A 1,153,433-nucleotide genomic window follows, 5' to 3' on the forward strand; every position below is an offset into this window, starting at 1 on the left:
CGTGCCTGAAGTCCAATCCCACGAGAAGGTTTTGTCCTGGATGTACATCGGCACCTTCAGTCTGAACTGCAGATCTTGGGCTTCACCAGCTCCACTGAGAGCATTAGCTTCACCTGCTGTGGACCGTCTCCTATAGGATTTCCAGAACCACAAAGCACCGAAGCTTCACAGGACCCAGTGTCTGTGCGCTACCGTCCAGGTGACCGTCACAACAGGGCCGTGCAGCTGCCCATCAGAACCCATTTCCCTTTTTCCTGTTCACAGCTACCCTGCACCTCCCAGCCTTCCCACCCCTTCCAGCTGGGGCGCAGTTTCTCGCGTTACCAAGGGGAAGGGGTGGAGGTGGTGAGGGCCTTGGCCAGCCTGCATCCTAGGACGGAGGGCATGATGCCCACCTGGTCACCCCACCCTGCTGGTTGGAGCCCTCACCTGGAAGCAGGGAGGAGAAACCAGGGGGACAGAGCCTGGGACCTGACACCCACCTGCCCTGGAATCTCACAAGAAGGGGACAGAGACATCTTGAACTTCAGCCCAGTTCTGGGAAACACTTTGTTCCAGCAACAAACTTTTGCCTTAAAAGCCAAGGTGCTTTACAGACCCCTCCCCAGCTGTCACAGAAAGTCAGGCTTCATCTCATCACACTTTTCTCAAACCCCAGCTCACGCTGACACCACCTCTCGGGTGATGGTGCAGCCTCTTTAAAAGATCCCTGGAGTTCAGCTCTCCCAGCCCTGCCTTCAGTTTAAGGGAGAAATTTCCTTGGCAAACCTTCTCAGTTTCCTTGACAACCAAGCTTCACAATCTCCCAAACTCTTCTCCTTCAAACATTCCTATTCTAGGCTGGATGAGCTTAAAGAGACAGTGCTGTCATCACGTGCCAGAAACCGATTCCCCCAAGCCCGTAGTTACTGGTTACATGATGCTATTGATGATGAAATCCCAGAAGAGCCAGCTTTGCATTATAACCATTTCTGGACTCGGCACTGGGTCCCTTTCAACGGACCGAGTGGAGTGGCTGTTTCCACGTGCCCCGTGTTGGAAGAGCTCACCTAATGCAGCCAGGACTTCATCCTTTCCAGGTGATTCCAGGGTCCTCACTCTGCCCAGACCCCACCCACATGGCTGCTGTCTGTGCCAGTCTATACGGGACCTTGGTAATCTCCTAAAATGAGGGTTATTTTATACACAGGTAATGGGTTGAATGCTGGCCCCAAAAGATGTGCCCCCCCAGAACACATGAACAGCCTATCCTGGAGGCTTTGGAGAGACTTCTGTCCTGCAACACCTTGACCTCAGATGTCTGGTCTCCAGGACTGGGGGAGGATGAATTCCTGTTGTTTTAAACCACCCAGCTTGTGGTCATTTTTTACAGAAGCCACAGAACGGTCACACAGACCCTACTCTGTAGGATCCTGGAGTGTGGGTCTCATTAAACGCCGACAGAGGCTGGATTGCAGAACCCTTAGAGTCAGCATTGGGCCCCAGAAATCATAAAGCAGAGGCTGGACACCAGAATGATGAGGGGTCAGTCGGAAGCCCATCCCTAAGGGTGCTGGCTGCACATGGCCTCCCCAGGTTTTTACACCTGTACATGTTGGGGATAAGTATTTCCATCCTGATTCAGGACCTCTGATGTCACCGTTCACATTGCTAATTAAGAACCCACTAGTTACACAGATGAAAACCCTATCAGAACACTTGCTCCAGTGGTAAACAATTCTGAAGTTGGTCAGAGGTGGGGAATCGTCTCCCATTCAGCCAGCAGCCCCCACGCAACAAGCGTCCTCTTTGCAAAGCTGGGGGACCGTGCCGAGGCGTCTCTGAGTAAACGTGAGCTGAGCCCCAGGCCAGCTGCTGCTGAACTGTTCCCACCCTTCCCAGGTAAAACACCTGAACGTGTGCAAGGACTTGAAAGCCTACAGGAAGGGCCGTGGAGCCACCCCACCACAGCACGCCGGCCGACTTGGTGTCTGCAGGCCAGCCAGGATGCTCCTGGCCCTGGGCGCTCTTCTGGAAGCTTTCCATTTCCCTGCCTGAGATACCCGTCCTGTCCCCGCCCCCACTGCTTTTTTCCTTCCTCACCTCTGCCCTGAGAGAAATTCCAGTGGCAGTTACGGGTGACACATCCTCATCTTTAGCAGGTGGCAGCCCGGCAACTCCTGAGGAAAGTCCAGCAGAGCCCCACTCACACGGAGCCACCCACAGAGCCGTGGGCCCTACTCCCTCCCACCATCCCAGCAGCAAAACTGCTGACAGGGCAGAGACTATGGCGTCAGGCACAGCTGCAGGGGCTCTTGCAGCCTGGAGCGGTGTTTATATTGACCTCAACCCAGGCACACCTGGAGAGGGCTGGCTGGCCGGGTCAGGCTGCCCAGGTCAGCCAATCCTCGCCCTTCAGGGGCTCAGAGTTGTAGAAAATGGGCCTTGCTGCACCGGCCAGGTCCAAGGAACAGGTGTTGCGTCCTGAGGGTCAGGATACACACGGGGCTGCAGCTCTGCTTGTTTTCTAATCATTTATTCTGGTCCATGAGTGGGAGAGAACTTCAAGACCCTCTCCTAATGAGAGGAACCCAGGAGTCAGGGAGAGGAGGGGTGGTGGGTGAAAACAGAGGCCTGCTGCCCCAGCTGCAGTGGAAGCCTCTGGAAGACCCGGTGGAAGGAGGCCGCACAGAGTGAAGCCCAGGGTCACAGACCTGTCGGAGCTGCTGTTTGTTAGTTCAGGTCCTGCTCTGAGGTGCTCAGGGTCAGCTCTGACCGACAGGTGGGCTTGGGGTGCTCTGCAATGAGGGCTACGTGTACGGTTCCTGTGTGCCCAGCCTTGCTGGGTGCCTGCCCAGGTGAGCTCCATATCCAGGGAGGGGCCTGACCACGAGAGCCCCGTGGGCTGCTGGGTACCTACCCAGGTGAGCTCCATATCCTGGGAGGGGCCTGACCACGAGAGCCCCGTGGGCTGCTGGGTGTCTGCCCAGGTGAGCTCCATATCCTGGGAGGGGCCTGACCACGAGAGCCCCGTGGGCTGCTGGGTGCCTGCCCAGGTGAGCTCCATACCCTGGGAGGGGCCTGACCACGAGAGCCCCGTGGGCTGCTGGGTGCCTGCCCAGGTGAGCTCCATACCCTGCGAGGGGCCTGACCACGAGAGCCCCGTGTTCTGGGAGGGGGAGGTGTGTATGGGCGTCCTCTCTGTACAGCCGGCACAGAGTTGCTTGGCTACTTTCCTGTGGGCAGTGCTGGGATGAGATGAGAACCAGGACATGCTGCGGGCTCCCTGAACCCCCATCCATCCAGGGTAATGAGGTCAGTAGGTGGGTGCTGGCCACTGTGCTGCGTGAGGGAGGCCCCACGGGTACCTCTTGTTTCTTCCACCTGACACCACGGAGGCCTGCCCAGGACAGAGCAGACAGCCTGCCTGGGGCAGGTGGGAGCTCCTGGTGACCCTGCAGGGGACATGAGAGGGACGGACCAGGCAGGAGGGGGTGGGATCCCAGACAGAGCCATAGGGCTGGGGGCTGAGGGGGCCTTTTTGGGTCTGAGCTGAGAGTGGACGTGCAGGTGGTGCGTGTGATCCAGGAAAGCTGCCCTGGTGACGTGAGGCTGATCCTGCTTCAGAGTGACAAGCCTTCCGGATGATCCCAAAACAGGATAGTGAGACGGATCCTTTTAGAAGAAGGTAAGTGAATCCCCCCAAGAGGAGGCTCTGAGAACTCGTCCTGGGAGGTGGGTGAAGGGAACAGGTGTGGAAGCTGCGGGGAGTGGGCAGTCCCCCTGGGCGGGCGGCGGGTGCAGACCCCACTCCGTGGCCTCACATCTGTGCTTCTGGCTGGATTACCTGGCTTCTCGGAGCCTCAGCGTCCCAGTCTGCTCGTGGGGTGATGGTAGCATAGATTGACTAGTAATTTGCTCAGAACAGGGTAGAAAGGGGTCTAGTGGAAATTCCACAGAACACTGTCAGTATGGGGATCCAAGCCCTGTCAGTATGGGGATCCCCAGTCTTCAGATCAGTCCGAGCAGACTTGCAGCAGAGCCTGGGGATGGGCTCCGTTTGGTGGGTCCCCCCATTTCCTGAATCTCGGAAGGGGCAGCTCCACTGTGCAGTGGCAGGTTCATCCCACACCTGGAAGCATCCAGGCCTCAAGGTTCATTAGTCCCCGAGCCCTGTGTCTGGGCCCCCAGGAGGCAGAGGGGACAGGCCAGCGTCCTCTTCGACCCTCTTCCTGCCCAGAACATTCGAGGACCAGGCCGTCATTAGGGAGAAGCAGCGATTCTGGCGTCTCTGAACTTGAAAACTTCTGCTCTGGATACTAACCCCCAGCTCTCAAGTAGATGGGGAAATAACACCCCTGTCTCCGGTTATCCATGGCTGCAACCATTCCCTAAGCACGGCTTGCTGAATTCATAGCCCACTTCGGGTTACCGTTTATTTTTAAGGCTGGTCCTTGCCTGACAAAGCACACCACGTACGAGCTTTATTTGAAAACCCCCGCGCGGGTTTTTCAGCAGCTCCCTGACCAGGAGGCTACGGCGGCGCTGCGGCCACTCCAGCGCGTGCTCTGCCGGACCCCGGCCCAGTTACAGGCAGGCCGAGCAGCGAAGGACAACCCGGATCTACGACTGGTGCCGGCGCCCGGTTCTCAGCGGCCGCAGTGTAGATCAGTGCCAGGAAGCGTGGGTAGCAGGGAAACCACGCCCCCGCGCGAGTGTCCGCCAATCGCAGAGTGCAGTGAGGCGCGGCGCGCTGGGAGGGCGGTGCGTCCGGAGAATCCCCGCCCCCAGCCCGAGCGTCCGCCAATCGCAGAACGTGGTGTGTCGCGGCGCGCCGAGTTGGTCCGGGGACGCGCGGCCTTCCGGCGGCCTGAGGGGGTGGCACGCGCGGAGATGCCCCGCGGAGATCAGTCTCGTGGCTTGAAGGTAGGCTGTGGGTCTCTGGGCGCCGTCTCCTCGGTCCCCCCACGTCGGCTTCGCCCGCGGGGCGCGTGTGGCTGGCCCCGGGCTGGTGGCCGGCCGGGGCGTCTGTGGCGTGGACGCAGCCCGCGTTGGAGGCGGGGCGGGAGGGGCCGCCTCCCTGGAGGGCGAGGGTCGCGGCTGCGGGGCGGCCGGAGCGGGTGAGCCCGGCCGTGCGGCCCGAGTCCACCTGGTGCTCGCGGGTCTCTGCTGGGCCGCAGGGCGACAGCGGCGTCCTGGGGTCCGGGAGGGCCTGCGTAGCCGCCGCGTCTGCGCCGCGCTGCCTCCCCTGCCACTTCCGACGCCGGAGCGGGAGCGTCTCGGCCGAGTCGGGCGCGGGGTCCGCCTGGTGACCACGCTGAGAGCGGCGCAGCTGCGTTCTGAGTGCAGTACGTTTGTCCTGCGTGTGCCCTTTACCTTTTGAAAGCGATTTCTGAGCTCCATGCTTACCGACATGCTTGTCTCGTCGTACTGAAAACTGAATGAAAGCAGACATTGACTCCTTTCTTGACTCCTCTTTTCTTACCAAAAAAATTCCTGAAAAAATAGTCCGCGCACGCTGGTTCAGCCGCCGTCTCACTGCTGTGTCTCCTTGCCCCTGGAATATCATTGGTTGTCACACACGCTGTCAGTTTTGTGACTACCCATTTAGGAAGTCCAGGAAGCCCATGACAAGCATACCTAACCCTGATTTCAAAAATACTAAAATGTGAAGAAAGAAAAAACCAAGGAATCAAGGAAGTATGTTAAATTGTTGAAGCCCATGTAACTTGTGAACTTGGTCACTGTAGCATTTGACACATTTGCCACTTGATTCTTTTCCTGTATTGCAACTGCTCATTTATTTCTCCTTTGCTGCCTTCCTGCCAGGTTCTGACTTCTGACTTTGCGCCTTTTTCCTCACTTTCCAAGTTTGTTCTGGGAAGTCTCACACATTGATGTTAGCTGTCCCTCTGTATGGACGATTTTCAGATGTGTATTTGACCTTTCCCTTGAGCGCGGTTTAAACGCAGTGCACCATGAAGTTGTCATTTTCTCGCCCTTAGTCCCCTGGGTGCCAGCACTTCCTCCTGTGTTGTGCTGCTCTCAGCCTGTTGACACTGATGCTCTCTAATTGCGATTGCAGGGTGCACTTCAGCAGAAACCGTCAGGAGACTTGGAGGAGCAAGGTTCATTCCTCACAGGTCCTGGAGGGTGCATGGTACACCCAAGGACCTCACGGTGAGGTTGGGGGGCGAGACACAGGGAGAGAGGGACGGCACACCTGGGGTCTGCCTTTATGAGGGTCTGGGGGTTAGGTGTCTAGAATTTCGGGGATTCATTCTTCGTTGGCTAATTTAAAGCAATAGCAGGGAGGGGGAAGCACGGTCACTCAAATGGTCAGTTATTTAGGTTACCAGGACTTGTTGAAAGAGGAACCTTCATGGGTGAGGGCAGCCTAGTTCCTTACCTGGTTGTTTTGCAAGTAGCTCTGGCATACAGCTGTAGATGCTTTTATTCAAGGTGGATTTCTTCTAAAGTGGATGCCACCTGGCAATCAGATGCTTAATGTCAGGCACTTACACTACATCCTCACTTAGAAATCTTCATGTTTTTGACTTGATACTCACTTTTCCCTTCGTCATTCTGTCAGTTTTCAAGACCTTATCATAGCACCTGTCATAATCCCTTGAACATATTAGATACTTAATAGATATCTGATGAATGAATGAAAGGAGAACTAGTATAGAAGGTTTGCAGGTATTGTAGGTATGAAGAAACATGGAGAAATACCCTGGTCAGAAGACTTGGGTACCAGTCTCAGCTCTACAGCTAACTAATTTTATAATTCTGGGCAAGCCATGTAGATCTTTCTGGACTCTTAAAATGGAAGTTGATATGTGCCTGAACTAACATCGTAGAATTGGGAATAGTATTGGGAAAGGACTGAGTTGATAGATAATAAAAGGAAGATGAGACTTAAGTACCTGAAATTGAAAGATGAAGAGGGAAGAGTCAGTGGTGACGCAAAACTTGAACCTGTGAAAAATGGGAAGCTTGGGGAGAGTTAGTTGCTTCTTACCTGATGTTAGGGAACTTAAGGCCCAGGGAGAGATTAGGCTCCAAGTTGCTCCACGGCTGGGTGTATTTTATTTCTTTCTTCCCTCCTGCCTTTGCCCCCTCACTGTCCTTTCAAGTGCTATGATTCTTATTCCCTTTAAGCTTTGTCTTCTCCCTTTGCTAAATAGCCAGGAACGACCACAGGTACTCCCTTTACCTATCAGTTGCTTACCTTCTGAGATTTCCTGGTCCTCCCCTCACTCTCACAGTTCCTTCTGCCTCCTCAGACTGAATTATAGCTCTCCCCCTTCTCTTTCTCACTGAAAGGAAAACTATCTTGGTAAGGTCATAAAAGAAATAAAGGAACATCATATCTTTCTGATGACACCCTCCTTCTCTACTCCTTTGGGTCCTCATCAGAAAACCTTATTTTATTTCTGGTGCTTCTTTCATAATAACAAGGACATAGTAATTTTTAATTAAATGCAGTGTACGTGTCATTTCAAAGAAGTTGTTTATTTTTCAAGAAAGGGAAACATTGCTTCTTTGAAGCAGGATGGGGAGGAGCCAAGGATAGAATGAGGACCTGGCTTGTGTTACAGAAAGGGGCTAGTATTAGGTAATAGGAGTATTTTTCCTCTGAGACTATAGGGAAGAAGGAGAGCGCAGTAGATGGGAGGTCTGCTGAGTTTTATAGTGGCTTATTTTAACCTTAGGGAAGATGTGACGGCTTGCGCTATGATGGTGACAAGGAGAGGTAAAGGCAAGCACGGGTGTGGAACTTGTGTATGTAAGTGTGTGTGTGAGAGTAGAGGGGTAGGGAATGGTAAGAGTGTTTACCAGCATTGACCAAGGACAAGTAATAAGAAAATATGAAGAGGGCCACTCTCATTTGTGGGTCTTTTTATCCTAGCCTTGTGGGTTGGTGATTGGTAAAGTGAACTGGTAGAAGGGTAGGAGTCTTAATGCTTGAAAGGAAACACTGACGTACTTGGCCGTAAGCGTGCAGAATGGCAGGTGAGACATCATGATTAGGAGGAGGCTAGTGGCTGATACCGTGACTGGGCTTGAGACTTAGAAGTTCCAGTGATATTCCCAGGTTCTCAACCCGGTCGGAAAGCTCAGCTGCTGTTATGTGCCTTTGAGTTGAAGGTGCACGTGACAGTTATCGCTAGACACTTTTGTTAAAGTGAGATAATGCAGAATCAGTGGCTAGAATCTTTATTTCTGGAATTAGACATACTTGGGAGAAAATCCTGACATGTTGCTTACTAGCTCTCTGACCAGCACAATATACACAGCATTTCTAAGTTGTAGCTGCTTTGTCTATCAAATGGGGATAAGATAATACCCATCTTGCAAGGTTGGTATGAGGGTTAAATGATGAGAACTGCATGAAATGATGTACTGAGCGTATAGGCACTCGATTAATGTTAGTGATAATGAAAGCAATTAATAATAAAACACCATGATAATGAAAGAAATTTCTAGATGAGGACAGAGCTATTGTTCATCCTCTACTGTTTTGCCTTTAGATTTCTCCAGAATTGCTTCACTCAATTTGTTGAACAAGGAATAGGAAGAGGGCTTAGTTTTACAGTTGTTCAGTGGTGGAGAGAGATTCTCTCATAGTTACCTTGGTAGGAGTACATTATGGTTCCAGTTTTAGCCCTTGGTAATCCCATTGGATGATTTACAGTGGCTCTGCTTCTCAGAGTTGGACTCCTTAGCACTGATATCTTAGTCTAGACGTTGTCTTATCCTTAAAATGGAAGGAAAGGAGAACTAACATTTATTGAAGACTTTTCGTATGTCAGGTACTTCACATATATATTTCCTGTAAGGGGAAAAATATTTTCTTTTAAATCAAAATAATATGTGCTCATAGATAAAAATAGTAGTATGAAAAAATTTCTCATGAAAACCAGCAATTGTTGCCCTGCTCCTTCATGTTCCTGAAGGCAATCCCTGTTTAAAATTGAGGTAATCGTAGAATCACATAACAGTTGTAAGGAATTACAGACATCTCACGTATTCTTTATCTAGTTGGCCACAATGGTAACATTCTGCAAAACTGTAGTACGATATCACCAACAATGTATTGACATTAATACAATACAACTGTCTTATTCAAATCTCCCCAGGTGTGCATCTGTGTGTGTGTGTGTTTAATTCTGTATAGTTGTATCACGTGTAGGTTCATGTATCTACTACCACAGTCAAGATACTGAACAGTTTCATCAGCATAGGATCCTTTTTATAATCACACCGACTCCCATTAACTCCCACCCCTAACTCCTGGCAATCATTCATCTATTCATTATTTAAAAGTTTTTGTCATTTCAAAAATGTTATTGGGGGCTTCCCTGGTGGCGCAGTGGTTGAGAGTCCGCCTGCCGATGCAGGGAACACGGGTTCGTGCCCCAGTCCGGGAAGATCCCACATGCCGCGGAGCAACTAGGCCCGTGAGCCATGGCCACTGAGCCTGCGCGTCCGGAGCCTGTGCTCCGCAACGGGAGATGACACGACAGGGAGAGGCCCACGTATCGCAAACCAAACCAAACCAAACAAAACAAAAATATTATTGGGATAGGATCATACAGTTTATAACCTTTTGACATTGTTTTCCTTATTTTTCTTCCCACTCAGCTTGTCTAGGTTGTGTATATCAGTAGCTTCTTCACTTTTATTGCTGAGTCGTAGTCCATGGAATGGACTACCACAGAATGGATGTACCACAGTTTCACTTAGCATTTTACCTGTTGAAGTACATCTGGGCTGTTTCCAGTTTCTGGCTATTAGAATAAAGCTGCTGTGAACACTTGTGTACAGGTGTTTTGGGGAACATATGTTTTTATTTCTCTAAGGTAAATGCCCAAGAGTGTAATTGCTGGGTCATATCGTAATTTGATGTTTAGTTTTATAAGAAACTAACAAACTTTTCTAGAGTGGCTGTACAATATTACACTGGCAATGTATGAGTGATTCAATTTCATAGATAATAAATTCATGCTTTTAAAGTACAGAATTCAGTGGTTTTTAGTATATTCACAAAGTTGTACAAATATTTCTTATTAGAGAATATTCTCATCACACTGAAAAGGAACTCCATGGCTGTTAGCAGTCATTCCACATTCTCTCCTTCCCCATCTCCCTGGCAACCACTAAGCTACTTTCCATCTGTATAGATTTGCCTATTCTGGACATTGCATATAAATGGAATAACATGGTCTTTTGAGACTGGCTTATTTCACTTAGCCTAACATTTTCAAGGTTCATCCATTGTTGTAGCATGTATCAGTACTTCATTCCCCTTTATGGTTGAATAATTTTTCATTGTATGGTATACGACATTAAAAAAATTCCATTCATCAGTTGATGGATATTTGGATTATTTACACTTTTTGGTTGTTATGAATGATGCTGCTATGATCGTTTGTGTACCAATTTTTGTGAAGATGAAAGTTTTCATTTACCTTGGATATAAACCTACCAGTGGAATTGATGAGTCATATGGTAATTGTATGTTTAAATTTTGAGGAACTGCCAAACTGTTTTCCAAGTGGTTACATTTTTTAGTCTTACCAGCAAGGAATGAGGATTCTAATTTCTCGGCATGCTTGTCAATACTTGTTATTGCGTTCTTTTGACTTTAGCCATCTTAATGGGTAGAAAGTGGTATTTTATTGTTTTGGTTTTGATTTGCGTTTCCCTAATGACTAATTATGTTGAGTATCTTTTCACGTGCTTATTGGTCATTTGTGTATCTTCTTTGAAGAAATGTGTATTCAAATTACTTGCCCATGTTTTTTTTTTAAATTTGGCCGTGTTGGATCTTCGTTGCTGCATGTGGGCTTTCTCAAGTTGTGGCAAGCAGGGGCTACTCTTCGTTGCGGTGTGCGGGCTTCTCATTGTGGCGGCTTCTCTTGCTGGGGAGCACAGGCTGTAGGTGCACGGGCTCTAGAGCGCAGGCTCAGTAGTTGTGGCGCACGGGCTTAGTTGCTCCGCGGCATGTGGGATCTTCCCGGACCAGGGCTCGAACCTGTGTCCCCTGCATTGGCAGGCGGATTCTTAACCACTGCGCCACCAAGGAAGCCCTTGCCCATGTTTTAGTTGGATTTGTCTTTTTATTGTTGAATTGTAAGGGTTCTTTATAAATTCTCTATACAGTTTCCTTATCAGATATGTGGTTTGCAAATATTTTCTCCCACTCTGTGGGCTTGCTTTTCATTTCCTTAATGAGGTCATTTGAAGCACAAATGTTTAAAAGTTTTGATGAAGTCCAGTCTTTTTACTTTCGTTGCTTATGCTTTTGGTGCATATCTAAGACATCACTTAGGTCATAAGTCATAAAGGTTTATTTGTATGTTTTTTTCTAAGAGTTTCTAGTTTTAGCTCTTACATTTAGGTCTGTGGTTCATTTGGAGTTAATTTTTGTATGTGGTGTAAGGAAAGGGTCTACCTTCATTCTTTTTTTTTTTTTTTTGCGGTACACGGGCCTCTCACTGTTGTGGCCTCTCCCGTTGCGGAGCACAGGCTCCGGACGCTCAGGCTCAGCGGCCATGGCTCACGGGCCTAGCCGCTCCGCGGCATGTGGGATCTTCCCGGACCGGGGCACGAACCCGTGTCCCCTGCATCGGCAGGCGGACTCTCAACCACTGCGCCACCAGGGAAGCCCTACCTTCATTCTTTTGCATGTGGATATTCAGTTGTGCCAGTACCATTTGTTGAAAAGATTATTCTTTCTCCATTGAATTGTTTTTGCATTTGCTTTTTAAAATCAATTGACCACAAATGTAAGGATTTATTTCTTAAGTATGAATTCTGTTCCATTCATTTAGGTATTACCCTTATGCCGCTACCATACTTTCTTAATTACTGTAGCTTGGTAGTAAGTTTTGAAGTTAGGAAATCTCTAGCTTGAGTTCTGTTTCAAGATTGTTTAAATTATTCTGGGTTCCTAGCATTTTCATGTGAATAGTAACATCAGTCAATTTCTGCAAACAGCCATGTGGGATTTTTATTAGGTAACTCTGTAGGGAAATTGGAGAGTATTGCTGTCTTAACAGTATTAAGCTTTCCAAGCCACGAACGTGGGGTGTCTTTCCATTTTATTTAGCTCTTTCATTTCTTTTAACTATGTTTTGTAGTTTTCACTGTAGAAGTCTTGCACTTCCTTGATTAAACTTATTTCTAAGCATTTTATTCTTTTTGTTGCTATTAATGGAATTTTTAAAAAATTCGTTTTTTGTGTTGGTCATTGCTAGTGTATATAATTACATTTGATTTTTTTAATATTCAGATTGTGTCTTGCAACTTTGCTGAAGTCATTTGTTCTAATTGTGTGTGTGTTTCTTAGGATTGTTTATATATAAGACCATATCATCTCTAAGTATTCAGAGATAGTTTTACCTCTTCCTTTCCAGTTTGGATGTCTTATTTCTTCTCCTTGCCTAATTGCCATGGCTAGAACCTCTAGTACAATCTTGAATATAAGTGGTGAGAGCTCACATCCTTTTCTTGATCCTTATCTTAGGGAGAAAACATTCAGTAATTTATTATGTATGATGTTAGCTGTGAGTTCTATTTAGATATTCTTTATCGGATTGAGGAACTACTGTTCCATTGCAGGTATGTTGAGAATTACTATGGAAGGGTGTTGGCTTTTGTAAGTTTTTTTTTCTGTTGATCCAATTTTTTCCTTTGTCCTTTATTAATATGGTATATTTATTGAGTTTTGGATGTTACATCAATCTTGCATTGCTGGAGGGAAAATTCCTATTGGCCGTGGTGTATAACCCTTTGCATATATTGCTGGATTCAGTATGCTAATATTTTGTTGAGGATTTTTGCAACTGTATTCATAAGTAATAATGGTCTAGTTTTTTTTTTTTGATGTCTTTGGTTTTGTTATAAGGATGTTTGGTTTCATAGTATGAGTTAGGAGTTTGTGAAGCATGGATATTAATGCATTTTTACGTTTGGCATAAGTTATTAGTGTAGTCGTCTGAGTCTTGCTTTTTCTTTGTGATAAGTTTCCAAATTACTGATTCAATCCATTTGTTATGTCTATTAAGTTTTTTTAAAAATTAATTAATTTATTTTGGCTGCGTTGGGTCTTCGTTGCTGAGTGCTGACTTTCTCCAGTTGCGGCGAGCGGGGGCTACTCTTCGTTGTGATGTGTGGGCTTCTCATTGTGGTGGCTTCTCATTGTGGTGGCTTCTCATTGCAGAGCACAGGCTCTAGGTGTGCGGGCTTCACTAGTTGTGATACGCAGGCTCAGTAATTGTGTCTCACGGGCTCTAGAACACAGGCTCAGTAGTTGTGGCGCACAGGCTTAGTTGCTCTGCGGCATGTGGGATCTTCCCAGACCAGGGCTCGAACCCGTGTCCCCTACATTGGCAGGTGGATTCTTAACCACTGTGCCACCAGGGAAGCCCTATTCAGTTTTTTAATTTCTACTTGAGTCAGTTTTGCTAGTTTGTGTCTTTCTTGGAGTGTGTGTATTGTATGGTAGTTACCTAATTTGTTGGCGTACAGTTTTTCATATTATTCCCTTATAGGGTTTCCTATAATCCTTTAGTGCTTTTTCTCTTTCATTTCTTGTTTTTGCAATTTGAATCTTCTCTCTTTCCCTCTTTTTTTTTCTTTTTGTGAGTTTAGCTAAAGGTTTGTCCGTTTTGGTCTTTTCAAGGAACCAACTTTTGGTTATATTTATATTCTTCGTTATTTTGTTTTCTATTTTATTTCTGTCCTCATTTCCTTCCTTCTGCTTGCTTTGGGTTAGTTGCTCTTATCTTTCTAGTTTTCTAAGATTAGCGGTTAAGCTATTAATTTGAGGCCTTTTTAAAAATAGATATTTACAGCTATAAGTTTTTTTGTAAGCATTGCTTTTTTCTGCATCTGCAAGTTTAATATATCTTATTTTTTTCATTTTTCTCATAATATCTTCTAATTTTTCTTGTTATTCTGTCTTTGATCCACTGGATATTTAGGAGTGTGTTGTTTAATTTCCATATTTTTGTGATTTTTGCAGTTGTATTTTTGTTGTTAGTTTCATTGTATTGTTGTCTAAGAATAGTAATATGCTCTCACTCCTTTACAATGTATTGAGGCTTGTTCTGTCTACAAGAAGGTTTCATATGTATGTAAGGAGAATGTGTATTCTGCTCTTGTTTGTTTGAGGGGGTCTTCATGATTTCTTGTGGGTAGTCAGCTATTTTATTGGGGATCCTTTTACATGATGAGTCTTTTTTCTCTTGCTGCTTTTATGATTTCTCTTTGTCTTTTAGTAGACATGATGTGTTCAGGGTTGGTCTCTGAGTTTATCCTCAGAGTTTTTTGAGTTTCTTGGGTGTATAATCAACATTTCATCAAATTTGGGAAGTTTTTGGCCTGTATTTTTTCAGATACTCTTTCTACATCTTCCTTTTTTTCTGGGACTCATGCATATATTTGTATACCTGATGGTGTCCCACAGGTCTCTGAGGTTCTGTTCATTCTTTTTTTTTCTGCTCTTCATCTTGGATACTCTCAATTGTCCTGTTGTAAAGTTTGCTGACTTTTTCTTCTGCTAGCTCAAATCTGCTATAGAGCCTCTCTAGAGAACTTTTCATTTCAGTTATTGTACTATTCAGTTCTTGAATTTCTATTTGAGTGTAGTGGTTTCTTGCTTTCTTTCTAAAAAATAATTATGTCTTTATATTCTCTATTTGCTGGGCTATTTTATTTTAACTTTTTTAGACAATTTCCTTTTTTTCTTTGAGCATATTTACAGAAGCTGATTTAAAGTCTTTGGTGAATCCAGCTTCTGGCCTCCCTCAGGTACAGTTTTTCTTGACTGCATTTTTCTTGTTATACCTTTCTGTTTCTTTGTGTCTTACGATTTTTGGTTGAAACCAGACATTTAAAATATAATGCAACAACTCTGGACATTAAGTTCCCATCCCCTCCCCAGAGGTTTTTTAATTTGTTTGTTTTGCTATTTGTTTGTTTAATGACTTTCCTAAAGTTTCTTAAAGTTTGTAAAGTTCCTGTTTTCTGTAGGAAAAGGGGCATCTCCAACTTTTCCTGCTACCTCTAGGAGATGGGTCCATTAAGGGGCAAGGGGTGGATTGCCATCAAAGAGCTGGAAGTAAAGGAGCCTTGCTGTCCCAGCCCATGCCCTGCCCTGTGAACCCGGACCCATAAACTGCATAAAATGGAGTGTTGGTGGCTATTTGAGGCTTACAGTAAATGCCAAAAATTTGAGGAAAAAAATATTTCCTGTTTGTAGCTTCTGAACACACTACAGTGTTTGTTTACTTGTCTGTGAATTATTGGACAGATATTCTTTAGATGCTTTGAGCCAATAAGTCTTTCATTCTTTACTGAAGAGCTCTGTGTGTGTTGAGGCGTGCCTGCTATAGTCTGGCAGTTTATAACTGACTTAACTTTCTCCTTGTGCAGGGCCTGGACATTATCCAGAGCTGAGATATTGGGGCCTTCTCAGGTTTTTCCTGGGCATACACACAGCCCTGCAGATCAGGTAGCATTCCAGATCCCCTGGAACATGTCAGATCTTTTCAGTGCTGCCTGTGGACATCTTATTCTAAAGATATTCCTTCGTTAGCACTTTTGACTCTTTGGTCCCTGAAACGACTATTGCTGCCGCAGGCAGCTATAATATGAATTGCTGTCAATTGTTTTAGACAAATGCCCTGGTGATAGGGCTTTCCCATTGAGTGAGCTGTGAGTCAGGTCGAACTAAGTTCTGTGAATAAGTTTTTTTTCTCAGGAGCTGCCAGGCAGTTCAGATAGTGATAATACTCTGTGGATAGGGCCTTTTGAGGACCTACAAACCCAGTTTGCTCTCTCCTCTGACTGCTGGGCTGCCAGTTTACACAGCTTATCCTGGTTATGAGGCTGCTGTTTTTCAAGGCTACTATGGAGCTAGAGAGGGGGCATGAGATGAGGGCAAATTAAAACACCAAAAAGTTCACTGTTCTTGTCGATATTAAGCTCCTTTTCTTGAGTGAATGCTGTTCGGATTATGAGCCTATGGTTAATTTCCAAAGTTTTGAAAAATTAAACTTTGACTATTTTTTCCCGCTGTTATTATTTCTTTTATGAAGGAGCAAGTTATTAGAGGTTCTTATTCTCTTATTCTGGAAGTTTGCTCATCAGGTTTTTTATTTTAGCCATTATGATAGGTGTGTGCTGATAACTCATTGTGGTTTTAATTTGTATTTCCATGATGGCTAATGATGTTGAACATGTTTTTATGAGATTATTTGCTATCTGTCTATCTTCTTTGGCAAAATACCTGTTCGTTTCTTTTACCCATTTTTAAATTGGATTTTTTGGGGTTATTGCTGAATTTTGAGAGCTTAAAAAATATTCTAGGTACTAGTCCCTTGTTGGACATGTTGTTGCCAAATATCTTCTGGCAGCAACATTTTAAAATTTTTACCATGTTCATTTGATAGTTGGTGCATTTGCTATCAAATCTGTAACAACTCTTTGCCTAGCTCTGGAACTCAAAAATTTTCTGTTTTTTTCTAACAGCTTTATAGTTTAATGTTTTACATTTAAGTTTATGACATATTTTGAGTTAATTTTCATATAAGGTGTGAGGTTTAGGTTGAGGTTTTTTTTTTTCTTTTTTTGGTCTATGGACTTTCAGTTGTCCACTACCATTTATTGAAAGTCTGTTCCTTCTGCCATTGAATTGCTTTTGCATGTTTGTCATAAACCAATTGTGCAAATATGTGTGGGTTTATTTCTGGGTTTCTGAAGTGGTCCAGTCATCTATGTGTCTATCTCTTTGCCTACTAAGCCTTAACATTGGATAGAGTGACTTTCCACTTTATTCTTCTTCAAAACAGTTTTAGCTCTTCTAGGGCCTGTGGCTTTACCTGTAAGTTTTAAAATAGTTTGGCTATGTCTACAAAATACTTTCTGGAATTTTGATAGGAAATGAATTAAAGTTATCTGTCAATCTGGGGCAGATAGACATCTGTGAGTCTCCTAGTCCATGTCTCTCCATTTGTTAATCTTTGGGTTCTTTCATCAGCATTTTGAAATTTGTAGCATGCAGGTGCCATACATGTTTTGGTAACTTTATACTTAAGTATTTCATTTATTTTGGTGTGATTGTAAATTGTATTGTGCTTTTAATTCTAGTTTCTACATGTTTATTGTTAGTATTTAGAAATGGATTGGTTTTCGTGCATTCATGTTATATTCTGTAGCCTTGCTGAACTCAGCAAGGCTGGCTAGTACTTATTAGTACTAGCCATTTTTTTTGGTTAGATTTCTTGGGATTTTCTGTGTAGACTATCATGTCTTTGTAGTTTTGTTTTATCTTTTTCAAGCTGTATATTCTCAAATCCACTGTTGTCCACTGCCGCCCCCCCACCCCTGTCCCATCTCCCTGCCTTATTGTAGCAGCTAGAACTTCCAGTACCATGTTGGATAAGAGTTATGAGAGTGGACATCCTTACTTGTTACTGATCTTAGGGGGAAAGCATTCATTCTTTCCTGGTTCAGTATGATGTGAGCTGAGGGTTTTTGGTAGTTGGTCTTAAGTTGAGAAAGTTTACTTTTATTTGTAGTTAGATTACAGTTTTATAATGAATTGGTATTGGATTTTATTATATGCATTTTTTGTGTGCCAGATGCTGCAGTTTTTCTTTTCAGCTTGTTGATATATGGTAGATTACATTGGGTGATTTTAAAAAAAATTGATCCATATATATTTTTTAATTAGTTAATTTATTCTTTTTGGCTGTGTTGGGTCTTTGTTGCTGCGTGCGGGCTTTTTCTAGTTGCAGCGAGCGGGAGCTACTCTTCGTTGAGGTGCTTGGGCTTCTCATTGCGGTGACTTCTCTTGTTCTGGAGCATGGGCTGTAGGTGCACAGGCTTCAGTAGTTGTGGCACATGGGCTCAGCAGTTGTGGCTTGTGGGCTCTAGAGCACAGGCTCAGTAGTTGTGGTATGGGCTTAGTTGCAGGCTCACTAGTTGTGGTGCATGGGCTTAGTTGCGCCGCGGTGTGTGGGATCTTCCCGGAGCAGGGATCGAACCTGTGTCCCCTGCATTGGCAGGCGGATTCTCATACATTGGTTGATTTTTGAATGTTGAATCAGCCGTGCACACCTGAAATAAACCCCACTTGGCCTTGGTGTACATTTCTTTGTAAATGTTATTAGATTCCTTTTGCTGATATTCTGTTGAGGTTTTTTTTGCATTTAAATTCATAAGAGACATTTGGTCTGTAGTTTTCTTTTTTATATTGTCTTTGCCTTACTCTTATCAGGGTAATGTTAGTTTCCTAAAATGAGTTTGGAAGTGTTCTTTCTTGTTTTATTTTCTGGAAGTTATTATAAAAAGTCGATGTTAATTCTTTGTTGAAGGTTTGTTAGAATTGTGTAATGAAATCACTTGGGCCTAGTGGTTTGTTTTCTGGGACTTTTAAACTTCAAATTCAATTTATTTGATGATTATAAGGTCTGTTTACATTATCTATTCTTGGTTGAGTTTTGGAAGTTGTGGTTTTTGAGGAATTGGTTGACTTATAAATTATTGAGTTTATGAGTGCAAAGTTTGTAGTGTTCCTTTATCTTTTTAATGGCTGTAGGATTTGTAGGGATATATTTTTTCAATGGCTGTAGGATTTGTAGTGATATCCCCTATTTCAAACTCATATTTGTCATTTGTGTCTTCTCTGTTTCTGTTTTTTGTCAGTCCTCATAGATGTGTATTAATTGTAATAATCTCTTGAAGGACTAGCTCTTGGTTTTATTGCTTTAAAAAATAGTTGTTTTCCTATTTTGAATTGAATTGATTCCTACTATTCTCTTCCTTTTGCTTGCTTTAGTTATTTTTTGTTCTTCTAGTTTCTTGAGGTTGGAATTTAGGTTATTGATTTGAGTTTTTTTCATTTCCAATGAAAATAAGTTGACCCTTGAACAGTGAGGAGTTTAGGAGGCTGATACCCTGTGCAGTTGAAAGTCCATGTATAACTTCACAGTTAGCCCTCTGTATCTGTGGTTCCACATCCATGGATTCCACCACTTGTGGATCATGTGGTACTGGAGTAGGTATTTACTGAAAAAAATCCATGTGTAAGTGGACCCATGCAGTTCAAACCTCTGTTGTTCAAGGGTCAACTGTATTTAATGTTATGAATTTCCCTCTCAGATCTGTTTTAGCTGCATCCCATATATTTTGATTGCTGTTTCTTTTTTCATTTAATTTTGTATGTTTAAAAAAATCTGTTGAAGACTGTTTTACTCATGAATCAGAAACTTGTTATTTATTCATGTTTTTATCATTTATCTGTTTTGTTTTCATTATTGGTTTCTAATTTAATTCATTTATGATTAAGCCACACATTCTGTATGATTTCATTAAATTTATTCTCTGAATATGCTACATTTGGGTGAGTGTTCCTTTGTGTTTGGAAAAATAATATGTATTTTGTTTTTGTTGGGTGGTGTGCTCTCTTTGTGTCAGTTAGGTATTGTTAGGGTTTTTTTGTTTGTTTTGTTTTTTTGGTGAGATCTTGTATGACTTATATTGTTTTCTACCTAGAAGTTCTGTCAGTTGCTGAGCATGGTGGGCAGGTGTCGAAATCCCCAACTGTAGTGGTGGATTTGTGTATTTATTCTTTCGGCTCTATCAGTTTTGTTTTATGCATTTTGAGGCTCTGTTGTTTGGTGTTTATAAAATTAGTAGTGTTGTATCTTTCTGTTGAATTTATTCTTTTATTGTTACATAATTTCTTTGTTTCTAGAAATTTCTTTTTGACCTGAGGTCTACTTTACTAGATACTAATATAGCCACTTTTGTTGTCAGTGTTTACTTGGCATATGTTTCTATTCATTTACTTTCAACCTCCCTATAGTGTTGAACTTGAAATTAGTTTCTTCCAAATAGCATGTGGTTGGTTCATGTTTTTTAATCTATGCTGCGAGGCTCTGTCTTTTGATGGATGTATTTAAGTCATTTACATGTAAGAGAAAATTATTGATATGTTAGTGTTCAAGTTTGCCATTTTGTTGTTTTCTTCCTGTTCTTTCCTTTCTCTTTTCTTGCGTTTTTGGAGTTACTTAAAAAATTTTAGGTTTCCATTTTGATTTATATATAGTTTTTCTTAGCTTTTTTGGTTGTATCATTTTCTCAATGGTTTTTCTAGATATACAGTAATATATGTGTAGCGTATCACAGTTTACATATGCAGCATTTTATCACTTCTAGTAAAATGTGGAAGCTTCACTTTCCATTTAGGCACCTTTAATGTAACCTAGTATTGTGGCTTTTGTTTCATATTTCATATTCATTGACTATGATTTATACAGCTCTTGAGAAGGATTGTCTTTTGTATTTATCCATACTCCTGCAGTTTCTGTTTTTCCTTTTTCCACACTGCTCACAAGGTTTAAAAAAAATCATTTTCTACTGTTTGAGTACTTTCTTTCACCAATCTTTAAGTGTGTAACTGCTGGTTTCCAAATTCTTAAGTGGTTTTTCTTGGGGGGGGCGGGTCTAAAATATCTTTATTTGATTGTTGAGCAGTTTACTGGATATCAGATTCTGGGTTGCTGTTATTTTCTTTAAGAACTGAAAAATAATTGCCCCACTTCATTCTGGCTCTAAGATTTCAGATGAGAATTCTGTCACTAGAATTGATGTCCCTGTATAGGCAGTATGTTATCATGGTTCTTTTCCAAACTTTTCTTTATCTTTAGAAGTTTAATTTTGATGTCTTGCTGTTGGTTTCTTTGGGTTTATCCTGTTTGGGGTTCTTTCAGCTTACTGTAGAAATATTATATCTTTTACCCAATGTAGGAAATTTTGAGCTGATATGTTTTAAAATACTTTGTCAGTTTAATTTCTTTTTCTTTACCTCTTGGAACAGTGATATGAATGAAGAATCCTTCGTTATTGTCTCACAGGTCCCTGAGGCTCTATTCATTTTTCTTCACTATATTTTGTCTGAATCTGTTGTTCAGATTAGTTGAATTGTATTGATTGGCCTACAAATTATTGATTCTATCTTCTGTAGTTATGATTTTACTGTTGAGTCTACCCAGTAGGTTTTTTATTTTGGTAATTGTATTTTTCAGTTCTATAATTTCCATTTGGTCCTTTTTTATAATTTTTTCTTTTTTTTTCTAGTTTTTCATTGTTTCAAGAGAACTTGCAGTTGATTATTGAAGTATTTTTATGACAGGTATTAAAAAATTCTTGTTACATAGTTCCAGCACCAGATTGATTTGCTTGTTGGCATCAGTTGATTGTTTCTTTTTATTTGTTTTTTGATAGTATTGGTTCTTAGTATGAAGAACAATATTCAATTGTATTCTGGACATTTAGTCTATCTTAGGAGATGCTGGGTTCTACTTAAGTGTTTTATTGTTGCAGTATGCTGCTAAGATCAAGCACACAGGTCCTGACCTACTTTTGTGGATTGTGGTTCTAATGATAGTTTAATTTTTAGAGCCTTTGTGATGTTGTTTTGGTCTGCTCGGCATATCTAGTGCCAGTAACCTTAGGGAACAGAAGGGGGTTCCCCAGGCTGACCTGCTAGGGTCTCTTGGTGAAGGAGCAGAGAATCTCAGGCACACAGTGACCAAGAAGCTTCCCTTGTCAGGTTACTGCTATGTTGGGATCCCCCATGCCTCTGAGAGACAGAGAGTGATTCTTGGGTAATGTGTGAGTTGTCAAGAGATCTATCCTACTGACACCTAATCTCTCCACCTCTCTCCACTCTCTTCCTTGTCCTGGAATCTCTAATGGAAGGAGATCTGGGTCCATTGGGATTCCCTTGATCGTTTATTATTGGCAGTGTTCCCAATTGCTCTCTCCCTTTGGTGGTGCTGGGCTTAGTTGATACTGTCAGAGAGATTCCTGTTTGATCAAGAGGAGGAATGAGCTAGGTTGGGGATGGGGAAACATGGGGTCTGGGTTACCTTCTATTGGGTGCTCGGACATAAGTCACCTTGTTACTCTGTTATTCCTTCAGTCTTGGGCTCCCAAACCAGCTTGCTATTTCTAGAATTCTTACCAGTCTCTATGTTATTTTCAGGGATTATAGTTGTTTTTAGTGGGGAGAAGCTGGGAGAAACAGATCTGTATCATCTTGTTTAGATCACAAGTTTGGAAATAACTAATTTTTAGCTGTTTTTCTCTGGCGTTTATTTTCTTATTTTAAAAAACACATTAATTATCGGGTTGGCCAGAAGTTCCTTCAGTTTTTAAGTAAAAATAAAAGACACCTTTTTTATTTCACCAAGTACTTTACTGAACAACGTGTTCACCATTTTGTTCCACTACTTTCTGCCATTTTTCAGCCAACTTCATAATTCCTTCTTCCCACAACTTTCCATCTTTTTGAGCAGAGGTCTGCTCCAGGTGCCTTTTTTTTTTTAAACCCCACATTTGTTTTTGTTTTTTTTGTTTTTTTTGCGGTACACAGGCCTCTCACTGTTGTGGCCTCTCCCGTTGCGGAGCACAGGCTCCGGACGCGCAGGCTCAGCGGCCATGGCTCATGGGCCCAGCCCCTCCGCGGCATGTGGGATCTTCCCGGACCGGGGCACGAACCCATGTCCCCTGCATCGGCAGGCGGACTCGCAACCACTGCGCCACCAGGGAAGCCCCCCACATTTGTTTATTTATTTTTGGCTGTGTTGAGTCTTTGTTTCTGTGTGTGGGCTTTCTCTAGTTGTGGCAAGCGGGGGCCACTCTTCATCGCGGTGCGTGGGCCTCTCACTATTGCGGCCTCTCTTGTTGCAGAGCACAGGCTCCAGACACGCAGGCTCAGTAGTTATGGCTCACGGGCCTAGTTGCTCCGCGGCATGTGTGATCTTCCCAGACCAGGGCTCGAACCTGTGTCCCCTGCATTAGCAGGCAGATTCTCAACGACTGCCTCATCAGGGAAGCCCTCCAGGTGCCTTTTACAGTCTTCCAGGGAATTGAAATTTTTTCTGTTAAGAGAATTTTGTGAAGACTAAAATAATTGGAAAGCCAAAGGTGCAATGTCTAGTAAACACAGTGGGTGTATTAGAACTTCCCAGCCAAACTTTAACAGTTTTTGCCTGTCATTAAAGAAACGTGGTCTTGCGTTATCTTGAAGATTATGCTTTTTCTGTAGACTAATTCCAGACACTTTTCGTAGAGTGCTGCTTTCAGTTGGTCTCATGGGGAGCAGTACTTGTTGGAATTAATTGTTTGGTTTTCCAGAAGGAGGTTGTAGTAGAGGACTCCCTTCCAGTCCCACTATATACACCATCTCATCTTCTTTGGATGAAGACCAGCCTTTGGTGTGGTTGGTGGAGGTTCATTTCAGTTGCCCTACTATCTCTTCTGTTCCACATCACTGTACAGTATCCATTTTGCATCACCCGTCACAATTTGTTTTAAAAATGGAACTTTTTTTTACGTTTCAGTAGAAAATCGAATGTGGGAATATAGTTAAGAAAGTTTTTTTTTTACTTAGTGGAATCCAAACATCAAAGCAACTAACATAACCAAGCTGGTACAAATGCTTTTAACACTTGAATTGGATATTTTGAGTATGTCGGCTATCTCCCGCATGGTATAATGTTGATCTCAATTAATGTCTCGATTTCATCGCTGTCAACTGCAGCTGGTCTACCCATCTGTGGAGCGTCGTCCAGTGAGAAATCTCCAGCATGAAACTTCGCAAACCACTTTTGACACGTTCAATGAGTCACAGCACCTCTTCCATACACTACACAAATCTGTTCTTGCATTTCAGTTGAGTTTTTACCTTTATTGAAATAAAGCATAATATGCTAAAAATGTTGCTTTTTTCTTCTGTCTTCAATATTAAGATGGCTACACAAAAATTCACCAACTTTGGAAAGCTTTTTTTTTAATGCATGCTGATAGGACAACTGTTACAATACAGTCTAACAAAATTGTTTCAGATGAAGTTAAAGACAACTAAGTGCTACTACAGCCATTTTATGGAAGAAAACAAATGCACTTGGGCCCAACCCAATATTTAATCTGTTGATTACCTAGTATGGCAGATGAGGACTTAGCTGTCTTATGTGAGCATTCCATATCTCTGTTATCCTTTGTTATTGTTACAGGTTTTTGCTAAACCAGAAATAAATATTACTACTATGATCACATAAATGTGGCCCATTGAAGACTGAAGTAGTGTACTTTGTTTCCTTCTTGTGCAACCATTATTTTAATGTAGTAAATCATTGCTACATGTTTTTCTTTACATCATTTTTTACTTAATTATAGGTAATTAAATTTTTTTTTTTTTTTTTTTTTTTTGCGGTAGGCGGGCCTCTCACTGTTGTGGCCTCTCCCGCTACGGAGCACAGGCTCAGGACGCGCAGGCTCAATGGCCATGGCTCACAGGCCCAGCCACTCGGCGGCATGTGGGATCCTCCCAGACCAGGGCACGAACCCGTGTCCCCTGCATCGGCAGGCGGACTCTCAACCCCTGCACCACCAGGGAAGCCTGTAATTAAAAATTTTTTATGCCTGTCCTTAGTCAGGCAATATGGCTTATTTCCTCCTTTTGCATGATATATTCTCCAGTATCTTCCTAATAAAGAGTGTGTTAAGAGTTTTTTTGAGTTCTGCATGTCTGAAAATTTCTTTATTTTGTTCCCATAGTTGATTAATAATTTGGCTGAGTAGAGAAATCTAGATTGAAAATCAGTTTTCCTCTGAATTTTTAAGGCATTGTTCCAGTGTCTTCTTATGTCCATTTCATCTTAAATGACTCAATTTAATTAAAATATAAGTGCAGATGGAGTTGGAGCTAGATATATTCAAGGCCCACATACGTATTTAGGAAAAGCAAGTTAAAACTTGATTCAGTACTCTTAATGCTTGCTTCATAATTTGGGTTTTGATCAGGAAAGCTAATGGGTTGGGATGTAGGGAGAAAAGTTTGGAAGTGTGGAAGACATTCGGTGAAAGAGGTAGCTAAAGAAACTTAGGGAAGAAAAAGTATGAAGTGAGTAGTTAGGTTGTTTTCTTATGTCTTGTTAACTTGCTCTGAAGTTCATAGTCCAAGTATCATTGTATTTTTTTTCTTTTTAAAATTTATTTATTTATTTTAATATCTTTATTGGGGTATAATTGCTTTACAGTGTTGCGTTACTTTCTGATGTATAACAAAGTGAAAGAGCTATATGTATACATATATCCCCATATCCCCTCCCTCTTGCGTCTGCCTCCCACCCTCCCTATCCACCCCCCAGGTGGTCACAAAGCACGGAGCTGATGTCCCTGTGCTCTGCGGCTGCTTCCCACTAGCTAGTTATTTTGCATTTGGTAGTATATATATGTCCATGCCACTCTCTCACTTCATCCCATCTTACCCTTCCCCTTCCCCATGTCCTCAAGTCCATTATCTACGTCTGCATCTTTATTCCTGTCTTGCCCCTAGGTTCTTCAGAACCATTTTTCTTTTTTCTTAGCTTCCATATATGTGTGTTAGCATCCGGTGTTTGATTTTTTCTTTCTGTCTTACTTCACTCTGTATAACAGACTCTAGGTCCATCTGTCTCACTAGAAATAACTCAGTTTCGTTTTTTTTTTTTTCTGACTTACTTCACTCTGTACGTATGACAGACTCTAGGTCCATCCACCTAACTACAAATAACAATTTCATTTCTTTCTATGGCTGAGTAATATTCCATTGTATATATGTGCCACATCTTCTTTATTCATCTGTTGATGAACACTTAGGTTGCTTCCATGTCCTGGTTATTGTAAATAGTGCTGCAGTGAACACTGTGGTACATGACTCTTTTTGAATTATGGTTTTCTCAGGGTATATGCCCAGGAGTGGGATTGCTGGGTCATATGGTAGTTCTGTTTTTAGTTTTTTAAGGAACCTCCATACTATTCTCCATAGTGGCTGTATCAATTTACATTCCCACCAACAGTGCAAGAGGGTTCCCTTTTCTCCACACCCTCTCCAGCATTTATTGTTTGTAGATTTTCTGATGATGGCCCTTCTGACCGGTGTGAGGTGATTCCTCATTGTAGTTTTGATTTGCATTTCTCTGATGGTTAGTGATGTTGAGCATTCTTCATGTGTTTGTTGGCAATCTGTATATCTTCTTTGGAGAAATGTCTATTTAGGTCTTCTGCCCATTTTTGGATTGGGTTGTGTTTTTGATATTGAGCTGCATGAGGTGCTTGTATATTTTGGAGATTAATCCTTTGTCAGTTGCTTTGTTTGCAGATATTTTCTCATGCTTTGATTTAAAATCTTCATTAGCTTCTAGACGCTGCTCTTAGTTTGGGGGAACTATTTAAATAACCAGCAGGGGGAGTACTCAGTTCCTTTTGCAACAGGGACTCAAGCTGGAAAGATAGTTGGGATTTTAATATGTGCAGTTTAGAACAACAGTTTAAATTTTTTTTTGTTTTTTCTGATATTAAAAATAATATGCACCTATTGTAGAATAGCTATAAAAGAAAGAATACAATATAAAATAACACATGTAAATCTACAATCAGGTGATATAGGCACTTTCATGTATTTCCTGTTAAACTTTTTTCTCTCAATGCTTTTTTTTTAAGTTATTTTATAGATTTATTTATTTTTGGCTGCTTTGGGTCTTCATTTTTGTGCGCGGGCTTTCTCTAGTTGTGGCGAGTGGGGGCTATGCTCACTGCGGGCTTCTCATTGCAGTGGCTTCTCTTGTTTTGCAGCACGGGCTTTCGTAGTTGTGACATGCGGGCTCGAGAGCACAGAACTCAGTAGATGTGGCGCACGAGCTTAGTTGCTCCTTGGCATGTGGGATCTTTTTGGACCAGGGCTCAAACCCATGTCCCCTGCTTGGCAGGCGGATTCTTAACCACTGTACCACCAGGGAAGTCCTGTCAATGCTTATATCTACTGCAAAATTGATGTTAGTTTTAAAACTTAGGGTCGTTAGTATTACCTAGATACTCTTTTGAAAATCAATCTGAATATTCTTTTGCATCCTGGTAAGGTCAGAAACAGAACATTTATTCTTGTGTATAAATAAGATTTCTATTGGTTTCTCATAAAGTTGTAGATTTTAATTTCTGTTCTTTTAAGGAGCAGAACCTCTAGAGCATCAGAAAATTCCTATTAAGCAAAGAAAGGCAGCAGAATACAATGTTGTCTATCTTAAGGATACAACTAAAACATATATAATCAGAAGATGCAAATAGGGCAGCAGTATATTAAAACAGTTGTGTCAGGTTGCTGGCTTGGTGCCTGGTACATAATTTAGTACTCAGTTTTTGGAATGGACAAATACTGGAATAGGGTGATGCTTTTAAAAAATTTATTGTAATGTTAAGACAAATAAAAATGGAGTACTTTTGTAAAGATTGAAACACACATGAACAATTTCTTAAAAAGTTATGTGTAAGAAAGGTTGTCCAGTTGGTGTAGCTCTAGATTATCTCCTCTTAAAAGCTATGACCGAGAAAAACAGTACGTATTATCTACCCAATCTAATTTATTTATAGAAAGAAGAGAAACATACTTAGTGCCTGAGTTCTGGCCACAATTTTACTAAGATCTCAAAAATATTTATCTTTGAACATTCTGTATAAGTCTCTCCTTATTTTGAACCAGTTTTCTTGAATTCTGCATTCAGTTCTTGTCACTTACGCATTAAAATAACAGGTAACAAATGTACACTTATGAGTGGAGAAATCCATTAATCAAAGGGAAAACAGTTTTGAGGAGAGGTTAATGAAGAAATCAGATTGCAGTAGTTGAAGAAGAAAATCTTTGTGTTGACAAATCTCTATGTAAGTGTGCTGGGGAAGAGAAGGAGCAAGGGATAGCATGATGGGGTGAGAGAGAGTTCAAAAAAAAAGTTAATGAGAAACCTGTGCGTGGTTGAATGATGGCCTAAGGGGTGGAACAGATTAAGATAGGAAACTTTGGAATCCTGAATGCAGTGTCTCATGACTGGCATCCTGTTCTTCATGTTGAGGATTTTCTTTTTATAGCCTCAAGCCACTGGGATGTAAAGCTTTCTGTTTCTTCCTCAGCCTTTTAAAAAATTCAATAGAGACTATGGCATTTTTACTTTTTTACCCAACATTGTGTATTTTACTGCAGCAGAATATTCCAGGCATGTGCAGAGAAGTTTGTTCTGTGTTTAGTTTACCTGTATGGTAAAGCCATACAGGTTGGATTTTTTTTTTGGCTGCATTGGGTCTTCGTTGCTGTGCGTGGGCTTTCTCTAGTTGCGGTTAGCGGGGGCTTCTCTTGTTGCATAGCGTGGGTTCTAGGCGTTCAGGCTTCAGTAGTTGCGGCGCCTGGGCTCAGTAGTTGTGGCTCGTAGGCTCTAGACCGCAGGCTTAGTAGTTGTGGTGCACGGGCTTAGTTGCTCCATGGCATGTGGGATCTTCCCAGACCAGAGCTCGAACCTGTGTCCGCTGCATTGGCAGGTGGATTCTTAACCACTGCACCACCAGGGAAGTCCCTAGAGGTTGGATTTTAATCCATTGTTCTTGGTGGTGGTTCTCAAACTTTAATAGTGCCTAACTCACCGGGGTGGTTGGTGGGCCTCTCATCACTTAAGATTCTAATTTGAGGTTTGAGTAACTACTATCTCTAAAAGCATACGTGGTGATTCTGATGTGCATTGCCCTTGATTGCATTTTAAAAATTGTGGTCAAATAGAATGAAATTAACTTTTTTAACAATTTTTAAGTCTATGGTCTGTGACATTAAGTACTTTCATGTTGTTCCGAAACTATCACCACCATCCATCTCCAGAACTTTCATCATCCCAAACTGAAATTATACCCATTAAACAACAACTCCTCATTTTCCCCTCCCCGCAGCCCCTGGGAACCACCATTCTACTTTATGTCTCTGAGTTTGATGACTTCAGGGACCTAATATAAGTGGAATCATAATTTTTGTCCTTTTGTGTCTGGCTTATTTCATTTAGCTTAATGTCTTGAAGGTTCTTCCATGTTGTATTGTGTGTCAGAATTTTTTTCTTTCTTCTGTTTTTTTTTTTTTTTTTTTTTTGCGGTACACGGGCCTCTCACTGCTATGGCCTCTCCCGCTGCAGAGCACAGGGTCCGGACGCGCAGGCTCAGCGGCCATGGCTCATGGGCCCAGACGCTCTGTGGCATGTGGGATCCTCCCGGACCGGGGCACGAGCCCGCGTCCCCTGCATCGGCAGGCGGACTCTCAACCACTGCGCCACCAGGGAAGCCCCGAATTTTTTTCTTTCTTTAAGGCTGAATGTAGTCCATTGTATGTATATACCACATTTTGTTTATCATTCATCCATTGATGGACGTTTGGGTTGTTTCAGCCTTTTGGCTCTTGTGAATATGGCACTCTGAACATTGTTGGGGAAATATCTGTTTGAGTCTCTGCTTTCAATTCTTTTGGGTATATGCTGGATCATATGGTAATTATATTTTTAACTTTTGAGTAGCCACCATACTTTTATCCACAGTGACTGCATCGTTTTGCATTTCTGTCAGAATGTACCAGGGTTTCAGTTTTTCCATGTCCTTGCTAGGACTTCCTATTTTCTGTTTTTTTTAAAAAATTTTTTAAATTTTAACTTTTTTTAATAGTAGTCATTCCTAATGGGTGTGAAGTGGTATCTCATTGTGGTTTTGATTCACAATTCTCTCATGAATAATGATGTTGGGCACCTTTTCATGTGCTTATTAGCCATTTGTATATCTACTTTGGAGAAATGTCTCTTTCAGGTCCTTTGCCCACTTAAAAATTGAGTTGTTGGTCTTTTTGTTAATGAGTTGTTAGGCGTTCTTTATGTATTTTGGATATTAGTTCCTCATCAGATCTTGGATTGCATCTTAAGAAATGCTGGCTTGGGGTAAGGAGTTTGAATTGTGGAGTCAAACCAGCCTGTGTATGAATCTTGGCTTGTGTATAAGTTCCCTTGCATATTAAAACTGCCAGCTACCAATCTGGAGTGATCTACCTCTTTCTTTGGTCTCTCCTTGTCCTCTATGCATGGGCACCAGTTTCAGACTTCACTTGGGGACTCCTGAGGTCGCAAACCTACAATGTGTCAGGATTTCATTGCTTTTTAAGGCTGTGAATAGTTTTTATTTACATGTACATGCTTATTTTGTTTATCCATTCATCCATTGGTGGACATTTGGGTTGTTTCCAGTTTTTAGTTATTGTGAATAATGTTATTTTGAACTTTGACATTTAAACATACATTTGAGGGACTTCCTTGGTGGTCCAGGGGGTACGACTGCACGCTCCCAACCCAGGGGGCCTGGGTTCGATCCCTGGTCAGGGAACTAGATCCTGCATGCATGCCGCGACAAAGGGTTCGCATGCGGCAACTAAGAAGTCTGTGTGCTGCAACTAAGGAGTCTGCATGTCACAGAGAAGATCCCGTGTGCTGCAGCTAAGACCTGGCACAGCCAAAATAAATAAGTAAATATTTAATTAAAAAAACCCAAACATCCATTTGAGTCCCTGCTTTCAGTTCTTTTGGGAAATCGAATTGCTCAGAAGTAGAATTGGTAGATCCTATGGTAATTCTATGTTTAATTTTTTGGAGGATCCACTGTACCATTTTCTATAGCAACTGTATCATATTGTACTTCTACCAGCAATGCACAGGGGTTCCAGTTTTTTCCATATCCTTGCCAATACTTATTACTTATTTATTTTTTGACAGTAACTATTATAATGGGTGGGAGTTGGTATCTCACATTGTGGTTTTGATTTGTGTTTCCCTAATGACTAATGATATCAAGCATCTTTTTATGTGACTGTTGGTCATTTGTATGCCCTCTTTGGAGAAATGTCTATCAGACTTTTACCGAGTTTTAAACTGAGTTGTTGAGTTGTGGGAGTTCTTCATATATTTTGGGTACTGGATTCTTAGTTGGATATGTGATTTGCAAATATTTTCTCCCATTATATGAATTGTCCTTCTGCTTTCTGAAAATATCTTTTGAAATTCATAAGTTTTAAATATTGATGAAGTTTAGTTTATTCATTTTTTGTTAACTTGTCCTTTTGTGTCATGTCTGAAACCGCTGCTTAGTAACTTCTGTTATTTTTTGTCAGACCCTTGACAGAAATCGTTTGACCACAGATGTATGGGTTTTTCTGGACTATGAATTCTGTTCCATTGACTGGGTCTGTTGTTATGCCTGTACCACACTGATTTGATTACTGTTATTTTGTCGTAAGTTTTGAAATTGGGATATGAGTTCCAGTCATGGAACTTTTGTGGTTTTCTCATAGAGTCAGGATGAGTTACATGTTTGGTATCAATGTGTGACTGTATAGGTGGGTTATTGTCAAGGAGGGAACCTCACCTGAGCCTTGGTGTCCAGAGTTTTTACTGGGGCTTTGCTATGGACTGCATATTTGTGTTCTCTATTCCCAGCCGCCATTCATATGTTGAAACCTAATCCTCAATGTGGTAGTATTTGGAGGTGGAGTCTTTGAAAAGTAAATAGGTCATGAGGGTGGAGCTCTCATGAATGGGATTAGTGCCCTTATAAAAGAGGTTCCAGAGAGATCCCTCCTCTCTTTAGCATCAGTGAGGAAGTGAGCCTTTGCCAGATTTCACCACTAACACTGAATCTGCTGACACCTTGATCTTGGACTTCCCAGCTCCTAGAACTTGAGAAGTGTTTGTTGTTTATAGGCTACCTACTTTATGGCATTTTGTTATAGTAGCCCGAACAGACTAAGGCTCCATTACGTAGACATAAATGGCTGATCTCAGTCTCCAGTTCTTCTGTGTGTGACTTAAAGCCTCCACTCTAAATCATACTGTCTTTCTGGTGTCACCAGCCCCCATGCTAACAGTATGGGGTGTGATTAGCCACCACCCTAAGTCACATTATTGGACTGTCTGGTGTAACTGAAGCTCTCAGGCAAAGAAAGACACTTCTGTCAGCCATGGTATTCCAAGGGCATAGACATTACTTTCCAGAAGCCAAGGACAAAGGCTAAACTTGTTTGTTTGTTTGTTTTTTGGCCGCTCCCTGCAGCTTACAGGATCTTAGTTCTCTGAGTATAGATCAAACTCAGGCCCCAGCAGTGGAAGCACTGAGTCCTAATCACTGGACCACCAGGGAATTAATTCCCTAGCCTTCCTTTTAGGTGAGATTAGATTCTTTACTCCATGTTTACTTTTTCAGTCTTTCCCTAATAGGTCTTTTACCCATGGTTGTCTTTCTTTTCACACCTTAAGAGCCCATGTTTATGACAAACACAAATCCTCTTCTCAGTCTGCAAATGTCTCTCCCTAATTCACATTCATGTGCCCTCATTTTGAAGTGAATTTGTGATTGCTGCCTTAACTCACAGAGTTACTATAAGGCTTCAGTGAGGGAAAGAAATTAAAAAGTGGTTTTTAGAATTAATTTCTGCAATCTTCGTACTGCCTCTGCATGTTTATACTAACTTCTGTTATTTTACTTCTCTGTATTGTGTTTTGTGACAGGTCTAATGATCATATTGATTTCTTGAGGACAGGGTTCATGATATTTCTCTGTGTTTTCTGTGCTTAAGTGATGACAAGCACTGGTTTGTTGAATTTAGTTTTCAATAATGCTAAAAATATATTGAAATTCCATTTGTTTTTAACCACCAGAGTGGCTGCATTTGGTTGTGCAGGTTGAAAACCGCAGTGCCCGCAGAGGCCCTGTTCATAGTCATGTCCTGCAAAATTTGTATATTTATTATGCTACTCTTTCAGTAGATGGCAATAAAGCACCTTTTCTAATAAAATCAGTACGTTATGACAATTTCCAAATATATGGAAGTATAGTGACTTGATAAGGGAGTGTCTTTTTCTCCTTTGCAGAAAAATGTAGCCCTATTAAGAATATGGTCCTTGGGTTTAAACTAGCTTGAATTTTGATCCTGGCTTTACTATTTACAGATACATGGTCTTGAAAAATGTCTTCAACAGTTAGTTTCTTTGTCTGTGAAATGGAATTAATACTACTCATTTCAGCATAAAATATCACCTAGGATCTATATGAGGTAATAGACATGAAACATTTGCAGTGATGTCTGGCAGCTACTGAATTATCTTAGTCTGTTCAGGCTGCTGTAACAAAAATGCCATAGGCTAATGGTTTATAAACAACACAAATGTGTCACAGTTCTGGAGGCTGGGAAGTTCAAATTTAAGGTGCCAGTACATTCAGTGTTTGTTGAGGGCCCACTTCATGGTTCATAGCCATCTTCTTTTTGTCCACACATAGTGGATCTCTCTAGTACCTCTTATATAAGGGCACTAATCCCATTCGTGAGGGTTCCATCCTTGTGAACTAAGCACCTCCCGAAGTCCTCACCTCCAAATACCATCACATTGGGGATTAGGTTTCAACATATGAATTATAGGGGGGACACAGACATTCCATCTGCAGCATAAATATTCAGTTTGTGATAGCTAAACGATTGTGCTTCTTTTCATTGGAGCTGGTTTTACTTTAGTAGTGTGTGATTACAGAGTTATATCTGAGGTGGTTTACAATTAGGTAAAAGTAATTTATTTACTTATTCGGTTGCATGAGGTCTTAGTTGTGGCAGGCGGGCTCCTTAGTTGCAGCTTGAGGGCTCCTTAGTTGTGGCTTGCCAGCTCCTTAGCTGTGGCATGCGAACTCTTAGTTGTGGCATGCATGTGGGGTCTAGTCCCCGGACCAGGGATCGAACCTGGGCCCCCTGCATTGGGAGCGCAGAGTCTTAATCACTGCACCACCAGGGAAGTCCCATAATTAGGTAAAATCTTAATTCGGGGGGGCGGGCTTGTGCGTGGGAGTCCATGTGGGCGCCTGCGTGGCAGGGAGCAGTGCAGGGTCGCCGTGGCGGAGCTGCAGCAGCTCTGGGTGCAGGAGGCGGTGGACTCTATGGTGATAAGTCTGGAGAGAGAACATCCGGAAGATGCAGGGCCTCATGTTCCGGTACAGCGCCGCCTGCTGTGAGGACAACCAGGCATCCATGCAGCAAGCGCACCAGTGCACTGAGCGCTGCCATGCACCTCTGTCTCAAGCCCAGGCCCTGGTGACCAGCGAGTTGGGGAAGTTCCAGGAGCGCCTGGCCCGGTGCACAATGTATTGCAACAACAAAACCAAAGATTCAATGGATGTGGGGAGTAAATAGGTTCAGGTGAAGGGGCAGCTGGAGAGTTGCATGACCACGTGTGTGAATGGCCACGTGAACCTCATTCCAACCATGACCAAGAAGGTGAAGGAGTCTCTCTCATCCATTGGGAAATAGATGTCTGCTATTGGCCATCGGGGCTGAAGGCAGCAATCTATTTAAAAAGAGGAATGGGGATTTGGGTTTTCTAAGGAAAGTTTATGAATGAGGAAATTAAGGATGGCAGCAAGTTTAAGGCCTATATCACTTGCCTTTGGTCACTGGTTCCTTTGTGTTTGAAACCTAGAAAGTGAAGAAAACTGGTGCTAAAATTGGGGTCAGAGATAGCAAGGGAGAGTTTTTGTGAGGCTGAATTTCACGTGGCAAGTGCTTATCCTGGCAGCGGGGCGTCTCCCTTGTACCAAATCAGAGCCCTCCAAGGTACCAGATTCTCATAGTACACAGATACCAACAGGCTGGCACGTTTATCTGACCGGATTATGATCCAGTAGAGTGTGAGGAGAGGTGTTTCTATTTGTTGCCAATCTCCTGTTTACCGGAAGGATCACTACCACATTTTACACAAACTGGAAATAAAACAAAATCCACGAGGTCACTAATTTAGAATGGGAAAGGGGGCTTCTGGGGCTTTGTTTTGCGTGGTTTTGTCTTATATACAAGGGCATGAAGTTACTTTAAGATGTAGAGTTGGTAGAGGTAGTTTGGATAAAAGCTTTGAAAGGGTGCTTGTGGATGTTCATTTCTGGCCGTCAGGACGTGGATGCGCATTTCTTAAAATTCTCACACGTGACATCTTTCAGCCTGGAGACGCTGCTAAATTATAAGAAGCGCTGTCACACTGGTAGGGGAAGCGTGTTGCTGCAAATGGCATTATTTTATACTTTTTTAATGACTGAGTAGTATTTCATTGTAATTATATACCACATCTTCTTTATCTGTCAGTGGACATTTAGGTTGCTTCCATGTCTTGGCTGTTGTAAATAGTGCTGCTATGAACACTGGGGTGCATGTATCTTTTTGAATTAGAATTTTCTCTGGATATATGTCCAGGAGTGGGATTGTTGGATCATATGGTAACTCTATTTTTAGTTTTTTAAGGCACCTCCATACTGTTTTCCATAGTGGCTGTACCAATTTACATTCCCACCAACAATGTAAGAGGGTTCCCTTTTCTCCACACCCCTCCAGCATTTATTATTTGTAGACTTTTTAATGGGATGGCCATTCTGACCAGAGTGAGGTGATACCTTATTGTAGTTTTGATTTGCATTTCTCTGATAATTAGCAACGTTGAGCATCTTTTCATGTGCCTATCGGTCATCTGTATATCTTCTTAGGAGAAATGTCTATTTAGGTCTTCTGCCTGTTTTTTTTGATTGGGTTGTTTGGTTTTTTTGTTACTGAGTTATATGAGCCAATTGTATATTTTGGAAATTAAGCCCTTGTTGGTTGCATCGTTTGCAAATATTTTCTCCCTGCCCATAGTTTGTCTTTTCGTTTTGTTTATGGTTTCCTTTGCTGTGCAAAAGCTCATAAGTTTGATTAGGTCCCATTTGTTGATTTTTGTTTTTATTTGTATTGCCTTGGGAGACTGACCTAAGAAAACATTGCTACAGTTTATGTTAGAGAATGTTTTGCGTGTGTTCTCTTGTAGGAGTTTTGTGGTGTCCTATCTTAAGTATTTAAGACATTTTGAGTTCATTTTTGTGTATTGTGTGAGAGAGTGCTCTCACTTATTGGTTTACATGCGGCTGTCCAGCTTAACCAACGCCATTTGCCAAAGAGACTGTCTTTTTTCTGTTGTATATTCTTGCTTCCTTTGTCAAAGATTAAATGACCGTAGGTGTGTGGGTTTAGTTCTGGGCTCTCCGTTCTGTTCCACTGATCCATATGTCTGTTTTTGTGGCAGTACCACGCTGTTTGATGACTGTAGTTTTGTGGTATTGTTTGAAGCCCGGGAGGGTTATGCCTCCAGCTTTGTTCTTTTTCCTCAGGATTGCTTTGGCAGTTCTGGGTCTTTCATGGTTCCATATAAATTTTAGGATTATTTATTTTAGTTCTGTGAAGAATGTCACAGGTAATTTGATGGTAATCGCATTAAATCTGTAGATTGCTTTGGGTAGTATGGCCATTTTAACGATATTAATTCTTCCAATCCAAGAGCGTGGTGTATCTTTCAATTATCTTTAGCTTTCTTTATCAGTGTTTTATAGTTCTCAGTGTATAAGTCTTTCACTTCCTTGGTCAGTTTTATTCTAAGTATTTTATTATTTTTAATGAGATTTTAAAAGGGATTTTTTTTTTTTACTTTCCCTTTTTGATATTTCATTGTTAGTATAAAGAAATACAGTCAATTCCTGAATGTTAATTTTGTATCCTGCTACCTTGCTGAATTTATCATTTCTAGTGGTTTTTTTGTGGAGTCTTTAGGGTTTTCTACATATAGTATCATGTCATTTGCATAAAATGACAGTTTTATCTCTTCTCTTCCAGTTTGGTTACCTTTTGTTTCTTTTTCTTGTCTGATTGTTGTGGCTAGGACTTCCAATACTATGTTGAATAGAAGTGGTGAGAGTGGCCATTCTTGTCTTATTCCAGGAATCAGCAAAAAGGCTTTCAACTTTTCACCATTGAGTATTATGTTGGCTCTAGGTTTGTCACAAATAGCTTTTATTAAGCACCTTTTTAACTAATTGCTTTTAAGTTAAAGTCTATTATAATTTTATTCAGACTTCCATCTTCTGAAGAGTAGGCGGGTTAGGGTTGAACTGTAAGTGGAGATTTGGTTAGAGGGCTGTGAGGGAAGGAGGGACAAAGACTTGAATCTGTAGCCTTTGAAGGGGTCTTGCTGATAATCCTGCCTTTGCATGAGAATAAATTTATCACAATTGGAGTTTATAGGTTGCTGTGCTTCAACTTCTCAACAGTGAGGAAGCAGGAATGGGAAAGAACCAACGCAAACTCATTGTTTGCTTTTGAGTGGGGAGCGATCAGTAAAATAAAATTGGACCCAGAGTGTGATATATTAGCAGCTGTCATTGTTTTATGTCTTTTAAGTCCTTAGATTAAGAGTAACGTCAGTGGAGCCATGTCAGTGGAGCCAAGAGTGGTTTTAGGCAGCCTGGCATGGGAACTTGGTTTCCAGCAGAGGAATTTTCCATTTCAGAAAAAAATAAGTTTCAGACTAATGGTATTCTGAGCTGGTGTACAGGGCTAGTGGAAAATAATTCTGCTTTTCTTTTCAAGTGTTGAAAATTAAATATATCACCATATTTCCAACATTGTTACGTTAAGGAGTTCCGGATTGTTGAGAAGAATGAGAAAAAGCGGGCTAGATTGCTAGAGATTAGGATTCTAGCATCAGAGTCTTATTAGAATAGCTGTAGTAAATTAGTCTGGTTTGTTTGAACAGTTTAGGTGTTTGATGACACCCAAACTAGGTGATTATTGTACTGTAAGTTTAAGCATAATTGTACATTCCAGACGTTTACTACTTAGCCAAAGTACTCTTAAGTTTGAAAGTATATGAAAATTATACAAAATGTGGCAACCGTTTCCTTTATTTTCTCTGATGACAGAAGAAGAAATGAATTTAAACTGCTACATGATTTAATGCCTTTCTGACCGAAAACTTTAAAACACTGGAATGGCTATGGATTCTTTCCTGAAAAAACTCTTCCATGAATGGAAAAGATAGTATAGATATGAACTTCCTTAAATGAAGCAATGATTTAGGTGACTCCTAAACTTATTTAGCATATGCTGAAATTATTTAGCAGACAAGGGATAAACCAGTAAGTTCTGGAAGCTAGCACTTTTAGAGTTTGCCACTTGTAGAGCGTAAGTTATAAGTGAATCCTGGTTTTGGGGTCATAGAAGACATAAACACATGAAAATAGCATTCTCTATTGTGGCAGTGGAGGTGCTATTGGAAGTGCTGATTTCCAAACGAGTGGTTCAAGGAGGATGACTGAGGGCTATAACAGTACAGGAGGATTCGTGAAGAAGGTAGTCCTTAGGCCAAATCCTGAGGGGTCCAGCAGGTCAGACTGAAAGAGAGTTGGAAAGACAGCCTGGCAGGAAACAAAGGAAAGGGCGAAGTTGTCTTGAACCTTATAGGCAGTTTTCAAAAATTTTGTTATGCTTTGTGAAAATTTATTTTACTTACATGTTTTTTCTCGGACTTGTTCTAATACCCTTTATTTTCTTATTTATTAACGTCTGTTGTCCCCACATCAGGAGGGTCGGTCTTTCTTAATCGGCATTGCCTGACTGTGAGAAAGATAAGAAGGCTAGAGCACTGGTTATGGGGGCAGCTCATGGAATAGTGACTTTGACTCTGCAATAAACTGACCTTTTCCAATGAGTCATTTAATTCCCTTCTTCTTTATTTTTAAAGTTTTTTTGAAATATTTATTTGGTTGCGCCGGATCTAAGTTGAGGCAGGCGGGCTCCTTAGTTGTGGCCTGTGAACTCTTAGTCGTGGCGTGCATGTGGGATCTACTTCCCTGACCAGGGATAGAACCCGGGCCCCCTGCATTGGGAGCATAGAATCTTATCCACTGCGCCACCAGGAAAGTCGCTTAATTCCCTTCTGCTCCTTAAACTGTCTGAGAGGCTGTAGAGTTCTAATCAGTAAGCTGCTTTTTCTTATTTTTCGAGGTTTGAAATATTATAGTTGGTCATTAGATTAAGACAGTATTTTATGAATCATAGTGTATGAAAATATAAGCATCTTTATAAAAAATGTCTAAAGTACCTTCTCATATTAACTCTGCTGAATGTTAATCAGCTCTTCTTCTACCTTCCGTTATGGTGGTCTGTGGTACTATTATTTCACAGTATTGTCATTAGTGTCAGTTTTATCTTGGTAGTCATCTTGAGGTAAGTATATTTATTATTCTCATTTTACTGATACAGAAACTGGATCTTGGGAAGTGTCAGTGTAGCCAACCAGTAGCTCAGCGGTGACTCAGGCCAGGTCAGTCTGACGGCACAGCTTGAAGATGGGAGCTGAAAGGATTTGTGTGGTGCTTGTGGAATTTCCTGGATGTTTCTAAGCTTGAGGAGGGTAATAACTCAGGACATTTGGAATTAGGACTAGCCTGGGAAATTGAGGATCTATGGGTAGCCATCACCAAAGTACATTTCTTCCTTTGTTCAAGTCCAAGACAGCTTTCTCCAGGAAACATCCTCTCAATCTATTTTTGAGCTCATTAGCCCAATTTAGGTCTGTTTCTTCCTCCACTCCAATTATATCCTTAGAACCCACGGTCTTTGAAGATGGAAACTGTCTTTAGCTGTATACCTTCAGAGGGCTCAGTGAATCGTTTCAGCTCAGTACGAATATTTACTGAGTATTGTGGTCCAGCTCTTTCAGTAGCTGGTGATTGAAGGCCAACTTCAGCTGGACAGAGGCACAGAAGATTGATGGGTTGGCTTGCAGTTGACAGCATCTGGGCACCTGGGCAGCTCAGGGACCTGACTTACAGCCTGGAGCATGATTTGTGCCTCTTTCTTTCTCAGGTTTCTTCATATTATAGGTTACAAGGTGGCTCACTGCTTTGGGGTCACACCCTTGGCCAAGTTGGGAAGAAGAGACTCTTCTCCAGTAGCCCCAGTTAGAAAAGTCCTGGAGAGGGCCTCTGACTGCCTCAACTTGGGTCCCATGGCATCCCTGGACCAGTTACTATGGCCAGGCTGATGTCCTATGATTATCCTTGGCCAGGTTGGGCGCCCAAAACTGTGGTGCTGGGAGTGTGTTTTGTCACTAGAAATGTGGATGGATGAGAAGGCTGAGTAGTGAAGTCGCCCTGTAAGCACCTGCTCTGTGGCTGAGTAAACACTGTGGAGAGAGAAATACACATGTTCTAGAGAGCTGTGGCAGAGGTATTGTTTATAAGGATAAGTAGATGAAATGGAAATGAGTTTAACACAGCTTAAGGGCTGTGTTTACGCTTAGGTTTATACTTGCTGACTTACTTACTTTAGATATTTTAGATTTTGTGACAGGTGTGGTAATAGTCAAGAAATTTGCATATTCATTCAAGAGTCATTTAGTGAGTACCTCAGTGGGGAGTGCTGTGCACTGGGGATAAGATGAAGAGGCATGAGACTCCTGCCCTCAGGAGCTCTTATTCTAGGGAAAGGAGTAGATGGGGCAGGAAACAGGCTGTTGTCCCAGAGGGAGGGATTAAGTGGAGGCATTGAGGGATAGTTCATGGAAAAGATGAGCCGGGATCCATGGCAGAGTTGGAGAGGCTAAAGGAAGAGGAGAGGTGATTTCTGGCAAAGAGTTCCATGGATGCAGGTGTGGTGTTGGAAATGCTCCACTTGGCAGCAGCAAGGGGAGTAGAACAGATTGGCTGGGGAAGCAGAAGGGGAGGCTGAAGAGTGCTGTTGAAGGCCAGGATAGTAGGTATCAGAACTTGGGCTCAGGACCTCGTGTCAGTGAATTTGTGGGAGGGTCTCTGTTGCCACTGCCTGAGCTGCTGGAGGGCAGAGTCTTTCTTGTTCGTCTTATATCCCTGGGGCCTGGCGGAGTGTCTGCCTGCAGTGGGCACTCAGTACATGTTTACTGACAGACTGAAGATGAGGACATTAGAATTCTGTCTTTTATGTTAAGTTAGAGGGTTCTAGTCCCTAAAGAATCTGAGTATGGATGAAATCCAGAGAAGCAAAGGATAAGTCAGATGCAACCAAAGCAGTGACAGGCCTGAGAAACGTTCTGTTGCCAGAGAGAAGGAGAAAACAAATGTGCAATTAACTTGATAGGACAGGCTCTGAGCATCACAGTGCCTACCGACTAGCTGATGTGGTTAAAACTTTACATCTGTTACTCATATTTGACAGGAACAGATTTGAGAGCCACGGAGTCATTGTCTCTGCTTAATGTAGTTCAATTTCTGGGTGAAAAAGGGTTGACATCCTTCAAGTATGTGGCTAGAGCCATTGGGATACATTGGGATACATATATTATTCAGATACCCAAGGAAACGTCCTTTTTGGATTGTTAGATATCAGATTTGTTCCCCAAATTTATTACATGATATCCAAAACAATATTTAGAAATTTTCACTTCTTTCCAAGGGGAGTATCCCACAAATGTATAGTGGAATGCATTTGGTTTTATAGGGAGTAAAGTTTCAAAATGAGTAAATAAAATACATAAGCATGGTGTACTTGAGAAATGAAAAATTGAGCGGAGCACCAATAAGAAGGAAAAGTGGTCTCTGAGGGGCTGATGTGGATAGTAAAGCAGTGAAGCAGAGTTTAACCATTTTGTGTTTTAATTGGTTGCTTTTTTCTGAAGTATGGTCTATTCAAAGTACAGTCAATCCTCATTTTTCAAAGATTCTGCATTTATGAAATCGCCTACTTGCTCAAATTTATTTGTAATCCCCAAATCAGTGCTCTTGGTGCTTTTATAGTCATTTGCAGGCATATGTAGAGCAGGGAAAATTTTGAGTCACCTGACACCCGTGTTTCCAACCGAGGTCCAAGGCCCCACTCTGTCTACTTGTTCTAGCTCTCACACTCTAAACGAGGGCCCTTTTCTTGGTCTTTTTAGTGCCACGTTTTTCACATTTTTGTGCTTCGTGTTGGTGATGTCACTGTTTAAAATGGCCCCCAAACATAGTGCTGTCTAGTGTTCCTAAGCGCAGGACATCTGTGATGTGCATTATGGAGAAAGTATGTGTGTTAGATAAGCTTTGTTCAGGCATGAGTTATAGTGCTGTTAGCCGTGAGTTCAATGTTAATGAATAAGCTATATATATTAAATAAGGTGTCTTTAAACAGAAACACACAAAAAGTAAAGTTTCATATTGACAGGAACTATGCTGTATTCCCCGAGGAGCAGTGGTTCAGGATCTGCCAATTCGTTGTTTTTGGCAACTTTATAGAACATTAACTACTTTGAATAATGAGAATTGACTGTATTTGTTTCCTGTTCTTCTTCCTGGCCTCAACCTGGGCTTATATAGTTATTTTGTGTGTGTGTGTGTGTGTGTGTGTGTGTGTGTGTGTGTGTGGAGGGTCGGGATAACTTTTTATTTTGACAAAATTTCAAACTTACAGGAAACTTGCAAGAATAACATAATGAGGTTCTTTCTAGTGGAACTATAAGTGGGTTAATAGTGTCCCCTGCAAAATTCATGTCCAGCCGGAACTTCAGAATATGACCTTATTTGGAGATGGGTGTTGGAAGATGTAATTAGTTACTATGAAGTCATACTGCATTAGGGTGGGCCCTAAATCCAGTGACTGGTGTCCTTATAAGAAGAGGAGAGGACACACAGAGATACACACAGGAGAGAATACCATGTGATGATGGAGGTGGAGATTGGCGTGATGCAGCTACAAGCCAAGGAACGCCAAGGATTGCTTAGAGCCACCAGAAACTAGAAGGAGGCAAGGAAAGATTCTTCCCTAGAGCCCCCAGAGGGACTAACACGTTCATTTTTGGACTTGAAGCCTCTAGAATTGTGAGAATAAATTTGTTGTCTCAAGCCACTGAGTTTGTGGTAACTGGTTATGTCAAACCCTAGGAAACTAGTACAGTAACCCTTTATTCTGATTCACCAATTTGTTATTATTGGTCTCTCTGTCTGTTTCCCTTTCTCTACATGTGTATATCTAATTTTTTTCTGTACTATTTCAGAGGAATTGAGAGACATAGTGAACCTGTACCCCAGAATGTTTATTTCCTAGGTTAAGGACAGCTCTTACATAAGCATAGTATAATTACAAAACTAGGAAATTAAAAATTGATGAAATACTGTTATCTGATCAGTCGTATATGCTCAAATTTTATCAGTTGCCTAATAATGATCTGTTTTCCCTGGTCCAAGATCCAGTCCATGATCATATGTTCATTTTCTTTTCATGCCTCTTTAGTCCTGCATTAATCTGGGATAGTTCCTCAGACTTCCTTTGTGTTTCTTGACCTTGCCATTGTTGAGGTGTATAGGCCAGTTATTGTGGGCTTGTTTGATATTTTCTCTGTTTAGATTTAGGGTATGCATTTTTGGTAGTAATACAGTGGAGGTTGTCCTGTATTCTGGTTGTTGCCTCATATTAAGAAGCATTTGATGCTGGTTTACATCAACATTCATGACTTGATTAAGATGGTGTCTGACAGGTTTCTCCACTGTAAAGTTACTGTTTTTCCCTTTGGAATTAATAAGTAATTTGAGGGGAATCATTTTGTGATCATGTATATATCCTCTTCATCCTCAAACTTTTACCCACTAGTTTTAGCATTCATTGATAATTTTGTAAATCCGTCATTTATTTATTTGTTTATATCAATGTAGACTTACAGTCTTGTTTTATTCAGTAGGTTATAATCCTTTACTGTCATTATTTATTTGATGCTGGAATGTCCCACATTTGGCCAGTGAGAGCCCCTTCATTCAGGCTCATGTGTCCTTTTTACATGTTCTCATTATTCCTTGGGCATGGGCACTTTCTCACTCTCTGGCTCAAGATATTTCAGGCTCATTTTGTCCTTCCCTGTCCCATCCCTGGTATCACCCACTTGGTTAAAGAGCTGACCTGGGCTGATTTAATGTATTAAAGAGGTATTCTGGAGTTAAAAGTGTGTGTGTGTGTGTGTGTGTGTGTGTGTGTGTGTGTGTGTGTGGACTCTGAGTAGGCCAAATGATATTTTCCAGTTTCTTTACTGTCCTAGATAACTAAGTGAGCTTTCTCAGAGCTGTCAGGTAACTGAATCCTGACAGGTGTCTGTGGAGGGTAGCACCTTCTTGAGGATAGATACCTCTTCCTCTTGCAGTCCTGCCCCACCATAGGAATTTCTGCATGAGAAGGAACATGCTTAGACCTGTTAAGTATTAAAATACCATCTATGTTATGGCTGAATTTATTTTTATGAATTTGTTCCCTTCTTCCTAGTTAAGAAAGTTTTAATGGTATATTTTAATCTTAATTTATTTTTTTAAACTACAATGGCACTGGATGAGGGATTTTATTTCTGATTCGGTGGTCAGCTCATAGTAGTTGACCTTAATTTGATTCCCAATGCAAATATAAAATTTTCCTTAAAATGCAAATTTAAAAACTTACAAAGTGAGTATTTGTCTGTCATAGACATTTAAAAAAACAAAATGGCTTGAGGAAAGAAGTCAGTGTTGTCACTGTTCCTGGATATAAACTCCTTGGCTCCTTTGGGTCTTCTAGGGTGGATCCCTTGCCCTTTCTATTTCTGGTGCATTCTCAGGCTGCCTGCTCCCCTTCCTGGTGAACACCAGATGTCTGTGCTCAGTCCTCCTTTGCTCCCTTGCTTCTCTCAGCTTCTTTCCTCTCAGATATGATACCATGCAGAACTTTGGAGTGTTCATTGTTTGTCCTCACACGCTTGTATTTTGGAGTTCGTTGTCTAGTTGTGTTGTCCACGTGCTTGTGGTTTTGCTATCTCGTGACTCTTTCTTTCTGTGGCGGTTCAGAGACATTTAAAAACTCTGCCAGTCCTCTCTTGCCTTCTCACTTCCAGGATGACCAAGAAAAGAAGGAACAATGGTCATGCCTAAAAGGGCCACAGACATGTGCAGCCTGTTCGCTGCACAACTGTTCGCGACGTGTGCCCAAGGACAAGGCTGTTAAGAAATTCGTCATTTGGAACATAGTAGAGGCCGAAGCTTTCAGGGACATTTCTGAAGCCAGTGTTTTCGATGCGTGTGCACTTCCCAGACTGTATGTGAAAGTACATAACTGCACGAGTTGTGCCATTCACTGCAAGGTAGTCAGAAATCATTCTCAGAAAGTCTGGAAGGACTAAACATCGTCACCTTGTTTTAGATATGGGGGTGCTGCCCCACAGCCTCCACCAAAGCCCATGTAAGGAGCTAAGTCCTTAAAGACTGAAGAAATACTGTTCTTTGAAAAGACAATAAAATGGAAATTATACTTAAAATAAAATAAAAGCTATGCTGCCACCGATGCCATTTCTGGGCTTCCACAGTGTTACTGTATATTTAGTGAAGTTGATTTCACTGGGTTTTTTTTTCTTTGAAAACCATTTCTACAGAGAAAAAGAAATTGGGATGTAGAATACCCATCCTTTCCAGGAGAGAGTCCACTGCAGTGCAGACGAGCAGGTCTCAGGACCGTGGGGGCAGAAGCTTCCCTCTCTGAAGCATGGCTCAGGTGTGGAGAAGGATTTCAGGAGACTCCTGAGACTCTGGTAAAGTCATAATATTTTTTTCCCTGAAATGCTGAAGGGCAAATCTGAGATTCCTGAGAGTTCAGGCCACTGTAATTATATTTCTTCAGAATTCCCTTCCTTATTTTCTTTCAGAACACTGTAATTGGTGTGTTACTTTTTTCTCCTCATCCTTGAATTCCTTAAAAATTGTGGCATAGCAGTATTCACCTCTTTCTGTCATGCAGAACCTTTGTACTTCTTTGTAAGTGAAGGATACATACTGAAAATGTTCTCAGAAGATGAAACTGTTGAGCATCCTTCTCTTTAAAAGAAGTATTTATGAAATGCTTACATATTTAGAATCTAATGGCAGCGAGATATTCTGGTTAATTTTGGTGTATGTGGTAACTTTGAAGTACTCAGCATAAGAAGGAGTACTCACCACTAAAGGTTAGACAGCTCAAGGTTAGATAGCTCTCTGTTTAGATTCTGGAAGAATACAAAAATGCACTGTAAGTATTTGCTTTGGGACTACTTGTTGGTAAATAAAGGAAAACAGAGGAATATGTTAAAGGGGTGTAGTGTAAGTTCTTGAATATTTTATGTAATATTGTTGGTTTTTAGCCCTTGTCACATAAACTGCTACATCATCACTAATTATCATTATTGTTGTCATTATCTGCCTGCAGTCATTAACAGCTGAAAAGAAGACTACTACAGAAAAACACCTTGAATTATCCTCTGGACCCAAGACAGGTAATATTTTGTTGATTTCTTGGCAGAAAAGGTATAAGGCTAATGTATCCTCCTTTGATTTATTTGCTTTCTTTTAAAAAGATGTTTACATAGTTTGGGTAGGCTATATATTCATGGTTAAGAAAACACCCAAACAATGTAAAAAGGTATTGTTTTGAAAAAATCTCTCATCTTTGTCACCATCCACCCCATTTTTTCTGTGTCATGTAGGTAATTATTAAAATTTTTTGTCTCTTTCCTGGGTTCACTGTTATCAACAGAGCCCAGTAGGCAAGCTCAGGTTCATAGCTCCAGGGTTTTAAAAAGAATCTGATTTGGGAAATAAAGTTATGATCTATGATATAAGGACTATACTACTTAGTCAATGAAATTTTTACTTGACAAATTAGTTAGGGAAGGCTTTCAGTTACAGATAGTAGGAAGTTGTATTGGAGTGTTTGAAGAGATGGGTTGAATTTATCCCCTGCAACAAGAAGGACAGGGGGCCAGACTCATTTTGAGTTCTGCTGCCTTAGTGTAGGGTTTGTTTTTGCAGTCGTGAGGTAGAGGCTGAATTCTCCAGGCTCAATTCTCAGGAAAAGTATAGGCTTGGAGGATTTTCTCCAAATGAACTTTTCCTCTGAGAAGGAGTACTCTCCCTAGGACCTCTGCCTTGGCCAGAGCCTTTTACATAGGGTCACCTCCACTAAAGGGACATCAGTGAAATTAAGGATTTTTAAACATGTATGTTGCTGCTCAAAGAACATTGGGATTTTGTTAGGAAGAAGAGGGAGTGGCTATCAGGGAGGCCACTGGTTCTGCTGCTACACTCAGTGACCCTCTGGGCAGGAAGGATGAGGGCTTGAGACTTCAGGGATCTCATCTGACCCTGAAGTGGCCTGACTGTATCTTGAGTGTGGGGTCTTGAGATAGCAAGCCAAACATGCTGAGCCTCAGTTTCTGCGTCTGGAAAATAGGCCTAAGAATTGTGTATCTCATTGCGTTATTGTGAGTTTAAAAAATAATAATAATCAAAACGCCTAGTTCAAAGGTTTACACTTAGCCGGTGCTTAATGGCAGCAATTGCTGTTGTGTTTGATGGCAGAGTGGGAGAGCCGCTCAGAGTCCTGCGGGGTGGGGAAGCTTTCTGTGAGTAAGAGACTCAACACTTTAAGCTGTATTATTACTTCACTAACATTTAAGGGGGTTCTTTTTATGCAATTGAAGAATAAAATTCCCCTAATCTTTTTGATTCATAAAATGCTGTATTATAAAATACCATAGTCTTCTGATGGCGCTACAGAATTTAATTTTTAATATTATTAGTGCTGAATGTTGTGATTTTCAAAGATCAATTTAATTCTGATTTCTAAACTGTCATAATGTATGGAGAGAATAGTATAGTTGATCCTTGAATGACTGACATGGGGGGCTGGGGCGCTGACCCTCCACACAGTCAGAAATACGCCTGTAACTAACTTTACAGTCAGCTTTCCTTGTCCGCAGTTCTGCATCAGCGGATTCAACCTACTGCGGGTCATGCCGTACCGTAGTGCATATTTATCGAAAAAAATCTGTGTGTAAGTGGATCTGCGCAGGTCAAACCTGTGTTGTTCAAGGGTCAACTAACTATTTTCTTTTACAGATGTGGCTTCTATCTTTTTTTGGAGACTTAAAATTGGTGTAGTCAAATTTAACTTGGAGAGAGAGAAATATTAAATAAGCTGCTACCTTGTATTTAATTTCAAAAGGATCTTTTGAGATGATTTCCCATGCCAATATATTCAACCTAAAACCTACTCTGCTGTGCTCTCGATTCTGTGGAATGATCAGTAGATTCTCATGGGCTGAAAGAGCTTGTATCCATGTATAATTAATTTATTTACAGCATAAGCAGGTGGTTAAGAACAGAAAGTATTGTTAATAACTTAACAGAAGCTTACAAATAGAAATTGATAGAAAAGGGGACTCAAGGCATTTCCTAGAACTGGTTCATTTTAAAAACAGTAACTTCTAACATATTAGTTTAAGACAGGCTATTAACAAAACTTCTAGGATGTGGAAGTAATATTTTTATGAGAGCTGGGAAGCAGAAGTGGGGGAACATACTTTTGCAAAGTGTGCAAAAAAGGGGGAGACTCCATTTCCTTGTTTCCGCATCTCTATTTCCTTACCTGTAAGGCACTGAGAACCAGAGAAGGAAAGGGGAGGAAATGGAGGAGAAGAGAAGGGGTGAGAGAAGTGAGCAAATGAATGTTGGCAAAGGATCTCGCCAGAAGGTTTGAGGGACGTGGAAGAAGATAAAAACTTGAAATGAAAGAGGCTGGAACCTTTGTAGTTAGTGATTTTCTTTAAAAGGCAAAACTTTAAAAAAGTGTATTTACCAAGCAAAATGAAACTATGTAATAAAAAGAAGATAGTGTTTATTTTTTTTCTTGAAATACCCTGCAAAATATGTTCTCAAAATATTTATTTGTTATGGAGTCAGAAATCTCCTTGAGAAGCATTAGTAAATTTTTATGTATGTATTTGTTATTATTATTTAAAAAAAATGTCTAGTCAGGTCTTCTGCCCATTTTTTAAAAAAATTCTTTTTTTTTTATTATTATATCCTTTTTTGGCTGCATCAGGTCTTAGTTGTGGCACGTGGGCTTCTCTGCAGTGTGGCGTGTGGGCTCTGTAGTTTGCGGCACGCAGGCTCTCTCATTGAGGTCCGCGAGCTCAGTGGTTGTGGCACGTGGGTTTAGTTGGCCCACGGCATGTGGGAATCTTAGTTCCCCAGCCAGGGATCAAACCTGCATCCCCTGCATTGGAAGGCAGGTTCTTTACCACTGAACCACCAGGGAAGTCCCGCATTAGTAAATTTTTAAATTATTATTTCTTGATGTGCTTTTCTCCCTGTTGGACCATAGATTTTTTCAGGGCAGACCCTCCTCTATTGCTCATCTTTATATCCTAGGTGGCTAGGGCTAGGATATGGCTAGGGCTGCCATAATAAAATGCTACAAACTGGGTGTGTTTGTTTGTTTGTTGGGTTTTTTTTTTTGCAGTACGCGGGCCTCTCACTGTTGTGGCGTCTCCCGTTGCGGAGCACAGGCTCCGGATGCACAGGCTCAGCGGCCATGGCTCACGGGCCCAGCCGCTCCGCGGCATGTGGGATCTTTCCGGACTGGGGAACAAACCCGTGTCCCCTGCATCGGCAGGCGGACTCTCAACCACTGCACCACCAGGGAAGCCCCAAACTGGGTGTTTTTAACAACAAAAACTTCTTATCTTGCAGTTGTGGAGGCTAGAAGTCTAAAGTGAAGGTATTGGCAGGGTTGCTTCCTTCTAGGATGTGCTCCAGGCTTCTTTCCTTGACTTGTAGGTGGCTGTCTTCTCCAACTGTCTCTTTACTGTGTTTTCGCTCTCTGCATGTATGGTTCTGTGTTCAAATTTCTCCTTTTTGCAAGGACAGGTGTCATATTAGATTAGGGCCCACACTAATAATATCGCTTTAGACCCTATCTTCAAATAAGTTCACATTCTTAGATGCTGGGGGTTAGACTTTTAACATATGAATGAGTTTTGGGGGGACACAATTCAGCCTATAACACCAAGTCCTAGCATAGTGCCTAGCACACGTTGGTCACCCAGAAATATTTATAAATACATGGTAACTATTCTCATAGTCTGGCTGATGTTGTTCCTGGAATTTCGTTGGAATGAGCCTTGATTTCAAGGGCAACCCCTTTTTAGCAAGTAAAATGAATTACTGAGTAATAAATTCCTGGTAGAGGTTAACTATAAATTATACAGTTAGGTGCCTATAATTTATAGGTTTATGAATTTGTTATATAATCTGAAAATAGTGATAACTTCCCGTCTCCATTCAGGCTCTTATTGTATATAAGAAAAATACTGTAGACTGGGTGGCTTATAAACAAAAGAAATTTATTTCTCACAGTTCTGGGGGCGGAAAGTCAGGACATTGATTTAGTGTCTGGCGAGGACTCGCTTCCTGGTTCATAGCACCTCCCTGCTGCATCCTCATAGGGTAGAAGAGGCTGGGGATCTCTCTGGGGCTTCTTTTGTAGGGCACTAATTCCATTCATGAGGGCTCCACCCTCATGATCTAATTACCCCCTAAAGGCCACACCTCTTAATACCATAACACTGGGATTTGGCTTCAATATGTGAGTTTTAGGGGAACACAAACATTCAGTCTGTAGCATTCTACTTTTTCTTTTTTGATTTACTTGTCCAGATGCATAATAATGAAAAAGATTGATAATGTCTTTGGCAAGTAAGTACACAGCTTAGTTTTATTAGCTCTTTAAATCAATATGAGTTCTTAGGTTATTGTGAATAGTTTATATTTAATTTTTTATTTTGAAGGATAGACAACTTTAGTAATTCTAGATGTTCATGGAACAAAGTAAGTGTTCAGTAAGTGTTTACTATTATTTCATGTTTTTGTGCCTTTGTAAATGTTGATTTTCCAGACATCGTTTTGTCAGTGAATCTTCCTTTCCTGATCAACATAAAGTGGAGCATCCACCTTTTTGGCGCCATCATCATTATACTGTGACATATCTCTAATACAGTATTTAATTTTTCTTTTCATGATCAACTAGTGTTGCCTTTCAGATCATGCATTCCTTGAGGGCAGGAGTTTTCTTTCTTTTTTTTTTTTTTGTTTCCTCAAGGTTTACTATATCAGAGGTGTTATATAAATAGGTATTTAATGAAGTCATTTAACTTTTGAGCCTGTTTCCTCTTCTGTAAAACTCGAGTTATAATATCTAATCTCTAAACTTTATACTGTATTGAAATGTGACTAAGAGAGTTTTTTTTTTTTTGGTTTTAGCATTATAACTCACCTATCTACTCAATAGGAATAGAAAATTTGATTTTTATTAGATACCTATTCCTTTTCTGATCAAAATCAGTAAAATTTTCTGTTGGACTTCTGGTTCCATCGAGATAGAGTCGCCCTGTTCCTTCTAGGTTTCCTGTCTATCAGAATGGCTAAAATAAAATATAGTGACCACACCAAGTGCTGCTGCTGATGTGAAAAACTGGATCAGTCACACATTGCTGGTGGGACTATAAAATGGCACAGCCGCCCTGGAAAACATTTTGGCAGTTCATTAACAAGACTAAACGCACAATTACCATACAGCCCAACAATTGCACCCTTAGACATTTATTCTGGAGAATGAAAGTTACAGTCACATAAAATGCTGTACACAGTGTTCATAGTGGCTTCATTTGTCATAGCCCCAAACTGGAAACAACCCAGATGTCCTTCAAGGGTAACTGATTAAACAAGCTGTGGTTCATCCACACCACAGAACACTGCTCAGTAATAAAAAGAAAGTGACTGGTGATACACACAACAGCCTGGTGAATGTCCAGGGAATAATGCTGAGCACAAAAAGCCAGTCCTAAAAGGTAACACAGGTGATTCCATTTATATATTATTCTTGAAATGACAAAATTATAGAAGTGCAAAACTGCCTTGTGGTTGCTAGGGATTGGGAATTGAGGTGGGGAGGGGAGTTATCCTCACAGGGATGGCTGTGTAAGATATCCTCACAGGGATGGAGTTCTCTATCTTGACTATCAGTGTCGACATTCTGTGTTGTACTGTGGTGTTCATGATGTTACCATTGGAGGGGTTGGGTGAAGCATACACGGGCCCTCTCTGTTATTTCTGACAGCTGTATGTGAACCAACTATTACCTCAAAATAAGTTTAATTAATTAAAATAGTTTGCTGTTAAGTATTTTAAGCAAACTGCTGTTACCAGGGCTCCTAGTATGGCAAAGGAAGCACACAGAAGCATTCCGATTACAGATAATTATTGGTGTGGTTTGTTTTGTGGTTTTTTTTTTTTTTTTTTTTTTTTTTGCGGTATGTGGGCCTCTCACTGTTGTGACCTCTCCCGTTGCGGAGCACAGGCTCCGGACGCGCAGGCTCAGCGGCCATGGCTCACGGGCCCAGCCGCTCCGCGGCATGTGGGATCTTCCTGGACCAGGGCACGAACCCACGTCCCCTGCATCGGCAGGTGGACTCTCAACCACCGTGCCACTAGGGAAGCCCTGTTTTGTGTTTCCTTATGGCTTGATGAAATATTCTACGAAGTTTTATAGTTTTGTAATTATTCGAAGGTTATTTTTGAGTTTTCATTTGTGCTCCAGTCATTTTCCTTGTCTTTTATGACTTTTCTCAATCATTTTGACTTCTTTTTCTTCTTGTAATTTGGCTTTAATTCAAAGAATCTTAGCCAGGTTGTACATAGACCTTCAGTTCGGAAGATTTGAAATAAGACATTGCTTTCACTATCAGCAGAATATTGTATATTTGTGACTTCAGCAAAGTAACATGTATAAAACTTCATTTTGATCAATAACTGTATCAATTGGCCATTTTTATATTTTCCCTTTTTCTTTTGCAGAACCTACCACATCTAAGAGTACCAGTGGGCTTACAGCTATAACATGGAGTTCCAGTGGAAGTGATCTGTCAGATGAAGATAAAACAATTTTGAAATCACAGAGAGAGAATGGACATGGTTCTAGAATAGGCAGGTTTTATAGCAGGAATATTTTCTCTCCAGAAGATGGGGCCAGTGAAGGTAAATTGATAATTTTGTAAGAAATTTAGTTTCTGTTATAGATTAGATTTTAATAATGGAAGAAACTTACACTCATTTTCTAATATTGATACTTAGCATTTTTAAAAATAATACTGAGTCGCAGCCTCCCAGCCTTTTAGAAACATTTTCTCATAATATTTATCACAATAACTCTAAGAGATAAGTATTACCAGTATTATTTTTACAGTTAACAACTTAAGCTTGAACATGTTAGAACTGGTTGGATTCCACTTTGGGTCTCTTTGACCAAGCCAGTTCTCTGAAGTACAGGTACATGTTAGAGATATTGCAGGTTTGGTTCCCGACCACCGCAATAAAGTGAAAGTTGCAGCAAACCGAGTCACATGAATGTTTGGGTTCGCAGTGCACATACAAGTTATGTTTACGTACTACTGTAGTCTATTAAGTGTGCAGCAGCATTATATCTAAAAAGAAATGCACGTACCCTAATTAAAAGGTACTTTATTGCAGAAAAAATGCTAACCATCATCGGAGCCTTCATTCAGCAAGTCGTGTATTTTTGCTGGTGGAGGATCTCGCTTCAGTGTTGATGGCTACTCACTGAAGGCTGGGGTTGGTGTGGCAGTTTCTTGAAATGAGGCAACAATGAAGTTTGCTGCATCGATCGACTCTTTCTTTCATAAACGATTTCTCTGGAGCTTGCTATGCTGCTCGATAGCATTTTAGCCACAGGAGAACTTCTTTGAAAATTGAAGTCAGTCCTCTCAAACCTTGCTGCTGGCTTTATCAACTAAGTTTTTGTAATGTTCTAAATCCTTTGTTGCCATTTCAACAGTCTTCACAGCCTCTTCACCAGGAGTAGATTCCATCTCAAGAAATCACTTTCTTTGCAGATCCATAAGCAGCAGCTCCTCACCTGTTAAGAGTTTTATCCTGAGCTTGCAGCAATTCAGTCACATCTTCAGGCTCCACTTCTAGTTCTACTTCTCTTGTTATTTTCACCACATCTGCAGTCCTTCCTCCACTGAAGTCTTGAACCCCTCAAAGTCATCCATGAGGGTCAGAATCCACTTCTTCCAAACTCCTGTTACTGTGGACATTTTGACCTCTTCCCACTGAATGAATCACAGGTGGTGTTTTTTTTGTTTTTTTTGTTTTTTGTTTTGCGGTACGCAGGCCTCTCACTGTTGTGGCCTCTCCTGTTGCGGAGCACAGGCTCTGGATGCGCAGGCTCAGCGGCCATGGCTCACGGGCCTAGCTGCTCCGCGGTATGTGGGATCTTCCCCGACCGGGGCACAAATCTGTGTCCCCTGCATCGGCAGGCGGACTTTCAACCACTGCGCCACCGGGGAAGCCCCACAGATGTTCTTAATGGCATCTAGAATGGAGAATCCTTTTCAGAAGGTTTTCAGGTGACTTTGCCCAGATCCATCAGAGGAATCACTGTCAATAGCAGCTATAGCCTTGCAAAATGAACTTCTTAAATAATAAGACTAGAAAGTTAAAATTATTCCTTGATCCATGGGCTGCAGAGTGGATGATGTGTTAGCAGGCATGAAAACAACATTCATTCCATTGTACACCATCTTCATCAGAGCTCTTGGGTGACCAGGTGCATTGTCGATGAATATTAATATTTTGAGAGGAATCATTTTTTCTGAGGAGTAGGTCTCAACAGTGGACTTAAAATATTCAGTAAACTATGTTGTAAACAGATGTGCTGTCATCCAGACTTTGTTCTGTTTATAGAGCACAGGCAGAGTAGATTTAGCATAATCCTGAAGCGCCTTAGGATTTTCAGAATGGTCGATGCGCATTGGCTTAACTTCAAGTCACCAGCTGTTTTAGCCCGTAACAAGACAGTCAGCCTGTCCTTTGTAGCTTTGAAGCCAGGCACTGATTTCTCCTCTTCAGCTGTGAATGTCCTAGATGGCATCTTCTTCTAGTAGAAGGCTGTTTCATCTGCATTAAAAATCTGTTATTTAGTGTAACCACCGTCATGAATTATCTTTGCTAGATCATCTGGATGACCTGGTGCAGCCTCTACATCAACAGTCACTGCTTGACCTTGCACTTTTATGTCATGGAGATGACTTCTCTCCTTAAGCCTCATGAACCAACCTCTGCTAGCTTTAAACTTTTCTTCTGCACCTTCCTCACCTGTATCAGCCTTCATAGAATTGAGGAGAGTTAGGACCTTGCTCTGGATTAGGCTTTGGCTTAAGGGAATGTTGTTTCTGGTTTGATCTTCTATCCAGACCATTAAAACTTTCTCCATATCAACAATAATGCTGGAGAAACTCTAGAAGAATACAAAAACAACTAACAGAAGTAGTTACCTGAGAATTGGGGTAGGGGTAAGAGTTGGGAGAAATGGGATGTTTATAGATAAGAGTAGGAGTATACTTTCTGCTGTCTTTTAATATATTTTAAAACTGTTGAACAACATGGATCTTTTACAGCTATAGAGGAAGAATAGATTTCAAACACATTAAAGATATTTAAAATTAAAATTGTATTTTTTAGATGATCTCCAGGTTATTGACTGGGAGATTGACAGTGACAGGGAAGATACATGTGATGAATTTGAAGACCGTGAGAGTGTGGTGGAAATATCTGACCGTGCTTCTTGTACAAGCAGTCGTTCTTTGACACCTCCAGAGATGCTGCTTGAACTTCCTAAGGTAAGAACGAATTGTTTCCAACTTTCCATTCTGTCTATGGCATTTGTTAGTCACAGCCTTTGGTGTTTTGTTTGAAACTCCTTCCTCAGGGACTACCACTTTTGACTCTGTGGATTATTTTGTTCTTTACCTCCTTTTCTCTAAATAACATGCTTGTAATGTGCTTTTTAAAAAATATATGTATTTATTTTACTTTTGGCTGCCTTGGGTCTTAGTTGCGGCCTGTGAGATCTTTTGTTGTGGTGCACCGGCTTCTCTCTAGTTGTGGCACATGGGCTCCAGAGTGCATGGGCTCTGTAGTTGTGGTGCGCAGGCTCACTAGTTGCGGCTCGTGGACTTTAGTTGCCCCGCGGCATATGGGATCTTAGTTCCCTGACCAGGGATCAAACCCGTGTCCCCTGCATTGGAAGGCAGATTGCTAACCATTGGACCACCAGGGAAGACCCTGTAATGAGCTTTTAAACGTGGATAAATACTGAGTACTTTTCTCCTCACCCACTCTCGCCTCTGCTACACATGGGACTTTCCCATCCCTCTGTTCCCCCAGGACAGATGTCTCATGGTCTGGTTACATTAGATTCAGCATTATGCAATTCTGAATAATAATATTCATAACAAGACAACTATTAATTGTGATTTTCCTTCCCAACTTTTCGTTTTTGTTGGAGTTAATCATTTGGGTTTTTGTTTGCCTAATTTTACTTATCATGAATAAAACTCTTAATTTTACTTATCATGAATAAAACTCTGATTTTTCACCATTGTTCAGTTCTCCCATTAAGATTTTCACACATAGCAGGCATTCTACTAGTTCTTTAAAAAAAAGTTTAAAAAATATTTTATTGAAGTATAGTTGATTTACAGTGTTGTGTTAATTTCTGCTGTATAGTAAAGTGATTCAGTTATATGTATTCTTTTTCATGTTCTTTTCCATTATGGTTTATCACAAGATACTGAATAGAGTTCCCTGTGCTCTACAGTAGGACCTTGTTGTTTATCCATCCTATATGTAATAGTTTGCACCTGCTAATCCCAAACTCCCAATCCTTCCCTCCCCCACCCCTCCCCCTTGGCAACCACAGGTCTGTCCTCTATGTTTGTGAGTCTGTTTCTGTTTTGTAGATATGTTGATTTGTGTCATAGTTCGGATTCCACCTATAAGTGATATCATATGGTATTTGTCTTTGTCTGACTTACTTCACTTAGCATGATAATCTCTAGGTCCATCCATGTAGCTGCAAATGGCATTATTTCATTCTTTCTTATGGCTGAGTAGTATTCCATTGTAATTATATACCACATCTTCTTTATCCTTTCAGCATTCTATTCGTTTTGTTTTTATGGAGAACTGTTTCCCACAACCTCCTAGCCGCTCGAATTTCAACTCAGAGTCCTCTGTGCTTTGTGAATGTAGCCACCCTTGAGTCACCCTTCACCGTCTTTTGGGGGAATTCCCTTCACCTCGCTCCTGCATGGAGCAACTTTATCCTGGACTCCTCTTTCTTGGTTGTTACTCTCATTTTGATTGAGCACATCTTCCACTAGCTTCCAAGAAAGGATTTATGGAAGATAATTTTTTGAGACTTGTCATGTCAGAAGATGCATTCATCACACTTTAATGTGTGATTGAAAATTTATATAGAATTTTAGGTTGGAAATTATTTTTCTTTAGAATTTTGAAGGCATTGCTTCATTGTCTTCTAGTTCCAGAGTTGCTATCAAGAAACCTGAAGCTCTTCTCACTCTTGATCTTTTAAGTTTTTCTTATTCCTTGTTTTAAACTGTTTGATTGTGATATGCCTATAGGTGTGGTTTTCTGCTTGGAGTTCGTCAAGCTTCTTGGATCTGTGGTTTGTCTGGGATCCCCAAGCTCACTTCTGGGTTCAGTGATTTGCTAGGAAGACACTCAGAACTTAGCATACAGTCATACTCACAGCTATGATTTATTACAGTGAAAAGATACAAAAGTAAAATCATCACTCTTCCAAGAGTCTTTTTCCAGTGGCGTCATACAGGGGATGCTTAACTGCTCCAGCAGAGAGTTTTGACAGTATATGTGCAGTGTTGTCTGCCGGGGGTGCTCATTGGTGACTCAGTGCCAACGGTTTTTATCAGGGGAGCTCTCTGCCTAACATGCGCCAGAATTTCAGTTTTCAGGATGGAAAACAGGTATTCAACATAAGCCATATTGTTTGCACAGGTTAGGCACAGGGAGATACTCTTATCATTGGGGAATGGTGGGAATCATCCTGAAATCTAAGTTCCCAGAGGTAGGCAAGGACCAACATTGTAAGCGGGGCTTTCTAGGGATACCTGTCTCGGGTCTGCTAAGTTAACTCTCCTCTTCACATGGGTTCAAAGGTTTCATCACATTTGGAGAGTTTTTTGCCTTTATTCAACACTTTTTTTTCTGACTCCCTTTTCCTTTCCTTCTGTGACTCAAATTATACGTATGTTATTTAGGCTCCTTGATATCGCGTCATGTATTATCGACACTGTGCTCATTTTTTCCCCTCTCTGTTTGATTTTGAGTGGTTTCTATTGCTATACCTTCAAGTTTGATAATCTTTTCTTCCTGTAGTGTCTAATCTGCTGTTAATACTATCCAGTGTATTTGTCAGGTCTAAAAGTTTGATATGTCATTTTATCTTGTCCATGTCTCTCCTTAACACGATCATACATTTGTCTGTGTTTTGAACATAAAGAGTATAATAGTTGTTTTAACGGCTTTTTCGGTAAATCTGTCATCTGTGTAATTTCTGTGTCTGTTTCTATTGATTGGTATTTCTTTTCATTATGGGTTGTATTTTTCTGCTTCTTTATTTACATGCCCGGAAATTTTTCAGTAGATACCAAATATTTTGAATTCTATGTTGTTGGGTGCCGGATTTTTAAAAAAAAATATTTTAATTTTGGCTTTGTTCTGTGGTGCAGTTACCTGGAAACAGTTTCATCCTTTTAGGTGTTGCTTTATGATTTATTAGGTGGGTCTGGGGAAGTACACAGTCTTATATCCCACTACTGAAGCAAGACCTTCCTGAGGTCTGTGTAATTCTCTGAATTATGGGTTTTTTCCAGTCAGGTTAACGGTTACGGTTTCCTGACCCTGTGTGAATAGTGGGCACTGTTCTTCTAATACTTCCAAATGGTTCTTTCGCTGGTCTAGTGTTGTTTCTTTATATGCACATGCTGATCAGTACTCTTCTGTACACTTGAGGGGGATGATTGGGGTTCTCTGTGCAACTCTGGCTTTTCTGGTACTCTGTGCTATGAACTCTAGCTGCTTTTGTCTCCATGGACTCTCAGCTCTGTCTCTTCAACTCAGGGAGCTCACCAGGTTCCACCTCAGTTCTCCCTCCCTACTGTGTGGTTTGGAAATTCTCTCAAGAAAGTAAGCTGGGGCAATTATAGAGCTCAGTTCGTTGTTTCCCAGCTTTCAGGGGTTAGTGTTCTTCTTGCCTGATGTCCCATGTCTTGAAAACCATTGTTTCAAGTATTTTGTCTCTTCTTTTCTTTTCTTTTTGATTGTTTCAGGCAGGAGGATAAATCCATTCCCTGTTATTCCATCATGGCCATCAACCTGATCTTTCCAGGCAGTCGAGCACATGAAAAGGTGCTCATCATCATTAGTCATTAGGGACATGCAAATCAAAACCATAATGAGATCTTACTATGTACCCATTAGTATGGCTGTTACCCATAAATGGGAAAAAAAGTGTTGAGGATGTGGAGAAATTGGAACCCTTGTGCACTACTGGTGGGAATGTAAAGTGATGCAGCCACTGTGGAAAACAGTTCGGTGGTTTCTCAAAAGTTAAAAATAGAATTACCATATGACCTAGTAATTTTGCTTCTGGACATATACCCAAAAGAATTGAAAGCAGGGACTCAGACACTTGTACATTGATGTTCATAGCAGCATTATTCACAATGGCCAAATGGTGGAAACAACCCAGATATCCATCAACAGATGAACGAATAAACAAAATGTGTGTGTATGTATATTGTCTACTAAAGAAATATTCACAGCATAAAAGTTGAGAGTTATGTTTTATTCGGCACGAATTTTTAGGACTTCAAGCCCGGGAGGCAGCATCTCAGGTAACCCTGAGAGAACTGCTCCGAGGAGGCGAGGGGGGGAGCCTGGTTATATTGGAGTTTTGCAACCAAGGGCAGGTGGTTAGAACGTCAAAAGATTATTTTTAATTAAAGTAAACTAGGCATCTCATGTAAAGGAATTTAACACTTTTCTATGTATGGGAAGATGAAAGAGTCTGGGCACACTGAAATCGTTCCTTTGATATATACCTCAGCTGTCTGGGGCCCGTATCCTGTGTTTTCATATCCTGAGTTCCCTCAGGGCTCACCACCTCACCGTAGGCTGGTGGCTGCAATCACTGATGACTGTGACATCCTTTGTTTACTGATATGCAGTCAGTATTCCATTTCTCAACATGTATGTATATTTTTGTATATATATCTACATATATGTATATGTATGTATATATGTATGTTACTGAACCAAACTTGGGTCCACTTGCCCGCGTGTACTAAAGCCAATCTATTGACACTGGCTTGTGGTGAGGGAAAGTACAGTGTTTATTGCATGGCGCCCCAACATGGGGCTGAGCAAGGAGAACAGGTGGCTCATGTTCAAAAGACCCAGAGTCCCCAAAGGCTTTCGGGGAAAAGTTTTTAAAGACAGGGTGAGTGAGAGGGTTGCAGGGTGCCTGATCAGCTTGTGGACATTTTTCTGATTGGTTGGTGGTGAAGTAATCAGGAGTCACCATCATCAACCTTCTGGTTCCGTCCAGTCTGGGGCCTTTGTGCTTGTGGTCAGCATGCAGCTCACTTATTCCACCTGGTGGGGGTTTCAGTGTCAGCAGAACAGGTCAAGGACATGGCTCAGCATGTTATCTATAGCTGATGCGGAAGAACTAAAGGCCCTTCACTTTGTTTAATGGCTAAACTATTATTATTTTATCTTGCCTGACTGTTTTGCTTTGTTTCTTCGTTATCTCACATCTCGAATTAAATTTGTTCTTTGGAACTTGGGGAAGTCCTAGGAGGCTGAAGCTTTCCTACAAACAAGAGGCCGGGTACTCAGCAGTGTCCTGCTCTGTTTCGCCTACAGCAGGCTATTATTCAGCATTCAAAAGGAATGAAATTCTGATACATGGTACAATGCGGATGAAACTTGAAAACATTAAGCTATGTAATTTTTTTTTTTTTTTTGCGGTACACGGGCCTCTCACCTTTGCAGCCTCTCCCGTTGCGGAGCACTGGCTCCGGACGCGCGGGCCCAGCGGCCATGGCTCACGGGCCCAGCCACTCCGCGGCATGTGGGATCGTCCCGGACCGGGGCACGAACCCGTGTCCCCTGCATCGGTAGGCGGACTCCCAACCGCTGCGCCACCAGGGAAGCCCTATGTAGATTTTTTTCTTGGCTTGTTTTTAGGGGAAATATTCTGTCACTTAAGGATATACTTATCCTTTGAAAGCTGCTGTAAATAACCACTTCTGAAGGACTGTAATGCTACATGGTAGAGATGCCGGGTACTAGACTGAGTTTACTAACTCAGCAAACTCTTGCATACAGGTTTTGTAGTGCTTGCAATTCAAGTTTATACCTTGTTAAAATTACAAATTACAGTATGACACAGACTTTTCAGGGTTGCTCTTGAATAATAGAGTTGAGTTATAAGAAGTGAGTGGCAAGCCTCCATAGTTCTCCAAAAGTGTGTCTCTGGGTGGTAGGATTATTGGAGAAGTTTATTTTCTTTTTTGCTATATTTATTTCATAAATAAAAAAACAAAAGCACAAGTCATTGGTTTTTCCCTCAAGGAAGACAGAGAATCAAATCACGTATAGTGAACATATACTGGGCCTTACATTGTACTAATTGCTTTATATAAGTGTATTAGTCCCTTTGAGCTGCTGTAGCAAAAATACTACAGACTGGGTGGCTTAAGCAACAGAAATTTATTTCTGACAGTTTTGGAGGCTGGGAAGTTCCGCCATCTAGGAGCCAGCAGATACGGTTTCTGTTGAGGATCCATAGCTGTCTTCTCACTGTGTCCTCAAATGATGGAGTGGGCGAGGGGTCTCCCTGGGTCCTTTTAATAAGGGCATTAATCCCATTCAGGAGGGCTACACCTAAAGGCTTCACTTTCAAATACCATCACATTGGGGATTAGGTTTCAACATGCAGTTTATAGCAGTACATTTTCCATTTGAGCCTTAAAACAATCTTGTGAAGTCAATGCTGTTATGCCCAATTTTCAGACAGGAAACTGTTAGAAAATTATGTGACTGTGACCAAGTTATGTAGTAAACAAGGCAGCTGTGAAACCTTGCAACAAAAATATTCAGGTGTTGTTTGAATGCCTCAGAATCTACATAGATTGCTTTCTTATGTTGGAAGAAGCTTGCGCATGGGCAGAACTTTGAAAGATATGGTCATAGAAAAGAGAAGACCTTGGCTTACTTCGTATTTAAAAATTCAAGACTTCTCTATGTAGTTTCTCATCAAGTACATTTCTCTTTATTAATAGTCATGTATGTTAAAAATATAACATACTACGTTGTCATTGAAAACTGACTCAAAAAATGGATTTCTCCAAGCAGGCATTGGGAGGCATTCCTATAATGTGGGAATTGTGGTTTGCCTAATCATAGCAGTGTTCTCTAGACCTTAACTCCTGCCTCCTTTTCTTCCTTTCTTTCCTCATACAGGAACACAGATTCAATTATTTTCCTTATTTTCTTCAAGCTGCTCTTAAATCTTTTTCTAATGCTCTTGCTGTCCTGAATTCCATGGGGGTTTCCAGCTGCCTGATGACATCTTTGTGTGGATGTCCTAAAGTTACTGCAAGTCTAAGAGTCCGAAGTCCTGTCCCTCTTCCTTTTAACCCAGGCTCATCCTCTTCATGCGTTTTTGGGCCTAGTTCATCGTTTTTCTTTTTCACTGCCCAAATCTATTCATTATCAGGTCATGCAGATTTGGCCTCAAAACCACAGCATCCCCACCACTTCTGCCCTAAATTGGGCCCTTTCATCTGTTGTCCGTTTTGTTTCAGTTGCTTCATAACTGATTTCTTAGCTTACATCTTTTTGTTAGATTCATCTTAATAAACATTATGACCTTATCATTCACTTATTGAAACACTTTTCAATGGTACCCCATTGCCTGAAAGTCAAGGTCCATGTAACTTGACCTTTACAGTTTAGCCTCAGGCCCTTAAAATGAATGAGGTGGAGTATATACTATATGATTGTCTTTATATAAAATTCTAAAAAGTGCAGATGATTCTATAGTGAGAAAGCAGGTCAGTGGTTTATTGGGAATGAGGGTGGAGGAGACGGATGGATTACAATGGGACATGAGGAAAGTTCTGGGGCTGATGGAAATGTTTATCTTGATAATGGTAGTATTTTCACAGGAGTGTACATATGTCAAAACATTGAATAAATATGTGTAGTTTAGTGTGCTTAAGTTTTATACTTCATTAAAATTGATAAAACATTTTGTAAAGTATAAGAAAGATGTAGGTCTATGTGCTTATGAAATAATATTCAAAATACTTTGTTAAATGACAAAAACAGGATATAGAATACTTGTGTAGAAAAATGGAAAGAATGTATGTTTATATGGACTGTCTCTGGATTGAGGAAACTTTTTTCTTGTATGTTGTTTTGAATTTTGAACCATGTACATATATTGCTTGCATTAAAAAAAATTTTAAAGGACAGTTTACACTTCTATCCAGAATATAGTGAGAACTTCTACAGAACAGTAAAGAAAAGATAAATAGCCCAGTTGAAAATCAGGTGAAGGATAGGAAAGGGAAACCTGAATGACTAATGAGCATGTGAAAAGATGCTCAGTGTCACTAGTTGTATGAGAAGTGCAAATTAAAAATGAGATACTACATTTTCATCAGATTGCCAAAAAAAAAAGTCTGACAGTGCCTAATGTCAGGAGTGTGGCTCAATAGGAATAGTTGCTATTGGAATGTAAATTGGTACAGCCATTAGTAAAGCTGAAGATGTTCATATTTTATCACCCCACAATTTTGTCTTAGATAAATATCCTTGATTTTTTCCAAAATGGCTTATGACCCATCAGTGGATGCTGTAATTGATTCAATGACTTAAAAATAGAATGGAATAAAATAGACTACATTAGAATGTATGACAGTAAGAGTATTTTTTGTGAAACTCTAGGTTCAGATTTATTAGTATACATGTGTTGGATCACAATATGAATGTATGTTTTACTGTGGTTCTTGACCAAAAAGTTTGAAAGCCACTGTTCAGAGAAATTTTCACATATGCCCAAAGAAGATATGTACAAGAATATATGTTCAAGGACATTTATTTTAGTATTGTTTATAAGAGAAAGAAATGTAGGAAAGTAACCTAATTTTCTGTGAACACATGCAAATTGTGGTACATTTGTATAGTGGAGAGCTGTAGCTACCATCATGGTTAATGCTGAGGAAGTTAGCCAGCTTGCTGAAGGCTATGTGTAGTTTGATGCTACGTTACTTGAAGTTTACAAACATGCAGAACTGTAGTTCATACTGATAACGGGACAACCTTGGAGAAGAGGGAGGTTTTCGCTAGACCCATTTTTCAATCCTAAGGTAAGGTCACTTTGCACCATCATTCCCTACAGTGCAGCTATGGAAATGGGCTTGTACTGTACTTGTGTCTGTACTGGGACCATGCTTCCCATGGGCTGGTCCCAGCCATTGACTGAATATACCAGGGTTGTGACAACAGTCACACAGAACCGCTCGAGGGATGACTTTGAATTGAAGACAGCATCAGCTAAGCTAAAATCTCCTAGAGCTGTGCTGCAGTCAGAGACTCTTCTACCCTGTCCTCTTTCCTTCTCCTCCTCCTTTCATAGTTGTCAGACCTGCATTGTGGTCTTAAAGTTCTCCTTGACTCCTGCTTTCTCCCCTTTGTCCTTCACAGGTGTTTCCTCCAATAAATCTCTTCTGTAGCTGTTGCTGTCTTGGCATCTACCTTTCAAGAGACTTTAACTCATATATCTGCATACCCTCTGCCCAGTATCTTGCAGTCACATCAGCAGTTATTTCCTAATACTTCCCTATACTGATACCTAAAGCCATTCTCTTCTGTTCATTGAATATTTCAAGGAGGTCGAAAGAAGTAAAATGTGATGTGCAGTTTTTGTAGACTTGCGTCTACTTAACGTTTGTTTGTCTTTGAATTTCTGTAGCAGCATGCCCTGAGAACATCTGGTGGTGAAGTGGGCCAGTGAGCCTGGGAAGGGATGGCAGCCAATCAAGGCATCAATATCAACAAGTTACCATTGTGGGTAACTTAGTACTGCTGGAAACCTCTGGAAACATCAGAATTATCCCACCAGAGGGGCAGGGAAGCTGGGGTATTTATGTACAGATGCCTTCATTCCTTGGCTGAGGGCTGCTCCGTGGTGGAGTTGGGGGATAGGAGTTTTTCCTGATTTTTACAGACTACTGAACAGGTGGAAAAAATGGGTTCCAGCAGCCAGATGAAGCCCTGATGCAAAGAAATGGGGGTGTTGGAAGTTGGAAATAGGCCCAGCATCACTGAAGACATAGGGGAGGAGTTGGGCGTTGACAAGGTCAGCTACAGTGTTAAAATGAGCCCTGCACATTGATTAACACGGAGGGGGAAGACTTATACCATAATTAGGAATTTTATAACTATTACTTAGCTCTTCAGAAACAAAACCTCCCTTATATAACTCATGAGGCTATTACTTTTGCCTCTCATGCATGCTTGTAGAAATGGAATGTATGGGGGGTGGGAGGATACTTACTCTACAGAAGAACTGTATTTTAACTGAGTGGGAAGCCTTGATTGTAATTCAGGTCTATCTTGAATTCCTTTCCCTGGGCGGAGTGAGGGATGTTTTTGAACTAGGAAACATATGCCTGTAAGCTTGATTCCACCAGTTCTCTGGAATAGAGTTCTACTAGTCCTATGTAAAGGTGACTGAACTCATAACAACAGCAGCAGCTAATATTGAGAGTGCTTCTGATGTGGGGCTCTCCTCTAAGTGCTTTGCTATATACATTAGCTTATTTAAACCTCACCATAACTCCGTGAGCTGGGAGCTATTATCATTCCTGTTTTCCAGATGAGGATTCTAAAGCACGGAGAGATTAAGTAATTTTCCTGTGGCTATAAGTGACTGAACCTAGATTCTAACTCAGGCACTCTGGCTTCAGAGCTCTGGTCCTGACGTTGTTACAGTGTCAATTATAGTAGTAGCAATGATAACATTAATAACAATACAGTAACCCTGAGTTATTACTATATGCGAGGCCCTTTGGTAAGTGCTGATCATGTTGTGTAGATGTAGTTATTAGCCCCATTTTACAGATGAGGGAATCGAGACATAGCCAGTAAATAGCAGAATGAGGTTCCAACTAATGTAGTCTGATCCCAAATTCTCTTAATGACTTATGTTGTTTTTCTTGCAATATAGCGTACTTACATAACTTGGAAGAAAAGCATGATGAAAATCAAAGACCATAACTTCTGTTTCTAATGTTGCCCTTTAGGACATTTGACAAATGTGGTTGATTACTGGTGTTGCTTCCTATTGTTCAGTATTGCTGTCTGGGTTTTCAATTTATGTGTCTTCCAAGAACCACTCCTATAGAGGGCAGCAGAGATGCAGCAGTGGGTTTTCTATGTAATGCACATTTTTCTGGAAGTGTGAAGAAAATTGGATTTAGGTGAGCTTTGTTATGTAATTCTCTTGTACTTTATGTAGTGAGTCCTATGCAAATACAGGCTTGCAGACTTCATAAATATCAGATAACCTGAGTGAGGTTTGGGTTTTTGTTGAAGATGCGCAATAGAAGCTGAGTGGCTCAAACAAGATCTGAAAGCTGTAGTTTTAAGAGAAAGCAAATTTGTTTTTCAAATTTGAAATATGGATTCATTGTTATAAAACAGATGTTTTCTTTGTACTCTTAACAATAGGGGCAGAACAGATGATTCAGTATCTCACAGAATATGGAATATGGAAAAGTTTTAACAAAATTAGAATAAGCAAAATTTTATATTCTTACATGGGAGGATATTGAGAAAGTGATCTGGCAAACTTCAAATATATTTGTAAATTGAATGAGCATATTTGTAATTCTTTGTATTTGTATGAAAGTTTGAAAGTAATACATTTAATTTCACTTTTAATCATTTTTAATGATGAATTAGAATAAAATGATGACTAAATATGTACTAATTGTTAATGTCTGAGAACTGTCCAATGTATACAACATGTATAGAGTTGAAATAATTAATCAAGATCAAAAGCACACATTTTAGAAACCCTCTCTAAAATATTATTATGTTTGTATAAAAATGACAATTTAGTGCTTGTAAAGGGAAATGTATGGAGTTTTTAGTCTTGATGTTGTTTGATTATATTTTAAAGATTTCATTGTAGAAACATTACACTTAAGAAACAAATTCATACTGCAGTGTGTTCTTGTGGTAAAAAAAGGAGGACCCTTAGGAGTTGTATTGAGGAGCAGGTATCTTTTTTTGTTGTTACTTAATATTACAATTTTATGTGCATATATCTGTGATCTATCTGTTCATGATCTGAAAACATTATAGCATATTTTGGCTTTTATTCTCTTTAAGAAAGTGAGTATGTGCCAATATCATTTGTAGCATCTGTTTCAGAACTTAACATCCTTATTTTTCCACATCTCCCTTCTTAATTGGCTAAACTTGAGCTTATGACATAGCAGGACAGGGACTTCGTCATTTTTTTTTTTTTTTTACTATAAATCTTCCTCCTATTTCGCTGTCACCCTGTCATCCCATTTCCCTTCATTTTCCTTTCATTGCCCAAATTCATTTGTTTTCTGGTATAAGAAGGAGCAGAATAGAAAAAGGACTGCTGTAGGAATTAATATTACACCTGTATAAATTTAAAAATAGTGAGTCATCATAGCGTGACTTTTATAGTCCTCTAGTTTTCTAATTAAAAAAAAAATCCTTAGGAGTTCCACTTTCAGTAATGACAGAGCAGCATGTGTCAGATTACTTTTCTTGCAAATAACAGTGACAAATTCTGGACATACAACGTGTATTAAATGTATTTTTGAAATAGAGTTTATAAAAATATAAAAAGAATATAAAAATATTTAAAGACACAGTAGAAGGGGAAGACAGCTTGCAGAAACTGGAGGGGTTGACACTTTGAAGATGAGAATGGCACAAACCAGGAGAGTTTTTCATTTTTCACTGCTTTTCACCCAGGGGCAGGCCCCCGTCAGTGTTGTTCAGGGTGGCTAAACTTGGATAGAAATCACAACACAGAGTTTGGGGTGGCTGCAGGAGCTTAAAAGGTAGAGAGTGTAAAGTAGAACCTCCCAGCGAGAACTACAAATGCATATAAATCTTACAGGATACAAGAACTGCACAGATTTCAGTCGCTTTCCACCACATGGGAGAAAGCAGTGTGCAGAGTGAGTACAGCCGAGTTAACTGACATTTTAGCAAAAAAGTAAATACTCTTCAGAAGAGCATAATAGAATCCAGAGTCTAAAATAGCCACTAATAATGACCAGGATACACTCCACATTTATTAGACAAACACAGATACATACACGTGTAAACCAAGAAACATGTGACTTATACTTAAGTGAAAAGGCAATTAATTGAGACAGACCCTGATATGACTCATATATTAGAATTAGCAAGTCTTGTAATTCTGTTCTGGGACATAAAGAAAAATATGCACATGATGAATGCACAGACCAAAAAACTTGGCAGAAAAATAGGAATTGGAAAAAAGGAACCAAATGAAAATTCTATAATTAAATGTACAATACCTGAAATAAAACTTCCATTAGATGAGATTACAGAAGATTGGGAAAAAATAAAAGTCAGTGATCTTGATAGATCAGTGGAAATTATTCAATCTGAAAAAGTGGAAAAGGAGATTTTAGAAAATGAAGCTAGTCTCAGTGACTGGTAGGACAATGTAAAAAGGTCCAACAACACATGTTTAATGGAGTCCTTAAAGTGGCAGAGAGGAAAAATTGGAGCAAAAATTTTTGGAAAAATGATGGCTGATAATTTCCCCAAATTGGGGAAAGGCATATATTTACATATTCAAGATGCTCAGTGAATTTCAAACAAGATAAATACAAGAAAATACATTTAGTCACTTCATAGTCAAGATGTTGAAAATGATAGAGGAAATATCTTGAAAGCATCCTGAGAAATGGTACAGTGATAACAAATGGTCTCTACTACTTATCAGAAACAGTGCAGGCCAGCAGGCTACAGAACACGTTTAACGTGCTGGAAAAACAAAAGTCAACCCAAAATTCTATAATCAGTGAAAATAATCATTCAAGAATGAAGGCAGAGACCTTCAAGATGGAGGAGTAAGACGTGGAGATCACCTTCCTCCCCACAAATACATCAGAAATACATCTACATGTGGAACAACTCCTACAAAACACCTACTGAACGGTGGCAGAAGACCTCAGACTTCCCAAAAGGCAAGAAACTCCCCACATACCTGGGGAGGGCAAAAGAAAAAAGATAAAACAGAGACAAAAGAATAGGGGGGACGGAACCTGCACTTTGGAGAGGGAGCTGTGAAGGAGGAAAAGTTTCCACACACTAGGAAGCCCCTTCACTGGCAGAGATGGGGATGGGGCGGGGGGAAGCTTTGGAGCCATGAAGGAGAGCGCAGCAACAAGGGTGCAGAGGACAAAGCGGAGAGATTCCCACACACAGGATCGGTGCCGACCGGCACTCACCAGCCAGAGAGGCTTGTCTGCTCACCAGCCAGGACGGGTGGGGGCTGGGAGCTGAGGCTCGGGCTTTGGAGGTCAGATCCTAAAGAGAGGACTGGGATTGGATGCGTGAACACAGCCTGAAGGGGGCGAGTGCACCATAGCTAGCCGGGAGGGTGTCTGGGAAAGAGCCTGGACCTGCCAAAGAGGCAACAGACCATTGTTTTGGGGTGAGCGAGGAGAGGGGATTGAGAGCACCACCTAAATGAGCGGGAGCCGTGGCTATCAGCACGGACACCGGAGACAGGCATGAAACGCTAATGCTGCTGCTGCCGCCACAAAGAAGCCTGTGTGTGAGCACAGGTCACATCCACACCTCCCTTCGGGGGACCCTGTGCAGCCCGCCACTGCCAGGGTCCCAGGATCCAGGGACAACTTGCCTGGGAGAACACACGGCACGCCTCAGGCTGTTGCACCGTTACGTCAGCCTCTGCTGCAGCAGGCTCACCCCACATTCCGTACCCCTCCCTCCCCCCAGCCTGAGTGAGCCAGAGCCCTTGAATCAGCCACTCCTTTAACCCCCTTCTGTCTGGGTGAAGAACAAATGCCCTCAGGCGACCTACACGCAGAGGCGGGGCCAAATCCAAAGCTGAGCCCCGGGAGCTGTGTGAACAAAGAAGAGAAAGGGAAATCTCTCCCAGCAGCCTCAGGAGCAGCGGATTAAATCTCCACAGTCAACTTGATGTACCCTGCATCTGTGGAATGCCTGAATAGACAACGAATCATCCTAAAAATGAGGCGGTGGACTTTGGGAGCAACTACAGACTTGGGGTTTGTCTTCTGCATCTAATACGTTTCTAGTTTTATGTTTACCTTAGTTTAATACTTAGAGCGTATTATCATTGGTAGATTTGTTTACTGATTTGGGTGCTCTCAATTTTATATATATATATTTTTCCTTTTTCTCTTTTTGTGTGTATGTGTATGCTTCTTTATGTGATTTTGTCTGTATAGGTTTGCTTTTATCATTTGTCCTAGGGTTCTGTCTGTCGTTTTTTTTGGGGGGGGATAGTTTTTAGTGCTTGTTATCATTGGTGGATTTGTTTTTTGGTTTGGTTGCTCTCTTCTTTCTTTCATTTTTGTATTACTTTTTTATTTTTAACACTATTTTTTAATTTTTCATTTTAGGAACTTTATTTTATTTTTATTTATTTATTCATTTTTCTTTCTTTCTTTCTTTTTTCCCTCCCTTTTCTACTGAGCTGTGTGGCTGACAGGGTCTTGGTGCCCTGGCTGGGTGTCACGCTTGAGCCTCTGAGGTGCGAGAGCCGAGTTCAGGACATTGGACCACCAGAGACCTCCCGGGCCCATGTAATATCAATCGGCCACAGCTCTCCCAGAGATCACCATCCCAATGCTAAGACCCAGCTCCACTCAATGACAAGCAACTTACAGTGCTGCACACCCTATACCAAACAACTAACAGCCCCACACATTAGCAGAGGCTGCCTAAAATCATAGTAAGTTCACAGACACCCCAAAACACATCACCGGACATGGTCCTGCCCACCAGAAAGACAAGATCCAGCCTCATCCACCAGAACACAGGTACCAGTCCCCTCCACCAGAAAGCCTACCCAACCCACTAAACCAACCTTACCCACTGCGGGCAGACACCAAAAACAGTGGGAACTATGAACCTGAAACCTACAAAAAGAAGACCCCAAACACAGTAAGTTGGGCAAAATGAGAGGACAGAGAAATACACACCAGATGAAGGAGCAAGGTAAAAACCCACCAGACCAAACAAATGAAGAGGAAATAGGCAGTCTACCTGAAAAAGAGTTCAGAATAATGATAGTAAAGATGATGCAAAATCTTGGAAATAGAATGGATAAAATATAAGAAACGTTTAACAAGGACCTAGAAGAACTAAAGAGCAAACAAACAATGATGAACAACACAATAAATGAAATTAAAAATTCTCTAGTAGAAACCAGTAGCAGAGTAACTGAGGCAGAAGAATAGATAAGTGACCTGGAAGATAAAATAGTGGAAATAAGTACTACAGAGCAGAATAAAGAAAAAATAATGAAAAGAATTGACAGTCTCAGAGACCTCTGGGACAACATTAAACACAACAACATTTGAATTATAGGGGTCCCAGAAGAAGAAGAGAAAAAGAAAGGGACTGAGAAAACATTTGAAGAGATTATAGTTGAAAACTTCCCTAATATAGTTGAAAACTTCCCTAATAAAGTTGGAAAAGAAATAGTCAAGTCCAGGAAGTGCAGAGTCCCATACATGATAAATCCAAGGAGAAACACACCAAGACGCATATTAATCAAACTATCAAAGATTAAATACAAAGTATTAAAAGCAGCAAGAGAAAAGCAACAAATAACATACAAGGGAATCCCCATAAGGTTAACAGCTGATCTTTCAGCAGAAAGTCTGCAAGCCAGAAGGGAGTGGCAGGACATATTTAAAGTGATGAAAGGGAAAAACCTACAACCAAGATTACTCTACCCAGCAAGGATGTCATTCAGATTCGATGGAGAAATTAAAACCTTTACAGGAAAGCAAAGCTAAGACAATTCAGCACCACCAAAGCAGCTTTACAGCAAATGCTAAAGGAACTTCTCTAGGCAGGAAATACAAGAGAAGGAAAAGGCCTACAATAACAAACCCAAAACAGTTAAGAAGATAGTAATAGAAACATACATATCGATAACCACCCTAAATGTAAATGGATTAAATGCTCCAACCAAAAGACATAGACTGGCTGAATGGTTACAAAAACAAGACCCATATATATGTTGTCTACAAGAGACCCACTTCTGACCTAGGGACACATACAGACTGAAAGTGAGGGGATGGAAAAATATATTCCATGCAAATAGAAATCAAAAAAAGGCTGGAGTAGCAATTCCCATATCAGACAAAATAGACTTTAAAGACTATTACAAGAGACAGAGAAGGACAGTACATAATGATCAAGGGATCAATCCAAGAAGAAGATATAACAATTGTAAATATTTATGCACCCAACATAGGAACACCTCAGTACATAAGGCAAATGCTAACAGCCATAAAAGGGGAAATCGACAGTAACACAATCATAGTAGGGGACTTTAACACCCCACTTTCACCAATGGACATACCATCCCAAAGGAAAGTAAATAAGGAAACACAAGCTTTAAATTATACATTAAACAAGATGGACTTAATTGATATTTGTAGGACATTCCATCCAAAAACAACAGAAATAAACTTTCTTCTAAAGTGCTCATGGAACATTCTCCAGGATAGACCATATCTTGCGTCACAAATTAAGCCTTGGTAAATTTAAGAAAATGGAAGTATCTTTTCCTACCACAACACTATAAGACTAGATATCAATTACAGGAAAGAAACTGTAAAAAATACAAGCACATGGAGGCTAAACAATACACTACTAAATAACCAAGAGATCACTGAAGAAATCAAAGAGGAAATTAAAAAATACCTTGAAACAAATAACAATGAAAACACAATAACCCAAAACCTATGGGATGCAGCAAAAGCAGTTCTAAGAAGGAAGTTTATAGTAATGCCATCCTACTTCAGGAAACAAGAAACATCTCAAGTAAACAATCTAACCTTACACCTAAAGCAGTTAGAGAAAGAAGAAAGAAAAAACCCCCAATGTTAGCAGAAGGAAAGCAATACTCAGTCCAGAAATAAATGAAACAGAAATGAAGGAAATAGCAAAGAGCAATAAAACTAAAAGCTGGTTCTTTGAGAAGATAAACAAAATTGATAAACCATTAATCAGACTCATCAAGAAAAAAAGAAGACTCAAAGCAACAGAATTAGAAATGAAAAAGGAGAAGTTACAACTGACAGTGACTAAATACAAAAGATCATGAGAGACTACTACAAGTAGCTGTACGCCAATGAAATGGACAACCTGGAAGAAATGGACAAATTCTTAGAAAAGCACAAGCTTCTGAGACTGAACCAGGAAGAAATAGAAAATATAATTAGTTTGTTAGGGATTGCATTGAATCTGTGGATTGCTTTGGGTAATGTAGTCATTTTCACAATGTTGATTCTTCCAATCCAAGAACATGGTATCTCTCTCCATCTGTTCGTATCATTAATTTCTTTCATCAGTGTTTTAGAGTTTTCTGCATACAGGTCTTTTGTCTCCTTAGATAGGTTTATCCCTAGGTATTTTATTCTTTTTGTTGCAGTGGTAAATGGGAGTGTTTCCTTAATTTCTGTTTCAGATTTTTCATCATTAGTGTGTAGGAATGCAAGAGATTCCTGTGCATTAATTTTGTATCCTGCAACTTTACCAAGTACATTGATTAGCTCTAGTAGTTTTCCGGTGGCATCTTTAGGATTCTCTATGTATAGTATCATGTCATCTGCTAATAGTAACAGTTTTACTTCTTCTTTTCCAATTTGTATTCCCTTTATTTCTTTTTCTTCTCTGACTGCTGTGGCTAGGACTTCCAAAGCTATGTTGAATAAGAGTGGTGAGAGTGGACATCCTTGTCTTGTTCCTGGTCTTAGTGGAAATGCTTTCAGTTTTCCACCATTGAGTATGATGCTTGCTGTGGGTTTGTCATATATGGCCTTTATTATGTTGAGGTAGGTTCCCTCTGTGCCCATTTTCTGGAGAGTTTTTATCATAAATCAGTGTTCAGTTCTGTCAAAAGCTTTTTCTGCATCTATTGAAATGACCATATGGTTTTTACTCCTTAATTTGTTAATGTGGTGTATCACATTGATTAATTTGTGTATATTGAAGAATCCTTGCATCCCTGGGATAAATCCCACTTGATCATGGTGTATGATCCTTGTAATGGGCTGTTGGATTTTGTTTGCTAGTATTTTCTTCAGGATTTTTCCATCTGTGTTCATCAGTGTTAGTGGTCTATAGTTTTCATTTTTTGTGATATCTTTTTCTGGTTTTGGTATCAGGGTGATGGTGGCTTTGTAGAATGAATTTGGGAGTGTTTCTCCCTCTGCAATTTTTTGGAAGAGTTTGAGAAGGATTGGTGTTAGCTGTTTTCTAAATGTTTGATAGAAGTAGCCTCTGAAGCCATCTGGTCCTAGACTTCTGTTTTTTGGAAGATTTTAAATTATGGTTTCAATTTCATTACTTGTGATAGGTCTGTTTATATTTTCTAACTTCCTGGATCAGTCTTGGAAAATTTTACCTTTCCAAGAATTTGTCCATTTCTTTGTGGTTGTCCATTTTATTGGCATATAGCTGTTTGTAGTAGTCTCTTATAATCCTTTGTATTTCTGCAGTGTCAGTTGTGATTTCTCCTTTTTCATTTCTAATTTTATTGATTTGCATCATCTCCCTTGTTTTCTTGATGAGTCAGGCTAAGGGTTTATCAATTTGGTTTATCTTCTCAAAGAACCAGCTTTTAGTTTTATTGATCTTTGGTATTGTTTTCTTCATTTCTATTTCATTTATTTCTGCTCTGATCTTTATGATTTCTTTCCTTCTACTGACTTTGGGTTTTCTTTGTTCTTCTTTCTCTAGTTTTTAAGTGTATGGTTAGATTGTTTATTTGAGATTTTTCTTGTTTCTTGAGGTGAGCTTGAATTGCTATAAACTTCTCTCTTAGAACTGCTTTTGCTGTGTCCCATTGGTTTTGGGTCGTCCTGTTTTCGTTGTCATTTGTTTCTATGTTCTTTTTAAATTCTTCTTTGATTTCTTCAGTGATCTCTTGCTTATTTAGTAGTGCACTGTTTATTAGCTCCATGTATTTGTGTTTTTTACAGTTTTTTTTCCTGTAATTGATATCTAGTCTTATAGCATTGTGGTCAGAAAAGATGCTTGATGCTATTTCAATTTTCTTAAATTTTCCGAAGCTTGATTTGTGACCCAAGATGTGATCTATCCTGGAGAACGTTCCATGTGCACTTGAGAAGAAAGAGTATTCTGCCACTTTTGGGTGGAATGTCCTATAAATATCAATTAATTCCATATTGTTTAATGTGTCACTTAAAGCTTATGTTTCCTTATTTATTTTCTGTTTGGTCTGTCCATTGGTGTAAGTGGGGTGTTAAAGTCCCCTACTGTTACTGTGTTACTGTCGATTTCCCCTTTTATGGCTGTTAGCATTTGCCTTATGTATTGAGGTGCTCCTGTGTTGGGCTCATAAACATTTATAATTGTTATATCTTCTTCTTGGATTGATCCTTTGATCATTATGTAATGTCCTTTTTTTTTATCTCTGATAACAATCTTTAAAGTCTATTTTATCTGATATAAGTATTGCTACTCCAGCTTTCTTTTGATTTCCATTTGCATGGAATATCTTTTTCCATCCCTTCACTTTCAGTCTGTATGTGTCCCTAGGTCTGAAGTGGGTCCCTTGTAGACAGCATATATATGGGTCTTGCTTTTGTATCCATTCAGCCAGTCTGTGTCTTTTGGTTGGGGCATTTAATCCATTTACATTCAGGGTGATTATCCATATGTATGTTCCTATTACCGTTTACTTAATTGTTTTGGGTTGTCTTTGTAGGTCTTTTCTTTCTCCTGTATTTCCTGCCTAGAGAAGTTCATTTAGCATTTGTTGTAAAGCTTGTTTGGTGGTGCTGAATTCTCTTAACTTTTGTTTGTCTGAAAAGTTTTTGATTTCTCCATCAAATCTGAATGAGATCCTTCCTGGGTAGAGTAATGTTGGTTGTAGGTTTTTCTCTTTCATCACTTAGGCATATCCTGCCACTCCCTTCTCGCCTGCAGAGTTTCTGCTGAAAAATCAGCTGATAACCTCATGGGGATTCCTTTGTATGTTATTTTTTGGTTTTCCTTTGCTGCTTTTAATATTTTTTTCTTTGAATTTAATTTTTGTTAGTTTGATTAATATGTGTCTTGGTGTGTTTTTCCAAGAGTTTATCCTCTGTGTGACTCTCTCTACTTCCTGGACTTGGGTGACTATTTCCTTTCCCATAATAGGGAAGTTTGTTTTTTTTGTGTTTTTTTTTTTTTTTTCAGTATACGGGCCTCTCCCATTGCCGAGCACAGGCTCCGGATGTGCAGGCCCAGCAGCCATGGCTCACGGGTCCAGCTGCTCCGCGGCATGTGGGATCTTCCCGGACCGGGGCACGAACCCGTGTCCCCTGCATCGGCAGGCGGACTCTCAACCACTGCACCACCAGGGAAGCCCCTAGGGAAGTTTTTGGCTATAATCTCTTTAAATATTTTCTCAGACTGTTTCTTTTTCTCTTCTTCTTCTGGGACCCCTATAGTTTGAATGTTGGTGTGTTTAGTGTTGTCCCTGAGGTCTCTGAGATTGTCTTCAGTTCTTTTCATTCTTTTTTCTTTATTCTGCTCCTTGGCAGTTATTTCCACCATTTTGTCTTCCAGCTCACTTATTCGTTCCTCTGCCTCAGTTATTCTGTTATTGACTCCTTCTAGTGTATTTTTCGTTTCACTTATTGTGTTGTTCATCTCTGTTTGTTTGTTCTTTAGTTCTTTTAGTTCTTTGTTAAACATTTCTTGTATTTTCTCAATCCATTCCTCCATTCTACTTTTGAGATTCTGGATCATCTTTACTATCATTACTCTGAATTCTTTTTCAGGTAGATTTCCTTTTTCCTCTTCATTTATTTGGTCTTGCAGGTTTTTACCTTGCTCCTTCATCTGTGACATATTTTTTTACCGTTTCATTTTTCTTTGTTTTTTTTTTTTTTTTTTTTTTGTGAGTGGGATTGTGTTCCTGTCGTACTGTTTGTTTGGCTTGAGGCTTCCAACACTGGATTTTGTAGGCTATTGGGTAGAGCTCGGTCTTGGTGCTGAGATGAGGAACTCCATAAGACCTCACTTCAGTGAATATTCCCTGGGGTCTGAGGTTTTCTGTTAGTCCAGTGGTTTGGACTCGGAGCTCCCACTGCAGGAGCTCAGGCCAGCCCTGGGCTTATGAACCAAGATCCGTCAAGCCATGTGGGGCAGCAAAAAAAAAATAAAATTACACTAGGAAACTAACAGTTATGTTAGAAAGGATATAAAAATAATAATGTAGACGAATCGACAACTGGAAAGTACATCAGTACCACAATAGTAAAACAGGAGGAGGGAGAAGAAAAAACAAGCGGGGAAGGGGGAAAGGCCTTCGCTCTAGAGGTTGGGGCCTAAGCAAGGGTGAGGTCTGGGCAGTGGGCAGGGCCTATGCTTAGGACCCACAGGGCTGGAAAAGACCCTGGGGGCTGTGGGCGGTGGGGCTTAGGCTCAAGGAAAAGAAGGGGCCCAGGTATGCCCCCCACCCCTGGTCTCAGAGGGCAGGGGACCTCACCTGCGAGCCCAGCTTGCTTCCTGGGCTCGAGTGCTTGGGGCAGATACCCTCCTCTCCTCTCCTGCTCCTCTGGTCTGGGAGGATCCCTCTCACCTGCCTCTCCTGATCTCCCTCCTATGCCCCAAGGACCAGTGCAGTGGTGGGGTGGGGGGGGGCTTGGAGGGCAGGGGACCTGCCTGGGAGCTCAGCAGGCTCCCCGGCCTGAGTGGGCGGGCCTATGCCCCTCTGCTCCTCTCCCGCTCCTCCTGGATGGCCCCTCCCGCCTGCCTGTCCTGATCTCCCTGACCTCCCTCCTATGCGCCCAAGGACCCATGCGGCCTCGAGGGGGCTTTGGAGGGCAGGGTATCTGCCTGGGAGCTCAGCAGGCTCCCTGTGCCTGAGTGGGCAGGGCAATCGCCCTCTGCTCCTCTCCCATTCCTCCCAGAGGGCCCCTCCTGCCTGCGTCTCGTAATCTTCCCGGCCTCCCTCCTTTGCCCCCGGGACCCACGTGGCCTGGATGGGGCTTTGGGGGGATGGGTTACTGGCTTGGGAGCTCAGCATGCTCCCTGGCCCGAGTGGGTCAGGCAATTGCCCTCTGCTCCTCTCCCACTCTTCCCGGAGAGTCCCTCCCACCTGCTTCTGCTGATCTCCCTGGCCTCAGGGGCGCAGATCCTGTGTGGCCTCCACTTCTCCTCCCCGTCAGTCCCCGTACGTACTACCAGTTCACTTTGGGGTTCTTCCCATCTCCTTGGGCGTCAGAGTCCCCACCCAGTGGCCAGCAGGTGCCCTAGTTTTGGGGAGAAGCTAACTCCTTATTCTTTTTATAGCTGAGTAGTATTCCATTGTGTGTGTGTGTACCACATCTTCTTTATCCATTCATCTGTTGATGGACACTTTGGTTGTTTACATGTCTTGGCAATTGTAAATAATGCTGCTATGAACATTGGGGTACATTATCTTTTTGCATTGGTGTTTTTGTTTTTGTTTTTTTCCGGATATATACCCAGGAGTGGAATTACTGGTCACACGGTAATTCTATTTTTAGTTTTTCTGAAACCTCCATACTGTTTTCCACAGTGGCTGTACCAATTTACATTCCTACGAACAGTGTACAAGGGTTCCCTTTTCTCTACATCCTCGGCAACATTTGTTATTTGTAGACTTATTGATGACAGCTATTCTGATAGGCGTGAGGTGATGTTTCATTGTGGTTTTGATTTGCATTTCCCTGATGATTAAGTGATGTTGAGCATCTTTTCATGTGCCTGTTGGCCATCTTCATCACCTTGTGACGAGGACTTTTTAAAAGATCTAGTCAACTTTCAGGTATGCAATACAGTATTTTTAACTACAGTCACCATGCTCTACATTATATCCCCATGACTTAATTATTTTATTACTGGAAGTTTGTACCTTTGAACTCTGTTTATCCATTTCTCCCTCCCTCTGCTCCCCCTCCTTCAGCCCCTGCCTCTGATAACCACCAGTGTATTCTCTGTATCTGCAGCTTGGATTTTTTTTGTTCTTGTTGATGCTTTTAAACTCCACATGTAAGTTAGATCCATAGTATTTGTCTTCCTCTAAGTTATTTAACTTAACTTACTGCCCTCAAGGTCCATGCATCTTGTTGCAGATGGCCACATTTCATTCTTTTTTAATGGAAGAATAATATTCTGTTGTATATGTGTGTGTATGTGTGTGTGTATAAACATATCACATCTTTTTAATGTATTCATGCATTGATGGATGCTTAGGTAGTTTCAGTATCTTGACTATTGTAAATAATGCTGCAGTGAATGGGGCGGGGGGTGTATGTGTGCATATATCTTCTCAAATTAGTGTTTTTGTTTTCTTTGGATAGATGCCCAGACGTGGGATTGCTGTAACTTTTAATTCCTTTCATGACTTTTTTACTATGTATTTTTTAGCTTCTCAGAGATTGCTCTAAAGCTTAACATGTACATCTTAATTTAGCTGACTCTTTCTCAGGTTATACCAATTTTATTCCAATGAGATATGGAAACATTACTTCTATGTAATTATTCTCTTTTACTCTTCTTGTGCTATTATTGTCATACATATTATATCTGTATATGTTATAAATCCATTAATAAATTGGTATAATTATTCATATAATTTATGTCTTTTATAGAAGTGGAGAGAAGAAAGGAGAGTGTATATTTATAGAGTGTTATGTGATCTTTCTTAGTTATCGTTTTTTGTCCTTTTCATTTGTTCTCATGGAATCACATTACCATCTAGTAACATTTCCTTGGTCATTGCAGCTTAGTTCCCACCTGCCTCCTTTGTATTATTGACAGGTATATTACATTTCTATATGTTATAGGTGCGATACAATTATATACGTACTATTTTATGCAGTTGGTTTTTATATCAGCTAAGAGAAAGAATACACATTATACTTTGAAAAAAATAAGTAATTACTTTCGTTGACACTGTTTTTTTCATGTGGATTTGTGTGGATTCTGAGGTCACTTGCTTTCAGCCTTAAAACCTTCCGTTAGTATATTTTATAAGGTGAGTCTGATACTGTTCATCAGTTTTTGTTTTCTGGGAATATTTTATTTTGCTTACATTTTTTTTTTAGCAGATATTCATTTTAAATTATTTATTTATTTATTTATGGCTCTGTTGGGTCCTCGTCTCTGTGCGAGGGCTTTCTCCAGTTGCGGCAAGCTGGGGCCACTCTTCATTGTGGTGCGCGGGCCTCTCACTACCGTGGCCTCTCCCGTTGAGGAGCACAGGCTCCAGACGCGCAGGCTCAGCAGTTGTGGCTCACTGGCCCAGTTGCTTCACGGCACGTGGGATCCTCCCAGACCAGGGCTTGAACCCATGTCCCCTGCATCGGCAGGCAGACTGTCAACCACTGCGCCACCAGGGAAGCCCCTCACTTACATTTTTGATAGTTATACTGTAGATAAAAATTTTGGTTGACAGTTGTTTTTTGTTTTTTTGTTTTTAACTCAACACTTTGAATATGTCATCTCTCAAAAGTCAGCTGTTAATCTTATGAAATTTCCCTTGTACATGACAAGTCATTTTCCTTTTGCTACTTTTAGGATTTTTTTTTTTTTTTCTTTCAGCATTTTTATTACGATGTGTCTGGATGTGGATCCCTTTGTGTTTATCCTACTTGGAGTGTTGAGCTTCTTACATGTGTAGGTTTATGTTTTTAGTTAAATTTGAGAGATTAATGGCCATCACTTCTTGGAATTTTTTTCTGCTTCTCCCTCTTTTCTCTCTTCGTATTCCCATTACATGTATTTTGGTACATTTAATGGTATCCCACATTTCTCAGAGAGTTTGTTCATTTTTATTTTTTATCTCTGTTCTTCATATTGCATAATCTCTATTCATCAGTTTCTTCTTCTTCCAGTTTATATTTGCTATTAAGCTATTCTGGTGAATTTTTCATTTTAGCTATTGAACTTTTCAACCTCAAGATTTCTGTTTGGTTCTTTTTTCATCATACCTATCTTTACACTTAAAAACATGAGATATAACTGAAAGGCCCCAAATTTACCCATTGAAAATGTACAATTCAGTGATGTTTAGTTATATTAACAAGGTTGTGCAATTATCACCACTTTTTTCGTTTGTTTTTTGTTTTTTTTTTTTTGCGGTAGGCAGGCCTCTCACTGTTGTGGCCTCTCCCGCTGCGGAGCACAGGCCCTGGACGTGCAGGCTCAGCAGCCATGGCTCACGGGCCCAGCCGCTGCGCGGCATGTGGGATCTTCCCGGACCGGGGCACGAACCCGTGTCCCCTGCATCGGCAGGCAGACTCTCAACCACTGCGCCACCAGGGAAGCCCTTATCACCACTTTTTAATTCCAGAACATTTTTATTGTCTCAGAAAGAAAGTCTGCATTGATTAGCAGTCAGTCCCATTCCACCCCCCTCACATCCCCTAGAACTTTCTAATCTACATTCAGTCTCCAAGGATTTTCCTATTCTAAACTTTTTGTATAAATGGAGTCATAAATATTTGACCTTTTGTGTCTGGGTTTTTTCACTAAGTACAATGTTTTCAAGGTTCACTCATGTTGTAGCATTGTCAGTATTTCATTATTTTTTATGGCTGAATAATATTCCATTGCACTGATATACCACATCAGTTGATAGACATTTGGATTTTTTCCACCTTTTGGCTGTTTATGAATACTGCTTGTCTATAATTAAAGTACAGGTTTTTCTGTGATCATGTTTTTGGTTCTCTTATGTATATACCTAGAAGTAGAATTGCTTGATCACATGGTCACTCTGGTTTGACTTTTGGGGGAACTGTCAGACTGCTTCCATAGTGGCTGCACATTTTACATTCCCATCAGCAATTTATGGACACTCCAGTTCTCCATATCCTTGCCAACACAGCCATGTCCCTGAATTTTTTTCTTTTTTTTAATTTCTTTTAATAGCCACCCAGATGGGTGTGAAGTGGTGTCTCATTTTGGTTTTTATTTGCACTTCTCTAATGGCTAATGGTTTTGAGCATCGTTTCATGTGCTTATTGGCTATTTGTATATCTTTTTAATAATTTCTGTATTCAATTTCTTTATTCCCTATTTCACTATTCTTTGGCATTTCTATTCAGATCCTTTATGCATTTTTCACTTGGCTTATTTGGGGTTTTTTTACTCTTGAGCTATGAGTTCTATATATATTGTATATGTAAGTGTTATCAGATACATGATTGGAAATATTTTCTCCCATATGTGAGTTATCTTTTCACTTCCTTGATACTGTCCTTGGTTGCATAAAGGTTTTTATTTTGAGGAAGTTCAGTTTATTATTTTTTTTTGATTCCTTGTGCTTTTTGTATCATATATAAAAAATGGTGTAATATAGTCATGAAGATTTGCACCTATGTTTTCTTCTTAGAATTTCTATAGTTTTACCTTTTAAATATTGATGTATGATCCTTTTTGAGTAAATTGTTCAGTTGGTGTTAGGTAGGGACAGATTTGTTCTTCTTCATGTGCATGTGCAATTGTCCCAGCAACATGTGTTGAAATACTATTCTTTCTCCATTTAAAGGTCATGGTATCCCTATCAAAAATCAGTTGAGGGCTTCCCTGGTGGCACAGTGGTTGAGAGTCCGCCTGCCAATGCAGGGAACGCGGGATCGTGCCCCGGTCCGGGAAGTTCCCACATGCCGCGGAGCGGCTGGGCCCGTGAGCCATGGCCGCTGAGCCTGTGCGTCTGGAGCCTGTGCTCCGCAACGGGAGAGGCCACAACAGTGAGAGGCCCATGTACTGCCAAAAAGAAAAAAGAAAAAACAGTTGACTATATATGTGTGGGTTTTATTCTGGATCTTAAATCCTTTTCTATTGGTCTGTATGTCCATCCTTATGACAGTTCCATCCTCTCTTGATTAGTGTAGTTTTGTAGTAGATTTTGAAATTGAGAAGTTGGAGTTCCTTAACTCTTTTCCTTTTTCAAGATTGTCCTGGCTATTCTGGGTCTGTTGCATCTCCATAGGTATTTTAAAGTGAGCTTTTCTATTTCTGTACTCTTCTGCCCCACTGCTCCCTGGGCAGGAGGGCCTGTTTCCCCATTCCGGTACTGATGTATGAGAGCAGAGGAGTGTTCCACATTGAAAGAGGTTACATCCTAGTAATGATTCACTAGTGATCAGGACCTGAAGATTTCAGGAGAGGGCATAGTTGGAAGATGTGTTGTTCTGCTCTTACGCCATGAAATTCCTAACAGTAAATTTCATGTGACCACAAAGTAGATTATCCATACATTCTCTTACAATGGTTATGACTTGAGGTCTTCAAACAAACAAACAAAATCTAACAACCTTTGAGAGAGTCATTGGAAGTTAGTGTTCACAAGCATTATAATGGAAGAAAAGTGTCATTAGTAGTGATATAACCGACATTAAACGGCATCAAGGAACCACAGCAGATGTATATTTTCTCAATACAATGTCCTAAGACCGTTGTGAGTAATAGCAGTATTGTTACCTTTCTCTTGGGTGGGCGTTATGAAATTAGTTATGCACGTATGACAGTAAAAACCACAGATATGATGTCTATGTTACACCGTGAAGAATGTTTATGTGCATGATTAGACAATCAATAAACACTAATTATCTGTTTTCTACCCCATTTTCGAAAACTTCGTGAATAAATGACTATAGCTCTCATGGGCCCAAGAATTTTGTAAAATCAATTATTTATTCAGACAGATGCCTTACAAAAATTATATGCTGAGGACCTTCACATATCCTAGTAGTGGCTCTGCTCAAGGATACATTCGTAGGTGGAATCCCAGTTGTTGGTGGGATATCAGCCTTGGCATTCTTTTATTATGATCGATAGCTTACGTGAGAATAGGGAATGTTTTCATGAGTAAAGGACAGACAGTAATATCAGTTGAGCTTGCATTGTTTTACTTTAAATAACAATATTATTTATAGTGTATCTTCATGGGCACTGTGAGGAGTATGAGTGAAAATTTTCCTTAACTAGATCCGTGAACCTTGTCTCAGTATGACTGCCTATGAAGGGCCTGGACTGGGTAGAGAAGAGGAACTAGTGTTATGACGTTAATAATTACAACCTTGAATAGATAGGACTTATAGATTTAACACAAATAAACAGTAAAGTAGTTTAAAATGTAGTATTTGCTTTTCATTTCTGTTTTAAATATTATTTGTAAGAAATGATTCACCACTCATAATTAATACTGGAGACAAATCATGGGATTACAGTTTTGGAACCTTAGAGATTTCGTTGGTGCCTTTCTTTTTTTTAAATAAAAAACAAAAGGGACTTCCCTGGTGGTGCAGTGGTTAAGAATCCACCTGCCAATGCAGGGGACAAGGGTTCGAGCCCTGGTCTCGGAAGATCCCACATGCTGCAAAGCAACTAAGCCCATGAGCCACAACTACTGAGCCTGCGAGCCACAGGTATTGAGCCCACGTGCCACAATTACTGAAGCCAGTGTGCCTAGAGCCCATGCTCTGCAACAGTAGAAGCCACCTCAATGAGAAGCTCGTGCACCGCAATGAAGAGTAGCCCCCACCCGCTGCAACTAGAGAAAGCCCGTTCACAGCAACGAAGACCCAACACAACGAAAACTAAATAAATAAAATAAAATAATTTTAAAAAAAACCCAAAAATATTTGAGATTGGGCTTTGATAAAATTACTCCTTGTGTCTAATTTACCATGGTCCTATTTAGAATTCACCTACCATATTCCTATCAACTAATGTCTCATGCTCTTATTGAGAACTAATCTACCATGTGCCTATCAAGAACTAATTTACCGTTTCAATTTCAGTGCTTGTGATTGGTTTGTTCATATTTTCTATTTCTTGCTGGTTCAGTCTCGGAAGGTTGTTGAAACTGTGATTAAAAATCTTCCAACAAACAAAAGCCCAGGACCAGATGGCTTCATAGGCGAATTCTGTCAAACATTTAGAGAAGAGTTAACACCTGTCCTTCTCAAACTCTTCCAAAATGTAGCAGAGGGAGGAACACTCCCAAACTCATTCTACGAGGCCACCATCACTCTGATACCAAAACCAGACAAAGATGTCACAAAGAAAGAAAACTATAGGCCAATATCACTGATGAACATAGATGCAAAAATCCTCAACAAAATACTAGCAAACAGAATCCAACAGAACATTAAAAGGATCATACACTATGATCAAGTGGGGTTTATCCCAGGAATGCAAGGATTCTTCAATATACACAAATCGAACACGATACACCACATTAACAAATTGAAGGATAAAAACCATAAGATCATCTCAATAGATGCAGAGAAAACTTTTGACAAAATTCAACACCGATTTATTATAAAAAGCCCTCCGTAAAGTAGGCATAGAGGGAACTTTCCTCAACATAATAAAGGCCGTATATGACAAACCCACAGCCAACATCGTCCTCAGTGGTGAAAAACAGAAAGCATTCCACTAAGATCAGGAACAAGACAAGGTTGCCCATTCTCACCACTGTTATTCAACATAGTTTTGGAAGCTTTAGCCACAGCAATCAGAGAAGAAAAAGAAATAAAAGGAATCCAAATCAGAAAAGAAGAAGTAAAGCTGTCACTGTTTGCAGATGACATGATACTATACATAGAGAATCCTAAAGATGCTACCAGAAAACTACTAGAGCTAATCAATGAATTTGGTAAAGTAGCAGGATACAAAGTTAATGCACAGAAATCTCTTGCATTCCTATACACTAATGATGAAAAATCTGAAAGTGAAATTAAGAAAACACTCCCACTTACCATTGCAACAAAAAGAATAAAATATCTAGGAATAAACCTACCTAAGGAGACAAAAGACCTGTATGCAGAAAATTGTAAGACACTGGCGAATGAAATTAAAGATGATACAAACAGATGGAGAGATATACCATGTTCTTGGATTGGAAGAATCAGCATTGTGAAAATGACTCCACTACCCAAAGCAATCTACAGATTCAATGCAAGCCCTATCAAACTACCACTGGCATTTTTCACAAAACTAGAACAAAAAAATTCACAATTTGTGTGGAAACACAAAATACCCCAAATAGCCAAAGCAATCTTGAGAAAGAAAAACAGAGCTGGGAATCAGGCTCCCTGACTTCAGACTATACTACAAAGCTACAGTAATCAAGACAGTATGGTACTGACACAAAAACAGAAATATAGATCAATGGAATAGGATAGAAAGCCCAGAGATAAACCCACACACATATGGTCACCTTATCTTTGATAAAGCAAGCAAGAATATACAGTGGAGAAAAGACAGCCTATTCAGTAAGTGGTGCTGGGAAAACTGGACAGCTACATGTAAAAGAATGAAATTAGAACACTCCCGAACACCATACACAAAAATGAACTCAAAATGGATTAAAGACCTAAATGTAAGGCCAGACACCATCAAACTCTTAGAGGATAACATAGGCAGAACCCTCTGTGACATAAATTGCAGCAAGATCCTTTTTGACCCACCTCCTAGAGAAATGGAAATAAAAACAAAAATAAACAAATGAGACCTAATGAAACTTAAAGGCTTTTGCACAGCAAAGGAAACCATAAGCAAGACCAAAAGACAACCCTCAGAATGGGAGAAAATATTTGCAAATGAAGCAACTGACAAAGGATTAATCTCCAAAACATACAAGCAACTCATGCAGCTCAATATCAAAAAAAAACCCATTCCAGAAATGGGCAGAAGACCTAAATAGACGTTTCTCCAAAGAAGATATACAGATTGCCAACAAACACATGAAAGAATGGTCAGCATCATTAATCATTAGAAAAATGCAAATCAAAACTGCAGTGAGATATCATCTCACACTGGTCAGAATGGCCATCATCAAAAAATCTACAAACAAATGCTGGAGAGGGTGTGGAGAAAAGGGAACCCTCTTGCCCTGTTGGTGGGAATGTAAATTGATACAGCCACTATGGAGAACAGTATGGAGGTTCCTTAAAAAGCTAAAAATAGAACTATCATACGACCCAGCAATCCCACTACTGGGCATATACCCTGAGAAAACCATAATTTAAAAAGAGTCATGTACCAGAATGTTCATTGCAGCTCTATTTACAATAGCCAGGACATGGAAGCAACCTAAGTGTCCATCGACAGATGAATGGATAAAGAAGATGTGGCACATATATACAATGGAATATTACTCAGCCATAAAAAGGAACGAAACTGAGTTATTTACAGTGAGGTGGATGGACTTAGAGTCTGTCATACAGAGTGAAGTAAGTCAGAAAGAGAAAAACAAATACCGTATGCTAACACATATATATGGAATCTAAAAAAGGAAAAAGTGGTCAGAAGAACCTAGGGGCAAGACAGGAATAATGATGCAGACCTAGTAGAGAATGGACTTGAGGATACGGGGAGGGGGAAGGGTAAGCTGGGACAAAGTGATAGAGTGGCACGGACATAATATACACTACCAAACAAAAACAGATAGCTAGTGGGAAGCAGCCGCATAGCACAGGGAGATCAGCTCCGGTGCTTTGTGACCACCTAGAGTGGTGGGATAGGGAGGGTGAGAGGGAGGGAGATGCAAGAGGGAAGAGATATGGGGACATATGTATATGTATAGCTGATTCACTTTGTTATAAAGCAGAAACTAACACACCATTGTGAAGCAGTTATACTCCAATAAAGATGTTAAAAAAAAACAAAAAAACAAAAAAACTAATTTACCATGTTTCTATGAAGGTAGCCCAAGAAAAACAAATATTTGAAGGTGAAAAATTATCCACCATACTTTATATAAAGTTAAGCTATATTTTTCTTAATAATTTCCACACATTTCTCATTTGTCTGCAGCAGATCAGTAGGTCTAGTACGGGGGGGCCTGTGAAAATGGATATTTATTTAAACAACCTACAAAATATAGTCTTTGCCATTTTTTGGACTTACTTAGAGAGATGAAATAAACAATCCATTGTTTTTATTTAAAACGGAACCAAAAAAAAGCTTAAGTTCTATAATTCTTGATGATAACATAACTATTCACATTCTTCTATTGCTGTTTTAATTATTATCCATGGATAAATATAGTTTTTGCATAGTTATAATCTAGTTGTGGTATCATTTTATGGTTTTTTTCCCAGTTTTTCATGTTTATCATTTTTAGTGATAGTTTTATATTACACCTTCTTTCTTTGCTTTCCAGCTGGATAAACAGTTTCTAACAAAGGGGGCTTGATCAGTGAATGCATATGTTTGTGGCATTGTCCTATATGGCTGGAAGTTCTGAAGGGAAGATAAAACCATGTGTCTCAAAGAAGTTCAGTTTTTGACTTCTTAAAAACGTGTATTATACATTAATAAAGCAATATTTAACCATTGTTTTCTTATTATAATTAGGAAATTATTATAAAATGTCTGTTTTTCCATGTAGAATGGAAGTTTCATAACTGGGGAAATTTGTCCTTTTTCATTCAGTACCTTGTTCCCAACCCCAAGTACAGATACTTGATAAATACTTGCTAAATTATTATTTGTTGGATTGAATTAGCCACTTTTTTGCTGTTATTAAAAGTGCCTGCATGTAGATGTGCATGTGTGTATATATACTATATATGCATATATGTGTACATACGAAATACATGCTTATCTTTTTTCTTTTTAATTATTTCCTTAACGGTAAAACCAATGAGAATAGAGACAGGACTGTGAATGAACTTATGCCTTAAAATATTGAACACATTATAAGTGTTTTCTGTAACCTCTCCTTGTTTTTTTTTTTTTCCTGTCATCCATTTGTGTTTTTCACACATCTCATTTGGCATCTTGACTTTGCTAATAAGTGTTGTCAGAGATGAATGATACACAGACTGTTGTTAGGGAGCTTATGTCAAGTGAGAGATGTAGAAAAATTGACCCAAGCAAGCACTTAGGAGGAATATTTCATTTAGATTGAGAGTGGATTCCAGAGAAGGGGACTTCAGATCCAAGGCAAAGATAAACAGGTAGTAACCAATTGCACATCTTTGACAAAGAATGTGCTGTGTGTTTGCCAGAAGGCAGTGGCCCTCTTACTTTTGATCAACCAAATATTACAGAAGTCTAACTATTCGTATTGAAATCTTGCTCATGAGAAGGGTGATTTTGTATAGTTAGGGAGAGATTTCTGCGTTCTTATTTTTATGTAGAATAATCTGAATCTTAAAAAAGTTAAAGGGGTGGGGGCTTCCCTGGTGGCGCAGTGGTTGAGAATCTGCCTGCTAATGCAGGGGACACGGTTTCGAGCGCTGGTCTGGGAAGATCCCACATGCTGCGGAGCAGCTAAGCCCGTGCACCACAACTACTGAGCCTGGGCATCTGGAGCCTGTGCTCTGCAACAAGAGAGGCCGCGATAGTGAGAGGCCCATGCACCGCAATAGTGAGAGGCCCGCGCACCGCGATGAAGAGTGGCCCCCGCTTGCCACAACTAGAGGAAGCTCTCGCACAGAAACAAAGACCCAACCAACACAGCCAAAAATAAATTAGTTAATTTTTTTAAAAAAGCGTTAAAAAAAAAAGTTAAAGGGGCCCACTAATGTATGCTAGTCCCACTTAGGTTAAATGTTAATCATTCCATACGTTCAGCAAAGGAAATCTCTGGTGGTAAGAGGGCAAGACCAGGAAGCATCATGGATCAGCCCTATTCCTGAAGATTGGAAGTGGCAGCGTGAATAATTTTCTTTCTTTACATTTTACAGAATGGAGCAATAGTTGTTTTGATAAGTATTTAAAATTTTTAGTGAACTTGAATTTCTTGTTTACTTTTTGATTTCTTTTGCTTATATTTCTATATACTCATTTGGGGATATATAACATGGAGGAGTTTGCCAGACATTTATGGAGATACTTAAAAAATTATAAGTGCTTTTATAAAAGTATGCACACTGGGGACACGAAAAGTTGTTTTTCTGTGGGAGTTCTTTTATACTTTTTATATTAGTCAAAGTAATTGTTGTTGAGATAAACATTCTATTCTGTTTTTTTAGAAAATAGAACATTTAAAATCCTTTACTATAGATACGTTACAATTTTTCCAAAGACAGCAACTTTGACTTAGAGAATAAAAGATTAGCTCCGGTTACATAGCTAATTAGTGGTAGAACCTGATTTGAATCCTGGACTGACTTAAAGCTTCTGCTCATTCGGCTGTGCCTGGCATCTTTTTGCTTATCCCACTTAATTCTCACTATAGTTGCACAAGGTATCTAGTAGTATTGTTGTTCTACAGAGAACTAAGCTGAAGACTTGAAAAACAATTTATCTAAGGATTTGGAGCTAGTAGGTGGAAGAGGTAGGTTTTAAATTCAGGTCTGTCTGTGTTCAGTATAATAAAAAATGTATCTGGTCCTTGTCCCCAGTTCCTGCTACAAAGCTTTAAAAAGCCTTGGAATTTTGAATGATAGGAGGATCTTTTTTATAGTAATGAGGTAGGCCTCTACATAGCTTTAGGTGGGAGACTGTTCACCAGAAGGACCACCATGCCTGGAGAGGATTGAGACTTTCAGCTGCCTGACCTTTAGTGGGACCAGTGATTTAACCAGTCATTCCTAAGTAATGAAATTCCAAAAAGCTTCTGGACACTGAAGCTAAGAGGCTCTTCCTGGTTAGTGAACACATCAATATGCTGGGAGGATGTCAGGCCCTGATCCCTCAGGGGCAGAGCATGGAAACTGCATCTGGTACCCTCCCAGGCTTCTCCTGATGTGTATCCTTTATAATAAAACTATAGTTGTTAAGTGTCATACTTTCCCTGAGTTCTGTAAGTTGTTGTAATGAATTATCGCATGTGAGGGGGTTGCAGGAATCCCTGAATTTGTAGTGAGCCAGCTCGATGATACCTGGAACTAGCAGCTCGTGTCAGGAGTACAGTCTTGTGGAGGACTAGCCTTCAAGGTGCGGGGTCTGGGCTGTCTTGGGTAGTTAGTATCAGAACTGAATTGCAGTGCACCATGTTGGAATAGTGGAGTTGAAACTGTGCTGATACACAGCTTTGCCCTGACATGTTTGCAAACATAATTGCATTGCAAGGCTGTGAAGTAGTGCAGTGTTCTCTTTCCAACTGTAAGTTTTATGTTCTTAAAGATCTCTCACAGGAGAAGAGTTTTTGTTTAAGTAACTTAAAACCTATAGGAAAAACAATACTGGCATGACTTCGGTTGCAGTTTAGGGCTTTTGGGGTATGTAGACATACCTGTTTTTTTGTTTATTTTAAAAAACCTTGAAGCAAAATAAAATATTTCACACATTTAAATTAGTATAATAATATGTTTTGTAATGCTAAGTTCTGTTTTCTTTTCCATTTTCAAAACTTTCTCAGTTAAAAAATGTTTTACTTTATTACAGGTAATTTTTATGCAAAGCAGAATTTTATTTTTCTACACGTGAACCTTCATCCCTGGTTTGTTTTTTGTCTAAGTTTTAAATTACTGTTACCAGCAAACTGTTTCCAGAGTCTCCAGTAACTTTTGTCTCTCATATTGCCAACTTAAGGGAATACTGTTATGTGCATCCAGGGAGTTTTTCCAAATTCCTTTTCTAAAGTGACATTGCCACCCATGATAACTTCCTGTCACAGCATATAGAAAGTATCAGTATTGTCTCACATGGCTTTATCAGCAGTTCCTATATGAATCTCTTATTCTCCAGTCCCTCCCCACCCCCCTTCTCTATCCTGCCTGCTACCATGGCAAAAAGGACATAAGAAAATCCTTCTTAGAGCTAGGTATACTTTGCTGTACCTTCCTCTGTCATTTCCAGATGGTGTTACCAATACGTTTTTTGCACTCTGCCTTCTATTTCATCCTCCCCCGCCACCCCATTTCTCACCCTCCATTCCTATTTCTAATGATCCTGAAAAGGATATTTTATATGAAATTTTGTATTTAGAGAAATTGTTATAGAAGTCTAACTATTTGTACTAAAATTTAGCATAAGGGGCTTTTGCTTAGCTTTGGAGATGTTTCTGTATGTTTATTTTCATACAGAATCACGAATCTTAGAGAAGTGAAAGCGCATGGATCCATGGTTGATAAGTGGAGGAGTTGTCTGGACAGAGAGAAGATGTACGGTTAGAAACAGCAGCCAGCTGCCAGCTCAGGGCTATTTCTTTGGCCTCACTACTTTCCTCTCTGTAGAATTTCTGCCGTATGTTATCTAATTATGATGGTAACGTAAGTTAGATTTTCTTCCTCATATTTCTGATTTGTCCTCTGTTGTGCTTTGAAGTAAGTCTGGATTTTGTATTTTTGAAGATAGTTTTTGGTATGCATTGTAAACTCTCTTTCTTACTATTACCTATCTTATGCCCACTGGTATTTCATCATTTACTTATCTTTAGTGCAGGTATCTATCTCGGCTGCCTTTCCTTTTCCTCCAGTAGGCTGTACTATACTAACATACTTACTGTGGGCATGATCCCTGCATGTGCTTGAAATCTGGTCACATTTTGAAAGAAACATTTCAGAATATATAGGTAATTTGTAAAAACCATATTTCTCAGTTTCATCTAAAGTTCAGTTGGATTGGAAATTGTTAAGACATACACACTTCAAGATCATTATCTAGCTGTCCTAACTTTATTGTACTAGTAAATTGATATTAGGAATAATTAAGTGGATGCTATGTTACATGTTGACTTTACACCTAGGAAAAATTTTGAATTGTAGTCTTGTTTTGTTCATTGTTCAGTATGTCTTTTTCTTTTTCCTTTAAAAAAATTACCTAATGCAAATACTAGTATTTGAGGAGATAGAGCTCAGCTTTCCTCAGCTGGTTTCCCTAAAAAATTTATTTCCAATATAAAGATGATGGTACTAAAGTTAAGAAACAAATAGGAAAATCAAAGGTTTCCTTATTATTTCTAGTATTTTTGGCTCCAGGTATCTGAGAGTTGGATTTTCTCATATTCAAGAAGAGACTGAGAATGCCTTCATTAGTCTGAGATTTGGTTTATCATTCTTGATACCTAGCTCAGAGATTGGCATGTGATAAGTCTTCACCAAATGTTGACTGAATCAGAGAATTAATGAAGTTAGAACCAAGTATGTTACAAATCTCTCATGATGGAAACAAATCAGTGGTTGACCAGATTGGGGTAAGGGATTGACTACAAAGGAGAAACGTGAGTTTTCAAGGTGAGGGAGCTGTCCTTCCTGTACTGTGGCAATGCATACACAACTCGGCATTTGTTACAACCTATAGAACTGTGAACCCCAAAACGAATTTTACTCTGCACATTTAAATAAATCAAATAAATCAGGTTGTCAGGGGAACCCAAGACAGAATGCAGACTGTGGTGAATTATGTAACTTCACTCAAGGGTTTGAGGAAGAGTGTACTGATCTAAGTAACTTTGGCTGAATACCCTAAGGCTAAAAACAAAAAGAACTGGATACATACATTGTACTCTAGTCTATGTTTGTTTCTCACAGCTATGACTTAGCAGTTTTGAAAATACCTTGCATGTGTACTGTTGTTGAGCACATAAGTAAATATAACTCAAATTGTAGATACTGAGAGCTGGGGGAGAATGAAGTTACAAATAAGCAGTGGGAAATGCTGACATGAACTCCATGGCTCCGTATTGGAGTTGAGTGTATCAGTTTGAACTTATGTGCTTTCTTTTAAAAAAAAAAGTATAGATAGGTAGATAGATGCAAGAAAGAAGTATAGAAGTGTGTGTGTGTGTGTGTGTGTGTAATTTCCTGTCTCTTCCACTGAGTATAGATAGGTAGATAGATGCAAGAAAGAAGTATAGAAGTGTGTGTGTGTGTGTGTGTGTGTGTGTGTGTGTGTGTGTGTGTGTGTGTGTGATTTCCTGTCTCTTCCACTGAGGGGGCCCAGAAGCAGTGAGCAACAAGTAAACGTAGCGGCCCAGGTCATGGTTTTCAATACCGCACTCCAATAAAAGGAATCAGGACTCTTTAGAAAAAGTGGCTGAATCTGTGGCCAGGGCAAAGAAAACATAAGGTGAGCCTGGGGCATCTTTGGTTGTCAGAAAATAAGAAAGTATTCAAAAAAGAGTGTTGGAAGGAATGTCCAAAGGACATATTCACTCTGTAGTTAAAGCTGGAACAATTGGAGCAGTGAGGTAAGGAATGATAATATTGAATTATAACCCAAAGAATAAAATAAATATCCATGAGTCCATACTGGTACAGACACATGATCGAGTAAATAAATAAATAAATAAATAAATAGAGAAAGAACAACTTAGAAAAGAATTTCAACAAATGTAGAAGGAATGAGGGAAATAGGAAGTCATCTTTAGACCAGAACAATAATAATTGCTGAGGGCAAGATCCATCAGGGAGTGTTAAAATCAGTGGGCAAGCTTTATGAGAAACAGGATAAATTTGTATGACTTTAAAATATTTCCCCCAAATATTTCTTAATTACACAGGGGAAAATAGTACTTTACATGTTGAACCCTGGCAGGCACCCCCTTAACCAAGTGATCAGTGTTACTGACATTGATATTATGTACCCTCTGATGTGATGAACTGAGGGCACACCACCACAAAGTTCCTGACTTCTGTCTAATCATGAGAAAATATTATGCAAATCCAAGTTGATTGACATTCTACAAAATAGCTGAACAATACTTCTCTAAGGTGCCAAGTTTGAAAGACAAGGAGAGAAGAACCATCACAGATGGGAGGAGAATTGGGAGACATGACAGTTAAATGCTGTGTGCGATCCTGGATTGGATCCTGAAACAGAAAGACTGGAGGAATCTGATTAAAGCCTGTAGTTTAATTAATAGGATGGTACCAATGTTAATTATTATTTTCCTAATTGTAGCATGGTTATATAAGATGTTAACCTTAGGGGAAGCTGGGTGAAGACTACATAGAAACTCTGTGTTATCTTTGTAACTCTCCTGTATGTCTAAAGTTTTATCAAAGCAGGAAGTTTAAAAAAAAATCCTTCCATTTAAAACGTTCTTCTTTTAATTGAGGTTGTCATCATCTTTTTATATTCATGTATATTTTCTAAGCACTGCCCTCATAGATAGGTATAGATGTAGACACGTGCGTGTGTGCACGCGTGCGTGCACACACACAAGCAGGGAGGTTCATTTCTCTATCATTCTGTGTAGATGGAATAGTTTCTGAAGGATTATCAGAAGGTCTTTGCATAGAAATTTTATAATTTTTATGCCAAGGCTGTCTAAATTGTTGAAGTGCTTCTGTATAACATGGTGGAATGCCATAAGAGAGTATACATCCTTATAGCAAATGTATAATATAAATGGTGATTTTATATAAAGTTAACTAATGTGTTTTAATTTGTTGGTTAGATGGTCATATCATAGAAATATAGAGTAGAACTGACTTTTTAATTATAGCAAAATTTTAAGCCTAGGCCTACTTCTAGATGCATTTTTGGTCCATGTATACTTAGTTATCAGTTAGTATCAAGATATTTAGATTAGTTTTAATATTCATCTGAGTCAGTCATATTTGGTTGAAAAAAGAAGCGTTTATTTGAAGGTAAACCATGCATATTTAAATTCTTTTTCTTTGACTTCCTGGGTTAGTATTAACTACAACTTACTTTAAACATAATTTGAAATAATTATGAACAAATAATTATGTTATAATTTTGAAAAAGTAAGGTTTAAAATACATTATAATTTTAAGACAATAAGTGTTCAATATTCTTTAACGTTTTACTATGTTGAGAAAAATCATTTGACTATGTAATTCTGTTTTTATCTGGAGTCTAGGCCATAAAAATATCAGCATCAGAGCTAAAGACTTTATATGCTTGTTTGCTTTGACTTAGACATGGGATATGTGCTGCTGTAAGATGAGAGATCTATAAAAGTAGTAAATAATTAAGACTAAAAGCTAAAGGTTTAAGGGTGAATAAACATCTGTCATTTCATTGTTGACTTCTGCCAGTGTAGACTGCTGAATGTTTGTGGTTTGAATCTTGTTCACTCTGAGCATTCTAGGACTTGTGTGGGTTTCCCCCATATTAGGAGGTGATTGTGAACTGCTGTAGTTCACGGTGAGATTGACCTATCCTAATGTTAGACCAAGGATGGCCTTTTTGGAGTAGGAGAAAAGGAGGATGGCAAAAACTAAAGGAAGACTAGTGTTTTTTTCTGAAAGAAAGTATATAGACTCGCTGCCACATTGTGTGTTCCTTGCCTTCTCATTTGCATCTTACCTTTGTGGATGAGTTAACGTAACCTGTATGGGAATGACATAACTTTAGTACCTCTTACCCGTTCTGACAGCATCGCGTAAGACGACTGAACCGTGGCCCACATTTTTCTCCAGGGCTTTCTGCGGAAGTGAGTCAATGCATTGTTTCTGGCTTTACTTGCTGTCCCTCCTACCATTGCCAGTGCAGGGTGCATTGGAATTTTCCAGGTAAATCATTAGAGGAGGAGGCACAGAGGAGGGCCAGAGTGGGGATTCACAGTGTTCTGGGAGGGGCCCAGAGGAAGTGTTGTGAAAGTGAACCAAATGGAGTAGGGGTTAAAAATTATCTGAATTTAAAATGTACCAAACACTGAAAAGCCCTCATCATATTTATCTTTTATCATCATATTTAAAAACCGATTAAAATGTGAGCTGAGATTATTTTTAGCGTGGATTTCAACACCTTTCTTTGTGCTTGTGCCAAGAACACAGTGTTCTGTTAAGTCTTCAGTGACGAAGGTTACTGGCTTGCTGCCAGCCAGGGTCAAGTTCATTCAGATAAGTTTCAGTGTAGATTCTAAACTGAGTGAGGAACACTCCTCTGTCTTGGCATGTTAGGTGGGTCTGGAGAATTAGTTGTTTTAAAACAAGATTATTAATATTTTTGTCTTTCAGAGATGTGGTTTTTATGGCTTCATATACAAACAATGCTTTTGACACCGACATCACGTTCTTGTCTGTTTATTGACTCTCCGTGTCTGAATTGGTGAACTATCACTGCTCTCTTAACCATACCAGACACGTATCTAGTAGGTGCCACATGAACTCTACTGTGTCATGGAAGGTGTTGCGTTATGCCACTGAAGAAAGCACACAGTATTCAGAAAGTGCTTTTCTCAGTCACATATGCAAATTAAAGCTGGAAGAGGTGGATTAGAAGCAAGAAAAATACTATCAAATATCCACCTTTAAGGATTTTATTCATCCTTTCACTCATTGGAATGAATGGTTCTTGCTTAGTTTCTTGGGTTTTTTCTCACTTACCAACTTTGTTTTCCACTGTCAGAAATGCCCTGAACCTTTTGTATTAAAAATGCAGTAAGTATACAGAAAGCTAATGATTAGAGCAGTTTTGTCTGAAAATTATACGTTTAAACAATTTTTTTCCAAAACTAATTTGCGTATGTGTAAGTGAGTGAGCAAACGTATCTTGCCTTATACTAGCTCACTAGATCCTCGGAAGTTTACTTTTTTTCTTTTTCATTCTAGTACTTAACCAAGGATACGAAGTTTCTGTTGATACTGATAAAGGTTTTAAGGAAGTCTTGCATTACTGTCGGAATATGTGATTTTGGGGGGTGATGTCTGCTAATATTTCTTTTTTTGTGATTGATCACTGCCCTATTCATTAATGCCTTTCTGGAATCTGGCAGGTTGCCTTGTCCTCAGCTGCTCACCATGTACTAACAGCTTGGCCAGTTAATGGATGACAGTCACATCACACATCAGACTTATGATGATGGGGCATTTAGGTATGGGAACATATTTTATATCAAAAAATAATCAAACAAAGCAAATAAATCATAAACATATGCTTTTAAGGCTTATATTAAGTATTTAAAACCAAACATGTTAGCAAAAGCTATAATATAAACATTTCTTTCAGGCATTTTTCTGCATGGGTTACTTTCGCTGGGCTTCCAGTAAAGCTTGAACAGAAGAAACTTTTTTCCCCCATCAAATCTTCCTTTGGCAAAAATACTAATTTATTGCTCTTCCAAGGACCTTTGAACAGTATTAAATACTGTTAATGCAGATTGAATACACATAAATTTCTCAGAAAGCCTTAGAATGTTGGATGCTGGAAGGAGTATACTGCTTCCTTCCCCTCCTTCCTCAGGAGACACGTCGTAGCGCTAGTCGAAAGCTAGGGTTTGGGTATCACGTCACCACAGTGCCCTTCTTGCTCCCAGTGTGTCCTTTGTCATAGCTCCCAGTAAGCACTGCCTTACGCGCCTTTCTCCCCAACTGGACTGAAGTTTCCTGAGGGCCTGGATCATCGTGAATGAGTGAGTAGAGGTAAGACAGGCAGATGGGTAGTGGCAGGGATTTTTTGAAAACACTGCTGGCAAGACTCATATACTCATGAGTTAAATACCTGTATCTGTGGTGAAAGCAGAACTAAATATAACTGTTTAAACATTCAATTCTCATGAAAATAGAATCGGTGATATTATATTTTTTATTCTGTATTTATTCCCTTAAATTTCTCTACTTTTATCAGACAGTTTTACGCCTATAATGAGGGTGACAGGATGAAGTTGAGGGATCAGAGCATGATTTCTCACTCTGAGTATCTGTCAGTACTGAAACTTTCATATCGTAGTGGAGGATGCTTAACAAAATATGTGTCCTGATACCATCGGAATTTTCATCTGTGAGAAAAACTAAGTGAAGAAAGATTCTGTACTTAATTAAGGAAAAGAGTTAAAGAAATGACTGTGTAATAAGCATGCATGATCACATGGCTTGGCCATTTGAAAATGTATTACCAAAATTTCATATGATAATTGAATTCCAAGTAGAGAGCTCATTAACAAAGCTAATGCGTCCCATAGGTTGAACGTGTGGTAATGATCTGTATAACATATATTTCCAGGAGAAGTTGTAATGAAAAATATTCCTGAGTAGACAGCACATTTGAGGTAGGTGGGGGCAGGGAAGGGTTGCATCTGATACCTAAAATAAGACCAGTATATACATAAAGCCCTAGAAAATTTGGATGTTGAACTTCAGTTTTTAAAACTTGTACAGTGAGGACATCTGCTGTTATGTGGGTTTCTAACTGATATGCAGAGTCCTAGAGGATCTTGCTTATGTATATTTTTGTCATACATTTCAGTTTCCACAGTGGCCCTGTTGAGGTGGGCATTACTGTCTCTATTGTGCCTGTGGGAAAATTTGGCTGAGTCTCAAATTAAAACCTTGCCCAGCATTACTCTGCTGGTAAAGGGCAGATGAGGACAACAATGGAATCTTTGATTTAGATCCTAAGAGAAGAAGAATCTCCTTGTATTCTCATCAGTTTAAGTTGAGTGCTCATGTAAAAGGTTTTGATTCTTAAATAAGTAGGAAATTAAGGAATGGGGGAAATGTGAATTGATCAACGGGGATTGTAAGGGAACACATTAAACTTTCTATACTAACATGTTTCTTGTTCATCTTTTACTTAGAGTCTTCCATCCAAATTTCTGGGCCTTGACACACCTTGCTATTTGGATCTAAGGGAGGGAAAATCATTCCACTGTGTTTCCACGTCCCAACACCCACTCCCTAGCCACCAGTCAGAACTTGTGCTTATCTTGCCTGTGTTGGAGACGTCAGTGCACTGCTCTGCTCAGTGTGTATCTTATAGTTCTTAAAGATATCCCACTAGGTTCTAGGATGTCTACGTGAAAAAAGCACTGAGTGTGGAGGGGTTTAGGAAGGCCAAGAGAAGGAGGGCATTTGCTTAAGTCAAACTTCTTTCCTTGATCTTATTTTTACTGCATCATTTCACTTTGGTATGGGTTGCATTCTTTCTGTGGTATGATGGAGCAAGATAGCATTTATTTTCCTCACCATATGATTTCTGCTTCTTTTACTGAGCTGAGCTTCTAAGAAGGAAGGCTCAAAGAGCCTCAAACTCATTTCCATAAATATGTGCCTTTGTTTTTTTACTTATAAGAAAGAGATTTGAAATCTGGAATTTGGAGTTCTGAAAAAAATTTGGGGAGGAAATGAGAAAGAAAGGAAAGGAGATTTCTTATGTGTTGAGGATGTAGTGTTTTAAAGCTGCATTAAGGTTAGTAAATGATATTAGAGGACATTAAATACGCGTATCTGTGATTCAGTGGATTTGTGTTTACTCACTAAAATGTTCGTGGCTTACACGTATTTTATGCTGGCAGTCTTTGCTCTCCACCCTGGTAAGAATCGCCATCCTTATTTATCAGATCTGTTAACAAGTAAACTGGGCTTTGGGCAGACCATTTCATTTTATTTTTTAATTTTAAAGAAATAAATATTGAGTGATTATCTTATTTTTTCCCCAAATAACTGTATGTCCAAAATGATAGGTTTACAGGTACGTTCACTCCTGAGTTTGGCCCATTTTCCTGTGGTGGCAGGAGACAGGACCTAACACAGATTTTCTTAATTTAAGATGAAGGTTTAAGGCTAAGATCTCGTTATATCTGCCTCACAGCAATCTTGTGAAGAGAAGATGATTAAATACATTCACACCTGTGCTCTCTGTAGTTGTCTGTAAATATGGAATGTCATTGGCTTAGATTGTCTCATAAGAATTTCTCAGTTCTAGAGCACTTTCTCACCTTTATATCAGTAGGAAAATTTTAAAGATTTTGTTGTCATGTAATATATTTCTTTCTTTTTTATGGGTTTTTGTCCTGCCCATAGTTATTTACGTTTAAGAAGTTAGGATGTAGGATACACACACACCTCTTTTTTTTGAGTTTTCTCTGCATTATTAACTGATAATCACAACTTTTCTATAGTCTCTCTAGCTGGAGGTAATGAGAATTAACATTTTTGTACAACTTATTTTCATCTTAAGACATTAACTCAGTGTGAGTGGGGTTTCCTGGGCATCTGGTAATGAGAATGAGGCATTTTACTTCTATAGATTTTTAGTAGAGTTCTGTTTTTATATTATTTGTGGCACATTAGATGAAGTATTCATATCACCTCTGTTATCATTGTGTTGGAACACTGTTAGTCCCAAACGTTGACAGCATCTCTCCTTTGGAAAGTACCACAGTCAAGGCGTCTGCTTGTTGGGAGCCCCAGGTCCCAGTTCTGTACGTCAGAGCGTGTGAAGGAGTCTGAGATGGCCTTCCTTTTTGGCTGTACGCACAGGGGCAAAATGGAAAAGAGACTTAATGAATACAGTATAGTGATTTTATGTCTTGCCTTTTCTTCAAGGATGAAGGTGGGGTATGAATTTAGTTCTTTCTGTTTTCCTCGAAAATCAACTTAACCACTGCAGATAAACTTGAGATTAAATCTCAACTTTATGCCTTATAGAGTTTGTAAGTGTCCTACAGTTTAGGGTAGAGAGCATCCCACCTCTGAAGAAAGTACAGTAATTGTGGGTATGTGTGTTTCATGTGTTTTTTTGTGTCTCAAGAATATATCATAAATGGTAGTTCTCATTTTGGAATGTACCACTAGCTTTCTCCTCCCAGGTATTCTTCCTTCTTCGAAATAACAAACCATAACAGTGTGATCAGGATTGGCTTTCATACTGAATCATATGGATGTATGTATATGTGTAAAACTGTTTGAAAGAGCCTGGAACACCTTTTTACAGAAATGGAGAGTGGCTTTCCCGGAAAACAGGCAACAAGAATCATTGCTGTGTGGCTGGTTATTTCTCATTAGTCCTTAAGCAGCCAAAGGATGTCACTGTCAAGTTGTGAATCAGTTTACTCTGCTCGTTCTGCTCACCTTGGAGCCTGGAGTCATTGATTCATCTGTATAGGAACAAGTCCCAGGGTGGGAGGCCTGTGGATGCTTGTGGACCAGGCAAGTGATACACAAACCATTAGGCCCAGAGGGCCTGGCTGAGCACAAGAACTGTTAGTAAAGCTCTGGCCAGCTGTTGCCTTGCAGGAGTGTGACTGCAGCATTGCCAGATCCTCTCAGTTTCAAGAGAAGCTATCAGTCAGATCTGCCTGTGAAATCTCCCAATTTCTACATGTAGGCAACTAGTTCAAAGAAAAATAAAAACGAAAAATGAAAAACTCTGTAGGGCAAAAAGCAAAAATGAAAACTTCCCTGCTGGCTGCCGGTTTGCCTCCTGTGCTTTAAAGTATCTTTACAAGTTTGGCTTGTTTAGATTCCACATATAAGTGTGATAGCATGCAGTACTTGTCTTTGTCTGCCTGACTTATTTCACTTAGTGTAATGGCCTCAAGCTCCATCCATGTTGTCGCAAATGGCAAGATTGCATGGTCTTTATTGAGGCGTGGGCAGCCTCCTGTGTGCAGTTGCCACTTGTCTGCCCTCGTTGCAGGCCTGTGGCTGTTCTACTGGATGTGTCTTTGCTGTGTACAGCGCAGCGCTTCTGGCAAAAGAAGGAGTCCACAAATGTTTGGGCATGTTACCTCTAAAACTTTTCTTCTGCCAGAGAAGATCAGGTAAACACATATGGGTATTTCTGGAAGCATGAAGCTTCTTCTGGAGCATAGAGCTTTACAACAAGCTGTGGATGAATCTGCTCCATTCCGGCAATTACAGAGGTGGCTCTGCCTGGCCTCTTTCAGTACCAGGTTCACACAGTCCACATACCACAGGCAAGGACGGAAGCCTCCTCAATCCCAGAGTTCCCTTCCCCCAATCAGCAAACACTACTATTAAATTCTTCCAGAGATGTAAGTAAATGTATATGAAGATATGTCCCCTGACCTCTGTAAACAAATGACAGCATACTTGACACATAGCTCTGCACACGAAGTAACACATTCAGTGTGCCCAGACCCTTCCATAGTAGCTCAGGAAGCCTCCTTTTTACCGCTGTGGCACAGTGTCCGCACGTGGTGATACCGTCATCTATTTAGCTATTCCCCTGTGGGTGGACTTTCAGATTGTCTCCCATCTTTTACTTACGAAACAAAGCAACCCTTGTGCACATGCAATTTTGCACATGAAAATGCACATTTTTCCAAGTTCTATTTCTCTCCCTACTTCAAAACCTCTTTTACTATGTGTCCTCGATGTCTAGAAGAAGTAGTTTATTTTCCTAGAGTCGTTTTTCCATTTACTCCTATTTTAAGAGTCTTAAATATTATTCAGTGTAAACATTAAATAAATTGACTTGTCTGCCACTCTGGATTGTTAATTATGCTCTTACCTCATTCCTACAGAGACCAGAATGGATGGCCTGCTGTATTAACCTCTGTGTTAAAGATGTTCTTCCAGGCAAGGAACTGGAGATGTAGATTGGATCGTGGGGAAAATTGACTCAATTCTCTAGCTTCTTGTATGTGCTGCATAAGATGCTGAGGGAACGAACACACACACACACACAACACACACACACACACACAACACACACACACACACACACACACCCCCCTTGATAAAGTGGGAGAGGTACAGTGCCCCTGTAAAAAACTTGATAGGAGCCAGAGCAAGATAAGGCTAATGCCAGGCGGTATGGATGCAGAGGTCCTTGAGGCAGGTGGTAGCATGAGAGTGATCAGAAAAGCCTTTGTGCAGCTGGCGCCACAAGGCTAAGGCACGTCTGCATGAGAGAGCAGTACACAGAGCCTGAGGTGGGACTAGACGGTGAGGAGTGCAGGCAGCTGACTCTCTGGTGTGGAGCTGGATTACGGGGTTTGAAGTATGAGTTCAGGGCCCAGGGAATGCTAAGTATTGGCCGTGAGCACTGGCACCAGGAGCTCCTGTATCCGGGACTGGGACAAGCGGCTGCTCTGGTTCCCGAGTGGGAGTTCCTGAGTCGGCCGAGTGGGGTGTTGGGGACTTCACTGGCATGTGCAGAGTGGGGCCAGTGTGTGCGTGGACAGAAGGGGAAGAAAAGAAAGCTCCAGGGAGGGGAGGTCAGGTTGGGAGACCAGTGTTTCTAATGACCCTGTTCTAGACAGAGTGTGCTTGGGAATGGAGAGAGGGAGGAGTATTAAGATTTATTGATGAATTAGTTTCAGTTTGGCTTGATGTCAAAGAGAACACAGAGTAAAAGATAAAATCATCATGCTGAGGCTGATACCCTGGAACACTGGCTGCCTGCCGGTGTAATGGAAATCTCAGAACGGGGTAACTCTGAAGGGGAAGGCTGTTAGTTCAGTCTTATCATGTGAGGTTGAGTGAGATATTCAAATATAAATGTCTCAGGCATTTGTAAAGATGAGTGAATTAGGGATAAAAAAGCAGGAGGCATAGATTTGGGAGTTGTCTATAATTTTTTGGTTCTTGGAATCTCAGGATTGAAAACTAAAATCTTTATATAGAGAGAACCCAAGTACCCAGTTTCTGATCAGTGCCATAAAATTCTTCCTTGATGACAAGTATCTTAATGCCAAGTTTTTGTGTTTTCTTTATAAATTGTGGTAGGTAGAATTCTAAAATGACCTCTGACATCCCCATTCCCGGCAGTACCCTGCATCATCCCTGCGACTGTGACTAGGATGGTATTTACTCCCATGATTAGGTTTTGTTATGTAGCACAGTGGACTTGAAGACAAGAGTTGATCCTCAGTGGGCCTGACCTGATCCCATGAGCCCTTTAAATCTGGGTCTAGATGTCAGAGACTGAGGAAGTCAGAATTGGAAGCAGGAAAGGGATTTATGTAATATTGCTGGTTCACAGTTGGACGAGGCCACAGGGCAAGGTATGTGGCAGCATCTAGGAGCTCAGAGTGGGCCCCGGCCAACAGCCAGCAAGGAAATAGAGACCTCAGTCATAAAGCCGAAAGGACCTGAATTCTGCCAACAAGAAAATGAGCTTAGAATTGGGTTTTTCTCCAGAGTCTCCAGGGGAGAAGTAAGCCCAGGCATACCTTGATTTCAGCTTTGTGAGCAGAGGACTCAGTTAAAGCAAGCAAGGGACTTCCCTGGCAGTCCAGTAGTTAGGACTCTGTGCTTCCACCGCAGGGGGCATGGGTTCGATCCCTGGTCGGGGAACTAAGATCCCACATGCCATGCGGTGCAGCCACAAGAAAACAAACCAAAAAAACCAAGCAAGACTTCTGGCCTGCAGAACTACTAGCTGATAAGCCTGTGTGACTACAGTCTCCTCAGTTTGTGGAAACTTGTTACACACGATAGAAAACTAATCTAAACCTCGTGGACAGCATTCACAGGGCACAGGTAGTGTATGTTGTTACGTAAACCCACACGTTTAAGTGAGTGGGAGTATGTCAACATAAAGAAGTTAAATAGCTGGCAGAAACTCTGCTGCCGGCATCCCAGCACAGCGAAGGGTCATCTTCACTCTCCCTCCCTCCGGGAGCCCTCGCTGGCCCCCACCCCTGGGTCTGGTTTCGTGCCCTTCTTACATACCTTATAGCACTTTGTCCTTCCTCCTTCCATGGCATGTAGCACACTCTGTTGTAACAGATGATTCCCTGTCCATAACTAGCCCACGTCTGTCTTCGTGTTTGTGCCGCAGCGTCGAGCAGAGCACTTGTTGTTCATCAGTGTTTGTTAAGTGAATGAAGGTGAGAAAGGCAGGTGGCGATTGTAAGAACACAGTGATTCCAAAGCCAAATTAGAAATTCTAGGATGGTGATATCAGTGGTTATTAACAGAGTCAAAAGGAGTTGAGACGTCGGAAAGGTGATTTTGTGAGGGAGATCTCACTCTTGAGTGCAGGTCATTTAGAGTGAAATAGTACCAAACAAGATTTCGGAAATTAGGGTAAAAAGCAGGTCCTTGGTGCCTCACATCGTCTTGCAGAGGTGAACATGCTGTGGGTCTTGATAGAAAATCGACGTGGTCACACACTCTAGATACAGGAAAAGTCACATGTGGTCTTTTATGAAAAACTTAATACTCTCCTTCTTGTTAATACCACTATTAAATATTTTTAAAGCCTATTATTGACTAAAAACATATATGCAATACTGTTTCTTGCTTAATGGTGGAAAAGGTCTGTTGTGCGAATATTTCTAAGCATCAGGAAAAGAATTCTGGACATGGTAAAAAAAAAAATTAAAAAGAGAGATGGGGGTGGGATATGAAGTTTCCATTGAGTTTCTGTTGTTTACAGATGGAGGAGATAGGATGATAATTTGTGTTAATTCATTTAATGCCAAGGAACTGACTAGTAGTGTGGTCTTTGTGACTTGGGTACATTTTACGGGCAAGTGGAAATAAACTCTAGAAGTTGCCATTTATTACAGAGACTAGACGCTTATTGTGTGAGGGTTTGTGTGTGAAGAGGGCAATGCAGAGCATTGTAAAATGAAGAGGAATCTGACCAGGACTCTTAACTGTGTAGGGGCAGATGAGTGAGAGTGGTCTTCCTCTGTCCCTTCAGTCAATATCATCACCATACATTTTTCCAGAAGAGCTTTCTGCAAGGAATAGAGGAGAACAGCAGCCCCTAACAGACATGATTTGACTTCTATGGGTGAGCTTTACCCTAAACTGCATTGGCAAAGTTTCAAATTTATAACTAATGATAACCTGAATATACTATGTAAGGCTTTAAATAGATGTGAGACCACAAGTAGTTTCTTCAGTATTTTCTCAAGTTCTTAAGACACTTAATTCTCCCTCTTGACTTCCTCTTCATCTTAGAAACTGCAATTTCCTTTGTAGGAACAACTTCTTGCTGGGCACCACTGTCTTTGGCCACTTCTATCTTGGATGCCCTGTGTTTTCACCCAAAGTCATAACTGCATTGCAACACCAGGCCATTTCATCATCCTGTGAGTTGAGAAAGTCTAGCAGGAAATCACCAGTTGACTGTCCCCAGCACAAGCTTTTGTGTTTCTTGGTTGCTGTGTCATGATAGGCAGTTATGAAGGGGATGCTTTGTAGAAAGAACTTCTTTTCTAGGGTATATTTAAGAGTCTCATCATCTGAGGAACAAAATACATGTGGAAAGAAAATATTTTCACCATAGTCTGAAAAAGATCCCGTTCAGGGCTGTTTTCCTGTGGTCATATTAAATTCACTCATATTTAACAGTGACTCTTTTGGTTTGTCTATCTGTTTTTATGTTTTAAGGTATGTTACGTACACCCCCTGCCCCCTGCCATTATATGAGTGTCTTTTCCTTTAATAGAATGGAAGGTAGTCTCTATTTGTTTTATCTCCCGTTCTCTTCTGTTTTCTACACTTCAAGTCTGCTGCGTTCTGTTAATCTCATCTTCTTTGCACAGGAGCTGATTTCACGATTATCTCCTGAAAAGGTGGTTTCCTAGATGTAACAATGGGTCAGAACAGAAGTGGTTAGCCTATCCTATGAGTAGTATCTAAAAATTTGGTTGCGGTCTCCTGGAGGGTCTTTTTGTGTGTGTGACATCTAATTTAGAAAGAAATCTGCTGTCCCCCCAAAGCAGAAGGAACCTCTTTAGTTTCCTTCTCTATTAACTGCAGAAGTGGTGCAAAGTTTATTTCCCCTTTGTTGCTGTTCAGATGGAACAGTTGCACCTAGGGCTCCCAACACTTCAGGGAAAGGTATATAGTGAAAAAAAATTGATTTCTGCTGTTGTTATTTAGAGGTCAAATAAAGAGAAGTTTTCAGTGAGTGAAGTGGTCAGAACTTACTTATTTCATATTCTCTCGCAGGAAATTTCTTTATGCCAGTCTGTACTCTTGGAGCCATGCATACAAAAACCAGGTTAGGCTTTCAAGCTCACAGTCTCAAAGAAGGACAGACATGTATACAAATAGTACATAGAAATAGAACTGGGTACAATATGTGGTGGCAAAATGAAAAGCCCTTTGTGGGTTAGGAGAACTCCATTGTAGGCACAAGCTAAAGCAATGTGGGAACCGTTACTGGTGGGCTCGCCGTGGTGGGTGTGTGGGTGCTCACTCATGATAGACGGTTGGGGTGGGGAGAAGGGTTTCATGGATGATGGATGCTGTAACAAAGTCTTCAGCATTGAATGAGAGTTTGCCAGGTAGAAAAGAAGGAGCAGGGGCATTCCAGGTAAAATAAATAGTATATTAAAGGAAGAAAGAAAAGAAAAGAATTCGGTAATTTGGTGTAGCTGAGTTAGGCTTTTTTATGAAAGAGCAATAGGAAATGAGCTTAGAGAATTAGGATCATGAGGGTATTGAATGCCAAATTATTTATTTGCCTTTTACTTATGTTTGCAAAAGACAGAGTTCTTCATCAAAACAAAACAAAACTCTCACCTTTCTTGACTATACTTCCCCTGCAGCCTCTGCCTCAACTCCTGTGTAAAGCAGAACTCCTTGAGACGTGTCTTTATGTTTCTGTCTCTAATGCCTCTTCTGTGCCTCTGGTCCAGCTTCTGCCCCTGGGCGTGGTGCTCTTCCCCAGGGCCGCAAAGGTTCAGTCCAAAGGCAGACTTCACTCTCAGCCCACATGACTTAGCAGCGGCACTGGCACTGCTGACCACTTGCTCCTCCTTAAAAGCTACAACCAGAGATTTTCTTAAAAGGGACGAGAAAGGAAACCATTACAAGAGTATATATGTTGCTTCGTAAAATAGTTGTTTCAGTTGTAGACATACATGTCTTGCCAATTGAAATTTATGTTGTAGTCAAAAGTTTGAAATCATTTGCAAAATTAGACAGAGCATGAGAGTTAAGAACGTGGTGGACAGCATGGTTTCAGATGGGCCAGGCTGGGGTCCCAGTTGTCATTGTTCTACCTAGAAGCAACTTAACCTCTTTGGGCCTTCTCTGGAAAAGAATAGGAATAACTATCTCATAGGCATATAGCAAGGATCAAAAGAGATCATGAAGATAAAGCCTCTGGGTTTTCTTCCAAAACAAGCCAAAAGAGATCGGGAGAGCTGCTAAATAGATGGCGGTTAGAAATGCTCTGCCTAGAGCTTTCTGGGATGAGGTGGTCATATTTTTATCCCCGCTGCTTGTATCGTTGGCCCTCTGGCTCTGCTGTGCTGACCACAGGACAACTCCCCACAGATGGAGGGCTCCTTATTCCATCATATTTCTGCCTCCTGCTGTTGTCTTTGCTTAGAATTCACTCTTCTTTCCCACCTCCATCCCTGCCTGTGAAGTATCTACTCAATTTCAAGTCACCTTTTCTGGGAAGACTTTCCCATCAACTTTCCTTGCCCATAAACTTGAGCCGTCGCTCCCTGTGAATCCTCCCATGACCCACATCTACTTTAACGCCTGTCACTCTTTATGTTACTAATGTTTGTCTTTCTGTTCCTTCTTCTATATTGCAGGTTTCTTGAGGCCAAGAAAAATGTTTTATTTATCCTTTGTCCCCAGCCCAGAACAATGCCTGGTACATGTTATTAATGTTTGTTGAGTGAGTAGGGATAGGAAGGCTTGTAATTTGCTAAGGCAGTGCTGGCCATTGGGATAAGTAAGATAATATACTATTTCTGTTCCTAAGAATCTTTTTTTTTTAAAAGGAGTTCTCATTAGCTGCACTCTTTATTTTTTATTTTTATTTTTGGCTGTGTTGGGTCTTCGTTGCTGTGCACGGGCTTTCTCTAGTTGCAGCAAGCGGGGGCTACTCTTCGTTGCGGTGTGTGGGCTTCTCATTGCGGTGGCTTCTCTTTGTTGCGGAGCACAGGCTCTAGGCGTGAGGGCTTCAGTAGTTGTAGCACGCGGGCTCAGTAGTTGTGGCTCGCGGGCTCTAGAGCGCAGAGTCAGTAGTTGTGGTGCATGGGCCTAGTTGCTCTGCGGCATGTGAGATCTTCCCAGACCAGGGCTCGAACCCGTGTCCCCTGCATTGGCAGGCGGATTCTTAACCACTGCGCCACCAGGGAAGCCCTATTCCTAAGAATCTTATAGTGCTTTTTATATTTCTTCATTTAATTCTCAAGGTAACATTGTGAAGTAGGTATTATTATTCCTCTTTTATAGTTTGAGATATCGAGGCTCAGAATGGTTAAAAAACTTGTCTAGGTTATACCACTAGTAGATACCGAAGCTAGAATTTACAACCGGGTCTCTCTGATTCAAGTGCCAGTTTTTTGTCTGCTGCATCAATATAAAGATGTCTTGTTCACATTTGTATTTCCTATATTGCCTAGAGCATTTCTTTGTATGTATGTGACAGTGAATTAAAATTTTTAAACTGAGTTTAGTGTCAAAAGTGAGCCATTTTGTGCCAGGAACAATAATTTTCCAAATCATATGTGATTTGAAAGAATTAACACAATGTCTAAAATTATTAGCTGGTGCTAGGTACTATGCTATGCACAAAGGAGATGAAAAGGAAGAGATACAATGGCTAGAATTGGAATAAGGGTCTTCGAGAACTTATTCATTAATTATCAAGCTCTAGTGACCTAACTATGGAAAATGGAGGTAAACATGACAGTATTCAGATCACTGCTATGGAATGTATTCCTGAAATGGTATCATAAAACTTGATTAAAAATCTGCAGCTCATCAGAAAAAGAGTATTTCAAGTAGTGTTTCAGATAGTGCTGCTTGTTTCAAAGATAAATGAAGAAGATCACAACCTTCTCATAATCAGAAGGCTTAATTAAAAAAATCACGTTTGTTAAAAATTCCATAGACTGAAGGGTTTGGCCAAGATGGCGGAGTAGGAAGATCCTGAGCTCACCTCCTCCCACAGGCACTCCAACATTACAACTGTTTACGGAGCAGCTGTCGATGAGGACCATCTAAAGACTAGTGGAAAAGACTTTTCACAGCTAAAGGTAATAGAGAGAGAACCACACAAGGCTGGTAGGAGGGGTGGAGTCACGGTATAGTCCAGGCCCACAGCCCTGGGAGGGCAGCCACAGTCAGGAGGATAATCACAGTTGCAGCGGTTCTCCTCAAGGAGCTCCCCAGCTGGGGGTCTTGCACCAAGAAGGCAAGTCCCCAGAGGGCCTCTCTTTGAGGGACAGTGGAGCTTACTTTTGGGAGAGCCAGAGGGCTGTAGGAAACAGAGACTCTGCTCTTTAAGGGCACACACAAAATCTCATGTGCTGTGAGACCCAGTGCAGGGGCGGTAATTTGAAAGGAGCCTGGGTCAGACCCACTTGCTGATACTGGAGAGCCTCCTGTAGAGGCAGGAGGCAACTGGGATTCCTCCTGGGAACACGGATGCTGGTGGAAGCCCTTTTTGGGAGTGCATTCTCCCATGAGGACACTTGGTGCTGGCAGGGGCCATTTTGGAATCTTCCCTTTAGCTCATCAGTGCCAGAGGCTTACCTACCCATGAACCTGTCAGCACAAGCCCTGGGACCAAGCAGCAAGCTGCATGAGGACCCAGTCCTGTCCACCAGCAAGCCCAGGACTTGGCCTCACCCACTAGTGGGCTAGCAGCAGGCCCAGGGCTCCTGGGGCCTGCAGTCAGCCACCTGGGACCCAACCCCACCCACCAGGGAGCTGGCAGCAGCCCCAGGAACCCCCAGGCCATGCAGCCAGTAATTCCAGCACCCAGCCCCAGCTACCAGGATGCTGGCAGCCACTGCCAGTGCAGGACCTAGCAGCCAGCTGGGCCAGGGACCAGCTCCACCTACCAGTGTGCCCACAGTATTCACCTGCCATAACAGAAGGGCCCACACAGCTCACATAGGGGCCACCTCTAGAGCATATAGCTCTGGTGACCGGAGGAGGTGTGCTTCAGGGCCCCCCCACAGGACATGTTCAACCTAAGGCCACTCATCCAAGATTAGGAAGCCTAACCAGCCTTTCTACTTAATACAAAGAAATAAAGAGAATTAGGCAAAATGAGAAGACAAAGAAAAATGTTCCAAACGAAGGAACCTCGGAAGAACTTAATGAAGTGGAGATAAGCAATCTACCCACTTAAGAGTTCAAGGTAATGATTATAAAGATGCTTACAGAACTGAGGAGAAGAATGGATGGACACAGGGAGTTTAACAAAGAGTTAGAAAATTTAAGGGAGAACCAAGCAGAGTTGAAGAATGTAATAGCTGAAATAAAAAATAGGCTAGAAGGAATCAACAGTAGATTATAGGATGCAGAGGAATGGATCAGTGAACTGGAAGACAGAGTGGTGGAAATCACTCAAGCTGAACAGAAAAAACAAAATTTAAATGAGGATAGTTTAAGAGACCTCTGGAACAACATCACGTGTACTAACATTATACACATTTGCATTATACACATTTGCATTTTAGGGATTCTAGAAGAAGAGAGAGAACTTATTTGAAGAAGTAGTAGCTGAAAACCCTCCTAACCTGGGAAAGGAGAGAGACATCTAGGTCCTGGAAGCAGAGTCCCAAACAAGATGAAGCCAAAGAGGTCCACACTATAACCTGTAGCAATTAAAATGACAAAAAAATAGAGAATATTAAAATCAGCAAGTGAAAAGTAACTAGTATGTACAAAGGAACTCCCATAAGATTATAAGTTGAGTTTCAGCATAAATTTGCAGGCCAGCGGAGAATGGCACATACATTCAAGTGATCAAAGGAAGAAACCTGACAACCAAGAGTACTCTACCCGGCAAGGTTTTCATTGAGATTTGAAGGAAAGGCAAAGAGTTTTACAGACAAGCAAAAGCTAATAGAATTCAGCACCACGAAAACAGTTTTACAAGAAATATTAAAGGTACTTCTCTAAGCAAAAAAAGGCCACAACTAAAAATATGAAAATTATGAAAGGAAGAAATAAAAAAAGATATAAATTGGCCCACTTTGAATATATTTCCGAATTGTTTAGATTTAATTATTTTGCCTTGTTTGTGCAGTTTTGAAGTCTAAGTGTCTAAGTTCTCTTTTGTTTTCCTTCTTTTTATGTCTGTCCAGCAAAAAGAGGATGTTTTCCTGTTTGTCTCCACCTTGGGCCTCTTTGTGATAGTTTACTTTTAGATGCTGTCCTCATTTTTAGCTGAGATTTAATCTTCTGATTTGTTCTGGACAACTCAGCTTTCCATTGTACCTAATTTAATCAAGGAGACAAGAAAGGCCATTTAAACAATAGACAACGCCTAATTTTAATAGATATGGTCAGGCGGATTTGTAGCTAAAACTGGTAGAAAATTCGCAAGGTGTGTAATTCTCTTTATTTTGCTTTGTCTAGTTTAGAAGTTGTATATTTTTCTTTCTTTTTTGCTTTGGTAAAATAGATCAAGACTTAATAGCTATTAAGAAAACAAACAAAAAACTTTTTTAGGGGCCTTTAAGAAAATAGCTGTAATTGTTTTATGTTTTCAAGCTGTTATAAATTTCTTGTTTTGCTTAGTTTCTTTTAGGATAGTTGTCATTAAATCAGTAAGTTGTGGATGATGAAGAAAGGAATTTATATAGATTTGGGGCACTTACAAGTATGGTTAAGAACTTCACACGATAGAAAAGCTTTTTTATTTGACCTCATTCGAGGTCATGTATTACCTGAATGGTTAAGGTTCATGTTAATGCTGGTCCAGTGTCTCAGAAATTTGGATTAAATGTTTTTAATGTAGGACCCTTTCTATAAAAAAGCTCATTTCAAAACCTCTCAGTGATTTTTAGGGGCTTTAATTTTGTTAGGCATACTTTGAGATATTCATTGAGCAATACTGAATCCAGTTATTGGCTAAATTAAATGTTCTAAACTCTGATTGTAAGAACCAGTTGCAGGAAGTTATATGAGGATTCCACAGGAAAAAGATTATCTGTTGCTGGCTCTGAAGATGGGGGAGGCCATGTGGAAAGTCATGTAGGCTGGCAGTAGCCCCCAGCTGACTGCCAGCAAAAATTCAGGGACCTCAGTCCAAAAACTGCAAGGAACTGAATCTTCCACAACCATGCAAGCTGGGAAGAGGGCCCTGAGCTCCATATGAGAAGCAGCCAGCCAGCATCTTGATTTACCCTTGGGGAACTCTTGAGTAGAGAACTCAGCCTGCCATTCCTGGACTCTCTAAGTTGGTAGTGATTTGTTACGACGCAGTAGAAAACCCAGTGTAGGGGTATGTCAGCCAGTCTAGGGATGCCCAGTGCCAGTGAGCCAGCTTACCCTTGGATTTTCTCTTCATAACTTTTGGTATTATACTGAGGTCAGAGTGGGTATCAGCAAATACTAATTGAGTTTTAAAATCTATTTCTACTTCTAATTTAGGTGATTTGAGTTTTACTTTTATTATAGCATATTAAGGTACATTGAGTGATGAGGAAAGAGTTTTGGTATTCTCCTTGGTTTACTTTTTGTTTTATTATTTTTTAAATCCGTGGTTGTCTTTACCTAGAAAAGAAATTGAGAAAAACTATTTTTATTGAAGCTCAGTTGTTCTGGAATGGGATTGGCAGACTGCAGCTTGCAGGCGACGTCAAGCCCCTTGCCTGTCTTTGCAAATGAAGATTGATTGGAATGCAGCCGCCCTCACTGGCTTATGTGTTGTCTGTGGTGGTTCTCTAAGTCTTGAATATACATTATTAAAAGAAATATATCCAGGGGACTTCCTGGCGGTCCAGTAGTTAAGACTCCACCCTTCCAATGCAGAGGACGCATGTTTGATCCCTCGTCGGGGAACTAAGATCCCACATGCCACACAGTACAGCCAAAAAAAAAAAAACAAGAAAATCCAGCCACATCTGATTACCAGGATTGTGTAGACTAGTTTGTACCTCTTACTCTACTCAAATAATGGAAAGTGTATTAAAATTAATAAAATTCTATAAACTGTGTGTCTGGAGTCCCTAAGACCATCCCCAGATTTAGTGATTTGTTGGGAGGAATCATTGGGCTTGGAAGTTGTTATACTTGAGGCTAAGGTTTATTACAGCAAATGATCCCAAGCACAGTCCACAGGGGAAAGGTGTGTCAGGAGCATTTGGGGGAACCAGCTATGAGCTTCCAAGAGTGCTCACCCAGAGGCTGCACAGGACACGCTTAGTCCTCAAGCAGTGACTGTAGCAGCGCGTGCAGAGTGTAGTAAGCTCACTGGTTCCTGGTGGGGTTTGGTCATGCTGGTAACCATGCTTGGTGACTGACTGTAGTGACCAAACCCAGTCGCTCAGAAGGAAGGCAGTGCTCACCATAAATTACATGGTTTGCAGAGACTGTCTATACACAGAATAGTACAGTGTGGCCAAGGTACTGAGTGTGCAGAATACTTCTACCAATTTGAATATTCCAAGAGATCAGTTCTCAGGTGCCAGTGAAGGGCCAGTGAGGAAAGCAGCCCTTCTGAGTGCACGTGGTTGGTTCAGCTCGACCGCTGACTTAATACTCCTGCACACTCCATAGTAAGTGTTCAGAAACATCCACAAAACTTTTGCTGGTTGTCAGTGTTCTGCTATACAGTGTTTTATATATATAGTTTCATGTATATATAAAATATTCTGCTAGTTCAACTATATTTCAGATATGTTCTTTTAGTGAATTGATTATTTTGTCAGCATTATCTTTATTTTTCAAGTAAGAAAACCTACATGACTTCATGAATCAAGCCCAGCATAACTTTATAGTATCATGGGTCTTTAAAACTTCACCAAGATAAACATTGTTTTGTTTGAATTTACAGTTTAAACCAAGTATCTTCTTAAGAGTGGACTACTTTGTTGTTTCTAGCTTTTAGAGACTGAAACAACCTGGTACTTCTTTTCATAGTTCATGTTCTTGCATGAATGTTAAAGAGTAATCATTTTCAGAGCTGACTTATCTCCATAATATTGTTTTAGCTCATTGTGGTCAATAAAATTCCCAACAGTATGTTAAACATCATCTTTTAGTTATTGAAATAATGATGAAATGAGCATTATAAAACATTACACCTTTTAAAATCCTTGATATTAATATAAAGTGCTTGCTGTATCACCTTTATTGACCCTCATGTTATGGAAAAATACACAGGGCAAATTTCTTCTTTAGAGAGAATTCATTTTGCCTTTCTTCACTTCAGTAGCTGTTGAAATTAAATATGTGGACATATATATGTATGTGTGTCTGTGTGTGTGTATATATGTTTTCCTCTACTCTTTTGGCTGGCATTATTTTCTAGACAGAGCCTGGTGTAGTGTGTTTAGAATCCTGTGTGGATAGTGGGGATTCCTGAGATTATTCACTTAACTTGTTGTGTGACTCTGGACGACTACATATAAATCGTTTTATCTTCCTCTGTTTCAGTTTACCTAGTTTGCCCTCTTTCATCATGTTATATAAGATGTGGTCAGATGCTACCTGCCTGAAGTCTGATTGGGACCTTTTCAGCTAACCTCTGAAATAATTACTTTTAATTAATTAATTAATTTTTGGCTGCATTGGGTCTTCATTGCTGCGCGCAGGCTTTCTCTAGTTGTGGCGAGTTGGGGCTACTCTTTGCTGCGGTGCGCGGGCCTCTCATTGTGGTGGCTTCTCTTGTTGTGGAGCACGGGCTCTAGGCTCATGGGCTTCAGTAGTTGCAGCATGTGGGCTCAGTAGTTGTGGCTTGCAGGCTCTAGAGTGCAGGCTCAGTAGTTGTGGTGCATGGGCCTAGTTGCTCTGCAGCATGTGGGATCTTCCTGGACCAGGGCTCGAACCTGTGTCCCCTGCATTGGTAGGCGGATTCTTAACCACTGTGCCACCGGGGAAGTCCCTAAAATAATTGCTTTTAGATTTTCTTTACAGTGAGTGTTTTTGGCTTCACTGAATTGTGAACAAGTAGCTAGGTACAAATGTCTAAAGAGCAGAATCTATATTTTATTAATCTTTATAGTCCTCCTGTTGTCCAACACTGAGCCTTGCTGTTTCCTGGTTTAAACCCAAAGCAAACAAGGAGTGTGTGACTTTGATAGTCAATCAGAAATGCAGCTAGGAGCAGACTTGGGCATCACAGGTTTGAGACCAGCCAGCAGCCTTGTAAGTGGTGGGAAAGGAAGCCCATCTGGCACATGCAGAACTGCATACGTCCAAGTCCAAAATAATGGTTATCCACGAGAATAATTGTGAGCTGTCAAGAAAATATTAAACTCTCTTCAGCATATGATATTTTAGAAGATAGAAGTAGAAGAAATTATGGAAAACTACAGCCTCCTCCTAGAGATCACAGTATGGAAGGATGTATTAAAGGCCCCTGAGAAATCTCAGCACTTAATTTTATTCAACCATGTTTATTCAAATGGATTTGACTATGGAGCTCCCTTTTCTCTGAATGCCTGTTAACACCTCCTGGAACCCATGTTTGGAAGGTACACCTTAGGCCCTGTGAGGCTGTGTAGTTGCTTTTCAGTGTTCTTGCTTTTGTTTATTCCCTTGTTCCTTAGGGCACATACCTGGCTTATTTCCTTTGAAGCCTTCTACCTTCTCTAGGATCCTCCCTGCATTTCTTACAACCCATCTCCCCCCCCCCACCCCCCATTCTGCATTGTGTAGGATTTTATTTTGTTTTAGTTTAGTTTAGTTTTTTTAAATTGAAGTGTGGTTGCTGTACAATATTATATAAGTTACAGGTATACGATGTAGTGATTCACAGTTTTTAAACGGTATACTCCATTTATAGTTATCATAACATATTGGCTATATTCCCCGTGCTGTACAGTATATCCTTATAGCTTATTTTAAACCTAATAGTCTGTGTAGGATTTTAATTCTTTGCCTTGAATAAAAGCAAAGCCTGACTCATAACCAGCAACAACCTGTGTCTTGCCTCTGGTTCTGTTTGCACAAATGAACAGATTAATCTTTTTGAGTATGCTGTCCTTTTTGCTTCCCTGTTAATTTTGAAGCCCCAGTTTTGAGTGTAGGTTTGAGTTGGATGCCCCTTAGCCTCCAGCTGACCAGGGATATGTGTGCCACCCCTGCCTGGGTCTGCCAGAAGGCCGTGTTGCAGAAAGACGTGGGCTGTGTCTTTCTCTGAACATATTTGAAACAGAGAGAATGGTCAGACAGGTTGTGTCACAGACTGCATCCATATTCCAGTCATATACTGTCTTCCTTGGAGGAAGGGTGCTTTTCTTTCTTCTCCTGTACTCACCCGCTGGGCCATGTGGTCCTGGTTCTGGGCGGATCTTTGCTGCGGGGCCCTCCTGGACCTGGGCCTGCAGGCAGGCGCTTCTCCACGCTCAGCTGCTACTCAGTGAACTTTGACTGACCCAGCAGCTTCCTTCTTGAGTGCTGCAGTTTCTCTTTCTTGCTCTTTGTCTTAGGATGAGCCTTTGCCCTGCTGTTTCTCATTTCCTCCTTGGGCTCCTCAGAGCAGGCACTTTGGACGTTAAGATGAGGTGGAATGGTGCTTTTGTGAACCCGTAAGATGAGGTGGAATGGTGCTTCTGTGAACCCATGTCGGTGTTCTGTCGTTCTCATTGGGCTGGAATTGGAGGTTGGAAACATTTGGTTTGGGGAAGGCAAGCCAAGTGGTTTACGGAGGTGTAACCATGGGTGTAGCTTGTTAAACCTGTTTACCTCAGAAAATATTTTTTTCTTGAATGTGTGGGAAAATCTGTAGCTTTTGTTTCCCTCTTACTAGCTGGCAGTGCTTTTCATGGATAAAGTTTCAGTCACAAAAAGCTCACCGAGTAAACAGTGAAAGTGTATCCCCTATCAGTACTTTAAGACTCTGTTGTCTAGAATTTTGTTGCTTTTATTGAGTTTTAATCCCAGAAGAAAATAAAATACTGTTAGGAGCTGGGATTCTGATACACTCCTTCCATTCTTGGTGGTTTTGCTGCCCTTTTTCACACAACCAGTGTAGTTCTTGATAAATAGCCGGTGAACAGCCCACTGTTGATTACGGAGTGTGTGTGTGTGAGTGTGTGTGTGTGCGTGTTACGATTCTGCGGGAATTTAAAGACCACACAGATAAGGATTCTGCTGTCCCAGCCCCTCCCCCAGTACATCCACTGCACCCAGAATGATTTCTGATATTGACACGCAGCAGCATTCAACTACTTTGTTAAACGAATGAATTCCATTTTATAAGTATGAGTGGAAATGAGAGCATTTGCTAACTAAATTTGTTGGCTTATCAGCTACCAGTACTCTTCATTCCCCGTAATTTTTAAGAGCACTCTTGGTTTTGGCGCTGTTACTTGTCACGGCTGCCATGGCGTACCTTCTTCAGCATATTTGCTGTTGCCCCCACCTTTTTTTTTTTTTTTTGCAGTACGCGGGCCTCTCACTGTTGTGGCCTCTCCCGCTGCGGAGCACAGGCTCCGGACGCGCAGGCTCAGCGGCCATGGCTCACGGGCCCAGCCGCTCCGCGGCATGTGGGATCTTCCCGGACCGGGGCACGAACCTGTGTCCCCTGCATCGGCAGGTGAACTCTCAACCACTGCGCCACCAGGGCAGCCCCTGCCCCCACCGTTTAACCTTCTTAAAAACCTGGTGGTTGTTAGATTTAAAAGCTTCTCAGCAGGCAGGACCTTATACTTCTCTTGTTCTTTCCTTAAAATTCCCCTGGCTGTTCTCATTTGTACTGAGTTGAAGAAAGGGAGGCCGAACCAGGATAAACATGGTGAACTGGTCATAGCCTGGCCCTCGCTGATCCTCCCAGGGCAGGTCTGGGCTGGCCAGTAATTGGGTGGGAAGCCTCGGAGAGCAGAGGCAGTGCTGTCGGGTGTGATTCTGCCACTTTGCAGGGCTAGCAGGCGCACAAGGTGCTTCCCTGGCCCCACTGGGGATGCCTTCTTGCCTGGGCTGAGACCAGGGCTCGAGGCTTGTGTTTTTGTTTGAGCTGTTTTCTGTCCTGTAATTGGTTATCTCAAGGAATGATTTTAGTTTAGTTACCATCTTCCTTTTGTTTTACTAGCTGGGTGAGTATTTAGCTACAGAGGCGTCGTCTCAAAATGAAGAGGTTATCATTTATTATTGATATTCCACTGTTGCTCTTGGTGTGACCTTTCTATAAAGTTTAGAATTAAAAGCTTTAATTTCTGAAAGTTAGAGTGGTGTTTCATCTGGCTGATTGGTTTCATTTGCTTTACGCCAGAGGGTCCACTTAATCTTGCAGTTAACTTCTTAACTTTGTTAGTGGATGCAATTTTTATCCAGGAGGACCCTACACATGTAGACGTTTATACATGGATTTAGATAAAGATTTGATGTATAGGAATTAGGACGCTTCAATTCAGGGGTAGCTCTTTACTTACGAAACCCTTTCCTGACCATTTCATGAAGAAAATTTGTAGATGGGATTATAGGTAGTAACTTCAGCTTAAAGAGTATCAGATGAATTGCATAGAATATGATGCTAATTAATTTTTTAAATTAAAAATTTATGATACTTATTTAAAATCTATTTTTTAAAGAAAAAGACAGTGATATTGTTGAATATCCACCTATTTAGAAAATTGTAGAATTTTTTTATTCCTGGTTTTCCAGCTGATTACAGCTCACATTTTATCCTTGTGAGCTGTGTGCTTCCCATTTTATCCTTGCTCTCCGCATCGCTCAGATGTTGTATGCACTGCCAGATAACTGGCAGATTTTTAGGGAGAGACAGTGGGGTCTTTTTATCATCTTGGCTGCACGGTATTATAGATTATTAAAATAAAGAATCCCTAAAAGTAATGGAAGTCGTGGAGCCATTGTGATTCCTACCATACAGTCTGTGGGAGGTTGTCTACGATGAGGTGGAAGTCATAAATGCACCTTAACTGGGTTCAAGGAGCCCAGAAATTAGAGTGCTGGCGGCCAGCTTGTCCTCACGCGTGTCCTCCACGAGGGCATCTTACAGGTCAATACCTTGGATTGTTTCTTCTCCAGTGGCCTCTTTGCCAAGCAGCTGAATTTCCAGCCTCCTGCTAGGTGGCTCTCTGTGTCTGTGCTAGTCCTGTGATCGTTTAAAACTCCGTGTATTCCAAAGAATTACCTTCTTTCTGCTGTTCTTTGCTCTTGAATGTGTCTTCTATTTCAATTGGTAGCACCACTACCTTGACTGTCATGAAATTTGGCCTTTCCTAGTGCGTTACTTTAACCAACTGATTCTTAATCTGAAGTATTTTCAGTAGTGCTGTTTGGTTACCAAACAGTTTTAGAATAATAATTATTAAAGTAGTAGGCTGGGAATGAATTAACACTTGCCAGTGTGCTGAATTACTTTCAGCACATTAAAACGCTATAGTAACTTAATTTGCTAGAGCACTTCATCAGTGGGGCTGGGAATGGAAACAGGTCTGAAGGCATGGACTTCATCATTGACTCAGAGCAGTCACTGGTACCAAGAAGCCACATTGGAAGGATGTGAGTGAATTTGCCCCAGTTCATCATTATTCCGAGAAATAAATTTAGAACCTATTTCCCATTGATGATGGGTCATCTGATTTATCTTTTTGTAAGAGAACGTATGTGCTCTCTCTACACACACACCCAATCTGTAGGGTTATGTTGCTATTGTCTCTTGCCTCCCAACATGAACTCTAAACTTCCATTTGTCTAGACTTGTCTGTGTATCTTGAATATCTATGGTACTTTGCTGCCTTATGTGCTTTCTTTTCTCTTTTCTCATCTTTATCTGTTAAGAATTTTTAAGAAATATCTCTTTATTTGATTTCAGGGTCTTTATGGAACTCTGTCTCATTAAACTTTCTCTCTTGCATAACACCTTACATGTAGTGTGTAGTTAATACATATTTGTTTAATGGAACATTTTCTGTACTTGGAGATATTTAGCAGATAGTTAATTTTCTTAGATGCAAGTAACAGAAAACAAACGAAGCTAGTTTAAGAGGAAAAGTAAATTTTTTGAAATTATGCTAGTATATCCTGTGGAATCTAAGGTAAAGCTGAAGGGTCTGAGCCGCAGGGAGATCGGGGAACCTCACTAGCAGGAACTCACGGATCTTTCCTTTAGAGATTTGTCAGTAGTGTGTCTCAGCTTCTACCTGTCAGACTCTGTATTTCTCAATTCAAGATCTGCAGAATCTGCTTGCCTCAGATCTGATCAGTTGCCTACCTAAGGCCAGTCATAGTAGACACATGACTGTTCAGACATGGGAGGCCATCCCTGTGGCTGCTTGGAGGTGGATGGCTGTCCCCCGGTAGAAAGGCAGTTGTTCTCTGAAAGGAGGGGTCAGAAATAAATTGTAACGGATGTCTCCTACAATGGTATTTCTGACTTGTGGAAACTGAGCCAGTATGGGTTTGGTAGCTTGCAGGTGACTTCAGCTGTGGTCAGGTTAGGGTGTTGTCCTTGCCTTTGCTGACTGATTTCATAGGAACTACTTGCTCATGTCTTAATCTTGTCACTTGTGATACTTAATCACTAATTCAGGAGACTCCTAGTTCTGAAGTTCATTGGGTCAGAGGAGAGAAAAAGTCATAATACTAATAATTTTGTTACGTTTTAAACATTAGCAAATTATGATCATAGCTACATAGTCACTCTTTGGTTCTGTGAATTTGACCACTGCAGTATTTTTTCTACTGCAAAGGATCCTAATTTTCTCTTCTGTATTATTTCTGTAAATGGGCTGTAAACCTGAAGGAAGTAATTGTGTATGAAAATTTTCAGAGGGCACCAGTTGGTTATCTTTCCAAAGAAAGCAGGAGAAAATCAGCCTCTCCGTCTGTCTCTCTGTGTCTTTCTCTCTCTCTCTCTCTCTCTCTCTCTCTCTCTCTCGTATTTTGCTATGGCAGCCTGAGCAGACCAATACAGAGGGTGGTGCTGAGAAGTGTGGTGCTGCTGTAACAAATATCTTAAAATGGGGAAGTGGCTTTGGAACTGGCTGTGGGTAGAGGCTGGGAGAGTTTTGAGGTGCACAGAAGCAAAAACCGGGATTGCTGTGAAGGGACTGCTAAAGATGATTCTGGTGACAACTGAGAAAGGAGAAATGATTATAGTTTTGATACATTTGGTTAAATAATATATTAATTTCATCTGTTTCTTTTTATTTTCTTAATATGGCTACTAGAAATTTTAAAACTACATAACTTTCTTTCATTGGGCAACACTGAAATAGAGCTAACATGTATGAACATGGATAAATATAAAAAAAAGATAATATTGATAGAAAAGTAGGTCATTCAGAGCTGTGTTCACAGGATACTGTTTAAAAATTTTATATGAAGTTTTGGGCTTCCCTGGTGGCGCGGTGGTTGAGAGTCCGCCTGCCGATGCAGGGGACGCGGGTTCGTGCCCCGGTCCGGGAAGATCCCACATGCTGCGGAGCGGCTGGGCCCATGAGCCATGGCCGCTGAGCCTGCGCGTCTGGAGCCTGTGCTCCGCAACGGGAGAGGCCACAACAGTGAGAGGCCCGTGTACCACAAAAAAAAAAAAAAAAAAAAAAAAAAATTATATAAAGTTTAAAAGCTTGCAAAATAATACTATACAGTATTTATGTGTGTGTGTGGTAGAAAAAGGATAAAAACAGGATGTTAATGAAATGCCAAATTCAGGAGAGAGTTACCTCTAGGAAGGAGGAAAACTAGAACAGGAAGAGAGATATAGGAAATTACAACCGCATCATTAAAAAAACTGAAGAAAAATTTGTATTGTGTTAATATTTGGTGAAGGGTGATTGGGTAATGAAAACATGTATTTTTTATTATACTTTTCCATGTACTTAAATTATTTCATAATAAATAGTAAGTATCTCTAATTCTTGAAATATTTCTAGTAGAATTTTTCCATTTAACTAAGCGATGGGAGAGCCAGTGAAGTAACTTGTGCAACTGCAAAACAATAAAATAGCTGCACTGTGATTGAGAACCAAGTCTTTCTTGGTCCAAAACTCATAGCCCTCCTTTCTCATTAATCAGATTCTACAGTATAAAGATAAAATGTAAACTGAAGCTTCTGAACCTGCAGGCTCCTCTGACCTGTCTTTGATTCTTCCCTTCTCCTCTCATCCCAGGTACATGCACCTCCGCATCCCTGCACACAGACACACCATGCACGAGCATTCATGCACACATGTGCACATGTGCACACCATCTTTGTGAAAGAATGTGAGTTCCTTACTGTCAGGCTGGGGCTAAGACAGCTAGTGTCTGGTGAGCTGTAGTTCCTCTCTGTGTCCATGTGAGGAAAGTTCCTCCACGTTCATCAGGATTTCAGGCTTGGGGGAGCAGTTCTAAAATAAAATATGCTGAAGTGTTGCCTCTTGCTCTCTTTTGCTAAAGATATTTGTTATGGCCTTTTGCTTCCTGTTAGAAATTAGAAATGCCTATGTGAAGAATACATGGTTTCCTTTGCTGGCTAAGGCATTAGTTGTCTTTTTGATTGGCTGCTGAAGACATTATTTGTTGTCTTCCTCATTGTCCTTTACATAAAGATCCTCTTAGGAATCAAGAAAAAAAACTTTCCAGAAAATAAATACAAAATTTAAAAATACAAAATTTGAAACATTTACCAGATGCTTAATGTGTTAGATGTGATTATTTCTCCAAATTGAAGATGAGGAAACAGGCATGGGAAAGTTAAATAAATTGCTTAAGATAACGTGCTGTTGAGGGCAGGGCTGAGCTTGAGATGATGTTGGGGTCATGTCTGTGCAATCTCTTTTTTCTCAAATCCAATCCACTTTTCTGTCTCTTCCCACCTGAATACAGGTTTAACGTTGGTGATATTCGTAAGGTTCCAACCTGAACCTTGTCTTCTTACTTTTACATAATTTCCACGGACAGTCTTTTCTAACTCTCATACCTTCATGCACTGGTTCTGTTCTTATGATTCCTGAACTTGTATTTCCGTGTCATATCCCTTTCTTAAAGCTCCAGACCCATAGAGCCGCTGCCTCTTGGTCAGTTTTACCTCAACTATTTCATAGGCATTGCAATATTAACATATCAAAGCCATATTTAGTATTAGCAACTATCCCTCTGCAGATATATTGGACATATAATATTTCCTGAATTCCCGTTCTTGATAAATGTACCTCTCTTGTTGCTCAAACCAGGTGCTTGGGGTCTCCTTTGACTCTTTTTTCACTTTCATTTCTAACATCTGGGAGTCCTTAAGTATTGTTATATCTCCTTCCTTATGTTCTTCCTAGTCCACTTCTCTCTACTCCCACTTCCCTCACATCTTCTTTATCTCTTGCTTTAATTATGGAAGAGCCTTCTAGCTAGCTGCTTTCCCTACTTGCCCATAGTAGAGTCAGTTCTTCAGATTGTTGTTTGGATGATCATTCCATATCAACATGTGACTTGGTTAGCCCCTGTTAAAACTGCCCATGGCTCCCCCAGTGCCTCAGAATGAAGCTGCATGCCCTGCTCTGGTCTGCAAGGTGTTCAACAGCCCTCTCTCTTCTGCTGCTTGTAGATGTTCCTGCATGTGCTCTGTTCTCTCTGGCCTCATATTTGTGGTCTTCCTGTTCCTAGCCCCGAATGTACTTCCTTCTCTCTCTGCCTAATAACCTACACTTAGCATTCAGCTTTAGGTGGCAGATCCTGATTCAGGTGGTAGTTCTTTCCTTCTTCCCTTCTCCCTGTGCCCCACCTGGCTTTGTTTTCCTCTTGTTCCCGTAGAGCCTGAACAACACTTCAATTGCAGTACTTCCACCACATTGTTTTATGACTATTTCATTTTGACCTCCCCATCGCCACAAAGCCCTGTGTCCCCTTTGCTTCTGCATGTGAGTCCCCAGAACAGGCCACGTGTAGCTGGTTATTTGTTGACATTTTTCTAGGACAGTGGTTCTCAACTGGGGATGATTTTGCCCCCCCGAGGACATTTGGCAATGCCTGGAGACATTTTTGATAGTCATGATTGGTGGGGCAGTGCTAATACATCCAGTGGGTAGTGGCCAGGGATGCTGCTAAACACCCTACAATGCACAGGACAGGACCCCACGTTATCTGATGTGAAACGGCAACAGTGCTGAGGTTGAGAAGCCCTGCTCTAGCAGGAAGCGCAAAACTTGAGAGTACTAAAATAAAAGACATTCCATAACAAAAAGATGAAATTAAATTTGGAGTTCTCAAGTAATATATAAAACTTTTCAGTGTTGAGGAACTTAATTTTCAATGTAAACGACCCTGGTTCTTTTTGTGGCCTATTGTTAATATTTATTCGGAAGCTGTGTTTGGGGGGAAACGTGACCCTTGAGCTTATTAATGGGTTAGCAGTATTTAGTAATTAAGCACTTTAGTAATGCAGTAATGTAGGCATGCAACTGAGATTGTGAAAAGGATAGTGGAACTAAGCTCTTCTTTTGAGAATTTTTTTCATTTACTTTTTCGTATTCTAAATGCGCCTGGTAACAGGTGACTACCCAAGCTGGTTTTTGGAGGAGATGTGGGGATGGGTGATGTCCTTTTTAAGCTCTTAAAAAGGTTTTAACTATAAAATCCTCAAAAAAAGGCCCAATGTGGTAAACCTTTTGCCTTGTGTGTAGATTAGGAAATGATGAAAACCATAGTGCTAACCAACCTCCACACACGCACACACCCACACCCATGCACACACCCACACCCATGCACACACATATCCCCACAAATGATAACCCTCACCCACTTGTATCCTCTTCACTTGTTCTAGCCAAGTGCCTGCTATAATGCCAGTGACACAGTCCATGCTGACCATCAGTAGAAAGGGCACCTCATGAGGGTCCCCATAGCTACACCATGAATTGACCGGGTAGAGAATCCATTCAACTAACTGTACAATTTACATTTAGTAAATTTAAAATTTAGTGTAGGTATTAAATTAGGAGGGGCTACTGATATACTGGAAAATTAGAATGTTGAAGGGTAAATTGTTGCTGACATTAGAACAATACGGGACTGACTTGCAAAACCAAATAATGGGAAAATAAAATACCTACCACACTTGAAAGTTTTAGCATGTGTCTGGGCAAAGACAGCAAACATTACAGAAGAATGTTTTCATTCTTTCCTCCAGGATTGGCTGTTGATATGACTTCTGTTTTATAATCTGGTTTTCAAAAAAAATTCTTATTTGGTAGTTCAGAAATTTGAGTAAAAGAAAGAATAGGAAATGTTAGGAAGACGACTCAGTGATTCATTCTTTAAGTAGTTCCTGTTGATATTAGCAATTTCAAATTAGCCTCTTGAAAATATAATATTGTATTGGAATTGTGTGGGAAAAGTCCATTTTTCATCTTTATCGTTGGAGACTTCTTTGTTAAATTAAGTGGTTTTCACCTGAAGAGGCAATTTTCTTTATAGTTGACTTTTAACAAATAGTGAATATTATTTACCCCACATTAAAATCAAAACAATACTTTTTTTCCAATAGGTGTTAGATTACAATGGCTAATGGCTATTCAGGTTGGTGTTAGGAGTTCAGTTTTTGAGACTGACATATGTGCGGCACATTTCTTTTAGTTTGTTGAAGGAAGATTGAGATATTTGTACTGAATTTGGTGGATTCTGTGAGATAGTGCCTGGCTTACAATTGATTTAATCTCTTGTCTTTGGGTATATGGCTTACTTAGTTTGGATTTTGTGTCAAAATAGAAGTTTAAGCTACAGATACTATATCTGCAAAGTTATTTCAATGAATATAGTCATAAGGGAATAGAATAATAGGCATGTATAAATGTGAATTTTAATAAAGAGGTCTCCAAATTTAATTGCATTTCTCTTAATTTTTTTTTTTTCAGACAAATCCTACAGAAATTTTAGAGTATTCATCAGATAGTGAAAAAGATGATGAGTCGGAGAATGTCTTGTTCATTGATTCAGAATCCTCTCACAAATACCACATGGATTTCGGATCAGATGGAAGACAGGTTATGGAGAGACCGATAAACCCTAGGGTAAAATCTACAGAGGCCATTTTGCATACACCTCAGAAAGAGACAAAGCTTCCCAAGACTCCAGAAAATTCAGCAAAGAAGAAGAAGCTTTTAAGGTTATATTACACCTTTTTAAATACTTTTTTTTAAAAAGTTTTTCTCTTTCTTAAAAAGCCCAAATACCTACAATGTTAATTTAAAAATACTTATTTACTTGGGAAGGAAGATTGACAGAATAGAATTATAATTCTGATAAGCAGTTATGAGTCCTAATTTCTGGAGATTGTTTATGGAATTGTTCATCCAAGTTGAGCATTCACTGTTTCAGTCATAACCAGCTTATGTGACTGCTTTCCTTAATGGAGATTGGTTGTTTGGGTTTATCAGATTTTATTGAGCACCCGTGTTGCAAGTGCTATCTTAGACAATTAAGACAAGTAAATGACTGTTCCTGTTTTTGAGTAAATTATATCTAAAAGAGGGAAATAGAAATATAGACTATTGAGATCACTTTTGTGATTGTGGTTGGCCAGGGAAACACTTAGAAATGCAAAGACTTACGGGCAAAGATTCATGGGCAAGAAACTGGCTGGTGTGTGTGTGAAGAACCATAGGGGCCAGGTCATGGAGGGCCCAGCAAGACGTGTGAAGGGGCCTGGGGTGTGCCATGTAGGGGGACGTGTCCCAACCCTGCGTTGTACATCATCTCTTTGTGTTTTAAATTAGAACAAAACAGTGAAAACAAAACCCCAGTGAAAGTGAGAAGGAGAACTTGTGGGAAACAGTGCCACAAAAGCAGACTCAGTGGACAGTTTCAAGGAAAAAGGAGTGTAGTAGAAAGTGTAAACATGGCGATGAAGAACACGGTTTTAGATCTGTTTAGGGTATGTCTGCGTCAAGGAGGGCAAGTACGATGCACACCAAGGAGAGCCCAATGACAGTGTCGGACAGTGTTGGTGGACTGGTCAGGGAGGAGGCGAGGGGCTCGAGTTGTGGAGATGGTGCTGTGACCCCTCTGCTAGAAGCTGGGATTCAAGGCAGGAGAGGGGTGGGGAGCTTAGGTTGCAAGTTTGATCAGGCTTGATTGGGATCCATTGTCTAAAGAGATCTCAGAGAAAAGGTGAGATGGATTTAGAGAATAATAGGGAAGACCCAGTGGAGGCAGAGAGGTTAGGAATAATTACTCTCAGTGTCCAGGAAAGGAAGTGGGAGAGGGAGGCCTGTCTTGAATAAAGGAGTGGAGAGGAGAGTAAAAGGATGTGATCAAGTCTAGTGGGATGGACATAGCATGGTGAGTCAATTGATGCCTGTTCACTGTTTTGTTTTTTTTTCTTAACATAAAACAAGACAGAAGGCCTTATGCCCGAAGTGAAGAAGTTACAGCCTCAAATGAATATGGTGATGGTTTGTAATAGCCTCTGGAGAAAACAGGAAAGGAAGCAAATAAAAGGGATTCGAATGTCTTTGTTGAAGTTGATCCTTTGCAATTAGAGAAGGTCATGTTCCCAACCCTGTTGGGGGCCTGCTGTGTGCCAAGCACTGTTTCATGTCCTGGAGGCACAGCAGTGAACAAAGGCAGTGAAAGCTCTACCTGTCCTGAGGGGAAGGCATGATGTAAAGTAGACATCATGTCAAAAGGAAATAAACTGTATGGAGAAAAAGCAGAAAAAGAGGGACAGATGGCCAGGAGGAAGGGGAGGACGTTTCTATTTTAAACAGGGGATCAGGGAAGCCTCTGAGAATGTGACTTATTGAGCAGCTGGAGGAACAGAGCTGACATTTCCTGAGTTGAGGTAGGAGGCGGGTGAGGGGATCATATGGTTTGGTTTGGTTTTCCTTGGTGGGAATATCATGAGGCTTTTTTTAGGGAGATGAGGTTATTCGTCTTTTGCTTTCTCTGTACATTGACTGTACAAGTTCTTTTCACAGTTACTTGGAGTTTGAGTTTTTCATACTTCCAAACAAAAATTGGAGTTTCCCCACCATCTTTGCTGTTTGGCCTCAAATGCTTTTATACTTGTATGTATACATTTTGGGGGAGTGTATAAAAGTTTATATTTGTGTGGTCAATTCTGTAGGTCGGTCTTATTGTGTCAAGTTGCCTCCCAATTACTTTTTAAACATAGGAAGTTCTGTATCCTTAGTAATAGTAATCTCCTTTTATACATATTGTGTTATCTTCTTTCAGTTTTATTGAGATTTAATTGACATAGAGCACTGCGTAAGTTCAAGTTCAAGCATAATGACTTGTATACATTGTGAACAGTCATTTACTTGTCTTACTTAATTGTGCGGAAGCTTTTTAGTTTGATGTTGTTCCACTTGTTTATTTTTTATTATTATTTTTTTGCGGTACGCAGGCCTCTCACTGTTGTGGCCTCTCCCGTTGCGGACCACAGGCTCTGGACGCGCAGGCCCAGCGGCCATGGCTCACGGGCCCAGCCGCTCCGCGGCATGTGGGATCTTCCCGGACCGGGGCATGAACCCGTGTCCCCTGAATCGGCAGGCGGACTCTCAACCGCTGCGCCACCAGGGAAGAAGCCCCCTGCTTGTTTATTTTTGATTTTGTTGCTTGTGCTTTAGGTGTCATATCCAAAAAATCATTGCCAAGACCTATGTCATGGAGCTGTTTTCCTTGATTTTCTTCTAGGAGTTTTATGATTTCAGGTCTTACATTTAAGTCTTTAATCCATTTTGAGTTAATTTTTGTGAATGGTGTAAGATAGGGTCTAGTTTCATTCTTTTGTATGTGAATATCCAGTTCTCCCGGCACCATTTATTGAAGAGACTGTCTTTTCTCAATTGGGTGTTCTTGGCTCCCTTGTCAGATATTAATCGACTGAGTATGCATCGATTTATTTCTGGGCTCTCTTTTCTGTTCCATTGGTCTATGTGTCTGTTTTTATGCTGGTACCATACTTTTTTGATTACTGTAGCTTTATCTTATAGCTTATCTTGAAATTAGGAAGTGTGATGCTTCCCACTTTGTTCTTAATCAGGATTTCTTTGGCTGTTTGGGGTCTTTTGTGGTTCCATACAAATTTTTGGATTTTCTTTCTACTTCTATTAAAAATTCCACTGGACTCTTCCAAGGAATTGCATTGAATCTATAGACGGCTTTGTATATTATGGACATTTTAACAGTATTAATTCTTCCAGTCCATGAACATGGGATATCTTTCCACTTATTTGTTTTGTCTTCTGTTTCTTTTATCATGACTTTATATATTGAAAATCCGAAAGATTCCACCAAAAAACTGTTAGATCTAATCAACAAATTCAGTAAAGTTGCAGGATACAAAATTAACATACACAAATCAGTAGTGTATCTATAGAGACACTAATAATCCCATTTACAATAGGATCAAAAACCATAAAATACTTAGGAATAAAGTCAGCCGAGGAGGTGAAGAAGCTCTACAGTGAAAACTACAAGACATTGATGAAAGAAATCATGAGGTTTTCGACTATGTTCAGTTAGCCATTATATATCTGAGTAGGAGTACGAGTCTGGACTTCACATGACAAGGTTGGTGCTGGATGTGAATTTGTAATCTTTAGTGTCCAGATGGTTTTTAGGGCATGAGCTGGGTCATTTCCTAGATCAAATGCACACTGAAAGGAGAATCTGTCACAGAATCTGTGTCTTAGGCACTCTGCAGTGGTTGAGTCACAGAGGAAGAGGCTACTGAGGGAGGAATTAAATCTAAGAGAGCATGATGTCCTGGAAAGCAGCCAGCTATGACAGATGCTGCTGGGTTTGTGCTGTGGAGGACAGGGAATATAGAGCCTTCTCAGTGGAATGGTCAGGCAAAGTCAAATTGCTGTGGATTTAGAGAGAATGGAAGGAGAGAAACTGAAGACAGCATGCATAGAAAATTCATTGTGTGTTTTGCTTTAAGGGATGTAGAGAACTGTTTGCTAATTCAAAGGAATTTGGAGATTGAGACTTCTTTTTTATGAGTGGGAATGAGAGCAGATTTTTTATATATTGATGGGAAAGGTCCTCAGCAGGGGAAAGAGACGATAACTGTTGGAGTTGTGTCTGACTTGGTGGAAGGGGTTTACAGATGGAGGGGTGTCCTGGGTTAGGAGCACAGTTAGTCCATCCACGGACAGGTGAGAGGGCAGAGTCTCTTCAGGTGCAGGTAGATATATGTGGCAGTGGGAACTCAGGCAAGTTCTTGCTGATCGCGTCTACTTTCTCGGTGAAATGGGAAGTGTCTTCATCAGCTGAGAGTAAGGAAAAGGAGATGATATTGGAGGAATGAGGAGAGAGAGTAGATGACATGGTCATGTAGTGGGGGAGTGAATGAACTAGGGAATTGCAGTAGGATTGTTTGGCAGGAGTGGTCATCATGAATTGAGTTTGAGACTGACTAGTCAGCATGGATTGAACCGTGGGGCTGCAGATGTGGAACAGAGTGTGGGATTGTCCACTGAGTATGATGAACCCCGTCAATAAAAGTCCTGAGAGTGATTGTGATATTGGACCATGAAATCTCGACTGGGTAAGGTCAGAATGAGAGCATGCAGGGTGTAGAGCACGAAGAGATGGGGTTGTACCACCTGATTGTGAACTGGGGAGAGGTTGGTCAAACACTTCTGAAGTCATGACGCTAGAGGTCATGAGCTGAACAGGTAAGAATGACTGGTGCTCAGAAGTGAATTAATGGAGGGAGGCGGTTTGTAACCTTGAGGTTTAGAGGATGACCATGGGCGATGAGTGGCTGAGGTGAGGTGGAGGACACGCAGTCTTGGAGGAGAGGACTTCAAGGAATGAGGAGGTTGAGGTATCAGACGCCTGGCAGGGAACTGATATCGACAAGAATGGTGGCCTGCAGCCAGAAGATAAGGCCTCCAAAGAGTTGCTGGCACAGCTGTGGAGGTGCCTTCCCTGGGGTGAAGATGGTCTCTGTCCTGTCCTCCCCGCCTCCTGGAATGTAAGGGGGGTGCAAGATGGCCTGGAATCCTCAGCGAGGAGCAGGCCTGCCCCTTCCAGGCCCTTCATGCCTGTCAGGTGGAGGGGAGGGAGAAAAGACAGCTGCTTTTTAAGGTCCCTGTCTCAGGGGAGGAGCAGGAAGGTAAAGAGAACATGCGGAGAGGTTGAGGACACGGGTTTTGCTGGCGACTGAAGCAGCTCCAGCAATATGCACCTGATTGTTTTCTTCTTGTGATTTCTAAGCGATAACTAAGAGGTGTCTATTTTGTGGTTATTCTTTTAAAGTTACTGTGTTGAAGTACTAAAAGAGAGGTTGGTGTGATTTGGGTTGGCTGTCTCAGGCATCAAACTGGAAGACTTTCTGTTGACAGTAGGAGGAGCTTTACTGAACTGACCAAAAGGCCCATGATTGCCACAGGATCGCTGTTTGATGACCTGCTTCAGAAGCAGGGGAAAGGGTTACATGTTTTGGCTCATATGTGTTTAGAGCATCATGTTTTAGAGAGTTAAGAAAATCTCTTAGCTTGTTGTCTAGTAATGATTGAAGAAAGAGTTTCACATTAAGTGTTTGATTTGTTGACGTGAAGTCTTATGAAAGTGCTGAGCATACAGACGTCTTGATAATCCTCCCAGGGAAAGATCACCAACTTTTGTCATAGAAGTTCAACAGGGGGCCTGAGGAAAATAACACTGCTACTAAGGAAAAAAGCAGGTGTAGGTTATAGATTTTCATTATGTAGCATGAATATAGCAGTGATTAAAAGATTTTTTTTTTTTAACCTGATAAGGACTGGCTAGCAAGGATCAAGTTAAGTAGTTGGCATTTCAAGGCTGGAGAACACTCGTCCTCTCTCCCTGTGGTTTGCCCCACAGGGAAATATTAATTCAGTCTCTTTGGGCTTTCTTCCTTGTTTATTTTTATTTTTGATTCATGGCACTGTTTGAGGCATAACTAATGAAAGTCAGTGCAACATTGTTTTGATATTTGAGTTATGTTGTCAGTAATAAAGCCATATTACCACAGTCGTACGATCAAGTTTTTTTTTCACAGTGTCTATTATATCTGACAGAGAGCAAAACTTGAAAATATTGTATACTATATTTATTTAAGTTATTTTTTCTTCACCTAGTTTCTTTACCTATTATAACTTATTAAAAATATTATAATGATTTTTTTTCTGGAACTTAGAATGTTTTTGAATCTTCATTCTTTTTCACTTCATACATTGTAGAAATGTTTAGCCTTGTTGAATTGATGCCAGTAATCTTTTCAGATACAGTACCAATCTGTTTATTTTATATAAAAGATAGACTATCTTAATTTGGTTAGTGAATTTATCTTTTTTTTTTCCCCACTCCACTGGTGTTTTGGATTTTATCTGTGACTAACTTAGCAGACTATATTGAAAAGAGTTAATTTGGAGGTTCCAGTCCAAGATGGCGGCATAGGAAGCTCCTAAACTCACTTTCTCCCATAGACATATTGAATCTACAGCTATACTCAAGGCAGTTCCCTCTAAAAGAAATCCAGAAATGGAGAGATTGTTATACATTGGGCAAATGAGAAAGTACGCCCGTTGAAATGGGTAGGAAAGGCTAAGACATGAGACACCCTCTCACCATAAACCCCACCCCAGTGACATACAATCAGTAGGGAACTTGTAACTCCTAGCTTCTCCGTGAGGAGCAAAGAGTTTGGATCCAATATCTAGCACCCCAGCTTTTAAGACTTTCACTGGAGGCACTAGCCCCCATAACACCCAGCTCTGAAAGCCAAAGGGGCTTGTGTCCATGAGACCCACGAGACTATAGCAAACATAGAAACAGTTCTTAATGGGCTTGCTAGGACTCCCCGTGGCTATTCCTCCAGGGCTCAGCACACAGAGCTGACAGAAACACTCATCTCCCAGTCTTTGCCCAGAAGAGGCCTATTTGCATATGTTAAAAGCTGCTGCCTGAGGATCAGGTTCTCATTTAGCACACATCTAGGGTGCTGACTGCCAGTCTCCTCAGAGGCGAGGGAGGCAGCGGGTACCATCTTCTTGCTGTCCCTTTACATCACGGTGGGTTGATGGTGTCTCCTAGAAGAGGCTTTTTCACATGTCTGGCATTCTGGTAGCAGCTTTTGCTGCTACCACCCAGGAGAAACACTTCTTGATTGCCTGTCTCTGATGGCTAGCAGGGCTGGCATTTGTGGATCCCACAGGAAAGTAGCAAACAAAGAAGCAGTTCTTTTCTGGCTATTCCCAAAGGGCTCAGCTTAGAGGGAGTAGGCAGAAATGCCCAGCTCCCAGTATTTTCTTTAAATAGGTTTCCCTGCCTACTTTAAAAGCTGCTGACTGAGATTCTACCCTTTGGGACACTGATAGGTTTTGGTATACTCTCAACTTCTGGGAACCACTGAGAACAAAGAAGGCAGCTTGGATGTTCACAAACGTTTCAGAGAACCAAGAACTCAGGCCAAGCTGAAGAATAAGGTTGTTCTCCTAAACACATAGAGTCAAGGAAAATGAAGAATAAGAGGAATATGTTCCAAAAAAAAAAAAAAAACAAGGAAAAACTCCAGAAACAGAGCTAATGAAAGAGAGATAAGTGATTTACCTGAAAAGAGTTCAAAATAATAGTCATAAAGATGCTCACTGAGGTTGGCAGAGTAATGCATCAACAAAGTGAGAATTGTAAGAGATAGAAGATAAAGTACCAAACAGAAATCACAAACCTGAAGAATGCAGTAACTGCACTGAAAAATTCAGTAGAGGTGTTCAACAGTAGACTAGATTAAGTGGAAGAATGGATTAGTGAACTCAAAGACAGGGCAGCAGAATTCATCCAAACAGAGGACCAAAAAGAGAAGGGAATGAAAAAGACTGAAGATACCTTCAGGGACTTAAAAGACACCATCAAGTGGACCAATATTTGCATTATAGGGGTCTCAGAAGGAGGAGAGAGAGAGAAACAGGCAGAAAGTTTATTCAAAGAAATAATGGCTGAAAACTTCCCTATTACAGGGAAAGAAACAGACACCTAGATCCAGGAAGTCCAGAAAGTTTTTAGTATGTTGAATCCAACAGACCCACACCAAGACACATAAGTAAATTATTAAAAGTTAAAGAAGATCATCTTAAAAGCAGCAAGAGAAAATGAACATGTTACGTACCAGGGAACCCCAGTAACACCATCAGTGGATTTTTAGCACAATGTTGGCAGACAAGAAGGGTGTGGCATGATATATCCAATGTGCTAAAAGGGGGAAAAAATGCCAACCGAGAATACTTTACCCAGCAAAGTTGTCCTTCAGAGTTGAAGGAGAGATGAAGAGTTTTACAGATATGTAAAAGCTGAAGGAGTTCATCAACACTAATCTAGCCTTATAAGAAATGCTAAGGGACTTCTTCAAGCTGAAAAGAAGAGATGCTAAAGGTAACAGGAAACATGACAGAATAAATCTCACTGGTAAATGTAAATATATAGTTACATTCAGAATATTCTAATGATGTTATGGTGGAGGGTAAATCACTTCTAAATATAGTATGAAGATTAAAAGACAAAAATATTTAAAATAACTATAACTACAATAATTTGTTAATGGACAAATAAGGTAAAAGATGTAAATTGTGACATCAAAAACAAAATGTCAGAGTGGGGGAGAGTAAATATATAGAATTCTAGTATGCATTTGAACTTAAGTTGTTTTCAGCTTTAAGTAGACTGTTATAAATATAAGGTATATTATATAGCCTTGTGGTAACCACAGAGTAAAAACCTATAATAGGTAACAAAAAAGTTAAAGAGAAAGGAATCAAAACACACCAGTATAGAAAATCAACAAATTAAAATGGAAGAGACAAAGAGAAGAAGAAAGGAACAAAGGTGTTACAGAAAGCCAAAAAGCAATTAACAAAATGGCAACAGTAAATCCATATTTATCAGTAATTATTTTAGATATAAATGGACTAAATTCTCCAATCAAAAGACAAAGGGTGGCTGAATGGACTTTTTTAAAAAGAGGCCCAACTAAGTGCTGATTATAAGAGACTCACTTCACCCTTAAGGCCAGAAACAGACTGAAAATGAAGGGATGGAAAAACATATTCCATGAAAATGGAAACCTTAAAGAAAGCAGGGGTAGCTATGTGTATATCAGAGTGTATAGGCTTTGAGCCAAAAACTGTAACAAGAGGCAAGAAAAGTCATTTCGTAATGATAAAGTCATCATAATGATAAAGTCATCAATTCCTCAAGAGGATATAATAATTGTAAATACTTATGCACCAAGCATAGATATATAATGCAAATTTAACATACCTGAAGGGAGTTAGAAATACAATAATAGTAGGGGACATCAGTACCCCACTTTCAACAATGGATGGATCATCCAGAGAATCAATAAGGAAACATTGGACTTGGACATACTACATCACATGCATTTAACGTACATTTACAGGACATTCCATCCAAAAACAGCAGAATATACATACTTCTTAAAGCACATGAAACATTTCCAGGATAGATCATATGTTATGCTATAAAACAAGTTTTATTAGGTTTAAGAAGATTGAAATCATGTCAACCATGTTTTCCGACCACAGTGGTTTGAAACAAAACAATTACAGGAAGGAAGGAAACTGGAAAATTCACAAATAGATGGAGATTAAAAAAACATGCTCCTGAACAACCAGCGGATCAAAAAAGATATCAAAAGAGAAATAAAAAATACCTTGAGACAAATAAAAATGGAAAACCACATACCAGAACTAATATGAAGCAGCAAAAGCAGTTCTAAGAGGGAAGTTCATAGTGTTAAATGCCTACATTAAGGAAAAAGAAAGAAAGATACCAAATGAACAACCTAACTTTACACCTCCTCAAAGAATCATGTAAAGAAGAACAAATTAAGCCCAAAGTTAGTAGAAGAAAGGAAATAATAAAAATCAGTTGGGAAATATATGATACAGATTGAAAAGACAATAGAAAAGATTAGTGGAAATGATTAATGATCAATGGTTTTTTGAAAAGCTAAACAAAATAGACAAACCTTTACCTAGATATAACAAAAAAGATAAAAGTCTCAAATAAAATTAGAAATAAGAAGGGAGTCATTACAACTGATATCACATAAATACAAAGGATCATGATAGACTACTATGAACAATTATACACCAACAAATTGGACCACCTAGAAGAAATGGGTAAGTCCTAGAAACATTCAACCTACCAAGAGTGAATCAAGATGAAATAAAAAATCTGAACAGACAAACTACTAGTAAGGAGATTGAATCAGTAATCAAAAACCTCACAGCAAAGAAAAGTCTCGGAACAGACGGTTTCACTATTTAATTCTGTTTCATTTTCAGTGATGAATTAATGCCAGTATTTCTCAAACTCTTTCAAAAAATAGAAGAGGAGAGAACACCTCCAAACTCAACAGCTCCAAACTCATTTTACATGTCCAGTATTACCCTGATACCAAAACCAGATGAGGACACTTCAAGAAAAGAAAATTACAGACCAATATCCTTAAAGAACATGGGCACAAAAATCCTCAATAAAGTGTTGGCAAACCAAGTTCAACAATATATTAAAAGGATTATATACCATGATCAATTGGGATTGATTCTAGGGATGCAAGGATTGTTCACCTTCCACAAATCAGTCAACACGATACATCATATTAACAAAATGGAGAAAAAAAATCATATGGTCATTTCAATAGATGCAGAAAATGCTTTGACAAATATCCGCATCCACTCATGAAAAAAATTTCAACTGGGTGTTAAGGGAATGTACCACAACATAATAAAGGCCACAGAGCGCAAGCCCACAGCTGATACCTTACTCAAGAGTGAAAAGGTCAACACTTTTCCTGTAATATCAGGAACAACAAGGATGCCACTCGCGTCACTTTTATTTAACATAGTACTGAAAATCCAAGCCAGAGTAATTAGGCGAGAAAGAGAAATAAAAGGCATCCGGATATCAGAGTTAAAACTTGTTCACAGATGACATGACGTTATACAGGAAAACCTAAAGACTCACCAAAAACCGTTAGAAGTAATAAATGAATTCAGCAAAGGATACAAAAATCAGTATAGGCATACTTCATTTTATTATGCTTTGCTTCATTGCACTTTGCAAATATTGTGCATTTTTGTTTGTTTGTTTTACAAATTGAAGTTTTGTGGCAACCCTGTGTTTCTATGCCATTTTTCTAATAGCATTATTTTAAAATTAAGGTATGTACATTTTTTAAGACATAGTTGTACACTTAGTAGAGTGTACAGGGAAACCAAAAAGCTCGTGTGATTTGCTTTATTGTGATATTAAATTTATTGTGGTGGTCTGGAACTGAATCCCCAATATCTCTGTATACAAAAATCAGATGCATTTCTATATGCTAACCACAAACCTATCCAAAGTAGAAATTAAGAAAACAATCCTGTTTACAGTTGCATCAAAAAGTACTAAAATACCTGGGAATAAAGGTAAAAAATATCTCTACACTTAAAATTATAAGACATTGCTGAAAAAAATTGAGGAAGACAAAAGTAAATGGAAAGATATTCTGTGCTTATGGATTGAAAGAATTAATATGGTTAAAATGTCCATATTACCCAAAGCCATCTACAGATTGAATGCAACCCCTATCAAAATTCCAGTGGCATTTTTCACAGATATAGAACAAACAATCCTGAAATATATGTGGATCCACAAAGACCCCGAATAGCCAAAGCAATCTTGAGAAAGAAGAACAAAGCTAGAGGCACCACACTTCCTAATTTCAAACTATATTACAAAGCAGTAGTAATCGAAAGAGTATGGTATTGGTATAAAACACACATATTTCAATGGAACATAATAGAGAGTCCAGAAATAAACCTGTGCGTATATAGTCAATTAACTTACAACAGTGGAGGCGCAAATATACTATGGGTAGATGATAGTCTCTTCGATAAATAGTGTTGGGAAAATTGTACAGCCACATGCAAAAGAATGAAACTGGACCCCTATCTTACACCACACACAAAAACAACTCAAAATATATTAGACTTTAATGGACGACCTGAAAACATAAAAATCTTAGATGAAAACATGGGTGGTAATCTCCTTCACCTTGGTCCTGGTGATGAATTTTGGGGATTTAACACCAAAAGCAAAGGCAACAAAAGCAAAAATAAACAAATGGAACTACATCAAACTAAAAGGCTTCTGCACAGCAAAGGAAACCGTCACCAAAATGAAAAAGGCAGCCTATAGAATGGAAGAAACTATCTGCAAATCATATCTGATGAGGTTAATATCCAAAATACATAATGAACTCACACAACTCAATAGCAAAAATATCAAAGTCTGATTTTAAAAATGAGCAGAAGAACTGAATAGACATTTTTCCGAAGAAGACATCCAAGTGACCAAGTGACAGGTATGTGAAAAGGTGTTCAACATCAGTAATAATCAGGGAAATGCAAGTCAAAACTCATTGAGATACCACCTCACGTCTGTCAGAATGGGTATCATTAAAAAGACAAGAGATGACAAGTGTTGACCAGGATGTAGAGAAAAGGGAACCCTCGTGTGCTGTTGGTGGGAGTGTAAAATGCTGCAGCTACTATGGAAAGCAGTACAGAGGTCCTAAGAAAATTAAAAATAGATCTGCCATACTATCCAGCAATCCCACTTCTGGGAATATTTTCATACAAAAGGGGTGCAAACTTGTAGTCATAGAGTGAATAAGTTAGGAGGGTCTAATGTACACATGCGGTGATGTTTATTCAGAACACTACCTGTGCAACTGAAATTTGCTGAGAGTAGAATTTAAATGTTTACATGAAAAATAAAAAGATAAATATGTGAGGAGGTGGATCTGTCAATTGAGTAAATGGGGGGGGGTCCTTTAACATGCACGCATGTATCCAGTGTCCACAGTGTACGCTGTAAATGCTTACAGATTTATTTGTCAAATATATCTCAATAAAATTGAAAAGAAAAAGAAAACAAAAAAAGAGTTAATTTGTATGTATTGTAGCAGAGCCTTCTTGAACCTTTTTTTTTTTTTTTAATGTACGAGAGGTTTTTTACTAGAATTATGATTGTTGACTAGAGGTCATGGTGTTTCCATTCCTAAGTCTGGTGCACCAGCTCAGAATTCCCTGCAGGTTCTTGGAGCAGAGGTATCCTGTGACCCTATGACTAAAACCAAGGTGGAAATGCAGATTCTCTATTGCGGTTTCAGATGCTCCCGCCTGTGGAGAACTCTTCTGCCTTCATTTTTACTCTTGCTCTCTATCTTTCATCCTGTAATTCCTGCAGTTTACTTGTGAGATTCTAGGGCTTGGCATTAACTATATACTTCTTTCAGATTGTATTTTGTCCTTTTTTTTTCTTCTCTCTAAAGTAATCTCATAAGATTGAAAACCAACATTTGGCAAATAATTATCTAAACCATAGTTCAAAGAACACAGTGTGTTGCTTTTTTTCTTGTGTTTATTATAACGGGTTGGCCAAAAAGTTCGTTCAGGGTTAGGACTAGTTCTTTAAGTAGTAAGTATTCTCTTTTTTTTGCAAACAAACTTTCATTATTCTAGTTCAGTCTTTCACAAACATACTATACAGAGTCTTATATGGTATAAAACAAAGGGAAACATCTCTGTCTATTCAATTTAACACAACACCAAAATAAAGCAATTAAGACTTTGGGGAATTAAGTAGTAAGTATTCTTGAAGAGGCAGTAGGTACATCATGAGTCTAAGCTTGTGATCTCTGGGGCCAGACTGCGTGGCATGCATCCAGCTGTGCCCTCAGCAGATGTCTCACCTGCAGTGCTGCGCACTCAGTGTCTCTGTTCATCATCTGTAAAATAAAGATGACAGTAGTACCTCCTTTTGTGGTGTTGTTTAGAGGGGGTGTATAAATGAGTTACTTCATGTAAACAGAATGATAAGAAGGGCTTGCATATATATAAAGTAGAGATTCTTTGGCGTTTATGTGATTACGATAATTTTTTAAAAATTGCTGTTATATATACTGCTTGCACACACACGTATTCAGAAATAATTACTGCCTGTAGAAAAACAGCTACCTATAGGAAAACAAAGTAGTTGGTAGTGACAATATATATAATATGTTTTAAAGTAAGATCCTTCCATCATTGTGGAAAGAGCATAGGGTGCAAGTAAAAATCTAACAGAATCAGTAACACCAGTGACGAACATTTTTTGAAGATTTACTAAATGCCATACACTGTGCTCAGTTCTTTCTGTTTTCAAGAATGTTTCCTCATCTGGCTAGTTATACGATATTGGAGAATTTTCTTAACCTCTCTCTAAGCTCTGATTTTATAATGTATGAGGTGGGTATTGATGTCTGTTCTTTCTACCTCAAAGGGATATTATTAGAATAAAACGAGATAATGTAGTGAAATGATCAGTGAACATAATTTTATGAGATAATACATTGATAAATTATATAACATGTAGTCATAATGGTGATTAACAGCTGATCTTGATTTCTCTTAAGATCACAGATGTGTTAGGAGCTGCTGACTTCTGAGTATAGGTAGTTTACGAATTTAAAAAAATGTGTGTTTATATGAATTTATAATTTATCTACCTACCTATCTATCTATCTGTCTAGTCATTGATAGGTCGGGGCTCTTGTGAAGTGCCTGTATGTCCATTGTTATGAATTGTCTTCCTGTCATGCATGGAAGTTTTCTTCTTTGTATAATGTTGGTATCCTTGCTGTATGTTTATGATTAATACTCAATTATCTCTGTAGGCCAAGTAATGAGCCCATACCCAAATCCTTATTTGAGTGTTCTACCTATCAACAGTGTACAGGTTTTATTCTTGACTACAACTCTGAACCCATTTTACAATTATCTGTTTGCCCGTCTGCTGATCAGATTGTAAGGCCCACCGTGACATGGCTTATTGCCTTCTTTGTACCCTTGGCACCTGGTGCTTGGCTAGGTAGAGTAGGAAACACGTAATCAGGACATATATATGGAATAAGTAAACTAAGAAAGGATAGTCCGGAAGTCATACTGATCTCAGAGGAGCCCGTATTTCTAAGAATCAGAAAACTGATCTTCCGAGAAATCTTTAAAAAGGAGATTACTAACCTAGAAGGATTTGGCCTCTAGGAAGAGAATGTATTGCCAAACAAGTTAAAATTTGAATGCTTTATTTGTGCCTGATTGGAGGGTATAAAATATAAATGTACCAACTATTCTGAAGCTTTTCTTTTAACTAAGCTTAATACATTATAATTTGTTGAACAGAGGCGGGCTAGCAGAAAGACTAAATGGACTGCAGAATCGAGAGAGATCTGCCGTTTCTTTGTGGAGACATCAGTATCTTTCTTACCAAAGGACACTTTCAGGTAAGGCTTGCACTGGCATCTGTGAGTAAAGAAAATGCCAGTTAAAAGTATTTTTACATTAAAATATATGAAGTTGATCATCACTATTTTTACACCTTTTTCTCTAGGTGTCCAAAGATCTGAGTGGGAGGGTTCTGTACTATACCTTTTTCTTGCTCTGTCCCAGTAGCTTTCAGACTTTTGTGGCTGTGACCCACAGTAAACAGTACATCTTACAGCATCTCCCAATACACACACGACATTCACACATATCACTCACACACACACACACACACCCCTGAAACAAACATTTAATAAACAACACCAAGCTCAGTGATGTACCAAAGTCCTAGGCTCACTAAATTGGTGCAGAACCCTTCTAATGAGTTGCAACATTACAGTGAATGAACCAAATTGTCAAGCACAGAGCTGAGAGAGTGTCTTCTGGAGGCTGGACTAGAAAAATACCAAGACAAACTAGTGTGCCTGGGTGCCTGGACCGAGGGGAAAAGATGACCTTTTGTTTGGCTCATTGGCACCAAATAGCTTATTTGGAATGTTCCTTATGTTTTCTCTTCTTTAATTTGGGTATAGAGGGTATTCGTGATATTTAATTATACCATGAATAAAAGACAAAAACAAAATAAAACAAAAAACCAGAGCCAAAAATTAATCCGTGAATTTGAAAATATGAATGTGACCATCTCTAATAGATTTTTCTGTTAGAAGTCTCTATATTTAGGAACTTGGATTTTGTTTGTCTCTTAGATGAATTTATTTTTCAGATCTGTGAATCCTCCCCTTGATGTCTTGTAATAAGTTGTGTCTTTTTCTTTACTTTTGATATAACTCATTATAAACATATATTAGGAGGAACATTTCACTATTTGATGTTTTGTTTCCTGTGTGGCCTGGCAGAAGAAGTTTCTTCTTTTAACATAAGAAAAGTTTTTTCTCATTTCTGTATGTGTATAGCAACTGAATAAATGAGAGAAAAACTCGAAAATATTAAGTAGAGGTAACTCCCTGTCTCCCCAATCCCAAGAACTAAAATTTAGTAAACAGCTGAAATTCAGCGATGGATTTGTTAAAATATCTCTGTAATTAAACTCTCTAATCCTCTTAATTTCCCTGTCAAAAACGCGTATAACTGTAGACCCTTGCCTTATGAACTGTGCTAATAATAAATCAAACTGCATGGGAAGGATGTGCAGCTCTAGGATGGCCCTGGGACTTGATAGACTGTGGAAACACAGAAGCACTGTCATTCTGAGGTTGGTTTCACTGCCGCCAGATCTGGAAGTTCAGAAGCAACCGAGAGCAGCAGCTTCTCCTCCCCCTTAGGGTGTGGGTGTACCTTTGGGTTTGCACAGTACCGCAGTCAGAATCCCGTCTTCTTCTCTTCAGACTCAAGAGCGTTATTGAGCTTTGGTTAATTTTGAATGACCAGGGCACTGTGTCGGGCTTGATTTTTCCTTCTTCTGATGGGTTTGAGAAGTCTAGGAGTTAGTAGTAATTTATGAACCACATCTTGGTTTTTGTTCTGAATATTAAGTATAGTATATCTCACTGAGTCTACCTTTATATCCCTCAGATATGAGAAATTATGGTTTACAAAATTAATCTGTAATTGTAATAATTTAGCCTGAGGCCTTTCTTCCCAAGTTTCTTATATTTGAGGAGCATTATCTAATTATTCCACAGTTGAGAGGGACGTGGAGCCTGCTTACTAACTTGAAATATTTGAGTAGATGTCTTCAACACATCTTTCTGCCTTTTTTTTTTTTTTTATTGCGGTACGCGGGCCTCCCACTGCCGCGGCCTCCCCCGTAGCGGAGCACAGGCTCCGGGACGCACAGGCTCAGCGGCCATGGCTCACGGGTCCAGCCGTTCTGCGGCATGTGGGATCTTCCCGGACCGGGGCACGAACCCACGTCCCCCACATCGACAGGCGGACTCCCAACCACTGCGCCACCAGGGAAGCCCTTTCTGCCTTTTAAAAAAAAACTTTTCATTTGGAGATAATTGTAGATTCACATTAAACTAATGCCATTCTAAGAAATAACACAGTGGCTTCTTGTGCCCCTCACCTCGTTCCACCAAGGCTGACGTTTTTCCTATGTCTAGTACGCTGGCACAACCAGGAATTGATCCAGATACAATTCACCAACCTTATTCAGGTTTTACCAGCTTATATGCACTCGTGTGTGTCTGTTTTGTTTATGTAATTTTATCACCTGGGTAGATTCATGTGCCCATTACCACAGTCAAGATACAGGACACTCATCATCAGGATCCCGCGGACTCCCTTTTAGCCACCTCTTCCCACCTAAAGCCCCGCAACCACCAGTGTGTTCACCATTGTCATCTCAGAAATGTTCCATAAATGAAATAATATGGTATGTAACCTTTGGGGAATTGACTTCTTCTCACTCAACACCATTCCCTTGAGATTTATCCAAGTTCGTGTGTATATCAGCAGTTAGTTCCTCTTACTCTGTGATATGGATGTACCACACTTTGTGCACCTGTGGAGGGACATTTAGACCTTACAAATAAAGGTGCTGTGAACAAGATTTTGAGTGAACATAGGTGTTTAATTTTCTGGTATAAATGATCAAGGGTGCAGTTGCTGGGTGTTATAGTAAGTGCTTGTCTAGTTTTGTAAGACGTTGCATATTAATATCAAATATTTCAGTGAGTATCTCTAGCACATGTTTCTGGCTTTAAGAAAAAAATTTTTTTAACACCTTTAGTTTGTGGATTTCAACTCTTCTTTTCTTCCCTCATGGATAGCTTACTTTTCTGGGCTGTTTTATAACTCTTACCATTTAATAATCAGTTTTGTTTACCTTGTTAGTACCTTCTAGTACATTTCAATATAAAAGACATACATCTCAAGGTTCTTAAAAGTTGAGTAAATTTTTATGTGTGCCTATTTTCTTGGTTTTTGTTGTAGTTGTTTTTTGATACACTCAGGAGAGATTGAGCTTTGCTGTTGAAAGAACAGAGAGAAGCATGTGCACTGCACATGAAGGCCAATATAGATGGGTGTGTTGGATGAAACACAGAAGAGAAGGCAGAGGGTAGACCACTCAGGGCTTGGAGGCCACTCTTGGATTTTATTGCAATGTGATGCCTTGCAAATATGCAATTTAAAATATGGCTGTAGAATAGAGAATTGTGATTATAGAAACAAGAGAAAAATATTTCCTAGATTTCTTTTCAGGAACCATTTTATTTCTCTTCTTCCTATTTGAGGGGAAACAGTTTTCCAACACTAGTTTGCCATTTACCTGGATGGCAATGGTCAGTTTCTGTTAAGTGATATTCAGAGTATTTCACATGTTTATCATCTCATTTAATCCTCACAGCCGACCTTTCAGTTAGGTTCTCTGATCCTATTTTAGAGACAGAGAGAATCTGGACAGGCAGGGTCCTGTGTCCTGGCTAGCAGGTGGCAGAGTCAGATTTATATCAAACAGTCTCCCTTGCTGGCCCGTGATCGTGGCCCATCTTGTTCTGGGTAGATTGCTGGGAAGGCAGATCCAGGCCCTGAGGACATGAGCCCATATTGTGCCCGACTTCTGTAGATGTGAGTGTAATGATTCCTTTGTCTGACCTCTGTTTAGTAACAGTGCAACAAATATTTTCACAATATGTTTGATATCTATGTTTTTAAGACTAATAATAGTTACAGATATTCATGGATGAAAAAGAAACTGAACTTCTTATACTGTTCAGGAAGAGTGTAAAGAGAAAAAAAAGAAGAAAGAAGAAGTGCAACAAAAAAAATGATGGGTTTGAGATAAATTATTTTTCACAAGATTTTTGTTCGTAGAAGTTCGCTCTAAACTTCAGAAGGAAGAAGGGGGTGGATAAGAAAGGAGGGAAATCAGTGAAGTGCAGTACCAGTTACTGTCGTCCAAAGCAGAATTCCCTCTGGATTTCCTTGTTCGTCACCTTGCTGCCATTGAACGTGTTGGCAGTGCTCGCTGAGGGCGTGTGTGTGAGCACTGGCCTGTGAGGACAGATGTACTTTAGGTTTCTGTGCACGTGTATGTGTTTCAAAAGCAGTAAATGTGTCACCTCGAATTTAGATTGGTGGTATCAGAGCAAAGCATGAACCTAGTTATTCACATTGACATTAGCATTTAATAGCTTTTGGATTAAAAGGATTTTAATTTTTTTTTTTTTTACCGTTTTGCCACTGAGTTGTGGTCAGCTGAAACTTTGTAAAGTGTAGGCCACAAAATACTGTAAATACCTCTGTCCGTGCCTTTTGCCAGCATTGCTCACCAGCATCCTGATACAACCACATGTGAAATCTTGCGTCCACATACAGTGCTAACCAGCCCTTGGGTGTCCCATATAGTTGGCAAACAGCCCCTGTGGGCTCACCTAGATGAAATACTGAGTTTCCTTAAAATATCAGTAAATTCACACAAGGCTGCCTGTCTGCCAGAGAATAATTATTTCCTTATTTTTCCCACCGTGATTTTTTCAAAATTACATTCACTACCTTACTGTTTTCCAGTGCCACATTTTATTACACACTCCACTGCCAGAGCTTTTGTTGTTGTTTTGTGGGGTGTTTGCTTTTTATTTGTTGTTGTTTCCTCCTCCAGAGAACCATCTCTAAATTCAGGGGAGGGGAGAATTTGCTGTTCATAATTTCTCCTTGGATTTCTGGATGCCAGACTTGAAAGTTTTTCAGAGATGATGCAAGTAGGTGAGACACTGGAGTTTAGACTGATGTAGATAATACAAGTGATGGCTCCCACTGAATGCGCCTCCTGCCAGGCCCTGAGTGAGGAGTGCACACAGCTCTCAGAGCAACGCTGTGGAGCTGCACTATGCCTTCCAAATCCTAAAAGTATCCAGACATTTTATTTTTCTAGTCCCTAGAGTCAGAGATTATTTGTTAAGTGAAGAAAGCTGATTTGGAGGCAGGAGACAGGGCCTTACTCTTTAAATGTTAAGTTTTTCACTGCCTATTCTTGATAAAGGCTTTTTGGGGGGGGGGGGTTGTTTAAGGTCACTTCAATTAGCTAATTAAAAAACACTGATTCTGCTCTAAATTGTATTGTAGAAGGTAAGCAACCAAGCAGTTTCAGTGTCTTTTTCTGTGAAATTGTCACGTACATCACTTGTGCAGAGGGACATTTTTTATGTGCCCATATTTCCATGCTAATTTTAGTTATATGAAATAAATGTTATTCTCCCTCACTGCTAATTTTCTGGCGCTTAGAATCTGGTGGTGGAGATGGGATGGTAGCAAGAGACAGGCACAGGCAAGGAACTGGACACTTCATCTTTCATTTATTCCTTCCACAGGTGTTTATTGAGAGCCTGCTGTGTCCCAGACAATATACACCATTGTCACTACACTCGTGGAACTTTCATTGTGTTGAGTGAGATAGATGATAAGCAAAGGAAAAATATAGGTACAGGTTGGCACAGTGCAGGATCTGTGAGGCATTGTGGAGGGGCGCTGTGCTGGACAGGCCGCGGAGGAGAGCTTCACATTTACAGTGGATGCCTCCAGTCTCTGTCTAGTTTCCAGGCCAGAATATCAAAGAAATGTGGCTAAAGAGTTATGGAATAGTGGTTTTGTTACTTATTAATTTTTGCAAGAAAAATCATAATTTAACTGAGATTTTGAATAGCCCATATTTTTCTTGTTTCTATCTTTTTTCAGTTTTATCGAGATACAATTTTTTTCAGTTTTATTGAGAGATATTTTTCAGTTTTATTGAGATATAATCACTATAAGTGCAAGGTATAAAGCGTAATGATTTGATATACATATATGTATCATCACAAGTTTAATTAATATCCATCATCTCATATGCATACAAAAGAAAAGAGAAAGAAAAAATACACTTTTTCCCTCGTGATGAGAACTCTCAGGATCTATTAACAACTTCCCTACGTACCACACAGCAGCATTAACTTAGTCACCGTGCTGTACATCACATCCCTAGTACGTACTTATCTTAGAACTGGAAGTTTGTGCCTTTTGACCACCTTCCTCCAATTGCCCCTTCCTCCAACCCTGCTTCTAGTGACCGCAAATCTGATCTCTTTTTCTATCAGTTTGGTTTGTTGGTTTTTTTGTTTTTGTATGTGTGTTTTTTTAGATTAAAGTGAGATCTAAGTGAGATCATACTGTATTTGTCTTTCTCTGACTTAGCATGATGACTTCAGGGTCAATCCCTATTGTTGGAAATGGCAGAACTTCTCTTTTATGCCTGAATAATAACATTCCTCTGTGTGTGTGTGTGTGTGTGTGTGTGTGTGTGTGTGATGTATACACACTGGGATATTTTATATATATGTAGTATATAAATATATATGTATATCTCTCTCACACTTTCTTTATCCATTCATCCATTGATAGATACTTTGGTTATTTCCACATCTTGGCTATTGTCAACAATGCTGCAGTGAACATGAGGGTGCAGCTATCTCTTTGACATCGTGTTTTCATTTCTTTCTGATGTGTTCCCAGAACTAGAATTGCTGGATCATATGGTAGTTCTAATTTTTTGAGGATCCTCCATACTGTTTTCCACAGTGGCTGCACCAGTTTACATTCCCACCAACAGTGCACAAGGGTTCCTTTTTCTCCACATCCTAACCAGCATTTATCTGTCTTCTTGATGATAGCCATTCTGACATGTATGGAGTGATAGCCCATTGTGGTTTTGATTTGCATTTCTGTAATGATTTTAATGATGTCGAGTATCTTTCCATGTACTCATTGACCTGAATAGCCCATATTTTTTTTGTTTTTGTTTTTGTTTTGTTTTGTTTTGTTTTGCGGTACGCAGGCCTCTCACTGCTGTGGCCTCTCCCGCCGTGGAGCACAGGCTCCAGATGCTGAATAGCCCATATTTTAAATATTTTTCCACTTGCACACAATCATTATAATTGAAAGGTTTTTTTTAAAGGTTATTATTGAAATTCAGTAGGGAGCAGTTTATTTGGTATACATTTTATTCAAGCAGAGAAATATAAAAGTACAATTTAAAGCTTTGGAAAATCTGGGATGCAACAGATTTTTTATTTTGAAGAACCTTTACCTTGTGAATATTTGCTTTTCTTAAATTATTATTTTGTGTTGAAATATATCACAAAGAAGATAATATAGAAAACGTAGATATGTACCTTAACAAGTACTTGTAAAGCAAGTATCCCTATAACCATCGCTACTCAATAGAAATAGAGGTTTTCTGTTAATTTCAGGGTTTTTAGTTACTAGCGAAATACAGTGTATTGGTGCCTCATCTCTTTGTTTTATCATGACAGGTGGCCTTAATATTTTAACTTGTGTGTATTTGTTTTACTTTGTCTCTTATTTCTTTCATTCAAACTTTTATTAAGCAGCAAATGTGGGTTCATCACGGACAGATCTGACTCTGTCATAATCTTATAATTAATTTTTTCTTGCTTCCTTATTTAAAATTACTATTAAAGATTTATTCTTTAGAAGGAAACAAAACAGTATTTTACACTTGAAGATGTTTTAATAATGTCTATAAAATTTTACTTATTGAAGCACATTTTGGAAAATCAGACAAAAGAAACAAAGCCAAAGGGAATAAGGGTTACTCCGTCAAGCTCTAAAGGAGGGTAACTGCAGTGAGTACTCCTGAAGAATGTTGTATTTATACAGTTTCAAGAAAAATTAAAAGATATCATGTACCATTCCTTATTCTGATGATTATAATAAAATCTTCAGGATAGTGCTCCTGGGTACTTCTAATGCTTTTAGATTTTCTTCACATTATATAATAGTTTGGAAGTCTTAGTAAATACTATAAAATAAGTTGTACAAAAATGTTAACAAAGGTTATCATTGGAAAAGGTGTTGGGACAGGGTTTTAAAAAAATGTTCCTCTTATAAAAGAAGAAATTTGTTAAAATCAAATGTATTATTTTCACAATTAGAGAAGGGAGGAGAATGTGAAGTAGAGAGTTCCACCCTGACTCTTCCTCAAGAAGTAGTAAAATTTATACTTTTGTGTCAGGATGTGAAAAGTTCAATAACGAGGCTGATTTTTCCAGTGAGACAGTTTTCACAAGGCAGAGTGTTAGTTGGCCCTTGCCCTCTAGCATAGTTAGCTCTGAGCACTCAGAGGCTTCCGTCTCCAAGGCCACAGCGGGTCCCTAGGCACTGTTCCTTCTCTCCCTGCATGAACCTTACGTGGGCATCGCTGTGCCCCTGACACACAGGAAGCTTCTAACCTCCAGTGTAGTGGCGCCCGTGGAGCGGGGCTCACTCGGACTTGCTGGGAATTCGAAGCCAGAAATCTGGCCCCTTGCCTCTTCCTCACTGCTTTGCAGGGGCTCCTCTGAGGCCACGGAGCCCCCTGAAATGGGGTCATGTTCCAGACTCCCCACTTGAGTGGTCAGGAGAGAAAGCAGGAACAGCAGGGCAGCCTTTCCTGTACAGCGACAGCAGTGGAGCAGGAAGAGCCAGGACTTCGTGGAGACGCGCGTGTCTCCTTCCCAGTCACCTAGTTTCTTAATCGCTTTGATGCGGTACTTTCTCATAATGGAAGAGTGTCTTGGGTTAGGAAACGTTAGGCTGATTCTTTCTACCAAAGCAAGTTAGTTGGTAAACTAAGATCCCTCAGTTACTTGAAAAATAATTGTTAAAAAGATATATGATTTAGTCTAAGTCTTCTAATGTTCAGTGTTTAAAGCTAGGACATGAAGCATGTGGTTATCTGTTCATTTAATTTGGCTGACTTTTGTCAATATTTTATGCCTTTTAAATCTTTAGTTTCTGTGGGGACATGGGATTTTTTTTTGACATCTTTATTGGAGTATAATTGCTCCACAATAGTGTGTTAGTTGCTGCTTTAAAACAAAGTGAATCAGCTATACATATACATATGTTCCCATATCTCTTCCCTCTTGCGTCTCCCTCCCTCCCACCCTCCCTATCCCACCCCTCTAGGTGGTCACAAAGCACCGAGCTGATCTCCCTGTGCTATGTGGCTGCTTCCCACTAGCTACCTGTTTTACGTTTGGTAGTGTATGTAAACGACATGGGATTTTTGACACAATATGACAAGTTTAAAAACAATGCATGTCTGTTTAGATTTATGAAATGAGAATGACAGGCAGCGGGTTGTATTTTTTAGTTCAGAGTCTTAGAAAACTCATTTAAAATGTTTTCTTAAACTCCTTGATCTACCTTACTTAACCACCCTTTGCTTCAAGTGAAGGGACACTGCTTGTGACCTACTCAGTGTGGGTCAGCCCCAGGTTGCTGGAGAGGTTTCACGCAGTTCCTTTTCTTAACTTCCCCTTTCCTCTGGGTCAAGGGAGCTGCCTCTGGATTGTCTCCAGCTCCCCTCTGACCAATAAAACCAGAAAGCCAATTAGGGTCTAAGCTTTATTTTCCCCCCTTTTTTTATATCCAGACCCACATTTCGGTACAGCAGTGGTATTTAATATTGTTCTTTGTAGTCATGGGCAGGAGGAATTCACGTTAATACTCTTGAGTTATTTAAGTCAGGAAACAAAGTATGATACTAGTTTGCCCACTGTTAGAGATGTGATTTCATGTCCCAAATGACTATAATTTCCAGTGATCATTTTAAGTATAAGTTAACAGAAGAATAAAGAATTCATATGTGAATGAATTTCATAATACCAAGTTATTTCATAATTATGTTAAAAATAATGATGGGACCTGAGGAACAGAGGAAGGGATACTAATACCAAACTCAACTCTCCAGCTAACGTATCTGTCACCCCTTGGCTGCTTCTGCCACATCCATTTTTAATTCTTACGAGTTTTTCTACCTAAAAGTATATAAAATGAGGTTTGGTGATACAGCAGAATTAAATGATGCTTTCAGGTTCCCTCTAAATTTATTTAATCTGTGCTTTCTCCATTTCTTTTTACATGAAAAGAAAAATAGTAATTCTACAGATCGTTTTCTGATAGATCTGAGCTTTAAAAGAATCTTCATTTCTGTTTTCTGTTGTAAATGATCCAAAAATAAGACTGCACAGTTAGCCCATTCTAAATGAATGATACAGTGGGTAAAACGTGGCTCCCCTTGAATTCCACATGTGGTTCAGTGAATCAGAATTCATTCATAGAGTTAAATTGGGACCTCATTAATGACAGAAGTTATCTATATGTTCAAAATTCTGGTTTAACCTTTAGAAAAGTGTTGATATTGGCAAGGCAGGCTTTTCTCTGGCTCGCTCAACCAGTTGTCGTTTTTATCCTCCAGCCTAGTTCAGTATCGCACTGGCCTTTGTCCATGCTGTGAAATCTTGTGTGTGTCATCTTAACCTTTTCACCAGTCTAGTTTTCCACACTCCTTCAGCTCATTTTTACTTTCAAAGGGGTTATAATTTCCACTTGGGACGCTGGTGCCTGAAGGATGGCTGGCGTCAACAGGTGTTCCTCAGACTTCTGTCTTGGCCCTCTTCTCGTCCTGTGTCCCCTTCCTGGGTAATCTGGGGTCTCCATGCCACCTCCGCCAGGACTGCTAGGCGGTCTGGTAAGTCTGTCCTGTGGCCTTTCCTGGCCCAGCCTCAGCACCGCCTGCACCTAAGCGTCCTGCAGACCCAGCAGACTCAACGTGCCCCAGCACCTGCCTGCCCGGGCGCATGAACTGCGCAGCCTTACATTGGGCTTTCTTGTACATTTTTTCAATCCATCCAGTCCCTAGATGCTAGTGATTCTACCTTAGAACTGCCTCTCAAGTCAGTCTCTCCATTGATCCCATCAACCACTAGTTCAGGCCCCTGTTCCCTTGGGCCTGGATTACTGTGTCAGTCTCCATCTGGTCTCCCTGCCACTGCCCTTTCCTCATTTTCAGACTATCAGAGTCATCTTCCTAAGAGGCAAATCTGATATCACTTGTCTGCTTTAAAAAACTTCCATTGACTGCCTCTTCTCTCAGAGTAAATATCCATCACCGTTAAAGTCTCTGGTGAGCATTCTTGGTCAGGGTCCCAGCCTACCTGACTGGTTATCTCTCACAACCCAACCCCTTGCTGTGCCACCTTGCACCCGTCACAGCGCTACATACCTCCTTCCTGTACCACCTGTGTCTTTCATGACATACACTTGACCACTAGGCCTAGTATACTTTTCTTTGTTTGTAGTTATACTTCTGGTATCCTATTGTATTGTAATTATATAAAGTGTAGGTAAATCCTAACTCTGCAAAGTGCTACAAGGAAGTGTAGGGCTGACCTAGCAACCTGAGCCATGCCTGGTGACTCAGGATGTGTTTATGTAGTAAATAAATGGTGTCAGTGGTAAATTTTAAAATTCCATGTGACACCAGAGTGCAGAAATGGTCCCAACTCTGCCGGAAGTGAAGGCCCATGCAGGTCACTTGATCTGTGCCTGTTTCTTTACTGAGAAAATTTGACTTTGTCAACCCTTAGGTGATTTCTACTTTGGGATTCTGTGTTGCTCTTTTACCTGTCCCTGTCCAGTGTTCCTGTGTAAAGTCATTCTCAGAGTGCTTCCCCCTCCGGGTCCCTGAGTGTTTCACTTGTGATTGCACTCTCTGGTCTCTCCCTGCACGCCCTTTGAGAGATGATAACTTTTATGATATCATCTCATTTTCATCCGTGAGTTAATCTCTCTTCTTTTCCCTCTCCTCCCTGTTAGTGTTTGTTACAGTGTCCTTGGGAGGAGATAGCACCCAAGACCAAAATACCTGCTTTTGTTTAGTAGTTGTGAATTCACTGTACTCCTCCTGGGACGTGTACTGCTCTGCCTAATTGTAGATTTTGCCTATTTTGACCTAATTTAAATGGACTTAACTGATGAATTAGAAGTTCTTCACTGGAATACCCTTTATTAATAGTTCTTAGAGAGTGAGAGGGGGTTGAGGGTTGATAGTGGAGGAAGTATCAAGAATAACACGGCAGGACTCCCCTGGAGGTGCAGTGGTTAAGAATCCGCCTGGTAACTCAGGGGTCACGGGTTCAAGCCCCGGTCTAGGAAGATCCCACATGCCACAAAGCAACTAAGCCCGTGCGCCACAACTACTGAGCCCGCGTGCCACAGCTGCTGAAGCCTGCACGCCTAGAGCCTGTGCTCCACAGCAAGAGAAGCCACCACAATGAGAAGCCCGTGCATCTCGCAACAAAGAGTAGCCCCTGTTTGCCGCAACTAGAGAAAGCCCGTGCGCAGCAACTAAGACCCAACACAGCCAAAATATAAATAAATAGATAGGTAGATAGATAAATAAATAAATAAAAAAGAATAACATGGCAGTAGGGACACCCTGGATTCTATCAGCACATCAGTAAGTGTATCTACAAGATTTACAGTGTGTTGCCCTGGCAGTGGGTATGCTCTTCTCTACAGATGCACATGCAATTCTGTCCTTCTTCAGGATTGCTTAGAAGAGGGTGGGTATGAGTTCCAAATTCTAGAGGGCTCTACTAACAACCCCCAATTAGTGATTTGCTATTTTGTAATTGGGTTCTTAAAATTTTTCTCATCGCATTTATTTACTTTTCAGCTGATGTTAAATTTATAGAGATATTTAACAGCCATATGACCTTTTTTAAGGTACTTTGGGGTTTTTTTGGGGCTGCGTTGGGTCCTCGTCGCTGCGTGTGGGCTTTCTCTAGTTGCAGTGAGTGGGGGCTACTCTTCATTGTGGTGCACAGGCTTCTCATTGCGGTGGCTTCTTTCGTTGCAGAGCACGGGCTCTAGGCGCAGAGGCGTCAGTAGTTGCGGCACATGGGCTCAGTAGTTGCAGTATGCAGGTTCTAGGGAACGTGGGCTTCAGTAGTTGCGGTTCACAAGCTCTAGAGCGCCGGTTCAGTAGTTGTGGCACACGGGCTTAGTTTCTCCGTGGCATGTGGGATCATCCCGGACCAGGGATCGAACTCGTGTCCCCTGCATTGGCAGGCAGATTCTTAACCACTGCGCCACCAGGGAAGTCCCATGTGACCTTTTAAAAGTTGTTTTCAGTGTGATTTTTGGACACCATTTTAATCCTGTTTTCTGAGCCAAAAATATTACCTGCAGTACTATGAAATAAGGTTTTTAAATATGGAAGAGAAGACCTTTCTTTGTACTCAGAGTGGAAGGGGTCAGTTTGCACACTCGGTGGTCCCATACACACCACACCTTGGAAAAAAAATTTTTTTTTCTTTCTCTGTATAGCACAGGAAACTTTATTTATTTGCATCTTTATTGGGGTATAATTGCTTTACAATGGTGTGTTAGTTTCTGCTGTATAGCAAAGTGAATCAGTTATACGTATACATATATCACCATATCCCCTCTCTCTTGCGTCTCCCTCCCACCCTCCCTATCCCATCCCTCTAGGTGGTCACAAAGCACCGATCTGATCTCCCTGTGCTATGCGGCTGCTTCCCACTAGCTATCTATTTTACATTTACACCTTGGGAAGTTTAACGTGTTATAAGCCCCTGTCTCAGCTTGGGCAGCCATAACAAAGTACCACAGACTGGGTGGCTTAAACAGCAGACATTATTGCTTACAGGTCTAGACGCTGGAATTCTGAGATCAGGGTGCCTGCATGATCTGGTTCTGGTGAGGGCTCTCTTTCTGGCTTGTAGGCAGCTGCCATCTGGCTGTGCGCTCATGCAGAGAGAGAGAGAGAGAGAGAGAGGAAGAGAGAGAAATCCAGCTCTCTGGTTTCTCTTCTCATAGGGACACTAATTCTATCGAATCAGTGCCCCTGTCCTTACGAGCTCATTTAACTTTAGTTTCTTCCTTAGAGGCCCCTTCTCTAACTATAGGTACACTGGGGGGTTGCGGGGGGGGCTTCAGCATACGAATTTTGAGGGCCGAAAACATTCAGTCTATAACATTGTGCCCTTGGCCTTCCATAATTCATGTCCTCTCACATTCAAAATACGTTCATTCTACCCCAGCAGCCCCCAAAGTCTTACTCATTCCAGCATCAACTGTACAGTCCAAAGTTTCGTCTAAATATCATCTAAATCAGATATGGGTGAGACTCAGGTCTGATTCATCCTGAGGCAAAATTCCACAACAACTGTGAGCCTGTGAAACCCAAGTTATGTGCTTCCAAATACAATGCTGGGTCAGGTACAGAGTAGACAATCCCGTTCCAAAAAGAAGAAATAGGAAGGAAGAAAGGGGTGATATGTCCCAAGCAAGTCCAAAAACTACCAAGGGAAGTTCTAGTAGATTTTAAGGCTCAAAGACAATGCTCTTTGGTTCCGTGCTCTGGCCTCCAGGTCCACTGGAGGGCAGTGTCGCCCCAGCTCTCTTGGGCCTCACCCAGGGCTCTCTGCAGAGGCGCCACCCCAGGCAGGGAGGGGCGGCCTCGCCCGCCCAAACCCTAGAGGCAGCCCTACCCTTTGAAACCCAGGAGAACATATCAGCCCTGCCCTGGGCCTGTGGCGAGAGTGCCAGCCCTTACGATCTCTGGATTGCCTTTAGGGTCATCCTTCCCTTTTTTGAAGGATGATGCACATTAGCAGAATGGTTCTTTTGCCCTGTTGGAAGTGTAACAGCCTTTCTTCATTTCCTCTGGGTTCTGTCTCCTTCAGTTCAAACTGGCAGTGTTTCTGCTCCTCTAATCACATCATCTCTTCATTGAGTGACAGTTTAGCTACACCTTCGGCATCCTTTTCCAAACATGCTCTTTCATTTTTTTGCAATATGGACAGGCTTAGAATTTTACAAATCTTCCTTTTTGCAGAACAATTCCTTCTTCAGTCCATCTGTTTTCTCTTGCATTTTATCGTAAGAGGTCAGGAGGACTCAGGCCGTACCTTTAACATTTGCTTAGAAATCTCTTATAACTATCTAATCTCACGACTCACATGTTTCATCATCCATACGACACTAAAAAAAATTCAGTCAAGCTCTTTGCCATTTTATAATAAAAATTGCTGTCTTAGTTTGGGCTGCTGTAATAAAAATACCATAGACTGGGTGACTTAAACAACAGACATTTATTTCTAATAGCTCTGGGGGCTGGGAAGTCCAAATCCAAGGTACCAGCTGATTTGGTTCCTGGTGAGAGCCTCTTCCTAATTTGTAGATGGCTGCCTTCTGCTGTGTCCTCACGTGCTAAGAGAGAGATCCTCTCTCTTGTGTCTCTTCTTATAAGGGCACTAACCCCATTCATGAGGGCACCACCTTCTTGGCCTAATTATCTCCAAACGGCCCCACCTCCAAACACAGTCAAATTAGGGATTAGGGTCTCAATATATAGATTTGGGGGGGACATAAACATTCAGTCCATAGCAATCACCTTTCCTCCAGTATCCAATAACTTGTTCCTCATTTCCGTTTGATACCTCACCAGAATCACCTTTAACATCCATATTTCTAGCAAGCACCCCAGACTCCTCCAGCCTCTGCCCATTACCCAGTTACAAAGCTCTTTCCACATTTTCAGGTATTTATTACAGCAGCATCCCACTTCATGGTACCAAAATCTGTCTTATTCGGCTTGGGCTGCCATAACAAATTACCATAGATGCGGGGCTTAAACAACAGACATTTATTTTCTCACAGTTCGAGAGGCTGGAAGTTCAAGATTGAGGTGCCACCATGGTCAGTTTCTAGTGAGAGCCCTCTTCCTGGCTTTTAGGTAGCAGCCATCTGGATGTGTGCTCACATGGCCTTTCTTCTGTGCTCAGCAGAGAGATATAGGGAATCTCTTGGTGTCTCTTCTTCTAAGGATACTCGCTAATCCTGTCAGGCCAGGGCCCCACCCTGGTGACCTCATTCAGCCTTAATTGCTTTCTTGGAGGCTCCATCTCCAAATACAGCCGCACTGTGGTGATAGGGGTCCAACACATGGATTTAGTGGGGACACAGACATTCGGTCCAGAGCACTCCCTCTTCTCTGGTTTTGTACGAACTTTGCTTAGGGACCTATTGCCTTCCTGGAGCCTTTGTATGCTTTTTCCTTACTTGGATTTCTTAAAAAATGGGACCTTCTATTGCCCATTCACCCTCTACAGAACAATACAGGCTACCCCTGTAGAGCAGGTCATGGTGACGTGCCTGGTGATAGCACTGTGACACTGTGATCCCAGGTGGCTGGTGTGCTCTGCTAAATTCTGTTTGTTCTCCTTGCTAGGGACTCTGATGAACATTACAGTCTCCTGGTTAGTATTATCTAGTCTTTTTTTTTTTAAGAGTTGGGTTTCGGATTTCTGTTTCATGCTTAGAATTATTGTGGCTTTTGGCAGAGAATATTTTAAACTGGGTGAAAAGGCCAAAAGAAAAAAATGTAGAATCAAGAAGTGAAAGCACAATTGTTTACAGTTCAGTAAGCAGTTGTGGTTAAGAAATGTGTCTGTTCATCATTGCCAGATGACTTAAAATTTTATGGGGGAGCATAAATTTTAAACAGAAAAGTGCTTTTACAGGGTAAAGGTGTAAATTTCTTCAGAATTTAGTTTTTAGGTATTATAATCTAGACCTCCTGCTTAAAGCTTTATGAATTTTATTGTGAAATTATCTGTGAAATGAATCTCCTGGCAGCTTACAACATTTACTCAGAAACTAAAATTTTGATGTACCAAGCATTAATAATAATATAATAATGCAGTTAATTAGAGAGTCACTAACTGAATACTCACAGGCACATAATATTGCTGGGTGTTTGGGATCATTGGTAAAATTAAGCATAGTTGTAACCTTTCAAAAGAAAAGATAGTCTAATTGTGTACAAATAAGTACAATTCAACTTTCAGTGCATAGTAATGAAAAAAAGCAGTGGTACAATACAGTGAATAGAAAAACCATCATTTGGATTTGATTTTGGACTGTATTGTTTATTTTTCTTTTTGGAGCATCACTTGAATTACAGTTTAATTTGCATCCTTTGGGTAAATATCAAAACCAGTTGAGGTGAGGGAGGTAGGTCAAAACCATCTTGGTTGGCAGTGAAATCAAGAACAGAAAAATAGTCCCCCAAATTCCTTTACATCAGTTTGTATTATTCGAGTTCATTCAGCTCTTACATATTTTATTGGTATTTATCCAAGTACAGCACAGAGTTCATGATTTAATAGACTAAATTATTCATTTCATGTGTTAAAATCTTGGTACAGTGGTACAGTGATGACATAAAGGAGAATGATCAACCCTGCTGAATGGAAAAGCAGAACTGTGGTTAGAGAATTCACCTGGGAGGTGGTGGTGAAATGCTTTCTTAAAGTATGGGTATAGAAACAACGTAAAGATACTTGAGTAGAGTTGTGGAATTTGAGGGTAGAGCAGTGAGAAGTAACTGGTAACAAAGGTGTCTCTAAACAGTGGACGGTTGTCTGGATTACTCAGTGGTTGGCGCCTGAAGGATTCAAGAACAGAGGTGGCTGTCGTTAAATTTACATGTACCAGAGGGCCACTCTGGAGGGCCTTGTGTTAGGGCAGAGTAGTCAGGTACCAGACTGCGGAGGTCAGTTAGGGCCAGGCTGTAATAACTAAGAGGTATCTCAGCCTTAATAAATCCAACACTGATATCATGACACCACTGTTACCCCTGTCCCTTGCCCCTAACACACACACACACACACACACACACACACACACACACACACACACACACACACACACACACACACACACACACACACACACAGAGAGAGAGAGAGAGAGAGAGAGAGAGAGAAACCTGCTCCTCTGTCTGCACAGGAAGCAGGTGTACTTTAAACTCCCCTGATCTCCATCCCTGACCCTTGCTGTGCTGTCTTGCCCTCCTACCCCAATCTGTGTGTGTGTATGTGTGCGCGTACATGATGGGTGAGGACTGAGGAAAAAAGTAATGGTGGGCACCTGTTGATGATTTGGCCTGAAGAAGAGAAAAAGTACCAGTTTCAGAGAATAGTAGGACATATATTTTAAATCACGACGCTTTATGGATTAGCCTGTTAGAATATTTATGAAGATAAAGAGAGTAATCATACAGGGAGGATCCCAAATTACTCTGCAGTCATCGTGTGGATAATGAAGTGGAACAGCTTAAAGTTAGTGCAACAATTATATTATGAAAAGTATTTCATGATAAAAAATTACCGATGTTTCTCTGTCTCTATAGGAGGATGATTTCAGTATTTCTCCCCCCGTACTAACTTGCTTCACCTGGTACTTTCTTTTATAGTTTTTGTTAATTTCTTGTATAGTATTTTTTGTATAAGTATTCGTGAATGTTTTCCTCACAATATATATTAATTCATCAGCATAACCTACTGAGGAGGATTGGAATTAACATGCATATAAATGGACCCTAGCCACCTGTGTATTTCAAATAAGTCATTTAAGCCAGGAATCAAAAATATATTTTATTCTTATATTACTTGCTCACTTCTTTTGTGGCCTCTTGCTCATTTAAAATCAAAGACTTTTTTTTTAGAGAAGTTTCCTGATAAAATAAATCACTTACTCACTCATTCATGCATTCATTCATCAAATGTTAGCCTTTAAGTTAACTATTTGCCATTTTAACTACAGAGTGTTTCATCTGCTCGGCATATGTATGGATAGAAATTACTAGATCCTGTGGTGTATTTCCTCTGTGAATCGTCTGTTCCTGTGTCTTAACCACTTTCGTGCTGTGTTGATATCTGTGCTTTCCATTTGGTCTTCGGGGCACTTCTTCCTCAGCGTTTGGTTTCTGTCAAATTATACTCTTCCTTTTCAGTGTTGAAATCCTGACTGTGCCCAACCAGCGAGAAGCCTCACTTGAGTCCATTTCTCAACCTGGTGTGCTTTTTCTTTTTCTTTTTTTTTTAAACATTTAAACAAGTCCGACGTTTGAGCATAATAAAATAGAGAAAAAAAGCATCCTCAGTTTCCTGTCTTTAACTGCCATTTACCCTTGAGACACTTCAAGTATAGGACTTGTGAGAATACTCAGTTTTGAGCATAAAATCTGCCAGTAATCCTCTCTAACCTTAAGAAAGTCATATGAGCAACTAACTTGTTCAGTTTTATTTGTCAAAAAGGGAGATTAATATCTTCCTTACCTATCGCATAGGGTTATTGTGGATCAAGTACCGTAATAGATTTGAAAATGCCTTGAAAAGTTGATATTGTGACAGTGACTGATGACAGTGGCAGCCATTATTGTATGGGTGACAGACCAGGCCCTGCACTGTAGGCTTTCTGTTCTCTCTCTCTCAATGTTTGCAGTGTTCTAGACTATAGCTGATACTATCTCCATTTAAAAAGGAGGGTACTTGTAAGTGTAGATAAGGTATTTGAGGATTTCAGAGGGAAGGAATAGTTGGCTCTGGCTGAGATTCGGGAGACACTTCCTTGACAACATGAAACTTTGGCTGAGTCTCACAGCATTTATGGAAAACTTGCCCCACTGTCACAGAATGGCTGTTTTTTTTTTTGTTTTTTTTTTTTTGCGGTACGCAGGCCTCTCACTGTTGTGGCCTCTCCCGTTGCGGAGCACAGGCTCCGGACGCGCAGGCTCAGCGGCCATGGCTCACGGGCCCAGCCGCTCCGCGGCATGTGGGATCTTACCGGACCGGGGCACGAACCCGTGTCCCCTGCATCGGCAGGTGAACTCTCAACCACTGCGCCACCAGGGAAGCCCCAGAATGGCCTTTTATGTTTCCTCCATCTAACTGCAGAACAGTCTTCTTCGCTTGTAAAACCAGCATCTCTTGTGCTCAGATTGAAAGCTTGCATCGAATGCATAACTTGTCTTGGGTTGTCTCCCTCAGAGGAAGAGGACATTACGCTGCTTACTTTGTGCAGGGAAGGCAGACCACTGGCTTCTCCTCAGGCCTGTGTGGGAGCACATCCTGTGGGAGGGACTTCACGGTGCTTGGTGGAGAAGTGCTGTTCGCAGCCCTGTGTGCATCCAAGATAGCACTCCCAAACCTGTTTAGTCACCAAGCATGCTGTGGTGATGGTCAAATCGGGGTTCATAGTTATTAGATGTTGTCAGGAGTTCTCATAAAAATCTTCAAAGAAACTGCAGTCAGTAGCAGTGTGACTCATCATAAATATATAGGTATTTCTGCTGTAATACTATTTATGTGTTTCTGTAGTGTCTTGCCTTTTGTAAAGTCTGTCAGGGTCTATGTGGACTGTAGGGTTGGGGGCAGACCGCTGAAAACCTATATCGCTTTTTAATCAGCCGCACATGCCAGTGATTGGTTACCCAAAGGGAGAACGGTGCTGCCCGGGCACCACTGGCCGCTTGAACTCCAGCAGGACAGTGGGTGCTGGAGAGCACGGGCCACGGGGCTCTGGACAGCGGCCGCTGCTGGTGGCCGAGGATAGTGTTGGGGGTAACCCCTGAGCACAGGTAAAAGTTTTAAAAACTCCTAAAGTATGTCCAGAAATTTGCCTGTGGCTAGTGCAGTCCCTACCACTAGGGCTTTTCCCTTTGCTGCCAGTGAGCTGAACTCTACCCACTGCATTGCTGCCCTGCCCAGGAAAAACGGTGTGCTCACCGCAGTGACCCCCACATATCCTGACTTCTTTTCCTGTTCACCAGCTGAGGTGAGCTGCTTTTTATTAAAAAGACACCTGTCGCGGCAGAGCAGGCTGAGTCTTCACTTCCTAGGCAGCACCGTTCTTTCCAGTGTGTTTTACTCTCCATAGTGACCAGCCCAGCTGAGCCAGCACAGCTTAGGATGTGCTTGGTCACATCCTTCCCCCTTCTGTTTCCTTCTTACCTTGAGAAACAGTCTCACGATAGACACATACTTAGAAATCATAGTTCCGGATAGTGCTCTGGGGAGATGCCATGACCTTGCTTCATACATGAACGCTTGCTGAAGGCACTCAGAGAGAGCAGGGCGTGGAAAACTTGGGGTCCAGGGGAAGATGACTAGAGAAAAGTGAAAGGGAGAAAGAAATGAAAACGAAATTAAACTATATAACTAAGGCGCTGGTACTGTTTAAATGTTAATTTTTATACTCACTGTTAACCAGTTAGCTAAAGTGGTAATGAAAGTCATATTGGTGTCTGTTATTAGCAAGGCACTGTACCGGACACTTCGGTTTTATCTCATTTAATTCATTTATTTTTTTTAACTAAAAAGCAGAGAGTAATAAAAAAAGCGTATTTACTACCTAGAATTAATAACACATATTAATCTTTTATAACAAACAATACGGCAGATAAGTTTGAAATCCCCTGGGTTCCCTTCCTGAGTCACACTCCTCTTTCTCGCATGATTCAACAGTTACAACGAGTTTTCTGTGTGTCCTGCTAGTCCATATTTATGTACCTGTATGACATATGTACCTGTAACAATATTTTATTAGTCTTTGTGTTCAAGAAAAATAACATTATGGGTGTTAGGCTGTACATATCTGTTTACCCCTCTTGTATTTGAGATCTCTCCGAGCTGATATGTACAGATCAGGTCCATTCACATAAGCTTCTGTAGAGTGTCTCTTCCATGAACCCACCACAGTTTACCCATTGGCTATGGACTGATGCTGGGTTTCCTCCTCTTACAAACAACACTGAGATGTGCAGCCTTGTCTAGATCTCCTGGTGCATGTGACAGAGTTCCTGGGTACGTCGCTGGGATTTCCAGGTTATAGGCTATGCACACTGTCAACTTTATCTATCTTACTTAATTCTTAAAAATGTTAATCGAGGCAGGTGGCATGATCCCCAGTTTACACATGAGAAAAATGAGGTGTTTAAATGCTGTGTAACTTGGCCAACTTAATTAATAAGAGACCCAGTGATTGAATCCAGATCGAATTCCACCCATTTAAATTTAGAGCCCTAACTCCCATCAGTCCACAGAAATCCTCAACTTTGAACGTCCACGATCGTTAGAATACTTGCAGCCGGCCAGTCATACTGTGTCATTTCAAAGTAGACAATCAGAGCAGGTAATGAGGTGGAGAGGACCCGGTCATACTCCTTTTGTTGTGATTTTTGAAAGGGTTCAAGTTTTGGAGTGAAAACATGCTTTGTGAAGTGATGGATCTGAGTTTCCCGTATGTGCAAGACTGTTTCTTTATGATAGAAAACTGTTTCTTATGTTGCTTAAAATGTACATATTAAATGCAACATGCAGGATATATTGATTTAAAAAAAAGATGTTACCATGAGCATGTTAGAGTCTGTATTTTACTTTTCAAAGTATCAATATATAGACCATTTTCTCCAGGTGAAGAAGGCTATCTGAAAGTGATTCTCTTTTTCATGATAATTTTATTCACACTTGGACCATATGTCTTTTAGACTTCATTTTTGCTTTTGTTCTTTTCTTCACCTTCTAGGTATAAAATCTGGTATATTAACTGTGAGAATTCTAGAGCTTCATGAGGAATGCACGATCCAAGTTGCAATGTGTGAGCAGTTATCGGGGCTGCAGGCTGACAGCTCTTCTCAGGGTGGGGCCCCTGGGACTGGCCTGAGGGTTCTCTTCGCCAAGGAGACTGCACGCTGCCTCCGGGGACTTCCACAAGACATCATCCGCATCTACCCTCCCTGGTGAGTGCAGAGAACTGATCCCCACAGTCCTCAACTGTGAGTTTGTCTCAAAAGACCTTTTTATCACGAACATTTTTGTCACTTTATTATACAGTAATGCCAGGGGATGGAGCCAGGATTCGACATAGATTTTATGTAACAGAAGCTCTGAACTGTCTCTGATGGCTCGTTTGTATTTCTGGTAGCAAATTTTTGATAATTTGGCGGGGGTGGTGAGGTGGTGAGGGAGAAACAAGCACATCAAGATTCCTGCTTAAGTGGTGTGTTGTTATGAAATCTGGCTGTTTTTGTTTTTATCTTTCTTAGAAATATAATTTTTGTAAGAGTGATTATGTGACAATAGAATAATACACATTAATTTAATACTTCTTTGCTAATTACTTTAGGGGGATAAAAATCACGAATTAAGACATAATAGGGTTTGATCTTCAGGGGCATAAGTGGTCATTAGTGGATCAGAAATTATTTTTGAGGATACCATGTTTGTTTTCTTCTGCATAGGGTATTAATTTTTACCACCAAAAGAAGAGGGAAGGTTTGAGCAGACTTGTTTTAAGGGCTGTTAATTTTATTGACAGTTTTTAAGTTTCATTCATCTGTTAAATTCTTAGGTTTGAATTCAACTTAAAGATCTTTAAGTTAAACTTCTTCCCCAGAGGAGGGATCTTTTCATTGTGTCCATAGTGAGTGATCATCAGTCTCTAATTAAATTCTTCCACAGACAGGCTGAGGATATCAGAGGGTAACTTGCATTACTTTATTTTATTTAAATTTCTAATACATTTTTAAATTGAACAATATAATATACAATATAGAATCGTACACAGATTATAAGTATACATTTCATCAAGTAATCACAAAGTGAATACATTTCTGTCCAGTCCAAGAAATAGAATGCAGTCCATACCTGAGACTGCAACACTCTCCCCTTTCCTTCCTCTTCCTCCTGCTCCGGGTGACCATGATCCTGACTTCTGATGCAGTAGACACCTTTGAATGTGGGTTTTGTGCTTCTCAATATATTGTTACCATAATAACTTGTAAAGCTTATAGCTGTTTCCACTGCTGACAGTTTCTCAGCAGTCACGTCAATACCACCGTCAACATTTTCATGACTGCACATTATGATTTCTTTACTCTTTCCATATTCTCAGCATATAGTATATACCCATTCTTTTGCTAACATAAATAACTCTTTAATAGATATTCATATATATGTATTTACATATTTCGGGTTATTTCTCAGAGTAGATTTTAGGAACTGTTTTAATGGATTAAAGGATATACCTTTTTTTTTTTGCTTTTAATTAATTTTTGTTGGAGTATAGTTGCTTTACAATGTTGTGTTAGTTTCTACTGCACAGCAAAATGAATCAGCTATACATATACATATATCCCCTCTTTTTTGGATTTCCTTCCCATTTAGGTCACCACAGTGCAGTAAGTAGAGTTCCCTGTGCTATATAGTATATTCTCATTAGTTGTCTATTTTATACATAGCATCAGTAGTGTATATGGGTCAATCCCAAAAGGGTATACATTTTGTTGTTGCTGTTACTGCTGTGATTTCTTGATACAGTTAAGTAAACTGTAAACCTCATAGTAGAGTCCCTGCTGCTGAATACTCAAACTGAATACTTTCTCTTATATTTATTTACTGTTGACAGCTTCTCTTTTGCAAATTGTTTTTCTTAACTTTTACTCATATATTCATTGGGGCCCGGGGGATATTCTTATCAATTCATATGTCTGTTTTGTATAGTAAAACTTTTCTATTTATACAATTATGTTACTTATGATAACAATTTTGATTTTTCCTTCCTAATACTTATGCTTCTTTACGTGTTTCATGTCTTATTGCATTGGCTAGAACTTCCAAATCAAAACTTTTTCACTACTGTATTCCTAGTGACTAGAATAATGCTTGGCCTATGGTAGACATTCAATAACTATATGATTAATGTTGAGTATTAGATAATCATCAAGATGTTGTCAGTCTTGTTATGTTCCCTGTTTGAATGAGAGGGTGTATCAATGTATTTCATTGATTTGTACATTCGCTAAGAAGCATTTTTTGATGTTTACTTACTGTATAATAAGTCTTATGCTAAATAATGGGTAAAACAGTATTCAAAATGAATGACAAATCGTCTCTGCCCTTAAGGGACTCACTTTATGGTGGAAGAGAAAGGTCAAATAAACATGTGATAAAGACTCTAGGAAGTATAGTAATAGAGGTCTGTACAAAGGATGTGAGAGCGGTGAAGAGGTAAGCATGACTGATAGGTCGGTAGCGGGGAGAGAGAGAGAGAGAGAGAGAGAGAGAGAGAGAGTGTGTGTGTGTGTGTGTGTGTGTGTGTGTGTGTGTGTGTGTATGGAAAGAACCAAAGAAGGGGCTGTGAGGGCATTTGCAGTAGAGGAGGCTGAATTAGCAAAGAACAAGAGGCCAGAGTGGCATGGTGTATGCAGGAATATACATAGTTCATATGGATGAAGGGGAATTCTGCAGCAGGAGTGGCAGCAAGTGAGGATGGAGAACATGTGCACAATGTTAAAGAGCTGGTGTGTTAAATCCTTCCTGCTGTCTAGGAAAGGAAGGATGTGGTCTTACTCACAGTTTGAAATTTGTGCAGGATAACTTAGAAGGAGGCCAGAGTAAAGGCATCCAGGAGACTTTGGGAGTAGCTCAAGTGTGCGGGAAGATGATGACTTGGACTAGGATGGTAAACAGTAGATTCAGTACGTATCTCAGAGTTGGCAGCACCAGGATGTGCTGATGGATTTGATGTGGTTTGTGAAGGAGAGACAAGAAACAAGATTCCTCTGAGTTTCTGGCTTGAGGAAACAAGTGAGTTAGGGCACCATGTAGTAAAATGGGGAGACTTGGGGCAGATTTTGATGGCACAGTCAGCAGTACCTTCTTGACACCAGCAATACCTAAAGCCCTGAGTAAACACAAGAGAGACTGTGGTGCCCAAAGAGAAACTGTCAGCTGGTCTGGTTTTCAGTGTAAGCCATGTGTGGTAACTGCCGAGGTAGAGCCCTCAGGCTTGTTCACAGCTGCTTTTGTTCCTGCTCCATCTTTGCCACCTGGGATTCTGTGAGATGAAGAAATTGCTAGGAGTAAAGCAATGCTGAAGGTGGAAAGTTTGTTTATAGGGTGAGATTATCTTCCTGTTATGACAGCCAGTCTTTTCCCACCAAAATTACAGAGTGTCTTCAGAGGAAATAAATAGAAAATAAATAAATAAATAATAATAAATAAATAAAATAAAAAAATAAATAAATAATAAAATAAAAATAAATAAAAAATAAAAAAAATAAATAATAAAAAGAAATAAATAGAAAACTACTGCAGTGTGAAAATGAAAAAATGAGCACCATGACAGTAATCTGGATAATCTGAAAAACTAGAGGGAGGAAGAGAAGGAAATCTGTCACTCATGCTTACATGAGAAAGAAGGAGAAGCAGGTGTCAGCTCTTGCTCCATGGGGCACTTTTCCATAGGGTCTTCATAGGAATATGACCAGAAGGCCTTGTGCTTAAATAACTTTGGGAAAGGCTGGTTAAATGCGTACTAGTTACTGTATTATAGGAGTGCTCAGAGTATCTAATATGAAAATGTGCATTTTGATTCACAGCAGAGGGAAGCAGAAGAAGAGGGGAGCATACAAACAAGTGACCACTGTCTTCCTAGTCTAAGAAGGTGGATCAGGAGGGCAACTAAGGAGAGTGGTGTCTCAGAACATAGAGCAGGGAGTTCCAGGAACCCACACCTCCACCTAAACAGCTGCTGCACGGGCAGGAACCATGTGAAGTATGACTTTAGAATTCTATAGAGTTGAACATTTGTGGTCGAGGGAAGATTTTGGTAAAGAATACAGGGAGGGGGAAGGGTAAGCTGGGACGAAGTGAGAGAGTGGCATGGACATATACACACTACCAAATGTAAAATAGATAGCTAGTGGGAAGCAGCTGCATAGCACAGGGAGATCAGCTCGGTGCTTTGTGACCACCTAAAGGGGTGGGATAGGGAGGGTGGGAGGGAGGGAGACGCAAGAGGGAGGGGATATGGGGACATATGTGTACATATAGCTGATTCACTTTGTTATAAAGCAGAAACTAACACACCATTGTAAAGCAATTATACTCCAATAAAGATGTTAAAAAAAAATGGGGAATTTCAGCTGCTGGTAGCAGCTACTGTCCCACATCACCCATCTCCACAATCCTGGTGCAGAATGCTAGAGCCAGGGTGGGCAGTATATCAGGGTTTGTACTGATTGCTGAATGAAGCTTTGATCACTGAGGCACTGGCGCAGAGGCTAGTGGACATTTTTCCAGCCCCTTCACAGGCTGAAGTGGTTTCCAGGAGAGTTGAAGAGACAGTACATGTCTACCTCCCTGCTGTTTGGAACCAAACATTTAAGTGAATCTTTGTCAGGTCTAGCTGATGACAGAGACAATGAAACAAAAATACCACTTTGCTACACAAGACAAGGAGCACACAACTTACAAAATAGTATGGAAAATTCATAAATGGATGAATCCAGCTCTCAGTAAGTTAAGCTTCAGCAGCCCCTGTGGAATGGAAGAATTAAATTCCCCGAGTTATGCCAAAATAATACTGAAATGTCCAGTTTTCAACAAAAATTACAAAATATACAAAGAAACAGGGAAGAATTGGTGCATTCACAGGAAAAAAAATTGACATCGCTGAGGAAGCCCAGACATTGGAATTATTAGTCAGGTATGTGAAATCAACTGTCTTAAATATTTCCAGTGAGTTAAAGGTTTACTATATATTAAAAACTAAAGGAAATCAGGAAAATAATATGTGAGCAAAATGAAAATATAAGTAAAGATAGAAAAATTATAAAAAGCAAAGAGAAATTCTGGAGCTGAAGAGTATTGGGTTGGCCAAAAAGTTTGTTCAGTTTTTTCCATAGGATGGCTCTAGTAGCGCTTAGTTGTCTTTTAACTTCATTCGAAACAATTTTGTTAGACTGTATGGTGATAGCTGTCATATCAGTGCATTTAAAAGAAACCTTACCAAAACTGGTGAGTTTTTGTGTAGCCATTTTAATATTGAAGATGGAGAAAAAAAGCAACATTTTTGGCATATTATGCTTTATCATTTCAAGAAAGGTAAAAACGCAAAAAAAGATTTGTGCAGTGTATGGAGAAGGTGCTGTGACTGATTGAACATGTCAAAGGTGGTTTGCGAAGTTTTGTGTTGGAGATTTCTCTCTGGATGATGCTCCATGGTTGAGTAGACCAGTTGAAGTTGACAGTGATCAAATCAAGAACACATTGTTAAATAAAGTTCTTGGTGAAAATGAAAAAATGTATCTTTTATTTTTACTTAAAAATCAAAGGAACTTTTTGGCCAACCCAAATACAATAACTTAAATTTTAAAACTCACTAGAGAGGTTCTACAACAGATTTAAACAAGTGAAACAAAAGATAAGTGAACTTGAAGATAAGACAATTGAACTTATATAGTCTGAGGAACAAAAAGAAAAATGAAGATACCCTGAGAGACCTGTGGGATATGTCTTATCAAATAGAGAAACATGTGCATTATAGGAGTACTAGAAGAAGAGAGGAAACATCAGAAAAAGTATTTGAAGAAATAATGGGTGAACCACCCCGCCCCGACCCACATCTGATGAAAGACATAAATATACATATCCAGGGAGGTAAGTGATCTCCAAACACAATAAAATCAAAGAGATCGACACCAAGACATATTGTAGTGAAATTGTCAAAATCTAAAGACAAAAACTTTTGAAAGCAGAAATATAAAAGGAACTTGTCATGTACAAGGGATCCTCAATAATATTAAGAGCTGATATCTCATTGAAAACTGTGGGGTCATGGATGCGACTAGAGATTATCATACTAAGTAAGGTTAAGTCAGAGAAAGACATACCATATGATATCACTTACATGTGGAATCTAGAATACGGCACAAATGAACCTATTTACAAAACAAGCAAACTCACAGACATAGAGAACAGACTTGTGGTTACCAAGGGGGAGGCAGGGTGGGGGAGGGATGGACTGGGAGTTTGGGGTTAGTAGGTGCAAACTGTTACATACAGAATGGATAAACAGGGTCGTACTTTTTAGCACAGGGAACTGTATTCAATATCCTGTGATAAACCATAATGGAAAAGAACATAAAAAAGAATGTATATATGCGTATAACTGAGTCACTTTGTTGTACAGCAGAAATTAACACAGCATTGTAAGTCAACTAGATTTCAATAAAAAAGTAAGTAAAAAGTCTCATTTTAAATGGCATTTTGTTGATGACTACTAATGCTGAGCCTATGCATACTGTGTTTTTGTATATCATCTTTGAGAATTCCTGGAACAATGCCCACTTATAGGTAATGTATATCATTTTTATGTATTGTTGGAATTAATCTCCTAATATCTAGTTTAGAATTTTTGCATCGTATGCATGAGAGAAATTGGCCTACACTGTCCTTTCTTGTAATGTCCCTATTGGTTTCAAAATTATTAGGGCCTTATAAAATAAATTGGGACATGTTTAAAACAAACAAAAAAAACCCTGTGGGGTCAGAAAGCAGTTGATGACATATTTAAAACCAGAAAGGAAAAAAAAAAAAACCAAACCTGTCAACCAAGAATTATCTCTCTGGTAAAACTACCCTTCAAGAATGAAAGAGAAATTAAGACATTTCCAGATATCAATAGCTGAACGGCATTTATTACCAGTAGACCTACCTTAGGAGAAATACTAAAGGGAGTCCTTCAGGCTGAAACGAAAGGATACTAAACAGCAACTTGAGGACTTCCCTGGTGGTCCAGTGGTTAAGACTTCACCTTCCAATGCAGGGGGTGCGAGTTTGATCCTTGGTCGGAGAGCTACGATCCCACATGCCTCGCAGCCAAAAACCAAAACATAAAACAGAAGCAATATTGTAACAAATTCAGTAAAGACTTAAAAAAATTAAATGGTCCACATCAAAAAAATTCTAAAAAAAAAAAAGAGGCAACTTGAACCCAAGAAAAAATGAAGAACATTGGGAAAAGTAACTACAAAGGTAAATATAAAAGGCAATGTTATTGTAATTTTGGTATTGTTTGTAATGTTCTCTTTCTCCTGTATGATTTAAGAGAAATATTCATATACTTTATAAATCTGTGTTAATGAGAATACAAAGTATACAGATGTTCATCTTGGTATTTTCCAAAATAGGTTGTTACACTTAGTAATTGTAATTCAAAGGTAAAAGTTAAGAAAATAACTCAAAAATGTAGACAAAGGGAAGAAATAATTAAAATAGCACAATACCAAAAAAAAAACCCACCTAAGTTAAAAAAAGAAAAGCAGTTATGAAGAAACTGAAGAACAAAAAGTAAAACATATAAGGCATACAGAAAACAATAGCTAAATGGTAGAAATAAAACCTTCCTTATCAGTAATCACATTAAATGTAAAACGATGAAACCGAACTATTAAAAGTTAGAGCCTAGCAGATTGCATTTACAAAAACAAAACCACAACAACAAAAAAACAGGTTTTATCTATGTGCTGTCTACAAGAAACTCGATTTGGATATAGGTCACAAAGTGGTTGAAAGTAAAACAAACAAATATATATCTCATACAAATAGTAACTAAAAGAGAACCTGGGCGGATGTATTATTGTCAGGAAAAATAGATTTTAAATTTAAAAAAAAGGTTATGAGAAATGAAGGATATTATATATTGGTAAAAGATTCAATATAACAATTCTAAACATACATGTACCTAACAAAGGAGCCCCAAAAATATATGAAGCAAAAATTGAAAGAATTGAAAATAGTCAAATCTACAGTAAATAGTTGGAGACTTCAGTATCCCACTTTCAATGATGAACAGAACGAACAGAAGGTCAATAAGGAAACAGAAGACTTGAATGACACAGTAAACCAGTTAGACCTAACAAGTATGTAGAGAGCACTCTTATCTCAAAACAGCAAAATATATATTCTTCTTAACTGTGCATAGAAGGTTCTCCAACTAAACCCAGATGTTAGGCCACAAAAGTTGTTACAGACTGAATTGTGTTCCCTTTAAATTCATATACTGAAGTTCTAACCCCCACTATACCTCACATTGTGACTATACAGCAAGTCCCCTACATATGACACGTTCGTAAGTCCAGTTTGCTCGTAAGTCCAACAAAGTTCGCCTAGGTATCCAAGTAACACAATCTGCTATATAGTACTGTACTTTAATAGGTTTATAATAGTTTTCACACAAATAACACATTAAAAAACGCAGAAAAACACCTTTTTAATCTTACAGTACAGTACCTTAAAAAGTACAGTAGTACAGTACAACAGCTGGCATCCAGGGGCTGGCATCGAGTGAACAGGCAAGAAGAGTTACTGACTGGAGGAGGGAGAGGTGGTGAGAGATGGTAGAGCTGAAGGATCGTCAGCAATAGCAGACGGAGGGCGACCTGCCATTTCATTCACGCCTGACACTGATGGCACAGGTTCTGGTTCCTTGCTGGATTCAATTCTGTCTACCCCATTGAAAAAGCGGTCCAGTGATGTCTGGGGAGTAGCTCTTTTTTTCTCGTCATAGATGATATGGTAGCACTGGATTGCATTCTGAATGGCTGCTGTGATCTTTGTGTACCGTTCTACGTTCGGGTCCTGTGCCTCAAAAACTAACAGTGCCTCCTCAAATAAAGAATCCCCTTGCCGTTTCCCGCGTTGCAGATCTCTTCTTAGCACTACCAGCTAAGCAGCATCACCGCTGCTTTTACTCTTGCTTCCGGACATCCTGGGCTTGAAATAAAGATAGTATACCCTATATAGTACTGTACAGTAAGGTATGCAAAACCACAACCACTTGTAGAGGATGCACCCATATGACAGTGTACACCAGACATGTGAACTAACTTACGTGATTGGACGGACATGCAAATGCACGTTCACATCTTTGAAAGTTCGCAAACTTGAAGGTTCATATGTAGGGCACTTACTGTACTAATTCCTTGCCCCTTTAGCTCTGTGATGTAGGCTAATTGTAAGTCCAGCCTTCAGGCAGCAACTGGAAAAGTCAGGATATTAGATATGCAGGGGCAAGCTCTTTGATTGCCATGATCCTCCTTTTCCACAGGTGTGACAGAGCATTAATAGCTATCTCATTGGCTTATTCAAGGAGATTGTGAAAGTGTCATGTGTAAGCACCCAGAAGGCTGCCAGTAAGTAGTAGCAGCTCAAGAAATGGTATCTGAGGTTGAACTGTAATGATTAAGTTGGAAACACCAGTCACTGGCATCTGAGTTCCCCACTCGTTGCCTTCTTTCTCCTCTCTGTTAGGCACCTCACCCCTCACTTATCTTAACTGCCCATCCCTGGACAGTCGCCTCTACCCCAGTACTTCTGATTCTTCACGTACCTAAGTCAGCAGTTCACATTTATTTGTTTATGTATTCTGTCTTGTCCAAAATGGATTTTAAGTGGCCTTAAAAGTATAAGGTTTCAATGAATATGGAAATCTACATGCAAGAGAATCAAGCAAGCAGTGGTAAAGGAGGAGACTCACTCAACACTGAGGCTCAAGGCTCTGCATGCAGACTGACCCAGTACACATAAAAAGTACTGCCACGTCTGGCAGTGATCCCTTAGAAAAGTGTTCTTAAAAGGAAAAGGACACAGCTGTAATATAGAAATAAAACTAGAAATTATAGCAAATATAATAACCAGTTGAGTGGGGATTCTTTCTCTTAACATCTGTTTGTGCAAGCTGCCAGCGTAAGAGCTCAGTGCTATTCAGTGAGATTGTGGATTGTATAGTGTTTATCGGCTCTCTTATCTTGGGAATGTTTTGAGCATCTGTGAGCATAGTACCTAAATGAGTGAAATGGAGATAAAGATACCTCAAGGGGTATGTTAAACTTAATGAAACAGTGTGTCTGTTACTAGTGTCAGTAGGGTAGCCGCTCAGTGAATTTTAGCTATTTATTCACATTAATTGCTAGAGCTTTCTACAACACAGATGATTTTTTAAAAATCTGTTAGTGATATACTTAATGCAGGAGTACTTTTTAGGATATCTAGAGGAAAGCATAAAAGAGGAATAATTTTAAGCTAATCCTTGTTTGGCTGTCTCTTGATAAGTATTAGGTCGCAATGAGTTTAAAGTTATGCTGCTGACATATTTTCATTCTTTGTTTCACTCAGCAGATATTTTTAGAGTGGCCAGTGCTGGGGGTACAATCATGTCAGTACCGTAATGGAGTTGCCACTGCAGTAGCGATGACAGTCCTGTAAGCAGCCAGCCACAGCGTGGTGGGTGGGAGAATGTGCAGAGTCACAATCAGGAGCTCAGGAAGGCAGAGGGAGCCCTGAGACAGGCAGCCTCAGGACGGTAGAGCTGCGCAGAGGTCTGAAGCGTGAGCAGGAGGGTCCATCTAACTAGGATTGGGGGCAGTAACTCGCTCGAGGAGCCTGTGGAGGAGGCTGATTGTAGAGAGGAAGGGGTGTGGCGGTGGATGAAGCTAGCAGCATCTGGGCCCTGAAGGGCTTGTACTGCGTGCCAGGTACAGACTTAGTCTGGAAATTAAAGGAGGTAGCAGAGCACTTAATTAGGTCTGCATTTAGAAAATTCACCGGAAATACTGTGAAGAATTAGTTGGAGCAGGGGTGGGGCACTGTGCCTACTGACATGCACACTTCTGAGGAGGTTCTTGCAGTGAGAAGGTGAAGGGCAGTGAAAGGGCTAGCCAGTCCAGACAGCAGCCGAGAGGAGAAGCAACTGGGCCCTGAGAGTACCAGGAGGATGAGTGGAGGGGAGACAACTCTCTTAGCCTGAAAATTTGGGTTTTCTAATCTCACAGACGGTAGCACCTGCACAAAGATAGAGAACAGGTGGGACAGACTCAGGATCGTCTCCGTTTCTGGTTAACAGAAATCAGCCAACTGCGTTAAGGTCAGCTGAGCTGAGGTTGATGCAAGTGGGGAGCCTAAGAGAGATGTGCGCCTGAACCGAGTGCCCACTCAGCTCTTCCCCTGCTGCTATAACAAGTTACCGTAGACCGGGTGGCTAATGAACAACAGAAATACCTATTTCAAGAGTTCTGGGGGCTGGAAGTCCAGGTCAGGGCCTGGCAGATTCAGTGTCTGGTTAGGACTGTTCCCTGGTTCATCGATGGCCATCTTCTCCCTGTATCCTCACACGGCAGAAGGGGCTGGGGAGCTCTCTGGGGTCTCTTTAACAGGGCACTAATCTTATTTATGAGGGGTCCACTCTCATGACCTAATCACCTTTCAAAGATCTCACCTCCATCACTTTGGGCATTAGGAGGCAATGTGAAAATTTGGGAAGGATACAAACATTCAGCCTACAGCGGCACCACAGGCATACCGGCAGCAGAACCACGACTGCCCCAGAAAAGACATTCTGGGTGTACTCTCAACACACAGTCACTGTGGATGAAGTCCTTGAGGTTCTACCTGATAAAGTAGTAACATTTCTGAGTGTTACCAAGCATGTAATCCTCCATTAAAAAAGTGATCACAAAAAATACTCATAAAGTGGGATTGCAGTGTGGCATCAGATGGACCCACCAAGATAAACTCTCTATAAAATGTACAGCTGAATGATTTACCTAAGGTTATCAGCTGTAAACCTGTCGAGTATAGGGAAATATTTACCAAATAAGACAACTTTGGTTTTTCAATAATTGATCTGAAGCCATTTTTAATTAGCAGAGACAGTAGCTCATCAAGGTCATTCCTAGCCTATGGTAATAAAATAATATGTAATTTGCTTTTGAATAGTTATTTCTATTTATTTTCGTTAGTGCAACATCCATCTCATCCCAAAGTGATACAAAGTCAGTGAGATAAAATCTTTAAAAGGATGTGGAACACAGTTTTGTTTTACGTTGCTAGAATGATCTGATCTGTTAGGAGACTGGTTTCTCCTGGCTTTGATGGCCACGTGGGTACAGCTTCTGTCACTGTGTCATAGACAGGTGTCTTTAATGAGTTCTGCAGCACATACCACAACTGACTGAGAGGAGGAAAAGCAATGAGAGCTGCAGTTGATGCTCTTGCTGAGATTTCTCCTCCAGGTGGTACAATTCCTGTGCTGAACAGTGACTAGGAAACAGCCTGAAACTGCCTTGCTCTTCCAGAGCAGGAATGTGAGGGGTCTGGGGCAGTTTGTCAGGAAGGAATTTGGTACAAATTGTAGCCGGAATTTTTAATAAGCTAATAGAATGTAACGTAGGGGAAGTAAGGTTTACCAATTTAAAAAATTGCGCTCAAGAACTGAGCAGCACGTTTATTCCTAGGTATTTTATTCTTTTTGTTGCAATGGTAAATGGGAGTGTTTCCTTAATTTCACTTTCAGATTTTTCATCATTAGTTTGTAGGAATGCAAGAGATTTCTGTGCATTAATTTTATATCCTGCAACTTTACCAAATTCATTGATTAACTCTAGTAGTTTTCTGGTGGCATCTTTAGGATTCTCTATGTATAGTATCATGTCATCTGCAAACAGTGACAGTTTTACTTCTTTTCCAATTTGTATTCCTTTTATTTCTTTTTCTTCTCTGATTGCCGTGGCTAGGACTTCCAAAACGATGTTGAATAATAGTGGTGAGAGTGGACATCCTTTTCTTGTTCCTGATCTTAGAGGAAATGCTTTCAGTTTTTCACCATTGAGAATGATGTTTGCTGTGGGTTTGTCGTACATGGCCTTTATTATGTTGAGGTAGGTTCCCTCTATGCCCACTTTCTGGAGAGTTTTTTTTATCGTAAATGGGTGTTGAATTTTGTCAAAAGCTTTTTCTGCATCTATTGAGATGATCATATGGTTTTTCTTCTGCAATTTGTTAATATGGTGTATCACGTTGATTGATTTGCCTATATTGAAGAATCCTTGCATCCCTGGGATAAATCCCACTTGATCATGGTGTATGGTCCTTTTAATGTGTTGTTGGATTCTGTTTGCTAGTATTTTGTTGAGGATTTTTGCATCCATATTCATCAGTGATATTGGTCTGTAATTTTCTTTTTTTGTAGTATCTTTGTCTGGTTTGGGTATCAGGGTGATGGTGGCCTCATAAAATGAGTTTGGGAGTGTTCCTTCCTCTGCACTTTTTTGGAAGAGTTTGAGAAGGATGGGTGTTAGCTCTTCTCTAAATGTTTGATAGAATTCACCCGTGAAGCCATCTGGTCCTGAGCTTTTGTTTGTTGGAAGATTTTTAATCACAGTTTCAGTTTCATTACTTGTGATTGGTCTGTTCATATTTTCTATTTCCTCCTGGTTCAGTCTTGGAAGGTTATACCTTTCTAAGAATTTGTCCATTTCTTCCAGATTGTCCATTTATTGGCATGGAGTTGCTTGTAGTAGTCTCTTAGGATGCTTTGTATTTCTGTGGTGTCTGTTGTCATTTCTCCTTTTTCATTTCTAATTTTATTGATTTGAGTCCTCTCTTTTTCTTGATGAGTCTGGCTAATGGTTTATCAATTTTGTTTATCTTCTCAAAGAACCAGCTTTTAGTTTTATTGATCTTTGCTATTGTTTTCTTTGTTTCTATTTCATTTATTTCTGCTCTGATCTTTATGATTTCTTTCCTTCTGCTAACTTTGGGTTTTGTTTGTTCTTCTTTCTCTTGTTCCTTTAGATGTAAGGTTAGATTGTTTATTTGAGATTTTTCTTGTTTCTTGAGGTAGGCTTGTATAGCTATAAACTTCCCTCTTAGAGCTGCTTTTCTGCATCCCATAGGTTTTGGATCATCGTGTTTTCATTGTCATTTGTCTCTAGGTATTTTTTGATTTCCTCTTTGATTTCTTCAGTGATCTCTTGGTTATTTAGTAACGTATTGTTTAGCCTCCATGTGTTTGTGTTTTTTATGTTTTTTCCCCTGTAATTCATTTCTGATCTCATAGCGTTGTGGTCAGAAAAGATGTCTGATAATGATTTCAATTTTTTTAAACTTACTGATGAAAGAAATTAAAGATGATACCAATAGATGGAGAGATATACCATGTTCTTGGATTGGAAGAATCAATATTGTGAAAATGACTATACTACCCAAAGCAATCTACAGATTCAGTGCAATCCTTATCAAATTACCAATGGCATTTTTTGTGGAACTAGAACAAAAAAAATCTTAAAATTTGTATGGAGACACAAAAGACCCCGTATAGCCAAAGCAGTCAAGGGAAAAAAACAGAGCTGGAGGAATCAGACTCCCTGACTTCAGACTATACCACAAAGCTACAATATTCAAGACAGTATGGTACTGGCACGAAAACAGAAACATAGATCAATGGAACAAGATAGAAAGCCCAGAGATAAACCCACACACCTGTGGTCAACTAATCTGTGACAAAGGAGGCAAGGATATACAATGGAGAAAAGACAGTCTCTTCAACAAGTGGTGCTGGGAAAACTGGACAGCTACATGTAAAAGAATGAAATTAGAACACTCCCTAACACCATACACAAAAATAAACTCAAAATGGATTAGAGACCTAAATGTAAGACCAGACACCATAAAACCCTTAGAGGAAAGCATATGAAGAACACTCTTTGACATAAATCACAGCAAGATCTTTTTTGACACACCTCCTAGAGTAATGGAAATAAAAACAAAAATGAACAAATGGGACCTAATGAAACTTCAAATCTTTTGCACAGCAAAGGAAACCATAAACAAGACAAAAAGACAACCCTCAGAATGGAAGAAAATATTTGCAAACGAATCAACGGACAAAGGATTATTCTCCAAAACATATACACAGCTCATGCAGCTCAATATTAAAAAAACAAAAAACCCAATCCAAAAATGGGCAGAAGACCTAAATAGACATATCTCCAAAGAAGACATATGGATGGTCAAGAAGTACATGAAAAGCTGCTCAGCATCACTAATTATGAGAGAAATGCAAATCAAAACTACAATGAGGTATCACCTCATACCAGTTAGAATGGGCATCATCAGAAAATCTACAAACAGCAAATGCTGGAGAGGGTGTGGAGAAACGGGGAACCCTCTTGCACTGTTGGTGGGAATGTAAATTGATACAGTCACCATGAAGAGCAGTATGGAGTTTCCTTAAAAAACTAAATATAGAATTACCATATGATCCAGCAATCCCACTACTGGGCATATACCCAGAGAAAACCATAATTCAAAAAGACACATGCACCCCAATGTTCATTGCAGCACTGTTTACAATAGCCAGGTCATGGAAGCAACCTAAATGCCCATCGACAGACGAATGGATAAAGAAGATGTACATATATACAATGGAATATTACTCAGCCATAAAAAGGAATGAAATTGGGTCATTTGTAGAGATGTGGATGGATCTAGAGACTGTCAATACAGAGTGAAGTAAGTCAGAAAGAGAAAAACAAATATGGTATATTAACGCATATATGTGGAACCTAGAAAAATGGTACAGGTGAACCGGTTTACAGGGCAGAAATTGAGACACAGATATAGAGAACAAACCTATGGACCCCAATGGGGGAAAGCAGCGGGGGGCTGGGGGTAGTGTGATGAATTGGGCGATTGAGATTGACATGTATACACTGATGTGTATAAAATTGATGACTAATAAGAATCTGCTGTATAAAAATTAAATTAAAAAAATTCAAAACTTCAAAAAAAATTAAATTAAAAAAAGAAACAACCGAGCAGCATTTGGGAAAATGGGTGAAGTCTGTCTAGAGCCCTCTGAGAACTGTGTTAGTTTCTTTAGTGTTTGCCATCTAGTTTCTCTTAGTTTGGTTTTTGTTTTGTTTTGTTTTTAATGATGTGTGTTGGTCACCTGGCTTTATTCCAAGGCAGAAAGCTTAGGGTATTTCAAATTCCAAAGCATTGTGTCCCACTATGCTTTGAACTTTAAAACGAATCAGAGTAAAAAGAGAATGTGGCCATCAGCTTAAACAGGTGAATTCATTTTCATTTGAGGCTCAGGATGGAAGAAGAAGTAAAATAGTATCTTGGAGAATTTCTCCCCTTGTTTTACCAGTATTTGCGTTTTGAAGCTACCTAATGGATTAAAATACATCCATTCACTCTTAATGGGAGCTGCTTGGTGCCAGATATTGTGCTAGGCAGTGAGGATTCAGAGGTCGAACATAAAGAAAGAGAAGTTGGATTTAGTATACAAAGTAGAAGATTAGGAAGAAAGTGATTTAAGCAGTTATTTTCTTTAAAATGTTATCAAACAGTGTTCATAGAATTGCTTAAATTCTATATCTAGATACAAACATGATTGTCTCTTAGTGTGAAAGTTAAATATTTGATTAGATGAGTACGTCCTAATTTAATAATTCAGGGGGGAAATGTCTAACATCCCTAGATGTAATAGCATGTGTCATTTTATTAACATGTAAGACTTGTACTTGAAACTCTCCAGTTCTTACAAAGAGGAAATTCTAAGCATTCTGTGCAGTAGTGTTAGTTGTGAGCTGGTGGATGATGTCAAATGTTAAATGGTCAACAGCTTCGTTCACATACTCCTTATTCTTCATTCTTTTTTTTTAATTGAAATATATTTGATGTATAACATTGTATAAACTTAAGATATACAACATGTTGATTTGATACACTTATATATTGCAGTATGATTGCCATTGTAGCAATAGTTAGCACCTCTGTCACTTCACATAATTATTCTTTCTTTTTAGTGGTAGGAATAATTAAGTTCAAGTCTCTTAGAAAGTTTGATGATTATAATACCATATGGTTGTCTGTAATCACTGTACTGTGCATTACATCTCTAGGATTTATTTACTACTCATTGTAAGTTTGTACCCTTAAACAGCATCTATCCCACCTACCCATTGTCCCCTGGTAACCACCATTTTACTGTCTGTTTTATGAGTTTGGCTTATTAGATTCCACATATAACTGATGTCATACAGTATTTGTCTTTGTTTGACTTATTTCACTTAGCATAATGCCTTCAAGTTTCGTCCCCGTTGTCACAAATGGCAGGATGTTCTTCTTTCTCACAGCTGAATAATATTCCATTGTGTGTGTGTATGTGTATATATGTGTATGTACCCACCACATCTTCCTTATCCATTCATCTGTTGATGGGCACCTGGGTTGTTTCCACGTATTGGCTTTTGTAAATAAAGCTGCAGTAAATATGGGCGTGCTATATTTCTTCAATATCATGTTTTAATTTCTTTGGGGTATATACCCAGAAGTGAAATTGCTGGATCATATGGTAGTTCTGTCTTTAAGTTTTTGAGGAACCTCCATACTGTTCTCCATAGTGCCTGCACTAATTTACATTCCCACAAACAGTGCAGGAGGGTTCGCTTTTCTCCACACCTTCTCCAGCATTTGTTATTTGTAGACTTTTTTTTTTTTTTTTTTTTTTTTGCGATACGCGGGCCTCTCACTGTTGTGGCCTCTCCCGTTGCAGAGCACAGGCTCTGGACGTGCAGGCTCAGTGGCCATGGCTCACGGGCCCTGCCGCTCCGTGGCATGTGGGATATTCCCAGACCGGGGCATGAACCCGTGTCCCCTGTATCGGCAGGCGGACTCTCAACCACTGCGCCACCAGGGAAGCCCTATTTGTAGACTTTTTAATGATGGCCATTCTGACTGGTGTGACGTGGTACCTTATTGTAGTTTTGATTTGCATTTCTCTAATAATTATCATTGATGAGCATCTTTTCAGGTGCCTATTGGCCCATCTGTATGTCTTCTTTGGAGAAATCTCTATTTAGGCCTTCTGCCCATTTTTTGATTAAGTTTGTTTTTTTGATATTGAGTTGTATGAGCTGTTGTATATTTTGGAAATCATGGGCTTGTCTGATTTTATTTTTTAAGATGTTGGGGGTAGGAGTTTATTAATTTATTTATTTTTGCTGTGTTGGGTCTTCGTTTCTGTGCGAGGGCTTTCTCTAGTTGTGGCAAGCGGGGGCCACTCTTCATTGTGGTGCACGGGCCTCTCTTGTTGTGGAGCGCAGGCTCCAGATGCGCAGGCTCAGTAGTTGTGGCTCACGGGCCTAGCTGCTCCGCGGCATGTGGGATCCTCCCAGACCAGGGCTCGAACCCGTGTCCCCTGCATTAGCAGGCAGATTCTCAAGCACTGCACCACCAGGGAAGCCCCAGGCTTGTCTGATTTTTGAACCGATTTTTTAATTATGTCTTTAGATCTTTGGTCAGTTATTTCCTTTAAAGTAGGCCTTATTATGTGTTGTTTTGTTTTACCTGTTAGAAATTCTTATATCATCTAGCATATATTAACTTTACCCCTTTTACCTCCTACTGTTCAACAGATTTAACAGAAAATGGCAGCATAAGAGATAACCTGTGAAGCCAGTCCACACCCCAGACAGGGCAGGGTAATTGCTTCTCCTGATTCACTAAGACCTGAGGAATACTCCCTGTAGTACCAAGTAGTTCCCCTCTGCCGGCCCTCAGCTCCCTGTAGCTGCCATCCTGAAAGCAATCAGCCTAGAGGAAGAGATAGACCATTTAGGATAAGTGGTCACACAAATCATTCCCCAAGGAGGTGAGCAAGAAGCTGAACTCTAAAGACAAGGCAAGGGAGTTGATAGACAATATACCATTGTTTTGTCTCTACAGAAGAAATTACGTGAGATGTATGTGTGTGTTCCTTTTTCTAAGGAGAGGATCCCTTTACATCCAGTTGTCATGATGGTCTGTGACCCAAAATAAAATCAACAATTGCTGCTGTAAGGCCATTGAGGCATGTTATAATCGTGACCTAAAACCCTTGCTCTGCTTCCGATCAGTCCAATGGCTCATGTACATTCTTAGAAGAAGTTAGGAGGCTGGTGGGGTAGAGTTGGAGTTTTACCTAGAAAAAGCTGTCAAACCTTGACCCCCCCCCCGAATTTGAACCTGGTAAATTACCAAATAGAGCCTCCCACTAAAAATGTTGTTGCTTCTTTACCAAGTTATCGAACTATTTCTGTGATTGTCATTTCCAGAATAATTTGATTCAACTGGTTTTCAAGAATGAATTTATGTGGTTGGAAGTACAGGAGTTTGCCACAAAGGGAAGACAGACTGCATGCCTGGCACATGACCTGACACAAAGAAATCATTAGATAAAAGCGTGGAGAAGAAGTTCCACTTTCTTTTCACCAAAGTCAGGAGCTGGATAGAAACAGTCGTAGTAGTGATAACAGTAACTTTTGGTGAGAGCTTACTTGTCTTGTAAGTTCTTCATATACATTAACACTTTGAGGGAAAAGGATACGTTCCCCCTGCAGCACTCAGTCTGTGGGGTGGGGGGATGGATGTTTGCTTACTGCTCTCTGGAGCTGCTGTGATTGGTTGGTAAGGTTTAAACAAGGTGGCCCATGTCACCTACGGTGAGCTCAGCTGCTCTTGTGTGTTGTGCCCCCATCACTGGCGCTGCCTCCACCCAGAGCAGAACACGGTAGGAGGGGCCATGACCCTGGCCCCTTTGTCCTCCTGTGCCTCCTGCTGTTGAGTCACTCAGGGCTTGATTGCCTCAGACTGGTGTGGCTGGGAGAGAGAGTCTTACAGTTCTAGACATATAGACGCCAAGGAGTCAAAACTAGGGGTCAGAAAACTGGTACTAGACACAGTTGTGATCCTTTATTAGGAAAGATTTGCTCTACTGGACAACGGTAGAAATTTGAATATGGACAACATTTTAGATTATAGTATTGTAGCAATGTCTAATTTCCTTAATATATTCATTGTTCTGTGGTTTTCCAAAGGAATGGCCTTGTTCTTAGGAATGAATACATCCAGTGGTATTTGAAATTAAATGACCATTCAACAAGCTGATTTGACAGTTTATGTAGAGAGGCAAAAGACCCAGAATAGCCAACACAGTATTGAAGGAGGAGAACAAGGTTGGAGGACTGACGCTGCCTGACATCAAGACTTACTTGAAGAACAAAACCTACAGTAATCAAGACAGTGTGGTATTGCTGAAAGAGTAGACAGATACATCAATGGAATGGAATAAAGAGCCCGGAAATAGACCCACAGATATATAGTCTAGTGATCTTTGACAGAGGAGAAAAGACAATACAGTGGAGCAAAGATAATCTCATCAACAAATGGTACTGGAACAACTGGAGATACATATGCAAAAAAAAATAAATGTAGACACATGGTTTACATCCTTCATGAACGTTAACTAAAAATGAAATATAGACTTAGGTAAAATGTACACACCTCCTAGAAGATGACATAGGAGAAAACGTTGATGACCTTGATGTGGCAGTGACTTTTTAGATGCAACATCAGAGGTACGATCCATGAAAGAAAAAATGGATAAACTGGACATAATTAAAATTAAAAACTTTTGCTCTGCGAGAAACAATATCAAGAGAATGAGAAGATAGGCCACAGATTGGGAGAGAATATTTGCAAGTGACACATCTGATAAAGGACTGTTATCTAAAATTCCAAAGAACTCTTAAAACTCAACAATAAAAAAAAAAAAAACAACCTAACTTAAAAATGGGCCAAAGAACTTAAAAGACACCTCACCAGAGAAAATATATACACAGCTGGCAAATAAATACATGAAAAGATGCTCTACATCATGTCGTCAGGGAAATGCAGATTCAAACAGCAGTGAGACACCACGACACACCTGTTAGACTGGCCAAAGCCCACACACTGACAGCACCAGACGCTGGTGGGGATGCAGAACGGTGCAGAGCCCCTGTGGCCAGTTTGGCAGTTTCTTACAAAATTAAACATAGCTTGGGCTTCCCTGTTGGCGCAGTGGTTAAGAATCTGCCTGCCAGTGCAGGGGACACGGGTTCGAGCCCTGGTCCGGGAAGATGCCACATGCCATGGAGCAACTAACCCCTGTGCCACGACTACTGAGCCTGTGCACCACAACTACTGAAGCCCGCGAGCCACAACTGCTGAAGCCCATGCGCCTAGAGCCCATGCTCTGCAACAAGAGAAGCCACTGCAGTGAGAAGCCTGTGCACCGCAACGAAGAGTAGCCCCTGCTCGCCGCAACTAGAGAAAGCCCGCGTGCAGCAACGAAGACCCAACACAGCCATAAATAAATAAATAAACAAACAAACAAACAAATAAATACACCAATAAATAAATAAAATCTATTTTTTAAAAAAAACTTCTTTAAAAAAAAATTAAACACAGTCTTACCATACAGTCCAGCAGTCATGCTCCATAGTATTGATATTTGCCCAAAAGAGTTGAAAACTTATGTCCACATGAACACCTGCACACGGATGTTCATAGCAGCTTTATTCATAATTACCAAAACTTGGAAACAACCAAGACTTCCTTCAGTAGGTGAATGGATACATAAACTCTGGCTCATCGAGAAAATAGAATATTACTTGACACTAAAAGAATATGAACTATCAAGCCATGAACCTTATTGAGGAAGAACCTTAAATGCATATTACTAAGTGAAAGAAGCCAACTTAAAAAGGCTACAGACTGTATAATTCCAATTCTATGACATTCTGGAAAAGGCAGAAACTGTGGAGGCAGTAAAAAACTCATTGGTTGCCAGGTGTTATGGGAGAATAGGAGGAGCACGGAAAATTTTTAGGGCAGTAAAAATACACTATGTGGTGCTGTAATGATGGGTACAGGTCATTCTTTATACCTTTGTCTGAATCCATAGGATATGCAACACCAAGAGTGAACCATACTGTAAGGATGATTATGATGTGTCAGTGTAGGCTGTAGCAAATGTACCACTTTTGCTGTAGCGAAAGTACCACTCTGTTGTAGCAGACGTACCACTCTGTTGGGGGCATGCTGATAATGGGGAAGCTGTGCATGTGTAGGGCCAGTGGGTATATGGAACGTCTCCGAGCTTTCCCTTCAGTTTTGCTATGACCTAAAAGTGATCTAAAAAAATTAAGTCTTAATAAAAAAAATTTTAACGACCATTATGTCTGTAGTTTACTCTCTGTGGTCGAGCAAAATAATTGTAATAGTAACTAACAACTGCAATGGTAGTAATGTGTATGTGTACATGTATTTGGAAAGGGTGACAAAGCAGCTCTGGTGAAAGAAAGGTTCACTGTCCACAAATCTAGGTCAGGAGTGCAAGGGTGTCTTGCATATTTTCTGTAAGTCTGAAAATATTTCAAAGGAAAATATTGAGGCAGAGAGGCTATCATAGAAAGCCACAAAACCTAGTTCCAGAGAGGAAAGAACGTAACTTAAATGGAAGTATGGGAGACTGGGGGTAGCTGCTCAGAGCAGTTTTCTTTGCTGTTTGTCTTGGTGTTCCAGAAGGGCACAGGGCATGGGCTTACAGAGATTTAAAGTAATTTCATATCAAGGTCTCTGAGCATGCAACCACCTGCAGAGACATGGAAAGAAACTAGGCCACAGAAGGCCAGGCAGTATGGGAGGGGGCAAGGCCTCTCTACCTTTAACCACTGTGACGCCACTCCTGGTTAGTTCCAAGGATTCTTCAAGCCCAGAAGCCCTTGCTCCCTAACCTGGAACACAAGTAACTACACCCCTGTGCATCAGAGTTGTCCCCTCCCCATGCCACACGTGCAGAAACAGGACATGATGTGTTACAAGTGGCCCATGCTGCCCACACTGCTACTTGTATTCCTCCCAAGCTATAAAATCAACATCTTGCAAAACAGATGGGCTTCTCACCAAGGCTCTTTCCTCTATAGAGGGGTTGGGTTTGAAAATCTCAGCTCTTTCATCTCTGAGAAACGGGTCAGCCACAGTGCATTTTAGCCCTAATGAATTCACCTCTTGCACCTGATGATTGGGGGGGCAGTGGTTAGTATGGAGCCCCAAATCATAAGTGACAGGTGCCCGAGTCCTCACAGACTGTCTCTGCAGGATGGCTCTGTGATTCCCTTTCTTTTCAACCTTCACTTATTTTTTTACTCCCTGCCTGAGTTGTACAGAGACTTCCAGCTGGTTACCTGTTCACTTTTGGGTCCTTCTTCCTTCAAGCCATTTGTGTCCCACTGCTAGCGTTGCCACAGCCCTGAGATAAATTCTGGAAGCATAGCTTTGGCCATGCTGCCCATCTGCCCAGAAATCTCAGGTAGCTCCTTGAGGTGCACAGCAGTAGAGCCTGCCTCTCAGTGTACAGGTTGTGATTCCCTCATTCACCTTTTCCAAGTGCATTTTCTGTTGCTCTGCTGCTTGTTCTGTGGCCCATTTAATGAACCAATTCAATATTCCTGGTATTTCCCCCCCTCACTCTGCCTGGAGTGTCTTAACTCTTCATTGAAGACATGCTCATGAAGTTTGTTCTGAATCCTTCCAGCTGAATGGGCTCTTTCCAGTGATGAACCCTTGTGGTTTGTTCGTTTTTCAAAACTAGTGCCTTTCATACAAGATTCGTCACATTCTCCTTAATTTAAGAGCTGTTATATAGGTTGGTCCTGTCCTGCTACTTTACGGATTGCTAGTGCTTTCAGAGTGGGAATGTGGATATGGCACAGTGCTATGCAGAAAACAGATCTTCATTTATAGAATTGGCTAGAATTTGGAATGACATTGTAGAAAGACTCATTCCATTTAGGTTTACAGTTGTTTGTTACTTTTAAATCTATAACCAATAAGAAAATCAGAGTTTATGCCACACATACCACTATTAGCTGTTTTAAGATAGTATTTAAACAGATTTTTTAAATATATTTCCTGGAAAACATTTAAAAAAGAAAATTAATGCTATGGGACTCCAAAATCAGGTTGTTCTTTTAAGTATTGTACTTTGTAAACACTTCAGGATCAAACAGGAAAATATTAAATGTGGCCATTTCTTAATAGTAATTTTAAGAAACCTTGCCTTTCTCTCCCTGACGTTTTTAAGGCCTATTTATTTTTCAGTATTACTGTAAAATAAAAGGTGAAAACTATGGTACTGGTCCTAGGAGCAGAGGCCAGGAGCCTGGTGAGAGGTCAGCAGGCCCAGTGGTCTGCCCAGTCAGTGTAGGAGTGACGAGGGTCCACTTACTATGCTGAAGATGGCAAAGAAATCCTATTGTTTTTTTCCTCATTGGATTTAAAAATGGTCCATCTAATGACAATTCTTTAAGAATACCTTTTCATCCAGGAGTTGATATTTTAAGATTTTGGTCTTTTTTTATATTATTTTTGTGGTAAGATTTTCTTCCTTTAGTAGATAGATATTTACTATCTGGAGTTAAAAGCGAAAATCTTTTTTTTTTTCCAAGTTAACATAAAGCTTCATTCACTATTAAATAGAACATCGCTTTAAAACAATTTAATGTTCCCTTCAAGAAGCAGACTGGGGAGGAGTAAATTACAGAAGCATTCTTTAAAACGTCATCTTGGAAACAAATACATAAAATGGAAAATTGTTGTGTATGGTAATATATTGATACATGTGTGTCTTGTAGTCAGCTTTTAGGGTAATTCTTACTTATCAGCATCTGCAACTTGGAGAATGATTTTTTCCAGGTTCTGTTAGGCTGGCTGTAACTTTGCTCTCTGCCTGGCTATTTCCCGCCTGCTCTGCGATTCCCCACTGAGGGAGGGCCCTCTGGGCCAAGCCTCATCCCTGCGCTGGAACCATGTCCCTCTCGTGGTCCCTCCTGGATGCCTCAGTGGTGGTGCTCTCCTTTGCCATTTTGCCACTTGTATGTAGTACCAGGTAGATTAGAAGATTCAGGACATGTGTGTCATGGCATCTCTGAGACCAACTGCTTGGGCTCTGTGGTTCATTTTTAGGTGGTATTTGCTGGTTGCATTGGCCATTCATTCATTTTCAGTCGTTCTCAGATGGCTCTGACTTCAGACATGACTTTTTTGCTACGTCTCTGTAGTTTCATTTTTTAGTGAAAAACACTCTCCAAAAGGCTCCTGTGGGGGCGGAGAGAGGGGGGACGAATAATAAGGGATGAAGTATTTCTTTGCAGTTTTCCTAATTTTAGAGGGGGTTTTTTTAGTAAGAATTAAAATTTTCTTTTTAAAGATGTCTTTTAGAATCAGTTGTTTAGTGAGAAGTCCATTTTTAAAAAACACACTTTATTTTTTAGAACAGTTTAGGGTCTATAGCAGAATTAAGCAGGAGATGCAGGGACTTCCCATTCACCACCTCCCCACACGCCCAGCCTCCCTCATGTCTGTTTTCCCCATCAGAGGGGTGCATTTCTTACAGCTGACAAACCTAGACGGACACACTATCGTCTCTCAACATCCACAGTTCATACTTGGGTTCGCTCTGGGTGTTGTACATTCTATAGATTTGAACAAACTTGGAAACTAACAAAATTTTGCAAATTTATATATATCCATATTTTTAGTGTAGTGTTTTCCAGAGATATAATAGACTCTAACCTGTTGTCAGAGTTATCATAAAGTGTCTTGTTTTGATGTTTGGACTATTGGTGAAGGACTTATGACCTGACCTAACTTCTTGTTAGGTTTATATTCCATGCAAATATATATATATATTTTTTTTTGCGGTACGCGGGCCCTCTCACTGTTGTGGTCTCTCCCGTTGCGGAGCACAGGCTCCAGACACGCAGGCTCAGCGGCCATGGCTCACTGGCCCAGCCGCTCCGCGGCATGTGGGATCTTCCCGGACCGGGGCACGAACCCGTGTCCCCTGCATCGGCAGGCGGACTCTCAACCACTGTGCCACCAGGGAAGCCCTGGATGGGTTTTTGATGAGATTGTGTTGAATCTTTAGATCAATTTGGAGAGCATTGCTATCTTAACAATATTGTCTTCCAATTTATGAATATGAACTGTCTTTCCATTTACTTAAAAATTATTTAGTTTCTCTCAACAGTCTTTTATAATTTCCCAGGTATAAATTTTGCACTTTCTTTAATTTATCCCTAAATATTTTAATTTTTAATGCTATTGTAAAGGAAACTTTTGTTTTTCATTTCATTTTCACATTGTACATTAGTATTGTGCAGAAGTATAATTTTTTTTGTTGACCTTGTATCCTGTAAGCTTGCTGAACTCATTTATTACTCTTAATAGTTTTGTAGAGGAGTCCTTAGAAAATACAATATTATGTCATCTTCAAATAGAGAGTTTTACTTCTTTCTTTCCAATCAGGATGTATTTCTTTTTTTTTTTTCCTTCCCCACTTTCCTTGACTAGAGCCTCTACTATAGAGTTGAATAGAAGTGGCAAGAGCAGACATCTTTGTCCTTTTCTGGCTCTTAGGGTGAAACTCTTCACCATTCTATATGATGTAAGTCATAGGGTTTTTATAGACTCTGTTTATCAGATTGAGGAAGTTTTCCTCTTCCGAGTTTAATGAGTGTTTTTATTGTGAAAATGTGTTGGATTTTGTCAAATGCCTTTTCTCTGTCTTTTGAGATGATTGTATGGTTTTTGTCTTCTATTATTTTGATATGGTTGTTGTACATTAATTGATTTTCAGATGTTAAGCCAACCTAGCACTCCTGAGGTTAAGCCTGCTTACTGTGGTATCTAATTCTTTCTTTTACTGTATTGCTACCAACCTAGCTCTCCTGAGGTTAAGCCTGCTTACTATGGTATCTAATTCTTTCTTTTACTGTATTGCTACCGACCTAGCACTCTGAGGTTAAGCCTGCTTACCTATGGTATATAATTCAACTCTTTTACTGTATTGCTGGGTTCACTTTGCTCATATTTTGCTGAGCAGCTTTGCATCTATATCCATAGGTGATATTGGTCTCTAGTTTTCTCTTATTGAAATGTGTTTAATTTTGGTAGGAGGTTACCATGGCCCTCATGGCTTAGGAAACCCCCATGCCAGGCCCCCAGGCTCTGGGGGTAGAGGGAAGCAGATACCACCCCAGCCACCACCTGGAATGCCTCATCCTAGACCTCCGGTGGTCATGTTCCTCCCCTCCCAGGGCCTCCATTTGGTTCTCCCTTGGGTTACCCACATCCGTTGCCTCCACATAGTATTCGTAGATCTCTGCCACTGATGCCCCCTCATAGATACTCTGGTCTTCCACGACCCCCACCCTATAGCTACCAGCGGCGGCCCTCCCTGTACCCAGACCCACTCCCTAGCCTCCACTTCCCCCGCATGGCCCTCTTCCAGGTCCTCTCCCTAAATAATGTCTCATTCTGTTTCCCCCTGTTATATCCTCCCGATATTTTTTTCAATTCTGTGGACCAATCAATGAATAAGCATTTAAATGACACTAGAGAAAATAATTTATGTTGTTGATTTATTGCTGCTATTCTTACAAAAGTGGAAGGATTGTAATCTAGCCTTTAGAGACAAAGAATAGCCTTAAATTTCCAAAAAGTGGAACATGAAAGTGGAAAAATATCATGAGAATCATTCATCTATAAAATTAAACATTTGGGATAAATTAGGCCATCATTCAGATACAGGTTGAGGAAAATCAATGGAAATCGTAATGATTTCTTTTTACCTGGAATAAATGTGAACTCAAAAAAAAAAGAAGTTTTAATAAATATGGAGTGCCTACTGATTATCAAATTCACTTTTCACATAACTTGTGTAAATATAGGTATGTAGTTTCACACCATTTGAATCCAAAATGACAAACAAATTTGACACAGAACAAATCAGAAAGTGAAAATATAGAAGTCATAGTCTGGGAAGCCTCACGCTAAATAAAATTATAAAATGTTGGTTATTAAGAACTAAGGTAATATTTCAGAATTTACTATATGCTGGGCAGTATTCTAAGTTCCTTTAAGGCGTTTCATTTATTCAAGAATTTTATGACGTAAGTATATAAATTTAACTATTTTACAGGAGAGTAAATGTGGCAAGTAGATTTTAAATTTCTAATCTTAGTTCATTCAAGGAAAGATGAAATTTTGAAGCAACATAGTGGATTAGGTTTTCTCACGTTTAGGGAGGTGGTTTTTGCTCTGACGAATGGCAAGTCTAGATTTCTGTAAGGTCACATTTAGGTGGCAGGCATCTACTGGCCTTATAGATTCAGTTGTAAAGTATTCCCTAATCACTTACTTTCTGGCAGCATTTGTAAAGGGTTGGTATTAACATTTGGTAGAATTTACCAGTGAATCCATCTGGGCCTGGGCTTTTGTTTGTAGGAAGTTTTAAAATTACTGACTCAATCTCCTTATTTGTTATAGCTATTCAAATTTTCTGTTTCTACCTGTAAGTTTTGGTAGTTTGTGACTTTCTGGGAATTTGTTCATATTATTTCATTTGTCTAGTTTATTGTTATAATTGTTCATACTATTCCCTTAGTGCATTCTGTATAATCCCTTTGCTTTCTGTAAAGTTGGTAGTGATTTCCCTGTTTCATTCCTGATTTTTGCCGTTTGAGTCTTCTCTCGTTTTTTCATGGTCAGTCTAGCTAATGATTTGTCAATTTGGTCAGTCTTTCCAAGGAACCATCTTTGGGTTTTGCCAGTTTAGTTTATTGTTTTTACATTCCCCATTTCACTTATTTGTGCCTAATCCTTGCCATTTTCTTCCTTCTGATTGCTTTGGGTTTAGTTTGCTTTTATTTGTGTTTTTTTAAATGTGGAAGGTGGGGTTGATTTGTATTCTTTTTAATATAGTTATTCCAAGTATAACTATTCCTCTGAACACTGCTTTATTTACATTTCGTAAGTTTTGCTGTGTTGTGCTTTCCATTTCATACCTTTCAAAATATTTTCAAATTTCCCTTGTGATTTCTTCATTGAACTGTTGGTTATTTAGGATTGTGTTGTGGAAAATTCACAAATATGTGGAAATTAAACATGTCTTTGTGCTGTTGATTTCTAATTTTATTTCATTGTGGTCAAAGAAGTTAGTTTGTATGATTTTGATCTTTTTAAGTTTACTGACCACATAGTTTGTCCTGGAGAATGTCTGTGTACACTTGTAAAGAATACATATTCTGTTGTGAAAGCTTTTATAATTTTTTCATTTAGCATAATTAGAGATTTTAATGGCTTAATCTTTTGGTAAGGCTTACTAGGATCATTAGTTCTGCAAGCGTAAAGGCTGTAGTGTAAATAGACACTGTATGTAAATACAGTGTTTCATGGGGTATTGGAGTATCTTTCTTACAGTCAGTCTGGTCAACAGACACCTGTTGTTCAGGCATCATTCTGTGTCCTAGCTATTGTAAATAGTGCTGCAATGAACCAGGCTAGTAAAGAAACTGCGTAAGGCATAGTCTTCATTTGAAGAGCCTGTTCATTATGTTAACTTAACAAAGCGAACTGTGGTAATTACATACAGCACTTCCTTGCTGAAAAAAGGCATACATTTGTACAGCACAATGATTTAGAGGTACCCAAAGGAGAGTGAGTAAGCAAGGTGGGTACTGTTTTCTTTTCTGAATTGACTGTAATGTCAAGAATTAACTGTGACTTTCAGGGTTGAAAGAATAAGGACAGATGTTATGTGTTTACTCATCAAGGCTTGAGGAAGGATTGCTTGCTCTCTCTGACAGTTACAGGCCAAAGGGAGGCATATTGTTGGCCAGCTGATCTAACAGCTCTTCTGTATCATTCCACTAGTGAGGAACAAGCATAGTCATTGTCATACGTTCCATCTTGAATAGCTGGGGTCAGCAGTTTCTTTATCAAAGCAACCTGGATTAAATGCACTCATCTATGATTAACACATCGTAATATTCATATTGTAATTTATAAAGGCAAACCAGAACATTATTGAAAGCTAGCTTTTTTTAAAAAACAGCAATAATTCAAAACACTGCTTCAGCTGTGGGTTGCAGTAAATACTTCCAGTGTTTATAAACCTTTCCATACAGTGTCTAGGAAAATTCCCCATGTTCTGACTAAAACAATAAGACCAGATTCCTTGACTATCACTGGAGGCGTATCCTAAACATTCTGTGCTGTATTCTGGGCTCTTCCTCTGCTGCCTAAGGGAGAAAGTGTTATGTCGACCAGTGGAGGCGCGTCTGCCTCACCGATTTCACCTGTGTCGTGAGTGCTCATAGCGTGTGACCTACTCCATTATCTTTGCTGTGAGAGGGACATAATGAGAAGCATATCTTTTAAAAAAATATTTATTTATTTATTTTGGCTGCGTCAGGTCTTAGGTTGCAGCACGTGGCATCTTTCGCTGTGGTGTGTGGGCTCTCCAGTTGTGACACGCGGGCTTAGTTGCCCCGCGGCACGTGGGATCTTAGTTCCCCGACCTCGAACCGGCGTCCCCTGCATTGCAAGACGGATTCTTAACCACTGGACCACCAGGGAAGTCCCGAGAAGAATATCTTGTGTAGCTGTACTCGTATAATTGCCGTGCCCTTACTTAGCTGGTTCATTCAAGTCCCAAATTCAGTGTCTCTTTATTTAGCATTTTGATAGATTCCAGAATAAATAATTTCTCAGCGTGAACCTCATTTAGTGTATTAAAGAAAACACTTGTATTGACCAGTAGTAGATTTTTAGTTATCATTTAGAAGAGAAGACTTCCATTTTCCTTTAGTAACTTCCAGTATCAGAAATTCCAGCTATTTTATAAGACAAACAACCAAAAAAGCATTTATATGGAGCAGTGAGCACCTTGAAGCTGTCTATCCAGGAGGTAATCAATAAATGCCTGTTGTCTGATGGAAAAGCATTTTCATAAGACTAAATGCAGGAGATTTGCAGAGCACACGACACATCGTTTGTCTGATGCAGGTATTCGTTGACCCACAACAGGGATATGTAACTAAGGGCGGGAGCTCTTAAAACGTTTTTGACTATTATATTTCTGGAAAATGCATTTATATCATCCATACGATAAGGTATATGTTTGCTTTAGAGCTGACTGAGAAAATGTCTTATAGTTTTAGGATTGCCTGTGAAACACTGTGCCACGCTGGGCCTGTTCTCACTCCTGGGGAGGAGGCTCCAAAGCCTGTGGAGGCTCTAGAACCTCTTCAGCTTCCTTGCCGGCCGTCTGAACATACTTGGAGAGCAAACAAGCCACTGTTGGCTTCCCCACCACTGCGACTAGAAGAAACATCCACGTTACCCCAGAGGTGTATTTAGGTGGCTCTCATCACCAGTTCATTCCAGCCTGTCAGTGGCTGATTTGACAGAGCTTGGGGAGAAAATAGCACTGATTAGCCAAGAAAACATACAGTGTTCTGTGACAGTAGACATTGCCCCAACGTTGGCCAACTGTGTGTGGTGCTTACCCAGGAGACTGAGAAAATGTAGCTGGGTCAATGAAAAATTAAAACTTTTTTGGAAAAAGGAATTAAACCATTTACACTAGTAGTGGAGAATTCAGAGAACATTATATAACACTGTTTCAAAAGCATGGACCTGCCATGACCTAAGTGAAAAAGAAGGTCTAGTGACAGAACTAGAATTATGGCCCGGGTTTCCCAGCTGAGAATATTAGCATTTATTCTCTCTGAACCTGCAGCTCTTGGTGAATTCCTTTTTTTTTTTTTGGCCATACCGTGCAGCATGCGGGGTCTTACTTCCCCAACCAGGGATTGAACCTGTGCCCCCTGCAGTGGAAGTGCAGTGGAATCTATAATTCTGTAACTTGGAGTGAATTGCATGGCTGATAGGCTAATATCACCAACACACCCTATTTAAAATACAGGAAAGGCAGAAGGAATATGATTTAACATGCATAAATATATAATGACACCCTGAGGAAAGAAGTATGTATAGGTATTAAGAGTTCTCACTTCCACAGTGGTTATGACGCACTCCATGGTCCATTTGCCCTGACAGCCAAAGTCTGGTACCTGGTGTGTTGAATATACTGCAGAGGTGCTGGCACAGCATGGCAGATGAGGAGGGCAAAACCAGTGCTGAGTGAATGCATTGTTACGCTTTCCTGACAGAAAGGGTTCCGTGGAATCACCCTGCTGCCCTGTGGCAGGTGATTCCTCAGGGTTGTTGTGGGACCTGGCAAGCGGGACTCTGACAGGGCAGTAGTGGTGTTGTAGCCTTTGCCACCACGATCCTGCTTGTGACCCCCCGAACAAGCTCTGGATCAGGCTCTGTAAAGAATCAGACAAGCATTTTTTTTTTATAAGTCTTTATTGAATTTGTTACAATATTGCTTCTGTTTTATGTTTTCGGTTTTCTGGCTGCAAGGCATGTGGGATCTCAGCTCCCCGACCAGGATTGAACCACACCTCCTGCCTTGGAAAGCGAAGTCTTAAGCACTAGACCACCAGGGAAGTCCCCAGACAAGTATTTATAGGTGATTTATCATGTTCTCCTGGTTTTTGAGAGTCTCCTCTTTTCCAGGAAGCATTCAGCTGGGACACAGATATTCTCTGTCATTCTTTGTCCCCCGACCGTCTCTCTCTTGTTTTTTTTTTTTTAATAAAATGTACAAATCTCTGTTATTTTAATTTTAATTTAATTTAATTTTTTTATTATTTTTGACTGTATTGGGTTTTCATTGCTGTGCGTGGGCTTTCTCTAGTTGTGGCGAGTGGAGGCTACTCTTTGTTGCGGTATGCAGGCTTCTTATTGCGGTGGCTTTTCTTGTTACGGAGCACAGGCTCTAGGCGCGTGGGCTTCAGTAACTGCGACACGTGGGCCCTAGAGTGCGTGGGCTTCAGTAGTTGTGGCGCGTGGGCCAGTAGTTGTGGCTCGTGGGCTCAGTAGTTGTGGCTCACGGGCTCCAGAACACAGGCTCAGTAGTTGTGGCACATGGGCTTAGTTGCTCCACAACATGTGGGACTTTCCCAGACTAGAGATCGAACCTGTGTCCCCTGCATTGGCAGGCGCATTCTCAACCACTGTACCACCAGGGAAGTCCCCCAACGGTCTCTGTCAGCTCTTCCATCATCTCCCTTTCCCCTTTGTGATCATCCGTCTAATCTTTGGTTCTTCATCAAGCAGTTTGGCTTACACTATTACCTGTCTTTGCTCCTGGGTCAAATGGACGTTGAGATGTGCCCTCGAGGACTAGTCCCAACTACCCAGCTAAGCAGTCATGGCCACCCACGAGTCAGTGTGAGCCATACCTCATGCCATCTCTGGGCACATTGGACCCAAGATGCACATGAAGCTCTGCTCATCTGTCAGGCCTTTTCTGAGGGGAGCTGCAAAGCTATAACACACGTATTTCCAGCTGCTACCCCATGTCATATCAGCCCATCTGAAAACTAGGCTTGACTTTTTTCCCTCCAGATTACTTGTCATGCAGACTTTCCCATGAGGCCATAAGTGTGGGTTGAGGGAAGGATGACAGGTATGGCAGGAGCAGGTAAAGTAAGCATGTGTTGCTTCCAGAATCCAACGGGCGATACTAAGATTTGTGCCCCTGTTTTGGTGGTAGTAGATGAAAAGTGCAACATTTTTTCACTTTGAAGGAAATACCTTAAAATGCCCCAGATCCTAGCACCACTGGAAATTTTACTCAGGAAGCAGCTCCTGAATTTTTCTAGTATTTTTCTTGTATCCACTGGTACACACTTGTATTACCAGCATGTCCTGGGGCCCCTTTTACTTCCTGCTCACAGATCCTATCAGTATGGTGCCGTCTCACTGTGGGGCAGTGAGATGATGATGTTCCTGCAGACTGAGCTATGGTGCAGCGCCAGCGTTGGCATAGCACTAGGACAACAAGGTGGGAAGCACCCTGCTGCCTGCCAGGTGAAAGCAAGTAGCTTTCTGTTTTCTCTGCTGGTTGGAATAGGAAGACGCACATGCACATTCACATTTTTCTCTCAGATCGGTAGCTGGAAATCAGGTCAGGGAATGGGTTGATTTGCTCAAGTATTGATAGAATCCACAACTGGATCTGCAACAGCAGTGGGAATTGCTCCCTGATTAAGCTTGTGATAATCCGCTGTCGTTCTCAAAGCTTGTCTGTCTTCTGCGGAGGCCCAGGCCCGATGCTCACAACAGGAGGTGTGATAGGAATCACCAACCTGTATCTTTCAAGCCTCCAAGGGTGGTATTAATCTTTGTGATTCCTCAGAAGATGCAGTATTTCTTTCATTGTTATTTTGCAGGGAAGAGTTTTGGATTTCTTTCCAGCTCTTCTGATCACAGCAGTTCTCATTACATGAATCAAGGTGCAAAGGTGGAAGTTCTGCCGATTTCTGAGTATATGTTTCATCTACAAACTCAGAATCTGGGCAGATAATCATAAGAAAAACTCCATTTGTGTTTGTCACTCATAAAACCTTCAATTTAACCTGTAGAGCACAGAGGTATTAAGTCCTCAAGGATAAACATTAGATCAGGGACAGTGTCCAATAAATCCTGAAAGGTCTAGATTTCCCTTTCTACAATGCACAGTTGTCCCCAAAAGTTACACTTCAGGGAAGAGTAGTAAGAAGAGTTAAATGACATGATTATGGTATCAGTGAAGGGTTCTTTCCTAAAGGACCCAGCCACTCTTTGAGTTAGGGGCTCTAGGACAGCTCCTGACTCAGGCTGTGACCCAGAAGAGAGGCTCTGGACATTGTCATGCTTGATCAGACAGGACCTCTGTCACTTACCCTACAGATCAGATGGGAGTTTCTTAGGATTCTCAGCTCTTCTGGTCCTAGATATCTCTCATTAACTGTCTTCCACCAAATATCCCTATAGCTCAAATCATAACTTGGGTCCTTTTGGTTCTTACGTGTGCTCTGCCTCTGGATACTTAGCTCCGCTGCCTCAGCTTTTCCTTACCTCATTGAAATCAGGGAGCCTGTTTCAAGGGCAGCCTCTGCAGTACTGACCTTCTTCCCCAAGGCTCCCTGAGGGTAGAGTTAAGAGGTGGGTGAGCAGGACTCATGACAGATCTCCTCAGTCTTCCTCTTTCTGCCCCTGAGACATTTCTGGCAACTAGATATTCTGATTTCTATTCTGGGCTATTGTTATGCCATGCAGAAGGCAGGAAGTTTGAGTTCCTTTGATTTAGGGCTTTTACGGGACAGTTCCCCTTACAGACAGACACTTGGGCAACTGTAATGAATTCCCAGTTTCATCCTTGGGTTGCATTTATTAGTGACATATTACAGCACCTAATAGAAGCTAATCAAGTAACTTCCCTGAGTACCTTCTTGTCTGTTTTCTTATTTCCTCTTCAGATAACCTTCGTGGTATAAGTAGGACTAGATTCTTACAGATGAGGAAACAGATTCAGAAAAGGTAATTAACTTTTCTGGAGGCAGAACTAGGACTAGAACTTACATCCCTTTACTTCTTACCTTGTGCTCTTTCTTTGCAACATGCACCTTAATGGGAGGTGGGTAAGTTCACACATATAATATGGCACACAGGCACACATGCGCCTCTATCCAGGAACTACAGTTTACAGTCATGCTAGATGTTGGTTGCTCCTAATAACAGCATGTATTATTAAGAATATATTTGCAAATACGATAACAAATACACTTGACAAAAATCTAGGAAGTTACAAATGAAAATTGTAAGAAGATTATATGTATGTTTGTTTTTTCTCTGTAATATTTACACCTTTCAGTTTCTATCTGTATACAATAATTCTCTCTAGAGAAAATGCATCTACTAATTTCTAAAGCATCCTTGAATGGGACTTTCATCTCTTTTTCCTGTGAGAGGGTTTGGAGACAGGTTGTGGGGTTGTTTAATTGAGGAAGGTCTGCTGGTTGAAGCCCAAACTATTTTGTCGTTCATCTTATCCCATCTGCATACTAATGCCTAAGGTGATCGGTCTGCTGGTGATTGTTGTTAAATCACTTTTTCCTTGTTTCTTTCTCCCAAGAAACAAACAAACAAAAATTTTGAACATTAGTGGTAAATATACTTCATAAAGCCAGCTCAGTGCCCCCAGTTCATCTTAACTGTCCATCTTTAAAGCATAACGTGGTGTTCTCAGTGTGATTTAGTGCAGGCCTCAGCTGTTATCTCATTTGAGGGGTTTTGCTGGAGGCTGGAGTTTCCCGACAGCCCTGACCGCAGAGAGGTGGAATGTGGGGCTGACGTCACAGCCGGTCCTGGGAATGTTTTGCATTCCTCTTCCTGGCAGTGGTCAGGTGGCTTCCAGCAAGAATGAAGGATAACAGCTTCCAAAGGAGAAAAAGAAGAGAGGAGGAAAAGAACAGTTTATAATCAGACTGTTGTGGGGGAGGCACTTTTATTCTGAGCCAAAACTGAAATTAGAAGCAGATGTCTTACATTCTGATGCTGCACGAATGTTAAATGCATTTTATTAATGACTGTAATAGCTGAGGTATTTGGCTTTTTATTGAACTAAAGTTTTGAAACTCTCTTTAAGAATTGTGGAAAAACAACTTCTCGTAGCTGACATTTTTAACTGCGAAAGCAGCTTTCTGACCGTAAAGGGGGAAAATGGCACACACAGACACGGGCGCTGTAGTTAATGGACAGGCTGTTTTAAAGTCTGTTAATCTAAAAAATAACTTCTGAAACATAAAATCTCTGTAACCTGTTAATGTATTTTGTGCTAATCAAATAATTTCGATCCACTAATTAGGGGAGAGAGATATTCTATTAAAATACCTGCCAGAAGTTTTTTTCCCCAAAATATTTACACTTCCACTGTTATTTCTGTGTATTATGTTACTGGCCAAGTCAGATATTCAAAACAAAACTCAGCAGACCCTTAATATAATAAACACAGGTTTTCCAAAGTCGTGCAACTCTGCAGTAGTGTGTGCCACAGAAAATTGGACAGTAACTGAGTTGAGTTTTAAATTTAATTTGTGTTTTCCTGTCTTCTAGGTACTGAAGTGTCTTTGTTCAGATTGGTTGTACTGGATTAGCAAATCACGATTTGTCTGTGTGTTTTAAAATAAAATACTTCATTCTTTTTTTTTTTTTTAACAATGCCTTTCAGTAGATTCTCACTTATTTTGAGGTAACAGCAGTTACGTTAAAACAGTTCTCCAGTTTAGGTGAAATGTGTTTGAATACTTCCTGTTGTACATTGAAATGGAAAGTTGGCTTCCTGGGTAGGTCATGTTGCTGGTGAGGAATTTCCAGAAATGTGGAGAAGTGCTGACTCATAGTGTACAATGGTGATCCCACTGCAGTCAGGCTTGAGGGAGTTTTCTGAGCTCCTGGTTGAAGCAAGCAAAATATGCCTGTGTTAATGTGCTACTTTATTTTTAGATGTAGCAGTGGGGGTGGAGGAGAGGCTGTTGGTTGGGGTATGATCCTTGCTAATAGCTTCAAAATGACTAAAAGTTCTAGGGTTAGGTGTGTGCCTAAATGCGTTTTTCTGCAGTCTATTATTAGAGTTTGGAAAACAGGTTGTTTTTGTTACAGTTACCTTCCACTGTGCTCTGGGTGGGGGGGCGTCTTGCCCCACACTTGAACCCCATGCCCTCAGGCTGGGATGGTGACTGGCTGTGGGCTCTATAAAATGTTATGATGGTGGTGCCTGCATTGGGGGGATTGGTCCAGAAAAAGGTCTGTGGTATTGTGACCTTTATGTCCATGATCAGGAGTTCCTGAATCTAATGGTAACAGTTTCTTTAAAACTTTAAATATTAGCTGGCAGGAGTTAAGAGAAGAACTGGGATTTCTTGCGTTTAATGTGCCTGGCTCTGCCCTGGTGGTTCTACATTTGTTAAATTGTCTACATCTGAAGTTACTGGCTGAGATTTATTTTTCATTCGTTTGGTATGGAGATGTCTGCTAGATTTGGGGGAGGGGGCTTTCTATAACAAAAATTCACTTCTAAACACAAATCTAATCTTATAAAGTTAATATATCCCAAATGTATTCGTCCATCAATTCCACAGACACTCGCTGAATAACTGCTCTGTGCCAGGCTGGTTCTGCTGGGCGCTGGGTGCTGAGTGCTGGGTGCTATGGAAAATGTGCCCCTTGTTCCCTTTTGGAGGGAAGGGGGGTGCTGCAGGCCCAGAGCAGGGAACACATGTTCATGATTGTGTGCAGCATCCCTTTCTGGCTGTTACGGTAGAATTCTGCAGGTATGGTGAGGCGCACAAGGAAGGGGGATACTCAGATCTGTGCCAAATTCTGTGGGGTTGGTTTCTTTTGATACGGTTCTGAGGATGTCAGAGTTGATGGTTGAAAGTAATTTGAGTAGGCAGTGCGGAGAAAACAATCTGATAAGGGAGGCGAGGGAAATACTAATGTATGTGTGACAGGTACTAAGACTGCTTAAAAGGAAATTTAATAAACATGAATGATATCCTGCAGATCATTTCCTTCGTATACATACATACAGCCCACAGAACAGCATGACTGCCCTTTCTGTCTGAGGTCTGCCTTGCTCACACATTCCTAAAGAGTTTGAATGGCTGTTTGTTAACAAGTAATCATGGAATCATAGAACATGTCTTAAAACTGTTTCCTGTGATTTTGAGGTTGACAAAAGGAAGAACACGTGTTCTTCTTGTGAGCAGAGTCCCTGCCTTCAGGGAGGCACATGCGGCCCGCAGGCTCTGCCCGCAGGTAAGCCCCACTGAGCAGTTGTTCTGGGTAGCTCTCCTTGTCTCACCTGAACACCACCCAGTATCACCTTCTGCTAAACAATGCGAAAGGAGTCATTGACCTGTTTTGAGGGGTACTTATGAGGAATTACGAACAGAATGAAATTCATATTTCAAAATGCAGGTATAGTCCTCTACCTTTCTAAGTGTGTGTTCTCTGATCACACGGCAGAGAAGACCCTTGCCAACCTCTGCTGGTGGTTGTGTGTGAGAACGGAGCGAGCACCGGCAGGTGCAGCCATCAGCTCTGATGCTGGAAGTGACGCAGGGGCACCTGGGGCCTGTCACACCATCCACACAGGATCCTCGGGTAATCTACAAAGCCCGGGGCCGGAATAATCACATATATAGGACTTCACATGTAATATGCTTTGTGTCCATTGTTCCCAATTACTCCCTGCAAGTCTAGGTACTAAATTGTGTAAACTACTTTTCTATGCATATCTCATAAGTGTGTAGAAATTTAATGTTTGTTGACTGAATAAATGAAGTTGCTCTACTTTAAGGCAAAAGTACATTTTTTACTCTGTAAACTCTCATGTATATACACACATAATCCATGATATGCTTTTTTTTAAAACTGTGGTAAAATATATGTAACATAAAATTTACCATTTTAATATTTTTAGGTATATTCACCGGTATTAAGTACATTCATAATGTGGTGCAAGCATCTCCAATATATGGAACTTTTTCATCATCTCAAACGGAAACTCAGTACCCATTAAACAATAATTCCACATTCTGTCTCCCCCGCCAACACCTCTCCCCACCCAGCTCCCGGTAACCTCTGTTATACCTTCTGTCTCTGTAAATTTGCCTATTCTAGGTGACTCATATAAGTGGAGTCATACCCTGTTTGTCCCTGTGTGCCTGGCTTGTCTCACTTAGCATAATATATTCAGAGTTCATCCATGTTGTAGCATGTCAACATTTCATTCCTTTCTAAGGTTGAATAATATGCCATTGTATGGATGGACCACGTTTTGTTTATTCGTTCACCTGCTGGTGGACATTGGAGTTCTTTCCACCTTTCAGTTAGTGTGAATAATGCTGCTGTGAACATTGATGTACAACTGTGTTTCAGTCCCTGCTTTCAAGTCTTTTGAGTATATATCTAGGAGTGAAAATGGTAGACCATATGGTAATTCTATGTTTAATTTTTTGAGGAGCTGTCATAGTTTTGCACAGCAGCTATACCATGTTGCATTCCCACCAGCAATGCACACGGGTTCCAGTTTCTTGACATCCTCACCAGTATTTGATATTTTCCTTTTTTTTTAAATAGCCATCCCAACAGGTGTGAGGTGGTGTTTCATCCTGGTTTTGATTCGCCTTTCCTTAATGACTAGTGATGTTGAGCACATTATCCACTTTTAAATTCTGAAATAGCCCCAGTAAACAATTAAAAGTCTGCAGCAAAGATGAAGAGTTCCTTATCAGACGTTCTTTACTGCAATTGCAGCCTTCCCAGCCCACAAACACAGTTTCTTGATGTAATTTGCATCTATGACTGAAGGCTGGGGCCACTGCTCTCAGGGCTTAGAAAAATAGAAAAGGTTCTTTTCCAGTCAGGTAACTGTTGGACAACATGTTCTTTTGCTGCATTTGTATCAAATTCATTAGGTATCCAAAATGATTATGTTCACTTTACACTGACTAGTTTTCTTAGAAAAACCAAGCCTTTAATTTAAAGCTATATGTAGGCATTAAATAATTGGGAAAAAAAGGTGTGTGTAGTGAGGACATACTAAAATCATGAAATCAATGAAATGTTTACTTATTTCTCTAGTAATTTTATGGTTTCATTATTTATATTTAATGCTTTATACATTTATATTTAATACTTTAATGTATTTTGGTGTGTAGTATGAGGTAAAGATCAATTTTAATATTTTCCAAATAATTTTATCAGCTTCACTTCCTGAATAGTTTTCCTCTGCTGACTCTAAATGCTTCTCTTATCACCCGTTATATTCCTGTGTATCCTAGGACTTATTTCTCTGCTCTGTATTCTGTTGTGTTGTGTTGTGTTGCGTTGAGAGCCTGAAAACCTTGCCATAAGTCAGTGCCTTGCTTCTGTGTGTGTGAATAATTTATAAATAGATATGCTTGATTGGGGGACAGAATGTTTTAAAATTTAAAAACAAGGTACACATCGATTTCAGAGACAACAGCCAAGCTAGTCCATGAACACAGCATCTGGCAGGTTTTGAATTTCACTCCTGCCCTTGCACTCGACTCTTGTACTTTCGGCAGCACAGATTTCATCCCACCCTGCAGGAGGGCTAGTTACTGAAGGACAACCTGACTTCACTGCAGATACGCAGCCTCGTGCGTGGACTTCACTGTGGACGATCTACTGCTTGACACTCACTTTTCTTTGTTTCTCAGTTTTCTTGAGAAACTGTAAAAAGGAATTGTAGAGCAATATGCTTCTTGTAACATACAGGGAGGCCTTTTTCTTTTTTTTTAAAGTACTGTAGTGATCAACTAGGTCTTTAAGGATCCGCTGGCTTGCTGATGATCAGTTTAACATGTGTAAGCGCCAAGGAAGGCAGGGCCCTGTTCAGGTCATCTTTTTACTTCGTATTGAAACCGGCACACGTTCTTTTAGTGGAGTATAGTTGATTTACAACGTTGTGTTAGTTTTTGCTGTACAGCAAAATGAGTCAGTTATACATATATACTTATTTAGGTCGTTACAGAGTATTGCGAAGAGTTCCCTGTGCTATATACACTACTATATATACTACTACATATGGTGTGTATGTGTCAGTCCCAGTCTCCCAATTTACCCCTCCCCCATTCCCCCTGGTAACCATACGTTTGAAATTGGCACACATTCTAAGGGTTTGTTTGATATGAATGAAACAAAACTTAAATTGTTGAATTTTGTGCTTCTGTCAAGCAAGCTGAAGAGCGGTTTGTTCATTTTAGAATGTATCTTGAGAATCTTTGCTCCCTGAGTTTTTAGTCTCAGGACTTGGTGCTGGTTCCCGCCTCTCCCAGTCTAGCCTGTGGCAGCCCAGGACAGCATGCAGCAGATGGCATGAAAATTCTTGTTCCTTTGAAGAGAAGCTAATCATATGTAATGCTTCATGTGGGTTATTTCCTTTAATCCCTAATAGAAGTGCCAGGGAGACATGACTATCTTAAATTTGCAGATGGGGAAGCTGAAGGCAGGGAGATGAGATCATTTGCTCAATGCCCAGCGCTAGTGAGGCTTGCAGAGCTGTGTGACAGGGCAGGTCGGAGTCCAGAGTGGAATTCTGGTTACCTGGCTTCAGAAAGGAGCCCCATCTTTGTCTTAGATTTGCTTTAGTGTTGAGCACAAAAAGAGCCTAGAATGTCAAGTTTTCTTGAGCTTTTTGTAGTCTGTTGATGAGAAGGGAAAATGTTAATGACCTTGAGAAAATTTAAACAAACTGGATGAGGCTCAGAGTTTTCTAGGGATGTGGCTGCAGCTTTACCTTTTCCTGACAGGCTGTGCAATTTCCATATTAATGTGGACGTGGCCTTTTCAAGGCTTTGCTTTTTTAGGGGGAAAATGCATGGGTGGCATTTTGAGAATGACTCTTGGATCCAGGTCGTCTCCCAGCAGAGAGGCTCCTCAGAGTGGGTGTCAAATCAGAGGCAGAGCGGGTAGGATCCAGTAGAGGGCTGGCTCCAGGGACACATTGAGGGTGACCTCATTCAGTTCTGCTGTGGACATTTGATTAAGTTGCTTTGATGAATAGATAGTAGTAACTATCTTCCTTGCCTTACTGCTTTCTCCTTAAGAGCAGATAATTAAAACCAGATATTTCTGTCTTGGGTGCTGTGCAACGTGCATTGTTGTAAGTGAAGGAAATACAGAATCTGCGAGGAGGATTTTAGAAAAAAATACCCAGACGTTTCTGTTGTTCTAACAGAGGGGAGATCCATTTTGTATTTGGAAGCATTCCAGTTAGCTTTTGTGGATAGAAATCTAATCGGCAAGATAGGGTAGCATTTTGTGTTAATGAAGGATGCGCCTAGATCTCAGAAATGTATGAGCAGGAGAAGACTTCTAGCCCTAAGAGGGTCGTGCTGTCCCCGCCCGCTCCTCGCTTAGATAAGCACACGCTTTGACTGGTCTGTGTGGCACTGTAACACGTGACTGTATGTACCTACGTGTGTTTACTTGCATGGTCTCTGTCCCCAGATTTGTGAGGAAAATAATAATTTAAAAATTCATTTGTTTTCCACATCTGGTTGTCAGCAGCAGGAAGAGCCGCTGAAGGCTTGGTCAGAGCCAGCGTGGAAACGCGAGGGCCTGTGAGCTTTGGAGGGGGTGGGGGCGGGAGCTGTGCCCGGCTGCCAGAGTGGCCTTAGGCCGACCAGTCTCCCCTCCACTGTTTGCAGGACTGGCTGGGCTGCAGATGTGTTCATGTCAAAAATCACAAAACACCGCTGTGTTGTATGCACCATATTCTGTTGTTTTCTTTTTTTAAAAAAAGACAAAACTAGAAAGTATTTATTGAATTTTTAAAACATGATTTAAAAATCCATCTTTATATTATTATTTTTAATCCTAAAAAGTGTTTTATTTACTGGATGTCCTTGTTTTGGGATAGTTTTTTTTTTTCTTCCCTCCAGGTAGTAATGTTCTGTTTCTGACAAAGCTCTTTATTACATCTTATTTGTGAAATCTACAGTAACCTAATGATGTTTCTGCCACATTGTTTTAAAAGCAAGATTTAAAATATAGAATCTTTTAAAGTTTTTTTGTTTTTGGTTTTTTTAATTAATTAATTAATTAATTTATTTATTTATTTATGGCTGCCTTGGGTCTTTGTTGCTGTGCACGGGCTTTCTCTAGTTGTGGCAAGCGGGGGCTGCTCTTAGTTGCGGTGCGGGGGCTTCTCACTGCGGTGGCTTCTCTTGCTGCAGAGCACGGGCTCTAGGCATGCGGGCTTCCATAGTTGTGGCTCATGGGCCCTAGAGCGCAGGCTCAGTACTTGTGGCACACGGGCTTAGCTGCTCCACGGCATGTGGGATCTTCCCGGACCAGGGCTCGAACCCCTGTCCCCTGCATTCGCAGGGGGATTCTTAACCACTGCGCCACCAGGGAAGTCCCTCTTTTAAGGTTATAAGGCAATTTTTTCTTTCACAATTTGAACCTTGGTACTAGTTTAGTGTATTTTCACCTAAATTCCATTTTATGAGCTTCCTGGTATTTTATTGAAAACCTGTTTCATTTTATTTGACCCTAACCAGATCAGTAAGATGGAGGCATTGCACACCGCTGGTGTTTGGTAGGATTGTGGCCACAAATGTCAGTTGTGTGACCTGAGAATCTGGCTTGGGAGTATGGAGGTTTGAAGACTGGGCTTAGGGGAAAAGACCTAGTGAACACAGAGACTTGGGAGCTGTGGCTTTAACACTTGAGCTGTTTCGACCCCCTTGGTTCAGCCGCCAGCCTCTGCTGGGGTTGCCAGTCCAGGGGCTGTTGTCCCTGGGCTTCCACTAACTCATGAACATGTTGGTTGGTGCTGCAGATTACTTTGATCCCTGGTGTGAATCAAATTGCAACCAGGTTCGCCACTGTTCTCTCTTTATTACGCCATGCTGTGTAGCCTAAAGATGCCTCTCAGTTTTTCTTGTAATAGTAATAACACCATAAGTCGACTCAATAAGTTCTGACTTCCTCAGGAATACAGAAGTGCAGTGTGTGGACACCATCCATAACCTAGTTTCCTGGGGGTTACGGTTTTACTCTTTGACACTATTATGAAGCCTTTGCCAGAATTGTGGGCTCTCTTGTTTTCCTGTAGTTGAGTAAAGAGATGGCATCTTGTCCCATGAGACAGCACAGTGAAGACTGGTGTTGGTCTGATTCACAGTCCTGAATCCCAGCAATGAAAGTCATTTTAGGGATCAGTTCACTGGAATTGACGTCTGAGCAGGGTTACCAAATTAGAGAGTACCCAGGTAAGTGTGAATTTCAGGTAAACTACAGGGCATATTCACACTAAAAAATTACTCATCATTTCTCTGAAGTTCACATTTAACTAGCCGTCCTATATTTTATTTGGTAAATCTGGCAACTGTTCACCTGAGGCTGAATTATATAAAATATTAAGAATTCATGCAAAATAATGTCCTTGTGGGGATGAGAAACATTGCCCCCTTCTTAGTCCTCACTTACACCTTGAAGGTAGGGAAGCCTTTACTTCGTGTTATCCCTTCTACACCCCCCTCCTATGCACTCAAGTTAAAATGTTTGTGAGGGGCCCTTGGCCCACTGTTTCACACGCCTGGCTTCTGTAGTCAACAGTGTCATGTAGGTAAGGCCCAGCCTTGGGCAGCAGGCTGAGGTCCTGCCCTCTCCTGACCCCTCCTGGAACCGCAGACTCAGCCCTTGGGTTTGTCCCTGCTCAGGGGCTATCCCTGGCCAGCCAGAGGCACAAGAGACAGGCATGTAAACCTCCTGGCACATTTCAGGGGGTGCCTGGACCAAAGTAAGTGGGTGTCTTCCTTCCCTCAGGATCTGAGGGCCCGTATTAAGTTATTCTAGTGACGCAGAGAACGAGAGGGGGCTGATAAGATGTCAGAGGTGGGTCACAGGTTGGAAGGAGGTTGGCGGAAGTAAGTAATTATTATTACTACCTTCTAAGACTTTGATAATCGTTATCCAAAGGGGGAAGAGAGAGCCCCCAGTCCCTACCGGGGGTGCTGTCTGTGGGAATGCAGATGTTCCGCACAGGGTTTCTAGTATCATGTGAGTAAAGTTTAGTCTTTTATATGGACCTTTTACAGAAGGAAACTTTTATTTCCAAAGGCTGTCATTAGAGGTGCAAAGGCCACACTGTGAGTTAAGGTGACGCGCCCTGTTTTGAATTGGATTTCCTGCTACTTCTGATCGCAGGCATTCTTCCCGGACTAGAGTGAATTCAGGTCCAGTGTGTGCTTGTAAAACTGAATCCAGTCATTGTGTTTGTAGTTTGGCTTTGTGCCTGCTATTAAAGTACAGAGCAAACTTCAGCTAGTTACTCCCTATGGCTCTGTGTTCTCCGCAAAGAGCAGGGAAAGGAAAGGGGAAAACCCAGAGGGTGACTGAGTTCATTTACATACAGAGCCAGAGGGCAGCCGTGTGCTGCCTCGTCATCACATGACTGTGGAGGATCCTGATATTCCGTTTACTGGAAGAGGAGACAGCCTGAAAAAACCCAGAACACAAAAACTGGTCTCTCTCTTTATGGTTCTCGGGTTAGCATTAGCAGCTGAGTAACGCACTTCTACTGTGTAACAAATATAGGTGAAAAAAATAGAAGGTTTTGTATTTCTCCATCTTTTCCAAGTTTCGTGTATAAAGAAAGAACTGTAAGGGAGAGGTCACAAGGCAGGACGGTGGCACTGCTGGTTGGTCCAACCTGACTCTGCCCACTGAGCTGTCCTGGAGGGGCCCCAGGTCAGCAGGCTACCATCTGGATTTGTGGGTAAGATCTGCAGGGCTCACCCCTTCTACCTGGAGTGACAGAAAATATGATTCAGTCCTTTCAATGTAACTCCAAACAACCCATGATGACACTTGACAAAACTTGGCTGAGTGTGCATTAGAAAGGATTTTTCTTCATTAAATGTGAGGGGATCCAGAAGGACACAACGGCACCAGCCACCCTGGGTCCCCATAGGAATAAAGTATTGAGAGTCATTCCCCTGAGTTAAACTAAGAACCTCCTAATTTGGGGAAAGGACAGAAAGGGAGGATGATGGGCTGTTCAGCTGCTGCTCCAGATCTGCTCCCTCACTGAGGTGGTACCACATGGAGCTGAAATGAGGGCCGTGGTGACACCATGCTGCCCTGGTGACATTGCAGCCTCTGTATCTCTTGCTGCCCTGATTTTATTTAATTCTGGTCTGGTCCATCGGGCTAGAGCCAGATTACCTTTTCCTTAGACTTACTTTTCTATAAATGGAAGAGATTTGAGTGTTTAATTGAATAAATACCAGTAAATTTTGAGTTTTTTATTAGCGAAGAGCAAAGAGCCCTGCTACGTTTCTGCTACTTTGCTAGGTGCTAAGAGAAAATCAGAACGTCAGAGACACAGATTTTGGCCACTGGGAGCCTATGGTCTTCTTTTGGATAGAAACCCTAAAACACAGCAAACTGTCAGCTAGCAGCAGAATGTGGACAAAAAGCAAAAAACTCAGCTTCCTGCTTGGATGTTTTATGGAGATGGTACATTAAACCAGATGTGCAGAAATGAAGAAAATGGTTGACAAATTTCCCAAAGCTACCGTGGAGTGCTGTAGGGATGGTGCATCTGGATGCCCAGGAAGGATAACAAGATGAGTTTAAAAGGCCAAAATGAAGCAATCAAAAACAGGAATTCTGACTTCGTTTCTGGTCGGACATACAAGGAACTTGGAAGTCATCACTCCCATTTTCACAACAAGAAAAAAGCTGAAGAAACAAAACAACTCTTAGATCCAACAGAGAATTGAAGTCATAGGGCATATACCACTGCCCCCCAAATCAGAGAGACAGACAGGAAGGTGTAGAGACTCGCAGAAGCCCAGGAGCAAAAACATCCACTGGAACCAGAGCTGGGGTAACTGTAGTAGACAGACAGACTGCTGTGGGGACTCAGTGCTTGCGAGTTAAAGACTCCAGGGCCCCTGCCGTGGGTGCAGTTTTGTGAGGTTACCTCCCAGAGTCCTGCCGGGTGCTCACAGTGAAGATCAGAGAAAATTCCCCTCAGGCCCCTGGCATGGAGGGGGAAAGAAACCATTTTGAAAGGTGCCGGGGCACTCTGTACTTCTTAACAATTCCTGCCCTCCGGAAACTATTTAACCAGAGCCTCGCCTGCTGGGGTCTTATCAGAGCCCAGCAGACCTGGCGGGGAAGGGAGATACCCAACTCCAGGTTCCTCCAGTCTTCCTGTCTCACCTGAGGGGGGCAGGGAAGCTGAGAAGCCGTTGTGAAGGTCACAGTCCAGAGGCTCAGGCTTACTAACAGGCTGAGCCCTAATCATAGGCTCTAGAACATTTTCCCTAACCCCACACCTCACTACTTACTACATCAGGGCTCCTGTACAATGTCAGAGGAATAAAACTGAAAGAGCCACACATCTCAGACCTCATTTAAGAAGAAGCCTCCGGACCGCCCTGGTGGTCCAATGGTTGAGAATCTGCCTTCCAGTGCAGGGGGATGCAGGTTTGATCCCTGGTCGGGGAGCTAAGATCCCAACATGCCACGGGGCAACTAAGCCCACGTGCCACAACTGGAGAGCCCACGTGCTGCAACTACAGAGCCCACATGCTGTGGCACCCACACGCCGCAACTACGGAACCTGTGTGCTCTGGAGCCTGTGCACTGCAACTAGATGGAAGCCCGCACACCACAAGAAAGAGCCCACGGGCTGCAACAAAAGGTCCTGCCTGCCACAACTGAAACCCGACACAGCCATGATTGAATGAAGAATGAGTGAATGAATGAATGTGTGTGTGTGTGTGTGTGTGTGTGTGTGTGTGTATTAAAAAGAAGAAGAAGCCTCTAGGGAAATGCAAAGACAACAAGGCAGACAAAAACAGCACCAGAGAAGGTTTTTGCTTACGACGACTACAGCTACAGCAAGCAGTAAAGATAATGTAGCTCCTTATCAGGTAAGCATAAAGTCTCACGCTGAAGGCCTGCAAACCTCAGTTCCTTTGACCCAGGACATCATATCTGGCTTTCAACAAAAAATTGCAGGGCATTCTAAAAGGCAAAAATCATAGTTTGAAGAAAAACAGAGCAAGCATTAGGACCAGACATAGATGTGGCAGAAATGTTGGAATTAATCAGACTAGGAATGTAAAACAGCAGTGATTAGTATGCTGGGGGGCTGTAAAGGAGAAAGTGGACAACATGCAAGAACAGATGGGTAGTGCAAGCCGAGAGATGGAAACTCGAAGAAAGAATCAAAAAGGAGATGCTAGAAATCAGAAGCACTGTAACAGAATGAAGCGTGCCTTTGGTGGGCTCATCAGCCAGCTGAAGGTGGCCAAGGAAGCAGTCCATGAGCTGGAAGCAGCGTCAATAGAACTTCCAAAACTGAAATGCAAAGAGAAAAAAGGAATGATAAAAAGGGAATATAATATTCAAGAACTGTGGGACAATGACAAAAGGTGTTTAGGTACAGGTGATGAGAACACCAGAGAAGAAAGAAAGGAAAGAAATATTTGAACCGATGTAATGACTGAGAGTTTTCCAAAATTAGGATAGGCAACCAACTACGGATCCAGGAAGCTCAGAGAACATCAAGCAGGATAAATAAAACGAAATCTATACCTAGGCATATCATATTCAAATGCAGAAAATCAAAGAAAAAAATCTTGAAAGAGTCCAAAGGGGTAAAAACACTTTACCTATAGAGAAGTAAGGATAAGAATTGCATCAGACTCCTTAGAAATTATGCAAGCAGGAAGAGGGTATAGTGAATTGTTTAAAGTATTGAAAGGAAGAAACACCAGTTCCAAACTCTAATCTAACAAAAGTATCCTTCAAAAATAAGAAAGAAATAAACACTAACTCAGACAAGCAAAATCTTAGGGAATTTGTTTACATTAGAGCTGCCTTGCCAGAAATGTTAGAAGAAATTCTTCAGAAAGAAGGAAAATGATATAGGTCAAATACTAGGATCTACATAAAGAAAGTAAGAGCATTAAACGTTCAATAAAATATATTTCTTAATTCATCTAACCATTAACAGTTTGTTCAAAACAATAACAGAAAACACATATTCCGTGATTTTAGCTTATACGTAGTGAAATGAATGACAGCAATGCTATAAAGGACAGGAGGGTGGAACTGGAAATACTTTGTTATAAGGTATGTGCACCACCCATAAACCAATACTGTGTTATTTGAAAGTAGGTTGAATGAGTTGGAAATGTATATTGCAGACTCCAGGGTAACCACTGAAGTTTAAAAAGGAAGTATAATTAATATGCTAAAAGAAGAGAAAAATGAAATACCCAATTAAAACCACAGAAGGCAGAAAGAGTGCAGACAGTAATAGGAACAAAGGACAAGAGCAGCAAATAGAAAACATAACAACTGTGGTAGATATTGATCCTATACAGTAGTCACTTCAAACATCAATGGGACTGCCCTGGCGGTCCAGTGGTTAAGACTTCGCCTTCCAATGCAGCGGGTGCGGGTTCGATCTCTGGTCGGGGAGCTAAGATCCCACATGCCTCACAGCCAAAAAACCAAAAGGTAAAACAAAAGCAGTGTTGTAACAAATTCAATAAAGACTTTAAAAAAAAAGGTCCACATTAAAAAAAAAACAATCTAAAACAACAAATCAGTGGTCTGAATTCATCAGTTAAAAGCCAGAGACTGACAGAGTGGGAAAAAAATAAGATATAAGTATATGTTGTCTATAAGAAACCCAGTTTAAATATAAAGACAGATTTAAAGTAAAAGGATGGCACTGTTGGTGGGAATGTAAATTGGTACAGCCACTATGGAAGCAGCATGGAGGCGCCTCAAAAAATTAAAGATAGAAATACCATGCAATCCAGCAGTCGTACTTCTGAAGAAAACAAAAACATTAATTTGAAAAGGTATGTGCACCCCAGTGTTCACTGTAGCATTATTTACAAAAGCTAAGACATGGAAGCAACATAAGTCACCATCAGTGGATGAATGGATAAAGAAGACGGGTTTGTGTGGGAGTGTGTGTGTGTGTGTGTGTGTGTGTTCCACACAAAATGGAATACTATTCAGCCATAAGAAAAAGAGGAGATCCTGCCATTTGTGAATACATGGGTGGACCTTTCAGATACTATGCTAAATCTGGTCAGACAAAGCAAGATAAATACCATATGATTTCACTTATATGTGGAATTTAAAAAGAACAACAAAACAAGCTCATAGAGAGAACAGATTGGTGGTTACCAGAGGCAGGAGGTGGGAATGGGAGAAAAAGATGGGGAGGGTTAAAATGTCCAGACTTCCAGTTATAAAGTACATGAGTCCTGGAGGTGCAATGTCCTGGCGTGGTGGCTACAGCTGAGAACACTCTGCACCTTTGAAAATTGCTACAAGAGTAGATCATAAAGTTCTTGCCACAAGAACAAAAATTCTGTGACTATGTATGGTGACCAGTGTTAACTAGACTGATTGTGGTGATGATTCTGCAGTGTATATAAATATCTAATCATGTCACACACCTGAAACTAACCTAATGTTATATGTCAGTTATACCTCAATTTTCAAAAAAGTAAATGGATACAAAGAGCTAACACTTTTGAGTAGCTATGTTAATTTCAGACAAAACAGATTTCAAATTGAGGAAAATGATCAGAGATAAAGAGGAGCATCACTGTAATTATAAAGAGATCAATTCTGCAAGAAGACATAACACTTCTTAAAAATCAAAATATGTAAGGCAAAAACTGGCGGAACTGCAAGGGGAAAGAGAGGAATTCATTGTTACAGAGTTGCTGCAACTTAAATACCTGAGTGATACTCAAGAGAAAGCTCCAGGACCTTTGATGGGAGGGAGCACGGGCCAGTGACGGAGTGAGAAGGCCTGTGTTACCAATGGGCAGTTCTGAAAGCAGCTTGAGGGATGAGCTAGAGGTGGGCAGAGACCATTGGGAAGGCTGTTGTGTGGGATGCCTTGGGGCTGGTATTTAAAGTTGGCAGTACTCCATCAGGGTTGTTTGGATGAGGAAGAGGAAGGGGTCTAAGACAGTTCCCAGATTCTGCATGGACAGCTGCGTGTTGGTGGGACTGTTAAGCAAGATAGGTGATGCTGAGGCCAGAGGAGACTTCTCATTCCATTTTGACAGGTTCATTTGAAATCCACGTGGTCTAGTCAGTTGTTAGAGTCCAATGCACATGAAGTATCCACACTGGAGATGCAAATCAGCAGGTCGGGCCGGAGCTGAGGGGCACGTGGCAGTTATGTGGAGTGAGGCTTATGGGGAAACGTGCAGAGAGGGGAGAGGAAGGAATGAAGGACCTTCAGAGGTGCCAGAGCAGGCGATGGCCGTCCAGTAGCCACGGGAGAGAAAATGGTCAACAGAGAGAGGAAATAAGCAAGTGCCCCTTTAGTCAGGGGTCATTGTGACTGGAGGTGTTTCAGTGGATGCCTTGGGGGAAACTGTACTATTGAAGGTTGAGGCAAACAATTATTCTTTCAGGGAGCTTGGCAAAGAAGAGACCTAAGAAGTGGCTGGTGGCTAGCAGGAATCACAGTAAAAAAGGCTTTTTTCTTTCCTTTAACTGGGAGAACTGTGGACGTTTTTCCCCTGGAGGCAAGAAAACTTTGGATAGGAAGGGATTGAAGATAGAGAAGAGGCAGAGTTACGAGAGAAGGTTGGAGACAGAGCCGCATTGAGGTGTTTAGTCTTGGACAAGTGTACCGTCCCTTTTCCAAGTCAGGAGGATGGGGGATAGGAGGCATGTACTTTCTGAGAACAGATGCCATATTTTACTGATCTTTGTATCTCCATCAGCTATGACAGTGCTTGGAACACGATTGGCGTAAAAGTAGTATTTGCTTAATGAATGGGTGGATTGGTTGGGTCTGGAGTTTGTAAGTGTTGGAATTTAGAAACCACACTTCATCCCCCTGAGATTGTGTGCAGTGCTTTTGCTAAGAGAAGGGGCTTGAGGGAAACGGTAAAGCCCAATAGAGCCTGTGGGGGATTTGCAAAGGGAGCTGAGGAGACATAAAAGGAGGTAATTTTGCTACATTGTCTCACTGTGTGACTTTTCTCTAGCACAGTCCAGATGTAAGGACAGAAACGGTAACAAAGTTGAGGGCTGGGTGGGGACTTTGCAGGGAGGAGCAGGGGCTGAGGACACCCAGCAGAAGCGACTGCGGACTGCCGGAGTCCAGGCAAAGCGAGGAGAGGGAGGCACCGGAAGCAGGCGCCCTCGGGCGAGCCGCCTCGAGGGCTGGGGTGGGGGGCGGGGGCTGCAGAGGCGGGGCGGTAGCGCTGCGGCTGCGGCGTGGGCGCTTTGACAGCAGGCTTTTAGATGGTCATGCGCCTGGCAGTACTTGAGAATGAAAGACTGGATCAGGTGTAAGAACAAAGGTGGGAATCCTGGGCATATACCCTGAGAAAACCATCGTTCAAAACGAGTCATGTACCACGGTGTTCACTGCAGCTCTGTTTACAATCGCCAGGACGTGGGAGCAACCCAGGTGTCCATCGACAGACGAATGGATAAAGAAGATGTGGCACATACATACAATGGAATATTACCCAGCCATAGAAAGGAACGAAACTGAGTTATTTGTAGTGAGGTGGATGGACCTAGAGTCCATCAGACAGAGTGAAGTAAGTCAGAAAGAGAAAAACAAATACCATATGCTAACACACATATATGGAATCTAGGAAAAAAAAAAAAAGGTTATGCAGAACCTAGGGGCAGGACAGGAATAAAGACGCAGATGTAGAGAGTGGACTTGAGGACACCGGGAGGGAGAAGGGTAAGCTGGGACGAAGTGAGAGTGGCAGGGACATATATACACTACCAAACGTAAAATAGATAGCTAGTGGGAAGCAGCCGCATAGCACAGGGAGATCAGCTCGGTGCTTTGTGACCACCTAGAGGGGTGGGATAGGGAGGGTGGGAGGGAGGGAGACGCAAGAGGGAGGGGATATGGGGATATACATATGCATATAGCTGATTCACTTTGTTAGTCAGCAGAAACATACCACTGTAAAGCAATTGTACTCCAATAAAGATGTTAAAAAAAAAGAATAAAGAATAAAGGTGGGAAAGTGATTGCAAGGCTGGAAAGAGATCTGACCCCAGAGAAGATTGTGAAGTCCTTCCTCACCTCCCTCCGCCTTGCTGTATGATATCTCACCCCACTTCACCCCTGTCACAGGACAAAGGGTCCGATAGTTGTTGAACTTGTCGATTGACTGAAGAAACTATGTACACTGAGGCATTACCTCCACTGTATAGTCACCTTTTATAACCGGAAATTATGAAATGACTAATTATGAAATGCAAGAGCTGTGTTCTGGCTGAACTCCCTGCTTTTTAAAAAATGGATTTCTACAAGTCTTAAGGGTCAAAGTGCGAGGAGTTCATGGCAGCTCTTTGGAGATCATTCCGATTCCTGCCCTGCAGTCCAGTGAAGTGGGGTTTGGTATTTTAACAGGCTAAGGGCCTTCGCTTTCCTCCTAAAGAATCCCTTTTTCCCAAGGGAAGCTGTCTGTTGGTGGTTTGATTGTTTATTCTCAGACCTTGAGCCCAGTTAGGACTGTCTGCCAGCAGCTGCATTTTCCCTCCAGGGTGGGGACCCTTCTCCTGCTAGTGCCCTAGACCAGCTTCCTCCTTCTCCTAATCCAGCTTCTAAAGGAAGCAGTTAAAAATTCTGTAGGCCTAAGACAGAGACTAAGAGGGAGAAGAGCACCCATGTTTTAGGGACGAGATAAGAAGAGAGTCAGAGGAATTGTGCAGAACGTAGCGCTCCAAACTGACTGCTTCATTCCCCCGGGTTAACGCTTGATAGCAGGTAAATAAACCCCGGAACTTGTTTGGCTCACTGAATGAGGGACTGTGCTGTGCTGAGATAAGGTTTGAATTTTAAACACTTTTATGGATAATATCATAAAAAGGTCATAAGGATAGCTTACGACCACAATTTTCTAATGAAACAGAGCCAGTAAAATTGTTCTCTAGGTTTCTCCTTTAAGAAAGCCAGCCTTCAGCAGAGGGGAAAATGAATGTTGGCATTACCCAAAAACCGTTGTGCTGACTTTTTGTAGTCAAATAGGGAAAGAAAACAGAGGAGTTATTTAAATTTATTTTTAAGTTTTACTTTAAAAAAGTATTCTTAGGGCTTCCCTGGTGGCGCAGTGGTTGAGAGTCCGCCTGCTGATGCAGGGGACACGGGTTCGTGCCCTGGGTCTGGGCGGATCCCACATGCCGCGGAGCGGCTGGGCCCGTGAGCCATGGCCGCTGAGCCTGCGCATCCGGAGCCTGTGCTCCACACCGGGAGAGGCCACAACAGTGAGAGCCCTGCGTACCGCAAAAAATAAAAAAATAAAAAAGTATTCTTAATTAGTATTTCTGTTACTACAGGATGATTTTTTTGAAAGCTCGCATTCCCAGAAAATGTCTTCAAACAGTGTCACAATCGTGAAGCTACAGGGAAGTCTTCTGAGCTCTGTTAGGCCCCAGCTCTCCCTGCCCCTGCAGCCGGGCGAGCGTCTGCCGCTTCCCACGGCTGAGGCCTGCCGCTGCCGCCGCCTCCGCATCAGGGCCTTCAGAACCAGAGCACCACTCCCAAGACACACCTCTCACCTGCACGGCTTACAGCCGCACCTGGACCACTTGCCATAGTCTATGGCAAGTCTCTGGCCTGTCTCTCCCCTCAGGGTCCCTAGAAAGTAGGTACCTTCAAGTCAGGAACCATCTTAGGAAACTCTGTGTCTGGGGAACAGTAGGTATTCATGAAGTAGTTATTAGGTGAATTAACGGGTAATGGGAATGAATTCTGATGAAATTAAATTGACACTTAACATTTAAATTAATGCTTTTGAAAGAAAATACTACAAACCTATCTTTGTACTGAATTGCATGAATGATCTCATTTAATCTTCACAGTAACCCTATGAGTTAGAAACGGGCATTACCCCTTTCTAGTAAGAGAGGAGCTTGCTCAAGCTGGTGCTGCCAATAGGAGGCGACCTGGGCTTCTGTCACAGTACTGTTTTTGAAGCAGTTTTAAAGTAGAATGAGCAGGAGAATTTTTTATAATACTGTACTTAAAGTGATTTTCTTTATGTGAATGTAAGCGACATTCAGAACTAGATGTTTGGCAGTTCTTGAACACTTCAGTAAAAGCTCTGAAATGCAGCAATTTTATCTTATTTTTTCACAGTAATTAAAATTATTAGAAGAAAATGTGTTTGTGTATATATGTACAGATGCACAGGCATCACATGCGTACATCTGATCTTAACTGATAGGGGCCCGTGCATATTGTAGAAACCCCTCTCAAATCAGTTACACTCACGTGTTACATTGGTACAAAGAGCCCTCTTATCAAATGCAGGGGGTTAGAAAGATCTCAACAAGAAACTGAAGCAAAGTTTTCTTAATTTCTTTAGGAAGAAAATTTCTGTAAGCTTATCATGACTGTCATTTTCTAATGATCAAGGCTATTACAGAGGAATTGAGGGGTGGAGTGGGTGGGGTCTCAGTTGAGAGTGCGGGTGAGTGCAGACAAGGGGAGGCTCAGGAGACCTCCTGTGAGTTAGAGGAGGGCCGAGTGGTTGGAGGTGAGCAGGGTCCGCGGTTGGGGAAGGCTCACCTTTCCCTTGGAATGCGCAGGGCTCTTCTCATTTCCACACAGTGGCCAGCGACATTTTTTGAAATGTAAATCAGATCATGTCTCTCCCCTGCTTAAAAACCTGGAGGCCTGGAGCTGATGAGAGAAGCACAGGGCAGAGATTTTCAAAGTTGCCTGTGTAAACATAGTAGCTGAAGACTTGCCAGGGGAAGGAGATTGGGAGAGAAAAATTGGGTTTTGTGGAGACAGCACTTCTGCCTTATCAGCAGTGACTTTTGTATGAGAACCTGGATTGCTATCCTTTGGTTTATTCTTATATTTTTTGTACCTTCTTTTAAAAATTTACTTTTAATTAAACCTTCTGTATTTTGCAATCGTTGTAGATTCAGAAGCCGTCGTAAGAAGTAATAGAGAGAAATTCAGTTTCCCCTAAGGGTAACATCTTGCCAAACTACAGTACAGTATAAACCAAGGCTATTGTTATTGATGCAGTCAAGATGCGGGACAGCTCCAGGACCCTCCCGTTTCTTTTACCCCAGTCCTCTCCTTAACCACTGGCAATTGCTAATCTGCTTTCCATTCTTACTATTTCTCATTTCAACAACATTATATAAATTGAATCATATTTCACTCACATGATTCTCTAGAGGTGCGTCCAAGTTGTTGCCTGTGTCGATATTTCCTTCCTTTTTACTTCTGAGGGGTCTTCCCTTGTGAGGGTGCACCAGAGTTGTTTATCCACCTGTTGAGGGTATCTGGCTCTTGTGAATGAAGCTGTTGTGAACATTGGTATACCAGTTTTTGTGTAAACATATGCATTCATCTCTCTGGGGTGAATATCAGAGTGTAATTATGGGATCTTATAAGTACTTATATGTTTAGTTTTTTTAATAAACTGAAAACTTTTTCAGACTGGCTGTGCCATTGTACATTCCCACCAGAAATGCATGAGTGGTCCAGTTTCTCCACATCCTGTCCAGTGTATCATGTTATCACTGTTTTTATTTTAGCCATGTGCATAGTGATAGCTAATGTGGTTTAAATGTGCATTTCACTAATGACACTGAACATCTTTTGATGTGCTTGTTTTTGCCTCTTGGTGAAATGTATTCGTATCTTTTGCCTGTGTTCCAATTGGAATGTTTTCTAGTTACTGTTAAGATTTGAAGCTTCATCATATAGTCTAGGACTGCAAATCCTTAATCTCAGTTTCTAGTTTATCTTTTCAGCCTCTTAACACGGTCTTTCACAGAACAAAAATTTTTTATCTTAATGAAGTCCAGATTACCAGATTTTCCCTTTTCTGAATTGTGCTTTTCATGTCAAGTTTAACAAGTTTTTGCCTAGCCCTAGATTCCAAATATTTTCTCCTATGTTGTTTTATATTTAATTCAATGATATATTTGGAGTTATTTTTTATATAAGGTATGACACTTATAGTGGAGGTTCTTTTTTTGCCTATGGATGTCTAATTACTTCAGAACCAGTTGTTGAAAAGCTATCGTTTCTCCGTTGAATTATTTTTGCACCATTGTCAAAAATAACTTGAACATCTGTGTGTGGATCTATTCCTGGGTTCTCTGTTCTGTTCACTGAGCTGTGTGTATGTCCCTCTGCCAGTACCATACAATCTTGACTATAGAAGCTCCATAATGTCTTGAAATCAGGGAGATCAGTTGTTAGCACTGCATTTTCCTTTTCCAAAACTACTTCAGCTGTTCTAGATAAACATTGCCTTTCCGCATAACTTTTAGAATAATTTTTGTCTGTATCTTTGAAAAACCTTGCCAGGATTTCAATAGGGTTTATGTTAAACACGTATATCAATTTGGGAAGAGTTGACATCATTACTCTATGAAGTCTTTTAATCAGTGAACATAGTATGTCTCTGCATTTGTTTAATACTTCTTTGATTTCTTTCATCAGCATTTTGTAGCTTCAGCATGTAAGTCTTATACATGCTTTGTTAGATTTACACTGAAATATTTCTCTTTTTTTAGCAATTGTAAATAGTATTATATTTTATAATTTTAGTGTTATTACTAGTACATAGAAATACAATTAATGTGTGTATGTTGGTTTTGTGTCCTACAGTATTGCTAAGCTCATTTATTAGTCCTAGAATTTTTTTGTAAAATCCTTGGGAATTTATACATAGGCGGTCATGTCATCTGCAAGTAGGAACAGTTTGTCTTCCTTTATGATCTGTATGCCTTTTTTTCCTTTCCTTCCCTTATTGCAGCGGCTACAACCACTAGTGCTATGTTGCAAAAGAGCAGTAAGAGCATACATCCTTGCTTGTTCCTAATCTTAAGGGAAAACTTTTAGTTTTTCCCCGTTAAGTATAATGTTACCTATAGGTTTTTTGTTGATGCTCTTTATCAAGTTGAGGAAATTTCCCTTTATTTCTACTTTTCTGAGACTTTTTATCCTGAATGAGTGTTGAATCTTACCAGGTGGGTTTTCTGTATTGATTTATATGATCATGTGATTTTTCTTCTTTAGCATTTAATGTAGTAAATTATACTGATTGATTTTCAAGTGTTGAACCAGCTTTGCATCCCTGGAATAACCTCTGCTTGGTCATGGGGTGTATGTATTTGTGTGTGTGTGGTGTGTGTGTTTGTGTCTGTGTGTGTATAAATTTTTTGTTACATATTGCTGAATTCTATTTGCTATTAATTTGTTAAGAATTTTTACAGCTGTATTTATAAAGCATATTGGTCGGTAGTTTTCTTTTTTGTGTGTGTGCTGTGTTTGTTTTGTTCGTAGTGTCAGGGTGATTCTACCTTCATGAAATGATTGAGAAGTGTTTCCCTCTACTCTTTTCTGAAAGAGCGTGTAGAATAGGTGTTAATTTGTCTTCATATATTTGGTAGAATTCTCCAGTGAAACTGTCCAGATTTAGAGAGGTATTTTGGGGAGTTTTAAAATTACATTTTCAATTTTCTTACTCGTTATAAGTCTATTCAAATAATTATTTCATACTGTCTGAGTTGTAGTAGTTTGTGTTTTCTCAAGGAATTGGTTCATCTCATTGAATCTGTCACATTTATGTGTGTAGAGTTGTGTGTAGTGTTCCCTTCCTCTCCTTTTGATGTCTGCTGAGTTATGTGCAGTCCCCTACTTCATTTCTGATACTGGTTAAGTTGTGTCTCCTCTGTTTGTCAGTTTTGCCTAAGGGTTTATTAACTTCATTGATTTTGTCCATGAACCAGTTCTTTGTTTTATTGATTTTCTCTTATTAAAAAATTTCAACGTCATTGATTTCTATTCTTATCTTGATTATTTCCTTTCCTCTGCTTGCTTGGGTTTATTTCGCTCTTCTTTTTGTAAGTCATTGAGGAGGGAGTTTTGATTATTGATTTGAAACTTTACTCATGTACGCATTTAATGCTATAAAATTCCCTCTCGGCACTGCTTTAGGTGCATCTCACCAGTTTTGTTGTGTAGTATTTTCATTTTTGTTCAGTAGAGCGTATTTTTCAGTCTCCCTTGAGACTTCCTGTTTAACTCATGGATTTCCTGGAAGTATGTTTGGTTTCCAAATGTTTGGAGATTTCCCTGTTATTTTTCTATTATTAATTAGAAGACGGAAGAAGTAGCTTTTGCTTTTGCCTTAAATTAAAATCCACTAATCAATATGATAAAGGACAGCTGCATGACACATGAAGTATACAGATTAAGTAAAATTGATAATTAGGTATATCTTGCTTAGATCTGCTGTGCACATTAACACAAAGAGGGGAAGAATGTAGCTTAAAACATCAACTTTTTACATTATTCTGTTTAACAAAAATGATAAAAAGACTGATTAAAATTATTTTAAGAAACCCACGCCATCCTGTGTGTTGAAATATCCTAACTGTACTTTGTGTTTAAATATACATTGCCCAGGTTAAATTTCAAATGCATGCATCCCATAATTTTGATCATTCAGAAATACGAGGCTCCTATCTTCCAGCCCTTGGTTTAGAAACGTTAGATGGTCATGATCTAATCTAGGGAACTTATTACTTCCCTTTTTATTATCTTTTCTCTCCGCTTTGCTTTGACGTTCTCCCACTCTGTCCTTGGGATCATTATTTTATTGTCCTGAAGCACAGATTTCAGAAGACATTGTGTATACACTCTTAAGGAACAAAACTAGAAAATGAATCCAGCCATAGCACTCCATTACGTAAAATAACCATTCCAGGATAAGAAAGACTTGCTGAAGGAATTGAGAAAAATTCATTCCAGCATGCATCCGTTGGTGCGTACTATGTGCCTGGCACTTAGTGCGTTCCAAATGAGGTGAAAGAAATCGAAGGCGCCATTCCAGCCCCTCGCATCACTGAAATCTCATTGGGGAGCACCCTACAGAAGGAGCTGGGGAGATGGGTGCTTGCCTGTAGTGATGTGGTCTAGTAATTGGTCCCTGAACAGTTTAGTAGCATGATAAGAATGTTTTTTTAATTTTGTACCCCTGGTAGCTAGAGTATAATAGGGCTCAGATCCTGTCCCATACACACTGCATTTGCATGGAGGTGACTGGCTGGGATTGGGGGTCAGTGCACGTGCACTCTTTGGACTGTGTGTGGTCCCATGAAGGGAGACCCTTGGTTTGCTATGTATAGCCTGTCTCCTCTCAGTGGACAGTGAGGCATTCTTGAGGCGTTGGGCGTCAGGGCGCTCTGTGTATGTGCATGTTTACTACATTTGGTGAAGGTAACAGTAGTATGGAGAGAACATGACCCCGTCACTTAGAGCAAAGCAGTCAGGCACAGTTCTCATCTGTCAAGTAAGAACATAACAGCACCCTCTCCACCTTGATAGGGTTGTTAGGAGAACTAATAGAGGAATAGAAGCAAAAATCTTAGACAAGCAGAGATGGCTCAGCATGTTCATGAGTTTCACGTGACCACATCCTAAAGCTCCCTGAAGACCCCACCCGCTCCTGCTGCATTGTCTGTTGTCAGCCAGGGACAGCTTTTGTCTCTGCTAAGCCAGAGGGGACAGCTAATGAAAACAAACCCCTAGGCCTAGTGACCTCAACTGTGATCTGGGGGCAAGCGGAGATCAGATGGGTTCCGAGGGAGCTGCGTGCGTGCGTGTGTGTGTGTGTGTGTGTGTGTGTGTGTGTGTGTGTGTGTGTGTGTGTGAGAGTCTGGTTCATTCTGCATGATGCTTGTCCCATGTGGGTTCCCAGCCTGCCTCCACCACTCTGCCCCCACTGGCCTTTGTCCTGGGGAGATACTGGGTATAATCTCGTGCTCTAACTGCAGGATGAGCAGCCTCCCAAGCCAGAACTGTCATCTGGGACCTAGATATTTGGGCTGAAAAATCCTGGCTTTTGTTTTCTGGAGCACATGCGTGTTACATAACATATCTGGCCTTCGCATTACTTGAAGCATGAAGTCCTCTGGTTAGACATAAACAAATAATGTCCACACTACATGTTGTAATTTAAACCTGTAGGTGAGAGTTTGGGACTAGAAATCACAGGTGGTAGGAATAAAGCTTATTAATTTTAAATTAGAGTTTTTGAATGTCCCTGACTTTGCTCTCTCAACCCAAAGTATGCACCCTAAAGTATGAATGGGTTGTTTCCCAAAAGTTCCTGTCTTAGAACTTGGAATGCATTTGCCCAAAGAACAGTAATAGAAATCATGGCTCCATTCCCAGGCCAGCTCCCAAAAGTCTGTTTCACCCTAATGCATTCTAACATTTTACTGATGATGGAACTTGAGCTCCCCTTACCCACATTTATAACATTATTTCTCTGAGAAAAAGAACTTTGAATCCAAGTTCAGACACTATGGACATAAGTCCATGGGAGTGGGGAGAAAAAGAGGGGAAGGAGAGAATCTGGTATCTGAAGGCTGGCATGTCTTAATAAATTGGAGAAACATTTCTGAACACTGAGAGACAGGTCTTTATGCCTTTTCTGAGGGGATACCTGTCCAGACCAGCACTGCTTCTCTGTTCTGAGCTGGTAACAAAAGGGCAGTCTCAGGGCGATGGCAAATGGGAAGTGGTGAGGAATAATATCTAAATATTGTCTAAATAGTGGCAGATCTGTACATTTGTTTGGTTATTTCCTAAATTGGAGGCAGCTGAGAAACTGGTTGTACAATCTTTGATGTATGTGTTTCTCATTTTTAAAGCATGTTGACTGCATCATTGTCACCATATTAATTTGTAAATAATGGAAGGCGGAACAAACATTGGCTTATTAACACTTCCATGTAGCCTGGACGCCACACTACATGACTGTCTTTCAGATTCGTAATTTAGCTTGCTGACCAGCATTGTGTATAGGTTCACTTGTTTGAAGATATGAACCTTTGGTGTATTCCTAGAGACACCTAAGGTCTCTTTAGGTATGTACCAAACTTTTGAATTCTTTAATTGGTTTAAAGAAGCCAGCTTTATACTTTACTTTGATGCTTCTGTTACTGTGTTGGTACATTTCTGATATTCTTAAAAACAGAGATCTTTAACTTTGACACAAATATTCATATCATGCAAATGTAAAAGTTAGATTTTGAGCCTTTACGTAGCTCCAGTTGAACACGAAATATTCTTCCCCCGAAGAGGAAAAGTTCCACAGTGTCTTAATTCTGGTAAGATACTAGTAAATAATGAGCAAGTTAGGGCTACACTCAGCACTTGTCTTTACAAACCCAGTTCTGGATAAGTACAAGCTCTGCTGTTTTTAAACCTAAAGAAGGGTTTGAATTCCACATTAACCTTGTAACAAGCCAGTGAGATATGCACCGGTGTGTCTTTGTGCAGTATCTGACCCGTATCTGTAGATTCTAATATCCTTTGTGGTTGCTGGTGACGTGGTTTGTTTTAGGCTTTGAGGAATGTTTGCTCTTGTTTATTTCTCTAGTCTGGCACTAGTTTACTCTGGAGTGTCCCTTTAAACAATTAGCTGTATAACGTAAAAGGAAAATAAAAGCAATTTGGGCATAAAGAGGTGAAAAAAGTCACCTGTATGAATAGTGGACATTTTAAAATTATACAGTTTTTGGAATAATAACAATTCAGTACTGGAAAATGTGTTGCATTCAACTACCTATACCTATATCCTAGTGTGCCATCTGACTAAAACTGCATAGTATTTTTTTAAATCAATTTTACTCTACCTGGATGTGACTGTCTAACTTAACTTGGCTGTATGCATGCCATTGGAAACAGTTGCTTTGCACAGCCCAGTTGACCTGAGCCCATTCTTCCTGAGCTTTGGGACCCCATGAGCCATCATCTGATCGTCCGGCGCCTCTGCTTCCCCATCTATAAAATGTCTGTAGTGGCATAAAGAAACAATTATGTGTTCTTCTAAGGCAGGGTGATCTGACAACTGGGGAGATTTTCTGTCTTCTATGCAGTGGTAGTTGAGAAGACAGGGGTCACAGTACGGGTTGACGCAGAAGCATCCCCTGTGCTTGTTTGGAGGGAGTTTAAAGATGAAGCTGGGCGGCAGCAGTATATAGTGTTGCATTGTGAAGAAATAAAGTGAAGTAAAATACAAAAGAAGTCTTCATAGCAAAAGCTATATGGTAGCATCTTGTATCTTCCATCTGGGACCCAAATCCAAGTTTTCTCTTTCAGATCAGGTTGACTTTACCAAACACAGAAACTGTGGTTCTTGATTTTATGTAGCCAACTTCTGAAGAATAACATTTAATATAATGTTATTTGTTTAAAAGGGAAATGCTTATTCCCTTTGGGGAAAATAGACACAGATATAACTCTCAAAGTGGCAAAATTTCCTTGCTTATGTTGATAGGCCACACCTGATAAAATTGCAGACGGTCTTATCAAAAGTGGTCATTCTTGTTGAGTGCACTAAAGAGCACTTCATAATTTCTCCTGGTATTGACACTCTTTCTTGGACTCTGACATGCATATGTCAATGTGAAACGACATTTGTTCAACTCTCCTGGTAGGAACTGTTGCTCTTTTGCCTTGTTGGGTATTGTTACAATCGTGACTGTCGTTTCCAAATCTATCTTTTCACACTTAGTACTGGTGAGCCAAGGGGAAGACCTCTCCACTGGTTGTGCAGATTCTTGGGGCCCAGCGTCTTTTCTAGAAGCCTTCAAGTTAGCCACTCAGAGTTCCATTTCTGTGTCTTTAGGGGCCAGGCAACCACGCTTATTCTTTTTTTTCTCATCCAACTTGCAGCTCTTCTTGCATTTAGCAGTTTGCTTGGGATTCTCTCTTCCCTGAAAAGCCTTCCAGTTTCAGCCGAGGAGTTCAGACTATATAGGCGTTTTGCCAAAAATCTGGGTTTGCTCTGGGACACATGTTCAAGAAGCCCAGTGTAATTGCTTTTACATATTCCACGAGAATTACAGAATTACACAGCATATTCATATGCCTGTCTGCCTATTAATGATTTTTGTCTTCTTTCTACTTTTCTGGTTTTCCCAAGTTATCTATACGGACCATTTATGATTTTCGTAATCAGACAAAATGACTTTTTTCTTCCTGCTCTCCTGTCCTCCCTTTGTGTGTCTTGGGGTAGTCTATCCATTCTTAAGTCTACGGCAGCTCCACATTTTACCACTTGAAGAGTTAATATCTGCGTGTGTTTTCTTTTGTTTTTTTTTTTAAATTAATTTATTTATTTTTGGCTGCGTTGGGTCTCTGTTGCTGCACACGGGATTTCTCTAGTTGCAGCGAGCGGGGGCTACTCTTCGTGCGGTGCGCGGGCTTCTCATTGCGGTGGCTTCTCCTGTTGCCTAGCACAGGCTCTAGGCGCACCGGCTTCAGTAGTTGTGGCGCGTGGGCTCTAGAGTGTAGGCTCAGTAGTTGCGGCACACGGGCTTAGTTGCTCCGCAGCATGTGGGATCCTCCCAGAGCAGGGCTCAAACCCATGTCCCCTGCATTGGCAGGCGGATCCTCAACCACTGCGCCACGGGAAGCCCTCTGCGTGTGTTTTCTTCTAAAGAAATAGGCATTTCACTTTAAATAGTCACTCTGGACTCTGCTGTAAAATGAAACAGCCAATTCTTTTGTGTCCGGAGGGTGTCCTTTCTAGGTCTTGTGTTAGATCCACTTAAGGCAGAATTAGTTCAAACCTAGTTTCTATTCCTGGCTTTGTAATCTTGGTATATTAACCTCTTTCCACCTCCGTTTCTTCACCTTTAAATTTGTGACACTAACAGCACCTCCTTTATAGGATGGGCTTAACAGCTCATCGAGGTGAAGCATGCAGAGTGCCTGGCGCAGTGCCTGGCTGAGGGCAAGTGCTTCATAAAACCTTCGCACTTGGCGGCTTGAACAGTTCATGCATTCAGATCCCACTTGAGGTGACCCCAGGCTGCCCCAGGCTGCACGATTAGGGCCTATGAAGTGTTGATATGCGTGGCTGCATATCAAATATAAGTGTTTCTCAGTTCGAGTGTTGTGTTTGTTTTGTAGTTTCCACTTGGAGCATCCAAGCAGAATTACTGTCTCACATCTCGACTTGAGTCCCTACTTTTATCTTTTAACTTTTATACTAGCTTTAAAAGTGATTATTCTAAAAAAATAAAAAATAAAAAAAAAAATTAAAAAAGTGATTATTCTACCACTTTGTTTAATTTGGTATCTTAGATATGATATAGAAAAATGATTTTCATAACTTTAAATATTGAAAAAGATACCTAATTATCCCACTATTATATTTAAACTACATAGATTTATTTTATTTTCACCTAGTCTTTACTCATTTGTATCTTTTTTACTGCTGCAATTAAATTAACCATGGCATATTACATTTTTTACTTAATATTTCATTAAACATTTATTGTATGATTCTATAGTCTTTATATACAGTTTTAATACTTGTATTCCTTCATGTTTCTATCCCACAGATTATTGTTTAACCTCCTGTTAATATATTAAGGTTTTAGTATTAAATGTTACTAAGAGGAGAATAAAATTTCAAATAGGAAATTCTTTTTTCCATTTGGCTGAAAATTATATAAGCAGTATATACCAGAATGGTATTGATAAGGATCTGATATTTGTACTCGGATTTATTTTTTTCTATCTTGAAACTTTTTTCCCCTTCTAATATTAAATGATTTCCTTCTCTGAGTTTTCACATCCATGCACAGGTACAAATCTGTTTTCTTTTCCTCCTTTCCTCCTTGCTGGCTAATATGCATAGTTTTAAGTGGGTAGTCATAGAATTGTAGGACTAGAAGGGACTTGTGGAGTCCAGCTTCTTGCCTCCAGACTGGGTGACGGTTGCTTGAGGCAGATGAATATCTTTTTTGTATCTTGAAAATCTCCTGGGAAAGAGATGTCAGAGCTCTCTGGAGCCATCGTTACATATTTTAAGTCATTTTTCTGCTTTTTTACATTTATCTTAGATCATATTCACTACAGTTTAAGCCACTATCACTTAGTAATAAATTGAGCACCTGCTACATGCAAGAGCCAAATATTATGTGCTGAGAAATATATAAATTAAAGTTGCAGCCCTGAAAGGCTATGCAAGCCGCTTTTGGAAATTGAATGGGCTCAAATACCCCAGTAAGGACAGTGGACTTTATTCTGTGTGTTGGAACCATCAAGGATATATTAGTGTAGATGTGACACTATGGAAGTTGTATTTTAATCTGTGGTTCTGGGCAGACAGTTTTCATTTATCACTCACTCAGCAAATATTTGTAAGAGACCTGATTTTATTTATACATACATGGATACTATATAAAGGGAAGACAGAATTTCTTTTCTCCTTCAAAGATTTTAAACACATGACTACGTAAATAATTGAAGTGTAAGGCACTGAGTTCCATGCAGGTAATATAGACGGAACAGAGACTGCATTTACTGGTTACGATTAACTCTTGATGGCAGGCTTCCTAGAGAAGGTGGGGATTAAGCTGGTTTGGGAGGATAGGCAGTATGTCTAAAGAATGTGAATTCTGGACTCTGCCATTGCTTCCCACCTAGGAAAAGATTTTCATGCAGATTCCAAATGCCTAGGTGCTCAGAGAAATGGGCTGGAAATTGGTAAGCTAAGTTACAGTCATCACTTTGCCGTTAGTAGACTCTTTGTGTGACTTTTGGACAGTTCGCTAACTTCCTTGAAGTTTTGTTTTCTTATTTACGGAATGACTAGCTCAAACCTGATGATTTTTAAGTCAGTTTCTAGCTCTACTGAAGTTCTGTATGCAAAGTATAGTGGTTAAGAGAACAAATTTGACGCTAAACTGCCTCGTGTCCCAGATCAACCATTTCCCATGTCCTTGATTAGGCTCATTACTCTGCCTCTGTTTCCTCATCTGTAAAATGGGGATCCTCCTAATACACTCTCACAGAGGGTTGGTATGAAGATGGAGAGTGCTTAGAGTAGTACTTGGCACAGACTAAGTGCTTAGTAAGTATCAGCTAGTTTTGGAGTGCAGTCAGGGAAGATGGCAGAGCAGGAAGCTCCAGGAATGTGTACCTCCACCAAAACAACAACTGAACTTTCAAAAATGTCTGAGGCAACTACTTTGGAACTTCGGGTCTAATAGAACACTTGCAGCATCCAGGGGAGAACTTGATGAAGACGCTTGTAAATTTCAGTAAGTTTTGGTTGAATTCAGCTTTCACACTGTAGCGGCTACCGTCCCCTACCCGCAGTCCCATGACAGTCAGCTGTCGGGTGAGAAGCATTCCTCATACAGCGTGCTGGTGCCACGGCAGGCAGTGAGGACTTTGTCCTCCAAAAATGAGCGTTGTGAGTTTTGATTGTTGATTGCCGCTTTTGATCACTGAGGGCATGACAGAGAGGTCAGCCGTTGTTTCATCCCACTGTGGGCTGAGGTGGCTGTCCAGATACGGGAGGATTTAAGAGACAGCACCTTTTTTCTTTTCCCTTTTTTCCCTCCACTCTTGGGAATCAGACATTTAAAGAATCCTTTGGTTAGGTCAGTGGCTGTCTGCAGAGATAAATGAAGAGAAACTCTATAGTTTCTCATACACGGCAAGAATACACAATTTGCAAAACTAGTTTGGAAGAGTCACAAAAAGATAGCTCGAGCCCTCAACAAACAAAAGTCATTCCTGAGGAGTGGGAAAATTAGATTTCTAGAGTTACAATAGCATAATACTCACAATATCCAGTTCTAAAGAAAAAACATACAAAGAAACAGGAAAGTATGACTCCTTCACAGGAAATAAGAATTTGACAGAAACCATCCCTGAGGAAGCACACACACTGGAGTTATAAATCAGACTCTTTAAATCAACTGTCTTAAATATGTTCATTGAGCTACAATAGACCATGAACAAAGAATTAAATGGAAAACTATGTCTGAACAAAATGAAAATATCGATAAAGAGGTAGAAATTATATAAAAGAACCAAGCAGAAATTATGGAGCTGGAAAATACAAAACTGAAATGACAGACTCACCAGAGGAATTAAAGAGCACTTTGGACAAAAGATTAGCAAATTGAAAGGTAAGAAGGTTGGACTTACACAGTCTGAGGAACAGAGAGAAAAAAGAATGAAGAAAAATGAACAGAGCCTAAGAGACCTGTGAGACACCATCAGGTATAGCACCATACACATTATAGGACTATTGAAAGGAAAAGAGAGAAAGAAAGGGGCAGAGAAACATATTGGAAGGGATAATGACCCAAAACTTTGTAAATCTGAGGAAAGACGTGAATACACGTGTTCAAGAGCTCAGTGAACTCCAAGCAGGATATACACAGAGAGAGCCACACTGAAACACATTATAGTCAAATTGTCAAAACCCCAAAATAAAGAATTTTTAAAGCATCAAGAGAGAAGTGACTTATGTACAAGGGATCCTCAATAAGATTGAGAGCTGATTTCTCATCAGAAATAATGGTGCCAGGGGCAGTGAGATGACATTTTTAAAGTCCTGGAAGAAAAAAACTGTCTTTCAGGTATATCCTGAAAGATAGTATATACAACAAAATTATCTTTTAAGAATGAAGGCGAAATTGAGACATTTCCAAATAAACAAAAGCTGAGGGTGTTCATTACCAGTAGACTTGCTCTATAACGAATGCTAAAGTGGCTCCTTCAGGCTGATGTAAAAGGATACTTAACAGCATCTTGAAACCATAAGAAGAGATGAACACTGGTAAAGGTAACTACATAGGTAAATATAAAAGCCAGTATTACTGTATTATTGAAACTAATTTAAGATTATTCAAACCAGGTTGTTACATGTTTAAGATGCTAATTGTAATTTCCAAAGTAACTACTAAGAAGATGAAAAAGCACGGAACAGGAAAGAAGAGAATTAAAATGATACACTCCAAAAAAATCAACTGAACGTTTAAAAAGCAGTAATGGAGGAAATAAAGAATTAAAAAAATATACATAAAAAGAATAAAAAATCATACACATACAAAGAAGAATAAAAAAACATTAGGAAAACAATTGATAAATGCCAGAAGCAAATCCATCTTTATCAGCAATCACATTAAATGTAAATAAATGAAACTCAACTATTAAAAGGTAGAGATTGGCGGTCTGAATGTTTTTTAAAAAAGGATCCATCTATATACTGTCTACCAGAGGCTCAACTTAGGTATTAAAACACAACGGAATTGAAAGTAAAAGGGTGGAATAAGATATTCCATGCAAATAGTAATCAGATGAGAGTGTGGGTGGCTATATTACTGTGAGACAATGTTGACTTTAAATCAGACAGGTTACAAGAGATAAGGAGAGACAGTATATGTTGATAAAAGTTTCAGTACATCAAGAAGAGATAACAGTTATAAACATGTGCACCTAAAAAAATGTTCATGGATTGCACAACTGATAATATTATTAAGATGTCAGTACCACCCATAGCTATCCATAGATTCAGTACAATCCTTATCAAAATCCCACTGGTATTTATTTTTTTATAGAAATAGAAAAAAAATCTTAAAATTCATATGGGCCCTGAATAGCCAAAATAATCCTGAAAAAACTAAGAGGACTCACACTTCTTGATTTCAGAATTACTGCAAAGCTATAATAATCAAAACAGTGTGACAGTGGCATAAAGGTAGACATAGACCATGAGTAGAATAGAATATAAAACCCAAGGTAAACCCTTAAATATACGGTCAGTTGAATTTTGACAAAGGTGCCAAAACCATTCATGTGGAAATGATAGTCTTTTCAACAAACGATGCTGGGAAAACTGGATATCCATATGCAAAAGAATGAAGTTAAAATAGTCAAAGAATATGAATAAACGTTTTTTCAAAGAAGACGTGCAAGTGCCAGTAAGAGTAATGGGAATCAGACTACCTCTACTCAAATCTTGGTCCACCACTTATTAGCTGTGTATTCTTAGGCAATTACTGCACTTCTCTGTGTCTCAGGGGGTCTTCTTTGAGGTTAAAGGAGTTAATGAGTTGGAAAGTGAAATGTTGCCTGTGGTTGGTGCTCTCAGTTGCCATCATAAGCTTGGTCACATCAAGGTGCCAGGGTAGGAGTCTGAGCCTTGGTTCCAGTCCTGCCTTTTCACTCATCTGCTATGCAAATCACAGTCTTCACCTCTAAAATGGAGATCCTTCTGTGTATCCTACTTTTCTCCCAGGGTAGTTATAAGAATCAAATGAGATAATTTAAGGAAAAGTAATTTCTAAAATATTTGTTTAATTAATGTATAAAACATAAACATTATAATAATAAACATTATTATAATTATTAAGCACTACTATAATTAACATAACAACAGTACATGTTATTATTATGGTTTCCCTCTCCTAATAGACTAAGCTTTTTATTGAGTTAATCCTATTCTTATTTGTATCATTTGGTTTACTAATTTCTTGCATAAAATAAGTGCTCAGTAAATGTACTGGAGAAGAATTCAATTGAAATAATATAAAATTTGAAATTATATAAAATACTTGAATGTTATTTTGTTTTCCTGAGGTGATGCTGCAGCCTATTTGGAATTAATGTCAATAACCTATTTGGTCTGTTTTGATAAAGATGACTTAGATAATCTTTACCATTGTATTTATAGCTCATCAGAATGATAGTTTACAACCATAACGTGCAAATATCTTTAACTGTAAATTTTAGGGACTAAGAATTCAGTTGATCGATATTATCAATAATAAACTTGTAAAAGAAGATACAAACACTTGTACAATTGATTCCTATATTGTTTCCTTTGAAGATCCACTTTGCAAATGATAACTGTTTTAGAGACAAAAATGAGATAGGATAAAGGCTTCCATTCAGCCGAGTCTGTTCCCTCTTGCACTCTCATATACACGGACTCAGCGTCTCTCCTGGAGCTGGAGCTCTGCCCTCCCGGCCCCCCATAACCCACTCAACAGAGTCCAGAAGGAGCGGAGCGTTAAGCAGTACCCTGTGGACAGAAGGAAATGACCCCATCATTGATGAAAACAAATCCTATGTGCTTGTCTTTGTATTAACAAACAAGAACGGTTTAAGTTTGTTAAGTAGAAGATCATTTATATTAATTTTTCAGGTAACAAGTTTAACACAGGTTAGCCTGAAATATAAATGACTTGAGGTTCTATTTAAAATATGTCTAAATTGCAAAGTGGAGCTTCTGCACGGTGAACTTACTTACTGCTTGTCTTGATCATCCCTCTAGGGCTCACAGAGTGCTGGGTAAGCTTGAGGAGACTTGGGAGTGTGGGTGGGTGTTTGTAGCTAAAAGGTATGTTTCAGGCTGTGTTACTAACCTTTCAGAATGAAGAGTGGGTAGGGTAATGGCACAGTGACTGCTCTGTGGCCGTATACTCACCTTCAGGTCAGGCATGCTCAGGAGTCCTCTGTGCTGACCTGGGAGCAGCCCTCTGACCCTGCCAAACACTCCCCTGCTCTGCAGGCACGTTTGTGGCACCTGAGACCAGGGCCAGGCAGCTCTCAGGAGGACACATTGTCGGATGGACCAAGTCTGGAGGAAGGTAACAGGAGCAAGTCAGAGGAGAAACAAAGGCCAGGAGGTTTTATCCCCTCCCCTGGGTTAATCCTCACCAAGACGATAGCTTTCAGATAGTTGTAGAGTCTCAAGGGAAGTTTTCCTTTTCCTTTTCACAGTCTTACTTTCTAAGGGCCAGAAATTGTATTTTTTTTTGTTTCTGGCTCGAGTTACTTCAGTATTTCTCACGGTTGGGTGAAGCTCACGTTGGGATACTGTTTTGACTTTAGCAGATGACACACCCTGCTCTGGTTTTGCTGTGCCCTGTTTGCTATGTGACATTTTGAGGTTTCTGCCATTCTTGTTTGTCCTAATTTCTTTTCCATGAAGATAAGTTGTGCCATTCAAGAGAAGTTGTGCTGCTGCTTCTTCTAAGAATGTTTTGATCCCAGAACATTCTTATTCCTTTTATGATTTAAAGCATGTCCTTTAACCAGTCTTGCACATTTATCTAGTTCACCTGAGGGCGCTTCTGTTTGAAGCTAGACTAAGTCCTGTTTGTGGTAATAATTAAATCTAGGCTTTGTGATTTTTGAGGACAGTCTTAATTTATTGATTCACTTATTTTAGTAGAGTGTCAGCTTCAGCTCTTCTGTGATCATTGTCTTCCCAAATCTCTTTGTCATTTAGTGTGAATCCTTTTGGTCTGAATTTAATAAATTTTCTACTGAAATTTTAGTTTGGGACATTTTGTGGATTTTATTTTATTTTTTAATTAAAAAATATGTGTTTATTATTTTTTATCATGTGTCTGTGCTTTAATCACATGCTATACATTAATTTAATGACTTGCCTATTTCCAAAGATTGAATGCTTACTTTAATTCTGTATTTGTCAATAATAGATTCCTATCCAATAGAAATTAATCAGTTATAGAGGAAGATGATGTGTTTCCTGGTTGCTTGTGCCACTTTTATATATTTCTAATACGTAAGGTGTTATCACAATATGCAAATCCCCAACAACAGCTAGGAAAGGTTTTTTTTAAATTTAATTTATTTTTTTATACAGCAGGTTCTTATTAGTCATCAATTTTATACACATCAGTGTATACATGTCAATCCCAACCTCCCAGTTCATCCCACCACCCCCCGCCCCACCGCTTTCCCCCCTTGGTGTCCATACGTTTGTTCTCTACATCTGTGTCTCAAAACTTCTGCCCTGCAAACCGGTTCATCTGTACCATTTTTCAAGGTTCCACATATATGCGTTAATATGCGATATTTGTTTTTCTCTTTCTGACTTACTTCACTCTGTATGACAGTCTCTAGGTCCATCCACATCTCTACAAATGACCCAATTTCATTCCTTTTATGGCTGAGTAATATTCCATTGTATACATGTACCACATCTTCTTTATCCATTCGTCTGTCGACGGGCATTTAGGTTGCTTCCATGACCTGGCTGTTGTAAATAGTGCTGCAGTGAACATTGGGGTGCCTGTGTCTTTTTGAATTATGGTTTTTTCTCTGGGTAAGTGCCCAGTAGTGGGATTGCTGGGTCATATGGTAATTCTATTTTTAGTGTTTTAAGGAACCTCCATACTGTTCTCCATAGTGGCTGTATCAATTTACATTCCCACCAACAGTGCAAGAGGGTTCCCTTTTCTCCACACCCTCTCCAGCATTGGTTGTTTGTAGATTTTCTGATGATGCCCATTCTAACTGGTGTGAGGTGATACCTCATTGTAGTTTTGATTTACATTTCTGTAATGATTAGTGATGTTGAGCAGCTTTTCATGTGCTTCTTGGCCATCTGTATGTCTTCTGTAGAAAAATGTCTGTTTAGGTCTTCTGCCCATTTTTGGATTGGGTTGTTCGTTTTTTTAATATTGAGCTGCATGAGCTGTTTATATTTATTTATTTATTTACTTATTTATGTAGGCTGCGCCAGGTCTTCGTTGTGGCACTCGGGGATCTTCGCTGTGGCATGCAGGATCTTTTAGTTGCGGCACGCATGCAGGACCCGGGCCCCTTACATTGGGAGCTCGGAGTCTTACCCACTGGACCACCAGGGAAGTCCCCATTTTGTGGATTTTACAAAAACATTTTTCAGTTCATTTGGTTTGTTTTTCTCCCTTTCTTTTCTAGGTATACTCAAATACTGTAATCTGTTCCTCATATTTTGTGCCATCTCAATTTTTATTTCTCTTTGTGAAATCAGAAGATTGAACCATTAAAATTTTTTTTACGTATGAACACTGTCAGCTTTTGTTGGGATGACCTATATTATGTATGTATGGTGACCATTATTAGAATTCCTTTTAAAGAATGCTATTACCTTTCTGCCTTTGTTGGTTTTTAGTGATCTGAATCTAGTTGCAGATTATTAAGTTATTTGTATGAATAGGTACTATGATCATTCTTGATAAGATGGGGTTTTTTAATCAACTTTTTATCTCAGTTGGAATAAAAAACCTAGACAACAAGACAAGCTTAGCTGTTTTGACTGCTGTGGTTCTTCAGCCTATCCTGAGCCAGGTTTTCCTTCAGAGCTTTAGTGAAGGTGACCGTAAGGAAAAACCCATTCATTCGTCTGACTCCTGGCTTGTCTTGTGTATTGTGGCTTCATCTTTTTGTTTCTAAGTTTCCGTTTTCTTTGAAAGTGGTCTGCACAGTGAGGTTTGTGGTTATAAACATCGTAGAATTGAAGTAGGCTTTGTTACCTGTGCATTTGGAAAGTCATATATTTCTGATTAAAAATCATACACCAAAGATTTCTCAATTTTGATAGTAAAAAAGGCATCAATTTTTTCTTTAAATAACATTAAGTTGCATTTAAATTATAGTTTTAAATGGTCTGTTACTGGAAAGATACTATTTAAAAGTTTTCTAGAATGGACTAATTTTTATAAATCCAAGATCTTTGAAGAATAAATAATAAACACCGTTAATATAAAGCATTTTAATGTACCAAATACTTTCATATCCATTATTGTCTTAAAATGGTCAAACATAAATGTCATTATCCCTCTCTACAAGACAAAAAGGATTCTGTTTAGGTGACGCGATCAAGATCATTTGGCTTTAAGTGACAAAATGGGACTTGAACACAAATCTATAGACTTCACGTTCTTGTTCTACCCGCTGTACCAAACTGCTGCTCTGAATAGACAGTTTTTACCTAGAAAGAAGCGGGGAATGGTGTGTTGCGAATTTCTGAAAAAGTGCATGTTACTTGCTGACTTGTGACACTGCAGATGAGATGTGAGGGAGGCTCTGTTAACTCAGTCAGGTGAAGAAAAATGTTTGTCAAATCGTGATTTTCTCTGCAGCAGTTGAGCTGTGGGCCCAGAGACATTAGGTATCATTTTTGTCTTTTTTTTCTGCTGCATGGAGTGAGATCTTTATTGTTAATACGAAGGCGAGAAAGCCCAGCCCTACGTGTCAACAAGTTAAAGCATTGAAATGCCACAGCTCACCAGATGTAATGGAGCTCGAACGAGGAAGTGCTGCTTTCCTACCAGTTCTGGCAAAGCCGGAAGGCTCCACCGAGGAGCTGCCTGCCTCTGTGCCAAGTCCTGACAGTGGAGCAGGTGTTCTGTAGGCAGAAAGAGCACGGTGAAGCCTGCCAGGCACTTGAGTAAAGATAAGAAGGTGTAATGGTCATGTGTGTTTTTCTAGGAGTAGTAATCCTCAAAGTATCGTGGTGGGACCAGCAGCATCACCTTGGAACCTGTTAAAAATGCCAATTAGGTGGCCCCATCCCAGACTTACTAAATCAGAAACTCCGGGTGTGGGGCCAGCAGTCTGCTTAACGAGCCTGTGATTCTGATTCATGCTGAAGTTTAAAATGTTCTGTTCTGGAGTCACACGAGGAGATAAAGACTGTAAGATAAAGGTTTAAAACTGGCCTAGGAAAAGTAGTGCTGGCAACATATGACTACATTTAGTTTTATATTCAGGAGATACCTTATAACTCAGTGCGGAATGATCCTTAAAGATAGAGACCAGTCATAACTGATACTAAGGCATCTGGTTTCTGTCTGCACTATGCACTTCACTTGTTAATGCATATATTTAGATCTTGTTATAAAGATTTCTATTTCTGATTTTCAAGAAACAGAACTGAGTAGACCAGGTAGAATCCTTTACCCAGAAGCCGTACCTGTAGGAAGCCCAGCCGTAGCATTGTGCTATGTTACCTAGTGGACTTTAATGAAGCAAAGTAGCTGAAAGATGATAGTCTCCCTTCTGAATACTAGACTCACAGCCAACTCTGTAGAGATGATACTGTCATGGCACAAATCTAAACTCAGAGATAGGTAGACAGACGATAGAATTGGGATGCTGAGGAAGAGATGTGATGAGGGCATGTTGACTCTCAGCTAGTTGGGTTGGATGGATGGATAGATGGATGGAAGGAAAGATGGATGGATAGATAACAGAGGGAGGGAGAGAAGGAAGGAAGGAAAGGAAAGGAGGGAGGGAGATGACAGAAATGAGATGCTGAGGAGGGATGAGGAACATGTCAACTTGTATTAGTTGGGTCAGTTTGGGCATATTTGAGAGTACTCACAGGGAAGTGGTCATCGCTTAGTTTCTTCAAGTAATGAGGCAGTTTATTGTTAAAGAAGAGATTGATTTAAGTGCTTATTTGTATCTATTAAAGAATACATTTTTATTGTGGAAAAAAAGACACAATAATAGAAGAAAATTAAAACTTAGCTGTATATATATAATCCTTTCATTTAAGGATAAATTGCTTAATATTCTGGTACAGTTCATTCCAGCACTTTCTCCTTATAAGAATATTATATTAATAATATATATGGTCCTACCATCTTGGAATCTCATAAGTCATATAGGCCTGAGTTTGTTTCTCTAATTCAACAATATAACAGGAGCTCCACCCACAGTGTCATTAAATACATTTTTTTGAATTAGGATTTTTAATGCTATCATTTGTATAGCGTTTTCTTGATTTATTTTTCTACTTTTTGTTAGAAAGTTAGATTCTTTGCTATATTTTGCTATAATAAATGAGTATGATTAATATTTTAGTGTGTAAGTGTTTTTCTCCACATCTCTTGATTATTTCATTGGTATAGATGAAATAACATCTATACCAATAACAGTGACTTTGTCGAGTAAAAATGTATGAACATTTTTAAGGCCTTTAATTACCCAGTTGTGTATAGAAGTGAATATACTACCATGAACCCAGAGAAAACTGAATTTTTCTAAGATATCCGATCTTCTACTGGGAAAATTGTTAACCTCTAGAGATTTTAAAAATAGTTAATGTATTAGGTACTATTTTATTTTATTTTAAAATTAAATTTCTTTTTTAAATATTTTATTTTATTTTATTTATTTATTTGGTTGTTCCGGGTCTTAGTTGTGGCCGGTGGGCTCCTTAGTTGCAGCTCACCAGCTCAGTTGCAGCACGTGTGCTCCTTAGATGCAGCAAGTGAACTCTTAGCTGCAGCATGCGAACTCTTAGTTGCGGCATACATGTTGGAACTAGTTCTCTGACCAGGGATTGAACCCGCGCCCCCTGTGTTGGGAGCATGGAGTCTTAACCACTGTGCCACCAGAGAAGTCCCTTAGGTACTACTTTAAATAGTAGCTAGTGTGTATGCCAAGCAGTGTATGTACTTGTCTCTTTGTGTGGCTTGTATATTGGAACATATGTGTACCTAATCTCGCAGTAACAACATTAGGTAGGCATGATACCCATTTTAGCTATGAAAAAGTTAAAGTTCAGAAATTCAAAGTAATTTGGTGGAGATAAAATAGGCAATAGGTAGCAGAGCTAGAATTTAAACCCAGGTCAGTGTGACATCAGACTGTGCTTCTCCTGCCTTGTTCTCCTTCTTTGCATTTTCTGTTACATTTTGGCAGAAGTTTTGTTACTGAATAAAAGTATGGGATTTGTGCCTTGAAAATAAACTTTACAGATTTTTCCCCTTTAAGTCAGTTAGGGCGGCTGGGAAGAGACTAGCAAAAACTATGAAAGAAAAGCCTTAGTGCGAAGGGATCTGCAACCTCACCCCCAACTCCTACCACAACTCTACTCCCACCCCAGGGGGAAAGCACCTCTGACTTCCTCCCATAGAGAGTCCAAACGGTGCTAAGAGACACCCAGAAGGTGGTGGTGACAAGAAGCAGAGAACTGGGGTAAGGACATGAGAAACTCACCAACCGAAGCAACGCAAATCAGTCTTTGAAGGTCATCAAACAGTCCTAAGAGTTGGAGGCAGTGCTGGATGAAAACAGGCAAATGTCTTTCAGGGGGACCTTCAAGATGGCAGAGGAGTAAGATATGGAGATCACCTTCCTCCCCACAGATGTATCAGAAATACTTCTACACGTGGAACAACGCCTACAGAACACTCACTGAATGCTGGCAGAAGACCTCAGACTTCCCAAAAGGCAAGAAACTCCCCACGTACCTGACTGTGTGGCTGACCGGCTCTTAGTGCTCCAGCCGGGTGTCAGGCCTGAGCCTCTGAGGTGGGAGAGCCAAGTTCAGGACATCGGACCACCGGAGACCTCGCGGCCCCATGTAATATCCATCGGTGAGAGCCCTCCCAGAGATCTCCGTCTCAACACTAAGACCCAGCTCCACCCAACAGCCAGCAAGCTCCAGTGCTGGAGAGCCCATGCCAAACAACTAGCAAGGCAGGAACACAACCCCACCCATTAGCAGAGAGGCTGCCTAAAATCATACTAAGTTCAGAGACTCCCCAAACCCGCCACCAGATGCGGCCCTGCCCACCAGAAAGACAAGATGCAGCCCCACCCACCAGAACACAGGCACTAGTCCCCTCCACCAGGAAGCCTACACAACCCACTGAACCAGCCTTAGCCACTGGGGGCAGACACCAAAAACAACGGGAACTGCAAACCTGCAGCCTGCGAAAAGAAGACCCCAAACACAGTAAGTTAAGCAAAATGGGAAGACAGAGAAATATGCAGTAGATGAAGGAGCAAGGTGAAAACCCAGCAGACCTAACAAATGAAGAGGAAGTAGGCAGTCTACCTGAAAAAGAATTCAGAGTAATGATAGTAAAGATGATCCAAAGTCTTGGAAATAGAATGGAGAAAATACAAGAAACGTTTAACAAGGACCTAGAAGAACTAAAGAGCAGACAAACATTGATGAACAACACAATAAATGAAATTAAAAGTTCTCTGGAAGGAAACAACAGCAGAATAACTGAGGCAGAAGAACGGATAAGTGACCTGGAAGATAAAATAGTGGAAATAACTACTGCAGAGCAGAATAAAGAAAAAAGAATGAAAAGAATTGAGGACAGTCTCAGAGACCTCTGGGACGACATTAAACGTACCAACATTTGGATTATAGGGATCCCAGAAGAAGAAGAGAAATAGAAAGGGACTGAGAACACACTTGAAGAGATTATAGTTGAAAACTTCACTAACATGGGAAAGGAAATCGTCAAGTCCAGGAAGTGTACAGAGTCCCATACAGGATAAATCCAAGGAGAAACATGCCAAGACATATTAATCAAACTATCAGAAGTTAAATGCAAAGAAAAAATATTAAAAGCAGCAAGGGAAAAGCAACAAATAACATACAAGGGAATCCCCATAAGGTTAACAGCTGATCTTTCAGCAGAAAGTCTGCAAGCCAGAAGGGAGCGGCAGGACATATTTAAAGTGATGAAAGGGAAAAACCTACAACCAAGATTACTCTACCTAACAAGGATCTCATTCAGATTTGACAGGGAAATTGAAACCTTTACAGACAAGCAAAAGTTATGAGAATTCAGCACCACCAAAGCAGCTTTACAGCAAATGCTAAAGGAACTTCTCTAGGCAGGAAACACAAGAGAAGGAAAAGACCTACAAAAACAAACCCATAACAATTAAGAAAATGGTAATAGGAGCATACATATCGATAATTACCTTAAATGTAAATGGATTAAATGCTCCAACCAAAAGACATAGACTGGCTGAATGGATACAAAAACAACACCTGTATATATTCTGTCTACAAGAGACCCACTTCAGACTTAGGGACACATACAGACTGAAGGTGAGGGGATGGAAAAAGATATTCCATGCAACTGGAAATCAGAAGAAAGCTGGAATAGCAATTCTCATATCAGACAAAATAGACTTTAAAATAAAGAATGTTACAAGAGACACGGAAGAACACTCCATAATGATCAAGGGATCAGTCCAAGAAGAAAATGTAACAATTGAAAATATTTATGCACCCAACACAGGAGCCCCTCAATACATAAGGCAGATGCTAACAGCCATAAATGGGGAAATGGACAGTAACACAATCATAGTAGGGGACTTTAACACCCCACTTTCACCAATGGACAGTTCATCCAAAATGAAAATAAATAAGGAAATGCAAGCTATAAATGGCACATTAAATAAGATGGACTTAATTGATATTTATAGGTCATTCCATCCAAGAACAACAGAATACACATTCTCCTCAAGCTCTCATGGAACATTATCCAGGATAGATCATATCTTGGGTTACAAATCAAGCCTTGGTAAATTTAAGAAAATTGAAATCGTATCAAGTATCTTTTCCGACCACAACACTGTAAGACTGCATATCAGTTACAGGAAGAAAACTGTAAAAAATACAAGCACATGGAGGCTAAACAATACACTACTAAATAACCAAGAGATCATTGAAGAAATCAAAGAGGAAATCAAAAAATACCTAGAAACAAATGACAGTGAAAACACGACAACCCAAAACCTATGGGATGCAGCAAAAGCAGTTCTAAGAGGGAAGTTTATATCAATACAGTCCTACCTCAGGAAGCAAGAAAAATTTCAAATAAACAACCTAACCTTAAACCTAAAGCAATTATAGAAAGAAGAAGAAGAAAAAAAAAAAACCCAACATTAGCAGAAGGAAAGAAATCATAAAGATTAGATCAGAAATAAATGAAAAAGAAATGAAGGAAACAGTAGCAAAGATCAGTAAAACTAAAAGCTGGTTCTTTGAGAAGATAAAATTGATAAACCATTAGCCAGACTCATCAAGACAAAAAGGGAGAAGACTCAAATCAATAGAATTAGAAATGAAAAAGGAGAAGTAACAGCTGACACTGCAGAAGTACAAAGGATCATGAGAGATTACTACAAGCAACTATATATGCCAATAAAATGGACAACTTGGAAGAAATGGACGAATTCTTACAAGAGCACAACCTTCCGAGACTGAACCAGGAAGAAATAGAAAATATGAACAGACCAATCACAAACACTGAAATTGAAACTGTGATTAAAAATCTTCCAACAAACAAAAGCCCAGAACCAGATGGCTTCACAGGCAAATTCTATCAAACATTTAGAGAAGAGCTAACACCTATCCTTCTCAAACTCTTCCAAAATATAGCAGAGGGAGGAACACTCCCAAACTCATTCTATGAGGCCACCATCACCCTGATACCAAAACCAGACAAAGAGGTCACAAAAAAGAAAACTACAGGCCAATATCACTGATAAGCACAGATGCAAAAATGCTCAGCAAAATACTAGCAAACAGAATCCAACAGCACATTAAAAGGATCATACACCATGATCAAGTGGGGTTTATCCCAAGAAGTCAAGGATTCTTCCAATATACGCAAATCAGTCAGTGTGATACACCATATTAACAAATTGAAGGAGAAAAACCATATGATAATATCAGTAGATGCAGAAAAAGCTTTCGACAAAATTCAACACCCATTTATGATAAAAACTCTCCAGAAAGTAGGCATAGAGGGAACCTACCTCAACATAATAAAGGCCATATATGGCAGACCCACAGCCAACATTGTTCTCAATGGTGAAAGACTGAAACCATTTCCTCTAAGATCAGAAAGAAGAAAAGGTTGCCCACTCTCACCACTGTTATTCAACATAGTTTTGGAAGTTTTAGCCACAGCAGTCAGAGAAGAAAAAGAAATAATAGGAATCCAAATTGGAAAAGAAGAAGTAAAATTGTCACGGTTTGCAGGTGACATGATACTATACATGGAGAATCCTAAAGATGCTAGTAGAAAACTACTAGAGCTAATCAGTGAATTTGGTAAAGTAGAAGGATGCAAAATTAATGCACAGAAACCTCTTGCATTTCTGCACACTAACAACGAAAAATCTGAAAGAGAAATTAAGGAAGCACCCCCTATATGCCACTGCAACAAAAAGAATAAAATACCTAGGAATAAACCTACCTATGGAGACAAAAAACCTGTATGCATAAAACTGTAAGACACTGGTGAAAGAAATTAAAGATGATACAAACAGATGGAGAGATCTACCATGTTCTGGAATTGGAAGAATCAACATTGTGAAAATGACTCCACTACCCAAAGCAATCTACAGATTCAATGCAGTCCCTATCAAACTACCAACGGCTTTGTTCACAGTAGAACAAAAAATTTCACAATTTGTATGGAAACACAAAAGACCCCGAATAGCCAAAGATTGCTTTCTCAAAGCAATCTTGAGAAAGAAAAACGGAGCTGTAGGAATCAGACACCCTGACTTCAGACTCTACTACAAAGCTACAGGAATCAAGACAGTATGGTACTGGCACAGAAACAGAAATATAGATCAATGGACAGGATAGAAAGCCCAGAGATAAGCCCAAGCACATATGGTCACCTATCTGTGCTAAAGGAGGCAAGAATATACAATGGAGAAAAGACAGCCTTTTCAATAAGTGGTGCTGGGAAAGCTGGACAGCTACATATAAAAGAATGAAATCAGAACAATTCCTAACACCATACACAAAAATAAACTCAAAATGGATTAAAGACCTAAATGTAAGGCCAGACGCTATAAAACTCTTAGAGGAAAACATAGGCAGAACCCTCTGTGACATAAATCACAGCAAGATCCTTTTTTTGACCCACCTCCTAGAGAAATGGAAATAAAAACAAAAGTAAACAAATGGGACCTAATGAAACTTAAAAGCTTTTGCACGGCAAAGGAAACTATAAACAAGACGAAAAGAGAACCGTCAGAATGGGAGAAAATCTTTGCAAACGAAGCAACTGACAAAGGATTAATCTCCAAAATTTACAAGCAGCTCATGCAGCTCAATATCAAAAAAACAAGCAACCCAATCCAAAAATGGGCAGAAGACCTAAATAGACTTTTCTCCAAAGAAGATATACAGTTTGCCAACAAACACATGAAAGGATGTTCAACATCACTAATCATTAGAGAAATGCAAATCGAAACTACAATGAGGGCTTCCCTGGTGGCGCAGTGGTTGAGAGTCCGCCTGCCGATGCAGGGGACACGGGTTTGTGCCCCGGTCCGGGAAGATCCCACATGCCGCGGAGTGTCTAGGCCTGTGAGCCATGGCCGCTGAGCCTGCGCGTCCGGAGCCTGTGCTCCGCAACGGGAGAGGCCACAGCAGTGAGAGGCCTGCGTACTCCAAAAAACAAACAAACAAACAAAAAAACTACAATGAGATATCGTCTCACACTGGTCAGAATGGCCATCATCAAAAATCTACAAACAATAAATGCTGGAGAGGGTGTGGAGAAAAGGGAACCGTCCTGCACTGTTGAGGGGAATGTAAATTGATACAGCCATTATGGAGAACAGTATGGAGGTTCCTTAAGAAACTAAAAGCAGAACTACCATACGACCCAGCAATCCCACTACTGGGCATATTCCCTGAGAAAACCATAATTCAAAAAGAGTCATTTGGGCTTCCCTGGTGGCGCAGTGGTTGAGAGCCTGCCTGCCGATGCAGGGGACGTGGGTTCATGCCCCGGTCTGGAAAGATCCCTCATGCCGTGGAGCGGCAGGGCCCGTGAGCCATGGCCGCTGAGCCTGCGCGTCCGGAACCTGTGCTCTGCAATGGGAGGGGCTGCAAGAGTAAGAGGCACGCGTACCTCAAAAAAAAAAAAAAGAGTTATGTTCCACAATGTTCGTTGCAGCTCTATTCACAATAGCCAGGACGTGGAAGCAACCTACATGTCCATCAACAGATGAATGGATAAAGAAAATGTGGCACATATATACAATGGAATATTACTCAGCCATAAAAAGAAATGAAATTGAGTTATTTGTAGTGGGGTGGATGGACCTAGAGTCTATCTTACAGAGTGAAGTAAGTCAGAAAGAGAAAAACAAATACCATATGCTAACATGTATATATGGAATCCAAAAAAAAAAGTACTGAAAAACCTAGGGGCAGGACAGGAATAAAGATGCAGACATAGAGAATGGACTTGAGGACACAGGGAGGTGTAAGGGGAAGCTGGGACGAAGTGAGAGAGTGGCATGGACATATATACACTACCAGCTGTAAAACAGATAGCTAGTGGGAAGCAGCCGCATGGCACAGGGAGATCAGTTCGGTGCTTTGTGACCACCTAGAGGGGTGGGATAGGGAGGGTGGGAGGGAGATGCAAGAGGGAGGAGATATGGGAATATATGTATATGTACAGGTGATTAACTTTGTTATACATCAGAAACTAAACATTGTTAAGCAACTATACTCCAGTAAAGATGTTAAAAAAAAAAAAGAAAGTAAAGTTTACAACCACTCCCAGATATGTGATGGTTCTTCCTTTAAATTGCAATTTCCAGTGACCTGTGCCTGAGAAAGGAAATGGTCAAGTCAGAGACTTTTGTTAATCTAGAGAATTAGACTCCTGGTTTATAGAGGAAGTCTATTTCACATTTTATATTCTTCAGTGAATTCATCTTCAGTGTAGTTTACTGTTCACTTTTGAACGGAAATAAAGTGTTCCTCAACAATGTGTTTATTTGGATAAAAAGGGAATTAGACAGAATCTACTCTGGGAATTTAAAATAACACACACAGTTATAAATGTCAGTGTTTTTATCAATTTTTTTAGATAAGGTGGGTATTTTTTGGGTAGGAAGCTACAAGAAACAAAGTTGAACCTGGGAGATAAATCTTGGCAAATAAGAAGTTGAAAATAAAGGAAGTATAAACCTTGAACTTCTTATTTCTGAAATTGGCTTAATTCTTCATTTTAGAGATATTTTTTAGGACTTACGGTTTTAAATTTTTCTTAGAATAAATCTGACTTTTGGTGAGAGGAGGAGTGCCTGTTCACTCTGTAAGTAATTGAGAATGTGGGCAGGATAGTTGGTATTTTTAAAAATTCACGACAAACACTGTTAACATTGTCTTGTCACTGACTTGAGTTTCATGCAGGGGTTCAGATGCCAGTGTCTGGAGGAGGGAACTCAGATGGTTCAAAGCTTGTGCAGTTGCCTCAGAAGTCACTGGGGCATAATAGCCTTTTTCAAATCCTACGAGTTGATCAATCAGAAAGGGTTTACGAAGTAACTAGAATGTGGTTTACTGTCTGCCCTGAGAATCAAAATTCTCAGATAGCTGCATGGAACTTTCTGCAGTGATGGAAGCGTTCTCTGTGCTGCCCACTGTGGTACTGACCACATCAAATACTAGAAATGTGGCTTCTACAACTCAGGAAGTGCATTTTAAGTTTTATTTTACTTCTTTTTATTTAAAATCAGTTAGCTACAAGGGCTACCTTAAAAGCACAGGTGTAGAAGGTGGCTCTGATGTTCTGTTTTCACCAGGGAACTTTTGGATTAAATTTAACGTCCCTCCATTGCAGCTTGTCACACCGGCCTCCCACATCTCACGCTGTCCTGGTAGTTTCATCTGATCCTGTGGGCCAGCGACCGCCTGGCAGTTGTGTCACTCCCTTTCCCACGCACTGGTCCCTCCAGGAAGGATGCAGGACCTTTCCTGCTGTATCCAAGTGGTGGGTCCCATCCTCCTTCCAGGGAAGAGAACAGACTGGCTTCATTTTTTATTTTTTAATTCTTTACACCGTTTTTTTTCTATAAATTAATTTTATTTATTTATTTATTTATTCACGTATGTATGGCTGCATTGGTTCTACTGCAGCACCAATGATGTTTTACTGCACTTAGTTGTTTCCTTCGTGTGTGTCCCTGTATGGACTGTAAGCCCTCTCAACTAGCCCCACACAATGGCTTGGCCTCCCGTGTCCGGAAGATGTGTGTACTAGACAGCTTTGTCCTCAGGCCAGTGGGGCTTCGAGTTGAGACTAAATTGTAAACAAAATTGATTGGTTTATCCCAAGTATGTCTTCAGTGGAAAGAAGAATTAAGTCTAGGTTACGTTTTTTTGACAACTACAGTTCTTAGTCTGACGTCTTTAGCTGGCTAGCCATTAAAGGAGGGAAGGAAAGGAAGGAAAGAAAATACCTTCTATTTGTCTTGGTTTAGGTCACTGCATTTAATCCCTTAGTCATCCTTGCCACCTGCCAAATTTGGACACGTTCTTCCTAGACAGTAAACAAGCAAACTGATCTGATTTGTGATGTGAAATAAATATTGTTTGTTTTATGAGCTGATAATGGGGTATTTAACACTTTGGCAGTGTTGACAAGTGATAGCAAATGAAAAGATATTTCACTTGGTTTTCCTCTCTGCCCTTGGTGACATTAAAAAAAACAGTCTTGTTTCTTGTTTTACCTGAGTTCTGTATATAACACTCTCAGTAAAGAGCAGTGGAAATGGTTCTTCATGAAAGCAAACATTTGGACAAATTGTCATTTGTATTGAACATACAGGATTCTCTTTTTTTTCTTTTTTTTTCAAGTTTCCAAGAGAAACCATAGTGCTTGGACTCCACGGAAGACTGTTACTGTCTAGTTTTTTGTGTATTTTACCATGTGTGTGACTGTCCCACGTTGCAGCCCATCCTATTGCCATGGCTGCTGACTTGTCAAGGATGCTCTGAGAGTTTACTAGAAAGTAAACACACACTCTTCAACTTCCTTAACAGAAGAATCACTGTGAGTCCAGCATCATGATGATGTTCACTGGTGGTGTTGGTTGTGATGTGATTTATCAAGTGAGGTTTAACATCTTAAGTTTGTCTTATTTATTTGTTTGTGTTTGTTTATTTATGGCTTGTTGTGTCTTCTTTGCTGAGCGTGGGCTTTTCCTAGTTGCGGCGAGTGGGGGCTACTCTGTTGAGGTGCGCGGGCTTCTCATTGCGTTGGCTTCTCTTGTTGCGGAGCACGGGCTCTGGGTGCATGGGCTTCAGTAGTTGTGGCACACGGGCTCAGTAGTTGTGGCTCGTGGCCTCTAGAGCGCAGACTCAGTAGTTGTGGCCCACGGGCTTAGTTGCTCTGCAGCATGTGGGATCTTCCCAGACCAGGGCTCAAACCCATGTCCCCTGCATTGGCAGGCGGATTCTTACCTCCGCGCCACCAGGTAAGCCCCTTAGGTTTGTCTTTATTTTTAGTTAGATCTTCAGAAAAACTGGTTAAACTTGTTATAATATTAATCTGAATACATGCTCTGTAAACTTGCTTTTTGGTCATCACATAACATTTGTGGCAATAAGATAAGTAGAGAGGTGATAGTAGAGTCCACAGCAGTTAACACTGGCCTGCAGCATAAAAAGAAATAAAGAGGTCACACTCCCTAGGAGCATGACGCTGGTGCCATGTATATGGATGTTGAAAGGCTGTGACGTCCTTGGCCTCCTAACGAAGGAAACAGCATCTGTGTTTCTTCTGCAGAAGCTCAGTGAGGTAGTACTGAGAACTCTGCTTGTCACATGGAATTTGAGTTGTGGTCATTGCCACCAGGCAGCCCCGCAGGTGCCCCACCATCCCCTTCCCTGTGCCTTCACACACCCTCACCCAGGCAGCCCTCACCTGGTTACCTCTCCTGGGAAACCTTCCCTGTCTCCAGAGGGTCCTCCCTCGGGGTATCATATAACACCCTTTTCCTTTGCAGTAAACCTGTCCTCTCAGCCTTCTTGTCTCAGACTGGATTCCCAGTCCCCTGCCCCTTGCCTGGAATGTCATAGGTGTTGAGTAAAAACAGCAAAATGAACCAAATGGACCTAGATATGGGTTTTAAGGTCTATCCCAAATCCACTAGCCTTGCACATCTATTTGGTATAGGTATGTTTTTAATTTGGTTTAACCTTAATAGCCTCAAACAGGACTTTGAATTTGGCAGAACAGAGTTCTAATGTTAATATGTCTCTCTGTAAACTGTAAGGTTCTAAATACACACAGAAATCTTGTGCTATGTTCTTAACTTAGCAGTTAAAATAATATTACTTGATCGGGCTTCCCTGGTGGCACAGTGGTTGAGAGCCTGCCTGCCGATGCAGGGGACGCGGGTTCATGCCCCGGTCCGGGAAGATCCCACATGCCGCGGAGCAGCTGGGCCCGTGAGCCATGGCCGCTGAGCCTGCGCGTCCAGAGCCTGTGCTCCGCAACGGGAGGGGCCGCGGCGGTGAGAGGCCCGCGTACCGCAAAAAAAAAAGAATATTACTTGATCATATTTTTCAAATTAACTTGAAAGAAAAGGCTGGGCACGTATGACATCTTTCATCCATCCTGCTGTATCAGGACCTTCACAGTTGAGCCCAGTGGTACCCGATGCTGTGCCCCACCCCTGCCCTCTTGCTTTCTTGAACCTCTTCTTGCTGACTGTCACTCTGTGTCTGGCTTGCCTCTGTCTCTCCATGTCTCCTAATTGTTATTTCTAAGTTACCATACGTGTAGTCTATCGGCTTAAAATATTACCATTGCAAATTTGTCTTCTTGGTGGATTGTCCCTTTTAATCATTGTGTGATGTCCCTCTCTATCCCTGATAATTTTCTTTGCTCTAAAGCCTGCTTCATCTGATAGTAATTTCAACCATATTTATGTTAATGTTACATGATGGTTTTTCCCCCAGCCTTTTACTTTCATCCTACCTGTATCTTTATATTTGAAGTGAATTTCTTGTAGACAGCATAAAGATGGACCGTATTTTTTAATACACTCTGCTAATCTGTCTTTTAATTGCTTTTTTAGACCATATACACTTAATGTAATTATTGATATATTAAGACTTAAGTCTCCCTTTTTATTTCTCGTTTTCTCTGTGTTGTTCTCTGTTTTTCATTTCTCTGGGTTTTTCTTTTTCTCCTGGCATTATGTGGGTTGCTTGAACATTTTTTAGAATTTCATTTTAATTTATTTATAATGTTTTTGTGTTGTTATAGCTATGTTATTGGTTGCTCTAGGCATTACATTTTATATGCATAACTTATCAGTTTATGGCGTCAACATTTTGCCAGTTTGTGTGAAGTGTAGGAACCTTGCCTCTTATGTCCCTTTACTGTCCTCATTTACATGACTGTCTTAAATATTTCCTTTGCATACATTTAGAACCATATCAGACAGTGTTATAATTCTTGCTTCAACTCCAAATATAATTTCAAAAACTCAACAGGAGCAGGAAAGCCTATTTTATTTACCTGTATCTTTCCATTTTTATTTCTTCTTCCTCACACCTCTTGAGGTTCTGTTCATTGGTTTTTTTTGGTCTCTTTTTTCTTTGTTGTTTATATTTGGTAATTTATATTATTTTATCTTCACGTTCACTGATCCTTTTCTCTGCTCCCTTCATTCTGCTGTTGAACCCATCCAGTGAGTTTTATTTTCATTATTTTATTTCCTAGTTATAAAATTTCCGTTTAAGAAAATCTGTATCTTTGCTAAGACTTCCTGTTTCTTTGCTGAGACTTTCTGTTCTTTCATTTGTCTCATGTGCATTTGTAACTGTCACTGAAGCATGTTTGTAATGGCTGCTTTTGAATCTTTGTCAGGTAATTCTGACATCTGCGTCATCTTAATAACATTGTCATCTAGTCACTGTGTTTTTTCATTCAAGTGAGAATTTTCCTGGTTCTTAGTGTAACGGGTGGTTCTAGATGGTAACCTATACATGTTAGGTATTATGATACAAGATCCTGGATCTTATTTAAACCAGTTTTAGGTGGCTTTGTCTGGCACTGCTCTGAGAAGAGACGTTGGGAGGGTGGGGGGCTTCTTACTACCAGGTGGAGGGAGGCGTCAGGATTTCCTTCGTTACCGCTTCCCACGAGGCTGCCACTCTCTGCAGTGGAGGAAGTGGGAGGGCCGGGTAGTGGTGAAAGTACTGACTCTGCTGGGCCACTGGACTCTGCTCCGAGGGGCGGGGAGTGAGACTCGGTTACGGGAGTGATGAGGGTGTGAGGCTGAGTGCCTCGTCTCACACCAGCCCAGCCGGCCTGCACAGACTCTTCATCACAGCCTGTCGAGGGGCACGTCCGGCCCCCACTTGCGCTTTGCCTGCTGTGTGTGGCAGTAGGTCACAGTTTTCCTGTGATATTTGCCAAGAGCAGAGCAGTGATTTCCTAGGACTTTTGTCTCGCTGGGCTGCCCCTTCCCTGTCCTTCCTTTCGAGGGTGCCTTTGTCGGCACCCATTGCTGTTTCTAGGCTGCAGAGAGGAAGCTCAGGAACTTGCTGCTCCGTCTGTCCTTGGGTCCCAGCTGGACAGCCCCCTCCTCCCCCCTTTCAGCTTCTTCTGCTCTTTCGTTTCTGTGCAGCAGCAGGCATTTCCTCGTGTCTAACGGGAGAAATAGGGGAAAGTGTGTCTCCTCCGTCTTCCTGTTAACCTTCCCGTTAAGCAGCGCTGCCTGTGTGAGGAGTGAGCATTAGCTAGTCTGAGAGGAACCAGTAGCACATTGTCCTACTTCCACTTGAATGTGGGCCATTTCAGTGACTGTGGTCCGTTTGGTAGTGAAGGTGGAGCTCCTTTGGTGTCTGGTGTCATGTTTTCTGAAAGGTGAGAGCTGTGAAGTGTCCGAAGGTCTTTCTTGTAACATTCACTTCAGTGTCGGGCAGCTGTGTGCCCCCCACCCCCCCGGCCAAGTACTTTCCCCGAGGGGCCCTGAGGCCACTGTCCAGCAGCCTGGGAGGCCCCGGGGGACCTCCAGCTCGAGCACTGCCGCCCCTTCCACCCCCACTCCTGACACAAGACTTGCTCAGAAGAGCAGAACCAGATGCACTGGCAGCTGCTCTAGGGCCTGTGTCCTTAGCCAGCAAGTCGTTGTCCTTTGTGATTTAGCAAGAAGGTGAGGGGAATCCAGCATTGCAGATAAACTTGTATTTGTATTTCTTTCCCTTTCCAGGCAAAAGCTTATTATCCCAAATGGAAGTTGCCCTGTTATTCTGAATACTTATTTTTGTCAGAAAGTTGTTGCCAAAGAAGATTCAAAAACAACACATGAAGTGCACAGTTGGGACACACCCCTTCCAAGAAGAAGCATCATTTTGGCCCAGATGTTTAGATTTAAGAGCCTAACAAATAACTCACCTGAAAACCAGGTAAACTATCACTGACTTAGAGGTTTTTTGCTTTGTAGTAATACTGCGTTTAAAGGCTTTGGAATTTATAGAGGTGATTACCTTTGGTCCTTTCCAAATATTTAGCAACTATATATGTAATCTTTAATTTATTAAAATATGAGTTTTCTTTTTTTTTCTCTTCTCATAATTGCCTAAGAATTTTATTTAAGCCTCTTTTATTTATTAAAAAAATCATGTTTTTCTTTTTCATAACATCTGTATCCCTTGGGATAAAAAGAGCTGCATAAACTTGAGGTTATACACTGGAGATTGCTTTTGGGAATTTTAGTGGCCCTGAGCCATGGTCATCCACCAAGATGAACTTGGGGAACCACTAAACTTCACTTGCGGCGGGCACAAAGGACACCCCCGGGACCACTCGGGCTCCAAGTGTCTGACTTCAGTGCGCCTGCCTCAGGGTCGCCTAGTTATCCCAGTCAGCGCAGAGCGGAATACTGAAGCTGACAGTGTGAAGGGACATCGGAAAGGAAAGGAAACGGACTTTGAACCTACTTGGTAGGTGTGGAGTTGAGCGGGAGCTCCCTTTGACTGTCAGAGCGTGTGTCTGGAGAGGATTATGTGAAAAGGAGGGCTGTCTAATCAATTTAATTGAACAGATGTAAAATACAGCTCAAAGTGCATTACTGCTTTAATGTACAGTTTTAGACAGCTATGTGATGTTAAATTCATGAGGTGAGTGTCTTCGTCTCACGTCAGTGCTAGCGGAGCGGCAGTAGGCTTAGTGGTTAAGCGTGTGGACTTTGGAACTAGGTGCCTAGTTCGGGTCCTGCCTCAGCCACTTGCTGTTGGGTGACCTTGGGTAAGACGCTGAACTCCTGTCTCAACATTCTCATCTGGCAAACAGTGGTAACTATGCAGCCTGCCTCCTTGGGTTGTGAGGTTAAATGTGTTTGTTACACAGCACCGTATGTAAAGAAAAGTGCTGCGATGTAGGAAGCATGGAGCACTCTAGAGGACGTTTATTTACTAGGATGTTTACTGGGATCATAAAGGTGCCGCGTGTTGCTCACAGGGGTGTGCAAAGTGCTAGCGCTTCATAATAACCCGAGTCATTCTTTTATTTTGTTTTGTAGTTTGTGCTGTTGAGAGCGTTACCTCATAAAAGAAAATTTTTTAAATCACCACAAGGTGTTTTAATAGCAGTACTTTCTCCATGTTTTCAAATCCCCGAGGTGGTCTGTCCTCCTGCCGCTCCCCTGTTCCTCGACTCACCAGGCCTCCTCGGTCACGTTGGTGGCCCGCGGATGGGAGCCCCGCGCCATGGGCGTGCATCTGTCCTTGTCATTCCTTGAGTGTCCTGCAGTCACACCCGATGCTTAGGGTTCCCCAAGCACGTCGGGATTTGGTATGTAGTGTGCCCTCGTGGGTCAGACTGGAATTGTTTCCTTTGCGTGTCTTGCCAGGTTATGTGTGGTGGTCACACCACCGTGGGCACAGACTGGACCCTCAGACACGAACAAGCAGAGCTGGGCTTCCCCGCCCGAGCTCCCCTGAGGGATTCTCTGCTGGATGCAGTCGAAAGCCAAGGAGTTGCCACCTGGTCGGGAGCCGGGGTCCGGGTGGTGGTGCAGAGAGTTTACTCTCTTCGCTGCAGGTGTCAGCAGGCAGATGGCACAGACCCTCCTGGAGTTCGGTGAGTGACGAAACACAGGTGCAGGCGCCCAGACTCACCTGGAGAAAGTGGAGGCTCTTCTCAGAGCAATTTCTTCACTGTATTCACCATGTACATGGGTTGTATTTGTTTGGTTGGTTTTTATTTACATCAGAATTTGGGACACATGGTATGACAGAGGATTTTGTCTATTTGTAAAAAAAAGTCCTTACTGAAAAAGTTAGTCGCATTTACTTTTACCTTTAATAGTTCATGTTACTGAAAGTAATACAAGCACAAATGGTATTGTTATAAGAAAGCCAAGGCATGGTTACGTACTTAAAAAGACCACTGCAATAGCTATCAAGTTTTATGTCTTAAACACCTGAATAAGTAAGTGGCAGCTGGTAAATCTGTGGCTCCCAGATGGTGCTGTCGCGTCTGCATCAGAGCTCTTGGCAGAACTTCTGCTGTGATGCAGACATTTTTTTACTGCCCTAACCAGTGAGGTGACCACTGACCACCACGTAGGAAATATGGCTAGTGGGACCGAGGAACTACATTTTAAATTTTATTTAAGTTTAGTTAACTTTATTTTAAAGTTTATGTGGATAGTGGCTGCCTTGGTACACAGGATGGCTAGGTAGCTACGAAAGCGAGGGCAAACCTGTGATTCAGAGTACTTTGCTCCAACAGATTGTGGGAATGGCATCTTTTCTACTGAGACTTAGGCTCCTCCTGGTTTTATTTGTTTTCAAATAGCTAGAGACACATCGCTGACTGGGAGTTTATTTATTTATGTCAGACTCTTCTGAGGTTATCTTTCTGTGTTAAATTGCCCTCAAAGCAGTAGGACAGATATATAACAGAAGAGAAATGACAAGCTTAGACGCCAGTTCATCAAACAGTCATTTCGTCTCTCTACTATTAGGAGAACACTACTGAAGAAATAGTAATTCACAGTCATCCTATCCTTACAGTGCCTTCTGATACTTTTCAGAAAGAGCAAGCAGGAAGCACTGCCCTGTTAACCGTGAGTCCTCTTCCAGTGGACAGCAACTTATTTTAAAGTACCATGAATTTGAAAAAAGTCCCTCCAGGTGTAGAGTTAGAGAATGTTTCTTTTGGAATTATAGAAAAAATTTATTTTTATTTTGTTTGGAATATGCGTGTGTGTGAAACCATTATATCCATCTTTAGGTCTCAACGTGACCTGTAGCTGTCGAACAGTTTTGTGCTAGACTTAAACTTGTGTAGCTCTAAATAGGATCACCTGAGACAGTTACAGGTTAGACAGAGGGTTAGTCTTGCTTAGCTTTTTTCGCGGTCGGTAGCCGTGCTAGGCTCTAAGGCGGGAGTACCAAGTGAGCAGGGCGCGGGGCACCGCTGCAGGGGGGCGGGCACAGCCGGAGCTGAGGCGGCAGAGCTGGCATTGAGCATCGCGCTCCTCGGAGGCCATCCTCCAGCTCTGCGGCGGCACCTGTTTTACTTGTTGAGCAAAGAGAAGAAATTGGAAGGTAAGCTGCTGCCAGTGGTCGGCGTGTGAGTGCTTTGGGTTTGTGCCTTGTAATACACCTGGGACATATCGAATGAGACTGTGCTCATGGTGGATTGAAGGCAGGGCAGGCATACCTCAAAAATAAGAAAACAGCATTGAGTTATTCAGATGGAATGCGCCTGCATCGTGGTGGGGGGCTTCTCGTTGCACACGTGAGGCTGTAAACAGAGGCTGGAGGACCTTAGCGCCATTTCACAGGTGAGGAAACGGGACCTCAGAGAGGTTCTTACTGCTGATAGTCATACAGGTGGATGAAAGAAAAACATCACGAGGTATAGAATCCCCAAATGACAGTATTGTAGAGAATACGGGAGCTAAAAGAAAGGGAAGAATATTGAGTTAGAACCAAGCTGTGTTTAGAATACAGCTGACCCAGGGCTTAAGTCATCCTGGAAAGCCACTGCGGGAGCTGTGCATGAAAAGGAACCTTTGGACAGAGGCCATAGCGTTTGGCCTTGGGTTTGAGACAAGGCTTCTGAGATGTCTTTGGGGTACAAAAAGGTCTTATTGTATAACTGATCATTAGTTTTTTCTAGATTCATTTGCTATAATAATGATCAGGGTCTCCAGTTTACAAATCACATTAAGATAGAAGTAACATTACACTTAGCACCCTAGTGATTCTTTGCTGGTGTGTATAAGGCATCTCCTTGGGGAGTCCCTCAGCAGCATGTGTCCTGGTGTGGACCTTTACACCTGCATGTGCAACACGATACAAGAGGAGACACCATCAGAAGACTTAGGCGTATCGCCTAGGTCACCCTTTTCTACTTGAGTTCTGCCTGTAACTTCCTGCCCGTCGGTAACTTGGGGCAGCTGTGCAGTGCACAGAGTCAGTCTTGTCCAGAGGCCCGAGCACAGCCAGCGCAGGAGGGAGGTTGAACAGTGAGGGCCGCTGACCTGCCGTCCCCTGCGTTACCTCACCTGCTTTACCTCAGAGACCTCTCTAGCCAGCAGTGAGCTGAAGACTACTCTGATCACTGTGTGTTTTCTACAGTCAGAAATGGCCGTGTCAGAATACATTAAGGCCTGTGCAAAGAGAGACGGCGCTGTCTTATGAGACTCTGCGGCCACGGTGATTCTCCCTTCCTGCCCAGAGCAGGCCAGGTGCCTCCCGAGGAAGCTGTGGTGACTTTTCGGTCTAACTTGGCACCTTGATCGTATCAAGCTAGTGCTCTAGCCGTGTCACTTTTATGAGATCAGTAAGAGCTTGTCTTCTGGCAGATAGCCCAATTTTTGTTAGCTTTGAAATCAAAAGAAATCTGAAGCCTGCCAGTCCTGAAGGGGGTCAGATAGATTCTGTCAAAAGGTTCATATTCTCTGAGCTGTGAAACAGTATCAGAAATACACTTCAGGTTTCAGAAATATAATAAGTAGGAGTCTCCGGTCCGTTGTTCTTCAGGATGACGTCCTTTAACTCAAGCTATTACAGAAAACATTTCTACTTGGTTTCTCAAGGTGTTATAGGTCAGCGTAACCAACACGAACTGAAGTTTTATAAACCCCTAAATCAAAGGTAACAAAAAACCAGTCCAGAGAACACTCCCTAAACAGTAAGCAAGGCAGTCTGTTCAGAGGCAAAACACACCTTTATCTAGATCCACTGCATATTGAATGAATATTATATAAACGCATGACTAATAAGACCATAGGCTTTTTAGCCCAAAGGGAGCACTGGTTTATACTGATGGAAACTGGGGCCAAGAAAAAGTACGTGGACTCCCTAGTGACCCCCTCCCTCCTGGCAGAGTGGAATCTAGACCGAACGGCCTTGCTCCAGGTCCATGGGGATCGCCGTTAAACATTGCCTTTTTTCCTCCTTTCTGTGAAACCTTCACTTCCTTTGTCCTTGAGATATTTAACTTATTTTATCCCTCAGAGACGCACATTCTTTCTAGCCTGTCATTGCAGAAATACTTATTATGGGAGAGTTAGTCTTTTGTGAGGGCGTTGAATTCATAAAAATGGTCATGCATTTGGACAAACGCCTGGAGGGGACAGAACCTTCTTATTTAACTATTTTCTAGTTATCTTGCACTTCAGTTTTATGGAAATTCATTGAGCTGAACTCAGGAAAAATAGGCACATTTTCCTTCCTCTATACCTTGATGTTATTCTCTTTTCATCTTTTGACCCTTCCTTTAGTCTGTTGTCTTAATATTTCTTCTTCTTTTCACTAAGGAAAAAAAAAATCCACCGTTACCCTGGGCCAGATTCTGGGTCTGCATGGTTGACAAAAACAGGCATCATGCTGTGCTCAAGGGGCATAGTCTGGTGAGGGTGTCCCACACAAAACAATTGAAAACAAATACATTTATGGTTTTAAGTTGTGGTCAGTGCTCTGGTGAGGAAAAAGTGGGATACTATGAGAGACAAGTGGAGAAGGGAAAGAGTTTACTTTGTGGATTCAAGCGCAGGTGTTCTAAGGCAGTACTATTTAAGTGACACTTGAAAGCTAAGTGGATGTTAGGTGAAAAGCAGCTGAAATAGAGGGAGTGCCTTTGAGAGCTCCAAACAGGAGGGAGATGGTGGAGTGGCCAGCGTGCGTGGGCCATGGGCAGGAGCCAGCCCCAAACAAGGTGTACCCATCTGACAGACACTTCAGCTGTGGGATGGAAAGTGGTTTGGGGAAGAGGGGTTGTGGAGCAGGGCCCCAGTGGAAGCAGAGAGGCCGGGAAGAGGCGACTGCTGCATCCAGCACAGTCCAGGCTCCAAGTGTCACGCGGCACCACGGCAAAATGGAGGAACGTTTCTGATGCGTGTGGTGACTTGAGTGGAGGTAGGGGATTGAGTGGGGGCAGGGGGGATCGAGTGGGGGCAGGGGGGATCGAGTGGGGGTAGGGGGGATCGAGTGGGGGCAGGGGGGATCGAGTGGGGGCAGGGGGGATCGAGTGGGGGTAGGGGGGATCGAGTGGGGGTAGGGGGGATTGAGTGGGGGTGGGGGGGAAGGAAATATTAAGACCGATCCTCAGTTTGAGTGCTTGGTTGAGTGATGGGCCATTTACTGAGGTGAGAAAACTGGTTTGGAGGAAAGCTTGAGAATTCAGTTTGGGGCCTGTTTAGTTTGAGATTCCTATGAGACATGCAAGAAAGGATGTCAGATGAAAAGTCTGGATCTACAGATCTCACATTCAGAGAAGATTTTAGGTTGGAAATAAATATTGGGGGGTTTTCAGCCTACAGCTGGTCGGTCTGTATATTTGTATGTGCATTCGTTTTGTTGGCTAATTTGAAGAGGTTACGGTTGTCCATGGTGCTAAGTTCCAAAGGCCCTGGAGGGCCTGTAGTGAGAGGCAGATGCCCCAGCCCTCCTCCCTTTACCCCCTTCACAGCTGTTCTGTCCCAGCTGGAAACTGTCTGAAGCCAGGGCAGTGGATGAGAGCACATTAGGGAAATAGTAGACACAAAAGAAGGAAGAGGTGTGGCGTCAAGATCTAAGGTCCTGTAGCATTAGAGAATGGGTAGAAGAGGGACCACAGAGGAGCCTGGAGAGGAAGGGCTAGTCGTGGCAGGCACTCAGCATGGTGGAGTGCCACGTGTGGTAGAGGGCAGCTGACGGGGTGCCTCAGAGAAGCCTAATAAGGTGACGGATGAAGCCGTGTGAAGTTCCTGGATGACTTTATGCACAGGAGTTGCTGGGGTTGGAGGTGGATGCTAGCTCCCTGGGCACGCAGGAGTGGGTGGGAAGTGGGGAGCGTGGACAGGTTTTGACAGCAAAGTTTTGTTGACGCAGAAGGGAGTGAGAATGCCCAGCATTCAACAGCACAGCAGAACCACAGTGCAGGCATTCTGTCTCTTGCTTCCAATGTTGGGACCAGTTTTCTTTCTTCTTTTTTTTTTTTAATTGAAGTATAGTTGATTTACAATGGTGTTAGTTTCAGGTATACAGCACAGTGATTCAGTTTTGTGTATATATATTCTTTTCCATATTCTTTTCCATTATGGTTTATTACAAGATACTGAATATAGTTCCCTGTGCTCTACAGTAGGTCCTTGTTGTTTATCTATTTTCTCTAGTGGTATGTATCTGTTAATTCCAAATTCCTAATGTTTCCCTCCCCCGCTTTCCCCTTTGGTAACCATGAATTTGTTTTGTATGTCTGTCTGTTTCTGTTTTGTAAATAAGTTCATTTGTATCATTTTTTTTAGATTTCAGTAGAACCAGTGTTCATAGTGGCACTATTTACAATAATCAAGACTTGGAAGCAACCTAAATGTCTGTCAACAGATGAATGGATAAAGAAGGTGTGGTATATGTATACACAATGGAATACTACTCAGCCATAAAATAGAGTGAAATATTGCTATTTGCAGCAACATGGATGGACCTAGAGAATATCATACTAAGTGAAGTAAGTCAGACAGAGAAAGGCAAATACCATTTGTCTTTTGAAAATGCGTTGAGGTAGAGGCAGGTCGTCAGTGGAAGGAGCAGAAGGTCTAGATTCAGACTAGTCTTGGTTCAAATGCTGACTCCCCCACTTAGCAGGGAGACTGGGAGCAAATTGTGTTTCCTTATTTCTGAAATTGGAATTATAATACTGTCCATAATACAGGTTCATGATGAGGATTAAATGAGATCACATATGTAAAGCATTTACCACGATGCTTCCCATATACTAATAGCGCTCAGAGGGTGGCTCACTAGCTCTTGAAAAGCAAGCGTGAATACTTTAAAATTGTAAAATACTGATAAACAACATTGTACAGTAATAGAAACCTAACATAAGCAAAGAAAAGACATCTAGTTACGAATCAGCATTTGTGTTACTTTTGTGTCTGTTGTCTAGCTGCAGGGGAAGCTTGATTAAAGTGGTTTTACTTCCATGCTTTTGGCCACCCTCACCCTACTCATCAGCAAGGAGTTGAAGCTCATTTACTTTAGAAAACAAACATTTATGTGTATTCATATGTGAACTGTGACCCCTGCCTCTCAGTGATGGAAGTATAGAAGTTCCTCTGTAATAAACACATTTCCAGCAATTGCCCGAGTGCCGCGTCCCGTGTTGGATGGTGCTGTTAACTACAGCTGGTCTAGTTTTGTCTTTTATCTAGAGCAACTAAAGACATCCCAGACTGCTGATGGTGGAAATGCAGAATGAGGAACTAGCAGGTAGTGGGTGGGATGATTCGAGCCCTTTGTTTGTGTTTGGACAGTAGAGAACGATTCTTGTCTCCAGCTTGCCAGGGCTCTGTTGAAAAGAAAGTCATCAGCTGTGTGCTCACCAGCTAGGTCTCCAGCTCTTATGAACTTTCACTTTCTTCCTGTTACCTGGTTGGATGATATGCTGGATTCATGTCTCTTGTGTGTGTGTATCAAGATGGAATGGCGTGGTGTTCTTCCTCCAGAACAGCAGTTATACATGTCAGCGGTGGAAGAGCCCAAAGGGAGGACGACAGTTCCTGCTCATCAGAGGCACACAGGCCACCCCACCTGCCCTCCTTTTGTGCCTGCCACACGCACCAGACTGTGCAGTGATTGCATTGATTGACCCGCTCAGCATCACATTTCTAAGGTTGTGATTTTACTTGTACTTTATTTCTTCATATTGTAGAAAAATTGGAATCACTCCTCTTCAATGATTTGAGTATTTTTATCGTGATGCAAAGGTATTTTAAGAGGAGAGCATCATTTTTTTAACGTGTCCTCATAAATGATGTCGTAGCCCATTCCTCAGGTTTTTCTTAAGGTTTTTCTTGTTAGTCATTAACTCTGTGTTCATGAGTCTTAAATAAACCCTTTAATCTCAGCTTCCCAGCTCTTAACTTTTGCTTATTTCCTCTCTAAAATACCTCTTTTGTGATATCCCAAGGTCATTCAGCCCCATTTTCTTCTCAGTCCTCTCTTATCGCTGGTAATTCTGCTAATTGACATCCAGATCTTTTATATTCTTTGCCGTTCCTCCTGTCCACATTCTGAATTACTGTGAGGGGTAAAAATAGCATCAAGTCCATGGAATTACAGTTCTAGTCCTAGCTGTTCTTTAGTGCGTACACAAACAGCTGTCAAAATTGGAAGTTGAAAAGAAGCTGAAAGAATCTGTCTCACTTCTACCTCTTTTTTAAAGAGCTTTATCAATACATAATTCACATGCTGTAAAAATTCACCCTTTTAAAGTGTACAGGTCAACAGTTTTTATTATATTTACAGAGTTGTTCAATCATGACCATATTCTAATGTTAGAACATTTTTGTGACCTCAAAAAGAAACTCCATACCAATTGGCTGCTGACTCCCCTTCTCCACGGCAACCACTACTCTGCTTTCTGTCTCTGGATTTATCTGTTTTGGAATAGTGCTGCTATGAACATTTGTGTCCAAGTTTTTTCTGTGGATGTAATTTTTCAGTTTTCTTGAGTATATATCTAGGAGTGGAATTGCTGGGTCATATGGTAACTCCTTTCTTTTTTAATTCTTTGAGGAATTAAAGTGTTTTCCAAAGAAACTGCACCATTTTACATTCCCACCAGCAATGTATGAGGGCTCCAATTTCTCCACGTCCTCTCAACACTTGTGATTGTCTTTTTTATTCTAGCCATCCTAGTGGATATGAAGTAGTATCTCATTGTGGCTGTGATTTACATTTCCCTAAGGATTAATGATGTTGAGCATCTTCTCATATGCTTCTTGGCCATTTGCATACTTCTTTGGAGAAATGCCTGTTTTAAGTCCTTTGCCCATTTTCTTAACTGGGTTATTTGTCCTTTTTTGTTGAATTATAAGAGTTCTTTAGTCTCATATATATGAGGTATGAGTCTCATATATGATTTGCACATATAAGTCTCATGTCATATATATGATTTGCAAATATTAATTCTGTAGTGGGTTTTTTTTCACTTTTTTTTATAGTGTTCTTTGAAGCACAAAGGTTTATAATTTTGGCGATGTCCAATTTATCTTTTTGTTCATTTGGTTGCTTGTGTCATATCTAAGCAACTGGTGTCATATCTAAGAAACTGTTTGGTGTCATATCTAAGAAATTGCCTAATCCAAGGTTATGAAGGTTTACTCCTGTATTTTCTTCAGTTTTATAGTTTTTACGCTTACATTTAGGTCTGTAGTCCATTTGAGAAATTTTTGTGTATGATGTAAGGCGGGGGTCCAGCCTCATTTTATTATTATTATTTTTTTATGCAGTACGCGGGCCTCTCACTGTTGTGGCCTGTCCCGTTGCGGAGCACAGGCTCTGGACGCGCAGTCTCAGCGGCCATGGCTCACAGGCCCAGCTGCTCCACGGCATGTGGGATCTTCCCGGACCGGGGCACGAACCCGTGTCCCCTGCATCGGCAGGCAGACTCTCAACCACTGTGCCGCCAGGGAGGCCCTCCAGCCTCATTTTTACATGTGTGTATCCAGTTGTCCTAGCACTGTTTGCTAAAATGACTACTCTTTCTCCATGGAATTTTCTTGGCACCCTTGTCAAAAATCAATTGACCATACCTAGAAGTGTTTTGACTCTCAGTTCTCCTCTATTGCTCTATCTGCATGTCTTTATGCCAGCACCACAATGATCTTAATTATCAATGCTATACCTTTATAGTATGTTTGGAAATCAGGGAGTGTGAGTCCTCTAACTTTATTTTTTCCAAGATTATGTTTGGAATTGTGAGCCTTTTATATTAACACATGAATTTTAGAATCAGCTTGTTAATTTTTATTTATTTTGCAGTAAACAAACTGGGTTTTTGATAGAGATTGTGTTGAATGTGTATGTCAATTTGAAGAGAATTGCTGTCTTATCAATACTTAGTCTTTGGATCCATAAACAAGGGATGTCTTCTCATTTAATTAGATCTTTAATTTCTTTCGTCAGTGCTTTGTAGCTTTCAGCCTGCAAATCTTGCATTTCTTTTGTTAAATTTATACCTATTCTCTTTTTTTATGCTATTGTAAATGCAGTTGCTTCCTTAATTTCACTTGATTGTTTATTGCTAATGTGTAGATGCGCAGGTGATTTTTATATATTGGCCTGTGTTCTAAAGTCTTGTTGAATTTGCTGTATTCGCTCGCATAGTCTTTTAGTGGATTCCTTAGGATTTTTCACACATAAAATCATGCAGTCTTCAGATAAAGATAGTTTTACTTCAAGATAGTTTTACTTCTTCATTTCCAATGTGGTTGTATCTTATTTCTTTTTCTTTCTTAATTGTCCTGGAAGCGCTTTTAATTGTCTTGAGGCAGAAAAATAGAAACGGCTATTTGAAGCTGTGGTGTTTTCACAGTAGCTCATCTTCCTATCCATTATCCTCAGTCTCTTGAGGTCCTGTGCGGACTTCACTACCATCTTACACCACTTGCCTTGTGAAGTCTCTCTTGATTTCCCCCGTAGAAATAGCCTCTTCTTCAATGTGGTAGGATGAAAAAAAACCAAATTTTGGAAGCAGACAAACTTGGGTTTGAATCTGAACTCTGCCACCTGCTAGCTCTATGTTCTTGGTTAGAGATCGGTAGGCAGGTAGATAGGTAGGCAGATAGATAGGTAGGTAGATAGGTAATCTTAACTCTCTTCATTTTCGTAACAGCCCCATGCAGTTAGCACCGTCACTGTCAGCCTTGCATGGTTGTTTTGAAGATTCAGTGAGATAACATTTATAAAATGCTTGATGCCAAGTAGACACTCTTAACACTATTTGCTTTATGATTATTATGATCATTTGTATTGTGGTTAGTTATAGAGGTGTCAGTCTTTAAGGTTGTCAGCTCCTTGCAGGTAGGGGTTACGTGTAGGAGTATTTATTATTGCATCTTGTGCAAATATTGTGCCTATTATATATCCCTAAATATAGTTCAGTTTGATGTATTTCTTTTTGGTATTTATGGTAGTTTGTCTTTGTGTATCATTTCTCCCCTTCTAGATGAAACAAAATGGATCCATTTTCCTACGCTTTATCTCTTTTTTAAGCTTTTATCATTTTATTGGTCTGGTATCAGGTTACAGCTAGCTGATTGAAATTTGAAAGGTTTCAGAGTAAAATCAGAGCTGTGGATGATCTGAAAGCAGTATGTTCATGTTCTTTAAACACTGTGTAATACCAACCCCTATCATTGATCCAATTCATATTTGCTTATGAGATTATTTAATGCATATTTAATGAGCTTATTGATAGTATGAAATGGCAATGAAAGTTCCCTTGTTCTTTTTTTATGTATTAAACCAGTGATACACTTGAAAAAATCAAAGGGAATGGCAACAGCCTAGTGATGTGAGTACAGAAAATTATGAAAATAAAATTTTCATAACAGTATGAAGATAGCAAGAGTAATTTTCCAGATTCACAGCCAGATGACTATGCTGTGTGTATCCATAGTTCTGAGTTTGCATCTTAATCTGGCCTTGGTGATTTTCCAGCACCTGTTATCCATCAAGATCAAGAATGGTTTCAAGGTGGCCCTATATAAAAGGCATGGAATTTTCTGCCTGTTTCTGACCTCCTTTCCCTGGAAACTTTTGTTCCTAAAAGCGTCTGGAGACCTCTAATGGTCTGCACCGCCACCCTCCCGTGCCTGGAGCTGTGACCTGGAGCAGTACTGTGGTCACACTAGAACTTTCCTATGAGTCAGGTTGCGGATCTAATGTGTGCTCTGAGACGACAGCACAGAGCAGAGCCACGGGAGACAGTGACAGCCTGCAGCTTGTGGGGGGGGGGCGGCGGTGGTAGGCAGCCAAATGCAAGCACTGAGCACCACGTGCCTCGGCAGCCAAAGATGCGCAGACGGGTGAGGTCAAGAGTGAGAGCCAGCTGGGCTGCCGCAGTTCGCTGCCCCTTTCTCCCTGTTCGCGTCTGTCACGTGGACCTGTCTGCCCTGCCTCCCGGCTGCTGCTGGACCCAGAGCTGCTTGGGGCAGCCAGCTGGCAGTCTTGGCAGGCTTACCCTCGTTGTGCTCATTGCTTGGCCCTGAAGTTCTGATTAGCTTGAGCCTCATCAGCCCCATGTGCCACAGAAAATTGCAGCAAACATATCCTCCAAAACCATTCTTTGGAGGAGAGACTGTGATACATGAACAGGGACCCTTGTTTCTTCCAGACCATTGGCCTGGCAGCGATATCAGTGTTCTGAACCTTCACCCAGAAAGAGAGGGACAGATGCAAGGGCATCTAGACAGGTGCTTGTCGTATAGTGAGGATGATGGCCAGGTGTTGTGCGTTCTCTAGTACTTGTCAGTGCTTTCAGAAGCAGCCCATACATACAGTTTTTGAATGTCGCTTCTCTCGTTTAACCATCTGAGGTCAAGGACTGTGACTCATCTGGTTTTGGTACAGGACCACGAAGGTAGTGGACACACAGCAGCACGTGTGGATGGGGAAATGGAGTGGCGGGTGGGGACCTGAGGACATAGTGTGTGGTTGTGTCCCCTTCCTTACTCAGGACTCACCAGGCTGTGGGGAGGTACCACATGTGCTGTCATTCCTCTAAGGAGACCGACAGGGAGGCTGGTGAGGTCAGAATCGCCAGGAACTCTGTGCTTTAAGAAAGATGGAAGGTGAGACGCTTGGACTCCGGGCCCCTGCAGGGTGGTCAGCGAGTGTAAAGGAGCAGGCGGAGGGCAAAGCAGAAGGGCCCTCAGGGAGGAGGCAAGGCGGGAATAAGAGCTGCGCTGGGGCGAGAATGTCCATAAAGAGAGAAAGAGTCCAGTTGAGAACGACTGAAAGGTTTCACAGCATTTGTTACAATTCCTGCAGCGCTAAGGGAAATCAAAAAGAAATCAGGCAGCCACAGGTAGAAGATGAAAGGATGAAAACAGTATTTAACTAAATGAAACTTAATTAGCTGAGGAGGAAGGGACCCATGATATGAATTAAAGAAAGAAGAAGGTCTGCATTGTGCAGGGAAAGCTGGCAGGGTAAGGTGTCCCTGGTCTGGAGTAGCTCTGATTGTCTCACAGATGCTCTGTGGGGTCCTCGGCTGTGTCCTGGCCTGTCCCTCCTCTCTCTGCTGTGGAATCTGAATGCAGGTGTCAGAAGTTCCTGCAGGAGGGGACGAGCAGAGAGGACCAGGCTGGTTAAATGTTGGGGAGTGGAAAGAGAAGAGCGAAATAAGCTCCAGATTTCCCGATGTCTCACCACTTACACAGCCTTTTGGAAAACTAAGAGGCGGCTTAGGCAGCTTTGCCCACGAATAAGTGACAGTGGAACGCTGGCTGTGCAGGAGAACCACAGGCGTTCTTGGAAGGCCTGTCTTTCTGTGAGCTGTAGAGAAGTGGAAAACTGCAGTGACCGCAGAGACACCAGAAAAAGTTCCCTTTAAATCTTTTGCAAGCAAGTAATTCCAATTTTTATTCTGCTCATTAAGGCATCATCTTCTCTTCAGAAAAGATGAGAACGAGAGATTTCGTACGATGATGTACTTCGCACACCAGGGTTACTACATTTTGGGTAGCAAGTGCATTCATCGTGGTAGACCATCTGCCAATGTTCGTTTATGTTTAAATTTTGAATTTCTTCCAGGTGCTTCCTAAAGAAGAGTATCTGGTCTGTTTTGGAGGGTGGGTGGGAAGTAGGAGAGAGACTGACCCAAGGATTGAGGTGCAGCAATGACGCCCCATCCCAGGGGGCTGTCTGCCTTTTTTCCTGGCCATGTGACATCTGCAACTCTCCTGTCCCTTCTGGTTGGAGAGAGCATGCTCAGTTAACATTTAGTAAAAACAACACAAAGAGTGCATATTTGCATAGGGACATGCATAAATGCCCCCGTAATAAACAGACTACCTGGAAGTTTACATGAGGAGAGGCTGTTTCCATCACTGCCTGGGGAGGAATTTGACATTGTGGGACCGGTACCCTGAATGCCTGTTAGAACAGGTGGATTTTGTGTGTGCACATCACCTTTTCTTTGAAAAGTTTTTTTGATTAAGGCGAAATTCACATAACATAAAATTAACCATTTTAAAGTGTACAACTCAGTGATATTTAGTACATTCACAGTGTTGTGCAGCCACTGTTTCTATTTAGTTCCAACACATTTTTTTTTTAACGCAGATGGAAACCCTGCACCCATTAGCGGTCCCTCCCCGTAAACCTCCCCAACCCGGCCAGCCCCTGGCAACTGCAGGTCTGCTTTCTGTCTCTCCATCTCTACCTGTTCTGGACATTTCATGTAAATGGAGTCATACAGTGTGTGGATTTTTGTGTCTGGTGTCTTTCACTCAGCATCATGTTTTCAAAGTTTGTCCATGATGGAGCCTTTGTCAGGGCTTCTTTCCTTTTTATGGCTGAATAATATTCCATTGTATAGATATATCAAATTTCATTTATCCATTCATCAGCTGATGGGCATTTGGGTTGTTTCCACTTTGGGCTATTATGAATGATGCTGCTGTGAACATCTTTCTAGAAGTCTTTCTGTGAACACGTTTTCATTTTTCTTGGGTATATCCCTAGGAGTTGAATTGCTGGGTTATATGGTAATTCTATGTTTAACTTTTTGAGGAACCACCAGAATATTCTCTGCAGCAGATGCACCATTTCATATTCCCTCCAGCTACGTATCGGGGCTGCAATTTCTCCACATCCTCCCTGACACTTGTTATTTTCTTTCTTTTAATAACAACTGTTTTAACTAGTGTGAAGAGATATTTTTACTTCTTCCTTTGCAATGTATTTGTCATTTGTTTCTCGTTCTTACCTAATTGCTCTGGGTAGAATTTCCAGTACAGCCTTAAACGCAGACAGCAGGAGAAGGTATCTTCATCGTGTTCCTGATCTTAGGGGAACTTCATCTTGCGCCACCAAGTCTGATGTTGTTTGTGGATTTTTCACGTATGTCCCGTGTCAGGTTGAGGAAGTTCCCTTCTGTTCCTAGTTTGTTGAGTGCTTTTATCATAAAAGAGTGTCGGATTTTGTCAAATGCTTTTTCTGCACAGCCTAATCCAACTTTTTTGGGATTACACATCATACGGTTAGGGATCAGAGAAGTTTACTAACATGGTGATTCTTAGTAGAGAAGGTGTTGTAACCAAATTATTAAAATAATTGCTTTGAGTCACCAGGTTATGGGACTACTTCTATTCCACTTGATCCTTCTTGGCAATAATCTTCTCTGTAATAGGAGTTTACAAACATGCACTTATCGTTGCTTTTTTAAAAATTGATTTTAATATACTTTTTATTTTAGAATAGGTTTAGATTTACAAAGATAATACAGAGAGTTCCACATACCCCATACCCAGTTTCCCCTATTTTTTTATTCAAGTATAGTTGATTGATAATATTGTATAAGTTTCAGGTGTGATTTCCCCTATCTTTAACATCATATATTATTATGATACAGTATCACATTTATTGAATCAATATTGATACTATTATTATCAACTGAAACTTATACTTTATTCACATTTCTTCAGATTTTCCCTAATGTCCTTTTTCTGTTCTAGGGTCCCATCCGCAGACCATACTACATTTAGTCGTCATGTCTTCTTAGGCTACTTTGGACTGTCAGTTTCATAGATCTGCTTTCTTTTGGTGACCTTGCCAGTTGTGAGGATTACTGGCTAGGTATTTTGTAGAATGTCCCTTAATTTGTGTTTTTCTGATATTTAGGGTGGTATGAGTTTGGGAGAGGAAGATCACAGGTGAAGAGCCATTTTCGCCACATCATGCCAAGGGCACGTCCCGTCAGCACGACTTATCTCTGCTCTTGCTGACTTCATTACTGGTTAAGGTAGTGTTTATCAGGTCTCTACACTGTAACATTACTTTTTAAAAAATTAACTTACGTTTTAACTCCTGTTCGATAATGTCCTGGGGACAGAGCTAGAGCATTCACTGTACGTCCCTTGGTATCTAAGGGAGTCTGAAGCAAGAGCATTTGTGACTTTGACAGGCTCAGGGCAGAGTGATGTACGAGCAAGATTCCCGAGTTGTCTTTGAAGTCATTTATTATTCGTGTTCACTTCTGCATCGAAGGTACAGAGTTGGGATTCTTCGCCCACAAACATAGTTGTATGGTGAGAAGAGCATTACTCTGGCCGTCAGAAGACCCGTTATCTCCCTTTAGAAGGTCAGGTGGGAACAGTGGGCCCGTGTTGCCAGGGTGCTGTTCAGTTAGGCAACCTTTATCAAGCCTCGTGTGGTACATCACCCTGCAGCGCAAAAAACGGCATTAACAGGAAAGAAACTAGAGCCCCGTCCTAAAATAACTACATGAACAAAAGTCACCTCCGTGCCCAGACTTGCCCTGGATGATCCTCAATGCATGTGGGGTAGGAAACTCTAAGGAGATGAGTGTCACGCCTGTGTCAGGGCATCTGCGCGCACACTCTCGGTGCCAGGAGCCTGCGTGGTTGAAGTATGCAGAGCCACACGTGGTCCTCGGGGCAACTGTAGCATCTTCAGGGTGCGTGACAATCCTCAGAGGTTTCCTTTAGGCCACAGTGGACCTTAATGTCACAAGGAAGCTGTAAAAGTTGAGAGTGTGTGATGAAGGCAGGAGTTGGAGGAAGGAGATCATGCAGAGTTCGGGCTTTTATGTTTGAGATTTGTGTTTGAATCAGAATTCCTCCCATGTGTCATTTCTAGTTGATTTGTCCAGCTGGGCTTGGGTTTTTTCTAGTTAATAAAATATCTTCCTTTTCTTTATCTTCTGTAGCAGAGGTTTATGTATCAGTGACATCTTTTCTTGTCATCCAATTCAACCAAAATAATTTAGTTGTTTTTATTTAGTCTTGAAGGAAAACTAAACTGAATTTATTCAAAATCTGAGTCACTTGAATTAAAGGTTTTTTTTCCTTCAGGTGCATACATTAACCCAAACTGTAATAAAATACGGCCAAGGATGATAGGCTGGGCAGTGAACATTTTCTAAATTTTAACAGGAGTTAATTTTTCTTTATATATCTATATTTTTTCATAGTTTAATTTTGTAAACATGTTAGTACTTTTGCAAAAGAATATAAATAAATGTGTTGCTTTTCGATAATTACCTGGGAAGCAATTTATTACTCTACACAAAGTGTTATTTTTTAAAACCCATATGTATTGTATAAGAATTTTTATTTAGTTTAGGTGCTGTTTATTTTGTTGTTTAGTTGTTTTTTAAGAACAACTAAGTAAGTGACTTCAAAAGTAATGGTAATTATTTGATTCCGTTGGTCTTCAGCTTCATTCATGAGGACTTACAAGTTAGTTTGGGAGCCATCTCAGTGTCAAGAGTGGAATACTGTGCTGTCATTTAAAAATAAGGAATGTGAAAGCTCTTTTGTATTAATATGGAATCATCTTCAGCATGCACTATTAAAACAAATGAACGAAGTCCAAAACAATATACAAAATGTACTACCATTTGGTTAAAACAAGTTTGGCGGGGGGTGCAGTATGCACCTAAATGTTTTATATGGATAAACTATTTCCGGAAGGATCCTCAAGAAGGGAGTAACTTTAGTTGTCCCAGGAGGAGAACTAGGTGGTCGGGGAAGGAAGGAGAGGTTTGAATTTGAATCATGTGAATGTATTACCTGATGTAAAATAAAACTCTTTTGATAAATTATCTAAGACAGAAGTTAGGGCCAGCTTTAGGTTTTGTTAATGGTTGAACCTCACTTTCATTTCTTCTAAGTAATGGAGTCAGTTTCATGTGGCTCTAAGACAAACTCGTACAGATGGGTCTTTGAATATTTCTTTCCAGGTGGTAGGAGTATTCAGCTTTGGTTTGGTTAATTTGTGTTTTCTGGTTTACATGTATTTAAATAAAAATGTTATAGAATCATGGAGTCTTAAGAGTTGGATTGGCCCTTAGATACCAGTTGTAGATCATTGACTTGATGTTTTAGCCTTAGCTGTAGAGCGTTTGAGCTCTCATGGGGCAGACACATTGCTCTGCCTCAGCCATTCATGCATGTGAAGTTCTGTTCCAAGAAAGTTCTCTCCTATCTTGAGCCTAAATTTGTCCTCCTGCATCTTCTAACCCTTGGAACTGATGCGTCCTCTCAGGGTCCTGTAAAATTGATCTGTTTGCTTTTATGCACGACAGCCCCAAATGTGAAAATTACACACAAAAAACGTGCTTCTCATCATAATCATAGTTGTTTTCCTACATTAAAGCCTGGGAAGTTGTTGATGAGCTTCTCTGTCCTTGCTTTTTTTTAAAAAAATTTATTTCTGGCTGCGTTGGGTCTTTGTTGCTGCGCGCGGGCTTTCTCTAATTGTGGCGAGTGGGGGCTACTTTTCGGTGCGGTGTGCGGGCTTCTCCTTGTGGCGGCTTCTCTTGTTGCGGAGCACGGGCTCTAGGCGCGTGGGCTTCAGTAGTTGTGGCGCACGGGCTTAGTTGCTCCGCATCATGTGGGATCTTCCAGGACCACGGCTTGAACCCATGTCCCCTGCATTGGGAGGCGGGTTCTTAACCGTTGCGCCACCAGGGAAGTCCTATGTCCTTGCTTTTGAAGTTGATTTTTTTTGGACCCAAATGCAACACCTTGTATTTATCTCTGTTAAGTTTCACTTTGGCAGATTCAGCCCATGAACCAATTCATTGTTTTAATCCTGATTCTGTCAACTAAAAATTATGTTATTTCTCCCCACTTTCTCTTTTAAGACTGATTTTTTTAGATCAGTTTTGGTTTTACAGCAAAATTGAGAGGAGAGTGCAGAGATTTCCTTTATACCTCTTTCCTCACATACATGTAGCCTCCTCCATATCAACATCATTCACCAGATGGTGCGTTTTTATCAAGGATGAACCTGCATTGACATGTCATAATCACCCAGAGTCCAGACTTTACATTCAGGTTCACTCTTGGTGATGTACATTCATGGGTTCAAACAAAAGTATCATGACCTATATCCGTCATTATAATACACAGAATATTTTCACTGCTCTGAATATCCTCTGTGCTCTACCTGTTCATCTCCTCTGCCACACCCCTGACAACCACCAATCTTTTTATTGTCTCCATAGTTTTGTCTTTTCCAGAATGTCACATACAGTCTGCCCTTCTGTATCTGTAGGATGTAGAACCCGTGGATACAGAGGATCAGCTCTACTGTGTCATTTTATTTAAGGGACTTAAGCACCTGCAGATTTTGGTATCCATGGGGGTCCTGGAACCAATCCCCTCTTGATACCAAGGGGCAAATGTAGTTGGAATCATACATTATATACCCTTTTCAGATCAGGTGCTTAAACTTAGTAATATGCATTTAAGTTTCCTCTGTGTCTTTTCATGAATTGATAGTTCATTTCCTTTTAGCACTGAATAATATTCCATTGTCTGGATATACCACAGTTTATCCATTCACCTACTGAAGGGTGTCTTGGTTGTTCCCAAGTTTTAGGAATTATGAATAAAGCTGCTATAAACATCCGTGTGCAGGTTTTTTTGGGGGGGGCAATAAATTTTCAGCTTTTTAAGGTAAATACCGAGGAGTATAATTGTTGGATCACGTCATGAAAGTAGGTTTCGTTTTGTAAGAAACTGCCGAACTGCCTCCCAAAGTGGCTGCACTGTCTTCTATTCCCACCAGCGGTGACTGACGACAGTTCCTTTGAGTCCACACACTCACCAGCATACAGTGTCAGTGCTCTGGGTTTTGGCCATTCTAAGAGGTATGTAGTAGTATCTCATTGCTGTCTTAATTTGCATTTCCCTGATGACATATGATGAGGAGCATCTTTCCATATGCTTGTGTGCCATCTGCATGTATATCTTCTCTGGTGAGCTGTTTTGTGTTCTTATTGTCAAGTTTTAATAGTTCTTTGTATATTTTGGATTACAGTCCTTTATCAGATGTGTCTTTTGCAGATATTTTCTCCCAGTCTGTGGCTGTCTTTTCATTCTCTGCATATTGTTTTTCTCAGAGCAGAAATTTTTAATTTTAATCAAGTCCAGCTCATCAGTTATTTCTTTCATGGATCATGTCTATGGTGGTGTATCTGAAAAGGTTATCACCATACCCAAGGACATCTAGATTTTCTCCTATGTTATCTTCTAGGAGTTTTATAGTTTTGCATTTCACATTTAGGCCTATGATCCATTTTGAGTTAATTTTTGTAAAGGGTATAAATTCTTCGTCGAGATTCATTCTTTTGCATGTGGATGTCCAGTTGTTTCAGTACCATTTGTTAAAAAGACTGTCTTTGCTCCATTGTATTACCTTTGTTCCTTTGTCAAAGATCAGTTGACTCTATTTATAGGGATCTATCTCTTAGTTCTCTGTTCTGTTCCATTGATCTATTTGTCCGTTCTTTCACCAGTACCACACTTTCACTAGTACTTAAGGGGGAAACTTAGATCATTTATTTTAGATTATTCTTCGTTTCTGAAATAATATGAAGCTAATACTGTAGCTTTATAGTAAGTCTTAAAGTTGAGTAGTGTCAGTCCTTCAACTTTGTTGTTCTTCAATATTGCGTTGGCTCTTCTAGGTCTTTTGCAGCTATATATAAACTTTAAAATCAGTTTGTCAGTATCCGCAAAATAACTTGCCAGGATTTCAATTGTGATTGCACTGAATCTATAGATCCAGTTGGGAAAAACTGACATCTTGACAATACTGGGTCTTCCTATCTGTGAACTTGGAATATCTCTCCGTTTATTTCTTTGATTTCATTCATCAGATATTGGTAGTTTTCTTCATGTAAATCTTGTAATAAATTATTATACCTCAGTGTACCTATATATACCTAAGTATTTCATTTTGGGGGGTGCTAATGTAAATGGTAGTGTGGTTTTTTTGTTTGTTTGTTTTTTGCGGTACGCGGGCCTCTCACTGCTGTGGCCTCTCCCGTTGCGGAGCACAGGCTCCGGACGCGCAGGCTCAGCGGCCATGGCTCACGGGCCCAGCCGCTCCGCGGCACGTGGGATCTTCCCGGACCGGGGCACGAACCCGCGTCCCCTGCATCGGCAGGCGGACTCCCAACCACTGCGCCACCAGGGAAGCCCTCCAGGAGTTTTTGATTGATGCTTTCAGATTTTTTACGTAGACGACGGTCAAGTCTGCAAACAAAGACAGTTTTATATCTTCCTTCCCAATCTGTATGCCTTTTATTTCCTTTTCCTGTGTTATGCATTAGCAAGTACTTCCAGCATAATGTTGAAAAGGGAATGGTGAGAGGGGACGTCATTGCCTTTTACCTGTTCTTAGTGGGAAAGCTTCTAGTTTCTCACCATTGAGTATGATGTTAGCTGTAGGTTTTTTGAATAATCATCAAGTTGAGAACGTTCCCCTCTATTCCTAGTTTACTAAGAGTTTTTATCATCAGGAAATACCAGGTTTTGTCAAATGTTTATTCTGCATCTATTGATATGATCATGCAATTTTTCTTTTTTAGTCTGTTGATGTGATGGTTTGCATAAATTGACCTTCAAATGTTGAATCAGCCTTGCAAAACTGGGATAAATCCTGCTTGGTCATGGTACATAATTCCTTTTATACACTGTTGAATTTAATTTGCTAATATTTTGTTGAGGATTTTTGCATCTATGTGTTGAAGAGACATATTGGTTGGTAGTTTTCCTTTCTTGTAATACCTTTGTCTGGTTTTGGTATTAGGGTAATGCTGGCCTCATCGAATAAGCTAGGAAGTGTTCCTTCTGCTTTTATCCTCTGAAAAAGATTGCAGAGAATTGATATAATTTTTTTCTTAAATGTTTGGTCAAATTCACCAGTGAACCCATCTGAGCCTAGTGCTTTCTGTTTTGGAAGATTATTAATTATTAGTTCAATGTTTTTAATAGATATAGGCTTGTTCAAATTATCTACTTCTTGTGTGAGTTTTGGCAGACTGTGTCTTTCAAGAAATTGGTCCATTTCATCTAGGTTATTAGATTTGTGGGCATAGAGTTAATTATAGTATTCCTTTAGTATCCTTTTAATTTTTTGTTTTAAATGGCCCTGTCTTTTTTTTTTTTTTTTTACGTTGCGTTGGGTCTTTGTTGCTGTGCGTGGGCTTTCCCTATTTGCAGCGAGCGGGAGCTACTCTAACTTGCAGTGCGTGGGCTTCTCATTGCGGTGGCTTCTCTTGTTGTGGAGCATGGGCTGTAGGTGCACGGGCTTCAGTAGTTGTGGCACACAGGCTCAGTAGTTGTGGCTCGTGGACTCTAGAGTGCAGGCTCAGTAGTTGTGGCACGCGGGCTTAGTTGCTCCGCGGCATGTGGGATCTTTCCGAACCAGGGCTCGAACCCATGTCCTCTGCATTGGCAAGAAGGTTCTTAACCACTTGTGCCACCAGGGAAACCCTCCTTTTAATTTCCATGGAATATGTAGTGATGTCCCCTCTTTCATTTTGTTTTTTTTAAGTCTCTATTGAATTTGTTACAGTATTGCTTCTGTTTTACATTTTGGTTTTTTGGCTGTGAGGCCTGTGGGGTCTTAGCTCGGCGACCAGGGATCGAACCCACACCCCCTGCGTTGGAAGGCAAAGTCTTAACCACTGGACTGCCAGGGAAGTCCCCCCTCTTTCACTTGTGATATTTAGTCATTTGTGTTCTCTCTTCTTATTAGCCTGGCTAAAGGTTTATAGATTTTTTTTGGCCGTACGCGGGCCTCTCACTGTTGTGGCCTCTCCTGTTGCGGAGCACAGGCTCCGGATGTGCAGGCTCAGCGGCCATGGCTCACGGGCCTAGCCGCTCCACGGGATCCTCCCGGACCTGGGCACGAACCTGTGTCCCCTGCATCAGCAGGCGGACTCTGAACCACTGCGCCACCAGGGAAGCCCGAGGCTTATAGATTTTATTGATCTTTTCAAAGGATCAGCTTTGGTTTCATTGATTTTCTCTATTGATTTCCTTTCAGTTTCATTGATTTCTACTCTAATCTTTATTCTTTCTTTTATTTATTTATTATTTTTTCCCCCTGCTTACTTTGGATTTAGTTTGGTCTTTTTTTCTAGTTTCCTAAGGTGGAAACTTAGATTATTGATTTTAGATGATTTTTCTTTTCTAATATATGCGTTCAGTAGTATAAATTTGCCTCTAAGCACTGTTTTTGCTGTATCCTACACATTTTGATAAGTTGTGTTTCCATTTTCATTTATTAAAAATTTTAAAATTTCTCTTGAGATTTCTTCTATGACTCGTGTTATTTAAAAGTTTGTCTTAACCTATGGAATGGGAGAAAATATTTGCACATTATGCAGCTGACAAGGGATTAATTTCCGAAACATACATGCAGCTCAATATCAAAAAACAACCCAATCCAAAAACGGACAGAAGACCTAAATAGACATTTCTCCAAGGAAGACATACAGATAGCCAGCAGGCACATGAATTATTAGAGAAATGCAAATCGGAACTACAATTAAGTATCAGCTCACAACAGTCAGAATGCCCGTCATCAAAAAATCTACAGACAATAAATGCTGGAGAGGGTGTGGAGAAAAGGGAACCCTCTTGCACTATTGGTGGGAATGTAAATGTCACTCTGGAGAACAGTATGGAGGTTCCTTAAAAAACTAAAAACAGAGCTACCATATGATCCAGCCATCCCACTGCTGGGCATATATCCAGAAAAGACGAAAACTCTCTTTCGAAGAAATACATGCACCCCAGTGTTCAGAGCAGCACTGTTTACAGCAGCCAAGACACGGAAGCAGCAGATGAATGGATACAGAAGATGTGGTGCACATTACACAATGGGATATTACTTGGCCATAAAAAGATTGAAATAGTGCCATTTGCAGCAACATGGATGGACCTAGAGATTATCATACTAAGTGAAGTAAGTCAGACAAAGACAAATATCATATGATATCACATATATGGAATCTAATAAAAAACTGATACAAATGAACTTATTTATACAAATACACAATACAAAACAGAAATAGACTCACAGACATAGAAAAACAAACATATGGTTACCAGAGGGGGAAGATGGGGGGAGGGGTTTATATATATATATATATATATATATATATATATATATATATAAAAAAAATAGATGAACAACAAGGACCTACTGTATAGCTCCGGGAACTGTCTTCAGTATTTTATAATAACCTATAATAGAAAAAGAATCTGAAAGAGTTATATATTCAGTTATATATAACCCAATCACTTTGCTATACACCTGAAACGTTGTAAATTACTATACTTCAATTTTAAAAAAAAGTTTGTCTTTCATCTCCATGTATTTTGAGATTTTTCGGTTATCTCTTCGCTATTGAATTCTAGTGTAATTCCACTGAGAGCGTACATTGTATAGTTTCTGTTTCTTTATGCATGTTAAGATGTGTTCTGTGGCCCAGACTGTGGTTTGTCTTGGTGAATGTTCCATGTGGGCTTGAAAAGAATGTGTCCTCTGCAGTTGTGAGATGAAGTAGTCTATAGATACCACTTACGTCCAGTTGATTAACAGTGTTGTTGAGTTCAGCTGTGACCTTGCTGATTTTCTACGAGCTGGATCTGTCCATTTCTGAGAGAGAGGTGGTAAAGGGTCCAGCCGTGATAGTGGATTCATCTGTTTCTCTTTGCAGTTCTGTTTTATCCCATGGAGTTTGATGCTCTGTTGTTAGGCACATACACATTAAGGATTGTTGCGTCCTCTTGGAGAATTGACCCCTTTATCGTTGTGAAATGTTCTTTGTCTGTGATAACTTTCCTCTGAAGTCTGCTCCGTCCGGAATTAAAGTCGTTTTTCCCGCTCTCTTTATACACGTATTAGGGTGTTGTTTTCAGTATTGTGGTAGCATGTTACTATTACTGTGTTATTATGTCAGCATGGAATATTTTTCTTCATCCATTTACTTTTAATCCACTTTATATTTAAAGTGGGTTCTTTTTCTGTCTTTTGTGGCTTAATTGAGCATTTTATATGATAACATTTTCTCTCCTGTTTTTAGCACGTCGGTTATGCTTATATTTTTACTTTTTTTAGTGGTTGCCCTAGAGTTTGCAGTACACATTTACAGCAAATCCAAGTCCACTTTTAAATAACACGGATCACTTCTGGGTAGTGTGAGTACCTTATAAGAACAAGACAATCCTGATTCCATCCCCCACCCCATCCCTTGTATTGTTGCTGTCATTCATTTCACTTATGTGTAAACACACATAGGCATGTGTGTGTATGCGTAAGAAATATACATAAGCATACATAATTGAATACATTGTTGCTATTATTATTTCAAACAAACTGTTATCTATTAGATCAATTAAGAATTAATATAAAAGTCTTTATTTTTACCTTCACTTATTCCTTCTTCAGTCCTCTTCCTTCATGTAGATCCGAGTTTCTGATCTATATCGTTCTCCTTCTCTCTAAAGAACTTGTATCATTTCTTGCAAGGCAGGTCTACTGGCAACAGATTGCCCCAATTTTTGTTTGAGAAAGTCTTTATTTCTCCTTCACTTTTTAAGGATAATTTCACAGGGTGCAGATTTCTGGGTTGGTGGGGCTTTTTTCTCTCAACACTTTCAATCTTTCACTCCACTCCCTTCTTGTTTGCATGGTTTCTTAGAAGTCGGGTATAATTCTCACCTTTTTTCCTCTATAGAGAAGGTGGTTTTTTCCTCTAGCTTCTTTTGGGTTTTTTGTTTATTGTTCAGTTTTTGGCATTTATTCCTGCTTGGTGTTCTCTGAACTTCCTGGATCTGTGATTTGGTGCCTGACGTTAATTTGAGTGAGTACGTCAACTGAACGTGGAAATGGAGGTGATGACGGGAGACCCTGGAGGGGTGTCACACAGGCAGATGGAGTGTGGGACTGGGGTTTGGGAGGGGTGGTGATGACATAACGACTCAGAGTCTGTACTGCAGGTTAACATCTCAGGCCCCTAGTGTCAGCCCTGCATGTCCAGGGCAAAAAACCCTTTCATCCAGCAGAATCGTGCATTGAATAACATTTTCAGGCTATTCAAGGATGTGAAAAAAAGGCCGGGGCAACACTCCTAAGTTGTCAGTTGACATTGCAAGTAACCTCATACATTAAAAGGCTGGGTTAGGTCAAAACCTATGATACTATGAAATAATCCAGGCACTGTTTGTTTTATTCTTGGCCATGTTCATTTAGCCACATCTAGCAAAGACGGAGTAGAGAAACAGTTGTGGGTGCCAGACACCCAGATTCTTTATGCCACCAGCCAATGTGGTCTGAGGCAAGCTAAGGATCCTCGGAGCCCCACACAAGTATCTGTGAGATGAAATGATGGAAGGCTTCACCACAGCCCCTTCTAGCACTAACTAAAAGTCTGGGCGTTTTTAGCCGTGTAAAGAATTAAAATAGTGAGCATTTCTTTTTTTTTTTTTTTGCGGTACGCAGGGCTCTCACAGTTGTGGCCTCTCCCGTTGTGGAGCACAGGCTCCGGACGCGCAGGCTCAGCGGCCATGGCTCACGGGCCCAGCCGCTCCGCGGCATGTGGGATCTTCCCGGACCGGGGCACGAACCCGTGTCCCCTGCATCGGCAGGCGGACTCGCAACCACTGCGCCACCAGGGAAGCCCTGTGAGCATTTCTTTATCAGATGATTGCTTCCTTTTGGAAAGCAGTCAGTAAGGAATTATTTACATTGAATTAAGAATTTAGAATATCTGATAAGGCACTAATTTATCTCAGATTTAATGATACATTTGCACGACAAAAACTTAAGTACTCAAAGTGTGTATGTGTGCTTAAGAAATTGCTCAGAGTCCTCTAGCTCTGCTTTTGAAAGTTTTCTCTGCCTCCTATATGTTATAGAGCTAAATTAAAGATCATTCGGAAAATCGGCCTCATGCACTAATAGATCCTGTGGTCCTGCCCTCCCCACCTCTGCTCAGTGGTCCCTGCACACACATCTCTGCCCATGCTGTTCAGTAAACAACTGAGAGAACCAAGCTCAGCCGGTTCATTCACAGAGTATTTGGAAAGGGCTGTCTGAGCAGCCTTGACACACTGGCTGAAGTGGGGTGAGAGGCAGTGTTGGTGTTTTCATTAGTTCTTTTTATAGCACTGAACCAGCTGTAGCTGGTTAACTCAAGCCTGGGCTCCTATTAGTGTACAGGTCTCTTACGCAGGATAAAGGGCTTCTGATGGAAACAGATTTTGTTACTCATGATACCACCGACTGTGTTTACATGAACTCACCCAGTCTGTCATGAGATGTGATACAAAAGGGTTCCGTTAAAACACAGGAACTCCCTGAGTGCTCTTCAAATCACCCTTGAAAACAAAAATATAGATAGCTTTCCTTATTAAAGCAGCCATCCTTCACAGATCATGCTTCCCTTGGATGACGCTTTTGAAGAGAGCTAGGATGTTTTCCCATCAGTGTTATAAAAATTGGGTGGAGAAAGTTGTTTCTCCTCTGCCCACAGCAAGGAATCATCATCTTATAGGGGGCAGAGAATAATTTACCCAAGCATTTCTAGATAAGTTAAATAGAAGTGTTTGTATTGCTGTAGCTTTTCAAGGGGTGAACTCTGACTGAAGGCAAAATCTAACTTTTTAGACATCATTAATAGCTAGATGGAAATAAATGTATGTACATATATATTCATTTCTATCTATAGGAGTGGAAATGGGAAATAAAAACATTTTGAATGGAGAGTGTTTATTGGATTCTTGTGTGGCTTGTTTTGGGGATTAAAGGATAAACCAATTTAGCCAGTGTTCCGAAGTAGCCAAGAATCTGTGAGGCTCAGCTACTTCCGGGATCAGTTTCACCAGAAATTAGAAAATACAGTGTTCTGTTAAACCTGGTTTACTGGCAGAAGTGAGCTGAGGCATTTGACATGATGAAGTCGTGAAAACACAAGGGCTGAGATTCTTCCTGTAACAGTTGTAGCAGCTGTTTGAGGAGACGCAGCCACCTCTCACAGGATCCAGAATTGTCCTTGATTCCTGCGGATGCTTTCTTTTTCCCCAGAACAAGGGTCTGACAGGCTCAGAGATTCAGTGGTTCCGTTTGTAGGGTGGTGCTAGGGGCTGGACTGTCATCCACCTCACAGGGTTGTTTAGGAGGTTAAATGAAGTAGCAGAGGTGAGGTGCCTGGCTCACAGTGGCGTTTCGTTTTGTTCTCATTTATAGAGCGGGGCTGGCAAGTGCAGTATTTTAGGCTGTCCCAGTCCCTCCCCTCAGCCTTTGTGGTGTGAAAGCAGCTCTGGGCAAGAACGCCTGAACAGATGGGCTGGTCCCAATGAAACTTTATTTACAAAGACAGGTGGCAGGAAGAATTTGGGCCACAGGCCATAGTTTGCCAACCCATGATCTATACAAAGAGGCGAATTTCTTTATGTCTCGTATTTCCTTTGAAGGATAAAAGAGAATTTTCAGCCAGTGTTTACTATAGTTGTAACTTCCCACAGTGCTCATCAAGATAACACGTGAAGGTGTAAGTATATGCTTACGTATTTTTGAACTACATACAGAAAGACTGTGTAAAGCGCTTAATGAAGTAATATATTAATTTTCAGATAAAATGGTTCCCGTCACATGTGGTGAAATGATGTGACTGTAGAAATATCGGGATTCCTCTGTGTACTTGGCCTTCAGACGTTGAATTACAAAATGATAGAGGCAGCATAGCAAACTTAGGAGCCAAAGTAAGGTAAAAAAACCAAACCTTTATACCAGGATTTATGATTTGCGAGTGAGAGAATGAACGCGGGAAAATAGAAAGCCCAAGGAAAAAATGTAACTCAGAGTGTGGGTGGAAGCAGGGCTAATGCAGATTCGGAGAGAAGCAGTGGGGAGTGGGAAGGAGCCCAGGGTTTGTGCTTCCCGCGCCATCCCTGGCGCCCCGCGGTCTCCCGACCCGCCGGGCAGGCGGAGGGCATCGCGGCTTCCTTGCCCTGTGGCGCGCGTGCGGTGTTTCTCGAGCTTCCGCGTCCGCCGGGCCAGGCCGCCGACTCACCTGGTCCACGGGTGGGCCGCGCCCTCCGGAGCACCGGGGCGGGGGGCCGCGCGGCCGCGCGCCACCCACACCGCGTCCGGGCTCACGCGCCGGGTGCGGGGCGGCGGCAGGTCGCAGAGAAGAGGCGCCCTCTCCTGCGCCTCGTTCTCGTCCCGGCGCTGTGGCCCGGCGCCTGGCCGAACGCTCGCGGCTGAGCCGGCACCACTGGTCCGCCCTTCCGGGGATGGAGATCAGCCCACCGCGTGTGCCCCGGGGGCTCAAAGGCAGGAGAGCAGCGGTCACCGCGTGGGAAGTCACCTGCCGCCCTCAGGGGTCGGCAGGGGTCGGAGCAAGCCTGGAGCCGACCCGGCGTCCGGAGGGGAGGGCCCGAGGCTGGGGAGGTGGGCCCGCGCATCCCCGGCAGCCTCTGCATGACCCACAGGCCTTGAAACAGTGGGGACAGCAAAGGCCGCGGCCCCTGGCTTCAGGCTTTGAACTTACTCATTACGGTAGATTTGAAGGGAGGTCTGTCCTGGGATCATACAAACAGTTCTTGAAAATAAGAATTTAGGCTTTTGTCTACAATTACGTGGGTCTTACCTCCTCATAACTCCATATTTCATGTGCTAGTTAATGGATTTTTAAAACCACACAAATAGTACTGCATATTTTTAAACCAGAAAGTAGCACAGAAAAGCACTGGATTCAGGAATCGTCACAATAGATACAGCAGGGCAAACGGTGAAAGACTACCTTTGTATCTCAAAAACAGGTTTAGATTTATTTGTTCCGATCATATGAAAAAGGAATGAAGGGCTGATGAAGAATTCTTACTTGATTTTTCAGGGTTCACAACTCATCAGAAATTCAGAGAATCAACATATGGTTTTCATTTATAATTGTACTTTATTTTCTGGAAGGCCAGTGAAATACAGCTCCTTGATTTATATGAAATTTACTCCGTGACAAGCTAAGTCTTTCTAGTGAGACCGGAATCCAGGATTCAGCCGTTACCTCGGGCTGATCTGAGAAAACTGAAGAGCCAAATGTTTTGTTGCTTTAGATTAGTTAAGTGATGATACTGTGAGCATTTATAATATTATTTTTAAATTGGCCTTGTGAGGTTTTAAGACACAGAACTGAATGTACTGCCAGATATTTTTGCAGGAGTCACAGATGTGAGAGAGAATTCTGCACACACAGCCCCCTCCCCAACACCCAAACAGAACATACTTTGCGTTAAGCCCTTTGGAATGGACTATTTTTAGAAAAATGTCAGGGGGGTTAGGAAATGTTTTTTCACAACTTTTTTCATTACATCCCATTAACAAAGAAAAATTTACATTTTAATTTAATTGTGAGATGTCCTGTACTGTGGTTGCTTCTACTGCTAGTGAAATGCCAAGTTGAACTACCATCCCATCTTCGTCAAACAAACAGCAGAGTTTTACCTACTCTGAAATTTGAGAGATAACACATGGTACCCAGGCGTGGGCCAGGCTTGGCAGGACTACACCACAAGCAGCATTGCTCAACATTGCACTCTGCACTGCTTGTGCTCACAGCCCATCTTGTGCATGAAATAATGTGACCATGGAAGTGACAGCCTGGTCCATTAATATTTTTGTGTAATTTTAACAGATAAAAGCAACATGGTGACATCTATAGAAAATTTCAAAATTTGCACTAATCGAAAAATTATTCTATTCACTGTATAATCATTTTGTATATTATCTTCTAGTCTTTTTTATAATACGTCTTTTAAGCTGAAGTTATGAAACATTTTGTTCTTAGCCCAAAGAATGTCAGCACACTGTAATCATTTTTACTGCCTCTGTGCAACATTTCAATTTGACTGTGTACACAAGGGAGAAGAAAGGAAACTTGTTTGAGAACCTACAGTATGCCAAGTGCTTGTGTTTTTGTTTGCTTGTTTGAGGGGCTAATTAAGCACATAAAATATCCATGCAGTACCTGCCAGTGGCACTCTGCACAGCAGTGATGGAAAAGGCCAGCACCTGGGAGAGGTGGGTGTGAGTTTTCCCATTGCTCAGAGGAGACCGCTAACAGGGCAGGAGGCCGGAGACTTGTCTGGGGCAGAGCTGGAACTCAGAACCGAGTCTGTGTGCCTCTGAGCAATTTGCTGTTCTAAATGTAGCAGCCAAGGTATTTCACATTCTGTAGCTACCACTGGTTATAGCATAAGCATGGTTACTCTCACTCACTCTGGTGCAGCCTGCACTGGCACTGATAATAGAAAAACTACAGGTAATATTTTTATTTGAAGTGTGAGCAGTTACTGTCAGCTGTCGAAACAGGTGGCTATAATCTGGTATTTGGAAAATTAACGTTGATAACATTGTTTCTTGATGTCTAGAACATTTTTAAACAAAAAGCCGGTCACGTATGCAGTCATAAAATTGCGTAAACTCTTTGATGAAGAAAGAAAGTAAAAGTCCCTGAGCATTTCATGTCACCTCTTGCAGCTTCTGGCCGTGTGGGTGGCAGTGCTTTTCTTAGGAAAGGGACAATAACAGGGCTAACAGCACCATGAAAACAAGGCCAACGCTACTACCTGTTGCTGGACCTCCGTGCCATGCTACCAGATGTGTATGAGATGATTTGAAAGATGGTTTTTTTTTTTTTCCTTTTTAAGACTAGACAGGGACATGTTTCTTAAACACACACACACACACACACACACACACACACACGAACAGGTATAAAGATGTGGGAAAGTAGATTTCAAAGATGAAGGAAAAAGAGAGGGAAGAAACATCGCTTCTAGTCAGAGATCACTGTGTAGAACTATTTGTATATTAGGGCTAAAATGTTAGCCACTTAGCGCAAACCCAGAAGAGAGAAAACATAGGCCTTGGCTTGAGTGTGCATGTCCTGTTTTGCCTCCGACGTGCGGATGCGTCTCCCTGACCTTCCTGGGCTGTGTGAGTTAGAGGAGGATGTGGCTGGGAGGCCCGTGCTGTCCTGGGTGAACAGGCACCGTCCCCGGCGGGGGCAGGAAGGTGCTGGTGAGACAGATACTCGGCTTCAGGTCTCACTGCTTCTCGTGTCCTGTGGGTCAGGGTCTATGGTAGAAGTAATGGTCATTTTCCTTATTGTACAGCAGAGCCCACAGGTGTATTTGGGGAGTGAATGCTGTAATTATGTTCAGTAGAGTTTTTCACATTGTGTTATCTCTGGTAGGTTTTTTGTTTTTTCTTAATTAGAATTTTTGCTGAGATCATTGGAGAGTCACATGGAGTTCTAAGAAGTGATGCAGTGTAGGTTCGTGTATGCTCCACACAGTTCCATCGCCACAAAATCCCTTCTGTTGCCCTTTCATAATCACACCCCCTTCCCTCTGCCCCACCTCCCTCCCGCCCCACCCCAGTGCCTGGCAGCCGCCCATCTGTTCTCCCTTTCTATCATGTTCTCCTTTCAAGAATATTATGTAAGTGTTGTATAGATGTACAGTGTGTAATCTTTGAGGATTGGCCTTTTTCACGCAGCGTGGTTCCCTGGAGGTCCACCTGAGTTGTCTCTGAGTCAGTGGTGTCCGTCCCTATCTGGTGCTGAGTGTGCTCCTGGCTCTGGACGCCCTGCAGTTTGACCTAGCGTCTCACTGTTGGAGGACTTCAGGGCTGTTATGAATAAAGCTTCTGTGAGCGTCCGTGTATACAGGCTTTTGTGTGAACCTGTTTTCGTTTCTCTGGGACAAACGCCCCGGAGTGCAGTTTCTGGGTGGTAGGTCAGTTACAGGTTCAGTTCGATGAGAAGCTGCCGCACTGTTCCAGAGTGGCTGCAGCATCTGCCTTCCCGCCAGCAGTGTGTGAGGGACCCAGTCTCTGAGCAGTGTCACCAGTGCTTGGCGCTGTCACTGTGTTGTATTCAGCCGTTTTGATTGGTGCTTCTGTGTTGAATTTTAAACCAAGAGTTTTGGATTTTTAATACCTTTTATTTTCCCATGTTGGGGCATATCATGAACTACTTTAACAAATCTGAGTTTATCTTTCTGTGGGTCCCACTGGACTATAAAGCATCAATATAAGAAATTGTTTCATTCAGGTCTGCATCCCTCACATAGGAAGTGGGGCCAGGCTCAAGTGTGGCTGACGGGAGAGGAGAGGGGACAGAGAGAGCGAGCTCTCTACTGCCTGCATTCACCAGCACTATCAGCTAATATTCACTGAGCACGTTCAAAGTACACAGCAGCATCATGGCTTGAAAAAAGCATAGTGAACTTAAGTTAGAGATGATCACAGCTAGATTCTCAGCTAGATCCTAGATGCAAAAAACAAAGAAAAGAAACTTTTCCACGTACAAAAGTGAGAGAGAAAACTCTTCATGTTCTGAGTCTCTGTAACCCTCCAAGGGAAAACCTCTACTCCTTACCTACCTGAAGTCAGCAGAGGTGTTCACTGCAGGCACTGTTTCTCTTTGAGCGTCATGCTGCCTGCCTGGCACAGGAGAGCGTGCCCTCACCCGCCCGGGACCTGTGCTGGCAGTGCCAGCTGGATCCTGGTCCTGCAGCGTTGGCTGCCTCGTCTTTCACGAGGTATTATTTGTCGACAGGATTGCAGCCTCTGGTTTCTGCTTTGCAGTTTGTTAGCCACAGAAATGAAATAGCGGAGCATTCAGTGGCTAGAGGAAAGTTTGCACCATCCATGGGGATAACTAGCAAGTTTCTAGTGAATCTCTTATATTTCTGGCTGTAAAAATTAAACACCTCGCCCCAGGAAAGCATATCTATCATCAGGTAACACTTTACTTGACAGTGGGACCCCAAAGTTTGCTGTGTCATCGGTTAAAAAGAGCTGTGGAAGAACTATAAGCAAGCATCAAATATTAAAAACCAGACTACCCTAAGAAGAGGCTTCTTGAGCGAAAATGCCTCTGACCCCTGGGAGGGAGTTAGGAGGCCTGCATGCAGACCCACATCCCAGGGGGTGAAGATCCCAGCGGGGGCAGACACACTCGTGGGCTTTCTGTGCGGCCGCGGGCAAGGTAGCCCGTCCACAAAGGGAGCTGTTTCCCTGTGCGCGTGGAAATTGAGTCAGAAAAGCTTTCTAAGCAATTCGTGAATGCTGTACTGAGAAATGAGGTTAAATCTAAAACTGTAGCAATTTAGAAACATGTACTAGTAACAGAAGAGTAAAATAGTCATGCTAGTCAAGAAAAATATTATCCCATTTTGCTGTATGCTTTCAACTTACACAGTGCTGTATGTCAGTTGTATCTCAATAAAACTGGAAAAAATAAAGCTAAATAAAATGGAAAACTATTACTCCTTCCAGTGTAGCGCTGATCACCAGATCTCTACCGAAGGCTTCAGCTTGAGGGCGAGGGGTCCTGGAATCCACAGAACAGCTATCATTGTCTACATGGACTGAAATAATGTCTGCCACAGATACAAACTACTTTTTGAAAGTATGTAGATGTGACTTTTCTTTTTTTTAATTAACTGAAGTTCTTTCTTTACTCACATTTCCTTAGATTTTTCCTTAATGTTTTTATTCTACCCCTGGACCCCATCCAGGGACCACGTCACATTTAGTGGTCATGTCTCTTTAGCCTCCTCTGGGCTGTGATAGTGTTTCTCAGACTTTGCCAGTTTTTGGTGCCTTGACAGTTTCGAGGGGCACTGGTCAGGTGTTTTGTAGAATCCCCCGAACCGGAGGGTATCTGATTACTCAGGATTAGACTGGGGTTTGTGGGTTCAGGGGAGGAGGCGCGCATTTTCGTCACACCGTATCAGGGTGCCTGCCGTCTGCATGCCCTGTCACTGTTGGCCTTGATTGCTGGCGGAGGTGGTCTCCACTGGGAGGTTACACCTCTCCCCTGCTCGCCCTGAAGCCCTTGGAAGGAAGTCAGTCTGTACAGCCGCCCCCTAAGGCGCGAGTTCTGACGCCCTCCGTGCCAGGGGAGTAATGATTCAGAGTTCCTCTGCAGAGCAGATTTCTCTTCTCCCTCACTTATTTTTTCAATTATTTAGATCAGTATGGACTCATGAATTTTTATTTTATATTTGGATTATAATCCAATACTGTTTTACTTTGTTTGCTCAGATTGTTCCAGTTTTGGCCACTGAAGCGCTTTGCGCTGACTCCTTGTCTCTTTGATGTACTCCTGTCATTGTGGGTTTTCGGTTTGGCTTTGCTTTGTTTTCAGCATTTTCTTACTTCCTGACATTACATGATGCTCCAGGCTCATCTTGTTTGTTTCCTGCCCCAGGCCTAGAATCAGCCATATCTCCAAGGAGTTCCTTTTGTTGGAGAATGGTTTTGAGCCACAAAACACAGGAAGATTAAGAAAATACAAGTTCATTTTAAAGCATTACGGGGTTGTGACCAGCTTCAGTAGTCATGGCCAGATAGAAGCTTCAGAAAGAGGAGCGCTCAGTTCTGGAATGTTTGATGTGTAGCTCTCACCACGGGCAGCATTGTCTGTAGCCCAAGGAAAAGGTCCTTCTCGCAAAATTGTTCTCTACATAGAGCTTTCTTTAGCTTTTGTCCTCATTTCTGTCTCTGAGACAGTTTTCAGTATCATCCTCGACCTCTCTTTCCGTAGACAACACTTTTCTCACTGCTGTCACAAGGGTTTCTGGAGGAGTCTCGGTGTCTCTGCTGCGGATCCCGGCAGCCCCCCTCCCTGGTCTGCTTTGCTGGGCCTCTTAGCTGCGTGCCAGCGTCACCACGTCCCCGAACCATTTCAGGGTATTTCTGCACAGTAAGTCTCCTCTGAATGGTTTACCGTTTGTTTTATGAGACTCTGGCGCCTAGATGCTATGGTTTCTATGATCTGTGACTATGGTATTAAAAGAATGTGCATTCTCAGATACTTTTTAAAATATTGTTTGGCTGGATAAAAACTAGGTATTTTAGCTACTGGTTGCCAAATAGTAAGAGTCTTTTTTTTTTTAGCATCACAAATACTGTTTTCATGAAAATTTGGGATTCTTAGCTGAGATGTATTTAGTGGTGGTTGTCTAATGAAAATTGTAGTAAGCAATAAGTAGAAGGAAAGAAAAAATTATCTGGGTACACCCTTCCTTTGTTGTGTGTGTCACTCATTTTCTCAGGACGTGTTTCCATGTAGATATTCTATAGTTCTTGACACGTAAGTAATGTTTTCTTGTATATTTTCTCCTAAGTCATCCCAACAATTATATATTAAAAGGCCCAGGTCAAAAAAAATCACGGGGTCTCTGCTCTCAAGGGACTCCTGGTCTAGATACGTGAACTGGTACAGTCCTGATCTCACCTGTCTCTCAGAAACTTACAGTATTCTACAACAGTGAACACAGGTTTGTTTTGTTCATGCTTTTGTTTTTGCCTTTTTGTTTTGCCTTTCTACAACAGTGAACACAGGTTTGTTTTGTTCATGCTTTTGTTTTTGCCTTTGTGATGGTCATTCATTTATCCAGGGAAGAGTGTATACCACTCCCTTCCCCCACGATCTGCTTCTCATTGGCATCTGCATAGTTGAAGGAGTTAGGCTCCGTGACAAAGGCATCTACTCAGCTTCACATAGACAGAAAGAGGTTTACCACAGGGTTTAGAAAGCTTATAGAAGCTTTGGGAAAAGTGAAGAAACAGACTCTGTGCTGGACCTTTAGGAAAGACTCTCAAAGCAATGCTGAAGAGCCAGGCCACCGCGAGAGCCGCTGCCCCTCCCGCAGCTGCACGTCTGTGCTCCAGCTCTCCACCAACTCCGCAGCCACTCCTGGTGGTGCCTCTTTTCTGCCTTTTGACCCTTCAGAGCAATTGCCCAGACCCTGAGATCTTTGTTAATGTCATGCTTGGCAGCAGAAGTGGCAAGATCAGACCCCTCTGCCTTGGCATCACTTCTGCCTTTGATTGACAGGTCCTAAGTTGCAGGAGGAACTCTAGCTGCAGGGAACTGGAGATGCCTAAAGCTTTCTTCCAGCCTCTGGAGTCTAGGAAAGCCCAAAGAAGGCAATTGGAATCCTTCACATCTACCAAAGGAGTTGCAAAGAATCGAAAAGAGAGAAGTAAAAATGTGTGAAGGAAACACAGGCACACCTCGAAGACACTGAAGGTGCAGTTCCAGACCACCACAGTAAGCAGATGTCACAAGAAAGCAAGTCACACGAATGTTTTGGTTTCCCAGTGCGTATAAAAGTTACGTTTACACTACACTGTTGTTTATTAAGTGTGCAGCAGCATTATATCTAAAAAGAAATGCACGTACCCTAATTAAAAGGTACTTTATTGCAGAAAAAATGCTAACCATCATCGGAGCCTTCATTCAGCAAGTCGTGTATTTTTGCTGGTGGAGGATCTCGCTTCAGTGTTGATGGCTACTCACTGAAGGCTGGGGTTGGTGTGGCAGTTTCTTGAAATGAGGCAACAATGAAGTTTGCTGCATCGATCGACTCTTTCTTTCATAAACGATTTCTCTGGAGCTTGCTATGCTGCTCGATAGCATTTTAGCCACAGGAGAACTTCTTTGAAAATTGAAGTCAGTCCTCTCAAACCTTGCTGCTGCTTTATCAACTAAGTTTTTGTAATGTTCTAAATCCTTCGTTGCCATTTCAACAGTCTTCACAGCCTCTTCACCAGGAGTAGATTCCGTCTCAAGAAATCACTTTCTTTGCAGATCCATAAGCAGCAGCTCCTCACCTGTTAAGAGTTTTATCCTGAGCTTGCAGCAATTCAGTCACATCTTCAGGCTCCACTTCTAGTTCTACTTCTCTTGTTATTTTCACCACATCTGCAGTCCTTCCTCCACTGAAGTCTTGAACCCCTCAAAGTCATCCATGAGGGTCAGAATCCACTTCTTCCAAACTCCTGTTACTGTGGACATTTTGACCTTTTCCCATGCATGGATCATGAATGTTCTTAATGGCATCTATAATGGAGAATCCTTTTCAGAAGGTTTGCAGGTGACTTTGCCCAGATCCATCAGAGGAATCACTGTCAGTAGCAGCTGTAGCCTTGCAAAATGAACTTCTTAAATAATAAAACTAGAAAGTTGAGATTATTCCTTGATCCATGGGCTGCAGAGTGGATGTTGTGTTAGCAGGCATGAAAACAACATTCATTCATCGTACAACATCTTCATGAGAGCTCTTGGGTGACCAGGTGCATTGTCAATGAATATTAATATTTTGAGAGGAGTCATTTTTTCTGAGGAGTAGGTCTCAACAGTGGACTTAAAATATTCAGTAGACTATGTTGTAAACAGATGTGCTGTCATCCAGACTTTGTTCTGTTTATAGAGCACAGGCAGAGTAGATTTAGCATAATTCTGAAGCGCCTTAGGATTTTCAGAATGGTCGATGCGCATTGGCTTAACTTCAAGTCACCAGCTGTTTTAGCCCGTAACAAGACAGTCAGCCTGTCCTTTGTAGCTTTGAAGCCAGGCACTGATTTCTCCTCTTCAGCTGTGAATGTCCTAGATGGCATCTTCTTCTAGTAGAAGGCTGTTTCATCTGCATTAAAAATCTGTTATTTAGTGTAACCACCGTCATGAATTATCTTTGCTAGATCATCTGGATGACCTGGTGCAGCCTCTACATCAACAGTCACTGCTTGACCTTGCACTTTTATGTCATGGAGATGACTTCTCTCCTTAAGCCTCATGAACCAACCTCTGCTAGCTTTAAACTTTTCTTCTGCACCTTCCTCACCTGTATCAGCCTTCACAGAATTGAGGAGAGTTAAATCAGCAATAAGTCTGTTTCACTTTCTTACCATTTTGTGTGTTCACTGAAGTAGCACTTTTAATTTCCTTCAAGAACTTTTCCTTTGCATTCACAGCTTGGCTGTTTGGCTCAAGAGGCCCAGCTTCTGGCCTGTCTTGGCTTTCGACATGCCTTCCTCACTAAGTATGATCACTTCTAGCTTTTGACTTGAAGTAAGAGATATGCAACTCTTCCTTTCACTTGAACACTTAGAGGACATTGTAGGGTTATTAACTGGCCTAATTTCAATATTGTTGTATCTCAGGGAAAAGAGAGGCATAAAGAAGGTAGAGAGACCGGGGAAATGGCCGTTGGTGGAGCAGAGTCAGAACACACAACATTTGTTGAATTTTCCATCTCATGGGTGCAGTTCGTGGCACCCCAAAACAATTACGATAGTAACATCAATGACGACTGATCACAGATCACCATAGAATAATACAATAGTAAATGAAAAGTGTGAAATATTACGAGAATTACCAAAAAGTGACACAGAGACACAAAGTGAGCAAATGCTGTTGGCAAGATGGCACTGATAGATTTGCTTGACACTGGGTTGCTACAGACCTTCAATTTGTTTTAAAAAAACGCAATATCTGCAGAGCACAATAAAGGTCAATAAAACGAGGTCTCCCTGTAGAGGAGAATAACAAAGCCCCACAGTCCTAAAATTTCATTTTAGAATGCCATTGCCATGGAATGCAGGGTGGGCAAAAAAAATTCTGTCGTTTAACTTAATGTTCTATCTTTTTAAAAGAATTCAGAGTCCCCAGATTTCTGGATACATTACTTGATAACAAGTATTAAAACTATAAAAATTTGGGACTTCCCTGGTGGTCCAGTGGTTAAGAATCCGCCTTCCAATGCAGGGGATGCGGGTTCGATCCCTGGTCGGGGAACTAAGATCCCACATGCTGCAGGGCAACTAAGCCCACGTGCTGCAAGTACTGAGCCCATGTGCTCTGGAGCCTGGGTGCCACAACTAAAGAGAAGCCCATGCGCTGCAACAAAGAGCCCGCATGCTGCAACAAAGATCCTGTGTGCCGCAACTAAGACCCAATGCAGCCAAAAAATTAATAAATAAAATAAATCTTTAAAAAACTGAAATTTTATGCTATAGACTACAAATGTTGAGCTTGGATGTAAAAGGGGAATTTAATTAGTAGATGCTGTTAATGATAATGGTGGTATGCATAGTTGAGGTTCACTTTAAAATTTTTTTGAAATAAGCAAATCTTAGTACAGACATATTTCATACATTAAGAAATTAAATAAATAAAATTAATCAATTCCCACTTTTCTCTGTGCTACTTGCTGCTCTGGTGCATAAACTTGTGTTATTTCTGAATGTTTTTTTAGTCCTGTGATGTCATAAAGATCATCATAGATTCTTTCCTGCTTTATATTTGAAGGAATATTCAGTGCAACAAATTTACTTGTGTGCCTGTTCTAGGTGAGACATTTTTAAAGATTTAATGCTCAATGGCAGTGGGATTATTAAATAGTTAGTGCTCCAGAGTAATAGTGTTAAGGTTTCATAGCTCTTGAAACTCTAGACTAACATGTGGCGGCACTAAAGCAGACACAGTGGGTGCCGCATGTGACTGAGAGCTGCTAGTCAGTGTTTAGCCTCTGGGGGATAGAAACTAACCCTGCAGGGGAGGGACCACGGAAGTGGGAAATCCCAGCCCTGGGGCTGTCTCAGCCTCTGCCAGCCCAGCACCTGCAGGACCTGGGTGAGAAGAATGAATTCCCTAAACGGCTTCTAGTTCAGTGGTGAACAGAAATGGGACACCGGCCTGCACTTTTGGGAGATCAAATCCAACCTGACCACAGCCTTTGGGGCGTAAGATCAGTGGCAGGTCTGTGTGGCAGCGTCAGGCTCAGCGTGGTGGTGTGGCCTACGTGGCATGTGCGCGCACGGATCAGCTTCCGTGGCCCTGGCTGAGGAGGCCCCCAGGCGTGCCCGGGTGTGGTGAGCGGTGACCCTGGGGAGGGCCCTGTGCCCTGAGCCAGCCCCCTGCTCCACCACTCTCAGCACCTCCTGCAGGGCAGCGTTGTTGCATCCTCTGAGACTTCTCATGAACAGTAACTCTTGTAAAATGTTAATGCTTTTCTCATTTTAAAAAAGGTTATTAAGAGAGGAAATTCAGTGAAGGTTGAAAAAGCAGTTGTGAATATGTGAGTCTGTTCATGGAAAACTCTAAAAAAAAATGTAATTTGGTGGAAGGCAAATTGTACAAATATTCGCAGGCTTTGTAATTTGGGAAATTATAAAGGTCTTGGAATGTATCTTATTCATACATGAGGAATCTGGCATATCAAATCTAGAATAGTCTCATTTGTTCTACTTTGTTCTCCTGCAGTGAAAATAACTGCCACGGTGTCGGTCTTCTCAGCCTGCATCTAACAGAGAGATAGCTGTCAAGGTGTATAAAGGCCTTAAAACGCGGGTACTATGTACACAACCTGTGGGGGCGCTCCTCCTAAACAGAGTGCGTTATTAAGTCACATTCAGCCCATATCTACTTACTTGTGATGGAAAATACTAATATGCAGATGATTAATAGATACAATACCCTTTATTTTCTGTTCTGCTTTATGTAGTGTTCTCCATGTTTTTATAAGTGTGATCTTCTGTTTTAGAGGAAGCTGCAACTCCGTAGTTGAAATGTGTTTAGTATATTATATACAGAAGAAAAGCATTTGCCATGAAAAAGCTTTGAACTGTGTATTCAAAACATTAATAATGAAGAGTGTTATTCGCAATGGAAAGACTTTCCTTCCTGCCCCAGATGGAATGGTTGGTCAGCTCTATGCTGTCATGACCTGGTGGAGCAATGCCTAACACATCCTTTCGGTTTATGAAAGGTTGGTTTTTTCCATGATATGTTTTATTCAACTGTGTAAATTTTGGGGGGTCCTTCATGATAGTCAGTGACATGCAGACGCTTGTTAATCACACTGTTTAAACTCTAAGCACAGTGTCCGTGGAGTTCACATTTCTGGAACCTGTGGGCTCCACCCTCAGTCTGTCCTGGCAGGTCCTTGGCAGTGACTCCTGATAACACCAGCGCTGAGTCATGGCCAAGCCAGTGCCATGGGGTCACCAGGGAGCCAGGACCCTGGGGATTAAGCCTCCACTGCTGGCCTCCTTGGCCACCTGCTGGCAAGAGGGTGAGAGCACAGCCAAGCACAGTGTAGATCTGCATGGAGGCCGAGGTCGCTTCCCTCCTCTTTGTAGCTAAGGGCTCACAGTTGTTTGCTGTCCTGCGGGAAGTGACACCGTGCTGTGTACGGAGGAACTTGGGTGGGGCATCAAGGTTACCTGGAGTGACTAGGACGGGAGGCCTAGGCAGAGCCCTTGGAGGAAGGGCCTGAATGAAGAGGCGGAGCCTGCCTGAAAAGCTTCCTGTGCCCCAGGAAGCAGAAAGGGAGCTGGCCTGGCGTGGCGGGGCTCTGCGGCCCCAGGGTCCTGACGGCAGAGCCGCCCTGAGGAGGCAGGCGGCTTCCGGTTCGGGCATGGGGTGGGTGGGCCTCGTCTGTGCTTAGAGAAGAGCGCTTTGGCTGCCCCGGGTCACAGGGCATGTGGCAGAGCAGGAACCCGAGGAGGTACAAGGCCATTTCAGGAATCCAGACAGGGGAGGCTGTGGTCTGGGCAAGTGTGCTGGTGAGGAAGTGGTGAAAAGTAGAGAGATCCAGGATCTGTTTCAAAGGTGCCGACGGCTGGATATGTGCGATGATGGACGGGAGGGGAGTTGGGGATGGTGGCGGGGCTGCTGGTTTGACGGCAGCTCGGTTACTGGGGCGGGTGACCCGGCAGGTGCTGGGTGGAAGTGGAGAGTCCCAGTGTGTCATTGGGATCAAGGTGCCCGTGAAACACTGGGCTGGAGAAAAACAGCTGGATGTGAGCACGCAGTGGGGGAGAGGTGAGGACATGAGAGCCAGGCCCTGTGCCCAGGAGGGAGCTATCTTCTTTATTCTTCACAAAAACACCATATGATAGGTAACATCTAGCTGTTAGAAGCAGATATTAATAAGCCACTTTCTAAAGGTAAAGGGGTTTTCGGGGACTTCCCTGGCAGTCCAGCAGTTAAGGCTCTGCGCTTCCACTGCAGGGGGCGCTGGTTCTATCCCTGGTTGGGGAACTAAGATCCTGCCTGATAAGCAGTGCAGCAAAAAAAAAAAATTATAGGGGTTTTCTCCTTTAATGTAACAGACCAATGAAACAGTAGAGAAAATCCCAACTATATATGGGAATTTCATAAATAATATACATATCTCAAAGCAATGGGGAGAGGTGAACCATACAGTAAATGGTGTAAGGACAATAGATAAGTCACCTGGGGAAAAAAATTTCTTTCAGCCCCCACTAGAATAAATTACAAATGGAGCAAAGATTTTAAACATAAAAATTAAAACTGTAATAGTTCAAAAGAAATCGCAGGAAAATTATCTTCAAGTGGAAGTTTTCTAACTGTGACTTAACATCCAAAGGTCCCAAAAGAAAATAGTAATAAATCCTATTAAATCTGCATGGTAAAGTCAAAAGTTAAAGGGCAAACTGGGAACATGCTTTTGTAATCTGTAATACAGAGCGTCAGTCTCTCTGATAAACAAAGTGTGCACAGAAATTAATAGAGAAAAATCCTCCAACCCAAGAAGCAAAAGGATATGAACACACAGTTCACGGAAAAAAGAAGCAGATGAAAATATATTGTGTCTCATGATTAAAGAAATGCAGATTAACACTTTTATCAAATTCGCAGAAATCCAAAATTTTAGTGACATCTGTTTGGTGAGGCTGAGGGGAAATGTGCCTTTGCTCTAAATGGTGGAGGGAGAATAAGTTGTCACTACTCAGGGTAGAGAGGCCGTGGGGAGTGCGTGCACGTGAGTGTACGTGGTGTGCATGAGCAAAAGCATGGATTTTAAGCATGTTATGTCTTTAACCCAGCACTTCCTCTTCTTGGAATATATCCTACAGGTACACCTGCACACGTATGGAGTACAAGGTTATTCTTTGCCCTGTTGTTTATGATAGCAAATGTGGAAATAGCCTAAGTGGTCAGCACTAGAGGGTTAAAATTAAATCACATACAGTGGGATACTTACTGCATAGCTGTCTATGCTGCTATAAAAAAAAGAATGAGGAAGCACTGTGATCTGATACACAAACATCTATGACATTGGTTAAATACAAAAAGTAAGGAGCAGGGCGGTGTTTAAAACGTGCTGTATTCCTTGGAGAGATATATGGGGGGGGCAGGGGGAGAGAGAGAGAAACTCTGAAAGGACATGTAAAAAACAACAGTTCATTATCTATGAACTAGGGGGATGGAGGACCAGAATGTGGGGGGAAACGGTCTCACACCTCTGTGTACTTTTAAATTTTTAATTATATATTAGGAAAATAATAGGACTTTTTATACACAGTTATTGCTCTTGGAATTTCTAAACATTACAGCTGTTTTGGAAAGCAGTACATAACATATAGCAATGAAGATATATTCTTTAACCCAATAATTCTTAGAAATTTAATCCATGAGAAACACAAAAAAATCACAGATGCACACACTATTCTTCATAGTAGCAATGCCTGTAATAATGGAAAAATAGAAGCAACGTCAGTATTCAGTATGAGGAGGATTATTTAATTATGACATATTCCGTGGTATAATATCAAGCCACTGCATAACATAACGAAGAAGCCCACGTGGAAACACTCATTCAACAAGTATTTTCGTGCCTCCTCTGTCACATGCCGTTCTGGGTGTTAGGGACACAGCAATACGTAAGACCAAAAAAGAGGAAGTGTATGCACCAATGGCACTTACATTAGATTGGGGAAGACTGGCCGCAATATAAGAAGGTAATAGTGGTTCTGACTTCAAGTAAACCTGGACGAGGGGATAGTGAAGATGGAGCGGTTGCTACTTTTACATAAGAATTGAGGAGAGCCTCGCTGAGAAGATAATATTTGAGTGAAAATCCCAAAGGAGGTGAGAGAACAAGCCATGAGGTGTTTGGGGAGAGTGTCCCAGGCAGCGGGGCGCGCATGCAAGGCTGTGAGGCAGATGAGGCTGTGTGTTTGCCAGACGGGGGAGGCCAGTGCACGAAGGTCTGGGCGGGCGGATCCGGCGAGGGTCTGGTCACGAGAAGGTCTGGAGAGCTATAGCAGGGCCTTTGATTCTTTTGTTTTGTTTTTTTAATATATATATAAGGTGTTTTTGTTTATTTATTTATTTTAATATTTATTTTGGCTGTGCTGGGTCTTAGTTGTGGCACACGGGATCTTCATAGCGGCATGTTTAGTTGCGGTGTGCAGACTCTTAGCTATGGCATGCATGTGGAATCTAGTCCCCCAGGGATTGAGCCCGGGGGGGCCCCCCTGCATTGGGAGTATGGAGTCTTACCCCCTGGACCACCAATGAATGAATTGAAAATTTGACAAGGAATAGGATATTTACATGGTTTGAAAGTATCTCCCACACAATGTTTTTTTAATTTCAAAAGGAAAAAGTAACTTACAGTTGAGAAGCCTGACAGACATTGCCTCAATTAAGTAATAAAACTGAACATCGTCACTATTGGGACCTACTGAAATAGCATGCCAACTGCTTAGAAGAATACAGCACCACTTCTGTGTTATCCTTACCAGTAATACATGAGCTGGATCTCATTATGAGAAAATATCAGAGAAACCCAAAGTGAGAGTTTGTGTACCACAAAATTACTGGCCTGTGTCCTTGGAGAATGTCAAGGTCATGAAAGTCAAGGAAGCCAAGGAGCCTTCTGGATCGCAGAGGATTAGAGGGGATGGCAGCTAAATGCAGCACGCAGTTCTGAGTTGTCTTCTGCTGCAAAGGGTGCGATGGACACAAACGGGTGAAGCACAGACGGGCCTGAGAGCTAGGAGGAGGGTAGACAGTGTTCATTTCCTCCCCTTTGTGGTCCTGTAGTGGTTGTTTATGTAGGAGAATTACATACGCAAATAACCTGTTTATTTATTACATACACAAATAACCTACATAAATAGGTTACTTATGTAGGAGAAAGTCCTTGTTTGTAGGATTGACCCTCACTTGAGAGTGAGTTGGGGGATAAGTGAGAGAAACGAGACCACAGTCTGCCCAGGGCTGCTGAATTGATTTGGTACATGTTGAGTAAAAACTTTCTTGGCTAAGATCCCTCCTTCCCTTCATTTATCTTGTTCTAATTTAGAACTTCACTAAGACACTGATGATTCAGGGGGAAAAAATGCTTTGTACTGTATTTAGACTTTTAGTAAATTTGAGATTGTGAGGCCTGTACTTTCTCGAAGACGACAGGAAAGTGGGCTGCAGAGCAGCAGCTGGGAGGAGACCACGCTGCGCTTCCAGGGTGCTCGTCTGCTGGTCCACACGCGAGAGCTGGTGCATGGAGGCGGCATAGACGCAGGAGGGATGCTCATCAGGGTGGGGCTGGGCGGTGGGTGTCCTGGCGCCCCGCCAGGTGGGACGCTGAGGCTGGGAGGAGAGCCAGGTGTGGCTCACAGTCCTGCCACGAGGTGGATTCATACCTGAGCACCTTCCTTCCCTCTGGTATAAAGTTGTCTTCTGAAAGTGATCCCTCGTCTGCTTTCTTGAGTACAGTAAACTGAATGTGGTTTAGTCTTTGAAATTGAAATGATGTCACTATCAAATATCCTAAAACAATTTTCTGTTGCTCAGTCATGGATGTTGTGTTCTTAGGATTGAGAACTTACAAAATCAACATTGATCTTTGAAAAACAAGAAAGCCTTTCATGGATGCCTTTTGCCGAGGTAGTTTGTGTTTTATTTGGTAAGGTCAGAGCAGGTAGAACATGTACCTCTGCTTCACAAACACAGATGATTTACAAGCTGCTGCATTAGACGGGACTGGTTTCTAGGCCAGTTAGTCAGCTTCTAGTGTGAAACCCTGACTCAGAAGCCCATCATCTAAGAATGAGTATGCTGTTCCTGCTGCGTCATGAGGCCCGATGCAGGTTGATTGACTCTCAGCTGGCTCCCTCACTTGAACCACAGAACCCTGAGGATATTCCAGACTCTTCTCTTTCCTCCCAAGTCTGCACGTAACTAGTGTCACCTAGATGCACAGGAGGGTCGGATCTGTTGCATACAGTGCAGTCTTAGAGTGTCAGGGCTTCGCCCCCCATAGAGAACCCAGGTTAAGAAAGGCTGTGATGACTCTTGGTTGGTCAACATGCCACATGGCGATCCAGGGAAAGCCGTAAGATATGTGACTTACCTCGGCACTCCCAAAACATGTGCCCCACCTGGGCGCCTTCTTCCTTACTGTGCACTCAGTCACAGACCCTAGGCTGTTCAGGTTCAGTGGTGGATGGCCGTGGAAAAGTGGGAATACCAAATGACCCTCGTTTGAGAGTGATTAGGGGATAAATGAGAGAAAACGAGACCACAGTCTCCCCAGGGCTGTTCAGTTGATTTGGCACATTTTGAGTAAAAACTTTCTTAGCCAAGATCCCTTTTTCCCTTCGTATATCTTGTTCTAATTTAGAACTTGACCAGGACACTAAAACTTCTATCCTTTGTAGCAGTGTAAAGATCTCACCTTGTAAATTACCTGTATAAAGCATCTTAATACTGATTGTTGTCCATAAGAGTAGGAGCTACTTCTTATACCTTTTGTTCCTACAAAGCCTGAATAAAATGCCTGTCAATTAATTCAACTTAGTGCACCAAGCACATATTGATCATCTATAATGCACAGCTAAGGGCTGCGATGGGTACATAGGGAATAAAAAGTATGATCCCATCCTCGAGAAACTTCCAGTCAAAAAGGAGAGAGAAGAGATCTACTCAAGTTTTTATAAGATAGAGTAGAATGTGTTAGAAACTAAAAGGCAAAAAATAAACCATTTTGCATACAAAGAAAAAGGAAGAATTGTTTACACTATGGAATGAGAAAAATCGTGAAAGAAATGGAATTTGAGTTTGACTTTGAAAAATGAGCGTCCTTAGACAAGTGGGGTGGTAGGGAACATCAGATTCGTTTAGAGGAAGGAATGGGAACCAGGTCTCAGGTGGGGCTGAGGCTGCAGGAGCTTGGTCTTGGACTCACACATGCATGCATCCGGAGACACGCAGGAGTCACTGGGGTGCCCTGGAAGGCCCGTGACTAGTTGAGTGACATGACCAACTCTGTCCCTTAAGAAAGATTACTTTAGCAGCAACCTGCAGGAGTGGCCAGAGGGAAGAATGAGGTTAAAAGATGAGTTGGGAAACACCTGCCTAATCCGTGTAATAAGCAGAACAAGACAGCAAAACAGGAATGAGAAGGATGGATGATGTTAAGAAGATAAATATGGAGCAGATGGATTGGCTGCAGCAACTGGATGTGGAAAAACGGAAATAAAGATCACTGTCAAGTTTTGGAAGAGAGTGACCGGGAGAATGGTGGGGCCCAGTTACACAAAGAGGGAACACGCAGGAAGAGCCACAGGTTTGGACCAGAAGATACAGAGCTTTAGGAGTCCTCTGCAGGATGATGGTAAAGTAATAGAACTAGATTAGAGGCGATTCTGGCCAGTTACCCTGGCTCAGTATTCATTGGACCTAAATAAATATAGCAGCAACTTTAGTCTGTATATCCTGGGAAGAATAGATGCATTTACACAACTCTTTGCTAATGATAGACCAAAACTCTGATTAAATCCTCTCGTTTGGTGAGTTCAGACTCTTTCTTTCTTTTTAAGACCTACACTCATATGCGTCATTATTTTTTTAGATATCACTGGCATGATGTATGTGTTCTTTTAAAATTTATAATACCTTATATTTGTGGTCAGCAGATTTTTGACAAGGGAGACAGACATTTCAACTGTAAAAGAATAGTAATTCCAACAGAAAGCACTGAGACAACTGGATATTCCCATTCAAAAGAGTTAAGTTGACCCCTGCCTCACACCATACACAAGAATTAATTCAAAATAGATCCTAGGCCTAAACCTAAGAACTAAAACTATAAAACTCAAAAGAAAACATAGGGATATCTTCATAAACATACATATTAGGTAATTGTTTCTTACCTATGGCACCAAAAGCATATATAACAAAAGAAAAATCCATAAATGGGGCTTCGTCAAAATAAAAACTTCCGTGCTTCAAAGGACATTGTCAAGAAAGTAATAGACGAGCCAGAGAACAGGAGAAACTTTTTTTTTTTTTTTGGTGGTGGTACGCGGGCCTCTCACTGCTGTGGCCTCTCTCGTTGCGGAGCGCAGGCTCTGGACGCGCAGGCTCAGCGGCCATGGCTCACGGGCCCAGCCGCTCCGCGGCATGTGGGATCTTCCCAGACCCGGGCTCGAACCCGTGTCCCCTGCATCGGCAGGCGGACTCTCAACCACTGCACCACCAGGGAAGCCCAGGAGAAACTTTTTGCAAATCACATATCTGATAGGGGACTTGTATCCAGAGTATATAAAAACTAATACAACTCAATATAAAAAGATAACCCAAATTAAAAAAATAGAGGATTTGAATGGACACTTCTCCAAAGAAGATGGCCACGAATCACTTGGTAATCAACATCATTAGCCATCTGGGAAATGCAAATCAAAACCACAGCGGCTACCACTTCACACCACTAGGATGGCTGTAATAAAAAAGACAGACAATAATAAGTGTCGACAAGGATTTGGAGAAATTGGAGCCCCTCATACTGGCTGGTAAAATGGTACAGACACTTTGGAAAACAGCCTGGCAGTTCCTCGAAAAGCTAAACACAGCATTACCACATGATCCAGCAGTTCTACTCCTAGGTGTAAACCCAAGAAAATCGAAAACATACATCTACATAACTTCTGCACTGACATTCATAGCAGTATTATTTATAAATGCAAAAAAGTGGAAACAACCCAAATGTTCATCACCTGATGGATGGATAAACAAAATGTGACATATCCATACAGTGGAATATTATTCAGCAACAAGCAGGAGTGCAGTGCTGGCACCTGCTACACCTTGGATGCAACTTGAAAATGTTATGCTGAGTAAAAGAAGCTAGTCTCAAAAGGCCACAACTTTCATGATTCCACTTATGTGACATATTCAGAACAGGCAAATCCGTAGAGACAGAAAGTAGATGGGTGTGTTGCCAGGTACTTGGGGGAGAGGAGAACAGGGAGGCTGCATAACAGGTTGGGGTTTCCTTTTAGGGAAATATTCTGGGACTAGATAGTGCTGGTGGTTGCAGAACACGTGCGTGTACTTAACGCCACCAAATTATACACTTGAAAATGGTGAAACTGGAAATTTTATGTGTATTTTGCCGCAGTATTTTTATTTGGATGAGTTTTATGGTATGTAAGTTAGGTCTCAAGCTGTTATAAAAATAAAAGGCATAGTAGCTTGATTATTACCAGGGAGCTATGCTGAGGGAAAAAATTCAAACCCAGAGATCATACACTAGATGATTCCATTTTTATAACATTTCAAAAGTGGCCACATTTAGAAATGGAAGACAGATTAGTGGCTTCTAGATGCTGGGGATGGAGGGTAGGGAGACAGAGGGAGGTGCGTGATAAAAGGCAGCCTGAGGGGTCCTTGTGGCGGTGGATACAGGATCCTCCACAGGTGATAAAACTTCACAGCACCACACACACACATACAGCCACCAGTGGGGTGGGTGAGACCTGAACCAGGTGGTGCTTGCAGCTGTGAGGTGTCTGGTGTGATGTCTTACTGTGCCAGTCAGGGCACAGTGTGCCACTGGGGGAAAGGGGCAGAGTGTGTGAGGGTCTCACACCTGCACGTGAAACTGCACTTCCCTCCGTCGAAATTTCAATTAACAAAAATGTGTAAGAGTAGCTATGTATCTTTGAAAACTTGTTCTGGAGGCAAACTTGTATGAATGTACAAAACGTCCTCTTTTGACCTGTCTCGGCCCAGTCAAGTCTTATCTCCAGGAGTGGTAAAACCACAGTCCGGGTGCAGGACGCCAGTTATGTCCACATTATTTGTGTCCTCCTCAAAAGACCACGCTTGCAGCAGGGTTTGTTGTTTGGTTAATTTCAGCAATGCAGTATTTTCCAAAAATAAAGAGGAAGTGTAAGTGTGGAAAAGGCCTTTCTCAGGCTTCTTGCCATCCTTTAGTTAAGTGAGTTTTAGCAAAGAACGACTGTTAACTCCTTCTTGTTCACTGGTATTAGAAAGTTTCCGTGTCACACTTTTATTTTAGCAAAGAGGAAATATGACTTTTTTAACGAATAAAAACCCCATTTCTGTGCAGTAGAGATCATCCTGCTAACATCTCATGTTAGAAAGATAAACAGCAGGATTAGCTGTTTACTTTAGGAGCGTGGTCTGCTTGTTTTTCAGGAGGACACAGTGTCCTGCTGTATCTGGTTTCCCGTCTGCGCGCGGCTTGGAGCTGGGAAAGGCCCTGCCCCCTCCGCGCACCCTGCTCTTCGCCCTCTCCTCCCCTTCGGGGTCAGGTCCAAGCTCCCCTCCCAGTCTCTCTTCCCCTTTCTCTCTCTCCTGCTTCTTTTTCTCACTTCATCCTCGAATTTCTTCTGTTTCTTCCTTAGATTAGGGCTTAGTAAGGGCTTATAACATGGAGAGAAAGATCCTTGTTGATCTTCAGAGGCTGCTTCGGTTGACACTGACCTAGAATAAAACAGCCAGGCCTGACTCTGATTCCGGGAATTCTTGGTGGACTGCTCAGAACTGCTTCCATGACTCGTGTAAACATCCCACATGTCACTTCGTCTGCTTCTCTCTCGGAACACAAGCGTTCACAGACACACACGCACACATACCCATGTTCGCTGCTTCTTTCTTGCTTTTCTTAATTTATGTATCTATGATATTGAGCCAATGAATGAAAGGAGGGAAAGTAAATATTTTTGAAAAGTTGGGGAGGGGCATTTAAAGCTTCAAAGAGGGATTATCGTCTCACTAAAACCCCCTCTGTGAATCAACAGTTTCGTTTTCCTTATTTCTTGTGCTTTGTTCTGGTACTTTCACAGCCTAACAATACATGCATTTTTAGAATTTTTAAAATGTTCTTTAATTAGCATGATGAGGCGTTCAGCTGGTAAGAGAAGGAAGGAAGCATTCTTAAAGATAAACATTAACTGCACGATGGACTTTCTACTTCCATCGTGATGTGGCCGGAGGGAACCGTGCACCTCTTATCTGTATTGTTTTATGCTGCTGGGCATGTGCTGTGGAGTGTGGCTTCACTTGGCATCAGTTTTAGTCAGTTCTTCCAGCCTCACCCTCGTGGCTCAGAAATGCACAGAGTCGAGGCGCTGCAGCCGAGGGCTCTGGGGCCACGCGAGGTGTTGGTGATTCTCCATCGCTTTACCCAGGGAGGAGCTTTACTTACCATGACACTGGGGAGCTGGGTGGTGAGGACGGCACCACGAGGCGGATCACAAGCTGGTGTCAGGAGTGACGACGTCACGTCTGTGGCGGTGGGCCCTCTGCTGCTTCGAGCACGTTCCTCTGAGCCCCTTCACGCAGGAGATCAGCCCTTTTACAGAGGTGCACACACCTCCTACGGGCTCAGGAGAGCTGACAAGTGATGTGACGGGAAAAAACCACCTTCTTGTCGATTAAGTGTGTTTGTAACGAAGTGGATTTGCCTGGTGGGTGAAGGAAAGCACGACGCTGAGCGCAGATTAGGTGCAGGCTCTTCGCTAGGTGCCGAGCAGATAAAGTTGCCTGGGTTTAAGGGTTCCAGAGCCGAAGCTCCCAGCAGCTGGCCACGTCCCCCAGCCGCAGAGCTGAGGCAGCCCCTCCCAGGCCGCTGCCGCCCGGCACCATGTGCTGAAAGCCATGAGCGTGGGTGAGGGGTTTTATTTGGCGGCGGCCAGTGTTTTAGGCGTGGGTGGGACACTGGTCTGACATAAGTGGTGTGCGCCTGCCAGACTGTTACTGCGAGAGGTTTGAGCGGCGAACTCCATCTCGGGGAGCGAAGTAGTTCTGAGGCCCTTACTCTTAACCACGGACATCCCCCTCCTCCCTGGAGACGTTCTCTCTGTGCTGGTCTAGCGTTTACCTAAGCTGACCACTTCTGAAGACAGCAGTGTCCCTGTCAGGCGAGGCGTGGGACTCCCGGCACCAGGGCTCAGTATGTGCGGAAAGTCACCTGCAGCCAGAGCCCGAGGTTGCCCGTCGCCAGCAGCCCGGGCTGTGGAGTTGCTGGGGATCCTTGGCGTCCTGGCCGGAGGGCGAACGGACGCACCCAGCCTGCTTCCCAGAGCCGAGACCCCATCTTGTGAGCGCCGACCCCTGACGTGATCTTAAAATGTCGGGTCTCCTCGTCTCCATCTGGCTAGGCCGCAGCTCATCCAGTATTTCAGGGATACTTAGGGGCAGTGCTCGTGTCGGCTGCGTGTCCTGCTGGGCTCGGCCACTCTGCTACCTCAGGGCGGGGCCCGAGCGCCTCCCGTGTGGAACTGGAACCGTCTCACCTGGCGCAGACGAGGTAACTGACGTGGCGTCCAGAGCCGGCCCCCGGTGTCCACGGGGACGGGCAGCCAGGAGCTGGCTGGTGCTGGGGCAGGGCTAGGCCCAGCCCTCCGTGCCCTGCGGTGAGCCCTGTCCTCCCCCGGGCCCGTGTCGGTCAGCTCTGTCCGTGACCTCCCGGCTCAAGTCACTTGGCTGGTCTGGATTCCCTGGCTCCTCCGCTCTGAAATGAGACCCACGTCTGGGCTGCCCACACCCGGGGCTGCGCTTCATTCTCCACTCCACTCACCTCTTCAGAAATCCTAGGCCAGTGTAGACTCTTCCGGTCCCTTGTCCATCCCCCAAGACTGTGTGCTTCAGTCTCTGCCCTGAGATGTTGCCCTCACGCAGGCCCACCTGCTGACCGAGGCCAACGGGACGCACTCGCGTGACGGCTGGGGGGCGGGTGGGGCCACGTGATGACCGGACAGGCTGGTGCCTGACGATGAGTGTCGGCCACCCAGTACTGCCAGAGCCGCAGGCTTCTTAGGAAAACAGGAAACGAATTTTATATAAAATCCCTTAATTTTTAATATTTGCTGCTAATTTTTTAAAAAAATTTAACACTTTATAAACTAAAGAAAACACATGAGCCAGTGGAGCTCAGCCTGTGAGTAGCACTTTGCAGGCCCCCTGTTTCCATCGATTAGGGCAGCGAACTCACACGCGGACCGCCGAGGCTCTGAAAGTGCTCGGTTCAAGCCAGCCTCCTGCCTGTGCCAGCGGTTGTATCTCTGAAACGGAGCATTTGGTCTAACGCCTGTTAGTGTCCCCCATGACTCGCCCGTGGCGGGAGGCGGGGGTGCTGGCTGGACCGGGCCAGCGATTCACCACCTGGGCCCAGGCAGCCCCCCCCCCCCGCCCACAAACAGGGAGCCCCCGGCACGGGCCTTTGCGCACAGCAGAGGCGCCCCTCCAGGGAGATGCCCTTGCCTCCTCCCCGTTCCCCATCCCGCCCCTTTACAAGTGCCTCGAGTTTTTAATTTTTCATAAACATAACTTTGATTTTAAATCAGGAGCAATGCATGGAAATACCCACATAGTACATAGTCTTTCCCCTTATTACCACTTTCTCCCTGTCTTCTTTTTCTTTCTTTTGTATTATTTTCCAGCCTTCTTTCAACTTCTCAAACATGGAAAAGCTCGTTGCCATCCCAGGCTCTGTGCGTGCTGTGCTCTCTGCTCTAAGTGTGCTTCTTTCAACCCTGTGCAGGGTGGGCTCCTCTTTCTTCAGGACACAGCTTAAAGATCACCTCTTGTAAGGAGCCTTCCCTAACCAGCTGGCCAGGCCATTCCACCCCAGTGCTTTCTCACAGGCTCTCTGTTATTTCCCTCCTGTAATCCCACAGCCTGTGATTGTATGTTTACCTGTGCCAGGCCTTTCCCTAGGGAGGTTCAGAGGGCACCTGCACGGGCCTGGGCCCGCAGCAGTCCTGCTGTGTTTAGCACATAAATAGACACCCCTAAGGCCAGGGCACTGTTTGGGGTACATTGACAACCCCGTATGTGCCACTGTTACTCAAAATCTTGTGACACTGATTTTGAGGCTCTGCAGCCCTCTAGACCTCGCTACATCAAGCGCTTCTGTGTCTGACCCAGTAATTTTGTATTTGGCTCAGTTCTTGTGTTCAAGCAAATCAAGATGTCTTTTAAGAAAAAAAGAACAGCTCACACGTAAGTCTACAAACTCAGAGAGTTTCCAGATACTCTCAGAACCTGGAAATAATGGCTACAGAGCCATTGTATTTTCTTACACGGCGCATGCTAACTATGCAGAGGATCTCTGCTTACACAGTGGATTCTCCCCTTCGCAGAGTTTCAGCTGGAGAAAGCTGTAAAAAACAGTCATGTGAAGCCTCTGGAAATTGTCCTAAGGGCATACAGCAAATGGGGAAACATTCCTTCAATGGAACCAAGAAAATCTGATAAATCTCACTAAGAACAGTGAGTCTGTGGCCCTTGAGCCCTGACCGCCCCCCCCAGCCACTGCTACTCTGAGGCTTTACTCCAGGGAGTGCAGTCAAGAAGACAGCCCCCTCCCCTCAACTCCCAGTCCAGGGCACATTTCACTCTAGGAGGGCTGCCCACTAGCATCCCTTATCCTCAGGCCCCTGTTGCAGAAGCTCAACCCCGGGTGTGGTGGGCCAAGAATACTGGCCCAGTTGTCCTACCCCAGCCCGCCACAGGGTAGATGCACCACGCAGAGAGGCTAGCCTAGAAGACCAGCGCCACCCCCCCCCGCACCCACTCTAGAGCAGAGGTGTCAGTCCAGGCAAAGGGGGCACTGCCCAGAGGGAGACAGGTTATGGCGAAGAAGAAGAGCTCTGTCGGGCTGCATGAGATGGCGGGAGAATTCCATGCCCACGAGTGTTGTTGAAAACAATGAGGATCTTGGTGGAGAGAGGTTCAGAGAGTGCTTGTAATTTCCTGACTCTTTATCAACACGCAAAGGACAGAGCAATGAAAAGTTAGCAGAGAGAATCAGGGAAAAGAGACCACCAAGAGCCCTCCTGGAATCACAGTCAGACTTGAGAGACAGGAAGGGTGTGCTCTCAGGAGCACTGACGGCCCGCATGGGAAGGTTGGGGTACGAGCCTCACTTCCCTGAAGGCCTCAGGACCACCTCCAAGCACACTAGATGAACAGTTGGCTGCTTTGAACCAGGGGCAGCTCTGGGAAGCCAGACTTTAAAATCGCACACAGGTCTGGCCGTCTGACCTGCCCAAGGCCACATCTTCACAGGTGTGATTAGGGAGGGGAAATATGAGCTCTGGCCAAAGGAGAGGGATGAGGACAAAAACCTGCACTCCTTGAACTATGAGATCAACCTCCAAGACACACATGTCCAGTGGTAAAGATTAAAAGTCTGACTGGCTAAGGATGCTCAAGCACAGCCTCTCACTAATAAGTGGCTTCGCTGACCTAGGGGCAGCCTCTGGGTAGCCATGTGAAAAGATGAAAACAAGAAGACAATCTGAGCAGGACCATCAGAGACTGCAGCCTGCAGGGAAGAGCTGTGCAGACAGTCACTGAGCAAGTGAGTAAACTACATCATCAACCCTTGGCGGAGAGGAGTCAAGGATCCAGAGTTGCCGCAATTTACTATCCAGCACGCCCAGTTGTCAACCAAAAATTGCAAGGTTTGCAGAGAAACAGGGAAGCATGACCCATACATGAGGGAAAAAGCAGATGATAGAAGCCGCTTCTGAAGGGCCCAGTTGTTGGACTTAGCAGACAGAGATTTTAAAACAGCCATTATAAATACGTTCAAAGAGCAGAGGGAACCATGTCTCCAGACTACAGTGTGTAGATGACAGAGTCTAATCAAAAGGAGGATATCAGTAAAAAGACACAAACTGGAAAGAACCAAATGGAAACTCTGGAGTTGGAAAGTATAATAACTGATATGAAAAATTCACTAGATAGGCTCAACAGTAGATTTGAGCTGGAAGAAGAAAGAATCCATGGACTTGGATCTAGAATAATGGAGCTAGTGCAGCCCGAAGGAGAGACAGAATGAAAAGTGCTCACTTTGACAGCACTTACACCAAAATTGGAACATACAGAGAGTAGCATAGCCCCTGTGCACATGACATGCAGATTTGGGAAGCATTGCACATTTGTAAGCCCTTTGTCAAACTTAAAACTCTTCCCCAAGAAAAGAGGATTGTGATTTCAATAGGATGTTAAAACTTAATCTCAAATTGATGACTGCAGAGTATTTTAGCAATTAAAAAAATGCTTGTGAAGACTTTTTAATAACTTAGTCTTTATGACGAATTAAAACATACCATGATTATCTCTGCACTATTATGGAAATCTCACAAATGACAAATAAATATTCTAAGGGGAGAAAAGAACGAAGAACCTCAGAAATGTGGAACACCATTAAGTGCACCAATACACATGTAATGGGAGCGCCAGAAGGGCAGGGGAGTGGGGGAGGGAACAGAAAAGATATTTGGAGTAATAATGGCTGAAGATGGCTCAAATTGGACTGGAAAACTTTACACATCCAAGAAACTCTATGAACTTGTAGTAGGATAAACCTAAAAAGACCCGTACCCAAATGCGTCATAGTCAAAATGTTGAAAGCCAAAGATAAAGTCTTGAAAGCAGCAAGTGAAAAGTGACTCCTCGTGTAACAAGGGACTTCTCGTTAGAAACAGTGGAAGACTAGAAGGCAGTGGGACAATATTCAGAATTCTGGAAGAAACAAATAACTTACATCCCACTTTCTTTTTGACCTCTAAATCCTGAGGTTAAGTCAGTAGGATTGAACATTAATTTTTCTACTTTAGGCAACTCAGCTCCTCATTTTTGTAAAATCCAAAGGCCACCACTGTTCATCTTCATTTTGAAGTATTCTAGCTTTTCACTTGTTTGATCCAGACCTAATTATAAGCCACAGAACCCTACTCTTTGTGTAAAATTTTCTTTTTCCAGTCAACCATGAGAAATGAGTTTGTACTATATAAATGTCTTATAGCTGCAACATGTTAAATAATGTCACACATACGGAAATGTTAAGACAATATATTTAAGGTAGATAGGACATTCCTCTGGGTACCACCTGCTGCATACTGCTCCTGAACAGACTAAAACCATATGGGCATCAGGCGAGCAGTCAGGGATATTTCCTGGTGTTCTTGGGTATAAAATATCGTATTGCAAGAAGAATTGAACATAGTAATAATTGTATGTGATTTCAATGTATTTTTTTCTCCATAGATCTGATGAAGTAAATTTTAGAAAAGTTATTGCTAGCAACATTTTGGTGATAATTTTCAAGGAATACCTATGAATATCTTTGAATATTAGTGTTTGATAAAACATAATTTGAAATGTTTTAAATGGAAGTAGATTTCTACGGTGGATCTACAGTGGGTTTCTAGTGAAGGAGGAGGAAATTCTGGTCTCTGTACTGAATCAAAAACTGTCTCCTAAAAGAGCAAATGTGGATCCTTTTTTGTAGAGTCTGCCTTCTCGTGCAAGATGCCCTTGGACTCTTCAGTGAGGTGCACTCGGAGGGCGCCGTCCTGAAGGACAGGGAGTTGGAGGGCAAGTCCTGCAGGCTGGCGGGAATGAAGGTTCTGCAAAAGGTCACCAGAGGAAGGTGAGGACACCACAGTAGCATCCAGTTTGCTACAGTAACATCTGTAATTTCATTTTTAAAGACAATAAACTAGGATCCTAGAGTCTGCCTCTAAGACAAGGCCACGAGTTGGGTGGAGCCCATAAAGTACTTACGGAAGAAAAATTATCATTGACAACAAAAATAATTATGCAGGTTTAGTGATTCACAATTTTATTAAAATTAGGATTAAAAATGTCATATATATGTATTTTAATTCTAAAGTTTTTTCTTTATTTTTCCTTATCTGTACTAATAAGGCAGCTTTGCATGAGTCAGTTATGTAAGTGAAAATATAACTGAGTGAAAAGTCATTTTATAAGTGTTAAGCAAAACTCTTAATTTGTCACGTTTTTTGCTTTCCATAGCAAGAAAGCTTGTTTTCTGTCACGTTTCGTGGCTCCTCGCGCTAGATGTTTTGGGTGGCGGTGGTACATAGATCTGGCCCCAGCGTGGGTTGTTCCATTCCAGTGAGCATCTTAATCTATGAATTAGGGAGCAGAAGAAACCTTTTCGGTGGAACGATCCAGTCATATAGAGAATTAGTGTAAACGGTGAATTTGGGTTTCTCTCATCATAGCCGCTTTCCTCAAGCAGTGTGTAATTTTAGCTGTCTTAATGCTACTGTCTTACTTAGAGCAACGTCTGAGCTTGTAACAGTGCGGGTGGGAGGAGCCGTTGGGAGGCGCCTTGGGAGGAGCCTTGGGAGGCGCCTGTTGGGAGGAGCCCTTGGGAGGCTCTGTTGGGAGGCGCCGTTGGGCGGGCGCCGTTGGGCGTATGCGCTGCTCCTAGTCCAGTGGTCTGCATACCGGCCCTTCCGGCCGTGCTCCGTCCAAACTGACTGGCAGCCCGCTTTCCCCGGCCCCGCCCTGTGCCGCATGTGTCTCTCACGTGCCGCTGAGTGGCGGCTCCACCCAGGACCCTGTTTTCCTGAAGGACAGGCCCCTGTGAGCCCTGCATTGAATTGATTCATGTACACTCGGCTCGTAACAAATGCTTCGTTTTGCTTACAGGGAGGCTGTGTTACAGTGTAATTGCCTTATGGATTAGGGAGGGAGCTGCCCAGATATTTGGAAAGCTTAAGTGGGTCACATGAACCTTATCGTTTCGAAGGCTGAACCCCATGTAGTCCTCAGTTTCAGAATCACAGGCATCTGGAAAGACCGTGTGTAGTGGTGGTAAGTGAGGTGCTGCTGTGGCGTTGGCCTGACGGCGTTAACCCCACCGGGGCCGTGTAGACCTCCCTGACATACATTCGGCACCAGCCTCGCACCTGAGCACGCCGGGGTACTGGGGCTCCCCATCTCGGGCGCCTCAGTGGAGCCCCTCCAGCTGGCAGGTGTCCTGGTGTCCTGCAGGCCAGAGGAGTCCACTCCTGGGGACGTACTTCCTGCTGGCGACTGGGGGACCCAACTCCAGGGAAATACTCCTGGGGACTGACAGAGCCAGGAGGGGTCCAGGGGCTTTGCTCTAAAAAGTACATGCTTTGCTACCATGATGCTATACAGCCATATGTGTACCTAATGTTTAATCTGGTTTTTGTGGGTTACACTGGAAGCCTTGCTACTATCTACAACATTGCCACAGGAAATGTTTTTTCCACGGGAAATGCACTGACTATTCTGAATAATTCATTTACAAACTTTTGGAACCCATCCATTTTTAAGTTGGACTAAAATTTGACTAAGTATTGGATACTTTTTTAGGTTGGAATTAATTTCTTTATCCTATGTGTTTAACTTTATTTTAGCATGCAACTATCCAAATAAATATTAAGATTGTCTTTTTGTTCTTTTGGAAGCTGTATTTCTTCAAAACAAATTATTAAATAGTTTTGGAATGCTGAATGTTATAATTGCCTATTAGTGACATCATCCACTGTCAGTCATCCATCCACGGCCCAGTAAACACAAATTGTCTCTTTTCTTCCCCCCCAATTATTGTGTTTCATAGCAACTCTCATAAACCTTAACAAAATATATTTCTGATAAACCTCAATGAAATACACTTAGTTCCCAGAATTCAAGCTAAAATGATTAATTATAATTATATAATTCCAATATCTAATATAGAAAATTATTTTTTGCCATTTGGAAGATAGTTTTACGTTTGGGCTGATCGTGGAGCCTTTGAAATCTTAACTCCCCGGTCTCATCTGGTCCACAGTCACAGTGACGGAAGTCACTGCTCCCTGTGGCGCTTTGGGTGGACTGGCAGCCTTGGGGCTGGGCCTGTGCAGGGCGTCCCACCCTGTTCACCTGCCGCCTTGGGAAGAGTTGCAGGAAAACAGCTGTCATGTCTGTCGCATTTCTCTGACCGCTTTTTGGAGTTGTGTGTCCATACTGACTCGTTAGGGTGAGAAGAGTCAGAAAAATACCCTGGATGTAAAGGAAAAGACCATTTTAAAACAACACTGCTGAGGCATGTGCCTCTCCCTGGCTCTCTGCGTCCCTGGAGGACTCCAGGCTGTTTGTCCAGGGGCTGAGGCGTGTCCCCTGACCTTTGTCCTCCCAGGTGGCCTCTGCAACAGTTTAGAGGTCAGACAGGCTGAAAACTCACTTTACTTTTGTGTCTTAGTTCTGTGTATGAGCTTTATCTTTTTATTGCTGATTATTATGTGCTCTTTTTTTTTATGTGATAGGGTAATACTGGGGGAAAAAAGATTTTCTGCAACATCTTAATCCTATAAGTATGGAAAATATTGTTAGCATATTTTTGGCGGGGGAGAGGAACCTCTTTCAATTCAAAGTCCTGCTAATACTTATGTTCCTACTTGTTAAAACAAAAGCCACTAATCTGTCTAAAATACACTATTAATGTATAAGTGACTATTTTATTTAGATCTCTTTAAGAGTAACGTACTGGAGAAGACTGTTGCAGAGCATGTAGTCAGCACTCACCGTATACAGAGGGGTCTATCTGAGTGCTGAGAATGACAGGGAAGCAACTAACAAGATCTTTGACCATGAATTGCCTCCTTTTGAACTGGAGACTAGACCTGCCCAGGGATCCTGGGCGGTTGTTGCTTTAAGTGATGGGGCCTTAAATGGCTGGTCTTTTCCTCAAATTGGTAAGATGTTATCTGTGAAGACATAAAAGTAGGATTAGGAGAAAGTATAATTCAGTCATCTGTTCGTTAAATATTTAGGACCTCTTTGTGCTATGCCCCTGGCTGGTTGCTGCTGTGCTAGAGTTTTGGGATTTATCTGAAACCACAATATACTGAAATAAAAAGTCAGCTAGACAAAGCCTTAAATCCTATTATTAGGGATTCTGCATTGATCCAAGAGAAAACTAGGGCCCCTAGGAGTTTTTGAGAGAAGAAGAGGTAATAAAAATGAAAATAGAGTTAAGATTATTCTACTCTTGTACTTTTAATAGATTTGAAATAGAAGGGGGGATTGGGCAGGGGTGCAGATTTGGAAACTTCTGCAGCAGTTGAGGGCAGGAGAAGGAAGAACGCATCACCACTGATTTTTAACTTCCAGTAGCTTCGGGGGCCGGGGGGGGGGGTGCGTGGCGCTCTCCTGGGAGCTGTGGTGATGCCAGGAGTGTAAAATAGCCCCTTTCTCCCAGAGCTCATGGACCAGCAGGAGAGCCAGGAGGAGGTCTCGAAAGACACCAACCGGCGAGTGCCAGTTACAGAGCAGCCACTTTGCCCGGCTCAGAGGGCGGGTTCAGATTTGGGAACCCTGGAGAGAACGGGAGGGGCCTGGGGCTGAGGACAGGAGGGCGGGAGGACACGCCCCCTGATCTAGCCGTCCACTCACCCCCTGGAGCGGGTCCATCTGGTCAGCTTTGAGGATAGAGTGAGGGGTTGGGCACGTCGAGGGGGGTGTATTTCAGAGAATGGTCCGATTAATAGTTACTGTTTAAATGCCAGCTTTTGTTTTAAAGGTAACAGATTAAGTACTGATAAACTTTAAGTTAGAAGCCAGGCTTAGTTAGCATGATCACAAACTAACCCCATGGTCAGGAAACAGAAGGCCGTCGAAGCCCCCATGCTGCTCCGCAGCCCCCATGCTGCTCCCCATGCTGCTCAACAGCCCTTAGGGCTGTTGGTCTGGCCCGGGGTTGGGGGGGGCGGGGGGGGACAGAGCACTCTCCCGTTCTCCGGGTGGCGCCTTTGTCCCTTGCAGCCGCTGCTTTGGGTCCAGTGCTCAGGGCTGTGTGGGATTCTCAGGACCTGTGTCCCACCAGAGGGGTATATTGTCATGTAAACTTGAGTGACATTTTAGCAATAATACACAAGCGTTAACAGTGGTCTGAGGAGCCCTGGGATGGCTCCCCCAGCTGGCCTGTGCTGTGTCCCAGCTGCTCAGCTCTGAGTCCCAGCGGTTTCTTGACATGCAGACCTGGTCTTGCCCCTCTGCATGGTGTAGACCGTTGTGGATTAGGACGCCTCGTGGCCAGTGTCTGAGGCTGGCCTTCCCATCATAACGCTCTGTTTCTCGCTCACCATTGTGTTTCCTGTATGTGGCTCAATTCCTGGCACTCGAGAGGCTCATAATAAGTATTTGTGGAATGCACATTCGTTGTCTGCTTGGGTTCATCTTAGATTCTCCTCAACGAGATTTGAATGTGTACACTTGTACTTTCTGAGCAGTAATTATTGGTGCTCAATTTTAGTGGGAAGAATAGAGACTAAGTTGGTCCCAAGACCAGTGTCCAGTGCAGGGTGAGGACCACGCCTTTTGTGCACCTTGGACTCAAGACCCTGGGTCCTCCTCACTAATAAGTCTAGTGGGTAACGCCTGAGGTTGTTGTGAAAGCACTTTATCCAGGATGGGATCCCATCTTATGGAGGAGGGCCTGGATCAGGTGAGGGTGACTGGTCAGAGGTCAGGCTCCACTGTGACTTTGGGCACCAGGGCGTTGGTCTCCTGGGAGACCCTGTGTGACCCACGTACATGGAGGTGCAGCAGAGGGAGTTTTTAGGGATCGTCCAGCACAAGTCGATGCGTGTGGGTTAGGGTCGTTGTGGAGGGATCATCTCAGTTGCTCCTTTAACAGGAAATAAGCAGTGGTGAGAGCTCTCCTGGGGAAAGAAACTTCAGTGGCAATTTCCTTCCTTTGATTTCCCCTCTTCAGAAAGGCTGCCTCTTAAAGAGACAGAATTCCCTTGGGGTTTGAGGTCCAGAATCTTTTTGCTCATTGCTGTGGTTGGAAATCCTCTTTTAAGGGGACATACTTAAGAATTCTTTCATCATTTTGAAAAATAAAATTGTTGCCGGTAGGTTCACCACCCAAGTTAATGGCAGGAGAGTAAAATGTCACCGAAAGAGAATGTACTAAATCCTGAAACCAGTGATGCTCAAAGAACTGCCCGAAAAGAACGAAGCACTGACCCGTGTGAAACATGGTGCTGAGTGAAAGAAGCCCACACAAAAGGCCACACATTGTAGGATCCCGTTTATATGAAACGAACAGAACAGACAAGCCCATGGTGACAGGACGCAGGTTGGTGGTGGCCAGGAGGAGGGGAGCAGGGAGTGACCGCTGACGGGCACAGGGTCTGATGGGGTGATGGCGACATTCTGGGGCTAGACAGCACTGTGCATGTGCTAAATGCCGCTGAACTGTGCACTTCAAAATGGTTAATTTTATGTTGAGTGAATTTCACCTCAGTCCTTAAAGGGGGCGGGGATGAACTGACTGCCTAAAAAGTGTTTACACTGAGTTATAAAAACAACTACAAATGTTTCATAAGTCCAGTTGGAGAAGAACTGTTTCTAAATGAAACATCTGGGCATAATTTCACATATCTCAAAAAGACCCAACTAGGGAATAGGGGCTCAGAAAGCAAATGCCGATTATTTAACCTTCACCATAAGGGTTATTTTGGGGAAATTAGGATATATGTTTAGTAAAATGGGCACCCCTCTAAATCAGTCATTACCTTTATTGTTCAAGGAACAATCCTTAAGGAAACTATTGTATATCTATCTACCTAATCAGTGATAGAGACATTGACAAAGGGGAAAACCAGCAGATTACAAAAGGCCTGACACACCCACCAGGTTGATCACAGGAAGAGGAGGGAAGAGAACCGCAGACCTCCTGAAAGACACCTTTGAGCTGTGTAGGCCAAGCGTTAACTGTTGTCAAGATTACTGATCTAATAGTGTTTCAAAAACTATCCAGTAAAAATAAATTCACCCTTCCCTCAGTTAGGTAAAGAAGTTCTGCTCTGACTGGTCCTTGCATGTCTCTCTCCATCAGTCATTCGTTAACACAGCACCTGGGTGTGGACGCAGGGATGAACTCACAGTTCAGTCTGACTTTCCAGTGGGGAAGCACTGACAGTCTAAGAAGATTTTTGCTGGAGTGGGTGGGGCTTCGCCGAGAAGACCTTCAGGGTGTGACTTGTAGGTTCATCTGGTTGCTAGGCAGACACCCATGGAAGAGCACGATCCCACCCATAAGTTCATTCCTGTTATCTTTTGACCAAAAATAGACTGTCATGCTGGAGCCAAGTGTTATCTAGCCTGGTGTCCTCATGTCCTCCGTAGCAGTTAATAGAGCATTCAGTAAATACCTGACTAAGAAATCAAGTCTGAACCAAAGCAAACTGTGCCAGTAGTTCTTGGCCACATAAGAATTCTTTCAGTAGCAATCTCAGAAGTGGCTCAGGGCCACCCCCTTGCTCCACCACCTTCCCCCAGTGACTGGGGGACAGAGTAGAAGCCAGTTCACTTGGGGTGATTTGGCTGTGTCGGCCTGGCTGACGCGAGGGGACTTGCTGTTCAGAAGCAAACCCAAAGCTTCTGGAGGGAGCGTCGCTGGTCACTGAACGGAGGCATCAGAGGGGAAGTTGGGGGCCTTGGAACCACTGCCCCTGAGTCGCATCTTGACCCTCAGTGGTCAGCAGGACGAGTAGCTCTGCCTCCCCCCGGGGTTGGGTGGTTTGATGAGCTCACACGCGGAAGCGGCCCTGCACACCCTAAAACATGCAGAAGTAGTGGTTCTTCCCTCCCTCCTCCTCCTCTGTTTCTCTTTTCTAATTAACTGAAAAGTAAAACTCTGGCCAACATTGATGTAAGTCTTTCTTGTCTTGTTTTTACAAATAAAACAGGAAGAGAAAGGTGAGTAACTTAGAAGAACTATAACTAGAAGTTGGGAGTGTTCCATTTTTTTCCAGGAAAGACAATAAATCCAGTTGGAAATTGCTGGCCTTGTCAATTATCTGATAATAATGGGAGAGAATGGGTAATGAAGCCAGTGGAGTTAAAAAGTACAGAGAGATTTAGTTAAAACAGGGATCAAAGAAACCAGAAGGAAGATCTGCTGATACACGAACATAAAAGCAACTGCTCCCTGTCCCTCCAGGTTAGTAATTTATCTGGTGAATTCACCTGGCAGCACAGTAAGCCTGGAATTCAGCAAATGGGCAGGAATTTTTTTTTTTTTTTTTTTGCTTTTTCATTCATTCCTTCTCTTACAAATCTCAATACTCCCCCTCTCCCTGCACTGTTCTCACAAAAATCATAATTACCTACCAGTAGGGGACCAGTAGTTTTAAAACTTCTGAACTTAAAAAAAATAGAATCCAAAGAGGAAGCTCCGTGTTAATAACAAACCAATGTGGAGCTATTCTGTTCAAAATTGGGAGGTGGTGTGTCGGGCCACCCAGCCCCCAGCCAGCTCCTAGGGCCACGTGATTGGAAAGTAAGCATTGAGGACTGATTGCAGCTCTGAACATTGCACACATCAGTAAGGTTCTTTCTCTCCCTCTCTCAGGGTAACAGCCTGTGGCAGTAGCTGTTATTGTGAGGGCCCTGGGTCATGTGATTCAGAAGCTAAGTGGGGTGTTCCTTGTTAATCTCACATATGAAGTGCAAATACTTAATTATGCTTCATTAAGTGCCTTCTCAAATTTGCAGAATCTTATGCATTTTTATCATAGGTAGAATACTCTTAAATCTTTATAAGTTTGCCAGTGAAATGCCTGTCTTTTCATGTGGGACACGGAAGAGGAAAGAAAAGAAGTTTCACTGTCACTGTAGCCCCTCTTTCCTTTCCTTCAACTCTCCAACTAGATGGCAGATTAGGTGGTGGCATCGTTCACTATAGTTCACTACAGGCATCACCCGTGATGCCACCGCCAAATTCAGGACAAAATAAATTAGTCTTTATTGAAAAACAAATTATTGTGTTGTTAAATAAAGACCCTCAAGCTCCTGAAACTAAGTAATAACTTGGCTGCACGTCTGTGAGGTGGGCCTGGAGCCCGGTCCATCAGAGTCCAGCGCCTGCATCTTTGGTGCTACAGCCTACACGTAATTACTTACAGTTTTAGGGGAATTCATTTCTGTAAATTTCCCATTTGCTTTATAGTCATAATCCCCGGCCCTCAAGTCAGAAATCTGACCATTTCTTGTCAGGGGTGTTGATGTTAGATTCTTGGTGTTTTCCATTGTTTTTGTTAAACAACAGCAGTGAGCCGTCTGTGCTGGAATTATCTTGAGTGGCCAGGAGGAGCATCAGATCCGTAGGAAATAATGACACTGGGGGCCTCAGGTCCAGTTCGGCATTTTTCTTTTCTGTTTACTTAGACACTTATTAATGAAAATACGACTTTTAAGAAAGATCATTTTCATTACTGTTTTTTTTTAAAGCAAGAGAATTTGCTCCTCTCCCTAGAATCACTGACAGTGGAGAGGATGGTCCCGAAGGCCCCTGGACCTGGACCGGGACTGCGTGTTGTGAGCAGCCTCAGATCAGGCACTTCAGCATTATGTGCAAGGGAGGTAGTAGGACAGCCGCTGCTTTCACTGGTTGCTGCTGTAAAAATAAGTCACACGAAGAGTAAAGGGAATTTAATACTCCCCTCTCCACTGGTGTTCACTCCACATCTTTCTCATGAACGTAGGCATGTCTGTAAACAAGGAAGAATGGTTGCTTTTCCCTTTGGTATCTTTAAGGGTGTCCCCTTCCAGTTTCTGCCTCTTCGCAGCAACAGACGTCAGTGTGTGCGCTCCTGTCTCCTTCTTTACGGTTCTTTATGGGGAAACACGACAGACGTATGGGCGATCCCCAGTTGCAGAGTGCAGTGAACGACTGGTAGGGCCACCCATGAAGCCACCACCAAATTCAAGGAACAAAATGTGCTGGGTGTCCAGGCATCACCCCCAGCGTGCTCCTCCTGGTGACGCCCCGTCCCCCCAAGATCACTGCAGTCCTCTGGTTTCCTCCGTGGTTTTCTTTATAGTGTTCCCAATGGGAACAGCAGGCTGTCTTTGGAAGAGTGCATGAAGGGAGGCTGCTTCACATGTGAGCTCATGGTAATAGAACAGACTGAGAAGACAGGTTTGTCTCAGGTATCAGAGCGCACTGGTGATAGCGTTTGGTCGAAAGTATACGCATCTATCAGAAAACCTGGGCTGACAGATTTTATGTGGAATGTGGCTGTTCCTGCTTCCACACTGGTGAGTAGATCATGTGACACTTTTGAAATGATAAGGACCACCTGGGAATGAGACCAGCCTAAGAACTGTCTGCAGTTCCAGATAGCAGCATGCAGCAAGAATTCCTTCCTTCCCTTGTAGCTGAGTGTGTGTGTGTGTGTGTGTGTGTGTGTGTGTGTGTGTGTGTGTGATTTCCTGCCGAGGTAGAACAGAAATGTGCAGAGTACTTGTTTTATGGGCTTCCCTGGTGGCGCAGTGGTTGAGAGTCCGCCTGCCGATGCAGGGGACATGGGTTCGTGCCCCAGTCCGGGAAGATCCCACATGCCGCGGAGCGGCTGGGCCCGTGAGCCATGGCTGCTGAGCCTGCGCGTCCGGAGCCTGTGCTCCGCAACGGGAGAGGCCACAACGGTGAGAGGCCCACGTACCTCAAAAAAAAAAAGAACTTGTTTTATAATACAAAGTTGCACTAGTTAATATTTTTATATCCTAGATCTTGAGGAAAGAATCTAGATTAGGAAAGATATTTTTTAATATTACTAGCAGATAGCCTACAAAATGTGAGGCCTTCCAAAGTTACAAATTTATCTTTCATAGTTATATAAGTTAAGCAGTGGTTCAAAGAAATAGTGCAGAAGGCTTAATTTCAGGTGTGTGTCTTTAATTTCCTTTCTTCAGTTTCTCTATCTGTTGAATAAAATTTGAAAAATATTGTCCTGAAATTCATTGAACTAGCCTTGGAAAATGTTTAGTAATTCCCCACATCTATAAGGTATTTGTGGGATATTCTTAGCAGAGAGTGGTCTCTGAGGTCAGAATGCCTGACCGACATGATGCCATCACTGTCTAATTCAGGAACAGTGTCATCACCCCCAAAAGAAACGCCTTCCCCACGAGCAGTCACTCCCCACCCTCCAGCCCCTGGCAACCACTAATCTGCACTCTGTCTCTGTGAATTTGCATATACTGAACACTTCGTATAAAGGAATCATCCTGGCTTCTTCCACTGCGCATCATGTTTTCGAGGTTCATCCATGTTGTATCGTGTGTCAGTACTTCACTCCTTTTTATGGCTGCCTGATACTCTGTTGTATGGATGTACCAGACTTATGTATCCGTTCATCAGTTGATGCACATTTGGGTTGCTTCCATGTTACTTTCTGGCTGTCATGAATAGTAATACTGCTATGAACATTCACGATGCACATATGGACATAAGTCTTCGGTTCTCTTGGGTAGATAGCTAGAAGTGGGATTGCTGGGTCGATGCCAAAGTGTTTTCCAAAGTGACTGCCCCATTTTCCTGTCTCACCAGCATAATGATGTAGTTTAGTCGCTGATTATCTAACCTCCTCAGGATCTCAAGGTTGCCATGGCTCCCATCAGTTTGCTCATGATCTCCTGGGCCATCTGGTAGTGTCTGCTCTGGCAGCCAAACCTCTGAAGGAAATGCATTTCAGTATCAAGGCAAAAGTTTGTTTAGTTGATTCGAGGTTGTCTCGTGTGTGTATGAGGGTGACATAAAAGGACGTAAGGTGACACAAGCTACCTTCTGGAAGACAGTCGAGGGCACAGAGGGAGACGGAGGGAGGGAGGTAGATGGTAGAGAGTGGATCTTGAGTGGCGCACTTCCGGGCTTCATGGTCTCCAGGACCCCTTAATACTCGTCAAAATTACTGAGACCCCCAAGGAGATTTTTTAAATGTGGTTATATTGATCAATAACTACTGTATTAGAAAATAAAATGGAAAAAATTAAATATTTATTAGTTCACCTAAAAATCCTAAAAATAAACCCATTAAATAATAACAAATAGAATTTTTATGAAAAATATTTTCTAAACCAAGACAACCTTAGTGAGAAGAGTAGCCTTATTTTATGTTCTCTGCAGATCTCTTTAATGTCTGGACTAACAGAAAACGATGGATTGTCATCTCTGCTCTGCATTCAGTCAGTCCTGTATTGTACATAGTGTAGCCTCTAGAAAACTCCACTGTACACTCACGAGAGAAGGGGAAATAAGGTCTCAGGACATAGTTCTGGCCTTGCGGGTCCCTTGAAAGGGTCTTACAGACCCAGGGGTCTCCAGACCCCACTTTCAGAATCCCTGGTCTGAAATATTCCATCTCCAGGTAATCTGTCTTATTAGAAAGCCATGAGTACTACATAACAGTAGGTACAGAGAAATTAGCAACTGCACGGAAAAATTTTAGGAACATTTTACAACCAATATAAATGCTTCGTTTAAAAAAAATATTCTGAGATCTCTGAGGATGAATTAACTCAGTGAACAGGTTGCGTCCCATCTTGAGGGTGACGTCACCATTGTGGTTTAAATCTTCTGCAGCAAATTCCACCCCACCCACACCCAAAAGAAAGTGATTCAGGCAGTCTTAGATTATCCGGTGAAGATTTGGGAGTAGTTAGATGAGGCAGTATCAGATGGAAAAATAACTCTAAAATAACATAGAAAACAGGCCTGGTGAGCAGGCGTGTCGGGGAACAACCTGGTGAGCTCAGGGAGAGCTCTCCGCCGTGCTTCCTCCCCATGGGCTGCAGCCGGGGACCTGCTTCCAGGTGACACTGGCCGTCGCCCTCGGTACAGGGAGGCTGCGCCAGTCTGTAAAATCAGTGTGAAATATGTACATTCAGCATCCTTTCGGGTAGTGGTGAGGCCAGAGCCCCTGCTCCTTCCCCGTCTATCTCTGATGTTCCTAAAACTCCTCTTGCTGTCGTCCTCAGGCACACTCTGTTCTCGTGGCCTCTTCTTTGCGCCAGGCAGCCCTGCCGTGGCTGCCCCAGGACTAGCCCCGGTCCTCTTCCTCTTGTCAGAGCAGCCGAGAGCGTCGGGTTAAGGGTTAGAGGCTGCCTTTCTCAGCCAGAAATTCAGCAGTTGATGTGGGGTCTCGGCTTGATCGTTTTCCCTGGAGGGCAAACCTGGGCTCTCGTCCGTCCAGGAGAGACACCTGCATGTGGGCATCATTTCAGACTCTTACGCTGAATTTGTGAGACTTTTTTCGGAGATGGCCTCAAGTCGGTCTCCTCCCTTTGTGACTCATTTGTGTATTTTCTACTTAGATTTTTACAGCTTCCAGAATATCCCACAAACAACAAAATGCAGGCAACAGAATGGGTTTTCTCATTCTAAGAAATCAGTAACTTTGCTCCAGGTAAGTATCTCTATCTGTGTACTAACACTTAATAATCTTTGCAGCACTTTTTTCTCTCTTAGGGAGCTGGTAATTATTAAAACAACAAATCAGGGCTTCCCTGGTGGCGCAGTGGTTGAGAGTCCGCCTGCCGATGCGGGGGACACGGGTTCGTGCCCCGGTCCGGGAAGATCCCACATGCCGCGGAGCGGCTGGACCCGTGAGCCATGGCCGCTGGGCCTGCGCATCCGGAGCCTGTGCTCCGCAGCGGGAGGGGCCGCAGCAGTGAGAGGCCCGCGTACCACAAAAAACAACAAAATAGAAAATGTTTTTGAAGTTAACTACAGTGCTCTGTATTTGTAATTTTTTTACTTGCAAATGAGTTGGAAAATGTTGTCTTGTTTTGTTTTAATCAATACCGCAAGGCCTTTGCGCATGAACAAGGTATTCAGCCAGCCAGGCTTGTGTCCCAGCCTGTAGAAGGCATGTGTCCCAGACGGCTGGCTGTTTCTAGCTACCTCGTGCTGCTGCACCCTCCCAGAAGGCCTGCGCTGCTCCCACCCGCCTAAGCCGCTGCAGGTTTAGAAGTGGGAGCATCAGAGTCCTGCAGGGAGCACAGCGGGGCCAGGAGGTTTCAGGACTCACCTGCAGTGCAGATGAAGGCGTCTGCTCTGCGCCCCATCAGGCTCCAGGCCCCCCAGAGTGAACACCCAGCTCCAGAAGCACGGGGAGTGGGAGCCCCGAGGCCTGGCCCTGAGGAGCAGTATTCCCGCTGACCTGCCACCTCTGCTGCGGTCCCAAGTCTCAAGCAGTCCGGTTAGATTCAAAGAGTGTGGTGCGGCCAGCCTCCTCCGGCTCTCCTGGGGGGTCTCCCCAAGTGAAGATGTGCGAGAAGGCACCTCTTAACACTTGCAGCAGCTGGTCACACTCAGAGGCGGCCTTTGCCTTGGAGAGAGTGGAAGAGCTGAGCCCGCCCTAGAGGAGGCCCTGGGTCCTGGACCACAGGGACTGTCTGGGGGAGTGTGCTCGGCTCCCTCCAGGGCACTCCAGTCACCAGCCGCGTTTGCCTTCGCAAAGGTCACTTTTCAAGTTTACCCACCTTTCCCACTAGGAAAGTTCATCTTTAGGTAATTTTTCTAAAAGTCTAAGATTTAGTGAAGGCAGCTGCAGTAAAAGCCTGTTGGCAGATAGATTATGACCTGTTTCTTGAGGAAATTAAGGTATCCTTTCTCCATTATTTGCTCACAAGGTTATATGGAAGACAAAGAGTATTTGAAATTTAGACTTTCCCAGACTTAGCAAATAGATAATAAAAGTCTGACTCTCTCTCAGTAGTATTCTACCACTTTCTGAAGTCACCAAGACGGCCAGTCCAGTTGGTAAAAGCAGGCGTTTAGCTTCAAGCAGATGTGCAGAGAATGACAAGGGGGTGTGTTTGTTTTTTCTCTGCAAGTCCACCTGGATTAGTAGTTTTTGTTGTCCTGGCCCAGCTTTTCTTTGAGTAGTTTCATCATCGGGCTGGGGGGTGGGGAGAAAGACGGAAGAAATGAGAGAAATTGGTCTGCACGTGACCTTTAAGTGTCAGCCTTTTTCTCTTCATCCAGCTTTGCCAGCGTTCTGTCGCCAGCATCACACCCTGACACTCTTCACGTGCTGTTTATCGTATTTGCTGTCCTGGATGTCCTCTCAGAGTTTTTTTCCTATATCAGTGTGTTTGAAGTTAAATGTTAGATTCTGGTAGGGTACTTTAAAAGTACTAAATAGACTAACCATCGCAATAAGGCAAGGAAAAGGAAAAAGACAGAAAGGAAGAAATAAAACTGTCTCTACTTTGGATGACATGATGGTCTATGTCGAAAATCCCAAGGAATCTACAAAAGAAGAAAAAAATTCCTAAAACTAGTAAGTCAGTTCAGCAAAGTAGCAGCATACAAGATTAACATTCACAAGTCAGTCACATTTCTATATACTGGCAATGAACCCTTGAAAACCAAAATTAAAAATACAGCATTTACAGTTGCCCAAAAAGGAGTATTTAGGTATAAATCTAACAAAACATGTCAGGACTTGTATGCTGCAAACTACAAAACACTGATTAAAGAAATCAGAGAAGATCTAAATAAATGGAAAGGTGTCAATGTGCGTGGAGTGGAAGACTCAACATTGTAAAGATGCTATAGTTCTCCCCAAAAGATGGTATAGGCTTGACGCAAAACCCATTAAAGTCTCAGCAAAAATTTTCGTAGATATATCCAGGCCTATTCTAAACTTTTTTTTTCTTTTTGAAATTTAAGGAAAAAATTTATTGAAGATCTGAAAAACAATTTCTAAAATATTGACTTTTCCAGAAAACTAGCTACACAATGCATTGTGTCTATCATGTTAAAACGTGATTAGACACAAATATAAAAACCATGAAACAAGCCACCATTCTTTGACAATCTGAGCAAAGATAAAATGCCTAAGGAACAACATGAATGACTTGCAAAGGATGGGCTCTTCACTGTAAGCACCATGAAAAAGCGGGGAGCACAAATGGATGAGTGTTTTCAGTTATACACACTGAATTGAACTTTTGGCACTAGGAATCAGAGCATTTTGTCATATAGCATTAACACATATTGTAAAAGTGCGTAGTGTCAAAGGAATAGAACCACCAGCATTCAAACGCAGCTTTGGCAGCTAAGCAGTGAAACACTCTACAGTACGTCTCTCTGTTGTCCGTCGTTGAAAACACTGGTAGCAACTTTGAAATAAAAAAAGAAAAAAAAAGAAAAGAAAAAAAGGAGCTGTAACCCCTTTTATTTTCTGTTTAAAATCAAACAGAAAACAAACATCATTTCTGTTATACACTAACGTTTCCAAAGTACGTCATTTGTACAAGAGAAGGACTGACAAAAATGTGTTTACAGAGATCCAAACATGAGGGCGTACAAGCACCTCACACAGGTTTCCACTCGTACTCAGGAGGAGCCACTTCATAATCACTGGCACTAAACAGAGTTCTTTGCCAGGTGTTCTAGGAAATCATGAAGATAATTCAGTAATAAAGCAAGGCTCTTCCCATCCAGAGGTGTGTAGGCCAGCATTGCTCCAACACGTACAAATAATCTCAGTAGATGTGGCGCTGCATGCACCTTGGACATGGCGCATCAGGGTGATCTGCAAGGATGTCAGCATACCGCGGTCTCTCATGTTTGCAGAGCAGCTGAGTGCCCAGCATTACACTGAAGTGTTCCTTGATCCCTGCCACAACTTCATTAACAGCATACTCCTTATTTTCTGTGTTTCTTCAAGATGTCTTGTAGTTTGCAGAATCCTCTAGAATGGAATCCACATTCTTCTTGTCAGGAAGATAAAAGAGCTCTTTTTGCCAGGTAATTAAGTCCCGGTCTTCAACAAGCCATGGTTTTAGTTCTTCAGGAATCTTTACTTTAACTTCAACTCTGTTCATGAATGTTTCCTCATTTTCAACAGTAGAAGCTACTCGGGCCCTTTCCTCGCGAGGAGACTGAGGTGTCTCACTCGTACTACCACCGTCTCCATTTCCAGGTGTTTTGTGTTTGTTGTTTTTTGTTTCCACGCCAACATTTTTCTGTTGCAAACCAGAAGTCTTCCTTCCGGGGCAGCCCCTCTCATCTTGCCCTCTGCGTACTGCTTCTGATCGGCTTTGCTTGGAAATGCAAAGGAACTAGAGTAGATAAAACAGCTTTGAAAACAGGATAAAGTGGGAGGAATCACACCCAATTTCAAAACTTACGATATGGCTACAAGAAACTGCGGCATTGGTGGAGGGATGACTCTCTGATCAGTGGAGAGAACTTGGGAAGCGGCCTGTGGGATTATGGCCAAATGATTCCTGACCGAGGTGCAAACAAAGCAATTTGGTGGAGGAAGGATAGTCTTCAACTAACTGGACATATATGGGCAAAAAATTAATCTCAGCCTAAATCTCATACCTCACAATAGATCTTAGGTTTAAATATAAAACATAAAACTATAAAGAAAACCTTTGGGACTTATCGAGTAAAGAGTTCTGAGATGTGACAACAAAAGCAAGACAAGCTACAGACCGTGAGAAAATATTTGCAAACCTTGTATCGTAGACTGTATAATGAAGTCTCAAAACTCAACAGTAAACACACACACACACACACACACACGCACACACAAGCAGTCCAGGTAGAAAATGGGCAAAGGACATGAAGAGACATTTCCAAAGAGGACATCACATGGCAGATAAACACATGGAAAGGTGTTCGACGTCACTGTTCTTAAGAAAAAGCACGTCAAGACCATGGTGAGATGTTACCATGCTCCTAAACAACTAAATGTGAAAAACTAAAGTGAACAACAGTGAGAGCACCGGGTGCCAGTGAGGATGTGAAGAAACCATCTCTCACATGTTGCAGGTGGGCGTGTAAGGTGGTGTGGCCCCCCAGGAGCAGAGTTGGCAGTTCCTTTAAAAACTGAACATACTTATCAGAGCAGCTGCGCTCCTGGGCATTTATCCAGAGAAACAAATATCTGCATTCACACAAAAATCTGTACCCAAGTGTTTGTAATAGCCACAAACTGGAAACAACCCAGATGTTCCTCAAAGGTGAATGGTAAACGAGCTGTGTCACGTCCACACCATGGATAGCGCTCAGCAGTAAAAAGGGACAAGCTGCTGATGCCACAGCAGCTGGATGGATCTCAGATACATTGTGCTGAATGACAAAAGCCAACTCAACATGCCATGCACCACACGACTCTGTTTATGCAAGGTTCTCAGAAGTTGTGTGGGTGTGTATGAGACTGTATGAGTGCTGGTTATTCGTTCACCGAGTCTCCAACCCCTCATGTGGGCTGGCGCTTCGGTGCCTATCCTTCAGCGAGCTGTGTGGAAAGAAGCAGGATGTTCAGGGCAGGAGCGGGTGGATGATCCCCGGAAGAGAGGCGCAGCGGGCCCCCAGCGTCCACCCAGTGTCCAGCCAGCTGCCTCTGAACCTCAACTGGCCCTGGTCGCCCAGCCCTGTCCAGTCACCCACACAAACAGCTGCTGTCAGGAGAGGGAGAGAGTGAATTTCCCTCGTGTGTCCCCCTTCGCTTACCGCTTTTGTGCTTGATTTGGACCCAGAATCTTGGTGTTGGCTGTAGGCCACGCCCTGTGGGCCACAATTCTGTTGTGTTTGGTGTGAGGGGCTGAAAGACCGTGGGAAGCTTTGAGTCTTGTTCTCCGTGATGCTGAGACCCTCATTCTCAGTTCTGAGTGTTTCGACTTTGTTAACCGCTGGATCCTAAGCACTTAAAATAGTACTTGCTCTTAGGGCTTCCCTGGTGGCGCAGTGGTTGAGAGCCCGCCTGCCGATGCAGGGGACACAGGTTTGTGCCCCGGTCCCGGAGGATCCCGCATACCGCGGAGCGGCTGGGCCTGTGAACCATGGCCGCTGAGCCTGCGCGTCTGGAGCCTGTGCTCCACAACGGGAGAGGCCACAGCAGTGAGAGGCCCGTGTACCACAAAAAAAAAAAAATAGTACTTGCTCTTAAATGTTGAGAGAAATAAGAATATGTAACATTAATTATTAAGGCCACAAGCTTTTTAAAAAGTAAACAATATTATTATATATAAACATTGCTAAGGGACTTCCCTGGTAGTGCAGTGGTTAAGAATCTGCCTGCCAATGCAGGGGACACGCGTTCGAGCCCAGGTCCAGGAAGATCCCACATGCCGCGGAGCAACTAAGCCTGTGTGCCACAACTACTGAGCCTGCACTCTAGAGCCCGCAAGCCACAACTACTGAGCCCACGTGCCTAGAGCCCGTGCTCCGCAACAAGAGAAGCCACTGCAATGAGAAGCCCGCGCAGAACGAAGAGTAGCCCCCGCTCGCTGCAACTAGAGAAAGCCACGTGCAGCAACAAAGACCCAACGATGAAGACCCAGTGCAGCCAAAAATAAAAATAAATAAATAAATAAATTGATTAAACATTGCTGAAACTTAAGGCAAAGTCTAAGAAGTCTTTATGATGTATATTCTTTTTTTTTTTTTGCAACTAAAACAGGATTTTTAAAATTGTGGTAAAATGTACATTACATAAAATTTTCCACCTTAGCTATTTTTAAGTGGCACTAAGTACCTTCACATTGTTGGGCGACCGTCACTACCATCCACCTCCAGAACTTTCTCATCTTCCCAAAGTGAAGCTGTGTCCCCAGGAAACACTAGCTCCCCAGCCCGTTAACCACTGTCTGTCTCTGTGAATTTGTTTGGTGTAGGGACCTCGTATAAGTGGACTCATACACTATTTGTCTTTTTGTGTCTGGCTATATTCTTTATTTTAGATAACTTATTGATAACTTTTTTATTCTATGAGTGACACATATCTGTTTTGCAAAATATAGGAAATACATAAACCAAAGGAAGAAAATAGACGTCACCTTTAAGTTCTACTCAGATAACCACTAACAACATTTTTTTATCTTTTAGAGAGAGAGAGACATTATAATTTGTTGTCTGCTTTTCACTTAGCAGGGTATCATGAATATGTTTCCGTGTCCTTAAATATTTTCTGTGTAACCATTTCTCTTCCGCCTCTCTTCCGGGTATCGCCTCATAATTTTTTATAGTTTTTTTAGTTGAAGTATAGTTGATTTACAGGTTTCAGGTGTACAGCAAAATGGTTCAGTTATACATGTACAGATATGTATATATTCTTTTTCAGATTTTTTCCATTATAGTTACTACAATATACTGAGTGTAGTTTCCTGTGCTATACCATAGGTCCTTGTTGTTTATTTTATATATAGTAGTGTGTGTCTGTCAGTCCCAAACTCCTAATTTATACCTCTCCCTTTCCTTTCTGGTAACCGTAAGCTTGTTGTCTATGTCTGTGAGTCTATTTCTGTTTTGTAAATAAGTTCATTTGTATCACTTTTTTACATTCCACATATAAGTGATATCATATGATATTTGTCCTTCTGTTTGTGACTTACTTCACTTAGTATGTTGATTTCTAGGTCCATCCACGTTGCTGCAAATGGCATTATTTCATTCTTTTTTATGGCTGAGTAGTATTCCATTGTATATGAGCACCACAGCTTCTTTATCCACTCCTCCATCGATGGACATTTAAGTTGCTTCCATGTCTTGGCTATTGTAAATTGTGCTGCGGTGAACATTGGGATGCATGTGTCTTTTCAAATTAGAGTTTTCTCCAGGTATATCAGAGGCATCATAATTTAATGAACAGTCTCCTTCCTGTTCTCGTGCAGTCAGGTTCCAAGGTCTGCCTGTCTGTGTGCCCGACTTCACCGTCCTGAATGGTGGCTCCTTGACGTTTGGCCTGGTGTCTGTGGAGCAGGTCTGCCTGTGAGCAGCTCACTGACCAGGCATCTCTTCTTTCTCCAGGATGACAGAGCTTTTCAGTTTGATTGACACCATGTGGCCTCCAGTGGCGCCTCTGAAAGCACCAGGCCACGGGCCAGCCTTCGAGGTAAGCCCAGCATTGCAGCGTCCCCCAACCCCACACCCCCCATCGCACCTGCGCTGTGGCCACCAGGCGCTGAGCCAGTGCCAGCCCACAGTGCACATCCCCAAGAAGCCCAGGTCCAGAGGGTACGAGCCGGTACAGAGATCCAGACCCACTCGCCTCGCTCACAGGCTGCGGCCTGGCTGCCTTCCACACGGTGCCGCGCGCATGCCTCCTGAGGTTACTTTACGTGACGCCTCTCGACCCCCATCGTCGAGGGCCACTGTGCACTGAGGGTCTCAGCCTCGCACCGAATAAGAAGCAGGTGGCTTCCCCGCCACCTTCCTGTCAGTAGTAGAACCAACACTTAGTCACCAATTAGAGCAAAAACTCAGTAAACAAAACCCATGGGTATCGGTTCAGCCGCCAGCTCAGCCAGGGGTTTCCCTTTCCTTCCTCATCACATTGCTTATGGCAGCCAGTTGCTCACAGGTAGCAAAATCGAGCGATGAAAATGTGCCCCTACTCCCCGCCCTGAGCCCTGTCCAGCAGGCTGGCAGCGGCTGCTTCGGGCTTTAGTCCCCAAGCTGAGAACGGGGGCTGCCGTGCTTGTGTGGTAGCTGACTTCCTAGCACAGGCCGAGACAGTGGCTGTGTCCTGTGCTAGACCAGCAGCCTAGTGGTCAGGAATGCCATTTCTAGATTACTTCCAGGGAAGAAGTTTCTAACTGGTGTCTTCAGTGTACTCTGAAGAATAAACTTCTAAAATGAAATCTTGAATTGGTAATAAACTCAAAAGCACAGACGTTCTTATGCTTGTTTCCAGAGAGAAACAACATAACCCGTCTCTTACAGAGCCTTCCAGAGAAACAGCCTGCATCTGTGAATAAAGAGGTCTTTATTAAAGAGTGGATTTATATTAATAGTGTATTTGAGTCTTTTAACAACACATTCGCCTTCATTTTAAACAGGAAAAAACTCATCTGCCTCCTCCTAGCTTCTGTTACGTCCTCACTGCTCATCCAAACCTGGGACAAATTGACGCAATTGAAGAAGGCTCTATTTCGAAGCTTTACCAGCCTCCGATTCCCCGCTGCTTAAGAGAAATTCTCCAGGTGGCGTCTTTGTTTGTACCCTGGTCTCAGTTACTTTGCTGTGTCCGTGAGCTTGGGGAGACATTCCTCTCTGTTTTCAATACCTTTCCAGACTGATGGCCCCTGTACCCGTTGCAGTTTCTATGCCAGAGTGATTTACCAAAGACCACAGGTAATCCATCTCTCTTTTCTCAAATCGTGTTGCATAGCTTATTAAAGGATAATCTCTCTCAGAAACTGCTGCAGTACCAAAAGAGAAAAACACTGTTGAACTTGAGCTGGGTGCACTCTGTGCTGACATGGTGGTCAGTCCATTCCTTGTGCAGGTGGGGCTGCAGCCCCTGGTGAAGCGCTGGGTGTGCAGCCGCCAGGGGGAACCCGCCCGGCTCTGCCCAGGCATGTCGGCCCCTTTCTGACACAGGCAGGCTGTAGAAAGGAAGGAGCAGCTGAAGCCTCCTTTCCGGGGTGAAAGTAGGAGTCTCAGGATGGAGCTCAGCCATTTCTAAGGTCTCTTTCTTCCGCAGTCGAGAGGAGCCTGTGGTCGCTGGGAGACCTTAGGCAGCTCTCTGGGGCAGCACCCAAGTCAGAGGGCCGAGGCCAGGGGAGGGGTGCTCTCGGCCCACGAGTGCATGCCCTCAGTCCTGCAGGAGCCTCCACTGGACCTTAGCTCAGAGCTGGACAGTGGCGTGCCACAGCCACTCCCTGTTCGCTTGTAGGCACTCGAGAGAGAATCAGCACCTGTCCCGGAACTCGAGGGCTCTCATCTTCCTCCCTGTAACTTTCTCTAACTTCCTGTGTGTAATCACCCTCTCAACCACGTGAGCACTCTCCCCCACCCAAGTCACAGCTCCTGACCGTGCCGCTACCTCCTCCGCCCGGTCGTGTCAGCCGCCATGCCATGTGGGATCCGCAGCCTTCCTACAGGGGCCTTCCCAGCCAAACCCTTGTCCCCATTTGCATCTACTGGATCCTAATGGCAGAGTGGCATTATGTCCTAATCACCTCCCGAAGGCCCCATCTCCCATTACCATCACGTCACATTGGAGTGTAGGACTCCAACATATGAACTGGTGGGGCGGGGAGAGGCAGAGGAGGGGGACATAAACATTCAGTTCGTAACTATTCCTAACCCTTGGGAAGCTTGTATCTAGCAGGAAAGAAGAGTGTGTGTGCTGACGGTAAGGCAATGTGATGATATGTGAACACGTGGCATTGGGAGGAAGGGCATGGCTTCTTCCTGGTGGGTCAGAGGGCAGGCAGAGTGGAGCCAGGGACGGGCAGGTCTCCCCCCGCAAAGGAGCCCTTAAACCAGCTGCAAGGTGGGAGCTCACGGGGCTCAGCCGTGTCCTGGGGGCTGCTGACCAAGACACACAAAGGCTATTGCATGTTTTGAAATACTTATTGAAATGATATCAGAAATTGTTAGTGTTAATAATAATCATCTAAGATTATTGCTTTTAAAAAATAATTTTGGCTCTAAGAAAAGCTTCTAAGTTAACAGCCTGACTGTGTCTTTGAATTATAGGTAAACAGTTCGCTTCTGGAGCCAAGGGAGCTGTGGCTGGTGGTGACCGACGTTACTCTGCAAACACAGGACGAGGGCTCGGGTCTCCCCAAAACCATGCCTGTGCGCGTGGCCCCCTCATGCGTGCTGGGCCAGGAAGTCCGGGACGCGCTCTCTGAGGCCACCTCCAAGAGCTTCTTCTTCAGGGATGCTCTCCGAGACCAGGGTATGCTTTCCTCTTACTGACGGCTCTGATGTGGTGACTGAGAGATGCCAGAAAATGGCTTTGTGGATTCTTGATGTCTCTGTCTTGCTCTGGAAATGCAGGCCCCATCCCGAAGTCCACTGCGGACAAGACCCCTGTGATGGCCACATGGACAGAACCAGAACCCCCTGCATGCAGTGCCGGCACAGCAGCAGGAGATGCCAGTGGTCACTCAAGGGTGGTCTGTTGGGGTCACACTTTACAGGTGCAGAAGCCACCTGAAGCCACTGCCTGGCGCATCACTTTTTAAAACAAATGAAAAGCTAGAACATTTAAACACGTGCTTTCGTCCCTCAGTATCCACTCCTCTGCGGACACCAAGACCTGCAGGTGCTCAGGTCCCTTCTGTAACATGGTGGTATCTGCATATGAGCTGCACACATCCTCCCATTTTTTTAAAAAAATAAATTTATTTATTTATTTATTTTTGGCTGTGTTGGGTCTTCGTTGCTGTGCACGGGCTTTCTCTAGTTGCGGCGAGCGGGGGCTACCCTTTGTTGCCGTGCGTGGGCTTCTCATTGCGGTGGCTTCTCTTGTTGTGGAGCACGGGCTTTAGTAGTTGTGGCACATGGGCTCAGTAGTTGCTGCACATGGGCTCTAGAGTGCAGGCTCAGTAGTTGTGACCCATGGGCTTAGTTGCTCTGCGGCTTGTGGGATCTTCCCGGCCCAGGGCTCGAACACGTGTCCCCTGCATTGGCAGGCAGATTCTTAACCACTGCGCCACCAGGGAAGCCCTCCTCCCACACTTTAAATCTTCTCCAGATCACTTACGATACCTAATACGATGTCAGTGCTGTGTGAATACTTGCCGGTGTGCAGCAAATTCAGATTTTGCTTTCTGGAACTTTTTTTCCAAATATTTTCCATCCACCGTTGTTTGAATCTGTGCTAGTTTGAATCTGCAGATGCAGAACCTGCAGATACAGAGACCTAACTGTATGCTTAGATTAGTCAGTACTTTTTTCCAAGAATCAAAGTAGGGTCCTACTTAGACTGTATATTTTTCCGTGTATATAACTTGCATGACAGGATTTGCCTTTAGGAATGGAGTTTGAACGCAGTGTTTGTGTGCTCTTACAGCTTAGTGCGCAAGGCTTTGGGCTTCCTTTCTGCACGGTGCCGTGTCTCTGGACACACGGGGGCCGCACAGTGGTGCCCTTGGCTCCCCCAGTCCCCCCAGCTCCCAGGTGGCTGGCAGAGGACACATTTCTACTGGCAGGAGAACTCGCTTGTTTCAAACCTCAGAGCTGCAATAATCTGAAGTGTCTCTGTTGGCAGGTCAGCTTGTTTGTGTTGCACGAACTGTCCTCCTGCTTCCAAAGCCCCAGCTGGGTGTGGCCTCTGGTGCCTGGGAGCTGACGAGCCCTGTGAGCCTCGATGAGCTGGATTCTGTCACTCGGGTCAACTCCATTTGCAGCGTCCAAGGTGGGTAGTCGATTTTGATGGAAGAGGTATTTGTATTTCCTTAAGTATCACACTTACCTTATATTCATTTGCTCAGTTGTTCATCGAGTATTTGTTGCGTGCCTGACATTGGATGCGTGACAAAGACGCGACCAGAGACAGGACGGCAGCCTGCCGTGCTCTGAGTGCCTGTCGCCAGGACCTCACCTGTAGGAGGCACGGACAGGAGCCCTGAGCTGAGATGGCAGGGGAGGGGGGCTGGTCAGGTGCAGGGTGGGGGCAGGAGGAGAGCAGGGCTTACAAAGGCTGCTGACAGGGCAGGTGGATAAGCGCCAGAGTCTGGGAAGAGGCTGCAGGGGCATCTGGAGGGGCCGGAGGGGCTGCGGCCTCAGGTAGCACGCAGGGTGGGGGGCGAAACAGGGCAAGGAAGTAGATCTGCAGGTGGATTAGTCAGGAGGGAAACTGACAGGTAGGGTAACAAATTCAGTACAGGGGAGCGAGACGTGGACGGAGGGCAGGAATATCTGTGAAAGCAATTTGCTGAATTAATTTCCAAAAAGTACAGAAATTCCAAAAGTAACATTGATGGCCTGTCTCTTCCACCCTTGGACCACTAGATTCCTGAACCCCACTGTGGTTTTTATGAACAGCAAAAGCTGTGATGCCACTGATGCTTGAATCCACGGTCCCTGTGTGCTTGTGAGATTGAGCACGTGTTCATTGTGTTGAGGCCCTTTGGATTTTCCCTTCTTTGCGTTTCCTTTTACCGTTAGTACCGAAACATAACTGCTACAGCCTGGTGGTCCTGAAGAAGGCAGGCTCTGTCACCTGTGTCCGGGTCCCCACTTTCTCATCTCTGCAACAGGGATAACAGGACTGACCCCAAAGCCTTGCTGAGGAGTAAATGAGCTGGTGGCGAAGGCGGACATTCAGTGCTCCGGGCGGCAGGCGGCTGGCTGGGGGCTGGAGGCAGTGACGGCAGGGCTGGGGCGCCAGGGCCCTCAGGATTGCTCTGGCAGAGTTGGTCAAGGCCTTCCAGACAGGTGAGGGCACGTGGAGAACGCCGGGCAGCCGTGAGAGCTTCGTGTGCTGGCGGAGCGGGGCTGTCGTGGGCAGGCTGGCCCTGTGCTGTTCTGCCGTCCCCGGCCGTGTTAACGAGGTGGGATGGTCAGATTTTTGTCTTAAACGAAGCGATTCTTTCAGCACCACGGATGGATCGACTGTGGTGCAAAGCGGGGGCTGGCTGTTGGCAGGAAGATGATTGCGCTGCTGTTTGGAGGAGCACGGGGGAGGCTGGCCGCAAGGCTGGAGGCCGAGAGGGCCAAACTCGAGCAGTCTCAGGCAGCCTGTCCACGGCCTGTGGTTTCCAGCCGCCCGCCGAGAGGCTCCCATCCCCTCACCTCTCTCAGAGCGGGGTCGCTCCCGGGCGCAGAGCAGGGAAGGATGAGGAAGCAGCCCCCAAGTGACAGTCCCCACCCCTCCCACTTTGGCTTTAGGAGACCACAGGCATCGCCACCACCCGAAGCACCATTTTATGAGAAAGTGCACCTGAAGAGCTGGCTTCCTGAGGAGGGTTTGGAACCTGACCCACTCTTACCTGCAGCCAGGGAGTAAGAAGCACAGAGGTGCAAGCAGAGGAGAATGTGTAGACACTTGTAGGGACAGAGAGAAGACCCGAGTTTTCTGAAGACCCTAATATTTTTTGTTTTTGTTTTTTGGGGGTTTTTTTTGTGGTACGCGGGCCTCTCACTGCTGTGGCCTCTCCCGTTGCGGAGCACAGGCTCCGGACGCGCAGGCTCAGCGGCCATGGCTCACGGGCCCAGCCGCTCCGCGGCATGTGGGATCTTCCCGGACCAGGGCACGAACCCGTGTCCCCTGCATCGGCAGGCGGACTCCCAACCACTGCGCCACCAGGGAAGCCCCTAATATTTTTAAAAAATAATAATTTATAGTGAGATTTACAGAACACAGACTTAACCATTTTAAAGTGAGAAGCTCAGTGGCAGTCCCTTTACAGGGTTGTGCAACCACCTCCTATTTTACCTTTTGGCTTTTGTCATCTGAGTGGCTTTGAAAACAAAGTGGCAGTCTGGTTTTCAATCACAGTGTCATTGAGATGAAACTCACCCTTTTAAAGTGTACAGCTCGCTGTTTCTAGTGTGCTCACACAGTTGTGCAAGCACGCCCACTGACTAGCCCCAGAGAGGAACCCGTGTCTGTCCGCAGTCATGCCCCGTCCCCGCCCAGCCCCTGGCTTCTGCTTCTCTACCTTCAGTCTCATGGACACGCACATGAATCCTGCACTGTGTGCGCCTTGGTTTCTGGCTGCTTTCACTCAGCAGAACATTTTCGAGGCATTTCTCAGGCTGCATTCCTTTCTGTGGCTGAATATTCCATTGTATGGGTAGACCCTGTTTTGTTTAAACATTCATCAGTTGATGCACATTTTTTTTGATACTGTGATTCATGCTGCTGTGAATATTCATGTAAGGCCTTTGGGTGGACGTGTATTTTCCGCTCTTTGGGTGTATTCCTGTTGTTTCAGATGGTGTTCATGTGGGCCATGATCATAAGTAGAGAACAGCGGCAGAACCAGGAAGAAGCTGTGCTCCCTCCAGAGAAGGTAACCCTTCCGAGGGACAGAACTGAGGCTGAGATTGGGCCCTCCCGGCGCAGACAGCATGACCACAGGGCAGTGTCGGGAAGCGTGGCCCACGGTGAGAGATCCAGTGTCCACTGTGGCCTCTCTGGAGAAGGGCAGTGTTGATGGAGGGTTTCTGGCCAGCAGCACCCGTGGAGCGACACCTGGGCAGTGGAGGGAGAGCTGGGCCAGCAAAGTCCTCCTTGTGCCCCCAGAGCAGAGCTCCGCGACAGGTCGCATCCCCTGTGCTTCACGTCCTCACCAGCATTTGGTGTTCGCAGGGCTTTAGATTTTAGATTGTCAGCCATTCTGACAGGTGTGTGATGGTGCCTCATTGCTATTTTAGTTTGCGTTTCCCTGACCACACGTGACGTGGAGCGACTTTCACGTGCTCATTTGCCATGCGTATATCTTCTGTGGTGAGGTGTCTGTGAAGCACTTTGGTCCATTTTTTATTCGGGTTGTTCATTTTCTTATTGTTGAGTTTTAAGAGTTTTTTCATATATTTTGGATAACAGCCCTTTGTCAGATAGGTCTTTTGCAAATATTTTTTCCTGTCCTTGGCTTGTCTCTTCATTTTCTTAACAGCGTCTGCAGACCAGTTTTAATTTTAATGAAGTCCAACATCAACTTGTTTTTTTCATGAATTGTGCTTTTGGTGAATCTAAACACTTGTTGTCTGATCCAAGGTCACCCAGATTTTCTCCTGTTTTCTTCTAGGAGTTGTACAGTTTTGCATTTTACACTTAAGTCTATGATCCATTTTCAGTTAAATTTTGTGAAAGGTGTAAGGTCTTTCTGGATTCATTTTTTTCCCATGTGTTTTGTCAGTTGTTCTGTCACTGTTGAAAAGGCTGTCCTTTCTCTATTGAAATGTCAAAGATCAGTCGACTATATTTATGTGGGTCTATTTCTAGGCTCTCTATTCTGTTGCACTGACTTACTTGTTCTCTCACTGCTACAACACTGTCCTGATTACGGCAGCGCTGGTGTGTGTAGTCCTCCAGCGTGTTCTTCATTATTGTCTTGGCTATTCTAGGTCTTTGTCTCTTCCACATAAACTGTAAAATCGGTTTGTTGGGGGCTTCCCTGGTGGCGCAGTGGTTGAGAGTCTGCCTGCCGATGCAGGGGACACGGGTTCGTGCCCCAGTCCAGGAGGATCCCGCATGCCGCGGAGCGGCTGGGCCCGTGAGCCATGGCCACTGAGCCTGCGTGTCCGGAGCCTGTGCTCCGCAACGGGAGAGGCCACAACAGTGAGAGGCCCGCGTACCGCAAAAAAAACACGGTTTGTTGGTATCCACAGAATAACTTGCTGGGATTTTGATTGGGATTGTGTCGAATCTGTAGAGCAACTTAGAAAAAATGTACATCTTAACACTGTTGAGTCTTCCTGTACGTAAACATGGAGTATCTCACCGTCGATTTCTTTCAGCAGAGTTTTGTACTTTTCCTCATATAGATCTTGTACATATTTTGCTACACTTATACCTAAGTATTTCATTTATGTTAGCTAATGTAAATGGTGTTGTGTGTTTTTAATTTCAAATTCCCTCGTTTATTGTTAGTATATAGGAAAACAATTGACTTTTGTATTTTAACCTTGTATCCTACAACCTAGCTACAAACATGTTTGTAGTTCTAGATTTTTTTGTTGTTGATTCTTTGGGATATTCTACAGAGAAAACTGTCATCTGTGGACAGGAGAGTGTTTTTCTTCATTCCCGACCTGTATACATTTTATTTCCTTTTCTGGCCTCTGGCATAAACTGGGACTCCCAGCACCAGGTTGCATAGAAGCAGTGAGAGGGGACTTCCTTGCCCTGTTGCTCATCTTAAGGAGAAAGCATCAACTTTCTTTCTCGCCATTAGGTAATGATGTTAGCTGTAGGGGGTTTGTTTGTTTGTTGTCTTTTCTGCTAAAGATAATCTCTTTATTCCACACATTGAAGGAAAAGAACCCTGCTCTTCTCCTACTGCTCTCTTCCTTCCCCTGCAGTTGGTTCTGTGTGTTGCTAAGGTCAATACTGTCCTGTAGCTATAAAGCCTTGCACTTTGTCTACAGGTTGATCCTCAAAGATGAAAATCAATAAATGGTATTTTGGGACTTCCCTTGGTGGTCTGGTGGTTAAGACTTCGCCTTCCAGTGCAAGGGGTGTGGATTCAATCCCTGGTTGGGGAGCTAAGATCCCACATGCCTCGGGGCCAAAAAAACAAAACGTAACTCAGAAGCAATATTGTAACAAATTAAATAATGACTTTAAAAATGGTCCACATGAAAAAAATCTTTAAAAATGGTATTTTGATTATTATGATTATATAAATACTTTTAGCTGAATGGGAAACTAGTCTACACACTCTAGTTCCTTTCTTCTATGGTTTTTTTCATGGAGTTTTATGTTGACTTTTATTTTCCTAGCACTGCCTGCCCTACACCCTAATTTTCTCCCAAATTCTCAAAAAACGGTGACAAATCTTTGGAGTCATCCTTTTCCTTTGTAATCTCCCTCCTGGAGCCTTCTGTCCCTCTGAACCAATCTTGACTAGTTGCTCTGTTGTCAGCTATTGTCCTGGGCCTCCCTTCTATTTATCATTTAGGTTCGATTCATTCTTTCCTAAATCACATAACTTCTTTATTGGTTTATTCTGTCTGTAGGTTTTTTGTAAATTTCTTTACCAAGTTGTGGAAACCCCCTCTAGGCTACTGAGAGTTTTTATCATGAATGGGTGTTGGATTTTGTCCAGCACTTTTTCTGCATCTATTGATATGATCATACGATTTTTCTTTAGTCTGTTGATATGATAAATTACAGTAATTGATTTTTTAAATACTGAACCAGCCTTATAAACCTGTAATAAATCCCATTTGGTCATGGTATAATCCTTTTTTTATATAGTTGGATTAGATTGCTAATATCTCGTTAAGGGCTTTTGTAACTATGTTCATGAGAGATATTGGTCTGTAGTTTTCCTTTCATGTAATGTCTTTATCTAGATTTGATACTAGGTGAATGCTGTCCTCAGAGGTTGAGTTAGGAAGTATTCCTTCTGCTACTATCTTCATGGAAGAAATTATAGAGTATTGGTATAGTTCCTTTCTTAAACGTTTGATAGAATTTATCAGTGAACCCATCTGGGCCTGGTGCTTTCTGTTTTGGAAGGTTATGCATTATTGATTCAATTGCTTTAATATAGGCTTACCTTGTTTTATTGAGCTTGGTAGATCCTGCATTTTTCACAGATTGAAGTTCTGTGGCATCCCTGTGTCAAGCAAGTCTTTCAGTGCTATTTTTCAACGGCATTTTGCTCACTTTGTGTCTTGGTGTCACGTTTTGGTAATTTGTGCAATATTTCAGATTTTTTCATTATGACTACGTTTGCTGTGGCGATCTGTGGTCAGTGATGTTTGATGCTACTGTTACAAAAACATCATGACTTGCTGAAGGCTCAGATGATGGTTAGCATAGTTTAGCAATTAAGTATTCTTTAATTAAGTGGGGTTTTTTAGACATAATGTATTTATTGCACACTTAGTAGACTACAGTATAGTGTAGACATAACTTTTGTATGCACTGGGAACCTCCCAGATCCATGTGACTCGCTTTATGGCAGTATTCGCTTTATTGTGGTGAGTGGTCTGGATCCGAGCCCACAGTATCTCTGAGGTGTGCCCGTAGGTCTCGGCCTATTCAGATCACTAGTTTCTTCTTGTGGGAGTTTTTGCAGATTGTGTCTTTCAGGGACTTGGTCCATTTCACTTAAGTTATTGAATTTGGGTGCATAGAGTTATTTCTGACATTCCTTTATTATCCTTTTAATTATTCCTTTATTGTCCTTTTATTACTGATCCACGGGATCAGTAATGATGGCCCCTCTTTCATTTCTGATATAAATAATTTGTTTCTTCTCTCTTTTATCCTTGGTTATCCTAGCTAGAAGTTCATTAATTTTTATTGACCTTTTCAAAGAACCAACTTTTGGGTTTCTTGATTTTTTCCTACTGATTTCCTGTTTTCAATGTCATTGATTTCTGCTCTAATTTTTGTTATTGCTTATGTTCTCCCTACTTTGTGTTTTAGTTTGCTTATCTTTTTCTTGTTTCTTAAGATGAAAGCTTAGACTATCTATTTTAGATGTTTTCAAATATTTACATTTAGTGCTGTAAACTTCTCTAAGCACTGCTTTTGCTGCATCCCACAAGTTTTGATGTGTTTTTGTTTTCATTTAGTTCAAGGTATTTTTAAATTTCTCTTGAGATTTTTTCTTTGACCCACGTGTTATTTAGAAGTGCATTGTTTAATCTCCAAGTATTTGGGGGGTTTCCAGTTGTCTTTCTGTTATTGATTTCTGGTTAATTCCATCGTGGTTTAGGAGCATAGTTAGTATGATTTTTATACCTTTAAATGTGTTAAGGTGTGTTTTGTGGCCCAGAATGTGGTCTGTCTGGATGAATGTCCCATGAGAGCTTGAGAGGAAGGTGTGTCCTTCTCTTGTCGGATGGAGGTGTCTGTAAACATCAGTCAGAACCGGGGAAGGTGCTACTCAGTTCAACTATGTCTTTATGATTTTCTGCCTGTGGATCTGTCGGTCACTGGTAAGGGGACTTGAAGTCTCCAAACACAATATATACAATACAGCTGTGGGCTTCCCTGGTGGCACAGTGGTTGAGAGTCCGCCTGCCGATGCAGGGGACACAGGTTCGTGCCCCGGTCCGGGAAGATCCCACGTGCCGCGGAGCGGCTGGGCCTGTGAGCCATGGCCGCTGAGCCTGCGTGTCGGGCCTGTGCTCCGCTGAGCCTGTGCTCCGCAATGGGAGAGGACACAACGGTGATAGGCCCGTGTACCGCAAAAAAAAAAAAAAAACAGTAAAATACAGCCATGGGTCTCTTTCTCTCCTCGCAGTTCTGTCAGTTGACTTCACGTCGTTTTAGCAGCCTGTTGTCAGGCAGACACACATTAAGGACAGATACGTCTCCTGGGAGAACAGACCCCTTTCCCATGAGGTAACGCCCCTCTCGATCCCTGATGCCTTTCCTTGCTCCGAAGTCGGCTGTGTCTGAAATCAGTGTAGCTCCAGTTTTCTCTTATTAGCATGAGCGTAATATACCTTTTTCTGTCCCTTTGCTTTTCATCTCTGTGTGTCTTTGTGTTTGAAGCAGATTTCTTGTAGACACCGTAGAGATGGCTCACATTTTTTGTCCGCTCTTAAGAGGCTATTTCTTATATTTAGACCATTCACATTTAAAGTGAATATTTATATCATTGGGTTAAGATCTGTCACACGTATATTGTTTTCTGTTCCTGGCTCTTGTTTCTGTTTTTGTTTTCCATTCTCTTCCTGCCTTTTCTCATTCTTTTTTCCCGCTTGGCTGCACCAGGCGGGATCTTAGTTCCCCGACCAGGGATCAAACCCAGGCCCTCGGCAGTGGAAGTGCCAGGTCCTAACCACTGGATGCCAGGGAAGTCCCTGCCATTTCTCATCTTGATTGAGCATTCTGTGTGATTCCATTTTCTCCTCTCAGTATGTCAGTTATACTTCTAGAAAAAATTTTTAGTAGTTGCCCTAGAGTTTGCAATGTACACTTAGAACCAGTCAAATCCACTTTCAGATAACACTGCCCGCTTCAGGGTGTAGCCACATTATCAGTCTCTCCCTCAGTCCCTTATAACAGCTGTCATTCACTTCACTTACAAGGCATAACACTGAACATCCTTGTTACAGATCAGTTTAGAACCACAAAGGTTAAAGATTTTACTTTACCCCCATTTATTCCTTTTCCAGTGCCCTTCTTTTCCTTTATGTAGGTCCAATTTCTGACCTGTATCATTTCATTACCTTCATTACCATTTTAACGTTGAGCAGTCTGGGGGTCTCTCTGAAGCTGTCCTGCAGGCGTGCAGGTGGGTCCGATGGATGTGTACAGACTGTTATCACAGTGCAGCCAGGTCCTCCGAGAAGGCCCAGCTAACTAGGGATTAAGAGAAGACGAAGCCCAGCTGCAAAAACCAGGGATTGGCCCAGCCTCCCACACAGGAGCCCCCAGCCAAGGCAGAGGCCATGCAGGAACCAGCTCCCAGATGGACACAGGGACGGGACCCCCTGCCCTCCAGCCAGCCGTGGGCTGGCCCAGACTGGATTCCATCAAATCCAGGATAGCCCCTCAGCCGTGCTGTGCTCTGCCCTGCCCAGCCTGCCTCAGGAGGGGCTCTCAGCTGGCCTCAGGGTCTCCCTCGGCCGCCTGGACCTGGCAGGACAGCAGGCGTGTTCCCCGAGCAGAGCTGGGATGGACGCAGGGAGTGGCCTGTGCGTCAGTCACTCGCTGAGAACCCGCAACACCTGCCAGGAAGACGTCTCCAGGAGGTGACGGCGCCCATGGCCTCCCTGCCCAAAAGGCGGCTCCAGAGCCGCGGGGACTTCCTTCCAGTCTCTTTTTGGGGACAGCTTTGCAGTTGGTTTTATCTTCCTTGCCCCACTTGACACTTTGTATCTGCCGCTTGCTGGTGGGCGGTGATCTTCCCTGCACTGTGCAGGGGGTGCGGTCACGCAGGGGGCAGAGTCCTGCCCTCAAACCGGGTGTCGACCTTGACCTAGTAGAAGGTCCTGAGCCCCAACTTCTTTCAGCCAGAAAGAAGGGTGGGGACAGTGTGGCAGAGAGCTGGCCGCCCACGGAGGATGGGCCGGAGTGCTTCCCATAGGACCCTCAGGAAGGACCTTTCACAAAGTCGTTTTCATAAACATGGGATACACCTTCCCAAGCCTAATTACAAGAGGTTTCTGTAAATGAGACAAAGAATGTAAAGGCTTTTAACAGCAAACTGCAGCAATTTGCCAGAATTCTCAAACCCTAACAACAGTTGTTGTTTTCCTTCTGATGCTTCTTTAAGTGAATGTCCTAGATACTAAAGGTTAATAGTACAATTCCCAGCTGTCCCCTGGGTTGCCAGAAGGGATTGCCAGTGGTGTGGAGACCCCAGATGAAATGTATTTCCTCAGCCCGTGCCTCGTTCCCTAATTGGAAGGAAATTGCTTAATCCCATGTAAGTGTAAATGCTGTTAACACCCAAAGATATTCTAGGGTAAAGGGAACTGTGGTTTGTAGCAGTCTTCTTTTTCTTAATTCATTTAGCAGACCTGCCAAGGACTGTGTGAGCCTCTGTGCTGACACCCCCTGGGGTGGGAGCCCTCCCCGCAACCTGGACTCTTGACATTCATGAAGACGCACCTTCGGCTGTATTATAAGCTCTTATTGGCTTAACTTTTCATTGCTTTGACTCAATCTTGATTAGATTTGCAAGAACAATGAAATTAGCTGGGCAGCCTTTTTAAAATCAAGCTGTATTATTTTCATTTTGCAAAAGCCATTCAAGGATGCACTGCATGAATGCATTTTGATAAACTGAGCCTACTTAGTTCTCATCATTCTGTTTTATCCTCTACAAATAAATTTTCTCCTAATGTTTGTTCTAGTGGAGAATGAAATTCTTTGCTCCAAGAGTGTGAAGGATGACTCTTCTATCTTTCTGGAAACTTAGGTCACATCTTACTTTTTTTAAAATGTCTAATTTCACCACTTTTCAACAAGGATGGTCTGTGATTTGCAGTGAATCTTGATGGTATGTACAATGCTTCACATTCCAAGAAAATCAGACCAACTCAGTCCCCTGTTTAAAATTCCTTTCTGTCTCCTCATCCCTTCCAAGACCAAGTCTGGAATCCCCAGCGAGACCCTCTATGGTCCTGGCCTGCCAGCCTGCGGACTTCACAGCGGTCTCACCTGCCTCTTTTTTCTGCCTGTTTGGCCTCCAGCCCCACCTCAGGGTGAAGAGTGGGCCTGTGCCTCTCCCTACCTGCAGCCCCTCCTCGGGTCCATTCTTTCGGGAAGTCTCCCCTGACACTTAGGCCAGCCTAGAGGCCTCTCTTTTGCACCTCTGAGGGGTCTTTTCCATTTCTCAATTTAGCATGTATTTCATGGTTTTCTTTAATAAACTGATTTTTTTTTAGAGCAGTTTTGGGTTCACAGCAAAACCGACCAGAAGGTACAGCGCTTTTCTGCGTTCCCCCACCCCCATACACACACAGCCTCGCCCGCTGTCAGCATCCCCCCTGGATCGTTGATGACCGTGATCGACACGCCGTCATCATCCAGAGTCCATAGTTTACAGCAGGGTTCACTCTTGGTGTTGTCATTTTATGGATTTAGACACACTTCGGACATGTAGCCATCATTACAGCGTCATACAGAACAGTTTCCCTGGCCTAAAACCCTCTGCGCTCCACCTCCTCAGCCCTCTCTCCCGCTTAATAGCCGGAAACCACTGATCTTTTCACCATCTGTATAGCTTTGCTTTTTCCAGTATGTCCTGTAGTTGGAATCATACAGTGTGTAGCCTTTTGAGCTTGGCTTTTTTCACTTAGTAATACGCTTTTAAGGTCCCTTCATGTCTTTTCATGGCTCAAGAACTCATTTTTTAAAAATCATTGAATAACATTCCACTTTCTAGATAAACCAGAGCTTATGTATCCATCCAGCTACTGAAGGACATCTTGGTTGCTTCCATGTTTGGTAATCCTGAATAAAGCTGCTGTAAGCATCACGTGCCGGTGTGGATGTGGACACACATTTTCAGCTCCTTTGTGTAAATACCAAGGAGCGAGATTGTTTGATTGTATGGTAAGACTGTGTTTAATTTTGTAAGAAGTTGCCAAACTGTCTTCCAAAGTGGCTGCACCATTTGCCTCCCCGCCAGCAGTGATGAGAGTTCCTGTTGCTCCACATCCTCACCAGCATTCGGTGCTGTCAGTGTGTGGGCTTTGGCCGTTCTCATAGGTGTGTCGCGGTGTCTCATTGCTGTGTTCATTTGCATTTCCCTCAAGACGTGATGCTGAACATCTTTTCACATGCTTTTCTCCTGTCTCTGTATCTTCTCTGGTGAGGTGTCTGTTCAAGTCTTTGGCCCAATTTTTAATCAGGTTATTCTGATTCTTATTGTTGAGGTTTTTTTGTTGTTGTTGTTTTTTTTTGGAGGGGGGGTGCTGTGCTGCGCGGCATATGGGATCTTAGTTTCCCAACCAGGGCTCGAACCCGTGCTCCCTGTATTGGAAAGAGGATTCTTAACCACTGGACCACTAGGGAAGTCCCTTTACTGTTGAGTTTTTAAAGTTCTAATATACTTTGGATGGCAGTCCTTGATCAGAGTGTCTTCTGCAGATATTTTCTCCCATATTTCATGATCATTTTACTTGTTATTTATCTGCTTTTCCAGCCTGACTGTGGCATCCATGAAAGTGTAGATTGTGGCATCTACCCTATGTTCAAAGTGCTATGTGTATATCCCACACTAAAGAGCATTGTATATGTATTTGTTTGTTGAATAAATAAATCACAAACGTTGGAGTAAAAAAGAAATGAGGGAACCAGAGAAATCACATAAGAAGAGATACTGACAAACCAATAAGCATATTTCTCTTCGCATGTCGAAGAAGTGGAGCCTAAGCTGTGGAGTTCCAGCCTCACCGTCCAGCAGGCAGTGCTGCCTGTGAGCGTCAGTGCAGTGGGCGGGAGTGGGCGGCAGGGGTCGGAGGTTCTGTGGGAAGCGCCTCTGAAAGGGGTTCCGCCATCTCTGTGCTCACGCGCTTGGACGCAGTAACCCCACTCCATGAGTGCATCCTAAGAGAAGGGTCCAGCACAGAAGGAGCCAGGTAGACAAATGCCCACCGCCTCGGGCTAGGGCAGTTTGGAGACCTGGTGTCCAGTCAGGAGAGTGGCCGAGAGAACCGGGACCTAAGGGGACAGCCATGCAGCAGCCTAAGGGCAGGACGAGACGGATCAGGGATGGGGTGCTCGTCACGGCCTCAGAACATGCACGTTGGAAAAAGGCAAAAACGAAAATACTTGGTTAGTAATATGCCTGAGCTTTAAAACCTGCTCTTTGTTGCAATTTTGTGCCATGAATGGAAATTATAAAAAGCTTAGGAACATTTATATAAACTCACAAATGAGAAGCAAACCTGGGGCACCTCACGTTACCGTCTGTGACCTGAGGGGCAAAGAGAAGTTGGGGGACAGAGCCGCCTCTGAGCCCGGGTCTGCTTCCCTGGGCCTAGGCGCTGTGGTCGCCGTGGACGAGAGCACCGCCTGCTCGTGGCCTGCGTGTGACCTGTGTGGCGGTGAGAGACTGGAACGGAGGCCGGAAGACAGGTAGGGGCAGCAGCAGCAGCAGCCCGGGACCCCACTGCCTTGTGCCTCGGGCCAGGGGCCGGGCCCAGGGCACACGGAGGAGGCCGGGCGCCGTGTTTTCTCTCCTCACGACTGGGGTTCTGCGGTTCCCCGAGGCTCTTCCTGTCTTAAAAGAGAGAAGAGCCAGGTTTCCTCAGCTTCTTTGTTATCAGGCGGGAGAAAAAGAACTTGGGGCTAACACGAACGTGAGACACACTTGGTGACGGCACAGCCGACCTCTGCAAGCAGACATCCCTGCCCAGCCTTACCGCCCCCCACCCCGGGGCCCGTCCTCGGCGCCGGTCCTCCGGCCCCCCCGTGACTGTCGGAGGCACGTGCACAGGGCGTGTCAGCACGTTCCTGCTTCTTGACGCCTCACAGGTGGTGGCCTGGACAGGCCTTCCTTGGAAGCAGGAAGAAGCAGAGACACTGGTGGTGGGAGCAGGTTTGCAGTCCGGCCCTTCCCCTTGTTGGCTGCGTGGCTCAGCCGGGGGGGCCCCCACGCCAGGCGCTGCGACCGCAGAGCCCAGGCTGCTTGGGGCCTGTTCTAGGAGCCGGGTTTCTGAGCCCCCCTCTAACACGGCAGACGGACACTCGCTCGCGTGCAGGGAATGTCTGTGTGTCTGCCCGCCACCAGGCTCCCGCGCTCTGTGCCTTCTTGTTTTCAAACAACAGGGGCGCCTTCTCCTGTGGGGACTGCTCCCGCGTGGTCACCTCTCCCCTCCTCAGAAGGCACCTGCAGGTCTTCCTGGACTGCCCCTTGCGACCCCAGTGCACAGTGAGGGTCAAGGTAGGAACAGGTGGGAGCTCGTGCATCCGCGTCCACCTACTGCGCGCCCCCTTCACCCGCGGCCGGGCCGGGGCGGCATCTCCTGCTCTTTTCCTGGGAAAGGGGGCAGGGCTCCCCCGAGGGGCCGCAGCCCTCCCCTGTCTGACTTAAGGCTCTGCGATGGAAGCTGGTGGCTTCGAGTCACACATCAGGTCTCGGTGGGGGATCCTTCCGGTGAGCGGGGTGGGGGTCCTGACTCCGCCCGTGGCTGTTCTTGCAGCTGCTGCAGCACAGCATCTCTTCGCTCCTGAGGTTTGCCGCCTGCGAGGACGGGGTAAGTTGGGGCGCCCAGCCCAGGTGCGTGTCCTTACTCTCCTCCCCCGTGTCCCCTGGCTGCAAGGGCCCTCCATGTGCCACATGGAGCTGAGAGTCCGGACTCTCCCGAGACTCGGCTAGGCCTTCTGCTCCCTCTTCTGACTCACGCCCGAGTCTGCTAACAAGATCCTTTCCCTTTTGGAATCGAGGTTATTTTCTGATCGGTCTTGCAGTAGACATACGAATCTGTCCCCCAGCTTTGATTATGGTAAGTCGGTCTTGAGGTTTCAGGTTAAACCTCCTGCCATGGTTTCACGTTAATAGGACAATTACCTGAGATGCACGTTTTTCTAAATTGCTGGGTCTCTAGTCTGAGTGCCTGGAAACTTGACTTTCACTTCTCACATCTGCCCTGTTACTGTGGTGAGCTTTGTAAAGAGGTGTGAGGTGTGCTCCTCAAAGAAAGCACCGCCTGAGCACACATACCTTACCTTTGGTCCTCACATAAACGAGAGAGGTCTGTCCTTGTCAGAGCCATTTGAAAGCCCCGCCAAGTGGCCTGTGGAATCGCTGAGCCCTGGAGAGAGTGCTGTGTCTGTGCCCTGCCGGGATCCACATCCAGGTGGCAGATATGGGCCAGCTTGTGAGACTGCTGTGAAAGGGGAGGCTCACACTTGCAGAACTTTGTGATGGGTTCCCGAAGCGAAATGCCAGCTCTGATGCCAGCCCGAATTTGGAGGCTCCCAGGCTGCTCTCCCGGCCACTTGCCAGTCCTGTCCCAGCCCGTCCTGGGCTTGGGGTGTCGGGGGAGAAGCAGCCCTCAACACTCTTTCATGTGCACCGGATGCCAGAGTTCGGAGTAAATTGGAATGTGGACAAATCTGTGCACAGAACCTTTAAGGATCCCTGGTCTGACTGTGGTTCCAGCTCTCATTCCTGGCCTCGCGCATCTCGAGAGCAACTCGGTGACCCCTGCAGCGCAAACCTTTGTCCGGGGGGCTGCTGCGTGGTGGGGATTGATGTTTGAACCCTGCTGTAGGAGGGCTTATAGACACATGTGCCTGACTGTGTGACAGTCCGTGTCAGTAAGCGTGTGTGATGCCTGGGCACCGTGCTGCCCGCTGTCCCCGTGCTGCCTCACCTCCTCCCCAGCATCCCCGTGGGCGCAGCCCATGCTGCCCGGGAGGCGTCGGGGTAGGCCCGTGGCACGCTCCCTGCCGGATGCAGAGACACTGCAGAGCGGGGCTATCGCTCTGCTCACCACCTGCAGGGTAGCCAGCCCGGGTAGGGCCCGCAGGGGCCTTGTGTGTGTTGCGCTCTCGTGGAGTCCTGCGTTTCACGGGTGGCGAGGCCGCAGTTCTTGGGACTGCGGGTGCTTAGGTGAGGCCGATGGAGTGGGTTCCAAGGTGGGGCTGCAAACGGGCACTAAAGCCGGCAGATCCGGGTCATCGGAGAACACGTTCCTCTGGAGGATGCTGGGGGAGTGCTGCTTAAGAACAGAGCGAAACGAACCCAGCAGAGCGCATGGCTGAACGCCTGGGGACGGCACCCAGAGCACCTGCCGGCCCTGCGGTTACTCAGGCACCTGCCTCCCCTGGGCCCCCGACTCCCAGGAGGGTGGCCCTCAGCCACCTGCTCCATCCAGGGACCTGGCAGGAACCCGCGTTCACGTGTCGCTTCGGGTGGAGGCAGGCTGTGCCTCCCCCACAGTAAACTCCTGCTGCTCCTAGAGACACAAGAGGCGGGCGTGCGGCCCAGTTGGCGAGCGCCTCGGTGGCCCTGCGTGGCTGCTCTGCTGTCAGAGGCGAGGCCGGTAGGACTGGGGGGGCGCCGAGCTCCTAACCCCCCGCTACCGCCCCCCGGTCTATGCCCGGTGGATTCTCAGGCTTTACGCTGACCTGGAGGGAAGCGGACACCTTCCTTCCTACCTGTAGGAGACCTCCCGGGGGCATCGGCCACGAGGCTCATCTGGATTCTGTCGGTTTTCAGGATGAGAAGGTACATCCGCCAAAATCCAGAGAATCAGATGACTTTACACGAGAACCGCGGCTCCACTCCCGGAACAAAATGTGCTGCTTCCGGGCCGGCACACACACGTGCCTTTAAAATAGAGGCACATTTTACACACGTGCGTTCGTATGACCGGCACATGTGAGTTTACTGGTGTGATTGTTTTAACTTCTCCGTCTTAACTTCTCCCCAATATAATGTATAGTGTAATGTCCATTTATAAACGAGACAGTTATTATCAAAAACTGTAGTTGCCAACCCTGACACTTTAAAAAGAGGGTTTCTGCAGACTTTTCTTCCAACGCCAAGGCCCGTGCTCGTACCCAGCCGCCTGGGCCCACACCCACGCGCAGGTGCAGCCCTCAGTAGCCAGCCCGGGTAAAAGCCCTGGGAGTGACCTTGACGTCTTGGCCGCGGGAGGCCTCCCCACTGTCCAGTCGCATCCTCTCCTTCCCTCTCTCTGCCTGCCTGGACTGGCGACTCTCAGCCCTGCTTCACCTGGCGTGCCACCAGGAAAGCCGCAGCTCCCTGCAAGCCACGGTGGGGAGGCCGTGCCTGTCTCGTACGCGGGAAGACAGCCACGGCGGTGAGCTGGCTTTAGGGCAGCGTCCACATCCCAGACCGATCTGGACACTTACTGCTTCGGAATGAGCCGTCTCAAGGCTCGGTGCCTCCACACCGACTCTGCACACAGACCTGCAGTCTGGACGAGGCTCCGTGGGGCAGCAGCCGGTGCCCCAAAGCTGGGCTGGTGTCCCAGGAGGCCCTTCAGTCCCCGGCTGGCTGCTGTGCTCCTGTCGGCTGGGACCTTCCTGGGCTCTGGCCAGACACCCACACGGCCTGGACGCCCTCACAGCATGTGACTGGGTCCCGAGCCGGGCAGAAGATGGGCCCCGGTCCTGACAGAGCCTGGGACACACTCAGTGCCCCTCCCCTCCCACTCTGTTCACCAGAAGCCGGTTGGCCGCCCAGCCTGGACCCAGGGGTAGGGCAGCGAGGTGCCTGTCAAGGAGCTACAGACGTGCCAGCTTTGGCCATGTTGTCTGACACCCGCCCGCCCCCACCGAGTCCCCTCTGCCAAGACACTAATGGTGGAGGGGCGAGTTAGCAGTGAGCTCAGTCACCACAGACGCCCGTCAAGTGTCTGGCACAGAGGAGGGCTGAGAGGTACTCCTGACGTTACTCTGCAAGTGGCAGCAAAGGAGTTTCCGAAAGAACACATGACGACCTTCTAGGGCTTCAGTCTCCAAAGACCAATAAACCTCTGTTTTCAGCCCCACCCCCAAAAGAAACCGTTCTGAGGTGTGATCCACGGAGGCCAGGAGGGCACAGCACACCTTCCCAGCCTGCTCACCTGGGGCCCCTGCCGCCCGTGGCTCTACATTCCCGTGTAGAGATGAAACTTGCCCACAATTCACCAGTTCCCTAAGACAATTCGTCCAACAATGTGAAGGAAAGGCTTTCTGTGGCATAGGAAGAGGTGTTCAGCTCAGTGCGACTCTGGGAGAAATGGGATCCTGTTAAGGAGGGAAGTTTGGGGCAAAGGAAGTCCTTTGACCAGAAGTGTTGCTCAAGTGGGGAAGTGGGATGCAGCAGCAGGCGTGATGTGTGCCTCCTGCTGGGACGCAGGGCACGGCCCTTCCCATGTGTTTCCCCCCCCCAGTTTCTCTCCTAGGACGGCCAGCTGGGAGATGCACATCCTTGCACCCACTAACAAACATCGATCACAGATACTTTTAATGTTCTTGTGTAAAAACTAGCTCGGGGGCTTCCCTGGTGGTGCAGTGGTTGGGAATCCGCCTGCCGATGCGGGGGACGTGGGTTCGTGCCCCGGTCCAGGAAGATCCCACATGCCGCGGAGCGGCTGGGCCCGTGAGCCATGCCCGCTGAGCCTGCACGTCCAGAGCCTGTGCTCCGCAACGGGAGAGGCCACAACAGGGAGAGGCCCGCGTACCGCAAAAAAAAAAACAAAAAAACAAAAAAAACTCGGCTACCAGAAAAAAGCACTTCCTTCCTTTGCTTTTGCTGCAGCCTGTTCTCTCCTCTGGAGAGGGGTGGAGAGGGGTCATGGGCCGGGGAAGGGCCTAATGCTCTGTCTTTGGTGACCTTAGCCGATGGGAACAGCACGCCCAGGGATGTTTGCTTTAACCAGCCTGCCTCTTATCCCTGCAGAGTTACGAGGTGAGGAGTGTCCTTGGAAAGGAGGTGGGGCCGATAACCTGTTTCGTCCGGTCCATCGCCACCCGCCCGGCCAGCTGCGTGGGATTGGAGGAGGTGGAACTCCTGAGCGAGGGGGGAGCCTCTTCAGCACATGGGTGGCAGCCGCAGGATCCGTGAACTTTACAAAGTGGCTGCCAGTGGTGGTGGTTCGGTAGTTATTTGTTAACTCTAGGCAGAGTGAATGTCCTTTATGATCTTGAAGTGGAACTTCGATTGGGGCAAATGTTAGTAAAATGGCTTTGTAAACTGTAAATCAAAGTACTTCTTTCTGCGATGATATATATTTTTATTGCCTTTCTGCAAATTTAGAAACACGACAGAGCTTAAATAAGCTTGAGGTTTTCATTTTGTATTTACCTTAGACAATAATGTAGTAGAAAAAGTTATTTTGTTCTACTGTAATTCTAAAGTGTTCAAATTTTACAATGATTCAACGTGTTTTTCTTATATTTCTTTTAACATTTCCCCAAAGAATGACCCTGCCGAGTGTAAACCTTTGTCCTCTATCGTCATATTACTGCTCTGCACAGTGTCCAGCCTAAGCGTTCTGCAGCTCAGTATTTTTTGGAAAATGTTCTGGGGAACTATGTCAGAGGTAAAACTGTTTCCCATAAAGTAGAGATAAAGTGACTGGCCTGATGGTAGCTCCTTACGGAGAGACTGACAGGTCTGGTTAGTCCTGCCGGGCACTGCGCAGGACTACGCTGCCGCAGGAGAGCTGGGGAATCGTTCACCTTGTTGGCAGAGATCTGAGTTAAAACTAAAACCACGGATTAATCTGGACACTACAAAGATTTCGCGTTTCCTCCCTTATGACAGTGTAATAATGACAGGCCACGGTTAACTAATTACATAATATAGACGTAGCAGCCCAGACCAAGGGAGGCTGCCTAGTACCCACTCTCATGGGGGAAAGGCAACGGCTTTATTTATTCGTCCAGATTCAGCCTTGAAGCATTACCAGTACCGGGAAGGTAGCCGATTTTAAGTAGCTTTGTGACCGTCCTTTCCATCTCCTATATGACTTCTGTACTTTATGCACTTTGAAAATCTACTTGAAGCTGTCTACAGGACTGAGGGAAGCGAAAGCAAATCCCATGAAAGCCAGAATGAGTGGGACTGGTTTTCGGATAACCTGAGCCCTCCTCTCCTTGCCCCCGACTCGAGGTGGGACCCGCTCCGGCCGGTTTCCGACACGTTCCCGGGGCGCCTTCCACCCGAGCGGGTCTCGCTCGGCAAGTTAACCGGCACGTCCGCAGGTGGAGTTTGGCCTGTTGGAGAAGCAAAGCGACGGTCCTTCCAGGAACCCGGCCCCGGGGCGCACACCAGCCAGACGCGCCCTCGCGTCCTCCCCGGCCAGTCCGGAGGGCCGCGAGGGCAGGAATCAAGGTGGGTCTAACACGCCTTTATTCTTACAAATACTGTAAAAATCAGTATAAAAAAGTGAGCATGCTCAGTCTTTTCCTCGTATCTACAGTACAAAGGTTTGTCCGAAAAGTCTCTCTAACGAATGTACCTTAGCTGCCTCCTCGGGCGTAGGATGCAGAGAAGCTGCCGTCACAGTAACTTAGGGTCCACGCGGCAGCTGTCCGAGTCCCGGCCCCGCCCGGGGGTCCGGCACGGCGGTTCCAGGCACTGCGGCCGCAGCCCGCACGCCCCCCGCGTCACCGCGCGTCCGCCGCCCCCGCGCCGGGCAAAAAGGGCGCGCCGGGCAGCTGCTTGAAGAAGCGCCGCAGGCCGGCCAGGTCCCGCGTGAGCTGCTCCACGCGCTGCTGTAGCTTCTCGTTCTCGGCCGAAAGCTCCACCAGCTTCTGCTGCATCTCCTGGTTGCGCCGCTTAGCCTTGTCGCGGCTCTTGCGCACGGCGATGTTGTTGCGCTCCCGCCGCTGCCGGTACTCGGGGCTGCCGCGGTCCGGGCCCCGCTTGCCCGCTGCCTTGTCGCGCGCCGCCCCGGGAGCTGGGGGCGCGGGGCTGCGGCGCGGCGGCTCGGGCGACGCGGGCGGAGTGGGCTGCGCGGCGGCCGCCAGGCTCACCACTGTCTGCGCGCACGCGGCCACCTGCGCGGGCAGCAGCGAGCCGGGCGCGTCGCCGTCGCCCCAGTCGGGCTCGCGCTTGAGCGGTCGCGGCGCGGGGCCGGGGCCCGCGGGGCGCGCGGGGCCCCCGGGCAGCAGCTCCAGGGCGCCCGCCTTGTGGTTGCTGTTGAAGAGGTCGGCGAAGAGCTCATCGTGGCACAGCTCCAGGGTGGGCACGGCGGCCATGGAGTCGATGTAGGCGCTGAAGTCGATAGCGCTCTCGTCGTCGTACATGGCGGGCGCGGCCGGCTCGGCTCCGCGACCCAGCTTCCCCGCGCGGCCGGGCTCGTAGAAGGCGGCGGGCTCCGCAGTCCAGGGCGCGCCGCGCGCCGGGCCGTCCAGGCTGAAGAGCGCGGCGCTCATGGCGGCGTCGGGCCGACGGCGAGCGCGGTCCTCGGGCGGGCCGGGCGCCGCCTTTTCTAGCCGGACTGACGCGCACGCCCCGCCCCGCCCCGGCCGCGGACCGCGGGACCCCCGCCCGCGCGCCTCCCCCGTGCTTCCTGCCCGCCGGCCCGGCCCGCGCGGCGCTGCCGGGAACGACCCTCCCTCGGCCGCGCCTCCTCCTTCCTGCTGGTGGGTCGGGGCCTCTGCGCCCGCGGAGTCGCGGCGGAACCAGAACGGGGCCCGGGCCAGCGCGCGGACTAGGGCCCGGGGGCGCTCCCCCGCGGCTTCAGGGAATTAGGGTCTCGCGGCTTCCGGATGGCGGGGTTGGAGACGCTGCCCCGCGGGGTTCCGCCGGGTCCGGGGGTCGCTCTCCAACCCCGCGCGCCTAGGGCCGGGGGAAGCCGGGAACCACGAGCGCGCGAGAGCTCCGCGCCCCCGGAAAGCCCACGAACGCCCGGGAGCTCCACACTCAGAGCCCCGGGAGCCTCGCGACCCCGACGCTGCTTCCAGGGACACTAGAGCAGTGCCATCTTGCGGTGATGCCTTACTTCAGTCCTGTCTTTAGTTCTAGGCTCTTTTTTTTTTTTAAATGCTGTTCAGTATTATTCCAAAAAGAAGTGCCTTTGGATCCAAAGCAGTGGGGTGGGTCCCCTTTAGGAGGAAAATAAGCTTTATACTAGCAGCTCTGACACGGTGTTAACTCGCTAGCTCTTCACATTGTAAAATGCAGGTAAAGACTGAACTGGCTTTGTTGGTTAACGTTTCCTACAATTTGGGTCAGGCATTTCGGGTCACTTCTATTTTTCACATCACCGTCCCTGTTCGGACCTGGTCTCTGTCCACATCCTTTCTCATTTCGTTGCTTCCCGACACCAAACGCTCCACAAGCTCCACAGTATTCCAGAGGTGACTTCTGATGACGGCACCATGGTATACTGAATAGGTTTTCTAGGAGGACAGACATAATAACGCTAGAATTACTCAGGAGCCGTGATGTGGATGTCACACGATTAATTATCTATTAAAGGTAAAACCCAGGAACACTTAGAGTGTGGTTCATGCACACCCAGAGGAAAGACATATCTATTTTGGAAGCCATAAAAACACTACTAAAGCCCTCCCCAGTCAGGGATTGCAAAATAAATACACAGAGAACCATATTCTCATGAAAATAATTCAGTGAGATGATTAGTAGATTCAGATGTCAAATTGGGATTGAGCTTGAAAGAGATGCTACGCCCATCTTTTTTTCAATGTATTAACTAGTAATGATAATGTTTAGATTTAAGAGTTTTCTTCCCTTTTACTGAAAAAGAGAAAGGAGAGGTCGTAGACCAACAAAGTAGAGATTTGTCATGACGTTTAACGGCAAGTGAAAGACTATTAAAAATACAATAAAACAATTTAAAGTTTAGTTCTGTGACAGCAGTTGTCCACAGTCATTTCTTGAATGTCTCCACTTATTGTCTTTTCCTAACTCTACTGTTAATTTATCCGAGATAAATACAAAGTTGGTCATGATTCCTCATTGTTAGGAGTCTTGAGCCTGTGTTCTGAAAACTGTCTAAAGGAAGCAGTCAAATAAGAAAGTATTCCTTAAAAACGTCGGAGCCTTGGATTCACCCGTGTTTATGAGGACATTGCTATGTTGAGCTTAGTTGAGTTGTTCAAATGCAGCACTTCATGTGGACTTTCTAAACACGTCCGTCCTTTAGAAACTCAGGAGGCTGGATGTGCTCCAGCTGTGGGACACTGTCGGGGTTAGGAAATCGGGCCGGCTCACTCATAACACGAAGGGGCCATACCTCAGTCCTCAGGAGGGACCACTTTCGGATGCTTCATACGGTGCAAGATATGGGGCAACAACAGTTCTCCAAATGAAAGTCTGGAACAGTGAAAATGTTTTTGAGCAATGCCAGTGTCAAGAGGAGGGAAATTGTGACTCTAGCGCCCTCTTCAGATGATGATTCTCAACTATCAGATTAGATACTTTTGTTCATCTTCTGGCTCAGGAATAATTTTAACTGTATGATATGTTCTCATGTGTTTTGTGTCAGACAATAGTGAGGTTACAAATACAGGCTTTTCGGATAAACCTGATTTCCAGTATTTTTTTGTGTGTGTGGGAAAGGAAATATGAGGGCCAAAAGAATAAAGCCCCTGGGAATTAGGGTCACACATCCTTGGCAGTGCTTTATAAAGCCTGTGTATTTTACTAAAAACCTACTGTGATGGGTAGAAAATTCTGCATTCACTTCAGCCTCTGGAATTTAAGAGACAGATCTCCCAGATTACAAAGTAGCCAGAGCTGAAAACAGTTATTTGATTCTGTGAGTCAGGTGTCCAACCTGCCATACAGTTGCACATGTTCCCAGTAATAGAACACAAGGAGGAGCGATTTGCCTTCCCAGCCTGTTATTCCTGTGAAGTGGATTCAGTCCCTCAGGCACACCTGTCAGCCCTGCCACAGCTCATTGGTAGTTTGATAGGAATGGTGCTGAATCTGTAGATTGCCTTGGGTAGTATGGTCATTTTAACAATACTGATTCTTCCCATCTGAGAACAAGGTACATCTTTCCATCTGTTTACGTCATCATCACATTCTTTCATCAACGTCTTACTTTTCAGATTATATGCCTTTTGCCTCCTTAGGTAGGTTTATTCCTAAGTATTTTATTCTTTTTGATGTGATGGTAAATGGGATTGTTTCTTTAATTTCTCTGAGATTTCATTGTTAGTGTATAGAACTGTAGCAGATTTCTATATATTTATTTTGTATCCTGTAACTTTACCAGATTCTTTGGTGAACTCTAAGAGTTTTCTGGTGGCATCTTTAGGATTTTCTCTGTATAGCAAATCGTGTCATTAGCAAACAGTGACAGTTTTGCTTCTTCCTTTCCTATTTGGATCCTTTCTTTTCTTTTTCTTCTCTGATTGCAGTGGGTAGGACTTCCAAAACTATGTTGAATAAAAGTGGGCATCCTTGTCTTGTTCCTCATCTTAGAGGGAATGCTTTCATATCTCATAGTTGAGTGTGATGTTAACTGTGGGTTTGTCATATATGGCCTTTATTATGTTGAGGTAGGTTCCCTCTATGCCCGCTTTCTGGAGAGTTTTATCATAAATGGGTGTTGAATTTTATCAGAATCTTTTTCTGCATCTACTGAGATGATCGTATGGTTCTTCTTCTTCAATTTGTTAACCATGTTGATTTGTGGATATTGAAAAATCCTCGTATCCCTGGAATAGATCCCACTTGATCATGGTGTATGATCTTTTTAATATATTGTTGAATATGGTTTGCTGGTATTTTGTTGAGAATTTTTGCATCTGTGTTCATCAGTGATACTGGTTTTGTGATGTCTTTGGTTTTGGTGTCAGGGTGATGGTGGCCTCACAGAATGGGTTCGGAAGTGTTTCTTCCTCTGCAGTTGTTCCTCTGCAATAGTTTCAGAAGGATAGGTGTTAACTCTTCTCTAAATGTTTGGTAGAATTTGCCTGTGAAGCCATCTGGTCCTGGACTTCTATTTGTTGGGAGTTTTTATTTTTTATTTATTCATTTTCTTAAATCTATTGTTTTGGCTGCATTGGGTCTTCGTTGCCGTGCTAGGGCTTTCTCTAGTTGCAGCGAGCGGGGGCTACTGTTCATTGCAGTGTGCAGGCTTGCGGTGGCTTCTCGTGTTGTGGAGCATGGGCTCTAGGCGCATGGGCTTCAGTAGTTGCAGCATGCGGGCTCAGTAGTTGTGGCACGTGGGCCTTAGAGCGCGTGAGCTTCATTAGTCGTGGTGCCTGGGCTCTAGGGCATGTGGGCTTTAGTAGTTGTGGCTCACGGGCTCTAGAACACAGGCTCAGTAGTTGTGGCGCACGGGCTTAGTTGCTCCGTGGCATGTGGGCTCTTCCCGGATGAGGGATCGAACCCGTGTCCCCTGCATTAACAGGTGGATTCTTAACCACTGGGCCACCAGGGAAGTCCCTGTTGAGAGTTTTTAAATCACAGTTTCAATTTCAGTACTTGTGACTGGTCTGTTCGTATTTTCTATTTCTTCCTGGTTCAGTCTTGGGAGAATTTATGAATTCTGGGTTGTCCATTTTATGGCCGTATATTTGCTCATTGTAGTCTCTTACGATCTTTTCTATTTCTGTGGTGTCAATTGTAACTTCTCTTTTTCATTTCTGATCTTATTGATTTGGGCCTTCTCCCTTTTTTTCTTGAGGAGTCTGGCTAAAGGTTTATCAATTTTGTTTAGTTTTTCAGAGAACCAGCTTTTAGTTTCATTGATCTTTTCTGTTTTTTTTTTTAAATATTTTTATTGGAGTATAATTGCTTTACAATGGTGTGTGTGTTAGTTTCTGCTTTATAACAGAGTGAATTAGTTATACATATACATATATCCTTGTATCCCCTCCATCCCCTCCCTCTTGCATCTCCCTCCCACCCTCCCTATCCCACCTCTCTAGGTGGTCACAAAGCATTGAGCTGATCTCCCTGTGCTATGTGGCTGCTTCCCACTAGCTACCTGTTTTACATTTGGTAGTGTATATATGTCCATGCCACTCTCTCATTTCGTCCCAGGTTACCCTTCCCCCTCCCCATGTCCTCAAATCCATTCTCTATGTCTGCATCTTTATTCCTGTCCTGCCCCTAGCTTCTTCAGAACCTTTTTTTATTTTTTAAGATTCTATATATATGTGGTAGTTAGCATATAGTATTTGTTTTTCTCTTTCTGACTTACTTCACTCTGTATGACAGACTCTGGGGTCCATCCACCTCACTACAAATAACTCAATCTCATTTCTTTTTATTGCTGAGTAATATTCCATTGTATATATGTGCCACATCTTCTTTATCCCTTTATCTGTCGATGGACACTTAGGTTGCTTCCATCTCCTGGCTATTGTAAATAGAGCTGCAGTGAACACTGTGGTACATGACTCTTTTTGAATTATGGTTTTCTCAGGGTATGTGCCCAGTAGTGGGATTGCTGGGTCATATGGTAGTTTTATTTTTAGTTTCTTAAGGAACCTCCATACTGTTCTCCATAGTGGCTGTATCAGTTTACATTCCCGCCAACAGTGCCAGAGTGTTCCCTTTTCTCCACACCCTCTCCAGCATTTGTTGTTTGTAGATTTTTGATGATGGCCATTCTGACTGGTGTGAGGTGATTCCTCATTGTAGTTTTGATTTGCATTTCTCTAATGATTAATGATGTTGAGCATCCTTTCATGTGTTTGTTGGCAGTCTGTATACCTTCTTGGGAGAAATGTCTATTTAGGTCTTCTGCCCATTTTTGGATTGGGTTGCTTGTTTTTTTGATATTGAGCTGCATGAGCTGCTTGTAAATTTTGGAGATTAATCCTTTGTCATTTGCTTCATTTGCAAGTATTTTCTCCCATGCTAAGGGTTGTCTTTTCGTCCTGTTTATGATGTCCTTTGCTGTGCAAAAGCTGTGCCTCTTTCCTCTTCATTTGTTTGGTCTGGTGGGTTTATACCTTGCTCCTTCATCTGCTGTGTGTTTCTCTGTCTTCTCATTTTGCTTAACTTACTGTGTTTGGGGTCTCCTTTTCACAGGCTGCAGGTTCATACTTCCTGTTGTTTTTGGTGTCTGCCCCCAGTGGCTAAGGTTGGTTCAGTGGGTTGTGTAGGCTTCCTGGTGAAGGGGTGCCTTCCTGGTGGAGGGGTGCCTTCTGGTGGATCAGGCTGGATCTTGTCTTTCTGTTGGGCAGGACCACTTCTGGTGGTGTGTTTTGGGGTGTCTGTGAACTTAGTATGATTTTAGGCAGCCTCTCTGCTAATGGGTGGTGTTGTGTTCCTGTCTTGCTAGTTGTTTGGCATAGGGTGTCCTGCACCGTAGCTTGCTGGTTGTTGAGTGGAGCTGCGTCTTAGTGTTGAGATGGAGATCTCTGGGAGAGCTTTTGCTGTTTGATATTACGTGGAGCTGGGAGGTCTCTTGTGGACCAATGTCCTGAACTTGGCTCTCCCACCTCAGAGGCACAGCCCTGACGCCCAGCTGGAGCACGAAGACCCTGTCAGCCACATGGCTCAGAAAAGGGAGAAAGAAAGAGCGAAAGGGAGGAAGGGAGGAAGGAGGAAGGAAATAATAAAGTTATTAAAATAAAAAATAATTATTAAAAAAATTTTAATAAAAAAAGAAAAAACAAATGGACAGACAGAACCCTAGGGAAAATGGTAAAAGCAAACCTATACAGATAAAATCACACAAAGAAGCATACACATACACACAAAAAGAGAAAAAGGGAAAAAATATATATATATATATATGTATCATTGCTCCCAAAGTCCACCTCCTCAATTTGGGATGATTCGTTGTCTATTCATGTATTCCACAGATGCGGGTACATCAAGTTGATTGTGGGGATTTAATCCGCTGCTCCTGAGGCTGCTGGGAGAGATTTCCCTTTCTCTTCTTTGTTCTCACAGCTCCCGGGGCTCAGCTTTGGATTTGGCCCAACCTCTGTGTAGGTCGCCGGAGGGCGTCTGTTCTTTGCTCAGACAGGACGGGGTTAAAGGAGCCACTGATTCGGGGGCTCTGGCTCACTCAGGCCGGGGGGAGGGAGGGGTATGGGTGCGGGGTGAGCCTGTGGCAGCAGAGGCCAGCGTGACATTGCCCCAGCCTGAGGCGCGCCGTGCGCTCTCCTGGGGAAGTTGTCCCTGGATCCCGGGACCCTGGCAGTGGCGGGCTGCACAGGCTCCCCGGAAGGGGGGGTGTGAGAGTGACCTGTGTTCGCACACAGGCTTCTTGGTGGCGGCAGCAGCAGCCTTAGCGTCTCATGCCCGTCTCTGGGGTGTGCGCTGTTAGCCGCGGCTCGTGCCCGTCTCTGGAGCTCGTTTATGCGGTGCTCTGAACCCCCTCTCCTCGTGCACCCCGAAACAATGGTCTCTTGCCTCTTTGGCAGGTCCAGACTTTTCCTGGACTCCCTCCCGGCTAGCCGTGGCGCACTAACCCCCTGCAGGCTGTGTTCACGCCGCCAACCCCAGTCCTCTCCCTGCGCTCCGACCGAAGCCCGAGCCTCAGCTCCCAGCCCCGCCCGCCCCGGCGGGTGAGCAGACAAGCCTCTCGGGCTGGTGAGTGCTGGTTGGCACCCATCCTCCGTGCGGGAATCTCTCCGCTCTGCCCTCTGCACCCCTGTGGCTGCACTCTCCTCCACGGCTCTGAAGCTCCCCCCGCCAACCCCCGTCTCCACCAGTGATGGGGTTTCCTAGTGTATGGAAACCTTTCCTCCTTCACAGCTCCCTCCCGGAAGTGCAGGTCCTGTCCCTATTCTTTTGTCTCTGTTTATTCGTTTTTCTTTTGCCCTCTCCAGGTATGTGGGGAGTCTCTTGCCTTTTGGGAGGTCTGAGGTCTTCTGCCAGCGTTCAGTAGGTGCTCCGTAGGAGTTGTTCCACGCGTAGATGTATTTCTGATGTATGTGAGGGGAGGAAGGTGATCTCCACGTCTTACTCCTCCATCTTGAAGGTCTCGTCTGTTGTTTTCTTCGTCTCTGTTTCATTTATTTCTGCTCTGATCTTTATGATTTCTTTCCTTCTGCTGACTTGGGTTTTGTTTGTTCTTCTTTCTCTAGTTGCTTTAGGTGTAAGGTTAGGTTGTTTATTTGAGATTTTCCTTGTTCTCTGAGGTAAGCTGTATCACTATAAGCTTCCCTCTTAGAACCACTTTTGCTGCGTTCCACAGGTTTTGGATCGTTGTGTTTTTGTTTTGTCTGTAGGTAGTTTTGATTTCCTCTTTAATCTATTCAATGATCCACTGGTTGTTTAGCAGCATAGTGTTTAGCTTCCACATGTTTGTGTTTTTTGCAATTTTTTTTCCTGTAGTTGATTTCTGGTCTCTGTACTGTTGCGTTTGGAAAAGATGCTTGATATGATTTCAGTTGTCTTAAATTTACCAAGGCTTATTTTGTGGCCTAGCATGTAATCCATCCTGGAGAATTTTCCATATGCACTTGAAAAGAATATGTATTCTGCTGCTTTAGGATGGAATGCTCTATATATATGAATTAAGTCCATGTGGTCTAATGTGTTATTTAAGGCCTGTGTTTCCTGATGGATTTTCTGTCTGGATGATCTGTCCATTAATATAAGTGGGGTGTTAAAGTCCCCCACTAGTATTGTGTTACCATCAATTTCTCCTTTTATGTCTCTTAATATTTGCCTTATATTTAGGTGCCTCCCATATGTATATACAATTGTTGTATCTTCCTGGATGATCCCTTGATCATTATGTAGTGTCCCTCCTTGTCTCTTACAACAGTCTTTATTTTAAAGTCGATTTTGTCTGATGTAAGTATTACTACTCTGGCTTTCGATTGATTTCCACTTGCATGGAATACCTTTTTCCACTCCCTCACTTTCAGTCTGTCTGTCTCTAGATCTGAAGTGAGTCTCTTGTAGGCAGAATATCAAGGGGTCTTGTTTTTGTGTCCATCAGCCACTCTGTGTCTTTTAGTTGGAGCATTTACTCTGTTGACATTTAAGGTAATCATCGATATGTATGTTCTCACTGCCATTTTGTTAATTGTTTTGGATTTGTGTAGGGTCGTTTTTCCCTTCTTTTGTTCTCTCTCATTTGATGACTAGCTTTACTGTTATGTTTGGTTTCCTTTTTCTTTTTTGGGTACATATCTATTATAGAGTTTGGGTTTGCAGTCACTGTGAGGTTTTGTATAGCAGTCTGTATGTATACATGATTGTTTTTAAGTTGCTGATGGCTTAATTTCAAATGCATTTTGAAAACCCTGCATTTGTACTCTCCTCCCCTCCCAATTACTGTTTCTGCTTGCATATTTTGTGTCTCATTCTTTTGTGTATCCCTTAACTGCTTATTGTGGAATAGAGACAGTCTTACTACTTTTTTCTTTTAACCTCCCTACTAGCTTGGTGTGTGGAGATTTCCTACCTTCACTGTATGTTTGCCTTTACTGGTGAGCTTTTTCATTTTGTAATTTTCTTGTTTCTAGTTGTGGCCTTTTCCTTTTCACCTAGAGAAGTTCTTTTAACATTTGTTGTAAAGCCAGTTTGATGGTACTGAACTTTCGGCTTTTGACTTCTCCCTCAAATTTGAATGAGGGCCTTCCTGGATACATTATTCTTGGTTGTATTTTTTCCCCTTTCATCGCTTTAAATATATCCTGCCCCTCCCTTTTGGCCAGTAGAGTTTCTGCTGAAAAACGGGCTGTCAGCCTTATGGGAATTCCCTTGTATGTTATTTCTTATCCTCTTGCTGTTTTTAATATTCTCTCTTTATCTCTTTGTCACTTTATTTAGAGTGTGTCTTGTTGTCTTACTCTTTGGGTTCATCCTGTGTGGCAGTCTCTGTGCTTCCTGGACTTGGGTGACTTGTTCCTTTCCCAGGTTAGGGATGTTTTCAGCTATTATGTCTTAAACGTATGTTCTCAGGCTCTTTCTCTTATCTCCTTCTGGGGCCTCTATAATGCAAATATTAGTGTGTTTGATGTTGTCCCAGAGGTCTCTCAAACTGTCATTTCTTTTCATACTTTTTTTTTTTTGTTCAGTGGCAGTGATTTCCACTACTCTGTCTTCCAGCTCACTGATTTGTCCTTCTGTACTATTGATTTCTTCCAGTGTATTTTTCATTTCAGCTATCGTATTCTCCATCTGTTTGGTTACTCTTTATGTTTTCTGACTCTTTGCTCAAAACTTCTAATTTCTCACTCTGTGCATTCTTTTCCCAAATTCTTTGATCATCTTTATGATTCTCACTCTGAACCCTTTCTTGGGTAGATTGCCTGTCTCTACAACACTTAGTTTTTCTTCTGGGTTTTTTATCTTGTTCCTTCATCTGGAACATATTCCTCTGCTACCTCATTTTGTCCAAGTTGCTATTTGTATTTTTATGTTTGTGGTAAGTTACTTACATTTCTCAACCTTGGAGAAGTGGCCCTCTGTAGGAGACATCTTGTGTGTCCCAGCAGTGCACTGTCCTGCAGTGTCCTCCCATTACCTATATGTTCTAAGGGTTCCCCTAAGAGGGCTGCATGGGTCCTTCTGTTATGGTGGGCTGTGTGGGTGGTCTGGTGGGCTTGGTTGGCCCTAGCCCGGTTGGTTGCCAGGACCTGCCTTGTGCAGAAGCTGCTGGCTGCCGTTTAGCGGGGCCTGGTCACGAGGCAGCTGGCTGCAGAACCCTAAGGGGCCCTGAGGCTAGTGCCGGCTCAGTGATGGGTACAGTCAGAGTCGCAAAGATTTAGGCCTGCCCATTGGAAACAGGCAGAGTTCACCCAATGGCAGGTGAACCCAGGTCCTGAGGTTAGTGCTGGACTATTGGGGTGGGGGGCAGGGGGGCTCCTGGTTCGTCAGTCACACAGTTAAGTATGCGGTGCAGGGTATGCATTGGCCTGTTGGTGGACAGGGCTGGGGCCAGATGGTCTCAGAGTAAGGTCTGGCCTGCTGTGGGCAGGCTGGGTCTGCAGGATTGAGGTTTTCTTCTGTCTGCCCCCTGGTGGATAAGGCTGGTCAAGAGGCTGGTGCAGGCTTCCTGGAGAGAAGGCCTAGTGCCTGCCTGCTGGTGGTGGAGCTGGGTCTTGGCCCTCTGGTGGGCAGGGCCATGGTTAGGCATGGCTGTGGGCTCAGGAAGTCTTCAGGCAACCTGTCTGCTGATGGGTGGGGCTATGTGCCCACCCAGTTAGTTGTCTGGCCTGAGGTGTCCCAGCACTGGAGCCTACAGGCTGTTGGGGCCAGGTCTCGGTGCTGATGAGCCAAGATGGCAACCACCAGCAGCAGTTCACACGGTAGAATGTTCCCAAATGTCTGCCACCAGTGTGTGTGTCCCATGGTGAGCCACACCCACCCCCCACCTCTGCAGGAGACTCTCCAAGACCAGCAGATGGGTCTGACCCAGGGTCCTCTCCGATTACTGCTTTGGCCCTGGTTCCTGGTATGTGTGAGACTTCGTGTGTGCCCTTTAAGAATGAAGTCTGTTTTCCCCAGTCCTGTGGGGCTCCCAAAATTAAGCCCCTCTGGTCTTCAAAGCCAAAATGCTCTGGGGGCTTGTCTTCCTAGTGCAGGACGCCCGGGCTGGGGAGCCTGATGTAGGGCTCAGAACTCTCACTCCTGTGGGGGAACCTCTGTAATATAATTATTCTCCAGTTTGTGGGTCGCCCACCCAGGTGTGTGGGATTTGATTATATTCGTGAGTCCGTCCCTCCTATCCATCTATCTCATTGTGGTTCCATCTTTGTCTTTAGTTGTAGAAGATCTTTTTTGGTAGCTTCCATTCTTCTTCATTGTTGGTGGCTCTGCAGATAGTTGTGATTCTGGAGTGCTCCTGAGAGGAGGGGAGCTCAGGGTCTTTGTACTCTGCCATCTCGGCCAGTCCCTCTACTGTAGTTTTTTGGTTTGTAGTTTCCGTGGGGTTCATATATGATGACCTGTAACTATACTTATTTTAAACAGGTAGCCCTTTTAAAGTTCATACGCATTCTGAAACATCTACATCTACATCCTTCCCCCACACTTTTTTAGATTTATTATTTATTATATTTTTATTTTTGGCTGTGTCAGGTCTTAGTTGCGGCACATGGGATCTTCATTGAGGCATGTGGGGTCTTTTGTGTGGTGCACGGGCTTCTCTCTACTTGTAGCGTGCAGGTTTTCTCTCTCTAGTCGTGGTGTGCCGGCTGCAGGGTGCACTGGCTCTCTAGTTGTGACGTGCGGGCTCCAGAGCACGTGGGTTCTGTAGTTTGTGGCACGTGGGCTCCAGGTGAGGCGTGCAAGCTCAGTAGCTGTGGCATGCAGGCTTAGTCGCACAGCGGCATGTGGGATCTTAAATCCCTGACCAGGGATCAAACCCGCATCTCCTGCATTTGTAAGCGGATTCTTTACCACTGGACCACCAGGGAAGTCCCAACACTTTGTGTTTTTGATGCCATATTTTACATCTTCATTTTTATCTTTACTGATTATTGTAGTTATACTTGATTTTACAAGTTTTTGTCTTTTAATCTTTGTACTAGCTTATTTAAGTGATTGATCCTCAGCCTGTAAATATATATTTGCCTTCACTAGTGGGATTTTTCCTTTCCTATAGATACTTACTCTTGTTATATAGCCTTTTCTTTCCCACTTAGAGAAGACCCTTTAACATTTCTTTTAGGGCTGCTTAGTATTGGTGAACTGTTTTGGTTTCTGCTTCTCTGGGAAGTGCTTTCTCTCTCCCTCTGTTCTCAATGATAATGTTGCTGGGTAGAGCACCCTAGGTTGCATGTTTTTCCCTTTCAGCACTTTAAATATATCATGCCATTCCCTTCTGGCCACAGTTTCTGCAGAAAAGTCAGCTGATAGCCTTATGGTGGTTCCCTTGTATATGCCTCTTTTTCTATTGCTGCCTTTAGATCTCTCTCTTTAACTTATTCCATTTCAATTATGATATGTCTTGGCATCAATCTATTTGTGTTCATCTTAATTGACACACACTGTGCTTCCCATAACTGACTATGTTTCATTTCTCAGGCTTGTGAAGTTTTCAGCCATAATTTTATTAAGTGCATTTTTGACCCCCTTCTATCTCTCGCTCCTCCTTCAGGGGTGTGACCTGTATAATGTGAATGTTGGAAACACTTGATGTTATCCGAAATTCCCTTTCGGGTTTTTCTTTTTGTTGTTCTGATTGGGTTATTTCCATCTTCCAGCTCACTTATGCATTCTTCTGTATCACCTAATCTGCTGTTTATTCCTTCTGTTTTTCCTTTTAGTTACTGAATTATTAATTTCTCATTTTAAAAAATAATTTTCTAGTTAAAATTCTGTGTTCATCTCTTCTTTTTCCTAATTGTTAGCATTCTCTTTTTTGTTGGTTATCTGTTTTATACACACATCAGTGTATACATGTCCATCCCAATCTCCCAGTTCATCCCACCACCATACCCACCCCGCTTTCCCACCTCGGTGTCCATACGTTCTCTACGTCTGTGTCTCTATTTCTGCCCTGCAAACCAGTTCATCTATACCATTTTTCTAGATTCCACATATATGCTTTCATATACAATATTTGTTTTGCTTTTTCTGACTTCACTCTGTATGACAGTCTCTAGGTCCATCCACATCTCTACAAATGACCCAATTTCGTTCCTTTTTAGGGCTGAGTAATATTCCATTGTATATACGTACCACATCTTCCTAATCCATTTGCCATCGATGGGCAACCTGGTTGCTTCCATGACCTGGCTATTGTAAATACTGCTGCAGTGAATATTGGGGTGCGACTTTTTGAATTATGGTTTTCTCTGGGTATATGCCCAGTATTGGGAGTGCTGCGTCATGTGGTAGTTCTATTTTTAGTGTTTTAAGGAACCTCCATACTGTTCTCCATAGTGGCTGTATCAGTTTACATTCCCAACAGTGCAAGAGGGTTCCCTTTTCTCCACACCCTCTCCAGCATTTGTTGTTTGTAGATTTTCTGATGATGCCCATTCTAACTGGTGTGAGGTGATACCTCACTGTAGTTGTGATTTGCATTTCTCTAATACTTAGTGGCGTTGAGCAGCTTTTCATGTGCCTCTTGGCCATCTGTATGTCTTCTTTGGAGGAATGTCTGTTTAGGTCTTCTGCCCATTTTTGGACTGGGGATTTTGTTTGTTTGTTTGTTTTTAATATTGAGCTTCATGAGTTGTGTATATATTTTGGAGGTTAATGCTCTGTCCGTTGATTCGTCTGCAGATATTTTCTCCCGTTCGGTAGGGCAGTCTTTTTCTCTTCTTTAGAGTTTCCTTTGCTGTGGAAAAGATTTTAAGTTTCATTAGGTCCCACTTGTTTATTTTTGGTTTTATATCCATTACTTTTGGAGGTGGGTCAAAAAAGATCTTGCTGTGATTTATGTCAGAGAGTTCTATGTTTTCCTCTAAGAGTTTTATAGTGTCCGGTCTTATATTTAGGTCTCTAATCCACTTTGAGTTGATTTTTGTGTATGGTGTTAGAGAGTGTTCTAATTTCATTCTTTTACATGTGGCTGTCCAGTTTTCCAAGCACCACTTATACAAGAGGCTGTCTTTTCTCCTTTGTATATCCTTGTCTCCTTTGTCATAGATTAGTTGACCACAGGTGCGTGGGTGTATCTCTGGGCTTTCTATCCTGTGCTATTGATCTGTATTTCTGTTTTTGTGCCAGTACCATATTGTCTTGATTACTGTAGCTTTGTAGTATAGTATGAAGTTAGGGAGTCTTGTTCTTCCAGCTCCGTTTTTTTCCCCTCAAGATTGCTTTGGCTACTCTGGGTCTCTTGTGTCTCCATACAGATTTTAAGATTTTTTTGTTGTAGTTCTGTTAAAAAAAAAAAAAAAAAAAGCCATTGGTAATTTGATAGGGACTGCACTGAATCTGTAGATTGCTGTGGGTAGTGTACTCATTTTCACAATATTGATTCTTCCAATCCAAGAACGTGGTATATCTCTCCATCTGTGTCATCTTTGATTTCTTTCATCAGTGTCTTATACTTTTCTGAGTACAGGTCTTTTACCTCCTTAGGTAGGTTTATTCCTAGGTATTTTATTCTTTTTGCTGCAATGGTGAATAGGATTGTTTCCTTAATTTCCCTATCTGATCTTTCGTTGTTAGTGTATAGGGATGCAAGAGATTTCTGTGCATTAATTTTGTATCCTGCAACTTTACCAAATTCATTGATTAGCTCTAATAGTTTTCTGGTGGCATCTTTATGACTCTACGTATAGAATCATGTCATCTGCAAACAGTGACAGTTTTACTTCTTTGTTTCCAATTTGGATTCTTTTCATTTCTTTTTCTTCTCTGATTGCCGTGGCTAGGACTTCCAAAACTATGTTGAATAATAGTGGCGAGAGTGGACATCCTTGTCTTGTTCCTGATCTTAGAGGAAATGCTTTCAGTTTTTCACTATTGAGGATGATGTTTGCTGTGGGTTTGTCGTACATGGCCTTTATTATGTTGAGGTAGGTTCCCTCTGTGTCCACTTTCTGGAGAGTTTTTATCGTAAATGGGTGTTGAATTTTGTTACAAGCTTTTTCTGCATCTACTGAGATGATCATATGGTTTTTATTCTTCAATTTGTTAATATGGTGTATCACATTGATTGATTTGAGTATATTGAAGAATCCTTGCATCCCTGGGATAAACCCCACTTGATCATGGTGTATGATCCGTTTAATGTGCTGTTGGATTCTGTTTGCTAGTATTTTTTGAGGATTTTTGCATCTATGTTCATCAGTGATATTGGCCTGTAGTTTTCTTTCTTTGTGACATCCTTGTCTGGTTTTGGTTTCAGCGTGATGGTGGCCTCGTAGAATGAGTTTGGGAGTCTTCCTCCCTAGGCAATTTTTTGGAAGAGTTTGAGAAGGATGGCTGTTAGCTCTTCTCTAAATGTTTGATAGAATTCACCTGTGAAGCCATCTGGTCCTGGACTTCTGTTTGCTGGAAGATCTTTAATCACTGTTTCAGCTTCATTACTTGTGATTGGTCTGTTCATATTTTCTATGGTCCAGTCTTGGAAGGTTATACCTTTCTAAGAATTTGTCCATTTCTTCCAGGTTGTCCATTTTATTGGCATAGAGTTGCTTGTAGTAGTCTCTTAGGATGCTTTGTATTTCTGCGGTGTCCGTTGTAACGTTTCCTTTTTCATTTCTAATTTTATTGATTTGAGTCCTCTCTTTTTCTTGATGAGTCTGGCTAATGGTTTACCAATTTTGTTTATCTTCTCAAAGTACCAGCTTTTAGTTTTATTGATCTTTCCTATTTTCTTTGTTTCTATTTCATTTATTTCTGCTCTGATCTTTATGATTTCTTTACTTTTGCTAACTTTGGGTTTTGTTTGTTCTTCTTTCTGTAGTTCCTTTAGGTGTAACGTTCAATTATTTATTTGAGATTTTTCTTGTTTCCTGAGGTAGGCTTGTATAGCTATAAACTTCCCTCTTAGAACTGCTTTTGTTGCATCCCATAGGTTTTGGGTTGTCATGTTTCATTGTCATTTGTCTCTAGGTATTTTTTTGATTTCTTCAGTGATCTCTTGGTTATTTAGTAATGCACTGTTCGGCCTCCATGTGTTTGTGTTTTTTATGTTTTTTTCCCCCTGTAATTGATATCTAATCTCATAGCGCTGTGGTCATAAAAGATGCTTGATATGATTTCAATTTTCTTAAATTTACTGAGGCTTGATTTGTGGCCCAAGATATGATCTGTCCTGGAGAATGTTCCTTGTGCACTTGAGAAGAAAGTGTAATCTGCTGTTTTAGGATAGAATGCCCTATAAATATCAATTAAATCTACCTGGTCTGTAGTGTCATTTAAAGCTTGTGTTTCCTTGTTAATTTTCTGTCCACTGGTGTAAGTGAGGTGTTAAAAGTCACCCACTATTACTGTGTTACTGTCGATTTCCTCTTTTATAGCTGTTAGCATTTGCGTTATGTATTGAGGTGCTCCTGTGTTGGGTGCATATATAATTGTTATATTTTCTTCTTGGATTGATCCCTTGATCATTATGTAGTGTCCTTCCTTGTCTCTTGTAACATTCTTTATTTGGAAGTCTATTTTATCTGATAGGAGTATAGCTACTCCAGCTTTCTTTTGATGTCCGTTTGCCTGGAATATCTTTTTCCATCCCCTCACTTTGTCTTTATGTGTCCCTAGGTCTGAAGTGGGTCTCTTGTAGACAGCATATATATGGGTCTTGTTTTTGTATCTATTCAGCGAGCCTGTGTCTTTTGGTTGGAGCAATTAATCCATTCACACTTAAGGTAATTATCGATACGTATGTTCCTATTACCATTTTCTTCATTGTTTTGGGTTTGTTTTTGTAGGTCCGTTTCTTCTCTTGTGTTTCCCACTTAGAGAAGTTCCTTTAGCATTTGTTGTGGAGCTGGTTTGGTGGTGCTGAATTCTTTTAGCTTTTGCTTGTTTGTAAAGCTTCTGATTCCTCCGTCAAGTTTGAATGAAATCCTTGCTGAGTCGAGTAATCTTGGTTGTAGGTTCTTCCCTTTCATCACTTTAAATGTATCCTGCCACTCCCTTCTGGTTTGTAGAGTTTCTGCTGAGAAATCAGGGGGTAACCTTATGGGACTCCTCTTGTATGTTGTCATTTTCCCCTTGTTGCTTTTAATAATTTTTCTTTAATTCTTGTCAGTCTGATTACTGTGTGTCTCAGCATGTTTCTCTTTGGGTTTGTCCTGCCTGGGACTCTGCGCTTCCTGGACTTGGGTGGCTGTTTCCTTTCCCAAGTTAGGGAAGTTTTTGACTATAATCTCTTCAAATCCCTCTCCCTCTCCCTCTCCCCCTCTCCCCCTCTCTCCCTCTTCTCCCTCTCTCCCCTCCTCCTCTGGGACCCCTATAATGCGAATACTGGTACATTTAATATTGTCCTAGAGGTTTCTCAGGCGGTCATTTCTTCTCATTCTTTTTTCTCTATTCTGTTCTGCGGCCGTGATTTCCACCATTCTGTCTTCCAGGTCACTTATCCTTTCTTCTGCCTCAGTTATTCTGCTGTTGATTCCTTCTAGTGTAGTTTTCAGTTATTGTATTGTTCATCTCTGTTTGTTTGTTCTTTAATTCTTCTAGGTCTTTGTTAAACATTTCTTGCATCTTCTTGATCTTTGCCTCCATTCTTTTTCCGAGGTGCTGGATCATCTTCACTATCATTATTCTGAATTCTTTTTCTGAAAGGTTGCCTATCTCCACTTCATTTAGTTGTTTTTCTGGGGTTTTATCTTGTTCCTTCATCTGGTACATAGCCCTCTGCCTTTTCATTTTGTCTGTCTTTCTGTGAATGTCGTTTTCGTTCCACAGGCTGCAGGATTGTAGTTCTTCTTACTTCTGCCGTCTGCCCTCTGGTGGGTGAGGCTATCTAAGAGGCTTTTGCCAGCTTCCTGATGGGAGGGACTGGTGGTGGGTAGAGCTGGGTGTTGCTCTGGTGGGCAGAGCTCAGTAAAACTTTAATACCCGTCTGCTGATGGGTGGGGCTGGGTTCCCTCGCTTTTGGTTGTTCGGCCTGAGGTGACCCAGCACTGGAGCCTAGGCTCTTCGGTGGGGCTAATGGTGGACTCTGGGAGGGCTCACGCCAAGGGGTACTTCCCAGAACTTCTGCCGCCAGTGTCCTTGTCCCCACAGTGAGCCACAGCCACCCCCCGCCTCTGCAGGAGACCCTCCAACACTAGCAGGTAGGTCTGGTTCAGTCTCCCCCAGGGTCACTGCTCCTTCCCCTGGGTCCCGATGCGCACACTACTTTGTGTGAGCCCTCCACGAGTGGAGTCTCTTGTTTCCCCCAGTCCTGTTGAAGTCCTGCAATCAAATTCCGCGAACCTTCGAAGTCTGATTCTCTGAGAAATCCTCCTCCCGGTGCTGGACCCCCAGGTTGGGAAGCCTGACGTGGGGCTCAGAACCTTCACTCCAGTGGGTGGACTTCTGTGGTCTAAGTGTTCTCCAGTTGGTGAGTTGCCCACCCAGCAGTTATGGGATTTCATTTTATCATGATTGCACCCCTCCTACCGTCTCACTGCAGCTTCTCCTTTGTCTTTGGATGTGGGGTATCTTTTTTGGTGAGTTCCAGCGTCTTCCTGTCGATGATTGTTCAGCAGTTAGTTGTGATTCCGGTGCTCTCGTGAGAGTGAGTGCGCGTGCGTCCTTCTACTCTGCCATCTTGAACCAATCTCTGTTAGCATCCTTGCTCTTGATGCATTGAATCCTTGCTCTTTCTTTCAACTGAGATAAACTCTTCTGCTCATTTTGCTCATCTCTCTCTGTCTCTGTTAAATTAGGTGAAACGGTTACCTCTGGCGGTCTTGAAGAGGTGTCTTTATGTGGGACGCGCCCCTGGTACAGTTTGTGTGTGTCCAGTGGCTTTGGTGGGGGAGCTGAATTTGACTGGAACCTAAGCCATGTACTCTCTCACCGTGTGCTTAGCAGCTGTCAACTTGGTTGGTAGGTGGTGGGGCTTGAGACAGAGGAGCTGGAGCTGGAGCCAGGGGTGGGGTGAGGCCTGCGCTGGCTCAGCTCCCACTGGGTGCTCTTTCCCCTCCCAGTATTGGTACCCTCAGTCCCGGAGGGGACCAGTGTGGACCAAGCGGGGCTGGTGTGTGTGTGTGTGTGTGTGTGTGGCGGGGGCGCGGGGTGGCGGTTGGCAAGGGCCAGGGCATGGGGTGTGTGGTCTGGCTGCCGTCAGAGATCTGGTCTGCGTCTGATGCGCTGCCTTGTGCAATTGCCAGTAATGGCTGCCCCTTCCCTGCTCAGATGCCACTTAGGGTTTGAGCCACCACAGCAGTTTGTGGCCAGGCTTCTTCCTTGGTCATGGCAGCTCTCACTCCATTGTGGAGCTGCAACACAATGCAGATGCTACTGGAGTGTTTTAGCTTGGTTCAGGCTGGGGTGCACACTGGGTTGGTCACAGGAAACCAGTCAGCCAGCAGTGCAGTTTCAATCTGCCGTCTCTGCCCAGCTTTGGGAGCCAGTAAAAATCCATGCACTCCGTACCAGCAGAGTTCCAGGCTTCCCACAGCCTTCCAGCCAGCCAAGCAGACTCGTCTTCCTGTTGCTGGACCCCAGGGCTGGGCACCCAATAGGTGGCTCCAACTTCCCACTCCCCAGGGAGGGTGTCTGCCCGAGTGAATCTCCCTTTTCCTCTGAGTCCCCTCCCACGGGCACAGGTCACCTGATCACGTCTCTTCCCTTCCCACCTGAAGAGTCATGGGGATCTCTGGTACAGACTTGGGTTGCACAGGAGTCTTTCTGCCAGTCTCCAGCTAGTTTTCAGTGACAGCTGTTCCACATGTAGATGATGCATTTTTGATGTGTTCATGAGGGGAGGGGAGCCCTGTGTCCTCCTGGTTCAGCATCTTGATTCGAGTCACTAGTATCAGCTTAAAATGTACTGTTCTACCTCTGAGATGTTTTATGTAAGCCCCATGGTAACCACAAAAGACAAAGAAAGAAAGGGGAAACAGAATATACCACCACAGAGAATAACAAATTTACAAAGGTAGGCAGAGATGGGCGGGGGGTGGGGGGGGTGCGCGGGGCACCGGGAGAGAAGCAACAGAAATACAAATCAACCAGAAAGCAGATGTTAAGGTGGCAGGAGTTAAGTCCTTACATATCAACAAATACTCTAAATGCAGGTGGGCTGAACTCACCAATCAGGAGGCACCGCGTGGCTGGATATATTTTTAAAAAGACTCAACTGTATGCTGCCTACGAGAGTCCACTTGAGCCTTCAGGACGCATGCAGACTCAAAGTGACAGGACAGGAAGACGTATTCTGTGCAAGTGGAAACCAAAAGAAAACAAGGGTATCTATACTCTTATCAGACAAAACACTTACTTTATGACAAAATGGTAACAAGAGTCAAAGAAGGTCATCATTGTAAATGCTGTAAAGAGATCAATCCATCAAGTAGATGTAACAGTCATAAGTATAAAGTATGTACGCACCCAGCAATGGGAGGACCTGAATATGTTAGGCAAATACTAACAGAAATGAAGGGAAACCAGACAATAATACAATAATCATAGGAGACCTCAGTACCACACTTTGAACAAAGGATAGATAACCCAGAAAGAAATTCAACAAGGAAATAATGGACTTGAACCAAACATTAAGCCAAATGGACCTAAGAGAGAGAGAGATAGATACCTCTAGAATATTCCATCCAACAGCAGCAGGATACGTTCTTATCAATGGCACATGGTACCCTCTCAAGGACATCATGTGACAGGGCATAAAACAAGTCTTAGAAAACCTAAGATGACTGAAATCATATGAAGTATGTTTTCTGACCACCATGGTATGAAACTAGAAATCGAAAACATGAGAAAAGCTGAAAAATCTAGAAATATGTAGAAACTAAACAACACACTCCTGAACAAAGATTATCTCAAAACAAATGAAAATGGAAACAGCATACCCAAACGTACAGGACACTGCCAAAGCAGTTCAGTGAGGGAAGTTTAGTTAAAAATGCATATATTAACATTTTAAGATCACAAATAAACAGTACAACTTTATACCTTAAAGAACTAGAAAAAGAAGAATAAGAGCAAAGTTAACATAAGGAAGGAAATAATAAAGATCACAGCCAAAATAAAAGAAATAGAAATGAGTAAAATGATAGAAAAGATCAATAAGAGCTGGTTTTCCAAAAAGATAAAATTGACAAATCCTTAGTGGAACTAAGAAAAAAAGGGAGAAGACTCAAAATCAGAAATGTAAGAGAAGAAATTCAAATGGACACTAAAGAAATACACAGGATCATAAGGGACTACTAAGAACAAGTATACACCAACAAATTGGACAACCTAGAAGAAACGGGTAAGTTCCTAGATTGATTCAACTTATCAAGACTGAACCAGAAAGAAAAAGTCTGAACAAGCCAATAATGAGTAAGGAGCTTGTATGAGTAATCAGCAATCTCCCAATACAGAAAACACCAGGACCAGATGGTTTCATTGGAGAATTCTACCAAACGTTTAGCGAAGAATTACCACCTACCATTCTCAAACGCTCCTGAAAAACTGAAGAGCAGGGAGCACTTCCAAACACATTCTACGAGGCCCAGCATTGCTCTGATACCATAGCCAGATAAGGACACTTCAAGAAAAGAGAACTCTAGACTAATATTCCTGATGAACACAGATGCAAAATTCCTCAACAAAATATTAGCAAACCAAATTCAAGAACTTATTAAAAGGGTTATAAACCATGATCAAGTGAGATTTTTCCCTAGGATACAGGGCTGGTTCAACATACACAAATCAGTAAATGTGATAAAACCACATTAACAGAATGAAAGGGAACAGTCACACGATCATCTCAACAGATGTAGATAGTGCACTTAACAAAATACAGCATCATTTTATAATAGTAAAAAGCTTCAGCATATTGGGGGTAGAAGGAAAATACCGCAACCTAATAAAAGCCATATGCAGTAAACCCACAGCTAAAATTATGCTCAATGCATAAAAAAAAATTAAAGCCTTTACTCTAAGATCAGTAACAAGACAAGGGTATTCACTCTCACAAATTGTTCAACGCAGTCCTAGCAGTCCTAGCTAGAGGAATCAAGCAAGACCAAGAAAAGCTATCCAAATCTGAAAGAGAGCAGCAGAATTGTCACTGTTTGCAGGTGATATAATCTTATCTATTAAAAACCCCACAGACTCAACTTTAGAAACTACTGATATAATAAATGAACTCAGTAAATTTGCAAGATATAAAAATCAATACATAGAAATAAGCTTCATTTCTATACACTGAGAATGAAACATCAAAAACAATAAAATGCCTGGGAATAAATTTAACCAAGGAAGTGAATGAAAGATGTACAATGAAAATGAAAATTATAACTTTGCTGAAAGAAACCGAAGAAGACACGAACAAGTGGAGGGACATCCTGTGTTCATTCATCAGTTGGAAGAGTTCATATGGTTAGAATTTTCACGCTACCCAAAGCCGTCCATTCATTCAATGCAATCTCTGTACAAATCTCAATGGCATTTTTCACAGAAAAAGGAAAAGATCCTAAAATTTGTATGAAACCACAAAAGACCCCAAATAGTGAAAGCAGTGATGAGAAAGAAAAACAAAACCAGATGTATCACACTTCCTGATTTCAAAGTATACTAGAAAGCAACAGTAAGTAAAACACTATGGGACTGGCATAAAAAGAGACACACAGACCAGTGGAACACAACAGTGACCTCAGAATTAACCCCCCACATATATGGTCAACTAATATTTGATAAGGGAGCCAAGAATGTCCAATGGGAAAAGGAAAGTCTTTTCAACAGATAGTGTTGAGAAAAGTTAACAAACACATAAGAAAAATGAAACGGGACACCTGTCTTACGCCACTCACAAAAATTAACTTGAAGTGGATTGAATACTCAAATGTTAAGACCTAAAATCATAAAACACTTAGAAGAAAACATAGGTGGTAAGCTCCTTGACAGCAGTCTTGGATTTGGCGACAAAAGCAAAAATAAACAAGTGAAACTACATTAAACTACAAAGCTTCTGCACAGCAAAGGAAACCATCAACAAAAAAAGAGGCAACCTACCAAATGGGAGAAGTTATTTGCAAATTATATATTTGATCAGGGGCTAACATCCAAAATATGTAAAGAACTCATACAATTCAACAGCAGAAGAACAAACAATACAGTTTAAAGTGGGCAGAGGGAACCCTTGTGCACTGCTGGTGGGAATGTAAATTGGTGCAGCCACTGTAGAAAACAATATGGAGCTTCCTCAAATAACTAAAAACAGAGCTACCATACGATCCAGCAATTCAATTCTGGGTATTTATTAAAAGGAAATAAAACATTACCTTGAAAAGACGTACACACCCCCGTGTTTATCGTAGCATTATTTACAATAGCCAACACATGGAATATCCCATTAATGGACAAATGGATAAAGAAAAAGTGGTACAGGTACTCCCTGCTTTCCAAAAGTTTGCATTATACCACTTTGCTTTTACAAAAGACTTACATCAGTACAGTAATGGCTTTTTTCATAAAGGCGAAAATCTTCTTTGGATTTCTTTTGGTTAGTGAAAACAGGTACTAATGTGGGACTTCTGTAAAGGCGGCATAATTTGAACTTCAGAAAAGCGGGGGATGCTCTTCTCTTTATACCATTTTGCTTAGGAAAGTTTTCACAGGAACGCTCTACTTTCGGAGAGCAGGGCAAACTGTGTGTGTGCACGAATACTATCCAGCTATAAAAAAGGAAATCTTGCCATTTGCGACAACACGGATGGACCTTGAGGGCATTACACTAAGTGAAATAAGTCAGACGTGGAAAGACAACCGTATGACCTCACTTACATGTGGCATGTAAAACGAAACAAAACAAACTCATATGTCAAACACACGCAGCTTTGTGGTTGGCAGAGGTGGGGATCAAGGGATGGGCAAAAGGGGTGAGTGGTCAAAAGGCACAAACTTCCAGTTATAAAGTCAGCCAGTCCCAGGGATGCAACACATAGCACGACAACAAATAACACACGCAAACAAGGTTACGCACTGATCAGTCAACGAAACTGTTGTGACCAGAGGCCCCCGATAATCTGAACTATTTCCCCCTGGAGCACTGGTTCAGTATTCACCAGTTCAGTGTCTGTGTTGATGTTACAGAACGTCACTAGTGTGAAGAACAAGAATCAACTATAATTTAAATAACTTAAAATCCAGGTGTTCAGTCACATCAGCCACATCTGAAGGGCTGGATGGCCAATGTGGCAGCCATACTGCACAGATTCAGAACATTTCCATCACTGCACGGAGTGGGTGTCAAGCAGTGCTGTTGTAGCGCATTACTCCTCTGGGCCTGGCCACAGGCAGCCTTTTCCTAGCGCCCTGGGTGCTGGTTCTCTCACTGTACACTACGGACCTTTATATACAAACATCGCCTTCCCTTCTCAGCTGGAAAGTCCTCGTGGTTGGCCTCTCATACAGTGCACGTCTGTGCCTTGCCCAGGGATCTGCAAATAGTAGTTCCACACAGGAGCTCTGCAAGTTCCTGACAACCATGAGTCAGAGGAGATCACCTGAGCCATGTCATGGAGAATGGCAGAGTAGGGCCCTCTGAGAATCAGTACCTCCACTGAAGCTACCAACAAGCTGGCAGAATAATGGCAGAACCAATGTCTTTGGAATGCTGGATTCAGATCAGATAGTTACAGAAACCAGGGGAAGGATGCTGGGAAAACTCGGTGAGTGCTGTGGCGCTGTTCTGTACTCGCCTGCCACCCCAGCTCCCAGCTGCCAGCACAGACCATGCCCCTGGTGTGGGTTGCCGGTTCTGGGCACAAGGGGTGGGGTGGCCATAGGGACCTTGCTCTTCTAAATGCACAAATGTCGTTGTGCATTTGACCTGTCTGGTAGTGACCTGAGGGGCCGGCACAGAGCCTTCCCTTGCTTTGCTCTTTCAGCTCCAGCCACTTCCAGGAGGCACGAATCAAAAGCATTTAAAGACTATCCATGCTATCCACGGGCAGCTGGGGCAAGCAGCAGACGGAACCAACAACCTAGACGGGAGGAGGCCACGGAGGAGGGTCCTTGGGGGAACAAGGGCTTCAAAGGCTGCCTAGTGCATTTGCACGCCAAACCCTGACACGGGCTCAGAAGAGAACTGACAACACTGACACTTACACCACTCCTTGGGCTCCAAGGTGAAAGCTGGAGTGGAGTCGCAGGCAGCCCGGCCGAGCACTGAAGAAGCAGCCCAAAACCAACCTGCAAAGTGCGGGAGGAGATCTTTTTGGTGCTGGGTGTTTAAGGAAATCTCGGTAACTACATAAGTAAATGTTGGTGTGTTACTCTTCTTTTTATTTACATGATTTAAAAGACAAGTGCATAAAACTAATTATAAATCTAATGTTAATGGGGATACAGTATTCTAAGATGTAACTTGTGATGGCAACAATAACAGCATCAAGTGGGAGAGAGGACAGAGCTGTACAGGAGCAGGGTTTTTGCGAAGCTGTTGGAACCAGTATCAATTCAAACTATATTGTTATCAATTCAGGATGTTAATTATAGTCATCAGAATAACCACTAAGAAAAAACTTAAAAACACACAGAAAAGGAAACAAGGTGGGAATTGAAATGATACATTAGCAAAACCAAATCAAACACAAAAGGAAACAGTTTTGGAAGAAATTGGGGGGAAAAGATGAAACTCGTAGAAAACAAATGGAAATAAGATAGAAATAGGTACTCCCTAATTTAGAAGTTGCTTTATATTTAAGCAGATTAAATTCACCAGAGGTACTGGCAACATGGATTATAAAAGCATAAGCCAATTATATACTATCCACAAGCGACTCATTTTAGAGCCAGAGTCACAAACAGATTGAAAGTACGGAAACGTGTTTTCCACGCATTAATAACCAGTAGAAAGCTGGCACGATATGTATATAGCTGATGCACTGTTATACAGCAGAAACTAACAAACACACACCATTGTAAAGCAACTATACTCTAATAAAGATGTTTAAAAAACTAATAAAATAAAATGAAAACAAAACAAAAAAAGAAAGCTGCCATGGCTACTAGTATCAGGAAATAGACTCTTAAGTCACAACCTGTTACAGGAGACCAAAAAGGGGCATTATATACTGATAAAGTCAATCCATCAAAAAGACATCGCAATTATAAAGATACACACACCAAACAGCAGGACCCACCCCCACCCAAATCCAGGAAGCAAAGCTTGACAGAACTGAAGGGAGAAACAGACCTACATTAACAGCTGAAGACCTCAACACCCCAATTTCAATACTGGGCACACAGAACATCTAGACAGAAGAATAAGGAAACAGAGGACCTGAACCCCACATACCAGCCAGACCTAACAGACACGCGCAGAACTCTCCACCCACAACCACAGAGCACACTCCTCTCAGTGCACTGGAACATTCTCCAGGATAGACCACATGTTAGGCCACCAAACAAGTCTCCATAAATTAAGAAAGATTAAAATCTTACGAAATATCTTCTCTAACCAAATGCAATAAAGCTAGAGATCCATAAAGAAGGAAAAGTGAAAGATTCCAAATATGTGGAAATTAAACAACATAGTCTTAAGACAACCAAATCAAAAATGAAATCACGAGGAAAATTAGAAAACACTTTGAGACAAAGGAAAACAAAAACACAGCATACCAAAATTTAAGGAATGTAGCAAAAACAATGGTCAGACTTGTTGACAAAAATTCAATCAACCATCAAATGAAGAAAGAAAAAAGGGAATTTTATTCAAGCCAAACTGAGGATTCTGAGAACTGTTCCACCTGTTTAGAAATCCAAGGCACAGTCAGACATTTTTGAAACGAAGGATCGTGTATATAACAATGACATACTGGTATTTTATAGAAACGTCACCACAATACGTAGTCCAGGTAAGCACGTACAAAGGAGCAGCGTGTCACCGTGACCCCAACAGAGCTGGGAAAGAGTGCTATTCTTTCAAGAAGTTACACTGCTAGCATCAGAAGGAAAGGAACAGTGATCTTTGTGGTTGAGCGGCCGCTCCGCCTTTGAGGAGCTCTGGTTAATGTGCAATGCGACACACACTGCACATTAGGGGGGCATGGAGGAGACCCGGACACACACACAAGAAGAATTTTTAAATCTTTCTTGTCCTGCCTTAAAATATAAATTTCATTTCACCACACTTTAGTGCCTACATTAAAAAAGAAAGATTGCAAATGAGTAACCTAACGCTACTCTCCTTTAGGAACTAAGGAAAGGAAGAGCAAACTCAACTCAATGCCAGTAAACTGAGAAAATAGTCAAGATTAGAAGCACAGATAAAACAGAGCACAGAAAAAGAGATGCAACAAAACCAAACATTGGTGCCTTGAAGAGCCCAACAAAATTGACACACCTCTTTCCAGACTGATTCAGAAAAAAAAGGAAAAAAAAAAAAACTCAAATAACTAATATCAAAAATGAAAGTGGGGGGCTTCCCTGGTGGCGCAGTGGTTGAGAGTCTGCCTGCTGATGCAGGGGACACGGGTTCGTGCCCCAGTCCGGGAAGATCCCACATGCCGCGGAGCGGCTGGGCCCGTAAGCCATGGCCGCTGAGCCTGCGTGTCTGGAGCCTGTGCTCTGCAACGGGAGAGGCCACAACGGTGAGAGGCCCGCATACCACCAAAAAAAAAAAAAAAAGAAAAAAGTGGGGACATCATCTACCTTACAGAAATAAAAATGCCAACTTATCAAAAGTTCCTAGAAACATAAATCACCAAAACTGTCTCAAGTAATAGAAAATTTGAAGAGATCTGCAACAAGAGACTTCATCAGTAATAGAAAAAACCTCCCCAAAACAAAAGGATGGCTTTACTGGTGAATTGTACCAAACCCTGAAAGAATTAACACCAATCCTTCTCAAACTCTTCCAGAAAATATCAGAGAAGGGAACACTCCCGAACTCGTTCTATGAACCCAGCATTACCCTGATACCAAAGCCAGACAGACAGGCTCCGTAAGAGAATTATAGACTAATAACCCTTATGGGCACTGATGCAAAGATCCTCAACAAAATACGAGGAAATGGACTCCAACCTCAGAGTAAAAGGATTTCTCACCATGGCCAGGTGGGATTTGTCCCAGCACTGCAAGGGTGATTCAACATCTAGCATCAGGCTTCCCTGGTGGCGCAGTGGTTAAGAATCTGCCTGCCAATGCAGGGGACGCGGGTTCGAGCCCTGGCCTGGAAAGATCCAACATGCCACGGAGCAACTAAGCCCCTGCGCCACAACTACTGAGCCTGCGCTCTAGAGCCCACGAGCCACAACTACTGAGCCCATGCACCTAGAGCCCGTGCTCCGCAACAAAGAGTAGCCCCTGCTCGCCACAACCAGAGAAAAGCCCGCGTGCAGCAACGAAGACCCAACGCGGCCAAAAATTAAATTAAAAAGAAAATCTAGTATCGAATGTTGTAATATACAACTTTAACAAAGGAGAAAAAACACAGGTTCATCTCAACTGATGCAAAAAAAAGTATTTGACAAAATTCAACACCATTTCACGATAAAAACACACAGCAAACTAAGACTAGAAGAGAACTTCTTCAGCACAACAAAGGACATTGCTGAAAACCCACAGATGACATCACACTCACTGGTGAAAGGTGAAAACGTTCCCCTGAGATCAGAAACAAGACAAGGATGCCCTCTTTCACCACTGCTATTCAACACTGTACTGGATGTTCTAGCCAGAGCAATCAGGCAAGAAAAAAAGAAAAAATATTCAAATTGGAAAAGCAGAAGTAAAACCGTCTCTATCATAGACAACATGATCCTGTATACGAGACGTCCCAAAGATAACACAGAATAAGTACTAGAGCTAATAAATTAATCCAGCAAAGTTTCAAGAGAAAAGATCACCACACAAAGGCAGCTGTGTTCCTCTACACCAGCAATGACAATCCAAAAAGGAAACTGGGAAACTCTGTAAATACATAATATCTACAAATATACAGCAGCATCCAAAAGAATACTAAGAATAAAATTAAACAAGGAAACTGAAAAGTAGAAACATCAAAAACCAGTAAAAATGACAAAACACTGCTGAAAGAAATTAAAGACAAATAAAAGGAAAGACACTGTGTTCATGGACTGGAAGCCTTAATATTGTTAAATAGCAAAACTACCTAAAGCCACCTACAATGGCCTTTGCTTTTTTGAAAAGCCAGTCCTTAAATTCTTCAATTTCATGATGTTCAAAGAGAATAAGTACAAACCCCACAGCTGTGCTGTCACTTCAATATACAGACAATATTTCAAAGTTCACAAACACCTATCTTAGTGGAAGTTACTGGTCATTAATCAACAGCACTTCAAAAATTCTTGCAAGTTGATGAAATAATTTTTATTTTAGAAAGTGTTTACAGTTTACATCTTTACTCTTTCTCCACGATTTTATTTTGTCGATTGGAAGCTGTTGTGTAGGCGTCCCGTCCTAAGGGAACTTGGAATTTTTTTGTTTTTTTTTTTCTTTAAATGTTTCAGCCACGCTGCGCAGCATGCTGGACGTCTCAGTTCCCTGACCAGGGATCGAACCCAAGCCCCCTGCAGTGGAAGCACGGAGTCTTAACCACTGGACCACTGGGGAAGTCCCCATAAACGTTTCTTATTAATGCCATAATGCATTCAACCTGTATCTATCAGAATAAGTTTGTCAAGTAATCCAATGAAATAATTATAAGATGAAGTGTTTGCTTGTGAAACTGCATAAAAGCTATACACTACTTTGGGAAAAAAACTTTTAATGTTCCTTAGTCTTAAGATTTACTATTTCCCAAAATCATACAAGAGTTTCTAACTAGAAATGTTTGAAAAAACAGTAACAAAAAGCTCAAAGCCCACCTGAAATCGGCTCCGGGTGAGGACAGAGGCCCTTCAAGTGCAGAGGAAGCTGCTTCTGTAACTTGGTCTGGCTGCTCTAGAACGCATGTTTTATCTCCAAATAAGGATTCATTTCAAACAGGGATTTCTTTTATTTTCCTAGAACCCAAATGCTTAGTGATATCCCTACTTTCATACTTGGAATTTCTGAAGCTTTCCTGAGTCTGGGATGCAAAGCTCTTTCATCCACCTTCCCGTTGTGATCAGAGTAGCAAAAGTGAGTGCTGAGACCAAGGTTTTTCCCTCTCCTAAACACTTTCCCTTCTAGAGAACAGTTCTGTCATAAAATGTCAAAAATAGAAGAGAAAAATGTGAAAGGGAAAAACCTACAAAAATATCCTAAAATGTCAAATACAATCATTTCTAAATGTAATAAGCCATAATCATAGCCTGACCTTATTCCTGTGCTGCTAATATGACTCTCACAGAGTCTCCGGGACGAAGTCTTCCGGGTGTGATTTCCATGGCGCCGTGAGGCAGGTCGCAGAACGCTCACGTGCACAATGAACTACCACAGCTCTTGGTCCGCTCACAGCACTCGCGATCTGCTCTGGTCTTGATTCCGTGCTCTGCACAAGTCTGCCCTTCTACATCCATTTTAACCCTAACCTGATCTATGATTATGGCCTAGTCATTCACCCATGCCAGCATTCACTTCATCATGACCTGGATTAAACTCGGGATACAACTCTGGTGCTTCGGGACGATGAGCCCACTGATTGCCTGGATCAAAGTTTAGGACACTCTCTCCACACGCATGCCGCTTCTCTGCTGACTCCCCAGGACCTCACATCCAGGGCTCCCACCCTTCCCAAGTTCTGCCAAGGATGTTGGGGTCTGTTGCCTGGTCAATCAAGCACTTCACCTGGGCCTCTTCTGAAAGTCCACTGCCTGGTTCCCGGGCACGGATGTTGTGATCTCTGCTTCCTTGCGCTACAGCGATGTAATGCTCAAAGGCAGGCACCTTCTCATGGCCCAGAAGTAACTCATCACTGGAAAAAAGATTAAACAAACATGAAGACACAAACCACATATGATTTTTCCTGTCCAAACCAGACATTCCCTCTCACCACGCAGAATATTTTTGTTGTTCATAACCTTAAAGCCAAGAGATTCGATCTGCAGGAAACCAGAACATGATAGATGCTGGGAACGCCTGTCTTCACGTGTCTGTGTGGACTCACTTTTACTTCGCTTGGGTTAGTACCCAGAATGGAACGCAGGGTCCTATGGTACCCCACGTTTAACTCTTTGAGGAACTGCCACACCTCCCCACAGTGGCTGCAGCATTTTACCTTCCCAGCAGAAACACCGAGGGCTTCGACTTCTCCAGCCCTCACAACGACTCGCTATGTTCCATTTTTTGATTCCAACAATTCTAGTGGGTGTGAAGTGGAGTCCCACTGCATTTATCTGATGACTAATGATGGTCAGCATCTTGCCATGTGCTTGTTGGCCATCTGTGTGTCTTCTTTAGAGCAACGTCCGTTCAGGTACTATGGTCATTTTTTAATTGGGTGGTCTTTTTATTATTCAGCGGTAAGGGTTTTTTTATGTATTCTGTACACAAGTCCCTTAGCAGCTGTATGACTTTCAAATGTTTTCTCCCATTCTGTGGGCTGTATTTTTACTTTCCTGATGGCAAGCACTAAAGTTTTCAATTTTGATTAATTTATCTGTTTTTTCCTTTTCTTGTTTGTGCTTTTCCTGTTATACTTAAGAGTGCCAAATTGTCACTGCCAAATCCCAGGTCCTAAAGATTTACCCGTGTTTCTTCCTAAGTATTTTACAGTTTTAGCTCTTACAGTTAGCTCTTTGATCCACTTTGAATTAACTTTGTATGTGGTGGGAGGTGGAGGTTCCACCTTCATTCCTTTGCCATTTGTTGGAAAGACCACCGAATGGTCTCGGCACCTTTGTCGAAAAACAACTGACCACAGACAGCCTTTTATTGTTAATTAAATGGGAAAGTCCAACTCTTTTTCCTTCTTGTGAATCATTTCTACAAATTCCTGTTTGTTTTAGACCTCAACCAGAAAAATGTGAAAGCTGTGTCAAAGGTAACCCGATTTGCACACTTGTTAGTGAGCCGCCACCGTGCTCTCCGCACCTCGGGGCTATGCCGCCAGGGTCCCATTTGTCCTGAGAAAGGACAAGAGTAAGTTTAAAACCTAAATCTCCTCGGGCAGGTAAAGACATTCATGCAACAGTCTAGGAATGCGGTGCAGGGACCCCAGGCAGACTGGGAAGGGCTCCAGAGTTAGGACCTTGCAGGGAGGTGGAGAGGCCGGCCTCCTCAGGCCGTGGCCCTCCGTCTGTCAGCGCTGACACCACAGGCCGAGGATAAACATATGGTGTTCATTGATTCTTCTGGAAACGCCAGCGTGTTGGTGTGTGTTTGTTTCTTCCACAAATAACGTCTTACCAGGTAATAACTGCTGGATTGGCACCTGCTAACTTTCTCTTAGCATGATGTATCTTCTGCCGGGGATACCAGTTTTTTTCAGTTACATTTATTTCTTGAATCCATGATCCTCCTTTTCTTAGCATTTTCTGTTCAAAATTCTAAAGGAAAGGAACATGATTTTTTTTTCTCTGCTTAACAGTATACATGATCACATTCACACAGATTCAACAAGTAACGATCTTAAAATAAACAGAATCTCTGACTGGGGAGGGCGCCGCAGCTTTTTACGCAAACTCTCACGGCAGCACAGATAACAGTGACCACGACCGTGAGGGTCTTACCCTTAGGCTTAAAGGATCCTTCCCTGTGGAGGGTGCCATTGCTGTGCTCCCTTTTGGGGGGCAGTATCGTGAAGAACCCTTGAGATTTAAGAAAGCACGATCTGTCTTTATGATCAAGGAGGACTTTGTGTGGAACAGATTTTAAACTAAAACTTGTCTCAGAGAAACCAAACCCACCATCACCAAAGGGTTAAAAATACTCTCAAGTCAGTTTCCTCCAAACAGAAGGAACGTCTCATCTGCTTTTCAAGCCGAGCCAATGATCCCAAGTGTTCCTTCTGAGAAAGTGCTGTACAAAACAGGAAGTGTTTTAGTAATAAACACAACGCGACACATTCCCACCAGGTAACAGGAGATGTGGGTCAATCACAGGCACGCTGTAACAAAGGCACAAAGTGCGAAGAGACCACCGCACCTTCCAGTCAAAGGACGGCTCCTTCACAAACACGTCCATGGCGGTGGTGAGCAGGTCTGGGCGCGAGCGGAAAGCCCTCAGCGCACACACCATGGTGCTGCCCACGAGCCCCGTTTCTTTCAGTGGTAGCATCAGGGTGATAAACTGGCGAGTCAGACGGAAAGGCATCAGCTCAGGGACCGGCAGAAACTACAGAGAAAAGGACGTGTGAGAAGCAGTGGATGCGAGGGGAGGGCCCTTCCACGGCTGTCGCTCACGTGTGGGGAGCACACCAGCTCCTGCCACACGGATGTGAAGTCACTGTGCCCACGAGCAATGACACGGCCATGGAGACGGAGACTCGGAGCTTGATGTCAGGGAGGGTGTGCTTCACATCCACGCAGGATGTTTCCATGACGGGGCTTCATAGAACCTCCTCCCTTTTTACAGGATCACGTTTCTCTTAGCTCCGATTATCTAATCTATCAGCACACCTTCCACAACCTGTCTGCACAAGGCTGAAACACAGCTGAGATTTTCCCTTTCCACAAGAATGACAACGTCAACGACCATGCAAACCGACTGTATGCAGAGCGGTCGCAAAGCCCAAGGGCAACTCCAGCCCAGAGCGGAGAAGGGCACACTCACCTGGGTGGCTGATCCGAAAGCATGTCCGAAGTCGATCCCGATCACGCCGCCCGTCTCCAAGCTCACCATGAAGTTGTTCAGGTGCCTGTCTCCGATGCCCAAGATCCAGTGGCTGACGCACAGGAGCGCGTGGGAGCTGGCAAAGTGGTTGCGGAGAGCCAGGAAGGCCTCGGGGCCGGTGCTCATCTTCAGGAAGGCCCGCCTGCAGGGGGACAGCCGTGTGGCCTCTGCCCTCTGCCCCCGCCCCCAGCCCCCGTGAGCGAAGTCGGGAATACTCTTACTTTAAGAGATCGGCCGGCACTTTACTTTCTCTTTTTCTAAAAGATGTGACTGTTTCAGTGCGACTAGCTCCCCTATGATTTAATAATAGGAAATGTCCGATTAGAACGTCTCAGGACTTGAAATTTAAACCTCTTTGTTATACTGAAGCTCGAATATCAGATAACAGCTAGATTTTGATGATCTGAGGCAACACTTGCTAAGAAACAAAAGTGAGTACGCAACTTTGAGAAGAGTGAACTGGTCGGTGCAACACATACTTGAACATGAGCGCGTAGGCCCCAGGGTCACACCTTCCCGACATCCTCCTCAGCCAGTCTCTATACTCAGACGCTGGTGCCCGGGCGTCACTAACAAGTAGGGAAGAGAAATCAGCATTAGGAAGATGTCCAGGGTTGCTGATTTCAGAGGCAAACATCACCAGGAATTCACTGAAAAGTAGTGAAGAGTCAGGGAAAATAAACGTGACTTTAATCATATTTAATACTAGCACTGAACTCCAGCTACTCTGGGTCTAGGATTTCCACACACCATTATCCATTCTTAATCACTCCTCAAGAACCATGGCTATCTCCTGTGCAAAAGTTCAGGCGCAGAACCACCAGATACAATGAACGTCCCACTTCACACACAGGAACAAGATGAGCTGACGACGCAGGCATAGGGTCCCACACGCCTGACCCTGGGCGGGACCCCTCGCAGCAGGACAGCACCACGTGCAACTTTAAACAAGCACGTAAATCACTAAAGAAGCAAAATGACCACAAGCTACTTGTTGAAGACAGCCTGTCTGCTTCTGTCATTAAACACTGCCACGCTTGTTTTTTCTTTTAAACCATTTCCAGTATGCAGACACAGACAAAATCCACAGTGAGTGCCAAAAAGTATCTTCTTAAATGAGGATGGGTTTGAATTGAATTTGAAAAGCTTGTTTGCAATAATGTTTCACAGGCAAAAGGCAGTGTGGGGACAGGTGGAAACACTGTGTTACTTGTATGTTTAGCCACTTTTGCGTTTGCATCAAAAGTTTTAACAAGTTTTCCTTAAAAAAAATAATAATAATAATAATCACTAAAGACAGAACAACTTCACAGTATGTTACTTAGTAGTTAAATCCCTTAAGGTGAATCTTTTCTGAGTTGCTACTATGTTAATTTCACAGAGACCACTCCATTTCCATCTAAATTCTCTCCTAGTTTCAACCGGATAAAAGTCTTTAGGTTGGAAAACTGCAACATGTAAATTAAGAAAAAAACAGCAATGATCTTAGGAATGGGGGCTTGAAGTGCCTTGTTTTAAAAAGGTAGTGGGAAGTAATGTATACAATTCCATATGTGAAGAGCACTTTATACTCCTTGGACACCTGTGTTTACCGGATGCCTTTCACTCTCTCCCATCTTACAAGTGGGAGGCGGGGGGCGGGGGCCGTAGGAACCGGGAAGGTCACTTGTGCGAGTGGCTTGGGCCCCCTGGGCGTCAGCACAAGCACAAGCGAGAGGGGGGACTCCTGGCCCCAGGGTGCCGGTGCTGCAGGGGCAGCAGGAACAACTTTAGGCAAAAGACTCAAGTGAATGGAAGTAACGGTAAACACTGCCCCACGTAGCAACTACTGTCCAGGAACGAGAGCGTGACCGACGAGAACCCGCGCAGGCGCTCTCAGGAAGGGGCAGGGGTCCAGTAAGGAGAATCTCCTCGCCCGCCAGCCTAACGCTGGTCCCCCAAACGTGCCAACCCTTGCTTCAAAACGGCTGTAAGCCATGCTGTCCTTAGTTTTCTTTACAGAAACAAGGAACAAATTTTTTTAAAAACTTCCTGATTGAAAAATAACATGCTCATCGTAGCAAACCTGGAAAATAAAAAAGGATAAAGGAAAACAGAAAAAGCACCTGATTCATGACCTGGACCTACTCGCCCACCTGCGCCCCCCACAGGCCAGGGCAGCCTCACCTCTCCAGCCTCAGCTGCCTCGTCTGTACAGAGGTGACAACGATACTCACCTTCTTGCTTTTTGTAAGAAATAAATGACTTCATACACATTAAGAACTGAGACTAGTGCCACAGAAAATGTATAATTGAATGTTAGCTGCTAACCTTACTGTTTTATTTTCCTCAAAGAGTCTTCTTCCCCAAAGTTAATCCTTTTTTAAAAATTGTGATAAAATATATGCAACTACTGTTTAGAACCCTGGACTCCATTTCCTTTGTTCACCCATGGAGAGGCAGATGAAAGTACAGGCCAGGTGGCGGCCAAGGGCGCCAATGAAAGGGCCTGAAAATTCAGGTCCCTGGAGGCGGGGTGGAGGTGACCTGTGGGCTGGGGCGGCCGGGCAGGGCCGGGGCAGGGCCCTGGGACTCCAGGTCACCTGGTGTAGGCCGCCTTCTCCTCCCGTGACATGCTGCTCAGAAGGAGTTCCTTCAAGGTGCAGGTGCTTTCGATCCATTCAATTAGCCCCAACCTGAAAGGAGAGAACAGTCATGAACACCCCTGCCCTCGCTTCTCTAGAACACAGTTCTTCCCTTTCTCCACGAGGATGAACATCATGGGCTGAGCAGCGTCTGTGCTGTTGGCCTCTGTCCCGTGACACCTAGAACCCGAACCGTCACGGGACCCCCTCCTCCCCTTCCCAACAAAACCCCTTCCGGTCCTGTGCCCCCTGCGCCCCCATCGCCCGCAGGGGGCTCTGCGCACCTGGAGGTCATGGGCACCACGCGGTAGGTGGTCACCTGCAGGCCCCTCTGGCCACAGGCGGCGTCGCGGGCGAGCACCCCGTTCATGACCTGCAGCAGCTGGCAGACGCGCTGGTCCTGCCGCAGGTCCTCCCCGCCCTTCACCAGGAAGGCGTACTCGCGCTCGTCGTGCCCGCGGACCACGATGCGCATTGGTCTCCTGAGCGAGGCCATCACTTTCACCTTTAAAGGTCAAACGAAACAGCGTTTTCAGATGGGCCCGGGTCTCATCACCAGAGGGGAGACGAGGCCTGGGGCACGCCCTCCAGGGACACAGGAGGGCAACAGAGCAAAGGACAAGCGAGGGCACTGAGTCTCCTGGTCCCTGTTCCTGCCCGGCTGCCGTGCCAAGAGGTGCCAGGTTCCCGGTGACAAGTGAAGAGCTTATAGACACGCGTCCTCGGGGACAAGCCACACACGACATGTCCACTCGCTACAGGCACTTAAGACTCGTACGTTTGTCTCACACACACACACACACACACACACACACACACACAGAGTTTATTCTTCGAGTTCACTAGGTCCTTCAACATGACTGATGTTGAAAGACTGGAAACATTAAGGTCAGTAAATTCCCATCAGAAAACTTGTAACACAACCCTCAGAGAACCCCGTGCGCTTGAGACTGACATGGGGAGTGAGCTGCCTCTCCTGGAACCTGAGGAGCTGACGCCCAGCACCTACCCGCTCGTCGAAGCCGGCGATGCGGGCGTGGTACTCGGGCATCGGCTTCCCTCTGCCGTCGTACTGACCTGGGACAAACCACAGAAGCCTGACTCAGAGGCTGCAGCCTGCATTTAAAACACACCCGCTGGTCTAACAGGAGGGGAGTTTTAACTCCAAGTTTTCACTGGACGTATTTTTTTAAATGCTGCCATTTCTCAGTTTGACAGGCTAGTGGACGCCGCTTCCCGTTCGGGTGGAGCAGACAAAGGCAAACAGGGACGGCAGCGCCCCGGGCGAACACCCGTGCTGTTTCCAGCGGAGTCAAGCTGCATGTCAGGAGGCTCTGTTTTCGGTGGTTTTTTTGAAACTCATGGTATGTGATGCGCAGCTGTTAATAATAACAAAGGAAACTGTTTCTCCAAATCCCTTTCTCCCCACTGGAATAAGGACCTAAGTGACCAGAGTGAAACACTCGGTCTGGCAAATTCCACGGTGAAGACAGGGCGGGTCCTCAGTGCCACTCTAGCGTCCCTCCTGCCGGCACGTCGTGTACCATCATCTCGCTGCTTTAGGTGCGACCAGCGCACACCCCACAAAGCCGTGTGCAGGCACCCCGCGTTTTACTGCACTTCTCAGATGCTGCAGTTCCTACCATGCGCGGGTAGGTTCAGAGGACATTACCAGCTACCGTTATTAGTAGGTGGACGTCTGAGCACTTGTCTTAACCAGGAATATGACTAGACGTTTAATAAGCGTACTACTCAGAGTAATTATAGATTTTCCTAATGATGAAAAATATGTGGAATTTAAAATTCTTTTTAAAGAAAGAAAACTGTCAAGATCCCGATTTCACCATCTCAGAATCAAAAGTGCCGGCTGCAGCACGACTCTCCTCCAAGCACCCTCCTGCCCACCCCCGCCGCGCGGTGAACTCACCAGGAACCTCTAGCTCGGCCCTCAGGAACTCCGCCCTGAAGCTGCTCATCCAGGGCGAGCACTCCTTCAGGTTCCCTGGCGCCTTCGAGGCCCTGCTCATCCTCCCAAGCAGCGAGCTGGTGATGCTGCGGAAGTCCTGGAGCCTCATGCCAGGGAGCTTAGAGCCTCCTCTGCCGAAGTGGTCATCAAATTCTTTCCCAAAAGCCTGAAATTAATGATAATTTACCTGAAATATTAATGTTTAGCTGAACTTCTGAAGAAGTTCCAGGCTCACGAATCTTCATAATAAACAGGTGCTCAAGTTGTATTGGGTTTTTTCCTGCACTTTTAACTGACAGCTTCACTCTCCTTGAATGTTTCAACACTCTTAAAGCACAGTAGGCTGCCTTTGTTTTTGTCTTTGTGCGCCTTTGAGAAGATGGAAAGGATGACAGTCAGCGGTGACTTCTGAGCATAAATTCTTAATAAGGGCTTTAAACACATGGGGAAATCCTTTCACCTCTGTGTCCGTTGTACAGCTGCTGATCTGCACCATCATGACAATGGGAGTAAGTAGGAACAAAGTACAAAATAAAGGACATAATTCAATGGAAATGAACAGCCCAGGGACTGCCCTGCTGGCGCGGTGGTTAAGAATCCGCCTGCCGATGCAGGGGACACGGGTTCGAGCCCTGGTCCGGGAAGATCCCACATGCCGCGGAGCAACTAAGCCCGTGCACCACCACTACTGAGCCTGCACTCTAGAGCCCGTGCTCCACAACAAGAGAAGCCACCGCAATGAGAAGCCCGCGCACCGCAACAAAGAGCAGCGCCCGCTCACGACAACTCGAGAAAGCCCGCGCGCAACAACAAAGACCCAACGCAGCCAAAAACAAATAAACAAATTTTTAAAAAATGAACAGCCCGAAGTTCTTCCTCACAGCAAAGAGAAAAACATAAGAAAAAAACACTTTCCCTTAGTGAGGGTCTTTCAAGCCATTATTTTGGATCAAGAACCAGTATAAATAGCATTTGGGTAAGTTGTATTTCTAGAAGCGATTATTATTAGAAATTCCCTATCCTGGAATATATCACATCATTCTTTGTATTAGTTTCTACTCAAATATTTATTTAAATTATAACCCTGATATCAAAATTTAAAAAACAAGAAACAAAACTCAAGTGTATTACTAACAGTGACCTAAGGTGTCAAGATTCACCTGATCATCTTTAATTAGAAATGTTTTCCCAAATGTAGAACTAACCCCACATCATGAGCCTGGGATAAATGAAATATAAGCTCTGTTTTAGACAATCCACTACAGGAAAATTAACATATATAAAACACAGTTCTTCCTTGGTCTATAAATGGACTGAAAGTATAGAAACAGTCTGCAATCCTTAGAATGAAGGGAAAGATCAATCCGCATTTCCCAGCATAACCAGCACCAGCACTGATCCAGAGGGCACAACACCCCTAAGGGCCCCCTAGACTGAAACCTGAGGCAGTTCTGCTTTAGCGGATTAATATTTTAATTAACCGATGCAAACTGTGTGCTGATGTGGTGCGAAGCAGAAAGTTCCAGATGGACTGTCCCGGGTACTAGGAAGCAAGCTCTGGACAAACCGCGGCTGCAGCTGTGGGGGCGCTTCTGCCGGGCTCGGCCCTGCTGGGCGCGCGGAGGGCTGAGCTTGGCCGGGACAAAGCCCGCCAGGCTGCGGTTTCCAGGGTGGGGCCAACAGGCAGGCCCCCACCCCCCCTCCGCAGGAAGCTCACGGCGACCCCTCTGCCGCCCTCTCGGTTGGCCCTGGGCCGGCCACGTGCTTAGCACAAGCGGCGTGGCTCAGAACAAGGCCTGGCGAGCCCCAGACCCTGGCCGATTTCACACGTCAAGCCTGTTGAGGCCGCCATCCCTGCTGCCCGCTGCGGCTGCTCCTGCGCTGCGACCACAGAGGCTGGCGCAGCCCCAGCTGGGGACAGGGCGGACGCAAGCGCCTTCCCACCGACGGTTCCCGCTGTGGCCGCGGGCCCGCCGCCCTTCAGTACCTTCTCGGGACGTGGGTTGCCCGCTGGGGACCTGCAGTCACTGGGCAGCAGTGCTGTGAGGCTGACCTGATAGGACATGGGGTCGAACACGCGTCATAAAATGCAGTACGTGCCGAGGTTTAGGGTTTTACTGTCACTTGAGACACAGCCCGGGACACATTAGGCAGCAGGTAGTCCTGTCTGTTCCCACATTCAGACAGTGAAGGGAAGCTCCCCGAAGCAGGGACGACTCCCCCAGCCCTCCCCCTGGAGGTCAGAACCGTCCCCCGCCCGCGTATCCAGACAGAGACGCCAGAGGTGGGCTCCGCGGGCAGAGGTGAGTGGAGTCAGCCCTGCCCCCGAGTCTGACTCAGGAGGGCGCCCCGGAGTCACTGTGCCTACTGCACTGGAGCATCGCTCAGTGGATGAGGGACACACAGGCTGTGGAGCAACCCCCAGCACCCAGAGGGGAGGCACCGACACAGGCTGCAGCACGCGTGGCGCCGAGTGAAAGAAGCCGGGCCCCGCGGGACTTGTCCACGTGGAAGGTTGGGCAGGCGAGCCCCCGGGGGCCGGCAGAGCAGGGAGCGGCGGGAAAACAGCGAACCCTCGGGCATCGCACACTGACTGCACGCGCGACAGGGCGTGTGACCTATGTCTCGCTGAAGCACTTGGTACACCCCCAAGGGACAGAGACGCTCCTCTGCACCAGAGACGCGCGACTGGTGAGCACCGGGGCTCCTACACGCTCTAAAGCTTCTTGAGGTTTCGTGAACAGAAGCGGTTTCACCAAATTGTCAAAGCGAACTCAGCGTGACAAACGCAGGAGAGGTGCACACAGGTGCAGACGGAGGAGGCCCACCCCCGTCCCGGGGGTGGGGGGGCGGGGGTGGGGGTGGGAGAGGCCAGACGGGGGCAGGCGGGGAGCACCGCGTGCGTTCTCTCCCTTCCAAGTCTGGAGCAACTCTGAAACTGGAGCTCACGCTGACGCCACAGCTCTGTCCACACAGCACGTGTCAGGTGGCCCCGTGAACTCTCCGAGCCTTGGACAGAACTAAGTGCTCACAAAATGGTTACAACCTGCGGCAAATACAAACGTTTTCCTGGTCCGATACCCAAATCACTCTGAGGATTAAAAACATTAAACTACACATAACCTTCATATCTAAGAATCTGGCCATGAAGAACAGAATGTAACAGAAACCCTGAGGTTTTACCTGTGCCCCACTTGCCACTGTCTGACCTAACACACGCCATCAATATCTAACAGACACAAATCTAAGGGAAGTTTACAAATTCAACAGACATTTTATAACCAGAAGTATTAACACACCAGCAAATAGAAGCCCTCGTCTTCATAAAGACTGTAATCACCAAGCGGCTGCCGCCCCCCCGCACCTGGATAAACCTCCTTCGAAAACTCCCGAGACCTGGAGCCTGTGGGTCTCCCAAGGCTGCGTACATTCTCTCATACATCTTCTCAAGGTTCTTCTTATTTACAGGGTTCTTTTCTAGTTCAAGCTTGACGTCCTCCGTCCAGTCCTGTGCAGAAAAAAAGACACGTCAAGTTGGACTGCAGGCAGGTTGCACTGAGCCCGTGTCTTACGTGCGGGAAGCTGTTAACGCTACCTTAAAGAGCATCTCAGGGCTGGAGAGCTGCTCCAGGGCGTTAATGAAGTCCTGAACCACTCCTTCTCGATCTAACTTAGCTTTAATCCTACAAAAAATGACCAGGTTTAGGTGCTCAAACATCTTCCAAAGATCAAGGCCTATAATTTTTATGCATATATAATTATATTTATATATAAAACAATACATAACCAACCACACAGTCTAGGGAAGGAGCAATTTAAAAATTATCTCCAAAACAGATGAAGCACAAAGTGTGTCCTGTATCAAGAGATGAGATGAAAGCAAATTCTCAACATTTTGGCGCCCACGATCTCAAGTTCAAAAGGCCCCGCTTCTCAACAAACTTTCAACATTTCTCTTTGCTTTCTTTCTTTCTAAGGAAGCGATCACGCGGCAGCTGCCTCTGCTGAGACACAGGAGGGCACCACAGGGTGGGTGGGTTGCACGGCTGGCCCATCGGCGAGCCGGGATGAGGGCTGTGCCCCCCAGCCTTGTCCCACTCGAAATAATGAGGCAAATCAGCTCCTGACAGAGAAGGGCAACTAAAATGCCGTGCATTTACCAAGTATTCTTTCTAAAGTAAAACACTGCTGCCGGCTCTGGCAACTGTCCTCACTTACAGATCAACTGAAGAAGCGAAAAGGACACCTGGGCAGTTTACTGACTTAACGAAGAAGGGGGGCTTCCCGGAGATTTTAAACTACAGAACAATTTCAGGAACTGATTCCAAAAAGCATCTCATCTAGTCCGTCTCAACCAACAGATTACTAATGGTTAGCATAACCATCTCATGAATAACATTTTAAGATGAACTGTGTTTACAAAAGGAAATAAATTCTACAGCAAATAACACACCAGGGCAGATGCACCCAACAGACAGACATCTAGGCCTCCTGCCCTCCACGGCAGCTCTAATTCATCTGAGGACACACATAAGCGTCCCTGTGTCTGCTTTGACCACAGACGTTTCGATAACCTTTCAGTGTTGGATGGACCTAATTTTTCTTGTGTCACCTGGCCACAAAGTCCTTGTTCTTATGGCCAGCAGAAGTGTCTCTGAAGGCATAGCTTTCACTGCTTATCATGAACGGGTACACGATGGCCTGCGGGTAGTGGTCGGCGATGTCCGCTACGGTGCGCTGGATGGCGACCCCCTCCTCCTTGTCTAGCAAGGCCACCATGTGGCTGACCCAGCCGATGAAGTGCCAGCAAGGAATGGAAGAAATCTGAAACGGAGAGAAGTGAGTGATGAGCGGCACATGCAGCGCCCTCCCTTACAGAAGTGCGCTGTGTCCAGTATCAAAGCATAGCTGTATCTGCTACCGGCACTATAAAAACCGACAGACGTGTAGACAGAAAGTCTTCTCAGCCCTCTCGGTTCCGACCCACTGGGAACCATCGATTCTTCTGGGCCTTTTCAGGGCGTGTGCACGTGGACCCTTTCTTCAGAAGAATGGACCTGGAGGAGACTTGCTGTTGCTGGCTTTTCTTAGATCTGCCTCACTCCTTTTAACAGCTGTACCATATTCTGCTTCATTTCACAAGGGCTCTATGATGAACTTTTAGGGTATCTGCAATTTTTGCTATCCAGATACTACAATGCACAACCCTACGTTTATCTCTTTGTACTTGTGCTATATACCCATAGGAGAAATTCCTAAATGAGTTCCTAAATTCCTTTTTACTTTTAATGTGAACCTTAACAACTGTAAAAAACATTGCTAAATTTCCCTCCAAGATTTTTCAAATTTCCACTTCTAAAAGCGTAGCAGATCGACTACTTTCCAAAATCCTTTCCGACACTTGACGTGATCCATTTTTAAAATCTATTGTCAATCTGACAGTTTTTAAAATCTATTTTCAATCTGAGAAGTGAAAGATACCTAACTTTAATTTGCGCGTCTCATCATTAGCGAGGCTGGGCAGTCAGCGTTTACCTGCATTACGTGCTTTAACCACACGTGCGACGCCCCTTGCTACGAGTCTGTCTGTTGCAGACAGTGGAGACGCCTGCTCTCCATCTCCAGTATGTGTTGCAAATTTTTTCTCCCAGTTTTTTTTAACTTTGTATATAGCATTTTTTTAACAATAGAAGCGTCAAGTTATTTTCCTCTATAGCTCCTGGGTTTTGTCTCGTAACTCCAAAACCATTTTCAGATTTTGCTCAGGTTTTCCTCTAATGCTTTTCCAGGTGTTTATTTCAAGATAAACTCCGCTGCACTTGGAATGCTGGTATAAAGCCAGGAAGGACGGGAGGCTTGGGGGCCCTCAGTGCAAGGCCAGCTGCCCATCTCAAGGGTCATGACAACATCAACCCACCACTCCGTTCGTTTCCACACAAACTCAAAATGCTATCTTTATCATATACAAGTATGATTTGGGGGAAGAAAAGAACCATAACTTACTGAAATATTTCTTTACTTATCTTTGACGAAAATGCATGTGTACTGCATTTCATACCGAATTTACTTTAATCTCCTGTGTAGGACCTACTGAAAACCCTCACCTGTCCAAGCACACAGAGAACTGACTGCGGGCTCGGCGACCAGCACCGTCTACAGACCTGCTGTGCACCCCTTCTGAGCTATTACGTCATCAACTCAAAGCCTGGCCCTGTCTTCCAGTTAAACATCCACGAAGTCGCTAAGGAGCCTTTCTGATAACCCTCCCCTTTTTCCCCAATGCAGCCCCAGTGGAGAGGCCGGGATGGGGTGAGAGCGGGCAAGCGGGACGTGGGGCAGGAGCCCTGGGGGTTCCCGAGATGTGGAGCGTCGGGGGATGGCACCTGAAACGTCCCCCTTTTCTTGCTGCTGAACAGTGACCTGAGCATAAGGCCCCTGGACGTACAGACGCAGCTCAGCCCTGAGGGGCAGCCAGCTCCGGGTGGAGGGCTCACCTCCTCCCGTCTCGGTCCTCGTTCAGACGCGGCCTTCGCGTCAACACCCACAGAGCAAAGTGGGTGCATGGGAACACTCCTTTACACAGTTTTCAATGACACATGTTGTTGGGATGGAGCAAAACTCAGTGGTTATGAAAAGCCATTAACACACGCACCCCACACAACACATCTGTTAGTTCGGTCAAGTCCCCTCCGCCAGAAGGAAGACACCGACCTCTCTGGTCATGAGGCTCAGGGTCTCCTCTGGATACAGCTCAACGATCTGGAGGAGTCTGGGGAACTTCAGCCTGGCCTCGCTGGAGTGTAACTTCAGAGCTTTCAGCATCTTGTCCACCACGACGGCCGGATACGTGCGCAGTTCTGCAGCGTCCAGGACTACCGGGGACAGGAGAGGAGAGACGTGGTCACTACCCACACACAGACACGAGTGGCATGCTCAGCGCTGGCTGCTCTCCCCCGGGCTTCCTTTCTAACAACTACTGCAGCTCAGCAGACGGTCTCGGACTGCATGTAAGAGCTCCTCTCTGGGGCTTCCCTGGTGGCGCAGTGGTTGAGAGCCTGCCTGCCGATGCAGGAGACACAGGTTCGTGCGGTCCAGGAAGATCCCACATGCCGCGGAGCGGCTGGGCCCGTGAGCCTGCGCTCCGCAACGGAAGAGGCCGCAACAGTGAGAGGCCCGTGTACCGCAAAAAAAAAAAAAAAAAGAGCTCCTCTCTGACGCTGACCTCTGCTACCGGGTGAAGTAGTTTGCTTCCTGGGCTGGAACACGAGGGGTGGCCACAGGAGCTGGTCAGACACGCACCAGGGAAGCAGAGGGAGGGAGGGACGGAGACGCCCAACTCCGGTCCCACACCGGCCGTGGGGCATGGCCATGTCACAGCCTCTTAAACAGACAAGCCGTCTCTTAGAACACATGCCATTGAAAAACACACAGGAGAGCACAGGACCCGCAAGACCCTACATCTCCGGCGGGCATGCGCGGGGCTCACCGGGGGGGCCCTCCTCCTGCTTGCGGAGCCGCTGGTCACAGAACTCCACCAGCGCCAGGTAAGCCGCCACCAGCCCGCATGCAGGCTCCTGGCCCCGCGCCGAGCACCCGGCCTCCTCCTGTGCTGCCGTCCGCACGGCCTCAGAAAGGTGGTGGAACGCTCTCTGGTACAGGCCTGCCGCAACCTGGAACGCAGAGACCCCGGCAGGCTGTGAGCGAGACCAAGCTTCCTGAAGACCCTGCCCCCCTGGGACCCGTCAGCCACCGGTAAACAGAAAGCCGCTCGAGGGCAGAGCCAGGTCTGCCTGGACTGGGAAAGAGACGCCGGCCCTACGCCATCTCGGCGCCTGAACACCAACACGCAGGGCGTGGCTCAGGAAGGGCTGGAGGCTGGGGACACAAGTGGCGCGGGGAGCACGTGGGAACTCACAAACACACAGAACCACCTGAGCAGTGCCAACAAAGCAGGTGCTACACAAAAAAGCAGAAAAGCTGATTCTGCCCATAAGCTGGCGGGGTGTCTGAATGGCGGCCGGTGGTGAGATTCCACTAACAAGATTCACGGGAGAACCGTCCACATCAAGCCAACACAGACTTCTCACTATTAACACTAAAAGAAGGGTGTCGTTCAAATCAACAGGAAACACGGGGAGTAGGTCATTTTTCCAATAAGAAACCTGACTGCGTGTAACTGTCAAATGTGTCTTGAAAACACAAAGCGAGACTTGTCATTTCTTTCATGTAGCGGAGCCTGCGCGGTCGAGACAAACACACGACACGAAGCGCTCAGGCTCCCAGCGTCACTACCTTCTCTGCATCCTCTGAACTGGATCCCGAGAGCTCCACGACGCTCCTGGCCTTGCTCTCCTCGATCCCAGCGAGGCAGGTGGGCTCACTACTAAGAGCGTCGGCCATGATCTTGTACGCTGTGCCCACGAGAATGTTATGGTCACGGGACGCCACAACGTTTCTGCTCAAGTAGCTTGATGTGTTCTCACCTGCTGGATTACACACACGCACACAGGATTTTTTGAGAACTGAGTGAGTGACGTAAGTTACAAAGAAGATAGTCATAGTGTTCAAAGGTTGTTTTCTATTAAGAAACTAAAAGAAATCTTAAAGGTATAAGAAACTGACTTCAAACGTTGACTCGAGAATCTCTTGAACTCACATTAACGAACAATGTTCTTTGTCACCAGCGACCACGGCCCACCGAGGCTCAACAATTAAAACACCAAATAAACTTTCATTCAAGCATCACCCTTCTGCATTTTGTCCAAGCACTTCTTTGTGTTAACAGAGAACAGAAAGTGTGCTTTCTAATGCATTCGTGCATGTACATCAATAACGCTGATTTTTAAACTGATGCTGTGACCTACAGCTGACAAAGCAACAGAGACCACCGCAGTCCAAGGTCTAGTACTATGTCCGGCCGTGTGGCTCTGGGCAAGCCTACAGCGTGCAGAGGTCGAGAAGAGAAAGGGCCGTCACCCGGCAAGTCCTGCACGCACACCACCTGCTCCTCCAGGAGACGCTTACTTCACAGGGCCGTGACCGACGGCAGCCAGTCATTATCACGAGAACCGAGTGCCGTCTTCACGGCATCAAACTCCTCCTGCCCCCCCAGAAAAGCCTATAAAAAGAGCTGAGCAGTCACGGCGTCATTTTCCGATCCTGGGATCAACGTGGAAAGTGCTTCCCCATCCTGCCCACGAGTCGGGCTCGGGACCAGCGGGAGGCCGCAGGAAAGCCCTGCCGTGCACCTGGGACGTGCACACGAGAGCCGGGACCCACACACGGGGTTCCCGCTCAGCCTCACAGGCCACGTCATCACAGACAGAAGAACTGAGGAGGAAAAAGGCTCTCATGGCTAATTGTTTTAGGCAGTTCTTGTATGCAAACATAAAGTTTTCAAAATAATTAAACTGTTACACCCAAAATTTGGCTAAGTCTTAAAGAGAACATTTTAGAACTTCAACTTTAGTTTACAGATGAAGAAACAAAAGCTCCAGGAGTCCCATGCGGTAGCATTACTGGACACACGGCACCTTGGCGCCGCATGTTCAATAAATACTTAATAAAAGTTTTACAAATTTAATTCCCAACTGTCAGATAAAGCAGCACAAAGGATACTGCGAGAAGACACACAGCCACAACACAAACTGTGGGAGGAGAAGAGCCTCGTACCCAGCAGGGGCACCGTCTTCAGCGCCGCGCAGAGCTGCTCGGGCGGGCGCTGGGCCCGGGCCCGGCCGTGGCTGAGCCGGCAGTAGCTCTGCACCCACTTCACGAGCCAGTCCTCCCGTGTTTTTGACTCTCTGTGCAGCTCCTTCAGCAGTTTCAAGGCAAGCGAGAAATTATTCTACACGGCGGAAGAGAGAAAGCAGAAAGATGACACAGGAGGATGATGAGAAGTCAGGTCGCTCTACGAGAGGAGCTTCTCGCTGGCCCGCAGTGACCCATCACCTTAGCTTTATCGTGGGGACAGATACACAGTCCAGAGTCTCCGGGACACTCACGCAGCGGGGCACCCCACGGCTGCCGTCTGATTCCGGGACTCTGTCGTCCGCCAAGAAACCCTCCATCCACAGGCATCTGCTCCCCTCCCCCAGCCCCCAGAGACTACAGCCTTCTGCCCCGGGTCTGCCCATTCTGGACACTTCCTACCCAGGGAGTCAGCTGTGCTCTGACTTTGTGCCTGGTGGTGTGTATCAGAACTTCACCCCTTGCTGTGGCTGCGTAACATGCTACTGCGTGCATAAACCACAGTTTATTTATCTGTTTATCTACTGATAAACCTTCGCATTGTTGCCACCTTCTGGCTATTCTGAATAATGCTCTTTTTTCTAATTTCAATGAACATAAAGGATCTGTATACAGATTTCTGTGTGGACGTTAAGTTTTCATTTCTCTTGGGTATATACCGAGGAGGGGCACTGCTGGGTCAAACGGTAACCCTCTGGCTTTTGGAGGAGCTGCCAGACTGATCTCCACGGTGGCTGCACTGCTCACCTCCCTGCACGGAGGGCCGTCCCTCTACTCCAGCCGTCCTGTGGGTGTGCGGCGGGACCTGGCTGTGGTTTGACCTACATCCTCCTGATGACTCGTGGTGCTGAGTGTCTTTTCTTTCCTTCTTTCTCTCTCTCTCCCTCTCTTTCTTTCTTTCTTTCGCCATGCCACACGGCTTGCGGGATCTTAAGTTCCCCAACCAGGGATCGAACCCGTGCCCCCTGCAGTGGAAGTGCGGAGTCCTAACCACTGGACCGCCAGCGAAGTGCCCTGAGTGTCTTTTCATGTGCGTACTGGCCACTTGTGTGTCTTCTTGTGAGAAATGTCTATTCAGATCCTTTGCCTGTTTTCTCACTGGGTTGTTTGACTTTGTGTTGTTTGGTTGTAAAGAGTTATTTATGTATTCTGGATAAGCGGACCCTTACCAGATACATGATTTCCAAATATTTTTTCCCATCATATGGGTTCTCTCTTCACTTTCTTGAGTGTGCCATTTGAGGCACAGAAGTTTTTAGTTTTAATATACGTTTCTCTGTTTTTTATTTAGTTGGTTGTTTGGGGATGTCTTTTACATCTAATTCTCTGCTGAGCTTCAAGGACACTGACATCAGTCCTATGCGTCCTTGTTACGACCCTTCCAACCACTCAGGCCAAAAGTCCAGCCACCCTTGTCATTCCTGCAGTCTCTGGCCTTATTACATCTGCGTATAAGAGTGTACATTTCACACAGTTCTCATCCCCACCAGCACGTCCAAGACCTTCGATGACCTCCTAGTCTCCAGTCCCTAGTTCTGGGCCACATGCTCTACAACCCACCTCAAACCAGCATCACGAGACAAGCCGTCCGCCCACGGCGGCGTCCACAATTCCCAGTTTCTCCCCTTGGGATTCTGTTTAAACGTATCTCCGTGCCTTCCTCTCCTACCACCCCCAAATGCCCCCCCCCATGGGGCCCTCCTGCCCCCTCTTCTCGTGCCCTGCCCCCAGCAGCGGGGAGCACCCACTGCACCCCCGCCCCGGGATGCGCCCCTCACTTCCTGCTGAGAGGCCACATGCACCACCTCAGCCCCGGGCCCCGGCCACTCCCTGCTGCACCCGGAGCTGAGGGGATGGAGGGCGAAATGGCCAGGGCCTGCTGGAAAAACAGCATCTCCTTTTTCTCTGCAGGAAACAGTGAGGGAAGACACTACCTGAGTCCAGAAAGTGGGGAGGGGGCACAGCATCCACAACTTCAAGGGGAGAGCCTGGGGAGACCAGGCGAGGGGGCAGGGCCTCCTCGGTGGAGTATCTGAGAGCATCTGAAGGCCAGCTCGTGCAGAACTGAACGCAGGGAACTGACAGAGTTATTACTTCCTTTATTCACTTAGGCTGCTGTTATGGGAAATATAAAAATTCCTGATACAAGACCCATCTCAAAGAAACACCTATAAATGAGCCTTTAAACCCACAAAACAAATATTAATTATTTGTACTAGAATAATATTCTTTGCTTTATAATAGCAATCAATATAGGGTCATTAAAGCAGCAAGCTCCCCTAGTATATCCAAATATGATCTAATTACATGAAAAATATAATTTAATACAGTTGAAATGCTTATATGCAACTTTTAAGCAAACCGCACTTTTATCAAGAAAGGACCTTATTATCAAATGATAGATTTCCACAAACTAAACCTAAATATAATTTGTTACTACCTGGCAAGCATTCATTTTGTTAAACAAGAGAAAACCTTTTCTTTATAAGTAAAGCAGAGAATAATCATTTTGAAATGATTAACAAGTGTATAATAAACTTTAGAGGCTTTCTGGAAATTTTTAAGTAAGTATTTCTTCAAGTGTACTTCCTTATAGAGAAAAAAAAATACTAACTACTCAACTATCTCTAAGCTTCAGATTTTAAAGAAAAGCTAAGTTTAAAGAACGCCAGTTTTGGATCGTCCGTGACCCGGGCGCGCCCACCTGCTTCCGTGCGCTCTCCACCATCTGCAGCCTCATGGAGAACCTGCAGCTGGCGATCAGAGACCGAGCAGCTTCCTCCGGAGCCTGCACGCCCGTCCCGTCCGCATCCTCACTCACACCACCATCGTCCGGAAGGAGAGTGAGCTTCTCCTCTATTTTGCTGAGAAAGAAACATCTACATGCAACAAGGAAAAATAAGAATTAATGCCGGACTCATAAAAGAAATCTCTGACATTCAGGAAGCTGCTGGACAGCATTCAGACAGAAATTCTACAGTTGTTAAAATTTTGCTCATTTTTTAGACTATAAATATACACTCTCAGAACTGGACTTAACCCCCATTTTAATTAACCAGCTCTTGGAAGATCACTGAGGGTATTTCAACACAATTTTCCAGACAGCATCTACTGCTTCCACCTCCACAAAGTAAAGTATTCACACTCGCAACCTGCTCTCTTAACAAATGGACAGCACACCCCGTGTTGAGTCAACACCATTTTTCTCCTTTTATCTCTGAATCTAAAGTCTTCGTCACATACGTGGACAGTGTCAAGCAGCGGGCAGGTTACCACCACCGAGAACAACGGCTGTATCACATGGACGGCCAGAAGGTTATTCTTATTTGTATCATGATTTACATATTTGACTTGGTTCCCATGATTCTAGTTTCATTATTTTCATTGTCAGTAACACGGACAAAGGGCCTGAACATACAAAATTCACCCCAATTAATAATCAACTAACTTTCTGTGCATCTGCGGACTAATTTCAATTTCTTAGAAACACTGTAGCCAGATAAACTAGCAAGTCTCACACCTCTCTTGCTTATTTTTTTCATTTTTTCCCAACAAGCAGCCTCCCCAGCCACGGATCTGCTCCTGTGCTCCCGACCCCATGACCACCACGCAAGTGCCCACTTCCTTCCCAAGAGCTAAACAAGCAAAGGTGGGGGACCCTGGGTGCTGGGTAAACACCTGGAGAAGCAACGCGTGAACAGGAATGTCACCCTGCGGCGTGAACGAGGGCCTGGGCTCCCAGAAAGTGGGGCAGCAGGGGACAAGGACATGCCGTCACCAGCGAGAAGAGTGCATTCCACTCCGCGAGGCAGAGTAGCCAGGAAGTCCCAGAGGGAGGGCACAGGTGAAACAAAGGTGGTATCCGCCATGCTCTTGTGTCAGCCCTTGGAGGAAGGAGCCCGGAAAGAGCCATCTTGGTAAAAGTGACAGAGCCCTGGCTCTGGTGAGGCCACAGGAGGCGCCACAGCCGCCCTTCTGCTGGTGACGGCTAGAAACGGGGTAGTATGCAATCACAACCACCCAGGGGTCTGAGGGTCAGCAAGAGACGGCCACCTTCAAGGACGCGGAGACCAGGAGAAGGTTCTGCCACTGTGGTGAGTGTCCTGCTTTTCTCTGTCTTCTCCCAGTTCTGCCACAAGGACAACCACAACGTGGAGCGTGGCAGCCTGAGTACGAAGACTCTGAAAGAAGCAAGCCCTGTTGTGTTGTGCCCGGAGGAACCAAAGGCTGCAAAGGGAACCCTGCAGGGGAGAGAGTGGACAAGGGAGCCTCTAGCTCCAAACAAGAAGCCGCGTGGGCCGTGGCTACCCCGCGACGGGCACGTGTGCAGGACTGACTCGAGAGCTGAACTGAAACCTGAGCCAGGAGAAAGCGAGAGCCCAGGTGCAAGTCTAAGGGGCTGGCTGCTGCAGGGTCAGAACAGCCCACGTCCCCTGGGAGCTGTAAAGGGGCTCAGTCTACACACTTTCTAGGACACAAGCCAAAATTCACCGAGATCCAAAGAACCCAAGAAAGTGTGCCTGTTTTCAGTGACAAGGACAGTAAGCAGATGTCGACTCTGAGATGACCAATAGGTCGGCAAAGGTCATACAAGGACCTTTAAACAGCTATTTTAACCATCTCTAAGGGGTCTAGAAAAATACACATGGAATAAACGAAAAGTAGGTATCTCAGCAGAGAGGGAGTGTAAAAAGAGCCAAATAGAAATTTTACTGAAAAGTACCTGGAATAAAACATTCACTAGACAGAATTAAAAGAGGAAACGACAGTGAGTTTGAAGACAGATCAACAGAAATGATCTAATCTGAAGAATAAAGAGAAAAAAGATTGAATGAAAGTGAACCTGTGGGACAATGCCAAAAGGTCTAATATATGTGTAATTGGCATCCCACAAACAAGAAAAATTGGGGCAAAAAAAATACTTGAAGAAACAATAACAGAAAATTTCCCAAATTTGGTGACATATATGTACAGATTCAAGAAGCTTGGTGAAGCTCAAACTGGATAAATTCAAAGAAAACCATACACAGACACATCATAATTAAACTGATAACCAACAATTAAAAAAACAATCTTGACACTGGCCCCCAAATATGACACATTACATATTGGGGAATAACCATTTGAACAAGCATGACCTTCCCTTTTGAAACATAGAGGACAAATGATCCCCCAGTACTCTATACCCCGAGAAAATATTCTTCAGGAATGAAGTGAAATAAAGACATCTCAGGCAAAGGAAAAGCAAGAGAATTCATCACAGGCAGACCTGAATTCCAAGAACTGCTAAAGGAAAATCTTCAGCTGAAGGGAAATATTAGAGGAAAACTTGGATCTTCAGGAACAAATGATAAGCATCAAAAATGGTGAGTGCAGGGCCTTCCCTGGTGGTCCAGTGGTTAAGACTCCGCCCTTCCACTGCAGGGGGCACGGGTTCAATCCTGGTTGGGGAACTAAGATCCCACATGCCACGCAGCATGGCCCGTCCGCAAAAAAAAAAAAAGGAAAGGAAAGGAAAGGAAAAAAGAAAGAGAGAGAGAAAGAAAGAAAAAGAAATGGTGAGTATAAAAGACTGTTCCTTGTAAGCTCTGAATCATGTTAGACTATTTAGAGCAAAAATATATTATCTGTTAATATTTTCACTGTTACTTCATGTATATATATATATATATACACACACACATATACACATGAAGTACACACGTCAATATGTCTTTACTGCAACATAAGCTAAAGTGCACGTTTCATCAGGAAGACACAGCAATTATCAACATGTATGTGCCTAATAACTGATTATTAGGCAAACAGACAATTCTACAATCACAGTAGGAGGTTTTGAAATCCCAATCTCAACAGCAGATGGAACTAAACAAAAAAATCACTAAAGACATGGAAGATCTGAAAAACACAATTGACCACCTCGATCTAAATGAAAATTATAAACATTCTGCAGTCCAAGAACTGCAGCATACAGAGGATTTTCAGGTGCACATGGGATGTTTACTAAAGTAGACCATACACTTGGTCATAAAACAAGTCTCAATAAATTCAAAAGGCTGAAACCACAGTGTGTTTATAACCACAAGGAGCTAATTCAGAAATCAATAAATAAGAGACACAGAAAACTCACTTCTAACTATTCCATGGATCAAAAACCATGCGCCACAACTACTGAGCCTGCGCTCTAGAGCCTGCAAGCCACATCTACTGAAGCCCGCGCACCTAGAGCCCGTGCTCCGCGACAGGAGAAGCCACTGCAATGAGAAGCCCGCGCACCACAACGAAGAGTAGCCCCCGCTCGCCACAACTAGAGAAAGCCCGTGCACAGCAACAAAGACCCAACTCAGCCAAAAATAAATAAATTTTTTAAAAAAGCAACATATTACATCATGAACACAGCAAAGACAAGTGATGTCACCACACCACAAACAGCAAAGATAAGTGACATCATCCAGATCGTGACACAGGTCATTCTCGACCTCGGTCCCCCTCAGAGGAAAACCAACCAACAACTCTCAAGGACAAGACAGCACTGGGAAAATCCCACAACATGGGGATGAGGTGAAAACAGCCCCACACCCCAGGGACTGGGAGGGACCCCACTTGAAGGGTGCGAGAAGCCGCACTGGGACCGCAGCCAGGGCCCCCAAGTCTACGGTTTCTCCAGTGGGAAGAGGAAAGCCCAGGGCTGTGGGTCTCACCTCCCAGGCATCGCGGGGCTCAGGGTATGACAGAAGATGGGGTGGGGCTTACAGCTACCAGGGCTGGGATCCTGCCAGGCAGTCCCAGCAGAGCCCGAGCAGAAATGCTGACCAGTGGCTTCACGTGCCTGAGCCGACACGGTGGCCCCGTCTGACCAGGGAGCTGGGCAGGACGCGCGTCTGCCCGATTCAGGACCCAAACAACGAGCCTTGCTGGCCTGCAGCGTGTTCTGCCCTCTGCCTGGGCAGGGAGCTAATTCACAGCCCAACCCACCTGACTGGGAAACCCAGCCGGAGCTCGGGGTACCTGCATAGCCCACCCTGCGACCCTGCTCACAGCAGCACGTGCTCAGAGCGCCTGCCGGTGGACACAGCCAGGACTCCGGCCCAGCAGTCCAGGGAGCTTGGCTCACGGTTCTGCTCCATTTGGTTCCCAAACAAGAGTCTGGCCAGCCGGGGGCCTGCATGGTGGCCCCTCGCGCACGGGCAGGGAAACCAACCTGCCGAAGAGCCTTCAGCTCGCCTAGCCGGGGAACCTCACCAGAGCACGTGGGGAAACCCCACAGCCCAGTGTACAGTGGTGCTGGAGCCTCTCCCTTCCCGTCTGCAGAGTCAAACCGGTGGCCTGCCTAGCCAGGGAATTCGCTGTGCGGTCCCGCCTGATCTGGGTCCCCAAACGATGAGTTATGCTGGCCCTGGGGCCAGCTTGGCTGCCTCCCCCGACCCCCCGGGGCAGTACCCCACCTACTGCTGAGCATAGCACCCAGTCCCGGCCACCTAGGAAGCCTGACCAGAGAATGCAGGCAACACAGAGCCATGCTACAGCTGCGCTGGGGCAGGACCCCAGTCCTACCCAACTGTCCTGGGCCAGCGGCACCCCGACCCCCAACCTCAGAGCTCAGGCAGCAGCCTCACCCCAAATACACAACAGCAGGTCCCACCTGCCCAAGGAAGCTACCAGCTGGCACGTCCAGAGCCCCAGGCTGAGCTGACTGGTGAAAGACTATCTCTGCAAAGTCTGAACAAGACCATTTACTCAGATGCGTAGATACCAACGTAGGGAACCAAGGATCACGAAAAATCAGCTAACTGTGATGCCACCCAAGGAGACTAACGAAGCTCCACACCTGACCCTAAAGAATGGAGCTCTGTGAGCTGTGGACAAGAGTTCAGAATAACCCACTTACAGAAGCTAGTGAGCTACAGGAAAGCACAGACGACTACGTGACATTAGGAAAACAATGCATGAACAAAACGAGAGTTTAACAAAAAGACAAAAACCATCAAAAAACAGAAACAGGAATCCTGGAACTGAAGAATTCAACAGAGAGCTTCAAAAGCAGATTCAACCATGCAGCAGATTCAATGAAATTATCCAGTCAGGGGAGCAAAAGAAAACAGAATGAAAAAGAGTGTAGCAGCGCGTAAGAGAAACAACACACCCATTATAAAAATCCCAGAAGGAGAAGAGATAAAGAAAAAGACAAAGTACATTTAAAGCAATAATGGTTGAAAACTTCCCTAACCTGAGGAGAGATATGGACACCCAGATCCTTGAATCCCAAAAGACCCCAACAATGCAGGGGGCCAGGGTTCGATCCCTGGTCAGGGAACTAGGTCCCACATGCTTGTGGCAATTAAGAGTTCGCGAGCCACAACTAAGGAGCCCACGTGCTGCCACTAAGGAGCCCTCGAGCTGCAACTAAGAAGCCTGCCTGCCGTAACTAAGGAGCCTGCCTGCCGCAACTAAGGAGCCCACCTGCCGCAACTAAGGAGCCCACCTGCTGCAACAAAGACTCAGTGCAACCAAATAAATAAATAAATATTTGGAGGGAAAAAAAAAAGAACCCAACTAGGTTGAATCCAAACAGGGGTACACCGAGACACATTACAACTGAAGTGTCCAAAGTCCAAGACAAAGACTTTTGGAAGCAGCAAGAGAAAGGCGACATGTCACACAAGGGAACCCTCCCACCCTCCACCCAGTAAGACTATAGGCAAAGTCCTCAAAAGAAACGTTTCAGGACAGGAGAGAATGGGGTGATACATTCAAAATATTGAAAGAAAAAAAGAACTGTCAACCAAGAATACCGTATCTGGCAAAGCTGTCCTTCAGAAATGAAGAAGAGATAAACAAAAGCTGAGGGAGTCCATTACCAGACCTGCCTGCCTTACAAGAAAGCTAAAGGGAGTTCTTCAAGCAGAACTGTGATGTTAATTAACATCACAGACACATATGAAGTTAGTATATAACTCACTGGTAATGGCAAATATAAAACCAAAGTCGAATTCTCTAATATGGCAGTGGTGGTATGTAATTCACTGACAACTCTAGTTTAAAACTTAAAAAACAAATGTATTAAATATAACCATAACTTCAATAATCTGGTATTGGATGCATGATATAAAAATATGTAAACTGTAACATCAATAACCTAAAATGTAAGAGGGATGAGGACACAAAAGCATAATAAAGTTTAAGAATGTTATCACAGTTAAGTTGTTATCAGCTTAAAATCAGGTGTTACAAGATAGTTTACGTAAGCCTTGTGGTAAACACAGGAAAAAACTATAGTAGTCACACAAAAGATCACGATAAAGAAGTCAAAGCACACCAAACAAAAAGTCATCCATCAAATCACACAAAAAGGGAACAGGGTAAGCAACAAGGGGTAATGAACCCACAAAACTGTCAGAGAACAATTAAGAACAAAAATAGCAACAGTAAGCCTTACCTACTGATAATTACTTCAAATGTAAATGGTTTAGATTCTCCAAGCGATTAAAAAAAACAAGATCCAGGGAGTTACGTCTCGGTCCAGTGGTTAGGACCCCCAGCACTTTCACTGCCGTAGCCCAGGTTCAATCCCTGGTCAGGAACAAAGATCCCACAGGCCATGAGGCACGGGGCCGGAAGAAAAAAGAAAAAAAAAAGATCTCCAACGATATGCTGCCTACAATACACTCACTTTCGCTCTGAAGACACACTGACAAGAGTGGGAGAGATATTTCAAGCAAATGGTAACCTAAAAAAAGCAGGGGTAGCTATACTATACCAGACAAAATAGATTTTAAGCTAACAATGGTAAAAAGATACAAGGAAGGTAATTACATGATGATAAAGGGGCCAACTGCCAATCTGTCAAGAAAATACAACGATTGTAAATATTTATGCACCAAACAACGAAGTACCTAGGTATATAGGGCAAATACTAATAGAGCTAAAAGGAGAAATAAACAGCAATACAATAATAGTTGGGGGTTTTAATACCACTGTCAACAATGGACAGATCACCCAGACAGAAAATCAATAAGGAAATAGCAGATTTGAACAATATTATAGACACACACACACAATAAAACAGAAAAACAACATGATCAGTTAAATAGATGCAGAAAAAGCATTTGGCAAAATTCAACACCATTCATGATAAAACAAAACTTTCAGAAAATCAGTACATGAACAGCAAATAACCAGAAAATACAATGCAAAAAACAACCCTCCGTTCACAACAGTGCTGAAAAAACCATACGTACTTAGGAGCAAATCTAACAAAAGACAGCTAAGATCTCCAGATGGAAAAAATACAAATCTTTGAAATTAAAGAGGACCTAAATAAACGGAGAGACATACCATATTCATGAATTGGAGAACTCTACACTGTTAAGACAGCAATTCCCAAAGTTGATCTAGAGGCAACAAAATCCCAAACTCTGTTTTTCTTTTTTCTCTGGTAGAAATTGATAAGCAGATATTCAAATGTATATAAAAATGTAAGCAACCTAAAATAAACAAAGCAGTTTTCATAAAGGAAACAAAGTTGGAGAACTCACCCTATCTGATTTAAGACTTACTATAAAGCATCAGTAATGAAGACAGTGTGATATTGTGAACAGATATGCACATAAATCAAGGAACAGAACAGAGCATTCAAACAGACCCACAGACATAACCGTCACTGACTTCCAGAAAAGGTGCCAAGGCAATTCAGTGACACAAAGTAAGACTTCTGAACAAACGGGACTGGACAACTAGCTGTCCGTATGGAAAAAGTGAACATGGATCCCTACCTCATACCATCTACAAGAATCATCTTCCACGTGGGGCTTCCCTGGTGGCGCAGTGGTTGAGAGTCCACCTGCCGATGCAGGGGACGCGGGTTCATGCCCCGGTCCGGGAGGATCCCACATGCTGCGGAGCGGCTGGGCCCGTGAGCCATGGCCGCTGGGCCTGCGCGTCCAGAGCCTGTGCTCCGCAACGGGAGAGGCCGCAATGGTGAGAGGCCCGCGTACCGCAAAAAAAAAAAAATCTTCCACTGGATCATAGACCTAAATGGAAGAACTAAAACTACAACATTTCTAGAAGGAAACACAGGAGGATAATTTTGCAAGATGAGCCTGGAGGGACTTCCCTGGTGGCACAGTGGTTAAGACCCCGTGCTCCCAATGCAGGGGGCTCGGGGTTTGATCCCTGATCAGGGAACTAGATCCCACATGCATGCTGCAACTAAGGAGCTGGAAAGCCACAACTAAGGAGCCCACCTGCCACAATAAGACCCGGCACAAGGCTGGTCTGGGCTAAAGTCATCCACAGACACAGAACACGGAGGAGTAGGTCTCATCAGAAGCAGGATACAGGCATGTCTCAAAACATCTCCCACACTGCTTGTTAGTTGCAGAGGAGAAAACAGGGCTTGTACACCAGCAAGACCAGACATAGTATTAACCAGGCAATCAACACCGCTACCACCAGTAAAAGGCAGGTGGACACTCTGCGCTTCCAGATGTGAAACCGCAGGACGAATACTCCACGTCAGTGGCATTCTGGCCATGGGTATTTCACCTGAAGATAATCAGGAGGACACACAGCCAAACCCAAACTGAAGAAGATTCCCCAGAAGTGTCAGTGTCATGAGGACGTGTCCAGATTAGGGGAGACCAAAAAGATACATCAACTAGATGTGTACATGACTCTGCACTGGATCCTGTCTTAAAAGACAAATTGCTTTAAAGGACGTTAATGGGACAACTGACAGAACTGAAATTGAGGCTGTGGATTAAAATGAAAACAGAGAAGCTACTACCGCACTGTGGTTCTAAGAATATACTCTTCTTCTTAGGAAAGGTACACCGATAAACAAAGAGGTAAAGAAACAGATGTATGCAACTTACCCTCAAATGGTTCCGAAAATAAATATCTGTATGTGGAGAGAAAGAAAAAAATGCTAACGCGGCAACATGTTAAAAAATGTTAAAAAAAAAAAAGTGTATCTGGGTAAAAGGTACACAGGAGAGTTCTACTTTTCTTGTAACCTTTTTTATAGGTAAGAACTTGTCTCAAAATAAAAAGTAAAAAATTTGAAAAATAAAAAGTATAAAAAGTAAAATTTTAAAAAGCTGTAGTATCAGAGGAAACAGGGTCCAACGGCAAGAATGCCAAACGTGGGGTCACAGTCCTTCAGTCCTACTGACTGTGTGTTTTTGAATAAAATAACTCACAACCGCTCTGGCTCTATTACCTCTTCTCCGACACATATAGTTAATACCTGCCTAGGATTAACCAGGGCCGTTACAGGTGAGGAAAAGAATCTCAGATCCGGCGAAGTGATGAATACAGCACGTAACAGAGCTGGGAGGTAGGAGGTGGGAGTGTCAAAAGTCCAGGTTATAATAACAGAATAACAAGAAGTTGTTAAGCAGTATCTTCTTTGCCGCCATGTCACTCGCCCACATTCAGCCCTGAGACAGGAGCAGAGAGGACGCCCCTGCCTTCACTCCCCGCCCAGCACGGAATGGACCAGGGCACAAAGACGCACGGAGAGTACTGCCAGGACAACCTCAGTGCAAACTGGCCCACGAGGCTCAGACCCCACATTTGTCTAAACCACAGTTTGGGAGACAAGCTATTCTGGCAACTTCAAAAAAGAAACCACCTTCAACTCAGAAGGCTCAGCATCTCACCGATTCGTGATGATGTCATCCCAGACGTTCATGGGGTCCATTTTAGCATCCGGGTATCTGCTTGTCCAGGTTTTTAGAAGCCTCTTAAGGGGAAGGTGAGATGACAAATTGCCTAAAAATAATATCAGAGTGTGACTATGTCCACGGCTCAGTGACCAGTCCACCTTACAAAGCGCAGCTGTCAAGTTTCTTGTCCAAATTTAAACGTTTTGTCTTATCTTTCACAACAGGAGCAAAAGCTGCCATATTTTAAATATTCTGGCATTAAAACTCAATTTCTTCGGGCCATAGAGGGAAGATGAGGAAATAAACATACACAATTTTTACATTTAGCACAGCTCCACAATCCTCCATCCACGATTCCAAAATCTAAAAAGCACTGAAAACTGACATGTTTTTCACAGAGTTGCAGCCAATTTTCCTGTGTGCAAAATCTGATCTGAATCATCACAGGGCAACTTACAGTCTGTTTACGCCACTCGTGGCGACACCCACCCAGGCGGTGGACAGCCATCAGTCGTGGGCTGACGGGCCACTGCACACAAGGCCCAACCCAGTATGCACACTAGGTCGCTGGAGATAACCCCCAAAAGACCTGGCCTCGACGGCTTCGGTAAAGGGATTCATGATAACCCTCATGAAATTTAAATTTCACACTGCTAATGTTTAAAGCTTTGGTTTTCTTTCAGCTTAAATCACAGTCCTGAGCTCAGAATCTGGATCCATGTATTAGCTTAGGCAAGTTATTTAATCTCTGATGCCCTACAAAACGAGAAGAAAGGGTCTACATCTCATAAGGCTGTTATAAAAACTAGAAAATGTAGAGAAAAGGGATCAACGTAGCTCCTGGGATAGTACATTGTTAATAATAATGTACTTGAAACATCATTCTCCAAATTTAAAACAGAGAACAGCTAGGTAGATAGTTCTGAATACCAATTCTTATTAGTACTCTGAAAAGCCTACAAAACTGAAATTCAGATTTACAGTCAAGACGTTACCTCTGACTCTGGGTGGCCTCCCATCAGCACCAGGATAAAACCTACTCGTCGGCGGCAGAAAGGCCTTCCAGGTCCGGGCACTGCCGCCCTCGGCCTCACCGTACCAGCTGGCACCCAGGACAGAAGCTCTGGCACCTCAGGGTCAGGCCGGTCCTCTGCGAGCTCCTCTCTCCCGACCACGCCCAACTCGGGGTCCTGCCGGCCGGGTGCTGTCACCCCAGTTTCTCATGGGGCCCTGGACCTGCCTCTGTCTCTGTGGGTGCCATGCGTCAGACCACTACTCCTTGGAAGCTTCTCCAGTGCCCAGAATCGCGCTTGACCATGTTAAACACTTACCTCAACAATCCCAAATACATACATTTGTAAAATAAACCCAACGCAGTTTCTAACCCATACAGTAAGGAACATGTACTATCACTAGGCAAACAGATCAGAAGCCAAAGCTCTTCCGAAATTATAAAAGAAAACCAAGGTAGGTATAAACTGAACGTTACCTTGTTTGCTAACAAAGCTGATGAACTCCTGGATTTCTATGAACGTCTGCACAGACTGCAACTTGGTGAGTCTACTTCTGTGTAAGAGGACATCAATACTAGCATAATTCTGAAAGAAGTTAGTTAGCACTGGTTACAAGTCAACTTACTGCATTAGATTTTAACACAGTTCTCAACATGAAACAGCAGCTACCCTATAAACACATCAGTTACACAGGACGTCTCAGAGTGGTTAATAATTAGGTCATGGGAGCAATTAACAAATGGTGTAATTTTCTTTTTTAATTTAGGTTTTCAACTGCATTTCAGTTCAACAAAATCAATAAAAGTAATACAATCGGGTACTGCTGCCTCTATTTGCCACCAATTCTTAAAAATCACAACATCCTATAATGTAAAACTGCCAACTACAGAAGCCAATCTTTCTTCTTCGATAAACTTCGAGTGTACTACTCAACCTCAAACACATTTGAAAAGTAGAATAAAGACAGTGACCGTCCATATATGGCAACGACAGATGTTCACAGACTCTACACAAGACACGGCTTTCACAACAGAACGAGCCGACACCAAAGGAGAACACAGAGCCGGGACTGGCGGGGCCTCTGCTCTCAGGCGCTCGTCCACAGAGAAAGGAAACCCCAAGGGGACACAAGACGCGGAACTTTGTAAAACAGAGAAAGGCACTAAAAGGCCCCAGCACCAAGGCCGGTGTGCACAGGCCTCAGGGGAACAAGGACGCGAGGAGGGTGGGCCCGTCACGCGGTCGGTCAGGGGAACCTGCTGCTGTGATTCCCACCCAGGAGTTTACCGATGTCAGAAAGGTCACAGAGATGGCACACCCCCGGCTGGGATGTCATATTACCTGCAAAAACATCTGAATGCAGTTTCTGATGTAATACTCGGCCCTGTCGACGTCATCTTGCAGGAGGTAGAGGAGACTCAGCTCCTGGCTGTAGCGGAGCTCGAGCAGGGCCCTCCGCAGCTCCGAGGTCACCGCCTCGTCCACGAAGGTCAGCAGGGCCTGGTCACCCTCCCCACGGAGCAGGGACTTGAGCCTGCTGCGGATCATGTGTGGCAGGCAGGTCTCCTGAGGAGCAAGAATCTCATCACCACGGCATCTCTGGTGTCATTTTATAGGTCCAGGTGCCAAAGTGATGGTGCTTAATGCTTCAAATGTTAAAGCACCTAAGGCTACAAATTTTAAAACAAGTTCATCTAAAGTGGTTCATTTTATAACCACAAAATACATAGGAACACGGTCTACAGAAAATGGCAACTACTTGTAGCTGAAAGACAACTGGACGTCTGGTACAAAGAGAGGGACCTCCAGGCACAGCCGCGGAGAGCAGTGCGGACGGGCCAGGCGGGCCCAGCGAGACTGCAATGCCGCGCAGACACAACAGGAAATGTTCTCCTGGTGGTCACGCCAGGGATGCTGACGTTCATTTTTAAAGGCCTCCGCTCACTCTGAAAGGCTGAGCTAAAAGCGGTGAGCAGTTTATTACGCAGTTTGGGGGGTGTCTGGTCGTATAAATATCCTAATGCTGCACAACTACTGCCCTGTTTTTGAACACTTCTAACAACCTGACTGATGAGAGCACACCTGACCATCTAAAACATTTACTTCCGTGACCTCAGACATGACCCCACACACCTGATAGAAGGGTTCACTCCACATCCTGCTGAGATCTGGGGCACCCTCGCCGTCAGCACTGGCCGTGGAGCAGTACGCCAGCGATTTCCATTCGGCAAGCTGGTTGTAACACTCGAGGGATGCAAGTTCCCAGAAGTCCTTCTCGGCTTCCGTGGGCTCACCGTCTGCCCACTCTTGTTTATTGAGGGCCTGGTAAGATTATTTTACAAAGTTGCAAACAGTACAAATGAAAACATTTGCACTGTAGGCTGTGTAACATTCGTACTAAGAACAACCATTTCCAGATCTATGACAAGAGGAGAAAAAAGGGAAAACAGAGTAACTTGAGTGGAATCTAATAGTCAAATGAGTATTAAAAACCCCAGCCAAGAGGGAACCGCGTCTCTGGGAAACTTAACAATGAAGCCAGTGAATAAGCTGAAGACTTAAATGACCCATAATTTGATGTAAATACTGCAGATTATTTACTACTCACAGAGTTCTTAGAATGAAAATTAGGAAATAAGACGTTTACAGAAAATTGCAGAAGATTCCACCACCTGGATCTCTCGCACAGGCCGCAGACCTGAACTCCACGTATGTACCTGCTACACATCCACACTCGGCCACCGGTAGCTCAAACACAAACCTGAACTTCAGTCATGTTCCCCAAACCAACTCTTACCTACCTCTTTATAAATTTTTTACTTCCTGAATGAACACAATCTACTCAAATGGCAATTACATAATACCAGATACTGAAGTAACATCTTACAGTTTTATCGTACTTGGTAAAACATGCTTTCTTTTATTCAGTGACGTTTTCTTAAAAAGAGTAAGGGATAACAATACTTAGCTCACATGCGGTTATTATGAAGCCATTTTCTGATGCTAATCTTTGTGTAAATTCTAAGGAATAAAAGCTGAAATACTTGAAGCTCTAAATTCTAAAGCTAACAATTTTTCCATTCAGAGAACAAAAGTGTTTAAGCAACTAGCACTTGCTAGAGATCAACTTTACCTCGTTATACAGCCGCGCAGCTTCAGAATAATCACTTCTCGCTTCTGCTAGTAACGCGTCCTGTGTGATCTGCTTTGTTCCTATCTCACTGCTGAAAATACCACGGAGGGTGTCATACTCTCCAATCGACCTGTACAGCCTATAAAACAAACCAAAAGACAAAAAAAAGTCCAAATCAATGAATGCCCCAGTATTTTTTAAGTCTTTACTCTAATGAAATGATATTAAATCAAGATGTCATATGTTATAATTAACCAAAAAAGATACGTTATTCTTGTTTTGTAAAAATACGAAATCTTAGAAGTTTTGAAGTTACCATTAAGTTTTACTACTTTAGCCGCACTGAAGGCAGGAGTTATTCTACAGCGCGTTTAAAGTAAAATCTGAAAATCACAGGTTTACAATGCGCAAGTTGACTCATTAAATGCGCCTGTTCTGTGTTAATTCATTGCTGAGACACTGCTCTTATCTGTGGTAACCTATCTGGAATCCTTGTCTAGTCCTAAAATTTGGAATGTAGTTAAGAACCCCAAAGCAGGTAAATTAGTCCTGGTCCTAGAGATGCCACGTTTTACTCCACGTTCTATGGTCTTCTCGATTCTACTGACAGCCTGGACACGGGCTAGAGCATTCATCTCTGCCGTTAACACAAACCTGCTGGTCCGTCAGCCAAGCTCCCCCTTTAAGGTAGTCTCAAGTGTTCAGTAAGTTCGTTCCCTTCTCTCTAGAGACTTCTTCCCACCTTCTGAGTCTCCACACAAATGTCCTCTCTTCCTAACCCTGCAGTCGCCTGACCACCGAGCTGAGGACCACTCCCCTCCTGGTCTTCCTGAGTTTGGTGCTTCCCTGGGTATGAAATTTCACGTGTTTATTACATCAAAAAAGCCCCACGGGTTCTCTTTCAGAGCCCACTGACTCCAAATTTAGACCAAAAAAATCTAATAGCTATAGCTCTCTTACTGCCCTGCTCATGGGGAGTTAAAAGGTAACAAATCAGAGGCAGAGGTAGGGAGGTGGGAAAATAGCCCACGGCCCAGGAGTCCAAGAGGAGACGAAGCTACCAGCATTCTCCAGGAATTCAGAAAACACACCAGCCTTAGGTCCACCCTACACTGGCCCCCGGTCCCTGGACCACATACGCTGTACCGTGGTCAAAACAATGATGTGGGACTTCCCTGGTGGTCCAGTGGCAAAGACCCCGTGCTCCCAATGCACGGGGCCCGTGTTCAACCCCTGGTCTGGGAACTAGATCCCACATGCATGTCGCAACTAAGAGCGGGTTCGCATGCCACAACTAAAGATCCCGCACACTACAACGAAGAGCCGGCACAGCCAAATGAACAATTAAAAGTAAATAAATATTAAAAAAAAATTCTGTTTGAAAGGAATGCACAAACATAATATAAAAAGTGTGAGGAAGCATTAATAAAGCTAGAAAAAAAATGTTTAAAAGTTTAGGCCCTTAAAAGCTGTGTGCTTCGTTTATCCAGACAACACCCAAGACCCGAGACTCTGCCCCCTGAAATTCCCAAGCGCACAAGGCGTCACTACTGCCCATGGCCATGCCAGATACAAGAGGGTAAGAACGCCCACGGGCAGAAGCAGCCCCCGGAGAGGCCCTTCCTCCTGCCCAGGGTGCCGCCCGCGCCGCTGGCGGTGTCTAACCCGCGCTGTGCTGCTGCCGGCACCCGGCGCAGCGCCTCGCTACCCACCACGGCACTCAGTTCAGAGAGACAGGAGCGACCATGCAACAGCGGTGAGGCAAGAAACCCCGCTCTCACTTCCACTCTTACACCCAGAACCCGAAGACCTAAAAACCAGTGTTACAGAAAAGAAGCGCAAGTGAAATTTCATCCGAATCCAGCATCCTCACAATTACGCACTGGCTTTCTTATGATAAAGCCTCACGTAACCGAAACAGAATTTGTTTTTCCCAAATAAACGAAGTAACTGTATCAGATATATCGGCCTCGGCCCCAGCGGGGTCGGGGCCCAGGCGTACCTGGCGAGCTCCATCCATCTGCCGACGGTGGGGGAGAGGCCGGGCCTGCCCCGAGCGCGCTTGGCAGGAGGCTCCTGGGGCAGCAGGTGCAGCAGCGCTTCCTCCAGCAGGTGGATGGCCCCCGGCTGCTGCAGGCCCGCCAGGCCGGCGCTGCCGACCACGGCCGGGTCCAGGCTCAGCAGGTCGGTGTGTCTGCAGCTGACCTCCTGCGAAGACAGACACAGCAGCCCTCTAGCCCACGGCTCCCCAGCCACCTCTGCCAGCGAGGACCTCGTTCTGCTAAGCACGAAGGTCTGACATTCGTGGTGGAGAAAGCACAAGCTCCTCTGTGTGATTCTGTTAAGCCTTCCCCCACTTGCTCAGAGGAGGAAATGATCTCTCCTTACTGCACACTTCCAATCCAGGATTAATTGAGAGCAACAATGTCACTAGCGGACAGTGAGAGTTTTACACATTTGCTGTATGTCCAGACCACAACCGCAGCTTCCCGGAACGTATACCCTGGAGAGACGAGGAGAGCATCTGAGACACAAAGATCGCACACCCAGTCACTGCAGAGTAGGTGCGCTCACCCCCACTAGCTGGCAGCCTCCTCACGTCTCCCCACCCCGGGGGCTCACGTGCTCAGCAACACGGAATGGAGGGCTTCGGGAATTATCATGTTGACCTTTACTTTGTAACTCTCAATTTCAGAGTTCTGTATACGCAAAAATAACGAAAAGTGAGCCCCAAACCAATAGAGAGAACAGTATGGCTAGTAGGACAGCATCTCATGACGACAGACCTGCGTCTGCATGGACATGTGGAAGGGCACCTGCCTCCCGCCCTGCGAAGCTGCTGGGCCCGGAACCCTCACTGAGACTGACCGGCTACCACCGAGCCAACTTGCATTCAACACCAGGGGTCTTGGAAGAACACAGATTCTCCAAAGCAAGCAAACAAACAAAAATGCTTGTCACTCTTAGCAGGAGCTAGTGGTACAGGAAAGAAAATCCAAACAAAATTCTATTTCCATGAACAACACAGCAGGACTTCCCTGCTGGCGCAGTGGTTAAGAATCCGTCTGCCAATGCAGGGGACACGGGTTCGAGCCCTGGTCCGGGAGGATCCCACGTGCCACGGAGCAACTAAGTCCGTGCACCACAACTACTCAGCCTGCGCTCTAGAGCCCGTGAGCCACAACTACTGAAGCCTGTGTGCTCCAGGGCCCGCGTGCTGCAACTACTGAAGCCTGCACACCTACAGCCTGTGCTCCGCAACAAGAGAAGCCACTGCAATGAGAAGCCCACGCACCACAACTACTGAGCCTGCGCTCTAGAGCCTGCACGCCACAACTACTGAGCCCGCGCACCACAACTACTGAGCCCACTCACCACAACTACTGAAGCCCGCGCACCACAAGAGAAGCCACCGCAATGAGCAGCCCGTGCACCTCAACCAAGAGTAGCTCCCCGCTCGCCGCAACTTGAGACAGCCCGCACGCAGCAACAAAGACCCAACACAGCAAAAAATAAATAAAATTAAATCTTTAAAAATCAAAATTGCTTCGGGATAAAATGTAAAGAGAAACTTATTTTGAAATACCGGCTGATTCAATATAACTTCTCAAGTCTTGTCTTTGGCATCACCAGGAGAAAACCAATGAAGGAATTCTACTTGTAAATTATAAACCAATAAAAATAGAGTATATAAAAACAAACTGTATTAACAGTTTCACGCTACAACAAAAAAGTACGAAGTAAGAATACTAAGTACTTCATCTCCGGATTTATTACCCAATCAGTCTGCAAACCAAAGCTACTGATAAATAACACTAAAGAATGTAATTTTTAAATTACTCCAGGGAGGTAACTAGTTACAAAAATACTGAAATGAATCCAACGGATTTTCTATTAGGGACTTTTGTAACGATCCATGGTTTGAACAGCAAAGAAAACATTTCTTACATGAAAGAGTAATCTTCCAGTAAGTGTGTTTAGTCCTACAAAAGTCTGTCTACACTAGTTCTCTGCTCGAAGAGCACAGCCTTCAAAGCCTTCTCTGAGGGCGGCCTCACAGCGCCCATGACAGTGCACAGCCCACCCCGGCCGAGAGGCGGCCTGCCGACCTGCCTCTCCTCAGCCTACACCACCCCGGGCTTCTGCATCACTTGGCCCTCGTGCCCTTCCGCCTCTGCCTGTTTACCGCCTGGCCCGAGCCCGCCTGTGCCTCCGTCCCCTGCCCACAGCCAGGCACGGGCTGCACCCGTGTCCCCAGAGGCCGGCAGGAGGACTGGGCGCCGCGCGACACGCAGGTGCGAGCAGAACACTGAGGGGACTGGCTGGTTTAAGAGCTGAACAATTTTATGTCAAGTTTGATTTCATCACTCCATCATATGTAAGTTTTTTTTTAATACAAATAAATTGCGTCTAACCATCTGGGAGGAAGTGGCCCCATCACAGGACACGTGCTCTGTTAAAACCCTCGTTTCAACTAAGAAGCCAACGGAGTCGCTAGATGCCGGCGTGTGAAGGGCGGGAGACAGTGCGCGTGCGGCCTCACCTGGATACAGGACACAAGCGGAGGGAAGAAGAGGAAGGTGGTGCTGAGCAAGTGAGTGAAGTCCTGCAGCAGCTTCTGGGTGGCGCCACGCCTCTCAGACGCGGTCCTGTGCTTGTCCGTCTCCTTCAGGATCCCGGAGCACAGGCTGCTGAAGAGCTGCTTCGCGACGAGCGGATCCCTCTGTAGGACATTCCGGAGGAGCACAGACCGGGGTGACTCACCCACAGCACCGGAGCCGAACCCAAACACACAAGCCGCTGCCCACACGGCCACGCCGACAGCCGCAGCCGTCGACGGGGAGGATTCGGAACTTAACCCAGCACATCTGTTTGACACGTCTTATAAAAGGCATGATGGCACGGATTCCGGACCCAGAGTACAGACGCAGAAGCTGGCTCAAGTCCTGCGTGAGTCTGGACCTGCGGGTCCCTGCCCCGGGCCAGGGGGACACAGGGCTGTCCCTGGGGACTGACAGCAGCCTGGAGACATTGGAAAACGGCCCTGAGCTTAGACGACAGGCCAGAGCCCCGTCACCGTGGCCATTTAATCCCTTGACGCCAGCAGGAGCCGCCTCCGTCCTGCGTGGTGGGTGGCCAGACTGACGGACACAGCCCGTCCCTCCCGCTGTCCCCGGGCACAGACCCCAGTGCTGAGAACGGCTCCCAGCAGGCAGCGTCTACATTTTTAAAATGAAGGCATGAAAGCAAGAATAAATAAAATTTTAAAATTATTTTGTTTGGTAAAAGCTGTTTCTGAATAAAAACTATAATTTGATTTTTCTTTATTTTATGTTGGTCATTACTCTATTTTAGGTAATGTATTTGTCTCATAAAAAGTCATAATGGTTCTTATATAAAATTTTAGAAAATACGCATCAGGAAACAAGAAGAAAATAAATATTGCCCGTCGTTACACTCCACAGAGACGGTTACTGCCAGGTGGGCCTCTCACTCTGCTACGTGGGGTCCACTTAGTCTGTCAGGGGGCTTCCACGTCTACACCCACTGACTCTTGTGCACAAATTCCTTCCTCTACACGTGAATCTGCACGTGGGACAAGCGGCCCAGAACCTCACACACACACACAACAGTGCTGCAGCGAAGTGGTGGGACTCGCGCGTCTGTGATCTGGTCACACTGGGGGTTCACTCAGGTGCTCCGGTGACGTGAGCCGTCCCCACGGAGGGAAGCTGGGGGAGGGGACGCAGGACTTGGGCTATTTTTGCAAATTCCTGTCACTCTGTAATTATTTAAACAAAAATCTTACCAAGCAGTAATGGGCTACACAGACATAATCTATCACTATCATCAACATTAGTACTGCCAGTTAAGTGCTAAGGCATCATGTTTCAGCACCTATAGCATAGTCATATATTACATGATATATACGATACCCTTCGATTATAAACAGTACTTCAATTAAAGTCAAAGAAACCTTAATCAGACTTTGCAGGGATAAATATCCTGCTTCTGTCAGAGAATTCAGTGAGAAAACTTCACTCACTCCCAGTACTCTTATCCCCTAATGTCTGAGAAAAGTACTCCCCGTCCCCGGCTAATAAGAGAATTACCAGAGAAGGATACTGATCCCACTGTCGCTCTCTCGATCCTCCCCCGAAAGAGGATTTTGTATAATCAATGATTTAAGTGACTTAGCAACTTACACACTGTTTCATTCCCACTGACATTACTGGTGAGAAAAACAGACTCAGTGTGTGACTGGCACACAGAGACACTGGGCCCAGAGCAGTGTCTCGATGGTACCCCGTGTCAGGGTCTCACAGAGCTAGGAAGCGGCAGAGCCATGACTCGGGACAAGGCCCTTCACTGAGCCCACCGTGTGGGACAAATCAGCACCTCTGCCCTGCACAGAGGCAGCCCTGCGAGCATGAGGTGGGTTCCAGCACCGACCTGGGCCACTGCCTGCAAGGGGGTGATAAGGCTGCTGTGCGGAATCTGGATGTCAGGAAGGTCTCCACGACGGTAACTTCTGTACAGGATGACGTGGGCCTCGTGCTTCATTTTTAACTCACTCTTCATCTCCTATAGTCGTTAGCAACGGAGGAGGATTAGAATTCTCAGTTAAGAATACCAGTAGCCGGCTTCCCTGGTGGCGCAGTGGTTGGGAGTCCGCCTGCCGATGCAGGGGACGCGGGTTCGTGCCCCGGTCCGGGAAGATCCCACATGCCGCAGAGCGGCTGGGCCCGTGAGCCATGGCCGCTGAGCCTGCGCGTCCGGAGCCTGTGCTCCGCAACGGGAGAGGCCACAGAAGTGAGAGGCCCGCATACCGCAAAAAAAAAAAAGAATACCAGTAGCGTGTGAGCTATGAAACTGTCAGCGCCCACCACTAACAGAAAAGTGAATCAGGGACTTCCCTGGCGGTCCAGCGGTTAAGACTTTGCCTTCCAATGCAGGGGGTGCAGGTTCGATCCCTGGTCCCACATGCCTCGTGGCCAAAAAACCAAAACAGAAAACAGAAGCAATATTGTAATGAATTCAATAAAGACTTTAAAAATGGTCCTCATCAAAAAATCTCTTGCAAAAAAAAAAAGTGAATCAATGACAATTTCTAACCAAGACGGTTTAGTCACTACGCTTTACCAGTCTGGCAAATGATAAATCCAGAACAAAAACCACTGTCAGATGAACAGTGAAGATTACTTAAATATTTATTACAAAGAAATCTGAGTTTCTCTGAAATCAGAGAACCTGATTTAAAACTTTTTAAAGCCATAAACGAGAGGCTGTGTTTCCAGTCTGACAAACCTCGCGATGAGCCCCACCCTGCCGGCCCTGCTCTCCCCACACGGGGCCCACGCGACGCTGCCGGGAACGCACCTCTGCAGCTGCTCCCTCCGCAGGGACCGTCTCTGCGGAGCCCCCCGCCCCGGCCTCTTTAACAGGCTCCCCAGCGTGCTCATCTCCTGGTTAGTTTCCGGTGCTGCCCCTGCTTTCTGTCTGCTGTACGCACCGGACCACAGCTCTGCCATCAAGCACTCAGGTGACACGCCCCCAGCTGGCGAGCGCGCCCAACACCGAGCGCGGGTCATCCCCACCCTCTCCCTGAGACCCTCGGGGGTCAGCCCAGTGCCTATGCCCCCAAGCCCGCTCCTGGCTCCCCAGAAGCCCAGGCAGGATTCAGACTGAACGAGGGGCTCGCAGCTCAAACGCCTCCGGTGGAATGGGGTTGGCGACAGGCCTGAAGTGTTGCATTAGTTGCGCTGGTTGCCACAGTTACAGGGATGAGAGGGAGGTGAAAGCACGTTTTCTTTCCACAGGAGACCCAGGGGAACCATTCGACCACCCCGTGCTCAAATTTGGAAGTTAAGTGGCTGAGGATTTAAGCTGAGTTAGAACAAGACAGGGCTTTCACTCACAATCTGGCCCTGTAACAGCTGGGCCTCATCACTGATCCGTATCTCGCACTGGAGCCAGGGCTACAAACTCTCCCGTCACATCCACATTTTGAGGAACGTCCAGCCACCGGTTCATGCCACACGCGTGGCTGCAGCGGGCAGCTCAGCCCCAGCCCTTCTCCTCGCCCACCCCCGTGGCACCTCCAGCAGCACACCCCCTGCTCACAACGGCTTGCTGGTCCCGAGCTGGGTCAGGGCTCCGGCCTCGGCGTCGAGAGGGGCTGAAGCTGGGAGGCGGGACCCCAGGGGGACGGGCGGTCCCGTGAGGAGAAAGCCCGTCTGTCCAGAGAGAGCAGCCCCCGAGGGGAGGGCGGACCGGAGCAGCTCAGGGTACCCCCAGTGGGCTGCCGCCACAGTCGGACTCTAGACCGACAGGGAGCCTGTGTCCTTGGCACACGTCCTCTGACAGACAACAGCCATTTCTGATCAAATGCTAGAAAGAGACACAAACCTTCTCTCGCTTTTGCTCAGCCACACCTTTCCTGGCATAAATCAAACTCAGTTTTTCTCGGTCCTTTAGAAACCGTCTGCGTAATCGCAATATTTCTGCCCGATTGTCTGGACCTGAAGAACAGAAAACAGGCTGGTTATTCGCGGCCGACTTTGTGCTCCTCCCCAGAATCCCTGACACAAAAGCGAGGCTGTCTCTGAGCTCCATCTTTTACCTCCCCTTAGTTTTGTTCTCAAAACAAAGCCGCACAGGAAACCGCTGACCGCTTCGGGAAGCTGGCGAACAACAAGTCGTGCCGCCTCGGTGCCGACCGAGGGCCGTGCGGAGAGAACCAGCAGAGGCCAGACAGCACCCGGGGACAGCGGAGGGGGCTCGGGGACGCAAGGCTGGGGCAGAAACCCTGGGGGCTGTGAGGACTCCTGGAACCCGGGGCCGCCCCGGCACCAGGCCCTGGGCCTGCAGGCAGGAGGGTGGAGATCTGGCCTCTAGGGAACCAACCAGCACAAAAGGGGGGCTTCTGCGCCATGGTGGAGGCCAGTCAGCACACACCCAACATGCAGCTACCACTCCAGACACTGTTTATCGCCCTGGCTGGAACACAGCAAAAAGCCGAAAGTCACCAGTCGCTTGAGGAAAGCTTCAAATAGGAAAAACAGAACCAAACTATAGCAAAACAGCAAAAGCTGAAAGCAGGCCGTCTAGGAAAGAAATTCAAAAAATGATCATTTATCAGAAAGAGCAGAGTAGATATTGCAACAGTGGACCGATGGGATGTTCAGAGACCAAAAAGGCTCATGGAAACTAAAAACAGGATGTCATCACTTGAAAGTATAGGTTAGAAGATAAGGTTAAAGACATGCCCCAGAATACAGAACGAAAAGGGTAAAAACAGGGACTTCCCTGGTGGTCCAGTGGTAAAGAATCCACCTTCCATGGCAGGGGACGCAGGTTCGATCCCTGGTCGGGGAACTAAGATCCTACATGTCGGGGCGGGGGGGTGGGCAACTAAGCCCACGCGCCTCAACAAGAGATCCCGTGTGCCTCAACGTCCCACATGCCACAACCAAGACCCAACGCAGCCAAAATTTAATAATAAATAAATAAATAAAATATATTTTTTAGAAAGGGTAAAAACAGAAAATTGGATAATCCATTAGGTCTGATAGTCAAACAGAATCCCAAAAAGAGAAAACTGACACTTGGAAATCATCATCAAAATCATCCACGGGAGAGGACGGAACCCTTTTCAGAGTGGAAAAGAACACGAAAAAGAACGCATATACATACATATATATGCGTAACTGAATCACTCTGCTGTACAGTAGAAATTAATGCAACGTTGTAAATCAACTACACTTCAATAAATTTTTTTAAAAAATAAATAAAATAAAATGTCTAGAGCAATGAAAAACAAAAACAAAACAAACAAAAAAAATCACCCAAGCAAAAATATTCCAGAACCGGAAACAGGAGTTAGCAGCCTGAAAGGGCCTTCCTCAGCCCAGGAAAATGGACTAAAACAGACCTGCACCTAAGGACCCTTTTGTGACGTTTCCTAAAACTGGTCTTAAAGAGAAGATCCTGAGAGCATCTCCAGAGTAAATATCCTGTCCTCACAAAGGACCATGACGAGGCCACACCAGGCTCCTCAGAGCCCAGAGCTCTGTCCCCACAAGCACCAGTGCCTGCAAAGCAGTGAATAGCATCGCGTCACAAGAGCCACCGTGCTGACCCCTACCCTGGAAGGTCTCCGGGGAGGTGCCCCCCAGGAGGACCAGACCGAGGAAGGACAGTCCGGGGCCAGCAGCCTGGACGCAGTACTCGGAGGCTCAAGGGAGATTTCACATAGACAACAGCTGTGCAACTCAGAGGACACTAGGGGACAAATATGTAGAAAGCCAAACATCTAAAGAAAATAGTCATGTACACAAGAAGCTGCTTCTGTAACTTTGTTTGAAATAATGAGCTAAAAGAAAAAAAGAAAAGAAAAAAAAAGGAAAGGGGAAGAAAAGAAAAAAAAAAACCCTAAATGTCCATAAACAGAGTATTGACAGTCTCTTGCATATTCATTCTACTGAATCCTATGCAATGATTTAAAATAAACTTGTGCTATGTGTATCAATATGGATAAACAATACTGAAGCAAAAGTGTGCATGTAGAAAATAGAAACATTTTATAATATTTTATAAAACATGCAGAACAATGCCTTACTTTTTTATGAATATAAGTTATGAATAAAAGTACATAAATTATCTGTGGAAATGAGCTACACAAAATTCAGGATTGAAGATTACCTCTGGGAAGATTATGGAGGGGAGTGAAATACAATTTGGGAGAGTTTTTCTTTAGGGTTTTTTTTTTAACTGAAGTAATTGTGGCAAAAGTTAAATTTGGTAAAGCCTGGCTGTGGATACAGGGATGTCAAATATATTATTTTTATTTTGTCTATATCTGAAATATTTCATAATTATAAAAATATAAATATGAAAAGAAGTCTGTTGGTTTAGAAACCTGAATGGCTGACACCTGGCAAATAAAGTTGGTAGAAGTAAAAAAAGAAAAAGAAAACAGTCATACACTCAATACCCTGTGATAGGCCATAACGGAAAAGAATATAAAAAAAGAGCATCTCTGTGTGTGTAAGCGAGTCACTGTGCCGTACAGCAGAGACCGGTGCAACACTGTAAATCAACTACACTTCAATAAAAAAGAAAGAAAGAAAGTAGCCATTAATACCCAGGAAAAATTACTGCACAAGAAAGGAAAACAGGCCCACGTGACCCCAGCTCAGGCGTGAACTGCTCAGGCACGTGCGTGAGCCCAGGGCTAGGGCACGCGCTTCCCACAAGTGGGTGCGGGGCGGGCGAGGGCTGGGGACGCAGAGCCAGAGAGAGTGACTGAGACCCAAAGGAAAGGGGCAATAAAAACGCCAACCGGAGCTGTAGGAGCCGCACGAGAGACCTGGCCGAGGGCGGATGCCATCGCTTCCCGTGAGTCTGGGGCGGCTGGCCTGTCTGCTGGCTCCCCGCCTGAGCCGGGGCTCCTCCCAGGGCCCCCAGCCCACCCCGTCAGCCTCCTTACCTGCCCCCGCCCCGGCCCCGAGCTGACCGCCTGTGTCCTCACTCCCCACCGCCCAGGCCTGGCCTGACCCCTCTCCACCCCACCCGGACCTCAACTCTCTGAGGCTCAGCCTCTACATCCTACCTCCTCTTGTGACCCCTAAACTTCCAGAAAGTCACTAAGCGACGGGGCTGTGCCCACTTTACTCAACCACTTTCTGGACCCCGAACCGTGCTCCCACAGTGCTGGGCGCCACGCGGGGGCCGGGACGCGGGGGCAGCCATAGGCTCACGGAGGCGCGCGTTGCAACACACCTCGGCGACCGCCTACCTTTTGCTCCATTGTCCACCTCGTCCCCTGGGAGGCACAGCCTTTTCTTCCCGAAGTCGGGTCCCACTGACTTCGGGGCTGCCCCGCGCAACCCCTCAGGCCTCTTGTGGGCAAACAGCAAGGACGAGGACGAGGGCGAGGACTCGGTGGCGGGGGCCGAGCCGTCCCCCAGCGGGTCAATGCTGCCCCCCGTCAGCCAGTGGCAGGAGCCTCTTCCCCCTGCAAACAGGCGTGACAGGCACGTCAGGGCAGCGGGGACACGCCGGGGACATGCCGCTCGAGAGCAGAGGCCGCCGCCTGGCAGCAGCGACCAAGACGGGAGCCGGCCAGGTCCCCGCGGGAAGACCCGGGCGGCGGGCTCCCGTGTCCTCAACGTGAGAAGCGGGAGACATGTCACCTGCTCCTAAGAATGATACTGTGTCTGCGACAAGGTACTAAGGTCCGTGATTTCTAGCATCAGTGTCGTAAAAGTTCCACACTAACTGTCCAAATCACTCCTATTTCTAGAACCAACAGAATGTGAAGAAATCCCATGAAGGAAAAGCACTGAAGAATTTACATAAAACCACTTGGGGGTTTCACTCTACAACTTGTACTCTGCTGATCAAAGGAACCAGCTGACTCATTTGAGAAAGGAAAGTTTAATGAACTACAAACACAGTAGATGAATTTGGTTCAGCTCTGCTTTGCTTCTGAGGTAATAAGGGGTTTTAAACATGATGCACTAAACGAAACCAAAACGTATATGTACTAAGACTTTTCCTGCTTTCTCCAATCAGAAATAACCCTTTTCTTCCCTTTCTTGGCTGTGGTGGACACAGGACGGCCATCGGACTCCACGCTTCCAAGCGCCCAGCATGCCTGCTGGCTGAGCAGCCGTCCCCACCTCCACCCCCAGGACTGTCCCCATGGGACTCCTGCCCCCGCCCACCCCCCGAGTCTGCCCTCAGGAACTCAGCCCCCCTCCTCCTTCACGTCTTCTGGGGGGGCCCTGCTGCCCCGACGGCCGGCGCCCCGCGGCAGACGCGTTACCTGCACTCTGTGTGGGTGTGAAGTCGAGCTGCTGCTGGGTGGCCCGGACCTGCCCGGCCAGCCCCCGCCGAGCCGAGAGGGGCCCATCCTGCGTCCGGGTCTGGAGCGCACTCTGGGAGGCCTGGGTCTCCAGGAACATCGGAGTGAGGACCGCGCTCCGACAGCGCCAGTCGGGATCAACAGAATACTCCTGCACACGAGAGTTTCAGGTGAAGCAGTGGCCCTTCTCAGCAACACTCAAATGCTTTATTTAAAATCTAATGGTCCCATCAGCACATACGTACTATAACTTCGTGTGTCTCCGTGAGAAGTAGCTTAAGAACCTTTTCAAACTGAGTTTTAACGGAACAGTTATCTGCCAACTAGACAAGCCCATCAGTACTGGGGAGGAAAAAACCCTTTCCTACTCCTCCGCACTCTGCATCCAGAGGCTCACTCCCACCCTCGGGAAACGCCTCAGCTCCTCTGAGCACCCAGACCCCACCCGGCGCCCAGACCGCCAGGCACTGGGGACACGGGGGTGGCAGGGCGGGCTCTGCTCCAGGAGCTCTGAGTCAACGTGCAAATCGCCACCGGGGCTGCTGGGCCGAGGCGCCAACGGGCATCTATGGGGGTGGCGGGAGGGGAGAGAGGAACAGCTACGTGGAGGCTGAAGGGACGAGGGTGCGCCGCGCGCAGGGTGACGCACAGGCGGTGTCTCAGGAAGATCGTGCGTGGATTCCAAATAACATCAGGAAGCCAGCACGCTGGTCGTCAGGGCAACGCTGACCAAAGCACAGCGAGACATCACCTTGCACCTGTCAGGATGGCTGTCATCAGAAGGGGGCCCTGTGCACTGCTGTTGGGGCTGTAAGCTGGTGCAGCCACCGTGGAAAACAGTGTGGAGCTTCCTCAGGCAACTAAAAATACAACTACCATACGATCCAGCAATTCCACGCCTGTGTATTTATCCAAAGAGAACAGAAACACTAATTTGAAAAGATACAGGCACCCTAGGACTTCCCTGGTGGCACAGTGGTTAAGAATCCGCCGGCCAGTGCAGGGAACACGGGTTTGAGCCCTGGTCCGGGAAGACCCCACATGCCGTGGAGCAACTAAGCCCGCGAGCCACAGCTACTGAGTCCGTGTGCCACAACTACTGAAGCCCGCGGGCCTAGAGCCCGTGCTCCGCAACGAGACACCACCGCAATGAGAAGCCCGCGCACCACAACAAAGAGTAGGCCCCACTCACCGCAATTAGAGAAAGCCTGCGCGTGGCAACAAAGACCCAACGCAGCAAAAAAAAAAAAAAAAAAAAAGATACAGGCACCCTAACGTTCATAGCAGCACTATTTACAATAGCCTAGACATGGGAACAACCTAAGGGTCCATCGCCAGATGAATGGATAAAGATGTGGTGTACGTACACACACACACACACACAGACACGCACACACAATGGAATACTGCTCAGCCCTGAAAAACAATGACATCCTGCCATTTGTCAACAACATGGATGGACCTTGAAGGCTACACGAAATAAGTCAGAGAGAAAGACAAATACTGTATGGTCTTATTCATATGTAGAATCTGGAACAAAAAACAAACCAAGCTTATAAAAACAGAGAGCAGACTGGTGGTGGTGAGGGGTAGGGGGTGGGAGAAATGGGTAAAGGGGGTCAAAAGATACAAACCTCCAGTTATAAAAGAAGTAAGTCCTAGGGTGCAATGTACACATGGTGACTACTGTTAACAACACTGTGCTGCGTATTTGAAAGCTGCTGAGAGAGTAGAGCTTGCAAGTTCTCATCACAAGAAGAAAATGTGTAACTGGGAGGTGACGGATGTTAACTGGATTTATTGTGGTGATGACTTTGTAATACATAGAAACACCGAATCATTACCACATACACCTGAAACTAATCCAATGCTATACTTCATTTATACCTCAATTAAAGAAAAGAGAAAGACGTTTAACACTAGTGGACAATGTCTGCTGAGCAACAGGCAGGGAAAGCTCAGATCACAGGGGTGAGAGCTCACCTGAAACTCACACTCCGACAGAGGGTGCTCGAACACGGGACTGCGGAAGTCGGGGCTCACGCTGGTCATTTCAAGCAGAAAATCTGTCGCTAAACTTAAGAAGCGCACTTCTATCTTCGGAGAATATAAGGAATTTAGGGCCAGCAAGCGGTCCAAGGTGTTTGACGGCAACCTAGTTTCATGGCTCCAGAAGTTCCGAATCGTTAATCTGAAGGGCAGAGAGGAAAGAAGAGAAGGAGGCCTGTACGTGTGCCCGGCAGGGAAGGCATCTCCCGCCCCCCCCCGCCCCCGCCAGAGCTCAACGCAGGGCAACCATAGGCAAAACTGTGTCAACAGGGTAAGCTGACTTACAAACAATGTATGTGCTGAAGGGGAGAAATATTCCAAAATGTTAGCATTATTTAGCAAGAGGTGAAACTAGGTGATGTTATTCTCATCTCTCTTACCTGGGAAGTTTTCAAAGATGAGAATACAACATTAGATATATTGAAACTGAGAAAACATTGAAAGAAATTACATATATAGTCCTTCATTGCCTTGCTAATAAGACAATTCACTCCAAAAGTCAGCGCTATACAATATTCAAAACATAATATGAATATAAAATATTCAAACCATTCTGGTTAAAAACCAGATTAGGCTTTATAATTTGTGAAGGTTTAAGAAATCCAAATACAATTTTTAATGAATTAAAAATTCCAACACAGTTAAAAGTCAGTTGATATACAGAATCATACAAAAAAGTCTACACTGCTCCTTATGCAATGTAATGTAATTAGCCCTCGGGGAGAACAACTGTCCTCTCTCCACGTGTGATTACACTGTAGCATCCTCCAATTTCCAAGGTTTCAAACATGTCATCCGATACTGATACATACAGTGAGATCTCACTCTGGGTTAAACGGGAAACAATAACCCACTTTTTATTACAGATTTCTCATCTTGAAATGCTGTATGTCACGGCACAGCAGAGAGTGTGAACCCATGCCACTTTTTGAAGGCTTTTATGTTAAAGTAACGTGTCAGGATTTTTAGGTCTTAATATGATTTGAAATACATTTTTATTACACATTATGGAAGCAAGAGGCAGAGAAAACGCTGATACTGCAAATGTGCTTCCAACACCTCTGAAAGACCCCACACTGGCCAAGAACGAGACCCCCTGAGTATGCCCGCCCAGCCCAGCTGTTGCAGGAGGGGCACATACTGAAGGCCGGGATTCTCGTCGGTCAATCCTTGGATCAACACGTCTTTCGCCAACTTGAATACTTCTTGGGAGTCATCATCTGCCTGGCTCTCTGGATCTCTAAGTAACAAAACGACAAATCCATTGATGCTCCTTCTGTTGCTTTTGTTCAACCCCAAGAGCACTGTCCAGAATTGAAGAAACAAAACCTGCCTCTTCCCCCGAACTTCCAAACCCACCCTCCAGCACCTGCACCCTGACACGGGCCCTTGGTGCGGCTGGGGGAACAGGGCCACAGAGACCCCATGAGGAATGGCGTGGTTGCAGCCCCAAAGGAGGAAACATCTCAGCAGCCCCTTTCCTTAATCTTGTCAGACTGTAAAGGGATAACTATGGAAACAAGTTACACTTTCAGCTCAACCCATAATGCCACGCTCTGAACATTTCCCACAGATAACACAAAATCAATTAAGGTAAGGATATATTTCAATACACTAAACTTGTTTCAGTTATTAATGACATATTTTTAAATACTTTATCATTCATCTTAATCGTTCCAGACTGCCAAAGCCACCCAAACGGTCCCCCAAAGACAGCGCCGTAAACTGTCAGAGCAGAGCTCACCGGTAGTTGTCGTGAACCCACATGAGGATACTGTACATCTGCTCCCGGCACAGAGCGGAGGGGTGAGACAGGAACTCCGCCACAGGGCTCAGGAGTCCCCGGAGCTCCACGGGCTTCAATCTTGCCATCAGCTTGTAAATTATGTCCAAACACACTTTCTGTCTCTCGTCGTCTCTACGGTAAGAGGGATTTTTAAAAACACACAAATTCGACAGTTGTTATTACTAGACTTTCAGATATGACAGGTAACTTTTTCTTTTTTGTGATGTTCTGTGTTTCAAAATATGATATTAGGGCTTCCCTGGTGGCACAGTGGTTGAGAGCCCGCCTGCCAATGCAGGGGACGCGGGTTTGTGCCCTGGTCCGGGAAGATCCCACATGCCGCGGAGCGGCTGGGCCCGTGAGCCATGGCCGCTGAGCCTGCGCGTCCGGAGCCTGTGCTCCGCAACGGGAGAGGCCACAACAGTGAGAGGCCCGCGTACCGCAAAAAAACAAACAAAAATATATATATATTATAGGTAATACTACACTTATATAAAAATTACATTCTTGAAAATAATTATCGCGGGCTAGATCATTAAAAGTAAATTAACAACATGGTATCTTGCCTGGATCCTAGAATAGAAAAAGGGTGTCAGTGAGGAAACTGCTGAATGCAAATAAAGTCCAGCCTTGTTCACAGATATGTACTAACGTTAACTCCTTGGTTGTGACAAACTCACCGTGATTATGTAAGATGGGGAACCTGGTGAAAGGTGTGTGGGAATCCTACGTACTATCTCTTACCTTTTCTGTAAAAATAAAATTATTCCAAAATAAAAAGTTCATTTTCAAAAACCCGGCGATGTCAAACAAAATAAGCTAAACAGAAAGGATGTTATGACTTTAAAAAATGGCTTCAAGTGCTAGTCACGCATTGGCGTGTCAAGCAGGGGGTTAAGTGCAGCCTGGGTCCTGACGGGGTGCACACCTGCTTCCTCGTGTGTCTTCCTGCTTAAATAAGCACCAGCTGAATGCTCTATACACAGCAGATACTTAGTAAGCACTGAATGGAGAAAATCAGGACACAACGACACGGTTCATCACTATGTAAAAACGTGCACACAGGCAAGACGAGAAAAGACGCAGATGCAGAGGGAACACACACCCACGTAGCGACAACCTACAAGTGCCTTGAGTGGAGGGGAATGGCTGAGCAAAGGGACGTTTTACGAGCCAGCTGCATCCGAGGACGCACTCACCTGTGTCTCATGAGCTGCGCGAAACCCCTGCTCTCTAACTGCAGGTACAGGTCCGCCCTCTCGTCTGCACGACACAGCACCACCTCCAGGCAGAGCGTCTTCATCACGCCGTGGGCCCGCGGCAGCAGGAGAAGCACAGAGCTCATGAACCTGGGCAGCGGGCAAGGTCGGTGAGGAGAGGTGGCGCTGACCCCCACCCCCACCCCCCATACCCCCCCGCCCCGAGGCAGGAGCAGGGAGGCGGCGCCGACCCCCACCTGTCGGCAAGAGGAGGGAAGTTCTTGGCGGCTCTGTTCAAGCACACGATAAATTTGTCCTCCGCCGTGTGCTGATGCCGCTTCAACTGCTTTACCACCATTTCACACACAGACTCCTCCAGCGTCTGAAAGATTAAGCTTTGTCTCAAATACACACCAGGTGGGAACTTCGGTTAAGTACAGCGGCACAAGGTGGAGGCCCCGGGGGGGCTCTGAGCACTGGGCACCTCCAGAGGCTAGGGGGCTGTGGCCACATGCCAGGCATCAGAACGATCAAGATTATACTTCCTTCTGACACCAGGACGCTGCCAGCAAGTCATTTGAGAAGCTGAATGAAAACCAGTGACTCAACGGTGCTTAGTGTTCACGTCTCTGGTCAAACCAGTTTCAGAGAACTCGAGCTGCACACGCCCTGCCCATCCCCCTGCACCTGCCTTCCCCCGCCACAGGTCCCCGGCTCCCCCACAGCCTGTGCCCACCAGGGAGCAAGTGCCCAGCCACAGAACACGGCACCCTGACGGCATGGAACAATGAGGGAGCACAAGGGGTGCTCGGGACCAGAGCCCACGGTCCAGGGGCCAGGCTGGTCAGTGGTCAGAACACGAGTGACCCCTACTTCTGTGTTCCACTCTGCTTTCCAAACTTCTACACTAAATCAATGATGCCATTTTATATTCAGAAAAGAACTATGTAAAACAAGAGGGTTTATCATTCCCATTAAGTTGAAATTTAAGTCATGAGAGATCAAGCCCGGACTCTGCCGTAATGTGCTCCACCCATGGTGAAAATTAAGCGTATTATGTAAATTGAAACCCACCATTAAAGGACATTCGAATCTTATCGTTACAAGATTGTGAATTTGAATACGTTTTTATTTTACAAAAATAGCTAGTAGTCCCAAAAATAAATTGTAAGTGAAGTTTGATTTTCTTGGTGGGGGGAGGGCGTTCTATTTCCTTTCAGCTTAATTTAATTTTGCTAAATGTTCTAAATCCAAATAAACGCCTTACTGGTGAGATGGGCAGGGGTCCAATACACTGCGGGCGGCCTTGGCGCCCTCGGGACGCCCTGGCTTCTCCAGGTCGCTCCTCGCCCTGGCTCCTTGCAGGAGGGGAGGGGACTGGAGACAGGAATTTGGGGACCACGAGCAAAGGCAGTTCTCAAGCCGTGAGGCCGGGGGAGCAGACACGGCAGCGAAGGAGAGGGCAGAGTGTCCTGCAGGCAGTGACAAAGGGCCGAGGACTGGTCCAGCGTGCCGTCCTGGGCAGGCTGCAACCCGGCGTCCTGTCGCCGTGGGGGACAGCTCTGCAGGCCCAGCATGCTAAGCCACGGGGGACAGACACACGGTAGTAAGTCACAGCCTGCCATTTCCATACACGGCCCACACGGTTCTACGCACGTCTTCATGATAACTTATGGAGAACGTGTGCCGTGCTTAGAGACGCAACCAGGCCCTTCCCACAGTCGTGCAGAGTGGGCAGGGCAGAGATGGAGAGCCCTTCCCTGAGAAGCCCTCTCCTACCCAACAGCTACATTACGTCCAAAAGTACAAGGGGAGGGCTCTACCCGTTTACTTCGCCTGAACCACAGCAAGGCTCTACCAGGGCAGTTTCTCCAAAAGGGACTCCTGAGGCCAAGTTCAGAGGAGTGAAAGCTGCTTACATACTCATATCCTGATTTTTACAATAAAAAGAAAGTTACCACCTTTACATGCTTTGCCAAGTTTCCAAGAGTCCAAAATAAAAAAAAATCACGTCTTTTTAAAAAACTGAGCACTGTACATAGTAGGAAAGAGAGTAAAATCATAATAAATCCAGAATGCCCACTTTGGTTTCCTAGTGTAGAGGCTACAAGTATCAAGGGCCATGTCAAGTCAAAACTGAAAAACAAGTATTTATATAAAAGTGCACAACACACTCACCTTTTCTTTCCCGGTAAGGTATCGAAGAATAAGTCCCAGAACTTCTGCTGCTGCCGCGTACACCTCTTTATATTTGACAAAGGACATGTTATTGACCAAAGGTTGGAAGTATCTACGACAAATGTAGAAAGTAAGTAAGCATACCACCACCCATCCCGTTGTCTGACAGAAGCGTAATCACGACTTCACTCCCCACGCCCAGAGATGAATGGCACCTGAACAGGGGGCCCAGAACACCTGTGCGGCTCCAGGTGCAGAGGCACAGAAGCTCTGACACGGCCGTGGAGGCTCGGCCTGCCGGGCCTGCAGTGAAATCAGCTGCGACCTGAGATCTGACCCCGTTAGAAGTGTCCATACCACAGGAGAAGGACATGCAGAGACTCGGGGGTGGGGGGATGCTCCCCAGCCTCATGACAGCAGGATGTGAACTCAGAGAAGTCACTTGTCCAAAAAGTTAACCACTTCCCGTTGACCCTGTGTTGGGCCACACGTCCATCCGTGACACCAGGCGACTGGCGCCCCCAGTGCCGCAGAGGCTGACCCTGGAGGACCAATGAGAGAGCAAGAACTTCCAAAGAGACGGGAAACGTCGGCAGACAGGAACTCGACCAAGCAGCCAGCTCTGCACGGACCCCAGCTCCTCTCTGTGCAGTTAGGACTGTCCTGCTAAAGCCCCTCCATGTGGACCCCCCGGGCGATGAGGGGCCGGAGGCTGCAGCGGTGGCAGAGCCACAGCGAAGGGCAGCAGGGCCCGGCCACCTGCTTCGCGGTCATGACCCTGACGTGAAGCTCTCCAGAGCTCATGCTGCTTTCAGGAATCAAGGGGGAAAATGTCGCTTTAGAAAATAACAAAAAGAGCTACTAACACCGTGTCTGCCAAAACTGCGGGAAAAAATTACACTCATTTTTGAAAACTCACTTCCCTCATTCACTCCACTAACATATTTCTTCAAAATACTTTTAACATGGGTCCGAGTCCTTAAATTTACCAACATTAAACAATATTCCAGTCTCCAGTCCGATTCAGGTACACTCTAACCAAAAAAAAAAACAAGCCGAAAACACGATACTTACTTTACACTTTCTATGCCACATTTTGGGTCGTATGGAGGCAAGTCATTGGCCATTACAATTCCTAATAACTGAATTCCTATGGAATTGTCTTTAGAATTAGGGTCTTTACTGGAAAACTTTTCAAACATTAACCTGAAACATGAGCATAAAGGAACAGTATAACTCGCCACACATAAGAAGCCGGAAGACAAACATAAAACTTTCTGTGGCTAATTTTCAGGGTAAGAAATACTCCTTTTCCCACCCTCTTTGTTCACACCCAGGTTACTCTGCCTTTGCAACACAGGCACTAAGTACTAATTACCATCTAATTACTGGTCCTAATCTCCCCTCGGTTGACACCTTTCGGCAGCTTTAGTTTGCCCCAGGTTGTGCCGGCAGGAATCACCCCTGGGGGGCAGTGAAGGGCAGGGTAAACCCCACACCTGCAGACGATGGCCGCCCAGAGGTGCTTCTAGTAAGGAACGCGGAGCCTGCATTCATTAGTGGCAACATTCCACCTACCTGTAGATTCCACTTCGGATCACATTCCTCCTTCTACCCATTCAAGTAATTTTCACTGTAATCATCGCGCACAACGTGCTAGGTGTAAAAGATCTTTAAACGACATTGCAAAATCTAGTAAATTTATACCTGTAAGGGATGGATAAACAATCCTTCCAGCACTCAACAAGCGTCTTTATAATTTCAAGGTTATGTCGAAACACAGCTCTTTTTTGATGAAAAACGTGTTTCATTAGAAAATGAAGCAATCGATTTGCTAACACTTCATCTTTGGGGACCCCCTAAAAAGGTATAGAAATTCTATGTAAATACGTAGCACTGCATTCTGGGAAAGCATTTTTTGACCCGAAAGTCGATTTATAAAAGAAAGCTGGCATTCAACGAGGAGTCTGCTTCATGGTTAAAGCCACCTGTGCGACTGTAACTCGAAGGCTTTACCTAGCGGGCCTCCACCCAGCAGGCGGAGAGGCCACCAGGGCCCTGCAGCACCCCTGCCCCCACCAGACACTCGTACCCTCCCCAGGGCCTCTGCTGGGACCTCCCTATGGGGAAGATGCCCCCCACCCACCCACTGCGTTCCTCCCAACCCCAGGGTCCCACCAAACTGCTGGAGCCTTTCCGCTGGGGCTCCCTCTACCATGAGATGACACCCACATCTGTGCTGGCCCCCTGACCCTTGACCGGGGAGGCTGTTCCATGGGGTACAGGGAATGAGTGTCGTGGGGAGGGAAGACGCGCTTCCTCTGGTTTCAGCCTCTTGCTCAGACTACTGCAACGAGTGGTGAAAGGTTCACTGTGACTTTCACCCTGGCTGGTGCTCTAATCAGTTATCCTGACACCTGGCAGCTCACTCTCCTAGCCCAGCTGAACGCCTGACGTCTGAATCAACCTCTTTCAATGGCTCCTCAGTTAGACTTGGTTTGCTGCGAAATGAGACGGGCACATCCCGACACAAACACGTGGGACAGCTCCGTGGACACACGTTATGTTTAATTAGGGCCATTCCAAGACATCTTTCCATGAGGACTCTGGACACTATTAGTGCTGATGTCTTTAAGCCAGCGGGCAGAGCTCCAGCACACAGACCCACACTGCGCCAGGACTGGCCGGTGCCCTTCTCCAGGGGCACCTCCTTAGCAATCTCAGCCATCACAGGCCACCGTCACACTCTGGGAGTAGGGAGGCTGGCAAGACGAATGCCAGAGGCTCATGACCTCAGTCAGAGGAGGCGTTTTCAGAACCTCACACTCAGGGTCTACAGACGTTTATTTTACACGTACTTTTAATAAACCAATGATCAGTTTCCAAGTTCCTAGCAAGTTAAAGCAATGAGCAAAACAGCACAAATACCTGATAGCTTAAAACTAAAAGCAAGGCTGGAGGAATTAACGAAAGCAGACCAAACAAGACACAACTGAGGCGGTAAAACGAAGCCGCCTGGGACAGCAGCAGCGCAGACGGGCATGACCCAGGCTGGAAACACCGAGGACAGACAGGAGCCTGGATCACGCCCAGCGCTGCTCTGGGAGAGGACACCAAAGACGCATCTGCTCTCACCACAGGAGTTGCTACTCCCGTCCATGAAAGAACCGTGGCCACGATCTCAACCACCATGTAGTGGATCCCGCCCCCAACGTTGTTTTCAGAGACCACCAGCTGCAGCAGGGGGCCGATCCAGTGCTTCGCGTGAGGCCGGAAGACCTAGGTGAGAGTTCAAAGGTCACATGTCACAGGAATGCCCTGAGTAACCAAGATGTGAGTTCAGGAATATCATTCTACGTTACGACTCGACCTAAATTCAAAACAGGTGTAAATGCCAACAAGTATGCTGCTTAATTTGATTAGATTCTCAGCTGAAGTCTTTCCTCATGGGTCCTGAAACCACAGCTCAAAGGAAATGGATTCTTATAGATCTGCTCTTTGCTTAAAACCCTTCTGCTATACCTACGCTCGGAGAAATAAAAACGAAGGCATTCTACACCAACCTCTCCCCATCTGAGCAACATGCAGCCCTGGAGGATCCTACTTTTAGCGGCTGCAAATGCACAGGGTAAATTAGAAAGGAGAATATAAAAATTAGGTGCATGAGGCTAATTTGTTTTTTCATTTCTTCCCATGCTGTAGAAGTCGTTCTGCTACATCCTACACACGCCCAAGATCTCTGAGATCCTAAGCGTCTCCATACACTCAATTCCATTTAATCTATCTCAGAAATTGCAGACTGAAGCGTAACTCAGACTAGCAACCTTCTTCCCCTCTGCCACCTTCTTTTTCCAAATGTTTTCTCATCTGCTCTCACAGCTTAAATCTGTGTGGTCGCAAATTGTTTCTGCTCATGTACTCCATAGGTGTAAAAAAAGTTTACACTCTCCACGTATGTCTACTGGCTTATTTATAAATTTAAAATATAAACTTCTTTCCTATATTATTAAACTGTAAGAAAAGGACAAATTTAAGGCTCAAGCTTTAAAAACAGCTGTAAACACAAGTTCTCATCTTTCGTTCCACAGGACAATGGGCCCCCGCCGTTCCCGAGCTCTGGGAGTGTGCGATGCTGCAGCGCCACCTGCAGTGATTCCAGAGGCACCCCATGCCACACGTGTAAGCACAGCCTAGCAGCCCCCTTATCGAACCAAAAACCAGACACCAGCTCCCTTCTGCCAGCCATCAAGTCAGCACCTACAGCAGCACACAGCTGGAAATCATGTGTGAACCCCAAGTACTGTGGGCTGAACTGTGAGCCCCAAAAGGATGCCGAGGTCCTCCTAACTCCCCGTATCTGTAAACGTGACCTTATTTAGAAACGGGGTCTTGGAAGATCGTCGAGTTAAAAAGAAAGTCATCAGGGTGGGCCTTAACCCTAAGTAACAGCATCTTTATGAAAAGGGAAACTTTTACACGAGGCAGGTGTGCACACCGAGGGAGAATTCTCGACCACCCACAGGCCAAGAGATGCCCGCAGCCCCCAGCGGCTGGGAGAGGCCCAGTCACAGCTTCAGCAGCAACCACCCAGCCGACACCCTGGCCTTGGGCTTCTGGCTCCAGCGCAAATGGGCTCGTGGTTTCTGTTGCCTGAGCCCCGCAGCTAGAAATCAAGTGTTACCCTGAGGGAGGGGCCCTGCTGCAGCCCCAGGCCAGGCCTCTTCTCCGCTCGAGGGCCTTGAGGGCCTTGCCGTCTGCTGCCTGGGAGGGCCCTCCTCCCAGCCCCCTTCAGCAGCTCCCTCTGCCTTTGCACAGCCCCCTCTCCAACGGATAAACACAGCAATGATATGCGTTACCGGGAATCTTTCCCCACTTTCTTTGCTGCTGTAAACCAGGAAGGCTGGCAGCCATAAGAAAACTGCCAACACATATACTTCCTAACACAGGTCACTTCTAACTCGAAAGAAGTTAATTTACGTGTTTTACAAGAAAATGATAGAAGAATGATGCGCAAATAACACAAGTTGGCAGCCTGACTCGGGATAACGCCGTGCTCTGACCCTTTACGTCTTTCTTCACTGTGAGTATTTTTTTTAAGTAGATGCATGTCATTGCAAAGACTTTTTAAAGAAATCATAAATTACTTACTTCCTCTGTATTAATAACAAGCTTGGCTAAGAAGAGACGGATATTTAATGATACTGATGGATTTCCTAGTTTGTCGTGAAGAAATTTCATCCATGGAGGAAGACTTCTTGGCACTGAACCCTGAAATAATACACTCAAAATTACTTCAGTTAAAAAAAAAAAAAAAATTACTTCAGTAAGGAAGTGGAACCAAACAGCTTCGTATTTTGACACTATGAGACAACAATGACAGGGCAGGAGACGAGTGACAAGACATCACGTGTCTGAGACGGAACCCGGTTTAGGCTTCGATGTGAACCGCTCGCTCTCAGCGTGACAGGGCGAGCAGCGGTGAGCGAGACCGGGAAGATCAGTGCGCCTGCGAACCCACACTGCAGCCCCGGCTCAGCCCAGGCACCTCTTCTGGCCGAGTGGCCTGCAGCCTCTGCATGTGCCGGACCAGGGCCGCCATGGGGGCCATGCACTCGTGCCGATTTAGCTCGTCCATCTCCAGCTCCAGCACGTCGCCTGGGACCTCGGGGTCTGGACGCTCCTGGGGAGGGAGAGGCCGGTGAGGTGGCGGCCCACAGCGCGCTGCTCCGAGAAGAGCTCTCACGCAGGGGACCTCACGTCTCCGCGTGTCCTCGGGAAGTACCCCATCCCCCCGCCCCCGGCCACACTGGCTCTCCTCCAGGCTCGCGCTCAGGTCAGGGTGTCACTGCAGACACTGCTGCTTCGGACCAAGTTCAGTCGTGTGAGTCCCGACAGGCCCAGACCCTCTCCATCTTGAGAGCCGCAGCCTGCATCATTCTTCGTTGCCACTTTATGTAGGAAGTAGAGCTACTGAAGTAGAATTATAGAATAAATTTTTACCGATTTTTCTCAGTACTTTGAAAAACTTTGTAAACTCCTTAATTTGCCCTAAGATTTCAATCAATAATAGAACAAAACTTTTAAAACATTCTTGATCCTTTTTAAGAAAAAAGAGCAGGAATAATCATTTTATAAGTGTGATGCTGAACTGAGGTTTTACACACGTATGGCGTATTTCACACACACACAACTGATCTGGGTGGTTCCTAGCACAGATCGCTTCCCGGAAAGAACAGCGTAAGAAACGCTGAGAGCACAGTTTGCATAAAGGTCGGCCTAGGCTACTAAATGCTTGTGGAGAGTGGGCAGAAAAAGGAATAAAAAAGGCCCTGGTGAATTCCGTCATTCTGTCTGCCCTGGTGGCAGTAACTACTCCAGAACATCTCCCAAGACGGACAGCTCTGGACACGTACTCCTCTCACAACCTCCGTGCCCGTGGTGTCTGGCCCCAGGCGAGGGGTAACGTCTACAAACTGGGGCAGAAGAGAGAGGCGGGGTGTCACGGGTTAGTGACAGCAGGCTCACTCAGCACCGAACAGTAACCGACACACAACCAGGGTCACGGGAGATGAGAGAGACAGGCGCACCCAGCAAGCCCCCCGGAGAGGCGGGAAAGGAGTGCGTGGCCACGGACGGCCGTACCTGGGCCCACTCAGCACGTGGGCGGCCAGAGCCACCGCCACGCGAGGGGCCGCTCACGGGGCAGGCTACCTGCAGAGCTGGCACGGGGCAGGGGGTGGGAGGCGGGGTGGGGTGGGGGGGAGGGTTCCCTCTGAAAGAATGACCAGCGTGAGGTCAGCCCAAGCTAGAAACGGAGTGCTGTGCCGGAAAAGCGGCTCTGTGAGCTGTGGACGACCCCGCAAGCTGCTGGACCCCGGAAGAGAGACTGAGCTCAACCTCTCAAAGCAGCCGTCAGACCCAGTGCACCCCCTGCCCGTCACCAGAGCCCACCCTTCAGGGAGGAGGCTCTGCTCAGGCCGGGGCACTGACAGCAAACACCCCTCCCGGGGGCGGGAACGGACAACAGTCAGCCAGCGCGGTCAGCTCTCTCGGGAGGGCCTCACGCAGCTCTGATGCAAACACTGACCTGACCGCGGGAGGAGCCCGGCTAACGTGAACCCGCCCTGCATGCTGGCGGGGTCAGACGCTGAACCCCAGGACGAGAGGCCGGCGCCCTGCCGCCCCGAGGCTCCCCTTGCCCCCCAGACAACAATGTTCAGTAATCACCCGTCTCCAGAAACGGCCGGCGGTGGACTGAGGGTCTTGGGAGCCATACGAGTAGCTCTGAACTCCAGTACAAAAGTCGAACTGACTCATCTCCTCACTCAGGCTACTGTCTGCCAGATACGACAAGGAAGACATATAACACGGGCCGCCTGAAGCAAAAAAAGAAGGAACTACATTTACTCAAACTAGTAAGAAATGGGTTTCTCTACGCTCAAGTGATACCCGGATACCTGCACCGAAGGCGTTCATCAAACCTGCGGCTCTCACTCACCACCCGGATCCACAAGCAAAAGAGCCTGGGGGGACCTCCTTGCACTCTGTCCCCACTGAGCAGTTACTCTCTGCGGCAAACAAAGGCATGAAGTCGAACTAGATCCAGTTTTTGGATGTGATGCTAACAGAACTTCTTGCACTGAAAATTCTGATGATGTACACTCTGCCCATAAAGCCTAACGTAAATGCTGCAAGAGATACTGCTGAGAACTAACTAATTCAAAGTATGTAAGGGACTTAACTGGTCCAGATTTTATCCTCAAATCAAGAAGAAAAAAAAAGCTATGAAGAAAATGAAGCAAAAAATTGAAACTAGGAGCGTGTGGAGGGAGAGAGAGTTGATTCTAAACAGGGAGGCTAGGAGAACTTCCTTCAGAGGAAGGGGCCATGCTGGCCTCTGGGGCCGAGATTAGTCCACCTAGGGGAACAGCACAGCAAACGCCCTGGGGCGCAGGGAGCAGACATGGGTATAGCGGGGAAGTGGGAGCCGATGGGAGGTTTGGAGGAGAGGAGGGGCAGGATGGGACTGTACTTTCACACAGGGTTCTGAAAGTATCTAAATAACACACAAACATAATCCAAACACGAGCAAATAAATGCAGGTCAATCTTGCTTTTGTAAAAAAGCGCACCACATCTGAGCCCCCTCTGGCCGCCTCGAGATGTTTCTGTCTGTTCAAGTTTAACTAACTAACTGCATTTCTTTCAAAGTACAATTCCATTTGCCACTTGAAAATAAAAATTTTCAAATTCAGTTTCAACGTTGGGGTATTTAAAGTATTGTCTATTTATATAACAAATACCAACTACTGGAATCTTTCTCATCATTTTAAAAACGTCCTACCTGAGTCCCCATTTGCTGCTTCCCTGGCTTCTCTCCTAATTTCAATGTACCTCTTCTTTCTTTCCATAGGGACCTATTAGGCAAAAACAGACAATTTAAGATTTCTTAGAATCGTGGTCACATATTTCCTATTTTAGTAGCAATCTGGCAAAAATCACAAATATTAACTTTTAAGCAAAAACTTTAACCAAACTTAAAAGCACTGAAAACCCCCTACAAAGACAGGCGGGCGCCCTTCAGGAAGGCCCCCCACCCCAGCCGGGTGCCAGGAGCTGGTGCCCCCCTCGGGCTCTGGGACCCGCGTGGGCTGCACCCCTCCAGCCACAGGCCTGGGGACCCACCGTCTGCACTTATGAGCCTCAGCTCCCTGGACTGCACAGTCATAACAGGTCACAGCACCTCACGGCTGCGGCGGAGCTCACAAGTAATGCACGGTTAAGTGTCTGAAGGCTTAACGGACGTGTGTGTTTATTATTTCATGTCTTTAGTTCTTTGAACACAGGCCTGGAAAGAACTTGCCAGTCTTGTTCCAAAAGGGCTCAAGGCGGGAAGCGAGCACCGGCCTGAACCTGTGAGCCACCAGGCAGATTACGAGGGGCGGAGGCCAGAACACCAGCCCGCCCCCCAGGCCCCGCTCGCTCTGCCCACCCTCCCGCCCACCGGGCTGTGAAAGGCTGCTGCCCCCCAGCCTCTGCTGAGCTCGACTGAGCCTGAGCTTGGCTCCTTTGCCAGAGCATCTTCCCCGCAAGACGTCTGCTCCCGGCGCCCGAGATGTGCCGACCCTCCCACCAGGGCCCCTAGGGCCTAACCCTGTATCGGGGTGGATCTCAACATCACTGACCAGAGGAACTTCAGAAAACAACTTCAGGGATGTGTCCTAAGAGCTCCTTTCAGTGGCATTTTCTCTCCTTTACAAGTTGAGGGAAAACCCGAGTCATGACCAATTTTTTGTAGTTGCCTGAGATTGTATCTCCGGTCAAACTGTAAGAAGCTGCCAGTGTTTACAGTGTACAGCAGACTTGAGTACTGGGCAGTTAATGTTCAGCGCAATGTGTGTATTTCTCTATAAGCATTTGCTAAGTGTTCGTAGCCTGGAAACACCACGAAAACTTTCACTCACCTCCACTTCTATGGGAAACGTGTAGCAGCGCTTCAGGTCTATCAGATTTTCAAAAATGAGCAAGTTCTGTGAATGCAAAGCCCCACATGAAGATGCCTGAGTGCCAGGTGGTGATGCCGGGCGCTGACGCCACCCCGGGGTCCCGCCCTCCGCGTCCGCATGCAGGGCTGGAGGAGCACACCCACCGCGGCTCGGGCGGCGCAGACCCCGGGCAGCCCGGCCGGCAGTCGGGAGGGGCCTACCTTCTCCGGCTTCTCACTGAACAGGAAGCCCTGGTAAAACTTGAGCTCGGTGAAGACACAGCGGATGGCGGCGATGGCGCAGTTGTAGGCGGCACAGTGGTACAGCCGCCTGCGCTCCAGCAGCTGGGCCTCCCCCGCCATGTTCTCCGTGAAGGCGTCGTGGCACAGCCTGCGGGCAGCCGGGCGAGTGTCAGTCCATCCAGGGGGGTGAGCCGGCCCCACGGGCGCCCACACCCACACCTACCGGGGCTGCAACAAGCCGGGTGGGCAGTGGCCCAGCCTGAGGGGCAGGAAGGGCTCTACCAGGCGGGGCCTGAACTGACCCTGGGGAAGCAGCATACGGGCACTGTGAGGGCATGGAGGGGTGGCAGCGGCGGAGGCAGGGGTGGCTGCCACACCCAGGAGCCCGGTCTCGCCCTGCCAGCTGCGGCCAGCCACCGTGAGCACGTGAGCACGGTGTGCACGTGAGCACGGTGCAGTCAGAACATGGCCACCCCACATCTACGCTGCTGCCAGCTGCTCCACGGGGCCCAGGAAGCCGGAGCAGTTACTGCCCAGCCCTCGAGGGGAGAAGCCTGCCGGCCCCTGCTACTAGGACGCGGTCCCTCTGAAGGGCTTCAGGCTGGGAAACAAAACAATCAGGTTCCTGTAACATATGGACGGTCACTCTGGCAGCAGGGCTGAGAGCGGCAGGCCTCGGGGTGGGGAGACTTATTACGCAGGAGGCCACTGAGGCGCTTCACCAGCAACCCCAGTGCCACACGAGCCACTGGTTCCAGGAGCCCCGCGGACATAATCCACCAGCTCTGGGGCCGGCAGGGTGTGTGCAGAGGTTGAAGAGATTCAGAGGGAAAAATAACACGACCCCCAAGACGCTCATGGTGACAACGTCATCCACTGAGGAGGACATGCGAGGAGAGGGTTGGAGGAGCTGAAGGTGAGCCTGCAGAGACCTGGCACACCGGTGCCCGACACTCAGAGGAGCCTCACCAGAAGGCCGGCTTCGGAGGAAATGGATCTGACTACTCTGTGCATTACGAAACGTCTGCTTAGAAGTATGTGACACTCCTTTAATTTTGAATGACAGAAAAAATAAAATACACTAAATCCCTCCTTACTGTGAATCATACCACTAGAAACATATCAAGCTATTGAGGGAGAAAAGACAGTAGGAAAAACAGTAAAAGAAAAAGCTTTAATCTGCATAGAAGATGTGTCTAGGATAGAACGTTACCCAATAACGTGCTGAATTAACGTCCATCTAAGTAGTCTGTACATAGGAAAACTATAAAAATTCGTTTAAACATTTATTCACATTATATACATGCATAAAAATATACGCATCACAGATATTAACAAATTAAATACAATCCGAAATTAAGTAAACCCTTACTTGATGAGGGTCTTTGTAAGCTCATTTCCTTCTGGGACACGCGAGCCGTGGAACACCTGATTAATTTTAGATTCCTTGGAGTGAACATCACCTTTCGGAAGACGAGAGTACATCACATCGAGCAGCTTATAGTAGCCCATCTTCTTGGTGATTTGAGTATCAAAGGAAGATTCATTCAGCTAAGAAAAGATAACATGAAAAGTATTTTACTGACTAAATGAAATTTAATACTCAACGCCCTTTACATTGAAAATAATTTTAACAAAGATGTTAAACCACTTCAACAAGAGGTAGCCCAAGAGCTAAAACGTGGATGTAAGTGTTGATGTGTTCTGCTTAGTGTGGCAGCAAGTACTGACTTCATCTCAGCGAAACTATTTGGGACTCCTGGCCTCCAAAGCTGTGAGAGGATGAACTTGTGCTCTCGGCCACCAAGCTTATGGTGATTTATTACGGCAGGTTAAGGAAACTAATACACATTTTGGTACCAAGAGCTGGAGCTCTACTGCAACAAATGAAAAAAATACGTTAAGTGGCTTTGGAATTGAGCAGAGGGTAGAGGTAGAAACAATTTTTGCCACGCATGACAGGAAAGGCCTAGCTTGCCCTGTAGAGACCACTGTTAGGAAATATCGACATTAAAGGCACTGCGGGCGAGGACTCGGAAGGAAGTGAGCAGAAAGCCCATGCTGTCTTAGGGAGTGCCCGTCACCATAAACGTATTTTTATTAGAAATATGGACATTAAAGTAGTTGCTGGTGAGGTCTCAAAAGGAAATAAGTACCAGATTTTTGGAAACTGGAGGACAGAGGATCCTTGTTAGGCGGCTAACAAGAAAACTCAGCTGAACAGTGTTCTGAAGTGCAGAAAGCAGAACCTGCAGGCTGTGCACCTGAATACTGAGCTGAGAGGATTTCCAAGTAAATTTGCTGGAGGTACTGCCTGGCTTCTCCTTTGCCGCTTATAATAGAATGTGAGGTGTGAGAAATGACTTGAGACAAAAACAGTCAAGCAAAAAGAACCAGAACTTGATGACCTGGGAAGTTCTCAGCCCGTGCAGACTGCAGAAGACGCTAGCGTCAGGAGACTGGCTGCTGGGAAAGCATGCTTCGGCGAGAAGCCTGAGGGCATGGCTGAAGAAACGAAGCCTGTGGCTCACGGCTGCGCTCGGCCACCTCACAGAAGCCACGCACAGGGAAGGGACTCTCCTATCTCACAGAGGGAATCTCCAGAATAAGCATGAAAGAGACAGAAGGTTTCTGAGAATGTTACACCAGATGAACTGAAAGGGACAGAGACAAAATGAAATGGAAAAAAGGATGTTGTACTCCCCAAATTCTACAGGCAACAAACAGACAAAGCCACTCAGCCGCAAACACCTGCTAACCTTCAAGAAAAAAGAAGAATGACTCCAAGGATGGAGTCTCTGCCCAGAAGGCAGAGCACCAGGCCACAGAGCATTATTCCCAGGTCTTGAAACCTAATGGATTTGCCCAGCCGGATTTTAAACTTGCTTTGGAAAACAGACTCCTTCCTTCCATTTCTCCCTTTTGGAACAGGAATGTCTATAATTACCATCCTATGCCTGTCCCACCACTGTGTTTTGGAAGCAAATAATCTGTTTTCTAGTTTCACAGGTCCAAAAATGGAGAGAGGTTGGCCCCAAGATGGATCACACCCAAAACCTACCCATATCTGGTTTATATGATTTAGATGATGAGATTTGGGACTTTGTGCTAATAATATTTAGATGAGGTTTTGGACTTATAAGTTGATGTTGTAATGGGTTTAGACTGTGTCAGGCTGAATAAAGCCCCAAAAAGATACCCACATTCCAATGCCTCAGACCTGTGACTGTTACCTTGTACAACAGAAGGGATGAGACAGGTGAAATGAAGCAAAGGATTCTGAGAAGATTATCCAAGTGGGCCCGAAATGCAATCATATTTACAGGCAGGAGGCAGAGAGAGACTAGACAGAACTGCGGAAGCTGGAAGCACCTAAATGTCCATCGACAGAGGAGTGGATAGAGAAGCTGAAGCTGTGGTGCACAGATACGATGGAATACTACTCAGCCATGAAAAGAATGAAATAATGCCATTTGCAGCAACACGGATGGACCCAGACATAATCATACTAAGTGAAGTCAGACAAAGACAAACACCATATGTATCACTTATATGTGGAATCTAAAGTATGACACAAATGAACTTAGTTACAAATCAGAAACAGACTCACAGGCACAGAGAACAGACTGGTGGTTACCAAGGGGGAGGGGAGGCGGAGCGGATAAATTGGGAGTTTGGGATTAGCAGATACAAACCACTACACATACAGCAGATAAACAACAAGGACCTACTGTATAGCACAGGAAACATTCAGTACCTTGCAATAAACCATAATGGAAAAGAATTTGAAAAAGAATAGACACATGTACATGTATAACTGAAACACTTTGGTGTGCACCTGAAACTAATACAACACTGTAAGTCAACTACACTTCAATAAAAGAAGAAAAATGGCAGACTGTTTAAAACAGAAGAGGAGGACGACGGAGCCAAGTGACCTGAGAAGCACGGGAAGGGGCACCGTGGCCACGAGCCAAGGGGTGCTGGTGCCTCTGGAGGCTGTTGGCAGGGTGAGCAGTCTCCTCCCCAGAGCCTCCGGAGCAAGTGCAGCCCCAGGAAACGGTTTCTGATTTCTGGTCTCCAGAGAAGATACAGATTTTCTGATTTCTATTTCTATTCAGGTTCTGATTTCTATTTCTCCAGAGAAAATAAAGGCCTGTGGCTCTAAGCCACATCTGTGGTCCCCTGTGACAGCAGCCTGAGGAAACTAACGCAGACACCACGTGCCTGCAGGCTGAGACCAGGACATGGAGGCGACGCTCCCTGAGCTGCAGACGCCCCTGACTGAACACATGGCAGTTTCTAACGACACTGACCATGGAGACCTGTCAACTCTTATTAACATTCAGTTTAATAACAGACGACGATACCTTTACAAATCTGGACTTCAACACATCAATGGCATCCACCACAATGCTGCTAAAGAAGTCTCTCAAAGCACTCAAGTCACAGTGCCACAACAGAGTGAGGAGAACGCGGTCCACAGTCGCTTGGCGGGTGACGCTGGGAAGGAGGTCATCCCTCCTGAACATCCCGTACACACTATCCAGAAGCCCTAACTGCGTTGCACATGAACTCCTAAGAAAAAGAGAAAGTTACATGCACATTCAGGCTTGCAACAAATATTTCATGACGGCCTACTACATTCCAAGCAAAGTGAACACCAATGACTATGAATCAGAAAAATACCTTTAAAGATCATATGTATAAAACCCAGGAAATACAAGAAGCATTTATACATAGGTCATGTTATTTTACTCATCCCCAGAAATCCTCATGCCTATTTAGACATTAGGAAAAAGAATTTTTTTCATTTACTTTCAATATGGTCTTTCTGGAAGGCTTTGGAAGAGACTCAGCCTCGACACCATCATGTATCCCAGAACCTGAAACTCATGAATCCTGATCAGACAATTCCAGCCTCTTCCTCAGTAATGAACCACCATTCCTACTTGCCAGGCAGAGAGAATTCAGCTGGCCCTTTGTTTTCTCATCTGGGTAACACGGTATATGAATGATCACCTATACGATTCCGTCTATACATCTATTAATTAAGAATAGCGTTAGCTTCCCCGCCTATAAAAATAAGAGGTTAGGACTGAATGATCATTAAAATCCTTTCCAGTTCTAAAATCTCGATGCTCAGAAGTTAGCTATGACCCAGAGCAAAAATACTGGATTTGAACGTCATTCAGTCACAAAAATTTGAGGTTGCAGGACACCCCTAGATCTACATGGGCTCTGCAATATTCATCTGGACACTGTCCTAGATTTCAATTCTCTCAAGGAGCATCCTGCTTTGAGCACAGTGGAGATGCACAGCCCTTACACAGAAACCTAAAGGAAAGAGGAGGAAAAGGAAAAGAGTATAAATGGGCCAACAGATGGGTTTACTGAAAAATAAATGCAAATGAGCATTAAATATATGAATATATGTTCCATTTTACTCATAATAAAAGAAATACAAATTAGAGCAACACTGAGAAATCCTTTCTCCCCTATTAACGCTGGAAAAAATCCAAATGTTTGACAATATACTCTATTGGCAAGACTGTGATGAAACATACTTTCATCCACTGCTGGAAGGAATGCAAATAATACAGCCTCCAAAAGGGGATGTGGTGATATCTAGCAAAGTCACAAATGCATTTACCTTTTCACTCACATTTACAAATCCACTCCAAAGCTACACTGGCAAAATACAACATGACATGTGCACAGGGCTATTCGCTATGCCATTATTCTCATCAGCAAAAGACTGACCAAAAGCCCATCAGTAGGGGCTGCTTCAAAATACTTGGTACTTCCACACAGTGAATAATTACACAGTTGTTTTAAAAAAAAAAAGGAAAGCAGAAGATCTCTACGTGCTGATTTAGCATGATCTGCAGAAAACATGAAGTAGAAAGAAAGGTGAAAGGGCAGAAGACGATAGGAGAGGGAAGCAAGGCTCCTGAATGTAGCGCATTACGTACTTCTAACGTTCGAATCACGTATGTATTTTACATATTCAATAAGAAAATTAAGTCAAAAAAAAAACACAAAAACTTCTAAGATCTGAAAATGAATTAAAGCATACCTAATGAATTGGTATAATAACTGCACATTGAAAAACACTTTCAAGTGATTCTGGAACACAAAATTTGACTGTATATCCTCAGAGAATATATTCTAAGTAAATTATAAATAAAATTTAAAATGTTAACTTCTTCCAGCTATGATTATTCTTAGTAGTAATACTGGTAGTGTTAGTTTTGAAAATATTTTATGTGTATTATAGGATAAAGCAATTAAATACTGGTGAAATGTTATTAAAAACAACACTGAACAGAAAATAATTAAAATCTACAATGTAAGGGAAAAATAATAAAAGTAATAAAAAACCCATAACGTTAAGATTGAAAGGAAAGTATCAGGATATTTTTCTTTTCCTTAAAACAAACAAAACTATTCCTCAGTACAGCACTAACCAGTAGTAGTGCTATAACCCAGTAGCACTAAGTTCGCCGAGGACCCAGCCTGTGGTCTCTAGGTGCCGTTTCACGGGGCTCTCTAGAGAAACAGCTTGACTCTGGGTCAAGGTGAGCCTGCGGTGATCTGCTGAGCCAGAAGACATGTATAAGACATCAGAGATTAAGGAAGGCTGCCCAAGAACCTAGGAGCCGGCCGCCATGGACTCCCACTGCCACAGATGGGAACGGTGTGAACATAAAAAAGAATAACAACTGCCACTGATTGAAATTTACTTGTTTTGTTTTTAAAAGTTCTAAAACTGAAAAATATTAACTAATTTTCACAGAGACAACTGTAGCATTGGAGTAAGTTTTAGAACTGGGATGTGGAAAATCCTCCAATTTTGTCTCTCTTTTTCAAAATTGTTTTGGCTGTTAAGGGGTATTTTGCATTTCCATATAAATATTAGGAACTGCCAGTCAATTCCTGTACCCGAAAAATGAGGCTTGCTGGAATCTGGATATGGAGTGCATTAAACCTAGCAATTTGAATAGAACTGCCATGTTAACAATATTGCATCTTCCAACTCATGAGCATGGACTATCTCTCCATTTACTTAGATCTTTAATTCTTTAATTTCCTTCAGCAATAGGTTGTAATTTTTGCTGTACAAGTCTTGTGCTTCTTGTGTTAAGTTTATTCCCAAGTGTTTTATTCTTTTTGGTGCCATTATGAATGGTATTACATTTGTAATTATAGTGTCAAACGTTCTCTGTTCATAAACAGAACTACCACTGACATTAGAATACGATGTATTCTGAATCCGACAAATTTTCTATGATTGTTTATTGGTTCGAACAGTTTCTTGTAGATCTTTAGGATTCTCTGCCTTGTGCCATCTGTGAGTAGAAACAGTTATACTTCTTTCTTTCCAAGTTGACTGCCTTTTATTTCTTTTGCTTGCCTGACTGCAATGGCTAGAACCTCCAGGACTATGTTGGATAGAAAAGAACAGACGTCCTCGCCTTGTTCCCAACTTTGGAGGAAAATTCAGCCTTTCACTATTAACTATTTTGTTGGCTACTGGTTTTTCATAGATGATCTTTTGCAAGTTTTATCATCGATGAGTAAATGAGCACTGGATTTTGTCAAAACTTTATCTGCATCTACTGAAATAATGCACTCATCGTTTTCAAGAACAGAGATGATAATCTCCCACAGAAATAAAACACATATGGTTCCTGGAATCCCAGACGAGGAATGACTCACTTTCTGGCTATCTTCCTGAAAGTGGATTGAAATAACTCTTCCATAACATGCTGTTGCTCCCGACAAAGAATTTCTGTCATCAGCTCCAACAACACAGGACTCTGCGATAACTCCAATGCATCCAGAAGCTAGAGAAGAAACACACCAATAATAATGACGATGATGATGATAATAATTGCACTGGATTTGTTTTTTGACAGTTCAAATAAAAAGGGAAAGCAAATTATAACAATTCCACAAAGATTAACAAATGCTAATATATGTCATTTTTGCAGCTATGGAATGCCTGGCATATAACAATGTTCGTTAAATATTTGAGTTTTGATTCTCTCAAAGTTTTGCAGATATTCTTCCTCCAACCGTGTTTGGGGCCCTCTCTTCACCTCCACAAGGCCTCTCCTCGGCTCTGGGCCCTCTGGGGGCGGCAGCGTGCGCCCTTCACACCACCCTCACTGCACAGCACACACACTCCAGGCTGTGGGTCCAGTGTTCTCATCTCACCTCCCATCTTCCATCTCCATGTCCTTTTGCTCTACTCTCTAGGAGACAGCTGCAATCTTATCTTCCATTTGGTGAAGGTTTTTAAATTTTTCTTTTGTGTATTTAATTTCCAAGAGCGCTTTCTTGTTCTAGTTCATGCACTTGATATACTGTCTCTCCTCTCTGAAGCTGCTCTGAACAGTCTCTTCGACGTTCTTATCTCGACTTGTTGCCTCTGCTCCCTCTGAGTTCCTTTCTCCTGTTGGTTTACACCTTTCTTAGACTGGAATCTTTCTTCAAAGGTGCCGCGACTGTCTGCACTTGCATTTACGTTAAGGGAAAGTACTAAAGATCTACCCAGAACCTTTGTGGACGTGACAACCATCTGCTGGCAGATGGGTGGGGAGCAGGAAACTCAGATGGTACCAGCATGATGGTGCAGAAAGAACACACCATTCGACAGAGAAATGAGGAGGTTACCACGTCAACCAGGCCACCAGATGCGAGGTCGCTCACAAGGGGACGTGCACGACACCTGCCTCCAGGTGTGCGGTTGTTGCCAGAAGGGTTAGCCTGAATTTCACAGCCAAGCTTGAAGCCTAACTTCCAGTTTAGAGGAAACACAGAGGGTGAGGAAAGCCAAAACGCACCTCAAGGGAGCAATCAGACAAACAGGACAGCATCCGAGAGACGCGCTCGGGCTACTTCCAAAACCCAGTGTCGCAGAGAAATAAAAGGGATGGGGGTGAAGCAGTCCTGGATTTAAAGACACCAGAGACATGACATTCGAGCCAATCGTTAATTAGATCCTGGTTTGAAAAATCCAGCCAAACACAGGGACATCTGGAGAAACGTGACCGTGGACGAAACAGCACAGGGTCTGAGAGCAGCGAGAATTTTCTTGGGCCTGGTATCAGCGTGGTGCCTGCCTCTCAGGAACTGCTGCTGAAACATTCAGGAGTGAAGCACCAGGATGTCTGCAGCTAACTCGCAAGCATTTCAGTCAGAACACACACAGACAAAGCAAACAGGACAAAAAGTTAACTGCTGAATACAAGAGGCGGTTATATGGATGCTTGTTGACTATTCTTCCAACTTCTCTGTATGTTGGAAAGAAAAAAGTCACATCAGGGTAGGGAGGAGAGAACCCATGTGGATGGGTGGTTTGTAAACAGCCTTTCCGTGTGGCTGCGTGGCTTCTGTACAGGATGGTGACTGGGTCCCACAGACCAGAGACCCAGGAATGAGCTGGAAACCTTTTAAGGCTAGACTCAGAATCACAAGCATCACTTCCACTGCATTATTTTCTTGTTACTAGTGAGTCCTTAAGGACAACCCATATGCAACAGGAGAAAAATCAGACTACGTTGCTCAAAATGTATGACGTCTCTTTTTTCCCCATGTGACGGAAAGTCACACCATAAAAACATGTGGACGGGATACACTGGTGCAGACATCCTTGGAGAGTATGTGTATCTCTACCCTGGCACTTATTACAGTGTGTTTTAATCATCGTTTCTTCCTTACTTTACTATAAGCTCCTTGAAAACAAGACAGTATCTTTATTATTGTTGAGTCCATCACGAGTATGGGCGACCACCACCTACCCTCTCTCCAATGGTGATTCTCTCGTTTTCCCTACTGGCTGGCCCCTGAGTTTTAGCTGAGTATACTGCTGCCCAAAATAAGAACATTCACAGTCTCACTCGCTTGTATGTGGCAAGTGGGTTATCAGCAGAATTAATACGTGCAAGGTCTGGATTAAGCCCTTAAAGGAAAGGGATGCTCTCTCCTGCCCTCTCCTCCCTCCTGTTGGCTAGAACGGACAAGATAGGAGCTGGATCAGCCAACCTGGACAAGGTAGATGCTACGTGTGGGGGACAACAGAAAAGAAGAAGGTAAAGGAGACGGGGTCCCTGTAGAGGATCTAGAACCGTACAGGAGGGAGAGAACCTAGCTTCTTGGCTAAGCCCCCGGTGTTTCGGGAACTTACGCTGTATATTAACTAAGTGATACCCACTAGATATTTCTCAAATGACCACTAGTCAACTAAACTTCAGAAACTGCACCATAGGTGATATTCTATTTCTTAGCTCTCTTCGGTATTATTCTTCAAAGCTTATACATTACACATAAAATATTTCACAATTTTTAAATGGGAGAAAAATTAGCCCCAAAGGATTCAGGTACACATCGGCCCCCACAGACAAGCTTTCAAAATGAGTTAAAATGAATCCTTCGAGTTAGAACACTCTCTGACTCTGAATATTTCACTAACTTCTTTTCACCAAGAAATGTTAACAGGAAACAAGCAGTGCTTAATTTTAGTTGCAACGACTAAAAACTAACCTTTTTCATACAGTCCGCGTAGTTATTGTATCGCAGAGTCCCCGGGGGAAACTCTTCAGACTTCATAGGGAAATTAGAAACAATGAACTTCCCGAGAACGTGCTTCAGCTCCTGCAGATGGCCTCCAGTGAGACTGGTGAAGAATGGGAGCAGAATCACAGCCTGGCCCTGCAGAGCGAGAGCAACATGAGACTGGCTTAGGGATTCCACACAACGAGTGCAACGACTGCTTTCTAAAGACTGCGCCAAGAAAGCACCACACGTGTGCACTCCGGGCCCACTTCAGGACACCTCCTCGGCAGCGTCAAACCCACCAGCAAGACGCGGCCTGGCCCTCGGCTTCCACTCTCGGGCTCGCGGGCTGAGGCAGGGCTGTCCCGTGTGAGCACAGGACAGGGCAGCCTGACTCTGCGTGTGGATCTCCTCTGCAAACGCAGCCTCTACTAGAAGCGCGCTGCCTGAGTTCTGTGAGAAAAGACTATTGTGAATACCCTACGGGGCGACTGCGGAACTCAGGGCTTCAGAGCACTCGGTGTGCTTCCTTCCTCCCTTGGGTAGCAGGTCAGTTCCCAGACCTCCTCACGTTGAGAAATGTGAAACCTGACTAATCACATACAGCAGAAAATTCCAAAGAAATACCCTCATGATCCACTACAAAGATGGTTTTCAGGAAGGCCACACTTTACTGGAGTGTAAAATCTAATTACTACAGGACTTTAAAATTACAAAATCTGTTAAGTTCTTGACCCTAAAAGTAAGAGAGATATTTTCTGTTATTAATTAACAGAAAGATGACTGAGGGCCACAGAAGCTGGTGACGGGTACCCGGGCGTCACTGTGCTGGTCTCTCTGCTTCTGAATATGTCTGAAATTTTCCATCATAAGAAAACAGAAAATATCACAAATACACAAAAATACAGAACAGGAAAAAAAATGGAGAACATAATCTGAAAAACATCTTTTCAACCACTTACCTTTAAATGTAGACCCAAATTCGGATCAGCAAGTAGACTAACATACGTTGTAAAAACTTCTGGGAACGCACTGTGATTTGTATTAAAAGATACAGATGAATCAATCTAAAGGAGGGAAAATGAAAACACATTTCTACATTATGCCTCTAATTTCCTTTAATACATTTTTCCGTTTTTAAATTTCAGAAATGACCTATACATTTGTTCTTGGGCGCCAACAGCATTTCAACAATTCCTGTTCTGAAATATTTTAAAACTATCTGCTAAGACAATGCACGTAAAGCTACACTGAGAAGATAAAGAATAAGAAATGAAAATGAGAATAAAAGATAATTCCGTAAAATAATGGAAAAGTATAAAATATAAAGTAATCAGCAATTGTCCAAGTTATTTTTTATTTGTCAAACCAATGAGCTTTTCAAGAAGCCTCCATCGAATTTTTAAAGACATAAGCGACAGACGCAGCTACATTTTCAAGGTCTCTCGGAATACCTGCAGAATTTTTGCCAGCAAGGTCAGCACGGCCATTTTGCTGTCCGGGGCAGCATCCCTGGCCCACCACGGGCCGCAGCTCCTCCAGCTCTGCAGGATGGCACCCACCAGTTCCAGGCCTTGGTGCTTCTGACTGGTTCGGTCCCGGAAGCTCTGATCCAACAGGCCATTCAGAACGGCGCTCACCTGAGACAGCGCGGGGTGAAGCAAGAACTCTTACCATCAAGGCTGACAGACACGCAACAGAATTTACTGTCATTTTTCAAAGCTATTCTTGGAAAATGAAGATGCTATTCCTAGAACAGCTGTTTACTTCACAACTCCTCATATCTGAAAACAGCACTTTAACATGTAAATTTTCCCACAAAGGCATACGGTGGTCCCCTTTATGAAATAATGCTTAAACTGCTATCTGTTGTTTTCTTGGTCGGGGCCATTCTCCATGGCAGGGGAAATCAGCTCTCTCTGGTCACCATCACCACCAGATGCACTCATACATGCACACACACACAGGCACGCACACAGGGACACACACACGCTTAGAAACAGCACACACACACATGCACACACGGAAACGCACAGAGTGAAACACACACATGTACACGCACACAGGGACACATGGACACGGGCACACAAGGGCACAGGGAGGTACATGCACATCTCCTGTCCTACTGCCTTCCCAACAGTGATCTCCTAAATTCGGTTAGATTAATTCAATATTCCTGCTGTTGTGACAGGTAGCTCCGCTCACAGATGATCCGAGCTGAGTACTAGCACACATCTCCTTCCTCACATAACATTTTGATCTCCCTGAAGTGAGTACCTGACGCTTGAACAACTCGGGTTTGAACTGCGTGGGTGCACTTAACGTGGAAACGCGCACTACGGCGCCGCGCGGTCTGCAGGAGGGGGATCCGTGGACACGAGGGCCGACTGTACAGACAGTTGTACGTGGACGTTCGCCTGGCAGAGGGACAGCACCCCAGCTCCCCCACCCCTTAGCTGTTCTCAACGTGACTGTCACTGTTGTCATCAAACTCTCCCAAATTCACTACGTCTCCTCTAGACGTGCAAACGCATCAGGGAGGCTGTGAGCCATCTCTGGGGCACCACCTCGGGAGGGTCAGGGACACCAGTCCGGGTCTTGAGTGGAGGTCACCACCCCCCGCCCCCAGGAGACTCGTCGGCAAACTTCCCGGACCCCACGCCCTCCTTTTTCCCAGCTTCTGCTCCATCTCGGTGGAGAACTTCCCCCGGCAGCTTCCCAGCAAGAGGAGCACAGGACACAGACCCCCATGGGGACCTGGCACACCTGAAACACCTGCACTCGGCTCTCACTCATAATCGTTAATCCTTCCCACTCAGGTGAGAAGTACTCTTTCCGAAACTGTGCACGAAATCTGGCTCACTGTCTCCCAGGCTGCACTCTGCTGTTGCAAAGACAACCGTCATCCAGGTTCCTAATCCTTTTGAAAGACCTTTGGGTTTTTTCTCTTGTAGAAACTTTTCAGCATCTTCTCTCCTGGGGAACCCCTAAGGTTTCAAATTTTCAAGAAGTGTGCTCCGTGTGGAGCTGTTTCCATACAATGCACTGGACATTCGATGGCCTTTTCCATCTGAAACTCAGAATGGTCATTCCTGAAACGTTATCCATGAAGCCTCTACTTGGCTCGTCCTCTGTCAGGGGTGGAGGCCATGGAGCTGGACCTTGTAGATAGATTCCAAGTTTCCTCATCGCTTCTCCATTTTCTGATTTGTAACCTTACTCTACTCTCCATGAGAGTTCCTGAATTTTATCTTCCAAATCCACTTCATCCTTAATTTGTGATATGTATGTTTAATTCACAAATTTTCTTTCTTGTTCTCTGATATTCTTTCTCAATAGCGATTCGTGTTTCACGGATACAGTGTCTTCTCTCACCTCTGAAGTTTCTTTCTTTTTACACCCCATCTCACTGAATAATCTCTGTTTCAGGTGCCTTTTCCCTGCCCGTCCTTTCAGAAGCCCTGTCCTGAATAATCTCTGTTTCAAGTGCCTTTTCCCTGCCTGTCCTTTCAGAAGCCCTTTCCTGAATAATCTCTGTTTCAAGTGCTTTCTCCCTGCCTGTCCTTTCAGAAGCCCTTTCCTGGAGCGCCTGGTGCTTCACAGTGGTCGGTACCCACTGAGGAACGGACAGAAGCGTGAGCAGCGGGCAGGGCTCACCAGCAGCGAGGACACTGGAAGTAGATCTAGTTGGGCTGGGATAACGGTATCTTGATTTTCTCTTAGGCTTTTCAGCACAGTCTGAAATCCTGCCTGAGGGTGTATCTAGCTGACTGTGTTCTGAGAGCCAAATTGAAGAAAATGGCCTAACGCCTCAAGGTTCAGAACTTGGACGGGCTTTCACTTAATTCCCCAGAAGGTATCCTTACATCACAAAGGATCATAAAAAGACCACTAGTAACAATTATACACCAACAAACTGGACAACCTGGAAGAAACAAATAAATTCCTAGAAACAAACAACCTATCAAGGCTGAATCATGGAGAAATAATCTGAACAGACCAATTACTAGCAAGGAGACTGAATCAGTAATCAAAACATCCCAACAAACAAAAGTCCAGAATCAGATGGCTTCAATAGCGAATTCTACCGAAACAATCAAAGAAGAACTAACACCTTCTCAAATTCTGCCAAAGAAGTGGGCGGGGAGGGGGGCACGGAGGAAGCACTTTCAAACTCATTTTACATGGCCAGCGTCACCCCGACACCAACACCAGACGAGGACACCTCAAGAAAAGAAAATTACAGGGAAATATCCCTGAGGAACACAGATGCAAATATCCTCAACAGAGTGTGAGCAAAGCAAATTCCGCAGCACATTAGAAGGGCCACACACCGTGATCAAGCGGGGTTTACCCCAGGTACGCAAGGATGGTCCAGTGTCTGCAAATCAATCAAGGTGATACACCACAGTAACAAAACAGAGGTTAAAAATCATCGGATCATCTCAACAGATGCAGAAAAAGCATTTGACAAAACTCAACGTCCATTCATGATAAAAACTCTCAACAAACAGGTATAGAGGTAATGTACCTCAGCGTAATAAAGGCCATATATGACAAGTCCACAGCTAACATCATACTCAACAGTGGAAAGCTGTAAGCTTTTCCCCTAAGATCAGGAAAAAGACTAGGATGCCCACTCTCGCCACTTTCATTCAACACAATTTCAACATAATATTGGAAGTTCTAGTCATAGCAGTCAGACAAGAAACAGAAATAAAAGGTATCCTTTCACTCAGAAAAAGCAGAACAGTCTCTATCTGGAGATGATAGGATATACAGAAAACCCTCAAGACCACCAAGAAACTGTTAAAACTAATCTAAAAATGTAGTGAAGATACAGGATACAAAATCAATATACAATTATAACATTCTACATAATAGTATGAATACATGATAGTTCTCAAAAAGATTTGAGAACATGAATAAATGTTTGGATAAATTGAGAGACATACTATAGAAAACGTGGCTTAATTTTTTTAAAGAGGTCACCTTGGTTTAAATATGCTCTATACACATTGTATCACCACTCAAAATCCCTGTATGTTGTGGAGAGGGCTGTAGGAAACTTGGCAAAATGATTCTAAATTTCACTTTAAAGAAAATGTGTAAGTATAGCTTGAAGAATTCTGAAAAACAAAAATACTAAGAAGGAACACTGCCTTACCAGATGTTAAAGTGTATTTTAAAATTGCTGAAATTAAAACAACGTGGTACTGGCTGAAAAACAGATAGGTAAGTAACAAATTAAACCACCTCCGACCTAAATTTGTATAGAGATTCGGATCTGAAAAAGTTAGAAACTTGAATTAATGAGGAAAATATCCATTTGTGAATGAATGTTTGTCCAATATATATCTATTTAGGAAAAAATATTTCTACAGTGCTGTTTGCATTACTTCCATTTGTTTAAAAAAGAAATTATAAAAGTAACAGAAGAAAACATGGGCAGATAGATTTTAGGGATAATATTGGGATGGAGAAAGGCTTTCTAAGTATGACATGAAAAACAGATCAACTGAAAAGAAGACTGGTATCTTCTTTAACTATAAAAAACCAAATACTTCTGTACGGAATAAACACTCCAACTGAGAAAGACAAATGGTCAGTAGGAAAAAGGACTTTCTGCATACATGACAGACAGAGGTCTGCTACACTTAGTATACAAAAATTTTACAAATTAATAAGAAAATACAGGGCTCCCCTGGTGGCGCAGTGGTTGAGAGTCCGCCTGCCAAAGCAGGCAACGCGGGTTCGTGCCCTGGTCCGGGAGGATCCCGCGTGCCGCGGAGTGGCTGGGCCCGTGAGCCATGGCCGCTGAGCCTGTGCGTCCGGAGCCCGTGCTCCGCAACGGGAGAGGCCACAACAGTGAGAGGCCCGCGCACCGCAAAAAAAAAAAAAAAAAAAAGAAAATACAACCCAAGAGAAAAATGGCAAAACACAAAACTACGGCATATACCAGAAACACGCTGGCTGCTCAAAAAAAATCAGTGTGAAACCAAGATCAGAAGAATTGAGGAACTAACGTTAAACTTGGGGATAAAAGTACAAAGTGGGATTCTCACCACTGGAGTAGTACAGTGCTTTTGCTATGGTTCAAAGCATTTCAAACTTCACTACGTTGCTTAAAGAAATACCTAGGTTATATACTTGATTCTAATCTTCACTAAAGATGTTTCTTTAGAAAAAAGGTATCTTTACCCTCAACTATGCCCAGGGTCCCCCAGACAAGAGGGTCTGCGCCTCCAGCCTCCTGCACCTCGCAAGGACAGGGAGAGCCCACGGGAGCCGGCTAACAGTCACCCGATTCCCCCACTGCTCCAGGCCGCCTGCACACCAAGGCCTCACTGCAGCCTTCTCGGACTCTGAAGTCTGTTACTGCTTGTCCTTTTGCTTTCTAGCTTCCAAAATGTTGTCACTCTTGTCTTTTCTCCTTTTCTGTATCCTTTAAGACTGTGCTTTCAAAAAAACAAAAAAACAAACCACACTGTAGAGGGATCTAGGGAGGAGGTGGCGATAAATGAGTATGGTTTCTTCCCCGTAAGTCTGAAGAGCTTACAAGCTCGAAATGCTGTATTTCCTGAGTGTTGTGGGTCTACTGCAATTTTATTTCAAACTTCTAAAAATACAAATTTCTAGCGCAATCTACAAAATCTTCCCCTACAAGAGACAACTAGCACTGCTTGGAATAAAAGCTTATTAACTCAGCAGGAAATTATGCCTCTCCCTTAGAATGATCATTCCAACAGTTAATTTTTGATTGTCCACCGACCAAGTTAAATTTCAAAATTTTGTGTTTAGCAAACAAATCAACTATATATTAAATACTGATCTGGAATTCCTTGGCGCAGTGGTTAAGAATCCGCCAGCCAATGCAGGGGACACAGGTTCGAGCCCTAGTCCAGGAAGATCCCACACACCGCGGAACAACTAAGCCCACGCGCCACAACTACTCAGCCTGTGCTCTAGAGCCTGTGCGCCACAACTACTGGAGCCCACGCACCACAACTACTGAAGCCCACGGGCCTAGAGCCCGTGCTCTGCAACAAGAGAGGCCACCGCAATGAGAAGCCCGCGCACCACTACAAAGAGTAGCCCCCGCTCACCACAACTAGAGAAAGCCCGCACACAGCAATGAAGACCCAACACAGCCATAAATAAATAAATAAATGTATTAAAAAAATATATTGATCTGCACAGGTTCAATCTGAGGGGGCAAAGGGACTACAGCAGGAACACGTGGGAAATGAGGACTCAGCCTCGAGACCATGGAAGCCATGAACAGGGAGGACTGCGGCACATCAGGACCGGCCGCGGCCGGTGGGAATGAAAAGGCAGGCCGGCCTTTCCAGGGATGGAACCCGTACCCCCTGCATTTGAATGCGAAGTCTTAACCACTGGACCAGCAGGGAAGTCCCTCACTTTGTTTTACTGATGTATTATTTCAGGCATACAGCAACCCTTTTATAAGCATTACTAAAGAAAATATACTGTATTAAAAGGAAAAATCCATTACCATTTTGGGATTATCCACAGACGATTTCATGAGCTCCAATACAGCAACATCTAGATTTTTCAACAGTTCAGTGTTGATTGTTTCTGAGAACAAGCTGTAGAAATACTGTCCGTGAGAGAAGCTGATGATGTTCCTCTGGGACCCTCCAGAGGATGGCATGGACACCACCGCCGTGTCCAGGAGAAGACCCACCAGGTGCTCACACTGCAAAGAGGAAAGAGAAGGGCTGTGGCACACGACTCCCCGGGCGGCTGTGAGCTCCGACAGCAGAGAACAGCGTCAGCAGGGGCCTGGTCCTGGGAGGCCTGGGTTGGTCTAACTGCAGGCGTTCAACATGGCTCCACTTTCCAGGTCTTACTCTGGGCGAGAACTCTCTCCCTGACCCTCGTGTCTCCCAGTGCTCCACAGAATCTCGTGGCTGTGGCTTTGAGGGGAGAGTCTAGGAAGGCTGAGGACTGTTTGCACTCAGTGGACAAAGGGGCACGAGAAGGGGAGGTGGGTGCACTGCGGAACCACAGCTAGAGAGACTGTGAGGCCAGCCCTGCACAGCTCAGAAGGCCCTGAGCACTTTGTGGGGTGTCTGGAATGCTCCTCCAGGGCCTCTCCCACATCAGCCTCTGAAGAGTTGCCCAGGATGGAGGAAGCAGAGGCCACTGTGTCAACACAGGTCGGCTTTGCAGTCACAAATTGCTCTCTGCCTGAAGGCCTTTTGGAAATAAACTGGGATAGACAAAACTTCAGCTTAAGAAGGTCATTCTACTCCTTTTATATTAAAAATAAAAAAAAACTTTTAGAAAGTCATCTCTGGTAAATCAGGTAAAGTCCTTTTGCAGCTAGGAAGTTACCCAGCCAAATTCCCGTTTGCAGAGACGCTGCATGTGAGTGATGCCCGACATCACTGGGACCGCACACGTGCACACAGCTGTTTTTCCTACCTGTCCTCCACAAGCAAAGGCCAACTCCAGAAGTCCATTGGCGAGCCGCTTGCAGCTGGGGTCCAGTGAGGGCAGGCACTGCCCTTCGACTCCAGGTGCGATGCTTTTATAAACCAGGGAGAGAAGCTTTGTGCCGAGAGAATGCGGCTGATCTGCAGACTAGAATAAAGCAACACTGAAATACCCAACAGTGAGGTATGACATAGAAAAACACAATCTCACACCTTTCATTAATACAAATCCACGCTCACCAACACTGACCACTGCCTTCCAACTGTCAGGGACACTTTCACGCACCTCTGACTCCCGGCCACACAGGCACAAGAGCAGCTAGTGCCTAAAGGTCTTCAGAAGGTGCTGGAAATATTCAAGTGGCCTTTATTTTCATTTTACATTAATAAACTTTTACACTTACTGTCACATTTACACTCTAGGCAACACTGCCATGTGTGGAGCAAGTATTTCTCTAATTTCTATCTCGGCATGCTCTGTACGTTAACCGATATTTTAAAAAGGCTATAAATAAATCGACAAACTGGCATAATGAGCTAAGAGAAATGTAAAACAAACTGGCACAGTTACCTGCGATGGCGCCATAACATGCAGAAAGCCAGCCCTGTGAAGCTGCTTCCAGGCCGACACGACAGACGCCAGCTCGGCCCGACTAGCGTGAGCGTCCAGGCCATAAAGGTCAACAGTGCAGAGCTCCTCAATGCTGGCCCTGCAGGGAAGACAAAAGGAAACCAGGTGAGTGCCGGTCTCGTGACGTTACAGGACACTGAAGACTGTGTGCGTCCTGCTGCAATGTATTTACTAGCTTCCCGGTGCCCCAGTCCACCGCAAGGTCCTGGACAGCAAACCCAGGTTAAGCAAACTAGGGTGCGTGCCAATGCCGCAGGGACCACTCGGTGCCACCCGCAGGCTGTCTGCTGCCCTGAGGGCTAAGCCATGGAGGGGCCTCTGTGCCCCGCCCTCACCCCCACCCCGCCCCGAGGCTGCCCTGGAAGCCCCACCTCCGTGTCGTGACCTCCTCCCTGAGGCATGCCTCCAGCGCAGCGCAGTGCGGGGACGTCTTCAGGGCCTTCAGAAGGCCCACGCACACACTGGGGAGGTGGTCCATCACCCGGAAGTCCCCGACGTTGAAGCCCACGCTCGAGGGCGCACACAGTGTTCTCACCAGGAGCTTCGTAAGGTCTGCGCTGCACGAATCCTTCCCAAGGAGCTGCACAGACACACCCATCGGTCAGCGTTGGGACTTTCACCGCAGTGGATGGCCCAACAAGCGGGAAGGATGGGGTGGGGCTCAGACAGCACACAGTTCAGGCTCTGCGGTCCCTAGGTCTCCGCCGCGTGGACCTGACTGCCGTCACGGCGGAAGAGCAACCGTGGACCACACGTGGACAGGAGGGCCCGGAGGTGCCCCAGAGAAACCTTCACAGGGTGGCGCCGCGGGCTTCCAGCCCTGGCAGAGTCAGGGCCTGGCACATCGCAGGCGCTGAGCGGGCACTGACGGGATGCGGGTCTCAGCCTCACAGACACATTTACAGATGCTGGCTGATGCGCGTTTCGTCAGGCAGATGCTCGATCACAGCATAACACACAGTAGCCAATGAACATCTAGGAAAACTGCGTCTTATGTGCACAGTGAGAATCGGAAGCACATGCAGAGTTTTATCATTATTTTCAAGAAGAGACAACTCCTACAGCAAGGGCAAGTTCTAAGAAGGCCAGAACCACCAGTGGGTAGCCAAGCACAGGCCCCTTGATCAGGGCAGCGGGCGGGCCTACCTTCCAGCTGTCTGGGGAGGTGCCAAGCAGCGTTGTGGAGAACTCCAGGACCCGGACCACCACCGTGCATTTGCTGTAATTGTATCTTTCCGCCTCCTGTGGGCTGGGTCTGTCACCTGCGGCCCCGGCACCAAAGCACTTTTCTGCCGCCGTGATATCGTGCAGAGCAATGCTTTCTAAGAAGAAAGCCACTGCTTTCCAAAGTGCAGACTGTGTTTCAGCACCTAGAAAAAGTTGTATTAAAATGTTAACATACACTTCCTTCTAAACCCACTAAGGTTAACGTACAGTTCCGTCTTTAAGCACAGGTGTGATGCACTTCCAGTCGAAACTTTAGAAGCTTTAATAAAAGCTGAATGACAGCACTTATTCCTTCTCATTTCAAACCACCCCCGAACAGAACTCAGCTGCACACTCGCACAGTAAGGACACACCTACGGAAGGTTAGGTCTTGGCTCTCAAACACTACCATGGGGCCATAAATTAACATGATCTTTCTGAAGGGCTATTTGCCAAATCGTACTAAAAGCTTAAAAACACGTGCACACCAATTTCTATCAAAGGCTTAAAAGCTCATATGCTTTGATCCAGCACTGAAATTGTATCCTCGGGAAATAATGGCAGAATTGCAAAGATGTGCTTTGAAGATGTTAATTTTAGCATTGTTCTTAATAATAAAAAAACAGGAGCAGCCTAAATGTCCTTCAGAGGGCAACGGAGAGACACGCCACGGCAGTGGCCTTTACGCACGCAGGAGGCTGCGACTGGCGTCCTATGGGATCAATTTCAGATCAACTCCCCAGCGGGTTTCTCCCAGAACTCGCGAGTGTGAGACACGCTCCGCCACAGGAAGGACGGACATGCTGTTCTCCACTCCGCAATCCGAGCACAGCTCACCGTTCTGGGGTAAAGGCAGGGGACACGTGACAACAATGGTGCACAAGCCAGGGGAGTGAACAAAGGTGGCGGCTGGTTAGGTCCTCTAGGGGACGGCTTCCAGGTCTTTGTTCTCCTTAGATTTAAGGAAGGCGATCAAACTGTCAACTGACAAGTCATTATGTATTCAAAAAACTGGGAGAAAATGTGTTCAGAACTGCATTCTCAAACACCAGAGACCTTGAACCCAACAGGCCAGGGGCCGTCTGACTCCTCCCAACCCCGTCACCTCTGACAGGCCTGCGGAGAGAAGAGCAGGAACGGAGACCCCCCCCCCCCGGCTGGAACGGAGACCCCTCCCGCCCCGCCCCCCCCCCCCCACAAACAGTCATGCAAAGAGCACAGCCCATTCTGAGGGCAAGTCTGAGGCTCCGCCCATGGTACGGGGCGGCAGGAGAACGGCCAGCTGCTCCGAGAACCCTGAAGCAGAGAGCACACCTGCCAGGCGACAGCCAGCTCCAGGTGCTGCTTCCCAGGGGACACCATTCCCAGAGCCAGCGCCTGCCCTCGTGGGCCACCGGGGCCCCCAGGGGGACAGAGCCTGCCCAGCACTCACATCCCACCCGCCTGACGTCCTTTGCAAACAACACCGTCACTACCGCACTACAACAGAGAAGCTCCAGGGACAGAAAGATGCGAGAAAACTAAAGACCCGCTCCACAGAGACATGGCACAAGACCAGAGGGCCTCAGGAAAACCTCAGAAGGTTACTTTGCACAAGGGTCACTGAGAACCTGTGCACAGGGCAAGAAAGCAGCACAGACTCCGGGCGGGGAGCCCCCCACCCTCACTGTGAGCTCGGAGACGCAGGCAGAGCTGAAGAAATGACACCCCGTGATCCTGTCCAACCAAAACCCCACCCATCTTGGCCCCGGCATGGTTCCAGGCAGAGCCGGACGGTGCTGACCCAGGGAGGCTCTACCCACCCAGGAGCTGGGCGGCACCAAGGGTCCCTGCGCCCAGGAAGGTGTTGTAGCACTCCAGCGCAGCCAGCAGCGCGTCCATCCACTGCAGCGTGGCACGCAGGCTGAACGGCCCGCGCAGCTGGCGGAGGGTGGGCTGGGTGAGGATGCCGGCTGGCGGACCGCAGGCTCCTCCGCCCTCAAATGCGTTTATGAGGAAGGAAATGCCTTCCTTCTGGATCAGGTCTCTCAGCCACAGGGAAGGGGATTTGTTGCCTTAAAAGAGAAATAAGATTAAAACACACATATAAATCACTTTCATGTAGTTAAAATCACTTGATCTAATCACTGTACCTAATTAAAAACAGCATCTCCCAATAATAAGAAACAAAAATTAAAAGTGTGGTATGTTAAAAATGTAATCAGACCAGAACAAGACAGGCAATATCACAATATTTCAAATAGTTTTCCATAAATGTCCCACATAAACGACCTACCAGTGCACTGAAATTCCAAAATGATCCAGGATAGTCTTATTTTAACCACAGCACTCACAACTTGCTCACTGTACTTACTGTCAAGAAAGTATTTCCACCAAAAGCCATTCTCTTCAGTTTCTTTAAACATTATTAACATAGTCGGATACCACCTGAATACCTATAAACTTCATACTCTTTCTCTTGCCTTTTTTCTTGAGAGTCATTATTGCTTTTTTTACAGAATAAACACAGAGCAGTCAGACACTCCAGCCCCTCTGCCTGTGCCACTGGCGGCCGCGGGGACCAGGCCTCGCCAGGCTGCTTCCTCGTCCACGGTGAGACGCACACAGCATCTACCTCTGAGGTTGTCACCAAGGCGAAGTGAACTGAAGCAGTTAATATCTGAAAAAGCACTTAGAATAGCATCTACCACGTGGTAAGTGCCGTGCTTATTGAATAAAAGAGTCAAATGATCTGCTTTTGAAAAGATATTTTTCTTTTAGGTATTAATCATTTTCTAAATTAAAGAAAAAAACATTAAAGTGTATTTTGTATGCTCTGAAATCAGTGGCTGTGAAAGGTCAAGTCATTCTGACCCTAATGAAGGTACAGAAGAATCCAAAACAGTAATGTAATTCTGATGCAAAAGAAGAACTGGGGGCTTCCCTGGTGGTGCGGTGGTTAAGAATCCACCTGCCGATGCAGGGGACGTGCGTTCGAGCCCTGGTCTGGGAAGATCCCACGTGCCACGGAGCAACTAAGCCCATGAGCCACAACTACTGAGCCTGCGTCCTGGAGCCCGTGCACCACAACTACTGAGCCTGCGCTCTAGAGCCCGTGAGCCACAACTACTGAAGCCCGTGCGCCTAGAGCCCGTGCTCCACAACAGGAGAAGCCACCGCAATGAGAAGCCCGCGCACCACAACGAAGAGTAGCCCCCACTCTCCACAACTAGAGAAAGCCTGCACGCAGCAACAAAGACCCAATGTAGCCAAAAATAAATAAATAAATAAATTTATTTTAAAAAAAAGAAGAAATTTTTTTTTACTGTGTCAAAAATACCTCTCACAAGCTATATAAGTAAAAGACTAGTACCATGTTTTCAGGGGTTGTTTTAGAAGAAATATTAAACTTTCCATTATTTTCACTAAGAAGAAATGAATAAAACTGTAACCATGAGTGAAGAACACTACTATATTTAAATTCTACGTCGAGTGCTAGCTAAGAGCGGCAGAAGAGGACGTGCAGAAAGGAAGGACCTGGGAAGACAGGTCTAGAGGGAAGCAAGACAAGTCGAGGATTGGGGGGGGGCCCTCCCCACTGTGAGGTGGTCTCTGTCTCTCTGCCTCTCCACCCAATCCGCCCCCACTCCCCGGTGTCGGCATCGGAAGGCCCCGACACGCAGCGGGGACACACCTGCACCTGTCATAACGTCCCATGGGTCTGGGTGTCCACATACCCGGCCCGACCACGCACACGGTACTACTGCAGGACACGGGACCTTGAAAATCACAGGGGCAAAGTCAAAGAAGAGGGCAGACACCCCACTGGAAGACACAGAAGAGGTGAGTCACGGTGGTAGCAGGGCAAGGTTCACCAGTACTCAGCATCCTGTGCTTACTAACAAAGACCACTCTGAGAGGCAGAGCGCTATTACTTCCCTGAAAGTATGTAGCAGGCAGCTACGAAGAAGAGCAGCGGAAACGTCTGCGATCAGCCAAGCTGACGCCGCTGGAACCGCGGGGCCTGCAGCCAGCAGTGCTACCTCCGCAGTCTGGGCCTTAGTTTCCTCTAAAAATAAGGAGAAGATGCCCCACCCTCCATCCCATCCACTCTTCACTGACTTCGTTGTGAGAATGACAACAGGTAAAGCAAACTTGTTAACTAAAAGCAGTAAGCGTATATAAAATACTAATAATGTTTTTAAAACAATTCTCTACATTAAAAAACACAAATATACATTTCTACCATATACGTAAAATTATAGTCTAGTAGATAATTACATCCTCTGTATTTATATGGTATACGTAATGCATAGTATGAATACAATCACAACATACAGTATGCAGAATATATAGTATTTAACATAACGCATTCCACAGTATACCTCACGTTCGAGCATAACACATGCAGCACCCTTCTAAGTCTCAGAATGACATGCAGTCATTTCCACCTGCTGCCCCTGAAGCAGCCCCGCAGAGGCCCTCCAAGCCCCTTGCTCAAGAGAACCAGCTCACGGTCCGCTGTGTGCGGGCACCTCCTCACCCAGATGCACATGCCCTGGTTCTGGACTAGTGCCCGGTGCACGTGAAGGGGAGCCAGGGCCGGAGTCTGTCCTGGGGCACAGCTTCCCCATGCCTGAGCTACCGAACCCCACACCTGAGCTACCAATACATTTATTCCTGAGAAATTTAGAAATTGTCTCAAGTCTCTTAAGTAGTTTAATGGTTTAGTACAGTAACGACTGAAAAGCATAGGTCCATTGCTTTCCTTTAATACCAAATGATCTGAGATCATTCAGACTTAGGAGTCTGGCAATTCCTTATTAATTACAGGCCAAAAAACACAACTGCATTACTTCATTAACTATTTTTTTAATATATATAACTGTTTTTTTTAAATTTATACTTGGCTGCATTGAGTCTGCTGCTGCACGTGGCTTGCTCTAGTTGTGGCGAGCAGGGGCTACTCTTCCTTGCGGTGCGTGGGCTTCTCATTGCGGTGGCTTCTCTTGTTGAGGAGCATGGGCTCTAGGCATGAGGGCTTCAGTAGTTGCAGCACGCAGGCTCAGCAGTTGTGGCTCGCAGGCTCTAGAGCACAAGCTCAGTAGTTGCGGCACACGGGCTCAGTAGTCGTGACTTGCGAGCTCTAGAGCACAGGCTCAGTAGTTGTGGCGCACGGGCTTAGTTGCTCTGCGGCATGCGGGATCTTCCCGGACCAGGGCTCGAACCCGTGTCCCCTGCACTGGCAGGCAGATTCTTCACCACTGCGCCACCAGGGAAGTCCCGCTTCATTAACTATTAATAAGATTTCTAAACCTTAATTGAATATCGTGTTAACTACTATGGTCATCCAATCCTTCCTTCTTTCTTTTAAGTGGGACAGAAAAGCAAAGATGCGGAATAAAAGGTACTAGGAAATTCTAAGTTCACCTCTTCTGTATCGTCTAACATCAAAAGCATTTTTTTCTTTCCTTCTATAAATCTTTGAGAAATGTACAGCCATAATTTATCACCTGTCTTACAAATGATCTGTAATGATTATTTTTTGTACTTATTCTTTGTATGTATTAGAACGTACTTATTTTTTATATTTATTAGAACATATTACATTTATCTAAATAATGGAAATATCATGTTTTATATAAGTGCGTCTCTAAACTACTAGCAAAAGTCATTTATAGGGCATAAAGACCATCATACCTGGCAACAAAGGAACAAACTTATAAAAGAGTTCTATGGACTTGTGTCGACATTCTGTCTGGGGCCTCCCACAATTGGAGAAAAGCCACTGGACCACGTCTGATAAACACAAGGGTGCCGTAGGTGGAAAGCCTCTGCATGGAGAATACATGTATTTAATATTCACACTCCAACATTCAGCATTTAGCTGGCCCCAGAGTCTAAAAACCATACATTCAATTTTGCTACCCTGATACATGTAGAAACCATATTTAAAGGCATTCAATTTATTTTTAGTGTATTATCATTAGAATACAATCAAAACGTCACAGGTGAAATAGGTCCTAAATGCTGCCTTCCTTTTATTTTTTTAATTGAGGGAAAATTAAAAAGCATTTCTTAAAAGATCAGCACCAAGTCTTTGCATGTTCCCTTTTCAATGCACTGTAAACTGAAAGGGGGTTTAGGTTCTGAAGTAGTGCTTCTCAAACTGTGGTCCCTGGACCAGCTACATCAGTATTAGCTTGGCAGAAGGGCAAATTCTCAGCCCCACCCTAAACCTACTGAAGCCAATTCCAGAGCAAGGCCCAGCGACCTGTACTGTATGTAACCAGACCCCAAGGTAATTCTACTGCTCAAGTGTGAGCATGAATGACCTGGAGAGATGTCATACTCGCGGCAGAATCTGGAAGAATCAATTTTAAAACCACAGAGGGAGTATTAATGTCCAGTCTACAGGCTATGCTTCTGCAGAGTGGTGGGCGCCAGCAGACACCAGAGCCCCCAGACCCCTGCACAGACCTGGGGGAAGAGGCATGGCACACCCGCACCCCGTCTGAGAAAGAGACCTTGCCGGGATGGAAATGGGAGCAAAGACTGGAAACCACTGGGCAATAAGCCAGCCTTGGTTTTGAGTGGCTTTATTTCATAATCTGCAACCTCATTCTGTCAAAATCCTACTATTTCAATATTTTAGTTCTTACATTTCAAATCTACTCCATAACAAACAGCTCATGCAGATTCCAAGCAAATAATTCCACACCAAATTCGTATTCAGAATTAGTGCAGACAAAAGTCTCAGTTACAAAGCTGATTTTCAAGTTGTATCCACTATCCCAACCAAGATGACACCTTAAACAAAGCACTTTCAAACATAAAACTTTTAAGTTACTTTGGAAAATTGACTCTTTATACTTCCACAAATTCCTCCTGGATTCTCCTGTGTTAACTGAGAATTAGTTTTATGTTCGGGGGAAAGAAAAAGAAAAAGGAAGCAACATCACCTACCGGGGACAGCGTCGCTTCTTTGCTTTGTTTAAAGAAACGTGCTTCTTCTCGACGATGCGCCCCAGGTGATCGATAGCATCGCAGCATTGCTGAACTGTACCTGCTCTCAACACAAACAGAGATTGCTGAAGGAGATCTACAGCTGATCATCATTAACCAAGTAGTACTACAGGCTTACTGGCCTAGTTTTGTAATTAAAAAGGTGATTTTACAAAAGAGTGTTTTTCATCCCTCAAAATACAACACTGCACATCCAAATACAAAACCCATGTTTAAGATCGCAGGACAGCAAGGCACAGCCTTGCGTACAGGTCTGAGATGGAAGGGCTCTGCAGGTGTTACAAAACCCACAAAGCAGGCCAGAGCCCGTGCACCCCACTGAAGGCTATTATTTCAGGGGGTCAGTTCCTTGACCCGCACTTTTCTCATGTAGGTTAAACTATATTACAGTTAATAATACAGCCACTGCAGGAGAAGAAGAGAAATAAAATAGTAAAACCATCTACAGGCGTCTAGGGTTATTCAGGAAAGGGGCCTCACACAGCCTATTTTGACCTCTGTTACCAAGGAAGTTTTCTTTCTACACTTTTTAACTATGGCAGTGATTTTTTAAAGAGTAAAATTTCATCTACGCCTTTTAGCTATGGCAGTGATTTTAAAAGAGTAAAATTTCACTTGTTGAGAAAATTCCCCTATATACGATGTCAAGATAAGGCAATTTTAAGCTAATGACGGCTGACGGCAGGACTGAATTTTAAGTGTTTTTGCTCATGAGTAGGGCTATCACCATGGAGGACAACAGAGCTTCAATCTGTCAAAAAATGAGAGACACCACCATTTGGCAAGTGAGAGGGGGTCCCCACGGCACCCGCTGCGAGAGCCACATCAGGGTCCACACGCCCCGGGCCAGACGCCCTGCAGACTGAGCGGGGAGATGCCAGGAAGTTTTCCAGCCCCAGAACTCCTGGGTAGTCCCGACAGCTTCTGGACAGAAGTTAACTGCAAAGACGATCATTTATTACTCTCTTTGCCACTTCAGCATATTTCTGACTTAGTATTTTAAAATGACGTCTTAGTAACTGTCAAAATAGCCTTATTACAATTCTGTAAGGAAACCTACTTTCTACCTTCTAGGTGTCATTAGTGAATTCAGAGACAAGGGCCAGCTTTCTTTAGCTCGTGTCAGCTGTGCACTTTCACTGGAGCTTCACAGCAGGGCTGCCCCACCTGCCCTGGCCAGGATCCCTGACCAACCAGGGGTCAAGCTGAGTGGATGCCAGGGGACACGGCGAGTCGTAGAGGAGGCACTGAAGCCTCTTGTAACAAGTGGGTTTGAGGCAGCAGAGGGCCCCACCTCCCCTTCACTTATCACCCTAAACGGGGATGTGAGGAGAAGACAGCACCTTACGAGGGGGTGACCCAGGCCCCCGCATGGACAGGCTCGCTGCGCACACACAGAGAGCCCGAATGGGACCTACCCAAGGACCTCTCATCCGCATGTGCTAAGGCCAGGCTTTCCACGTATGTAACCAAGGCTTCAAACACAAACTGTTCTACCAGAGACTCTTCCTCCCTGAAAAAGAAAGAATATTGAGCCTTATCTGAGAAGACAATAAAACAGAAACAATGAAGGGAAAAAGTTATGTTATTAAAGAATACATACCTTAATGAAATTTGTCTTTAAAAATGCCGCAAATCTTTTAAAACATAAAACCTAAAACACTTCTGAGAGAAGAAAACCTGGTCAAAAACAGACCAAGAGGCACGGGCTTTTTTACTGTTACAAGCACCCTCCTCACCTGTGGACCTGCTCACAGCACATAACCTAAAACCTAAAGCCACTGTTCTGACCACACTCCACACACCTCATCAAAATTACATGTAGCAGAAAAGAAGACCTGGTACTACGTCCACATTTTTTTAAATAACGGAATTTTAAAAGTTCTCTACCGGGGCTTCCCTGGTGGCACAGTGGTTGAGGGTCTGCCTGCTAATGCAGGGGACGCGGGTTCGGGCCCTGGTCTGGGAGGATCCCACGTGCCGCGGAGCAACTAGGCCCGTGAGCCACAACTACTGAGCCTGTGCGTCTTAAGCCTGTGCTGCGCAACGGGAGAGGCCACAATAGTGAGAGGCCCACGCGCTGCGATGAAGAGTGGTCCCCGCTTGCCACAACTAGAGAAAGCCCTCGCACAGAAACTGAAACCCAACACAGCAAAAATAAATAAATTAAAAAAAAAAAAGTTCTCTACCTATCCAAAAGTAAGTTAACATCAACAGTCATCTCTGGGCCTTTTACAAGCATACCCGCCACATGTGAACAACTACCTGGACCACAATACCTGTGGACCAACCACTGACGTCACACTCATGGGTAGGTCACAGGCACAGGCCAGCCTCTCCCTGGAAAATCTGTTCCTCAGTGACACAGGACAGTGAATGATTAAGCACACAACGCCAGGCAGGGGCACTAAGGCTCATGGGCCCTCTAGCTGTGTGACCAAGTGCAGGGTCACTGCTCCACCTCTGAGGTGGTGATTTCCTGAAACAGGACCAGAGTGAGGAACCAGCAGGCGCTGGAGGGTGGGGGGGACTGAGAACAGGACCGCACACCGCTGTTTGGTTTGGGAGGACTATCACCCTAATTTTTTAAATTTGAATCCTAGAGGGGGACCCACAAGCTCCAAGTGCCTGCCACGACACCCCACCACACACCCAGATGTGACACTGACACTAAAGGGCATCGCGCTGTGGGCCACGAAGGCGGATGCAGCACAGGAGTCGGAGCTAGGGGCCAAGGCTCACCTGGAAGAGCGACGTGCGGCCAGACCATAGAAGGGGGGGTTGGGGTCAGAGTCCCAGGCTGGCTACAGTAGCTTGTATCTTAGATGCCAAAACCATTTGAAGTAGCAAGGAGGAAATGACATGACCAAATGATACTCCAAATCCACGATCCCCAAGGAAAGCTCTCCAAAACAGTTCACGAGCTTGCAGGATGGAAGCACCCTAACTTGTACTTACATCACTCAACACACAATCCCTCGAACACGGTTCCCTCGGGCATCATTTCTCAAAGCCACCCGGAATGTAGTCCAGCAAATCCGAGCATCCGAGAAAGACGGCAACAGGGGAAAGGCAACAAGGCCCAACAGGACGGAGGGGGGAGCGCGCGGGCGCACAGTCGGGTCAGACAGGGTGGGCGAGTGGGGCGGAGAGGAGCTCTCCACCCCGACAGACCCAAAGGAGCCAGGCCCAACGACCCCCTGCGTGACGCTGCCCTCCAGCCCAGGTTCAGCCTGGACTGTCGACTGCGCTCACTGACCCCACGAGAGAATTCTGCTCTGACCTGCTCCTGACACCCAAGTCAGGCCACTGGGGTCTCAGAAGCAGAAACTAAAGGGCAGTCCACATTCTTGGACGGTACTTCTCCCCAATGTCAGTTGTGGGTCCACTTCACACATTTCTAGAGAGCTTGGCTTCCCAGGACTAACGATGGACTTTGTCAACCTAATTCCTTGGACCAGGCTCCTGTCCTCTGAGAAGCTGAAGCCAGTTTCTGTTCAGCAGTTTCCCAGGATCCTTTACCTGACAGTGAAAACACTGACCCAAACTCCCCTGGCCGTGTCTATGCCTAACAGCTGCTTTCCGAAACCAAGAGCACACCGATTAGGGTACATACCAATATACAGAGAATGAAACAAAACAGCAAAGCAAGGGAACAAGTGACATCCAAGTCAGGAGAAGGATTACCTTAGGGCAGGGCGGATCTAAAATACTGATAATGCTCCACTTCTAAAGCTAGGTGGTCAATATGCGGGCACTTCTGTTGCTATTATTATTATACAAACTTTACACATTTTAGGGCTTTCAAATTGAGGCATAACTGACATATGTTGCATCAGTTTCAGGTGCACAACGTAGCAGTTTGCTATTTGTACATGTTACAAAACCATCACTGCAAGCCTAGTCAACATCAGTCACCACACCTACTTACAACATGTTGTACCTTGTGATAAGAACTTTTAATATCTTCTCTCTCAGCAACTTCCATATATAGGATACAGTGTTATTAACTGTAGTCATCATGCTGTGCATTACTCCACCAGGACTTACTTCTTTTATAACTTAAAATTTGTAGCTTTTGATCCCCTTCACCCATTTCTCTGAGCCCCCAGCCCTGGCTTTAGCAACCACCAATCTGTTCTCTGTATCTATGAGCTTGTTTGTTTGCTGTTGTTGTTTACAATTTCATATATAAGTGAGATCACACAGTATTTGTCTTATTCTGTCTGACTTATCTCACTTAGCATAATGCCCACTAGGTCCATCCATGTTGTCACAAATGGCAAGATTTTCTTCTTTTTTATGGCTGAGTAATATTCGTGTGTGTGTGTGCGTGTGTGTGTGTGTGTGCGTGTGTGTGTGTGTGTGTGTGTGTGTCTGTGTGTGTCTGTGTGTGTATTAGATATTCTATATCCATTCATCTCTCAATAGGCACTTAGGTTGCTTCCATGTCTTGGCTATTACAAATAATGCTGCAATGAACATGGGGGTGCATAAATCTCCTCAAATTAGCGTTTTCATTTTCTTCGGATAAATACCCAGGGGTGGAATTGCTGGATTGTATGGTAGTTCTATTTTTAATTTTTTAAGGAACCTCCACACTATTTTCCACAGTGGCTACACAAATTTACATTCCCGTCAACAGTGCACAAGGGTTCCCTTTTCTCCACACCCTCACTAGCATTTGGTATTTGTAGACTTTTTGATGACGGCCATTCTGACCAGTGTGAGGTGATACCTCATTGTGGTTTTGATCTGCATTTCCCTGATGATTAGTGATGTTAAGCATCTTTTCACGTACCTGTTGGCCATTTCTATGTCTTTTTTGGGAAAATGTCTTGTCAGATATTCTGCTCATTTTTCTAATCAGATTTTTTGCCATTGAGCTCTCTATATATTTTGGATATTAACCCTTTATTAGATATATGATTTGCAACTATATTCTCCCATTCAGTAGGTTGCCTTTTCATTTTGTTGACCGTTTGCTGTGCAGAAGTTTTTAGTTGGATGTAATCCCACTTGTCTATTTTTGCTTCTGGTGTCAGATTCAAAAAATCATCCCTAAGACCTATGTCAGGAAGCTTACCAGACCTATGTCAGGGAGCTTACCACCTATGTTTTCTTCTAGGAGTTTTATGGTTTCAGGTCTTACGTTCAAATCTTTACTCCATTTTGAGTTAGTTTTTGTGAATGGTGTAAGACAGGGGTCCAGTTCTCGCAACACCGTTTATTGAAGAGGCTGTCTTTCTCCACTGTGTATTCCTGGCTCCTCTGTCATAAAATTAATTGACCGTAAGTGTGTGGATTTATTTCTGGGCATTCTGTTCTGTTCCAATGATCTATGTGACTGTATTTCTGCCAACACCATGTTGTTTTGATTACTATAACTTTGTACAGTAGTTGGAAATCAGGAAGCGTGATGCTTCCAGCCTTGTTCTTTTTCAGGATTGCTTTGACTTTTCAGGGTCTTTGTGGTTCCATACAAATTTTAGGACTGTCTGCCCTATTTCTGTGAAAAAAGCCATTGGAATTTTGATAGGGATTGCACTCAATCTGAAGATTGCTTTGGGTAGTGTGGAAATTTTAACAATATTAATTCTTCCAATCCATGAGCACAGAATATCTATTTATTTGTGTCTTCTTCAATTTCTGTCATCAATGTCTTACAGTTGTCAGTGTACAGGTCTTTCACCCCCTTGGTTAAATTTATCCCTAGGTATTTTATTCCTCTTGATACAGCTGTAAATGAGATTGTTTTCTTTTTCTTTTTCTTTTTTTTTTTTTGGCTGCGTTGGGTCTTCTTTGTTGCTGCGCGTGGGCTTTCTCTAGTTGCGGTGAGCGGGGACTATTCTCTGTTGCGGTGCGCAGGCTTCTCACTGCAGTGGCTTCTCTTGTTGCAGAGCACAGGCTGTAGGCGTGCAGGCTTCAGAGGTTACAGCACGCAGGCCCTAGAGCACACAGGCTTCAGTAGTTGTGGCTCACGGGCTCTAGAGCACAAGCTCAGTAGTTGTGGCGCACAGGCTTAGTTGCTCCGCAGCAGGTCGGATCTTTCCGGACCAGGGCTCGAACCCATGTCCCCTGCATTGGCAGGCGGATTCTTAACCACTGTGCCACTGGGGAAGTCTTGAGATTGTTTTCTTAATTTCAATTTCTGATTGTTCATTATGAGTACATAGACAGGCAACAGACTTTTGTATACTGATTTTGTATCCTGCAATTTTACTGAGTTTATTAGTTCTAACAGTTTTATTGGTGGAGTCTTTAGGGTTTTCTATCTGTAATATCATGTCATCTGCAAATAGTGACAATTTTACATGTTTTTAAACATTCTTCTATACACACAGGTTTCACAATTTAAAAAACTAAAAGGAAAAAACGTATCAAAATACCAAGGGCATTTTTCACAGAACTAGAATAATTTTAAATTTTGTATGGAGATACAAAAGACGCCAAATAGCCAAAACAATCTTGAGAAAGAATAACAGAGCTGGAGGCATCACACTCCCTGACTTCAGACTATACCGTATGGTAATCAAAACAGCACGGTATAAGCACAAAACAGATGTATAGATCAACGGAACAGAGCAGAGAGCCCAGAAATAAGCCCACGCACTTATGGTCAATTAATCTATGACAAAGGAGGCAAGAATATACAATGCAGAAAAGACAGTCTCTTCAATAACTGGTGCTGGGAAAACCGGACAGCTACACGTAGAAGAATGAAATTAGAACATTCATTCTCTAACGGCATACAAAAAAGTAAACTCAAAATGGATTAAACACCTAAGCGTACGACTGGAAACCTTAAAACTCCTAGAAGAAAATACAGACAGAACACTCTCTGACATAAATTGTAGCAATGTTTTCTGTCTCCTAAAGCAAAGAAAACAAAAAGAAACAAAGGAGGCCTAATTAAACCTAAAAACTTCTGCACAGCAAAGGAAACCATCAACAAAACAAAATGACAACCTACTGAACGGGAGAAAATATCTGCAAATGATAAGATGAATATAGGGCTAATATCCAAAATATACAAACAGCTCAAACAGCTCAGTATCAAAAAAACAAAGACCTGAATAGACATTTTTGCAAAGAAGACACACAGATAGCCAACAGGCATATGAAAAGATGCTCAACATGGTTAATCATCAGGGAAGTACAATCAAAACCACAATGAGACATCACCTCACACGTGGCAGATGACTATCACCAAAAAGACCGCAAATAACAAGTACTGGCGAGGATGCGGAGAAAAGTGCGCCTCATGCGCTGTGCGTGGGAATGTAAATTAGTGCAGCCACTGCGGAGAACAGTGTGGAGATTCCTCAAAAAACTAAAAATAGAGCTACCATACAGCCCAGCAATTCCACTCCTGGGTATTTATCCAAAAAACCCAAAAACACTTATTTGAAAAACTACATGCACCCCACTGTTCATAGCAGCACTATTCACAATTGCCAAGACATGGAAACAACCTAAGTGTCCATCAACAATGTGTCCAACAATGGATAAAGACGATGTGGTAAGGGACTTCCCTGGCAGTCCAGTGGTTAGGACTCCGTGCTTCCACTGCAGGGGGCACAGGTTAGATCCCTGGTCAGGCCGAAGAAATAAATAAATAAAAGATGTGGTAACTATATACAATGAATGTTACTCAGCCATAAAAAAGAATGAAAATAATTCCATTTGCAGCTACATGGATGGACCTACAGAGTATTATGCTTAGTGAAATACACCAGATGACTACTGTATGATACCACTTGTATGAGAACTCTAAAAAATAAAACAAACATATGTATATAACAAAACAGAACCAGACTCACAGATATAAAGAACAAATTAGTGGTTACCAGAGGGAAGGAGGAGGGGCAAAATAGGGGTAGGGGACTTAGAGACACAAACTACTATTCATAAAACAGATAAGCAACAAGGATATAATGTACAGCACAGGAAAACAGCCAATATTTTATAATAACTATAAATGGAGCATAACCTTTAAAAACTGTGAATCACTACACTGTACACCTGAAACATACATTTTACATCAACTATACCTCAACTAAAAAAATCAACACAGTGGCTTCAAACTCCAGTCGATTTTTTTTTTCTTTGCGGCACGCGGGCCCCTCACCGCTGCGGCCTGCCCCCCGCTGCCGTGGAGCACAGGCTCCGGACACGCAGGCCCAGTGGCCACGGCCCACGGGCCCAGTCGCTCGGCGGCAGGCAGGATCCCCCCAGACCGGGGCACGAACCCACGCCCCCTACATCAGCAGGCGGACCCCCAACCACTGCGCCACCAGGGAAGCCCTCCAGTCGATTTTCATACAAACGTGCACATGCCCACACACATGCAGAGACAGATTCCTATCCATCCAGCTATCCTCTCTCTATCCATCTACCACCGATCTATCCATCCATCCATCTAAAATCTATCTACTTAACATCCACCTACCTCTCCAACCATCATCCACCCATCCATCCATCATCCATCCATTGTCCGTCCACCCATCCATCTATCCACCCATCCATCATCCATCCATCCATCCACCATCCATCCATCTATCCACCCATCCATCCAACTAAAATCTATCTACTTATCATCCACCTACCTCTCCAACCATCATCCACCCATCCATCCATCATCCATCCATCTATCCACCCATCCATCATCCATCCATCCATCCACCCATCCATCCAACTAAAATCTATCTACTTATCATCCACCTACCTCTCCATCCATCATCCATCCATCATCTTATTTTCACAACTGCTCCCCTCATCACTAACCCAACTGCCAATTCCTGAGAGAAGCTATTCTGACCAAATGAGGTCAGATTCCTCATTATAAGGTTCCTTAGTAATCATGTACCACTACTTAATTTTTTTTTTCCCATGCTGCACAGTAGTGGGATCTTAGTTCCCCGACCAGGTATTGAACCCGGGCAGCCGGCAATGAAAGTGCAGTGTCCTAACCACTGGACCGCCAGGGAATTCCCTGTACCGCTACTTAAAAGCACTAATTCCAGCTACAGATTTTACCTTTATCTTTGTGATTGGTTGAATATTATCTACCTGTCTTTTTAAAATGCAGCCCTCACGAAGGGCTACATCTTTGTATCTCCAGCATTTGGCATGATGCCTGGCACATAACAGTCTGACCTAGCAAACAGTACTAAATGAACAAACGAACAAACACTACTACAACCTTAGGTCAGGGACTATCTTGTCCTTGGACTGTGAAACCACCCCGTCACTGGTGTCCTGGCCCTCAGACCCACTCCCCACACAGCTACTGGCAGGAGAATTTGGGGAGGAGTCTAACCGTGCCGCTCCCTGCTCCCACTATCCAGGACTCGCTGTCTCTGGAAGTGGCCTTCACATCTTAACTCCACAAAGAGAGGCTCCTGGCCAGTCTCATTTCACTCCCTTCCAAACCTCAAACTCCACAGCAAGGAGTAGAAAATGACTTCGTCTCCGTACATACTGTCCTCTTATCTCTGCCCTGTCCCTCTGACCTGAAATGCTTGGGCCAGTTTCCACTCATCCCCTAAGCCTCATCCCAAGTATAAATGGAACAGGAGGCCAGGAGGTACAGGAGGCCAGGAGGTACAGGATGCCAGGAGGTACAGGAGGCCAGGAGGTACAGGAAACCTCCCCTAACCTACTCAAACCATGTCAGACACTCCTCTTCTGTGCCTCAAAAGACTGTGTATTATGGCTCTTGTTGCACTTTCCAGACTGTGTACTATTATGCTTCAATGTAGATCTCAACACGTTCTGAGCCTCTTCTTGAATGCAAACATCATTTTAATTCATTATTTAATCCCCAGAAAATAGCACAGCATCCAGCATGTTAACTATTTACTAAATGCTTGATATATGACTACATGGATACATAAACAGTGAGTCACTTTACAAAATCACTATTGAATATTTAGAGATCTTAGACCGCATGCCGTAACGAAAAGATCCCACAGGCCCCAACAAAGATCCCGTTTGCTGCAACTAAGACCCGACACAGCCAAAAAAAGAAAAGGAAAATAAATAAATATTTAAAAACAAAAAAAAGAAAATTTAAAGATCTTTACACCTTCCCTGTCAGGTAACTTACGTACCTGAATTCCCTGTAGATATTATTAAAAGCAAGTGATGCTCCCAGTCTCTTGAAAGCATTGGGGTGAAGTGCCAAGCTGTACAGTCGCTTGAAAAGTGATTTGGTGTTTACGGGACTGTTTTCCTGCTGCTGCGGTGTTGTCTGCTTAATGGACCATTTGAGGAATTCTTGAATACACCGACCACAAAAATCTCTTAAAGTACTGTCAAAGGGGTCCACAATTCCATCCTGAAACAAAGCATAAAATGACAACTGAATACCTTGGTCTGCCTCTGAGCATAAATGAAGTATGTTATGAAAATTAATTTAGAGCATTATTAAGGAAAAAAACAGACACTAGTCAAACCAATCTGTCTAGAATCTAGACTCTAATAACAAATTCCTTGTGACATAATGAAAAGTTTCTTCTAAACAAATTAAGAAACTGAAAAATACATGAAAAAAAGAGAATACTTTAATTGTACAGCAACAAAGCAGACTTTCCTTCCCCTGAAGAAACACAGTGATTATATCCTAAAAACTTCTGTTGATTCTACCTCATAACATTACTGAAATGCTTTATTTATTGAGGATAAATAGAGTAAGACCCTTGCAAGTTTCAAGGAAACTGTAACGCTACACAAAGAAAAATCATAGAGGTGTGGTTCTAAAAGTAGGACCTTCTATCAGAGCAGTCTCCAGAAAGGCACAGTCTCTAAATACTTGAAAAAACAGCTAAGGAAATTTGAGTGCTTTTGTTTCTCTCTTAGATCCACAAAGGAAAAGTTTAACTTGAGAAAGTACACGGAAACTGAAATAAGGGGATTCTTTCTAACATGCCTGGTTCCTTGCTACATGCAAAATCTTTGATCACAGTGCAAATCAGAATTCACGGAGGTGATGGTAATGCACCGCGGAAACGGGCAGAGGAGCGGACAGCAGGGACACAAGTGCACTGGAGTGCACCAGCCTCCACCTCCGCCTTCACCTTTTCTTTTCTTTCCGTAAACCCTCTCATGTTACATTTCCATTCCCACCTGCTTTTTTCCTGAAGCTCTGACTTAAGCTACCTTCAAGGATCAAAAGGGGAAAAGGAACAGCTAAGATAGAAACTTCAGAACAGAAACATTAGAATAAATCCGTCTGAATGAAACAAGCCACAAGTTAAATTTAATTAAATGGATCTGTCATAGACAGGTTTCACACTAGACACTGCAGGGAATTAAACCACAGGTACAATGATGTCATCATCCTAATTACAAATGTTCAGTAACTCCCACTGCCCACAAGTGGCAGCCAGTTAGGCAACCTCTGAGAGGGAAAGGAGCTGTGTTAGTAACTACACACACAACAGGGGCAACAGGGACAACAGGGCTGGCCTGGGCAAACTGCAACAGAGAGTGGTCCTACATGCAACGACACACCTCATTTCAAACTTAACAGAAAGTGACCCACAGATTCAAACAAATCAGTCTGCAAAAACATGGGATTAAAGGATGTTTGTTTGCACAAACTTGCTATGTGTTCAACTGGGCATTTTTTTAAAAAATTTATTTATCTATTTTTGGCTGTGTTGGGTCTTTGTTGCTGCGCGCGGGCTTTCTCTAGTTGTGGCGAGCAGGGGCTACTCTTCCTTGCGGCGCATGGGCTTCTCGTTGCGGTGGCTTCTCTTGTTGCAGAGCATGGGCTCTAGGCACTCGGGCTTCAGTAGTTGTGGCTCGCAGGCTCAGCAGTTGTGGCTCGTGGGCTCTAGAGCGCAGGCTCAGTAGTTGTGGCACACGGGCTTAGTTGCTCTGCGGCATGTGGGATCTTCCTGGACGAGGGCTCGAACCCGTGTCCCCTGCATTGGCAGGCGGATTCTTAACCACTGCACCACCAGGGAAGTCCCTCAACTGGGGATTTTGATTCCAAAGTCAGTATATGCCAAAACAAAAGTACGGGTTGAAATAATAGGTAAATATCAATTAAGATGATATTTAAAGAAATCAAATGTAGTTATTTGCACGAGTTCAGAATATTAAAATCAAATCAGTGTGGAAAGACAGTGAGGCTTTAGCCGACCTCACTGCCTCTGCCCGCAGTGAGCCAGTGACCCCACCCTAACAATTCCACCTCTGCTGTCTCAGGATAGTTCTATGTACACGGTGAACTGCGATGTCTAGGACTTTTGAGTTGCTGAATCTGAATGCAGGAGAAAACAGGACCAGCTCAAAAAATTCCTTTTACTCTGAACTAGTATACTATAGTTAAAAAAAAAAAAAAAAAGAGGATACTGCAACTCTGATAGAAGTCCAAGAACATTCTTATTCACCCTTTCCACCCTCAACACACACACACACACACACACACACACACACACACACACACACAGCCTTAATGTAGATGAAGTTTGTCAAATTTATAACCATCCTCCCAAAAGGAACAAAACAAAAACATCTATGTGCTTGTAGCTATTTAAAAGTATCCCTTAATAAACAGCACCTTGTTCATTAAATGCCATCTCACCAAAACAAAAGAAAAGAGATGATCCAATCTAGCTAGATGTTACATTTTGATACCTTGACAGGTAGCTTTTCTCAAAGTTCTGAGTATTGATCACATATAACCAGTTGATGGGAATGGCAGGACAGGAACCATTACTCACCAGTATTGTTTCTAGTAAGGCAACAGTGTCCTGACTCTCAAATTTCTTATTGTTGGTGAACCAGTGAATCAGCTGCATAACTAGAGGTTCATACAGTTGCCTTGGCACCTGAAGGAGTAATAACATCAGAATTTACTTTTTTCATGTAAATTTTATATCAGAGACAGTTCCATTTATACGACAGGAGCAAAATTAAGCATACTACTACTGTGGTTATATTAGTTTCCTTCTCTAGTTAAATTCTGTGACGAACATGGTCTAACTTCTTCCTAAGAGTCCGGCAAAGAAAAAATACGCATCCCCAAACTTACTGTTCCTCTAACGAGGAGGGCAATTAGGGTCGACAGTGATGGTATTTATCATTCAACCTGATTAACCTGATCCTGAGCTAAACAGAAGGCATTCTGTTCACAACCCCGTGGGGACAAAGCAGAAAGCCAGGTCAGGGCTTCCCTCCGCGCAATAGTTGAGAGTTGCAGGGGACACGGGTTCGTGCCCCGGTCCGGGAGGATCCCACATGCCGCGGAGCGGCTGGGCCCGTGAGCCATGGCCGCTGAGCCTGTGCGTCCGGAGCCTGTGCTCCACAATGGGAGAGGCCACAGCAGTGAGAGGCCCGTGTACCGCAAAAAAAAAAAAAAAAAAAAAAAGCCAGGTCAGCGTCCTCTGCATAGAGACTTCCAGGCTGTATCACAGAACAAGAGAAGAGGCACCTCCCCCTCGGCTGCCTGCCGAGAAAGAAGGGAAACTAGTCTTTACTCCGTGGAGATGCGGGTTCTCACCCTAACCTTCTCAGATGTAAATACAGTCTCTCCAGGGCCCAGAGAGCCCTGTGGGTGTCTGGCTCCTACAATCTAGGGTGGCTCCCAGGCCTGGAGAGTTTTTCTGTCCTTTTGGATCAGAGCAATTTCCTGAGACAAACGGTTATGCATCTAACCCTCATTCTCTATGAACAGTAAATGTTCACAGCCCGAGTGAAGGGGAACATTCCCGATCTTCATGTCTCACAAGGCTGGCCCTACAGGAGCACTGAGAAATCCAGGGGAGTTCTACTTCCCCGCTGATACTCAGCTTAAGAACAAAGCACGTGGTACGGACACCACATCAAAAATCACGTGAGGGAGGTCCCTGGCAGTCCAGTGGGGGACCATGTACTTCCACTGCAGTGGGTGTGGGTTCCGTCACTGGTCAGGGAACTAGGATTCCACATAACGCCTGCTGCGGCCAAAAAATAAAATAAAATTTAAAAATTAAAAAACAACAACAAAAATCACGTGAAATGTCTGGGGCTCAGACTAAACAACAAGTTCTCTTACACCTGGGTATTTCTCCAAAAAATATCTTTCTAAACTTTGAAGCAACTTTTAGACTTAATCAAAGTAAAAGAATCTTACCTTTTAGTTTGGAAATTTAACCTGGTCTTAAAGCATCACTTTTTTTCCCCCAAAAGAATTATTTTGTATTCTTAGAACATAAATTATATATATGTACACACACACCATTTATAGAACATGTAGAAAACCATCCAACTACAATCCTACATCCAAAAGGTAACCACTGTTAACATTCAAAACCACTGTTAACTCAGTATATTTATACACATTTAAATATATGTATACACGTGTGTAAAAATATACACTTTTGTGACCACTTTTCTGCCCCTTAATTTCGAATACTTTTCATGTAAATACATAAGCTATATCAGTATCTTTATTAGATGCCTGCTATCTCATATATGGATAAACCATGATCCAGTTACCCAATCCTGTTGTTAGAAATGCAGTATTTCTAGTTTATGTCTGTCTTATACACACCACTCTGAACACCTCTCTGGACAAGGGCTGCTGTCCACACTCCCACCTGCCAGGACTCACAAGCCCCTTTCCCTACAAGCTTGGCAGCACTAAACACTGCCAATTTTTAAAATATTTGACAACTGCTGCAATCCATACCATTTTAATTTGAATTTCCTTATCTACTAAAAAGGTTGAATATTTAAAACATATTTAATTGGCCATATGTACTTCTGTGTTCACGAGCTGCCCACTTTTGTTCTCTATCCATTTGCCCATTTTAAAATCTTATCATCTTCAGCACAATGTGGGGAAAAAAAATTTCCCTACATCATGTATATGTCAAAACTGTGGGTTTGTGCCATTCAGTGGTTTTAAATACTTATAAAGTCAGAACTATCAACACACTAACAGTTTTCTTCCACAGATCTCCCTTCAATACCTTGTATGAAAATTTCCCTTTCTACACAAACTGTATGGAAAGACACCTATAATGTAATGATAAAATCCACCCAAGCAGAAATCACATTTTACATAAAAGAAAGCATTTTTGAATGCTATAATCCTTTTTATCTGTAAAACAAAATTTATATGTATGCTTATAAAAAATTTATATAAAATTTATACGTATGCTATGTTTTACAAAGATCTAGGAGTATATTCACCAAACTTTCGGCAGAGGATACACTGGCTTTTCCTGAGGAATAATGGTGGGAAAGGGGTGATGACATGGAGGTTCACTTTTAGCATCATATGTTTCTATATTAATTAGTATATTTTACCAATGAAAAAGACCATCCCAATCCAAAGACACAAACAGACATGCTATAATTCATCACATTTTTCTATAATATTTTTAGAGTTTATTTTTCCTTCTAAATCTTTTTAATTTGAAATTAACCTCTCATGTTAGTCAAATGCTATAATAGAATTTATTAAATGTTCCATTTCTCACTAACTTAAAAAGCTCCTTTTACCACACATACAGTATTTATGTGTACACATGGGTCCACTTGCCAACTGCCAGACAGTCCCACTGACATATCTGTGCACAAGTTCAACCCCATTATAATTAACGTGACTTCTTCTTAATATCTGTTAGGGCAAGACACCCTTCAGTACCTGACCCTGCCAAAATTTTTCTTGGTTAGGCTCTAGCAATTATTCTTCCAGATTACTTTTGACGTTCAAAATGAAATTAATTCTGGGCTTTGCTGGAACAATACCAAACTTACTGAACGATTTGGAAAGAGCTCGAATTTTTTCAATACTGGTTCTTTCTTTTTTTGGCCACGCCACCCAGCTTGCGGGATCTCAGTTCCCTGACCAGGGATCAAACCCGGGCTACCTGCAGGGGAAGTACCAAGTCCTAACCACTGGACTGCCAGGGGAATTCCCTCAATATTGATTCTTCAGGTACACAGCACTTTCATTTTATATTCATAAAATATATGTTTGCCTGGCACACTAAAGTTTATTCCTAGATGTTTTATTTTACTTCATTTTATTTTTTACACTGCGCCATGCAGCTTGCAGGATCTCAGTTCCCCAACCAGGGACTGAACCTGGGCCATAGCAGTGAAAGCCCAGAATCCTATCCACTAGGCCACAAGGGAACTCCCCCAGATGTTTTATTATTATTACATTTTTTGATGCTGTTATGAATGCTATGTTGTAAACACATTTTCCAAGTGGTCAAAGCTACAATAGAATATAAGACATATTAGAACACTGATATATGAGAATTCTATTTTGTAATTCATCAGCTTTCTCCTTTATTAATTCTTAGATTTATCAGTTGATACTCTGGGCTTTCCATATTTTTTTAAAACTATATTCAAAATAATTTTTTTCCTTCCTTTCTCCGACGTCCCTGACCTCAGGGACCTCATGGCCTGATGAGAGACCCAGAGGTTAACCAGTGCAAATTAACTTATGAAACACAGACGAAGCCATTCTGAGCAACCACTCCATGCACAGGCCCGGGTCGGGGCTGGAGGTGCCTGTGAACAGGCCACGCCACGTCTCACCCCAGCACCCACCTCAGCCGAAGCACGAGGCGGCATCACTGCATCACGGCTGGGCAGGATTTGGCTGTGATATTCAGGTAAACATTCTTCATCATTTTTTTAAAGACAAAATTAAACGATTCCTGATTTACCAAAACAAAATACCTTCTTGGCCTATATGAAGAGAATCGTTGCTTATGAAACCTATTTCTGTGGTAAATTTCCAGTTTTACCCCAAAATCCTATTTAATCATGGTGCATTTTAAGGCACTACTGGATTCGTTCACATATATACTGAAGGATATTCCATGTATATTTATAGGTGAGTTTTTCATTTAGTTTTCTTTTTTATGCGTGCACCCTTATATCAGGGTTCTGCCAGCTTCATAAAATAAAGAATCTGAATGTCTTCCGTGTCCCAGCAGCAAAGGAGAATTCTGTCCAAAAAGCCCCGAGGAAGAGATGACCTGCTGACATCTCCAAGCGCCCCCGACTGCTGGCCACGGCCCCTCCTCTCTTCTTCACCCCTAAGTGACAGAGCCGGTAGTAAAATCAGCCTTAGGGGCTAGACTCTCGTAATTAATTCCTTAATTCCTTAATTAATTACTCTCCTAACTTAATTCCTTAGGGCCTATCCCTGAGGAATTAAGCCAGAGTCGGAAGGGCAGCAGCCAGGTAGCAGGTTTTCAAAGACCCCAGAGTGGCCCCAGTGTGCAGCAAGCCTTGACCATCACTGAACTAGACAGGACTTCCTAAAAACTTCCGCAACTGTTCCAGACTCAAAGTCATGCACTTACCTGATCTACATCACATGCCAGTCGAAGCAGCACAGGAAAAGTGCGCTTATAGAGCTGGTACATGGGTGGGGGGCCCAGGCCACTGTCAGGCATCTGAGTGGCTTTTCCCAGCATAAACATGACAATGCTGTGCAGAAGTTCACAGGCCGCAACCTGAAACAGGCCAGGGTGGACTTAACAAAGGTTAAGAGCATTTTGAAATGCTACACAATGTAGCCCTTTAGAAAGGAAACCTTCTGCAGCAGATAACTATCCCACCCAAAATAAATGAACGGCAAGTGGTACTTCTTGTGTAAAGTTCATGCTTCCGTTCACTTTGAGCTGGAGCCAACAGTGAAGAACTGAGATTTAAAAGATTTAGACAGCAGGACTAATACACTCGTAAGAAACATATCCATGCTGCCGTAACACAGAGCTCTGCTCCATGTGTTAGCACATTTTCAACTGTCACTTTCAGTAAATACATTTTTAAAGCACGAATCTTGGAAATATACAGATTAATATAAAGACTTGAGATAATCTGCTTCTAATCTCCCAGGTTGAAGAGAGAATCAAGCACAGACTAAAAATCACTTTTCAATGCCCTTTGTACTATTTTCTATTATGAAGAGTTCTGGTATATTAATGTTTTGCCAGGTTATCATCTATTATTCAGATAATTTATGTTTAACTTCCATTTTCCAAGGACACGTACTTCTGATAACTGAACAGTTCCCTGATTACTATACTAGAGAAAATACAAAATCCGTGAAACACAATACGTGTTTCCTAATGAATACACGTCTAACCACAGCAGGTGATCAGTGAGTACTTTGGTTTGTCTGTCAGCGGCCGAGAGCGCCAGCTCTGTGACACGTGGCAGGAATGGGTCCAGGTGGATGATGGGCTTCATGTCCGCGAAGGGCACCGCGAAGCCAAGCCTCCTCTCTCTGTCCCAGGCCACACAGCGCCTGGCTCTCTCCTCGGGGGACACTGCTGTCAGAGAGATGCAGAGCGCTTTCGGTCAGTCCCTCCTCGCTCCAGGACAGCCCCTGGCTCACCCCCTCCTGCTCTGTTTACCACACGTGTACAAACCACTACACACTGTTTCTGAATTTGACTTAAAGGCAAACTATTTTTAAACAAGTCTAATAGTCTGCAATGTTTAATTTCCAATTTCAGTAAGAGTTACTCTTCTGTGGAAAAATGATAAATGAACAATACTTTAATTAAGTATCTCCTCTTTATAGCACTTATTTTCCTAACAGCGGTTCTGACTTCTGAAATGCCAAAATCACCAATACATTTAATATGAAATTTTAAAGGTAAAAGTACCAATTTTTACTAATCAAACATGCTAATTCCGGGCTTCCCTGGTGGTGCAGTGGTTGAGAGTACACCTGCCAATGCAGGGGACACAGGTTCGTGCCCCGGTCCGGGAAGATCCCACATGCCGCAGAGCGGCTGGGCCCGTAAGCCATGGCCGCTGAGCCTGTGGGTCCGGAGCCTGTGCTCCGCAACGAGAGAGGCCACAACAGTGAGAGGCCTGCGTACCGCAAAAAAAAAAAAAAAAAATGCTAATTCCAATCAAAAACAACTTAAATTATCCAACTATTAAGGATATCAGGTTAAAAAAGATAACTTTGAACTCCTGACACAATGTTTAATATAAAGGTGTATCAAGCTAGATTCTGCTTCAAAAAGGAAAAGACATCAGACTCCAGTGAGCGAGCACAAAGAACCACACAGGCTGCAGGGCACAGTGGAAGTATACACTCCATCAGGCAAAATATGGCTCTTCATAATCTTACCTGAAAACACATAAATGATATATAGGAGAAAATATCAGAACACACCATGACCTGTATGCATCCAAATACATCCATGGGGTTAATGTGCTTTAAGGAAAGGTCACCTGTTATGAGGTTTTTGCTGATCTGTCCCCCAAGACGGCCAAGCACTTGCACAACCTGAACCCGTATTTCTTCTAAGGACAGCGCTTCATGCTGCAAACATGGTGACAAGTTAAACATTAGAGAGAGTCATGAGCTGAAAGAAAAACTGCTCTACCACCCTCTCCATTGTTGACGCCTCCAATGGCTCATTATATCCTACACGGCACTGCAGTTAATTTTATTTTAAATTCATGAAAAGAAGCCACATCTCTTCCAATTTTGCAGTTCTGTCCGTTTCCTAGACCATCGGTTCCAAAGTTTTGGCAAGAGCCTTCACACCCTTAAAAAATACTGACGCTCCCCAAAGAACTTCTGTTTATGTAGGTCGTATTTACCAGTATTTATCATAAGTTGAAACTTAGATATTATTTAAATAGTTATCATTTTATTTAAAAACACTGAACCCATGACATGTTAACAAATGATATGCTTTTAGGAAAAGTAACGATATATTCCAAATAAACAACCTCAGGCAAGTGGTACTGTTTCCCATTTTCACATTTGTGACAGACTTGCTGTTGGGCTGTAACTAGAAAAGGAGGAGTATTTTAGTAGTCTTTCTAGATAACTGGGGTTTTTCTCTGATACGGCTCCACAACTGCAGTGGAAGTTTCTTAAAGGCTGGTCACAAAGCAGACTCTGAGACCACAGCAGCGAAGACTATGGAGCCTCTACTACGTTAAAACCCACGGGCTTATCTTGCTCTCTGTGGATTTTCACCCACACGCAATTTGGGAAGATAACGTACTGTTCATCTGACAACAATGGTTCCCTGGGTCATGCAGATCTTCCACATGTTGATGCATTTCACTGTACATGTGAAAACATCACAGTCGTTAAGTACTGAGAAGCTGCCCAGCTCATGATGGTTACAAGTCTTGCAAAATTTTAATTTTCACTTAAAAGCTTGAATTGTGTCACTGGCAACCAATACTCTCAGAAGTTTTCTTTGAAGTGACAGGCTCGCTCTCTGTCTTGGAGAAAACGCCTGCGAGATACTGAGCAGCCAGGCTGTCTACCCCAGTAAACGGTGTTCACAAGGGAAGGGCTGCTCGGCGCACCCCTGCTCCAGCACACGGGATGGCACACAACGTGTGCTCAAGGGTCGAGGCTTAAGGAGGCGCTAGGGAACCAACGCACCACCCACCACTGCACAGTGCAAACGTCAACGCGTGAAAATACTGATAGTTCTGGCCTTGCACCCGGGGACCCCAGGGCCCACCTAGGGAAATGGGGTCCTGTGTCTGTAAAGAAATGTGCAAAACTAGAGGCACGCTCAAGTAACTTTACCTTCCTTTACTTATATGTGATAAGATAATTTAAAACCTTTAGACACCATTTCTAGTTTCATCCAGGTCTCCCAATCAAAAGCTGTCAAAAATATCGAGATGGGAGGAACTTTCCCTAGAGCTTGCAATATCAGTTCTAGATATTAAAAGTTTTTCAAATTTCCTTTTTCACATCATACTTAAAAATATTTTCCCTACACTAACTCAATTTTCTCTGTTTACATCATTTTTATCTGTCACATTATGTGCCACATCTAAAAAACTGGTCTCAAGAAATTATCACTGGAAAAAAAACATAAAACCTGCCATGAACTGAACTTGACAATATGTATTTCAGATTTAATCAGTAAATGAGTCAATCTTACATATCCATAATATCCCTACTGCAATTGCTTATTCCAAACAAGAAAACAAGACAATAAACCCGTTAATATAGTTTACATTTTTACTGTAAATATATATTGAAATTATTTCTATATTGTACTCTAATTGATACGTAAGAACAACTAATATTTTAAGTGAAGACTTTTCCTTTTCACGAGCATTAGAATCTGGTCTCTCCGTTATTTAAGGTAAAGAAGATACAAAAGATTTCTTACCGATGAAACGTTCTTTGCCCTTTTCAGATGCTTTAACACATCTCTAGTAAATCCTTTCTGGGCGGCCCGAGAGAGTGCTGACACTTCCCAGTTATTCCTGGTCTCATCTATCAACAGTAAACAAAAGTCAATTTTAAACAGCACCATTCATTTATTTAATTAATACAAGGGAAAACACACTACACTGCTATAGAAAGACATTAAAATGCTAAAGTGAGATTAAAAATGAAATTTCTAGAACAACAATATTAACAGTGGTTATCTTAGTTTTAAATACCACTGCTGACTGAAAGAAACACAGTTCCTTGGAGAAGTGGCTGACTCCCAGGCTGGGTAGACTGTGCTGGTGAGAAGCGCCAGGAGGGGGCACTGCTCAGGGAGGGGCACACTCCCAGGAGTCCCACACAAGTCACATCTGGGACAGGCTGTGCGCAGATATCAGTGGGAGCAGGAAAGGGCTGGACCCACTGAGAATATAAGGATCCACAAGTCCCTCCTGACAGGCAGAAATAATGGGTGAAAAAAGTTATTTCTCACCGCAGAGTGCCAACTAGATAAAAGGAATCATGGAGCTGGAACATCACCATTGTGCCACTTTTACAGTAATAATCAACTCAGAAGAATCACCAATGGACAGACACTAAAACCATCACGGTGAGACATCCCTGAGGAATCAGAACACTTACAGCTGTGAAGGAGCTGCCATTCGACAATCATAAACTTCTACAGAACTTGCACGTTTAGCACAAAACTTTCCCTCCCGAACCACTTCATGGTAAGGTACCAATCTGACGCCACCGCCCCTGAACGGTGCGGGTCCTAAAGGAGCCGGTCCCACGTGACAGCCACACCACAGCCCAGATGAGGGTGCCAAGCTGCAGACGCGGCCCCCAATCACCCCCACCCCCAGTCAGGCTCCACTCGGCCCTAACAACGTCTCAGCTTAGAACCACAGGTTACACTTAGTTGTCTTGTCTTTTTCATCTCCTTTAAGGGAAACAGTTCTTCAGTTTCCTGGAGTTTCATGACTTGGACATTTACAAAATTAGATGCCTCCATCTGGGTTTGTCTGATGTTTTCTCATGACTGCGTTCAGGTTATAGAAACCATTTGCAGCGTCTCGCTAGTCCTTTATTAATAAAGCCCTTGCACCTGCTCACTTTCTCTCAGTGGAGTCACACTTCTCCCAGTGCTGAGACAGCCTGGGAGGACCCTCACAGGGGCTATACCCCAGCACGCCTCTCCTGAGCCCCGGAAGTGACACCCGCTGACGGCAGAGCCTGACTCCCCTCTGCTTTCTGTCTCCCATCTGTGAGTCTGCGGTGCAGGTTTGCTGCCCATGCCCCACGAGCTAGGCCCCGGGTGGGAACAATCACTAAGAACTGGGGTTTTGGTCTTGGACCTTCTGCAGGTGGATATTAGAAATCTACCCTCTGGTGGCCCCAGATGAAAAGAGGATCTGGTTTTTATTTAGTCTTTATTAAAATGTTTTGGAGCTCAAATTAGTTAAGAATTTTGTACACTGGGAAAAACAACTCTCTGAGATGTGGACTGGTCAAGTGTTTTTTATCTGTCTGTGACTCAAACTGTGGGACTGAAGCCATAAACCCTCATGTGTCTGCGTGTCACCTAAGCCCTGAATTGAGAACAACCTGACTTCTCCTTGTGAGTGTTCTCCTGTATTTGGAAAGTATTAAGAAATTAGATTATTAAGTCTCTTAAAGGAGCTCTGTTCTTATTTATACAGATAAATAAGCTTATATAAAATGAATATTCCTAAAATTATCTGAAAATTTAAAAATTGGACTTATAATACTTTAAATGTGCCAAACTTTAAAAAAAATGCTATAGTCACTAACTCAGAAGCATTTCAGAAATCCATATTCACATAATAAAGGCACATCTTCAGTAAATGAGACAAATTTCATGATTTTAGTTTAAATAAATGTGTTTTCCTATCAGGGTTAAGTACAATACAAGCATACGTCTTATTCTACTTGGGTTTGTTTTTCCTATACTTACTTACATACTTATTATACTTATCCAGGCTTACAAAGCCAACAAGCTTTGTTATTATGGTACAAGACACACAAAATAACACCACCAACCGTCTGCAGAATTTTTTCTTCATCTCAAACAGCCCTACATAACTTTTTTTTTTTTTGCGGTATGCGGGCCTCTCACTGTTGTGGCCTCTCCTGTCGCAGAGCACAGGCTCTGGACGCGCAGGCTCAGCGGCCATGGCTCACGGGCCCAGCCGCTCCGCGGCATGTGGGATCTTCCCGGACCGGGGCACGAACCTGTGTCCCCTGCATCGACAGGCGGACTCTCAACCACTGCGCCACCACGGAAGCCCCCTACATAACTTTTAAGATCATGATAAATGCAGTAAGTTTATGTTCAACTAAACGGAATCACTGGACAAACTTTTTACTTCCCCAGTAATTATGTTTTGTAGCATGTCAACTGGAAGATAATTTCTATGATCTGCAGCCTTGAAACCTTGGACTGAGTTAATTAGTAAATCATCATTGAACACCCACGTAATTTCTAAGTAAAACAGAATACCGAAACACTGATTGCTAAGCAACATTTTTTTTTCTTTCTTTTTTTTTGGCTATGCTGCGCAATTGGTAGGATCTTAGTTCCCCAACTGGGAATTGAACCCAGGCCCCCCTGCAGTGGAAGCGCCAAGTCCTAACCACTGGACTGCCAGGGAAGTCCCACTAGGCATCATTTCTAAGTCTGTGTGCTCTGCTTCCTGCTTTCTAGGCCGTGAGGAGATGAGGCATGCTGCGTGTGGTACCACGCCGGATGGATGCGGCTGCAGGTGGGTGTCACGTGTGCTCACAAGCTCCGAGCCTGAGAAACTCCAAGACCTCAGCAGACACTTCTCAAAACCACCCAGTCCGCGTTTCCTCAGTCCAAGAGAAGTCTGGCAGAGAGTTGTAACTGATAAGCGGATGAGGCTGCAGTAGAAGTAGGAGGGCACGCTTCTGACTTTCAGGGAGGGTGAGCTGCTCTGCTGCTCACGAAGCAGCGAGTCTCGGCTTCTTGGTGTCCGGCCGTCTTTCCACAACCGGGACTCACTAAGAGCTCACAGATATTTGCTTTTCTGGGTTACAACTAGCAACAGTCAGCATACTGGAAGCAGAACCTACTTTTGTAAAGACCTACTGATCTATTTGAAGACTGCATGTTAACACACACGACACCTTAGTATTCCTCTGAAAACAGCTGGATCTCATGGACTCCCTGCGAGACCCGCTGTTTCAAGTTGTGTCAGTGGGTCCCAGAACATGACAAAACTTGGAAAGGTAACACCTGAGTCTGAGAAGAGGCTATGAAATGTGTTACATTCTTAGCAAAGTTCACTCAGTCTTAAAGGACGTGCTTCACTGCCTTACTGATCAATGCCTTTGTCTGTAACAGGCAAAGTTACTCTTTACTTTCTGTGGAATCCACAAGGGAGCAAGGCTTGAATCTTATCAGAAGCACTTTGAGCGAAAGGCTCAGGCCTTGCACCTCTGTCAGAAGCGGCACAGAGCGGCACTGGGCTCTCAGCAAAGCACATAAGGAGGCGTGCTGGCCACTGGCCCCACTGCTGGCCAGCAGGCTGACGACTGTCTGCCAGGGTCTCCACTGTAAAGCTGCCATCTGCACCCTTGGTGAGTAACATGTGTTGTGGGGTGAGGTAGGCAGGATTTTAAGGTAGCCCCATGACCCTCCCCAGTGTTACCCCTGTGACTGTGTTTCCTTACAGAACAAAGGCAGGTCTAATCTAATCACACGAGCCTCTTAAAAGCAGAGTTTCCTCCAGCGGATGCAGGAGGAAGGGGCACAGCCTCAGAGCCTAAGGATTCAAGGTGCACCGCTGGCTGTGAAGGTGGAGGGCCAAAGGCAAGGGGCGGGCCAAGCCGGGACCACCAGACAGCAAGGAAATGGGGCCTTGGAAGCCGCCGACACCCTGCATGAACCTGAGGGCCCTCCCCAGAGTGCCCGGAGAAGGGCCAGGCCGGCCCAGCCGGCCCCGAGCAGAGGAGCGGCTAAGCCCACCTAGGCTTCTGACCCAGAGGACGGGGAAACGACAGATGGTGTTTCAGCCGCTGGCCCTGTGGTGACTTGTTACACAGCGAGAAGAAGCACATGACGAGGCTTTCCGTCTACTCGCTGACTTGTAACTGTACACACGCAAGAGTCCTACAAGATTCAGTGGATCTCGATCTCTTTCTGGGACACTCTGCCTCGATGCTCAGATTATCCCAAGTTGGCTCGTGACATTTCCCATCATTCTTAGAACACTTCCTTGATTTCTGCATGTTTCAGAAAACATAATATTCTAGGTTCCTCTTATACTTTCCCTGTGCAGGCTGGAAGCAGCCATTTCTCCAAAGCCACAACCTGGGGACTGGTTTTCTCGCTGCTACAAAGGTACCACTAGCCCCAGGCAGCCCCTTCCAACGGACAGAAGGACAACAGGTGTGCACCTTGCACGTTCCACTTCACCCACCCACACAGGTGTGCGGGCGCCTGTGCACATGTGCAGAAGCAGTGAGGCCCGGGACGGGAGGCAGGGCCCTTTAGCTCTTTCTCCCTCTCCCCTCATTGTCCTTGATCCAGCTGTTAATGTGGCTGACGTCCCGTATGCCGCCCTCCTCGCCTGCTTGGATACCCTGCCCCCCCGGTGCCCACCCTCCTCGGCACCGACCACTGGAGGAGGACCTCACTGGGAAGACGGCCACTCGCAATCAGAGAACGGAGCGGCTCCCGCTAACCACAGGCCCGTGGGCATGACCGTGACGGCACCACCTGCCACTGGTCCTGGGGGCCCCTCACGTGAGAGGACATCAGACAAGCCCAGCTGGAAGGACCTCCTCCAAAATCACGGCCCGCAACCTTCAACAACATCAACGTCATGAGAACTGTCCCACACGAAAGGACGTCCAGAGGCACGACAACTAAACGCAAGGCCCAGGCTGAATTCTGGCCCCGGAAAAACGCAACTGGAAGCACAGCTACGAAGGAAGTTAATGGGGCAGCCGAGCCATGTGCACACGGGCTGCAGGGGAGGAGAGTGAGGCATCCATGTCACCCTTCCTGACCTTGACCACGACGACGCTGTGGTCACGCACAGGAAACACACATCGCAGTATTCAGGCATACACGTCTGTGATGCCTGCAACTTACAAAAGGTTCGGGAAAAAACATCACTTATAAACACGCACACATATTATCACACGATACAGAGAAAGCACATACAGTGACAAAGCAAGCGGGACACAATTTAGCTGCTAAACCTGCAGACAGAGCAGACAGGAGCTCTCTTCACTATAAATGCCACTGTTCTGGAAGTTTAGTATCGTATCAAAGAAAACATTACTAAAAACAGTCTTTCAGGTTGTGGATTTTCTGCTGTTAGTTTACTTACTCTCTGCTTTTCCCTATCTCCTAATTACCTGGAGAACGACCATTTCTCAATAACTAAATTCTCTGCTTAAAGGATCACAGTAATGTCCCACATTAACTGAAAAGAAATACAAATCTTTTCAATGAGCTCACTGACAGAACTAAATTCAAAAGAGCAAATGAAAGGACCACAAAGATACCTACTAACAGATACATTCAATTCCTTTAACCATGTCCACGTGTGTTCAGTGAACTACTCAAATAGCAGCACTCCTTATAAGAAGTGAATTTTAAAAGCCTAAATAAGAGACAAACATCAACTAGTTTTTTTTCCCTAAATACTTATCCCGAAACTGTGACTCTTTCTTCATGAACTCTGAATATGCATTGAGGTGTCATAAAAACCAGACACAGTGAATGAAATTTGTCAGACACTTTTCATTTACGGTTTCTAAACCAATAGTATTTGAGCTGAACAATAAAATAATGATTTACGTAGATGGAATTTTACGAATTAACACTTGATTTTCTACTTTGCTGGCAGGGGCATTTCAATTCTTACCAGTATTTCAGGGTTCTTCTCCAACATGAACCCTTCTTTTTGCTCATCTGATCACAATGTCCATTTCCACTCTGGTTCAAGGAAATTTGACCCCCCTCAATTCTATGTAATACTGTTCTTGGCTAGTACAACTTTGGCCTGGGGACTTCCCTGGTGACACAGTGATTAGCAATCCACCTGCCAACAAAGGGGACATGGGTCGAGCCCTGGTCTGGGAAGATCCCACATGCCGTGGAGCAACTAAGCCCATGTGCCACAACTACTGAGCCTGCGCTCTAGGGCCCGCGAGCCACAACTACTGATGCCCCCGCGCCTAGAGCCCGTGCTCCGCAACAAGAGAAGGCACTGCAATGAGAAGCCCGCACATAGCAACGAAGGGTAGCTACTGCTCGCTGCAACCAGAGAAAGCCTGCACACAGCAATGAAGACCAACGCAGCCAAAAATAAATTAATTTTTTAAAAACCTCCAATCCATTAAAAAAAAAGAAAAAAATTTTGCCTGGCCAGATGAATTTTTTCTTTGAATCTTTTCCCAAACCTACTTCTTGTATGACAATTCTTCTGAACTAACATTAGTACTAAGTCAGTTATATCTGAAAAACCAATAAAAAATCAGGTGAGATTAGGTCAAAATACAAAATTACTATTGGATTTCCTTATAGTTTTAATTCCTGTTTGATTTGTCAAACAAAAGTGTCTTTGCAAGGCAGTATGTTAGAATCTATAAGGAGCTCAAAATATTTAAGACTGACTTCTTGCCCTTGGAAGATTTTATAAATCTTGGTAGGATGTAAGTGACTAAAATAAGAAGTAGGTTTAATACCTCAGTTATACTTCTTATGTCCCAATTATATTGAAATGAATTGGGGAGATCACAAAAATATCCAACATATTTTGAATATGTTGGGTTCAAATTTCAGAAGTTGCAAAAATGAAAATACGTAGTCTTACAGGTATCACATTGCCATTTTAAGATACACGTCAGAATCCTTCTAAACCTTACCTGATAAGGCCGAAGTTTTCAGATATCCATCAAGGCTGGGTAAAATGTCCTTATAATAGGGCTGAATTACATGTTTGCCGATGTAAACTGACCATTCTTCTAGGGCATTCAGGCCGACTTCTGCCAGTGGGGTATAGCTCAGGCCCAGTTTAAAAGCCATCTGTATGTGAGTACAAACAAGGTAATGAAACACAAGGAATATGAGATTCAAAGAGGGTTTCTAACGGCAAGCCTTTCCTCTGCCAGAACCAGACAGGCTGGAGGGAAGGGTACACTGAGGCCCCCTCAGGAAGGCCTGCCGGGGGGTGTCACTGCACACCTGCAGCACAGGGAGGGCTGAATCCTCACCCCCCACCCCCAGGGGCCCTCAGAGAGGACCAGCCAGGGTCCCTCCCCAAAGCTGCTCAGTGGCAGAAGCAGAACATGAACCAGGGTGTCTGACGGGTGAGCGCCTGCTGGGACTGCCATGCTTTCCAGGAAACAGGACACTGCACAAGAGATGCGTCTGCTCGGGACGATGCACCCACCTGCAAGGCAGGGACATAGGCTCTGACATCAAGTTCGATGATGTCGTGTGGCAGGGACAGGACAAAGGTCAAACAGGAGGCCAGGAGTTCATCTTTGTACTGCTTCATTTTAACTGACACCTTAGCAAGAAAGACGACAAGAACATCAGTGCTGCACACCTGAAGAGAGCCTTCAATTTCACAATCAACTACAAGAAACCCTATTCGCAAATAGGGAAAATGATCACGGGGCCTTTATCTGACACAGCCACGTTCATTTAAAAAGTAAGCACTGATCTCCAGGAAAAGTTCATTTGTTGAGTACTTAATTTCCATTATGTGGAAGAGCTACAGAATCTATTAGCTTTGAGTTGTCATCACTCAATTTTAAGAAACCTCAGGGGACTCTGGAAGCACAGAGATATCCTCTGTTAGTGATTTTAACCCCTTAATCCCCACATGGATTAAGCAGCCCATTTTTAAGTAATTAGATCATTTATAGGATTTTTCTCAACATACATTTTTTTTAAACATCTTTATTGCATTATAACTGCTCTACAATGGTGTGTTAGTTTCTGCTGTGTAACAAAGTGAATCAGCTATACATATACATCTATCCCCATATCTCCTCCCTCTTGCGTCTCCCTCCCACCCTCCCTATCCCACCCCTCTAGGTGGTCACAAAGCACCGAGCTGATCTCCCTGTGCTATGCGGCTGCTTCCCACTAGCTATCTATTTTACATTTGGTAGTGTATACATATGTCCATGCCACTCTCTCACTTCGTCCCAGCTTCCCCTTCCCCCTCCCTGTGTCCTCAAGTCCATTCAATTTTAAATAACCCATGACAACACTGGATAAATCATTTGAAAATTACCTCTTTACCAAATTTTGCAAACAAAGCAAAGCAAAAAGACTTTTCTGGGTCCTCAGAAGACTGTTTCTGACTCTTTGGACCAACACCCTGTCAAACAAAACAGGGAATTAGTTCAGTGAATGATAACCAGGTAATCCTGTGTCCTAATCCGGCAGTTCCCAGCCTTCCTTCCAAGGGGAACCCATTTTCATGTTGCTCAGGCCTCATGCAGAGGGGAAGTGAAATCAGCCCTGAAAACGTTTCAGGCGGAGGCCAGCGAGAAACCAAGTGGGAGGTGGGGGGGCTTGCCGGTCAAGACCCAAGGCCTAAGTCTGCTCCCTGCCCCGGGGTTCTGATGCGCACACCTGTGGGCTGAAACACTGCTCACGCCCAGAGCCCCCAGACACAAACCCAGGTCCTCTCCAACCTCACGTGCCACCAGATCCCCTGGGCGGCCTGGGCACAGGCTGCTGGGCGGCGGCCCAGAGCTCCTGACGAGGTGAGCCTGGAGAGGGTGTGAGTGGTGCTAGTGATGCCGGAGCCCCAGCACCCAGCACCCCATGAGAGCCCCTGCAGAGCCAACGTCATCAGCCAGGTGTTGTAAATCAAAACAGAAAATGCTACTGGTTAAACTTTAAAGAGTGTCATCCAATTGCCACTCACATTACGTCTTTCAAAATACAAATAAAATTAGTAGACTTTAAAACTGCAATATGCTATCATGTTGCATTTTAGAAGGTATTTATACACACTCATGCAACCTAAGAAACACAGGAATATTCAGTGTCCTTCAAAAAAACACTTACCTCAAAATATTTTATTTTCTTGGCATTTCTCACAGCAATAGATAGCAATTTGTAGAAACCACTAATGAATGGCAACCGTGTAGACTGCAGAATTAATTCATATGCAAAGGAGTATACCCATGGCTCAAAAAATTCTACATGTTTCTCAGGAAGAATCTCCCTGTAAAAACAAATGTAAAGCTCAATGTAGAAATTCTCATCATGTACTATTTTTATTCAGCTTTGGATATAAGAGACATAATCAAAACAAAATCATGATCTATGATTCCATTATATATCATTTTCAAGTATATCTATATTCTTTGTTTTCCCCACCTGAGGACCTTTTAAATGTATTTTTTTAAATAGATAAATCTCAGCTGCTACATTTAAATATATTTTAAGTTTCATACAAGCAATTTTAGATTTTAAGTCCTACTATTTCATTTCTTATATCTACATAAGTGATTTTCCTATATTACAGCCAATAATTGATAATTTCCACTCTTGAACAAATAGCATTTTTTAAATACCTGCAAAATTCCACCAGGTTGATGAAAGCTAAAAAATCTTTAGGTTTAGCAGGATGCAAGTTAGCAGCTGGATCTGAAGTCGGGCTCACCCAAAGGCCAGCAGCTTCATTTTCATGCTTAAAAATTAATGGCACCAAAAAAACACTGTTAACATTCAATCGTTCAACAAATGACTCAGCAAGTGACTCCACAGCCAAGGCCTGAGTCTTTGAGGAAGGAATGCAAAACTGAGGAGGTACAGACGGGCCTCGGAAGCTCACAGTAGGATCAAAATGACGGGACCACAGAACGCGTGGCACAGGCGGCCACAGGGGACACCGACGGGGGAATAAAGGTGCACACACAGAGAGACAGGGTAGGTGGGGACTACAACTTCTCACAGGAGCAGTGGCGCCGGACAGAGGCAGAAGCTCACAACACAGAAAGCGTCAGTAATGACGTGTAGCTTTCAAAATGAGAAACAGAGGAACAGTTACTACTATTAGGTAACACAGAAATATTAACATGTTCAGTCTGTGTTTCAGATTCAGGTGGAAATGTCAAGGGCAAGGCTGGAGTCTAGACCCATTTGGGAAATGCTAATCTCAGAGGCGACAGCTGACCCGGCGGACAGTGCAAGGGGAGCAGAAGACACAGAGACTAGGACATGTGCTCCAAAAGCAGGTGTGTGGCCGACAGTCTCGGGGAGGCCCTCTGGGCATGTTTACGAAATTATTTTAGACGTAAATAAATAAAAAGCCTTAAAGAGCAACAGACCACCCCCAGTGTCCCCTTCTCGTGTAAAGGCATCACGAGTGCAGCCAGGCTGACGAGGCCCAGGGCCCACCTCTGCCCCTGCAGGAACCCCTGACCAAGTGGCCTCGGGCTCGGCCATGGAAGCCAATAGGCAAAGTCGACTGAAGGAACCATGGGCTCAGCAGCGAACTGAGTGTGTTCCACAGAGTCCACGCCCACTGACTCTAGCTTCATCACCTGAGTGTCTTATGATGAGGACTCCTCAGAGCGGACAGCAGCTCTGAGCCGGCAGCTTCACGCCAGGTCCCATCTTTGAGCCGGCCAGGAAAACTGCCTTAAGAACACAGGAGCAGGGAGTCTTCCCTGTCCGCCCTGGCCTACCTTCTACTCACTCCAGAGCACAGAGCTTGGAGCCTCCTCGGGTATCAACCAGAGGAACGCCAGGTTTCCCGATCCTACTGCAAAAGGCCACCTCTACACTAAGTAAGACTTGACTGTGCTATTGCTGAGGAATGAGTAACAATCCTAACAACTTTTTCCAAAGAGTCGCTTTAACTTATTAAACATATAAACTACTATCTGGTAGTTCTGAACAATCTAGTACAGAATATTTTCTACGCATTAGGCAATGCAAATAAAAAAGTATCAAGGACACGTATTAATGCTAATAAACCAATGTCCTGCGATGTCCACAGGTGTGAGATTTGCTCATACTGCAGCGGCAGAGGGAATTAGTACAAAAAGGATACAAAATTATTACTGACAAGCCCTTCTAACCTCTTGTTCCCCAACACTCTGCTTTTCCAGTGTAAGATCCAATTTCTCGATAATCTTCAAAACTGATTTTACAAATTCATCATACAGCAAACGATTCAGACTTGGAAGGGAGGAATTCACAAAGAGAAATGCTTCATCTGCTAAAAGAGAATCCTTAAAATAAAGAAAATAATAAATTTCAACATACTGTGCCAAAAAGTATCAGTACCAGTATTAAATAAGCATTATGATACATAAAGATGTGTACGTATATTTAGGTATTATGGAAACTCCTGTGTAAACTATAGCAGATTTACCTCAAAGTTTTCAAGCTGGAAAATGTAGATTCCTTCCTAAATTATTAGGACAATACCATTTCAGTCAGATACGACTTACGCAGTCATGTAACAAACACAAACAGTAGTAAATGAGAAGATTTAGGCCAATCCTTGTCAAAGTATTTACCACATTAATGTGTGTGTGTGTGTGTGTGTGTGTGTGTGTACACACATCTGTATACTATACATGGTGTGTCTACGTGCAATTGCACATGCATGTACATACGCACATATACACGTGTGCACATATAAATACGCATGTACTCACAGATACATGCATGCATACATATGTACAAATATATATCTATTCTCAGAATGGATTTAAAGTATTATAATCTATTATTTCTTTAAAACTGAAATATTCTACCTTTCCAAAAATATGGACCAATTACTCTGCCTTTACTCAAATAGTCTATGAAACTTAACCTCAAAATGTATCTAACATCACATATAAGAAAGCATATTTTAGGTAAAATTATTAACACTGTTATACTATTTTACCTCAATAAGAAAAACTCCTAAGATTTTTCACAGGATAGGAACCATCTATTGACAAACACTGCTTTTCCTAGTCTATGAATGCTTTGTCAAAGACCATGTTAAACGGTGGCCAGAACCTGGCTTAGAGCAGACACCGCTGAAACACCTGCCAGAAACGTAGGAGGCGTGATTCTGACCGTGACAAACAGCCGTGCACCCATCTCCTTTGTACCTACTACATCAACCAGATTTACCTTCAGCTTTAGCAAATAAAAAGAGCACAGCTCTCCCGCGGTGATAACACTGCCTGCCATGTTCTTTTTATCCACCAGCCTGGGTCTGTCTGAAAGAACAACTCTGCACCAATTACACTCTGTATGCTGCTTCTTTGCTGAAACGAGGACTCAGCTATGGTAATTCATTAATTTTAAATGAGTTCTATGATTTTGTTCTTTTTATTTGATTTTTTCAAGTCTCACTTTAACTATCCTAACTTACACTGTTTTAATTTTTCATTACCTGAAGTACTTAAAAAAAAAAAGCCCTATTGAAAGTTAGTAAAATATACTTCTGAAGTAATTCTTAGGTGTAAAACTATGGAAACTAGTAAAGAGGAACTAAGGTACTTCTGTGGCTTTAAAATGGTCGTTTTTACCATCATCTGGTCACAGCTCAGGAGATTTCTAAAAAGATCCAAATAGTCTCTGTAGGTGGGCACCCGCCATTTGCCGGTTCTAGCTTCCCCTGACACACGACAGTCCTCAGACTCGGGCTCAGCACCCTGGTGGAAAGACAAACATCCAACACTGAGGGCGGATCGGAGAACAGCAGCACTGCTGCACTTCTGCTTTCTGCTGTCAGAGTTCTCTAAGCTAAAAGAGCCCCCAGCTGCAGACACTAATTTGCTTGAGGAAGATAGTATATTATGAAAGCATAATAAAAAGGCTGGGAAAAAGTCACAATTTTCTAACTAGGACTAAAACAGTGATGCACTAACAAGTGTTTCAAAACAATATCCAAGGTATGTGTTATGAATAATTTACCTCAACTTCTTATACAGAGCTCTCATCTCATCCTATTTCCTGTTAACTTAAAGTAACTAAGACATGCCTCCCATAATATACCTAAGTATTTTGTCCTACAGCTTCAAGAGAAAAAGATCCCTTTTTGTAAAAATGTATTCATAGTAGTAAGGTTATGTTTAAGGATGTCTCATAACCATCACCGGAAAAAGTACTTAGGTATTACAGCCTATACTTTCAAAATGTAGCTAATGGCTAATAACAAAAAAACCACTTCTGTATATTTACAGACTAAAAACTCCAGCAACATCTTTAGCTTTCAAGATGACAAAAGACTAACTTGCAAATCATACATTCAGAATTTACCTTTTGAAGGATCACTGGTTTAGAACATATTCTGATTAAACCTTGATGCACTATAAAAAGAAAATGAAAACAAAAAAGAAAAATACACTGAAAAATATAACCACTCAATTAAAATGACAGCCATTATCTTTTTGAACATAACTTACCTCTCAAATTTTTCTCTAAGTTTGGTAATATCTTTAGTTTTAATTTTTTTTCTTTTTTTCTTTTGTTTTAAATTTTAGACTATTAAGATTCAAAATCAAAAGAAAGGAAAAAAATTCAAAAAATGGATAGAAAAAGGATATTTTGGTCCACCAAAATATTAGGAGTTCTCCAAGAGGCATCAAAAGATACAAAAGAATTTGGCAACCAGATGTTCTTTATATCAAACAACATGTTAAGTATTAACCATTCATCATCCTCAAAACAAGTAAATTCCAAACTCACCCATAGTACTAATGCAATTCCAGAGAACTGGTCCTTTTTCTGCCAAGGCCAGGAAAACTTTCACTATGGCTTTACAACACACCAACTGCATTTTTGGACCGTACTGGGGGAAACTGTCTATCTGCACGACCACGAGGTGCTCCAGAACTGGCATGTGCACCTCAGGAACCTGCCAGAAAGGAGAGCCCACGAAGAGCGAGGGCAGGCAATGAATAACTACAGGGACCATACAGACAGTCACAGTAAACACAATGCCATTAGACACGTATCAGATGAATGAAAAACCAGGATTATTACCTAATCTGCTAATTTGTTGCTGTAATTATCTAAAAAAAAAATCAGAGTAACTGTCTAAATGATACTTAAGGTGCAATTCTACCCCAAGCAGCAATCTTAATCTTTTAGAAAGATAAAAAGTAACAAATAATTTTTCCTACTTTGGGAACAAAAAGTCAAGTTTCATGACAAAAACCGTACCGATACAAAATACTAGCTAAAAATGTCACCTTGGGGACTTCCCTGGTGCTCCAGTGGATAAGACTCCGTGCTCCCAATGCAAGGGGCCCAGGTTCAATCCCTATTCGGGGAACTAGACCCTACAGGCATGCCATAACTAGGGAGCCCGCCTGCTACAACTAAGGAGCCCACGTGCCACAACTAAGACCCGGTACAACCCAATAAATAAATATAAATAAAGATATTAGAAAAAAAAGGTCACCTTGCCCACAATGTGCCCCTACTGAATGCATCTTAACTCCTGCTGCGCCATCAAATTACCTGAAGAACGGAGCTTAAACAGTCACAACTGTGCTCCGTTTAACCAACTATCTCACTCACCGTATCAAGGTGAAGCAAGACACTGGCAACAGACTGGAGGAAACTGGGCATCTGGTAGACGTGGTCCTCGGCCGTGTCTGTCTCGGTGAGGAACAGCTGCCGGCAGCGCTGAACAAGCTCCACGAACATGAAGCCCACGTCTTCTGCGTTTATAACCTTGCAAGGCTTTAGGGAAGGAAAACAAGCCTCTGTCAACCTTACCAACTTCAAAATAATGGTGTTTAAGGTGTCGTGTTAAGCCATGTTGTTATAAACTGAATGTTAACAAGCTTTTTAAAGGAGAAGAAATGCAGATATAAAATACAGTGTATGTCCTACAGATGCTTTCTGAGATATCTGTAAGTACATTCTGCACAGCTATTAATACACAACACACCTACTCAACCCTGTGTTCTAGGCACTGGGAAGACAGTAGTTATCAAAGACAACTGGGTGCAGGCCCTCCCCAGAGGCCAGTCGCCCAGAGGAAGGGACAGACCCAAACCACGGAGGCACAGCACACGGCACCCAGAGGCACCTTCCTCACTCACGCACCCGGCTGTGCCGTCCTCCGCCCGGCCGCGTGCTCCCGAGGCCCCTTAGACTTCGGCTCGAGTCCCTCCTCCACGAGACTCTGGCCCCTGTATCTTTGCCGCGTCCTCTCCCTTCCTCCCTGTTGGCCATGCTCTGGCTACACTACGTCACCACAACGAACAAGTCCCAGCTGGCCAGACCTCAGGGTCTGAAGCTGTGAAGCCCAGGCTCTCGGTCACCTCTGAGCCTTCTCACACACTGTTTCTTCTGCCCTAAGTACACTGAAAGGAGCCGCAGAGACAAGTGGAGATAAAGGTTTATTTTTAAGGGGAAAGGATCATCTGGAAACAAATGAGGAAGCACGAGGGAAGGAGTGAGGAGTGGTGTGGAGGGCTGGAAACAGACGCACAGACCCTACAGCAGGGAAGCAGCCCTGGGAGGCAGACCTGCAGAGGCAGGGAGTGACGCCCTCTGTCCAGTGGAAGCACGCAAGGCGACGGTCAATGTCCCTAAACAGACCTCACGCAGGCACAGGGAGGGGCTCTCGCTAGCGCGCCAAGCGTCCACCAACACCACCAAACTGCACCTCATCAACAACAGGCAGCGTGGCAGTGGGTAAAACGTGCTGTTTCTCATCTTCAGGTCGGAGTTATGTCTTGGTTCTGTCAACTGTTCGCTGTGTGCCCTTTCACGAGTTACCTAATTTCTCTGGGCCTCAGTTTCCTCACCAGTAAAGTGGAATCATATTCCTAAAAGCTTGTGGGAGAGTTATGAGTATTTGAGATAATACACATACAGAATCCTATTACAGAGCAGGCACTGAAAAAAACAAGTTAATAACAAAGCAAGTAAGAACAATATTTTCACAAGTGTGAGATGCTATTCAAAATACAATAAAGTACATTCCTTTAAACACTCAAGTGAAACTAAAAAGACAAGAGTAAATTAATGGGCATACCCCTGCAAAGAGTCCATATCCTCGAACGGCGATGGACAAGTCCTTGCTGTTTGCGTCCACGTTTCTGATGATGCCATAGAACTGCTCCATGAAGTACCGCAGCTTACTTCTGTGCGTCTCTGCGTTGTTCGCTACCATAAAAGAAAGCTGCAATGGCATAATGTTTACTTTAGAGACACTTCTACGAAAACAAAGGGATCTATCCAAATGTGAAAAGGCTAGAACTGCTGAGCAAGACATTATCAATGTGTTGTCACAGCTCCACAGCTGTTTTTACTCATAAAGAACCATTTCTTCCATCTGCTTGCTTAGTCTCCAACAGCTTCAGAAAAGGCACTTTCTCAAGTAAGCCTTTATTATACGTGATGCTTTTACTAGAGAAAGGGACTGAAAGAGACCAGGAAGATGCAGGAAGACGTCTGCACAAAACACAGGCTCCGGACGAAAGCTCCCTGATGAAGCAGAAGGCATCTTTAGACTCATCTGTGACTCATGGTGACACAGAGCTGGGCAGCCCAGCGGCCGGTGAGTTCAGTCACCAACAGACTGGGACCCACAGGAGAGAACATGGGGACGGCTCAAAACTAAAAATCAGAAAGACAAGTGTCTTATGTGCCTTTCTGAGTACAGGTTTTTTACCTCCTTAGGTAGGTTTATTCTTCCTTAGGTAGGTATTTTATTCTTTTTGTTGCAATGCTGAATGGTACTGTTTCCTTAATTTCTCTTTCTGATCTTTTGTTGTTAGTGTATAGGAATGCAAGAGATTTCTGTGCATTAATTTTGTATCCTGCAACTTCACCAACTTCATTGATTAGCTCTAGTAGTTTTCTGGTGGCATCTTTAGGATTCTCTATGTATAGTATCATGTCATCTGCAAACAGTGACAGTTTTACTTCTTTTCCAATTTGTATTCCTTTTATTTCCTTTTCTTCTCTGACTGCCGTGGCTAGAACTTCCAAAACTATGTTGAATAATAGTGGCGAGAGTGGACATGCTTGTCTTGTTCCTGATCTTAGAGGAAATGCTTTCAGTTTTTCACCGAGAATGACGTTTCCTGTGGGTTTGTCGTATATGGCCTTTATTATGTTGAGGTATGTTCCCTCTATACCCACTTTCTGGAGAGTTTTTATCATAAATAGGTGTTGAATTCTATCAAAAGCTTTTTCTGCATCTATTGAGATGATCATATGGTTTTTATTCTTCAATTTGTTAATGTGGTTTATCACATTGATTGATTTGCGTATACTGAAAAATCCTTGCATCCCTGGGATAAATCCCTCTTCATCATGGTGTATGACACAAACAGATGGAGAGATATACCATGTTCTTGGATTGGAAGAATCAATATTGTGAAAATGACTCCACTACCCAAAGCATTCTACAGATTCAATGCAATCCCTATCAAATTACCAGTGGCATTTTTTACAAAATTAGAACAAAAAAATCTTAAAATTTGTATGGAGACATAAAAGACCCCAAAGAGCCAAAACAGTCTTGAGAGAAAAAAAAACGGAGCTGGAGGAATCAGACTCCCGGACTTCAGACTATACTACAAAGCTACAGTAATCAAGATAATATGGTACTGGCACAAAAACAGAAATACAGATCAATGGAACAGGATAGAAAGCCCAGAGATAAACCCACGCACATATGGTCCCCTTATTTTTGATAAAGGAGGAAAGAATATACAATGGAAAAAAGACAGTCTCTTCAATAAGTGGTGCTGGGAAAACTGGACAGCTACATGTATAAGAATGAAATTAGAACACTCCCTAACACCATACACAAAAATAAACTGGAAATGGATTAAAGACCTAAATATAAGACCAGACACTATAAAACTCTTGGAGGAAAACATAGGAAGAACACTCTTTGAAATAAATCACAGCAAGATCTTTTTTGACCCACCTCCTAGAGTAATGGAAATAAAAACAAAAATAAACAAATGGGACCTAATGAAACTTAAAAGCTTTTGCACAGGGCTTCCCTGGTGGTGCAGTGGTTGAGGGTCCGCCTGCCGATGCAGGGGACACGGGTTTGTGCCCCGGTCTGGAAAGATCCCGCATGCCCCGGAGCAGTTGGGCCTGTGAGCCGTGGCCACTGAGCCCATGCGTCTGGAGCCTGTGCTCCGCAGCAGGAGAGGCCACAACAGTGAGAGGTACCACAAAAAAAAAAAAGAATGGCAAACCACTACAGGAAAAAAAGATCATCAACAGTCACCACGGAAATTCAAATTAAAATCACAGTAGGGCAACACTGTACACCCATCAGACGGGCTGAAATTAGAGACTGGCATTACTAGGAGCTGGCAAGAACGTGGGGTGGCTGGAACTTACCGGTGGGGATGGAAAACGGTGCAAACGGTTTGAAAAGGAGGTTAGCAGTCGCTCATAAACTGCAACCTATGCCTACCATGCACCCCAGCAAAGCCCCTTCTAGGTGTCTGCTCCAGAGCCATGAGAACAGTCGGCAAGGGTGCTGCTCACCAATGCCCTCAGCTGCTCCCGCTACAAGAGCCCCCGCAGCCCAACCCCTGGTAGCCATGCGTCTGCTGCTGCATCTGGGACTCTATTTCTGTTTTGTGGATGGGTTCATTTGTACCCTTTTTTAGATTCCACACGTAAGTGCTATTTTATGAAAAAATAAAATAAAATAAAGTAAAGCAGTAAAACGCCCCAGGAGTCCCTACAGGAGCTGTGGGATATGCCTACAGCAGGACAGCAGCTGTGCCCCAGGTGTGTGAGGACTCCCAATGCCGCTCTTCAGAATGTCCATCAGCGCCGCCCCAGCCAGTCTCATTCCCACCACCAGCCCACCCCTTGGGTGTTTCCAGCTGCCACTGGGCACTCAGAACCACAGCACCTGCTCCTTGGCCAATGGAGACACCCAGCCACCTGCAGGCTCCCCCTTCACCCACACCCCGGCTGGACCTGGACCCCAGGGCAGGTGGGCTCATCTCCGTCACGAAGCCACAGAGACACAAGCATCTTGTCTTAACATGGCAGCTGACGCTGACCCCCACCCTCACTGGGCCACCGGCTCCAGGGAGCCCTGGCCTCCCAACCGTCTCTCCCTGCCGCCACTTCTTCTATCCAACCTTGGCTCTGAGGCCCTGATCCGATCTGGCATCTTCTGAGCTTTCTTCCAGACCTGCTGCCACCCATGCGGCTGATGGATAAGCATGCTTTTTCTTTAAGTACCACGGAAGCTAATGGATCAACTTGTATTTACTTTTCAAACGTTCACGCACAAGATTGGAATTTAATTTTTTGCATAGAAAGAATTTTAAACAGTACCTGTTTCAGGAAAGATTCCAGAGCTGAATACGCAGCTTTTTTCAATTCTGTATTTGTGTGGCTACACCATTTCGACAGTATTTCAAATAAGGAAACGTAGTTGTCCAGGAGGCAGGTGCTAAACTGAGATGCATGCAGGGTAAATATGGACAGGCCAGCTGCAAATGCAAAATACATCACGTTTAAAATAAGACGACAAAGGGCGGAACAAAGAGCTAAGAAAAAGCTTCAGGCACACGTCAAATTAAAACTGTGCTCACAAAGGAGGCTCCAGTGGTCCCCGAGACCTCTGATGTCTCCATCCTCCATCTGAATCGACAGGCCCGTGACTCCCAAAACAAAGGTCGGAAGTAGGATCAGGGTTTATTCAGATAAAGTCAGAATCAAACAATCTGGATCCCCTGAGAGTTGCTCTGAAGAGATTTTTTTCTGCAATCATGTGATCTAAGTGTGACCATCTCAACCAGCGCCCAAGAGGCCCCGTCATAACCACGTGGGAGCCTCACAGGTGTCACTGCACTGACTTTCACTCACAGTTTAAGCAAACATTCACTCAATGCACTAACTTAATAATCTGAAACATTCCACCTCATTAAATAAAGGATCTTACCCAGAGGCACCGCGTATCTCTTCAGATCAATCTATTAAAAAAAAAATTTACCATCAATGTTTGACAATCACAAGGCTCAGCTAAAAAGAATTAGAGGAACATTAAATCTCACCTGAGGACAGATTGCCTTTAGTGCAAAATCAAAAATCTCCCTTGAAGTCTGGGGATCTGGGGAAAAACAGAAAGCAGCCCTGTCACACAGCATAATCGTATCATCTGACCAAGCTCACAAGGTATTAAGACTAACAGCTCTGTTTCAGACAGCACGGCCTCCTCCTCCCTCACCTGGCTTCATCCGACGGACCCTTAAACACTCTGTCCCGCTTGTGCTCTGACAGCGACCGGCGCTGCCTGTGCTGAGCTGGACTCTGCTCTGGTCTCTTGGCATCAGCCTCCTCCAGAGGAGCCCCCCTCAGGCATCCTGCGGGCCTCTCTGCCCAGGCTCCCGAGCTGACCCTGCCCACACACACAGCTGTACACATCGTGTCTCGGGAGGCTGCGAAGGCCGTGTCCTGAGATCTCCTTTCTCCCACAGGACCCAGTCCTACGTGGTGCACGCACGCTAAGTGTGGATGCTGCACAGCGGCCACAGCTACACACGTCCAGGACGAAAAGCCAGGTTCTGGCCTGCAGCTCAGTAAACAGTGGACGGACTTCAGCTGCTCACTGCCACCAAGAATCATGGCTCTCGGCGCTGCACTAACGCACACCTCAGCCGAAGCATGCAGGCAGACCTCATAAACATCAAGGCCCAGACCTGTTCCTCACAGAAGAATCACCCAGCGGAAGCCCCTCTCACACTGACCCCGCATTCTATGCGACCTCACCCCTCCCCAGCACTCTGCAGCAGGCAGCCCAGCTCTCGTGACCCCGACCACAGCCGGCAGCCTGGACGCCCGGGAACCCACTGCTCCCGCTGCCCGGAACGTCCTCCCCAGCCCCTCCCCAGCCGGCCCCTCGCCACCCTGCAGGCCTTTGCCTCTCGTCACCTCCCCAGAAAGAACCGTGGGCTGTGCACCTCCTCCATCTCTCCATGCTCCAGATTCCCACCCACAGCACCCGGAGTGCATGCACAAATGAACCCTGAAATCTGCGGAGCTTGTGCTCCTCGTCTGTCTTCTCACCACGCTGAGCTCGCGATGGCAGGAACCCGGGGATTCCCATCTCTGAGCCCAGCACCCAATCCATCACTCTTCAGACAGAAGACACCCAGGAAAGACGTGCTCTATGAACAAATGTATTAGTACTGAGTACTAATACTAACCGCCTGAAGTTACATAATCACAGCGTGACCATAAACTGCAAATTTTAGCCTCATACCAAGGCTTAAATCCCAGTCCTGCCACGTGCTGGTTACATTAGTTTCCTGTCGCTGCTGTAACCAATTATCACAAACTCAGAGGCTTAAAACTACACAAACTTATTACCACACAGTTCTGGAGGTGAGAAATCTGAAACCAAGATCACAGCTACAAGTAGAAAACTCTCTGAAAACGCCCTGGGACCAGCAGGACAGACCATGCACAGCTGAAGGCAGAAAGGAGCACCCACGCAGAGGAGCCGGCGCAGCGTGGCCTCTGCTCCCCCAGCACTGCGACCGCAGGGTCCGGACCCACATCGGGCTCCCCAGCTGGAGACCCTGCACCCGCATGACGAGCCCCCAGAACATCCGGAGAGCCAGGGGACTGCAGGGAATGAGAGCCGCTCCCCCCGAGGCCCACAGCACAGGGGCTGCAGCTCGAAAAGCGCCTGGGTCTCCTCTCCCATGAAGGAGTGGCATGGACTCACTCCAAATCGTGTGCCAGAGGGGCAGGACTCTGCTGGCACGTTCTCAGGGTCCCCAGGGGCTGGCGGGCACCAGATGCTAGCTGTGGGAGCCCTGCCCTCCACCGAGCTGGCTGGGTACCACCAGCCCCTTTCTGACTCCCCATCTTACCCGTCAGCCCCGCTCACCCCACCCGGTTTCAGCTGCGGACCCACCATGGCCTGCGCTCCTCCCAAGCAGCCCCCGCCCCACCAGTCCTGGTGCGTGCCCTCGGCCGGCACCAGAGCCCCTCCAAATCCACCCCTGCCTGGCCAGACACCTCTGGCCAGCACCAGCATCCCCCAACGTGGCTCCTGCCCCAAGGGCTGGCCGCACACACCGGAGCACCAGCAACAGCTGCATCCGGGCCTCAGAGCCCAGCGCACACGGTAGCGCACGGGAGGCCAGCCTGGCCCGGCCACACAGGGGACGCTCCTGGGGCACCCGGCTCCAATGCAGTCTGGGGGCACTGCACTACCGGGCCCCACAGGGCACCTTCTATACCAAGACGAGGAAATGCAGCTGACCTACCAAATACACAGAAACAAACACACAGAATCAGGCAAGATGAGGAGCCGAAGGAACGTGTCCCCTCCTGCCCTGCTGACGGGAAAGTAAACTGCTGCAGCCACTGAGGAAAACTGTGCGGCGGCTCCCCAAAACTCAAAAATAAAACTACCACATGATCGAACTACAATCCTGCAGCCTGTGGAAGGAAAACCACATTCACAGAAAGACAGACAAAATGAAAAGGCAGAGAACTTTGTACCAGATGAAGAAACAAGACAAGACCCCAGGAAAACCACTAAATGAAGTGGAGATAGGCAACCTTCCAGAATAAAAATTCAAAATAATGACAGTGAAGATGACCCAGAAGCTCAGAAAAAGAATGGAGGCAAAGATGGAGAAGATGCAAGAAATGTTTAACAAAGACGTAGAGCAATTAAAGAGCAAACAGACAGGGGTGAGCAATACAGCAAGTGAAGTGGAAGACACACTAGAAGGAATGAATAGCAGAATAACTGAGACAGAGGAACGGTAAGTGACCTGCAAGACAGAATGGTGGAATTCACTGCCACAGAACAGAACAAAGACAAAAGAATGAAAAGAAATGAAGACAGCCTAAGAGACCTCTGGGACAACATTAAATGCACCAACATTCACATAATAGGGGTCCCAGAAGGAGAAGAGAGAGAGAAAGGACCCGAGAAAATATCTGAAGAGATTGTAGTCGAAAACATCCCTAACATCGAAAAGGAAACAGCCACCCAATTCCAGGAAACGCACAGTGTCCCAGGCAGGATAAACCCAAGGAGAAACATGCCGAGATTCATAGTAATCAAATGGACAAAAATTAAAGACAAAGAAAAATTATTGAAAGAAACAAGGGAAACCAACAAATAATATACAAGGGAACTCCCATAAGGTTAACAGCTGATTTCTCAGCAGAAACTCTACAAGCCAGAAGGGAGTGGCATGATGTATTTACAGTGATGAAAAGGAAGAACCTACAACGAAGATTACTCTACCCAACAAGGATCTCATTCAGATTCGACGGAGAAATCAAAAGCTTCACAGACAAGCAAAAGCTAAGAGACTTTGGCATCACCAAACCAGCTGTACAACAAAGGCTAGAGGAACTTCTCTAAGTGGGAAACACAAGAGAAGAAAAGGACCTACAAAAACAAACCCATAACAAATAAGAAAATGGTTATAAGAACATGCATATCAATAATTACCTTAAGTGTGAATGGATTAAATGCTCCAACCAAAAGACACAGGCTCGCTAAATAGATACGAAAACAAGACCCATATATAAGCTGTCTACAAGAGACCCACCTCAGACCTAGGGATACATACAGACTGAAAGTGAGGGGATGTAAAAAGATATTCCATGCAAATGGAAATCGAAAGAAAACTGGGGTAGTAATACTCATATCAGATAAAATAGACTTTAAAATAAAGAATGTTACAAAGGACAAGGAAGGACACTACATAATGATCAAGGAATCAAACCAAGAAAAAGATATAACAATTATAAATATGTATGCACCCAACATAGGAGCACCTCAATCCATATGGCAAATGCTAAATAACAACCAGGAAAAGAGAAATCGACAATATCACAGTAATAGTAGGGGACTTTAACACCCCACTTACACCAATGGGCAGATCAAACAGAAAATAAATAAGGAAACACAAGCTTTAAATGATACATTAAACAAGAGGGACTTAACTGATATTTATAGGAAATTCCATCCAAAAACAGCAGATTACACTTTCTTCTCAAGTGCACACGTAACATTCTCCAGGATAGATCACATCTTGGGTCACAAATCAAGCCTCGGTAAATTTAAGAAAACTGAAATAATATCAATCATCTTTTCTGACCGTAACTTTATGAGATTAGAAATCAATTACAGGGAAAAGAAACATAAAAAACACAAACACATGGAGGTTGAACAATACATTACTAAATAACCAAGAGATCACTGAAGAAATCAAAGAGGAAATCAAAAAATACCTAGAGACAAATGACAGTGAAAACATGATGATCCAAAACCTATGGGATGCAGCTAAAGCAGTTCTAAGGGGGAAGTTTATAGCAATACAGGCCTACCCAGGAAACAAGAAAATTTTCAAATAAACAATCTAACCTTACACCTAAAGGAACTAGAGGAAGAACAAACAGAACCCAAAGTTAGTAGAAGGAAAGAAATCATAAAGATCAGAGCCGAAATAAATGAAACAGGAACAAAGAAAACAATAACAAAGATCAAGAAAACTAAAAGCTGGTTCTTTGAGAAGATAAACAAAATTGATAAACCTTTAGCCAGACTCATCAAAAAAAAGAGGGAGAAGACTCAAATCAATAAAATTAGAAATGAAAAAGCAGAAGTAACAACAGAAACGGCAGAAATACAAAGCATCATAAGAGACTACTACAAGCAACTCTATGCCAATAAAATGGACAACCTAGAAGAAATGGACAAATTCTCAGAAAGGTATAAACTTCCAAGACTGAACCAAGAAGCAATAGAAAATACGAACAGACCAATCACAAGTAATGAAAATGAAACTGTGATTAAAAATTTTCCAACGAACAAAAGTCCAGGACCAGATGGCTTCATAGGTGAATTCTATCAAACATTTAGAGAAGCGCTAACACCCATCCTTCTCAAACTCTTCCAAAAAACTGCAGAGGGAGGAAGACTTCCAAACTCATTCTATGAGGCCACCATCATGCTGATACCAAAACCAGACAAAGACACTACAAAAAAAGAAAATTACAGGCCAATATCACCGATGAATATAAATGCAAAAGTTCTCAACAAAATACTAGCAATCAGAATCCAACAACATATTGAAAGGATCATACACCATGATCAACTGGGATTTATCCCAGGGATGCAAGGATTCTTCAATATATGCAAATCTATCAATGTGATACACCATATCAACAAACTGAAGAATAAAAACCACATGATCATCTCAATAGATGCAGACAAAGCTTGTAACAAAATTCAACACTCATTTATGATAAAAACTCTCCAGAAAGTGGGCACAGAGGGAACCTACCTCAACATAATAAAGGCCATATATGACAAACCCACAGCAAACAGCTTTCTCAATGGTGAAAAACTGAAAGCATTTCCTCTAAGATCAGGAACAAGACAAGAATGTCCATTCTCACCACTATTATTCAACATAGTTTGGAAGTCCTAGCCACAGCAATCAGAGAAGAAAAAATAAATAAAAGGAATACAAATTGGAAAAGAAGTAAAACTGTCACTGTTTGCAAATGACATCATACTATACATAGAGAATCCTAAAGATGCCACCAGAAAACTACTAGAGCTAATCAATGAATGTGGTAAAGTTGCAGGATATAAAATTAATACACAGAAATCTCTTGCATTCCTATATACTAACAACAAAAGATCAGATAGAGAAATCAAGGAAACAACACCATTCTCCACTGCAACAAAAAGAATAAAATACCTAGGAATGAACCTGCCTAAGGAGGTAAAAGACCTGGTGTCAGCAAACTATAAGACACTGATGAAAGAACAAAGATGACACAAACAGATGGAGACATATATCACATTCTTGGATTAGAAGAATCAATATGGTGAAAATGACTACTACACCCAAAGCAATCTACAGATTCAATGCAACCCCTATCAAATTACCAGTGGCATTTTTTACAAAACTAGAACAAAAAATCTTAATATGCGTATGGAGACATAAAAGACCCCGAATAGCCAAAGTAGTCTTGAGGGAAAAAAACTGAGCTGGAGGAATCAGGCTCCTGGACTTCAGACTATATTACAAAGCTACAGTAATCAAGACAATATGGTACTGGCACAAAAACAGAAATATAGGTCAATGCAACAGGATAGAAAGTCCAGAGATAAACACACACACCTATGGTCAACTAATATATAACAAAGGAGGCAAGGATATACAATGGAGAAAAGACAGCCTCTTCAATAAGTGGTGCTGGGAAAACTGGACAGCCACATGTAAAAGAATGAAATTAGAACACTCCCTAACGCCATATACACAAATAAACTCAAAATGGATTAGAGACCTAAATGTAAAACCGGACACTAGAAAACTCTTAGAGAAAAACATCGGAAGAACACTCTTTGACATAAATCACAGCAAAATCTTTTTTGATCCACCTCCTAGAGTAATGGAAATAAAAACAAAAATAAACAAATGGGGCGTAATGAAACTTAAAAGCTTTTGCAAAACAAAGGAAACTACAAACAAGATGAAAAGACAACCCTCAGAATGGAAGAAAATATTTGCAAACGAATCAACAGACGAAGAGCATTAATCTCCAAAATATATAAACAGCTCATGCAGCTCAGTACTTAAAAAAAATGAAAAACCCAATCCAAAAATGGGCAGAAGACCTAAATAAACATTTCTCCAAAGAAGACACACAGATGGCCAAGAGGCACATGAAAAGCTGCTCAATATCACTAATTATTAGAGAAATGTAAATCAAAACTACAATGAGGTATCACCTCACAACAATTAGAATGGGCACCATCAAAAAATCTACAAACAACAAATGCTGATGAGGGTGTGGAGAAAAGGGAACCCTCTTGCACTGTTGGTGGGAATGTAAATTGATACAGCCACTATGGAGAACAGTATGGAGGTGTCTTAAAAACTGAAAACAGAATTACCATATAAACCAGCAATCCCACTACTGGGCATATACCCAGAGAAAGCCATAATTCAAAAAGACACATGCACCCCAATGTTCATTGCAGCACTACTTACAATAGCCAGGTCATGGAAGCAACCTAAATGCTCATTGACAGACAAATGGATAAAGAAGATGTGGGGGCTTCCCTGGTGGCACAGTGGTTGAGAGCCCGCCTGCCAATGCAGGGGACACGGGTTTGTGCCCCGGTCCGGGAAGATCTCACATGCCGTAGAGTGGCTGAGCCTGTGTGTCCGGAGCCTGTGCTCCGCAACGGGAGAGGCCACAGCAGTGAGAGGCCCGCGTACCGCAAAAAAAAAAAAAGAAAAAAGAAAAAAGATGTGGTACATATATATGAAATATTACTCAGCCATAAAAAGGAACAAACTTGGGTCATTTGTAGAGACGTGGATGGGTCTAGAGACTGTCATACAGAGTGAAGTAAGTCAGAAAAAGAAAAACAAATATAGTATATTAATGCATATATGTGAACCTAGAAAAATGGTACAGATGAACTGGTTTGCAGGGCAGAAAGAGATAAAGACAGAGAACAAACGTACGGACACCAAGGGGGTACAGTGGCAGCGGGGTGGTGGTGGTGGTGGGATGAATTGGGAGATTGGGATTGACACATATACACCAATATGTATTAAATAGATAACTAATAAGAACCAGCCGTATAAAAAAATAAAATGCAAAAATTCAAAAAATAAATAACCACCACAGGATCCAGCAATTTCACTTCTGTGTATTTACCCAAAGAAAACGAAAATACTAATTAGAAAAAATATATGCACTCCAGTGTTCAAAACAGCATTATTTACAACAGCAAAATATGGAAGCAATCTAAGTGCCCATGGATAAATGAATGGATTAAAAAAAAGTGAATATTTATGTATATATACATATTTGTAGGAATACTATTCAGCCATAAGAAACAAAGAAGTCTTGCCATCTGCAACTACATGGATGGGCCTAGAGAGTATTATGCTAAGTGAAGTAAGTCACACAGAAAGACAAACACCACGTATTTGTCTCACTTATATGTGGAATCTAAAAAACAAATGAACAAACAAAACAGAAACAGACAGATACAGAGAGCAAACCGCATGTTGCCAGAGGGAACAGAGGTGGGAGGATGAGTGAAACAGGTGAAGGAGATTAAGAGCCACAAACTTCCCATTGTGAAGTAAGTCAGTCTCGAGGATGTGACACACAACATGGGGAATACAGTCAATAATATCATAATAGCTTCGTTTGGTGACATATGGTTACTAGACTCGTCGAGGTGATCATTTCCAAAGGTATTTCATCGTCAGATCACTATGCTGTATGCCTGAAACTAACATAATATTGTATTGCAACTATACTTCATTTAAAAAAATAAAATAGGGAATTCCCTGACGGTTCAGCGGTTAGGACTCAGCACTTTCACTGCCAGGGCCCGAGTTCAATCCCTGGTCAGGGAACTTAGATGCTGCAAGCCATGAGGCACGGCCGGAAAAAAAAAAAAAAAGGAAAAAATAAAATATAACATAAAGTCAAGGTGCCATCAGGATGTGTTCTTTCCTAGAGGCTTTCAGGGCTACCTTCACCTGACTCTAGAGGCCGCTCGCTCTCCTTGGCTCCAGGCCCCTTCTCCATCCTCAAAGCCAGCTTCTCCCGACACAGGGACCATGCAGCCTCCCTCACCCCTGTTTAAGTACCTTTGTGATCATACTGGGTCCACCTGGATAACCTCATGTCACAGTCAGGTGATGACCAACCTTAATCCCGTGTGCCACCTGACTCCCCTTTGTGATATAACCTAAGTCACAGGTGCTGCGATTAGAATGAGGACGTCTTTGGAAGCCATTATTCTGCCCACCTTGCTACTTGAGTGACTTTGGAGAAGTTTCTTAGTTCTAGTTTTCTGATCTATGAAAGAAAGATATTATCACCTACCTTAGTGAGTTATTTCAGGAATTTTCCTTGCAGTATGAATAGAATAATCTTTAGCACACAGTAAACAAGCAGTAAGTGCTATTATTTTTCTTGTTCGCCAAACGTCAATTAATATAGGAAGCAAGGACAAAAAGAAATAAGCAACATTACCTGCCACCACGGTCAAGTGACAAAATAAACATACAACCTGGTAGATTAAAAATACGCCACAGGGGCTTCCCTGGTGGCGCAGTGGTTGAGAGTCCGCCTGCCGATGCAGGGAACACGGGTTTGTGCCCTGGTCCAGGAGGATCCCACATGCCGCGGAGCGGCTGGGCCCGTGCGCCATGGCCGCTGGGCCTGCACGTCCGGAGCCTGTGCTCCACAGCAGGAGAGGCCACAACGGTGAGAGGCCCGCGTACCGAGAAAAATAAATAAATAAAATAAAATAAAATAAAATAAAATAAAATAAATAAATAAAAATACGTCACAGAAAGTGCTGTCACAGAGAGGACTACAGAAGCCCAAGAAGTTACCCACACAGGGGGAGCATAAAGCCTTCAGAAAACAGATCTTTGAGCAGGAACCTGACAGGGTGGGAAGCTGGCCACAGACATGGATCAAAGAGAGAGGAGACCGAGGAAGGGAAAGCAGGTGGAGCTGCGCCAGTGTACCGGGTCAGAGGCAACAGAGACGGGGTGAACAGGAACGCTAGGTGGAAACATCTGGAACTGCTGTTTTCACAGGCCAAAATCACTGGATACTGGCAATTTCTTAAGTTTCAATTTAATAAAAGCAAACACATGCTGGAGGTAGAAAAATTTGGCAATTATCTGAACAAAACACGGTAAGGAAGGGCAAACAGATTTTTTTCTTGTGAAGAATTTATGGGGTTTTATTTGTCTTATAAAAAGAACTGAATTTCCTAAAGCTTACAATGCTGTCATAGCTAGATTATCCTCTAAACTTTTAATTTTGAGATACTATAGAACACTACTGACGGCTACGTAGAAAATTGTATTAAACACAGTTTAAAATCAATGGGTAAGGATGTCCCGCATAAGAATTACAAAATGCTAATGAAGGAAATCAAATCAATGCTAATGAAGGAAATCTGCGCTAAACAAGCGAAGAGGTGCACTGTGCTCTGGGACTGGAAGATCCAACGTGGTAAAGATATCAACTCTCCCCTAAGTGATCTACCGGTTTAGCACAACGACCATCAAAATCCAAGCAAGGCTTTTCAGACACAGACCAACTCATTTTAAGACTGACGTGGAAAAGCACAGACTTTATAACACCAAAATGATTTTTAAAAGGAAGAATAAAATGCGAGGACTTAATGGCACCCGACATTTAATGCTCACTATATAGTTATATCAAAAAGACAGTGTGCTGTTGGCAGGGGAACAGACACACAGACCAACAGAAAAGAGAACCAAGGATTGACCCACACAAACTATTTTCTACACAGGCACACAACGATTCAGTGACCTGGCAACGATCTCCTGGAGATGCCACCAAAATCACAGGCAACCGAAGAAAAAACAGATGAACTGGACTTCATCAAAATAAACAACTTTTGCACATCAAATGGCACAATCAACAGAGTGAAAAGGCAATCCATGGAACAGGAGAAAATATTTGCAAATCATGTATCTGATAAGGAACTGATACGCAGAATATACAAATAACCCCTACAACTCAGTAACAAAAAGTCAAATGATCTGACTCTTTAAACGGGCAAAGAACTTGAACAGACATCTCTCCCAAGAAGAGAGAGGGAGTGCAACGGGCACTTGTGAAAAAACTCAACACCATCGGCCATCAGGGAGATGCAGTGAGATACCACCGCACACCCACTACGATGGCTATGTTCAAACAACAGAAAACAACAAGTACTGGTGAGGATGCAGAGAAACTGTGCATTGCTGGTGGGAACGTAAATTAGTGCAGCCCCTGTGGAAAACACTAAGGCGATTACTCGAAAAATTAAATATAGAACTACCACATGGTCCAGCAAGCCCACTTCTGGGGATATACCCCCAAAATGAAAGCAGGGACTTTAGGTATTTGCACACCCATTTTCCGGCAGCATTATTCACAAGTCAAAAAGTAGAAGCAACCCAAGTGTTCACTGAGAGGGGAGGAAGGAGGGGGGAGGGGAGGAGGGAGCAGGGGGAGGGGAGAGGGGAGCAGGGGGAGGTGGCTGTGGCCATAAAAGGGGAGCATGAAGGATCCTCCTGGCGACGGGCTGCTCAGTATCCTGGCTGCCATGGTGCATACACTAGTCCACACCTGCTAAAACTGCACAAAACTAAACCCAACACACAAATGTGTGCACACGAAGCATGTGGAATCTGAGCAAGGCCCACAGATTTTATCAGGCTGTGCTATCGTGCTACAGCTATGACAGACGTCATCAGGAGACGCCGGGTGAAGGACACATGGAATCTCTCTACTGTCTCTCCCAGCCGCATGCGAATCCACACCTGGTATAAACGTTCAAAAACATACACAGTAATTCATTTTAGACCAGTAGCTTCTGAATAAAGAAACTCAAGCACCATCAAGCGATACCTTCTTCCATGGATTTAGTGAAGTTACACAGAAGCGAAGCCAGTCCCTTCAGACACCCTGCCAGAACCGGAAGTTTGGGCTCTCTCACTGTTGATGTCATCTGAAAGGAGAGTTTTAACACGATATCATTAAAAGAGAAAAATTCACCAGATATATGTAAGCAGAAAAGAAGATCATAAAGTTTATCATACCTGGGTCTTAAGTTCACCCAGAAAAGCCCGGAAGAGTTTATCTGAATTATTTACCATCTCACTAGGATGAACTTCGCCTAATACTCCCAGGAGTTCATATATCTTTTCTAAAACTGAAAGATAAATTTTAGACAAATTTAGGCCTAAAATCACTTAAATAAATTAAACAAAAATGCACAAATAAGAAAATGAAAGGATGTTCAGTTCAAAATAATTTCACGATAAGCCACACAAAATATCTAGTTTTATGTACTGAATCTTCCGTGATATGTTTTATGCAAATTTATTATTATAAACTAAATTACATTTGACACGCGTTGTGAGTTTTCCATTAAAAGAAATCTTTTGTAAAGATTACAATTTTTATAAGACTTCACACATTGTTTCTTGTCTCCATTTTGGTTTGTTTTCAGTAAAAAGAATTCATCTGTAAAGCACATAAATACCACGGCAGAGAAAACCTACGTTTTATGCTAATAACTGTTTAATTTGTTAAAATATTTTCTTAAATAACATTTAAACACAGCTCACCTGTATCTGGTATTTTTGTTTTCAATGCAAGTTCTCCATAGAACTTGCTAAATAACTCTCCAACTCTAAATTCATCCATGAGGCTCGAACTTCTCAAAGTCTGAAGTAACTGAAAGAACACAAGGTAGCCGAGTGTACAGCGGCAGCAGCAAAAAGGCTTCCATCTACCGCACCTGCTCACACACAGCGGACCTCCACACCCACGTGTCTCTAGGGCACTCACTCTCCGCCTCTCAGGGCTCTTATCCAGCCACGTTATTTGGGAGGACGGGTTGAGGTGGGTGGTGAAAACACAGGGGCTACAAAGGGGAAGGGGAGGTAGACTTAATTTCACCTTCCCAAGAAAGGTATACTATGACTAGACACATGTTCTCAGAGACATATTAAGACAAGGACCAACAAGACCCAAAGAAATTCTAAAAGAGAGACACATCTAAACAGATACCTAGATGAGAGTGAGCCCAATGACCACTTACACAGAACACACAGACCCATCCCAGTGTAAGGTTTTAGGAAAACATTCAAAAACACAATGAGATGAACTTTCGCAATTCTTAGCAGCGGTTAGGTTTTCACAGTAAGGGTAAGAGTAATGGAGGGGCAGTCAATTCCTTACACTCCGCGCTACCTTCCCTTCACACCCCTCACAACCGAACTTCTCCCTTTGCTACCCAGAAGGGTGTGAGGGCAAAATACCAAGGTTGTTACTGGGTGATGGCTGGGAAACATGCATCTTCTCCACACATCAATGTGATTCTACAACATCTCTCACCCAAAACATGACCCAAAACTCCAATTTTCGGCTCAAGATATATATATTTAATAGAAAACACATGCGCTTAGAAATGTTTTAATTACCTTAATAAGAAGTTCTAGGGCTGGAATTTTACACTTAGCAGCTTTATCTTTTGTATAAACACTGGTACAAGTATTCTAGGTTTTAAAAGGAGACATAACAAAATCATCAATAAGACCTTAGTTCTTATAACTAAGACTTAACAGCTAAAACTACGCCTGGGAGGAGCGATATATTACAATTTAATACTTTCCACAAGGGCCTTAGCTCATTAAATGTTTTAAAAAATAGCCACTTAATTTCTAACACAATCAAGCAAAAATAAACTCCCCAACAAGGCAGAAATAAAATGAAGTTTAACTTAACATCGTAAGTGAAGAGGGACGTTGGTATATAACGAGGTATGTTTCTTCCCCCTTACCTTAACATCGAGAGAATAATGTGTGACCTTCTGGCCAATTTTCTCTAAGAAAACACATAAAAACTTTAGGGCTTCTTCTCTACAATCACGAAACTATAATAAAAAAATAAACATTACAGAAACACGGCTAAGAAAAAAAGTCACCTCAACATGAAGGAATATACTAGAAGAGTAAAGTGAAAATCTTCAACTTACTTCATCAACGCTAAGTGATTTCCGAACAAATACAAGCAAACCAAAATCTTTGGAAAAAACTAAGGACGTGTGTAATGCTGGAAAAAACAAACAAACAAAACAAATAAGAGAGCTGCCAAGGTACTCCATAAACCCACCCTAAAGGTGTTGCTTGTTTCTCAATTCAGCCTCTTAAGTGATAAAACACTAGCCTAAGGCTGCCGTATTTTGACAAGGAAAATGGGAAATTCTAGATGTTCCACAGCAATGAGGTAGGCAGAATAATGGCCCCAAAGATGGCAGAACCCTAATTCCTAGTGTCACACCTGTGAATATGCTACCTTTACATGGCGAATGAAAATCAGGTTGCTAATCAGCTGACCCTAAACTGGTGAGCACCCTGGGCCATCAGGTGGGCCCAATGCAATCACAAGGGCCCTCACAAGTGGGAGAGGGAGTAAGGAGAGGGAGTACAGGAAAGCAGGACAGATTCCAAGCATGTCACTTGACCCTCTCTGCTGCTGGAGGAAGGGGGAGGGGGTCAGCGTAATCCAAGAAATGCAGGGGTCTTCTAGAAGCAAGGAACGCCAGCAAGGAAAAAGGGACCTCAGTGCCGCAACTGCAAGGAACTGAAGTCTGCTAACAACCTGAATGAAAAAGAGAAAGAATTCTCCCTCAGAGCCTTCAGAAAAAGGAAAGTGGCCCTACCTGCTGCCTTGGTTTCAGCTTGATGAGACCCGTGCTGGGCTTCCAACCACACAACTATAAGACTGACAAATCTGCGCTGTTGTAAACACCAAGCCAGTGGCACGTTTTAGCACCAACAGAAAACTAGTACACTCCCCTATAATCTCTCAAGTGAAAGGACACAGCCTGAATATGCAGAGTGAACCTGGGACTGCTTTACGAGACGTTACTAAAGGAACAAAAGTGAACTCCTAGAACTCAGACTAGAAAGCATTTACACGATGATGCTGCTGTTCGGTCATTAATTTCCCCATTACTACACCCCTGACAACATATAAGCACTGCACAGCATCTTCTTCAAGACTTTGCTTACTGTATTTCTCCACCTTATTCAACAATGACTTTCTTAGGAAGAAAATCTCATCTACCTTCTAATTAAGCGGACACAACATGAAGAGTCTGCTTACTTGCGGCTTTAAAAGGGAATAACACTGGGACTTCCCTGGTGGCGCAGTGGTCAAGCATCCGCCTGCCGACGCGGGTTCGAGCCCTGGGCCGGCCTGTGCGCCACAACTACTGAGCCTGCGCTCTAGAGCCCGCGCTCCACAACAAGAGAAGCCACCGCAGTGAGAAGCCCGTGCACAGCAACGAAGAGCAGCCCCCGCTCGCTGCAACTACAGAAAGCCCGCGCGCAGCAACGAAGACCCAACGCAGCCAAAAATAAACGAAATAAAAAAATAAGATTCACTTTCTCTTTTTTAAAAAAAAGGGAATATCACAGATGTTTTCACGCGATGACACATTTAAAAATGCTGAAATGAGGCACTTTTGCTGCAAAAGTGAAAGTTCTCATCTAGGTATTGCTAAAGAATTAAAAGAACAGCATGGCTTGCTTCTCAGCAAACACAGGGGTTTGGAAAAGGTGCTGGTGGGTTTAGGCGACACTGAGGTGGAAGAAAATACTCTCCTCTCGTTGTCCCTCCCCACCGCGGATAGCAATGATACCAAATTCGGGTCATTTTCACCACCTTTGGTTTTAAAATACCTTTCCTCCGCCGTTAAGAAAAGAAGAAGCTGACAAACCACTTTTACACACATCACGAATTCCGACCAGCCCGTTCAAGCACCGCCCGAGGCGCCCACGCCGGACCCGCAAGGGCTGCCGGGCTACGGGCTGTCGGAAGCCCGGAGCCGTACCCACCCAGCAGCGCAGGGCCGGAGCTCAGCACGCACTCCTGCCCCAGGCCCCGCAGCAGCTGACAACTGGCCATCGCCGCTCCGCAGCGGTCGGCCGCGGACAAGGACTCCTGTAACTGAAGCAGAGTACCCCTCACGCCAGACCCGGCGTCCGCCATGACGCCCAGCAACACCCACGCGTGCGCACACGACACCCGGGCCTTAAGTGCCTAGTGGAACGGGGCGGGGGCGGAACTTCCGGTGCGTGAGCACAGCTGTCCGGGCCCGGAAGTGCCCCTGAGGCAGGGGGCGGGGTCCTGCGAGGGGCGGGGCCTTAGCGGGCTGAAGGGAGCGGGGTCCTCGGCGAGTGAGCACATCCGGCCCGGGCGCAGAAGTGCCCCGGGGGCGAGCGCGGGCGCGAGCGCTGGAACCTTGTCGAAGACCATCGCGGAGGGAGCCCTCCCTGCAGGATCAACGGCTTAGACGTGCATTAAGATAGAGGCAGGCTTATGAATGTGTGGCCCACAGTACACTGAGCACAATACGTCAAAACTCGGGGAGAATCAGGAATCCAACCGCTCGACCTCCGGAAATAGATGCGGAGGACAGGTGGCGAATTGGAGTTGACTGAGTGCCCGAGGCAGAAAGAAACAGGCTACGGCTCGGGTCGGGAGCCACAGCTAGCACTTGATAAGGAGGGCCGGGGGCGGGGGGGGTGTCGTTTGGATTCCCAAGGAACACAGGAGCGGCTCCTCCTTAGGCACGCCCTGTAGAGCTGTAGAGGCCAGCCCCCGAACGCTGTCCGGCGGCCTCCGCAGATTTCCCGCGAAATCGCATTCCGGCTTTGGACAAGACCACCGGAGCGGGGGAGCCCCGAGCGAGTTGTGCGTCGGTGTCCCGCGAGGCGCGGGGCGGCCGTCAGGTCCCCCCTGCCGCTGCACAGTGGTGCCTCCCGGAAGCGGGGCTGCGCGAGGGCGCTGCTGCGATTGGTGGGCCGCCGCTGGGGGCGGAAACAACGGTGCCGCCGGCGGGAAACCTGGCCCCTGCTGAAGCGGAGCGGGAGCGCGACCCTTAGGTGGGGCTGGGTCCGGCCGGCTCGGGAGGCGGGGGTCTGCCGGGGTCGGCGGTGCTGGGGGGAGGGCCGAGGGGCGGGGGGCCGGAGCGAGGGGAGACGGGCGGGGGTCTTCAGGGAGCGCCCCCGCGAGCCCGCGTCTCTGTCGCGCAGCCCGCCATGTCGTCCCCGGCGTCCACTCCGAGCCGCCGCGGCTCCCGGCGGGCCGCCCCCGCTCAGCCACGTGAGTGTCCGCGTACGGCCGTGCCCCGCGGGGTCCTCGGGGAGGCAGGGCGGGCGGTGCCGTGTCAGCCCCGTTCGGCCCCAGTGCCGCCCGCGCCGACGCCGCCGTGCCCGTTCCCCCACAGGTCAGGACCCGCTGTCGTCGGGAGAGCCTCGGCCGCTGCCCGCGTCGCCCGGCGCAGAGCCCCGCAGCCCACCCCGCGCGCCGCCCGCAGGTGCGCTGCCCGCTCGGGCATGGGGGGCCCGCAGGGCCGGGGGGGTGGGGGGGGCCGGGCGGGGGGAGCGGACGTCCCGCAGGGGTCCTCGCCGTGCTCACCCCCGTGGACGCGGTCCCCAGCCGCCCCCTTGGACTTGGACGTGAGCTCGCCGCTGACCTACGGCACCCCCAGCTCACGGGTGGAGGGCACCCCGAGAAGCGGCGTGCGCGGCACGCCTGTGCGGCAGAGGCCCGACCTGGGCTCGGCGCGGAAAGGGCTGCAGGTGGACCTGCACTCGGACGGGGTGAGTGCGGGGCCGCTCGGGGCGCGGTGGGCCGCGCGAGGTGGGTCGTCCCCCGCAAACCTGCTCCCGTCGCCTTTCCTGTGCAGCCGGCCGCAGAGGATATAGTGGCGAGCGAGCAGTCTTTGGGCCAAAAACTCGTGATTTGGGGAACAGATGTAAATGTGGCAACGTGCAAAGAAAACTTTCAGGTGAGGTTCCATTCCTCGGGGCGCCAGAGATGAGGGGGAAAGTACTTGTCACCTCCATCCACGTGACCCCGGTATTTAGGAGCAGATCTTCACGTGGCTCAGAATTGGTGGTGTCTTTTTCAGTTTTTAGGAAAAAGAGAAACACCTACGTTTGTCTCCAAATTCTGACACCGTTCCTAGTTCCTAGTTTCCTTTTTTTGAAGTATAGTTGACTTATAATAATGCGGTAGTTTCGTGTGTACAGCAAAGTGATTCGGTTATACTTTTCTTTCTGATTATGTCCCATTATAGGTTATTATAAGATTTTGAATGTAATTCTTCGGGCTGTACAGTAAATTCCTGTTGCTTTTCTACTTTACAGCTGGTAGTTTGTGTCTGTTAATCCCATACTTCTAATTGATCCCTCCCCCTCCCCCCCCTCCCCCTGCTCTTTGGTAACCATAAGTTTGTTTCCTGTGTCTGTGAGTCTGTATTGTATATGGATTCATTTGTGTTACTTTTTAGATTCCACGTGAAAATGATATATAGTATTTGCCTTCATCTGACCTATGTCACTAAGTATAGTATTGTCTAGGTGCACCCATGTTACTGCAGATGGCAAATTTCATTCTCTTTTATGGCTGAGTAATATTCCATTATGTGTATACATATACAAATCTGTATATATCACACGTTCTTAAGCTAATTGTCTATAAATGGGCACTTGGGCTGTTTCCAGGTCTTAGCTAACTTGAAAAGATGAGTGGCCCCCAGCATTCATAACTTTTATTTTGAGTAGTTGCTGGTTCCTAACTGCATTAAGCTTACTGTTTCTCTCCCCACGCTAAGAGATTTCTTCAGCGTTTCATCGATCCTCTGGCTAGAGAAGAAGAAAGCATTGGCATAGACGTGACTGAGCCTCTGTACATGCAGCGACTTGGGGAGGTAATGAAATACACTAACCTGAATATTCAAACTAGGGGTTGAAATGGTTAGCAGGATATAATTTGTTTGTTCTGCCCTGTAGATTAACGTTATTGGAGAGCCGTTTTTAAACGTAAACTGTGAACATATAAGATCATTCGACACAAATCTATACAGACAGCTCATCTGCTACCCACAGGTAACAATTTGCCGTTGAACTTGGGGGTCTGCAGTAAACATCTAGAAGATCTGCAGGGTTTCTGGACAGTAGGGTTTCCTTAGTAACAGAGAATATGCCTCCAAAGCACCTTTTGGGAGGCGGGGGTTGCCGCATGGCATGTGGGATCTTAGTTCCCCAACCAAGGATCGAACCCATGCCCTCTGCAGTGGAAGCGAGGAGCCCTGACCACTGGACCGCCAGGGAAGTCCCCCCAAACCTCTTAAAACCATGTTCTGTCTTCTTTAAGATGAACACTTTTCCACACGTTAACATTAGAAATCGGGGTGTGTGTTACTGTTGACGGCATGTCATCGTTTGGTTGGCAGCGTTTTTTAGTACATAAAACAGTGGTGACTCACAATTGACAGCTTGTTGGGTTTGATGACTTAAAACATTAAAAACACACACACCTGCCTTCTCTAACAAGTTGGGTTAACCATACTGCAGTCTTCTCTGGGCTTAAGCTCAGGCTTTATCAACAAAGCATCAGCTACGTTGATTCTAGCTTTAGGCTTTGGAGGCAGGCAGACTTGGTTTTAAATCTTGATTTTGCTGCTTAATAGTTGTGTAACCTTGGTCCAGTTCCTCAGCTTCCCAGAGGCTGTTTCCTTATCTGCAAAATGGGGAACAGGTGTTAACAAGTTGGAATAATTATGATTTAACCCATTTTGATATCATTCTGTTATGGAAGAAAAGTAAGACCTGAAAGTATGAGCTTCTGTTGCCAATTAAAAGCCTACAGTCATACCAGCACATCCTGAAGGCACGATTATATGTCTTATCTCATTTTTTTAAATTAATTTATTTATTGTTGGCTGCATTGGGTCTTCATTGCTACGTGCGGGCTTTCTCTAGTTGAGGAGAGCGGGAGCTACTCTTGGTTGCGGTACGCAGGCTTCTCACTGCGGTGGCTCCTCTTGCTGTGGAGCACGGGCTCTAGGGGCGCGGGCTTCAGTAGTTGTGGCTCGTGGGCTCTAGAGCGCAGGCTCAGTAGTTGTGGTGCACGGGCTTAGTTGCTCCGCGGCACATGGGGTCTTCCTGGACCAGGGCTCGAACCCGTGTGCCCTGCATTGGCAGGGGCATTCTTAAGCACTGCGCCACCAGGGAAGTCCATGTCTCATCTCATTTAACTCTAGTGAGAAGATGCAGAGGTGAGAGATTTCAGTGTGCCCAAGGGTTTACAAATAGCATGTGTGATTTTATAGGGTAATGCTTTTGGATTATGCCATATTCTTTTTGTTTTTATGCCTTGCTAACATGAATTGCTTTATTAGATTTAACCCTAAGATAAAAATACAAACACAGCTTGGCACCGTTATACTTGTTTTTAAAGGAAGTTATCCCAACTTTCGACATGGCTGTCAATGAGATCTTCTTTGACCGCTATCCTGACTCAATCTTAGAACATCAGATTCAAGTAAGACCGTTCAACGCATTGAAGACTAAGAATATGAGGAACCTGAATCCAGAAGGTAATATTTTTTTCCAATTTAATGAGATATAGTTGACATATAGAAGATAACGTTTGTAATAGCAAGAGAGCACATTCCGTGAAAGTCACTTCATCAAGGAACTTTAAAGAAGTTGGTGACAGCAACGGTGGCGGACTGTGGGTTGACAGGAGCCAGTTGCAGGCTCAGTTACCCCATATGCTTCTGAACCCACCATACCTTTTTAACTAAACTGAAATTATATAAAAGATGCTGTAACTCTTGATACTTTTCTATCTTAAGATGAACTGATCCAGTTATGATAGTTTTACAGTTATTTTACTAAGAAGGCAGTCCCTCAGAATCAAAGTAGAAGACAAGTATAAAATGTGATCCGTGCCCTGAAGCATAAGGAGGAAATCTAGTCTGGAAAGGAAGAGAAGAGGCAGAAGAACAGAGCAGGAGTGTCTCAGCCCAGGGAGAGACGGAGCATGCTGGGCCCCAGTGGGAGGACTTTGTGGTGAAAGATTTGGAAAGCAGACTTGAAACATCCTATTATGTTATTTATTGGGGGAAATGCTATGTCAGGGGCCCTGGTTACTACTGGGACAGGTAAGTCTCTGAACCCTCCACGTATAGTGGGCGTGACTATGGAGAAGATTATCACGAGTGCGTGGGCTGTGACAGCCACTTCACAGGTCCGGTCGTCCCCAGGCAGCCTCGGGTCGGCCTAGCTCGGCAAGGGTCAGTAGACTTAAGGGGTTGAGAGGGAGCACACTGGTCACAGGAGGGACATCCCAGGCCAGAGCTGAGGGTACCCAGCGAGATGTTCGTGCTCTGGCCGTAGCGTCTCCCTGTGACCCCCGCCATCCCAGCACCTCCATTCCTCCAGTGAGGTTCTCCCAGGCTGGACAGCAGAGCCAGACCCGCCCCAGCTGGCCTCCAGCTTGGGGAGGCCCACGCCCAGCCGGGACGAGCTGCCCTCTCCCTGCCTTGCAGACATCGACCAGCTCATCGCCATCAGCGGCATGGTGATCAGGACGTCCCAGCTGATTCCAGAGATGCAGGAGGCCTTCTTCCAGTGCCAGGTGTGCGCCCAAACGGCCCGGGTGGAGATAGACCGCGGTCGCATCGCCGAGCCCTGCGTGTGCGAGCGCTGCCACACCAGCCACAGCATGGCGCTCATCCACAACCGCTCCGTCTTCTCCGACAAGCAAATGGTGCGTGGCCCCTGCCCCCCTCCACGTGCCCCATCCTCATTCTGCCCCAGCCAGGTCCTCAAAAGCCAGGTGTAACTTGTCCACTCATGCAGCCCTGAAACCATGCTTCCTGGTGGGTTGAGCAGCTTCATTCCTCCTCGGAGAGCAGGTGTGTTAGAGGGCGAAGCTGGGCACTCGGTGTGCCTGAGGCCCCAGCCTTGGGCCAGCAGCACTGCTGTACCGCCCATGGGCACCCGTGCGCTGTGTTCCACGCTTGTCATAGGGGAGGAGTGCATTCTCCAACTGAATATCTTAAGTCCAGTGTCATTCGTGATTTATTAAGTCAAATTTAACACGAGATGCTTCTACGGGAAATACTTAAGATTGTAGAATGTAAGAGTGTATACATTAAGAACAGTAAACGCCGTTTGATTAAATTCTGACACTTGGCAGTTCTACCACGGGTAAAGAATGGGCTGAGAAGTTTTGCCAAAGTTTTTCTCACAAACTATTGCCTAGAGAGTTCGACCTTGTAGCTCTTTATTCATGAAAAATTTTAAGATGCAGATTAAAATGCCAGAGAAAGGCAGAAAACCATTTATTTACTGCGATTGTAATGGTATAAAGTATGCATAAGGAGTGAAGAATTTTTTGATTTTAGTGTTTAAGCAATCTTAACTTTAAGTGGAGAGAATGAGTTCAAAGTATAGGACAAGAGATAGTTTCCCTTATTGGGAGTCACTAGGAGAACACTAACACGTGTGAAAAGCGTCCACTTCCTTGCTGATGGAAGGGTCATCGAGGTGAGAAGCTTTCTCCGCACGTGGGCACCAGTTCCTGGGCCTGGGTGCTCCGAGGCTCTGCCGGCAGACTCGCTGCCGTCCTCCGGCTCCTCCAGGCCGCCTCGGGGCCCTTGCACTTGCTGTCCTGTCGCTGAGAGCACGTGGCCCCTCCCTGACAGCCTCCCCTCTGCCCGGTGGTCACCTGGTTTGAGAACGGCCTTCCCTGCCCTTGACGGTGGGAAGCGCAGCCTCCACCCCCGCCCCTTGCTCCCTCCTGTCTTCTGCCACCACGCCTGGCACTGCCAGGACTGTGTGTGTCCCTCCGCTCTGGGGCAGAGTCCCCAGCACCCGGGACGGAGTGCTGTGGGTGAGTCGATGTCACCAGGAGGACAGGCAAGAGTTTGGGAGGCACGGTGACCTGAACGGGGGGTGCTTCTCCACCCAGAAGCGCACTGGGGGCAGCGTCCAGAAGGAACTAGAAACGCAAGCCGACGCGGATGCAGACGTGCCCGCCACAGCCTTAATACGGGGAAAAACAGCCCTGGCATCCCCGCCCCCACACGGGGCAGCCTCTAAACGAACAACCGCCTCAGAATGCACGCCCTGGGTTTCCAGAGGTGGAAACAGCGAGGTCCCAGGGGCAGCAGAGGTGCTGCTGTCGGAGTGGCTGGGTGGGCAGAGCTCTGGGCCTATCCTGAGGCATCTGCCCCCCACCCTCTCAGATCAAGCTCCAGGAGTCCCCTGAAGACATGCCCGCGGGGCAGACGCCGCACACGGTCGTCCTCGCCGCTCACAATGACCTCGTGGACAAGGTCCAGCCTGGGGACAGAGTGCACGTCACAGGTGAGGGGCTCCAGAGTCAGCCCTGTGACCTGGTCGGGGATGCCTGGCCTGGGGCTGCTGTTCCCAGCGCCTGCCTTTGACCTCCAACATGGCCCCTGCCCAGACAGTAGGCTGTCTCCCTGTTATTGTCTGAAATAACTTGTGAGCGACCTTCAGTATTTGAGCTCTTCAGGTTTCCTTTCTTTCTAGGTTTTTGGTACGGGATTTAGGTACTTTCTTTCAGGTAGTTATTGGTAATTCCTTACATTCGGTTTAAGAGAAATGAAACTTCTGTTTCAAACTGCGATGCATCGAACACAGAGGTGAGCGGGTGGCGTGTGGAGGCAGTGGTCCCGGGTCAACCTCACTGGCTCTGCTCGGAGCCCCCCGGAGCCCTGCCTCCCCCGTGCTCCAGGCCGAGGTCGGGCAGGTGAGAGTGTGTCCTTTGTGCCCTCAGGCATCTACCGAGCGGTCCCCATTCGCGTCAATCCCAGAGTGAGCAACGTGAAGTCTGTCTACAAAACCCACATCGACGTCATTCACTATCGGAAAACCGACTCGAAGCGTCTGCACGGCCTCGACGAAGAAGCAGAGCAGAAACTTTTTTCAGAGAAGCGTGTGGAATTGCTTAAGGAGCTTTCCAGAAAACCAGACATTTATGAGAGACTCGCTTCCGCCTTGGCTCCGAGCATTTATGAGCATGAAGATATAAAGAAGGTAACAGACTGACGGGCTTCTCACTTGTGGCTGGGCTTGAGAGCTCTCGGGTCAGACAGTGTGGACACCCCGGAAAGGATGAGCCTCGGCCCGTTGGGCCGAGCAGGGCCCGCTGCCTGCCTTGGCTGTTGGTGCTGAGAATGGTCGGCATCCTCGTGTCGTTTCCAGGCACAGAAGCCGCCATGGGGTGGGTGGGGTCCGGGCCCCTATGGCATCCGTGCCCCAGAGCTGACTCGCAGCCGCTCCCGTCCTCTGATCTCTTCATTGTCGCCCTTTGTCCATCTGAGCACTGAGATGTGTCTGCCTGTCCGCCCGTCCAGGGAATCCTGCTTCAGCTCTTTGGCGGGACAAGAAAGGATTTCACTCACACAGGAAGGGGCAAGTTCCGCGCCGAGGTCAACATCCTGCTTTGCGGGGACCCAGGGACCAGCAAGTCCCAGCTGCTGCAGTACGTGTACAACCTGGTCCCCCGGGGCCAGTACACGTCCGGGAAGGGCTCAAGCGCCGTGGGCCTCACCGCCTACGTCATGAAGGACCCTGAGACACGGCAGCTCGTGCTGCAGACCGGCGCCCTGGTGCTGAGTGACAACGGCATCTGCTGCATCGATGAGTTCGACAAGATGAACGAGAGCACACGCTCTGTCCTGCACGAGGTCATGGAGCAGCAGACGCTCTCCATCGCCAAGGTCAGTCGCCCATTCTGTCCCGGCGTGGACACAGTTGGGGTGTCGGGGGGCTTGAACCTCAGCATCTGTGGAACCTGCAGCTTGGGAAACTGGCCAACACTTCTCCTGTTAGGTCCCAGCTCCGTCTCAGTATTTTCCACAGGATCCTCTTTCCTCCTTTGTGCTGTCCTAACTCTCTCATGTGTGGTACTCGTAGAACTTGAGTTTGTCCTAATGCAAGGGGTTTGGTTACTGAAAAAGACACAGTCGCAGCAAACGTTCATCTACAGCTCGGTCCTTGGCTTGACTCAGCGCTCAGGGCTGTCCCCAGGGGGACGCCTGTGCAGAAGTCACCTGTGCCGGGTGACGTGGCTCATGGTGACGGCGGATCCCTGGCAGAGGGCACACGGGCGGAGGTGGCTCACAGTTCCTGCTGGCCTCGGGGCGAGGTTTCTAACCACACTGTCCCTCCACCAGGCTGGGATTATTTGTCAGCTTAACGCCCGCACCTCCATCCTGGCAGCCGCAAACCCTATCGAGTCTCAGTGGAATCCGAAAAAAACCACCATTGAGAACATCCAGCTGCCCCACACACTGTTGTCAAGGTACGAAAACACGTTTTCATAGAATAGATGGTCTCACTTTGCTCATCTGTGGAACGTTCAGGGTGAGCTTGAGAAGGAAATACAAGGCAGAGCCCAGCTGATGTCGTAAACTCTTCAGGCCAACGCAGAGCCTGCACATCTGCTTGGTCACGGGTTTTCCAGGCAAGGACGGTGTGTTTTTCTGCTCACCTTGATGCGTACTTGTTTTTTGGAGCAATTAGGGCCTTTCACCTTCATCCTTTCAGAAACCCACCTCTCGCTGCTCTCGGTCTTAAAGCTGCTGTAGAGAATCAACAAAGTGCAGAGAGCGGTTTTACACAGTAGATAAGGGTCTGAAAATTAAACTTGTGGAAGGGGAGTCACGTAGTCCATACTTTTTCCTCAAAGATAGGTGTGTTTAGACTTTGATTACTTGACTGTTCTAACAGATAGTTCCTTCTCCCCAAAAGAGTTGAATGTATTTTCATTCGTATCTTCCGGTCTTCAGAATTACAGCAGCGTTTCCCTTGGGAGCATCTTGCTTCTGGCTCAGCTTTCAGTGCCCGGTATTCCCGGGCAGAAGGGGCCTGCGGGGCCGGGGTAGGGGAACCGGAGGCCCGGGCTCCTCAGGCCGCCTGGGCAGGACACGCCTGCCTCCCTTGCGGACCCCGGGGTCCACGCACAGGTACGTGGGTGTCCCAGTTGGGAAAACTGTTCACGATGTTTTCTCAGGTTTGACTTGATCTTCCTCATGCTGGACCCTCAGGACGAAGCGTATGACCGGCGTCTGGCTCACCACCTGGTGTCCCTGTACTTCCGGAGCGAGGAGCAGGCACAGGAGGAGGTCATGGACATGGCGGTGCTCAGGGACTACATCGCCTACGCGCGCAGTGCCGTCCTGCCGCGGCTGAGCCAGGACGCCAGCCAGGCCCTCATCGAGGTACCTGCGGCCCAGAGCGCAGCGGGGGGCTGCTCAGCCTCTAAAACAGCCTCTGAAACTTCTATGACTGTCTTCCCTCCTGCGTTGCAAAATCGACTTTTCCAGATGTAGAAAGGGGAAGGGATTCATTTCCACACATTGTGCACACTCTGTTTATATTTAAATGCTTGTAAGCACAGTGTATTTAAGACCAGGGTGCCTGAGTTGAAATATAGGTGATGCTACTTAGTGACCTTGTAATTCTGGTCTCTGGGCTGCATTTGCTCCTTTCTAAAAAATTAAGTATTTTAAGTACACTTTTTAGTACCTTTTAAGTGGGCAGCAGTGCATGATGACATATACCCAGTAGACATTGTGACACTAAGAAGGTTCCTGGTGCTTTGATGGGCTTTACATCCTGACAGAGCCCTGAAGATGCTCAAGTGAAAGTTACAAGTGATAACGCGGTTTTCCGTCTCTGTCATCTTGAAGGAGTTACGTCATCTACGTATGGGTTTAGACAATTTACCTCCTGCGTGTTGCCCCGCTAATCCTTGGCCTGCTCCTCGCAGGGGTGTAAACAAACAGACCAGAGTCCTCAGCTGCCCTTCCCAACGCCGTGTCCTCTGGGTGCCGGGCTTCGCACACCCTTGCTGCCCGGTCCCGTCCTGAAGCTGCACCTGCGCCTCCCCCAGACGAGGCTCGAGGCCCAAGGCTGCACCCGCTCTCGCTCCCTCAGGACCTACCTGCCCAGGGGGTTATTTAACGGGAGCCCGACTGGCCAGAGTCCAGGCGCGACCCTCAGGTCATCGTGTGAGGAGTTGGCGTGTCCCCTGTCTCGCCAGGCTTACGTGGACATGAGGAAGGTGGGCAGCAGCCGAGGGATGGTGTCTGCGTACCCCCGACAGCTGGAGTCGCTGACCCGCTTGGCCGAAGCCCACGCCAAGGTGCGGTTTTCCAGCAAGGTGGAGGCGATCGATGTCGAGGAGGCCAAGCGCCTGCACCGGGAGGCCCTGAAGCAGTCGGCGACCGACCCGCGGACGGGCATCGTGGACATCTCCATCCTCACCACAGGTGGGGCTGCGCGGGCCCTCTGAGCACGTGACGGGGGTGCCGAGGAGGTAGATGTTGGCGCACGTGACCTGGTCCTGTCCTGCCCACCCTCCGGGCACCACGCCCCTGGAGGAGTGGTTCTTCCCCAGCGAGCACGGCTCGCTTCTGTGCTCATTGCCTGGACTGTCTCAGTGGAAAGGAGCAGCTATAAATAAGCTCTTCAGAAACTGGGAACAGAATTCAGAACTTGCTCCGACTGTCCCCTAACCTTATTTGCTGACATGACTAAACAGTTTTTTTTTTTTTAAGAGTATAGTTGATTTATGACTAAAGAAATATTAATGGAAGTTTGAAACACTTTTGCTTCCTTAGAGCAAAAACGTCTTCACTAATTTCTTTTAAATCAGGAATGAGTGCCACCTCTCGTAAACGGAAAGAAGAGTTAGCTGAAGCTTTGAAAAAGCTTATTTTATCCAAGGGCAGAACGCCAGCCCTGAAATACCAGCAACTTTTTGAAGATATTCGGGGACAGTCTGATATAGTAAGTGTTTATGTGTATATTTTGTTTAATAGAGTTTTCTTTTCCCTTGATGCTGCTTTAAAGTTTTTTTCTAATTTTTTTCCTTCGTTTATAGTTTAAGTAATAAATTGTTTAGGTAGTTACAGATAAAGAAGAGAAGTGAGATCACCACCCACCATCAGGGAATGATTGCGATGAGAATTTTGTCGGGCTTTCAGTTTTCTGTGTGGATGTGGATGCATGGTTTTGAGCCGTGTCAGTTAGTACTCTTAGCTTCATCTGTGACGCAGAATCCACTTCACGACTTACGCACTTTATTTACCTCATGCCTCCCCCGTGAGTTACTTAACCATTTGGTGGGCACTTAGAGCATTTGCAGTCTCTTGCTGTTACAAGGAAAGCTGAGTTCATGGCAAGAGCTCTGCTGGTCGGGTCCAGCCTTGCCTGCTGCCCTAACGCCCTCCCTTCCTGGCCCTTGGCAGGAAACGTTTGCCACTCCCAAGACGGAGCGTTAAGACGTGTGTACAGCCACCAGGAAGGAAGGAGACTCCGGTGGTTCTTTAACTTGGAAACCATTGTGTCTCTAAGTGGGGAGGGCAGCTCCACGTGTCCAATTCTTTTTCTCTTCTCTTCCCCAAAGGCAATCACCAAGGATATGTTTGAAGAAGCGCTGCGTGCCTTGGCGGATGATGACTTCTTGACGGTAACTGGGAAGACGGTGCGCCTGCTCTGAAGCCCCACGAGCAGCGCCGGTCACCGCCCCGCCGCCGGCGGGAGAAAGAGCCTCAAAGCCATTACTTGGCTGCATAAAAATTTTCTAACCGGGGTTCCGTTTTCTAGGGAAGCGTGTATGTTCATCTTTTTAACATTTTAAGTGAAGAGCACTGTGCCAGCTTATGAGCATGATATAGTACGACTGTTTTCTTCAAGTGCCGTTTGTTTAGCACCAGGTTTGAGCTGTGTGTAGGCACAGACAGCAGGGTGCCATCTTCTCTGGAGACAGCGGTCTGGGTCATGGTTTTGTGCTGGACTTTGTCGTGGCCATTGGAGATGCTCGGGTGTTCACATCCCTCCTGTGGGGAGGTGCACGCCAGCGCTGTCCCCACTGAGTCCTCAAGGCTTGTTCTCTTGGCTACATGAGGCTGGAAATGATGGGGTTCCGTGTCACTGCTTTCTACTGCTTCACCCTAATATGTAAAACTTTTTCCTCAATAAATGATAGAATAAGTAATACTTGGTTATCAGGCATTATTTTTCATTAAGAAAAAAGCTTTAATAAACACTGCTTTCATGGAAATTCATGACAGTAAGTATTTTGTGTAAGTCATAGACTCACTAAGATATAATACATTTCATCTTATTCAAAAGTTATTTCAATTCTAGCATTCTCATAAAACCACCGTAGGCTGAAATCCCAGGTGGAGGTAACTATGGTAACAAGTAATCCCTGGAACATTCAAGTCTCCATGAGTTTGGCCTTTTTTAGAATCAACATTCATTAGCAAAGCATTCATGGAAAGTGATAGATCTGAGTGTTTGAACAGCCTTAAAATGCTAATGTGGGCGTGGGATTCAGAGGTCATCTGAGCAGCTCCGGCGGTCCCCATTCTGTCCTGGGGGTCACGGTGCCTCAGCAGCAGTCAGGCTGGGGCATCACCAGAGGGTGCGAGAGACGAGTCTGAAATGAAAACCGCTGAATCTTCTGAGTAGAACTCTGTCCGGTGTGTGTGTGGACGCTGCTCACGCTTCCAGAATTGGGCCGAGAAGGGAGACCGTTGGGGAGAGGAGTCTGAGGCCACGCGCTGAGCGGTTTCCAGCCTGAGTTGCTCAAGGTGGCTGGTTCTCAGGCCACTGACGAGCTGTGGACAGCACACACTACACCGGGGCCCACAGTGTGCAGGGCGTTGTGAGGCCAAGTTCCCTGAACCAACTGGGAAATGTCCCGGGGCCACGGCGAGAGCTGATCTTCCCCCCAAACTGCATTCTGAGTAAGGTCACAACAAGAGTGCCTTCTTGCACAATTACAAGCTAAGTGAGAGAGCACTGCTGCAGACTTCCCAGGTGGTCCAGTGGCTAAGACTTCCAGGTTCCCAATGCAGGGGGCCCGGGTTCGACCCCTGGTTGGGGAATTGGATCCCACATGCATGCCGCAACTGAAGATTCCCACACACGGCAAATGAAGATCCCGCGTGTCGCAACTAAGACCTGGCACGGTCAAAATAAATACTAAAAAAACCCAAAACAAACAGCATTGCTGCCATCAGGTTCTGGAGCTGCTTCCTTTACACAGTTCTGTAGATCATAGACGAGTGATACGGGAAATAAAGACAGGCTTTCACCAAAGTGAACCCTCCGCCTGCAGTCATGGCTAGAACATAGGAAGTTAAGTGACGAGTATGCTCAGTACCCGAACCTTCTGGGGCGCTCCTATCTGGTGACTAAGATGCTTTCCCCCTGAGGTAACACAGTAGTGATATTTTTTTAAACCTTGTTATTCAATACCAACATGGACCTCACGGCTGCAAATAAAGTTTGATTTTACGGGAATCTGAGTTGAATTAACATAATGAGGCTTCCGTTATGGTGGATCTAAACTTACTCAATTGGGCGCATTTCCGGTCACTTGTGGAATTGCGACGTGGTCTGGGGGGGCTCCGAGAGCCAGGAGGGGCTCATCCTGTCAGGGCAGAGCCGACAGATGCCTGTTGGGTGTCTGTAGGCAGCGGAGCAGGAGAGGAAGAGGGTGAGTCACGGGAGAGCTCTGCCCTTGGAGGCCGAGCCTCCGCACTTACCCTCAGGAGTATCGGGGCAGGAAAGACGGCACCTTCCCCGGCACCTTCCCGTTTGTAGAAGGTGGTTTGTTGGCACAGATGTGGGCTGCCCAGGCCAGATCCTGGCTCCTCTTCCTCCCAGTCTTCAGTGCTTACGACTGGCACATGGTCAGTGCCCGACCACGTTCCTGTGAACAAAATAAGTAGAATGTAGGTTTTTCTTATGAGGACAATACAATTCAGCTCAATTCCTACAAATATATGTTTTAAATGTTACAGTATAATGTAATTGCATTTGAATTTTTCCCTCCAATTTTGACCCTGAAAGATACCCAGACCTGCTAGTTGGAGCAGCCTTACCTGATTCACACACATACACAAGCCACTGTACTCCCAGTATCCATCATAAATATAACCAACTCCACCCGAGGAATCAAACACCAGCAAGAATGAAGAAACCCACAAGGTAATGACTCACTCTTAGCACAAGGTTAGGAAATATTTAGTTTAAGAAAGTGCTGTTACTTATTAAATTTGAGGTCATTTCTTAAAATGCCTCTGCAATTTAATTTTTTAAACTTTTTGAAATAAGTTTCAGGCTTACAAAAAAGGTTAGTAAAATTCCCATTTACCTTTCACTCAAATTCCTTTGTTACATTTCCTCGAACCTGCTTTTATCATTATCTATAAAGTTTTTTTAATTATTCGAGACTAACTTATAGACAGGATGCCCCTTTACTTATAAATACTTCCTAAAAACCATGTATATCCTAAAACAAGTAACCTTACTTTATATAATAACCACAAAATAATTTCATAACGATCGAAAAATTAAGGGATTTCCCTGGCTGTCCAGTGGTTAAGAATCATGCTTCCACTGCAGAGGGCACAGTTTCGATCCCTGGTTGGGGAACTAAGATCCCGCATGCCACGTGGTGGCACGGCCAAAAAACATGAAATAATTTTTTTTTTTAATTAATACTGTTACCCAATCTACAGACATTCATATTTCATCAATTGTCTCAATGATGCTCATAGCAAAACTAAAAAAATACATGTTTCTGCTTCAGGATCACAAGCCACATTTTTTAAAAATATTTATTTATTTGTTTGCACTGGGTCTTAGTTGTGGCAGGTGGGCTCCTCAGTTGAGGCTCGAGGGCTCCTTTGTTGCGGCATGCATGTGGGATCTAGTTCCCCGACCAGGGCTCGAACCCAGGCCCCCTGCACTGGGACCGTGGAGTCTTACCCACTGCACCACCAGGGAGGCCCCACAAGTTGCCCTCCTCAGCTGCCCGCTGCTGCCTGGGCCCCTTCAGGGCTTCCTACAACACCTGCCCCATGATCTGAGCTGCGACCCTTTCCTAAAGGGGCCCCTCCCTAACCACCTGCCCCAAAGAACAGAGCCAGCGGCCACCTGTGCCGCTCTTATTGTTACCCTGTTTGCTTTTCAGCACTTATCATGGTGGGAAATTGTCTCATATATGTATTTAAGAGTTTGCTGTTAGTCTGCTTCCATTAGCACAGAAGCTCCATGAAGGCAGGGACTTTTTCCAAGGCAACTACAAATTTTCCAGATAAAAAGAGAAATCTATAAAACCTCATGGGCCCCATGATCATTGCAGCATTATTCACAGTAGCCAAGACATGGAAACAACCTGTGTGTCCATTGATGGATGAATGGATAAAAAAGATGTGAAATTTTATATATATATATATATATTTATATATATGTATGTAACTATACACACAATGGAATATTATTCATCCATAAAAAGGAAGGAAATCCTGCCATTTGTGACAACATGGATGGACCTAGAGGGTATTATGCTAAGTGAGATAAGTCAGACAGAGAAAGACTAATGCTGTTATGATCTCACTTACATGTGGAATCTAAAAACAAAAAACCTCAGGGGTGTTTATCCTTTGGATTCTCCTCTCACTGCTCTCTGTTGTTGCAAATGGCAAGTTATAAACTTTAAAATCTGTTTCCCTTTCTTCCCAGGCTTTATCAGCCTCTGCAGAGACGGAGCGATGGACTCCGTGTTTTATTTAACAAACACGCCTCGCTCAGCCACGTGCCGTGTCCTCCCTTCCCAGCAGCCCCGCGGGGAAGTGCTGCTCCCATTCCACGGGCACATCTCTGCGGCCCCCAAACTGGGAGGGCTGGAGGAAGACACCGGTCCAGCTCTTTCCCCCGCGAAAGAGAATCCGCTGGTGCAGCCGCCTCCCCTTGGCGGTGTCTCCTCGCGCTGAGGGCTGAAATGCAGGGCCGATCTCTGCAAGGGTAGGAGGCTGTCTGCCGGGAAGGCGCAGCCTTCCGCAGCGTCTGTTCCAGAACCACCTGGGAGCAGTGGGACAGGTGGGCCCTGCTTTGCCCCGACAGAACAGCATAGCCTTTACATGGAAGCATCTGATTCGGCGACGTTTTCGGCTTGTGACGTTCAGCAGCCCCTGACTTCTCTCCTGCTGCTCAGATGCCTGGGCTTCTGGCACAGGCTCTTCGACCTTCAGTGGGATTTCACAGGCAAAGTGTGTGATCTGATGGCTTGAAGTACTGTGAACCCTAAACACACAATCTCACAAAAATGAAAACAGTCTTTCCTTAGTTGGAAAATTATATTGTAACACAATATTATATAACATACAGCATCTGTGCTAAGGCTTCCTATAAGCTATCTGCTGTGATTATTTCAAACAGGGTTTACAGTAAAAGATCCCTGAAAACTGTTTCTACCTGATCAGATACATTCTGAACTTTTGAGGAACCAGAGGGCCAAACTCAAGCTCGGCGATGTGTATTTTAAGTGCATGAAACCTCTTCCCCCTGAACCATGGAGCTTTGCAAAGGGCTAAAGCGCTAGAGAATAATGATTTAATTGGCAACATGCTCCTCCTCAGGACTTTGGCATTATTATAGCAAAACCACATTGGACTCAGGAATAAACTTTAATGACTGTTTCTTACAAGACTCCTGTAAATTAAAAAAGGATACAGTAAAGGCAGGCAAAGAAGTAGAAATTATGGTCACAGCAGAAAGCTTCAGCACCAGGCACAGCCCGTCCTTGGTTACTCAGTAACCGTCGCCAAGCGTTGATAACATCGCTCCTTGTGACCCTACCCAATCCTCCCAGCTGCTCTGTCCCAGAACCTAAACTTGCCGAATTATCCCAGCTGGCACTGTAACTCTGGAGTTTGCTGTCAAAATGCAAAATATCTGGAAGGACTTATACATCAAAACACTGTCAAATGTGAAATTTTGCTCAGAATGAATTTGTAAGTGAGAAGGGCCTTCAGAAGAAGAGATGCCAGGTTGGCGAATTATCAAGCGTGTGAAACACTCTGCTCACTTATTCTCAGCATCAGATTTCCAGATTGTAGGTAATCCTACATAAACTCAACTTCTCATGGATAAAGAACAGACAGTTCCATGAAACAGGCTTTGACTGTGGGGTCCAGGTGCTTTCCAAACTGTTGATTTTACACATTAATGATTCTTTTAGAACAAGGTTAATGTCATGGTAAACTATTCTGTTGCTTAATTAGTAGCTGTTATTAAAGAAAATAGAACTTCATCCACCAAGGAAAGACTAATTCATGTTGTTGATAAGCCCGTGTGTTTAAAATAATAATAATTTGCTTTTACATCTTGTGCCCTCTGCATATTAACAACTAGATATGAAGGTTGCACAGATATATCAAATTTTTTATTGAGGTACAGTTGATTTACAATATCATTTTACCTTCAGGTGCACAACATAGTGATTCACAAGTTTTAGAGGTTATGCTCCATTTATAGTTATTATAAAATACTGGCTATATTCCTGTGCTGTACAGTATAATGTCAGCCTATTTATTTACACATAGTAGTTTATGCCTCTAACTCTTCCATGACCCCTACTATGCCCCCCTCACTGGTAACCACTGGTTTGTTCTCTACATCTGTGAGTCTGTTTCCTTTTTGTTATATTCACTAGTTTGTTTTACTTTTTAGAGTCATATAAATATCTCTGACTTATTTCACTCAGCATAAAACCCTCCAGGTCCATCCATGTTGCTGCAAATGGCAAGGTTTCATTCTTTTTCATAGCTGAGTAATACTCAATTGTCTGTTGAACGACACTTAGGTTGCTTCCATATCTTGGCTATTGTAAACAATGCTGTAGTGAATATTGGGGTGCATGTATCTTTTTCAATTAGTGTTTTTGTTTTCTTTTCAGGATATGTACCTGGAAGTGGAATTGCAGGCAGCTCTATGTTTAGTTTTTTGAGGTACCTCCAGGCTGTTTTCCACAGCAGCTGCACCAAGTTGCACTCCTACCAACAGTGCACGGGGGCTTCTTTTCTCCACATCTTCACCAGCACTTGGCCGTTTGTTGTCTTTTTGATGACAGCCATTCTGACAGGTGTGAGGTGGTGTCTCATGGTTTTGATTGCATTTCCCTGATGATTAACCATGTCGAGCATCTTCTCATGTGCCTGTTGGCCATCTGTGTGTCTTCTTTGGAAAAATGTCTCAGATAAACTTAAGATGAAATATACATCAAAGAGGAGCAAAATAGAATTTTTTCCACTTTGTCCAACTCCAACGCCACTTAGGAGCAGAGCTCTTTGCCCCTGAATTTCAGATAATACTACAGACGCAGAAGCAGCAGCTGATCCGTGCGGGCAGCAAGGCACTCTCCTTCCCTGACTCTAAGGACAGAGCAGCATCTCTTCCTGCAGAAACAGCTTCCTGTTTGTGGGACCTACCACGTGCAGTCCTTCAATGACCCCCAAAGCTGCTTAGTAGGACCTTCATTCCTCAGGCTGGCAGGGGCCCGTGTCCAGCTCCCCAGCTGCTGTGGGCTGAATGTTGAGTCTCCCTAAAATTCCTACATTGAAGCTTAATGCCCAAAGTGATGGTATTAGCGGGTGGGCATATGGGAGGTGATTGAAGAGCCCCACAATGGGAGTACTGCCCTCATAACAGAGACCCGAGAGCGACCATACCAAGAGGATACAGTTGGCTTTCTGCAACCCTGGGAGAGGGCTCTCACCAGCCCCTGAACCTGCTGGTGCCACGATCCTGGACTTGCCAGCCCCCAGAACCATGAAAGATAAGCTTCTGTCGCGTATAAGCCACCCATTCTCTGGTACTTTATTTTGTGATAGCAGTCCAAGTGGACGAAGGTGCCAACCTTCCTTCAGCTGCCCCCCATTCACCTCTGGGTGTGTCATGCTCCCCCTCACTTGGTGCTTCTGCACAAAATGCCTTCTCTGACCAACTCCCACCTGTTCTACAAAATCAGGAACCTTCTCCGGTCCTCCCACTGCCCTGCATCCTCCTCTCTGGGACGTTTGCTCTGCAGCACCGTGCTTTCTGTACCTGCTGCTGTGGGTCTCATCTTTCTTCCCCAGGACCCAGTGCAGGGCCTGAGTGCTTGATGGAAGTGGAATAAATACATAAATACGACTGGAATGCCATGAGCTCTTACTGAAATTCACTGTATGGAATATAAATAAAGCTCCTTGCTGTTGGTAAAATTTTTTAAAAGATATAATCAAGACACTGAGACAGATAAAATGACAGTGTCAAAGGTTTTAACTTACTAGTTAATCAGAGAATCAATAAGAAATTACGACTGGGTCAAGTAAAAAATGGAAGAAAATTGGTATTAATTTATAAACTGAAGCAAAATGGGACTATACACAGGGAATAGTCTATGGGAATCACTGGACACAATTTGTATTTCTATGGACAAAAATCATGGCCATTATTACCAGTTTTTTACAAATTAATGAGTTGTAAAATAGCTCAAAGACAGAAAAAAGAGCAGAGAACCTGCAGAATCAGGTCACCAGACAACGTTTCCTTCACATACACCCAGTGCACTTCTCAGTTCATTTCAAAGTCTTTTACAATTTTTCCTTTTACTTCTTTAAGTCTGAAACTGTCAGAAGCATTAAAAAATTTCAAGTGTTGGGACTTCCCTGGTGGTCCAGTGGCTAGGACTCTGCACTCCCAATGCAGGGGGCCTGGGTGTGATCCCAGGTCAGGGAACTAGATCTCGCATGCATGCCACAACTATGAGCCTGTGTGCCACAACTACAGGCCTGCATGCCACAACTACAAGCCCACGTGCCACAACTATGAGCCCGCATGCCGCAAGTAAAAAAAAAAGAACGATCCCGCACACGGCAATAAAGATCCCACATGCCACAAATAAGACCCAGTGCAGTCAAATAAATAAATGAATTAATATTTTTTTAAAAAGTTGTTTAAAAAAAATTTCAAGTGTTGTATAAATGGCAAGAGCAGAGACAGTAATCGAAACATCTATTTCAACCATCAGAAGATACACTTAGTTCTGAAAATAGCATGTGAAAAAAGTACTCTACTTTAGATCAAGGTGGAAAAGAGAAAGCAAAGAGTGAAGTCACTGTAAGTTCAGAAGCATCTAAAATAATTAGACATATATACATACACATTACCCCTATGAAAGCCATTTATGAACTGGAAATAATCTAAAATATGTTTCATAAATCCTGCTGACATATCTTCAAGCATAAAATTATGGTTTGAATGGTAAAAAGAGGCTCTGTGCAAACCAACAGGATGAGTGTCCTCAACTGTGCACGTTGAATTCTTAGACAGACAACAGGCAGGAGACGTCATTTGTGCTCAAAATTAGAGCACAGTCCAGTGACCTCACATGAGCATTCACAGCCTCCTGACTTGCCAACAAACAGACTATTCAGTTAGTTCTCGGGTTGTAAGTATTCTGTACGTGTGGTGGCTGTGTTTGCTGTCAGCCTGGTCAAGCTGGAACTGTGTTTCGTGGAATTCCGTTCCCTGGATTGTCTGGGCTGGGCTGGCCCAGGAGGCGTCCGCCGGAGACCAAGGGGCAGTAAGGGAGCAGCCGTTCCGTCAGCAGGTGCACTCCCCCCTGGGCCCAGAGCTGCCTGCTCACCTGTTGGCGGAGGAAGGCCCCTCCCCCAGGAGCAGCTGTGAGCACAGCCCCGATGGCAAGGGCACCGCCTTCCCGGCAGGTCCTGGCAACGCCCGTCTGCCCAAGCTGCTCTGCTGTCTGCTGACCTGCAGGGACACCACTGTATTTCCATCTTAAGGCTGCGTCTTCCAATCCATGAGCATGGGCTGACTTTCCATTTATGCATGTCTTCTTTAGTTTCTTTCAGCAATGTTTTCAACACCGCTCAGCGTACAAGCTTTTCTCCTCCTTGGTTAAATTTATTCCTATTTCTTATGCCATTATAAATGAAATGGTTTTCATAATTTCCATCACAAATTGTTCACTGTTAGTGTATAGAAATGCAACTGACTTTTGTGTGTTGATTTTGTATCCTGCCACTTTGCTGAATTAGGTTCTTAGTTCCAAAAGTTTTTTTGTGTGTGGAAGTTTTAGGATTTTCTACAAGATCATGTCATCAGCAAACAGAGATAATTTTATTTATTTTTTTCCAATTTGGATAAGTTTTACCCCTTTATCTTGCCTAACTGTTCTAAAACTTCCAATAATGCATTAAATGGAAGCAGCAAAGTGAGCAACCTTATTGCTGATCTTATGGGAAAAGCTTTCAGTCTTTCACCACTGAGAATGTTGTTAGCTACAAGTTTTTCATATGTGGCCTTATGATCTTGAGGAAGTTTCCTTCTATTTGTAGTTTTTTTGAGTGTTTTTATCACGGAAGGGTGTTAAATTTTGTCAAATGCTTTCACTGCATGAATAAGGATTACAATGTGATTTTTTTCCTTCATTCTATTAATGTGGTGTATCATGTGAACAAACTTTGCATTACTGGAATATAACCCAGTTAGTCATGGTGTATAATCCTTGTACTATGCTGCTGATTTCAGCTTATGGTATTTTGTTGAGAATTTTTACATCAATATCCATAAGGGTTAATGGTCTGCCGTTTCCTATTCTTGCTGTCTTTGTCTGGCTTTGGTATCGTGTAATGCTGACATCACAGAATGCATTAGAAAGTGTTCTCTCCTCTTTAATTTTTGGGAAGCATTTGAGAGGATCGGCATTAATTCTTTAGATGTTTGGTAAAATTCACCAGTGAAGCCATCTGATCCAGGGCTTTTCTTTGTTAGGAAATTTTATTACTGATTCAATCTTCTTACTGGTTACAGGTTTATTCAGAGTTTCTATTTCTTCATAATTCAGTTTCAGGAGATTGTGTGTTTCTAGGAATCTGTCCATTTCCTCTAGGTTATCTCATTTGTTAGTGTACAATTGTTCATAGCAGTCTCTTACAATCCTTTCTTATCTCTGTATAATCATTAGTTATATCCCCACTTTTATTTCTGATTTTAGTCATTTGAGTCTTCTTTTTTCCTTAGTCAGTCTAGCTAAAGTTTTGTCAGTTTTGTTTATCTTCTCAAAGAGCCATCTTCAGATTTCATTGGTTTTATTGTCTTCCTAGTCTCTATTTTGTTTTCCTACACTCTAATCTTTATTGTTTTGTTCCTGTTTCTTTCCTCTGTTAGCTTTGGGCTTAGTTTGCGCTTCCTTTGCTAGTCCCTTAAGCTGTATAATTGGGTTATTAATCTGAGATCTTTCTTCTTTTTTAATGTATGTGTTTACAGCTATACATTTCCCTCTTTACACCGCTTTCACCACATCCCGTTAAGTTTTGCTATACTGTATTCTCGGGAAATTAAAAAATTTCCCTTGTGATTGCTCTTTTGACACACTGGTTGTTTCAGAGTGTATTGTTTAATTTCTACATATTTGTGAATTATCCAGTTTTCCTTCTGTTAATGATTTAAGTTTCATTTCATTGTGATAAGAAAAGATACTCAGCATGATTCCAATCTTTTAGAAATTTGTTTGACTTATTTTGTGACAGACAGTCTATCCTGCAGACTGTTCCATGTGCATTTGAGAAAACCATGGGTGATGCTGTTGTTGAGTGAAGTGTCCTACTCGTCCACAGTATTGTTCAGTCTTCTATTTCTTTCCTGATCTTTTGCTTGGTGGTTGTCTCCATTATCAGAAGTGGTGTACTGAAGACTCCAACTGTTATACAGAACTGTTATTTCTGCTTTTAAGACACAAAGGAGGAGCTAGTGATGTAAACTTGATGCCCACTCAAAGAATGAGGAAGAAGGTGGTCTTCTCCCCCTCCCCACTTTTCCTTTGATGGTAAAAATGTAGCTCACTTAGTTCTCAGGGTGGAGCCCTCTTGCCTGCCCACTTGTAGCCTTCACAAGTGTCCTATACTAATCAGATCCACTGCTTACCTCCCACTCTGTCCCTCACTGAATTCTTTCTGTGCTGGGACATGAAGAACATGAGCTGCATTAATTCCTGAGACCAGTTGTGTGGTTTCAGTTGGAATGAGAAGACTGATGATTAATATTCCCCCAACATCACCCTGTTACCTCATCACCAGTCAGAAGAATGTCCATGAGCTGATCCCACACCCTGCGACCCTCACCCCTAATGTTGCCTTAAAAACCCTTCCCTGAAAGTCCTCAGGGAGTTTGGGTCCTTTGAGCACTAGCTGCCTGTTCTCCTTGCTTGGCGCCTGTGAGTAAACACTGTACTTTCCTTCACCACAACCAGGTAGATTGGCTTTGCTGCACATCAGGTGAGCAAACCAGAGTTCGGTTCAGTAACATAAGGATTAATTTAGGCTGATTATTTTTTTAAAATATTTTTTTGGCTGTGTTGGGTCTTAGTTGCAGCACGTGGGATCTTTGTCGAGGCATGCGAGATCTTTCATTGTGGCGTGCGGGTTTTCTCTCTCTAGTCGTGGTGTGCAGGCTCCAGGGCGCATGGGCTCGTAGTTGTGGTGTGCAGCCTCCAGAGCACGTGGGCTCTGTAATTTGCAGCATGCAGGCTCTCTCACTGAGGTGCGCAAGCTCAGTAGTTGTGGCGCATGGGATTAGTTGCCCTGCAGCATGTGGGATCTTAGTTCCCTGACCAGGGATCAAATCCGTGTCCCCTGTATTGGGAGGCAGATTCTTTACCACTGGACCACCAGGGAAGTCCCTAGGATGATTATTTTTAAGGCCCAAAAGACTCAGGAAGAACCTCTGGCCTTTCCCCTAACTGCCTAAAGATATAGATAGAGGAACTTGTTCTAGGAAGAGTCCTGGAAGCAGACAAATGTCCAAAATTAAGAGAATGGCATGATAATGTGATAAATATTTTAAAGCCTTTAAAATTATAATTATGAAGATTGAGTGGAAAAATATTTTTTACTGAAAGTAGTAAATAATATATAGAATATAAGAAGAATTATAAAAATGTTTATCTGAAAGGTGTATAAGAAACTAAAAGTAGGGACTTCCCTGGTAGCACAGTGGTTAAGACTCTGCGCTCCCAATGCAGGGGGCCCGGGTTTGATCCCTGGTCAGGGAACTAGATCCTGAATGCATGCTGCAGCTAAGAGTTCGCAAGCCACAACTAGGGAGCTGGCGAGCCACAACTAAGGAGCCCGCCTGCCACAACTAAGACCTGGTGCAACCGAATTGAAAAAAAAAAAAAGAAACTAAAAGTGGATGTGTTAAAGAAATAGTCATGAATAAATTATTACAGAATTATTAACAAAATATTTTATGTTGCTATCTCTTTTCTTTAAAAAAGAAAAAGAGGGCTTCCCTGATGGCACAGTGGTTGAGAGTCTGCCTGCCGATGCAGGGGACGTGGGTTCGTGCCCCAGTCCGGGAAGATACCACATGCCGCGGAGTGGCTGGGCCCGTGAGCCATGGCCGCTGAGCCTGCGCGTCTGGAGCCTGTGCTCCACAACGGGACAGGCCACAACAATGAGAGGCCCGCATAGCACACACACACAAAAAAAAAAACAGAAAAAAAAAAAAGGAATTTACATATCTAGGAAATTTATGACTTTATGTCAGATCCTCCCTCTCAAGGAGTTCTATGTAACCCCGAGTCACCTCCTTACTTTTAGCATATGCAGTTCACATTATTTCAGTGGTTGTCCGTTCTTCCCAGCTATGGACTTAAAACTTCAAACATTACCAATGTTCCTCAGAATCCCCTTCATAGAAAAAAAAAAAACAAGGGAGTAACAACAAATTCCATCTGTATTATCTTGGTTTTCATTATCTCCTGTTTATTTAGATTTAAGAATGCTCCAGCTGCTGAATGTGAGGAAGAAGAATGGACCCACTGAATGTGGACTTAACACCATGACAACCAGTCAGTATTCTAACAGGAGGAGGAGAATTGAGAGCGCCGACACGTTAATCTTGGCACTGTCGTGAAAACGCTTACTTACGGGGTTCTGGGTTTGAACAGTCAGCTCTCAGTACACAGTGAATAATGAGTCTACTTTCACCCTACCACTTTGCCTGCCAGGACACTTCAGAAAGGATGCACTACGTCTGGGGGTGGCTGGAATGGATAGCAGAAATTTGTAGTCCTTCCCCTGGGAGGTTGCTCTAGCAGAGCACAGCCAGCAATAATCCCTGTCCAAATCCCAGGTGATGGGATCTGATCAGCCTGACTGAGAACAGGGGAACCTCTAGAGGTACTGGCAAGAGACTGCAAGAAGCGGGCAGGGATGATGTTCAGCTGAGATGTACTGGGAGGGAAAGAGGTCCAAGTAGAAGCAATGGCCAGTGACAAGACCCTGAAGTGGTTGTGAATCTTCATTGTTGGAGGGATAGTGAGGAAGCACACGGGTTGGGTAAGAAAGAGCGAAGAGGAGAGGAGTAGGAGGTGAAGATGGGAGATAAGGGAGCAGGCATGGGAATAGACCATGTAGAGCCTTCCAGGCCATTGCAAGAACTTCAGCTGAGTATGACGAAAGCCACTGGAGAATTTTTATTTTAAATACTTTTTTTTTTAAAGCAGTCTAGGTTCATAGCAAAACTGAGTGATTTCCCATATATGTCCCTCCCCCACACATGCATAGTGTCCCCCATTATCAACACCCCTGACCAGATGGTAAACTTGTTACAATAAACCTACACTGATGCATCATAATCACCCAAAGCCCACAGTTTATATTATGGTTCACTCTCTGTGTTGTACACACCATGGGCTTGGACAAATGTATAATGACATGTATCCACCATTATAACATCATAGAGAGTAGTTCCACTGCCCTAAAAGTCCTCTGTGCTCTGCGTACTCATCCCTCCCTCTCCCGTAACTCCTAGCAACCACTGATCTTTTTATTGTCTCCACAGTTGTGACTTTTCCAGAATGTCCTACAGTATGTAGCCTTTTTCAGATTAGCTTCCTTCACTTAATATACAGTAATATGCATTTGTTTCTTCCCTGTCTTTTCATGACTTCATAGCTCATTTTTTAAAGCACTGAATAATATTCCACTGTCTATATACTGTACATCACAGTTTATGTATCCATTCACCTACTAACATCTTGGCTGCTTCCAAGTTTTGGCAATCATGAATAAAGCTACTATAAACATTAATGTGTACGTTTTGAGTGAACATAAGTTTTCAACTCCTTTGGGTAAATATCAAGGAGCAAAACTGCTGGATTATATAGGAAGAGTATATTTAGTTTTGTAAGAAACTGCCAGACTGCTTCCAAAGTGACTGCACCAGTTTAAAATTTTTATTTATTTATTTACTTACTTGGCTGCATCGGGTCCTAGTTGTGGCACGTGGGCTCTTTGTTGCTGTGTGTGGGATCTTCCTTGCTGCATGCAGGATCTTTAGTTGTGGCATGCGAACGCTTAGTTGCATCATGCGGGATCTAGTTCCCCAACCAGGGATCAAACCCTGGCCCCCTGCGATGGGAGCACGGAGTCTTAACCACTGTGCCACCAGGGAAGCCCCGGATGCACCATTTTTCATCCTCACCAGCAACAAATGAGAATCCCTGTGGCTCCACATCCTCACTGGCATCTGGTGCTATCAGTGCTCTGGGTTTGGCCATTCTAATAGGTGTGTAGCAATATCTCATTGCTGTTTTAGTTTGCCTTTCCCTGATGACATATGTTCTGCATCTTTTCATGTGCTATCTGCCATCAGTATTTCTTCTTTGGTGAGGTGTCTGCTAAGGTCTTTAGCTCACTTTTCAATCAGATTGTTTGTTTTCTTATTGTTGAGTTTTAAAAGTTCTTATAATTTGATAAGAGTCCTTTATGAGATGGGTCTTTTATAAATATTTCTCCTGTCTGTGGCTTGTCTTTTCATTCTCTTGACAGTGTTTTTTTGCAAAGCAGAAAATTTTAACTTAAGTCCAGCTTATCAGTTCTTTCATGGATGGTACCTTCAGTGTCTTACCTAAAAAGTCATTGCCAAGCCCAACGTCATCTAGGCTTTTTCCTATGTTAACTTCTAGGAATTTTATGGTATTGCATTATATACTTCAGTCTGTGATCCATTTTAAGTTAATATTTGTGAAGGGCATAAGGTCTGTGTCTAGAATCTTTTTTTTTTTTTGCACCTGGATGTTCAGTTGCTCAAGTATCATTTGTTGAAAAGACTACCTTTGCTCCATTGTATTGCCTTTGCTGCCTGTCAAAGATCAGTTGACTCTATTTATATAGGTCTATTTATGGACTCTCTATTCTGTTCCATTTATCAATTCTTTCACCAATACGATTTTGTCTTCGTCACAGAAGCTTCGTAGAAAGTCTTGAATTCAAACAGGGTCAGTCCTCCAACTTTGCTCTTTTCCTTTAATATTGTGTTGGCTACCCTGGGTCTTTGCCTCTTGGTATAAACTTTAGAATCAGGATACATACTGGGATTTTGATTGGGATCACACTGAATCTATAGATTAATTTGGAAAGAACTGACATCCTGATGATATTGAGTTTTCCTATCCAAGAACATGAAATATCTCTCCATTTATTTATTTCTTCTTTGATTTTGTTTATCAGAGTTTTGTAAGTTTACTCAGATAGATCTTATATGTAGTTAGGTTTGTAACTAAGTAATTTGGGGGGCGCTTATATTAGCACTGTTTTTAATTTCAAACTCCACTTGATCATTACTGATACATAGAAAAGTGATAGACTTTTGTATGATAACTTTGTATCCTGCAACCTTTCTATAATTGCTTATTAGTTCCAGATTTTCTTGTTGATTCTTTCAGATATTCTACATAGGAAATCATGTCATTGGCAAACAAGTAAGTTTCTTTCTTTCTTCTCCAGTACAGTGTTGAAAAGGAGTGGTGAGAAGGGGCATCCTTGTCTTTTTCTTGATCTTAGTGGAAAATCTAGTTTGTTAGCTTTATCACGTCAGCTGTTGGCTTTTTGCAGATATTCTTCATCAGGTTGAGGAAGTCCCCTCTATTCCTATTTTACTGATAACTTTTGTCATGAATGAGTGTTGGATTTTATCATATGCTTTTCTGTATCTATTGATATGATCATGTGGCTTTTGTTTATAACCTATTGATATGATGAATTACATTGATTTTTGAATGTTGAAATAGCCTTGCATCCCTGAGATAAATCCCACTTGGTTATGGTGTGTAATTCTTTTTATACATTGTTGAATTCTATTTGCTAATTTTTTTTTTTGTTTTTTGTTTGTTTGTTTTTGTGGCACACGGGCCTCTCACTGTTGTGGCCTCTTCCATTACGGTGCACAGGCTCTGGACACGCAGGCTCAGCGGCCATGGCTCACGGGCCCAGCCGCTCCGTGGCATGTGGGATCTTCCCAGACCGGGGCACGAGCCCGTGTCCCCTGCATCAGCAGGCGGACTCTCAACCACTGCGCCACCAGGGAAGCCCTATTTGCTAATATTTTGTTGAGGATTTTTGCATCTATGTTGAAGAGATAGATTGGTTTGTAGTTTCTTTTCTTATAATGTCTTTGGTTTTGCTAGTAGGGTAATGCTGACCTCACAGAATGAGGTAGGAAGTATTCCCTCTGTTCTATCTTCTGAAAGAGTTTGTAGAGAATTGGTATAATTTTTTCCTTAAATGTCTGATAGAATTGACCAGTAAAATTGGTGGGCCTGGTGCTTTCTGTTTTGGAAAGTTACCGATTGTTGATTTTTCTTCTTTAGTGTATAGGTCTATAATATATAGAGAGACCTATGCATACTATTTTGTCTGTAAGCTTTGGCAAATTGTATCTTTCAAGGAATTGGTCCATTTCATCTGGGTTGTCAAATTTGGGGCATAGATTTGTTCATAGTCTTCCTTTATTATCCTTTTAATGTCAATAGGATTTGTAGTGATGTGCCCTCTTTCATTTCTGGTATTAGTAATATGTGTCTTCTGTCTGTCTTGTTAGCCTGGCTAGAGGCTTATTGATCTTTTCAAAGAACCAGATTTTGGTTTTGTTGATTTTCTCTATGGATTTCCTGTTTTCAATTTCATTGCTTTCTACTCTTAATTTTTATTATTTCTTTACTTCTGCTTACTTTGGATTTAATTGGCTCTTTTTCTGGTTTCCTAAGGTGGAAGCTTAGATGACTGATTTCACTTCTCTCTTCTTTTCTAACATTGCATGCAATGCTCAAAATTTCCCTCTAAGTACTGCTTTCACTGTATCCCACAAATTTTGACAAGTTCTGTTTTCATTTTTTAAAAAGCTTTATAGCAATCCCAGGAATTCTCTGGCATTACAGTGGTTAGGACTCAGTACTTTCACTGCCAGGGCCTGGGTTCAATCCCTGGTCAGGGCACTGAGATCCCACAAGCCTCACAGCATTGCCCCCCAAAAAAAAGCTTTATACCAATCCCTATCAAAATACCAATGGCATTTTTCACAGAACTAGAATAATTCTAAAATTTGTATGGAATCAAAAAAAGACCCTGAATAGCCAAAGCAATCTTGAGAAAGAAGAACAGAGCTGGAGGCATCACACTCCTAGACTTCAGACTATACTACAGAGCTACATTAGTCAAAACAGTATGATGCTATCATTCAGTCCTCACCCATCAGTTGCTGATGAGGCAACTAAGATCTACAGAGGGCTGCACAGTTAGATAATGAAGACAGGATTAGTCCAGGTCTAACAATTTCCATTAAATGAGCTGTGTGGAAACACCAGTGTATGCGAGTAAGGTTTCCCTTTCTCCTGGACTGTCATCTGTCTCTCTGGTTTCCTCCTCTGTCCCTAACCCAGGGTCCACAAGGTAAAGGCACTTACAAACACCACTGGCTTACCAGTAGGCTGATGTACAGATGCTTCTGCCAAAACAGTGAGTCCAAATAAACTTTTTGACAAAACAAACACCAAAAACAGTATGAAATGAGCACAAAAACACGCACATAGATCCATGGGACAGAATGGAGAGCCCAGAAATAAACCATGCATTTGTGGTCAATTAATCTACAACAAAGAAGGTAAGAATATAACTGATTACCGTAATTGTACATTAGCTAACCTTACAAATACTGAGTAACCATTACCATGCATCAATAACCTTCACTGACTCCCAAAATATGTGTAGACTGAATTACACACTTCTAAATGATACCAGAGACAAAGATGAAATCTCAAGAGAAATTTACAAAGTTTTCTTTTTTTAATTGAGGTATAGCTGATTTACAATATTGTATTAGTTTCAGGTGTACAACACAGTGATTCTAAATTTGTACATTATATGCCATTTAAAGTTATTATAAAACATTGGGTGTATTCCCTGTCCTGTACAATATTTGTACCTCTTAATCCCCTCCATCTTCTCTCTCCTCCCTCCTTCTCACCACTGGTAACCACTAGTTTGTTCTCTACATGTGAGAGTCTGTTTCTATTTTGTTACATTAATTCGTTTGTTTCATATTTTATTTTATTTTATTTTATTTGTAGTATGTGAGCCCCCACTGTTGTGGCCTCTCCCGTTGCGGAGCACAAGCTCCGGACGCGCAGGCTCAGCAGCCATGGCTCACGGGCCCAGCCGCTCCGCGGCATGTGGGATCTTCCTGAACTGGGGCACGAACCCATGTCCCCTGCATCGGCAGGCAGACTCTCAACCACTGCGCCACCAGGGAAGCCCTGTTTCATATTTTAGATTCCACACGCAAGTGAAAACATCAGAATATTTGTCTTTCTCTGTCTCGCTTCACTTAGCATAATACCCCCAAGTCCAACCATGTAGTTGACAACGCTAAAATTTCATTCTTTTTAACGGCTGAGTACTATTCCATTGTGTATATATATTCCACGTCTTCTTTATCCACTCATCTGCTGATGGGCACTTAGGCTGCTTCCACACCTTGGCGACTGTAAGAGAGTGTATTAGTTTCCCGCTGCTGCAGAACAAATGATGCCAAAACGTAGTGGCCGAAAACAACAAACATGTGTTATCTCATTTTCGGAGGGTCAGGAATCAGGCAACCTTTACCTGGGGTGCTCTGCCTCAAGGACTCTAGCAGAGTGGCCCTTAAGGTGTTGCCTGGGCCAAAGTGTCACCTGAAGACCTGAGTGGGGCAGATCTGCTTTCGAGCTCACCCCGCCATGTCTGTTGACAGGATTCAGCTCCTCAGGCTGTTGAACTGAGTGCTTCACTTCCTCAAGGTTAGTTATTGGCCAGAGGCTGATGTTCCTCGCCATGTGGGCTTCTCTGTAAGGTAGCTGTCAAGATGAGAGCTGGCTTCCCTCAGAGGGAGCAAGAGAGCAAGGTATGCAAGCTAGCAGTCGTTTTTTACTTTCTGTTTTTTTCGGGGGCCTCACCACGCGGCTTGTGGGATGATCTTAGTTCCCCCACCCGGGATCCAACCCGGGCCCTGGGCAGTGGAAGTGCCGGGTCCTAACCCCTGGATCACCAGGGAAGTCCTTGCAATGTAGTCTTCTTAAAATCTCAGAAGCAATACCCCACACTTCTGTCTTATTTTATTCTTTCTTTTAAAATTGATTTTTATTGGCGTAGAGTCACTTTACCGTGTTGTTGGTTCCTTGCTGCACAGCAAGGCGAGTCAGTCATACGTACACGGATACCCACTCTTGCTCAGATTTCTGTAAGACATGGGCTGCTTCACGAATTTGCGTGCATCCTGGCAGGGGCCACGCTAATCCTCCCTGCTCTGGTCCAATCTTAGGGTATGTGCCGCCGCAGTGGACACTGCCTGAAGCTGGTCAGTAAACACAGCTCCCACAAAAGGCAGAGGGATATTAAAGAGCAAGGCATGAGGCCAAGAGAGGGCCACCGGGAGCCGCGGCAGAGGCTTCCCATCGCAGAGAGCAAACCGAACAGCGCCCGCTCAGCCACTTCATTTTAGGGGGTGTGGCTGGGACCAAGCACTGACAGCCCCTCCACGTTCAGAACCGAGCGGAGGGTCTGTCTCGTCCCCAAGCCTCCGCAGAGTGCAAGGGACGGGTAAACAGGGGTGCAGGACGGAGAGCAGCAGCCCACCCAGCAGGCCCACCGCCCGGCCACAGAACGAGCCCCACTCATGCGGGCCGGGGCGGGGAGAGGTCCGCGCGCCCCGGGGACGTCGTGGCCTCGGGGGTCGTCCCGGTCGTCCCCGCGGCCGCCCGAGCCGCGTGGGCAGCTCCGCCCTCTGGACGCAGTGATGCTCCCCAATCACTCACAAGCGGAAGGAACTTTCTAGACTCTGGCACAGACTTCTATCACGTTTCTCTCGCGAGCCTATCTCAAAAGAAAGCACGAACAAGGTGGTTTAATTCTAGCGGCTCCTTAAACTTTTTGTCACTCCTTGAATCATTTTCAACGGAACCGTCAACGCCCCTGTCTGGTCAGGGCCTCATTTCCACACGCACTTCGTCGAACTCCACACAGACGCCACCCTCCCCCACGACCGAGGACGGCCCTCTGGGCGACGCTAGCGCACCTGCTCCGACGCACGCCTATGACGTCAGAGCCGGCGCGGGCTCTCGGAGCACGTTCCCCGCCTGGAGCATTCTGGCCTCGCGCTCTTCCTCTCTGTCACGGTGACTGACTCAAGTCTGTTCCCTGAGCTTAACCTGCACCCTCGCACTCTGACTTAGCGGGCCCGTCCCAGGAAGCCGGAAGCCGGAAGCCGGAAGCCGCGGGGCGGGTCCGCGTTGACGCGCCGGAAGCTGCGGGGCGGGAGCCTGGGGCCGGAAGCCGCGGGGCGGGCGGCGGCGCTCCCGGAGGTAGCGCGGACGTCGCGTGCGTCCGGGCGGTGCGTCGGGCTGCAGGAGAAGATGGCGGTCTCCACAGGTCAGTACCCTGCCGGGCCGCCTGCTTTTCCATCCCAGCCCTCGCTGCGCCTCTGCGCACAGGTGGCGGCCGGCCTGGCGGTGTGGGAGAAGCCGGAGTAAGGGCCCCCGGCCGCCGGACTTTCCGCGGAGCGCAGCCGGAGCAGGGAGGGTCCTGGCGGCCGTCGGGGCGGCGGTCGTGCCCGCGCGTCGGCTGCGTGCCTGGGGGCTGGGCTGGGCCGGGCCGGCTGGCCCGGGGCTCTGGCGGGCGGTGCGGGAGCGAGGAGGGGAGCCCGGGCGGGCCGCGTCCACCAGGGCGCGCGAGGCCTCGCGTGAGGGTCCTGGATGGAGCGGGTCCGACCCCCCGGCTCGCCCTGACGTGGGCGGAGGACAGGGCCATTCTTACCGACTGAATGCGTGTGGTCTTTCTTTCGCTAGAGTGAAAAACTGAGGTGCAGACTAAATAGAAGCAAGGAGCTAGGTGAACACTAATTGAAGAAAAAGCGGTTTCTTAGATTAGCTGTTCCGCTCTTCTCGTACTGAATACAGTTTTAGTTTCCTCTGAGCACAGACGTTGAAATTCGGTATTAACACTAAGGTTTTAGAAATTTGACCATTACAAAATGTTAAAGGGGGACAGTTTTATTACTTAAAACGTTAAGACGTATGGTCTTTAATTTTTCTAATCATTATTGAACCGTGGCTGTGGAACGGTGTGGTTTTGTATTTCATGCCATCATTGCATAATAACACGAATTTTCAAGTCTTTGTGTACTTAGGTGGAAGGCTTCGGTGTATGTTGTGATGGGTATTTTTAAGGTAGTGCCGTTCTCCCTTCATTTTAATGAAGAATTGCGTCTTTTGTATCGCATCTTTATTACGTACAGGTGTCAGGATAAGCTGTTTAACGATTTTAGCGTTGGGGAGCTATTTCGGTACACTTGAGGTCAGAGCTAGCTAGTAAAGCGTGGATGATTTAAAAAGTGACATTTTAGTGTTAAAACTTTACTGTCCTTGCTATTTGAAATCGAGTGTGCTTGTGCATTAAAACTCCATGTCTTTTTAAGAGTTGTGCTTCGTACCTGAAGGTTCTTGAAAATTTAGTAGTAAAGTGGTGTGTTTCAGTTTGACTGATAATCTTCATTTTGTGGATTTCACTTTTTTATTTAAATACAATTTTTCTCCCCTCTAACGTTGTACCTGTGAGAGTGTGGAAATATTTTGAAAAGACCAATGATTAGATTATGTTAATGGCAGGTGCCCTTTGTTAACCACAGTGAGTCATTTTTGGAAGTTGACTATGAATTATAAAGAAGTTGCTGAGAGATTACTAGCACGTTTATTGTACATTGGAAGCCTGTATTTTCTAGTTTATATTTCAGCATTCTAATTGTTACATTTACGCTGCTTTTGAATTTATGAGATTTGAAACCTGAGCATAATCAGAAAGAATATCTTTTAGGCAGTTAGTTGATGTTTTCTTAAATCACTGAAATTTGTTTTGAAACTGTTGTTAAACATTGCCTTGGCGAATTTCATACACCGTTTATTCCTTTTCTGTGCTTTACAACATTGACACTGCCGTCCAGCTTGGGGAGAGGGGAGTGCAGAAGCAGTTTTGGACTATGTTTCGAAACTATTTTTAAATTATATTTTCTCTTAGTTCTACTTTTGTATTGTTTGCCTCTTGGTAGCAAGGGAGGGAAACAGTACCCGTGTATTTGTGAAATAAATGTGGTAAAGCTTGAAATTTTAAAATTAGGGTGTACTGTACATGTTTTTTTTTGTTTTTTGTTTTTGCGGTACGCAGGCCTCTCCCTGCCGTGGCCTCTCCCGTTGCGGAGCACAGGCTCCGGACGCACAGGCCCAGCGGCCATGGCTCACGGGCCCAGCTGCTTCGCGGCATGTGGGATCCTCCCTGACTGGGGCACGAACCCGCGTCCCCTGCATCGGCAGGCGGACCCTCAACCACTGCGCCACCAGGGAAGTCCCATGATTTTTTATTTAAGCCAAAATAATCTTGATAAAAATAGCTCTTTAATAGTCCAAAAAGAAAAAGACACCTGACAGATATTTTTTTAAATTTTAACTAAAGCATTATATTTTAACTTGCATTTCCTAAATCATATGCTTTTAGTCTTTCTGTTACTGGAAGAAAAATCGGCAGGAAGAATTCTAACTAGACTGAGACCTCTAAGCTGACCATACCATTTGGTCCTCTTTGTTATGCAGTTGAGTAAACTGAGGCCTGAGGAAATATAAGGTTTTACATAGGTGGTTAGCAGTAGAGTCCAGATCAGAATTAGGTTTTTTACTCTCAGTCTAGTGTTTTTTCCATCATGAGCAATTATGAATTTGGAATAATCCTGAAATCAGGAATCTTACTTCCTTTTAGGCTTGAGAGTGGCTTTCATACTTCTCTTCCTAGCAGAATCCTTGTTTCAGACTGTCAGATGCTTCTCGTGGACAGAAGTAGGGCTGTGGTGGAGACCCCACTGGCTAGGTTCCTCTTTCCCAAGAGACAGTCACCTCGGGGGTCAAGATGATTTCATAGGACACGGCTTAAGAAACACGACTCTTTGGGATAGAAATTTGTTAGTATATTTAGTACCTGTGATTCAAAAATTTAATCACATCTCAGCACTAAAAGAAGTATTAATGTTAGATTAAAAAGTGTGGTAAGTCTACGTAAGCCATATAGGTGGAAAACAACCACAGTGAAGCCTAATTACCTTTTTCAGAAGTGGGGAAGCATTATGTTTACTGGAACAGGAACTGGGTTGGCTGTGTTTTGATTCCCCTGCTGCCCTGGTAGATTGCCATGCTAGGCGTGCAGTGAGTCTCATAAGCCTTGCTTTTCCGTCCCTTCTATGAAAAGTTTGGACTACATGATTTTGTTTGTTTTCCCCATCTTCGGGATGAAGATTTGTGGATATGGGCAGAACTTGGGAGTAGTAATAGAAGAAGAGATTTGCAGGTGTAAATCATAGAACCTGGAAATTAAACAATACAAGAGCTGAACTGTAATAGTCCAGGGTATTTCCCTCTTGAGACTTTAATAACAGGCCTGGTAGATTTGTCTATGTGAGTTAGGAACCTGGGTGCTCTTGACGTATGTTTGCTCTTGATAATATCGTCAGGCAATACAACCTATCAGCAGTCCTCCCTTTGCATGGTAGTTTGGGTGGCATACTGAAACTGTTCAGAGCAATCTTACTAAGTAAGAAAAATTATGATTATTCTGTGACCTTTGAAAATGTTTGCTGAAACATTGAAAATTCCTGGGGTTACAAGCATATAGGAAAAATGGAAAAAATAGTAAAACTAACATTTGTTTAGTACACTGTAGTTTAAACGTGAGAGATTAAGAACTAGTGTTTTTGGTTATAAAACGCTTGTCAAGATTAGTTTGAACAATGCTTGCCTTATCTTTTTATCGTATAACTTATGTGGAACAAGTATCTTTTCTGTGCTTTGGTGAATTGTCATACTCCAAAATTTGGATCTGCTTCCAGTATTTTGTCATTTGTGCTTTCAGTGTTAGGAAATATCTCTGAGAGTTTCTTTATTGTGAAGTTTTTCACTTCCTCTGGGCCACGGTCATCCTTTTCCTACATCTCCTTTCCTCATTTATGTCAATAAGCTCATGTTCACAGAATTCCTCTGCCTGCTCTTCCGGAGTCTCTCCAATGTTCCCACGGTCAAATTTCTTCTGTGACTCTCTTTACATTTGTTCAGATTTCACTTCCCGTGTTGCCAGTTCTTGTTTCTTTGCTGGACTTTCACCTTTGTTGGCTATTTTTATGGACTGTCACTGGTAGACAAGGAGGCAACTCTATTCCATGCTTTGCTCTCTGTTAACTGAGTAAGAGAAGCGCAGTGAGCCTCAGGTACACACTGAAAGCTGTGAAGTGCTGGCTGCTGGTCGGGACTGCTCCTCTGTCACTCACATGGTGACCTGTGGACTGAGGAGCTAGCAGCCACGTGTGAGCTCTGTGCGCGTACTCATTGCGTACCATGGAGACTGGAGTCTGAACCCTGTTGTTGGGGGACTGGTGTCTCGCTAAACCGTGGTAACTGAAAGTCACGCGTGTGGAAACCATGAAAAGCGGAGATTGCCCATATGTGGAAACATCCACTTAGCAAGTATTTGGGGAGCTGTTTGACGCAAAACTTCAAAATGGATGTGAGGTATGTAGACTAGAACAAATGGAATGAAATCCAGTGTTCAAAAGTTTGTTTCAGGGGCTTCCCTGGTGGCGCAGTGGTTGAGAGTCCGCCTGCCGATGCAGGGGCCGCGGGTTCGTGCCCCGGTCCAGGAAGATCCCACATGCCCTGCGCGTCCGGAGCCTGTGCTCCGCAACGGGAGAGGCCACAACAGTGAGAGGCCCGTGTATAAAAAAGTTTGTTTCAAAAGTAGTTAACTGTTTTAAAAGAGCAGATGTATTTATAAGTAAATCTTTGAGATATTATTGTAAGATGGGACTTCAGGACTGGGTTTGGAAGTGTATTCTTGTTTACACAGTCTTTGCTGACTTGTGTAAGAGCAGATGTTATTTTCAGTTTAATTTGGAACTCAGCAAAGTTTGAAACTACAGAAGGGGAGAGAGGTCCTTATGGCTTGTATAGGTCCTTATACATATATGGGAATAGTAGTGCTCATGGAAAGTACATTATGAATCATTTAGGCTCTAGGCAAAGTATATTTTATAGATGAGCGCTATCTAGATATGAAATGACTTTCACAAGATTACTTAGCTAGATGCTGAGTCCAGAGCTAGTTTCTTGATTACAGGTTCTTTGATTCTGCTTCTGTATCACGCTGTGTTCTATAAACTTTTTGGTTGCTTCATGTAAGTGGAATCATACAGCATTTGTCTTTGTGACTTATTTCTCAGCATAATACTCTCTAGGTCCATCCGTGTTGTCGCACATGGCAAGATTTCATTCTTTTTTATGGCTGAATGGTATTACAGTGTATTTGTGTGTGTGTGTGTGTGTGTGTGTACGCACGTGTGTGCACCTTCCACATCATCTTTATCCATTCATGTATTGATGGGAACTTACGTTGCTTGCATATCTTGGCTATTGTGCATAATGCTGCAGTGAACATAAGGGTGCATATATCTTTTTGAAATAGTGCTTTTGTTCTCTTCAGATAAATAGCCAGGAGTAGAATTGCTGAATTGTATGGTAGCTCTATTTTTAATTTTTTGAGGGCCTTCCATACTGTTTTCCATAGTGGCTGCACCAATTTACATTCCCACCAACAGTGCACAAGGGTTCCGTTTTCTCCACATTCTTGCCAACTTGTTTTTTGTTGTCTTTTTGATGACAGCAGTTCTGACAGGTGTGAGGTGGTGTCTCATTGTGGTTTTGATTTGCATTTCCCTGATGATTAGTGATGTTGAGCACCGTCTTTTCACGTGCCTGTTGGCCATCTGTGTGTCTTTGGAAAGATGTCTTATTCAGATCCTCTGCCCATTTTTTAAATCAGGTTGCTTTTTTGGATGTTGAGTAGTATGATTTCTTTGTATATTTTGGATATTAATCCCTTATCAGACGTAGTGTTTGCCAATGTCTTCTCCCATCCTGTTGGCTTCCTTTGTGTTATGTTGATAGTTTCCTCCACCGTGCCAAGCTTTTAGTTTGATGTAGTCTCATTTGCTTATTTTTGCTTTTTTTTCCCCTTGCCTGAGGAGACATCCAAAAAATTATTGCTAAGACTGATGTCAAAGAGCATACTGCCTAAGTTTTCTTCTAGAAATTTTAAGGCTTCAGGTGTTACATTTAAGTCGTTGATGGATTTTGAGTTTACTTTTGTGTGTGGTGTGAGGGAGTAGTCCGGTTTGATTCTTGTGCATGTAGCTGTCCGGTTTCCCCAGCACCATTTATTGAAGTCACTGTCTTCATTGTATGTTCTTGTCTCCTTTGTTGTAGATTAATTGCCCACATAAGTGTGGGTTCATTTCTGGTTTGCCCGTCTTAAAAAATTTGCGTTATTTGTCTCTTTATTGTTGAGTAGTAAGAGTTCTTATATATTCTAGATACAAGTTCCTTATTAGATGTACGGTTTGTAAATATTTTCTCTCTGTAGGTTTTTTGGTTTTTTTGATGGTATCCTTTGAAACCCCAAAGTTTTAAATTTTGATAAAGTCCAATTTATCTATTTTTTTCTACTTTATTAAGATGAAAAGTCTGGCTTTTGGTATGTACTTCATCGTCTACCTGACTCTTTGTTTTAAAAACATCATGTTGACATATGTAAGTTCTAAGTGATGGTCTGGTTATGATTATTATACAGGATTACCACATGACAGAGGGTAGGAGTCTAAGCCCTGTCTTGCCAGGTGTGAGGTTTAATGTTACATTAACAGAGTTATATAGCCAGATAGCAGGCATGCTTCAAGCAGTTTATTCTTTGTATGTAATTATGCCATAGATTTTTTTCAGTCTAGTGACTGGAATGTTACTGAAAAGTACCAACAATGCATAGCTTGGTTTACTGTTTGTTATTCATGGTAGTGTCACCTGCTAACTAAATTATCGGTTACAGCTTACTAAACAGTATTGATGTAAGTGGTTGTTTCCTGAGAGGATATACTTAAGTTATTGAAAAGTTTTAAATTTTCTCAAGTGTTCACCCTGCCAGCAGTGACTTGGCGGGATACTTCCTTTGCTTCTAACTGCAGCTCCCTGGTGCCACAGGAGAGCCCCTGTACCCTGTAGGTGGTCTCCGGGAGGGAGAGGGGGAGGTGTGCCAGTCCTCACTCCACTTGGAAGTTCCTGCTGGAGAGGAAGCAGAGTATGTTGTGGTTCACCTAGCTTTCTGCCACTCCCGAGCTTATTCTCAGGGAGGCATTCCTTCTGAGTTCTGAAGTAAACATTGCTCGCAGGTTTCCTGGAGAATATTAAGTAACTCGGTTCTCCCTGGTTAGTCTGCCTCATTGAGATAGCAGTAGTGTTCTGAGCAAAATCTCTTGAGGTAGCTTATTGCATTTGAATGCGTCCGCCTACATGGTTGTCCTCACCCATCACCACCGCCAAGATGCTGGGGAAAGGATTCAGTGTTCAGAATCGGCATCACCTGCTTCAGGACTGGCCCGTAAGTGTCGACAGAAAGGTTGAAAGTAAGCGTCTGCCATAAACGCACCACGTGTTTATTGAGTGCCTCCGATGTTGTCATTTCCTTATGGTGCAGTTTCTATGTGAGTGATTTAATAATGAGAAAACAAATGGCTCAAGTCAAATCTAGCTTTCCCCCTTTGTGTATGATGATGTTTTACTTTTAAATTTTGTTTTGAGTTTACTTTTCTGAAGTGAAGCGGTACTAAAAGGATATTTTGTGTTCAAATACTTTCATTAAATAAACACATGAAGCTGCATATTTTCTCCTTACCTGAGTTAGTATACAGCACATAGGCCGTAAGAAGAGTTGCAGAATTTTGGGAGAGTGGCTGGTGACAGAGTGGTTTTGGCTGTCACCTAAAGAGTACCAGTAGCATGGTTCACATTCTACTGCACATAATGCAGCTTCCATACCACGAGTTCGAGGCACTTTGCAAATCCTTTAATCCAGAGGATTTGTGTTTGAAGGTATAGTACAGATGCTTCAGATGTACGTTTGATTTGAAATTTTTTTCAGATTTATTTTCATCTGCCATATTTCATCAATTCTAAGACAAATTTTAATATCTGAAATGGATATATGGCTTCAAACAGTGATTTATTCCTATGATTTGGGGGCTGACTGTGTGGTTTTGCCAGTCTCCCTTCACCTGACGGTGGGCTGGGCCTTGTGCCCAGGTGCCTTGGTTCTAGTCCGCATGGCCACTCCAGGTGCTCTGTTTGGACTTCCTCGCATCCCAGTAGTGTCTGGGAGGTCAGAATTTGTATGGTGGTTGGCTTCCAAGAAAACCAAACAGAAGCTATAGGGCTCTGACGAGGCTCGTCCCAGCCCAGAACCGCATCAGCATTGCATTCTGTCGAAACAAGTGGCAAGGCCAGCCCAGAGTCGGGGGGAGGGGAGTAGCCCTGGCCTCTGACCAGGAGGGCGCGTGCCTGGAGACAGGAGACAGGTTGTTCACAGCTGGCTCTGAGGCCGGCTACACTCCTTGTGCTTTGTTCTTGAGGGTGGATTTCACAGACTGGAGTATAAATCAAAGTGTATAAATATTTTAAAATTCTTATTATATTTTGTCAGATTCCCTCTTCAGCAAGGTGTAGTCAATTTCCAGTGATGTGTAAGGATGGATAAATGTAGTTTATCCACTGTCTTGCTGGCATTGTGTTTACTGTGCTTTTAATTTTATTTTTTGATGGGAGTACAGTAATGTCATTTTTTTTTTTAAGGCTGCATGTTTTTCTTATTTTCTCTTTTGGTTCATTTTCTTTTTTTTTTTTTTAACATCTTTATTGGGGTATAATTGCTTTACAATGGTGTGTTAGTTTCTGCTGTATAACAAAGTGAATCAGTTATACATATACATATGTTCCCATATCTTTCCCTCTTGTGTCTCCCTCCCTCTGGTTCATTTCCTTGTTGGATTATCAGTTGTATTTCATATCTGTCTATGAAATACATATTATCCATTTACTACTTCAGTGTAACTGGTTATTGATGATATAGAGTTTTAATATTTTAAAAATCAACTTAAAATTTTTATACCTTATGTTTATTACTTTTTCCCTTTTGCTTTTTTTGCTTTTTGTTTTTGACTTCTTAGGAAAGGGTCATGTCTGATGTTCTGAAACAGTCCTCCAAATGGAATTCAGGAATCCTAAACTTGGGAGGAGCTTTAGGAATAACGTGGTTCCGCAAGGGTTCTGAAGCTGAGGATGGAGGTGGGGCAGAGACCTGGGGACAGGATTTCTCCTTTCTCTCCAGTCCAGCCGGACCCCTCCTGAAGTAGGCTTCTATGTGCGGGTCAGTGAGCTGGGTTGGGGTGGGCTCATGTAGTTTAGTCCCGCATTTTACATCAAAGTAAGCAGAGTGGAAGAAAAAGACACTTTACCCAAAGTCACCTGTCTAGTTTTGTGATAGAGCAAAACTACTGCTTTAGGAAACTTTCCTGTTGCTTTTGTCATCTAAATGCCTCTCATACGCTGTGATTTCTGTGTCTTGCTGCCCTGATAGGCTGTCGACTCCATGAGGGCTGGGACTGTCAGTGTGAGATCCCACGGCCTAGCACAGTTTCTAGCTCGTGCTTGATGTTTAGTTTTGGTTATTGGAAATAAATAAAATCACAGAATTACAACAATAAAACGAACCACATTTTTCTTAGTGGAGGCATTTAACGTTTTTTTCCCTGATTGCTCTTTCATCACAGCCGATGTTGTTCTCCCCTCTGCCCTCCTGTCCTTGAAGTCTGTGCTTAAGCCCCTCCCTTGGTCTTCACCGCCGCAGGTGAAGTCTGAATTTGCAAGCACACCTGCCCTTCCAGGCAGTTTCTGGCTCTTTGCTCATTTATCCTCAACGGCCAGGATCCGTGAATGTTACCAGTTTCCTCCCAGAGTTGTACCAGTTTATGCCAACCTCAGCAGTGAATGAGCCTCCATTTCTGCATCTTCGTCAAACCAAATATTGCCAGACTTAATATTTGTCAGTCTGGTGGGGAGTCGTTATGGTTTAATTCATGCTTCCCCTGATTACTGTTGAGGTTGAGCACCCTTTTTATATGTTTATTGTACATCCCTGTTTCCACTCCTGTGAACCTCCTTATTCACTGTTTTGTTTTCCTCGTTGAATCATAGGATGAATTCTTTGTATATTTTGGATGCTGACATTTCCTGGTTATGTTCCTCATAACAGTTTGTGGCTCTTTTGTCAAGTTGGTTTTTAAATTTTAGTCAAGTTTATCAATCTTCTGGTTTGTGCTTTTTTAAAAGAAATCCTTTCTTATATCCCAAGGTCGGAGGATATCATATATTTTCCTAAAGTCTTACGTTTTGCTCTTCACATTTAGGCATTTAACATGCCTAGGATTGATTTTCATGTATGCTGTGAGATAGGGATCGAATTTATTTTTCCATGTGGATAAAATTTTCTAACATCATTTACCGAACAGTCCAGTCCATTCTTTCCCTATTTTTTTGTTTTGAAATAATTTCAGATTTACAGAAAAGTTACATGAACAGTATGAGGAAATCCTACCCCATGCTAGTTAAGATTTTTGCATGTGCTTGCGTGTGTACTCTCTTTCCCTCTTTCCCCGCCCCGCCACAGACACATTTTTTTTAATGAACCATTTGAGAATAAGTTATAGACATGCCCCTCTTCGCTGCTAAATACTTCACTGTGTATGTACTGAAGTCCAGGACGTTCTCTTACTTGACAATATAATTATCAAAATCAAAAAATTAACTTTGATACCGAACTTTTATCTCTGGGCCCTGTTCAGACTGCCAGTTTTCCGCTAATGTTCTTTAAAGCAAAATAATTACATATATATTTTTCTGGTACATGATTCAAGATTGGTCTTCTTTTAGTGTGGATTCCTGCTGACTCTTTCTTTCTTTCTTTCTTTTTTGATGTGGACCATTTTTTAAAGTTTTTATTGAATTTATTGCAGTATTGCTTCTGTTTTATGTTTTGGTTTTTTGGCCACAAGGTGTGTGGGATCCTAGCTCTGACCAGGGACCGAACCGGCACCCCCTGCTTTGGAAGGCAAAGTCTCAACCTCTGGATTGCCAGGAAAGTCCCCCTGCCGACTCTTAATGCTGCCTTTATTACATATCCTGTTTTCATACATGCATGTATCTGTTTGGGGGCTTTCTTTTTCATTAGTTTGTCGATTCTTGCACTGACTTCACATTATCTTAATTACTTTCTATGGCTGATGGGGAAGTCTTAATATCTAGGGAAGTTATCCCCTCTGTTTTCTTTTTCTTTAAAAGTTTTCTCCAAACTCCTGCTGCTTAAGTTTTCCATAAGAATATTAGGACTCTTTGTTCTGTTCCAAGAACAGTGCTATTGGAATTTCAGTTTAAATTGTAAGAATCTGTGGATTAGTTTGAGGAGAACTTATGTATTTGCTGTGAGTTTCTCATGTAGGCAGATGGCTCTGTTTATTCAGTTTTTTGACATTCTTTGCTTATGTTTTTTAATTTTCCCCACTGACGTCCTGAATATTTTCACCTACTCTCTCCCTGAATGGTTTCTTTTATGTTGTACCTGGACAGTTTCTTCTTCAAGGAGACCTTCCTTGTCTGTTCTTTGGGGTTGGTTGTCCTTCCTAGGTGTCCCCAGAGGATGTTTTACTTTGTGTTGTTCTATCTCTTTAACTGTCCTCCTCTCATAGACTGTAAACTTCTTGAGGGCAAACAAAGGTTTTGGTCCTCCTGGTATCAAGTGCCTAGCATAGTAACTACATCCAGTAGTCAGAGGTTTATTGAGTGAAGGGATGAATTAATGTAGAAGTAATGGATATGATCAAAAAGGTTTCCCAGTGCTTTGATGCCTAATGCATGTTCCTCTACATGTGGTGTTTTCCTAATTTTGTTTCATCCCATTAAGGAAGAAAAGAATGTTAAAACCAAACAAATAATTTGAGTCTTAAATTTCTGAAAAATTAGAAAATATTATTCACAGAGAGCTTTTATAAATGCTTCTGTTAATATATAATTTTAAGCAATGCAAAATCAGAAGGTAAGTCCCTATTTCTTAGACTTGAATTTTAAAACTCTCTTTATGATGTTTTTGTTTATATAGTGAATTTCAACAATGTGTATATTTTGAAAAACATGTGTTTTAAGTCATACACATTCTGAAGTTTCCCTGCTTTCTTTTTTATTTTCTGAAGTATGCAGTAATGGAAACAGTTGTACTCATGCTGAGAAATGTGAATTTCACTTTTGACTCAGCTACTGGCTTGCCATGATCCTGAGTGAGTTACTTCATGTCTTTGATCTTTGTGAAAATTGGATATATCTGCCCATCATACCTCAAAAGATATTTCCCTTATTCAGTTAGATGACTGTATGGGAAAGTACTTAGAAAAATATAAAATGACAGTTATATTATTTCCCTGGGTAGGGAAATATTTGCCTTCGCGCACACCCAGGTGTGTGATACATGGAAAGGCTCTTTTTACCAGCGTTCAGAGCAGGATTTATTTTTGGCAGTTGCCCCCACAGCTGGTCATGACGTGTTCCTCCTCCCATCAGATTTGCAGGGCCAGGGATGTGCGTGCCATCCAGGACTGAGGGGAGGGAGTGAGAGTAATGGCGGGCAGCTTGGGCTTTGAGACTTGTTCCCTCCTCGCCTCCCCCACTCGCTCTCCATGTTTTCAGGGTGAACCTTGCAAAATCACTTTCTGTTGATCACAGAGATGCCTGAACATCAGCAGTTTCACTCATGTGGCCCAACCTAGTAGTTTAAGCCTTAATTTTCTTACTTAGTGAAATGGTGATGTTAAAACAACATAAGGTAAAATTTAATGCTTCTGCCTGTAAAGCTTTTAGCAAATGTCTGTCACATAGGAGGTGCTCAATAAATATGTCCATTTTAACTAAGTCAGCCTGCTGGGAGTTTGCGGGGACTCCGAACTCCCAGAGTGGGATGGGAAGCCAGCACTCAGATTACAAGTGGGGCTGTTCAGGAGTTCCATCTTAGCAGCGTGCCTCCTCAGGTGTGTCGAAGGGTGACAGAAGCCCAAGCGCCTAAGAGAACTCTGCAGGGGCAGTTACGCAGCCTGGCCAGCCCATAAGCTGGGCGCCCCGACACTCCCTCCCCTAACCTACCACCGCCACTCTGGGCGTGTAGTGCGGGGAGCCGGGGTGTTCCTGAGGACCAGCTACCTAGGGCTGGAAAGCAGATAAGATGGAAGAAATTCATTCTGTTTGTATGGGGGTTTTCCTTTCATTTCTGTAGGTGATGATGATTCACCTGGTCAAATAGTGTGAAAGGGTGCCCAGTGAAGTCCTGCCCACCCCGTTCCCCAACATGACTAATATTATTCGCCAGGACATTTAAAAATGGTACTTGATTATGCTTATATAGAAACATGTTTGTAAGTGAGGAAAAGAGCAAGTTACAAAATTATGAGTCATGATATCATTTGGGAAAAAACACAGAAACCATATATTACTATATATCGAAAGTAATCTGGAAAGAAAGAACACTGAAATGTTCATAGTTATTTATTTTTGGGTTTTCTACATCCCAGAGTGTAGAACTGGAATTCACCTGGCCCTCTTCAAAACTATACCACCTCATCTTTTTTTTTTTTTTTTAGTGTTATCAGAGCTTTCTTAATTTAGATGGTTGGTTGCAAAGTGATGTTAAATTTGCTTTGCTGTCATTTCTTATGTTTGTGTGGATAGATTGACAGATTTATTACTGTTTAAGGTTTTATTTGGGCTTTTTTCCTTATAACTGAAAAAAGTAAAAATATTTATGAGTTATAATTGGGAAATCCATGTTCCTAATAAACAGCATTTCAAGACTCATTCTAGTTTTTATTTGGCAGTGTTTATGCCTTTACTTTTGGTATTGTGGGAATTAAAGTTACATTATTAGGAATCTGATAGCCTTGAGATTAAAAACTGGAAGCATGTTTTCTAGGTTGTTTGCATTCAGCATTTTGCTTTTGAATAATATTATTTTGGGTCTTACGTCTTATGAATGGAGGTTCATTGTAATGTAGTAAGGAGGAGACTAGATTAGTGGATGCCTGGAGACTTGGGTTTTTGACTTGGTTTGGTAACTAACTGGTAGTTAAGTGACTTTAGGATTATCACCTAACTTTTCCTGGTGAGAATTTTCTTTTCTCTAAAGAGTTAGGTTTTGGACTGGATGGTCTCTGAGGATTTTTTTCTTTTAATGAAGATCCCAGACTAAGGGATTAAAGTATTTAAAACTATTAAACAACAACAGTAATAACAACAACATGCACACATATACACACATAGGAAAAAGGCAAGCAGAACTAATAGAAGGCGACTCAGACATGGCAAGAGATCCAGAGGGCAGCTTATGTACACACTGCAACACTCACAGACCAACATCCCCATCTCGTGGTGTTTTCTCTTCACAGACATTAGTGCTTGGTTGAAATAAAACCAGAGTACTCTAGCCCTGAATTTAAAAATATAGCTCACTGGTGTTTGTTTTGAGTCTTATACTTTAAAAACAAAATAATCTTAGCTGCTATAATCTTTTAAATGTTAACATTGCCAGTAACTGATCCATTAATCTTAGAACTGTTTCCCCAAAATGCAGCATAGAGAAATGGTGAAAAGTTTAGCAGTCACTAGGTTTATCACTTTTATGGCACTTATGTAAAAAGAAACATTACTTTTACATTGTTTGCTTTGTAGTTTTGGATGCGCATAAAGCTTACCTGACTGAATTGTTAATAAAAAGGAGGCAACAAAATTCAACACAAATTTAGAATTTTTCTTCGGGAATGACTTCATAATGGTAAGGGTAATCAGGGTCCTTTAAGAAGCCTTTAAAAAGCAAGTCAGTAGCAATAGATGGTGGAGATTCTGACTGTGCAGCTGCAGGGAAGAGCAGTTGTCCCAGTGTTATGTGCATAGAAACTTAGCGCTCAGGGGACTGTTTCCTGGGGGCCAACCTTCAGGACTGTACAGAGAGCTTGAATTCTCCCAAAACGTAGATGGAGGTGAATGGAAGTTTTTTGTAATTTTATTTAATATGGACACTAAACTGGTCATAGTCAACATTTATTCTGTTTAAGATAGATACCTTGTTTAATTTTCACAGTGGTTCTTTGGAGCAGAAGCCACCGTGGTCTCCCTTTTATAGATGAGAAAACAGGGCCGGGGCCCCTGTCTGGGAGGCAGCGGCACTGGGAGCTGGCCTTGGGCAGCACCCACGATGCTGCCGGGATGGCTCGCTGTATAACCCACCGGTTAAGAGAGTGACTTTGGTCTAGAAACTGGGTTTTAATACTGGATCTGCCGCTTGTAACTGTGTGACCTTGGGTAGGTCACTTACTCTTCCAAACTTCAGTTTCTATAACTGTAAAATGAGTGCTTTTAGGATCAAATGGGATAATTTATTTAAAATAGCACACAGTGTACCCTGAACAAATGGTTATTACTAATTATTGTAGTTGTGATAATGAGTACTCTTGTTTTTGTGATTTATAACAGCCCCATATTTCTGTGGCCCAAGATTTTCAAGCCTTTTTTATGAAGCACAGTACATTAAGTGGCTAGTTTTTTTTTAATATAATTTATTTTATTTTTGGCTGCGTTGGGTCTTCATTGCGGTGCGCAGGCTTCTCATTGCGGTGGCTTCTCTTGTTGCGGAACACAGGCTCTAGGCGCACGGGCTTCAGTAGTTGTGGCTCGCAGGCTCAGTAGTTGTGGCGCACGGGCTTAGTTGCTCTGTGGCATGTGGGATCTTCCCGGACCAGGGATCGAACCCGTGTCCCCTGCATTGTCAGGCGGATTCATAACCACTGCACCACCAGGGAAGCCCCGTGGCTAGTGTTTTTAAGTTACAGTACTTATTGGCTTTCCATTATTTGTCCAGAAGCATTACTACAAATTAGTAACTGAAAGAGATGTTTTAGTTTCAGCAAGAGAGATAAGTTATACAAAATGACAGTCGCCTTAAAAGAGACGTCACTTTTTTTCCTGCCTCATGATTGTCTGTGTGCTTGCATGTGAGAGGGAGGGAGGGAGGGAGAGAGGCGGTGCTCCAGAGCCAGAAGGAGAGGGTCCTGATTTTTTTCAAGACTTGTGCAGTGGGCCTGGAGGGTGTTTCATGCTAGATGCTATTGAGAACACAGAAAACCACAGGGTCCATCCTCTAGAGAGGCCAGGCCAGTGATCCTAGGATAGGTTGTGATAAAGTGCACAAATCATGGTTGGTTCCAGGGGTTGGAGGTCAGAATGGTGGCAAAGACCAGGTTCAGTGAGAGTGAGGGAGTAGGGACCGTGAAAGGCTGGGGGTTCTAGGCAGAGAGGAACATTTCTGTGGTAAGACTTTAGAAATAACTAGAATGAGGAGGTCTAAAGAAGTGGAAGTGTGAGAAAGGCTGTTGGATTGTGAAACTGTTGCTGGGTTGGGCCCAGATGAGAAGGACGTGTCTTAGGAAACATCCAGGAGGCTGGCTTTCCAGCCTCCAGCCTGCTGACGGTGGAGACGGGGCCCCCTGGTTATTAGGCAGCCAGCAGACTGGCTCAAGACCGAGGGTGGGGTCAGCATTCTCAAAATAGTACCTCTTAGTGCGTTTTTACAGATGGAACATAATTCTCTTCTTTGAAGATTACTGGAGAGTATATGCTAATGAAATGGAGCTTTTATGGACTTCCTGGTCACGCCTGTTTATTCGATGTCGTTTCTTGGCTGAGGAACAGGAGTCTCAGTTATGGAAAAATAATCACTTACGATGATTCCCTTATGATTGATTTATGTCAGTTTAAAACTGATTGCTTAGGAATTTATATACATGTTCTGTACTGCTGTTAATGTGTGGAACAGTGCTTTCTTTAGCGTTTTCATTTTGAAGGGTTTTTAGATTCAGCATTTTTGGGGGCAGAATGCTTTTTAAAGGGAATTTTGTCTTTTTGGGAAATAATTTTTAAAGGTTAATTTGGGAAAAGCTGAATTTGAATATGTGTAGCCCTTATAATTATGAGCTTTTTACATTTACATTGACATTCTTTTGTATAGGCGTTAAAGTTCCTCGTAATTTTCGCTTGTTGGAAGAACTTGAAGAAGGACAAAAAGGAGTAGGCGATGGTACGGTTAGCTGGGGCCTGGAAGATGATGAAGATATGACACTTACAAGGTGGACAGGCATGATTATTGGGCCACCAAGGGTCAGTGCTATAAATTACATATTTTTTTCTATTAATATTTATTGTCACTTTAGAGTAAGCATTTTATTTTATAATATTGATATTAAAATAAATAATTATGATAACTTTAACTGAAACACTTCCTCACCTTTTACTTATTTTGTATACATTTATTGATGCTTGATTTTCTGGAGGATTGGGGGGAAAAGACCGATACAATCATTGCTGCCAAAGTGTTTGCAGTTGAGTAGAGGAGAAGAAATGAACACAAATGATAGATTCTGAATATGGCAGAGAAAGTTCACTGCGGGACTTTAGAATATGTTTCTTCTAGCTGGAATAATTGAGGAAAGCTGAACAGTGGAGGAAGTTGCCTTTGGAATGAGCCTTAAAGGACTGGCTGGTAGGATTTCAGAAGGTGGTGATGGGGATGGAGAACATTCCAGATAGAGAGGAGAAAAGGTGAGGAAATGGAGGGGTATTTGGGAAGAGCAAAGAGTGTATTTTGATGTAACATGTTACTAACCTGCTGTGTGTGTCATCAGGGTTTCTAAATTGGTTTGTGTTGAGTGCACATTGCTGTTGGCCAGTGACAGTTGACTCGCCATGGAAATGTTCTGGCCTCCATGTTTTCATCTATAAAATATGTAGACGAGGCTGATTCTTGCATGTTTTCTAGCATTGCTGGCAACAGACCTGTTGTTTTATTCTTAGGTCTTTCTCAAGTTTATGACTTTCTATTTTTACTCAAAATCTTTTTCAGACTCTGGGAAATTTTTTTCTGCGTTGCATTCCTTACTCAAAGGCCCCATTTACTGCGCACCCTGCAGTGACTCTTGGAAATATGTATTGTATGTTTTTTGACTTGTTGGAAAGAACACAAATATGAAGGTTTTCTTAGTCTTTGGTTTTGTATATTGTTTGCTGCCTGTGATGGGAGCATTTCAACTGTTTTGCTGTTAGGTAGAGTTTAGATTTCCTCTTTATTTTTTCTAAAAGGAAAATGGTCAGGTAATTAGCAATGTGAACTTTAGAGAATGAATTAATGTATGTTTTGCATTTTCTGGTATTCCTTTGCAGAATTTGTGCACTCTGCTAAACTAACAAGTTCCCTCTTCCCTCCAGTGCTCTGATTTTTCCATAAGACATGTGAGGAAGGAAATAAAATCCTGATGGTTAGAATTCTTGATGTTTTATAACTTGGTATTTGTAATGAAAACCTTGATTTTCACTGCCTGTGAACAGTATCACCATATGGTCTTTTTGGTAAAAGTAAGTGCTTATAATAATGAGCATTCTTATCTGATGAACAGCTTGAAGATTGGACAGTCTGAACTGGGTGGAGTATACATTCGAAATGATTTACATTTGGTTTTTCTCCAGTCGCTACTTCTAAGAGACTTTAAGAGTGTTTTGGAGTTTGTGCATAAGACCCCCCATGATGCTGTGGGCTGCCCTGTAACCTAGTTCACAAGTCTCTCTCACCCGGTTGGGGTCATCAGCAGGACCCCCGAACTAGCTGTTTCCTGGTGTCACTGAACCACAGGAAGCTCGCTGGGTTGCTGTGCCCAGTGGGAGCCAAGGCTGCTGTAGGGTCGGATGGGGCTAGGCCTGCTTGCAGGGGGCGCAGAGACAGGATGCTGCCCCCTGCCGCTTTCTGCTGGTGGGGGTTGTCTTGGAGCCCCTTCCCCTTTCTGTGGAGCGGGAGGCACCCCTGAGAGGCCCTGTCCTTCCAGCCAGGCTTTCCAGCAAGGCTTCCCCGCCTGCTGAGGCCTGGGGGGCTGGGTGAGAGTGGGCGGTCCCAGCACTCATTCAGCTGCTCAGCTGCCTTTTAATAAAACCTGCAGGGGCGGCATCTCGGCTTAGTTGGTTTTTCTTTGGAAGGTGCCAGATTCAGAACAATTTTGTCCCCAGCTTTAGGGTAACAGGAGAATTCCTACCTCAGCATTCTGTTACTTGGTTAGTTGTTTCTCGGTTTTTTATATGTTTTTTATATGTTACTAAGATCCCTGGTTTTTTATGTTTTTCCACTATTTATTTGGATTTATATAATTAGCGATTTTGTTTTTCCATATATGTTTGTGTATTAAATTTTCTAAGCAGTATTTTTTAGCATTAGATGTTTAGTAACATTTCCAAGTTTCCTTATATGTATACTTACTTTAGAAGTTTTGAGAATTAAATGAATTAATAATTAGACAATAAGAGAGTATGTGTAGTACATAATTAATAAACATTAGTTCCTTTTACTACTCTCTTTTCTGTCACTCTTTTGTTAGACAACAGAAAGACTTGGCTGTTAATTTAAAGTTCAAGGGTGATGAAATTAATCAAAGGTACCAAAAGTTAGGATGTTTAATCATTGTAGGCTAGCTTAGATTGAGGTATAATTTGCATATAGTGAAATGCATAGATATTATCATGATTTTCGACAAATGGAGCCTGTTACCCGCACCCATGTCGAGATACAGAACATGTCTGTGCCGCCAGAAATTCCCTGTGCCCCTCCCCGCCCTGCCCCAGTCACTACTCCCTACCCCCTAGAGTAGTCTTGTGTGTTGTAGGACTTCGTGCCAGTGGAATCGTGCAATGTGTGTGCTTAGAGGCCCGCTTCTTTTGACTTGGCATATAATGTCTCGGGATCAGCTGTGTTGTTCCAAGAAGTGGGTAGTGGTGTGTTTCACAGAGATGCCACAGTGTGCTTATCGCTTCTCCTGATCACAGTACTCCCTGCCCATTACAAGTAAAGCTGCTGTGATTACAAGTCTTCTTGTGAACATAGGTTTGTTTCCATTTCTCTTGGATAAAATGCCTAGGAATGGAATTCCTACTTGGTAGGGGAGGTGTGTGCTTATTTATCTTTATAAGAAAATGCCATATTGTTTCCAAAATGATTATACCATTCCCTACAACCAGCAAAGTATGAGAGTTCTAGTTGTTTCCATGTACTTTGAGTATTTTTAACAGTATGGAATTTCTCAGGGTCTATTTAAGAAAAATTTTTTTTCCTTTTATTTCTTTTTTTATTGAAGTATAGTTTATTTACAATGTTGTGTTAGTTTCAGGTGCACAGCAAAGTGATTCAGTTATACATACATATCTATTTTTTTTCAGATTCTTTTCCCTGGTAGGTTATTACAAAATATTGAGTATCGTTTTCCCTGTGCTCTACAGTAGGTCCTTGTTGGTTATCTATTTTATGTATAGTAGTGTGTATCTGTTAACCCCAAACTCCTAATTTACCCCTCCCCCTGCCACTTTCCCCTTTGGTGACCATAAGTTTGCTTTTTATGTCTGTGAGTCTGTTTCTGTTTTGTATATAAGTTCATTTGTATCATTTAAAAAAATTATTATTATTTTTAACGCAAGTTTTCTAGAGAGGCTGCTGTGCATGTGATTGGAGAACGACAGACCAGATGATTTCCTTGACCTTTAGTCCTGTTTAAACCTCTCCAGGTCCTGGGCATATTATTAATATATGTTTGCTGTTAAACTTGGATGAGTTTTATCCAGCTGTTTCTTTTTTAAAATATTGAAATGTATAATAATATATGTATAAGATTGTTGTATACATTTTAAATTACGGTAGTTTAATAACCCAGACCTGACCTCCACTTGGGAGAACTCTTACTTAAGGGAGAGGAAGCTGTGGATCAGTTGGGGTAAGTGAAATCTATAGATGGTTAACTTCTTTTTTCCCATGTTTATACAGGAATCAACAGGTATGAAATTTGTCACTTCCATTTATTTTTTTACTTTCTTGTTTTAATTGAACACTAATAAGTTTACCTAGTGAACAGAAGCCATAAGGGTAAAGAAGAGTTAATTATAGGCATGAAAGTAAGCCTTGAAAAATCTAAAAGCATTAAGTCTGGTAGCTTTAAAATGGCTGTTTTATAATATGGTAATGTTCAACTTCTCGATTAAGAAACCCTGTTTTTAAATGATGTGGAAAAATAAAAGTTGGGTATTGTATCTCTGAATTTAGATAATGGAATTTAATGGACAACAAAATTAATGAAGTAATGTAAATGTAACTAACAAGAGGCATGAATTAATTGTTCTAGTGCTGGACAATGGTATAATATGGTGTTTATACCAGAAGATATATTGATTGCTGTATAAATGGGGTAACCATATAATTTATTGTCCAGCCAGACCCTTTTGAGAATGAAATGAAGTATTATTAATAATTAATACAGGAGCAGTAAGAATAAACAGAATTGTCCTGGAAAAATGGGAACCTTTATATATGTGTGACACAGGTCAAGCCACAATATGGACTTTTTAGTAAAATCTGAATTTAAGTGGTCTGTTTTTTCCTTTTAATTTGTTATAGGCATTGCCTGTGCCACAAAAGCAAGTTCTGACCATTTTGATATTGCTTTGTAGAATTATTTAATTTTGTGAAATCTCTACTTTTAAGTGTGCTTGCTGCCTGTTTCTAGCCACATAGACCAAATAAATGTGTAGACAGGCAAATTCGTGGCCATACGAGTGGCCACATTAAGTGCATTACATTGTGCTTTCCCTCTTGATCAGCACTTCAGTATTATTATTATTATTTTTGCCTTCCAGACAAATTATGAAAACAGAATATATAGCCTGAAAGTAGAATGTGGACCTAAATACCCAGAAGCACCTCCATCAGTTAGATTTGTAACCAAAATTAATATGAACGGAGTAAATAATTCCAGTGGAATGGTAAGTTAAAGTGGTCATTTTATTCTTACATAACCTATAAATATACAGTCAGGAGAATGTTAAAACAACAACAACAAAAGGACCTTTGTTTAGCGGAAAGTCTAAAACAGTTTATCTCATGTTGTTTTTCTCTTTTGAATGGACCTTTCCTTAAGAACCTTTATGTACTAGCCTAGATAGAGGTGAGGGTTTTATTAATTGCTTCAGTAGTCATATTTCAGCTGAATCCTTGTTTGGTGATAAGAAAGTCATTATTTCTGTTTGAATTAACATTTTTCTTTAGGGTTAAGGTACATTGGTGAGATTAAAAGGATGGATATTCATGCAGAGGAGGTTTTTCTTTGAGGAACAAGTATGTCTGTACGGGAACAGACAGTCGTGGTTGAGCATGGTTGTTTAAAGCAAATAAATCAAAATGATGTGCTCTGCCTGACTCACAGAAGGAAGTGAGCGGAAATAATTTCCAGTACGAGTCTTAGGTTCATACGAGTACTAGAACTTGAAGCGAAGGCTCTTGAGGTGCTGTGTTGAGAGCACCCTCACATGCAGAATACGTGTTAGGAAGCATGATAACGTGATGATAGTAGCATGAACATCATCTGTCATAGGAACAGAACGTTACCTTAACTTCTGTGTGCGCCTACTCATCCCGTCCCTGTGTTCCCTTTCCCCAGCAATGGTAATTAACACCTGGAGCATTTCTTTTGTGTTCTATCACTTTTTCTTTATAGTTTTAGCCCAGGTGTCACATCTGTACAGCTAGCCTTCCTTCCTCTCTCCCTCTTTCCTTCTCTTCCGTCCATCATCCATCCCACACCATGAGTTTATACCATCATCTCCAGTTCTGTTCCAACACTGCAGGGTGTTTTTCAGATTTCATCCTTTCTATGCTTGTAGTTCTTGCCTTCAGCGGTGAGAAACCTGCTTTCTGTTGCCCAGTGTGTTTACCTGCATGTGCTCAGTCCCCCTGTGTGAAAGCACACTTCCAGCAGCAGGCTGGGTCCTGGACACACAGCTGGCCGTCCGGCCCCCACCGCACCCCAGGGCTCCAGGTGGGCTGGCTCCTCCCTGCTGGGTGCACCGGACAAAAGCATGACCCTGACTGGAGGAGCGCTATTGGGCATCTCAGCCCTGGACCTGCTGGGCCACTCCCATACCTCCCTGCGTGCGGTGCGCCAGCCGGTGCTAGGCCCTGAGAGTCCTCCCTGCCCTGCCTGCTAGGGCATCAGTCCATGGACACTGTACAATGTGTTGATGCGTTCAGGTGTATAATCATCTTATCTTGTGGTTTCTATCTTTACACGTGTTTCTTGTTTCTTGCCTACTTTTGAAATGGCCATTCTCGATTCTTTTCATTGTTTCTGTTCTTCCAGTGGTTATTCTAGAAATTACAGCATGCATGCTTAACTATTTCTGTGTCAGTAATATTAGGAGATGTGATGGAAGGAGGATTACGAAACAGTTTGAATTTACAGAAGGGATATTGTTTAGGGAATTTCTTTTATGACATACAACTTTGCCTTTATGAGGAAGACATTTTTGTGAAATTTCTTTACCAGGAATAGCTGTTCTTCACAACTGCTGGTTTGTTTTCATATTATAGACTCTGCAAATTAGGTAATTCATAGTGAGTTCTACATTGTTGTGGGAACTAGGAAATTCAGGATTAAATTTCAGACCTGCCTTACGAGCTCATCTGATCTCATTTTGGACATTATGCGTCCTTCTCTGCCTCTCCTCCTTAAACCCTCTAGCATTAAGGTCTGTTAGTCTTTGTTGAAAATGTAACTCGAGTCCGATTTTACTTTTCTCCTTACGTTGCCACCGAGTGAATGTTAGCCATCATCTCTTGTCTGGGCCCTGCACAGCCTCTCTGATTCTCCTGCTTTACCTCCCCCAGTCTTTACAAAGAAAGCAGCAGAGGGATCTTTCTGAGGCACAGGTTGTGTCCTGTCGCTTCTGTGCTTTAAAATCCTGCAGTGGCTTCAGCCACACGTGCACACTCTCTGCCCTGGCTCCCTGGGGCCTCACGGTGCTCGCGGCCCTGCACACCTTTCCTTTCGCCTCAAGACCGTTGCACTTTCTGTGCTTCCAGGGTGGACATCCTTACGGACTCTTTCTTCACTTCGCTGTGTAAGTGTCACTCTCAGAGAGTTCTGTCCTGACTCCCAGTCTGAACTGTGTCTGTTTTGTTACTCTGCTACAGTCACTCTTTTATTCTTCCCCTTTGTAGCAGTTACTATAAATTATCATTTTTCTCTTTGTTTTTATTTTTGGCGTTTTTAAAAGAATTGTTTCTAACACACAGGCAGGTTTTAGAGAATGATGTAACCAACATCCTCCACTTACCCTCCTCAAATCTTAACCTTTTTGTCTTATTTGTAACAGGTCTTTTTTTAAAGAAAGACTGCATTATACAGAGTTAACTTTGTGCCTTTCCCGGTTTCCCCTTTCTCTTTCCTCAGAGGTGGTTCCATCTCAGATTTGGCATTTATCGTTTCATGCATGGTTGTACTTTTACTGTGCACGTTTGTGTATGCTTCTATGTTGTATCCCTTTTGTGTGCACTCATATGTCAGTGACTTTTTTTTTTTTTTTTTTTTTGCGGTACGTGGGCCTCTCACCGTTGTGGCCTCTCCCGCTGCGGAGCACAGGCTCCGGACGTGCAGGCTCAGCGGCCGCGGCTCACGGGCCCAGCCATTCCGCGGCATGTGGAATCTTCCCGAACTGGGGCACGAACCCGTGTCCCCTGCATCGGCAGGCGGACCCTCAACCACTGCGCCACCAGGGAGGCCCAAGCTCAGATTTTTTAAGATAAAAGTTTCTCCGTTAAATTGCTGTAGAACTCTCTAAAGGCTACTCTGAATTTCTGTGTTTATCTTGTGGTGGACCAGTAAAAATCAGTGCAAGGCCTTGGGCTGTTCCGTGAAAGGTGATTTCAGTGGCCCTGCTCTAGGACGTTCACGTACAAGTAGGATGTCTGCTGAGGTGGGGTCTGGGTGAGGCTTGTCTTCAGCTTGACTGACTTCCGCCCGGGCTCTTCCAGGGTTGTCCATGTCTGTCATGCTCACTGTGTGTAAGTGCCAGGACTGTCCATCCCTACCAACGCTTCATATGGTCAGGCTGGAGTGGGGACCTGGAAGCAGAGAAATTAAGTCCTGGTTTAATTATTGGAGCGTAGGTGTTTGTATAGAGTGACTGGATTAGGCATCAGGTTTTCTTTTGATTGATATTCATTGTGGTTTGATTTGCATTCCCCTAGTTAGGCACCTTTTCACCTGCTTATTGGCCATTTTTTTTTACCCTCTTTGGAGAAATGTCTATTCAGAACCGTCTAAAACGACAAGGATTTATTGTCTCACAGTCTTTGTGGGCTGGGACTGTGGCCCAGGGCCTTTCACAGGGCTGCAGCCCACATGCCAGCCTGTGCTGTGGTCTCTGCTGAAAGCTCGACTGAGGAAGGATGCAGCTCCGGCCTCACTCACGTAGGTGTTGGCAGTAGTCAGGTTCTCAGTCAGCCTTCAGTTCCTTATACACTATAGCCAGAGGCCACAGAGCAGTTCACAGCACAGCAGCTGGTTTCTGTCTGCAAAGCAGGGGAGTGAAAGCAAGAAAGAGCAGGATGGAAGCTGGAGTATTTTTGTAGCTTAACGTCAGAAGTCATATCCCAGCGTTCTGTCCAGCCCACACTCCAGGGAGGGGTCACATAGGACGTGAATGTCAGGAGTTGAAGATCTTCGGGAACCATCACAAAAGCTGCTGTCTTAGTTTGACTGCTGTCACAAAAAGACCATACACTGGGGCTAGTTTGGACAGCAGAGATTATTTCTCACAGGCTGGAGGCTGGGAAGTCTGAGATCAGGGTTCCCACGTGGTTGGGTTCTGGTGAGGACCCTCATTCTGGGCTGCAGATGACTGACTTCTTGCTGGGTCTTCACGGGGAGGACAGAGCAAGTTCCAGTCTCGTTCTCTCCTAATCCCATCGTGGTGGCTCCACCCTTGGGTCCTCACCTAAACCTATTGATAATTACTTCCCAAGGTCCTCAGCTCCTGGTACCTTCCCGTGGTGGTTAGGGTTTCAGCGCATGAGTTTTGGGGGACACAAACATGCAGTCCATAACAGCTGTCTACCACGATCCACTTTGCCCACATTTTAATTGAGATATTGAGCCTTTATTATTAAGTTCTAAGAGTTCTTAGTTTACTGAACAAGAGCCCCTTGTCAGGTATATGATTTGCGTGAATTTTGTTTCATTCTGTGGGTTGTCTCTTTGTTTTCTTGATGTTTTCAACACAAAAATTAAAAAATTTATATAGCCAATTTGTCTACTTTTTCTTTCATTGAAAGTATTTAGTTGTTATATCTAAGAAACCATTGTCAAATCCAACGTCACAGAGATTTACTCCTGTTTTTTTCTAAGAGTTTTATTGTTTCAGCTGTTAATTTAGGCCTTTGATCCATTTTGAGTTAAGGGTCCAGCTCCATTCCTTTGCATGTGAATGTCCAGTTGTCCCAACACCGTCTATTGAAGGGACTGTCCTTTCCCCATGGTTGACACACTTGTCAGAGATCTTTTGACTGTATGTGCATGGATTTACTTCTGGGTTCTCAGTCGTTTTCCATTCCATTGATCTGCATTCTCAGTCGTTTTCCATTCCATTGATCTGTATGTCCATCCTTGTGTGAACACCACCCTTTGTTTTTGTTTGGTTTGGTTTGTTTGTTTTGGCCACCTGCGCGGCATGCGGGATCTTAGTTCACTGACCAGGGATCGAACCCGTGCCCCCTGCGATGGAAGTGCAGTGTCTTAACCACTGGACCGCCAGGGAAGTCCCACACGCTTCTTGATTACTGTAGCTTTGTAGTAAGTGTTCTTTTTCATATTGTTTCGGCTATTCTGGGTTCCTTGCATTTCCATATGAATTAAAGGATCAGCTTGTCCATCTCTGCAAAAAAGAAAAGAAAAGAAAGGGCAGTTGAAATTTTGATAGGGATTGTGTGAAATCTGCAGATCAGTTTGAGGAGGATTGTCGACGACTTTAAGCGTTCTGATCCGTGTACATGGGATACTTTTGTCAACAGTTTTTTTTACAGTATTCAGTGTGCATGGCCTACACTTCTGTTTCTTATCCTGTTGTAAATGGCATTGTTTCCTTGAGTTGCTTTTCAGATCATTGATTGCAAGCACACAGGTGAGGTTTTGTTTGTGGATCCTGTACCCTGCAGCCTTGCTCTACTCGTTTATTCCCTCCAGCAGTTGCAGTTCCTTTAATGGCTGCCTTAGGATCTGTGTACAAGGCCACGGCATCTGCGCATAGAGATGGTTTCACTTCTTTCTTTTCAAAACCTTTAATTTCATCTTCTTGCCTAGTTGCCTGGCCAGAGCCTCCAGTTCAGTGTTGAGTAGCAGTGATGGCAGCAGATGTCCTTGTCTTGTCTTATCTCAGGAGGAAAGCTTTCAGTCCTTCACCATTGAGTGTGCTGTTAGCTGTATATTTTTTGTAGGTGCTCTGTATTGGGTTGATATACCTAGTTTGTTGAGTGTTTTTATCATGAAAGGTTGTTGGATTTTGTCAAAGCTATTTTGTGTCTGTTGAGATAATCATGGTTTTTGCTCTCTGTTCTGTTAATACGGTGTATTACATTGATTGATTTTTATATATTGAACCAACCTTGCCCTACTGGAATAAATCCCACTTGGTTGTGGTGCATAATCAAATTCTTTATATGTTGCTCAAGGTCAGCCATAGGTGAGAGTTTATGGCCTTCTCAGGTCTTTTGAGCCTGTACAGCCCTGCACATGTGTGTCTTCTAGATTCACAGATGTGTGTTGGAACTTTTCAAAGCCTCACTGGACATCTCATTTCCCAGCTTTCCTGTGAAGTATTTGGTCACCTTCCTGCTTTCCTCTTACCACCTCCTCGCCCAGCAGAGGTGTAAACAGTTTAAGCAATTTCTTTAATTTAAAAAATTTTTTATTTTTTATTTAAGTATATAGTTGATTTACAGTATTATATTTGTTTCAGATGTACAACATAGTGATTCAGTGTTTTTATAAATTACACTACATTTAAAGTTATTACAATATAATGGTTATCTTTCCCTGTGTTGTACAGTACATCCTTGTTGCTTATTTTGTACATAGTAGCTTGTGTCTCCGAGGTGTCACACAATTGACACTGGTTATTTTTGGCAAACACCAGGTGGAGGGGTGGGCCGGGGACTAGGTGGTCCTCCGTGGGTGAGTTCTGAGGTCAGACAAAGAGAAACCCCATGGGAGGGGTTTTCCAGGGAACTTTCAGGCAGGCCGAGAGATGGCAGGTACCTGGGGGTGAGGCTTTGAAGGAGCTCCAGCCCCATCCTGCCAGTTTCCTGCAGTGGAAGATGAATTTAGCACAGTGCGGAGAACACACGGGAGAGAGAGCTCTGAAAGCAGAGGTCAGGGTTCGCAGTTCTTTCCTTAATCCTGGTGGAGGTCATTGCCCAGACTTTGGGTCGTGGCATTGGGAATGGAGAGAAACCTTATCAAGAAGGAATTGGTAAATATGTTTACATGTAGTTATTTTATATAACATTTGTTTATTTCTGATGACCGAAGTTCCCTACACGTTTACAGAAAAGCACCACACGAAAAGGACACAATTTTTTAAGAAACACCTGTTGAAGAAGGAATATTTTCCCTAAGTATTATATGAACCAGTAGTTTCATAATGTTCGCTTTGTGAAAATAGAGCCAAGCTATGAATTTTTAGAAGTACTTCTTATCAAAGTGCGTCTAGTGAGTTGGTGGCCGACCCCGCTACACTCGGCAGCTGACTTTCCTCTTCTTCCCCTCCTTTCAGGTGGATGCACGGAGCATACCAGTGTTAGCAAAATGGCAGAACTCATACAGCATTAAAGTTGTACTTCAAGAGCTAAGACGTCTAATGATGTCCAAAGAAAATATGAAGCTTCCACAGCCACCAGAAGGACAAACATACAACAATTAATTTTAGTGGATTTAAAACTTGTCTTAAATCAACAACCTTCTATTCATGTTAATGTCTTGATTAAATATCACAATGCAAAATACCCACACATTAAGTAAGATAATTCCAGCTGGTAAACATGACCTGGACATCTGTAAGAGTATATTTAATATATGTACACCCATTATGTTTCCAGGTAACAGGAGGAAAATTCAGCAGTTTTTTTTCTTGTTAAGGCACCGTCATTTAAGCATGAACCTGGAGTACTCAGAGTGGAACTCGGGTTTCCAGGTGGAAGAACAGCAAGAAGTGTCAGATGGCTGTGCAAGCAGATGTGTTTCTGAAGAGAAAGCCCAAGAAGGAAAACCCAGAATGGCGTGCTCTCGCTTAGTGAAAGAGCTTCCGTTGAAATGGTCTAAAGTGGCAGGTACAATGAATATTGTCACAAAACGTGTTCATTTTCGAAGCGGTATAGGTGCTGACTACTAGTAGTATCAAAAATACGTTCAGGATTGTTTTGATACCTGTATTTATAATAAAATTGTTGTGGGGAGGTGGACGGATTTCCGTTACAAGCTGTTCCTGGGTGTTCCATGTACCAGACGCGGTGAAGAGTTGTTTACAGTCTTTGTTGGACAAACCATGCATTTACATTTAAATGAAATCAACAAAAAGGAAATAGATATATGGATATGTGATTTTGAGATTAACGTTAGTCTTAAATTGTAAATAAAATGTGGAATGTGTCCTCAGAAACTGTGCCATTTCTGTTATATTGATGTGGTATGTATACAGTAACTTGCTGAGGTAGCAGAAATCGGAATTATTGTAGCCTTCCCCTATACACACCTTTTATTATTTATCCTATATTGTATACTTCTTGCAAATTGGAATTTGTGGAGTATTTAACAGTACAGATTACCTAATAAGTTTAATTTCTTGTTAGGAGAAGGAGGAATCCCAGGTATTATGTTTTGAAGTTGATTTCACCAGAAATATTGTTAAGAAAGATGTTTGAGTTCTAGCAGTTTTTATAGAATTAGAGATCGCAAATTATCCAAACATACGTTCCAGTTTTTCTTCATAATATCTGCCCCCAGTGCTCTTCGCACTAACTGGGGTTAGTCTTGTTCACTTATCCTTTGCCTTGGCAGCTACATAATTCTGAACTGAAAGCCCACCTGTGCTCCGCTTTACCAGAGTGGCGAGGCTTTCGGACGCCGTTTCTCATCTCACGGCGCTTGGGTGTACTACTTTGTTGAAAATACTTCTCTCTTGTGGGTTCTGTTTTCCGAAGAAAATAGTAAGGTGGTCATGTAACAAGGACAGATTTCTCAACCCTGACATGTTTTTATCAAGTGCATTCAAAGTTAAAGCTCTGAGCTACCTTTTCTTGGCCAGTAATACTTTAAAGTCAGTGGCAGTTTATCTAAATTTGCTAATTTCAATATGGCTTTTTTTTTTTTTTGGCGGTATGCGGGCCTCTCACTGTTGTGGCCTCTCCCGTCGCGGAGCACAGGCTCTGGACGCGCAGGCTTAGCGGCCATGGCTCACGGACCCAGCCGCTCCGCGGCATGTGGGATCTTCCTGGACTGGGGCACGAACCCACGTCCCCTGCATCGGCAGGCGGACTCTCAACCACTGCGCCACCAGGGAAGCCCTCAATATGGCTTTAATTATCAAAGATGTTTAAAGTGACACATAGAGAATGTATACATACAAATTAGTGCATGTGTAATTTATTAAAATAGGTTTGAAATGAACTATTACCTTGGCATACATTCTTAAAAATTTTAAGTGGTTGAGATTAAGTGGAATTACACTGATATCCTATGTGAGAGTGGTGGTTCCTGACAGTCTACATCGGTCTCTAGTGACCCCTTCCCCACTGGGAGAGCGTGTCCTGTCATATGTGGGCGCTGATAACCATCTGAGTGCTGTACATTGTTTCTACAGTGGTGGGCTGAGAGCCTGGGCACCTTGACCTCTGGTCCACTCTCCTTTCCCCGCACCCGCTGTTGTGAAGGACTCCCCCCCACAGGTGTGTGTTGCCTTCGAAATTTGGTTGAAAGGCTAGCAGGTGAGACTGTAGGGGATGATCATGTGTTAATAAAGATTGCAAAAGTAAAATATTTGTCCTGTTAGGTCAGTGTTATGCTTTAATGGTTTTAATTACTAATTTTCAGAATCCCTCATTTAAAAATATTTTTTCTAGTATTTTAAAGTAATGGCATTTGTTGTTACAGGTTTATGTGTGACTTTTCAGGATTTTGGAACATAAACATTTATAAGAGGTGGTCAATGGTATTTGAGTTTTTTGGGTGTAAAATTTTTTTAAAAATTATAATTTTAAATTATCTTTTTAAAAGAATTTATCACACTTCAAATTTGAGTAAGTGCCTGGGGAGTGAATTAGTTTGACTTGCATATGGTTTATTAGTCTGGATTACTTAATACCAATTCATTAATTTAGCTTCTTCCCACTAAGTATATATTGTTATTGATGAATATGCATGAAATTCATATTGTTTTGAAAATTTAGAGTACATGGCTGGAAAATATCAATGTGTTTCCCACCCTGGATTTGGTGTGAGACCATGTGGGCGGCTCTGGAAGACGCATCGTGAGGTATAGACTTTGGTCAAAGCTGTGCTCACTCTTCTTGTGGGTACACAGCCGTGCTTGCATGTACACGTTAAAGAGTGTAAATGCAGATGATGCTGTCTAGTGTCATGAATAACAATTTGGGGAGTTATTTAAGGAATTTTTTCCCCCAGATTTTCTCGGTAAGTATATTTTTTAGACATATATGTGAAGCATTATAGTATAATTAATTGCTGGGAAGGATCTAAAAGGCACTGATTTCACTTTTCTGAGAAGTAACAATATGATTTTCCAGTAACAACTTGATTGGCTTTTGGTTGTGTTCACAAAAAGATTGCAGCTCCGAAGATTTTGGAAAGCATTTGTATTTTGTATATAAAACAGAAACATTATGAAAAGCAGTGGATGCAGCGTATTACAGGCTTGATAGGAGCGTTAGCAGTTAATTCCTACCCAGTACTGTGTTTATTGACAAGCAAATGTATGGAAATAGAATATCTTTTATGCTAAAATTAATATGCCTCTTTGAAGTTACTAAACAGTAGATGGAAATCTTATCATAGGTCATACTGAAAATGTTGGCTATTTTAAAAGTATAGTGGAATACTGAAAAGATACACCATAAGTATTTTCTGAAGGGAAAATTATCGAGGTATTTGCTGACACAGAAAATAAATGACAAGTCAAAACTGTCATCCTGTGAAATAAGGGAGCTTGAGGGAATCATGGAGTGAGTACGTGATTTTAAAGAATCACTGGATGTGAAGAGGTTGCCCATTGTGTTTACGTACATCTCTAATGGGACATTCTCACCTAAAAAATTCCTAAAGGTCCTCTGCATTTCATTTTTACATGTAATCTAAAGATCAGTACAGAATTTTTTCTGCAACTTCATTTATGAAATCAGTGATAAAATCCAGATAGATTTCACTTTCTTAACTTAGAAACATTCCAGGAATCATCCTTTCTCCAGTGGGTAGCTGACCAGATACCATGTAAGGATTGTGCAGTGGCCCCTCTGCTCCAGATGTAGACTTACCATGTGAATTCTTTTATCTTGTCTTCGTTGAGTACTGAGCAGCTGCTTACATCTGTCTGAGATTTTGGCAGCCAAAAGATTATACAAAAGTAAAGGTAATATTCCACCTCCAAAGGAAGACTAATCTCTGGCACTGAGAAACCAATGAAGTGAGAAACGCCGTGGTCAGTAAAGAAGCAAATCTTTGAATTCATTGAGAGTGAAAACTGTTCCTTGTTTGTTCAGTGCAGTTGAGTAATTAAAATATTGTTCAGAGATTATGGGGAAACATTAAACAATGGAGTGTGTGTATTCTTCCTTCATCTGATATAATAGCTTTTTTTTTTTAAACAGGCTTTTAACAATAGATAATTTTACAGAGTAATCTGGAAAATTAACAGTGTAATGTAAAGTGAGGTTTCGACAGGACACCTACATTAAAATGTAGTAAGATTAGTTATAATACTTAATGTCATGTTTTTTGGGTCCAAAGACTCTTCCAATCAACAAGCATGGTAATTGTGAGTGCTTTATTACACAGGGTGAGACTTTATAGCCTTTGTAGTTTGTCAGCCCTTAATTTGAGGGAAAAAGGTAGATTTTCTCCACAGTGGATAACTGACAAAGAGAAATGTATTGTTTTACTGCTTCTCAAGCCACATTGTCCAAATAAGTAGTGATTGCCAGATGTCCAGATTATATCCACTATCATAAATTATCTTTTTATTGCTGTAATTTAAAAAATCATCTTAATACTCAAGTAAAAGTAATTGAGTTCACAAGAAAAGTAAAATATCTAATTGCCTGGGTTTCTTAATCTTGAGTAACATACGGACTTCTTTAAGGAGAACAGTAATTCTTTTGGACTCAGTATTGTCTTGAATTATTTTTGTTAAAACATTGTTTAATGCATAAAATTGTATCAATGCAAATGTATAAACTTCTTAGTCCTATAAAATTATAAAGCAAATTAACACAATTACATAGTAATTAAAATGTAAAAGACTTTAATATTGAGGATGTTTTATTGAATTACTCTCTACTTGAAATGTAAATATTTTCATCTCTTCTTGGCTTTTTGTTGTTGCCATGTCTATATTAGAGTGTGCGGCTGGACCTCAGATTTTTCTTACCTTTTCTCTCTTGACAAACTGGTACAAAAAACCTTTGTTGTGTTATCTGACCTTCATTTGGTATAAATACAGTTCCCGCATTAGGTCCCCCTCTGTTCTGTTCTGTTAACCAGAGAACTAAAATTCCTGAGTCTTGATTCAACTTTGAGACCACAGTTGTCTTAAACCCTTGATTCTTGAGAATTACTGTGCTACTCACTTTGCTGTGTTTGTGGCCCTGTATAGAAATAAAAATGATTTATGATTGGTAATGGTAGGTAAACTGATACAGTAAGATCATTTTAAATTTGGGTGACACATTTTAATCCGTTAGGTTTTAAAGCTTAGTGCTAAGAGGTGCTGAATACATTTATTGGTTTAGAAAATAAACTGCGGTTGAAAGTGGCTCCTTTCTCTGTTTGTGCCTCTGTACTGTCCATCGTCCTCTGGTGAATCTCCCGCACCTGTCATCTCTCTAGCTCCCTTCTATCAGCCTATGGCCACTGCTGTTCTTACGTTCTGTTGCTCTTTGATTGGATCCCTTTAAACCCCTTTTCCCCATCATTCTGGATGTGGTCCCCTCACATCAGCCGCAACCATGAATTTGAAGACTGCTTATGAGAGGTAGCTCGCCCGTTTGCTGTGCTCTGGCTCCTTCCTGCCTGTGCCCTTTGTTTACCACCTGTGCCCTCACTACCTGGGTCCTCTCCAACCTTCTCTATCCCTGATTTGCAGATCTTCTCCTCACCTGTCACCGTTGTCCTCCTTGACACAGTGTCCTTGTGTGTGATATTTTTGCTTCATTTGCCTCTGAGAGTTGATGTCCAAGCTGCCCATCACAGTAATAAAATTTTAATATTATTTATAAATGTATTCTAAGCATTTAGTATTCTTTGAATTTAAAAATATCCCCAGAGTATATTTTTTGAAGCTAAACATCAGAATTTGGATGTTTTCTTGTTTGAGATATTTAAGATTATGAGAAATACCATTTTTGAAAACAATGTATTTGTCTACAAAGAAGTGTTAGAATCATTTATTTGTATTAAAAATTATTAAAATGACTGCCAGAAACTAGGTGACTTTTTATGCGATGCAGAATCTACTGAGTTCTGCTCAGCAGGCAGGTTGGAGTGTTTTCTTCAACCCTCCCTGTGTTAAGTCCTTGTGAGACTGCTGCTTTAGGACATAAAGGTAGACAATACCATGGAGGTGATAGGTAGGCGCCAGTTCTGTCAGCCTTGGTGATCAAGTGGGTGACAGAGTCTGTGGTCCTCCTCTGGGGCTCCTCACTGGCAGAACCCAAGCGCCGTTAGCAATGAGGTTCTAAGCCGAACCGGGTCTGTAAATTGATCAACGAAGAGCAGCAGAGAGGAAGCTGATGGAAATCCTAGGGCCCTCCACCCTGTGGCTTTGGACCACTTAGCCCTGTACCCTTCAGTTCCTTCTGAGAAGGTCATGCTTACCCCATAGAGTTGTGGTGTCATGAAACAATATGAATGGTTTTAATCACAATCAGAATGATTAATCAGTAAGTGGTAGCTTTTAAAAATGTTATTAATCGAAGAACATTCACTTAAATTATGTCAAGATATGCATTTGCATCAGGTCTGTCCTCCTGTGTAAAGGGTGGGCTAACTTTCCAAGAGGTTACGTGAGGTCATATAGGAGGCTTCATTAAGCCGCTTGTGCTTTCTGGACGAAATTAATTTCTGCTCCTGGTTGAAGGCAGACAGATGGGCTTCTGGGTGCTAGTGAGACCTGGCATGCCTGTCACCCCTCCCCTGTCCAGCTGGGTGCAGTGGCCCTGGTGGATCCACCCCTGGATGGGCACCACTCCTGCCCTCCCACAGTCATGAGTGTTATCAGTGCATTTACGATTGTTTGCATTGTTGTTCTGACCAGTGCACGTTACAGGTGGTCCTGGAGGTGGTGTTGGTGTAGTTCATTCACGCACTCATCTCACACAGGTGGGGCATACACCTCGCTGGCCCACCAGAAACACACACCTTGACCTGAATCTCAGAGTAGCCCTGCGGAGGCTGGACAGTCCCCCTTTGAGCTGACTTGGTGTGAAACGCTGCCGGGCTCCTTACGGGGGAGGTGGTGACCAACACCTCAGTTGCATCCTCTCGTGCCCCCGGGGAGGGTGCTTCCTGGAGCCGAAGCTCTGCTGCTCCCAGTGGCCCGCTGTATCCTAGCCTGGAGGTGTGGGGCCCAAGGCCAGCAGAGCCAGGAGAGGAGGTTCTGTCATACCTACACGTTCCTTGTTAAGTCGAGATGTAAATGACATACCATAAAATTCACCTTTTAAACTGTTCAGCCCAGTGGTTTTTACCATATCCACAAGATTGTGCAAACATCACCACTAATTCTAGAACATTCCAGAATGATGACTATTTGGGCTGTTTCCGTATTTTGGCTGTGATAAGTAATGCTGTTACAAACATTTGTATATGTTTTTATGAGGACATATGTTTTCATTTCTCTTGGAATTGCCAAGTCATAAGGTAGCTGTGTTTAGTCATTTGAGGAGCTGCCTGGCTGTTTTCCAAAGTAGTTGTGCCATTTTACATCTCTACCAGCCGTTCTCCGCATCCTCACCAGCACATTATTGTTTGGCTGTGATTCTAGCCATCCTAGTAGGTGTAAAGTGGTATTTCGCTGCGGTTTTCCCCAGTCACTAATGATGCTGAGCATCTTTTTACAAGATCACTGGCTATTTGTGTATTTAGAGAAATGTCTACTCAGGTCCTTTGCCCATATAAAAAATTGGTTTATTTGTAGTTTTATTGTTGAGTTGTAAGAGGTCTTATATATTCTGGATATTAGACCTGTATCAGATATATGGTTTGCAAATATTTTCTCCTGTTCTCTGGTCTGTCTTTTCACGTTTTTAAAAAATTTATTTATTTACTTACTTTTGGCTGCATTTTTGGTCTTTGTTGCTGCGCGCGGCCTTTCTCTTGTTGCACCGAGTGGGGGTTACTCTTTGTTGCAGTGCGCGGGCTTCTCGTTGCGGTGGCTTCTCTTGTTGCGGAGCACGGGCTCTAGGCTCGCAGGCTTCAGTAGTTGTGGCTCACAGGCTCCAGAGCGCAGGCTCAGTAGTTGTGGCGCACGGGCTCAGTAGTTGTGCCTTGTGGCCTCTAGAGCGCAGACTCAGTAGTTGTGGCACACGGGCTTAGTTGCTCCATGGCATGTGGGATCTTCCCAGACCAGGGCTCGAACCCGTGTCCCCTGCGTTTGGCAGGCGGATTCTTAACCACTGTGCCACCGGGGAAGCCCCTCTTTTCACTTTTTTTGATACTATTTCTTTGATGCACAGATTTTTAAATTTTTATGCAACGTAATTTTTCTGTTTTTTTCTTTGGTTACTTGTAATTTTGATATTATGTCTAAGAAATCATTGCCTTGTCCAAGGTCATTGTGATGGTTAGTTGTGTTAGCTGGGCTAGGCTGTAGTAACCAGTTACTAAATCAAACACTAATCTGGGTCCTTTCAAGATATTTTGTAGATGTGATTAACATCTACGATCGTTGACGTTAAGTAGAGGAGCTTGCCCTCAATAATGTGACGAGACCTGATCCAGTCAATTGAAGGCCTCAAGAGCAAAAACTGAGGTTTCCTGGAGGAAAGTAAGTTCTGCTTCAAGACTGCAGTCAAGTCCTGCTTCAAGACTGCAGTCAAGTCCTGCCTGAATTTCCCGCCTGCTGGCCTGTCCCCACAATTACTTAAGCCAATTCCTTAAAATAAATATCTATCTCTGTGTCTTATTCTTTCTTTATCTGCCTATCATTTATCTATGATCTCCTGTTGGTTCGTTCTGATACAGTGACAAAAATTTACATCTGTGTTTTCTTCTAAGAATTTATACTTTTAGCTTTTACATTTAGGCCTTTGATCTGTTTTGAGTTAATTTTTGTATTTTTGTATGTGTAAATTTTGCACGTATATATATCCAGTCATCTCAGCACCATTTGTTGAATGGTCTTGTATGCTTGTCAAAAATCAGTTGACCATATTTATATATGGTTTTTTTTTAACATCTTTATTGGGGTATAATTGCTTTACAATGGTGTGTTAGTTTCTGCTTTATAACGAAGTGAAATCAGTTATACATATACATATGTTCCCATATCTCTTCCCTGTTGCATCTCCCTCCCTCCCACCCTCCCTATCCCACCCCTCCAGGCGGTCACAAAGCACCGAGCTGATATCCCTGTGCTATGCAGCCGCTTTCCACTAGCTATCTACCTTATGTTTGTTAGTGTATATATGTCCATGCCTCTCTCTCGCTTTGTCACAGCTCATCCTTCCCCTTCCCCATATCCTCAAGTCCATTCTCCAGTAGGTCTGTGTCTTTATTCCTGTTTTACCCCTAGGTTCTTCATGACATTTTTTTTTCTTAAATTCCATATATATGTGTTAGCATATGGTATTTGTCTTTCTCTTTCTGACTGACTTCTCTCTGTATGACAGTCTGTAGGTCCATCCACGTCTCTGCAAATGGCCCAATTTCATTTCTTTTTGTGGCTGGTTAATAGTCCATTGTATGTATGTACCACATCTTTATCCATTCCTCTGTTGATGGACATTTAGGTTGCTGTCCTGGCTATTGTAAATAGTGCTGCAGTGAACATTGGGGTTGCATGTGTCTTTGAATTATGTATGGTTTTCTTTGGTTATATGCCCAGTAGTGGGATGGCTGGGTCTTATGGTAGTTCTATTTTTAGTTTTTGAAGGAACCTCCATACTGTTCTCCATAGTGGCTGTATCAACTTACATTCCCATTTTCATCCTTTTTTTAAAAAATTTTATTTAATTTTTTTTTATTTGGCTGCGTCAGGTCTTAGTCGCGGCACGCGGGATCTTCATCGTGGCATGCGAAATCTTTTGTTGCGGCGCATGGGCTTCCCTCTAGTTGTGGCGCTTGGGCTTAGTTGCCCTGCAGCATGTGGGATCTTAGTTCCCGGACCAGGGATGGAACCCGTGGCCCCTGCATTGTAAGGTGGATTCTGAACCACTGGACCACCAGGGAAGTCTCTCTTCCTTTTCTTATTAAAAAAAATATTTTTTGGAGATCTAGATTTTACTGTGAGCAGTTACAGCGATTGTCAGCTTTTGTACCAATTATTTCTGGCAGTAACAATTCATTAAGAATTGGCTAAAAGACCAGTTTGTATTTATGTTTTAACTAATCCAAGGGGGAATATTCTTGAAATGCTGTGTTATCCAGAACTGGTCCATGGGATTTTGTTCCTTCAGTCCTCAGTATACTTCTGAGCAGTGCATACTAACTTTCCATGAACTTGGTGGAGCTAATAAACTCTGGAGATCCAGTTGTTTCTAAGAGTCCAGTCAGTCTGAAAAAGCTACATACTGTATGATCCCAACTGTATGGCTTTCTGGTAAAGGCAAACAGTAAAAAGGTGAGTGGTTGCCAAGGGACTGGGGAGTGGCGGGGTGGTAGAGGGACGCCTAGGCGGAGCACAGGAGGTTTTTATGGCAGTCATACTGTGCGTAATGGTGGAGCCACGTCATTGTGTGTTTGTCACAGGCCATGAAATGTACAACACAGAGTGAACCCTCATGTAAACTTTGGACTTTAGTAAGTAAGAATTAGGAGTGGTTCATCAGTTGTAGCAGATGTGCCACACTACCTAAGGCAAGATGCTAGTAATAGGAGAAACTGGGCTTCCCTGGTGGCGCAGTGGTTGAGAGTCCGTCTGCCGATGCAGGGGACACGGGGTCGTGCCCCAGTCCGGGAAGATCCCGCATGCCGCGGAGCTGCTGGGCCCGTGAGCCATGGCCACTGAGCCTGCACATCCAGAGCCTGTGCTCCGCAATGGGAGAGGCCTGCGTATCACAAAAAAAAAAAAAAAATAGGAGAAACTGCAGGGAGAGAGGAAGTACACGGGTATTGTCTGTACATAAAAGTCCTAAAATTAGAGAAGAGAGATTGCAGGGAAAAATATCAAGTGTTTATTATAGTAAGATATAAATAATAAAACCAAACTTTTAGAGAGTAATTTTTTGAGATCCTTGTAATGTACGTGAGATTGAGGTCTGGGAACTTCGCAGGTGAAGTCAGCAGTGGTAGAGACATACGTATTTTGTGGGTGTGTTTTAATTTGTATGTGAAGGTGTGGATTTTCTGAGTCACCGAGTGCAGCAGAGCTGCACCCTTGGCCACCACAGTAGCTCCTTGGCAGGGAGCCAGTCAGGCTCGCACAGTCCGAGGCCACAGCCAGGGGTGTGGGGTCCCCCAGCTGCACGTCCCCAGAGCCCAAGGCAGGAGTCCTGTACGAACCCTGCCCCTTGGGTGTCAGGCTGCAGAGGAAGGCGTGAGGTTACTGCTGAAGCCAGAGCTGACTGGGTTCTGGAATCGGGAAGTGGCAGAGACAGTAAGAATATAGAGGCAGATAGCACGCTATACTGCTTGTCACGGTTAATAGCCTGGGCACTGTGTACTGTTGACCTTAGTGGGGAGTGGGGAGTGAATTGGCAGTGCTCAGGGTGAAGGGCCACTTAGAGGAAACCTGTTTTCTCTGTCCTGGTGGAGTTTGTAACAGCTGACAGTGACCACACTGACTTGACAATAAGGCTGACGCAAGGCTCCCAGAGAGAAATCATCTTGACATAACCCATCTTCATGTGTTACTTTCCAGAAAAGCTGCTCTGCTGTTTACAGGCACATGTGCTATCTTGGCCCTCTGGGAGCAAAAATTCGTTCACTTGACCAGAGGAGTTTTGCTAGTAGGCAGTTTTCTAAGAGAAATAGGACATTTGTTTATTTGTTTTACTGTTGGTTTAGCTAAATAAAAGCTGACAGTTTGCAAACAGCAAAGTTGTTTCGTATCAGATACTTTATAGTTGTAAAAATGTGCAGACGTGTTCGTTACAATTGTCTGTCGTCATGTAGCACAGTAGAAACCAGGGAAGGGAGTCCAGACTGGGCAAAGCCAGCGTGTGTGCAAGAAACAAGGTAGAAACCAGGGAAGGGAGTCCAGGCTGGGCAGAGCCAGCGTGTGTGCAAGAAACAAGGTAGAAACCAGGGAAGGGAGTCCAGGCTGGGCAGAGCCAGCGTGTGTGCAAGAAACAAGGTAGAAACCAGGGAAGGGAGTCCAGGCTGGGCAGAGCCAGCGTGTGTGCAAGAAACAAGGTAGAAACCAGGGAAGGGAGTCCAGACTGGGCAAAGCCAGCGTGTGTGCAAGAAACAAGGTGTCCTGAAAGATCAATTACAGGCCAAGTTCACATCCTCAGAGCATTTAGAGGCATTCCCTTTTTGACTCTGAAGGAGCACGGGTACCAACCTAGGTACCTAGAGCCCGGCTCACTTCCTTCCTAGCTCTGAGTTTGCTGGCGGAAGATCGAGGTGGATTCAACAGGGGAGCGGGGTGGGAATATGAAAGGTGAAGCCAGCCTTCTCCAGAGTGGAATGGGCCCAGTGGGTGCCCAAAGTGTCTGGTTGACCTTGTCAAGGGTGGTGTTGCAGCTGGAAGACTGACCTTGCTGAGCAGAAGCCCACGTTGCTGGGCCCACGTACAGTCCTCACCCACTACAGTGGATGCTGCCTGCACACACCCACTGTCTGCACTGAGGTGGTGATGGCAGGCTAGCTGACCATTCTGTCTGCTTGCGTGTTTGGGCAATGTTCTCTGCTGGGCATTAACCTGTGATCAGTGATCTTCACGCCTTGTGCCCGCTCCCAGAGGTCCATCTACACGCCTCTCCTGACCCCTTGTCTGTGACCTCCCGTTGTGCTCCTGCCAGGCTCGTCACCGGCCAGCGGGGCCCTTTGTCACTTCCCATAATCTTTTCAACAGAAGATTCTGGAACGATTGGTTACCTTTATGCAAAACTTCAACCCATACCTCACACCTAGAAGAAAGTTAATTCAAAATGGATCATAGAACGTGAAACCTATCAAACTTTCAGAAGAAAAAGTAGGAGAAAATCTTTAACTTTTGGGTGGACTAGGCAAAGTTTTCTTAGATAACAAACCAAAAGCAGGATCCATAGAACAGAAGTTAAGAACTGAACTTCACTGAAATGAATAACTTATGCTTTTTGGAAGACTCTGTTAGAGAATGAAAAGACCAGCCATAGACTAGAAGAAAATATTTGCAAGTCACACATCTAATTGTGGTCCCCCAAAGATGTCTGTCCTCATCCCCCAAACTTGTGAAGATGTAATGTTACAAGGCAAAGGGGAGTCAGGTTGCAGACGGGATGAAGGTTGCTCATCAGCTGACTGTGAGATGAGGTTATCCTGGTGGGCCCATTATGATCACAAAGGTACTGAAACGTGGGTGAGGGAGGCAACACAGTCCCTGTGACAGGAGAGGCTGGCTTTGAGGATGGAGAAGGGGCCCAAGGCCAAGGAGAGCGAGCGGCCTCTAGAAGCTGGAAAAAGTAAGAAGACGGCTCCCTTAGAGCCTGCAGGAAACCTTGATTAAGCCCTCCCGAAACCTTAATTTTAGCCAAACAGTGAGACATTTCAGGCTTCTGACCTTCAGAACTGTAAGATAATAAATTTGTGTTGTTTTAAGCCCCTAAGTTTGTGGTGGTTTTGACAACAATTGGGAACTAATACACATATAAGACGTTAGTCCAGAAAATATATAGAACTCAAAACTTGCCAGTAAGAAAACAGACAACCCAATAAAAAGGCAAAAACTGAACAGACACTTCAGTAACAAAGAAATACAGATGGAAAATAAGCACATGATAAGATGGTCAACATCATTAATCATTAGGGAAATGCAAATAAAAACCAAATTGAGATACCGCTGTACACCTATGAACGTCTTGAATTAAGATGCCCCAGGTGTTGGGGCAGACGTCAGTGAACTGGAGTTCTCATACGTTGCTGGTGGGTCTAAGATGGTGCATCTACTTCTGAAAATAGCTTGGCGGTTTCTTTAAAAGTTAAACACACATCTGCTATCTGACCTAGCGTTCCCATCCCTAGGTATGTACTCAAGACGATGAAAAGCATATGTCCATACAAAGACATGAATACTCAGAATATTTGTAAGAGTCAAAAGCTGGAAACACCCAAATGTGTATCATCAAGTGAATGGGTGAACAAACTGTGTGTAACACCCACATGGTGGAATGCTATTCAGCAGTAAAAAGGAATTTCAAAATAATTAGGCTGAGTGAAAGAAGACAGAGTACATATCATATGATTTTATTATATGAGGTTCTAGAAAATGCACTAATCTATCTTGACTACAGACCGACGGTTGCCTCGTGACGGGAGCATGAAGGAACTTGGGGATAATAGACATATTGTCTTGATTGTGGGGTGGTTTCATGTACGTACATGTGAGATTTACCAACTCGAACAACTCAGATGTGTGCTGTTTAACTTTGTCCTCAATAAAGCTGTGAAAAGATGCAGAAAGGTTGAAAATAAAAGGAGGAAGACAATGCAAACAGTATACAAAGACAACTTGCTGAAGGTAAAGCAACCTGATCACTGGGAAACATCAACATCCTACATTTATACCCAGTTAAGCATAGCCTTGAAATAGGCACAGAAAAAAATTACAGAAAATTACAGCTCTTTACGAAAACAAAAGACATTCACGCTAACATATATCTCTCCCTGCAACCGATAGCACAGGCCATTAAGTTTATGGAAGATTTGAACATGACTAGCAAATGACCTAAAGGGCAAATGTAGAAAAGTGCACCCACCAACTGCAGGATAAACACTCCTTGGAAGCACCTCTTTGCCACTGAGTGTGCTCTTCGAGCACCGTGGAAATCATAACAGAATGATAGCCAGAGAATGATGAGATTAGACACTAGGTAATACTTGCGTAAATAACTGATGGGTGAATGGAAAAATCACAATGGAAAGTGGAAATATTTTGAGTTGAGTGATGACTAAAATACTACAAGTTAAAATCTGAGGGATGAAGCAAAACATTGCTAAGAAGAAAATATAGATTTAAAACATGTAAATTATGAACAGGTGAAATTTGATCATCTCAGCATTCATCTCAAGAAGTCATAGAAAGCAAAATTAAACTCAAGGAAAGCAGAAGGGAGGAAATAAAGATAAAAATAGACGTCAATAAATGAGAAAATAGAACCAACAAATCTAAGTTTGGTTCATTGTTAAGATGTCTAAAATTGGCAAGTCCTCATAAAGACATAAAAGGGAAGGCACAAATAATATTAGAAATCAAAAAGAAGAAATCACCAGAGATCATGTGGATAAAGAAGATGATAAGGGATTTATGAACAACTTTATGCCAAGAAATTTGAAAACAAAAAATTTTTTTAAAAAAACCTTGATATCTACCTCACATTACGGAAGATTTAAATATGAAAGCCACGCAAATCTTGGGATAGGAAATGATTTCTTAAACGTTACACAAAAAAACACCATCCTTAAGGTAAGAGATTGATAAATTTTATCTATTATGATTCTGGTTTATTAAAAGATACCATTAAGAAAATGAAAAGCCTGGCCATCATCAAAATGTCCACAAATAATAAATGCTGGAGGGGGTGTGGAGTAACGGGAACCCTCCTACAATGTTGGTGGGAATGTAAATGCCACTATGGAAAACACCATGGAGGTTCCTCAAAAACTAAAAACAGAACTACCATATGAACCAGCAGTCCCCACTCCTGGGCATATATCTAGAAAAGACGAAAATGCTAATTTGAAAAGATACAGGCACCCCAGTGTTCATAGCAGCACTAAATAAATAGCCAAGACATTGAAGCAACCCAAGTGTCCTTCGACAGATGAACGGACAAAGGAGATGTAGCTAAATAAATAAATAGAATATAACTGCCATAAAAAAGAATGAATTATTGCCATTTGCGGCAACATGGATGGACCTAGAGATTATCATACCAAGTGAAGTCAGAGAAAGACAAATATATGTGGAATCTAAAAAACAATACAAATGAATTTATTTACAAAACAGAAACAGACTCACAGACATAAAAATCAAATTTATGGTTACCAAAGGAGAAGGGCAGGAGAGGGATAAATTAGGAGTTTGGGATCAACAGATACACACTACTATATAAAATAGATAAAAAGGATTTACCGTATAGCAGGGAACTATATTCAGTATCTTTTAATAGCCTGTAATGGAAAAGAATCAAAAAATATATAACCGAGTGTACTGTGTTGTACACCTGAAACACAATATTGTAAATGAACTATACTTCAATTAAAAAAAAAAAAGGCAAACTGAGTAGATGTTTGCATTGCAAATACTTAGAAAAAGAACTCAAATCTATAAGTAAAAATCCTATCAAATCAGTAAGAAAAAGACAACCCAATAGAAAAATGGGTATTAATCAACAAGTCACAAATGAGGACATCCAAATGGCCAAGAGAGTTATGAAAAGGTGCTTAACGAGTTATCACTGATACTTCCAGAGTGGTCAGAATTAAAAAGGGTGAGGTTGCAAAGCTCCCAGAAGTCTTACCCGCTGAGGGCGGGAACCCGCTGAGGGCAGAAGCGTGAACAGTCCCACTGGAAACTGCTTGGCATCATCTGTTGAAGTCAAGGCTACACCTACCCCAAGTCCCAGTCACTCATTCCTAAATATAAACCCAACAGCCGGGGAACATGAAGGGGGGAAGGCGTGCATGGCGGCTGAGCCCTGGGCAGAAAACACCCTGTGGTGCTTTCCTCCAAACTGTGCTCGGCACACACAAGAACGTGGATGAAGATACAAAAGTGTCGAATGAGAGAAGCAGGCCAGGAGTTCACATACTGTGTGATTCTATTTATGTTGTTCAAAAAAAAAAAAACAAAACCAAAGCTGACCTGTATTGTTTGACTCGTGATTATGTGGTAAAACTCTAAAGAAAAGCATGAATCTGTTGTCATGTAGGTCAAGAGACGGTCATTGTGAACGGAGAAGTGATAATTCACTGAGCTGTAATGTTTGTTCTGTGTACTTTCTATGATTTTGATGTTTCACGATAGAAAAGCCTTTTTGAAAAAGCCTCCAAAGGGTTTTACTCAATTAAGAATTTACTTAATTCTGCACAGGTGCAAACGTAGTTGAGTGCTGCGTCTACGACGGCAAGCGTGCCACCTGTCCTGGTGGGCGAGGGATGGTGTGCGGTCACTGTCATGGGACGGTTTTCCCTAGGAGGCCACGGAGGCTGAGCAGGGGTCGTCGCTGGGAGCTCGAGGGCGTGCAGGTGCGAGGCCGAGCCCTCACTGCCGCCTGCATGTATTCAGCAGGTGTTCACGAGAGGCTGCGGATACAGATGGTGCCGTGGCGCCGAGCGAGGGGCGGGCAGGTGCGGCAGAGGGTTTTGGGCATTTCCTGACCCTGTCCCCGGCCGGGTCGGCCGCTGTGCCTCAGCGCAGCCCAGGCTGGGAGGGGAGGTACACGTCGGGTCCAGGCCCAGCCGATGCTCCAGAAGAGTGGCCAGGAGGTGGGGGCCGGCTGCTCCGGTGCCCGTGACCTGAAGTTTGATTGAGGGGACGCTGATCAGGGTGACTCCCCGTGGCTTAGACCAGGGCCTAGAGGAAGCGTCGTGCTGAGAGCCGGCTCTGCCGGTGTTCTCCAGGCTTGTGCGACCTAAAGGTCTTGAGCTGCTTCCGCAGATGCTTTGCAGTCAGGTGGCCTGCCGAGAAGTTTTATTTCTTCCAAATAGGGACAAACACAAAGTGAAGTCAGTGCTTTTGGGTATGGGGGTAAGGAGGACACAGATAATTAAATGCAAAACAGGGATCGCTATGTGGATTAACTGCCACGACTTAAGGGGAGCTCAAGAAATAAAAGGGTTTTTTGGTACTGTTCTTCCAAGGAAAGAATTTGTAGTAATTTAATCATGTTCTGAAATGTTAATTTGAGCCCACTCATCAGACATCAAACTCATTTTAACAGATCCATTTATTAAATATTAGTACGTGGTTTCTAAACACCATTCTATACTTAGAAAATAAAAACAAAACACGGGCTCCTTAGAGACGCAGAGAAGATCCTTTCTTGTTGTGTTTACATACTTTAAAGCCACATAAGTGTATTTAAAAGCCTACTATCGTGCGTTATTTGCTTTTCCATGTCAGACCGTACTGGTGCAGCCCGTTCTGTAAGGGGCTCGATGCTCTCAACACACATTCAGGTCGAGTTTTCATTCTGTCCATTGCTGGCAAAGCTGCAAAGAGTATATCCGTGCAGGTACCTTCACACGCGTGTGTGGCTGTGGAAGGGGCTCCCGTGGAAGTTCATGTCTCAGGATGGACCTGAGTCCCTCACGAGTGGGGGCTTTGGGCTCCTCTTCATGGCCGTCACCTTGGGGGTTTCTTCTGGGTATTCCCCTGTGTTTTTCTTTTTTAATCCTTTGCTTGTGTGTGTGTCTTTTTTTCATAGTGATTTATAGGAACTGTTTATAAACGTATGGCTGCTAATCCACTGGTTTGACGGCCCTCCCTCTGCTGGCATCTGGTTGTCCACCAGACCTTAGCTGTCTGTCCAGCCCAGCATTTTTCTCTGACCTCTTGGTCCCACTGTCGCCCAGGTTTCCCCTCACACGGAGGATGGAGCGGGTGGTAGCTCTCCGGTTCCCACTTCCCAGGGCTGGCCCTTCCAGCCAAGGAGCTCTGTTCTCACACGGTTAGTTTGGTCACATTGTGGCTAAATGTTGGGGTGAGGAATAAATCCTGCTTTGACTTGAATGCGGACTCCTTTGTGGGAGGCCTGTGTCTGACGTGTCTCAGGCTCCGCGAGCCGGGGAAGATGGGTCAGGTGATGCGTGTTGTCCTCGCTTTCCGCGGGGGTCCCGTCCAGGAGGAACCCCAGCCCCTGAACTCTGTCCAGGATCGGGTTTCATCTCCTTGAGGACCAGGGTCCTTGGGCCTGGAAGCAGAGCAGGACTCGGGCCGTCGAGGGTGGATCCACAGACTCACCAGCGGCCCTTTCTCCCTCTCCACGCAGCCTCTGAGTTCAGGATTAACCCGCATGCCAGTGCTCTCCGCAGACACCTGTCCCCGCCCGCTGGGCGCCTGGGGCACCGGTGATGCCGCCGCCTGAGGCCCGAGACCCCCCCGCCGGCCCCACACTGTACCTTCTGAGGAAAATGTTGTCCTTTTTAGAATTCATAAACACCATTTTGGTCTCTTTTTGCTTTTTAATGGGGGTTACAAGAAATATGGCGTAAAGCTGGGAGTGCTGCAGGGTTAGGCCTGGCGCAGGGGTCCCGATCCCTGTGGACACTGGGCCCTGGGGACTGGGAGGGGCTTTCCCGCTCACGCACCTGCCACGTGAGCCCGGGGGGTGACAGCTCTCGGGCAGGGGGTCCCGTTTAGTGCTGTGACTTGGAGAGCCTGACTCATCCCCCGGCGTCCCGGGGAGGAGCAAGGACACGGCAAGGTCACGCTGTCTTCACCACCGCCCCTGGGGCTCAGGAGTTGGAATCTGAGCTGGGGGAGGTCTTGGGCCCAGGTTTCCCGTCCTGGTGACCGGTCCCTGGGCTGAAGGTCGGGCCGACGTCACGAGGATGGCCCCGCGGGGAGGGCGGTGACTAGGAACCAGCTGCAATGGGGGCGAGGGTTTCCGAAGCTCTCAGGGCACCTGTTCGCACATCCAGACTGTTTCTGCGTTTACTCTCAGGCTTGTGTGGAGCCGACAGAAACACGAGGTCTCAGGAACAGGCTTCAAAGTATGACGTGAATGAAACATGCCTTGTTTTAACAACTCTCTTAGTTCTTGTCATTGTAAATACTTGAGGGAACTTTTTTCAAACTGAGTTTCATCACATCTGGAAGCGGATTTCTTCTGTGTGTTAGGGGGCTCTTAGGATCAAGCTACTTTGAGAATGTGGAGGAGAAAGGTGATCTGCTGGAGTGGTGGGATGGTGAGTTGAAAGTTACTGTCATTCATGTTGGTTTTATTAGGGCAGGACTAATAAGACTGACGGCTTGAGAAATTGCGTTTTTCTTCTGTTTTAAAGGCAAGCGCTTTGTCTTGGCTGTATCAGGTGAGAATGTAGATCATCCCCCATAGTCTCCCTAACCCCCATGCTCCACATCATCTGTAACATTTTTATTTAATGCTTAACAAAATATATCTAAATAGAAAAATGTCACTTTCATCGCATAACAAGTACCTTGAGACTTTTTCTCTCAGGTTACATTTAGTATTAATGTTTGTTAAGTTCTGTTTGTCTCTTAATATGAAGTTGTGCTGTACTGGAATGTATTCCATAGAGGGGGTAGGATTTTCAGCAATAATTTAACCCTTTTTTCTTTTTTTAAAGAAGGATATTTATTTATTTTTGCTGTGTTGGGTCTTCGTTTCTGTGTTTGTTTCTCTAGTTGTGGCAAGCGGGGGCCACTCTTCATTGCGGTGCGCGGGCCTCACTATCACGGCCTCTCTTGTTGCGGAGCACAGGCTCCAGACGCGCAGGCTCAGTAGTTGTGGCTCATGGGCCAAGTTGCTACGCGGCATGTGGGATCCTCCCAGACCAGGGCTCGAACCCGTGTCCCCTGCATCAGCAGGCAGATTCTCAACCACTGCGCCACCAGGGAAGCCCCTAACCCTTTTCTTAAGGCTTGTATGACATTGTGTTAACTGACAGATTCATTTTTGTATCAGAAAAATGACAGTATTGATGTGCTTTTAAAATACTTTATATATGATTTTAAAAATCGAACTCATTATTTTCCAAATTACCACAGGAAAGAACACTTTGTGATCGGACTCAGTCAGTCAATGCTTGGATTTCAGGAACTTTTTTTGAGTTGGAGGAGAGGTATTTGTGTTTTGTTGACGTGGACATTTCTTTGAAATATTTTACTGTATTTGACAAACTCATACATTGTAAAGTTATCCATCCTCTGCAAACACCCAATTTCCCCAAAGGGTTTTACCAGAATGTTCCCACTTCCCAGCATGCGAATACGTGGGAGGGGATGAGCAGAGGACATTTTATATCGAGGAATGATTTTCTTCATTGTTTTATTCCTGAACGTGAGGCTTTTCTCTGTGATACCTACACCCTCCCTGGCTCCACAGGGCTGTCTGGGAGTCAGTGCAGGATAGAATCCTGTGCCTGGACGCACGTCCAGCTCTGTCCTGTGTCCACTGGACCAGGAAAGAAAGCGGGGACACGCAGAGCACTGCTGGGCAGTGGGGGCGATGTGGACCCTCAGACTCTGCAGCCCTTTCCGCCCACCAGTGCCCTTGGCTGAAGGAGGCTCCCCTATGGCCTCGATGTAAGTGGAATAGAAGCTAGTCTTTGTCTGAAGATTCTGAGGTTGAGTGTTAAATTCCTGGGTAAAAATGATGGAGACTGTCCGCCAGGAAAGCGTGTCTACACGTCAGCGGCAGCAGCAGCGACAGCGCAGGAGTTGGGATCCTCTTCATCCTTCACTGGGTCACGTGAAGGGGGAGCAGCTTAGACATCGCGAACAGCACTCCCGTTTCTCGGATGAGGAAGGACAGTCCTGCGTTTCGCAGATATCAGTATTTTAAATGAATTATTCCCTTTTAGGGGAATGTCGGGTGACTGGAGCCCTTTGCCCTTAAACAAGGCCATGGGCCCCTCTGCCGACACCCCGCCCTCCTCACCCCCGGGCCTCAAGGAACAGGCCTCCCTGTCCGGCTCCTCTCCTTGCTAAGGCCTCTGCGTCTGGATTCCGACCCTCCGTCTAGGGAGACAGCTTTTCTAGAACAGCAGGGTGTTGACAGTCGAGTTCTCACAGAGCAAGCGTCCTCTGGACACCAAGGGTCCTGTGAGCAGTTCTAGTCTGTGGACTTGGTCCCCAAGGCTGCAGGCACCGCTGGGAAGTGCCCACGACCCCCGGGGACCCCTCGTAGGCCCAGTTCTGTGCCCTGGATTGAGACTGGGAAAGAGTCCAGAGCCACGTTAGAGAACTTTGGATTCTTCTGTAAGTCCCAACTTTCAGTCCCCAGGAAGCATTCTTAGGACCTGGGCTCAACCTCGCCCAAGACCAGAGGGTTCGGGAAGATGCCTTGGGTGTTTGCCTCAGCCCTGACGTATTTTGTTGTTGCTGGAGTCGGTATTCCTCCAAGATACTCACTGTATCAGACACACTCCCATCGTGGTCTCTGCTTCCCAGCACAGCCTGGGCTCCAGGGCTTCTGCTGGCAGCTTGCGGTGCCCTGGGCTGTGCAGCCACCAGCCCTGGGGTGGGCCCACGGGCAGTGACCCCCAGGCAGGGCCAGTGGGGGTCAGGCCACCGCGTGGAGGCCCGGGCCAACGCCACCCCCGGACGCCCGTTGGCCTGAGGGGCTGGGTGGTCGTTTAGCGTTGGCAGTCGGGTCTGAGAGCGGTGACCCCGGGTGACGCCCTCAGGCCCGCCCTGTGGAAGCAGCGTGGCACACACGGTGTCTGCGGAGGGCTCTGAGGCCGCCGGGGGACAGAGCCTCCGGACTAACCAGCCGCGGCACTTCTGCCCACAGGAGCGTCTCCCTGGCAGTTATGCTCAGGCTCCGGGATGGACCCCTTTCCCGTGCAGGGACGCTGACCGAGCGTGTTGCATCGAGTGAACACATGGGAGGCCCGTGGGTGGTTCCGGGAAAGTGTTTGTCGTTTTCAGTTTTGCTATGGAGTCTCTGCCCCTGGAGAACCGCCACCCTGTCGTGGGTGGGGCTGTCAGCCCACAGGACCTGGTGGAAACAGAACCAGGCGTCTAAAGGGGGTTGAGTTCTGTGTTTGTTTACGCAGTTGGCTGATTTCAGTGTTCAGAGTCACGTGTTTTCGGTTGTGTTTTTAGAAAGCTTCAAGGTGCTTACTTAATTCAAAGGGAGATTTCAGCGAATGCTGTCACTACAGTGAAATCAGGGACCTTTTCTCTGCTTTGTCATCTTTTTACAGAAGTCACCCTGTAAAGTTTATTGAGCTGTTTCTGCCCAGGAATAGCTGTTCGGTTTAAGCTCCGGTCCTGTTGGTGTAGCTCTTGGGTGGGAGTCCCTCGGCACAAGGCCACGTTGGGGGGGCTCGGAGCTGGTAGCCCTGCCCCTCCTCGGGCCGTGGAGAGGGCTGTCACTCCTGTAGAGGAGTTGGGTGACGAGCTTTTCCCCCGTGTGGGACGGGTTCCTCTCCGGTGCCAGCAGCGCTTGCAGGGGGACCATGTGCGTGGCCGTGACCTTGGGGGTGGTGGTTTGCCCCTGGACTCCCCGTTCCCTTTGAGGACTCGGGTCCCCGACGCATCTGTGATTAGGTGTCTCCCTCGTGACCCTAAACTTTGCAGGGACCAAGGTCTGGTTTGTCAGGGGGTGTTGCAGGCTGGACTCCACCTTGTGGGTCTGCCTGCCTGCCCCCTCCCGCCCCGCCCCGGGAGCAAGTTGGAGGGAGACGTCTGCACTGCCTGCACCAGGCCGCTGTCCTCCCCTGGCTTTGAGTCATCAGCAGAGGGCAGTACCTACCCTCGTAAAGAATGAAGGACCCAGTTCTGCAGGAAAGGCCGCCCATTCCATGTGGACAGATGCATCCAGATGGAGCTGGGGTGTTGCTGGTCTCACCTGCTCAGAAAACACCGTGCGGTTACACTCACTACGCTAACCTGCGGACGTGGGCCTCTCCTCGCTAACCCTGTCTGCAGCTCTGGAGGGACGCCGCAGTGTCTCCACATAGAAACATGGGTGAAGCGCAGAGGGATCACACCAGGGTGGCTGAAGGTGGTCCTGAGGTGCAGCAGGAGGGTCCTGGTAAGTGAAGACTCTGACTCTCTCTAAAGGGTGGCTCAGACAAGTAGAGACCTGGGGGCCGCCCGCCCAGCCTGCTGGTGGCCAGGCTCTGAGGTCGGAGTGGGATCGGCTAGGGTGATGGGGGGACACCAGCCGCCATGGGGACTAAGCAGGCAATGTGCCGGTCGCTCTGCCTTCTCCACGCTTAGGACGACGCGTGCCCTCCTGTCCGGACGCTGGTCCCGGTGGCTGGGAGGGGACAGGACCGCCCATGGGGGCCCTGACCCGTCGGCCTTCACCCTCGCCTCCGTTCCAGTAACGCTTCTCACCTGGCTCTCAGTTCTCTTCCTTCCACGTGTGAAAGAGGCCCAGAGCGGGGGGAGGGGAGGGTCCCTGACCCGCTGGGCATCTCAGCTCTGCAACTGAGCTGTCGTCGGCGTGGAAACCGGGGGCACTGCCTTCCTGCCCCTTTAGCCGCGCTGCAGGGGCCCGGCCCGCAGGTCTGAGTGGCCAGCGCTCGGGTGGGCCTCGCGGGAGCCCTTCGGGTGCCAGCCTGGCCGCACCGCGTTCCCCATCGGGAGTGGCTCCGGGGTCTGGGAGCCGCCCTGCCTGCTGTGTCCCTGCCCCTGAGCCGGGCTGAGCACCGCCCACGGGGACAGGCCTGGCTTCCCACGTGGCGGACACGCCGCGAGGCCGAGAGTCAGCCAGTCGTGTGACATCATCAGTCACCCACATGGACACGGACGTATCTGGTTTTTCCCTGAGAGGACGTTTATGTCTTTTTAGCTGAAGCCCAAGTGTGCCCGAGGCTCTCACACCATTTTATAAACCGGACTAGTTCCCTCCGTCTCCTGCACATGCTCCCCTGTGTTAATTCAGTTCCCAGACGTGACAGTCAGGGCGCAGCCCCGCCCGGGTGACACGGCCCCAGGTGCCCAGCCTCCCCCCACAGCTGTCCGCACACCTCTGCGTGTCGTCCACACTGCCTGCTGAGCACGGAGCGAGGTTTTCATTGGTATCTTTTCACATAGAAAAAATAATGAATTCGTCTCCGATCTTTCAAAAATGCCCGAGCTGCTTAAGCAACTGACACACACTTTGGGCCTCCGTGCTTTTATGTGCAAAGTGAGGAGATGGGCTTCAGATCTTCTCGGGACCCAGGGGTTCAGTACCTCCCTGGAAGGGCTGTGGGGAGCAGGGCTGAGCGCCCAGGGCCCAGAGAAATCCCGCGTTTGCCTCTTCACACTTGAGCATCCAAGATGTTTCCCTGGAGGAAGGAAAGTGACTAGGTGGTTTCTGACATTGTATCAACATGCAATTAAAATGCTTTCTTAAAGAACTGAGGTGAAGTTCTGTACCACATCATTAACCATTTAAAAATGGACATTCAGCGGCATTTAGTACATTCACAGTGTTGTGCAGCCACCACCCCTACTTAGTCCCCAAATACTTCAATCACCCCAGAGAAAACCCGGCCCACCTGCAGGCACTGTCCGTTGCCCTGGCAACCGCCGGAGCACTTTCTGCCCGTGCCTGCCTTCACCGGCTCTGGATGTTCCGTATAACTGGGGTCATGCCGTATGAGGCCTTCTGTGTCTGACTTCCTTCCCCTGGCACCATGTTCAGGGTTCATCCGTGCTGTGCTGTGTCAGCCCGTTATTCCCTTTGTGGCTGAGTGATACTCCACCGTATGGACGGACCACGTTTGTTATCCGTCCGTCCATCGAGGGGCATCTGGGCTGCTTCCATCTTTGGATTACTGAGAGTGCTGCTGTGAACACGTGTGCACAGGAGTGTCTGCCCGTTTCCAGTTCTTTGGGGGCATCGGAACTGCAGTTTGCAAGTGAGTCCCTTGAGGGAGGGACCTGCCCGTTTTGCCGGGTGCGTCGCCCAGCGCAGGACACGCCCTTCTCCACTTGCTTGGTGCGCGCTCTTTAATCCATCTGCCTCGGTCTCACTACTTCATTGGTCCTTCCTGGAAGGATCCTTTTGTGTTTCCAGTTACCAAATTTGCTGTCTTGTAGAAGCGCTCCTTTTAGCTGATGTGTTTCCCCCAAATGCCTCACATTTCTAGTCTCGTTCGGAACTGTTTAAAGACAGTGACACCACCTAAGTTACTCTGGCCAGAGTGTTGGGCACACAGACCTCAGTCCCTCCAAGCTTTGGACACCCTGTCTTGCTTTCTTCTGGTAACTTGACCTTATTGTTCTTCTAAACAATGAAAAAAAGGTGGCTCAACAAATCTGGTGACTATTCGGACACTGAGTTTCAAGTTTCAGAAGCTCCCTTGGTTTCCTGTTTGGTCAGCTTGGAGGCCACCAAGGCAGAACAGAAACAACTGTTACAGACGCTCTTTCACATATTTATGGACGATTGTTTCTTGGGAGAGAATTGGAACCTCTCGGATGCACTCGTACTGGCGGATTTACTCTGTCCCGTCCTCCGTTCTTCTCTTAAGAGAGAAGTGGGAGAGGAGAGAGGAAGACTCGAGGACCCGGGGCTGCTGTCCTGAGAAGGTACTGGGCTCCTTCTTTTCCAGGGCTGCTGCCAGGCGCTATGAGGGTCTGGCCCGGACGCACAGCGAATTCACAGCCTGTCTGTTTACGTGCTGCCTGCGGTCCCCACCAGACAGGAGAGGCGCCAGCAGCTACTTTCACGAGAGGTCGGAGGGCAAATGGCTGAGAAAGGCCACCTGACAGACCCCGGACCCCTGTGCCCACGCAGAGCAGATCAGGGAGGCCTGGGGAGGCCCGGACCTAAGAGGGGAACTTTCCCACTGGAGACGCAGCCGGGCCGTTAGGAGGGCAGGGCTTTAGGACCCACAGCCCCGGGGGGGTCCCCCGCCCTCAGCTGGGAAAGGCCCAGCAGCGAAGAGTGAGGTGGGGGGCAGTGGGGGGTGACCAGAAACAGACTTCTGGGCCGTAAACTAACTGTAGGCCTCCTCCCCGCTGCAGCCTTGTCACCTCCAGCCCCTCGAGCTGGCGAAGAGCCAGTGGGGGGGCTGGAGATGGAGCCTCGCGGTCAGCTGCCCACAGCGGTGGAGGGCACCGGAGGAGGGTGGTCCTCACCCGACGTGTTCTGTCTCGGGGTGCTGCCCCATTCCTGGTCCCCTCACCGGGGGCAGCAGGCCCTTCTGGGTGCTTTCTGCTCTGTGCCCACCATCTTCCCCAGCACCCAGCCTGGGGAAGGAGGCTGAGAAAGAACCCGAACCACTGTTGTGTGGGTCCAGGTGTCCCAGGGAGTTGCTTCCTTTCTACACCTTTCAGAGTCTTTTGTTTGTTTTACAGATAACGCCCAGGATTTGGGGCTTTCCTTAATGGGAGGGATAGGAAAAAGTATGTCTACTCCTTCTTTCTGAAAGAGGAAGTCTTAGAAAAGGATTTTTAAAAACTGAATTTGTACCCAAAAGTCTTACTAATCTCTGCAATTAATTATGATTATTTACCTGTAGATTCTTTGGAATTTTCTATGTAGACAACTCTTATCATTTGTACATATGAATAATCATCGTTTTGTCCTTCCTTTCTACTTCTCTTACCTTTCTCTTTTTCCAGCTGTGCTGTGCTAAGATTTCTAGTTTGGTGTGGTAGAGCGGGCAGATCTTATTTCCCATCTTCAATTAAGTATCAATTAAGTGTCTTGTATGCTGTAGGTTTTTTGAAGAGACCCTTTATTGGATCAAGAAGTTTCTAGCATGTTCAGAATTTTATTTTGTTTTAAAATCATGAATAGATGTTGTTTTTACGAAAGTTTCCCCAGCATTTGTAGAGATGATCATATACCATTCTGTTATTGGCTGATGTGGTAAATTACATCAATTGATTTTCTAATAATACATCAATCCTACATTATAGTTATAAACCCATATTATCTTTTATCTGAAGTAGTTTGTGTAGCCTTCGAATTTTTTATCCCTTTAATGTTTGCTCGAGCTTGCTGGTAAAAACTTACAGGTCTGGTGTTTTCACTATGAGAAGATTTTGAACTGTTCTTTCAATCTCTCTCTGCAGGCTATGTGGGGTGAATCAGATGGAGATGCTCACATCGCTTTTCACTTCAGACGTCCAGCCCTGAAAAGCTCTGCCCACTCTCCCAAAGCTCGTGTGAAAACACAAGATAGGGTAAGTGCTGGAAACGGAAGCGTTACCTCTGCGTGACCCCTCTTGGTTTCCTCTACTGGGGGCAGAGCTTGACTGAGGTTAGGGCTGACCTCCCTTTCCTAGTCAACTTCTGTAACCTAGCAATGTGCGTTCCAATGGTGCTTTTGTTCTAAGAAAATTCTACCAGAGCAGAAAAGTTCGAGTTCTCAACACTATAATTTTCTTTTCATTTCGGGGGTTCCTAACTCCTTTCAAAATAAGAACTGCTTTGAGAGTTTTATCAGCTACGGGCTGCTTCCTAGAAAAACGCACACACACACACAAAATTCTGCATAGCAGGATTGATCACTGCTGGGGCTCCAAGGCGGCTGTGTGTTTCCTGTTCTCCCCCTTTCTCAGCGGGAGTGAGGTTTTATTTCACTTTGGCATGCTGCGTGTGTTAAGGGGGAAGATAGATGTCTAGGTCATGCATTCATAGGTCTCTGGGCCCTGAGAAGCCACACCTGCACCCGATGGCAAGGATGTCACCCAGGGGTGCTAGAGTTAAAGCTGATGGGGTGGCAGGTGCGTCCTCAGGGCTGCTCTCCCATGGGGAGGGGCTGCGGTATTCCCTCTGTTGGAAGGGGGTGGGTGTGGGTACCACTCATCCCCTGGCTGTTACACTGTATTCCTGCTTGTTAGATATGCTAGTTTTCCTCCCGACAAGCCTCTCACGGTGGGAAGCTACACGTCACTGCATGTGTAAGCTCAAGAGTGGGCGTGTGATGTGCTCTAGCCAGTGAAGTGAGGACGGAAGTGCCCCAGACAGACGCTTTTGCAGCGGGCCTGGGGTCACCCCCCCTTATTCTTTGCCACGAAGTTGGACGTGCTTTGGGTGGTGGGCTCCACTGGCCTCAGTTCTGGGGCAGGATGGTGTGGAGCACGGCTGCAGCCAGTTCACCCCTGGATGAACACGTGGCCGTTACTGAAAGCCACCGGGATTTGGGGCTGTTTGTTGCTGCAGGAACATTTGTTTTTTATGAATGACACATCCTTCTTCTTCAATATCCAAGTCACTGCATTTCCAACTTTGCCGCCATGCTCTGTGCTCTGGGGACAGATCTCTGATCTCCGCTGACTGCCATCCACCAGGCTTCCTTGCCTTCAGCCGATGGGAGGTGCCGGCAGGTTGTTGAAGGGCAGAGGCGAGAGAGCTTGGGCGTGTGTTCCCGGCTCCCTCCTTGCTAGGCGAGGCTGGAGATGCCTGTGTTTCTCCCCCTAAGACCTTGGCAGCCTGGTCACTGCGCCTCCCCGTGTCTTCAGAGCCCCCTGCTCTTCTGTGTCCGGTCACATCTTCTCGTTTCCCTTTGCCTCATCTCTTCACGGAGCTCTCTTGAGTCGTCCCCAAGCCCCGCCGGGCACGCTCGGGACGGGTGGAGCAGGTGGGAGCGAGGGCAGAGGCCACCCTCACTCCCGGGAAGGGCGGGAAGGGCGTCTGGGACGCCACCCCTGTCGGGGGAAGGGCTGGCCCCGACAGCGTCATCTTCGTGTGTATGTTATGCCTCTGAGGACGTGTGCTGCAGCGATGAAATAGTCACAAATAAACGTTTGCCTGGAATTTGCAGTCATCCTCGTGGTGTTCTAAGTCCTGAAAAAGGGTCATTATCCCAAATTCTCAGGAAAGGAAACCGCCAGTTTGGGCACTTAATGACACACAGGCCACCTGGAGTGCCCGCGTGTGGGCGGTGTTTACCGCCGTGGGAGCAGAATGTGAGCTGGCCGCTGGCCTCCGACGTCCCATCTGCTCCCCGAACCTGTCAGTGCGATGAGGTTTCACCCCGTTGGTTGTCTTCTGTTACGTGGCACGGTGGACCTTGAAATGAGGAGACTGGATGATCTGGTTGGTCCAGAGCTGGAGGTGCTGGGGTACCTATGCTGCTTGCTTCGGGGGCCTGGAGAGGGGCCGCCCCCCTCGTGGGTGCTGGGCCGACTGGGGACCAGCGAACCCACAGACACGGAGGGCAGCCTCCGGCGAGGAGCAGCCTGAAGGGAAGGATGCCCGTCGTCCTTTCGGACTCGGGACTCTCCTCCGGGAAGCGAGCCTCCGCGGCCCCCGCTCCCCACTCGGGGCCACTTGGGGCGTGGCACCCGCCGCTGAAGAAGCCCGACAGGGGGAGCCGCACTCTGAGAAACTGCGGCGCACCTGGCCTCTGGGTCGGACAGGGTGTGCAGCCTCCTGTCCTGAGCTCCGAGCTCCGAGCCCTCGCTCAGTGGGGTCCAGGCCGTCGGCCCTTTGTTGCCGCGATGGGCCTTCCGCAGGGAGAGGCTGAGCCTCGCTTCAGCCGGTTCTCGTGAGAGAGGCTCGCCGTCTACACTGGCGAAGTCACTCGGAAGTCTGCGTCCTGCAGACGGCGGGCGGGTTTGTGAGGTTCTGGAACTTGGCATTTCTGACTTTTCCGGCTCGATAGCGGTTTGCACTGTTTGTGCACTTGGCTGTTTTGGACCCGTGCTGTGTCAGAGGTCTGCAGGAAGGGGCTCGTTTGAATCATCTGTTCGGATTCGTGTGTGTTGTCTGGTTGGTGGCAGGTCTTTTAAAGACGGTCTAATGCACACACAGAGGCCTCGGACACGGCCCAGGCACGTGAGAAATTAAAAATCCGCAGTAAAAACAAACAGAAGCGTGACTGTGTCAGCTGTACGAGTGGAATCTGGGGCCGAGTGATTGGCCTGCTCTGTGGAAGCACACGTGGGCTGTTGGCTGTGAGGTGGAACCTCGCCAGATGGCAGTCACATCAGGACGGCTACCAAACAGGAGTGAACCACGCACGTCGGTTTGATCCACCAAAGCAGTTTGCAGTGATACAGTGTTTTCTTTTCTTTTGAAAAAGTAACGAAAGCCATGTCACCCCCAGAATACTACGGTTGGCTAATCTCTCGCAACTTTCTTGACTGTTCTTGGGAAGGAGAGCTCCTCTCTTGAAAGACCCCCTTTCCTGCATGAAGCCCGGATAAATCGCCACCATCAGTGAAAGCACAAAAGCGCTTTACAGAGAAGCTGCCTTGGAGGGCCGCTGGTGGGGACGCGGTCATTCCCCAGCCCCTCCTCTGTGCGGGGCAACCGCCGTCTCCCCACCCGCGTTTTCTAGTAGGAGAAGGAGATTCCAGGCCGCAGGAAAGCTGACAGGGTTGGGAAACCAGTGGTGGACTTGTAGTAAGTCTTGGAAATACATTTATATCCTGGAAACGTTTCTGTTCACTGAAACTCTTTCAAAATGATGTGGCTAAAAGGCTGCCACACGCGTGTAATTGGATGTAGGGAAACCAGTCCCGGGACCATATAGGACTGTCAAGGAGTCAGTTCTGATGGCGCGTGCTTCTCAGGTGGAGGCCCGGAAACTTTAAAAGGTGCTGAAGAAACCGTGGGGTGTTTGCATAACCTTGGGGTCGTGAAACGTTTGCTAAGCGAAACACAAAACCCAAAAACCGTCCAGGAATTGACGGACAGGTCTGACCGACAAAAACAAAACAAACCCAAAACACAAAGCACTGCTTATTAGTGAGAAACACCACAAAGTTAAAACACCAGCCAAAGAGCAAGAGAAAATATTTGCCACACACAGTACAGAAAGAGAGTTACAGTCGTAATGTTCAAAGCATTCACACAAACCAATCAGAAAAGGGCAAATAACAGAAGGAAGGGCAAGATAAACTCCCAGAAAAAAAAACGAACGACCTACAAATACTGAAAAGATGCTTAAGCTTCCAGGTAATTAGGGAACTAACTGTAAATTAAAAATTCAGCATGATGCCATGTGTGACTGGTTAGATTGGTGGAAATTAAGAAGATAGAAATTATATCTGGGGTTGGTGGGGACACTCATATCCTGGCCATCACAATTTGGCAGGATCTAGAAAAATTAAAAATGTACATTTTTGACCCAGCCATCCCATGTTTGGAATACAGCTTGTGTGAATACTTGCATATGGACACGAGATGAACAAAAACTTAACTGTCCCCTGCAGGGTTACACAGTGAACGTTGGAATCAACCTCAGTGTCCGTTAGAGAATAGGCAGCAGCTTTCAGTGCACACATGTATCTTATGAAATACTATGGGGCACTGCAAAATGTCAATTAGAGATATAGATGCAAACATAGAAGATTCTCTACTGTATATTCAGTGAAATTCTTATTTACCTCAAAAACAGCACCCCAAACTGTAATGCACAAAGGATCTGGCAGCTGTAGGCGCTCAGTAATTATTGAATGAAACGTGTGTCAGTGGACGGTGGGCATCTGGGTGCGCACAGCCGCCACCCAGGGATGGGGTGGGACCCTTCGCACCGCATGCACTTCTGTGGTTCTCACGTTTCTGCTGTGAACGTTTTAAAAAAGTTGTGCCCTCCCAGTGAAGTGCTTTCACTGCAAAGATGGCTGCGTCAACGTGCAATATTAAGTTGTCTTTTTGGTAGCTTTTTAAAGTAATGGTGCCAGTGAACTCTGAGCAAATGTTATTTACTTCCCGTACCTCGGAGCTGGAAGGGTTGGGGTTAGGGCGCTGTTTCCTACTGTCTCCCCTTCCTCCCCTGCTCCCAGAGTCCCCTGAGATCGTTTTGCTAAGATTCCCGACAGCTTCCCGGCCCCTGGGAGTGGCACGGGAGCTTCGAAGCAGGATGGTCGGCTGCGTCTCTACCCTTCTCGAAACCTTCTCTTGCCGTCCTCAAAAGCCCACATCCTGGTTTCTGTCTCTCTGCTGCTTTTCCTGTCCCTTTGCTGCTACTCTTTCCTGCTCCTTGGGTGTTAGTTTTCTTTAGGATTTGTGTTCAGACTCCTCTTACTTTCTGTGTTCTCTACACCCTTCCTGCATGACCCCATCCACTCTCATGGCTTAAATCCAATCTACGTGCTGTGTTTCCAGCCCAAACTGTTCTGAGCGCCAAGCCTGGGCCTCCAGCTGTAACCGGCTGCCGTCACGTGGGTATGTCAGATTCAGCGTTTTCAGAATCAGACTCATTTTCTCCGAACCTGGACCAGGGCTCCCTTCTGTAAGCCCTGCTTTATGACGGGCAGCCCCCTCTGTCTGTTCAGAAACCTGGAATTTGCCCTCGATTTGTCCCTTCTGTCGCATGTCGCATCCAGTGGGAGATGAAGCCCAGCCCGGCCTCCGTGACTGACGGCGTGTGAACCAGCCTATGCTGTGCTCTCTGATCCCGAAGCCGCCGCCTTGGTTTAGGCCACGTGCTTGGCCTGGACAGCGGAGCGGTTTTCTCAGCCTTCCCTCTGCCTCCGGCCTTGCTTCTCGGGAACGCTTTTACTCCTTCCGCAAACCCATAGGTGCTTTTCACTTGGTTCAGGACGAAGCCCAAGGCTCGCCCCGCCGGGCGTCTGCATCGACTACCACCCGCGCGCCCTGCCGTGTCTTCGTTGCCTCCTCACCTTCACGCGGAAGATACCGCGGCTCCCTGACAGGCCATGTTCTCGGGCCACGCTTGTTCGTCCAAGGAGGCTTGTTGAACAACTACCAAGCGCCAGGCTCTCATCCTCGTGCTGCCCCGTGAGCGGGACCGTGTTCCCGGTCGGATTCTCATTAGAGAGACCCTGGCTCTCTCGCTCGTCCCGAGGCGGGCTTGGCACCAGGTCTAGACGTGGCCCCGACCAAGGCCATGGGGTGCCCGGAGCCGTGAGCAGGCAGGTCCTCGTGGAGGCGCCCGCTGCGTGTGTTCCGTGCTCGCGGCGCTGGGGGCTGAGACAGCGCACGGCCCGTGGGGTGAGGGCTGGCGCCTGAGGCCCGGGCGGGGGTGAGGTCGCCTTGCTGGACCTGGCACAGCTGCCTGTGGCGTCGGTGTTTTGGCCACTGTGGGGGAGCCTTTGGAGTCCTGAAGGGGCAGTTGGACTGTCACTGCTGCAGGGAGAGGGCTGCGGGGCGTAGGGACCCCTGGGGGGCTCCGTACTTATCTGCTTGGTTCACAGTGTCTGCAGGGTGTCAGCGGGAGTGACAGGGTCCAGCTGTGGGTGGAGCCGAGTGGAGGGACAGGGATAGAGATGCTGGGGGTCCCAGCGGGCGGGGGGCGGAAGTGGAGGGACAGGGATGGAGATGGTGGGGGTCCCAGCAGGTGGGGGGTCGGGGAGGTGGAGGGACAGGGATGGAGATGCTGGGGGTCCCAGCGGGTGGGGGGAGGGGAGGGAGCGGCCAGAGGGGGGCGAGACCCGGGATCACCGCACCCACGCCACGGGTAGAGCACTCAGACCTTCGGAGGAGAAGGTGGGGAGAGGACAGCAGCGTACAAACAGGCAGGGGGCAGAGAGAACGAGGGGAAACGGGTGTGCGCGTGCGTGTCAGTGCTTCCAGATGCTGCTGAGATGCACGGTCGGCAGCCACAGATAACAGGCCAGAGCGCTGGGGGTCCCAAGGCTGCAGGTGACCTTAAGGTTCTCCGTGGAGAAGTGGGATGCGGGGCAGAGAGTGGACGTGAGCAAGCCCACACAGTGTGCAGGTCCGGGTCCGTCTGGGATGCAGCGCCCGGTGACATGAAGAAGACACCTCGTGGGGAAAGCTGGGAGGGAGAGGCCTGGCGGGTCCTGGGAGACGGGCCGAGGTCGGGGAGGCGGTCCACCTGCGGAGGTTTCCAGCTCCCCACCCTCGTGGAACTGCTTCTAATCATCCTGTAAGCCCCATTAGGCATTGCTGCCCCAGAAGCCTTTCTGGGTCCTTCCAGGCCCCTCCCTGAGCTTCGCACACCTGTCACAGCACCTGTCACAGCGCCTCACAGCGCCTGGGCGTCCCCAGCATGGCTTCGGGCAGTTACCAGGTGCTCACGTGTGTGCAGGTCCCCTCAACTCTGTTTCTCCTGAGATCCTGAACTCCTTGGGGCCCGGGCTGTGCCAGTGCAAAGCCATTCACTGCCCAGACACCAGGTTCGCTGGGTGGGGCGTGCACGGGGGTGTGGGCCCGCACTCCGAGTGAGCGCCGGGGTCCCCACCGCACAGACGGTGTGTTTGCTCTCCCCACTGCGTCCTAGGCAGGGCGGGTGTTCGCAGGGCGCCCTCGTCCCAGGGAGTCCGGGGCTCCTGTGGGCTCCTCCCACCCTTGTGACATGACATAGGTTGGTCGTTTGTGCTCTGTCCTCATTTTTCCAAATTATTCTCGTGTGAATGCCCCTCCCCGCACTTCACCTGGCCTCCCTGGGATGTTTCCAGCCTTGCTACGCCTTCCTTGGCGTGCAGAGCGTGGGCAGTAGTGAGGCAAGTGTGTGAGGCTGTTATGCAAGGTTGAGATTTCGCCTTGGGTACATTATGGAGAGATTGGTCAAAGGAGCAACTTGTAAATGAATTATGCTGAGTGTATGTAGTTAACGAAGGTGACCTGAAGGACCCTCTGACCCTGCAGGGACCAGAGGCACATCCTCGGCCTCCTAAAATGGGATCACGTCTCTGCTGGCCCACGATATCCTGAAGGTTGCTCTTCGTGCCCAGTTTTCTGATGTCGTGGAGGCCCTTGCTGTGATCCCGAGGTGCCAGTTCGGCCAAGTGAAGACAAAGAGACATTTCAGTACAGCCTCCAGACGTTTATTTAGACTCAGAACTGCCTCTCCAAATTTGCGCGCTGTGCAACTCTGCAGATCTTCGAATGTATTTCTGTCACTGGCTCCCATAAGCCTGTGTTGTAACTTCTCTTCTTGTCCTGGGGAAGGAGTTGGGAAGGGCTTAGTTGTCTTTTTTGCCCCTTCCAGAGAACTGCCAAAATATTTTGACTCTCGCAGATGAAGTCAGTTTTAAATTGTGCCTCCCCTGAGGCTCGTTTGGAAGAAGACACAGCAGTTCTGAGAAACCAGCGGTAGGGCTGCCAAGTTGCCCTGTTTCCCTGGCCACGGCTTCGGCTTCGTCGCTTTGGGGTCGGTGAGAACCAAGCCCGTCTCCACTGCCTGGAGAGGCTGGTCCAGCCCTTGGCCTTGCCCACCTAAGGCCTCTCCTCACCCGGCATCCTGGCGTCAGTTCGCTGGCAGCGGTCCGGGTCCAGGCCGAGCGTCTCTGTGGAGCCCGGGTTCTGCCGCCGCCTCTGTCCTTCCCAGGGTGCCCGGCCCTGCTGGCTGGGGGCACCTGGACGGCAGGGCTGCGTCCGGCTCTGGCTGGTCACACACGAGCAGAGGAGGTCAGAGCCGCCAGGACGGAGTGGCCGAGCAAAGAAGCAGAGGCCTGACCTGGAGGCCGGACGGCCCTCGCGGGGCTGAGGGGGGCGACGGTCTTGAAGGAAGTCTGCTGATGTTCAGGAAAGGGGAGGGAGGCCTCGCGGTGCCCGAGGTGTGGTCACCTGGTTTCCGACACAGGCAGGACACGTGTCCTCACACCCCAGACACACCTCTCGCTGAGAGAGAAACACACCAAAGCCCAGAAAGGTTAGATGCTGTGCACAGGGGCGGTGGCAGAACTCGAGGACAGACCCCTCCAGACCCCCCGGGAGCCCTTTTCCCGTCTCACCCCTGCACTTCACATCTCTTGGTTGAGTCCTGACAAAAGAGTAAAATGAAGTGTTTTGATTAAAATTTCTCATGAGTGTCCTTCGACAACAAAGTAATTTAAGTGTGAACACGAGCAGTCTCGTGGGTGAGCCTCTGCAGGCTGGGGGCCGTGGCACCGTCCACGGGGCTGCTCTGCACCCATCTCCTGGGCTTGGCGCTGGGAACAAAGGGGGAAGGTCACTGTTCACTGTCTCCTGGGGGCAGGTCCGGAAGCGGGTCCTGGGTGCTGGGTGCTGGCACAGAGTTGGAGGGTTGGCAGAACGTACCAAGAGCATATCAAGAAGCAAAAGTAAAAGCACTTCAGTGTGTTTTGTGTAGTGTTTCCTCTGTTTTGGTAAGAACGCAATACACGAGCAGTATGAGCTACAAAATGCAGATTGTGTAATTTCTGTGGTTCCACATATGAATTAAATGCTCCTCTATTTGCAGGTAAAACTGGTATTCCACAATAAAAGGTAAGCAGTAAAATCCACGCGAATGATCAAAGTTGTAATGTTTGTTTACCTAGAATAACTTTAAATAGTAAATAACGAACATCATGACTAGTTGAGAGGGAGACTGTGGACAAAGGAAAAAGCTTGCCTATTTTAGTTCCTTTCGTGGCATTTTCCTTTTTCACCGGGGGTCTGCACAGTATGGAGCTGGCCCTGAGTGGACGGGTTTGCGGAAGGAAGAGGAGGCATTTATGTTTTGTTTGTGGACGTGTTGATTTTGAACTTGAGCAGTCTGGATTTTAGGAAAAAAGGTCTAGATTTGGGAGCCAGCAACAGTGTAGTTGGCAGTCAGGACCACGGGCTGGGATTATCCAGACCCCCTGTGGAGGGTGTGAGCCCGAGGCGGTGGCGCAGGAGCGGGACGCTGCCCTGGTGCGTGGCCCACGGAGCAGACAGCACGGGCAGCTGGACAGCGAGCCGGGGGCGCCCTGAGAGGCCGTGGGTTCTCTGTCCAAGACTAGACTCTGCTCTAGTCTTTTAAGCAGGAAAAGAAGGATCCCTGAGTACCCATGGCCTGAGTAAAGTATCGCCCACCCATTCCAGGCAAGGAGGTAACTTCCTTCAGTCACCTGGAAGTGACCAGACTGGAGAACATCATCAGTTGTTATTAGAAATTCATTTGTTGCTGGACACTTAGGACGTTTCCACGTCTTGGCTGTTGTGAATAACACTGCTGTGAACCTGGGGGTGCGTGTATCTCTTTGAGATACTGATTTCGTTTCCTTTGGTAGATCTGCTTTTAATTTTTTGAGAAACCTCCATACTGTTCTCCATAGCAGCTGCACCAGTTTACATTCCCACCAACAGTGCACAAGGGTTCCCGTTTTTCCACATTCTCACCAATACTTGTTATTTGTGGTTAACAGATGTGAGGTGATATCTCATTGTGGTTTTCATTTGCGTTTCCCTGGTGATGAGTGATGTTGAGCACCTTTTCATATACTTGTTGGCTATTTGTGTGTCTTCTGTGGAAAAATGTCTATTCAGTTCCTTTGCTCATTTTTAAATCAGCTTGTTTAAACATTTTTTTGGCAGTTGAGTTGTATGAGTACCATATATATTTTGGATATTAACTCTTCATCAGATATATGGTTTGCAAATGTTTTCTCCCATTCTTTATGTTGCCTTTTCATTTTGTAGATGGCTTCCCTTGCTTTGCAGAAGCTTTTTAGTTTGATGTAGTCCCACTTGTTTATTTTTGCTTTTGTTGCCTGTGCTTTTGGTGTCATATCAAAAAAATCATTACCAAGACCAGTTTCAAGCTTTTAATTTATGTTTTCTTCTAGGAGTTTTCAGATTTCAGGTTCTACATTCAGGGGTCTTTAACACATTTTTGAGTTAATTTTGTGTATGGTGGTCCAGTTTCATTCTTTTTCATTTGCATGTGAATATCCAGTTTCCCCAACCCCATTTATTGAAGAGGGTACCCCTTCTGCATTATGTATTCTTGGCACCTTTGTTAACAATTAGCTGACCATGTAAGTGTGGGTTTATTTCTGGGCTCTCTATTCTGTTGCATTGGTCTATGTGTTTTTATGCCAGTACCATACTGTTTTGATTAATATAGCTTTGTAAGATGAATGGATAAAGAAAAGGTGGTATATATACACATTCAACAGAATATTGTTCAGGAATGAAAAATAAAGAAATCCTGCCATTTGCGACAACATGGATGGACTTGGAAGACATTACTCTAAGTGATATAAGCCAGACACAGAAAGACAAATATTTTTTTGACCTAACTTATATGTAGAATCTAAAAAAGTCTAACTCATAGAAGCAGGGAGCAGAATGGTGGATGCCAGGGACAGGGGATGAGGAAAAAGGGCACAAACTTTCAGTTATAAGATGAACAAGTTTTGAGGCTCTAATATAAAACATGATGACTATATTTGATAACACTGTATTAAAAAATTGAAATTTACTGAGAGTAGAACTTAAATGTTTTCACTGTAAAAAAAAAAAACACGTGAGGTGATGGCTGCGTTAATTAGCCTTACTGTAATAATCATTTCACAGTGTATACATATGTCATCACATTGTACACCTTAAATATATAGAATTTTTATTTGTCCATTATTCCTTAGTAAAGCTGGAAAAAATATGAAATGCTTAAAATACACATAAATAAGCCACAAAGTTTTATAAATCTAAAATGATGTCATACCATAGCACAATTAAAAAATGATTTTATGCTTGTGAAAAATGTTGTTATGAACAAATAGTATATTAGGCAGAAAGCTTCTTCCCCCTCACTCGACTGAGGACGAATGTGAGCCCCCCCAGGAATGAACTGATGTCTGTAAACTCGACCCAGCACAGGGCTTGACCCATGGCAGATGCTCAATAAATGACAGTTACTTTTGAGTGACTTGCACAGGGTTACATGACTATCAGTGCAAGACAGGGCTGGAGCCAGGCACCCCGTTTCTGTGCCATGCAGCATGACCTTCCTGGTTTGCTGAGGCTGAAAGGGAAAACAAGGTTGAGAAATCATGATGAGTAATACGTTAACCACACACTTTAGAGATTGCCAGGAACTCTTATTTGGATCATAGAGGTTAGGGACACAGACTCCAGAATCAGATTTTCTGAGCTTAAGTCCTGACTCTGTTGCTTCCTGGCTATATGTTGTTGGGAAAGTTACTAAACCTCTCTAGGATCTAGTAGATCATCTTTGTAACAACGATAGTAATAGCACCTACTTCAACAGATGAGAGAGGTAATACTTGGAAAGTTCCTAGAAATATTGTTCAGCACAGAATAAGGAAATAATTAATGTTAGTCATTGTTGTTACTATATTCATTATTTCTTTTGTTCCTTACCCCATCCAGTGAGATAGGCAGGGTGTGTATTATTGCTCTCATTTTGCAGGTGGTTACATAACTTGCTCAAGGTCGTGAAGCCATAAAGGAAGGGCAGTCTCCTGACTCTTAATTCAGTGTCACAAATATTTTGGTGTTTGACTCTCTAAAGACAAGAGATAGATGGTGTGTCTCACTAAGGTGAGAGTAAACACAAAGTGTCGAGTGTTGAGTTTCCTTCTCTTCCAGGAACCATGCCCTCCCCGGGCCATGAGTTCCAGTTTCTCTCAAGCTGGGTGAACTTTCTGCTCGTCACGTTGTTCCTGCCAGACTCAGTCGTGAAACTAGTGCCATAAGTTATACCCTGAAAAATGGTATTGTAGTCAGATAATTTGGGAAATAGAGCTCCAAGATTCCTATCTAGAAATTCTAACAGTGCGTGTCAGTAAACCATAGGTTGAAAGTCATGTGGAATTTCATTAAACCCGGGGTTTCTCTGAGTCACTTGTCCACAGGACTCTGTTCCACGTTACGTCTGTTATTATCCTGCTAAACTAGTGCTGAGTGGCGTACACCTTGGGAGAAGCAGTAGGCCTGATTCACCTCGTGTGCTGGAACCCAGATGTGCATGTTCATCCAACCGGCCGTTCATTCTGTGAAAGGTTGTGGCCAGTCTACCACGTGCTAGGCCCTGTTCTAGACACCGGGAATGCTGCTGGGTGACGCGGGCATAGTCGCCGATGATAGGACACTCACAGCCTCATGGGCTTTCCAGGCACTGATAAGTAATCAAATAGAGTAAATGTACAATTAGGAACTTAGATCAGAATTACAGAGAACTATGTCCTATGGTAATTCTCCACAAAGGAAGTCAGTATATATGAGAGGGCAGGGGAGTGTTTTGGGAAGAGCGAGCCTTCTGGGCAAGAGAGGAACGTGGGCAGAGGAAGGCTGGTGGGGGCCGCGGTGACTGGAGCACGGGGGTGAGGTCGCGGCACTTGAGGTGGGGTGGGCACGTTGGAGTCACCTGGAAGGCCTTTAAAGTTCCTGATGTCCAGGCACTGCTCCAGACCAGTTAAATCCATCCTTAGAGGTGGGATCCGGGCAGAGATATTTTTCAAAAGCTTCCCAGGGACTTCTGCTTCCAGGAAGGTGGAGTAGGTGTACTTTCCCTTATTCCTCCTGTTAATTGCAACTGGGTATTTCAAAGGTGGCCTGATGACGAGTCAGGGCCTCCACTGTGGCCCAGTGGTCGCGAGCACCCTCCCTTGGTGTGGTGGAGACAGTGAGCCAGAACTCCCACCCCTCCAACAGCAGTGAGGACCCCTGCCTGCCGTGGGTGTCCATGGTAACCAGGTAGGGAGCCTGGGCTTCTAACTTTGTCTCCCAGCAATCGGACAGCACCCCGCACCGGCCCCCCTCCCCGGCTGGGATGGGGTCAGAGACGCCCAGCTGAAGTAGAGGCTCCCACAGGACCCAGGGGCTTCAGTAAAACATCATTCATCGTACCAGCTACCAGATGATCTCAGAGTGAACGGAAAATCAATGTGTGGCAAAACCAAGGTGATAAAGGTGTTAGAGTTATCTGTCAGGTGATGCCAGCAAGATGGGGGGCTGGGAATCCTGCCCAACTCCGCCCCACGCCCCACCCATCCACACACACGGATTCAACAGCACACGGGCAGATTCCCTTTTAAGAAATCTGGAAACTCATTGAGAGGCTTCTGTACCCTGGACAAGTATGAAATTGGCCACCTCAAAGCTGGAAGGGAAGTTTGAGACATCCTTGGGCCATCATCCCTCCCTGAACCCTGTGCTGTGCAGGAAGAAGGGACCCGCAGCTCCCAGCTGCTTCCCTCAGTGGGAGGCCTGGCGCAGATGTCCAGCTTCCCTGGGGCTGCCGGGCCTGGCTTCTGTCCTGCCTGCCTGGGAGTGTGGATGGGACCAGCATGCTCCAGCTGCCTGGGCGCTAGTGAGAAGAAGGTTTGGGTTAGCATGAAGGTTCAAGAGGCCCCCAGAGTCTCTGGCCAGGCTGGTGGCCGAGGGTCCTCTCTGTACTCTGGGTGCGGTCAGGCTGCGAAGACCAGGAGAGGCGACTGTTTTTTCTAATTCCAGATACCAACCAAGAGAGTCAAGGAAAGTGGAGAAGCAGGAACATGTGTCCCCAACAGAGGACCCAGATAAATCTTGCCGTCCGTAGCAGAGCCGTGCCAGAAGGTATTCTCACAAACCAGCTCTAGGGTCTGCGGAGCCCCCCGAGTGGTGTGGGAGGCTGGCGGGAGTGAGGACCCTCCGGCACTCAGAGGATGCTCAGCGGCCGCCCTCCTCATGCCGACGGCATTTTTATAACCAGCTCTCACCAGTGGTTTAATGAATAAGATGAATGACTTAATTACTCATGCAGCTCTCATTCAAGCTGTCACTTTTAAAATGGGGAGAAATCCACTTTTACCGTAAATTGGATAAACGGGGACATCAGCCTCTGGAACTATTGTGGAATTTTTCCTGCATATTTCACATGAAGCACAACAGAAAAGATTTAAAGATAAATAGTGGGACTAGCCTTGTTCTGAGTTGGCTGGGTTCCTGTCTTCCCCGTACTCTGAGCCTCCACTTGACTCTGAAAAATGGAAATTATAATACTTGTTCTATGTACAGGACGGTTGTGAAGGTCAAATAAGATAACGTGTGAAAATGCTTTGCAGACTATAAAAGTCATCTGCAGAGTCAGCTTTGCAATATCAGATCCCAGTTTGCATCGTGCATTTCCTTTTCTGTTAGTTACTTTCAAAGAATATGTCTGGAAGCGTATCAGAGAGCACGCTCAGTTTCTCAAATCCAGATGCATTTATTTTCTCATCATGCGGAGCAATGGCGTCTGATCCTTTACTCTCGCTGGGAGGGTGCCAGAGGGGTGCTGCCCCTGCTGTGTGTCTTCGCCGAGGGATGCAGTGTGTGCGGTAGGGGCTGTGAAGAGTGATAGGGTCAGAGCCAGCCTGCAGGGACCCTGGGGCTGGTTCGGGGATTTAGTGCAGAAGCATGTTGGGCTGGATGGGGGAAGGGAGGAGGGGAGGTTGTGTGTGTGTGTGTGTGGTGCGTGCATATGTGAGCATGTGTGTGTGTGTGAGGTGTGCTTATGTGAGCGTGTGGCTGTGTGTGGTGTGTAGTGTATACTTGTGTGTGTGTCCCTGTGCATGTGATGTGTGTGTGGTATTGGTGGTGGACATGATCCTGTAACTTAATTGAGCACTGAGACCTTAAGGCTCAGGTACCCAGATTCGTTTCCAGAAGGGTCCCCGTGATGGGCACACACGCCTCTGCCAGTTGGGCCCTTGGTGGCCCCAGCACGTTGCCTTGGTGACTTTCGCCGCATCAGTAACTACCGTACAGGGTCGGGTGCCCCACAAGCCCAGGGCTGCCCAGGGAAGATGCCCAGGTCTCTGGGGGGCATCAGGAAGGCTGCTCAGGGCAGGACCCCCACCCCAGGGAGGAGCTGGTCCCGTGGCGACTGTCACTTCACCTCGAGGCACGTGGGGAAGGGCGAGGGGGGGAAGAGGGGCCGGGTCCGCAGGCAGCGGTGGTGAGGCTGGCCTGCGGTGGCAGCGCCAGGTTGTGGGAGAGAGGGAATGAGTGGAGGGGAGGGTGGGCGGCCCAGTCCGGGGTCCTGCGCTTGGGAGGTGGAGACTGGAGCCCAGCTCAGAGGCTGCGTTATCAAAACACCCTTAAACTGCTCCATTGCCCAACTATTTAATTTATGTTTGCTAATCCGCGTTCTAAATCTCCTTCTTTCTGGTGGGGGAGCTTTGAACAGACAGAAACCGTTTGCTCAGTCCTGCGGCACTGGATACAGGGCCCTGGGGAGACCGCAGCCTCATTTTTATCCTGACTTGAACGCTCACTGCAGTTACTGCAGCATGTTGACTCCCGCAGTGTTTGGTGAAGTATTGGGGTTGGTTGAATAATTTTCTCTGGCTGAAAGGGTTGGCTCTTAGGTACCACCTAGGTTCCTAATATCCTTATGAAAATGCACGAGAGTTTACTGTACAGCTGTTAATTTTTTAATCAAAAGACTTTGTTTTTATTTTGTTATTTAAAATAGAAAAAGCAGTTTGATCCCTTGCGGCCTGTTTGCCAAACATAACTTGTTTCCAAACTGCGATGATCTTGGAGCTGAACTACCACAAACAGTGTTTGGAACCAGTAAACTGTATTTATTTTTAGCTTTTAAACAGCCAAATGGTTTGCCCTCAATTTTCAGAGGAAAAAAATTCCCTTCTGGGCGAAGCTCTGTGCTTAGTGTCTCTGTGCCTGACTCTTCCCGTCCAGGCTCCAAATCATGGAAACAGAGGTTCCTAGTGATTCAGCCTTAATAACAGTGCTGGTGCTCATGAAATACCAGTTCCTGAAATTACAGCGAAGGATGTAGTTAGACTGGCCAAGTTTAGACAAGCCCATGAGACCACAGCCGCAGCACACGGTGTGAGCCGCACTGGGTCAGGGCAGCACCCCTCTGGTCGGGGTCCGTGCAGGCGTGCTCTCCGTGATGCTGGGTGCGTGGACTTGCACAAGACTTGCGCAAACAGGGCCATTGGTCAGAGCAGAAGCACTGCATGTCCTGAGCAGTCCTGAGCACCGTGGTCTAGACCCGTCCACGCGTGTCCATCCTTCAGCCGTGAGAGTGGGTGGGGACTGCAGGCTGATTTATTTGGGGACGGATGAGGCTGCGTTTACTCATGGGTGAGTTACCCCATCTCTCTGAGCCTCGGTTTTCTCATTTGTAAAAGTAATAATAGTACCTGCCTCATAGGGCTGTTGTGAAAAATAAAGTGTAAGTCTCTCCGGAAAGTATCAGGCACATACGCAACTATAAATTGCTGAGTATTTTTACTTCTGTTGTATCACACATCTTTTAGTTCAGGCTAGCCTACTTATTTCTTGAAGGCTTCATGCAGAAGATAAGGAAGATCATGATTTTGAGCTTTAATGGTCCTGCTGGCCTCTTCCATGACTCAGAGAAACTTCTTAGCATCTCTGGTTCAACTTCAGCACCCGCCACATCATCTTGTCTGGAATTTGGGCGCTGAGCGTCAGTCAGGGTTCTGAGGGCTCCCCTGCAGGACGGCCCCAGCTCTTCTCATTTCTAGCACCAGGGCTTGGTACCAAGCAGGGGCATCTCCTCAGGAGATGGAGAGAAGGAGAGCCATCTGGGAGGTTCTCATCAGATGCAGAGGAGCAGGGACCCAGCAATGCCACTGGGGTTTCCATGGCTGCTTCCTGTTGTGACCGGGAGACCTCAGTGTGCTGGCGTGCCCTGCAGGAGATGCAAGGGACTGAGGTCAGGACCCAGGCTCGCCGTCTGCCAGGGCCTGGGTGACTGCCGGGGCTTGGCCTCCTGCTGGCCCCTGGGCTGCCGGTCTCGGCCCGAATGCCGGAGCCTCTGATGCTGCTGGGCCCGGGCCCGCTGCGGGCAGAGGCCCAGAGGCAGGGCGGGTGCGGTTACTGGAGTCACGCAGCTCCTCCTCTCCCGGAGCCTTTAACTACCCCGAGAACGATCCCAGCGAGCTGCTGTGACTCTGTTGCTGCGGCTGCAGCTCCAGCAGACTGTGCCCCGGGCAGCGTGTCAGCTGCTGGGCAGGATGACACGGCCAAGGCCAAAGTCGCACAGCTCGCGGCGGGGATGCCATGACTCCGGGTCTGCCTGGTTCCGACTGGTCAGGCCTTGAGCGAGGTGGTCGGGACCACCTGCTGGGGGAAGCCCCGTCCCTCGTGGTCCGAGCTCTGGGTCTAGGGCTGCCCGGCCCTGGGCGCAGAGGCGTCTGTGGGGGGGTGGCCTTCGTGTCTCAGTTGTGTGAGTGAGCATGGTTGTGCACTGGTGATGTACAAGCTCTGGCTTTCCTTCTTATTTTCCCTTTTCCTACTCTTGAAAATAAGAGTAAAGACAAGGATTTCGTCCTGGCAGCGTCCGCTGTGGTCACCCGAGTTCCGCGGTGGAGGTGAGACCTGGACCCTGATTTTCAAGGTCAACAGAGTGCGTGTGTCCGAACGCGTGTGTGCACGGTGTAGTGTGTGTGTGCGTGTATGCGTGCACATGGTATAATGTGTGAACACGTGTGAACGTGTATGCATGTGCATGGGTGTAATGTGTGTGCACGCGTGTGTGTGCGCCTGGTGTAAAGTTTGAGTTGTTGCCTGGCCCTGTGGTGGTTCACGTTACGTGTAGTAAATACGTGTCCCTTAATACAGCCGAGCTGAGGCGCGTGGGTCTCCGGGGCTGTGATGTAGTGGCATCTGGGTCGGATAAACAGCCCACGGGAAGGGGAACAGCTGGAGTTTGGGAAGACAGACCTCTTGAAATTGGGTGGGAGAAGCCAGTTTAGAAACCCCTGTGGAGCCCCTGGTCACGTCCCATGACCCCCTGTCCTCTGGGACCTCTGTCAGCAGTGCATCAGGTACGCCTTTGTCTGCGTATCTGTGTGCACGGTTCCCCCAACATTTTTTTTCTGCCTTGAATTACATGAAATCTCATCCTGTTGTAGATTTTTCACAGGTGTATCTACATCTTTCTCTTCAAGTCCTTGGAAACTAGTCGTGTATGTCAGGAATGTCTCTGATTGGCCACGACCCTTTCTGTCCCTCTTCAACGCACAATTATTTCCTGTCGCTTTCTGGGATTAGCTCCTGTGAATAAAGGGTCTCTAGTGTAAAAGCAGAGTATTTACCTGAAGAAAACAAATGTGGATGAAAGGTGAGGTGGGGACCTTTCCCGCCGGACCATCGGTGTTTTACGGCGTCTGCGGTCTTGCTCTGGACGTGCAAGGCTCGTGCCGTCTTAGGAGGCCTGGGAAGGGGAGTAGTATTCGGTTTCCGCTTCTGGTTCGGACCCTCCTCAGCTCCAGAGCAGACAGACTCCTGGGCAACTGCAGAAGTGCGTGCGCCGCGCTGTGGTCGGGGTCCCGCCTTGCCTGCCGCCGGTCCCTTGGCTGAGGGCGGGGCGGGGCGGGGGTGGGAGGGGCCTCGGTCTGGCCCCGCCCCGTGCCCTCTTTCTGGAGGACGATGTCCCGGGTTGAGATTCCGTGTTGACTGCACGTGAGGTTAGAACCGGCCATCATTACGAAGGCCGAGGGGACACTTCTGCTCGTGCCCTTTCCTGTGCCTGCGACTGAACGTCAGATTCCAAGGCCTTGCTCCTGCCAGACCTTTAGGGCTGAGGATTTGTCGGAATTTTCCACGCACCCCTCCTCCAGAGCGCGCGCCCTCCCCCGTCCCTCCTGCAGGGGCTGTGGAGCCGGCGGTGGGCAAGGGCACTCCTGCCAGCCCCCCCTTCCCACAGCGACTCTGGGTGACAGCCGAGATGACCCACCATGCACTACAGCCGATGGCATGTGAAATGATTCTGTACCATTATTTATTCTCGTCGTGGGAAAATAGTTACGTTTGTTTCGGGAAGGCCTTGACATCTCTTACAAATTAATTTTTGTCTTTTATGCAGAAGACTATGTTTTGTTTTCAGTAAAGGCTTAAACTGGAGCTCACAGCTTGGCTCTCTGCTGTGACATTTGAGACTTGAGAAGTATAAGTATTTTTTAAGGATATAACCAAGATAAGAAGAGTGCAGTTAAATGCACCATTAATGCTAGGAATAAAAAAACTAGAGAGAAAAACACTTAATAAATCTTCTAATTGTTTGTGGTGACATGTGTCTAAAGAGCTTTTCTTCAGCCTTGACTTGTTTTATTACATTTGATTTAGTCAAAGCTGCATAGTTAGCCTAACCAAAGTGGGGGGAAAAAAAACACTGCAAAGGACATGATGAAGAAAATGATTTTTTATAAAGCAGGCTTGAGGGACTTCCCTGGTGGTCCAGTGGTAAAGAATCCACCTTCCAATGCAGGGGATGTAGGTTCGATCCCTGGTTGGGGAACTAAGATCGCACATGCCGCGGGGCAACTAAGCCCGTGTGCCACAGCTACTGAGCTCACACGCCTCAATGAGAGAGACCACGTGCCGCAAACTACAGAACCCATGTGCCCTGGAGCTCGCATACCACAACTTCAGAGCCTGCGTGCTGCAACTACTGAGCCCATGTGCTCTGGTACCCAGGTGCCACAACTAGAGAGAGAAAGCCTGCACGCCACAACTAGAGAGAAGCCTGAGAGCCACAACTAGAGAGAAACCTGAGCAGACTGCGTGCCATAACAAAAACATCCCTCATGCCTCAACAAAGATCCCGTGTGCTGCAACTAAGACCAGATGCAGCTAAAAAAAAAAAAAGAAAAGCAGGCTTGAATAAAAGAAGACAAAATAACATCATTTGCAGCAACACGGATGGACCTAGAGATTCTCATACTGAGTGAAGTAAGTCAGATAAAGACAAATATATCGCTTATATGTGGGATCTATAAAAAGGGTACAAGTGAACTTATTTACAAAATAGAAATAGAGTCACAGATGTAGAAAACAAACTTATGGTTACAGGGGGTAAGGCTGGGAGAGGGATAAATTGGGAGATTGGGATTGACATATACACACTACCATATATAAAATAGATAACTAATAAGGACCTCCTGTATAGCACAGGGAACTCTACTCAATACTCTGTAATGACCCATATGAGAAAAGAATCTAAAAAAGAGTGGATATATGTATATGTATAACTGATTCACTTTGCTGCACACCTGAAACTAACAATATTGTAAATCAACTCTACTCCAATAAAAATAAAATAAAATTGGACTTTTGACTAAAAGAAAAAAAAGCAGGCTTGAAAAAATTCTTTTCATTATAAGAGAAGTTTTAATGCATAAGAGTTTGCTTTGATGCAAATATCTATTACAATTTTTTTAAAATAGAAAGTGGTTATTACATTGTATGTTCATAATAAAGAATTCAAAGGCTACCAATGAACAGAGAATTAACTAGGTCAAACCAAAAAAGCAGTCAAAGTGGTTCTGTTCCCAAGGTCCAGGAAATTTGAGAGAACCACTTATGACAGCTTTCCATTTTGTGGTCTTTCAGCTTAACCTCAAATTACAGCTCAGAACCAACATGGAAAGTAGAGCAGGATGGCTAAGAGGAGGGAAAGGGGAAAAATTAGGAATAACAACTACCATATTCTTGCAACTTATACTATTGAAAAGTTTTATGAATAATCAGGAAAACCAGGATAGAATCTGAAAAACTTTTTAAAAAGTATTTCTCAAAATGTTTATTTTATGCTATAGAGTTAATTATTGTGGCATCATATTATCACACTTTCCCACTGCTGCTCTAACAGATTATCACAAACTGAGTGGTTTCAAACAACACAGATTCTCTTACATTTCTATATGTCAGAAGCCAACAGGGGTCTTCCTGGGTATCCCATCTGGGAAGAGCTGTGTGTTTTGAGGGTAGTTTTTAGTCTATTTCTCATTCATTCATTCTTCCCCCACATTGAATGAAGATGTTCTGTGTGCCAGGCACCACGTTACCGAGGGTTCTGGAAGCACAGAGATGAATGGGATATACTCGAGGACCATTGCCTGTTGATGGGGCCTGTGAACACATTATTTCCCTGGAGCTTGCAATAAATATTTGTTGAACCCTTGTTCTGTGCTCAGCACTGCTCTAGGTGTTGGGGATACAGCAGAGAACAAAATGGACATTTAACGTTTCTGTCTTCATAGAACTTACATTGTAGTCAGCAGTTACAACGTGAGGCCACAGGACACTGCCAGGTTGCCTGCTTCTGTCGGGAGGGGTTTCACAGAGGAGGCATCTCAACTTAAATGATTAGTAGGTCTGCCTTCTGTCTCTATATTTGGCCATTCTGGACATTTTCTATAAATAGAATCGTACAATATGTGGTCTTCTATGGCTGGCTTCTTTCATGGAGCATAGTGCTTCAGAGGTTCATTTATGCTGTGGCATGGTACTTCATTCCTTTTTATGGCCGAATAATATTGTATAGATTTACCACAGTTTTGTGTATCCATTCATGAGTTAATGAGTGTTTGATCTGGTTCCACATTTTGGCTATTTTGCTACTGCTGCTATGAATATTCCTGTACAAGTTTTTGTGTGGATATATTTTCAGTTCTTGTGGGTATACACCAAGAGTGGAACTGCTGGGTCATGTGGTAATTCTATGCTTAGCATTTTGGGGAACTGCCAGACTGTTTTCCAAACTGACTGCCCCATTTTGCATTCGTACCAGCAATGCACTGAGACTCCAGTTTCCCCACATCCTTGACAACACTTGTGATTGTCTGTCTTTTTCATTTTAGCCATCCTAATGGGTGTGTCGTGGTATCTCATTGTGGTTTGATTTGCATTTCCCTAATGACTAATGCTGTTGGATACCTTTTCGTGTGCTAATTGGCCGTTTGCATTTTTGCTTTGGAGAAGGATCTATTCAAATCCTTTGCCCATTTTGAAAATTGGGTTATTCATCAACTTATTATTGCATTCTAAAAGCTTTTGTATATTCTGGATACATGTCCCTTATCAGATATATGATTTGCAAATGTTTTCTCTCAGTCTGTGGGTTGTCTTTTCACTTTCTTGATGGTGTCATTCGAAGCACAAAATTTGTTGATTTTGGTGAAGTCTAGTTTAGCTGTCTTCTCTTTTCCCAGTTGTGCTTTTGATGTCAGACCTAAGAAATCACTGCTCCGTTCAAGATTATGATGATTTACTCTGATGTTTTAACAGTTTTATCGCATAATCTCTCATACTTAGGTCTGTGGTTCACTTGAGGTAGTTTTTGGTGGATGGTGTGAGATATGTCCTATTATTTTACCTAACATACTACATGATTTACTTGATTATTATGTTTATTGTGTATTATTGTGTATAGATGCTTTCCCATAGTAACTGCTTTTCCCCTCTTTGTTGCTGTTAGATCCTCAGTACCTAGAACATTGCTTAAAGTAAGTGCTCAGTCAGTATATATTTAATTTCTAAGCGACAATCTATGGGTAACAACACGGTATTTTAGAAGAGGGGCTAGTAATAGTGCCAGGAAGGAGAGCCTGGCTGTAGTGAGAAGTTGGGATTTATCTTGAACAGGAATCAGCAACTCAGACAAAGCCCCGGTGGAGGTACAGATTTCTGGAGGATAAACTTGTTTGGGGAAGAGGGCTTTTATCTGGTGGATTCTTTGTTCCACATTTATTTGTTTGAGTTTTTTTGTTATTTGAGTTTTTATGGATTCATTAATACATACATGATGGAGAGGGTAAGAGTATGGTACTCATCTTACTATACCGTATAGATTCCTGGAAATTCTCTGAGGGATATCTCCTTTAACTATAATTGACAACCGTAGAACCCTGAAAACTGGGTATTTTTCAAAAGACCCAGGGGATGGTATGCAAATTTTTCAGTTTTCCAGAGATGGACAATTAACGATTAAAGTTGATCTGTGACATTCAACAGTTGTTTTCTGTGCATAAGGATGTTGAGGAGAGGCTTCTAGGGATAGAGAGGGGAGAGGTACATGTTCTCTGCCCTCAAAGAGCTCAGTCCCTTGAGAGAAATATCTGCTGCTGTGATGCCACGCAGGGTTTGCTTATGCACAGAGGAGGTACAATACGTTATTGGTATTTATAGGATGAAGAAATACAGTCTTGGAAGGAACTCGAGAAAGCTTTCTGGAAAGTTCTTATTTGAGATGAACTTTGAAGAATGAGTAGCGTCACCTCCACAAAGTGGTGAAGAAGCAAGCGTGAGGATAAGGACCCAGTAGGGCCGGTGTGAGAGATGCCTGTGTGTGTGTGTGTGTGTGTGTGTGTGTGTGTGTGTGTGGAGATGCCTGTGTGTGTGAGAGAGAGGCCTCTGTGTGTGTGTGTGTGTGTGTGTGTGGAGATGCCTGTGTGTGTGTGTGTGTGTGGAGATGCCTGTGTGTGTGAGAGAGATGCCTGTGTGTGTGTGTGAGATGCCTGTGTGTGTGTGATGCCTGTGTGTGTGTGAGAGAGGCCTCTGTGGGTGTGTGTGAGATGCCTGTGTGTGTGTGAGATGCCTGCGTGTGTGACACTTGGGATGCCGGCCACTGTCACATGCTAGGAATCACCTTTAAATTTTAGCCAGATGGTGAGGGTTTTCTAGGAAGATGCCTCCCTCAGAGGTGAGACCTTGGGTCTCGTCAGAGACCTGTTGGAAGGAGTATGTTGGTAGGGACTCACAAATGTCTTAGGACGAAGACCCTTGAGCCGCCTTTGAGGCTACCAAAACCGAGGTCCAGCTGAAGAAGCCACGTTTCCCGAGGGAGGTGTCCTGGCCTGGCCCTCCTGTCCCTGTCCCCAGGGGCTTCCGGGTCCCTCGTGAAGGTTCCGACCCAGCGTGTGTTATGTGGAAAGCAGGGAGCCCTGAAGGGCAGGCGGGCGGGATTCATGTCAGCGCCTCTTCTGCTCATTTCTATGTCCCTGCGCGGGCTCCCCCGGTGGCAGGAGGGGGCAGCAGGCGTCTGACCGCAGGTAGGAAGCTCGACTCTGCGAGGGGCCTGGGCGGAGAGGGGAGCCAGCCCGCAGGGGAGGGTGGGGCTGGAAGGAGGTGACGAAGGACAGGTGCCCAGGGCGGGGCTGTGGCGGCGTCGGGGGTGGGCAGCGGGCTGCAGTCCCCGAGGCCGGCCACCCTGTCCGGCTACGCGGCCTGCAGCTGCTCCAGCCCTGGTCCAAGGGGAGTGAGTCGGGCACTTTTCAGCTTCCTCTGCTATGTCCTAGGCCGTGTGATGGCCTCTCCTGGGATTGAAGGCAAGCAGAGGGGCGGGCACAGCACACAGCCTTGAAGTACCTGCGGGGTCACCCTGACGTGGTCAGCGCTTCTCCGGGTGGGGGGCTCCCTCTGACCCCGGACTCCTCTCCCGGGGCTCCCTGCGTTTTCCGGTACCTTCTCACGTCTGCAGAACATGTAAGGAAGAACTTCTCTTGCGAATAATCTTCCTTTGAAAATAGCTTGTATGTTGGGGTTCCCTGAAAGCTAGGTGCGGTTCCTTTCCTTTTCCTTTTGATGAAGGAGCCGACTGGGGCAGCACCAGAGAACAGGAAACTGCAGTTCTGAGGGGCTGGGAGGGCATACGGTGGCTGTTCAAAATTTAGAATATTGGTCATCCAATCTGAAGGCTTTACTGTAAATGGTGTATAAACGTGCAGCTTAATAGAGTTGAAACTGGGGACTGAGGGCTTAAGGGAATTCCAGGTAAGGTAATTCCTTCTTGGTGGAACGTCGTATGAATGTTCACAGCCACCTTCCAGAAGCTATCTCACCCTGTAGTGTCCCTCCAAAGACAATAATAATTTCCAGTCAGCAGAGCAGTGATTTAAAACATGATATATAAATAAGTCAGTACAAGCTAGACCAAGATCGCTGGCTGAAATGCACGTTTCCTTAAGAAAATAGACTGGGAAAACTTTAAATAAAATACTTACCAGTCTTTTTAATGTTTTAATTGTTGGTTTGGTGCCAGTGTTTTTTTTCACTAGACAAACATTCAACCGTTAAAAATATGGTACCAGGGCTGTGCCTGGATGCGGGCCAGTAAATGTTTACAGGGCACCGCCGACGGGGCAGTGCTCCCAGGGTGGTTACGAGCGCGTTGCCTCGGCTTTGCGTTTTGAGGAGTTACAGGGCTGTCTCAGCCTTAGCTCCCCTCCCCCTTCCCCCGTTCTCTCCACTCCCCCCTCCCCCTTTCTTCCACGTGTTTGTTGAGTACTCACCACATCAGAGCAAGGAAGGTAAGGCCCCGCCTCCTTGGAGCTTACCTTCTGGAGAGTGAGAGAGAAAATTGGGTCAAGAAGTACATTCCAGGGCTTCCCTGGTGGCGCAGTGGTTGAGAGTCCGCCTGCCGATGCAGCGAACACGGGTTCGAGCCCCGGTCTGGGAAGATCCCACATGCCGCGGAGCAACTAGGCCCGTGAGCCACAACTACTGAGCCTGCGCATCTGGAGCCTGTGCTCCGCAACGAGAGGCCGCGATAGTGAGAGGCCCGCGCACCGCGATGAAGAGCGGCCCCCGCTCGCCACAACTGGAGAAAGCCCTCGCACAGAAATGAAGACCCAACACAGCCAAATAAATAAATTAATTAATTATTGTTTTTTAAAAAGAAGTCATTCCAGACAGCGAGTGATGCTCTGATGACAAGGGGTGTAGAGAGATGGGAGCCTCCCCCAGGTAGGCGGTGTGGGAATCATCCTCGTGGAATGTCCTGGAAGGGTTTCAAGGCTGTCCAGGCTGCCCCTCGAACAAGGCATGGTCTGCGTGAGGACAGCCCCCCCAATTTCTCCTCTGCCCTTCCTGCCACAGAGCCTGGTTTACTTCGGGGACAGGTGTGTCCTTTCCCAGGTGGTGGAGGCCCCTATAGGTTTCCTGGTCGAGAAGTGGTACAGTTATCATCCCCACTCAACGCTGAGGAAACAGACTCAGGGACACCAGCCCCCACCCAGACAGCCGGGCTCCAAGGCGGCCGTGTCCACCCTCCGCCTCGGTCCCTTCACTCTTCAGATTCCTGACACCCAGTCGCCGCAGGGTCCTCTGCGCTGGCATTTCTCCTGTGCTTACGTGGGGTGACCGTTCAGGACCGAACGGGAACAAAACCACGTCTAAGCGTCTGCAGATGTTCTCAGACCCGTTACTCACCCCAGAATCGGTGCGGCTGGACCGTGCAGGACTGGGGGTGGGAGGGGGCGGGTGATGGGAAGCCCGCATTCCCAGGGTGATGTGGAGGGAAGTTGTGTGCAAATCCGAGACCTGAGTCAGCAGCTGTGCGATTCTGCCCCACGTTCAGAGGGTGTGCTGGTGGGTGACCCGTGGGCCCACGTGATGAGCCGCGTGTGCTCTGGACGGGGCGGAAGGCCGGGTGGGGCCGTGTTTCTGCAGGATCCGCCACATCTGGGTCCTCCTGCGTCACAGAGCTGCGGGAATTGGGGTGACTGAAGTCTCCAGGTCCAGCGCCTGACAAGCCAGAGGCCCGCAGGCCCTGTCGGCACCTGGACGTTTGCATCCTTTGCCTCCCTTAAGAAAAGTTGGGGTCGTGCTATTTCTGAACCACACACTGTGGGCTGCACTGCACTGGGCTGATGATAAAACGTCGCCTGGGCAGTGTGGCTGCCGTCCGGGGTGGGATGCACTCTCACTCAGCCGAGGGGATTTATCGAAAGGTTGTGTTAAACGTCCTCCGAGCAGGACTGAGGTGGGTCCACAAGTCATCTGATTGAGGGGGGCCTGGTCTTGTAGCTGCTGCTTTGAGCTGAGCACACAGCAAAGTTGTTTGGGGGCATTTTATTTAAAAATGGAAATCTCGGGGAGGGTCATGCCCACATTCCCCCCCAATCACTCGGGCCAAGCGCGTCCCTATTCACACAGGGCAGGTGCGCCCTGGGTCAGCTGCTTGCTTTGGGTGGAGTCTAGACCCCTCCTCACTTAACGCACAGCCTTAGTTATGAAGGGCAGCACCGAGGCAGCACATCTGGACCGAATTAGCGAGGCTCCCGACATCGTCAGCTCTCCCTCATCAAGTCCCCGAGGAAGGAGAAGGCCTCCTTTTGTTGTTTATCAATTTGGTTATTATTTACTGTCTGCTCTTCAGGTGTCAGACTCTGGTGACATGAAAGCACAGTTTTCATGATCTACCCTGTGGGTGGATGTTTCTAATCGATACGAAAGATTTTCCAAGTTTGTTTAGGGGCATTTCAGAGCTTTTACTTTGTCCACTTGAGTTTTTTAAAAAAGAAGTTTATTTATTTATTTGGTTGCACTGGGTCTTAGTTGTGGCTATCAGTCTCCTTAGTTGTGGCATGCGAACTCTTAGTTGTGGCATGCATGTGGGATCTAGTTTCCTGACCAGGGATCGAACCCGGGCCCCCTGCATTGGGAGCACGGAGTCTTATCCGCTGTGCCACCAGGGAAGTCCCCACTTGATTTTTTATTAGCGCAGCATATGAAATCTTTGACCGGTCTCAACATTTTAAGTAAGGAAGTTTTCACGTCGCATGATGGACTGAAAAAAAACTAAAAGAGCCTAAATGCCTTTAAAAATGGCTTCCTAATATTATATGAAGACATATGAGCTCTTTTAGTGAAGGTGTTTCAGGTAAGCAATTTCGTAATTTGTCTTCTCCAAAGTAATAATTTCAGAAGAAGGTAAGTGAACTTATTTTTTGAACGTTGGGCTATCTAAACGTGCTCCAGTGATGGAAACCCAGGCCATTGGACTCAGGACAGAAGTGAGAGCTGGACACAGCTGAGGGGGACACAGGCTGGTGTGGACAGAGGCAGGAAGGTCTCAGGTCCTGCTCACCAGATGCAGGGGACGCTGTCAGCAGCTGCTGGATGCCATGTCTGGCTCAGGACGCCGTGAGTCATCCAGATACGGCAGTTACCCCTTGGGCCCGAGTGGACGGCCCACCACTTCCGGAACTTCCTTTGGGTTATTCAGTTCCAGAGTTCTTTTCCCCTTTTCTTGGTCTAACTTTTAAATCCAAGTTTTTTATTACAAGTAATAATTCCTTTTAACAGTTTTAGATTATGTATTCATTCATCACATTAAAAAAAGAACTCAAAATTCTTTGCCAGGCAAGACATGTTTGTGTTTTATAGCTTTTGTTCTTGTGGTAGAAAACATGTAACATTAAGTTTGCCGTCTTAACCATTTTTCAATGTTCGGTTCAGTAGTGTTAAGTATATTCACAGTATTGTGCAACAGATCTCCAGAACGTCTTCGTCTTGCAAAACAAACTCTGCCCACTAGACACTTACTCCCCTGCCCCAGCCCCGGCACCCACCGCTCTCCTTTCTGTTCCTATGAACCGGCACTTTGCAGACTTCACATAAATGGAAACGTACAGCAACTGTGCTTTTGTGTCTGGCTAATGTCACTGAGCATGGTGTCCTCAAGGTCCATCCACACTGCGGCGTGTGTCGGGATTCCCTTCCTTTCTAAGGCTGAGCAATACGCTGCCGTGTGTTCAGCTCACATTTCTTTAATCCGCGGCCCGCACCCGCCTCTTGGGGTGGGCACGGCCGTGCAGGCATCTCTGTAGCGATCAGGAGGCTGAGAGGCCGTGGTGCGTGGTAGGGCCAGTTTTGTCTGTGGGCCGTTTTCGTGCCCGTTCAGTTCAGTTAGGTCTTATTAACAAAAAAGTCAGCTTCTCGAGGACATTTTGTGCGGAGCGGTCAGCCTAGGTCCCCTAGACGCTTTCCCCAAACAGATCAAATCAAGGAAGCTGTGCTTGGGGACAGGAACTCGAAGACCGGGGCCGGCTCTGAGCAGTGGGTGGAGGCCCACGCCCCATGGCTGCGACACGAGGGCAGGGCGCGGGCGCCTCCACTCCCGCGCCACTTGTCTCGCTGGCGGCGTCAGGCGTTGGCCCATCCACTGCCCATGGGCGTCTTGCTCTGGTGCTGCTGGGTTTCACTGGGCCCTCTGGTAACGAATGTGGTGGTGTCCCTACCGCTGGTGGTCTGCCTGCAGCGATTCCGGGGAGTTTATTCCCGGCTTGCGCTGTGTTTGTAAACACTGGCCACTCCAAGGGGGTCACCCTGCGTGGAGAGGATGTCTTTACGCGGGTCATTGGGTGGCGTGTGCTGGGACCGCTTGCCTTTCCCGAGCCCCTGGGGCTCAGCTTGGCTGGCTCGTCCCTGGGTTTCACCTCCTGGTGGTCTGAATCCTAAGTTGCTTATTACGGCAGAATTGAGATATGTCTAAATGTTCGCAAAGCGCATTGTTTTGGAAGTTTTGGCTAGAAGAGGGACTTCTCTGTTTCTTTTTGTAATTTAATATTTTTCAGGCCACATGGTCTAGGGGTAGAAATGGTCACAAGGAGAGAAACTCAGTGAAACTTCCTATATATTTTCCGCACAATTACGGTGTGGGTTCTAGTTCATCCCCAATTCCCCAGCTGTTTCTGGGAGTCTCGTGGGCTGGGGTGCTGTGCTCTGAGCTGTCATTTCCCAGTTTCCTGCTCTGGTTTAGGGAGTTCCTCCCTCGGAGGTTCTGGGCCTGGGGCGTTTCTGGGCCCCTCCATCCAGCCTGCCCCAGACGGTTGTGGCCCACATGCCACGTGTAATATTAAAGTTTTAAATCAAAGCAACAGACAGGTACCAAATGTACATGTTCTATTGTTTTATCCTGATAAATGTCTTCATAATGACAAGATAAAAATATATGTAAAGCTACAATTCTTATATGACTGAAAGAAAAATATCAAGGATGAATTTAATTATTCCACATAATAATATGTGGAATAATAATTATTATTATGTATGGGTGTTCTGTAGATGTTTGAATGAATAATCGAATAAAACATACACAATTAATACATAGCACAGGGCTTCCCTGGTGGCGCAGTGGTTAAGAATCTGCCTGCCAGTGCAGGGGACATGGGTTCGAGCCCTGGTCTGGGAAGATCCCACATGCCGCGGAGCAACTAAGCCCGTGCGCCACAACTACTGAGCCTGTGTTCTAGAGCCCACGAGCCACAACTACTGAGCGCGTGTTCACAACTACTGAAGCTTGTGCTCTAGAGCCCGCGAGCCACAACTACTGAGCCCGTGTGCTGCAACTACTGAAGGCCACGTGCTCTAGAGCCCGTGCTCTGCAACAAGAGAAGCCACCACAATGAGAAGCCCGTGCACTGCAACGAAGAGTAGCCCCCGCTCGCCACAACTAGAGAAAGCCCTTGCGCAGCAACAAAGACCCTACGCAGCCAAAAATAAATAAATACTTTTAAAAAATAACACTGATTTAAAAAAAATACATATATATAACACATAAAATTTATTTTCTCTTGCCTAATTTCAGCTAAATCACGAATTATATACATCTAATAAATATTTTTACATAATTTGTGTTCAATTGACAGTAATGCTCTAAATGATTAAAATGGAAATATTTTATAAAAATATAAAACAAGTGTAAAATTATTAAAAATTAATATTTTCATGTTTTTGAAAAATCTTTTTTCTTTAAAATATTAAAGTGCAAATTTTAAAAATGAATATTCATCTTAAATCAAAATTATTGAAATAAAACTGAAAATTTAATTTTCAAAAGCCTGATGATGTTTTACGTACTTTTTGTCATATTTGTATTTTCATGAACATGAAACAATTTGTATTTCTAGCATTAAATGTCGTCTCGTTGCTGATGTAAAGAATTGGTATTATGCTCGTGTGTTGTGTCTAGACCAACATGCATACGTTTACGAGTAATTTAAATGGTTTAAGATTGCGAGCTGTTTCTCAGTCACTGTGGTTTCTCAGCAGCGGTTGTGAGTACCATGCTGACATGTGGACCCCTCAGGATCTGTGAATAGACACCACAAGAAAAGCAAGAGAAGGGGCTCTTGGCGACCTGGGTGCTGCTGGGAATCTCTGCTATGTAAGGGTCTGCTGCGTTTATGCTGAGGCAGGATTGAAAAGGTAGGTTAACTTTCCACACGTGTGTGTAAAGTGTAAAGCGTTCTCACATCCAAGTGTCCCCCCTGTGTGCAAGGGCAGCCCCAAGCTGAGGGCAGCGGTCCAACCCGCAGACCGGCACAGCACCTGGACACAGCTGCCCTTCGTGCTGAGGTTGGTGGGCTGGAGCTGGGGAAGTGGCGACTGGGTCTGGCGGCACTGCATCCCTGGGGGACGGCGCTGGGCTGGACCTCGTGTGAATGATGTGGCCTCGGCGCTCGTCCTTCTTCAGTTTGTTTGCTGTTCACGATGGGCAGAGGTGGGTGCAGGCCCCTCTTGCCTGGTCTAGCTCCTGAGCGCTCGGTCTGAGGCTGTGCCAGAGTGGGGGAGGGTCTCCCTCCTTGACTGGTGTTTCATTCCTTTATAGACCAGTGTGGACGTGTGCCCTTGATGTCCTGAGGGAGTTGGACGAAACAGCTTTCGTTTCTACTTGGTCTGTGTTTCATTCCTCTCTCCCTGGGAGTCAGACATGAGCTGGGGAGCGGAGTGGAGGTACTGTGAGTAGCGTACATCGCTGTGCTGTCTGCACTCAAAGAAAGCTCACCTTCAACGTGTACTCGCTAGATTTGGGCCACCTCTGTGGACCTTGACTCTCTCCTCTCTTAAGAAGAAATCTTTCTTGGGCATCTTGACTCCTCAGGCAAATATCCCCCATGGGCTCTTCCATCTGTCTTCCCAAAATACACTAGACACCCACCCTAGAACTGCCTGATATGTCGCATCACATTTATATGCTGTTATAGCAATGGAAACCAGAGAGCATATAAACCAACAGTCTGGCATCCATGTAATATTTCTTTAATAAAATTCATTAGAATTCTTAGCTTCGGGGAAATTTTCATTGTCTGTCTTCTTTTTCCTAGTGAAGGGATCTTTATATTCAGTATTAAGACTTTATATGTGCTATTTTATTTAATTTTCATGTTATCCCTGCAAGATAGTTGTGGTTTTCTCTACTTTATTTTTTTAGATGAGAAAATGAGTTTTATAGAACTTAAGTAATTTGCTGTTAGTAAGTGCCTACCTGAGCATTTGAATACTGGTCTGTTTGATTTCAAAGTCTTTGTTTTTTGTGATAAACTACCTCCTGGTTTTCACTGCTGCAAGTAAAATTCTACTTAAACATTTTAAATGGGAACCAAAATGATTTCTTGTGATGGACTTTGGGGAGTGGACGAGCATCTGTAATTATCACCTTTGCCTCTTAGTGCTTCTGGCATCTGCAGGGCTGTTGGCATCTGTTGGCTGTTTTCCCTGGGGAGATATCATGGCTTGGGAACCTTAGTTTATGGTTCATTAAAAACCAAAATAGCCATAATACAGGGTTCTGATTATGGGATAGATGCTGGTGAGAACATTAAGAGGACAGGACAGAAGACTGGGAGAACGCGATGATTGGTTGACTGTGCTATTCTTTTATTTTATTTTTATTTTTTATATATATATATATATTTATTTATTTATTGGCTGTGTTGGGTCTTCACGGCTGTGCGTGGCAAGTGGGGGCTACTCTTCCTTGCGGTGCCCAGGCTTCTCATTGTGGTGGCTTCTCTTGTCGTGGAGCACGGGCTGTAGGCGTGTGGGCTGCAGAAGTTGTGGCACGTGGGCTCAGTAGTTGTGGCTCGTGGGCTCTAGAGCCCAGGCTCAGTAGTTGTGGCACATGGGCCTAGTTGCTCCGCAGCATGTGGGATCTTCCTGGACCAGGGCTCGAACCCGTGTCCCCTGCATTGGCAGGCAGATTCTTAACCACTGCACCACCAGGGAAGTCCCCATGCTATTCTTTTAAAACTCTAAATAGAGACTTGAAGAACAGTGAAGGGTTTGCTTATTTGGTTGTGGATGACAGGAAGCTGGTGGAGATATGGGTCATGTTGGACGAGATCATCTGAAAGGTAGTGTGATGAAAATCCAATAGGCCAAATTGGTAAATATTGTACTTTGTTTCAAAAGGTCGCTACACTAGAAGAAGTTCAAGAAATGTGAATGAAAGTGGTAAAATAAAAACAAGGACTGGGAGAGGGGTTACTAGTAGCAAAATGGTGGTCTGAGAAGCTCTGAGCTTCTGCTTCCCCATGGAAACACTGAAAGAAACAAACAGAAACTGTCTCAACCAGCTTTGTCAGGGCTCTGGAAAACAGCCAGTTTACAGCCACCAAGCAAACACCCAGTCAAGAAAAAGCCATATTCAAAGTGGTCAGGAAGTTTTGTGGTGTTCTTACTTACTGTTACCCGACTCCTTCCCTGGGGTGGTGGCAGGTTTGAAGCTGCAGCAGCCTAGTTCCCAGGTCCCTCCCTTAAACTGGAGGGAGAGAGCAGACTTTATTGGGAAAGTACTGTTTGTCTATTCTAAACTGTGTGTGGGATACCTAAAAGACAAGGTGCCCATCTGTTTTGCCTAACTCAGAACTTAGAAGGAAGAACTGTGGGCAGTGCCCCCAACAGCCACACAGGTTCACAGATGCCTAGGGCAAGACATACAGTAGACAGTCTAGGGCCTGGGGGAGAAGGTGGAGTGAGACTCTGGAAATCAGGGCATTCAAAAGCAGCTGCGTATGCAGGAGCATTAGAAATCCAAACGCATACCTTGGCGAGATGTGTGTTCAGAAAAGACACGAGAAGACATTAAGCTTTCACCTTGGGCTGACTCCTAGGCTAAAGCAAGCCTGACTGAGTGTTGAAGGAGCTCCCCAGACAGAGCCAACTGATAAAGACTTGTGACATTCATGGAAGACTCTCACGTTAGCTGAACTCAGTGTAAAGGACAGACTCAGGTGATCACATGGGACGAAGACTAGTCTTTGCAAAAATAGTTTGGGAAAGTTTCAGAACTAATGGTCTACTGCAGGGTCAACACACAAAAAATTCCTGGAGAACGAGCGCAATCTTATTTCCAGAGATACTACACTGTAATATTAAAGGGCCCAGTTTTTAAGAAAAAATCACAAGGCATACAAAGAAACAGGAAAACATGGCATGTTCAGAGGGAAAACATTGACAGAAACTGTCTCTGAGGAAGCTCAAACATTGGACTTACTAGACAAAGACTTTAAAAAACTCTCCTAAATGTAGTCAAAGACCTAGAGGAAAACATGGAAAAAGAACTGAAAGAAATGAGGAAAATGGTGTGTGAACAAAATGAGAATATCCACAAGGAAGTAGAAATTATAAAAAAGACCAAACAGAAGTACCGGAGGTAAAAAGTACAATAAATGAAATGAAAAGTTTACTGCAGGAGTTCAATAATAGATTTGAGCAGGCAGAAGAATCAGTGAACTTGCAATAGGACAATTGAAATTATGGAGTCTGAGGAACAGGCAGAAAAGAGAATTTTAAAAAGTGAACAGAATCTAAGGGATCTATGTGATACTATAAGCAGACCAATGTTTGCATTATGGGAGTCCCCAAATGAGAGAGTGAGAGAGAGAGACTACTTGAAGAAATAATGGCCAAACTCCCCAAGTTTAATGAAAGATGTGAATCTACAAATAAGAGAGCTCAATAACTCTGAGTTAGATAAACTCAGAGTGACTCACTGGGGATACACTGTAATCAAACTGTCAAAAGACACGGCAAAGAGTATCTTGAAAGCAGCAAGAAGAAAGCGACTCATTACGTACAAGGTATCCTCCATAAGATGATCAGCCTATTTCTCAGAAGAACTTTGGAGTCAGAAGGCAGTGGGATGATAAAGTGCTGAAAGAGAACTGTCAACCAAGAATGCTCTGTTTGGTAAAACTGTCCTTCCGAATGGGGAAGAAACTAACACATTCCCACACAAACAGAAGCTGAGGAGGTTCATTACAACTAGACCTGCCCCACCAGCAATGCTGATGGGATCTCAGGTTGCAATGCAAGGATGTTTGACAGTAAATTGTAGTCACAGGAAGATATAAAGATCTCTGGTACAGGCAGATACATGGCAAATGTGAACACCAGTATTACTGTAATTTTGGTTTATAACTCCACTATTTTCTACAGGGTTTAAAAGATAAATGCATAAGAATAAAAATCTATGTAAGTCGTCACATGATGTATAAAGATGTAGTTTGTGACCTCAATAATCTGGAACTGGGGGGGATAGAGTTTTTGTAGTGATTGAAGTTGATACCAAAATTTCAGATTTGATTGTCGTCCCTTTAGGGTGCTAAATGTAATCCCCATGATAACCACAAAGAAAACAGCATAAAATATACACAAAAGGAATCGAGAAAAGAATCAAAATGTCACTACAAAGAATCAACTAAACACAAAAGGCAGTAATGGAGGAAATGGGGGACAAAAAGTGATACGCGGTTTATAGGCACAAACGGCAAAATGGCAGAAGTAAGTCTTTCCTTATAAGCAACGACTTAAAATTTAAATGGACTAAACTTTCCAAACAGAAGGCAGAGATCGGCAGGATGAACTGAAAAAACAAAAACGTGATCCAACTACATACATGCTCCCTTCCTGAGGCTCACTTTGCTCTAAGGCCACACATAGGTTCGATGTGAAAGGAGGGGTGGGGTCAGTGTCATGGCAGCGTGAGTCATTCCTTCCTTCTCTCCCCTTTGATTTACAGTTAACTGGCCCCCCATGACTGAGCCTAACCGGCACATTACCCCAGGACACCTGGAAGCTTCTACCCACCTGTGCGAATGAAAGTCGGCAGACAGGCCTCAGTGGGGCCGTGGATCCAAGGGAGTGGGTGCGCCTGCCCCACTGCCGCATGTCACGATGGGGAAGGGCAGCCTCGGAGTGTAGACCTGGGCAGCCATCTGTGGCTGACAGAGGATCCCTGGGGGTCCAGCCTGCCGCTGAGAAGTCGGGCCCCCCTTCAGGGCAGGGTAGAGATGGGCTTTGAGGGAGAGGGGGTGGAGGAACTCACCCCGTCAGCTTCCCTCCCCAGGGTGACGCTGCAAGGTGTCAGAGGTGACCTCTCTGGCCGAGAAGGTGGAAAGCGTGAGTGACCGTCTGGCTGACCCAGCTGTGCGGTTGCAGCTGGAGGGACCCGTTTCTCTCCTGCAGCACCTGGGTTTCTGAGGAGGGACGTCTGACTGGGGACGGAGAGAGGAAAGAGAGGCGAGAGAGACAGTATCAAACGGCACTGAAGGGGCGTGTCTCCTGCTCTCTGCTCCGGGATTCTGGCAGGAGGTCCACCCACTGGACCTCTAGCAGGGCCCTACTCGAGGGTCCCCTACTGGGCCCGTGGGGACCCCCAAAGCCCAGTGCCAAGTCCACTCCTATCCCCACTCCATGCCAGCTCCTGTGCACCACCCTCAGTGGATCCGCGGAGCTCCTCCAGGAGAAGCTGCAAGCCTGAGCTATAGCGCCACCTTCTGGGACACAGAAGAAAGGGTTCTAATTGCCAGCCTGTCGAACTGAGAGCAACAGTAAATATAGATTCTTAACTAAGAAAGGTGTCTGCTACTTCAAATGCGAAAGCAGAGGCACGTATAGTCAAGCACTATGAAAAACCAAGATAATATGGTATTAGGAAAAGAAAATGATGGGACTTCCCTGGTGGCACAGTGGCTAAGATTCCGCCTGCCAACGCAGGAGACACGGGTTCGAGCCCTGGTCCGGGAAGATCCCACATGCCGTGGAGCAACTAAGCCTGTGCGCCACAACTACTGAGCCTGTGTGCCACAACTATGGAAGCCTGCACACCTAGAGCCCACGAACCACAACTACTGAGCCTGTGCACCTAGATCCCGTGCTCCACAACAAAGAGAAGCCACTGCAATGAGAAGCCTGCGCACAGCAACGAAGAGTAGCCCCTGCTCGCCGCAACTAGAGAAAGCCCGTGAGCATCAACAAAGACCCAACTCAGCCAAAAATAAAGAAAGAAAGAAAGAAAAGAAAAGGAAAATGATAATTCTTCAGCAACTGAACTCAAGGGGTAGAGTATTGCAATCTACCTGATAAAGAATTCAAAATAGCTGTTATTAAGACATTCCATGAGCAACAAGAAAACCCAGGGAGGCAATTCAGTGAGCTCAGGAATAAAATTAACAGAGGGCATCTTTACCAAAGACATTGGAATTATAAAAAAGAACCAAACAGAAATTCTGGAGCTGAAGAATTCAGTGAATGAGATGGAAGGGATAGCTGAGCGCTTCCCAAGCCTGGCGAGGAATTAGACGGCTCAGTGCGAGTCCATTAAGCTGGTAGAACACCTTACTATCTCAATACAAAAAGACCTTCTCGTTAGACACATTCTCATGAAACTCAAAAAGTCAATGATAAAGAAAGAATCTTGAAGGCAGCCAGTGAGAAAAAGAAAGTAACCTACACACGAGCCCCTGTTAGGCCAGGAGCAGATTTCTCAGCAGAAACCCCACAGGCCAGGAGAGAGTGGAATGACTTACTCAGAGTTGAAAGATAAAAGTTGCTAACCAAGAATACTTTATCAGGCAATGTTATTTTTCAGATATGGGGAGAAATAAAGGTTTTCCCAGAAGAACAAAAGCTGAGGGAGCTCACCACCACTAGACCTGCCCTGCAAGAAAGGCTGAGAGGAGTTTTTCAAGCTAAAATGAAAAGACACTGAACAGTGACATAAAAACACATGAAAGCACACGACACTGCAGTATAGGTGAAAAATACGCCTTCAGAATTAGAAAACTGTAATTCTGTGTTAGAATGGTGCATTAACCTCTCAACTATTGTATAAAGATTAAAGAAACAGCATGAAAAATACGGCTACTGTAATTTGTTAATTCACAGCATAAAAAGATGTAAGTTGTGACATCAAAAAATATAAAAGGGTAAGAGTAAAAGGGTGGAGCCTTTATAGGTGAGTGAAGATGAATTGCTATCAGCATAAAATGCAGGGTTTTACCTATGAGGTGTTTTACGGTAACCACAGAGCCGTGCCCGCCGAGCCTCCCCAGGGGGCCACCTCCGGGTCCTGCCTCACGTCCCCGTGGATGGACCCATGGACAGACCCACAGATGGACTGTGCCACTGAGGCAGGGCAGCAGCTGGAAGCCTTGTGGGCGCTCCCTGCCCCACCCCAGTGAGAAGCACCCCCGTGCCCGGGCCTCCTGTCCCGGGGGCTCTGGGTCTGTCTCCACCTGCTTCGGGGCGGTGGTGAGACCAGCGTCGGCGGGGACAGGACAGTCGCCGTCAGCTGTACAGCCGCCCCGCGCCCATATTCCAGCCGCACAGAGCAGGCCGGAAAGGGCCCTCTGCCCTCCTCCTTCCTGGTCACCCCACCTCGGTTGTGGGCAGTGGGCTCCATGCTGGGCTACGCCTGCGTAGGAATGGCCGCAGGGAATGACCGATTACACGGCCGGACTCTGGAGCCTCAGGCCACACATTTGAACTTGTCTCCTTCTGAGCAACTCCTCATTCCCGACTTTCTGGGATTTACCGTTTGCCTTTCAGCCACCGTTGCTGGGGTGGATAGGCGCTTGGGGGCAGGGCTGTCAGTCCTAGCTGACAAAGGCGCGCATGCGTGTATACACAGTGCGCATGTGCGTGCAGAGCCCCACGTGCACGTGCACACACGTGCGGCCGGGCCCGCGGCTGCGGAGCCGCCCTCGGTGTGGCCGGCCTCCAGCACCCGTACGCGTCTCGCTGCTCCGATGCGCCTGAGCACGCGGCCGTTCCGGCGAGGGGGCAGCGTGCTGAGGACGCGCAGATGGCGGCTGCTTCTCACAGTGGACCCAGCCTGGGTCTTTCAGGGACGACGTCAGAGCGAGCTTCGCCGTCTGCGGGCTCGTCGGAGGCCTGGGGATGGATGAAGACCCTCCGCAGCAGCAGGACACGTGCCCGGGAGGTGATGGCTGGTCCTGTCCCAGTTTCAGGCTCCGAGGCCAGCGATGGGTGTGGCTGTGACTGTAGCTGAGCGCCTGACACGTGTAGGGGAACTGGAACCGATCCAGGTTCAGGGTCTGGCTGATGAGGCCTCAGAACAGGCAGGTTTTCTTAATCAGCTGGAGTTGCACTTGACAGAAGTACCAGAAGTTCAGTCAGTCACCATGGGACAGCGTCTGTTTTTCCCTTTTCTCAAGACGTCCAGAGAGAGGCAGTCTGGGGCTGGCGTGGGCGCCGAGTCCTCTGCTCGCCCGTCCCCAACCCCGCCCAGCGTGCGGTTTTTGTCCTGGTTCCAAGGATGCCGGCTGCATATCCAGACATCCCTTCTGTGCTCCAGGCAAGGGAGGAGGGCAGGAGGTGTTTGCCCGCTGGGCCCCTTTTCTTAGGAAAATGATGGCTTTATTAGAAGGGCCACTGAGTGGAATTCCATCTAATCACCCTGACAGGTCCCAGCCGTCCCGGCTGCAAAGCGCTCTTCTGTTAGGATGGAAGGACAAAAGGACGGTGCTGAATTCCAGCAGGGTTCCTGACACATCCTTTAAATGCAGGCGCTGACCCAGGAAGTGGCTGCCTGTCCTTTCACATGTCAATTACACAATGACGTGAGTATATCAGTTATACATTACATGTAATACTCTTCTGTGAGGACCCTCTAGTAAGTGCTGGCGACTGAAAATCTTTGCCGACCTCAGTGGGCCAGGCTGGGGGCTCCACGGGACAGAGGGGCCGGGCTCTCGGATGAGTAGGCAGGGCCGTTTTGGCAGAGACTGGGTGAGCATCGCCCCTGGTCCAGAGAAGGGGAGGTGGGCACGGCTTCGGGGGCTGGTGACTATTCCTGAGGTTCTAAAAAACGCAGCCATAAAGTTACTTAGTTTTCCGTCTGGCACAACCTAGAGGTGGAGGTAATTTCATTAAATGCATGGCCTTACAGGTTTCCAGGTGAAAACGCGTTTGGACGAGCAGAGGTTTGGGAATTGTCATCGACTATGTCGTTGCTGGTCACTCAGCAGCCGGACCAGATCTAAGCCCAGGTCTTTGGATTCTAAATTCAGGCCCCACTTCCATCCCGAGTGCCTCCTGCTTTAATTCACCCCTCTTGTCCTGCGTCTCCGTTTAATCCTTTAGGATTGGGAATTTGGAGCAGTTTTGAGAGAGAAAACGGCAAAAAGGAGGGCATTTTGTAACTCGGGAAGAGGCTGCCCTCTGCGTGTGCGGCCCTGAGGCCTGGGTGCTCATCCCCCCGGCTTCCCTCTGAGCCCCCCGCCCCTTCGTCCTCACATGCGTTGCTCCTTTTGAAAAAATATTCATTGTTCATTGTAAAGCTTATATTTTGCATGTTGAGCGTATTTTTTGTATCTGTCTCGAGAGAAGGTCAGGTAAGGAGATCAAAGTTAGACAAGATCCCACTGTTTAGAAATAATCACTCAATTTGTTGACTGAACACTAGAACCTTCCTGTGTGTATATAAAATATGCAAATGCAGGCAGATAGATACTTACATACATAAGGTTATACCGTATTAGGTCTTGTTTCCTAGTTTTTCGTACACCAACATGGCATGGACCTCCGTCGGTGCCCACAGACCAGCTCTGCACCATGAGTTTCTGGTGGCTGGGAGCCGAGCTGCCTGCTGCTTGGACCGGTTCCCGCACACCGGGTCCTAACTCACCTGGGCGTGGACGCACCTGCCCGCCCGTCCACCGGGCAGTGAACAGGGGTGGACCACGAGGGGGGTGGGCAGTGGCAGTGAGGACAGAGGTTTTCACGGACGCCTGGGAACACCGAGTCCTGACCACACTGTTTAGCTTTCCCTCCGGGGAGGGCGAGGGCCACAGTCCTAAAGTAAATGGAAGAGACTGGAGTTTAGAAAATATGACAGAGTTGAAAACTTAAAGCTGGATCACACAGGAACATCCCTTAGAAAAGAGCTGTTGGGACGAGGAGGTGTGTATACATTTCCGCAACAGTTTACGGTTTGGAGTCCCCCCGAGCCTGAATCCAGCCGGGGGTTGGGGGTGCCCCAGGCAGCGCTGTCGGGACTGGGGCTCAGCCGACGGGCATGGGGGCGCGTTGGGCCCTGAGAACCCGCGTTCACACGTCTGCTTCCGTTCAGTGTTTGTTTCAGGCTGACGTCAATGCCACGCGTGGAGCTTGGGCCCCTGACATCGACACGTGCCGCATCCCGGCTTTTCCTGTGGGTTGAAAAGCCACTGCAAACACAGCGCAGGGGCTCGGTTCATAGAGGCCAGAGCAGGCGTGGGGAAGCCGGTGGGCCGGCTGCGAGGAGCGTCCTCCCCGCCCCCGGCAGCAGGGAGGGTCTGTGGCTCAGGGACCCCCTCGCCAGGGCCCTGGGACCTCGGGATGGTCCTGGGTGGAGAGGAAGCCGGATTGCTGCCTGCAAACCTTCGTTCGTAAGCATTTCTGGTAAGGGCTTTCACAAGAAAGGATCTGAGTCCCCAGAGCTCGCTTAATTGGTTGTGGTTTCTTTCTTCATTCTGGTAAAGTTTCAGCGTCATTTCATATTTGTAACTGTGTATTCTTTTTCTTAAGGAAGGGTCCCCACCTGCCTAAGATTCTAATCCCACAGAACCTGGAGCCCAGTGGCACGCGATGTTCGGCCAGTGCCATCCGTGCACGCCGCCCGGTGCCCCTCGGGCCCCTTGGGGTCCGGCACGGGGTTGCACACGGTGGGGAGTGGCCCACGTGCGCTGCTCGAGGAGATGAGCCCCCGGAACCCTCTTACCGAGCCTCGCCGGGTGCCCTCTGCTCTGGTGAAGCGTTTGCTCAGGAGAAGGAAGGATGGAGGGGGCGGTGTCTGGGGCTCCTGCTGGCGCTTGGGCCGAGGGCAGCGGGGACACCGCGGGAGTGGCCTTGGCCCCCGAGCTGAGGGGCTGGGTGCTCACAGCTGCCAGCACTTGAAGGGCCGATCTCTCCTGTGGCTCAGCCTTTCGGGTCACAGATCAGAAAACAGGTCCCGAGAGGTCACTGCCGGCTGGGGGCCAGGCAATTGGAAGCACGAGGGGCGGGTGGGTGCCGGCCAACGAGGACGAGCCCCCGCTTGTGGATTTCCGCTTTTATGTGGCAGCCCCGGGGATGCGGGGGGCCCCCGGGGGTGGGTGTGCGTGCCGCACACGGGCCAGGTGGGTCTCATGGTGCCCCTGTGCCCCTGTGCACCTTGCCCCGGCCCGCCCTCCCAGCCACGTGAACACGCATTGTCCTCGGCCCTATTTTCTGGCCACGGCGCCGAGGCTCCGAGTCCGGCGCGTGAGCCCAAGTGGCAGGGCTGGAAGCCGCGGCCTCGGCCGTGTCCCCAGCTCCCGCCTCACTCACCGTGGCCCCAGGAGCACCCCTCCCCTTGAGATGCGGTTATCGTGTTGACTGTGTCAGGAAGGAGCCAGCTGAAGGAGGCCCTTTCCAGGCCCACTGCTGAGAAGCCCCGGCTCCCACTGAGTGGCCTGGTCGGTTTGCGCTGGGGAGCCTGTGATCAGATATATATCACAGGGTGTAGTGTGATGATAAGTAAGCTATTTTAGATAAATGTTTTCTAACTGCTCAGTGTGATCCAAGCAGCTCTTCTTTGCAAGAATTGGCAGGGCACAAAGGTGTTTTTAGTGTTCATCTTCTGTTTAAATAAGGTTAAAAATATTTTCTGAAATTTTTACTTGGAGGCCAAGAAATAAGTCCAGCTGTAGTAGAAAAAGGTCTTTTCTCCCTTCTGGGTGTGTCTTCATGAGAAGACTCCTGGGGCTTCTGAAGCTGGGGAGCCTGACTGGGCCTCAAGCCGGGCCGGGCCGTCAGGGACCCGCAGCAGGGCCTCCGTGCGGCCCGAGGCTCACGCTCGGTTCGTGTAAGATAGCGCACTTGCCATAAGAATGATGATGCCCGTGAGTAGCAGCCCCTGGCTTGTGCTTCAACCGCCTGTGCCCTCTGTCAGGCCGGCAACGTGAGTGGATCCTCCAGGAGTCCCGCCGTCTTCTGGAAGCTTCTGGGCTACCTCCAGCTGACGCTTTGGGTAGACAACGCAGAGAGGGGCATTTGAGACATTCTTAGGGCCTCGGTTCCACCTGGTCAGCCGTCAGGGCCCCCGTGGGAAGCCTGGCTCTGGTGGCAGGAGAGATATTTCGGGTTCTGCCGTCTCCCCGGAGTGTGGTACGGAGGGGCCTCTCTGTGTTGGTCTGGTCACCATGGTAGCCGGCCGCCCCCACATCTGGACGTCTGGAACTCGTCACCCAAGAAGAGATAGAGCTTTTGGACGTTTCCAAGATGGTCATCTGGTAAGTAATCCATCCTCTGGAACCGCGGCTAATCTTGACTGCAAAGCGATCAGGTTTGATCTTCTTACTGAGGAGACGTGAATTTCGGCCCCCGAGTGGGAGGGAGTTCTGTGCTGGTGGACCCTCCGGGCACGGCCCTCCGCCTGCCCCTCTGGGTCTGGCCTGCGGGGCAGTGGTCCCACAGCTCCAGGCTGGTCTGTGACGCCAGGTGACTCGTCTGTTCTGGTCCCAGACAGCGGCCTGTGGTGTGGACGGAGGTGCCCAGGGCAGTGGGCTCGTCCTCACTCTGACGCTCCGTGGCCTGTGACGGGGGTGAATAAACTGCTTCGAGTCTGCTCCCTCTTTTGTGAAATGAGGGGCTTGAAGTGCCTTCTGGGTTCATTTCTAACTACAGGTCTGTGTGCCTGATGAGGTGCCCTGTGCTGGGAGCTTTTTCTCAGTCAGTGTGATCTGCATCCTTTCTGTGCTGTCATTGGGCCAGGGAATCTTCTGGGGTCCAGGTGACACAGCTAGACTGAGCACCAGAGGGTCTGAACCCATGTCTCGGCAGTGCTGGAGGGGGCTGAGGGCTGAGGGTCTCTCCAGCAGCCCAAGCATCTGCCTCCTGCTCCTGTGGGTGAGCTGGGCCCCCGCCGAGCGCCAGAAACCTCGACCTCGCAGCCCCACCCGTGTCCAGGGGCGTCTGGGCGCGTCTCTCCCGCAGAACCTGCTCGGTAGATCGACTTTCGAGGTCTCATCAAGTTGTGTCCCACGTGAGCCAGGCTGTCACCTTCCTTCAGGAGGGGCTGTGAGTAGGACGCACAGTGGGGAACGGGAGAACCTACGGTGAGCAGAGCACAGTGTCATCATACAGCGCAGGGCAGGAGGGTCGTGCAGGACAGCCAAGCACAGCCCCGTGCATGAGGACAGGACGGCGTAGAACGGTGGCCCGTGGCTCTGCGCCGCACTGCATGCGAGGGCCTCCTGTACTGTGCTGCACTGCACTGGGCTGTACTGCCCCGCAGGATGCTGCCCGCACTGCACTGCACCAGCTTCCGCTGTGCTGCGTCATCCCGGACCATCTGGGCGGTGTGCGCTGCGTCGTGCTGTACTGTGCCGCACTGTGTACACTGCACCACACTGCTGTGCTGCAGCCGTGCAGCATTACAGTAGACAGTGAAGCGCAGCCCAGTGTAGCAGGGCGCAGAGTCCCATACAGTCCAGGACAGCGTAGGAGAGGGCAGGACACTGTGTAGCGCAGCCCAGTGTAGCAGAGCGCAGTTAGTATATCGTCCGGGACAGGAGAGCACAGCTCACACGGGAAGCGCAGTGTGTGTGTGACACATCTCAACAGTGCACTGCGCGGTGTGTTCTCTCAGGGCTCCCGCTCTCCCACGGCTGCATTAGCCGATGAACCAGGTTCCTCCTGGTGGACCCCCAGGCTGCTCGTATGAAGAGCCCAGTCTGTGTGTGTCTGCACGTGTGAGTGATGGTTCCCCTGCACCCTGTCTCCCGAATGAGCACGAGGGCCTGGGGTCAGAAGGGCCTTCCTGGAAACCTCTCCAGCCCGGGTGCCGCGTGATGGGGGGCAGCTGGTGGGGTCCCGGGGCCGGAGAGGGTGCCCCGTGGCCCAGCACGCAGGGCCACGTCCCACTCGGAGAACCTCAGTGGCCCCTTGGTGGGCCAGGCCCGTCCCGTCCTGTGCGGCCGCGGGCACAGCCTGGGTGCAGGGAGCCCAGATCTGCCATGTCAGCAGCTGCTCATCGGTCTGCCGAGAGCAAAGCCAGCTCTCAGGCAAACATTTCCTGCGCGGCCCGCGTGTTGGTTATACTTCCCTCGTCTGTTTATGAAGGCTGTGTCAGCCACACTGATTTACATAAACACTGCCGGGCTGGGGGTGGGTCTCCCCCCACGGGCAGCTGAGTACAAACAGCATTCTGCGGCTCTTACTCTTATTGTCTAAACACAGCAGATGTTGCTGAAATGACCCAACGAGGAATTACAACAAAGGAGACCATTTCAAGGGGGCTTTTGATTAAAATGCATTCCAGATTGACACAATGTTACGATATGATGGAATGGATCATTTAAATGTCAGAGTTGGCTCCTACGGAAAGCAAGCCCGATGCAAACTTTTGCAGCTTCCAGACCGTAAATGCCCGGGATGAGCGCCGCGCAGCTGTAAGCGAACCAGCTCTGTCAGGTGCCCTGCCCTCACCTATTTAGTTGTTTATTTGCACGTCCTGCGCTGCTGCCCTGGGGCAGCCTCCATCCTGGGCTCAATGGGGACGCAGAGCCCTGCCTGCCCTGGGGAGGCCCTTTGCCTTCCTTCCTCTGGGCCAGGCGGGTCCCCGGGTATAAGATGTGATCTTGCTCCAGTGGGCCGCGTGGCTAATTTGGAACTTCTCACTGATGCGATTCTGAGAATCAGGTGTTGCAGTCCGAGGGGCTGTGGTTGGAGATGGTAGACAAGGGTCTGACCGATCCCTCGAGCTTGATTTTGGCCACCAGGGAATGTCTTTCAAAGAGTGTTGGCAAAATCCTGCCATTTCAGTCAGCAGAGGAGCAGCAGGGTTAACCCTTCCGTCGTGAGGGGCGACGTAATCCACTTGGAGGCTGAGAGCGAGCCTCTGTACCATGGGTCCCAGGAAGCAGTGAAATGGAATACTTGGATTAGAGAAGGAGCCCTTGGCACGAGCTGGGGTGCCATGGGGACACTGGGCTGGTGACCCCTGGTGGCGGCAGACCACCTAGTGCAAGGACCGCTGAGGTCCTTCCTGGGCTTCTGTGTCCGAGAGTGGCCTGAGCTGGAGACCTCGGGCCACTGCAGGTCGGGGCTGGCTGGGGATGGCCTCGCGTCCTGGTGTCGCTGTGTTTGCATCCTGTGTGTGGACAGGGCTTCTCGCTGCCGCTTGGGTTGTTGTGTCCAGATTTGAAATCGGGCTGCTTTTAAAAATTAAACTCTGCCAAGCTCTTAAAACAGCTTATCACATAGGAAATACCCTGTACCTGTGGCTGCTGTCTCTGAGTTTGTTTCTCACCACGTCACTCAGTCGCGTTTGTCACTGTGGATCAGAGCCGTCGGGAAGGCAGGACCAGCCCGGCATCTGTCTGAAGCCCTTCCGGCCGCAGAGGGCGTGGGGCTTGGTCTGGGGGCAGAGACCAGCGCCTAGATGTGCGGAGCCTTTGCAAAAGGAGACTCTGCAAAGGAAACAGGATTCATTCCTTTGGCTCAGGGCTCGTAAAGATGGCGGTGGGAACAGGACTCCTGATAGGTTAAAGGTTAGCCTACAACCTTTCTATAAGTTAATTCTATAGAATTTGGTGTTTGGTGCAGTGGCACGTTCGGGTCCATTTTGTAGGTGGAGAAATAAAGACCAGAGAGGCTAAGTGACTTTTCCAAGGTCACGCAGGCTGGGTTTGGCTCCTGTCCATACTGCCTTTTTCAGTGGACTCTGTGTGATCTCTGCTCCACTGCTGAGAAGAAAGACTATGGTATTTATCCCAAGCACACAGTTGGTTCAGTAGCTTTATGGAATGTTTATGAAGGATGAACAATTTCCAGCTGGAGGAAAGAGTAAGGAAGCAGTAAAAATGGCAAAATGCTTTTTTTCCCCTGTATTCCCATTAGACTTTGGGCACCGATGAATTGTCATTAACTTTTTAAAAATTAAACTTCTTATTTTGAGATAATTGTAGGTTCACATGCACCCTTTACCCAGTTTCCCCCAATGGTGACATCTTGCAAAACTATAGAGCAATGTCGCACCCAAGATATTGACATTGATGCAAAATACAGAACGTCTCCATTGCCATAAAGACCCCTTGTCTCTCCATTTATAGCCGCATCTACAACCTTCCCCTATGCACTCACCTGAAAGGCGGTAACCACCCATCTGTTCTGTTTGCATAATTTTGTCATCAAGAATGTTATATAAATGGAATCGTATGGTGTGTAACATGTCTCCACTCTGAATTATTTCTAGGGGTTCATACAGGTTGCTATGTGCCCGAGTAGCTCATTCCCTTTTATGACTGAGGATTATTCCGTGATGTGAAAGGACCACGTTTCCCTGGACTGTTCACCCAGTGAATGACACCTGGGTTACTTTCATGTTGGCTATTATAGATAAAGGTGTACATTTCTGTACGCTTGTACATTTCTCTAGAATGAGTGCCCAGGAGAGCAACTAAGTCATATGGTGGTTGCATGTTTAGTTTTGATGACAAGTGAAATTACAATGGAGCAATCAGTTCAGACGTACAAACATTGAGTCGGGTGGCCATTGGGGATCTGGTCTCAGACAGGTCTCTGCCCCACTGAGAACCTGAACTTTCTCTGAACTGCACCAGATCCCAGGACACCACCAGCCGTATTCAGGAGAGCACCTGCCAGCTGCACCCATATGGTCTCAAGGTGCCTTGTGACTATGCGACCATTTCAGACCCCAGCCGACCCTGGCTTGACAAGCAGCCTTGCTTCTGACAAGCTCCAGTTGTAACTCTTCATGAACAGCTCATGGAACCAACTGGAACCTTGCTGTTTTTCCTTTATAAGCCTCCCCCATTTTGAAGTCAGGGGAACACGATTCAAGTGCTTCTTTTTTAAAATTAATTTTTATTGGAGTTTAGTTGATTTACAATGTTGTGTTAGTTTCAGGTGTACAGCAAAGTGAATCAGTTATGCATACACGTATATCCACTCTTTTTTAGATTCTATTCCCATATAGGTCAGTATTGAGTAGAGTTCCCTGTGCTGTACAGTAGGTTCTTATTAGTTCTCTATTTTATGTATAGTAGTGCCTGTATGTCAATTCCACTCTCCCAGTCTTGAACCTGTCTTGCAGGCTGCAGTCCTGCTAAACCTCAGAGAAACACCTGTTTATTTCAATCAGATCTCCATTTCTCAGATCTTGGCTAACAGTTTTTATTGTCAAACTCCTTTCCAGAGTGACTGTCGTTTTACGTCTCACCAGCAACGTGTCAGTGGGCCAGTTTCTTGATACTCTTCCCAGCATTTAGCGTTATTGCTATTTAAAAAAAATTTTTTTAGCCATTCTGATAGGTGTGTAAAGCTGTCTCATTATAGTTGTTGATTTTTTTATTTTTTATTTTTATTTATTTTTGTGGTACGTGGGCCTCTCACTGTTGTGCCCTCTCCCGTTACGGAGCACAGGCTCCGGATGCGCAGGCTCAGTGGCCATGGCTCATGGGCCCAGCCGCTCCACGGCATGTGGGATCTTCCCGGACCGGGGCACGAACCCGCGTCCCCTGCATCGGCAGGCGGACTCTCAACCACTGCGCCACCAGGGAAGCCCGTTGTTGTTTTTTTTAAAAAAAATATTTATTTATTTGACTGTGCCGGGCCTTAGTTGCAGTACGTGGGATCTTCATTGCAGCATGTGGGATCTTTAGTTGCAGCATGTGGACTCTTAATTGCGGCATGCCTGTGTTCCCCGACCAGGGATTGAACCCGGGCCCCCTGCATTGGGAGCGTGGAGTCTTACCCACTGGACCACCAGGAGAGTCCCTCTCATTATAGCTGTAACTTGCATTTCCCTGCTTTCTAATGATGTAGAACATTTTTCATGTGCTTATTTGCCGCTTCTGTATCTTCTTCAGTGAAATGTCTTTGTGTCTTTTGTGCATGTTCTGATGGATTTAAAATTTTTCTTTCTTTTTTTTAAACTGCTAAATTTTTTGACTTTAATATTCTTTCTCTCTTCTTTATATACCCTTTGACAGATAGGCAGTTTGCAAATATTTTCTCCCAGTCTATAACTTGATTTTTCATTCTCTTATCAGTGTCTTTCACAGAGAAGAAGTTTTAAATTTTGATGCAGTCCAATTTAACACTGTTTAAATTGACCATGCTTTTGATATCAAGTTTAAGAACTCTTTGCCGAATACTAGATCACGAATACGTTCTCGTACGTTTTTCCTAAAAGTTTTATAGTTTTACACTTTAAGTCCACAACATATTCTGAGTTGGTTTTTGTACAAGGTATGAGACTTGAGTCTAAGCTCATTTCTTAGCCAATGGACGCCCAGTTGCCCCAACACCATCTGTGGATAAGCTGTGTTTATGCCATTTTGCAACTTGGTCAGAAATCAGTTGGACACAATTGTGTGGGTCTACTTCTGGGTTCTTCAGTCTGTCCCATTCATCTGTGTGTCTGTCCCTTCACTGACACCACACAGACTTGCTGACTGTAGTTATAAATCTTGAAACTGGGTACTGATTCCTCCCACCTGATTTTTCTTTTCCAAAACTGTAGCTCTTCTGGTTCTTTTGTCTGTTCATATACATTTCTGAATGACTTTGTTTATATCTACAAACAATCTTGGTGAGATTATAATAGGAATCATTAAACCTGTATATCAGTTTTGGGGAGAATTGGTATCTTTTAACATTTGATTCTTCCAGTCCATCAACACCGTTATTTCTCTGTTTATTTAAATTTTGTTTGATTTCTTCATCAGCAGTTGTAATTTCTCTCATACAAGTCCTGTACATTTTTTGCTACATTAACACCTGAATATTTCTCTTTTTTTTTTGACCAATTGTAAATGGTATTGTATTTATAATTTAAGGGTCCTTGTGTTTATTGCTATTATGTAGAAATATAATTGATTTCTCTACATTTATTCTATATCCAGTGACCTTGCTGAACTCACTTATTAATTCTAGGAATTTGTTTCTTTTCTTCAGATTCTTTGGGGTTTTCTATGTAGACCACCATGTCATCTGCAAGTAGGAACATTTTTATTTTTTCTTCTCTGATCTGTGTGCCTTTTAATTTTCTTTTCTTGACTTATTGCACTGGCTGTAACGTCAAGCACTGTGTTGACTAAGAGCATTAGAGTGGACATCTTTGTTCTGTTTACAATCTTAGGAAGAAAATGTTAGGTCATTTACTATTAAGTGTAATATTAGCTGCAGGGTTTTGTAGATCTTCTTTATCAAGTAGAGAAAGTTTCTCTCTAGTCCTATTTTTCTGAGATTTAAAACAAAATCATGAATGGGTATTGAATTTTATCAACTGATTTTTCTGCATTGATTGATACAATCATGTGATTTTTCTTGTTTAGTCTATGAATATGGTAGATTACAATGATTGATTTAAAAATACTGAACCAGCTTTTCATCCTTGAGATAAAACCCACTTGGTCATTGTGTATAATTCTTTTTACATATTGCAGAATTCTATTTGCTGGTATTTTTAAAGGATTTTTACACTTATATTCATGAGAGATGTTAGTCTCTAGTTTTCTTTTTTTGTATGATGTTTGTCTACTTTTGAATTCAGAAGTATTCCCTTCTCTTCTATTTTCTGGAATGATTATATAGAATTGGTAGTAATTCTTTAAGTATTTGGTAGAATTCTCCAGTGACACCATCTGAACCTGGAGATTTCTTTTTTGGGAGTTGCTAATTATAAATTAAAATTTCTTAATGGTTAAAGGGCTATTTGGAATAGTTATTTAATATTGAGTGAGTTGTGGTAGCTTGTGTTTTTCAAGAAAATGCTCCATTTCATCTAATTTGTCACATGTATGCCTGTAGAGCTGTATTCCCTGATTATCCTCTAGATGTCTGCAGGGAAAGTGATATCTCCACCTCCTTCCTCATTTTGCTGTTTTGTGCTTTCTCCCTTTCTTCTTTATAAGTTTTGCTAGAGGTTTGCTAATTTTGTTGATGTTTTCAAAATACCAACTTTTTGTTTCATTGATGTTATCTATTATTAAAAAACAATTTCACTGATTTCTGCTCTTATCATGATTATGTCCTTCCTTCTGCTTACTTTCAGTTTACTTTTTTCTTCTTCTTCTAGGTTCTTGAGGTGAGAGATTAAACTATTGATTTGAAACTTTCCTTTTTTCTAATGTATGCATCTAGTGCTGTATATTTCCCTTCCGGCCCTACTTTATCTGTGTCCCACAAATTTTGATATATTGTAGTCTCAGTTTCACTGGGTTTAATGTATTATTTGATTTCCCTTGAGATTTCCTCTTTGACCCATGAGTTTTTAAAGGTGTTTTACAGGGTTTTTCATTTCTGAGCGTTTGGATATTTTCTTGTTAATGATTTCTTGTCTGTTAACATTGGGATCAAAGAATATATGATTTCAATTCTTTAAAATTTGTTGAATTTTTAAAAATGGCACAGAATGTGGTCTCTCTTGGTGTATTTTCTCTGGGTCCTTAAAAAAATATGTGTTCTGGGGCTTCCCTGGTGGCGCAGTGCTTGAGAGTCCGCCTGCCGATGCAGGGGACACGGGTTCGTGCCCCAGTCCGGGAAGATCCCACATGCCGCGGAGCTACTGAGCCCGTGAGCCATGACCACTGAGCCTGCGCGTCTGGAGCCTGTGCTCCGCAACGGGAGAGGCCACAACGGTGAGAGGCCCGCGCACCGCCAAAAAAAAAAAAAAAAAAAAGTTCTGTTGTTGTTGGGTGAAGTGTTCTACAAATGTTGATTAGAAATTGTATTAATGATGATCTTGATTTATTCCTTATCTTTGATGATTTTCTAATTCTTTTAACAATTGTTGAGAGACAGGTGTTGAAGTCTCCAACTATAATTACGGATTCATTTATTTCTTTTCTCAGTTTGTCAGTTTTTGCTTCACATATTTTGTATCTGTATTGTTTGGTGCACACACACTTTTTCATGTCTTCTTGGTGGAGTGACCCTTTTATCATTACATAATGTCCCTCTTTGTCTCTGGTAATTTTCTTTGCTCTGAAGGCTACTTTATTGGAAATTAATATAGCCACTCCTACCTTCTTTTGATTAATGTTTGCATGATATACCTTTGTACATCCTTTTACTTTCAATCTGACTGTATCATTAAGTTTGAAATGAGTTTCTTGTAGACAGGATATAGTTATGTTTAGACCATTTATGTTTAGACAAATAATAAAGTATTTATTAATATGTTAGAGTTTAAAACTGTCATTATTTTTGGTTGGTTTCTGTTTGTTCTCTCTGTTTTTTATTTCTCTGTTTTGTTTTTGCTTCCTTCCTGTGGGCTACCTGAACATTTTTTAGAATTCTATTTTGATTATCTATAGTGTTTTTGAGTGTATCCCTTTATATAGCATTTTAACTGTTTTGCACTATGTATTACATTTTATAACTTATCCCAATTTACTGGCTGTCATTTTGCCAGTGGAATGACTTGTGGAAATCTGCTTCCAATCCTTTCATCTTCCCATTTTTATAACATCTTCCCATTTTTATAACATCTTCCCATTTTTATAACACAATTATCTTAAACATTTCCTCTGCATACATTTAGAGCCACATCAGACTGTTATAATTTTTGCTTCAATTGCATGATATGATATAATATGATATGATATGATATGATATGATATGATATGATATATAATATACTCAAGAGAAGAAAAGGTTGTTGTGTTTTCCCGTATTTGTGCTTAATGTGCTCTTTCTTCCTTCCTGACGTCCCAGGATTCCTTCTTTTATCATTTCCTTTCTGTTCAGAGAAATTCATTTAGCCATTCTTTCAGGGCAGGGCTGCTGATGACAACTTGTCTTGGTTTTCCTTCATCGGAGGGTTTTTGGTTTCCCTTCCATTCCTCAAGAACGTTTCACTGGATATAGAATTCCATTTGACAGTTGTTTTCTTTCGGTTCTCGAATCATTTTGTGCCCTTTGCTCTGACTCCTCTGGTTTCTGATGAGAAATCTGTGATCATTTGGATTCCTTCCCACTATTGGTGAGGTGTGTTTTTTTCTGGATTCTTTCAAGGATTTTCTTTGCCTTAGTTTTCAGAAGTTTAATGCTGAGATGTCTTGGGTTTATCTTGTTTGGGATTTGCTTAGCTTCTTGTATCTGTAGGCTATGTCTTTTGCAAAATTTAAGACATTTTCAGCCATTTTCTTTGGGTATTTTTCAGGCCCACCCACTTTCTCCTCTGCTTCTCCAGTGACACAAATGTTAGATTTTTTGCTATAGTCTGAGGCTCTTACCTCTTTCCAGTCTGTGTTCTCTGTTGTTCAGATGGGTGAATGCTGTTGGTCTGTCCTCTAGTTCATGGACTCTTTCCTCCGTCCCTTCCATGTTGCTGTTGAGCACATTCATTGAGTTTTTACATTTCAGTCACATTTTTCAGGCCTAAACTTTCCATTTGGTTCTTCTTTCTTCTGTTTCTTGCTGTGACTTACTGTCTCTTTGCTGAGACTATTTTTAATTGTTTCGAGCATGTTTCTATTTGCTCGTTGAAGTATTTTTATGTTGGCTGCTTTAAAGTCTTTGCCGGAGAATTCTCACGTGTGTCATCTCTAGATGACATCTAGAGATTGACTTTCTTCATTCAGTCTGAGAGCCTCTGCTTCTTGGTGTGAGGAGAGAATTAGATTGGAGCCTGAACACTGGTGGTTATGTTCGAGCCTTTTGGTTGCTCTGTGTTTCCTCTGGCACTGGTCCAGTGGGGGCAGGAGGGTGCTTCCTCATTATTGTCAGGTGGGGTGATGTCCTGCATCCCCGCTCACTCTCCCTTGACACTGAGGGACATCCCATTATTGCTCTGGGAGAGGCCCAACTCCCCCGGGCCTCCATGGGTATGTCGCCGGCTGTGAGGGGTAGGACTTCCCTCCCCACGCCCTGCCTTGACACCACAGCAGGGGTGACTCCATTACTGCTGGGCTGTGGTGAAAGTCCTACTGTCCCCTGGGCCTCTTCTGGCACTAACCCACCTGGCAGAGGGAAGGTCCCTGGGACTGCAGGTCGGGGTGGAGGTCCAGGCTCCCCATGTGGTCTCCACTGACACCAACCTGGGGGCTGAGGTCCTGGGGTATCTCCTGGCAGCCAGGAGTGGGGAGCGTAGGCTCCTGACAGCCTAGGAGGGGGAGTGTAGCTCCTGACTAGGCCTCTGCTGGCATGGTATTGTGGAGGGACCATAGATTTTCCTGTGGTGCTTGGCTGGAACACAGTGGTTATTTTCTAAAAGTTCTCCTTCTTGCTGGGCTGCCCTTTGCCTGGCCCTTTGCCCAGAAAGAGCAGCTTCTGCGGAGGCTTCTTTGTCTGTGTCCGTTGGTATTCCCAGGTCACCAGCTTCTTTAGCTCCAACTCTGTGACATACGAGGCAGAGAGCAAAGCCAGGGACTCGGCGTGGTCATCCCTCAGGTCCCGAGGTCGCCGGCCAGTCTGGCCACTCCTCTCACTTCTCAGTTTCTTATATATAATGCCCAGTGTTTCCATCATACTTAGTGGGAGCAGGAGAGGAAAGTACACCTACTCCGTCTTCCCAGAAGCAGACGTCCTGTCATTAACTTTGAAATGTCTTTGCCAAATAATATAAACAGCAAGTGGAAAGCAGAAAGTCTGGGACTTTGTATGCAAATTCGTCACCTTAATGCAACGAGACCCACCTCCAGAGAGGACTTTGGATTCCTTTCTGGTTGCTTGTGGCGCTGAGGGTGCTGACGTTCTCTGGCTGTAGGCACTGAATTTCCACAGACTTAATTTATGTTGAGTTATTCTGGGACCCTTGCATTGAATTTCATCAGGATGGCCAAGGTGGCCAAAAGTGAATACAGGATCTGCAGCAAAGGGTGGCGACTTTCTGGGGCAGGGAGCCCAGGCCGTCAAGGCTCCAGGAAGGGCAGGGTCTGAGTTCTGAGCACAGAGATTTCCCAGTTAACATCATTACAGAGATGGGCTTAAGTGGCTGTTGCTGGAAGAGACGCATCAGTGGATTTCCTGTGGCGCCTCGTAATGAGCAGTGAGCTTGAGCCTGCTCAAAGGACAGCGTGGTCCTGGCTGGCGGACCGGCCCAGTGTTCAGGGAATCGCTACAGTGACAGATGCGGTTATACAGTATCCGAGCAAAGAGATTAGTAAGTGCCCTCGGGTGATGAGGTGTTGCCGGATCCCTCGTGACGGGGAAGTGGTGTGAAGACAAGGGCACCTCCTGATGACTCTGCTAACGAGCTCCTGAGCCCGACTTTTCCGTTTGTGAGTTGTTTCTAACGGGGGGATAGAAATGGAAACTATTTTTGGATCCAAAGGCTAGACAGATTTAGGAGTTCAGAATTCCTAAAAGCAAGACTAAGAGCTGGTTGAAGTAACAGTAGAAACGTAGATTATTTTAAAAGTCACCAATCCATCCGACCCACAGCAGCAAACACTCTGCTTCAAACTACCGCCTCCTTCACTCTGATGCTTCACCAGCCAGAAAACTTATACTTGGCGCATAAACGTCCCGAAGGCCCCAGTCCAAGCTGGCTCTGCTCACTCGTGACGTGGAATAAGGCTTTCTGGAACCACAGGCTCCCCTGATGTTCCAGGGCCTGGCCAGGGTCTGGCCCAGGGTAGGTGCTCAGGGGTGTTTATGAAGTGAATTGGCTGTGCTGGTACCTTTCCTCTATGTCCCTAAATCAATAGGAAGCTTCGAGTCTGTTTATATTTAATGGCTCTTGAAATTGGGTTGGCCTTGAGATGAGTAAAGACGTTTATTCAAGTTCAAGATCCTAGGTTTACTTTGCAGATAAGATCTGAGCTATGGAAGTGACCTTGCATTATGGGACGTTATGGCTTGGCCTTAGAAGGACATTAAACCATGCACAATCCAATGTATGTATAACTAGCGGCCCCTCTTCGGCTGGATGTGTGTCACTGCTTACGGTGGCACATTAGACACTGTGTTAAATCCTATTTCAGCATCTTCTTGTATAATGTGCCTCGTGGTTTAAGTTGAGTTGCGTGTGTGGACATAGGTGGCCCTCTTTGTGGGTCAGTTGGAATTGGGTTCCACTGTGGACAAGGGGGCCATGCGGTCTCATTAACCGCACAGAGGGTTGTGAACGTGTCTCAGGGCTGCACCTGCTGTGAAGGAGGCTGAGGGCAGGGAGTGTTTGTAACTTGGCCTGTTACTGCCCCCAGTGATATGGGGGTATGCTGATAAAAAGGAAGAGACGGTGATCCTCGGTGGGCAGTCTGCATTTTCTGCTACTTCCGCAGTGTGTGTTTACGTGCACCGTGTACACTGTCTGCGCCGGATTCCTTTCTTACAGCTTCTCAGCGTTCGTGCTGTGCGGGGCTCTGGTGGGACATCTCTGAATTTGCTTTTGTGATCAACCAAGACAGGAACATTAACTTGTTTGTACAGTTGTACGTCAACATCAGACTGAAAAACGGTCCTAGAGATACGTATTCTCAGAGAAACAGGACTTACCACACTCGATGCTGCATCCCAGCTCACGCAGGTCGGAAGGGAGGTGGTGGGCACCAGGAAACACGGTCCATGCTGGTGCGTGTGGGGCCTTCTCCAACTGCGCTGCAGGGACGTGACCTCGTCCCGGGGGCGGTGGTGTGCGGGACCCGTACATGGGAAGGGATCTGAAAACAAGGGCCTGACCGGGGCGCACTCAGGGCTGGTGCGCCTGCCTCTGGAGTGAGGTTTCCTTGTCTTTCTGAATCCTCCCCCCAGCCCCTCCCGACAGTGGCTTCTTTACCCCTTTCCTGTGTCTGATCTCATGGAGACCATGTGTGTGAGCATTTAAGCCCAAAGAAACGAGGTATAAAGAAAGTGGTCCCGCACCCCATCCCAGATCTCTGAGTTCTGCTGGTACCATCCAGTCCAATCCCGTGTTCCTCGGTGATGCGAGAATCTGCTGTGCTCACCAGCTGTCTCCTCCGTTTCCACGTCCTGCACCTTCCATATGAAGTGGGGTGGCTCGGGATGTCTGCCACAGCCGGATGGAAAGCATTTGTTGAAGTTGGCTACTTAAACCAAATGATGTGATCTCTTCTTTGTAGTTATAAGGCGTGTGAAGACAGACCATTGTACGTGTATAGATTTCAGGTTTGTGTGTTAGACGAGAATCTATGTTTTTAAATTTTTGCCGTGATGGAAAAAATAACTGCTAGTATCATTGAACACTGAAAAACCTGTCAGTGGAAAGCTTTACATGTGTTTGCAAACAGCCTCCGAATGTATTGGCTCAAACCAAGGGCCATTCGTCACTGGTCACGAGCCTCTGGGTTGGGCCCGGCTCGGCCGGTCTCGGGCTGGCTTGGTCGTGTGTCCAAGGTCTGCTGGTCCAGGAGGGGTCCACGCGGATGTCTACGGTTGACCAGCTGATGGCCAGGGCCGTGAGGCGGCGGGGCCACTGGGTGCTGGTCGTGCAGCAGGCCGGCCTCGGCATGTTCCCAGCACGGCGAGCGACGGGGCTTCTGGGGGGATACGAAGGTGCTACTCCCACCACTTTGTATTGGCTGGAAAGTCACAGGGCAGCCCAGATGCGGGAGGGGGCCGCCACCTCCCGGAGAGGGGGCCGCAGAGACACAGTGCGAAGGCCGATGTCCTGGGAGGGCAGCCGATGGTCATGTTTTTGCATCTGCCGCGCACGGGTAAGCTCTCTCAATCCGACCATCCTATGAGGAGCACCACTCGTATCCCTGTTTTACACACAAGGAAACGAAGGCTTACAGGGTGAAGTGAGTTTAAGTTTGTTCCAGATCCTACCTCTGAAAAATGGCAGAGCCGGGCCTCCCACTCGGGCGTTGTTGTTCCAGAGCCCTTCTCTCAGCTGTTCCCTCCAGCTTTAAACTAGGTATCGAGGGCGAGGGCAGCTCAGGTTGGGCTCACCGTCACAGAGCGAATTCCAGGTAGCGACGGGCAGGTCCTGCCGGTGTCAACGCCTGCCCGTTGGAAAGGGTCTTAGGAAACTAGGTGGCATGGAGGGTGAGCTGCTTGCTGGGACACGGGGACACAGCCGTGTCCCTCCAGCACCGTCTCCAGGAGGAGCATCAGACACACTGAACACGGCTGGGTCCCGAGCGCCAAAACTGCGACCGTTTCAAATACCAAGGATCCCAAACGTGTGTCACCCAACAGATGTGCTCCGAGACTGTTCTGCATGTTGGTGGCGGGTCCGGTGATGCCCGTGGGCACAGATGGGACTTGAGAAGTAAACTGTCACCGGTAGCCAAGCCCGGACCCTGAGAACAGAGCGAACCCACTGAGGAAAGGTGGGGTGAGAGGGCGGCCATCTCCCCGGGGAGGCGGCCACCTGCCACCCGGTGTGTCTGGTCAGGGCCGGTGAGGCTCTGGTGAGGCCACCTGGTTTCACAAAGGTCCTGAGACTCAGAGAAACATGAGGACAGGAAGTCTCTGGCATCTTGGAGAAAACAAGCAAAGGGATGGATCTGTCTTTAGGGTGCCCGCGAGGCCAGCACAGCCCACCTGAAACGCACAGAAGGAGGAAGGGAGCATCCTCCCTCAGCCCCGGCTCTGCGCTGGTCCTGGGGTGTTGGAGCAGAGCCGCCACCCCTGCCCCACGCCTCCGGGCCTGGAGCCCCGGGATGAGGGTGCAGTCGTGGTGGTTGGGAGGGGGAGGGGAGTGATGGGGCTGAGCGGTGTCATCCCACCCGTCTGGGAGAGGACAAGCCGTGACCTTCACGGAATGGTGACTGGCGGACAGGCGGGGTCATCGGTGTGAGTGTTTGTGTCCTGGGAGGACTGAGGACATCCCGGCCGGTGGCCACCAGGTGCCGACAGGCAATCGTGCCAAGACCTTCTCTCCACACTTGGCGGCTGGAAGCACCGGAGGGTTCCAGCGAGGCTCCCGCGGGTGCCAGGCGGCCTGGGCAGGGCGAGAGGATGCAGACGAGGCACGGGGGACCCTGTGCTCCGTGGCACCCCCTGCCCCCGCCCCACGTGCCTGACCTGCCCTCAACCTGAAACGGCTCTGGAGGGAGTGACTTTCTCAAACTTCTTCTGACTCAGATGAAACAACCTCCCTCCAGTTGTGTGATTTGAAAGAAGGGCTGCCCGAGAGTTCTTCCTGGGCCACAGGTGACCCGGGAGGGCGGGATGGGCTGGCGGCTGAGCCTGTGGACGAGACACGGTGGCAGACACGACCAAGTGGATCCGACTCGCCAGGCCAGATCCCGGGCATCGGGGCAGGAGGTGTGGGGAGGGCTTGGCCCGGGGGAGCGTGAGCCCCAGCTGGGAGCCAGCCCCGGGGCCGGGGCGTGCTGCACACCTTCCCGCCGAGGGCTCAAGCTGCCTGGTGCCGCGGGCCCTTTTCCTTTCCCCCAGGACCGTCTTTGGGCACAAGGTTCTCTACCTACCAAGAGCTCGGTAAGAACTCCTGCGCAGTTCTTAAGAAAATCGGGACCTGAAGTGTTAGCGTTGCTATTTTCGTCTTAGTAACACCACGTCTTCAGTGCCCAGCACTCTCACCTGGAGAAGTGCTAGAACAGGTGAACGCACACAGAGCTCTGCTGACCGCAGCGTGTTGGGAGCTGGGTCGGTGTAGATGGACCAGGAAACCCTGGGGCTCAGGGGAACTTGTAGCCAAAGTGAAGCTAGAGGTGAAAATGAAGCTTCTCTGAGGAAAGGAACTTACTCACCATGAGTTTCCCTGTAGCATCACATGACAAAGTATATCACTGAAGCTGGAAAAGTGGGTGGAGGGGTGAACCCCAAAGGCGTCAGAAAGCAGAGCCCTGTGGCAATGTGTTTGGGGAGTGTTGGGTTGAGCAGATTGGGTCCCTTTTCTGTGGACACTCCCGCCCTCAGGTACATCGCGCCTTTTGGGAGGGGACATGGGATATGGCCCCGGGCCAGGGATGAGTGTAGGGGTACTGGATCAGTCCGTCTGCTTACGTCCAGGGTCTCCGGCCTCTGAGCTAGGTGGCCTTAGACAAGCGCTTTGATCCGAGCCCCGGTTTCCTTGTCCGTGAAAGGAGCGCAGTCGCAGCACTTACTTACGAAGGTCAGGTTGTGCGGAATTACGCCCTGCCTGGAGGTGGTGGAAGGCCTCGGTACCAAGTGCCCTGAGGGGTGAGTGCTCAGAGCTCCGTGAGTGGACGCCGTGCTGGCCCCAGCCAGAGAGCTGGGTGTGGCTGGTCTGAGGAGCGGGGCTCGGGAGTGTCCATTGCTGGCTGGGGAGGGCCGATGGGGGTGTGGTGGCCCTGGGCGCTTCACTGTAACGAGATGGGTGAGCCTGGGGAGGAATCGGGACAGAGGGTGCCTTCCTCCAGCACTGAGCTGACCCTCCCCGGGCTGTTCGGTCAGAGAGCCTGTAAATTCCTTGCAGCTTAAGTAAGTCTGAGTAAGGCTTTCTGTTTCTGGCCGTGAGCGCCTTCGAGGAAGGGGTGCTGGGGCAGAGTGGCTGGAGGGGTGCTGGGTGCTGGCAGTGGCCGGGCAGAAACACAGCCTGGCTCCCGGGTGGGGACACATGACCTCCGTCACTGCTTGACCTCTCTGCTTCTTAGTGCCCTCAAGGACAAAAGAGGGGAATCCACATCTTCTCTACCCCAACCTCACGGTTAGAGGAGGTACAGAGGAGAGAAGGGGTGTGAAAACACTCGGGAAGCAATCAGGTGTTCTGTGAATGCAGGGCAGACACATTTATAGAATAGTGGAAACTCGACCACTTGATTTAAAGCCGGTGGTGCATGATTTTTGGCTAATGCTAAAATAAGAACGTAAAAGCCAGCTGTCAAAATATTATAATTGGTTTCCGCCTAAAACTAAGGCCTTCAATTCTGTGGTGCTGTAGGTTTCAGGGCTTATCTGTGGATTTCTGCCATCCCGGAATACTGTATCCTAGTTAAAATCCTATAGTCCTGAGCATTTCAGAAGAGGCTCTGGAAGGTATTCGTGTGTGAGCAGCAGCTCCACTGCTGGTAATTCTATTTCATGCTTTACATTCCCTTTACATTCCCAAACGTTGTAAAATATTAGTCCTCATTTACAATCGACCAAGTGGACCAGGTACCATTTGATAAAAGGTAGTGGAATATTTACTTCAAGGTTTAAAGAGAAATAAATAGTTTTAGTGAACAGCGTGGTAGAAAGTTTTAAAAAGGAGAGCATCTACAAAAAACAGGAAGAAATTATGCAATGGCTTTAATGAAATTGGAGCTTTAAATTATTAGCAGGAATAATGATACCGTCTTTGGTGAGGACAACAGTTCTCCATGGGTTTTGTGCTTCTACATGTCTTGCCAGGACACTCAGAGCCAGGCCTGGCTGTCCTCCAGCTGGGCCATTTCTCTGCGTGGTCCACGCGAGTAACCTCAGCAGAGGGGCGGGGTCTCCCTCCAGGACTGAGAGGGGGCCGTACCGGGTGGGCCCCTACACCCAGTGGCTTCAGCCGCTGCAGAAGCCAGCACGTGTAAGACGTCCTTCCCCCACCCCTGTGGTCCCGGGGCTCGGGGGCCGCAACTGGGCTGCTGGCCGCATCCCGGGTGTTAGAGCCGGTGTCTCTGACCCCAGAGCTCAGGTCTTCTCAGCATCCCTGGGACGGAAACTTCTAAGGAGGTGAAACAGCTGTCCCTGACTCTCCACAGGTCTTGACAGTTTCCGCGACGTTGTGTTTGGTTGATTTCCATGAAAACTTCCTTGTGCAGGATTCAGTCCTGTGGCGTCTGTGGGCTCCTGGTGCTGGAAACCAGCAGAGGGAGCCCCGCTGATGACTGAGCTTCCCTGGCGGTGCCGGGCCTCTGCCCCGCACGTACAGTTGTCCCGCTGAGGGAGGCGTGGGCAGGGAACACTGGCCTCATTGACCTGGGCTTCAGGGCATCAAAGGTAAGAACGTCACATTTTCCAAGGGCACCTCCCAGGAAGGAGGAAGCCAGGGAACGGGCACGACCAACGCAGGAGCAGCTCAGAGTGGTGTTTTATCAATAAAGGGTTGTTCTGAAGTCGATAGCGCCCGACTTGTGAAAGGAGAGGTCCCGAATGTAATAGAATATTTATCTTTGGAACTCTAGAACTTTCTCTTTCCTTGGACACCCTGCATGCTGTTAAGAAATGAGGTCCTGACTTGGGAATTATCTGACATTGACTACGTCTAAAAACTTCAAAAGGGAAGTATGAGCGGGTCCGTGCGCTTTGCCTTGATGTCTTCTTGTCTGTACCGTCACCTGTCAGCTCTTCAGGTGACCAGCGCATCCGGGGCTGACCGTCTGCCTGAGGCGAGGCCGGTTTCCCGGGAACGAGTCTCAGCTTCAGTATGTGACAATCTCAGAACCTTCTGTTTGTTTCTATAATAAAGCTTCGCTAGGTGGAAGCACAAAAGAAATACGTTCATTAAAATGAAGGAGAAATAGTTAACAACAGTTCAAAATTGTGTTTAAAACTTGCCGTATGGAGGGAAACCAAGCGGAGTATTATCAGTAAGGACGGTGACGATGACAGTTACTTCCACAGTGTCTGTTGTCGCTTGGATTTTCCTCGGAAGCCCGGGAGTCAGGTAGATTGTGCAGTGACATTACTCAGCTTCCAAAACCGGCTTTTCACTTCGCTCGTGAAGCAGCAGCTGCAACGAGGTGGCCTCTCGCCTGCGTGCCTTTCCGTTTTATCATTAGCTTTAATTTCCCCCTCTACTTATCACGACTACCATCTTGTGTAAAAATACAGGACTCACATGGTAGAAGAATAAGAAAATACAGCCGGTCCCTAGGCAGGCTCAAATCTAATTTTCCCGCACACACAGTGTTATGAATAAAGGACTGTTTCCCTAGAAGAGGGCCTATGCCTAAAGTTTAAAGGGGAATGCCTTAGATTCCTGATAGACTCAGAAGCCATAGAGCTTTCAGAGGCACAGGCAGATCAGTCGAGGAGGGCAGTGCAGAGCTGGTTGTATATTGTTCGTTGTCATTTGACTTGTTCAGGTAGGGCTGCAGCATCCCCAGCAGAGAGGCTGGTCTTAATCCAGGAACTTTAGGAAACCCTGGGCGGGGCTGGTGGTCGAGCTAAGGAGTGGGCGGTGTGGCCAAGAAGAGTCATGAGGTGCCCTGAGCCCTGGGCTGCTCAGCGAGGGGCAGAATTAGGAGTGAGTCGTTGGAGGGTCCGGGGAGGCCGGTGTTGGTTTTACACAGACCCCCAGAGGGAGTCGGGCCGCGCAGATGTGGAGGGCCAAGGAGACAGGGAGGCCCCTCTCCTGGGTGGAGAATCCTCTGGAAAACTCCTGACTGCACGGCGAGCGTCCTGCAGACACGCTAAGTTGCCACCACGTTGGTGGTGCTGTGCTGGGTCCTCCCAGTGAGATACACAGGGATGCGGGGCTGCCCTTGGGGCTCTCAGGACGCCTCCTCCTGGTGAGCCACTGTGATTTGACATGAGGTTTTTTTCTCTCCACCACTTTGCTCCAACAGTTTCTGATATTTTCCACTCCTCTTAGTTTTGTGACCCAAAAGATACGTTTCCCTGACAGTAGAAGCTGTGTATCAGAAATTTGGCTTTTGTATTTTACCCCCAGCCACTTGCCATGGGACACACACACGCATGTTGTGACATTGGGAAAGTGCAGGTGAGCGCAACGTCACATGGCCCCCTGGGGATGGGGGACCGGCCTGGAGGCAGTCACAGGACTTGCGTGGCCAGTCTGAATTCCGAATTGGGTGCTTCGAGGTCCGGGTTGGGCTAGTTCAGAGGCATCGTGACCCCGGCCGGGTGCGGGGGTGGATCTCGGAAAGCCTCCCGCCTGGGGCTCAGCCACCCCGGCGGCACGACCGTAAACCACGCGAAGGGCACCACGGAGCCTTATTTACCGGCTCGTGTTTTTGGAAAAAAGGCGCAGAGCCTGGAAGTCAGCGGTGAGATGACGACCTCATGACGGCGTTTATCATTTCGGGTTAGATTGGCTTCTCCCAGCTCCCGGGGCACAGGCAGGACTCTGCATCTGCGGAAGTCTCCCCTTCCCCCGAAGCTGGATCACCGGTGGCGCGAGGCACGCGGCTTCCCGGGGGTGCCGGAGGGGGGAATAAAGACGCACTTGACTCCCATTTCACTTCATTCTCACCCCTTCCTCTCCCTCGGAGTTGAGTGGGTTAATTTTTACGGGGCTCCGGCTGGGTCCGGCTGGCACGTGGGCCCTCCCAGTGGCCTCCACGCAGGACCCTGGGGTGAGAACCATCTCAGGACCCTGCCCCCAGCGCCTCCTTTGGGGCCAGAAATTCCCGTCGTACCCAGGCCTCTGGGTTCAAGCTTTCAAGGGCTCCATTAACGCGTATTATCAGTTTATTTGAGAGACGTGACAAACAGAATTCTTAACATTTAGCAAAGATTAACTGAGCACATCAGTCGGCCCTAGGAAGGTTGAGCAAAGGGGCCTGGTGAGTGTCCATGGGTGACGCAGCTCTGCCCACGGGCGCGTCCGTGTGCTAATGGACGGACACATGAGTGCTCATGTGTGAACGTGTGGGTGGGTGCCTGCGTGTGAATGTATGCATGTGTGCGTGTTGTGTGTACATGTGTGCATGTGTGTGTGTGCACAAGTGCGTGCATGTGTGCATGGGTGTGAGTGTATACATGTGTGCCTGTGCCTGCAGGTGAACGTGTGTGTGTGAGAGTACACGTGTGTGCACGTGGGTGTGTACAGAGCAGTTGAGGTGGGTGGGAGAGATGGGGATGGAAGTGCTTCTAGGCTACAAAAGGCTTGAGATGTTTGATGCAAGTTAGGACTTGAGAGATTAAAAAAATCATAAATGTATAGTTTTAAACAAAATCCAGAAAGTCAGAAAGTCGTGCGAGAGTAATCTTGGTGATCACCTGACCACCCGGGCTGGATACGGGAAAATTCCAGGGCTCTAGACGCTCACACGGCCTTTATTTATTTTTTCCCAGAGTGAAGGCTGCTCTTGGCTCGGGGGACGTGAACAGTCCCCGGCCGCCTGGGGAGCCTCTCTCCTCCTCTGCAGTGTGGCTTCCCTGCCTTCACAGTTGCTCTCCCTGTCTCACAGCAGCTGCATCATTACACTAACCCGGCGCCTGGAAAGAAGGATCAATCTACTGTGAGATTAACGATAATGCACTTGAATTTACATAACACGTCAAGTCGGGAGGGATCCCGCAGCGCCTCGCGCACCCTGCCCCCGCGGCCCCAGGGCGGGGGCACGCCGACTTCTGTTTACTTCGGGGCCACAGCAGCACGGGTCCAGACTCGACGGCCAAGGAGGACGAGATGCTCGACAGACTCTGGTCGTGGTTGAGCGTTTGCAGCACGCCAGCTCGGCAGCTTAGAAGATGTTCTTGTGCCTCAGTTTTGCAGATGAGGGTGGAGGCCGTGGAGTGCCACACGGGAGACCACGACCTCTGTGTAGGAAGGTCGCAGCCTGGCCTTTGTGGCCACAAGGAGCTGCTGCACAGCCCTGGGTGGCGGGCGGGCAGGACACCACCCCCGGCTGGCCCTCCCCTGCTCCCCTGGTCAGGCACACATCTTTCTGCTGTTTCCCCGGCTCACCATGTCCAGCTGCTCTGGGGCGGCGCATTCTGTTCTCTGCCTGGGGTTGTTTTGCCCAGAACTCACCCTCCACACGTCCCCTGGGCCACAAGCCAAGTGTCAGCTCGGTAGGAGGGCCTCCCCGACACCTGACCTCAGAGCTGGGAGCAACCTGAAATTATCTTGCTGCTACTGGTACACTGTGGTCCGTTTGCCCCACTAGAGCAGACAGGAGTCAGGGCTTCTGTCCCCTCCCTGCTGTGTCCTCAGTGCCTGGAACGGGTCTGAGGCATAGTAAGTGCTGGGTGCCTCACCTTTGCTGGAGGGGCGTGTGTGAGGTGACGGGGGTCTAGATGTGGCCGCTCGGGCCCTAGTCCGATGACACATTACTGGAGTAAATCGATTTTGTCTCAGAGAGGCCTGGCTTAGTTTAGGGTGTTTTGTTGTCGGGCCCTCGAGAGATGGAACCTCTCCTTTCCTTTCCCTTCGAGGAGGCGTTCTGATGTTTGCCGGGCGCGGACAGGTGAGATAGGCCAGCCGCTCTGACGGGCTGGGGCAGCCAGCTCCCGACCCTGTTCAGAAACCCCCTCCACCCCAGATGGAGTCAGCCATGTGGCGCGGTGTCCAGCCCAGACCTCCGGACAACAAGGCGGACAGGTGGAGGACACGTGCAAGCAGGTGGGCGGTGTTATATGGGGCTGTGCAGGTGCAGGGGGTCCTGGGGCGGCTTTGCGGTCCCCACTGGGAAAAGGGGAGGGGGCTCCAGGCTGGGGGACAGCAGGAGGAGACAGGAACCCAGTGGCGCGTGAGCGCGCAGCGGGCAGGCTCTGGGTCCCTGCCGTCGAGAGATGCGGAGGGGGGTCCGTGCCCTGGGCTGTGATCTCATGAGCAAGGCAGGGCCGGGCCTGGCCAGGAATTTTACGGAGGACCTCCCAGGAGCACCCGGGGTGCACAGGAAAGAGGCCGGTGATTCACTCTCTGGGAAGTCTTCCCTGACTCATTGTTGAGTCAGTGCTCCAGGACACAGCGTGGGGGGGTGTTTGCTCGCGTGTGAGTGGGAACGGCTCACTCTCTGGGAAAAGCAGAGGACGGAGTCCCTCTCACCCTCAGAGCGCTTGGTGGACGATACCCTCCTGCGGCTGCCCACGCGACCCCCTCTAGAAGAAGCGTTCAGCCGCCTGCTTCCCTGGAAATGCTGTCCTGGACCCTGCGTTCTGAGATGATGCTGGCCGCGTTTACATCACGGGGAAGCACACGCCTAGCTGTTTCTCTGCCCTGGGATACCTCTTGGTGGGGGGGCAAGGTCACGTGCAATGGGATGCTTCTCAACAAATAAAACCCTTCGGAGCAAAGTGAGGGTGTCCAGCTGTCCACAGGAGGGTGCACTGGGCCAGTGAGGGGAGGTGGCCTGGAGGAGAGGTGGGAGACAGGCCCTGCTAAAGGTCACAGCGTGGGGGGCCGTCCCTCTGTCTCCTGTTCTGCTTCTGCCTCTGTGAGCCCCGCATCTGAGCCGAAGCAGAGCCCTCTCTCTAACAAAGGTATTTCTTGATTATGTTGGTGAAGGTGACTCTGGCTGTGTCAGGAAAGCGCTCTGTAGTCAAGCCGTCTCTCCTCTGGGCTCGGCTGCCTCGGGCTTCACTGTGGACAGGCAGCCTCTGTGGGCGTGCCTCGTCCTCTGGCCACGTAGCGGTGCGTGACGTTCAGCCCCCTCTGGGTGGTGAGCCTGCTTCCTGTGTTCTCAGCACTAGGGCGAGGGTGGGAGTGGGCACAGCTGGCCCCCACCTGAATCACGTCGGTCTGGAGGCCGCGGGTAACTTGTCTCTTTGACTCACTGGTCATCTCAGGGGAAGGAGTGAGATGGAAGTTTTTTTACTGGTCCTGTCTTCAGTCAGCCAGCTTTTCCTGCTTGTTTTTTGTCTCTTTTTCTCCCTTAAATAAGGACGTATGCTTCATATCTTATCATGAAATAGTTTGATGTGCTCATTACTGGTAGGCATGTAACTAAGACTCACACGGCGGTGGTCACTTTTAGAGTGAACTGAAGAATCATCCTGGGACTCAGGATGCTAGATGCTGCAGATCACGGGCACGCGTGGGCGCGTGGTTGCGCTTCCCAGTGACTCTTTCCTTCCTAAAGACCAGTCGCCCTCAAAGCCAAAATCAGGGAAGCGCAAGGCTCCAGAGCACCGTCTATGTTCAAGCGCAAGCAGATCGGTTCTCAGATGCAGATGGGACTTTCCTGGGACATCACCCAGCTGTGTACGGATACAGGCACTTGACGGTCCGCTGCATGGTTTTCACTCTGGTTTTTGTACGCCAAGTATCCGTAAGTCACGTTAGGGAGTTGGTGGTAAAAAATGAGTTTTCTACATTTCTTGACTTTTGTATGTTTGAATTGTGACTATGTGATGAATATTCTTATCCATATGGAGAAATATCGAGAATTCTGCCTGTGGTAACTGGGCAAGTGTATGCAAACTTTCTGACACGCCAAGTCATAAATCTCTGCAAATTGAAACTGCGTGAAGCGTGCTCTAAGGCTCGGGTTTTACTTCCGCATTTTTACTCAGTGTTGTGACTCTGTCCTGGTGGGAGGTGCGCAGTCCTCAGCTCTGCCAGGTTCCTGGCATAGAGGCTGCACGTGGAGATGCTGGTCAGTGTGGGGAGGGGTCCCGTCTGACAAGGGCAGCGCTGGGCGGTGAGAGGAACGCAGGGCCCAGCCCCGCTGACTGTGGGGCGGATCCTGCCTCCCCGCTCCCCGGTCCCACCAGCCCGCCCGCCCGCCCGCCCGCCCGCCCGCCTGCTCGGAGCCGAGGCTCACTGCCTGCGGCGAACCTATTTTGCAAACAGGACCTGGGGGAAAAGCCAGACGCGCCCAGGCCCTGCAGCGCGAGACGCAGAGCACAGGCTGCCCACAGCCCTTTTCTTAACGCTCGGGGGTTGCCCAGGCTGCACGTAGCCTTTCCGAAATTTCTTTCCTGCTCCTCATACAGAAAAACGTGTGTCTGTCAGGGTGGGTACCGCCCAGTGCCACCAGATGTCACTGCCACCAACCGGCTGCGCTCCCGGTGAGCGGGGCGCCAGGCGGGGCTGGAGCGCTTCCCGCGCGGCTTCGCGGGTGGACGCTTCGGGGACCGGGCGCCGGGGGGCGCCCCGCACCTGCCCCCGCGCCCCTGAGTCCGCGCCTGCCCCTCGCATTCGAGTCCCACCGCCAGTTTCCACTTTGCAGGAACGAAATGCAGGGGGGGAGTCAGCGAAGGGTCAGGGCTCGTTCTTCCTCCAGAGCCGGAAGGCTGAAGGCGCGGTGCCCTGGGTGGGGCCGTGGGCAGGTCCAGGGGTGGGTGCAGCGAAGCAGGGGGGCCTTAGAAGCCACAGTTAGTGTCACACAGCTGCAGGAGGCACACGGCCCCAGGGGAAGCCTTAGAAGGAATAAGGTGAGGAACGACCAATCTTTTGGAAACACCTTCCCTTGGGACTAGGGTGGCGCCTCCGGGGAAGCGCGCTGTGGCCCTGGATGGTTGCAGGGGTTGCATGGGCCAGGGTTTGAATGAATTTTTCTGATAATTGTTTATATTTCCTGACTACATTCATTTTCTTTCTGGGTGCCACACAGCTTAGAATTTGTTCCTATTGTGTGCGCACAAACGCCCGCAGCTCGTACTGGAAGCGGTAGTTTGTGTGGGGGAGCGAACAGCCGCTTCCGTCCAGCTGCGCTGGGAAACTCAGAGCTGCCAGGGCGGCGGCAGTGAAGCAGCAGCTCTGCATTTCCGTCCATGCGCTTAGTGCCCAGGGAGACGCTCGCTGTGTTTGGGACCCGAGGGTGGCGACTTCCGGTCTGTGATCTCAGGACCGTGAGGAAAGCCTGTCAGCGTGCTGGAGCGGCTCTTTCCCTTGGGAGCAAGCCTTTTGCTGCGGAGGAAGGAGACCCTTTTCTCCTGCCTGCCCCGCTGGGAGAGCAGGCCCCTGGGCTCGCGAGGCTTCAGTCTCCCATGGGCACGTGTGGAACGATTCCTTTTTTTCCGGTCCTGCTTAAAGGAGTTAGTTAGTCGGATGACAGCGTTCGGAGGTTTTACCCACGGTCGGTGTCTGAGCTGTGGCTAAGATGGTCTAAGTGGCCAGGGCGGAGAGGATGCCACAGGGAGAGGCGCCCTGGCCCAGAGCGAGGCTGTGGAGTAGCTCACTGGATGGGGAACAGCAAGAGTGGGGCTCAGGGATTAGCCAGTGCGGGGCGCTGACCACGGCCAGGTGACGCTTGAGGCTGGGGACACACCAGTGCCCACAGCAGACCGAGTCGCGGGCCTCCGTGGACTGCGTCTTCTGTGGGAAGAGACACGAGCCATGTAGGTGATGGTGGTGAGACACACCAGGGAGAGATGAAGCGGGAAGGGGCGGGAGTGTGGATGCCCCGGTCAGGGACAGTGTCCCTGCGGGACCTGAGAGAGTCAGCCCTGGAGGTGGCCTCGGGACCGCGCAGCCCAGGCGCCGAGGCAGGAGCCCGCTGGTGTCCCCGGGGGACCACAGGAGGCCGAGATGGGGAGGCCGCCCAGATGGCCGCAAGCTCGCCGTGGTGCAGGCTCACTGGCTGTCACCCTGCTGGGACGGGCTCTGCAAAGGGCTGTGATGCTCTGGCTTTGGCCTGAAAACGTTAAAGTCATGTTGAGGACAGTCAAGGAGACAGAGGCCGAGGAAGCTGGCAAGGAGGCTGTGGCAACGGCCCAGGTGTGAGACGGTCAAACCGGGAGGTGGTGCTGAGAAGTGGTCGCTCTCCGGACGTATTTGGGCTGAATGTGGGCCGGGCCGGCCAGGACCAGCTCGAGAGGGTGGGTGGTGAGAAATTCATGAGCTCTGTCCCCAGAGGTTAAGCATCAGGGCTTGAATTCGTCCCGGGTGTGAGTATTTACGCCACGGAAATGAGCAAACCTACAAATCCAGGCGCTTTCCTGTCGGAGAGTGGGTCTCTTGGCCCGTTGTGGCGTGAGAGGGCAGGTGGCCGCCCGGGACCGCAGTCACCGGAGGGCTGAGGCAGGAGAGCCCGCAGGTGCGGGGCTCAGACGATGCAGGTGCTCGTCATGGGATAACCGTCCTTTCCACTCAGGTTGATGCCATCCTTTCTGGTCCGGGATTAAGAGCCAGCCCCGCTGCTGGGCCCACTTGCCCTCCCCTTGACACGCCAGTGACAGCCGGACCGTAGTTCTTCCAGCAGGGCAGCCGGTGCAGCCGGCCCACGGGGGCGTCTCTACAAATGCCCCCTCTGCGCACATTCTCACCTGCCTCTCGCCCTCCTCCATCCGACTCCGTCCTCCCGAGGGCACCAGTGTATCTAACGCTCTGCTCCCCAGCATTGCGGAGAATACCGCCCAGCGCCCCGCACAGCCCAGAGGGAGCGGTTTGGGCGCTGGCTGTGATTTGACTCGGACACATCTGGTTTTCTCGGTTCAGCCTCTTTGTCATCGTGGACACCAAGGTTAAGTTCTCGTCAGGCTGTACGGGCGGGCAGGCCTCAGCATCTAGGACAGCCCCGCTGCCCGGTCGCACGGGCAGAGCTGCAGCAACTCGGCGCACACAGCCTCCCTGTGGAGCTGACAGAAACACACTGGAAACTTTACAAGAGCTGACTTTTCTGTGAAGCGTCCAGACTTTCACCTGCTAGGCGGTCTGGCGCCGTCCGTGGGGCCGTTCCAGCCCGAGCCGGAGCTCAGAGGTGCGGATCTGCAGGGAGGCGGCCAGGCCAGGAGCCGCGGAGGCCAGGCGCTGACTCACCCGTCTGGCCTTGACTGACTCGTGGACGGCAAATCCGTCTGAGAGTCTTGTGGGGATTGGGCACTGCCTTCTCGGGGAGCCCTGGCTGCTGGTCCTCGTCCCTCGAGGGGTGTTTGGGGAGGTGTGGGCGCATGCTTGCTGTTCCTGATGCTGGGACAGTGCTACTGCCATTAGCGGGCAGGCCGGGGGGGGGGCACGCAGGGCCCTGCCCGCTGCGGCTTCAGCAGGAGCCCGGGCCCCGGCGGAGGGCGCGGGAGTGGACCCCGTGCATGGGCGCGGTGACAGCTCCATGGCGAGGGATGAGGACTGAAGGGTCCTGGAGCCCCCCCCCGGTCTCTCGGGGGGAGGGGGGCTGTGCTTGGATCTCTCGGTGGTCATGGTCGGGCGGCTCAACCCCTCGGGCCTCCACGACGGCTGCACGGCCAAGAGGTCGGCGCACGCTCCCGAGGCCCAGCCTGTTGGGGCTTCTGAGCGGATGCAGGACGGAGGGCCAAGCATCCTCCTGGTGGGGCAGGAGGTGGGGCAGCTGCGGGTTCCTGCGGAGCCGACGCTGGGGACTCTCGAGGGAGCCGGGGGGCGGGCGGCTGTGCCCCCGGCCGGGGGGACTGGCCCTCCTGGGGTGGACGGCAGCCCCGGCGTTCGCGGGCGGGGATTCCAGCTCGTCTGAGTGGAGACTTGGGCCCCGAGAGGAAATCTGCTCGAGCGCCTCGGGGGCCTGGGCCCTGCCGTGGCCTCCGATGGTTCAGGGGAGGACCGCGCACCCTGGGCACCGGCCCTCTTGAGCTGCCCTGGGGGCCCTTCTGCCTGGTGTGCACCGGGGGTGATGGTTCGCTCTGTGTCAGCGTGACTGGGCCCCAGGGCCCCAGGTACCCGGTCAAACCTTGTTCTGAGCGTTCCTGGGCGGCGGTGTGTTTGGAGAGGTTAACATTTGAATCCTTTGAGTAAGCAGATGGTTCCTCCGGAGAGTGGACCTCGTCAATCAGTAGAAAGAATAGAACAGAGGGCTGGCCTCCCCCGAGTAAGAGAAAATTCTCCTGCCTGGTGGCCTTTGGGTGTGGGGGGTCTTCCCTTCCTTGTTCCCCATCTGTTCGGCCCGTGGCCTTGAACTGGGACATTAGCTGTCTTCTCTGCAGGTTTGGGGCTCGCCAGCAGCTATAGTCACGTGAGCCAATTCCTTATAATTAATCTCTCTGGTTGTTAATATATATTAATATCAGCATCGGCATCGATACATGTATAGATACGTAGAGCAGATGTAGGTGCAGACAGCCTCCTGGCTCTGTCTCCTCGAATTCCCTGACTGATACGGCGTTCTGTTATCTCGCACGTGGGGGCCCCTTAGGGGGTGGGAGGCCGATGTGTCAAGTCCGTGGAGCCCTCAGCCTGGAAGGGCAGAAGCTGCTTTCAGGGCTTCACAGAGGGAGGGAGCTGCCAGCAGAACAGAGTGACCGCCCAGGCAGTGCTGTGAGCGGCTGCAGGTGCCGAGCGGTGCACAGGGCCACGTCCCCCTCCTCCCCACGACAGGGGCGCGATGAAGGCCACACCCCTCAGCTCGCCTTCCCTTGCTCGACAGAGAGGTCCTGGGTGGGGGGCACGCAGGTTCATCTGTGTGTGCAGGCTCGGGGCTTGTGAAAGAAAGATTCCGGAAGAGTATTTCGTATTACGTATCATTGCCACTATTATTTCTGGGTTTCATTCTACCTGTATTTAAAGAAAAGAGGACATAGGATTCAATGATCTGCATGTTTTCAGCAAAAGCACTTAAAATTTCCCCGTCTCTCAAATTGAAAATAGCTTTCACAATTCTCAGGTCAGAATATAATTACTCTGAACAAAACCTCACTTGTTCTGCCCAGCCCACCGTCTCTTGAGTTAAGCCTGGCGAATCTGGAGGTCGATGCAGCTGCAGGAAAGGTCACCTGGAGCCGCTGGCCCCTTGCACTTATGCAGAGCCTGTCATGCAGCCGGTAGCAAAGCTGCCTGCAGCCTGTGCACACGTAGATCCCCCCACCCCAGGCAAGGGCAGCATCTCTCAGGCACCGCATGACCAGAACACCACCCCACAGTCTCTTGGTTGAGAGAGGACAGGGGAGACTGTTTTCTCCGTTTCGAACTGAGAGGTGTTTCCTCACAGCCGTCAGTTCTCTGATTCTCTGACACCAGCTGGGCCAACAACTCAGTTCTGATGCCAATTCCTGTAGCGCGAGCAGACCCCGCGGTAGGGGCTCAGTCCCACCAGGGCCCCCAGTGCAGACACAGGTTCAAAGGTGGCACCCAGGCCCCCTCACTTCTGCCTGGACGACTTCAGATTTGGTGTTTCTGGCCACACCCGCCTCCCGAAATTGCCCAGGGCCTCACCAGAGTCACCGCATTAGCATAAATTTAGCTTTGCTCTAAAGGGCCTTGTTATGAATAACGAAAGACGCTCCCATCACTCAGGAAATTCCAAGGGTTTTCAGAGCTCTGTGCCAGGAACCTGGAAGGAGACCAGATGTGTGTTTCCTATTATACACCCAAACGAAGGCCGTTTCCCTTGCCCAGCACTGGTCACGATGGAATGAGGCCAGAGCCCTGGCTGGGGTGAGCAGGTCACTGCTCAGGGGAGGGGTTCCGGGGGGCCGTAAATGGCCTCCTCACGTTTTCTCGTCCCACAGAACGTACCCTCTGTATCTTCACTGACCAGTAAGATTTGTGTGAAGATGGTGTCCCAGTATGGCAGCTGCTGGCCGCGTGTGGTCACGGAGCATTGGATGTGTGGCTGGCGCACTGCAATGTTGTTATTTATCAGGACGGCCGATTTATTTAATTCCAACCAGCTCAAGCCCCTGAAGCTCGTGGCTGTGTTATAAAGCTCTACGCACAGACCCCCTGGAAATGACCCGAGACCTCATGGGGAGGGGACAGCTCCATGCCCCTCGCCTCTCACCTCCCTCCCTGGAACTGTAACCCAAAGTGAAGAGATGCGGCATCCCTGGGCGTGCTAAGTGTTGGACCCATCCATCTACTCATCCATTTATCCGTCCATCCATCGATCCATCCACCCACCCATCCATCCATCCATCCATCCATCCATTTATCCATCCATCCACCCACCCATCCATCCATCCATCCATCCATCCATCCACCCATCCATCCATCCATCCATCCATCCATTTATCCATCCATCCACCCATCCATCCATCCATCCATTTATCCACCCACTCACCCATCCATTTATCCATCTATCCTTCCTTCCATCCATTTATCCATCCATCCATTTATCCATCCATCCATCCATCCACCCACCCATCCATCCATTTATCCATCTGTCCTTCCTTCCATCCATCCATCCATCCATTTATCCATCCATCCATCCATCCATCCATTCATCCATTTACCCATCCATCCATTTATCCATCTATCCTTCCTTCCATCCATCCATCCATTTACCCATCCATCCATTTATCCATCCATCCATCCATCCATCCATCCATCCATTTATCCATCTATCCTTCCTTCCATCCATCCATTTATCCATCCACCCATCCATCCATTTATCCATCCATCCATTTACCCATCCATCCATTTATCCATCCATCCACCCATCCATCCATTTATCCATCCATCCATCCATCCATCCATCCATCCATCCATCCATCCACCCATCCATCCATCTTTGATATATGGGTGGGTAAATGGATGGATGGATAAATGGATCCATCTTTCAAATATTTCTTGAGCATATTCAACACTTGGTCAGATTCAGCACTTTTCCAGGTACATGAAGATTTTTAATTTAGAGTCACCCAGCAATTCTTGGTATAGATACAGAATCAAATTTCGTATAAGAGCAGAGTTAATTACTAAAATTATGTTTAAAAGTTCTCCTTCCCAAAGTGATGCCAATTGAGAGGGTGAGTCCAAGTGGGAGGAGGTAGGTGAGAAACAGGGTGAAGTGATGACACCAAGCGTTAAACGTGTGAAGGGCCCTCCCTGAGCGAGGTGGTGGCTGCCTGTAGCGTGGAGTCCTGTACCTGCAGCCTGAGTAAATGAGGTTCTCCCTCCACAGAGGAACGGGTGACTCTTGCCAAAGAGAGTGTGTTGGTGATGGAGGGCAGATTTAAGAAGCCAAGTTACTTCCCTCAAGTGAAAGTGTGGGTTAAAAGAGGCCGAGCAGGGGCCCTGGTGTGGAGTTCAGGAGGTGGACTGAAACGGAAGTCTCAGAGCAGTGAAAACGGAGACAGAAGAAGCCGTCAGACAGAGTCGGGCCACAGCGCCCAGTGAGCGGCAGGCAGCCCTGGCCGGGGTCCCCTCCCGTCGGAGGTGTTTCTCCAGGGAGGAGCGGCTCAGAGGTCAGAAGGAGGCGGGCCAGGGCTGGGAGGGCTGGGGGAGCATTGCCCAGGGACTGCCTGGAGGAAGCACGTGCTGTGAGCCTGAGCCGGCTCCCCCTGCCTGGCCGGGAACGGGGCCTTGCGGGGCGGGAACAGCTCTTCCCAGGAGGAGAGAAGCCGGGTGCAAGTGTCGCTGCACATTTTGTTCTGCGTGGCGGCCGGCACTGGCCCGGGTCTAAATGAGCCGTGAGGAGGTGCTGGGCCAGGGCCCTTTGTGGGCGTCTTACCCTGTTCCTGCTGCTGCAACAAGTTAGCACAGACGGGGGTCTTGTAGACAGCAGAACCTTACGGCTCGCAGTCTGGAGGCTGCACGTCCATGGATAGATGTGACATCTAATGTACTAAATACATACACAGATACCTGTAAGTACATATAAAAATAGATAACGTTTGGAATGGAATACGTATATATCTCCAAGCAAAGTGCACTTCTCTCTGTGTAAGAAGCAGAGCCGGGTGTGTGGGTGGTTCGGCAGCTCTGCCCGCTGCCCGGAAACGGTTTGTCTGCAGTGGAATTCATGGATTCTTACATTTGTATAGATTTTTTTGGTCTGATTTTTTCTAAACCTTTGCAAGTTTACATAAGTATTTTGATCTAAGTCCCTTGAAGTCCCACTGTCATCAGAGTGCCTGCAGTTCCAGCTGCCCCCCCAGGTGGGGAGCCCTCCTCCCTCCAGCGCGTGCAGGCAGGGGGGGCAGGACGCATCAGGCCTCGGGGCTGTGACCCCAGCAAGCGGGCCGGGCTTCAGTGCCCAGATCTGGACGGATGGCAAGGGCAGGGGCGGGGAGCCTGTGCGCGAGAGGTTGGGGGGTGGACCCACAGGCAGGTGGCGGCAGGCGTGCAGCCGAGCTCCCGGCTGGTGCCGGGCCCCAGCTCCTGGGAAACAGATGACCACAGGGAGGGGTCTCCGGGGGACGAGGGGTCTGCAAGGGCAGAGGTTCAGTCTTTCCTGGGGGCCAGGTTCTCAGCCTCTGATTCCTGACTTTCACAACCATGCTTCTTTTCTCACACGAGGCCCTTTCAAGTTGATTTCCATCCAAGAGGGAATGAAGGCAGTTAACGGTAATTTAGCAAAATGTTTAACTTCACGTGTGGCAGTGGAGTTTTCACTCCGGGGTTCCCGCTGGTTTCGGGGGTGGAGTTCTGCCTGTCTGCGCACACGCACTTCTGGCCAGCCCACAGGTGCCTGCAGGACGAAACTTGTGCCTCGGCGATATTAACTGGGGGAGAATGCCCGGCTCCTCAAGGAATGTTTACTTGGGGGTCGGCTCGACTCTTTTTCCAGCAAACGGGGAAATGGGGGTTGTGGGGTGGCCCAGGCAGCTGAGATCGGGGGCTCCTGAGGCCGCGGTCCAGGCCCTCTGCCAGCCAGGGTGGGGCTGCATCCCCCGCAGGCTCCCCGGGAACCCATGCCAGCGCTTTGTCAGCACCTGGGGGGAAGGGCTATTGATCGTGCTCTGCCTCTGTGGGTGGCCTGTCCCACAGGGGGCCTGTCCCGTCCAGGGCCAAAGCCCGTGTGAGTGAAAACACGCCAGCGCGGCTGTAGGAGAGGAGGCCAGGCGGCCTCTGGGGTCCCCGCCACAGCGTGGGACCATGGCTTCCCAGGGTGGAGGTGGCCCCCTTCCCCGGCATGGGGGCCTTGCCCTGGGCCTGGCCTGGACCTGCACTTCTGGGAAGGGCCCTGTGGCTTTCCTTGCAGCTCGCGGCCAGGCCTGAGCTTTGACTGGCAGGGGAGCGTGGGGCCAGGAGCCCCTCCCCCGACATGCTCGCTGAGGCTGGAAATTCCTCTGGGGAAGAGTCCTTTCCAAGGAGCCCCACTTGGAGACCTCAGGCTTCCTCTGGTAACTCATGAGAAATTTGTTACTGGATCTGCCCCCTCAGGGTTTTGAGTGTTAATGAAAAGGTTTTATTCTCAACCTTAAAATTATAAAACAGTCGCTAATTTTGTTTCAGGAAGCTTATGACTTTTAAGGATGAAGAGTCTTTCCTAAGAGTCGTGTGTCTGTGTGATCTGAGCACGTTGTGATCTTTCTGGACCTGAGATCACACTTCTGTAAGGAAGCAACCGTCCCAGATCCCTGCTTAGATGAACCGGGCCCAGACGTCGTGGATGCGTCTGCGGTTAGAGAGACAGTGCACACGTGACACTGCAGGAGAGAGGCTGATGGAGGACCACACAGAGTATAAATGGCTGGGATCAGGTGCTCTGAGAGCATCGCCGATGAAGGGTGGGATCCTGGAAAGATGAGCAGCAAAGCAAACAAACAGAAAAAGCTCTGCTCTGGCTGGGCAGGATTCCAGCCTCCCCGCTGCACTCGGTCTGTGTGGCCTCAGGGCAGGGCTGCACCTCTCTGATCCTGACGCACGGGGCCGGCGGCTTGTCAGGGGGCTCAGAGCAGTTATGAGGGTGTCGGGCTCACGGAAGGGGCCCCTACTTTTGCTAACGAGGTTTTCACCAGCCAATCCTGGTTCGCAGCAGTTTGGGTGACCCTTCCCTTAATGCAGGCTCAGTGCCGGCTCCAGATCCGGAAGCGGATCCGGGATGGCGGTGGAGGGCAGTCTGGCTCGCAGGTCGGGGGGACCACGGCCACGGTCCTCGGTCCCAGGAGAAGCCCGTGACTGCACAACACTGTGAGAAGCAAACAACCTGCTTCTTTTCTGTTGGCTCTGAAATCTGTGTGGATTTCGACAGAAGCACTAAATTTGAAAAAAGAAAAGAGGCACGTTATGTATTTTCAGGGTTTCAATGATTTACACATTTTTTTAAAAGGATTTAAAAAAGGTTCTGTTTTAAGGTGACCTTGGTTGGCATCATCGTCTCAAATGTTTCTGGTCTGAATGCAGCTTGAAAACACAAGATAGTCTGTAAAGCCTTCGGTGCCTGTCAGTCACCCCCCACCAACCTGGCCCGGAGCCCAGGACCCTGCATCGCCCTCGCCTTGGCCTCCGCAGCCGGCCTGGAGCTGCTGAGGTCAGAGCCTCTCGCACGGCGGCCTTGCCATCCTTGCAGGGGCCTCAGGGCAGGGGTAAAGCTACCCACGATTTCTTCCTTCTGCCCTCTAGACCTCTGCCGCTACTGTCTGCGGGTTCATACTTTGCAAACGTACCAAATAATGTAATCATTACATACTGCTTATTTTAACAGAAGTATTTGAAGTTGCCTAGGTTAAAGCTCACATACGACAGGACCATTAAAACAAGGGTAAGGAAGGAGAAGCCAAAGGATGGGAAGGAGGACATCGCCATAATTGGAGACCCGTGCTGCTCTGAGCCTTAACTCAACTTTGAAACCGCTGGCAACCTGGGTAGATAGAGAGAAAGAGAAAAAAATTAACGAAAACACTGTGAGTCACGTGCTTTCCATCATGTCATGATACAAGGAGACCCGTTTGAGTCTTGACTTGCGTCCTCTCAGCTCTGAGAGGAACGTGTCACGTGCATCTCTATATAGGGGACGTTGATCACGTCCTGTGTGAGTCTTCATGGGGGTGATACAAGTGTTTCAGGGACTTTATTCTTCATATACCACTTTCTTACGTGTTCCTTTGTCCGTCCCACTGAGAAGAGATGAGTGTGATCCTGGGGCCGCCTGATGCGTGAGCACAGCCCTGGTCCCCACCCGCCGATCTGCCCGGCACTGTCTGCTCCAGTGCTTCACTGAGCAGGGTCTGCGATCGCCCCGACCTCTGACGGAGCTCCTCTGCTGTGTGGGATGCACCCTGTGTTGCAGCAGATGATCCCCAGAAGTGCAGCCCGTCAGCCACACCTGCACTGCGGGACCCACGAGTCCCGGCGCCCCCAACCTCGTGGTGCGAGCCCCAGGCAGGGGTGAGGCCGGGGGGCGTCTGTGCGGGCGGGGCGGGGGGGAGATCTGTTTGATGAGGGTACAGCCTGGCCCGTCCACGGTGCGACCAAGAGGGCTGGCTTTCTCAAAAAGCTGTGATTTACGAGAATTCAGATTTCGGTGGTTGACTCTGCTCTCGTGGATCCAGTATAGTGGGCTCGCTTATTTTTCTTTCATACGACAAAACCCGTTCTCTACTTTGAAGGGATCCAGCTACCTGGTCCAAGGGAGCCGGTGGGCTGTTTAGAATAATTAAAAACAACTCCGTGGTGTGAGCTGCCCGAACCCCTGGCTGTCGGCCTGTCCCCAGCGCCCCGCTTCTGACCAGGCCCGCATGAGGGCAGCGGCTCACCGAGCCCACGCGGACTTGCCTGCCCCCTGGGTTCCCTGGGTGGGTCGCTCACACAGTCAGCTCTGTGCTCTGGAAACACCGCCACTTCACTGAGGGGCTGAGGGGCTCCCTAAAGCAGCTGCTGGTCACGCACCGGACCTGCCGGGGAGGAGGGGCGGGAGGCCGCGTGTGCAAAGCCCTGACCTTGAACCTCGGGTTCGGTCGGCTGTGACTGACCACTGTGGTTCCTGCCCGACACGGGCCTCCTGACGTGCCCTCCGGAAATGGGACCCTGCTTCTGGGGGTGCCGCAGGGAGTGTGTGGGACTGGATGCTTCAGCGAAGACAGCACCAGCCATAAGAAGGCTGATCTCCACAACCCCAGGGCCTGCCTGATGGCCAGGGCACCTCTCAAGCCAACTGTGCCCTCAGACACGTGGGGTCTGCAGTGGGCGAGCAGCCTGCTCCCAGGGTCTCTCCATGTGTCTGGAGCTGCTGCACCGGCGCAGAGGAAAGCCGTCCTCTATACCATCCCCGCCAGCCCTTTCGGTAAAACTTTTACTGTGGTAAATATTTTAGGTTTTTCGAGCCAAGATGCAACTTTGAGGATATTATATAACTGCTTATATAAGGAGAGAGAAAACAAACGTCCACGATTTTTTTATTGACAAAATTCAAAATATAATCTTTGTGTACAATATTTTATAAGAAGGTCTGCTAACGAGAAGAACAGACTTCTTTCGTGGTAGGATAGCATTTCACCTGATGAGCTCACGGTCCGGGTTCTCTGCCACCAAAACTGACGGCAAGTGTCCATCTAGTTATGCAGACCTGGGATGAGATTTCACATATCTGGCCTTTGAAAATGTCTTTTCACACAGTCACTGCCAAATATTGATATTAATCCATGAGCACACGACTTTAATTGAACATATTCATTACTTGGAATGCATTTATTGAATTCAGTTAAGTTCTTCTCTTGATTATGCTTTTATATTGCAGATTTATCACTTCCTATTGAAGTTGGGTGGAAGGCTCTCAGTTGCATAGTTTAATAGGTTTTAAAAAATAATTTATTTATTTTGGCTGTGTTGGGTCTTTGTTGCTGCACGCGGGCTTTCTCTACTTGTGGCAAGCGGGGGCTACTCTTCGTTGCAGTGCGTGGGCTTCTCTGTGGTGGCTTCTCTTGTTGCAGAGCACGGGCTCTAAGCACATGGGCTTCAGTAGCTGTGGCACGTGGGCTCAGCATTTGTGGCACATGGGCCCTAGAGCACAGGCTCAGTAGTTGTGGTGCATGGGGCTAGTTGCTCCGCGGCATGTGGGATCTTCCCAGACCAGGGCTCGAACCTGTGTCCCCTGCATTGGCAGGCGGATTCTTAACCACTGCGCCAACAAACCCTAATAGGTTTTTTAAAAGAAAATTATTTAATGAATATTTTCAAACATCACACAAAAATAAAGAAAATAATATAACAAACCACATTTATCTAGATTCTAAAATTATCAAAACTTTGCCATGTCTCCTTCACTTATCATTTCTCTTCTTTTTCCTTTTCCTTTTCTTTTTAAAACATTTGGGAGCAAATCCCGAGCATCGTGTCACTTTAATTCCCATGTATTTCAGTATTCATCTATAAAAAATATGGCCCTTGTGTAGCCATTCTTTTAAACCAGGAAAAATAGAAATACTTCAAATCAGAAAACATATTATTTTCCTCTCTTGATATCAGTAATGTGGAGATTAAAGCAAGATCACAGTAGTTAAGAAAAGAATGAAGCTATATTTTCCTTGCATATCTGAGTGTATAAAGAATCAATCCCATTACCTTTATATGTCTTTTTAAAAATAATTTTTTATTTTGAAATAATTATAGATTCACAGGAAGTTGCATGGAAATGTGGAGATGTCCCCCGCACCCTTGATCCAGCCTCCTCCGATGCTGTCTTTATGCATAAATACAGTACAATGTCAAACCCAGGAAGTCGTTGTGGGAACCATCTGTGAAGCTTATTCAGATTTCATTGGTTACATACACACTTGTGTGTGGGTATGTGTGTTTGGCTCTGTGCAATTTGATCATGTGTGTAGCTTTGTGTAACCACCACCACAATCAAGATGTCATCTTGTGTCATCACTGCAAGGCTCTCTTGTGCTATCCCATAATAGGCACAGCTACACGTCTATTTCTATCTCTAATCCTTAGCGACCACCATTCTCCCTCTCTAATTATTTCACAAATTTTATATAAATGGGTTCATGCCATATGTATTTTTTTGAGACTGGCTTTTTTCACTCAACATGATGTCTTTGAGGTTCATTCTAACTGAGTGGTTTAATGGTTCTCTTTATTGTGGGTCAGTATCCCACAGTATTGATGTACTGCAGTTCATTGAACCACCCACCCATTGAAGGATATTGGGATAATGTTGAGTTTTGGACTACTATGAATAAAGCTGCTATCATTATTCACGTGCAAGTTTCTGTGTGAAAATAAATTTCCATTGTTCTTGGATACGTGCCCAAGAATGCACTTTGGGTCATGTGGTAATTTCACTTCTAGGTTCAAAAGGAACTGCCAATGTGTTTTCCAGAGTGGCCATACCATTTTGCATTCCCACCAGCAATGCATCAGTGACCCAGGTTCTCTGTATCTTTGCCAGCATTTGATGTTCACACCATTTTTACTGAGTCTTCTGAGAAGTAGGTAGTGATATCTCGTGTTTTTACTTTGCATTTCTCTAGTGGCTAATGGTGATGAAAAACTTTTCATGGGCCTATTCACCATCTGTATGGCCTCTTCGGTGAAATGCTTCTTCATGTCTATTGAAGAAAACATTCCTATTGGAAATGTCTAATTTTCTAATTGGATATTTCATTTTATTTAAGTTGAGGCTTGAGAGTTCTTTAGATAATCTAGGTGCCAGTCCTTTGTTGATTATATGTTTTGTAAATATTTTCTCCCTTCTGTAGCTTGTCTTTTCATCCTTTTAACAGAATCTTCTGCAGAGCAAACGTTTGAAATGTCGATGAAGTCTATTTTATCAATTCTTTTTCCTTTTATACATGACACTGTTGGGGTTAAGGGTAAGACAACTTTGCCTAGCACAAGGTCCTCCAAAATTTTCCCTAGAAGTTTTATAGTCCTATATTTTATATTTAAGTCCACGATCCATTCTAAGTTGACTTTTGTGTAAGGTGTTATGTTTTTGCCTATAGATGTCTAAATGCTCCAGCAATATTTGTTGAAAAGGCTTTCCTGGGACATCCCTGGTGGTTCAGTGGTTAAGAATCTGCCTGCCAATGCACGGACACGGGTTTGATCCCTGGTCTGGGAAGATCCCACATGCCGCAAAGCAGTTAAGCCCGTGCGCCACAACTACTGAGCCTGCGCTCTAGAGCCTGTGCTCCACAACAAGAGAAGTCACTGCCACGAGAAGCCCGCGCACTGCAACGAAGAGTAGCCCCTACTCGCCACAACTAGAGAAAGCCTGCGCACAGCAACGAAGACCCAACACAGTCAATAAATAAATAAATAAATAAAATTAATAAAAAATAAGGAAATAAAAGAAAAAGTTAAAAAAAAAAAAGGCTTTCCTTCCCTTGTTGAATTGCTTTTGCTCCTTTGCCAAGTATCAACTAGGAGTATTTGTGTGAATTTATTTCTGTGTTCTCTATTCTGTCCCACTGATGTGTCTGTCTATCCCTCAGCCAACACCACACTCTCTTGATTGCTGTGGCTGTAGAGTGACCCCTAACATGGGGAAGAGTGATTCCTCTTACTTTATTCTACTTTTTGAAAATGAATTTGGCTCTTCTAGAACCAATCCTTGTTTGTATAATTTTGTCTATCTCTAAAACAAACCTTCCTGAGATTTTGTCGAAATTGCATTAAACCTGTATATAAATTTAGGAAAATTGACAACTTCTCTATGTTGAGTCCTTTAGTCTATGAGCACAATATGTCTATTCAAGTATTTATGACTTTTAAAATTTCTTTCATCATTACTTTCCAATTTTCATCATAACCCTATTCATGTTTTGTTGGATTTGTAGCTACGTGTTTAATTTTCTTTGAAGATATTATACTTGGCAGTGTTTTTAAAATTTTGGTTTCAATTTGTTTGTTTTCAGTAGATAAAGGTGAAACTGATTTTTGTGTGCTGGTTTTGTATCCTGAAAGCTTATCAAAACTCACTTATTAGTTCTATGAGTTCTCTTGGTAGATTCCTTAGGATATTTACATAGACAGTCATGCCATCTGCAAATAGACACAGTTTTATTTCTTCCTTTCCAATCTGTACATCTTCTGTTTCTTTGTCTTGCCTTATTGCATTGGCTGGAATGTGCAGAACTATGTTAAATGAGTGCTGAGATGAGGCATCCTGCATCACCTCTGATCTTAGAGGGAAAGTGCTTAGTTTTTCAATAAGTATGATGTTAGTTGTAACATTCTACAGCTCTATCAGTTTCTGAGAGTGTGTGTTGTGGTCCCCAACTATAATTAGTTTATTGTTTTTCTTTCAGCTCTATTAGTTGAAGCTCTGGTGTTTCATGTATACAGGTTTAGAATTTCTATATATTCTTGAAGGATTGATGTAATGTTCCTCTTTTTACCCTAGTAATCTTCTTTGCTCTGAAATCTACTTTATCTGATATTAATGTAAGCTTTCCTATTTCTTAAAAATTCATGTTGCATCATATGTCCTTTCCTATCTTTTTCTTTTTTACATCTTTATTGGAGTATAATTGCTTTACAGTGGTGTGTTTCTGCTTTATAACAAAGTGAATCAGCTATACGTATACATATATCCCCGTATCTCTTCCCTCTCCTATCCTTTTAATTTAAACATACCTATGTTGTTATGTTTCAAGAGAGTGTGTTGTACTCATTTATTTGGGTCATGTTTCTTTTTTTTTTAATCCAACATGTCAACCTGTGTGCTTTTCTTGGTGTATTTAGACGATTTACATTTAAAGTAACTATTGGGACTTCCCTGGTGGCACAGTGGTGAAGACTCTGCACTCCCAATGCAGGGGGCTCATGTTCAATCACTGTTCAGGGAACTAGATCCCACATGCATGCCGCAACTAAGAGTTTGCATGCTGAGCCTGCCTGCCACAACTAAGGAGTCCTTGAGCCACAACTAAAGGACCTACGAGCTGCAACTAAGGAGCCCACCTGCCACAACAAAGACCCAGCACAGCCAAAAAAAACCAAATTATTAATATGGTAGGGCTTAGGTCTGCTCTTTATTATTTCTTTCCTGTTTATTCTCTCTGTTTCTCACTTCTTTTGATTTATTGCTTTCCTATGTCTAATTTTAACATTTTTTTAGAATTCCGTGTTGACCTCTTTATAACTTTTTTTTTATCTATAACATTTTTGAGCATATAACTTTGTACAGTGTTATTTCTTTTCTTTTTTAAAAAGCATGCTTACTGCCAGAAGAGAGTTTATTTTTGATTCTCTGATTATTTATTTATTTTTGGCTGCATTGGGTCTTAGATGTGGCACGTGGGATCTTTCATTGCAGTGCGCCAGCTTCTCTCTAGTTGCGGTGTGTGGGCTTAGTTGCTCCGTGGCATGTGGCATCTTGGTTCCCTGACCAGCGATCGAACCCACATCCCCTGCATTGGAGGGCGGGTTCTTAACCACTGGACCACCAGGGAAGTCCCTACAGTGTTATTTCTGATGGTTCTATGTATTACCGTATACTCATGTGATGTCACTGCTTACTGGTATTGACATTTTATCACTTTGAATGAAGCATAGACCTTACTTCAGTTAAGGTCCCTTTTCTTTCTCCAGTTTTAAAATACATTTGGCTTAAATATTTCCTTTACATACATTAGCACCATATCAAATGGTGTTATAAATTTTGCTTCAATCATAAAATATGATTAAAGTATCTCAGCAAAGAATAGTCTATCATATTTACTTTTACTTTCAGTCTTTCTGTTGCTCCTTTTTTTTCCTTGAAATTTTCAGCCTTCTTTTATTATCATTCTCTTTACTTTTGTAGAGCTTCATTTTGCCAGTCTTTAAAATAGGTCTGCTAGTGACAAATTATCTTAGTTTTCCTTTGTCTAAGTATTTTTTATTTCCTCTTCATTCTTTAAGTGTAGTTTACTCAGATATAAGATTCCAGTTGACAGTTCTTTCCTCTCAGCACTTGAAAATTGTTGTGCTTCTTCTTTCTGGTCTCCTAGGTTTCAGATGAGAAATCTGCTGCCATAAATTCTTGTTCTTTCATAAGTAATGTGTCATTTCTCTCTGGCGGTTTTTAAGACTTTGTCTTTAGAAATTCCATTTTGATGTACTTGTGTGGATTTCTTTGGGTTCATTACATGTAGGTTTCTCTCATCTTCTTGAATCTATAGTTTTATGTATTTTACCAAATTTGGAAAGTTTTTAGTCCCACATTCCTACCTCCCCTCCTTTGGGACTCTAATGATATAAATGTTGGATCTTTTAGAATCCCACAGACTCCGATAATCTGTTCATTTTTGAAGTCTATTTTTTCTCTGTTCAGATTGAGTAAATTCTAATGATTTGTCTTCAAGTTCACTGAGTGTGTTATCTCATTTCACCATTCAACTATTGAGTTTATCAACTAGTTTCAACATTTTGATGATTGTGTTTTTCTTTTCTGCTATTTCCATTTAATTCTTTTTTATAACTTCATTTCTTTGCTGAGAATGTCTACGTTTGCATTTGTTTCAGGAGATTGTTTAGCAGGTAGTTTTCTGTTTAGGGTTAGCACATGGTGCTGGCCTACTGGTTCTGACATCAATTCACCTTTCAGAACGCTTGCTGTGCTCCTCTGGTCTGACATTCTTCTGGCACCGCTGGGGCTCCCTTTCAATCCCTGTTGGTGTTGCCCACAGGGATGGACAGCATTCTTCTGGGTTGCCTTGTGTTGCTGGGGCAGAAGCTCAGGAGCAGCTGGAGCGAGATTCCTCATGCAGTTGGGGGAGGGCTGGCCCTGCAGGTGGGCTGGCTTGGGGAGAGGAACTTGGGTTTCCTCTTTCCCAGGCCTCTGGCTAAAGAGAGAAGTGAGAAATGTTTTTCGTCCTTGCCTCTTGGTGGTTCTGAGTTGCAGTCTTCTCTGGCCCCTTAGTCCGAGACCTATGGCAGATAAAGGGAGCCTGGGGAGTCATATTGCTTTTCCTCAAGTCTCCAGTCAGCCCCCTTCTTTCTTTCCAGGCTTTAGGGTCCTTTTATCATTCTCTGTTGATAATTTCCAGGGTTATTTAGTTGCAGTTAGAGGACATAGCAGAGAAAAGTAGGCTTACACCATCCTGTTCCAGACCCAGAAAGCCTAAGTTGATTTTGTAATATGGAAATTTCCTTTACACTTGCAACAGGAATTGCTGCCATGGCTGTAGTGAGGGTCGAGAAGATGCACCTCCCTGGCGATACGTGCGGGAATGGAGATTGTTTCTGGTTTTAAATTTTAACAACACAGAAAGTGTATAAAGCACCTTGACACTACTTGTGATTCCAACAACGTTAGCTGTTGATGAGATGACTTTACCGCATTACAAGTGTTATATATGAGCAGGGTTTTGCCGTGTAACTTTAGGTTGAATTTATTTAAAACGTTATTAAACCTGCGGCAGGAGCTCGTTTCCAAGACCATTCAGTCTGATAACAGTGCTTGTGGATGCTTCTTCCAACCATTAAGAAACTCAAGAACCCTTCCTGGCTCGAGCCCCAGGTCAGGCAGAGGCCCTTTTCCATCTATTTCTGCTCCACAGCCTCATTTTCCCAGTGGGGCTGCTGGATGGTTGACAGGTCTCTGGGGATCAGAAGCCCTGGGTGTAAGGTCTGTTGGTTTCCATGGTGGGAAACCCCCTGCATGGCTGATCTAAGCTCCCAGCGTGCTGTCACTCAGGAGGGCCATGAAGAGGTGGGCAGAGTAATCTGTCCCGGGCGGGAGAGAGAGCTGGCTTCAGCAAACTGTTGACCAAGACCCTCTGAGGAAACCTGGCTTCCGTGCCACACACATCAAACGGCTGCTGTGGGCATCGTGCTTCGAGGGCTGTTCACTTGCAGTCTGCCTCACCTTATAAGACGTGCACACATATGGGAAAGCTGCTTTCTGCATGATTTCACTTTAATAGAACAGAACAGGGGAAGAAATAAATCAGATTTTTACTTTTCTGCACTGGGCCTGAAAAACTGGCTTAACCAATCCCACCGTTTTCTTTATATGCCAATATTTACTTTTGGAAGGACGAGCCCTGCACCCCGTGCGGTAGACAGTACCACCTATTAAGCAATGTTTCCTTATGGTATTTGCAGAGACATTAGCCTGGTTTGGGTTCCGAAAAAATGGCAAGTCTTCTTTTAAATGTCTTTTGTGCAGGCATTTGTGAATATATCAAAGTGATAAAGAAATCTGCTTCTTTGAAAGTTAGCATTACTCAGTCAACCGTGTGCTCCCCTGCCCATGAACAGATGCTCGTGGTGGCTCTGGAACATGCTTGCTGTGACCCGCACTCTCCGAACCTCCCCATTTTCGGTCTGCACGCCGCCCCCCGGCCGTCCCCCCTCCGTGCTCCTGCATGGTGGTCTGCACGTTTCACGGAACAGGCCCCTCTGGGCTCTGGGTTTTGTGGGTCCTGTTATGCCCACTGCCCGCGCCTGCCCTCTGGGTTGGTGGAGGCCAGTGGGACCGGTGCCTGCCGGCCCAGATCAAAGGTGGCTATGGTCTCGTGCCACTGGGGCCACCGTTCAGAGGCTCGAATCCAGATCAGGGTCTCTGAGTTCTGAGACCAGTTCCGAGTGGGAGGGGGTTTCTCACACCCACCAGCAATGCTCAGACACCAGCCGGATGTCCTACAACTCAACTCAGTTCTGACACCACCTCCCCAGAGACAGAATCAGGGCCCACAGCTTGAGGCCCCCAAGGCAGACCCTCCCCACCTCAGGTGCCAGTCTCAGTGCAGGGTGTCACCTGTGCTTTTGACCCACTGGCTGTAAATACAAGTCAAGGGCTCCCAGGACCTCCTTCTCCATCCCCGTTAGCTGTGTGTTAACCCGCGGGGCCGGCGGCAAAGCTGGCCAGCCCAGAGCTGTCCACACCCCTCTCTTATTTTATTATTTCTTTTATTACTTCCCTGTGTTTATGTTAGGATGAGTGCACCACAGCCTGCTGCCCCATAGACACAGCCGTGGAGGAGGCTAACAGTACAGGCCAAGAGGTCGGGATCTGCTGCTGGCCGGGGAGCAGGGTCACCCCAGGCTGGGGGCCCTGAGCAAAGAGGACGAGCAATCCCCCCTCCCCAAACCGCGACCACCACAGCTGCACAGACAGGGCAGCTTCTAAAGGCTTCCTCTCCCTTGTGGGATCTCTGGCCTTTAGACCTGGTGTCACTCCAGCTTTCCCGGCCCAGGACGGGGCTGCCACTCCCCAGGGGCGAAGGCAGAGGACTGCTGGGCCCGCAGCCGATCTGGGTCCGCTCTTGCCTCTCCACCTTCGTCCCCTCATCCCGTCAAGGCCCCTCCCTTCACACCCCGTCCCTAGACCAGCACTGGAGGAGGAGTCTGGGGTTGTCAAAGTAGCCCCTAGGGTGTGGGGTCCAGATGGGGCCACCGGGGGGTCCAGGAGGGAGGCTGGGGGCCAGGCTGAGCCCTGTGTGGGCACATGGCCCTGTCAGAGCCCGGCACGTGGAACCCTTGGTGTGATTTGAGGTGTAGCGAGGCTTTACCCAGGAATCCTCCCCTTGACCAGACATTCCTTTAACAAGACACAAAGCTTTCATTTCATAATTGGAGATAAAAATCTGAAAATGCAAATGCTTAGAGAATTACTGCCCTGGCCTGAAGGGGTTTGAGTTCCAGGATAAATATGTTGTTTTAATTTTAGAAAGGAGTTAGGAAGCAGGAAGCCCGTGGAGACAGGAGAGGGCAGGAGGGAGAAGCTTTTCAGAGGGAAGGAGGTGGGGTCGGGCCTGAGTTAAGTGCCCGTTTCTGCCCAAACCCCTGCTTTTCTAGACCTGCTCCCGGCCAACGGGAGCTGTGATTCAGGCTGTGTGGTGCTGGGCGGCCTCGGGACCGGGGTCACCGCGGGACTGGCCCCTCTGCTACGAGAAGCCTCTGAGAAGAGTGCTTCTCGGTAGAAAAAGCCCCCAGGGCTACAAACAGTGAGGTTATAGGTGCAAGGGAGCCACAGACACGCGGGCAGCGCATGTCAGAGCAACTACAGGGCCGGGGGTGGCGTTTGGGGCGTCCGGCCAAAGCGCGGCTGCCTCTCAGCCACCCAAGGGGAGCGGGTCGTGCTGAGAAGCGCGGGAGGCGGCCGGGGGCTTCCAGGGAGGTGGAGCTGGCCTCAGCGCACAGCCTCGCGGGGGCTGGAGGACGGGGCGAGCGCGGCCTGCATCCCGGCTGCGGGGGCAGCTGCAGGGCCGCCTCGACGCCCCGCCCCCGAGGGGAGGCTGAGGCTGAGGCCAGAGCAGAGGTTTCTAAGGACCCCAGCGAAACAAACAGAGGCTCCAGCCGACGTGCCCCTGATCAGGGACCCTCAGGAAGGCAGAATCACGGACCTCGGGGTCAGGCTGGTCTCTGCGGGCGGCAACACCCCGGAAAGAAACTAAAGACACATGGTGCACGCTGAATCACATTTTTCTCAGACAGCACTTAACGTCAAAGAAAGTGGGGAAAAAACAGGACCGGATTAGTCTGATGCAGCACATTCTCTCGTCGTGATTGTCTCGGTTTCCTGGACTTCTCTTCTTACTTGGGACACGATGCTAAATGCTGTCATTTAGGATTCATTTCACAACAGAAACCTAAGTTCTCATCCGACCCAACTTCTCCCACCAGACAGAGTAACATGTGTTTCTCATAAAGTTGTACATATTTATCAAATATGTAAATTAACAAATAAATACCATACCCACTGTGCATTATATAAATGTGCATCAAATATCTTATATCCGATAGAGAACGCTCTCAGCAGAACGTGCGGAGAGGGCGGTGCCCAGGTCTGGGTCGGAGGACCCCGCCCCGCCCCCGTCCAGGCTGCTGGCCACTGGTTCCCTTGTCAGTGGGGGGTGGCTGGGACAGGTCACAGAGACCTCGAGTAGGCAGGACGCGCGGAGGGCAGGTGGGCGTGTGATCTCTGAGAGGCCCCAGCCCACCCGAGGAGTCCCACACCTGTTACTATTCACAGGGCAGAGCCTAGTGGGAAGGTTGACATAGTGCTTGAGACGGATGACCCACCAGTTAGGGTTGGTGTCGGGTCTGTTGGTAACTCGTAAGTAAACACAGAGTTCGATCCTGTCATCTGTGACCATTTCCTGATCAGTCCCCTCTGCACACTGCTGCTAAGGATTTCCTCCCCGGGGGAGCGCAGCCCCTGCCCCCCAGGCCTTGCTAAACGCTGTCAGGAACCCCACCCCTGCCCAGCCCCCTCTCCCCATTCCGTGGGTTTTCTCAGCCACTGCGGTCGGTTCTGCGTCATGGAACTCACATGTCAGAGTGAAGCCGTGATGAACCCCACCCAGTGCTCACAACAGCCGCTTTCTGTTCCAAAGGCTTTTCAAACGTTAACTTGCTCCACCTGCACAAAGCCCTGCAGGATGACGCCCTTATCACCCTCCTTCTGCACATGAAGGGAGCAAAGCCCGGAGAGGGCCCACTGCCTCAGGGCCAGAGCCACGAAGCAAAGCAGGGCGCCTGGCCAGCCCCCCTCCTGGGCTCACATCGAGGATGAGCGGCCCCGGGGAGGTCGGCGGCTCCTGGCTGCACGGCAGAGTGACCCCAGGAGACTCTGCAAATGAAACCTCCTGGGCCTCCAGCTGCGAGCCTGACTTAGTGGATCGGGGAATCTCGTCAACATCCCTACTGTGTGCCCAGGACCGTGCTCTCTGCAGCACGATTCTGGGTGCACGGTAGGCTTCTGTGCACATGTGTGCAGACGGCCCAGCGGAGGCCTCGACCGCAGAGCCTCAGATGAGTCTGCGTCTGCAGATCAGATGACAAGCCCCGGCCAAGAGCTGTCACCGATCTTATCAGATACGGAAAGTTTCGACAATGGCGGGTGACTAATTTTAGGGAAACTTATTGTAATTGAAAAGGAAAACTTCTAAGCGCAAGGGCGGTTTCTTCCCAAGCGCGTGCTTCCACGTTTGCCACCAGCCTGGTTACTGAATCCACACGCAGGGTGGGTGTGCCCGGCGTCCTCACTCCAGATCTCTCTCTCCTAGTGGGGAAGTGGCCTCAGAGTCACTTAAATCAACTCCCTCACCGAGCATCTAAATCGGATTCAAACTCTTTCCACCAAGGGCAGCAGCCGGTCCTCTCGGCGGCCCTGGCCTCCCCAGCGTGTGAGGGTTCTCGTTCCCGCCCCCCCCTCCCCCGGCCAGAGCTGGACAAGACATTTAATGTAAATTCCTGCTCCCGGCACGTTTCCAGAGTTCGCATCTTTCTCTCTAACATCAGAGTAAAACCCCAAAAGCAAGAAAATCCCAGGGTAGCAGCTACCCAAGATTAATTTCCCCTTGCTGCTGGCCGTTCCCTCTGCCTCCAAGGGTTAAGGATGTGGAGGGAAGGGTTGCTAGACTTTGTGTCTGTGCTTGGTGGGAACCATTAAATTACCGCGGGATGTTTTTGATTACACTACACATCAGTGCCTCGGCCGGCGGCCTGGAAGCCACATGTGCCCGCCGGCCGGCCCGCACCCCCCGCCCCTGCCCACGCTGGCTTGCGGGGGCCCCTCTGTGGCACCGAAACGCCGAGCATGGAGCTGGTGCCGGCCCAGGGAGAGGAAACGGCAGTAAAACCCAGAGCCACGCGGCTTCCTGGAGCCGGGACGTGGGGTTGGCTTAACTGCTCTGAAATGAAAAGGATTCGGGGGGTTTTCAAGACGTCCCGGAGGTACACTTGCCAAGCCTAAAGTATCAGATTGAATTACAGTCTGATCCCGCCTCGCCCCGAGCTGGTCTGCTCTTTCCTCCGGGAGGTTTGTCCTCGGCTCCGGGCTGGGAGGAGGGAGGTGAGCGGTGGCGGGGGGGGCGGGCAGCTGAGGGCCCCCACCATGTGAAGGTGCCCGGGAGAGGGCAGCGCCGAGGCCCCGGGGCCCCGAGGCTGCCCTTCCTCTGGGGCGGCCTCCGTGTCGTTCGTCAGAGTCTCGGGGGGTCCCCGAAAGAACTGAGAAGCACCGATAGGGAAAACAGGAGTATGATCTCACCCTTAGTGCTTCTCCTGGGGGAGCGCATGGCTTTGGGAAGTGACTGAAGGGCACAGGGAGGGTCTGAGCTCACTCAGGACCCGCCTGCCTCACTGAGTAACCGGCAGGGAAGCCGGGCCGAGGGCAGAGAGGACGCAGCGTGAGAAGCAGCACTGAGTCGTGCGGGGAACCCTGGCCGCGATCAGTGCAAGGGATTGTTGGGGGCAGGCAGGGGAAGAGTCCCCCACACTGGGGAGACGGTGCTGCCCCAGCTCACAGGGTGGGCGCTTCTCAGGCCAGCCCAGGGGACCAGGCTCACCTCGTCCGGGCCTCCCGAACGCCCGAGACTTTAGGCTCCTTTGCTGCCTTGTGGAACGGTGTCCTGGCGTGGCTCTGAAGGCCCCGGCCCCGGGGCGGGGGGGGCGGCACCTGAGGGTGCGTCCCTGCTGTGTGATGGACACTCAGAGTCTTCCAAGCATTTGTAGGGAAAGACAGCACTGAGATCTGTTTTGAGGACACTGGCAAGAAAAGTGATAGGAAGACAGAATCTCTGCCACCTGGGGTGCAATGAAGGCTCCTGGAGCCGTCAAGGTCAAGATGTAAGGAAAACGGGGCGAGTCCACGGGGCACGACCACCGTCGCGGCACGGGCTGTGCTGGGAGATGGTGTCCTTCCTGCACGCACGCTGATGACCAAGCTCGCGGACTCTCCTGTGGTGGGAGAATCATTGGCGCTTGGTGGTGGCCCTGTGACACGTGCGCCTTTGCCCGGGGACGGTCGTCTTGTCTCCCGTGTCCTCCTGCCTGATCTCTGGCTCTGCTCACCTCTGTAACCATGGGTTTGCCCCAGTGGGCCGCGAGGTCCCTTATGGTTTTGTTGGTGGTGGAGGTGTCACCGTGGTGGCAGCAGGAGGGTCCAGGTCAACGCGTGCTGCCCCTGCTTCCGTGCAGACACAGGACACAGGGACCACGGTCGTCACGGGATGATGATCGATCCCAGGGCACAGCGTGGTTGTCAGGGTGAGGGCAGCAGTTGAACCGCACACGAGGGAAAGCACTGGGGTGAGTGTGTGTGTGGGTGGACGAAGCTTATGGGGTGACCTGGGTGCAGGAGGAACACTCACGTCACCACCCCCGTTCCCGGCCTGTGCCGCACGGGTGAGGCTGCACCCACATGGCTCCTGGGGACACAGGCTGATGACCTCGTGGAGCACAGCTTCACTCCTGCCCACGTGGCCAGAAAGGGGCTCTGTGTCCTCCCCCTGCAGCAGGGCAGGGGGACAGAGCCAAAGGTGCCACCTGCTCCCTGGGGCTCACAGTGGGCCTTTCACACACGTTGTTCAATGTAAACTGCACAAAAATTTCCTAGAGGATAATTATTATTCTCATTCTTTTAAATGATGGAACTAAAGCCCAGAAGTGTATTAGTTAACAGCAGCTGTTGTAATAATTAAGCCACTGAATGTATAAAGGTTTAAAAATGACACAGGTTTATTTCTCATCTGTTTAAATCCCAAATGGGTATTCCTTCTCGAGGGAACTCTCCTCCAAGCCACACTTCAGAGACGTGGCTCTCTTTGCTTGGGACCTGCCATTTTCTTTTAAGGTGCTTTGACCCCTAGGGTGAGATTGATTTAAAATTTGGTGAAAATGGCATTTTAGACCTGGAATGAACCATAGCAACAAATAGTCCAAACTCCATATTTTATTGATTAAGAAACAGGCACTTAAGGAGACTGAGAGATTGACCAAGGTCTCAGAATTAGGTTTTATAAAAATCAGCTCCTCAAAGCAGGAGGCATCACACTTCCTGATTTCAAGCTATACTGTAAAGCTCTAGTAATCAAAACAGTATGGTATTGGCATAAAAACAGTCACATAGATCAATGAGACAAAATTGAGAGCCTGGAAATAAACTCAAGCATATAAAGTCAATTAATATTTGACAAGGGAGCCAAGAATACTCACTGGAGAAAAGACAGTCTCTTTGATAAATGGTGCTGGGAAAATTGGATATTCACATGCAAAAGAATGAAACTAGACCTCAATCTTACACCAGTCACAAAAATGTACTCAAAATGAATTAAAGACTTAAACATAAGACTCAAAACTGTGAAACTCCTAGAAGAAAACATAGGGAAAGATCTCCTTGACATGGGTCTTGGTAATGATTTCTTGAAGATCACACCTAAATCAGAAGCAACAAAATAAAAAAAGAAACAAGTGGGACTAAATCAAACTAAAGAGCTTCTGCACAGCAAAGGAAACCATCAACAAAGTAAAAAGACAGCCTATGAAACGGGAAAAATATTTGCAAACCATATATCCGATAAGGGTTAATATCCCAAATATATAAAGAACTCATACATCTCAATAGAATCAAACCAAATAATCCAATTAAAAAATGGGCAGAGGATCTGAATAGACATTTTTGCAAAGAAGGCAGATGGCCAGCAGGTACCTGCACAGATGCCAACATCACCAATCACTAGGGAAATGCAAATCAATATCACAATGAACTATCACCTCACACCTGTCAGAATGGTTATCATCAAAAAGACAAGAAATAAAAAGTGTTGGCGAGGAAGTGGAGAAAAGGGAAGTCTTGTACAACTTTGGTGGGAATGTAAATTGGTGCAGTGACTGTGGAAAACAGTGTGGAGGTTCCTCAAAAGTGAAAAATAGCACTACCATATGATTCAACAATTCCACTTCTGGGTATTTATCCAAAGGCAATAGAAACAATAACTTAAAAATACATAAGCACCCCCATGTTCATTGTAACATTATTTACAACTGCCAAGACGTGGAAGCTACCCAAGTGTCCACTGGTGGATGAGTGGATAAAGAAGTATTTATATATATAATACAGTGGAATACTACTCAGCTACAAAAAATAGGAAATCCTACCATTTGCTACAAGACAGATGGACCTTGAGGGCATGATGCCCAGTGAGACAAGTCAGAGAAAGGCAAATGCTGTGTGATGTTTCTTATACGTGGAATTTTAAAACAACAACAGCGACGATGACAACCCCCAACCCACCAAGCTGATAGAAAAAGAGATGAGACTGGGGGTCACCAGAGGCAGGGGGGAGGTGGAGGAAGGTGGTCCAAATGTACCAGCTTCAGTTCCAAGGTGAATAAGGACCAGGGATGTGATGCCTGCACGGGGACGACAGTGAGGGCTGCTCTGTGGTGTACAGGAAGGTGAGAGGGGAAACCCTAACAGTTCTCGCCACAAGGAGAAATGTTTTTCTTTTCTCTTTATTGTATCTGTAGGGGATGATGGACTTTAGCTGAAGGAACTGTGATCACTTCACAGTGTATGTAAGTCAAACCATTGTGCTGTACACCTTAAACATGTACGGTGATGTATGCCAATTACTTCTCAATAAAACTGGAAAAATAATCCTCTCAGATACAATTTAAAAAGAAGAGTCTTAGGTCTCTCTCTTTTTTTTTTAATAAATTTATTTATTTATTTTATTTTTGGCTGCGTTGGGTCTTCGTTGCTGCACGCGGGCTTTCTCTAGTTGCAGCGAGCGGGGGCTACTCTTCGGTGCAGTGCGCGGGCTTCTCATTGCAGTGGCTTCTCTTGTTGCGGAGCACGGGCTCTAGGCGCGCAGGCTTCAGCAGTTGTGGCACGTGGGCTTCAGTAGTTGTGGCACACAGGCTCAGTAGCTGTGGCGCACGGGCTTAGTTGCTCCCCGGCACGTGGGATCTTTCCAGACCAGGGATCGAACCCAAGTCTCCTGCATTGCCAGGCGGATTCTTAACCATTGTGCCACCGGGGAAGTCCTTAGGTCTCTTTTTTAAAAAAAATCAGTTCATGCATTTGGTTCTACAGATGCTAGTGAAAATTTGCTGAATGGGCCAAAATATAGATCAGATTTTTTCCTTCCTCAGTAAATTAAAAAACAGAGAAACCACAAATTCAAATCAGCTCCTCTTTGTAGACATAAAGTGTGGGTTCAGAGCTCTTCAGGGCGGTGAGAATATCCCATAAGGAAGGGCAGTGCACGAGGCTGAAGGTGGTGATGACTTTCAAGAAGAAAATAGTGGGTGCTCTTGCCTCCCTAAATTTTCACCTTTCAAAATAGATGTTTCTGTCTGTCGACTAACGATGAGTGTTCCCAGTAGGTGGCAAGTGAGTTTTCTGATTAACGATCCAAAGGCAGATATGAGGCTGTGTCCCTTTGGTGCTCCGGCGGAGCCTGGGGCAGGCGGGGGGAGGGGGCCAGCAGGCCTCATCAGCTCCCAGGCCACCGCTTTGCGCACAGGAGGTGATGCCTGGCTTGCAGAACAGAGGCTGGTGAAGGAGAGGAGCTCGGCGCTTCTAAACAGAAAACAAGCGAAAAGATGAGTCACGGCGGTGCTGGTGCAAAGGCTGCACTCAGGGAGGGATGAAGGGGTGGCAGGCTGAATCTCACCCTCTGATTCACGTCCCGCTGAAACCGGTCCTCTCCTCAGGAGATTACAGCCCAGGCTCGCCGTCTCCACCGTGGAACGTGTGCTCGCTCACCAGCTGGACTGGAGCACGTGGTGCGGGTGACAGCGGCCCAGGGCCGGGAGTGACCAGAACCAAGGTCAGGTCGTGGCCTCCCAGCAGCTAGACTATTTTTTATCCACACTCTCAACACCCACTTCCTACCGTCAAACAAAAGGTAGAAGAAAGAATACCACAGCTCAGAACCTTCACAACAGCAGCGTGTGATACCCACTAAAGCCCTGGAAACGGTCATCGCCGCCGTCACCGCACTGCGGACCAGCATCTCCCTGCCAGGGCCGTGTGGCAGGGCAGCCCTCCTGAAATCCGGCCTCGTGCTCAGAAGGCTGTCACCAAAGCGGATGTGTGCTTACGTTACTGGTGCAGACAGAAAGGCTGGTTTGCAGAATGAGTTTTTTAAGTGAGAGAAGTAATTTGTAAGAGGAAAAGTCACTGCTTTGAGCACGACTTTTGTTGTCATTTGTTGTGGTTGTCAAATCCACAGAAGTGCAAAAACCTGCAAAAACCCATGTTGAGCTGAGCTCTCCTGGAGGATGCACAGCCTCCAGAAACCCCTGTTTCCCTTTCCGCTAAGTGACAGATGGCCCTGCAGCCCCGGTTGGCAGAGGGGAGTGCACGTCTGAAGTTGGAAGCACTTGATTCTTATCAATTGTGTAGAGCAAAGTGGAAATAAATTACATGGATCTCAAGTAACTTAGTTTCCTGAGTTCTTTGGAGACTTGAGTGATTTCAGTGGAAATCTGAGGCTCTCCAGCCCAGCAAAGACAAGAAGCAGACACGCCACGGCTGAGGTGGAGAAGCCCAAGTACAGTGGAGTTTTTAGAGGGCTGTCTTTAGACAACACCAAAATTTCATTCTCACGTTCAGATCAGCTTCCTGGAAAAGGCAGCTGCTTTGCCGACAGTGAAGTCAGAGTAAAACACAGGTAGAGAGCAGGTGAGACACACGGCGTCTTTCTCCTCAACTGTGAAAGTCTGGTGACCGATTGCCTTGTTGCTTTCCTTACTTTTTACGATTTTATTTGGTTGGTGATATTATTTTCCTGGGGCTTGTTACAGTAAATGTACAATACTTTTTGTTTCTTTGGAGAATAAAATGCAAAACCCTTAGTTTCTAGACAGGAAAAAACAGGACGGCAGCAAAGGCTGAGGTGTCATTTGACCCTCACGGGCTGGCGGCTTGCGGTCAGAGCGCCTGGCGTGGGGCGGGTGCTGTTTCTGTCTCCACCCCCCCCCACCAACTTCTCCCAAACCGTACAAGCTTCAGAGGAATCCCTGGAGCTAAGGGACCAAGTCCTGGGGGCTCGGCAGTGGGGTGAAACTCTGGGAAAACCTCACAACAGGGCAGGCGGCCGCGTCCAGAAACAGCTCCACGGGGAGAGGGCTCCGGGGATGTTTTCTAATGTTGTCACAGACTTGGAATCAGCAAAACATGTCCTTTAAAGCAGATAATCTCTGGCTGCTGCGCTGTTTTTCATACAAAAACATTTTTATATGAAAAACTTCCTTTCATAAAAAAGTTACATATTTTCTCCAATAGTGCAAACAAGCAGCTAAGGTGTGAGCAGCAACGAACCCGTATTTGTTCTAAGAACTAATGTCACTTCTCTTCACTCCCCTCCTTCTATTATAAAAGGACATCCATGATGGCCGCCTGGGCCTGGGTATGTTTTTTTTAAAAAAAGATCCTTTTGCCTTAAATTCCATTAGTTTTTGAACCTCTGGAACTTCACAAGAGGTGTCAAATTCAGCTGACCCCAAACTTTTCACTTGAACAGAAATAGAGCCTGGAGGAGAAAGCCCTGCTGTGTGCGGGGTACACGACCCGTAAGAGGAATGACAAGAGGGTATTTTAAATGATCTTGTCCAAGCCCGGGGCCCTCGGGGTCTGCTTTTCCTCTGAGAGGGGCGACGGGGCTTTGTTTAGATTTGCCGTGGCTGCCGCATCATATGCAAAACCAAACCCGACACAAGTTCCTTATTTACCAACAACGCTGTCACCTTTTTTCTTCTCTTCATCTGGTCTGTGGTGCGTTGCTGTGCATTCCTTCCTTCAGCCCTTAATCTGGGCCGACGGGGTGTGTGTGCGTGTGCGTGTGTGTGTGTGTGTGTGCGCGCGCGCGCACCCCACGACGGATGGGACCGGCCACTGTTTGCACGCCGTGCCTGCCCCGAGCAGGGATGGAGGCCGGCGCTCCAGGGCGGACGCGGCTGCTCCGACAGCCTTTTGAGACCCTTACTTGGAGGACGCTTTCCGGTCTGAAGCGTCTGCTCAGAATGACCCCGGATGTGTCTGCTTCTTGGCCCGGCGCTTCTCGGCGACGCCGGGGGCGTGGAGGACAGGCTTCCTCCCTCGGGGCCGCGGGGACGGAAAGCTGCCTCGGTGCTCCGGAGCCGTCCAGCATCACGGGGGCCTGGGGGGGCGGCGCGCCGTGTGGGAAGCTCTGCGCCAAGGCCGCGAGCGGGTGCCCGGGGAGCACACCTGGTGGGACGGCGAGCGGGTGCCCGGGGAGCACACCTGGTGGGACCGAGGAGGGGCGGGGTGAACTGGCCGCCGGCGTCTGGGCATGGTTAGCGGGGGAGCTGCAGGGGCGCGAGCGGCGGGCAGCCCATCCTCCGGCAGAGCGGCCTCCGCAGCAGGCCCGGCACGTGTACTCTTCACCAAAGCGGCTCGGGGGCGGCACGCGCGAGCCTGCGCCCCAGGGAGGGCGGGGTGAGGGCTGCCCGCCTGGAGACGCCCCAGGGCTTTGGGGAGCTGGCCTGGGACTCCAGGGCTCCGCCAGCTGACCTCTGCGCTCGGAGGGCAGAGACGATTTTCTTTCCTCCTCCAAGAGAATGCTGCCTTCCTCGTATCTGCACAGAGACCGAGAGGGACCCTGCTAACCCCCCGCAGCTGTGCGGGGTCAGCCCTGCCTGAGGGGTCTGCCCGGGGCCAGGCTGGAAGGCGTGTGGCCCAGGTCTTGCGACCCCCTGTCCTCTGTGCCACATCCGTCTGATTTGTTGGGAGTTGCCTTTTCATACAGGGACATTCTTATGATTATGCAGAATATTCCGTGGCTTCCCAGGGCCTCCTGCCCCTCCCGGGATCTGAAATTGCACCTTGAGGGTCTCTTCCTCCAGCGAGTCTCCCCGCGACAGCTGTGCACGGGGAGGTGCTTGGAGGCTCTTGCAGAGCTGGCTGGGACCAGGGGCTGTGGAGGCATCACCCCGCTGTCACCGGCAGCCGAGGGTGGACACAGCTGCGGCACCGTGGGGAGAGCGCAGGGTGTGGGAACCACTCACCCATCACAGGCCTCTGTTGGGCCGTGCGTGCGTGCGTGCGTGTGTGCGTGCGTGTGTGTGTGCGTGTGTGTGTGTTACCGAACCCAGGTCCCGCTGCTCGCCACTTGAAAGCCAATTCTCGAGAGACAAGGGTTGCTCGGAAAGGAAAGTTTGCTTTATTTCGGAGTCCGGCAGCCGGGGCAGAGGGTGGGCTCCTGTCTGAGAACCAGCTCCCGATGGCTGCTCAGGGGCCAGGGGCTTTTAAAGGGCAGTTTCGGGGTGTGCAGGCGGAGCGGGGAGCAGGACAGCGCAGTCAGCTCCGACAGTCGTCTTGAAATCGGGGATATGGTGGTCTGATCGGTGTCACCTTGGCTGTTTTAAGTACAGTTAACCCTTAGCTGCAGGGTTTGTTCCCGTTTCTTTGAGGCCAGTTCTCGGAATCGTGTGAAGTGGGACAGCCTATGGCGTGGCTTCAGTTTGGTCGTGATGCAGTCAACCTCCTCCACCTGGCGGGGGCTTCGGTACAGCTCACAGGATGCGGCTCAGAATATGACCTGCAGCCCTTAAAGCAGAGCTAAAGGCCCTTGGCTGTGCTTAATGACTAAGCTATGATTGTTTGGTCTCCTTTGACTGTTTTCCTTCGTTTCTGCATTTTCTCCCTTCTCGGATTAAACTTACTCTTTGGCTAAAGGTTTCCCGCGGAGGACGTAGTGGTGGGGACAAGGGCCGTGGGGCCCAGCTCTGGTTCATGCGGACTCTGCCCCTCAGGTTCTCCAGCCAAGGTTTGGCACCCTGTGACGCGGGTGCTTGGAGGTGCCTGGTCGCGTGGCCCCGTTGCTGCTGCTCCGGGGAGATCCTGGGCAGCTGAAGGTGGGCCACATCGGCTGCCCGTTCCCAGAGCCACCTGCCCCGTGAACCGGGACAGAGTTAATGGATAACGGCGTCCTTCCCCATCCTAATTCAGACGTTCCGCCGTGAGCCTTCAGAGCTGGGCTGAGCTAGTCCAAATATCACTGTGTTTACCTGACCTAGTTAAACGGCTTGTTTTTTTAAAGGAGGAGCTGAATTCAAAGCTCTTCACCCCAGAATCACTGCACGTGAGGTGGGGAGGGATCCTCGGACTCCTTCTGGCTTTGTTCTGCAGCAGAGCCGTGCACCCTGGTGGCCAGAGCACAGGTGGAAGCCCACAGCGCCGGGGTCTGGTTCTCAGGTCTTAGCTGTGTGAACACCAAAGCACCTGCCATCTGTTTCTTTCTTTCTACACAGGGAATCGAGGCACTGACCCCGGCTGCTCTAATGACTGCACGAGGCGGTGGGAGGGCCTGGCGCTGGCATCATTGCCGCAGGATTACCATCTCTGGCGCACGCGAGTCTGCCGCCCTGTCTGGGCTCAGAGAGACGGGTGCAGGGCTGGCCTGGCCGCTCTGTGCTGTGTGCCCTGGAGGACGCCCTCAGGTCCTGCCCTTGGTGCTGTGATGGGACCAGATCACGGCAAGAGCTGCCTCTTCTTCCTGTAGGAAGAAAACAAGTTTTAAAAAACTCAAGACCTGACATGATTTTGAAGCCAGGCTCTGCCCTGTCCTGTGAGACCCGTGGAATGTCCTGTGAGGTCTCGGCTTCCTCTTCTATAAAATGGGGGTCATGGCAGCCTCTTCCTGGGGGGTTGGCAGGAGTGGACCATTCCCGGGGCGGCCAGAGTCACTGTCTTTCCGGCAGTGTCCCCATCGTCTGCGGTGGGGCTCTGGGAGCCCCTGGCTCCTGGGGCATCAGCGCTCGGCTTCCTCGGGCTACACGGGGCCACAGTCTCAATCGGTTGGTCACTCTGTCACTTGGGCGCTGCCGCGGCTCCCACCCCCTCCCGCCCCATAGGCAGGAGGCCGGTCCCAGCCTCTCCTTCTTGGGTCCTGGCTCCTGACCAGGTGCTCAATAAATATTTGGTGAACGATGAATACGGAGGGAAAAGCCACTCCTGCTGCGTTTCTGGACTGTCCTCCATGCTGTAGCCTTGGGTCCATATCGCAGGCACTGGCTACGTGGCCCTCAGGCCTAGGGCCCCTGACGTGAGGTGGCCGCGCTGCCCCACCGTTCCAGTGATCTTCCTCTCTTATTAGGACGTGGTACGGGAATCTCACTGGCATGTTATTGTTTTCTTAATCACTACATCATAATTCTAATGCCTTTTCCAAAGGGAGAAGTTTTTCACTGGCTGTGTCTGTATAAACGTGTGTATTGACATAAATAAGTTAAAGTTAAATCAGTTATTAAAAACTTACAAAAGCTCAGGCATGCCAGCTTGTATTCAGCCTTTAGAAGGTCTGCAAACTGAGGTGACGGGCTCTGCTCGCAGCTCACATAGCCGGGCTGCAGAGATGGCCCGTGGGAAAGCGCCTGAAAAAAACGTTAGGGCCTTTCTACTGGTGGAGAAAGAGTGTGGACCCAGGAAGCCAGTTTGCACGCTCCCCTACCCACTCTCCCTGGAGCCCTCCCGCACCCCCCAAAGGTCCTGCTCCCCACGTCCGCGGGCAACTGGAGGCCTGGCCAGTCACCCCACCTTCCCAGCACCCGGGGGACCTGGGATGTGACGCACCGGCCTCACCCAGGAAGCCCAACACCTTCGCTCCCGGGCTCAGGGCTTCCCATGCGACTGCTGCGCACCTGACCTGACGCTCACCTGTGAGCACCGAGGCGCGGGCCTCCCTCCCCTTCCCCCTCCGCCCGGGTGAGCCCCCCACGCCGTGTCCCCCTGCTCCGGTCCCGTCGTCCGCCGGCGCCCCACAGCCGGGGGCCAGGGCCCCGCCGGCCTCCCCGCACCTGTCCCGGGACCGCCGCCCCCCGCCCGCCCGCCCGCCCGTGTCGCTGGCGCCGAGGCGCTCCTGGCTCTTGCACTCGGATGACTTGCGTTAACAGCTCATTTAGCGCCGCGGCCACGCGTGCCCGCGCTGCCTCCGCCCCCGTGGGCGCTGCAACCCGCGCCTTTACGAGACCCTTTCAAGGGCTCGCAGGCCCGGCCTCCCCCTCCGCCCGGCCCCTCCGCAGGCCTATCTGCGCTGCGATCTTGAGTCCTTGCAGGAAAGGAGCTATTTCTGGCCACCGGTCACTCCACCCAGGGCACTGGTCTCATCTAAGATTTACGGTGCTTTCCTGTGTGCGCCTGGGGATCAGGAAATCTGTTTGCTGTCACAGCAGACGCCTGGCTGCTGCCATGACATACTTGGCAGACTTTTTGGACAATGATTTCTGTAGAATGTTGAGACACACATACAGGACATTTCTGATGCCCATGGACACATGCAACGTGCCCTTCATCCTGGGATCTGACGTCTCCCAGGCTCCTCTGAGATGCTTCTTGGTGCTAACGCTGCGTCCGTGTCAGGAGCCTGTGTTTTGGGTTTGGGCCCCTTCCTGAGTTCTAACAGGGGAGGGTGCCTGCAGCTGGGGGACGGGGTGGCCCCTCCAGAGAATGGCAGAGAAGAGGGCTTTGACATCTGTCGGAGTTCTGTAAACTCTAGGTCTTCTCTCCTTTTGAAGAATTCCATGTCCCCCTTGCTTAGATTTCTAATATAGACGATGTTCCAGGATAACAGTAATACTCGGGCTTCTGCTTACAGAGAGGAGGCTAGTCCCCGCGTGCAGAAGATGTGGAACGGGCGGACCTGGCGTGGGGCGGGAACTTGTGAGCCGCGTGTGTGGACTCCGAAAGGGGCCTCAGATGAGCCCAAGCAGAGGGCTCGGGGGCGAGCGGTGGGGACCTAGGGGAGGGCAGGTCTTTTCTGGGCCGGCTTAGTGCAACCCGGGGGTTCCCATCTGCATCCCCACCAGCCCAGAGTAGCTCAGACCAGGATTGCCTGGACGGGGCCCGAATTCCTGCCTCTTCCGGTGCCTCACTGCGTCCTGGGGGGCTGGAAGCTGGCCCCTCCTGCGCCCCGGGAGACCAGCCCGTCAGCAGTGGACTCCCTTGCGGGGTGGGCCTGGGGGCACGGTCACCACCGTGTGCTTTGTTCTGCTGGCCGGTCACCTCCACGTTCTCTGACCACTTATCCACTCAAACCGAATGTCCCACCATGAGGTCACCTACCATTTGGCGAAAAACCCTGATTGTGCCCTCAAAATGAGTGTCTTTGGGGTGACCCCAACCCCTGAGGAGAGAGACAGAGGTGCCTGCTTCTCTGTGACGATGTAAACGTGTTCCTGAGCCCAAGCTCGTGTCCCTGAGCTGACTAGCGGCGGTGCAGCACCCACCGGTGGCCTCGGTGTCACCGTCAGTGACCTGGTCCTCCTTCCCGGTAAGCTCTCAAGAGCTTTTGGCAAAACTGCCGCGTCAGCTCCGTCTCTGGGGCCCCGAGCCACCCTCTCTGCCCCTGCTTCCCACTCGGCCTCTTGGCCGGAGGCCGCCTCCTGTGCAGGTGCTTCCAAGGCGGGGCCGCTTGATCCTCAGGCCAGGCTGTGTTTCTAACCGAGGAGTCGTCTACAAGTGGCTGAGCGGCTGTCACCTACAGTGTCACCTGCTGAGAGCCTGGTGGTCTGTGCTCCTTGTATTGGGGACATAGCCGGGCAAACACCGGTGGGGTCTCTGGCCTGATGCGCGGGGGTCCAAGCTCCCAGGACCACCAGCTCCTGTCTCCGGGGGTGAACGCTTGGAGTCCCTTTCACGGCCCCTCGCGTTTATTTTTCATGCTCTGTTAAGGCATATCGGTTCTTTCTAACCCGTTCTTCCTTTCTCGCCCTCCTTCTCCTGCTGCCCTGGTCTGAACTCCTAACTGCTTCTCATCTCTTCACACCGCCCTCCCCCGTAACTCCCATCGCCTCTCCCCTGGCAGATGGATGACTTCTCAGAAAGGGCTGATGCGATCAACTTAACTATTTGGTCAGCAAGCGTGTACTGAGCACCTACTGTATGCCGGACACAGGGAAAAGCGCTGGGGCTGCAGAGAGAAGGAGCCAGCCCTAGACACCCCCAGAGACCCCCAGAGCTCACCATCTCCTCCACAGCGACCTGGACTAAAACACAGAGCGATCAACAGGTGCTGGGAGACAGAAACGCTGTGTCCTCTCATCTGCCAGGTTAAACTCCCGTCCACCCTGGACCCCGAGCTCCCGCCACCTGGGCCCAGCCTGGCTTCCCGGCTTCCTCTGATCTGCTTCCTGTCCCACCCCGCACTCCTGTCTCTTCCTGAGCGGCCGCCCTTCCTGCCGTTCCGCTTCTGCCTTTTCTCTGCGTCTGCGATGCCCCACCCTGACCGCCGCCATCAGTTCAAGTTCTGTCTCGCCTCTAAACCGGAGCTTGTATTCAGAATCCCCCCACCTGTCTTCCTCAGACTTCCTGGCCTTTCGTTTGGGTCTCCTCCACGACATCGTCAGACACCACCAGCGCTGGAGCCGAGGGCCTCGTGCACCCACACGCCGTGGGCTCCCTAAGTGCCAGGCCCCGTTCCTCATTGGGCAGCGCTTTCCAGGGAATGGCTGATTCCGGGGCGAGGCTCCGGAGGGAGGAACCATCTCTGGGGCTGGTGGGGGGCTCACATCCAGGGTCCTTTCCAAGAAGAGGGTTCTGGACAGGACCCACGGTCCGAGAGAAGACAGGGCAGTACAGCTGGAACGAGAGGCTGGTGCCTCTAACTGAGCGTATTTCCAGTGAGAATTCCGATATGGCTGTGTCTGGGACCCCAGAAGAAAAAGACCTTATTTTAAGTCGGTAAAGGGAATGACTCAACCCTGGTCTCAGGGTGAAAGGAGAATAGACCAGCCCAGGAGTGGAGGGAAGTGATGACCGGGTGACTTCTGGGAGTCAGCTGAACTCTTTTAACCATCTACCTGAGGAAGGCAGTGTGGCCTTTCGCAGTCTCTGCTGTGTGCAGTATGTGTCCTGGCTTTTCTTCTCCCTCCTGGAGAAGGAGAGGTGGTAGAAAGCTGGGCCCCGGGGAGAGTGACACTGGAAAGGATGGAGGTCATAGGGGTCATAGGAGCACAGAGGCGACCTCCTCACAGGTGGCTGGGGACCGGGTCCTCAGGACCTTTTAGGATGCATTTGGTTGCAAGTAATTGAAAGCCCACCTCAAAGTGGCGGGAAGAGTAAAGACAGGCATTTCTCATACTCTGAAAGGCCAAGGCAAGGGGCCCCAGTGTGGCAACTCCACTCCCTGGGCTTGACCCCGAACGGCAGCCAACCTGGGTGCCCACCTGGATGTGCGGGCGGCTGAAGGGAGTGGGTCAGCACCTGTAGCCCAGCAGCGAGGCCTCGGTGTCTTCTAGCTGCTCCTCGGTCACAGGTTCAGTGCAGGCTGTCCTGGCATAGGGCACTCTGTGCAGGTTTGGAGAGATCGGGGGCCCCCTGAGCTGCTGGCCTGTTTCTGCACGTGGGTAGAGACACCATGGCCTGCCACAGAGGTGGTGTCCTCAGGGCTGGGCGTCCAGGGCCCGGACACCACCATCGGGAGGGAGGGGAGGTGCCCAGGCCCTTGTGGCTGATGAGCAGAGAAGGCAGGGAAGGGGCCGAAGGCTGTGCCCCAGGCCGGCAGAGACGCGGGGCTGGGCCCTGCGGTGCTGTCCCCAGAGGCTGGCCCGGTCACCGTGCTGGGATAAACAGCTGTCCACGCCGTGCACTTATCTGCACACAGAGGGAGGGAGGCCCTGGGTGGGTGGAGCCAGACCTGCAGGTGGGCGGCTAAGAGCTGCCCAGATGGCTGGCCTGTGGGAGGAGGTGGGACCACTGGGGCCTGGGAGCCGCGGGCCCGAGGCGCCGTAGGCGTGACTCCCGAGCTGAGCGGGGCCTCCTGTCGTGTGGGCGCGGGGGCGGGCCCTGCTGCTCTTCCTCTGGGCTGCGTGACTTGCACGAGGTGAAGGCTAAACTGCCTCTGGTTCAATCTGTATGAAGATAAACCACTGTTCCCAGGAAGCCTCACAAGGGGCGGAGGCAGTGGTGAGGGCCCCGTGGAGGCTTTGGGACGCTGCTGGCCTCCTGCAGGCACCAGGCTCCCCCGGGGACACCGCCCGGGCTCCGGGCTCCAGGCCTGACTCCGCGGCCAGTACAGCCCCTCCCAAGTGTGCCTCACCAGACGGTGCCCGTGGGGCCTGTGTTTCCTCTTGGGCATGCTGTCCCCTGTCCCTCTGCTTCCTGGGGTGAGGCCCCCCGGGGCTCCTGCAGCCGGCACTCGGGGGACCCACACCCCAGCCGCTTGCTGTCACATCCACTGGCTGAGCCGCCTGCTGTGCCTGGACATCACACCCCGTGCCCTGCATGGAGCCTGGCCTGTCGTCCTCAGGACCCTCTGGGCGCAGAGACCCCGGGGGTCTCCGCGGAGGCTGTAGAGTGGCCCAGCTGCACGGTGTCCCCTGCTATGTTCTCAACCCCCATACGGTCCCCTTGGGCCCACGGTCATCTGCCGTGATGGCTGTGGTGACGGCAGCATCAGTGAGCGATGAGGAGAGACCAGAGGCGCAGGAAACAATGACTAACGTGGGAAGAGCCGATGGTGTCTGGACAGGCGGTGACCCACTGTCTTCTCAGGGGCCTCAGTTGGCTTCGCGCGGGGACTGGTGCACTCACTTCTTCTCCAGGCTGGTGGTGCATCTGGGCCTGGAGGTCTGTGTGCAGGCGCTCCCGGGCAGTGTTGTCTGTCCCAAGCCCAGGGCCACCGTGCAGGCTGCGCTGTGTGTGTGACCTGCGCCCTGGCTGGGCGCCAAGGCCTCGCCTGGCCTGGGGGCACCCCCAGGAGTCTCATCCCTAGCTGCTGTCGGGAGTCTGACTCACTGGAGAAGCAGGAACCTGGGTGCACCTGCCTCTCGGGGGGCTCCTCCCTGTGTCTTCATCTGGGCCAGGTCAGGCCACACCTCCTTGGTGCAGGGCTGAGGCCGCAATCTCAAGGAGTCATTCCCAAAGGACACCTACAAATGTCTAGGAACGTCTAGGAAGGTCTAGGAAGGTCTAGGAAGAAATGAACATTTACAGTGAGAAAACTTACAGGATCCTGATGTAGAAAAATTGAAATTCGTTTCAAAGTTGAATTTGGTTTAAGAATGCAAGGGAAGAAAGAGCAATGACAATCTCTCTCTGTCTCTTTGCCGTCTCTCTCCCTGCACACACGTACATACAAATCCTACCCTCGAGTGCACGCATGCACGCACGCCCATACGTGCACGCACGGACACAGACAGCTCCCCGTTGCAGGCCAGGCTGTGTGAGCGCTCACACCAGCCTTGGTGGTGAAGCCATGAGATGCTGTGCCCCCAGAGGCCACAGGGATTGCAGAAGGACGTGTGTGAGCACCTCATGCGTTCTTGTGACCTGAGGTTTATGGAAATGGAAACCACAGTCGAAAAGCCAATGTCACACTCATTCCTCCTTCCTTTTCTCCTTTAGAATAAATTCTTAGAATGTTTCATGGAGTAGCTGAGAAAATAAATGATTTCAATTTTATTTCCAGGAGGACAGAATGCACAGCAGGGGCGTCCAGGCTGCATGGGATCTGCCTGGGGGTCCGGTCCCCCCCGGGCCAGAGCTCTGAGACGAGGCTCTGCCATGTCTTTTGTCTGTGACCGTTTTGGGCAACTGTGTGGATCCTCTGTCACTTGCCCATGTGACAGCTTCATTCATTGGTCCACTCCCGTAAGGTGGTCAGATGTGCGTGCTCTACCGGGCTTCCTGTTCAAAGTGGACCCTCTGCTGGAGTGAAGGTGGCTGTGTATTTGGGGACAAAACCTTCCAAGGAAGCCAACAGTGAAGTGTTTGGCGTCTAAGGATCTCCTGCTCAGTGTCTCCGCTGGGAAAGCCTCTCTGGCCATCCTGCCGGAGAGAGTCACGTGAAAACTGGTCCATGAGGGGCTGCTCTACTCCTGGGACTACCTGGACACAACCAGATTGAGGAGGCCGGGCCCCCGCCCTGGCGGCAGATGGTACGAGCATTCAGTCAAGGCGCGTTCAGTGAGTCACTGCTGGCGCGGTGCTCTCGCGTAAACAGTGAACCCGCAGCACACGGCAGATGGACCAAAGTCTGTCCTTTTCAAACACAGCCGCCCTGTGCGGTGAGGCTGGGGTCGCAGGGCCCAGGCCTGCTGGGGCGGCCCCTCTTCCGTCCAGGTCACTCTGATCCGGGCTCTGGCCTCCAGAGCTTGGTCCTCAGGGCAAGAGCCAGATGGGAACTCCGTACCTGACTGACTCAGCGCGGGCGTCAGCCAGGGCGCTGCCTCCAGGACCGGCTTCGGGCAGGAATCTTCACAAGGCGCCGGCGAGCTCCGTCCTTGGCCGAGGCTCTGGGGCCAGAAGGCCTGGCATTTCCTGGGTCCGTTCACCAAGGGATCTGGCCGTCGGTTCACACTGATGGCCCCTCCTGTGCAGAAGGGCTGGAAGTTGGAGACGCGGTGCACGTCGAGCACTCTGAGCTCTGGGGGAGGCTGCTCTGCTCTCCTGACCCGAGTTCAGCGGCCTGTCGCTTATTTTATCTCCCCAAACAAAACAAATTTCTCTCCATTTTGTCCGATTTCCTACCAGATAGAATCTTTTGTTTTCACTTGCGGCCTCGACGGCTTCCAAGAATTTTTTCTTCTCCAGCCGCCCAGGGTTCCCGGCCCATGGGCCGGCTCCAGCTGAGGGTGGGGATTCCCTCCTCTTCCTTCCCGGCTTTGTCCAGCTTCCTGCGGTCGGCTCGGGGCCTCGGCGTCTGGGGCGCGGCCGCACGTGCTCCAGCCCTGCGGAGGGGGTGCGGGAGGCCTCCTCCGATCCCTGCCCTCTGGCCGGAGCAGGTTGGCGCCGCGGGACCTCGCTCGGACTGCAGCATCACCTGCTGCGGGAGGGAACTCCATCCAATTCTAGGGGGATGCCCGGGAAGATACCCAAGAAAATTAGGAGCCACAGCCTTGTTCCAGCATCTTTTCAAATAGAGAGAGGGTTTCTCCCTTACAGTCCTTCCTCCAGACTGAGTTTTCATCCTAAATGAAATCTAATCGACTTGGGAACAAAAATCTTAAAACTCGACATGGCGACCGTCTTAACCACCAGCATCAAGTTTGAGGAAGGTGCCTTGGGACGGGAGCTGGGACCTGGCATCCCTCGGCCCTGCCTGTTCATCCATTCAAACAGCACTGGCTTCGTTCCCGCTGATGTCGGGCCAGAGCGTGAGGATCTTACAGAGAGAGAAAGATACAGTCGCTAGCCCTGTGGGCTGCTGTCCAGCGGGGAAGACAAGGTACTGAATAAGAAAAGCCAGGCTCGGCACAGGGCCTCCATCGAGGGCTGGAGAGCGAGTCCTCGAGGCTACGCAGCCTCACGCGCTGGCCTGACCGCCCGGGGCCGCCGTGGACACGTGCGCGGATGCACAGCCTACCCAGCCGTGTCCGGTGGCACTTCGCTTACAGAGGTGGGTGGCAGGTGGGTTTACACTGTGGGCTGGAGCTTTGCCAGCCCCGATCAAAACAGCACAGGCGACTGAGAGAAGCGGGGCGTGTGTGCAGGCTGAGCACATGGAAAGGAATTTGATACTTTGCAGATCTGGGTGACGGGAAGAAAGTAGGTAAAGAGGGAGAAAAGAGCATCTGATTCAGGACGTGTTCCGAGGTGAAGCTGGACTGTTGTCTCTATTCCGGGAACGATGGAGCGTGTCTCATTGGGAAGCGCAGCACAGGTGTGTTTGGGGCCTCCCCGCTGGCCGTGCTGTGGGCCTGGGTGGGCGCTGGGAGGCCAGTGCGGCTGTCCTGGGGGGGGGGCTGGCAACAGTGGACAAAGGCCATGGCTGTGCAGGTGGATGGAAGATCAAACCCAGGCAGTTCTCAGCATCAAACCATCAAGATCTGGGTGAGGGCGCAGGACGTGTCAGGATGACCCCTGGGGCCTGGCCTGCCCGGTGAGTGTGTCATTTCTGAGATAGAAAACAGAAGGGGGGCGTGGAGAATGGGGAGGCCTTGAGGTCCATATGGGGGTGCTGAGTTGGGTGGCTTCTGTTTATCCAAGGAGGCAAGAATGGGGGGAGGAGGGGGCCCCAGGAGGCCGCCCCCCGACCTCCTGTTCCAAGGTGGGTCCACCTCTACTTGGGACACTCGCCCCCTTCAGACTCCTCCCCCACACGCAGTTCGTGACCCAGTGACAGTAGCAGACTGAGACATCCCACCAGTGTGACCGAAACTCCCAATCCTCGCCTCTGCTATGGTTTCTCATTAGAAAATGGCTTTTGACATGTATTTTGGGGAGGTTTGGCCTTTTGGAGTCAATCTCAGGCGCCGTCGGTTTCCGGGATAAGAGAGTGACAGGAAGACGGGCATCAGCCACGTGGTGTTCAGGACACGAAAGGCGGCATGACTTCCCTGGACCAAGGAGGCTGCTGAGACCGCCTGTGCACTCCATCCTTTCACACTGAGATCTGAATTCTGACCTGTTCAGAGGCTCACCCTTCGGACACGATCTCCTCCCGCAGTCTCCTCCGCCTGGGAGCCCTCCGGCACCTGCACTGCAAATGGGACAGCATTCCGGATGGGCCAGGCGCCCTCCAGCCAGGTCAAGGGAGGGTGGCCCGGCGACCCGTGACGGGCTCCACGGGGGCCCCAGGCGGACCCCTGAGGTATCCGTCTGCAGGTGCGGTGTTGGGGTCAGGGGCTGGAGCCACCTGGGAGGGGTGGGGAGGGTGTGTGTGTTTGTGTGGTGACGTGGACCCCTGAAAACACAGTACTTGCCTAAAAACAGGAACTGCAACAAGAAACATCCCACCATCCACATACACAGAGAATAGATGTGCATAAAAAACATGAAATGCACTGTGTAAGAACACATTCAAGTAAGAAGAAATGCATTTTAGAGACACTGTCTTTGAAGGGAAAGGGGATGGGAATGGGCAGGGGATACAGTGGGATTTAATAATCCCAGCCACGGGGCCTCGCATGGACCCAGTATGCTAATGTGCGGAGAAGAGGACACGACTGACTCCGCCCTCCCCCCCCCCCCCCACTGGAGAAACCCGTCCAGGCTTTTCTCCCGGGAATCTAATCCTTGCAGCAGGTGCTGGCGAGGATGTGGTGTGCTGTCCGTGGGAGCGTAAAACGATGCAGCTGCTGTGGAAAACAGTGTGGAGGCTCCTCAAAAACTAAAAGTGGAATCACCGTTTCCATGGATCCAGCTACCCCGCTTCCGGAGATGTGCCCCTAAGAACCGAGAGCAGGGTCTAGAACAGAGGCTCCGCCCTCCGCTGCGTCCACAGCAGCACCGTTCACAGGGGCAAGCGGGGAGGAACCCTCTGCCCGCTAGGGACGAGCAGAACGTGGTCGATACGGGCGACGGAGTACCATTCAGCCCAGAAAGGAGGGGAGTGTGACGGGCTACAACACAGACGCCCCTCGGGGACGAGGGTGAAACAACCCAGGCATAGAGGGACAGATACTGTGTAATTCCACTTACAGGAGGTCCTGAGAGTCAAAACCACAGAGCCAGGAAGTGGGGCGGGGTGAGGGCTGCCGGGGATGGGAAGGGAGTGTTTCCTGGGGACATGGCTTCACTTCGGGAAGATGAGAAAGTCCTGGAGGTGGATGGTGGTGACGGCTGCACAACAGTGTGAAGGTACTTAGTGCCCCGCAGCCGTGCCCTTAACCTGGTTAAAATGGTGGACGTTACATCCTCCGTCCGTGGCCAATGTAGTAAAACACTTGAACCAAAAGGCCCACCCCGAGCGTGCTTCACTGTTCCGGCGACGGCGTTCGGTCACCGCCCCCGCAGATCCCGCCGGATCCCAGGCCCCGAGTGACCGGTGGCCCCTTTGCCTGGAGCTCATTCGGGTCTGAGTGTGGGTGCCGCTTGCCACAGCTGGGCAGACGGCCCCCACCCTCTCCACTCCCCTGGGGCTCACGGACACTCCTGGCCCCGGCTGGCCCCCCAAAGCGGGACCCCCGGTGGCCGTCAGTAGGCGTCCTCTGTCGCAGGGCTGTTTTATTTTCTGAGGAAGCTCAGACTTTCAGCTGTTTAGGATGATAATAATCTTGCTTTCTGATACGTTCTCAGGGGAAAAAAATAATTTTGGCTATTTCTTTTCAACTTGGAATTTCTTTTGAAAAGTAGCCTCTGTAGCTGGCCCCGTTCCTCTGTGTGGGTAGAACCGTTTCACATCTGTCATGCTCTGTGCTGCGCTCCACTGGGACCGAGTGATTTATGAAGAACAGCCTGCAGCTCTGGGGCCTCCTCCGCGGAAGTGTGCAGAATAGGAGGCTGTTCTCCCCGAGGACCACGTGGGCACGGCATCCGCTCTCCTCCCTCCCCTACAGGTTGGGACCAAGCCCCTGGGAGGGGCCGTCCTGGGGGGAAGATGGAGAGAGTTGAAAGGAAGCCAAGATTCGAATTAGCGGAGCCCCGTCCCTGGTTGCTGCCTTTGTCTGGCTTGTGCCCAGCGGGGCCTGGGGTCCGGGGCTGCGCCCGCCGTGGGGAAGAAGTTCCGCTCCTGGAGGCTGTCACGTTGCGGCCTCGTTTCCAGGCTGCGCACCTACTGGCCTGCCCCAGGGCTGCCTGCTCCCACACCCACACCTCTGGGTGAACCCCAGGGACGCTCGTGGCTGTGTTGAGGGCCCGGGGCCCCTCTCCCCTCTTTGCGACGGCACCTGGCTTGGGCCCTCCTTCCCTGAGACCCTGTGCCGCATCTCAGAGGTGAGAGCAGAAGCCACTGGCCCTCCTGTGTCCTCCCGTCACCCGCCAGCAGCCGGGTGGCCAGGCGTCCTGAACTGGCTGCCGCTCGGGGGCGGCAGGCGCCCGCCCCCCGGCTCTCAGCTCTGCGGCCAAAGCCAGAAAGGAAGGGCCCTGCTGGCCGCAGAAGGCCGTCAGCTTCAGCTAATTCGGGTCCTTTTTTGAACACATGGGAACCGAGGATCGCCAGGCCTGGCAGTTCTGAAAGAAGACTTTCTTTCCATTTTGGCAACTTGTCTGTTTAAAGACACTGCACTCTCGCTATTGGATAGGAAATAACTTCACAAAAACGCTTCTCCTGGGTCAATGAGCCCCAGCCTGGCCCTCCACCACCCACCTCTCAACAGAATTGGCCTCTTATCGATTTTCCCTTGGCCTCGGGTGTTAATTGTCACTAGGTCAGAGTATAAACTCTCTGGGGGACCCTGGCCTTGTAGGGATTTGACTGAAGATCAGAAACAAATTGCAGCGAAGTGCGAACTCCGGGCCGTGGCACCGAGGCTGGGCGTCACGGGCGCCATCTCTGCCGCGGTGCGGCTGGCGCCTGGGCGGCCCGGCTGGGCGGCCTGTCGTCCTCGGGCTGTGTTTTCCTTGGGGGGTGGGAGGCCGGGGGAGGGGGGTTGCCCTTTGCCTCGTGATTTATACTTGGTCGGAGGAGCCTGGTTGCGCTTTCTTCCGGCTGGAATGTCTCTGATGCTGTTTCACTGCGAGGCCATCGGCTGGGCCACTGCAGAATGGCCCCAGGGACACGGCAACCTCCCAGTCGGGTCATTTGTTCAGTAGAATTCTAAGCGTCTCTCTAACATCTGGGTCCTATTAATACCTTCAGAATATTGCCGTCAGCTTCGGGAAATCAGGAGATGCTTGGAGACAGGCTCAGCCCCAAATCCTGGGGTAGTTTTGACTCTTCTCCTTGCGATTCTTTTGGGTTTTGTGGGAGCATTCTCCCCCGCTCCCTGCTCTGTCCTGTCTCCTCTGCCGTCACACAGGTGGATATTCACCTCCCTCGGTGAACCCAGGGCCAGCTGGAGGCCCGCAGTGGACGGTGGGTCTGTGAGTACACAGAGAGGACAGGGTGCAGCACAGACACCCCGGCTGCACATGCCGGGCGGCGGGCAGGAGAAGGGCCGCCCTGCAAGGGCCCCGGAGCGCTGGGCTTCCAAGCCCCCATGAAGGTTTCCCAGCCTGCTGCGGGCCCTGGCCTGCCCTCCGAGGGCTGGAAGGCTGGCAGGAAGGACGGAGGGAGGGAGGAAAGGGCTTGAAGAGTTGGGTGCAGAGAAGTGATGGAAGTGAGGAGAATTTCTTAAAGAAAAGCAAAAACCTTTTGCAACGTCTGGTCAGATGGAAACAAACTTGCATCAGTGAAAAGTGTGGTGTCTGGGGCAGGGTCTGCACGGAGACCTCAGGGGGTCGGGGAGGGGGCAGGGTGCAGGGTGCTGGGTGGGAAGTCAAGGGAGAAAAGCGTGAACCTGTGAATCCCACGAAGTGAATTAATCCACGGAGCCCCTTGGGGGCAGTCCCTGCGCGCAGACACAAGCCAGGCGTGATCGACCTGCAGGACCCAGGTTCCAGGAGGTTCTGTCTGCCGAGCGCCGGCTGCCGGCTGGGCCAGGAGAGCCTCCAGGCCCCAACTGAAAAAAATCTGTCTGTAATTATCTTTTTTTCTTTTTTTTTTTTGCGGTACGCGGGCCTCTCACTGTTGTGGCCTCTCCCGTTGCGGAGCACAGGCTCCGGACGCGCAGGCTCAGCGGCCATGGCTCACGGGCCCAGCCGCTCTGCGGCATGTGGGATCTTCCCGGACCGGGGCACGAACCCGTGTCCCCTGCATCGGCAGGCGAACTCTCAACCACTGCACCACCAGGGAGGCCCCTGTCTATAATTATCTTAAAGGGGTAGAAGATAAATCTCTGCCTCTGAAAAGTACTGGGAACAATTCTGCCGACACGAGCGTCATCACTTGAAATTCTAATTCTCAGGGCTTGACCGGAGAATTGCAAGTCTGGGTAAAACTGAAGAGCAGTTTTCTCGTAAGTTCAGAGGAATGCCAGGCTCAGACAAGAACGGCTCCCCCAGCCCAGCACCCTGGACCAGGTCCGGGCAGCGCCCTGGACCGAGGACCGCCCCCTGCCCAGCCTCAGACAGCCTGCCGCCCCGTGGCCCAGCCGGGCCCTCAGACCCACCCTCCACCAGCGTCTGTCCTGTGAGCAAAAGCTTAAAAACCCCATCCACCGCGTGTTTGGGTTTATATCTTCTTTGCCTTTGTCAAAATTATGCAAAATCGCTCGGACGACAAATAAGCAAATACAACTAACTGGGTGGGTCCTTGGGTCAGGAAATTCCTGAGCTCACGTGTCTGCTGGGAGGAGGGTCCCCAAAGGACGCTCTCGCACACGCTGCGTGCAGGCCCTGTGTTCGCCGGCTACAGCCCCACGCCCGTGCTGGGCCGTGTCTGCAGGCTGGATGCCCCACTCGGAGCCGGCAGACGTTCCGTGTCCCAGCAGCAGGCGACCCTCTGCTCACTTCCTCCCGGCGGGATGAGCCGACTGCCGGCATCTACTGCTCGCTCGGCGGGGTTTAGATGAGACTGAGATTCCTCCCACCTCCCTTCCAAGAGGCCGACGCTGGTGCAAGCTGTTTCCAGGCCAGGAGCTCCTGGGCTGGCGGGCGGTGCAGGTGAAGCGGAGAGGCAGCAGGGACGCCCATCACCTCGTGTGGTTTCCTGATCTTGGCACCCAAGGAAGCCCTCCCCCTCCCTCAGGGTCCTTACACCACGGAGAAGACGAGACAAGCCTGCAAGATTAAAAGGCAGCTTGCGTTCATTTGCAAAATGCACAAATTCTGGGCAGGGTCCCGCAAAGGCACACAGAGGCTGTTCTGCTGGGACAGGGGTGGCCCGTTTCTTCCACGTGTGGTGGCTACCCCGTGACTCTGCCTGGAAAATGTGGGTCTGCCGTCCCAGCTGAGGAGCTCCCTGGGCTGAAATCCCAGGTGTCCACTCCCGTTAGCAGCTGGGGGGCCAGGAGCCCACGGGGGCCGCTGCTGTGGGTGTGGCCCCGTCTGATTCTCACAACACTGTGCTGTGCCCATGTCACTGACCAGGACACCGAGGCTCAGAAAGGTCGGGTGGCGGCTCAAAGGTCACCTGGGAGCAGGTGTAGCTGGGATTCGAAATGAGACCTCCAAGCCCACAAGGCTGTGCTCTGTGCAGACAGGCGTCCAGAGTTCTCCAGAGCAGGGGCTGGGAACGGCCGCGTGGGACTTCAGGGGTTGTTGCGTTTTGCCCTTTGAGAGAATTGGGCTGTTTTTCACGTGCTCTCCTTCCTGCCACGTGATTTCTTTCGGTCAACGGCCCCTGTCCTCCCGGACATGGCCCCTATGACACGGCTGCTCCAGGCCCCGCATGCGCTCGGCCAGGCAGAGCTGCGGGGCGACTGCGGCCTCCACCCCCGACACACGTGCAAAGGCAGAACCGGCTCAGAAAGCGCCGGAGCTCGCCGTACAGGGCGTGAGCTGGACAGGGGCTGGGCCGGGATTCCTCAGCAGGTGGGCTGGCTGCTTCCTGGTCACTGTTGAAGTGACCCATCTCACGAGTCTTAAGGTCCGTGGGTGTGTGTTTGTGGTCCTTAAACAGTGGCTCTGGGCCATCCCGTAGCGGAGCCTCTCACCTTGGCCCGTCTGAGCTTTCAGCTCGCTGTCTGCTCCGGTCTCACACACCGGCGGGCAGCTCTGCGCGGTCACGGGCGGGGCGGGGACAGGCCTGCGGGCTTCTCTGCATCTCCGAGGCCAGTCTCAGGGGGACCCCTTCCCGGCCCCGCCCAGCAGGCCCGGGGGATGCTGGCCGCCAGGTCCGCAGGCAGCCGTCCTGCAGGGACCTATTAATAGCCGGTTTCCAGCACATTCCCTGTAAAGTCGGGCCTCATTTTTAGCAGCCCCCCGTTACTCACAATTCTAGGAAAAGTTCCCTTTCACCGTCTTCCTGCCAGCGGACGGCTCAGCCCCCGCCCCCGCGCTCGGGGAGGGCGGCCCCTCCACAGGCTCCTCCCGGGGCACAGTCTGCCTGGGAGCCGCCGGCTGAGCATCTGGGGGTGGTACCGGCCGGAGCCGGGCCTGCCCTGCCCAAGGTCACGCGGACTCCCCTGGAGTCCGGCTCATCGCACCTTCAGGCCCATCTGGGGACCAGCCCCTGCCCCACCCGGTGCCCCCCCGCCCCCCGCTCCACAGCTCCCTGGCCTGCTCCCCACCTGACAGAAGCAGGCTCTTAAGGCATAAGCCGGGTTAAGTCCTATTCGGATCAACAGCTCCCAGGGCCGGGCGTCTTGTGCCGAGCAAGTGTGGCCTCTGCGGCGCCGTGTCCAGCCGTGCTGACCTCAGCCCTGCTCTGGCGCCCGGCCCGGCTCTCCTGCTGTCCCCTCCATCTGGGGAGTTATCCCTCCACACAGCTGGGTTCTTTCCGGGCTCTGCTCTCAGGTCCCCTCTGAGAGAAGCCCCGGGACCCCCTGAAGCACAGGGGTGGCCCTCGGCCCTGGCACCCCTGCGCCTGCCGCTGGGCATCCGGCTTTGCCATCCGGCTCCCTGACACCACAGCACGCAAGCCGTCAAGGCGAGCCAGGGTCCCGCTGGGTCCCCAGGACACAGAGCTGTGCCTGCCTAGACATTTGATCCGGGACGGTTGATGAGTGCGCAGGAATGTGCCCGCGAGGGAGGGGGAGGGCAGTGTTTGCAGAGGGGCCGAGGCAGATGTGGGCTTCACACACACGCTGCCCCGAGGCAGGGCTTCCCGGCTCTGCCCTCACGCGATAGGACTTCCCTGGATTTGTCTTTGGTTTGCGTCGTGGTGGGCACTCATTAAAGAAGAGGACAGAATCCCCTGGAGCTGACGGGAAGGAGGGTGATTCCCCAACGTCTATGACGGCATCAGTCGAGCACCAGACGTGGCGTCAGACGCAAATCAATCTGACGTAGGTTTTAGGGGGCGGGGGACCCTGCTTTACTTCTAGCTCCGCTCTTGGGCCCCCAGATCCCAGAAGGACTGAAGGACAGGAAACGTGGCGTCAGTAACTCGGTGTTACCGTCGGAGGGACCGGAGGCCGCGAGGCAGCTGTGCCTGTCACCGGCACCGCTCACAGCCACGCCACGGGCTGCAACGCTAGGACACGGAGGGCGGTTTTCCCAGGTCCCCCCCCAGCCTGAGCCCCCTGGGGCTGGAGCCACCGGCTGCCTGGGACGCTCTTCCCTGACTGCGAGGGAAGGGACGCCAGCGTGGTCATCGGGGTCCTCGTCTCCGTGCCAAGGTGAGCCAGCATCGTCCCACACGCTCTTGAGAAGGGACACGTTTCTCTATCAAGACACCACCTTCTCTTTTCAGGCAGCTAAAAGTGATCAACGTTAGAACGTCTCAAAAATACTGAGTAAAACCTTAGTGCTTTTACTCAATGCCCCTGTTTTCCTTTCTGGGTTAGCGAAGAACAAGCGTGCTCTCTCTCTCACTAATATACTCGTGGCAGCTTTGTCGGGCCAGCTGCCCAGCCTTCTGCTGGGACTGCAGATTGCTACGGAGTTTAGCAGTTACTAAGAAAGCGGCCATAGCGAGACGGGATGGGGTCCCGGGCGCTAGGACAACACTCGCCTTTTCTTCCAGGACGTTGTCTCCACGTCACGTGGACAAGCCTCTGGGGTTGAGTCAGGGGGAGCCGCCCATGGACGGGAGGCACAGCCTGGGGACCGTCCGAGCACTCGCGCAGCCCCCAACGTGGACGTCCTCCCGCTGCGTTGAGGAAGGAGATCCTCGCCAGGTGCGGCAGGGGGCGGGGGGCAGCGCTGCCCCAGTGTCCGGGGGGCATCTCTGCGGCCTCTGCAGGAGTTGAGGGCCGCTTCCCAGGCCTCCCAGGGCTATGGCTGGGTCGTCAGCTTAGCGGTGACGCTAAGTGGGGACGCTCCTCTGCAGGCGCGCTCAGGCCTCGTGGGGACTCATGGCCTGGGTTCCCCTGCTGAGCCTCCCGGGGTCTGCGGGGCATCCCCAGCTCTCGCCGACACACCAGGAGCCCCGACGGGAAACAAACAAGGCCAGAGCCGAGGGCGGGCGCTCTGGCTCCTTGTCTCCTGCGTTTAGGACCAGATGAGAGGCGCCTCTTCTGCCAACGCTGCTTCTGGCCAAAGGGACCCAAAGCTGTCACTGGAATCAGACTCAGATGCAACGGCCGCTGCTGACACTGCCTTGACGGACGGCTAAGGCCGGCGAGGGAAGACCCTGGGCACTGAGTGATGGGCAACGGGGCGTCACAACAGCGCCGGTCCCCTTACGAGCCGCCCTCCCCTGTGCTTGTGTCCCTTTCCTCCTCCTTCCCCTGGAACTTGGACACTTGGGCACTGAGTGATGGGCAACAGAGCGTCACAACAGCGCCGGTCCCCTTACGAGCTGCCCTCCCCTGTGCTTGTGTCCCTTTCCTCCTCCTTCCCCTAGAGCTTGGACGCTTGGGCTCTGGAGACAGCAGATGTGGGTTGACCCCAACGTGGCCCTTGTGGCCTTGGGCTGCTCTGCCCTCCTCTCCAAGCCCCGGCTTCCTCACGAGTCACCTGCAGTGGCACCAGTGCCCCTCCCTCATGGCTAGGTGAGGCCGTCCCTGTAAATGTTCAGCACAGGCCAGGCACGTGCCAAGCATGCAGTGAGCATTGACTCGAGCCTAGTCTGGGGGCCGCACCTAAATCCACTTTACGAAATCTGAGCAACGATAAGCAAATCTCAAGGCACAAAGGAAACTCACAGTTGGGATGTATCAGCTATTCCTCATCGTAGGAAACACGGAGACGTTGCCAAATGGAATGCCGTTTGTCCAGAATCATAATGAATAAACTTCTAGGAAAGTGATTTTTTGGAAGGTGGAGATTGTAGCTCTTTATACAGCAACTTTACATTTGGACGTGTTTGGTGACGAGCTTTCTGGAATATGCTGTCCAGTTTCCTGCCTTCTTGTGCACAGTGTCTGGGCCACAATCCGTCCGTTTCCTTCCGTCCGGACGTGTCACCGGCACGCTCCTTTCAGTGCTCTGTGATCGGATGGAGGTGTGTGGAGTGCAGGGCTCGCTGCAAGCCCCGCCCATCTCCCCGCTTCTCCTGGAGGCGAGCTCCTCCCGCCTGCCCTGAGCGGCCGGGGCTCGTGCTTGTACCTCCAAGGCTCCTTCCAGACGCGGCAGGCGAGCCTGCGTTGCCCCCGACGCTGTGACACACAGGAGGGCGCTGCAGAAGCAGGAAGATGCGAGGTCCTCTGGGGGGACTGCAGACATTTGGGAACGCGAGAACGCAGGTCTCTGGGCCACTGACATTGTACTTTCCTCTTCTGCATCATTTTTAACCTTATATTTTCCAATTTTAATTTACTTCTTATCTTTCTTCACAAACACTTGGGAGGGACTAAACCTTCACTAAATGATGTGCTCTTAATGGATCTCAGGGTCTCTGTGGGCGGCGGGGACGGTTCGTCCTCAGCACCTGTGGGTGGACGTGAGGAGCAGAGTTGGGACTTGAAGCGCCCTGGACCAGTCCTGCAGGGGTTCTCTGGGCCACAGCAGCACTTACTTCGGCTCAGCCACACGAACACTTGACCCAAGGGTGACAGGCATGAGGGGCTCCGACACTTCCTCCAAATACGAACTGAGGGGTGACTCTGGGGGAGCTGAGTCGGACTTGCCCAGGGCTCTCTCTGCTCCCACATTGTTCAAACTCAAGGATGTTCAGAAAAAGTCATAGGAACGGCACCAACATTTTGTACTTTAAATAGAATCACGTATGCAATTACTGCAGAGTTTCTGCATGTGTTCGATTTCCGACCCCTAGAATGGCCCAAATAGTAACTGTTAATTAAACATTAAATTCTCAACTTTGGAAGCATGAGTAAAATGCTCATATATAAGGAAGAAGCTTGGCCAGGAGGGGCTAGTCCACGATGGCGGCCCAGGAAGACCCTGAGCTCAGCTCCTCCACAGACCCCCCAGACCTGCAGCTTCACGGGGAACAGTTCCCTCTGAAAACGACCCGAGGGCAGCTCTTCCACAGCGAGGAAGGTAGGCGACGCAGAGCCTGGGTCTCGTCAGAACCCCCACACGTGGCTTGGCCGCCGAACGCCGGGAGGCCTTGCACGAATCTGTGGCTTTTCCCCAAGAGACGCGAGGGGCTCGTGCCCCGTGCCAGGCACCCTGGCCCTCGGGACCTGCGTGCAGAGACGGGCCCTGAAGACACCTGCCTGGGCTTTCGTGCAGGGGACCTGAGGGGCTGTGGGGAGCAGAGACTCCCTCACCCAGGACCAGCGCACGAGCAGCTGTTGGAAGAGCGCCTGGTCCATATGTGAGGGGGTCATCGCTGAGCTCAGTGTCTGCCGACAGGCCTGCTGGACTCTCTCCTGGGACGGAGGCACCGGAGGGCACTTGTACCCTGAGCCTCCCCTCTGCTCCACGATGGCCGGAGGGACCACGCCGTCCACACCGGCATGCTCTGGGGGTCGGGGGGTGGCATTCCTGGGTCCCACGGCACTGGAACAATCAAAGAGATAGTTGTTGGCAGGCTCCCACCCCCGGGCACTGCACACACCCCCGTCTTCCTGTGAAAAAGGCCTGTTTACTTGTCCTGGAGCTTCAGCCCGAGGGGCTTCACTTTTGCCACCATGTAGGAGCTGAGAGGGGCCCCCATCCGTGTGCTCTCCCTTGGCCTCGCTGCAGTTCACGGTGCCTCCCAGACAGGAGCCCTGATCGTCCCACCTGTTCCCAGGGAACACTCCAGATCTCCGGGCCTGGAGGCCAGCAGAGATTCCACCTGCGACCCAACACGGACGCCTGGATTTGCAGCCTTTAAAAGCTGCTGCCTGAGAAACTGGCTTCTAATCGGCCTGAAACTACGTGCTGACTGAGATCCTCCCGCTGGACACTGAGAGGTCTCGGCTCAGCCTTGACCCTGGACCTGTCAAGAATAAACCAGGCTACTTAGACAGTCACACAGGTTCCGGAAACAACCAGGAACTGGGCAAGGTTCATCCCCCACGTGAGCCACGCCTTCAAGACGGGGAGACGTGGCTGTTCTGTCTAACGTGTAGAAACAAACAGAGAGATGATCAAAATGAGGAAACGGGAATATGTTCCAAATGAAGGAACAAGATAAAACCTTAGAAAAACCTGTAATGAAATGGAGATAAGTAATTTACCTGATAAAAATTTCAAAGTAATGGTCATAAAGACGCCCACCAAACTCAGGAGAAGAACGGGTGACACGGTGAGAACTTCAACAAAGAGTGAGAAAATATAAGACAGTGCCACAGAGAAGTCCCAGAACTTGATAATTCCATAACTGAGCTGAAAGATACACCAGAGGGGTTCAACAGCAGACGAGATGAAGCAGAAGACGTGACCAGTAAACGTGAAAGCAGGGCAGTGGAACTCACCCAATCAGAGCAGCAAAAAGAAAGAAGAAGAAAAAAAGTGAAGATAACTTAAGGGGCTTACAGGACAGCAGCAAGTGGAATAATGTTCATATTATAGGAGCCCCAGAAGATGAAGAGAGAGAGAAATGGGCAGAAAATTATTTTAAGAAATAATGGCTGAAAATTTCCCTAACCTGGGGAGGGAAATAGATATCCAGGTACCAGAAGCACAGAGTTTCAAAAAACCCAAAGAGACTCACAACAAGGCACATTATAAGTAAAGTGTCAAGAGTTAAAGATAGAGAATCTTAAAAGCATGTAAGAGAAAAACAACTAGTTACATACAAGGGGACTCCCATAAAGCTATAAGCAGATTTTTCAGCAGAAACTTTGTAGGCCAAGAAAGGTGACAAGATATATTCAAAGTGCTGAAAGAAAGAAGCTCCCAACCAAGAACACTCTACCGAGCAAGGCTATCCTTCAAAACTGAAGGAGAGAGAAAGAGTTTTCTAGACAAGCAAAAACTAAAGGAGTTCATCGCCACTAAACCGACTGTACAGGAAATGTTAAAGGGAATTCTTCAAGCTGAAAAGAAAGGGCATTAATTAAATACAAGAAATACATGAAATTAAAAATCTCACTGGTAAATATACAGTAAAGGAAGTTTACCATCACTTATAAAGCTAGTATGAAGGTTAAAAGACAAGAGTAGTAAAAATAGCTATAACTATAATAATTAATTAAGGAATCCACAAAATAAAAAGATGTAAAATGTGACATCAAAAACATTAAAATGGGGTGGGGGGGAGTAAAAATGTAGAGTTTTAGAATAAGTTCAAGCTTAAATTGCTATCAACTAAAAACAGACTGTTATACATACAGGCTGTTTTATGTAAGCCTCATGGTAACCACAAGGTACACGCCTGTAGGAGATTCCCCAAAGGTAACGAGGAACTTCTCTTAGAACTGCTTCTGCCGCACCCATAAGTTTTGGTATGTTGTGTTTTCGTTTTCATTTGTCTCAAGATACTTTTTATTTCTCTTTTCATTTCTTCTTTGACCCGTGGGCTGTTCAGGAGCACATTGTTCCATCTGCACATGTTTGTGAATTTTCTAGTTTTCGTCTTATAATTGATTTCTAGTTTCATACCACTGTGGTCAGAAAAGATGCTTGATATGATTTTGGTCTTCTTGTTTATTAAGACTTGTTTTGTGACCTGACACATAATCTATCCCAGAGAATGTTCCATTTGTCCTTGAAAGAATGTGAATTCTGCCGATATTGAATGGAATGTTCTGCAAATGTCTATAAGGTCTATCTGATCTAACGTGTAGTTTAAATCTTACTGATTTTGTCTGGGTGACCTAGCTATTGTTGAAAGGGGGTATTGACATCCCCTATTATTATTGTACTTCTGTCTATTGCTGCCTTCATACCAATTAAAATTTGCTTTTTATATTTAGGTGCCCCTATGTTGGATGCATAAATGTTTAGCAAAGGTATATCCTATTGATGAATCGACCCCTTTATTATGACCTTCCTATATAATGACCTTCTTTGTCTCTCGTTACAGTCTTTGGTTTTGAAGTCTGTTTTGTCTGATATAAGTATAGTTACCCCTGCTTTATATTGGTTTCCATTGCAACCAGTTCTGTGATTTCTGTTTGGTTCTTTTTTATATTTCCTGTCTCTTTGTTTGAAATTCTCACTTTGCTCATCATGCATTGGTCTCCTGATATTGATAAGCATCTTTATGATAGTTATTTTTTTATTATTATTTTTTTGCGGTACGCGGGCCTCTCACTGTTGTGGCCTCTCCCGTTGCCGAGTACAGGCTCCGGACGCGCAGGCTCAGCAGCCATGGCTCACAGGCCCAGCCGCTCCGCGGCATGTGGGATCTTCCCGGACCCGGACACGAACCCATGTCCCCTGCATCGGCAGGCGGACTCTCCACCACTGCGCCCCCAGGGCAGCCCTATGATGGCCATTTTGAAGTCTCTATCGGGTAAATCACTTGCCTCCATTTCATTAAGATCTGTTTCTGGATGTTTATGTTGTGCTTCTGTTTGAAACACATTCTCTTTTCTTCATGTTCCTTGACTCTCTGTGTTGGTTTCTGCTCGCTAGATAAAGCAGCCTCCCTCCCAGTCTTGACAGAATGGTCTAGTGTAGGAATTGAATTTCATCAGTGAACTCAGCCCAAGCTCTTGTCTGCCTTTCGAACCTTTGTGATTGTCCTAACCACCTTCTTTATTCTCAGTCACTCCCAATAGTTGAGGGGGTGCCAAGACCCACTGGTGTCGCCAAGGAGAGAACCACATACCGCGCCTAGACACAAGCTGACTGGGAAGCAGACCCTCCGGCAGCAGCTGGGAATGTCCGTAGTTGAGCCCCTTCTGGCAGCAAGTGGAAGGTGGGCATTTGGGGCTGCCCCCTCTGCACCGCACCCTGGGATGTGGCTGTGGGAAGTGGAGGTGGCTCTGTGCCAATAACTGCTTCTTTGTTACTGTCTGTGGGGCTCCTGAATGGAAGCCCCATTTCCACCAGACCCAGGGGATCGGGGGCCGTCTCTGGGGCAGCCGCAAACACTGAGGAGTCAGACATGTGTACAAACTCCTTCCAGGGAGACACTGAGGTCCTGGTGGGGAGGGCAGGGAGGTGTCTGCCGCTTCCCTGTTTCTGGGGAGGTTCGTAGCAGCCGGTCCCTATATGAGTGCCTAATTAGAAGCTTGACAAGTGTGCAGATGAGTCCCTTTCAGGGAAGCACTGGGACACGGGTGTTTCTGTCAGCTGAGCCCTGGGGGCACAGCTCTGGTGAATGCTCACGTGCAGTTAAGTACTCCTTCCTTGTTTGTTACCGTCTTAAGATGCAATCCTCACCGCCTTCAGAGCAGGTGTTTTGGGGCCCACCCCTTGGTGGGAGTCTTAAAAGTTGGGGTTCTAAATGTGGGGTCCAAACCCTTCCCTGCTCGGAAGGAGCTGGGCACTGGGGTCACCTCCCGATGTCACAGCCCGGGCTGCGGGGGTTCGTGGCATCTCAGCCTTTCCTACGCATCTCAGTGTGGGTGTTTCTTATTCGAGCGATGGTAGGAGTCGCTCGGCTGGTTTCTGTGTTTGATTCAGAGGAAGTTACTCCGTGTATAGCTGTTCCTTCAGTGGGTCTATGGGGGCAGGGCACTCAGGAGCTCCGTGTCATCACTTTGGTCGAAACCCTAACGTTCTCATACTAAACAGGGGTTACTCCTCCCTTCAAGGGGCTCACTGTGAAGCTGATGCCCGTGGAGACCGCCTGCTCCCTGGGCCCCATGGGGCAGCATACGTGTGGAACGATTTCTTGTGTGTTTTACTTAAGGGCTTTCCCTTGTGCGTTTTGGAGTGTTTGTGGATAAATGCAAGCCTGATGGGCCCTTTATATTTCAATAATGCAAGTAGCTGAGAAAGAAGGGCTGTAGCCGAGAAGCAGCAGATGAAAACTTGCAGACAAAGGGAATTGAATAGTCAATTCTTTCTCATGATTTCCCAAGCTAAGTAATGAGTGAAAGATAAACATAGTGTGCAAACAGTGAAAACCAAATTAGATTTGAGATTCCTGCCCCTTCTGATTTAATAATAAGTAATCCAAGCAGTTATCATTTGGGGGAGTAACGAAGTGACACTATAAAAATAAAAGCTTTCTCCGGCCAGAGTCCTTTGTCCCCAGGCCACTGCGGTGAGGGCAGGGCTGCTGCCTGAGCCTCCAAGGAAATGACCACGCCTGGGAAATGACAGCCCTCCACAGGGAAGGAGGTCCTTGCAGCATCAGCATCCCCGCGAGGACAAGAAACTCGGAAAGCATTAGACACTCTGTGTCCCTGGGGCTGGGAATCTGTGTCCAAAATCACCCCCAGGTCTTTTTTCTTTAAGCTCTTTTGAAAATGAAGAATAAGGCTTCCCTGGTGGCTCAGTGGTTAAGAATCCGCCTGCCAGTGCAGGGGAAACGGGTTCGAGCCTTGGGCTGGGAAGATCCCACGTGCCGTGGAGCATCTAAGCCCGTGCGCCACAACTACTGAGCCTGCGCTCTAGAGCCCGCGAGCCACAACTACTGAGCCCGTGTGCTGCAGCTACTGAAGCCCGCGTGCCTAGAGCCCGTGCTCCACAACAAGAGAAGCCACCGCAGTGAGAAGCCCGCGCACTGCAACAAACAGTAGCCCCTGCTCGCTGCAACTAGAGAAAGCCTGCGTGCAGCAACGAAGACCCAACGCAGTCAAAAATAAATAAATAAAAATTTTATAAAAAGAAAATGAAGAATAGATTTGCTTTTATTTTTCGCTTATTAGTATTTTTGTCTATGAAAGTGACTTTCTGAATGAAGATTGTGTGTCAGGTGTAGTTACGAGTCAAATTCCACATCATGTCCTGTCGTTAGCTTACCCTGCAAGGTTCAGGTGACTTTGGAACGTGACAAAGCCCCTGGATCCAGGTTTGCTCTCTCCTACCTGTGTCCTGCCCCGTGGTCCTGTGTCCTGGCCGGGAAACAGCTCCGACGGCACCGCAGGCTGTCCTGGGAATTCAGCTGAGCCTCCAGCCCAGCCGGACCTGTGTGGAGGCCCAGGGATGTTAATCCGCGCAGGCCGCTGTCAGCGGATACAGAGCAAAAGCCGACTGCAGTGGTTTCCTGATGGCTCCTGCAAAGCTATCCCTGGGAAAATGAAACAGTGACCATTCTCATCTTGAGAAATAATCATCTCTGCTTCCTGACAGTGAAACACAGCCACCAGAACTGTGCTGTTGGAACTGTGGTTAAACAGAAAGTACTCCTTCTTTCATGGGCCTCTTCCCCTGCTGCAGGGCACAGTCCATGGCTATAATTTTTTTCAGGAGGGACAATTTGTCCAATTAATGCAATCTGATTAGGATAGAAGAATTTGCCACTGCCATTAACAAGTACCGTTTAAATTAGCTGAGCCTTTACTTTCCGTACAGCTGCCGTATTTATACATCATCCACAGTTTACAGATTCGGGAACTGAGGTTCAGGAGGGCCGGGAGGCTGGGAGGCAGCAGAGGTGGGGTTTGAACCCCTGGCTCGGTCACACCGCCACGTTCCTTCGAGGGAGCCAGAAACTCAGGGCTCACGGGTCAGCCCTGGGCAGTGCCCACAGCTCAGAGCCTCCGGGCGGGGGTCCGGAGCCACAGGTCTGCCAGGTGACCTGGCGGCGCAGTGACCTGGGAATGCTTTAGCGCCTTTCAACTTTGCTCAAACCTGAGCAGAAGACGTACACCCCAAACGAGGCCGAGTCCAGCGCGTTCTTCTGTCATTTCTTTCCAGGGCATCCTTCTGTCACTTGCACACGTGTGTGTTTAACAAATGCTCAGGAGCACAGGCTCGACGCCGCCCCGCCCTGCGCGTCAGGCTGTGGAGGTGGTAAGGCCGCGTGCTGGGTGTCAGGCTGGGGACGGGGTGTGGGCAGGGGCAGGGCCGCAGAGGGTGAGGACCAAGTGGACGCCCCGCAGGCTGTGGGTCGGGAGTGGAAGGACAACTGGGCCGGGGGTTCTTTCAGGGGGAGCTGGTGATGGAGCGGATGCAGGACCGAGGGCAACGGCCACGGGGACTCCCAGGCTCTTTCTGCCGAGGTCAGGAAACGCTTTGGATGGGGTCATGGGCGGGGCGGGGCCGCGGTGCGCGGGGCGGGGCGGCGCGTGTCCAGGAGCGGCTGTGTATGAGGTCCCGGAGCTCCGCCTTCAGATGCAAGTTAACGATCTCACACTCCGCCCTTGTCAGTGGGGACAGCAAATAAAGCATGAGTGGGTGGACCAGGTGTGGACCAAGTGTGGAGGGTGTAGCTCAGAGGCCCCCCCCACTCCTTTGTGATGCTGAGAAGCGCGGGCACGGAGCGCGTCTCCGCACGGTGTGTCCCGCGCGACTGCGCCCCGTCAGGCACTTTGGTGGCCACCGAGGCCTCTGCTGGAGGGAAATCCTCTTGTCCCCGCACTCGGACATGCTGTCAGCTCTGCGTCCCCGTCCCCAGCCTCACGCCAGGAGCCGCGAGCCTGTGCCTGCTTTCCTGTCGACCACACGGCCTCAGAGGGAGCCCCTGGGTGGTTAGAGACGAGGACCCTCCCGTCTGCGCAGCGCCTCGTCTGTGACCTTAGACTCTGCCTTAAAACTGAGAACTAGCAAAAAAGAAAACGAAACAAGGCCTGGCAGCAAATGCCCAGCTGGACGAAGAGGGAGAGAGAAGGCGACCCAGCCGAGTCTGGCCCCAGCAGCGACCGCTCTACGAGCCAGGCCCCCTTCCCTGGCCCGGTTCCCCTGGAAGCTGGTTCCCGTCCTTCCCTGGAGGAGGAGACTGCCCACCGCGGGCAGGGCGGCGGGGGTTCCCGCTGAGCCTCCTGCTGCTTGGCTGGTGCCCCCCCCCCCGCCCGTTCACCACCGTTTGCAGGGAGATAATCTGCCTTTTGTTAAGATGCAGGGGTGAGGATTTTGTTTAAAGGCGCTTTGTGAGAAATTGGTTTTGGTTTTCCTGCGAATGTTTGTCCACGTCCAGGGTGTGCTCCGTGGCACAGAGGAGGGCCCCGAGGAGCAGATCACAGTTACAGCCATGAAATGAGCTAACCTCGGGTCAAGAAGTGTAAATAAATATCCAGGCCCATGGCCTAGACCAGCCCTGAAACGACTGAATTACACATAAAGACTTCATTCAAGCCTTTCAGGACAAGATTGCAAAACCCCAAGTTTGCAGAGCCGCGAAGGGAGTCCAGTAAACAAACGCTGGGACAACACGGGCCCCGCGGCCCCCGCCTGCCTGACCGCTGGCCTCAGCTGGTTCCCAATCCACAGCAGTGTCCAGGGTTTAGAACAAGATGTTTTGGGGAAGAATAAGAAACACTGATTTTAATCAGCCCGGGGGAAGGCAGGCAGCAGCGATGCTGCTTCTCCCGCAGCCTGTCCTGACGTCGGGGTGGGGGCCGTCTGGCTGCCCCCAGGCTCAGAGTCTGGACGCGCCTGTCCACCCCGGGCCGGTGGTTTCCAGAGACCCTCTAAGACGCCACTGGTCGAGATGCTTTGCTGGGGAGACGCCAGAGGACAAGACTCAGAGATTCTCATGGAGTTTGGGCAAATCTTAGAAATTAGGAAAGGACGTCTGAGGATTGGGCGGCAGGAAGAGGAAGATGGGATTTAAAGTATCTTGGGTCGTCATTGTGTTTGCTTAGGATTTGGGGTCACATCTTTAATCATAAGTTCAAGCTCTGTTCCGAGGACGTGGTCGGTGTTCGGTGTCTCAGGAATGGCTTTGTAAATGTTGACGGGGTGGGAGAGAAATGGTTCTGGAAAAAGGTCCATAAGCGAGTCTGTCACTGGATGTAAAGCGCATGTGTGGTTCATCCAGGCGACCCCTCATGGGTGCCGAGCCCGCCCCTCCTGGGCCTCTGTGGATGGTGACTCCTCCCCGGCTTCCCCGGGGAACCGTGTCCTGTGCTGCCTGCAGGGCCAAGGGGGGCAGGGGGTGCCCTGGGCAGCAGCTCAGCCTCAAGTGGGATGGGGGTTGCTTCAGTCCGCGTCACCCTCGGGGAAGCAGCGCTGCGGTCGGAGCCCGCTGGGCTGCTGGCATTAACAGCTGAGGGTTGTGTCCTTGAAGTGAAATTAGAGCGAGAACTAAGGGTCTTCTGATCCACGTTTGAAGAATTAGAGACCATGCTTTCAGAAGTCCGCACAGAGCCCGCTGCCGCTCACGGGGTGTCCCACTTCCTGAAAGGTTATAACTCACGGCTTCTTGAAACACCGGTTTTGCATTTCTAATTTACTTCTCAACCGTTGATTTTGGAAAACAATATTGGAGAGAGAAATTTAAACGGATGTAAAGTATGGAAGAGTTTGTATTTGTGTCTAAAGATTTGTGATGTCACGTGCATACGTATTTAACTGAAATTTAAGACATTATCTGCGTGTCTGTCCGTCGGTCTGCCCATGTGTTTGTCCGTCTGGCTGTCTGTCTCACATACATACGCTCAAATGTGTTTGTAAAATGTAATTCTCAACCATTTAAACACAGCCAAACGATTTCACCAGTCACAGGCAAAAACGAGAAAGAGAGAGAGACGTTTAGCATAAACTTTTATTTAAGAGCCATTTGGAACGTAGCCAGAGTTGCACCAATGCCCCGTTCAAACGTGTCCACGTGTCACAGCAACAGCCTTTACCGGGAAGGTGTGGAACCCAGGCCCACTTCATCCTCGTCGTGGCTCTTCACCACCTTTGATCTGGAGCAGTGTCTCTGTGTTGCCTTGACTTTTGGGGCCTTGACATTTAAAAAGAATGACTGCTAGTCATTTTCTAGAATTCCCCTCCGTTTGGGGTGATCCAGAGTTCCCTCGTGATTAGACCTGGTTTGTACATATTTTGGCCGGAATACCAAAGCAATGGTCCTATCCGGGGGCAGTCGATGTTGATTTTTCTCGTTCCCAGTGACGGTGAGTTTGACCACGTAGTTAAGAAGCTCTATGCCAGCTTCCTCCCTTCTGGCTCTCTTTGTAGTGCTAAGTACTTGGTGTGGAGATGCCTTTGAAACTACTTAAAGTCTCACGCCTCACACACTGATGTTTCTTGCCAGGATAGCCGACAGGCGAGGGGTCTTTTTAATTCTTCCTGCATTTAGTAGCTGCTGTTCTGCTGCAAGGGAGTGCTTCCTCTTTCATGTAAGGTTTTTATTACGAAGGTGAGACCACACGGACTCCTGTTTCAGTCCGAGGGTTGTAGTTCATCACCATCACTTTTGTTCTGATGTTCAGATTGGCCCCCGTTTGGCCACTGAGAGCCCCGTCAAGGCGGCTTCCGCGTCCTTACCAAACGCCCGCACTTCCGCTCACCTTGTGCTTTCCCGGCCCTGCCCCCACCCAGCCGCGTCTCCAGGGAGCCTGGTGCCCTTCAGGTGGAGAATTACATTTGGGGCCAAGAGCTGGGATTGGGGGTCGTCCTTGTCACCAGGGGTGACGGTGTGCAGACCCTTTTTGTGGGTGGCGTCACAGAGCCTCCACACACGCGTGTGTGTGCACGCGCTCATCGTACCCTTCCTGCGTTTGTCAGCTTGTGTTGGAACCCATGAGCTATGCTGATGCCTCACCTTTCAGGTTTTACGAGCCGTGTCTACATTGATAAACTGTCTCAATGAAAATTTCACACAATGTGATGGAAAACTTGTCACCCAGTGAAGAAGCCCTCTCGTGGGTGTCATGGGTGGGAAGTTTAAGAAGGAGAAGCTCATGACAGAGTTTTTCTCCTGTCTTTTGTTACATTATGTACATTGAAAACCCCTCAACATTATTGTGGTTAGACAGTTAGGGCATGGTTGCCGTGCGGACGAGGGTCGTTGGCGGGGGTGTCTCAAGAAAGGGGAGGGTCTGCAGTCGTGGGGCGGGTGACAGCGAGCAGGGCCAGGCCTGAAGGACCTCGGGGTGTGCTCGGGTTTCTATGGAAACACAACATTTGTCTCCACAGTGTTTATGATTTTAAAGATTTTATGATCTAATTTGCTAACACCGTCGGGAGGTAGCCAGTGTTACGTACACACACAGGAGAGGGGAAGGCCTTTCTGAATCACAGACACATAAACGCACTACATGGAGAGAGAGAGACAGCTTAGAGCTTCAGTCTGAAATCTAGTCTGGAATCAAGGACAAACACAGACTTACAAATCCCGCTGGCCCACACTGGAGAGCTGTCGGTTCCCAGTGGGTGGGGGTCCTTCCCGGTCACCCTGAGCACAACATTGGGTGCTAGACCCCCTTTGGGTCTCTGGACCACCTGTCAGGATGGACACCAAGAGCCCTGAAGCCCGTGACCTGGGGGGGCATGGGGGCTCGGGGACACGAGAGGTCGGATCCAGGTCGAGAAGCTGGAACTGGGGGGCAGGGTCATGGGGCAGTCAGGGGGCGATTCCACACGGCTGGGGCAGCAGGGAGGCAGGGGGGCGGATATCTGTGGAGGAAGGTGGACATGGTCCTGGTGTGAGAAGGGGGCAGGTCTCACCGAGTCCCCAGGGGAGGAAGGAGGAGAGGCGGCTCCAATCAGGACACGGGGTGCTGTCGTGGATCCGTGTCCTGGAACACAAAAGCGGGAGGCATTTCTCAGGTGCCTCCAGGAGATGATGCCTGACGCTGTCGTTATCTTCCAAACAAGGAAGACGTGGTAAAAGCGGAAGTCATCTTCATGCTAAGTCAAGACTTCAACATTTTTCATTGATCCTTGAATTCTTTGCGATGTTATAAACTACTTGTGATTAATCCTCTCGTGTGAGAATAGAAACAGAATTTGGAAAAGTACTCACTGAATCCGCAACAGCAGTTTCTCTGTTGAAACAATATTGTCATTTATTGAGAAATTTGTTGCCTTGAGTGAAAGGATCACAATCTGATGCAAAGCTGTGACTCCCCATTGCTAGATCTGGAGTCAGCCCTTCTTCTGGGTAATGAGAGTCTGACCTACTTTACATCATCCCCAAGAGACCCCACACACCCCAGCACTCAGCACAGCTCAGACCTTCAAAGGAAAACCACATCTCATAGTATGTACATTTCTGGGCATACATTTAGCTATTCAGAAGTGAACCTGACTTCGTAAGTAGCAAGGTCGTTTTTCCACAATATAACTTCCCCACCAGAAAGCTTTTCATCATTATTTTTTCTTAAGGGATTTCGTAACCAGATTAAATTATAGAAGCTCTTGATTTTGGGCAGCTGAACCTCTTCTGGATAAGAGGTTACATCAGAGGAACTCACAGGGAGAGACGTGGAAGGACGAATTCTGGGAAAGGGACCGTCTGAGGGCAGTGTCTGGGTTTAGAAAGGAAAGCATTTGTGAACCATTGGACCCATAAACAGCACTGAAACCGTTCAGGAATAGTTTCTCCATTGACATTCGTGTGCCAACGAGGGGCTGTCACCAGAGCTACAAGTGGCCATTGTGGAGTATGGGGAGCCCTGACGCAGCCAGCTCCACTCTGGTGGCCTCCCTGGAGGGCTGGCGCGATCCTCAGAGCTCTGTGGGACCAGCATCATCGTTTCAGTAAGGACGCAGAGCCTCAGGGCTTGGAGGCGACCCGGCCCAGGTTCCTGGGCCCAGTGCAGGTGTCAGGGTGCAGCTTCTTACCCCCAGCCCAGAGCTCTTCCCACCCCTGGGAGTTTGCCTGTGGGAGGAAGACCTCTGATGTTTGAAATGAGACATTGTAACTGAAGATTTAAAGGAAAGTTTGAAGTAATGAAGAAAGAGATCTCTGCCTTTCCCAGTGAGTGGGACGGGCAGCAGCTGTTACACTAGAGCAGAGAAGCAGGGATGGCGTTTCTTTATCTAGAAGAAGCGTGGCTCATCAGCGCCCAAGAGGCAAAGTCACCTGGCCAGCTGGGTGGCAGGTGTGGCAGGTGTGAGGGTGCAGACACTGTAGACCCCGGGCTGCCTGCCTGTCTTAACTACAGACCTTGGTGTGGCGTGGGGAGACCAGGTGCAGATCAGGGAGTGGGCGGGGCTTACAGTCTGGAGGGAGCTCCTGTACTGTGATTTGGTGGGAAGGACCTGGCCGGGCAGAACAGCAGCCGTAGGATGGCAGGCGTGACGACCGCAGTGGGCTCTGGGCGCAGGGGCTGTCCAGGCTGGCCCTGGTGGGCGAGGGCGGGTGGAGTAGCCCCGAGAGTGAGAGCACTTTAGAGGAGGGGTCGGGGGTGGGCGTGCCAGGCGTTGGGCTGCCCCCAGAACAGGGTGCAGCACGTTGAGGACCCCGTCCTGCATGGCCCTGGGTGTTCCTCCTGCACACGCCCTGGGTGCAGCCTGACGGCACCGCCCGCTGCTTCCCTCCCACTCCTCCCGTGAGTCCAGAGTTGCCAGGCGTCCCAGCGGTGCCCAGGACCCCGCGCGGCCGCGGCGCCCCCCGGGTGCCTCCGCGCCCTTCACGCGCGCGGCTCGCAGCTGTAACCGCAGGAAGGAGGTGCAGGTTTGGGTCTTAGCAAGGCTAAAGGACATTGTTTGGCCAGTTCTTACCTGCTTTGTCCTTCTCTCTTTTCCACTTGTCCTACAAAACTGGCGGCAAATCTACAGTGTGTAGGCAGAAGAATCACCTTCCAAATGGTTGTGATGGGGATGGTGCCCCTGAGTCCCGCCGCCTGGGGATCAGTGTGAACGAGGCCATCGCTGGTCTTCCTAGGAGTGCAGGGTGGACAGGAAATGCCCCCACACTCTTCCAGGGAAGGAACCGGGTCGACGGCTGAACACCTACCTGGGTCTCGGCAGCCCTCAGGTAATGGGGAACTAAAACCTCTTGTTTTCTCTCTAGAGGCTTCCTTATAAAACTTTGTTACCTCTCATGCTGGCTGATCGTTGATGGTCGGAGAAGACCTTCACGGACACAACCAACCCAGTGTTGGGCCTGAGCTGTTAGGGTTTCAGAACTTCCTGCAGCGCCCTTTCCGGGGACTTCCCAGCAGAACACTGTGACCTGACTGCGGTCAGTTAGACTCACTTGTTCGTGCATGCCCACTTTTTATTTTCCTTTACATGTGCCCGGGGAGGGGGCACAAGGCCAGGTCATGCAGTCTCCCCCTCCCCCTCCTCCTCCCTCTGGCTGACGCTTCCACTTTCCCTATGAATATATTTTTCTCAGTATTACTTTCCATTTAGATTTTTCATTAATTTTTTTTTCTTTTTCTTTCTTTTAAAAATGTATCTTTCCTTTGACTCTTCTGGAGTACTTTACAGAGGAAAGCCAGGGAAACAGCAACATCTGTCAACAGGTCTTGAATTCTGAAGAATTTACTTTTCTTTCTTTCCTAAAATTTTATTGAAAGGACAATAGCAACGCTGATGATTTATTAGAAAAATACACGGATCACTTTTGGTGAAGGTTCCCATAGCCTCCTGCTTGATAAAGCTGTGGGGTGAAGCTCTGCGCAGGAGAATGTTTTGTTAGTAACCGAGAGTCAGAATTAAAGGGCTGAGTTGATCCTGAGGAAGAATCCAGCTTTATTTTTCCTTCTTCTCCCCACCCCCCATGAAGAGTTCATTCATTATAGCACTTCTTTGTAAAGTGATCTTTGTGTTCTTTTGAGCTTGAAATTATACTCGAATGTTCTTCTGGAATGTTTTCATTTTCCTTTAAAATAATAAATTTATTGACTCTCTGGAACTAAACTAAATTAGGCAGCATGGCTGGGGGGCGGGGGAGGGGCAGGGGGGCAAGCTGGATGTCGCGCCGGCCCTGGGGTTGTTGTTGCCGTAGTGAAGGCCCTGCCCCTGCTGGTGCTGCTTGGATGGGCTGCTTCAAACACCCCAAAGCTCCCTCAGCAGCTGTGACGTGGCCTAGTCCACCCTTCAACCTCTGATGCGTTAGCTTTTTCCTCTGCGAAATGGGGATAATAATGATATCTAATCCACGGGATTGTTGGATCCGAAATAAATGCCCAGCATCTGATGAGCGCTCAGAGCTCACGGCTGTTTATTGAAGCGTGGCGGGGGTGCACCTACACCGTTCACCAGGGAGCCACACCCGTCACGGCGGGAAAGCATGGCCTGTTCCATTCCATCCTAAGGTTATGCTATGTTATTCCAGAAAACCAAGGTCTGGCCGAGATGAGATCTTCTGCTGTGTGTGAAGGTAGAAAACGACAGGGAACCCGAGAATCGTGCCTGTGATGAAGGGAGGGGCTGCCTTCAAAATGCCCTACGTCACCTGTGTCACCTCCATCTCCTGCAACACCTGCGTGGTCCCCTGGCAGCCCAGCTGGCCCCTGAGGGTGTTTGCGCCCCACTGGGTGAATCCAGATGCTCTAGCGGGGGCTGGAGTTACTGGGCAGGGCCAGGTGTGTCCACGCCTGAGTCCCCATGGCCAGGGCTGGCCGCGGTCCTCCCCTCCGTGGACAGCAATGTTGCCCGTCTCCAGCAGTGTACCTGGAGGGGAACCGGAAACCCCTCTCTGTTGTGCCTCTTCTCCCGAGACATCCGAACGTCAGAGGGTGAGGGATCAATCTGTTTAAGCTCACCCTCTAGTGTACACAGAGATTAAATAGTGCATAGAACGTACACCGGCCTTTCCAGCTAAAATAGATTTTAGTATTTACAATGTTTGTCATGGAAGTTAGGATATAGGAATATTATGGAAGCAAATGTTAAACATCTTCAACATCAGCTTCTGTGCCTCTTTGCAGATGAGGTTCTGTTACAAGCTGACAACTTTACAGCTGCTCCTGTGAGCCGCCCATCGCCCTGGATGACCTCTCTCAAGGCACCATTCGCCTCTGGCCCCGATGCTCCGTGGGCGCCTCATGACTCACAGGGCTACACCTCGGCCACTGTGATGTCACTTTTAGGCCCCATTCTCAGGAGGTGTGGCCTAATTGGGAAGACAAGTAGGTGAGCCTGGTGACACAGAAGTATTACAGGAACAAAGGTCGGGGAAATGGTGGACATCACCGGGAGGGGACCACCAGGGGGACGTGCCGGGAGCTGGGGGTGGAGTTTGGGGCAGGGATGCTGGCGAGGGGGCCATACCATTCCCGTCCCCACATCGTTCTGCCTCACTTGTGTGCCATCTTGTCCAGTGACAGGTGCAGGACACAGGAAGGGACCTGTTGGTGCCAGCACCCTGATGCTACCCTGCACCTGGGACTGAGCAGTACGGCCCTGACGCCCAGGCTTCTCGGGAGGGGCAGGAGGCCAGGTCAGTGCGGAGAGGCTGTGCTTTGCTCCCTCCTGCCGGGAAGATTAAAGGGCAAGGTAAATGCTGAAGTTCTCCAGGCCACGAACGCACCACCTGTCGTTAACACAGTTCCACCTCTGAGCTTCCAGACAACGTTCCCGTCTTCGGCGGCCAGTGGAATGTGCCACCAACATGGGAACCACGTTATGTGTTTTATTGTAATGAGAAAACCTTCTGTTTCCCCAGAGAGTCCCAGGGAAACTGACAGAGATACAGTTTGTCTTTGCATTTGTGTGTCATCTTCAGTTTCTTTCTTTAGTGTTTCATCAGTTTTCCTAGTACAGGTCTTTTACCGCCTTAGTTAGATTTATTCCCAGGTATTTTATTCTCTTTGGTACAACTGTAAATGGGATTCTTTTCTTAATTTCTCTTTCTGATAGTTCATTGTGTATAGAAACACAACAGATCTCTTGATATTAAGTTTGTATCCTGCAACTTTACCAAGTTCATTGACGAGTCCTGATAGTTTTTTGGTGGCATCTTTGGGATTTTCTATATATAGTAAGTACCATGTCATCTGCAAATAGTGACACTTTAAATTCTTCCTTTCCAGTTTGGATTCCTTTTATTTCTTTTTCTTCTCTGATTGCTATGGCTGGGACTCCCAATACTAATTTGAATAAAAGTGGCCCACTGTCGTCACTTTTACTCCATATCACTGGAAGTTCTAGCCACAGAAGCCAGACGAGACAGGCTTTCTGTCAAGTTGTTTTCCAAAAAGGTGCTACCATTTTACAATCCCACAGGTAGTGCGCGAGGCCCAGCTTCCCCACACCCTCACCTACACCTGTCATTGTCTGCCTTATTGATTTACCATCTTTGTGGTGTGAAATGATACCTCATTATGATTTCAATTTATATTTTTCTTATGACTAATCATGTTGAGCATCTTTTTTTTTTACATGTGCTTATTGGCTGTTTGCTTATTTTCTTTAGAGGAATATCTACTCAAACTTGTCTTGTTACTATTTAGATTCGAGAGTTCCCGACTTCAGCTGCCAATGGACCGTCTCATCAACTTGGAAACCATGTTATGTAAGTAAATATATATAAATCCTTGATATAAGTGCCTTATCACATTCAGGATTTGGAAATATTTTCTCTCTCTGTGGGCTGTCTTTTCACTTTTTGGCACACAAATGCTTTTGAAGCACGAGAGTTTTCAATTTTGATGAAGTTCAATGTACTTATTTTTTCTTTGTCACTCGTGCTTTTGGCATTATATCCAAGTCACAGACATCACAAGGAAAGAAAGGAACCACAGGCCTAACCAAGGTCATGAAGACTTGCTCCTCTGTTTTATTCTAGGAGTTTTGTAGTGTTAGCTCTCACATGTAGGTGTGTGATCCATTCTGAGACGATTTTTGTGTGTTGTGATGTAGAGGTCCTAGTCCATTTTTTTGATGTGTATATTCAGTTCCAGCAGCAGTTGTTGAAAGGACTATTTATTCCCCCATTTAATTGTCTTGGCACCATGTCAAAAAACATTTGACCAAAAAACCCCACAAAAAAAACAAAAAACCCCAAAACCCAATTGACCATAGTTGTATGGGTCAAATTTTGCTTTCTCAATTCTATTCCATTATTCTATATGTCTACTATGCCAATATCACACTTGCTTCGTTATTGTAGCTTTGCAGTACGTTTTAAAATCAGGAAGTGTGATACTTTTAACTTTGTTCTACTTTTTCAATACTGTTTTGGCTATATTGCATCCCTTGCTTTGACATATACATTTTATGGTGAACTTGTCAATTTCTTCAAGAATCAAGCCGGGACTTTGTTGGGTATTGCAGTGAGTCTGCGGGTCCATCGTTTTACTTTAAATTTATTGGTATTTTTGAATCTGAAGTGTGTCTCTTGCAGGCAGCATATAATTGGATCATGTTTTTTTTATTTCACTCTACCAGTGTCTTTCTTATGATTGGCATGTGTAATCTATTTGCATTTAATGCAGTTAATAATAAGGTAGACTTTACAGCTTCCATTTTGCTATTTATTTTCTTTATGTGTTATGTGCTTTTTGCTCTTTTTCTCCATTAATTTTAATTATTCACACAGTTTAAAACCACTTAGTCCAGAAATGTACCAACTTAATTTCAAAAGAATACAAAAACTTTGCTCCAATATAACTATATGTCTTCCATTCTCCTTTGTGCTATTACTGTCATATAAATTACATCTTTATACATTACAAGCCCATCAACACATTTTAGTAATTATTGCTTTATACAATTATCTTTTAAATCGTATGGTAAAGAAAAGAGTTACAAACAAAAATATATTTACACTGTCTTTTTAAAAATTTATTTATTTTTTGGCTGTGTTGGGTCTTTGTTGCTGTGCACGGGCTTTCTCTAGTTGCGGCGAGCAGGGGCTGCTCTTTGTTGCGGTGCATGGGCTTCTCACTGTGGTGGCTTCTCCTGTTGCGGAGCACGGGCTTTAGGTGCGCGGGCTTCTGTAGTTGTGGCACGTGGGGCCAGTAGTTGTGGCTCACAGGCTCTAGAGCACAGGCTCAGTAGTTGTGGCACACGGGCTTAGTTGCTCCGCAGCATGTGGGATCTTCCCGGACCAGGCCTTGAACCCGTATTCCCTGCATTGGCAGGCAGATTCTTTACCACTGCACCACCAGGGAAGTCCCTACAATGTCTTTTATATTTACCAGTGTAGTTGACTTTTAATGTGCTCTTTTTTTCTTAATATGCCTTTGAGTTACCATCTCATGTCTTTTCATTTCAGCTTGAAACACTTCTTTTAGTATTTCTTGTAAGGCGGGACTGCTAGTGACAAATTCTCTCATTTATTGTTTATCTGGGAATGTCTTAATTTCTCCTTCATTTTTGAGGAATAGTTTTGCAGATGGAATTGAGTTTGCTAACTAGCTGATCTTAAAAAGGGTTGTTCTGAGCTGTCTGTGTGGTCCCCATGTAATCACACGGGTCCTTAAAAGTGGGTGAGGAGTAAAGAGAAGGTTGCGTGATGTGATGTAGGAAGGACCCAAACCTGCACTGCTGGCCTTGAGGATGGAGGGGCCGTGAGCCAAGGATGAGGGCAACCTGACCACAGATGGTCCCTAGATCCTGCAGAGAGAAATGCAGTGCTCCCACCATCTTGATTTTAACCCAGTGAGACCCGTGTCAAACTTCTGACCCGCAGAAATGTAAGATGATAAATTTGTGCAGTTTTAAGGCACTGGGTACGTGGTAATTTATTACAGAAGCAATAAGAAACGAATACAAGGGAGACTGGAATAGGCCAAGTTAAAACGCCACAAAGCTCACTGTTTTTACTGAAATTCAGCCATTTTTCTTGAATAAACACTCCTGGATTGTTGTAATCCTTTGGATAATTTCCAGAGTTCTGAAAAGGTTGAGTTTGCACTTTTTCCCAGTGTTCTTGTTGCTTTTATGAAAGAGTGGATCTTTGGAGGTTCCTGTTGGCCTTTCCATAATTGCTTTTATCAGGATAACAGTTTTAAAGTGGTGTTTGTTGAAGTGCTAGGAGGTCTGCAAGAAGTTTACAAAGGGCATTCGTTATAGGAGGTAAAGGATGATCAAGTGAGACTCCAGGCCTTTATCCAAAAACTAACTTAAAGCAACTCTGTTTTTATCTGTTTAACACACTGGGCTTCCATTTAAATTTTGTTTGAGCAGTTTTTTGTTAATTGAAAACAAACAAACAAATTTGAAAACCCTGCTCTATCCTCTTTCCCCATCTTTTCACTCACTCCTTGTAACCACAAATGAGACATGATAAAAAGTTGTAGGACAATCACTTCCTCCGCGGTGGCTGAGCTAGCTCACGGTGAGCTCTAAGCAGAGCTGCTGACAGCTGGCTCCAGATACGGGGATGCGGATACAAACAGGTCATCCCATGGAGCTGCCAGTCAGCATGACGGAGACGAAACTAGGATGTGCTAGGGTGAGAAATACCGACCTGAGTTGAAGCGGCGAGATAATAGCGTGAGAAAAACAACAACTCCGAGATGTCAGGAACAATGGTCACATCCTACAAAATTCTAAAACCAGAGTCACTCACACGTGGAATGTTAGGGCTAATGGGTCCACAGAGGTCATGTGGTCCAGCCCCCAGGTTGCAGAACGAGGTGTGTGTTTTTAAGTCCATAATGAGTGGTGGTTTAACACAGCTCCACGAATTCCTGGAATGATTACAAAGAACCAGGCCAGAGTCCATGGTGAGGTGGAGAGCCTGCAGCTGAGGGTCTCGGGCAGGACAGGAGGGCTGAAGGCACCGCCCTGGAAGCAGATGTCTGTGACCAGGAGAAATATGGGACTGTGGCATTGTGGTCCATGAATTTCACCCTCAAACCTATTTAAATTCCATTTCTAATCAGCAGCTGTGTGACCTTGGGGCAACATAATTTAACATCTCTGAGCCTTGTTTTACTATTCTGAAAAGAAAGCAATACCTGTCTCTCAGGAGCAGGTGGGATAACACGTAGAAGTCTGGGCTGGGCACACAGTAGGGCTTCCTTTTCCGGTTGGATGATGTTTTGGTCAAAAATCCAATCACCGAAATTAGTGTCTGCTAGAAGAAGTGATGTGACATCATCTATGGTATCTATATATCTAGCCATTCCATTCAGGTAATAACTTCTGGATGGATTTCAGAGGAGTCTTTTATTTTCATAAGAATTAAGAGTTCGACTCTCTGAAAAGATCACTGAAATAAGGTGTAAAAAAATCAATAAACAAGCCAATGATTCTCCTTCTCAACACGAGCCCAGGTGATGTTGGCTGCTTGATGCTTCCTGTGCTCACAGGGCTTCTCAACTGTGCCCTGCACCACCTTAGGGACACCTGGCAACGCACGGAGACACTTTTGGTTGTCGCAGCAGGGCAGGGGGTGAGCCTTCAGTGCTCAGGGCAGCCCCTCAACAAGGAGTTCTCTGGCCTGGAGCATCAGGAGAGCTGCTGTGAAGAAACCCAACCCCAGGGTCACCTAAGTTAATGGGACTGAGCGCCCGTATCACATGGTCCTCTTTGCTCCAACCCCCAGGCCTTTCCACCTGCAGCATCTTGAGCTCTCTGGACACCTGGGGAATCTATCAAACGCTCTGCCCCTCCGCCCTCCTGCAGCAGGTTGCTGAATTGGCTCATTAATTGACTCCGATTGTCTAGACAGCAAAACACCTCCTCGGGCCAGACCCACAGCCCCGTTAGGACTGGGGGCAGATCACCATCCCGCCAGCTTCTCTGTCCTCAGTTGGTGTAACATGATTGGGGTGGCTGGCTGGAGTAGGGAGGGGCCAGAGTCCTTGTCATCGGGGCTACAGGTCATAGGGAAGGGGTGGCTAGTGGTGAGGGGTTACTTTCTTCCTTTCCTGCGACACCTTCTCCTCCCAGCAGACGGGGACGAGCGAGGAACCGGATCTTTCAGCAGGTCTGGCACGTCCGTTCCGTGTCCCAGGTCAGCGCCTGCTGGGGCAGAAGCTCCATGACGCGCTCCCGTCCCACGTGGACACTGGGGGCCGGCGGGGGCTGTAGGCAGGGAGACGCCGACCTCGAAGAGCTGGGGGTGGGAGCTGAGGGGAGGGAGGTCAGGCCTCGCGCGGCAGGAATGTCCCCGTCGGGGAGTCGTGCGAGGACATCGCCCACGTCCCCCGAGGGGCCCCCGGGGAGGCACGCGCGGGCCGTCTGAAGAACACAGGGGCCCGGCCCGTTGGTGCCCAGGACCTCGTCCCGTTCCCCAAACGGCGGAGGGGCGCAGAGGCAGGAGGGAGCCGCTCAGACGACACACGTGAGCCCGGCCTGCGGCTCTCCCGAGGCCGCGGCTCCCAGAGCTTCCGATTCCTGGCGGCGGCGCCGCCCAGCTCCCCGCGCGCAGGCGCCGCTGCGTCTCAGTAGGACGGGGTCTCCGAGCCGCAGCACGAGGGTCCCGCCGCCCGGGCCCCACCGAAGGGCGGGGGCTGCCCCGGGAGCGAAGACGGGTGGGGTCAGGCCGCTGCAGGGGGCGGGGCTTCGGCTGGGCTCTGCAACACGCTTGCTGGATTGAACGAAAGAGCAGCGGAGCGAGGGGCTGAGCGCGCGCCCCTCTCCCGCCTCACCTGCCTGGGCGGCGGCCGAGGGGGGCGGATGCCCTTCTCTGCAGAACCTCCCGCTTCGCCTGTCTCGCCCTCACCCCCACTGTTCCCTGAAACAGGCCCGCGAGGAGCCCCCTCCCAGGACATTCCAGGGAATGTCCTGCTTTTGAAGGAATTTTAAGATTTCCTGTAATGCCAGCCATAAACCTGCTTCCCCATGGAGACTACGGCACCAGAAAAAGCTTCTTTATCTGGACGACAGAAAGCCTCGGGCTCCCCAGGGGACGCGGCTTCTCTTTCAGTTGTAGGGGCCACAGGGGACGTGAACTTGGTTAAGAACCACCGACCGGAGCGAGGTTCTCCCAGGAGGAGAAAGTCCAGGAGAACAGCTGCCTGTTCACAGCAAATGCCTCCCTGAGAGATTGTCTCAAAGAAGAGCGCAAAGCATTATTTTCTGGCGTGAAGCCTTTGGGCCACTGCCCAGATTTTCCGTAGAAGGTGTTTCTTTTTCAGTCTTAATCATTAGAACGGGAAGCAGGTCTATTAGCAGCTCGTAGAGTTGTTGACACCGAGGCGACTGCGACTCCTTCTTTCAGCCTAGAGGACGTGTCCCTGACTTGGGAGTCGCACGTTCTAGGATGCGGGGTCGGGGTGGGTAAACCTTAGCTCTTCCGAAGAGCAGACCCCAGGGCGTTGGGAAGGATCTAAGGGGACCCTCACTCTGTCTCCAAACGCACAGGGAACCTTGTTGAAAACGTGGGCCCCGGGATGCCCCCCGACTCGAGACTCCGGGTTGCGTCCTCTGCTGAAATGCTCTGGGATTCGTCTTTTGAACAAGCTCCCAGGCCTGTGTCCCAGGCGGTACAGAGTCTCCCAGGGAGGAGCCTGGAAGGCCCACGGCCTCACCCGACACCTTGCTTTACGTGGACATCGCTGCGGGCTGGGACGCCAGGCCATCGTGAGGGGACAGTCCATCCTCAGACCCGGCACGCTGCTCATTGTTTCATCCTGCCTCCCAGGAAGATTCCGTCTCATTTGTATTTTGAGGAGAAGAAGCTTAAAGCAGAATTTGAAGAAAGTTCCCAAGCTGATAACTTTGCAAAGAGGAATTTTTTTTTTTTTTTTGCGTTACGCGGGCCTCTCACTGTTGTGGCCTCTCCCGTTGCGGAGCACAGGCTCCGGACGCGCAGGTTCAGCGGCCATGGCTCACGGGCCCAGCCGCTCCGCGGCATGGGGGATCTTCCCGGACCGGGGCACGAGCCCGTGTCCCCTGCATCGGCAGGCGGACTCTCAACCACTGCGCCACCAGGGAAGCCCGAAGAAGAAGAATTTTTTAAACATAACTGTGATGGGCCGATTGAAGGCCTGCACTGATTCCTTGCAGGTTGGCAGCAGAGACCGGGTGGGGGGACTGCATCCCACCCACTGCAGGGCGGCCTTGGGACCCCTCGGAGGCTGCATCCTGGACCAACTAACCTGTCCGGCCAGCACAGGGCCCGTCGGAGGGCCGCCCTTCAGACTCCCCCAGAGGCAGGCCTGTTGCTGAAGCGCTGCCGTTGGCAGTGGAGTCAAGACCCTGACTGGGCTCGGGCTGGGCTTTGTACCCGCCTTTCTGTTCTGAAATGACTTTTCTCCCTGCTGGTTTGGTCTTAATTCTGAAAATCGACATTTTCAACAGCAGAGGACAAAATAGGAAGAACAAAATATAAACAGTTACTATACTGGGTAAAGACGTTATTCTGGCGAGACTTAAATCAGAAGTTAGTTATCATTTTTAGAAAGCTGAGAAAAGTGGCTTTGACGGGAGAAGCTAACAGCAGTTTAGTTCGTTCCCTTCCTGAAGGCTCAGTCAAAACCTGCAGGACGTCGGCTGTGTGAACACTGGTGCCCCTGATGAACCGGAGCGTCCACCGGCCAAAGAGCAGGCGCGGCCAGGCCCCCGGAAGGGGCCTGCGAGGGTCTCTCCGTCCCCGCCGGGTCCCACAGCAGCCCGCCCCGCTTCTCACGGGGTCTGGATCTTTCCGGAGTGACCACCTGCTGGGCCGGCCTCCCTCTCAGCCCCATCAGCCTCAGCTCAGGATGCAGGGCCCGACTAGGCTGCTGCTCTGATCTGGGCCCAGCGGCCAGGGATGGGGGCGCCGTGCCTGCCCCCTCCTTTCGCTGCGGTAGCGCTTTGCTAACAGCCGGTATCTCGAAGTGTGGCAGAGCCGAGATTCGAGAATGATTCATAAAAAGAATCCCAGCCTGGGGCCGGTTCCCGTGGGAGTCCTGCGCTGTGTGGGAAAGTACGGGGTGCCGGGCAGGGAGGGGTGTGAGGACCTGGCGGCAGCGAGGTCCAGACCCTTTCTCGGCCGTCCTTGAATCTTGTCATCAAAAACGTTGGGGAACGTCCAAGCTGGGTATATCCAACACGTATCACATTCAACATGTTGCAAGACAGGCACACAGAGGGGCTTTGGGAGCATTGTGGCAATCCATCCTTTAGAGACGGCTGTGTGCTTTAAGAATGAGTTTTTAGGGCTTCCCTGGTGGCGCAGTGGTTGAGAGTCCGCCTGCCGATGCAGGGGACACGGGTTCGTGCCCCGGTCCGGGAAGATCCCACATGCCGCGGAGCGGCTGGGCCCGTGAGCCATGGCCGCTGAGCCTGCACGTCCGGAGCCTGTGCTCCGCAGCGGGAGAGGCCACAACAGTGAGAGGCCCGTGTACCGCAAAAAAAAGAAAAAAGAAAAAAAGACAAAAAGAAAGAGTTTTTAAAGTTGCCATCAGGATGTGCCAGAAAACGGGCAGTGGTGGAAATTTGTTTTATTTTATATTAAACATTTTTTATATTTAAAAATATATTTTAAATTTCAGCTGTTTGGTTCTTACTGTGAGATTTGGAACCTAGAGGGTGGTTCTCTGAATAAAGATACTTTCCTGAGTTCCTAATTTCAGCTTTGCTTTCACTTTGTTGTAATGCATGTACTGGCAGAAATAACAGATGTTGATTAATTTTTATAAAAGAAATTAAACTGATTTTGCTTTCCTCTAAAGGCTTAGAATGATATTAAAACGTGGCTTACTATCCTCTGCACTTAAATAATAATACTTTATCGTCAGTGGGGAGCACTGCCTTGATCTGTCGTATGCGTCTGGCTTTTGTTTTAAGTTAATTTTGATTATGAGCTATGTGGGAAAGATCTAATTTTTTTCTCTATCTACTGTTCTGAATCCATCTTACTGACACTCTATAAATAAAACTGAATGCTGGGCCAATACCAGTGGAATTGCCATGTAAAACAATCCCAGATCTCCTCTTACCTTAGCCTGGTTCCAGGGATAAACATCCTGGTTCACGTCCAAGTCTGTTCTCTCCTTTTTTGTGGCAACAGACTCTTCACACATACATTTAAAGCGCGGGGTGTTTATTTATGCTAAGGTTTGGGGGAGTGCGTGGACTTGGGGGTCCCACTTGGCCCCGTGAGGGGTCCTCAGGGGAGCAGAGGGCCCCTCAGCCCAGCCCTCGGCCTACAGTCCTTGCCACACAGCAGATGCCCAGTAATATTTGTGGAGCAATTAGATGTAACGGTTGATGATTTCGTCCTGCAATCTGTCAGGTGATGGAGAAGTCGGGAACTTTGGGAAAAGTGGCTTAGTGAGCAGGCGGCTGGGGGCTCAGGTCTCTGCCTCTGCTCCCCCCCTCCCAGGTGCCCCGCTAGAGGAGGATTTCAAAGTGCTATTGAAGCCAACCTTAGTCTCTTTCTCTTTAAATAGCATGTACCTGTATGTGTATGTATACAGGTATGTCTATAACATATGTGTAATGAAATAATATGCCCTATTTGCGTATTGCCTCTTGGAAAAGCCCCCCACGAGGGACACAAGGGAAGTCAGGGGCACAGCAGCCAGGGACCCGCTTTCTTTCAGGCCCCAGGTTCTTCGGTTGAGGCTCATTAAAAAAATCCACATGGACGACTTGGTTACTTTAGAAACTTAAAAAGGCTCAGGTTGCCTGCTCCTATGATCCTACTTTTCAAAAAAAAAAAAATGCCCTAAAGAAAATAGGATGGTCTAACCATCAAGTTTTTTGTTGCGTTGCTATGTATTTTTTCATTCTATGAAACAGTATTAAATGTGATTGCTTTTATGCACTGCGATTAATTAGGCATCTTGACCCAATAGGCGTCATTTCTCAGGACGGACTCAGGCTGCGAGCCCAGCTTCCCTGCCTGTTGATAGCGTGAGAACGTTTCCCGGGGTGTTGGGCTGGGAGCCTCACCTGCTGTGCGCGCGTCACCTGGTGGCCGAGGCCCAGAGGTGGGGGAACCTGTTTATCGGGTGAGCTTCTAGGCAGGTGTGGACCATGCTTTTCCCATGAAGCCGGTCCGGTCTGTGCAGGTGGATAATTAGTTCACAGGGTTGAATCTGGCTTCGGCACCTGCCAGGCTTTGAACTCTCGCTTCCCGAGGGCCTCTTGTCCTGGGATCAGACGCAGCGGAGGCTCTGTCCCCCGTGACTGTTTAACGAACTCACAGGTCCAAACACCTTCTAGAAATGTTCTGCGGAGGATGGAGCCAGGATGAGACGAAGGCCTCTGCCCTCCCAGGGCATCTGTGCTGCTCCGAGGAGGGGCCCGGCCTCAGGTGGTCCCAGCCTGTGCACGCGTGCGGCTGTCCTCGTGGCCCATGAGGCATCTGTTTGTCCTGTGAAAATGCAGAAGAGTGTGGGGAGAGCGCCCTGTTTGGGGAGCCTTTTTGCTCTCTTCCAAACTCGTGTTGCCGGGACAAGGGGTCAGCTCTGGGTCGTTGGGGCCTCTGAGCTGGCCCGTGATGGAGAGGACGAGGCTTTGCCTTGAGAACCCACGCTTCTGGGGCTTCCAGGGGGTCTCAGCGAGAAAGACGACGCCCAGCGCCAGCCGGAATGCCCCGTCCCAGACACAGTCGGCCTCCGGTGGTTGGGGCCCTGGCTGCCCTGGGCTGAGGGATGCAGGTGGGGAGGGCGGAGCCTCTGGGGCCTCGCGGGGCCTCGTGGGCACTCGGGCTGCTGGTGCGTTTGGTTATTATGTTCCAACGTGTGTTGGAGAAGAGGACCCAAGTGAGATAACGTGACACCTTTGCAGGTGAACATCGGCTGAGACCCTTTTGTGTGTAGAATGTGAATTCCTTCATCACCCGGCTTTCCTGTGATGGCTACGTGATCTGTGTACGCCGATCGGGTCCCAACAAGCTGGCTGGGAAGTAGCCCGGGACAGAGCTCCTCCTCAAACCAAGTGTCTGGGGGCTTGGGTCCTTATCTTGTTTTGTTTTGGTTACACCGTGTTCTGTTTTTTAATAGCTGTGTTCTTGTGAGAAAAGCTGACATTTACCGAGGTCCTGGGCTTCTACAAAGCACCATTAAATGAATTATCTTATTAAAATCTCATAAGGAAACCCACGGAATAAGTACTTTTTAATTTCCCTGTTCTACGGGTGAAGGAACCTAGGCTACGGGACTTCGATGGCCCAAGGCCACAGAGCCGACTCGTCTGGGCCAGACCCCACGTCGGGCTCAGCTCCCAGGGGCTCAGGCTGGGCCAGCCAGCCAACGAGGGGGGCTGCCCAGTGACGACCCAGCTGGTTGGTGCCTCCCGGCCTCCTTTTCTACTCAAACAAACTAAATTTCAAACAGATATATGTTGGGTGTATTTGATGCACATTTCTGTTCCTCTTCATATTTATCTCCATTTCTTCGTGAGACCCTGACGGAGGAGGCTGATTCCTGGTGAGAAGGAGCCCGTGCCCGGAGCAGAACCTCCTGAAACCTCGGGTTTGGTTTTCCCGGGAGCGGGTGCAGAAGCCTTGCTCTGGGGTGGCTGCAGCTGCAGAATTGTCCCCGTCCCCCTCTTCCTGTCCCCTCCCTGCCAAACACACTTGCTGAAGCCCTAACTCCCGGGTGACGGCATGTGGACATAACTTCCCCCTGGAGATGGTCTCTCCAGATGCATCGTGGGGGTGAGGCTTCGACAGTGGGCTTGGAGGAGGGACACACGTTCCGTCCATCGCGTGCTCCTTAGGCTCTAAGTAGGTGGCTTGCTGAGGATCTGGGTTGGGTTCAGTAAGTCTCGCTCAGCAAACGTGTATGAAGCAGCCCACATGCCAGGCGAGGTATCGGGTAGCAGGCAGACGAGGGGAGAAGGCCGGTCCTCCCCGAGCTCATCCCCAGCAGTGGCCCCGTCGGACCACAGGCAGAGCTCGCCTCAGGCAGGTCAGTGACTCCCGGCCCCCCAAGCCCTGCCTACCCTTTAGAGAGGAGCTGGTCATCTGTCCTTTTATAGAAGAGGCCCGGGTGGTTTGGGCCCACGCATGTGGGGTGTTTCCAGGCTGACTTAGGGTCAGGGTCAGCAGCCTTCGACGAGTCCTGTAGTTTTAACCACGAGCCACGTGTCAGGGCAGAGCCCTCAGCACAGAACCAGGAAGCCCAGGTTTACTTACTCGTCAGCTCTGTGACTTGGGCCAAGGACTGAATCAGCCCGAACATCTGTGTCCTCACGTGTTAAGTGGGGACAGAACACCTATCAGGAGGCAGTTTGGGTCAAGCGGGGCCTGGCGCCCAAAGAGCCATCCCCGTGGTCCCAGGTCAGCCCTGGGCACCGGCCCTGGTGCGAGGAACGGGGTATGGAAGGAAAACGTCTGTTCTTGTTTTACCTTCCCACGTTCCTGGTAGACTAGTCACAAGTGGGGTGCTGGGAGCAGATGTTATTTGGTGATACTCAGCGTAGGTCTACCAACCCTTAGAGGCTCAACTGAAATCCTGTGAAATAGGTTCTCATTCGATTTCACCTTTCCTATTCAATGTTACGCGGGTAGGAACTCAAAGCAAAGGATGGAAAAGCCAGATGGGCTGTTTAATATCTTTGGAGCTCAGAAACGCCTTTGTCCTCAAAGCAAAGATTTTCCTGGACCGTTGGTTAGCAGAGAACAGAGACAGGGCCTTTGAGTATTCTGAACAGTTTGAAGGAGATCAGCCCCGTAAATTTACTTTCCCTCAACCAAACATTTGCTGACTCAGTTTTCCGTATAAACCTATTCCCACAAGAGTTAATGTCTTCTGTTTCTCCTGAATGCAAGCAATTCTACCATCAGTAAAGTAACAATGAGATTTTCACACAGAGTCAGCGGCCTGTACATGTGGACCAATGGACTCCCGTGTCCAGGGGGCTGTGGGCATAGCTCTCTGACCCGAGCTCCTGGGCCTGGGTGGCAGGAGGGTCAGGGCTGCTGGTGTCTGGGGTGAGAGGGGCAGGTCGCACCCCTCAAGGCACATTTGAGCGAGTCCAAAACTCACCCCTGGTCAGAGGGCATGTGCAGGGCAGACACCAGCCCCTAAGCACGCCTGCTTGGGGTTCAGAGAACAGCAGAGGGTACACATAAGATGGGCACACTCTGTCCAAGAAGTCGTATAACTTTGAAGTCCCAGCTGCACTGATGAACAGACACAACAAGAGTGCAGGGCTGTGCTCTGGGATCGAGACACCCAGGAGGGCCTGGGCTGGGTCAGGGACCCCAGCCTCTCGGCCCTGCTGTCGCATCCGGCACCCCCAGACCAGCGGGGCACAGCCGGCACTCCCTGGTTTCTGACCGTGCGCCTCCACGCTGGCCCTGGAGTCGGCCGGGACTTGTTCGGGAGGCTGCCCGGAAGATCCCGGGGTTGTTTTGCCGCTGCTGTTTCCAGGAGAGCAGGCGGGCAGGTGCACGTGCCCCTGGATGGCTCCAGGCCCTCGGGGCCCCTGTGGAACCTGCCGGTCCGCGTCAGGCTCTCCTGGCTCAGTCCGTCCCAGCCGGGCCACGTGGCCCTTGTGACACCACAGCAGCACCTCCAGAGGGTTGCCCCCTGACCCCTCACCTGCGGCAGAGGGGGCGGTCGTGGTCCTGGGGGACCTGGGACAGCTGTGTTTGGGAGTGTCTGCACCTCTGGCCCGTGTCCCCCTGCTCCCCGTACCCCCAAGCCCGTTTCCCAGACCGGGTCGGGGTCAGGGAGGGGTACACAGGGGGACCCCGCTGCCGTCCACATCCTTCACCCCCCAGTTCACACGGGGTCCCCCGGCCCTGACCCCACCTTTCCGGGAGTGGCAGCAGGGGTCCTCCACCTGCACGGCCTCGGCCACTGGGGACGCAGGGACCTGGGGACGCTAGCCGTGGGGAGATGGCTCCCGGAGAAGCTAGAGAGAGCCATTGGTTTCATGACGAACCTGAGGGAAAGTTGGCCGTTTTCCCCTTAAACAGGCTTCGCCGGTGACCCTGAGCTGAGCATCTCTTGGGGGCACTTTCTCTCTCTCTCTGTTTTTGAACGATGAATCCTCGCCGACCCTATTCAGGACACAGGCCGCTGCTGCCGCCCGCCGCTGTCCTGGCCACCTCCCCGGGGCCCGACCCGCGGCAGCACCACAGTCCCCTGCGCCCCTCTCGCAGGAGGTGTCTGAGGCCGCGGGGTGGTGGGAGGCCCCGGGGGCAGCCCAACGGGCTCCCCCGCCCCAGCTGCCCGAGGTCTCCAAAGACGCTGCCTGGCCCCGGGCCCTCCCTCACACAGCCTTGCGGTTTGAGGACAGCTGCGTTTTATTTAAACTTTAAATATAACTTCCCTCATGAACTGAAAGGGGAGGGATGAAGCAATGCAGTAGGTTTGAGTCCCGGCGTCGGGGGGCAGTGAGAGTGACTAGGATGCTCCCTGGAACCCAGAGTCCTGGAGGCCCCGGGGAGCAAAAGTCCCCCCCGCCCCCATAAAACCCACTTTCCCTGAGGTTTCCAGCAGGTGGCTTGGGACCTCGGGGTCACCGTGGGCTGCACCTGCTCTGAGAGGCGCCTCCGGGTCGCGGGCCCTGAGGCGGGAGAAGGCGCGGCCGGGGTGCTGGACTCGTCCCCGCGGGCTCCGTCCTCATCTTCAGAGCCGTTGCGACGCCTCCGCGTGGTACTTCAAATATTACTGGGGTCCAACTCTGGTGAGACACGAGGATTTTTGTTAGTTTCCCCCGAATACACTCTTCAGCGTTTCAGTTGATGAGCCAAATTCTGAATTGCCTAATGCAACTTACCTAACACAAATTTTCTATCATGTGACAAAAATGAAAGAGAATGAAGAATTCCAATTTGCATATACAAACACATAACATTTACATAATATGTTTTTTAGAGTATATTAGACATTACAGAAAACTTACAATATAGAAACTCTTGATAAGAAAAAAATGTGATGACTTATTTTACCTTAGGGATTGAAAGATTAGGGTTCTTTTCATCTGCCTTGACTTGTCTAAAAGGCCTTGTACCCAAGAGCACAAAGGACACCGGAGTCTGAAGCCAACCCCTCGTGAAGTTGCTGGGCGAGCGCAGTCTCCAGATCAGACGTGCTCAGGAGGCCCCCGAGGCGGAGCCAAAAGTGAGAATCCCCCCCAGCTCCCTGTCTCCTCCCCCTTTGTATTAAGTATCGTTTAAAACCATCAGCAGCTTTTCCGGGCAACAAGTCAGCACGAAGCAGAAGGAGCCGTTTGGGAACCAGGGAAGGAAAACGTCCCTGTGACTCCTCCTGCATCCTCACTGGGAGAAGCCGGTCTCTGAAGTGTCGCTGTGTCACCGAGCACCTCCCCACATGCGGCCCGGGGCCGGCCTCCAGCTCTCCGGACCCACAGGGCCTGACCTTTGCTGGGAGCACGTTGGGATGGGGAGGGTGTGGCAGCAGCCCTTCCCGGAGCCGCGGAAGGACGAGTCAGAGGACGGGACAGCGGGCGGTGCAGACATGTCTCAGAGGAAAGGCTGCTTCCAGCAGGTGTCGGTGCCCCTGCCTCGATGCGTAGGGGAACACAGTGTGCCTTTGTGAAGGGGAAACACTGCACCGTTATGCAGACCCGCCGGTCCAGAGGTCTGAGACGTATGGAAACAACGAGGGATTTAAACGAGAAGAAGAAGCCGCAGCCCCGGGGCCCGGCGGCAGGTGCAGGGCGGGGGGCTCCTTGCCCCCCGTGGCTGGGAGGCCTGCCTCCTGGGGGTCGGCCCTTCTGCAGGACCTCATCTGACCCTCTGTATTGGGATCAAGGCCCAGGCAGGGGCCAGGGCCCCACTGGGAAAGGGCAGGCTCGCTGTCCACAGCAGAGCAGGGGTGCAGAGCCTTTGGGGGCCTTGAAGGGCCGCATTTGGGTCGCAGCCACTCCTGGAGCCCACCCTCTGAGCCTGTGTCTCCCTGGGCCTCAGCTTGACACAAAGGAGGGCCGCTGGGTGCGGTGGACCCAGGTGACGGCCCCACCAGAGCTGCTCGGGCGAGTTGCTGGGCTCGGAGTCCGATGGCGTCAGCCGTGTCCTCTCGGGTCAGGCTCCTACCCTCTCTGCGCCTTAGTTTCTCGCCTGTGACCCGGTGCGGTGAGAGCGTGAAATGAGAAAATGCTGTGGCACAGCTGGAGCAGTGGGTCTAGACAGTGAACGGGAACAAAGGAGGAGGATTCCAGGGCCCGGCTGGGGGGCAGGACGCCAGGCACCGGGGCTGTGTTGGGGGAAGTGGGGCTCAAGCCCCGAACAGGGGGAAGATTCAGACGCTGAGCAGCTAATCAGGAAGGCGTCCGCCAGGGCTCAGGGCACGTGGGGCAAAGCCATGCCAGGAGCCCCCTGGACTCAGGGTCGTCACAGCGACGCTCGCCCAGGTTGCAGGAAGCGGTCATGATGGGAAAGACGCGACTATCTTGTGACCCAGCTCAGCACACAGCTGTACGTGCTGGTGTGACGATGAGCAAAGCTCAGGGAGTGAAATTCACGGAGAAATTAAAATACTGCAGTGCGATCAGTAGCTTCACAAGTCATTAAAAATCCCTAAAAGAGCAAATGAGCCAAGTTCCCTCTTCTGCTTCACCGTGACACCCCCTTGTTCCAGCCCCACTTCATAGGAGAGAAAGTATTTGCTGAAGCTGAGTTTTCTCTGAAAGTCAAGTCCTAATGAAAAATGGACACAGGACACAGAAGCAGCATTTATTCGTTTCCACTCAGGTTTCTGAGTCTTGGGCGAATGTTTTCTTTTAACTCAGAGGAATGTATACTGCCTTGGAAAAACATGTAAATGATGTCACTTTGCAGAATTTTTCAAAACACTGGAATTCTGCATGTGAGCGATTTTCTTAGGTTTTAGGTGAGAGCAAATTAACAATGAAAGATTTTAGGTATCTGATGTATTTCTTCAGCTCCCTATTAAAAATGTAGTGTGTTCCGGGCAGGGGTCAAGGCCCAGAGGGGAGGAGGGTCTGTGTGTGTCTCGTGTCGGGAGGCCCACCAGGCAGGGCTGTGGAAGCTGTGGTGGTGCGTAGCCTCGGGCCCTCAGCCCTACTGGGGCTTCACTCGATGGCCTGGCCGTCAGATGGGCCGTTTCCTTGCTGTGTGACCTGTGCCCGACCTCAACGTTCTGGCCTCACCTGTAACGTCGGAGGTGATGACGTCCTCTGCCCCATAAGGTCCCTATGGGCTTAAGGAGGTGATGCGGGCCAACTGCCCTGGACGACAGCGGGCTGTGGTCCCGGAGGAGCTCGTCCCGGCCGGGGGCAGAGAGTGGACCTGTCCACCCACGTTGGGGGGGACCCTTAAGACCACTTGAGACCCACTGACGGGTCAAGGCCACTGGCAAATGGCCCATTGGAGATGCGCCGTGGGAGACTCAGGGCTTGGGGTGAGTCCTGGAGACACAGGGGACCACGCAGCGGTGGAGTCTTGCGGCCTGCGTGCTGCCCGGGGGCTCAGAGATGCGCGAGCTGATGCAGCGCTCATGGGAGAGCAAGCCCGCAAGCCCGGGGCTTCCGAGCACCCTGCACCCTCCCTTGGGAGCGGGGAGCAGTGGAGGGAAGCCTGGGAACAGGGAAGCTGACGTCCTCGCTCGCTGTTGCCGGTGGGCTTGGATCCCTGCGCGCACGGCTCCCCTTTCACGGAGCTGTCACCATTTCAAGGCGCTAATTAAGGTTTTACGAGTAGACGCGTTGGCCCTGAAGCCCTAGGGTAAAGCGCTGTCTGCGGGAAACCCAGGTCCGGGTTCACACTTGGCTGCTCGGCCGCAGGCCCCCTCCCCCCAGGCCCAGGGCTCCTTTGAGTCCACATGCCGTTTCCGTCCACTCAAAGCAGCCGAGGGCGGGAGGTGGATGGAGTCTCCGTGGCACAGCTCACTGCCCCGGAACCCGCACGGCAGGGCGGGCGGCAGTCCTCCCCTGGGGGACGCGTGCTCGGCCGAGGGCCCAGGGGGCCTGTGCTCATGCGCCCACGGCGCTCACACCCGCCTGCTTTCTGAGGTGATCCGTGGGTTCAGTCTGTCTGAGAGTCTGGGTCTCCTGTTTTCTTGCCACTGTTTCCTACTACTCTGAGCATCGTTGGGGAGGTCAAGTGAAACCCTCCAGCCGATGGCTTAGTTCCAACATTTTTCACTATTTTCTTTGCATTGTGACTGCAGGAAGTGGGCTTTGGGCCTCTGTGTGCCGACGCCAGAAGGAAAGTTGGCTGAGCTATGTTTATAGGTCGTCTACTGGCTCTAGAAAAGTCTTTCGGGGAAGGGGAAGTGGCAGTAAGGTGGCATGGTTATCGATGGCATCTTTGTGGGCTAAAGCTCCAGGGGAAACCACAACACCGACCGCATGGGTGGGCCCGCAGACCACAGACCGAGAATAGACAGCTGACCGCTTCCTGACACGGCGGTTTGCCTCCTGGGGCTGTCGGGGGGGCTGGGCAGCCATGGACAGAAGGGCAGGGTCCACCTGGGCTTCCGCCTGCGCAGCATGCGTGCTGACACCTGGGTCTCAGATTCCTCACGGGAGCCGCTGTGCGTTCCCAGCGGGAAGGAAGGTTCTGGGGCCCCGTCTCACCCACACTTCCAACCCAGAGAAGGAGGAGGCAGCCGGCTGCGTATGAAGAGCCCTCCGGAGATTTCCCTCCGTCAGGAGGACGTCTACTCTCTGTTCCGTTCCCGTCGTGACCCAGCGCGTAGGACACAGGTGCCGCCCCTGCTGCCTGTGCCTGATATGTCGCCCTCAAGCGTGGGGCAGTGAGAGCGATCCTTCCCCTTGATCCGAACGCTAACGCAGCGTCTCTGTGCAGTCAGACTTGGCGCGAGGCGGGGGCTCACTTCCCAGCAGGCTCGCCCAGTGGATTCCTTTCTCATCTCTGCTCCCGGGAGGGGTCCTTTCCCGGTGGCGGAGATGCTGCCCCGGAGGAGGAGGTGAGGTGCCCCGGCCTGGCTCCCAGGTCCGTTTCCTTTTCCGCTGTTTGGCACACAGAAGCATTAGGAGTAAAACTCTGAAGCCGGTTGCTTTCAAATAAAGAGGGTTCAAAGCACGTCGGCCGTGGAAATCCACGCTCACTCATGTGTGCTGTCTCCCCCCGGATGACTGGTCCCCCATCAGGCTTTCAAGCCCCACGGGGCGTCTCCCCCGTGATAAGAGTCTGAGAACCAGGCATTCTTTGTGAATGAGACAGGGAGCATCGTCCAGAACACAGCTGGCTTACAAACACCTGCCCTCCCTTCCACATCCTGCATGCAGGTACAAGTGAAGCTTTCAGCAAGCACAGAGCTATTTCCCAACAGCTGCGACAGGTAAAAACTGGCAGAATTTCCTGGCATGACTTGCCCCCTAATTGTCCTTCTAGCTGATACCTGTTCTGAGTTGCTCCAGGTGGATTTAGGAGAAAGCCCTCCTATGATCCTCCAACTACGAGGCATTCCAGTGGGCTTGCTTTTAAGCTTGGTGGTTGCACAGACCATACAGAGGGAATCAGAGAATCACAGGCCAAGTCGGAGGAGGCTTCCCAACACCCCGGGCAGAACAGGTGTATGCAAAGGTGGCTCTGACTTCCAGGAGACAGTGCCCGGGACCTGCAGGTCACAGCACGTAGTGAGATTTTCAAGAGTGAGGTGTAAAATTCCAAAGGTCTGGGTTCAGTTCAGATAAGCACCCACACGTTTGCATCTTTGGTTGAAACCTGCCTGAGACGTCTCAAACAGCCGGTTAAGTTGGGCTGGAAACCTCGCAGGAGCTCCATTTCTCCTGAGGCTTTTGGTGTTTCCTGTAAGAGTCAGCCCAGAACAGCCTTTCCAAGTCTGAGCCAAAGATGGAAAAGTCATGAAGCAGCGTCTCACTTTCTATTGTCTTGTGTTCAGAGGCTGTGCTCACTGGAGGGTCGGGGTGCTCTGTGCAGAGGGGAAGCCATAGCTCAGCCCGCAGGCTCCTGGCTGGGCTGGGAGCGGGCCCTCGCTTCCCCCAGGCCTCCCTGCCACGTGGTTATTTTCATTCCGAGAAAGGGAAAAAGTGGCCGGGCTGTGCAGCAGACCCTGATCGGTGCTGGGGGCCCTGTCTCTAGAAGTCCAGGGAATGACGGTGCTGGGCTGGGAATCCCCAGCACCTCCGGGCAGCTAGAGCGGACCGTGAATCACCCCTCAGGGCTGCGGAACGCAGCTCCTGGGTACTATACAGCAGTTCGCGGGGGGGGGGTGGGGGTGGGGGCAGGAGAGGACAGGAGGGGCCAGGGGTGCAGGGTCAGAGGCCCTCCTCTGTGCGACGGGCTGCTGTGAATTTGTGAGCAAAAGTCGTGAGTTTTCAGAGGTCATACAAACCCCAGAGGGACAGATGGTGAAACGTCTCCCGTAAAACGTGTTCTTTCTCTCGAGTATCTCGGGGGCTGGAGAGGGTGGGAGGGGAGTCAGAGGCTCCTGAGGTCTGGGTCTGGGCGGCAGCCACCAGGGCTGGCGGGGTCCAGGCTTGGCCATCGGGGACGCTCTGTGGCTGGACTCAGGGGGTCGTCCTGACTGATTCCCTGCCCTGGGGAGACGCTGACCCACCGCGGAGCAGACGCGTGTCCCGGGGTCGCCGTGGGCTGTGGCCTCTGCTGCCGGACGGAATCAACACCCGGCGCTTTGCCGAGTGGGAACACTCAGCCCCCGTGAGGGAGCCGGGCGGGCTCCGAGGCTGGGCTCTGTGAGGCTGTCCTCGGCTTCGCAGAGAGCTTGGAGAGCACACGGACCCACAGGTTTTGGCCAGTGACTATCAGTAAGAGTAAAAGCCGCCCTGATTTTTGTTGGCGTGGACCAACCATTCAGGAGATGCTAAGCCTGTGTCATTTTGAGTCTCTGGATAAAATGAGTGAGGCTGGGCCTGCCTGTAATTCCCACGTTGCTCGGGGTCCACAGGGCGGGGGCAGCCGGGCTGGAAAGGCACTGCCTGACCTCCTCGCTTTCTAAAGCCCTGTTTGTTTACCCTTCACACATGGGTCTGTGCTGAGGCAGCCAGAGTGCGGTCTCGCTTCTTTTTGCTGGAGAGTAAAAAGGGCCGACCTCTCATGTTTATTATTGTGGAATTTTTCTCAGCAAAGCTGAAGAAATACATCAAGATAGTTTGCTCTCAGGGGACAGAGTTCAGACGTTTCACAACATATAAATAATTGTCCTTAACGCGAGCCACTTATTCTATGTCTTCTTTGTTTACGGAGAGTTTTCCTTATTGAATGATAAGACGACCAATGCTCAGCGTGTGGACTCCACGTCCAATCCTAGATTCTTGACCTCCCCTCCCGCATCTCGGGGCTGAGAAAATTCCTTGAAGGTGGTGACAAGATCTTTGCTGAGCCCGCTGCGTGCCCACCACACACCGCAGGGCCCGGGTCAGGACAGGCCAGCGATGCCCACCTGGGCTGGCCCTCAGCACGTCCGGCCCCTGAACTCGGGTAACAGCTATTCCACTGTGCCACTTGAATTTGGAAGCCGAGGGGCCCCCAAGGAGTAGATGCTGTGAATTACTTTCTCCTGGAGACCCTTAATCCCAGGTCTTTTATAACTCACTGGCCATTTAGTCCCTGACTTGGAGCTTCTGTCAGCTTTTCTCACACTTTCTGGAAAAAGGCTGTTCCGTGGCCACTCCAGCCTCCCAGATTCCTGCGTCTCACAACGCACAGAGGCGAGTCTGAACCGGCAGAGTCTCTGTGTCAGAGGCAGGCCGGTTCCCCCAGAACTCACATGTTCTCTCCGAAGATGTGCAGTATCTCTATGAGTCAGCAATTTTGCAAAAGTCGTGATTTAATTTAACAACATTGACTTTGGTTGCCCTGCCCACATAAAATGAACATTTTCTGAGCTCTGAAACGATTCTGGAGGTGGTTTCCTCTTTGCCTTATTTCACTAACCTTTCAGACTCAGATTTGGCACCGAGTAAGTTGCCCCGAAAGGCGGTGCTTCGGACAAGGAAACCCAGGAGGCATCCCTAAGCGCTTAGGGTCTACAGGCTCCAGGTTCTAAACAACCGATTACTTAGAAACGTTTCGGAACCGATCAGACTTGGTCCCACTGTCGCCAGCTCCCTGTCGTGTCCCTGTCTTATCCTGGTGTCCTCTGGAAACATGGAGCAAATCGCCCAACTCCCAGGACTGGTCTGCAGCACCACCTGGTGCACAGTAGGCGCTCAGCGTGGGCACACGGTAGGCGCTCAGCGTGGGCGCACGGTAGGCGCTCAGTGTGGGCGCACAGTAGGCGCTCAGCGTGGGCACACGGTAGGCGCTCGGCGTGGGCACAGGGTAGGTGCTTGGCGTGTGCACAGGATAGGTGCTCGGCGTGGGCACAGGGTAGGCGCTCGGCGTGGGCACAGGATAGGCGCTCGGCATGGGCGCACGGTAGGCGCTCAGCGTGGGCGCAAGGTAGGCGCTCAGCGTGGACGCACGGTAGGCGCTCAGCGTGGGCACAGGGTAGGCGCTCAGCGTGGGCACAGGGTAGGCGCTCAGCGTGGGCGCACGGTAGGCGCTCAGCGTGGGCACAGGGTAGGCGCTCAGCGTGGGCGCACGGTAGGCGCTCAGCGTGGGCACAGGGTAGGCGCTCAGCGTGGGCACAGGGTAGGCGCTCGGCAGGGGCAATCTGACACGCTGCGCCGTTTACGCCCTGCCCTTTCTGCCCTCCCCGTGTTCCACCAGATCTAGGAAGTCGGATCCCTCCACCGTCAGTCCCAGCGTGCTCACAGTCAGCCGACTTTTCCTCCAAGAAGGAAGGGAGAACGGGGACAGTTGGATCCCAAGGTTTGGGACAAGGCTGCAGGGAGCAGAGCTGGGTCAGGTTGAATTTCCTGACGGGGCCACTGAGCAGGGACCCTGCACCTAATCCACAGCCCGGGAAGTCGGGGGCTCTGAGGTCTGTGCCTGGCTGGCTGATCTGGGCACAGAAGCCGGCTGACGGCGAGAGAATGGGAGTGTCCGGCCCCCAGGTTTAATAGGAGAAAGGGGCTCAGAGGCTCAGGGGGCTGGAGGGTTGGGGGGGATTTGTCCTGAGAGACCCTGGGAAGGCCCAGAGACCTGCTTTCCCCACGACGTGAGGAGTGGGCTTGTGAGGGGACCCCAGCATCCTTGAAGTCCCCACGATGGCTCCTCTCTAAGGCTGGATCTCGCAGAGGGGACTGCAGCCCCTCAATTGGGAAACCTACATGTACGGGAGAAACTGGACTGGGGACCTCGGGGCCAAGCGGGGTGCATCTCCCAGTGCAGTGGAGCCCAAGCAGCAGTCAGAGCAGGTGGAACCTGTGGGCCTGGGTGCCCTGAGCTTCTGGATGCGAACGGGGGGAGGGGGATGCCAACAGAACTGCCCCTGATCTATGTAGGTTTTCCCACTCGAGCAGGCCGGGCGCCCAGGCACGCGGGACCACCAGCCCTCTGGGTCACCCACGGTGGCCGTGCTGCCATCCTGCCGTACGAGGTCCCTCCCGGCTCTGGCCCCCCTGCCCCCTCAGGGTGCCCCACGAGGTCACTTGTCCTGGGCTGGCTCTGACTGTGCACCTGCCCTCTGGGGGTCTCCTCCTTTCTCTTCTTGCCCCGTTATTTTCACAGCGGATGTCACCGTCTGACATGCTGGGCACGTTTCCTGGTACTGACCACAGACTCTATGCTCGAGGAAGGTAGAATTCTTGTTTTGTTCACTGCTCTAAACAGTGCCGGATACATACAAGGTGTCCACGATTAAATGAAGAAATCCTCACCTGTAATGGTAATTCCTCTCAACCAGAGAACAAAGCCTCTTTCCTTTAAAAAAAATATCCCAGGCTTTTCCCTCGAGATGAGCTTCTTATGTAGGACAGTCTTTGTCTCTTTTCTTTCTTTGGCCTTTAGTAGGTCTTTGATCCCAGCTCTCAGGGAACCAAAATGCAGACATTGGCAAAGAAGGAGGGCACACAGGGCTCAGAATGGCTGTTATCTCAGAGTTGAGGGCTAGCAAGTGCTGGTGAGGATGTGGGCAAAGGTGAGCCCTGGGCGCTGCTGGTGGGAATGTCAGTGTTGCAGCCACTGTGGAAACAGTACGGAGGATCCTCAGAGAACTAGAACTAGAACCACCATATGACCCAGCAGTTCCACTCCTGAGTTATCCTAAGGAAATGAAAACACCCACTCAAAAATATATCTCTTCATCGCAGCATCATTTACAATAGTCAAGACAGGGAAACAACCTAAGTGTCATAAATAGATGAATCAATAAAGAAAATGTGATACACACACACACACACACACACACACACACACTGAAATATTACTCAGCCAGAAAAAGAATGAAATCTTGCCATTTGCGACATCGTGGTTGGACCTTGAGGGTGTGATGCTAAGTGAAATAAGTCAGACACAAAGACAAATACTATGTGATCTCACTTACATGTGGAATCTAAAAAGCAAACCAAACCAAAACCCCAAAACCACCAAAAAAAAAAAAAAAAAAGAAGGAAAACCAAGCTGATAGAAAAAGAGATGAGACTGGGGGTCACCAGAGGCGGGGGAGGTGGAGGAAGGTGGTCCAAATGTACCAGCTTCAGTTCCAAGGTGAATAAGGACCAGGGATGTGATGCCAGCACGGCGGCTACAGTTAGGGCTGCTCTGTGGTGTACAGGAAGGTGAGAGCGGAAACCCTAACAGTTCTTGCCACAAGGAGAAAGTATTATTTTCTTTTTCTTTTTTGGTATCTCTATGAAATGATAGATGTTAAGTAATTGGTAATTATTTCCCAATATATGCACGTCATGTCACTACTCTGTGCACCTTAACCTTATATGGTGCTGTATGTCAGTCATATCTCACTAAAACTGGAAAAAAAAACAAGATGAATATAGCAAAGCTTTGTAACTCTTTCTTTCTAGGGGTATTTCCTGGTGATACCTAACCTATTAACACTTGTTAAAAATCATCCCCATCGCACAAAGTTTCAGCTATGTCTCTATACACTAACAATAAACGATCTGCAAAGGAAATAAAGAAAATTCTATTTATAACAGCATCAGCAAGAATCAAATTACTTAGGGAAAACTTAAGTAAGGAGGAGAAAGTCTTGAACAGTGAAAACTACAAAATACTGTTAGAGGAAATTAAAGAACTCAGAAATAAATGGAAAGGTTCTGTGTTCGTGGGTTAGGAGACAATATTATTAAAGTAACAATTTATTGTTAATAAGTCAAATAAAATATGTCAATTCTACCCAAAGTATACGATGCAATCTCTATCAAACTCCCAGTAACTCTGCAGAATGAATAAACAAAATGCGGTATATACACCTGCTGGACTATTATTCAGCCATGAAAAGGAATGAAATCCTGACATGTACCATGGCATGGATGAAGCTCGAAGACATTTTGTTGGGTGAAATAAGCCGATATTTGTACAAAACACAAATAGTTTATAATTTCATGTATAGGAAATATCTAGAAGAAACAAACTCACAGAGACAGAAAGGAGAGGGTGGGTGCCAGGGTCTGGAGAAGGGGGAGGGGGAGCTTGTGTTTACCGGGACAGAGGGTCAGTTTGGGAAGACGAGAAGTTCTGGGAATGGAGGTTGGTGACGGCTGCACAACACTGTGAGTGTACTTCAGGCCCCTGAGCCGTGCACTTAAAAACTGTAAGTTTTCTGTGATCTGTGTTTGACCACAGTTAGAAAGAAATCATCTTGTCCCTGCATGGGAACCACGGGACCCGTGTGTGGGGAGTTCCACCCATGACCGCTGGGAAGTCGGTCCACATGGAGCCCCGCCACACGGGCTGCAGGGGAGCCCTGGGGCTGCTGGAGCCTCGGCCGTTCTAAATAAAGCAGATTCACTCAAGGGAAAAAAATGAGCTGCAATTGCAGAAAATTTTCCTGAACACACGATTACTGTATTAAGTTCCCCCCAACCATGAGCTCTTATTACGTGAGTCCTTTGCCCACGTCTGGAACTCTATCTTGTGGTCAAAAGGGGAAAATTTTGTTAAACGTTTGAGGCTATATATTGCATATAGGGAGAAAGAGGCCAACTTTTAAGAAGGGTCTCAAATCACTTAAAAAGTCACTATTCCTCACCCTCAGAGACACTGGGCAGAAATCGCCGAGTGGCTTTGACCGAGGCCCCCTCTTTCCCGGGGGGGCTCCGTTTTAAACCGCGTGGCCTCGGGGTTGCAGAGTGGGCGGGGCTTATAAACACCCACATTGCAGCGGCGTGTGCGTGAGTGAGCGCTTCCCCTCTGTGATAACAGCGGCGGGCCTGCTGTGAAGCCGGGCTCCGTGGGGGATTGGAAGTGCTTCTCACAGGGGAACCGCCTCCAGCCAGGGCCTTCGGAGTGCCATTCCCATGTACTCGCTGGAACCTTCCGGAAACCGCATTCCTCTTCGGTGGGGTTGAGCAATGTGATCTCTCCCAGCCAGAACGCTTCCCAGACCACCTCATCGCAGCCTGGGAACGGAATGTGACCAGGACGGGTTAACTCGCTGGGGCTCAGGGCTCCATTCCAGGCTGGGCCTGCAAGAGAGGAGAGGAAGGATTTTTCTCCTGAGAGCAGTGTGGCAGGCCCCAGCGTATTTCAAAGGATTCAAACTCTAATCTGGGGACTAGGGGCTGGATTATGAACACAATGACATCACCTCTCCCACAGAGTGGCTGGAGCTGGCCTGGATTTTAGGTGAGGCGGCATTTGACAAGTGTCAGAAAAATCCACAGGACTCTTACTGTCACTTTCGGAAATGCTCAGACCAAAGGAAAGTAACTGTGAAAGAGTGAGATGGTGACCCTGTGTTTTAAAATGCAATGGGAGAAAAAGGGAGGGAGGGAGGGAGGGAGAAAAAGAATACTCTTTGAGAAGCAAGGTAGGGATTTTGAATATCGCATGGTTTTGGATAAATGACTTTATTTATTTTAAACAATGCAGTGAAGCGAGGCTCCACCCCATCCCATGCCACGGCAGGCGATGCCAGGCAGGGCCTGGCACCAGGGCCAGGGGCTCCGTGGGCGAGCCTCTGATCCTCAGTTGTTCTCATGTACTTGGGTGAGGATACGTGGGGAAGTTCCATAAGATGGAGGAGGGACAGTTCAAAGCTGGGTGGTCTCTGAAGGTCAGAGGTCCCACAGGTTTTATTTTTTCAGGGTACATTTGATCCAACTTCTATATGGTGTCAATGACAATTATTTCTCCCTGGACTGAATCGTAAACTGAAATCATGTTGGTTGTCAAAGATTTCTAGCCCAGAAGCCATGGAGAAAGCCCCGTTAGGGCCCGACATCCCCTGCGGTTGGTACTTTGACTTGCGATCCGCTTCCTAGAATAATAACCGGAGACAGACAGGACGTCTGTGTGTAGAGTGACCGAGTCCAGCATGAGCCGGAAAGAACACGGCAGAGGGCAGCTGCTTCAGCCGCCAGCTCGGTCGGGTTTCCGCACAGGTCTTCCTCTATGATTTGGAGTTAGCCATTACTTATATTCACTCATGTCTCTCGGCGTCTCGGTCAGGGATGCGTCCTGCGTGTTTCTCGCTTTATCTCTCAGCGTCTAGGTCAGGGATGCGTCCTGTGTGTTTCTCGCTTTATCTCTCAGCGTCTAGGTCAGGGATGCGTCCTGCGTTTTTCTCGCTTTATTTCCCATCTTTTGAATGTAAGTCCTTTGGCAGTCATTTCAGCGAAGGCCTGTGGCTTCGTCTGAAAAAGCCTGTATCTCGCCCTCACTCCTGAATAATAGTTCAGCTACGCATGGAATTCGGGCCGATCATTTGCTCACAACACCTTGAAGATGTGACTCTGTCCACTTCCGGTGTCTTTCTTCTGAGGCATGTGCTCCTATTGCAGCATCTCTTCTCCGTGGCTACTTTGGACAATTTCTTCCTCTCCTTCGTCTTTTGAACATGGCGAAGCGTGGATTTCTTGTTCACCTTTCTGGGTGGATGTGGTGAGATTCTTCCCCCTGAGTGTTTTCCTTTGGAGTTGAAAGCTCTCGGGGACCTTCTCTGTAAAATACTGTCTTACCTCCACTCTCCATGCCTTCCCCCCAGCCTCCTCTGATCTCGTTTTATCAGCGGAGAGATGGCATCCAGATGCGTCAGATGAAACACAGCCCGACTGCAGCCCGAATGAAGGAGAGGCAGTCATTCTTTCTCGTGTGACGGAGTGTCTGGGAGAGGGCAGGCCCATCCCGTTTCACTTTCTGCTTCGTCCTTCATGTGTTTGGAGACGCCAGCTCCGGCTGTGTCCACAGCCACATGGGAGGAGCTGGGAGGAGAATCCTGGGACCTTCGGCTGGCAGTCCTGCTTCTGCCTCATTGGACAGAGCTGGCCCCTGGGTCACCGCTTCGCTGAGGGAGGCTGGAGGGCATTTCCAGCTGGGCACATTGTGACCCCAACAAATGAGGACTCTGTGAGTAAGGACAGCAGAAGGGGAACTGCGTCTGCAACAAGCAGACCCTCCCAGGTGCATCAGGGTCTGGACTCCAACTCGGGGCTGACGACGCTGCTTTACATGACCGTCTCCTTCCATCTCTCGGCCCCGGGTGACGTCCTCGGACACGCGTTCTAGCTCACCAATTCTTTCTTCACCTACCTCTAACGTGGTTTAACCATGAATTTTACATTTTAATGACTGTTTTTCCCCCCGAAGGATTCTATTCTTTTAAATCTACCTATTCTTCTTTTAAAGTATCTTGTTATTTCTCTGTGGCTTCTATTCTTTCTGTGAAATTTTAAAACTATTTTTAACATTTAAAATATTTATTCTATAAGTTACTTGAGAAGATTGTTCTATCACTTCAGGTCTGCTGACTTGCTGTGATAAATACCTTCTCGTGTGTCGTGAGACGCTCCCGACGGAGCTTCTCTCTGCTGCCACCTGTGTGGTCTCGACGGAAAGCTTGTCCTTCTGAGCAGTCTTGTGCTTCTCGAGTCCTCAGGTTCTTGGACATGTGGACCCCAGACCACAAAGGCCCTGTCACGAGGCCTCGTGGAACACCCAGAGTCCAGGCTGCGGGCGGGGCTGGGCGGGATTGCAGCTCATTTTGGCCCCTGTGTGGGGGCCCCCGATCCCCTCACACTGCCGCTAGCCCGTGACGATCTGAGTCAGCTGGGGCACAGAGGCTGGGAGGTTCTCAGGGAGAAAAAGTGCTGCAGAACATGGATCCAGTGGTGTATTCTGGGGAACAAAGTGAAGATGAGGTGAGAGACACGGAGCTGCAAACCAAAGGGGGCCAGGACACTCCCTCGTTTAGGCCCTGCACTCGGGACCAAGTTCCTGAACCGTCTCCTGCAGGGAGACATCTCAGGGATGCACAAGTAAGGGTTAATGCCCAGAATGAAAAATGAGGAACGTTTCGTCACCGTGACTTCCCTGTGTCTCTCCGAGCCTGTGACGGGCCCTCACCCCTGCCTCTGCCCTCTGACCACCCCCATGTCTGAGGCACCTGCTGGTGTGCAAACACACAGCAAGTCAGCACGACACGACCAGAAGGCTTGGGGGCCTGGGAGGGGGCCTTGGCTTTCACAGAGCCCTTCATGGGGACGGGACCCGGGCTGCGTCTGCAAAGACAAGCTCTGCTCCCACATGCTTCCTTAGCCCCTGCTGGCCTCCAGCCTGGACATCTGCTGACTTCTTTTTTTTACAGAAAGGAGATACACAATCTTTTTCTTTTAATGTTTACACATAATATCTCCAGAATTTATCCTCTCTGTCTTGAATGACTTGCGAAGCAAAGCAGCTGTCCCTGGCGCCCTCCTGGGTTGTGTCACTCGCTCTGGCTCTCTTCACCAGAAGAACCTCTGAGTCACTCAGCTCATGTCGCTTTTGTTTTGTATCATGCAGATGTGGAAGCATCTTTGAGAGAGAGAGAGAGAGAGAAGGAAGGAAGAAAGAGAGAGAAAGAGAAAGGAAGGAAGAAAGGAGAGACGGAGGGAGGGAGGAAGTTTCCACATTCAGAACAGCTGAATCCTTCCCGCTCCCACCGTGCCTCTGTGTCCATCACGTAACTAAGAAACAAGGTGACACTTAGATCCCTCACGATTTCCTAGAAGACAAAGCGGGCGTCCCTGTCAAGCACCGACCCCTGGGGGTAGCCCTGAGGGCCTTGCTAGCAGTGAGTACTGACTCTGCACGTGAGCAGGGGCCTCACTTTGTCACCCCCCGTGTGTCTTCAGAAGCTGCTAGATCTGCAGTAGAGACGAGGGAAGTTCGAGGTGGAGACGAGGGGCATTTGAGCTGAGGTGTGGGCAATGCTCACGAGGCCCCAACGCTGCTCAGAGGGACCTGGTTCCGGGCGTCTGTCCCCAGGGGCGTCCTGGCTTCAGGAGACAGGTGGGTTCCCTGGCTCACCGGAGAATCTGGTGGGACGTGGTCATTCGTGTGGCTCAAAGGCTCCATCGATCCCTCTGCCTGAGAAAAAACAAACCCACCCTAATCACCTGGACCTAGAAGCAGGAGCTCCCGGAAGGAGAAAAGCAAAAGGCTGGTGTCCTCCACTCCCAGGAGAAAATCGTGGTCCGTCCCTTTCTCCTCTTTCACTGTCTTTCTTCCCGGGATCGTCCGCAGGTGAGCACATTTTAGGTCCCCTTGGCCAGAGGGCAATGGGGCCTTTTCAGTGTGGCTGGGGGAGAAGCGGCAGCAGCTGAGTAAGCCTGGGAGTCTCTGCTGGCGGAGGAGCTGGAAACGAACACGGACGCGATGGCAGGTGCCCCTGCGTCTCCTCCCCACCTGTTCAACAACCCAACCAATTTGTTTAAAGGAATATTTGGCAATTCACAAAGGAAATGTTTTACTTTGTCTACAGCTTAAAATGTACCTTCCCCCTGCCCTGGGAATGTGAGGTTCAGAGCCATCTTTGCCTGATGTGCACGTGTCATGATGGGTTTCCTAGAAGACAGAGGGCAGGGGCTGTGTCGTCTTCTGGGAGAAGAAATAATTCACGCCCCTGCATCCACCTGGCTGGACCCGGCGGGCATCGTGCTCAGAGAAGTAAGTCAGACAGGAAGACAAGCGCCCTGTGATCTCACGTATACGTGGAACCTAAATCACACGGCAAACTGGCGAACGTGACAAATCAGAAGCAGACTCCCAGATATTTATTGTCCTTAGAGAATAAGCTAGTGGCTCCCAGCGGGGAGGAGGCGATGGGCAGTACGGGGCTAGGGCAGTTAAGAGGTGCAAACACTATGTACGAAATAAACAAGCTCCAAGGACACGCTGCACAACAACATGGGGAATGCAGCCAGTATTTTATAATAACTGTACATGGAGAAAATCTTGAAAAGCTGTGAATCACTGTCTTGTCCAGCGGTAACTTACATGACACTGTACGTCAACTACACGCCAATGAGAACAACCCTCACCCTCTAGCTCCTCGGCCTTGGGAGGGTGCAGAGCCCAGGCTTCACGGGAGGAGCGTCGCGATATAAATGGGAGACACACGGCCGAGGAGACTCCCAGATGAAAGGAAGGCGAAACAGGAAATTCTAGCGCAAAGCTCTGTTCTCAAGCCCCATTGAAGGAAAACAGCCCAGTTAATGAGAGAGCTGAGCTGGCTTCATCCTGTATTTATCTTGGCCAGACACCAGTCCTCTTCTCTGCAGAGATCGGAGGAATCTGGGGAACTCCAGTTACGGGCTGAGGCCCCATCGGATGGCCGAGGCCACGCTGGGCCCAGCCTCTGTTCACAGCTCATGAAACAATTTCTTCCACATTCAATATTTTCATTTCGTGGTCCTTGAAAATGAAGTATGTTTTAATATAATTCTAGGCCTCAAGTTCAACAGATATGTTCTCAGTCTACGATGAAGGGATTGGATTCTCCGTGGAGCTGGTTGCAAGCAAGCATGTCCTTTACTGCACTTTAAAAAATATGACTTCTCTCCACCGAAGGGTGGCGAGTAAGGCATCACTCCTGGTGATTCGATGAGCTGTCTTATCTACCACGATTTCAAAGTGCTCAGAAGTACCATGTTGAACCAAAGGAAAAGAAAACAATATTGTATCTTCGAAAAGTTTTTATATGCGATGCAACCTCATTCCAGCTGACCATCTCAAGGCTCCTGAAGTGCAGGTGGCAAACCGCGCTCCTACGATCCTATGATAAATGGGGCTGTGAGTTAGAGAGAACAAAAGAATTTTCCTGAAGTCACATAATGGGAGCTCTGCCACTAGAACTTCCTGTTTCATTTCACATATTTCAAGCCCAAGGGGAGAGCCAATCCCCAGCACACAGATGACTTGTGCAGAGGAAATTTTGTCTATAAATACGATCCTTTAGAATTTCCCTCTCAGTTCTTGGTTTCTGTGTTTTTGTTACCAAACAATATAGAGATCAGTGGACAGAAAGTGTTGGTGACAAGAAGGCTGATTTTGGTCGTGTGACGCAGCCCTGCACGGGCCCAGGCTGCCCGAGGCCAAAGGCTCGCTCGCAGGAACGCATGAACGGCCACAAGGCCACGCCCGGGGCGTCGGTGCAGGGGGCCGTCCTCTGATGCTGGAGACAGCAGCACGTCATGGGAGGCCCTGGGAGGCTGACGCCACAGAGGCAGTGGGGGACGAGACAAACAGGTCACAAGGTGCTTGTGCTCACGGGGCAGCCCGGGGGCCCCTGCCGTCCCTGTGCCCTTCGTGTCCCGGGGATGCTGGGCCCACCCTGCTTCCGTCCCAGCCTTCGTCCCCTCGCGAGCGCAGAAGGAGGGGTTAGCGATGACGGGGCAGAGCGCCAGCCCGGCCTCAGGGAGGCCCCTGCAGGACCGGAGGGCTGGGCAGGCCGGGTGGGTGTCCTGCAGAGGCGCTGGACAGTGGGCGGGCCGGGTGGGTGCCACAGGCGACCTGCTGGGGAAGCCGGGGTGCCCCAGCACTGTAGGTACTGGCCCCAATCCCCCAACTCAGAGCGAGGCCCTGGCTACCGGGGGCTGGCAGGAAACAGTGCGGCATTCTGGGGAGAGTTTGGGTTTGGACTTTGGCCGCTTTCAATCTGGTCTCTGCCGCGGCAGTCTGTCCAGGTCTCCTTTGTAAACGGGACTGACGGTGACGACCCCACGGGGTCGCTTGGACTTGAAAGAGATGTGGGAAAGCCCAGCTTGCACAAGCGTCCTGTGAGCACTGGACCCTCCCCATGGTCGGGGTGGGGTCTGCCGGTGCTTGGCGAGGGTCTCGGCCTAGGGGTCCACAGTCCAGCAGGGCTGGGGGGTCAGTACCGATGTGGCCCGTGGGTGGTCCTTCCCGCCCTGACCTCCTTGCTAACCCTGCAAGGCCAGCATGGTTCTCGGGACCCGTGTGGAGGCTGTCCTGGTGGGGGAGGGCATGGCTGGCAGCAAATGCTGTGCTGGGGGCCGTGCGGTTAGGGCTGAGTGTGGAGTTGGGACCCTCCCGGGAACCGAAGGGCCCACGATCGGGGAGGGGAGGGGAGGGTCCTGTCAGCCTTCCTTCTCGGTGCCTGGAAATGCTCAGAGGGGCTGGTCGCTGGGTCCACAGCCCATCACCTCGTAGCGTCGTCTTTGGTGCAGACTCTCCCTGGAAGCGCACGACCCTTTTAAATGTCATGTGCGGTTTGTCCAGAGACGGGCTGAGCAACGCTCTTTCCAACTAATGACCAGGTTGAAGATGCCGTCGCATGGCACGAGGACACACCTGCTCGGCCCGCAGGGCACGGCCTTCCCCTGCAGCCTGGGAGAGGAGCAGGTGGGGCTGGCTCCTCCCTCACCCGTCACATCCTCCTGTTTGTGCCCACACGGCCCTCCTCCTCCCTGCAGGGTCTGTTCCGCGCGTGTTTACTGCCTGCCCACCTCCACTGGGGCGCAAGCTCTGTCCCACAGCGTAAGCGACATTTTCTGTTGTATTCAATGCTCAGACAGGACCCTGTCCAAAGTAGGAGCTCGACAAATATGAGCTGCATTTAAGTGGTTTATGATGCCCACTGGGCACACAGTGGTGACGCGCAGCAAGTCATCGATCACCTGGGTGTCTAGGTTCGGGAGCACGTCCTCCGGAAGAGGCCTCTGAGTCTGGAAGTGAAAAGCGCTCAGTGTCTGAAGTTCAGGAAGATGCTCTGTGCACGTGAAGCTCGACAGTGGGCGACTGGCTTCCAGGGGCAGGAACGTGCTGCAGCAGGTGTTGGGTCTGCTCCAGATGGCGGACAAGTCGGCAGAGGAGTCTCCAAGACACACAGGATTGGGGGGTGACTTCAGCTGGTGCCCTGGGCTCCTGGGTGGGAGGCCCGGCTGGACAGGACGTGAGGGTTGGCTTCCTCCCCCTCCCCCAGGGGCTGCTCAGCTCTTCCATTTTGTCCTGAAGAGGCAAAGTGGTGCTGCCTTCAAAGTCCCACAGGAATCGATTTCTTTTTTAATATTTCCATATTACACTTCCGCTAAGCTCCTTAGACAGCTCACGTGGATTCTTTCCCGCTCATAGACGGTTGCACTAGGAATATGCCTGCCTTTCCAAGAGAGACCCACACGTTTTCATCTTGTCACAGGGCTCTGAGCGTCTGGCACGCACACGGCTGCTCTTAGTTTTAAGTGCTTTTGTGTGAGAACACGAAGCGCAAATGCTACATGGAGAACAGGGTGTTTCGAGCCCGCTTCTACTGTGTTACCTAACACTGCACTTGCAGATCTCGTAAGAGAGTCATCGGAAGGTGTTGGGAGCATCAGACACGTACGTGATTCTGCTTTACTTCTGGTGACAGAGCAAAGTCGGAAACGCAGGTGACATTGGAGGAGGCGGCCGAGGTAGGTCACGTGCCATTGTGGGCCGGGTGACGGCTCTGACCCGGCGCAGACAGGTTAGTTCCGGGGTGTCTCCTAACCGTGCCACCCTGGTTTCCACATTCGTGACCCAGGGAAGCCGAGTGTCTGATTGTGACGCAGGGTGGCTGCAGTCAATTGAGGGGCTGGACGGAGAGACCCGGGACCGGCCCGTGTGACAGTTACTCACGTTTGTTCCTGGATTTTGACGTAAAGCACGTCCTCCCCTTTGATGCAATTGTGGCCACAACCCCGAGGGGCCCGCATCTCACTTCCAAAGCCAACTTGGTGGGAAGTGGATTTGGAACCCGCCCCTCAGAGCCCCTTTGAATCCTTCATTCTCAAAACACAGGCTTAAGGCACAAATTGAACGTGGTGTGGCCCAGGGCTGTCCCCTCAGAAGGACATAAATGCTCTCTTCATCAGAAGATGGCAAAGCCTAGGCTTCCTAGCACTCAGACGACATCCCGGACGTCGCACATCCCGGCTAGGACACGTCGGCACGAGGGGCAGGCTCCTCCGTGGGAGGGACGGGCTTTGCCAGCCTCTTGCCCACCCCAGGCCTCACGGTGCATCCAGGGTGCAGCTCCGACCCGACGGTGGACCCGCGAGAGGGACGCCCTGTTTTATCCCATGATGCACGTCTCCGTCTCGCTGCTCCCTAAGCCGACTCAGGAGGTTCACAGAGAGGGAACCAGATGTAACCTTCCTGATTTACCTGTGGAGCAAGCGTGGCTTCACCTCCTCTTCCAGGGAGCCCGTCCAGCAACAGGGCTGACGGAGGAGAGACGCCAGCCTGGCTGAGGTCCCGCTCCCCGCGCCCTGGGTGACGCTGTCCTTCAGTCCCCTGGTCTGTGACAGGCCGTCAGGCAGGTGTGGGGCTGGTGAGTTTGGGCCTGCGGCACGTGCTCCGTTAACCGGGGCAGGTCACGGGCGAGGAAAGGGCTCAGGATGCGAAATGACGGCCAGAATCACAGACTGGGCAGCTGGGCCCCCATCCTTGTCTTAGACGCGGTGCCAGGCTCCCGGCAGGAGGAGCCTGACGCTGCGAGCAGGACCCGCGGTCGCCGTGTCAGGGCTGTCGTTCATTCCGACCTCGGTCCTGGAGTCTTTGCAGCTGAGCCAGAGACAAAGGCAGACACAGATGGACGTGGTAAAGGGGGAAGTGCCTCCCTTTGTACCCCATATAAAACCCGCCAAGATAAAACACGTTTATTAAAATCACATGTCTATATCTCTCCCTAAGCACTAACTCGCTCTGAGGGTGAGTTCACAGATCCTCGGGCTCATGTCTGGAGGGTCTGGGCCCCTGCCCCGCCCCTCGACGTGCACGGGGCTCCCGTCCGGGTCAGCGGGCCCGGCAGCTGGTTTCTCAGCCCCGAGGTCGTGGCCTCCACGCCGGTCTCTCCCTCCCTGGAAGCTATGAGGTCAGGGAAGGTCAAGGGGGGGGCTCGGGCCTGTGCTGGGAGCGCCCTGGCCTCCGCCCACCGGGTGCCGGCAGTACCCCCAGCCCTGGCGGGGACAAAATGTGTCCAGACTTTGCTAAGATTCCCGGGGCAAGGTCACCCAGAACTGAGAGCCCTGTGTTCAGAGTTTGGGGTCCCTGGCCTTTCCAGGGAGACTGGGGTGGAGGCCCAGCCTGTTGTGCAGGTGTGGGGAGGGTACAAGCGTGTATTTGAACATGAACAGAGCCCACGGCGCTGCGTTGCCTGCACGGTTGTTCACGTGGTCTGGAACACGGCTAATGTAGCGCGTTTGCAGTGGTCTTGCGCTTCCACGGGCGTGTGGGACGCTGTTCTCACTTTTGTGTGTGATGCGTCCAGTCCTTAGCCGTGTCCCCACCACCTCTCTAGAAAGAAGCTTCGCAGAAGGGGAAGATGACGGGTGTGAAGGAGGCCGCGTCCCTCACAGCCCCCAGCGCCCTGCTGTGGCTTCCCTGCAGCCTGGGGCATGTGTGCAGGGCTGGGCCCACCTCCCTCCACGGCTCCAGGGCACAAACAGGATGAGCAATGGGCACGAGGTGGGAAGGGGAGGAGGGCAGGTGCCCCAGAGTCAAAGCACCGCCCGGGGTCCCTGTGCCAGCGCTGGGCCTCTGGTATGTGTGTCCCTGTGTGTGCACGTGTGTCTATGTGTCTGTGTCGATGTGTGTGTGCGTCTGTGTGTGCGTGTCTGTGTCCGTGTGCGTCTGTATGTCTCTCTCAGTGTGTGTGTGTCTGTGTGTCCTTGTGTGTAGGTCTGTGTGTGTGTCCATGTGTGTATATGTGTGTGTGTCCGTGTGTGTGTGTACACGCGTGTGCATGGTTTGGACCTGGCTGTGTAGGTTCTGGGCGGGCCTTCCCGTGCCCTCTGGGATCCAGAACAGAAAGGTGCCCTTGGGAACCACACGTAACTCGCTGGGAGGCAGAGCTGCTTTGTGGAGCTCGTTTCAAGTGGGTTTGGTTTTGAATCTACAAGTTCATTCACATCCAATGACAGCAAATTCATAGATTGTGATGTCATGCGATTGAAACCAAAGGGCTGGAGAGGATGCTTCCTCCAGATGTGCTCCTGGCCGCAGGAGGCCCCTCCCCAGCTTCTTGGCTTTGCTCTTGGGCAGGGCTCCGGGCTGCACTTAGAACCTCACTTCCCTGGACGGGTTCTTCTCTATTTGACGGCCCTCCAGCCCAAGGCAGCCCTTGGTGACTACTCACACTGATAGCATCAATTTATTTTCACACTGAAAAGGGAACGTGTCCTTCCAGTTCTAGAGACACCTACGTCGTCTGGGGCGGGTGGGGGGACGATGGGGGGAGCTGGTAGATCAGGAGCTCAGGGACGTGGCTCATCGCTTATGGTTTTAAAGTCTCTCTCAGCCTGCAGGGGCAGGCCCACCCCCAGCCTCGGCACTGACGTCCCCTGGCCCCTCAGCAGACTGCCGGCCTCTTCTCGTCACCGAGGATGGGGCTGTACTTCAGTGGCCCAGCGTCAGCATCCTTCATTCAGGCAGCTAAAGGAAGGACGTGCTTGAGGCCGGTTTAGGGCTGGGGTGGGGGCACTCTGGGCCTCGGGCCATTTTGCTACAAGAAGGGGACTTCGAACCCCGAGGACGGGAGGGCGTGCACCCCGCACCCCCGAGTCCACGGCTAGCCTGGCGTCCATGCTGCGCTCTGCGGACAGCACCACCCCCTCTCGGGCCTGCCTCGGGACCACGGTCACATCCAGTTTCCAGTGCGGAGTATTTTACGGCCAGAGAAAACCAGAGCCCGCCTCCCCCTGGTGTGATTCCCGAAGGACACCAACGTGTGGGTGTGTGAGCTCAACCACCAGACACGCGGGGTGGGAGCTCATGATCCCATTAGGACACCAACAGAGAAGTGGCTTAGGAGTCAGACTCACTTCACGTGTGTCTCAGGGTGGACCCGGTGAGCTGAGTTCCCGGGAGGCCCAGCTGCACTCGCGCTCCGCACGCGGGGCCTCGCTGCCCAGAGCCCGCGGCCGGCTGGCCCCCTGCTTGCAGGCACCACGGACGGCGTCCCTGTGCTTCTGCTCCGGTGCTGCCCGTCTGCGCTAAACGGCTTGTCCTCCCGAAGGAAGACGGGACTTCTTGGGATCTGCCTGCATGTTCAGCTCTCGGACTGATGACGGACTCGATGACTTGCTGGTGAAAACCTGCTGAGAAAAGAATGAAGAGAGAAGCGAGGATGAGTCCCTCCCGTGAGAGCGTCCTGGCCGCTCCCGCCAGAGTCTCCGTGTGAAGAGCTGCGTGGTGATGAACCCGAGCAACCCGGGCACAGCGGAGATGCGGCGACTTCCAAACACAGAACGACACGATGGGCGACGGCGCCGTGGTCCAATCGGAGCACATCTTCCGCCTCGTCCTCTTTCCCCCCGGCTCCCGTTTTCCACTTCTTCCCGCAGGAAGGACGATGCTCCGTCTTTCGAGAACTCAGCTTTATTTAATGGACAGCTACTGCGCTCCTGCCGTGAGGTGCACACCACGTGCTCCGTGGGAGGCTGAACACCGTACAGGCTTCGGAAAGTTACACGAAGCTCGGCCTCAAGCTGTGTGCCCGCTCACTTGCTCACTCACACCTCCGACGCCCGTGTCAGCCGCCCGCTGGGCCAGGAGCTGTCACAGGCCCCGAAGACACACAGCTCCATGATTCGGGGCTCTGTCCGTTTTCCAGGCAGAAAGTCCTCTACCCCGGGAGGCCGAGTCCGAGTCCACGAGGGCTGTTTGCAGGTCTGGGCCCGTTAGGAGAGCAGCAAGGGACAGCAGGGGCCCGGGGAGGTGGGGGGCAGAGGACCCTCAGCCGGCAGCCCCCGGCCAGCAGGAGGACAGGAGCCCAGCTCCGGGAGTGGGGCGGGCGGGGCATTCAGAAGGGCACCCTGGTCACGGCAGCAGGGTGACTGGCCTGGGGACGTATACTTGCCAGTGCGGCCCTGGCCTGGTGACCCCAGAGGCAGAGGAGGTGGGAGCGGGCTGAGGGGACGTCCTACTGGAGGATGGAGAAGAAGCTGCAGGGGTGCCCAGGTGTTTCATTTGGCTGAGAAGAGACCGAAAATAGTGGGGCGACAAAAGGATGGAGGGATTCTGAGGGCAAGCTCTTCAGTCTGCAGTGCCCTGAGATGTCGGGAGTCACGGCAGCTCAACGGGGCTGGAGTCCTGGGAGGGAAGGTGAGGGGAGACCAGCTGCTACCAACAAGTGGGCGTGGGCCAGAGCTCCTTGGGGAGGCTGGGAGGTCACTGGGGAGGCTGGGGGCGTCCCTCAGGAGGCCGTGGGTCGCTGGGGAGGGCGATAGACTTGCTTTGATTTTAAGGTTTGCCTAGAATTTACCTACTGAGAACAGGGAGAAGTTTACGCCTCCATCTAGGAATCAGGATCTGTAGAAGGACCACTGTCCAGGGCAAGATCTCAGAGAGGCTGCCCCCCGGGACACGGGGTCCCCCCCCCAGGGCACAGAGTCCCCCCCCAGGGCACAGAGTCCCCCCCAAAACAAAGTGCCCCCAGGATACAGTCCCCCCAGGACACGGAGTCCCCCCCGAGGACACAGAGTCCCCCCAAAACAAAGTGCCCCCAAGACACAGTCCCCCCAGGGCACAGAGTCCCCCCCCAGGACACGGAGTTCCCCCCCCAGGGCACAGAGTCCCCCCCCAGGGCACGGGGTCCCCCCCAGGACACAGAGTCCCCCCCCAGGGCACAGAATTCCCCCCCAGGGCACAGAGTCCCCCCCCAGGGCACAGAATCCCCCCCCAGGACACGGAGTCCCCCCCCAGGGCACAGAGTCCCCCCCAGGACACGGAGTCCCCCCCCAGGGCACAGAGTCCCCCCCCAGGGCACAGAATCCCCCCCCAGGGCACAGAGTCCCCCCCCAGGACATGGAGTCCCCCCCCAGGGCACAGAGTCCCCCCCAGGACACGGAGTCCCCCCCCAGGGCACAGAGTCCCCCCCCAGGGCACAGAATCCCCCCCCAGGGCACAGAGTCCCCCCCCAGGGCACAGAGTCCCCCCCCAGGACACGGAGTCCCCCCCCAGGGCACAGAGTCCCCCCCAGGACACGGAGTCCCCCCCCAGGGCACAGAGTCCCCCCCCAGGGCACAGAATCCCCCCCCAGGGCACAGAGTCCCCCCCCAGGGCACAGAATCCCCCCCCAGCACACAGAGTCCCCCCCCAGGGCACAGAATCCCCCCCCAGGGCACAGAGTCCCTCCCCAGGGCACAGAGTCCCCCCCCAGGACACAGAGTCCCCCTCAGGGCACAGAGTCCCCCCCAGGGCACAGAGTTCCCCCCAGGGCACAGAACCCCCCCCAGGACATGGGGTCCCCCCCCAGGGCACAGAACCCCCCAGGTCACAGGGTTCCTCCTGGAGCGGGGATCTGTCTGCAGGTGAGGCTGTGATGGACAGGCCGTGGTGCTGAGGCTGCAGTGGCCCCACATGTCTCAACCGTGGGCAGGGCTGCCGCCCAGAGGTCTGTGATGGAAATCAGAGCAGACCCCTGAGAAGAGGAGGGAGTTAACTGGCTCTGAGCCTCGGGTCTGTGTCCTGGAGAGAGTAGTGTCGGTAGCCACTGCAGGGTCCAGTGGGCTGAGTGAGCTGAGTTTGGGAAGGAAGAGAATGCATTTGCTTGTCAAGGTCCTGCCTTTGCAACGATGTCTCTTTGCACCTGGAATAAAGCACCTGGGGCCCCAGGAAATGTCAAGATCACAGCTTTAAGTTTAAAGTCTTCAGTGTGAGCGGTTACACAAGATAATTGTGGAAGAGGACCGTGTGAGGGGGACAGACACCAGGATCTTAGCCTCAGGGTACGGCCACCATCGGGCGGGAGGGGAGCGAGAACCTTTAAAGGAAGGGTTGGGCCCGCAGGAAGTGGCGTCGGGTAGAGACGGAGGTGGGGTGATGGCCAGCTCCGCACACAGAGACATAACAGGAGGCAGCACAGGCTTGCCAGCCGAAGTGCGGTGTTATGTTTGAGTCCTGACTTCGGAGGAGACACAATCATCCCCTGGGAACCCCGAGCTGTGGGCTAAGGCAGCAGAGCAGGCAGGGCAGACAGGGACCAGCTCACGGGATTCTCCCATGAGGCTCTCCGGTAACCTTTCCACCGATGGACTCCAGAGCTCTGTGTTAGGAAGGGAAAGTCCTGCTGCCTAAAGAGCTTTTACTCTTTTAGTTTCTATCTCAGAAGAAGGCACAGATAGAAGCAAGTGCCTTTCTTTAACTTCCGGGGTAATCTTCGGGTGCCCCGGACACACGCATGGGGATGTTTTGGGCTGAGGGGTAGGGCCTGTTCTTGGTGATTCTATGAGAATTCCTCATCTCTTGTCTGGTTTAATGTTATTTTAAAATAGTGTTTGTGTTTAATCATGTTTCTGAGCTCTTGCTACCAGATTTTAACAGTCTGCTGCTACGAGCCAAGATAATTTGCTCCGATAATTGTTTCTGAAGCAGATCTTGTGCAAGACCGTTTGTGCTGGTGAAGCTGAGCTGTGCCTCTGCTGACTCGTGGCCAGACACCAAGAAGGACCCCAGCTGATGAGCAAAGTTGCACCCTTGCCAGGGACTGGATCTGAGGCCCATGTGGCCGTCCTCATGACTCAGAGGAGGTGGGACTCAGCGCTCGTGGGCGGCAGGGCTGGCGGGGCGCCGGCTCTCTGCTGCTGAGATAAGTAGTTCCTCTCTGGCCGGCAACATGTGCCCCCGGTCCCCGGGAAGGGGGCCCAGCTTCCTCTCCGGCACCCCTCCTCCCGGGCCCGCTTCGTGGAGGCTCTTCCCTGGAAGAAGCACCGTCCACCCTGAGCTTTTCCTGCAGCCTTACCACTGGGGCCGCCCTAACTCGTCACCATTGGGTTGAGTCTGGAGCAGGGACAATAAAGTTACTGAAGGAGGCCTGGGGGGCTCACCCAGACCCATCTCAGCTTGTGATGTTACAAGTTCTTGGAGTCGTGAACCTGGCAAAAAGCAGGGGAAAAAAAGAGATTTTAATCGGAACTACCATCAAGTTAAAAACAGTTTTCACCAAGCATGGCCACAGTCTGCTTGAAGCTGGTGGCTGGTAGGGACTTGTGCGAAAAAGAAACGGGATCCTGTCTTCTTTTTATTACAACTCGGCAGCGAGGACTGTGTAGGCGGCCGGCGATCAGAAATAAATGTCTGACTTGGACTCCGCACAACTGGGTCCGTCTCCAAAACACACTGCCTGCCCACTGGCCCAGCTCAGGTCCTGCAGGCACAGCAGAGGGGTGCAGTTTGGGGACTGGCCGCAGGGGCCCTCCAGGGCTGCGCTGGGAACCTGCTGGTGTGCAGGTCCCCTTGGTGAGCGGCGGCCTGCTCCGGTTCATTGTATTCCAGGAACACCACAACAGCACATCTAGTTTCTTTCATGTTTTTTCTGGGGCATTTTATTCTTTTATTCCTTCTGCTCCCCCTCTTTCTCTTTCCCTTGTTTTTACAATCTCCCTGTAATGACTAATTGGCAGTGTTTCCCGGCTTTTTTTAACGTTTCTCTTGCTCTGGTTACAAGTCGTACTAACCCAGCAATATCCGCAGGGACCAATAGACAGCCAACATTCCCGGTGATATACTGCTCTCCCTCTTCTTTAAAGTGTAGCACATTTACAAGGAAATGCACACGGCACGGGGCCCACTCCCGGGGTCGCCTGAGCTGCGCGCCCGCCGTCCCTGCTCTGCGCCCCCCTCCGCGCCCCCCTCCCCGCGCGCCCGCGGTCCCTCCTCCGCGCGCCGCCTCCGTGCGCCCGCGGGGCCGCCTCGGTGCCCGTTTACTGCGCGCGGCAGCCACTCTGGAGCCGCCGCACATCTGGATGAAGTCAGGCCCGCGCCCGGGCCGGCGCCCAGCCAGTCCCCACCCGCTGGATTTCCTGATGTAAACAGAGCGAGAGCACAGCAACTCTGCTGAATGTGTCATGCCGCGCGCTTTATCTGCTTGGGGTCAAAACGGAGACTTGGAAAAACAGAAGTGTTGCTTTGAATTTAAACAGCTAAGAGCCAGAGCCGAGACTGGTCTGCAGGGGGGAGGGCCAGCGCCTCCAGACCCCCCTCCCGCTTGTGTGCCTACTTGTTCCACTTTATGGTGATTTGGGGCTAATTTCATTATCTACAGCCAAATTGGAAACAAGATGCTGTTTCTGTTAATGGTGCCGAAGGCATGTGTGAGTCTCTGTGCAGCGGGGAGAACTTTCCGACCGCCTCCCCAGCCCCACCCGCGGCCCCGGGAGCCCGCCGGCCCGCACTGCTCTGAAAGCGCGTTAAGACGCCGATTTTCCCAGACGGAAGCCCCCTGCCCCGTTTCTGAGAGAACGGCGTTGCTTTCTGTCGCTGAGCGCCGGCCAAGAATGCATTTCCTTCCTGGGTTCCCAGAAAGGCTCAGGGCTTGGGGCTGAAAGGACAGGTTTCCGACGCCGCACAGCGGGATGGGTGTGCTTCCTCTCCCGGTTTCTCCAGGAGGGAACTGCTCGCCTTACGCTGTTGTCTGCGCCAGCGTGTCTGGCTGGGGTCCTCATCTTCTCCCAGAGCTTTTGGTTCCTTCTCTCCTTCTCTGGCAGGGGACGAAGTCTTAAGGATTTGGGGTTCTGAACGTTCCTTAACTAGAAATCAGCCAACTGTGAACCAAGCCAAAGTCATTTTGAAAAGATGGTAAGGAGGGAAAATAGAAAACGATGGCAGAGCTTGTGTTGTCATCACCAGCAATTAAAATGAAATGCAGCCGGTTTCCACCTCAGTCCCGAACCATTTCAGCTGCAGCATGGGAAGATCTCCATCCCGGCCCTGAAGCAGGGACTCGTTTTGCAAAAGTCTTTCGGTGGAACCGAGGAGGGGCCTGCTGGCTTGTCTGAGGGCAGAGCTGGCGAGGCTGGGGCTGTCCAGGTAGGATTCCTCAGAGCAGCTTCGTGGGGACGTTGGTCTAAATGTTTGAGGTCATCGGGACCCAGATGGCTGGACGTCAGGGCGCTGGAATGTTGAAGGAGCCTCCGGTGCATCACTGTGCTTTGAGTAGGCTACCAGGGCGCTCCTTTTCCTCCCACAGACTGTATCTTGATGAAGTTGCCAGAAATTGGGCCAAGACTCGTGGAGAGAACCGAGGTCCAATTTGGCAAGGTGGCTGTTAGCGGCTCTGCCTGGTGGTTTGGTAAGGAGAAGGGGCCAAAACCCAGAGTGAAAACGAGGTTCGTTTAGAGCCTCCAAAGGCAAATGTAGGGTTTGCCCCACCCCTGTGCTCTCTTTATATGTTGAAATGCTGAGGGTAGGAATCTTCGGTGACTTCCTGCGATCACGGGGGTGTCCTGGGTTGAGGAGGTCTGGCCGGCAGTGCAGGACCTCTCAGTATAAAACAATTGCTTCTCCCTTTTCACACCGTTGGAGTTTTACAGAAGTACCACGGGACAGGCAGCAGGTTCAAAAGAGAAGAGACCAGCTTGGCCCCCCGGTTACTTACCTCCTCCAGCCTCAGTTTGCTCATCTCTGATGTGGGATAACAAAATCTGCTTCTCCAGGCCAGTAGACGTTAAACTAGGTAATGCGTGTGAGGGCCTATATCAGTGCCTGTTAACCAGGGTTACCACACAAAGGCTTGCAGGGAGACTTTTATCCTGCAACTCTATTTTGTGTTTCTGTCTTTGTACTTCCTGACTATTACGGACACGGGACTTGAGAAGACATTTTGACCTCTTGTCCTTGAAGAGATTTCTTCAAAATCATTCCAAACAGCCATCTTGCATTTTCTAGGAGCTCCTTGATTTCAGTTTGTTCCATCAACAAACCCGTCATCAGACCGCGCGTCCTGATTCTTAGAGCCGGGACCCGTTCACTGTAAGCATAGCCTTGTCTGTGTGACGGGCTGGAGGTCCTCACCGAGCCCGTGGAGCTGCCTGATCACGCTCGTCACACCCTCCTGCTGTGCACACGGGCCAGCAGGGACTGGTGTGTGCGGCGCCCGTGTGTGTGTGCCCGTCGAGGCCAAACGCACGGACACTCTCACGGCCACAGCTGTTTTTCTTTAATTGAAGTTTTTATTAAGATGGTTGCAGACTCACGCGAAGCTGAGGGAGGCCACGTACTCTTTACCTGGTTTCCGCCAACGGTAACATTTTGCAAAACTACAGAAGGATACTCAGCTCAGACATGGATATCGACACAACTCACTTACTGCACTCCTGTGACTTGCACTCAGCGTGTGTTTATTTGTGCTACACGTAGTTTTATCCTGTGTGTGGGTCCTGTGGACACTGCTGCAGTCTGGACGCTAAAACATTTCCGTCAACACAGGGCCCCTCCCTCTCTCCCTGCCCCTCCCCTCCTCCTGTCCCAATCTTTGGCAACCACTAATCTGTTCTCTATTTCTAAAATTCTGCCATGTGTATGATCTTTTCGGGATTGCTTCTCTCACTCAGTGAGAATTCCTTGGAGATTCACCCAAGTTGTTACATGTATCAGTAGTTTGTTCCTTTTTGTTGCTGAAGAATATTCCATGGTATGACTGTTCTGCAGTTTTTTATCCATTCACCTGCTGAAGGACGTCTGGGCTGATTCCAGTTTTGGGCTATTACAAATAAAACTGGTATAATATTTCTGTACAGGTTGTTGTGTGAACGTAAGTTTTCATTTCTCTGGTAAAAATGTCCAAAAGGACCACTGATGACTTGTATGGTAGTTCAATGCTTAATTTCATAAGAAAGTACCACATTGTTCTCAGGACTGGCTGCACCATTTTACATCCCTGCCAGCAATGTATGAATGACTCTGAGTTTCTCCACGTCCTGGCCAACATTTTAGCGTTCTGATAAGTGTGCGTGACCTCACTGTGGTTTAAATGTTCATCTCCCTAATGGTTAGTGACGTTGACTATCTTTTCATGTGCTTGTTTGCCATGTGTATATGCTCTTCAGTGAAACGTCTCTATGCTTTTTGCTCATTTTCTAATTGCATTGTTAGTTTTTTACTGTTAGGTTTTGAAAATTCTTTCCATATTCTAGATACTGATCCTTTGTCACATGCCGGATTCGCCAATGCCTCAGCCCCATCTGTAGCTCAGCTTTACATCCTCTTCACATGGACTTTCACAGAGCAAAAATTTTTAATTTTGATGAGGTCCAGTGTACCCAATCTTCCTTTTATGGCAGTGCTTTTGGTGTCAAGTCTAAGAACTCGTTGCCTAACCTTAGATCCTGAAGATTTTCTCCTATGTCTTTTTATAAAAGTTTTATAGTTGTGCCTTTTACACTTAGGTCTATGATCGAGTTGGAATTAACTTCTGCATAAGAGTCCCCTCCCCTCCTGTCCAGTTTCATCAGTAGCACTTCTTGAGAAGGTCAGCTTTCCTTCATTGAATTACTTTTGCACCTTTGTCAAAACTCAGCTGAGAATATTTATCTGGCTCTATTTCTGTGCTCTCTCTTCTGGTCCATTGATCCACACGTCTTTCCCTCTGCCAATACCACACTGTGATTTCTGTAGCTGTGTTATAAGACTTAATGTCAGATAAAGTGCTTCCTCCCTTCTTCTTCTTCTTTTTTAAGATTATTTTACCTTTGCCTGTGCCTTTCTATAACAATTTTAGAATAAGGTTGTCTATCTACAAAAAGTCTTGCTAGATTTGGATAGGAATTGCATTAAACCTGTGGACTCATTTGGGGACTTGACATCTTTGGTACGTTGAATTTTCCAATCCATGAACATGGTATGTCTCTCCATTTATTTATGTCTTCTTTTATTGGTTTCATTAGCATTTTTAATTTTTAGCATACCCTTTCTGTACATGTTTTGTTAAGTATATATCTAAGTGTTGCATTTTCTTTGCAGTGATTACAAATGGTAATTTGTTTTAAATTTAGTTAATTAATGTTCATTGTTACTATGTAGAAATGTGATTGCTTTTTGTGGGCTGATCTTGTATCCTGTAACCTTGCCGAACTTATTTTTTACTTCTAGGAATTTTTTTGTAGATTCTTTTGGATTTCTACAATAGACAGTCATGTCATCTACAAATACAGTTTAACTCTTCCTTCCTAATATGTATATCTTTTATTTTTCTTGCTATTGCAGTGGCAGAACTTCCAGTGCTATGCTGAATGCAAGTGGTAGAGCCTCGCCTTAGTCCTGATTTTAGTGGGAAAAAATTCATTCTTTCATCATTAAGAATGTTAGCTGTAGATGCTCTTTATCATGTTGAGATAATTTCCCTCTATTTCTAACTTTCCTCTATTTTTATCATAAATGAGTGTAATGTTTTATTGAATGCTTTCTCTGCATCAAGTAATATGATTGTTTTTCTTTTGCTTGTTGATATGGTAGAATATATTGATTGATTTTCAAATACTGACTAGCCTTGCATACTTGGAATGATCCCACTTGGTCACTTTGTATCATTCTTTCTATATATTATTGGATTTAATTTGCTGATATTTCAGTGAGGATTTTTTTGTGTCTAAGTTCATTAGATATACTGATCTATAGTCTTATTTTATTTTCACTGTCTTTGTCTAGTTTTGGTTTCAGGATAATACTGGTATCAGAAAATGAGTTGGGAAGTGTTTCTTCCTTTTTCATTGTCTGGAAGAGATTGTGTACGATTAGTTTTAATTTTTCTTTAAGTGTTTGGTAGAATTCCTCCTAGTGAAACCATTTGTGAGGGAGATTGCTTTTTTTGTGTGTGTGGGGTGCAGCTTTTTAATTGTGAATTCAGTCTTTAATGGTTATAAGATTATTCAGATTGCCTATTTTGTCTTGGATGGCTTTTGGTGGTTTATAGTTTTCAAGGTCTATTTCTTCAAAGTCATAGAATTTATTTATATAAATTTGTTTAACAGTATTCCCTTATTATCTTTTAAATGACCACAGGATCTGTATTAATATTCCCTGTTTGTGATTTGTGTCTTCACTCTATTTTTTGTCAGTCTTGCTATAGGTTTGTCAGTTTTATTAGTTTTTTTCAATCAAATTAACTTTTTGTTTCATTGATTTTCTCTGTGTTTTCCTATTTTCAATTTCATTGATTTCTGTTTTTATATTATTTCCTTCCTCTTCTTCCTTCCTTCCTTTCTTTTCTTTCTTTCTTTCTCTTTTTCTCTTTCTTTCTTTCTTTCCTTCCTTCCTTCCTTCCTTCTCTCTCTCTCTCTCTCTCTCTTTCTTTCTTTCTTCTCTTTCCCTAGTTTCTTGAGGTAGACACTTAGGCATTTTCTGGTTTCTAATGTAAGTATTTAGTGCTATATATTTCCCTCTCATCACTGCCTTAACTGCATCCTACTGTTTTGAAATATTGTGTTTTTGTTTTCATTCTGTTCTACGGTTTTAAAAATAATTTCCTTTAAGACGTGTTTTGACCCATGGATTATTTAGAAGGTTTTTTTTTTGAGAGTTCCCTGTTGTCTTTGTGTTATTGATTTCTAGTTTGTTTCTATTGGGGTGAAAGAATAGACTCTGTATGATTTTAGTTCTAAATTTGATTTTTTTTTTTTTTTTGCCCAACATATGGATTATCTTGGTGAATGTTCCATGTATATATAAAATTTTGTGTTCTACTGTTGTTATGTAGTTTGTTCTATAGAAGTCAGTTAGATCGTGGTAGACTTTATTGATCAGATCCTGTATATCCTTTCAGAATTTCTGCCCAGTGTTACTACCATCTGCTGAAACTGTCAACCATGTCTCTGGATTAGTGCATTTTCCCCGTCAGTTCTATCAACTGTTGTTTCATATATTTTGAGGCTCTGTTGTTTGCTGCAAATGTAATTAGTATTATTATTCTTTCCTGGTAGATTGATCTTCTTATCAATATATAGTGTCTTTGTCTCTAGTAACTTCCTTTGCTCTGAAGTCTACATTATCAGATATTAATAGAGCTACTACTGTTTTTTTTTTTAAAAAAATAATGTTTATATGTCTATTTTGATAGTTTTTGCTTTCAACCTGCCTATGTCGTTAAATAAGAGAGGTTTTTTGTTAAGCAGCATACAGTTGGAGCATGGTTATTTTTCCAGTCTGCTAATCTATATCTTTTGATTAGTGTATTTGGACAATTTACATTTAAGGTGGTTATTGGTATGTAAGTGCTTAAAAGGACCATTTTATTATTTGTTTTCTCCAGCTCTTGATCCTCTGTTTCTTTCTTCCTTTTTTTTCTGGTACATTAGCACTATTGTAGGATCCAAACTTGACTTATCTTTATTATTTTACTGCGCCTCTGTGTATAGTTTTTGTAGTGGTTGTTCTGGGTATTCAGATACACATATGTGACTTACAGTGCTCGACTGGTATCAATATTTTACCATTTTCAGTAGTGGAAACATCACTTCCATTTAGTCCCTTTTTCCTTCCTTGCTTTTAAATATTGTTTTCTTATGACTGAGAATGTGTTATGATTTCTGTTTTCTTATCAAACATCATTTATAAAACCCATTAGGAAAAGGATAATCTGTTGTTTGTACCCACTTCTACTCTTTCTGTTGCTCCTTCTTGCTTCCTGATCCTTTCTTCTGTCATTTCCTATCTGTGTGAAGTACCTTCTTTAGCCAGTTTTTAAGGGTAGGCCTGTTAATGACAAATTATTTAATTTTCCTATATTTGTTTTTATTTCTCTTCCATTCCTGAAGGAAAATTTTGCTGGGTACAGATTTAATGGTTGACAGTTCTTTTCTTTTGTCCTTTAAAAATATGATTTGAGGTTTGTTCAGCTTTTTGGATCTGTAGGCTTGTGTTCTTTGACAGATTTGTGAAGTTTTCAGTTATTATTTCTTTAAATATTCTTCAGCCACCTCCCTCCCTCCCCATCATTTTCCTGTGGGACTTTGTTGATACGAATGCTGGGTCTTTTGTCTCACAGGACCTTGAGGCTCTGTTCATTTTTCGTTTTTAAATCTGTTTTTTCTCTATTGTTCATTTTGGGTGAATTCTCTTGTTCTGTCCTAAAGTTCACTGATTCAATCCTCTTTATCCCTGCTTTACTATTGAGCCCATCAAGCTAATTTTCATTTCTATTATTCTGTTTTTCAGTTGTATCATTTCCATTTGTTTTTTCTTTTTTATAACTGAATTATCAGTTTTTTTGGTTTTGTTTTGTTTTAATTTCTTTATTTTATTTATTTTTTGGCTGCGTTGGGTCTTCATTGCTGCAGGCAGGCTTTCTCTAGTTTAGCGCGCAGGGGCTACTCTTCGTTGTGGTGCACAGGCTTCTCATTGTGGTGGCTTCTCTTGTTGTGGAGCATGGGCTCTAGGTGTGCAGGCTTCAGTAGTTGCAGCATGTGGGCTCAGTAGTTGTGGCTCACGGGCTTAGTTGCCCTGTGGCATGTGGGATCTTCCCAGATCAGGGATTGAACCCGTGTCCCCTGCATTGGCAGGCAGATTCTTAACCACTGCGCCACCAGGGAATTCCATTTGGTTCTTTTTTATAACCTTTTTTCTTTTCCGAGATTTGTTTTTTCATTTGTTTCACGAGAATTTGTAATTGATTGTTGAAATATTTTGACGACTGCTTTGAAGTCCTCGTCAGATGGTTCTATTTTCTGATTAATATCCTTGTTAGCATCAGTCTACTGGCTTTTTCCCTTCAAGCTGTGTTTTCCTGGTTCTTGATGTGACAGGTAAGCTGCAGTTGCATCCCGGATGTTTTGTCTGTTACACAAGGAGTCTCTGGGCACCATTTAAGCCTTAGTTTCAGCAGACAATTGTGCTTTTAGGTTTGCCACAGAGTCTTACACTACCGTGGACTGAGGCTCCAATGGCAGCTTCATTTTCGCAGTCTTTGCAGTGTTGTTTGGCGAGGTGCATGGGGACCTGTTGGCAGGGCTGCCGTGAGGGGTCAAGGCATCACCCACGCTGAAGCCTCAGGACATGTCTCCTACTGTCATTATTGTGTGAATCTTTCTTCCAAAGTGTAATATGTTATATGTGTCCTACACTCAACCACCTATTAGATATTAAGAAAACTCTCTTTCCTCGTCTTGTTCAATAAAAAGAAATATAAACAAAAGTGCTAATCCTTCCTTCCATGCTCGACTGGACTTTCTGGTGGGAGAAGTCCCTGGGCTGGCTGGCCCTGAGGTTGGGAACCGGGGGTTTGAGGCTGACCGGTGAGCAGGGCCAGACAAGGGGGAACGGACAACTGAGGATAACATAACAGGACGACGCAGGGTGTGGGGTCCGCCTCTCCCCATTAACTCCTCACCTTGGAGGTTGTCCCGACGCTCTTGGATAAGGTGGGAGCCGGGTGGGACTCAGCTCAGGTACCTGGATGTTGGAGAAAGTTGGGAGAAAAATTGAAAATACGTACACTAGAACATGAGTTATAGTGGGTTGGGCATTCCATTCTTAGTTATGCCATCTTATCACTGTGCCAGGGAGACACAGAGGCCGTCCTACTGCTTCAAGCCCAGTGAATTACTAATTCTGCCTGGTGCAGAAAGATCAGAAACCACCCATCAGAAAATAACAAAGTTTAATGGAAGTAGTGGGAGATTAGATCAAATAGTAACAACTTCACATCCTGCCTAAGAGAAGTATTGACTGCAGCATCTTTTCTCATAGGTTCTGCTCTCAGAACCGTGTCCTGCCGGGCCCAGTGGACGGCGGGGGCCTGTCCTCAGGGGAGTGGAGGAAGGGGCTTCACACTGTGGCTTTGCCAGCAACAAGCCACGAGTGCGGGCAACTGGCATCTCACTAAAGGCAGGGCAGATGGGCATCTGAGAAAGGCGGCAGATTCCGCCCCTCTGGTAAGGATTCAGAATTTCTTTATTAAAAGTATTAGTAACAGCTAAACGAGGCCACATGTAAGGCTCTGACCCGAGATGCTCATTAGATGATGTAAGGTCCTCACTGTTACTGCTTTTGCTGGTGACTCAGCTGCTTCCCACGAGGAAGGAGGGGAGCTCTTCCGGCTGCGCCCGAGCAGGGGATGAGGAAGGGCCCTCGAGGCTCTGTGGCCATTCCCTGGAGGAAGGTGCTTCCTGCCCGATTGGTGACTGAAGCCTTGCAAATGCTCCCGCAGCCTGAGAGGCGGAGGCAGCGCGAGGGACTCCTCTGAGCCTCCTCGTCGTCACGATGAGACGACGTGTAGGTTTCAGACGCGAGCGTTCGGGCGCTGCGAGCTCGTGGAAGGGTGAGTGGGGCAGCCCCGACTCCACGGCTCCCCACGGCTCAGGGTGGACTCACTGGCTGCGTGCATTGGCCAAACCCGGAGGAGCCCTGGGTGGTCGAGGACAGGCCCATCCATGCGTCCCCGGGGCCGGCTCAGGTATGGCTCGAAACTCAGGAGAAGGCAGAAGACGCAGCTTGCCCTGGGGGTATCCCGGGGGGGCTGGCAACCACGGTCTTCTCCCTGAAACCCGGAGGCTCCCAGGGTCGAACCCGAGGAGGAAGCGCCTCTCACCCTCGGGCTGCAGCCTGGCACGGGGCCCAGAGATGCTGCTTACAGCGTGAGGCGGGGGGCACACAGCTGCGGCCGCCGGTCCCTGCGGCCCTGGGGCCGAGGGCCGTTGCCGGGCGCAGGGGTGCCGCATTCAGCAGCCCCACGTCCAGCCTGGTGAGGAAGGAGCCCTGGACTTACACACCGGGCCCACTGGCGGGCCTGGGCCACCCGGCTCGGGGTGTCCGTTTGGGTGACCCCTGCTCTACTCACTCAGCCAGTCTCTCCCTTTGTGGGCTCCTTGCATCTGGAGGTGGTTCTGGGACAGTGAGCTGGGTTCGGAGCACGAGTCCTGGGTCCTGGGTGTGGATCGAGGCCCCTCACTGCCTAACGGCCCCGCCTCGGAAACTCCAGCTTCAGCCGCCAGAAAGAGGAATTGGGGGGAAATTTGTAAAATTGTCTGACACTGAGGAAGTGCTCAATGAAAGCAAATTAATTGTTTTGACCCTGCCAACCCCCAGTGTTGCTACGAGGTCTTCTAGAAGTTTAATTCCCAACTCCTGTTAAATAGTATGTTTATCACCTTTATCATTATCATGTTATTTGTATGTTATTTACAACAGTTTCTTATTTGAGACGCTCCGCCCACACTGTCCGGACACAGAACTGAAGCCAGCATGATTTCGTGCTAGTCCTCTGATTTCACAGGATCATTTTATTTTTCCAGGAATCTCTTGCCCAAGCAAATGGCTTGACCATTCCTCCCGGGAACTTCCATGGAAGCGTCCACAGTCTCGCCCCGAGGGTCAGAGATCCGTCTCTGAAAGGCCTGGTCCTGCTGGGCCATTTATGGACAAATCCCACGTGGTCTCTCATCCTCACCGTCCCTGACCTGGGGACCAGGTCACACCTTCATTCACACCTGGGGACCCGGCCCTCTGGCCAAAGGACTCAGCTGGACAGGCCAGGCCAGCCCACCTGTCACCCTTGGCCTCTTCACAGACACACGCCTCCCGGGCTAGGGTCTCAAGGGGTCTGCAGCCTCCTGCCCTGGACGGTGGGGAAGCTCTGGGGGCCAGGCCGGGGGCCCAGCCCGAGTCTGACTCGGGGTCTCCTCTCCTGGGCCTTCAGAGGCACCCCCTGCTGGCGCTCCGTCTTCCTGGTGACGGTGAGAGACTGTTGTCCATGGCTGTGACCCCAGAGCCCCCAGATCGAGGAAGGGCTGCTTCACAGCCTCCCTGAGGGTTTCTCATGAAGCTCGTGGGCTGCAGCCCCTTCTCAGGCTGGCTGCCACAGGGCAGGTGTCCTGTAGGTGCCGGCGTGTCCCATCCCCAATAGCCTGCTCTCAGGAAGTTTCTTTTCCATCAGGAGGGACGTGCTGGCCCCACAGAGGTTGCCCAGTCTTCCTCCTCATGGCTTCTCCCGAGGAAGCACCGCATCTTCGTGCCAGAGGACGTCTGCCAGCTCCTCGTGTCTCCTGAGTCCCTGAGGGGAGGTGTGGGTCGGGCTGGGATCCTTGGCGCCTGCCTGACATGACCTGATTCGCTGACACGTGTTCAGCTGTTACGCAGGTGGCCTTTCTTGCAATGATGAAAGCATCCACACTGTCCTTCCTCTGTCTGTCTCTCCGTCCCTCTCTTTCTCTGTATTTTCCCAAGTCTTGTGCCATCAGGTAGCTATTAGGAAATCTGCTTGAGGAAAGCAGGCCCTTCTCAACTGTCATGAGTTTTATTTGGGTTACGTAACTTTTACTTGGGTCTTGGCCAAAGATCGCTTTTATTGGGAATAAGTTATTACCGCTAAGTAGTACTTTCCTAATGCTTTTGGATATTTAAGAATCTTTATCAGAAGCAAACAGGACACCAGTAACTTTTGGTCCTTTCCAAATAAAATAACTTTGTCCAATTGTAGCAAGAATTTATTTCAGTGTTAGGACAAATTTTAATTGTGTTCTTTATAATTCGCTTATTTGTCCCTCAGAAGGGGTGATGGTCTGCAAGGACGTGTCACTAAATCAGATGTGGAAAACGTCTCCAGGTTTCGGGACAAAGGCATTTCCCACCCTGTTGGCATCAGGACCAAGGTGGGAATTTCGAGATGGGGTGACAGCAGGGAGGTCCTTGCTGGGCTCCTGGGGATGTAGAGAAGGGCCGTGTGAGCTCACCAGCTGGGACTCGACACCACAAACAGCGCATCCACCCAACAAAAACAAATCTCTGCTTTTGGAAACATCCTAAGTTATAGAAGCTCCGTGACATTGAAAGCGAATAAAAATTCTTTAAAGAATGCAGAAGGAAATGAATTTTTTTCCAAATAATATCTCACATGATATCATCTAAACATGCTGGGTTGGGTTGTTCTCCTTGGCAATGGAGTTAATTTTATTTTTTAAAATTCGTGGTTCATCTCTGGATCCCTTTCTGTCAGTTCAGGGTATCATCCCTTTGATTTCTACAGAATTTCTAAGATTCTTCATTTCCGATTCCAGGAGTTCTGGTTTTATTGCTGTAGAACAAAACAGCATTTGATGGATTTTTTTTTTCAAGAAATGTACGACCCATACTACATTCTTGCCCCTCATGAGTACATTCTCAGTACTTTGAGTTCGATGGCTGGGACTCTCTGAGTTGGAGGGAGCGGGGGCCCAGGTCAGCTGTGCCCGGGGTCCCTCCGGTGCAGGGTCAGAGGCCTGTTCCCCCGCCCACGCACTCACCACCCCTGGGGGATTAGATGTGGTGTCTGGCCGAGGCCTTGGCTACACGCGCACAGCAGAGCCCCTGCGCTGGCTGCTGAATGGAGGGCACCCCGGAAGGTTTACACTGACTGTGTGACCATCACACACGAGGTGCGTTGCTGAGAGCGAGGTCTGACTCACCAGCAGAGGCGTGGAGTCGGAAGCCTTTTCTCGGCGGCTTTGGACGGTCGCTTCGAAGGCAGCGTGACTGGGCAGCGTTGAAAGGTGCACCCCAAATGGCCGGACTGCGAGTTTGAAAGTGCCGCCCCCGCGGGACGGTGCCTGTTCAGATACACTCGACTGCTCCGTGACTGTTTGTGGCCAGTGTTGGATGGACTGTACCCACGTTCCTGTCTTTACCCACAGCCCCGTCGGGCACAGGCTGAAGTGATGCCCTGACTACAATTCTGTCTCTCCTGCTCCAGTGAAGGGGCAGATTCGGCCACGCTGCACACCTGGAGGTGAAGATGGAAAGGAAGTGCGCTGGCGCACAGCCCCTGAAACCCCGACTCCAGCAGGAGTGACGGGCGGAGGCTGGGTGTGCTGGGGCCTCTGCTGGGGCCACGTCCTTCCGGCTGTGGGTCAGGGTGCTTGGCTCTGCCGGGGTCTTTGCCCGGCAAGAGACCCCTGTGGCTCCGCGTCCCTCCCCGCTGGCGCCCCGGCAGCCCGAGAGGCAGCCAGGTGGGGGCGGCCGGTGACTTCTGTCTGGGAGGACACGGCATAACTGCACAGCGGGACAGGCTTTCGGCAAAGCAGAGGGAGGGGTGGCGTGGAGGGGTGAACGCTTAGGACCAAACGTAGTGGAAAGGATGTGCTTATCACCCACACTTCACGGCCCCGACTGCCTCCTCACATCTAAGCTGGGGGCTGACAAACGCTCCATTGTGCGGGAATCTTGGTTAAGTCACCGCGGGCAGCTGACTTGGCTTCAGGACTTGGAAATGGCATTTCTCACCTCCTCCACACTGGTCTTTTCAGTTGCTTGCCAAGTTTAAGGGGGAAAAAAATCCCTTAATTCTGGTTAGAAGTGTTTCAAACGTTACATAAAGAGGCGCTTGGCTGGTTAACTGGCTAACTTCTGCCTAAGTTTCATCTCAGGAAGCATCTGAGCCAGCTCCCTAGGGCAGCGCTGCTAGGAAGCACTGAAGCCCCTCTGCACACTCAGGCCTCCGCAGGCCTGCTTTACGGCCTCGTTATTCTGCCTAAGAACCACCAGCATAAAAAATTACAAACACATTGTGTTTGCTGAAATATTCTGGTCTACGTTTGAAAAGGAGCAATAAATTCCACTTTGCAAAATAAAGTTCTCTGAAGAGGATAGTTCTCTTCCTGTGTTTCAGGTTCCGCACTTTGGCCGCAAGTGAAGCTCAGAGTCGCGTTGGCGCGTGGGAAAAGCCAGCTCACGCCCCCGGTGCGACACTTCTGACCCTAACACGTGAACTGTTTTCATTTGTCTGTGAAATTAGGAAGCGCCGTGCCACTTTCTAATGGTTTTTTTTTTGGCTTCATATTTATGATTGTGTAGACGGAGAGGACAAATTCTACTCTCCGCTAACCATCTAGAGACCACGTTGAGATTTTAAACTATGAAAGTAGCTTTCAGTTTAGCCTGGTACCTGCAATTTGCAGGAAGAGTTGTGTGCCCTGTTCTGGTGAATTCAGGGGGTGCCACGATGGTGGGGAACACGGTTCCACGCCCGGCCTCAGAGCACGAGTGGAGAAGTTCTGCCTATAAAGAGGGTGGTCCCCTTGGAGGATGCCGCGTGACGCCTCAAGTCGCAGGGTGAGCTCACCAGGTGCTGGGGTGAACCGCGCTGTGTCGGGGGAACGCTCTCTGGCTGCTGGGGCTTCGTGTCTGGGGCAGAGCCTGCTCCCGGGTGACGATGCCGGGATGCTCTCGCTGTGACGGACCCCATGCTTTCTGATACTCCTGAGCGGGGGGCAGGGGGCCGCCGGGTTTACACTCGGGGCGCCTGTCTCTCGCGGACCTGCCCGGCCACGCCCCGGAAGCTGCTCTGGAGCCACACCCTCCCGAGGCGCCGACTTCACCAGAGACTGTGAGGCTGGGGTGCGGCTGGTCCTCAGCCCCGCCTGCCCCTCCCCTCCTCTCCCCTCCCCCTGCTCTCCCCTCCCCTCCCCTCCCCCTCCCCTCTTCTCCCCTCCCCCTGCTCTCCCCTCCCCCTCCCCTCCCCTCCCCTCCTCTCCCCCTCCCCTCCCCCTCCTCTCCCCCCTCCCCTCCCCCTGCCCCGTTCACCCTCCCAGTCGGGAGTTCACTCCCTCTAACTCGTTTTCTTGCTCTTTCGTTTAAAGCATGATTTGTTTTCTTAAGAATTCCTTCTGTAATGCTTGCAGCCTTGCGGCTAAAGCATCAGGCAGTGACTGCCGTGTGGAAAACTAGCGAAGGTAATTAAAGGCACACGAGTTTGTATTCTTTCCTCATAAAGACCAAATTATCCAGGCCCCTCTCTTTGGAGTCCCTGCATTTTCCTGCGGAGCAGAATGTTACACTGCAGCTCCGCAGGGCCTTCCGGTGAGTCGGGCCTGGGCCGGGGCCTGGGCGGGTGGATGGACCCCTGGGCACCCGCGTCCTGTCAGTTCAGATAAACTGCTAGGTCCTGGTCCCAGACCCCGCATCTTCAAAGCGCAGTGTCGGGTTACATTTTATAAGTAGAAAGTCAGATTCAAAGACTTGCAGAAGATAGCCCAGTCTTAACTCGACACTTAAAGACGCGCTTTTGATATGCTTCGTTTTCACAGGCGCTCTCTGTAGGTCAGGGATTTAAACCCGGGACGGTTCCCGCCGGAGCCAGCCTGGATTCTAGCTGGGGTCACGGGCTCGGCCTTGCCACCCTCAGGGGCCCTGGGTTGGCCTGGGGACCCTGCGACTCGGAGCCCGTCCCCTCGTGGGAGCCGCTGCAGGGCCTGCGGGGTGAGCTCGTCTGAGCAGAGGCGTCTGAGGCGTCTTTACTGAAAGCCCATTTCACCCCAGCCCCCGGCTGGCCTCTCCACGGGGACAGAGACTGTTCTGTGGCCGAAGGGTCTCCCAGGGCAGACTTCGTTCACTTGGACGGATTCGGACTCCAGCCCAGCCCCTCCTGTTGGATCCTTGAGCAGCGTAATGGGATTGGATTGTGTGGTCCATCCTCTTCCAGAGAATCATGAGGCATTTCCCAGAACACTTGCTAAGACGAGCTTCCCCCTTAGCACTGCCGTGGGCTAAGGACAGAACTGGGGGGGCCGGGCACCCCGCCAAGCCCCTCCTCCCGCGGGCCCAGCCGGCTCTGATGCCCAGGGAGCCTGCCCCGCCCTCTCCTCCCCCAGCCCCCGCCCTCATTAGGGAAATGCCGTGTTTTCTTTGCATTCCACCCCCCCCCCCTTGTCCATTTGAGCATTTTGGAAATCTGTCGGGGACTGTGGCAGATGGGGCTGAGGGCTGCGAGGGGAAGAAGAAGTAAAGGGAGTAAGTGTCAAGGAACTCATTGTCTGCTCTCCACCTGTTGTTACTCTGCTCCCAATCAACCTGCTCGCCAGGCTGGAGCCTGCGGCCATCTGGAAGCTCTGCTCTGTTTATAAACTTGGCACACGGCAAAGCACTCCCGGGCCTGACCTCCCACACGGATCTGGAAACAATTAGAGCAAAGATGACAGGCAGGCGGGGACGGCCCAGGGAGGGAGGGCGGCCGGAGGCCTAGGTCCCGGCGGAGCCGCCCGGGGTTGGGGAGAGGGGTGCTGGGGTGTGCGAGGCCAGGGTGGGTAGGGAGGCCTGGGTGGGGGAGGGAACCCGGGGCGGGGGTGGAGCTGGGAAGCCGCCGGCGGCTGTTTGCAGCCCCCCTGCCCCCAGCCCGCCCCTCACTGGGAGCTCGGAACCAGCCTATCGTGCAGGCAGAGCAGCAGGCCTTTCTGGTCCTCGTGAGAAAAACGTTGCACAGTCTCAGATCATTTTTTAATTTCAGAAACACGTTCTTGAAAAGCACTTTTTAACCACAGGAAGTTTAAGCAGTGTGCAGTTTTGCCGCGGAAAAACTAAGAGATGCTCAAAGTGCAGGGGGCCGTTCTCTAACGGGCAACCCTGGCAGGTCCCCTGTTGGGAGCTTCGAGTCCGGGAGCCGATTCAGGCCGGAGTCTGGGCCTCACGAGATGAATGAGTCTCTTCCTCTTCACTCAAGAAACACTTTTTTTCTCTCTCTTTCCCCCGCAGTTTTGAAATGTGATTCCGGCTCTGAGTGGATGCTCTTTTCACTCTCAGCTGGGTCTCTAACTCCTGAAACATTAATCTGTGGGAGCTGCTGGCAAACCAGTCACTGGCACAATTAACAAGCTCCTGGTTGGCCAGACGGCCTTGAGGAGGGGAGGTCCGGGCTGGGGGGCTCTGCTGAGCAGCGGGCACCAGGAGAGGTGGCCTCCCGCCTGGCCTCGGGGCCTGCTTCTGCAGCACCGGATCGCCTGGTCTCCCTGGATCCTGGGCCCCGAGGGCGTTCGCTAAGATCTCTGAAAATCGATCCATCCTGGAGGCGGTGTCAGCCCACGCCCAGGCCCCCTCTCCTCTCCACCTGCAGACCGTCCCCGCCATCCACGCTCCCTGCGCTGTCTTCTTTGCATAAGCGTGTTCTTTCGCACGCCCTGCTTCTGAACCGCTGTAGGACATGCACTGTCCCACGATGTGAAAAGACCATCCCGTGAGGCCCTGAGCGGAGTGCCCTGCTGCCCAAGGGCTGCCCCTCCGGGCAGGCTCCATGAGGCCCTGGAGACGGCCGATTTCATAAGCCAATTTTAGACTCTGAGCCTTGCTGCAAGTAGATTCATTGGAGCTATAACATAAAATACTGTGTTTAGTTAACCCCTGTAGGCCGATCTCCTTGGTCTTTGTGAGCTGGCTGGGCAGCTAAGGACCCACATTCCTTCCACAGTTAATAAAACTCCATATTTTTCTCTGTATTCATAAATTTAATCACACTCAGACCCACTTAATCCACGTTAGTTTTTGAAACTTTACCTAGATTAAAACACACAGAGCCGCCCTCACCCCGCCATGCAACACAGTCGTCGTCTTTAGGGTAAAAGACATAAATTGGAAATTTTGCCAGTTTTTCCTCCAGAAATCTTTGCAATTTTCTGACCTGGGGATCGTAGAGATGTAAATTGACCTGGTTACAATTCTTCCCAAGAAATACATTTACACTTTAAGTGCCTATGTTTGTTCAACTTTATTAAAACAAAACAAAACACCCACCCCAACCAAAACAAACAAACAAAAAAACCAACCAACCAACCAAACATAAAAACCCAAGCCAGATCTAACTAACTTCATGCAGGACCCTTTGGAAATTCTTTGTAAATTCTTCACGACGCTCGCGTGTACCTGGGGAGAAACACCTTCTCAGAGCCTGGAGGAGGCGGGCTGCCCATGGCCACCACGATGCTTCTTTCCGCTTCCTCTGCCCTCTCGGGGTGGATTTTGAAAATTAATGACATTTCTGTAAATCGTTTTGCTCTTTTTGATAGAAATAAATGCGGCTTCTCAGCATGAGAGCCTGGTCACCCAGCCAGCAGCCGACACCCCCTGCACTGCGGCCTTTCCTTGTCTGGAATCTTCTCCAAACAACAGTTATTCAAATGGTGCCTTAAAACCATCTTCCTGCTTGTAATTAGGAACACCAAGCGCCCTCTTCGTTAAAACGTTTATTTTCATTTCGAAGCGTGGTCGTCTGTCCTTCCCGTCTGAGCCCTTTGGGAGTCGGAGTCCTTCCCGCTCACGGATGCGTTTGCCAGCCTCCCTCCTGGCTACATCTTCTTGCACCACTTGCCTTCACCGTCTTTTTTCCTGCCAAAATGAAAAACAAACAAACAACATGAAACCCGGACATATATTCTAAAGAGTTACTTTTTTCGATTTGATTGTTTCTTCAAATTTATAATACATTCTTACGATAACACTTTCCTTGAATGTTTGGTCCAAGGAAACCTTTAAGAAAGAGAGAGTTTTTGCAGCTTTCTCCTCCGGAATTAGCTGGTTTTCAAGTATCTGCTGGATCTGCAGGGGGAAGTGGCTCTGAAGCGACATCTCTTCCCCAGACACGCAGGTGAGCAGTGGGGACTAAGCTTCTAGAGCTGCGACCAAGCTTCTGTCTAGAACCTGGACCACGTTCTGGGCCTGCCGCATTTTCCCAGAGACGTTGCAGGGAGGAAGGTGGGTCCCGTCCCCTGTGTGTCCTGCGTGGTCTCTAGGGGATGTTTAGCCTTGAGATCATTTGACAGAGGATAGTCGTGCGCTCGTTCCTCGGCTGGGGTGTGAAGCGGTGACCGGGCCTCTGCCCGGATGGACTGGACGTGGCCTGGGTCATTGCCACGCCGGCCGTGCAGCCCCCTTAGACTTGCCTGTGATGCTGACGAAGACGTCCGAGGGCTCGTGTAAGGGTGGTCGGGGCCTGGCTGGCACCGAGCGCCAGGGACACCCCAGACGAGAGGGGGGCGCCGGTGGTTACAGCAGGTGCAGCAGAGCCGTGTGAAGATGCCGACACAATGACTAGTGTGTCTCCTTGTCTGCCCTTCCGGAGGGTCCACGTCACGTCCGTGTGTCTGCACCACCTGTTGTGGTCCCAGCACATGACCTGGGGAACCGCAGGCATTTACTGGGTATATATATATGCTCCAGGGACAAATGAATGGAGGGTCAGGTAACAGAAACTGGGGAGTATCTTACAGCTAAGGCAGCAGGGGAAGGCTGGGTGTCCTAGAGGGACCGTGCGTTCCAATAATAACCCCCTGCGCCAGCAAAGGAGCTGAAACACAGTCATGGATGCTACTTTCTTTGGAAGCAGAGTCAGGCCCACTGCTCGTCGTGGGCCTGAGGAGTTTTGTAACCGGGACAAGTTTCCCAGATATATTGTCATATCTACAAGCCTTACAACCTTAGAAGACGCTGCTTTAGATTCTGCAGGAAAAGAGCAGCCCCTGAACGAGAAGACGTCTTGTTTTTGACAGTCAAATCCAAGTTTTATTTGGCAACTTAATTTGCTGAAAGCCAAGCTTTGTGGAGCGCGTGGGGGTGGGGCTGGAATCCCATAAGTTCTAAGTGCCTCAGCGCATCAAGGGTGGACGGCTCGGAGCTCAGGGTGTTGCCCGCAGTGAGGACGGTCAGGGTGCGGCAGCTCCCAGGAAAAGAGGGACCTTGCCCGGAGGTGCGGTGGCCTGGAAGCCGTGGGCTGGGTTTTCCTTGGAGCCCAGGGCCTCCCTCGGGTCGGCGGCTTTGGACATCCCCCCACGAGCAGAAGCCGCACGGCACATCCACGGGGACATGGGTGCTGCCCCTGGCCTGGCTGAGTCTTGCTGGAGGAGGGAGGGAGGGAGAGGGGGCAAGACCAGAAGGACTGACACCCCTGCCCCGAGCCCCAGTCACCCAGTTGGGAATGTTTTGAACAGGCCTGGTGGAGGTGCGCGTCGGCGGTCACAGACAGTGCTGTCGGTACTTCCCTGCTCACTGCTCTGGCCTTGACACCTTCTCACCCAGAGGGTGGGTCTCGCAGGGCAGGGACGGGCCAGCACGTGGGGGGGCTGCTCAGAGAACAAAGGCCACATCCAAGCTCCTGGGGAAATGCTGGACGCATGTCTGTGGGAACCAGCGAGGCCCCGACCGGCCCAGCGATTCCCTTGGTCTGGTGCCCTTCTCGGGGCCGCAGTCAGGCTTCCAGCATCCTCGTGCATTTCCGGTCTGTTTTCCCTGCCCCTCCTTTATCAGGCCAGTCATGGCTTAGATTATGTGTGTTTGAACTTCTGGAGTCGGGTGGGCGTCTGCTCAGAGCCTGCCTCTCTCACAAGCCACAGTCCCTTTGGGAGAAACGGCTCCAGTTCCCTGCCCTCCCCGAGAAGGTGGCTGTATCACTTGCCGCGTGACTCTAGTTTTCCCACTGCACGGTGGATCTGTGTCCCCACTGTCTGCGTCTGGGCTGTCCAGTGACTTGCTTGGTCTAATAGAATGTGTGCAATGTCCCAGTTCCAGGCCCAGCCCTCAGGGGTCTTGCGTGCATCCGCTCTCTGTCTTGGGACCCTGCCTTTGCCGTGAAGAAAAGGCCAGGCTGACCCACTGGAGCACAGGAGGCTACGTGGAGCTGAGCTGAGCCTGCCCGGCCCAGGGGACCCTCAGCTGACCGGCAGTGACAACAGATCGTGAGCCCACATTGAATCAGCTGAGCTCTGCCCGTGTCAGCAGCGTTCCAGCCACTCTGTGCACCCGTGACAAATGTGACTTGTTGCCTTTTGAAAGCATGGCGTTTTGGGGTGGCTGACAGGCAGCGATAGCTGGCCGGTACAGTCAATAAACATCTTGTGCGGCTAAATCAGAAGGATCCTTCTCTCAGTCCTTGTAGCAGAGACTGTTATGTGTGCCCTTTTCATCGCGACAGTACAGCAGACGTTTCTCTCACCTCCTGGGCCATGTGACTGGTTCCAGCTCGTGGGATGCAGGCAGGAGGAATGTGGGCTCACCCACGCTTTCGGCCCCTGGGCTGGATGGAGAGGACACGTGGAGGGCGGCTGCTCCTCGGGGCGTCTGCCGCGGGCGGGGTGCGGGCAGGACGCTCACTCGGACTCTGTGTCAAGTCGCTGAGCCCCTGGGCTGGATGGAGAGGACACGTGGGGGGCGGCTGCTCCTCGGGGCGTCTGCCGCAGGCGGGGTGCGGGCAGGACGCTCACTCGGACTGTGTCAAGTCGCTGAGCCCCGGGCTCTGCTGAGCAGCTGGGGCTGCCCCTCCCCGGCCCTGACCTCCTGGAACCTTGGAAGGCTCCCCCTCCTTGGTCACCCCCCGCCCCCTTGTTTCCGGGCCCGTACGCTGCAGTTTCCCCCGACACACGTGCTGGTGCGTCTCCATTGCTCTCGAGGAGATGAGGTCCAGAGGCCTTCTCTCGCTTTCCTGGACCATTTCCTGACGGCCCGCCTGACCCTCTGGCCCCCGCAGCCCCCACACTCCGTGCGTTTACAGAAACGCCCTCCTTCACTCTGACGGGTTCCGTCCGCTGTTCTCTCTGCTGGAAATACTCTTTCCGCTTTTGCTACCACTTTGGGTCGGGTCTGTCACCCATATCAAGAACGCTGGCCCCGAGGTCGGGTGAAGAGCTGCCCGCAGGCTCCTGTGTCTGCCCCCATCAGAAGACTTCCTGCCGTCACGGCCCCGATCTCTCAGCAGCCGACCCCGGGCTCTAGCTGGGTCAGCCCGTGTGCTCGCATGCGTCTAAGTGCACACACGGGCGCATCTTCGGGGGGGAGCCTTGTAAGAGTGGAGAGCGAGAGTGCGTGACGTCCAGAATCAAACTCACCTTCAATGCCTGTAACTAAGGAGGAAGGCGACCGGAAGGGTGGCCTGGCTCGATCCTCCTCGGAGATTCTCGGCACTCGGCCCCTCTGACGATTAGCTACTGACGGTTACAGGTAGGGAACAGCCCTCTTTCCAACGATGTTTCCTTCTATTATCATTAGTGATGAAAACTGGATCTATCTCACATATCACAGTGCAGGATCTGATGTTGTTTTTATGTGCACATAACTGCTCCGCAAAACCTCAAGCATTTTTCTCTGCTAGAATTGGCAGATGAGAGGTTACATAAACTTGTGGCCGGTGGAGAGGTTCCCAAAACAGCGTTGTTGAAGCAGGGGGAACAGAGGGCAGGAGCGTGGCTGTCCGAGTTCCTTCTGTGGATGGAGTGGGCCCGCTGGTGTCTGGCCTTTATTACAGGCTGCTCTCCACCCGCAGGATAGCTCAGGAAGGTCCGGCGTTCTGCCCAAGGTCACACAGCAACTTGGGCCTGACTCTGTCTGAGAGCAGGTGTGGTGATCTTTGCCAGGACCCCCCCCCCCATCTCTTGCACACCCTGTGCTCCTGGACGTGGGGACAGATCCCTGCTCACTCACCCTGACCAGCCCGGTGGTGACCACATGCCCAGAGGGTCTGGAGGGAGAGCATGGGCGCCCATCCTGTGGGGGGACTGTCCGGGCATCTGCCTCCCTGTGTGAGCCTGTCCTGCCTGTGTGCCGCCGCCCTGATTTCTGACCCCGCGGGGAGTGTCCGGGCACAGGGAATGGGGGTGGGGCGGGGGTCCCGCCGTCTCTGATGACAACGAGAGCAGCGGGGACCGATTGAGGGCTTCCTGTGCTCCCAGCGCGTCACCCGAACGGCCTCATCTAATCCCTGGGGGCACCACCAGGCAGGGGCAGGGGGTACGGGGTTCCAGGACCCCCCAGAACCCCCGCCCTCCTGCTCCCCTCCGGGTACCTGTCCGGGGGGGCTGTACCAGCGTTGACCCCCAGGCGGGCCCTGTGCGCAGAGCCCGGCCCCTTCCGCCCCCTGACGCCAGCTACTTCAGCTCCTCTGGAGACCACGTCTCACACCCTGTTGGGGCGGGCGTGTCGGCTGGAAGACACAGCAGGAGGCGGGACTGATCACGCGTGGAGTAAGGGACTCGTCCTCGTGACCACAGACACGTGTGCTGGTGTCCAGTCATTGGTTTTTACTCCTAAATTCCTCACCACGTGTCTGTGTTGGTCACAGGCAGCGAAGGGCTTGGGAAGCGGAGGGTGAAGAGGCAGGGCCGCCCCCGGACCACATCCATCCCGCACGGGGAGGGCATGACCCCACCGCCATCCTTCCACTCTCGGCAGGCGGCCCTACGCCCCACGCGTCCTGTGCAGAGTCAGCTGAGATCCTGCAGAGTTTTCCTCTGCTTTTCAGCCACAGAACGTGAGGCGGAGGCCAGGAGCTGCCTGTTGGCCCACGGGGTTGTGGGGAGGCCTGGCTGCTGTCTGCAGAGAGGGGAGGAGGCCGGGCCAGCCCTCGGGCTGCCCACCACCTGCCCGGCCGCCCGGCCGCCCTGTGTGTGTGGCCGCGGCGGGCGAGCTACTGGAGCCGCGGTCCCGCGGGCACCTGGGCACCGGTCGTGCCCCTTGGGCCCGGCCGCCAGGCAGCGCTGCTCCCGGATGGGCCCGGCTCCTCCCTGGGGATGGGCCTGACCCGAGGTCTCTCATCAGGACAACCTAGTGGCTCCTCACACGGGCTCAGGGCCCCTGGGCACCAAGCGGGTGACCTCGAGGAGTGATGCTCTCCAAGACTGGGCTTGGTCCGAGCATCCACACCGGCTCTGGGTCACGGCGGGGTCTGCGGAGAGAGCAGGGGCCACGGCTACGAGGATCCTGGACACGCTGGGCCTGGCTCCGCCCCCAAGAGGCCGCTGCGAGGGTCCGGGAGGGCGCAGCGGCGTTGTGCACGGGGGCTGTTGCTGGAGATGGCGAGGTGCCTGAACGATGCTTCTGGAAGATGTAGCTGGCGGACTTTGTCGATGGAGTCATCGTGGAGGATGAGATGGGAGAAACCAGGGTGACCGGGGCGAGGCTGGGGGATGGGCCGTTCCCAGCAGGCTGCGTCAGGGCCCCAGTGAGAGCTTAGTAGGAATGGGGTACGTGGATCTGGGGTTTGGGGAGGGGTGGGGCTGGAGGTACCACGTTCACCATGGAATAGTTTTAAGGACGTGTAGACGGACTGGTAGGTGTGCGTCCTACCTTTGCTCAGGCATCTCCAATCAATCATCAGTTCAACTGTCCAGTCATCGAGCACCTAGTACATGCAGTAATATTCCAGGAGCCCCCAAACTACTGTGGAATGAAGTTACATGCCAGTAACTTATAACGTAACTCTTCCGCTCATCAAAATAGCTTTACTTGGAACCCAGAAGTATCTCAGCAGTCTCAGTAAGGAGGGAAGTTTTCTCATCACGTAAACGTAGACACACAGGCGCGCAGGACAGCCCACCGCGAGGGCTTCCCGGCAGCCGGGGAGGTCGGGCGTGAACGGCACGACGAGCCACACGCACGGGACAAAGCGAGGGCCTGGGGTCGGGGGCGCTGCCTCGGGACCGACCTGGCACCAGTGGAGTTGGACTGGCCTGGCTCTGCCCCCTGCACTCGGATGCTCTTTACTGATAAAAAGAGAGGCTGGCCGACCCCATAGGAAGCTGGCCATCACGTGGGCATGAGCCCTGGGTCACAGATTTTTCCGCAAAGAATACGTTTTTAAACGTTTTATTTTGGGATAATTAAAGAGTCACGTGCAATTGTGAGATAAAAGGCAGAAAACCCGTGCACCAGGGTAACGCCCCGTGAAACTATGGCCCCACAACTCCACGTCACAACATAAATACTGAGCTGTGCAGCTACTGATGTGCCCATCACCAGGGTTTGTTTATCTCTTTGTTTATCCCGTCACCAGGATCCCCGGGCTTCCCTTTGGGGTCACCGCCACCCCTGTCCCTGGCAACGGCCATCGCTTCTCCGTCTCTGTACGTTATACAGCAGGCATGGGACGTGTCCTCACTGAGCGTGATTCCGTGAGGCCCGTCCTCTTTGCCTGGATCTGCGCATCCTTTTCGTCTGAGCGCCTTCCGCGGTCTGGATGGAGCATCTTTTCTGCAACCACCATCTGCTGAAGGACCCCTGAGTTTGCTCCTGTTTTAGGCTCTTACAAAGAAAGCCTCTGTAAACATTCACGTACCAGTTTTCGTGTGAACATAAGTTTTCTAGGATTGAAAAAAGAAATCCTTTAAAACTCCTGAATACATGGTGGACGGGGCCCCCAGGGCACTACGGGAGGAGCGTGGAACCTGCCCAGGAGGGTCTACCTGCAGAGCCGCCGTCACAGGGAGCGGCCCCGTGAGCGCGTGCCTCTCAGCTTCTCTTCCTGTTGCCGAGACACCGTCCCTGGTGTCAACTGCGGACAGTCGGCCTGCGCTCCCAGGGCCCACGCGGAGAGTCGGCGGCCGAAGAGGCTCTTATTTCTGACTGCTCTGAGCTGGCACTGTCTTCAGAATGCCCTCAGGGTGGCAGAATCAAGTTATCACCTGAGGAAATAGTTCCTCTTTCCTGTGGCTCAAAAGTTTGAAATGTACCAACTTGAGATAGTAGAACGTTGGGGACGTGGCCTTTCGGATTCTGCTATATTTGTAACAAAAGAGCCGTATTATTTCATTATATTATTTTATAGTCACACCTGAGGCAAACATCCTTCTCTTCCCTGACGATGGCATTCAGACGAGATGACCCTCACTGCTGCTCAGACCACGAGGTGAGTGTCAGCGTCATTCCCATTTCACAGGGGACGTGGAGTCACTTTCGGAGTCACAGGGCTGGAGCAGGTGGGGGTGAGCTGGACCTGGGAGGCTTAAGGAAGGTCCAGGGAAGCCTTCCGTCCATGTGATGCCGGCTAGGACTTGCCGTTTGGATCCAGTGGTGGGATTCGCTGTGTAGGCGCTGCTGGGTGGCTGGTGTGCACCCGGCAGCGGGATCAGCCCCCTCCTGCTTTAGGACCAGGTCACCTCTCAGTAGTGGTCCTGAAAGCACAGCTACTTACATACCTACTGATACACAGGGCTCTTTGTCTGCCGAAAGGATATGAAAGTCAAAATACTTTTCCTGGAGCCGTCTGGTGGGTCGGCGTGGAGCACACTGTGTCTCAGGACACGGTTCAGAGTTGCTTCCTCTCCCCTCTTGCCCCCATGCTGACCGCACACTTTCCTTCTCACTCACAGGAGGGGCTTCCTTCATGACCCGCCACTGCCCGTGGCATCCCCACAGCGTCCTCCTCCCGAGAGGGTTGCGGGCCCCCCCAGGGGACTGCTTTTCTTGGAAATGGCTTCCACCTCAATTCTTGCTTCCCTGTTCCTCTGCTGTGTTGAGAGGATGGTAAGGGAGCCCTGGAGGGTGGGGCTCTGCTCTTAGGATGCTGCACGGCCTCGGGTCCGTGGCCTCTGCGTTTTTGCTCATCTGTCTGGGGCACAGGTACCTCCGCCCTGACCCGCAGTACCTGGGGCGGCTTTTGGTAGCCACAGGCCAGTGCTTGCGAGCCCGGACGTGGGCAGCGGGGACCGCCCTCCCCTCGCCTCGTGGTCCAAGCACACACCCAGGCAGCCTGTCCACGCTGCCCTTCACGTGGACACTCTCGCCCCTGGCTTCTGCACAGGGGTGAGTAAACGGTCTGTTAGGGTTTGTCGGTAGAAATTAGCTACTTTCCACCCTGAGATGTGGCCGCAGGAGAATAAATACCCTTTATCTCCAGATCGTAAGAGAATGGGTCCCTGCTGCGTGGGAGGAATTTAGGGCCCTGTCCTGGAGGACCAGGCGGCGAACAAGCCCCCATGCTGCCCTTCTCACGGTTTCTTGGAGGCTCTTTTATCCCCGACTGTCCCGGGTGTGTCAGCGCTGAGCCTGGACACGGTTCTAACGTGGAGAACATGAAAAAAAAAGTTCTTGGCCAGATTAGTTTCCCAAATCCCTCTTTCCATGATTGAGAATAGTTTTGCTTTAACAAGCATTCTTTGCTCATGGCTCTGCTTCTCATCTGGCCCAGCCTCCCATGAAGTCATAACGTTGCGATATGGCGGTGGTTACCAAGATGGAAATGATTACGATATCGCAGGGGCGGCGAGCGTGCCCGCAGCGGCCAAGGCCGCTGCGCCCTCAGCCACATCCCTCCCGTCTTCCCAGCCTGCCTCTGTCCGGAGCAGCTCGGGAAAGTTGCTCAGCCTCCCTTGATTCGGTTCCTGCAGTTTGACGGTTGTGGCCTCAAAAGTTTGGACGACGGTTTCTGGACCAGCTGTTATCTGTCGTCTCTGGGGATTCTGGGCTCCCTCTGGGAACGGGATGAGACAAGCCTTTCTGGGACACCTTTCAAGTAGGGAAACTGGAGCACATGCTCTGAGGGAAGCCAGCTGCAGGGAATCTGGCAGAAGTGACCGTGTGCTTTGCTGAGAACAGGAACGGGGCCTGGCCGTGTGCTTGGATGAGTGGGAAAGGAAGGACAAGCAGGGAGAACGGAGGAGGGCGTTTCTATATTTAAGGTTAACCTTGGGGGAAAGGCCGCAGAGGAAGGAGACTGTGGCCACCGCACATTCAAGTCATTAAACTTTCTAGGAGATAGTTTAGCTCAACAAATTGAACCTGTTGGACGATAGTCCTTATAAGAAAACAAAAGATGAGGTTTTCGTCATGAAGTAACAAGCAATGGAAGACGTTGCCGCTCTTACTGTTCTAACCCGATCTGTCCCCACACCGTTGTCACCATCGCCCTGGGCGACCGAAAACCAAAGCGGGCTGCTCTTCTCCTGGCCCCTGGGGTCTCCTTGCTCGAAGCCCCTCCGGTGGGTCTCCCTCCCGCCTCCTGGGCGAGGGCGCTGGGCGCCCACGGCTGCCTGAGCTCACAGCGAGGCTGGTTGTCCCAGCTCCTGGTAGAGCCCCAGGGCCACCTTCACACGAGGCTATTGCCCTGTACACGCCCCGCAGCCGTCGGAGACTTTCACAGAAACATCCAACTTGTTATCGACTGACTTCAGTTGGATGAGAGGGGGGTTGGGACCACTGTGGACACACATTTGCTTCTCAGGTGTCCACTGAAGGGAACGCACAGCCTGCGAGTTTGAGCTATGTTTTATCCTGGGACCTTCCTGAGGACATAAGCCTGGGAAGCAGCCTCTCAGTAGGTGGGAAGGACGCTCCAAAGAGGTCAGGGAGGAGCCAGGATGTAGAGGAGTCTTTGGTGAAAGAAGTCTAGTCAGACAGCAAAAGATTTCTGCTAATCGCTGAAAACAGACATCCCCAGTTAATGATTTTAGTGCTTTTCTAGGTATGGGAAGGTGTGAGGGTCTGGGCTCATTGGAATTACTCTTGAGATGTGCCTCTTCACTTTCTAGGGCCAGTATCTGGAGCACAGAACGCTTCCTGTTTTTCTCCATCCTGGGTTCCCCTCGGGAATTCACGCACTTTGGGGACCCGACGGCAGGCGGCACGTGGTGTTTACTGGAAGGGCAGGCAACATTCTTTGTCCGCACAGGTAAAGGGACATCAACAAGGCTGTAGGACAGGAGTTTTGGGGGCGTCAGGCCTGGTTCGGGATGTTCGATGACTGTCCCCGTGGAAGGTTCTTTAAACCATACCGTGAAGGCACGTGGGGAGAGTTACACTCATCTCACCTCACATGAGAATGAGTTTGGAGAAAATAGCAGCCCTGGCGTGAGAAAACTGAAACATTGCTCAAGGACGTGGCAGCTCTGTTTTCTGCATTGTCCTGTTGGCATATTTTGGTTCACATAGGCGGGGTGTTAGGACTCTACCCTGTTGCCTGTGGGCTTGCATTTATTGAGCCCACTGCCTTGGCACTGGGGGGCCTCGTGGGGTGCAGGAGGTCAGGGTCTGGGGGCTGTGAGTTGCGAGCCTTACTTCATGCTAACGGATCACTGGTAGCCTCCACAGAGAAGACTCACGTTGTCCACGTGAGTGGACACAGCGGTGGCTCCACATCGCCCTTGGGCGGGAGAAGCTGACCAGGAGGCCAGCCCCCAGCGTGGCTCACAGGCCCGGCTACGTTTGGGAGCTGCTGATGGGGGCAGGCCGTGTCCATCCTGGAGCTGCTGGGGCGCGTGTGCTGAGGGAGCCTGACCGCTGCTATGGTTCACGTGCTTGGTGTCTTCCTGAATGTCCGTCTGCCACGAACAAGTGGATTTGACTTCCACTTTGCAAGACGCTCCCTGTGTCAAAAATCATTGCTGCTTCCCATTCGGTGGCCCCGAGGGTCAAACTGAATTTCTCCTGGTGGGGGAGAGTTTGAACCATCTGAATATTTTCTGCCCGGTGGTCCTGAAGCCTTCAAGGACAGGGATGCTGTGACGGCCAGCCTGTCCTTCCCAAGGCATGTTGATGGCCAGATGGGAGGTGGCCAGAGGTTGTGGAAAAGCCTCCAATGGCAGAAATGCAGTTGGGGGTCCGATCACGGTGGTGGGAGTGATTTCACAGCCAGTGGCCGGCCTCTCCTGCTCAGCTCTTCCCGTAGCCAGGTGGGGACACCTGGCGGGAACACGACACGGGCTGGTGTTGAGGCTAGGCTCTTCCCGAGTGAACAGAGAAGGGAGTGGATTTCGCCTTGAGTTCAGCCTCAAGGCTGGGCTCGGGGGCAGAGGTCCGGGCGTCAGCAGCGTCTGGCCAGGGGCTGGACCTGCCATTCCTGCCCATGTGCAGTTCCCAAGGCTGCCCTTTATGCCTTCGGGGCATTTCTCCTTTCCCTCAGAGTAGGGTGTGGCCACCCCGTGCTGCACCATTGGCCCGGGGCCGAGCAGCCCCTGTGCCCGTGGGGGCTGGGCACTCGGAGCAGCCCTGCGGATGAGCCTGGCTTCTCTGAGGACCCAGGCTGCCGGCTGGCCGGACGCAGAGCCCGAGGTGAGTGTCGCTCCCTGGGGCTGGACACGCAGTTCAGTGTCCAGAGACGTAAGGCGCAAAGTGACCTGTTCTACGCAGCATGTAGTCCGCTGCTCAGGCTGAGGCGTTAGTGCTTTGAATGCCTCACTGTTTTACACCATTCGATGTCCACCTTCCCAGTGAGAAGCCACGGCCTGTATTCAGCCATGTCTTCCCGTGGTCACAGGTGAGACGACCAGTTGACCGAGGACGGATGTGGTTAGAAGGGCTCGTCTGCCACGTGGCTTCTCGAGGAAGGCCGTGCGTTGCTCACCTCCGTGGGAGCGTTGGGACCCCAGACGGTAGGATCGCAGGCCCTCCAGCTCTCGTGCGTCCGCGGTGGTTGTGGAAGCCGCGCTGTGAATCTCAGCCGCGCGCACGCTCTCTGGCCCTGCTCCAGGCCCACTTTTCTTCCATCCCTCCCCGTCCACATAGGCAAGTGCACAGATATGCAGTGGAGGTCGGCACCCAACAATGACCTCTGATGTCATTTTAGTTAATCCCTGGCCTGGGAGGGTGCTGGTGCCTCACGTGGGTCCGTCTCCTGCCCGGAGCTCGGCCGAACCTGCTCAGGACAGTGTCCCACACGGGCTGTCTTTCCAGTTCTTTTTTTTCCCTAAAAATATATTTCAAGCATCTCCTCCTTCAAATCTAAGGGGAGTAGCAGTTACATTTTTTCACAGTGTGCACGTCTTAGTTGTGTTCCAGCTGTGGACGATCTCAGAAAAGAGCACCACGTCCTCCAGACGAGCCTGTGCCTTTGTCACCCCCTCCACCCACTGGTTGCTGTCCTGAAATTACTGCTCCGTGGGTGTCAGTTTCCCGCAGCACCAGGTCCGCACCCCCCTCTCGGCATCAGTCACCCTGGGAGGGGTGTGCCTTGTTTTCTCTCTTTTCAGAGGTGAGTTAAACACCCGGGAGCAGCTCACCAGGACGTTAAAGACCATCCTTCTGGGGTCATCAGCTCATCACCCGCCCACTACCACCTTTCTTGGTTTTCTTTCCTGGAAAGCAGCCAGGGGTGGGCAGCCAGCCACGGCCCCGCGAACGAGTGGGTGTCCACGCTGGGGTCCCGGCTGCCGGCACAGTCACCCTCCTGCAGCCTGTCCCCAGAGCCCCGTGTCCCCGGCAGGCGCCCACCTCTGTGCCTCCACTACATCAGATCTGACAGGGTCTCGGTCAGGTTCAGGGTCTCAGGGCCGACCCGAGGGCACCTGAGCGCGTTCGTGCGAGGGTCCGGACCAGGCGCTGGCGTGCGCACTGCCTGAGGAGGTGTGACGTGATGCCGGGAACCGTCGGTGCCTGCGTCGTTCCTGCTCGGCCCCTCCCCTGTCCTAACAGGCCGCACACATGCCCTGACTGCGTTGGCTGTCGGTCCCACTGGAAGTTCAGTCCCACTGGGGAGAGGCCTTGTCTCTGTGGCCACGGTGCCCAACAGCATGAGCCACGGCAGGCGCCCGGGACGGCTCTGGACAGAACAGATCCTGCCACATGGTACCAGGACCGCTGGGAAGGACCAGGCGACTCTGAACAGGGTCCAGGCAGAGGCTGGAGGACGGTTTTCTCAGGCGAGGGCAGCGCCTGGATGTCGTAGGTTGTGTGTTGAGACTTCTGGGGATGGGCGGGGCCTGGGGGGCTTTTCAGAGTCAGTTCTGGGGGGACATTGGCAACACCTTCGGTGTTAGTTGGAGACACAGAAGCTGGACGAATGTCTCCCCAGGAATTCACGCCTGAGAGGAGCCAAGGGTGCAGGCAGAGCGAGATCCCAGGAGAAAGATGTTGCTGTCCATTCAAACCTGTATCGCGTCTGTGGCGGGCACGGAGGTCACGGGGCTTAGACAGGGTGCCCCCCACCCCAGGTGCTTATGGCCGACGTGGGAGAAATAGGTCAGTCACAGCCAATGACTGAGACGCAGCTTGAGAAGAACGTCTCATAGTTCTGCAAAAACTCTGCACCTTCCTCCCAGAAGATGCACCTGTGAATGTGGATTTGTAGGCTATACGGGATTTCAGGGCCTCGGCCACACCCTGAAGGGTGTCCGGGCAGCTCGGGGCTGTGACAATGCAGCTTAATTCACGCCCCAAAGGCTCAGAGCAGCCCTGGGTCTCAGAGCCTCCTCGGGGCAGAGGGAAGGCCTGGTCGGAAGAGCTCACTGCGACCAGATGACCGGCCAGGTGCCACCCTGGGGGTGGACACCGCAGGGCATCCGGGGGAAATGGCCTCTGGCAGGGGCTCCACCGCACACAAAGGACGCCTCTGCGGAGGGCAGTCTGCTGGGCCCACCTGGTTCTTGGGAGCTGCTCACCCGCGGTCTCCCCTTCCAGGCGCCGGGCTGGCTCCCTGGAGACCCCAGGGCAACATCTCAGGCCCGGGTGTCCCGCGCTGCCTCTGCTCACCCTGTGTTCCTGGCCTGGCTCACGTGCCCACTACGTGGAGGGGCCCAGCCAGGCGGCATCTAGAAGCCCCCGTTCGTCCCCTGCCATCCTCAGAGCCCACCCACAGCCCACCTGCCCTCTTGGCGTGTCCACCAGGACACCTGACGGGAATTTCAGAGGTGGTCCCCCCCCGGAATTCCCATTTCAGGAAATGAGACCACCACCCACTCAGTCCACTCGAGCAGAGACAATAGGGCAGCCGTGAGCCCTTCCGTCCCCACCCTGCACGCCCAGCCGCTGACCGACCCGTTTCCTCTCCCTGCCGGTCCCCCCGCGCATCCTCACCGCCCGTCCGCTGCTGTCCGCGGGCTCACCCCGCCGGGCCTGGCCTGGCCGGCCCCCGCCCCCGCCCGGGGGTCTCCCTGCTTCCCTCCGGCCATCCACACCTCACGTCCGCACCCTGCAGAGGGACCTTCCGAAGCCCTCCCTGATCACAGACACCGCAGTCGGCCCACGTTTCCTGACGGCACTCGGCCTCCTTGGTGGCCTTTGTCCTGGCTTCCGAGCTCGGCACAGCCCCCGCTTCCCTGCCCAACCGCACGCCCGTTTCCTTCCCCGGAGCATCAGCTGGTCCACCTCAGGCCCCGACGGCCCTGCTCTGCCCGGCCCTTCGTGTCCCCAGGAGCCGCCTCCTGGGAGCGCTGCTCCGAGCCCCCGGGGCCCTGTCCGTGCTCTGCCCGGCAGCTCAGCACGTTCTTGCTGACTCTGCTCCGTTAGCATCTGCTCCCCGACGAGCATCCGCGCACGCGGTCCTATGCCAGCCCGGCCCCAGGACGGCACCTGGCCTTTCTAGAAGGGATGGCGAACGCCCCCCAGAGGCCCACGTGCCCACCTGCTCGCCGGCTGCAGCAGGCTCCTCCCGTGGCTGGCCGGCTGGAGCCCGAGGCCTCTGAGGAACCGGTTCCGGGGCCCCCAGGCCCAGGCCCCACATGGCCATGTGGTGGTGGCTGGCGTGGGCTGCAGGGTCCACACTGCCACCAGTGGGTCTGGGGGGGCAGGCAGTATCTGTCTCCTCTGGCCCCCAGCAGTCAGGACGCAGTCCAGAGAGCCCAGGAGAAGCCCCCCTGGCCCCAGTCCACTTTGTGAGCAGGCATTTACATCTGGGGCTTGTTCCCCACTGGGGTGAAGTGCTGACAAGGGAAGACCCGAGTTTGAAACTGGGCACCAGCCCTGTGCGTGTGCTCCTGTGCACGTGTGCATGTGTGTGTGCATGTGTCCATGTGTGCTCGTGTGCATGCATGTGTGCATGTGTGTGCATATGGGTCCATGCATGTGTGCTCCTGTGCACGTGTGCTGCCTGTGTGCATGTGCATATAAGTGTCTATACATGTGTCCATGTGTGCTCATGTGCATGCCTGTATGCATGTACATATAAGTGTCTATACATGTGTGCACGTGTGCTGGTGTGTATGCTCGTGTGCATGTGTGTGTACATGTGTCCATGTGTGTATGCATGTGTGCTCGTGTGCATGCATGTGTGCATATGAGTGTGTCCGTGTGTGCGCACATGTGCTCCTGTGTATGCATGTGTCTGAGTGTGAGCACGTGTGCCACGTGATGGGTGAGGACTGCGGGGAGGGAAGGGGAGTGGACAGCACAGGAAGCAGGGCTCTGGGCACTGAGGGAGGCCAGGCCTTGACGAGGGGCATCTGTGGGCGTCTGTGGGAGCCCGGGGGAGGACATAGGGGGCGGGGGAGGGAGGGGATGGCATAGACCCTGTCCTCCCCCCTCCCGCATGCCTGCCTCCAACTTCCCCCCCTTCCCCCGGCTTCATGGTCCCCAGGCATGCTTCGTGCTTTTCTACCTCCTCCTCTCCTCCTCCATGGACTTCATTCGATTTTATTAATCACATCCCTGGAATGTAATTTTCAGTAACTCGTTGACTCAGATCTTATCAAACATGGCACATCCTAACTTCACAGCTGTTACAAGAAGGTGCAGTTTAGAGCCCGTGAGGTGGAGTGGAGAGGTCTGGGGTGGACGCCGGGGGCTGCCCACTCGCTCTGACCGGTGGTGAAGCCTCCAGATGGGGTCTGCTGGCAGCGATGGACGGAAGGGCCCAGAGTCTCGTAGGCGAAAGGCTTTTGCCACCAGTGGGCTCTTTAGAATGTCCAGTGAGCGGAGAAGGTTCCGGGGGCTCCCAGATTGTTCCAAGCAAGAGCAGGTTTCACCGTATCCCCTGGTATCTCCTGTCCACGTGGCTCTCGCACAGTCTGGTCGCTGAGCCACCCCCGGCGCCCTGCAGAGTCGTAGACGCAGCCGTCTCTCCAGCGAGTCCTGATCCTGTCCTGGAGATGGCATTTAAGGCCAAGGTCTGGGGCCACTGGGGGACCTCTGCTTCTAACCCCTCTGCCCCCAGAGCAGGAAGAGTTGTCCGCAGTGACCCACGTACACGTGCTTGTCTGTAGGTGTGGCTGTGGGTGACCAGCTGTATCGTAGCGAGCAGAATGGGAGCTCCTGCTGGCCTGTCCAATTCCCACCCCCGTCACCTGCAGCCTCCTGAGATCCGGGTTCCCACGGTCTGCCGCCGGGCTCCTTAGCTGTGCTCCCCACACTGGATCCACCAAACTCCTGCAGACGTTTCGGCCTCAGGGTTTGTGTCTTCCCAGCTCTTTCTCCTTCTCATTGGCCCTGATTCCAGCCTCTTTCAAATCAAGCACCTCACCCACTCGTGCTCCCCACGTTTCCCGCAACTCGCTCACGAGATGGTTCACTTCTCCAGCCTCTTTGACACTCCCTTCTGCCCCCCAAGCTGTGGCCCTGGAGCTCTCCGTCCAGTGCAGGGCCCCAGCCATGGCGCCTGCGGAGCCCTGACGCATAGCTGATCCAAATGGAGGTGCTCTGTGGGTGTAAAGATGGTAAAACGGCTCACCTGTAATCTTTCTATTGGTTACCTGTTGAAATGGTAACATTTTAGACACACGGGGTGAATAACACTTAAAGCGGATTTCACCTATTATGTTTTCGCTGTTTAGCGTGGCTACTGGAAAGCTTAGGTTACACCCGTGGCTTGTGTGGCTCACGTGAGATTCTGCTGGACAGAATCGCGTCTATCAGGCCGGACACGTCGGCCACCTCCTCCTTCGACACTTCCATTCTCAGTACCCCCTCTGCTCGAAACACACTCCCAACCTTTATTTATTTATGTGCTTTGGCCTGAATTGCTTATCTTCCTAGGTTAAGTCAAGTAACCCCGTCTGAGTTTCCAGAGATTGCGTGCTTACCTTCATCGTAGCACTTATAGCACAAAGTACTTTAACATGTTTGTCTTTCCTGTGAACAGGAACAGGGATTGTTTGTTTATTTTTATCCCTCACACCTGCTGCATGCACCTGACAGGCAGCAGTGCGTGTTGTGGAGCACAGCCCCGGGTCTTAAGCAGGAAGCGGGCAGCCCGCTATCACTTTGAAGGTCGTAAAAGTTAAACACCGAAGCAATTGAACTTCACTATCGTATTAGCTCTGACGTGTAAATACATACTCGCAGACTCATGAAAAATCCGCGAGAATGGATGATCCAGTGCGTGAGCTAAGGCGTAGGTCTTGTTGACTTAATAAGTAAGTCAGGCACCAGCCTTTGTCGAGAATCTACGCTGTACACGGGGCACTCACTGGCCCATTTCACCTACTTTTTGCAATCCTTCTGCTTAGAGCTGTAGTCAATTGTGTGGGCTGATTATTCCTTAAGATAATCTTAATTCCTTTATTATGTAAAGCCTACTTGCTATTATTTAATAACTATGTAATAAAATTGGGAATTCTTGGTAAGGTAAATGTCCAAACATATGAAAAATATTTAAGCATACAAAGCTGGTATTTTGTTAGAAGTCGCAGACCGCTAGGTGCGCACGGGAGTCTGCTACAAGGTGGGCCTCGCTGCCATTGAGTCTCCTGTGAAGCACCTTTGCTTCTCTCCTGCCCGTCCTTCTGCCTGACCTTTGGACGAGCCCCTCCAGCTTTCTGACGGGGAGGCTGCCTTCCCCCACTCCTGTCCTTTTGGGGCCAGCCTTGATTTGGGGGGATAACAACCTCAGACCTCCCCCATCACCACATTTTGTTTCGGGATGGGCAGAGGCTCGAGTGTGACCCGTGCACATGTGACCCCGAACTGGCATCGCAAACTCTGAGGGTCAGCTTGGGGCATCTTCAGCTGCTGTCCTTGCTGTTTATGCCACCTTGAGTTGGGTTTCTGTCACGTGCATTCAAAGAAGGCCCGTGTCCTTCAAGCACAGGGACGGGGTCGCAGGCAGACAGCAGAGCAGTCAAGTTTCAGGTCTCAGACTCGGGCAGTGTCCTCGTCTCTAAACGGGGAGCAATCACAGAAGCTGCTTCACGGGTTTTCCTGGGGGTTAAAGGAGCCGATGGGTGTAGGTGCTCAGCAATGCCGGCTGCAGAGGTGACGACGGTGGTGACGTTCTGATCACTCCTAGGCCTATTTCTGGGGTCTCTGAAGACCCCGAATTTCCTGGTCCAACATGGAGACTGTGGAAGCGTCAGGCGTGTCTTTTATAGTTTTTTGTCCCCAAGCACCCCCGTATGCCGCGAATCAAGGCCGACAGCCCGTCGGCACGTAGGTCTGGAAGTTCACGCACACCGCGGGTCGAGGCTCAGATGGCGAACAGGACAATCTTTAAAGTCCCTATGATGATTCTCGCTGCAAAATCCAAGCCCAGAGCGATGTTTTGGTCATACGGACCACCTTCTGAAGACGCTGAGTTGTAAAGTCTCACAAGTGACCGATGCTTCTGGCTTCTGTAACGAAAGGTTTATATATAAACTGCCGGGTGGGTTTTGGGGACGTGAAGTCCTTTCTCCTTTTGCAGGGTCCCACCCTGAAGACAGGCAGCCGCTCCCTGCCCGTGGATGGGTGACGGTTCGCATCTTCTTTGGGTGCGAGGTCTCTGCAGTACCGGGGGCTGGTGCAGCACAGGGATGAAGGACATTTTTGCTTTAAAACGTCCAGTTAGACAACAGCTGCCTTATCACAGGGGAGGCCCGGGGACTGACTGTGGGCAAGTAGCTGTGAAACGCGCCCTTTGGAGACAGAACCGTTGCATCATCCCTGCTGACGGCGACCTGAACGAAAGCTCTAGAAACCGCTTGGTTTGAGAAAGACCAGCCCCCTCCCCAAAGCTGCTGAACTGCCTCTTTGTCTTAAGTCTGTCGTCTTGATAAAGCTAAGCAGGAATTCAGACTTTTCGAGAGTTTCGTGTTTTTATCTTTCGAGTGATTGGAAGCCCTCTGGAGTGTATGCCTGGCCTTGCTCTTTGAAGGCTCCACGAAGCCTTTCCTCTGCTTATCTCCCTGGGAAATGTCAGCTGGATTTCTCTGGGCTCTGGGATCCCTCAACGTCCGCCAGGCACCAGGCAGAACGTCCAACGCTGCAGGCTCTGGGCTCTGCTCTTAATCCCGTGGGGCCGGGAGCGCCAGCCCCGAGGGACCGTGGCAGCACCACGTGGCTCCGGGCCGTGCCCGGGTTTGGACCTGGGCTAACATGGCGGCATCATCCTGTGACCCCCTCATTCCTCGGCCGCGAGGTGGGCGCCTGGCAGACGTGCTGGGCACAGCTCCCGATTTCAGGGCCAGCCCGCTCCCTGGACGAGGCTTTAGGGACGTTTCCTGATGAGCAGAAACAAAGGGGGACGGAAAGAAAACACACAAAGGGGAGTTGAGACTTTGGCAAAGGACAGATGCTCTTCGCAGAATGAGAAGGAGACAGCTACCATTTCCCCTTGAACCTGCAGTGGTGCGGACACTGGTGCCTCTTTCACTTTCCAGACCAGGAGTGCGTCTTCTCCCCCCGTGGACATGTGAGCAGAGAGCGGCCGGGCAGGAGTCCCCAGGTCCGCGCAGCCCCGCGTGTTTCTGTGTGCAGGACACAAGTTACCTTACTCCTATGCACCTCATGCTAAAAGTTAATTCACCTTATCAGATTCTGTTTTCTGCTTTTTTTAAAAATTATTATTAATACAGCTGTTGGGACAGAAATTACATTTGCTCAAGCTCTGAATTCATTTAAACTTCACGAAGAAAGTCTAGAACTAAAGTGAGAATAAAATTACAGTTTTAAAATTCTTAAGACGGTAGAGCAAATAGGGGATCTCCTGGAAGCTGGGCCCCTGGTTTCTGAGACAGAAACCAACTTAGGGAAGAATGAATGACAACAATTGTACATGATTCCGATGACTGGCCCTTGGTGTGAGAAGTCTGATGAATGAGCCGCGATTTCAGTGAGTGCCTAAAGCATGAATGAGGTCCGCTGGGTGAAGCCCCAAACGGAGGAGGTTTCAAGTGCAGAGGGAAGGCTGCTGCTGTCTGTTTTACACTTGATTCCTCCCTGGTTTCCTTTTCTTTTTTTTTCCAAACCAGATTACTTTTACATCCTTTCTTGACTCTCGGTTATGGTAACAATGCTTGCAAAACTACAATTTTCATTTTATAGAATACTTCCACGTATATTATTTACTTAATTCTTACAGGGGTTGTATAATGCAGGTAGTTTTAATCTTATTTGACAGATTAAAAGCCAAATTCAAAGAAAAGCGCAGGTTAAAAGCCCAAGACACAGAGTCGTACACTCCTCACTTTCTGGGCTGGTCAGGGGATTCGGTTGTTCAAGACCTCCATTTCCGCATCCGTAAGGTGGGCGTCACAACACTGCTTCCATCCTGGGCAGCTTAGGGGCGGTGAACCAGACAAGCGGCTGCCTGGCTGTCCTTGTCCACACGCATCACTGTCCTTTAAGAAGATGTCCTGCACGACTTCCAGGTCCAAGGCTGGGCTCCTTCCGGCGAGGTGCTTTCCCCCGACCCCCCGCTTCCCTGTCCTGGACCCTGGGGCTGACCTTCCTCTTCCTCTGCCCTGGGAGAGGGTGTGTGTGTCTGTGGTGGCCACACTCCTCTGGAGACCTTTGCTGCGAATAACTTGTGGGATAGACCCCACAGGCAGCAAGGCAGGGTTTTGAACACAGGCGGCGCTTTTAGGACTCGGGGTCCCTCCTGGGGCTTGGCTCGCCCTGTGGGTGGGTGGGCTTCCTGTCGCATCTGTGTCCTGGCCTTGGGGGGAGCCCAGGCCTGGGTGGGGGGGCAGAGACACCCCACCTGGACATGTTTATGTGGAGACGATTCAACTCCTATCCAGCGGCTCATGTCCTCACAGACGAGGACGGTGCACAGGGACACCTTAGCAGCTGAATGATCGCATTTCGCTCGGGGCCTGGTCTCAGAAGGGATCCGTTCCCGCTGACGTCAGAGGAGGAAGTTAGGGCAACGGGGAGCACATGACGCACACCCCTGCCCGTCTGTCCCCCAGGGTCCTCGCGGGGATGGCACAAGGCTGTTCCCAGGACAGACGCAGCTCATCCGCGGTTTCTGGAACCTCCCCCGCCCCAGCCCATCTCTCCCAGGACTCAGCTCTGCGTGGGTGCTGTTTGCACAAGCTGCCCGCCTTCCACACGGAGGGAGGTTAAAGCCGGGTCACGGGAGGGGCTGGGCCTTAAACCCGCTTGCATCAGAGCAGTGCCGTCCCCGAAGTGTGGAGGAGAGCGGTCATCTGACCTTCCTGATGCCCAAGGAGAATGGCGGGAGGTGGAGGCTGGCGAGCCTCCCTCCTCCAGACTCGGCTCAGGCCCGTCCAGCCCCCGAGCAGGGGGCGTCGTGTGCCCAAGCTGGTGTGCGGGGTGAGATGCCCCAGGCCCCCTTCTCCTGCCCAGCCCTCGCCCCAGCCTGAACCCTTAGGCAGCGACGACGGCCCTCTGACCCTCTGTCCCTACATCGGTCCGCCTTGGTCCCAAGCCTGGGTGGGCAGCTTTGAACGTCCAGCTGTCGGCATGGTGCCCGGCCCACAGCTCGTCCTGGAAGGTGTGGACAGAAGGAGTGTGGCCAAGTGACCGACAGGTCGCCCAGGGGGATGAGGCCACCTGGCTGGTGTGGCAGGTAAGAAGGGGCTGGCACAGGTGCAGCCATTCCTCTGGGGACCTGGTCCCCTCTTCCTCGGGAAGGTGACGAGAAGAAGGTGCGGCAGGTGCCCGTCGTTCGAGGTGTCCCTCCCGCTGCCCCCCTGGCCCACCACTAACCCCCACACAAACCCCTGTGAGCGTTGGTGACACCCTGGCATCCTCAGGGCCGCATCTGGGCTGTGGGGAGTGCACGTGTGTGTACGTGCAGGGGTAGGTACACGAGGCGAGGCTATGGGACAAGGGGAAAGTTGCAAAACTGGTGAGTTTTCACTTCTCTTCTGATTCCTCTGCTTTCCTCTGACTCTGGGCCATTCTCGGGTGTGCAGGTGTCCCTCTGCCCTGGCGGGACTGTGGCCCCTGGAGCCTCGGGTCAGGCAGGTTCCCTGCCTCTCCTGGATCTGGCCCACTTGGTGGCCTGGGGCGAGCTGTCCCCCCGACCTTCCCTCCGTCAGGGTTGACGTGTCCACCGCACGTGTGGTTCTGAGAGCTCTGTCCTCCCCTGTGTAAGCAGCGACGTGCGGTGCACGTTTACACAGAGAATCTGCACAAAGGCTTCAAGCCCAGGCTCGGGTTTTGCACGTGAATTCTTTTCTGGTGTTGTAGCATGTGACGTGTGCAGCTGCTGTTATATTTAGAAGGTGACGCCACGTTTGCAGGACCCTCTGCAATAGGGTGGCTGTAAGGAGGTGCAGCCAGGGGGAGGTGGCGGCGTCTTAGGACGCAGGTGAGGACAGAGGGACACGCTGGCGGTGGTCCTGGGTCCTGAGGGAGCTGGTCCCCTCCTGTCCCTGATGGGACGCCCGAATCATCTTGACTCCAGTTTCAACTTCCGCTCTTTCTTGCTGGTTTCAGGTGGTCAATCGCAGAGATCCAAAATTCATCCCAGAAATGCCAGGAAAAAAGCTGGGGGGAGGCTCACTGGCCAGTTCATCGCCGTCTGGTCATGGCAAGAATGTGGGCGAGGGGTGCAGTTCCAGGACTCTCTCAGACTTCAGGATTCATTGAAAAGTTTAAAATCACACGAGAAGCCTGCTTATGGGAAAAGCCTGTCTCACGCCGACGCCAGCTCCAGCCAGGAGCCGAGGGGAGCCGGGGATGGGGGGCGACTGCTCCTCTGTGTTCCGGGTCTTCCTCACACACACGCGGTGGGCAGGGGTGTCCCGGACACTGTGCTTCTGAGAACAGACACAGGAGGCAGGGCAGGTGCTGCGTGGCTGTGGAATCCAGAATACAGGCCGCTGTGTCGGCTGCTAAGTCTGTACACTGTGGTCCTGCAGGCGGGAAGGGCCGTCCTCCATCCCTGGTGGGGTTGGCGGGGGGGTCCACACCTTGTGATGACGGATGGAGCTGAGTATAAAGAGTTTCCCCCTCCTCCCTCCCTCCTGCCCGGAGCCCGGGGGCGGGTGGCCGGAGAGGGAGTCCCGGGGCTGCAGGTGGTGGGACTTTATCTGCTTCCTGAGTCAAGGACAGCAGGTGGCCTCCTCCTGCACAGATACTGGAGCCCAAATATTTCTTTTTAAGGAAAGCTTTCAAAGCCAAGCCGATTTGCTTCCGTCCCCCCGAAGGCCGGCGCCCTGAGTGCGTTTGCTACAGACTTTAATCCCACAGCCTCACGACAGCAGCACAATCCCTCGATTTGTTTTGGCTCAAACGTCCCCCTCAGTCAATAGTCTGAATCTTGGCAAGGAAAAGGGAGCCGGAGTCCAAGCCCTACGATTCGTAGTTTGCCACGCGAGGAGATGTGAGGTCTGTGTGCACGCCATGTGCGTGCGAGTGTGCGTGCACGTGTGAGTGTGCCCACTTACCTGCCGCCTTTCAAACAGCTCTGGAAACTGGGTTAGAAAATGCCTACTTTGAATATCTTTGGGGGGACGTGGGGGACAGGATGAGGAAGGACCAGGTGTCTACACTGGCTGCAGCAGGAGTGACCCTTGCATCAGGCTGGTGGGACTGGGCCCCCCCGAGCAGGGGGACTGAGGCATCGAGGGGAGAGGAGGTCCACACCCTCTGGGGTCCTTCACTCCTGCCATCAGCTCTCCAAGTCCCGCTGTCACCTGCCGACCTCTGTGCCGGTCAGACTCTGATAGGGACACGATTGCAGCCGATACTGGATTAGTTCCCTGAGCACTCGATCCAGCCACCGGATCCAGGAGAGCAGAGACGCTGTGGATGCACTCGCCACTGGGATGGAAGTCAGGGACGCTGGTCCAGACCCGCCTTCATGAGGACCAGCGGCTCAGCCAGACTCAGGGACCGAGGCCGCGCAGAAAGGCGTTTGATGGAGAATTGACGGTGTGACAATTACGACGGCCTTGGCTTTTTAGTGCCTCAAGTCATCAGCAAGCTTTTATTATCTGGACTGTTTGCACATGCCGAAGTACCTTTGAGGGAGCAAAACAAAACTTGCAAAGAGCTGAGGTTTGGTGCGAAATTACTAAAAGTGAAAAATACTTGGGAATTTTAGAAGACCCGTCAGAAAGCGGTCCTGTAACAACTGGTTTTATAAACTACCTTTGATCAGAAAGAAATAAGTATATAGAAATCTCAAGAATAAAGTCGTTATTTTGAAATAATTTAAGGTCTCCATACCTACTTCTAAAATGTATCCAAAGACAAGAAACAATGTCCTCCAGTGAGACGAGAGGGTCAGGAAGGATTTCAAAACACCCATGGCTGAGTAGACCCACTAAAATCAAAGTAAAGACTGAATAATAAAATCACTATTACTTGCATTCCACTTAAAGTTAAACATTCTTTAACATGCAAGTAAACTTGGGTCCCGAAACCAAAATTAAGTGGCGGCCCCACTTCTCTCGCTTTGTGAAGCCGTTTTTGGTGGTGTTGTTCTTTCTGATTGTAAAGAAGTGACATGTGCTATTGAAAGTTTAGGAAAGGCAGCATCAAAGTAAGTTCAAATTCACTTCGTCATTTTGAGAAAATGCACATTAGTCACACTCGGGGGATATTAATTCTGGACACACACACACGCACATTTTATTTGTGCCGAAGCGTGAACAAGCGTGTGTGTCTAACTATGGAATAGGAGTCCCTGCTTTGTCCACTACATCAGGCACAGTGTTTCCCGGGTCACTAGGTCCTGCTGAAGGCCGGGAGTGGGAAGTGGAGAGTCAGGACTCTGGTTTGTGGTGAGACGGAGGCCAAGCCCCCCCTCCCCACCGCTCTGCGTCCCCTGCGTCCAGCGTCCTTGTGACGGGGCCTTGTCCGTGGAGGTTGGGGAGACGTGGTGTGGATGGGCATGAGAGGCTCAGACCAAGCCTTGGACACTTGGTCCGGACGCTTGGCTGCGGCGACAGGGTCGGGGGCTGCACAAGGCCTCCCGTGCTGCACGGGCGTCGCTCACTCTTCCTTCTCCAAACCCCTCTCGCTTTCTGATATTTTTCTCTAAAACAAACAACACGCTCGCTGCTTTGTTTCCTTTACTGACCCAGAATGGATTCTGACACAAACCCACCGCAGGGAATCATCTTCGCTGAGCGTCCTCAGGTCACCTGCGTGGACAGTTCTTGTGTGACGACCGACTCGGACTAGCCTGCTGCCTCCCGTTACATTCCTGACCCTGCGTTTTAACGGCCTCACCCCTCTTCCACAGGGCCTGCTGGGCTGCTAGGGCTACATTCCTGCGATTTACACCTGGTTTCAGAAGCCGTTGGTGAGTTTCCTAACCCTGTGGACACACCACCGAGTTGGGGTCAGAGGTTTGTCCCGAGGGGAGTGCTGTGACCCCGTGGAATGGGTTCTGCAGCCGTGAGGGAGACGCTTAAAGGCCTGACCCGACGTTTGTGCGCCGTAACCTTGCACTTTACTTTCCAGACGAGGATTTCCGGGACGAAGGAAATCCAGTCAGTATCTACCATGACTTAACCCTTGGAACTGTGTCATCTGAAGAGATCCGAGTCTAGTATGAGATTCTCACTGATGGTGAAACAAACAAAGGCTGAAGCAAATAGATGCTTAATAATATTAACCAATTGATCATTATTAAGAATATTGATAAGAAATACTAAATAACAATAAATACAAAATAATTGATATTGGTAATAAATAACATGCTAAGCACTGTTCTTTTGAAAATAATTATTCTTTTCATAAATTTTTTATTTTAGAAAGGTCTAGTCTTAAGTTTACAGAAAAGTTTCCAGCTGGGTCTCGATGACCCCGTAGACCCTGCACGTGGCACCCCGTCACTAACACTGAGCTGATGTTGGCACGTTCTTCTCTGAAGCCCGTACTTTATGCAGGTTCTCTTAGCTTTTGCGTAATGCCCTCCCGTCTACAAGACCCCAGTTGCTCAGACGCCCCTTGTTTGCTGGCAGCTCTGGGGAGGGCTAGTCAGGTATTTTTGTAGACTGTCCCTCTTTCTGGATTTGTCAGGTGTCTTTCTCATGATTAGGCTGGGGTTGTGGATTTTGGGAGGAAGACACAGCAGGAAAGGGTCCGTGTCGTCCCGTAACACCAAGGGCACACCTGCGGGATGACGGACAGGCCGCCCCTGAGGTTGAGCTGAGTGCATGGGGGGGCGTCTTTGTTGAGTTCTCTGCTGTGAGGTTAACTCCCCGAGTTCTGCACTTTCCATCCCGCGCTCTCTGGAGGGAACTCACTCTGCAAAGCCCCCGGGAAAGGACGGGGATCTACCCCACCCCACTGAGGGGGAGGTACCTGCATAAATTCCTGGCAGTCCTTGTCTATGAGGCGTCCATCTGTTCTCCACTTACTTAGACCTGCAACCACTTTTTTACATCATTGGGGATCACGGACGTTTGGTTTCTGCTTTGAGTTGTTCTGTGGTTTGAATCGTTCTGGCCACTGGGACTGTCCACGGGCTCCTGTGTTTCTTTCTTCATAGCCCGTCATTGTGTCTTTTGTGCTGTCTTTTGTTGTTTTCTCACTTCGCATGTCCTTACTCTCTGGGACACAAGAAGCTCGTGGCCTCGAGGCAGCGTTTCTGACGATCTCTGGCTCTTTCACTGAGATGTGAGAAACCAAGGTCTAGGCTCTAGGTGCACCCGGTGCTCCTGGGAGGTTACTGCTTCCAAACCCTCAGCTGCAGAGTAAGGAAGTGTGAGTGTGTAGTAACCCATGTCTGCAGACACGCATATTTCTATATGAAAGGGTCTGCATCTCGTTAAGCTAAACATAAGCCCATACTTAGGTCTCAGTCGGTCATCCTTTACCGTATGGAACATTCTAGGCTTCTCCCCTTGCTTGTCCAGTGGTGAGAAACCAGCCCCACATCTGCCACCCACACTGTTCAGCTCCAGGCTCTGTGTGTAGCGGTTTCAGAGCTGTTAACCCGTCTGGGCTTCACTTCATCAACCAGAGCTCAGTTCTGTAACCAGAGAGTGTCTTCTACATTTTGTCTTACGGTCTCCGCTCGTTAATTAGGTGAATTATGTGAGCGCCACTTTTTCCTAAGCTCCTTTCACTGAAGTTGTTTTATACGTTCATAAAACACTTAGATTTGGGGGTCACATTCTGTATTTTGCCCTGAGATTCCCTGACCTCCTAAAGAGATTTTTCAAACTTCGCATAAACATTGCCGTGTGAATGTTCACTCCTGGTGCTATGAAATTCTGTGGGTTTTGATAAGTGGAGAGGATCATACACCCGCCAACGTGGCACCATGGAGAATTCATTCTCCACCTCACAGCACCCCTCCCAGGATCCACAGGCTCACCTTCCTACGGTTCCTCCTCCCAAACAGCTGGGATGACTGACTTGCTTTCCGGGGCTGTAGGATTACTGCCTTCGAATTGCATGTAAAAGGAACTCCAAAGTCTACAGAGTTTTCAAGCTGGCTTTTGTCACTTAGAAGCTCGAGTTTCATCCATGTTGCTGTGTGGGTTGATACTCCATTTCTTTTATCACAAGTAGTGTTCCCTCGGGTGTTTGCACCATGTCACTTTGAGGAGCATCTTGGCTGCTTCCATTTTTGGCGATTATGGTTAAAGCTGCTGTAAATGCTTGTGTGCACGTTTCTGTGGGCACAGGTTTCAGTTCAGTAGGAGAACAGTTGCTGGATTGTCCATAACGCTGTGTTTACGTTTATACGAAGTTGCCAACTGTCTTCCACCGTGGCTGCGTCGCTCGCATCTGTGACGTGTGACGTGGAATTCTTGTTGCTCCGCAACCTAACCCTGAGTTGTTACTGTTAGTTTTTGTTTCTTGTTTTTTTTTGGGTTTTAACCATTTAAATATGTGTGTAGTGGTGTTTCGTTCCTGCTTTAATTTTCAGTTTCCTAATGAGAAAAGATATAGAACATCTCTCCAGCACTTATTTGCCATTTGAGTATCTTCTTTGGTGAAGTGCTCAGTTGTTTGTTGGTTTATTGTTGAATTTTAAGAGTTCTTGGTGTACTTCGGGAACAGTCCTCTGTCAGACACACATTTTGCAAAGACTTTCTCCTAGTCTGTGGCTTGACTTGTTATTCCCTTCACAGAGTATTTTGCAGAGAAAAGGTAATTAATGTTGATAAAGTCCAGTTTCAAAAATTTTTCTTTCATGAATCATCTTGCATGTCTATTGGGTTTTGTCTCATGTATGTTAAAGCCCTTTTACTAGGTCCATAAGTATTTGGGATTGCAATGTTCCCTTGATGAACTGAGCGACTGAAGAACATTCTTTATCATTTCTTGTGAGGCAAGTTGGTTGGTGATGAGTTCTTTCAGCTTTTGTAGGTCTTAAAAGTCTTTGTTTAGCTTTTATTTTTGAAAGGCTGCCCTCCCCTCCCCTGAATAGAATTCTACGATGACAGTCTTTTGTTTCAGTATTTTAAATATGTTGCTTCACTGTATTTTGCTTGCATTGCTTTTGGTTAGAAATCTGCTCTCATACTTATCTTTGGTCCTCAAAGTAACATGCCTTTTTTTTTTTCTTTCTCAGTGCTTTGAAGATTTTCTCTTTATCAGGCAGCTGGGGGGCAGGTGGCAGCTGGGCCTTGGTCCTAATGGCCACACATGGCCACGGGAGCTGGGGCATCTCGCGATCCATGGCCTTTAAATTCAGTGAGTCGTGGTGTGTGCAGTGCACGTGGGGCAGCAGCGGCATCTCCCTGCTTGGTCTCAAGGAGGAAACGCTCGCTCCCCCGGGACTGGAGAGGAGCCCGAGAGAACCGGGGGGTGAAGCTGCTGGGCTGCAGCGTGGGTGCAGAGCTGTGCCCTCTCTCCCCGTTTCTTCGCGTTGCCTCCAGGGATGCCATTTTGTTTAACTGTATGATTTTGGAAACTAAACATCCCATGTAAAATTGGAGTCTCTTTTATCCCTTTTAAAATATTGAATTTTGAACCTCTAGCATCCAGTCTGTGATCTGTAAATACTATTTCCTAACAAAGGAGACCAGAGTTTCTTGGAGGATCAGCTGATTCCAGGTCTGGGGCAGGAAGAGCATGAGGTGAGGCCAGAAGACGTTGTCACTGAGGAAATCAAGGACATAAAGTCCCCTGGGATTGTATTGAGGGGCCCAGGGTCCAACCTGAAGATGGATGGTCCTTGGGTGGTTAGGGGTAGTAACTGTGACAGATAGGACCTTACCAGGCACTGCTCACGCCTTCTCCCCGACACCTGGGCTGTGACAGAAAGTCCTACTTGTTCTCTCAGTGGCTGAGCTCACTTCCCATCCTCTCTTGCCACCTGTGTCCCCAGATCAGCCCAAGAGCCCTGAAGGTGGGGATCCATCACTGGACCCTACATAGTCGCTCAGCATATATGAGCTGAATGATAAGTAAGGCACAGAATAAGCCAGGATGCCCTGAGATGGTGACACCGAAGGGTCGAGGGGCTCTCACCCTTCCTTCAGGTCAGGGGACCCCTGGAGAGTGTCAGGGAGAAGCAGTCCTTTCCCTGCAGAAACAGTCACACGTTCACAGCACAGACACGAAGCTCCCTCTGCACCCACGGAAGGGTCAGGACTCACTGTGATCCGTTCCCAGCACGGACCCACCAGCCACTTTCATAAAGCAAGAGTCACTGTGGCAGAGCTCTGCTACCCAGTCAAGCTGACACGTTAAAAAATTACCAAAAGAGAAAGAACCTGTGGAACCGAATCTCTTAGGGTACGATTAGAAAGCATCTTATAAAAATGTCCTACTTTACCTTATGTAGTCCATAGTTTTGTCACATTTTGATGGATAGGTTAAAACTTGGAGTCTCTTTAAGTAACAGAAATCCCCGCTGATCTAGTGTCTTTATTTTTTTGCAATAAGATTTACTTAATTAAGCCTAAAGTTAAAATATGAAGGCTTGTCCAGAAAGTTTTAGCACGTTCCATTTCAGCGAGGTTTTTTAAGCTACAAAATGCTCATGTCTTAAGTACATTTGCAGCCAGCTTTTCAACACACACTTAGAAAAAGGGTGTGGTGTAACCCCTAAGAGAAGCAGACTCATTCAGCCTAAATACACACCATTCCTACTCTTTCACCCACATCTTGCCCAGCTTTTTCCTTTTTCTCTTGCATCCGATGGTTTATTGCTTAATTTTGATCTTGAGGTGTCAGCTGTGTCTGACAGCTGAGTCTTTCCATGTGCAAAACTGAAAGTGTATCTCGTTGCCAGGTTTGTACTCACAGAACTTTATCTATTGAATACATTCTAGCTGCTGTTAACTGCTATGGAAGTGACATCAGAGAGAAGGGGCTTATTCACATCGCAGAGACTCAAAGTAGGATGATTACACGAAGCCGGATGACCCTCTGGGTGTCTGTGCAACACCCAGCAGCTGGGTCCTTGGGTTTACATTTCATTTACATCAAAGGCCTAGACAAACCCAGAGCGATGTTCCCGGATGGATGGCTATCCTTTGATAAGGGCGTGTGGGCGTGTCCTTGGCTGTTACAGAGTGTGTTTCAGGGTGGTTTTATGGAAGAAAATTGTATTAGAACGTTAGAGGACGTGGTTTCAAGTCACATTAGAAGATTGTGACTTTTCCCGTTAAAGCTGGTGAAGGCCTTGGGCGGCCCTGAACCCAGGTGGGAGGTGCTGCTTCGGTGACCCGTTCACACAGAACAGTGACCTTGACCTTCACCCACTCAGTATCCAGGTCACTTGTGTTGGGTTCTCTGTCACAGCGTCACCTACAGACAGTCCCGGGAAGACACACAATGTGTTGAAGGAGAAAACTCAGCACGGTGATGTCCCGTTGCTCTTTTGTTTGGGGGAGGGGCGGGGGTCAGATCAGCGAGACCCCCCGCCCCAGTGTCTGAGGCTGTCGTGTGTTGGGGGGAGGACGGAAGCCGGTATGAGACACCTACCTGCGCGTGGCTGCCTGTGACAGAGGGGGAGGGTCTCCTGAGCCTCACGACCGTGCCTGGGCCTGGGGGTTACTCCCCCCGTCTCCCGACTTGTCCGTCCTGCTCTTAGAGGCAAACTTTGAATCTGCACGAGATTAGCGACGTGCAGTCCGAGCGCTGAGCCTTGAGGGTTGTTTTCTGACTGTTTCTCTCATGCTGCACCTCCATGCTGGGCCCAGCAGTGCGGCCCCTCACGTAGTGCCTCTGCCCTCCGGCCCTGCGATGCTATGGGAAAGAACCAACATTCTTCCCGTTATTTTAATTTTTTCTTTCATGTTCAGCATGAAGATTATGTTAGCTTTCGTTTTGCCTTTGCAAAATGAGCCTTTCTGTTTTCCTTCAAGGAAGATGTGTTACAGTTGGAAGTAAACTGATTTCTCATCATGTCGCCTTTCTTTTGAGAAGGGGGACTGTGGAAATTTTCAGTTATTTATTTGCTTGGGCAACTTTCAGTCTTTCCTCTTCCCCCCATGTCTCCCACAGAGAAGGCTGACAAACTCTAGGGAAAAGACACATAAAACTTTTAACATTAAATTTCTGAGTTTTTCCCCTGCACTTAAAAATCTTAGGATTGTTGTTCTTCGTGGGTTGATGGCCAAATAGTTCTTTAAAATTATAGCCTTTGCTTCCTGTTTTCCAGGGTTATCTGAAATCAACTCCTCAAATATAGACCAGTTGCAAAACACAGGCTTAAATTAGTCGGCTCGGGGCCCAGGGACGGTACTGTCCCAGGCAGGTGGCGCCGCTCGTGTGCGCAGATGCTGGACCACGTGGAACGGCCCGTGACCTGCCGAGGGCTGCGTCTCTGGTCCTGAAGCTGTAGCCGACTCCCCCCACATGGAAGGGGGGCATCCCCTCCTTCCTTGACAGTCGTCCTGTCTGGTACAAAGAAGGAGGATGTGGGAGTCCCTTCCACGTGCTCCCTGTGACGTGACCCTCCCTGGGCTGGAGGCGTCCTGGGGGTCCCCTCTGTGATATGTGTTCGTGGGGCCTCCTGCTGTGTCGGTGCCACGGGCAGGACACATTTCTATGTCACTAGACGCCCCCATGCACAGTCTCAGTCCCGTCCGAATACAGTAGCTGAACAAGTTCCTGTGCTGATGACGCCAGAGATGAGAGGGAGAAGCGGCCGCGTGCAGGGGAAGCCCGAGGACGCGGCTGGGAGTGAAGCCGTGCTCTGGCCTGCCTCTATAGCCAGACACCAAAGAGCCAGCCGGTTACCTTCCTCCATTGGACACGAGAGCACTGGCGGGCTGGCGGAGTGGATGGGCCCACACCACTCGTGGCAGCTCCCTTCCCTGATCGCACGGCCACTGGTCCAGCTGCAGACGGACACCGCCGACCAGGGACGGAAATGCACCTGCGGCCTTGCGGGCTCCTCGCCGCTGGTCTGCAGCACTTTGCTGCTCTGCGTCACGGGCCGCGTGCACCTGGCTGGGTGGTCCTCACACCAGACCCCGCCTGCCCATCACCAGGCTCAGGGCTCGGCGTGATGTGTGGAGGGTCCACTGGGCCACTGCCTACCCAGCACCCCTCAGCTCGGACACCCCACCCCCACAGGGGCGTCCGTGTCCCTCACGGTCACAGAGCTGCGTGTGTCACAATGAGCCATCCTCAGCGGGGCTCTCGGCTAATTCTGGGAGATGGCGCTCAGCTGGGGACTTTTGGCAAGGCCAATGGCCGTGCCGGGGGCCCGATGGCCGTGCCGGTGACCCGATACCCGTGTCGGTGACCTGGTGGCTTGATGGCCATGCTGGTGGCCCGATGGCCGTGCTGGTGGCCTGATGGCCGTGTTGGTGACCCCATGGCTGTGCCGGTGGCCCGATGGCCATGCCGGTGGCCCGATTGCCATGCCGGTGGCCGATGACCGGAACGCCCCTGACTCTGCCCCTCGGTGCCCACTGGTGACATTTTCACCTATTTCCATGATCTTGGAATCTAGCAACGGAATGCTTGTGTCCAAGTCTTTGCTTCCGATCCCTGGTTCATTTCTAGCTGAAAGTCTCAGGCCAGGAAGCCAGCAATAAACTCTCATGGTTCTGGGGGCCGCTTGGCCATGGGCGTGCCTGGCCCACTCTGCAGATGTGGCCTCCCACGACGGGGGTCGTCAGGAGCTGGCTGCCCCCCGAGGGCTGCCGGGAGGAGGAGGCATCTCCTTCCCTCCATTTCCCTCTCACCTGCCGGCCTTTGTGCCGCCTCTCAGGTCCCAGCCCAGTGGGACTCGGGGCCTAGGGAGGTGAGGCTGGGAGGGCCTCGCAGAAGAATTAGGAAGCCCTTGTCACCTCTCATCACTTTTAAGTAGTCCATTTCCCTGGAAACCCACGCATGTTGGACCAGACAAGCTGTCAGCCTCTGAGGGGCCTTTCTCTGATGCGCACGGCCTCTCCGCTGTTTACTTAGACCCTGCCCGACGGTCAGATTCTGTCAGACCCAGTGGTTCACAGGTTGTCTGCAAACCCTGCCACTCCCCTCAGGGGCATCACTGAAAGAAATAATGGTGAGAAAACACTCAAGGATGTGCAGGTTGACTGACCCCACAGCCGGGAGGGAAGGGGGCTGTGGCGTCCGGGACGAGCCGCCCTGCCACCCCGGGACCGGCCATCTTCTGCAGATGGAGGGGGGCATCCAGCGTCTGGGAGGAGAAGCAGGCCATTTGCCATGTTTACATGGAGGCGGGAGGTCCACCTAAAGGAGCACGTGTGTCTGGAAAGAGAAGGAGTCGCTTCTGAGTACCACGGCAGCGTCGCTATAGTTAAAATGTCTGGCAGAATTTCCACTATAAACTTATTTTCAGGGGTTTAGAACTCTGCCATAAAGACTTCAGGCTAGAGCTTGGCATCCCGGGTGCACCTGGGAACAAAGCTCGCTCCCTGCCGTGTCCTTGCAGCCCAGCTTCTGCTCTGCTCCCTCCCTGTCTGCATCCTGGGGAGCCAGGGGCAGGCCAGAGTCCCCAGGGCAGTGAGAGGGCTCCGGTGCCCAGGAAGGAGAGTCTGGCCAGCAGCCCTTTACTGGATGTGAAGCTTGGTCTGCATATGACGCTTTCTCAGACGGTGTAAGTGGCTCCTGGGATCCCAGGGACTAAGGTCCAGATACCACTGGACACGGACATAGGTGGGAAAATGCAATTAGCCCCAAAGGCTGGTGTCTGGGAGCTGACACTTGGTACAGCCAGCGCCTCCGCGGCCCGTCCCCAGCAAGGCTGCTGCCCCAAGAGACTGAGCTCCCCAAGGAAAGAGCGGTGCTTTGTCTTTGATCCAGAAAGTGAACGATCAAAACAAAATTAGCAAATTCGGCACAGGGTTACAGGAAGATGATCAGAATACGAGCAGAGCGCTTCCAGAGTTACTCTGCAGACAATCTTAGGCTAACAAAGCAAATTTCGAGGGAAATGTTTTTCTCTCATTTAATAAGAGCAGCACGTGGGGAATTTAATCAGCAAACACTCACGTTTGATGACCATCAGCCTAAACTGAGGACCAGTCTGACGGTGAGCAAACCCTCGGCTGGTCTCCGGGACCAGCCCCCCCAACCCCCGGGTGGGGCCCCTGAGGTTGTGCTAGTGTGTGAGACCGCATCTCTTCTGGTCCCAGCAGCTTCTGCTCTCCCATCATTAGATCGTCTCCGCTTCTGTTGCGTTCCCGCACCAGCTACAAATGGTGCCTTTTCCTTGAGTAATGGGCTGTCACCAGAGACATCCTGAGTAGTTACGGAAGAAGAAAGATTCTTCAGACAATACATCAGGAAGGTTAACAGAGCCTAGAAAATAGAGCCGAGGGCTTTGAAATTAGAAAAGAAAGCCACGGGGAACTCGAGGCCGTGCCCAGCTGGACGGACGTGCCCAGCTGGACGGAGTTGAGGGTCCCGGCCGTCCACGGGTTCAGCGGCCGTGGTGAGTGGTCGGGGTGAGTCCAGAGGTTAAGGAAGGGCCTCAGTCCTCAGTCACGGGTTGTGCTGGTCTCCAGCTAGTGTCACCTCAGCATCACTGTGTCGTTCCTACACTGGTCGATTGAATCTTACCAAAGGGAAAATGACTAGCCATCACCACTCACTCAATTTTGTCAGAAACAGGCCTGGCCTGATGTGCAGGACACAGGCTGGGCTCCCTAAGGAAGCAAGTCGCTGAGGAAATTGGCCCTTCGGTCTCAGCGGAGCCCAGAGCCTAAGAAAGGAAGAAACAAGAGGCAGGTCTGCTCTCCACGGCCCCGGCCTCAGCGTGGATCCCAGGGAGCAACGAGGGCTGGAGATGTCGTTTTAATTGCACGTTTACCTTCCTCCCAGGGCGTGTAAACCAGGTGAGCTTCAAAACAGTGACATTCACAGTTCCCTTCCAGGCCAGGGTGTGATGGTCGGATGAATCAGAATATTTTAAAAGAAATTAAGTGCATTGAAACACCCTCCTTATCTCATCAGGCACAAGGCTTTCTGGAGCAGTGAGACGTTGGTCGAGTGTCTGTTTAGTTTTGGAGACGAGTAGACACCCAAGGGGGGGCCCTGGGGAGTTGGCCGGACCCTCCCCTCCGACGCCGCCTCCCGCACAGGGGCAGCTTCCTTGCCCTTCTCTCTGCTCTGCAGGCCCCTCAACATCCCGTAGGCACCATAGGCAGCAAGACCCATAAAGGCCCAGTAACTGTTACTTACAAGGGAAACAACAAGCCAGTGGACGAGGAGACGCCAGGCCGCGCCGGGGTGCTCGGCCACTTTACAGCTTGCACTGTTTCCTTCCCCGGTGTTAGAGGCCTGGACTTGAAGAGACCCAGCAGTTTGCAGACGCTGCCCTGATTCGGAAAGACAGCATCGCTGCACTTCCTTTGCACGTAACGATTGGTTCAGAAGCTTGCGGCTCATTCTGAAGGAAGAGTCTTCAAGAGGGACATTAGAAACCTTTGATTTCATCTTTAAGTCCCACAGATTTATATCAGCTCCTTGCAGCCAGTAATCCTTCTTTCCCAGATTAAATGGGACATGTGTGCCTTACTCAGCAGAGCGGCCGAGAACACACAGAGCTCCTCCTATGAGCGGGAGATTAACAGCTTCCAACAACGCCTGCATTGACTTTTCCTCTTATTGACGTTGCTGGTTAAGCTCAGTCACCGTTGGTTTCTTTTTCTGTTTGGCTTTAATCCTGAGGTGTCCAGGGCCTCAGGCCATCCACAGTGGGGAAATCCACTTAGGATTTTTTTTTTTTTTTTGTGGTTCGCGGGCCTCTCACTGTTGCGGCCTCTCCCGTTGCGGAGCACAGGCTCCGGACGCGCAGGCTCAGCGGCCATGGCTCACGGGCCCAGCCGCTCCGCGGCATGTGGGATCTTCCCGGACCGGGGCACAAACCTGTGTCCCCTGCATCAGCAGGCGGACTCTCAAGCACTGCACCACCAGGGAAGCCCAGGATGGGTTTTAAATACATTTTTTCTTGTTAAGTCACCAAGCTGGGCACAGGGTGGGTAGTTTCATCGGGGGTAAAGTTTTAGCAGTTGTACATCTGCACCCAGTCATGGGTAGTGACTTCATGGGTGGTAGTGGGTAGTGACTTCTCTCCGAGTAGGATGACGGGGTGGGGAGAGCTGTCTTGCTTTCAGGTAGAACTGACTGACTTTGGGATTGGATAAGAGTCCACATTTTTCACCCAAGAGCTGGGAGGGTGAGGAGGGGACGGGTGGGACATCCCAGTGCTTGACCAGAGGGGGCTTGTGGGTGTCAATTTCCCACTGCGTTTTCTTTTCAATTTTAATGATTCTTATTTCTACTACACAATACGTCCCGTTTCACTTTGAGAACCGACCTGTAATTCTGTAATAAAGTGAAGCCCTTGTCCCAGGAAGGTGACCTTGATCCCCAGAGCCCACCCCAAGCCCCCAGGGGCTGTGTCCCCTGCTCAGGACCCCGGCCTGTAACACAAGGGTCGCGCCACCCCCCGCTCGGCAGGCGTGGCTCAGCACCGCCCTGGATCCCCCTCGTGACACCCGGACGCTCTGGTCCCCACAGGGCACGTGGCCCTGCAGCACGCTGGCTCCACCAAGGCCGCCATGCAGTTATCTCCAGGGGCAGGTCCCCGGTGCCCAGGGCATGGTTCTCACGCCGGTGCCAGTGCTTCCTTGTATCTGGACGGGACCGTCCGCCACTGTTCTCCCAGGCGTCACCTCTCCCTGTCCCAGCGCTGACTGGTGGCCATGCCACCTGTTCGCCTGTCTCTCCCCGACACACAGGCTCCCAGGCACTGACGGCACCTTGGGCAGTCACAGTCCTGCCGCAGTGAATTTTGTGCGGGTTTCTCTCCATCGCTGCCACACAGCCATCCTGTGCCCAATGCTTTGTGGTCACTGTCACCTGTCCAAGACACAGCGTGCATTTGTGGAGCAGGTGCGGAAGGGACTTCTTGGCGGGATGGGATGTGGGAGCTGAGTCCCACGTCACTGATGGAGGCGCTGGACCTGGAAGGTTGAGTTCAGGTGCTCAGGCCCTGGGGAGCTCTGGGCTGCGTTGTGTGGACGTTGTCGATAAATGTCTCAGCAGAGCTGGCCGCACCCGTGAGCTTCGTTTTCTCCTCTTCTCGGACCCAGGCCTAAGTAGGGCAGACGCTCGGTTGGTTCAGCTGCATCTCTAGGAAGAAATGGTCCACACACAGCTATAGAAAATTACAACATAAATGCTTTAAGTTTTCAGATATGAAATGTAAATTGCTTCCCTGGGAATCAGAGTTGAGATTAAGGATTGCATATTGCTAAAATATTGTGTTGTACCACGAATGTTTAATAATAGCTAATAATAGTTATCATTTATTTAGCCCCCCCTTTTTTTTTGGTGGGGTGGGACTTTTTTCTTTATATAACATCTTTATTGGAGTATAATTGCTTTACAATGGTGTGTTAGTTTCTGCTTTATAACAAAGTTAATCAGTTATACATATACATATGTCCCCATATCTCTTCCCTCTTGCGTCTCCCTCCCTCCCACCCTCCCTATCCCACCCCTCTAGGTGGTCACAAAGCACCAAGCTGATCTCCGTGTGCTATGCAGCTGCTTCCCACTAGCTATCTATTTTACGCTTGGTAGTATATATATGTCCATGCCACTCTCTCACTTTGTCCCAGCTTACCCTTCCCCCTCCCCGTGTCCTCAAGTCCATTCTCTAGTAGGTCTGTGTCTTTATTCCCGTCTTGCCCCTAGGTTCTTCATGACCTTTTTTTTTTTAGATACCATATATATGTGTTAGCATACGGTATTTGTTTTTCTCTTTCTGACTTACTTCACTCTGTATGACAGACTCTAGGTCCATCCACCTCACTACAAATAACTCAATTTCGTTTCTTCTTATGGCTGAGTAATATTCCATTGTATATATGTGCCACATCTTCTTTATCCATTCATCTGTTGATGGTCACTTAGGTTGCTTCCATGTCCTGGCTATTGTAAATAGAGCTGCAGTGAACACTGTGGTACATGACTCTTTTTGAATTATGGTTTTCACAGGGTATATGCCCAGTAGTGGGATTGCTGGGTCATATGGTAGTTCTATTTTTAGCTTTTTAAGGAACCTCCATACTGTTCTCCATAGTGGCTGTATCAGTTTACATTCCCACCAACAGTGCAGGACGGTTCCCTTTTCTCCCCACCCTCTCCAGCATTTATTGTTTGTAGATTTTTTGGTGATGGCCATTCTGACCAGTGTGAGATGATATCTCATTGTAGTTTTGATTTGCATTTCTCTAATGATTAGTGATGTTGAACATCCTTTCATGTGTTTGTTGGCAAACTGTATACCTTCTTTGGAGAAATGTCTATTCAGGTCTTCTGCCTATTTTTGGATTGGGTTGCTTGTTTTTTTAATATTGAGCTGCTTGTAAATTTTGGAGATTAATCTTTTGTCAGTTGCTTCATTTGCAAATATTTTCTCCCATTCTGAGGGTTGTCTTTTTGTCTTGTTTATGGTTTCCTTTGCTGTGCAAAAGCGTTTAAGTTTCATTAGGTCCCATTTGTTTATTTTTGTTTTTATTTCCATTTCTCTAGGAGGTGGGTCAAAAAGGATCTTGCTGTGATTTATGTCATACAGTGTTCTGCTATGTTTTCCTCTAAGAGTTTGATAGTGTCTGGCTTTACATTTAGATCTTTAATCCATTTTGAGTTTATTTTTGTGTATGGTGTTAGGGAGTGTTCTAATTTCATTCTTTCATATGTAGCTGTCCAGTTTTCCCAGCACCATTTATTGAAGAGGCTGTCTTTTCTGCACTGAATATTCTTGCCTCTTTTATCAAAGATAAGGTGACCATATGTGCATGGGCTTATCTCTGGGCTTTCAATCCTGTTCCATTGATCTATATTTCTGTTTTTGTGCCAGTACCATACTGTCTTGATTACTGTAGCTTTGTAGTATAGTCTGAAGTCAGGGAGCCTGCTTCCTCCAGCTCCATTTTTCTTTTTCAAGATTACTTTTGCTATTCGGGGTCTTTTGTGTTTCCATACAAATTGTGAAATTTTTTGTTCTAGTTCTGTGAAAAATGCCATTGGTAGTTTGATATGGATTGCATTGAATCTGTAGATTGTTTTGGGTAGTATAATCATTTTCACAATGTTGATTCTTCCAATCCAAGAACATGGTATATCTCTCCATCTATTTGTATCATCTTTAATTTCTTTCATTGGTGTCTTATAATTTTCTGTATACAGGTCTTTTGACTCCTTAGGTAGGTTTATTCCTAGATATTTTATTCTTTTTGTTGTAAGGGTAAATGGGAGTGTTTTCTTAATTTCACTTTCAGATTCTTCATCCTTAGTGTATAGGAATGCAAGAGATTTCTGTGCATTAATTTTGTATCCTGCTACTTTACCAAATTCATCGATTAGCTCCAGTAGTTTTCTGGTAGCATCTTTAGGATTCTCTATGTATAGTATCATGTCATCTGCAAAGAGTGACAGTTTTACTTCTTCTTTTCCGATTTGGATTCCTTTTATTTCTTTTTCTTCTCAGATTGTTGTGGCTAAAACTTCCAAAACTATGTTGAATAATAGTGGTGAGAGTGGGCAACCTTGTCTTGTTCCTGATCTTAGTGGAAATGGTTTCAGTTTTTCACCATTGAGGACGATGTTGGCTGTGGGTTTGTCATATATGGCCTTTATTATGTTGAGGAAAGTTCCCTCTATGCCTACTTTCTGCAGGGTTTTTATCATAAATGGGTGCTGAATTTTGTCAAAAGCTTTCTCTGCATCTGTTGAGATGATCATACGGTTTTTCTCCTTCAATTTGTTAATATGGTGTATCACATTGATTGATTTGTGTATATTGAAGAATCCTTGCATTCCTGGGATAAATCCCACTTGATCATGGTGTATAATCCTTTTAGTATGCTGTTGGATCCTGTTTGCTAGTATTTTATTGAGGATTTTTGCATCTATGTTCATCAGGGATATTGGCCTGTAGTTTTCTTTCTTTGTGACATCCTTGTCTGGTTTTGGTATCAAGGTGATGGTGGCCTCGTAGAATGAGTTTGGGAGTGTTCCTCCCTCTGCTATATTTTGGAAGAGTTTGAGAACGATAGGTGTTAGATCTTCTCTAAAGTTTGATAGAATGCACCTGTGAAGCCATCTGGTCCTGGGCTTTTGTTTGTTGGAAGATTTTTAATCACAGTTTCAATTTCAGTGTTGTGATTGGTCTGTTCATATTTTCTATTTCTTCCTGGTTCAGTCTCAGAAGGTTGTGCATTTCTAAGAATTTGTCCATTTTTTCCAGGTTGTCCATTTTATTGGCATATAGTTGCTTGTAGTCATCTCTCACGATTCTTTGTATTTTTGCAGTGTCAGTTGTTACTTCTCCTTTTTCATTTCTAATTCTATTGATTTGAGTCTTCTCCCTTTTTTCTTGATGATTCTGGGTAATGGTTTATCAATTTTGTTTATGCATGTAGGTCACCTGAGGGCATCTGTTCTTCACTCAGACAGGACGGGGTTAAAGGAGCAGCTGCTGCGGGGGCTCTGGCTCACTCAGGCCGGGGGGAGGGAGGGGTGCGGATGCGGGGCGAACCTGTGTGACGTTGCACCAGCCTGAGGCGTGCCGTGCATTCTCCCAGGGAAGTTGTCCCTGGATCCCGGGACCCTGGCAGTGGCGGGCTGCACAGGCTCCCCGGAAGCGGGGTGTGGATAGTGACCTGTGCTCGCACACAGGCTTCTTGGTGGCGGCAGCAGCAGGCTTAGCATCTCATGCCCGTCTCTGGGGTCCGCGCTGATAGCCGTGGCTCGCACCCGCCTCTGGAGCTCGTTTAGATGGTGCTCTGAACCCCCTCTCCTCCCGCACCCCGAAACAATTGTCTCTTGCCTATTCGGCAGGGCCAGACTTTTCCTTGGACTCCCTCCCGGCTAGCCGTGGTGCACTAACCCCTTCAGGCTATGTTCAAGCCGCCAACCCCAGTCCTCTCCCTGCGCTCCGACCGAAGCCCGACCCTCAGCTCCCAGCCCCGCCCGCCCCGGCGGGTGAGCAAACAAGCCTCTCGGGCTGGTGAGTGCCGGTCGGCCCTGATCCTCTGCGCGGGAATCTCTCTGCTTTGCCCTCCGCACCCCTGTGGCTGCGCTCTCCTCCGTGGCCCCCAAGCTCCCCACTCCGCCACCCGCAGTCTCCGCCCGCGAAGGGGCTCCTAGTGTGTGGAAACCTTTCCTCCTTCACGGCACCCTCCCAGAGGTGCAGGTCCCGTCCTTATTCTTTTGTCTCTGTTTATTCTTTTTTCTTTTGCCCTACCCAGGTATGGGGGGAGTTTCTTGCCTTTTGGGAGGTCTGAGGTCTTCTGCCAGCATTCAGTAGGTGTTCTGTAGGAGTTGTTCCACGTGTAGATGTATTTCTGGTGTATCTGTGGGGAGGAAGGTGATCTCCGCGTCTTACTCTTCCGCCATCTTGAAGCTCCTCTCCCAGGTGGGACTTTTTATCTCATTTTTACACAAGAAAATTGAAGCTTTTTCTGGGTAGAAACTGCTTAATTAACTCTTTGCCCAGAATGGTGCTTGACATACGTAAGGTGCTCAGTAAGGTAGTTAAACAAAGGATGGGATTTTTAATCACTGTTGATCCTGATGTACTGTAAGAATTGAATTTTTTTTCCCTTGAAGTCTGCCTGTGTCTCCAGATAGATGGCCTCTTTGTAACATCTCAGGCCCTGGTTCTTGGAGTAGAAATTCAGTATTGATCTTCAAGTTTTATGAAAGATATGTAAAAAGTAGAGATTATCAAAGAAAATCATAAGGTAATATGAATATTAGTAATCTGAATATTGGAATGTAGGTTGAGCTAATTGGAGTTGTTTTAACCTAAAGGAGGAAAGGCTAAGGTTGCTTTCAAATATATGGATAACAAAGTAATTTATTTTTTGCAGAAAGTAGATTAAAAGAGAGAAGAACAGATCAAAAATTAAAACAGATTGTTTAAGAAAATCTGGTGGGGCTTCCCTGGTGGCACAGTGGTTGAGAGTCCGCCTGCCGATGCAGGGGACACAGGTTCGTGCCCCGGTCCAGGAAGATCCCACATGCCGTGGAGCGGCTGGGCCCGTGAGCCATGGCCGCTGAGCCTGCGCATCCGGAGACTGTGCTCTGCAACGGGAGAGGCCACGACAGTGAGAGGCCCGCGTACTGCAAAAAAAAAAAAAAAAAAGAAAGTCTGGTGGAATCTTCAACCTGGGCCATAAGAAGAGAAGATACGCGATGGTTTGTCATTCTAATGAGGCCTTTCTGAGGTCTGTTCCAATACTAGAATTTGAAGATAGTTTTTGGTTAAATATTTTTTCCAGAAGAACGAATACAGTTTTCTTACATGTGGGTCACAGGCGATGATAAGTATTTGGTGGTTTCAAGACACAACCACAGTTACATTAGTAATAGTGGAAAAGTACACTTTTCTTACCCGAGCCATAAAAGCTGGAAAACTGCCAAGTACCTGCTAGCTGAGGAGGGAAGCTGATCCCAGGGCTCACTTCCTGCCGCTGGTGCCGCTTCCTACAGAAACAGAGGGCGCTGCCGCCTGCACGGCTCCTGGGCTGTCACATCAAGTCCGGGGCGGAAACAAAGACGATGCGCTGTTTGTTGATTTCTCTCCATCATCAAATGGCCAGTGGCCAGAAGGCGGCCCTGGCGAGCACGAGGAAAGCTTTGTGGTAAATACTCCCCTTCCCTGCCCTGTTCTGACAACAGCACTCGCTGGGTTAGCTGGGACGCTCAGATGAATAAGGTGTGCGGTCTGAACCGCTTTGAGTTTGTCCGAGGAATGCCACAAAAGTAAACTCTTGCTTAGTTGTTGTTGTTGTGTTTTTTTTTTTTTTTTTTTTTGCGGTATGCGGGCCTCTCACTGTTGTGGCCTCTCCCGTTGAGGAGCACAGGCTCCAGACGCGCAGGCTCAGCGGCCATGGCTCACGGGCCCAGCTGCTCCGCGGCATGTGGGATCTTCCCGGACGGGGGCACGAACCCACATCCCCTGCATCGGCAGGTGGACTCTCAACCACTGCACCACCAGGGAAGCCCATTGCTTAGTTTTTAAACATTTTAAAAATTGATAACAAAATTTAAAACAAAATACCTACCTTAAAGTATACAGAAATCATCCACAATTTCAACATCCCATAACATTTTCTTTTTTTAAAAAACTTTAATGTCAGATATTAAGTTCTGAAGAAAAAAGATAATAAAATAGCTCAATGTTAGAGAAAGATTACATAGACATTCAATGGATATGGATGTGGAAGGTTCAGGGCAAGAGAGACTCTGGCCAGTGTTGTGCCCTGCTCTCAGCAGCTTCCCGGGCTGGGTGGGTGGCCACCCTCCAACCTCGGGTGCTGCTGGGCTCACCCAGGCGTCGGGGCTGTGACGGAACGTGAGTGGACGAGGAGCCGTCAGGGGACAGAGAGCCGTCCAGATCCAGGCTGGCCTAAGGCTACACTGAGGCTGCACAGCTGGCCCTCAGCATCTGTCCCAGGGGATTCACAGACCACCTTTGACTAAAGAAACAGGGGCAAGACGGAGCGCCTGGCACGTGGTGCTCGGGAGTGACTTACAAAGAGTATCACATGTAAGGAGAAAAACTCAAGGTCTCATACAAATACGTTTCCATTTAGGCTCAATTACTTTACATAATTGCCCTTCTTGTCGAGGCATGTGAAGAAGTCATTGGCTTTCTTTACCGTTTAGGGACCTGAAGTTACAATGAGTCAATAGCTTTCAGGGACAAGAATATTGTCTTGTGCTCCCTCCACTTCTCTCTTCCCTAAAAGCCAAAGCCCTCGAACAGATGTTACTTAGATTTTTCCAAAATGTAAATAAGTGACCCCTGGAGAAGGAGAAAATCATAGCATGGAAAGTTTTCAGGGAAAATGCTTTGTTTTTCAGAAAATTATACATGAAGGAAAATAATAAATGGGATTTAGGGTGAAAATATTTATACAACTTTATAACATTCTCTTCCCGGCAGTACCGTAATAATGCTGATTTATCCTTTTGCCATTTTTGCTTTTGTGATTTTGGTCACATCAGAAACTAGTCTGTGATCATTTGTTTCTGGCTTGAAACTCTGTTTTACTTTATATTAAAAGACTTGAAAAAACTCTCTTGCTTCTCACCATATTCCTGTTTCCATGACTACATCAGATGTTTTTTTAAGAAGTACCAGTATTTCTGAAAGTTGTACAGTGTTTTCAGTTGCACACCTAGGAAGCAATTATTGTTTTGGGAGAGGATTTGAAGCTTAAACTACCTTAATATTTGCCAGTAGGCTTTAAAATCTATGAATCCACTAAAAACCTTAGATATTATTTCCTCCTTCCTGAACATATAATTTTATTTTATTATTATTATTTTTTAAATATTTATTTATTTGGCTGCACTGGGTCTTAGTTGCGGCCTGTGGGATTTTTCTTTTTTTTTCAGTTGCGGCCTGCAGGATCTAGTTCCCCGACCGGGGATCGAACTGGGGCCCCCTGAATTGGGAGCATGGAGTCTTAACCACTAGCCCACCAGGTAAGTCCCCTGAACATATAATTTTAAACTGTAGTCAAACTCACATTCTCCATAACCTGCCAGTGAGCATGTGTGTCAGCATCTTACCTGTGGAGAGATGCCGGCTTGTAAAAATTCCGAGGGAAATAGGAACTCGGAAAGACAAGCCGTGGTGAGGGAACCTGTGACTAATCTGTAGCAAAGTGAGTCTGATGGTTTGAGCTAACTTGCGTCTGTCCTCCCACTGCCCCGAGAGTTGGGCCACCAGGAGACGAAGACAGTGGGTCCAATCAGGAGGCAGGAACTCAGCGCTGGACCCTGACCACGCTGCCCTCACTGTGGGTGGTGTGCGCCCCTCGGGGGTGAAGTTGGAGGGATGGAGGGGAAGTAAAAGAAAGACACAGAGATACAAGAAGGGAGGAACCAGTGCAAACGAGCTGCAGATCACGCTGGCCGTCCCGGGTCTCGCTGACCTCGGCAGACTCGGAGAGTCATATTTTATGTAGACGAACGTTTTCAACTTCTCCTGCGTCTCAGGAACAGGCAAATGTTTTTCCTTGAGGCTTGGTCAAGGCATTCTTTATATTCCTCAAAGTTTTATCGTATTAATAGATGTCTTGTGGTGTGCTTGAGTTAATCTCGACGCTGTATTTTTCATTGTTAAAGAAAAAGGCATCTTTAGTTTTTGTCTGAACGTTTGACCCTCTGGCCTCTGATGCGGAAGCTTTCCTGACGCAGTCTGCACACAGCCCCGCTATATTTCAGAAGTAGAAGAGCATAACCAATTGAGTGTATGGGAAGTCACCGCGTCAAATATCATTATTAAACTGGATGGAGCGCCCTGTGTGCCCCTTTACTGGTGGATTCCTGTAGGGAGGGGGTCACCCTGGCGGTGAGTCCACATCTGCACCAGGCAGACATCGTGGTGATACCCTTGTCCTGACCTCACTTTCCCAGTCCTTATTGAGGGTTTTATTGATTTAGAAAAGCACACTCAGCTGGAGTTAAAGATAAAGCGAGGGGATGGAAACACACTGCTCAGAGCTGCTCTCGTGATGACGGGTGGGACGGGGCAGCTCCCCACATGTCGGGCGGCCCTGGGCCCTCGTCCCCCTGTGCGGCCCCGGGAGCCCCGGTGAGGTCGCGGGGACCCCGGTCACCTGCCTCTCAGGCTGAGAGCACTTGCCGGACAGTAACAGACAACACTCCTTATCACGAATCCCCTCTCAAAGATTGCTTTCGCTGACTTTTCCTGCGATCTTGCATCTGTGGACAGATGTGACCATGGGCTGGCGTCTTCCTACTCACGCTGGCTCGGGCGGCCGAGGGGAGTGATGGCGGGGGAGCCGGACTTCACTTGTTCTTGGGCGGCGACGCGGCTTCTCTCCAGACTGGACAGCAGGTGGACGTGGGAGGAGCAGGCGCTCCACGTGTCGTGCTTGTCAGACACACGCTTTCAGGTCTCGTTTGCATCGTAAATGCTTTGTTCCTCCTTTTCTTCACCTGGGACTCAAGCCCTGCTCTGTGATGTCTGCTGCCGTCTGTGGTGTGAACGCCCCAGCTTGGAGCAGCCCACTCACCCACGAGACGCGAGTGAGCTCAGAGCTGGCTGAGCCCGGGAGCCCCTGGCCTGCCACCCGCCACCTGCTGTGATCCACACGCGGCCTCAGGCACGCCGGGCACAGCGAAACGGAATAAAATATTTAGGAAGTGATGAATTTTGAGTTCTTATTATTTTTGCATTGAATATAATTTATTCAGGTGTACTTTTCTATAATTTAAGAAAGTCAATCATGGTAGAACTTAGCAAGCAGCTAAACGTCTCCTGAAGATCTAACACGGGTTTCCCGCGAGGCTCCCTGAGCTTGTCCGAGCCTCCTCTGCTCCTGGCGAGGCGTGTACTTTCCGTGGTTACGGTTAATCACCCAGCTGAGTCTGGTGACTGGCTCAACAATTAAAATTAAGTATGAGTGTGGGTTTAGAAAAGCCTTTTAGAATGGAATATTTTATTTGCAGTGTCTCCTGACAAGATCAGTTCCTTACATTCCTTTCACGGAATCACCTTTGAAACTCATGACGTCTGTGGTGACTTTTATTGAAACATAGCAAAACTGGTACACATGTTGCAATGGTGAGCCAATTGATTGCCGAGTTACTAATGTTAGACATTGTGAATTGCATATTGACAGTGAGCATGGAACTGCTCAAATGTGGACAGTAAATCCATGGGTCTGGGGACTGGCCCCTCTAAATTCTTGTAAAGTAACCAGTATTATTCTGATCATTTCTGTCTAAAATGATTGATAGTCGATCATCAAGATACTGTGTCACCCAGACTTAAACCATGTAACAAAGGTAAAACCAACCCTGAGGTTAACATATAAGGTAGACCTTGGGCCCACAATCACTGGATGAATTCAGATATGAAGGCAAGACGGAAAATGTAATGCGTGTGAAAACTTTGAGCCTCTAGGTTACTTTTAAAACTGTCTAGGGGATTCTCTGATTATTCAAGTGAAGCCAACACAAAACAGTTGTCTCAATACCTGCTTTCCGTTCCGCCCCCTTAAAGAGCTTTGCTCCCCGATCCTGCGCTCGGACCACGCGCTCCCTTGTGGGCGGCACGGCTGGCTGGCACACATTTGTGTGACTTTCCAGAAGACGGGGAGTAAAGGGTGAACAGGTAAAGTGTACGAAGCAGATGGACCACTGGAGGTGTGGCTGGAGGAGAGGCAAAGGGGAGCCCCGTGTCTGGGGCAGAACTCCCCACCGACCTGGCTGGGGCCTGGCGGGCTCTGCACCCTCGGGAGCCCATGTCTGGAGCCTGGATGGGGCGTCACTCCTTCGCCACCTGGCCACCCGGTCGGCTGTGCAAGGGTCCTGTGCAGTGAGATTTAAATGCCTACCTCACTTTTTAGGCAAAGGTAAAGAATTTTCTCCCTAACTTAAATCTCTTTTTTCCCCACACGATCCACTTGTATTTATAAAATTGGGTCTCACATTTACCAGCAGTGTGGAAAGCACCGGGCAGGTTTCCCTGGGCTGGTTGGTCTGTTGGGAAGAGCTGGGACCCGGGAGCTGCTCCCTTTGAACCCGAGGAACAAGGGCTCTGTCACTGAGTTGACACAGGGGACAATGTGCACCGTGGACAGTCACTGAGTCCGAGGCGCCGTCCGCCTGCAGCTCCATCACCGAGAAGCCCAACTGCCCCGTCCACGGGATACAGGGGTTGCACGTCCTTCCAGGGAACCGCAGCCTCCTTTCCTGGGTCTGCACATGCACATAAGCACACACTCCAGTGCCTGTCACGGGAAGGAAATGTGGAACCTTTGCAGGAATGGGGTCCTGTTCCACAGCAAGCAACTCCTTGCTCTGGGCCCGACTGCCAACCTCCCCTTCCGCCTGAGACAAAACCCGCAAATCTAAACACTGGCACCAAGCTCGGGCACCCAGCACGCGCAGGTCTCCAAGCCCTGCAGGGTCATCTCACGGGGCAGTGGCCACGTTTCATTCAATGACTGTGGTGTTTAAGTGGGACTAATAAAAAGAAAGTTTGATTACTTAAAGTCGGGCCAAACGTAGAATTAACAACCTTCCCATGAAAACAACATGAAGGTATAGAAACAGTGTCGAAGGAACTAAAACAGAGCAGAGAAAATGATATCAGAAAAGGATACACTGCTAACATCAGTGGTAACACAGATGAGAGCTAACAGCAGGCGCTGTGCTGAGGACACACCAAACCACGTGTATCACTGACTCTCCCCACAAAACAATCCTGGCAGCTCAATTCCACCTTCCCCAAGGTGGAGGCCCTCGCGGAGAGAGGAGATGGGGGTGGAGGGAGGGTCCTGGAGACATGGCCTTGGGCCCGGGCAGCTGTTTCAAGGCTCTTTCCAGGTGTGTCACCTTCTTTCTGTCCTCAGGAAGGGGCTGCAACAGACCATCCTCTGCAAAGCTGGCCCTGCCAACGTGCTGGTTGTTAATATTTTGATGGTTATTTAATTTTTTTATTGTGTTTGCTTATTTTTTAATCGATGTACTTCCAGAGTCTTCTTGAGTTCTGCAGGTTTTCTCAAGTTCCTGTCCCTCTTCCTGAGCTAAGAACCAGGTCCTTGGACTCCATTCCTGCCTAGATTTTCTTTTACGTCTCCACGTGGAAAAAAGAGCAAAGCATGGAAGCCAGGAACCCCTCACTAAGTCCGATTCTCCACGACGTGCTGCTGTGGAGCAACCCCCATCCCCTGTCCACTCCCGGGTGCCCCGTGTGGCAGCGGGTCTCAGCTCTGTTCAAACAGAATCTGCTCTCCTCTCGCGATTGTGGCAGGGTGTTTTTCACTTAAAAAAGCCGGGGAAGCGTTCGCTGCAGTTTTGGGGGAGATGCTCCTCTGCGCTGGCGGCTGTGAGAAGAGAAGCTGCTCTGAGTAAGCAGGCAGAGACTTTGTCAGGAGGACGGTTTCTGCAGAGAAGCCTCGTCTTCCAGGCCTCTCCTTCCAGCAGGCTGCTTATTAAAGAGACAGGTGTGTGTGTGCACGTGTATAGGAAACAAACTGAGCCTTGGAGACCCCGCTTCCAGGAAACCTCCTTGCTGTGCTCGATGCCGAGAGAAAGTGACCTCTGATCACCTCTGCGGCGGGTTTTTCAGCTCCCAGTGTCTGAGCGCTGGTAATAACGAAGCAGCCAGTTTCTCAGCCTTTGAACTCCCCACAGCCCTTTGAGTCTTCCTGGCTGCTCCTTGCCGGGCGGGAGAGAGGAATGCGGGCAGGCTGGTGCCTGCTCTGTGCGCTGAGGTCTGCGCAATGGCAGCCGCGCCGTGCAGCCCCTTCTCTGCGGCTTCCTGGCGGTGGCAGCGAGAAGCTGGACGGGCTTCTGGGCACATCTTGTGCTCCAGTCAAATGAGTGATTCCCTTCCAGCCCCGTAGGTTTTCAGGCAGCTCCCGACACCAGCTCTGGGTCTGGATGGGAGCTGTCCATCTGTGTGAAGCTGGGCAGCTCGTCCCTCTGCTCTGGGGGCAGCTCTGCCTGGTCCGTCCGGGAGCTGGGAGCGGGCGCTGTCTGCCCTGCTGCCCCGCCTCCCAGACACCTCCAGTCACCTGGGCTCTGATGTCCTAGGACACATGGGGAGCGCTCCTGGCGGGAGCTGCTGCTGCTTTTGACGTGTCCTTGTGGCCCGGTGGGCCGATGGCCGGGAGATGTGACTTTATAACATCTGGTGTCGTCTCTGCCGGGTGGGAACTAATGGCTGTGCTGGAATCGTTAAGCCTTTGTACCGGAGCACACGCTGCGCCATTAAAGCAAACCTGATGATCCAGCGCGCGTTCCCAAGCCCCTGTCGCCCCAGAAGCTGCGGCGCTCGGAAAGCCCTGTGTCTCTTGCCCTTGAGCCAGACCCCTCCCAGTGGCCTCCACGCTCCCACATGGTTGCCTGTGAATGTCATGGATCCTACGAAGCTGCAGTGACTCCAGGCCAGCGCCGGGACCCTGTCCATGGGCGCCTCCCCGCGTGGCCCTTGCAGCTGAGGTCTGACCTGTCCGTGCCTCGGTTTACTCACCATTAATCATACCGTCTGCCTGTCCACTTCTGGGAAGGCTGTAAGATCACACGAAGTCGTGGGTGTAAAAGTGATTTGCAAAGTATAAAAGTGCCACTCAAATAACAAAAACCCTGCAGGTGCTGGGGTCAGGGCACAGGGTCAGGGAACCAGCCCCGCCGACTGTGACTGAGTGTGTGGGGCCTCAGTGAGCACTTCGGGGAACAGGCTTGGTTTCCTGCTGGCCGAGGCACCTGTGTAAGGAGCGTAGGTGCAGGGTGCTTGGACCACAGCGTCCTCAGACCAGCAGCGGTGCGCCCTCCTCACCAACACACACTGGACGCCTGTTACCTGGACGGCAGGTGCCTGTCGGTGCTGAAGCCGGTGAATACCAGCCCCTCACAGCCCTGTGTCCACCAGGCAGTGCCAATCTGGGAGTCAGGACAAAGGTGGTGTCAGGGATGCAAAGGACGGAGAAGGGAATCCCTGCCCACTTTCACTTTCAGTTTTGGTTCTTACGGATGCCTCTAGGGTCGTGGACCGTATTTGACACATACCGTCGCGGACGGGTCGACCCTCCGTGGACAGAGGGAAGGTGGGTGAGCTTGGAGGATGGCTCACTGCCAGTGCCGATGTGAGTCACACTTTGGGGTGTGCCCAGGACGCCCTATTGCTTTGCAGTGTGCTCTGTACCCATAGTGCATGAGATGCGCATGCGTGTTGACTGTCGTTGCGGGAAAACCCCAGATCAACCTTAGATGCAACGTGGTCTTCAGGGAGCTGGTGGCCGCCTTGCGCTGCAGGTGGACGTGGTGGAGGTGACTTCCTCACGCGCATCAGCTCCTGAACGAAGATGTGGCTGGTTCTCCCATTTGGAGTTTGAAGCCTGTAGGGAAGGACCCAAATGGGTTTGGTTTTCTTTAGATCATAGCAATACTCTGGGGGTCCGACTTTCCGAGGATCCAGACAACTCGCTACCGTCTGCGAGCCCTGCCAGGCTGCTTCTAGAACCTTCACACCAGGTGAGAGATTAACACAGTCACTTACCGGCCTGGGGTTGCAGGTGAATGAGGTACTTTTTGTCCTTGGGGAGCCTGTCTTTTGTCGGGTATGGGCACATACCAGCAAGAACTTGAACTCTGACGGGTTGCTGGTGACGGGGTGATGGGGGCCCCCGGAGTTTCCTGAGAGACCCGGACAGAAGCAGGTCTGGGCATGAGATGGAGTGACCCAGGTGGAGCAAGGGCGAGGGAGGAAGAGAGTAGACAGTAAGGTCAGAACCAGCTGGTGACCTGGGAGAAAAGGAGGCAGTAGGATGCGGTAGCAGATGTATGTGCAGCGTGGAAGGTAAAGTGTAACGAGACGCGGTCTGAGAGGCAGGCCCTCAGGAGGCCGTGTGCGGAGGTTGAAACAGGTGAGGTGAAGACTCCGGAGGAGGGATGGGGGCGCTGCTCCCCGAGAGGGCGAGAGGCTGGCGGAGACAGACCGTCCACACGAATGTCTGTCATTCTTGGGGCAGGAGATCTGGATTCTGGGAACATTGGGGGAAATGTTAGAGTCCCCCGGAGTCCGCGAGTTTGGTCTGAGAACAGTGTTCACGCATCCGTCACGTCACTGGGGGTGGTCACCCCCCAGATGAGTGCGCTGCCGTGAATTACGGGCCCAGGGAAGTCAGTTGGCAGACGAGGGCAAAGCTGAGGAGTGGGCCAGGCAGCGGCTCGGGGCTGACCCCTCTGCAGGACCGGGTAGGTCCACAGGGAGGGGGACCCCGGCGGGAAGGGAGGGGAGGAGGCGTGAGGCCCCGCAGGCCCGCAGGGGTGTCAGCTCCAGGGGCCCCTCGTCCTGGCAAAGCCCTGCCGGGTGGGCTCTCTGGTGCCCCAAGTTGCCGGAACACCTTCTAACCGGCCACAACAGTGCGTGTTTCTGAGAGAGTAACATACCCGCCAAGGAAGGGAGGCTGTTCTCAGGACGTGTGGCTTCTACCAGGTGATTTCATATCTTGTTTACCTGCACATTCTCTGCCTTTAAAAGTTAAGATTTTGTGGCCAGCCGCGTGCTGAAAACGTGTGAGTTTGAAGCCCTTGACCTCATAACTTTACCCGGGTCCTGGATCAGTGGGATCGCCGCCCTGGCGGCATAAATCCTGCAGTGCCCTCCCGCCAGCGGCAAGGCCTTTAAGTTTCCTAAGGCTGCTAGTTTCTTAGCAGATTGTCCTAGGCTGTTCTAGTCCATAGAATAATCTTTATTGAACTCAAGTCATACTTACTATGTACTTTACTTGGAGTCTATTTACTTTTGCTCCATTTGTGAAGATGTATTCCATGTAATAAACTTACACTGTGAACGTCAAATAAAGGCACTCAATCAGCTAGTATTCTTCTCTGGGCAAAGACATACATACTCATCCTAGTGAATTTTCCAGGTGCCCAAGTGTCCCTGGTTTACTGCTTTTTGTCTCTGAGGGACCATTTTTTAATAGATTAAAAAAATTTTATTTACTTATTTATTTATTTATGGCCGTGTTGGGTCTTCGTTGCTGTGCGTGGGCTTTCTCTAGTTGCAGCGAGTGGGGGCTACTCTTCGTTGCGGTGCACGGGCTTCTCATTGTGGTGGCTTCTCTTGTCATGGAGCACGGGCTGTAGGCACGTGGGCTTCAGTAGTTGTGGCACACGGGCTCAGTAGTTGTAGCTCGCGGGCTCTAGAGTGCAGGCTCAGTAGTTGTGGCTTGAAGGCTCTAGAGCACGGGCTCAGTAGTTGTGGTGCACGGGCTTAGTTGCTCTGTGGCATGTGGGATCTTCCCAGACCAGAGATAGAACCCATGTCCCCTGCATTGGCAGGTGGATTCTTAACCACTGTGCCACCAGGGAAGTCCACGAGTGACCATTTTTAATTTTGTTTGGTGACCACCATGAAAGGTCGCTGCTGACACCCCTGAAATGATGGGCAGAATTAACCACTGACCTCTGGTCCTGATCTCCCACAGTGAGTTGTGGGCCGTCAGGGCTGCCTTGGACCTCAGGGAGATAATTCTGTCATACTTTATGCTGTTGGGTACGTACTGGTGTCCCAACGACTTTCTCAGGAATCAGCGTCACCCTGGGCACACAAACTCACACAGAAAGAGGTTTTCCAACAACACAGGCCTTGGGATTCAGTCATCGACTCATTCAGCAGATATTTATTAAGCGCCAACTCTCTGAAAAGCCAGGAGGACAAGAGTGAATAAGACTGGTGAGATCTATGTGTTCATGGACGTACATTCTTGTAGAATGAAAAAAACCATCAGATAATTAAATAGAAAATTAGAGAAAAGCAGAGACGGGCGGTGCGGTGGTGTGCGGTGCACTAAGCCCTGGCTTCCCTTCGGGGCGCTGAGGGGGGTTAGTAACTAGTGCAGCTGCAGCAAAGGGGTGGCTGATGGGACACTGTCTTCTAGGCTTTCATCCCTCCACTTAGCGCCACGTCTCCCATTTTCTCACAGCATAACTGATAGAAATGGGAAATCCTGCCCGAGGATCAAAGGCCTTTTGGAGGCAGCAGAGGGCTGGATGCGCATGTGCGTCAGGAACACGGGTCTCTGTCTGGTTTCTGATGTCACATCAGGGAGAGGAGAGCCCTCCCAGAGGGCTGAGCGGCCCTTCAACAAAGAACCACGACTCCCCCCCCCCCAGGGTGGGTGGGTGTGAACACGCGGTGGCTCCTGGGTCCGCCAAGGGGACTCGGGTGGCAGCTGGAGGCTCTGGGGCTTCTGAGCACGGGGCCGGGAGGCTGGGGGAGCCGCGTGCCCAGGGATGGCCAAGGGTGGACGGGAGGGTGCCGGTGCGAGGGCTGGCCGGGCAGCGCCGGGGGTCCGGAGAGGCCTCTGCCGAGAGGAGCCCCGGGCACCCCTCCGCCCACGCCCCGTCCCGGAGCCGCCGCGGGCGTCACCCCCGCTGCACCCCGGGACCTGCGGGCGGAGGGCGCTCGGCTGTTCAGCAGCCGCGTGGCTTTCCTGTAGAGCCGGGACGTGTCCCGACCGCACCTGCAGGGCTCCCGTCCCGGGGCCGCGGCACTGGCTGCGCTGCACCTGCCGTGGGTGCGCCTGCCGCGGGGCCGCATACCTGGCGCTGGGCTGCAGGCCCCGGCCTGCTCTGCATCCTGCTGTGCCCGCGGTGGCGAGACTCTGCACGGCCAGGATTTCCTAGCCGGCACAGAAGCGAGGGGGGGGGCTCCCCCTCTGCCTCCCCCCGTGCATGGCCCATCGTGACCTCACCTTCGTCCTTCTGCTGCTGTCAGCTCCTCTGCTTATCGCGGCTTCTCAAGAGCGAACTGCTCAGACCCTAGAGGGTGGCCCTGGAGGAGGGGACACCAATCGCCAGGGAAGCAGGGCTTTGCTGAGGCTCTTTGGGGGCAGCTAGTCGTGCTTTCCTATCAGAACCCACACACAAGCTTTATGCAAAGTCAAGTGCTGTTTGCTCCTGGACCTTGAACGTTTTGGTAGTTTTTCTGGGCTCTGAGAGACATCTCCAGGCATGGGCTTGTTCGGGGCGACCGGGGGAGGGGTGCTGAGATGGAAGGAACAGCACACACCCGGGGGCAGCGTGCATGGCCGGAGGGGAGCGGGGACGCCGCTGAGGCTCCGAGGCCACTCCGAGCGCCATCCACCGCAGGCCCCGTGGACCAGGATTTGGCTGCAGGGTTTTCCGTCGTCCTGCTTCTGTGATGTGCCACAGTGACAGAGCAGCGGGAAGGCTTTCTGCTGAGGACAGAGCACCTGCCACTAGCTCTTCTGACCACAGCAGTGACTGCCTTGCACAGAGTATTCGCCAGTGGTGGGAGTTTAACATCTCGTTTCCTGGTTGGAATTTTCCATGTGGGCATTTGTATGTCCTTCGTGCTCGTTGGATTTGTGGGGGCTGCAGGGCGCTAGAGCCCGCGGGGGCTGGGCGGGAGCTGGGGCGGAGCCGTGGAGGAAGCGTCCTATTTCACCCCTTTCTCCAAACGTCCTCTTGCTGGTAACCCCTCACACAGGGACCCTGTGTGTGTGTGTGTGTGTGTGTGTGTGTGCTGTGTGTGTGCATGCGTGTGCGTGTGTGCGTGTGTGGCTGGGCCATGTGGTGGGGACTGTGCAGGCCGATGAGGCTGGAGGGGGTGAAAGTTGACACCATGATGTGTGTCTTGGGGGAGGAGCATTTTCTTGCGGGATTAAATCTCGGCTGGAGGACACAGCAAACGCAGGGCCCTGTGGCTCGGCTCCCAGGGGAGGTCGGGACAGTGTGGGGACGTCAAGACACACGAGGGGTTTCTGGGGCGTCTGCAGAGGCCCCAGCATCTCCGTGCTCTTCTGTGGCTGCACCTGCGGGTGAGTGGCCGCCGGGCCACCTCGTCCATGTGGTGCTCTATTGGGGTGAAGCTTCCCAGTGTCGGGTTTACTGGCAGCCCCTCGAGGGCACAGCAGCTCCACCCTCCCCCGTCATAAGCCCCCATCCCCCCACCTTCCAGTCCATCAGGACCATTCTCTTCGCTGTGTCTTTATTTTTGGCTGCGTTGGGTCTTCGTTGCTGTGCACGGGCTTTCTCTAGTTGTGGCGAGCGGGGGCTACTCTTTGTTGCGGTGCACGGGCTTCTCATTGCGGTGGCTTCTCTTGTTGCGGAGCACGGGCTCTAGGCTCACAGGCTTCAGTAGTTGTGGCACACGGGCTCAGTAGTTGTGGCACGTGGGCTCAGTAGTTGTGGCTCACGGGCTCAGTAGTTGTGGCTCATGGGCTCTAGAGCACAGGCTCAGTAGTTGTGGCACACGGGCTTAGTTGCTCTGTGGCATGTGGGATCTTCCTGGACCAGGGCTCAAATCCGTGTCCCCTGCATTGGCAGGCGGATTCTTAACCACCGTGCAGGGAAGTCCCCTCGCTGTGTCTTGACATAATTTCTGGCTGCAATCGATGCCGTTTTGCTTTTCAGAAAACGCCTTTGCGTGTGTGTACACTTAGGTTAACGTCTGGATGACTGTCCCCTGCCCACATTTTCTTGTTGCTGTTCTTTTAGGGCCCCTGCGATCAAATCAAACCTCAGTTTTCACTTCTCCAGGCCAAATACGTGATTCCTTTTGCCGCCTGTGGTGTGTTGTGAAATCCCCCCGGGGCCCCACTGGTCTCCAGGCGTGAAGCCAAGCGAGCTGCCCACACCTCGTGCGTCACTGTGGGACCAGCCTGGCGCGGCCGCGCGTCTGCATCCTAAGCAGCTTCCTGAGCTGTGGCCGCACCGGGGGCCATGCAGATGCTCTGCGGCCTCATTCCCCTTGCAGGCAGAGGGGCCGCCTCCCTCAGACCGGCGTTCGCTGGACCCTGGATGAGCCCCCGGGCCCCACACATGGCTCCCCGCACGGCCAGGCGCTCTGTCGTGCTTACCTGGGCCACTGCCCGTCACTCCTGCTGGCGCCGAGGGAGGGGCATGTCCACCCGAGAGATCTGTGCCACCTGCCCTGGGTTATAAGACGTGTGCCCGGGCTGGGGGGCCTGGGACCCCACTGAGCCAGGTGGCCCCGTCCTGCTCCCCGGAGCCTGTGCTCAGCTGCCCCTTCATGTCCCCCAGGACACGCATGTCCTCAACTGCCTGGCGGCCCCTTCCCCCGTTGTTCTCATCACTCAGTCCTTCCCTCCTGCCTCCCCCTCCCCCCATTCATCCTGCCCCCTGTGGGCTCTGGGGGATGGCTGTGCCCCCCCCCCGACCTGTTCACACTTTTCAGGGCTGAGGATTCTTCCAAGCAGAGGAATTCAAGGGACCAGCTCAGGACGACCCTGCTTGTGAGCCTCACTGCACGGGGTTGCCTTGTCCGTCCTCTCTGAGATCGGCAGCCCTGGGTCCTCGCGGGGCGGGACCTCCACCCGGGGGTAGAGCCGCTTCCGCGGGATGGTCTTGAGGGCGGAGGCTGAGCCCCAGCCCCCTCGCCCTCACCCTCTCCTGGGGGGACACAGAGAAAGGCGGGAGGGGATGCCTCTCCTCACACCTGGAGGTGCCCCCAGGACGCCAGGCGAGGGCACAGCAGGCGGGGCCGAGGGCGAGCGTGCCAGCGTCTGAGGGAGGAGGCCTGCTGGGGGGCGCAGGTGCACGTGCGTGAACAGGCATGCCTGCACACACAAACACGCGTACACACAGACACATGCACACACGCATACGCAAGGCCACAGCTCACACTGGGACCAGAGACAAGCGCTCAGACCCACTCAGCAGTGACAGGGTCGGAGGTCAACGGCAGGTGCAGGAGGTTGTCCCTGGACGTCACCTGTCACCTGTGTGCTCCTGGGACGTGGCAGTGCTGAGGAGGGAGCTTGGGGAAGGAGAGTGTATCACCGTGTTGCCGAGTCACGTGCGGGGAAGGCATTTTCCATCCTGTCCGAGGATCCCACTGCCCCCGACACCGGCTCCTCCAGGCACCCCCCCGAGACGCCCACCCCTGCGGGGGCCCCTGCGAGTGGGTCTGCCTGCTGAGGGTGACCGAGGAGCCCCGGCCTCACTGCCCCTCCCGAGAGCCCGGCGGGTCCAAGTCCCGCGTGGCTGAGTCCAGGGCCGACCTGGATGGAGCGTCTGTCCTGTGCCTGGTGCTCTCCAGGTACACCCCATCTGCCCCCTCCCTGGGTATCCACGCCCTGCGGGCGGGCATCCCTGTGGCCCAAATGCGTTCGTGGGGTGAAGTGAGGCCCGGAGGGACCTTGGGCCCTGGGACTGGGTGCGCAGAGGGGCTCCTGCCCGGTGCCCGACCAGAAGCGCATCTGCTGACCCTGGGGACGCAGGGGAGCCCCGGAGCTGGCAGGGCGGGGGCTCAGTGCCCCTCCAGCTCACCTGCACACCCCCCCCTCCCAGGCCCAGGCGCAGGGCTGCACCGCCTGCAGCTCCGTGTACTCCGGGAGAAAAGCCTCAGATCACAACCTCTGGATCCCGGGTCCCAGAATCGTCCCGATTTTGATTTTCTGTGACTACTCACCCCATCTGTACCTGAGGGACGTGACCGCCTGGCATTCCTCCCCCGCAGCAGCAGGTCCCGACAGGGCTCGCCTGGAGCAGCCGCCCCGGTGGACCGGGGGCACCAAGATCACAGGGGGCGGGTGGGGCTGCCGGGAGACAGTCACCCGGCGGGGATGCAGCCCACCACCCCCGCCCTCCGGGGGTGTCGCTCTGCCCAGCTGCCCAGGTGCAGCCCGCCGCCGGGAGCTCAGGGGAGGCGTGGCGTCAGAGGAGAGACCCAAGAGGAGCGTGAGGCCTCCCCGGCCGGCGGGCCGCAGGGCGCGGGGCCTGTGAGGGGCCGGCTCTGCCCCCCCTCCTGCAGGCCCCCTCTGCCCAGCAGGCCTGCCCCTCTCCTGGGCCTCTCCCGACACGGCAGACACAGGGCTCTGGGGCCCCGAGCTGGGCCACTCGGGTGGTTTGAAGGCCCGGCGGCTCCTGCCGCCTCGTCGTCACTCGCTGCCGTTGGGCGCCTTCTTTGCGCCCACACTTCCCTTCCCAGCCACTCCGTCCTGCCGGGGCCCTGGACCCAGCCCTGGAGCAGTTCCGCAGCCTCAGAGCCCCGTGGGATTTTTGACGGTGTAAGGTGCCCTGGCCATGCCCGCACCCTGCCCTTAGAGTCTAGCAGCCTCACCCTGGGGGGCTGGGAGCCCCCCTTCCAAGCGCTGGGGGCCTGAAGACGTCCCGCGCCTCCATTTCTGCCTCCTGTCCCCAGCTGTACTCGGTAGTTGCTTGTTTGCACAACGGCCTCTGATTACAGGTCGGGATCGGGGCTGAGCGGCCCTTCAACAAAGAACCACGACTCCCCCCCCAGGGTGGGTGGGTGTGAACACGCGGTGGCTCCTGGGCCCGCCAAGGGGACTCGGGTGGCAGCTGGAGGCTCTGGGGCTTCTCAGCACGGGGCCGGGATGCTGGGGGAGCCGCGTGCCCAGGGATGGCCGAGGGTGGATGGGAGGGTGCCGGTGCGAGGACTGGGCGGGCAGCGCCGGGGGTCCGGAGAGGCCTCTGCCGAGAGGAGCCCCGGGCACCCCTCCGCCCACGCCCCGTCCCGGAGCCGCCACGGGCGTCACCCCCGCTGCACCCCGGGACCTGCGGGCGGAGGGCGCTCGGCTGTTCGGCAGCCGCGTGGCTTTCCTGCAGAGCCGGGACGTGTCCCGACCGCACCTGCAGGGCTCCCGTCCCGGGGCCGCGGCACTGGCTGCGCTGCACCTGCCGTGGGCGCGCCTGCTGCAGGGCCGCATACCTGGCGCTGGGCTGCAGGCCCCGGCCTGCTCTGCATCCTGCTGTGCCCGCGGTGGCGAGACTCTGCACGGCCAGGATTTCCTAGCCGGCACGGAGGGGGGGGGGACGTGCCGCCCCTTAACTCTCCATCTTACCTGTTTTCTTTAAAACAAATTCACGCGGTGAAAACGGTGCTCCCAGTCAGGGAATGCCCTCCCCCAGCCCCTTCCTCCTGGCCCTCCTATCCCTCCATCGCCCCCTCCCCTCCTCCTTGTTTCTGAGACAACAGCGGCTCCGATTTCCTGGACTCTGTGCTCCCTGCAGGTGGGACAGTGGGACTCTTCTCACCTGGCTTGTGGTCTGCAGACACCGGACCTGGGGCACCGTGCCCAAATCCAGCAGGATGGTTTTCAGAGTCCTCGGCAAGAAGGAGGTGCATCCGCTTCCCAGCTGATGACTGACCCTAGTTTCTAGGGCTGCTGTGTTCTTTCCTGAATTTTACGAGTCAGAATCAGCATCAAGTCATATTTAGAAATGCAAGGAGGCAAGAAGCCTGTTCTGCACTTAGTCAAACTTACCCTGTCCCAGTTAGGAACGTGGCAAGCAGCCCCAGGTGTGAACTTGGCCGGCTCGAGCTCACATAACTTGGACGCAGCTCGTGTTTACTCAGTGGGCTTTTGGGCTCTTGTGCTTTCATGCAAACCCTACAGCCTGTTAGTTCCTCTGTGATATCAGCACCTTAGAGCCGGCACCACAAGCACACTGAGCGCTGAGTGCGGTTTGTCAGGAAGAGACGTTAGCCGGACAGTGCTTGCTGTTTGGGGCTGGTGGCGTCTTGGGGTGAGAGGAAAATTCAAGGGGCTCGAATGTTCCTCTTGAAGGGAATGAAGTGCTGTATGTTTCTGTGAGTCTGTGATGAGGGTGGTGTGTGTGTGTGTGTTAATGGGGGGCAGTTTCGTTAAAACAGACTCCAAGCGTGTCATGTTCGTGAAAATCCTAGTGACGCTTCCTCTGGAGTTTTATCCTGGCTCCATGAGATTCATTTCTCTAAATACGTTAGATTATTGAAGGCATTTCTAGAGACATCCTTCATCTGCCTTTGGCTCCGTCACTTAAGCGATGCCCCACATTTGTCCACAGGGAGGACCCAGAGCTGGGTTCTTCAAGTCAAGGCTGCCTGTATTTTTTTTTTTTATAAATTTATTTATTTATTTGTTTTTATTTTTGGCTGTGTTGGGTCTTTGTTGCTGTGCGCGGGCTTTCTCTCCTTGTGGCGAGTAGGGGCTACTCTTCGTTGTGGTGCACGGGCTTCTCATTGCAGTGGCTTCTCTTGTTGCAGAACACGGGCTCTAGGCGCGCGGGCTTCAGTAGTTGTGGCTGACAGGCTCAGTACTTGTGGCTCGCGGGCTCAGTAGTTGTGGCGCACAGGCTTAGTTGCTCCGCGGCATGTGGGATCTTCCCGGACCAGGGCTAGAACCCGTCTCCCCTGCGTTGGCAGGCGGATTCTTAACCACTGCGCCACCAGGGAAGCCCTGCCTGTGCTCTTATTTATTCATCACCTACGAGCCCCTGGTGAGAACACTGGCCCTCATGTCCACCACATACCTTTATTAACCTCGTATTCATATCACACTTTACAGTTTACAGAACGGCACTGTAGGCTGATCCTTACTCATTCTCAAAGACCCTGTGAGGTGAAATGGAGGCAGAGAGAGTAGGCGCTGCTCCCGCTTTACCTGAGATGCACCTGTGGGGTAATCTGTAGCCTGTGGGTCGGGAGACCGTGGGCCCAGCTTTGCAGGACAGCCCCAATCACACGGGCCTGATAGGACCACAGCTTCCCCTCGCAGTCTCGATGCACGGTGCACACTCTGGCCCCACCGTCCACAAACCACTCTGCACTTCTGTCAGACGTTCAAGTCCACGTGGCCCGTGTCGGGCCGTCAGAGCATGACCGCAGGTGGGGCCTGGCGCAAACCCGCCCTTTCCCACAGCTGGGGTCCTTGGGCTGCTTCCCGGCCCTTGGCGAGAGCCACGTCACCACGTCTGCGTTTGCTGCTGGGTCCCGTGGCCTCGGCTCCTGACATCTGCTTCTCCGGATGGAAACCTCTCTACGCTGCCCTGGCCTCCGTGAGGGGCCCAGCCCCCCCATCCCAGAGGACTTCTGCCATCCCCCCCCAGCAGCCCACAGTGGCCTCACCTCTCCTCCCACCCCGCCTTGTGCGTGGCTGCCCTCGTGACTGGGCGGGGCCCAGCCTAGTGTCCTGACTGCTCTTTGTTCCGGAAACGGGTGCCTTTACATGCAAATTGGAAATTCAACGAAAGAAAGAACATTCCCAGGTGTTTCTGACGTGAAGAGCCCTGGAGAGGCCCAGCGGCCCCCTCTGCGCGCATAAACCACGTGGCGGCCCGGCCGCCAGGAAGTGAAGCAGGAAGCCTCTGCAGGGAGCTGTCCTCGGTCACCCTGAGCAGCAAGGAGAGTGGACGTCCCCTTCCGCGACCGTGAGGGAAGGTTTACCCTTAGATCCAGGCAAGGGCTGAGTGTGGCCTGGCTCTGTATCACTTCGGTGCGCGGAGGAAGTCTCTTGATTTCCCTAAACCCTGACTCCCTCCATTGGAGGGACAGTGGATCTCGGATGAGACGGGAGGTCATGCCCTTGGTTGCCCCCAGGACTGAGTGGGAAGCGTGGGGTGATCGCGTAGCATTTAGCGTGACACCTCAAGCAAAAGTGCTCGTTGGGGTTTTGTATGATGTGTCACTGAGATCACAGGGACTGTTATTCCTCTTCTGACCCCGTTGTATTCTAAAGGTTATTAAGGACCAGATGGTTTCCATTAGCCTCTGGACGGGCCTGAGCTCCAGGCTGACCGCTCCCACTAGGAGGCGGTGGCTCGGCCCCTGCTGCCACTGGAGACAGGACGTGCCCATCTTTCTGCCTGCTCCGTCCCTGCTTGCCGCCCTGGGCTCTGAGCCACTGTGCCGTCGTCCACACCGAGACTTGGGGGTGGGGACAGGAAACGGGTGCACAAGGTCCAGGGCAGGATGACCTGGACGCCACCCAATTTTGTCAAATGCCCTCTGGGTGGACAGCCTCTCCCGCAGGGGTGCCGAGTCCGGCCAGGCAGCAGGAAGTGGAGACAGACAGGGGATGCGGGTCTCGGGGGAGGAGCATTTTCCTGGCGGATTCAGTGGGCGGCACAGGGCACAGGAAGCCACGCTTGGGATGCAGGGACCTTGAGCGCTGCATGCCTTGGGGATGCGATGTGGAGTCCCCAGCCCGGCCGCCCCTCCTCTTGCTGGGAAGTGGGCACCTCCTGGCTGGCTCTCAGGTGTGTTTGGGGACGGCTCCTCCTTCAGGGGTGACCGAGACTGGCGACGCTCCAGGAGGTCCTGTGCTCCACCTGGATGGAGCGCGGCCCCTGAGGTGGGGGACACATGCGACTTCAGCCCTTCTGGGCATTGCCAGGCGATTGCACAGTCAGTGAGTCGTAACGAGCGCTAGTCTGGGGACAAGCCTATTCCGTTGTGTATCTTTTACGGCAGCTGCATGTGAACCTTGACAACTGGGAGGGTTGGGGGCGGTGAGAAAACACATCAGGAAAGATACACTTGGAGGAACCTTCTCTAGACGCGGCTGTCTTCACAGTTTCCGAGCGTATGCGGTGGGAATTCCCTTGAACAATCTCCTTTCATTCAGTGACATAACTCGTGCTGGGCCGGGGGGAGGGGCTGTCTCAGGGATGCCTGGTGCTGTGGGGGCGGCAGGGGCGGCGCAGGGCGCGGAGCCCTCGTCGACACTGCGGACCGGGCGAGGCCAGGGGCTGACTTAGTCTTAGGCTGGGTTACCCCCCCTTCCCGGCTTAGCCCGAGGTGGGACTCGCAGGCAATTGCAGGCTTGACTTCTCACAAGTGCAATCTTGTTCCCAAAGATATTTGCAGGTTAAGAATGCAGGACTACCAGTTTTCAGTGATAGCTTTCAAATCCTGTAGTTGAAAAACAAAAGGATTGTTTCCCAAACAGAATCTCTCTGTGCTGCGTGGAGGCCACGCAGCCCCCCAGAGGGGCCTCCCACGGCGCGGGGGGCTGGTAGGAGGGGAGGGAAGCCCCACTCAGAGGAGCCAGTGAGAGGAAGGCTGCGTTCAACTCTCCAGGTTATGACCGCTTCCCGCAGCCCGACCCTGCCGCCCGAGGCAGGCGCCGTGCCGAGCGGGCAGGATGGGCTGAGCCTGGGCGGAGGTCGGCAGCGGGGCCCAGCGCGGAGCTCGAGGACACAGGGGTCCTCAGAGGGACGCGGGTACTCGGATGAGCTGCCCCGGAGTCGAGTGACTCCTTGGTGCTAAACTCCTCTGAGTTACCACAGTGGTGGCATGAAGAGAGGCCGGGACTCTCGAGCAAGGTGCAGGGGGAGGCGACTGGGGCACATCTTGAAGAGGGGTTCAGGAGGCAGGGCATGCTCTGAGCTGCCCGGGGAGGCTGTGGCTTCTCCCTCAGGTGCTGGCATCCTCTTCAGTTCCACCACAGTTACGGAGAATTGTTTTAAAGGTTTTTTTAGTTTTAAATAATGTCAAGTAATAAAACAGGGTTATCCACGTGGAAGTCAATTTGTACCCAACCTACAACACGATGTTTAGGGACAGACGCAAAGCATTAGTTCTTTGCATCATGAGTTCAAGTCACGGTCAGTTAGGGCCCACGCGTTGGCAAAGAAGTTAAAAGACGGTGCGGCACAGGGACGGGATCTGTCCTCACGCGTTGGCCCAGCCGGTCTTCCCGGAGGGTGTGAGGTCACATGTGCTGGAAATCTCAAAATGATGCAGGCCTGAAAGCCAGCATTCCTACTTCTACAAAGTTACCCCAAGTAAGTAAGCGACGATGCACGTGAAGAGATTTATCTACAAGGACAGTTCATTTCGGGAAGTATCTGTAACAGCAAAAATGTGGCAATATCCAAACGCGAAGGGCAGGGAAAGAGCCTCACAAGCCCTTCTTTCTCAAGCTGCTACCTGACGCCCAGGGGCACCTGCTGGAGAGTGGTGGGCAGGGGGAAGGCAGGGCTGTCTTCAGGGCTTCCTGGCCAGTGGGTGCAGTGGGATGTGACCCCAGAGGAGGGGCTGCACAAGGGGAGTCCCAGGTGTGGGGGGAATGCACTGAGGGGCAGGGCGGGGGATGGGGACCAAGAATGGGGTCCAGGTGGAGACACAGCGGAGCCAGACAGAGAGCGAGCTCCTCATCCGCTGGCAAGGGCGGCCTCCGGCTGACTCCAGAGGGAAGCTGAGAGCCGCACCCGGGCCTCACCCCTCAGGTCCAGGGAAGAGCACTCTTGCCTCTGCCCACCCACAGGTGGGTTTGCCTCCTGGTGCCTCGTGGTACTGTGCAGCCCTGGTGTTTACCCAGGGCCGCTCTGGGCAGCGGGCTGTGCCCTCAGACGCCTCAAACAGTAACACAGATCGTATGCACACAGGCTCCGTGTCTCTGAGTCTCCCTCAGGGCCCAGCAGAAAGACGTTTCAACGCTAAATGCCAGAACCGTTGTGCTCTGGGTGCCACCTTGATCATTTCCTGCTCCAGAGGAAACTCAGTAGTTTCAGTGATTTTGTTTTAACATCTTTATTGGAGTATAATTGCTTTACAATGGTGTGTTCGCTTCTGCTTTATAACAGAGTGAATCAGCTGTACGTATACATATGTCTCCGTGGGACAGGGAGGGTGGGAGGAAGACACAGAGTTTCAGTGATTTTTAAACGCGTGCCCAGCATCTTTCTGACGTGAGGAAAATAACTCATGATGATATAGTCTCTCTATTCATTTCATTCATACAAACATTTTATGACAGTTATGTGTCAACAGACAGTCTAGGTGATACCTTGTCTCCACAGTGTTCACTCGTCTGGCCAAACCCAACCACAGCTAATAAGGAACCCCTTGTCTTCGTCTATCTTAGTGGCGTCTTACGCCAAAGTTGAATGATACACGTTAGTCAGCCCTGACCCCTCTCACCAAACACGCAATTCACAACCACGTTCCGAGCTAAGCAGGAAAAATACACAACACGGATGAGGCTCCTTTTCTACTCACTTGAGACAACAAGACATTTAGGAATTCACACCTCGTTGAACTCGTTTGGATCTTTGAATACTTGGGCTTCAAATTCTTTCTGGTTCTGCAAAATGGAAGTGTTCAAATTAGTACAGACTTTCAAAAAAATAAACAAAAAATGTTCCTTAGGCCTCCTAACATCCGAAGAGACGGGCAGTGACCGAGGAGGAGTGGGGTCGGGGACCTGGGAGGGGCTGCGTGTTCACCCGCAGGCGTGGACTCTGCTCCAGCCCAGCGCTGGTTCTGGGCCCACAGGGTGGGCGAGACCACATGGCCTGGCTCCCAGGAGCCCCTGCCATGAGCTTAGGCTCTCAGCCAGGAGCCGGGAGCTCAGCTCACTGCAGTGGGGGCTGCAGGAGTGTGAGCGCATCAGGGGTCCAGGGGGCTCAGCACGAAAGGGAGATGCCTCCTGGCTCGGGAGGCTCTGGATGGAGAGCAGGGGGTGGGGGAGGGACGAGGTCGAGCGAGACAAGAACCCAAGGGCCTACCGCCTGGGCTTTCTCAGCAAGGTGCGGGTGACCTTGGCAAGAGCAGTTGCAAGAGGGGACGGGAAGAAGCGATGGTCGTGTAGGTCATAAACATGGACAATTCTTCCAAGACGCTTGGCTGTGACAAAACAAGCCTTGGACAGGAAATAGAAGCAGGTGTGGAACTAGGGGAAGTTCTCTCCTTTGCTTCCCTCCCTCCCTCCCTTCCTTCCCTTTTGTTTGTCACATGTGACAGGTTTAGGTCTGTTTAAATTCTGATGGGAAGGTTTTAGTAGTGAGGAAGGAGGTTGAAGATGTAGGGTAAAGATGAAGGTAAATGATGGAGTTTCTGAGGAGATGGAAGGACATAGATCCAGGACTCTCCCTCAGGCACTTCTGAGATCTCTCCACCCATCCATCCACCCACCTTCCATCCAACTATCCACCTGTCCATCCACCCATCCACCCACCCATCCATCCACCCATCCACCCACCCGTCCACCCATCCACCCATCCATCCATCCACCCACCCTTCCATCCAGCTATCCATCTGTCCATCCACCCATCCACCCATCCATCCATCCATCCACCCATCCATCCATCCACCCATCCACCCACCCGTCCATCCATCCACCCGTCTATCCATCCACCCGTCCATCCATCCACCCATCCATCCATCCATCCACCCACCCATCCATCCATCCACCCATCCATCCATCCACCCACCCGTCCATCCACCTACCCGTCCATCCATCCATCCATCCACCCATCTACCCATCCACCCGTCCATCCATCCACCCGTCCATCCATCCACCCGTCCATCCATCCACCCGTCCATCCATCCATCCATCCACCCATCTACCCATCCACCCGTCCATCCATCCACCCGTCCATCCATCCACCCGTCCATCCATCCACCCATCCATCCATCCACCCATCCACCCACCCGTCCATCCATCCACCCACCCGTCCATCCACCCACCCGTCCATCCATCCATCCATCCACCCATCCACCCATCCACCTGTCCATCCATCCACCCGTCCACCCGTCCACCCGTCCACCCGTCCATCCATCCACCCATCCATCCATCCATCCACCCACCCGTCCATCCATCCACCCATCCATCCATCCACCCATCCACCCGTCCATCCATCCATCCACCCATCCACCCGTCCATGCATCCACCCGTCCACCCGTCCACCCATCCACCCACCCGTCCATCCATCCACCCATCCACCCGTCCATCCATCCACCCACCCGTCCACCCACCCACCCGTCCATCCATCCACCCATCCACCCGTCCACCCACCCACCCGTCCATCCATCCACCCGTCCACCCACCCACCCAGCCACCCGTCCACCCACCCACCCGTCCATCCATCCACCCATCCATCCATCCATCCACCCACCCCTCCATCCATCCACCCATCCATCCATCCACCCATCCACCCGTCCATCCATCCACCCACCCGTCCATCCACCCACCCGTCCATCCATCCACCCGTCCATCCGTCCACCCATCCACCCGTCCATCCACCCACCTGTCCATCCATCCATCCACCCACCCCTCCATCCATCCACCCATCCACCCGTCCATCCACCCACCCGTCCATCCATCCACCCGTCCATCCGTCCACCCATCCACCCGTCCATCCACCCACCTGTCCATCCATCCATCCACCCACCCCTCCACCCACCCACCCATCCACCCGTCCACCCACCCACCCGTCCATCCATCCACCCATCCATCCATCCATCCACCCACCCCTCCATCCATCCACCCATCCATCCATCCACCCATCCACCCGTCCATCCATCCACCCACCCGTCCATCCACCCACCCGTCCATCCACCCACCCGTCCATCCATCCACCCGTCCATCCATCCATCCACCCACCTGTCCATCCATCCACCCACTCAACATTTACTAGGGACCCACCATGAGCTACACACTACATGTGAGGAAATATGGTGAAAACCTCCCAAGTTCCTGCTTTAGGGACCTTACATCTATATGTCAAGACAGACAATAAGTGAGTAAATATATTCTGTGTGACGATAAGAACTGTGAAGAGAAAGAAGCAGGGTCGGGGATGGAGGGGAGGAGAAGTTAAGATGATCAACAGCATCTGAGCAGAGACTGAACGAGGCGAGGTCTGGAGGGAACATTCTGGACAGAGGTCACGGCGAGCACAAGGGCACCAGGGAGGCAGGGCAGGTGGCCGGGGGGGCTCCAGGGGAAGAGAGGACAGGACACAGCAGGAGACGTGGCTGGAAAGAGAGAAAGGGGCCTCGTGCAGACTTCAGGGCCCGCCGGGGAGGGGCTCGAGAACCAGAGGGGCCTGAGAACCTTTGTGTTTTTACATATCCTGGATATTGTGGAGGGCAGTCAGTAGGGGGACAGCAGTGGAAGCATGACCTGGGCTGGGTGACTGATGACAGCGACTTGATGGGGGCTGGTGGCCAACAGACGTGGGAGAAGAGATTATATTCAAGGGTTTATTTTGAAAGAGTAGCGAAAAGTGTTACGAGAGAGAGGTTAAGGATGACTCCTAGGGTTTTGACTGAACACCTGAGTGCGGGGGGGTGTCATTTATTGAGTTAGGGAAGACTGGGGGAGGGGCAAGTTTGGGAGAAAATCAAGAGTTTATTGAGATCATTTACTCCGTATGTTGAGAAGGCAGCTGGAGATACAGACTAGAGACTGGGGTGGGTGGGTATAGGGTAATATTTATATATCACATCCTTCCATCTGCCTAAAATCTTCCAACAAATCCTCGTGATCTTCAAGACAAAATCCAGCTCCGAGCTCCATGGACTTGGCCCTCTGTGTCTTCCCGCTTCATCATCAGTCTCATGAACCTAATACAGGTTCCTTTGTATCCCCCGCTTCCCTCGCTCATGCATGTCATTCTCTCTGCTTGGGCCCTTCTCCCCGGCTGACCGCTGTGTCCGCAAAGACCCGGGGACACTTCCTTGTCCTTCCAGCCATACCCCCATCTCCCTGCAGCCTGTTTCCGTGCTCCTTATTTATTTTTTTGGTTACACAGGCCTCTCACTGTTGTGGCCTCTCCCGTTGCGGAGCACAGGCTCCGGACGCACAGGCTCAGTGGCCATGGCTCACAGCCCAGCCACTCTGCGGCATGTGGGATCCTCCCGGACCGGGGCACGAACCCGTGTCCCCTGCACCGGCAGGCGGACTCTCAACCACTGCGCCACCAGGGAAGCCCCCTACGTGACATTTTGGTCACTGTTCTGTGAATGTAGTGCCGTTACCTTTGGGTCAGGAAGACATGGTCCAAATGCTTCCAGCAGAAGAGTCTCCTCCCTCACAGCCTGTTCATAGTCTGCGAAGGACAGCTTCCCGTCATGGTCGTGGTCCTGGGGGCAACCGGCCACACCGCAGTTAACATGGAAAACATCACAAACACACACTGTCTTCTCATGGCCCAGTGTTCACAAAGAAGACGTCAGAAAAGTATGAGGCTAAGTACTGAAATTGAAAGGAACTGTCATATTATGATAAAAGAGCACAGTCCGAGTGCTGTCTTTCACCAGGCAGGAAACTGAGAGTTACTCTAATTTGAGTTCTTATTTCTACCCCACATCTGTGGATTTCACGAGAAAACTCTAAATTACCCATCGTACCATTTTCTTCAGGGTTATTTCCACCAGGTCTTTGATTCCTTCGTCGGGGTCCTCCTCGGACGGCTGCTTCAGGAGGCTATCCTTCAGCATGTGGAACATCTCCTCCTTCGAGATGAAGCCGTCGCCGTTCAAGTCAAACACGTCAAAGCAATCTTCAAGAAAGAACCGGTACGAATGTGCTGCGTCCAGGAAGGCGGCCTTGGTTCTGATGGTGTTCAAGGCCCAGGGCTCCAGTGGTGTTTACATCAAGCCTCGGGCCTCAGGGCAATCAATTCCCCTAACAAATGCCTGATGTCCGCTTACTGAACATACTCAACAATCCTTAGAAAGTTTCCTATACTTAGCTTCAAAGAGCAGGCCAAGGAGCAACGACTTAACATTCTCACCGTGAAAACCTTGGAAAACGGATTGAACTGCGCCTCTTAAACAGAGTTCATTGGGATGAATTAGGAATTAACTAAGAATCAGAAACTTGAATCGATGTTGTATGATGACAATTTGAGTAACAAAATATGTAAAGCACTTACCACCTTCATACGTAAACGCATGCGTACGTGGTCCGCACGTGCACCACCTGCCTGTGCGGTCTGGCTTGGCATGGATTCCGCCTCAGAACTTCTTGATTTGCCTTTTTATTAATTTTTTTCAACCCTTATTATTGACCTGAATTTGCTCCGTAAAAGAGGCTGATGGGAATTCACACCAAGCAAACAACACACAAACCCACCCCACTGGCTGGGCTGGAAGACATTGATGATTTTCACTCTTTCGAGGTACTTATCGTAAAGTGCAAACCAATAGGATAACACGAAGTCTTACATTTCATTTTCTCTTCCAGAGTTCCTCGAAGAAACACGGATAATCCATACACCCACTCTGATACAGTTATGCAACCATCATTGTCTTTGTCAAACCCTCGGAATACTAAAAAAAAAGAGAGAAGTAAAAAATGTGACACTTGTGCTGCGTTTCTATTCTCGGTGACGGACCCGCACAGGGCTACGCACTTCTGAAATTCAGGCGAAACCTCACGCCCATATGGTCCCATGTTCTCATTTGATAAAGGAGGAAACTAAGATGTCGTAACATCGGAAAACTCTTTTACTTAAGCGTTCACGTTTCCCTTCATACTTTGTGGGAACAAGTAAATTCTGAATAGCTAAATACATGAATCAACAGTGAACGTATACACATATAGGTACATTAAATTTGTTGATATATTAACATAAAACATATAATTTTATATTTTGTTACCCAAGAAAAGTACTGCTATTACATGATAGATAAGATTATATCTTAACTTTTATTGGAATACTCTTGATGATGTAAGGAAGTTTAAATGTCCTTTTAAAACGATTATTTATTGTTCTATTTACTAAGTAGGAATATAAATAGCTCGGGTTTTCTGATGTAAAGAAAGGAAACCTAGTTATTCAAGTTGACTTTGTCCTCTTCCTAAATCCACAGAAAGAGTGGTTGCTACCTTCTTCCCTAATGTGCTTCCCTATGAATGTAAAAATTAAACTTTTATGTTCAAATGGATTTGGAAACACAGAACGTGAAGCTTCCCGCCCAGAGTTTGTCCAAACTCCAAACTGTTTTTCCCAGTTATGGCTGGATTTGGCCCGTCTAGACACTGACGTCCGCTCACCTCTGTCCATGATCATGTCGTCCGTCATCCCAAATGTCACGTGCAGGATGTTCCGAAAGGCGTTCCGATCCAGCCCGACGTCCAAACCCTGCCGCTCTGTCACATCACCCACCAAGTTATAGAAAAGATTGATAAGGCATTTCACTTCAAATTTATTAACTGTGAAAGAATGAAATTGAGATGTAACAAAAACGCCTTTTAATCTTTAATGTCCAACTTAAACTTTGCACAAATGAGTTTTGTAGACAAACAACACTGGAATCATGAATGGGCAGCTGTCAACAGGAGACGGTCCTCTTTTGAGATTCATGACCCTCGAGTTACCAGAGGATGGTCACTACTCAGAAGTTCCCACTGAAGTAAGGGCAGCAGCCGTCCCTCCAAACAGATGTAAGTGCAGTCACAGTTAGAAAAAGGACGATAATATTAGCCAGGTCACCTGAATGCGGATTGTGGGGTCTGATTCTGAGTAACCATGGCGATGTTAAAAATGGTAGCTTTCCCCCAGCATTTTGATTATAGGCATTCGTGAGATTTGCAGTTTAACTCTTCCCTGGAAATAGATACCAGCCTCCCCCAAACCAGGCAACGACTTTCATCTCACATTAGCCTTCGTGAAGCCGTGCGCCAGAGTTTGGAAAGCAGAGTCACCTATTTTCCAATAAGGAAGGAGTTAAGCATATCCTAGCACCCAGGAAGGTTCTCGCTGTGAGGGCTGGAAATTAACAGGCAGCCGTGCAGCAGCACTTCGGAGGAAGGACTTTTGTGTCTAAAGGGTGTGCACACACATGCCTGCTTGCACACACACGACTGCAGAGAGGGTGGTGCTGTTCACACTGAGCTAATTGTGTCCCCATCGCTGTCCGAGGTGTGTAGGTGGAAGGATTAGTGTCTGGCATTAGAACATAAAGGTGAGTTTCAATATGAGGTAAAGGTGGAAGATGGGGAAGATCTTATTTCAAAACAAGACAAAATTAAGGTTGAGTATTTTTAAAAGCAAGGACGGAAGCTGTGTGCATGTAAAGGAAAACAGCCCAAAGAAATGGATAAATCCCACCTCATCTTACAGGCCAGGAGAGGCTTGAGGGCGAGTTCCAGTTTGGGGTGCCACAATTTAAGACGAACATTGAAAACGTTGGAAAACAAATGATTTAGTAAATAAATTGATAAATAGTAGAAATAATGTAATGGTTATAATTTTAAAAAGAGCCTTTACTTGCCACAGAAAACGGTATGAATGGTATGTCACTTCAAAAAAAAATTACACATAGAAATACTACAGAATCCAGTGATTCCACTTCTGGGTATTTGCCCCAAAGGATTGAAAGCAGGGACTCTGATACTTGTACACCATTATTCATAGCAGCAGTCGTCACAACAGCCAGAAGGTGGGAGCAATCCAGGTGTCCATGGGTGGATGAGTGGATGAATAAGATGTGGTCCATCCATACAATGGACCATGAGTCAGCATTAAAAAGGGAGGAAATCGTGACTCCTGCTACAACTTGCCTGACTCCTGACTACATCATGCTGAGTGAAACAAGCCAGATGAAAAAGGACAAATATTATTTGATTTCACTTATATGATGTACCCAGAGTGGTGAGATTCATAGAGACAAAAAGTAGACGGTGGGTGCCAGGGGCTGCGGGAGGGCGAAGTGGGGAGCAACAGTTTAATGGGGACAGAGTTTCAGCTGGAAAGATGAGAAAGTTCTGGAGATGGATGGTGGTGACAGCTGCACAATGTGAATGTACTTAGTGCCCCTGAGCGGTGCACTTAAAATAATTAAAATGCTAAATTTTATGTCATGTCTATTTAACCACAATAAAAAACTCTAAAAATAAAAAGTGATGTTAATGGCTGGGGAAGAAAACCTTGCATGAAGAATGATGCAGTCTGATCACATATATGAAATGCTAGCTGAGGGGATGTTGATTAGCCATTTCCCATCTCAGCTGAAATAAAAATGAAAGAGTATTAGCTCAATTTATTCCCCAAAAGATCCAAGATGGGTAATTTTTCCACAGGAAAAATTCTCTTGCTGAAATGTTTCTTATATCATGCCGCAACTAAAAGATCCACGTGCCGCAACTAAGACCCAGTGCAGCCAAATAAATAAATAAATATTGGGAAAAAAGAATACTAAATGGAATTAAGGAAATTCGAGAATGGATTTTCATCTTTTTGTAAGGTGTAAGTCTGCTGTGCAGATCAGATCTGCAGAATGGTGGATTAACTAGACAAACATTTAAGATACTTTCTTCTTTGATTCTACAAAATCTATCCATTTCATCTTGGTGGGATTATCACCTGGCAACTAAAAGGAAATCTGACTTTAGAAGAAAGGTCCTCTGTTTAAAGAAACTCAAAATTATTATAATGCCCATGATTAGTCACTATTTCTAAAGAATTTAACTGGTAATCATCAAGGTTCTTAAGGTTCACTTTAAAATTTTTATGTAGGACAAAAATCAAAAGAGTTGGCTGGTTTTCTTGCTGTGTTTTCGCTTATCTTTTCCTTTTATAAATTTATTTTATTTTTGGCTGCGTTGGGCCTTCGTTGCTGTGCACAGGCTTTCTCTAGTTGCGGCGAGCAGGGGCTACTCTTCGTTGCAGTGCACGGGCTTCTCATTTCAGTGGATTCTCTTGTTGCGGAGCACAGGCTCTAGGTGCGCGGGCTTCAGTAGTCACGGCGCGAGGGCTCAGTAGTTGTGGCTCGCAGGCTCTAGAGCGCAGGCTCAGTAGTTGTGGCGCACGGGCTTAGTTGCTCCGCATGTGGGATCTTCCCGGACCAGGGCTTGAACCAGTGTCTCCTGCATTGGCAGGCAGATTCTTAACCACTGAGCCACCAGGGAAGCCCTCACATCTTTTAATATGTTCACAGAATATCTGCAATACATTGCAAACTCACTTGAACAGGAACTAAATCAAATTCAGTGTTCGTTGTGTATAGCAGTTATTGCACTGTTTATTTAAAATGTTTACTAGATGTTTAAGATCTGGCCTTTTCCCACAAATGAAAGTATTTTAAGAAAAACAACAGAACAAAACTCTCATCAGATTGTAATAACCATGATAATATCTTAAATTATAGGATGACTTTTTTTAGACGTAACTTTTATTTCCAGCACCATCCTGACAGGATTTCCTACCACTCATCATATAAGATACTGAGTATGATTAGAAGGCACTAGATCCCATAATCTCTAGGACTACATGAGAACATGTTTGTTCTTTCTTTGCACAGTGGGAGTAGTCTTGGGATTATGGCTGTGGGATTATTGCGATAAGCACTCAACTTCTAAGATTTCTCGTCACATATCTCCCTCATCTAAGCCATATCCACAACTTCCTTGCCCAAGCACAGTCCTGTTTTTCAGTCTGAATATAATTCTAAGGTTACCTGTGAAATTCTAGGACCACTTTTCAGACTATGTGTGAGATGGGAGCAGATGTCTTCAATAGGTGTCCATCTTGCCACCTGCCAAGTCTAATCCTTCACTTTGCTGGAAAGTTGGGTCTAGAGTTGGGAACAGATCCTTTACTGTGTGTTTAGCTTTGTTGAGCTTCTTGGATTCCAGGCACATTTCCTTGCTCTGAGATACAAGTTTCTGGGCCACTTCACCGTGTCTGTCCTAGGGATGTTCAACCCCTGATAACCACTTTCCCTTATAGGTCTCTTGGTAATTCCCAAAACTTGGACCTTGCCAGTTGATTTGCTCTAAGAAGAGCTGTTGGTTGGGCTACTTTTCTAGTTCGGTGGTTTTTAGTGCTTGTTTTCCACCTGTGTCTGAAGCTAAATCCACATGTGTCTCCAGGGTACATAAATCCCGTTTCTATAGCGTAAGGGTAAGTTAAGAGAAGGTTTGAGAAGCAACTATGTGCGTGCGTGCGGGTACAGCACTAGATACCTGGATACTGGAAATGCGCCTTAAGATCATGGGCGCCAGGAGTGCCCGCCCCAAGGAGCTGATGTTGGTGTTCCCTTCCAGACTCCTCTTTAGGGTCGGGCGTGGAGAGGGCTCCGACTGCGCTCGGGCTCTGCAGGCGGAACAGTAGCACCGGGCAGGACAGGACCTGGCCCAGGAGCCTCTGCACACCCGGCACCTGATTCTTACTTACAGTGCTTGCAATTTTTAGTTAAGGAGTCCGTTAGCTTCTGCAGCTTCTTGCGGTTCATGCCGGCCGCTCAGGGAACCGGGTCGCGGCCCGTGTCCAGTGGGGCGGCTGCCGGGACCCTCGCGAGGCCTGGGCCTGAGGCTGCCGGCGAGTCTCCCCTGTGCGCGTGCGCGGTCCTAACACACGACGTGGCCATGGCAACGGCTTGGCGGCCGCCGATTGGCTGCCGGGCTGGGGTGGGCGTGATCCTAACCGGGCGACGAGCCATGGCAACGCCTGGGCGGCAGCTGATTGGCTCCCGGGCCGGCCGGCACTGTCTCCCTGGGAGGGCCGGCCAGGCGCGCTGCGACCGCGTTCCGACTGTGACGTCGGCGGGTGACCCTCCAGGTGTGGCTGGCTCGAGTTCACAACCCCTTTCATGAGATGCACCGTGAGTCCTCAGGGCTGAATTCTGTGGGGATGTCTTGGGTGGTGAGCGCGACACCAGGGAGGCTTCAGATCCTCAGCGAGGTCTGGGAACCCGGGGGTTGCAGGAATGAGCACGTGTGGTCCAGACGACGGCTTTTCGGGCGCGGGAGGGTGAGGGGCTCGCTCTCAGGTTGCCAGTCCTTTTGCCAGGAGGGAGTCTGCCACAGGATATCTTCAAGTTTTTGGTGATGCTGCAGAGAGCAAGAGGCACTTGGAGTAGTTCCCCGCCCCCTCATTCATTCTTGAGGTGGGGCTGGAGGCTGTCCGTGGAGTCTGGGGAGAGCCCCTGGCAACTTTTCAGCTTGTTAAAGAGGCAACCTCCCAAATAAAGACGAGCTGACAGCTGACACTAGCTCTGGGGTACAGCCTGACCTTGCTTTTCTGGAAAATATCTCAGTAAAATGGATCTTCTACTTATTTGAAAGACAGGTTCTTTGACTGCAAAGGCTAGTCCTTACGTCTTTACTATGAGAGGACTTTCTGCTCTTAACACAGATGAAACACCCTCTTTGAATTAAGACAGCGATAACATGGGTCAGCTCAGCCAGGAGCAAAAAACCTACAATATTCTCCCACATGTCACTTGTTTCGCTTCAGAAGGCAAAATGCTTTTGAATACAAATTATTCTATAGTGTGTGTACTGTCATTGTTAAACTGAAAGCAGAAAAATTCTGCCAACGGTATGTAACAACCCCACATGAGGTCTCTGATTCTCTTTCCTTGTTTCATGTGTTTGTTGAATGGAGGACTGGGGTGCTGCTTGAATCCAGGGTCGAGGATGCTTGGGGAAGGCAGGCAGGCACTGTATGATCCTGAAGCAGATTCCCTGAGAACTGTTAATTAATATGAAGTGATAGTGAATGTGAGATGGCCACCGTTAACGGTTAAGCGGTATTCCTGTTCGTGCCCTTGTCCGGCAGGTGCGGCGTTTCTAACAGGACTGTAGGGGACAGATGGAGATGGATGTATTCTGACACACGCACTGCGAGACCTTAGTGATCTGTCAGATGCCAGAGCCGTGGCAAATATTTAGTCCTTAGAGATCGTTGGGGTGCTCGTTAGAAAGGCAAGCAGCCCAAAGCGTGGCTGTCTGGGGCTAATAAGGGGAGCCGCTCCCGTCCCTACCAGGTGTGCTGAACAGACTCCCTGCCGGCGTGTCTGGGGAGCAACCTCCTCTCTGGGCGAGTTCAGGCGTCTGGGCAGACCTCATGCACTGGAAGCTTCTCGAGCACCTTTGGGGAGCAAATCCATTCTTCCTTCCTAAGCTTCAGGCCTGGGCCCCGCCATCTGTGTTCCGTTAAAGTGGAAAAGCCAATGGAAGGGCAGTGCCACAGAAGGCTGATTAGGAGTCAGATCTGTTCTAGCAGCAGAGACCCTGCACCTGCCGAGAAACCTTGGTGACGCGTCCTACTCCCAGCTCCCCCTCCCCCCGGTCTTCCTTCTATGTTATTCTTTTAGCCAAAACTTTACAAATTCACCATAGCGTCTCTCTCATGTCTCTGAGAGCATTGTGGAACTGGCCTCACCATACGGTCTTGCAAACCTTTCTCAGGGAAAGCAGGCATTTACTAGGGGCGTCTTTTGTCCACATACTGGCAAACCTCAGAGCGTTCTCTACATTCTTGTGACATCCTGAACTTAATATTTTTAGACCCCAGAACGAGCTGTGGGCCTGATAGAGCCTGCTGAGTGCATCTCAGAGCCGGTGGTAATTTCTGTCCATAGACTTTGTTGCTTGTGGGGAGGAGATGCAGCATTGCGTCCCAAGGGCTTTTTCCAAGAGAGGCAATTAGGCCTGAACAGTTACCTCATATCGAATCAATCAGTAATAGAATAATCAAAAACTGGGCTGAATTTGTGCTGTGCATGAAGTGATCATAGAACTTTCCAAAGTTCAAGCAGCTTTGAGATGGGTGCTTTCATGAACACAAAAGTACGTTAAAGTGACTATGAAAGTTATAACTGCTTCCTTTAATTTTGTGTGCAAACAGTTTTCTCTTAGACTACAATTAATTGGAATTTTGCCATAATAAAGAGCTTGGACGTCGAATTGATGAAAGTGTTTCCCTCAGTGTGGACCTTTTATGATGGAGGCGTTTGGAAGCTGTGGGAAATGACATCACAGAATTGATTTCCAAGTATATTACAAGTCTGTTATGAAATTACTTTAATGAAAGGAAAATATAAAGGTTAGTTATCTACATAATTTTTATTCATTTGTACCAGTTTTATGTTGTAGGGCGAGTAATGGGAAGTTCTGTGGGGACTTGAGCCAACCTTTCAGGCAGGTGACCCTCCTCTGGTCTCTCACCGCTTTCTCTCCCCTGTGCCGCTCCCCCAGCCCCCTGACAGCGCAAGGGGCGTCTCCCTCCAGGACTGCTGCCAGGCCTTCACTCCATCCCCTGAGGCCCCTCTTGTGAGTGAATCCCTCCTGCCTCTGTCCTCCTGCTTTGCCTCGGGACTACCCTTCCAGCGCTTGCCACGCTGAGTGATGACTCTCCTTCTCTGATCTCTCCTCCCCACTGGACTGTGAAGTACATGATCCCTCTCTCCTCACATTTGTGTCTGTTTTATCTCTGAATCCCTTTGTCTGGCACCTGTCTGTCATCCTTCTGCATTTGCCAGTACAGCCCAGGCTCCGTGGTCCACACTCAGGGAGAGGAGTCGCCTGAGTGGGAGGAACCCCGAGCCCCTTCCTCCGCAGCCCCCGTCCTGGAGACCCCTGTGAATGTACAGCAGGGCCTTTAGAGGGCTGGGAGCGAAGAAGACATTTTCCGAGTATACACACCAAACACTCACTGCTCTTAACACGTCTCTAGGTAATTTTTGGGAACCTTAAGCAAGTGGATGGTGGGGAAGGCAGACACCCGAGGTCTACTGAGGTTGGGGCCCTCACGTCTTACATATGCTTCTGATGCTGGAAACTACGGAGTGGCCTGTGATAAGTAATTACTGTGACAGCAGTAATCAGTCAGCAGGTTGAGTAAGGGAGCTGACCCTCCAAGCCTCACGGAGCTGCCCATGATGTCCTGAGGAACCCACTGGGCTTCCTCCTGTGGCCCGCTGGGTCCCGGGCCCAGAGCCTGGCTCTGGCCACTGTGCTGTCTGAATCACCCTCCAGGGACTTGGGATCTGCCCAGGGCTCCCTTGCACCCGGTCCTACTGGGTCAGGATTGCCATCCTTCTGAAGTCTGGTCATTAGTGGGTGTGTAGTGCAGACCCCTTGTGATTTTCATTTGCATTTCCCAATGACTACTGAATTGAATTTCTTTTTAATAGTAGGTTGTAAGTGTTCTTTATGTATTAGGAATGGAACACCGTTATCAGAATAGAGTCTGTGACTTTTATTCTTTTACTAGTGGCCTTTGAAAAGCGAAAGTTTTGAGTTTTGGTGAAGTTCAGTCTACCACAATTTAATTTTGTGGTTCATGCTTTTTGTGTGCTGCTTAAAAATATTTTCCTAATCCAAAACCATAAAGATTTTTGTCCTGTATTTTTTACGTGGTTTATGGTTTTATCTCTTACATTTAGACCGCTGGTTTCCTTCAGTTAATTTTCGTATGTGTCTGAGGTAAGGGTTAATGTTCCCTATTTTTCATATGGGCACCTGATTTTTATAAAAGACTCTTCCTTTTCCATTGAATTATTCTGGCATTTTTGTCAAATACATCTCGTGGGCTTAGTTTTGGACTATCTATTCTGTTCCATTGATCACTGTGGCTGTTCTTTGGCCAGTATCACACTGTGTTCATTTCTGTAGTTTTATAGTGAATCTTCAAATCAGGGGGTGTAAATTCTGTAATGTTGTTCTTTTTCAAAATTGTTTTGATTAATTAACATTCTTTTCATTTCATATGACTTTTAGAATCAGCTTGTCAATTTCCAAAGAAACAAAATCCTGCTGAGGTGTTGCATCACATCTATTTGCATCACATCTATTTGCATCACATCTATTTGCATCTATTGCATCTATTTGCATCTATTTGCATCACATCAATTTGGGTAGAATTGACGTCTTCACTAAGCTATTGCTTTTTCTGATCCATGGGCATGGTACGTCTCTCCATTTATGTAGGTCTTCATTACTTTCTCTCAGCATTGTTTTGAGGTTTTAAGTGTACACATCGGAGCATGTGTACATGTATTTATAGTATTTTTGATGCTAATATAAATGCAATGTTTAATATTGCAACTGTTCTTTGATAGTACATAAAATATAACTGATATGTGTACACGGATCTTGTATGCTGGAAACATGCTACACTCGTATATTCTTCTACTAGATTTTTTTTAGATTATTTAAGATTTTCTACATTGATGATCGTGTTCTCTACAAATAAAGGCATTTTTACTTCTTCTTTTCCAATCTGTATGCCATTTTAAATCAGCATTGGGCACGTTCCCTCCAACACAGGGAACAAAGGGAGGTCCCTGCTTTTGCCCCCTTCCAGCGTGATGCTGAGGAGCGGTGGCGAGAGCGGACCCTCGCTTTGCTTCCTGTGTTGGAGGGAAGGTGCCCATTGTTCCGCATCACACGTGCTGTTTGCTGTAGCTTTCTCACAGATGTCCTACATTAGATTAGGAAGCGGTCATCTATTCCAAATTTCCTGAGCGTGTTTGTCATCAGTGGGTTGCTGAGTTTTTACTGCTCATCCACACCTCCCCCTGCCGGAAGTGGCACCAGCATCTGTTAGTTGAGCTGCACATCACAGAAAACGCAGGCAAAGCTGGAACGCCTGTCTCTGAGGAAAATAGATGACTCACAGCTCATCCTGGACCTTGAGAGTGTTTGCATTCTCTGCAGTGCTCTGAGCAGTAAGCATCAGTGCAGCACAGAAGGGTCCACCATCATGTCCCCACCCTCCCTCGTTGTGAATTATTGTCAAAGTTCCGTAGCATTTTAAGTCTCCGTTTTTATAAAGTTGACTACACTACTGACTTCGGTCATTTTGAACTGACTTCCTCACTGAAGCCTACAAATGACTGGCTTACTTGTCTGGTGCTGTCTCTATAGCCTCACTCAGGGGCTCTTGTTTTGTTTTTTCACTGTGGTCAGAGCTTCACAGCTTCACATTTTATTTTCAGTAGAACAGTCTTTTCATTTATTACTTCCTTTTGTGTGAGAATATACTTTCTTTGGCATTTCTATTATTTAGAGACTCAGCATTTTTCTCTTGAAACACAGTGGATCAAGCACCATAAGCTTAGACGTGTTAGACGTACATGGTGATGGTTAGCAGTGCACCCTTAATATTCCTCCTGGTCCTGTGGGGAGACCACCCTTCTCAGCCCTTCACATCAAGACAGGACCATATCACCGGGTCCTGGCTAGCGGGACGCGGACAGAAGTGAGAGGGGCTGCCCCAGCCTGGCCACACCACTGATCTCTGCGTGGTCCCCTTCGAGCTGCTGGGCAGGGGGTGGGGTATACATTTCCGGAGGCTGGGGCTCCGCGGTAAATCCTTGGACGACAGACACTGCTTAGAGCGTCCTGGTCAGGGGCACCTTGTGTGGACACTGAGTGAGTGGAAGGTCTTCACTGCTCTACAGCGTTGGAGCTTGGGGTCGCATGTTACAGATCGCCTACCCTGAGCAATACACACCATCCAGCAAAGTGGGGCAGCCAGTCCCCCGACGGGAACGGGGTGCACGCCATCTTTAATGCTTCAACGAACATAGCTACTTTATGTGCATCTTCCGGTTGCGTTTGCTGAAGAATGAATGATTTATAATCTTGACATCCTGTCTCCAGAAGGAGCAAGTGTTGCCCCAAAGCTATTTGGCTTTTTTTCTCTTACTATGAAGCAATAGACCCCAAGTGAGATTTACAAATATTTCTCGTTAAGTTCATTAAAAATAAAGTACTATGTTGAGTATTCCCAACCCTTAAATATCTTAAAAAATTGTAAGTATTATTCTCTCCATTGTACGCGCTTACTTTTAATTGTCTTACGCGCATGGTGTCATTAGTTTATATTGTAAATCCCAGCGCACTGTCAGTTCAAGCTTCCTCTCCAACGATTCATTCGTAATCTCATAAATGGGAGAATCTTTCTAGTTTATAAATGTGTGTTTCTCTGTGGCCAGCTTCTTGCAGATCTGACCAGATCGTCCTACTCTCGGTGGGAGAGCTCCATGGGAGGGGGCCGGGCTCCTCTGTTCCCTGCTCGTGGGCTTGTGCCTTTTGTGTCACTGTTACCCTCAGATCGGGGTTTCTGCGAAGAAATGATTTCAACCTACTCGTCCTTTTTTTCAGGGCTAGTTCAGTCAAAACCAGAGAATTTAATCCCCAACTCCGCTTAACCAGGCACATGTTTAAGGGTAATGCCCGTGACACTCTGGAAGCAGAGAAACGAATAAAGGGTCACATCCTCTCCGGCACATCTCAGAATACTGCTCTTAGGACACGCATGTGACTGTCCTACAAACAGGAGAGCACATGGCCTTGAGAGCCTGCCCTGGAATACACGTTGTCACTTAAACAACAGCAACAAAAACTCATTCTAATAATAACTCACGGTGGGACAGTTGTTTCTCAGTGACTTGTGAGAGCTGTTGCTACTTTTCTTTGTCCCTCTCGATGCTCTGAGGTGTCACACCTGAGCATGTAGCCTCGCCTATTACTTCAGACAGAAAATAGAGGTCATCCTTCACGAACTTTCTAAATTTTCACGTCTTCCCCAGCTACCGTCAGGGAGTCCACCTACCCTTCCTTCCTGTGTCAGCAGAGGAAGTGTTTTCTCTCGGACAAGAAGAAGAATCTTTATAATGTTTCCAAAAAGCACACCAAATTCCCTTCAGTTTTTTTAGCTTAAACTCACGTGTCCTTTTCAATGACATCCTTGAAACTTTGGAAATAGGTTTTCTATTTTTTTCATCCCCATTGTTTCTGAGCATCTGCCTACCTTGAACCGTATTGTATTCTGCGAGGTGATATCACATCCTGTGCTGAAGAGAGATCCAGTTAAACAATAAAGAGTCCCAGCTAGAGCTTCAGTTATAATGACATCATGCGACATGTCAAAGTTTGGTTCGAGTTTGTAGATAATTAGTTTCCTACAATTTTCTGGCTGTCCGTCATCACTTTTTAGAGCTCGGTGGATTTCAGCCTCAAGATGAGAAGAACCTTCACTTTCTCTTTTACATCCCACAGTGGGTTTTACACCGAGTAGAAATAACACAGTTTGCTACACTCGGAGGGTTAGAGCCAACGGATTCTTTCCTTTAATAAGATTTTACACATTTGAATTTACTTTGTTCAGGGAGCACTTAGGAGGAATCAAATACATCCTTCTTCTCCTTCTTCTCCCCCTTCTCCTTCTTCTTCTTTGTTCATCCCTGGTGAAGTCAGTTCCTGATTGAGGTCAAGTTCTGCTGCTGGCAGATCTCTTATAGCTCGCCTGACTGTTTGGGACTCACTGTAGGCGAAGGGCTCACGGGACCAAGCCTGCTGTTGATTCTGCTCCTTTCCCCAACGTCTCCAGCATTCGCCTATCAACTGACTCCATGTCAGTGAAACTTCACGATTGTTGTAACTTTCTGGATTCCCCTGAAACAGAACCATTCAGTTCAGACCTGGGAACCTATGAAACGAAGTGTGACTAACACTGATCTTAGAGCACGCGGTTAATGAGACCACTGTCTCAGGAGAGACAGGCTAAATCCCCGACTAAGCAGCATTGTCTTATAATCACCGCGGCACTGACGGATTGGTTTTCTGAGGACGGCAGTGCTGCATTTGAGAAGCCGGCTTTGTGGCTGGGAGTGTCGATGCTGCTGGGATTAGGGATGGGATGGGACCAGCAGGAGCTCAGGAGAGGAGAGGAGACGTCAATCTCAGTAGAAAGAGAGTGATTCAGGTCGTCTCCTTGCGGTGGACGGAGGGCTGCTCTCAGGGATCGGCCGAGCTCTGGCGCATTCATTTCTCATTCAGTCTGAGGACGGAGATGTGGCCTCTCTTCGGTGGTCGGAGAACCTTGCATTTAAACAAAAGTGAGCCAGTTCGCAGAGCCTTGCACATTGATTCAGTTCTGCAGTGTTCCTTCTTGTTCTGGAAATCAAGTTCTTAAAAGTCTCTGTTTCAAAGTCTTGTTTCAGTCGTGGATGTGTATCGTTACGTGTGTGTGTCCACATAATCTGGTAATAGATGGTCAAGTCAGTCCGTATTTAGATTTAAAAATGGTTCATCTCCCCACTTCCTTTCTATGAGTAAAGCTCTGGGTCGTGGAGAAATGCAGTGCAGGGAAGGGACTCGGAAACGCCCTTGGTGATGCCAGGGTCCTGGTCCCAACTTTGCGGAAGGTCTGGTGTGAGGCTTTGCTGCGCCAACAATGCCAGCTCTAGTAGGAGAACTGTGAGTTTCGTATGAACAAATATATTTTGAGGCACTTTCGGAGTTATTCTCTTAAGAATTGCTGAAAAATTGCTCTTTGATGAGAACCGCAAAGGGCAGTCTCCGCTCCCACCAGAGGGGTGTCCTCTCCAGCTGGCCCTGGGCGCCCTCACCATCTCCCTCTCACGACAGGGCCCCGGCTTTCCTTCCAAGTGGGCGGTGGGTTGAACCCGGCTGGTCCCCCGTTCCCCTGCCACCTCTGACTTGCCGGGTCATCTCTGGGACAGAACTGCTTGGATGCGGGCCCTGGTCCTTCTCCTCTGAGGCCGCAGACTTCTGAGCCTGCTGGGTCTTTGTGAGGCATCGCACAGATGTGTTTACATTTACAGCAGCGTTGGAAAGAGAGAAACTGTGAAACAGTCCAAATGTTGCCTCTAAGATGGTCACGAGATGCCTAGCTTTATTTTTCTCCTTGGCTCACTCAGAGAAACGCAGATTCCCCCCAACCCGTGTGCCCTGAGCTGGGGCTCGGTGCCTCCTTTGTCTGGCCCGGGTCACAGCCACGTTCCTACAGCCCCTGGACCCCGGTCTGCTTCCTAGCCATTACTTTATTCCCTCCTCAGCGGTACCCTCGGAAGCATTTCCTGATCTTCTGGGGGGAGAAGCCCATGGTCAGAATAATGCACAAACCAGCCAATCAGAGGCAGGGCTGGACCTGAGCCAGGACTGCTCTGCATCCGCTACGCTGTCCCCGGGGCCACAGCTCTGTCATCCCGACTTCCTGCCGGACGCAAGGTTGGAGGCTCGCGGCCCCTCTGCTGACCTCAGCTGGCCCCTGTGTGGTGTGGACCCATCAGCCACTCCTTCACGGCTCAGCTGAGCCTGGGAGGCCCCCCAGAAAGTGGTGCACGCACAGCCCCCGTCTCTCCTCTTTACTCCTTTTCTGGGACGGAGAGTCTTCCTGTTGCCCGGACCCAGCTCTGTGGGGACAGAGGGGAATTCACATGGAGGGTCTCAAGTCTGAAGGGTCCCAGCTCTGCGGGGACGGAGGGGAATTCACGTGGAGGGTCTCAAGTCTGAAGGGTCCCAGCTCTGCGGGGACGGAGGGGAATTCACGTGGAGGGTCTCAAGTCTGAAGGGTCCCAGCTCTGCGGGGACGGAGGGGAATTCACGTGGAGGGTCTCAAGTCTGAAGGGTCCCAGCTCTGCGGGGACGGAGGGGGATTCACGTGGAGGGTCTCAGTCTCTGAAGGGTCCCGTGGAGCAGAGCCACCCGCGGCTGGGAGCTCACCTCGGATCCAAGGGAAACCACCGTGTCTGTTTTAACCCGGGGGGTTGTTTCTGGGTCTCTGCCAGCTCAGCGCGCGGGTGGTGCTCTAAGACCTGCAGGAGACCAGCCACAAATCACACGAGCACCATGTGAGAGCCTGACAGGCACCAGGGCTCAGGGGAGAGGCCTCCCGGGAAAAGAGGCCCCAGGGAACAGGGAAGGCATCTGGAGGACACTGTAGAGAGGGGCAGCGGCGGCCGAGGCCCAGGCCTGTGGGGAGCGCTGCCCGGGGGCCGTGGGTGACAGCGGGGCTGAGCCAGCTGTGCCCGCGACACCTTGCCCACGTCGCCATGGCTGAGAGCCGCAGCCAGCTGTCAGCTCCCGGGTCTGCGTTTGGTGATCTGGGCTCAGCTCAGCTCAGCATCCTCCCCTGTTTAGAAGAGCTGGAATGGGCGCCGCTGCCCCCAGGCCGTGGCCACCCTGTCGCAGCAGGTCCGCGGCAGCACATACCCGGAGGAGAAGCGGTACCTCTTTCCAGGGGACTTGGCCCTGCGGGGAGGGAGGAGGCAGGCTGGTGGCTTCCAGGGACCCCGCGGGATGTGGTCCCCTGGGGCTCGGCCACGCCCGTTAGGAAACCCCCGAGGGCGAGGGGAGATAGGCGGCCTGGGTGACTCTTACATACAGGGCGCTGGGCGGCTGCCCTCCCCCAGGACCGTGTCCAGGGCTGAGACCCTTTCGGCCGCGTCCCGTGGTGCAGACCCGCTCGCCGGGCGGGAGACTGATTCCCGCGCCGCCCTGTGACCCCTGGGACCGTGTGGCCGCAGGAGCCGTGAGGTCACACCGTCGCCCTGGGGACACGCTCACTTCCTCCCTCTGTGGGCTGGTGCGGAGAGAGGAACTGCTGAAAATAACCGGGAGGGAGGTCACCGAGGGAGAGTTGGCAGGCGGTCCCCATGCTTTTACTAATGTGGACTTTCTCGGGCTCGGGGAAGTACTGGGTCTCAAACATAGCCGGTGCTTTTCCAGGAGGAGCCTCGGAGCAGAGCGGTCCCCTGGGCCTGCGAGGCATCGCTCTTGCGGCCGGGCTGCCTCGGCCCTGCCCTGCGCTGCCCAGATATTTGTGCCTGGGGCAGGGGACAGGGACCAGCAGGAAGGGAGAGCCCTTCCTCTCCTTGAGGAGGAATCAAGGGTGTTGAGCATCTGGAAACACAGCCGAGGGCCTGGACACGTCGGTGAAGGATAAAGGTTTCCTGAGAACAAATTCTGAGCTTGACTAATCGGAGTTTGCCAGCACTTATAACCAGGGCAGCGTGTTTTGACAGGTAGAAGCCTGGAGGTGGAGGGTAGGCACCAGAAAGGTGACAGGAAACATCTACATCTTGCTTTCAAGAACAAGCTACGGTTATTCAATACTGACCGTGTGCCAGACAGCACTCTTGGCATTTTATCTGTTTTACAGCATCCGACCTCAGGTGAGCCCTGGGCGGTAGGTTGTTTTCCCCTCTGAGCTGCACTGGAGGAAGCTGAGGCCCGGAGAGGTGTGGTTGCTTCACGCTGGGGGCAAAGGGTGCGCTTCACCTCACAGGGGCTTTGTGTCCTTTCCAAGCGCACTGGTGGCTGTTCCTGTGCCACATGCGCGTGCGTACCTGTGCGTGTATGCACGTGGATGCGTGTGTGCGTGCATGGTGCACTCTTGTATGATGCTTCTGATGGGCGTGCCTATGCCGGCATGACTGCAGGCACAGTTTCACTGGCTTGCCCATCCCCAGGGGCCGCTTGTTCTCTGGTGCTGGTGCCTCGTGTGTCACCTGCCATTTCTTACTGGCCTGTGGTCTCTGGAAAGCCTTTCCCCTGGGAGACGGATGTGGTGGATGGTGCCTTCTGGGTAGAGAATGCTGTTTCCACAGGACGCACGGTGGAGTGTTTCCAGCGTGGGGGCTCGCAATGCAGCCCGGGTCCTGCTCCGACGCTGCTCTGTGGAGGCTTTGACTTCTCGGCCGAGGACAGGTTTAGTTTATGCTATTATATGCCTTGTCAAGCAGACTTCTTCCTGCCAGAGACATTCAAGGCGAAGGCCAGAATCTGAAAGTAAACATCGATTTGTGAGGGCACATGAGCACACTTGATTACTTTGTATAGTTGATCACATTTTATATGATGTTTTAGACTCGACCTCACTTCGTGGCAAGGAATCCTCTTTTCTCAAACAGATCAAAAATTCATTGGTGTTTATAGCAAAACCTCATCGAGTCAGGCTGCCCCATGTCACACATCCTACGCAGTTACAATTTAAATTTCTAAAGATGTGAAGAATCATTTGCTTAAAATGAATAACACACCCAAGGCTTGGGGCTACATAGACGCGTTTCTGTGTTCAGTTATGCTTTACGTGCAAATCTGTGTGCTAATTACAGCACAGACTTAGTTCTTCATTAATATCCTCCAACCTTTTAATGGTTCAGATTACTACATGTGCAATTCCTGAAAAGATCTGACAGGAAAGCACTTTAAAGTTTATTATAATCCAAAATGTTTGTGTTTTGTATCTTACCCCTGCCTGTGGCCTCATCAGTGCCCTTCATATGTCTGCTTTGGAATGCTTATCAGGTTCTATATTAATTATTTTCTTCTTATCTGCTTTCTCATAAACACTGCGACTCCGTCAGTTATTCAGAAGGCCTAGCAAAGTCCTCCCAGATGCTGGGGGACTCAGGGATCCTGCATCTTCCTGGCCCCTGGCAGTTGCTCAGGCTTGGCTATTCATTCACCTGGAGGTGTAATTTGGTGCTTCTAGTTTCCAGAATAGATTTTATACAATCCATGTTAATTCTTCTATAAAGGTTTGGTAGCATTCCTCAGGGAAACTATCTGTGCCTGAAGAGTAACTTTTGGGGATGCTTTTAGTTACAAATTGGATTTCCTTAATAGTTAAGGAATAGCTTCCTTAAAAAGCTACTCACATTCCATATGTCATAATGGGTAAGTTATGGTCGTTTGTGCTTTTCAAGGAATCAGTTCACTCATCTAAGTTGTCACATTTATGTGTGTAGACTTGTCCATGTTACTCCCTTATTATCATTTTCATGTCTGCAGGATCTGTAGTAATATCCCCATTTCATGCCTGATTGGTAATTTGTGACCTCTTTCTCTCTCTCTTTTATTTTTTGTAAGTCTTATAGGAGGTTTGTCAGGGTTGTTGATTTTTTAAAAAAACAAAACTTCTTATTTCATGGGTGTGCTCTATTGTTTTCATGCTTCTAATTTCATTGGTTTCTGTCCTTGTCCTTCCATTTGCTTTGTTTACTTTGCCAGGTTCTCGAGGTGGAAGCTTAGATCATTGACTTGGAAATCTCCCTCTTTTCTGAGGTAAGCATTTCGTGCTATGAATGTCCCTCCCAGCGCTGCTTTAGCCACATCCCACACATTTTATTATGTGGCATTTTCATGCAGTTCAATGCACACTTTATTTGTCCTGAGATTTCCTCTTTGACCCATGGACTATTTAAAACTGCATTGGTTAGTTTCCAAGTGTTTGGAGGTTATTTTCCATTTTGAATTTCTAGTTTGGCTCCATTGTGGGCTGCAAGCATTCTGTATGATTTTAATTCTGTTAGATTTGTTGATTTTGTTTTCTGACCAAGATATGGTCTCTCTTGATGTGTTGACTAGATCCTGTTGGTTGATGGTGCTGCTGAGTACTTCCGTATTCTTGGTGGTTTTCTGAATAGCTTTTCCATCAAGTGCAGAGAGAGGCATGCTGAAGTCTCCAAATACTGTTGTGGGTTTGCTCTTTCTCCTTTCAGTTCTATCAGGTTTGTTTAAAAAATTATGCAGCCCTGTTGTTTGGTGCATACACATTTGGGATTGCTGTGTCTTCTTGGAGGCCTGACCCTTTTATCGTATTGCACTATTCCTCTCTGTCACTGGTCATTTTCTTTGCTCTGACATCTCCATTAGCTGATATGAATATAGCTTTTGAGAGCTCCTTTCTTTTGATTAATGTTTGCATGATACATCTTTTTCTATATAGTTTCTTGAAGGCAATATATAGTTGTGTCACAATTTTCAATCCACTGGGCCAATCTTTGTCTCTTAAGTGCTGTATTTACATCATTTCACTTAATGTAATTATTAATTGTTATGGTTTAAACCTACCATTTCATTTTTCTTTTCTACTTATGTATAGTTTTTCTTTTCTCTGTGTCTTTTTTTTCTGGCTTTCTCTGGGTTAGTTGAACACATTTTGGAGTTCCATTTTGATTTATCTCAGTGTTTTTAAATGTATCACTTTCTGCAAGTTGTTGTTATTGTTGTTTTAATCCCTGTCTACGGGTGTCAATATTTTCCAGTTTGAATAAAGTTTGGAAACTTTACCTCCCTTTATATCCCATTTATAACCTTGTTTAAAATACAATTGTATTGTATATTTTCTCTACATATTTTTAGAGGCACATCAGAAAGTTTTACAACTTTTTGTTTTAACCATCAAGGGTAATTTAGAAAACTCAGTAGGAGAAGGATATGTATTGTCTAGATACATATTTTTACTCTTTGCATTGTTCTCATTTCCTGCCCTTCCAAGTTTCCCTCTTTCAGAAATTCCTTTCTGTCTAGAGAACTTCACTTAGCTATTCTGTTGGGTTAGTTCTGCTATCAGCAATTTTTTTCTTCATCTGAGAAAGTCTTTGAATTCCCTTCATTCTTGAAGGGTATTTTACGAGTATAGGAATCTAGGTTGATAGTTCTTTTACATCTTAAAAAATATTGTGGACTCTAATTTCTGGAGAGAACTTCACTCTCATTCACATTGTTTTTCCCCTAGAGAAAAAGTGTTCTGTCTCCTGCTATTTTCAAGATTTTTTTCTTCGTCTTCACATTTTAGTAATGTGAATATGATGTTTCTTGGAATGGATGTCTTAGGGCTTATCCTGTTTGGGATTTTCTCAGCTTCTTGAATCTGTAGGATTATGTCTTTTGCCAAATTTGGAGATTTTGGAGTCATTATTTCATTGAATAGTTTTCCAGACACTTTCTTCCCCCTTTCTTTCAGGGACTCATGCCATGAATGTGAGAATTTTCTTTTAAATCTGCCTACAGTTCCCTGTGACTTTGTTCATCTTTTTCTTTTCTTTTTTCTACTTTTTTTGGTATTGTTCAGATTGGGTAATTTCTGTTGTTTACTGTCCAGTTAATGGATTCTTCCTTTGTCCTCATGTTGTTGAGTCCATGTACTGAGTTTAAAATTTTTTTTTCAGTTATTGTATTTTTCTATTCTAAATTTCCCTTTTGTTTTACTTTGTATCTTCTATTTGCTAAGACTTTCTGTTCTTTCATTTGTTTCCAGTGTGTTTGTACTTGCTCATTGAAGCACGTTTATGGTGGCTGCTTAAAAATCTTTGTCAGATAATTCTAACATCTTGGCATGTTGGTGTTGGTGTCTGTTGACTGTCTTATTTTTTATTCAGGTTGAAATTTTCTTGCTTCTTGGTATAATGCGTGATTTTCAACTGAAATTTGGACATTTTGGGTATTATGTTATGAGATCTGAATTTTATTTAAACCTTCCATTTTAGCTGCATCACTCCTCTGCATCACTCCAGCAGGGGGAAGGGGCCTCTGCCTGGGTCCTGCCAGATGAGGTTAGAAGTTCAGGGTCCCCCCTTGGCCTTCACTGGCACCTTCACTGGCACCAAGGGAGGAAAGGCTCCTTGTACAGCTGGTTAAATGTGGGAGTCTGGCTCCCACTAGGCCTCCAGCGACACCAGCCTGGCCTGGATGCTGAGGGTGCCTTGTTACTGCTCCCCACTTGGCTACACTGGCATCACCCCACTGGGGAGTGGGGGGGGGTCTTCATACCCCCATTCAGGATGCAATTCCCAGCCCACTCATTACTTGGCCTTTTGTGACACACCCTGGCAAGGTGTCCAGGGCATCTCATTACACTTGGATGGAACAGGGAGCAGGCCCCTCCCTGTGCCTTTGCTGGTGGGGTTGGGGCCACAGTTTTCCTTTGGCGTTTGGCAAGAGTGGAGCACTTGTTGTCTAGACACTTTCCTTATTGACAGGCTGCCCCTTTTCCAGCCCCTTGGCTGGAGATGGCAGGCTCTTCTTGGGGCTTTTCTGGTTTGTGCCTGTTCACACTTCTGGGTGGCCGGTTCTTCAGCTCTGGGGCTGGGATACAAGGCAAAAAGGAAACCCATGGAATTCGCCACCGTCTCCCTTGGGTCCTGAGTTCTTGAGCGGCGCACCTTCTCCACTCTACCTTTAGGTTTGTGTTGTATATACTGTTTATTTTTATTTGTACTTAGCAGGAAGAAAAGGGAAAAACATGTCTATTACATCTTTCTGGAAGCAGAAGTCCAATGGAAGGCTGCTAGATTTTTAGTTTCTATTTTAAAAATTTTACAAGCATCTTACTTATAGAAAGATTTTAGGACTCAGTATATTTGTGCGGTTTTCATAAAATGACAACTCTCTTTTTCACACTCATATTTCCTCTGTGTGTACATTTAATATCATGCTATGTAATGCATATAGTATTATATTACATAATGTATTACTCTATATGTATTACATAAATTTAATTATATACATTATAATACATAATATATAATTATAATATGTTATACATTAATTATATAATACATAGCTGTATTACTTTATATAGTTCTGTATGTATTTTATGTAATATATACGCCATTACATGTATTTACATTATTGTGTATTATATATAGCAAACTGAGTCACCAATAAGCAGGTTTTGAGTCCTCCTTTGCCCGAGCTAGGAGCTGGGTGTCACAGAGCATGAGAGGCAGTTTGTTTGCCGGGAGGCCGTAACAATTGTCACAGACGTGTGTTTTCTCGCAGTTCTGGAGGCAGGAGTCTGAGATAAAGGGTTGGTGGGGCAGGTTTCTCCTGGGCTCATGGCTGGCCGTGTCCTCCTGCATCTTTACACGTCTCCCTCTGTATGTCTGGGTCCGAATCTCGTCTTCTTACAAGGACACGGTTCATGTTGTGTCAGGACCCACCCCCAGTGACCTCACTCTACCTTAATCATCTCTTTAAAGGCCTGTCTCCAAGTCATCTCCTTTGAGGTCCTGGGGTCAGGACTTCAGCACTGAGTGTCCAGGGCACCCCCGTCGGCCCCTGACGGGAGCCTGGGACACAGACAGCACAGGGAAGGCCGCAGCCTAGCCTGCCCACTGCTCCTGACTTGGACGCGGCGGCCAGGCCCGGGCTGCAGACAGGCTCCTGGCGGAGGTGGCCGTCAGGGCCGGGACTCGAGGGAGGCCGGGCCGGCGTCACGAAGGGGCGAATTCCAGGCTGGAAGGGGCCTCTGCTCTCACTTGGTTCCACTTCCTGCTCCAAACAAACCACGACTTCTAACCTCCAGAGAAGGGAGCCGAGCCCCCAGGGGGTGTCCCCCCTACGGCGAAGGCTTCTGGAGTCCTTGCCTGTCCAGCAGCGCTCACGAGTGTGTTTCATGAAAGAATGATGGCTTCTTTTCACAGATTTTTAAGGAAATCGATTCTTACATTTTAATGAAAGAGAAAACAAATGATATGGTACATTTCAATAGACCTTCGTGTTAAGAATTCACATATCCTGGAGATATATTCTTGGTTGGTTTTTTTAATTGTTGTTTTTTATACTTAACATATGCTCTGAGATTTACCAATTGAATTTTCTTTGACCTCAAAAACCCACGTAAACCAAGACTCCGAGCACGAACTGCTTTTCTTCCTCCCCACTTCAAACAAATACACATCTTCTGTTGAATTCCAGCAGCCCAGTGGATTCTCCGAGCAGCAGTTGGTAGGAAAAAAAGAGCGGCATGAAAGCCTCCTACCAGACATGTTTAGCAAATGCTTTCTTATTTTAATTTCATTATGATTTATTGAAGCGTTCAAAGTTTGTCCTGGCGATGGGTCCCAGCCACCCTGGCCCAGGAGATAGGTGTCCTTGCTGACTCCCCCTGCATTTGGCAACCTGGTCGTGGCTCAGTTCTACTGCCCACCCTGCCCCCACCAAGGAAATAAGAGCACTGTGTATTCTAGGAAAAAAACACTCCTTTCAGAGTCTCCTCCTCCTGCGGCCTGTGCAGCGCGGGTGCTCTCGGGGGCCGGGAACAGAGTGGCCTTCTGTGGGCCACCAGCCGCAGACTGGCTGTCTGCGTGGGGAGTTCCTGCTGCTCCGGCCCAGCTGCCAGGCCCCTCCTGCTTGGCTGGGGAGCTGAACTGGCAACTCGGGAGCCCAGAGCAGGAAGAAAGGGGCTTTCACTCCCTCCCTGATTGGACACACAGCTCGGCCTCTGGACGCGTGCTTCCCTGACGGCTCTCCGAGCAGCGACGGAGCAGCAGGCCTTCCTCCTGAACCAGCTGCCTGGGGAAGCAGATCCCAGAGGCGGGGCCGTGGCTGGGGGACTGTGCACGTACCTCCCCCTTGCTGGGGGTTCTGGGCACCGGTGGGGCCTTCTTCACGTTGGGTCTGCACGGTCCACCCTGGAGCCTCGGCCTGATTTCCAGGGCTGGCCGCCTGCGTGAGGATGCGGGGCTGCAGGGATGTGGGGCTGCAGGGATGCAGGGATGCAGGGCTGTGGGGATAGGGAGACACAAGGATGCGGGCATGTGGGCCCTGAACGCGGCCCTGCTCCATCTCCATGCCTGGGGCTGGGGATGAAGCCCTGCCAGCCCCTCTGCAGATGCCCGGCTCTGGGACTGGACCTCAACCCCGATGGCTACGGCTCTGAGCTGCCACTGGTGCTTAGCTGGCAGCTCCCCGGATTCTAAGGAGCTGGTGGGACCTGCATCAGAGCCTTCCTCGCTCCTCAGAACCGTCAAGGCCCCCAAGCCCTGACCCAGCAGGAGCTGCCTCTCACTGGTGCTGGGGAAGCCTCGAGAAGGGCATGTCTTGAAGGCTCCAGGTGTGGTTCTGGAAGCATTTATTTGGTGAATTCTGGTGTTCCGTGTGGCTCTGATACACGGGTGACTGGGAAGGAAAAGGCCAGAAGAGAAATACTGAGTCCAGCCTTGCATCTTCCTACTTGTGACGACACCGGAGCCCCACGGGGTGTGACCTTCGTTCCCACGGGACCCTCTCTGTCTGGACCTGAGGCCGGAGGAGGAACCAGAGGCAGGACCCTCAGCATAAAGGCTGAGCACCTTCACGGCTCAGCTAACAGTGCACCCCAAGGAGTCTTTATCCTGCCAGCCTGAGAGACCTAAATTCCAGAATTCTCTGCAGAGCCTGACACCTTGAGTGTCGAAAACACCTTTGTTAAAGTGAGTTCTTCCCCTAATCTCGTTCACGCACGCTCTGGGGAGGCACCCACGTCACATGTGCTGGACATTTCTCTTACCTGCACGTGGAGATGAGGTTGTGTCTTGGGCAGGAGCCTCGTTGTTGGATGTGAATAAGCACATATGATGTTCACTGGTCAAATTTTAGTAGGAAACAGAGTCATTTATACCTGCCCTTGAATGCCCAGGCAAAACTAAAAGAGGCAGACAAGGTGGCCCTGACCAGGCATGTTACCTGTGAGGCCCGCTGGTACGTGGGGACCCCAGACCTAGGGCATCTTGGCTCAAGTGTTTCACTTATTTATTCATTTTCTCTTTGTTTATTTGCATATTGCTTATGTGACTTGTTTGTTTAGGGGAGCTGGGCTGAGCTAATAATGACTTTGAATCATTTATTTAGGATAGATTGGTTGAATTATTAGCTTATTTACATGATGCCTCTCTGCTTCACTCAGAAAATCGGGAATTCATTCTGAGACTGGGAAAATATTAAGTCTTTACTTCTCAGAAATGCTGTGATTCTTGTTTGCAAAAGAACAAACTAAACCAGACAATCAAAAAGCAAAACCAAAACCTGCCCTGACTGTGACCAGAGGAGAAGGGTGGAGAGAGGAGGAGGCACTTTTGCTTTCAGGATAAATTAGACGCACTTTTCCTGTTCCTCCCACAAAGTACAGCTGAAATCGATGGGCTTTAAATGTCTAATACGTGAAGGGAGACTGAAAGTTGGAGACAGGTGGGTGGACAGGTAGGGACTTGGCATCAAGTCTTGAGAGCATCAGGGAGCAGGGGCCCCTGGTTTCCCTTCTCCTCATATCCCAGACCTGGGGCAGAATAATCCAGAACCTGAGATGCAGATGAGGATCAGGGATGAGAGCCTTGCAGAACAGAGAGCTTTTAGAGGGCAACCACTGATTCCGCCCACACCCACACACACCAGCAAATGCTGAGAAGGGAGTCCAGTTGGAGGGGCCAGTTCTGAGTCATCAGAGTCCCAGGAGGACTGAGAAGCAGGGCAGGATGGAGGAGAAAGAGTGAAAATGTGAAAATACAGTGTGTTTTCCTTCTCTTATTGAGTTCTCCAAATTGTATTTGACAGTCTAAGCAAAAGTTATAAAACTTCTGCATGTGGCATTAAATGTGAGAAGAAGAAATATTTAAGATGATTATATTTTTAGTGAGGGAGGAAAGGGGATATAAAAATGATGTGACCTTTTTACACGTCACTCAAAAGTAAAACATCTACCCCGGGAGACTGTGGGAATTTCTATACGCCCACCACTGAAGGGCATACAAAGGGATACACTCCCATTGGAATTCTAAAATTAGGTTTAAGTGACCTACAGGAAGGCAGAAAAGGGGAAAAAAAAAAAAAAAAGAAAGAAAAACAGAATAAACTGAAAGAAATAAAATAACAGGCTTAAGGCTTAACAGTTCAATAATTGCATTAAATTTAAATGATCTAAGTGCATGAATTAAAAGAGATTGACACAGTGATTTTTAAATGATCTAATTATATAATCCCTGCAAGAAACTCATTTCAAATGGGTGATATAGGTAAATTGAAAGAAAAAAGATGTATCATGCAAACATTAATCAAAAGGAGCTATCAAAGCTATATTCATATCAGTTAATGGAGATGTCAGAGCAAAGAAAATGACCAGTGACAGAGATAGTGCACTATGATAAAAGGGTCAGGCCACCAAGAAGACACAGCAATTCCAAATGTGTAAGCACCAAACAACAGGGCTGCATAATTTGTGAAACAAACTTGATAGAACTGAAGGGAGAAACAACAACCCCACAACGGTATTTGGAGACTTCAACATGCCTCTCTCTGCACTTGATGGAAAAGCTATTCAGAAAACCACCAAGAATATGGAAGTACTCAGCAGCACCATCAACCAACAGGATCTAGTCAACACATCAAGAGAAACCATATCTTGGTCAGAAAACAAAGCCAACAAATCTAACAGAATTAAAATCATACAGAATGCTTGCAGCCCACAATGGAGCCAAACTAGAAATCCAAAATGGGGGATATCTCCAAACACTTGGAAACTAACCAGTGTACTTTCAAATAGTCCATGGGTCAAAGAGGAAGTCTCAGGAGAAATAAAATGTCCATTGAACTGAATGAAAATGCCACATAATAAAATGTGTGGGATGTGGCTAAAGCAGTGCTGGGAGGGACATTCATAGCACGAAATGCTTACCTCAGAAAAGAGGGAAATTTCCAATTAGTGGACTAATTTCCACTTAGTCAGTGATCTAAGCTTCCACCTCAAGAACCTGGTAAAGTAAACAAAGCAAATGGAAGGAAAATGACAGAAACCAATGAAATTAGAAGCACGAAAACAATAAAGAAAACCCATGAAACGAGAAGGTTTTTCTTTGAAAAGATCAACAATCCTGACAAACCTCTAATAAGTCTTACCAAAAAAAAGAGAGAGAGAGAGCACAAATTACCAATATCAGGCATGAAATGGGGATATTACTACAGATCCTGCAGACATCAGGATGATAATAAGGGAGTAACATGGACAAGTCTACACACATAAATGTGACAACTTAGATGAGTGGACTGATGCCTTGAAAAGCACAAATGACCACAACTTACCCTTATGACATATGGAATTTGAGTAGCCTTTCAACTATTAAAGAAGTCCAATTTCTAACTAAAAGCATCCCCAAAAGGTAATCTTCAGGCGTAAATAGTTTCCCTGAGGAATGCTACCAAACCTTTAGAGAAGAATTAACATTAATTGTTTAAACTCTATTCTGGAAAATAGAGGAGGAAAAAAATTCTTCCCAATTCATCATACTTAAATCAAAACCAGACAAAACAGTACAACAAAAGAAAACTACAGACCCATATCCTTCATGGATACAGACTGAAAAATCCTCAACAAAACTGTAGTAAATAAAATCAGAATTATATAAAATGAATTATACACCATAACATAGTGGAGAGGCAGAGCTGGTTCAGTATTCAAAAATAGATCTGGATTATACACCATACTAACAGGCTAAAGAAGAAAAATCACGTGTATATTAGTTGATATATTTAGAAAAAGTGGTGGTTTTGTGCTTTGGTTTTCCAAGATGTTGCGTTGGAGGGACTGCCTAAAGGTGCACGAGAACCTCCACGTTATTCCTCAGAACTGCATGTGAAGCGACACTTATTTCAAAATAAATATTGGCATTTAGTCAAAGACTGGTACTCTGATCAGTGCCAGTCCTTCAAACTCTGCTTTCTGGAGAAGCTCGGACTCACGTGTCCGGTGCAGGTACCTTGGCCGCAGGGACAGTGCGTGTTTTCTGAGTCATTAGGGAGCTTTTGCGTGCAAGTTAACCCCTGATTCAACCCTCATACGATGAGAATTCCAGAGGTCAGCTGCACTGACACTGCAGGTGTACCAATATCCAGGCCGTTTCCTTCTCCCTGATCATTCTCAGCATTCGTGTTACAACGTTCATCTTGAGCTGTCAGGTCCGGAGGGAGTCAAGGGCTGATGCGCCCTCCCAGTGTCTTTCCCTTAGGAGACAAACTCCTGTTTCCAGAAGCTGCCCCCGACCTGCACCCAGTGGCCGCTACGGGGTCCCGAGCCCTTGCCGGATTAGGCCAGCGGCCGTGTGCAGGAGGGTGGATGTCCGAAGTGCCTCCTGGGTAGGCCAAGGAGGAGTTTGACGAGAGAGGGGCCTTCCCCGGCCATGGCCCCGGTGCACGCTAAGCGCCTTGCCTTTGGGCCTGCAGCAGTTTCGTGGGTGAGCAGGTGAACCGCCCAGTTTAGGCAGGAGAGTGAGTGTCACCGTGGGTAATGCAACAGCCTCCTGGGGCCAGTGAGTGCAGGGCTGGGGTCTGAAGAGAATTTAAAAGCAGAACCGTCTTTTCTTTCAAAAGCCTCACTTTTGACAGGGGTTATTTTGTGGATCTGCGCTGTCCAAGTAGCTGTTTTATTATACTAATTAGTTTGTTTGTTACTTATTATTTAACGGAAGGTAAGGCTTTCGGCTAGTGGGACTACTTGCTCTGGTGTTGGGACGGCGTTCAGATGCCTGGCCGGGTCCTGGGATGCTCAGCTGTTCGGAACCCAGGCTTGTCCTCTGGCCCGTGAGTAGCCCGGCAGCACGGACACGGGGCCAGGAGTCTGGCTGGGGCTACCTGCCCTGCAGAATCTCCATTTCCCTCTTGGTCTTTGAGATTTGTGGGCAGGGCCCTGACCACCCACGGATTCCCACACAGAAGTCCCTTTGTGGGCAAATAGCTAGTTATTTATAACTGTGGTCACAGATTTCTCAAAGAAGAATGCCAAGCTGTAGGATCCCTGTCTGGAAGAGAGAAAGAAAACTGGGAAGCATGGGAAACGTGGTGAAAACCGTTTCCTTACACTGCATGTTAAGCAGAATATTGCATTTTATCCCACCTGTATCCCAAGCATTACCTGTCTGAGAGATCCCCGAGGAGTTGCTGGTCGGTTGGTTTGTGCATGGTATGCAGTAGGCACTCAATAAATGTTTGCCAGGCAGCTTGGGGGTGGGCCTGGCGTTTTTCTCATGGCACCTAGTTATTATGGGGACTCAGAAGTGCAGACACTGCAGACTAACCATCATTTAAAAGCAGCAAAAGCCAAAGTTAACCCAGTTTTCTCTTATTATGCTCTTCAAAGCAGTTCTGGTTTGGCATCCGCATCTCTTATGGGAAAGGGTTTGGATGAAATCGTATTTTATCTGTAATTCTCCCCCATCTTAGGTTTGCAGGCAGGGCCCCCAGTCCCTGTGGGTCTCTGCCAGCCTAGCCTAAATAGGGCCTATTGTAGGTTTAAAACATGCATCAGAGCTTCAAATACAAGAGGAGCAGGAGAGACGCTTCTAAATTCTCATCAGTGTCTAAATGCATTTCAGTTTTTAAAAATAAATATAACGTGTGTGTGCATGCGTGCGTGCGTATGTGTGTGTTTGAGCTTGTGCGCGCGTGCGTGCACCTGAGGAAGGGGCGGAAGGGACAGCCCCGAGACTTTCTGTCATTGGATCAGTCACCATTCCGTGTACCTGGTGATTAAACTATCACAGCACGACCCGTAGGGCGAACGCTCACGTCAACGTCACAGCAGTTTCTTTCTGAAAGTTTTCATACAAGGAAAAGTTGTTTAAGGCTGAGCCAGGTTGCCCGGCATGTTATGTATGTCTTCAGTTTTATTTATTTGTTTTGAATTTCATAGCTCCAGGGACCTCAGGCATTGGGCTAATTCCTAAGAAGGCCAGTGTGTTTCTCTGAGGGTTATTTCATGGTGGGAGAAGATTCTTAATAAATGGCGCACTCTGTGAAGTGTCTATGTTGTTGGTGGGCATTGAATAGTATTTTCACCCTCCTCAGAACTTGTTTCTCGTTTCAAAGCTGCAGGTCAGGCGATGTGCCTGATTCTCTCATCCTTTCACTCGTCTCCCTGCTTCTCAGGTAACACACAGGGGCCTTTGTCTTTGTCCTGTTGGTCCTTATCAGCACCTTAATTATTTAAATGAGGAACAGCAGTGTTATCTGGAAAGGACTCGTCAGGGTGCAATTCTTAGGCAAACCAAGGAAGGACAAACACTTCAGGGTCCTGGCCTAAGACTAATTTTACACAAAGAAATGTTTCTAGTCAAAGAATAGAAAAGGTATGTGTATGTATTTTCAAAGACACATGATTGTTTTTAAGATTTAAAAATAATTTTTAATTAATCTATAAAAGGACAGTGGTTCCATTTTACAAATACAGAGTGTGGGCAGCGTGATGTCATGTGACTTGCAGAAGGTCAAGCATGCACCAGCCCTGAGGGGGCGGCCGCTGGGTCTGTGCCCACCTGCACCTGCCAGGACCCTGACTTCCTCAGGTTTGCTACCCTCTGTGTAGAATACCGAGTCCCTGATTTTGTCCTAAGAGCTGTCACTTCTACCGTAGGGGCGTTTATTGAAAAGGCCCACATTGCACCCAGAGCGCAGCCTGGGCTTCAGATGCCGCCTGAGCCCAGGTGACCGGCGTCCGTCCACAGCCCGCCCCGTCCACCCAGTACCTGGGGATCTGTGCCGCCGGTGGCTCCCCACTGCCTGTGTTCCGCCTGCTTTTCTGCTGCGACACACAGAGCCCCCTGTCACTGGGAAGGCTGAGCTGCTGTGGATGGTTCCCCGCCTGAGTCCTCAGCTGCAGAGCAGGGGAGCTGCTCATTCCTGCTCCTCAGACTTGGGGTCACTCATGGAGTGACCAGCACAGGACCTGGAGCCCAGTGAGTGACTGACACGCAGCCCATCGCACCTGGAGGCCCTCAGCTCACCTCGCAAAGAAATGCTTCAGGCGGTGACATTCCATTCCAGAGATACTGCAATTCAAGTTCTAAACGGTTTCAAACTTCTCAGCATCCGTAGCCTCTTTATTGCCAAACAAAAACATTACACACGGAAAAGTATGAAATTGAAAGACCATAGCCAATAAAAATGACAATTTGTATGTCATTATTCAATAGTTTCGAAAGATGCTATCATTTTAACAGTCAGTGTTTAAAAATATCTTTCTATATACAGAGAACTCAATTTTCCTAGAGGTTTTAAAAGGACCCATAACTACAGTTTCTTCCTTATGTGGCTTCATCAGCTATGTTTTGGTCAACTTATAGATGATGTTTTTCAAATTATCATAAATTCTTAAAATTGTTTCTTCTCTTGTATGTATGTCAGAAGTTTAGCAAAATAATGCATATTCAAGTTTGTGTGTGTGTGAATTTGTATAGAAATGCCAGGAAGGAGACATCTGTGTGTGTGTGCCCTTTTGAATTGTAAAGATGTCACATGAGCTTAAACCTCAAACTAACTCAGCAGGTGTTATAACTTTTGGATTATTCAGAACTCTGACTGCACTTGTAAGCCGTCTGATCCATCGTTATACTCGTTACAACATCCCAGTAGAAGCTTTAATAAGCTCTGTATAACCTGACTCATTTCTTTCTTAAGGGCTATGCAGCGAATCGGAACAATCTTACAAACTCATTTTGACGAGGTTTGAATTTTGTATACATTTTCAATAATATTAAGCCGTGACTTCTTTGCACATTAGAAAGGTGTTTTAAAAACTTTTTACACACCCCAGGCAGATACCCTGGAACTATTTTGTAAACTTTCACAGTACACATTGCCGCGAGGACTAGGTTTTTTTCCTCCCATCTTCGGGTATGTTTTGCCATCCTTTCTTGCCGTTGACTTGGCTGGAAGGCCAGCATCCAGCCTGTCATTTCACATGTTGTCACTGTGGTCCACAGCGCAAACATTTAATTTAGTTAATTTAATGCAGTTAATTTCATATTAAGCTAGGCGAGAGCATCATGTCTGTTTTTATAATGTCTCTTAAATATTGTTTTTAACCAGCAATTTATTACTAGTTTCCAAAGGAATTATTTTGCACCCAAATTGACGACACATTTCTTTTTTCTTCCTTGCTGGTAAGTATTTATTTATTGCAGTTTAGTTGATTTACAATGTCGTGTTAGTTTCAGGTGTACAGCAAAGTGAGTCAGTTATGCATAAACATATATCCATTCGTTTTTAGATTCTTTTCCCAAGTAGGTTATTACCGAGTAGAATAGAGTTCCCTGTGCTTTCCAGTAGGTCCTTACCAGTTACCTATTTTATATAATGTAGTTGTGTTTATATGTTGATCCTGATCTCCTAATTTTTCCCTCCCCCGTTTCGCCTTTGGTAACCATAAGTTTGTTTTCTACGTCTGTGACTTGATTTATGTTTTGTAAATAAGTTCATTTGTACCATTTTTTTAAGATTCCACATGTAAGTGATATCCTATATTTGTCTTTCTCTTTTTACTTCACTTAGTATGATAATCTCTAGGTCCATCCATGTTGCTGCAAATGGCATTATTTCATTCTATTTTATGGCTGAGTAATATTCCATTGTATATATGTACCACATCTTCTTTATCCATTCATCTGTTGATGGACAGTTAGGTTGCTTCCGTGTCTTGACTATTGTAAATGGTGCTGCTATGAACATTGGGGTGCATGTATCATTTCGAATTATGGTTTTCTCCAGATATATGCCCAGGAGTAGAAATGCTGGATCACATGGTAGTTCTATTTTTAATTTTTCATGATACATTAAAAGTGCCTTGCATTTGATCTTGATTTACTCTAGAAGGTTGTGTGTCGGCTGGTTATTACGCAGACCGCTGCTCAGAACATGCCTGGAGAAGGTTTCACTCCTGAGAGCAGCAGGGTGAGGACGTAGACTCTCAGTGCCTGGGTGTCCTCCTGGCGGGCAAGTGGGCAGTGAGGCTGAGCTGGGCAGGGACTGAGGGCCTCCAGGGGCCCAGGGCAACCCACCAGGGTCCCCAGCGTAACCTACCAGGGTCCCAGGGCAGTGCACCAGGGAAAGGCACAGTCTGAAAATTGTAACCGGAGTATATCAATTTGTTTCAACATGGCAACTAAGAAAAACAACGGGTTCTACTGGAATCGGCAAAGGCTGGGGCATCAGATCCAGGTTCAAATCCTGCCTCTGTCACTTCTAAATACAACAAAATGTTTATATTATGATAATTGTTTTAGTTGGTGGATTGCATTTACCAGCCCATCCGAAATTTACAGGGTTTGGAGTATCAAATGAAGGCTGGCTATTCAAAACAATAAACAAAATCCATAAAGTTAGAGTGGTTTGTTACTAGTAAACAGAACTTTTGATTTTATTGATAGCCAGGTCTCTCTAAATACAACTGCTTCTTGTAGATACTTTGTCTTAAGACAAGCATTTAGGTTGTTTACATTTTGTGGGTTATTTTCTTTCCATTTTAGACTTGAGTTTATCATAGAAACAGAGCTAGAATGGTGGTTACTAGGGACCAGGAAAGTAGGGGAACAGGGAGAGGCTGGTGAAGGGCATAAACTTCCAGCTAAAAGCAGAATAATTTCTGAGGATTGAATGTAAAGCGTGGTGACTACCGTTGATCACGGTTTTGTATCGTTGAAATTTGCTAAGAGAGCAGAACTTAAAAGTCCTCACACACGAAGATACACGTGAGCTGACGGTTGCTAGTTAACCGCGTGCCGGAAGTCCTTTCACAGTGTACACGTGTATCAAATCACCACAGCGCACACTTTCCATATCTTACAGTTGCGTTAATTGTACCTCAATAAAGCTGAAATTTAAAAGACCAAGTTTAAACATCAAAAGAGAGACGAGCAGTATTGAAGCTCCTTCAAAGAATCGATGTTTTACGTGAGACCTCACTCTACAGAACGGCTTGTAAACACCAGCTAAAGCAGGAGCCGTCTCTTTCAATTATTCCAAAAATTGTCTTCTTTGTTGTTTTTGCTCTTCATTTCCAAATTCTGTCCTCTGGACCGACCAAGGTCAAAGAGCACCAGGGAACAGACCAGCAATGGGAACTGGCTGGAGGAGAAGGCCTTTCCTGGGCACGGCTCGGTCCCAAGATTCACGGGAAGCTTTGGTTTCTTACACCTCTGTCACCCTCTCTGTCTTTCTTCAAGTGCTACCGTAAACACTTTAAACCTGTGTCCTTCCTTCTCAAGTTTGCCCAGTTCCCACAGTTTGTCACCTTCTGCGCTTGTTTTGCTGTTGACCTTTGTCTCCTGGACTTGGGAACAAGAATCTAGGAACTCGAAGAAAGAACACAGATACTTTATTTTGCATCTTTCATTAAAAAAAACCCCTCAAAACATAATCTACTCTGTTGTTACCTTAAAAGCTTAAGGTGCAGTTACTATAATTGAATTTATGTAATTTAAATTAATCAATAGATTGGTTTTTCAGAACGTAGTCCATCTAAGTGGCATGTGGTCTGCAAGGCACTAAAGGAAATGGACATTTATCTTTCAAATGCTGTGTAATGTTCCCCTGTAACAGCTGAGGAGTGGCCCCGGGCAGGGCTCCTGCGGCTGTGTTTAATGCCTGGGCCCTCAGATATACCTCTTCTACTATGCGGCAGAAGAAACACTGGAAAATTCACGTCTAGTTTCGGGGGGACTACGAAATGGAAACTGTGTCTAACCGTTCCTCTTATTCAACCACAAAGGGTGTGGATCGCTATTTCATAACGGTCTGTTTGTTGGGTCAGAATCCCGTCTCCGGCAAGGGAAACATAAAATAAGAGCCATGGAGCATAGCCACGGAGCTGATGTGTTTATTCTGTGTAATACAATCAGTTCAACAAGAATTTTGAGCTGTTTTGTAAAATGTGGCCACTGTTTTCTTCTATTCCAAGTCTTCACTTCGGGGCTCTGTTTCCCCTCTAGCCGGGGTGGGGATGGAGTCTCTGCCGGGGGACCTTGGGCGCGTCACAGTGCTGTCCGAGGCTCTGAGCCCCTTCCCAGTTTCCCGTGTATCCGCGCACCCTTGCGCATCTGCCCTGTCTCGCGGCGGCGGGCACCCTGGCCTCTGCGGTCGCCACCGCCGCCCCCAGAACAGTTTCTCCTGCATTTCCTCAATCCTGGAATGAATCCAGGGGACCCTGGGAGCCGCTGTCCTCACAGCCGCTGCTCTCTCCAAATCAGGAAGGCTCCCCATGGCCACACCCCACACCTGGCGCGGCCACTGCCGCGCCTGGCAGGAGCCCCCAGGGTCCCCTTCGGAAGCTCCCTCTGCCCAGCCCGCCCGCTCCCTGCAGCTGTGCTCCGGCTCCGAGCTGGCATGGCTTCCCCAGGCCACGCTCTGCCGGGCCGCCTGGGGTCCCCTGGCCCCGCGGAGCTGCGCCCCTACTCCTGCAACCAAAGTGCCTCACGTGAAGGACGCCGGGAGCACCGCCCTGACCACCGGAGCAGGCAGAGTTCCTGGTAATTTGGTCCATCTGCCTCTCTTCTTACAATGAACGTACCCATTTGGAATAATCGGATGGTCTGCTCTCTTGCTGAGATTAGATCTGCTGGGGTGCTGGGCGGCTCTCAGTGTAGTTTGGATTTTCCAGGTGGTGGATAAGGAGACTCCAGGCGCTGTGGAGTCTGCGAGTTTGGTGGACGGGGTGGTACTGGCAGGTGCCAGAGGCGCTGAGGGCTGGGCTGCGGCTACGGGGCGTGAAGGAGGCTGCCGACCCCCTGAGGTCAGGGAAAAAGGGTAGCAGGTCCTGCTTTTTCTCCAGGGCCCCCACCTCCCCGGGGGACCCAGCTGCCAGGGAAAGTCAGGGGTCCAGGCGCTCGGTTAAGGCACGCAGTTGTGGCCTTTCCCGAGCCACGATGTCTGTCCTTCGAAGGTGAAACGGCAAAGGGAGTGGAGGCCTGAATGGAAAGCAGCTCTGCTCCTCAGAGAGCGGGGCCCAAAGGATTCGCCAGCTCGAGGGGACACAGGCGTCTTAGCTAGAAAGGAAACGTATGGTTAGAGGTTTGCCTGGCGAGTCCTCTTACAGTGGGAAGCACATTTATTTCACGCTCAGGATTTCTCATTTTACTGTCCGTAGAGATTTTTCACAATGACCTGATGTAATCGTGGTCATACTTTCCTAGCGTGTTGGCGCCTGGAGTGAAGTTGCGCACAGAATCATGTGTTGACTTATGCGTTCTCTCCAGATTTCTCATTTGACAAACTCCCACTTACAAAAAGACTATTCTTTTGCCCAAAGAGCCAGATGCTCTTCGAAATACCACATTTTCTGTCCTAATCACAGACAACCGGTCTTCAGGAAGAGGCAAGAGAAATTAGTGGAGACTTTACTTGTTTCCCAGATAGAGACGCACACTTAGGGCTTTGCAGCGTTCAAGGACGCAACGCCTGGCAGCAGTGTGTGCATCGTAAGCGTAACCCTGAGTTGCTTTCATGCCAGGGCTGTCTTCCAAGTCACTGTGTGTTGACCATCCATCCTGCTTCATATTTGTTCTGCTAGTTTTAAAGCAACATCCTCCTTGGAACACGCACTCGAACATCTAAAAGTCAAAGGACATGTGCAAAGGAGAAAGCCGCTGATCTGGATCGTCATAAGGAAAACAGCATGCACGTCACAGCCATGACACGGGCAGAGGCTGGGGGCCTGGGCTGAACACGTGACCTGCACGTTCCGAGTGCGAATTCAGCTCTCGGCCCGGGGAAGGCAGCATCGCAGCCTCAGCCTGTATCCCAGGACAGGTGTGCGTGAATCTTCTCGCTCGGGGGGTGCTACAGAAGCAGTTTTCTTCTCAATGGAGACTTAAAAAAAGAGGCAGGTTTTCTCCCCTTGTCACAGAAAGACACTGCTGACATGTGACTTTTGGAATTAGGACCCAGAAGAATGAACAGAGGTCAAATGAATGGAACTGGAAGATTCCATTCTGGCCTTTTTGCCGCCTGAGCCATTAAAACAAATCCTTTTTTCTTAAAATTATTTGCAATAATCCACTGACTTCATGGAAGTTCAGCTGCTCACAGGCTTTATGGTGCTGTAAGAAAACAAGTTCATCACCTTCCTCCTTCAATATCACCTCATTTCCAGGGTCTTGTTTTCTTTTTCCAAACCTCCAGAGTGACCCAGGCAGAGATGTTTGTACTTTGCTAGGTCACGTGCAGCCTCTCTTTAGCTCTGTGGTGCGTTGTTACTTTCAAAGGCAATGTGTTGTAATTTCCTGCCTAATTCAAGTTTTATGAACTTTTCGCAGAGTCTTACTCTTTTGTTTCTCAGATATTTCAAGTGTTTCTCAAATAAATAATGTTAGAAAGAGAGAGCATGCGCGAACTTAGCTCCTTTGCTGTCGCCGTGGTGCGTTCCTGCTGCAAGTGCAGCTCTCAACCCGGAGCAGCTTCTCTCTCTCGTCTGGAGAGAAAACCTGAAAATCTCCAGGTCTGAGAAACTTCAGGTCAAACATTTAAGAAAGAGTTTCCGTAAATATATTTTGATGAAGAGTTTCTCAAAGCTCTTTATACGTTTTCGAGAGAACCATTTCTTACAGTCACTAAGGCAGACTTTATTCAAAGCTCCTCATAACTTTGCAAGACAAGGAAGTCGCTTTCACAGCCACGGAGGGAGCTCCCGGAAAGGCCTCTGACTTGGAGAGTATCACAGGGGCTTACTGGGCACTGGTTGAGGGCTCTGGTTTTAAGTGAACTCAGACAGGGCAGCCGGCTTCATCCCAGGTGCACACTCTCCCTCTACCTGTCCCCCACCTGTGTGGCAGCAGTATTTCGTTTGCTGGTTCATTATTTTACCTGGTTCCAGCGGGGGCTAAGGCGGACAGGCAGGCCCCGGCAGGGCAGGTGGAGGGGCCCGATGGGCTGGCCTCCCGTGCCCTGCTCACTGGCGATCGCTTCTCGGACCTGGGCTGGACTGGACTCTTGACTGAAGCCACCAATAGGGCACAGACCTAAGAAGCCAGTGATGAGAAAACGAGTCCAGCCCGGCAGACGGCAGCAGCCACGGTGGAGATGGGACTGAGTCAGCCTGCGACCTGCCGCCGTCTCCCGGCCATGGGACCACGGAGCTCAGGCTGGGAGAAAAGTCTGCTCAGACATTGATTTTGCTTTTCTCCCCAGTACTTCTTTTCTTCTTTTTCACGTCGTAGATTTAATTCAGGGGAAACACATGTAAAAGTTCCATGAGATAATTTATTATACAATATGCAAAACAGATACTATGTTCTTTTTCTTGCTAAAGCGCTTGCGTCTCTTATCTAGACTCACTGAAGATCCTCTGCAGTGTAAAAAGTAATTACTTTTTAAGAATCTGCAAGTGATCGTCTACAGCTGCATAGTTGCACATATGTACCTATATGTATATAGAGTTAATATCTGCATGCGTGTAATTTCAAGGAAGAAGAATCTTCTAATCACGTTTATAAATTGAAGGCAGTAAAAGATGTTTAGCTAAGTTATCAGAGTGTCTGGCTCACCATACAGGAACCACTTCAGAAGGACTTATGAAATGAATAAATATAGTCACCGGTGGGGATGAGACAAAGCATAAGCATTTCTGTTTTCAATTGAAATTTTTCTGTGGTGTTTATTTGGTGACATAGGAAAGCTTTTATGCTAGAATAAACAGTTAAGGGGGTATATTTGCAGGAAGAAAAAACATTCTACTTATTAAATGATTTTCAAGGGTCTGGAATCTCACAGGATGAAAAACATAGAGACTGTTATTCAAGAAAGACACCCACACCCTCTACGTTATGTGTTTGCTGAACAGCTTCTTTCTGACATTAAAATAAAATCAAGCAAAAAACACGTGTAACAAAAGAGAGCGGAAAGCAGGCAGACGGAGAACAAGACGCCACCTGTTGCTTAGGGAGCTGTTTCTGTGCGTTTAGCCCAGAGCACGTCTGCTGAGCTCGACTGCGTGTGACAAAAGTTAGAAAGATGCAAGTTCACTGCCTGGCTGCTGTACTTTGTATAAATGTGCCACTTTTGTTGGAATCTCAAGATTCTGCATGAAAAGGAACCTAAAATATGAATGAAAAGGTTTGACATGGAGGCCTGTCTGGCACAGGGCTTAGTGCCTTCAAGCATGAATGAGATACTTACCGAGTGACGGAAGGAAGGAACGGCCGGGCTGCCCTCCTTTCACTCCGTCCACCTGCTGCCCCTGTGTGTGGACGTCACCCCCGCAGCCCCCCACCAAGCCTGGCGGTCATCCTGGGCGTCTGCGTCCCCAAACCCTCTGCCACCTTCAAGTTCCCCCAGAGAATTCCTCCCCTCCCATTGCCCAGCCTCGTCGGGAGCTGCTGTGATGCTTTCCTGCAGAGCACAGATCATACTTTGCAGTGAGGCGTGATGTCCGTGTTATTCGAATAATGCCATTTTACTAGCATGCGGGTCTCATGAAGGCAAGATGCTTTGCTCTCTGTTGTATCTCTGGCACTTAGCACAGAGCTAGGCACATAGATCGTGCTCAATACGTATTTAAGAACGAATGAATGAATAAGATTGTTGTACCATTAGGGTCAAATTACAGTGGCCTGAGGCTCTTGCTTTCCCAGGCCCCTGGCAGAGCTACCTCAGCTCGTGGGTCTTAGCCCTCAAGTCTGTAAAAAATATCGACTGAAAAACAAGTTACAGGGCTTCCCTGGTGGTGCAGTGGTTAAGAATCCACCTGCCAATGCAGGGGACATGGGTTCGAGCCCTGGTCCAGGAAGATCCCACATGCCGCGGAGCAACTAAGCCCATGCACCACAACTACTGAGCCTGTGCTCTAGAGCCCACAAGCCACAGCTACTGAGCCCGTGAGCCACAGCTACTGAGCCCACGTGCCACAACTGCTGAAGCCTGCGCGCCTAGAGCCCATGCTCTGCAATAAGAGAAGCCACCGCAGTCAGCCTGCGCACCGCAAAGAAGAGTAGCCCCCGCTCGCCGCAACTAGAGAAAGCCCACACGCAGCAATAAAGACCCAATGCAGCCAAAAATAAAATAAATAAATTTATATAAAAAAAAACAAGCTACAGCTAACACCATACTTAGTGGTGAAACATTAAACGCCTTCTTCCAACGATTGAGACTAACATGAGGATATCTACTCTCATTACTTATATTCAACTTATTATTGGAGGTTGTAGCCAGTGCAGTAAGAAATATAAACACAAGGCGTATGATTGGAAAGGAAGAAGTAAAATTATTTCATTTGCAGGTGATGTGATGGCGGTTTACACAGATATACTAAAACTTCTCTGGAACCCATAGTGAATTCGGCAAGGTCACAGGATAATGCCTGGTTTTCAAAAATCAGTTACATTATTTACCAGTAAGCAAAGAACTGGAAAACAGAACACAAATATCCCGTGTACAGCAGCAACACACCAAATACGACACAAGAGTAAGTTTAGGAAAAAACACGTGAATCCACCGCTGAGAGGAATGACAGAAGCCCTAAGTAAGTGGAGAATAATGCTCATGTTCATTGATTGGAGGACCTTCTGTTGTTGATTTTCCTCAAATTGATGTAGCGATCACACAGTCACAATCAAAATCTCAGGGGGCACTTTTCAAAAGAAATAGATCAGCTGATTCTAAAGTATATTTGGGAAAACACAGCACCTAAGAAAATCAACAAAAGCCGACAAGTGAAAACCATTGGAGGACTGACAGTCTGATACGCTTTTTCCTGTAGCTCTGTATTAATCGTGGTGGTGTGCTGTTGGCTTAAGAGTAGATAGTCAGTGAAGACAGCAGAGAATTCAGGAGTGCGTCCGCCTGCACGTGTCAACTGCTCTTCGACAGAGATGTCGAGAATATTCAGTGGGGGAAGTGAGCACTGGGGAGGGGTCTCCTGCAGGGCTGGGCAGTTTTCTTCCTTTCCACCGTTCAGCCTGCCCCGTGGGGGAAGTGAGCACTGGGGAGGGGTCTCCTGCAGGGTGGGCAGTTTTCTTCCTTTCCACCGTTCAGCCCGCCCCCAAGCGCTCACGCCAGCCGTGGGGCCGCTCGGGAGATTTGGGCCGGAGGCAAAGCGAACCGTCAGACCTGTTTCCGTTCTGTTCTCCTTCCGTGTTGCTGACTAGGGCAGGTCTGGGGGTGCTGATCACCCCTCTAACAGGGTCCTAAGCAGAGGCCAGGACGTGTTACTCTTTTCCTCTTTCTAAAATTCATCAGATTCTGACGGTTTTATTTATTTATTTTTTTATTAAATTTTTTGATTGAAGTCTAGTTGATTTACAATGCTGTGTTAGTTTCAGGTGTACAGCAAAGTGATTCAGGTATACATAGACATATATTTTTCAGGTTCTTTTCCATAATAAGTTATTGCAAAATACTGAGTATCGCTCCCTGTGCTCTAGATTCTGAGAGGTCTGATCTCATAGCTTTCCTGCCTGGGCTGTGTATGCCCGTTCCATGTGCTTCCATGACCCCAAGCTGCTCCTTTTGGTGAAAATCCTTATGTTCCTGCTTCCTCTGAAAATATCACCCTGATTATATTTCTCTAAATACAACTTTATTTATCCTGCTTTCTTTTTAAAAAACTGTATTTTTTTTCTAAATGCAACTCAAAATATCATGTCTGTCAAATCCACGTGATCCAGCGTCAAGCTGGCGTCCATTGCATTCACTGCTTTGCCCCCAGCACCTCGACTGCCTCCCCGACATCTCCTCTCCTGGTCACTCACCCACTCCCTCACCCGTCACCTGCGAGTCCGTTCCATCCTCACCGCGCACACCCCCCGTCGCCCAGGTGGCGACGGGGTGCCTGTCTTTGTGCAGAATTTCAGCGTTCCCGGGATAGACCAAGCCGTGATGACTTTGTTAGCAGGCATCTGCCGTCGTGTAAACAGTTAATGAGTTTTCACTGAAGGAAGGAAGGCAGGCAGAGTACTCAGCCGACACCACCGGCGCTGCCGGTGGCAAAGCCCTGGGGTCCTGTCCTGTGTGTAGCACGAGCTGGCAGCCCCTCTGTCCCTCCCTTAGAGGCCAGGTCTAGGCTCCTCTGGGGTCAGTGGCAGGCTGTCCATAACCCGAGAGCCTGGCAGGGTGTGGATTTGCCCAGAGGTCAACGCCCTGGTGCAGCCCTGGAGTCAGCTCGTCCCGTGTGGGGAGAAGGAAGGATGCTGACCATCTTCCAGGGAGCACGGGGGCCTGCGGGGAGACCCGCCAGGTGAGGAACAATGACGGCACTTGGTAGCAAGCTAACGTCTCCTGAGATGCCGAGGAGGCTGCTGAAAGGTAGCTAGCGGCTTCTGAAGCAGCTTCGGCCGCTCCCCCAGGTCGTCCGTTAGATTGAAAAATGAGGATGTTCACCCGTCGTTGACTCGCCAAAATGGTAATTTTGTAGACTTTACCCTCATTTTTACTTTTTATTTTTAAACATATTTGTAAATAAATTCATTGATTGTAATTGATTGATTGAAGTAGAGTTGATTTATAATATTCTATTAGTTTACTCTAATGTTTACTTTTCAGGGGTGAAACGACTCACAGAGTACCTGAGCTATTTTAAGGCTTAAGGCATAAAAGTCCCTTTATCTTAGAAAGAAAAAAAAAAAGAGAAGGAAAGAAAAGACGAAAAGAAAGAATGAAAGTGAATTGTTAGAACAGGAGGGAGCTCTGGCCCTTTTCCTGCGTGTGGCTTGGAGTGAGCTTTGAGCTGAGGCAGGAAGCTCTAGCGCAGGCTCTAGGGCTGGGGGCACACGCGGCTTCCCTGCTTTCCCCGCCGCCCTCCTGGGCCCCAGCGTCCAGGAGGATGTGCGTCCTGTCTTCACATCTGAACTGTTTCCTCGAGTCTAGGGGCCCGAGCAGGGTGGCTGGGAGTGGGCAGAAGTACCAGGCCAGCCAGGACCCGGGTGTCGGCGGGGCCTGGGTGTGCCCGGCATGTTCCCTGACGGCTCCTGACACGGGGCCTACTCGCACAGCCAGGACCCGGGTGGTGGCGAGGCCTGGGTGTGCCTGGCATGTTCCCTGACGGCTCCTGACACGGGGCCTACTCGCACAGCCAGGACCCGGGTGGTGGCGAGGCCTGGGTGTGCCCGGCATGTTCCCTGACAGCTCCTGCCACGGGGCCTGCTCTCGGTGGGTTACCCTGAACTGCGCCATCCTGGCTTACCCTGCAGTTTCCTTTTTGAGTCACTTTTCAGCTCAGAATGAATCACTCTCCTCCCTGCTTTCTCAGCCTTCCGTGCCTGCAGGCTCCATGGCCAGTGGGAGGCAGAGAGTTTTCTGTGCGAGGAGAGCAGTTCAGCCAGGAGCCCCTTCCTCAGCTGCCAGCCGTCCAGGCCCCTGCGCACACGCCGTCCATGCGCGGGGGTCAGCCTGGGGACAGTGCAGGGGCGGGTGGCCCAGCAGGCCCTGGGCGGACAGGAACACTCCCCTTCCCGTCTGCGTTTTTCTCTCGACTGAAAAGTCAGAAGCTCGTCCCCTGGGCTTTGTGAGAGGCGCTTTCAGTATCCTGGTGCCCCCGGGTGCTGGCTGTGCTCTGTCATCAGAAAAACGAGATGTCCCTAAAGTCAGTGGTCACTGGATTTGACCACAGGAATCTCCAAAAGCCTTGTCCGTTTTCTCATAGTTTTGAAAAGTATATACTTACGAAGAATTTGGCTTTGAGTTGTTGCGTCCAGCTGCCTTTCTTTTATTCTGTTTCCCTCAGCTTTTAGCCCACAGACCCTGGTCAAAACTAAAAGTGCTGTTTCTACAAGGCAACTGCAGACAGGGTGCTCGCGGCCGGGAGCACAGAGGGCTCTTTGTGGGTCCCCGGCTCGGGTGGGTGTGACGGGGCGGCAGAGCCGGGACGGGCCCGGCCCTGGCTCGGCCCGCGGCAGCTCTTCCAGCGCCAGCGTCCTCAGGGAGCAGGGCCGGGGCCTCGGGCCTGAGAGAGGATGTGACTCATCCTTGGATCTGGAAGCTGGTGCCTCTGCCCTGTTGTTTGGCCAGTTCACGGGCTTTGGGGCTTCCCAGGGGAGCCGTCGGTGCTGAGAGGGAAGCGTTCTCGTGCTCTCGGCCCCGACTTTCTCTTCCGAGTAACTGGGGACCCCCAGGAGGAAGGCGGCCTGCAGCTGCTGGGAGGGGAGCAGGGCACAGAGTGTCCAGGCCAGGCTCCCTCTCCTCTCCCACCCCCCGACGACATTCTTTGGGTCCTGGGGAATGCTCCATTTGGGCAGGTCTCCAGGGGTGTGTGTGCTGAGCGTGGGGCAGGCTGACCCCCAGGTGGGAAAGCCCGGGACACGGTGCCCCAGGGACTCTGAGTCTCGCTTCCAGCGGGTCCAGATCATCACCAGTGCCTGTGCCCCCCAGCAGACCCTCCGTGACCCCAGCGCCGGAGGCAGAGTTGATTCACGTTCACTGGACTGGACGGGAGCTCTGCGTGCCTGCGTCCTCGTCTCCTCCCTGCCCCTCATTCTTCGAGCCTGACTTCCTTTCCAGTTATTTCCATGCCCCCCCTCCTTTGCCAGTTGTTGAGATCTTAGCCATTTTCCAAAGCCCATCTACTTCACAAGACTGTTGCCATCGCTCGGGTCAACGCGATCCCGTATTTGTTTCTTCCCCTTGGCACCCGGGGTGGCCGTGCTCGCATGGGGGCAGGTGCGCCGCAGTCAGCTAGGTGAGGCCCCACGTACCCACCTCCTCTGTTGCTTGGAGCACAGGGCCCGGAACCTTGGAAGAGCTCCATCAGTGAGCATCCACGTGCCGGCCCAGGTGGCAGCATCCCAAGGACCGGCCCCAAGGAAAGACCAGATTTTAGCTTCAAAGAGGCAGCTCAGAGGCAAAACGAGCCTCAGGGCGCTAAAAGCGAGGGACCAGATCCTAAAGTGGCCCCTGGCCGGAGGTGGGATGCTCACACACACACACACACGTGAGCACACGGCCCCCAGGCTCCTCCCTGGCTCTGAGATCCATGGTGGAGGACCCCTGTGTAGGAGGCACATGGTCCAGCTGAGCGTCACCCGCTGGGATCTGGGATCTGCCATTTGTCTTGAAAGGCCAACACGATAGAGGCCTGGACCCCTGAACTTTGGGGGGCCCGACAGCAGGGGCACCAAGTGGAACAAAGGGCCTCCAGACGTGTGCGGGGGCTGCGTTTCGCCCACCTGGTGTCACATTCCAGCCGCAGCAGGACAGACAGATGCCCGGCCAGGTGAGGAGATGCAGTCTGCTCCCCTGGTGCGTCTGTTCCTGGATCGTGTGATGGGAGCAGATGCTGAGGCAACACGGCCGCAGGTGCAGAGAAAGGCGGAAGCCCAGGCCCTGGAGTGAGTGCTACGGAGCCCAGGGCCTCCAGGGGTGGCTCGGTTTTCTAAGTGACGGATCTGAACTTTCTCGTGGCGTAAACCCTCATCTGAGGGGCACTGTGTGTAAGAGGAAGCCTGGGCGGACCTTGGCGTCTGCAGACAGTGGCCCCACCGGACCCCTAGTCTTTGCATCCTCCTGCGCGAGGGGTCTGCCCTGAGGCTGCCCCGCTCACCCTGATGCTGACGCTGATACTGTTGCTGCGGGCGGTGCCTGGCCGGACCCCACTGGCAGACAGCCTCGGTCAGGCAGGGCTGGGGGCTTATGATTCCTCACGCATCTCACCTGCACAGGAGGCCTGAATTTGCTCCTGAAGCAAGCCCACGGCTGCATCCATGAGGGGTTTCACGCCCTGCCCTTTCCCTCGAGACGGCCCAGTGTCAACTGTACTGCACAGCCCTCGGGATGAGAGTTCAAAACTTCCCTGATTGTCTCTCTAGTTGCTTTAATTCAAAAATTATTATTTAGCATCCTCTGTCGCTAGTCAGCACACTGTACGCTTAGGTGAGACGGCTTGCCTCTTGCATCACTTAAAAATACGAATGAAATTATTGAAAATAAGAAGCTGTTCCCGAGGTAAACCCTGGCCTCCAGCAGCTGCTGGGGACCCTCAGAGGGGGGATTCTAGCTCCGCAGAGGTGTTGCGTCTGGTCCCAGAAGGAACGCGGCCGCCTCCCCCTGCCTCTCCGCATCCTGCTTCTGTTTATGAGGGTCATTGCTCTGCTGCAATGAACTGGCCGTCCTTCCACCGTGAATGTGCCCTGGTTCACGTAAAGGCTGCGCTCGGGGCCTGAGGCTGCTCCAGCCTGCCTTCCTTGCTGCTCCCGAGGGCATGCTCTGAGGAGCTGCTTAAGATTTTTAAATGAAAATTCTTATTTCTCTGATTGTAGACTCGCATCGTAGGCCTTATCCAGTTTCCCTCAACTTATAACATTTTGCAAACTCTAGTTCTGCGACATCACAACCAGGGTGGTGACATTGATACAACCCACCAATCCTATTCAGATTTCTCCAGTGTTACTTCTACTCGTGTATGTGTGTGTCTGTCTGTATGTGCATGTGTGCATGGTGTGCGTGTGCATGTATATATGTGTGTATGTGTGTATGGGTGTGTGTATGTGGCTATATACGTGTATGTGTGTATATGCATGTGTATGTGTGTGTGTTTCTTTAGGTCAGGTTCAAAAAGGTCACACCCGTGAGTAGAGAGATGACATGAACAAGGACAAATATAAAAGAAGGACAGGACATAGAACGTCAGATTTAAAGGTGACACGTACACCGAGGGAAGAAAACAGGAGAAACGCCAGACAGAGCCCTGAAACAAACACGTGAATGCAAAGTGGCTCATGAACTGCACTTACGGGCGTCCACCAGCGCCAGACTGTGTTTCTAGTAATTCTGCAGTGGGTTTGCGTCATCACCCCCATTTTTCAGAGCAGAAGATGGAGGCCGGGAGAGCCAGGTCTGCCCATTGGGTTCACTTCGAGCCCAGTTCTGCTGCTCTAACGTGGTTCTAAAGCTGCCGTCTAAGGACCAGAAGAGCCATAAGGAGAGCTCAGCCAGGGTTCAAGGTCCTCTGTGGTCCACCTGGTCGTCCTTCCCTCTCCCTAGCCCCCGATATTTTTACCGTCTCCATAGTTTTCACCTTTCCCAGGATATCATATTGTTGGAACCGTACCGTGTGTCGTCTTTTCAAATTGGCTTCTTTCCTCTGTGTCTTGCCACGGCTTGAGAGCGCCTTTCTTTTTAGCGCTGAATCACATTCCATTGTGTGGACGTCCCATGGTTTATTTATCTCCTCACCTCCTGAAGTTCAGTGAACATCCATCATCTCATATAGAGCCGGAAAAAAAGTACTTTTTTTTCCCCGTGATCAGAACTCTTAGGATTTACTTTCTTAACAGTTTTCATGTTCCATACCGCAGTGTTAACTGTAGTCACCACGCTGTGCATCCCCCGTCCTTATTCATCGTATAACTGGGCGTTCGTGCCCTTTGACCACCTTCCTTCAGTTACCCTCCCCCCACTCCCACCTCTGATGACCACGGATCTGAGGTTCAGATCTCTTTTTCTATGGATTTGGTTTGTCTTTCTTTTCTTCCATTTTTTCAAGACTTCACATATAAATGAGATCATACAGTGTCTGTCTTCTTCTGTCTAACATTTCATTTAGCATAAAGCCCTCCAGGTCCATCTGTGTTGTCACAGATAGCAGGATTTCCTTTTGTATGGCTGAATAATATTCTGACACACACTATCGTCTATCTGTCTATCTCACATCTTCTTTGTCCATTCATCTGTTGATGGACACTTAGGTTGTTTCCGTGTCTTGGCTCTTGTGATTCATTTTGAGTTAATTTTCATGATGGTTATAAAGTCTGTGTCTGGAATCTTTTTTTTTTTTTTTTTTTTTGCACACAGATGTCCAGTTGTTCCAGGACCATTTGTGAAAAGACTATCTTTTCTCACTGAATTGCCTTTGCCCCTTTGTCAAGGATCAGTTGACTACATTCATGTGGGTCTATTTCTGGGCTCTCTAACCTGTTCCAATTCATCTATCTGCCTGTTCTTTCACCAATACCACACTGTCTTGATTACTGTAGCTTCACAGTAAATCTTGAAGTCAGGTAGTGTCTATTACCAGACTTTGCTCTCCTTCCGCACTGAGGTGTTATTTCAGATCTTTTGTCTTTCCATATAAACTTTAGAGTCAGTCTGTGAATATTCACAAAATATCTTGTTGGGATTTTGCTTGGGACTGTATTTGGCATGGCCTTTTTCAAGTGCTGAAAAAAAGAATTGTCATTTGCAAATTCTATATCAACCAACTACTCTTCAAGAATGAAAGCACATGTTCAGATATATCAAGACATATTTGGAAGAAGTAAAACCTAGAAGAATATGTTTCCAAAATATAGTGGCCACAACCACTGTGGAAAACAGTCTGGAGGCTCTTCAAACATTTAAAAATAGAGCTACCTTAAGACCTAGCAATCCCACTTGTTGGTATAAACCCAAAGGAAACGAAAACGGTGTTTCAAAGAGGTATCTGTGCTCTCAGGTTCATTGCAGCATTATTCACAATAGGCAAGATATGGAAACAACCTCAGTGCAGCCAGTGGATGGATGGACGGATAAAGAAGATGTGGTGTATATACAATAGAACATCAGCCATGAGAAAGGAGGAAGTCCTGGCTTTTGCCACAGCATGCAAGGACCTTGAGGACGTTATACGTCCTCAAGGTGCAAAAAGTGCAATAAGACCGACAGAGAAAGACAAATACTGTGTGACATCACTTATACGTGGAATCTGAAAAAGCCACACTCACAGAAATAGAGTCTGGAATAGTGGTTTCCAGGGACTGGGGTTGGGGTGAATGGGGAGATGTAGGTCAAGGTGTACAAACTTCTAGTTTGAAGGTGAATAAGTTCTGGGGATCTAGTATACAGCACAGGGATTATAGTTAAGGATACTGTATTATAGACTTGAAAGTTTCTAAGAGAGTAGATCTTTAATGCTCTCACCACAGAAGAGAAATGGTAGTTATGAAACATGATGGAGGTGACGGCTGGCACTATGGTGGTTATCATTTTGCCACATGTAAGTGCATCAAATCAACACGTTCTACACCTGAAATGTATGCAATGTTATATACCAATTATGTCTCAGTAAACTGGGGGAAAAAGGCATATCTTGAAGCATAAAACTAGAAGAATATGTTTTCAAAAGACATATCCTAAGGAACGACTATTAGGAAATTCTCTAAACAGAAAGGAAATGATAAGGAAGGAATCTTGGGACATCAGGAAGGAAAGTAGAGCACGGTAAGAGCAAAACTATGGGTAAATACTGTAGGCTTTCCTTCTCGTCTTGAATTTTGTAAATTACGTTTGATGGTTGAAGCGAAGACTTTACCACTATCTTATGTGGTTCTAATTTTATGTAGAGTACACACATCAGATTATTCAATTGTGGAAATTAACACAACATTGTAAGTCAACCATACTTCAGTAAAATTTAAGAAAATAATTAAATTGTAAACGTGGGAGGATAAATGGAAGCGCCGTGAAGCAAGCTTTCTCCACATCACGGAACTGGGCAGGTAATGACACCAGCGAACTGGGACGGTGTACAGTATGACACCTGCAATGACCATTAAATAGATACACTCAAAGCCACTAAAGATAAATAAAACTGGATTCCTAAAAAATGCCCAAGTAACCCAGCGGAACTCAGGAAAAAGAAAACAGAGAAACGGGCTGTTGTGGACCGAGTGTTTGTGTCCCCGCTGGCCTCGAATTCATACGTTGAGATCTAATCTGCACCGTAATGGTATTTGGAGGTGGGGCCTCTAGCGGGAAACGAAGTCATGGCTGTGGGGACTCCTGGTGGGATTAGTGCCCTTGTAAGAAGAGGCAGACAACCTGCTCCCTCTGCTCCTCCCTGGCAGGCACACAGAGGGAAGCTGGCCGTCTGCACCCTGGAAGAGGGTCCTCACTGGAAGATCACCATGCTGGCACCCTGATTTTGGCTTCCCCGCCTCCAGGACTGTGAGAAGTAAACAAACAAATAAGCCACCCAGCCTATGGGACTTTGTTATACCAGCCTGAACCTACTAAAACACAGACAGTCACCAATGACAACAGGTAACCAGAGAGAACAAACAGAAAACAGAAAATAAAATGTCAGACTTACCCTAAGAACAGAAATTACATTACAGTTGATTGGTCTACATACTCCAAAGACAGACATTGACAACGTAGATGAAAAAACATGACCAAACTCTACACTGGGTGCAAGAGACCTACTTCAAATATAGCAACATAGGCAGGTTGAAAGTAAAGTGATAGTAAAGATATATCATGCAAATAGTATTTGAAAGAAATGAGGTTATATTAGTGACAGATATTATACTAATATCAGATTACATTATATTGCTATCAGATATATCAGACTTCAGAACAAAGAAGATTACCTGAGGTAGAGGGAGTCATTATATGACAGAAGAACCAGTCCACCAGGAACACATCTCCATTCTGAATTCGTTTTCAATTTCATCAGTGTTGCTAGTAATCACACAGCATGTCTTTTTCTTGTCAAAGAGAACTGAAACCCTTTTTTCTTCTCCCTCCCTCCCTCTCTCTCTCTCTCTCTCTCTCTCTCTATATATATATATATGCATGCATATGTATATATGTAGTCTTCTATATATGTATCAGGATAAGCCCGTTTTTTATGAAGGAAGTAGGCATAAATATTAGATCTGTGATCTATATATACTTAGTGTGTTTAAATAATTTTGAGCTCTGGCTTTACATCTTTAGAAAATGATATTGTTTCTGTAGACCAGCATTTTTCTTTGGTTCCAAGTATTAGTATAAGATATTTCTACTACTTCAGTCCTGTATGGGGGTATGGTATGTACATGCACACACTCTCACACCCACATATTGGAGAATTCTTTGAGTTCCATGGTTGCTACCAAGATCCAGGGTCCAGACCACACGGGGTCTATGTTATGCTGGCCAAGTGGATTGCTGTCTCTGACAGTAGGAAGATTGACTTTTAAAGAGAAAGACATCAAAAGGCATGTGGTCCCCTTCTCTCAAAACATGTTGAATATAGTTAGTGCACAAGGGATGAATGGAAATGAGTTTCGGGACTGATTTACCTTCAGTCTTTCTAGAAAAAGAGACATTTAGGCCATATTTGAATTGAAGTTAAATCAGCCCCACTCCCAAAACTCATTCATCTCACACACACACACACACACACACACACACACACAAACACACATTTTTATCCTCTTAACAAAGATTTATACACCATAAGCCTTCTTACCTAACAACTAACCTTGTCATAGTTTCCTAGTCATTTATTTGTGGATCAGGTTACCTGTTCAAGGTAAGACTGGACCAGGATGTCTTGATGAAAAATTGAAACTTGACTCGATATATTTGAATCAATAAAGGAACAGGCATCAACGAGAATGTTGATACCTGATGTCACTGCAATTTTACGTAATTTTCCTCCTAAAATGCCACTAATAACTTGATAAGTATGTCATATAATGTGATGACAATGACGTCCTTACTTTCATTAAAAACAACCAAACTTCTTTATTATAGAATTGTCATAATATTGCCATTGTTGCTTTTACCTGTTGATCTCCCTCCCGTCTCTCTCCTCCCCTCCCCCTCTTCTCTGTTTCTGCTCTGCTATGTTTGCTCGCTGCTTTTATCTCTTAGATTCTACATGTAAGTGAGATCACACAGTATTCGTCTTTCTCTCTGACTTATTTCACTCAGCATAATACCCTCGAGGTCCATCCATGTTGTTGCAAATGGCAAGGTTTCAGTCTTTTTTATGGCTGGGTAATATTCCATTGTGTATTTATACACCACATCTTCTTTATCCATTCATCCATTGATGGACACTTAGGTTGCTCCCATGTCTTGGCTATTACAAATAATGCTGCTATAGGGGTCCACGTATCTTTTCAAATTAGTATTTTCATTTTCTTTGGAAAAATACCCAGAAGAGGAACTGTTGGATCGTATTACGGTAGCTCTATTTTTAACTTTTTGAGGAACCTCCCCACTGTTTTCCACGGCTGCACCAATTTACATTCCCACCCACAGTGCACGAAGGTTCTCCTTTCTCCACACCCTCCGCGCCATTCGTTGTTTGTTGTCTTTTTGATGACAGCCGTTCTGACAGGTGTGAGGTGGTGTCTCATTGTGCTTTTGACTTGCATTTCCCCTGATGATTAGTGATGTTGAGCATCTTCTCATGGGTCTCTTGCCATCTGTGTGTCATCTTTGGAAAGATGTCTATTCAGGTCCTATGCCCACTTTTAAAATGTATTCTGTACACGGTTCACTAACAACAAACTATCAGAAAGAGGAGTAAAGAAAACAATCCCATTTACAATCAAACTGACGGGAAAAAATTACCCAGGAGTAAATCTAACTGAGGCGGTAAAAACCTGTACTTGGAAAAGGATAAGACACTGACGAGAGAAACTGAAGGCAACCCTAATGGAAAGATACACTGTGCTCAGATTTTGGCATTTATTGTTGTTATTAAAAATGTGAGAAGAAACAAAACTGGAAGGAATATTTCTTTCATCTTTTGAAGAGAATGGTGATATTAACCTGCAGAACAACCCAGAGTTGGAGTTGACGTCAAGAACCGCCTTCCCCCTCCCCCTTGTGTGACCTTGACCTTGTGCAGGTCACCTGACCCTGTAGGTGACAGTGACGGTGCTGAGGACGCAGACAGGACAACCATGAGGACCGAGAGAGGCCGGGCAGCCCTCATCACCAGATTTATCACCGCTTTGAGACGCTCAAAAATCGGTCCTTCTTTCACCTATTTCTACCCAAGCAACTATGGTGGCAAAACCCCTTACTTCATGTTTTTTCTTTTTACATTACTGACCTTGATTTTTCACCAATTTTACCTAATTCAGGTGGCTTTACCTGATTGTATTCCAGCTTTCTGTAGACTTGTAATCTTCATTTCCAGTACTGCTTACATAGCCTTCCCCCTCTTGGCTTCTCCATGCATTTAATGGCTACCTTACTGGAAACAGAACAATCGCCCAGGGAACGGTAAAGTGGATGGTCAAGCAGTTTAGAGACTGACTTTCTACTGCATTACCCTGGTAAAATGTCAGATTTTCTCAAGACACGCAACACTTCCATTTCATGGACTATTAAAAAGGAAAATGTGCTTCACTCATCCAGTTTCCTGTGTCCTCTCGTGCAGGCATGTCGAGCCATCGATCATTCCCTGTGGACAATCCCGGGTGGAAAGACTCGTGGGCACTCGGGGACGTCCAACAGGCCGTCAAGGGTGAGGAGAAGGTGGGGGACATGAGGGCCCGACACCCTCCGCTTTGTAACAGGGTATGACTTCTCACGGTGTAACAGCGCACATTCATCCTGGGATGAATTTAACTCTGCTCTTTGTAGCAAAGACAAAAGATAACCGTGGCGTGCCCCTCGCGTCTCCAGTTCCCAGACAAGGATGAGGCTGGCAGCTCGGGCGGGAATGTGGTTTCCTGGCCCCTTTACCTCGACTCTAGGGAATAACAGGAACGTGGTATCTTATTCACACCCCGTCATCCAGGTTGTAGCAGGAGATTTGTCCATAGAGATGGCTCCTGGAGGAGCCCTGACCCGTCAGCCGCCCCCTGGAAGAGCTGAGTGAGCGGAGAGTGAGCTGCCGGCTGGAAGGCTCCTAGGTGAGCCGTCGGGACCCTCCGACGTCAGCGCCGGGGTGGCGCCTGGTGGCCCCTGGTATGTGTGTGCCCCATGGACGGAGACGGATTTCCTGGTGTGCGGCACCCAGCGTGCTGCTGGCTGCTGGGGCCGCGCGTGCCTTTCCTGCGTGTCCCTGAGGAGTCTGAACGATTGGAGTGGAATCAGGGTCCAGGGGCCAGGGACCTGCTCATCCTCTCCAAGAAGCTTATACGCTCATCAGAAAGGTGGAACAATGTGAATGGTTAGAGATCTTCAACTTTCAAAGCCTCCCGTCCTCAGCAAGGTCAAGCGAGGCTGTGACAGACACCAGCATCTCCAGCTGGCCCGGCACCCACCAGTGCTGTCCACACCTCCCCGGGAAAGGTGTCCTGGGAGGAGAGGGCAGAATTGGCTGCGTGCCCTACAGCCCTGTCCCATTCCCCTCAGCCCTTCCCTGCCTGGGACAGGGAAGTGGTCCCGGAGGTGCTGAGTCATCACGAGGTGCCGCTGTGCAGGGGCGGAGGGTGCAGGTGGCCCAGGGGTATCGATCCCACCCTCTTCCCGTGAGAAGTAAGTTCATGTTTGCGTGGCCAGCTTGCCTTGTCTTTCTCTTCCTCGCAGCCAGACGCCTTCCTAAGGGTACAAGGTCCTGCCTCAGCTGCTGCTTGCCCTCCTGTCCATGCTGTCTTAGTGCAGTGTAGACGATGTGAGTTGTGCACGTGCATATACACTCACTGCCCTCCATCCTGCTGCAGGGTTCCCAGTGTGGACAATGTGGGCTGTGCAGAGCCCTTGCCCAGTGGTGTCTGGGGGCGCTGCCAGCCACTCTGGCCTTGGTTCTGTGCCGTTTGCAAGCCCATCTCGGGCGATGTCTTCACACACTCCTCTGCTGTCTTGGAACGGCTTCTTCCCGCCCCTCTCACCCCCGCCCAGCCAGCACTTTGTGGCCTGGACGACTCCTCCTGATTCCCCGGAGCCTCAGTTTCCCTGTTGCTGTCAGGAAACGTAGACACAGAGCTCCCCGTGACCCTTGCTTTAAACTCTCACAGCAACATTTATTTTCCTTCAACATGTTCATCGTAGTTATAAGCAAATAATCCTTTGCGTGGTGGAAAGGTGATTTTTTTTCCTTGTGCCTGGCTGCAGGAGAGCACGGGGCACGTGCTTTCGTGGGTGTGTTCGTCTGGCATGTGGCAGGGCACAGGGCACGTGAGGGGGACTTGAGAAGTGCATCAACCCGGGAGGAGTAGTGGATCAGCTCGTGTGCAGTGAACTCGGCCACGTGTTCCTTAAACGCAGGGACGGCTGGGCGGACCTAAGAGCAGGAAACCAGTGCGAGTCACTTGGGCTGTGACGTTCCTAGTCTGACCCCAGCGGGGCAGCTGACCTTGCCAGAGGCCGGCAGCCTGGGCACAGGGACAGGGCTCTGGCGGCAGGGAGGCCAGGGAGCGTGGGCCAGGGAGCTTCACGGGTGCAGTGGAGGAACACTAGACCCGGGCAGGTTCTCACGTGCTCACCTTGCGCCCGGTGGCCCCCTCCTTCCTGCTTCCTTGCTGACGCCTCCACAGCTGGGGCCGCCGTCTGCACTCTCAGCTCAGCTGGCCAGGGGGCCGCAGGGCTGCCCCAGGGCCACCACCGTGATTTACACCGCCACACATTCGTTCCACCTTCTAGGGAAAGTGGGATAGGATGAGACATAAAGAAACATTATTTCCCGAAGGTGGACTCCATTTCTTTAACCATTCATAAGTGTCAAAAAATAACTTACGACCCCTCGGGGGCTGGTATTGTATTTCAGTGACTCTCCCGCTGTGACTGCTGTGTACACCCTAGAGCATCCCCCTCCCCCATGGGCGCACCCTGTGCACGCACAGCTGTGTCCGCGAGCGGCAGGGCGGCGGGACGCCGTCACGCCGGGGGAGTGTCAGCGCGCGCCGCACGGGGTGAGGAAACCGTCCCGTTCGTGTTGTTCTTGTGATTGATTAAATCTGGCTTTTGTGAGCCCATAAAAAGAGAGGCAGTCGGGGGACTCTGGGCTCAGTGCAAATGTGAACTACCTCTGGCAGGTGCTTTCAGCCCTGAGAAGTCTGCCCGTTAACACGCAGGACGGCCATCCTGTGATGCCGCGATGCTCTGTCTGGGCCCCGGGGACAGAGAACGGGGCCTCCGAGCATCCAAACAGGCGTGGGGACCACGGCGAGTCCTCTGCTTCCCCACATGCAGGAGCTGTCAGGGAAGCACGAGGTAAGATAAAATTGCATGTTTATTCGTTAGTAAAAGAGACCAAAGAGTATAGTCGCCGACTGTAGTTTTTATTATGGTATGGCAGTATCGTTTAGCCTTATTATATCCGCTAATTAAAAGTTTTCTTACGTTTTCCGAAGGGGCAGCCCCAGAGAGTGCCTGGCCTGGATGTGAGACCCCAGGGGAGGCCTGGGGTTGTGGAGGGATGGGGGGGTCATGCGGTGTGCCCGGACAAGGGTGAGGCATGGTATTTAAGGGGACCCCAAAGAACAGACGACCCCCCTCAAACCTGGAGCCAAGATAAATAATAGTTAATGCAATATTTAAAAAAAAATTCACGTAGGCAAACTACGGTGCGCTGGCCAGTCGCCTGTGGGTTTTTTTGTATTTTTATTTATTTATTTTTTTCAGTCATCTGTTTTTGTAAATAAAGTTTACTTGGAGCCCCAGGGCTGGGATGAGGGTGAGGCAGGGCCCTGAAAATGCAAGATGGGAGCCTGTCTTTATTCTAAGTAAATAGAAAAAAGTTTTCTTACATTTTCTGCTCTGATGGTGTTGAAAACAGGGGCTCTTCTGAAATTTTTGTGATTTACTTTAAAATAACCACGGGACAGAATCAAGAGCCCAGAAATAAACCCTAAGCACCTATAGACACAACTAGTGTTTGATAAGGGAGACAAGAACACTCAATGGAGAAAAGGCAGTCTCTTCTGTAGATGGTGCTAGGAAAATTGGATATTCACATGTAAAAGAAGGACCCCATCTTACACAAAAATTAACTAAAAATGGATTAAAGACTTAAATGTAAGACTCGACACCGTGAAACCCAGAAGAAAACATAGGAAAAAAATCTCCTTGACATGGGTCTTGGTAATGATTTCTTGGAAATCACACCTAAATCACAAGCAACAAAATAAAAAAGAAACAAGTGGGACTACATGAAACTAAAAAGCTTCCGCACAGCAAAGGAAACCATCAACAAAGTAAAAAGACAGCCTACCAAACGGGAAAAATATTTGCAAACCATATATTTGATATGGGATCATATCCAAAATACATAGAGAACTCATACAACTCAATAGCAACAAGTGAAATAATCCAATTAAAACATGGGCAGAAGATCGGAAGAGACATTCTTCCAAAGGAGGCATGCAGATGGCCAACAGGTACCTGCAAGGACGCTCAGCATCACTAATCATTAGGGAAATGCAAGTCAAGACCATAATGAGCTGGCACCGCACACCTGTCAGGATGCTCATCGTCAGAAAGACAAGAAATAACAAGGGCTGGCGAGGAGGTAGAGAAAAGGGAAGTCTTGTACAGCGTTGGCGCAGCGACTGTGGAAAACAGTGTGGAAGTTCCTCGAAAAGTGAAAAATAGAGCTGCCTTAGGAGCCAGCAGCCCCACTTTGGGGTATTTATCCAAAGGAAAGGAAAGCACTAAGTCGAAAATATATACGCACCCTGATGTTCACTGCAGCACCGTTTACAATAGCCGAGACATACCAACAGCCTAAGTGTCCCTCAGTGGATGAGTGGATAAAGAGGGTGTGTGGAGAGCACGTACACAGCGGGACGCTGTTCCGCCACGAGGCAAAAGGAAATATTGCTGTTTGTCACAACATGGATGGGCCTTGAGGGAATTGTGTGAAACTAAGTGAAATAAGTCAGAGAGAAAGGCAAATACTGTGTGACATCACTATATGTAGAATCTAAAAAAAAAAAATTAAAAACCCCGCCGAACTGCTAGTGAGATGAGATTTGCAGTCACCAGAGGCAGGGGAGAGGAGAGGGGTAAGACTGGAGGAAGGTGGTCGGAATGAACAGACGTCCGGTTGCAGGAAGAATAGGACGAAGGCTGTGATGCCCAGCGCGGTGACCATAGTTTACACTCTGCCCTACGGTGACAGGAAAGCTGCTAAGAGAGGACATCCTAAGAGCTCTCATCACAAGGAGAAATGTATTTTTTCTTTTTCTTCCTTTTTTGTGTCTGTATGAGACGCTGACTGTTCAGTAAACTTATCGTGATGATCGTTTCACAATATACGTAAGTCAGGTCATCACGTTGTACACCTCAAACTTACACAGCAATGCACGTCAACGATTTCCCAGTAAAACTGGAAAAAGTAAGATAAAAAGGAAATCTGTCCTGTCCCCACATCTAGTCCCTTCCTCTCTCTGCAAAGCGTCAGACCTGGTCCCCTCCTCCGTCAGCCCCGCCAGCCCTCCGCGCGCCCTGAGCAACCCCAGGAGGCCCAGGCCCCTCTGAGGATGCGCACCGGCAGGCTTGCGCCCTGAATCTCTGAAAGCTCCACATCTTATCTAACTTTCACAGAACACGAAATATCACGTGGCTGTGAACTTGGGTCTGAGCCACAGCCCTGGCGTTAGGGATTCCACGCCGTGACAGAGGGAGAGAAATCCACCGTGAACGCGCGGATTCTGAGCAGATGCGGGAACAGCTGACCCGGGAGCCCGGGCTCCGAGCAGGTGGCGGATGCTCTGGACGCAGGGAGCCTGGTCGGAGGCACAGTGAGAGCAGCGGGTCAGGCCCTGCAGCGCCGGGCGGCTGAGTCCACGCCTGCAAGCCACTCCCCAGTGGAGCCCGGCCAGGGCGGATGGCTGCCAGACAGCCGGGCGGATGAGTCAGCCCCGGAAATAATCCGGCTGGGACCCAGTGGGACAGCAGAGAACAGAAGGGTCAGGAGCAACAGGTGGGCCGGCCCTCAGGAAGGGTTCAGGGACTCACAGCAGGTGGCAGGGGAATGAGGGCGGGGGGATGGGCACGTGGTGGGACCCCAGGAGGGGGGATGGGCAGGCGGCGGGGGGTGGCGGGTGGGCGGGCCCAGCGGGTGTGGGACCTGCAGGCTTTCCTCGTGATTCTGGCTGCAGGTGCCGTCCCGGCACGTGAGGGCCAGTGGGGCCAAAGTGCACCTCATTCTTCCAGGTTATTGATCTGCTTTTAAAGGAAGAGGCTTGGGACACTGGACCGATATTCACTTTAAATTAACAGTTTAGGGCTTCTCTGTGTGATTTTCAAAGTGTCAAAGGGAAGCGCAGAGGATCAAGTTGTTCCAAAGAATGATGGGGCACCAGAAGAGCATAGGAAGGGCGGCCTGGACGGCGGCGGGGGTGGGCACTGCGCGCAGGTGCGCTGGCCGCTGGGCGGGCCGGGACCGTCCCGCGTGGGCTGGAGCTCAGGCGAGCACTCCGGTCTGCCTTCCACCCGAGCGGCTGCACGTGGCTGAGGCCCCCAGGCTCACTCTGGGGAGGGGCTGGCCCGCCTGGCCCCATCGGGCAGGCCCTGCCTCGCCCTGGGGGGCGCGGGGCTGGGCAGGAGTTCGGGGCACACGGCCCTCAGCGGTGCTGTCTGCTCCGCCCCTGGAGCCCTTCCACGACCTGCTCAGCCCTGACTATGGGGCAAGAGTTAGTCTGCACCCGAGTCCCGGCATTTGTTCAGGCTTGCGACCTGCATGAGCTCCCCTGTCCTGGGCTGACTCCGTCTCTGCACTACAGTCGGGGCAGAGGAAGGGCTGGTGTTACTGGAAAGAAACCCTTTCCGGATGCCCAGCCCCGGCCCAGAGATGGTGCTGGTGTTCTTTCCTCCGCCTCGAGTTCCATCCACTTCAGCACGTGGCCCCTGGGGGCGGTCCAGGCCCCTCTGCATCCCTGTTGTAGCGTTGTCAGCACTGCCCGGGGTGCAGGGGGAGACAGGGTGAGGACGGTGGGAGAGCTGGTCCTGGGGTCGGGAGAAGGGGAGCGGCAGGAAGGGATGTGGGCGTGCACACATCTGCCAGAGGTGTGTGTTCTGTCTTCCAGACGCCTTGAGTCTGTGTTATCCCCATGGTGCCAGGCGAGGGCTCCCGCTTCAGGCCTCGCTGACCAAAGGGTTCGAAGGATGCTGCAGCCCAAAGGAGTCCACTTTTCCAAGGAAGAACGAGGGGACTTGGGTGGCCAGCAGCGTCTGGAGTCAGGGGTGTCAGAAATGGCACCTGGGGGGCTTCCCTGGTGGCGCAGTGGTTGAGAATCTGCCTGCTAATGCAGGGGACACGAGTTCAAGTCCTGGTCTGGGAGGATCTCACATGCTGCGGAGCAACTAGGCCCGTGAGCCACAACTACTGAGCCTGCGCGTCTGGAGCCTGTGCTCCGCAACAAGAGGGGCCGCGATAGTGAGAGGCCCGCGCACCGCGATGAAGAGTGGCCCCCACTTGCCGCAACTAGAGAAAGCCCTCACACAGCAACAAAGACCCAACGCAGCCAAAAATAAATAAATAAATTTATTTTTTTAAAAAAGAAATGGCAGCCGGACCAGGACTCCAGGGAAGCTCTGGACAGAGGCCGGGCCTGGGTGGCCCAGAGGGAGGAGTGGCCCGCAGGGCTTGGCCGGGGCGCGGGCAGGGCCAGAGCCATCTCCTGGGGCAGCGCTGGGCCAGCTCTGTCTTGGGCCCATTCTGGGAAAATGTCCCGTCCTCTCCAGAGTCACCGGCGTGCCGGCGGGTCTCAGAGCAGTGCCCTGGCCAGCGCCCAGCCTGGCGGCTAGACCAGCAACGTGGCTGCGACCTCCTGTGCATTTGTACTGGGTCCCACTGACTTGCCATCCAAGATCGGGTTTGAAAATGTATTTTTACATAATATCATCCAATCACGGTCTTCTTAAAGGTATGCGGCATCAAAGAATGCCATTGACTGTGATTTATAGCATGACACTGAAAAAATGCAAATGTATTTGCACCTCTATTACTGCCTTGCTCTTTTCCTTTACACATAACGCGGGGTTCCGGGGATAAATGAGGGGGAGTCTGAACAAGAGACGGACCTCAAGGGAAGCAGAGTTTTCTTGATAACCAGAAATATTAGAACTTGGATCTGGGATTAATTATCTGAATCTTTTGAAAAATTATCGTTTTGATTCCTCATCTGAAAATCCTGAAATTCTACGGTCCCTTGAGGGTGTGAATCAAATAAGCAAAATGAAGTGGGTAAAACTCTTTGGATTTCTTGGGGAGGGAGGGCTGAGAAGGGCCTGCTTCCTGAAGACTCAGCCCCTCGGGGAGCGGCAGCCCTGATTCACAGCTGCCCTGCACCTGCCCCCAGCTGTTCGTGCTGGAAATGGTATGAACTAGCGACACTCAGATTTGTAACCTGGGGACTCGGGGGTGGGGGGTTAATTCTGTCCCTTGAGGGCTGCAGACACACCTTTTCCTCATCTCCTAGCTTCCTTTACACTTAAGAGAAGATCACCATGTGCTTCTTTAAAGGAACCCTGGTCCAGGCGACGTAGCAGCTTCCCATTATGTGGCATCCTTCTCTGAGGCCCTGTATCCTGTCATCATTGTTATCTCTAACCTGATGACTTGATGCCAAACTTCCTAAAATGTGGCTTTACTCCCAGAATTTCAATGCAGTGGAGGCACTTAATATCTCTTAACTCTGTTTCTACCACCTTCTTGTTCGTCTGTTTTTGCCAGTATTTAGGAATAACAAAGGGTAATTCGAATGAGTGATGCTTGGTGTGTACACATGCGGGGGAGGAGAAATGGAAAATAAATAGAACATGGACAAGAGGTGACAGGAACAGAAACATCATTCTTTACCTCATGTGACGGTTTTGGACACCAGCGGCATCAGTCTGAGACCTTGGACCAAGGTCTTGGATTCAAGGTTCTGTCTGCAGTTTCTAGACATTTGGATAGGTTTTATGATGTTATACTCTTCAAGGAATCAGGTCAAGTTTCTTTCTATGCCACAGAGTCTATATGGGAGTAGTTTATTCCCAAATACTTGCAGAGTGCCCAAGACAGCCCTTTCTTTTACATCTTAGAGCTGGCATTTGTATCTTAGAGATGGGTACGTTGAGGAAGGACAGAGAGGAAAGTCCAGCTGATTGGCCTTCGTGTGAGAGCGTAGAGCCTGTGTTGGGAGGAGACACATGTACGTGAAGCTATAAATATTCATGGTGTTTAAAGTTTATGCCGTTTTTTTGTCTGTTTGGATTTTCCACACAGTTGATCATGTCAACTGTGAACAAGGTGGTCTTATTTCCTCCTTCCTAATCTGGATTTATTTCCCCAAACCCTTGGGGTCAGGCTGGCTGGAGCTGGCTGGATTTGGGTCTTTCCCTTCCCCCGGGGCAGTTAGTCTCTGATAAACCCCAGCTGGTTAGACTCTGGTTAACTAGTTTTCCTTGAGGCCAGGCCTTGTTGAGAAGAACAGGGTGCTCTGGTGTTTTTCAGAGAGCTTTCGCCTCCCCCTTCCAGAAGCCCAGGGGACTTTTCTCTGCTTTTTACCGTGGGAACCTGGCCAGGATTCCACCACATCATGAGGCCTGGGGCTGGGGCCCCCTGGAGCATTAACTCTCAGACTTGCCCACGTGGGGCCCCGGCTGTCCTTTCCTTGCGGTCCGGGTCCTACTCTGGATGCACGGCAGTGTCTGCTCCTGTGCTCTGCTCCGGGAAAGAATGACCACCACGCTGGCCTGGACTCGTGCCGATGCCGTGTCCCCGCGAGGGATCCACGAGTACTTGCCATCCTTCAGTCTGTTCGGGTTGTCACTTGTCCTGAGGATGGAGGCATGGCTTCCAAGGTCCTCACGTGGGAACCTGAAGCTGGAGGCCCGGGAGGGGTTTTTCCGTGGATTCCTGCAGCTGGTTAGTTTTCTGGACCTCACCCAGGTGACGCTCCCCTTCCCCAGAATTTCTAGGTGTGTGTCAAGTGCAGGACTGGTTCTTTCCCCACGGAAGCATGATAACAAGTTCAGTTAACACAGTGCTGAGCACACGTTCCTTCCTTCCTTCCTCCATCCGTGGAATGTGCCTCCTAAGTGCAGGCGCCGTTCTGGGTTCTGGAGTCATTGTGAGCAGGACAAACACAACTTTGCCCTCCAGAGGGGTCGCCCTGGTGGGTGGTGGGCAGCGATCACGGCGAATGAGGAAACACAGAGCGTGTTAGGTAGTGACACCTGCTACGAAGCAGAATGAAACACGGGAGGAGAGCAGGTTGGAGACCAGGGCTGTTCGGACAAGCCAGCCAGTGACACTCTGTCCACAGGACGGCTCAAGCCACTCCTGAGAGCACGGAGGGGAGTGGGTGTGGGTGGGGGGAGATCGGTCATGAGGCTCATGGCCGGTGCCAAGACAGCCCGTGTAGGCTTGGAGCAGAGCGGAAGCAGTGAAGGTTGTAGGAAGAGGACAGACTCTGGACGAACGCTGGTGGTGAGGATGGTTGTCAGGGATGCAGCTGCCGGCAGGGGCAAAGCCGTGCAGGTAGGGGTGGGCAGGGACGGACTGCCTGTTACACACCTGCTCAGGTGGAGGCTGCATGGCGATCGGAACTTTGGAGAATTCTGCCCTTAAACAGCCGCCCAGTCACGCAGACCCGTGGACAGCAGGCCTCTCCTTGGATCCGCGTGCAGGATCATTTCAGACGACGTGACCAGCCGGGGTCAGGATGCCGCTCCGGAAACCGGCTTCAGCGTGAGTTCTCCAGGACGTCGCTATCGTCTTCTTGTTCTGCACGCCCTGCTGTCCTCAGCGTCTGCCCAGGACCAGCAGATCTGGCTGGCTCTGAGTCCTGCTGCCAACGAGGCTGCAGCCTTTCCCCTCCTTTTAGAGGGACTGGTGTGGGGGGGCGCATTTGTCCCCAGGGCATTGTGTCAGCTTGAGTGACGAGCCCGGGGGATGGTGACCTCAGAGGAGAACCCTGTGCTTGCCGGCTTGGACCGGGGTGATTCCGCCGCGGGCATGTCTGGGGTTGTCGCAGCTGGTGAGGGCTGGCGCTAGAGCACAGAGGCTGAGGACGCTGCTGACCCCCCTGAGACGCAGGACAGCCCCCTTGAAGCATTACCTGCCCCAAAGGCCAGAAGGGACGAACCTGAGAAAATCAGGGCTGACCTGAGACGAGGTCCCTGCTGACCCCCTCGGAGGACAGACGGACACCTGAGACTAGATCCTATCTGGGAGGAGGGCGGAAGGGGGGCACCCACGTCTCCTACAGGCCTTCCTGCTGCTCCTGGCCACGCGGTCATCACTTCTCTCCAGACCACTGGGCAGCCTCCGCTGGGCCCCCCTTATGCCCACCCCATAGGTGCCCGACGTCCATTTAGGAGGCAGGGGAGACTCCCTCAGGTGCAGCTGAGAAACATTGAATAGCCTTCCTTTGAAGCTTTGAGCTTGGTTTAATGTCTACTGTGGAAAAGTGCAAGACAGAGACTCAGACCTTCAGCACCTAGGGCGTCTGTAGATGTTCCCAGGGGGATTCTCTCCAATCCAGGGGATGCAGTCAAATTCCCGAGGGCTGATTTTGACCCATCCCTCGCTGGGTGTGACTCCACCAAAGCCAGGAAACAGCTGCTGCCTGTGGTGCCTGGTGCCTGGGGAGCTCTGGAGAGCAGTGGGGAGCAGTGGGGAGCTCTAGGGAGCAGTGGGGAGCTCTGGGGAGGAGTGGGGAGCTCTGGGGAGCTCTGAGGAGCAGTGGGGAGCTCTGGAGAGCAGTGGGGAGCAGTGGGGAGCTCTAGGGAGCAGTGGGGAGCTCTGGGGAGGAGTGGGGAGCTCTGGGGAGCAGTGGGGAGCTCTGGGGGGCTCTGGGGAGCAGTGGGGAGCTCTGGGGGTTCTGGGTAGCTCTGGGGGACTCTGGGGAGCTCTGGGGAGCAGTGGGGAGCAGTGGGGAACTCTGGGGAGCAGTGGGGAGCTCTGGGGAGCAGTGGGGAACTCTGGGGGCTCTGGGGAGCAGTGGGGAGCTCTGGGGAGCAGTGGGGTGACCAACTTCACCTCCTCTTCAGCACTTAAAGGTTAAAACCTGTAAATGGCAAGACTTTTCTTTCTTTCTCCTTCTGCTTATTTTTGAAGTGATGCCATGATGGGCATGCGGGGCCTGGGAGAGGCTGCTGGCTGGAGGCCGAGGGCGCCTCTGATTCAAACCTGAGGGCCTCCAGCACCTCACGCCCTTCTGCAAACATCAGCGCATGTCCAGGACCATGTGCCCTTGTTGGCTGGCTCTCTGTGTTTGTACTTTCTCACTCTCAACTGTGTTTTCTGTTCTGCTGCAGGCACGGGGCTCTTACTAGCCGAAATGGAAGGAAACTATTTAGTAAGCGTTTCTACCCCGGTTCTTCCAGAAGCAATTTGCGTCTCTGTGCTATTAGCTTGAATTCAGCTGAAGTCATTTGCCATCGGGGTTATTTTCCTGTTAACTCAAGAGAAACCCAACACTCCGGGCCCCTCTGGGCTCTACACACCCCACTCCCTTGTTCCATGTTTAAAAATGTCAGATAAATCGTCCTGAGATCAAAAGAAATCAGCTGATGAAAACAACTCGATTTTGGTGAATCAATCTGTATGAATGACAGAGAGGAAAATGCTAGACTTGAACATTTCTTTTCAGGATTTCATGATTCTTCCCTTTTTCATTTCCTAGGAATTCTCATCATGCTCTCGCTGCCGTAACATCATGATACTCGTTCTCATAGAGATGAGGTTTTATATCCAGGTCAGCCAAGACTCCCAAGCCAGTTGTAAATGCAGATGTTGCCCAAATTGTAATAGATACAAAAATAATTAGAAGGCGAAGCATAAGGTCTCGAAGACAGAAAAGAGGGGTGCGGAGGACACAGTGGGCTAGAAGGGAAGGCTTCTGGAGAGTCTGAGCGAGCTCTGCCTCTCATCGTCACATCCTGGGTTTCCAACATCTGGAGGAAAGCTACTTTTCAGAGATTTATGTCTCTCCCTCTTTCTCTCTCTCCCTTTCTTCCCCTCTCTCTCTCTGTCTCCGTTTTTATATATATAAAAAAGAATTAAAAAGGACTTGAACATCTGGGTTTCCAACATCTGGAGGAAAGCTACTTTTCGGAGATTTATGTCCCTCTCTCTTTCTCTCTCTCCCTTTCTTCCTCTCTCTCTCTGTCTCCTTTTTTATATATATAAAAAAGAATTAAAAAGGACTTGAGATGACACTTTCTTTAAATAGTTTTATTTGTTACTTTGGATTTGAAAAGAAGTGCTGCGCTAAGCAGGACTGGACAGCATCTTGGAACAGGTGTCAGAGGCCGTAAAGGGAGAAGGTTCACAGCAGTCTGATGGGCAGCGCGGGGCCCCATCGGGAAAGAACAGGGAGGAATTGTTTAAAATCCCAAGAAAAAAAATAAACCTACCTATCTCAGAGGTCTCAGGGCAAGTATTTCATTAGCTTTTTTTGTTCAGAAATATTACTTCTCACTCGATTTCATTCCCACCACTTTATTTTTGTTCAAAGTTGAAAGCAAACGAGTGCCTCTCAGTGTAGAGAAATGGAGTAGAGTGTAAGTCCCTGGATCCTGAAACAGTGCAGGTGGATTTCTCCTCCGATGAACTGTTCAGAAGAACACTGACACCTCACCAGGACTCAGCGGGTCCCCGTGAGCCCCGAGGGCATCAGAGCCGTGGACGAGGGCTCTCTGACCCTCAAACTGTCATGTGACCACTGGATCAAGGAAATCCTTCAAAGAGACATTCATTTAATAGCTGTAATTACAACTTAAAATGCAATAACACTGGGATCGTTTCCTAAGAGACTCAGTTAAACGTATGCTAAATTAATTGCATAAGTTGTAAGACTCTGAGTGCAGACTTTTATGTAAAATCCCAGTGCTAGGAATTTTGGGGTGATGGTGGACAGATGCAAAGAAAAGAGGCATAATGTCTCTCATTGAAGGAAGTTGGGTCCAGCAGGCTCAGGCCTGGGGAGGGGCTTCAGGGGCCTGGCAGGAAGAGACCCTCCCTTTCTGCTCTGTCCTGGGACAGCGTCCCACCCAGAGGCGGGTGGACGGGAGTAAAGGCCGGAGGTAAAGGCAGGAGGTCTGCACAGGGCAGTTGTCAGCCCCTTTCAGCCCCCCGTGTGCTGTCCTCCTTGGCTGGGAAAATAAAGCCTCAGAACGGCTGGAAATGAACACTTGGCCATCGAGTTGAATGAGAACTCTGCTGAAACATTGCCATTTTCCTCAATAATGGAGATTCCAAGTTATAATAAATGACTTTCCATTGCATACGTCAGTGGGAATGCACTGGTAGAAACTGGGTACAATAAATAAGCCACTGAGGAGGGACGTTTGACAGTCAGGCCCCAAACTGAAGAACTGTTTCACCAGACTGCAGTTCCGTTCTGCGCAGACATTGTAGAGTTGTGCAAATTATGACGGATAAAATGTGCTGAATGAGACACCTTCGAATTTGTGTAAAGCAAGCACATTACGAAAAGAAAGTTTTGGGGAGTTTTGAAATTGTCTTTGTGAACAATGACTAATGACAGGAAAAGGAAAATGGCGGTCGGAAGGAAACACCCTCATTTGCCCGGTGATGTTTCTTTTTGGTTTGGCTTGAAATGTTTCCTTAGTATCACCTATAAGATGTTAGAAAATATCTACGTCTGGTTAAATTCAGATTTACTCGTGTGTTCTTCTTCAGTTTCCATGAGAATCCGTGTATGTAGAGAAATGCATGTTTTCCTAGGCACGCATCACATCCGCTCTCTGCGAGGTCTGTTTCTCAGCGATCTGCTTTAACTACGCGACTAAAAGTGGGAGGTTTCAGAGCAAGAGACTCAAAATTTCCTCCTCTTGACCTTGTCCCTCGACGAAGGCCTTCGTGGTCTGTCTACCAACCAGCATCCTCGTCTGGTCTTTAGAACATCACATGGTTCACATTAGGACCCTTGACAATGTTCCTGAAGCCTGAGAACTCTTAGGCCTGGGTGTTTCTCTGAAAAGCAATACACAGCCACCTCCCAGAAAGGCCCTTAGTAACTTGGGGCAAAACTGAGCTCGGATAGGGACCGCTCTCTCTGTCTCTACCAGGCCAGATGCCGCTGGGGAGCCTGAGCCAGTTCTGATGCAGAAAAGTGAGACCCCTGAGGACAGTCCCCGCCCCCCCCAACAACTGAGCTTTTAATTGCTGTTACCCAGGGTCACCCAGCAAAAGGCAACCGCTTCCCCTCAGATGCTGCACACTTCCCTCTCCATGGTCCCTCCCCCTCTGGAATAACCCCCTCAAGGTTTTACACACGCTGTCTATAGATCTTGTTTTATTAGTTACAGTAACTAACATGTTTTTACTTTAATTGGATTTTTCATAGCGATAATTATAGATTCAAATCTGGCTGCAAGAAACAGTACAGAGAGATCCTTTCCACACATTTGTTTTTCCCCAGTGGTACCATTTTGGGAACTATAGTCTCTTATCCCAAGCAGGAGAGAGTGACGTGGATGCAGTCACCCATCTTACTCCCACTTCCCAGCTTCTCCCGTGTTCCTGGTGTGTGTGCGCTAGGCTCCGTCCCATCCTATCGCTTGTGCGGCTTCTCAGCCCCACTCCTACCTGCCCACCGCCGTCATGGACCCACATGACCCCTCCTGTGGCTCTCACAGGGCCCGCATGACACCCACAGCCTCCTGCACTCCCCACTTCTGGCTCAGCCTGGGAAACAGCCATGTGCCCCACATTTTTCAGGGCTATAAAAACGGAATAGATAAATGGCTTGTGCACGTGGGTTGTATGATAGCTGAAGGTCCGGTTTTATAAGAAGCCGACACGCTGTGCCCCGAGTGGCTGCACACCCTCACGTTCCACTAGCAACGTGTGAGGGGCGCGCCCTCCCTGGGGCTTGGGGCTGTCACTGGTTTTTATTTTAGCCACTCTGGTAGGTGACCCCTCACTACGGTTTTAATGTGCGTTTCCCTGAGGGCTAGGGATGGGCTGATCTACCATCTGTAGGTGGTCTTCAGTGGAATGTCTGTTCACGTCTCTCACCCAAACAACTTGGACTGTTTGCTTTAACATTGAGTTTCGAGAGCTTTTTATATATTCTGGATACAATCCTTTGTGGGTTATGTGTCAACATTGCTTCCAAGTCTTTACCTTACTGTTGTCAGCTCCCTCCTGGCTGATTGTAACTCGCCTTACAAGCTGAGTTAGGCATGACCTCTCCAGAGAAGCCTTCCCTGACCCTCCAGGCTGGGGAGGTGCCCCTTCTCAGGGCTCTCCCGACGCCGAGCCCACCGTGGTTCTGAGCCCCGCCGACGTGGCCGGCTCCCCCAGGGCCGGTGCCACAGCCGTCATCCCCGTCGTGTCAGTTGCTTCTTCCCTTATTTCCTCACTTAGATTATAAACTTTCCGAAGGCAGAAATTATGATTGACTCATTCCTACGTCCCCAGAACTCTTTAACTATCAGACGTGTAATCTTTGTTGAATGGCTAACTGAATTAATATAACCTCTCATTCCGTTTTTTTCTTCCCTTTCAAATTTCTGTCTTTTCCTGATGTGTTCTTTTCTTTTTGAATCTATTTCCTTTTATTTCCTCGTTACTGAATAAGGAGTTCAAGAGAAGAATGAGATAGATATTTTTTTGAAAACCATTCTTCCTATAGGAACTTGATTCAGGGAATGTATTCCCTAAAGATACACTTCCATTTACACACAATGAACAGTGTTCACACCGTTCGGATAGGAAAGCTGGATTCCACGGGAGACCTTCTCAGGGACAGTCATCCAGGTGGGAAGGGGGTCTGCGAAGAGGCATAGCCACACGTCCACGTCAGATGTGGATGTAACGTAAGTCCTTTTACTCAGAAGTACTTGCTGAGCGCCTTGGTAAAGTGGAGGTTAGGAAGGAAACGAATATATACATTGTCTACTAACGACACTTATAATGACAAAGTCAACTTCAAGCAAGTTTTACAGTCGTATTCTTCAAATATGCATAAAGTCAGGTTAATTTCTCACCACTTCACGTAAGTTATGCCCAGAGGTCTAATAGGCTAGTTCTTACTAAGACATAGCTAAGAAAAGCAATAAAAGAAAACAAGGTTCTCTCACACAATAAGTAAGTTTAAACGATAAACTTAAGCTGTCCTTTGTTTTCCTCAGGAAGGTCAAGGAGTGATGATTTGACTCTCCTCTCTCGTGTCCCTTAAGTATTCCCTTTATCTGTGGAAATGTTCTGGAAAATGACTATAGCCAGTCACGGAGGGCACTCGAGGGTGGTTTGTGCTACTTCAGTGAAGAACCTGATTGGTAAACTTCAGGGGAGGACCCTGGCCCAGAACTTTGAGGGCCGTCACTTCCCGGCCTCCTGACCTGCTGGGCAGTGGGTCCAGGAGGCCCGAAGCCAGCTCTGGGCAGATGGGAGACACTCCCAGAATCCAGGGCTCCAACCGGGCTTGTGGGCCCTTGGGGACCTCCCAGCCCCGTCCTCGCGCCCGTCAGCTGAGTGTCATCAAACGCTGGCGGGGGGCGGGCTCGCCAGGGTGGCGGCGTGGAGGGGGCGTTCCTGCTGCTCACGTGAGGCCCTGCCGGCCGGAGCCCCGGCCCCTACACCAACTGTCGGCTGTTCTGAATTAAACTCACGCACGATGTTCCATAGACGCTCAGGGACCCCGGACAAAGTCGAGTCTGGGGGACTCGTCTCTTGATTTTGCAGTTGGAAGCATTTTGCAAACGTAATTTAAAACTGCAAGAAGCAGGCGATCCCTTCCTAACAAGCCTGAAGCTGTGCTGCTCCAGGGGACGCAAGATTCCACTAATGACAGAGGAATTCTGGCATCGCTTGCGGTATTTTTCAGATTTTTGGACTTAGAGCGAATTCCTAACAATTTGCTAACCTATTGATTGTTCGCATCCTGCCGTTCAGGAGAGAAATCCCTCCAGAGCACCACCCTGGCCGTCCGGGCCCCGTGGACACGGCCTGGTGTTTGTCGCCGGCGCCTTCCTTCCACGGGCCCGGGGCCAGTCCCCCAGAGTTTGCCGGGCCGGGCGCTGGCCGCCCCACCTGTCACCCGGAGGCGTCCTTGGAGAGAAGCTGTCAGTGCACCTGCCCCTCCCCCCAACCCTCCCGGTAATTCACCTCCTAACCCAGCAAGAAAGGGCCTGAACCAACAGCCAGACATGCCTGCAGGCCATGGCCCCTGTCCTAACACAGGCTTTGAAACGATTCCCTGACACAGGGTTCCCAGGCTGGAACACAGCCAAGTGACTAAATTCATATAATTTAAAGAGCAGCATGAATGACTAAGTGCAGCAGAGGTCGGAAGACAGCAGCCCACACTGAGCTGCAAAATCCAGTGAGATCCCACTTCCTGGGTGAGTGAAGTGAGCATCCTCGGGCAGGGCTGGCCTGCTGCCGCTGGGCTCTGAGAAGCATCAGGAAGGTCTGGGGCAGACGGGCCGGTGACGGGGCCCAGGGCCTCCCGGCCACACGGGCACCTTCCTCCAGGGAATCACCGCCCTGTCGGGATCTGCTCAATGGCTCTTCCCGCCCAGCGATAGTAAAATAGCTGAGAATTATTTTCTAAAGCGTTTAGGTGGAATTGAGCATAAGTCGTTCTCGTGCTTTTAAAGGATAATAAGCGATTCGATTTTGTGTTGGACGTCGGGCTGTCGTCACCCCGAGATGCCCCCTGCTTGGGCACCCGAAGCTTGTGCGTTCTGCCTCGTGTTCCCGTCTGCTATAGAAGGCCTTTCATTTTCCCGAAGTAGGCTTCCCTCCCCTTTTCAGGCAGGTTGAGACTTTCCCCTTCTCCGTTCCCCAAAGGCCTTGCAGGTACCACGTGTCAGCACCTTCCCCTGTGCCCTCCCACCCACCCAGGAGGGATTTGGTATCTGCAACAGTCAGCAGTGTTCAAACAGTGAAGAAAGGGAAAACGCTGACATCTGATCCTTAAATATTGATACTCACTTGTTGATTCTACCTAGATTTCATAGTCTTTAAACTTCAAACCTCGAGAACCAGAATAGACTCCCAAAGAAGACATACAGATGGCCAACAGGCACATAAAAAGATGCTCAACGTTAATCATCAGGGAAATGCAGTCAAAACCACACTGAGACACCACCTCACGCCTGTCAGAATGGCTGTCATCAAAAAGACAGCAAACAACAAGTGTAGGTGAGGCTGTGGCCCTGTGCACTGTTGGTGGGAATGTAAACTGGTGCAGCCGCTGTGGAAAACGGTGTAGAGGTGCCCCAAAAAGTTACAGCTAGAGCTACCATACCGTCCAGCAATTCCACCCGGGGTATTCATCCGAAGGACATGAAAACACTGCCTCGGAGAGACGTCCGTATCTTTGTGTTCCCTGCAGCATTATTCACAATAGCCAAGGTATGGGGACAACCTAAATAGTACTTCCTAAAGTGAAAATGAAAAAACTTGGAAGCATAACTTTTACACAGAAGTCACTTTATGAGCTGCGAAGCGAGTTCACCACGGGACCACCGACCTCTAAGACTGTAGACTGAATTTGAAGTCATCCCTTACTTATGTAGTACTTTCATAACATCTCAAACACATTAGGAGAATGAAATTAAAATGGAATCAAAGCTTCAGTGATCACCCAGCTGTTTGAATACATCTAAACCACGTGCTCCTTCATTCCTGGTAACAGAAGGGTGAAGGCTGCTCGGTTTTGGCCTCGGAGGAGGGGGGTTGCTCCAGCTGAGAAGCAGGGGCTGTGAGCAGAGCGGAAGGGGACGGGCTCTGGTTTTGGACTCGTCAGCTTCGAGGTCTCTGCAGGCACGTGCTCTGGGTGGTCGGGGGCCCAGCTGGTTGGGGTGGAGCTGGCCGCAGCCCAAGGAGACAGACAGGCGCCTGGGGGCTTTGTTAAGACAGAGCGGACAGAACAGAGACTTGAATTGGAATTTGCATACACTGAGAAATTTGACATGGACGTGGAAAACAACTCACTTTCCACAGATTGCACTGTCCATGAAGAAAGGAAACTGAAAGAGCGTCAGGAGTTTATTCGTCGAAAGTGGAGGCCGGTGTCCTGGATTCCCTCCCTGGGTGACAGTTCTAACCTCCCTGCAGGTCCAGCTCGTTGTGCGAACTGACCGGTGTGTGGCCAAGACGAGATCTCCGTCAACCTGTGCCTCTAATCAGTGATATATTGTGGGGTTTCCGGGGGAAACTGAAAGAGAGAAGGTGGAGACTGTAATATTTTAAATGCATCAGAAAACTAGGCCTAGGGATCTCACTGATGGTCTCAATAGTCTGCTTCCTCTGACCAAGGAAGCAATTCTCTAATCCCTCAGTGGCTCATGAATGTAACAAGAAATCTAAACTTGACATTGCAGAGAAAAAAAGGCATTTTTAAAGGAAACACAGGTATTATGCTTTTTATAATACTGGATGTACTTGCTAATATATTGTTTAAAATCTTTGTGTCTGTCCGTGGGAGAGATTGGTCTGAAAATCGCAACACATTTGTCGGGTTTTGGTATGAGATTTATGCTGGTCTCATAAGATGAGTTGACCGCTAGTCTCTGTTCTCTATTCTTTGAGAAAGTTTATGTAAAAACTGATGTTACTGCTCCCTGAAACATTTGCAAGAAATTACCGGTAAGTGGAATAACCATCAGTCTCAACTTGGGCCCTACCTGGTTCTCTGCACTGAAGGAATTTGCCTAATTTCTGTGAGCCTCTGTCTCCGTATCTGCAGAGTTGATTTGATACCTAGTCAATTTCTGTTTAGACTCGTTGTGGAGATAATAAGGCCCTCTTGCTTTCCCTTACCTGTGGAAGCTTGCAGAGTGCCACGGAAACATGTCATGAACCTCTGTGAGGTCCTTGACGGTGTTTTGTTTTTAAACATCTTTATTGGAGTATAATTGCTTTACAAAGGTGTGTTAGTTTCTGCTGTATAACAAAGTGAATCAGCTATACATATACATATGTTCCCATATCCCCTCCCTCTTGTGTCTCCCTCCCTCCCTCCCTCCCTATCCCACCCCTCTAGGTGGTCACAAAGCACCGAGCTGATCTCCCTGTGCTGTGCGGCTGCTTCCCACTACCTATCTATTTTACATGTGGTGGTGTATATATGTCCATGCCACTCTCTCGCTTCGTCCCAGCTTACCCTTCCCCCTCCCCGTGTCCTCAAGCCCATTCTCTACGTCTGTGTCTTTATTCCCTGACAGTGTTTTACACAAGAAGGCAAGTGAGTAGACAGCAGAGGTCAGGAAGTCGACTCACAATCTACGGAGGGAAAATGCGTCCTCGGAAGGAGATAAATAGGAATCGAGAGGGACCCTTGGCGGCAGTCGGCTGAGGGCGCCGACGGCCTCCTTGCAGGGAACTGAGCCGGGTCCCCACTGTCTTGCCAGGTTCCTGAAGCCGGCGCCATCCCCTCCCGCTGAGAAAGGGGCCTGTGGGGACGCGTCCAGCCTCCGCGGCCCTCACGGGCGCTGAGCTGTCTGTCCCCCGGGGTCTGCGCGGAGGTGACCCCAGGACCACCGGCTGCTTCCTCTTTTGTGATTCTCCTCTTTTTTCTGACTCGACTTCCTACCTCCTCAGCATGCGTGGGGATCACATCCCAAGTAAACTCCACGCCCCAGCCCCGGCTCTGGGTCCGCCTCTGCGGGACCCAGGGTAGGATGTGCATCCGCGCAGGGCAGGGCCGCCTTGGGCTGGGGACAGGGCGCCCCGCGTGGCCTTGCCGGCCGGCTCAGGATTTCCTACTCTGCTCCGAGGCCACCCGAATGAAGGCGGCCGGCTCGGGCGAAGCCTTGGTTGTTAAGGGATGTTTAGATTGAGCTCAGACTTGATTTCAGTTGGAGTGCCCCATCTTTAAACAAGTTAACAGCTGAAAAATTTCCAAATGGATTGTTTTCAATAACTTGTAAACTATATCTCACAAATGCAGTTTGCAAAGGAATTTGCTAAACAGAGGTCTCTTTTGTTACCTCGGGAAAAGCATAGAGTTCACTCTGTAGAGTGTAAGATCCGTGAAATCGAAGCACGCCCCCCCCCCAAGTTTCCCTGCGAAGAGCTGCCCTTTCCACCAGCTGCCATGATTCAGCCCGAGAGGGATTATTCCAGAAAGCGCGTGCTGGAGGGGAGAGGCTGCAGGGAGCACGTCGAGGATATCTGCTCACTCAGTTGTTCATCTGTTCACAGGGCATTAACTGAACTCCGAATGGATGAAAGGTTTTGTTTCACTCAGATTGTGGGAAGATGGTGTGACGTAGTTTTGGGGACTCAGCTGGTTTGATTTATGTTGTCTGTTTTGTTTCGTTCTGTCTTATTTTCTGACCCACTAGTAAGCTGACTTGGAGGACCAGTCGTCCTGCAATTTGTCGCTGGACCGGAGAAGGGAAGGGGGCCCTTGGCCCACCAGTTAGTGAGAGGGCATGAAAAGGGACCCTGCTGCGAGGACCACCCCTTCCACTGTCGGGGTACCTGTGCCTGCGTGTATGCACGGTGCCCTTCTGTGGTAGGGTGGCATCGCAGAGCAAGCCATGTACGAGTTCTCGTGAGTTTGGGGCTGGGGTTGAGAGGATGCAGTTGGTGCCCTGCAGACCCGGCACCAGACTAGACTGGGGGGCCACCCAGCTGTTCCCGGTGCAGGGGTGCAGGGGCTGGGACAATGGCCAGCTCGGCTCACAGCCCGGGAGGTGGCAGCTTGCCCCGGACAGGCCGGGCCCTGCCACGCTGGGCGCTGGGGCCAGCAGCGTCCTGAGATGTCAGCTGTGGGTGACAGGGAGGGAGAACCCTGGCAGGTCTTGTCCTAACAGTTACATGTTTGTCTGGGACTCATGACTCAGAGGATAGAACAATTACGAGGTCTCATCCGCCTAAGAGAGTGTCAAAAGTGCTCTCCTCTAAGGGGCAGGAACTGCAAATAGTAAGGACCACACCAGAGAGCTCTCTCTCTGTCTCTCTCTTTTCTGGGGGGTGGTGCTGCGAACTTGACCAGAATTGTTGGGCACCTGTTACCATGAGGGTGCACATTACAAAAGGTTTTCCTCTCTGACCTCTGGAAAGATGGTATCTGTTGATAATACAGAGTTTCTGGAAGCATCTAGATCATTCATTTGAAGAACATTTGGACATGAGCAAGATATGTAAGAATGTTAGAATTTTTATTCCTGTACATTTTTCCTTTTAAAGGTGAATAAGAAAGTCTCACTGTTCTAAGGGAAAGAACAATGTTTGCTTTCAGTAATTTGATAAAATCGCTTGATTCCTTTTTCAGTGCTGAGCTAGACAACATGCCAAGAAGCGTAATTAACTGAATCAAGGGACACAAAGGGAAAGAATAAACATTTGTTCTGAGCAGGTGTTACGCAATCTGGACGCGTGCTGTCCACCAGGCGGGCGTGATGCGTCTTGTTGAGGTGGGTGCAAGGAACAGACTGTGGGTCACCCCGAGAACGCTGCTGTGCTCACACTCCAAAAACTGCAAGTATTTGCAAGGTACCACTCGGGCTGTGTACGTAGCAGCAGCATAGCTAGACTTGGAATGGAAATAAACCCTTATCGCACAAGTACGCGTTAGTAAGGCCCAAACATGTTGTCGCGCGTTTATTTGGTTTTGAGTCAGTGTGTGTGTGTGTGTGTGTGTGTGTGTGTGTGTGTGTGTGTGTGTGTGTGTGTGTTCGTAGGATCTGAGATTGCCTGACAACCTTTGGAGATTTAGATTTTTTCCAGCACGTTCTGTAGCCGCGCTCGTTCGAAGCAATGGCTTGCTTTCTTAAAGAGATGCCTTTCTGCTGGTTGTGCTGTAAGTTGGGCCCGGAGGACCTCAGCGCAATTGTTCTGTCCTGCAGGGTTACATCTAGGCTTTTCCTTGCAGGACATTTTGTGTGCAGACCTTGTGTTGGAGAGCAGCCCGCACAGGACCAGGCTCCTGGCTCCTGAAGGACGGGGGGGGCTGCCGCAGACGCCCCGTCTGAAGGAGGCCTCACGACTTGGCGTTGGAGCTGCCCCTGGCCCCGGATGAGTCGACGGGACCCGGCAGAGTGTTTTGAGCGGCCCCCGTGTTTCTGTCCCGGTCGGCTGTGAAGCGTTCATTTCAGGACAGAGAGCCTTGCTCCTGAGCAGCTCTTTCCAAAATATCTTTTAGTGTTTGGCAGGTGGTTGTACTGACTCAGGGCCCTCATAAGAAAGTCGTCACCGACCCAGGGTGAGTCCCAAATGGAACCGAAGCGTATTTCAGCATTGTTCTCCTTCCAAGAGGAGCTGGATGGCCTAGCACACGCATGTGGACAGCAGCTTGAGAGCTGAGCCCGGGAGGGAGCTGGGGTCCCGGCGGCCGCTCCCTGTGCCTGGCCCCTGACATAGCCTCTCCCTGGGCAGGTACCACCCAGGTCCCTCACCCAGCGTTTAACACTTCAGGTGCTGGATGTGACGAGCAGCTTCCCCCTTTACTCGCTGAGGAATGGAAACAAGGTTTTAGCCTCACCTATGCCTCTGCGTCCTTATCTGAAGAATGGGTACGATGACAGCATCCAGTTGATAGGATGGAAGGGCTGGTGACGAATATTATTTATATCATTATTCTAGGGAGAAATGTAGTGTGATGACTGATAATGGGCTGCAAACACATTCAGTAAATAGATAATCCCTGACTCGTGATGATGTGACTTAGGACTTTTTGACTTTATGAGGGTGTGAAAGTGATAGACATTCAGTAGAAACCGTGCTTCAAATTTTGCTCTTTTCCAGGGTTAGTAACGTTCTGTGGATGCTCTCACGTGAAGCTGGGCGGTGGCGGCCACGGCTCCCAGGCAGCCCACGGCCGCTTCAGATGCTCTGAGCACAGTTCACGCAGCCGAGCTGAGCTACGAGGTCCAGGAGGTCGGGTAGTAAATGCATTTTTGACTTACAGTGTTTTCAACCTTTGATGGGTCGGTCGAGATGTAACCTCATCGTTAGTTGAGGAAGATCTGTACAATTAATTATGACCTTTTCCAAAGCTCACTCTGCACTGTCAATCTTTAGATCTTGTAATAGATAACATTTAAGTTCAAACGTGCATTTAGATTTTAAAAAATACTTCATACTGATGGGACAACATATAATAACTTTCAGATGATTAGACTATTCTGCTCGATCTAATAGATTTACAAACTATACATAAATCTTACATTCTATCAGTCTGAAATGTTAACGCCCAAAGGAAATTCAGAGAGATTTGCATCTGAACTAATCTAAAATTTAATTGTTTTGAAAGATAAGATATACTAGTTGGAACTAATACTAACTACACACGTACAGTTAGTACTCCACTGCTAATAACTCTACTAATACTAAATTCAATTGGAGGATTAAAAGATAAAAGTTAGTATGAGGGCTTCCCTGGTGGCGCAGTGGTTGAGAGTCCGCCTGCTGATGCAGGGGACACGGGTTCGTGCCCCGGTCCGGGAAGATCCCACATGCCGCGGAGCGGCTGGGCCCGTGAGCCATGGCCGCTGAGCCTGCGCGTCCGGAGCCTGTGCTCCGCAACGGGAGAGGCCACAACAGTGAGAGGCCCGCGTACCACAAAAAAAAAAGTTAGTATGAATACTTTGACACCAGAAATTATTTTCTTTTCCTTTCTCCTGGAGTCCTGAAAGCTCTGGATTGACTTCTTTATATAGAACTAATCTTAACTCCTGGAGGCAATGGAAATTGCAGCAGAAACGTGAGACGTGGAAGGTGAGGGGACACGGTTTGAAGCAGCAGAGAGGGTACTGCTTCCGTGTCCCCGAGGCCGCAGCACACGGCGGGCAGAGGCGGCGAGAGGAGCAGAGGAGATGATGAGGTCTGTGGGGCACACCGGCCACTGCAAACAGGAGCTCAGTGAGTTTGCCCGGATGGGAAGCGGGTGTGTGGGGAGGGCGCAGAACAGCCCACGATCTCCGCCAGACGGGCAGAGCCCAGGGCTTCAAGTCAGCAGGTGCACAGATGATGTGGACCCAGGTGTGGGAGAGGAAACCTCCCACAGGTGAGAGCCCTGACCTGACGGACTCGCCCGGCTGTCATCATAGAAAGCACTGCTTTCCAAACCATTGTCATTGCTACTCCTTACTTGCATGTGTCTGTTTATACCTGGATGGTCACCATGAAGTGAAACAACAGCAATTCACATAAGAGGATGTGAATTAAGAGGATTTAAGTTGTAGGCTTTTTTCTCGCGGGTTCTGGGTTGTGTAAGGGTCTTACTTTATAATTCCTACACGTTGACTCTTATAATGACAAAAATCTACTATGGGGATTAAATCAGTGTGGGACATATATGGTAGGTTTCAGAAGAATCCAGTTCCTCGATCTTTAAATATATATTCAAATCTAATACGTGAACGGGGGACCCTCTGTTCTGACAGCCTCCCAGTTATGGGATGGGAACTTCTACTGTGTAGAAAAGACATTAGATTAACGAGTGACATTTTTTCTCGCTCTATTTCCTTTCCTCTAACTCCTCTGTCATGGAGATGCTGACAGGATATAGTGATGTCTTGTGATGGGAAACAACCAGGGCTAACGTTATCTCTCGTCCTGAAATACAACAGAAAAATCTCACCGTGGAGCCTTTCGGAGCAGAGCTTTGGGGCCGTGTCCACGCAGCAGAGAATGTGACTCCTGGGGGGAATTTCCAGCCCGGGGACATAGCAGTGCTGACCCCCTGCCCTGCGGGTGACCGGGGCCACCGGGTGATAAGACAGTCGCTCTGCACAGAGCTCTCTCCTCTGTACCCACCTCTGGACTGTCCCCTGTCACCCTTTGTGCTCTTTGCTTGGAGAATTTTGAACCCAGAGCAATTTCCTTTTAGCGGAAGTTCCCTGAACCCCTCTCTCTCTTTCACTCCTGAGTTGCCTCCTGAGGCAGAGGTGGGGACACTCTGGCCACGTGTGTTCCTGTCTCGCTGCCCCCCTCAGGGCCAGCAGCTTCTACCCACAGCTTTTTTTTTTTTTTTGCAGGGGCCTCTCACTGTCGTGGCCTCTCTTGTTGCGTAGCACAGGCTCCAGATGTGCAGGCTCAGTAGTTGTGGCTCACGGGTCCAGTTGCTCCATGGCATGTGGGATCCTCCCAGACTAGGGCTGGAACCCATGTCCCCCGCATTGGCAGGCAGATTCTCAACCACTGTGCCACCAGGGAAGCCCGACCCAGAGCTTTTAAAATAAATTCTCATTAATGTTTTGATAGAAGCTCCAAAAGGAGGAGGTTGGTGTCACCAGCAGAGAACATCCGTATTTGGTGAAGGAAATAGTTGGATTTTTCTTTGTAAAAATTGTTTTGATGGTCTAGCGGAAAACATGTTACTATCTTAAGAGAATTCATTATGTTTTTCATATCATGGGCTAGTTTTGTTAAAGCACGGCGTGTATCAGGGTTTTTTTTTCCTGATATGACACCGTTGTTAAAAGCACAGCCTGCAGGTCTGCATGGATCTGAGTTCAGTTCCTGGAGCACCTGCTTATGTCTTGTGTGAACGTGGGCAAGTCACTTCCATTCTGAAATGGGATGATAAGAGATTTTATCCTGCTGGGTTTTAGGAAATGAAACAAGATAATATCTCTAAATTGTTCAGCACGGATACTGGCGCATCATAAGCCGTAATCAATGTGAGACAACAACAGAACAGGTTTCCCTTTCCTGCCTTTTCAGTAATAGCCTGTATCTCCACAACGATGCTTCGCAATGACAAGCATTGTCATTATGATGCTGCTTTGCCTCCAGAGCAAGTTACCATGACACCGCTCATCTCTCCCTTTTATCTCCTGTGGTGACAAACTACAGCCGGAAAACCTGAGATATTTTCCATTGATTTCTGATCGTCTAGGGTAAAAAGAAAACGTGAACTGCGTACTTATGAAAGGGGAGGTACGTCTGGATTTAGGGTCGCATCTCCATCAGCTGGGTGACCCCAGCAGCTTCACACTCTGAGCTTTAACTTCTTCATCTGTGAGAACAGAGGAGAAGACCTCTTTTTCCAAATAAATGAAATTACATACATGAAAGCAGCCAGCATCACACTAAGGCACAGGGGGATTTTAATAAAAATTTCTTCCGTCCATCCACCTACCTATCCACGTACCCGCTGAGTGACCTCGGTGGTATTCAGGGAATATCAGGGACTCTGGAGGACATCTGTGCCCCGTCATCCCACCCCCACCGTGAATCAGAGGCTGAAGCCGCCTGAAAAGACACATCAGAGAACAAGAAGGTAAAACAGACTGTGACAGGCAGAGCGACGGCCCAACTGTGCCCACATCCTGATGCCCTGAACCAGGGAATATGTTATCCTACCTGGCAGAGGGCCTTGTAAAATGTGAGGGAGGATCCTGAGATGGAGAGATTCTCCTGGGCTGTCCTGGGGAGCCCAGTCTAATCACAGCCCCTTCAAAAGCAGGGCCTCTTCCCCAGCTGCCGTCAGAGAGAGACATGGGGAAACAGAGAGCCCGGCAGGAGCTGCGTGAAGCGCGAAAGGGCTCGACTCACCATTGCAGACACCTGGTCAAACCTAGCCTTGATGTCCTGTGGAGATGTTTTAAAAATGTGATCTATAAATGCCCCTCTGCCATGTGGGTGGGCCTCGTCCAATCAGGTGAAGGCCTGACGAGAGAAAAGACTGAGGGCCCCCCTCGGGCAGCAGCAGCAGCTCCTCCCTGGGTCTCCAGGCTGCCGCCAGCCCCACACAACCAGGACTAAGCAGCCTGTCCCTTACAGCACGCCTGCCTTCCTGCAAGCGAGAAGGATGCCCCTGGTCCTGCTTCCCGAGAACCGGAAAGGGGGCGTGGTCTGGGGGAGCAGGGATGCCTTCTCCCCGTCCGGGTCACAGGAGAACCAGAGCCGGAGTGCAGGCTCGGAAGCCCGGGGCGTCCAGCGAGGTGAGCACCATGGGTGGGGACAACAGGGCCTGAAGTCCCAGAGGGAGTGTGGGCGCAGCCTGGGGCCACGCACGTCCAAGCTGCTGGCCCCCAGACGGCCCCGTAGGGGTCGGGGCCCCCAGAGATGCTGGGGAGCTGACCCAGTCCCGCGGCGAGTCCTGGTGCCCGGTACGGCATGGCGTTAGCACGAGGCACCTGTCCTGGAGCCACCCGCCGCCCCATGGCCACAGAGAAGAGTCCCAGCACAGTTCAGTGGCTGGCTTTGCACTTGGAGCTGTTTGGGGCAAATGAGAGCTTTCCCCCAAGGCTTTTAAGAGGCCCGGGGCGGGGCCACCTTCCCACGGGAGGCCTTCCCCACAGAACAGCCAGGCCAAGGGGTCAGCGCAAAGCCCAAGGCCTGGGGACAGCACGCGGTGTGCAGGGCTCTGGGACCACGGACCACGGACCACAGACGGCAGCCCGATTTCTCCCACCAACACGCCCGGCCCAGACAACCCACGCTGCCCCAGGGCACAGAGGCCTCAGGGCACTCAGGCCAGGCCCGCCTGCTTCCAGTGTGGCCCCGGGGGCAGAAGGGCTTGGCGGGGCCAGGCCGGCTCTGGGGGACTGTTGCGGTGAGGAAGCCGCAGTGCCCCCCCGCCCCGGGCACAGGACATGTTCCACCCGCCGACAGCACCCTGGATGCGGCCGCACGGAGAATCTGCTTGGGGACGTCTTGTTTAAGGTCTCAGTGATGCCCCAGGAGGTTTGAAGAGAGTGGAATGTGCTTTCTCCACCCAGGCTCTATATCCACCCAGGAAAATGGCCTTTGACATTTACCAGCATAAAGATTTGTTCAAGAAATAGCTGGAAAAAAATGAGATGTGAGGGCAACGCTGAGGTTCATGCAAAGATGATGTTGGCGGCAGGCTGGGGGCCCGGGGTCTCCCTGCAGAGGGCGGCTCGGTCCAGCCCTCACTCTCCGCCGTCACCCCGCTCCCAGCACCATCAGGGCACCGCCCCCCGGGATCTCCACACCCCCCTGCACCCACCTGCCTGAGGGGAGAGGAGGGCACGTCCTCCTCAGAGCTGCCCAGGCTCTGGGTGGGTGACCCCACCACTGTCCTTCTGTCCTCTGTCCCTCCCTCTGCACACAAGTCAGGCACCTTCTGGAGACTCACATGGGGTTGCTTGAAGCCATAGGAGTGTGTGTGTGTGTGCACGTGTCTGTGCATGTGTGTGCCATGTATGTATGCATACATATGTGTTTGCACGTGCATGTGTGTTTACACATGTATGCGTGTGCATATGTGATTGCACGTGTGCATGCGTGTGTGAGCGTTTGCACATGCATGTTTACATGTGTGTGCTGTGTGCGTGCATGTGTGTTTACGCGTGCGCTGTGTGTGCACATGTTTACGTGCGTGTCGTGTGTGCGTGTGTTTACATGTGCATGTGTGTATGAATGCATGTATGCCTGGGGAGGGCCCCGTGCCATGTCCATGACAGAGGGGCTCTGGGCGGATGCACTGGGCCGAGACCGTGGCAGCCCCTTGGCTGCCTCTCCCGGTCCTGCTTTAGCTGCTTCCATCCTGACTCTTTTCCTGGAGGAAAGGTGGAGCCCAAAGTGTCAGATTCCTTGTGGGCAACAGAGCAGCGCTTTTTAAACAGGTGACACGGCATCACCATTCAAACCAACAACAGGGGATGATGGTCCTGCCGTGACATCGGCACATGGGAGGAGGGTCCAGTAGGGAGGACCTGGCCACTGGGGGGATCGCATCCTACCTGCAGGGGCCAGCTTCCTGCCGCAATCCCAGGGCCAGAGCCAGGCCCAGCCGTGACCACACCCCCTTCCCACCTGGAGATCAGGTGACAGGTGACTGTTCTTCTCCGCTCTGGCCTTCCCAGGGGCCTGCATTCCTCAGCACTGTGTCACCTCCTGGGCCAGGTAGGGTGGCCGCCCTGCTCTGTCTGGGCTGAGTCAGCGCTGGGCCCGCCCTGTGGCCTCCTGTCCCAGCCAGGCAGACTCAGGCGTGAAGACCCGGGGGTTCAGGTGAGCTCTCTGAGAAGGACCAAAGTCTGCCCCCTTGGACTCTGATGACAGTCTTTAAAGTTTCAGAGGACATTAGCATAAAATGCCGGTGACCTTTCATGCAAACCTGTCTGAGGGTCGGTGGTCTGTACACGCCTTCTAGGAAGTTGGGGTCCTGGGGGTCCTCCACGTCCCGGCAGCCCCTCCCTCGATGACTGTGTGAAAGCAGCAGGTGCACTGTGTCCCCCCAGAAGGAGCTGACAGTGGCACCACCCCCTCGCTCTGAGCTCTGGTCGTCAGCGAGCTGCCCCTCGTCTTTCCGGGGGGCGTCTTCCGGGGTCTCCACGCTGGATGGCCCATCCACCACTGTCAACACCCGGCTCAGCGCCCACGACCGACCACGTCCTTTCCTCGGTCCATGAGAAGATGCTGCCTGCTGCCCGGAGGGACGGGGAACCTTCTTTATTGCTGCACCTGGGCAGTGCCCTGATCACACAGAAGCAAAGGCAACGGTAGGAAAGGGAGGGCTGCAAGGACCAGCCTTCCAAATGGCTACACAAGAAACGTCCCACTGCCCCAGTGTGGCATCCAGGCCGTGCACTGCCTGGTCACCTGTCCCCAGCCTTCCAGCCCACCTGTTCCCCCGCCTTCCAGCCCACCTGTTACCCCCTTCCAGCCCACCTGTCCCCCACCTTCCAACCCACCTGTTACCCCCTTTCCAGCCCACCTGTTACCCCCTTCCAGCCCACCTCTTACCCCCACTTCCAGCCCACCTCTCGCTTCCCTGCACCCTCTCCCGCCCACTCTGCTCCGTTCTGCTCTCTGAAACCCTTCGCACCACATCTTGGTCACGTCCCTCTTAACCATCTGAGATGTTTTCTTAATAGTCTTTATTATTTAGAGCAGTTTTAGATTCACACCAAAATTGAAAGGAAGGTGCAGAGATTTCCCAGGTGCCTCCCACCTCCTGCACCCCCCCTGACCACATTATCCCCCAGTGTCAACATCCCCCCAGGTGGTACATCTGTTACAATCCATTGACAGGTCATCATCGCCCAGATCTGTAGTTTACACTACACGAGGGCTCACTGTCGGTGGTGCACAGTCAGAGTTAAAACACCACGGCCTGGGACGCGCTTCGGGGCACCTCAGCTGTCATCTGCGCCAAGTGTCAGCAAGTGTTTGTTAGTTTGACTTTACTCTGTCCGCCCGCACCTTCCCCACACCTCCTGCTGCTTCTCCTTCCACACACAGTGTTGCCACTTGGGCCATCCAGATCTTAAACCCTTCCGTAACCCCATCGCACTCCGTAGATGAACTCTCTAGTGTGGTGGCCACTTGCCATAGGTTCTATCTCACTCCAAATAAATTAAAATTGAATTAAATCAACAATCTATCTCCTCAGTGGGACCAGCTGCATTTCATGTGGTCAACAGGTATGCGTGTAACAGCTACCGCATTGGTCAGGCCATTCACATCACTGCAGAAACTTCTGTGGGGCAGCTTGCCATATATACATATATATATATATATATCTTTTTAAATTTATTTATTTTATTATTTGTTTATTTATTTATTTTTGGCTGCGTTGGGTCTTCGTTGCTGCATGTGGGCTTCTTCTAGTTGTAGTGAGCGGGGGCTACTCTTCGTTTTGGTGTGCGAGCTTCTCATGCGGCGGCTTCTCTTATGGAGCACGGGCTCTAGGTGTGTGGGCTTCAGTAGTTGCTGCATGCAGGCTCAGTAGTCGTGGCTCATGGGCTTATTTGCTCCGCAGCATGTAGGATCTTCCCAGACCAGGGCTCAAACCCATGTCCCCTGCATTGGCAGGCGGATTCTTAACCACTGCACCACCAGGGAAGCCCAGGTTGCCATATATTTAAAGGTTACTATATATCATGATCTCTTAAAGGTGGCAGACAGATCAAAGTTTCCACATTCACCACCCTAGACAATGCATTTTAATATATTCACTTTCCTTTTTAATGTTACATAGTTAATAGATTGCCTGACAGCAGAATTTTTCTGGTGAGAGAGTGACCCTTCCATTTTGGTAGCATTTTCTTTCTTTCTTTTTTTCCTTCTTCTTGTTTATCAAACTAAATGAAGAGTGTTAAAACCTAAACGGTGTTTGTGCATTAAGTCCATACTTTAGAGCAGATGAAAGTTCTCTCCTAAAAAATGGGAAGACCAACTAGGAGCAGAGGCCATGGACGGACGCCGGGGCTTCGGGGCTGGAGAGGAAAGTTCAGACGTGTTTATTATCAGTTTGTAATTATTTGACTTCTGCTTTCACAGAGAAGTAGAAAGCAGCCCCCTTTTAAAGGAAGACGTAATTCACTGCAAGCTCTAAACTCTACCAAGCAGAGACAGCTGTGTCCACATGTTGCTTAAAAAGTATTTTCTAAGTAGTGACGCTAAAATTAAACTTTACATTGGAAAGAAACCCACAGATGACTGAGGACCCTGGGCTTCCTCCACGCAGAGATGCCTTTGATTCTGCGAGAGCCACGAGGTGGGGAAGGGGCTCGCGTTGGCCATGGTGCCATCGGCCTTCCAGAGGTGGGAGATCGTGGTGGTCAGTGCAGAGCGAAGGGGATGGGTCCTCTTACTGGCGGTATCGCCAGCCTGACAGACCCCCTTACTGCAGGGGAAAGTCAGTAAATTTCTGAAAACTAGCTAGGACTCTTCTTATACTTGACATCTTAAGAGTTAGGAGACTGGGGCCATTTTTTGTAGTTTTTCTTCATTAAGATTAAAGTTACTTTCCTTGGGCTTTTGTACTGGGTTTGCTGCTTGTACGGGGAGGCTGGCTTTAGGAAGCACTGATCAAACGTGCTCAAAGGAGTGGATTCTTCGCCCTGTCTGCAAAGTGCTTCCCCAGGTCATACGGGAATAAACAGGTCTCGGTTGAGCAGCAAAGTGGCCGGGACGTGATATCATCTCTCCCTTTCACATCAGTGGCCCGGCAGCCCCTTGTATTTTCTGTGGTTCTGCAGGGACTTACGAAGACCAGCAGAGCCGGGGTTACGTCACGTGTGGTCACTTAATGGACGATAATTTGTGGGGTTTGCAGGGCAAGGGCTTCACATGAAGATTGAAGCCCAGCTTTTTTCTTTTACTTTTTTTTGAGGTTACCAGTCCAGGGACTTGGTATTTCCAGACATACTTAATCCCGTCTTTTCTATTCCTGCCCGATTCACACACAGACGGCACGTTTAGCCTCTGCTGGCAGTAACTCGGCTCCTTTCGGCGTTTCCAGATAGTCTCAGAGGAGGACAGAGACAGAGGCATAGAGACCTGGTTTCCCAGGAAAACAGCTAAAACACGTAAGAATTAGCAAAGAAAATACACCCAGAACACCTGCTCCTCCAGGGTGGGTCCTCGCTCCCACCAGTGATATTCCATAAGCAGCAACTTTGCTGAGACAAAATCATTATTCACCGAGTTTTAATCACTGGGATTTCGCAGTTGATGAACTCGTCGTGATCTCAAAGCTGAGTCGTGAGTTGGTTGCTTAAAGTCAGGGTTCTTTTCCTCGTGGAAATGAGGTTGCCAGTGGGCCCAGTGTACCCCGCAGTGAAGCAGGACTGGGCTCCCAGCTGCGCCCAGGGCCCCGCCACCAGGGAGCACCCCTCCTCTGAGCGCCAGGCCGGCAGCGGACTGGGCTGGGAAAGGGGGACCAGACGGGAGTCCTGAGGCCAGGCCCCTTCCAAGCGCTCCCAGAGCCGGATCCTGGGGAGGGGACCGTGGCGGGCTCCCTGGTGGCACTGACTTGGGGCTGGGTCTTGCCTGAATGGGTCCCTCCATGAAATGAGCTCCTAGGCCGGGTGGCCCGGGCCCCTGGGGGAAGAGGCAGCGTCCCCAAATCCCTCTCTGTCCCCTCCTGTCCCTCCCATGCCTCCGGCACTCCCTCAGAGCACCCTTCTGAAGCAGGCAGGGGAGGGGTGGACCCTGGCATCACACACCCCTCCCCCAATCCCAGCCACAAAGACTAAGAAAGTGTTAGAGAGAAAAGACGAAAATGAGCTTATTTGCCAGAAGGTTAAGGCAAAATCTTCATCCAGTGTAAATGAGAAGCATATTTTAAGACGACAGCTACAAAAATTCTACGATGAGTATTCCTTGTCATACTCCGATTGATTAGAAACCAATGTGATGACCACGGCACTGACTGCTCGCGTGTAGAAGGGATGCTCTGTACTTTCTTACACATCACTCTCTCTACAGGGGTTGCCTTGGCTCTTCCAGGTAAGAGTGGAAATGATTCCAGGTATGAAGGTTTCCAGGCAGCTCTCTGAGCCCACAAGCAGGACAGGGAGGTCCCTGACATGGGAGCCCACCTGTGCTCAGACGTCCAAGGTGGGTGCGGACTGGCTGGGCCACCACCCTCGGGCCTGTAGGAGGAGAGGGTCCTGAGTCGGCCTGTCACGATGAGGCAGGAGCCACATCCGCGACCTGACTGGGGGCAGGTGAGAAGGTGGGGTTTACAAGGGCCAGCCGACACCCTGGTCCGCTTGGCCACTCTCTAGGGGCTGCAGCTGTGTGAATGGATGGACAGGAGAAGAGAGCCGTGTGTGCTTAGAAATGTGCTTACATCTTCCCGTTTCCTTTATAACTGGCTTTCTGGACGAAATCCACCCGCACCGTGGAGGAGAAGCACGGAGGGGGCTCGGGGCCCCTCCCCAAAGGAGGAGACCCAGGTGTGCTTATTCCGCCCGGGATGACACAGGCAGAAGGAGTGGCAGAAGTCCTGCCGACACCAAGAGGCCAGGGTGGGGCTGTCCTTCCCTCCTGCTGCCCCGGCGGAGACACCGTCAGAACGGTGCTCGCCCGTGCGTGCGCTGTGTCTTCACAGAGCGGAGACCCCTTCCCCACCTAGAGGCACATGGGACCTCGCAGACCCTCCGACAGGCGCCCAGACCTGGCAGTGCTCTGCAGGTCCCAGCGCAGGAACTGCCCCGGCACCTGCACACAGCGGGCCGTACATTCAGCCACAAGCTACCACTCACCCCGGGACACGTCCCCTCTTTAGGGACAGCGACAGCCGGGCAGCAGCTGGGCTGTCTTGCCACAGTGCTTGTTGGCCTGGGACGCGTCCTCTGTCCTAGAATCCCTGAGGCCCCTCCCGTGCGGGGGCCCCTTCTGCACACTCAGCCGCCCCAGAGGGGTCGGGGCCCCAGTCGCCCCAGGCAGACCAACCAGACCAAACAAAGGCCACAGGGGCTCTGAGCTCAAACTGTCCTTGGAGCCAGAGCCAAGGACCTACTCAGGACCTGCTAGAACGCAGGGCTTGAACAGGGCCCAGAGACTCCTAGTACCACAGACAAAACTCCAGGGAACAGTCCAAAGTCACCCGTCACACAAGAACCAAGAAACGCCACAAACCGAGGGAGAAAGGACGACCGACAGAGGCCGACACAGAGCAGAGGCCGACGTGGGGAGCAGCTGAGGAGAGATTAAAGTTGTCGCCCTGAAAGCGCTTCCTGGGCCATTTCAAATCCTTCTGAAACTGGTGAAAGGTAGAAATGGAAATTCTAGAAACAAAGAAAGAGAAGTTCTAAGTGGAAATTAGGAAGCCGAAAAGTGCAAGCAGCAAAAAGGTGAAACCACCCCGAGTGGGCCGAGCAGCAGCACGGAGGCGACAGAGGGTAGAGGAGCCGCCGGACTTCGTGACGGATCAATAGTGTTTGCCCATCTGCTCAGAGGAGCGAAAGCAAATAGAAAAAACGCAGAGAGTCTCGGGAACCAGAGAGAACACAGCAAAAGGTCCAACATCCATATTATCCGGGCCCCGGAAGGAGAGGAGGAGAGCGGGGCTGGGAGAGTTGCAAAGCAATAACGGTGCAAACTTCCCAAGTGTGAAAAGTGAAAGACATAAACCTACATTTTCAAAAAGCTGGGAAAACCTGAAATCGGAGGAATGCGTGGAAACCAATGCCGGGACAGATCACGTTAAACTGCTGAAGAGTAGAGGAATGAAACAATGCGGATGCTGGCAGAGGAGGGAACAGTGTCTACAAAGTATCAACGTTTCCATGACAGCGGACTTCTTGTCCAGAACCGTGGGGGTCAGAGGAACTGACACAACCTTTTTTAGTACCGGAAAAAAATAAATGTGAACCGTGAATTCAATGTCCAGTGAAAACAGCCTTCAGGAATGAAGGGGAAACAACTTAGGTTTTCTCTAACATAGGAAAATGACTGCTAGCAAACCAGCCCTTGAAGAAGAGGTAAAGAACGTTCTCTAAACAGTGTGGCAGGACCGGGCTGTTCGTAACACCAGAAAGGGAAGAAAGCCACCGGAATGAGTAAGCACAGGGATCCTAAATCGTGTCTGTTAACCTCCATGTGATATGGTGCTGAGTGGCTGTGTGGAGGTGATACTGAAGACAACTGTTGGGTGAAAGTGCAGAGGCCAGTGGATGGGACCCACGTGGAAGCCTACACTTCACCTTGGTGGTGAAAGATCGATGCCAGTGGGTGCGATCTGTTACATGTACAGTGATAACTACAGCAATTAACACACACTCAAGAGCAGTATAAATAAATCAAAATGGAGTCCTACAAGTGTTCTTGTGACCCACAGAAAGGCAAGAAAAGGCGAACCAAGGAATGAGAGACAGATGCAATGGCACACCGAGCCCTGCACATGGGTGACAGCCCTTAGGGGTCTGAGGGTCCCAACAAAAGACAGAACTGGCGAGAAAGGGTACAGAGAGAATCCAACAATATGCCGTCTACAAGAAATTCTCCTCACGCCCCCAGAATGTCCTGGGGCGAGGCTGCCAGTGGCTTCCCCAGAGCAGGTACAGGCTGTGTGAGGAGGCAGCTGGTCCGGGGTCCTGTCTCCTGGGTGGAAAGCCGCCTGCCGGGCCGGTGGAGCCTCAGCAGGAAGCCAGGAGACGGCCCACCGCCTGCCCGTGCTGCTGCAGAGCGATCCAGCCACTCACCGAAACAGAGCCGTGTCTGTTCACATCCAGCAAACAGCAGGGGAGAGAGACCTACAGAGGATTCTCAGAGAACCCGCCAAGCTCCCGATCGCAGAGGAGGGCTGCTCGACACACCGACCAGGCCTGGAGAGCACGGAGGGCCAACAGCCCTGGAGTTAGCCCGAGGAACTGGATACGCACGTCCAGGTGCGGGGCAGGAGATGAGACGTCAGCTCGCTGCAACATCCAGGCCCGGAGGGTGGCGTGTAGGTGTCGGGAGAGGCTGCGCCTTCAGCCCGGACCCCAGGACGGAGACGACGTGGGGAGCAGAGCACAGCTGCCCTGCAGCCCACAGGGCAGGGCTGAGACCATCAACCTTGTTGCTGTTCGGACGCGCGTGCGTCAGCCGGGCACCGTGCAGAGAAGTGGCCGGTGCGTCTCTGGGCCGCTCTCGTGCTGATGACCACGTGCCCTATTCTGCGTGGAGCCCACGGAGCAACACCCCAGCCCCCAGCCAGACGTGTGAGGAGTGATGGATAACCTTCATCACTGTAAGCCCCCAGACTAACAGTAATGAGTTCACTCCAAATACAGCGACCCGGGCACGTGAAACTTGAAAGACGGGAGAAGGTAGGCCATGCGACATTAATAATAAAAGGAGCAAGCAGGCGTGGCTGTCTCAACACCTAACACGGTACACTTCAGGGGAAACGACAGCTTCTAGAGGCCAAGAGGGTCGGGCGTCTGCTTCTTGTGGGTCGAGCTGTGACCCCAGGAAGATGTGTGCCCGTCCTAACGCCGATACTGTGGCTGGGACCTTGGTGGAAACAGGGTCTTTGCAGACGTAATCAAGTTACGATGAGGTCTTTCTGGGTCATGTAGGATCTAATCCAATATGCCTGGTGTCTTTATAAGGAGAGGGACATTTGGACACAGACGGACACACAGGGAGAAGCCCACATGGCAGCAGAGGTAGGGGCTGGGGTGATGGGCGTACCTGTCAAGGAGCAAACACTGTCGGAATAGAGACCGCTGAGGCCTGAGTGCGCAAACTAAGATTTGTGGAGTGAAAACAAGAACTAGCTGCATTCATAACTTTTATGTCTGATGCCATTTTTCCGTAAGATGCTTAATACAATTCAGGTTTATTTTCTTTTACTTATGAAGCGGAGTAGATGCAGATAGGTCTTAAATTAGACTGGCTTTGATCCGAATGGGCTGTGAAATAAAATCAATTCTATTGATGCTTGTTATTATTAATCAAGTTTACAGAAAACTCTGTTTGAGCTATGTACCTGCTCTGGGTTATACCCGCACGGGGTTGTCCCTGCCCTGGGTCCAATAACGTAAGCATTATCTCATTTCACCCTTACGACAATCCAAGGAAGTCGGAAATATAACTAGGTCCACTTTACCTGAGAACATCGAGATTTTAAGTATTTGACTAAACTGTCCAAAGTCGCACAGCAAGTAAAGAGCAGAGCTCAGACCCCATCCTGGGTCCCCTGGACTCCAGCACTCAGTGTTGAGGTAGAAAAGCATGGACCAAAGCTGATTCTGGTTGGCGCCCCAGGAGCAGCCCAGGCCGTACCCACAGCTCTTCAAAGGCCGCAGAGGTCATGGCCAGGTGGCAGCGGGTCCAGGGGCTGCCCTGGACCAAGGCCCTCACCTGTGCATGAGATGCTGAGGGATGAATACGTGCCTGACTTCCAGGCAGCCAGGCTTGGGGTGGGAGCTCAGGGCCATCTGGTTCTGGTTCAGGACCCCAAGGACCCAGTCCCCCGCTGAGACTGCCCCCCTTAACAGCATCAGCTCGGTGCCTGCGGGCCGCCGAGCCCTGTGCTGGCCCAAGCCACCTGCTCTGATGCCGCGCTCTGTGGAGCTGAGGCAGAGCACGGAGCCCAGAATGTGGAGGCCAAGCTGGGTGAGCTCTTCCTTCCTCGCTGTAGGACCGAGGCCACGCGCCTACCTGTGAGCCTTGGTTTCCACATCAGTAGAAGGGGGACTGCGGTATTCCATTCTCAGACTTTGTTCGGATTAAACGTAAGAGTGCCAGTGATGATACAGGGCTGCTTCGTGGGGAGAGTGAACGAAGGGAGTGAAATTGTTCTCTGCTCTGTTTTTGCTTAAAACAGGGATCGAGATTTGGTCGTGTGAGGGCCACATATGAAATCTTGTTCGGAGCCACGATTTGCTTGGACTCTACACTGTTACGAAACGTCACTGAAAGAGTTTTCAGAGCGGCGTGAGCTCCCGGCCCCGGAGGCCCTGACCTTCCCGGGGTGTCACTCCAACCTCCGTCACTGGCGCCTTCTGCCTGCCTGGGCCTGGGGACACCTGAGGTTTCGGCATCCTTTCTGGTCAGGTCATCACCCACCTCCCTTTGAAGAATGGTGGGAAGATTAAAAGGAAAAGTAGCATTCCTTGCAACTTATGGGAGTTTTGACCATTTTTCCATCGTCTTCAAGACCCAGGGTGTGGGATGCGTCCTTGCTGGGCCGTCATGTCACCTATGCTGCAGACACCTGGTGGTGGGGACAGGCCCCTCGTGTGTGCTCCCAGACCCCAAAGCCAGGGCACCACGTGAACGTTTTCCATGTAAAATATTTGTGGGCTCAGTGGCAAATATCAGAATATGGTCTTGGGACCCATGCTGCTTCCCAGACGCTGAGAGTAGCCAGTGGCCCCGGCCAAGCCCCCGTCTCTGTGCCTTGGCTTCTCCCGAGCAGGTGTTGAGTGCTGAGATGCAGCCACAGACAGAAGGAGGGCGTCCAGACACTTCATCGATCTCCTCACTTATTTCACCTCTTATGATAACATGAAATAGTGGGTCAGGAGAGGGCGCAGGGACAAACACTCATAGAGGGGCCTGAAGTAGTCAAAACTATTCTTTACCTTAAAGATAAAATATTAAGAACGAATGCTGGATAGAAAAGCCAATAGACAAGTTGGGTCTAAACGTGAAAATCCTTCTCTGGGTGGCCCTTCTCCTTTCTTTCCAAGTCAGTGTACACTAAAAACTCAGGGAAAATCCCCTGACGCATATGATTACAAATCAGCCCAATTCCTGTTATCTTTAGTTTACGTATCACTTTGGAAGGTTTAATGATTTTGGTTCAAAGTTGATGCATTTGGGAATGGAGCTAAAGGGGTAAATTCTAAATTATTTTTAAAATAATATTTATTCTATGCTGCAAGAATTTGTGCTATGTATACATGTTTTTTCTTTTTAAATCTTGGCTGCTAAGTTGAGGAAACTTCCTTGGTGAGGTCCTGGTTAATCAGTGAGACTCGCCAGCTGGATTTGCATGTAACTTGCTATAGATCGTTCTCCTTGAGCGTTTGAGTCCTCCTGGGCAAAGACCTTATGAATAAGAGTCAATAGTAACAGTTATACAACAGCTATAACAGTAACAGTTATATATAAAAAGAGCTTTCTTTTTACCTACAAGAGGTTGGAGTAATATGCTAACTGCTCCGTTTAGAATAAAAACCCATTGAGTTGATATATCCAGTCTGTTCTTTTCAATTACGGTAGCCACGGTCTTCAAATGTTTGGTGGTGGAGCTGGCTGGAAGAGGAAAGTTGGCCGAGACACGACTGTGTGTGTGTGTGTGTGTGTGTGTGTGTGTGTGTGTGTGTGTGTGTGACACAAATTGCTGACATGAGCTTGGAAACACTGGGCACTTGAGGGTAAGCCCCTGTCTGCCCACCCCTGGGCCTGAGGATGGTGTGACCCCAGGTACAGCCACTCTTGACCAATGAGGTTGAAGGAGTGACCAGAGCTAAACGTGAGCATCAGACACTGATTAAACTCCATCAACCGAATGATCACTTTAACTTCTCTGTTTCCATCTATAAACAAAACTATACTGACCGTTACCTCGGTTCACTGTCAACTAGCCAAATCCTTCTCCCGTACGTATGTTGCTTAAAGAAACAGCACATTGGATTCCGAGACTGCCACATACTGTGTGTCATGCTTTCAACTGAACGTCATGGGGCCAAAGCAGGAAAAAAATCCTTCCAGTGAAACCTTACTCTTGCTTTAAACAGCACGGATCTTCCTGAAAAGATACATATTTTCCAAATCGAATTAAATTTCCTATTTTATTTAAAGTGTTTCTCTTGTAAAAGAGAAATTCAGACCCCAATATTTATTCTACTGACCACCCTACGCACAGTTTGATACATTTAACTGTTTCCATTCTTGTTCTAAGTGTTGTCTTGTAGGTGTAATTTTCGTGTGGCATGTTGCCCAAGTGGATGAGTTATTAATATAAAAATCTATAAACAAAATGTAGTTTTCTAAAGAGCAAACAAGTCTTAATGTGTTGCTGTATACGACCAGCTTGAAAGTTAATTTAAGCATTCAAATTGTAACAGAAGATGCAAATACTAACCAGATGCTTAATGGCGTTAGAACCTTTGGTTCATTAATTTTATTAGGTTGGGATTAAATTTGGGTCCATCCTTTTTCTTAAATATTTTGCATAATTATAGATTCACGTGCAGTTGTGAAAATAATACAGGAAGTTCCCGTGGACACTGGGCTCGGTTTCTTCCAAAGGTGACGTCTTGCAAAACTGAGATACCGTGTCAGGACCAGGATGCCGACACCAGTACAGTGTAGACACAGACGTTCCCTCACTGAGGGGACACCGCCTCCCGTCACTGTGCTATCTGTATACGCGCCCCGCACTCCGCCTGCCCCTACCCTGGCCCAATGCCATCACTAACATATTTCTATCTCCGTACGTTTGCCATTTCGGGAACGTTTTAGGAATAGAATCACACAGTGTGTGATCTGCTGGGATTCGCCTTTTTTCACTCAGCACGATTCCCTGGGGACCCATCCAAGCTATTCTATGTACCAGTGGCTCATTCTCCTCCACGGCTGAGTGGAATTCCACAGTATAGACGGACCACGGTGCGTTTAATCATTCACCCATTGAAGGACAACTGGGCTGTTCCTGTTTTCAGCTATTGCAGGTAAAGCTGCTATAAACATTCAGGTATAGATTTTTTGTGGATAAAAGTTTTCATTTCTCCAAGAGCGGCTTTGCTGGGCGGCCTGGTAGTTGAAAGCTTAGTTTCATAAGAAGCCGCTACAGTGTTTCCAGAGGGGCTGCGCCGCTGGACTTTCCCACCAGCGATGCGTGAGGGGCCAGCCTCCCCACGTCCTCACAGGCGTGTGTTCTAGCCATTCTAACACGTTCATAGGGAACCTCACTGTGGTTTTATTTCCACAATAGCTAGTGATGTGGGACATCTTGTCATGTGCAAATTTGTCTTCCCTGAATCGGTGTTTTCGTATCTTCTACCAGTTGTCTAATCTGATTAGTTATGTTTTTACTGTTGAGCTTTGAGAATTCTTCATCTATTCGAGATACGAACATTTGTGGCAAATATTTTCCCCAAATTGTTATCCTGTCTTTTATTGCTTTTCACAGGGTCTCTGACAGAGAAAAAAGTTCTTAATTTTGACTAAGCCTAATTTATCAATTCCTCTTGATTTCTTCAGAGTGACTTTTAGGATTTTGTCTTGTACGTCTTTCTCGGGGGTGCCCGTCAAGTCTCACGATCTGCACGGGTAAGCTATCTCAGCCACAGCCAGAGGCAACAATTTACCAATTCCAGGGAAGTGGGGAAGCCACACTTCCACTCAGGCCCCTTGACTCACTCACTCTTTCAATGCAATTCTCATAGGTGTTACTTCAACCTGTCAGATGGTTTGATAGAATTTGCCTCGATCATTAAGTATGATTTAGGTAAATCACAAGAAGAAGTATCGACTCCATTCACCTCCATTTTTACCCATTCTGAGGTTCACCCCCTCCTTCTAAAGCTCTGAGTATTTCTTAATACCGTTTCCCTTCCGCTTGGGGAACTTTCAGTGTCCACTCTCGAGGGACTGGTTTGCTAGCAACACGTGCTCTGAGTTTTCTTCCCATCCCCCTTCATTCCTGAAAGACATTTTGGCAGATAACAGAAGTTGTAGTCTCCGCTCTTTTCTCTCAGCAATTACAGGAGCCTGTGCAGCTCCCCTCGGTCTCCAGGACGTCGGATCAGAAATCTGCTCTCACGCCAGTTGGTTTTTCCCTCTGGCGGCTTTTAGGACTCTTTTCTTTGCTTTTTGTTTTCAGCAGTTTAACGTGATATAAACTGATAACGTGATCTGTCCCGGCATTGGTTTCCACGCATTCCTCCGATTTCAGGTTTTCCCAGCTTTTTGAAAATGTAGGTTTATGTCTTTCACTTTTCACATTTGGGAAGTTTGCACCGTTATTGCTTTGCAACTCTCCCAGCCCCGCTCTCCTCCTCTCCTTCCGGGGCCCGGATAATATGGATGTTGGACCTTTTGCTGTGTTCTCTCTGGTTCCCGAGACTCTCTGCGTTTTTTCTATTTGCTTTCGCTCCTCTGAGCAGATGGGCAAACACTATTGATCCGTCACGAAGTCCGGCGGCTCCTCTACCCTCTGTCGCCTCCGTGCTGCCACTCGGCCCGCTCGGGGTGGTTTCACCTTTTTGCTGCTTGCACTTTTCAGCTTCCTAATTTCCACTTAGAACTTCTCTTTCTTTGTTTCTAGAATTTCCATTTCTACCTTTCACCAGTTTCAGAAGGATTTGAAATGGCCCAGGAAGCGCTTTCAGGGCGACAACTTTAAATCTCTCCTCAGCTGCTCCCCACGTCGGCCTCTGCTCTGTGTCGGCCTTTGTCGGTCGTCCTTCCTCCCTCGGTTTGTGACGTTTCTTGGTTCTTGTGTGACAGGTGAATTTGGACTGTTCCCTGGAGTTTTGCCTGTGGTACCAGGAGTCTCTGGGTCCTGTTCAAGCCCTGCGTTCTAGCAGGTCCTGAGTAGGTCCTTGGCTCTGGCTCCAAGGACAGTTTGAGCTCAGAGCCCCTGTGGCCTTTGTTTGGTCTGGTTGGTCTGCCTGGGGCGACTGGGGCCCCGACCCCTCTGGGGCGGCTGAGTGTGCAGAAGGGGCCCCCGCCTGGGAGGGGCCTAGGGACAGGGCCCTGGTGGGGAAGGAAGCCAGCTCCCTGCTCAGTCCTGTGGCCCCTCCCAGCCCCACAGGCAGGATGGGATGTGGAAGACCAAATGCCCTTTTGGCCAACTGGAAACGCAGAGATGGACGGGGAGAAAGTGGTGTGTCCTCTGTTGGTGTTTGCCCGCCCTGGAGGACACGTTTCCAAAATGGTTTTCCGTCGTTTGGCCACCCCCTTCCAGGTTCTTGGCCAGGAGAAACCAGCCTTTACTGGAATTCCTTTTGTGCTGGTGGTGGTCCTGGACTGGAGGCCTCAGAAGCACCCTTTCTCAGAGGCTTGGGAGGCAGCGAGGGGGCCCAGGGGACTCCTGCCGAGTTGCCCTCGGGTCCTGAGCTTCTGGGCCGAATTCCTTCTTCCTTTCACCTCTCAGAGTCCTCATAGGCTTGTTTTTTGTGTAATGGCTTGTTTTTACCGGTGGGAGGGAGGGCCTGGTAGGAACAGGGCTTCTCTCCCTCTCTCTCTCTCTGCCTCAGAACCACTGACATCCCTGGGGCCATTTTGTCCTGTTTTGCTCTGATAACCAACTATCCTGACATCCTTTGAGATGCCCTTCGCTCAGGTAACCGGGCAACGGCGCTCGAGTCTGGGAGGTGCGTGGCTGCGTTGGGGTCAGGTGGGGAGCCGTTCATCCTGAGGTCTTTCTGGGGGGAGCAGACGCTTCCTGTCTGCCAAGTGCTGGCTGCGGGGAGATCTCGTTAACGGAGGGAAATGAAGCCCTGACCACACACAGCTCACGAAGGGCTCATGCAAACCAAGAGTGTGACCCGATGCAGCCGGCAAAAAGTGAGTCGGGAAGAAAATAAGTAGGAAGGAGGCTTTGGGCTTGGGCATCTCCTGAGGGCTGGAGATGACGACGTGTGGCTGAGTTGCGTAAAAGGAAAATGCACGTTCTGCCCTCTGGTACTAGGTCTGTGTCACTGAGCACAGCGGCTCCAAGCCCTTTGGGACTTAGGAAGAGAGAGACATTTACACAGGACCGTCTGGTAAGGACACACTACGCGCTTGGGACCAAGTGAAATAACCAAGCACAGGGAGCTCAGGCGCTGTCTCCCTCCGGCCGCCACTTGTCACTGGTCCTCCCCGGGCTGAGGCTGTTCCTCTACAGGGAGCCTCTTGGTGGGGCAGAAGAGGAGGAAAGCTGAGTGAAGGGTAGACACCGACACGGCGATGGACAGATGCCCGTCGGCTTGTCGAGGGCTCGCTCACCCCTCCCAGCTTTCAGCAGCGTTGCCTGTTGAAGTCTTCAGGGATGTCCCCAGTGGTCTGGGCTTAGACACCGCACAGGACACGAGGACACAGGAGAGAGTGCTGGGGCCTCCATGAACTGGACCATAAATACTTATGCTCTAAAATGACAGGCCTACACTATCTAAAAAATTGCCTTATCGCGCCTATAGCCAGTGCTTGGAAGTCACTCAGAACTCCTGCAGCGATTTTCATGATTAACTTCGCAGTATCTGTGACATACATTTGCTGTGATTGTTTGATCTCAAAGCTGGGAAAGGAGCGGCCTCAGGAGGATTCAACGCTGCCTCTGTTCTTCAGGTGGCCTTTCCTGAAAGTGAGAGTGACTGATTTCATGTCATGCAGGGTACAAGTTACCAGAGAGTAAAGGAAATGCTACTGTGAGCATAAACGTCATTAAGCATAGTGGCCATAGTGTGGTTATTGCCTGCAGGCCACTTTACATACATCTCTAATTCTCATAATTACTGTGCAAAAATAGTCATTTTTATGCTTAGGAAACAAGGTTTTGGGGAGAGTCAGTTACCCGCACAACAGCTAACAAGTGTTCAGACCGCAGCTCCAACCCGTGCGTTTCTGACTCACTCCCGCTGTCCACACCCCAGCCGGCCCCTCCTTCCCTTGCTTCTTCTCGCCCCTCCTTTCCAGCAAATCAACCAATCAGCGAAAATCTACTGAGTTGCTGATGTGATCCAAACACCACGTCAGACTCTTGGGATAAAAAACGACGACTACAGTCTCACTTTATCTCTCAATGAATTCTCACTCTAGTAGAGGACACACATGAAGGATAATAATTTCATTAAAATATCCACGTTAAAAAAAAGGATAAAGTAGGGTGGTGGCTCAAAGAGGATCCCAGGTGGACAAGGAGAGGCGTGAGGAGGGTCCAGGGAGACCAGCTGCGGAGGGGAGGGCGCCAGCCTCACAGGACGAAGGGGAGCGAGAGGCGGCGAGTGGGCGGGGGCAGTGGCGGCGCACGGCGGGTGGGAGCGAGCCTGGCCCACGTGGAACGGGCTGGGGTGCCCCGCCCCGTCCCCGCCTGTGACCAGAGGCATCTTCCTCCTCGTGCTTCAGTTTCCTCATCTGTCCAGAGGGGGCTGTGAACAACGGCGCCCGCCTCACAGGCCGACACAAAGATAAGCGAGTATCTGTAACTCCCTTGGAAGGGGCACATGGTACTTCGCGCAGAGAGCTTGGATTGAAAGGGTCTCGGCGGTCTGCAGAGGCTTTGTGGGCCGAGCACGGCCACAGGCACTCAGACTTGGACCTGGAAGAAAGGGAAGCCACGGAAGGGCTTATCCAGCGGGCTCAAGGCTCAGCCCTGCGTTTCGAAGACGGCAGGCCCGGGCGCTGGGAGTGGGTGTGGGCTGCCGGCCTTCCCAGTGCCCACCCGGAGGCTGCGCCCATCGTTACTTAATTGAGAGTCTCCTCTTTTTGTTAATGCCCAAGTTTCCCCAAAATGGCCAGTTTAAAGGACGGCAGCCGTTTGGATGTGTGACTTAAACGCCACTTCGCGTACCCGTGTGGTTTCATGCCTCTCAACATCTGGAAAGGAAAGCTTGCCCGAAGACATCGTTCGCCCTATTACAAACCTCCCCGGGCTTCAGAGTGTAGCAGAGAATTCAATCACATCCACGCTGAGACAGTATAAGAACCTCTCTTTCATAGTGATGCATTTCAATGGAAAAATATATTCGTAAAGGAAAAGTTTGCTTCTTAAGCAAGTTACACTCGGCTTAGTTTTTAAAGTCAATTCTCAAACGAGTGTCCTGGTTCTTCTGAGTCTGTAAGCCCGAGTTGCTCTATGTCTTTCTTTTAACAGGGACCACTTTCAGAAAAAGTTTGGTATTACCTACAAAAAATGTCTCCCCTTTGCATATACACCCCACAGAAATGCATCCACACGGCAGCGAGAGATTTGTTCAAGAATATTCATAGCAACGGCGTTTGTAGCAGCTCCTGATTGGAAATAGCTCAGAAGTCCATTACAGCAAAATGGATATGTACTTTGTGGGATCTGCACGCAGTGAGGTCTAAAAAAGCACTGAAATAGAATGAACAATAGCTACATTCAGGAGCGGGGTGAATCACAAACTGCATGTTGAAATAAGGAAGGCAGACACACACCAGAGAATATATACAGTACGATTCTATTTATATAAAGTAACAAACCAGGCAAACAAACTGGTGTTATAAATGTGGATTGCGGTTACTTTTCGTGAGAAGGGAGGTCGTCGTGATGGGGCAAATCACAGCGGGGGTTTCGGGCTTCTTGCTCTGCTCGGGGTCTGGATCCAGGCAGTGGTCACGTGGGTTTTCACTCTGTCCTCCCCGCTGACTCTGTCTCTCCCTGCGTCTCCCTCCGTCTTCATCCCCATCCCCACCCCGGTCCCCATCTCCATCTCCATCCCTTATCTACATCTGTATCTTTATCTGTATCTGTATCCATATCTGTGTTGTCACTCTTCTGTGCTTTATTTCAACATGTTTTCTAAAGATAACATTCTAGTGATTTTATGCATTGTGAAAATGAAACCTGTATACACAGTGTTAGAAGATTAGAAAAAAGTCATAATTACTGAGCTCAAAGAAGATTTTAACTTGATAGTTCAACATAAATTGTCAGATCTCGAATGGTTGTAATGTACTGTAATTATACAGGAACTTTAGAATTGTCATAGTTCAGCATTCGACTCCATCTCCTTTCTTTCTTAGGCAACATTCTTTGAATAGAAAACAAATTCCGTAAACTGCTGGTGACTTATTACATTTTAAGTAAATGAACTAAAAAATATGAAAACGTCCATCGCTCAGAGCTGAGACATATGAACTCTTTCTGTGTATGCAGGTCTGAAGTGTTAATATAGAGATCTCCGGTGTATACAGTGGTACATGGACGTCTATGATGTGTACACTGTGGTGACAGTGTTGTGACAGTATGTGTCGTGTTGCTCAGGTCACAATTACATCAAAGTTGCCCGCCCATCACAAGTTTTGAGCTAGTCTTTTTTTTTTGCGGTATGCGGGCCTCTCACTGTTGTGGTCTCTCCCATTGCGGAGCACAGGCTCCGGACACGCAGGCTTAGTGGCCATGGCTCATGGGCCCAGCCGCTCCGCGGCATGTGGGATCTTCCCAGACCGGGGCACGAACCCATGTCCCCTGCATCGGCAGGCGGACTCTCAACCACTGCGCCACCAGGGAAGCCCGGGCTAGTCTTATACTGTTTGTAGTCTAAGCCAAATTAATCACATCTAGAAAGGATGAGAGGACTTGAATTTTGTGTGATCAGTTTTACACACACACACACACAAACACACAGAGGAAAATCATCTCCAAATAAATGTACACGTGATTTAAACACGAGCGTTTGTCCAGGCATGAAAAGATTTAGGCTGTGGCATAGATAAAAAACCCATAAAGTTTCTATCCAATCCATGTTTTAAAATGCAGGCTTCACTATAAAGAGCGTTTGTCTCCTAGACGGATTTGGTTTGCTCGAGGGTTCTCAGAGTGCCACATCTGGACCACTTTTGGTGTTCCTGATCTTTTTTAGAGCCATTTTGAGAGGTGGAGAATAGTAGCTCACTGAGTGATTAGTTTTGTGCTTTTATTTTTTAAACATGTATTATGGAAATTTTTAAGCATACACTGAAGTAGAGAAAACAGTATAATGGACTTGATTTTCCCAGCATGCAGCTTCAACGATTTTCAATATGTTGCCCATTTTATTTCCTGTGTGCCCCCTCCTCTTCGCCTGCCCGGGTTGCTGTCCCAGACCTCAGGAACGCCACCCTTCAGCTCCGGCATACGAGGCACCCTGTGCTCGCGGCTGCTTCTACCTCATCTCCTGAGTAATCCACTACGTGTTCTGTGAATATGCTCCAACACGAACAACTTCAGACCTGTATGCATTTGCAGGAAAATACAAATCAAGAACTTTAGAAACCTCCCAAAATATTGATTCTCAAATTTTTTTTTCACATTAATAGAAAGTGTTTCTGGATTTTTGCTCGGTAACTTGGTTGCTAAGTCCAGCATATGCCCTTTGTAATGGTCTTCACACAGAGCTGATAGATTTAAAAAACTGACTTTTTTTCTAGGCTAAAAGTGAACGATGCGCATTTCACAGCATGGAAATAACAAATTACCCGTGGCTCCCTTTGGAAATATCCAGTGTTCACTCTTTATTATGTTTCCCTTCAGTTTTTTTTGTGAATGCATTTTACATAGTTAAGATCAGACTTCGTGTTCTATTATTTTTCAAAACTTGGATAATACCCAAGTTCTCCCTTTTAAAGGAAAAATGTGAGCCACCCACGGTATGCAGAGCCCCCACGCCGGGGCCCTAACCCTAATCACTTAAAAAACTAATTTGAGAGTAATTTACTTTAGAAACTAAATTTTTACCCTATGAATGTATCTTTCAAGTCAAAATTTCACTACGACAAAGAAGTTTTTATAACAGCGAGCATATGTTTTTAGACTCTAATCAGAAGTGAACTTCACTGAAGGGTGCCGGGCTCAGCAAAGCGCGCTTTGGAGACACTGGACGAGCCGCCGGGTAACTCATCACGGATGATTAAAATTTATCTCCACCTTGAACCTGACCTTCTTCTCCTCAAGTAAACTCTTAGCCAGGCAGAAAACACGGCAAAGTGCCCTGTCCCGTGGCTGGGGGGGGGTCCGTGGAGGACCACGCCAGGAGGCGATGCCCCGCTGGGTCGTGGAGGGGCGGGGCTGCCGGTCGGGAAAGGCCGGTGGTGGACCAGGCTGGCCGAGGTCAGCGCCTGGGACGGGCGCCATCAGCCAGCCCGGGCGTGGGGCGAGGTGGGGCTGGGCACCCGCTGGCAGGCGAGGCGTCCTGCACTTTCCTCCGAGCCGACGCAGCGGCTGCCTAGCTTCGCGAGAGCGTGGTGGCCCCCGGCAGGGGTGGTGAGGGCGCTCCCCCCAGAGCCCCGCCCCGCCCGGCCCGGCCGGGGGAGGGGGGGCGGTTGGAGTCACACCCGCCCCGGGGTGCCCACAGCGCTCCGCGGAGGCGCAGCAGCAGGGCCGGGCCGGGCGGGGCGGGGCCCGCGCGCCTCCTTCCCAGCCGCTGCCCCGAGCGGGGGGCGGAGCCGCGTGAGCTCGCGAGAACTCAGGCTTGCGACGCTCTGGGCCCCAAGGCGAGAGCCCGCCGCAGCGTGGGGCTGGGGCTGCGGCTGGGGCTGCGGCGGGCAGGGCGGTCCTCCCCGGTGGGTGGGTCACTGGTCACTCCGGCTCAAGCACACGGCCGCTGTAGTGGGGGAAGCAACGCGCAGGCCTGAAGAGCGAGCAGCTGGCTTCGCACAACGCCTCCCGCGTCGCGGGCGCCCCCGGGCCCTTGCTGTCGGGGGCCGCCGTCTGGCACGTGCTGGAGACGGGCTGCACCGCTCCTGGGGCAGAAGCCCTAGTTTGAACGAGCGGCGCATGCTTCACCATTTTCAAGGTTGTTTGCGTCCGAAGACTTTGAAAGGACCCTCTGTTGGGTCACGGGGGTGCCTCGGTGTAAACGCCGTGCGGGGCTCAGCAGTGTGGCCGCATCTTCCCCGGGCCGTCCTCCTGATGGCGTCAAAGCAGAGCCGGGAACAGCGTGGCCGTTGGGAACGGGCCTGCCTCGGGCCCCGGGTCGCCCGGCGGGAGGACACCGGCCGTCCCGGGGCGGGGGTCTTGTTGGTTCCGCGTGCCGGTCAGCAGAGCTCCCGTCCGTCCGCAGGCCTCGGGGTGGGGGGGCGGCTTCTACCCCACCGCGCACTCCAGCTCTGTGGGCCCGTCCTGGGATGATGGCCGTCCCCACAGCGAGGTTGTAAAGGGGCACAGTCACCGTGGAAAACAGTGTGGGGCACCTCAGATGTTACAAACAGGCCTCCCACGCCGTCCAGCAGCTCCGCGCCTAGGCGCATGCGCAAAGGAGACGAACCCGCTCCCTCAGAAAGTGTGTCTGCCGCACCCCGTGTTCCCAACAACCTGTGTGGAAATACCTGTGTCCACTGGCGGATGATGGGCACAGAAGGGACGGTATATATATCATGGTCTATAGATATATCATGGAGTATTCTCAGCCATGAAAAGGATGATGGGCACAGAAGGGCTGGTGTATATATATATATATCATGGCATATTCTCAGCCATGTAAAGGATGATGGGCACAGAAGCAGTGGTATATATATTTCATGGAGTATTCTCAGCCATGTAAATTATGAATGCCTACGGAAGGGGTGGTGTATATATTTCATGAAATATTTTCAACCATGTAAAGGAAGGAAACCTTGTCATCTGCGATAGCATAGAAGAACCTTGAGGACATTATGCTTAGTGAAATAAGTCAGAGAAAGACAAATACCTACGATCTCACTTATATGTGGAATCTAAACAAAACAAAACAAAACAAACCACCAAACTCATAGAAAAAGAGATCAGACTTGTGGTCACCAGAGGTAAGGGGTGGAAGGAGGGGGGTTGGATGAAGGTGGTCAAAAGGCACAAACTTCCAGTTACCAGGTAAAAAAGTTCTAGGGAAGTGACGTCCCACATGATAGAATTAACACTGCTCTGTGTTATATGTGAAAGTTGGAAAGAGGGTATTTCCCAAGAGTCCTCATCGCAAGGAGAAGGTATTTTTCCTCTTTTCTTCTTTCTTTTTTATTGTATCTATATGAGGCGAGGGATGTTAGCTAACCCTGCTGTGATCATTTCACAACGTGTGTGAATCGAACCATCAGGCTGAACGCCTTAAGCGTGTGCTGCACGTATACAGTAATGCACGTCTGTTATTTCTCAATGAAACAGAAAAAGGGCTGCTGTGTTGTAAAGCTCTGCAGCCACACGTGGTGCTAACGTGGCAGGGATGCTGGAGCCAAGGGAGGGGCCGAGGCACTCCCCCCCCACCCCCGTTTCCACCTCCCACTGAGAGGCGTGAGGAAAAGGAGCGCATGGGCCCCAGTGTAGCCAAGTGCAGATTCACATGGGACCGGGACCAGGGAGCCTCTGCGGATGTGGATCTGCAGTCAGACGTCCCTCTGCAAAGACGTGTCCCGAGAACAGTCATGTCACGTGTGCAAACGCACTGACCCCTCATCAGCCCATCACCTTGTTCTTGCTTCTTGTCAGTGGAGAGATTCACTGAGATGTGTAATTCAGTATCAGACGCAAAGATAAGGTATAAGGACAAGCCCACCATCTTTTGGGCTCTGCAAACTAAGGAAGATCATTTCTAAATAGTAATCTTGCCACTATTTATACTGAAAAAAAGCGCATTCTAAAGAATGAAGGCAGCTATGTGCTGGATAATCTTTCCGTTAGGTAAACAGTGTATTAAATTTAGAGTGAAAATATCAGGAAGGACATGCAGTCTGCTTCTGTAGAAAACGAAGGTAGAACACAGCTTTTTAACGAGCTGCAGACACAAATTCGGCTGTTACGATATTGCACTTTGATGGTGCTGTTGCTTTATAGGGTTATGAGTTGATCCATGTCACATGTGACTCCGTGTAGAAAGTGACCTGTGCAGGCAGGCTTCCAAGGGGCCGGATGAAGCTCCGTGCAGTGTCCTGGCATCCGCATTCTGTGCAGAGCTCACTCTGAAGGCGATCAATGGAATGCAGGACAGCCTCCGAGCCTAGATGCCTGGTGAGAACCGTGCTGGTTGAAAGTTTAGGAAGTTACTGAAGGGTTTCCTCAGAATTAGAATGTGGACAGGAGGAGGGGATAAGGTGAAGAGGAGAGATTTACCTCTGAGGTTGTGTTCTGCACTCCTTGGTGTCACTGTGTTCCCAGGCGCTGCCTCAAAGCAGCTTTAACACGGTCCCACACCAGCCTGTTACTCTCAGGGCACCTTTCAAAGTGAGAGTCACAAAGGAGATGTCCCACCTGCGTTCGGTTCACAGAGATTGCAGCCAGTTGGCCAGTTGGATTCCGTAACTAACAATTTCCTGGAAAAAAAAAGAGCCATGTTAGTATGTAAGAACAGTTGTCCTGTAAAAACACTGATGACAACAGGAATCTTCGGAAAGCGAATGTTAATTCTCTCAGAGTAGTAATTGCAGGGGGTTGTCTGTACATCATTCACTTACTAGGTTTAGAAAAGTATCTCCCAGGAGCGATGGATACCCAACAGGGGCTGGAAGCTCCCTGCGACACTTCAGTCTGGGGCTGTGATAGAAAAGCCCGGGAAGGTCTTTTGCTTTTACAACTAGGATTTTAGCAGGTTTATCTCTGGCTCAGGCTTTTTTAGAGTGTAAAAAAATATTTCTCAAGTGAATCTAAGTATCTACCAATCTAGTTCTAGTTCTAAAATGTTATCAAATTTCTTATAGATACATAGATAAAGTTAAATTATTTGTCTTTTACCATCTAACAAAGGAAAGCCTGATGTGAAAAGAGGAGGTTAAGTAAGGCTTCTCCATCTGCATATGAAGACTAGCCTTGGCACGAAATTCCTTTCCCTTTAAAGGTTTCCCGGGGGAAGGTCTCTCCTCCCTCCAGCTTCGTGTGGCCAGGCGGGCAGGAGCTAGGAGACCACAGGCAGGTGGCAGTTCACTTCTGTCTTTGGTGGAGTCCCAAGCCCCACAGGGTGCAGGGGTCCAGGAAAAAATGTAAAACCAGCCACCCAAGTCAAATGGAAAATTTCAGGAGGGTCGAAAACCATCAAGATGCGGACAGTCGACGGCTGAGGTGACGACTCAGAATGATCTTTCGGTTTACCTGTTTACCCAAAGCATTTTACCCATTCCTTAAGAAAAAGAAGAAAAAGGAAAACTCACAGAAAAAAAAAAAACAGTTGTTGATCTATTTGACAGACTGGATAGAGTATCAATTTGTTTAATTTACATCCATAGATTTAGCACGACCTGTGTGAGCCGTGTGACACGATCTTGAAAGTTTCTTTTTTCCACTCCTTTTTCTTTGTGTCCTTTCTCAGAAATCATTAAAATGCCCATATTTACAAGGAAGTGGAAGCCATTCTAGAACTCGAAATTGACTGGAGGGTAAATATTCAGATTCATTTGAGAAATATGAGTTCCCAGCGAGGAAGAGATACCCGTCATTCAGTTGCTGTGCGCTGCCATGCTGCTGAGGGATGCAGGAGGTGATGGCAGGATGTCAGCAGAGCTTCTGTGTTGGATTCTTGGGCTGCAGAGAGTGCCCAGGCACTGGCATTTACTCTTATGGACCTCATCGCTGGAAACAACCCAACGTAAATGTACGTGGGTTACTCACATCCCTACCCTCCCCCAGCCTCACGTGGGCCCCGAGTTACTGTCCTTCCTCCCCACCTTCCCAGCACCCCTCTTCCTGCAGGCAGTGGTCAGATAGGTCAGGGGTTGTTCTCCCTGAGGTCTTTCCCCGGGGAGAGCAGGGGCTGGCAGCCTACAGGACATCTCATCTGGCAGTGACCGTGACCCAGAGAGGCCGTGGGGTGTCCAGATCTCCGGTGTAAGAACTCCTGTCCAATACACTAAAGAGACCATGAGAAGATTCGGTCTACATCGACGGGCCTGGGACCAGTGGAGTCTTTGTGAAGCATCTGAAGACACCTACTTTCTGGAGCACAGTGTGGGGGCCAGGAGGCGGTGTCAGTCTTGCCTGATGAACTCCAGGGGGGCGTCTGGAAAGAAGTGCAGGCAGCATCCGGGCCCATTTCAAGGAGAATCTTTCTCACTTGTTTCTCACACAGCTGGCTCTTCAATGACTAAGCTTTTCTTTGAAGAAAGGTTTCCTTGACCAAAAAAAAAAAAAAAAGATTCTAGAAATATTTGTGGATGCTTGGGACTGAATCTCAATGTCAGCTATTTTTCCCCCTGGCTTTGCTGCTCCTCAGACTTTCTTATGGTATTTTTGGAATGAAACCACAGAGTCAGACTCCAGTGTGAAATCTCAAAGCCAAAATCGTCTGATACTTTTTCCCACAAGTGCGTTAGAACCACAGCAAATGAAAGGACTGCTCTTAGCAGGAGATGACCGAGGTAGTGGGACAGAATGTGAGGAAGATGAAGGTAGCTCGATGCCCCAGGGAGTTTGTTAGCTGGACGCCAGGCTGTCCTGGGCAGAGCCTGGGCTCCTGAATCCCCTGCGAGGGGCACCTGCAGGCGCAGCAGCTGCGGTTCTGTGAAAATGCACTGCTGTCTCCCTGGAAGGAGGACGCATGGAAAGCTGTGATTTTTAATCACAGGCCTAAGAAGACAATCAAGTGTGAAATTAGAACATCAGCCTGAAACCTTGTGTTGATACTGCATTATCCTAAACGTGCAGACCACAGACATGCATTATTAGGCATAGGTCTAAATTAGTATTTGAATTTAGCAAAGGGAAACCAACAACGGCTGGTCAGTGTGCCTGCCCAGGGCCCCTGCCTGCCATGGTCCTTGCCGCTCTCCTGGCCCGAGTTACCCCGGAAGCCCACCCACTGGGCCTGGTGGGAGGGGTAGTTAAGAGAACTCCTGGTAGAATGCTACAAAATCTGTTTTTTTCCTTAAAAAGTTTTTTTTTTCTTCTTTAGTTCCTTTCTCTATAACTTGCTCTGGGCAAAATCCTCTCGTCAGGCTGTGGGATACATTCAAAATGAGCAGCAGAAATGACAACTTATCTTTATTTCAACATGGAAATGTGGTTTCTCCAGATGTTTCTAGTGTTCCAAATAGGGATTTTCAAAGACTGAACGTTGCATCAAGGCTGCCAGCCTGAGAGACTCTACACAGTGACGGCGCTTCTGCAACACACACACACACGCACACACACACATACACACGCGCGCGCACATACATGCACACGCGCACGCACACACACTCATACACACGTGCACACGTGCGCGCACACACACGTACACGCCCCTGAAATGTAGATAGGAACTTAGATCTGTGCGCAAGTAGAGATGACTTGAGGGAGACACACTTTTTCTTCCTGGATGTAGTTCGACACAGACACTGGGCAGCTGCATTTTTTGAAGAACCATTAACTGCACGAAAGAGCCTTAAACAATCCGGAGCATGTAGTGCTGGGTGAATCATCCCGAAAGCTGGTTTCCGAGACCACAGAAGGCAGGGGGACAAGCTGGGAGAGGCGCAGAGAGCCTGCAGCACACCACAGGAAAGTCCCATCTGCGGTCCCGCCCCCGCATGTACGGGGGAAGGAAAAGGTGGCAAGAGGGAGAGGCTGGAGACAGGGAGATAGAGCAGGCACGCGGGGCTGGAAACATGGCTTTAGTTAGAGCGTTTGCCGTTGTTTAATCATGATGAACTTTTCTGCCGGGGGCAGACCTGGAAACGGTGACCAGAGCGTGAGGGCTTGAAAAATGCACTGAGGTTGTGACAGCTGTCGGCTTCCCTGCCCCACGGGAGACAGCCGCTGATCGTACATCGATGTTCATCTGTGATCTGCGCTGCTTGGCTTCAAGGTGTCTTAGAATACCTTTCCGGGCTTACAGTGAGAAGCTAAGTTATTCTCACAATCACCAGGTCACGGCTACCTTGGGACAAAATAGTCCTCCGTGCAGTAAAAACTTTCTGCTCATCTGTTCGGCCCCAGGAACATGGAGGGTGTTGGGAAGTAAAAATGTGGTCCCAGTGTCGACCCTTAAAGAATTCACAGTCCAGTGAGGAGACGGGCACAGAGGCAAACAACTGTCGCGTGAACTGTGTGCGGTGTGCCGTGGGGATAAGAGCCCCGTGCAGGTCTGGGAAAGTCAGAGGAAGCTCTTTGGAAGAGGAGGCAGTTGAACTGGGTTCCAAGAACATGTGGGAATGAGCCAGATGGACACAAGGTAGGAGGGGGACCAGCGGCAGGAGGTACAGGGCGTTCCAGGGTTTAGTCTGTTTAGGAAACTATAGGAAACTGTTCAGTATTTCTGGAGCACACAAATATAACATCAATCATTTAGTTATTGAGCAATCAATAAAAGCTTATGGGTTTGGGTAGTATCTCATGTTCAGAAGTTGCCTTTGGTGTCACGTGCTGAGGAAGGTTTTTCTTTTTCATGACTGTATTTTGCTATATCAGAGGCAGATAGAGAGCCTTCCCTGCCATCCTTTCCCCTGGCTAAAGAGCAGGGTGGGCTCTTTCCATGAGAGCATGGCAAACACATGATTGCTCATTCAATGAACTCATGTTTCCCCTGGAGTTGGGCCAGTGGGCCAGAACTGCTCTCATGTTAATTTTTCCTCGTTCATGAGGATGGAGCCTACAGCCACAGCCGTATCAGGCAGTCCCCGTTAGAGGGGTCCAGGCTTGGGTCAGAATTACTTGAATGTCCCCACATGATCCCCAAGTAGACAGTTGCTGGATTTTCGAAGATTCACTGATCTTGGGGTACAGGGTCTCCCATCCTCTTTGGGTGAGTTGGGATTCTGTGAAATATTGACAGATTATCCAACATGGCTGGTGAATTGGCCATGGTGCTCTTGTGGTAGAAATGCCAGTTTCCTGGGATCTCTTTATATATATTTAGTAAAAGCTATTTGTGACGACATATGAATTAAACAGCAGCTCACCACTTCTTCATGGTCTTCTGAGTGTTTACTTATTACTTGACAAAATGCAATATCGTGATTACTGGATATAAAAAGCTCGTTTGGCCAATAAGAAACGGTATTGACGTGTTGATATGGTTTATCCTATCATGAGCCCTTCTTTTAGCTGACGTCTTCTACAGATGCGTCTGGGGTTCGGATCCCACTGTGTTTGGTGGGATTCATGGCTGATAATGTTGAGCATTGGCTAATCTCAGTGTAAAAGCCATGAATAGTTTTATTTTTTTAAAGATTTATTTTATTCAGGTATAGTTGATTTACAATATTGTGTTAATTTCTACTGTACAGCAAAGTGATTCCGTTATACATATATATACATTCTTTTCCATATTCTTTTATTTAGTTTTAACTTGTTATGGGAAAGAGAGTAAAACAGGGACCTGAACAGGTACGCGTCACGTTGTTTCTTCTCTTGTGAACAGTAAGGGTGGGAGGATGTCACTTCGCTGGATTAAGCAGGTTGGCTTTTAGGAAAAAGCCCAAATGGACACCAAGGATCACAGTATGTCAAACTCCAAGTAGGTTTGCTGCCAATGGTCAGCTCAGCTGCGCTGGTGAAGGGTGTGCTTGGCTTGGGAGGAACTCAGAGTGAAGCCCGTGGCCCGTGGGGCCTGTCGACCACCTCCGGAAAGCAAGCAGGCCAGGCCTCAGCCCTGCCTTCTCCTGGTTGGGGTTTTCTGGCGCCGGAAATGAATAAGGACTTTCTGAAGATGGAGTCATCTTCGTTGCCATGGCAGCTGCGCACGTGCTTCACTTCCAACCCAAGTGTCAGTATGTGCTGGTAACTCACTGCCCTTGTGCGGCGTCCAGCAAAGGCGGGGGAGGGTTGTCAGGTGGAATCCACACATTCGTGAAAAAAATAAGTGAGAAACCCATTTCTAATCTTCCTTTTCAACTCTGCTTCAAAATACTTCTCTCCTGCACATCATTTTAATCCTCCTGATTGAACGAAAATGATTTTGGTATTAAAAATCACTTTATCTTTTTTTTGTGTGTGTGTGTGTGTTACACAGGCCTCTCACTGCTGTGGCCTCTCCCGTTGCGGAGCACAGGCTCCAGACACGCAGGCTCAGCAGCCATGGCTCACGGGCCTAGCCGCTCCGCGGCATGTGGGATCTTCCCGGACCGGGGCACGAACCCGCGTCCCCTGCATCGGCAGGTGGACTCTCAACCACTGCGCCACCAGGGAAGCCCTAAAAAAATCACTTTATCTTTGACATAGACCCAGATAACAGGTAAAGCACATGGAGAGAAAACACAACAGGAAGAGTCAGACTCGGTCACAGTGTTCTGTCCTTTGATTTTCCAAAGTGTTGATTTCTTTCCTGTTTGCAGAAGTCATCTATTCTCACATATAAGTGTGCACATTATATAAGGGCATCAGACAGGAGGTGAAAAGTTTCAAAGCTCTTGCCAAGCTCATTGGATGAAGAGCTTTTTGTATGTTTCTGTGGTTTTAAAGTCTGAGAAACCTCATCTTGACTTCTCAGCTTCTGGCGTTATTGTGGGTGGGGCTTTGAGGCTGGTGGGCCACTAGCTAGAGACTGATCCGTGATGATAAAAGGGTAGGTGCTCTGATCACACCCTTCTAAGGTGACTTTATTAACAGTGACAAGAGCAGGTGAGAAAGGCTGATGAAGAGGGAGGAGTGTCTCTCTCTAACAGACCCAGAGAGAATCACATTCTCGTTGACTTTCTTCTTCAAGTTCAACTCGAAGAAAAAAATGTGCTGAATCCGCTGTGCGCTCCTTACCCACCCGGACTCAGGAACAGTCCACGCCGCAGCGAGGCCACATGTGGAGCCTGGACAGCCGGGCCCAGAGCCCCGGGAGCCCCACTGTGCTCTGTGCTGGGACCACAGACCAGAACGGCCTCGATTACAACGGGGCTGTGGCCGTCAGTTCTTTTTAAAACGTCATAACATTGATGTTTATGTTGTCCAACATCAATTTCCGAAGGACACATGAAAAGGCAGCCCCTTCCTTGTTTAAGATCTGAAATTGAAAAAAGAGAATGGCTGTCTTTAAAATGGATCAGGACACCTTCCTGGAAAGTCGCCTGGGCTGTTCCACGTTGGCAGGAGAGAGGACCAAGCTGGCGTCCCCTGACGAGGCTCCCGCCCTGGGTCCGGCCAGCACCCTAGCAGCAGCTCCACCCCGGAGGCCTCCAGATCTTCCTAAATTGTAAAACTCCAAAAGTTACACTTTAGAATTGCCTTTTCTTCTAATTCTTTTTTATTGCCTCAGGAAAGCAGTAACACAAAAGATCCTTTTACATCTTCGATTTAAAACACAGAATCTAAGAGGGGCTTGTCTGGCTGGGTTCATAGAGGGAAGTCTGTAGCTGATCAGTGTTTATCCCACCAGTAAAAGCCCAATTATTCCAAACGAGTTCATTCATTGTAGCTTATAAACGCAAGAAAATGATTTAAAAATACTAATACATGGGGAAAGATGCCTGGACTCTCACCCAGTTTAATTTTATAAGGAAATCTTTGCAGCGATGGTAGCTATCCTTTTCGTTCTCTTTCATTCCGTAAAATCGTTGCTATCGTGCAGGGAAGCTCTGCTCCCACCTCTCCTCCACTCTGAATTTTATACCGTATCTTTTCAGCTTAATTTCAAACTCTTTGAGAGCCGCTATGCTGTAGAGGAATTTATAAAGAGTTTGGAATCGTTCAGAACAGGTGTGTGCTGTTTCCTTCTCAGCTTTTCACTGGGAGGTCTTCTCCGATCCCCCTTTCTGTCAAGTGCCTAGTCCCTGCATTGCTTGGCGAATAGTAGGACGCAGTGAACGGCAGTGAGAGAGAGGATTCTGAACTCGTCCACGACCTGCAGCAGCTGGGCCTCTGACCCCTCCCTTCCCAGGACCCTGCCCTCCTCAGAGGTGGTCCCAGACCACCTGCACCAGCCTCACCTGGGAGCCTGGGAGGAATGCAGGCTCTTGGGGCCCCTGCCAGCCCGCTGATGCCGAGCTCTGGGGGTGGGACCAGCAGTGTGTGTTCCCACCTACCTGATTCCGATGCTCTCTCAAGTCTGAGAGCCACCAAGCAGCCTGTGCTCCCCCAACCCTGCCACGGCCCCTGGAGGTTCCTTCCGCTCTGTCCACCTCACCCCCGATGCTGCAGAGACACGGGCTGGGCCCCTCCGTCTGTCGGTCTTCAGGACACGCGGAGGCTGGAAGGGCCTCTAGTCCCCCCGGAGCTATGGCAGATCCAGACGTCACCCCCATTCCTGCTGCAGGAGACGGGAAGGGGGGCCGTGGTCAGCATGCTTCAGTGGGGGACCAGGTGTGCGTTTTAGGCCTGGACTCAGCAGAATGCCTTTACCCACAGTGCGTATAACTTACGATTGCGACCAGGGCAGAGGAGCAAAGCCCGACGCGCACGCGGGACAAGCACAACTGGAGAAGGGCAGAACCGCGCAGCCCCACGGACGTGCTAACACCCAGGCGCCCTCTCTGCCTCTGCCCCTGGGTCAGCCCGCGGTGTCTGTCCCACCATCGGGGAGCATACCTCCTAGCGACCAAGCAAAGCTCAGGTTAAGCAAGATGGGGCTGTCTGGACCCGACTGATGGCCACCTTGAAGAGGACGCCCACACTGGGCCAGTGCAGCACCTAGTGATGCTTTACGGCATTTTGCACGGTATCACCCCCCAAACCTGACATTGGTTCTTACCTATTTCTTTAGGTGATTCCTGCTGAACTTGCCCTGGTATGATTCAAACCTTACTTCATTTAGATTCTATAGGCTTAGGACGACGTGATCTCCATTCTATGTTGTTTTGACAAATAAGGTTTTAAAACAAGTTTACTCTATAAAATAGAGAACCCAAGGTCATCAGTACATTGTCAATAATATGAAATTTCTTCACCAAACAGTAACTAACATGAGAAATAGGGAATCCTTCATTACGCATACAGCTTACCCTTGAACAACGTGGGTGGAGGTGAGGGGGTGCCAAACGCCCCAGAGGTGAAAAATCTGTGTGTAACTTCACAGGTGGCCCCAGTACCTGTGGATTCAACCAGCCGCAGATCGTACGGTGCTGCAGTGTTTAGTGAAAACCATTCACTAATAAATGGACCCGTACAGCTCAAACCCGTGTGCTTCAAGGATCAGCTGACTACCATTACACGTTATTCATTCCACAATACACTTCGCAAGTAACACGATCCTCAACTTAATTATCTATCCTCCTTTTATTGTATTTTGGATAAGTTTGGGTATTATGAAAGAAAAACATTTAAGAGAGGAAAGGGTTACTTGTCATCAGTTCAGAGAAAATACTTTTCTCCTAAGAATGTCTATTTGCAATTTTACATAAATATTAATCAGTAATACAGAATTAACTTAAAATGACATAGTAAAGGTAACTAGAGAAAACTAGAGAAAAAAATCCATCAACTAATTTCCACTTGGCAGAAAGTCAAATACTTTTCAAAGATACAAGGTAATCAGGCAGGAAACGCCTCCGCAGCTGCTCCCCGAGGTGGCCACGGGCATCCCGGGAGGAGGCCCGGGGAGCTGCCGGGTGCTGAGGGCGCCCAGGCTGGACCACACCTCTGGGTCCTGGGGGCCACCCCCAGGCCAGCCTTGCCAGTGTGGTTGCTTTTCTCCCTTCGGGGTGAAAGCACAGTTAGAAGCCTCTCTGCAGAGAGCAGGGCCCAGCCTTGGGGTGTGAGCGGAAGGAGCCGGTGTGTGCTTCTGGGCCCAAAGGTGGAGGAGGACTGAAGCCATAGTCAGAGCGTTAGAGCGTCACTCGCTGTGCAGATCAGGCGGCAGGTGGGTGGTATGGGCAGGGCGGCCGGGAGGAGAGGCGCCGCTTCCGTGGACGTCGTCTGCCGTCCTCAGCTTGTGCGGGGAGCGGGCGGGCCGGGAGCTGAGCGTGGTCACAGCCCGGCTCCTCGGGGTGAGCTTCCAGGATCAGCCTCGTGTCCATCACCTGGAAGCTGGCTCGAAATGCTCAGGCCCGCTCCCGACGCCCCACTGAGACCCAGGGTGACCCCCAGCACACGGAGGTCTGACAGGTGGGGGCTCCGATGGACCTCGGGGCCTGCAGCTCCGCGAGATTGTGCGGCCCGAGCGGTGGCCTCTTTCACCGTCTTTTCTGCCGGATCTGAATAAAAGCGCCGCACGCCACCGGAGAGCGCTAACCCTCTACGCGCCTGGTGGGTCGCTCAGACTATAATGACCATTCGCTGTCTTTGTTAAAAGAGTGCCTCGCGATTTCACCTCATTTGAGTCTTTCCTTCCCACTTTTTAGAACCAGCCCTTGCTCCCTCCTGACTACGTAGGGGCACAAGTCCTTCCCTGGGAGGGCGGGTGTGGGGAGGTAAGTTCCAGCCCAGAATAAACGCCTGGAGAAAGTCATCCATCCTTCCCTGCCGCCCTAACTGTCCCTCGGCCACTGTCTAAGAAAACTAGTTAGTGATAACTCGCAAATCGTCTCTACAGGTCATCTTCCCAAGCAACTGGCCGAGAGGGTTATAAGCACAGGAGCCTAATTAAGTGAGGGAGTGCCCAGAACATATAAGCACGCCGTCTCCTGCTGGCAGAAGACCTTCCACTCACGGCTATAAATGCTTAGCCAGCCCCTCTGGGGTCCCGGGACGGGGACGTGGCGGCACGTCCTCCGCTGAAGCGCTCATTGTCTGCGGCCTGGACGAGGGCCGGGGCGGAAGGGTTGCCATGCGCGCTGCTTTTGACGCGCACCCGCCCACAGGGTAGCGATTACTTCCTGGACGCCCGAGGGGCCGGCCCCTCGCTTCGCACATAGCTCTGGCCCTGTGCTCGTGGACACACGTTTCTCCCTGAAAATTAAACCAGAGGGTTTCCCGTCCACCTGTGTCCGTCTCAGGTGAGTGGAATGCTTCTGTTCTCCATCTGCCTCTGGTGAGAAGATAAGAATGGGGCAGAAGCCGTCTCACTGGAGAACCCTTGCTTCCCGTGATGACAGAACACTCACGCGTAAGTGAATTTTGCTCACAGTGTTTCCAGTATCCGAACCAGGGACAACTCCTCGGAAGTGGATCTTGGCCAGAAGAGCCTTAGACTTTGCACAATTATAACTGCCTCATTACCCCCGAGTGTCCACATTTTAGTGGTGAAGGAAATGGTGCTTGACTTGGAAGCCTTTCTCGTCTGGGGGATAAAAGCCGGGGCAAGGAACGTGGGTGTATGAGGGAACGGCCGCGGCCGCCAGAAGATGAAGTGTTAATGGCCCAGGATGGAGGCCAGCTGCCTCTCAGCCCGGGCGAGAGAGGAAACGGGCTTGCGGGGCCCCAGGAGGGCGCAGGGGAGCCGTCGGGGAGCGGGGCCTGCCGGCGGCCCTGGAAGAAAGGGGCCAGCGGGGCTTCTCGAACGGAGCTAGACGTGGTTGGGTAATTCCTGAATTACACCGGCTCCTAAAGGCAGCCCTGCACTGTTTAATCTGGGGGCCACGTCATCTTGGTCTTCTCAGTGGCCTCTGCTGTGTGCCTGCATCGTGGTGGCCGTGGCCTGTGTGGCCCAGCGGGCCCTCCCTCCCCACAAGCAGCGGAAGAAGCAGGGTCTTGGGAGCCGGAAGAATCTGGGTTTGGATTTCAGTTTTGCAGCTCAAGGCCTCTTCTAACCCTGGCTCCATTTTCCAAACTCTCTGAGTTCAGTCTCTTTACCCGTAAAAGACCAGCAGCACCGAGAACCCGTGGCCGTTGGATGTGACCCAGGTGAGGTGGCATCAGGCTCGGGAGCAGGTGTAGCTCAATGCTGAGTAATAGCATCATGGGCTTGACCCTGTGCTGTACAAGGCCTGTCCGTGTCCGGCACTGTCAGTCCTGAGCGGGGATGCTAAGGATCCCGTCCTCTTATACACTTTAGGAAACAGGGCACTGAGGGGTTAAGTAAGTTGCATAAGGACATAAAGCCGATAATACAAACATATATGTTGCTTTTTAAAGCTGGAGCTCTTCCTACTGCACCACCCTGTCTCGTATTATAGGAAACAAATTCCAGACACTGAGTAGGCTTATTAGAACACGTCCCTATTACTAAAACCACAGTTTCCAAAGCTTAGGCTCTCAGAATGTCTATCAAACCTGGTCCATGTGCCCTGCATTTGCCCTTTATCCACTGTTTGGAGCATCCTCCCTACTGGCAGCAGGATGTCATCACTAAGTTAGGAGACACACCAGCATATTTGCTTAGAGGAGCTCTCAAAAATTATCAAGACTCTTTGCAATAAAGGGGAATATGTTAAATTTAGTTTAGATCTGCAGGCTATATGTCACCAATTTCTATTATTTTATTCAATTCATTTATTCATTCAACAAACATGTGTTGATGTCTGTGTTCCAGCAGATGTGCTGGTTACTGGGAATTTATGCTTTAAGATGTTCTGTCTAGGGCTTCCCTGGTGGCACAGTGGTTGAGAGTCCGCCTGCCGATGCAGGGGACACGGGTTCGTGCCCCGGTCCAGGAAGATCCCACGTGCCGCAGAGCAGCTGGGCCCGTGAGCCATGGCTGCTGAGCCTGCGGGTCTGGAGCCTGTGCTCCGCAACGGGAGAGGCCACAACAGTCAGAGGCCCGCGTACCGCAAAAAAAAAAAAAAAAAAAAATTCCTATTCGGGACTCCCCTGGTGGCACAGTGGTTAAGAATCTGCCTGCCAATGCAGGGGACATGGGTCCGATCCCTGGTCCGGGAAGATCCCACATGCCGTGGAGCGATTAAGCCCATGCACCACAACTACTGAGCCCACGTGCCACAACTACTGAAGCCCACACGCCTAGAGCCCGTGCTCCACAACAAGAGAAGCCACCGCAGTGAGAAACCCGCACATCGCAACAAAGAGCAGCCCCCACTCGCCGCAACTAGAGAAAGCCTGCATGCAGCAACAAAGAGCCAACGCAGCCAAAAATAAATAAAAAATTAAATCTTTAAAAAAAAAAAGAACAAAACTGCCACGCAGTGAGATAAGCACCACATCGTAAATGATATAAATCTCTCAGAAAGGGTGAATTTGGAAAAGTATTCAAAGTATGTGACATCTGAGCCACGTCTTATGTATTAGAGGACGTGTAGTCAAAGACCTTGTAAAAATGCTAAAAGATCTAAAAAATGACTGAGCTGTATTTGTAGAAAATCTCAGTGTCTGATTGATGTCCCGTAATTCAAACTCATGTGACCTTAATGAAAGTAGAATATTTAAATCATGAATGAAGTGAGAATGGTGAGGACAAAGCAGAAATATATTGCAAAAATATTACCACTAATGCTTCACTAGGAAATGAAACGAATGAACAGACTTTTCCCTTTAGAAAATTATCTGTTTGCGTTTTGGACACTAAGAAACGACTTGCCTGTAGCTCTACTGATAAGGAAAGGAAAGTGGGCTGATGTGGTTCCTGGGAGGACGAACCAGATGTCTACAGGGATGTGACTCACCCACACGTGTCCCTTGTGGGATATTTCTACATGTTACCTGGCCTGCAAACTTCCAGGTATCATTTGTATGCCATATACACTAACTAAAGCCGTCTTTTTTTGACTTTAGATTGTCCCAGACAAGCTACAAGCCATTTCTTTTACATTTATAAATTGCTCTCCAAATAATTTTGTCTTTGAGATATATATCCTGAGATATTAAAAAATTAAATTGAGGGTTTTTTTTTTTTAGTCACATGCACCCTCCTTATATATGTTGACTAAAATTTAAATGTAACACATAGTGGAATGTGTGTGAACATTAAGGGAATATATTGGTATTGCTAACATCTTTGAGATACTAGTTCTAGCTTTTATTTGCATCACAAGAACATTAGAAGGAAAAATAATTCTCCAAGTTCTGAGCAAACCAGAGAGAAGTGATTAATAGTGAAATAACCACACCACAGGTTTGGAGTTTGGGTTTAAACACACAGCTTGTCACAGTGCCTGCGACACTTGGTTAACATCTTGACTTGTGAGTTCGTCCACGGCGTTTGGTAAGCATGTGCTTGTATGTGGTCTGGCTGGTCCTGCCCTGTTTGATTCAGTGCACGTTGGGTGTGGGTGGTGCCTCTTCAAAATACCATAAAGGGAAACTTAGCTCTGCACCGCTCAGACTGCAGCTTAGCTCATCCCACTAGACGTGGGGTTTCTTTGCACGGTTTAATCTTCCAACTTGTATAATTTATAATAAATCCATTTTTTCCTGATCTTTTCAAGCGGAAGTTCTATTTTTCTTCTTATATATCATTAAATATTTCTTTTAAAATCCTTAAACTGTTCTAGTGGCCTGTGTGACAAGCACTGATTACAACGAGTAATTGTAATCTGATTTCATAAAGCCAAAACAATCAAGTCATCAAGAAGAAAAATTTTTGAAAAATATTCTTGACTATTAATAAGGAGAATATTTTTAGCACTCAGAAAGCATGATTTTTGTTAAAGAGATACTGCTAACAAACTCCCATTAGGACGTGGTCTTTCTGAATGTAACAGTATTATCTTAAGAGTAAAGAAAAAATACTGACCGATTGCTTTGCTATAATCAAACACATAAAACGACACTCACATGCATAATGAACACTATTCACTTTTTCTCTTATTAACAAACGAAACAGTTCTTCATGCAGCTCTTTGGTGGTACTAATCATGAAGTGAGCAAAGTCTCTGAAAGTATACAAACAATAGATTTTAAATCAAAAATGTTTATTGTAAAAAAGAACCTTGAAAATTGTTTTTTAAAAAAGAAACGTGAATTTCACAAGTCTTCAGGTTGTTTATAGGCATTAGCTATAGACAACTTCTCACTTTCATACAAAACTCATTCAATCATATAAAAATAAACACAAATTTACATGGACTCATCAACTATACAATTAATTAAAAAGGCAGTTGCAAAGAGTGCTGTGTGGATTGCATTTCTTGTATGCGTTTAAAATAGTTTAAGTACATCACAGAGTTTCTAAAAATCCTTTGTTGCACTTATTCCCATCGTTAGAAAATCATTAAAATTTAAAAAATTAAAATTTTTAGAAAATCATCAAAAATTCTTTAAAAAAGTATGACATGGAGCATATGCACCAGGAATGTTCAAAGCTAGTCTTTCCCGTCTCCCCCAAGGCACGTATAGTTATTGGCAAAAAAAAAAAAAGAACAAAAACCCCCACTTTTAATACATTCTCCTGTGTTTTTTCTTCTTGTTCTTTCTTCCTCTCTCCCCCCCTCTCTCCCCCTCCCTCCCTCCCTTAAAAACACAGTTTAAAGCATGACCAGTAATCAAAACAGGCTTTAGCTCGAGGATGGTGACCTGACATCAGACACGTAATGAAGTAAACTCGGAATACTTTCTAAGGCACCTGAGATAGGGTCTGGCAGATTCTCCTCCTATAGGAAGTTCTATTACAAATTCCATTACAAGGCAACACTGTTCTTTTCAGTGAAATGATCTGGCAGCGACGTAAATCTTTGAATTCTTTCTTAGTAAGAAAAGATGCACAATGTGCTTTTTGCTTTATCTCTGAAGAGAAAGATTCTTGTCTTTTATCCTCTCCATCTAGCTGTCAGTAAATATATAGTAATTTTAAACTTCACATGGAAAGGATTAACTTGACACACATGGATGCCCGTGCTCTTGAAGCTCTGTGTGTGTGTGTGCGTGTGCGTGTGCGTGTGTGTGTGTGTGTATACATATTCTTTGGTCGGTAAGCACAAGAGAAAATGCCTTTGGACTTTTACTTGTCATTCGGAGGCGGAGTGAAGAAATGCCTTCTGCTTGAGTAAACATGGGTTGTGTCACTCAGTGTGCCACACAGCAGCCCGATTCCTCGTGTTTGTGCAGAAGAGACATTCGGGAGAAGGTTTTGGAGCAGTTCTTGCACTGGTATTTCTTGACGTCCGAGTGTGTCTGCAGATGAGCCCTCAGATTTGACCTGTCTGCAAAGGCCCTGCTGCAGTGAGAGCAGGAGAAAGGCTTCTCCCCTGGGGAGTGGGACGGGGTGGGGGGGCGGGCGGGGGGAGAAAGAAAGACAATCAGTGTTTTCAGAGGAAACGCAAAGCCAGATAACGTTTATGAGCAACCACCACATTTAGAAACAGCCACACTTGGTTCAAACCCTCCAGAACAGATACTTGTTTTAATATCTGGCCCTTTAAGACAAATGTGACTGTTGCATTAAAAAAAAAAAATCAAATTAAAAAAAACTTAAGAATATGATTCCTGCCACCAGTCACGCAGAAATAATTCCTGTCGTCCCAGGGCTTCGCTTGTCAAGGCTCTCTGCTTCAGCAGGTGCAGCTAACGGTCAGCTCCTCCCCAAATTTCCCAACCTTTCCCCTTTTCCCTCCTTTCTTGTATGACAAAGCCTGGATAAACGCCTCGACTCCCTGAAGGGTAATTTTGTGTTAGGAATAGAAAATTCGGCAGCAAAAACAAAACAAAAGCAAACAACGGAAAGCAGTTCAGCTCTAACCATCCAGCTTGCTGTGGGGCGAGAGACAGCACAGCAAGAATGAAACCATCCAAACCCAAAACCCAACGCCTTCATCTCTCTGTCCCCTGATCAATTGACCGGGATAGCGCCGTTTGTGCTTGCTGGCTCTCGGGAGCCATCTCACAGAACACACATTCAAGCACATCTTTCCTGTTTTGCTAACTGATCTTTGAGACCAAACCTCCTGGATCTACTTTCCAAAGTCTAAATGCTTGTTTGCGGTCCCGGGAGCAGAGGGTGTTAGCAAGCAATGGAGCCCTTGGTGCTCTGACGATTTTTCGAGTCGTCAGGCAGTAGCTAAAGATGACCATCCGTCATTAAAGGCGCCGTGTCGCCACTTAATGCAAATCCGACAGCCAGCCCAGAGCTTCCTCCGGTCCGTCAGTAACGTCCCTGACTAGGTTTTCTCTTACCAGTGTGAGTCCTAATGTGCCCTTGAAGTAGCCAGGGTCTGGAGAACGCCTTGCCGCAGATCTTGCAGACACAAGGTAACGTGTGGGTCCGGATGTGCATCTTGAGGGCGCCCAGGCTCACATACTCCTTGTCACAGTATTTGCAGCTGAAAGACTTCCTTGACTGGGCGTCACAGTGCAGCTGCTTGTGTTTGCCCAGCCCAGAGAAGGTCGAATAGGTTTTACTGCATAAACTGCACTGAAACTTTTCAGCTTCGATGGCATGGGGGTCTGAAAGCTTGGATTGTAATCTTTCCTCTTCATCGCTAATGGGGCTTTCGGAGCCGCTGTGGTCCTTGGAAGAGGTGTCAGATGGCGGAGGGGGGCTCACTCGCCCCAAGGATGAGGGGTATCCCGACAGAGGAGAGAGGCCGGTGGGCAGCGGGGCGTGGAAGGGAGCTGCTGTGGTCCACACGGTGATGGGGCTGTAGGCTCCCGAGCTGAGGATCTCCGGCTGGGGGATGACAGGCACGGGGTAGCCCTCATAGAGATACGGGGAGATAATCACTGGGGAGGAGAGAGGAGGGGAGAGGAGAGTGAGCTGAAACGTAGCTTCAAAAACGCACGAAGAATCTGCTTGGCCACACGCGCGGGGCGTGCTTATGAGAAGACAGACTCTGTAAGAGGCGCAGGCGTTGGGAGGACATTTCTTTTCCACCGTTGCTGCTCGCGGCCACTGTCCTTAAGGCACGTCTGTGTCCCCGGCACACTGCGGTCAGCGAGCGCAGCCCAGCGAGGGGAAAACCTACCCACTCTTTTTAGAGATACAGAAAAGCTCTCTTCCATTTTATGCGTGGGCTGGTCGCAGGGCTTACGCCTGTGAGTACAAAGATCGGCGTAAATCACGCCGCTTTCTGCAGGAAAGAAGCCTTATTACATGGGGGAAAAAGCAGTAATTCAACGTTTACGCAGCGCTTCACCCACCCTCCACGTACTCATTATGCAAGTATGTACACGCTTTGGAACAGGACGATGGACGAGCCCAAGGAAGTTCTCCTAGCCAGTTCAGAGTTTGAAAGTTTTGAATTAAACCTGAGCCTGGATGATCAGAGGAATGACCGCTGTTTCGCGACCCTGTTTCGAGGCAAACAGCTCGGTCTCCAGCTCTTTTGTAACAGAAGCTGAGCGGACGCGCGCCCCTGCGTTTACCTATTTATAGATAGATGGAGATGCAGACATCGGGCCCCCCCTTTACCTGTGTGTGTGTCTAGCTCGCTGTAGTTGGGCTTCTTGGAGGCGTTGAAATGCTTCTTGACCAGGAATGAGCGCGGCATCCTGGCGGCGGCGCGGGGCGCGGGGCGCGGGACGCGCGGTCCTACAGCATCGCGGCCCCGGCAGGTGCGCGTGCGGCGCCGCCAGGTCGCGGGCTCCTCGCGGACTGAGCCCGCGGTGGCGGCGGGGAGGCCTTTTTTTCCTCTCTTTTGCGAGAAGGGTCCAATCACAGCCGAGAGGTTCAGATTTCAGCTCCTCCCTCTGGGACAGCTGTGAACAGAGGAAGAATCTGTTGTCAGACTAAGTTATTCTGGTTCCAAACGGGCTGTGCCCCGGATTTCAGTGGAGAGGAAAAAAGTGCTCGAGTCTTTTCAGCAGAAGTCATTTTCCTTCTTGCGCGCTAAGCCGGGCGTCCGTGCTCCGGGCGCGCCGGGTCCGCCTGGCCGGGCCTGGCTTCCAGATGTGGGCTCCGCGCTGGCCGGGGAGGCCGGCCCCCGGGCCCTGGAGAGGTCCGGCTAGCCCGGGGACGGAACAGTTCGCTCCTGGCTTTTGAAAAGGGAAGGTAGCGGCGAGGACAAAGCCCCAGTGAGTGAGCGGCGGGCCCCGTAGGGGGCTTCCCGGGGCCTCGCGCTGAGGATGCGCTTCGCGCCTCGGAGGCTCTGCCGAGCCGGACGCGGCGCTTCCTCGGGAAATGGAGCGGCCGTGTCACCATGTTAGCCTCGGTGCCTGAAAGAAGCGCTTTGTAGCCCCTGAAGGACCCGCGTTCGGGGAGAAGTGGGGGCACCGCAGGGATGAGAGGGAAGGATGGGTGAATCTTAACATCTCCACAAAGATACATCTCTTGTATCTTTTCATGCATCACTATGTTTTTTTATGGAAAAAAAAAAGCCTGAATGGGCCCTTAGAGACAATTGTTTCAAACATTTACCTGCTTTTATATGGTGCTGTTTCTTTCAGTATAAAGCCATCAAACTTCATGTCTGCTGCTCTGCTGCATGGTGCTTTTAAAGAAAGGGTGCTTTCATGAGTACTGCTTGGTTAAGCTTTTAAGCTGGTCTAGTAACCAGCAAAAATACCTTGATTTTGTGTATGGTATTCAATCTGAGAATACGCTAAGGCGGCTCATTGCCAAAATGACATTTCAACCGTATTTTCAAACATCTCTGTCCCTTCCAGGTTTTCTCCCCACCGTTTGCTTAGAGATTAAGGAAGGAACAAATTTGCAATCAGACAACCCTACTCCTGATTCGAACAGGTGCCAGGAGAAAAAAAAGTGAAAAAATAACAGTGTGAAGTCAAGCCTTGTAAGAGGGAAGCGCGTGGCAGGCCGCATAACTTCTTAATCTCGGGGTGAGGCAGCCGTGTGCGGGGCGGGGCGGGCACTCCGGATGCAGGAGCCCATTTTCAATGATCCCCCCCCCTTTTTTTTTCTCTCCCAACAGTCACTAGTTTAAACGCCAGAGAAAGGAATTTAGATGAATCTTTATGTTAGAAGGAGCGGTGTTCGTAGGCGCCAGGAAAACGTGAACATGCCTCAGATTTCTCCACAAACGGTAACCTGGAGGGTCCCTCACAGCACCGTTTCTGAGCCTCTGCTTTGGGGAGGGCTGCTTCAGATCCGGGCCTGGTTTATTGGGGCAGGGGTCCTCCTCGCCCTTCCCAGCCCGTTCCTGCAGAAGCACTTGTGTTAGAGGTGCGACCCCCTCGGGAAAACGCAGATGCCACGTGCTCTCCCGTCCTCACCGAGCTGCAGGTAGAGCCCACGCACAACACTGAGGCTGCGAAGGGCATCCGGTGTTTGTTTGCTGGTAATTACAGCACGAGATAACCTGCTAAAGTTGTGTATTCGAAGAATCCATTTTAAAAGCTGAGCAGCAATTCACTCCGCTAGGAACCCCCTGGAAGCTGGGTTACAGAAGCCTCATCGCGCGGACACCAGGCAGAGTCGGGAAGCGTTCCCGCACCCACTGGCGGGGAGTAGGGGTGTCAAGACCATCTGAGGAGCATCCTTACGCAGGTCTGCGGGCCCCGTGAGGCGGGGCCGCGCTCAGGTGAGTCAGGGCACAGGTGCTCCGCTCACACACCCACCGAGGGGCCAGCGGCGCCAGGCGAGGCAGTGAGGATGGAAGGATGGAGGCGGGCTGCCGGGACCCCCCCCAAAGAACAGGACCCCCTAACAAGGAACCCGCTGCGGGGCTCTGCCACACCTGTGAAAGGTCCCCTCCTGTCGGCCAGCATCTGGCCTCGGTCACTGGCTAAAGGCGCTCTGGCCCAGGCATGGACTCTGGGCTTAAATGTATCACTGGGGCAGCACACACCCAAGTGGGTTTTGTTCTGCAAGAAAGCAGTCCTGGGTGGACGGCTCAGACTCTTGGGAGGAGGAGGAAAGACACTGGGGCTGAGATGTTCCTGGGCCCGCAGTGTGTGTTGGGGGAGCTGGGGGCACATGTCAGCCCTTTGTGGAGCAGACACGTGAGGGGAGAAAGGACGGCCTGGGGGCAGCTTCTAGGCTCCCGGGCCCGACTCCCCCCAGGATCACGGTTCTCCTGGAGGAAGTGGGCCCTTAAAAATACCCCTCCCTGCGACTGAGCCCGCGGGAGGGGCCGCGCCTTCCCTGTGGTCTGTGGGACACGTGGGACCTTGGAAGCCCACGTGATCTAGTTCCTTAATTGTCGGGAAGGCTATTAGGATGGGCCCTGATGTGACTTACCTGACAGTCTCTTCTTTGCTCTGTTTTCTGAAGATGCTGACAGAGGTGACTTGTAGACAGCTTTGTAAAGGACAGGTCTGCGACCCCACGGTAGGGCCAGCCCTTCCCCGCAGGCTCCCCGTGCGGGTGGGACTTCTCCCGGACCCCGTCTTTTCCATGAAAGACACATTCTTGCCTCGCCGGATTGGGGAGTAAATCAGATTCCTGAGGTTTGTTTACTTTGCACAGGGACTCGTGCACACGTAGGTACGTAGGCATGTGGGGCGCAGTGCAGATCGGACTGAGTTTAGGAAACAAGTCCGGCACCAGAGGAAACCACGCTGGGCCGAGGCAGAGAACGGGCTCCGGAGACGGTCGTGTGTCTTCTGGCTTCAGTTTGTGGCCGGCACCCTGGAGCGGGTGGGGGAGGGATAACCTCCCTTGAAAGATACGCAGTCATGGAATGTCGTTGGTTTGACTGTGCTCTCTGGAGAATATGATCGTGCCTAGCTAATTCCTTAACTATTTAGATAGTAACACAGTGGCTGTGATATGGAACTTTGAAGTCTGAATGACAAAGGCGTGAGGCCGCTCCTGGTTCGGCACGTACCTGTGTTTGTACACAGATGTGTATGCATTTGTAGTCCTAATTCATAATTGAACTCAGCTTCAGATAAAGTCAACCAGCCCCTGAAAGAGAAATAAGTATTTCCTTGGGTACCTGGGTATCTCTGTCTGTAAATTATGTTCGATACTCTTCCCTTATTTCTTTTCCAATGATATGGGGACAAATATTTCCCAGTGCAGAAGGGGAGATAATCAGAGTGAGTGTAGGATTCTGCTAATAGGTTCTGAGCTTCATGACATCCTCTGGGGATGTGGAGAAAACTCATGTACACACGTATGTCTGCTCAGCGAGGTCAGCATGAGCCTCTCTCTCTGTGTGTGTGTGTGTGTGTGTGTGTGTGTGTGTGTGTGTGTGTGTGAAGGCAAGCTGTCAGGGTGTGCTGTATGGTGTGATGGCACTCGTTCTTCCTGGGTGTCTCACAGCCGCGGGTTGTGTGTGTGTCCGCCTGGCTCCAATCCGGTGAGGTCAGAAGGGGCGCGCATCTAACACCAAACACAAAACCTTGCTGAACGCGGGAGCAGCTTTTAATGAGATGTATTGAATATTTTGTGTCGAATAACTTGTATGCAGCACCTCGTCTCAAGGCGCCGTTTTCGAGCCCCCTTTACCTCTGGTGGCTGCACTGCAGTTAATGTGCCATTCAAGGTCAAAGACATCCAGGCCCGCAGCGTCCTATCCGTACCTGCGGACGGGGCAGTTAGAGGAGCAGGAAGGACGGCAGAGAGCACGCTGGGGCTCCAGGATCTGTGGGTGCAGAGAGACACCTACTGGTGGAGTTGGGAAGACGCCCGGTTTCCTCTCCAATCGTCCTTTTCCATAATTCTCTGACAAGGCTGCCACCTCGGGGAAGGTGGACGCTTGGTCCGCACACCCAGGGCCTGAACCGAACTTCATTTTGCAGTTGCCCCAATTTCAGGCGAACATTGTTTAAACCCTGCGTTTTTAATCTGTTTTTAATTAACGGTGACGTATTTGTGTTTGTAGAAACGCAGGTGATATTTACAAGCGCACTATGCCGCTTAAAGGATGGTGAGTGAGGGGGGAAGACCTTCATCAGTCTGGGCCGTCGTGAGGAAAGCATCGTATTGGAAACTCAGGGGCACCTCGGATGGTTGTTCGCTGGGCCCCTGATGACCCCCAGGCAGAGGCTCAAAGGCGGGAACGAGCATCCCAGGGCATCAATGGCCACGATGGGGCAGATTCCCACTGTGCGTCCTCCTTCACGGCTGGGCACTCCGCTACCCACCTGGTGTGCTAAGTGGGCGAGACCCTGAGGCCAGGCAGTCTGTGGAGTGGAGGGTGATATACAGGCCGCGGTTCTAGAAGGTTCCATGTGAGCTGCCCACCGTGCTGGGCACTGCACACGCATGGCTCAGTTATTCCCCAAAGTAGCCAGCCCTGCAAGGGCAAGTGAGGAGTTGGAGATGCAGGGGTCAGGTCACACTGCTACTAGGGAACTGGGGTGGGGGGGGGGGCACTCATCTCTAATGTGCTTAAGTTCAAGCCCTACCTATTCCACTGCTCGGTTGTAACCATTTCTATCACAGGACTGAGTCAGAGCACGAAGAGTGTCTTCCCACAGTCTTCCTCCCTAGGGAATGTTTATAATCTTCCTATTTATCATCTTCCTGTGTCCGTTCCACCCACCACAGTCTGCGCTGTGCGTCTCCCTTTTTTCCTAAGTAACACCGGGGGCACAGTTGCTTCATTTCAAACTTGATATCATTTACCCCAGGCCTTGGGTGTGGCTTCTGGGAAGACATTGGACCAGAGTCCTGAGCACTTAGCTAAGGAGCTGCCGTGGTCTTTCCCCAAAAGGAGACAACACTGATCGTCATTCTTATCCTATAAGCACCACGTGGCTTTCAAAACTGGAAGTGACTGGAAGGGACTCCAGTCTTTAATGGGACTTTGTTGGGGAAATAAGCCCACCCGTAAAGAAACAGTGTTTCCGGCTATAATGGGGGTGCCCCACAGCCGGGAAGTCCTCTTTCTCTCCGTAAGTGTGCGCGCACGGGAGTGACACGCCCGCCTTGCCCCCAGCGTGGGGCGCTGCCGTGTCGTGGACATGGCTTGCTTGTATACGTGTGGGCAGGTTGGTCTGCACCCGCTTACTAGAAGGACTGAGGTGCTTCCTCGGGGACAACAGGGAGCCGGGCTCCCAGTGGGAGCCTGTAAGAAACCCTGGGTCCCCGGGGAGGCTTCTGACCACAGCCCAGGGCCAGCCAGGCCGCAGGAGAAGTGGGGGAGCCTGGTGGGTGGACCTGGAGAGGGACGGACTGGGAGGCCCCGGGCTCCTGAGGGAGGCGGAGTTGCTCCGGACCCCCCAGCGCAGAGCAGTTGAGGAGGTGTGAGCCCCGCTCCCGGGTCTGGCCGAGGACCCCACGGTGTCCACGCCTGATGGGGTCTGGGCGCCGGCTCCAGTGGGGGCCCGGTGGGAGTGCAGGCGCAGCTGGGGAACGAGGGTCTACTGGCTCTGGGGGCTGAAGTTGTCCCCAGCAGAGGCGGCGGCGAACAGACAGGCTCGGGGAGCCAGAGGGGGAGCGCCCCGAGTCCCCTGGGCACCCACCCTGGCCCCGCAGAGCACACAGTAGGTCCGCAGGATGCCTTCCAGGTGCTCAGGTCCTGGATCAGTGCCGGTATCACTGACATACTGAGCAGGGAGGGGGCAGTATGTGAGTGTCGCTGCCCGCCCGCGCCTGTGCCCAGATGCCCTGGCTTAGCCCCGGACCCGAGTCGCCCAGACATCCACCTGGATATTCACGCCAAATCCTTTCAAAGAGCAGACTTTTCAAGACGATTAGGGAAGCGAAGTCTAAATCACGCTCTGCTTATGATTTTCTCCCTTAATCGAGATCTGGGCCCACCTCCCGGCGAGCCATTTCCCAGAAACACGCGTCTGTCAGATCACGCGGTTGACACGAGGGTCCCGCCAGCTTCCCTGACACCTGTCCTCTGCGCCAGGACGGTGGCCGTCGCCAGCCAGGAAGACCCGGGCACACTGTTTGCAAGCCCCTGGGAAAGACACGTAGAGCCTTGTGGGCACTTGGGTCCACTGCTGACCAGCTAGTTTGCCCGGAGGGAAACCTCATTTCATATGCGGTGATTTTTTCAAAGTAGACATTTTCTTAAGTTATACCTGTTTCAAAAGAAACACACACATACCACGGGCAGAGCAATCTTTTCTAAACGTGCTCTGTGACCTGCGTTTAAAAGTAAAAGTCTTATCCTGAAGCCAGCATCATAATGGTGCTCCCTCCTCACCTTCAGACCTCGGGTGGAAACCTCTCGCTGGCGCTACGGAGTGACCGGTCCCCGTCGCCCACTGCCAGGGCAGGTGGTGGTCCAGTTCACGGGCAGCAGGAGAGCGTTAGCATCTATTATTAACTAGTATTAACACTGAAGCCTCCTTACTGCGACTCTGCCGCGGCTAGAGACCAACAGCTGATTGAAGAAGCCTAAGGCCTCTTAGAAGCCGGGTGGGTGGGGTTCTGCCCTCCACCCCCTGGGCAGCCACACGGACCCGGACTCTACGGGGGGGACACATCACGAGGCAGAGGCACTGCGCAACCATCTAAGGTGATTATGGGTGGACGTCAAGGGCGTGAGAGCAATCCCGAGACGCCACGTTGTCTCGAACCTTTGGAATTCTGTTGTTGATGCTGAGTGATGACCCAGACCAGGAGCTGTGCTTCGGAAAGGATGACGGGAACTGAGGCTAGAGAGGAAGATGAGGCGGAGACTCAGCGTCAGGGCAGAGCCTCGGGGATGGGGGGCCGCGCGCGCCCTCTGACTCTGGCCGGGAAGGCGAGGAGAGGTGTGAACCTTCTCAGCCTCACAGGGGATGAGGTCTGACACTACTGCTTCCTGGGGTAAAGCCCTGGCGGCAGCCTCCACAGCGCTGGGGGACAGGCCACCTTCTGCTGGGAAACGTAAGCCAGCAGCCTTTGCAGACTCTCCTCGAAAGCCGCTAAAGGCGTCAAAGTAGAAAGAAGGAACCGTTCTCTACTTCCAGGCTCTGGTGAAATCAGTGTCCTGGCCTCTGCTGCCTTCTCCGTCCCGGAAGCGGTCCAGTTTAATGCCTCTGCGTGGGCATCCCCTGCACATTTAATGTTGCTTTCATCCTTCCGCTCGCGCACATCAGGACAGATGTCCCCGTGCTTCGCGGAGACTGTGGGAAACAGCAGGTCCCACTTAAAATGGCAAATGCATCCTCCACCCCAGGAGGGGCCCTCACTCGTGGAAAGGGGAGGACAGAAGGCACAGGATGCCTTGGTTTCAGTAGTTTTAGACCAAAGTGCAAAGGGAGACTTGGATCCCACACGCTGGAACATCCTCCACCTGGGGGAGAACTTACACAAGAAGGACCACAGTTCAACCTGGTTCCCCCGACGCTCGGTTTTCTCTCTGTGGTCGACTGAAAGGTGGCTCCCCTTGGCTCTAAGCTGCATTGGGGGAGCTCTGGAAACGGCCTGGTGGGTCTCCCCAGTCGGTGATACTCCCTGGTGTCAGCGAACGTGGGGATGAGGGTGGTCGCAGAGGTGTGGGCGTGGTCCCGCTTCCCGCCACAGAGCACCCGACAAACCTGCGCCTTTACAGGAACAGCCACTGGCCACGTGAGCCGGGGCGCATCCTCCCATCGACGGGACCCCCTCCGCCCAGTCCCTCCTGGGGGGACCGTCGGGCACCTGCAACCGTGCTGACTTCCCCGGGTACAGCACAATTCTCCCTCGTTTCCAAGATGAGGGTCAGCGTTTGTCAAGTTGCAGTAAGGAAGAAAAAGGACACAGGTCCCTGGGAGCCACGATCTTTAAACACACAGGCTGAGGCGGGGCGCCCTGGAACGGGAGGGCTCAGAGCCAGTGGTCCACGTCGTTCCCACGACACGGATCCGAGCCACCCGTGTGTCAGGATAGAGACTCTGCACTGGAGGAAGATCACCCTGAGCCCCAGGAAGGCCCTGACTTGACACAACAATGTTGAAAATCAACATGGGTGACGCCCCAGGATTAAGTGTCGGACGGAAGGGGTGGGTGCCGTGCATGGAAGGTCCCCAGGACACAGAGCCCAGGGAGGCCTTCCCTGGAGGAGCCGGGGGGTGGGACCCCTCCCACAGGGAGTGGAAACCCAGCCACTGAAGGGCGGTACAGGGAACTTGAACGCACCGCTCAGCTGATGGCAGAGAACAAGTTTGGAAGCTGTGTACTGTGTGTTGTCTTCTGAGGGTGGGATTTTGCTGCTTTTTTTTTCCTTTCTTTGTACTTGGAATAGAAATGTTGGCTACTTCCATCAGAAGTGAGTCAATGGATTCCAAAGTGAACTAAAAAATAATAATCTGGAAATTATAGGAAATGCTGTGCTCATCACCGTCATTTTCCCATGAGAACACGTGAATTGGTATGTTTTCAGGCGATTTCACCAGATACACCCACAATCAGCTCAGGCAGATGAACCGTTCAAACGAAGTATCAGCGTGACCGCTGGCACGTTAGGGTGAGGAGAGGCTCAGTTTTTGACTTGAAAAGGACGATTAAAGACGATTCATTATAACCCTTTGTTTTTAGGGGGATTATATTTTCTTAAGCTGTGTCAGCCTGGGGAGAAAAAGGGGTTTGAACAGAAGCACTTGAAGAGCGGTTCTCCTGCTTTGTCTCTCAAGCTATGTAGACAGGCTTCCTCTTGGAGAGCCCAGCTCCTGCCCAGAGTCCTGGGACGCCTTCTTGCGTCTCTGTCTTGGTGGCCATGTCCATGCCTCCAGTGACCACGCCTGCAGGTTGTGGAAGATATGGTGAAACTCCCTGGATGCCCCCGGCTCCCCTCCTGTCCGAGCCAGACGCGTCCCATTAGACGGCATCCAGCCTCCTCCAGTCCCAGTCCCGAACCTGGCCTCGTCTCCGCTGCGCAGACGACACAGCACTGGACGCAGCAGCCCCGGGCCTGGGGTTCCCCGCAGCCTCCCGTTTTCCATGCCCTTGACCCAGGCCGGAGAGGTGAGGGCGCGGGTGCTGCTCAGAGGACAAGCAGCTGACACACGCAGTGCCCAGCGCCAGATGTCCTTTCCTCCAGCGCACTGCACCGGCGCCTGCAGGTTCGCATCCTTCAGTTCTCTGTTCCCTGGAGGCTTCTTGTCCTTGATGCAAACAGACACCTGGAGGCATCCCTCCTGCCAGCAGGCAACTCCTGGTGATTGAGTGCCAAGATGGACAGAGCCCAGGGCCCTGAATCCCGCCTGCCGTCCCTCCTTCCTTCCTTCCCTCCTCCCTCTATCCCTCCCTATCTTTCCTTCCTTCCTTCCTTCTTTCTTTTTTCTTCCTTCCTTCCTTTCTTTTTCTTTCTTTCCTTCTTTCTTTCCTTCCTTCCTTCTTTCTTTCTTTCTCTCTTTCTCTTTCTTTCTTTCTTCCTTCCTTCCTTTCTTTCTTTCTTTCCCTTCCTCCCTCTCTCCCTTCCTTCCTTCCTTCTTTCCTTCCTTCCTTCCTTCCTTCCTTCCTTCCTTCCTTCCCTCCTTGCTTCCTTCCTTCCTTCCCTCTTCCCTCCATCCCTCCCTATCTCTCTCCCCTTCTCCCTTTCTTTCTTTCTCTTTCTTTCTTCCTTCCTTTCCTTCCTTCCTTCTTTCATTCTTTCTCTTTCTTTCTTATGGATTTTATATCCTTATAAGAACCTGTGTATATATACATGCATATGTATCCTTTTTTTTAATAAGCACTTACTGAGTGCCTACCTTTAGCCAAGAACTGCACTAACTATATTTGTGAATCTTATTTAAATCTCCTAACAACTCTCTAGGACGGGTATATTTTACTACTTCACAGCTGATGACATTGAGAACTAGACTTCATACACATGGCCGCTGTTTAAGTCTACTGGTTTGTATATTGCATGTTAGCAGAACGACCATTTATTGACCTCCAAGTATTTGGAAATCAGACAATAATAGCCCTCATGCAGACTGGGGTAACTGTGTTTGGTTAAGCGTGTAATAAAGGGTAATATGACCCAGCCTGAGTGCCCATTAAATGATGCAGTTTTTGAGTTCAAAAATGACTGCGGACTCTGAAGTTCAGTAGGTCTGGATCTGAATAGTGACTAGTGTACATACTAGCTGAGTGGCCTCGAGCTAGTTGTTTAATTCCCATTTACTCTTTGGTGAAATGGGAATATTGATGATTCTCTCTCAGAGTTGTTGTAAGGACTTGAGATGGTGCAGGTAAGGTGCTCACACAGTATTCAGCACATAGCAGTAATAACGAGGAAGGTCCTTTATTAAGTGGTTACCATGAGCTAGATATTGTGGAAGCCATTCAGCAGGTTTTATTTTGGTGAACCCTCTCCTAATCCCTTTAATCTCATCCTGATAAAGTCAGGATAAAACCCATTTTGCACATGGGTTGCCCAACAACCCATTGGTCCCGTAGGCAAGACTCGAATCCAGTTAGTCTGGCATGCCCTATGCTTCTCCTACCGTGAGACCTGCTACGGAGCAGTCGAATGAACAACCACTGCTGTTGTTAGAGCTCACAGTGCAGCACGCTTAAAAATGACATCACTTTTTGTTATAAAAACATTTTTAAAAGGAACTACTCTGGCCGTTCAAAAATCCAGCAACAGCAGTTTTGTTTTAGAAACACGATCATTGACCTTTTGGTGCCGTGACTCTAGGGTGACCCTGGGTTCCTTTTGGTTTTGTTTTGTTCTGTTTTGAAGCATCTTCTGACAGGCTGTGGTAGAAGTAATTCTGGGGCTTCTTTTAAATAAGGTCCTGCCTCCACTCCTACCGCCTTGGGTTCTCAGGTTGGTGTTTTTCTTACTGCACAAGAGGGCAGTGGATCTGAGCCAAGGAAAGCTATGGAGACCTCTGTCATTTCCCAGCCAAATCTGAACAGTACAGTAGATCCTTGTTACGACATGACTCATCCATGGATTTGGATATATTGCTGGTCAAGCTAAGTCTTCCAAACATAACAACGATACCTGCCAACGTCTCAAATAATACGGTTAGTCTATGATTCAATTATTAGTCCTATTTATTGGGGCTGGAGGTGTGACAGCCCTGAATGCATTGTTGGAATAGAGTTTCTTACACTGTAATAAATAAGGTGGAGGGGGTAAGGGAGGGATAAATTTAATTTCCCCTTTGCTCTAACTTTCAAGGATGGAATTTATACTTTCTACATGAAGAGGTGTGTGGGGCTTTAGAAAGCTTGATGGATATATTAGTTCCTTACTGATTCAACGACTATGGCTTAGATGGCCAACATGTGCAGGGCCAGGTGTGAACAGTGGGGAGCAGAGAGCAGAGCTGATGGATCCCTGATCTCATGGGGCTTACGGTTTAGAGGGGGAGGGGTATCTCTTGCCCCTAAAGCATGAACTACAGATGAGGGCAGTTGTGGTGGGTGAAGGATGCTACAAGATTATTTAGCAGGAAATCAGATCTTCTTGGGAGTCGAGATACTTCTCTGCTGAGGTGATGTTTGAACTGAGTTCAGAGGGTTGAGGGGTGCCAGCTAAGTGAGACAGGGAAGGGGAGGAGGACATTCTGGAAGGACTAATAAGTGGCAGGGAGCAGACTGAACATCCAAAAACCAAAAGAGGCCCCTGTGTTGGAGGAAGGGACAGAAGAAAAAGCTGCAGATGAGGCCGAGTCTAGGGCCATTGTCCTGAAAGGATCTGTATTCTGAGATAAATGGTACGGCATTGGAGGAAAATTTGTGTGTAAGTATGTATGTTGACATTTCAATAAACTATAAAATGGTCTTATGTTTAGAAATAAGCCACCTTTCCAGCAGGCTAGCTTGATTAAAAATAAAAAGTAAAAGCCACCACCCCGACTTCTCTCTTCCACCTGTGCTTGTTTCTCTGTGTTGTTGGACATTCTGTCTGTGAGAGATGTCTTCCCAGCATCACTCATTGAAGAGGCTGTTCTTACCCCATTGTACATTCTTGGTTTCTCTTTCATAAATTAATTGACCATATATGCATGTGTTTATTTCTGGACTCTTTACTCTGTTCCATTGATATATATGTCTGTTTTTTTATGCCAATACCATGTTGTTTTGATTACTATATATCTAGAATATAGTTTGAAATCAAGGAGTGTGATACTGCAAGCTTTGTTCTTCTTTCTCAGGATTGCTTTAGCTATTCAGTGTCTTTTGTGGTTCCATACAAAATTTACAATTGCTTTTTCTCTTCCTGTGAAGAAAGCCATTGGAATTTTGATATTAATTGCACCGAATCTATAGATTGCTTTGGATAATATGGGCATTTTAACAGTATTAATTCTCCTAATCCATGGACATGGAATGTCTTTCAATTTCTTTCATCAGTGTCTTATAGTTCTCATTGTACAGCTCTTTTACCTTGTTAGTTAAACTTATTCCCAGATATTTTATTCTTTTCAATGCAATTCATCTACTCTAGTTTGAATGGCATTCATGCTGTGCATGTAATTCTATGTTGACAGGTTTTTTTTCTCTCTCTTTTTTAGTAACTTACAGTTGTCTTTTTTGTTTGTTTGTTTACTAATCAGATAGAGAGAAATAAACACCTGTGGTGTTGTTTATATTTTTAATACATCAAGCTAAACATACTCTTAACTAACAGTGAATATATTATTGATACAATGAACCAGTTCAATTCAGTTGAAGGGTAAAGAAATGACAAGGCTGGTGGAAGGAAAACTCAGAGGACTTGATACTTTGAAGTCTTTTAAGATTTAAGAACAGGTCTAGGGAGTCAAATGGGTAAGAAGTTGAAGGGATGGGGGTTATAATCAGAGGGGGGAAGCTTGGGTTAGTGATTGTGGAGCAGGGTCTCCATGCCATAGTGTCCTCTCCGTGGGGTGAGGTGTGAGCACAGTGAGGAACTGGGGGGGGGGGGGTGGGCAGACTCCCTGTGCAGCAGGAGGTGATGGGATTATTTGAGGATTTTGAGATTTTGATTCTCTTGCTGTTTATTATTTTGTACAAAGAATGACAGTAGAATTTACCAGGCAGACGTTTGGATAGATTTGAGTTTTCTACCATGCTGTAGTTTTCTCTTTCTTTTGGTAAGTCTGTTGTTTCACTAGTCAATTTTTTTTTTAATCTGCCTTACCATCATGAAGTCCTCAAGGGAGGAAACGAATCTCTGCCAACACAACTACTTTTTTTCCTCTTTTTCTTGAGAAATATTTTTGGAACGAGATACCTAGAAGGGAGGTTGTAGGTATTTTCCATCTTTCCATAGATGCATGTAGCTTTTGCTTTTTTAAAAAAACAGTTTTATTGAGGTATATGTTTTACATCTCATAAAATTCAGCCATTCAAGGACTTTTAATAATCTTGCTGAGTGCTGCAGCCTCCACCAGAAATCGGGCTTGCTTACAGCGTTTCCACACTCCCAGTAAGGTCTCTCGTGCTCCTGCCCACACCCGCGGCTCCAGGCAACCCCCAATCTGCTTTCTGTCTCTAAGTTTCCCTTTCATGGGCATTTCGTAGACAGGGAACCACACCATATGCTGACTCTCGTATTTGCTTCTGTCACTTCACATAACTGTCTCGGAGGTTCATCAGTCTCGTAGCATGTGTCAGTACTTCATTCCTTTTTATTGCCAGATAATATTTCACTGTAAGGATACAACAAATTATTTAGCCATTCATCAATATGCTAACGGGGAACAGCTTAGAGCACTGTTTTGGGAACACTCTTTTCTAATATGGGCATTTAAAGCTAGATTAGAAGGCTAAGCCCTGTTTCAGTGTTTATCATAAATGCTGGTATGTTGTATTTTCATTCAGATCTACGTTGGCAGTTCGTTCACCTGTGTGTGGTGTGTGCTGTTTAGCAATCTATTGTTTGATTTCCAAATATTTGTGCTTTCCCTAAATTACCTTCGCTTTTTGATTTCTAATTTAACTCCATTGTGGTCAGAGAATATACTTTGTGTGATTTCAGTCCTTTTACCTTTATTAGGACTTGGTTTATGGCCGAGTCTAGGGTCTGTCTACTCTGCGACTCTTCCACGTGCGCTTGAAAACAATCTGTTCTAAGGTGTCTGCTCCTTCAAGCTGGTGTTCCTCTGCTATAACTTTGCCAACTGTTAATTTTGCCGTGTGTGGGACAGAGTGTCCTGTTCCTTTGTGTGTCTTAAAATGTCTTGGTGAAAACTGGACGTTTAGATATGTCAACTGAAAAAAAAAAGCATAACCTAAAAGTTGAGAAATACGTTTTATTCAGTGGGCTTTCTGAGGACTATAGCCCGGCAGGCAGCCTCTCGCTAGCTCTGAGCGTCGGCTCGAAGAGGTCAGGGAGGAACCAGGCATCTCAGGTTTTCTGTGCACGGGAAGAGAAAATCTGCTGTGATTTTAAAATCTGCTTTTAAAATCTGCTGTTTCCCTGCTTCCTGGAGCCTTGTCTTCCACTTTCTCAAGGGAGCCACAGTTACTTATGATCTTATTTCCCAGAGACATTTTGTCCACGTAAGAAGATTTATTTGGTGCCAACGTTTTCATCGGTCATTTTACTCTAGACACCTCACTCCGTCCTGATACTTAACAGCTCATGCGGCATCTATGCATTGACCTAGTTTTGTATAATGTTCACAGTCTGGGTTCGTCAGCAGATTCCGAGAACATTTCTGGTGGGAGTGCTGCCGAGGGGATTTGCAGCCGTCCAATGGCAGCAAATCAGGAGATATAACACCCGTTTGTCTCATTAGTGATACTGAGTTTGATCACTTGATAATCATGTCACCATTTTAAAAACACCTTTCTCACTTCGTGGGCATCTGTAGGGGGCTTTTTGTGCAGAGGGCAGGGAAAGGAAAACGTCTTCCCTCTGCTCCCCTGGGTTCAATGACTGGGGCCTGCAAATCAAACTGATATAAGACAGATTAGCAATAGAGTTAATAGTTTTAATCGTTTTAATTACGTGTGTGCACAGAGAGTAAGCGGCTGGAGCTTGGGGCCTTTTGTGGCATCTGACGCTGCACAAAGGAGGGGCATTTTGGACTCTGGTCGGGGAAGGGAGGTCAGTTACCGGATGGGGTCAGGAACTGTGTGACAAACAAGAATTTTTTAGTAAGGTTTGTGATGCAGATTTGAGCGTGTGCTTTCCATGAATATCCCTTAAAAAAGGAAACTTAGGCTCTGTTTTCAGAGCTTCTCCTGCATCTGCTGTTTCTCAAAATAATCAGCTTAAAATAATCCTTATGCCAAAGAGGCATATTTTGGGGGACATATTCTGGTCCCCTTCAAGGGGGGCCATTCTTGATTAAACGAAAGCAAAAGTATCCACCCATATGTGAGCGTGTGACTTTACATGTACATCCTTCATGGCTGACGGGTGGTGAGCTGGCGGGTGTGCGTCAGCCTGGCTGCAGCGACAGCTCTCAGCTGGCCAGCCTGGGGGTTTGTGACAGGGCAGGGGCTCACGAGAGGAGACTTAGGTGCACAAGCACTTTCCAAGGCTCTGCCTGGGTGTAGTTTGCTACGGTCTCATACAACATGATATATCTAATCAAGTCAACACTAATATTAAATATGAATGGAGTAAATAATCCAATCCAAAGACAGACATTGCCAGAAAGGATAAGAAAATATTTAACCGTGCTCTCTAGAGAAGACGCCCTCAGATTCAAATGTGTGTAGAGGTTGGAATCTAAAAGATGGGAAAAAATACAGGATGCAAACAGCACCCATAAGAAAACTGGAGTGGCTACACAACCATCAGACAAAATAGACTTTAAAACAAAGACAGATGTTACTGGATATAAAGACGGAAGTTTTATTATAGAAGTGGTCCATCCATGCAGAAGTTATAGGAATTATAAATATATATGTACCTACCAACAGAGCCTTTATAGAAGAAGTGAAAGCACTTGACAAAATCCAACGCCTTCTTATGATGAAGACATGCCACAAGCTAGACATGGATGGGATTTTCCTCAACACGATAAAGGAAATCTATTAAAAACCCCACAGCGAACATACTTAGGATGAGAGAATGGCTGTTTTTCCCGTAAGATCAGGAGCAATACAAGGGTGTCCACTCTCCTCACTTCCGCCCAACGTTGTATGGAGGTTCTGGCCGGGAAATTAGGCGAGAACAAGGCATCAGGGTTAGAAAGGAAGAATTAAAACTGTCTCTACTTTGAGATGACATGATTTTGCTCCTAAAAAAATCCTAAGGAGTCCACCACAAAATAATTACAACTAGTAAACATGTTTGGCAAGCGTGCAGGACACAAGATCAATATACAAATATCAGTTGTCAATATACAAATAGTCTGTCTGTGAACCATGTGAAAATGAAGTTAACTTCATATTAGCATCAAAATGAATAAAATACTTGAGAATAAATAAACAAACAAACAACAGACCTACAAAACGTTTACTCTGAAAATTACAAAACATTTTTGAAAAAAAGAAAATCCCTCAATAAATGGACAGGTATTTTACTGTGAAACCATTAAAAGAAATATCTATTTGCGTGATATATCTAAGCAAATGTCTGAGGACAGAAGATACACTTCCTAGGGCTGGAGGGCTTGAGGGTCGGGGATGACTGGTAACGAGAAGAGATGGTTGGGGACAGTGCTATAAAGTGGACCATGGCGGTGGCTGTACAACCCCGTGAATACACTAAAAATCATTAAACAGTACACTCTGCATGGGTGAATTGTGTGACATAGGAATTGCATCTCCCTAAAGCTACTATGCATTTTTTCTATATTATAAAAAAAGATCCCTCTAAACTAAAAATTTTTAGTAAGGAAGTGTTATGTATAAATAAAAAAACTATTGAATATTTATATATAGGGTTATAAACTCATGCTGGGAACATGCTTATTTTATTTAAAATGGTCTTGAAAATTTGAAAAGTACAGGAAACTTAAAATACATATGATGAACATAACTTGTAATTTCTCTCTTCTCTCGTGCTCTGCACTTTCCAGAATAAACTAGGAACCCGGATCAGGGATGCTATTCTGTCTCAGGGTGTCCATGTCTGAATTATTTTTTCTGAATACATAAATAGATTTAGGAACAAATGGAAATCTCAACTGATACCAAAAAACAGCACTTGAGAAAATCGACACGTTACCATGATAGGAACTCAGGACGGCCTGGGCTAGAGGGAGGTCTCTTCGCCCTGGTAATCATCAACCATGGGAAACCACAGCTGACGGCGTACCTGATGGCACATGACTGAGGGCTTCCCCTAAGAACAAGGACGCAGGGCCTGAAAATGCGTTTCCTTAGCACCCGGACGCGGCTGACCCACAGACCTGCATTTGGCAACTTCCGTAAGATGAGAAAAGAGTAGAATTTCTCGATTTCACGATTGAGTCACAGTGTTGATCCTGATTGTAATTTATTCACAACCTACTAAGTTCTGTCAGGATTTAAATTATGTCCTAAGAGAAGGGCAGATGTACTCAGATGGAGACTTTGTCATGTGTTTCTGCGTTTCATCCCATGGGGGCCCCTGCCACCGGCACGGGAAGCCTTCCCTCGGGGTCCAGCCCACCCAAAGGTCCTTCAACCACTGGACATGGCCAAAGGAATCAATTCCAATCCGATTTTCTTCCAGTTAAGATACGTTTTGGTTTTGTTTTTTAGTTTATTTTGAACTTTAAAAATCTTCCTACAGGATCAAGGCTGTGTTACAAATGCAAATATCACACCCAGGCAGGTGCTGTAGGGCTGGCGTCCAGGGACCAGAGCCACTTAGGTTCAGATGGAGTAAACGCAGTCCTTCCCACTGTTGGGTCTAATCCTGGTACATCATTGCTTTTGAGGGTCGTTCAAGGGAGACCGAAAGAATAGTGAAATCTTCGCAGGTACATCACATCAGAAGGGATGGGAGTTTTGTATAGAAGGAATGGGCTCCCCAAACACTTTGCAAATTATTTTCAGCTTATCAGCTGGACGCACGGCAGGCTTAGCAAAACCGCCAGGCCTGGAGTTTCCCTGTTTGCCTTTAAAACAAAGAAGTAACTACCAAGTGGGTTTCAGCTGGATGTCACTGCTGTGACGAAGGCTGTCCCAAGTGTTTAATACGAAATCATCTGTCCTTCAAAAGGCTGGAGGACAGTAACATTTAAAAAGTAACCATTTTCCTTTTACGTTTTGGTGTATTTATTCTTTTATTTTGTTGTAATCTCTTGATGTATTAAGAAATCCTAAATTAATTGATTCCGATGTTAAGCAGCCCGGTGATATGTTTTCTGGATGTATTGTTTTTTGTTTATTTATTTGATGTTTTGTTAAAGGCTATAAAATACCAGCTTTTAATGTTTTCCCCTAAAGCTAATAGTTTTACTGGGGATTCTTAGAAAAGAAAAAACTGCTACAGTCTATTATATTTATAAAAGATAAACTGTATTACATTTTTTTAAAGCATTGGCATTTTTTGAAAAATCTGAGAAATGGAGAAAAAATCTGTTACATTGCTATTAGCAGGCTAACAAAGCCTTTGTTAATTTTTTTTTTTTTTTTTTTTTTTTTTGGCGGTACGCGGGCCTCTCACTCTTGTGGCCTCTCCCGTTGCAGAGCACAGGCTCCGGACGCGCAGGCTCAGCGGCCATGGCTCACGGGCCCAGCCGCTCCACGGCACGTGGGATCTTCCCGGACCGGGGCACGAACCCGTGTCCCCTGCATCGGCAGGTGGACTCTCAACCACTGTGGCACCAGGGAAGCCCTAAAATTTTATTGTATTAATTTTCAAACTTCTTTCTATGCACAATTCATACATGTTGAAATAATGCTGTCCAGGCAGAATTGTGTTCTGCTCTTTCCTTTAGCATCGCATCCTAAGGCTTTTCCTGCTATTCAGTCACCCTCAGGATCATAGTTATAAATAAGAACACAAGATTCCAACATGTGGACGGATCCTAATGTGTTTTAGTATCTTCTGTCTCTGGAAATTTTGTCCTTTCCAGATGTTCACTGTTACAAATGATGCTACAATAAATATATTTGATGACGTAGAAAATAGTCCTGGCAATAAAATTATTAGGCCACAGGCTATAAACATTTTCATGGCTCATGATACAAATGTCAAATTTCCAGATACCAAACTGAAGCCATCTGTGTTCAGAGATGCAGCTTGTGGGCAAGTTCCTGCAGCCACACCACCGTCCGTGTGGGACAGTGTTGCTTTACTGCTGATGCTTCTTTAGTATACAAAAAATGCATATCGCCGTTTAAATTTTTATCAGATTCATTTAAGATGTCCAAGGCCATCAGCTAGTAGCAAAGTCGAGAATAGAACCCAGGTGTTTCTGATCACAGGGCTTATTTTATTGAAATCCATGCTGTATTTCTTCTGTGATCATTTCTATCCTCATGGATGAAATTGAAATAACAAACCTCGCCAGGCTGTGACAAGATACACGAGGTGATATGTGTGGGGCTTTAGGGAGGGTCTAGGGCATGGAAATCCCTCAAACGATGGCACTGATTATTATTTTTGTGTGCAGCCCACTCTCATGAATATGTATATTTTCAATTTTCTCTATTTGTTCCAAAGAAGTTAGAAGCCCTTTGTTATAGATCTCTTTTATTATTATTTTTATTAAAAAATTTTTTTAACATCTTTATTGGAGTATAGTTGCTTTACAATGGTGCGTTAGTTTCTGCTGTATAACAAAGTGAATCAGCTATACCTATACATATATCCCCATATCTCCTCCCTCTTGCGTCTCCCTCCCACCCTCCCTATCCCACCTCTCTAGGTGGTCACAAAGCACTGAGCTGATCTCCCTGTGCTGTGTGGCTGCTTCCCACTAGCTATCTATTTTACATTTGGTGGTGTACATATGTCCATGCCACTCTCTCACTTCGTCCCAGCTTACCAATCCCCCTGCCTGTGTCCTCAAGTCCATTCTCTAGTAGGTCTGCGTCTTTATTCCTGTTCTGCCTCTATGTTCTGCATAACCATTTCGTTTTTAGAGTCCATATATATGTGTTAACTATGCAATGGAACCAATGTTTATTGAATGTCTGCTCTGTGACCTTTCCCTGGAGACCTCAGACTCCACAGCTGGGCCACGTGCTTCTGTATCCTGCACTTCCCCTCCATGTGAGAGCCCTGCCTCCTGCCTGTGTGAAGTGAAAATATGAACAGACCAATAACAAGCACTGAAATTGAAACTGTGATTAAAAATCTTCCAAAAAACAAAAGCCCAGCACTGGATGGCTTCACAGGTGAATTCTATCAAACATTTAGAGAAGAGCTAACACGTATCCTTCTCAAACTCTTCCAAAATATAGCAGAGGGAGGAACACTCCCAAACTCATTCTACGAGGCCACCATCACCCTGATACCAAAACCAGAAAAAGATGTCATAAAGAAAGAAAACTACAGGCCAATATCACTGATGAACATACATGCAAAAATCCTCAACAAAATACTAGCAAACAGAATCCAACAGCGCATTAAAGGGATCATACACCATGATCAAGTGGGGTTTATCCCAGGAACGCAAGGATTCTTCAATATATGTAAATCAATCAATGTGATACACCATGTTAACAAAATGAAGGATAAAAACCATATGATAGTCTCAATAGATGCAGAAAAAGCTTTTGACAAATTCAACACCAATTTGTGCTAAAAACCCTCCAGAAAGTAGGCATAGAGGGAACTTACGTCAACATAATAAAGGCCATATATGACAAACCCACAGCCAACATCGTTCTCAATGGTGAAAAACTGAAACCATTTCCTCAAGATCAGGAAGAAGACAAGGGTGCCCACTCTCACCACTGTTATTCAACATAGTTTTGGAAGTTTTAGCCACAGCAATCGGAGAAAATAAATAAAAGGAATCCAAATTGGAAAAGAAGAAGTAAAATTGTCACTGTTTGCAGATGACATGATACTATACATAGAGAATCCTAAAGATGCCACCAGAAAACTACTAGAGCTAATCAATGAACTTGGTAAAGTTGCAGGATACAAAATTAATGCACAGAAATCTCTTGCATTCCTATACACTAAGGATGAAAAATCTGAAAGAGAAATTAAGGAAACACTCCCATTTACCACTGCAACAAAAAGAATAAAATACCTAGGAATAAACCTACCTAAGGAGACAAAAGACCTGTATGCAGAAAACTATGACACTGATGAAAGAAATTAAAGATGACACAAACAGATGGAGAGATATACCATGTTCTTGGATTGGAAGAATTAACATTGTGAAAATGACTATACTACCAAAAGCAATCTACAGATTCAATGCAATCCCTGTCAAGCTACCAATGGCATTTTTCACAGAAGTAGAACAAAAAATTTCACAATTCGTATAGAAACACAAAAGACCCTGAATAGCCAAAGCAATCATGAGAAAGAAAAACGGAGCTGGAGGGATCTGGCTCCCAGACTATACTACAAAGCTACAGTAATCAAGACATTATGGTACTGGCACAAAAATAGAAATATAGATCAATGGAACAGGATAGAAAGCCCAGAGATAAACCCACACACATATGGTCACCTTATTTTTGATAAAGGATGTAAGAATATACAATGGAGAAAAGACAGCCTCTTCAATAAATGGTGCTGGGAAAACTGGACAGCTAGATGTAAAAGAATGAAATTAGAACACTCCCTACCACCATACACAAAAATAAACTCTAAGTGGATTAAAGACCTAAATGTAAGGCCAGACACTATAAAACTCTTAGAGGAAAACATAGGCAGGACACTCTATGACATAAATCACAGCAAGATCTTTTTTGATCCACATCCTAGAGAAATGGAAATAAAAACAAAAATAAACAAATAGGACCCAATGAAGCTTTAATCCATTTGCATAAACAAGACAAAAAGACAACTCTCAGAATGGAAGAAAGTATTTGCAAATGAAGCAACTGACAAAGGATTAATCTCCAAAATTTACAAGCAGCTCATGCAGCTCAATATCAAAAAAACAAACAACCCAATCCAAAAATGGGCAGAAGACCTAAATAGACATTTCTCCAAAGAAGATATACAGATTGCCAACAAACACATGAAGAATACTCAACATCACTAATCATTAGAGAAATGCAAATCAAAACTACAATGAGGGAGGTATCACCCCACACTAGTCAGAGTGGCCATCATCAAAAAATCTACAAACCATAAATGCTGGAGAGGGTGTGGAGAAGAGGGAACCCTCTTGCACTGTTGGTGGGAATGTAAATTGATACAGCCACTATGGAGAACAGTATGGAGGGTCCTTAGAAAACAAAAAACAGAATTACCATACGACCCAGCAATCCCACTACTGGGCATATACCCTGAGGAAACCATAATTCAAAAAGAGTCATGTACCATAATGTTCATTGAGCACTATTTACAATAGCCAGGTCATGGAAACAACCTAAGTGATCATCGACAGATGAATGGGTAAAGAAGATGTGGCACATATATACAATGGAATATTACTCAGCCATAAAACGAAATGAAACTGAGTTATTTGTAGTGAGGTGGATGGACCTAGAGTCTGTTATACAGAGTGAAGTAAGTCAGAAAGAGAAAAACAAATACCGTATGCTAACACATATATATGGAATCTAAAAAAAAAAAAAGTTTCCGGAGAACCTAGCGGCAGGACAGGAATAAAGACGCAGACGTAGAGAATGGACTTGAGGATACAGGGAGGGGGAAGGGTAAGCTGGGACGAAGTGTGAGAGTGTCATGGACATATATACACTACCAAATGTAAAATAGATAGCTAGTGGGAAGCAGCCCCAGAGCACAGGGAGATCAGCTCGGTGCTTTGTGACCACCTAGAGGGGTGGGATAGGGAGGGTGGGAGGGAGACGCAAGAGGGAGGGGGTATGGGGATATATGTATATGTATAGCTGATTCATTTCGTTATACAGCAGAAACTAACACAACAATATAAAGCAACTCTACTCCAATAAAGATGTTAAAAAAACAAAACCAAAACCAAAAAGTACCCTCACCTTCCAAAGCAGTTTCCATGGAACCAAACAAAGAATAAGAAAGGATGCATATATACTCAGCTGCTTTCAGGGACAATGTCATAAGTCCACAGTTTTATATTCTGTTTCAGTTAGAACTCTTTTAATATGTTGACTAGGAAAAGCATTCGGGCCAGATACAGACCCCAGAATATGCTAACATGTCTCCACTTGCGGCCATCATGTGCTAAAGATATTCATTCACTAACAAATATTATTGAGAACCCAATACATGCCAGTGTTTGAAGGTACATCGGTGAGAACTGTTGCTCAGAGAAGAAGGAAGAGAGAGGAAGGGACGGCCTGTGAACCCGAGCTGCGCCCACCAGGAGGCTGGGTGACCCGCGGGCAGCGTCTTGCTCCGTGAAATATGTGTCATTAGGCACACGTTGTAAGGATCTCGTGTCACCTGCGGTTTGAAGATGAGGACACTGAAGGTGAGTTACAGAAAATATTTGCCCGAGGTCGTGTTTTCAGAAAGCAAGCTGACCTACGAGTTTCAAATCCCAGCTACCCGTCACTTTCTCTTTCAACTGTCCTGTGACATCTGTATCAAACTCTAAATCAGTGAATGAAATCTCCATCCTTTTTGGTGGATGAAATCCATCTGGCGAATCAGTGGAATATAGGGCACATCTTGGTGATAGACCTTATCTTATAATTATATAAAATGTATAAAATTTTTTGTATATGAAAATATATTAAATGGAAAATAAAAAACATGGAGTAAAAAAGCGATTTAAAATATATGTGTAATTTGGGGGCAGTTCTTCCATTGCACATATTTTGTTATTTTAACTTTACATCAGTGACATTTTGACAAAAAATATCCTAAGAAATATACTAAAGACTGCCTTTAAGTAAGTAGCCCTGCTTAAAAATTAAAGAAATAAAAAGATAAAAATTAAAAAATTGAAAGTTTTGTTTATTGGAAAGCAAATGTCAGAAAAAACCGTCATTCACTAGGGGAACGAAAGTTTATTTTCTGGGGAATGTTGGGTTCTTCACAGACTGCAGGTTCACATCCATTTTTAATGTCAGGCACACAGTGGCCAGCAGAGGGCGGTATGGGTCTACAATTAGTCCCAAACCAATAAAAATTAAGGGAAAATATTCTCACTCCCTTAATCCAAAAATCTATGCTGTAGTAGGTGAAATCTTTAAAAATATTTGTATTATATATATTGGGATCCACGATATTTGATTACTTTATTATGATAACGTATAGGAAATTTTTTTATAAACATGGATAATCTGTGTTTTAGGAAAAAATTAGGAAATGAGTGAGCTTGAAGAAAATGCTCTCTTTGATTTCTACAAGACAAAATCCACTTTAATCCGGCTTTCAGGGCTTCAAGAGGCTTTCATTCCTGACTATTTCTGATAAAGTATATTTCTATGAACAAAACAGTTCTGCGTTTGGTGATTCTAAGCTAAGCAAGTGTGTCGAAAGTTGTAGAGAAGAAAACTGTCATAGCGTCATTTTATTTTTGAAGAGAAGAAGGAAGAAAACAAGAGGAACTTGGTCTCTGTGGTGATTCCTGCTTAGGCCCTGCGATGGGACGATGGGCCGTCGCCGTGGGGTCTGCCTGGGGCTGCATCTCTGCTGCAGTAGCGTCCGTCACCAGCCCCTGGGGGCCCTTCACTTCACCCACTCAGCCCCAACATCTGGAACTGTGTCCTGAGCACAGACACACGTGGCAGCGGCCAGGATTCACCAATAAACAAAAACGGACCTGCCGGCCTGTATGACTCCATCCTCAGCCTCAAGCCTCAAGTTAAAACAGAAAAAAATCAGGTAGACGGCAGGAAAAATCCATTGTTTTAACAGTGTATATGCAGACTGTGTATATGCAGATGTGTATATGCAGATGTGTATATGCAGGTTGATGACGTCAGGTTGGCAGTTATTTGCTCAATATACAGAAATAAGAAACAGTTATGAAACCGGAGCCTTTTACAAACAACAACTTCAGGGAGCATAAGGCAAAATGACAATGGATGGTCGGACCACTTAAACTGGTCATTTTCTTCCTTTAATTTACAGAAATAGCATTTTCATTATATGATAAAATGGACTTCCTCTGTTTTCAACTTTAGAAATCATTATCTTCTGAAGGGTTAATATAAAAATAATTTAAGGTCCTGGATATGTTTTCACCATGGTGTAAAATAACAAGAAATGGTTTGTAGATTGTTTTATATATTTCAGATGATAAACTTAGGTTTCCTCTGAAGTCTGTGGTTGAATCTGTATGTCTTCAGACACTGTAAATAGATTCCAAAGGGAGAAGCCTTAAAGATACAGTTACTCATCACTAATCATCAAATATACACATTCATGTAGCTCTTTTGAGAAGCTCCAAGCACTTCCTTCATAATATTTTTTATAGTTTTTGATGTTACTTAAAGTTTTGAGAAGTACTAATGTGAGACACAGGTTGCTTTTTTTTTTTAATTTCAAAGGTACAAAGTGAAATATTTTCTAATCCAATCACATCTCAGTTTACAAGGCAACCAGTCAACTGGGTATGATTAGAAATGTGTCTGTTCCAAAGGGGTATCATATTTCATTCCAAAGCAGTATCATATTTCAGACCCCAAATCGCACACTGAGTCATAAACATCATTTTATCATAAGACATTTAAAGATTTAACCACCAAAGAGAATCCAGAATGTCTGAAAGTACATCGTTTAAAATTAATGTTTATTATAAAAATAACTTTAGGTGGATCTTACATCTAAATGTGAAATGTAAAGGTATAATACACCTAAATAAAAAAATATCTTTACAACCTTGGGATAGGCAAAGATTTCTTAGTGGGAGTACGAAAAGCACAAAACATAATTTTCTTAAATGATTAATTCGTCTTCAACAAAATTAAAACCTTCAGCCCACCAAAAGACATGATTAAGAAAAATTGAAAGGCAGCACAGAATGGAAGAAAATATTCACAAAGGAGAGAAGAATGTGTTCAAAATTTAAAAAGAGCTCCTACAAATCAATAATGAAGGGCAAACAACCCAATTACAAAGGAGCAATACACTTGAACAGACACTTTCTTTTCAGAAAAGAAAATACGGGGCCCATAAGCACAGGGAAAGGTGCTCAGCATCATCAATCATTAGGGAAATACAAATGCAAAGCATAATTGATACCATTTCACACCCAGTAGAATGGATAATATTAAAACCCCCGCCAATAACAAACACAAGGAAGTCAGCAGTTACTGGGCTCTCAGGTGTCGGAGAGAGTGTGAAATTTTACCTAGTTTAGAAAACTGGCTGCTTCTTATAAAGTCAAACACGTACCTATTCCATGACCTGGCAATTCCGCTCCTAAGTATTTAGCCGAGAGAAATGAAAACACTGATCTACAAAAAGACTTGTAAACGTGTGTTCTTAGCAACTTCACTCATAACAGCTCAAAACTGGAAACCCCGAAAAGTCTGTCTACAGGAGAATGGACAAACACACTGTGATCAAATCACAGAAGGGAATGCTCCTTGGCAAGAAAAAGAATAAAGAATAATAAAGAAAAGAAATAAAAGAATAAACTAGTTATACATGCAACAAAGTGGATGCATAAAAAAAGTGCTGAGTGATAAAAGCCACACACAAGAGAATACTTTATGTATGTCTCCATTTATATGAAATTAAAAATTATATGAAATTAAAAACAGGTGTCGCTAGTCTGTGGCGATGTCATTCCGAGCAATGGCTGTTTTGGGAGGATAGGATCAATTTGGGATGAAGGAACTTCCTGGGGTGATGGAAATACTGTATGTCTGGTTGGAATGGTGCTTACACACGTGTATACATTTACCCAAACTCGTCCATTATGCACTTAAGGTATGTGCATTCCACTGTACATACATTTTACCTCAATACAAAGTAATGAAACTGAAAATAACAAAAACAATGAACATGCATCATTTGAACTTTCCCCAACTATAACTGTTAAAATTTAAAAACAGGTTTGAAAACATAATTATGTTCTTGAGCTTAGATTTGATTGGAGCAGAAGGTCTTCAAAATACCCTACAGGAGGGACAGGAAGGAAATGACTATTTCTTAGCATTTATGCACCAAGTACCGTGGTGGAACTTTTACATACACCATCACGAGTCATGTTTGCAGTAACCCAGGGCAGGTCCTTTGCTGACCCTCCACCCACAGATGAGAGGTAGCGTCATGATGAGGTCACCTGCCAGAGACCAGCCGGCCAATGAGGGAACATTGGAATTCCACCTCACACCCCATCTCCTTTCCACGACACCAACGCCAGCTCCTTCCTGCTCCAAATAAGCCACAGTTGTCGGAATCGCTGTGTTCCAAGAGAAACTCATTTCTGAGAAAACATATGTGTCCTTACGTCCCTCTAGAACTCCTTCCTTTCTCTCTCTTTGGACCACCGTGAAACATTAATCTACCCGATCTCCTTGCATAGATTTGGAGCCACGCTGAAGACGTTCGGGAGAAGCTAAGACCAGAACCTTCAACATAACTCACCATCGTCATTCAAGAAGCAGGTGTCACGTGGATGCCAATGGATTCTCCCAGCTTTCCTCCTAATTTTCTAGGGCAGGTTCCTTTCGTCCAGTGCGTTCTTTGAATGTTGGTGCTGGTGTCACCTGTGTGCGTCTTTCCAGCCCTGGCTGGAGGCCCGTTACCCCGTCTCCTGCCGGTGCCCTGTGTGCTCCAGGCACCTCCATACAAATATGTTTAAAACTGAACTCATCGAATTTTCCTAAAATGAGATGGTTTCTTTGTGTTTTCTATTTGGGAAACATCTCGTCCTGTGAGCCATCCTCGGCTCTGTGGTCCGTTGGTTTCTGAGCCCCACAAACTTCACTCGTTAAAATGCTCATATTACTTCCCTCCTGAACACCCCCATCGCTGTTCTCATTTCCCTACCGAGCCCCCGCCAAGCCTCGCCCGGACCTCCGGGCACAGCCATCAGTGGCATCTGTACTGCAAACTCGTGGTTTCTGTTCTGAAGCCATTGACACATCCTCTTTCTTCCCACCTTTCTTTTACTTTGCTCCTCAAAAGCCACATCTGTAAAACTTTCTTCTACTGTGCTGTTGGCACAGAGCCCTTCGGCTGGATTTCTAAGTGTGGACAGAGCTTGCCCTGGGCTCAGCCCTCCACATCCTTTGCGCCTCTCTGCACACACGTCACCAGGTAACCCCAGGCAGGCTCTTGGTGTTAAGTACCGTCTTCCATGAGTGACATCCTGAACTAGCATCTCCAGCCCCAGCTCTGGCTCTGTCCTGAGCTCTGAATGGCTGTGTCCCTCTGCAGTCGGTTGTGCAACAGGCATCTCAGAGTTGTCCGGATTAGAATCTGAGCGCAGGTGTGACGGAGATTGGAGCACTTCATCCCCCTGGCTCCATACTTTATATATCCCATACTGCTGGGGGAAGGGAGAGAGGGCAGAGTAAAATAGAAGGAAAACGCTAACAACTTCGGCCCTAAATAAAGTGTGGATAAGGGTAGAGTGGTCACGAGGGAATGAGTCAGTGAGAGCAAAGGGGCCTTGGCCAGAATTACGGAAACCTCAAAACATCTGCACACTTCCACTGGTAATCTGAAATGAGTGTGGATTCATGAAGGAGTCCAGAGTTCACCTTCGAGTTCAGGATTATAGACGCAAAACTAGAAGTTGTACCATAGATTGAAGCAATTCTGTTTTCAGCAAAAGTTTCACCAATATTTTCCCGAGATTGCAGGCAACACTACTGTTTTACAAACATTTACTATATAAGCACCTATAAGTCCACAACCTCTGCATGTTTTTGTGATTGAGGGCCTGCGTTTAAACACATACAGAAGTAATACTTTAGAAGAACACGCTGTGACTCACATAACATTAACCGCTTGCGCCTTTCCGTATTTAATTATTTATAAATTGCCTTGAACGACAGATCTTGATTACATAAAACGCTGTTATAATGTCATGATGGATTTGCAATGCAAGTAAGTTTTCTACGGCTCCTGGCAACGGCTTGGGAAAGTTCTGCCAACAGTACTTTTTTTCTCCCCTTCCTTTCTGGTGATGAAATTCATCAAAATACTTTGCCTTCCTTGGCTGAAATTCAAAATCCACTTGAGCTTTGTATCATCTGATAAAAGTTAATACTTCATCTGAAAGTTCAACAGAGTTTATTCTCATAAGAGAAAAAAAAAAACATATGAGAAGTGAAAAAACACCATATTTGGAAACTATATCCTCAATTAGGCATGAAGAGTGAAAAGTACAATAAAATAAATACCACTGTTAAAACTATTCTTTCTTTTTAGGTGTAATTCTCAGAGTTAAAATTTTTATTTCAAGTAAAGAATACACAGTCTAATACTTTCAACATGCTGTGTTCATTTGGACCCTTTGATAATTACCATGAGATGATTAAAATTGTATCTTTCGTCTCTACCTCTAAAGCTCATTGCTTCTCTGGTTTTAATTCTAAATAAGAAACTGTTTTGTCTGAGTTTAGTTGAAGGATCAGTGAAAAAATGACTGCAGTGTACGAAATTTTATGTCAGAAACTATGTATATTCTACTCCAGCAATAGCAGTGCCCAGATTTATGGGTAAAGATAAATCAAAATTGATATAATTCAGGATATTCAATTAAAGAGATAATTCATTCCATGTCTGAAATTAAAATTTTAGCGCTCAGCATACACTTTGTGTCTGGAATCTCACCTCACCTGGTAAGTTGTCTGAGTGATCTCGTGATGTAATTGATGAGACTGATGGTTTGAACAGGTGATGCTCAAGGCTTCCTTCTGCCCCAGAAATGTCCCCATGTGAGTCTCAGTGTCTGTTTCGCAGGGAATCCAGCCGAGGGCAGGGTGCCAGCAGGGCTGGGATTTCAGAGCTGGACCACCCTTCAGCTGGCCAGCAGCTGTCTGAACCCCGTCTTTGGTGATGGGTGGAGCGCCCGCATCACCTGGGAAACTCTTGCAGGTTGATATGGGCCGAACTGTGTTCTCCCAGAATGCACATGTTGAAGTTCTAACCCCCAGGACCTCAGAGCATGATTGCATTTGGAGACGGAGTCTTTAAAGAAGTAACTAAGTTCAAATGTTGTCTTTAGGATGGGACCCTCATCCAATATGAATGAGTTCTTATAAGAGAGCAGATTAGGACACAGGCACACGTGGAGGAAGACCCTGGAGGAAGACACAGAGAGAAGCCATCTGTCTACAAACCAAGGAGAGAGGCCTCAGAAGAAACCAATGCTGCCCCCAGAACTGGGAGAAAATAAAGTATAAATTTCTATTGCTTAAGCCACCCTGTCTGTGGTGCTTTGTTACAGCAAGTCCAGCAGACTGAGACCTAGGGCAACTGTTACAGCCTCTACCTGTGAGGACCTGGTCGGGGGGCCGTGTGGAAGGTGAAGCTCTAGCATCCCTGGCAGTAGATTGTCGGACCTCGGAATGAGCTGACTGCAGCTGGATGTCATTCATATGTTGGGGAAACTCTGTGAAAGGAGGAGAGTGACTATTAACCAGTGTAAGTGGGATGGTAACAGGCAGCATGTGAAGGGTGTATCATCTTCTGCAACCGCCAGGCAGAGGGAGCTGAGGTGGCGGGGGGTAGGACGCTGGTGGCCCCGGTCCACAGCCCTTCTCCAGCACCACTAGACTCCGATGCTGTGAACTGTAAGCTCATCCTTCAGGGACTCAGGTAGGTTTCTTTTCCCGGGAAAACTCACAGGAGGAAGGTGAGGGGAATGGAGGATGATTCCCACCACGGCCAGCACCCACGCAGACTGCGTGCCTTTGGGAAGCACCTGCTGCATGTGTTCATTTGCAGCTATCGTTGTCAGAGGTGCCCAGTGTGTTTAATGTGGCATGTTCAATGGCCTGGATGTTACCGCGTGTTTGAGACCCCTGGCATGCCGTGTGCACACGCAGACATTTCATATTTCATGGCTGCAGCCGGGAATGAGGCAGAGGCGGTGGAGTCGCCCAGGTCTGCTCTCACGCTGCGCACTTGGTCAACCGTCTGACAGCGCAGCATGGTAGGAAATCATCTACCAGCAAAACTCTCTTTCTTGCCACGAATTTCCATGCTCTACAGAGCAGCAATCGGATATCTATCTACTACTTCATCCTTCGTCAATAAACCCAGGAGGAGTAATAGTGTCTCCCATGTGATAAATAGGTCACCTTTCAGAGAGGCTGCAATTGACTTTAATTAGTACTTACTCTTTCTTAAGCCTCCTTTTCTCTTCCCTTAGTGAGGCGTCCGTTAGGTTTGAAGGGTGTCCTCAGAGTAGGGCTCTCTTCTTGTTATGATCGAAGAGAAATGTTTGCATAAGTTAATTCTAGGACAAAAGACTTAGTGAAAATGTGGATGGACCTCACTTTAATACTGAGCTATTGAAAAACGATGTGACTCAGAAAACAGTCGGGTAAAAATTAGTCTCGTTACGTCATGCTTATGGTGTGGAAATCTGAGCCCTGTTATAGCATTTTAATTATTAGCCAAGGATGTAATTCTCATTACCATGCACAGGAGGAATAATACATTATTTTTATCAGATTTTCAGAACACGAACTACTGTATGTGTCAGGTTTTGTACTGGGTGTTGCTAAAGGGAAAACGAATAGGGTACTCCCTGTCTTTGAGAAACTCGCATTCTAACAAATAACTCAATAAAGTGTGAGTAGTGTTACAATAGAAAGTTACAAAAACTAGTGTCAGGTGGGTAAAACCTTGGTGCCGCCAGCCAGGAGAGGGGCGTGGCATAGTGGCCAGGGGTGGTGCAGAGCTGGTGAGGAAAATGAGAGTTATCTCCCACTCACGTGTCTGTGACGGCATCCAGTCCCCCGCAGAGCCCGGCGGGGTGCTGTCCCCAGAGGGGCTACTACCCACCCCGCCCCCATCAGACCAGCAGAGCCGAGGGCAGCGCCACATCCGGGCCCAGTCCTGCCAGGCCCAGGCCCACCTGGCAGGCTGGCACGGGCAAGGGGGGGGGGGCCGGCGTGCAGGGCTCCTGCGGCTCCGCCTGCGGTGGCCTGGTGCCCACCTGCGTGTGCTCGCAGCTCCGCTCTATGCCTTGCAGGCGGTTAACACCCCTTCCCCTGCCGGGCAGCTGGTCTGTCCCGGATCTCGGCCAGTCGGCCCTTCCACGGTGTGCCTTTTCTGAAGAAGCTTTAGAACTACGTTTACCGTAAAGAAAGGTTGGAGAAGGCAGGCGGGTGAGTGATTGTCACAGCTGTGTTCACACTTCTTCTCTGACCTTTAGTGTTTCAGGTGGAGCAAGCTGTAGGCGTTGTTATGGTACTTGGTTATGTATTTTTTTCTTGTCTTTGCAAAGCAATTGCATTTTTTGTTCATTGCAATGTATTTGCAATTTTGTATAAACTCTTTAATTCTCTTTATGAGATTTATTACGTGGTAAATTATGCTGCGTTACACACACACACACACACACACACACACACACACACACTCATGGGAAAAGGAAAAGGAAATTTCAGCATTTCGTCACTGCCCCTGTTTTGCAGGCTGCTGGCCACCACCTCACTGGCCCTGCTCAGGGGACAATGGCATCAGTGCCTTCCATTGGATGCCTCTGGCCCCAAACCAGTATTATCGAAGTAAGTTGTACCAGCACCGGAGGGTACCCCCGGGGAATATGATCTGAGGAGATGTTTGTGGAATATTATTAACCTACGTATCATGTCCTGCTCCGAACTTAAGGGAGAAGAATGACAATTATTTGTGACAGTGAAGAAAACAGGAATAGACCTCATCAGAGACCGATCTGAATCAATGCAGTCAAGCCCCACTGCTTGCTTTAACTCTGTTATGTTACGTCCATGAAACCACTGACACATAAATAAGTGACAATAAGCTTACACTTCATAATTATGTTTTAATTTCATGTACCTTGCATTTAATAGGATATGTTAAAAACGGAAAATTTCACATAAATAAAATACTCATTTCTTAGAAAAGAGGAGTCACGTGACTCCGCCTCAAAGATTTTCTCATTTCCATTTTCTGCTGTGGGTAATAGGTCAGCTTCTACCTGGCCAGTTTTTTTTTTTTTATTTATCTATCCATCTGTGATTATTTATAGCTAAATAGAACATTGTAGCTTCTTAAAGAAACTTCAGAAATTTCATAAAATGAAACAATCATTTCAGAACCAAATTATCATTTAAGGGATGTATCCCAGCATGTAGAAAACTCTTATTTCAAGGGTTGTTTTTAGATAAGAGTTGGACACATTTATTGATTTATTCTTTTCACGGACCATAAATTTACATCCTTAGAAATTATTTTTATATCCTGATCTTTTAAAAGACTTACAGGTTTAAAATACAAGTATGATATGACAAATAAAATGTATATACCGTACAAATTAGTGTATATAATATACAAGAAATATTCCTAATATAGTACAATAATATTCATTCTTCATTTTGTGCTTCCTAAGATTTTGATTTTGATAACATTTATAATATATTTTAAATTCTACATTTAATCTGTGGAGAGAGAGAGAGTTGTCCACCATGGAAAGAAATTTACTTTATGAATACAAATGTAATACGCATTATTCTGGAAGACTTTTAATAGGCTGATAATTTAATCAGATTTTCAATTCATGAATTCATGATCAGGATTAAATGGTTTCAAACCATTTAATTCATATGTTGGGGAAACTCTGTGAAAGGAGGAGAGTGACTATTAACCAGTGTAAGTGTTTATATATAAAAATTTGTGTTTGTTGTTTACTTGCTTGTTTATTATCCTCTGTTTCCTACAGAATCCGGTGTTTCGTCAGGCACCTCTCTAACTGGCTCTGATTCTCTTCACTTCGTAGATGATGACAAATCCCAGCGAGGTATGTCGTTTATTTCTTATCAGCATCACCCTCATTATTTCCCATCGTTTTTCATCTCTCAAGTGTGTTTGATAAGGGAGTAATGTGAATTTTATTTCATAGGGTTACCTGAAGTGGCAGAATCCACCTGGTGGTTTAAATCCTTTTTCCAGTCTGAACAGGCAGAGAAGACCAGTTTGCTTGTGGGTAAGTTTTAGCCTTTTCTGATAAGGATGTTTCCTTTTCAGAAAAGAACAATACGTGTCATAATTATCATGATAACCAATAAGGATAAAACCTAGTTGTCTCCTGGAAGGTAGTGAAGGCTTTGATATGAAGCGTACTTGAGGGTAAAGGTGGGGAAACAGTTTTTCCCTCCTTCTAGTTAAGCATCAGTCAGATCAGAGCACACTTTCTAATTCTATCTGTAGAGAAAAAACTGAAAACTCATATGCCGATTATTATCATGGTTTAGTGGGAATGGATCGGAGGCAAGGTTCTAAATTTGTTTTTCCAATACCTACAGGAACAACAATTATCTACTCCAATATAAGGAATCACAGCTCCTTGGGGAAATGGCTGATCCCAGGACAGGTAAGAAACAGTAAGAGACAAGCCTGGACTATTTCATGATGCCAAAAAGATAGAAATGCCCCTGAGATGATGGGGATGTGTCAAAATGACACAGGAATGAACTGGGTAAATCTGGGACTATTTCAGCAGTAAAATAATGATAATAATAGACAATTGCCTGTAGAATAAAATAAAGTCCATTTATCTATTTAGATATAAAAAATACTTGAATGAACAAATGAGAATGAACAAATGAGATATAAAAAATACTTGAATGAACAAATGAGAGAGAAAGAAAAGCTCTTTCTTGCAGCGGAATTCCAGTTTATAAACGTAGAAGGAATGATGGAGAATCGTTATATGACAAACACACCAGCAACAGTTGTTCCAGGCAAGAATTACCCCAGGGCTCTAAAATAAATGGGCACAAATGTGAGAAACAAGATATCACAGGCTCTCAGAGTATCTCCCCATTAAGTACCTAAGAATCACAAAGGGGAAAAATAGTAACTTTCTAACGGAAAAACCTGTCAGACGAGCCTCAACAAAAACAAACAGAAAACAGTGAGCCAGTTGCTGGCTGTCCTAGACAATCCTGCTAGGTCCCACTGCTGGTCTGGACTGGGCTCTGGGCGCCAAGTACCAGCCAGAAGATGGAATTCGTGCGTTTGGACACAACACGTTTTGAACTACTCTGTCATACTGAATAGCACAGTTGTTATTCTAATGGTTTTTAAAAAGTGACTGTGTTGATTTTTACACCCTTTACTAATGACTAGCTACTAACTGGGGTAAAAAGAGTAAGTAACAATGCAGTCCATAGATTCTAATGTTAAAACATCAGTGTTTTGATACATTTTCCACAGAATCAACTAAAGAGGATACTTTGTAAAATCAAAGTAAGGCCAGTTGTTGAAAAGATGTATTCTTTACTCTATCAAGTATAGTGACTTGAATTATTTAGGTAAGTGTTTCATTTATTTTTCCGGTTTACCTCAATTGTAAAGGCAACTTACAAAGAAGCATTTCTCAGCTAATCACCTTTGACTTTGCAGTTCAGTGGGCATTGTTGTAATAGCTGACTCTCCTAGGCAAAGAATTACTGTTCTTTGTAATTCTATGTAACAGCTAATGGGTGTTCCAGCTGGCCAGCAGACCCCTCTCCTGGTCTTCTGACCTGATCCAGCAGATTCTCCTGGGGCTTTTTGTTTATTTGTTTATCCCCATTGGTATTTCCTGACCGCTGTTCCCTCCAGTATTCAGTTTAGGATATGTTAGGGAAAAATAAAACCAAGGGAACTCGGCTCTGTGTCCCTCCTTGCATCTGAGGACCCCAACCATTCCTCTCTTAGAGACTTCCGGTGCCTTTTCAATATATAATGTCAGGGGTTTTAGTTTTACTTACATCTATTCCATCAGAAGTCTTTCTCTCTGTACTTTTGTCTTCAGAAATTTTCTACTTTTGCTTTTTATGTCTCCATATGAAGTTTGAAAATCTAGCCTTTTCCCCCTTATTTTTTCCAAAATGTTGTTGCTCTTCCATTGTGACTGCATAACTTTCAAGATTAACTTAGGGGGAACATCCATTCCTGTTGAATTAATTATTTCCCCCAAGATTAATGTGCTTTTCCACTGCTCGGGGCTTCATCTGCACCTCAGCTCTGTCTCAAAATTTTCCTCACATCGATCTGCATTTTGGGGGATGGTTGTGTTCCTAGATGTTTTATAATGTGTTTCCTTCCATCTCCGCCTCTCAATGCTTGTGTTTAGTGTGTTGCAGACTAATGATTTCTGTATATTAATTTTCTATCTAGGTATGTTATGAATTCTCTTTTCACTTATAATAGTATTTCAGTAGATTTTTTAAATTAACAATAAACAGTCATATAACCTGCAAATAAATTATTGTTTTACCTTCTACCTTCTGCTTTTTGTATCCCATTTCTTCCTCATGTCCCGTTGTGTCGGCTGGTATATCCAGAGCAGTGCCAAATAACACGACCTTTACAGCTGAACTGCACGAGCTGGGGAGAGGATCTTTCACACTGTGTCCTTGAAAACACACTGACTTGCAACACAAGAACCCTTGGAGTGGCGATCAGGAAGCTTGTTGGGCCTGTGACGGCCTGTGCCAAATGCTTTCTCACTAAGAGGGGAAAAAGCAAGAGACAGCCTTTCAGGAAAGCATGTCTGTATTTAATTGCTTTTTTAAAAGAAAAATGGATGCTAATGGTTTAAGTGCATTTCAAAATCCATGGAGTTAATTTTAATCCATGAGCGTATGACTCAGTTCATTTAATTATAAAATTGATCTATAATTTTCTTCTCTTGTGATATCATTTTGGAGTCCTAATGTTGGCCTTATGTCTTGTAAAGAATTTGCAATATTCTTTCTTTTTCTAAGTTCTGGAAAAGGTTAAAAGTGTTGGCATAATCTTTTCCCTAACGATTTGGTGTAATTATCCAGTACAACCACCAGAAAGTGCAGCTTTTCAGAAACCACGTGAGGTTGCCAGGGGGCAGCTCTCAGAACAGTTTCTGCATGTCTATCCTCACTTCATCATCCTTACCCAGTTCATACAGGTCATCACATTTATTTGCAGACAATTGATCAAAATAATCTCTTGGAATTCTTTTTTTCTTTTAAGTTAATTTATTTATATTTGGCTGCGTTGGGTCTTCGTTGCTGCGCGCGGGCTTTCTCTAGTTGCGGCGAGTAGGGGCTACTCTTTGTTGAGGTGTGCAAGCTTCTCATTGCGGTGGCTTCTCTTGTTGCGGAGCACGGGCTCTAGGTGCGCAGGCTTCAGTAGTCGTGGCTCGTGGGCTCTAGAGCGCAGGCTTAGTAGTTGTGGCGCACAGGCTCCGTGGCATGTGGGATCTTCCCAGAACAGGGCTCGAACTCCTGTCCCCTGCACTGGCAGGTGGGTTTTAACCACTGCGCCACCAGGGAAGCCCTCTTGGAATTCTTTTAATTTGCAGGGCTGTCATACTCTCTCCATCATAATATGCCTTATTTTTAAGTATTTTATCCTTGTTTTCTTCACTGGATGGTAGATATTTGTATATTTTGTTGTTTATCACAAATAACCAGCTTGCATTAGGATTTTTAGTCCTACCCTTTCTATGATGATCTTGAATTCAGAAATATTTTCACTCGTATTAATTATTGTTTTGATTTCCTTGTATTTATTTTGTTGTTCTGTTATTTTAAAAAATTCTTCTGTTGGCACTTAGCTTATTTATTTTCATTCCATAAGAAAATTTTAAATATGGTGAGTATTTTTTAAAAATAAATAAATTTATTTATTTATTTATGCCTGCATTGGGTCTTCTTTGCTGTGAGCAACAGTGTAACGTATTGCTTTCATTTTTCTCTTGCAGCATAAACGTTACCACAAGTTTGGCAGCTAAAGCAACACAAACTCAGGACGTCCCAGTTTTCTGGGGCAGGGGTCTCGGCAGCAGGTCCAGTGTCAGGGTCTCACAGGTGGGCCGTCCGCACTTCTGGAATCCTCCAAGCTGATGGAGACGCTTGGCAGAACTAGGCTTCTGTGGCTACAGGACGGCGGGGCCCCGTCCTGAAGCCGCCTGTAGGCTGCGGCTCCATTTCCTGGTCCCTGGCTCCTGACAGCCCGTGAGCCTCACTCGCTTTGGGCCCCATGCTCCGCGCCCCGGGCGAGCGGACACAAGAGTCCTCACTCAGTCCCGCCCTCATCACAACAAGGCCCTGGTCCCGGCTCTCTGAGGCTCTTTCCCACCAGCTGGGGACGCGTGTCCCGTTGAGAAAGGCGCTTGATGACCAAAGGCTGGATGACGTGGGTGACTGATAAACCTTTTCCTACCCTCGTGGTGGCTGATGGGGGCTCATCCTACTGGTCCAGGTGGTGGCAGAGGGCGCCGTTAGCAGGTTGCTGAGTCAATGACCACTGCTGGTTTTCTCTGATCCTGCTTTGGCAGCGGACAGGCTCTGCCGTCTAAAGTGGTTTGTGCCTTGAGCGGGCGGTGCTGCGTTGGTCCAGCCCTTCCAAACCCCTATCGTGGCTTTAGCCCACTTATGTTGGGGGTTCAGTAATTCGCTGGGATTTAGGGACAGAAGAATGGAACCAGGACCCTCCTCCAAGAAGCCCTGAGTCACGTCTCCTGGTCTAGGACTGTCTGTGTGTCTGTGATGCTTGATTTCACGTGCAATTTGACTGGGATGTGGGGTAGTTTGCGGTTACACGTTATTTGGTCAAACATTATTCTGGCTTATCTGTGAGGGTGTTTCTGGATGAGATGAACATTTTAATTGATAGACTGAGTAAAGCATTTGCCTCTCCCCCATGTGTGTGGCCTCACCTAACACACTGAGGGCCTGAGTGGAACAGAGGACCGAGGAAGAAAGAATCCTCTCCCCTCCTGCCCTGACCTCAGACGCTGGTCTTTTCCTGCCTTCAGACTCTGACTCACATGGGAATGTACGCCGTGGCCTCTGGGGCCTCCAGCCGACCCACCTGCAGGTCCTGGGACTTCTCAGCCTCCATATTCAGGGGGCCAGTTCCTTATTATAAGGAAATAGATGTTAAAAATCCTTTGCTGCTTCTTTTTTTTTTTTTTGCTGCGTTGGGTCTTAGCTGAGACACACAGGATGTTCGTTGAGGCATGTGGGATCTTTCCATTGCGGTCCATGGGCTCCTCTGTAGTTGCAGCACGTGGGCTCAGTAGTTGTGGCGCGCAGGCTTTGTTGCCCCTCAGCATGCAGGATCTTAGTTCCCTGACCAGGGATCGAGCCCATGTCCCCTGCATTGGAAGGTGGATTCTCTACCTCTGGACCAACAGGGAAGTCCCATAAGTCCTTTGCTTCTGTTTCTCTGCGGAGCTCTGACCAGTACAGGACTCTCAGCAGGCTCAGGGGAAAACTCTTACCGTGTGACCAGCTGCTTGTGTGTCTTAACCGGGTGTTGGCCCATCCACACAGTGAGCAGGGGACAGACTACGCTCGGTACTGGGGGTGGCTTGTGAAAGAGCAGTCTTGCTGGGACCCTAAATGCCTCTGCAGTGGCCTGTGCCTGGGTCCTGACCCTCAGGGTTACAGGGTCACAGAAACACCCTTGACATCCTGTGGTGCAGCAAAGGGGTTCATTCAAGGCTGACTCAAGCCCAGGGTCCTTTAACCCTATAAAGTACCCACTGCCTTTGGGGACACGTCTAACCTTGACAACACTCATTTGAGGTTCTTGTTGAGTAGAGAGAAATCCTCCTGAAATATACGAATAACAACAACAACCGAAAAATTTAAAAGAGGGAAGAAAGAACAATGAAAGAAGGGAAGACACCTGGGTTCAGCAAGGAAAGCAAAATACTGAAACAGGTCCACATTTTGACTCAGTTAAAAACACAAAACTTATTAAAAGTCTTTGCTGAAAAGATCAAAAGCCTCTTCCGGGCTCCTGCGCCCCGCCCCCCGTGACGCCGATTCTGAATGAGATTTAATACGTGTTCCGATGCATCCAGCCTTCTTTCTGGGTCCACTTCAGTGCTCAGACGTACGGACGTACGGCGCTCCCTATACCTTTAGGAGAGCTCCTGAACATAAAGTAGAAGGCAAAGAGGATGCTCGTCTTAACCGTCGGGACTGTCCCCGCGGCTATGACACGCACGCCCCTGAAATCCCCCGCAGTGGGCGTGGATGCTCCCATGCAGTGAGTAATGAATAAAAATTAAACTAAGCCTTTGGCTGGAAAGAACACAGGCGCCTTACAGCGGCGCACCGTAACCTCAGCACTGCAGCCCCTTGGGAAGGCCTCAAACACAGTGTTACTGAACTACTGACTCGGGTCCATCAGCGAGGGAAGATGTTCTGCTCTCACTGCCTCTCTCAGCCTCCCAGAGGCAGCCGCCTTCACCACTGAGCACACACCTGCGTGGTACCCACGGGAGCCCCCAGCTGGCACCGTGTTGCAGCAAGGTCCTACCTGCATCCACTGTTCAGACAACCAAATAAGAGGAGCTCATTGTCACTGTAAAGTGCCCTTTGTAACAGATATTTGTTTTTTATTTCCAATCCTGAATTCAACCACTTATTTTATTAAGGTTACAATGCCTGTAGTTTTGTTTGTTTTCATTTGTTTGGAATGTTTTTTGTGCAAAACTTTTTGAGTTTCTTTGTTTTATGGTTATTGCTTATCTACCACTTAAAGGTAGATTTTACTTTGAATTCCAATTTGTCTTTTAGCATATGAGCTTAGCCCATTTACTTTTTTTTTTTTCTTTGCGGTACGCGGGCCTCTCACTGCTACGGCCTCTCGCACTGCGGAGCACAGGGTCCAGACGCGCAGGCTCAGCGGCCACGGCTCACAGGCCCAGCCGCTCCGCGGCATGTGGGATCTTCCTGGACCGGGGCACGAACCTGTGTCCCCCGCATTGGCAGGCGGACACTACGCCACCGGGGAATCCCTACATTTGTTTATATACAGTAGATAGTTCGATGTTATTTCTTAGCTCACATGTTGGGCTGTGACTCCTACTTTCATAGATTTTAAAATAAACTTTACATCAGTGGCTCCCTGGATTTTCTTCTGTAAAATTCTGCTCTGTATCACTCCTTGCTCTAACGGCTAGCTAAGGCAATCGCAACTTTCACTGATGCTGTTTAGACGATACCTATTTGCTTTCTACTCTATACAATGATGGAACTCATATAAATCTTCCTTAGTTAAAACCCGTGGGGCCACATGTTCAGAATTCAGCATTTTTAGAATTTTAGATGATGGCATAATGCTTACCTATGCATTGTATGCCAACATACAGACCTGAGCATGTTAATATTACAGCACGATCACACAGTGCAGGAAAAATGAGATTATAAATAGCATCCCATTCAGATCAAGTTCTGAACTGAATGATTATCTAAGTAAGTTAGTATCTTGAGAATCAGGAATTAAGAATTTCAGAAAAAGGATTGTAGACCTCTGTACAATATCTTCTTCTGTTCTTCCCACCAAATGTATTTAACTGATTATGCTATTTTTCTTTGGTTTATCTTTATAATGTCAAATATACCTATATTTCTACCGTAGGCTTAGCAGCGTTTAACTATATCTCTGTCAGTCAGCTATTTTTAAACATTGAGAAAACGAGAGCTATACAGAAACTCCTACATTCTTTCTCTTTCCAATTTTAGCCATTTTATATCATTTCTACATGGCTAAGATTACAATTCTTACATTTTTTTTTTCTGTAACCGTAATTACCATATTTATTTCAGACTTTAGTCAAACAATTCGCATACTCAATCCTCAATGCTGGAATTTTGCCCTAATAACTTAATTCACTAATTGGTTGGCTGAGTTTCGTTCTCTGATAGTTTCCTGAAGATTGACTTGTAGGAAAAATGCTCCCTGGGCACTCGCACGCTTGTTTGTAACTCCGCCATCGCACTTCCACTATCGTTTGGCTGTGCTTGGAATTCTTGGACCATTTTCCTTTCCCTGAGGACTCTGGCCATTGCTCTGAGGTGGCCTAGGCTTGAAGAATGTATGTATAGCTGAATCCTGCCTGTCTCTTTCTTTATAGGAAGGGTAACATTTTATGTAACTGTTCAAATTACTGTTTTTAAGTAAATTCATGAAGATATTTTTACAGTTGTTGTTTTGTGTCATTTTACCCTCCTACATACACAGGGTTTATTTTAAATGTAAAGATTCCGGTAGTTCTTTACATCTGGAGATTGTTTTCTCCTGGCTTATGAAATCGTGCTTTTGTTTCATTGTTCTAGTTCTTTCCTTGGACACACATGGGTATTTGAGTTTCATTTTCCCCATTATTTTCATATTTTCTCATAAGACTTTTCCAAGATCAAAATATAACTTATATACCGTAAAATTCTTCCCTTTTAAATTGTACAGTGAATTTTAGTATATTGACAAAGTTGTGTGACCATCACCACTCCCTAGTTCTAATCTCGTCACCCCCAAAATAAACCCCATACACGTTAGCACTCATCTCTCCTCACCCCGTCCACCCAGACCTTGGTATCTACAAATCTACCCTCTGTCTTGATAGATTTGCTTATTGGGGACATTATAAATGAGGAATACAATATATGAACTTTTGTGTCTAGCTTCTTTTACTTATCATAATGCTTTAAAGATTCTTCTGTATGGTTAGATGTATTTGTGCTTTCTTCCTTTTTATGGCTGAATGTTACTCTAGTTATGGATGGACATACCAGTTTGTTTATTCATTCATTTGGGCTGTTTGCACTTTTTGATTATGAAAACACTACTATGAACATGCATGTACACATTTTTGTGCAAACATATGTTTTCATTTCTCTTGATCACATACCTAGGAATAGAATTGCTGGATCATGTGATAACCCTATGTGAAGTGGTATCTCATTATAATTTTGATTTGCATTTCCCTAAAGACTAATGATGTCAACCATCTATTCACATGCTTATTGGCCATTTTTGTATTGTTTTTGGAGAAATTTCTATTTAAATTCTTTACACACTTTTAATCGGGTTGTCTTTTTTTTATTGCTGAGTCGTAGCGTCCTTTATATATTTTGGTTACTAAGATTTGCAAATATATTCTCCCATTCTGTAGGTTGTCTTTTTACTTTGTTGATAATATCCTTTGAAGCACAAAAGTTTTATGTTAATAAAGTCCAATTTATCTTTAAAATGCTTTCTTGTTGCTAGTGGTTTTGGTGTCACGTGTAAGAGATCATTGCATGATGAAGATTTATACCTGTGCTTCTTCTAAGAGCTGTGTGTCTTCTCAGGTCTTTCCTGGGCATGTGCTCTCATACACACAGCCTTCTAGCCTCCCAGGGACATAGCAAAGCTTTTCAAACATCTATAAACCCCTCTTTCCCCAGCTTTTCCTTTTAAGCTTTTTGGTGTTACTCTATTTTTCCCCCAACTATTATTCCCTGCCTCTGGTGGCTGCAATATTAAACAATGGCTTCTGATTCTTTTTGTCAAACAACTCCAAGGAAACTACTTCACACTGGGTGACGTCCTGCAGGGCAAGCTCTGAATCAGATCAACAGCCTTGGAAGTAGGGTCCTCCAGAGAACCAACAGACAATTAAAATAATCCCAATTCTTTGGAAATTCAGCTTTGAAGGAGCTCAAAGTCTGTTGTATCTTCTCTCGTCACTGCAAGGCTGACGGTTTTCCCCATGATGGCAGGTGTTTTCAAGGCTCGTACGGAACCTGGGAGAGGAATATGGGAATAAACTTCCACAAGTTCACATTCTTACCAATATTCAGTCTTTCTTTAAAAAAAATAAATGTTCTAGAGTGTTGCAAGCCTTTGGTTAATTTCCAAAGTTCTGAAAAAGTTGATTTGACCACTTTTGTGATTTTCCCATTGCTTTCACGAAAGTGAGTATTTTTGGAACTCCCTCATCTGCCATTTTCACTGGCCTCACTTCGTACGTTGTTCCATGTAATGCTTGTTGCCATTTCATTTGCTTGTTTCTCTTTTTCTTCCCCTCCATGTTTTTTGCTGTTTTTGTCATTTTTACTCTCCTTTAAGCTGTAACTAATTTGGTCTTGATTACCATCATGATTTTAATTTTTCCTTTCACCTGTGTTGATTTTGTTTCCTCTCTTTTGTTAAATCTCTTAGCATCCTCAGCTCTTTTATCTGCTTTATCATGCTGCTATGGAGGACATATTTTCTTTTCTTTCTTTTTCCTTTCCTTTCCTCTTTCTTCTTTCTTTCACTTTTATTCATGTCAATAGATTTGGTCAAAATTTTCATCTGCTCTTTGGTGACATTGTTGCCGTTGTTGTATGCTCTTAGACTACAATTTGTTTACAATACTCCTTTATTTCTTGTAGAAGATTTCAGATATTCTGAGCTTGTTCCTTTATATATTCTTACTCACTTTTGAACAAATTATTTCTAAACAAGTTTTTTTGGTTCATTTTTGGGGGCTTTTGAGCAAGAGCTTCATGTGTGAATTGTGTGCTCTGGACAAACAGGAATTCTCCTTTATTCACCAGGTTTCGGATACGTGCGTGAGCCCTTAAAGCCATATTCTCCAACTTAAAATTCTCCCTGCAGCGCTGTTTGCGATACAAAGTATCTCTCCTCCACCCATGTTGTACCAACATATTGTTCTTTCAAAATATGGCCTTTCCAGGCGATCTTTCCTTTGTCTGTCTCTGCTTTTTGAGACTCTGCACTAAAGATCAGGGACCTAATCCTTAACAGCCTCACGTCTATGACAGTTATTATTACAGTCAACATTTGCTGGTCTTGGACCCCAGGCTGCAACATTTCCCAGGCACAGAGGTGATCAGTTGACTTTTTCTGAAATTCCTGGCACTCCTCTGAGTGTCTCCATGCACTTCTATTTCATCTTCACTAGTTTTTACTTTTTACCTTTCTTTCCTCGTTTTTTGTGGTCCCTGTGTTGAAAAGTCTCTTAATTTTACCGGAGACTGCTTATTCAGTTCTGTTGTTTCTCTGTCCTGTTTACCTTAGACAAATTCCGGGAGGACTATTGTAAGAGCATGACGTCATGTTGCCACATTAAAACTGGCATTTCCATTCCCAGCTCATCTTAACTTCATATACAACTGGAACAAGGATAATTAATTTTAGAATTTGCAATAAACATATGCATTTGCAATAAATATATGCATTTGCAATAAACATATGCAATATCATCACACTAGAATGCATGCTTAGAATACGGTTCACCACAGGGTTAATTAATTGGAATTATCGGCTTAAAATATTTTGCTAGGTCCCTTAGGACCAATGATAATTATTTATATAACATCTTTTCCAGGATAGAAGTTAAGGTTGCAATTAGACATTAAGTGGTTTACATGAAGACAAAACATATAAATCTAAGCTTATAGCACAGTTTGGCTCTGAATTTATAAGTCTATAAATTCAGAATGCAGGGGTTGAATTTTCACCTTTAACACAATCTACGTAACTTGGAAGAATTTTCTGAACTTTGTATCTCACTTCTCTAATCTTCAGGATAGGAGTAATTAAAAACAAACACCAAAACTATCTTTTGGGTTTATTGTAATGATGTAATGAAATAGTGTACGCAAAGCTTCCAACACAGTGGCTGGCATGGAATAAATACTTCATGCATGTTAGTTGACTTATAGTTAGCTATTTTAATATACGTAGAACATACATCATAAGAGCATGCTCTAACCAAGTGGATTAATTAGCTAAAGAGAATTTTAGGTATGGAGTTTTCTATTTTTTTAATGGAAATATTTTTTAAATGTCATAAAATATTCTGAATATTTGAAGGAAGGCAATAGTGCTTTATTTCTTGCAGAGGCCTTGCTCATACATCCTTTGATCTCCATAGCAACCCAATGAGGTACACAGATCAGATGGGAAGAGAAACAGTAGGAATACTAATATATTTCCCCATTTCTCTGTATGAAGCAGCTTGTGCTGACGAGCCCTTACTAACAGCACCTGAAGCTGGAGTCAATGTGGTGAAGAGGAGAATATTCTTGCTTTGGAGGCAGACAGACCCAGACCTGGAGTTTTCAGTCGTAGCTATGAGACCTTCAGCAGGTTCCCTGACACTTCTCCAGTGGTAACAAAACCATCTCATCCCAAAGGTTGTTCTGGAGACTGAGAAAACTACCAGTTACCTCCCCTTATTCCTCTGTGTTTTGGGCTGTTGATGGTTCCAAGGCAAACACATTTAAGTGATAATGTTCTTTACTGCCCCTAAGACTAGAGAAGCCATAGCTGAAGTGATTAGATGGATGGTGTCAGAGAATGTTAAGAGTAGTTCAGTACTTTTTAAATGTTATTGGTAATGCAGCCTGGGAGCTTCCTGAAGGGTGTTCACTGTTTCATGCCACTCTCAAGAGCTGGGAGGTGTCTAGTGAATGCTGTGGAATTAATACACTTGTGTGTAAGGACCAAGGTTCGCTCAAGGTCATGACTAGGTTGAGGAAGCACAACTCCCAGGTGCTTCTACGTAGACGTTGAGTCTGGTGGGTGGTGGGTTTCACCTTGGAATAGCTGTTGGTTACTTCTGTGTGGGCGCGGGGAGGAAGGAGGGATTTCCTGGGCTTGTTTCCTATGGCTCCCTGACTAATTACTGCAAACTGGTGGTTTAAAACAACACAGACATAGGGCTTCCCTGGTGGCGCAGTGGTTGAGGGTCCACCTGCCGATGCAGGGGACACGGGTTCGTGCCCCGGTCCGGGAAGATCCCATGTGCCGCGGAGCGGCTGGGCCCGTGAGCCATGGCTGCTGAGCCTGCGTGTCCAGAGCCTGTGCTCCGCAACGGGAGAGGCCACAGCAGTGAGAGGCCCGTGTACCGCAAAAATAAAAAAAAAAAAATACCACAGACTTATACACTTATGGTTCTAGGGGTCAGAGGTCCAGAGCTAAACTCAAGAGGCTGGCAGGACTGTATTCCTTCTGGAGGCTCTGGGGAAGAATGGCTTCCTTGCCCTTTCAGCTCCTAGAGGTGCCCCCGTGCCTCAGCCCTGGCCACCTTTCCCTGTGTCCAGACACAGCAGCAACGTGTTGAGGACTCACTAGGTGTCATCTGCTCTCCCTCTCTGCATTCCGCTTCCAAGCGCCAGGACCCTTGTGATCACATTAGAACCACGCGAACAATCCAGGACATTTTCCCATCTCCAGGTATTTAACTGAATCATATCTGCAAGGTCTCTTTCTGCCAATAAAGTCGCCTATTTTCAGGTCCCAGGGACCAGGATGTGAAGATCTTTAGGGGTCATCATCCTGCCTACCACAGAGCTTGCAGGCAAAGATGAATTACCTTAGAACACAGTCTGGGAGCAAGGTTAGGGCACTTTTGGCTCAACGGCAGGTACGGCCAGCTGCCTCCCCCTGCTTCTGGGAGACCCTCATTTATTTTCCTCCAAACAAAAGCTGCCGTGGTCAAGCTCTGAACCTCCTCATACACTTAAGAGTCTGTGCTGCTGACACCCCTCACGTGCCAATGCATTTCTTCCAGCGGCCCAGGTTTAGCAAGTGGTTTATTCTTAAAGGGAGTTTAAAGGCAGTTGGAAGCAATTACCTCCTTGCAGTACTTTTCAGGAATATAATATCTTGAAAAAAAAGAGGGGAGGGGTGGTTCTAGGGAAAAGAACGGTCTTTTAGGGCAGAGTCCTCTGTGGCGCGGTCTACCTTACTGTAACAAGCGTCTCTCACCGAGTTCTGGATGGCTTGTCAATCGCCCTGTAAATTCAGCACCTTGCAGACTGCCAATCCCCCACGGAACACTGTCAATCAAGACAAGCGTGCCAGCTGCGCTTCTGCATATGCCTCCTTCTCAGGTTGGCGCTTCCCGGTGATTAAACATGGTCAGAGCTGAGGATCTCTCAGCACTGAGCGTTCCAGTAACCGGGTAGGAAGCAAGAGCTTTCAGGATTCCTGGGAGAGTCTAAGACCCGGCATCAGCTTCTCTGCATGAAAAGCTGTCCAGAGCACGCGGTTAAAGTACCATGTTTTCCTTTCTGTGCATCTGCCTTAGACCCTTGCAACCTCCTTCCTACTCGCATTTCATTTCGTATGTATGTAGCATCCATGTATGTATATGTGTATTTCACTGAGTCTGCTCAGACCTGCTCACACACACGCACACACACACACACACACACACACACACACACACACACACACAGCCATTCTCTCTCTCTTTAAAAAGTAGTGCTTTTAAGTCTCACTCCTTTTGCTTTACATCATAAAAAACAAGGTCAGGTTCAAGTTCCTGTGGAATGAAACGTTTCTTTTCCCCTTATGTCAGGATCAACTCCAAGAATTCAAGGAGATTGGAGCTTAAGGCAGTTAGTTTGGGTGCACATAGTAAATTCTCCATGAGGCTAGTAATCGTGTTTGTTTGTTTAGCATCAGAGAGTAAAGGAGGCAAGAGAAAACCAAACTGCTTTCCAGCGAGTAAGTTAACCCGACGGTTCTGCTTAATCTATCAAGGAAGACAGACTGTGTTACTCTGACCTGTTGCTTCTTTTTGCCAAAATGAGTTAACAATCCAATTACAAATCATCTGAAGTCAGTTTAAATGTGCTTTGCAAATGAGGTCAACACACTTTCAGTTTTGGGGGCGTTACAGGTACTCATTACGTCCAGACGGCTTTGGACTATATCAACTGCTAAGTTGTTTTATCTTAACCAGCCTTAAAATAATTAAAAGGAAATTTTCAAGGAATCTAAGAAAACCAAACTAAAAAAACAGAGTGTAAAATGGTGGTTACAGGGAGTTGTAGCTGGGGCAAGAGGAGAGATGCTTTTAAGAGGACAAACTTGCAATGGGTAGCAAATAAGCCCTAGACATCTAGTGCCCAGCATAGTGAATACAGACAGCAGTACTGTATTAGAATCATCAAACTTGCCAAGAGAAGTGACCTTGATTGTTCCCACCACAAAAGAACTGATAATTATGTAACTTGATAGAAGTACTAATTACCGCTACAGTGGTAATCATACTATTATATAGCTATCAAATCAACATGGTATGCACCTTAAACTTACCCAACATTTTACGTCAAATGTATTTCAATAAAAAACAAATTGAAAGGATGTCAAGTCATTTTTTCAATTTTTCCTTCCTTCCAGCAGAATTTATTTCCCTTTTTATAAAAACCTGAAAATTCCCCTTTTGTCTTTTCTTTCCCTCTCTTTTTCTTCATTCCTTCCTCCCTCCCTCCCTCCCTTTCTTTCTTTCTCTCGTTCTTTCTTTCTCTGCTTCTCTCTTCTTTTCTTCCTTCCTTCCTTTCTTTCTACCTTCCTTCCTTCCTTTCTTTCTTTCTTTCTTTCTCTCTCTCTTTCCCTCCCTCCCTCCATCCCTCCCTCCCTCCCTCCTTCCCTCTCTTTCTTTCTTTACCACCTACTCTAAGACGTGCACTGTATTAGCTTCTGAGAATAGAGAACTGAAGATACAACTTCAGGCTTTCAGGAGCTCCTATTCCAACTCTCAGTGGAGACAAATGTCGAAAAGCTAACTCAGGCTATGGTGGTTAATTTTACATGTGAACTTGACAGGATCGCAGATATTTGGCTACACGGTACTTCTGAGTGTGTCTGTGTCCTGGATGAACTTGGCATTTGCATGGGTGGGCTAAGTAAAAGTTTGCCTTCTCAGCGAGGGTGGGCCTCGTCCAATCTGCTGAAGGCCCAAGTAGAACGAAAAGACAGAGGAAGGGAGAATGCGACCTTTACTTACTGACTGTGAAGCTGCCATTGGTGCCCCTGGATTCCAGGCCTTTGGACTCAAAATGAATTACGCTCTGGCTTTCCTGGGCCACCAGTTTGCAGAAAGCAGACGGTGGGACTGCTTACCCTCCATAATTCCTTATAATAAACCTCTTCTCAATCCATCAATCAATCAATCAATCCATCCATCCATCCATCTATCTATCTATCCTAGAGCAGTAGGAATAAATCAAAGACCCTCCTTGAGTTTTAACCTGCACAGAACATCTTCTCATGCTGTCTTCACATCTCAGGTCTTGCTTCTCAGTGTGGAGGCTTGGCCTCTTCTGTTTCCTCCTCTGAGGGAAGCCATTCTTCAGTCTGTCCCCACCCGCCTGTTCTTTACACCTGTTCCCATGGGTCCACCCCCTCTGTCTGGACTCTGTAATCTGAGCAGCACTTTTCCAAACTTCTCTGGGACAAGACAGTTGACGGAGGGCTTTGACCTTCCGAACAAAGTCCCAGTGGGATGCTTCTGTCAACAGGAGGGGACACACCACTTCCTTAGCTCCTGGCAGGGAATAAATGGAGTAAATGCATTCACACATGTTCCCTACATGCCAGTCTGAGTATCGTTGCTGATCTGCAGACACAGGACAGTTCACACACAGATTATTAAAGGAAAAATTTCCTGAACAATCTTCAGAGATTCCAAGGCTCTATGTATAAAATAAGCAACAAAGACCTACTGTATAGCACAGGGAACTATATTCAATATCTTATAATGGAAAAGAAACTGAAAAATCACTTTGCTGTACACCTGAAACTAACACAACATTGTAAAGAAGCTATTCTTCCATTTAAAACGTGTATGAAAAAGTTTTTCCATTCAGTATAACACTTGCTACTCCTTTCTTGCTTCCAGACAAGGGCCTGGACCACTTGGCTGCGTGAGAAACAAGACCTAAAACGTTCCTTTGTGAACTAATTAAAGCACCTCTGCTTGGGGAGCATCTTTAATTTCACAAAGACCCAGTAGAAGCTCAGAAAGTTCAGTTTTTCCTGAGGTGGGAGCCCGCCCACCTTCTCTATCAGGTTGTCATTTTCATTTCTTCCCCTCTCTAGGCCGGAGGAGTTGGAAGCTAAAAGGGTTAATAATAGCACTGGCCAGGTTCAACCTCCAGAAGCGAGGGAGAGGAGGTGGTGAAATGGTGATTTTCTTTATTTTAATGTAATTGAAACATTTGATGTTACTAGTTTGTTTGAACTTTTCCAGACCGTTCACAAATAAACACTTTTTCTTTGGTAATGAATCTTGGAATAATTATATATTTCATCACTGTTACACATTGCACACGGTGGGGTACCGCTTTTACAGGATATAATGTGAAGGATGACTCCTGGAGTTCCTGCATGTACTATATTATGTAATCATTTATTTAAACATATTCATGCAGTTAAAAATGTATATTTAAAACATAAATAAGTACCAGTGGCAACATTCCTGGGGACGTTTGTTTGGCATTAACATTTAATAGTCTTCGGGGTTTTATTTCAGGTATTTCTGTTTACTCTGATTTGTTTGTGTGCCAAAACTCCAAATAGTTCATAAAAGCATTGATCATGGGCCCTACTTCGGCTGTTTTCAATATTTTAAAAATTACAGAATATGCTCAAGCCAAAAGCTCATTTGATATCTAGAGTTTGCATATTGCCAAAAATAACAGCAGATATGATCAGCTAGGTTGGAGAAGCTCTGGAAAAGATGAAGCCACCAAGCACAGATGAATCGTTAAGGGCAGTTTACGATACAAGACTGTGTGATACCACAAGTTTTTAAAAATGGACGTAAGGGCATGGAGCACCGGGCAGAAGCTGTGTTCTGTTAGCTTTCGTTAAGATGTTGCACTAGTCCTTGAACTTTTCGGGTCCACATTCCCCATTTGGTAAAAGGCAGAGTTCACGTTTTAATCTCCAGTGTCTCTTTTATTCTTAGCTTCTCAGGGTCGTGGGTAGCTCTCCTGGGTGGGGAGCTTTGTGGAGATAGCCTGGAGTAGCACATGGGAGCAGGGGCAGGGGGACCCTCTCTCTGGGAAAAACCGGGATGGAGAAAGGGGTTAGGGAGGAAGGGTTGTAGATGCAAAGGAGTGGACGTGTTAGGAGTCAAAGCATTGACCAGACATGGGCAGAAGTATACAGGGAGAGAAGGGACACAGTAACTGAAATCCATTTCTGAGGTAGGAATTAAATAAGAAGAGACATGAAGGAATCAGTGTACAAGGTTCAAGTTAATTCTAGTGCAGTTTTGACTTGGAGCTGAGCCCTTGAGTAACTATCTCATAGTGACTTCAGATGCAAAAATGAAGGGTTGGCACATAAATTTCAAAGTATCTAAGAATCACAAAGACTACTTATTAATAGAGGATATTTCAGGATCCCAGGACCAGGGATTCGGATTCAGCAGACCCAGGGGTAGACTCAGGAATCTTTTCACATGACATCACATAATATTATATGTTGAGTTTAGAGCGAGGAAATTGGAGGAACCATTAGGGCTGACTTACGGGAGTATGAAATGTCCTTTGGCCCAAGCTGCTGAAGTGCTACTCATGGTTGTGATCATTACTTCTAGTATTTAAGGACACATGCTCGATTCTGTCCATATACACGTAGCTCTGTAATAGTCTCTGTACTTCTTTAAAAGATGTTAACATTGTCTAAACAAGTTAGAATGGGGAGATATTTCATAAAGGTAAAGCAAAAATCAAATCATTATTTTAATATCCTTTGACAAAGTCTCACATATCAAAATGACATTATTCTCTCAAATGTTGTAACTAAATTAGCATGAACCAGTGTCACTGAGACACCTGTAGATACTCCTCACTGTTTCAATACCATTCTTCACCTTGTTCTTAGAATGCATTGTTACTGGAGCGTTTACTAAAGAGCTGCCGTACTCGTGTGTATCTCTGAAATGACTTCATATTTACGAAATAGTTATTTCTGGAATTAAAATCATGCGAAATTACATAAGAGATAACCTCAAATGACTTCAGAATTCAGCTGGTCCAATTTAGCAAATGTGAGTTGACTTCTAACAGTTTGAGGGGAAGATGCGCTAAACACAAAAGAAAACACTGCTGGGCTCAAGTGCCCTCCTTCTTATCCTCTAGCCCAGAGAGTGAACCATAAAAGGATCGCTTCCACCGCTGATTGAAGAATGCAAGGCTGGTGATGCCTGGCACGTCCTATTCAATTTCCTGTACGTCTCCTGCAAAAGTCAGGTGAGTCCCGGTGAAAGACTGAACAGTTGCCGTAGTCGAAGCCCCTGCAGGAACGCGCTGTGCCACTGAGGGGGCCTCTGATTTGTGCTACGGGTCTGGCCATCTTCTGGGTACTCATTACCAACGGTAAGGTTGATCAAGCGCAGGTTTCACCTGAGAAGGGTAAACATTCTGTTACATAGACTGAAGGTATGTCGATCGTTCTGACGTCCACAGGAAGCCCTGCTGGTTCATGGACATTTTGCTAAATGGACATGGTGAGCAGGAAGTGTTAGGTCCTGTGAACGCCTCAGAAAGCATGCAGGTAAACCCCAGTAAGATGCAAACACTTCATTAGTGAAGATCAGTGAAGATTAGAAGCCCAAAGATCTTAGGCAATTTAGGATAACCCTCTGAGGCAGGGGACGGCAAATCACAGCTCACGGGCAAGACTCTTATTTGGTGAATAAAGTTTTATTGGAACACAGCCATGCTCATCGACACTTTATCTATGGCTCCTTTCAAGCTGTAAGAGCAGAGTTAAATGGTCGTGGCAGAGAACACATAGCCCACAATTACAAAATATGTACTATGTGGTCCTGTAAGAAAAAAATTTGCTGGACCTTCCTATAAGATAAAGGACAGCTAGTTGTACCTGACATCCGCATTGGTGTGAAAAATTCAAAGCATTTAGAGAGCTTCTTTGGAATTTAGAGGCAGCATAAATGCATTTGGAAACATGGCTCTGATCTGTTTGTCAGAAGATATAAAAAGATTCAAGTTTTAGGAGGAGCTCAAGACAAGAATGGGCCCTATAGCAGGTCTGGGTTGCAATGCAAACTCTTCTGCCCCTTGGGTCACGAGAGTAGGCAGAAGACGCCAAGGTAAATCTAGAAACTCCCCTTTGATGGACAGTGATTCTTTGTGCAGCTCGGATGGAACAATTGGCGGGAGTTCTGGAGCTTTTCAAAAGTAGCTGCTGCCACCATGCTACCGAAACTCGTGGAGACCGAGACATGGCTGGGCAACTCAAGGAGAAGCGCAGTGGAGCTAACCCTCATGAACTGGATATTATCGGATCCAACGATCCGTAAGCTTGAGTCGGTGCGGCGATAACCCGTCACATGACGGGTTAGGAATAGTGGTGTCAGGCCCATGTGGGTCTAGTGCTACTTTTCCTCTGAGGTACGTTCAAATCATAACCGTAGCAACAGACAGCTATCAACTGTATTTCCATATACAGGAAATGAACAATCTGAAAATGAAATGACGTAAACAATTTGGGGACGGGGCCACGGAAAATAACAAGCACGTCTCATAATAAGTGTGAGGAGAAAAGAATACATTACTCTCAAAATCTTTTGGACCAAAACAAATTCCTTGAGTAAGAAGATAATATTAACAGATAATTGGGGATCAATAGTTATATCACTTGTTTCCAATTACATCTTGCAAAAATGGTGTTCCAAATCATGTCCTAAAAAAATGTATTTTCAAATCCAGTTAAAAGGTAGAGATACTTCTGCTGGAATTCACCCATGATTTCAAGTTCATTGTAAAGAGAGAAAACATTTCTCTCCTAAGGACTAAATAATTCCAAACTAATGATGCAATATTCTTTGTATCTCAAATTACACATGTTTTCAATTTTATTTTATTTAAATGTATTTATTTTTAGAGTTTTGTTGAAGAATAGCTGGCATACAATATACTGCACATAATTAAGATGAACAATTTGATGACCACTGACATGACTATTTCTTGTTGAAACCACCACTTTGGTCAGGTGAGTGAAGGTAACCATTTCTGTCACCACAGATTAACTTGCATTTTCTCAGTTTATGAACGTGGGATCATAAAATATGTACTCCTTTTAGGGGGAGGGGGCCTGGGTTTTTTCATTCGTCATCACTAACTTAAGATGTGTCCATATTGTTGAGTGAATCCATCGTTCATTCTATTTTATTGCTGAGTGATATTCTTTTGTATGAATTCACTGCAGTTTGGTTATTCATTCACCCACTGGTGGGCCCCTGAGTTGTTTTCAATTTGGGGCTGTTGCTCTTATAAATAATGCTGACATGAACATTTCTGTACAAATGTATTTTCCACCCTTCTGGATAAATACTCAGGAGCAGAATGGCTGGATCATGTGGTAGGTGACTAACATTTTAAAGAAATTTCTAAATTGGTTTCCAAAGTGGCTGTAACACTTTGCATCCCCACCAGCTCTGTGTGAGATGTCCCCTTCCTCATTTGTACGGTCAGACTTTGAACACTGGCCCTTCTAGTGAGTATGTAGTTGTATCACATCTTGGTTTGCATTTGTATCATGACTAAGGATGGTCAGCATCTTTTCATGTGCTTTTTTGTATGCACATATCTTTTAAACTCTAGTGTTATTTATGTATTTTGTGTATTTTCATGGGTTGTTTATTTTTCATTGAAATTTGAGAGGGTATATGTATGTGTATATATATATATATATATATATATGTTTTTCTGAATACAAATCTTTCATACGATATATCTGTTACAACTATTTTTTTTCAGTCCATGGCTTTTCTTTTCATTCTCTTCAGTGTCTTTTAAAGAGTAGAAGTTCCTAAGTGTAATGAAGTCCAAGTTACCCGTTGTTTCATTTTGTGGGCTGCGTCTTGGTGTACTTTCTAAAAAAAATTTGCCAACTCCAGGTCATACATAATTTATCCCACATTTTCTTGTGCAAAGCTTTATAGTTCTTGGTTTTGCATTTTGTTCTATGACAATATTCTGGACATCAGTAATTAAAAGGATGTCTTGGCAAAATAGTCACGTTTTCCTGACCTTTGATTTAATGTAAGATGCTTCTGGAAATGACTGCCTATTACAGGCTTGATTTTAGAAATACTGACCCTCAGATAGTGTAGCATTGGGTTTGGTTTGTTGTTCTTATTTTTTTAATAAATAAAATAAAGCAAAACCCAAAACATACTTAACGGCTGTAGGTCGCTGTGAGTGTAACTGAACTAGTCAGGCAAAAACCTGCTACGCTTATGAAAATAAACACTCTACTGTGGCTCTCCAAAAATAGGTGTCTGAAAATGACACCTAGAAGGAAAAATAATCCAAAGAAAGGCAATCAAAATTACATCAATATCAATATCATAGACGCTTCTATGATTTAATTAAAACAGAGCTAATCTGTTTTATCCGGTTATACCGACTAGTAAAGGGACCAGAATGATCCAAGTTCTACCAAATAACTTCTTGTTAACTTATTCATTTCTAAAATTTTACTTAATGTGGTAGTAATGTACTCTTTTTAAAATGAAATAGTCCACAGAGGAAAAAAAAAAAAAGGTCACCCTCTATTATATTCTAGGTGCAAATATGGACTTGGAGTAAAAAAAAATCATCTAACATGGAAAGAAAGAGACTGAATAATGTAAATGAAAGTATAGAACCCAAATCGAGACCAAGGGACTAAAGTTTCACAAAATTCATGATTTTATGAAATGTGATACCACATGGAATTCTGCTGGTTAATCAGACCAATTTTTTCTTTAGCTTTATTTTTAAAATTATCCTTTAATTGCCTTAGTAGAAGGCATTTTGTATCGTTATAAAGTTAATTAACTTTTAGTATCACGTAATTCAAAACTAGATGGTATTCTTTGCTTGCAGGAATATATTCCACGTAGTTGGAAAGATAGTAAGCCACAGTTCAGCTTCCACTCCTCCTTTCCAGTCCACATAGGGGATTACTTTTGGGGTTTCTAGTTTATCAACTCCTATTAAAAAACCAAAGGTATCAACAGTATCCTGTATGGTGGTGACGGGGGCCGTCTCTGGCATCATTTTCATCTTAGAAAGCATCAGAGCCTTCAAATCCAAGTGCCTGTGCTTCCCTTGGCACTCGGCCATTGTCACCCTGGAAGAGAAGGTCGTCCAGCTTGTCTCATTTAGACTTTGAGGAAACAACGTGTTCACCTAGAAGTTTTAGGCAACACGGGCAATTCTCTGTGTGGTGTGGCTTGAGCCACCTTTGCCACATCGACTCAATGGTTGTAGGACCAAAGCCCCAGAACGAGGGCAAAGCACAGCTGGGCATGGAGCTCAGTGGGCTCCAAACCATGCTCCTCAGACCGCAGTCACACCTGGAGGATCATCGGAAGCGCAGACCCTCAGACCTCCACCCACATCTAACAGATCGAGTCTGAATCTGCACTGCCCAGGATCTGCCCTATAACCCGTGTGGGGTATTCTCACAGGCAAATGAGTGGGAGGAGAAGTTTCTTCCTGAGACCGGTCTGGCTTTAGGGGAGGTAGAAGCTATGTTTCTGTGACTCTTTCAGTGAGTCAGAAGCTGCTCAGTGTTTTCAAGGACCACTGGGCAGCAGTGGGGTTACAGCCTCGGGGCGACAGCCAGCATCTGTCGGGACTGTGGGCTCTGAGCCTGCGCTCGCCCTCCTTCCTATGCGGCGGCCCGCCCCACGCCGCCCAAGAGAGAAAAGTGGGGTTATTTAACCCAGAAATTCTTCCCTCGCTAGCAGAGTGAACACAGTAACAGCTATCACTTTAGTTTTTGTACATGCCCGAGAAAATGTGAATTAAAGCTGGATGAACTTAACTTAGGAGAGTAATCGTTTCATATACATAAAAACCATGCTTACAGGGTGATATGTAAACACACCTTCTGCAGCTTCATGTGTTAATTTTTCATCTTTGGGGCACAGTCTTTTTAAAATAATGATCAGCTTTTGAAGTAGATTCTGATGCTTCGTCAGCAGGTTTTTGTTTTCCGGTTTCCAAAAGATTCGTGTCATCACTACTGTCTCATGGTGGATAATAATGGTGAAAACATATCTTGCGCAGGTTATACACAAATCATCAATATTTTGAGTACTCTAATATCTAATTTCTCATTAATATACACTTGAATTTTTGAGCTCTCCAACGCGCATCTTTTTATCCTTTAAAAGGGTTATCAAACTAAATGAAATAAATACAAAGTTACAGATTTTTAAAATAATTGAAAAAAACTGCTGTACCAAGAGTGTTTACTTTCCATCTTTTCTATGACAGGACTACTCAACTTCTATTACACACGTACTTTATGCGCCTATAAACCATAATTCCCAAGGATTCCCGTTGCCCGTCCCCCCACCCCACTTGTGCCCTGGCCCTTCACGCGGACCAAGGCACAGCCCATGGAGCTGGAAGGGAACAGGCAGTGTCATCAGCATCTCACTTGTCTCCTGCCTGCCACAAAGGCTAACCGTCTCTACAAACTACTTCCAACTGCTTATCATTTAATCAGCAAATGGGCCAGATGGGAAGAGTTAGCAAAAGAGGGTGAACGATCATTGTTTGTATTTCAGAATTAACCACATATTGAAACGAGATCTCTGATCACTGTACCTGCAGTTCATATACTCCTACATGAGACTCAGCGAATGAAAATACAAAATGGAGGTAATATATGAAACTAGCCTAGCCTTGAATATAATCATTATTAATAATATTATAAATATTATCATCCAGGAAGTGCGAGGCTGGTCATGATTCCAGAACAGTATGTGTAAAATGGGGCTATCGCAAGGAAGCACGGGAACCTGTCACCCTACTGACACCAACGCTAAGTCACGGCTGATTTTGGTCCAGTTACTGGTCCCCAGCACGAATCCTAAGCCTGGGTGATCTGACCTCAACGGAAACCACTTTCAGCTACCAAAGCAGCCCATTAAAAGACAGGGTGCCCTTGAAACTCAGCATGTTCCTGTCTACTTCCTCCTTCACGGCGTCTTGGAAACCTGGAGCCGCTGAGCCTGATGGGCACTGTCCTTTGCAGCAATTAAACAGCACGTGAAGCCGTGGCTCACGTCCCTTTGACACACGTTACCCTGGTCATGAGTTCTTGGTGATTCATGTAAAACACTAAATATGCCTGCTGGTTTTAATTTTTAAACAAACCTATTCTGGCCAAGGTTATTCTAACAGGATATAATATTTTCATGCCATATAAGAGCTTTACAATCAATGTGGCTTCAGAAGGTAGGCAGAATGTCCCATGTCTCATGAATGATATAAATAAATAAACGATAAATATAAATAAATGATATACATAAATAAATTACCTACCTCAAATAAAGAGTAAACTATTTCAAGGAAAGAAGGATTGCCACCTCCTTTCCAAAACTGTGGCTGCCAGCGTGAGTGCTACATATCGGTCAACGGACTCTGATGCTTTGTCATGTTGGTCATTGCTTTACTTTGCATTTCTTTACAGATAAGCGAAGCTGAACAGCTTTTTATTTTGGTTTATGGGCCCCTTTTAAATGGCATCTTCGTATTTTCAATAATTAATTTGTAACAAGTTTTTTTTATTATTAAGGAAATCAAAGCGTATCATCTATGTTCTGTAAAACGATTTTTCTCTAGTGTTTTCTTCTTCGTCTAGCTACCTTTATAGTTGGCAGAAGGCTAACATTTAGGTGTTCTACGTGGAGATTCTTCGTTGTGATTCTGAGTTTATATTTTAATGGGCCACTCTTCCCCTCGTATTAGAAATAGTCAAGAAAACTTTGTATTTTATTATCTTTGTGTCTTCAAGTTGTTACATTGCAATCTTTGATTAGTCTGGAATATTTTCTCCCCCTTTAAGGGGAAAAAGCCTAGTTATTTTCTTCAATTTATTTGCAGAGCACGTTTATATTTAACGTAACTTAATATGTTAAATTTATATTTAATATAATTATAAATATAACAGTTTATTTAATAAACCATAGACATTTACAGTATACCTTCATCGTCTGACAAATCCCTGCCCGTATTTGTGTCTCTTTCAGATGCTCAAGGATGTTGTGCCATTTATGGGCCTGGTCCTGGACCACTGCCAAGACCACTACCATGAAGTACGTACGATTTTGCTTTTTTTTTCTTTTTTTTTTGAGGTACGCGGGCCTCTCACTGTTGCGGCCTCTCCCGCTGCGGAGCACAGGCTCCGGACGCGCAGGCTCAGCGGCCATGGCTCACGGGCCCAGCCGCTCCGTGGCATGCGGGATCCTCCCGGACCGGGGCACGAACCCGTGTCCCCTGCATTGGCAGGCGGACTCCCAACCACTGCGCCACCAGGGAAGTCCTGTATGACCCCTTTTTAAACCTCGGGGAGATTTAAGGCGGCACCTGATCAAAGCTTTCGGAAAGACAAAGGCCTCTGAAGGACTCACGTGTGTGCCTCGTGACGTTCTGTTTAGAAATACACTTGTAAGCGTGTTAGGTGGAGCCCTACAGGAGCTCAAAGTAGAGAAGGCACATCTCAAAGCCATTTGTCCTTGGACCTTTGTTCTATTGGCATAAACCCCAATGCAATTCATAGAAAATTCACACAATTTCTAAGAGAATTGTTCTGATGGCAACTCCACTGCCTTGAACTTAAAAGCACAGGGAAGGTGCAAAGTGCAGAGAGGCCCTTGGAGGCCCAGCTGTTGATGGTCAGGAAGCAGGATGTGACTCCCAGAGAGAGACAGAAACAGAGAGAGATAGAGCCTAAGGAAGTCACATCATGCAGTCCTGGGCCCTAATCAAACACTGGTTTGATAAGGTCTTTGAACTAATCGAGCTGGAGGCCCTTGAGCTCCAGGCATGTTGACAGTGAGGTGCTCCTATGAAGCCTCCAGAAAAAGCAATTATAAAAGTGGATTTAAAAAAAACATTTAAAGATGCTGGAGAGCATCCAAGAGAAAAAAAGAAAGAAACAAAGAAAGAAAGCCAAAGCAGTGTTTATTCTCAGAAGTGCACATGGAAGGAGCCAGAGCTGTGAGTTTCTGGCTTTTTGGTGTAAGGCTGCTCCCAGGGCTCAGGCCTCTGGGCGAAGAAAACTGCAGCTCGCCGTCCGACGCTGGGAAAACAGTTAACATTCAAAGAGCAAGTATTAGCAGTGAGAGACCGCGTACGGCATGAAGCTTGAACTTGCTCAGAGGCGCAGAGGCGCTTCCAGGGGGCCCAGCAGAGAAGAGCCAGAAGCCAGGGGGAAATGCAACGTAAAGCACAGTAACAGAAGGCTTGTGACTTTGCTGTCTTAAAATCAACTTTACTGAGGTATAATGTAAAGCAAGAATATGTTCTATTTTAAATATAGCTCATCAACTTTAACAAATGTACACAGTCTAAATCGCTACCATCGACAGGATATGCAACATTTCCACCCCCCAATTTCCTGTTGCTCCTTTACTCTGTGCCCACAAGGTCCTGGCCAGGTCTGATCTGCTTTATGTCACCATTGCTTTGTTTTTTTCTAGATTTCACAGATATACAGTCGTACACGGTTAGTAGTTTTGGGTGTGGCTTCTGTAAGTTACTGTGATCCTTTTGAGACGTATGCGTGTCGTTGACTGTGTCAGTAGTTCATTCTTTTTATTCCTGTGGGTTTGTGTGCTGACATTGACTTACCCATTCATCAGTCTATGACACACTGGTGTTTTTTCTAGCTTTCTCTCATTTGAATAAACATTTGGGTACAAGTCATTACGTGGGCATGTTTTTATATCTCTCGGGTGAGTGGCTAGGAACGTGAATACTGAGTCACGTGGAAAGTGTAGATCTAACTTTATAAAAACACAGCAACACAAGATGAACCACTACCACCACCTACCAAACTGCTTTCTCAAGTTGCTGAACCCTCTGGAATTCTCACAAACAATATACTAGAATTCCTGTTGCCCCACATTTTTGCCAACACTTGGTATTATCAGGGTTTTTTTAGTCATTGTAATAAGTATTTAATTGAATCTCACTGTGGTTTTAATTTGTATTTCCCTTATGACTAATGATGTTGAATATTTTTTCATGTACTTCTTGTCCATTTGTATATCTTCTATGATGACATGTCTATTCAAACCTATTACACATGGAAAAATATTTTTGATTTTTTTTTTTTGGAGGGGAGAGGATAAATGTACTAAAACTAATATAGAAATAACTTCCTGCTCTAACAATAGCTATGCTTTTTGCAGTGAGTACCTGGGATGTGTAAAAATGTTAAAGTTATCTTTTTCAAATAGAAAATATAAATATGTTAAACATTTTGAGCTGAACAAGGTCACCCAGGCTTAAACTTGTGTTTGTCACACTCCACTTGTAACTTTTCTACTGGATCCAAAGCCAATTGCCATGGACGGTGGCCTTTATCTGCTCAGTTAATATTGTTCAGTTCACGTTGGGAAAGGGCTTGGCCTGACTTATTGCCACGTTTTCATCATCTTTGTGTAATAACGGTGGTCAATCCCCCATGTTTTGCTGCTAGGAAAGTAACTGGAGATTAAAAGCAAAACTAAACAACAATCCCGAGGTATCTCCAGAGCCCTTAGTACTTTACTCTGGGAGGTGACAGTCCCCAGAGGGGACGAGGGTCTGGAGCCCAGGGAGCTCTGGACCCTCCCGTCCTCCTGGGGCAGCCGGGTCACTGCCTGGGCCAGAGCAGGAGTCTGGCACACCTCCCTGGAGGAGGGGACCCGTGTGACGGGAGGAGGGAAGAGAGGGGCTGGGGCCTGCGTGGTGGGTGAGGGCACAGGGAGGAGGCTGGAGCTTGGTGCGCGCCCAGGGCAGGTGTCTGGGTACACGAGTCTGAGCGGAGAGACTGGTGAGCAATGCACAGAGTGAGGAATGAACATTCATACGGGGCTACTGGGCATCGCACAGAGAGAGGAGAATGATTTTTGTTATTCTTATTTTTTTTAATTTTTACTTTAGATTGGAGTATAGTTGATTTACAATGTTGTGTTAGTTTCAGGTATACAGAAAAGTGGTCCAGTTATACATATACATGTATCTGTTCTTTTTCAAATTCTTTTCGCGTTTAGGTTATTAGAGAATATTGAGTAGAGCTCCCTGTGCTGCACAGCAGTAGGTCCTTGTTGGTTATCTATTTTATATATAGTAGTGTGTATATGTCAATGGACTGGGCTTCTTCAAATGCAAATTTATGCAGAGACTGAACGCTGTGGAGCTTGGCAATTCACGTGGGTGACGAGCAAGATGAACTATGTTGTTTCTCTTTTCCTGGTCCTTAAACACTATGGCTATCAGCGTTTTCACTTGTTTCAACCAGCAGCAATATAAGCTTATATATATATATTTCTATCTCTTTTTGTTCTTAATTTCTCCACTGAATTTAAAGTGTATACATCCCACTCCTGCCAACCATGCTTTGCTTTTACGCACTGCAGACGTGTCATCGGACCCACAGCTGGATGGAAGTCAGCATTTCACACTGGAGCTGTTCTTTGTCTGAGGCTCTGTCCCGGTCAGCGGGTCCCCATCTGCCGTCTGCCGAGGCCGGAATTCAAGGGACTTCTTCACCTCCGACCCTCAGCCAGTCACATCTCCCCGGCTTTACTTCTAAGCCTCCCACCGCCTGTTCTCAACCTTTCCTGTCCAGGCCCTGCCCCTCTCCCCCAGATGCCTTGCCCTCGTTCTGTCCTCCTAAAATCTCCAACCTTGGACAAGTGACCATCTTTCTGTATCTCATTTTTAAAAATCTATAAAAAACAGAGACCGTTTACTCTAGTTTTCCTTGAAAGTCATGGCTGGTACATGTTGTTTCAGCATAATTATTAAACGGCATCCCCTTCCCCTCTCAAATGTATGGTACGTGGTGCTGTCACTCTAAGCACTGATAGTTAAAGTAAAGGACTCAGGGCTGCACCAGGCAAACGGCAAGCGCTCTGCAAATGTCGTCTGTCACAGTCACAAAGGATTGTTACAATGTCAGCCTCTCCTGCAAGGCTTGCTCCCACCCCAGGTTCTAGGAGATGCCATCCCTGCACACATCTTGATCCACCTGCAACCTGCCCCCCCACCATCCCCCCACCCCCATCCACACACACACACACACACACACACACACACACACTTAGGTAATACCGAGTCATCCTTAAACCCGCAGGCGTCTTCTCTAGGATGGACCCCAGGGATGCTTTTTATGCGCTGCCTTTGCCTGCACATCTCTTTTGGAGATCACTATGTTCTCTTTGTGTCTACTCCAGTTGATATTAGCTCCTTAAAGAGGGCGATTGTGCTTTGTTTCCTTTGGGGGCCCACGGCCTTGCATGAGTGCTGACCACAGGGCACACCCCCCATACCTGGTGCTGGCCCCAACGTCTGTCCTCAGTGCTGAGAAAGCAGTCAGCACCTCCCCTGAGCGCAGGGGCGGCACGCGTGGGATTCTTCCCCATCCCCTTCCTCTGACTAGGAGTTTCCCTGGCAACCCATCTTTATGCGGTCCTCTAACTTCCCTGTTCCACCTCAGAACGTCTAATTTATTTTCAAAGACTTGGCTTCATGGCTAAAAACTGCAGGAATCTGCCAATTTTAGACCTCAAATTTGCAGGAGCCTAAAAAGGGCCAGTTTGTTTCTATTTCTTCATTTTAAAATACACTAAAACACAATCTGAAACAGAACCTAGAATGGTTTCTTTAAAGAGCGTGTACCACTTAATGGGAATGAATTTGTTCTTTTAATTGAGATTGCATGAGTTCACTGGGGGCTTGCAGGTGAGGATGGGAAGCAAGAGAAAGAACTGCTCTAGCTGACGTGAGCTTTATTTCCTGTTGTGACAGAGAGAGTCTGTCGCCTTTAATTTTTCTGTCTAATGCGATGTGCTCTGAGCTCCCCTACCCTGCTGATCGGATAGGGGTTCTGTGTCATCATTTACTTTGGACGCCTTCTTCTTCCTGCTCAGTTCCCCGTGGCTACCTGAAGGGGACCCTACCTGCTCTATAACATTCGGGAACTTTGGTCCAAGCATGGTCGTCATGGGTGGTACACTCTTGGAGAAGGTGGCCGCCTGCTCTGGGGTCAGCTTTGGGGAGAAGGGCCTTTCCCAGCTTCTTGGGCTGGGGGTTTTAAATTAATCCACAGAAATTCACTTTTAAGGCTCTTGCCTCTCCTGCATCCTGAAGTTGTGTGGTGGGTGGACTCTGTGATGAAAAACATTAGCCTCTGTCACCTTCCCAATCCTGGGAGGAACTGCCTCAGGCAGCTACGTGCCCCTCCCCCCTCTTCTCCCACTAATTCTAAACTTCTTACTTTTAGGACAATTCAGTTCTTTCTGAAAACAAGAGTTCTTCACTCTGAAGGGGGTTATGGAAAGGAAGTTCCAGAAATTCACATCTCAAGCCTGTTATATTGAAATCTCTCCTCACCCTGGGGTTGGGGAGGGGAGGAAAAGGCCCATGGAAAGACACAACATTCTTTTTTTTTTTTTTACATCTTTATTGGAGTATAATTGCTTTACAATGGTGTGTTAGTTTCTGCTTTATAACAAAGTGAATCAGCTATACCTATAGGTATGTTCCCATATCCCTTCCCTCTTGCACCTCCTTCCCACCCTCCCTGTCCCACCCCTCCAGGCAGTCACAAAGCACCGAGCTGATCTCCCTGTGCTATGCGGCTGCTTCCCACTAGCTATCTACCTTATATACAATGCAATATTACTCAGCCATAAAAGGAAACGAAATTGAGCTATTTGTAATGAGGTGGATAGACCTAGAGTCTGTCATACAGAATGAAGTAAGTCAGAAAGAGAAAGACAAATACCGTATGCTAACATATATTTAAGAAAAAGATGTCACAGTGTTCATTTTTCAATCTTTCTGATATTTCTATGTCAGGAGGGATTAGTCTTGTATTGAGATACTAGATACCAGTCACATGATTACTTACTGAACACACGTGCCAGTGGTTTCCTTAAGTATTTTATTTTGCTTGTATCTTACTTAAGGTACATAACAAACTAAAGAACGTGCCTATTTTGCTGGTGAATAAACTGAGATTTTAAGAGGTAAAATTGGCAAGACGTCACAGGTAGTTGTCACTGGTCAATCCAGGATTTAAATCATGGCTTTCGAATTTGAAATCTTATAAATGGAAACACTGTGGTACGTAGAAGTCTGCTGAACTTGGAAATAGCGTATTTTTGTGTGTATGAAGTGAGTATCGAGTGGTGGGGTAATAGCACAGTCAGCCCTCCTTATGGAGCTTCTATCCGCGGTTAGCTGAATCCGCGGATGTGGAGCTCGAGGGTACCGAGGGCCGGCTGTATTCGCTGGACTCCACCGTGTTATGCAAGGGACTTGAGCGTGTGTGGATTTTGGCGTCCCTGGGGGTCCTGGAATTGATCGCCCGTGGATGCTGAGGGAGGACTGCCATGCCGTCTGTACATTCCCCAGGCAAAGGTTTTCCCTCTTTTAGTGCTGAAGACACTGAAATTTGAGGAGGGGAATTTCCATTTAAGATACACTGTTTATATGTTTCGCAGCATCTTTCCCAGAATCCTGGGCATTAAAACGTTCGGTGTTTATATACGTGCATAAACAGTATTTTTATTGAGGAAGCTTATCTTCACAAGTAAAAGTTACATTAAATGGTGGTAAAATGATAGAATTTCAGGTTACTTGGGTCTCAACAGAGACAAAGTTTTAATGGAAAGAGCAGATGTTTTAAATCTCCTTCTCTTGAATTCTGGCTCCGCTACTAGGTAACCACATCCGAATTACTTTGTAGTTCTGAATTAAATTTCCAACTCTGTGGAATGGAATAAATAATTCTTGTCTATTAAGTGTTGTGAGGATTTAATGCTCAGTCTGTGTAAGCTGGATGTATGGCCAGGGTCTGGGTAGTTGCTTTTATCTTTTCCTGTTTCTCCTGTCTTCCCACCTATTGTGCTCACAGGCAATCACATCTGGCCACTTGTAATCAAATAGACTCACAAGATAATCTGGGCCTTCATGTAGTTTTTCAAGGTGCCTTCATCTTCTGATAACACATTGTCAGTATGTGAATTCTACCTGCCCTAAGCCAACCCCAATCACTTACGACTGAAGGCACTTTGGTTAGACTCTGGGAGGAATTCCAAGAAAACTGCAGGCCAGGGTCTTGCTGTCTGATGGCAAATCACCTGATAGCTGAAGGAGGGTAATTTATTTCAATAGCAAAAATTACATAAGAGAAGTGGATGGAGTTGAAGCTAGTTGCCTATAAAGTGCCGAAATAGCTCACAGCACAGAGAGAAAAGAGTCCCATTTGAAGTTTCACTCATGGTTTTGTGGGAAGGACAGCCTTCCAGCTGGGTCTTGTCATGAGGGAGAGGTCAGAAAAAAAGTTATAAAAAAAAAAAGGAAAAAGTATAAAGGATAAATATATCTGTTATTGCTGAGCTAAAATATTCTCTATAAAAATCAACTTTAAAAGACCAGGTAATTGCCAGAAATTAACCTCTGTACTCACACGTCTCACATTATCCCATTCAACGCTGAAGCCTATCCCAGTCATCATAGATTCTGCCTCCAATGAATTTATTGGGCATATGATCTAGACTCGTCCACCGCCCCAAACTGGACCCACAGGCCTGAAAACACCCTCTGTGACACATAAATACATCCTATGGGGTATTCGTGTAGGAGTAAAAATAATCAAGCTAAATTTCCTTGAAGCCAATATTGACGTCGAGTTTGCTAGACGCAGGATGTGTGGGAGGGGCTGGAAGGAGTAGAGAAGCAGGATGGGAAAGAACAGTGGCCCCAGCACAGACGTGTCTCCAGCAGAGTCTGCCTCGTCCCGAGGCGGGTGGACCAGGTCAGAGCGGGTTGGGCGCATAATATAATGTAATGTGATGTCAATAATACGAAGATCCCACCTTGAGCAAAGTGGGTCACACTTAGAACCACAGCATCATCAGCTGTGGAGCCCCGGGGCGTGAGGGGGCCTCTGACGTACGCACCCAGGTTTTGGGGGTGGGTGGGCTCCCCTCAGCAGTGGCGACTCTCCAAGGAGGGCTGTGTCCAGATCTGCAGCAGCCCGGCCACGCGGGCCCAGGAAGGATCTGGACGGATTCCAGCAGCCTCTGTCGCGGTCCCCTCCTCCAGCCTCTCGGGACCACCTGCTCCTCACATTAGGTTCACTCTCTCCAGGGGGAGCCCGCCCAGGATTTCAGGACACAGAGGCCAGGGCCTCCCAGGAAGAAAATCAGGGGCCTCCCCTGCCTTCTCCCCAGGTTTCTCTTCTTCCGTCGGAGCCGGAGCCTCATCCTGGAGGGTCAGAGCCTCTGATGAACATGCACTTGCTGGCTGGGGTTGCTGCACTTGTCCAGTCAAAACAGGGCCCGGGAGGACCAGAGATCCCAGGGTGCACAACTCCTCTGCCTTCTTGCAAATGGCTGTGAGTGGCTGGCGCTCTCAGCGTGGAAGGAGAGGCATGAAATCAGCGCCTCACCAAATGGCCTTTGGTCGCCTCTGCCAATCTACTGTGGAAAACCTATGCCATCCAGCGTCTGAGCAGCAGTGGACGGTGATGATTTACTGTCACCTGCCCTCTTCCGTCTCTAGTAGAAACTATCTCATGATTTGCTGTGTTTTCTGATGAGAAAATGCTAAACAGTTCATTAAGCATTCGTGGTGAGATATGAAGGTATACCAGCCTAATATCTTAACCAAGCAGTAAATGAAATAAAAGGGACAAAATGAAACTGAAAGATAATATCACTCAGGCTGATTCTACATATTTTAGAGATTACCCATGTATCATGCCTTGTATATTTCATAGACTATGACAGCAAAATTTAATTGTTTAAAATGCTTATTAAAATCTGTGCTAAAGCATCAAGTCACTTTGGTGGGGCTTCTTGACAACACATTCCCTACTGGAAAAATGCTCGTGCTCTTTATATCTTTGCGGAGAAAGTTACAGTCTCGCTCTGAGAGTTCGTCCTGTGCTCTGCTCCTTCCAGGGGTTCATGTAGCTCGTAGGAGGGCCAGAGAGCATTTACATCAATGCCATTGAGGAGATAAAGTTTAACAGCAGTGAAACAGCGTGTACCGCGATCAGACGGTTCAGCACAGACAGCAGCTGCTATTTCAATTCCAGAGAATATTTAACAGAGGAAATAATGCAAACGTTGATCCTGATAAGAACCCGTGAGGACAATTGCACAGGTATTACTTGTGTTAGAAACGGAACCTTAGATGAATTAAAGTGTTAACTGACCGACAGCCTACAAACGACAAGTCACAGGATTTTAGAGTTGATGCCTGTATCTTCCAGATGAAGAAACTGACGTGAAGCTGCATCGAGTTTTGTACCAAAGCAAAAGACTAGTTAATAGGAAGATGAGATGTTCCGGTTTACTAGTGCTACTTTGCCCGCTGTCTCTCCTTAGCAGGAGGTGGGCTCACGATGACGCGGCGATCACAGGTGATCAACCTGCCACTGGGCTGGTTTTCGGCCATGACCATGAACGAGTAAGTTGGGCCAAAATCTCTTTTAGACTTAATTTTTAAACAACTTTATTTAGGATGTCTGGCATATGATAAATGTCACGTGTTTAAAATGTACCATTTGATAGGTTTTGATACATGTGGAACTGTGAAAGCATCATCGTATTCAAGATAACAAATGTCACAGCCATCATCGCCAGGAGTCCTCCTGGCCTTTGGTGGTCTCCTCTTCTTGTCTCTCCTTGGGCCCCCTCCCCATGTCCACCACTTTAGATAAGTTGGCATTTTCCAGAATTTGATGTAGAGAGTACAATATGTATTCTTTTTGTTTGTTTGTTTATCTTCTTTAACTAAACAATTATTTTAAGATTGATCTCTGAAGTCGCTTGTTCAATGAATTTTTCCTTCTTACTGCTGAGTAGTATTCCACTGCATGAATATACAGCAATTTATTTCTCCATTCACATGTTGAGGGGCATTTGGGTAGTTTCCAGTTTTTGGTGATTATAAATTAAATGGCTTTGGACCTTTGTCTACAGGTCTTTGTATGTCTACACAATTTAATTTTTCTTGGGTGAACACCTAAGGGCATGGGTCATGCTGTGGGAGTGTGTTGAATATTTTAAGACAATGTCACTTTTTTGGAAGCGGTCATACCCTCCGTGGTCCCACCAGCAGAGTGTGCGTGCCTCATACCCCTGACAGCATTTCTTGCGGTGACTGAGGCTTTAGGCGTCCTCATGGGGTTAGCGGTATCTCACTGTGCATGTCCAACGTACTTTCATGTGTTTCTTGCAATCTATATGTCTTTTCTCATGAAGGACCTATGCAAATATTTTCTTCATTTAAAAAATTATGTTGGTTGTTTCTTCGTATTGAGTTTTGAGAGTTTTAAAATATATTTTGAATACAAGTTCTTTATCCTACAGGCATATTTTGGAGACACTGAGGGTTTGGTTCCAGACCACCACCACGAAGTGAATATGGCGATAAAGAGAGTCACGTGAATTTTTTGGTTTCCCAGTGCACGTAAAAGTTACACTCACACTATACTGTAGTCTATTAAGCGTACAATAGCATTATGTCTAAAAAATGTACATGCCTTAATTAAAAATACTTTACTGCTAAAAAATGCAAACCATTACTTGACAGTACAAGGTTGCCACACACCTTTGCTTTGTAAGGAATGTAATATCTGTGAAGTACCATAGAGTGTAAAATACAGGATATAAGATATTTTTAATGGCATACAACAGTGGAACATTATAGCTTCAGTAATTCAGCTGTATAATGAATACTTATTGTCTACGATGTGTCACACAATTTGAATTGCTAAGATGAGCAGAAAAGTAGTGTAACTGAGTGTTTATAGATATTACTATAGACATATATATTGCACGGATTGATGCTACAAAACCTAGGTGGAACCAGGCAGTTTATTTTATAAAAAGAAATAAAAACACATGAAAGTTACCCTGATTGGAAAGACAGCAGTAAAACTATCTCCATCTGCAGCTGCTATGATCCTGTACATGTAAAACTCCAAGGCCGCCACACACAAACAAAAACATCTACGAGAGTCAATAAGGGTGTACGATACTCAGTCAACATACAAAACTCAGTTGTACTTTTATACACTAGCAATATGAAATTTTAATTAAGGAAATGTTTTCGTTTACAATAGCCTCAAAAATAATAAGATACTTAAGAGTAAATTGAACAAAACAAGTGCAAACTGTGTCCACCTAGACGCCCTTGTGCGGGGGAGGGAGTGATGCAAGCATTAGGAGGACATTCATTTTGTAGACACACGAGGAAGATGCTTACGGCTGAAGGGAAGCTATTTACTCCTCAGGGGTTTTAAGAGCAATTCGTTCATCTGAAATATAGATAGAATGTTCCTATTTGATATAAATATGTAAATTAATTAAAGTGAGATGTTAGTGTTCCCAATTTTCACGTATGTACTTTTGTCTGAGAGTATTTTAAGGTTCTACTAAGTTCCCACAGCACTCAGAAAAGAAAAAAAATCACACATGATGATTATTGGATACTTAGAACTTCCAGGTTCAAATGTGACAAAAATCACTTAAAAAATAAAAAAGACATGATGAGGCCTTGAATTTTTTAGTTTTCTTTTGTTATTGCTTCAAATCCTAAGATCCAAGCCTTGCTTCCTGGTTGATAAAGGCTGAAAACAATTAAGATAGATTCTTTTAGAGCACATTCTAGCATCACTGCCTCTGAATGGATTTCAAATGAAATGTCTCAAATACAGGGGTTATCTTAGTACAGACAGATGTTGATGTTTCATAGTATCAAGCTCTATGGTACATTTAATTCACTTTGTATGATAGTGGAAAAGTTATGACATTTCATCTGTTTTATAAATAATTTCCCACAAGCTGAGAACCATTTATGGTAATAAATATATATATGCATACATACGTAATGAACGCTATCTGATATTGTCTGGGAATAATACTGCCTAAAGAGCCCCCTTTCAGAATGAACAGGGATTTTCCCCTTTAAGCTCTGAAAACAAAATAAGTAAAAAATCAAGTAACACAACCATATTTAGAAAAAGTTTTCTAAAATTATTTCATAGTTCTCTGACTCCTCATGTCACAGAAAGCTTTTAAAATTTTGTCCTCATAAGAAATGTAAATTATTATGTTTTGAGCTTAAACACATTAATACTCCAAGTATTATTAGAAGTAACTATCAAAACAAATCCACACAGAACCAGACCAAACTCTGGTAGCAATTTTTCAATAAAGTATGTGGACTTTGTGGTCTGAATGTTTACTTTTCATAATCTTTTCCTTACTTCCAGATTTCTAACTGCATTTCTAATGGGCCAACTCGCCCAATGGCTCAGGTGTCTGCCCTTTGGGAGCTGCAGGTGACCACCCAGCCTCCCCAAATGATGGACTACTCCATCCATGGCCTAGGCACGAGGAAGGTCCCAACACTCAAAAAGCTCTTCATTTTTTCCCCAGCTCCTGTTAATATTTTTAAATTATTGCTTCCTAGAGAAACTAGCTACAGTGAAAAATGTTAACACCAAATTATCGAGTTTATGAGGACAGAGTGGGGATAAAATCACTTTGGAGCGAATGGTAAATAGAGAAATTTGGGAGAATACCTTAGACTTGGATTAAAAACCTAACTGCTGATTTCCCCTGCTTGGAGGGTTGTCACATGGATGAGAACTTGATATGCAATTGCTCCAAAGACATAGCACAGGAATCCAGACACAACTGGCTTTTGAAAGCAACTCAGTGAACAGGAAGGTCCTATGCTCTCAGGGGTCAGGTCTGGGAATCATCAATGGAAGTTTTAAAGGATGGAGATGTGGGCTCCAGGAAGGAAGGAAATTCTAAGGACAGATGTACGGTAACAGGTGAGTAAAACATTTGGGAAGACGTGGGAGTTGGGGACAGTAAGTGTTGAGCACGGCTCCATGTCAGGGGGCTTGCGTCTTTTCCCGGGGATCTCTGACCAACGTTCCACCGACACCCCGTAGGGCATCGACAGAGAGAAGCCATCTCCACGTGTTTGGCAGGTACCAATGGCTTTTCTCCCAGCAGCCCTGGAGAGCACCTGTTAATAGCTAAGGAGGTGGCCCAGTAGCGGGAGTTCTAGTAACACACAAACCAACAAGCAAAAACAGATGATGGAGATTCTGTCTATAAATTTATACCTAGAACATTTGCAGACAGAAAAACTGAGAATTCGCTGCAATTAAAATAAGGCTAGAGTCAAAGTTGTGACCACGTTAATGCAACAGCTGCGGAACATAGGGGCTGTTTGACAAACTCTTCTCTCTAAGAGTTTCAACAGGTCCTGAATAGGATGGGGCAAGACTGACCACCTCACCGCCTATAGCATATGGGTAGAGATGCATGTCTATGTAGTCAGTTCACCTGTGGGCTCAGGCATTTGAGACTGAGCTCGTCTGGAAAACTGTGGTCTGAGCTGTGGTGTCAGATGGGCGAGTAGGTTAGCAGGTGTCTCCAGGTGGAGGCTGATGGCCCTGCTCCCATCCCGGGGGAAGTGGTTTTCCTCCTGGCTGGATTGTGGCTGGTCCTCTCCCTTCAATGTTTGTGGAGGCGAGAAGCCGGGGAAAGTGAGGAACCAGGATGAACGGTTCTTTTCCAGCCTTTCCCAGCCCCGGGAGGTGCCTTGTAGGAAAGGATAAATGATGCTATGCTCAAGGATTCTAGTCTCTGTGACCCCTTACAGCTTCTGTACAAACCTTTGCATTGGAGAGCACATGGAGTTGGGGAAGAATCAAAGCTATTTCCAGAACGTTAGGAGTAAACTAAAGAAATATGAGTTTCAGGGTGATGTTTTTTCTTTTTAAGTAGAAGACACATAGGAAATTTCCAGCCAAGCTAATCACACTGGGCGTTCTGACCTACTTCTTTGCAAAACACACACAGCCCTGCATAATTAGACTGCAGGGCGCCCGGCGACCTTGCAGAATGTGCTCAGAAGCCACTTGGGAACTGATTACTTCCTGACCCAAATGAGTGCCCTGGTTCCTTTAGTCTTCGCAGAATACTTAGCCAGGCTGCTCAACGAATGAATGCGGATGGTGGTGACGCCAGGACTGAGGTTCCACGAGCCGAGTGCCCACTGATCTCCAGTCCTACACCTATTCACACCCCGCGGGCCCCGGAACTGTGCTCAGGCTTACTTATCTGTATCCTAATCAGGAGGGTGTTGAACACACTAAAGCAGGATCTAAGTGCTCATAACCATCTGACTCAGGAGAGGGTTTAAAAAGCACAAATGACATCACTGGAGAACAGTTATGGGCCAAGCCTTTGTCACCATGTAAAGGGTAAGTGGAGGTTCAGGGCAGGGAGCGGCCTGCGGGCTGGGCGCCCGGAGCCCTTGCAGGCACTGGAGACCCTCCCTGGGTCAGCCTCCCCTGATTCTCACGCCCCAGGGACTGGCCCACGCTTCTCCACAGTGAGCAGGTTCTACTGCCCAGTGGATTTGTTCGGGTTAACCTGCCGTGAAGATCTGGGCCACCGAATTCTTTTCTTTCATTGTGTCCTTTACCCCTTCAAGTGCTCTACCAGGTCAGTGGAGGAGAGGGTCCACTGAAGAGGGTCCAGTGAGGGTCCCAGGCTCACACAGATCCGCCCACTGGTGTCAGCAGGACAGTGAGACCCAGGTCTGCCCGCCCCAGCCCCACCCTGCCTCCTCTCAAAGCCTCTAATCATCTGTTTCCTTTGGGCCTGAATCAAGTCCTTGCTCATCCAAGGAGCCTTTTCCACAACTGCTGACGAGGGCGAGCCCGACTTTGTCTCCAGGCTTTAAACGTTCCTGCTGGGAGGTCGTGGATAATCACTCTCCTATTCTGCGATGCCGTTTGTCACTATAAAATAGTGACATAAAATAGGTAACTAAAGTAAATAAAATAGGTAAATGAAGAAAAAATAAAGAACCCAGTCATTGTTAAATGGATACCTTGTCGTCACAGTGAAAAATAAAGGTGGAATCACGATTGTAAACTCCGTGTCCCGATTGCATTTCCAAAGTATTTCTCGATTATATTCAAGTTGCCAGGAGCCAAGATGGAGATGGAATCAAAGGAGACAAATGTATGGGGAAAAGAAGGGGAAACGTGAAAGTAAATAGTTTGTGCAGAATTTTGGAAGGGAGCTTCTTTTCCTAGCCATGATCACAAAACTTGGGGGTCCCCCCCCAGCCCCATGGATAACGGAGTAAAAGTTTAACATTGTACTAACGCATTTAAGATCTTTCGTTACTTGACCTCAACTCTCCTTGTCTGACTTTTCTCTCATTCTATACCTTTGATCTCAGAGTGGCCACTGCTCCCCAAACACCCAGTTTCTCCCTTCTCTGCCTTTTATACCCTCTGTCCTCACCCTGCGAATATTTGCTCTCCATCTCAGTTTATAATCTCCAATCACACGTGCAAAGTGTCGTCCAGTTCTAAATCCTAGACCATTCTTTTTAGCGGAATTAACCTTAGTCTGGCTAATGTCTTGATTCAAGCGCTCTCAAAATATGTCACAGAAACTGATTGGAACACAATCAAAACCAGGGACTTTATTAGAGAAATAGTGGACGTCTGAGAAAATGCAGCCAGATCTTAGAAAAGAGTCAGAAATCTGAAATTATGAGTCAGGGACACAGGTGTGCTCTCTCCATTTCTCCTGTCCACTTCTTTTTCCTTGGCTAGAATTTTCAGCAATAAAATGTCAGTTTTATATATTTTTTGAAGTATAGTTGATTTACAATATTTTATTAGTTTCATGTGTATGGCACAGTGACTCAGCATTTCTACAGATTATGGTCCATTGCAAGTCCTTACAGGACAATGGCTGTAACCTCTGTGCTGTCCAGGGTCCCCTGTCCACGTCCCATGGCTACTGCTCTGTCCACAGCACGGTGACAAGGCAGCAGTTGGTCACATCATCGCTCCTGTTGTTGCATCTCTGTCAAGAGATCAGTTCACACTGTGTCTGAAGTGTCTTAGTTCTAATTTCAGCTCCCAAGGAAAGGACTATAATTTGGGTCAAGTCCAATCAGCTGTTACCATGGGTATAGGTCACAGTGCAGACACACATTTCTTTGGGGATGGTAGTTACTGTGGGCACAAGGACTGAAAGGCTGCCCCAGGTTCTTCAGTGGAGAGGTCTTCTTTTCTTTCTCTTCTAAACCGCAAAATGCTGATTTAGACTAAGGTTTCTTCTGGTTTCTAGAATGGCGATACTGATAGTAAGAGGACTTGATGGTTTGGTGCTTGTCACTGCTGTAGTTCTCACTGCAGTGGCAACCTCTGATCTCATTACTGCCAGCACAGTTTTGCCTTTTCCAGAAGCTCATCTAGTTGGAATCGCACAGTCTGTGCCCTTTTCAGACTGGCTATTTCACTCAGTAACATGCATTTAAGTTTCCTCTATGTCTTTTCATGGTTTGATGACTCATTTCTTTTCAGTGTTGAATAATGATCCGTTGTCTGGATGAATCACAGTGTATCCATTCACCTACTGAAGGGCATCTTGGTTGCTTCCAAGTTTTGGTATTATCAATAAAGCCACCAGAAACATCCATGTGCAGGTTTTTGTGTGGACATAACTTTTCAGTTCATTTGGATAAATACCAAGGAGCATGATTACTGGGTCATATGGTGAGAGTATGCTTACTTTCCTGAGAAACCACCAAACTGTCTCCCGAAGTGGCCACACCATATACTGCGTTCCCATCAGCAGTGGAATTCTTCACCAGCATTTGGTGTTGTCAGTTTTGGTCATTCTCATAGGTGTGTTGTGGTATCTCATTGTTTTAATTTGCATTTCCCTGATGACATACGATGCCTATTTGCCATCAGTATATCTTCTCTGGTGAGATGTCTGTGAAGGTCTTTGGCTCATTTTCAAATCTGATTGTTGGTTTTCTTATTGTTGAATTTCAAGTGTTCTTTGTATATTGTAGAAAGCAGTCCTTTGTCAGATATCTTTTGCAAATATTTTTTCTCATCTGTGGCTTGCCTTTTAAGTCTCTTGATATTGTCTTTCACAGAGCAGAAGTTTTTAGTTTTGATAAAGTCCAGCTTATTAATTCTTTCTTTCATGGGTCTTGTCTTTGATATTATATCTAAAATGGTATCACCATATCCAAGGTCATCTAGATTTTCTCCTATGTTATCTTCTGGGAATTTTATAGTTTTGTGTTTCACATTTAAGTCTATGATCCATTTTGGATTAATGTTTGTAAGGGGCACAAGGTCTGTGTCTGTATTCTTTTTTTATATGTGGATGCCCAGTTGACTATATTTATATGGAGGGATATTTTTCTGGACTCTCTGCTCTGTTTCACTTGGTCTATTTGTTTGCTCTTTCACCTATACCATGATGAGTAACTTTTACGTATTTAAACATGTAGATGTATTTCAAAGATGTATATACAATACAGAGAAAAATAGCTGATCTTGTTTAATTTTGAAGGTGACTTGAGGTAATTAAAGCACTTTTGAGAGCTTCAGTTTTTTTTGTATTATAAAGTTTTACCTGAAATAAAGCATGACTGATATTCTCTCCTCCATGTTCTGGATCATTATTTAAAAGTGTGATACTAGGGGAGCATGTGGATGCTTGTTGAAGATGGGATCCTTCCTCCCTATGTCCCATGCCAATATTCGCTTTATCAATCCATTCCTAAATATGAATAGGCTACTTAGGCAGGGAGTGAATTATTAAGCTGCAGTAATTTGTATCCATCACATGGTAGATAAGTAAATCCTCTTCTAAAAACTATGCAAAGTAATCATACTGCTGTCCTAGAGCCTGTAGTGTGTGTGGTGTTCACACATAGGCATGTGGCATACAGGGAAGCCATGGTGACACATTTCATAGTTTGTAACTTTAAAATATAAAAAAAATATATTTTTTAAATATAAAAAATGTCAGATTTCAAAATGAGACCTGATCATAGGATTTATGTTGGTAACTGAGCAAGAATCTTCCTTAGGAAAGTACAGCTCAAATTGCTAGGAATGAATCTTGATATCAGGTTCATCATGGGTTGAAAAGAATTAGGTTATTAATGTTCCTGCTTCTAATGGTACCTGTGATTTACAAAACTTACAAAATGTTCCATGCTGGGTGTAAGTACTTTAAGTATATTATTTCCAACACTTCCATCAGTCTTGCGAGTGGCTCCATTAATCTTTATTTTACAAAAAGGAAGTGGAGGCTTGTTAAGGCTTAATGATTTGCCCGTCTCAGCAGATGAACAAGCCTGACGCGCAATTCCATTCTGCTGGTGTCCGGTCGGAGCTGGGAGTCCAACCACACCCAGGTCTCCATCACCTGTGTGTCTCCAAGTGCAGAGTGACTTCGGAATTGCACAGGGCCAATCTCCTTTCATCTTTGTGGACAGACCTGAGAGCCCAGGAGCCTTTCTCTACTCCATTGCCCAGGGACCACAGCACCGTCTGCTCCAGGTCCAGCAGTAGAATTGAGTTGACCATCAAGGCAGCCTTGGTCACATTGATGCGCCTTGACTGTCCACAGGTGTTAGGAAGGATAGGATACTTCAGAACACGTGTCCCTGTTCCTTACAAGTCCCCTGGATGTGCCTCAGGTGGTCACATCTTCCAACCCAGCTGCCACAGTTCAGGTGGGTGACTTCCTGTGACCAAAGTAGAGGTGCCCTCTGCAGCTTAGAACGGCTGGAGTACTTAACGCTCCTGCATTTTCTGGATCATTTGGGATCGATAATAATGACATAAAAGTTCTGGGAGTTTTACAGGGGCTTCCCTGGTGGTGCAGGGGTTGAGAGTCCGCCTGCCGATGCAGGGGACGCGGGTTCGTGCCCCGGTCCAGGAAGATCCCACATGCCGCGGAGTGGCTGGGCCCGTGAGCCATGGCCGCTGAGCCTGCGCATCCTGAGCCTGTGCTCCGCAGTGGGAGAGGCCACAACAGTGAGAGGCCCGCGTACCGCAAAAAAAAAAAAAGGTCTGGGAGTTTTATGAATAAGAAGCTAATTTAAATTTCATCCTGTGCTTACCTTGTATTTTCCATAGACTATCCTTTAATTATAAATCATCATCACAGACTAACTTAGGTGTCCATGCATCTTACATTATTAGTGATTTCCTAATCTTTCATGTGCTTTCATAGTGTCGGTGTTATAAGAGCATTTTATGTAGACATTTTGTTTTAAAATGCATTCTTTTATTTATCCAACAGATGTCTACTGAACATCTATTTTGTTCTAAGCCCATAGTTCAGACCGTGGGGAACAGACACACCCAGGATAACCCACTTCTGACTCCAAGTTTCCGTGGGCACCTCTGCTCTTATCCACGAGTCCCCGTGGAAGACAGCTCTCTCCACGTTCAGGCTGGTCCTTCCACCCCTCCCCCATTGTCCCTGTGCTCCCCAAGTTACAACTTCTCCTTCTTCCTGTATGTTCCTTCTCTTGTTGTTACTGGGATCTGCCCAGGCTGCGAGATGCTCTCCTGTCTCTTATTCTAAAGCCCATATCCACGTGAGGATTGTTCCTCTCCAGTTCATTGCTGTGTGCCCGTAGCTCCTCAATGAATATTTATTGAGTTTAATATAATGTTACCTCAATATAATGTTACCTAAATTTTTACCAGCTTTTCCAAGGTAGATTGATTACTTGAACTCTTTGAGGGCATGGACATAATGAATTTGGTTTTGTGTTCCCACTTTCTAAGTGGTTTCTAGTCACAGAGTAGGCATTCAACAAATATTTTTCAAATGGTTGCATTTGGATTATTACTCACTTTTAAATATTCTCCTTGACATGACATTATGAGCCCGAATGCTGAAAAATGAATCAATTCCCTGCAGCTACTCTTGGACTAGAAAAGTAAATCACGCAGTTACGCTTTTCCTCCGATAACTTATAACCGAGTGCCATGACGACAGGACACCTACCTGCACTCAGGGGCTGCCTTGTTACCAGGAAGGCCCCTGAGCCAGGTCCACACTCGTGTTTCTTGCTGTTCTCTTGTGTTTATTTGGCATCTTGGGCTGTGGGTGGCTGGGACCTACAGCCCCATGGTTCTTTCATTCATACCATTAGCTCCTACTTGTTGCAAAGTCTTACAAACACATATAACTAGTTTCCTCCACAGCCTTTAGAGGACTATCTTTAGCATAAAAACAAAACAAAACAAAATAAGCTAAGTATTTGTGAGCTCTTTAAAAATTAGTAAAAACAATTAGATGTAACATTTATGTAACATTGGGGTTTATCTCATATACTTTGCTAAGGATTTTATAAGGAAAGTAATATAAATTTTTTTTAATGTAGTATTACTAGTGAATGAAGTTTCAAACTAAAGGAAGGATGAGATTCCATTTTGTCTCTTAAATGTTAAATAAAAATCGTAATACCTGATTATTGTGAGGGACTAGGAAACCAGCTAAATGAGTAGATTGGATGTGTAACAAATTTATAGGATTGTATATTAAAATTGGGAAAAATGTATGTTTGCAAACATATAATATATGTAACATGCTGTACACACACACACACACACACACACACACACACACACACACACACCTATTCCACTCTTGGCTGTGTACTCTAAGAAAGTAATTCAAAGGAACAGTAAACCCTTACCCTACAAGATGTGTGATGTTTGGTGTTTTGGTTATTATAGAAGAAAAGAACTACACGTGTGTACAGTGGAGCTGGGCAGTTGCTGCTGGGCTCCCCAGGAAGCTGGCTGTGAGACAGTGTAGTGTTTGGGGAGTACAGGGGTGCTGAGGGGGGAGGAGAGGACAGCTCTGGCGTTGGGAGGACCCGTCACATTCTCCCCTTTTCACATTTCTGCTCTTCTATGATATGGAGGCTTTTATTATTGATTTTCAGCCTTTCTTGTTTTCCTCAATATATGCATTTAACCCTACAAATATCACACTAAAACATTGCTTTCGCTTTGTCCAACAAGTCTTGATATGTTGTGCTTTGATTAGAATGTAGTTCAAAATATTTCTTTTTTAGAAATTAGATTTCTATGGATTATTGTTGTAATTTGTAAATTATTTAGAAATGGGTTGATTAATATTCAAGAAGTTTGGGGGACTTCCCTGGCAGTCCAGTGGTTAAGACTTCGCCTTCCAATGCAGGGGGTGCGGGTTCAATCCCTGGTTGGGGAGCTAAGATCCCACATGCCTCGGGGCCAGGAAAAAAACAAAAGCATAAAACAGAAGCAATATTGTAACAAATTCAATAAAGACTTTGAAAAACTATTTAAGAAGTTTGGGATCTTCATTAGTTTTCCTTTTTTAAAATAATTTTTAGCTTAATTCCCCTCTAGTCCGAGAACACACTCTGAATGAAATCAACCCTTTGAAATTCATGGAGGCTCTATTTATGGCCCCGCACGTGGTCGTTGTTGTTAATATTCCATATGTGCTTCAAAAGGCTATTAATTCTGCTATGGGCTGTGCTCTACGTATACAAATTAGGTCCTGCCTCTTAATCACATACTCATAGTTATGTTACACAATTTCTTAATGTGTTATTCAATTTCTTAATTATGTTACTCAGGTTTTTCCTGGGTTTTTTTTGTTTTTTAAATAAATTTATGTATTTATTTTGGCTGTGTTGGGTCTTCGTTTCTGTGCGAGGGCTGTCTCTAGTTGCGGCGAGCGGGGGCCACTCTTCATCGCAGTGCGCGGGCCTCTCCCTGTCGTGGCCTCTCCCGTTGCGGAGCACAGGCTCCAGATGCGCAGGCTCAGTAGCTGTGGCTCACGGGCCCAGCTGCTCCGCGGCATGTGGGATCTTCCCAGACCAGGGCTCGAACCCGTGTCCCCTGCATCGGCAGGTGGACTCTCAACCACTGCGCCACCAGGGAAGCCCTAGGGAAGCCCTCAGGTTTTTTTATCAGTGAAGACTGGTTTTTCCGTCCACTTATTTTCTCAATTATTCTGAGACATGTTAAATCTCCCGTGAACTTTTCCCTTCTTTGAATTCTCTCATTTTTTGCTTTATTTATTTTAAAACTATATTAGTCGGATTTAGAATTATTATATTTATTTTTCTGAAATTTATTATACAGATTAAGAGCAATATAGCTTTTTGTTGACTTGAACTATTCATTGTTTAGAAAGATCTCTATTTATTTCTAGAAAATTTTCTAACCTTAAAATATATTTTTATTATCAGTATAGTGACATAAGCCCTTTTAAGTACTTTTATTATATTTGTAATGATTTAATTTTCAAACTGTGTTCTATGTCACATACGTAGCGTAGTTAGATCCCCAAATAATCCTAGGACTTTAGAACCTGCCACTCTTCTTCTCCTGACTTCAACGTAATTGACATTATGCATTGAAATTTTACATCATCTTAAGTCTCCCAAATATTGCTATTATTGTTCTATGCCATATTCAGTTAATTTTCCTCTAAAATTATCACATACTTCTCCATTCAACTCCTCTTTATTGATTTCTGAAATCCCTTCCTTTGCTCTGGAGTTATTTTCTCTGTGTCTCAGTGTTTTCATTTCTAATGAGCTGTCTTCCAGAGCTGAAATCCTGCTTTCTGTTCTGTCAAAGCTGCTGTGCAAACTATTTAGGGATTTAGGGATTTCATAACTTCACATATACTATGTTTTCAGATTTTAGAATTTCTATTTAAAAAAGATAAATTCTAATTAACTGATGAAAATCTGTATCTTTTCATATACTGAGTACAGATTTTCTTCTATTTTTTAAGTGTTCATCGTAGCCTTTTAAAGTCCTTGGTAGCTTACATCAATGGTGGGATCAAACCTGGGTTTGATCTGGAGTTTTAGCTGGAGCCCCACCTCTCCCCAGGTGCTCCCCTTTGTGCCCCGGACGGACCCTTAAGCCCTCAGGGAAGGTGTGGTTCCCCGGGTGGGCCACATCCCTCAGTCCTCCCCTCTGCCTGCTCCCCTGTCTCAGCAGCTCTCTCTCGAGTTTGAATAGATGTTTTCTGTCTGACTTGTTTCTCCCAAGAGTGCTGGTTTCCTGTCAACTGTTCTATCTTCATGAGGACATGCAGGTCTACGTTTACGCTATGAATATTCTGTTTGCACTGTATCATCACTGCTGTTCACTTAACAATGTGCAGTCAGGCAACTTAAACTTGAGTTTGGCAGGTAGTTAGCTAGATGCCTTTACCAGTTTTCTAGTAAGGAGAGTGTCATTGTCTGTACTCTCTAAGTATGTGTTTAATTATTTTAATATAATTTTTATAAAGTGTGGATTAAATTATTGATAACATTTTTTTTTAATCTTTAGGTTAAAAAAGATTATCTCAAAGGGTGCTTTTATTTAGGTGTCTGAACTAGGGAAATCCCAAGCAACAGTGGTGTTATAGAACTCTCAAACTTAAGAGTATTTATACGAAGAAATTCTGTTTAAACAAGACTTGTTGGGGAAGTGCTGATAAGGAGGGTGAAAGTGAGAAACTGAAGAGGGTGGTTTTTTTATTTTTAAGGAATTAAGAAAATCAGAATAAGAAGCACCAGGATGGAGAGTATTGCATAAGACTGAAGATAATAGAAATTTATTGCATCCGAGAAGATGTTTTAACAAAAAAAAGTATATAAATTGTATTCTGTTCAAGGCTTTAGAGAGTGTAATTAGATGATTTGGGGAAGGTTGTAAATATTCTCTATGATCAAGGTATAATCTACTAAGTCAGTGAATTTAGGTTAAGTCCAATTTGTGACAGTTTGGGGGCTGCCTTCTGATTTTAGTGACCATATAATGAAAAATGCATGTACCAATATAGTAGTAAGTAGGAGAAAATGGTCTTAGGAGAAGTGAGGGAAGGTTTTATGCAGTGGGTAATTATGACACTATAAGGAATGGACATGTGTATTAATTACACAGGTTGCTTTGAATCACTGAGTGCTAGGATTTTCTGATTAAAGGAGATACTCTATCTTTCCCACTCCTGTGGTTATAATCTACGTGAATTAACTATGTGTTTGTGAACCCACACCTACTAGCTTTTCTTCTTGACGTCTTACTTCTTGGAAGCGAACGTGAACTGGAAAAGAAAGGTCATAATAATAATCACTGCAAAACAGCAATGGCTAATTTCAGTGATGCTTCTGGTTATGGATACTGCTGTGTCATATGCATTTTGTAACAACTTTTCTCCTCACAACAGCCCCATGAGTTAATGCTATTATTACCTCACTTTTACAGATGAGGAGACTCAAGCGTAGAGAGGTTAAAACTTGTCCAGAGATGCCGGTTAATAGAAGCACTGATGTCCCCTCTGCTAGAAATGACACATTCAGTCTCAGCTGGGGCACCAATGTTCCTGGCCAACTTCTGCAATCACAGTCCGGAGTAGCTGCCTGTCACATGCTATTCAAGTTCTCCGCATAGCACCGCCAGTGATACAATTTTCTTTTCACCTGTTTATTTATGTTTGTGGGTATCCTGTGTCCTCTTTATTCATTGTTATGGAAGATGAGACATCTCATTTTTCATGTCCTTCAGTATCCACAGCACCCGTTACAATGCTGGGGTGTAAGAGGTGCTCAATACTCAAGAAATATTTGTTTAAGGAATGTCCAGTTTGTGAACTGGTCTAAGCTATAAAAGCTGCACCTCACTGCCATGAGCATCAACCTTAGTGGTCACCATTGTAAGGAAAGCAAAGTCCACCCAAAGGAGCTGAGGAAAGTAGACGGGGGTTCAGAAGGACCTTTCCTGTCCAGGTGTCCCCCATGCTGTGAATAACTCACTGTCGAACCACACTGGTACAGATACCTCTCCTGTGGGATCAGGAGATGGGGAGACATACGTACAAAGCCAGAATCATATGAAGGGTTTAGAACAAGATATATTTTTTGAATGAGCAATTGTAATCTTTTCACTACATTTGAAAACAAGATATGGATCACCAGAGAGGCAGTAGCATCACGACTAGGAGGGTCCAGGTCAGGCAGTCTAGCCAGCATCAGAGTTTCCTGAGGGTGTGACCTTGGCCGGGTCCCCTCATCCCCTAATTACACCTTGTGAGTTAGCAGATGCTCTTCTCAGGCTGCCCTTACCTGCTACACTGTGAGTTTTTCACAACCTGCAGCAGACATTTCAGGAAAGGTTAGGGTTGAGACATAGCTCGGTAAATGACACTGAGCTAAGAAGACTAAGCATCCCTCAGCCACTTGTCCACGGGGTGAGACAGGGATTCTGGTGCCGAGAGCCCAGTTAGCTGAGTGGCTGACAGGGTCTTGGTGCTCCAGCCGGGTGTCAGGCCAGAGCCACTGAGGTGGGAAAGCCGAGTTCAGGACATTGGACCACCAGAGACATCCAGGCTCCATGTAATATCAAACAGTGAGAGTTCTCCCAGAGATCTCCATCTCAATGCTAAGACCCAGCTCCAATCAATGGCCGGCAAGCTACGGTGCAGGACACCCTATGCCAAACAACTAGCAAGACAGGAACACAACACCACCCATTAGCAGAGAGCCTGCCTAAAATCATAATAAGTTCATAGACGTCCCAAACACACCACTGGACGTGGTCCTGCCCACCAGAAAGACAAGATTCAGCCTCATCCACCAGAACACAGGCACTAGTCCCCTCCACCAAGAAGCCTACACAACCCACTGAACCAACCTTACCCACTGGGGGCAGACACCAAAAACAAAGGGAGCTGCAAACCTGCAGCCTGTGAAAAGGAGACCCCAAACACAGTAAGTTAAACAAAATGAGAAGACAGAGAAACACACAGCAAATGAAGGAGTAATGTAAAAACCCACAAGACCAAACAAAAGAAGAGGAAATAGGCAGTCTACCTGAAAAAGAATTCAGAGTAACGATAGTAAAGATGATCCAAAATCTTGGAAATAGAATGGAGAAAATACAAAAAGAGTTTAACAAGGGCCTAGAAGAACTAAAGAGCAAACAAACAATGGTGAACAACACAATAAATGAAATTAAAAATTCTCTAGAAGGAATCAATAGCAGAATAACTGAGGCAGAAGAATGGTTAAGTGACCTGGAAGATAAAATAGAGGAAATAACTACCGCAGAGAAGAATAAAGGAAAAAGAATGAAAAGAATTGGGGACAGCCTCAGAGACCTCCGGGACCATATTAAATGCACCAACATTCAAATTATAGGGGTCCCAGAAGAAGAACAGAAAAAGAAAGGGAGTGAGAAAATATTTGAAGAAATTATAGTTGAAAACTTCCTTAATATGGGAAAAGCAAGAGTCAATCAAGTCCAGGAAGCACAGAGTCCCATACAGGATAAATCCAAGGAGAAACACACCAAGACACATATTAATCAAACTATCAAAAATTAAATACAAAGAAAAAATATTAATAGCAGCAAGGGAAAAGCAACAAATAACATACAAGGAGACCCCCATAAGGTTAACAGCTGATTTTTCAGCAGAAACTCTGCAAGCCAGAAGGGAAAGGCAGGACATATTTAAAGTGATAAAAGGGAAAAACCTAGAACCAAGATTACTCTACCTGGCAAGGATCTCATTCAGATTCGTTGGAGAAATTAAAACCTTTACAGATAAGCAAAAACTAAGAGAATTCAGCACCACCAAACCAGCTTTACAACAAATGCTAAAGGAACTTCTCTAAGCAGGAGACACAAGTAAAGGAAAAGACTTACAATAACAAACCCAAAACAATTAAGAATATGATAATAGGAAGATACATATCAATAACTACCTTAAATGTAAATAGATTAAATGCTCCAACCAAAGGGCATAGACTGGCTGGATGGATACAAAAAAAGATCCATATATATGCTGTTTACAAGAGACCCACTTCAGACCTAGGGACACTTACAGACTGAAAGTGAGGGGATGGAAAAAGACATTCCATGCAAATGGAAATTGAAAGAAAGCTGGCATAGCAATACTCATATCAGACAAAATAGACTTAAATAAAGAATGTTACAAGAGACAAGGAAGGACACTACATAATGATCAAGGGATCAATCTAAGAAGAAGATATAACAATTGTAAATATTTATGCACCCAACATAGGAGCACCTCAATACATAAGGCAAATGCTAACAACCATAAAAGGGGATATCAACAGTAACACATTCATAGTAGGGGACTTTAACACCCCACTTTCACCGATGGACTGATCATCCAAAATGAGAATAAATAAACACAGCTTTAAATGATACATTAAACAAGATGGGCTTAACTGATATTTATAGGATATTCCATCCAAAAACAGCAGAATGCACTTTCTTCTCAAGTGCTCATGGAACATTCTCCAGGATAGATCACATCTTGGGTCACAAATCAAGCCTTGGTAAATTTAAGAAAATTGAAATCATATCAAGTATCTTTTCTGACCACAACGCTGTGAGACTAGATATCAATTACAGGAAAAAATCTGTAAAAAAAACAAACACATGGAGGCTAAACAATACACTACTAAATAACTAAGAGATCACTGAAGAAATCAAAGAGGAAATCAAAAAATACCTAGAAACAAATAACAATGAAAACACGATGACCCAAAATCTATGGGATGAGGCAAAAGCAGTTGTAAGAGGGAAATTTATAGCAATACAATCCTACCTCCAGAAACAAGAAACATCTCAAATAAACAACCTAAACGTACACCTAAAGCAATTGGAGAAAGAAGAACAAAAAACACCAAAGTTAGCAGAAGAAAGTAATCATGAAGATCAGGTCAGAAATAAATGAAAAAGAAATGAAGGAAATGATAGCAAAGATCAATAAAAGCTGGTTCTTTGAGAAGATAAACAAAATTGATAAACCATTAGCCAGACTCATCAAGAAAAAAAGGGAGAAGACTCAAATCAATAGAATTAGAAATGAAAAAGTAGAGGTAACAACTGACACTGCAGAAATACAAAGGATCATGAGAGATTACTACAAGCCACTATATGCCAATTAAATGGACAACCTCGAAGAAATAGACAAATTCTTAGAAAAGCACAACCTTCTGTGGCTGAACCAGGAAGAAATAGAAAATATGAACAGACCAATCACAAGCACTGAAATTGAGCCTGTGATTAAAAATCTTCCAACAAACAAAAGCTCAGGACCAGATGGCTTCACAGGAGAATTCTATCAAACATTTAGAGAAGAGCTAACACTTATCCCTCTCAAACTCTTCCAAATTATAGCAGAGGGAAGAACACTCCCAAACTCATTCTACGAGGCCACCATCACGCTGATACCAAAATCAGACAAAGACGTCACAAAGAAAGAAAACTACAGGCCAGTATCACTGATGAACATAGATGCAAAAATCCTCAACAAAATACTAGCGAACAGAATCCAACAGCACATTAAAGTGATCATACACCATGATCAACTGGGGTTTATCCCAGCAATGCAAGGATTCTTCAATATATGCAAATCAATCAACATGATACACCATATTAACAAATTGAAGGAGAAAAACCATATGATCATCTCAATAGATGCAGAAAAAGATTTCAACAAAATTCAATACCCATTTTTGATAAAAACCCTCCAGAAAGTAGGCATAGAGGGAACTTTCCTCAACATAATAAAGGCCATATATGACAAACCCACAGCCAACATCATCCTCAATGGTGAAAAACTGAAAGCATTTCCACTAAGATCAGGAACAAGACAAGGTTGCCCACTCTCACAACTATTATTCAACATAGTTTTGGAAGTTTTAGCCATAGCAATCAGAGAAGAAAAAGAAATATAAGGAATCCAAATTGGAAAAGAAGAAGTAAAATTGTCACTGTTTGCAGATGACATGATACTATACATAGAGAATCCTAAAGATGCTACTGGAAAACTACTAGAGCTAATCAATGAACTTGGTAAAGTTGCAGGATACAAAATTAATGCACACAAATCTCTTGCATTCCTATACACTAATGATGAAAAATCTGAAAGAGAAATTAAGGAAAGACTCCCATTTACCATTGCAACAAAAAGAATAAAATACCTAGGAATAAACCTACCTAAGGAGAAAAAAGACCTGTATACGGAAAACTATAAGACACTGATGAAAGAAATTAAAGATGATACAAACAGATGGAGAGATATACCATGTTCTTGGACTGGAAGAATTAACATTGTGAAAATGACAATACTACCAAAAGCAATCTACAGATTCAATGCAATCCCTATCAAACTACCAATGGCATTTTTCACAGAACAAGAACAAATAATTTCACAATTTGTATGGAAACACAAAAGGCACTGAATAGCCAATGCAATCTTGAGAAAGAAAAATGGAGCTGGAGGAATCAGGCTTCCTGACTTCAGACTATACTACAAAGCTACAGTAACCAAGACAGTATGGTACTGGCACAAAAATAGAAATATAGATCAATGGAACAGGATAGAAAGCCCAGAGATAAACCCACACACATATGGTCACCTTATCTTTGATAAAGGGGGCAGGAATACACAGTGGAGAAAGGACAGTCTCTTCAGTAAGTGGTGCTGGGAAAACTGGACAGCTACAGGTAAAAGAATGAAATTAGAACACTCCTTAACACCATACAAAAAAATAAACTCAAAATGGATTAAAGACCTAAATGTTAGGCCAGACAGTATAAAACTCTTAGAGGAAAACATAGGCAGAACAGTCTATGACATAAATCACAGCAAGATCCTTTACGACCCACCTCCTAGAGAAATGGAAATAAAACCAAAAATAAACAAATGAGATCTAATGAAACTTAAAAGCTTTTGCACAGCAAAGGAAACCATCAACAAGATGAAAAGACAGCCCTCAGAATGGGAGAAAATATTTGCAGACGAAGCAACTGACAAAGGATTCATCTCCAAAATATACAAGCAGCTCATGCAGCTCAATATCAAGAAAACAAACAACCCAATCCACAAATGGGCAGAAGACCTAAATAGACATTTCTCCAAAGAAGATATACAGACTGCCAGCAAACACATGAAGAATGCTCAACATCACTAATCATTAGAGAAATGCAAATCAAAACTACAATGAGGAATCACCTCACACCAGTCAGAATGGCCATCATCAAAAATCTACAAACAATAAATGCTGTAATGGGTGCGGAGAAAAGGGAAGCCTCTTGCACTGTTGGTGGGAATGTAAATTGATACAGCCACTATTTCACTCAAAGAGCATCCCAAATGAGAAAAAATGAGAAAAGAGATGCTTTCACCTCTTCCCATCACGCTGCCAGAGGGAAAGTGATGTCTCCTGAAACTGCAAATGGAAAATCACATACCCTGTCAGGTTCGGTTAGGTATTGGGCACTCAAAAATCTTCTCAAAATATTTATCTTAGAGCATTTCCTATTGATTTATTTCTCAGAAAAATCTCATGTGTAGTAAAATAAAAAAACTTTGTCTCTTGTTATAAATAAAAGTTCTCTCTTATTTAGCACCTTTATGTCTTCCATTTTGCTGCTATTTCTCTAGGTCTTTTATGTCTTAGTCCTCTATGTTTTCTATGTAATATCCCTGAACTCGGTAATTGAATGTATTCATATATGTTTTAGCATGACCTTATAGTCAAGGTTGTGCTGTCTGCTGGTATAGCATGAAAAGAAAGCTTATCGCTGACACTAAGGACCTACAGAATAAAGTTCAGGCTTCACACGTTGTCTCTGGACATTCACACACCATAGTGGGAATTTAAAATGATGTGTCATCCTTGGAAAGCAGCCTGGCGATTTCTCCAATGATTAAACATACAGTTACTATATGACCCAGAAACTCCACTCCCAGGTACACAGGCAAGAAGCGGAAACACACGTTCTCACGCTTCCACGTCCCGTCAGCGCCTGTCTCTGGGGGATCTTTTCCTAAGTTTCCTGGAAACTCTTCCCTCCTTCCAGTCTGTGTCTCTTTGTTGGACTCTGCCTGGCATCAGGCTGCCTCCACGCTGACCTTAGCTTCGTCCTGCAGCCTTTATTTTTTGTGATTCTTAGAGAGGTCTCTCGTTTAGACCTCTGACAATAGCCAAAGGTGGCAAGCGGGACAAATCCCCTTATTATCTAAGTGACCTTGAGAACCGTGTTTAACTCTACAGGCTTCAGCTTCCTGGGCTTTAATAAAATTGTGGGCGCTTCAAACGCTAGAGTACAGTTGAGGAATGGAATTCTGCACAGTAATTTTCTGGATATTTGCCATATTTACACCGATGCACTGCTCCCAGCATCTCTGAGATTGAAATATAGACTTTAGTGCATTTGTTTTAAAAGAAGAAATAATTTTACAAGTCTGCCCTATATCAAATATGGAAGTGATCTATTTCCATTTATTTCCTTTATAATTTATGGAAGCAGCCTTTCCTGAATTCACTATCAACCCCAAATACTAGAAGTAACGTGGGAAAGCTTCCCAGCTTCCTTCCTTCTTTCTCCGCAATCCTGTGACCCAAAATGTTAGCCAGTGTAGAGATTACATTTCAAATAAACTGTTAATATGCAGAAGTTGCAAATGCTCACCTGTGGTCCGGTGAGAAAGCCTGGGTAATAAAGTAATAATGTGTGAGCCTCTGGTGACCCCAGATAAGGTAACCTGTTTGTTAGAAAGAGGGAGGCAGGGACACAGGTGCTGATGTCCACCTTTCCCCTCCGCCTGTGGAAGGGGCCACCCAATGTGCATCTCTCCCTGTGGAGCACCAGCTGGGAAATAAACGTGTAATTGATCTTTTCCTTTGAAACAGCGTATTTGCCCAAGTCCCCAAGGCAGTGTGTGCATAAATCCACCGTCAGAACCACTTCTGACTTGACTCATTTGCTAATGAAAACTAAGTCACCCAGTGAAGGTCTGGGATGCTTACAGACTCCTGTTACTCATGAATGTTGATTCTGCCCATTTTTCAAAGTTGTATTTAACCGCAAGCGGGTCCCTTGGTGGTTTCGCCTGCGTGAAGCAATTTATCTGCGACCTTTCTGTGCTCGGGGAGCAGCGTCAACCCTCTCTTGCTTATTTAGTCCCAAATGGGATTTATGCAAATCCCTCATCTGTGTACAAATCTAATGGTTTTAGGGTGTCAGTACTTCTAAGCCTTTTGTGTTCATTATACTGGTTGCTGAAAAAATAAATGCCTAACCAAGCATGCTTTTCTTCAAGATTGATTTTTTTTCCTTAAGTAACCATGAAGTGTATCGTACTGCAATACAGCCTCTTCTTAAGTGCATTATTGAAGTGCTATTTTCCTGAATCGCCTGAGAAGCACCTTGCTTTCAAACCCCCCAGGCAGTGAATATGAGACCAAATCATTCCTTCAGGACAATGGTCTTCTCTGCTCGAGACCTGGCTGAGAAAGGGGAGCCCCGAGGCCATCGGTGGACGGGGGACCATGTCACACCCAGTGCTCCAGTGGACGTAATGGCGTGATTGCGTGGGAACATCTCCAGTGGTCTCAGGCGGGTTATAACACGCAGAGACCAGCTCAGAAAGGCTCAGAGGGGCCTCGAGCTTCTCAGAGCTGTGCATCTCTGTTTTCTTTTGCATGTTTCTAGGATATGCATTATATCGCACAATTAAAAGTTTGGACAAAAGAATCAATGTGTTCTAGTCACAATCGTGTGGTTGAATCCACCTTCTCCCTCCCGTTTCTCCTCCTTTTCTCCTTTTTTACCTTCAATTTTTCCTCCTGGTCTTTCCTGCCTTCTCTCTTCCCTTTGCTTCCTCCCTCCCTCGTTTCCTCCTTCTCCTTTTCCTTCCTGTCTCTAATTTCCCACCTGGTCCATCTGACACGTGTTTACACCACAGTACAGGCATCGTAGTAAGAGGTGGGGAAACAAAGCCAAGCAAGGTACCGACTGTCCGATCTTGCCTCTCCGTCCACGGCAGCATCTCTCGGAAGCATCCCCGGAAGCGTCTATGGAGGCACGCCTCTCCTGAGGCACCTAGAGAATTTCCTCTGTGGGCTGCTCTGCTGTGAAACCAAACAGGGGCCAACAGGGGAGGCGGGTCTCAAGTGCCCGGCCCCTGGATCTTCATGGTTCTCATGAGCAAGCTCAGATCTCTGAGAAGCCTGCACTGAGGATGGACGGTGCCCCAGGGTTTCATAAACTTATTTGACCTTGAAGCTTTTTTTTATCCTAAACAATTCTTAGAAGCATTCCAAGGAAATGGTTTTTTTTGTTTTTGTTTTTGTTTTTCGGTACGTGGGCCTCTCCCTGTCGTGGCCTCTCCCGTTGCGGAGCACAGGCTCCGGACGCGCAGGCTCAGTGGCCATGGCTCACGGGCCCAGCCGCTCCGCGGCATGTGGGATCCTCCCGGACCGGGGCACGAACCCGCGTCCCTGCATCGGCAGGCGGACTCCCAACCACTGCGCCACCAGGGAAGCCCCAAGGACATGATTTTGATGGAATATTTTTGGAAAGTTTCATTGTGACTCTGTCTCCTAAGAACAATAGAACGAAGAGGCATCCGTCCTGGTTCTCAGCACGTCATCCAAGAGAGGGAACACTTTCCAACACAAGGCAGTGTGTCCTGAATTCTCCAAAGTTTGAAATTTGTTTTTCAAATTGAGCTGAAATTCTGCTTCTTAAAATGACTATTCATCTCATGCTTCAACTTTTGTTTACACCTCCTAAATATATATAGTCTCTTTTCCACATGGAAATTATTCATGCATATAAAAGCTATTATGTCATCATTTCACTGAATGAAATCTCCTCTTGGCAAAACCTTCCTGATTTCTTCATCTGTGCTACATATGGCTTGGTTTAAACTTTCCTCACCACATTTCCACTTTCCTGTTATGAAAACATTCTTTTTAAGAATATGTATATTCCCCAGCTGTAATTATTTTCACCCAATCTATCAATTCAATGAAAGAAATATTTATTGAGTGTCCTCTAGATGACGAGCATTTTGCTACATTTGTGGACACTGCCACTGTGATGTCCACATACACGAGCGTGGGTGACGGACAAGGACCCTTGTTTTCAGCCCGGAGCGTGTGGTGTAGACGATCTCTCTGCCTTCTCATCCACCTCATGTCTTCTCCAAGGTGTTTGTCAGCTGAGGATGTTCAAACACAGACACTCTCTATATTTTTCTGCAGCGCAAGCTCCCAGTGAAAACGAGGTCTCGACAGTTGGATGTGCTCTGTGGGATCTGAGAGGTGAGGACGAAGAGAAGACCGTGCTTCGCCTCCCTGGCAGATGTGGGAAGGGTCACAGGTCTCACTGCTGAGCATCACGGGCGAAGGGGCCACACTCAGATTTCCGCTGCTGGTGGCCAGTTTCACCAGCACCGGAGGAACTTGTGTTTGCAGCCGGGGAGGCTCCCTGACTCTGCCATCTCGTCCTTGGGGGTCAGTTCGGTCTTTGCTCTGGACGTCGGCTGCCCCAGCTGTGGTCTCCAGAGCCCTAGGCTTCACCACAGTGTCACAGGAAGTAACTCTCCTGATGGGTCAGGCTGGGGAGACTTTCTTGCCCAGCCTGGAGCCTGGTCGTATGTGTCTTCTCAGGAGTTTGCAAGAACAAATGTGATACATTATGTTCTGCTTGAAATACCCAGAATGAATTTCGTTTCTAGCACAAGACTGTGATTTATAAAGTCCTTGCTACCAAACGTGGCTAATAGCCAATTCCTTGAAAGAGGGAAGTCTGAGGTGGTGACCAATAGAGATGGGGGAAGGCAGTGAGGATTTATAGACTATTGAATAATCGGAGTTATTCATCAGGTCATGACACACAGTGAAAAATTTAACTCAGAATATTGCGATGGTTTCTCCAGGATAAATCTGCTACTGAAGATAAGATTTTAAGAGAACAATAAGCTACTGGAATCGAAATAAAATGTAAAAATCTGGACGTAACTCTAAAGTGGTTTTTTGTTTGTTTGTTTGTTTTAAGACATGACCATGAACCCACGCCCATGGTACCCTGGCCGCAGGTTACATCAAGGCTCAACATCACTGACTTCCTGGACCCCAGGATGATCTGGCTGATGCAACTGCTGTTGTGCAAATTGCCAAGAGATGAGACCAATGCTGAGACCCCAGCCTGAAAGTTAAAAATATAATTTATCTCCAAATCAAGAAGCTTTCAAAAAGAAAAGTTCGACTTAATCATTCTACCAGAACAGCTGAGCCTCTTTCCTGCCGAGTGGAATGGTCAGAGGTGCCCATCAATGGGCATCACTACTATTAAACGGAGCCCTTTATGTCCTGAAGAGTGCAGGAGTCCTCCTGCACTGAGACGCATGCTTTCTGGGCACAGATTTGCCTTCCTGGGTGTGTCCACAGAGGTCCCGGAACAGGCGTTCGTCTCCACGGGGTGCCCACATCCTCACCTCTGTCCTGAGGATACGTTACAGAAGGAGTGAGGCTGTGGGTCCAGAGCCATCACGTACAAGGTTTTACGTACGGGGGCCTTGGAGAGAGATGGAGTGGGATATTCAGGACTCAGTCGTTGTACCAGCTGGGAGGTAGTGCCTTCTGAGATGAGGGTTCCATCCCACATGTTTCTCTAAAATATCCTGTGGTTTCTCTTATGGTCAGAGGACCACAGTTCTGGATCAGAAAGCTGGAGGTGACATGGCCACTATTATACTGAATGACCTGCAACCAAACATTTTTCTTCGTATATCTTTGAACTTAGGTTCTATTTGTTTAGAGATTGTAACATCTAAGAACAGAATGCTTCCTTCAGGGAAAACTGTCATGCTTCCATTGAAAAGGAATTCTAATACCTGACCAACAAATAAAAAAGTGCATTCCTCTGTTATCTGAGTGCTGGATTTGTAACATCAAGGAAGATACGATCATAGGTACAGAATGCAGTTATGGGGGAATCCTCTGGGCTTCCCCTGAACGCTGACTCTTTGGTAGTAAAAGGTAATGGGAAATGAGAGCAACCCTGTTAAGGAAAGTCAGACCCCTTAAAAATGAGGGCTTAGGGACTTCCCTGGTGGTCCAGTGGTTAAGACTTCACCTTCCAATGCAGGGGGTGAGGGTTTGGTCCCTGGTCGGGGAACTCAGATCCCATACCTCGTGGTCAAAAAACCAAAACATAAAACAGAAACAATATTGTAACAAATTCAATAAAGACTTTAAAAAATGGTCCACATCAAAAAATCTTTTTAAAAGAATGAGGGCTTAGTAGCCCACTTGTGAAAAAATGATGCTGGCTTACTTCCTGGATGAGGGCAAAGGACACAAGGACTCGAGGGGGGAGAAAGGAAGGGTTAGAAACATCGTGTGGCCATGGGAGGCAAAGAGGCATTAGCCGTTCCTGGGTCTTCTTGGTGTGTCAGGTCCAGATTTACTAATGTCAACTCCTTTCATTCCTTTTCTCTTTTTGCCATTATTCTAGACAAGGTCTGTAGGTAGTGATTCATGTAAAGTTTAGTTCTTAAGTGACAGGACATTAATATGGAGTTAACTAGAAAAGTAATAAACACCACCCAAGAAAGGGCACAGAGACCCTGGTGCTTTGGGGAGGAGGTGATCACGGTTCATTTGTAAACAGGAAACGGGCATTATGTTAGATGAACGATGAAGCTGACGCTACTAATAGGGTTTTTATTGTGATAATATCGGCAAAATATAATATTTATCATTTAAACTGTTTGAAACTGTACGATTCAGTGGCATTAAATGCATTCACAGTGTTCTGTAACCATTACTACTATCTATACCCCAAACTTCAGGATCCACAACGTAACCCTGTGCCCACTAGACAGTAACACCTGCTCCCCCTCCCCCAGCCTCCAGAAACCCTATTCTACTTTCTCTCTCTGCGAACTGACCTCTTCTAGGTGTTCCATTTAAGTGCAATAATACAGCATTGGCCCTTCTGTCTCTAGCTTGTTTCCCTTAGCGTGATATTTTCAAGGTCTGCACATGTAGACTATGTCACAATGTCTTTCCTTTCCACGGATGTATATTATTCCCTTGTACGTATTCACCCCATGTTGTTTATCCATTTCAGAAACCACTGGTGTTTTTCACTTTCTTATAAATTGGGAGAGATAATGGAGGTTGATGATCAGAGTTGCTTGCTTTCTAATTTTACATTTTGAAGCCCACAGTTTGTGCCCAAAGGGCTTGGTGTAAAACCTGCATGTCCTGAGCTGCTGTAGTCACTGTGGGGATGTAAGAAAGTGGAGTGGTTGGGTAGAGCCTAGGAATTCCTCTTGGCTGTTACCTGATGCAGGCTCTGTTCTCTCCAGCCTGTTTCTTCTCTGAGGGCTTTTGTGCTGGATTGAGTATAACTTTGAGACTGAGTTTCCCTGACTGTGTGTGTTATACAGAGATTGTATACTTATAGAGAAATTTGGATCATATAATATTCTTTTTGATAGACTGCCTTATATTTCCTTTTTTTATTTGGTTCTCCCAGCAACTCTGTAACATCACTAAGGCAGTTATTCACTAGCATCTCAACTTCACCATGAAGACAGTAAAGTCTGTACAATGAGTGATTCACGCAAGGTCACACAACTCAGTCTGAGGGTCGGACCCAGGCCCTCACCCCTGACTCCCAGCCCGGCGCTTCCTTTATAGTCACACGTCCTCCTGGGAGCTCCTGGGCTAAATGTACTGCTCCCCCCAACCCACCCCACAAAGAGAGAGGCCGGGGCAGGGGGGTGAGGCTCTCAACAGGTTGCGAGCACCAGAGCTTCTCCCCGCTCCTCTCCAAGGGCACAGGGCAGCATCCATCAGGGCACAGGAAGAAAGGAGAGAGCGAAAACGGAAGACGTTAAGTAGAGCCCAAAGTGACGGTGCCTGGAGAGACATGGTTCCCTCCGCTGAGCCTGAGTATACACGTTCCGACAGAGAAAGAAGGTGTTTGTATAAAACACTATCTTTTCAAAGATACGTATTAGCACCTATATGTCCTAAGGTCATTTCAGGCTAGGGACCATCCTTCTGAAATAACACGGTGAAAATTAAAGAAAAAATGTCTCTCAGTGAAAACTAAGAGTAGGTCTATTTCCCAGTTTCCAAGATTTATCCAGTACGAAGGCATAAATACACGCAGGCCTTTCCCCGCACACCTGCGCTTCCATCGGAGCTGTCAGGTAGGCGTCCTCACCGCTCGCTTGTTCCGCACTGTGTGATTCACATGCGCAACTTCTTCCTTCAGGCATCGTCAATATTTGCTCCAATCAATTCAATTCAAAAAGGCCTAGAGAACAAAGAAGACCTTCGTAGACTAATTATTTGTCAACATTTACTATACATGTATGTATACGTATCCTTTACTGTATATGTACCTGTATAGGTATATGTGACATATGTGTTATACGTGATCTATATTATTCCTTTTCTTGTCAGTTTTTAAATTTTATACTTAATTTCACATAGAAAAAATATTTTGATCATGTTCTAACAGTGTTATTTATATGGTCGCCATACAAAATTCTTTTTCGTCACGATTCGTTGCCTTTTCGGTCCTTTCCTGTCGCCTTCGGTTCTTCTCGATCTATTGCTTTGCTTCCCTCTTCGTCGTAAACATTTCAGCAAACGCCTTCATAGTTTTGCTCATATTCTCCGTTCTGCGTTGTAGGCAGAGCTGTTTGTGTGGAGATGCTGGTTTTGGAGGAGAGCACGCCTGATGTGGGAACGACCGGATGACGGGACTGAGGCGCGGGCCTTGCTGGCGTCCACATGCGTGTGCTTTGTGCGGGCAGTGCGTGGACAGGCCCTGGGACTTTCTACAGACGTGTGAGGCATGACCATCCTGAGGGTCGGGAGGCCGGGTGTGCTACCCATTCCACGATGGTGACCGTGATGGTGGTTCTGGTGCTGGCTGACCTTCTAAGCCTAACTTTCTTCTCTCCACCCTCGGTGGGAATATCTAGGTCTTGAGGAGGAACATGAAAGCCGATGTTAATTACATGGACAAAAGGTTCTCAGGCCTTTGTATCAGGGAAGTTCCAGACCTCAGGATTAGCCTGCTTTGTTGAAAAGGCATTTTTAGTCAAAAGAATGCGTGCCAAGTGCATTACCAAAGAGACTTTCTTTGGACAACTTTTATTCCAAATAAGCATGTAAGACAGGAGCCTCACCCGGGTCTGATGGAGGACCTGGGTTCCGGTTAGTCATATGCTTCCTCGGCGCTTTGATGTTCTGCAAACTGCTTCCGCTGTAACAGACAGCATCCTGAAATAGAGGCATAGATCCAGCACATTTTCTATTCTATCTTTGAACTTGTATAAATTAAAGCTGCCAGAATGGCTTTCATTCTTTTTTAATTTAAGCTAGATGTCCTCTAGCTTCAATTTTGTATAGTTCTGTATCAAATTACATTTTCCAGTGAAATTACTATAAAACCCTAAAAATAGAAGCTTATAATAGGAAGCGCCAGTGTAATTCATGAAAAGCCACAGAAGCACAATAATGTGAATCTATTCAGTGGATTAGACACGGCAGCTGAAAGCACACGCGAAGCAAAGGAGTGCGGAGGAACTGCGTTTCTTCTGGAAAAGCGCACACACTGTTCCTGTAACTCTGGCTACAAAAATCCCTTGTAGGGTTTGGCTAAATTACTTGTACTGTTCTTCTGTTCATATGTTTATCATTGTTATCGTGGCTGGGAAAATTGAGGACAAGTGGATGTTGAAAAAAAGGAAGCTACACCTTGTAAAGTTGATAAAAATCATGGTAGGGTTTCAAACAGCTAGACGATAGAACCTAGTCAAAGTTAGGTCTTCTGGTTTGAGTTCATGGTTTCCTTTCCAAATAAGTATTTTTACTTAAATATTTAAAACACCAATGTCTATGACAGACATACACTACTATGTATAAAATAGATAACTAAATGAGAACCTACCACGTAACTCAATGCTCTGTGGTGACCTAAATGGGAAGGAAATCCAAAAAAGAGGGGATGTATGTTTACGTATAGCTGATTCACTTTTCTGAACAGCAGAAACTAACACAACATTGTAAAGCAATTATACTCCAATAAAAATTAATTGTAAAAAATCAGTGTCTGTGGGTTTGAAGGAATAAGCAAGTAATCTGCAGCTACAAGTTTAATGTGAAATATAAACCCACAAAATGTGAATATAGAAAGATATGGGATCAGGAAATTCAAAGGATGGGTGATGTTTTCTGGCATAAGATTCTTCTTCTAATCTGGAAAATGGATGTTTAAAACAGAATGTTTATTTAAATGGATGACGTTTCCTTGTTAAGTGTCACTGGAATTAGTTCCACTCTTGGGGGCCAGAGAAAGGTTAACACAAATAGAGAAGGCTATTGGGTAGGACGTTAACTCTAATTGTAATGGGATCTACTGGCTTGTTGAAATGTTAACTTCACAGTTATTATTTTCCTGAGTCAATCAAACACTTATTTTGCATCTACTGTGTGCTTTTGCCAGACAGTGAAAATGTGGTTGATGTTCCGACCCGGCGTCTACACTATTTTGTTTTTGTTTTTGCGGTACGCGGGCCTTTCACTGTTGTGGCCTCTCCCGTTGCGGAGCACAGGCTCCGGACGCGCAGGCTCAGCAGCCATGGCTCACGGGCGCAGCTGCTCCGCGGCATGTGGGATCCTCCTGGACCGGGGCACGAACCCGCGTCCCCTGCATCGGCAGGCGGGCTCCCAACCACTGAGCCACCAGGGAAGCCCCCCGGTGTCTACACTGTAACGTGTTTAGTGAGACAGACCTTGCTTGTGCTGCTGTTACTGCCCGAGCTTAGTCTGTGGTCCATAAGTGTTCAGTTGAATAAACGGACTTGTGGTTTGGTCAACCTTCCGCTTTATTACGTATTTTCCACCTTTAATTTCTTTTAGGGGCTTAATATTTTCATCCACATTCTTATTCTCTGACATTCTATTTTTTAGAATACCTCCATCCATCCTTCACCCCTTCTCCTTCCTTTTATTAGTTCAAGGTTTATTGAGCTTCAGCGAACCATGTTTAATATGGTGCCCACACAAATAAGACAGCATCTGTCTAAAAGCACACAGTGCCATGAAAAAGTGGACGCTCGAGCATGAGTCCAGATCACATTATTATGGGGACAGAGGTGAGGCGCTGCACCCACCCTGGGGTGAGGGGGTCAGGAACTTCCTCTGTGTGGAGCTGATTACAAACTGAGTTTTAGAAGATGAACAAAAGAGGGTCCATCTGTGAAATCTCCACCTTCGGGGTCATGTCTCAGGGATGCCGTTTGCGGCTTTCTACGTATTAGTTAGTGAATGCTTTTCAGATAATGAGATTCCTTTATGGCATTTGTCTGCCCCTCTTGTATGGTACCTGCCATATGTATATGACGTACATCCGTCATTGCAATACTCATAAATTTCCCTTCAGGACAGCTGGCCATCTTACTATTTTCTGCTGCACCCTGAGGTCCTTTTCAAGGTAACTCTTGAGCTGGCTAGTCTGTGCTTTGTTCACATAGGAAGAGGAAGGGTCTGCACAAAATAATGCAGTTCCGAGCTGTCCAGATTGCTTCCTGCTTCCACAATCTCTTTTGGAGATCTCCAAAATGGAATAGCATTGTTGTTGCACGTTTGATTCTGTTTCAATACTTGCTAAGATACCCCTATAGGGCTTTTGTAAGATCATATAGATTCTTGAATTTACTAAATATCTTTTGGTTTTCATAACCCATCTAATTGCTTTTCCTTTTGAGGATAAACCTTCGGGACACATCTCAAGACAAGATAACCTGTGTGTGATAAAATACTTAATTGGCCCTTCATACATGGAAGGTTATTGAATAGGTTCACTACTTGCAATCCAGATTGAAATTTCTATTATCATTCCAAAAAAGTATATTATCAAGGTCATATAGAAATATCACTGTGTACAACAGAAAGGATGTAACGTTCTCCCTCCATATAGAATGTACTCTATTTTTCCTTTGCAGGTGCTTTCTGATAATGTGCATGTAAATAAAAAGCAAATCACATGTATTAATTACTGTTGCTTCTGTAAATATTTAAATAGGAAGGTCTATACAAAAGACATTTGCTAGCTTAGGTGACTCTGTTTTATTTTTAAACCTGTAGCTTGGATTAACACTGCTGTTTTAAAAGCATATCCATTTTCCTAAAGCTTTTAATGCTAGAGACACATTTCTAAAGCATGTATTGTTTTGCTTTAAATGAACATTTTGAGTTTTATATGTGGGTATTCATGCATATGTAAGTATAATGTACTCATATATGCATGAGTTTAAATAAAAATGAAGATTGCTATTACTGTCTTTTGAAAATCTAAATGTAAATTTCATTGCCTAATGTATGTTCAGAAGTGCATGGGCTGGTTTTTGGTGTTTCCTTGTTTTTCTTTCTCGTAAAACATTGACGGTGGTAATTTACAACCACCAAAACCAGTAATTGGAAGAAATTGAAAGGGCCTCTGAGCTAGCAGACTTCTTAATACTGCTGTTAGAGCAGGAGTTCTCATGGAAGAAGCGCCAGAAAAAAGCCTGAAGTTAGAGTGTAAGTGACATTACTGCGAGATGGAAAACACCATTTACTTGGTCTCAGCAAAGTTAGAAAACGTCCTTCTCAGGGACTCTATGAGGTCTATTCCTGTGCAAATTTCTCATTGAGTTTTCCAGTGGGGAAACAGTGACTTGAAATGAAATCTTATTGAAAGAAATTCAATTCTGTGCATCCCCAGAGGAACTAAATATAAACAGGAACATGATTAATTAGTTAATTTTAGCACCACTGAGATAAAATTCTTGAACAAGCGGTTGTATTAAATTTGAATGGGCTGTTATAACAGGATAACAATCAGGGCTGTTTAAGTCTCTCCCCCTTGGTGACTTTCGGCAGCATTCTGACGGCTACACTCTTCAAGTCCTTGATTGTCTCCTGTATTTGTTATTGAATAAGGATGAAGTGAAACTGAATGAAGAACCAAGAGGTGACTGGACCTTCTTTGGCAGCTGCAAGTCTTAGTAAACTGAATTGCACGCCTACTGTGGGCCCTCCAAAAACATCAGAACTTACCAGCTCCCCGCAGCATGAAAAGTTGGAAAAGCTTGAAAGCATGACCATTTACATTTTGCCATTAATTGAGAAGGAAAACATACAATGATGCCCCCATTACGTGTATTAGTCATTTATTTTAAAAAATTTAATCTAGAAACACAGTCAAAATTTCCCACAGACAACAATTGCTTTCTTTTGTACCTCAGTCTCTGTAGGCAAGTTCATTTGGGGATTCTTCTAGAAGGCAGGGGTGGGGAGGGTTTTCTGTTAGGATGCTAAGAGGGCATGTGCTATGCTGCAGGCACATAGCAGACTCCTCAGGGGAGAAGGTCCTGAGCTGGGTGTGGACTGAGAGAATGACTGGCTCAGAAATGGATGTTTTTCTAATGTACAAGTTCTAACCCTGTCATGAGAGCACCTCCAACTCAAATGGTTACTTAAATGGTGAGATTCTCCCTGGAGTCAACAATTGTTCTGTAACTGGAATCTCTAGTCCACTAATATTTTAACCTAATTATTAACAAGGTGGTGTTGATGTTACATTTTCATGGATGCTGTCGTCCATGGCCCTGAAAATCAGGAACGACAGGGAACATGAAAAGTTATTGGTAGTCAGACATCCTGTTTTAGACATTATTTATCACTCTTGCATCATACTATTGCATTGTGTCTTTCAAATAAATATTATTCTGAGAGGGTATAAATTATTCTGCCTTTACCAACATTTAATGGCCCTGCACTTGGTAAATCACAAACCGAGGGTCAGTGTCCTTTCAAAGTGGGATTACTACGGAAATTAAAGTAGAAACGAAAGCTCCAAGGGCAGTGTTTAATGCGTCAGGTTGTAGAAGTGCTTTTTATTACCACGGTGTCAATCAAAGCCCAGAGAATTTCAATAAATTGGCTGAAATGGCGGAGTTTTAGTGGTGGGGGTATTTTTAGAATTTAGGTCACTGGCTGTATTTCTCTTCTCTTTGCCCGTAATTACTCACTGAGTTACAAGACAATGGAGAGAGGAAGCTAAGCATAGGCTTCTCTCAGGGAAAAGAGGGGAAAAAAGGAAAAAAGAACGTAAACTCGGATTATCTACAGAGCTGGGAACCGACATCCGCACACCTGAGAATAGAATGGGGCCCAGGAGGTGAAAGGTCACAGCGAGTGGCGTGAGGCCTGGTCCTGGAACGGGAACACTTTCCTGAAAAGGAATAAATGTCATTCCATCCATAGTACAGATTTCACAGCATCTCAGGCGCTCACTACGGAGGCTGCAGGCGTCTCTGCTCTGGCGAGACTTGTCTTGGTTAGAATCATGTGGAAGCAGTCGAGCTGGGATTTTCCCAGTTGGGGGCCAGCACACCGTCACCTGCAGCCTCATGGCTCCAGCAGGACACAGAACTTGCCCCCCAAGCCCAGACCTGGACGGACTTGTTCCAGAAACACTAGAATCCACCCAGCTCCAGAGGCTGCTGTTAACCCACATTTTAGGGTTCCTGGGATGTTTGCCAAGGTTTCCAGGTTTGCAGAACGTCTGGACACCTTGCACACGGCCGGGTTCGCTGGAGGAGTCCAGAGCGTAAAACTTGTCCCCTGGATGCAGAACTTAGGAGATCAGGGTGAGCTTTCAGTATCTTTCCATTAACAATGTATCCTAAAGCCAGATTATGGTGTGTGAGTTCCTGTAGGAATTTAACCAAAGATGGGTTACAAATTGCCTCCTAGAGAGAACCAACTTATATAAATTAAATGCATGTAAAGAAGCGGGGAGCCTGGAAGCAGCCGGGAAAGCCTGCGGATGACATTCTTGGAGGTTAACCTGATAAATTCCTGCCCAACGCCTGCCTTAGCGCTCTAGAGCATCCTACACAACTGCCCACTTTTTAAAAGGGGTTACTACACCCATCCTTATGAGAGAGAAGAAAAAGTAAAATAATCAAACTCATTTCATGACATTAGCAGTGCATTGCATTTTTGCAGTTGACTATACTGCAAATGTACACCAATGTGGGTGAAAATCCAACATCTTCTACTAATTTCCTTGTTTTGAGTTTAGCCAGGAGATAAAATGTTTCAGAGGGTATTTGCTAAAATACTCTTAAAGGGAAAGATGTATTTCTAACCCAATTTTTTAACTTTAAAAATTCCTCAGTTTATTAAGAAGAGATTTATTGTATCAATATAGCATTATAGCCTGGGTGTTCCCATTAATTGGCCCATTGATGAAAGTGATTTTATTGAAGAAAAGGTTTTCCTTTGACTACGAACGTGCTCTTTCCTATTTTATGACTAATCCATTCTCTAGTTAATTTAATTAAAAGGCCTATAAAATAGCTTTATCGAAGTCCAAGTGTTGAACTGTATGTCAATTAAGAAGGAACTCAGTGAATTCACATAATGCATTTCTTTACAATCTAAAATGATCGTTTGAGGTGCTTCAAACTCCATCAACAGCATTCAATCAGAAATCAGTGCGGAACAAACTGACTAAACATCTTCGACAAACTCTGGACTGGGTATCACGTTATCTTATGAGGGGCCACTGTCCTAACACACCCCGTACAAACACCCAAACCAGCAATTTGACAACAGCTACAAAATCAAATAACAAAATGGTCAGTGAGAGGGGAATCGGTAGGATCCGTGTGGCAGGGAGCCTGAAAGGTTGAATTTTAAGTACATTTTTAGAATAAAGTGTTTTCTTTTAAAAGTTAGCAAAGTTGTTCCTAGGGCAACAAAACAGTTGCTGTTATTGACAAAGGCCACGTTTCTCCAAGACTCTGGCTCTAAATGTTTGCGGAAAGTGGTGAGAACGTTCTCACAGGAGCTGAGACCCCCTCGAGTGAGAAGCGGAATCAAGGCTTTGACTGATTCCAGCTGCCGAGTCCAGCCGTGTTTGAAGGAATCCATGGCTTCGTGCAGCCTGACCGAGGTCACCGGGCACCGGAGTGACACTTCACCTTAAAGAGAAACTCACTGCAATTGTTTTCTTCTCTTTTTGCTCCCGGGGTGTTCTGTGTCGCTGCCCTAGGAGCCCCTGACGGATGTCAGGGAGGAAGCAGCTCTGTCTGTGTGTTGGGGGGTGTTTATGAGAGAGAAAGAGCTGAATCCTAACGGAGCAGCGTTATGATAAATCAGGTCGGTTCTGCCCGATAGCATCTAGAACTGTGAGGGGTCCCACGGGGATTTTCCAGGGCTCATTTGCCCCAAACCCGCCTCCAGTGTTTCTGGGCAAACACTGAGGCAGGAGGTCCCGGAGGCTTAGGGCCAGGCCCGATGGGGCACTTTTTAGCCTCCAGGGTGGGCGGGGCTGGCCTGAGTTCTGGCTCCAAGGACAAGGTACAGGGCACCTGCACTAGCCCTGGCTTGAGTGGTTTTCTAACGTATATATTTTTAATTATTGAAGTTTCTCTTTTACTTTATTCTCTGTTTTTTTATTGAAGAATAGTTGATTTACAAGATTGTGTTAGTTTCGGGTGTATAGCACAGTGATTGAGTTATACATATACATATACTATGTGTTTAAATATTCTGCTTCAGATCCTCTTCCCTTATAGGTTATTACAAATATTGAGTATATTTCCCTGAGCTGTACAGTAAGTCCTTGTTGGTCATCTATCGATATTTTGTGTATAGTAGTGTGCGTATGTCTAATATTTTTATAATGTCACAGACAGGCTCTGGGAAAGGAGAAATAAGTCAGAATATTAAATGAAATGCAGCCCTATTATTCACCCCAAGCTGGCGAGACGCCCCATATTTGTCACATACATGAACCAATGTATAGTAGCCCCAGGGAATTAAAGTGAAGTTGCTTAGAGTAATGGCCTAGGATGGAATTAACTTGAAAGTCAACCAAACAGAAGAATGTTTCTGAGAGTAGTTGTTCTCCACACGAAGAGCAGGGAGTGAGCAAGGGCTCGGGGTCTGTAGGGCATCCATCAGCAGGGGTGTGCCTCCGGGGCCTGGGCCTGGGGCCAGGGGTTCTGCAGTGCATACGGAATACATTTAAGGGCACGTAGGTGGGCGCTGGGATCGGGAGGGCTGGACCAGTCATCCACCCGTAGTGATGTAGAATTGCAGTGAGGAGAGCGCGCTTCGGCAGAGAGCTGTGCTCCCCTTCAGTCTGCGGTGCCGGATAGTCACTATTTTTATGCTTCTATTGGCAACAGATTGTAGTCAAAACGAGGGCAGCTGCCGAGCCGGGATGAGCTGAAAGCCGGCAGCCGCCACCACGGAGCTCTGTCGTGGACACAGGTGATTTCACAGGACAGCACATGGGACAAGGGTCGTCTCTGACTGTCCAGGGGGAAGGCAAACAGAGACGCGCGCCGAGGGCCTGGGCGAGCAGGTGGAAATGAGACGCCACCCCGAGCGGCGGTTTCCTCTCCAGGCGCTGCCCCTGCCTGGCCCCGCCTCCCAGATAAAAGCGCATCCGCATCCCCATAGAAACGCCCGACTCACGGCCCGTCTGGAATCTGCCCTGCAGTCATCGGACGCCAAGTCCAGCCTCCGTAACAAGCCCTCCTAACACCCCTTCCTTCCCCAGGCGGCCCGGTGCCTCGGGATGTGAACTCTCCTTGCAACGACTACCTACGGAGAGAACTCTCGTCCCGCAGCTGCGTCCCCCAGCCGTGTGTCTGGGGAGCAGGGCAGTGGAGGTGCCCTGACACAGAGCTCAGGGCTTGTTCCTCTGACCTGTTACTTTCACAGATGCTCCATCCACGGAGGGGCTATCGGATGTCATGAATTTGGCAAGGCTCTGAGAATGGTCACATCTAACACACGAGCCGCTAACACCACATACTGTTGTTTTAAGGGTTTGTATTTCATGACACACTTCTTCCCACCACACCTTCATGAAGTAAGTATTTTACACTCTATAGGTGAGGAAAGCACACCGTCTGCTCCCAGCACCCGAGATCCGCGGCTGCAGGGACCTCGGGAGCTGGACTGTCACGTTATATAAGGGACTCGAGCATCCGCAGGTTTCAGGGTCTCAGGGGCCCTGGAACAAATCCTCCCACAACACGAGACGACTGTGTGAACTGATTTCACCTCATTTAGCAACTTTTATGAAGCTACTATGAATTCAGATCAGGCAACGGGGAACCAAGCGTTCAGGAAACGTACTCAGGGCCATGAGCTTGTGCGTGGCTGAGTCAGGACTCTCGCTCAGACTCGGGCCTCAGGCCCAGACATCTAACTCCTGTCCTTCCCTTCAATCTGTTCACCCACGTGGACGAGGAGTGGGGAGGCCAAGGGATCTCCCAGCTTCACACAACCATGAGGGGTCTCACCGCCCATGGACCTTCAAGACACCCACCCTTACTCAAGAGTTAAATCACCTTCTCTGTTGCTATTTGACTTTGTTTCAATGACCTAGTTATTTCTAATGACTGTAATTTTAAATTACCCACCTGAGGCTTGAAGGAAGGTGGTGTCAGAGGTCACCCTGCTGGCTAACCCCAGCCCCGAGTTGACCACGTTCTAGATCCAGCAGAATTCAACCGTTATCCAGACTCGAACAAGAGGTGGTGAACTTGTTAATCCATGTTGACTTTCCTGGACTATAATTTAGCAACTTATCATGAATAAGGTTATTTGGTCATTGTTGTGATATTTTGTGGTTAGAGAAGCTGACACAAGATGTGAAATCACCTTTCAAAGAAACACACGTAGGTCACAGACAGGTGACCAAATAGTGTGAAAACACTATCTTGGTTTTACACAGGGTCTGTTATAAAAGTGCCGTGAAGAATCATTGCCCTTAACATGCTATACGTGTTTTCTTCTTCCTTTATAAAATATTCAGTCTCCGATTTATTCCTGACGCCTTCCTGCTCTCTGTAACACAGGCCAGACTGAAGCAAAAATCAAATTTTCAGAAAGCCTGAGGGAGGGTAAGATGTTCAAGGAGGAGGCCATTAAATGTCACGTCTTATAGAGGCCACTGGGCAGATTTGTGGCTGAGGTACCATTTTAGGAAGACACGGACTTCCCCAAATGTGCTGTAGGTCATTCAACGTGTAGATCTCACTACGTTCTCCACGGGGCGGCTGGAGGGGGCCTCAGATGGAGGACAAGCGTTTCAGCATGAGGCCTTTCTCTTGCTTCCCTGGACATTTGTTCAAAGCATTCTTTGCTCAAGCCAGTGTCAGCCCTGAAGGCTGGTGGTTTTGCATTTGATTCCTTAGTACGTCCTTCTCTCTCTTTGTATTGTTTCTTCTCACAAGACCTTATGTCATCTTTACGGTGATGAGTATTAGCTCAGTTTTAATTATTATGTATTTTGTACTAAGGATGTCATCATGAAAGAGATTGGTCTTTCTCTATTTTCCAATATTTGTAATAACAATGTTTTCCAGAGATACTTCCAGAACTTTCAAAACTGCTTATTTTCTTAATCAGAAAATGAAGTTTAGGGTTTCCCTGGTGGCGCAGTGGTTAAGAATCCGCCTGCCAACGCAGGGGACACGGGTTCGAGCCCTGGTCTGGGAAGATCCCTCATGCCGCAGAGCAACTAAGCCCATGCGCCACAACTACTGAGCCTGTGCTCTAGAGCCTGCGAGCCACAACTACTGAGCCCGTGTGCCATAACTACTGAAGCCCGTGCGCCAAGAGCCCATGCTCTACAAGAGAAGCCACTGCAATGAGAAGCCCATGCACTGCAATGAAGAGTAGCCCCGCTCACCGCAACCAGAGAAAGCCCGCGCACAGCAACAAAGACCCAACGCAGCCAAAATAAATAAAACAAATAAATAAATAAGAAAATGAAGTTTAAAAGCTGTTCTGAGATGTGTAGGATGGTCCCATTCTTTTGTGTGGCGGATGTATTTCCTAAAATCCCAACAACAGTGTCCCCAGGCCACACACTCTTCTACAATGTGGCCCTATCACCTTCCCATGCCCTTGAGTGGGGGCTGGTTTCTGCTTCAGGCCACGGGGATGGTAGGTGGGCATGGTCTGTGCGACTCCTCGTGAGATAGCCCCAGGCCATGCCAGCCTCCACACGGAAGTGCTGGCTCATGGTCGCAGTTGGTCCCATGAAGTCATTAGCCATGTGACTGAGTCACCTCGTGCCTCCAGCCCAGCCCTCCTGCCATCTGAGTGCCACTGTGAGGGGTCAGTTCACACCAGGAGGAGCCAAAGGGCCGCAGCTGGGCCACCTGAACTCCTGGACCAAGGAACCTGTGAGCACAAAGTGAGCTCCCACTAAGTGGGAGGTGACTGGTCACACAGCAACAGAAGCTGCAACCTTTTCTTATCAAATTAGCAAAGGGCTTTAAAAATGATGTTTAACATTTACTGAATGTCACATTGGCTTGGCCTTGATGGGAAATAACGTCATAATGTATCAAGGGCTTTAAAGCAACCAGACTTTTGGACCTTGTGAAACTATCGTAAGGATGTGGCCAGGTATGTGGATAAGAAATCCCAGAGTCCGTCCTCCGCTCCCAGAAGCTGTTCTCCACTCCTAGAGGTACCTACAGTTTCTTGTATACACGCTTCCCCAGCAGAGTTGCTTATTTCATCAAGCCAGCAAAAATGTCTCTAGCATGAATGGTTAGCAAGATATTATTTGATAACAAGAATATTATATAATGTAACATAATCTTGAGTGGAGTCTCAACCCTTTTACCAGGTTCCACTGGTTGGAAGCAAGCCTTGGGCAGGTTCTGCCTGGTTCAAGCCCTAGGATGTGAACATAGACAGTAAGGATCACCAGAGCTGTCTGTCTGTCTGTCTGTAACTGATTCTGGGTGTGGGGCTCAGACCCTACCTACAGCACAGCCACACAGGCAGCGAGAGAAGAAGTCTGCTCAAATATGCAGTTCTGAAAAATAGAAAACCACAGTGAGAGTTTTAAAATTCTCTGCCTCACGGCCCAGATGGACACCTCTCTGGACCATGTTAACCTAGAGGTAGTTTTCAAGATGCTAGAAGAGTGATCTAAAATGTATGACTTATAGTTAACTTAAACTAGAAAAAATTCTCACCAACACAATCCAGCATTATTTCTCTTTTGACGCATAGATTTATTCCAAAGTATGTTTAGGCTTGTATAAATGGTTAAATAGTTCCTATTTATTTATTCTAAACTTGATGTAATTGTTTGACTCTGCTATACTTACTACCTGATACTTTCATGAAGGGAAGAAAACTAAATAATTATCAAATCAGCGTTGGCTTTTTATTAGAAAAAAATCCCATAAAATGTATTTAGGCACAAAAATGAAATGCTTTCGATTTTGTTGTTTGGTGTTGACCCTTGAAAGAGAAAATATAATTTCAAGAGCTTGAAAAACATTTGCAGCAAAGAAGGTTGTGTCTTTCAAACAGAAAATAAACATTGTGGAAGCAAAGAAACAATGGTAGTTTGGGGTAGTTGTACTTTATCATTGGAAATTAATCCATAGTGTGTTTCATTTTTGCTTTGTTAAAAATTGGGCAAAATGGTGAGTTTTTTCTTTCTTTGCTGCTTGGTTCTGTTTTACCAATTAATGAAATTAAAATGCATATTCTTTTCATACTGTATATGTGTATTCAAATCTTGGTAGAAATTGACTAAAAAAAAGGGGACGTATTTTAACCTAAATAATAAAATTGAGCAAATACAACTGAGTTTCTTCTACTTTTTATTAGGAAGATAAATTTTAGGTCATTTCCTTGGTAACACCACTCACTGCTAAGGACATCCGCGAAAGTGGTACCTGCCCCAAAACATGAGTGACCTTTTGTATCCATAACAATTTCCAATGTTGCGACTCCTGAAAAGAATAGAGATCATTTTGCAGAGTGAAAAGAGTAGAAAAATGTAGTCCTTTGCAGAAGCAATAAAAAATAAAAATAGTTTATAAGAGGCCAGATGGCAACAACATCTCAAGGTCCTGATTGGAAAATCCCCGCCCCCATCAACAGTAAGAGTTGCCCTCATTTTGGTCAGATCTGAATATATTATGAGTTGAATTACCAGTATGGTTTAAAATGAAAAAAAATATACAGTCGACACTTGAACAGTAGGTTTGAACTGCACAAGTCCACTTATAGGCAACCAGTGTTCAGCAGTAAATACTAAGTATGACAGGGTCCATGGTTGGTTGGCTCCCCAGATGTGGAGGAACCCAGGATTTGGAGGACCGACTATAAATTATACTCAGGTTAAACCCCCATTGTTCAAGGGTCAGCTGTGTATTTTAAGTGTACTCAATTAAAGTCTCTGTGTAAAGAATGCAACATTTGGTGTGAATTTTAAAAAGCCCTTGAGATCAAACTATGTACATGACAAGCTTAGTTAGCTTTTTTTAAAACTAAATTTTATTATTTATTTATGCATTTTTGGCTGCGTTGGGTCTTCGTTGCTGCAAGCGGGCTTTCTCTAGTTGTGGCAAGCGGGGCTACTCTTCGTTGCGATACATGGGCTTCTCATTGCGGTGCCTTCTCTTGTTGCGGAGCACTGGCTTTAGGCACGTAGGGTTCGGAAGTTGTGGTGCAAGGGCTCAGTAGTTGTAGCTTGTGGGCTCTAGAGCGCAGGCTCAGTAGTTGTGGCGCACAGGCTTAGTTGCTCTGCGGCATGTGGGATCTTCCCGGACCAGGGCTCGAACCCGTGTCCCCTGCGTTGGCAGGCGGATTCTTAACCACTGCATAACCAGGGAAGTCCCTAGTTAGCATTATTGAACTGAGTTGGATTATATCCTCAATACAAACTGTTTTTTAAAAAAACAAAACAAAACACTTTTTATGTATAGACATAACCTGACAATCTGTTCAGACTATTGGTTAATCAGGATTTTAAAAATAATCTTCCTAAATCCTGTGTGTGGGTTCTTTTAACTTAAATTCAAACACACACATTTGGATTCATAGTGTTTTCTTTTTTTGCTAGATTGTAAACATTTTCGATGTGGTGAGCTAGTTCCTACTCTTTAATGTTTATCTCAGGGAAGTTGGAAACATTCTAATCTCTTAGACACTGAAGTTTATATCCTGTTACAAGACTCAAATGGAAACTAAGTGTTAAGTGTTGTATTGAAAGTCTTCAAGTTAGCACTGTAATTTAAAGAACTTTATTGGCATTTCATGTGAAAATTGCAAGAAAATCCCTCTGGGGACGGTTCTAGTAGAAGAATTATATTCTTAGTTTATTAAAGAATGAGCTTTAATTGTAGATGTCTGTTATGGGCACTGAGTAAATGCAGCATGCTCTATCTGTTGGGATTTAAGAGGATTTAAACCGTCGTTTGGTAAGTCATGATGGCCTTTTCTCAAGAGGGTAAGCAGGATTGTAATTTTCTATATATTCTTGCCTATGGCCAATCAGAGAAAGGGAATCACTAGAGAGATTGATAGTATCTTTTTCCCATATCTGAATGAAAACGTTCAGAATTAAAATTTATCTGGCTCTTTAAAGTGAGATTAACTGTGGGTATAGATAGATTATTATCTATCTCCTAAATCAAAATTTTTGCTGTAAAGACAATAAGAAAATAAGATGATACCACTTAACTCATTCAGTTTGTCACCAGACTATAGGAGAATAATATGATTACAAGAGAAATAGAAATAAAAATTAAGTAGAACTTTACTATGATTATATCCCTGAAAAGTTAGAGCAAAACTTGAGAAACATTAGCATAAACCTTAAATGACATATAGATTTTTCTTTTGCCCTTTTTTTCAAATCATATGAATTTTAATAATGATGTCACATCCTGTGTCTGAAACTGGTTAAGTGTCCACATGGCAAATTTACTTTTCTAAGTGACCGTTGAACTGTGTTACCCACGACACAAGTTGTGCATCACAGTCACACCTGGCATGTAAATACTTCCCTCTTCTGTTGACTCCAGCAGACAAATATACTATCTCAGAAGCCATCTGTGGAGGATGATCAAGTCCCAAAGTGGATAGGACCTAGTCTCTGAATCAAGTTGTGAAAGGAGGATTTGTCAATCCAGCACGTCCATTTTGGAGTGAGTTAGAGATGAACGTCTCTTATGAATAAATATAAACTGGTGTGACCAAAGGCCATTAAAAAATTTGGAGTTTGTGAGTTTTGAATTGTTTGAACCAAAATGCAGCTTAGATGTGAAAAACTAAAGGCTAACTAAAATATCGATAATTTCAGAATTGAGCGTATCACAGAAATGGTGAGAAATATTTTTAAACATTGTAAGAACAACTGTAACAACTTTATTTACAAAATCCACTGATGATTTGTTAATAATATTTGACAACGTGGTAAAGCTGGACAGACCAGAAGAATTAGGCAAAAGCAGTAGGTTTTAATTCCTCTCAATTACAGTGTGATTTTTGTAAATTTCTTAAATGTTCCAACTTGCAGTTTCCTTTTCTGTAAAATGCGAATAAGAAGGCTTTTTAGTATGATCCTCACGAGAAGGAATGAAATCAAGTGTGTCTGGTCTATTGCACGTGACAGTTACCAGGGACATTTTGTTCCTCCTCCACTTTAAATAATCAAGGAAAAATGAAAGGAAGAAAAAGGAGCTGCATTTTCATGCAATATTCAGTTGTTTTTAGGACAGTTTGGGATTCTGCGTAAGGCTGTATATCTCCAGGAGCTCAACTTCAACTGTTAAACAAATTCAGCTTCAATTTTATTGAAAACTTATTTAGTTTTTGAACCATTTGTATAACATCTGTCTGCACAATTATATTTTAGAATTTTAATTCTACTCTTAATAAGAAATAGTTATATGATGATGAATGCTCTTGACATAGTTTCTTAAGGTGATAACATCAATGTTCCTTTTTATATTATGATCATTTTAATTTTAAAGTAGTGATCAGAAAAATAAAAGCTAACATTTATTGACTGGTTACAATATGTCAGGCTTCCATGTAACAAGTATACGTTTATTATCCCATTTAATCTTCACAACAGCCTTAACCAGGAAGCATCATTATTATTCTAATTTTATAGATTAATAAACTGAGGTTTAGGGAGGGAAAGCAATTCATCTCATATCACCCAATAAATAAGTGATAAATCTGACTAAAACCTTGCTTTTCCTCCATACTCTTCTGTAAGGTCTTCAACTTAATTTCCATAAGAGTCCATAGACTCTACACAAATACTTACGTGTGTGCATTCATTCCTAAGGTAGATGAAATAATTGAGAAAATGCACACATTTATATCATAGAATTGATTACGGGTGAAATGATAGGACAAAATTATTTTGAAATTCTGAGGTGTCTAGTTCAGATGTGGTGAGCAGAGGGAACCTCAAACAGAAATAGGGCTCCGTGTGCGCGGGACAAACTCACCATGCTCAGATCACACGGGAGACCGGCTGGAGGTGAGGTTGTGAGGGACAGCTCTGCAATGAGAGGTCTTCTGAAGACCAGACTCTGATAAAATTTTGAGTCTCATTTTATAGGCAGCAGAATTTTATGTGTTGTGTGTTTGTCATCTGGGGGCAGTGAGAATAATAATTTAAAAAAAGGAACCAATTTTTTTTTGATGGAAAAATGTCTTCCTATGGAGGTAAAGAATGATCTGTTCAGGCCAGTAATGACAATGTCCTTTCATCCTCCTGGTGATTCACCCAAGTTTGGTGCTGGTCGGAATGATCTGGTAGAGAGTGAGGGAGGGAAGAACAGGAAATGAGAAGGAAAAGGAGAGAGAGGGCGAGACTGAGGAATGAGAGAGAGCTGATGCAGAGATAAAGGTAATATCCAAAAAAATAAAACCTGGAAAATGCCAGAAGAAGATTTAAGCACAAGAGAAGGATAAATCCTCTCCTCTTTTTTTTTTTTTTTTTTTTTTTGCGGTACGCGAGCCTCTCACTGTTGTGGTCTCTCCCGTTGCAGAGCACAGGCTCCGGACGCGTAGGCTCAGCGGCCATGGCTCACGTGCCCAGCCGCTCCGCGGCATGTGGGATCTTCCTGAACCGGGGCACGAACCCGTGTCCCCTGCATCGGCAGACGGACTCCCAACCACTGTGCCACCAGGGAAGACCAAATCGTTTCCTCTTACAACAGGAGGATAAAGAAGTCGGGTCCCGGTACAGGTTGATTTGTAGTCATCTCTGAGAAAAGAAAGGAGGCTGTCCTCCCGTCTGATCAAGGGATAGGCAGTCATGCTTAGTGGAGAGCCAGGTGGGGAGGTGGGAGGGCTGGAGGGACGAGCGGGGAGGGAAGGGGACAAAGAGCTTCTTTCAGAGCAAGAAACAGTCACCGCAGGAAACGCTTGCAGAATGGCAAAGACCCCCAAGAGTTCACCCCTACAGAAAAGCACTGAGAACACTGGCAGATTTAACTTTTCCAGAAATCTTGAGATTAACAAAAGGCAGGAAACACTGCAAGTAGCATTTACTCAAGAACGTCACCAAATCTTGGTAAGAAAGCAAGCTCCGTGTCCTCCTCACATGTTCTGTTCCCACTTATGAACGAGAGAGTAACAGTAACATAATAAAATAGGACAATCAGATACAGTGAATACAAGTTACGAGAATGCGGCCTCCGTCTTTCTCTCTCAAATTCTTACTGTACAAATGTAAAAGCCGTTTCCACCTTAACTAAGCACACTGTGGTTGTAACTTTTGTTGTTCGAGATGTGACAGCAAAACGCACACAAACTCCTTTTTTCTTCTTTACAGTTTCACAGAGAGAAGCCTTGTTCTTACTGCGGAGCTTAGCCACCTCAGTGTATGCTTTTTTTTTTCTTTATTAAGTCGAGAACTCTCACCTTTTTACTGAAAGGAAGCACTTTACTTCCTCTCTTTGACATATCTGAATTGCAGCATCACTGTTCTTGCATTTGGAGGACATTATTAAGTAAAATAAAGGCCCCTTGATCACAAGCATTGTGATAATGGACAGTCAATTGGCTTCTAAGTGACCAACGGAAGGGACACGCAGGACAAAGGGATGATTCTCATCCCAGGTGGGTGGAGCTGATTTCCCGAGATTTCATCAGCTACTCAGAACACCGTGCAATTTAAAACTTAGAAATTGTTTATTCCTGGAATTTTTTATTTAATATTTTCAGACGGCAGTTGACCATGGGTAACTGAAACCACAGAAAGGGAAACTGCAGATAAGGGAGGATGGCTGTGTATGTCGATAAAACGGTTGTAGAAAGAAAGAAGGAAAGAAGGACAGAAAGTTATCAGAGAGGTATGTGGGAGGATTTCCAGCGTTAAATGCCTGTTTGATGCACTTTACCGTGAATTTAAAATAGAAGGAGTCACTATAACTACGTACTTTTCCACAGTGTGTGTTCAAGGGTGCGTGTTCTTCTTGGGGGAAGGCCAACTGCTGGGCTCAGACACAGTCTTTATTTTCATATATTTATTGTTTAGAGTGAAGGTGAGGAAGTAGATGACAATGAATGGCCGCTGAGGTTCGCACCTGAGGCACACAGGGCCGAGAGGTAGGATGCAATCAGTCATCCCGAAATACCTGAGAGGATAGTGGGGCTCAGGTGAAAGAAGATGAGATTTGAAAAATGTTCAGTCAATTTAAGTTCAGGTAGGTCATTGGTGATTAGCAAGAAGTTTTGAAATGTACTATTCTGAAGCGAAGCTGTCCACAAAATATTGGGTCACACTGTAAATTCCAAAATGACTTTTATTGGCTGAATCTCAAATCCATTCTTACTCATTGGATAACTTGACAGTCAGGGATTTACTTTGCTGCTGTGTTTATTTCCTTTCCTCCAGAGGTCAAGTGATGAGCAATGTTCTCAGGATTCGGGAGAGACCAAACCCAATGCTCGTTATTCTTCTTGCAGTAAGGTTAGGTTACTAGTTAAACTATTACCCTTATCAGCATTACTTTAAATGACATGTTCTTATTTCATCATGCTTATTTAACTGAAGTCTATGGCACAGGTTTTACACTGTTAATATCTAGCACCAACTCAGATACTCTTCAAGGTTCTGTCTCATAAGGTGCTGTGCTCAGTGACTTGGTGATAACAGAAAATTCAGTTACTCTTTCCGTCTTCGTTTTTGACAAATGGAACAGAAAGAGTTTATCCTGGAGAATCTCAGACCCTTTCCTGATGTGACTGTGGGTGCATATATTTGTGTGTGTGTCTGTGTGGAGGTATCTGAGATGGGAAGAGCTAAGAATATTGCATATCTCCCCACGGGGAAATATTCATGTATCATTTCCTGTATTTTCATCCACATTTAGTGCAGTCAAAAGAGTCAGAGAAAGTGCAAGGAAATGGATGCTGAGAACCTGACAAGCACAGAAATATTCAGGCTTCATTCTATCATGACGACTGTAAATGAATGAAACCTTCCTGATGGCTCCACCGTTGACACGACATAAAGAGTGTTCTGGGTCCATTATCTGGTTGAAACGCTTGGACTGTTTTGAAACATGGGTTTATGATGCTTACCATTATTTATTTGACATGCATCGACAATTTAAATTTCAGTGTTTCTGGGGAAAGGATCAGGTAACCACTGAAAGAACTTACTTTCCAGGCTCATAACAACCCTTTAGCAGAGCACAGCAGCAGAGCCCAGGCAAAGCGCTCATTTCCTGGGGATCCCGCATGTGCTGTTCTGTCACCCGCCTAATAAAGAAAATGTCCCTCGTTTGTGAAAAAGAAATATTTTCAGAAGGATGAGTATGCTTTAGAAGTCCAGTTTTTTTTAACATTGTGATCATGAATCAGAAAAGATGCTATAGAAAGAGACTGTTTTAGAAAATATGTCACAATCTTCCATTTCCCTTTCCCTGGCAATAACATTCTTTTGAATAGACATCACCCAGCCTTTGGACCGTCACCTCTGCAACTCTGAAGTCGCCGAAGTTAACATGCTAGAAGAGATAAACAGGAAGGATGAGGGAACAGCGCCAGGGCTCAAGACAGGCGTGTCCCCCTGGCGAGTCAGGAGAGCTTGCATTCTCTGGTTACAGATCATCTGGGGGAACGGAGCCTGGCAGCTGAGGCCTCTCGCTGTGCTCTGAGCACCTGACAAGGCATCATTGGCAGAAAGTCTGCGTTCCCAGCCCACTTACCACTGTTCAGGTGATGGATGAGAACAGGGGTTCTCATTCTTGCCAAGAACACGGCTGCCAGCTGTTCTGTGGCATCAGAGTTCGAAGGAATTTTGTGCAACATGAAAGACAATTCTCATGATTTCAATTTTTAGTTCTCTTCAGCTGCTTTGCTACTCTTATAAACACTTGGAGTTATATCTCCAAGAGATAAACAAAAAAGGGAACTAGAAATCACTGGGCGCTCTAGGGGAAATCTCAGTAACTCAAGTCATGTGGGAAATGTTCTTTTGAGTCCTTTCTATAGTTTTGTTCTCAGATTGTTTGTATGTTAGGGAATATATGTAAATATAGTTCTTTATACTGTTTCCTCTATTCCAGGCCTGAAGGGCAAAGACCACCATCAAACGGTCACTTTACCCCAGCCTCTCCCATGGTTCCTGGAATTCCAAATCCAAAGGCCCTTCGTTCACTTTTCCACTTTCCTGTCTGATACTCTTGTTTGACCTAACAGAGGCCTCATTCTCCAAATCCCTTTCTCCCTCTGAGTTTTCAGTGAAACAAAGTTAAGGTTATGGAAGATGAAGGATAGCCCTCCGGTCATGGCATCTGCTGGGCCCCGAAGAGATAGCGGTCTGGCTCCCAGGCTGGTCGCTGAGGACCCTGTGTTTCAACATCATACTTCCCCTGCTCCAGACGTGAGGACCAGAGCTCTCCTGCCGCGGGTGGTGAGCCCGGTGTCTGCTGGGAAATTCAGTATCTAGGTGGTTATCCTGTTTCATCAAGAACACAGAGTGAGAAAGAGGTGAGATACGTTTCTTCCCCAATCACATCTTTCTTATGCTTTTAGGGACTTTCCTTCCACAGGATATGGGCAGAGCTGTGACTTTGAATAAAGTTTTGAGCTGTTATCACCTTTGATTAGCTATAGTTATTACCGCCTGGAGAAAACTGTATTACCGGTAAGAAATCAGGAACGATGAAACTTGCCCTAAATTTCATCCAGGGGCAAGGGAAACACTAGTTCCAGAGAATATATTTAAATAAACAGTGAGAGACCAAAAAGAGCTGCTCCATGATTTCATTGTGTGGTTTGTAGTTGTTTAGTATGGTGATTAGCAGTACTTTTTCTTTTTTTGCTCTGCAAATGTAATAAGAATATCATTACATCCACAGAATGAATTATTCACAAAGTTTGAAAGAAAACTGCTCAGTTCTACAAGGTAAGAAACACAAACATTATAATTTTTTTTTCCATTTTATTTAAAGCCCCCAAAACAGATGTTAGTTTATTACAATAGAGTATATTTTCCCTGAAGTGAACTGGGTTGCATTTAACTATATCATCAGTGGGCTCACAGTAGCCCAGTCAGATTGGAAAATGAGAACATCATTGCTATTAAAATGTAAGATAGCGTTCTTCCTTTGAAGTGATAGTAATGATACCTTCTTTTACAAGTTACCTTATTTTAAAAGTCTTTTTTTGGAAATTTAGAGGATTTTAGTAAAGCTGACAACTTTTCAAAAAAGTAAAACTGTTACGAAAATGACATTTAATTCTTCAGAGTCCTTCCATCCCTTCATTGTTCTGACCAAGTCCCGCAGCACGCTTCATGGGGAAGGAAGGATATTTACTGTGGTTTTTGTTGTGTTTCGTACCTTCAAAGTTATGCTGACAATGTATTGGCGGGATTAAGACGTGAATACAATAATTGACATATTAAAGAGACAAGAAAATAGAATAATTAGGTTTTAGGCAGCAAATAGTTTTGAGAAATGCAGATTACAATAGACCCATTTCCTGAGTGTATGTAACTTCATATTTTTGAGATTTCTGTCTTCCTTCTCTGTTTGTCATCTCTAACTTTTAAAAATAATATCTAAATCTTAAAATAATGTCTTCCATTTACTGGGCTCTTCCCGTGTGTCAGGATTAGGCACTAACGTTGGTGATTTGGGCACTAATGTTCCAGGATTCAGGGGAATCAGGGGACTTCCTGGTAGCTGCTTATGACAGGGCTGGGGTTCGGACGGGCCTCTGACTACAAGACACCCTGTTTCTGCTCATTCGTGGCCTCATTTTCATGGTGAAGTTTAAGAATTCTACGCCTTCCATTAAGTGGTTCACTTTAGATGTTTAAAAATTCCTTTAAGAGTTAATACTCGGTCCACAGTATTTGAAGTTACATAGCGGCCTCGCAGGAAATTCAGCTGCTGTTACAGCTCAGGTGTGCAGAGCCAGTGTAGGCCCCTCGGAGACACCGTGCTGAGTGTCACGTAGCGGGGGAGGGGGAACAGGTGACGGAGGACACCTCAGGGGCTCCACTCAGCAAGCCTGGTGAGCAAAGCAATCTGCACTTTTTTTTTTTTTTAATTGGAGTATAATTGCTTTGCAATGGTGTGTTAGTTTCTGCTTTATAACAAAGTGAATCAGTTACACATATACATATGTTCCCATATCTCTTCCCTCTTGCATCTCCCTCCCTCCCACCCTCCACAATCCTACCTTAAGAAACAGGAAACATCTCGAATAAACAACCTAACCTTGCACCTAAAGCAATTAGAGAAAGAAGAATAAAAAACCCCAAAGTTAGCAGAAGGAAAGAAATCATAAAGATCAGAGCAGAAATAAATGAAAAAGAAATGAAGGAAACGATAGCAAAGAGCAATAAAACTAAAAGCTGGTTCTTTGAGAAGATAAACAAAATTGATAAACCATTAGCCAGACTCATCAAGAAAAAAAGGGAGAAGACTCAAATCAATAGAATTAGAAACGAAAAAGGAGAAGTAACAACTGACACTGCAGAAATACAAAAGATCATGAGAGATTACTACAAGCAACTCTATGCCAATAAAATGGACAACCTGGAAGAAATGGACAAATTCTTAGAAAAGCACAACCTTCTGAGACTGAACCAGGAAGAAATAGAAAATATGAACAGACCAATCACAAGCACTGAAATTGACACTGTGATTACAAATCTTCCAACAAACAAATGCCCAGGACCAGATGGCTTCACAGGCGAATTCTATCAAACATTTAGAGAAGAGCTAACACCTATCCTTCTCAAACTCTTCCAAAATATAGCAGAGCGAGGAACACTCCCAAACTCATTCTACGAGGCCACCATCACCCTGATACCAAAACCAGACAAGGATGTCACAAAGAAAGAAAACTGCACTTTTGTAAGACGTTCAGTTTCTCTTACAAGAGAAGGATGCCCTTCTCTCCCCCCCCCGCCCCGCTTCTCAGGCGGAAGCGGGGTCCTAGGGATGCAGCGGTGGGGACGTGCCCTGAAGGTTCTGGACTCGGGAACGCCCCGGGTTCTCCTGATCTCCCTCCTTATCCGTCCCTTTCACCTCGATGCCGCCCATCCTGCTGGCACCGTCGAGCTCAAAGCTCTTACCCGCCAGAGTCTGATTTTCCTCTGGCTTGGCCGTGGGCTGCGTGCACCTGGCTGACCAGCCTCCCCGGCTTCTGCAGCCACAGGGCCTGAGTCGCCACCTGGTCCCCCATCCAAGCCCAGCGCCCAGTGACCCGCCACCTCCCGAGCTCCAACGTCACGGGCTCCACGGGGCTGGTCCAGGCTGCATCCTCCCTTCGTGTGACTGAGCTGAGCTGCCTGTTCTACATCTCGAGTCCCCCCGTTGTAGATGCAGAAAAGGGGGGCTGAGGCAGGAGGTAGGGCCCCCGGGAGAATGCTTTTGCAGAGTTCTCAGTGGGGATGAGTGAGTGAGAGCTTGTTGTGTTGTGGGGAGCTAGTGTGACAGTGACATTGTGACCTCGGGTTAAAGGTGAATGCAGAGCTTGTTGCCCTTTGCTGGATTTTCTCCTCTTTGGACCAGACGCTTACTTATCGCTCTTCTGTTTCAAGCAAGCTCAGGTCCTACATAAACCTTGAATGCTTTAACCTATTGTTTAAACTAATAACCGGAATCAGATGCGGTTAACCTTGCTCAGATGCTGCCTTCACGCTGGAATCGTTTGCCTCGGCGGCGTGTCGGAGCCACAGGATAATGTTTAATGACGATGTCTGTCTGGGCTGCAGATACTCGCTGACTCATTGTAAAGTTAACAAAGTGAATGAACTCATGAACAGTGAATCGCAAATTTGCCTTGTTTTAATGGAATTTTATTTTGAAGTTAACTCCTAAAGGAGATTCTAACATGGTAAATTCGTTTGTCACCCTGGTAACGGATAGCTTTGAAGATGCTTAGTATTCAAAATAAATAGTAACAAACTGCTAATGCCCTTGTGGTCTCACGCTATTAAAATAAGATTAGTTGTCCACTGGTTTAACGCAATGTTCCAAAGGTAATAAAATATTACACAAGAGGCCAAACTGCGAAGCTGCGTTCAACACCACACAGAAGGTGGTGTGTATTTTCAGCTTCCTGTCCAGGGTCCGAGGCTGTTGAGGTGAGACTCCAGCCAAACCTCAGTGTCAGACTGGAAAAAACCCGTTGCTATTAAAGAATGAGACCAGTTAGATACAGGAGTCCCACACGGAGCTCAGCTCTGTAGCTTATTTTGCTACTATATTCTTTTCAGGGCCAAAATGTAGCATCTGAGGATCTATCCGTAGCAGTCCTGCTTGGATAATGTGCCCTATTTCACCATGAAAAATTTTTCTCTCTGAGCTGAGTAGAGAAACCACACTAAATTATTCCAGGGCTTACGCTCAATTACAGTTCAAAAGAGTTTCACTTATTTTATGTCTTGTGTAAAAATAACTCTTTATTGCCTCTCAGTTCCTCTACCAGAGGTCCTGCTTCGTAATAGACAAACTCACTTTTCAGGGTTGAGATTTAACTGTTTGAAACCGGCACGTAGTGAATCTGTGGGGCTGAGGCACTATTCCCTCTGGGTTTGGCCCGTTTTCCCCTCTTACACAAGTGGTGAGGAAAGGAACAGGGACAGCCTGGCAGGCTAACAGTTAACCTTTTAAAATAAATCATGAGAACTTTATGTAAAGTAAAACTCACATTTATTGCCCTACAGATTCTGCTGTGTATAAGCGTAAGGACTGATTCTCTACGAAATGGCTAATATCCAGGCTCCGAGTTGCCTGTCATCCTCTCATTACAGTGGCTCAGAAAGCCTTGACTCGTTCATTGAAAATATGCTAAATTGATATGGATTTTAAGGTATTTATCAAGTGTAGTATTTTTTATAGTTAGCAATTTCCAAATTTCTTCTTGAGTGAAAAATGGCTTGTATTATTGTATTTTTCCCTTAGAGGGAAATCTGTCCCGGGCTCGTAAACGATTTGCCTAAAAACTAAGGCCCAGATGGGCACCATTTGTTCTTCATTTTCGGAGTGTAAATTCTCCCCCACCACGCAGACTCCACGCTGTCCTGTGACACCACTGAGCTGAGAAGTGGAGGAGGCAAGCGAACAATCAGCTTTCTCAAGGGTCTTGGAGCTGTTCCAGCCCATCTCTTGCTGTAATTTAGTTGTCCCGGGGCAGGGGATGGCAGGCTTTCTAAATGGCAATGGAACAAAATATAGAGATACGTGTAGGCATCTTGGGGAAATGGTAACCTTTACTAAGTCGATACGTTATATCTGGATTACAAAGTAGGAAATGCGAATTCAGTTATTTTGTCATCAAATAATCTATGTTAGATTAATATTGTAGCTGAAAGTAGTAGAAAACACCTTTAAAGAGAAGCTCTGCTATAGCCTTTATTACTCACTAATGGAAAACATTAAGACCCCTTGGAATTCATAAGTAAATCCTGAATAAAATACAGATTGATCTTGCAAAGCCCTTCTTTATTCTTTTTCTATGGGAATTTGAGAATAAAATTACCAAGGGTGAGAAATGTGAATTGAAAGACATTAAAAAGGATATTGAATGGTGCAATTTAACACTGTTCAAATTCAAGGCATGGAAACACTAGTCATTATTATCCTTCTTAAAAGTCAATCCCAAGAAATCTGTTAGTAGGCAGATTATTTCTAATAAATCTGTAGGGATTTTGGTCTTATTAGTGCTTAGGTCCTGAAATAGCTATCACCTGAGTCATCAGAAAATATAGCTTTTTTATCATTAATGAGCAAAAACTGGGGACAAATGCCAATACTTATTTACTCATTGTTAATACGTATTAATTACAGAAATACTACCTGGCGGAACCATAAGGGGAACCTCTAGTTTGGGGAACAGAGAAACTTAGATCGAAATGCCTATGATTTCATTTAACAAACGGACAACTCACCTGATAATTAATTCAATTAATTAATTAATTGAATTAATTAATTCCTCATCCGTAAACTGGAAATATTGGCACCTTCTTTGTGAGGTTATTTTAGGGATTAAAAAGACTGTACAGTCTTTGTACAGCGCTGGGATGAAACAGATATTCAGCAGGTAGCAGCTCACAGTAGTGTTACAGGTGGTGAGAACTGGAATAAGGAAGCAGAAGCTTGGAAAGTATAGGAAAGGCGTTTATTGTCACAGAATTACAACCAACAAAAATCAGCCTCAAGCACAAGTTTCTCGACTTCTACTCTGGTGTTTCTTTCAAAGACACCATTGGCATACAATGGTAATCTGTGAAAAACTTGAACTGTCAAAACATGTGTTGATACTATAAATGGATCTGCTGAAACTAAAATAATCATTTCTCTTGGCTGTAGAGAGAGGTGTAATATCTCCACATTATGTTTCACTGGTACAGGTGCTAATTGATCAAAGTACAGAGAAGATCACTATGTAGAATACTGGCACTGTCTCCAGACATCTGAACAGAGTAACTGGCTTTGACACACCTGCTGAGAAGCTCTGGAAGCTAAGCAGGCAGGACTCTGCAGCTGCGTCAGGGACGTGGGCTCAGATTCCCCGTCACGTGGTGGCTGCTGGGCTGCGTTCTCCCCCGGAGGCTGGACCGGAAGAGCCTGCTTCCAAGGTCACGGGGTGGCTGAGAGCATCTGTTGTATCTGCAGGCTGGAGCCTTTGCAGAAAGGCAGCCAGAAGCCACTCACCGACCGTTCTGCGTAGGTCTCTCCAACCAAGGCACAAAAGAAAGTCTGTTTGCTCAGACAGAAGATTATGTAACACAGCACAATCATGGAAGTGACGACCCAGGACCTTTACCATATTTTATTGGTTAAAAGCAAGTCCCAGTTTTGTCCACAGGCAGGGGTGTGAGCAGCCTTACACAAAAGTATGGATGTCCTTGCATGCACACAAGGGTATGAATCCAGGAGGTGGGTATGTGAACTTGAAGTTCACCTTCAAGTCTGTTGGCCACAAGTACTAATAGTAATTTGAGATTAAAATGATGTAGATGTATGGAAACGTTGCTTGCTAACTCTTAGATAACATATTTGTGTGTCAGCAAGAATTTGGTCACCTGAACAGTTTTTAACCTTTCAGCCCAATAAGGCATTTAACCTTTGTTATGACTATAAATACGGAGAAGAGAAGTAGGAAATTTGGAAGGCTCAGAATACAGGCTTTCTTTGAAAAATGCACTGCAGAAAAGTCAGCACCTTGAACTTACTGGGGGGATTTCCACCTGACTTTAACAAAAAGAATTGGGTGGGAAAATCCCATACACCAATAAACCCGGAGGCTGAGGAGAGGCTGCAAAGCCCTCAGGGCTCTGCAGGTGACACGAGTGGCTGCTAACTTCCCTCTGCACCGAGAGCACGCTTTGGCTTCAGTATTAGGGGATGGGAAGAATATTTGATGGGAACGCTTTTGTCATCTTTTTATGACAGTAATCCCACTTTCTAGGCTGTCCAGGAAGCCTGACCTTTGTTTATAACATTGTCTATAATCAAAAATCATTCCATATAGTCTCATCTTTAATGTGTGTTTTATTGGACGCAATCCCTTTTAAAGTTGGGCATTGTATTCATCTCCTGTTGCTATGTAACTAGTGACCCCAAAACATGGCTTAGACAGCAGATCTTTGTCTTTAACAATTTCTATCCTAGAGAGTCTTGGCATGGTCTTGCTGGGAGCCTGTGACTCAAAGCCTCTGTGAGGTCGCAGACAAGGTGTCACCTGGGGCTGCAGGTACCTCAGCCTTCACCAGAGCTGACAGATCTGCTTCCAGCTCAGACACAAGTTGCTGGTGGGGTCACATCTTTCCTGGCTGCAGATCTGGGCTTCTCCATCCATAAGGCTGCTCACACCTGGGCAGATGGTCCCCGGGGCAGGTATCTGAGGCAGTGAGAGTGGGGAGAGGACCCCAGGGCAAAAGCCACAGCCTTGGATACCCTAATCCAGTAGGTGGCCTCGCAGCACTTCTGCCATATCGTGTCCTTGGAAGTGAGTCACTGGGTCTAGTTTACACTCAGGTGAGGGGGACTGCCAGAGGGCGGGGGTCCTGGAGACAGGACTGTGTGTGCGTCTCAGATGCTGCCCGCCACAGGTGCTGGTGTCCTGATAAAATAGCACATGCAGGAAGAGGGGATATAACATGCATTAGTGGTCACAATGTCCTAGGTGTCTTTCTTCATCATGCTGGCTTTACCTGCACACGACATTCGGAAATTGACCTTCGGAGACGTTGTGGAAATTGGCTGAGGTCACAGAGCAGGGATGTGACCTGAGGGCTACATTCACCGGTCCTCATTTCAGGCAGCATCCCCGTAATGACACATGCTGGCCTGATTATGGCGCTTCAATGGGAGAATAGAGCAGTTCAAAAACATACCAAGTTTTAAGCCGCTGAGGGTAAGAGATATCTTAACAATTCTGAACTTTACCAGGGGTTCTTACAAAAGAACACAGCCCATACCTGGTTGTTGGAATGAGTTAAATTCAGTGTTCTAACTGTTGTTCTGTGGCTTGGTGTTGGTGACACTTTCTCTGTGGCCCATTTCTGACCTACATAGGTGTATAGGTAGCCAATCAGTCTTTCTCTCTCTATTTCTTCTTCTACACACACACACACACACACACACACACACACACACACACACACACGTCGTGACTATTCAGAAACCAGAACTAGAGGCATGTATCTGTCACCCCGACTACCCACATCCGTTCTACCTTAACCCGTTTTCTGCTTCCTTCTTTCCCGAGGCTGATACTGACTATTGATCTCCTTGGACTCCACACACCTTCCCAATCTACCCAGTCACTTATGAGCTCGTAGCCGTAATATTTTTTTAATTTTTAATTTCATATTGGATCTCCCTTTCTTGCCCCTAAATGACATCCTGGGAATGTTCCATACATTTTCAGCCATCACATTCGATTGTTCAAAGTCCAATCCAGTTCAAAAACCAACCTCAAAAGTGGTTTAAATCTTATCGCTTTTCCCCAGAGCAGGCTGGGTGCTGTGTCGCAGACCTGAGGTGAGGGATGGAGGGGGCACAACTTTTCACTCCTCCCCCTTCATCTGTTCCACTCTCCCTGCCCTGTTCAACAAGTCAGATTGCAGATGTAAGCAGTCATAGTAAATGTTTTAGGCTTGTAACGTTAATTAAAATTAAATTACCCAAATCACAGCCCTGGAAAAAGGCAGTATTGAATCAACTTCTGTGTCCTTCTTGAGTGACCGTTTGTCACCTTCCTTAAACCAAACGTATTCCCCTCTCACCCATAAGCGGATAGCAAGCATTCTGCTAGTATGGTTTCCGTAAATGCATATGATGAATCCTCTTCCATGAAAGAAAAAAGAAAAAGGAAAACTAGAATGAACTAAAGACTTCCAGCAGCACATTAACTTGCTTCGTACAGATTTTCATCCCAGAGAAAGGGTGTTGAATATTTGTGGAAGGCAGGCTGATCCCCAAATATGCCTTACGTACAAACCCCTGAAACGTGTGGATCTGGTGGGATTAGCCTGGATGGGCCCAGTGCGATCACAGAAGATGGACCCCGCGCAGGAGAGGGTCCCAGGACCACGACCAGCTGGACGCTGGAGGGGCCGCAAGGAAAGTGCGGGAAGAAGCTGAGTTCTGCTCCATCGGAGCCTGGAAGAAGACCCCAGCCTCAGATGGGAAAGGCGGTGCCCGCCCACACCTCAAGTTCAGCCCTGAGAGACCCTGGGCAGAGAATCCAGCCACCCTGGGCTGGACTTCTGACCGGAAGTAAGGTGAGCTAATAAATGGGGATTGTTTTAAGACACCAAAAGTGTGGGAATTTGTTAGAAAACTAATACAAGGTTTAAACTGATGCCTAAAGATGTGTTATACACAGACTGTGCGATGAGACCGTGCTCCAGGACACTGGGTACATACGGGATCACATCGAACATTCCCGAGGCCCTGGGCAGTGGTCGGGGCCTGTGATGATCCGCCGTCGTAAGCGGTTTTAGCAGGTCTGCATCAGCTGGCTTATTCCACGGGGAAAATAGCCCGATAAACATCCTTGCCTGACATAGTTGTGTCTCATAATAAAGCAATAATCCCAGGCTTATTTCTCGATTTCTCCCTCTCCACTCCCAGCCCAACTAATATGTTATAAGCCCCCATATTGTCACGTGTGTGTATGTTTCAAGATGTAATACACCATTCTATTCGTTTCCACAGCCCTGAACTCCCTCAATGATAAAATTCTTGAAAGTTAAAGAGGTGTGTTTTTTACCTATATTTTATACTCAGCTTTGCATAGGTGACATGGATTCAATGTTTAATTCCTTTTTAAAATTATCCATGTAATTAATGAATAATTGCACCTTGTATTTTATCAGCTATTAAAGTCTGTCCACCTCTCCTATGATCTCTCTCCATAGGTGCCTGTGTGTGTGTGTGTGTTTCAGTTCTTAATTTCTGGAAACCAATTTTTTTTTCCTAGGCTGATTGCCTTAAGTTATCTTTAAAAATAGAAATTTTGAGGTTTCAATTTCAGAAGTAATAAATCTATTTTATAAGAATGGATCACATTAGAACAGTATTCAGTTTTTAGCATCAGGTCATCTTATGAAGTTTTCTCTCTTGAGATTCGCACATTCAATGGGCAACAGAGTTTCAGAGAACACTAAGTGAAATGGTTTAATTTTTGTTTCAAGGAAAGTAATTCTACAAGGACAAAAAAAACAATTAAAATAACGAACAGATGTTTTAAATTTGCGCTATTTAAATAGATCTAGCTCTAAGAAAAGAATTGGCTAGATGCATTTAGCATTAAAATATCTAAAATGCTTCCAGAATATTCAAATAATTGTCAGTCACTTATAAATATCTAGTAATCGCAGCTTTTCTGCAGGTATGAAGTTGT

The 1,153,433-nt window shown here is 46.5% G+C and overlaps 8 protein-coding genes, 3 long non-coding RNA genes and 4 pseudogenes across 26 annotated transcripts; 9 read left to right on the forward strand and 6 right to left on the reverse strand.

Moving 5' to 3' along the window:
• Positions 1–4,793: 4,793 nt before the first annotated feature.
• SPIDR (scaffold protein involved in DNA repair) lies at positions 4,794–408,641 on the forward strand. Of its 13 annotated transcripts, XR_009559679.1 has the most exons (23): positions 4,794–4,905; positions 45,159–45,314; positions 45,965–46,031; positions 52,453–52,632; positions 55,141–55,298; positions 127,154–127,404; positions 142,511–142,611; positions 164,840–165,053; positions 255,590–255,785; positions 257,231–257,460; positions 314,897–315,037; positions 335,000–335,084; positions 336,031–336,174; positions 336,266–336,325; positions 337,679–337,883; positions 339,201–339,347; positions 352,070–352,163; positions 352,857–352,971; positions 353,231–353,284; positions 357,448–358,884; positions 378,204–378,364; positions 397,531–397,684; positions 404,371–408,641. XR_009559679.1 is itself a non-coding variant. In XM_030859801.3 (20 exons), exons 1-20 carry the CDS (start codon positions 4,873–4,875, stop codon positions 357,610–357,612), a joined length of 2,796 nt encoding a protein of 931 aa, XP_030715661.1. In that variant the 5' UTR covers positions 4,794–4,872; the 3' UTR covers positions 357,613–359,856. The 13 variants fall into 13 exon arrangements, 3 of the variants coding, with proteins under 3 accessions (XP_030715661.1, XP_060143666.1, XP_030715667.2); XR_009559678.1 differs by lacking the exon at positions 378,204–378,364 and having other exon boundaries at positions 397,531–399,262; XR_009559677.1 differs by lacking the exon at positions 378,204–378,364.
• Positions 33,905–34,228, forward strand: LOC132593746 (protein FAM136A pseudogene; annotated as a pseudogene).
• LOC115855047 (small ribosomal subunit protein eS26 pseudogene) lies at positions 44,626–44,972 on the forward strand (annotated as a pseudogene).
• On the forward strand, positions 313,445–313,545 carry LOC115855083 (U6 spliceosomal RNA; annotated as a pseudogene).
• LOC115854897 (mortality factor 4-like protein 1 pseudogene) lies at positions 330,550–331,394 on the reverse strand (annotated as a pseudogene).
• On the reverse strand, positions 358,880–359,944 carry CEBPD (CCAAT enhancer binding protein delta). Its single transcript, XM_030859811.3, has one exon. The coding sequence runs from the start codon at positions 359,928–359,930 to the stop codon at positions 359,160–359,162; it is 771 nt and encodes a 256-aa protein (XP_030715671.1). The 5' UTR covers positions 359,931–359,944; the 3' UTR covers positions 358,880–359,159.
• PRKDC (protein kinase, DNA-activated, catalytic subunit) lies at positions 380,064–539,357 on the reverse strand. Of its 3 annotated transcripts, XM_060287680.1 has the most exons (89): positions 539,204–539,357; positions 537,337–537,413; positions 537,142–537,234; positions 536,783–536,857; positions 535,925–536,033; positions 535,394–535,506; positions 535,203–535,302; positions 523,784–523,839; positions 523,672–523,702; positions 523,062–523,219; positions 519,766–519,912; positions 518,295–518,459; positions 517,458–517,626; positions 517,029–517,078; positions 516,296–516,421; positions 514,844–514,996; positions 513,332–513,447; positions 512,820–512,979; positions 512,035–512,121; positions 511,180–511,299; positions 510,653–510,812; positions 503,682–503,788; positions 501,754–501,844; positions 500,671–500,834; positions 499,860–500,012; positions 495,264–495,371; positions 492,642–492,868; positions 483,945–484,039; positions 482,467–482,566; positions 481,201–481,334; positions 477,324–477,575; positions 475,462–475,685; positions 474,687–474,895; positions 474,256–474,394; positions 473,674–473,832; positions 472,739–472,942; positions 466,677–466,862; positions 466,185–466,289; positions 465,211–465,378; positions 462,382–462,509; positions 459,030–459,237; positions 456,032–456,210; positions 454,639–454,807; positions 454,397–454,462; positions 453,277–453,349; positions 452,161–452,309; positions 450,479–450,613; positions 450,082–450,201; positions 448,069–448,212; positions 446,641–446,792; positions 446,008–446,139; positions 444,934–445,045; positions 443,013–443,137; positions 442,756–442,905; positions 441,515–441,688; positions 440,912–441,010; positions 439,705–439,912; positions 437,683–437,872; positions 436,651–436,869; positions 433,260–433,372; positions 431,304–431,435; positions 429,394–429,573; positions 426,853–427,058; positions 424,851–424,989; positions 423,851–424,039; positions 423,059–423,283; positions 422,194–422,302; positions 420,699–420,810; positions 410,741–410,915; positions 407,959–408,133; positions 406,579–406,772; positions 405,773–405,956; positions 404,998–405,158; positions 402,899–403,110; positions 401,882–401,969; positions 401,651–401,794; positions 398,248–398,452; positions 397,330–397,397; positions 396,605–396,825; positions 396,279–396,371; positions 394,176–394,265; positions 393,918–393,989; positions 393,637–393,838; positions 393,010–393,198; positions 392,272–392,411; positions 390,712–390,838; positions 389,808–389,883; positions 385,084–385,167; positions 380,064–380,188 (listed from the first exon to the last, which is right to left on the reverse strand). In XM_060287680.1, coding segments are annotated over exons 1-89 (12,483 nt in total). In that variant the 3' UTR covers positions 380,064–380,186. The 3 variants fall into 3 exon arrangements, with proteins under 3 accessions (XP_060143663.1, XP_060143665.1, XP_060143664.1); XM_060287682.1 differs by lacking the exons at positions 380,064–380,188; positions 385,084–385,167 and having other exon boundaries at positions 389,407–390,838; positions 406,579–406,769; positions 474,256–474,388; XM_060287681.1 differs by lacking the exons at positions 380,064–380,188; positions 385,084–385,167 and having other exon boundaries at positions 389,407–390,838; positions 474,256–474,388.
• A 656-nt stretch (positions 539,358–540,013) lies between these two features.
• MCM4 (minichromosome maintenance complex component 4) lies at positions 540,014–552,216 on the forward strand. The gene is made up of 17 exons (XM_030859793.3): positions 540,014–540,253; positions 540,404–540,473; positions 540,598–540,687; positions 540,810–540,973; positions 541,060–541,161; positions 541,990–542,085; positions 542,168–542,263; positions 543,618–543,756; positions 544,714–544,934; positions 546,418–546,538; positions 546,975–547,234; positions 547,555–547,920; positions 548,377–548,504; positions 549,216–549,423; positions 550,248–550,476; positions 550,863–550,996; positions 551,616–552,216. The coding sequence occupies exons 2-17, from the start codon at positions 540,410–540,412 to the stop codon at positions 551,706–551,708; spliced, it is 2,511 nt and encodes an 836-aa protein (XP_030715653.1). The 5' UTR covers positions 540,014–540,253; positions 540,404–540,409; the 3' UTR covers positions 551,709–552,216.
• LOC115855043 (uncharacterized) lies at positions 541,595–572,694 on the reverse strand. Its single transcript, XR_009559659.2, has 3 exons — positions 572,468–572,694; positions 553,768–553,934; positions 541,595–542,897 (listed from the first exon to the last, which is right to left on the reverse strand). It is a non-coding gene; the product is annotated as an uncharacterized lncRNA (long non-coding RNA).
• On the forward strand, positions 572,677–605,883 carry UBE2V2 (ubiquitin conjugating enzyme E2 V2). Of its 2 annotated transcripts, none has more exons than XM_030859796.2 (4): positions 572,677–572,820; positions 589,450–589,598; positions 594,156–594,281; positions 601,125–605,883. In XM_030859796.2, the coding sequence occupies exons 1-4, from the start codon at positions 572,805–572,807 to the stop codon at positions 601,269–601,271; spliced, it is 438 nt and encodes a 145-aa protein (XP_030715656.1). In that variant the 5' UTR covers positions 572,677–572,804; the 3' UTR covers positions 601,272–605,883. The 2 variants fall into 2 exon arrangements, with proteins under 2 accessions (XP_030715656.1, XP_069900146.1); XM_070044045.1 differs by lacking the exon at positions 572,677–572,820 and adding an exon at positions 584,659–584,683.
• Positions 605,884–626,989: 21,106 nt separating this feature from the next.
• On the forward strand, positions 626,990–659,890 carry LOC115855078 (uncharacterized). The gene is made up of 3 exons (XR_009559435.1): positions 626,990–627,161; positions 628,656–628,766; positions 659,779–659,890. It is a non-coding gene; the product is annotated as an uncharacterized lncRNA (long non-coding RNA).
• A 104,721-nt stretch (positions 659,891–764,611) lies between these two features.
• On the forward strand, positions 764,612–767,238 carry LOC138842398 (uncharacterized). The gene is made up of 3 exons (XR_011376869.1): positions 764,612–764,796; positions 766,700–766,904; positions 767,093–767,238. It is a non-coding gene; the product is annotated as an uncharacterized lncRNA (long non-coding RNA).
• Positions 767,239–894,048: 126,810 nt separating this feature from the next.
• CLXN (calaxin) lies at positions 894,049–904,575 on the reverse strand. The gene is made up of 6 exons (XM_030859788.2): positions 904,426–904,575; positions 900,303–900,461; positions 899,471–899,575; positions 898,652–898,803; positions 898,280–898,384; positions 894,049–894,599 (listed from the first exon to the last, which is right to left on the reverse strand). The coding sequence occupies exons 1-6, from the start codon at positions 904,481–904,483 to the stop codon at positions 894,540–894,542; spliced, it is 639 nt and encodes a 212-aa protein (XP_030715648.1). The 5' UTR covers positions 904,484–904,575; the 3' UTR covers positions 894,049–894,539.
• A 159-nt stretch (positions 904,576–904,734) lies between these two features.
• PPDPFL (pancreatic progenitor cell differentiation and proliferation factor like) lies at positions 904,735–1,062,764 on the forward strand. The gene is made up of 6 exons (XM_070044033.1): positions 904,735–904,852; positions 1,056,255–1,056,347; positions 1,057,523–1,057,600; positions 1,057,703–1,057,786; positions 1,058,106–1,058,173; positions 1,061,534–1,062,764. The coding sequence occupies exons 1-6, from the start codon at positions 904,846–904,848 to the stop codon at positions 1,061,561–1,061,563; spliced, it is 360 nt and encodes a 119-aa protein (XP_069900134.1). The 5' UTR covers positions 904,735–904,845; the 3' UTR covers positions 1,061,564–1,062,764.
• Positions 1,020,567–1,023,507, reverse strand: SNAI2 (snail family transcriptional repressor 2). The gene is made up of 3 exons (XM_030859786.2): positions 1,023,429–1,023,507; positions 1,022,195–1,022,740; positions 1,020,567–1,021,269 (listed from the first exon to the last, which is right to left on the reverse strand). Exons 1-3 carry the CDS (start codon positions 1,023,505–1,023,507, stop codon positions 1,021,088–1,021,090), a joined length of 807 nt encoding a protein of 268 aa, XP_030715646.1. The 3' UTR covers positions 1,020,567–1,021,087.
• Positions 1,062,765–1,153,433: the final 90,669 nt, after the last annotated feature.

The sequence above is a fragment of the Globicephala melas genome, chromosome 17 (genome assembly GCF_963455315.2).
Source record: "Globicephala melas chromosome 17, mGloMel1.2, whole genome shotgun sequence".
NCBI classification, from domain to species: domain Eukaryota; kingdom Metazoa; phylum Chordata; class Mammalia; order Artiodactyla; family Delphinidae; genus Globicephala; species Globicephala melas.

Bases quoted from the DNA above. Each gene is read 5' to 3' on its own strand.
- SNAI2 (XM_030859786.2), bottom strand. From the start codon at position 1,023,507: ATGCCGCGCTCATTCCTGGTCAAGAAGCATTTCAACGCCTCCAAGAAG. The intron at 1,022,741-1,023,428 runs GTAAAGGGGGGG...TCTCCTCCCCAG, and splicing joins CGAGCTAGACACACACACAG to TGATTATCTCCCCGTATCTC. The intron at 1,021,270-1,022,194 runs GTAAGAGAAAAC...CCCACTCCCCAG, and splicing joins GCACATTAGGACTCACACTG to GGGAGAAGCCTTTCTCCTGC.
- UBE2V2 (XM_030859796.2), top strand. The intron at 589,599-594,155 runs GTCAGTGCTATA...TTTGCCTTCCAG, and splicing joins TGATTATTGGGCCACCAAGG to ACAAATTATGAAAACAGAAT. The intron at 594,282-601,124 runs GTAAGTTAAAGT...CCCTCCTTTCAG, and splicing joins TAAATAATTCCAGTGGAATG to GTGGATGCACGGAGCATACC.
- MCM4 (XM_030859793.3), top strand. From the start codon at position 540,410: ATGTCGTCCCCGGCGTCCACTCCGAGCCGCCGCGGCTCCCGGCGGGCC. The intron at 544,935-546,417 runs GTGCGTGGCCCC...CCACCCTCTCAG, and splicing joins TCTTCTCCGACAAGCAAATG to ATCAAGCTCCAGGAGTCCCC. The intron at 548,505-549,215 runs GTACGAAAACAC...ATGTTTTCTCAG, and splicing joins CCCCACACACTGTTGTCAAG to GTTTGACTTGATCTTCCTCA.
- PRKDC (XM_060287680.1), bottom strand. From the start codon at position 539,357: ATGGCGGACGCCGGGTCTGGCGTGAGGGGTACTCTGCTTCAGTTACAG. The intron at 481,335-482,466 runs GTAGGTGATGTT...TTCTCCATGCAG, and splicing joins AAGAAGCGACGCTGTCCCCG to AGGCTTTCCACCTACGGCAC. The intron at 408,134-410,740 runs GTGGGCGCGCCC...TCCGCCGTGTAG, and splicing joins TGGAGAGCGCACGGAAGCAG to AATAATTTCTCGCTTGCCTT.
- PPDPFL (XM_070044033.1), top strand. The intron at 1,057,601-1,057,702 runs GTATGTCGTTTA...TTTATTTCATAG, and splicing joins TGATGACAAATCCCAGCGAG to GGTTACCTGAAGTGGCAGAA. The intron at 1,057,787-1,058,105 runs GTAAGTTTTAGC...CAATACCTACAG, and splicing joins GAAGACCAGTTTGCTTGTGG to GAACAACAATTATCTACTCC.
- SPIDR (XM_030859801.3), top strand. From the start codon at position 4,873: ATGCCCCGCGGAGATCAGTCTCGTGGCTTGAAG. The intron at 257,461-314,896 runs GTGAGTGACGAA...CCTTTTTTGTAG, and splicing joins ACAGACCCTCCTGGAGTTCG to AGTCTGCCTTCTCGTGCAAG. The intron at 353,285-357,447 runs GTAAGTTGGGGC...TTATCCCTGCAG, and splicing joins TTGCCGCCTGCGAGGACGGG to AGTTACGAGGTGAGGAGTGT.
- CEBPD (XM_030859811.3), bottom strand. From the start codon at position 359,930: ATGAGCGCCGCGCTCTTCAGCCTGGACGGCCCGGCGCGCGGCGCGCCC.
- CLXN (XM_030859788.2), bottom strand. From the start codon at position 904,483: ATGAACCGCAAGAAGCTGCAGAAGCTAACGGACTCCTTAACTAAAAAT. The intron at 900,462-904,425 runs GTAAGTAAGAAT...ATTCTTTCACAG, and splicing joins AACTAAAAATTGCAAGCACT to TTAATAAATTTGAAGTGAAA. The intron at 898,804-899,470 runs GTAAGACTTCGT...TCTTTCTTGAAG, and splicing joins TCTGGAAGAGAAAATGAAAT to ATTGCTTTGACGTGTTTGAC.